Genomic DNA, 1,146,889 nt, shown 5'->3' on the forward strand with positions numbered 1-1,146,889 from the left:
GATTCTCAGCTAGGTGTTTATTCATTGCACTTGATTTGTAACCAGTCTCAAATGTGGGTTGAAATCTTTCTGTTCTAAGGTTGGTGCTGTATAGATTCTGTATCCATTTGAACTCCAACTAATGGCCGTTAGAATTATTCTTAGTGGTTTAGACATCATAGATACCCTAGAAAATTAAACAGTTTAAAGGCTTTTTCCTGATGACCAAGCTCTTTCCCCCAAAGGACATTCACACTGTAGATAACTTGCCAAGTCAGATAAATTCTGAACCAGAATATCTGAGCTTTTGTCTAACCTGCTGAGCCCAGCAGGCTGGCCCAGAGCTTGTCTATGGTATGGAGATCTAAGCAAAGGCAAAACCAATCTGCCTTACTCTCCAGCATTAATAATAAGATATCTTCTTCTTAATGTGACCCACTGAGTTTGAGGGCCTATTTAATTTCTTGACTGCTTACTAGATTCTAGCCAGACAGTTCATTTGAAGGCTTAGGGTAACCTTTTGCTGGGCTTCTTGTTTGCCCCTCCCTACTGATTTGCTGAAAACCCCAGCAGGAGTCTGCTTTGAGACAGACACAACACATAAAGGAAGCAGAGGAAGGTCATGTAGAAGACATTGCTCTGTGGAATTGTGAGCTGTGAGAGGCAGGGAGGTGTGAACTCAAATTTATAGGCTCTCTGCTGAGACATTTGCAGCATATAGCTCGTAATGCCACCATACCCCATCAGTCATCTTTCTATGGGCTTCTCCCAACTCACTTTTAAAAAAATGACCAGAAGAAGAAATATTTACAACTTTCCATTTGTATTCTTATCATGAATTGAAGTTTTGTAAGCACTGCTTACAGAGTTCATCTTTTTAAAAGTCTTTGGTTGATTGTTTTACAACTTGTTCTAGTCCAGCTGCTGTTCTAAATACCAACTCTCCTTGGGACATGGGGAGAGTATTGCTAGCAAAATCCTAAGAAAAAATTACCAACTCCAGTTTAAGAGAGTGACAGTTTCTTGAGTTAGTGCTATCTGTCCGTGTTTAATCAGTCTGTTATAAATTACAGTGTCTTACAAACAATCATCAGGTTATTTCTGTGGGACTCGGCCTCCTTTAAAGCAAGATGGACAGAGTTCACTCAATGCTCATTTTTGATCCATTTCTTGTCCCGAGCTATGACATGTGAGTATAATCACACTTAGATGGAATTACTTTTCTAAAGAATTGAAAAGCCTAAGTGCTTTAAGAATGTTAATTTATTTATTGTCAAAACAGTAAGAAGAAAAATAGATTTCCAATGTAATTAGGGAATTGTAAGTGGGGAATCAGGATACAAAAAGAAGACAGAAATATCCTCTCATCCAGGGTGCCCAAGATGAGAGAGTGAAAGCTGGTATTTTCAGCATATTAATGTTTCATTAAGTGGAACTTGACATTTTTATACCATACTGTAGTACAGTATCTGGCAGCAAGATTAATTTTTAAAGCTGTGTGCTAGGAATTAGAGAAGATGCCACACTTTCTGTGAGGAAAATGACCACCTATAGAACAAATGAAATAAAGGGATTGCCCAGCATTATACAGGAATTGTGCAACAAAGGCAGTTCTGGTTTCTATTCTACAGCAGCATTCAGCTGCCCTGACTATGAGACAATAATTCTTTCTTTTGTAAGCACAATGCATTTGCATTCCAGTTTTCACAAGAGCTGAAACAACAAAGACACCCACAATGCGTTTGTGTATCACTTGCTAATCAGTCACTAAATATGAGACAGCAAAATAATTTTTTTCAGGCAAAGTTTATTTTTAAGTGTTAGAATTTGACTTTTCGCAGCCCTGACACGTTCTTACATCTCTTCTCGGTTGGTGAAAGTTCCTCATTGGTTTGTCATCGTATTTTTCCACTTCTGGCATCAGTTCGGGAGCTTTTCAGTGCAGTGCTCTGACTTTGCTGCCCAGCCCAGCAGAGTACCCTGCAATGGTAACAGCCTACTACTGCCATATCAAGCAGCCCTGGACTGCAGGAAGCACTTCACTTAATTAGAGTGTTCCGATTCCAGTGGACCACTTGGTACAGGCCACTTCTCCCTAGCATTGCCTATTTATCTGTTAATTCTCTTTGCCTAATTAGGTTGTTTTTCCTAGATTGATTTTTTGCTTGGTCCCTCTATATCCAGAAACACACTTTCCTCACAGTGTCTTTGCTCAGTCCTTCCCAAGTGCCCCTCTCAGCCTGGGTGGTAAGCAACAGCAGTGGTATTTCCTGCCTTCCCAAACTGTCAGAGTACTTTCTTCTGCTTTTTTTTGTAGGCTGGCAGCATCCTGAATTCTAGACCAAAATGAATTTTTCTGCTGAATCCAGTGATGTGACTGTATTAAGCCCTCTTCATCTGCAGTTTTATTATTGCATAAGAGCAATCAGCCTGAGATGTATAAAATTTCCTTATGGCAGCCTAGATTTCCTTTAAAATGATCCAGAAAATGATGGCTGTACCTGCAGCTAATAAATAAGCAGATAAATAGGTGATGTAAAAAGCTTTACAATGCTGTTCGGTAGACAATTTCTCAAGTTAATTAAGACTCGTTTCAGCATGAGGAGCAGTGTGCAAGAGGTTGCAGTGGCTCTACCACCCTGATTATAATACTTATTTCCCCATTTCATTCACACATTGCAGTGACATAAAAAAATCACAAACAGACTTTTTTCTTCATTCAAACCTGGGTTTAATTTTTAGGAAGGCTATTTAAGAACTGCAGCAGCAGCCAGGTTGGGTAAGCAGTTGGTAGGCTGTGCTCGATGCCAGTGGTGGGAATGGCTAGCTAGCTGCCCACACCTGTGCCCCTGTGCCTGCCCAAGTGACCTCCTGCCTTGCTGATGTGACCCTGGCCCCAGCCCTGACACAGCTTCCTAGTGTCCTGGTGGGCATCTCTGAGTCTCCTGGGCTATGGGAGACCCTGGGACCACCCTCGGGTGTACTGGGGCTGCTGAACCTGCCCCACTGTCAGCCCATGGCTTGGATGGCAACACTCTATGCTGGGTTAGGAACTGGCTGGAGGGCCGGACCCAGAGAGTGGTGGTGAATGGTGCCACATCCAGCTGGCAGCTGTCACTAGTGGTGTCCCTCAAGGATCAGTGCTGGGCCCCATCCTCTTTAACATCTTCATAGATGATCTGGATGAGGGCATGGAGTCAGTCATCAGCAAGTTTGCACATGACACTAAGCTGGGGGCAGATGTGGCTGGGTTGGAGGGCAGAAGGGCTCTGCAGCGGGACCTTGACCGCCTGGACAGATGGGCAGAGGCCAATGGGATGGCTTCAATAGCTCCAAGTGCAGGGTGCTGCACTTTGGCCACAACAACCCCATGGAGAGATACAGGCTGGGGTCGGAGTGGCTGGAGAGCAGCCAGACAGAGAGGGATCTGGGGGTGCTGATTGATACCCGCCTGAACATGAGCCAGCAGTGTGCCCAGGTGGCCAAGAGAGCCAGTGGCATCCTGGGCTGCATCAGGAATGGTGTGGCCAGCAGGAGCAGGGAGGTCATTCTGCCCCTGTACTCTGCACTGGTTAGACCACACCTTGAGTACTGTGTTCAGTTCTGGGCCCCCCAGTTTAGGAGGGACATTGAGATGCTTGAGCGTGTCCAGAGAAGGGCGACGAGGCTGGGGAGAGGCCTTGAGCACAGCCCTACGAGGAGAGGCTGAGGGAGCTGGGATTGGTTAGCCTGGAGAAGAGGAGGCTCAGAGGTGATCTTATTGCTGTCTACAACTGCCTGAGGGGTGGTTGTGGCCAGGAGGAGGTTGCTCTCTTCTCTCAGGTGGCCAGCACCAGAACAAGAGGACACAGCCTCAGGCTGCGCCAGGGGAGATTTAGGCTGGAGGTGAGGAGAAAGTTCTTCCCTGAGAGAGTCATTGGGCACTGGAATGGGCTGCCCGGGGAGGTGGTGGAGTCGCCGTCCCTGGAGCTGTTCAAGGCAGGACTGGACGTGGCACTTGGTGCCATGGTCTAGCCTTGAGCTCTGTGGTAAAGGGTTGGACTTGATGATCTGTGAGGTCTCTTCCAACCCTGATAATACTGTGATACTGTGATACTCTGTGATCTGCCACATGAAATCCTGCTGCTCCCCTTGAGTGTTGCCTTTAAGGTAAGGTAAATGCTTCGTGTTTAATGAGTCTTCAGTTTAATGAGACTTCAGTCATTTTGAACAATCTCCCCATGACTTGGTTCTCACATGACACGATGAGCAGGCAGCTGAGGGTGCAGCAGGGAAGGGAGTCCTGGCACAGCCAAAGGCCCCCAAACTCTCAGTGTCCAGAAGATGGCTGAGATTTAAATGGGGTTGTGAAAAGCGAGGGAATGGCTGCAGTCACTGCTTATGCAGTGTAATGTGACGAGTGGAAAGGCTGTTGAGCCTTGGCTTCTGCTGAACACAGTGGCAACTGGAGAAAGCAGCATGGCAGTGAAACATATGACCACAAGAGATCCCCTAGGGATGCACGGTGGGCTGGGCATTAGGTTTGGGATTACTTTCAGAACTGAACAGTAACTTACTGTGTAATTCTTGGTAAACCACTTAAGGCTGGAATTGTAAATTTTCTTTTGAGACATGAAGTTGATGGTTTTCTGCTGTGCCCATTAGTATTTCTAAAGCATGCCATGTCTTCTCTTAAAATAAACCAGCTTCTCCTGGTGCTTGGAGTTGTGCTTCTTTCTGTGTTTTATAAAATTATATCATTTATTTTCTGGTCAAACTGTGCATGAAAATGCCCTCCTCTCTTCTAAGTGTAGAAAAGGACTAGCTCATGTGTGTGTATGTGCTTGTGTGTTCAAACCAGACACATAAATGTGTAACTTCAATCGAGTGTGTGGAAATGGGGCCTGCAGAAACAACACCTACAGATGAGTAACCCAGGGAAATGAAGCCAGAGAGGGAAGAAAGGGGCATACAGACCATTGGTCTTGATTTGCCAGTTGCTGACACCACTTCTGTCTGCTGAACAGAAGGTTACAAATGGTTTGGAGGTTTTGTTCGGGGTTTTGTTTGTTTGTTTGTTTGTTTTTGGGTTTGTTTGGGTTTTTTGGCTGCTTCTTAATGCTTTTTTACATTAGGTGTTGTGACCTTGCAGTAGTCCTCATCTTGTTCTAACTCAAGAGTGGGACATCTGTACAATGCTCGAGTTGTCTTGTCTTCATAGTTGTTGTAGTCTAGGGGGAGTACCTCTCCTGTTCCCACTCAGTCTAGGATTATGTGCTACTGGAAACCCATTCAGAAGCTTGTGCCTATTGTGGAGATCCCATTTGGTGTAGCTGTAGACCCTTTGGCTGGGTCTCCACAGGTGTGTAGCTTTCACTTCCTGTAAAATGAAGGACAGAGCAGAGGCTGCTGTCACACCTCATCTGTCTGTATCAACTCGCTGGGGAGTCCTCTTGGGTGCAGAGAATGAAATGGTTCCTTTTTTCACCTGAGTCAAGTGAATAATTCATTACTATTTTACATTGTAAGGCTACAAACATTGCAGTGGGTGAACTTAAACATGTTTGTGTTGTGCTACTTACTACTTAACTTGTATGTAACAAGTGTTAGTGTTCACTCTCTGCCTGGGTCTCACCTGTATAGTGCGGAAGGCTTTCATTTATTTCTTGAGCTGAGTGAATAATTCATCGGTAGTTTTGCATGTCTCCTTGCTGTCAGTCCACAAGCATCATGCTGGAGGAACTTAACATTTGTCTTGTGCTATTTACTACTACATTACCCTCCACACATCAGATGTCGCCACTCACCTCTCTGTTGAGTATCAGTTGTCTACCAGGAGATACTTTCAATCTGCTGTAGCAGTATTGCTGAGCAGCTGGAAAATTATTTTTCTAACATGTGGCAGAACAAATTACTGCACAGGAGGGGGTTAATGGAATTGTCTTCCAGAGGAATAAATAATTGAAGGGACATGGATCTACTTATTAGCTTGAATAGAGACTTGATGTCCTAAATTATACCTTGTTAGAGGTAGGGAGCCTGTACTTTGTTTCCACAGAAGCTAACTCAAGGAAACAGTGTCAATATACCTGATATTTTTGTCTGTCACATGCAGCCTGAGAAGCTGAAACCCGGGAGCTGTAATTCTTACACACAGTTAAGATGCTGCTAATTCTCTCTGTGAAAAGTTTTCTGTTACAGAGGCACAATCGAATGAGAAGAGCTGGTCGTAGGCTGCCATTGTTAAAAGCAGAGCTCAGCTGTTTTAGGTTGATCTCACTGCTATTAATGGCAGGACTCGGAAGTGTAAACATCTTGCTGGCTTCTTCTCATGGCTTTTTCCATACATTTTTTCTTTTAATGGAGCTGTTTAAGTGATACAGCACATCTGTCTGCTGTTTTCATATTAAAAGCTTAAAACAAACTACATCTTGCAGTGCAAAGCTGTGCTACTTTTTTTCTGGAGTATTTTGTCAAAATGACATTGTTACTTAAAATTTTACTTCCACTTAATCTTTTGTTACACAGAGAGCTTAAGTCTGACTGCTTAGAAGAGTCCTTCTATCTCAGTTTGGTTGTTGTATGCATTTCGTAGCACTGTTTGCAGAGATAGCCTTGTCTGGTTTTTGATAGGAAGAAAGAAGTATTTGAAGAGGGTTTTTTTAAATAGAAGATTGAAGGTATTGTTTTGCAATATAGCAAAGCAGATAGATGTCAAGGGCTAGAAACTGGTAAACGTATTTAGAGATTGATTAGGTTACTAAATTATTATAGGCTAATACATGGGCAGGAGGGCTGGACATTTAACAGTAAAACAGGTTTGTAGGTACCATTACACATCTTCAAGCACTCCAAGAACTTCAACAATCTGCCTGTAAAAAATTAAAATACAAGTTTCAGACCTCAAAAATCAGCCTGTAGAGAATCTCATTTCAGCCACTGATGATTATAGCAAAGCCTTGTGTTCTTCATTCAGTCACCTTGGAGTGCCAGGCTAAAGTTAATCCTGGGATTCTGATGCAGGGCTGCTCTACAGCAGAATTGCCCATAATTGCCTCAATTCCTGCTGACTGGTTATTTTTGCACCAGTGACTCAAATTAGGCACAGCTGGCCCTAGTGAGCTGGAGTTTAATAACAGCCAATTGTCAGAAACTAGCTGACGGTCAATGTTTTTTTCTCAACTGGGTGAAAGGAGCAGTGACAGTTCTCCCCCCTCTCCCTCCCTTGCCTACAAACAGGTAGGGACCTGAGGAAACAGGTTGAGTAAGCTTATTCCTGCAGGGAGATATTCTTCTCCTGCTTCTGAGCAGTTGCTGCACAGTGCAAACCACATGAATATTTGATGGGTGTTAACAACAAAGTGCAGAAGGATCTCATCCATTTTTGTGTACAGGCATTGCAACATTGGCATGGGCACGGTACGCAGGCATTGTGCACAGGCATGGTACCTGGGCCTGGTACATGGCATGGTACACAGGCGAGGTACACAGGCATAGTACACAGGCATCATATACAGGCATGGTACATGGGCATTATACACAGCGTGGTACATAGACGTGGTACATGGGTGTCATAGACAGGCACGGTACATGGACATTGAACATAGACATGGTATGTGGGCATTGAGCACAGACATGGTACATGGGCATTGTACACAGGCCAATGAAACTGAAAAATTAAAATCAAGTTTAATCTGAGAGATTTCTTAGTAGAGTGACTGGCCCCCAGACAGCAGTGAACTCTTTGCTGGAGAAGTGAGGCAGTGGTGCCCAGGTACTCCGCTAGCCCTTTCATGCAGCTGTTGGCTGGTTTTACCCAAAAATGTCAGTGGGATCCAGAACCTTGAAAGAGCAGTTCACAGCTCAGCCAGAGGCTTACTGCTGTGCAGGCAGCTGTCTGTGGATCTCGTCACTTCTAGCTGCTGCCTCTAGCAGCAAGTACGATTTTTATTTTGCATAAACTGGTATCTGGTGCTGGTAGAGATGGGAATGGCTTTGGAGGTTAACATGGCAGCACCACCCTTTGTAAGAACTTGCTCTGTTGATAGCAGACAGAAAATATCTTGTGAAATCAGCTGCTGGGCAAATCCTTGGCTTTGTGATGTGTAGTTGCAAGGCAGTGCTTCAGCTGTGCTTGGTTCTAACAAAGTGTACAAGCTTGTGCAAACCTCTATTGAAATTCTCGCTGGCTACGTTGTAAGAGAGTGTGCACACTTGGGCCTGCATATGAAAAGCTTAGATCCATTGCTGTGTTTGCTTCAGTGCTCACCTGTCCAATTAATGTGAAAGAATCCCTTGAAGTTAATTAATATTGCATCAAACAAGACCACTGATGACAAAAGGCAAACACCAAAGTTAGCCAAAGTGGAAAACCCATCTTTGAACAGGAACAGTCTGCGTTCAAAGCAACACGCAATGCAAACAGGCATGCATAAAATGGTCTTAAGTATTTGCTTCCAGAATGTTTAGTGAAGCCAAAGATATTTGCTCCTTATGTCTTTCTTCATTATTTCCTGAGACCTTTAAAATCCCAAATGCCAACACATAGACATTATATCAAGACATCCCCAAGGGTAAGTTGGATAAAAATTCCCTGGAGCCTATAAATCTATTTGAAGGTGATAACCTAATCACTAGTATGCCTGTCAAGTCTCAAGGGAGGTGATAAGTGAAACAGTAGTTCTATGAAATATGGACTTTTACTTATCTGGCTTGACCTTTCCTCACGCTCTTTAACCTTTCTGCCCTTTAAGACTCAAGAAATGGTTGCGTACAAAGAACAGCATAATACAGAGTTCTACTTGGTAAGCTGGGGATGTTGAGCACTTCAGTGCTGCCTTGCATCTTTCACCTACTGAAGGTCTGTTTGGAAGCCAGCGTAATGAAATGAGCATAATGTGGTTGTACTCTGTTGACAGTTTGTCCTTTTGTGAAAATAAACGTTCCAGGCCTTATATGAGACTTTGAAGCTAAGTTTTGGAAGTAATGTGGCAAAAAAAGATGGGTGTCCTGAGCTCTGTAGTGCCCTAGTTAGCTGCTTTCACCTTTGAAACTAGGTCATTCCTCTGTATTACTCAAATATTTCTGTGTTGCAATTCAGGCCTAGGGAGAAACCCAAAGAACAGAACAATAAACAGTTGAATCAAGGTCACAATAACAACTTTGCCTGTACCAACTATCCTCAATCAGTGTTGGTCCAGAACCTCTGGTGACCTGAGCAGATACCAGCTGTCAGTGTCAAAGCTTGGCCAGTTTCCCATAATGAGAACCCTTGTTTTTCACAGATACGCTTAGTAAACATTCCTATTAAATTCATGAGCCAATCAAGTATCCTAAATGAGGGAAAAGGTGATTAAATCTGAGCATTACCAAATGACTAAGAGATTAAACTATACTTGCAGCCTTTAGTAATATGACAGCTTCATATGGAAGTAACAATGAAAATCAAGAAATTGCACATTGTGTGCAACAGAAATGTAATGATTTGAAGTGAAAAATAATATTGGAGTTTGTTTGCTTTAATTTCTCCATAGTCAATAAAGTCACAAATATTAATGCTTGCATGAGCAGTATTTCACGTGTAGTAAATTATCATATTCACTTCATTGAAGCTCTCTAATCCAAGTAATCATTTGAGCATCGCAAAGTTCTGCAGATTCACTCCACTCTGTTCCTGCTGTTCCCATGAGTTCAGCAGGTATAGTCACATAAAAGTAAACATGAAGATAAGCTTTTGGAAACAGAGACTCTAAATGAAATCTAATAAATGGATTAACACCTTTAGCTGCTCCTCAGTCTTGATTACAATACATCCAATGTACCATAATTTATATCCATAGACGAGTACATAAACTATTTATTGAGCCACAACTCCTTTGAACTAAAGTAAAAAGAGAATTCAAGACCCAGAAGTTTTTGTGTGCTGCCACTTCACAGTGGAGCACACAGCTCTGAGGAAAGCACATTTCCTCCTTCTGTTACCTCTTTCTAGCTGGGCCACGGACTTGGTTTGATTCTTGCACTGCCTAGTTTGCAGTCAGCTGGATGTAAAACACATGTGAAGGAAGGAGGGTCCTCAAGGTACTGCTGTTTCCCCACGCTGAGGGACAGGCTCCTGAGGGTCAATCTTACGGTGCTTTGCCTGCCTTACTGCTGAGTCTGGCTAGTCCTGGCTGCTCTGCTAGGTCTTAGCTCTGGCTTTGAGCTCAGTGTGCTTTGTTTATGACTGCTTTACTTTATCTCATCTTCAGCTTTCCTTCGCCTCACTCCTTCTTGCCTGCCTAAGTGTGTATAGTGCCCATTTGCTGCAGCAATAGCCCTGTGTTTAACTTTTTGAGTGTTAAAATTCCATGTCGGATAGAGGACTCTGGTGTGAGGTACTCACTGGTGGGGTAAGGTGCTTCAGAGGTCTTTAATCTAGAGCTCTGTACTTATAAATTTGAAGTCTGGATTATACTACCTCTTAAAATGGCAACAAATAAAATAGAAGTAAAACCAGAATGCAGTAAAGTACTTGCATTTATTTGATGTTCCGGATTGTTTCCCATTGCCTACAGAGCCATTTGCATTCTGCAACTCTGTTAACAAGTTTTTGAGGACTTTAAAGAGCTGTAAGAGCACAACCTTTGATCTTTCTGGATTAAGGAACTGGGAGATCATCCTCTAGGATACTTTTGCAGGTTTTATTACCAGCAAGACGATCTAAAGGGTGCAAGATTTTGCTCAGTATTTTACAGCTGCCATTAACTCTTGACCATTAACACTGTGGATTTTGAAAGTATATTGAGGTCTCTTGTTGCCCTGGCCTCTTGTGGGATTTATCTGCCTGCTAGCATGGTGTGCGAGTTGTGCTGGAAGATTTTGTTCAATGAGTCAGGCTTGGGTTTTAGTCACATCTGAAAGTGAAGGTTTGAGTTGTTCATGGAATTGACTGCAAACTATTCAACTGCCATATTTTTTAGGGTAAGGGAGGATTTTAAAACTGTAGTGTCCTTAATAATAGGAAATTAATAAGTAGATAAATTGGAAAGAAAAAATGCTGTTCATTGTTTCACTGATTCAGTTTTAGTCATTCTCAGAAAAAGCATTAAGAAGGTGAAGCCATTTCCTGTAGTGCATGAGAGAATGGGAAGGTTCTTCATAAAAATATACATAGTTATCAAAGTTTAGTTTCTCAGCAGATTTTTAGGAAACTAAAGATTTTTACAAGTGCTAACACCAATATAGCCATTGATATGAGAAGGTGCAGGATCAAGTTTCTGTCCTTGAAAACAAAGGAAGTTTGTGACAATGAAGCCATGCCATGAGAAAATCTGAGCTCTCCGTTGGTTCCCACGGGTGAGCTGGTGTCCCTCCTGCACAGCGAGGTCCTCGGCTGCACTGCACAGTTACTGGCACTGAGATGTAGCACAAGAGCAGGAATGGCTGGAAAGAGAAGCCATCCATTTTTGGCAGATTCCTAAAGGCAGAATGGACAAAGCTTAAGGCAGAACTGCAATTTCAATAACTTCACATCTGATGAGCCTGTCGTGGTGCTCTGGGGACCACCTTATTGTCACAGGCCCCGGCCCTGTTAAAAGGTGCTCGTGTCCAGCTTCAGGTGCAGGAGAAATTTACTGTCCTGTACAATCTGCAGAGAAGACCCTGCACACTTAAATGTGACATGTCTGAGCATAGTTCTAAGGCTTAGGGGAAAGGCTGTTTGCATGACATCTTGTCGCGTTTAGAGGACAACCTCAAGGCACTGGTGTGGCAGGATTTACAGTGCTGGCAGGTTCTCCCACAGTTATAGGAAAATTTGCTAGCCCATCAAAAATCTCCAATTAACTAAATGAAAGAGCTGATTCCGGAGTGAGGGAGCAGGTAATGTGAAGCTCTCAACATATGCTCTTAAATGTCAATGATGACTGTCAGATGCCAGGAGTTTTAAGTTTGCTGAGGATCCTTTCGCCATCTTATTTTTAGCATTAGCCTTAATGGCTTGTGAGACAGATGGGTCAAAGCTCAGATTCTGTTCCTGACTGGGGAATATTGTGCTGCAATGAAGCAAGTATTCATTGGCACCTTCCTTGTGCATTCCCCAGTGACCCTGACTCCTGTCCTTGCACTAAGTGATGAAATGTGACCATGATTGCTGGAACCTGCCATCTGCAGAACTGCTTCTGGGATCCATCTTGTCTTTTTACCTCTCTTTGAAAGGATGACTACTGTTAACAAAAGCAGGCTTGCTGGCACTTGCTGCTTCCATGCTACTGGTATAGCTCAGAGCAGAGTTTAACTTGCTGTCTCTCTTCATAGTGTAGCTTTAGCAGGTTGTGAGGCACAGCCTGTGATTATTTATAGATTAAGTGTGCTTGTGCTTGGAATACAAAGAGAATTTTGTATTTCTTACTGTGTTCTCTCCATGAATGGTTTCACAAGGTATAAACTTGTCATGCTTGCGTGTGCCTATTTGTATCATCAGATGTTGGTACCTTCCTTGTTCAGTCTTTCAGCAGCCTGTCTCATCTGTGAATTCTGCTATGTGTTCTGTGTGAAGGACACATCGCCTCTTTTGCTTTTTGCAGCTTGCTGTTTCATTGTCAGTTTATGGATTTCATGAGGTCAAAACTGAAATTGCATAGAGAGAATGGAATATGTTTGTTCATCCACTGGAAAGACAGTTTTTGAACCCCAGAAGTCAGGTTTTTATTTGGATAGAAAGAGACAGGGCCCATATGACAAATCACTCTGTTTAGAGATCCATTATACTTTTGAGGATTAGTGAACATTCTGGGAAAACCAGAAATTGTAATAATGGAATTGTATGCATTAGATACTAATAGTTTGACTTGGGTGTTTCAGGTGACATGTAGTGACTTTGGTGATTTTATGTTCTTTTTTTTTTGACTTTTAATTAAACATGTTTTTATTGGAACACTTCCTTTGAGCCTTCTGTAGAGAAAGCAAACTCCAACATCAGGCCCCAGAAGTTCTTCCTGAGTCATTCAAATACTTTTCTTAGTAAAGTTCAGGGTTGCACATCCTTAGATAAGCATAAGGTTTATACAGTACAAAGAATGATAAAGCAAAAGGTGGAATAAATCCACCTACATAACATCCAAAATGTCATGGGAGCAAAAAAAAGTTCCAAACCTTCAGAAGATCTGCTACTAATTCAACCTCTTTGCTAAGGATGCCTTAACAGGAAGACTCTGGCAAACCAAGTGGCAGTGTGCAAAGCTGCTGGTTTTGTGCAGCACTTCATGAAGTGTCAGCACAGGTAGGTATCCTTTGAACTGTTGTTCATGGGAACAAATGAACACACTTTGTGATTGCCAAGTTCTGCTTGCAGTGCTGGCTGTTCTTGCTGCTGGATGAGGACAGAGGGCATCCACTTGAGGCAGGGAAATCTGAAGCCTTTTTCTTGACATAGTTAAGTGTGTCTCAGCTGAATATGGGCAGAATGGCTTCCTGTCTGTGTTATTTTAGTGTTGTGCAGAACAAACACAGATACAATAATGCCCAGGCAGAATATTTTAGGCTGTTTGTTGATGGTGATTGTTGTTCTGTCCTAGGAGCTCTTAACGATCTGCAGCTGTATCTGTAGGGGTTTTCACAGAAGGGCAACTTAGGTTTTGTTTCAAACAGAGATGCTTTTTCTCAAGGATATATTTTTGGATGTATTCTTACTGTCTATAGACAAAGTTAAAACAACAACAAACAAGACAGAACAGAGAAAACCAAACTGTATGCTGTTTCTAAACATTATTGTTTGGAGAGTAAGCTGCCTGACTTTAACTGGGGTGAAATATCTCTCAAACAGTTTTTAATAAAGGGATTTGGAACAAAGAGGATGTTGGTAGAATACCAATAAAAACAAGACAACTCAAACTGTTGATGATTGGTATCAGGTTCAGCAGCACTTAGCAGTTGCATGTACTCTGTCTTCAGTGACATATCCTGGCAAGTTTATGCAAAGCAAGGATTTATTTTAGTATGTTTTTGGGTGCTAACTCTTTGTAAAATAGTTTCTGGAAAAACTTGTATTGATGCTTCAGCCAATTCCATAAGGATAACTGGGGACTAAGAGAAGTGGATGCTGAATGTTTAGTCCTTTCCTGTGCATGGCCACCATCAGAAGATACCACACTAACAGAGCTAGCTGCCTCTTAACTTGCAACCAGAAGAAACCACAAACTTGTAATTGAGGCATGCTTAATGGCACAGGTGGGATCACCGATTGTAGTTCAGTGAGCCTCGATAAAATGCTTCAGGTGGCATGGAGATCCAAGTGCAAAACCAATCTCATTTAGTAGTTCTAAAGATAACTGTAGATCCCTGGAAAGAGAGTCATTCACAAGTGAATGGTCAACTGTGTGCATGCTAAAGTATGGCAGGAATTTTACAGCCACAAAACACAGAAGGGCTTTTTCTTGAGAACTGTCCATAGGTCACAGCTGAGAATAAACACCTCCCCATAGCTTGAGCGAGTTACTTGCCTTAAGGCTTTGTGCAGCAGGGCGTGATCAGAGCACATCTGCATAGAGGGGGAAAAGCGTTAGAGTGAACAAAGCTAACAGAGCTTCTCCTAGGAGCTGGCCACTGTCAGGAGAAAAGGGGGAAGAAGGCAGGTTTGGGGTTTTGTTAAAGGCTGGGGTAGGAGGAGCAAATTCCGTACTGTGCAAAAGAGCACTGGGTGAGTTTCATGGACATTTCAGGAGCGTTATAAGTGGGTTTCCTTCTCACTCGAACGAATGCAGGGATGTGAAAGCTTGGCTATTAGACTGTATTAGCTTTGATTTTCTAAGCTCCAGAAATGCTACAGTATTTGTCTCTGTGGTGGTGGCAGTGTCTATTAATGTTATCTTTTGTGATTTCATCTTCTCATAATGTCTGAGAGCTCTGCTTTAAACTAGCACTCTGTGATTGTGACTGGTGAGATAAAAATTTCAGTGAGATAGAGAATGCTCACGCTGCTGTGTGTGACAAATTGCAATGACAAGGCTGTGTTGATAGCAGCTTATGATGTGAAATGAAATCACAACCACAATACCATAAAGATGTGTGCTTAGGGCATCTTTAGAGAGCTCGAAGTGCAAGAAGATATGGTCAAAGTGTCTAGTAGACACTGTGCTCCTTCCCTGCTCTTTCTTTTTTATTGCTAGAGTGGCCAGCACTGTTCAATAAAAACATTTCATGGATTTCAGATTTTTGCCTCCTTTTGGCTTTGCTGTGTGTCTTGGTCTAGCCCGTGGGTAATGGGCAGAATCAGCACCTGAGAACTAGCTAAATCCACTATACAAATACACTGTTGGCTTGGAATTTGCAAAGCAGCCATTTGATTGGATTAATTGGACTGGCTGAACAGTCCCTCTGAAGAACAGACAACAGGAGAGGAGAAATAACTGAGCAGTTACAGGAAACTGTGGGGTTTGGCATCAGTTCCTTTGGTCATATCACTTACATGGCTGACAAAGTGCTAGTCTACAGCAGAAGCAACTGTGTTTGTGAATCTGCCAGACATTGAGTGAAAATTTTGGTTGCCTGATCATCAACATCTAAAGCCTTTTGTTTGATGTTACAGACATTCAAGAGCTTTGTGGGGCTAGCAGGTCTAAGGCAGGACAGACGGAACGTGAGCGTTCTGCTGGAGCAGCAGCTCGAGGCGACTTACAGGCATGCAAAATGGCACAAGAAACTTAAAATTAAGCCATTGAAATACTGGGTAGTGACCTTTATGGCAGCTGAAATTTGAGTTTCTATCAGGAAAAAAATGAAAATCTTTAAGAATGATAGGAAACAGCCATTACAAAACTGAGAAGTATTAGGATTCAGTAGTTAAATGGTTTCTTATAGTCTCAAATATTAGGCCTCTAGGGGGAAAAAAGAGTTTCTCCAAATGAGAACACAGGTTTGGGAGGGATGCTGATATCCTTTCAGAACAGACAGATGTGCATTCAGAGCACAGCTGCAGAGAACCTTGAAATCTCTTCAGTTCCCTGGTATGACCTGCTAAATGACTTACCAGTGGCGAGCTGAGTTTGCACCCTTCTGAATAAATAATCGGATCCATAATCAAGGCGGGGGGGGGGGGGGGGGGGGCAGGGGTAGGAGCTGGAAACATATTTCCAAGTGACTCACATTCAGGAATAGTTTTCATAATGACAGTTTCATTAATTTTAGTAATGTATATTACTTCCGTCTGTGTTTATTCTTCATAGCCAAAGTATTCTGGCTAATCAGCATCCAAAGCATAATTGTCAATTATCTCTTCTTTAGCGATGTGCTTGCTGTGCTCCCATTTACAGCCTCTTTTGTTGCTGTTGATTGCTGTCCCGTCACACTGATGGAGCATGCTCTGCACATGTTCTGAGTACAAGTATAAATCAGTCAAGAAGATTCTTAAGGCACTTCATTTGAGAAAATAAAGGAGAGAAGTGAACTGATATGAAGTGGAAAAGGTTTCCCCCTTGTTATCCTCAGTACCAAATTACTGTAGGAAAATTAAAACAATGGCAAATGCTTTCCTAATGACGTGGGAAAGGCGCAGACAATAATTAACCAGCATTTTAGTTCCCGATTCAAGAGCAAGCGGTGCTTGATCGTGAAGCATGCAAATGCTGTTTGCCACCGATAGGTGCCAGCATAAGCTAATCAAGCTGAAGGGTTTCAGGGCTGGCTGAAAGCAGGCGTTGGGAAAGCCTTCAACCGACCCAGCACAGTGCCTGCGCTGTTGTAGTGATTTTGTAGTGTCTGCCTGCTTGCTTTGTATCTTAGGAATAGAAAGATAATCTTTAAGCACATTATGTGGACAGGGTGGAGAGGAATCCTGTTCTGTTGGCTGATACAGCTGCAGGCTGTGTGGCCATCCAGCGAGACCTGGACAGACTGAGATCTGGGCACAGAGGAACCAGATGAAGTTCAACAAGGACAAGTGTAGAGTTCCTGCACCTGGGGAGGGAAAACCAACTGCACCAGTGCAGGCTGGGAGGTGATCTGCTGGAGAGCAGCCCTGTGGAGAGGGACCCGGGGGTCCTGGTGGCTAGCAAATTAACCATGGCACAGCAATGTGCCCTTGTGGACAAGAAGGCCAATGGGATCCTGGGGTGTATTAGGAAGAGTGTGTCCTGCAGGTCAAGGGAGGGTCTCCTGCCCCTCTACTCTACCCTGCTGAGACCTCATCTTGTATACTCTGTTCAGTTTTGGGCTCCCAAGTTCCAGAGGGACAGGGATCTGCTGGAGAGGGTCCAGCAGAGGGCTGTGAGGATGATGAGAGGACTGGAGGGCATGGCTGATGAGGAGAGGCTGAGGGACCTGGGGCTGCATAGTCTGAGGAAGAAAAGATTTAGAGGGGATTTGATAAATGTTTATCAGTATCTGAAGGCTGCCCAGGAGAGGGGAGACAGGCTCTGCTCACTGCTCCCTGGGCTAGGACAAGGAGCAGTGGGTGTAAGTTGCAGTAGAAGAGGTTCTGCCTTGACACAAGGGGAACGTCTTTCCTGTAAGGGTCCCAGAGCACTGGCACAGGCTGCCCAGAGAGGTTGTGAGGTCTCCTTCTCTGGAGACTTTCCAGGCCTGTCTGCATGTGTTCCTCTGTGATCTCTGTTAGATAGGATTGTCCTGCTCGGGCAGGGGGGTTGGACTCGATGATGTCCTTGGGTCCCTTCCAACCCCTAACATCCTGTGAGCCTGTGATTACCTCCCTCAGCAGCAGTGCTGGACTCCGGCAGGGTGCAACTGGAGCAGTGTACTGAATAGGCCTCTGCATGCAGTCTCTGCAGCTTCGAAGTCCTCCAGCATCTTTAGCCATCAGCTCAGCAAGGAGAGCTGCTTTGCATTGGACCTCTGCATGTTTGACTTTCCAGAGACAGCAAGAGTGAACCAAGTGATCCAGACACCAATCATACCTATTGAATGTATTCTTGCAGGTAGAGCATGACATTCCTTGTCAGGATTTTGGGTGCTGATGGAAATTTTTTTTCCTGTCCCTTGCCTGCATCTCCCTCACTTTGTCCAGTGTAGTTGAATGCACACATCTCTTGCTTCTGTGTCTAGCTTGTAGATGTTGTAATCTCAAGCATCTACAAGATGTTGTAAGTCTCCTTTTTTAAAAGAGAAATTCTTTAAAGCTCTTCAGCAGGCAGCATTTGCAGGGAAGAAAACCAGCAGAGGATCATCCACTACAGCTCAGTCTTGGCGTTGCAGGTTAGTTGGACAAAATTTAGATAGATTCATAGGATCAATCAGGTTGGAAGAGACCTCCAAGCTCATCTGGTCCAACCTATCACCCAGCCCTAGCCAATCAACCAGATCATGGCACTAAGTGCCTCATCCAGACTTTTCTTCAACACCTCCAGGGACAACAACTCCACCACCTCCCTGGGCAGCCCATTCCAATGCCAAGCACTCTCTCTGCCAACAGCTTCTTCCTAACATCCAGCCTAGACCTCCCCTGGCACAACTTGAGACTGTGTCCCCTTGTTCTGTTGGTGGTTGCCTGGGAGAAGAGCCCAACCCCACCTGGCTACAGCCTCCTTCAAGTAATTGTAGACAGCAATGAGCTCTGCCCTGAGCCTCCTCTGCTGCAGGCTGCACACCCCCAGCTCCCTCAGCCTCTCCTCACAGGGCTGTGCTCCAGGCCCGTCACAGCCTTGCTGTCCTGCTCTGGACACCTTCCAGCACCTCAACATCTCTCTTGAATTGAGAGGCCCAGAACTGGACACAGCACTCAAGGTATGGCCTGACCAGTGCTGAGTACAGGGGAAGAATAACCTCTCTTGTCCTACTGGCCACACTGCTCCTGATCCAGCCCAGGATGCCATTGGCTCTCTTGGCCACCTGGGCACACTGCTGGCTCATGTTCAGTTATTATCTACCACCACCCCCAGGTCCCTCTCTGCCTGGCTGCTCTCAGCCACTCTGTCCCCAGCCTGTAGTGCTTCTTGGGGTTGTTGTGGCCAAAGTGTAGAACCCTTCACTTGGACTTGTTCAGTCTCATCCCATTGGCCTCTACCCACCCATCCAGCCTGGCAAGGTCCCTCTGCAGGGCTCTCCTACCCTCCAACAGCTCCACACCTGCTCCTAGCTTGGTGTCATCTGCAAACTTACTGATGCTGGACTCAATCCCCTTGTCCAGATCATCAATAAAGACACTGAACAGGTCTGGGCCCAGCACTGATCCCTGGGGCACACCACTAGTGACAGCTGCCAACTGGATGTGGCACCATTCACCACCACTCTCTGGGCCCAGCCCTCCAGCCAGTTCTTGACCCATACCAGAGTGAATCTCAGCCACGAGCTGCCAGCTTTGCTAGGAGCTTGTTGTGGCAGATGGTGTCAAATGCCACAGACGGTTCCCTCTGCTTTTCTTCCCTGCACCCCGTTCAGGCTAAGCTAGTGCACCTTTGGTGAAGAGGAGAGCCCCCTACCCACAGCAGCAGCACTTTCCATCCCAGCTTCACTTTCTTCTCAATGGTACTGAGCACAGTTGTCTCACTGCTGAGTTACCTGGGTGTACCCTGCATTGCCATGGCAGCAAATTCAGAGAGCATCATCACTGCTTTTGCTGTTCCCCGACTGAACCCTTCGTCCATCCTACAGACTGCGTTTATTTTCTCAGGGGTGTCAGGGTGGGGATAATGGAATTATTTGCTGTGCAGTTTTTCAGTGTTGACTGTGAATTTGATCAGAAGCAGCCTTACACCCGAACGCAAGCATACAGAAAAGCCAGTTCTGAGAAGTATGAAGATCAGGTACCCTCAAGAGCTTCCTGTTGGTGGCAGCAATAACCTAGATTTGTTAGGAGCTGCGAGGATGAACAGCTGACTGCAGGCTGCAGGGACTGCATGGAAACATCAGCTGCTTGTGCATTTGAATGCTCTGCATTGATTCTGTCTCTTAATAGCTGTTTAATCCAGGCTGAGCATCACACACTGGCTGTAAAGTACACTTCATCTTTGCATAAGCTTGTGAATCTGGACTGGAGCACAGCGACAGGCTGGGGATGTTTGACTCTTCAGATGTAGGGGCTTGGGGGTGGCTATTGGTTGGTTTGTTTTTAGGCTTGGTTGATATGGTTGGTTTGGTGGTTTTTATTGTTTTTCTCTTTCTCCTAATTATTTTCTTGTAAGTGGAAGCAGATGTTTTGTGTTCTTGAGGGTGCAATAACAGAACTTTAATATGCTCAGGGTTAGAACATTTTTTATACTGGTTATTCAGCTATTCTTCCAGGAGCTATGTGGTTGGACTCATTCCTTGACATGTCCTTCATGGTGTGGGTGGTCCATAGTGGTGTGTGCTGTATGGTAGCACACAGGGAAATGCATGATTGCTGAAGCCACTTGGGGCTGAATGTGCACTAAACAGTTATTTGAAGCTGAAACAAGATGGTTCCTTTAATGTGACAACTTCCTTAGACTTCAGGATGTGAGTTAAGCTGTAAGCTTTGGTAAAGCAGAATCAGAATTTCTCCACACGAAATATTTAAATCAAAAATAAGCACAAGAAGGGTCAATTGTACCTCCTCAGACAGGCATACTGCTTCTGAGTGTGTGTAAAACTGGGTCTGTTCTGGTGGATCTTCTAAAACCTGCATTTCTGTTTCAGCTAAGAGAAATCAGAGCCTTATTTCACGAGCCAAGATGGCTTTTTCTGCATTTCTGACATGAATATTTTTGTTCACGGGTTGTACTCTGATAGCAAGCATTATGTCAGCACTGAGGGCTGTATCAGCAGAAACATAACTGCCAACTTTCACAGTAAATTTGTGTATGTGGAGCTGCTCTGCTCTCTTTGTTTTCCCCTCCCTCTCTTCCTGCTGCAGCCCTTTGCTACTGTTTTTCTTGGCTGGTGGGTCTGGTGGTTTTCAGATAACGCACTAAATTTGTCACATTAGCTCATGCTGGGAGAAGGGACCTAGAAGGCTTCTTCTTGCTACAGGTTGTGCAACTGTTACCTTGTAAGAGGAGTGCTGTCTTTTCTCAACCAAAACAAGCAGTGGTTGTCTTGTTCCACTGTTTCCCTGACGTATTTAAAGAAATCCTCAGAAATGCATGGTATTGTATTATATATTTGTCTATGGGAGTAGCTGAGGGACCTGGGGGTGTTTTAGTCTGGAGAAGGGGCTCAGGGGAGACCTCATTGCTCTCTGCAACTCTTTGAAAGGATATTGCAGTGAGGTGGGGGTTGGTCTCTTCTCCTTTGTATCGGGTGGTAGAACAAGAGGAAACGTCCTGAAATTGTGCCACAGGAGGGTTAGGTCGACTATTAGGAAAAAATTCTTTGCTGCAAGAGTGGTCAGGGATTGGAACAAGCTGCCCATGGAGGTAGTGGAATCCCCATCTCTGGAGGTGTTCAAGAAGTGTGTGGGCATGGCACTTCGGGATGTGGTTTAGTGGCCATGGTGTGTTGGGTCGATGGTTGGCCAGGGTGATCTTGGAGGGCTTTTCCAACCCACACAGTTCTCTAATTCTGTATCATGGTACTGTAGTGCAGCACTAGTTTCTGACAGTGCCTTGCTTAAGTCCTTTGACAGACATCTTTTGAAGACATGGTTATGTGTGTGTCATTTAACGTTCCTGTGCTCCTGGTCTGAATTAGGCAGTGCAGAGAGAGATGCACAACTTGGCAGCACATTGGTGCACCCAAAGCATGTTTGTCAGGGTTATTTGAGGTACAGATCAGTACTTGGCAAGGGGCAAAGTCAGTCCAGCCAGAAAGGACAGTCAGAAAGCAGCAGTCCCCAAAATGCTGACAAGCTGTCATAGCTATTTGCATTCAACCACCTGTGCCCAAAAGGAAGGCAGTCTGTCCAGAAGATCTCTGTCTGGTAGAGAAAAGCTAGATAAGCCTGGAACACCTGGGTTCTTCTTGAGTGTTGGCCGCCAGGGGCATTGGCACAGTGTTTACTTCACTGTCCTGTTGCTGAGAAAGCTGCAGCCATTCCTGTCAGACACAACTGTACATGCAGGTATAACTTTAGCTCAGTGCTTATGGTCTCCTCTCACTTCTGGAAGAAACCCTTCCACTTCTTGTCCTTCCAGCTCTGTGAACAAGCAGATCCACCTGCCTTTGCTGGTTTATTTCCAGCACTGTCACAGATTGCACCAGGTAATGACAGAGAGGATGCTCTACTTCACCAGATAATGTGGGGTTGTGGTTGCCTGGCTGCAGTATTTGTTCACTTAGTTGTTCCCCCTTTACTGCCCCCTATACCAGATTTAAAGTAATAGTACTTCATAAAGGAAAGTTGCTTTGTATCTAGGGCTCCAATACGATGGGAGCAAGAGCTTAAATGGATTTGGTTTACCTGAAGTCACTCTTTAACGTATGAATTTGTGTCTGGATGAGGAATGTTTCCTTACTGTGTTGTTAAACCATATCATGTTCTGGACTGGAGATAGGCTGCTTATGGAATTACCGTTCACTTGTCTGTTGCTTTTGTGTTACTGCACTTGGAAAATGTGAGATGAGTGATTAAATGATCTCCTCTCAGTCTTTAGTTACTGGTTTTAGCCCTTGATGCCTATTTTTAAGCATGAACATTTAGTGTATTTGGCTGTGGCGAGAAAGGCAAATATAAAGCCTGTGAGGCTGATTTTCTGCAGTGTCTCTATTCCCAGCCAGTGCTGTTAGCCAATAAATAAAACTGTTTTTATCATTTTGGATACCTTTTCAATGGGCACACTGAATTGTGACAAAATTACTTGCTTTGCTATGAACATCAATTCAGACAAGACAGAGCAGGGTAGGCAGGGATTTGTGAGGTTAAAAGTGTTTGTCAGTTGAGGAAGCAACTCAAACACAATTGCTCTTCTCAGAGCACTAAGGTGGGTGACACAGGCTAGGGGAGTTTTCTAGCAAGTGAATGGCACTAAGCAAAGAGGGAAGGAGATGCAAGAGGTTGTTTTGGGTTTTTAAGCTGATGTTTGGCCTAATTTAAATTCTTAGAGTACTGAATGTGCCATAATGTATTATGAAAGAATTCTTTAGAACTCACTCACACTTAATGTTACAGAATTTAAGCTGGTAGCTCTTCAGTGTCAGACCTTTGCACTGATTTGGTTTTGTTCTTCAGCTTACAAAGCACTTTGTTAATTAGATTAGCCTGCCATGGGCTGTCAGCGGTTTCAAATGTTAGTGACAATAAGAACAAATACAATTAATTAATCCATAGATGAAAAAGGAAGGGATAAATGGTCTGGTTATCCTGGCAGGGAAAAGTCTTCTGTAACCACACTGTCACTGCAACTTGTTGCAGTCCATTTCGCATCCATGGTTTACACAGACATGTCTGCTGGAGTGCCTGGGAAACTCCCTGTGGCATAGACTTTGAAATTCATTCTTCTATAGAAAATTGCAATCCAATTGCTCATTTTTCACTTACAAGGGCTACAAATTTTCCAATTCAGAAATGTGAAACTGACCTCAGGAGAACCTTATGTCCTTATTGCAAACATTTAAAGTTGGCATTAATATTTATTTCCATAATGTTGCTTCAAAGTGTGGTCTGATGTTTTAATTTTGCATGACATTTGAGAAGCAGCAGAGTCTGAGTGATTTTCTATAAATATGTTAACTTTATAATATTAAAGACTTTATTCTTTGGTGGAAGTTAATAGCACTGTTACCATGGAACACTTATTCCTTTAATTTCTTGTAAATTTAAATTTTATGATGTTTGCTTCTCCAAGATTATATAATCCCTTTTTATTGAGAAGAATCACAATTATGCAAATGATGCTATCCAAGGAGACAAGCAGCAATTAACTGCAAAAGGCAGGCTCAGGCTGTTGCTGTAAGAGTTTACTCTCAATGAACATAACAGGGCCTCCTTTAAAGTAAGCCTTTATTTAAAAAAATCAATTTGGCATAGTTTCTAAAAGAAAGCAATTAATTCAGACAGACATTTCCAGTCTTAGGAGTATCTTCAACCCTGTCTTTGGGTTTTGTTCTTTGACTTCAAATGCATCATTTCTGTGCATGGCAGGTGGAAAAAGGAGAACTCCAGCATCAGCATGGACCCTGCTGACTTTGCTTCTAGGAAGGCCTGTAAATCATTTTCCTTTGTGTTGTGCTATTACTGGAGCAAAATACTCACCTGTAAGCAGGGAGTTCATCTGTCTCATCTCTGGACAGGTAAAAGAATGCTCAAAGGTACATCGTGGACATTGTTCACTGCCCACAGAAGGCACTCGTTTGGATCCAGCCCTGGCCACGCGTTTCACTTACACTCCAGATGATGCTAGAGTCTGCCACATGCTTTGGAACACACTTGATGGCTTAAGAACATACTTAAGAACTAACTCTCCTTGGATATCTTCCCTGTGCTTGATAGGGGAGTATGCTGCCCCAGGTAGGGGCAGCCTTGCAGCTAGCTGTAGGCAGCATGTGTGCTCTGTGCATTGGAATGAATTGTGGTTTCCTGCTTCCTTGTGTCGTGAGCTAAGCAGTGTTGGAGGATGAGGAAATAGCAGCTAGTTTTCCAGGCAAAAAGGTTTGCTCCTCAGTAACTGTGATACCAGGAGTTGTTATGGAGCCTCAGGGGAGACCTTGGAAGGGAACACAGGAGTTGAAGGTGGGATTTGAGTCAGTCTGAGAGCAAGCAATGTGCGTCACAGATCAGCATAGCACAGCTACAAGAGGAGTTGTCATGCGTGAGCTACCCACATCCTCTGTGCCACTGTGTGCTAGAGAAAACTCACAATACCAAACATTTTCCTTGCCTCTTTACAGGTAATATAGGTAGGTGTGAATAAAATCTGGGACTAGGGCTACCTCCTCCATGGAGAAAAACAGATGTACTTTTCCTCCTTCGCTTTCTCTTCCAGTTAATCAGCTGAGGGAGCAACCTGGGCAGGGATCCATCTGACTCTTAAGGAGGGCTATTGCTTCCAACAGTTTTTACAGTTGTGCACAAGCTCAGCTGAGCAGAGGCTGATGGCTGCCAAAAGTCTAAAGAGTGTCAGTAGATTTTGTATGCTTTAAATCACAAGAGCTGTCAGGAAGCTTCATGGCTGCAGATAATTGTGACTAGCACATTTGGGAAATTGATTTTTTCCATTAGTGGCTTTCCCTCAATGAGGGTGAAAGATTAAATAAAAAGCTTCTCCCACCTAAAAAATCCCCAACAAAACCAAAAAAACAAACCCACAGAAAATAGGCCTCAGAATTTGTCTGGTAACTGAAATAGAGAGCTCCTTTTATGTGTTTTATCTGCACTCCTCCAGTCACCTCATAAGTGTGTTAAATAGTGGGTGTGGTAAACATTTTGCTATCGTGTTTGATAGGCATTGAACAGACAATATCGGCCTAAACCGACAGAGTTCCTTCTCTTCCGTTTCTGTCGTTTTCAGGGGGGTTTTGTGCTTTGGGTAACACTCATGTGCAAAAGGTTTCTTGGTCTTTCAGTGATGAGTGCCAGGCAAGTGCTGAGAATGCAGGTGATAAGTTTTCCTGATATGTGATGCTGTGGCAAAGGTGCCCCTGTGAGGAAGATAGAGCTAAATTTCAGAAAGGTTTTGATACTAGAACTGTGTAATGAACTGTACAAGAGCAGAGCAGCAGTGCATTGCAGTGCACTGAATGCACAGTGAAGTCATGCTAAGGTGGTGCCCTCTAAGCATCGGTTAAATTTGTATTCTTCCTCTGCACTCTCAAGCACTTTGCCCCGGGATTGCCAGCACCTCACAGCTGGCATGAGAAGCATTGCAGCTTAGATGGGCTCCTTAGGTGAGCTGGCTGCATGTCGTCCAATGGCTATGATGGACAAGAAGTGGCCTTGACCCTATCTCTTTAAAGGAACTCTGGACGTCATGTTCGATAGCATATAGAAAGGTGACACCACATGAGCTGCCCTCATCCACCTAAGAGGAGTTTGGTACTGGCTATCTCCAAACCAGATTTATCTTGCGTGAGTGTGTGAACTATGTAAACTATGAGGCAAACTGCTTGAAGATATGAGTTGCAACAGGCTGGAACTTAGTCTGCTTGTGCTTTATTAACAGCAAAAGAAAGCCCCGGGCAGAAAGTGAGTGTTGATGATGATCACTTTGTAATGCCTGTACAGCGAAAGGAGAAAGTCAGCTATTGAGATACAGTGTAGGCTGAGGGAACCAAAACGTCTCCTCCTCTTACTGCATTGGCTCCAAGTGTAATGTTTCAGCTTCGTATTTATTTGAGATGGAATACAGAGGACTGGAACCACTTGTAATTAAATCATAATCTTTGGAGAAACTGATATAATGTACAATGCAAGCTTTTGTTTACAACATCTATAGGAGATTTTTATACCAAAGTTCTTCTGAAGATCTTAGTTTAGAAACAGTGAACTTCCCTTGGGTAATGAAGTGAAACAGACTATGTTCATATGACACAGGCATTAATGAAGGGAACAGAAGTGAGATACCAAACACACAGACATCCCTTAGGAACAGTTGAAGCAGACAGTCTGCTGAACTAACACAGCAGTGTTTTGTGGTTGTGCAACATGAGAAGGGGAGGGTGTGAGCGGGAGAAACAGAGAGACTGTTCCGGGGTTACTGGTGAATTTGTTCCAGATCACCTGCAGACGACGTTTGTGAGCTAAGGCTGAATTCTCAACTAATCCTTCTTGAAGTACACATTTTGGGGTTGTTGTTCTTGTTTGTTTGGGTTTGGTTTGTTTGCTTGTTGTTTTCTTTTCAAACTATTAATGGCAAGTTCTAACCCCAGAGAAGTTAGCAGGAGTTAAGGTATATTCCTATATGAGAGCATTCTTGTATTTTCTGTAACAAACGTTTCAAGGAGCAAGTCTGTATAAACAAATAAAGAATACCACCCCCCCTTTCTCTCTCCCTGCCATGCTGAGTGCTCTTGGAGCTAAGGGCAGTGGACTGCTTTTATTCCGTGCAGCAGCTCATGCATCCAGTGTTCTATTTAGCACGTGTTCTTGTCCTAAAAAAGCGTGGTGAGGTACCAGACATTCACTATTCTCCCTCTCCAGCTTGCCGAACTCTCTTTTGGTACCACTGTGAGAGGAGGCTAGACTCACGTGGGGCCAGCCCCAGGTGCTCAAGATTTGAGAAATCCCTCCCTAAAATTGGCAGGCTGGGATTTCTTTCTCGGTTCCAGTGGTTTGAGGTGCTTACCTTGTTTATAAAACACCCCTGATAAGTTCAACCAGGCAAAACCAAGTCCATGCTGCAGGCAACTGTGCGGAAAAGTACTCTGGAGAGCTTGAGCGAGAAGCTTGAACTGAAGAATACGTGGTAGATACAAAGCTGTATCAAAAGTTAGGAGGTAGGGAAGTCAAAGAGGAGTGATGAAAATAAACCCTGAGTGTGAGCTGAATATATTTCAAAAGTAAAAATAAAAACTAAATGTAAAAAGTAAAAGTTATCTTGTATAAATAGAAAGTAAAATCTTAACTTAGGTGTGTGTATATATATGTGTGTGTATGACAATGTTAGTTTGAATTTCTTTAATTTATAAAGCCTTTCAGAGATATCTAGGGGCAAATTATATCATCTCTGATTTTTATATCAGTGTCTAGAAGAGGAAATAGAAACTTCTAAATTCAGAGCGTCTCAGTCCTTTTGGCCATGCTGCAGAAATGCAGTGTGTACTGTCTATGTAGGATCACTTGGAGATGACTGGCTGAGTTTCCAGCCCTTTTTCTCTTGGGAAGTCAAGCCTTTTCCAGCTTCCCAGTAATTAAGAGGAAAGAAATCAGACTCCTGCTGTGAAGACATGACATATCAGAAGGATTTGTGTAGTGCTGGAACAGAATGGTTTCATAAGCCTTGGAAGGAGAGAAAAAAAATCAAATGCGTGCTTTGTTCCTGCATCAGATCAGGTTCTCTAGCTACTGAAGGCACTCTGATGTGGCTGTCTTGTAGCTCTAAGCTGGAGCCTTTGGATGAGAATGAGCATGTTTGTATGCTCTTGGGCAACAGCTGCTTTATCTCAACTCTGTTTTGCTTGAAAAGGTAAATATGTTTCTATGTCTTTAAGTTTCTCAGTTTTGTTGTCTAGTTTTAGAGTCAGTTCTCTGTGAACTTCAGTCTTCCTTAAAACATATATAAACTAGTTTTTCTAAACCCCAGTAGTGCAATACTTGACCTGAGGTGTGTCCCTTCTGTCTTTAGTTAAAAAAGAAGGTAAAAGGGCTCTCTGAATAGTGGAGCAGCACTGGTAATTGTGATAACGCCAAAAGATATGTGCTATGGGATTACTCTGTGGTAGATCCAAAAGATGCAGGTGGTGGTGGGTTATAAACAGAGCCAGAAAGATGTGCAGGGAAGACTTTGTTGCAATGCAAATTTGTGCTGCTGTCTGTGGTAATTACAGATCACAGTTTGGACCAGAGGAAAAAAAAATGCATTTTGAAAGAAAGCAATAAGAAATCCCAGAAGTATGAATCAGGAGAATATAATGAGGTGAAGTATTCTATTTGTAGTTGTATTGAATTCCTGCTGTGAAAGGAGTTGCTGCACATTAACTGCATCATGTAGAACTTGGTGTTCAGGTGCTTGGGATGGGGTTTTCGATCTGATTAGTTGCTGTAGCATTAGTTAACTTTGGCTACAGATGGTGGCTATGGCTCGCCAAGGAGCATGACTCAGCTCTCAGAGCTGCAGGACTAACTGGGACCACAGACAATCACTTAGGAAGCATGAAAGCATCTCCAAACTGATTTGTAATGTTTTGACATTATCTGTATCCTCCTCTCTGGAATTATCTTTTCTCTGTGGCACAGCGCTCAGTGTAAGCTGCTTTTGAAAAGAAAGGACTTTTTCCCTGCCTCAGTTTTGACCCTCGAAGCTGTGTCTTGTGGGTATCAGGTACTTTATATACTATTTCTGAGACATGATCTGAAATCAGATCGTGTTGCTGTACAATGCTCTGTCTGAAGACTGGATGGGAAGCCCTGTGATCATCTAGCCCAGTCAGCTGGATGAGCAATTCTCTCTGAAGTGGCACACTAAAAGTAAATTAATTAAACTAAAACTAAGAGAAACCTTTCCTTTGTCTGGAATGAGCATAAAAGAACAGGCCAGAAAGTCACATCAGCTCCTTTACGTGAAGAACACCAACAAACAGATGAGACAAGCAGAGCAAAAATGAATGAGTTCTAGGAATTTATTACAGCTGCCTGGCAGCAGGGTTTGGAGCCTAATATTTAAAACAACACCTCTGCAGGAACTCATTTAGAAACAGCAATAAGAAATGAATAATCCTGACTGTTAAGGCAACAGATGAGATACCTTGGGTACCACAGACAGACAAGCATGTTCAAAGCCTGTGACTGACATACAATTTTGGTTTTCAGAGCTGTGCGTGCTGTGTGTGACTTACACAGAACTATCAAACAAAAGTTTAAAAATAGCCCTTCAGGCAGAAGAAATGCATCTGCTGGGAGATGCTACAAGTGAAGAGATTTCTGTTCTGATCTGCCGAAGGTCTGCCTGTCCCAGTTAAAGTACTGCCTTCGTTTCACCCTCCTCAGAAGTAGAGGCAGGTGCTCTCTTTATCCGCTCTAGATTTATGTGGAGACAAGACAGCAAAATGTAAGAAGTTCTGAATGGCTTCCATTCTCTCTAAGCCATTGCTAAGTTTTCCCCTGCTGGTAAGCCATTTGAGACTTGCAAAGGAAGCGGGGGGAAGTCAGATTCTCTTTTCTCTTTTGAGTATTAGCAATGAATTCCACAGTACCCAAACAAGGGGGATGCTTCTGTTGCTCTTGTTGGTTTTGGTTGATTTTCTTGTGCTTTGAGTTGTTTTTTTCAATCATCAGTATCAAACCCACTGCCTGTGTTGTTTGGGTTGTTTTTATAAGGATATTTTCTTCTTTTCTGCTCATAAAATATTCTCCAAACTTTGTGAAACCCAAAGCATTTTGGTTTTGTTTGATCAAGTCACTGTCACTTAGCCTTTGATAATTGGGCTTTTTCTTCATACTGCTCTCTCTCTCTTTTTTTTTTTTCATTTTAGTGGATTTAGTTTCCTGACCCTCCCTGTTCCAGAACAATATTTTACCACATTTTGCAGTGGTGTTAATTTGTTCCCTATTTGTACTTCAGACACCTCTTTGAGTTGTTTGTATCTTAGAACAGTATTTTACATTCCCTCAGCTGCATCTCTCTGTTATTGTTTGAGTTACAGAAGTGGAACCTTATCCTTTTCCATTCTTTACTGGTAGATGAGTTCTATTTGTCATCTCTTAAGAGAATATCTTGAAACATTTTCTTGCTCCCTCATGTTCATGTAGTGGTTTGTGGCAATTGTGTCTTGCATTTAGAGGTGCAGAATGTTAAGATACTTAAATCATGTCAAATGGAGATGAACTGTTTTCTTGTAGTATGAAGTTGTGTGGTGTATATGAAGGTGCTGTATGAAGGGCTGTACTAGCACTCATTTAGGATGCTCACCAGGGCCAACACACAGGCTTTGCTGTTTGTGAGTAATGCTTCAATCTCATACTGCTACTGTAGCTTTTGTGCTCTTCACATCATTGTGCCTGCTTTATGGCAGCAGTCTGAGCACAAGACTGTGTGCTGGACACCCCAGCCTCCTGATGTGTGCCATAGGTGTAGCTCTGGGTGGTTTGGGTACAACTGCAGGTGCTTGCCGAGCACGCCAAGGAGCAGGTTCCCTGGGTAACAGGCATTCCACAGCATCTGCTGGCTGTCCTAAGGTACAGCAGGAGTTTGGTACCCAAATCTGCAGCTCCAAAATCCGTGTGATAATCACGTTGCATACAGTGCCGTCTTGGTCAGTCAGCTGAGCCTGGAAAGATCCAGAGGTTGCTGGGGATCAAGTAAAAGGTGTGACCAAAATCGTGATCTGAAAAACAAGGTGTTGCTTGTGGAATACAACATCTGCTTTCTCTCTTGTGTCTGTGTGGCCCTAGAATGTTGCTGTCTAAAGATAGTCAGCACTTATAAAAATTATGAATGCTTTTGTCCTTTGAGGACTTGATATCTGAGTTTCTTTAGGGAGGGCTTTGAGAGCACTGAGATTTTTGAGCTGCTACTCAACAGCTGTGGTTAGGTTTACTTGTATCCATTTATTTGGACTTAGTTTTGTTTTAAACCCCAGCAAAGGAGCTGACAGTTCAGATAGGAGTTAGTAGCTGCCAACTTTGTATGCTCTCGAGTGCACTCCTGGAGCAAACAGCAGTTAAATAAGCATAGTTGCTTTGTCCACTGTTAAGTCAGACATGTTTAAAAGTTCTGGTAAGCCAGATCTCCTTAAGCTCTGCCAGCCGAATTGAGTGTGAGTGACTTATCACTGGTTTTGCTCAGTATCCTGTGATCATACAAGTCAGCCTCCAGCAAGCTCCTTTATACTCTCAGAAAGTGAAGGGGTTGTCTTTGACTGCCCAGTTTTACCAGAAAGTTTCAGGCTGACTGTTGCTCATGGCTCCAGCTTTTCAGTCGTTCTAGTGGAAGCAGGAGGAGCATGTGATTGTACTGACCAACATATATAGGGGGAAATTAATTCCTTAAACGTGGAGGAGAAAGTATCTTAAACAGGCTAATGACAGAGAAAAAGTAAAAGTTTCATGAATGATCTGGAAAGTCCTGGAAATAGAAGCATTTAGTTTGTTTTTTCATCTATTTCTGAACCTTCCTCTCCCTCTCTTCCTCTGTCTTTTCCCTTTCTCTCTCCCTCCTTTTCTGCTAAAGTCAAAAGCTTTGACTAAGCTTTTGGTTAAGTCATTAGATACTAGACACCCTGTGGATGTGAACTATCTGGACGTGTGCATGGCCTTTGACACTGTCCCCCACAGCATCCTGCTCACCAAACTGGAGAGACGTGGATTGCTGGGTGGACTGTTCAGTGCATAAGGAATTGCCTGGATGGTTGCATCCAGAGGGTGGTGCTCAATGGCTCCAAGTCCAGATGGAGAGCAGTGACAAGTAGTGTCCCTCAGGGGTCCGTGCTGGGAACTGTGCTGTTTCATAGGCTCACAAGATGTTAGGGGTTAGAAGGGACCTAAGGACATCATCGAGTCTAACCAACCTGCCAGAACAGGGCAATCCTATCAAACACAGATCACAGAGGAACACATGCAGACAGGCCTTGAAATTCTCCAGAGAAGGAGACCCCACAACCTCTCTGGGGAGCCTGTTCTAGTGCTCTGGGACCATTACAGTAAAGAATTTCCCCCTTGTGTTGCGGTGGAACCTTCTGTGCTGCAACTTAGACCCATTGCTCCTTGTCCTACCCCAGGGAGCAGTGAGCAGAACCTGTCCCCCCACTCCTGACCCCCAGCCCTAAGATATTTGTAAACACTGATTAAATCCCCTCTCAGTCTTCTTCAGACTAAACAGCCCCAAGTCTTTAAGCCTCTCCTCATAAGGCAGTCCTCCAGTCCCCTCACCATCCTTGTAGCCTTCCACTGGACCCTCTCCAGCAGATCCATGTCCCTCTTAAACTGGGGAGCCCAAAACTGAAGGCAGTATTCAAGATGAAGTCTCACCAGGGCAGAGTAGAGGGGAAGGAGAACTGTTTAATATTTGTATCAATGACATAGTGGGGTTGAGGACACCATTAGCATGTGGACAGGATGGAGAGGTGTGCCCAGGTGAGCCTCATGAAGTTCAACAAGAGCAAGTGCCGTGTCCTGCACCAAGATGGAACAATCCTCACTGTCAGTACAGGCCTGGGGGATGAGGTGTTAGAGAACAGCCCTGTGGAAAGGGACTTGGGGATGCTGGTGGTTGAGAAGCTGGACGTGAGCAGACAGTGTGCACTTGCAAGCCCAGCAGGCAGATCATCTCCTGGGCTGCATCAGAACCCAGCAAAGCCAGAGAGGGGATTCTGCCACTTTGCTCTGGAGACTTTGCCTGGAGTACTGGTCCGGTTCTGGAGCCCTCATTATAGGAAGGACATGGATCTGGTGGAGCAGATACAGAGGAGGGTCATGAAGACGCTCAGAGGGTTGAAGCAGCTCTGCTATGAGGACAGGCTGAGGGAGCTGGAGGTGTTCAGTGTGGAGAGGAGGAGGCTCTGGGGGGACCTATTAGCAGCCTGCCAGTACCTGAAGGGGGCCTACAGGAAGGATAGAGAGAAGCTGTTTACAAAGGCCTGCAGGGACAGGACGAGAGGCAATGGGTTCAAGCTTGAGAAGAGCAGGTTTAGATTGGATGTTAGGAACAAGTTCTTTACTATAAGTGTGGTGGAGCACATGGAACAGGTGCCTAGGGAGGTGGTTGAGGCCCCTTCCCTGGAGACATTCAAGGTGAGGCTTGGTGGGGCCCTGGGTGACCTGGTCTGGTGGGGATGTCCCTGCTGGCTGCAGGGGACTGGACTGGATGAGCTCTGGAGGTCCCTTCCAGCCCAGCCCATTCTGTGATTCTATGATCTAATCTATTTACTTTGCCGTTTGTCTTCTCCATGCCTCAGTTTTCCTCAGAGAATGCTTGGAAGTGGTGAGAATCTCTGGATTCCTTTTTGTGGACTGCCTGAAGAGTACCTGTGCTCCTCTTGAGGCTTCTGTGTCGGACACCACAACGAACAGCAGAAGTTTGTCTTTGACAGGAATACATGGACTGACCTTCAATTAAGCTGCAGGTTAAGACAATACTGGAAAATCAATAGCTCATTTTCTGTCTTTTGTGCTGAGATGTTGATGTTTGCTAAGATAAAGAATGACAGCGCTGCAGGCAGGAGTCTGTGCAGAGCATCCATTGGTGGTGCCACAGGCTCAAGGGCCATCTGTGGCCTAATCTTTTCAAAGCTCCCAAACACCAGCATGTCAATAGGTATCAACTGTAGCTTTGTACCACAGCTCCTCTGAAGTTTCATCAAGTGGCACCTCCCTTTCTCCTGTCTGCTGACCCAGAGGTTCCCAGGAGGGACCATGGGTAGTCAAACCTCAGTTAATGGGAGGTTACAGTTACTCTGAGAAAAAGCTGGAGCATGAAGGCTTGAACTCTTTGTGTCTCTTTTCTTAGGTTCAACCCTAATTTACAGGTTCTGGTGTCTGCAGATTTGGTTGCGTGGGAAAGGCAGTTTCTATTTACCTGGGCAATATTAGTGAGCCCTGGTGGTGGCTTTCTTCTCTCAGTTCTTTCCGCATCTGCATGCAGAAAGGAGAGGGGACATTGAACTCCACTTTATTGGCACATACCTGTCTGGCAAGGTAGCAACTACCTCTAACTAACATTTGCCTAGTTGTACACACAGCAGCGGTGTGCTGATTAACCTGTGAGCCCAAAGTCAATGGTTCAAGGCAGGAGCTTTCTTACAAAGGCAAAAGAGAAGCAGTCACCCTTCTGGCTGGTAAGTGATTTTGTATGCAGGAGGAGGAAATCTGTCCCGACTGACTTCTTTTCTCTTTCATTTAGACAAATTTTGAAATAACAAAACCTCACTTTTAATCCAAACACGATTTCTTTCCCAGAGCAAAAATATGGAAATATTGATGAGAAAACCAATTTAATTGCTATGATCATCTCTTAAAAATGCTTGTAGCAGTGAAAAGGCAAGGGCACGACCCCAGTGCAAACACATCCAGTTCTGGAGATTCTCCCCTGTGCCATGTCAGGAGAGCTCACCTGGTGAGTTCTCTCTGCCAGGGCAGAGAAGCAGCAGGGGAGTTCCAAGAAAGGAGAAGATGCAAATTGGAAGGACAGAACAGGAGAGGAGAAAGGCTAATTATCTGTCTCCATCTCGCTCCCTTTCCCCTGCAGTGATAAACTGTTTGACCTTAGCTGTGGGTGGAAGTCACAATGAGTAATACACTGAATTTGTCACAGACACATTCGTGTGGGCAAACAAATAGCCTAAGCAACTCAGATTTCAATCATAACAAATGAAGTATTTGCAAAGTGGCCAGCTGAAAACTGCTCCTGCTCCTAAATGTGAACTTTGAGCAGAAAGACGTTTTTGTCACTTTTTGTTGAAGCCTCACAAACTGATAACTCTTAACAAACTGTGTCCAAATACAAAGACCAGCTGTAAGACTGCAGCCTGGGAGAACAGTTTGTGTTCTGCCACGTTGTGTTGGAAACAGGCTCTGGCTTTGCTCCGATGTCTGTGTTAGGTCTGCAAATGAAGCACTGCTTAGTTTTCCATCTTGGCCTGGCTGGCTGGAGTGGTATAACTTGCTCTGACTGGCAGCCTCCAGTCTGTGACTAAAGATCTGGTAATTATGAGATGAAACCCCGAAGCACAGAAGTGTAAAGGGCAGAAAACTTATAATGTCCCTTACAAGCTCCTGGAGGGCAGTTTCCCAGGAGACTGCCTGCCTGTTAGGTAGCAGTACAGAGGGAAGTGGAAGGGTTGTGTGTGAAGGGAGTGCAATGTAGCTGTGTTTGTGCGCATGAATAAGAAATCTTCCCCTCATTCTCTGTTTTGTGCTGGCTCCCAGAGCACCTCTTATTTTCTTTCTCGTGTCTGCAGGTTGGCAACTCTCCTTTCTTCAGGTCTATTTTTTGTGAGCCCTGCACATCGCATTCTCCAAGTCTACAGCAGGGTACAGTTCTCCCCGGGCGAGGTTTCTGCCTACCCAATAATCCCCTGCTCATGCTGCTTTCTGCGGCACTCACACAGCACAGGAGTGCTGCAGGCATTCTTCTAACGAGCTGTCCGGGTTGCTTTCAGATTCTCTGTATACCTCCTTGCTTCAGCAGAGCGCAAATGCTGGGATCTCCCTACTGCTTCTCTCCATGCAGATTTTAAAGAGAGAAGAGCGCAGCTCTCCTCTGAATGTTCCTAGTAGCAAGAGTAATAGCAATGTGCTGTCGTACGTGAGCAGTCAGCACCCATCTCCTTGGTATCCACTATGATGTTTCCATTCCAAACAATGCACCCAAGGTAATTTCAAATGTGCCTATTTCATTATCTTTTAAAAACCTGAAAATAAGTGCAGGTTCTCCACTGCTCATAGAAGGGCAAGAAAGCAGTTTGTTGTTTTCTCCCTTTCTCAGAAATCCTGCGGTGGTAAGCAGAAGCATTTTGTGTAGGAATATGAAAGCTGACTCAGTTTGGGTTGGGAGCCCTCTAACTCAGTATTCTTAGTTTTACTTTGCATGATTCCTCACAACGTCAACAGCTGGTAGAACCCAAATGTATTTCTGAAGTGGAAATGCAAGCAAGGATCAGTTTCCAAGGTAGTTTAGCAACTGCAGCTCAGGAAATAATAGAAAAGTTCTGTAAGGACAACCACTGAGGCTCTATTTCTTCCTCAGCTCAATGTGATTTTATGAGAGGTTCTTCAAACTGTGATTACAGCATTATACAGGGAAGTTTTGTATGGAGCTATCATTGCTCCTCTCAGAAGATGATTGCATAGATTAATGCTTTAATTCATCTTTTATATTGAAACTAGATGAGCAACACAACTGGAATTGTACTTGAGAATGAAGAAAAGTGTATATGAATTTGATTTTTCTTACTGCAAAATTTAATGAACCAGAGAAGCAATGAGTCACTCAATAAATTGAATAAAGCTGTGCTTTCCATGCCTATCACCTGTTGTTTCCCTCTTCTGGAGGGGAAAAATTAACCTGGTCATAAGGGGGCTGATGTGGAAGGAAAAGAAGGATAAAGTGCATGCAAAGCTGGCATTGGAATCAGCATTGGATTTATACTATTCCCATGCAAATAGTAAAGAAGCCCTGTCCAGCAGACCTGTGCAAACACGATTCTGCACAACTGGCTACTGGAATAAAGCTGCGGCTCGGTGGAGCTGAGGCTAGTCCTTGCACTGGAAAGCCTCAAGTCTCTTTTTCTAGTTGTTGTTTATGAGCAGATTTAAAAAGAAAAAAAGTTAATAGATTTTTAAAATCAAGCTTTTTAAGTAATTTTGAGCTCCAGAGATCAGAAGCAGTTCAATAGGTATTGACTGCTGGAGGTTGGGATTTTGTGGTAAATCAGATAATCCCACAGCAGTGAGCCCTTCCAGCACAAACATGTGGATTTTGCTTTCCTTTTGCAAATACTGGTGCATAGGACTTTGAAATTAACTTTGCACAAGTGTGCGTGCCAATAAGTTAGTCACTCACATGTTCATGAAAAGCAAACACTCCAAAGGATTTGAGCATGGCCTGGGAGAACTGATTTAATAAACTCAGCTGAATATTCAGATACACTGTTTTCCTCAAGAAAATTGGTACACCACGGGCAGAACCTTAATACTCAGAATTTTGCTAAGTACCTCTGCGACTAGGAAGGGATGTCTCTGCCCAGGAGGCCTCCTCATACATTCAAGCATAGGCAGCTGGTGGGGAGATACATTAAAAAAAGTTGAGAATGGCTTCATTTTCATGAGGTAAAAATATCTTAGATCTGATGGCTTAGAGCTTGAGTAAATGCAGTTGTACTCATTCCTGTGTCATTCCAAAGCCTTTGGAGCCCTCCAAGTGCAGCTTTCTCTCTGGTTTCAGGAGCAGTTGTGCAGCTGCACGTCTGTTCTTCAGCCCAGGCTCTGCACTGGGATGATGCTGTAAGAGTTATGGCTTGGTTCTGATCATCTACACTCTGCTTTGGCATAGCAGCCCCATGCAAAGTTCTTTGGCTCTACATTTATCTCAAGTCCTGTTGCTTTACATGTATCATGAGGAAGCAAATGATTGCCTTAGTTTAGTTGTGCTGGTGTGTCCATGTGCTCATGCCTTTACTGCCACCATGTTCTGCAGCCTAGCTCTCTCATACCTCTTGCAGCTCCCCCAGAAAAGTCTCACAGAAGTCCTTTTCCATAATCTTCCCAGGCACAGAGGTGAGGCTGACAGGGTGGTAGTTCCCAGGGTCCTCCTTTCTTCCTTCTTTAACAATGGTGGAATGTTTCCCTTTTCCTATTCTTCACCAGGGACTTCACCTGACTGCCAGGTGTTCAAATGTCATGGGGAATGCCTTGTCACCTGTGTCTGTCAGTTCCCTCACAACTCTGGGGTGCACTCATCGAGTCCCAACAACCTGTGTCTGTTCAGGTTGCTCAGGTAGTCATGGACATGATTTTGCAGTGAGAGGGAATTTGTCCCCAGAGTCCCTGTGAGGAGAGTGATTGCCAGTGAAGACTGAGGTGAAAATAATGTTGAGCATCTCAGTCTGCTTGTCAGTTGCGAGCAGCTTGCCAGCACTGCTCACTGTGGGGACAAACTTTCTTGGCCCTTCCTTTCCTGGTTGGCATGCCCGTAGAACCCTTCTCATCATTCTTTATGTCCCTTGGCCCAGTTCAGCTTCAGCAATGCCTTGGCCTTCGTGACCCCATCCCTACACAATGGGACAGCATCCCTATACTCTTCACAGGACATCCTGGGTCACTTTCTATTTGTCCCAGGTAGCTGAGTGGGAATGTAAATATGGACAAAGGTATGGCCTCACCGTTAATCTTGCAGTTTGTTTTGAAGTCTTCTAGTTTTTAAGCAGAAAAAACTTACAGTGAAGGTGGTGAGACACTGGCACAGGTTGCCAGGGAGGTTGTGGCTGCTCCCTCCCAGCAAGTGTTGAAGGCCAGGCTGGATGAGGCCTCAAGTGACCTGTTCTGGTGGGAGGTGTCCCTGCCTATGGCAGGGGGTTGGAACTGAATGATCCTTGAGATCCCTTCCAACCTAAAGCAATCTATGATTCTATGAAACTGCCCTAGAGGATTGAGCACTTTAGAATTGTGTTCGAGTTTTTTCCCTCCTGTATAAATATCTGATGAAAATGTTGATCAAAAAGTGAGATAAACCAATTCAAAATAGATGTAATAATTTATGGTAGACTATTTCATTGAGTCATTAATGTAGAAGAATGTGTAAAGCTGCACATTTTCAGTTGTGTTCAGTTTAGTGGATTTGTCAGTTGTGTTTGTTTAAACAGCAGAAGCCTTCACAGTAGTTCATCAAAAGGTGTGATGGTTTTCTTATTCTGACTGCTTGACTGGATCAATAGAAATAATCAGGCACCCAAATTTCCAGTAGGTGATATTCACACAGAAGCAGAAGTGAAGGTTTTAGGGTGTGGAGTATAATTGATCTGCACCATCTTCTGAAATGTGGCTCAGAAGCTGAGATTCAATAATTTTCCAGTTTGCCTACCTGTACTCTGATTCTGCTTCTCTAAACAGGTTCTTCAGTTTCACCTTGCCACCATTTTTGTAACGGGATCGCAGCCTTCCGCAGAGGTATTAGGCACAGGATTTATGGAGGTGTTCCTCTCAACAATTGGCTGCTTTTCTATCAGGTACTAGACAAAAATTTCATCTGCTGGGTGCTCACTCAGCCACGTTCAGCAAAGAGCAAGAGTGATTTCATTGTTCTTGTGGGCTTAGGCTGTTGGCTTGGCCATGCTTTGTTCTTTGTCGCTGGTCAAGAAAGAGAAGGATGTGCGTTCACTGCATGGGAATTCTGTAGCACACCTGCTTTGCTCCTTCTGACCTGGCTTGCAGTGTTGTGCGTGCAGCTACACCTGGGTGTGAAGAATAAGGAGCTGACGAAGCTCATTATGCTTCTTTCCAGTTGAAAATGAAATTTTGCAGCTTGAGAAGTGTTGCTTCCTGTAATGGAACACAGCACGATGCCGTGGTGGTGTTAGGAAATAGATTTGTATCATGAATCTTTAACAAGCCATTCAATGTGTTGTGCCCTTGGGCTATTGATACACCAGGAACTGTACCTGTGTTCTGGAAGAATGTGCCATTTGGAAAGCTTTTCTTCGTTTCAAGACATGTAACTATTTGAATCTTAATAAGTCTGTAATAAGACCCAGCTATTTCAGCCTTTTCTTGGAATAAAGCTTCTCAGAGACAGAGCTTTCTGTCAGATCTGTTTCCCAGCATTAAAACCCGGCACATTGTTTCAGCAGCACTAAGAAGAGAGCATAATTCTGTTAAGTATTATACTTTGCAGTGTATATTGCATATAATTGTCAGTGTCCTATGGGGTCTTTAGTTGAGTTAGTTATTACTGAATCAGACTTTCAAGAAACTGGATGCTGGATAGTCTCCTGCCCAGGCATCTTCAAGCTACACATAAAGTATTCATTAGAAGACAGTTGAGAAGAGAGAACTGTGTTCTTGTTCCAGAGGTGTAATGCAGAAGGTGGTGTGTTACCTGTGCAGAGCCAAGCCATTGTGCAGAGTGATGCTGTGGACTCCTGCGGGCTCTTTAAAATGCCTTTTTCTTTGAAAGCCATCTGCATTTGGTGTGTGTTCATGTGCACTTACATGAAAGCGTGTTACTAACTGAAATGAACAGATTAAGGAAGTCTAAATGAAGTGCTAATTCTTTCCATGCCCGGTACAGAGAATGGGACCTCCTACTTTTCCAGAAGCTTTTAGAAGCTTAGAGTTGTAAAACAGATAATTTTTTTTTTAATTGCTTACCTGGAGTCAGAAGGAGAAGGTATGTGCTACTTAAATAGCCTCTGGCTAAGTTTTCATAATCCTAGGTTCTTCTCCTTCCATTTCAAGAACTTAACTCACCATCCTGTTTCTGATTTTTGTTTTTGTTTTATAAAAATAGAGGTAGGGCAATATTCTCCTCTTTTCTGAGACTGAATTTCTTCAGGCAGAAGCTACTCCTTAAACAGTTCCAGTATTTAGTTATTCAGTATATTATTTATTCTGTATTTATCCATTCCATGAGTTCCGTGATGACATTGGCTGGTGGGGCAGGGGTGGCCAGCGGTGTTTCCCAGCTCTGCAACTGCGTCCTGTGTTTTGTCTCCTCTGGTTATTTATTTGTGTTTTGTTTTTAAACTCAAGCTGGCAGTTTGGAATTCATCAAACAGTTGCTCATACTGAGTGTATGATTCTTGGGCCACTGCCTGAATTCTTCTGAGCTTGGAAGTAAGGAGCAGTGGTTATGGCTGTAGAAACAGGAACTTTACACTTTTAAATCACACTGAGCATAGTTACTTTTCCTAATAAATGCATTCAGAGTGCAATTTTTCATCATCAACGAATCCAGGAGCACTGTAAAAATACATTTTAGATTAAAAATAAAATCAAATCATTTCAGGTAAAGGATAATTTCCTTTGAAAGTAATCGGTTGGAGTGTCTTTGTGCATCTCCAAGCAGTTCGGTACAGTTACAACTGTTCCTTAGCTCAGAAACAAAAAGTCGTTAACCATAAAGTTTCTTCTCTAGAACTTACACATTTCAGCTTCAGCACTGTTTGACTTCAGTGTGTGCTCAATAATTTCCACTCTGGTGTGGTATCCTAGTACCAGTTAAAGCTTGCTTTTTTGGGGCCTAACATCTTTTTGGTAAAGCCCAGTGTAAGAGCAGCAGAAGACATAGCCAGAATGATCCGATTATTTTGATTAATACAGCCTGAAATCTGTGCTGTAGGAAAGACTCTTCACCTGCACAGTGAGTCAAAAGGGCTCAGACTAAGAGTATTTCTACTCACTGTTGTGTGACTGAGCAATAAATTTAGCTTTGAGTGGCAATAAATCAACGCAGTCAGTAGAATTAAGTATCATTGTGATAAAGATGATCCAAAATCATGTGAAAGAGGGAATTTTAGTACTAATTTTGTGCTACATAGAATAAACTATCTCAAGAAAGTTAGCTTTTCAAACTTTTTATTTGGACTCTTGCTTCTTCCCTTTCTATTTAGGGAAAATTAGATCTCTACAGTATGATGAAGTAATTTATGATTATTTGAATGTTTAGTTGAGTTAAAAATAATAAAAAATATCCTACTGGGAGAAAAATCTTCACTTTTCTTACCAGTACTGTATTAATTAATATAACAGGACTCTCTTATTGACTGTTACCTGTTATTCCTTAAGGTCTCCACTGTTGGACACCCTACGGTTGCACAGCTTTTCTATAGTCTAGGGCTTCATCACTGCTGTGAGAAAGGTTTCCCCTGGCCTCCCTCATCTAACCCTAATTTTTCTCACTGCAGTTTAAACCCAAAAATACTAAGAAACAAAATTATTTCCTGTCTCTTTACAAGGGCCTCTTAAATCCATGGAGAACTCAGTCTTTCAACTAAATAGCAATGCATTCATCAGCAACCTGGCTGAGGGCAGAGAGGGCACTGTCGGAAAGTTTGCTGATGACACCAAACTTGGAGACATTCAAAACCCACCTGGTTTTGAATGTCATGCTCTGGTGCTGGGCTTGGACTCAATGGTCTTTCAAGGTCCCTTCCAACCCCTAACATTCTGTGATTCTATGATCTGTCTTTTCTAGTACATATTTCTCTTGACCTCCATCTCACTGCTTTTGTCAATGTATTTCTTGGAGCATGATGTCTGAAACTCCTGTTTCAGCAGGGGTTTTATCTATGCTGTGTAAACAGAGACGACTTCATGTATCTTGCAAGCGTTAACTCCTGATTGTGGATCCCAGTATGATATTTGCCTTCTACAGTATCACGGTAGTGGATCATACTTCGGTCACTATCTAAAAGGATGCCCAGATTTTTTTTTCTGAAGAACTTCCATCTAATCTTTGATTCTTTTTTGTGTATTTGCAAAACTGATTATCCCTTCTCCAGCAGCTCCTTCATACACTGAAGTTTGCTTTTAGAAACGTGTGTGGGTCAAGTTAAGACTACAAAGGTGGGATTGATGCATGCAGCTCGGTAGTAACTCTTAAGACTAAGCACAATGCTAACAAAAATTTCAGGGATTTGTTGAGTTTCTTGTCCTTAGTCCCCCAAAATGTTTGAAATGCTTTGAGAAGTTAGACTCTGCAGCTGCGTTGTCAGGGTGAATCAAGTAATTAAGGACAGAAGCAAACCCAAGGCCCCTATGCAAAACACTAGGATGTTTCTGCTTTTAGGTTTCTTTGAACACTGCATGGGAAGAAGATCTTGGTTGAGTTTGTATTTAATTGTGCAGGTTAAGTCCATGTAAAAAAGGCACGTTCCACTTGTGCAAGCTAGATGCAATCTGACTATTGTGAGCAGGAGAGATGCGTAAGGTCTGGAAAGGGAACCCTTGTGTCAGGAAGATGGGCTTGAGTCACTGCAATGGCTGTGCCTGGGCAGTTCAGCTCCTGGCCTCCACACAGAAGTTCTATCTGTCCTGTGCTAACAAGCTGAAATCTTCCACTGGGAGTATATGGTCATGGTGAGTCACATTAAATGGTGCAGCTATTCACTATGTAAATTGGGGCAAGTTGCTATGGTAACCTGCTGCAGAAAATAGCTATCCTAGCAAGCTGAGCAGGCTTGTCTGATGTTGAACCCCATGGCGTTCAGGATCTGCTTTGATCCCAAGGAGTCATGTCAGGAATGTGGAGAAGAGGACAAGCCTGCGTAGCCATCCTGTTCTGTGTGCAGTCAGTGAGTATTTTTCCTTTGTGCTGGGACACTCACAACCTGCTCTTCCTCTGAGTGCAGAACACCAGCCACACAGCTATTTCTTTTAAAGAGTATTTGCTCTGGTGCTGAAATTAGGGTGAAGCATAACTTGTGACCATTAACTATCACCTGTGTGTTTGGTGATGAGAGAGCACTTCACGGGTTTTTTTCCTAGTGAAGAAATAACCTTTTTGTGGTTACATTACTTTCTTCATCGTTGTCCTTACATTTTCAGAAGTTGCCCTACCAGGCTACCTTTTATTCTAGATTTGCCTTAGTCTTGCAGCACAAGAGCAGAACTCACGTTTGTTGAATTTCACTAGACAATGCATTTCTGGTGTATCTGAGGCAAAACGAGTAGACTGTATTAGTACTGAGGGCTCTGAAGTGGTTGAACCACAGCAGTCTTATCAAAGCACAAATGCTGCATCATTCCCACCTTGCTCACCTGCAGCAGTGTTTGCAGAAAGACTTAAGGCTGAGAGCTAGAGTACTACAAATTATAACGTAAAGCAAGCAACCAAACCGGCTGATGAATTGGTACAGGGCTTACCTTCATGATGCCCATTTTTCTTTCCAATCCCTGTGTTTACAGCCTTTGCTGTGTAGACAGTTCTGTGTGTTTCACTGGATTTACAGCACAACCTGGGGGTTGTTTCATTTCATTCCATGAGCTGCCAAGCTTTCTTGTTAACTCTTATGTAGACAAACCTGACCTCATTTGCAGAATCCTCCTAACAATCATGTACCTTTGCTAAAAGTGTGCACATCCCTTTAAAGTCTCACTGGGCAACACCTCAGTAGGCTTCAAGTGATTGCAGCAATCCCTTAAGTCTGATTTAGAATACAGGCTCAGAAAGGCCTTTCTCTGCTGAAGATGGTTCTCCAGATTTACCAAGCCTATTTCAAAAGTAATAGCTTCTTTGCTTTGTTGTGTTTCCCTCCTCTCACTCTCCCCATGCCCCATGAGCAGTCTGCTTCAGGATCTCACCCTTCTGGGAGATATAAGCCAGTTTCTTGTCTGTAGCCTAGATTCCTTCTTTGCTTTAATGCTGATGTGACAACACTATCAGGAGCTTTAACAGCTTTTCCCCTTCCCCCGCACTGTTGTTGCTATTACTAATACTTTTGTAAATAACAGTTGCTCAGTCAATATATAAACTTTATTGTGTATTTAAACTGATGCTTAAAGTAGTTCTGTAGCTCAGAATGCACGCAGAAGCATAGCTAGAGCTTAGTTCACTTTAACAATTCTCTTGGGTGAAAAAAATCACATCCTCTGTAAGGGAGCGGTCAAGTGCTACATATTCCCTTAGCTTTTCCCTTCCTTTGGCTTTAAAGCTACCCAGCTGGTGGGATGGCAGCTCCATAGCCTCCACAGTCTGAGCAGTAAGTATGGTAACACTGGGGGTTATATGCGCTTTTGGGAAGGGAAAGTACTGGTGAGCATCTTGTCAAATTACAGGGATTTTTCTACCAGTGTGAGCATTTGAATGCATTGACCCATTTCTGCTCTTCTGGAAACACCTGATCTTGTGCAAGGAGACTTTTCTGTGTAGTTATGTGGGACTCAAAGGCTGGATGAGACTGTTCAGAACGGCTACTGAGCTGTAGCCAGTAATAACACTAGGAAAGGAGTCTGGAACAGTCTTACATATGTTTTGGCTGAAATTTAAAGCAAACTAAGCTGAAATCGTAACACTTAATATTTACCAAAACCGTAATTTGGTATGGTTTTCTAAGATATTAGTGGCATATTAGTGTACAATTACTAGTAATTGTTAGGAGTATAAATAACATCATCATAAATTCCAGCAGAGGTTGCTTTCTGAAGTACTACTGAACAGTTTGATGACACTGTAATCGTGCTGGCTCTTTCAAACTAAATTACAGTTTCTTAGCTGTAAGTCACACATTCCAGAAAAATACTTAGGGAAGAAAAAACATTACTAATTTATAACTTCACAGTGAACACCTCTGAAGTGTGTCTGGCACAGTGATTAAAGATAACGCTTTTGCACTTCATGAAACATCAGTACTAGACAATAAAAGATTCTAAAATGAGATCCAAGGCTTTCTAGGAATTCAGCCTAGCTAGGTGTAACTGCAGTGCTGGCTGTTTCTACTATGCATGTAGGGAAATGGTGAAGAACTTGCCACTCCCTGGCATGAAGTCTGCCTCACTGAAGGTGAGTGTTCAACCAGCCTGCACCTTGCTCTGAGACAGCTGATTTTGCCAGTGCTTGCTTTAGCTGGAAGTAAAAAACGTTGCATCAGTAAGCTGGAAACGTGAGTTAACGTCTCAGGATTATGAACCACCACGTTTTCTGACCTGGGAGTTTTTAATGGGTGGGGCTGCTGCAGCTCTGAAGCACAGCATAGAGCAAGGAATGTAGGCAGAAATTAGCTTTACGAAAACTGTCACTAGTTTGTTGTTTGCATCCATTCTGAACACCCTCATATTTTCTCTTTCTGAAGGTCCGCTAGCCATAAATGGAAGCTTGCCACTACTTCATCAACTCACCATTGTAATGAAGTTTTATTTTCTTGCTTTCAGAATGCAAAAAACTGTGCCATTATGAAACATTTACACTCTGGGCTTATGATTAGCTTTAAGTAACAAAAGATGAGGTTGCCATTTACATTATCGTGCCTTAAGAATTACTGAAGTATCCTGAATGAACACTGCTGGTTCTAGGGACATCTCTTTGATTCAGGACAGATTAAGAATTAAAGCCTATAATTTAATTCAGATTAGCGCTCTTAGATGAGAAAATAGTTCTCCCAGTTGTCTGAACAGGGTGACGTAATTTAAAATCAAAGCACTGTCAGTCACATTTCCTCTGCAGATCACAGGATGTTAGGGGTTGGAAAGGACCTCTGCAGATCTTCAAGTCCAATCCCCATGCCAGAGCAGGACCAGAGAATCCAGCACAGGTCACTCAGGAAGACATCACAGACAGAGAATCACAGCATCAGTCAGGTTGAAAAAGAGCTTTGAGATCATCGAGTCCAACCTCTCCCCCAGCACCATTAATTCATGGCACCAAGTGCCTCAGCCAGTCTCTTTTTGAACACTCCCAAGGGTGAGGACTCCACCACCTCCCTGGGCAGCCCACTCCAATGCCAGTCTCTCTTGCTGTGAAGAACTTCTTCCTAGCATCCATCCTGAACCTGCCCTGGCACAGCTTGAGACTGCTTCCCCTCATTCTGTCACTGGTTGTCTGGGAGAAAAGACCAACCCCACCTGGCTACAGCCTGCTTTCAGATAGCTGCAGACAGCAATAAGATCTCCCCATCCAGACAGGGCTTGAAAGTCTCCAGAGAAGGAGACTTCACAACCTCTCTGGGCAGCCTCTTCCAGTGCTCTGGGACCCGTAGGACCACAGGATGTTAGGGGAAATTGCATTTGCCATAACACCTTGTGCAGAACTTTTGATACAAACAGCTTTTATTGATTTCTCAAATTAGCATTTCAAATTAAAGTCTGTCTTGGTGTGAAAATTATGCATAAAGCCAGCAATGGCTGGAAGGATTAGCAGAGTCTAGTGGAGAGAAGGAGTCTTTTAATGTGCTACGTGGACAGGCTTGATAGTCTCCCGCAACCTTTCCATCTTGACCAAGTCTATAATCTTCTCCCAGAGTCTGACTGAAGTGAAAGCAAGGAGTTCCAAGTCTTGCTCTGCTGTCCTCGGTATTTTTTCTGTTTCATTGTTTCCCTCAAAAATGAAAAATGAAGTCAGGAATGAGGAAAAAAAAGAGGGCAAAAGTTCCCAAAGGTCAAACAAACAAACAAAAAAAAGAGAGTGAAGGATCCTCCTGTGAAGCTTTTTGAAGTTAATCAGGAAGTTGGTTTGACGTCTACAACTGTTTCTCTGCCATTTAAATAAGCTCTTCACTTACCATGAGTAAGTTCTGGTTTATTTTGTAGCAGTCCATATGTTTATAGACCGAAGGCATTTTGAACAGTGTCATTTGGTGACTGTTTTGCTCTTGGTCTTTCATCAGTTAGTCAAATGATGATGTTTTGAGGTGGTTTTTTGTTTGTTTTGTATGGGTTGGTTGGTTCGTTTTCAAAGGGCTAGAAGTGACTTCTAAAATACCAAAATATAGCATTTATGTAGCAGGCTGTGTTAGATAAAAGCCCCAGACAAAATGTGAGCCATCAACTTTTGTGCCAAATCAAGCAGCTAAATAATGTGGGTGAGATGTGCCACAGGTTGTTGCCTGTATGGGGTAGGACACAAGCTGCTTGCTGTAGTATCCTTTTGAAATGCAACCTCACTTTAAAGGCTTTTATTAATACAGATGAGCCTACTGACCCTTGTGAATGAAGACAGATATTCTGGTACTGTTTGTGTAGTTCCAGTGCAATGCACTTACAGGACTTCCAGTTTTAGAGTCTGGAGTTCTGATTTCTGCTGGATGGAGTGATCTTACTGCAAAGCGTGTCCTGCTAATGGAACCTTCTTCATATTAAACTCTAGCTGAAAAATGTGTATCGAGTCATCCACTGATTGTATCCTACTACATAAAACCAGAAGATGACATGGTCTGTGTCCTGGGTTCAAATTTCTCATGAGCAATCACGTCAGCTACAAAGTAAATTTTAATTTTAAAACACTTGCTGGTTATTTTGTTCAGTTTAGTATTTCCTCTATTTACGGTTAAAGACAGACAGGTATTGTCCAGACAGACTCAGCTCCAGTGGGTCAGCTTGGAGTAGATCATGGTGACACTGAGTGACAGAGATCCATGGGCTAAGGAGAGCATTTTCTGTATTTTAGTAAGTTCTTTTAGTTTGCATCTGGGTTTTGCTAGGAGAGCTTAAAACTGCTACCACACAGATGTAATTGTTACGTGGGTAAGGATTGTTATGCTGGTGCTCCCAGATAGGAAGCGCTGCAGTAAAGCAGCCCTATCTACCCTGTGCTTTCTGAGCTTGAGTATCTCACTGCCTCTCTAAGTTTCCAGAGATCTCAGATTCCTGGGAAGAGGCACATTTTCTACTTTTGGCTCAGCCTGGGTTGTTTTGCTTGGTTGGTTTTGTTTTGGTGGTGGGGTTTTTGTTTGGGGTTTTTCCCTTCTTTTTTTTTTTCTCCCCTTCTGTCTTTGTCTCCAAGTTTTGTTTTGGAAAGGGAAAAATGTTTTCTGAAACGTCTGGTGACAAGCCAGTGAAGGTAACACATTAATCTTACATAAATTGACCTTTAGGTATTTCTGAATGTGCTTGGTCTTTTGCAAAAACGTCATTTTATTAATACTGGTGATGTTTATTCGCTTAAATGGAATATAATTACTACATACGTTTTTCAGTTAACAGAGGAAACTGTTTTCATTTATCTGTATACAATGCTCTCTGTAGCAAATTAACATCCTGACTCTGCACTCTCTTGAAGCAAGGGCTGTCTGCAGGGTCATCCCCTCACATAACACCCAGGTCTTCTGCATAGATATCACATGAGCAAAAACACACAACAACATTGTTAAACAACAACTAATTATCAGAAGTGAACAATGGGTTGCCTACAGCACGCTATTGCTGAAGTAGTCATTTAACAACAGGCAATTATGCAGATTTCCAGTGATTAAGAAAATATCATTTTGCTGGCATTGCCTGCTGTCAGAAACCCCCAAATCTGATGTCCATGCAAATATCTGAGTGAAAAAATAGAATATTTGCTGAGAGTGGCTCTTGTAGATTCTCACTGTCTACATTTCAGTTGATAAATTCAATGCTGGGTTGAAGAATACCCTTACAAATCAGGGAAAAGCAAATGAATTTGAATTATGTTTCTTTTTTGTCCTTACTTTTTTTTTTTTTTTTTTTTTTTGGCATGGAGGTGCCAACATTCTATATTCTTTTTTTTGCTCCACTTTTAGGCTTCTTCTCAGCAGTATTTCCTAAGTGGAAGAAAAAACAACATTTAACTAAATCCTTCTAACTGCACATTTCTGCAGGTGCTATTGAGCGAAACTGTACAATGCCTCCCATTTTGGAGGTCATCCATCCCTCCTAGAAGTGTTTGCTGAAGCTTTGTTCCTTTTCCCATCTTACAGCACAAAACAATCACAAGCTTTCTCATAAGTCCTGTGTGACTAACTCATTAAAACTCCTTCTGTCAAAACTTGATGAGAATAGTTGCAGGCAACATCTGGATAGAAGAATGGAGATGGTATTCTTTTGTCATCCTCTGTCCCTTTCAAACATCTCACCAGAAGGGTTTTATTTTTTCAACGTAGCTTTACTTTCTTCCTCATGTATCCAGTTAGTGAAGGGATGATCTAGGCTTCCAGCCTGGAAAAAATGGAGTAACTGCTGCAGGTGGGAGTCCAGCAGCAAACCCTTCTGCCAAAGGCACACTCCTCTGTAAACCTCACAAGCTAATTTTTACAAAGTTAGGCTTCTCGGTACTGCAATTAAAACTGGCTTTATAAAAATGGCTTCAAGTGTGTTGGTGGGTTTAATCACTGGAACGCAGAAGGAAGCCTCCTGTAGTCACCTGGGGCAGAAGCAGAGAAATCTCTACTACAGAGCTCTTTGTAGCATTGGCTATCAGATTGTCTATCTAAATTGCAGTAAGGACCTCCAAGCGCAGGTTAGATGTATTTCCAGTTAATAACGTTTGAAGATAAGCCAACACTTTACCCTCAGTGCCTCACAAAAACAAAACTCAGGCTGAAATTGTTCTTTTTAAATGGGTGCAGTTAGATGGGATTTTGCAAAGGGTAAAGCAGCATATTTATGATAATACATGCAAAACAAATCACTTGCCTGTGATTTCGTTGGTACAGTCTCAATCCAGTTTCCTTTGAAGCATTTGCCACAGAGTTACTTTAGCCTTGTGTCCTAAGGAAACAGTGTTCACGTCATAGCCCTCTCTGTCTGGTCTCCTGTGCTCCCTTCAGTAAATGTTGAACCTCATGGCCAAGTTCAGCCTGATCTGACCAAGGGCCAGAAGCCTCAAAGAGAATGAATTTCCTACAAATTTCATGACAAATAATGCGTAGGGAATGGGGGACAACTGAGATTAAAACCCTGCTGAGAAACACCACAAGACAATTTCTGGTTTTATTGCGTTCAGTGTCTCTCAGCAGGCACACTAAAAATTATATGAGGTGCTGCAAATACAATGAGTGTCTGTACAGGGTATAGACAGAGCTAAATCACAGCAGAAGGACTACAGAAAACTGTAACATTGCAGAGATGGACAATAACAGTGTTACAGTGGGCAAAAGGAGCCATTTAGCTTGCCTGGGGTCAGGGGACAAACATAAGTCTACCGAATGGGCTCCTTGAATTCCCTCAATGACTTCAGATTTGTTAACAGTTTTGAGAAAGTTGGAGTTGGTAGGGAAAATAAAATAGACAGCTTTGTATTTGCAGAAGACAGGGCTTAGTAGCAGACTGACTGTAATTTCACAGCGATGATACTGGAGCTGCATGTTGGAGATGGAAAATACCAGGAGGCAAAAAGTCCTTCGATAGGTGTTGGAATTTAAAGGTTGTTTTCACCAGTGTGTATCCTTGTGCTCAATTGAGAAAAGGATCCCTTTTTTTTAACATCCCATAACCTAACATTAAAGTAAAGAGGAATTCCCTTCCCTGTCTGTATAAATTCAGGGTGTTTCTTGCAGCAGCATGCACCAGAATCTTCACAGCCTGAAGTGCACAACATTTTGAATGGAAGTGCTCTTTGTGACCATTTCCTGCAGGAGTGTGGCCATGGGGATGAAATCTCGTTCTGGAGACAAGTATTTTAACCCTTTAAAATTTGCAAATCGAATCTGACAGATCACAGAATCATAGAATCAACCAGGTTGAAAGAGACCTCCAAGCTCATGCAGTCCAATCTAGCACCCAGCCCTATCCAGTCAACTAGAGCATGGCGCTAAGTGCCTCATCCAGTCTTTTCTTGAACACCTCCAGGGACGGTGACTCCACCACCTCCCTGGGCAGCCCATTCCAATGGTAAATTTTTCTCTCTGTGAAGAACTTCCTCCTAACATCCAGCCTATGCTTCCCCTGGCACAACTTGAAACTGTGTCCCCTTGTTCTATTGCTGGTTGTCTGGCAGAAGAGACCAGCCCCCACCTGGCTACTTCTTTTTTTACTTGTAAGACACAACTGGATAAATACAATTTCCATCATTAATGTCCTACAGTAAAAATGTGGAATAAGACATTTCAGCTGTGTTGAAGCAAAAGAGAAATGCCTGTGCTCAAAGAAATGTTTTCAATGTCTAGAGTATTTGATATGCAATCCATCATGGGCTGTGAGTCACAGTCACCAATGAAATGGGAAGATGAAGATTGTTGCAGTAGATCTGTTGCACTGAGCTTCATTCTCCAGAATTCGTGAGCTTTGATGCATTTAATTTGCAGAATGATTAATAAGTCACCAATGTGGAAATTCAAATGAAATACATCAAAATTAATGTTCGAGTTAATAATCTTGGTTTGTATTTTACACTTACTGACAGCAATGAAATATGTGTTTCTCAGGTCTCTGGGTACAGAATGAGTGATTACATGTAGGGTGTAGTAAATAAAGATCTATTTTAACTCAATTAAAAAGTAAAATAATTTTTGATTCCTCTCAGCTAGAAAACTGTAAGGTAGAAAGTGTTACAACTTTTGTCTATTGTATAGTTTGGTGTTCAGTTCTGAAAAGCATGTTTCTGGGCTGTTTTATCTCCAAGGAAGATGTACTGGAATGATAACTATGCCTGCTTGCCCAGGGTAGACATTGCGTGGTCTAAACAGCTTCTGCAAAGTGTGCACCGGGGAGATCATTTTTTTTAAACACAGTTTGAACTTCTGTGAATCTTTGTGAGCAAAGTAACTGTTGAGCCCTACAAGTGGAAGTCCCCATTTCAACAAATACATAAGATTTTGGTTTTAAACTCACACTCTGGCACCTTGTCCTGGCAGAATACTAATCATGCAACAGATTACTGACCTGCAGTAGGTTTTGTAGATGTGTGCCTTGTGTGTCCCTGACACCTTCCTTTCAGTTTGTCAGTATTCAGTGCAGGAAGTACAACGGACAGTTGTATTTGAAGTTAAAAACAAACCAAAACATATACCCCCACCCTAGCTTCTGGCCAAACATAAAGAACAACCTGGGATCAAGATTAAAGGTAGAGGTGGCAAAAAAAAGCATAAAATTATTCTAAACCTGTAGGCATTGTGCAAGGTAGAACACGAGCTGCTTATATAGATAAGGAGGCCCTAAGGAAAGAACACAAATTCCATCACTACTGAATTCTGTCCTGACATTGTGTGGAATGAGAACAGAAGATCAAGAAACAGGACAGATAGGTCTGACAGAGCTGCCTCCTCTGTAGTCAGTAAACAATATGGAGGAAGGAGGCAGAGGAATCTAAACCAGGGATGGCAAATTGGATAAAGCTTGAGAGTGTTTTCAGGGTGATTCCACTAAGCAAAAAGGAGGCAAAGTCAGCATGTATGCATTAGCAGATAAAACCACAAAGAGACTTCAGCACTGACTTCTTGAACAAAACGACTGTTCCTTAAAGATGCCAAGGAGTTTGTAAAAGCAAAGTAGCAAACATTGAATGAAGATGGGGATCGTTAGAATAAAGCAGTGATAGCCACCACAATTCAGGGACCTAGTCCTTGGGAAGCCTGGGTTTCTGGCATCTGTGCTTGCACCATGTGTTTGGAATGGGAGTTGCTTCATCTTCTAGTCTTCCACTGACTCACTGGGAGCTAAAAACAATGGATTTTTGGTGACCAGTGTAAAATCCTGGAGGCTGCTGTTTGGGTTCTAGAACCTACCAGCAGTTCCCTATGATGCCACTCCAACACATTTCTACAATTTATAGGGCCAAGTCCTGCTGTTTAACAATTTTTAGGAAAACAGAGATTGCTGCAAGCCCTTTAATGTAGGAGGCATCATAGTAACTGAAGCTTCTGTAACTGAGTCAGTTAGACATCATAGTTGTTATATTTGTAGTTGAAGACATGCTGCTGCTCTGGAGTAGTGAGGAGATGCAGAAACATATGTGGAGATCTATGAGCCGCACATTAACAAGAAGAATGGTGCCTGGGTCAAGTAGTTGTCCAGAGAAAGAATGAAAGATGCATGGTTTCTTCAGTATGGAAAAATAATTCCCTGCCAACTGCTTTTTCTTAAATCCTGCCTTAAGCTGAAAGTCTCACAAATAAAGCTTTTCCGGTCCTGTATGTTACAACCTACCTGTATCAAGAAGAGAGATCTACTGTGCAGCTTATGGTTCTGGATTTTGGCAAGATAATGGTAGAAATACTTTAGAGGTTTAAGAGAAAACATTTAAATCCGTGGCAGAGTTTCAAATTAATTAATAGACTTGCACATATGCCCCCAATGTTCACTTTAAAAGTTTCTGTTACAGATCTTGCTGTAAGTATGCAATCATTGTTAATGCTCTCTAACTGAAAGGGCAGCAGTCCTCACAAGACTTCTGCTTTAGAATGCTACATTTGCTTTCCTTTGCATTTTGCACAGATTACTCAAGATTTTTTTTCCTTAATAAGGCAAATTGAGCTCCTTTAAGCTTTGAATTGCAAGGAAAAAAAAAACCACTGAAGTGTAATCTTAGTTGTATCCATGGAAACCACTTGCTTCACTGGAGTCTGTTCTGCATTCCATTCACTAGACTTGTGTACCATACAAGATAGACAGAAAACTGGTTTGGACTGAGTGATTACCCTCAGGAAAGCATCTTAGAATCATAGAATCAACCAGGTTGGAAGAGACAGCAATGAGGTGTCTCCTGGCCCACCTAGCATCAACAACTGTGTTAGGGAGCTGAACCAACTCCAGAGCTGTGGGACTCCAAATCACACTTGTGTAGTATTGAGGAAGATTTCTGAGACATCATCATCTGTTGGAGACTGCTGGATGAAAGCATTGATAATTGGCTGATATTAAGCATTCCTGTGGTGGTTGCTGTTGGGGTAGGTGTTGGTGTCTATTCTAGAGGGTACGATTCAGCGCGAGAATTCGCACATTCTGAGGAACCTCACTGCATGTCCCTCTTCTGGATGTGGAACTGCCAGGAAAGTGAGAAACTGAAATGCTTAAACCTCTCTAACATTGTTGTCCTCCTCTTTCTGCCTATGTAGGAAAGAAATTGAAAAGCATAATGTTAGCTTCCTGAAAGTGTGAAGTGTGTTGGTGTCAGGAGAACGGAAAAGAGCCTGTCTCTGAGGAGGCTAAAATGAAAAGTTCCAGAAGGTGTGAGATGCTGGGGAGGGCAGCAGTCTGTGCACCAGCAGTGTGGCAGGTGGAAAGCAGTGCCTGAACTGCTGGAAGGGTTGCCTTACTGTGCTCTGCTGCTCTGGCTTCCTGAAGCAGTCTCTGTGGCCATCTCTCAGAGGAGCCGATAACATTTTAGAGCACAGCTTTTTGTGCCTGGGTTCAGAAAGACCTGACTGTGCTGTGAAATGGGATTTTACCTCTCCTTGACCAAGTCTGTTAGTGAGTGTTAGTAAAACTCTTAGGATTCATTTTGAGAGGCTGAGCAGTGAATAAGCTTGCCTAGAGAAACCTTTTAGTTTTCAGAGCTTTGAACACCAGGGCTGTACAACCTGTCTCCTGCTGAGCATCTGACAATCAGCAGTCACCTCAGGAAACAGAGCTCTGGACTGTCTCTCGATTCCTGTGTATTTGCTTGTTGCCACCGTCTAGAATGAGGGCCCATTTTGTATGTTTTGAAAGCCATTGCAACACTCCTGGAGCAGAATTTTAGTGGTTAGAGAAACGAAATTTTTAAAATATATAGGTAATTTAAAGGATTTCCAAACATCATTTCAGAGAATGCTCCCATTTTATTAATTGATTGTCTGTTTCAAAAAAGGAGATGACTTAGGCACGATTTTCTTTTGCTCCCTGGTCTGTGTTCATTGCCTGCAGATCAAGGCCTCTATTTCAGACCACTGTTAATGTTCTCGCTCTGATGTACTTTCAGGTTCTGATGTGGCCACATGTGATGTCTATAAAGGATTCCTTTTGAACATTCTGGTGTCCATTCATTTCAAAGAGAACAGCAGTAGCATTTATTTCATCAATTAGAGATTAATATTGACTGAAATCAAGAAAGGTGTTTTTTTTAAAAAATACATCAAACATTTGACTTCCTTTCCAAGAGTCTCACAACTTTCAGAGTCCTTTCACCATGTAGTCGTTCCAGTGGGCTTTGTCTTCTCTTTTATTATTAACTAAATACTTTTGATTAGTACCTCTGTGATTTTTAAACTGAAGTAAAATAACTGTTTGATCAGTGTATGAATGAAATAACTAGGAAGGGCTGTTTCTGTTAGGAAATGTACAAGGCACTGAAATGTGCAGTTGCCTTTTCCTCAGCAATCTGGCAACTTAGGCAGGATGCAGAGCAATCAAATCAGTCAGCCTATCGGACGTGGTGGTCAGTGTATGTCAGCACCCGAGGGCAGTGGAACAGCTTTACATTACCTAGGGGCTTCTTGCCACTTAGAAAAGTTTTCCCCAAATAATTAATGTCCTTTGAAAAAAGACAAACCATAAATTCTTCCAAGTGTCTGTGGTGGGATTTGGCGTAAGGACTGGTTTCAGGAGGTTTTAATAGGGGAAACTAGGTGACAGTAGTTGCTTTGGAAATATTATTGGGTAGGTTTGCAAACCTAAAATAGGGAGCAAAAAACTTAACCTTTTAGATTTAATTTATCATGGCCCTGAAAGAATGCACTGCTGTGGTTTCTTCCCTTTCAGCTCAAGTCATTCATAGTGCTGGCACAAAATATAGATTGTCAGAGTTGCATCATAGAGTGTTATGATTACACAGAATTCACTCTGCAATTCCAGTCAGATAATGACCCCTGAGGATGCTAGGTTTGCATAAAGCAGCACTACAGGGTTTCTGTAACTACTAACATTCAGCTTAGGATGCTGTTATTTCAGCACTTTTGCCAATCAGGCATCAGTTTAATACTTCCAGACAGGTCTTTCTGAGAGTGTGTGATAGCAATGCTGCAATCCAGCAGCCCCAGCGATGGGATCCATGACAGCCTTGCTCCCTGAAGCTCTGCTGTTGTGGCACTGAGCTGGCACAGTGTTGGTGAGAGGGAGTATCACAACAACAGGAAACAAAGGCTGACTGTAAAGGGACTGATTCTGCCTACTGCCTTACTCAGGACTCCAGGAGCAAGTGGCTCTCTCTGCAGAAGGGCACAAAGAACACGTGCAGAAATCAAGAGAAGCTGCGATTACATTGAGAATAGCAGAAGTGGGAGCTGTCAGGTCAGATGGATACCTGCTCGTGATGGAAATTTCTTCTCTTGCTGTGTGTTCAATCTGTGTAGTTCACACGGGGAAACAAACCCAACACCAAACTGGCTGTGCCACTTAGACTGCTCCAGAGATTGCCCAGGGTTATGGTCAGCAGGGAAGGGCAAACAGCAGCAGCACTGCAGGTTATCTTTTCTATCAGGAACACCTCTGCATGGTTTGTGCTGTCATCGAATTTTCCCACGTTACTGCTGTAAGAAGGGATGTGACCTTAAGAGAAATTACCTTCAGCTTCAGATGCTTCATCAGCACATTACATGGGACAGTGACTTTTGGTAGTGGAGTGATGGAGTGACCTATGCAACTTCTTGCACTGATTGTTTTTCATTCCCACTGCTCCAGCACTTCACCTGAATGTGCCAATTGATCTGTGACTATAGAGTGCTGAAGAACATTTCAACGTTAATAAATTTGGCATTTAAAAGAAAAAAAAAAAAAAGGAAAGAAAAAACCCAAAGCTCCAAGCTTAAAACATTTCTGAAACGTATCAGTGATGGTAGGAGGAAAATTGTTACTGCTGCTTGGCTGACGTTATTTCACCTGTATTGATTTCAGTGTACTCTTCTTGTTGAGGTATCTCAGTTCTTCCTAAATTTTCCCTTTTAAATCATGACAGAGGCTTAATAAAAGCACTAAACTCTTTAAATCCTGGAGATCCACATTCTCGGGGCTGCAAGTACAAAACAAGCTACCTGCCACAGTAGTTCTGGGAAGCAGAAGTTTTTACTACCTCATTTAGTTGAGCACCATAAAAGAGTACAGCTCACTATAAAGCAGAAGATACCATCCTCAGACATCCAGGAAGAACTGAACTGTGCCACTCGCTGCCAGGCAGAGCCTGGGGAGTTCTCTCTTGCCCTGGGGGGTTTGACTGGGTGTTTCTTTGAGAAGAGCAGATTTTTCTCTCGTTACTGCTTGCCTTGTGCAAGGCAAGCTGAGATCTGACAATCAGACCTCCCTGTTACCTTCTTTGTAAGACTGATGTTAATTTGTTTCTTTTATCTGGGAAATGAGCTGAAAGAGCCTGCACAGGTTTAAACCAGTAAGTTATTTTTCTATGTATATATGGAGGCAAATGGACATTTATAACAGAGAAAGACTGACAAGGTTAATAATCTGTAAATTAAATTTGGTTCCTAAAAGCTAAAATATCCTTCATGTCACTTAAATTGCCTAACTCAAAGGCAGTTGGAGAAAGGGAAACATGCCTCTCCTTATGCTACCTTACTTCTGTATTCAGAAATAGTAATTTTTTGCTTCAAGTTTCCTTCATAACTTTATGTATGACTGAAAGTTACCATTAAAGTTCTGAATTCCCACTTCCAAGGAAGAATTACTGAAGGCAGTGAAGGATGTGTTCTTAAATTATACCCTGAAATATTGAAGGAGTCTGAGAGAGAAGTTAAATTTATTTTCTGATGCCATTTCAAAAAACACACTCTGTTTATCATGAGTCATTTTCTGGTAAGCCCTAAAGTATGGATATTATACTTTAATATCATTTTCCATAACATTAAATTTGCAATGGAGAAAGGCAGTGTTTCTGATTCATCATTTCATTACACTGCTCAGATTGCCTTGACTTCAGCAGAGTAAATTGGAGCAAGATAAAGGACAATCTGCCTTCTCTTCTCTTACAGTTTTTTTTTGCTTTGCCTTTCCCCTCCCCCCAGCTTCCAGAATTTCTTATATTCTAATTGGAGTGAAAACATGACAGTACCACATTAAACGGCTGAGTTCATGTAAAAAACACCCCAAATAATCTGGATTCAGTGGAAGAAAACTACCAGAGAAAAGCTTCTGATCTCACTGTGGAAAAGACTTTAGGGAAGTATGATTAATTGTGATTTGGGAAGTTGCTTAGCTGAGAGAAAAACCTCAGAGACATAAATGCAAAGAATGCAAGCATTTACCCATTGCTGCCCAATGATTTTCTCAGGCTGCTGGGCGAACTCTCCAACCAGACACACATCTGACTTTGTTAGATCTCTGAATTTGTGGTGTAAATGTGGCTCATTTTTAAGCACGTTTTGGTTGATGGTTTTAGGACCACTCTCCTTAAAGATGAGTTACCAAGGCTCAGTGACTAATGCCAGTATTAACAGCCTAAACAGACTCTTCCTGTCCTATTTCTAGGTCACATCTTCAGTAGTTGGTGGCTCACCCACACACAGAGACCACAGTTTCAAAGTAACTATTTTAAATCACATAAGAAAAGTTCTGATGTGATCTAAAGCAAATGAGGCACCCAACACCCCAGTAGCTCTTGCTAGCTACTGTCTTCCTTCTTGTCCTTCAACTCTGATAGGAAACCCTTAGAATATGTCCAGACTCTTATTCTTGAAACATGTTGAGATCAGCCAGAGTCCTGGGTCACTGCCTGACTTGTAGCTCCTCAGTTTTTACTGCTTGTTTTCCAGAGTGGCATTCAAAGAAGCTCAGCTTCTGCCAGTGCATGGGAAGATTAAGGCACTCAGAGCAGCAGCTTCTACAGAGAAAATAGGAAGCTGCCTTATCCCAAGGATGCACTCTTAAATCTTGTCCTTAGGAACTTAAGCAGGGTGGATTCAGTGTCCTCCCTACTCTGAAGCTCCTCCTGTCAACAAAATGTCCTGAAAGGGACAATAGATTCAGAATATCAAGCAGGAAAAAGCCCAAACTAAACAAATCCACACAGGAAGTCTTGATAAAGATGCTGTACTGCAGAAGTATTTCTGTTCCCTGGTAGGTGCAATTGTTCCGGCTCTGGCTGACTTCAATAAATGCTGAGACTGTTGTTGCCAGCCCATCTCATGGCCACAGTGTAAGCAGCATGCAGGGCCAGTGTGGGGAGGAGGTAAGGCTGTGGACAGTTATTAAACATGGAGTTCTTATTAAAGCTCATAAACTGTGCACCAGTTGCCCAGATTATCACAGCCCAAGCCTCAGAAACTACCGACCAGTGTCATGATATTATATGGAGCTACCTTCCTGCAGCTTGGAATCCAAATCACTCTGAGCAAAGCATAAGCAGCGATTACTGGAAGTACAGCCTCAGTTCTTGCGGTATCATTGCCTCACTAGGGCTGAAACCTGTTTCCCATACCGAGGGGTTTTATAACAATCCAGCCTTTTCTCAAACCAGACTCAGCAGATACCACAGCCCTGCAAGGTACAGTGAAAAGCTGCAACTTCTCACCTTAAATAAAAGCAAAGGCAAAGCAATTCCCTCTGGAAGCCCAGAGAGGAGAGGTGGAAGTCAGCCTGCTGCTCTGTTTGTACATACATTCTAAAGGCCAAGTTTAATCTGTTACTGAACTGAGCAGGCAATTACCCAGGATGTGAGTGCTGAGTAAAAATGCTCCATCTCTCATGGAGTGGATGCATGTTTCCTTGAACAGGATACTGGTTTTCAGGTGAAGAACTGATGGCCTTCTGTAGTTATCTTCTCCAAAATACTAGCTAGAGGAGTCCATCTTTTGCCCCCAGCAGCTTGACCTCCTTATAGCTATTTCCTTCTTTGTGAGAGAAGTCTCTACTTCCACCTTCCAGCTGACTCTTCCCAAGTCTGCAGCGCAGATAAAGGAACAAGCAGCTGAGACTTGGCTTCCCAACTCACTTTTAACTCTCCAATCATCAAAATCCCTTTTATTTGAAGAAAGTTTTGTAGGTTCATACTTTCTTTTACAGGAAGACAATTTGCTCAGAGGAAAAAAGGGAAAAAAAAAACAAACAAAGAAGAAATCCAAGACTAACAGGAGTGTGTATTACAGTGTAGCTGCAAAGGTGCTATCAATTCTAACAAGCTTATGGCAGGAGCTTTAGCAACAACGTGAGCTCTTGCATACGCTAGATCTTCCCAGCTCATTTAGGCTAGGTCTCAGCAAGGCTGAAGAAAATGGAGTTTAACATTTCCTAGCCACGCTCTGCATCGGGTTTCTTCAGAGGTTACCAGTGAGAAGCACAGCTGGAACTTTCTCTGATCACTGTAGTATTGTAGGAAGCACTCATTGGGAGAATCTTGTTTCTTGAAAGAAACAATCTTGTGTTTCTAATAGAGTAGAAATCTATTTAAGAAAAAAAAAGATGCATTTTTGACGTTGGTGAAAAGCAGACTGGGACAACTTACTTGTAGCACTGACTAGATTGCGTGAATAGATTCAGTGCCTGGGTTCAGTGCAGATACTAGCGGAGTAGAAGCTAACACAGTCTGGGGATACTCATCTAAGCATACATTTAACAATGAGACTGGTGGGAAGGCCTCAGAAAACTGCATAAAGAGGCATTCTAGTCACATTCGTTTTGGTTTCAAAACAACTTCATTTGAAGGTCCCAGTTCCAGAGGGCTTTTAGACAGTTAGCAGCCTACTTGTAAAAGAGCTCCTGTCTTTTCACTACATCACAGGAAATAATTTAATGATCTGATGATCTCATTTGGATGTTGCTAGTTTCCTTATTCAGCATAACCACTCAGAACAGCTGCGCTTTCAGCTCCGAGCAGTAGTATTTGGTTTTCTCAACCTATTAAAGTGGCTCGAACAAATCTATGCCTCTACCTTCATGTAACAACCCAAATGATTGTTAAATGTAATTATGAAGAGAACACAGTGAGAGCCACATGATTGTCTGAGGCAATGATTCTACAAAACCACTTTGATTGATCCCTTGCAAATAATTTTCTGTGGTTCATCCCAGAGGTTGTTATTCAGGCCTGTTTCAGAGGAACTCTCACACTCATAAATTATCTAACAGTAACTCCGCGTTGAATGTGCTTCACCCTATTTCGTACTACTGCTAGCACCGTGGCTTTGTCTGGAAATAACGACTCAGCCCTTCTTTCCCGGAGTGAGGTTTTTAAACAGCTGAGAGATGGGGAGCTAAAAAGAGAAGGACACCTAGGGCCACGAAAGCAGAGATGCCAGCAACAGCTCTGCTGGTCACGTTTCTCCGGGAGCTGCGCGCATCAGCTACGTCCTCCCGACAGCCAAGGGGGCAGCTTTGGGAAAGAGGGGCTCTGTGCCAGCCCAGGCAGCTGCGGCATTCCTCTGTTTACCAGATTTGTCTTCAGTCAGGCTACATTTAGAGCTTAGACGTGAGGGGAAAAGACTATTCCTAGGGGGCACAGGGAACCCAATAACTTTCTTCTTCATGCTTAATAATCTTGTATGTGAGGGACCAATCCAATTTGTGGAAATGAATTGTACCTTAGGGATATGTTATTTCGACCCAAACTGAATATATTATTCGTTCTAAAAAGTAGCAATAAAGATTATATACGATGTAATTCATTATTTTTCTAAATGCTCCATGATTCCACTGGGAGGTGAGATTTAAATAGCTTACAGGAAGCCTACCTTAATTAGGTTGCTTTTCAAATCAAATATAATATAATTTTAACATAAAAATGTCACTCAAGGGAAGCATTCCATTTACAAGGATGATTAATGAAATTTAAAGAGGAAAAAGCCTCCGCTAGATCCATGCAACGGAACAGGTGAAGGAATCTGCGAGGGGGTGGCGCCCAGGTAGGCGGAGGCGTGCAGGCAAGCTGCGTGCAGCTCCCTGTCTCATAGTCATGCATGCCTGCAGACTCTCACAGAGAAAGGCAATTTGTTACCAGAGCAACCACGGGCAGTTGGGGTTTTGTCCTCCATCAGAACTGGTTTGCATTTTTGTTACTCATTTTAGCTACTGGAAGCTCAGAAGAATGTATTGTATAAGCAGATTTATTTAAGCTCAGCACTTATGTTTGCATTTGCAGGAATGTCTGTTCCAGCATGAAGACAAGAAAGGAAGAAAATTAAAACATCTCTCAAAGGCTTACAAACAGTTCGGTGTGAGGCACTGAAGCTGTAATCGAGGTACTTTGCCTCAGTGGTGCTGTTAAAGCATTGAGGTGTGTGCCGTGGAAATGGTCACTGCCTCTTCTGAGCGTGGAGAAATGCTTCAGTCTCCGAGTGCAGCATGCAGCCATTTCCATAAGTGCTGACCTTTAATGAGGGTCCTGGTCAGTGATTTAATTTGTGGGCTGTAATTCCACTGTCATCTGAGAAGCAATAACAAAAGCTGGGATTCAGGAGCTTTAACTCGCAGTGTATTCTTTCCTAAAGACAGTGCTAAGTTTTATAAGCCTGCAAATAGCTTTTCAATGAAGTACTTGGATTCCACTACTACCACACACTTACGGCGCTGCTGGCACTGAGCCACCGCTGGATTTTCTGCGGTTAGGCACAAAATGTGGACGTCTGCTGCCTTACCTGCGTCCCAGTTAACACAGCACAGAACAAACTGGAGGAAAGCAGAGGCACTCAGGGATTTACACATCCTGAGTAACCCTGGTCCTCAGCTGGAAGATGCCGTATGTAATCCACTCTTTTCTCTGCCGGGCCCACCGAAATGCAGAGGTGTTCTGACCAAACACGGAGGGAGGGAAGCAAAAGCTGTCATTTGAGTAGAAGTATAAAGTCTTGTGAGTCAAACCAAACACTACAGTACAGTATTCTGTGATGGGACCTCTCTCATCTTCTAGCCAAGGAACAGGTCTGACCGCTGCTTAAACCAGATGATTGTGTTTCATTAATTACAACCTGTTCACCAGAGACACTCTTCCAGTAAATAAAAGCCACATTTCCTCCAGAGAAATGACACATACGAAGCAGTTAGAGCATTTTCCCCCAGGGAGTTTGTGATAGGATTTCACATTCAGCTCAGATGTTTTAATGTATAGTGTTCAGAGGTACTTCACTAGATCTGTGAAAAAAATGCTATTAGTTTTTGGCTTGGTGAGAGCCTGCACTTTTTAATCAATTCTAGGTCAATCTCTTTCTAGTTTGTTTAGAACAAACAACAGATGTTGTTTTGAGTCAAATGAAACTTTGTTTTTAGCTATATATTTTAACCTTAAAATCTGTTGTTTTGTTGTAGGCAGCTTTCTAGATGAAATCTGATTTGTAAAGTTTTTTTAAAAGCCCAAGCCTTCACATATGTTTATTCTCAGATTTGAAAATGGCTTTTGGGAATGGCAGTTGATTTTTTGGGTACAGACAATGAAATGTACTCACAGAACAGAAGCAAAACCTCACACCTCAATGCCAGCCCATAGGGGTCTGCAGACCCAAGTCGTCCTGGACAGTGCCCCCATCTGCAGGCACCTTTCTGTGACATCACCAGGGGAGGTGCACACTGCCTGTGGGTGAAGCACACCAAAGAGCAATCTCTCAGTGCTTTCAGCAAGATGAGGCTGTACCAATAAACAACTCTGAAACCTTGAGAGGCTCCAAAACAACCAGAGCCCTCTTGTTAGTGAAGAAAGAATAATTCATCTTTTCCACCTGGTGAGCTGCAAAACAGATAGGTAGAGTGGTGGACTGTCATGCACAAAGGTCCTGTAGCCAGGTGCTGAGTGTGTGCTGCATGTGGTCATGCTCTCTGTGTGCAGCAGTATGCAGATTTCAAGGAATAAATTACTTTCTTGGTGGTGATTGATATTTGATGTACTTAGGGATATCAGACAGATACCAGATGCCAATCTCTTTACTTTTTAGTACTTTCTCCTTGGATCACATGGGGAAGATTTCGATGCTATGCTATGCTATGCTATGCTGTCTTTCCCATCTCTGTTCTCAGCCTGCTCTACACGCTTAAACCAGCCTTTCCTCTGTGGAAATGTTCAGGACTGTGGAATTCTGGACACATCCCAGTCATCCCACAGTAACAGCCCCTGGCATCCTCCCCCAGCAGGGCTTTCAGGACTTACTTATGAAGGATCCTTTACTACAGAAGCCCTGGGAAGAAGCATAACCTCTGAGAACCCATCATGGACAGCGTACACAGATCCACAGATAGGCATGTTGGTCTGTCAGCTCTTCTCTTGACCAGAGATTGGTTTTGCTAACTGAGGAGGAAAAACAGTGCTTGCTATCACCACAGAAAGTCCTACAGCATCCACCCAACCGCTTGTGTTGATGACAGGAAACTAATCAGCTCCTGGCTGAAAGAAGTTAAAAGTGTTGCTCCTATACGTGCTGCTGCTGGTGTCCTCTGAGCCAAGGCCAACACATCTCCCATGCAGCCGTGGCTTTACTGCTAATTATGCCACACATGGCCTCTTCAGCTCCGTGTCTTCTGTAGAATCACTTCTTTGGCCCCTGTGCACAGTTCCCACCTGAAGCCCTGGAGCTGGCTCCTCCTCACCCTGCCACTTCCTCAGCTCAGTGCACTGCCTCCCAGCCTGTCGGGCCGCAGCACAAACATGATGCTCGTTGTGGGAAGGAGGTCATGACCCTTTGGGACTCAGCTATGGTCACTGCATTTTAGGTAAGGGGATCACCAAGGAATGGGGAGAGGGGAGGAAAAGAATTTCTGGAAGGAACATTGCTCAAAGAAAAGGAGAGATTTCAGTTGGGTTTGTATTTCCTGGGATTTTACAGCCTGCTCTTTGATTTTCTGTGCAAGAAGCAGTCTGTCTGTCTTATCTGTGAAGATAAGGGCACATCACATCATACCATTTTGAACCAACTCTTAGCCTTAGACTCTGCTCTAAGGTCTCATTACTCCCAGAGTATATAGATAGAAATGTCTGTCTCAGGGGTACATTTTTTTTTCCCTTCAAATTGTATGACAAGTCTTTAAGAGAAGTTATTTGTCCATTATGCTGCAGTATGTCTAGAAATGGTACCCATCACGACTGAGGGAAAATCATTCATTTTCAGACCTGTCAGTCAGAGTAGACAAAATAGGCAGGCATCTCAGCCTGGAAAAATAGAGGCAGCTCATCCTCCATTAAAGTTTAGCACTGCCAAGGGACCTCTGACACCCAGGAAGTTCATTCTTCCCTCCTAGTACTTACTTGGGCTGTTTTCAGAGGACATTCAAGCTCAGAGCTGGAGTACAGCTATTTTATGTCTGCTGGCAGGAGCAAGCTGAAGGCATGGGGATGCTGGAGCACACACTCGACAGGCACTTCTGCTGTGCGTGGAGACAAAGCAGGACAGTTCCACACCCACAGCTCAGCCCTTGTTTGTCACATCCCAGTGAGAAGGAAGCAGTAAATGGCCGGTGCAAAAACTCTGAGCAGAGGCTAATGAAGTGGTGTGAGGCAGCAAAACCATCAGGTTTTGGAACACATAGAGAACTGCTCCTGTGCTGTGGTGGCTAACCACTGCTGCTGGGGCAGTCTTGCATCATGCTCCAGCAGCTCCCAAGAGGCTCTGGTGGTAAAAGCTACATCAGTTCATTCTGTAATGTGTATTTTTACATGCATCCTTAGTGCAGGCTGCTTAATTAAACCTTAACAGTATGAGAAACATCTTCATTTTTGAACGAGTACTCTAGTTACAATCTAGTTAGAAATAGAAGTTGTGTTAACATCAGGCAGTGGGTAACCCTGCATCCTCTGCACTGCCAAACACACTGCAAAAGGAATGGATTCCTGGGGCTATTGTGCATCTTTTCTGCCTAAGACGTTGGTTTGTTCCATGAGATGACTTGGACAATCCTGAGCACAGGATCTGAGCATCAAGCTTCTACAACCCTCCCACTAACGCCTCTTGGAAATCTGTGCCAAATAGCTCCAGAGGAAAGCTGGAAGAGGATGGTGTGCCAAAGGAGCAAATGCTGCATATGCTGCAGAATTTAATCTTATCATGAACTCCCTCTCAGGATTATGGTGGTTTTAAATGCTCATTTGGAGCATTCAATATCTAGCAACAAGATAGGAAACAAACACTCAAGGCCTTAATCCTAACCCTTCAGGGTTTAGACAATGTCTTGCCCATCATTCCAAGAGCAGAGTTCTGGCAGGGGGCTTGCCAGTTACCAGTGGTCTCATTCCACAGTGTGAATGCATCAGAACTCCCCAAGGAAACAAAACTATCAGCTAAACCCGAGGGCTGGGCCTTCCAGCTCATAGCAGCAGACAGATAATGTTTTGTGCTTCACAAAAGAATTCTGCCAAAAGGTGGACTGTGATGCATGCCTGGCATTGTTTTATTAATTCAGCCTATCCTTAGAGTAATTGACATTTAAAAAAGGCCTGAATTAAAGCATCTTTATCATCACAGAAGAGCATGGACATCAAAACAAATCACACATGTAATTGTATTTTGATCATGTTCTTACTATTTATTGTAAATCTTGTGCCTAACTATAGATATTGTACAATTATATTCTACATTTGGCATCATTGTTTTGATCTTAAATGTTATTCATTCTGTGAGAAAAACACAGCAGATAACACTATATAACAAAGGAAGCACTTATGAGTAATGATGCTGCTCAACAAACCCATTTTCATGTTCCTACTTAATAACGACAGAGCCACTGGCATGGTTATGTTGTGCATGGGGGAAAAAATTACGTGGCAATTGCTAATGTACTGCACAGCCATTGGAACTCTGAAGTTCCTGGGAAGTGAATGGGATAGTCAGAGGGAAAGTGTTGTCTATCACCTGTCTGTGGCCAAAGGTTCAGTCAGTACTATTTCAGTTAGAACAAATACACCATTAGGCTTCTAGATATAAAGGCAGGTGGCATTCTGCTCACTTAATTTTAGCCACCAGAAAGTCTCATTCTAAAACACTAATTAATTGCATCATCAAAGACCAGAAGATAATTAGTTCCTTCTTAAGAGACATGGGTTGCACTGTCCTCTGGAGAACACATTCACTGACTACAGATCACTTCCAGAGGAGTATTGCAGACTAAGCCCTACCTGAAGCAAATGTCTCAGCCAAGTGTTCTCAGACAGCCTTTCAGACGTTTGAAGTCAACTACCTGCACAGCCTGTATGCTGCTGTGCCACTTGGCCTCCCTCTCCCCGACAGCTACTGCAGTTACTCGGCCAGTGCTCTGGCACGCACTGACAGTGGGAGGCGAAGGAAGCCTTGCAGGCCACGGATACCTTGTGCCTCCCAAGGGCAGGACGTTGGTTGGGTGAGACACACAGATGGTCCAGCTGGTGAGCTCTACCATACACTGAAGAAGAAGGGAGCCACCCCCAAACTGGAGAAACAAGCCTTGTTCTACAGCACTGGGAGCATCCTGTACCCATGAGAATGCTGAAGAAAGACTGCACCCTGAGCAGGAGGGACAAGTGCACCAGCTGCAATTCTGACACCCGCCTGCAGCACCCAGAGTTTGCCATGCTGTCTTTGCTTGGGAAAGACCCCAAGGTTTCAGAATGCAGAAAAGAATCATGCTCATGTTGAGGGAATATTCCCATAGAAGGGAAAGCAAATATCTGTTCCTGATAGTTTGGATGACTAAAGGAGGCTTTGACAGCCTGGTAAGAGACTGGCACAGGTTGCCCAGGGGGGGCTGTGGATGCTCCCTCCCTGGAGGTCTTCAAGGCTGGGTTGGATGAGGCCTTGAGTGACCTGTTCTAGCGGGAGGTGCCCCTGCCTATGGCAAGGGCTTGTAACTGGATGAGCTTTGAGGTCCCTTCCAACCTAAACCATTTTATGATTCTACGAAACCCTAGAGCAGCAAATGGCACGTTTTTGTAGAACTAAGTGTTGTGAGAGCCTTTGGAGAGTAAAACATGTCAGTAAATGCCCCAGGAAGATGCAGTGGAAACACCTCCAAGATTGAGGATGAGTCCTCAGCACACACATGCCCAAGATTCCTTCTGGAAAGCTAAGCTAAATCATGTGCATCCCAGATCAGTGTCCAACTCTCATCAGAGGTTCTGCCCCATCTGCCAGGCCACCAAACCATCACACTCCAATGAGACAAGGAGCTGGTTTTTGTTTTGAAAACTGGTTCATTTCTGGGGTGTGTTGTGGAGTGAACTCTGGACTGAATTTCAGTGATAGGCCTGCTCCCAGTGACCATGAAAACTCTTTTTACCTCGCTGTGTTTCCACAGGACAGCTCGAACTTGGGAAGCAGAGCATATGGGCTTCAGTTTAAAATGCATGGCATTATGCATATCAGTATGCAATTGTGACCACTTAATTAAATGCTCCAGGTCATTCTTAAGACCAGATGCACTGGAAAAAAGGGGGAAGAGATTAATGGAGTTGTAACTTCTGCCCTGAGGGAGGATGGGTTCATGCAGTGAATGTGCTCAGCTTGCACAGCCGCTGTTGTGCAGCCTTTTCAATCAGGTCATCGACTGACCCCACGCCTGCTCTGCATTTGTGTCCCACCCCCTCCTCATGTATGGCTCCAAATGTGCTCTACATGTCTCCAGCAAACATTAACTGCTCACTCACACAGATTCACAGAAACATTCAGGTTGGTAAAGCCCCTCAGGATCACCAAGTCCAATTGACATCCTTACTCTACAAGCTCCACCCTAAACCACATCCCCAAGCACCACATCCAAATGACTTTCAAACACACTCAGGGCTGGTGATTCAACACCTCCCTGGGCAGCCCATTCCAATGTCCAGTCCTTTCTTTTCTTCCCATGAACAAATTTTACTTCTGTGAAGGAGTAACCTCTACACTTCATCTGCAAAATATGTTGTCATGCCATGCAGTGAGAGTTTCAATCACTAAAAGCTGGACAAATCCAGGTATGATGATACTGTTTTGACCAGGTCTGTCAGAGCAGCCAAATCACAGAGCTTTAGAGGTCATAAGGGACCTCCAGAGATCATCAAGTCCAACCTCCCTGATAAAGCAAACACTGTCCTGTAGCATTAGCCCCGTGCAGACCTCTTCTGTAAGAGCAGGTTTGGTGTTGGGCGGCCACAATACAAGGGCCAGAAGCAGCATTTCTGAAGTCCCATGGGAAGGTTTCTTCTAGAGGTGGAAGAGAAGTCTGCACAGACCCTGCTGGGCCTCACCTGTGTTTTCCAGGCACATCACTTCAACTGACAGAAAGTTGCTGCCCCAAGCTGTAGGTTGCAGTTAATGTACTGATGAGGAAAATGTAGAAAGCAAAGTTTGAAACCACAAACCCCACAACCCCAGGCAAGGAAGACAGGAGCCACACTGCAACAATGAATTGGTGTGAAAGCCTCAACTGGTCCATTGTTTGATTTAGAATCAATATCAGCCCCATTGATGTATAATCCACAGGTCATGATTTTGGCCTTACCCAGGACCGGGGCAATTTTCTCTTTCGTGCAGCCTTCTTTTTTCCCTCATTAATGTTGGTATTAATTATGGTCCAGGACTACACAGGCTTTTTATGGCTCCAGGATTTATGTCACCTAGGCTAGAAGACTACATAAGGTACATGTTAAGTAAATCTTCCTTCCCATCCTCCCTGGTTACAGCTGGCAACCTTTCTATCCTGCAGGGCTGGAAACAGCCTCTTTATTTCAAGTCCTGGCATAGCTGTTATTCCTGGCACAGCTTTTACAATGCTATTTTTAATCCAAACGCTGCCTTTTTTGAGAGCCTTCCTTTTTACTTACTCTGCTCACTATTGATATCCCTGTTCTATTTCTTTTCCCCCTCAGCAATTGCATGAACCTTTTAAATAGTAACTTGTATTTACTACCTTTCCCCTGGGTTTATATCCCTTATTCTGCTTTATTGCTGTTCTACTGTCTCCTTCTGCCCCAGATGAGTGCCCTGCACACTGCAGCTTTATGCAGAGAACAATGCAGCCAATAAAACACTTATGCTAAATTTAATTATTTCCAATCTGTCTGGTTTGCCATGTAGTTAGCATTTTACATCCTTCTATCTGTTGGAGCAAACATTCCTACTGCTTTCAAAAATCAGGATTACTGATGCTGATTGGGATCATGCAGCCCTCAGTGGCCTGCCTGGTTTGGTGGCCAACCCAGGCTCTTCCCTGGGAGTGAAATTACATTGTACCACCTATGGCTTCATAGCTGCAGGACTTGCTCTGCACTATCTGTGGATCTGCTTAACCTTGCTGTAGCTACTTGCTTAGGTATGGGTCTGTGAAGACCATTTTACTTCAGTTTTGAATTTAATTCTTGTAAAATGCCTTACTTGATGAAGCAATGCAGTGGAAAGAGTGATTTTTAGGGAAAAATAAGTGAGCCTTATTTAAGTGACAAGTTCATGTGCTGCAGAGTAAATAAAAGTGGAGATAAAAAGTCTGGGCAAAAAGAGGGATATTCTGGCAGCCTCTTACAAGGAGAATCACCTGAAGAGGGTCTGTCCTTCCGGTCCCAGCTGGGCAAGATACAGCTCTCTATGGATGGCTGCACGAGCTTCTCACTGCTTGCAGTTCCTCAACTCCTCCCTCCCCTCTGTCTGAGCTCCAGTTTTGGGTTTGTGTTCTCCCATATGCTGCTCCTGGTCCATGTGCACCTATTTATAAGTGGTGCTAGAGAAAACAAATGGACAGCAGAACAGCAGCTGAGGGCAGGACTGGAGCGAGCAGGCTGTGAGATCCTTGAGGGAAGAGAAGCTCCACAACTGTTAAATTGTTTTGCTCTGTGCAACAGGAGAGATAAGACTTGGTTTTATCTGAATGCTCTCTGGACCAATTGTTTTTCTTCTTGCTGTCCTTACAGTACCTTTACATGGCTTTGAAGTCAGATACTTGAAGAGTCTTAGCAACTTTTTGCTGGTAAGGCATTTCTGGCTTTGAGGAAGCTACGTTATTCAAGGGCAGAATTTCACCTTCATTGCTTTGCCATGAGTGTTATGGTGCACTGACCTTTCAAGGACCCCAAAGTTCAGTTGCAGGTAACTTACTAGCCTGGTTTACATGTTCTGCTTGGCACTGACAAACTTCTCCATGAAACTGAAAAAAGCCAACCACCTAAAACAAAAGTATGCAAACAGGCTTGGGTTTCTTTAGTGTCAGCAGCACAGTTCTGATCCTATTTTGCTGCAGCAGATACAGCAAAACAGCACAATCCTGTTGTAACCTTCCTTGAAATGAAGGCATCAGCAAACAAAAAGAAGTCAACTGTTATTAAAGGAAACACTTGCCTAAGGTATTAGCTGTCACTGACAAAGTTAGGACTTGGTAAGAGGTGAGCATGGTTAAACCTACCCTTAGACAGACTCCATTCTTCATCTAAACAGAGTTACTATGTCTAATCTGATTCAGAACAAGATACTTCTTATGCTGCAAGTTTCTTGAAACACAGTTAGGAGAAAAGAGCAGCTTGAAACGTTATTAACAAGGCTAAGTCCAGGTGCATAGCATCGTGGTTGGAGCCCACTAGTTCTTAGGAACTCTCTGGAGTACCTGCTGCCCACATTTTCTGTCACTGTACTTTCAGTTGAGCTTTTTTCCTATGGCTAATGAATACCTGTTCAGAGTGGCCTCCAAGGACAGAGGGTCAGAGCCCTGCTCCCCAGGCTGCTCAGAGCACGCAGGCCTGGAAGCTGTCTCGGGTCCTGAGTTTTCATCAGAGCTGCTCTGACCCAAAAGAGCTGCTCTTTGCCCAAAGAACTGGACAGGCAGAAACCAGTTTGGGAGTCCTGGTAGCTAGAAGTTAAGAAATGAATCTCTGATGTTTCTTCTCTGCCTTCCCCAGCACAAATTGCAGCTGCTCAAAAGCTGGCTCGGGCTCCTGCAAACCCTCTGCCAGCTGGAATCCTGACCCCGCGTGCTCCCTAAGCTGTGTTCCCCATCGCAGTGCCTGTCCCAGGCTAGCAGACTAAACCTCCTTAAAGTGGCCACTGAAAGGGAGTCTTACCTGCATCACTACACCTGTGCATCTGAACGACTCTCTAATGCCCAGGGCCACTTGCAGAGCTCTTTAGAACGTTTGCTTAAACAGCTTTTTGTGAAGTGGCAGCTTCTGCACACCTGCAGCCTGCTCAGCTCACGGTTCCCAAAGGCCTGATGAGAACACACTAACTGCAAGAAGCACAGCCACCACTTCCCTTGAAACTGCACTTTTCTACACTCAACCTAGGCACAGAATTGCATTTACTTTGTGACTATTACTCATGTCCCCGAGCTGTTCCAAGACAGGCAAATTGTATTTCACAAACAATTCACTGTTTGGCAAGAAAACGTTTGTCCCATTACAAATTTTCTTTCATTCACCTAACTAAAATGCCCCAGTTAGAAAGCTGCTCAGACACTGTATGCCTACAATTAGGAGGAGGATGTTCTCAAGAGGAGCCAGACTTGAAGCACCCAAGTTAAATTCTTCCTCTGAATTGCCCTCTGGAGAAATCTCTCTCTCCCCTCATGAATTTCTTTGGAGGCTTAGGAGATTAGTTTCTGGTTCAGACAGTCAAAGCTCTTGAAGTGAGATGGTGCAACTATCTCTTTATGTACCAAACAGGCTGAACTAAACACATTGAACCACACTTTCTCTTTGTCTGCTAATGTGGACTTACTGAGCTGAAATAAATTTTCCAGCATTCAAATTAAATTAATATGCCATTATATATATATATATAAAAAAAATTTTTTTTGGTCATAAAAATCATAGTTTATGTTTGGGGTGAGGAGGGGAGAAGAAAAGGAGAAAAAAAAAAAGAATGAACAAATGGCACTTGCAGTCCTTCTGAACTGTTACCTTCATTGCTGAGCCTGACAAGAGCATGGAAAGAATTTTGCCTATTGAAACTCTTGCTGTATCCCCACGCAGACTGCCAGCAGCAGTTACAGCAGTAACCATATTTACTTGCTACACAGAATAAGGGCATTTACCCCTGGAAAGAATATGAAACTGAGCAAGCAAACACTTGGATAGATAAAGCAGACATAGAGGAAGCAGAGCACACTGCACTGCTTAGCTTGCTCTGGGTGACAGCAAGTATTAAGCTGACTGGTTCTCGTCCAGAGCAGTATCAACAGCATGCAGGTCTGGTTTTCTCACTCACTGCCTGTCACTCCCTCTGAAATTTGCTGTATTTCAGGTGCTGTCTCTGGTTTTCTTGACATAAGTCCGTGATTTGTGTCCCATTCAATTTAGTTCATGTGGAAATACTCATAGCTCCTTGCCATATGTCAGTGGATGATAATTGCATTGATCCACCTTGCAGCAGGCCCTATAAGGGCACTGTTCAGATAACTGAGTAACCGGAGGCTATTGCTTGTTGGAATTAGCAAGTTTGACTGCTTTGATTCCAATCAGGCTTGACAGAGTGATGCCTAAAATAGGGAGTGGTAAATGTGCCAATAAGTGAAATACTTCTCAGATTATATTGCTAGTAGAGACATTGATGAGTGCCTGCTTTTTGTAAGCTGAGTACAAGTGTGCTGCATTCTAGGGAGCAGGTTGATGTGTTCTGGTAAAAAAATAAAGCCCAAATGTAAGCTTTCATCTCCAGCTTATTTAAAAGACAAGTGTTTTAAAGAGCAAACCAATTTTCTTTCTAACAGTACTTACTCTTCCACTTCAAAGTTCTCATCAGGAAAGAACTCAGAGTGAGAAGACCTGTCCTCATGACAATGTGATTCCAGACCCAAATGTACAATAAAGAGTGAAGACAAAGCTGTTGGAGACACTAGCATGGGTTTGGGGTCTAAGATCCTTACTGGCTGATCCTGTGTCAGAGCCCTGTTGCATTAAAAAAAAAAAAAAAAAAAGGGTTTTGAGAACTCTTCATCACCAACTTCTCCAATGCCCTGGAAATCTTTATTAAACAGTCAACAACATCCCAACAGAAAGATGACAGCAGGTGATTATCTCTCGGTGGTAAGTCCACATGTGTCTCTCACAATCCTGCTCAAGGCTCCTGTCTTGAACAGTAACAACTTGTCCTCATTCTCATCTCTCTCTGAATGCTTCAGAAATGATTGTGAAGTTACTTTTCTAAAATTGCCCTTAAGCAGAGGAAGTTTCAGTCAAGAAGAAATAGGCATGGAAGGAGAAATTAAATTCAAAGCTGTCTCAACACCCACGGCTCCAAAGAACTTGGGTAAAAGGTGCAGATGTTCAGCACCTGTTAAAACATTCTGGCAGGAGGATCATCTTTGCTCTGTGCCTTCCAGAACACAGAACAGCCCTCAGCGTTTGTAGGACTCATGTAGGTTGGTGAGAGGAGTCTGTGGTGTTCACTTCCTTATGTTTGGGTGACAATCTGGTTATCTACGTATTACACATTGCAAGGATCAAATATTAGCATGAATTTCATTATTGTTTACACCAATATTTCCATCATTTCTTTTTGCTTTGCCAAGCAGAGGTACAAGGAGATAGCATCAATAGTTTTAAGGAGGTGGTTCCAAAAGACAAATGCTATTTAAAGCCAGTGGGAGCATGTGTTGAAGCAAGGCTTCCAGGATTGCCTAAGACTTGCAAACCACAGATGCAAGCCAAACACATGAAACTATTCCCCATTCACTTTTAGATGTGTTTAAAAAGAAGCCATGTCTAATACCTAATTTTTACTCCACCAGAAAACACACATAGTTACTTTGCAGATAAAAAAGGAAACAAAACCATGTTTAAAGTAATTTGTAGACATCTTAACTGCTTCAGAAAGTCATTGATATACTCATCCCACTTTCTAGAGCTCAGTTAATGTGACTAGAGGGGGAAAGGTGTCTGTTCTTGTATTCTGTTATTCAGTGGTGAACATTCAGAGACTGTTGTGTTGCCTGCACTTAGTTAGATTCCAGGACTGCAGGAGTGTCAGCAGTAGTAACCTGCTGGCTTTGTCACTGGACAGCCATTTTCAGCACAAATTGCACGTGTGAGATTAATAAGGAACAAGATGCAGTTCCTGAATGCTGAAAACCTGAGTCATTAATTAGTATATCGAGCCGTTGGCAGTTATCTCCCTCTTTGGGAAGCAGTGGGAGGATTAGCAGACATTCATTGGTAAGAAGTTAAATACCTAAGAGAAGAAAATGAGGAGGACCATAACTCCTATGGTTTGTGGATCAGCAGAGCAGGAAGAGCAGCTAGTGAGCACATGTTGAATCAGAGATGCTTGCATGCAGAGTTTCAGCATCTGCTGACCTCCAGATGGTTTATGGAAGTCTTGCCCAAAGGTTCGAGGTCAGTGACAATAAAAATGCTGGGTTTAAGTTCCTCCAATAGACAATCAGAAATTACAAACCTTACCTAGTTATTTCGGGTGAGTCAGATGCCCATTTTTGTCTGCTGTTGTAATTAGCAACAGGAAAAACTGAAAAATTAGCATGTGTCTAAGGAAGACAGGTGCCTGCCAGGCACGCCTACTGCACCCACAGAGTCTAGATAGAAGTGGAAAGCTTTACAAGAGACAGGCTCCATGTTCTAGAAGTCTGGAGTGCCTATTGCAATTCCTGCTCGTACTCTTCTCTCCCTCCCCGAAGCACACCGCCGGCCACGTTCGCTCTCTCCGCCAGTTTCTCTGAGCGGCGTGCTACAGAAAGGCCAGCGGAGGGAGGCAGCTTTACGTAGCGCAGGAACAAGGGAGGGAATTCGTGATCCAAAATGATACCAGCAGCAGCAGACCACAAAACATAGAGGGAGAAGGAAGCGAGTCAGAGAATGTGGCCATGGATGCCTGGTGCCTGGTGTCAAGAGGTCTGCTGGAGTGCTGCACTAACATGCAATCTCACACTCTGCCGACGCCTCGGGTGGGTTTGGCACAAAGCTTTTGCAGATAGGCAGTTCTGCTGGGGAAGCACAAGACAGTGCAGCGCTTGTGTCTTTGGCTCACTTTTCCAACAGCGGGCACCTGCGCTCTGTCGTGGGATTGGTGGTTGGGCTGCATCCAGTGATAATGAAACACAAAAGGACTGCAGGAAAATGAAGGTATTTGAGCTTCATTTAATTCAGTACTTTGCTCTGCACAAAGTCACAGTCATTCCTGAGTAATGAGGAGGCCTGAGGAACTTATTATAAGGCTGTACTTTGGATAACCTTTTGACTGTTGTCCAGGGTGGTTGATTTCAACAATGCCATTCATTCGTATCTTGAAGTACTGAGGATGCATATTTGGGGCCTCAGTCAACTCCTCAGCCCTCCCACTATCCAAGTGCACATGCATCCAAGGAGTGCTGACTTCATTTGCTGAGTGATGTTTGGAGGAGACTTTACCCTGTCCCAGTGGTACCCAGAGAACTGCACCCAGCAGCTAGCAGCTTTGCAGCGTGGTCCTCAGAGTAGACAGCATGGTCAGTCCTGCGCTGCAAAAGTCTTCTGCACCAGCAGCTGAGACAAACAGATCCTCAATCTATCAGGCAAAGAAGAGAAATAAGAGGTAGCACTCCTCATGTTCCATCTATTCTGATTTTTCTTTGTGTCTTTACCCATATAATTTGACCTTGGAGTATTAGTGTTCCCTCTCTAAGATGAGGGCTACAACCAACCTATTCACCAGTCAGAGTTTGTGATCTCAGGCACTCCCATAAAAAGTTTCAAGTGCTTAAACCTCTATTACGAGAGAAAAGGGGGGTGGGGGGGAGGAATGTGGGATGCCTAAGCTGACCAGTTGACAAAAATGCAGGCTGTGGCAGGCAACATTTTGCAGTTCCTGTCCTGCAATAACCATTCCTGCTTCAAAATAGCAAATCATCCCCAGGAGACAAGCGCACAGTCCAGGAGCAGCAGCAAGACTCCATTAGGTTGTCTTTCTAAATGAAAATAGTTTCTGCCTTGAGAGGGCTAAAAAGACCTGTGATGGTTTCTGTAAGCAGAAAGAGCTGTGACCCTTATACAGAAATGATGGCAGCTGTCATGGTGTAACGTTGTTTAGATACATCATTGGGAAGATTCCAGCTCTACAGACTACACAGCCATAGAAAAGAAGTCTCTCCAAGGAAGGAAAGGGCTGGCCATGGGTAGGCTCAAGTAGTAAGACCTTCTGCAACTAGTATCAAGGCTGCCTTGTAATCGGTGAACAGTCACTGACAGCACACCAGTGCCAGTCTAGAATCTTAAAGCTCTCCTATTTATGGCTTGTAACTAAGCATCTTCACTGACACACCATGAGAAAGATCTATGCAACAATGCACACAACAGCCTCAAGGCACTGCTCTGAGTGCACTCCCAGGCAGGCATTTATAAGGGACAGCAAAACCCATATCACAAAGTGAGTGCAGAGAAAGAAAGTGCCAGAAGCTCAGCAAACAGTAATTAGCCAAAATAGCAGCAATGTGCACGGAGTCATAAACTCAGAACAGACTCCAATGCTGCCAGCCAAATACACTGCCCAGCAAACTACAGGCAAACCCTGCAGACTGCAATACATTGAAGGCCTTGCACTTATGTTGCTTTGATCTGTGCATCTCACAGGCTCCGCTCCCATGCTGCATGAGTTTGTCCTACTCACTGCAGCTAGCCCAGGAGCCCTTTATAGTTCAGGGATGTCTCTGGCCTAAAAGCCTCATCCTACCCATTCAGTGCAGGTCGTTCATAACACAGAACAGCTGAAGCAGCACAGATAGCAGCCCAAAGCTGTTCCAGATCTATCATCTGGGTAAGGCTCCCTGGCTTTATCACCAGCCCAAATTCCGAGCTCAGCCAAGCCTTATGTTGTTGTTGCACACAGTGTTTTGCATGAAATGGAATTGCAGATTCACAGAATTAACCAGGTTGGAAAAGACTCCAGGGTCATCGAGTCCAGCCTGTCACCTAACCCTTCTAACTAACTGCCTCGTCCAGCTTCCTTTTAAACTCCTCCAGGGATGGTGACTCCACCACCTCCCTGGGCAGCATATTCCAATGTCAATCACTCTCTCTGTGAAGGACATCTTCCTAACATCCAGCCTGAACCTGCCCTGGCACAGCTTGAGGCTGTGTACCCTTGTCCAGTCACTGGTTGTCTGGGAGAAGAGCCCAACCCCACCTGGCTACAACCTCCCTTCAGGCAGCTGCAGACAGCAATGAGTTCTGCCCTGAGCCTCCTCTTCTGCAGGCTGCACACCCTCAGCTCCCTCAGCCTCTCCTCACAGGGCTGTGCTCCAGGCCCCTCACCAGCCTTGCTGCTCTTCTCTGGACACATTCAGCACCTCAACATCTTTCATAAAATGAGGGCCCCAGAACTGGACGCAGTACTCAAGGTGTGGCCTGACCAGCGCTGAGTACAGGGGCAGAAGGACTGTCCTAGTCCTGCTGGCCACACTCTTCCTGGATGTGTGAACCTCTTCAATAACAATGCCCCCTCCAGATAAGTAAATGCCAAAGGCTGTCTTTGATTGCAGTCAGCATGTTTGGCTGGGGGCATAGGTGGTTGTCTTCCCTTGCACATGATGTCCATGATTCCAGCAGCTTTATATTTTAATGGCTTTTCTTTTAGTCAATAAATCTACTGAACACACTGTACAGAGCAACAAGGGATGTACTGGTCCACAGGAGAGATCACCTCCAGGAATGACTCAGTTAAGTGGTAAAATATTTATCACTATGCCTGCTGCACTAGGAAGGATTGACTTAGTCTCCTTTCTTGGTGTGAAAACGTGTGTGCTATGGATGGAGTTACCTGCTTAGCAGTCTTTTTGCTTCTTTGACCATTTTCCATTTAAAAGTGAGGGCTAACGTGCAAGTCAGTTTGTAAAGCAAAAGCTTTATAGTAGGAATGGGTCTGTTTTGAAGACACTTTGCCTTTCCTTGTTATCAAGCAGCAGGGATATCTCAAAGCTAACAGGGAGCAAGCTCTGCTAACCCATACAGACTTGACTTTGTTATTACAAGGAAGGTCATTGGACCAACAGTGGTGTGATAATCTCCTCCTGCAGCAATAAACAGCCTCGTTTATCATTAGCTTAACAGTTTAAAAATGATGCTGACTAAATGAAAATATGCAAATTTATCTTATAGCTAAATAAAGAAAGTTTGGCCCAAATCAGTTAGTGGTGAACGTTCATGTGATCTCTACAACTGTCAGATGAATTATCGCTCCATGGCAATATAACCAGAGAAATGAGTTCACCCAGATTTATAGCAAAGCTAATCTGTGTTCCACTTGTGATTCATGAAGAGGAACAATCACATTCACTCTGTCTCTGAATGAGAAATCTGCATTTGCAAATTTCCACAGACTCTGCCTTTTAAAGTTTATTACTCTCTCTCTTGTAGTCTTTGTGCCTGTAATATTAAGCTGTAAGGGGGCAAAATTTAGCAAAAAGAATATCGAAAGCAGAGCTGCACTGCCTGTTTTGTTTGGAGGGTGTTTGCAAATGAGAGGAAATTGAGAAAGGACACCCAGGCTTGGAATTCACTGACTGAACTCAGCATGCTGGAAATCAGGATAGATTCCAGTGCCAAGTCCGTGTGATGCCTACACGGCCTGCCTATGGCACAAGGTCATAAAAGGCAGTGTGTATTTTTCCTTTATTTTAGAAGCCAGCTGTGCCATACAAGCTGCAAACAAGCTGCCTGGATGAGTGTTGCAGGCTCCCTTAAGCCTGTGAACAGTGTATGTCAGAAGCTACGCAAAGCACTGCTGGCACTTTGCTTAGGTAATATGCTAAGTGGTGCAAGGAAGTTTGCTCCCAGAGAGCGCTTGAATACCTGAAGCAGAGTCAGCGCCTAAAACCCATGCTGTGTTCTACAGGGTTGTTCCCAATGCAACCAGTTGTAGTACTCTCATACCTGAGATACAGCTGTGTCTGGACTTTGCTCGAGTTATACTTGATGTGTACTCAGATTCTATTCTGCTGATTTCTTTTTCACTGGGAAAAGGTCTTGGAAGACCCTGAATACTTTCTACCAGCCTGCAGAGAGACAATAATATCACTTTCTGTCCATTTCAGAGACCCACAAATGGCCAGTAAAGCTCTGGGTGGTTTCACAAGAGCTGAGCAGCAGCTGTAATTAGACTGTTTGCAAAAACTTTGCTCTTCTTGTGCTTTTAAAAAGTTTCCTTTGAAATCTGCAGCTACACAGAATCCTGTAGTGACACTGTTAGGGTTTGTTTGCTTGTTTGGATATTATTAGTGTAGGAAAGAAAACTGCTGCAATTTATGTCATGATTTGCTTGGAAGAACCTAAGATGGGGTGGCCTGCTCAGATATCATCCACCCCTCCTCTGTTTTTTGTTTATTGAACACCCCTTTCTACTTCTTTGAGGTAAATGTCCAAAAGCCATGCACTGAGTACAAGGGCTGTGGCTTTACCTTGGGTAAAGGTGCAGAGCGCAGCTGAGCTCCAGGTGCTGCAGTCCTGCACGCTGTGTCTGGCTGTGCATACAGCAGTGCAGAGTCTGTGACTCTGTCCACTCCCAGCTGTGTCAGTCATCCTCAGCACTTCATTTTTTTAATTCTCAGTTTCAGAATTATTTGGAGGTCTAAATTCAATTATCTACTGTATTTTATACTACTTGTGCTGTAGTTCAGCTTGCCTTCTGAAAAACTGAATGTCTTGGAAGAGGTGAGCTTCTGTTCTCGCACACACAGCTGGCTCATCATCACGGCACAGCCTGTGTAAAATCATGTTGTGTGTGTGTGCATGAATCTCTTTGGCTCCCACGTAAACAACTGTCACATCATGCCAGCCTACCGCAGACCTTGCTGGGCAGAGTACAGTGATGAGGGACCTGTGTACCCATGAGGAGCCATGGAAGCTTGAGGCAGCCATTTCCATCTGCAGGGCTGCTCTTTGGAGGGTGCTCATCAAGTAGCACTTCAATTGTCACAAACATAACTTCAGTGACTCAGATACAAACTTGTTCAGAGGTCACACAGAGAGAGGACAAAAGGTCCCCACTGGTAGTCCAGTGCTTTATACATTTATAATGACACAAATAAGCTCTGCCTCATCTTGCCTGGCATATCCTGTATTGAGGGAAGTGTTGGAAGTGATCTGTGACTGCCTGCCAGCAAGAGAAAATGAGTAGGGTCCTGGTGTACTCCTTCTTATGCTTATTAGCCAAGAAAGCTCTATGTTGACCCTCATTAGCCCTGTCTGTGAGGTACCAGAACAACTTTCAGTACCCAATAGCAGTACCCTGACAGGCTGCTGTGCCTTCTCACTTTGTTCAGGAAGATGCCATACTCAGGTATCTGGAAACACCAATCTCTCTCACCACTCAGGCTCCTCTTTCAACTCACCATGTTCCCAGGGTGAAATGGCTGTAGCTTGATGAACAAACACAGTCAGCAAATAGACATAAGAGGGGAGTGATCTATCACAAAAATCTCAGCATGGCAGTGGTTGGAAGCAATCTCCAGAGACCATCCAGTCCGACTGCCCCCTGCTAAAGCTGGATCACCTAGCACAGGTTGCACAGAAACACGAACAGGTGGGGTCTGAACTAGGCTACAGCCTGGTTGAACGTTTCAGCACTCTCACAGGGAAGAAGCTTTTCCTTATGTTTAACTGAAACCCCTGACATTCTAGTCTGCAGCTGATCCCCTTGTGCTATCACTGGACACTGCTAAAGAGAGCCCTGCCCCATCCTCTTGACCTTAACCCTTCCTGCTCTTCTCCAGGCTAAACAACCCCAGGTCTCTCAGCCCCTCCTCATCAGACAGATGCTCCAGTCTCCTCAGTATGTTTGTGGCGCTCTTCTAGACACTCTCCAGTAGTTCCCTGTCCCTCTTGAATCCAATCCAACCAACCAATCAAAAAAGCAAGACCAAAGAGCAAGAAAACCAAACCAACCAGCCAAATCTCCCCAAGGCACACCTGCACTATTGTGGTGGTAAATTATTCAGATACTTTATTATGTTCATCCATTACAGGCTAGAAGTGCTGCACTGGGTGCAGCAAAATCTAAACAACTGAAAATGAAAATCAAATGCTATTGCAAATCAGGGGAGTGTGAAGGGAAAAAAATGACTACAGAGGCAATAAACTCTGTTATTGTTTGTGCTGCCAGAGCTTTCTCTAATTTCTTGGGCTAACAAACAATCCCATCTAATTACAGCAACATTCTTCTTGATTAGGGTCGGCTAGTTCCTGCTTGTGTCTTACTGCATTTCACCAACAGATGAGGTAAGAGTTGTGGATTGTGTCACAGTCTTGGACAATTGTTATTACAAATGTGCATTTAAAGAACCCAAATATCTGAATGCAGGTCAGCAAGCTCCATTTGTACCCTTCCAGGGCATCAAATATCCTACTGCATCCCTCTGGGGAAAGGCTTGCATAGCAAAGGGGATTAAGAAGTACAACAGCATTTCCCGTGGAGCCTCTCCTTCCTCTCAGAACTCCACCAGCAGCCAGCCTTCAAAGCCCGAAGCACTGCTTTGCTGTGCCGAGTGATCCACACCTTGACAGCTGCCATCAATTCTCTGGAGAAGCTGAGTACCAACCAAGAGGAGCCCCAGGCCAGGCTGCAGAACTCCAGGCAGAAAAGCACCTTGCCAGCAGACTTCAGGGATGGTTCAGGTAGCATTGCCTTTGTGCTGCCTACAGAGCCTTGCAGACTAGGCAGTCACTCTCCACCCCCTGAGTGCAATGTGTTGCATGAGCTGTAAGTAGAACGCAGTGTGCCTGTAACCAGCGTGTGCTGAGCGGCAGGTGTGATGCCCAGCACAGTCACTGAGTAATTTCAGGTAAGGAATAGAATCTGATATCCTCAAACAGTGGCATTCCAGCTCTGTGTGGATTTCCCATATTTGAAACCAAGCAAACTAAAACAGGTATCACAGGGGGCTCACTTTGGCTTCACTGTTGTGGAGCTTTTTACTGCTCTAAACATATCCCCTTAAAAACCAAAGAAAATCTGATTGTCCTGAAAGCTAAGCATCACCCTTTGGGAAGATGCCAGCTTGGCAACTACTATGCCAGTTTAATAACTTATCTGGTTCTTCTGGTTTCCTCTGAAAGTATCATAAAAAGCATCTCCTCTTTAACCAAAAATCCCTCAGAGGGAGTCTCAGAACAAGCTTTAGATTCTGAGGCAAGGAAGGGAAGTTGTCTCTTGCTTCCCTTTGACCCCTTTCCCCCCTTCACACACAACGTAATCTAATTGTTTAAAATAATCTGGTTTTGTTGTAAAGACTCAGATTGTCTTTGTATGATCTGCACCAGTCTGGGCCTCATGCTTTATCATGGCAACAGCTGAAAACACTTCTAAACAAACCTTCTATCAGTGTTTTTCATTCAAAATCTAGTTAAGGGAAAACGATTTCTTTTTCTGAACTGTGATCCAGCACTGCAAGGTGCAGACCATGCAAAATTCCTGCAGCACAGAAAAAGGTATGCTGCACCTAGAAGAGCAGATTAATGCCCAAACTATGAGTTGCTTCCCAGCTATGAAGATAACCTGGATATCACCCTGGGATGAAGCCAGCACTAATCATGCTGCCTGCCATGGAGAAAACAGGCACCTAACAGAAAAGGCACAGCACCAACAGCTTATTTCGCTTCATTATTCACTGAAGCAAATGAGTTGTAGTCCAGGTTGAGGTAAGCAGCTGGGCATTAGTTTTCCCGGGATAAAAATAGGCCTGTCTCCTCTCCCTGGAAGACAGGACACTTGAGTTCCAACTCAAAATGACAGAGAACATTTTTTTTTCTTCAACTTAGAAATGCCACTGGTGACACAGATTAGGTAAAATTCTCCTATTTGCAGCATCCTGCTCTCCTGCTGGTGCAGATTTTCTACCTGCCCATCAGTTTTACTCAGTCTAGGTACACAGCCCTGCAGCTGGAGTTGTGTGCATACGTGCACATGCATGCAAGGTACTACGCTTTCACAAGCACAGCTTACAGAATCATACAAGGGGTTGGGTTGGAAGGGACCTCCTAAGGTCATCCAGTCCAACCCCTCTGCAGTCCGCAAGGACATCCTCCACCAGATCAGATTGCTCAGTCTTGCCCAGCCTCACCTTGATTATCTCCAGGGATGGGCCCTCAACCACCTCCCTGAGTAACCTGTTTCTGAGTTCCAGCACCCTCATGGCACAGAATGTGTTCCTCACATCCAATCTAAATCTGCTCTGCTCTCATTCCAAACCATTGCCCCTCATCCTATTGCTGCAGCCCTGCTGCAGCTCAAACCATGCATGATTCAGCAAGTCTCAGGATCAGGTTCCTTGTAATGTAGCTGGGCAGGGTTGCCCTCTGGAATCTTTCACCTTCCACTGAGCATTTCAGGAGCCTGCATTTCTAAGTTAGATACCACTAAGGTTAAGAGTATCTTTTCCATGTAGTGTAACATCTTCTTGATGATTCGATCATTTCTCTAGTTTCCTGTGCATAACAAGCACTACTATTTACTGCAAAGGAGAATTTTGGAGCTTACCTTGGCATATGGAAAACAAGGAAGTGCTGAAGCTAGTAGGAACCTCCATCTTGGAAGGAAAATTTTCCCCCTTCTTCTCTAGCTTGTCAACAATAGACTCCTGTGAGTACTGATGAGTGGGTGACACATATAAGCTGCAATGAGGTAATGATGATGAGAGGCAGTGGGATGAGCAAGACAGACCAAGTTGGTTAAAAGTAATGGGTTTGGTTATTTTAAGGTACTTGATTTTTTGCATAATGTGTAAGGGATGTGAGGTATTTTCCACACCTGTGAGTGGGGCAGGACAGAACTGATCTGCTCCTGTGACAGGATGCGTGTACCTCACATAATGTTCTAGCCATGGGGATGAGTGGCAGCTGCTTCCTGTGCAAGGGAAAAGGGGTGCTGGCATGCAGAAAGAATTAGCATGGTATAGCCTAAGTAAGTGGGATTAATGTCACGTTTGCTGCCTGTGTTGTAACTGAACATGCCAGGCAAGAAGATGAGGGTCTGTCTGGTGGGCAGAAATGAAGTTCTGGTGAAGGATTAAGAGCTCAATTTAAAACAGTCTGAGCTGCAGCTCAAATCTAGGTAAATGTGATTAGATTATCAAACAGGGAAATGGAATAAAATCAGTTTTGAGTAGAGAAAGCAGCTAATAAGGATAGCTACATTTGAAAATGAAAATGGTTGTAGACAAAGCAGAGAGAATTGGAACCAAGGACAGAGACGTCTGGAAGCCCATAGGGAAATATGGAGACACAGCAAACAATGAAAAGAGCACAAGGAAAGAATGGAAAGGGGAAAGAAAGATAACCACAGAAAGATAAAAAATCTTTAAAAAGAGACAGTGAAGGTGCTGAAGACGTCTTACAGGTTGTGACAAGCTGCTGAGTCAGTCTGTGTCCGAAAGAGAAGCTGCTGGCAAGTTTTAAATTAAAGGTTTTCAATCTCCTTACAATTGTACCTTAGAATATTAGTTACAAGAGACTAGAGAACTTTACACTGAGGAAGCAGATTGGCTAGGTGAGAAATAATGCAGTCTGAGTTAAGTCCCCTCTCCCCATTGCATTGTATTTCCTGCCAACAGAGTAAAGAGATGCTTCTTAATATGAACAGACTCAGTGCCCCACTAGATTAAATGAAGCCTGTCCTCTTGACTCCGCAGTGTGGGTACTGAGCAGAGGGGGTTTGCTGCCTTCGGCTCAGAATGCTATCATCTGAAAATACAAGCCCCTGGGTGAAATGATTGCCATGGGAGCTGCCTTCCCACCACCTCACTAACACCTCACTTTGCAGAAAAACTCCAGCCAAGCCCCTTTCAAGTAGTCCCTTGCTTTACCACTGTTGTGGAGTGGTCTTTTGAATGTGCGCACAGTTTCCTCCATGGACAAGCTACGGGAAGTTGAATTGGCTTGGTACAACTCCTCAAGAATAGCTGAGTTCATAAAATACGTGTCAAAGCCATCAGCAATTTGTCATTTTGTGTCTGTACCCTCCCCTGCTCCCTAGGGAATAAGGGCCCAAATTCTCCCTGACACAGCTTGGTGGCTTACATTTCATCGAGGCTTGGCGTGCTTGACCAGAGCACAGGTTCAGCCTGGCGAGCTCTTGGCCATACTCCTGCAAAACATTTGGTCACTTGGCCGAAGGCAGAGACACAACACAGAAAATGTGGTGCCTGGGAGAGAAAACCAAAAGCCGGCAAATGCATTTCAGTCTCACTGGAGAATGTGTTAGTGGATCCCTCCTCTTTCCAAGTGCCCATCTTCTGCTGGCACTGCAACACTCAGCAGCTGTTCATCGTACAGCTCATTGTGAATCGGCACCATGATGGCACTTTCCTCTGGAAGCATTTGTTCCAACCTCACCTGTCTGAGAGGAGTGCAAAATGACAGCACAAATACCACACAGAAGCTGAGCAGTGTGAGCAAGGGCAAGACTAAACAGGTCAGCGAACTTCATATACTGCTGGGAAGAGAACTGCTTGGATCATGGCAGGTATCAGGGGGCATGGTCCTACTGCCTGGCAACTTGAGCAATGAGGCTCTGGGTTCTGAGCAGGGCCGTGCCCGCTGTTAGTACAACAGGGATTTACAGCCTGCAGATGGGCTTCTCCAGGTGCCACACTGCGCTCTTGAGATCAGAAGGCACGGCAAGAGGCGTGCTATAACAAGAGGGAAGAGACTGGCTGTGTCTTAACACAGTGCTTTCATTTCTGAGCTTCAACAGGAAAGAAAATGGTGCTTGAGGCCATGGGGATTTGAGTCAGGTGAAATGTCTAGAGAAAGGAAAATATTTTGTTCCCTTAGTCGTTTGGGAAAAAACCCTCTAAAGGAAGTGCCTGCAGGCTAAACCATCATCCATTCTTCTGGGGAGTCCCAAGGAGGGGAGGAAGAGGGAACGGTAGGTAGCAAAGAGAAGGTTGGAACAGAAACAATCCACCAGGTTCTGTGGCAAACCCACACAGGACAGAGAGCCACAGATGGCACAGCTGTGCTATGGCCAGATCCTGAGCTGTCTACTACAGCTAAGGGTTTACAGATCATTAGTTGTACATTGCACTGATCCACCTCTGCCATAACCTGAGAGTTTCCAGGACACATCTCACATGCTGCCCAAGACCATGCCTTACTAATTTGAGAGTTTTAATGACAGGTTTAACCAGACCTTTTGCAGAGGAGGAAGAGTGAGTAGCAGGGCAGACCCCCATCTGGCTAAAAGCGCCTCAGCTGCTTCTTTGGGACTCCTGCTTATCACTTGCCCAATGTAACATCATCATGTAGTGTAACAGCCTTCCTTCTAACAGCACTTCCTCTGTGGCAGTGAGGCCAGTGACTTTAGGTGTTTGAATGAGCTTTCTGAGCAGGTGTGAAGTTTGGATCTAACGGTACAGTTTCACGATTGCAGAGTAGCTTAGCCCTCAGGACAAAAAGCAAAGCTAAGCTTCAGTAATAGCCAAAGCAAGAAATCATTTAAAATTTCCCCATTTCCCAATGAACTTGAATCACACAGCTAAAAACTATTCCTTTATCTCAGCTGTTTCCAAAGTTGAATTGTTTCGTTGCCTTTCGTCATTTTTTGAAGGCTTTTGATCTGACTCTGACTTTTATCTTTGGGCTTAGAATTCCAGCTCAACACAGCTTTACAGATGCCCTGAGCTTTTTTATTTGGGTTTTTTCACCACACAATAAAAATACCCAGAACGTTATTGTCTTTTGCCACTTCCATTTGTGTTGCTGGTGTTCTGTGAGTACACTAATTCAGTGACACTGGCGAACAAATCTGATAATATGCATTGATCTGGTGCTCTTCCTACATGTTAGTGCTCCTTCAGCTGTACAGCTGCCATTCTCTGGGGGTCATGTAACCCAGGATGAGACCTCCGAGCAGAGTCAGGCTGACTTTGGCATCTTTACAAAGACTGCAGACTCTGAGTATTTCAAAGCAAACAAGCATGGCAATGGCAGACTACTATAAAAACACACCACAGTGTCTTCGAGTCTGTTTTTACATTCATTTTTATGTTCAGAGGTGACTCCTGGGCTGTTGTATTTCATTCTCTTCTGAGATGGTGCCCACCCCCTAACTATTGCTTTTGCAGCCTTTCTGTTTGCCTGTTTTCGGTACAAGTCTGGCTTGAACAAACGATAGAAATGAAAACGTTCGTTTCATCCCAGGATAGAAATTTTTCTCCCCTGGATGACCTCATTTGACTTAGCACCCCCTGGAGTTTTCACACATTTTGACAATTGTTCTAATTCCAGTTTCTAAAAAGAAGAAACATTTTGCCCTGGTGATTGGCAGCGCAAGCTTCGCCGCTCGTTTCAGTGCTGTAGGTAATTAGCTGTTCCAGCGAGCCGCAGCCAGCCGGCAGAGCTGGGTGCTCCTCTCCGAGCTACGAGGGTTTGACAACAAAGTGTCATCTGTGAGGGCTGCAACACGAAAGTTCTCAGTGGAGCGCGGTGTGAGAAAGACCAGCCTCGGCAATAAGCTCGGTGCTTTAGGCTGGATCACCTCTGGAACTGCTGCCAAACTGTGCTTTGACCACAGCAGGGGAGCATTTGATTAACCCCCACCGAGAAAGAAGGCAGCCCACATGAGACATCAAAGCAGACAGCTTCTGACTGCATTTATTGAACGGTGATTAATGAGTGGCATAAATAAAGAATGCACAAGCCCTGGTATATTGAAGAGGGCTAATCAAGTATCATGAGGGGAAGTTCAGGAGAGTCATTAACCAGTAAAAATAAAGAGCAGCCACTTTAAAATGTGATGAAAATTTCACATGTGCTCTGGTTTTGCAGCTGTCAGCTGTATGCAGCGACAGAACTGGTGTTCATATGGCAACTTTCTGTTGCAGTGAGAAGATCTCTTCAGTTCAGTTTGTGTGGGGGGAAGATTTATGTTGATTTCGATAAGCATTACAACAGCTCCTGGCCGTGTTTTAATGAAAAGCAACTGCTCAGAGCTGGCTGCTTTGGATTTTCAGTACCAAACCTGAAGAGGAAGAGCTTGAAACATCAGGGGTGTGTAAAAAGGCGAGAAGTAGTTGAATCTTACTCACATGTCAGCAATAGTTTTGTGTCACCTGTAACTGTGGCCCAAATATGTGTGTGACATATGTCCTTGCCGTCAGATACAGTGTCCAGACTTGTGCTCATCCTCTGGTGTGTTCGTGCTTCTCTCATACACTGCACAACCTCATTCCTGCTGGCCACAGAGCAACGTTCTAGTCATGATGTGGCCAGCAGTTCAAAACTGAGAAAAGCAAAGCTTACCACTGTGTGTGCTGCTTTCCTCCTCCTCCTCCCTTTCTAGCATGTGTTCCTCACTACTCGGCAGCAGGCTCTGCAGCAAGCCGTGCAGCCAGTGGAGCTCACAGTTCTCCAGCAGGTATAGGGTTCCCTTTTCCAGGGAGGAAGAGCTGGCAGCATGCTCGGGTGGAAGGCAACCTGTTCAGCGGTAGGCTGTGACAGCAAGTGCCAGGCAGCCAGGACTGTCCTTGTTTTGACCAGTGTCTTGAAACTGAACGAGACACCCCCCTCAGTTTGAGTGGGGCATGAGGAGCACTGTTCTCACTAAAGGTGGCCACTGGAAGCCCTCTGCAACAGCACAAAAATGAGGGCAGTGGCTGGGATTAGAAGAGATCTGATTCGGTGCCCTCCTCTGCCTACAGGGACTGTTAAACCTCTCAGAAGAGTCCTAATTAGTGTGCTATGAAGTATTCTATGGAAGACTGCTCCTGGTCATTCCTGATGTTATTGCACTTGGCATTAAACAATATCTTTGCTGGAGAAAAGATGCAAGGGAAAGGAGGGAGACAGGAGGGAGGAGGAGAGAGGAAACACACCAACGTGATTTTTAAGTGCAATGGCTGAGAACTTCAGACTTGTATTCTCATCCCTATAAATATACCAACAGTTCACATTACATAGACATTGAAGGAGGATTTGTGCACTTCCCCATCACAAGTAGCTCCCCATCTACTAGACAAATCACATTTTCTTTAATTAAATGTTGAGAGATTTTTGGGAGGCTCACAGGAGGTCTGCTTGCAGATGCTCATAGCACTTCACTCCTGCAAGGAAGGTCAGATGACTTCATGGAGCAGAGATACATTCATGTCCCTGGGTGGTTGGACCGGGAAATAAATCCTTTCAGCTAGGCTGCTGAAGAGTGCAAAGCATCTAGGAGGGAGAGATTTATATATAGGTGATCCTGCAGCTTCTGAAGGGGAAGCTGAATGTCTTATAAGGCAGATGTACGGCTAAAGTGATCAGGAAGCTGCAAGGGAGACTGTTGTGGGAGTCCCTCTGAGGCTTTGCTGTGGGAGAACTCTGCTAGGTTTTTTGCTTGGGTTGTGCCAAAAGATGGAGAAGAGCTGCTCTGTGTCTGACTGAATGGTGGTGTGCTCTGCCCTGCATGAGACATTTGCCTGACTCGAATTCTGGGCAGTGATCTGTGTGTGTGTACCTGCACACAGAACATGCTAGAGAGGTGTCCTTGGGAAAGGAGCTCTTGGGCAACAAGTGTTTATCGTACCCACGGTCTCTGCAGGCTGCAGGCTAAGTGCATCTAGTGTTCAGAAGCTGCACATGGAGGCAGTGATGATCATGCTCAAGGAGTATTTCAGGGCTTTTTCTAATGCTTTAAGAGGACAAAGTGATACCTGAGGTCGATGCTCTCGCTGCAAGATGTCATGTGCAATCTAGTAGTAATAAGGAGCTGTCTCGTATCCTTCCAAGACTTTCAGCTTTTTGCAGGTTCCAAAAGTTTGGAGGACTTGAGAAAACAAAGACCTTTTTCTTGAGACTTCCAACATTGACCGAGCCAGACTCAAAACAGTGCTTCACTGCTTCTAAAGCCAGGACGAGGCAGTTACATTTAGTGATGTTAACTGAAGGCTTTCAAAGACTCAGTTACAGTCTGAGAAGGCTTCAAGAGTTAGGGAGGGCACGGTCACAGCTTCCAGTGTTATGATCCTATTAGTAGAGAGTACTTAAGCTAATCTGTGCTGTGTTAAGGCTCCCTTAATGCCAGTGCTCAGAAATGGCAGTACTTAAGAGTCGATGGGACCTTACGCAGTGCACTGGCTGCAGGTGCAGCACCACGTTTGCACAGAGAACTGCTCTATAGCAGCTCTGATGCTGCTGTTTGAGGCTAGGTAGTCAAGGTACATCATAGGTGTAAAATAGAAATAGAATATTTCATTTAAAGTGACAAATAGAAAGGCAAATTATCAAGCTCCTAATCATCTGGTGTCTCATGGTGACATTCTCCATCTGCAGCTGTGTTGTGGAAACCAGATGGCACTGCAAAGCTTTACCTTGCACACTCTTTAGCTGTGATGCTGCCCAAAATTCAGCTCAGTTACATCATAAAGACAGAATCTTTTGCACCCATCTGGGCTGGCAGAAAAGGAAGCTTCCAAATTTGAAGGAAAATGAATTTAAATGCTCTAGCTCCAGAGGGTGATGATGATCCCTTGCAGTTTCACCACTGCCACACATCTTTACCTTCAGAAGTTCCTGTTGTGGCAGAGGTCACCTTTAGCTGAAGTGAGCATTGCAGGACCTACTGCCTTTAGGTCCCACTACTTGGGACTCTTTCGTGTAGATGTGCATGCAGATACTAATGAGCAGCCTCCAGTGCTGTCTGCTCATCAGACCAACATCACCACCTTTCTGCCTGTCCTTAGGGTGGCTCTTTGACTTGGATGTTTCTCCAGGCCCTCACATGTGTTGTAGGTTTGCTCTGTGCAGGAACCTAAGGAAACACCTGTCAGAGCAAAGACCTGCATCAGCTCAAGCCTCGGGCAAGGCAACAGATTTTCAACACCCCTTGTGCTGATAGCTGCCACATACATGTCTGTGACAGCTCTGGGAACTTCCTCTGGAATTACCTCAGCCTTTGCACTCTTTCACTGCTGCCTTCTGGCAGTAAAATGAGCAAGAAACTGCATTCTGTGCTCCTCAGAATTGAGATTTCCTGCTTGCCTCTTCTGAGTCATTCTTAGCCCTTTTTCAATTGTACTGCAGGCTCTTTACACCAATGATGATTCCTATCCCTCGCATCATTCCTTGAGCAGTGATAGAAAAAAAAAGGCATGGAAAACCAGCTTAGGAGTGAATGTGGAAAACAAAGTGATGAACAAAAATATTTCTTGTGGCTGTTTACCTCATCTTAGAAAAAAACACAAACCAGGCTGAAGCGCTGAACTTGCCCTGCATATGCAGAGTTCAGCTGTGCTGAGGTTCGGCATGGCCAGGAGACAGTGAGAGTAGGGCAGGCTCTCAGTGCAGTCTCGGCGAGTCCCCGGGCAGGACACAGGTTGCCGAGCGCCGGCCGTGCCCTCTGCTCCCGCGGCTCACCGCTCCGGCGGGGCCGCAGCGCGGCGCTGGGCTCTCGGGCTGGGCTGCTGAGCAGGAGCAGGCTGCTAGGCGCAGATCTGCAACGTATGCGTGTCCCTGGCCTGGCCGCCAGGGCTTTTTGCCTCTGGGCTTTTTCTTTTGTGTTTTTTTTTTTTTTTTTTTTTTTTGTTGTTGTTGTTGTTTTTTCTCTTTAGTTTATTTTTTCCCCTTTTTTTTCTCTAAGTACCTTTTACTCTCCAGGAACTCTAAACTTATGGCACTGTCTTTTCTGCTGGGTTTTAAGAGTATTATTATTCCCTGACATTTTTCTTCTATTACTGCACTTATTCTACTGCTGCTTATTTCTGGAATCTCTTGAGAGGCATAGAGATTTCACCTCAGCTAACAGCTTCACTAAAGGTAGCAGAGGTCTGCAGGAACCTGTCTAGCTCTTTTCTTCCCCAGGCTGGGTGTAATTATCTCTGTCTATAAACATAAAGCCATTGCATGAGAGAGAAATTAAGCTCAACAGTAGATGAAAGCTATCAGTTTGCCTTCGTTTTACCTATTTGTGCTACATAAGTACCTCAATGACATCTTTCAAGAAGGGCCATTTTCCTCAGCAAAAGCTGTAGGCTTGCTAGGGAACTAAGGACACCTTTCCAGTCCTGCCACCACTTCTTCCTCACAGAAGGTTCAAGGCTCTGATTTTTTCTGCTTGTGTAGGTGTGAGGAACTACATCAGCAGAGGCTGCTGTATATTCAGAGAGCCTGTAGCAAACCGGTTTTGTTCTCACACTGACATACCCGAGCACAGCCAGCCAGCCCGGAGTTACTGGTGCCTGAGACAGGACAACAGACATCGACTACTGAATCCTGTCTGCCATCTCATTCATGGAATAATAGAATGGGTTGGGCTGGAAGGGACCTCCAAAGATCATCCAGTACAACCTCCCCTGCACTCAGCAGGGACATCCTCCACTACACCCCTGAGGAGGCTCAGGGGTGACCTTATTGCTGTCTACAACTACCTGAAGGGTGGTTGTGGTCAGGGGGAGGTTGCTCTCTTCTCTCAGGTGGCCAGCTCCAGAACAAGAGGACACAGCCTCAGGCTGCGCCAGGGGAGATTTAGGCTGGAGGTGAGGAGAAAGTTCTTCACTGAGAGAGTCATTGGACACTGGAATGGGCTGCCTGGGGAGGTGATGGAGTCGTCGTCCCTGGGGCAGCTCAAGGCAAGGTTGGATGTGGCACTTGGTGCCATGGTCTAGCCTTGGGCACTGTGGTAAAGGGTTGGACTTGATGATCTGTGAGGTCTCTTCCAACCTTGGTGATACTGTGATACTGTGATACTGTGATACATCAGGCTGCCCAGAGCCCTCTCAAGCCTCACCTTGAATATCTCCAGGGATGGTGCCTCAACCTCTTCCCTGGGCAGCCTGTTGCAGTGTTCCAGCACCCTCATGGTGCAGAACTTGTTCCTCACATCCAATCTCAATCTGCTCTGCTCTCATTTCAAGCCACTGGCCCTCGTCCTGTCCCTAGAGGCGTTTGGGAACAGTCCCTCTGCAGCCTTCTTGTAGCCCCTTCAGGTACCAGAAGGCTGCTCATAGGTCTCCCTGGAACCTTCTCCAGGTGTGATGGTTTGGTTGCTACCCAAGGAAGGCTTTCAGAGGGCATGTGGGCAGGCTTTCCAACACTGGCGCTCTGAGATGGCAGTGCTGGGCATAGTCCTCCAGGCTGCTTGACAGCACAGCACAGCACAGCAGTAAGCTGCCTTCAGAACCAGGTTAGAACTTACAGTGCAGCTCTGTCTGAGCTCATATGCTTGGTTGTATGGTACTAGCACAGTGGAACTCTGCATGTATTCTGCAAAGCTGGTTCTTCACAGCATCTCTATCTCATGCTATTTGCTGAAGAAGCCACTGCTGGAACCAGATCCTAATAATACTGCAGACTCTCCATTGCAGTAACTTAAAAAAAAAGAGATTTGTTTTCTTTGCAATGTCCCAGTGAAACAGGAGTTAAACACGTCCATTGGTTTGAGTTGAACAGGAGGCTCTTAAGCATCATAACCGTGGCCCTCTCTGGATTAAAAGCTTTGAATCTTGACCTTAAGCATCCTTGAACATGTGGCCCTTCCATGTCAGCGACTGTAGAACTATATATGTTGATTCTATGATTCTATTGGTAGGACTCCAGGTTGAAAGGGAATAGTCTGGCTAAAGCTGTGTGATAGGAGAGCACTGAAGGGTAGCATGAAGGAGGTGCTCTGTTCCACAGAAGCTTTCCATGTGTTTTTCAAGGCAGGCTGCCTGGACAATAAGCTGACAGAGTTCTCTGTTAACTGCTGTCCTGGGACAGATTCCCTTTGCTGGTGTCTGAACCTGGTTACAGCAGCAGGCATGGCAGTTGGGCAGATTTCCTCTTCTCTTGTGATAAGGAGCAGGTTTTTCTGCTATACTGGTGGTGGAACATGGTTCCTGAGTGCCTATGGGTCAGCCTCAGCTGGACAGAGGAGTCGAGTGCACACTCGGCAAGTGTGCAGATGGCACCAAACTCTGTGGCACAGTCAACTTGCTAGAGGGCAGGAATCCATCCAGAGGGACCTGGACAGGCTGCAGAGGTGTGCCCAGGCCAACCTCATGACATTCAACAAGGCGAAGTGTAAGGTCCTGCACCTGGGTTGGCACAATCCCAAGCACAGCTTCAGGCAGGGGGTTGGAGCTGGATGAGCTTTGAGGTCCCTTCCAACCTAATCCATTCTATGATTCTTTTTTGATTTTGACATTTCAACAAGAACAGTGCTTATGTGCAAAGTGTTGTTAGCAAAGGTTGCCTGCAAAGACCCAGCAGCTCTTTTCAGCCATGCTTGTTTTTGATGCCATGCTCTTAATGCCAGCTGAGAGCCTGTTGCTTTAAAAACCCAGTTTGCTTTACTGCCCTTGAATCTGTCTCTTTCCCAGACTTTTCCTGGTAGCAAAGAGTGCTACAAATGATAGCTGAATCTGGTAATTAGACAAGACTTCCCTTTCTGTCCTGCCTTGTCTTTGCTGTAATAGATTTTGTCTGCTTGCTGGCTTGAGGTCCCTTCCGCCTGTGAGCCTGATCTTTTTAATGGCAGTCATTTTTAACATGCACAGTTTTTCTGCAAGCATGACAGTCACTATCTCTGTAATAACAATCATTGGGCTTATGATTTAAACCATTACAGCAGTGTTCCATGCTGTGAGACTCAGCACTGGCTTCGCTTTTCCGTTGTTTACTTTCCTGTCAGCATGCTGACAGTTCATAACTCTTGGCTACTTCCACCCTGACTGCAGCTCCTGTAAAGCTCCAGTGGAAATACTCCAGCAGACAACGGGTTGGGTTTTCAGATGGCCTAAGCTGTAGATTTGGTATCTGCTAAGATACCAACCTAGTCAGCCATTCTAACCTGGTGTGAATTGGCTGGGAAGGGGTGGAAGGGGTGGCAGTGTTTCATAGAAGTTATCTTAAGTGGAACAGACAAGGCCCAGTGAAACCTTTCAGCAAGATACACCTGCAGTGGGATACATTAAACACTGAATGAATGCACTCACTAGCAGACAGATGATTTTCTTTTCCCTTCCTCCACTCCTGCCCTCTCCCTCCATGAAGACTACTGTGCCATTTGAGGGATGCTTCCTCACTTGAACGTTTAGTTATGACACACTTTGAGAGTGAAGAAAATAGATGGATCTGGTTTAGAGGAGATAGTTTGGAATAGCAGAATTCACTTTTGTGGTCTCATTTTATCTACCTGTCTTGTTCTTCAGTTTTCCAGCTAAGTCTTCTGCAGGCAATGCAGGCAGCAGGACCTCATAGTGCATCTCTAGGAAAACTCATCTAAGTGTGACTGGACACTGGGAACTTAGCACGAAGCACTCTGCCGTGGGAGCAAGCGACTGGGGTTTGGTTTGCAGCAAGTTTGTAATGTCGAGTGCAGTTTTGACAGCTGTTCCTCAAGTCAGATCTCTGCCCTAGGAATCTCAGCCACATATGGAGTCCTGGCCTATTTCAAAGGAGAGATCCAAAGAATTTTTTGATGGAAAAGACTTATTTTCCTGAGATCTCCAACCTGAAGGGTACACACATTTAGCTTGCATGATGTATTATGAGGCAGATGGTTTCTGCTCTGCGTATTTTAATCGTAATGAGCCTTCTCCATAAAAGGCATCCCAGTATTCTGGTCTTCTACACAGACAAGTGTAAATATTGATCTAGATGAAAAATATATATTAGAGCTGAAATTTGTTGTTGTAGTCATTTTGCTATGCACTTCTGTTTCTTCTAGCAGTTAGACAGTTTCTTTTGTATCAATGACCTGTTACTAAGATGGGAAATAGAATTAGGGAGAACTTTTTGTCCTGAAGATGGCTGAACTTGCCTGTCACAAGCAGGACAGAGTCAGAATTTGGTTCACGAGAAGATACATTTCTTTACTAAGATCTCATTCCCCAAGGTTTAACAGTAATGAGCTGAGGCATTTGGTAGTACCAATGACTCCTGACAAGCTACACACGCGTGGTGTTACCTGGTCGCACCACTTTACCACCTTTGCCTGGCTTATATTTAAGCTTCAAGTGAGACTTCACCTGGAGTACTTCTGGGATCCCCAGTTCAAAAGAGAGAGGGAGATACTAGAGAGAGTCTGATGGAGGCTATGAGGGTGATGAAGGGATTGGAAGGTCTGTCTGATGAGGAACGACTGAGAGCCCTGGGTCTGTTCAGTATGGGGAAGAGAAGGCTGGGAGTGGACCTTATCGGTGTCTATAAGTATCCGAGGGGTGGGTGTCAAGATGAAGGTGCCAGGCTCTTTCTGGTGGTGCCCAGTGATAGGAGGAAGGACAATGAGGACAAGCCGGGACCCAGGAGGTTTCAGCTCAACACAAGGAATCACTTCTTTCCTCTGAGGGTGCTGGAGGCCTGGAGCAGGCTGCCCAAACAGGTTGTGGAGTCTCCTTCTCTGGAGGCTTTCAAAACCCACCTGGATGTGTTCTTGTGTGACCTGCCCTGCATAACCCTGCTCTGGCAGCAGGGTTGGACTGGATGATCTCTGGAGGTCCTTTCCAACCCCTACCATGCTGTGATTCCACGAATTGTATGATTATGCTCTTTTAAGAAAGCATTTCCAGTGGTGTAGATAAAAAGCCTGAAACTGTGTTTGGCTTGTTTCCTTTAAAGGCTTAAGCCCTAGAGCAGTTAGGAAGATTTCAGCTTCTCTGCTAATGTATTTTGTGTTGGGAAACTGACTGAACATTTTCCAGTGGCCAGAGTCGTAGTGTGGGTGGATTTCATCTGAGTCTGCTTTTTTGTTAGCTGACCTTCTGTGTACCTTAAAGGCAGCTTGCCCATCCCTGGAGGTTTAGTCACTTGGTTGGATGGTTGGGATTTTTCCCCTGCTTCTTAAGTTCCTTGATAGCATTTGAGTGAAGCTGTACCATAGAAATTGATGACATCTTCTAAATGCTATTTTATATCATTTTAGGATTTGGATCATGCTAGTATAGGAACATTTCTAAATTCCACTTCCCATTTACCTTGTATTCTAGCATCTAAATTCGTACTGTGAGTGGATAGGAGGAGGGTGCAGGGGAGAAATTACTCTCAAAAGAATCTTCTTCCACTTGGATTTTGCCTTTGCTTTTCATCTTGAAATTAAAATTGATGGACAGAGAACAATTTGTGTTAATGCAGCTGTTATTCAGCTTGAAAGCTGTCTAACAGGAAGATAGTGCTCTTAGTTGGGGGACAAAGGGTGACAAATGTAATTTTCCACATCACGTTTCTCCAATGCTGCCTCTGAAGCAGACACTGCTCTAACTTAAAACAAAAAAGAAAGGAAGGAAGAAGAAAAGAGCATTTGAACAAGCACAGTGTCAATATGCTAGAACAGTTTCCTAAACCTCTTGTCATCTGTGATAAGGACATCAATAATAGTCATTGTCAACCTTCATTAAGTTCAGATCTTCCACTTTCACGTCCCGCCGGATGTTTTCCATTGCTATTTTCCCTGGGAAAAGAAAAAGGCCTATATCAAGCTAGTGTATAAAGCTTGATTCCTTTCCTCAGGGCCCTTAGTACAAGAGAACCAAATTATTTTAATTACTCTTTTTCTGTTTTGGGTTCTGTTTGTTTTCTGTTTGGTTGGGTGGGTTTTCTTGTGAGGTCCTCTTGGGTGTTTAACCTCTTTTCAGATGCTTGTTAATCCACTTGATGGAGTCTGAGCAAAGCTGAATGTTCCACTTGCAGACATGTAAAAAAAGGAAGATGTCAAGAAAATTAGATCCATGCTTGCTCTTCTCCCAGGATTTGTCTACCATCATTGCTGATATTCCTCAGTTTACACGTCTGGAATTGGTTTTTCAGCTGCTCTTGAGCTCTTGCAAGTTGAGCTGCCAGTGACCAGCACCACCTAAGTCCTTTAGTTTTCTCCAGAAAACCACAGATACGTTTCCTGACTGTGCTGAGCTTGAGTCTTTGCAAGCAGAGGAGGCAGGTGGTCTGGAGAGTGACACTGGTTTGTTCAAACCCAAGTGACTGGGCTCACTGTTCCACTGTTATCAAAGGGACAGGAGGAAACGATTTCCAGACTCATTTGGAGCTCTTTTCAGTGCTCTCAGCAGTCTGTTCCAGCGGCTCTGTGGGGCTTGGTTGCTACCTGGAGTTAAAGCACCACACTCACAAACTTTCATAAAGCCCAAGTGAGTTTCCAACAAATCTGGACTGGCTAGTTTCCAATGTGAACAGCTGTCTTCGTTAGGACTGGGAGGCATCAGAGACCCTGCGATCACAGTTTTGTGTGCCAGGGAAAGGATCTGGTAAGCAGAAAGATGCCTCTGCTCTGTGGGGAGCTAGGGCACACATGAAACAGTGCCGCTTTACAAACATGGATCAAGGCACTTCTTCATATTAGTTCATTTCTTTGCTTGTTTGTGAGATTTTCCCTTTCTCTTGTTCCTTTTCCTTTAATGAATTCTGGTCAACCAGTCCCACTTGAAGTTTCATCAGTGCAGTGTTTGCAGAGCTGAAGAAATTTCTTCCTCTGGCATCTCCCATAAGAGACTCTTCAGGTGGCGAATGTACTCATCAGCCCTCTTTTGTCAGTGCTACAGGACTTCATTACAGTCTGCAAGCACTTCAAAGGACAATGCCCGCTGTGTGAGAGACCTGTGCAGCTTGTGAGAGAAGACATCCCATCGTGGCATTATCATTTGTCAATGCAATTGTACCTCAGGCCATTCCCACAACATATCTAATTCTGTTCCACTCCGACCCCTTTCATGCCAGAAAATGGTAGAATTGTGCAGTTGTGTCTTTGAAAAGTGGCACAGAGCCTGGCACAATAGATTGCTGATAATGCCATACAACACTTTGAGCTAGAGCTACAGAGCTGCTGAAAGAGAGGAAATTATGCTGATCATCGTCAGGGAGAGTTCGGTCTCCTCTTTGTTCTTAGAAAGGAACCACGAGTGTCCTTTCTAAAATGTCATTGAAATGACTCATGGAATCATCCTGAAAGTCAGTGCTGGCCTGGAAGTGGAACACAGGCTTAAATAGTTCCAGTTCCAGGATTCTCAGTCACCCTTTCTGTTGCCAGAGTACCATCTGACCCAAATCCACCGAAGGAACTGTGCTCTGTGAAGCAACTTTAGTGCCTCTGGCCCCCACAGCGTGTGATGCTCTGAGTTTCTGGTGCATGTGAGGAGATTGGACCGGCAATGTCGGCCTCTGAGATGCCTTGGAATTAACGGACACAGATCTGAACTGGCTCTCCCAACCATGTGTTGGTGGAAGGTAGTCACTGGGCCATCTGGTCGCTGCTGTGGCACCGAAGGGATGGAGTCAGAGGTGTGTGAGAGGATGCATCAGCACTGAGGGTCCTGCTGGGTGTAGCTTAGGGATGACAGACACTCCTGTGAATCTGGAATTTACAGGCAGGTGAGCACTGCCCTCCCTCTCCTGCCTTTCCCACTTTTTCTAAAGGCAGGTTGAGGGCCTGATTTCTTGTTGTGTAGCAGTGAGGATCCCTAGTCCAGAAATCTGAACTGATTTACTCCTCCTTCCTCTACCTTCCCTGATGTAAAGCCATAGCTCCTGGGAAAACTGGACCCTGAAAGCAAAACTGTGTTCACCTCTTGACTTTCTGTTGTAAGCACAATACTCAGCCTGTTGTTGCCACATTAAAGTGTAGCTTATAATTGCTAACATCGCCAGGCATTTACTGATGAGCCTCTTAACTTTAAGCAATGCTGTGGCTCAATCCCTTTCCCTGTAGCATTAAGAACTAATTTGACAGTTGCTGCAGGCAAAGCTGCAAGATGACTCAGATTGTCAAATGTCCTTTGTCCTCACAATCGCAAAATCCTCCAGCAAGTTTCAAACGCAGTTCCGTTTTATTCTAATTTATTGTTCATTTCTCTTCTTGACATAGCTGCTCCCTAACAAGTCTGCAGACCGTTGCGTAAATGCCCGCGCACAAAGGGCTGCTGTCAGTCACCGGCGCAGGGCTGCGGGCAGAAAGCACGGCTGAGCACACACGGAGAAGCTGAATCCGGCGGGGGGAAGGGAAGGGCTAAACGAGGCTTGTTTGTATCGAGCAGAGGAAGGCTGGAAATCGAGCGGAATTCATTAATTTTTAGCTACTTCTTAGGGTGTGTGATTTTTTTAAGCGTTGGTGATGAAGCCAGTGGTGGATAAAATAGTGATACCAATGAGCAGAGCAGAAGTGAGCCATCAGCCCACCCAGACCTTCCTGGGGCTGCAAAGAACCTCGGAGGCAGCCTGAAAATCACTAAAAATAAACCGAGGAATGCCTGCTGCGAGGGCGAATCGCTCCTGGGCCATCTGTATTAACAGGACAGAAAAAAGAGAGCATTTTAAGCAAGCATACTTTTTTTCCAGGCATCTTCTTGAGTCATGATCTTGACCTCGTTTATTTTCCCGTGCCCACAGTGAAGGAACATGGGTGGTTGAGGTTTACAAACAGGATGCTTGCATTTTGTTTGCTCCAAGGTGCAATTGGTCTTTACAAACGGATCAAACTACAGCAAGGAGCTGATCCATTTAGAATTCCAGATTCCAAAATAGTGTTTCTTTGGTGCGCCTCAGTGAAAGTAATTACTTTTGTTTCTCATCATCTGAGAGGAGTTTAACAACAGCCAACAGCCTTGAATTTCCCCTGACCTCTGCACTCTAGCTGCATACAAATCAATAGCACTCTTTGCTTGCCAGAGCTTATGTCCTTGGCGGCTTAGCATCCTGGTGGCTCAGGGCTGTCACGCTGAAGGTGAGCTGTGCACACCTCTCTGCGTTGGCTACAGCTCCTGCTGAGGCAGGCAACGGTACTCGGAGGAAAACAGCAATGGTTGTACGATTCTCTGCCGACCCATGTTCTTCTCACCTCAGAGCTTCAAAAACAACAGAGTCCTCCTCACCAGTGGGAAGCTGTTGCAGTCCCTGAGGAATTCCTGGGATGGATGTTGCTCTGAGGACTTCCCAGCAGGCTGGGCAGCAAGAAGAGCTGGCTGTACTGAAGAGGGCTTGCACTCTGGGCATTGAGGTGTGAGACCAGGACTAGAGGCAGTATGTGATAACTTAGCAGGATGACTCACGTACCTAAAGTGACCGTGGCATACGGACAGCGCTCTGTGATCTCTAACTTCTACCTGCCTCCCTGAGGAACTGTCTTTTCAGCTTTAATGTAATTCCCTGTCTTGGGGTTTTAATAAGTAAGCCCCAACCCCCCAGCACCTCCACTGGGTGCAATGATTGCAGTATTCCCATGGTCCAGCATTTGGCTTCATACAGAGATGCTTTGGATGACCTGAAAAGATGAACTAAAATCATGACCTATGGCTAAACAAAATCAGAGGAAGTACCTGAGCATTTTTGAGGTGAGGTTAGAGGGCACCTGCTGGGAAAGACCTTTGGTCTCAGAAGAGCTGGGCAGTCTGAGACCAGCACGTTGTGAGTGTGTGTCCCAAACTGCAGATGAAGAGACTTCTGTTGAGAGGTCAAGGGAGGTTCTCCCTCTCTACTCTTCCATGGTGAGGCCTCATCTGGATTACTGCTCTGGGGTCCCCAGCTTAAGAAGTACAAGGAACTACTGGAGAGAATCCAAGATGATGAGGGGACTGGAACTTCTATATGATGCAGAAAGACTGAGGGAGTTGGGGTTGTTCAGCCTGGAGGAGACCGAGAGGTGATCTCGCCAGTGCTTGTCAGTACCTAACAGGTGAGTGTCCAGGAAGATGGAGCCAGACTCTCCTCAGTGGTGTTCAGTGACAGGAAAAGGGGCAGTGGGCACAAACTGGTACTCAGGAAGTTCCACATAAACATCAGGAAAAAATTCTCACTTTGAAGGTGGCAGAGCACTGGAAGAGGCTGCCCAGAGGGGTTGTGGGGTCTTTGTCTCTGGAGGCATTTCAGACCTACCTGGATGTTTTTCTGCAGGTGATCCTGCTCTAGGAGGGGAAGCTGGACTAGATCTCCGAAGGTCCCTTCCAACCCCTACCACTCAGTGATTCTGTGACTCTCTGAAAGTAAATTCCCAATGAGGATGAGAAAATAGAGACTTAAGTGCTGGACTCAGTGGTAGGGCCTGGAGCACACTGCTGTGGCTGCAGCCCAACCCAGAGCTGTGACAGGGCTGAGCATGGAGTAAATAACAACATAAAGATGCTGTAACTCTTTTGAAAGACTCTGCAACCTTTGGGATAGCTTCATCTTGAAACTGGCAGCATAGTTAGCAGCAAGAAGATTTGTAGCTTTAGTGGCACTGGAATTCATCCGCGGCAGAGTTTAGAATAATGAAAGTTAATCTGTGCATTGGGACAAGCAATGGAGTAATAAGCTACATCTGTGCAAGGGCTGAAATGAAGCAACTGAATCCACCCCATGGATGGGAGAAGCTTCCATAGCATCCTCTCTCTAGAATTTTATTAAGCAAATTATGTCTTGTCTTTTCACAGCATGAAAAAGTAATGTAACTATTCAAAGGTGATGCCATCAAAAAACCACGAGTGGTGTCCAGAAGAGATCTTCAGTGAGCTTGCAACACAACTGTATCCTTAGAACGTGAGTTAAATCTTTGAACGACCTGATTTAACTCTCTCCAAGCTGGAACATATTTCATTCATTTACCTATTTAAAAAGAATAGAAGAAAGATTCCAGAGGAAAGTATCAGTAAAATGACTGGAAGTGTAAAATCTTTTCAGGGATAGCAAATTGCATCCTAGGAAAATGAGTTGGAAGCTACCAGTAAGCTTGTTGATGGCTCTTGGTTAGCATAACAATTCCTTGGGGTGCTGTAGATCCAATGGTGGCAGCATTGACACCTAAGTAAGCTGCATGCCTTCACCTGTGCTCTCCCCACACAGCACGTTGGTTTAGCAGCTGGGGCTGGTTCCATTTTGAAGTGTAGAGTTGGAGGCTCTGAACCGAGTCCTGGCTTCAGTTCAGAGACCAGAGCTAGAGGAACACTAAAAAGCACCATTTGGATTGAACAGAAAATTGAATATAGACATGGGTAACACTGAGCAACACCAGCTGGAAAGGGAGCGAAGGAGAGTGCCAGAGCTAAGTGAGGTGTTGCTTGGACTTATATTGGATGACAAAATGGATGCTAGGTTTGTTTTATTGAAAAATTAAGTAACTATCAGTCGAGTTTTTTTAAAAGTACAGGCTGCTTTTGAGTTAACGAACCACAAAGCTGAGTCAGTGCTGCAGAAGTGGATAACCACTGCTGCGCTCTTTCCTCAGATGTCTTCCAGCAATTGCATGAATCACTGCTGCATCATAAACTAAGGGCTTTAAAGTGAGCCTGGGACAATGAACAGCAAAGGCCTTAAAACATTTTCCTTGGATTAAAAGATTGTTTGATTTACTTTTGGCTCACCTGAACTTGGTTGTATTGACAGGTTCAATACTGAAGTCGTTTTTTCATCCCGTTACAATAACTGGCTGGGGGAAAGGTAGCAATTCCTTTCACTACAGCTTGAGCAGAGGATGGATTGAGGGGTACCAGTGGCCATTTTTGTAAAGGCAGCATCTCTAAACAGCTGCAGTTAGCTTCCAGGCTGGGGAGATGCATACAAAAGAAAAAGGAATGGCTCATAACACCACCTGGCACATATTTATAGCCGGGGTATTTATCTTCTGCCCTGCCCATAAAAGTATTTACAAGAAAGTAAGCTTTGAATTGTGGTTAAAAGCGCTTCTGGACTAGATAAGGCTGTTGAATGGTCTTGCTAACTATGTACGCATAGCCTCTTAAGTCCTGAATACCTGGAAAGTGTCAAAAATACCTTATGTGCAGGGAAAAGCCTTCTGCAGTAGTCCTAGCACTTCTTTATAGCAGTAGCTTACTGAAATGAACACACATTTGTCCGGGAAACCTTGTGGAAGCTCATATATAGCAAAATTATTCAGTGTCATTGGTACTACCCAAGCTGCTGTTCCTCCCATTTATCACTCCTATCCACTCCGGTGTTCTTCCTCCTGTAATACAAAAGCTAAAATCTCTCTCACTCCTGAGCCTGAGGGCTGCTCTCTGTTTCCCAGAAACAGAGCCCCATCAAGAGATAAACTCCTCCAATAATTTCAGAATAAAAGGTCTGGCAAAGGGGTTAATTCTGTTAGGAACCGGGACTCTCAGCAAATGGTTGGGCTGAAATGCAGCTGCCAGCATCCAGCACTCTATGTACAGCGTGCAGAACAAAAGGCTTTACTTAGCACATATTCCTCACCTCTCAGAGACTACAAAGCAGCAATTCTGTTAAACCAAACTCTTCACCTGTCCTGATTCCAAGTACTCTATAAAAAAAAAAAACTACCACAAAACCAAAAAAGCATTTCCTGAACTGACTGACTTTCATCAAGGTCTCTTTCAATGTCACAGAAACAGATTTCATTGGTTTTGACAGCCTGGCTTGATGCTAAGCTTGTATCAAAATCCTACCAACAGGGAAAAGACTGCTGAGCTGAACATAATGGTCATATTTGGGGCCTCTGCTGTGCCTGTCTCTGTGGTGGATGTGATTTCCTCTATTTTGACCCCAAGAAGCTTGTACAGCAGCTTATTTAAAGTTCATGTCTCCAAAAGAAAAACAGTGGAAATAGGAGATGTGAAATGATCAACGGCACTTTGATTTGGAGCAGCCCTCCCAGCCCCTGCGAGCGCCACAGGGCAGCAGGAGATGGGAAATGAGTGCTGCCCTTCAGAGAGGAAATGTTGTTCTAACATAATGTACACGAAGCACTGCAGTGTCCCCACTCTGCGAAGGACTGAAAGGTGGAAATCAGCCACGCTCCACATCGCTGTCCTCTCCGAGCCTCCCAGGCTCCTCTGGTCTCTTCCATTACACTTAGCAGGATGTGGCCTCCTGAGGAGCTGTGAAGAACACATCCAGCAGCAATTTGACACCTTCTGAGAGTCTCCCATTTTCTAAAGGGCTTGGATCAAGGGTGCTGGTGGTGCAACAAACTGAGCTGGCATCTTCATACTGGCCACTCCCAGGCCCTCCTATCCCGCTACATATTCCTGTACTAGCTTCTTTTGCTACGGAGCCACTGGAATCCACACAAACCAGTCTAACACCTCGGCTGAAGCCACCAGCACTCCTCACACCCTCGTTTTCCCTTCTGCAGTCAGCCACATCCAGTAGTGCAAGTCTGGGGAAGGGGCTGTGCTGTCTCCTGGACAGAAAAGGGCTGTGGTCCTTCATCTGCTTTCCTCTTCCTCAAAGCCTGGTCCCAGCTACAGGCAGCAAATCTTGTACATGCCCATGGCCTCTCTGTCCATGCAGTCCATTTGGTGGTGACAGCCCCACGGTGTGCTATACTGAGAGGTATCTCCCTGGCAGGGATGCAGCCCTGGGATCACTGCAGGCAAAATCCACTCTTCCCTCCCTCAGTGAACAACCCTGCTTTAGAAAGCAAGCAACAAACCCTCTGTGAACCTGTAGCAGCACCTTAAACCTTCACAAGTTATTCACATCCACCTGCCCAAGTTCACACTAGAGCTCGCTGGAGAATTTGCCACAGCAGCAGAGTCAGTTGTACTTTTACCCCGAGCTGTGGCTGTTTCAGAGTGTGACTCAGGCAGCTCATGTTTAAGACCCCTCTTTGGTGATGATGTGTGCAAGCCTGTGCCCTTATCACCTTTCTACATGATTTTGGGCTACAAAATGTGTGGTCTTTTTTTATCGCCCTGTTCATATGGATGTAAAACTTCTCATGTGAGATGCGGTTCAATTAGCGTAGAGAAATACAGTTAATTGTTTAAAACCACTTTTAGAAGGCTGTTATTTGTTACAAATAACTTGAACTCTAAACAGCAAAATTAAGCTTGGTACTAATTTTTCTTGTGTTCCTCCCACTTGGCAAAAATAGAAAATGGCTAGTCAGCTTTCCCATTGTTTACACAGTTTGGAGGTTTTAATTAACATAATCTGCTTATTGCAATGTAGCTGCTAATTGCAGCCAGTTGAAGGAGAGGGGTACAAATTGCTGTGTTTATGTGGCAGAAGAAGGAGCCAAATAATTAGGGAAAATGTTTCCCATATAGAAAATGATAATATTTTCTTTCTTTACAGGGAAACCTAAATAAATCTGTGACCAACTGCTTAGACACCATTTAAAAAGCACTGTAGCAAAGCAAAGAACTTCAGCACGTTCAAATCCATTCATTTCTCCATTGGCCTGCCTGAACCATCTCTCTTTCGAATGAAAACAAAGCTCGTGTTACAGAGAGGAGGTGTTCAAGAAAAGCCTGGATGAAGCACTTAGTGCCATGGTCTGGTTGACTGGCTAGGGCTGGGTGCTAGGTTGGACTGGATGAGCTTGGAGGTCTCTTCCAACCTGGTTGATTCTGTGATTCTATGTGGAGGCCTCCCTGCTGCTTTCCCGAGGGCTCAGCAAGCTGTCCTCAGCAGCTTGCCAGGCATTCCCCAGGCCACTCTGCAGCAGGGCTCTACAGGGGCAGCAATGCAAACTCCAGATGTTAAACATCCCAGCCCATTGCTGGAGGTTCTGAGTTTTTACAAGGATCAATTGAGTGTTCATGGGCATTTCAGGACCCTTCTACCTGCAGTTAAAATAATGACTGTCGAGGTGCTGAGGATTTCTATTTCCTTATCTCCAAACCAGAAAGTTTTCAGTAAGTTAAAAAAAACCCAATCCCTGTTTTTTGGCAAGTACTCATCTGCTGGGCCTGGCTCTAACTCACTCTAACTGCAGGGGAATCTCAGGCAAAAGAGAACCAGGAACTGTCAGTTCTTCTGCAGAGCAGAGCTAATTACAAACCCGAGCCTGGGCCCAGCCAAAGGATGCACTATGCAAGTTTTCCTCACCCTTCCCAGCCACCAAAGGGAAGTTGATTAAGGATTCTGCTCTTGTGCAGGGCAGAGGAACAAACCTGACTGCTGTGAGATGGCTGGGGCTGCTCAGACACTGCAAGGCTTGCTTTCTGCTAGAACGAGCAACGATTCAGGAGGTTTGGCTGTGTTATTAGGAATCTTTAATTGCAAAGGGAGAGGCAGCTGTGCATTTGTCAAATGTAATCGAAATCGTTTGCAGTGGCAAATTAAATATATACATGAGCAAAAGTTCCAAAGACTTTCTGTGTTGGCCCTCAGCACACATTGCACCCTTTGAGCAGTGCTGCTGTTGTAGAAATCCATAAACAACAGTGCTGGGGCGCACGTGGGCCCCTCTCTGGTTTCCTTTCCATCTCATGGACTCTGGAAGCTACTTTTGACCGGCAGTGTTGGCAGTGACAGCTAATTGGAATGCCTTTGTGGGCAAGCAGGGAGATGTGAGGTCAAACTTGCTACTGCAGACTGACATTTCTGATCTTGCCATACCAAGGCCAAGGGATGACCACTTCCAGGAAACTTTTCTGCGGTTGTCATCTGCACAGCACTTGGGCTGGTGCTGTGGAAACTGCAGCCGGCACCTGTGGCACAGCACTGCTGTTCACAGGCAGCCTGAAGCTACAGGAGCATGTCCTGCCCTGGTGAACGGCGTGCAGTGGTTTAACAGAGGATAATAGAAAGCTGCAGAGACCACTAATGCTGTCTTGCAGGAGAGGCAGCTCTCCTGTTTACAGAGGATGAAGAGGGGTAATGGAGTGCTTTTAGACAGACAGGGAAACAACTCTGAAAACATCCTAATGACCTCAGAACACTACCTTGCCTCCCTCTCTCTAGTCTTTTGTGGTTCCAGTCTCTTTAATTGAGAATGCTGCAATGCATCTTATGAAAATGACAGAGGCAGAACACTTGTCAGGCAACTGAAGAGCTGCACCTGAACCTAATCTCTCCCGAAATCAAAAGAAGTAAAGAGAAAGTTCTTTCCCCCCCTCCTTTTCTTTGATAATGAATGTGAATGCTTAGTTTTGGACTCCTTTCACCATTCTACCTCAATAAATGAGCACATGCAGGGAATAATCTTCACAGTGCTTGCAGCTTAGTGCTGCTACTCCTTTATCCTCTGCTTCATTTCTCTAGTGCAGCACCAACTTTTTAAGTGGGTTTGCAACAGTGGTTATCAATTGGTTCAGTTTCAGAACCGTTCTTCTGTAACTATGCTGATGGGAAAGTAAACGTGAGGAGGGTAAAGAACTTGTGTTTTATGTGAGCTGAAATCCTTGACATACAACAGAACCCCTTACATTTTGTCTCTATCTTTTCCTGCCTGCATAAATGGGTCGTTTTCTGGGACCACAACTGCTGTTCTGCCCAGAGGAGTGATTGGCAGCCTAACTATCAGCTAGTTAGAGACAGGGTAATTGGAGAAGGTCAGAATTACTTGCAAATCAGCAGGGTTGAACACCTTGGTGAAGGTAAGGAACGCACAGGAACTTTGCTGCAGCCTGACCCAGGCAACAGCTTAATTGGTGCTAGATCTCCCTGGAAGGGAAAACAAAGACAGTGCAAAAGTAGAAGGGTGCAGCATCTTCTGCTGGTAGGTCTTGCTCCCGGAGAAGGGATTTGCTTCACGTGGCTTCCTGGAGGCTAAGCGATCACCAGCAGCAGCAGCAGCAGATGCAGACGGTGGTAACAAGGCGTTGCATCAAGGAGTTCATTCACATCATTTGGCACACTTCAGTAACCTGTGGAAATCAGCCCAAAGCACACTGCTGGCAGTTTAGAGGAGGTAAAGCAGCACTTGTATCAGACTAAGACAATCTGCCAGCAGTGTGCTGGTGGGAAGGAGGCTGCGTGGAGGGGATGTGAGCACCACACCCTGTGCTTGATCAGTTTAAATCACAAAAGAATCAGCTAATTCTGCCCCCACTGCAAGGGACTTGGAACTAGATGATCCTTGAGGATTCCATGAATTCTGTGTTAGAGTAATCATCAAGTTTCTACCCTACCTAACCGGGGGGCCACCAGGCCCCCCGGCCTTTTGATCCCCGTCACCATTCACCCAGTGCACACCATAAGGACTCACCGGTGATGATGGGAGGAGGATCCCTCTGCCCAGTTGGGCAAGCTTGGGACTTGCCTTTCCTGGGGCTGAATATAAAGGGCACTGAGCAGGGAGGTCAAAGTGGTCACACCTGGGGTGGGAGGAGACTCCAACAGAGCCCAGGTGCTGTGAGTTTAGGTGGGGAGGGAGGGGAAAGGGGCAAAATGGGGTGGGTGGGGTGGAAAGGGGCCAGATATGGTGTTCCAGTGTGATCTGGTATAGGTGATCCTGTTCTGGCAGGGGGGTTGGCCTTGATGATCTTTCAAGGTCCCTTCTAACCCCTAACATTCTATGATTCTGTGAAATGGAACTTCCCCCACACATACATCCCAAGTAAAGGCAATGGTCGAGATGCCATAAAACTTTTCTCAGAGGCTCAAGGGATAGAGGAAATTGTTGCTTGATACAGTCCCATCTTTGCAATCCAGATGGCCTCAAATGATACAGAGGAGCACCCAGAAACACTTTGCTTTGTTCTCACTTTGAGTATGTCTTTGTGTATAGGGTTAACGCTCCAGGGGGAGTAACCCTGACCCTGACCCTAGGTGGTCTTGACCCCTCCCCAGGGGTGGGTCTGAACAACACCAGGTGATGGTTTGCCCACTCCCCCTTCCTGCCCAGAGACCCATAAAAGCAGGGGGACTTCCTATTTTACTCTCTCTGCACTCCCTGCTCTCTGCATACCAGCATTGCCATCCTGTTCCTGCTTTCTGTTTGTTTCACCATGTGGCCATCACCAGCAAAATCAGGTTGTATTTATACTTTTTGTATTTGCTTTCCCTTCCCTGTACCTTTTGTAACTTCCCTACCTCAGATACCTTTTTAAGTTATTGTTGAACTTTTCTTTTTAACTTACCAAGCAAGTGAGGTTCATTTGTTTGGGTGTGCTTACTTCTCTCTCTCTCTGTCTAATCCCTTTCTTTTGGGAAAGGAGGGGGAAGAGGGAAGGGCACTCTATAAAAATTGTTGTTGATTCTATCAAATCTATTGCAGTCCCTGGAAATTTAAACTGGAACCGAGACACTTTGTAAGACAGAGGCACCGATGAAACAGTGAAAACTGCTGCAAGCTGCTGAGAATGTTCCTGCCCCTGCCCTGCAGCAGCTGGGAAATGACAATGAAGCCTCAGTGGCACAGTTTCCCTCCACGTAGCATTCCTGAGCAAGACATGTTAAAGGCAAGAATAAGATAAAAAAGTGTTACATTGATTTTCTGTTACCTAAAAGGAGTGGAGAGAGGTATCGCAGGTGACAAAGTGCTCAGCCAGCCCAGTCTATGCAAAGCTCACTACAAAGCCACCCTTAGCAGCTCTTCGCCCAACTGAAGGGGTCCCATAGAACCAACAGGCCTATAAAAGCTGCCAGGCTCCCAGACAAAACAAAGCTGGGGTGAGAGCTGTGAGTGCATACTTGATGAAAACATAACTGCCACTTCCAAAAATAATTGCTTTCAAGCATCAAGTCTGCTTGCCAGGTGATCTCATGGAGGCACATTTTATTACCTGCCCCTAATCCAGAGGTTCTGAAATAGAAGTGTTCGCACAAAGTGATCTGTGGAATGCTGGGGTGGAGAGACAGACTGTGGCAGGAGCTTCTTACAGACTAGCAGTGATACTGCGCCTTGGTGACACTGGGCTCTGCTGCTCATCCTACCATCTCCTAGCAGTCTGCTGCTTATGGACACAATCACAGAATAGTAGGGACTGGAAGTGTCCAGACATGTCCTGAATGACTCCAGAGATGGAGACTCCACCAACTCTCTGGGCAGCCTGGTCTGCTGCTCTACCAGCCTTGAATCACAGAATCACAGAATTAATCAGATTAGAAAAGAACTCCAGGATCATTAAGTCCAGCCTATCATTTAGCCCCTCTAATTAACTAAACCATGGCATTAAGTGCCTCATCCAGCCTCCTTTTAAAAACCTCCAGGGATGGTGACGACTCCACCTCTTCAGGCAGCCCATTCCAATGCCAATCACTCCTTCCGTGAAGAATTTCTTCCTAACATCCAGCCTGAACCTGCCCTGGCACAGCTTGAGGCTGTGTCCTCTTGTTTTGTTGCTGGTTGCCTGGCAGAAGAGCCCAACCCCACCTGGCTACAGCCTCCCTTCAGGTAGCTGTAGACAGCAATGAGGTCTGCCCTGAGCCTTCTCTTCTGCAGGCTGCACACCCCAACCCCCTCACCACCCTTGCTGCCCTTCTCTGGGCACAAGGTAAAGAAGTTCCTCTGCATAGTTAGATGGAGCTTCCTATGTTCAAATTTGTGCCTGAAGTCCTAATACTGGTTAGTACTTAGCATGATTTGCAGTGCAAACAGTTGTTTCTGTGTTTAATAATCATCATCATTGATTTTCCCTCATGCAGGATGTGTGGCTCGCTCTCTACCCCTTGTCCTCCTTCCTCTCTCAGTCCCCTATAACATGAAGAACTTTCCACCTTTCTGCAGATGGAAGCAGGTCAGCACAATGCTTACCTCTGGGTCATTCTTTGCTTGACTACCAGAGCATGCAGCATGTCCCTCTCAATCACTGCTCTTTCTGGTTTGGGTAGAGCTTTAACAGACTATCCAGACGCTTGTGCACCACACTTGTGCCACATCCAGCACTGGCAGTCACCCCTGGGTTCCAAGCAGACCGATCCAAGGGCATAGATGATTTGGAAGGAAAGTTACATTTCTTGCCTATTTCGATTTCTTTTCTTTTCCTCCCCATGAAAGATTCAGGAACTGGTTGTTCTCAGGACACAGCTTTTGTGCTCTCCCAGGCAGGACCTGTTTGCAGACTCCTCTTTCTGTCACCTAGCCAGATTACTTAGTCCTGTTCAGTTGGATGGCAATGAAAAAGCAGGAGCTGTTGGCTCAAGTTACTCTGCTCTGGAGCTGTGTTCACAGACTTGATGCTTGTTGAAGAATGCCATGAGGGTGCCCATGTGTCCTCTCTGTTGAAGGGATTTTGCTTTAGGAAGAAGTATTGCAGCATAATACCACAGAGCACAAAGAAAGTCCTGAAATGTGCAGAGCCTGTTTTGCTCACCCACACTACCCATCAGAGGCAAGATTCTACTCCTGCATCATCCTGACACCTTGGTGCAGCCCAGGGGTCCTGAGTGTGCACCTGGCAGGCTGCTGTGCCACGAGGGCACAGACGTGTGGCGACAAGCCCAAGTGCCTGGAGAGAGCATGCAGCTGCTGTTGGTTTATTTACCTCTGGGGCAGCTGACTTGAGGAAATTTGGGTCTCATTTTTAGGCCATTTTAGAGTCCTGAATTTTATTTCCACATAAACCCTTAGACACAGGAAAATGTCCTCTTTCATGGGAAAGTGAAACTGCTTTCTCATGCTTGTCCTCAGCTACGACACAGAGAAGGCACCAACCAAGCACTGTGCTGAAGTGGAACCCAGTGTGAGACCACCCCCAGCACTGGAAAGCATTCCAGCTGCTGCAGTGGAGCAGCAACATCTGTGCTGTGCTCAGCCTGGGGGAAGGGTGCATTTGGAGTTTTATACTAACTCCTGCAATCCCAGGCTTGCATTCCTGTCCTCTCTGTGCTTTTCAAATGCTACACTTGGTTTGGGGTGCATTTTTTTCCATACAAAACCAGACTTTCTGGTCGATGAGATTAAGCAAACTGGCACCAAAAATAAAAAGCTAATTAAACAACGTGATTATAAATTGTTTATCCTTAGAGAACAGATTAAAAAAAATCAAAATAAGTTATGTCAAGATGCAGTCTGAATAATAATAAATTGTGGTAGCTCTTGACTGCCAGTAGTCGGCTACCAGCTGAGTCAAGATGCACCCTCAGCTCCTGCTTGCTGCCTCTGAACAGCAGTTATGGATTAAGCCTGACAGTGTGAAAATAAATGGGAGAGTGCAGCTGAGGCCAAGCATTTATCAAGCCTGGTAGTACTCTATGCAAGGCAAGTCTGACACAATTTCATAAGAGAACAGAAAACTCAACGCTGTCTGCAGGACGTCAAAACACAGATTTCTGCCCTGTACCAAATGCTGCTATTGGTAGCTTGATGGGTTTGAAGCTATTTCAGGGTTTGGGTTTAGTGCCCACAGGTCAGTGGTGCAATAGGAATCACTTCCAGATACAGGGTGCTTGTGTGTGCACGCACAGCAGGAGCGATCACAGCTCTGTTACCACGGAATGGAAGCAGTAAAAGCTCTGGCACAACTGTCTTCTCCCTCTTACAGGGGGCACTGTGCTGTACAGGTGCCAAGTGCTTTGTTTCAAGAAGCTGAGGAGCTAAACTTGTGAAAGCAGGAAGGCAAACCAACAACACACCTAAACAACATTTCCTTATCTTTTTCTGTTGCTTTTTGGGAGCTGGAGGTGTCTGTCAGAGTCCCTCTCTCCTCTGCTAATTGCATTGAAACTGATCAAGCTTGGGATGCCTTTGTCAAGAGAAAGGGTCTAGTTTATCATTCCTTTCATGACCTCACCTGCTACCAAACCTGTGGGTTTGGTGACTTTTTGTAGAAGAACCCTTTAATTTTCACAGCAAGACACACATGGGCCACACTTGAAAGAAAAACTAAAGAAGCATGTGTGGCTTTTGCCCCTCCCTGTAATAAATACTGTGAAGACACTGACCATGAGTTAAAGTAACCTTCTGGACTAGACAGAGAGAAAGCTCACAGTATCTCAAAGGCTACTTATCATTCTGCTTAAGGGTGATTTTTGACCCAGATGGACAGCCTTCTTGTGCTGCTCTGTGCCTTAGTCCATCTGTAACACACACTACAGCAGGATCTGTTCTCCAGAGTGCAAGGACTCTGATAAGTGGACCCCAGACACCATTTTTCCATGGTGGCTGTCTATTGATTCTCATGATACCAGCGGCCATGCCTTGCTTCATCTGTTACAATCCCTCTGCTTAGTGTTAAAGGCCATCTATGCTGATACACCAACACTTCAGCTCTTTCTTGCTCGTTCCTTTCAGCATGCGCTGTGGCTCCCCTCACCTCTCCTACCCACGCCAGTGCAGGAAGGACACACACCCGTTGCTGTGGCTGCCCAGTGAAGTACTCTGGGCTGGGTCCCAGGCTCTGCCAAGGTCAGGCCTTCCTGCTTGGCAGAGTGAATGGCAGTAGGTGACATTGCTCAGCCAATTTCACGGGATCACAGGATGTTAGGGGTTGGAAGGGACCCAAGGAGATCATCGAGTCGAACCCCCCTGCCAGAGCAGAACAATACACAGATCACAGAGGAACACATCCAGATACGTTTCCTGAATAACTAGCTATGCTTAATCCAGAGCAGCCAGTAGGTGCTTTTGTCAGAGAGGAAAGGAATAGCTTTGCCTTCATTATTTCACAGGTGACCAAAGAACAGATTAAAAGGCCCAAATGCTCTCTTAAGCCATCACTCATCTGTGCGCTGGTTAACAATGTCAATGCGTTTCCTTCCTGCCTAGCTGTCACAGAAGCAGCTCAGCTCAGCCTGGCCCTTTTCCCCTTCTGGGCTTCTTCCTCCACCATTCCCATGTTCCATAATCCAGTGGCTCTACACTTGAGGGTATATGAAAGAGGTGTCCAGTTGTAGGTGCAGAGCTGAACAAGGTCTTTTTCCCTGAGCGGAGCTCCTCATGACCATCACGGTCAGAAGGAAGACAAGCAAAAAATGTCCTGTTAGCAGGTGTTTCCTTCCTCTTTGTAACCACACTAAACAAGGCAAACCCTTCTAGTCCACTTTGGGCTAATCACTTAGTTTAAAGGAGCCCCAAATTGGTTTTGCTGGAATCATGGGCTAAACACTAAGCTGAGGGTGGAGACAGGCCACAGTTCTAAAGAATAATGAGTTAATTGCAGGTCGTTCTGCTTGAGAGTCTTACTTTGGGAGCATATTTCTCTGTTGCGTGAAAGTACTTTCTGGCCTGCCAGAAAGCCTTTTTCCTTCCTACACAAGAGCAGAAAAGGTAAAAGTGGCTGCAGTCTTGCAGCCTAATATCTCACTTGACCTCTTAATGAAAAATGGATGTGGCAGGTGCGCTTGTAAGAGATATTATGGAGTGTGTTCCCTTGTTAATGGTGTCAAATAGAGCTGGTGCTGTATTTTGAGGACACAGAGCAGAAACCTGCAACCGCCTTAGACAATCAAGAAGGGGGTTAGAAGAAAAAATGGGTTCCATGAGGGATGCTGTAATGGCAGCTCAGTGTTGTGTGGAAGATCCAAGGGAGGGGGGGATGAAGCGGTCTGATGTGCAGTTCCAAGTGAGAGTCAGCATCACAGGGGTGAATGGTAAATTGGCGCTGCAGAGGACGGAGCAGGGACAGCAGCCAGCACTGAATGTTGTGTTGAGATGATTGCTGAACAGTGCTTGGGTGAATGCAGTGCACTGCTCCACTTATTGGGAAGTCAGAGGGTGTAAACACCTACTGGAAAAGCAGCAGTGACAACAGACCGGCAGTCAGACTCCTTAGGCTGAACTAGCACCTCATCATTTTACTGAGCAGCAGCCTATTGTCAGCTATGGATTACAACTCAGAGAAGAAAAGAAACACAACTAGTAGGAGTCATAGAAAGCAAATAGTCATTTGGTCTATTAAGGGAGTCAGACTCAGTGCAGTCTGAGGGTGAAATCAATATGCTATGAGGCAAAAATGGAAATGCAATATAAGCAAATGCGGGGAGGTGAGCTCACTGCAGTGGCCACAGCAGGCAGGCCAGTGGCCTCGGCAGCAAAGCTGAGCACTTGACAAAGAGTAAACAAACTCTCCAAAGCCAGAGCTTTCTGTTGGGTCATAACAAAACACTTCCAGGGGAAAAAAACGTCAGACACGTGTCAGATCCTTCCCTGTTGTGGAGTTCAGTACTCCTCTGCACCCTCAGCTCGTGTCTGCTTTCAGGAAGAACTGGACTATTAATGTATTCTTCCTGGTTTACTTAATCATAAAGGGAGTGACAGTCATTTTTATTGTCCACTTCAGAAGAATCCATATAAATGAAGCTATCTAACCTTCCTTCTCATGATTAACAGTTTCAAAGGGATAATTTGTCTACTTTTTTTCCTAACTCAGAAATGCAAACCCAACAACTACATTTTTCATTGCTGAGGGAGTTTTACTCCAGATTGATTTGGTCTCTGGGACTAAAATCCCATTAACAATTAACTGCTGCTTTACCACATGAATCAAACCACAGTAAGCGAGTGAAGTTCATATACACAGGCTTATTAACATCGAAGTACTTAAAATAATGAAGATATTGAGAAAAGATAAACTAAATGACAAAGATCTTAAGCTACTTAGAATCACTGACCTCCATGCTCATTCTTTAATGCGTTTATTTTCTGTTTATTCCTTTATGAAGAGAAGAGAGAAGAGAAGAGAAGAGAAGAGAAGAGAAGAGAAGAGAAGAGAAGAGAAGAGAAGAGAAGAGAAGAGAAGAGAAGAGAAGAGAAGAGAAGAGAAGAGAAGAGAAGAGAAGAGAAGAGAAGAGAAGAGAAGAGAAGAGAAGAGAAGAGAAGAGAAAAGAGAAGAGAAGAAGAGGAGGCTCCAGGCAGACCTAACAGCAGCCTTCTGGTACCTGAAGGGACTACAGGAAGGCTGCAGAGGGACTGTTCCCAAAGGTCTGCAGGGACAGGACAAGGGGCAGTGGCTTGAAATGAGAGCAGAGCAGATTGAGATTGGATGTGAGGAACAAATTCTGCACCACGAGGGTGCTGGAACATTGCAACAGGCTGCCCAGGAGGAAGGTTGAGGCCCCATCCTTGGAGAAATTCAAGGTCTGGCCTGACAAAGGCTCTGAGCAACCTGCTCTGGTGGAGGATGTCCCTGCTGAGTGCAGGGGGGTTGTACTGTATGACCTTTGGAGGTCCCTTCCAATCTGAATGATTCTGTGAAGCTGTTGGGTCTGAATAATCTGTTTGAAAAGGTAACATTCTAGATTACAACATCAACTGTATATTTGTTTTAAATTATTATGAGACAGACTTAAGCTGTAACTCCTCAGTCTTGCTTTTGAACGTCTTCCTTAGCCAGAACCACTTTGCTATTTGCTTGCATTGTAACAGAGAGGGGCCCTAGTTCAGTAACCAAAACAAAAGGGATGTCTCCAGCTGCATACCAGATATGAGTCACTTGCTGATGCGTGCTCTGCACACCCACACTCCCATCTTTGCTAGTAGCAGCAAAGTCTTCTAAAGAGAGACTGACAGGAAAATAACAAAGATACATCTGCTTGGCTTTTTGGAGGAGGTGACATCTCCTGAAAGTGTGCTTGCTCAGCCAGTGGGAGCCACAGAGAGAGCGAGCTGCATGGAGGCAACAGGTACTCACTGCTCCTGGGAAAGACTACAGGGAAAACCCTGAGATGGCCTTGTAGAAAGGACCTCTAGAGTGCGAAGAAGAGCACAAGGCAAAGAGCAAACGTTCCTAAGCCCAGGAAACAGCTGAACAAGCTGAGATCGGAAGCTAATCGGCAGTGGCGTTTGATGTCTCAGCAGCTGATGTGCAATGATGAGCTGGAGGAAAGGCCATAAGGGCACTGACAGGTTGTCTGTGGAGTGACACAAGAGGGTGAAAAAGAGCAAAGAAAGTATACAAAGAGCAGGAAAGAGAAATGCTCCTTGCAGAAACGTCTCAGGTGCCTGTCAACGAAGCAGCTTTGTACTTGTAAAATCTGCAGGAAGATGCTGAAGGTGGAAGCTGCACAAAACTGAAGTGTGGCCCACGTGATTACAGAGCTGATGTCCAGGCTCAGCTGCTGCCCAGGCAGGAGACCTCAGCTTGGAGCAGGAAAGAACAGCTCTCCTGAGTCTGTCTAGCTTGTGGTCCTGTCTCTGAGAAAGATAATTTGCAGAACCATCTGGAAGAGAACGAAATACAAATGGGAAAGGCAAAGATGGCAATGCTGACCACAGAATGATGTAGGGAGGTGCTAGGACAGCTGGGGACAGGGAGGGCTGACTAAGGATGCACAGATAAGCCAGGGTGCTGCTGGACACTTCTTGTCCCCAGTGGAAAGTCAATAGCTCTTTTCCTCCTGTCCCTTTCCAGACCATCTCAGAGGAAACCACCACTCTGCAGTTCCCTAAGGAATTGCCTGGCAAAATCTAGGAACAGTAAAGTTAGCAAAGGGACTGTTCCTGAAAGATAATGGAGGGAGAACAAAAATCCAACCCCAGTAGCAAGCCAAAGTTTCTCACATGCTCTGTCAAGAGAAGGAAAGACAGAGATAGCTGTTCCCTATCGTTGCAGGTCACTGCTCAGTGCTTCATCTTGATATGAATAGATCACTCAATACCTAACTCAGCCAAGGGAGGATTCAGATCAATCCTCCTCGCTCCAGCCACACCTTCTCCTAAATCAATAGCTGCTGCTGAATACCTCTGCTAAGCTAACAACACAGACACGATGGAAATCCTCCTCTTTTAGAAAGTGCCTTAGCAAGCCCTTTGGATAAGGGATGCTGTACTGCTGCTCTGCTAAATCCCAGTTCCTGGTGCTGCTGTCATTCTGCAGAACAGCACTGCACCACTAACCTGCACCTTGCTGCTCTGGGGATTTGGCAAGACCCTTTGGCATTCATTTGGAAGTGAATTCAAATGCAGGTTATGCATGGCTTTTGTCTTAATAACGTCTGGCTCTTGGAGTTAGACTCTGCTTTCACGACACAGCCAACTTTGTCTTTCAAAACAGCCCTCTGATAATTGGAGATTTTCTTCTTGTTTAACAACCCAACCCAAACCAACAGCTTACAATTCTGTGAGCAATGTGAGCCATCTGAGCTAGACTTGAGTTAGGAGATTCATCTTCTGTAAAAAATAAGACAAAGTACAAAATGGGGAAGATCAGCTGGATCTTGCTGCTCACGGCCATACACCAACCCTCCAGTCACACGGGAGCACTAAAAGGAGAGTCACGTTTGCTGATCTGAAAGATAGGCTGCACCTTTTGGGGGAATTCCATCTTGATGCAGGTATTCCCAGTAAGAAATAAGAGCGAGTACAATCTAGAGGAGCACTTGCCCATGGCTACAGATGTTTCACAGAACACGCTGTCAAAAGCCACCAATAATGAACAGCAAATCTTTCTTCTCAACAGCACACAAATCTAAAACAATCTGATAAAACCGAAGCTCCAATCACACCACTCCAAACTCTGCCAGCAGACTTGGCAGTTACCAGTACAGATTTATGACTGGAGGGACGCATTCTCCTTGAAGCTGTTTGTTCAACCTACTTATCAGAAGAGAGATTTCCTGGAGATTTCCTTTAATTAGCTGGAACAAGCCATTAGTAAAACCAACAGCTAAACCCAGAAGTGTCTAAACACATGAGCAGAAGGCTTCTTTTACTTCTCTAAAGATGAACAAAAAATTAAAAATCTATCCTAGACGTCCATACAGGGTGGCCAGGCTCAGTAACAACCCTTCCCACGGGCACCACAACGTTTGTAAGAGCCTAGGAAGGGAAAAGCTCGCACTGTGCCAGAGAGGTAAGGAGAGGCTGAGGGCTGGCAGCTCAGGCAGAGCCAGCACCCCGCAGCACAGCCGAACCAGGCGCAGAGGAAGCCTCAGCCAGGGCAGCGACCCGGCGCAGGGGTGAGGCACTGGAGCCGGCCGCCCAGGGAGGCGGCGGAGTCACCCCCCCGGGAGGTGCTCAAAAAGCTGTAGATGTGGCGCTGCGGGACATTGTTTAGTCGGGTTACTGCTGGACTCGATGGTCTTCAAGGTCTTTTCCAGCCTTAGTGATTCTCTAGCTCTGTGATCCAGTACTAACATAGTTTATGTCCCTCCCTTCTGAAAGGCTCTACTCGCACCCGTGGCAGTTAGGAGTGAGATGTGTCTGGACCGGGGCACCACTACAATGCAAGTGCTGTTTCCAAGCGTTTTGGACCAGGTAAAGGCTGTGTTTGAGACGTCACAGCCCCACTGCGCTGGTTTGCTGGAGCAGGCACTGCCCAACATGATCTGAAGGGGAGTGGTGAGGTGCACTGCCAGGAGCTTTTGTGCTTCTTCTGGTAACCAGAATGAGAGTTACATGACTCACTCCTCTCACAGCAGGCTGAAATGTACCCTGTGGCTCTGTGCTGTGCGTACCGACTGGAACGAAGCCTTGCATAGTAAGATTTAAATCGTAATGAGTCATTATGCCATCCTTTTCTGCTGGTATATTACACAGTAAGCCCCCTGCATAGTGTGCATTGTGCTGCAGCACCAGATCCCAGCCAAGTACCAAAAGCTGGAGGGGGGCAAGTATAGAAAAAGATGCTCACCAAAATTTAGCATGACCATAGATACAAAAGGATGATTTGTGTGTGTGCTCATGACTGCCATAATCTGCAGTCCAAGATGCACTCCTGCATCTATCACATTTAGATAGATGTCCTTGTTTGCCCTGAGTGGGATGAGGCAGTTTTGTTTGCATGAGCTTGAGGTGAATGATGTCACAGCTTTGTTTTTCAGGATTGATGAAACACGCAGACACACACAGAGCTGCTTTTAAATAATCTTTTTATGAGCTTGAAGCTGAAATCATGTTTTCTTTGGGATGATCTGTTGCTGGGAGTTTTTTACTAGTAACTAGATGCTAGCATTGATTTAATTTAAAAAAAAAAAAAAAGAAGGTCCTGTAGAGCTTTTAGTTTACTCTTTTAATTGCCTAATGAGTAAAGTGTAAACACAAAGTGCTTTGCCCAGAACTGTGTCTCTAAACTGCTTGAATTAAGAGGATTTCTGGATCAGCATTCCCTCTCCTGTTTCAGCACAGGTTGGTGGTGTTTTACCCAGGTACAGCTGAAACCACTCAAGCTGGCTGGGGCTGAAAGTCGTGTGGAAAAAAAACACTAACAAAAACTTTAGTTGTACAGTAGCAAAGTACTTTGTGAAAATCCAACTCAAAGCAACAACCACAAAACCCTGCAGAGAAATATCTTACATCCTATACTGATTACCTGTACAGGACCTACAGAATTACCTGTGTGTTGAGACACCATTTTGTGTCCAGTGACTTTGACAGACAAATCTTGTTAATCTACACCAAAATGCAAACGAATTCTAAGCCTGGACTGTGCCCCTTTGTGGTCAGTTTTTAAAAGACATAGTGCCTTAACATTTTTCTCCATGTGATTTTGCAGTACTCTATAAAGCACTGTTCATCAACCCGTTCCTAAATTCTGGAGATCCCTGTTTAAATATCCACAGCAGCTCTGGACATGCTTCTCTCCCTCTGCTCACTTCTTGCTTGAGAATTCAGTATCAACAATTATATGATGTAATAATAAAAGAGAGCAGACTGGGGAAGTGGGAGAGGGGACCAGAAGATTGATAAAGAAATAAGAAAGGTAACTGAAGTTTAAAGCTTGTTATAGTTTATCAGAGTAGTTCATATTGCTCTTAGGTTTGCACTCTTGCTTCAATTAAACACCTAAGTGTTTACAAGGTAGACACCAGAGGCTGTAACTGAAAGCTATAGAGCTGGCAAATATCATTATCTAATAGCTGCTGTCGTTCCCCCTGCTCACACCCCCCCCCCCCCCCCCACACACACACCCCCCCCCCCCCATTACACACAGCTTGTGACATGGTGTCAGTGAACAAAAGACCACAGCTGGGTTTTAATTTCCCCAGCTCACCCTCAGATGCACTTGTTCTCACCCTTCCAGCAAACTGTTCTGTAGCACGGGATTGGCTTGCTTGTTCTTTTTGCTGGCAGCTCTCCCTGCTCTCCTTAGTACATGAAAGTCTAATTGTGCTGGGCAGCTCTGTCTTGGCAAGCAGCTTACAAATTATAGATGAAATGGGACAGGAATCTTGGAAAAGCTGAGCCCCAGACATCTCTTCATAGAGAAGTTTTTGTCAGGTGAGTGATGTGCTCTGCATCTTATCGGAAGAGTACCTCTGTACTTTTTTCCTGAGCCCTCTGCCTTGTGATGTCCATTGAGGTGTATCAAAGTTATTGCTATGACTAATTAGAAATCAGTGAGAAAATCAGCATGAAATATAGAGACAGACTGATACAGTAGAGAACTAAACAATTTATGCTTGATCTGGTGGCTCAATATCCAGTTTGTTACCTCTGTATATGGTTTTATCAGTATCTTAATTCAGGAGCAGGCAGGCAATAGAACCATCTGTTTCACTGCTCTGATAGAATTAGCTTAAAGAAAAGAAAAAAAAAACCCAAACCACCAAAACATGAGACTGCAGACTCACTCTTTTTTTTCCTGAGAGGATAATAAATTGTTTAAAGTTTCTTTGTCTTCAGAATGCCCAGATCAATGCACCGAAATACTCAGAGGGTAGACCTGAAAGAGATGACACAGGTGATTCAATAACTATGGCCAACAACTGACATAAAAATAAAGCCCTTTTTCCTTACACTTTAAGCATGAGGTAACAATTTTTTCTCTCTTAATTTTCCCCTGTAACAACAAATCATGTAAGATACACCAACATCAAGTGAAAGGACACAAGCACTGCTGACATACAAAGGGCTGACTGCAGCCCAGTGTGTTATGTTGCTCAGAAATGCCCTTTTGCTCTCCTCACTCAGTGCCAGTCCCTGCCAAAGCTGTGTTGCTTCCCCTGCACACTGGTCATTAGCTCAGCCATTCATATTTTCCCTGTTGCTGCTTTTCTTGGTGCTTATTTAAGAACTTAGCAAAGTTGAACACACGACATTCTTTTCAACCTTTGCATTGATTTTCTTTTGCCTTTCAACAAACAGACAGCAACCTGTACACAACACTGGAAAAATAACAAGCAGCCAGTGCTCTTGACAACGAAAGTCACATTCCTCTTCTTCTAATGAGTACTGTGAGCAGGACAAGATCCAGCTGCACCCCAGCAGAGAAATAGCGTCCTTGCTTTCTCAAAATCACTCCTTTGGTTAAATCAAGTGGGTTCCCCCACCCTGCCTTGAACCTAAAAATGGTAAGTTCAAATGGAAGCTTTTCAGCCTTTTTTCTTCTCTTCTGAGGCTTTTCAGCATACCTGAGTTATGTGGCATTTTGTGCATTCACTTCTGAAAGGTCAGTCCTGTGTCACACCCTTAGGTGTGAAGCTGGGTGAAATGGGTCCAGAGGTGCCAATGCATGTAGTGAAGAGGAAGTGCAGGCAAGCATGTGCTGAGATGTGTTTAAAAGCCTTCCAAGCTGTGGAGACTCAACGTCTGGCTGAACCTGCAAAAGACGAATAAAATGCCTCATGGTCCAGAGCCACCAGCACACAGCAGCACCACCTACGAGCTGTATCGCTCACACCGCATCCAGAAGGTGGCAGCTGCTGTACTCAAAGACACTAACCTCATGCACAGCTCCTGGAGGCTCTTCCACATCTGCATAAAGGCTGCTGCCATCACCGTGGCTGGCCTCCTTCCGTGTTCCATCCACATAGCCATAACTCACCTCAGGAACGTGTCTGTGTGCCTGACTTCTCTGGGGAGTAAGGGGAGGTTGATCTCCTGCAGTAAAGAATGCACCCAGGATTCTATTAATAATACCAGCTTAATTAATAAAAGATTTTAGTAAAGGCTACTCTTTACTTTCTCCCAGCTCGATCCTCTACTAGGGAAAGGGGGATCTGTAACAGTGGAAGATTGTTTCTGCTTGGAAAAGACAAACAATGAGCTATTCCAGATGAGGTCCGTGACACGCTGCGGAGAAGTCCCCTTCCATTGCAGTCACTTCATTTCCAGTATCTTCTACCAGCAAGAAGCACCTCGCAGTTGCTTTTCAGTAATATCTGTCTGAGCCTACAGTTGATGTTAAGTGCAAAAGGGCTTTTTTTGCTCTTTTCTCAGCCGTGGCTGGGCCCAGAAGCCTGCATCACCAGCAGACAGAACACCTCACTGTTAGCTTCACCAAGCGCTTTCTCTTGCAGTTTTGCTAGTCCAGACGTTACAGCTCTTAGTTAACTGAATTTGTTGATGAATCTGTTGTGAAGTGCTCCCATATGTGACCTTTCTGCAAAAAGTTAATCTCTACAGGTTGAAATTCCCTTCGTGACTGGGACTAGCACAAGGCTCGTGCATTGTTCAATCAGGCGTTGAACTGGCTCCTGACAAGCAGCAGGGATGGCTGAGCCTGGCCTGCTCGTTGGTGACTTTCCCTTCCACATCTGCAAAACAGGGAGTCAGAAGAAACATCTGTTGGAATGCTACATTTTAGCAAACGTTTTAATTAGAATTCCCAACATTTTCTGTCACTGGAAATGGATTATTCTCACCCCGCTGATGAATCCAGCGAGCAGAGGCACTATTGCCCACATTGCCTTTTGCATTGGAAGTTGAGCTTCTACGCTGGTCCCCGAGGCCAGGCGAGCGCACGACCCCCGGTCCCGGTGTGCTGTGTTTCATTAGGCGGTGTCTCGGCATAGGCATTTGCTGGAGGCGTGAGCAGCCGTGCCCGCAGGTAAGAGGCTGTGCTGCGGTGCTGCCAGGCCAGCCTGCGCGGCAGCACGTCCGGGAAGGCGGTGCCGGGAGCGTGCCTCCTGGCCGGCAGCAAAGGCGCTGCGCGGTCTCCTCCGGCGGGATCGCGGCCAAGTGACGGAGCGCACACGCTCCTCCAGCCCGAGAACCTGCTCCCGCCACCACAGCAGCCAGGGCCTGCTTCTCCCTTGGCTCGGGCAGCGGTGATCTGCGCCCGCAGCAGCGCTGCGGCAGGCAGTGCCCTCCCCACGCACTCAGCGAAAGGAGCCACTGCCTCTGCGCTGCTGGGCTGAACATGGCTCATGGCTGCAGGCAGCTCCATGGGCTTCCACTTCTGAATGCTGACTGCAATGTGTATTTTGGTCGTTATGTTAAACGAGCAGGCTATTGGCTTCCCTTGGCACATTCCTTGGCAACTAGGATGCCTTGGTTATAGCACTGCTATGGTTCACATCTCCCTGACCATGGTACAAGATGTTCCATTTACTTTAAGCTTTCTTGATGTTATCGGACTGAGAAAATTCACACTGGTAGTCTTAACCCCCCTCCTGGAATAAGACTTGATCCAGCACTTAATTATCTGTCCATATTCCATGAAATATCTGTAAAGAGGTTAAAGAGAAAGTAAGGACACCTGGGCCTTAGATTTGCTAGCAAATGTTACCTAGGAATTCACCTTTTTCTTTCTCTTTCATACAACAAAAATTAATACCAGCAAGTCTCTTGTGTGTATCACAGCTCTGCTCCCCTTCACGATTCCCTAACTGTTTTACAAGCTCAATTATCAATCCTTTTAATTTCACTATATTTCACAAAAAATGCAGAGGAGGACTCACATCCCAGAAGAAGAGGCACTATCAGTGTGGTCATGCAGAACAACACTGTCCTTAAAAGATATTAAAGGCAGTCTGTGGGAGAGGGGAAATGAAATTAGGTCACCTTAATTCAAAGCCCTATTCTGTTGTCATTTGGCTGTTGGTAATCTCCAGCCATCCCCTCGCACTTCCTCAATCACATTTCCATTGTGTCTTTCACTGGCAATCAATTACATTTCCACAGACAAGTTCACCTGTGAACTGTGCAGTGCAGGCACTAGCACAGCCGTGACATGCCCAGCTAGCACTCAGTCATTTGCAGAGATGTATCGAGGGCTCCCACACCTCCTTCTGTTACTAGGTAAAGGACTAAACTTTATCACAAGAGATGAGACATTTGGCTGTGGGTTGGTGACCGTGGGCACTCCAGCATGCTGTGCTTTCAGGACAGTTTCCAAGGGAGTTTTAGCACAGCCTGAAACCCAAAAGGGAGCTTTTTCTCCTGCTGGTGCTGGTGCAGCTAGGTACGCCCACTTGCATTGCACGCATGCTGACGTGAATGACAGCACAAGAGCCAGGAGAAAGAGTCTGAAGTGTCCTCATTCAGTGGAAATAGAGCAAATAAACCGAAGGATGAGAGTGCACCAGATCCTCACAGCAAGTGACCCAGCCCCGTTGTCAGCTGTGTGACAAACGCTCTTTCAGGAAGCAGCTCTTCCTGTGAGGTAGCAAGGACAATGTGAAGGGGCCTTGCTGAGTTTTGTTCCATCCAGTTTTTCAATAGACTGACACAGAGAAAATCCAGGCTGCAGGGGCAATATAAACTCCAACACTCCAATACCTGTTTGGGGTACATATTAATAGGTAAAAGACTTGAAAAATAGGCACATGTGAGGCAAAAGAGTTCAGAAGTTGGTTTAGTGTAGCAGTGGAGAAAAAATATCAAAAAACAGAAGAGAGGAAGGATGCAAGCAACAGAACAAATTGTTAGCAAATACAAGGAAAAGCAACGAGAGAGGAAAATTACAAAGAGAAAGACAGAAGTGAATCAACTCTTGATGTTTCCTTCACTGCTAGAAGAAATTGTGAGGTTACTCGTTACCAAAGGAACAACTAAATAATGCCATTTCTCCCTAGCAGGAGGAATTTGTGGTATGCTTTACCCCATCAAACCTGCCACCCTTTCTGGGCATGAAGAGTAGAGATGTAACAGCTGTGCCCCAGGACACTTCCAAAAGGAGCGCATCTGAGTATCCCAGAAAATCAGTTCTGACTCTGGGACGCGAAGCAGATTCTCCTCTCAAACCTGGGCCCCCATAAGTGCAACATTACCTCTGCAGGAGAGATAACTTCTTTAAATTACATATCTCAGGAAATGTCTTTTATAATCATAATAAAACCTCACCCTTTTACCATCTTAACCTCTACACTGATGCTGAGCTTATTCTAATCTAACTCTTGCCTCGAGTGTTAAAAGGATCTGCCAAAAAATTGAAATGAGCTTCTGAGAAGCTTCACTCCTCCTCCCATAACCATGGATACTACTGACCATTAGATTTACTGGTTTCTGAGACAGAAAGCCTTTTCCTATAAATTAGCCTTTGGCTTAATCCAAGACAGACAGCTGGGTTTGTGGACTGTTCCTATATTCCTCACCCACCATTGGTGCTTTAAAGCTAAATCCTGCTCACACACTGGAGGTTTAACTTACACAAACACGAGACGAACCTTCACATTTCAGGTGCGGCATCTTGTTTCAGCCACCTTTTGGAACTTGCCAAACTTTTACAAAGGAAGACACTTATAGGTCAGGCACTGCATTTTTCTGGAAGAAGTTAATTATTTCGTACCCAATGTGCTGAAATCCAGGAGCACAAGGAAGACAGAGCAACCAGAACAGGATCATTCCACTGAGTACTTCTTTCTCTCACATAGATGGTTGCAGTTTCTCCATTTCTGAAACAGGAGATGCAATAATGGAACAAGCTCTTCAACTTTATTATCTAATGTTTCATGCCTGTCCACAGAATGTCACTGTACAGGCATTCTTGTTTCCTCCATTAATTTAATGATGTTTAATAATGTCCATGACACCTTCAGGGCACCAGGTAGCAGAAGCCTAATGAAAGCTCTTCTGAAGAGTTTTGCCCCTTATTGTCTCCTGGTGCCTCTAAACACCCTTGTGGCCCAAATGGAGCTCAAGCCGGTCTTTAAAGTTAATGAGTCCTTCGGCAGGTACACATCCACGTGTGTGCAGTATCTCCTGTGTGTTTCATAAACACACTGGCTCTCTTTCTAGCAACATTAACACGTGAAGTGCTGAGTGTCATTGTAGTACCAGGAGCATTAGATCTAATTAGGTGGAAAACCAGAAACTGGAATTGGATAATAGCTTCTAAAGCTGATCTTAATTGGCTTATTAGTTGAAAAAGAATTTTTTCAGACATCAGTTTAAGTGAATGCTGAATATGTTACTCGAGTCAACGCTGAGAATCAAATAATTAGGGGAATGAGACAAAGTCAATAGTGCCTGATCACCACCAAATGGCAAGCGTCTGAACAATGCAGCAGGGTTATTGTTTCAGTTCTCCTCAGCTGCAGAGGGTTCCTGTGCAGCCATCAGGTTAATTGCTTATTCCAGTCATTACATTCATTCAAAAGTATAAGGAAGCAAAGCATTGATTTACTGCTGTCAAGCAGTACTTAGTGCAGCAGTTTAAACAAAGCATGACTGTCTCCATATATAATTCATGTTTATTATAAATGTAAAGGAGGGGGAAACGCCACAAGAGTGTGTGTAGGCCCAGCTATGTAATTCCTGCTGGTTTCTGAATGCAATAAACACAATGTTTACCTGGAGAAATAATCAAACAGAAATTTCCTGCCCTGAATAGGTAATTTCCAGAAGGAGAGACAGTGTTAAGAGCATTCTCCAATCACTGCTTCATTCGAAACTAAAGCACATCACTCGGTATTTAAAAGCTGTCTGGATGTGCTGCTTTGTTCTTAGTATGCTTGACACATAAGGCTCACCAATCTTCAAACGGATCTAAACCGTGCCCTTGATGGTTATTTGCTGGGGTAGCACTGACTTAAGGAACGCACAACTTTGGAAGTAAATTATTTCAGCTGCCTGGAACACAGAAATCCATTGAAATCAGAGAACCACCACCCAGAAGTGCGCAGTGTCCTGGAGAACGGGAGCGACCGATTGTCATCCACCCAGCAGAGCAGACTGGCTGTGTGCCTTTCCAGAGGGCTGTCTTAATTCTTGTCTGTTTCTTTGCCTGCAAGGTCTTCAGAAAATAATAAATCTGATCTTGAAATAAATAAGGTTTGAACTTCTCTTATACTTTATTATAATTCTTAGCAGATTAGACTTGGTAAGACTCTTAGCATTTTAAATCTTAAAATGCAGCCTTTAAGTAAGCTTGTCTTTGCTGACCTGTCACCTTTAAGTTATTTGCTGAGAACTTTGATTAAGTAGCATTAACTAAGTCTTCTCCTTAAATTACTTGGAAAATGTAACTTTAAATAGGTCATTAAAAAAAAAAATCCCACAACTTTCTGAGCTACTTTCCTCAAGTCTCTCTCCTACAGATTGTCTGCATAGGTAAAGTGGTGCCTGGCTTGGCTTGGGGCTGCAGCCTGCACTGGCAGCAAAGACAGTTCAGGCAGATTCTCGTAGAGCTTCCTTTCGTGTGGAACCTGTGTCTCCTGGAGATGACACAGTGCTGGGGAGCACCTTCCTCACTTCCACTGCTGCAGTCACTGGAAAATGAGTTCTGCAGAGCACACTCAAAATCCTATTTAATCAGAGATGGAAGCATGGATCAGCTCTGGACTGTGCAAGCATATTTTACATTACTTTTACCATTCTTACTTGCCACTAATCCTTTCCTATTTTACCAAAGTACCTTTCTGATTCTCTCTCAGAAAATACTTATTTGAACAACCCAAAGCTCCACTTTGGTGTTTTCCACTTCTGGGGTGGGTGATAGATAGTTGCAGTCTAATAATTCTGACAATGGTTTTCAGTGGCTTATGTATCCAAAGCTCTTTCGTCTACAAACACAGAGCATCGTGTTCACCCACCATGTGAACCTGAAAAAGCCTGCAAAGCTGGCCTGCTCAGCTTGTGAAGCACATCTCTTCCAATGCTATTTCCCAGCGTGTTAGCAGGAGCTGAGGATAAGAGCAGCATCTCAGTCCTCTCACATTCTCATCTGTGACAGAAGCATTCATAAAGAAATGTTCATTTCCCGCCCCCCCCCCCCCCAATTGCAGAGACAGCCCAGGCTAAGGGCTTGAGCTGCTCTTGTTGAGTCCATTTCAATAGTCAGTCACCACTGACACACTGCAGTCACTACTGGGGGGGGGGAGGAAATATTTACGGATGTTTCTAAGGCAATATTTATAATCAGGCTGCTGCTCTGACAAACTGGTGACCTAGAACTGACAAGCTTTTGTCACATCGGAAGCTCTCTCAGTCCCTGTTAGCAGGGGAAGCCTGAGTGAGGCACAGTTTCATTAGCAAATACATTTGCCTTGCCTCTGGGAACTGCAAGTGCAGCTAAAACGTTCCTTTTTGGTGTCTGTGGCTGGTGCATCACACTGCACTCCACTGGGTCATGCAGTGAGAAGTTAGCACAGCAAAACCAGAGCAACTAGACATATTTACTTGCCAACAATAACAGCCTTCTTCTAGGAATGTGTTTGGCTGACTTTTTTGTCTCGTAAACCAAGAAGAGGGTGTTACTGAGATGGCTTTAAATGCACTCATTGCTTAAACAGCACTGGCTTAGAGGTGAGTTGCACTAAGGAACCTTTTCCCAACCAGTGAGCAGTGTCTTACATTTCTTGCCATGCTCCTCATCCTCAGCTGTTCCTAAACACATCTCATGCATGAGACTTCTGTAGAGGATGCTGCAGATTTTCAGCCTGTAGGAAGTTTGAGCTCTTAAGAAGGCTAGCACTAATAAAACCTAAACACTTATAGCCAAATCTTATTCCTGATGCTGCTAAACGGGGACTTACAGCTTAAGGTAATAGGCAATTTAGCATACAAATGTGTCCCATAAAAGCAGGATGTTGGCAGTGCAGAACTGTCAAGGTTAACCTTTGGGCAAGCTGTTAAAATGTGCTACAGGCTCTTGCAGTTTTAATGAACTTGTTTGCACGTAGGAGGTTTAGTTTGTGCTAAGCACTAGGACACACACCCGGGATGAGGAACACCCTCAGAAATTCAGACCTGAAGCAGCTCACCATCTAGGTATGGCAAACCAAACTTGGCAGATGGCATTTTATTATTCTTAAACCTTGACCTCCTGAAGCGGTATTCTAATCATCTGCTGCCAGAGGTCTGCACCAGCAGGCAAGGATTTTTACCCTCGAAGTGTGACTGAAAACCACTGCATTATTCTCCTAAGAGTATTAGAGGAGATAGGAAGTATTTTATAACCACAGGGTTTGTGGCCAAGGCTTCTGTCCTGGGCAAGTACAGAGGGCAATGAATGCGATTCTCCTGAGCTGCCATTTCATTATTTTTGTTAAGTTCCTGGGAAGGCAGAGGACCTGGGAAATGGGAGAAATCCATCGTCATGTAAAATCTGCATCAGGGCTAATGGCTGGCTTATGAGCCAGGAGGAACCTGCGGCCTTTCGCTGACAGTATTTGGATTTGACGAATCAATGGCTAAGCACCCTCAGATCAGATAATCCCACGAGCAACCAAACGCAGTTCCTTTGTTTCAGGGAACTGCTTGCAGAGCCACACGGTCTGAGCAGCTCTGCCCGTGGCCAGCTCAATACCCACGCTCCAGCCTGGATGGTGAGGATGTTTCCAGCCCAAGCCTGTCATGTTGTTCGGCTTTGGGAGGCCACTTCTTTCCAAAGCAGCATTGCTCAGAGCAATGTAAAAGATGATGTTTCACTCCATTCTGACTACACTGCCAAATTTTCCTCACCTTACACTCTGTGATTGACTCAGCAAAATGTCAACTTTTTGGTTTGCATTCCCCTGTTTAATAACATGACATTCTGCAGCCCCCAACACAAGCAGGACATGGAACTGTTGGAGCAAGTCCAGAGAAGGCCATGAAGATGCCCAGAGGACTGCAGCAGCTCTGCTATGAGGACAGGCTGCAGGAGTTGGGGCTCTGCAGCCTGGAGAAGAGAAGGCTTTGAGGAGACCTTGGAGTGGCCTTCCATTACTTGAAAGGGGCTACAGGAAGGCTGGGGAGGGACTATTGACAAGGTCTTGTAATAACAGGATGAGGAGGAATGAGTTTGAACTGGCAGAGGGGAGATTTAGACTGGCTGTTAGGAAAGGGTTCTTTGCAGTGAGGGTGGTGAGACACTGGCACAGGTTGCCCAGGGAGGCTGCCGATCACAGAATCACCTCACAGAATCTCTGATCACATTCGGTGGTTCTGTGCTCCACAACCTCCCTGGGGGTGTTCAAGACCAGGTTGGATGAGGCCTTGAGCAACTTGTTCTAGTGGGAGGTGTCCCTGCCTATGGAGGGGGGGTGGAACTGGGTGAGCTTTGAGGTCCCTTCCAACGTAATCCATTCTACGATTCTGAAACAGGCCTAACAAAGAACCTTTCTATTTGCTTATTCCCTTATTTAAAGAAAAGGACCTCAAAGAACTTCCCTCTTATTTGGCCACAAGGTTCTTTTCCCTTGGTCAACAACTTTAACGCCAACAAAGCATGGATTGAGGTTGTAAAGAGAATTCACACAGAGGTAAAAAAATTATTCACAAGGTATTTCTTCTCTGCTAACAGCTCCATTTGTTCCTCGTTGTGAATATAGGCAGCTGCACACACGTGGTAACAATCTGAAGTCTCATTAAAAAGTAAGGCAAGAAGAAAGTGAGCAGCTTCCTAATAACTTACATTGTTCTAAGGCATAACAGATTATATATATATATTAAATGGGAAGTCAGTAGAAGAGAGAGAAAATGTAGAGCTTGTGAAGTCACTGGGAGTTTGCAGCCCATGAGAAAACCTTCTCCAATGAGTACTCAATTCAGATAAAAAACCCAGCAAACATTGCCCTTCATGCTTCCTGCCACGGGAGCACGGAGCAGGAACGCCAGGCACAGGTCTCCCCGAGGACAGCACAATCTGTCTTGACAGCTCTTCTTCCCCGGGCTAATCTAATGGCAGTTTGCTGGTGTTCTCAGAGGTTTATATTCTGGGTTTTTTACATTTCACCACGAGAAAGATGTTTTCGGTCAGCCATGAGGTACAGGTGCTCCCCTGCCCAAGGGAGTGAACCTGGGAGGTGCACGCCACAGTGTGTGCCTGCAGGCTGTGTTAGCCCAATGACACTCACCTGAAAACACAAGCAAGCCTTTAGTTAGGATGCAGATCCTTCCAGTAGTAGAAACAAGCAAGCAATCTTTGGAATTCCAGGACGTCCCATACTGTAATCCTTGTGTTTTACTGCTGCTCCTAGTGTTCTCAGACAAAGGTTCTGAAGTATAACACAAGCAAATGGAAAGGGTAGCCATTCCACATTCCTCATCTAAAGGGAGCCATTCCATACTCCCTGTCTGGTCAGAAAAGAGCTAAAGAGTTATATTCCTTATCTGTTTATAAAAGAACTTGTTAGTTAGTTAAGAGTAACTTCCTTTACTAGCTTTCTTGGGAGCCACATCAAATAGTCCTGGTGGATCAGATAGGGTTGATTGGTATGCAGAGACTGCATTGTTGTAGTGAAAAGACATTTTCCCCCTGGGTAGGAGTGCAGCACAATCAGAAGATAAGCGTTCTCCTCACGTATTTATTCCAAAGATAGGCTTTGTCTAGCGCATTCATGTAGCAACAATTTTGTGATCTTGGCAGCAAAAAGTTCACTCTGAGTTGTGAAAGCCTGCAGAGATCCTAAGCACATGGTCTCTGTGTGTGTCTTTGGCAATGATTTACTGCTACATTGCCTGGCTCTGCCTTGGCTGTTTAATCCACAGAAGTAACTTCAGCTGAGGAAGTATCTCATGACTTAGAACTAGTCCACTTCATTAAATGAAACATTTTGTGTAAAAAAGACTGCAGAAGACACAGTATTTGTGTGATCTTACTTTCCCCTAAGTTATCTGAAATAAGTTTAATTAAACCCATGGCTGAAAATGGAAAATCAGAGATTTGCTCTTTTCAAAATTAGTCTTAATTCATTTAGAAATTATTTCACACCCATAAACTTGAGTGCAATGAATGAATTCATATTACCATACCTCACTACCTAGGAGTAGCACTTAACACACACAGGTCTAGAAATGGAACATCTTAGGTTTGAATTTGAGGAAGAGAGCTCTGCCTGCATGGTTGGTTGCTTTTGTTGCTCTGCATTATGCCACTTGCATACTGTTAAATTTATCCTTGACATTAATTTGCTGTAGAAAACAACCAGGCAAGTTATTTCCATAGCTGTAAAAAAAAAACACCCTTGAAGTCATTAGCACTGGAAAATATTCACGTTCATTTAAACTTAGCCTGGGAAATGTACAGTTCAGTGCTTTCCAGGAGGAACTGCTTAGCTTAACTTAATCAAATCTGGTAGTGCAAAGGGGATTATTTGTCTCCTTCTCCGTTCGAGAACGCAGTAAAGCTGGTTACACTAGAAAGGCAATTTGTTATCTGTACAGTGACAGAATAAGGTAAAGAAAAAGCAAGTTACGGTCAAGCCTCCCATGCTTACTTTATTTGGCTGCAGTGGCTTTTAAAACTTCCCTCTTCATGGGCTTAAAGTGAGAAATCCTGTCAATACATGGGATGCAACATGAAGGCTAAGGTAGAAATGACTCTTCTCCCTTTTCTGCCACTGTATTTGCATAGCAGATGCAGATTCCTCCTTCTGGTGATATCCCAGTAATATTATGGCTCATGGTATGATGTTACCTTGGTGGAGAAGGAAAATCCTTGGGGTTGTATCCACTTCTTCATCTCGTAGCCTATTACAATCCCCTGGGAAAAACTGCTCCATCCCATTGTGATTCCAGTTATAGGAAAAGACAGAATGAGGACAGGAAAGTGTTTGTTGTTGCTTCTCCTAGGCTCGCAGAAGATACTCTTGAAGGCAACACAGAGCATGCAGACCCCTGGATAGATTGTGGAAGCAGCATAACTTCTTCCTGCCCTATCACCTCTGCCTGTTCTCAGCTCACTCATTGTGGTGAGTGACACAGAACCCAGACAGGCTTTTCAGACCTGTATCTTCTGAAAACACTCTCATCATGCCTCCCAGCAGTGGGAAAAACGTTCCTTATTATTTTCAGGTAGAGGAAGCTCAGCATTTCCTTACCATGTCCCATCTGCAGCAACTGCACTGCACTTGGCTGAAATGTCAGGGAAGTGGCACCCTGGCAGAGAGCAGCCTGGCTTGGTTGGAGTCTTTGGCCCCCTAGGCTTTCTTATCCTTCTGATCCATGACAGAGCTGGACCAGTCTGTCACTCAGATTGTAGAACTTAAGTTCTTGATGATTAGCTGCAAAGATGTTTGCTCTTTCTCTCTTCCTCACTCCCCCTCCCCCCCCCAACCATAGCAGAATGAATTTGGCAAAGTTTTCAAACTCTAAACGGGTTGTCAACTGTGTGAGGTCTCCTCATGTACTCCAAACATCTCCCCTCCATGTCTTGCCAAACACAGCCATTTGTCACAGAACCAGAGAAGGTTAGGGGCTGGAAGGGACCTCAAAAGATCATCTAGTCCAAGCCCCCTGCCAAAGCAGGATCACCTATACCAGCTGATATTTTTCTTGCTGTTCAAGCAGCTTATGCATTTGTACACCCAAACATAGCAGCTCTTTCACAGTCTGCTTATTCTAATGGCACTTTTCTTTCTCTTTCTTCTCAAAACTGTGTTAATGACAAAGCTCAAACAGAAGATAAACTCTCATGCTGTCTGCAGTGGACTACACTCTAGATGACGTTTTACCCATGAAATTTGTGATTCACATCTTGAATCCCACAATCAACCAGTCAGCTACTTCCATTGCTGCATTTGATGTGCATTTGATGTAGTTTCCACAGCATCCAGCACCTTACTTCAGGCAAAGCACATCACCTTTCAAACCAGAACCATCAGCTGCTTGCATCACATACACCAAGAACTGAATCTAACACCTGGAGTATTAAATCACTTCATGAAATCAACTGGTGATTCTGGAATGAAGCATTGACATCTTTGGCTGCATTGCCTGCAGCTCCAGGGAAGTTTGCTCATGTGGAGTCAGATTTTACACTGAAGAAGGTCTGTGTCCTTCAGTGAGACTGCCACAACAGTATGACTTTGCTAAAGCATGTTCATCCAGATGTGTTCAGGAATGCTGCTTGGAAAAACTAAACTACTGTCCACTGTGCAACTATTTGATTGCCAAACATACCTCAGTGACTCCTTCCCTAATGTGTCTGGATTCTCCCTGCCTGGCACTGATAATCCCTTGCCAAGCTTTCCTATCTCCCTCTCCGTACCTTTCAATAAAGGACATTCATTTTACTTATGCAAAACCCTCTGTCAGATTGTGCTTATCAGGAAAAAGGCTTTCTGGATGTGTTTGGCTTCCCTTTTATGGTGCTGTTTCAAGACCAGCGTCTGTGGCTGATATCCCAGAGCAGTGATGAATAGAGCCAAGGGTTGTTTATTACAAACGTTTTCTATCTTGGTGATGCTGTCATCTCATTACAGCACAGTTCAGCTTCTGCATGATCAGGTCTCCTATTTACACTCCACTGCATTCATGCGGGGAACACTGATATTTAAGGTGCTAGGAAGCAGAGTGAAAGGAGACCATTTTTAATACTTCTAAATATTCTACTTTCATTACTTTTAACACCAGAAGCTTATGTGACTGCATTTAAAAAAAAAATGAAAGCTTCTGATTTTAGGGTTCTCAGATTTAGCTGATTGTAGTTAAAGCCTAGAACTGAGACCAAAAAATCTAGCTTCTGGGAGCTGTGAACCAGCTAACACACACAGGCGGTGAAAAGTTTGCATTGTTTTTGCCTTACACTGTCCCAGCAAGTTTGAGGGCACCATGGCACCCTAAGAACTGCCAGGAACACCGGGTGAGAAAGCACAGATCACCTTTTTTTGTCCTGCCCTGTTCTCTGTAAGGCCATTGTGCCACTTGTGCTGTAAACGAACACAACAACCATCCCAACTTTAGCTCTAGATGGCCTCAAAGGAACGCTCACAGGTAGCTGATCAGGACATGCTCTGTATGCAGCACTTCTTTTAGCCACTCTATCAACGAGCAAGCATTGGAATTATAGCTAATTTCTGGAATCCCTTAAATAGATGAAGAAATTACTCTAAAAATAAAGCAAGAGCAAATTTCAGACTTGAGGTGCTTCGGTGTTTGAAGCCTGCCTAGCAGCTGCTTAAAAATGGCACTACCCTCATGTTTCACATCACTGGCTCCCTGGATGACAGGCAAGCTTGCAGGTGACAATGCAAAGCAAAGGAAGCTTTTACTAGAGCTAGGCAAAAATTGCTTCATGCTGAAGGTGGTCAAACTTTGGAACAAGGCCCCAGAGGGGTTGTGAAATTTCCATTATCTGAGATACTGCAAACTTGAAAGGAGAAAGCACTGAGCTCTCCAAACCAAGCCTTGTTTTTAATGGGGTGGACCAGATGGTGTCATCAGCTCACAGAATGGTGGGGGTTAGGAGGCACTGCTGGAGATTATCGACTCCATCCCCTGTTGAGGCAGGTATGCCAAGTCCAAAAGCCCTTTCCAACCTCAAATATTCTTTACTTCTATAGTTAAGAAAGTTGCACTACAGATGACTTGTTCATAGCCAAAATGCTCTTACCAGTTTGTGCTGGTTTGAGGCTAATTGGAATATTTTACTGAAAGAAACTAGATTGCTGGATGTAGAAAGAAAATAATGATGAAGTCTGTGTCATTCACTGGTTTGCTGAGAGGAATAAAAAGCCAAAATGCCAACAGTTTGTCCCACTCGGGTCTGGGATGCTGGATCTATTTGCTTCCTCCTCGCTTGGCCCTAATATCTTTCCCTTAATCTCAGCTAACAGAAAACGACCTAATCTTTGCTGGTTGTTTTGTTTGTCTGTCTGGGAAAGCAGAGGGAGAAAGAGGGGGGTAGCTCTGAGCCCTTCTGACCAGCTTCATTTGTCTGGGAGTTAGTTTGTATTTCTGTATTATTTCTACTGTATATGATTGTAAATACTTGTAAATGTTGTGCAGATAGATGCTTGTACGTTTTGCCTTGCTGCAAATACAGCTTCATCTTACTTCCAAGCCCTTTGAGCTAGTCTGGTAAATTTCAGTTGTGGGGGGGGAAAAGACTCCTAACCCACGTCACAGTCACAGACTTGTGCAGCACTGGTTTGCTTTGGGCTGGCTTTGCAGGAGGCTGAGCTTTTGGTGTTGAAGCCACTCCTAGCATTTCTTGCTCCAAATAAGGACCTGATGCCAGAAACATTCTTCAAAAGACACTGACTGAAATGACTCAGTATCACAGATTTCCAAGGAGGGTAATTCACAGCAAATATAATGTTCTGTCCATATTTCCTCTAACCTATTTCTTTGAGATCCAAATAAATGCTGTCAGAACAAGGAATAAGTCCTTCCTTCAAAGTGAGCAGTGCAATCTTTCCACATTATCCTATCTCTCTCTCTGAGGAGTGAAAAAGCATTTGCTTCAGCAAAGAAAGCACTCTGTTATATGACTTTCTCTTTTGTAGTCTCATAGCTTACGTTTCAATGGGTAAACTTTGCAAGTCAGATTTATATTCCAGGCTAACACTGTGTTTTGTTGCAGTGAAATCAAAGGAAGCAGTGACAGATTGATCTATGCAAGAAGAGGTGGGAACTGAGCAGACCTTATTAATCTTTTTTAGCTACTTGGTGGCACTTGTGCAGGGACAGAACTTTATCTGTTCACCTTGAACACAACTTAGATTTCTGAGAGCCAAGGGCAACTGTTTTGCAGTCAACAACTTGCAGGTTTCTGACGACTGGGACATTTTGGTAGCATCCACTGCCCTCGGTGTTCTCTGTCCCGCTCAGCAAGATTTAATGGGAAGCCTCTTCTGACACCTCTCTTCCTGTTTTCCATCCGAGACAGTGGTATGAGCTCCCTCCCTTTGGGGAAGAGAGGCCTTGGGAACTAAACTTTCAGGCATCTCAGTCCACTTTCTCAGGCACTGCAACGGCTTTGCAGCACGTGACAAAGACCTTCATCTTCCCACCGAAGCGGCTTTCTTTCAGTTGAAAACATAAAATTTAATTGAGCTAAATACAGGCTGATTTAAGCATGACATTGAAGCCTAATGACTATAAAAGCAATGGGAGGAGCACCCACTGCTCTCTGCATCTTTCCGGAAGCTCTTCTGTGTAAAGGGCCCACCACAGACACAGACCCACACGGCTCTGCTGGCTTTGCAGCTGCCAATGCACCTGAGCATAAAGCTAACCTGTAAATAAGGTCAGAAGCTACACAGCTGACAAGTGTGGCACAAACAATAGTCAACTGTCATCATCCATGTTAAACAGTTCTGACACACTACTGCTTAAATATATCTAAGTTCAGAATATTAGCAAGCAGCATCTTCACTATGCCCCTTACTCCTCTGCTCAGCACACCGTGTTTGTTACCTAACTAGGCAGTGAGAAATGACAGTGAGGTTTGCTGTCTTGCACAAAAGCCACACAGCCATGTACATTACTGTGATGGTTGGAGAGCATTCATCCTGAGAGAAAAGGAATCCAGATGGAGGAGATGCTACAGGGACGTGCTGGCTAGGAGGAAAAATCATCCCCAAGCAGAGTGCTAGCTTGCTTTTTACACTACTGCTTATTCCTGCATGGACATGCTCAGGAGCAGGGCAGACACTGAACACCTCCCAAAGACACTGCCTGTTGCCATCTTTCAGACAGAGCTTTGATAAATGCCTCTGCTGGCATTAATGTCATTAAAAGAATTTAACAAGTTAAAGCGATGACATTTATTTACCTTAAGTGTGTCTCCACTTGTTGCATTTCCATGATGAAAGTTCTATAAAGCTCATTATCTTAAACTCCTCGTTTCCTACTCAGTTACTGAAAGTGTTGTTCTGAATCAGCAGCACCAAAATGAACACTTCATTCACTTCCACATGGTCACAGCCTTCGAGATGAAAAGCTATACTGCTCATGCCCTGTCTGAACAGAAGTCAACCTTTGATAGGAGTGCCAAAGCACCATTGCTAATAAGAGGCCACAGGTTTTGTTCCCAGGTTGCAAGGTGTCAGGACTGCGGCAGGTCAGGCTCTGCCCAGGCTTTACAGAAACCATCCAGAGGTTTGTTTTCTCTCGGCTTTGCTGTAGCAGCAACTTTTATAAAGAGCCAGTGGTCATGTCTAAGTTTTTTTTGTAATCCTTGTACGGAAGAGCCTTTGTTTTTATATAGATAATTGTAGCAAGCTGTTTTGTTGTTCCCTCTGCAGCATTGTTATGTGAAAGCTCCTACATTTCTACCCCTTTTTCTGGTATCATACTCACACTTCCACATCTGTCTGGGTGTCCTGATGTTGATGGCTTCAGTCTGGTTGGAAGGAATGGAGGAATTCGGCATTTCATCAGCATCCTAAATCCTTTGCCCTGAGGATGAGGATGCTGAAGTTGAGGGCCACTTTACCCTTCTCTCCTTATCCTTCTATTCACCTGCTGCCATTTCTAAGGTTCTCTAACATGCTTTCACCTCTTGCCCTTTTTTCACTGGTCTACAGCTGCAGACTACATCCAACTTCATTAAATACAGTGTGCCTAACATACTTCAGCTCAGTGTGTAAGAACTGTTTAACATAGTTCAGCTGCCTGGGAAAACAGTTCTGCCCAGCACACGTCTGCGTTGCACTAACTATTCATCTGAGTAGAAGTTTTGCTTCCTGACTGCAAAAAACAGGATGAGATTCTTGGCCTAGCTAACTGGAGAACAACTGTGTTCTCTTCAGCTCACACAAACAATGATCACTTGATTAGAGGTTTTGTTTTGCAGGCCACAGAGTGAAGAGATGGAATAGTAAAAGTGAAGTCTGATCCCACTGTGCGCACAAGTCCTTCAAAGCCCAAGCCTGACTCAGAAGCCAGATTTTCTGCTCTCAGACTGCGCTGCTTAAAGCTCCACATGGCGGGGGGGGGTGGGGGGTGGGGGTGTGCACCGTACCAGTTGCAGTCAATCACTCAGCAGCAGCACATCTGTCTGAGTACCTGGCAAAGCAAAATCCCCATTTCTCAGCAGCCCTAGCGGCTGGGCAGAGGCTCTGAGGCTTGCCTGGCTGCCGCGGGGCATCAGCCTCCTTCCCTAACGCCTGTCCAAGAGGAGGGGCACGGATTTGTTTTTCCCAGCTACCATCTCTCATGAATAATCCTTCCCGTGGGACTCGAGTGACGAGATATTAGTCAAGTGAGTGTCATTCAGTTTACTCTGTCAGAAGGTGGACACGTTCTTATCCTTGGTGACAGTGGCAAAGTTAAATTCAGTCCATGTTCCATCTGTCAGCTGCTGCAGGAGGACTGCCAGCCTAAATCAAACATGTCTGCTTTAAATGGGAATTGTCTCCTCGGCTTTGCTCTCTGAGCTGCTTCTTTGGATCCTCAATGATCTCCTTTTAAAATTAATGCCATTAAACAACTATTGCACAGATATGTCACACTAATGCCTCGGAACAGGAGGCAGGTTGCTAACAGAGAGAGAAAGCAAAAGGGAAAAAGAGTTGCCTGTGTCTGGCAGTCAATAAATGAAGAGACTCGATCAAACTGCTCAGTCTGCACCCCACAGGATCTTCCTCTCCACCCTTTTAGCAGCCGTACGTTGTCACACCTTTACACTCTCAAGGCCATCACGATCTAATTTACCACGTTAGAGAGCAGCCAAATATCCTCCTGCTGCTATCAACATCCTGATCACACTACCCGAGCAAACAAGAAAAATTCCTCGTTTATTCTCCCTGCATACATCAGCAGGATTAATGTCAAATGCTCTCCAGCTTCCTGAATAAAGGTTTCTTGTTTTGATGTGACAAATGAGGAATGAATCTCAGACTGAACTGTCTTACAAGCTGATTATTTCACATCATGATCTGTACTTTCTGACAGGCCGGTGATCCAGGTGGGTGAGGGTACAGCAGTCACCCATCCATACTAGCAGGAGGGCAGCAGCAGCCTACGGAACTACAAAATGCTAATTCTTGATACTCTGTTTCCATCCCTCCCAAATTCAGGCTTCCCTCTCTGCACTTGGTGAGCTCAACTTGCGACCTGATTCCACCGGTAGAAGGCTCGGATGCGCGCCCGCAGCGGCCTCGCTGGGACATGCGCTGGCGCAGAGGCTGCTAGAGCCAGGGCTACCAAGTGCACGTCGGCAGAACAGCAGACAGTGCTCCCACTGGGTCTGTAGAGGATAAAATCAGCTGCGCCTTGCCTGGTCTTCAAACCCAGACAAAGGCACTACTGACATGCTTTGCTTGCTTCCTTCAGGGGTTTATTACAGAGCTGCTCCTGAAATGGTGCCCAGAGTCTCCAAGTTTGCAGAACTGCCTAGACCTAGCCACAGCATGAGCCAAAAATGAAATCTGGAGGAAACAAAATGTGAAACAAATTCAGATAATCAGCCTGGGATCAAAATCACCCTTTAAAGCTGTGTAAGAGCTTCCTTCAGCCAGAACTACGCAGCACAGCTGGGAAGTCCAAAAGAAACCGTCAGGTATTGAAAAGAGGCCAAGCCTTCACTCCTGAAGCCTTACAAAGTGTGCTCCTCAAGAACATTCTTATGCAGAAAGAATCCACATCTAGAGTAAAGGAAATCAATTATTTATGCAGAGTTCTTTTCAGAGATCAGACTAGAATGGGAAAGGAATAATTTTAAGCTAAGGAGTCTTCAGGCCTCTCTGCTAGGAATTCCCAGCTTCATTCACTTCACTTGCAAGCAGTACAATTTTGCTTTGAAAAGAAGTCTCCTTGACTCATAAGGCAGTTCTCAGAGTCACATTCTGCATATTTAGAAGGAGAAAAAAAAAAAAAAATCTAACAGTGAATTTACTACTGCCTGAAGCAACACCTCTGAAATGTAGGAAAGCCAGAGACAAGGCTGCAACTTCCAATTCATCTAGCCCAGAGAAAAGGCTGTTGGTGAGCTGAGTGTAACTATCTGGAATAATCACAGCAGTTACAACAGAAGAAAGAGAGCTCAAAGAGAGCTGCAAATGTCTTCTTTTCTAACTCATCCAAGAGTAAATCTTGTCCTGACAGTCTGAGTTCCAAGTTGACTCACATTAGATGTTTGATGGCTCAATGCAGTCATTGTCTAGCCTCAAAACTTGACTTTAATATTAAAGGAATGCAGAAAGCTGCACCTGCTGATACTGAACTTATTGCCATGGGTTCAGCTGATCAGGTCCTTTAGTAAAAATTTCCAAGACCAATCTTTCTAAGGAATTCTATTTGGCATGTCCTACCCTAATGCCCTGCTTACGATCCCCCAGATCAGCAAAGCTACATTAAGCCCAGACCTTCTGAGTACTCTTAGCTGATTTTCAATCAGTCACCATCCCATGCTGCAGACTGTGCACTGTACAGCAGCTCTGTGTGATGTCACATTTAGCCTACCCATTATGCTGTGATTCTGGATGCTGATGTCTCCCCAGGGCAGCAGTACTGACAGATTTGTGCAGTCACATATGTTGTCTTCCCCAGCACAGGAATTAAATTTTAACCAGCATCACAGAAGGGAATGACAAGGGGGAGTTTTCACACCTTCCTGCTGGATTTTAATCGATCATTGGCTCAAACTGCTGTGAAGAGTCTGGATTTCCTTCTTACTGCTTGGGTCTTCTTCAGTTGTTTGGAGTGGTTCTCAAAGTCACTTAGTGTTTCCCAGAGATAGTAAATTCTGGTTTTTAAACCAGATGGAAGATCTGAATTCTTTTCCCCTTCATCTTTCTGGATGAGCCTTTCTGCACTCACTCTGGTACTAGTGCGGCCAAGCGTGCAAGGTCATTCAGGAGCTAGGTCTCCAACTCCTGAGCTTGCCACTTCCTGCAAAACCAGAAGGACTAACAAGAAGACGACTGCAATGGCATTCACGGTGCCCTCTCCCATATTAAGTTACTTGATTCATAGAAATCCCTTCAGGAGACTGTGCTTTGAAGGGTCAGTTTCACAGTACCGTTTCTATTGCCTGCTGTGCCATGTTCCATCCTCAGACAGACTTGCCTGCCAATTCAGTAACGCTCTACTTACACCAGCAGTCTGAAACACACCAGTTACATTTGTAAATGGGGACCTCTGATGACTGATTGGATTGTGTATGAAATGTACTGACTTGCTCTGGTCTGTGTGCAGCAAACTGCTGGCACAGTGCCTGCTGTCTGCCACCAATAGCAGCCACCACATCTGGGCTTGTGTGCATGGCAGCGCATGGCAGCAGGTCACGTGCTCAGACAGAGCTGTGAAGGTACAGACCTCTGTTAAAGGAATGCCCTGGCTATATGCTCCCACAGCAGGTCCTGCATAGCTCAAGAGCTAGCTGCGCTACTAGAAATGTTTATTTATGATTCTATTTATTCTGTGCTCGTAGTGTGTCCAGATGAAGGAACTACATCCTGCTAGCTGCTAATGAAATGAGAGTTCTCGTTAGACTGCATGAATTTAACATGAGCCTATTGTGCCTTTGACATGTGTCTTTACTCCTATTAGCATATCCAAGACAATCTGAGGATTGATGGTAACCTGGACAAGTTGGGAAGGTGCAAGCAGTGACTCAGTGTGGAATGCAGTGGACAACCAAGGTTATTTCCTTCACAACAGATTCTCAGGTTTCTTCTGTCACACTAAATGATGTCCATGAAATAAAGGCTTGTGCATGGGACTGCAGTAGGCTGCTGCTCCAAAGCTCCCAGACACTGCCAGCCTATCCCAGGGCCTACACCAAAGGCAATGACATCACAGCAAAGGGTTCAGAAGCTTGAGACCTAGCTCCAGGGAACCATGCAGAGGAGCTGTTGTGGGGCATTTTGAGCATCACATGGCATAATCCACTTCAAACCACACTTAAATGTGAGCTCATTCTCTAGGCTGTAGACATGACAGGTGTCAAGAGCGCAGGAAATGAGGCAGAGAAGCACACATTCTGCCAGGCACAAACTCAAAGAGATACTGAAATTAAACTCAACAAAGATGGAAGGGATCAGCCAGCTCATCCTGCTGACAATTCTGTAATGTTCCTGTGAGGATTAGCATATTGTTCAGTGTGCTGTTCAATATTCCCCGCTAGGAGCTGCCTTTTTTTTTCTTCAGAGACCATTTAAGCTAGAACAGGTCTTAGGATCAGGAAAGAGCCTTGTCTGTAGCCTAAAAATTCCTATTTCTTAATTTGATCCTATTATGTCTGCTTAGACCATGACACATACTGCTCTGTCAAATAAATCTATCTTGTTTAACTGCTCCAGATACTGAGTGCTGCTCTGGTGTCTGCCACCAATTGCTTAGTCAGAAATCACTTCTGCTGAGAGTTCTTTTCACACTCAACCTCTTGTTCCACAACTGCTCTTGCCATCTATCACCATCATATCAAACACTCACATATTCTAAATGAAATAGTACATCTGAAATCTTTCATTTACAATGCAACAGTGGGAGAACAAACTCCAGTGTGAGCTATTTTATGTCAACTGTCGTTTGCTTTAAAAGTTCTCATCGGTCTGCCACAATAAAGCAGGAACAGAAGACATAACGTTCCTCTGGAAACGTCCCCAAAGCTTCACACTCAGAGATTCCCACTGTGCCCAGCCCCAGGCAGCCTGCCAATGGGCTCACTTAGGATGGTTTGCTAAATTGAGAGGTTCACAATCAAAGCACACCAACGAAAAAAGCCCCCTCCCAAAGAGCTGTTTTCCTGCAGCACCTTTTCTCTGCTGCTCAAAACAAGTCTCAGGCTCTAGTGATGTTCTTCGAGTTGGGGAGCGCACAGATGTGCTAAGTGCTGCTCTGGGAATGCAGCCTGGTTAGTTGGACAAGCATACAGCATGCATAATTAATTGCACTCTTGCAGTGCCTCTGCTCTTTAACATGGTATTTGTTACCGTAGCAAAAGCAGCTTACTAGGCACCATCTTTAGCTGACAACATTGAAGGGAATTGTTAAAAGGAAGAAAAATCTGTTCCCGTTCCGCTCTCAGGTTTGCAGCCAGGCTCAGACCGTCTGTCTGCATTCAGGGCGCTACAGCAGGCAGGAGAAGAGTGGCAGGGTCCTGCAGAGAAACATGCCACCGGTGATAAACAGCCCCGAAGCCAGCAGAGCAGATAATGCATTGCAGGTCAGAAACTACACCCCTGACAATCCTGTGCAGGCAGGTAATACACCAAATGTCACATCTGAAGGGGGCAATGCTTTTTCTGCTGCTACACCCTCAGCAAATTGTAGTACATAGCTGAGTTACTTGCTGACATGCAAGCTTGAAGGAGTTTTAGGAGGCAGAAAATACAATGAGAGACTGAAAGAGATAAACCACCAAACCCAAAAAATCCAGCCAAATGAACAGTCCAACTGGCACCAGCAGTGTAAGCCCAGCAGTAAATCACCTTGGACTGTAATCACACCCATAAAAGAAGTAATTGTCTTTATAGCTCTGTATGAAAAGATTAACCCTCTGGACAGAAAAGCATCAGACCCTAACCAGGTTAAAACTGCTTGCTTGTTTGTTTTCAGTCTTGACACACTGTGTCCTTTACGGGCAGGATTATAACAGCACATTTCCCTTTAACAGATGAAGCTGAATTAGTCCACACCAATCATAATTCTCAGTTACAGAGCTCTTGACCCACATCTTTACAGCACTGACATGAACTCATTCATTCTTAGATCCATTCTTACCAACCATGGATGAGATGGAAAAGTGAGGAGATAGTACTGGAAAAAGTGCCTAATACCATGCTGGGCTTGCTCCTGGCATGCAGACTTCCTGCATTTCACTCACATGCTCACTCTTTGTGCTTCCTTGTCCTCCTCATCCTCCCAGAGCACTGAGGCAGAGCCAGGCTGTAGTCTTAATTCAAGGTCTGTAATGCAAAGCTGCAAAACTCACTGATGGGCAGAAGGACCTAATTAAGTTTCTCACCTGGGCCAAGCTTTTCTGTGTCTTGGGTGAACCTATCAGAGGTCAAGACCCAAATGCACAAGCCTGCACACGTGTGAAGCTAATGCAGCAGTCTCCAACCCAGAGCAAGGTGGGGTGGAAAGAAGCACTGCCAATTAAATAGACCCCCTAAGGGCCCAGGGCAGCCTGAGGAATGGATTCTGAAGGGCCTTGTTTTGTTGTACACAGCATGCCCTTCCAGAGCAGCTCAACACAGAACTGCTAGGTTCAGCAGAGGCTTTTCAAGCAGGAGTGTGTTAAAATGTAGAAATCCTTTCAGGAGCGGAGGCTGGCAGCTCTGCTTCCTATAATGAGTCATTTCTTGAGGAGCTGAGAGTTTTGCTCTCAGGCCTGCAACCAAGGCAAAGCCTGGACTTTGTTGACTCATGCCTTGTCTCAGCCAGTAGGTAATTCTGCTGGTAGCTTCCCGGCCCAATCTCCAGCTCAGAGTTTCAACGCTCAGAAAATCTGCTCAGCAGAGCAGTGTGGCAAAAGGTCTGCTGCAGCACAGCAGAACACGGCTGGCACTTCTCTTTCCTATCCCCCAACTCAACAAGTACATGATTTCTCAGCCAAGGCACCTAACAACCGAGGCAGATTTTGCTCAGAAGTCTCGCTTGCTGTCTTCAGACTAGGCTAAGCTTCTTGCAGCTTCTCACAGAAGCCACCCCCGTAGCGCCCCCTTCCTCCCCCACTACCAGCACAACATTGCCACGCAAACCTGATCTAAAGTGTGCATAAGCAACATGCATTTTCCTACGAACCACTATGGGTAGGCAAGTTTGATCTGACACATGACAGGTACAAGTCCTGTAGTCAGCAGGTCATTAAAGCAGAGCTATTGCTAGTGCATTACACTTTAATTATGTTAATACTTATTAAGAAATCTGCCATCTCTTACCATCCTGAGTTATCAATAAGAAGTTCTTCCACACAGGCAGGGCAACTCCCTGAAATGTGCTGTGTGTGCCAGCGCGTTTTCCACTACTGAAAAAGAAATCCTCATATGCCTGTGCATCTAATTCTGTTAAGTTACAGACAAGTTGAAAAGCCTGGCATGTCACATTCAAATAGAAAGCCTGGCATGTCACACTCAAATATAAGATGCATGATATGACAATACCAGAAGGATGTGGCAGGCTGTGTAGATGGCAGCTGTCTGTAATAACAGCCTTGTCAGGTGCTGCAATGATGGTTAGGTTTTGATGCAGGGACCAGGTGAGGAATCATGCTTGTGACAGACAATGACTTTAAATATCTCACCTTGTAAGCTCAATTCTGCCTTAAGTTACACAGATTCAGCTGCTGGCAACCTTCAAGAAAAGCTCTGAAATATTTTTCCCATACTTCAAAACAAAAATGACAAATATAAGCTATAGCAATGGTGTGAAATCTCTTGAAGGAGGCAGGAAAATCTCTATGCAAGGAGCATGCCCATGCTCCAGCCCTGAGTAGCCAGAACTGCTGTCATTATGCAGCTGTTCCCGACAGAGACCTCCAAAGCGGCACTTGGGCTCCTCCACACTACCTTGTGGCCAGTGTAGCAGACTGATATGCACTGATCCCAAACTCAAAGAATCCTGAGCTGTGATCTGTTTGTTTCCAACAGGATACTTTCAAGATGGGCAGTAGCACTTTTCTGCACATCTGCCTGAGCATATCAAAGCATGCTGTCAGCCAGTCCATCCTTGAGGTGAAACCTATCTCCATGCTAACCTTGCTCTCCCATTGCACTTTGATGGGCAGATGTCTGCTGCTGCCTCCCTGGTGACCTGCTTCTCTCTGAACATCTGAGAGTCTGCAGGATCCCATCAGGACAGGAAGACTTGGCAAAACTAAACCCACATCATCTTAGAGGAGGGTTTGTGTGCCTCTCAAAGCAAAACCGATCTCTTAGTCTAACACCACTGCAGTTCACAGGCCTCGGTAGCTGAGGACGATTTGTCACTGCCAGAGCTGTCTCATGTTGTGGTATGATGCTGTTAAAAAATACCATTAAAGTTATCCATTTACTGCCAAAAGCAAATCACTGCCCTGACTGATCACTCCCACGTCAGTTTCAGGTGAACTAAGATGATGCTGTTTTCTCCACAGCTCCCAGGGTGACCTCACACCTTATCCTGTCCAGCAGTCTCTTTCCAGGCATCAGGAAATTGTTTAGACAAAGGACCCAGCTGCCAGAACTGTTTGCAGCATGATGCAACCCCCGTGGAATGCCTTTCCTTGGTCACATACAGACCAGCTGATTGCTTTGATAGCAACAGTTCGCACTGCTACAAAGAAAAACTTAAGAGGATGAGAAAGATTGGAAACTTTCCTGAGTGAAATCTGAAGGGTTTTAGCAGGATAAGGATTCTTTCCCCCTCTGAGAGGAGGCTGCCAGAGAAATCTTGCAGGAAGAGATTTGTCTTATATCAGGAAAGGGAATGAAACAGGTTTTTTTTCCCTCTAGAGACACTTCAAATGTTTCCTGTCTATAACCCCTGTTACTTCCCACCGATATATTGATTTGCTTGCTTCTTCCCACACAGCTTGAGATGCAGGCTCTCTTCCCTGACACAGCCCAGAGCTCTGTGTTGGGCCCTGCTGGGACTGCCTCCATCAGGCTGTCCCTGTGCTGAGCAGCACTCTCATTTCTGACTGTTTGACATGCTCCTGGGGCACGACCTACGTGTCCAGGAGTAGGATAGCACCATGGCATCACCCTCAGCTGTGTGGATGACACTGAGCTTTGCCAGGCTCCTGCTGGCATTGCAGAGCCCCAGACTGTTGTGTGACTGTTTCTAGCCTGTCTCTGAACAAAACAGTGGGCTGATGAGCACTTCCCACAGGCTTCTCAGATACCTTCTTTCTTTGCCCTAAAACTGCAACCAAATCAAGATGAAAAACCTCTCACTTTATTTCTCCTCCTCTTATTTCTCTTCTGCTGGCTGTTTGGAAATGTCTCTTGCCTTGAAGTTGATAGGCTAGAGGTTAATAACTGAGGAGATAATGATCCTCCCTTTTTCCTTTTCGTATGTCCTGTTTCTGGTTTCCTCTTACAACAAGGAAGGCCGTGTCGTTATGAGAGTCTGGTAAGATTCATCAGGTGTCCAAAGCCCAGTGCCCAGAGCTGTGCAGTGCTGCATGGTTAGCCTATGAAATGCTGTTTCTGAAAGGGCAGCAGGGTGTTAAATGCAAAATGTTCTCCTAAGATTTCCTAAGCAGTTTGGCCTAATACAAAGGTGAGCCTAGGAAAAACACAAAGCTATTTTAAGCTGTGATCTGAAAATGTTTTTCCTTCACTTCTCATCAGTATCTGTAAGTGGAAAATTAACAGGAATTCTTAATTTTTGCTATTTTCTAATGAACTATAAGCAGTAAATCTAACAGGCAGTTGCCTGACACAAGTCATTGGTATGATTGTCATTGCCAGCAGCTCAGCTTCGGTCTGAATTTGGCTTTCTTCTGCAGCTGTAGCATGGTTTCACTGCCACTGCAGTTTACTTAGCACACAGACTGGAATAAGGCCAAAGCCAAGGAAAGGCACACTAATGAGACTGCAAAAGGATTTTATGTTCACAAAATATGAGATGCTAACATGAAACTATTTCCATCAGTTCAGCAAAGAGCACAGCTTTGAAGCTTGTTACATGGCACAGAGGTCATTACTCTTTCTCCTGTCCATAGCTACCTGTGACTCAGCTGCAGCTGAGCTGCTCTCTATGAGCAGAATGAAGCTGGATTGCAAGAGAATGTGGCCACTGCCTAGAGCATTGAACTGTCCTCCTCAGGATAAGGTGTTAGTGCTCTGTTAATGTCAGTGCCCCCTCCAAGCCACAGAGAAACAGGACAGCAGCTTAAAGGTAGGTAAAGGAGGGTAGGGGCAAACTGGACAACTCCAGCTAGATCACAAGTCTTGGAGAGAGGCTTTTGCTTGCTTGCACAAAACTCCCTCTGCCAGCCTCCCTTCTCTCAGGAGCAGAGGCAGCCCAGAGGATGTATGTGGATAGGTCACTGTTCAGTATGCAGTCTGGCTTGTCTCTGCTTGTTCTGCTTGGCCTTGCAGCACCATCCTGTGGTTCCTGCTGAGGAAATGAGATCCCCTATCTCCAAGGACCACCTGCCTGCCAGGCCTGCAGATGGAATTTGTAAGCAGTCTAGTGTCAGGTGGAGCAAAGCCTATGCAGAGGAGAGATGGGAGTAACAGGTACTCAGAAGGAGGGACACTGTGTGCTTCCTCAAGGTCATTTGATTTCTTCTTCCTCTTTACCAAGTTTAATAATTTACACTATTTCAGCTGTTTCTGCTTCCTTCATACAGCTCTCACTGAAAGAATGAGATCAAGGTCTGTGTTTAGGCTTTCTGAATATAAACCTGAGGCTGTTCATGACCGTTCACTCTCTGAACAGTATTTCAGTGAATGATGAAGAAACAGGTTTCCAACAGTCACTGTATGACTTAAAACACACAGACATGATGACTCATGGCCTTAGAGAACCCTTAGAAGTGCTAAATCTGACAGAAAACCAAAGCTAGAATATCGTGGTCCTTCTCCTATTAGATGTGTAGCATTTACTACACTAGAGCCTCAATTCTAGGAGCAGACAATAAACATGGATTTTTTGAACATGAAGTGGATTCTGGCCTTGAAGCTACAGTTGCTTCTGTGGGATTGCTTATTCCACCTGGCCTAAACAAGGGAGAAACTTCATTTCTAGCAATTTGCATCTAGCTGAGGGAAAGAGCAGTCAGCTACAGAAACCTTTGGGCTTATCACATGGCAGTTTTAATTCACAGGGCTCCTCTGCATTCAGCATCATTCTGTGAGGAAAATCTCCCAAGTTTGCAGGCAGGGTGAAGCAATTTTGTGTGATGAGGGAACTTTAACATTAACATTCTCAACCTGTCAAACAATCTGCTTTAACAGCCAGGCTGCTGGAGCCTCTGTAGCTCAACTACAAGTGCCTTAAGTGTTAAGGCTATGAATATTACTTAGTGGGAAGGAGCTAACAGGTCTGTACCCCTGTGAGTCTGAGTGCTTGCTCCTCATTTAAGAAGGCAGACTGAAAGATTGAGCGGAGCAAAAGTCAAAGCAGTCCAAGCGGTACCGAAGATGACTGCTTAGAGGAAGGTCACGCGTTCCACGCTCACCAGAGCAGTGCAGCACTTCATGCTGCAACCAGACAGCTTCCAGCCAGGCAGCACGAAAGCTCTGTAACAACTGAGACAGGTGAACTTTGACACAGGCTGCCTAGACACGCAGATGACAACAGCTCACAAGAAAGGGATGGTCCTGGGGAGCTTTCAGCTCTCAGACAAACTTCTCTATCTTTACGTCGCTACTTTTCCGTAGCCTGGGACTTAATGCCAAGATGCCCAAGTCAACAGGGTACTGGGAAAGAATTTCCAATTATTTCCAGTCTTCTGACATCCATTCCCTTCTCATCTCCAGACAAGCATTTTAAATAGATAAACTAGGGACCTGATTTTAGTTACACTTTCTGGCTTTGAATTCCATGGATAGTCCTTGGCACAGTCATTGGGATAACGCTGCTAAACACTTCAGTGATTTTGACAGCTTCTCCACTATCACTTGCATTCACAACTGAAAATCAAAGTTTTTACCCATAAAATATGAATGATAAACACAATTTGCAGCCTTCTACAGGTTCTCAGGCTTCCATAGCTGGCTTAGACAACACATGGCACAGCATATTAACGAGCTGAGCACATTGCTCCTTCTCTTCATTGCTGCTTTACCACTTAACCTTGAACTCCAGAAATAGGCTCCAATACAGTGCTGCTGTCCCAGGGTGAAGAACCAAGAGGCAGACTGAGAAGTCATTATAATCAACACACCTCCTCAGCTGATCTCATCCTCAGCCTCTTTGAGAGTACAAGTTGGACACACAACTGGCAAGACTTGGCCTGGCAACTGAGCAGAACTCATGCAAAGACCAACACCATGCTTCAGGACAGTCAGTGAAAGGTAACCTCGCAGGAATGTTGCTCTGATCTCTCAGCTGCCTTCCAATCTAAGCCATTCTGTGATTCTGTGAACTTCAAATGCTGATGTCCAAATTCATAGTGGAAGAAAAATAGGCACACTTACTTTGATAGGCACCACACAGACTGGATCATAAACCCCTCTGCAGCTTAACACCAGGTGTGCAGAGAACTGGGATGCGAGACACATCGAGGATGGTCCCTAAAGGTTTTAACAACTGCCCAGTGGTAGTTCAGCTTCCTATTCAGGTAACATTCTTCCCCTTTCTTAGCCATATTAATGAATATCAGTCCTGCAGACTAAGTAAAAGACATCAGTAGCTTTCCTGAGTAGGCAGCTCCTCCTAGTTTTTGGCTCCCATCCTATTCCAGACCCATCAGAGGAGTGTTACTGGCACTACCTCTGCACTGAGGAAGAAATCAGCAGCATCTTGCTTCCTGAGATGGGAACTCTGCAGGAGTTTCCCTCTAATCTGGAAACTAAAAATCAAATTTAGGATGAAATGAGGTTGCCAAAGCCTAGCTTGCAGGCCAGACCCTCCAGCTGTTTTGATCAGAGTTGTATGGGAAATGAACATATAGTCTGGGATGGGGAAATGAACTGGCAATGGCAGGATGCTGCAAATTGTGGGATAGCACATTTGATAAGCAGCTGACTGCAATTACTTACTTGGAAGAAAGAGGCTGGCACATATATATTTGTACACACACAAAGTACAAAGATAAAGTGACATTTGGAGAAGGTCAAGAATGCTGAATGTTTTCTATTGACTGGAAGCCAGCACTGACCCTCTGAGGCCAGGAAGAGCTGTCTGTTATGTATAAAGCCTGCCTGCCTTGCTGTGGAAGAGGCATGAGAATGGTGACTAAATGAAGAAGAAAGCATATCTCAGAGTGTTGAACAAATAAGCTATGAAGAGATCAAGAACCAACCCCACTAATGAATAAAACTTGCCAATATTTAATCATAACCTCCTTTGATCTGGAGTTCTACTACACCCAAATGATAAGCTAAACTTAAATGTAGGTGTTAATCATTAAGGGCAGCACACAAATCTTTGCCAGGCCTTCGATCTTAGTGACAAAACCGCTGCAACACAACCACTACTGGGTGGCACAAGCAGACCCCACCAATTCACTCTGCCTATCAGTTCTGATTTTCACACATGCTACCAAACTCTTGCCATTATTGTACAAACTGTTCCTCCATCAGGCAAGGTTTTGCCATCTCCAACGCTCATTCTGAAATTTAGGACCTCAGTACAGCCTTCTTTTTCCAAGCCTAAAGCTCACCAAGTGCTTACACCAAAACTAACCACCTGCACTCTCTGGAGTTTCAGCATTACTTAGTCCATCTCCACTTTTACTTAGGACCTTTCTTCCTAAACCCTAGCTTAATCCTTGGTCCAATTCCTTGATTATTCTCATTTTTAACTGAAAGCAGACACATGTCACTAACCACTTCCAGAATCAGTAACACACCATGAGTGTAGTTTCCATGCTCTCATAAGCACCAAGGTGCACTGGCCACCACTGGAACTAATTTGCTAGCAGCTCCTGCCTTGACAACAGCTCTAAGAGCTACCACAGCCAGGTACCTTGTCAGTCTTTTTCTCTCATTGCAGAGGTAAGCCAAGCCCCAGTGCCAGCCCAGATAACAGATATGAGATCAGACCTTCACTGCACCCCTTCAATCTATATACCCTGAGGAGGAGTAAGTTAACAGTAAGGCATTTCTGCAAAGGAGAGACAATTTGCACTCTTAAGGTGACAGCAAATTCCTTTTGTTCAGTTCCTGTAGAAGCACACCCCACAGATTTTACTAGGATGCTGCAAAACCAGGGGCATACACCTGTCTCCATCATCCTCCCTTAGGGGTCCCTCCTGTTGGCCAGAAGGCATTTCTGAATGATGTGGTGTAGCTAGCATGTCTCAAAACTGTAAGCAATGGACTATTGCTATGGCTAGCTCGGGAGGCTGGAGATGCAGAGCCTCCTGTTAACCAAGGCAATGTCCCACTGCACGCCTGAAGGGCTGCTTTGGGGGTGGTCTGATTGCAGATGCAGAATACATGACAGAAAGCCTTCATAAGTTATGGGAGTGAATAGCTACCAAGTAAGCACTTTATATTCCAAGTCCATGTAATCTTTGATGAAAGCCAACTGAATAAATAAAGGATTTTGTTTTCTTCTGTCTAGAAAGAACTCCTTTAGGAAGAAAATCCTGAATTGGCATATTTGCTTCAATTGAAACTTGCAATGGGAAAGCAAATCTTCCGTGGCTTTAATCAGAAACATTAGGGCTTGAAGCCTGAACAGCTGTTTACTATTCCACTATCTGATAAAACTTCAGAACTCCAGGGAAACTAATTTAAAAGAAAGAGCTGAGATCTAGACAAGCCACTGCAAATCTAAAACTAGTCATCCAAAGTGGAACCAACTGCAGCCTACCTGATAAATCTCTAGCTGAACAGCAGTGTTACAATAATGACCAACAATGAGGAGAAGAACAAGGTAACCACTGCAAATCCCTTGTTCATAACTCAAAATGGAGCGAAAACAAGTTTCAGGGCAGCTTCATGTTGCAGCATGTGCTACACTGGAAGGAAAAAGAAAGGGTGCGGGGCTACTTAAGCATCAGTTAAAGGAAAAAAAAGGAAAAGCCCACACCAAGGAAAGTTGCTAACTCGAGCTTTGATCTCTTTGACTAGCTTTAACTACAGCCTTTGAGGTGTGTGTGGGTAAAATTTGTCCTTCGGAGCTGACAGACGACATATCACCTAGACTGCTAGGAAGTTAGTTACCAAGCCCCAATTCAGCAGAGTATTTAAGCCTCTAATGAAACCCTTCCCTACTCAGCAAAGAAATGCAGGCACATTTCTGTGTCTGACATCACACAGACAGACATAAAAAAAAAACCTTTAAAGGGAATAATATTAACCAGCAAATGTTGCCTATCCAAACACATTCCCTTTTCCTTAAAGATCCTGCACTAGGTTATGGTCCTGCCCTGGCAGGGTGACTGGTCTTGATGATCTCTGGAGGTCCCTTCCAACCCCTAACATCCTGTGATCCTGTGACCTTAGGAATGTTTCTGCACTCTCCACAGCTCACCGGGCAGAACAAGGCATCCTGTGAAAGAGGACGTGATGATGGAGCTTTGGTGAAGCTGCACAGTAAGGCAGCCAAAGAAGAGTTCAAGAACCGGCAAGTGCAAGGTACCAGAGTTAACAATCTGCTTTTCATGCACATCAGAAACAGAGCTATGCAAAACGTCTGTAGGGTCAATACTTAGGATCCAAAAGGAGCATTCAGAGAAGCCAGCACCACTTCAGAGGTGCCAGGTTCTTTGCATAGGGATCCCGTGGCAGAAAGAGGAGGTGCGTACTTGGCAGTCCTTTCTGTGGAGGACTCAAAGGATCTGTGTGACACTAAAGTCACTACAGAAAAGATTCTGGAACATTTTCTCACCATGAACAATATGCTCTTAATCTGAGACTTCTAAGAGAAGCCAAACAGCCAAATAACTTACAGCAGTGAATAACCATTCCCTTAAAACTGCCTTGGCATCTGAGTATTGGAAAGTGAAAAATAGGGTGCCCAAATTTAGGAGGATACCAGAATAGCTGTGAGAAAGAACATGTCTGGAAATCTGACACCTATAGAAAACATAAGAAAAAAATGAATGGACATTCAACAAAAATAAGATACCGTGAGGGAGTCAAGCTGCCTTTTGTCAGAGGAAATTGCCCCTCCCAAATCTAACAGATTCTCCAGAGAGGTCACCTCCATGCAGGCAAAGCGAACCACCTGATAGAAGTCTACCTGCATTTCTGAAAGGCTTTCAACAAATGTCTCCATCAAGGCTCTGAAGGGTACTAAGAAGCTATAGCGTAAGAGGGCATGTCGTGGATAAACAATGGCTTAAGAGATGGAAACGAAATGTAAGAGTAAATGATCTGCCCTCCTGAAGGAGGGAGGTCACTAATGGTGTGCCGCAGGACCGAATGGATCCAGCAGTCAGGTAGTTAGGTGACACAAGTTGAGCAATACAAAGGCGTTCAAAGGAGTCGAGACAAAGAGCTGTAAAGAACTGCTAGGTACCAACAAGAGACACAGCTTAATGAAGCAAAACATGAAGTGATATATTTGGGGCAAGCAGGGCAACCCTAACTTCACATATAAAACAGGACCTGAGGTGATTGTTATCACTCAAGACCAGGATTGGGGTCATTATAAATAGCTCCATGAAAATGTCAGCTCAGTAGCAGACCGAAAGACAAAGCGGATGCTACTCACTGTGTAACAAACCAACATGCAAGCCCCAAGCACAACTGCAATTCACTGGCATCTTGCATACTGCATCCACGTCTGGTCCTCTCACTCAGAGCACATACTAGACTGTGAAAAGAGTCAGAGCTGGGCAGCAAGTATGAGAAATGGTCAGGTAAGCATAGGCTCCTCTGGGCCCTTCGGACACACCAGAAATCCTTGAGTGGCGTGGAGAAGGTGTGTCTGGATAGGTTCACTGGTCAGTCACCAGCCTTTCACGTACAAAACCCAGATGGTAGGATGTGAATTACCAGGACGCAGGAGTCTCTGATTCTATTCTATCATCAGTGAAACAAGCCATCAGGATGCAAAGCTGGGATGTGGTCTGATCGCAAACACTGATGGAGAGACACCTTACTGCAGCCACTGCTCTTTGCTTTCAGCAACAACCCTTTTGCAGCAAGGCTGGAAAGATAGCAGATACATAAAAGCACCTGCGTGGTGAGTGGGCAGCTGCTTCTGGCAGGCTGCCGACATCCCCTTGGGATCCTTCTCAGACACACACTGCAGGAAGCTCACCTTAGGGAAAGTGCAGCATCCCAGGAGGCTCACACTGACCCAAAGCTATGCTTTGTCTTCCCAAGGGCCCTCCATTCAGTTTTCCAGCAGATTTCTCTTGTGATTCTAAGATTGCATAGCACAGCTTAACTGAGGCCCACAGAAGGAAGATGTACAACTTCCAGTATCTCTCCTTCCAGATTAGGGAATGTCTGTTTACCATGGCAGCTGCTCCACTAAACCAGCACAGAACTGTGAAGCCCAGAAGACAGTGAGAAAGAGCACAAGAATGGTTTTACCTTTTTCCTGACAACTTCACTTTTAAAGAAGCTGTAAGAGCCTCGGCAACCCAAGGCAAGCACTGCAACCAGAATAGGAAGGAGACTCCTTTGTTCTTTCAAAGAGCACAGGAACGGGAGCGTGAGGGCAGCTCAGATCTAACTAACAAAACCCAGGAGAGAGAAGGGCACTTGTGGCTATTGAGAAAAGAAGTTTTCAGAAAGAAGCCTGAGAAAGAAGGCACAGGGGGGCATAGAGGACAAGATGTCAGCTCCTACTGCAGCTGTACCCACAGCACACTCTGGCCACATTTACTGGTATCCTCCTGCTTTACTGGTTGGTTTACCTTCCTGCTTTACTGGTTGGCTCACCTTTTCCTCTCTAGTCTAGGGATGTGAATAAAATGCTGCTTCTTTTTTTTTGTCAGCTAAAACCTGCAGATTTTAACAAGAGAAAATTCTTCATCATTTTGGGTCATGTTTTTAGTACTTTCACAAATTAATCTTTCACTTTCTCCTGACCCTAAAACCCAAAACAATCTCTCTCACAGATCTTCTCTGTTCCTAATGTGAACGTTGACCTCTGGACACTTAGAAACACACCAAAAAGTAAATCTAAAAAATGTCATTGCTAAGCTTAGGATTTCAAAAGAATTTGGATTAAGGGACACTTTTAACATTTTCCTGATAGGAATATTACTCCAGAATTCTCAGAAGAAAGTATTTCCAGTTTCCTCTTCAGCAAGAGGACTCATGATGAGGACAGGCATGTGGGAAGACGCGAGGAAACGCTAAGCAGGATATTCAAATCTCACACACTCTATTTCCATTAATGCTTCTATTCAAATCTCCTGCCTGTGTGGTAATGAAGGGATGTATTAAAAGCTTACCAACAGGATTCACGAACTCACAGAATAATTTAGGTTGTAAGGGACCTGGAGCTCACAGGGTTCAGACATCTAGCTCACAGCAGGGCTAAGCAGATCAGGTTGCTCAGAGCAGCCCAGCTGGGTTCTGAATATCTCTGAGGACAGAGAATCCACAACCCCTACTATCCCATGTTCTGGGGCATGACTACTTGCATGGGAGAAAAAATTCTTGCTTCTGGAATATCCCTTCCTTCAGCTTTTCCCCCGTGGATCCTTGTATTCCCTGACCAGCTCTGCCTCCTCTGGATCTCCCCATCAGGTAGCTGTAGACAGCACCAGGACCATCCCTTTGTCACCTCTTCCACATGCTGAGCAAACAGGTTTCTGTGACTCCTCTAAAGACAGAAAAAAGGCCATGATGGCCAAAGAAGAGTCCATAGCCACTGCTCTACTTCAGACTAACCCTCCTGTTCATATAGACTTGAAATGCTGATAAGGCTTTGGAACAGAAGCCCAGCTTAGCCCAGAAACAGAAAAAAGCCAGTACTAGAAAAAGGAAGTCCCCCCCAGTTTCATATCTACTATGCTACTCTAAGTGAACTTCATGCCTGGAAAGTGCACCTGTACTCACATCTTTGACCAGCTGAAGGAAACTCAGTTCCAGTGTCCCGAGGAAGAACCTGGTCCCTACCTGCCACTGCAAACAAGATGGCAGCTGCTGATCTCAGGCAGAACTGAGTCTATGGTGTGGCACCTTGCTGGAGTGTTTCCAGCCCTTAGCCAGGTATGCAGCCAGGTACCAGCTCAGGAGCTGCTGCAAACAGCAGCCCAGCCACTCAACAACTGATGCTGCAGGCCACTCTTATTCAAGAGGCCATCAAGCTCTAAGTAGTGACAGCATCTGGTGACCAGGAATGCCAGACATGAACAGTAACCACCAGATCCACCTCTTTTTGTGTCCTTTGAACTCCTGATAGTTTCATTCCAGTTGTCTGATGAACAATTAATTCCTCTTCAGCTGCTAGCCATAACTCCTCATTTTCTAATGCTTTTTAATCACTCCACTTTGGATTTCATTGCCACTTTACAGGTGTCATTACAGTGACAGCACCCAATAAAACCATGATGGCACAGTAGCTGTAGGCCTCGGAGAGATTCAGGCTTAGCTAGGTGACCTGTGCTGCAGCTAAGTCTGCTCAAGAGAGAAGGTTTAAGTGTTAGCTTTCCTGAGAGACCCCAGACAACTGCTCCTCACCTGTGCACACACTCCAGGCACCTGGGGACCTGGCTGGTGCTGTGCTTGCTCCTGGCGGATGAGCTGGATCCTTGGGTGTTGGTAGCTTTTGAGTCTGGAACATCTCATGTTAGCTGCTGCTACTCTGACAGCTGTTGAAGGAGACAGAGGACAACATCAGTGCATCTGGGACCTGGCATACGAGAGCTTTCAGTACCAAAAGCAGTTGCCTGTGTCTGAGCTGGCAGACAGCAGCAAGGAAACAACTGAAGACAGTGTCAGCCTCGTGGCTTACAGCCCCCCTGTGCAGCAGGGCCAGTTGGTGACTGACTGAGCAGGCAGCAGGCTGAGATGCTTCTCCCCAGCAGTGTCCATGCTTTGCATTCCCTATGTTAGACTTAAAGGACTAACTATTTTCTACAAATTATCTTGGTTAGGTTTTGAATCCCTCTCAACACTTGAAAATAATCAGGATGCTGCAAACTCACCCTGGAGAGTGCAGGCATTCCTGCATCCGGAGGAGCTCCTTCAGCACAGCTCCCCAGTTCAACCCATACCATAGGGTAGATCAGTATGTGCCAAATGAAAGCACACCGAGTCAGCATGCAGCTTCGAAACACCCTGGCACTGCCCCTCTGGGTGTGTTCTGTCACGCCCTCTGTCTCAGTGGGCAGCCTCAGGCCTGAATGCTTTGCCAGGGAAGAAGGGGTGTGCAGGGTATTGACAGCAGGGCACTCAACACACTCAAACTCCTGGAGGCAGGGAGAGTGAGGGCTAATTTCAAAGAAGTAGTGACAGAAAAAAGGCTTTTACTAACTAATAGTAACTGCATTTTCCTTTTGACACACAGGGAGAGCTATATCAAGTCCCTGTACAAAAATGATCACTTCAAAACCAGATCTATTTTTCACAGCCATAAAAGACTTACTCATTGAGTGCATCATCCAAGGACCTCTAAGAGCTGACGAAAATCTTTTGGTCAACTTCACTTGGTTTTGGTTCTAGAATCTCATCTCCCAGAAATTCCAGCCCCCAGCAAAGCACTATGGAAAAGGACTCAAGATTGAAATGGGATAATCTATATTTCACTCCAAGATACATTATTAAACTCAAACCTATCTGGACAAAGACTGTTCCTAACCTACCTGTAGGATTCTGCCAATGCAATCATTCTTCTTCCTGCCACATTGCAGACAAGGAAATGCTTTGTCAGATAACTTCTATAGTGCATCAGAACTTTTATCACAGCTTTGGATCAGGAAGCAAAGCTGCTGTTAAAATCTAGCTTTGCTAACATATAAACCCACTGACATTGCAGAGGCTGCCTGGCCAGTGCATCGTAACATGTTTGACTAGATTTATGGTGAATACACGTAGATGGGAAAGCAGAGGAGACAAAAGGATGTGACAAATGCATTCTCTCTGGCTCTGCTTTGGCCTGCTGACACTCTAAAGAAAAAGTAGCTGTCTCTGGATATAGACATCTAGTCTGGACACCTACAGAGACAGTCAACCAGTACAATTCACCAAGCTGTAACAAAATCAAGGCGTATATGTGTGTGTGTCTCTCTCTATTCAAAGCTGAGTATAAAGTTATCAGTACTCACATGCATTAAATCATAAGGGAAGAGCTCGGGATGCACCATTTCACGTTTCAAGACGAAGGTTAGATTCTGAAGGGAAGCTGCATGTTCTGCAGGCAGAAGTTGCTTTTCTTTAGGATTACTGCAGATTTTCAGTGTCTCTGAAACACAAGCAGGTATACATCTTTATCCCAGAGGTAAAGGCCTACATCCAGAGATATAGGCATTTGAAGACACTTTGCTCCTTGAGGACCAAAGAAAAGGGGTTCATAAATCCCATGGCTGCAGCTTGTGGCTTTCCTCCAGGGAGAACACCGAGATGAAAAATTCTCTGGCTCTTTCCTCTTTTTGTCACAGGATACAAAGCACATTTGGTTTGAAGGGATGGCTGCTGGACTCCGTGGAAGCAATCCATTGGATCAGGTTTGAGGTCTCAAACTTGCTGCTTGATCCAAGCAATCATTTGGTATCTCTGGGCCAGGCTATGTGTGCCAGACCCCAGGTTCCCAAATGGAATCCTCTTCAGGAGTGTAGTACTTTCAGGCTGTCGACGTAGTTTAGCAATAGCTGTGTGATTTGTGTTGCCACACACGAGTTAAATGCAAACTGGAATGCACAAAACATCTTCCTTCAGCACTGGCTTTCAGGCTTACACAAACAGAACTCCTGCCACAAAGGCTGTTCAAAAGCATCCCAGCAGCTCTTTCCCTCCTCAGCCCCAGCAAGCCAAGTCAGTCACCCTGTGTCTGAAGCCACAGGCTGTTGCTTTGCAGATGTTCAGACACAACATGTATCTTCTTAATGGGTTTCTCCTCCTCTCCCACCTTGCCTCCCTCCTGATAAAGTTTAGATGGTAGTGACCCACTTGGGAGCCGTGCAGGTGCTGAGTGGGCAACTGAAGCCAAGAAGGGAGAACTGATTATATCCAGAATTCCAAATGGGATCACGGAGCCAGCAAGGACTGGAACCATGCACTCCACTCTCCCATAGCAGCTTCTTGCTTTACTTCCTTCTGAGTTCTACCACTGCTTTTACACATCTGCCACTCCAGACAGCTTCTGGACAGCTCTGTTTGAACTCAGGAGAATCTCTTCAGTAAAGGCATCTGAACAAAGCATGGGTCCGAAGAGGACATACTGCTGCACAGGCCTCGGGGGGGAATTTGCTGACACATTCGGATGTGTGGTGCAGCTTCTTTTGGGATTTTCCCAGAGAGAACTCTGCTAGGGACTGCAAATATCTTTGGAGGATAAAGCATTAACACCACACTGTGAAAAACAAGAGGCTGTAGTGAAGAAGACCTGAAACAGTGCCAAAAATTCACTGACATAAATGGATTGGACTAGGGAGGCAACAACTCTGGCTGCAGGAGCTGGTTTTAACTAAATGCCTAAGATCTCCTCATTCCTGTTTGGCCTGGGTGCTGTCTCTCACTGGTTCTAGGTTCTGTGGACTCGGCAGTGCTCACTTTCGCACAACAAATGATGGAACTTTTCACGTGTTCTTTGCACAGCTGTTTGGCGACTGCCAACCTGCAGCTCACCAGCGACTGAGACACAGTTCTGTGGCACAGGAAGAGAGTTTTACTTGCATCATCTGAAGCCTGGGCCGCCTGTCCCAGCAGCTGCTCTTAGCAACAGGAAATTCATTTAGAAGGTTAAAGGTAACAGCTCAGAAACACACCCTGGAGTTCTTTGCTCTCGCAAGGTGGGTAAAATAGTTACACTGATAAAAAATGGGCAGGAAAATCCCATGTTCTGTGCTGCAAATGGAGGAGTTAATGCGTCGGGAGGCTCTTTGTGTTACACTGTGAATAGTCTATTCGCAATATTCAATTTGAGTACAAGTTGCACTATTTGAGGTGCTTTGAATAATTCAGATGCATTCATTTACTCTTGATTAGTGGATCAGGTTCTTCAAAAAGTGAGTATTTATTTTACTTTATGACATGGAGCATTAATAATGTATTACCTTTCTCACAAGCTGCTTTTTAAAGAAAGCAATAAAAATATGCAGGGAGACAAGACTTCTGAATAGATATTAAAGAACCATGGAGCCACTTAAGCTGTCATTTCGCAAATACTCTATTAAAGCTGCTGCTTCCCAGGGAGGAAAAACACAATCTTGATAATGCAGAAGGGTGATAACCTGGGCTGAATAGATGATGCAATGCCAGAGAATTACAGTCCTGCTTTCTGTGCAAGAAATGACAGAGAGGCAATTGGATTCCACACCTTCACTGTGATTAGTCTGTGCTTGGAGAACAGCTCTGTGCATTTTTATGTAGCAGCACATGGAATTCCTCTGGATTATCAAACACTTTGAAAATTGCAGTGGGAAAAGGCCAAATAAAATTACTAGGGCCTGTAGTAATGTTAGTTGTGGTAAACAAAAAGTGAATCACAGCTGCAAAGTCTGAGGGCTTTTAAAGCTTGCAGCCAAAGAGGAAGAGCTTTCAAAACCACTTGTTTAACAGAAACTCTTCCAAGCAAGGGCCATTTCTGCACCTCTGTACCTCTACCCATCCCTTTTAGTATCTGCTCCTAAACCTGTTGCACATGAATTCGCCTAAGTCCTTATTGACCATGCTGGTGCTGTCTCCTTGTACATTTTCCCATGACAGAGCTGAGGGAAAGTGAATTGCAGCTAATGAAAATGTTGCTGTTCCCTGTGAGTAAAATCTTCACATGTGCTTAACTTTTATTTGAAAGTAGTCTAAAGCTTGAAGCTGTGACAAGGACAAAGTTAAAGCTAGTAATAGTGGAACAACATTTCCATCTCTCTGAGGATATAGATTTTAGACCGAGCATCCAAAGGGGAGCACCCCAGAGTTTAAGGAGCTGACTGTTACAGTCACTCTGCTAACACATATTTTAGTGATAATTTCATTAGCAGAATTCCACTCCTAAAATGTAATGATAGCTTTGGAAACCAGGATGTGCTGTGACAATTTCTATACTGACTGTCTTCCTTGAACACTCAGTTAGCACAAAGGTTTTCACTTGGTGATAATTACATTAAGATGAGGAAGGCTCGATTGCTTGCTTCAGTTACAGCATCACACTTAAGTTGCCCCAGCATGCAGGCTTCCTTAAACAGAGAGGCACATTTGTTTTTCATTTCAGCAAAAATCTTTTCTTGGTGCTGGAAGGGTGGCTGTGTGGACAGACCAGGAAGGAAGAAGCTGCTGTAGTACGAAGGTGTTACTCAGACTTTTTCTTACTCCCCAGCTTTTCTTAACTGTGCTGGTAAAGGACAGAGGTACATGATGGAATGATGACTGTTAGCCATAGCTGTTTCAGTACTAAAGCACCACTTTTCAGAACTCAAACCTGATTTCACTGCACTATCTCCTATACAATATCTACAGTAAAAAATAGTGAGCTGTGGGTTGTGGTGGTTTTTGTTGTAGGTTTTGTTTTGTTGGGGGTTTTGTTTGGTTTTGGTGTGATTTTAATAAACAAGGTTACAATACCCTTGATTAATCCAGCCTTTTACTGAATAATATAGTTACAATCTACCTAAGTCAACCTTCTTAGACTTACACTGAACAGCTAAAGCTTCTCCAGAGGGTCAGCACTCAAACTGACCACTACACTGTAAACCTTTTATGCAAACTTATCAACTATGGAACCAATAGCCACAAACTCTTAAAATTACTGGTAAGAAACTGAACAAAGAAGGGGAGATTCCTCTGCAGGAAAATGTGTAAGCCCTTCAGTTTCTACAGCTGCCATAAACTCCATGTAAGAAAACAGCAAATCAAGCTTATAAAGTCTGTGTGAAACACAATACAAATATGGAGCCTTATCCTGTGCCTGCACTTCATGTCAAGAATCACATTGCAGCTGTAGAAGAGCAGGTTTCCTACACTGGATATGAGTTTCTGTGCTGAAATCACAAGCAGAACTTTTTGCATCGGTATCTGTTATTATTACATTTTTATGTAACATCTGGTCTGTAAAAGGTAACTATGAGGAGGTAACTAAGCAGTAAGGATTTGGGAAAAATTGGAGAAAAAGCGAGTGAAAGTGTTTTGGGGTAGCTAAAAAGATTTATAATGCTAAGACTAAAGCTGAGGGGAAGATGGAGGGGAAATGATAAAAAGCATTTCAGAGTAGATATTATGCTCCTGCGCAGGCTTATGCCAAGCTGAACTGAGAACTCTCATATTGTTAACCATTTCCTTTGCACCAAGAGCCACTCTCTTACTGCATGTGCACATTTCTCATGTGAAATGTCTACCTCAGGTCACTTCTCAGCTCAGAACTGACTTGGACAAGGGCACTGAAGATGCTTTTCAGTCAGACTGTATCACTATTGGATACGCCACAGACTCTCCGCCCCTGGTGTTACTGTAAGTTGTCTCCAACTACAGCCAACCTCATCCTTCTAGAGCAGCTGCCTCTGGACATCTCATAAGTCGAGTGCCTTTCTGGAAAGCAGGAAGTTGACCAATCTGTCAAACAGCTCCTAATTCTACTGTCACATGCTCTAGCACTGAGGCAGATGTGATGAGTAAGGCAGATGTGATGAGTAAGGCAGCTGCCACAGACTCACAGCCTCTTGGCAGGCTCCCTCTGGCCCGAGCAGGGAACACACAGGGTTGACACAGCCTAGCAAGTAACAAATTAATAATCAGTACAGAATTGCCAAAATTAATGGTGCAGGCTGGAGTCAGCTTCAGAAACTTAAGTGAGAAGGAGTTTGAAATGTGCCTAGAAGGAGCTGCTGAACACTGAAACAATTTAACTGAAAAACAGTTTCAGTGCTTTCCCCTGCTAGAAATGCCACTCAAATGTGTGTGACTAGACAACAATGGCATTCCAAGAGAGTTCTAGATAAAGGAGACCTGGGGATACCACCTGGGCCACTTCAATATGATCTCACTGAAGTGCTATGCTCCTGCACGTAGCCTTCCTTCAGGTAATTGACTGTTACAGGGAAGCTGAGGGGCAGCAACTCACCGACATGGTTGTTCCCTTGGTTGGTCACAGCCCCAGGTTGTTCAGAAGCAAGCCCTCAGCAAACAGGAAAATTCTCAGAAATGAGCCATTTCTTCCCAGCTCAGAAGTTCCCCTACCAGAGGACTATTTACTCATTTCTCTGCATCGTGGCAATGCTTCTTGCAGATTGTTTTTTGCTCTTGACGTTTCTCCTGCACAAGATGCACATTATTGAATGTTTTCACTCGGTTCCTCTCTGGTACAGGTGCACATGCCTAAGCGCAGTTGGCTCCTGTTAGCTTTCCAAAGGACTTGTCACAGAAAAGGAAGGGATGTGCCAGCACAGCATTTAGCAAGGCAGAGAAGAAAGGGAAGTGGAAACCAACAACTGCACTTACCTTCATAAATAGATTCTGTTTTACACCCCAGGAGCACGCTTCTCCGCACGGCTGCCTCTTGTGCTGGTTAAGCAAAACTTGTCACAGGAAACAAAAATATTTGCCAGTTTGGCTTTATTGCAAAACCTACTCTTTGTTCCTTTGCATACATCAAATGTCAGCCTCTCTGTACCTCTCTGGCAGACAGCTGGCACAAAACACAGAACACGACTAGGTGCGTCCTAGCAGGCAAAGCATTCTGAAGAGGTTAGCAGTCATGCTTGGTGGGAGGAGAGGGCTTGGGCTTGTTTTATTTGATATTCATTGACCACACTAATCTCATACTTAGAATACAGAATATAATCTGTTCTGTAAATGCTAAGGTTTTGGTTAGTTTGATTCTGGCTCTCTAAAAGGCAGACATGTAACCTTCCTTTTTCTCCAGCATCAGCTGGCTATGAGAAGATTCTGAAACGCTGGAACAGAAAGAATTACCCCTGCAGGGACCTTTCTCCCAATACCAAGCTTAAAGATGCTTCAGACAACTAACTTTGACAATACACCTTCCTAAAACTAAGGATGATGTCTCTGTCCTCAGCTATTGTGTCTAATTAAAGTACACAGACGCACTTTTTTCCCTGATGTGTAATAGGCAAATTTGTGTCTATATTTATATTGATGTCTTTGCTTCTATTCAGCCGACTGGCTGGATTTAATTTCATTGTAATTAGATTCAGGCACCCACTTTACATCAGATGTTCTGAACAGAGAAAGCATTCCTGAATTTTCATTGCATTTCATATGTCCTATGGAACATTTCTATGCAAATTCACTCAAATTTTACACCATAAATCTCAAATATTAGTGTTTGCTGGGTATTTCAGCAGAATATTCTGAAGGAATTTCAGACAAGCACTTTCAATGCATTCACTGCCTTTTGTAGACTGAAGTGACAGCTTTTGGGTTGGAAAATCTGATCTCTTCTTTAATATTCAGTAGCATTACACTGACAAAAATACATTTATGACTCAATAGGCTGGGATCTGATAAGAAGCACTTAAAAATCCAAGCAGATCACTGGTATGTAACCATTGCAAGAGAGCGGACTCAGCTGAGAAAAGGGCTTCCTTAGCAGGCCCTGCTGTGAAAGCGTTACCTGTTTATGGATGGAGCTGGGCAGCACTGTTTGCAGCACACAAGCTGTAAATATGACCCTTTAGATTACTCTTCTGCATTTAAAATACTTGTTTAGAATTTCAGAGTCTTGCTTTCTTTGCCAAGTTCCTCAGCATGGTTTTTATGAGCCAGTCAGTTCAGACAGCCTAATCTTCTGAGACACTGAGGTCTTGCATTATATTTCCTATGTTACCAGGCAGGCACAGTGCTGAATGTCTGCACTGCAATTAAAACAAGCAAACAGCAACTTGTATCTGCCAAGGCGAGCAGCTTTGACGGTGTGCACACCTCCATAACACAAGGAGTATTTTTAGACTCGCTGTAGCAATTGCTGTGATGCTCAGTGATCAAATCTGTTTCCTGAATGTAGATGAACTCTGAACACAAATAGCATTAAACTGAGAGTCTGTATATTATATATATGTAGATCCATTACACATCTTCATTTTCTCAATGAACTTCAGTTTTTAAACCATTGTGGCCTGCTCTGGTCTCTCCAGTTAGAATCACTTTGAAGCATTAGACCTTGCACAGCAACAGCACAAGCCCCTGTGTACCTACTAGCAATTAGTCCTATCTGGTACAAGGATCTTCTTCAAAAGGCATAAAAATACTCCATATTCATCCTCTTTGCCATTACAGATCTGGACTATGTTGGTTTTAAAACACCTTTTGATGCAAAACAAAATGTTAACAGACAAAACTAGCCCTGCACTGGAAGCCTGCAGACAACCACTGTATCCTAGTCTGCTTGTTAGCTGGAAAGGTTGCTCATTTTACCTGCTTTCCTCTGGCTCGAGAGTATTTTTGCTAAAGCATTCACCTTTCTGTCCACCCCACTTACAATCACTTCATTTTAAATGTGCCCTGTTCAACTAGTCTTCCAGGAATTACACACTGGAGCTTGCTCTAGACAGCAGAGAAGCAGCAGCGTGTCCTTAAAGCACAGCGGCCCTTGGGGAAGTTTAGACAAGCTTTTTTGGAGCACTGCCTCTTATCATTTGTGATAACTAAACAAGAACTCGAGCCAAGTACAGGTTAAAAGTAATTTCTCTTAGTTAAATCTCATTATGTTAATCAGCTCTTTTACTACAGACATAACAGCTGCATTTGCAATGAACGGCTTCGTTCCAGTGCCTTAAGAAAACGTTTTGGGTTTTTTTCCTTTGCACATCCTACTCATATGCTCTAGAACTAATCACAGATGGTGGCTTAAAGCTATGGGCTGAAGTCTAGCACAGAGCTTGCAGGCACTTCATTTATCTGTCTCTTCAATAGGTGTACAGCACACTAACTTTATATTTTTTTATAATACAGACTTCTTACTACTAATCAATTCCATATTTAAAAGCTATCCAGAAAGCAGTAGATGATGCCTAAGGTCCCTTCCAACACAGGCCACTATATGATGACTTACAGCTTTAAGTTCCTGCTTTCAGCTGCTTCAAATTCAATATGAAGACATAGCTTTCAGATCATTCATGCATTTACCATTAGACCTTTAGTTTTAAGCATGAAATTAGCATCATCACAAGACCTCTACATCCTTAAAACAATATAAATAAGCCCAGGAATATATGGTTAGTCTCATTGTAGTTATCAGACATGTACTTTCATACCGGATCAGGAATGCAAGGACCAGGGCAAGATTACATCTTGGACAGATACTTATTTGCAAGGGAAGTCCATATGTACCTTTTTAAAACACAACTTTTACCACCACAGAAGGGAGGACAGCTGTCTTCTATTCCCTGTAGAAAGCACCTTCTCATTCATCTCCTTCTGCTTGATATGTGGCACTTCTAAGGAGAAGCAGCCTAGCTGCTGTTCAGTCAAACTCCAGCTCAGTCCTAAGGCCAGGGCAGGAAGAGACCTGCAAAGGAAAGAATGCTAAATGATCACCTGGGCAGCCACACCTCCAGAATGGCCTGCCCTTGGGAAACACAAGTGCTCCTTTAAAGAACTCACACATCAGCTCACCACAGATTACCACCAGGAGGCCTTGCAGTCTGTCCCTCTGGTAAGGGATGTTTCTGAACGCTGCAGCAGCCGTCCCTCAGTGCTGCAGTGAAAACAATGCACGCTGCAGAGCTACACGGCAAACACCTGGCACCCAGCACTTCCAAGGTGGCCAGAGAAGTGCTCCAGGTATTCCTTCTGCCCACAGGGAGGGAAGCAAAACGATGGCTCCAGGCAGCATTATGGATGGATCCCTCTGTGACAGCAATGCTGCACACCTTCAGACGCTACACATCTCTACCTCCTGCAGACCTCGGTGCAATTCCAGTTTGATCACCTCCTGAGATTGCCTTTCAAAGTATCACTGAGCTCAGGCTGAGAACTTAACCATCCAAACCAGAGAAACCCTCCACTCCAGGAGTTCTTAGCTATTCCTTCTTTGCTTAATTTGTAGGCTGAGTATGTTCTTTAGAACAGCAACTGATGTTCCGACAGCTGCTGTCAGTGGAGGAATATACTTCTACTTGTTTCCTGTGCCAAAACGCGTATTTCCCTGTTTGGATGGGTCCTGTAGACAAGAAAGCAATGCTTGCAAAGCCATAGCTGCCTCAAGGAATAAGATCTACTGCCTTATTAGTGTCCAGGACAACTATCAAAAGAGTTGCTTTTAAAGTACCGAAAAATGCACCAAATGTTGCTTCATTTAGTCCCTGGTGTGATGGCTACTTCTTCATATCACATTCAGAGTGGGAGGACAAACCCTTCAGCTCTACAACAACTTTCTAACCATGTTCTCTCAGTTAGCAATAGCTTATTTTCTAACAAGCCAAACCCCTTCAACACTCCTGCCTCCAGCTCATATTGATTTTCTATAAGTGTATTGGGCACAGCAGAAAGAGGGAGCTTGGTGTGAGGAGCAGTGACACAGAACTGGAAGGGATTCCTGACAATCCAAAGCTAGACTGCTGTGCACACTGTGTGGATAGTTCCACTCTTTACCAAAAGCCTGCTACTCAGACACATGAAGCAACTGCAAATGAAGCTACATTTTCTTGGCTGACAGCTTGGGACTTCACAAAGAAATGAGTTTTGGAAAGCTGGAAATGGAAGAGAAGCACAGCTGGAGGAATGCTTTAAACCTCTTTCTATTTCAGAAACACAAAGAAAACAGTGCAAAGGAGAAAACTGCTTTTGTGGCTCTAGTTTATTAATAAGCATTGTAATTAACAAGACAACATGCTGTACAGAAACCTGAAATAGAACTACTGCAAATTGACTGGACTTCAACTGCTGCTGGACTGTAGTACATGATGGCCAGCTGCACGACTTGTGAAGTGTGGTTAGGGCTGTTTCAACACAGACACACACTGCTCGCTCTTGGATCCTGGAGTATGCCATAGAGCAGGAAGACTTCCCAGAAATACAAACTCGGATATTTACAAGAGATAGGCAACCTCTTTCTTCACTAGGGATAACATAAGTTATACACATTTTTCCTATGTATACCAAATAAAATCTTTGCCTTCAACTGTACTTTGTGTCTGCACAAACCAGTCCCTTCATGTATCTGGTTAAATCATGGCAGCGAACTGCAGTGCAATCATTCAATTGATAATAATTCATTAAGGATTGGTATCGAAGCTGCAAAAGCAAAACTTGAGCAAACAAAGCCAAGCACATTTTTTCAAGCTTTAAAAACAACCTTTGTAAGGTTGAATAAAATAACCTTGCGTTAATGATTACTGACTGGAAATGATTCAGGGCTGCTGTCTTTGGCTTCAACCACGCTGGAAGCAGGTAATAATGGTAGCTCAGGGCTGCTGAGGCTGCACACTGGGTTACAGCTAGCTCGTCCAGAACACAACAGAACGAACCTCCACCGCTCCTACAAAAATCCCAAACAGACCTATACGCACGTGTGCCATAAATATTTGAGGCCAAGTGGCTGCTCTCCTGCAGCCCCAGGCAAGCAGAAAGCCCTGGCTGGCCGCAGCGCCAGGTAACTGAGGCTATGCCAGGAGAGCTGCTGTGCCAGCGGCCCCAAGCCCCCCGGGGCCTGTTAGCATGGGCTCACTGCCACACTCGCTAGCTGAATGGCCTGCACCCGGCCAGCTCTCAGCCCGGGCAGAGCAGGTGCTCAGCAGCCCGGCGGGCCAAGCAGACATGCCTGATTATTCTTTCCTTACACCGAAGTTCCACTTCAGAATACAGCACAGGCTAGCTAGCCAAAGAAACCAGCATCTTTGGCTTCAAACGGCTTGAGTTCAGCTCTTTGCTTTTGGCGTTTCTTTTTCATCCCTGACTGCTGGCCCACTCTGGACAGCAGTGCAGGTCTCTGTCACCACCGCCCGTGACTTCCACGCAACACTTGGGTGTGCAGCAAGCAGGTGCCGAGTTTGGGGTGGGGTCGATGACCTAGGCTAGACTGTGTGACACATTGCTTTGAAGGCAAAGGTTTTCCCTTACTGTTACACTGTATGAACAATTCTAATCATGTAACTACCGTTTTACTGTATATTGTATATAGGATTGTTTTCTCCACCAATTCACACAAGTAAGATAAAATAAGTTAAATGACTGAAATAAAAGTTACACAAAAATATACAGTCTAGGTACTAGATAAATAATTTTTATATATGGCAAGATGTGTGAAGAGTCTCTAGTAATATTATCCCTCTGGATACTGACATGTCACTCGGAAGTGCTGCCTCAGACCTGTAGCTTTGTATAGTACACATGCAATATATAAACCCACGGGAGCCGTTTTGCGCCTGACCCAACGCGGGTTTGCAGTCAACTGCTCTGTGTCTTGCTGACAGAATTTTGGAGTATCACAATGGAATTCATGGATATAACATTTTGTACTTCCCATCATCAAATTTGTCTTTACAACGTTTTTGCTGTAAGCAGTTTCTGCAGTTGTAAGGTGTTTTGGTGTGGGTTTTTGTTTGCTTACTTTCAGGAGAAGGAGAGAGAGTTAATTGTTTCTGTGTCTCAGGAAAAAGGAAGCAAACCAAAGCCCTGAACACTCATTTGTAAAGTTTGTTAGTTGGTTTTTCTTCCCTACCTATGAAAAAAATTAACTCTGGTTCCTTCAGCTTTCCTATGAAAATCATAAACTGTAGCAATGAATCCATTGCTAGGAAATCTCAGTGGCAATTTTTAACCAGAAAGGAAATGTTGCATAAAAAATAAGTAAATCAAAAATGGATTTTTCCAATGCAGCTGCCAATTCTGTGAACATTTGGCACAGCAGCCTCCGAAGTGCTCTGCTTACAGCAGGGAGCCTTAGCTGCCAGCATTGTCCAAAATGCGCACAATTAACATGCTTGATGAATCCATGTAAACGACAGACAAGCTTTTCTCGCCTCGCCCTGGAAAGGACTGCTCAGTTTTCTCCTTGTGATCTCTCCAAAGCAAACGACAACGGGCTTTGTATACAGCAGGTACGAATTAATTTGTCAAACTTTCAGCTGCCCAGGAACGGGGAAGCAGCTTGCGCCAGCTATTGCGTGTCAGTACCCAAAGGATCATTACTGTTTTCAGGACTGACGTGCAACTGGAAGCCAGTGTGCCACATCTTCTCTAAACATTACTGAAAACTACAGTCAAAAAAAAAGAAAAGACAATAGGTACATCATTAGGTAACTGGATGCCCATTAATTAAACCCTAGCAGTAGGTTAAAAGTGAAGCTTCTTTTAATTTGCACATCTAATCTAAATGTGATTTGAATAGATTTACAGTGGGGACAGTGATATATAAAGCTACTTATACCTGCTGGGCACATAAGAGAAGCTCTTTTAGCATTCATTGGAAACCCTCAATGACTTGAACCTCTGTAAATTTTACAAGCAGCTATTATTACAGCATTTGTACACACAGCTTTGTTTATAAATTACAGGTTTAACTTACAATATGAAGCCTACACAGAATTCTATCCACAGGAAATATTCACACATCATCTTTTTTCATCTCCATATAACTTGGATTGTCTCGATGTAGCAAGGAAGCTAAACAAAGATACACAGGCTCGTAAAGAAAAAACTTCCTGGATGTACACACCGCAGATACTCAAACGGCTGAACAGCAACAGAGTGCTTGGAGGGAAGTGTGTTTGCCCTAAGAAAGAGGCCTCCTTCTCACCCGCCAGAGATTTACCAGCTTTTCTGCTGCCACTATTAAGCACACTAAAAAAATCCCCAATCTTTAATGAGAAGCATCTTCAGACTTTACCCAATGTCCTGAGGGGGAGTGTTTATGATTACACTTGTCCAGCTCTCATCACCTAGATTCTCCTGTCTTTGCTGAGCACTGCCAGTCACTCTCTGACAAGCTGAGCTACAGTGACCAGTACAGGTTTGTGGTGAGGTGACTAACATTCCAGTCAGCCTTTTCCTGAATGCTTACACTAGCTGAGTACAGCTGTAACCCCCCCGCTTTATATTTCATTTAAACACCCAGTAGCTTGCAGCCACAACATCCTATCAGCCAAAAAACCCTATCCCATTTTCCCACTGTTCTCAGCAGTGCCCACATAATTTTCAGCTGACAGGGACAGCGGCCAAAGGGAGCTCTGCAACGGCAAAAAAGAAAGCCTTAAAAAAGAGTAAGAAACAGACTCAGGGCTGGTCAAGCACAATGTGCACCGCAGCGTTGCTTTGCATTCCCGCAGAAAGGAAAACCCTGGAAATCAAAAGAAAAAAAAGTTATTTATAGGATTTTTTGTTCAGGTTTTGATTTGAATATCCTATCATTGCCATGCTGCTTCACGCAGAAGAGCCTGGCTGAGAGCTTTCTATGTCATCTACTGCACTCTTTCAAAGAATAAATACCTGTAGAAAATCAAACCGAAAGCAGCTGTCAGGTCTGTAAGTACACTTTCCTCCTGAGTTAGGTAACAGAACCATTTTGATGTAGAGATGTGCCATCCTTCTGGAGAATCAGACGGCAGCACCTTCTTCATCCCATTACCGAAGGGAGTCAGACGAGGAATCGCCCACTTGATCTCTATTGCTAAGCACATGGAAGATGAAGCCTATGGACATGCTATAAATTATAACAACAAAGAACTGAAGTAAACTGTATTTAGACTGCAATGTTCCCCTAGCTGTCCTAAGACACTGCTTTCAGCAGGGAGGAAGAAGTGCTGGCAGGCGTTTGCGCTGGATGGCCACGCCGCAACGTGAAGGTGTGGTGTTCATGGGTGGGAGCTTTCTTCCCGCCTGTGGGGTTTAGCAAGAGCTCTGGCGAGCTCCTGTACGTGAGCGCTGAGGGTTCTGTGTTCTGTACAGGGTTACTCACAAGCCCAGCAGTCTGCCCGCGCCCCGAGCGTGGTGCCAGCACCGCCGCCATGCTCCCGCCTGCCCCGGGGCCGTGCCGCAGGTGCTCAGAGCTGGTGCTCACGCACGAGCGTGCTGCTGCTGCCGGACCCCGGGGCCTGCTGGGCCGCGGCGAAGCTGGCCAGGGGGATGACTTTGACGGGATCCTTGCTGGCACAGTGTCTTTCGCAGGTGTTGTAGAACTGAGGCCTGGGCCCACCCTGGCCTTTGTCAGTGTCGTCCTTCGGCAGGGGCCTCCCGAGCGTGTGCCGTCCCTCAGGCCTGGCTCCGCGGCCCCAGGCTTGCTGGAAGCCGAAGGACGGCAGAGGCGTGTTGGCCTGCTGGTACTGCGTCAGCGACGGCGGCATCCAGCAGTTGTCGGAATGGCCTAGGATCAGGCACTCCTGCGTGCAGGTGTCAGAGGCCTCGGCGAGGGCTTTCTGCAGATTCACTTCGATAGCTGGGAGGATGGAAAGAGACAAGATGTTACCAGAGGTCCAAAGGCTGCCTTGCACAGGGAATCAGAGTCAACAAAGCAGCCCAGTCCCGCAATAATGGCCACGGTCTGGAAAGAAGATCCCCCCAGGTGTACCAGTCCAGTGAAGGCTCAGTTGCTTGCAAGTGTGCCAGCCCACAGCATTGCTACTGGCTTCCATCAGCAAAACATGAATGTTCAGTGCCCAGGTGATGCCAGCATTGCAGCTACAGAACCAAAGCCTTAGACAGTCTGCTTGCTGCCACCTCCTCGCTTGCTGGAATGATCTTTGGTGTGCTAAAGCTAAAAATTACAGTCACCTAATACCACATTTCTCCGGTTTTGCATACAACTACTAGGAAAAGATAAGTATTAAACGAGGAACTTTTCTGTAATGCTCTTTTGAAAGTGGAATTTTTATTGTTTTGACTCTGCTTAAGGCAAACAAAATTAATTTGGACACACAGCCAAAGAAGGTAGATTGGCTTCAAAGATGCACTCAAGAGCTTTAAGAATGAGAGACACTGTAACATCTGTTTTAAAGAGAATTGATTTTTCCATGCATTCGATACTAGAAACCTTGAAAAATCAAAGGGTAACAGCAAAAAGCAGCTGTAACCTCTGTAGTTTGCTAGTAATCAAACCAGAGTTCCTCAGCCGATGCAAGGTTTGTGCCCTTGGAAAAGGATTATAGAAATTATCATTTGTTCAAAGGCAAAGTAAACTACTAAATCTGAAAGGCATGAGCTGAAATACACAAACAATCTTAATCAGAGTCATTGAAACTGGCACTCTGTCGTGGTGTGTAAATTCAGGCTAAGAGAATGAAACTTCTACAGATGATTCCTTGAAATAGTTTCCATATTACAGGTGTTAATTCTACATTCTTTTGCCATGCACATGGTGAAAATACATCAGGAGAAAGAAGAGTGTCTGATTAGATGTTTTGCTGTGTTGACTTCACAAAGCATTCCAGTGAGAGATATCCACCTATTTCTTAGTACCTATCTTCATAAAAACAACTTAAAACTAGATTCTGGCTCATGGGCACTGGACAAGGTACACCACTAGGCATTGCTTCTAGCAAGATGAGTTTTGAGTTGGAGCCTCTGAGCTGCATGTTCAAACACATGCTGCATCCCTGTTTTAGTAAATACTCTGCCTGTTGAAATCTGTGGGAGCTACAAAGGACAAACACCTAATTCCATCTTACCTCCTCAATCCAAGTTAAATTTCTCCTTTGAGCACTAAAATATTGAATGCTGGGGCACTGACAGACACAATGCTGCTGTCCAAAGCACAGGATATGGAGGGTTAAATCGACCATATGCAAGCAGACACCTGGCTGCTGGTGGTCTCATGAATGCTGCATTCTTGATCGCTCCTCAGGAGCACTGCCTGGGCAGGTGCCAGTTAAAGCAATGTTTGTAAATGCCATTCTGCTGTATTGCTGGCATTTCAACACCTCTTCAGTCATTTTGTCTAGGTATTTCTCAGCGTAATCCTGACAAAGCTTTGGCACCTTCCTGTTGAAATAGTAATCCAGGTTTGATGGGCAGTAGGAGACATGAATATGGAAATGATTCGGCAGAGGCAATAGTTCCTGTAAAATAAAAAGTTACTACTGTTGGATTAGGCTAATCTTTCTGTGGTCTGCTACCTGCTATTAGAGACATAAATCTGAGCAAACAGGAGCCTTGTTAAGCTCTTTAATTAGCCAGGTTTCCTTCTCTTTTGATCAAGGCAATCCACTGAAAGCAGGTACCACCTTGCCAGGGTGTTGAGTTATTCCTGTTTCATACAGACACTGATCAGATTTGTATGTATTAGTACAACATTTTTGATGCCCTTTACCTCAGTGTTTCTTTTTATCTTGAGGGTATCTAATCACTCTTAAAATGCTATTAATTTAGTTAAACTGAAATCCAGAGAGTTATTTATTGGGAAATAATACCCCTTGTGGTGGTTTGGGTGTTATCCACCCCCCCACACTTTTAGAAGTACCTAGCTAGACTCAGCCGGACTCTAGGAATATACATGAAGCTATTTATTTACAGCAGCACAATATACAAGCAGATATTTACAGCATATACAGAAATATACAAATGAAAAGGTAATACAGAAGCACAACTCCCCTCTCAGAAACCTGAGTCCCCAGGAGGGGCTCTCAACCACCCCTGCACCTTCCCCCTGCCCCTCTCAACCTTACCCCAGTCCTAAGGAAGAATAGAGGTGCAGCCAAGAGGTTAAGAAGCAAAGGTGAGTGGCAGGAGAGGTTAGGGAGATGCAGCTCAGCCAGAGCCCAGCCCGAAAGTGAAGACAAAATGGCCAGAGTGTTATCTAGTGTTTACATTCTTCATCGAGACTCTGAGGGAAGGAGACATTGCCATTGTTCTCCTTTCACAGCCTATCATCTAGTTTTTCTCACCAAAACATTCTAATTTGCTTCAAACTAGCACACCCCTGCATTTCTAGCTCTTCACAGCCAAGTGGTTACAATACCTACCCTGTAATATCTCAAACTTTAACATGAGAATAAACAAAGCTAAACCATCCAAAGAAGTGTTTGGCAATAAAATCTTAACATTTGAGCTTCAGACAAGGCAACAGCAGAAATAAAAGGTCACTTACAAAACATTCTCTACACCATCTCGAAAGACCAGGAGGAGAGTAATTTTCTGCCATGTTTGCCAGACTACCCGCAGACTTGGGACGCATTACCTTGTCAATAAGAACAGTCAGCCAACTAGTCCTGGTCCTTGCTAACAAGAACAGTCACCATGACAGTCTTGGCTATTCTATTCTGAGATATTTTATCCCAAAATTACCAAAAAATCCAACCCAAAACAAACCCCTTTACGACAGTCCTGGGCACACCCAAAGTTACAAATACCAATTATGTTGGCTTTGAGCTGGGGTCAGTGTACCAGAGTGGGACTGCTTAGAGCACACACCTCTGCAGCAATCAGAACCTTCCTTTCGGTGCTGGGATTTGGTGCACCTCATCTCGGTTACCAGAGTATGTTTGCTATTGCTGCTTATGGCTTATAACACACAAAATATACAGCTCTTAACTTTGAAAAGACTTTTCTACTGAGCTCCTTTGCAGTGCTGCAGAACAGAAAAAGTATTCAACAGATACTCTGCTGTATGATGTCTTGTTTTGTTTTGTTTTGTTTCCCCAAAGTAACAGTCAAGTGCTGGTTTAGGATATACTGCACTCATTGAAAATACAAGAAATAAAACAATCTAAAGAGCAATGATAACCTTAAGCTCTGGACTCACTTTAAAAGAGGTACAACATTTTGAAAGAAAAAACCCAAAGAGTTTTGTGATTGTTTTTCACTCAGATGACCTGTGGACAGGCCACAGATGTAGTGAAACCCTGAGGCGGCCTTTAGGAGACTGAGTGTAGTGCAGGAAACCACAATGACCAAGGGTGCTGCAATGACTATAGCAAGGCAGCCAAGGGCCCCAGTACCTGCATTTAAAGGGAACAGAAACATCTCACCAACTGATCTACTGCAGTAAATACAGCTAGCATGGACAGCTGAGATGCTGAACAGTTTCTGCTTGGAATAAAGTGAATATGAAGAAAAGCAGCAGTGTGGAATACTATGGTTTTAGCACAATGAAGTGAAAATGACTGTTGGAGCATAATTCACCTGAGTGTGAATGAACCTACAACAAAGTGTAGGAAATGTTTTGCATTAATATTCACCAGGAATTGTCTTATTTTGCCTGCTCTTCCAGGTCATGAAACACACCTGCTTGTTGTCAGTCTAATTCATTCTCTAATTTCCTAAAAGATCATCATTCTCCTGCTCCTTCAGCACCTGTAGTCCTTCTCAATAGCTACTAGGCACTGGCATTGCACTATCATCTAAACTATGCTTAACTTACTAAAACCAGATATTTATCAATTCCCTATTTTATCAGAGATTTCCCCCCCCCCCCTTCCCTCAGCAATAAACCCTTAATTTTATATATATCTTTTCATACTAGATGGAGACTCTTCAACCATGACACACAAGTGATATGAAACAGAATTTTTAAGTCATAGAATAGATCATGTTCATGCACTTTGATTTGAGCTTCAGATTGTTTTAGGAAGGAAACTGCTTTTTCAACTGTCTGCCTCAGAACTAGGAAGGTATTAAAAGAAGGTGTCTGCCAGCTCCCATGAAATGTTTAGAGCAAAGCTGTCAGACGAAGCTGAAAGCACAACAGTTAAAAGACTTCCTTCGTTGTTCCCCAGCCTTTCTCATTTATAGGTCAAAGCAGTTTTCACAAGGATATTTACTTCTCTGAAGAGAGTGTGGAATTCCAGCCTTGCCAGGTAGCTGTCCTGCAGTCAAAACATCTCTGAAAAACAGCAGTTCGTATTTTTGTCCCAGATTGCTTTGTTTAGAGACTTTCTGTCTGTGAGGGGTTTGCAGGTATTAAATAAACCCACTGGTTGTTTTTGACTGTGAGGGGTGCAAGCTGAAGCACTCTGTGCTGCTGCTCTCCAGCTCAGTCTGTTTCTCACTGCAAATTGGCACAGGAGAGCGTGCTGTTAGCACAACTACCTTGTTGAGAAGTTAGCATCACAGAATCATTCAGATTGGAAAAGACTGCTAAGATCACTGCAGTATATGCTTGCTGTATGTGATACACTTTCTTTTCTGCCCTATGCCCTTCCCTCCACGCCCTAAGAGCAGATGTGCTCTCAGTCTGCCATAAAACTCCTCACCTGCATCACACAATCATAAAAACACTTAGACTGGAAAGGACTTCTGAAGACAGCTGACCTAAGTAGGCTATCTTGGTCACCACAGAGGAGAACAGTGTCTCCCAAAGTGCAGGCCAAACTTTGGGAATTGCAGGTGTGCCTTCACCAGAATCTGAACACCTGTCAGAAGGGAGACGAACATTTCTGAGAGTTGAACAGTCAACAGCACAAACTCTTGGAGAAGCCTTAAAACATCTCCACCTTTATCCACTTGCCTAATACTGACCAAAAGCCATTTGTAAATTGTGCTCTCTGTCAAAGTGTTTCAGATATGCTGGAAGTTCAAAACCTATCAGAATGCACCTTACTGAATTAGTGGCTTAGAAAAATCCCAAAACAACGGGGAGAAAAAAGAAGAAAGAGAAAAGGAAAACAAGCCACAGAACAGAGAGTGCTCACTTGAATTTCAAAGCCATGTAGCTGAAGTCTTAATGAAAAGCCACTGCTGAATTTGACACATTTTGGATGCAAACCATTCAGTGTTACATTTAGAGAAGTCTTGTTTCATAATAAAGCAAGCAACAATTAGCAAGCAATTAAGCAAATTGCCCATAATGATGCCATTGCTGAGCTATTTTTCGTATTTTCCCAACACAGCACATATATGAATACATGGTTTGCAGTGCCAATGCTACTCTGTCAGCAGCCAGAAGTGCCTCTCATTTACCGAAGCGCTTCGTATTAAACAGCTCCCATCGCACTTGCACGGCTCTCTGCTCAGCAGGAGCCCACCAGAGTGGTGAAGATGACAACCTTATACTACTTGTCTCAGCCAATAGCTCCTACAGAATAGGTCACGTCGTGTCCCCCCCCTAGTTTTTGCCCATGTGTATTTACTAAATGTGGTACTAAATCTAAGCAGACATTCAAGCATAATATAGAGAAATTATAGTCCAGAATTACCCTGCTGACCAAAAGTGGCCACTTGGGTAACATCTTTTAGCAGTCCCCACTATATGAGGAGAACAGGAACGACATTAACAATAAAAAAGGGAGGGGAGACCAGTTGTTAGTGTAAACTGGATCACTTTAATAAGGTCAGGAGGAAGAAGCTTGAATGCAGAAACCCTAACAAACCTGCTGCTACAATATGCTATGCTGGTTTGGCTTCAATAATGAAATGCCTTTGGGAGAAGTTTCCTATGAATATTTTATTGCCTGTATATGTCTCAATATATTAAAAAGCTAAAAGAGTTACTTAAGTCCAAACCTTGCAAGCTTTTTATCCAGAGAACAAGTAGGACACAGCATTCTTCCAGTTTTCAGCTGTGCACAGATCTGGCCTTACTTGTGAGAAATCTCTCTCGGAGGAAGACTGATCCTCCAGATGTTCTGAGGAATCAGCAAGCGTGCAGGAAGTCACACATCTTCATCTGCTACCTAGGCCTGCCAGGCTCTACTAGATGTCCTGCAAGAGTTAGATCTGCTTCCATTCCACTGCACACACTTTATACCCTAACAGCCACGGGTTTGATTTGAATTCAGTCCTAAATCCTGCCACGAGTCAGGTTTAGACAATGCCCATTGTGTGAGTTGTGAATACTTTGCACCTGGCTTCCATCAGCCAAGAAAACATTAGCAAAGATGACTGGGGACAGGTGGAGGAAAGAAGGCAGGGAGTGGAGGAAGTGCCAGGACAAAAAACAGCATTTTGTTAATTGCTGTATAATTAACTATGCTTGTGAAGTGACTCTTGCCTTTGCAAGTAAGAGACATACAAATAAAGGACATAAATGTTTCATTAAGTCATCTCTTGTTGCTGTTCTGACTACAGTTTCAATCTGATATTAAACGAGCCCAGGACATGGTCTGTAAGCAATGCTCCTGTAGAAAGCTCAGCTTCAATAATTGCTGTTTTTCTCTGGAAGAGATTTCGCCAGCAAAACCCCAAGCCCACAAACCCCCTGCAGCCTCTCTGCTTCATCTTAATGAACATAAGTGTGACAGCATCGTAGCACATGTGGCACTGACCCTCCCTGCTTCAACAGTCCAATTGCATCCACCTTCATTGTCTCCACTTTGTTGCTAACCACAGCAAAACCAACTGGTAGCTGCCAAAAGGCTCGTTCTTACCCAGCCACTGCATGTTGTTAGCAGGGAGAATGTTAGCCACTGACCACCTCAGATGAACGGCCCAAGCCACATTGATCACAACACTGGGGAATACAACGTGCTGTACTTAATATTTAATGAACTGCCTTGCACTTGTACCGAAGCTTCTTAATTATTAATAGCTGGTTCATTATTTAGCATAGAAAATACATTTAAATTCAGATCAATTAAACAAGGTGAAACTATACAGTGAGAAATGGTTTCTCCTCCAGCAACAACTTCAACCTGGAAAGAGAGTAAAGGATGACATTTGCATTTCCTGCCCCATCCCTGAGAGGGTCTTCTGCTAATGTAAAGTTTCTGCCATAAACTCACCATCCTACTAAAAGCTGCTGGATGAAAAAGGGCTTCAGCTATCACTCTCAGCTGGTGTCTGGAAGAGGAAACAGCTCCAGTAGGATTTCTCCTTAGGGTACTGGTAACAGAAAGCTTTATCTCGGTACACAAAACTTCATTTTAGTCCTCTCTCAAGACAGAACTCCTATTGCAGTAAGGGAAAGGAGTCTGTAGAAAGTTGTGGATAGGCAGCAGTTACCACTCTGGAATGATTGCTTCTTCAAGTAGCATCTTGACCTTACAGTCCTGGGCTGGCTGCCGGCTCCCTCCCACCCCTCAGCGGTCCTCAGCACTGCAGACTTCTCCCCTTCCTGCAGGATGAGCTGCACCTGCCGATGCTGGCTGCTGGAAACCAGGAAACCACGAGGGTGGCAGGAGCAGTCTGCAAGCACTGCAGCCACGAGTACCACACTGCTATCATTCAGCACTCTGATGGTGTTCCTCACACCTCTGTACAGACATAACCACTGCTTTTATGCCTTCCTACATGGCTTGAAATATGAGATCCATGCAGAACAGTGTATCTCATAGGAACTTCCAGAGACCACACTCCAAATGCTTGGTGCTCTCACCAGACAAGTGAAGCCATCCCATGATGTTAGACAAGCTCTGTTCTTGCCTCTTGCTTCTTAGGGAATTAGCACCCTTTGGCTGTGCCTGTCTGAAAAAGTTACTCTGACTATTTAACTGTCTGTGAGAAGTGGGATTAGAAAGGCTTAAGAACATCACTAAATATAACCAACAAGATACAAACTGCAATAGCAATCAGTTATTACCATATTTTTTAAAGTTCCGTAGTTATCCAGTCAAACATTAAAACAGAATTAGGGCTAATTGACAGGAAAATCACCCAAAGCAAGCCTGTGCACTCCGAAATATCATTTGTATCTCTTTTTAGTGAAGGGGTCTTTATTCAAATACCTCTAGGAACGTAGCTGAGGATCCATTGCCACCACTTAGACAGATGTGTATTGGCTTAAAGTCGTTTATTTGCTAGATCCAAAGTCAGTTCAACATCATTGTCTGGTCTGTCAGTTAATTCAGCAGCCAGGAGAATCTCTGGCCCAGGGCTTTACAGGGGAGTTTGGGAGCATATCATTATTACTTTAAGAGGCACTGGAAATGTTTGAAGAATAGAACAGCGAGAAAAACCATTATGTCTTGGCGATGTGTCCATTACTATACCTTCCCCATAAAAGGAGGCAAAAATACACTAAAACAACACAAAAATCTTGAGGTGTTCTTCTGTACAGAAAGGTTGCTTGTCTGAACCCACACTCCCAGCACTCTTCAAAATGCAGCTCTGTGTCGCTGATGCCAAAACCAGGAATTAGCAGACATTTCTGCTGGTATTTCTTAACATCTGTTCCCTTCTTTGGACTCAGCCATAGAGGTTGCTCAGCTAAATTCACAGCTGTATTCCAAAGCACAGATTAAGTTCTAAAAAGAAGAAGATTCTTGCTCACAGTATCTTCACTCTTAAGTATACAGAATGTATGAGACTCGGGCTTGAGGCGTTCAGTAAAGCTCTGTGCATGCGTGTGAAGGAGAGGCAGCCTACTGGTTTTAGTATAAATCACTGAACACCTTGGAAGGGTGAAAATTCATAAACGAAGCTAAGGAGGACTGAATCTGCATAACCACCTCTGATAGGGAAGCGGCAGGAAATGCGCTTCTGCAGCTTAAGCTATGGACATGATCAAGAAATCAATTACCTTTTATGAGGCTGTGGATGGAGAACAAAGATCAGGGCTCAGAGATAGGAAAGAGGATCAACTTCAGAAAGATAAGAAAGGAAGAGAAGTCCTAGTGGAACAAGGTCAGCAGCACTTGCTCTCGATAGCAGACCTGCATGAAAGTATTAGCATGGTCTCACAGTGCTCTAATAATGAACCCTAGCCCTTGTGATAGTAGCAGCTCAGGTGAGCTGTCCTCAGCAGAGAGCAGAAGCTCATCCTAGACATGTTAGAGATACCTCATACATGACAACTCCATCAGGAATAGATGTGGGATAAAAGACTTCAGTTTTGCTTCAAACATCTCTGTTTATACCCTTCACTCACTTCAGGAGGAGTTTCGGAAGGCATCCGCAGGCCAGGTTGGCTCTGCTGTCCTTCTATTGACTGTGCAGCAAAGACAAACCAAAGCTTGCTCTAAAGTAGAATACGAAGAAATTCTTTTAAATGAAGTAATTGAGCAACTGTGGGGCATTGTTCATGGTTCAGACACTTCATTGAGAGCTCAGGTTGCAAAGAAAATCCTAACCGGCTCAAATGCTAAGCAAGCTGTAAGCACATCGTTCTGGGCATAGCTTAAGAGCCAGACAATAACAGATGCTTTGGAATTGCATTTCCTTCAGATAAACACAAACAGAAACGTGGAGCCAAGGGCCTTGGAGGCAGCAAGCAAAATAAACCTACTACATTCTAAAAAAATTCGATGGCTTTTGTGCTGTGACTCCAAGGGAGGGTCAAGACAAAAAACAGAAAGCCTTTATTAGAATAGAAACTTTTCTTTCGACACTTCGACATTATTTAAGTTGTGCCTACTTCTGAACATGCAAATACTCACCTGTGCTGCTATGCAAGTACCACACTGTGCTTATCTGAGTGCCAGGAGGTACATTTGATTGAGCCATCACCAGTATTCAATCTTTACCCCATTTGCACAGATGAGTAAAGCTGGCTTAGGTGTTTTTACAAAACCATTTTACACCAACAATGTGGTTTCGGCGTTGCTTGGCGACAGCAGTGATTCACATGACATTTTGTGGTATGAAGTATGCAAAGGAGTAGAGTCCACTTCCTTTTTGGTTAGATTTTAAAAGAGGAGTACCCTTAGTACTTCACCCTCGCACAGAAATGACAACAGTGGAAGGAAATGTGCTCCTTTCTCCAAGGCCTTTCCTCTAACTTCCCATTTCACAGTGAGGTTCAAGTTCAGGTGATGACTCTGAAGGCCACCACTGCTTGCACCCCACAGCATCAGCGCCATGGCTAACAGCCCACAGCTCTCTCCCTTTCCCACATGCCCTGTGCCTCCCTTGCACCGCAGCAGCAGCAGCAGCAGCAGCAGCAGCAGCAGATGCTCCAGCTAAAGACAGAAATGCAGAATGCTGAGCAGTAAGGACAACCACTGCAGGGCTGAGAGGGCACCGACTGAAGTCCCCTGAGTGTCCAGCAGCATGTTGGCTCTGTTGTGCTTTTCAATCCCTTAATGACACTCTGTGGAAGGAGGGGCTGGAGGACAACTCTGACATTTCGTATCTCCACGTAGCAAGAGGAATCATCCCCTCCTGCAGCTTTTGTCCTCCCTAGGAGGACACTCTCCTCCATATGGTTGCAGCTCAGGTGGGTTTTTCTCCTGGAAAATCCTCTGGAGCACAGACTCCTTAACTAGACAACATTTGCTAGCCAATTTTTCACAGCAGTTTTCTGTCATCACCACTTTGTCAATCTGCCACAGACTGCCCTCAGTGGAACCACAGAGCTACTCATCCCTTTGACAAAGATCCCCCACAGTGTGAACACGTGGGAAGGGCCATCTTTGATTAACAACTTTGTGATTGCTGTAAAACTGAAATTTGAAAGGTAATAATTACATTTGTAATTACTTAGGTCTAAATCTCTTATGTTTCCTACTCTCTCTATTTCTGGGCAGCTGGAGCAGTGACTCATTAATAATAATAAAGTCATTTAACCCTACAGGCACATTACAAGGAGAAAGATGTCATTTGTCACCAACGCAAATAGAACAGTCGCTGAAGGGTACAGGAAGACCACTCTTTCACATTCACTGCAGATGATAAAAGGCACATTTACACTCCTCCTCACCATGACATCCCAATCTGCTTTTTAATTATCAGCAAACACAAGGGGACAGCATACAACATACAAGGGACACCTAATAATGCATTGTCCTGCAGTGACATTTCCATAATCACTTTAAACCTGTCCTATACATGTGTACCAGCTAAAGCTCTCAGCTCATAACATCATACCCCCTAGGAGGGAATGAATTATCCTGCGCAGAGTGAGCACTGGAGAGCAGCTCTTTCCCAGGGTTGAAGGACCCGCTAGCTGATGTAGGTGTTGCTGCTACTTTACCTGATAAGGTTTGGCACTCTGCTGCACTCATGGTTGCATGAGGCATGACTTAGAAATAAGGGTGGCTGTACATTGTATTTTTAGGCCAGGAACTTCAGTTCTCACTGGCAATACTTTAGCCATGGACTCTGCCCTTGCTGCTACTTTTCAGTACTGTTCTGCACTTTGCTACCACATGAGCTCTGTCAGGAACACAGATGAAATTAGATGAAACAAGCAGCCTTATTCATAGGCAACTCGAGTAAGGAACTCAGAGTCTACTAGATGTTAAATAGAATTACTGATCAAGCTGCCTGCCTGTGAAATAAGATTCTGAGGAAGACTCTTCTTTCCCAAAATGATTTCTCCAGGAGATGTGAAACCTTGAGGAAAAAAAATCTGAAGAGAAATTTCTACTGTGGCATTATTATGGAAATAAATGAAAGGGAATTTCATGTAAATAAAACTCTCCACAATCTGAGTTGTAACACTGTCGGACCAGGACTTCAAATTCCTTGCTTAGCTGCATCAGCAGCACTTAATGTAGCCATTAGGTATGCAGAAAGACCAGAGAACAAATGCAACAGTATGAAGCTCTAAAGTTCTCTAGTGTAGAAAGGGGCCGAAAGGAGGTAAGCAAACCTCCTTCATCTGTTTGTGTTTTCCCCAGGTGCCACAACAGACGGCACAAAGACATGCTGTTAAAAGGTGAAATCAGTGGTGTTAAGAAACAAGACACATCAGGAAAGAATAAACTGTGGAGTAAAATGCCTATTTTCACTCTTAAGATAGTGACAACACAGAAAAGCTTGTGTGTGGAGTGAAATGTTTTGTCAAATTGAAAAATGGAAATAATATGAACACTACAATTTTCACATCAATTTGAGGTAAAATGTTTTGAATTACAGTCATTTAAATCTTGTTTTATAAAGAAAATTACTTCAGATGGGTGATAATTTAAAGCTGCATAATCCAAACTTCATTGTGCTCCAGTCAGGCATGGGAGTGTGGCTGAGTGATGTGGAGCAGTCCGTGCACATTAGCTCAGAAAAGCCATTTGAAGGCAAACTGGGATGCCTGGCTAGTGCTCCCACCGACAGCCCTGAGCTACAAGTCCTCAGCGTGTGACGGCCCAGGCTTCCCAACTGTCTCCTGACGGGCGCTGCCAGCACCCCCAGAAGCTCTGGCACCCTTCTGGTGAGGCAGTCCTTTCACTCCTAGCACCTCCTGAAATGTTCACCTCTGACCAGCTTCTCCATTAAGTTTTGCTGTGTGATTGGAAGTTTCTGGTATCACTTCACATCGAGATCAGGATAGTTTGGGGACTGACCTGTTGGAAGGCAGTGAAGGGGAAAAGGATTTGGGGGTCCTAGTGGATGGGAGGCTGACCATGAGCCAGCTATGTGCACTCATGGCCAGGAGGGGCAATGCCATTCTGGGGTGGATCAGAAGGGCTGTGGTTAGTAGTGTGAGAAATATATAGAATCATATGTTTGATCCGATCAATTCGTGGCAAGAGGTCACAGTCAGAGAAGAAGGGGGATACTGAATAAAACTGCACTCCTGCTTGCACCACCATCCCAAAGGTATGCAATAGGCTTAAGACAAGAGTAATTAGATTGGCGAAGGAGGGAGGCATGTGGAAGAGATAGTCTTTTGCATATTGGAATGGAAATGCATTCCTCCTGGTGCCACCCTTCTGCATGAGCAAACAGAAGAACAACAAGGACTTTGAAGTTCATGAGGAAGACACTTAAGCAAGACCCCTTACTTCATCAAAGATTACCAGAGGGACCACCGGATAGAAGGAGACATGTGTGGAAGAGACATCTCACATTCCTAAAAACTGATAAAGAAAACCCAATCTTTTCTTAGAACTTAGTAATGAATATGTAATAGAATAGGGGATAAAAAGAGAAAACTGAAGGCAAAGGCTGTGCCTTAGGGTAGAGCAGAGTCTCCCCTCGTACCCAGGCCTGTACATTGCTTGATTCCTGCAACTCTATTAAAGCCTTAACTTGCATGAATGCCAGTTTATGCCTGTTATTTATGACAGTAGGCTGAAAGAGGTTCTTCTGCCCCTCTACTCTGCCCTGGTGAGGTCACATCTGGAGTACTGTGTTCAGTTCTGGGACCCCTCATTTCAAGAGGGGCACAGAACTGCTTGAGAGTCCAGCACAGAGCCACAAAGCTGCTGAAGGGAATGGAACATCTCTGCTAGGAGGAGAGCCTGAGGGAGCTGGGGTTGTGCTGCTTGGAGAAGAGGAGACTGAGAGGAGACCTCATCAATGGTTATCAATATGTGCAGGTGAGTGCCAGGAGGCTGGAGCCAGGCTCTGCAAGGTGATGCCTGATGACAGGACAAGGGGCAATGAGTGGTAGCTGAGGCATAGGAAGTTTCATTTAAACATGAGGAGGAATCTTTTCCCTGCGAGGGTGACAGAACCCTGGAACAAGCTGCCCAGGAGGGTTGTGGAGTCTCCCTCTCTGGAGATATTTAAGACGTGCCTGGACACATTCCTGTGTGACCTGGCACAGGAGATCCTGCTCTGCAGGGAGGGTGGATTGGATGAGCTTTTGAGGTCCCTCACAGCCCCTGACATTCTGTGGTTGTGTGATATGTTAAAGTCAACCAAAGAAGATGAGATCACAACAGCTCCTGCCAGGAACAGCCATGCAGACTCTGCTCTGATCTCTAGAGCACAGCCACAAGCACCTGTAATGCCTGTTTCTGTGAGCTCCACAGAAAGGGTATTTTGAGTCTGGGAGTTTGGCACAGGGATTTTTCTAAGGGGGTACGAAGAATTTCTGAAGCTGATATTCCTTAACCTTCAGCAGTGTCCACGTGACAACCCTTTTTTCTCGGGCTAACGTGGGTGGCAGAAGGGGTTCTTGCTTACTCTGTGTTCAAAAGGTTGCTTTAAGATCTTGTGCTTTTGTTTGGTGGTGGTTGGTTGGTTGGTTTGGGTTTTGTTATTATTAACATCCACAGGGTATAAAAGAACCTAAAGGCTACCAGTCAATTGCTGACCAAGAAAGTGTTCACCAGCCTGTTTCAGACCTATTTCTTCTATTTGTTCCTTAATTTATCCACAGTCTCCTAGAGATGTCATTAATATGTTCAAAGTCAATCTATTATCCTCTATTGCTTCTATCCAAGCTCATGTTAACAGAATAAAGTCATCAAAAATGACCAGACTTGAAAAGGCAGATTTGGATTCTGACAGAGAATAATTTATCGTGGCTGGGAAAAAGCCTCCCACCAACTGGGCTGCTGGGAGATGAAACTGTTGCGGCTGCAGAACCTCAATAGAAAGGACACTAAAGCCTCAAGGGGCAAACAAACAAACCAGCCAACCCCCCCAGAGTTTAACTCACACAGTACAAAAGTTCCTGACTGACTTTTTTAATTCTCACACTCAGGCCCTTTTTCTCTCACCCTCTGTGCTGCAGAAGCAATCACCAAGGCTCTGCTCACCATCATTTGCATGCTGTGGAGCCCAGAGACGTGTTGGGCCATGAGGGGTGGCAGTGACATTCGAAGCTTATAGAGATGGTCACAAACTGTTGCTCAGCAGAGCCAGCAAAGGGCTTTGCCACAAAGCTGCATGACACAATGCTCACTTGTTTACAACTTCTTCTACTTACCCCCTCTATAAGAGTAGCTCATAGGTTGTGTGGGATCTACTACTGTCAGCATTACACTGCATTTTCTGTCTGTACACAAATGATCTGCATTCCAGGACCAGCTGGATACAACAGCACTTCTAGCATGCTTCAGATGCTGTTGCAAGAGAAATAAAACAAACAAAACCCAGAACTTCCCCCCCCGCTATCTTTTAATTCCATTCTGCAGGTGAAGAGGAAAGTATTGTGATAGTGACAGTGTAAGAAGGGTTGTGAGGATGCATTTTAAAGTCTGGAAACACTTGGTTAATCACAGCATTGGTTTCCCTTCCTCAGTACTAGAAACTGCTGTGTGCTGGACATGGCCACTTCCGTAAGGGACTGATACTGCCTTTATCCATCATTCCATGCACACCTATTCTAACTCTGTACACAAAAGAGCCCCTTCTCTGCTCCTAAACTGCTTACGCAATAATTATGCAGCTTCCAGACTGAGTAACTAAAGTTTCCCCAGGGGAGGAGGCAAAGAAACCCAGCAGTGAGTCCTCTGGGCTTGTCCAGGAGAGACAAAACTCACCAGGCTCTGCCTGGATATGTTTAAAAGGATATTAAATGGCAGAATGGTCGTAAATATCAGTGCTCACATGTGTGTAAATAGGTTGGCTCATCTGGCTGACTCAATCAAAACATCAATCTTAACTCCCTTTCCCCCACTCCTTCTGTCACATTCCAGAAGCCAGCAGAGCTCTGCTCCCAAATGTGCTGCTATCAATAACTGTTACTTCTCATTCAAGAACTATATTAATGCCTTGGACCTAAGCAAATCAGTGAGGTGCACATGCCAAGTATCTGATCAATACATGATGCTACACTGAAGAACACCTACATTAGACAAGAGCTACCATTTCCCAGGGAAGCACTGAGAAGTTGGAAGTGCAGATCCTGCAATATTAATTCAGTGCCTTCGTGGAAATGTGTTTTGATGCAAACTTTAATTAAATTATCATATACTATTTTTCTCATAGGACCCTTGGGCCCAGTTCAGAGACTAAGTAGTTATTCAATATTTCTCTATCTAGCTAATCAGCATGTGGCCAGACACCACCTTAATTAATACTTTCAAAGCCTTGTGTGGAATGCAGATTTCTTCATTTCCTTGTGCCTTTTTGGGGATTTTCACATCACAATCACAGGCTGTGTGAAGAGGGATCCTGTCCCACTGGCACTGTTTGCTCTGTTGCAGCCACTTGCTTCTGGGAAACAGAGGCATAAGGAAATCAAGCAAAATCAGACAACATCCATTATTCAAACTACCTCCAACCTGAGATAGTTTAACCCCAGACTTTCCACACTTGGGCATTTGATATCTGCTAAGCTTTCGCAGCTTACCTGCTGGAGTGGTGAATGATGCCTCAGACACCCGAAGAAACCTGAGAGGCACAACATTTTACTAAAACGGCACTTTTCTCCCTCCCACGACCGGTGTTGTGCGTTCCATACAACAACTCCTCAGACACATTAGTGACTTATCTTCCGCTGTCATTAGCGAATCTCACCAAAGGCACCACCAGCAAAGCACTTGAAGCAGTCCTGCTGTGATGAAGAGAGCACTAAAGCTCCCAGGGTATGTGCTGCCATGACCCGACACGGCCCTAAGTCTTCCCAAAAGCTGTATCCTCCCATTTACCAGCACCTCAGACCCACTAACACGTCATGATTTCAGAACATTCCACATGGCAAACCACTGCAGAAAGGCCCTCTCGGAGTGAGAGCTTCATTCTTTGGTGAAGCAGACCGGGCTGCGGCTACGCCAGCCCCGCTGCAGAAGCTGCACCACTGCCTATGTAAGTGCAAGGGGCCCCATGTGACTGAAGCCAGGCACACACCCCGGCACTGCTCACAGCTGCTGTGCTCTTATCTCTAACTGATGAATATTTTATTTTGAAGGCTTTTCTTTCCTGCCTGCTTCCAAGGAGGGTTGTAACCTTCGCTTCCTGACCGCTAGACAGGCTACAGCTTCCATGCTGTGAAGTTAAAGACTGTTTCCTTAGGGAACAAGCCAAGTCCAAAGACAGCTAAGCAAGCAAAGGGAAGACGACATGCACAGAAGAAAGTCTAAACCAGCTTTGACGGCAGGAAGGCTGCTCTCCCTTCTAGTTCCAACACAGTCATCATCTGTGGAAAAGTAAATCTTACAAATGGTGATCACACTGCTGGCAGCTGGTGAAGAATGAGTGCAGAAGGGCTACGCACAGCTATGTACAGAGAGCAGCACAGAGGTCTCCTCTGCAGTCAGCACAATATGCTCAGCTCAATTAGTTATACCCAAGTCGGCTCAGGCAGAGCTACCATTGTGGCTACAGCAAGAGGAGCTCGGGGCAGCAGCTGTGCAGCTTTTCTGTCTCTGTGTAGAGCCATTTAAGCTGCATCCAGGTTACTGCAATGCAACACTTCTTCCTTGCATAAGCCTGCCCTCCTTTTCACCCCAAAGGCTGTGGTGCAGATACAAAGGAACTGAGAAGCATATAAAGGTGGGTTAGAGTTTGCCATTTCATCTTAGCATTGATTAAATCAATATAATTATATAACAGAGTATGTAAATAGGCTTGAAGACAGGTGCAAAGGAGGAGGTAGAGGAAGTGGTACCTAACTCTTATCACACAACAAAAGACCTTCACGTTCACCCCCTATTTATGTCAACTTGCAGAATCAAAGTCCTGAACTGAACAGTCATATTGCTGCAATCCAAAGAAAAACAGAAGCCCAGCAGATCTGAGTCCTTTCCGTTCAAAGAACAAAAGAGGGAAAGTAAGGAAGGGGAGGTAGTCTCTAAGAGATCTCTGAGGTTTACTGCCAGACTTTTCATTACAAGGTTTCATCTTCACAAGCAACAATTTCCCAGCCACCCCAGAGGTCTGTTCAGAAACCTGTTTTTTAATTGGAGCCTTAAATACCCATTAGAAAGGCCATTTGTGCAAAGATTAAGATACAGCTGAGCTTCAGAAATTCCACAGACTTACAGTACACATCCTCAATGTGAGCCTCTCTCTTGCTTTTGCAAAAGAGCCTCTTTGCAAAGTCTTCACAACTGAAACAGAGCCAAAGCTAGAGCTCAGAACCTCTGCTGATCCTGCCAGCCAGCCTGGAGTGATAGTACACACATGCAGGCGTGCTAAAAAAGAAAGTATTTTAAAAGTAATAAAAAAATAGCCTGGAGCACATAGTTTGAGGTCTGTAGCCAATCAAAGCTAACAAGGGCTGTATTATTCCAGTCAAGGAACATCAGAAGGCATTATTTTAGAAGAATCTAAAGATCTCAGGCTGCACAGGAGTACAGCCAGTGGAAAAGGATGCATGAAAGCTGCTCCTCCAACTGCCTTTCAGTCTGTCCACTGAGCCCATACCATACCAGCATCTGACAGGTCCATGCACTGCTCACCAGGGGGTTCACCACTGATGGAACAGACACCACTGGGTGTCACTCACTAGTCCTGCATTGTCCCTTTCAGAGACATTTTTTCCAACTCAGTTTATGTACAGCTCACCATGCTACCAAAAATAAATGAAGAGAAGCATCCAGCTTGCACAGAAAAGTAATGCTCAAACCCAGACTTTAAATGGCCTGAAACCTCGAGTGGGACTCTGGGAGCTCTTAAGAGATCCTTACTTTCTGTCAGTTATTGGCCTGGGGTACTTTGTGTCCTGAAGAATCATCTTTACTAGTTACTGTTTTAGCTTGTCCATCAAAAAGAAACCAAGAAAGGCACACATTAGCCGTGGTACCTAAACCGTGTCTGGGGGAAGGCCAGAAGTTGCATCAGCCTCCTTTAAGCACAGACTTGACATTTCTTTTGATTTCTCCCGCTTCATAACAAGGCAACAGGCAACACACTGACAAATCTTTGCTATGTTCTCAACAGACAAGAATTTATGACCTGGGTAATGCTAAGATACCACCTTGCTGGGTGGTACACCAGTACCACACCACCACACGGAATGCATCACATCACCAACTTATTTTCATGTTCAGAGATCAATACAAAGCTACTGATTGTGGCCAGCGAAGTGGAGCAACTCAGAGAGCAGACTTGACTTCCAGTCAGCCAAGGGTGGCCTCCTCGTATCTTACACAAAAAATAACAGAAGTCATCTTTACATCCAGCAACCCAAACCGTTCTTGTACTTTCCTGCAATCTCAAATCTTGTTTAAGAGTTTCTGTAGATGAGTCCCAGTGACACTTCATGCCAATCACTGCATGGATCTCCTCTCATAGAAGATGGTGAATGACTTACACTGGGAAAGAAGGAAAAGGTGAAACAAAAAATAGTAGTCCCTTGAAATCAGGGATTGGAATTTGCCTTTTTTTTAAAATCCAAGTACTGACAGCTGAGATGATTAGCAAAAAGCTGTTTCAGACACGTCCATCATGTTACCGTCATTCTGATCACAGTAAGGACCAGTGGAGATGCTGGTGTCAAGATGCAAGAGGAATGGATAAAGGAATAAAAATAAGCCTGTAGGAAGTGATTGGGATGTTTCCCTTAGCTACATTTTACTGGTAAGTAAGCATGCAGTATGTAAAAGGAAAAATTGTGAGCATTCAGCAGTCTATTTAAAGTGAAGACTTTTCACAAAGCCAGTGGGATTGACAAAGAACTATTTTAACTTGGTTTTTATTTCCAGGGAAGATGAAATGCTATTTTAAGAGGCAGCTGATGAGAGAAGGTACAGCAACGCGAAAAAAGCATTGCACATACTGAAAAGTTCTCACAGAAGACTCAATGTTTGTCTAATTTCTGGTTGCTTCTTTCCCTTCCTCTTGCCTGCCTTTGCCCTGCCTCCATCCCTCCCAAATACCCTAGTTGGAGCTGGGCCCTTCTGTTTAGTCAGGGACCAATTACAGCTTCTCAGACACAGGTTTGCATCCCAAGGCAATTTGGTAATCTTACTCTGAGTAATTAAACTAGAGTCTCTAAACACCTCCTCCACCCACAGCCCGCAGAGCTGCTTGAGAGAGCAGGATAAGAAGGTCACTGCCGGAGCCCAGAAAGGGAAATAGGAGCACTCTGTATTATTCTTCCTTGCAGAGTTCCAACAAAGAATAAGTTGTACTGCTAGGTAGAAAATCTAATCTGCATTTAAATAGAATTTCTCCAAATAATAAACAAAAGCCTGAAGCAACATTTTTACAGCAAATCTTGCTGCTAGTTCACAGCTTAATCCCTCTATCTCTGTCTGTAATCCCTTCTACCCTTCTATATTCATTTCCTTACCAGTTTATCGAGGTACCCTGGGAGCTGGAGCCCACAATGCCAACAGGAACTTTGCACTTCCTCAAGTTTCTTCAAAGCTGAGCCTAAACCTGTTCAAGGTTTGGATGGTCAGCAACTCAAGGCAAACTCAGACAGCATCACCTTTGTTAACAAGGGCAAGTTGTTAACGCAGAGCTGGCCAGATGGCTAGGAAGGGTGGAAAGGAGCCTTTGGGAATGTGAGCATGGCCCACATTCCCCTTCTTTTTTTCTGACTGTGACTTTGCTTCTCTTTCAGACTACAGGACAGCACCTGGGCCCACCTGCAGAAATCCAAACCAGTGGCAGCATAAAACTCCTCAAATGAGAGGTTCAGGTGTAGCACAGGAGGATGCTAAGTGCCAGACACGACTTTCTAAAGTCTGAAATAGAGAAGTTCACTTTTCAGATGCCACCTTGCTAGCCTAGCAGGTGCTTTGTTCTTCTGCTTGAAGGCCACTGATCTGATCCTGCTTGAAGTACCCACTTCTCCTACAGCTTTCTCTGAAAGTACTACTTGCTTATTTTTGTGCAGAAATTAAAGGATAACCTCAAGAAAAGAGGGCTCTGCCCTGAATTTAAAAACAATGAAGAAAGTCATTATTAAATGAAAGATGCCTCAGAGGAAAAGACTAAAGGATAGAATTAGCATTCTAGATGAGATCTTCCCAGTGCTCAGATAGGAAGATCGTACTAGATGAGCAATAACTAATTTAATTCAGAGAGCTCTGCTTTAAAAAAGGTCACTTCTAATTAGACAAATGCCAGCCAGATCTTGTCTACCTGATTCTCACTTCAGTCCTAATATTGACACACCATTAGCACATCATCCTTCAAAATATTTTCTCATTCTACAGCCCAACAAACCCGACCTGTGACTCCACTGCTTTATTAGATGTTCTAAGCTGGCTCTTTCCTTAAAGGGACAGGGAGGCTGCCTTTACACCAAGAGAGTTTGCAGGTGCAGTCACCGCTGCACTTGCAGGGCTCAGCAGCATGACTGAAAGCAGTGCTGGAACTCTGTGTGAAAGGCTTCTTATGGGTTTCAAGAGAGAGAGAGAGAACTCACAAATCAGTTCTGCTCCAGACTGTCTGCAGCATTTATTCAAATCCAGGGAAGAAAAACAATATTAAGGTTCTGTAAAAGGACGTGATAAGCTTCTTCGATAAGCAAGGAAAAACCCAACCAGAGACTTTGTCAAGGAAACTCTTACAAAATTAGGCTGGGTGCAAAGAACCATTTCTTACATTTTGAGTAGAAGACTCTTGCTCTTCAAGGTAGAGATGGCCACTGCACAAGCTGGGTGTTAAACTGAAGGAGAAAATGGTTCCAGGCAGGAAAGAAACTCAATAAAAAACCCTTTGCACTTCAACAACTAATGATGGCAAGTAAAAGAAAGATAAGGATATCCATAAATCATTCATTGTTGGAGGATTAATAATACATTTGTTGGAGATAAAGTAACAGGCTTTGCTTCACGAGAATGCCATGTGCCCAGAGGCTCCAAGCTGCTGTGCAAACCGTACAGGGAATACTTCAGCTGTGGCCAGAGGCTCAAGGCTTTCTACTGAGAAACGGTAGGCAGCCAGAGGGAAAACAAAATCCCAGGTAAGAGACACCCGAATCACGGCAGGAACCACTATTTTATCTTACTTGTACATCCAGCTGTGGAGATCATTGTTATAAGCAGTATGACAAGAGGTCAGGTTTCCTCTCCTGCCTGCCAGATGTGGGGATACTACAGAGGAATCACTCCAATTGTTTTGTACAATCACTTCAAGCAGTGGCACTGGACAAAGCTGGCTGCCCTGAAGGGCAACAAGGCACAATGAAGGGAAAGAGAAGATGAACTTCAGTTATTTCCTCATTTCTCATCTGGCCAGGGTTAGACCAGACAGAGAATCAGCAGTATCTGCCTCAAGGTCCTTAGTGAAGGCTATGTAGGGTTAGCAGAAGAGGCTGACACCAGTCCCTCTTTCTGTGCAGAAAGCCCATTTTTACACTAGCCTTGCTGTGTTTTGGCACCAAAGACATTTGATGACACACAAGATTGCCCTGCATCTTAAACCTAAGCAAGGAGAGGACTTTCAGAAAGTCCAAGACCAAGTAAAATGTCACATTTTGAGACCATTTCGTAGAGCTGCATTCCCCTGTACCTTTATAACTTTGTATGCATCTTCAGGATTCATGTTTTGAATCTTTTTATCTCACACCACAGAAATAGAAGCTTCCTTTTCAGAAGAGTCCTTCTGGATTCTCAGAAAGCTGATATCCTGATCCAGTAGCTCAAAAAGAGGACACAAGTCAGGAGAACTGAGAAACAAGAATTCATAGACATAGGAAATGGTGAGCACACAAACTTCAGGTGTACACATCACGATGTGTAAGTGTCCAAACCACAACCTGTCCAAACGCAGGGCTGCCCACACAGTGCTCTGTTTGAGCAGTGCTTCCTGCAGCTGGTTTGTTATTTTTATTGGGAAATCACAGTGTTACCAGTTCCTCCTTAAGTCATACAGCACAAGTAATGGCCTTCATGAAGTTAGTTAAAAGCCAAAAGTAACTAAGAGCTGAACTGCAACAATTAAACTATGCAACACAAGTGATCAATCCACTCGAGTTCATGGCACAGGGAAGATGCTGACCCTGCATTTGAGTGCTCTGAATGGAGAATGGATCTAAACTCTCTCTAATTAGCTGGAATTAAGTGGTCACCTCTCTTAATTGGAAGAATTCAAACTTCAAGAGAAAAAGCTCATGCTTAATACAGGAAAGCAGCTTTCCCTTCTTCCTGGCTCTGTCACCCCCCTGTGCAGTGCCACACACCCTGCTTTGACCTCTCCCCACTGCCACACGCCTGGCTCTGTCCAGCAAGAGCAGCCTCGGTCTCAGAGCATCACTGCAGCTCTCCTCCATCCAGAGGAAAGGGCTGCTGAGAACATCACTCTCAAGAGAGCTGAACACTCTGCTCTGTTACCAAGTTGCTGACAGTTCAGCTGGAGGGATGAGATGGAAATAAAAAGGTGTCACCTGGACCTGCTGGGCCAGTGGCCACTCCCATAAAGAATGATCACTTTTTTTTTCAGGACTTCAGTTTTTGGTACCATAAATCACACTTCCCCTACAATCTTCCTGGCCCACATGTGGATGCCATAGCAGCTATCACAAGGTACAAGTCCAGTGCTCATGAGACACAATGGAGCAATGAAAGGATCGCTATCTGTAAACCCACAGATCTCCAATCACCCCTCAGCCACAGCTTAATAGTGTAAGTAATTGGAGGATAGGTTTTCTGTAGAGAGAAACCCAGCAATAACACCACCAGAAAGTCAAAGAGAGCTTTTCCACTGGAGCCATCCAGCATCACAGCTCTCTTAAGAAACTGAGTAATTAATTACATTACCTTCAATGTTAGTGAATAGCTGTCAGGAAGCAGACTTAAAACTCAGATTCTGTTTTAATTTGCATTATTTATGGGCAAAAGTGAGGCTTTCAGTCACTGAATACAAAACAAACTGGAGTGTGAGCACTACAAGAGAAGTAGATTTAAAATAGAGGTAGATCTGAGTAGAAGAGTAAGAGAATTACTTGAAAAGCAGCCAGAGTGGCCGTCAGAGTGAGCGCGAGAATGCGGGAGGAAAGCATGGCCAAGTGCAGAGGAGAGCAGGACTGCTTCAATTGCCACTAGCCCCAAACCAGAGTCAGCTGGCAGAAACCAGGGTGCAAGGTGCTAACATGCCTCTGCACCAACTTCTCAGGGTCACCTCATGGCATTTTTAAGCAGCCTTCATCACAAAAGACTTTGGAGAGGATGCAAGCTGGATTTTAGAAGTGTATCCTTCTGGCTCAGGTCAGGCAAGAGAAAGCAGAGAGCAACAAGCTGGAGTCAGAGCGTTCTTATTTTGCCTGAGTTGTCTTTTCACCTCCGCCCAAGCTAATTGAAAAGTGCTCGCAAGAGTAAGATTTCCTCAGCACGGGCAGGGATTCATTTCTGGGCTAGAGGACTGTAGAGGTTTTACTCAGATAATAAACCAGGAGGACAGAGATTTGTAAACAATGGGAAAGCAGCTTCACCATTCGAGCTGTGCTTTCCTAATGGCCACTATTACAGAGCTCATTTTATATTCCCTTCTTCCAGCAATACCAGGGAAATGAATAATAGTTCAGCTTACCCTTGAAACCACTGTAGTTTGTTTTAACAAAACTTTAGGCTTTCGGAGTATTTATATGATTAGATCTGCATTCCCTAGGACTCAGCTGAAACCCTCCAGAAGAACCCCTCAGCCACATATTCCCTGTATAACATCCTAGATGAAGCAGTTTACAATGCTCCTCTGAACTCCTGGATTTCATTTACAAGGCCCAGAAGAGGACTCGGAGCCACTGCTGTACTATGATGCTCACCAAATAATACCAATTTGCTCATGGCCAGTCCTTTATTCTCCAGATCTGAACAGACAGGGCAGGAGTAGCTTTCTCCTTTTTGTTTTCAGTGCAAGCTGCTGTCATACAATATTTAGCTAGAAATTCATTTTAGAAAGAGATAACTTCATAGTAGGAGTCACACAACTGAAAGACGGAGAGTCAAAGGTGACCATAACTAATGGCCCAGGTGTAACCACAGCTAAACTGCCTAAGCAATACTGCAACAAACCTCAGTGAGCTGCACACATTCCCCTTTTCTGCTCAGTGAAATGGACTCCATCACTTCGATAGCCTCTCCTGTACTGCTTCTTTATGTATAAATGACTGTTTCATTACCATTGAAAGGAAGTGCATCTTAGGACCTTCTTTGAGGTTACTTGCACTGTAGTTGATTGCTCTGGCTGCTGAAGCTGGCTGCAGCATTACACAGTGAGAACACAGGTGAAAACAGGAGCTGCTTTCATTCAAGTCACAACACCTTATTATCTATTAAAATACATTCTGCTGTGTCAGAGTCTGCCAAACGTAATCATTAGGTGCCATGCCCCTGTAAAAACGTAAGCAATATGACAGCCACTAATGAAGATTAAGTAAAAAGCCTGAACCAGTGGAACAGCTGGAGATCAAACAGAGGAATCCCAGTTTCTACTCTAAATACACCTCTGATGGAATTTGTCTAAGGCCTCAGATCACTTGCAGCTGAGACTTTCCTTTTTCTGAATTGCAGGGTTTGGGCACTGTGAAAAGATGAGAGTTAGCTGTAGTTAAGACTGCACCACGGACAGCAAAGGCACGTTTGGGCTGAACTTAGAGACGCTCGGCACAAGCTCCTTGAAGACATGACATTATGAGAGCCCCTCACAAATTAGCTCGCACAACAGAAAATCAAACTGAGTTTACCCTTTAGAAAGACAGCATTCATGGTGTGCAGTTTCTGAAAGCAGAAATTGGAGCTGAGAAGAGGCCAAATTGCTTTAACATTTAGCCAGCTTGGATCAGAGGGGCAGATCGGAGGGGAAGCTTCATCCTCACATTTTGTTGTGCTGAAAAATGGGTGTCTGCTAAAGCAGAGCTAACACAGCAAGGGAATGACATCCCAGTCACAGCACAGCGGCTCACTGGCGAGCACTGCGGGTCGGAGTGGGACTGGTCTGACGGCCAGCCCGTGCCACACACCCTCGTGAGACAAACATTGCCACGACACTGACCCTTTGGTAAGGCCTGCACCAACACGCTAGGGTAACTGGACCAGGCACTGTTGTGTGGCTAAAGTTCAGTGGGGGGCCCTTGTGGCCTTTTATTCACCTTTGTTTTTTAATGAGGGATTTCCTCAGCAATAAAAAATGCCCCTTGTAGCAAAGAGCATGCCAAGAAATACCGAGAGGACAAGAATAATTTCTTGTTGAAACAATACTGACATTGGTGCCTCTGTGTGTGGTGGGCCTGAAAAACATTTCAGTGGCTGTTACTGCACTCTAAGTCTGTTCTGCTGAGTTAGATCCAGAACAAATCTGGAAGAAGTTCAAGTGCCAGCCCCATCAGTGAGAGTGGACAGCAGATCACACTCAAGTCAGAGGAATAAAAAGAATTAGTAAGTGAGTGCAGATGCTTTTCGTAAGGTGTAGGGCTGGAGGCTCTTTTATCTCAATTGAGTTCAAAGCTACCTTGTAAGAGCACATTAAAAATAAAATAGCACCCAGAAAATATATGAGAGGGCAGAATTTTTACCCTGCAAGCTTCTGCTTTTTGTGGTAAATTACAGATAACACTCAGCAGCAGCACTTCAGGCCACTTCTCTTCCAAGAGCATGACAGTGGCAGAGAGGAGTGTGGTGACAGCCCAGCCTCTCTAAGTGCTAAAGAGACAGCCTAGAAACAGCCCAGTGACAGGCAGATAGTCTTCAAGGTACAGTGATTGTAGGGACAAGTGTCTGCATGCAGAAGCCATCTACTCCAACACCGGCAGGCACCGAAGTTGTGCTTTCTGACGGAGGACACTGGCTTCACAGACTGGTACTCATACATTTACATACTCCAGCACTTACTGTTGCTGCATCTGACCCGGTACTACATGTGAGCACCGAGGGAAGAGAAGGTGCTCTGCCTTTGGCAAATACATTTGCTATGCAATCCTTCCGTTTTTAAAGCCTCCAATTTCATCTTGATGCCTACACAGCACAGCAAAGCCCCCAGAGATGGAGGCAGGTTTTGTACCTCTGATGGCAGGACTTGCTGAGGCTTTTTTCAGCCAATACACTGCCTTTAACAGACATTCAATGTTCACTTCATGCCAAGATATTTGCTACCTAAACTACCTGTCGGCTACTCAGACGTTCGGATCTCTTCCCTCTCATTCTTTCCGCTAACTTACTTTCTCATTACAGGGCTAGAATCATAGGATCAACCATTCTGGAAGAGACCTCCAAAATTATCCAGTCCAACCCAGCCTCTTCAGGGATGTAGCTGTAAGTAAAGCTGCCTCTGTCAGCCTCCCATCCACCTTGCCCATGGAGTTTCTCTGCTTTGTGCCCCACAAAGGGAAGAGAAAGGTGCTAGAGGTTGGGGAAAGGAAAGGGGACACGGTCACCCTCAGATCTTCTCTATTTGCACCACCAGGCAAGTTGGGACTTAGACCAGATTCTACTCTCTGATGTAAAGGAGACATGAAAGTACACTACTGCTATGCCTGTGCCTGCCACCTCCGTTATGGTTTGGTATCACATATCTAGGATGGAGTGGGGACTCGTTGTTATTTTACGTTCTCCTGATCTTAATTCCCTTTGTGAAAGACTGAAGCTTTTTGCACAAAGGTTCAGCACTCCTCGCATTGTTTTCCACCTTCCGGGCTCCCACACATAACAACCTCTGTGCAAAAGACTCCCATGCGTGGAAATGAAGCTTATGAACCCCTTCTGCATCTTTGGCCACATTCCTGTGGCACTTCAGTAAGACTGCACACAATAAAAGCCGAGGAGAACCGCCCCAGCTCAAAGCTCTTTCCTCTTGAGCAACAATAAGCCACCAAATCAGTCATTGCTATGCTTTCACATTGCTTGGCTATTATTGCTAATTGATCACTAACTATGGACTGGGGGAGGGGAGAGCACAGCAAAGGCTAGAAGGGGAGTACTTACAAAACACTTCCATTTGTCACTTTTTTTTAAGCTTCAGGAACTTGAAGGCAATTTCCAAAAGAATTTTCTCCCTTACAAGTTAAATCCTTTTTCTCCTCCTCCTGTTCCACTGCTGTTAACAAAAAGCAGCTCATAAATCAAACTTTAATCAAGCTGAAAATCCCAATTTTATTTCTTTGCTTCCCTAGGGGGTCAGAGCATTTTGCAGAATCTTTTCTTTTCTGAACTTTTCCACTTCAGAACTTCTGTTTGCTGCATACTTTCTCTCCTAATAAAATCACTTCCACTTAGGATTACCACCCTTCTCTCCTCCCCGACACTGCACTGGTTTCTTCAACCTCTTCTGACTGAAAGTATTTAAAGCCCTGCAACTTAATTGGAAGAAACAAGATTGTAAGGGATTAGCAGCCCCTCAATTCAATATACAGAATTACGTTCACACAGCTAAGGAGAGATCAGTCTGCTATTGCTCTAATTTTTCTGTTGTTTTCCTAGCTTTAGACTCCAAACTGTTATAAATTAACATTTAGGCCACGCTAAAGCAGACGAAATGGCAGAAGCAAAGGACACTGCCATTGACTGCTCACAACGTCAGCAGTGACTGTGCTGAATTCACTTCCTAACCATTCCAGTTCCATTCACAGTTGTTCTTTCTTGAAAATTCCATGCTATATATTTGAAAATAACAGCCTGAGACAAAGTGTGCCTGGCACAGCTGACTTCAGGACTCTTGAAGCAATTCCTGCACACTTTGTCTTGGAATGAACCGGACTTTTCCTTCTAATCTACAGTTAAGAGTGAAATATTGATTTGGGGCAGGTAGGCTCTGCTTTAAAATTGGGAGTAGATAATAAGATTTTTAAACCTCCTTTGGTGTTATTATTTTTGAATATAATTTACCATGTAAGATTTGAAGCACCACTAAGTCTCTTTAATAAAGTCTCATTTATAGATAGAACAGGGGCAAGAATGGCTCAAACCCAGCCGACTGGTTTAGGGTAGCAAGATCCAAGAAACACTACCAGAGTAAGCACCTGATAGGAACAGTTCCCGTGAGACTTCCTGATGAGATTCCCAGAATGAACAAGGTTGTCCTTAAGGTGATAAAACAAGTTCCATACTGCAGTTAAGGGAATCACTTCCCACCAATGAATAGGATTATGCCTACGGCATTTAGTCAAAATCAAGGTTGAAGAACAGGAAAGCCCCACAGCTAACACTTAACAAAACCCTGCTGCTTCTGCTTCCCTCTGTTACCCAGTTGTTGTCTTTCACTCCATGGTGGAGATAGCTCTGAGCTGCAAGAGGCGAACAAAAGAAGACATCTTCAAACAGTGCAAGTTCCCAGTTCAATCTGCAGTAAGACCAGGCACTCCAGCTATGGAATTTAATGTCTTTTACACGCACTTCACTCAGTGAGAAAAGATAAAAGCCCTGCAAGTGAGTTTTACACAGGAGGCACCTTCCTTATTTCTTTTAAACAAGGAGCTATTTCCTTCAAAAGAAAGGTTCTGAGTCAAGCAAACTGCTATAGCCGAAAAAAAAACAACTTCCCTCCATCCAAGTCCCATTCCAAGTACGTACTTTAATGGCACAGAATCCGTGACACAAAGCTCAGTATTTGATTTCCTGTCATAAAGAAGTGGAAATGCTTGGATCCTCGGGGCCACGTGAAATACTGAATACTTCTGGAATGGTTTGTTTTAAATGCACAGAATGCTCACAGGAATTTGAATAGCAGAGCACAGCATCCATACCAATACCACGCCAGCATCCAAGCAGTATCAAAGCAGTGCAGGTAGATCAGTGCTGAAACCTCCTTGAGGGCTGCTTGGACCATCTGCAGGTTTTTAGGAGTGATCTAGTGCAGTCTGCTTGCTATTCTGTTTCTAAAGGTCTAAAGTCTCTCCAGGTAGCTGCTGTGTTCTACTGATTATGATGAACAGCTTCATATTGCGGGGGGTTGCTGACCACCACTTTTCTGTGGACAATTCATGATGCTGCAGTGGGTCCGAGCGACAGACTAAGAGTAATAAACACCGACTGTCAAGAACTCTTCCAGTGTGCTGGCTCTCTTAAGCTGAACTTATCCTGATGCAAAGCAAAATCCCACAGCAAGGTCACGGTCTCCAGAAGCTAAGTATCACTAGACTGTGTCACCAGAAACATCTCCTCTGCTGTGCAGAAGTCATTGTAATCAATTTGGAGGAGAAGTCCTCCCAGCCCTGTAAGGAAGCTGAATTGTTTGGTCCAGTCAGCAATCCCAGCAGAAGCCCTGAACTCATTATTCATGCGTCTGCACATTCTCTTGTGTTTTTGTCTCCCTGGTCAAACAGACTCCCAACCCAGTAACTCCAACTGTGAAAAGAATGGATTTGTCCTCTGCAGAGCTCCTGTGAGCTCAGCGGGGAGTGTCAGGGCTTTACCCTCATCCAGAAGTTTCAACCACTTCCACAAAATTTTGTTACACTCTTAATGGGACTTTGGATAAAATTTATTCTCAGAGTAATTATGCCTATTAAGTAGCTGACTACCTCTGCTGCAGCTGAAAATGTGGAGTACATCTGAGAGTGTTGCAGCTCAGCCATTCCGGGCTTGTCCAGGCTTCCTGGAAATGCACAGCCCAAATAGGCTGCAATGAACTGTGTAGCTGGCACACTCCACCACCTCCCAAGTGCAGGTAGGGGAATAGGGATTTGCACGAATGTGCTGATGCTTTGGAGAAATGGGGGACCACTTTAATGTGTCCTTCACACAGCAGATGGTATGTGAAATCTGTGCCATGGCTGGCAAGCTCTGTTAAAGGCTTGTAAAGATTTGCTGCCTGCTTCTTGAGCCACAGGATGAAGATATATACCTACAGCAAAAGCATCACAAATAGCAGCTGTATGAGCATCACCTCACAGGACAGCCCAGGTTTTCCTTAAAACACCCAGAAATACTTGCTTCCAGTTAGACCATGGGCTTGGCTACCATACAAAGTTTTGCACCCGAAGAGAGGAACTCTGTTCACATCCCTCTGAAGCCACAGCTGCTAGTAGAGAAAGCAGAAAGGTGCTTAGAGTGTTCAGCAGGATTCAATCCCCACAGCACTCTGCAGGACGCTTGGCTGTACACAGCGACTGTCCCAGCTATCCCACTGGTCAATTCGAAGTTCCTCTGCCAAGAAGGCAGCTTTGAACATCCCTGAACCTCGGTGACCTTCATTAAACCACTTTCTCATGTGCCACCTATCAGCTTGCAACTTCTTTTGTTAAAGTCTTTTGTTACTGTTGCAGCAGAGCAGACTCTCAAGACAACCCTGCCCTAAACTGTTTACTCACTCCCACCCTATTTTAGAGCCTTATCCAGTTTCTAATCCAAAGCAATAATTTACCTGCCAATCCATGACAACTGCTTTTATATTAATCTGTCAGGGACTTTAATCTTTTAATATTCCAAGCAACGATGCCCAGGTTCCAGTGTATCTGCTGCTCAATCGGCACACAGGGAACGCTGCCAGGCGGCACCGGGACTGTGCTATTACAGAAGCTGTGCTGGTATCAGTCAGGTTTTTGCAGTTCTTCTCACACTGAGGGGAGGCTTTAGAGCTTTGGAAACAGTTTCTTAGCAAGTTCCCTCATTTTGAAACGATCCCAGGACCATTTCTAGCACTCTGTAATGCTAGATGCAGCAGCTGCTACCTACTTCCTTCCCTTACAAGTAATTTAGACGGAAACCACACACTTTTGTTGACAGCTTGCTTATGTTAGTACTTTCCTTCAGAATTCATAGATCGATACAGTTTATGCCTGATGATTTTTCACACTTCTTCAACATGCTCTGGCACCTCCATTTTTGGCCCAGTTTCTAATGGCACTGGAATAATACAAGTAAATAATCTGGTAAATCTGGTTTCTGTTTCTGAGGGCTCTGACAGACTGGCTGGTTGCTGTGCAGTTTTCACATGCACTGCCCAGGACCTGTTTTCCACACGTTGGTTGGTTGCACAAGCTTTTACTGACCTTGCTAGATAGGATTTCCATTTTCTGATGGAAAGAGACTTACTTCAGACCCTACAACCCAGACCTTTGAACTGAGATAAAAACGCACACTCTGATATATGATAATCCCTGTCTGCCAAGAAAGAAGATCCAAGTACAGCAGCAGATTGCACAGCCCCATCTCATGATGGGCTTACTACACACACTGCTTGATAGGATACACGGTTCTACTTCAGAGCTTGAACCTTCCACATGCAATGGCTTGCAAAGACTCAAAGGAAAGCTGAAGATACTTAGAAAGGTTTTCACATTCTCTTCTCTTGTACACATTTGGTTCACTGTCTGAGCTTCCCAAGCCAAAGAGTCTCACAAGTGAGCTTTTATACAACTACTGCAGCAGCTGACTGCAAAAGGTGTATGACTGGCTAATAGCCCTTAATGGCTTCTAAATTCACTTGCTTCTAACCTCACCCCCCTTTTATGGCATTTCTGTTTACTTCCATCCAGAGAAGCTGTCAGTCAAGAGCTTGTTGTTTACAGTAGTAGAAATCTTTCAGACAACTGTAATACCACACTAGATCCTTGGAGCCTTAGCCATGATTTAAGAGTGCAGAATGGTTTCAGGGGCTGACTACAACAATTGTGTTATGATTCAGCCAAGACTTCAGCAATGGCTCTCAGTTCCCTATCATTACACATACACACATGTAGATCCTGGTCAGGGAATGCTTTTGCTGGGCAAGGCCTGCTTCTGGGAATGTAGAAGGAGTATTTTGATCTACTGCTTGTACCATCACTACATACTATGAGCTGCTTTCCAAAAAGATCACAGATACTCTTTTTCCATAACCTGACCCCAAAAGCAATGGTGATCAGATCTAGCTATTAGAGAACCAAATATTCTGGTACTGTAATTCTGTTTACTGCAAGTGAAAATATTACAGACCAGAGAGATCTGTATCCACATTCCTCACCATTCTCTCTGACAAAGAGAGAAGCCTCATACATCTGAAACCACCTCTTCTCTTGCATTTAAAGGGAAATTATTTTTTTTCCTCTCATTAGTGACTTTTATCCACCTTGACTTGATTTACCCAGAGAAGAGATAAGATTTCTTTGTAAGCCATTTCAGCTTTTATCATGCAAGATTTCTAAAAGCTACATGTTGGAAACTGGGTTTGTGCATCACAGCAGGTCTGGTGTGTGAGGAAATCAGCTACACGTTGGATTCCCCCCCCCCCGGCTCCATTCCTGTCCAGAAATACACAGCACAATTTCCATCCCATCATTTCAGCTAAGAAGAAAATCTGACAATTTATTACAGTCCTCCTGTGCCAGATAATAGTCCAATTGATGGTATGTGACATAGCAGCTTAACTTCAAGAGCCAGCGCTTCTCCGTATAACTGCTGTCACTTTTGCTTCTCTCAGCTCCACCTCAGTAACTGATTTTTCTGCTGCTGTTTAATTTTGATATGTCTTGTTTCCTCAGGAGGTTGCCAAGAAAGTGAATAAAAAATAGGTTGATACGAAATACTTTGTCTAAGGTGCACCACTTCCTCTCTAACACAGTCAGAGAAGCAGCCCTGGTGTACCTAGAACGTGGAGCAGTGCCTGGCTGTCCCCACAGCTGCCCCGAGAAACCCTGCTCTTGAGCTGCAGTGCAGGGCTAGGTTGCTAAGGACAGCCTGCCACTGCTCCCACAGCTTCCCAGGCACAACTATTTGGCTGTTACTCTGCAGTCACAGCCAAGCATATGCAGTAGATGGAAACAAGGTGGAAACGCCAAGCAGAGGACTAAGAAGTCCAGGGAGGCTTGGAGCAGCTAACTACAAGATAAGCACTCCACTTCTCTACATTCTGCCCTACCAGTTCAAAATATTTCAAACCTTTTGCAAAGTATCCAATGAATGTATCATTTGTAACACAAACACGGCTCAATACCAAAGAATCCCCCCTCAGAGAACTGCCTCACCTCAGTATGGAGAAAGGTTTGCATGGGGTATGTGTCGGGGTCTGAACAGAGGACTCAGTGGTTCGTTAGTGTGATCTCAAAGTACCAAACACAGGTGACTCACGCCAAGGGCTTTACTTCAGTCAGCTGTGAAACTTTACTGAAGAAATAAAGAAGAGTGAGAAGAGAAAGCGGAAAAGTAAAATGAAGAGGGAAAAGGGGAAGAGGTCCCATAGCTACCAACAACTCGAGGATCCCAAAGATGGATCTCTGGTCCCAGAGTCCAGTCCTGCTGGTCCTCTTCTTCTTGTTATAGCCTTCTTTCTTGTTGCTGCTAGAAGAGATCTCTTCTGTTGTAGGGAAGTGTAGAGATGAAGTTGAGAGGTTAAGCAGAAGCTTTTGAGGCTCCTGAGCCTCTGAGGCTCTTGATGTTCTTGAGGCTTTCAGGCTCAAGAAATAGGAGGTCCCTATTCCTGATGACAATGACGAGACAGAGAAAGATCTTTGGACTGTTCCTTATAGTATGCCAAAGGACCATTTGCTGTAGCTCCAGCAGGGCTGAACAGATGGCTCCACTGTCTCAGTCTGCCCCAACTTGAAGCTCAGGGACTGTGTGAGCCAGTGGAAGAGTGTTGTTCTTGACACCTGGAAATGCACTGCAGAGAAGAGCTCACGCTCATGTACTGTCCTCACGTGACTCCGCACATGCAGCCACCCGCACAGTGTGCTTTCAGTGTGCTTTCAGTGTGCTTTCAGTGCATACTCACTGGTAACTACTGGTTCTGAATCTAGCGAGAGCTCTCCTTCAGGGATGCCTACCTTAACTGTGGAAGAAATCAGTGAGGACACTGCAACTGGTGTAATTATACTTTGTAAGTAACACAGCACTATGCATTTATCCATTTGTAAAATGACTAATGGTAATAATAGCAATTAATTGTGGAACACAAAGCAACTCCATCCTTGTTTATCAGGGCTGTACTTAGCTGGAGACTCTACAGACATGGGATGAAATCAAATCTGAGTTATGAGTTAACGCATAAACGGAGGCTTTTAATGTGCTTCACAAGAGCTGAAGAAGTAGCACAGAGTGATACTCAGCTTGTACCTTAGACATCAGAGTATCTTAGATGTGAATAAAACCAAGCTGATCAACTTCTGTCAAGGTCAGACAGCGAGTCCTCACCAGAAAGTGCAGTTCAGATCTTTAACTATTAGCTGCTTCTTTTAAAGGCTGCACAGATGTTTTTTTTTTACAGCTGCCTGTTTGGGGGTTTTCCTTTTTTGAAGAAACTGCCTTGAACAGAAGATGAGAGCTTCTTCTTGTACAGTATCAGAGCAGCCTGCATGTTCTCATCTCGTGCTGCTGATCACACTGAACTCTATTACCACGTTACAGCTGTAATGGCCAGCCACTATTGAAAAGAACATGCCACATGCCTGCATATTCGAAAGAAGTGACAAGAACACTTCTTCACAACACTTCACATTTCTCATTTCTTTTTCTGAGCAGCATAAAGCATTTTCCTTTGAGCATGATGGATTTTCTTATAACGCTCCCCGGCTGCAGGACTCCTTAAACACAGATGCATTTAAACAATCAAACTGTGATTTGCTAACAGTAACACAAAATGAAATGACAATCTGATTGTACTTCAGAGATAACGCTTGTGTCTTGTCTCCCCTTCCACTCCTATCTCTCCTCTGTCACTCACAAAGAATAGTTTGGGATTGTTGCTAGGCTAGACAAAACTAGTCAATACTTGGTACCTTTTCAGACACTGGGAAATAAAAGGTGACTGCTGTGCATTCTAATGCTGTGCTTATTAGATGCATCTTCAATCAAAGGGAGTTTTTTGTTTATACACCACTCGGTAACAGGGGAATAAAGCTTCCCTGTTAAACATACCTCAGTGCGGATCATCTTTGAGAGCTGCACGTATTGCACTACTCCATAATTTACTGCAGCATAGAGAACAACAGAACTCAAAAGCCTTGGTATTCTTATCGAATCTGAGCCCCTAAGTATTTGGGAAGCATTGCAAAATTAAAAGCTTTTCATCCTTAGCACCTCTAGTACTCACAATTATTTCACTGGGTTTGCCTGGGAATTCAATCCAGAATCTGCTGAAAGTCAGTGGAAGGGCTTTGGGGAGCTAAGCAAGCAGCAAAGCACCAAGCAGGCTGGGTTAAGTCATGTTGCAATTTGTATATGTCTGGACAAGAGGGGAGTAGCAAATTCTGGAGAATCACCCTTGGATGTTGCTCTGAGGTTCCTGCCACACTGTCCACACTCTGGCTCATTTCCAAAACCTCTTTTGGACTGCAAACAAGAGACCTTCCACTGAATGAAACCTGGGACTACTCCATGAGCTGGTACAGCAGAGGCTGCATCAGACATCACTTCTCCCAGCTCAGTCTTCCAAACGATCTTCCAGAGCCAGCCTCAAATGTTGTCTGCACGCTTCACAGGGCCCAGTGCCCTGCTGCAGACACACAAATGCAGTTCTATGTGAACCAAGCTGGACACATTGCTAAAAACTTCCTAAATGACAGGTATAAACCTGGAATGGTTCAGAAGGTCATGCACTGAGCCAGGTGCATGACCTTCTGACAGTGTGTCTCACAGCATCCCAGCCTCACCAGGACTACATGGCCCTGCTGTGAAAATCTTCTCAGCCACTTGCAGAAATGCAACAGCCTGGAAACCCCACAGCAAAACAAAACACTTCCCAAGCTTTCATTAAAGGTCTGTAACAAGAGCTGAAGGGGTCCTGTAGAATACAAGGCAGAAAGGATTAGGCAGAGGTTTTACAGTGTGAAGACATTGGCTTCTGCATTCCCTCCTGCCCCAGAGAAAAGCTTCACTTGTCACTGGTAACTGGGAGAGATACTTTAGGCGGGGACAGAGTTGCTTTACGCTCAGATTTTTTTAGCCTTAGTGGGAGTCACAAGCCCAAGAGTTTCTGGTTGAGCATCCATTGTGACAGGTGATAGGTCCAAATATTTGTAGATCCCTTCCTAGGCAATTGGTGCCAGGTCAGCTGTGCTTCTGTGCATGATGACTGTGACCCAAAGTTAACTCTTCTTGAACAGACCAAGTACTTCCACTGAACAACCATATACTCTTCTGTGACTTACTGCAGAATCATAGAATCAACCAGGTTGGAAGACACCTCCAAGATCATCCAGTCCAACCTAGCACCCAGCCCTATCCAGTCAACTAGACCATGGCACTAAGTGACTCATCCAGGCTTTTCTTGAACTAAATGTGTACAGCAGGAGCTGCTTAAACTTTAACTTGAAACCCCTGTGCCACCAAGGCCAGAGTTAGCAGCTATTAACTACCCTGTAGGGCTCACCACGTGTGCTGCAAACGTGGCCTGCAAGGAGGGACTCTGTAGTTGAGTGAAACAAACGAGTCTGCTCTTCCTTTTAGCAAGCACAGGAGAGTGACAGTGTGTGCATTACAAGCAGGAATTCTTCGTGTTCCCCCAACATTAAATGATGCTACTCCTGGACAGGAAAGCCCCATCCTATTGCTCCATGACTTAGCCATTATTTTGCACTCCTTCAAGCATGCACTAATGAGGCAGCATTTTCACCACAGCTAATAGCTCAGCACACATCAAAGGCACGCTGACCTCCCTCCACTGCAGCAGCACCTCCGAGTGCATGTCAAACAGCAGCGTTTGGGGAACCACTTCATCCATCTGCTTACCTCTCTCTCAAGCCTTCCTCAGCCTAAGTGAGGGCATCTTTTTGCTGCCACTATTAAAGATGTGAATCAAATAAAAGGTGAAATCTTAGTAGGTTGTAAAATAATCTTTTGTGGGTTTCCTGCTACCCTCTTAATTATGGTAGCACAGGTTACGCAAACGGAGTTAATGGCTCCTCAGCAGTTCCACTGCTCTCAACTTCTGAGCAGAGGATAATTTGTCAGTAAAAGCTCACTGCTGTCTAAAGCTCGACTGCAACTCTCAGCCCAGCACAACACCTTGTCAGATCACGGGGCAACCCACCACCTCCCGAGGCAGCCAGGTGATCAAAAATCGTCAGGGTGACAAGTTTTACACCTGGAACTCCTTGAGTGGAGTGTCAAGAGGAACGGCCAGCACAGATCAAAGCCATCATCCCATCTAATCCCAAATCCTGCCTTGAACAGTGGCGTTTTACAGGGAAGAACCCAAACCTCTTTGTTTAGCAGACAAATCTACCCTGTGAAAAGTGTTCTTTTTGGCACATGTGCCACAAGACCATTTATGCAAGAAAGCAGGAAGATTTGTAATCCTTTCAGTACTCTGACAGATTTTTAAATACCAATCGTTTCCAGCAGAGTGTTATTTTATTCTTATTAATGTTCAGTTCAGGAGACCATATGGCAGTGAGTGATGTAGATTAATCATCAGTCCCAAGAGGAAAGCAGTCCCCCTGTGCTGGCTTTGAACAGGCCGGCCCCTATTTCTGTGCCCTTTCTCCTTAGGACACGAAGGGTTTAGAAAATACAGACCTACCCATGATCTTATTCCACAGCTTCACCACATCTCCTCTCCAGAATTAATTCTCTCCTTTCTATTAGGAGAGTTCCATGAACAGAAATATAGTCTTGACTAGGCTGCTGAAAAACAAACAGGGCTGTTTTCTTTGCATGTGTGCTAGGTTCATTTAGGTAAGACACAGCACTTCCCCTGTAATAAATGGTGACCTCTAAATTGCTTTATGAGATTCAGAAGGATTCTAAGGTACTCAAATGAGGAGAAAGTTCTTCACTGAGAGAGTCATTAGGCACTGGAATGGGCTGCCTGGGGAGGTGGTGGAGTCGTCGTCCCTGGGGCAGTTCAAGGCAAGGTTGGATGTGGCACTTGGTGCCATGGTCTAGCCTTGGGCACTGTGGTAAAGGGTTGGACTTGATGATCTGTGAGGTCTCTTCCAACCTTGGTGATACTGTGATACTGTGATACTGTGATTAATGAGGAATCTGGACACCGGGAAGAAGTGTGGATGTTAGAAAGAAGTTCTTTTCTGTGAGGCTGGTGGAACATTGGAACAGGTTGCCCAGGGAGGTGGTGGAGGTCTCACCTCTGGAGGCATTCAGGGTCGGGTTTGATGGGACTCGGATCAGCCTGGTGTAGTTGGGGATGTCCTTGCTAAGCACAAGGGGACTGGACTAGATGACTTCTGGGGGTACCTTCCAACCCCAAGCATTCTACGTTCCTAGGTGTAAGGACAAATACGGTACAAATAGGTTAGACCTGGAGTGTTGTAGTGAGAGCTGTGCTATAAAACAAGTGGAACTTGGGAAAAACACAGAGAGAAGTACAGGCAGCATTGCTTAGGTTTTTTCAGTGAGGGAAAATGGTAGTGATGGAGGGAAAAAGCTACAGGTTTCCAGTCACATCTTTGCTGCTTCTCTGCCTGGTTCTTCGTGCAAGCCCTTTGGCATCACCACCAGTTACATTTTTGCACAGTGCCTGATCCATCTTCGAGGCTATTATTAATAATAAATAATCCAGCTAGACTTGCAAAGGATCCTTTTACATTTATTACAACTGTTCAGGCAAGTATGACAGACTGAAGCACTCACTTCAACAGCAGCCCACTTCAGCAGAATGCACTGCAGGCCAGTTTGCGCCATAGCTTAGCACTCCTGAAGTAGAAAAGGCATTTAATTAACACACCAAATCTCACTTCATCCATGGAAACACTCATTAGGAAGTTAGCACCTAAACTAACGGTAGGTGCTGGATTTCCTTCTTGGCCACTCTATGGCTCATTAAATTCTTGTTTTTCTTCTTGCTGCTGACAGATGATTTGGGCCATGTCATAATTAGGGACAGTGTCAGCAGCTGTACAGGAGACAGATTTCAGTGAAACCCAGTCATGCAACAAGACTGGAATTAAGGTGTTCTGTGAACTCAGCTAATACTGTTCTTTAATAGAGAAGACAAATCAAACACCAACAGACAGAAGTATCACTGTGGTGCAGGTACACCTAGATCTTGCTAGATGGTAGCCAGGCAGCCAGCTAGAGACTGGCCACTTTAGACTGAGTATTTCTGTGGGAGAATGAGGATTCCCAGCATATACAGACTGTGACCCTTGTCCTGCTAAATGGAGTTACAGATGATAAAGAATCAAATCGTTTGCAAATCAGAGAATCATAGAATGGTTTGGGTTGGAAGGCACCTCCGAAGGTCCCCCAGCTAAAGCCTCCTGCACTCAGCAGGGACATCCTCCACTGGAGCAGGTTGCTCAGAGCCTGACCTTGAATATCTCTGGGGATGGGACCTCAACTACCTCCCCGGGCAACCTGTTCCCTGGTGGTGCAGAAACTATTCCTCTCAGTACTGTGCAGCCTGACTGGAGCAATGGCCTGGACCCTAAGAGGGTTCTCACTAAGCAAGGGGTCACTGTTGCTCTTTTGTCTCAGTGTAAGAAAGAGCCCAAGAAATTGAGGTAAATGCTGTGGGGTGAATATTTACAGACTGGTTCTCATAACTGCTTGGCAAAGACCTTCTGGTCTAGGCAAGCACAAACACGCACTGGATTCAGCAGCTTCCAAGTGGTATTTGCAGCCACCATGTTCCACTCACAGTAAATCCTGCTGTATAGCACATAAGTATTCTATCTGCCTTATTTTAATTTAGACTATTACATGTTTATGTATTTTGTAAATTACCTGAGTAAAGCAAGCCTACATTACTACAGCTTTGCTCTGAAAAAGTCACTGCAGAGAAGTCTGAATACATGTCAGCTTTTGCTTTACAAAGGAAAATGAAAGGTGCATTGCTTATACAAGAATCATGACAACCATATCAAATAAACTTCATTTTCCATGGAGTAAACTGACAGTGACATTTAATATGGGGAGAAGGGGACAGATTTTCAAATCTATGGAAATCTTTGAAAGCTCAGACTCAAAAGCAGTCTAAGATACCATAGACATGTCAGGGAGGAATAAAACCTAATTTTTTCATAGATAATAGACAGGATTTTACAACTTAGATATTTATAGCTTCATTTGATTACAGCAAGGGGTATTAATCACTCTGTTTTGTCAAAGCAATCACTAATTCATATTCAGCACACTTAGCTACTCTGCTTTAAAAGGGGCATTGAACATCCTAGAGCTTCAGGTGCAAGATTCCTCAGTTTGCTTTAGACCATGGAAGTTACACATCCAAGGAATAAAGGACAAACTCTTTGCCTTGAATATGGCGTCAGATTCAATGTTGTGTGGCAAAGAGAGGAGAGTTTATTAAATCCCCAAAGGCAATTTCTGCAAGATTAAATCAGATTCTGTACCTCAATCCCTGGAAAGTAATTGGAGAAATGAAGATACTGAGACACTGAGCAAAGACAAATTTTAACTTTCAGCTGTGCTGTGTGGGAGCCAGATTACTCTGGAATCCTGAATGCAGGCAGATGCAAACAGTCCTGTTTCCCCATGGCACGACAGGGTTTTGCTGGCTTAAACCACAGAGAATGTTACCCTTCCATGGAAAGGGAGTTTGGAAATGACACAGAAAGGGAAGCTTAGGAATTCCAGAACTTCCTGCAGGATATGCTTTATGCAGTAGGATTTGCAAATGTGTAGCTCTTGTGTTTGCAGAGACAGGCTTTGTGCCACAGCAGAACTTCTGGCTGGCTGGTTTGTGCACAAACTGAACCAGCAAGGCCCTTCCCAAGGTGTGAGCAGCCTCTACCTGTCTGAGGGGGATTAGCATCCAGCTGCAGTTCCCACCGGTGAAGTGTTAATAGGTGTACAGATAGCCAGTTCAAACCCAGAAACCAGCTACCAGTACATCACATACTAACTGCTGACTCAGGCTACAGTGCCACTGAAAGCGGAGTTGTATCAAAGCCTGGCAAGGCAACCTGCAGGTCCAAAGCAGCCAGGGCAGGCGTGTATGGCAGCAGTGAGGATGTCACTTCTGTCACATGTGGCTGGTCTATGAAGACCTGACACAGGATGCAACCACACAGTGCAGAGTGCTTTAGCACAGCCAGCCCAGCCCAGCATTCTTGGAACTTACTTTGCTGGCAGCTCACAGGGCACCAGTACAGCTATTTGCAGGCCACTGCTAACACGAATGAAAAACACCAGCTGAGAAATCCTTAGGGTTTCTGGGGTTTGGGTTGTTTTGCTGTTCTTGGTTTGTTTGGGTTTTATCATGTCTATGTGTGGGTAGGGTTCATCCAGACCTTTGCCAGGGCTCACAAACAGAACATAGAACCATCAAGGCTGGAAAAGTCCTCCAAGATAATCTAGTCTAACTATCAACCCAACACCACCATGGCCATTAAACCGTGTCCTGAAGGTCCATGTTTGCACATTTCTTGAACACCTCCAGGGATGGTGACTCTACCACCTCCCTGGGCAGCCTGTCCCAATGCCTGATCAGTCTTGCAGCAAAGAGACCTTTCCAGATATCCAACCTAAACCTCTCTCCTGAGCCAACCTGAGGCCACCTCCTCTCATCCTGTTGCTAGTCAACTGGAAGAAGAGGCCACATAACAATGCACAGTGGGCATGGGAGGCAGGAGACTGAGGTGGCTGCAGACCTGATGAAGTGAGAAGGGCAAACAGAAGCAGAGGACCCTTCTGGCCTCTGATGTTCTGCTAAAGAGAACATGTTGAGTAACTCTTCTGAAGCAAATGTCTCTCAGGAGTTTGCAGCACACAGCTGTGTGAGCAATGATGATAAGCAATGATAATGATTATGAAGGCTGCAGTGTGAACAGACCAAACATGCTGAAAGCAGGAAAGATTGGGCACATCCCCCCCCCTTAGTGTTTACACACAAAACAACGCATGTAAGAACCCAGTATCTTTCTCACATTACATCAATATGTTAACAGTTTTAGCAGTTCTGTCAAGAAATATGATAAATGTTCCTAGCAAAAACAAAAGAGCAGGGATCTGGACACCGTTCTACATGTCATTCATGTAGGTCTACATACTCACACACCCGGAGCTCAAGGGAGGAGAACTATTTACCGTTACCATTTTTGATGAGTACTTTCAGCACATCATTTTTGTTTCTTGTGCATGTGCAATACCTGCATTCAATGTAGCTGCAGGAAACCAGAAGCGAGCAGCAGGTTTCACCTAAAGCACTGTGGGATAAACCAGCTCGGTAGTGCTGGAGTTTTCAGAGCAGCAGGATACTGCCAGGGAGTTGAGCATATGGACTCTCTGATTTTAGACTCCTATAACCTGCTGAACAGGGCCAACCAGGAAATGCAAAATTATTTCAGACTGTCTGTACAAGACCTGAATTCCTGCCTGAAATGGCTGTGGTGGTTACAAAATTACAGAGAGCAAAGTGGTTGTGATTTGCCTGCTCTGTGCAGGAAATTCCACTGTAGACATGAACTGCTCTCATGAACTGGGTAATTAAAATGTACCCATACCACACTCCTACCCTCTCTGCAATATTCTATTTTATTGTATTTGCATGTTCATGTCAAAGGTTTGGTTTGTTCCCAAGGAAAGAAATTTAGATATAGCTTAAATTATTCAGAGAAACAAGTCAGAAAGGGAGCACTCAGAACAGTGCATAAAAACATTGGCATTGTAATTCCACAAAAAGAAGGCGCTCGGATTCCTTGCTGTCTAAAAAAAGCCTTTGAATCTAGAGAAGTAAATTATATTTTATTATTCAGCTCTTCTGTGATAAACTTCTCTTCCACACAGAGGGAAGAACCCACAAAGATTTACTTTCCTTGCAAAGTATGTGACAAATGGGATGACAGACAGCATGGTTTACCCACAACTTGAGATGTCAGAATGACAACTGATTTAGGAGATAAAGGAGATATGGTAAAATAAACCTATCCAAACACACACAGGGAACTTTGTTAACTTGCAGAACGTGGCAGTAAAAGACTGTAAGGGCAGATAAGGGTAGGTAGCAAAGACACTGCAAATGAGAAAGGAATGATAGAATCATAGAATCAACCAGGGTGGAAGAGACCTCTAAGATCATCCAGTCCAACCTATCACCCAGCCCTGTCCAATCAACCAGACCATGGCATCCAGCCTGCCTAGGTCCCTCTGCAGGGCTCTCCTACCCTCCAACAGATCCACACTTGCTCGGAGCTTGGTGTCATCTGCAAACTTACTGATGCTGGACTCAATCCCCTGATCGAGATCATCAATAAAAATATTGAACAGGTCTGGGCCCAGCACTGATCCCTGAGGCACACCACTGGTGACAGCTGCCAACTGGATGTGGCACCATTCATCACCACTCTCTGGGCCCGGCCCTCCAGCCAGTTCTTGACCCATATCAGAGTGAATCTGTCCATGCCACGAGCTTTGCCAGGAGCTTGTTGTGGCAGACGGTGTCAAAGGCCTTGCTGAATGAGTGAGCTGGAGGCTGCCTACCTAATTCTGATGGCTTCCCTAAAGACCCCATGGTGGAGTTTTCTGGCAGCTGGAAGGTGGAAGCCATCAGCTCAAAGGGCAGTAGAATATCAAACGTGAAGAACCAGATGACCTCGAGTCTGATGGTAGAATGACATTTTACACTGTTAAACTTTAAGTACACTAATAACAGGAAATGGTACCCTGGGGGTAGCAGGTAGGGGAAATGACAAGATGAAAGTATCTTCTGAATATTAATTATCAGAATGACTGTATCCCAGAATTCTTCCATCCTAGCAACTCCCGTTTACTCCACAACACTTCTTTTTAATGCCTCCATTTTCCTATCTCCGTCCCAGTGTTTCCCTTTCTTCCTTGCATTACATACACCAAAAGCCATGGCAAAGGTTTTCCGGGCTGGGAGAGCCTAGACCTCTGCAGGGCTGTCCCTGCTGCGCCTCTCTCAGAGCATTCTTGGCTAAGATGACCATGAGCCAGAGAAATGCACTCTGATTTCTTTGTACAAGCATTTCTGGTGCTTTGCTACCGATATTGGCAGCCATCCCTGCTCTAGCTCAGTGCATCAGTGTCTTATCTAGAAGGTTTTACACAGGTTGCATGAACCGCAACAAAACAAATGAAGTAGAATTGACACGGGGGTAGGACAGAACTGCTGAGCCTGACTGGCGAACAGTGAGCTCTACAGTGAAGCAAACGAAAGGATTCTTGCTCCTTTGCCTACTAAAATGAGTTCCAAAACACAATTATAATTTTTTCTTTTAAATGGATCAGAAGAATAAAAATGATCAAATTAAAAGAGTAATGTTGGTACAAAACAAATTCTATGAATAAACTAGCATGGAAATTAGAAAACTTAACAACCATTAAAGGAATTTGATAGCTCCAAGCAGTCATAAGGATCATTTTAAAGACAGAGCCTGACATAAAAGACATTATGTGCTATGGTTGCCAGAAACAGAGGCTGAATCTGTTTACCCAGAAGTGTTCAGTGATCATAACTCTGAATTTGGCAAACTGCTTATGCCTAAAATACGTGACATACTTTAATCACAGGGATCTTTCTTGGTGTGTGTATATATATATATATATAAGAATGTCCACAGAAGATATGCACGTTAAAATATGTATATATTCAGGCAGGCTTTAGCCAGAAACAAACACATTAGATCCCTGAATCAATAGTTTTATGTTAGAAAATTGCCACTTGCTGTAGTTTTATGAGAAAGAAACGCCTCCATTGCAGTTCTCTGTACACACATGTGTCTGTATTTGAAACGTGTGTACTCAGAAAAGCGCCAAAGACATCCTGAGGTCTGAGTCTGGATCCACTGTGTGAGACAACAAAGCGTTTGATTTCCTAGGAACACAAACGGGAGCACGTCACTGAGCTACTGCTGATCTGTTAACTGCACCACCACTGCTTCCAGCAGCGCAACGATGTCAGTGTCCCTGCACTAGTTCTGGCAGTCTGAACGTTCCCTCTACAACAACTTACCCTCAACAACACGCTTAAAACACAAACATTTATTTAAAAATAATTAAGCCCTATTTTGTCAGATTAAGAACTAAACCCAGTGGTTTTGATGTCCCTTCTATAATATGCACTAGAAAAGGTTGCTGGGGAAGCTGTATTTTGGTCATTGCTTCTTTTGAGTGTTTCCTTGTTTCTCTCCAAAGGACAGCTACTGCATATTCCACAACACCCTCAGCCTCCGAGGAACTTGACACTTGCATAAGCAGAATGCAGTCCTGTATGTACAAAAGCTGCAGTACAGCATTAGAAGTCTTATCTCATTTTTATGGAAATAGGAGTGCTGTAACATAAATCTCTGTAGAACTCTTCATGATTTACATCTGTCTAAACCCTGCTGTGAAACAGATACACACAGCACACAAAAGGAAAAAAAGGGAGTTTCATTCTCCGAGTTAAAGCAATAGCTACTATAAGCCTCAAAAATAATTTTGGAAGCATATACTATCTTTCAGGACACATACCCTGAAATCACCACACATAATGTGTGTGTGACAGCTCACACATCAGTCTGACCTGATGCTTGGAAATCGCTCCGAGCATCGCAGACCAGAAAGGTTTTGTTAAGTCACCCATGGAAGTGTTTCCAAGGCCCCAAGCTGCCCCCGCACACCCACCCCCGAGGCCACTCTCCCAGTCTGGCTTTCGCGAGGTGGTCCGGGGCAGGCACAGACCCACTGACCCCAAGCCGCGCAGGCTGCCCCTGCCCACAGGCGCTGCCGGCGTGCGGGTAAGGGCAGCGCAGCAGGGCGAGGTGCGGCCGGGGAAGCCCAGAGCGCTCCGAGGGGAGGCAGCCCGGCCGCGCCGTGCAGCCCGAGGTGGCACTTGTGTTGGGGATGCTCCTGCAGTCTGTCCCCTCCCGGGGCTTCACAGCCAGGCCTGCCCGTGCTCCTGCAGCTCTGGTAGGCCCACGTCTTCACACAAAATCAAAGTAATACTTGTTTAAGTTTAAAACCCTTAAAAGCCTCTCGGGAACTCTACAAAGATATGGTATTTGATGCAGCTCAGACTTTGTCTCACAGTGCTACGAGATCAAACCAGCAAGAGGAAAAACGCAGTGCCACAAACACACGAGAGGCTAACTATGTATGGTTCCAGAAAGAAAATGTTCTAAACAAAGATCACTCCTTAAAAGATGGCTTCATGCCGCTCATCTACATTTCAAGCATGCCTTTGTTGTATGCAAATAGGAGATGTGCCTTGCTTCGGATGGCCTGTCAGTTATGCCACTTTGTGATGTTTATGATGAAATACCAACACCGACGCTCGGTCTCTCGGCCCCCTTGAGTTTTAACCCATTTAGTGCTTCCAGTTGTCGCTCGGCAGCCCTGCACATGCCAAAGCCCACGATATGTTTCCACTTGATAAGAGCACACTTAAGGGATCCCGGTGTACTGAAGCCCTGCAGTTTAGTTTTTTGCCTTTCTATTTCCAGATCCTCATTTATTTTGGTTTTTAACGGAATTTAAACCGGAGATATTTTGAAGCAGATAAAGCAGCCCAGCGCCCACTGAAGCCTTTAAGAAAATCCCTCTTTGGAATGCAAAAGCTGCGGCAGTTCAGGCTATGCAGGCAGATCACACAGGGACGCCTAACAAGCTTCTCTTGAAGCACTCAGCTTTTTTATTATTATTATTCCAGTCAGTCAACTGACAACAGCTCCAACCCAGTCAGAAATCCTTTAAACTGCACTTCAGAAATCACCATCACAATTGCTACTAATTGGCACTTTTCTGGCAGCCCGAGGAAAGGAAAGGAAAGCAAAGCAGGCGGCGCCTGAAGGTGCGCTGGGGAAGGAATCGGCCCCCGCGCCGCAAAGGCTCTCGCCAGCCCCGGGCCGAAGCCCGCTCCTCTCGCAGCCCGGCCCAGCCTCTGTGCAGCTGCGAAGCATCGCCCTCAGCACTGGCAGTCCAAAGCGTTTCAGGGATGCTAAGAATCATTTACAAATGCTTGCTAAAATACGCTTTTTAATGGGTATTCTTCAAGCACGCCCTTGCAACTTGTCCTTTGTTAGTTTTCCAGCTTACTACTTAGAAGGGAAAGAAAGTGTCTGAGACAGGATGAAAGAAACCCATGAGCTAGGCTGTGCCCTGTGCAATCAGAGCTGAGAGCAGGCTGGGAACCAGAGTGAATTAATTTACAATTTCCAAGCCGTTGTTCTCGTTTCCAGTGACACTGCTGCGTCCGTGCCCAGCCAGCCTCCCAGCCCACCACCCTGGCACAAACCTGCTGTACACACACCACGTACACAAGGCTCTTAACGCTGTTTTAATGAACTGGTATTTCCAGGACTTGCTGGACTTGTTTCTGTTTTGATACCTAGTTATAAATTAGGACCATAAAACCAAACCCTAAGTTTAAGGAAGAGCAGCCCTTAAATCATGTTAAGGCAAAAGCTGTTTCACACGTGTGGGGCTTGCAGCAATAATGCAAATTGCCTAAGTGATTATCCCATTGATTCTTTGATGAAATGGCTTTCCAAACGTGTGGCAATTAAAGGATTGTGGCACTCCTTGAAAGGCTCATTATTGCAAGTCAGCCAAATGCAAAGATTTAGGTTTGGAAATCCCATTGCACAGCTGGATGCACACCATATTCCCCTGAAACTATTGAATTGCTGACATTGGTAGGCTTGCTAAGCATATAACTAGCACAAATTAAATCAGCCTGTCCACCCAGTTCAAGAATACAGAAGAAATTACTACACTTACTTCACATATGAATGGGCAAACCCCATTTCCCCCTTTTGAGCATGTCTGGGTTTCTGCCGGGAGCTTTTCAATGCCAGATGTGCAATAGCTACAGGGTGTTGATGCAATAGGCCTGGGACTTGGCCTTACCATTTTGCCAGATGATGGTTTCATAAGGCTAAAGTCTACAGTGCAAAGTTCACCTCATGCTGCAGATCAAACACACCATCAGGTCCTTGCCCGTGTGCCATTCAGGAAGACATCTCTGGTCTCTCTAAAGCAGCTGGCTTTGTCAAACTACTCATCCTAGGTTGTGTCACTGCACAGAGGAGGAAGCAACCTGTGCTCACAGCTCGCTCTCAAGACAGGGATATGTCATCTGCTGCTCAGTATAGAACAGCTTGGATGGTTCCCTGGATCCATACTACTTAGATAAACTATTTCATTGACTTGTACAATGAAGGGTGGTGAAGGTGAAGTTCAGATATAAAATACAGTAATTCAGCTACTGAAAAACTATATCGAAACAGCCCAGGCTAAAAAGAACACAGACACCAGAACTGTTAAAAAAAGGACATAGCTAACAAAAAACCACAGGCAAGCCAAAATCTCTTAGCATTTCAGGTTAATTATGGAATAGTTGAACTCCTCTGGTTCTTAAAGGTTAAAATGTTCTTGCTAATTAATATACAATAGCCATTGTGTAAATATTATGAGAACTAATAGTTTTAAGCCAGTTCAGATATGGAGAAAACACATTTTAAGTAAAGTTTTTTTTCTCCTTACATTGGAATGACTTGCTAGGAGTATTAAATGTTCTTTCTACTTACTGATTTATTTATTGTTCAGTCAAACTAAGAATATTTGAGGTACTTCTGCACCGAATACATTTGACTTATCAAAAATCATGGAGACAATGAGAAGTGTCAGAATGATATTAGTTAGGAGGTTTTTCCTCCTGAGTCATAATAAACAGAGTTCTATTTTTGGTGCAATGTAATTTTAGCTTTAAAGTCAGATTGAACCTTTGAAATAAACTACAGAATTAAAAAGTGGAATCAGCTTTCTCTGAGAAGGCATTCAGAAAAAACTGGTTAATGCACAGGATTTTAATTACTGGAAATTACAGCACAACAGTAATTATGGGGCCCACATTTGACTGACACCTGATATTCAAGTGAAAAATGAGCAGTTATGTGTTTTTTGGAAAAGAAAGGGGCATAATTTTTTTGTTAAACATGTTAGCCAAGTGTAGCAAGGATGTGGAGTGTGAGAATTAACACTACAAGCCTTACTCCTAAAAAATCTCTCCTATTTCAGCAGTCAAATGAAGAGAAAGAAATTGCTTAACTACAAAATGTTAACAGAAGTTTTCACCAAATCGAGTTGCTGAGGGAAGGTGACTTTAACCAGACGGCCACGGACTTCATGCCATGACCTCTGGTCTGCTGCTTAAGACTTGTTGGAGTAAAATGCTAAAACTCTCTCAGAGTGACCAGTCAAGTGCGAAACTACACCTGATACAGGCAACACCGATTGTCACGAAACACCTTTTGAGAGTCTGATCTGCTACCTGTTATCTGGAGTAAAAAGTAGTGGTAACTGTGAATTCCATTTTAGTAGCACTTGCTGGTAGCTGGTGCTGGGGAGACTTCTAGATCCTCCTGCAGATTTCCCCAGAAGCTTGCTACAGACACGTGTCAAGTGAGTAAGGAACCAATACTGCTGGATTGCTGTGCTTCAAACTCTGGAGTAGACAGTAGGAGACTTTCATCGTATTGAATGCCTGAAATAAGATGCCACAGCACGTCATAGCTCCCATGCCAGCAGTAACAGTGTGTATAGCAACCTCAGCCGCCATGGAATAATCAAACACTGAAGTCTTACAGTCTGCATGGCTTGGTTATTTCGCGTGGACACCTCCCTGTGCCACCTGATCTAGGTGAGCCAGCTTTAGCAGGGAGGTTGGACTAGATGATCTCCAGATGTCCCTTCCAACCCAGACCATTCTGTGACTCTGTGATTGAGCCAGCAGCAAATGTTTGAGGAAGTTTGGGATTTGTTCTTTATCTGAGGAGTGTTTGATCTGTAGCTCAAACACTGCCTGCACAGGTATAAGAAAACTGGACTGACCTGCAGCAGCAGTGATCCATTCCAACTGTCAAGGAAGACACATACACTCCTCAGGTCAGTATTCCTTTGCTGAGTGATTTGTTTCAATTTAAGACCTAAACTCAGGATAATGTAGAAGTGGAGAACTGACTGTATAATAATACGTCTTTCAGCTGGTAGAGTAAATCCTTTATTGGAAATAAAGATGAACTTATGGATATTTAAAGATGCATTTTAAGCAGGAGCATGCTGTACTTGATTTGTATGCCTAGTCTGCAGTGCAAAGATAAGAAATCAACCACTTGTTCTTGAATCTCATTTTCAGTGTGCTTGCTATTTGCTGAGTGTTTGTGCAAGAAAAAATGCTTATAGGAAAGTGAAGTCAAAAAGAAGAAAGAAAATAATTTTTAGCTTAATTGTAATTTGTGCATGCTGGGCATAGAGCAAGCATTTTCCTGTACATATGATGCTGAAACTGGAGCCACTGATTTAGGGAGTGCTCAATCTCAGTTTTGCTTGTTTAACCAGTTCTTGATTTCTGTGCAAGTGAACCTAATGCAGTATGCTTGGGGATGTTTCTTACTGCATTGCATTACAGCTGTTGAGAATTTACAGCAATTAGCTTTTCATGTCTCTCTCTGGTTCTTTCTATGTAGTGTTCAGGGAATGCTCTTATTACCTTGTATGTTAAAGCTCATCAAATCTGTACCCTGGTTTATCAGGCAGAAACTAGCTATGAGCTATATGATATGAGCCGAGCTTGGGTTATGTCCTGCACATGGCTCCTGATCTTACAATATGCTGCTGTTCAAAGATCAGCTCATGGACTGCTGGTGTGCCTTAGGGCTGAACAGCTGCTCTCAGTTTTGGTTAGTTCATATGAATGTGGACACCAAAACATCCTAATGTCTATGTACTGTTTGCTGTCAAAGGTATTTGAAGAAGCTGCCACACTGCATAGTAGGATATGGATTCCAACTGGTGACTTCTCTTTCTGAAGGAAAAACTGTCCTATTTGATTTTGCACAACTGGAGTGTTTTGGAAGTCCAGATAAAGCTGTTCTAGATCCTGGCTCTCCCTGTGTTTTGTGACCTGGTTTGATAATCTTGCAGATCTGAATTTACTCAAAGGTGCATCCAACTCCCCAGAACCGAGATAGGCATTTGATTACTTTCACAAAATATGCTACAGAAGCTAGCAAAGTTTCCTCAGCACTCTAGTCCTGTTTCCCAAGCTGCAATTCGGAGCAGAGAAGGCTATTTAAAACGCTGAAAGCAGTAAGAAATTGCTGTTTCCTCTGTGCCAGGAGCGCTGCAGCCTGCTGCAATAACGTCTCACCAATGCAGTGAATGGCAGTGTTTTCAGCCTGAGATGGTGCAAGACTCCAGTGAGGCTTTGAGAGCCTAGAAGTCTGTAGATGCTCTGTTGATGCTGAGACCACGGACAAAAGGGCTGCTTAGAACACACCTGGAGCTATTAGCTTCAATAATTCAAAATCACCCAAAAGATGTCTAAGCAGATCCCCCCTGTCACTGTGTCCTTGCAGGCTAACGAAGGGGCCTTCCCTTCAGCCTGGCTCTCAGCCTAGCAGCTCTGACGTTGTTCCAGGCTGTATGTGCTCTGCTCTAAGTCCTGAAGACATTTCTGTCTGCTGCCTCACATCTGTCTGCACGTTGGCTCCCTGCAAGTTGCCTCTCATTCCCAATCCTTTTTGCCTTTCTTACCTTATGCCAAAGCAGCTTGAGAGTTGGATTAGTTGCCCTCTTAAATTAAGGGGAGAAATGGAAGAACTACTGCTCCCTACCCTTCTCACTGGGTCACCCAGCTTGAAGCCAGCAGATCAAGAGAAACAGCAGCTTAGACTTGGTTTTTAAAAAGAACACTGCAGAATAAAATCCAAACTCAAACATTTTGCAAAGTAAGTCAGGTGTATGCAGAACAGGAAAACCACCACAACATCCCTGGCAGAAAAACTGAAGGTGGGATCTCCCATAGACCACGTTGTTCACACTAGCAGCCTCCAAACAGAATAAAGGAGGAGAAACAAGGAAAACTCTGGACAAGTAGGACTGCAGGATTTGGTGAAAAACACAGAACTAGTTGAAACTTTATGCTGGGAAGTTAAATGTGGCTTAAAAAGGTCAAGCTGACCTTTCTCCACAATGGACTACAGCCCCACTAGAAACCTATGGCACTGCAAGGGACACAACCAGTATGGTCACCTCTGGGCAGCTGTCTAGGAAGGTGGCAGACTACACAACCACATACATTTCACATAGATCCAACTTCCCAGACACTTTGACAGCCCACAGCATTGTCACTGATGAGCATTATGCTTATAGTTGAAAGCTGCTCTGGTTTTCTACCACCTTCTGGATGCACAAAAATAGACAGACAACCAAACTGGGATTCAGTGAGTTCTCTGATTGGACGCACTTCCTATTAAGCCTGTGTTGAAGACAAGAGCAGCCTGAGAAATGCTTTCAAAATGGAAAACTCTCATTCTGCCCCATTCAATTTGTGCTCTCTCTGCAACAGTTAACGAAGCACAACTAACTGTGACGTTCTTTGTGTTACAACCTTTGTTTTCCTGCAGAAATGTTAGCTCCTTATCAGTCAGAATGTGAAGGAGGCAAAGAAGCCTACAAGTGCTGCTTCAAGCCTTCTGAATGCAAGAGAAACTCAGCCTTGCCGTCTGAGGAGAAACCAGTAACCAGTCCCGTGTGCGGGGATGGGCTGGATCCGGCTGCAGAGGCTGCTTTCCCAGAACCCCACCTTGCCTGATGGAGCAGTCGTGGCTGGCAGTTGTCTCAAGCTCTGAAATCAGCAAGACGGCGCAGCCACCTCTGCTCCTTCCCTAGTTTTGTCAGTAATTAGAAGAGCTCGTTCCTCACACTGTCATTTCTTGAAGAGTCAAGTGCCCACCAAAAAGCTGAAGGTAACTGCTCTGGCATTCTTCTGCATCCTTTACCTTTTGCTTCAGGTGCTCCATTTCTTTTAGTCAGGGGCAGGGTTTGGAGGCCTTTTCTTAAAAGTGCCATATGGTAAAAACAGAAAGCTTATTTTTGTGGTGTGGAATACAGTTAGTACTTGACATCTAAACCTCTATTCTGCATTTTGACAGTAAGCTTGAATCTGGTAATCTAAGAGAAGGAAAAAGCAGTCTCAGCAGACACGCTCCAACCTTGTGTTCCACCATATTAAGAATTAATACTTGGTCTTGCTGTACAACCCAGCTTTAATAAAGCTACCTAAATCCTCTTGGCTGCTGCTTTGACAGGGCAGCATCAATCAGAGTGCTCAACTTTTGTGTTTGCAAACTCAATAGGCAGCCTGACAAGGCTTTCAGCGCTGCGTTTCAGGGATAATGAGGCTTTTTACGCAGTCTCAGGTTTTGCCATGTTGACAGAAAAGAAGCATTTTGGAGAATGATGGATGTTAAAAATATTTTCAGAATAAATGCTGCTTGCAGATAGAATACTTCTGATGGAGCTACCCATCTGAGCTTGCTTTGAAAGGAAAAGGACAGGACCTCTTGCCCTGTCGCTTGGCAATAGTGAGAACGGACTGGCTGCATCCTCCTGATGCTCGCCCTTTAGGCATTTACAAGCATTGGTAAGGCTCACCCTCAGTCTTTTGCTCTCTAAGCTAAAAGGCCCCAAGTCCCTCAGCCTTTCTTTGTAACAGATGCTACAGTCCCCATCTTTGTAGTCCCCTGTGTGCTAGTTTGAGGTTAACTGGAATATTTTAGTAAGAGAAATTAGATGAGAGGCTGTGAAAAGGAAACAATGGTGATGACTACTGCACTCCTAGGCTTGCTGAGATAGATAAAATCAGGAACACAAACACAGATAAGACAGTCGATGAGGGTCTCTGGGCACCTGTGCTTTTCTCCCTGGCCTGTTTTTCTGTGTAACTAATCTTTCTGCTTTCTAACCCCCCTAGCCGATCCTCCAAACTCACCTTGCACATAAAAGGCAAAGTCTAGGATAAGGCAGAGTTGGTTCAAATTACTCATATTTTGACATTAACTAAGGTCCTTCATTGATTTATCTTAAGTGCATTCATATGTTGACAGCTCTTGATAGTTTATTCTTACCTGCCCAGTTATGGCTGTATAACCCAATCTCTCTCAGTCACCAATAAATTAACACAAATTAAAGCTCTGAGGTAACAAACCAGAAAACTCAGTGGGTAAATTTTGTAAACTGAGTCACCAGCTACCTTTTTAAATCAGGTTTCCCATGCTTCCTTCACAGTTTTGCAACCAGCAACCAACCTGAAGAGTGCCCTGGATGCATTTACTGCCTAACAAGATTTAGCAGCATCAGTGACTCCATTTAGGAGGTTACCTTGTGCAAAACCTTCCATACACAGCTGAACTTCACACCTTGCTGCTTAAGAGCCACCCCTGCCACTCGCTCAGATCATGAACGGTAGTGCTGGTACTGTCTGGGGGGCAGCCTCCTATAATACTCAGGTGAATGCAGATGCCTGTCACATTAAAAACCACTTCTCATGCAATATACAGTATTGCTCAAAATGTGAGCTCGTTCCCGGCTGCTGCTGAGCCATCCTTTCACTTCACACACTTCTTTTGCCCAGGGGCATGCTGGTTTCTATTCATAAAGGCTTCACATCAGTGTCCCACAGCTGCCTAATTGCAGCCAGGCACTCAAAAGAGCAGTACTGTGGCTTTTCCTAATGGGTTGTGGTTAGAAATTCCCATGCATAACATCCTTTGGCAGGATATCAGATTCCTGTCACACAGCAAAACTCTAGTCAGCCCTTCGAGTTGTAATTGTGTTAACAGCAAATTGGCTGTTGCTGAATTCTTTCTGCCCAGTAACGATTTGTAAAACTCTCAGAGAGTTTCCAAAGCAGAAGTCTAATCACTTTTTCTCTGAGCATGTCTCTATTTCCCCCTGCCCTGGAAGTACTCTGAGCACTGCCAGATCTGAGTGAGTTACTGCCTCTTGTACTCTCATTGCGGCTGTAGGTCAAAGATGGTGACAGTTTTGTAGTCCTGAAAACCCTCAGTGACCTCTGGAGCCCTGTAATGACAGTAGATGTAGACAATTATCAGCATTTTCAGCTCCAGTCACTATGGGGTTTGTGACTCAGTCACGAAAATAAGCACGCAATGCTGAAACCTGACATGAGAGCTATTAATAGTGGGTTATGCATTTTACAGGGAAGCCACATCATGAGTGCACGACAAGGAAGGTATCAGTGGGAAGTTATTATTGCTGCAGGCTTTTATTGCCAGATCTGTTTCCAAAGGAGGTCTCTGACAAGGCGAAACAGTACTGGTTACGTAGCGCAGCGTTGTTGGTTGGTTGTGTCCATGCACCTCCACGCACAGTGAAGCTCTGATGGTCCCTGCATTACATGGCAGCTTTCAACACACAAAAAAATGGACTACTTAGACCCAAACACTCTATGTGGAACTTTGCTTCTTAATCGTTGCACGTCTGACAAAAAAGGGCATCATACTGCTGTGTGTCTGACTAGTGGCTAAATAAACAGGGGACATTACTATTGCATACATTACCAACAGCATGTTACATTTCTGTGTTGCAATAGCAATGCAGAAATGTCCTGTTAGAACTGAATACACTGGTGCTAACAGAGGCCTACTCTATACCTGTGCACCACAGGCATATTTCACACCTGCTGCAAAGCTTCTGCTTTAAGATCTCATTTATCTTCTGTCTCCAGCAATTGTTTGCTTGTGGCCACAAGCATCAGACATACCATGTATATAGCAAGAGTATCTACTACATTTAGCATCTAGACATAGCTGACTGAGAATATTCCAGATACATCTGAAGCACTTGGAGGCTACCTAGCTGCAGCATCACACATCAGACATGCTGAACCTGAAAATAAGTTTTTTAGAGTTTATGTTGTGGTTTAACTGCATAATGTACTTGTCCTCAAATGCTGTTCCCTAATTTCAGTTGGGAAAAAAAGCTGCTGGCAATATTAAGATTTCCTGTCTCCTAGAGTGAATATGAGCTAGAGGACAGTGACTACTGATTCACTGGTTGGTAGGGACTTGGAACGTACAGGTTGTCACTGAGATCTGTAAATGAAAACATCTAGACTGCACTAAGCATACGATAAGGCTTTGTTAATCCCACAGGCAGATCTTGCCTTAGAGAGGAAGGCAGGACAAAAATAAATCAACTGGGGATGCTTCTTTAAATCTCCAAGTGCCAGATTCATGGAATCTACAGCATTACTCATTTTAATGCCTATTTGCACACTTCAGTGGTTGCACTTGAATGCAGTGTTCACATCCACTCCCAGTGTGAACAGTCTTCAGCTGGTACCCAAACAGCCCAGAATCTCTGCTGAATTCAGTCTATACCAGCACATGAATAGCAATTGCAAAGGAAGTACTTCTCAATCAAAACACAGGCTTGAGTGGAACCAATCAATATAAAATATACAGCAGGGATTAAAAAAAACAAGAATGAAAAAAGTACTAGTTTGAGTCAGGTACTTTAAGAGACATAAAATGTCACAGTTCATTTTCCATTCGTCTAGACTGGAGAGGGGCTACTGAATTATCCATGAAAGTGAACTGACTTTGACAATCTGACATCAGTGCTGCAGAGCTTCCAAAGGCTGCAGCCCCTCTATTATTTACCGTGTTACATGTAAAACCTCCTACCTAATATCCATCTGCACACACACGGGGAACTGGGGAGCCCCCAAAGGGTAATATTCATTGTAGGAAGGGAGAACAGCGCGGGTGAACCCGGGGGTGCGTGTACCTGTGTGCCATGCATCTAATGCTCCTGTGTGCCATGCATCTAATGCTCCTGTGTGCCATGCATCTAATGCTCCCAGAAGCCAAGCAAAACTCCTCCTGCCCTCAGGAAGGCTCTGTCCCATTACAAATCAAATAATTGCTTCCTACAATGTTAAACTTCATCACCTTATGGAAATGAACCTCTGCAAACAGCACTGCCTCTGAACTTTATCCTGCCTATTGAATTGCCAGCCTGTTTTTCTCATCCTCAACTGCTCCATCGCTGCTCTTTCAAAAACCACACACCAAACCAAAACCACATACCAAACCAAAACCACATACCAAACCAAAACCACATACCAAGCCAAAACCACACACCAAGCCAAAGTCACACAGCAAGCCCAAACCACACACCAACCCAAAACTACACACCAAAATAAAACCAACACCAAGCCAAAGCCACACACCAAGCCCAAACCACACATCAAACCAAAACCAACACCAAACCAAAACCAACAAGTCAAACCCACACATCAAGACAAAGCCACACACTAAACCAAAACCACACACCAAGCCAAAAAGCCTCTTGTTAACAGTCTTCTGCAAGATTTTCTCCTAGTTTTATTTGACTTTGGGCTTTTTTGAGCCAAACCAAAGTAGTCCCTAGCCATTTTCACACTGAAATGGCAAACCTGCAGAGTTCCTGTCCACCAACTTTAAATAAGACATGTCCACAGCAACCTCACAATGCAAAAATTCCACACACCCTCTACAATTCCTAATCCTTAGAGAACCTTCTGCCATCTTAGACCCTACACTGGTGATATTTTCTCCTTTGTTTTGACTGAGACATTTTTCTAACTTGTCTTGGTGGTAACTATGGTGACAGCAATGCTAATTAGGAACAGATCAAAATACATCAGGTAAGTCAGAGGAGATGAGACCTAGAGACATATGGAGATTGTATGATTCTTGGTATGGGAAGTTCCATGTAATAATTAGTAAAACTAGGATAGGATTTCAATTATATATATATATACAAAAATATAAATACTGGTACCTAACTGGCAACCATCAACTTTCTGCAGCTTTGAAAATGACTTTAGGATTGGATTACAGATACACAAAGCATCAGTCATACTAAGCACCCATCTGGAAATTAAATGTCAAAGCTAAACGCAGGAGAGGGTAAAACAAGTCTAGTGAGAACGTCAGTGTGCTTACAGGAAGACACAGTCTGTTCAGAACGAAATTACCCAAGAAATGAGCTATCTGCTGGATGCCAACTGCTTGCTTGGATTTCTTTTTATAGTATGACCACCTAAGTATCTTTTAAAAATACAATCTATTTGTAAACGTCCACACAAAGAAGCCAGTCCTGGGACACCCTTCAGAGGAACTGAGTTCAGCACAAGAGCAGACTTGCACTTCCTTGTTACAGCTTACAGACGGCAATCCAGCGGCACCTAAGTCAAGCTCCCAAGCAGGGCATCCGCACACAGCTACGTCTTTTCTCTCCTGTCTCTTGCCTGGATTTCTCTCACCCGCACATCTTGTAAGCGATTGCCACTAGAGGGCTGACCAAAAGGACAAACTTCGATGTGCTTCAATGGCACACAGCAAGTGACCAGATTTTGATGTGGGACACTAGCAAACACACAGATAGATGGATCTCCACGGACGGACAGCCAGAACTACAGCTCAGTTTCCTCTAAACCTCAAGGAAGAGTAAGGGTTCTTCCCTGCAAAATGTATTCTGCTGGCTTCCCTCAAACAGACGTCTTTCACCTGTGTCACAACTGCTGCCTAGGCTCATCGTTATGTATCTGGAGACAGTCAGACTACTGTTGGAAGGAGAGTCAGAGCCAGCACATGGCTGCACAAAACTTGAAGATCAAGGAAGCTGCTGAAAAAGAAGTCCTGGCAGGTCCTCCTATGATAATCTAAGGAGTTAGCAGCTGCTCCTGCAATGCTTCTGGAAGTTCTCACACACAAAGGGGTGGTGTGAGAACAGCTGGTGGCTCCCCAGATTCTCATGCCCACAGCAGTCGACCAAAGGAAATGTCTGCAGACACCTTCAGTGCTTCAGGGCAGCCTGAAAGCTGAACTGTATCTGGTAGTGAGATCCATCAGAGCTCACTTATCCATGCCCCCTGTCATCTGCCAGAGTTTCAGTTGCCTGAGATCACCTTTCTTTCTGAGCTGCTAAAAGGAAAGCAAGAGTTTGCCTGGGAAGCAGAGCTAAACCCAGCCTCTCATACATGCTTTTCTGCATGGCACACACAGACACATGTCCTTAATTTGGTGGAGTGTATCAGTCCTAAGGTCACTTCTCATTTGTCTCAAATGTGAAGCTGTGAAAACTTGAGAAATTCACATCAAATCCAGGTCTGAGAAATACACATTTCTGGAACCATGAATGTGCCCAATCCCATCTGATTCTTACTGTAGTCACTATTTCATTGCACACTACGTTTCGACAGGACGAATGGTGCTGCTGACAGGGCTGCGGTAACTGCCATGGTACCTTCCCAAGTCTGCAGCTACAAAAACAGGGTGAAAGTGTCACTGAGCTTCCTCACACAACGACTAACCTAAACACTCCCTCATTTGGATTGGGTGCTCATTAAAGACTGATTCAGTCATTAAGTGCCCGAGTTGAACTGGGAAATGAGACTCGAATGTGCAAAAGGTTCTGCTATTTGACCCAAATTCAGCCCTGTTGTATCTGATGGATTTGTGCCCCTGCCAGAGCTAAAGCACCTCCTTTTTGCCACGAGAATGTTTCTCACCTGACAGGAAAGAATGCAGCCATTTTTATTTCCTCATGGTAGCTGTGAGTCAGCTGCAAGCTATCCTTCATCTGGCCCTTCTCTTGCAGAGCAGGGAAGTCTTACTCATACAGGCTGTGAACTGGGTTTTGTCAATGCTCAAAACCAATGGAAATAGGGCTGGCCTGGTTTTGAAATAGTACAAAACAGAAGTAAGGGGACGCAACTTCTCTGGAACTTTTGGAACAACTCAGGAGGAGTAGTAGTACAAAAGTGAAGCATTTTGTTACTTCCAGTGACAAAACAGAGAAGAAATTTACTCCTCGATTAGCAGGAAACATCCTGAGATAGCCATTAGGGAGCAATCTCTATGAAAGCCCTGTCATAATCAATTAGCAGGGTGGCATCCTTAATTAAGTGGAAGCAATGGGAATGGTATCTGCCTCAGTGTTAGTATTGAGTTAACTACTGGTAAATAAGGCTGTGGGTAGAAGCTGCAGTGCACCATTCTGGTGAAGAATCCACTCTAAAAGCAATTACACATTATATTTACTTGAAAACTGGCATTTGATGGCCTTTAACCTAAACTAATTAAACTCAATAATCAGATAAGAAAACACAGAGTGTCTGCCCAGGACACATGCACTTACAAGTTACCTTTGCTTTAGAAGTGACACTCAAAACCATCCAGATGAAGAACAGGACCAATCACTGGAATGAAAGATTTCTTCAATTTCTGCTGCAGACATGAAAGCACTTCTTAAATTATCTTGACCACACGCAGGGAAGCAGTAAAATAGAAACACACTTATCCTGCATGGCATTCCAGCACTCATTGGCACCATACAGCTGCTCTGTGGTCACCAGGAGTGCCAGTTCCTAAGTAACATCACTGGCTGTGACATCTGCTTGAAGTTTCACTGCTCTCAAAATCTTTCTCCAAGGAAGAAATAATTCCTAACCTAAGCATTAGATTCTTTCTTACCAGTGCCCTACACCATTCCTAGAGGCACTGGCTCCAGTGCTGCGTGACATCAAGTGCCTTGGCTTCTCCACACAGCCCTGCACACAGGTCAGCCTTTCCAGGCTGTCCAGACAGCCCCTCCTGTGGCACACAAAAGCACTCAGCACTTTGCTTATCCTGCTGGGGAGAACGAAACCTGCCTTGGATTTCCTGCATAAAGACCAGGTACAAAACCTTTACTTCTGAGCAATGTTGTGCTGCTTCTCCAGTGACATTTCAGTTTGCACTGCAGGTGACCTGCACAAGTTCTTGTCAGCCTAGGCTCTTCTGTGGCTCTGGTGCAATATGTAAACGATTTCCTTCAGAGGTTTAGCAAGCTGCTCATAAACTACAGTGAGGTGAGAGTGGAGCTACTGAAAGGGGTGTTACCCTGTCGGTGTGTAAGCAGAAATGAAACCAGAAACTGGATTTTCTACAACTCCAGAGCCATGCCACCCTGCAGAAGAAGGAAAATGTAACTTTAACAGTAGATTTGTAGCTATGACACATCTGTAGGTGAGTTTTCATACACTGGCTGAGTGGAGTGCAAGGAAGCCATTGCTGCCACATCCTAACATTCAAAGGTGGCTCCCACCTCAAGGTTTGTTTATAGCATACAGAAATAACTCAATAATCACATCTTGCTGTCAAGGAAGTCATTATGTAGACAAATCAAGCTGTAATTAGAGAAAACATTTCCTTACTCTGCAATACCCATGCCTGCCAGGCTTCTGAAGCAATAAGAAAGTGCTAAAGCACACCTACAAGCCAGACTCAGGACTAACTACACTCACTTCTCCTGGGCTCATGCTTAGAGACTTCAGGTTTGTTAGGTGAGAACTTCCCAACATTGTTTTCTCTGACTGTGGGAAAAAGCTCTTAAAATATGTACTGGACTCTAGCTCTGTCAGCATGGCACTACTCTGACTTTTTCTGCATTACAGGTCTGCAGCTGTCATCACAGTTTGGACTGTGTCTGTGTCCCACTTAGATCCCTGGTGGGGTGTCTTAGATCCACTGTTTGGGTGTCTATGTCCCGCATAGATCCCTGGTGGTCGTGACAAGCACATGCTGTGCAAACAGTCAGGCTGATGTGTCTAACACCGGGGTCACTTTGCATGCACAACTTGTCTGAATGGAAAAGGTGCACCTGCTCTGAAAATCTGATTCTGGGCTGCTGGGTCTTGCCAGTTCCTTCACTCCAAGAGACTTCAGACCCTGAGCAGAGACCATGTGAACCCAGGACATAAATAGCTCACTTTTATTATTAATCTTGGATTCCTTCCTGTTACACATGAATTCAGAAGGGGAAGCAAGATTGCCCCGGGACTGTTTAGCTACTAATGTATACAATGGCGTGCACTTCCATGGAGAACAACTTAGTTATCAATCCACTTCTCTTTGGAAGTGGAAGAGCTTTCAAGCAGTGAACACCAGCCACGAGGCTACAACTTCACTCACTGCTAAGTGCCTTACAGGGCACACTAGGAAAGGTGTGTTCCAGGCTGGATGGCTTTGGCAAGATATTGCTTCTCCAGTTAGTTCTTCAGACAGCCTGGCAATCTGGCAGGGTTAGAGCCTGATTTAATTTTAACTATTAGTCTGCTGTTCATTCATTAGCATCTCTTGGGCTTATATCTGATCAGCTGAAGGACATGGCAAGTTACTGACAAATAACCAAAACACAGAGAATGACCATTCAGCCTTACCCCCCTTCTCTCTCACACAGCTTTTCAGTACATTCTATGCGGAGAAGGCCACTTAATCACGGCCCTCCGTGGTGAAGAAATGCATGCCTGCAAGGAAATTTGGAAGTGGCTTACACTCATTTTCATGAAATATCCTATCCACCACATTGGGTATAGCTTGAGATATGGCTTGCTAACTTTGGAAGGCATTAGCAGTGCTGGAGCAGCTCGGAGGGAGCCACTTTCCGAAGCGCCTGCGATTGCGCTGCGCCGCTACAGCAGCTATGCAGCAGTGCAGGCTGACTGCACTTTCAAAGTGACCCTGTCAAACTCATCCTGCCTGCATCTCTTCTCTCTCAGCCTCTGAGAAAATGCCCATGATTACGTGCTGATTTTGTCAGAAACTCCATCCAGGCATGAACAGTGTAGCTTCTGGCAGCAAGGTCACACTATAGCAAGTTTCCATCCCACGAAATGACCTACCATTAAGAACTCATTTTTACCAATTTATTGCCAAAGCTGCTCTGTAACATATCTATAGATGACTTCCTTTTATACACAGCCCAGCACCTGATCTGCCGAATTCTAACAACTCAGGGAAGTGCTTTGGGCATGCAGCCTGGGGGACAAAACCATCTAGACAGCACAGCCAGCTCTGCAGCAGGGCTGCAGGCCCCTTAGCTCCTCACACTGATGGCATTTCAACTGCCCACACCACCACTGACTGCATTCATCCTAGAAACACTGGAATGAGGACAAACCAGCTTCCATGTATTCATACCACCATCTTGTATTCATAGAATCATAGAATCAACCAGGTTGGAAGAGACCTCCAAGATCATCCAGTCCAACCTATCACCCAGACCTATTCAGTTCTGATATTCCCCGACTACAGCAGAAGCCAGCCTTTGCCTGTTGAGGCACCAAGGGATGCTGTTACTGCTTTGCTTCAGAACTGCCCAGTTGGGTTTGTGTTGGTTTGTTCTAACGTGCCCAAAGAGCCGGCGGTTTCGATGAGACTGCTCAATGCTGAGGCATAGCTTGCTCTTGAATCGCTCAGCTCTGAGCTCTGTGTCACGGAGCAGTTGAGCAGCAGTTTTCCCTGTTTCTCCATGTTAAGTCGTAAGAGCTCACATGAAAGAGGCTGTAGGGAGCAGTATAGGAAATGAGCAAAGACTGAAGGGAATTCCTTTAAACTGTCGTCATATTTTCTGCACCTTGCATCCTCCTTTACCCTTTGTCTTGCTTCTGTTTCAGTTTCATGGTACCAGTGTCCTGTTTTCTACAGCTACATCACCAGTTCCCCTTGACACTGGGCAGTTTGAAGTGGCAGGGCATTAAGAGGTAAAATGCTTTTAACGAGAATCCTCCCCCTATGCTGTGTGTCATTTGAACTTTATTCTCTCTCCCCAGGGAGGAAGGAGCTGTGTGCCCTGCGGGGAGGGTGTCTTTTGGTGTACTGTTGAGCCTCTTTTGCATGACACCAGGCAGCCAAATAAGACTAGCAAAGAAGTGCTTACAGCACTAACGAGATTTAATTCTCCATTTATGGAGTCTCCTGCTGCTATTTTAGGAAAAAGGTACAAAGGATTTGGCAAAAATAGAAACAGAACTCATTAGGTAGTAGAGGCAGTGGCACCAGCTTTGATCATGTCACAGAATGCCTGGCATGCTGGAGTGGTTGTTGACGAAGCAGGTCTGGTGCCACCGCTGAAAAGAGCCGCTCCAGCCGGGAAAGCAGCGGGTGCTGAGCTGCGCACTCACAGGTGTTGAGCTGTGCAAAGCGAGCAGACTTGGGACCGACGAGCCTCCTTCAGACAACTTTTATCAAACACTTAAAGCAGTTCTGAGTCACTGGGACCTGAGGAAATATGTAATAAATACTGAGCTTTTTAAAAGTCTTCCCCCTTGGCCCTGCTGTCCTCTCAGAAGAAAATAATTGCTTTAACTACTGAGTTCACAACTTCCGAGCGCTGCCACGCTGCAGCGTAGCCACACCAGCCCTGCCCTTGTACGCTAGCGCTGCTGGCAGAGCCCTGCCGCGGCCACATCTGTCCGGGCAGCCAGGTTTGAGGTCAGCAGGAGTCCTTGCACAGCTTCTGCCCCGAAGGCCTGTTAGGGAATTAGAAATGTACTTTCTATAACACGGTGCTGGATGTGGTGGGGTACGGCACGGGCGGCGGCGGCACCAGCGCGGCGACCAGAGCGCTACTCATCTCGGAAGCATGCCCTGACACAGGTCTGGCAGTGCTGCCAAGGAAGCTTTCTGCCATTTCTTAGCCACCTGAAGTACTGACTCGCAGTTAGGAAGCTGTAACCGTGATGCAGCTGCCAGCTCATATTTCTGCACTATCAGGGGTACAGAAGGTTTACAGTAAGCAGAGTATTGGACAGCGTCAACGAGAGCAGGGACTTCATTAACAGACAGGAGACATTCTCCTTTTCTTACGCAGGAACTGACAGGCTGATTTCCTCATGTCCTTGTCAGAAAACTAAGTCAAACACCCGAGACTAAAACTGGAGAAGCTCTATGAAAACAAGGCATGTTGGCAAAGTATGTGGAACTGATTTCCCTTAAGTTTACTTCTTCTTTTCTTTTTCAGTGACTATTATTAACCACTGCAAAACTGACACCAAGTACTGTGGAGTTTGTTTTGTTCAGTACTGAAATCAGAATAAATGCCAAAGCACAGGAGATTTTGGTAAATTTACATGGTTCAAGAACTAATTCCTTCTGGTCACATTCTCCAGTGCCTGTATTTTTTGTGGACTCCTAACCATAAAAAGCTTCAAATTAGAGAGGCATTTGTTGGACAGGTTGTCTGCAATAGTGTCTCTGAACGCAGTGATTTGCTCAGTTTTGACTTAAAATGCAATTTATTCAATGAAAAGACTCTAAGGAAAACTGGCCTGCTTTGGGAGTAGTATGAAGCATTGACCTAATCCACCCATGCTTAGGCAAACTGGCAGCAACAGAGTTGAAACAGCAGATCTGGAGGCAAGGAGAAAAAAAGTCTGGTGCCTCTACAATTTACATATTCTTCCAAGGAGCGGTATAAAATAAAGCCCGAGCTGCTTCTGCAATGCAAACCTTCTGGCTATGTGTACATCTCTGCATAAAAGTCTTGTAGCAGATTCTGAGCTGACACAAGACTTCAGACATGGTGATTTACATCCATCTCTGCTTGGGGTTTTTATGCGGCCGTGATAGAAAGATCCGGAACTGTGTTTCAAACAACCAGCTTATGAAATCCCACACAGCACAGTGACCCCAGGAGGATCACTGTATGACCTGAAATTACTGAGCCCCATGTTTTGGCCCACAGTGCAAATTCTCACAAGCACACAAAGCCACCAGGGTGGAAGGTGCCATTTCACGAGTGATTACCCAACCTGCAACAGCAATCCGTGCAAATCAAACACCACCACTGCAGGTCAGCAGATGTGGCAGCCTTAATAGCAGAGCTGGAGCCTTTCTTTCTGCTCTTCCTCCGTTCAAAAGCTTTGTAAGGGCTGCACATATTTTCATTTTTAGAACATCTTTTTTTATCTTCTTCTCACCGTATTTCAAACCTGTTTGACATGTATACATCTTCCCTGTTGTACCCCCAAACCAACTCCACTCAACTGTCACAGCTACATTTCTTCTGTGAACAGCAATTGGCCATTTACACACCTGGGTATCATCCCTATCCCTTTCCCCCTGTCCTCTGTTGCTTGCACTCTTACGGACCCTTGCTACGTGCTAAACCCCAATACTTCGCTACCAGACTGGCTCAGTACTCCTGGCTCTCTGTGCAGTGTTTCCATGTATGGAGCCAATCACTGTTTTTTGAAAGCTGATTCATCAGCAGTTGGGGTAAAGGAAATCAAAGCAGAATTGTATTGCAAAGCCTGTACTCTCCCTGCCCCATCTCACACAGACAACTTTGGTTCGATAATCTGCAGCTGCTCCTAATCTTTCCCAAAACTGGGGGACAGGTTGGACCAGAAGGCACTTTGCTGTGGAGTCACTTCAACCACTCCAGCTCACGGCTTGCTGCTCTGACCTCCCTTTCCAGCCCATGAACCCTGGGAGTATGTGACTCCCTACTGCACATTCCTACCACAGCAGAGGCTTTCTTGCAAGAAGGACAGTGAAATAACAGTCTTGAATAAAGTTCTTAAGGAACAAAATGTAAGTAAGTCTGCTTAGTCTGTGCTCGCAATAAACCAGCTTTGTCTTCCTTGTTCCTGTTACTCATTTTTTCTGGGGGAAGGGCTTTTCCTTCTGGCATTTCCGAAGCAGTATTAGTTGTGAAAGAAGATAATTGGTTAGTTTCTGTTTAAGGTTAAACAAAAAGAAAATAATTGACTGTTTTCTACCTGAGGTCGCAAGGAAAGCAATATTGGAGATTACAGATGCACGGATTTAATCTTAGGCTATGAGTAAGGCATTATTGAAGCATGTATGGACAAAAACAATCAAGATTGCAGAAATTATTATTTGATGTTTAAGGGCATTTTCCTTGAAAAGCTGAATTCCTTTAGTGCAATAATCCCACACTTTAGCTGGAGCTTTATGGATATAGCTTTATGAATATGTATTGCAGAGCTGTTTTCCTTTTCTAACTTTATACAAAGGTCTCATATGCTAATTCCCACTGCAGAGAATCTCTGATGAGCCCTGAATTTACTTCTAAATTATACTCTCATTTATTGTGGACTAACCTTAGAACACCTTTCCTCAATGTTCCTGAACAAAATTGACTGCACTAAAGGTCAGATCACGCAGAAAAGCCCAAATAAACCCCAGCACACTTGGCACATGCAATGCCATAATGAGCCAGTGCCTCTTTTTCCTTTAAACTACATCAGTTTTAATAATGTTCTAATGTCAATCCCAGATCCACAAAGAGCCTTTCCTGATGGGCATTTTGGGCCGTTTTGCTTACAAACCTTGCCTACAGCAGTGCCCCTGCGCTCATGGATTGGTGCCTTCAATCAAAACTTCTGAAGACTAGGTCGAATTTCCAGTTGCAGGTTCAGGAAATAGTACTTTCAAAATCCTGCTGGAAGAAGAATGTTGTGAAGACTGCAGTCACTAGAAGTTTCACATGCACACTGTAAGAATGTGAGAGATGCCCAATTCTCTCGGACAGCAGCGGCAGCAGAATTCAGGGTAGCCAGTACAGCTGGCTACAGGTTGCAACTGCCTGCCCCAACACCTGCCTGCTGCCCATGGCAGAGCCTGCCCCAACGCCAACCCACTGCCCATGGCAGAGCCTACCTCAATGCCAACCCGCTGCCCACAGCAGAACGGCTGCATGCTGCTCTTGGTGAGACAGCACAGCCTCTGCACAGCAGAAGCTGATGGCTTGCAAGCCGTCGCCCTCCTCACAGAGCAGGGATTTGCAGAAGCCCTGTGCTGACGCAGAGATGCTGTGGCACGCAAGGTGTGTGAAATTCCGCGGTGTGTTGTCAAAGATGTATAATGAACAAATCGCTAAGGTAGTGGTGAAAAACATCCAGGGATTGTGTAAATCTTGGATTTCTGCCTGTAGACTTTGACAGCAATTAATGTTTGAGTGTTTTGGAGGTTTGTTTGGTTTTAGTTGGTTTGGTTTGCTACAAAGTCACTGGAAAATGCAACACAATTACTTGGAATGACTTGCTACAAGACAGAGTGTAGACTGAAGTATTTTTGTTTGCTTTATCTTTCCTCTCCTTGTTGCTTATCACAGTATCATCAGGGTTGGAAGAGACCTCACAGATCATCAAGTCCAACCCTTCACCACAGAGCTCAAGGCTAGACCATGGCACCAAGTGCCACGTCCAACCTTGCCTTGAACAGCTCCAGGGACGGCGACTCCACCACCTCCCCGGGCAGCCCATTCCAGTGTCCAATGACTCTCTCAGGGAAGAACTTTCTCCTCACCTCCAGCCTAAATCTCCCCTGGCGCAGCCTGAGGCTGTGTCCTCTTGTTCTGGTGCTGGCCACCTGAGAGAAGAGAGCAACCTCCTCCTGGCCACAACCACCCTTCAGGTAGTTGTAGACAGCAAAAGGTCACCCCTGAGCCTCCTCTTCTGTGACAAAATGTCACTACTCTGCTCTGGTGAGACCCACCTAGAGTACTGCATCCAGTTCTGGAGCCTCCATTACAAGAAGGATGTGGACATGCAGGAGTGTGTCCAGAGAAGGGCCACTGGGATGCTCAGAGGGCTGCAGCACCTCCCCTATGAGCACAGACTGAGAGAGTTGGGGCTGTGCAGTCTGGAGAAGAGGAGGCTTTGAGGTGACCTTATTGTGGCTTTCAGTATCTGAAAGGGGACTACAAAAAAGCTGGGGAAGGACTTTTCAGGCTTTCAGGGAGTGACAGGACTGGGGGGAACGGAGCAAAGTTGGAGATGGGTAGGTTCAGGCTGGACATGAGTAGGAAGTTGTTGAGCATGAGAGTGGTGAGAGCCTGGAATGGGCTGCTCAGGGAGGTGGTTGAGGCCCTGTCCCTGCAGGTGTTTAAAGCCAGGCTGGATGGGGCTCTGGCCAGCCTGATCTAGGGTAGGGTGTCCCTGCCTATAGCAGGGCGGTTGGAACTAGCTGATCCTTGTGGTCCCTTCCAACCCTGACTGATTCTATGCTTCTATGCTTCTACTCTAAGCACCAGCACTGGAATTCCTGGAAAAAACACTTGCACTGCCTCCAGGTAGGTGTGATTAGCACCCTGTAGCTAGCGCTAATCTACAGTACTCTGTATGCTGCTTTATTGCCTGGAAATGTCACTTAGCTTTTCCTTGTAGATAATGCCCTAAAATCATTAGTTCTAGTGCCATGTTTCCTTGTAACCATTTTAGCTCTAGAAGCTGTTTCTGTACATGTCCTCAAATTTATTTGCTTCCTTCAGCTTTACTGGTTTCTTTGAACAAAACAATATGCTTTCCTTGAAGAAGTTATTATTTGCTTCCCTGCACAAATCAGAAGCCCTAATTATAGAGTAAAATGTGTGTGCAGTTAAAGAACAAAAGGTGGTAAAGCAAATGGAAGACAGATGCAGACAAATTCCATAATAGGGTGGAATAAGAAAACACAAGAAATGACAAGATACTGGGGGAAAAAAGAGTCTGGCTGGGTGGTAAAACCATCTGATGATAGCTCAGGTGAGGTGAGAATGATGTGCAGCTAAAAGTGCCTGATCAAAACGTTTGGTAACAATAGTTCCAGATGACTGCAGAAGCTGGAGCTGGACAAGACTGAGATGAACAGAGCTTCGAAGCACCTTGATCAGAATGCTGCATAAAACAACAGAAAAGGGAGAGAACAGAAGCGGTCATTCAGATGTTTGGGTTTTTAAAGGTTGAGAGGCTTAAGGCTAATCATGTGTTTATTGTCAAGGGAAATAAAAGGAGAGATGAAACCAGCAAGAAATAGAAGGCACTGTGATGGCACAAGCACAACAGAATAGGAAGCAGATGAAAATTTGTGCTCCTTTGTAATGAAGGATGTTTGAGATGGAGAAAAGAATGCCAGACCAATGGGAAGGCACAGATAAACACCTCACTTTGGCAGGTTTCATCCAGTAGAAAGTGACAAGATATTATGCAGTGATATCAAAACAAACTTTAAAGCAAGTCCCCAAAATGTAGGGTGCTACATGCAGGAAAAAACTGATGCAGCATTGAGTAAGACATGTGTGGAAAAGAAGAAAAGTGTAACATGCCTCAAAGAAAGGAAAGTGCTCGATAAAATAGTAAAGAAAAGCTATTTTGGGGCACACCAGAGTAGGGCCATAGATGAAATGAGAGCAAGAACAAGGAAATACACAGAAGAAATCGGTCATTAGCCTGTAAGCTGAAGCTTCCAGAATGAGCACAGGATATCACAGAGAGGGAAACAGAGCCCGGTGGAAATCTGCCGCTGCTAATGGGAAAAGCTGATTGCAGAGTAAATGGCAGTAAGTTAGAGCTAAAAAGGGACAGAGAAGCTGCTTGCAATATTGCTCTGGGGAAGAGAAACGACGTGAAGAAAGCAGACTTGTTGGAAGAGAGAGTAGAATGTATTTCAGGTGAGGCATGTGAACATAACCTGTCAAACACCACCAGACTACCCTTAAACTCTAAAAAGCAAAGATATCATTGGTTGTTGTCATCTGTTTAGAGACTTCCCTCACATTTCATATCTTTGGGCAGAGCATAGTACAGAAAGATCCTGAAGGCTTGAAGTTCAAGGTCTTGAAGAAAGTTGTGCATAGAGCTGCAAGGTATTGCTTTTTCATGGAGTGCTTCTAGGGAACAGGAGCTGAGGGTGAACTCCTTTCTTCAGGTGTACTTCTGCCTCACCAATGGTGACCTAACACTGAACAACTAAATATTAGGTGCATGGCAGCAAAAACTGTACTGTTAAATGCTGATTCGGTGTGAAAGGAACATAGGAGAAAATCCCTTCCCATTTCATTCAGATGTATCTCCTCTCCAGGCACTGGCTTTGTGGTCTCCATGCTCTGTTATTCTCTCTGCGTGAACACAAGAGTCTGCATACTGTGTGTGGCAGGGAACAGGTAACCTGCAGCCTGTACAGGCATGAAGGGTGAGATTCTGAACCTGGCAAGGTCAGACAACGTAGACAGAAAGCAGGGACTCAGTGAGTGCAGTTCTGATCCGAAGTCTGAGCTAGAAGCCAGAAATTCCAAATGGTTTCTCTATGAGTTGTGCAAACCATTTAATCAGCGAGCTTGTGCCAGCACTGCAGATTTACCTGGGGCTTAGCTTATAATTTCTCTATCTGAAAAGCCTCTTGGCAGCACTGCGGGTGACTGAAATGCTGATGGCTCTAGCAGCTCATAACGGCATGGGCCCTGCTCCCCTTTAAACTAGAACCCACTCCCTTGGCAGCCAGGATTCAAGGCGAGTCCCGAGGGCTGACAGCATACCAAAGCCAATGTTCCCACTCGGCTGACAGCTGAGTAGGGAAAGCTGAGACAACCTCCCACCATTAATAACACACACCTGTACACAAACAAGTCACCAACTGGGGCTACACATGGTACAGGAGTGTGACTCCAAGGATGATGCTGTGATGAGTACACATTAGTATGAGCACAGATACTCAGCAATCTAGGAAGAGTGAGATTCTTGCTGTCTGGAGTGCTGGTGTCTGCTGCACGTTCAGGTATGGAAACACAGCAGCACTGGGGGCATCTTCTTCTTCCTTAGGAAAGTAAATGTAAACAAGTCCTGTACAATTCCTCAAACAGTGAGTGCCATATCCCAGCAGAAAGAAGCCTCTTCAAGAAAGTTGTTCACTGCTCTTACTCTGGAGAGGGTTGCCAGAAGCACTCCTGTTCATCTGCCTCACCACATTAGGGCCAACCTGCTCGCAGGAGTTTACCAACATGATGATACACAGGAAGGTTAATTGGAATTAACTAAAATGTCTGAACTTTGAAGGAGATTAATTACATTACCCCAAGTCCTTGTGTAGATATTCTTATTTAAAATTAAAATTATCTTAATTTAGTTTATCTTATTTCACTCTTAAAGATAAAATGAATTAAGATAATTTCAGAGCTCATTTGCATTAATTTTCCTGTGCACACATGTGTAAACAAGCACTCAGATCCTAAACACTTAAACTCTCATTCAAGCATATCAATAACACATCAGAACGCTAAGGCTGGTTTGCAGACACATGTCCTTAGTGATGCCATCATTTAGGGTGATGGCAATACCCAGAGCAGCAGAGAGCACAAGTCTGCGAGCTTCGTGATGCTTCTAAATCCTTAAGAAACAGAAACTCCTTTAAGAGAAAACCCTTTCCATGCAGTGGTGCTGAGAAGAGGGTCAGGACAAACAGAAGTGCTTGTAAATGCCCTGACTGATCCTCACTTCATCTTTGAAAAAGAAGCTCGCAAAGTTGTCCACAAAACCCAATACCTGCTGTGATTGCTGCGCTTCTTTCACGGCCAATGCGCATAAAACGCCTGAGGCAGCGGGGAAGTCTCTAACCCGGCATTCAGAAAGGTGACTTTGGCAGCACTTTGGTGAATGAAGGCAGGCAGTTTACTGCAGGTTATTCAGCAAAGGGACTTTGAGAAAGGAAATCTAATGAAAACATAAGGATAACACTCAGGTGTTCTCCACGAAGTCCTAGAAACAAGCCCGAGTCCAGTGTCACAGACAGCTCACCTCCGTCACTGCCAAAAAGCACAGCTGCCCAACCACTGGATCACAAAGAGCTCTAAACCACTTTTAAGGGTACTTCTTCCCGTGAGGATTTCTTACATGTCTTTCTCGAAAGTGAAGAATACACAGCTTGGCAAAATCCACTCGCACAGGAGAGCTGCTAGGATGTTGGTATGTGACAGCATGCCCCAGTGAAAACAGCCAGGGGCTGGCACAACAGACAGGTAAACGAAAGCTGAGCAGCATCCCGAAGGAACAGTGCCGGCAGTGCCCAGAGCCCTTACCAGTAACTGGGAGGCTTTTCACCCACGAAAGAATTCCCAGTTGCACTGGATCTGCCTGGTGGCTGAATCCTCCTCCTCTGGATGCAGAAAGGGACGGAGGTGAGCTATCTACTTAGCAGCACCGTTAGACTGATACTGGTTTTAAGTTGACTGAAGGGAATGCTTTGAAAGCTGCTGTCCTTGCTGTAGCACTTAGGTGCTCTCAGGAAATGGGAGAATGCCTGCAAACTTCCACAGACCTTACTGAAACTGAACTCCTGGAAACCAGAGGAGGCAGATTACTGTGGATTAAGAGAGTTCTGAAAGGGATAAGAATGTGACACTTGCCTCTGCACCTCCATCAGACTGGATGTTCTTTCTGTTAGGTTTTGCATCTTACAACCACACACAGTTCTGCACTCCCACATTCTCCCTCACCTTAGGCATGCTGCTTTAGCAGAGCATTAGCTGCTTTCTCACCACAGAGCACTCAGAGAATAAAGAATAATATTAGTGAAGACCGCTGCTGCTCTACTGCAATTATAAAACAAAGCTATACCTGGTTTGTGTTCATTAAACCAGAAGGTCACAGGTGTCTCTGCACTGACAATCTTTGTGTGCAAGCAGAGTCCCTTTTATGTACTTACCTGCCTCTTTCTACCATCCAAGGTGGGGAGTTTTGACACTTCTTGAAATATTTTATAATGCAGTTATTTAAAAATTGGAAAAGTCAACTCATTAAGTAAGGTATTTGGAGTAAGAACCTTTTATCTCCCACTGAAGGCAGTAACAGCAGTCTCTGAAACTTGCAATAGACAACAAACAACCTCTTTGAGTTTAGCACTTGCTGAAGTGACTGATCCTGACTTTCTCCGAAGGTATTTTCCATATGAACTAGATATATAGAAACACAGCAAACCAGGAAAGCGCTTACTAGAAGTTACTCCCTGTGCATCTTCAGGTTGATAGGAACACAAGAGTACTCTGTGCAAGTCACGTGGCTGCCCTGTTATGTCCTTTATTTATCATGGCTTGATTAAAATCTAACTTTGCTTCTGGACAAAGTGTGCAGCGAGTGATTGTGAACCAGCAGGACCTCTGCAAAAGGCAACATGAAATCTGCATGTTCAGGTGATGCTGTCAGAGGTCTCTGTGACCAGGTACAGAAATTCCCAGCTGAGGTGATAGTTCTGCACAGAACCTACCTTGTTCAGTGCAAATGATAGCCCTGCAGTGATCCTGTAAATTCTATCACTCTACTGCTCCTCACACCTCAGCAGAGTCAAACTTCATGATACCATGATACAGAGCACCAGAGAAGCACTTTACACTCAGTCTTATTCAATAAAGGAAAGGAAGTAATGTTTGTTGTAAGTCTGTCTTTTCTGCATCTCACACTGAAAACCGTTCCTAAACAGAGCAGAGGTTTGTGCTCATTTAAGAATGAGTTATGTGATGATTACCTCATGGAATATTAGGAGAAACATGAGGATAATTCCATCAGGCTTTTAAATACCTTGTATGCAATTTGTCTTTCTGTTCTGAGGGTTAAGAATCCAACCTGCACTGGCAGAAACAAGCATTTATCTGCCATTGTTCATTCCCAGGAGTTACTCACAAGCACTGCATTAGTTGTCAGAGGGAGGTAACTACCTCAGCTTTTATTCAGAACATGTTCTGCCTGCGCTGTTCAGTGGTTGGGTCATACCCAATTTACTCTTTTATGCATTCTCATCTCATTTTTGCTCTCTTACTTAAATGCAGTATTATTTATTGCGGTGTAAAAAGAAAACAGCCTCAATCTGAGGTGATTGCTAAGACAAAATAAGCGATAAGTAGCTTTGGCTGTTACTGCCCCACATCGTGTCAATTTCTACAGGCTTGCAGCTCAAGCTGGCAGGTTGGTTTTTTCCCTCGTCTTTATTTCTCACGTGGTTCTCAAACATCACTTAATTACAGAGATGTCAGCAGCCCAAAGAAATCTAAGAGATGAAGAACTAGAGTCAGAAGCACACTGCAAGAGTGTATGACGTCGGCACAATGGGTTTGAATTGCTGTTGTCACTTCTTAATCATTTAGAAAGAGCTACTTAAAAACGATGGCTTACTGCATGTGCAGCTTCCCACGGGCTGCAGCAACCTGGACGCTTTCACCAGAGGCAGGACTCATACATGCATCCAGACACAAATTCCCTCACACTCTAGTCTCAGGCAGAACACTTAAAACTGACAAAGTGTTGCACCTGAGGAGACAACCTGCTTGAGCTAATCTGTGTCTGCAACGCCCCAGGCCTCTGGTGCGTGCAGTTTGGTGCAACTGCTGATTATATGCTCTTGACTGCAGAGTTGTTATTTAAGGCATAGTTCACGTGAAAAACGTCTTCATTAGGGGGTGACCTGGTTAATAGTCACCACACACCTCAAACTCAGCTCTTGGGACAGATCTGTTTACCTCCTGGTAAGAGAATTACTCATCTCCTTGTAACATTCAGCACTGGGGTATCTGACTCCTCACCAACAATGAATCTACTTTCATGGAGTCTTTGTGAGTTGAAATACTTGACAGCAAGGACCAAAGTAAGGTGGAGAGAAATCGAGATCAACATTACTCACAGATTTTTGATGAGTAGCCTGATGAAGTTAAGATCCAGTACTTGAGAATACTTAGAGCAATTTACAGCAAAGCTGGCCAGGAAAATTCTCCAGGGAAGTTTTAGCTTGGAATTCATTGACTTAACAAACCTGGAACAAATGCTGAGAAATGATTGTTTCTGTGATGCAAGCAGGCCTGCTCTGGGATTCACATGGAATTAAAGAAACAACACAAAATCAAATTGCAAGCTGCCATCCTGCCACCCTTGTAAAAGATACTGGACAAGTATTCAAGTCTACACCTTTGTTCTATCCATGCTCTGCTGTGTGCTAACACAACACTGCACCCCAAGTCTATGCCTTAGAAGAATTAGGTAGCCCTGGTCTCCATGTTGCATAAATATAAGCTCAGTAGCCACCAAATATGTAAATGAAAAAAACCCAACCAACCAAAACTATCAGAAGAGAGGGGAAAAGAGAGTTGTGATTAAGGTGCATTGATGTTATCTGCTTTGCTGACACGTCTCACTTAGAAGCAAAGGCAGAGAAGATGGTTGCAATCTCACAGGCTTCAAGAAGTTTTCCAGAGCAGACACTGGACATTCTCTCTGGTTCTGCTTTCATTCCATTCCTGCATTTCTGTATGCATGGCAGCCACTCTGCTCATTTCTTGCAAGCTTCTCTCCTGTCTTGTTCCCTTTAGGCAAGCTCTGCAGGGTATCTGTTAAGTAGGAGGATGCATCACTCCGGGGACACTGTGCTTACATGGGACTCCAGGGAGGTATTGTTACAGATACTGCACCCAGTTACCAGAAGGCATGGGGCAAGACTTCTCTGGATGTAAAACCATTCCCCACTAAGCTGCTCAGTGATCCCGGGATGCTGGTGGCTCCGAACCATTTCTTTATTACAGCTATTCTGACTCACCCCTCCAGCCTGACTTACTTGTCAATGCACCAGTGCAAAGGTAGGAAGCCTTTTTAGTAACATACCCAAATGTTATCAGAGCAATTTAACTTCTAATAGATTTTATTATTGCTTTTAATTCTTTTTTCTTTCAGGGATATTGATTTTGAGAGCATACGACTCTGACAATTAGATACAACTGGTTTTCCAGTAGGTAATCATTTTTGCTTTGTAACTCTTGCAGGAGACAGACTGCCTTAATGTAACCTCTGATCTCTCTAAGCCACCTGCAGATGTTCGAATAACAGCGACATAAATAGGACACACCAGTTGGGGAATACAAAACAAGACTGTACCTACAGAGCATTAAGGGAATTACTCTATCATCTGACTTGTCAGCACACTGGAACCTGAAACTGCTGTGGACTTGCAGACACACACAGCACCTCCAGAGCAGTTAGGTAGAGCAGCCCAGGGGAACAGCTGTTTAACACAAAACGCTGACGGCTTTTGAAAGCCATGCAGCAGGCAATGCCCAGCAGAGCCTCAGCCAGCAGAGACTCCGTCCTCTGCAGAACAATGCTGTAGAAAAGGTGTTCTGCGGTCCGCTTCTCAGTGCAGAGCTACCGCAGCCCAGCTTCCCTCGGTCAGAGGGAGGTGCTTTACAGGGCTCCCGCCCTGCTGGCTCTACCAGCTGCCTGGTCAGGCTCTGCGCTGCCAGCTGCTTCTCTTCTAGCAACAGTGCTGCTCTGTTCTGCATATGTTAAGCAGTAACAGGAAACACTGTTCTAATATCATCACCACCACTGTACTGCATTTAGTGTTGACAGGAGGATCAGCACTGATGCTCCGTTCTTTTGGAGAACCAAAGTGTTCAGAAGCACAGGGCATTTTGTCAGGCCTTTCCTCCACAATCAATGCTGACTGCTAAGTGTATAACCCAGGTTAAAGTTATGCTTTATTGTCACAAACTATGTCACCTAATCGTAGCTCTTGTAGATTTTATTCCAAATTATCTTTTATTTTTGCTGTACTCAGAGCAAGAAAGTGACATTTCCTTTAGGCAGCAGCAAGTGATAGCAGTCCTTCTGAAAAAGTTATCTGTGAGAAAACGTGGTGAGTGTTGTAACATGGAGCTTGGGTTTCGTACACACAGCTCCCTTCACAGTCTCCTTCAGACTCTGACTTGTAAGTATCAATGCCAGAGTAAACAGCAGCTTGCCAGAGAAGACAAGGAACTAAGCACTGCCACCGGTTAGTGCTCCAGGAAAGAAACAGTGATTTCTCACGATGCCATCAAAATTAACTAGGACTTAAATGGCATCAAGATGCCAGGCATAATTCAGGGACCAGCTCTTGTTTCAGACACCTTCGATGTGCACAGCAGCCCTGTAGTCAACACTGCCTCAAAACCTTTCTTCAACGCTAGTAGAAATTACCATAAAAATGTCATCTTTTGCCCTGGTCTATTTTCTGTGACTTAGATTAGCATCTTCCTTGAGAAAGCATCAGAAAACCTGGGTCACCAAGAGCCATTCGAACCAGCCCCGAGCACCTGTGGCACAACACAGAAACCCCTGTGCTCCTCGTTGCCGAGACCTGTCTGGAAACAACCCAAAGTGACCTGAAACCTAGGAAGAACAACGGCAGGAATCAGCCCTTTGGTTCCTCTTTTCAGTCACTGACATACAGCGACAGAAATTTTTCTGCATGCTTATCTTTTCATGCTTCTAAGAGGAATAATAGCTGTAGTGCAGACAGCCTTTTAGACATCAAATGCATGGAATCATAGAACGGTTTGGGTCGGAAGGGACCTCCAAAGGTCTCCTCAGCACCAAGGAGCTCTGCACCAGCATGGCTGTTGAACTATTCAAACGTGCAGAACTGCCCAGGAGCAGCACTGACTGGACTGCGTGAGGCAGCTGAACCACGAGGCAGCAGCCATCTGCAGTGGTCAACGTGCCAAGGTGCCCCTGTGTCTGCAGCAGACACCTAAGGCTGCTCTTAATGCTGCGGATTGCTCACTCTGCAAGTGTCCTTGCTGCCTGCTTCTACACACTCAGCTGCAATGACAATCGGAAGGGCAAGGCTACTGCTACGCATGAGGATCTAATGCCATGTCAAGCACACACCTGAGCAGTCATCTTTCTGGGGACTTACTGGTGTAACTGCAGTTTCAAATCTGTGCTACCTGTGAGCCTCTGCAGTTCTGGTACCCTTGTCAGGCACAGAAAAGCTGAGCAAGCTCAGCAGCACTGTGCACAGGAGAAGAGGCCCAGACCAACTTCGTGGACTCTGTCACCTGTTTTACACTTAAGGCTTCCAGATTCTAATTTAAAGAACAAAACAAAACCTGAAGCAAACAAACCAACCAACCCACAAAACGCTAGCAGTCAACACCTCCCCCCACTAAAAAGTGCAATGGCCTTGGTTTAAATCACAGGCTGTAGTGGGATTGGAAAATCATTATTAGCCTTCTTTTAGGTAAGCAGATTACCACTCTGCTAATTATTCTCAGCAGAATAGAAGAGATGAGAAAATCTAAAACTTTTCCTGATGGAACTAAACTCATGACTAGGCTTAATAGGCTCATTATAATTATCAACAGCTTCTGCTTGGCTAGTTCCAGAAAGAATTGTTACTGGGAGAAGGTTGGAGGCTGACTTGCGCAGGCAGAAAGCCTCTTGGCTGCCCGCACTGCCGCCCACGTGCAGGTGGAATGACATTTCTGCAGCACTTGGGAAAGGAAGCTCATGGCAAAGAAATTCTTAGGATTTAATGGTTGCATAGACACAATTTAGGGCAGCTTGGAAGTGCCTGACCTGGACAAAGGGATATCTGGGCAGATCTGGGTTGTGGAGCAAGACTACTCCATACACTCAGCAATGCTCCACTGAAAGCATTCTTTGCAGCGGGAAACTCACCAGCACCCATACCTGCCAGGCTGCCATCTCAAGGATGAGAAAAAGGGAAGAAGATCAAATTTTCCATGCTCTGTGAGAATTAAGAACTAATTGACCCTTGACTGTCCAAATTCTAGGTTTTAATTAGAACTGCACTTGAAAATGGAGGTATATTTGTAAGTGTCAACTCAGTGTGGTGGACTGGATCACCATCAGCAGTAAGGTAGTACTTGTCCTTCCAGAGCTCTGATTACGTGGGCATGCCAGGAGCCAGACATTATTTATGGGCTGCATGACAATGTACAGAGAGCTGTGTAAGCAAGAGCCTCAGGATGGCCTTCTCTCCTCGGCAAGGACTTGGGCGAAACTGGAACTTGGTAATATAAATTGGTTAAGTGCAAGCTCCCACTCACCAGGTGGGTTTTCCCAAGAAACCTGCAATGCTAATTGTAAGACTAATAATATTGTGGGGTCTGTGGTTTCTCACAGTTTCATACTTTGCTACATTTTAAAAGATTATTTCTAGTTTTTGCAGCTACATTTAAATCTGCATTTAACAAACATGCAGACAGATAAGAAAATAATAGTTTCAGGTCTCACTAAGATTTTAATCCCCTAAAGTGTCCAGTCCACTTTCAAATAAGCAAAGGCAAATATACACAGAGGTTACTCCTGCAGCCAAGGCAGTTAAATCACCACTTGACACTAGACGACAATAATCCCAGTTCCATCTTGACAGACACTGGGTTTGGCAGCATTGATTGCAAAGCTCAGAGGCTGGTTTATGGCTGGAAGGGCAGCAACAAAGAGGGGCTGTCCAAAGGAATGAACAGAAAGAAGTAGACATCAGTAGATAGAGGAGCTTTTGTTTACAGAAGTTCTATGAATGACAGCAAAAGACAAAATGTTAAGTGAAGTGAATCTGCCTACTATCAGACAAGATGGTTTAACTGTGGAGTCACCACGGCCATTACTGTTTCAGCTGGAGCCAGAGGGAACAGCAGGAACGGTCTGGTGACTGAACAGCTGGACTGCAGTAAGGACAAGTTCCTGTCTCTCACAGAGCTTCGGCATCAGAAAAAGCTCTTATTAGGTCTTTCTGCCTGTGCTTCCAGCTCTAAAACAGAATCTGATTACAACCCACACAGGAAGGTTGATGGAGACAAACTGAATACTGTTGATGAAGTATTCAGATAATGCAGGGCGGAAGGTCAAGAAGAAAACTGATCATGTCTTTTTCTGAGTGTTTGTTTGACCCACCTAATCCACTACATTGATTGCCCCAACAAAAAACACTACTATGACCTTAAGAAAAATTCTGCCTTCTTACAACTCACTAGCTTGATGACTCTCAAATCTACAGTCTGTCTTCCTGAAGACAGAAATTCAACATTCCATCAGAGGAAAATTGTGCTCAAAAAAGGAGCCTGTGTAGGCAGAGGGAGGAAATCTCCCAAGCACTGCTTCCAGCAGCAACGCCATGGAGCAGCCAGCTCAGGAAAGGAGGATCACATTTTACCTCCAACAGTAATCACACAAGTTCCTGACCCAGGTTTTGCATTTCCCCCCACGTACTGCAGAGCAAATAGTAACTGACTTGGAGTCAGATACCCAAACCTTGCTAGCCAGCATCAGGCTGTCAGTTCTGCCCAGCCAGATCCCTACAAACAAGAAGGCTCTGCAAGGTACATTGTATGGAGTCAAGCGCTGACAATGGTATCTACAGCAAAGCACACCAGAACCCAACCATTTCATTTGGCTTATGTTCTGCTGCAGAAATAAACTTTAAAGTAGGTAAAACAAAGAGGTGCATTCCCCTAGCACATTAATAGGAAAAGTCCTTGTGGAGAGGGTTGCATATGGAGGACAATAAAATGTGAAAAATCCAACTCGGTTTTGTAGCGCCAAAGCAGCCAGAGGTGACTTCAGTTCACATTTATAGATGCTACAGCCTGAATTAACCAGCTGCCTTCCTTACCAGTGGGCAGAACAGGTTAAAGCAACCACACACGTGGGCTGGTTTGTACTGGCCCAGCCTTTTTGGGGGCCACAAATAGACAGGATGGCCCAGCCTCCTGCCAGCCAAACCTTAGGGATACCCAGTGCTGGGGTACCCAGTGCTTCCCTGGGGGATTGCTCCAGGGGCTGAATGTTCTCACCAGCAAAAATTTTCCTCATGCCCGGTCAGATGGAATATTTGACATTTCACTAACAAGACATTTACTACAATAACTTCAAAATGTGTCTTAGGATTTTTAGATTGCAACATCTAATTTGAAAATGCACCAACAAAATCTGTGATTTCAACCCAAAGTAGCATTTTAATGTCATTTTACAAGGCAAGTGTTCCAGGCTTTCATTAAAACAACTGATCAGATTTTTTTATTGACCTAAGTATCAGCCATTGGAACACCTGAAGCCAATTTCTGGCAGGTATGAACTGGATTAGAGAAACATGAGTTAAGTGACAAATGAATAGTTGACAGCACATTAATAACGACCATTGCACGTTTCAGGTTGTATGACTAACTTGAAAATAGGACCCCCAGCTTTCAGGGCTGGGTTTGGTGAGGATAACTGGGAAGAAACGTTCGATATATCAAAAAGTTTCAGCCACTAAAAAATACAAATACATAACAATACTTGTCTGGCACCAGTTAAAAAGAATACAAAGCACTAAAATAATTTAGAATAAAAGCCCAATTGAAAAGACCTCCTTAGACAGTCAGGTGGTGAAAGACCCAGCCTGCCCTGCCTTTTGCAAGATCCAAGTGAAACCTTTGTGATTGGAAGCTGTGATTGCAAAGGCCAAATTTATCTTTCCAGACAATGCTGTGCATCCACATCTTGCATGAGCTTTGATTGATTAAGCACAAGTTCAGAGCTCTCTTTGCTGCAAGGCTGCAGCTTATTTCAGTGTGTCAGAAGCACACCAACCCTGCAGACCATGGTGGGAAAGCTGCAGTAAACCCTGAGGCAGTAGAGCCCAAGTCTTAAGAACGACCCAGTTTGTGGCCAGTGACTTTGTTCCAGTATTCTTTCACAAGAATATAAGATATGCAAGGCAGAAGTTGGATACATTTACCCTGAAACTGGGTCAAAAGACAGAGTTTTCTCTTTTAAGAAATGTTTAAAGGAGCTCTGCTCTACAGAAATGCAGTGTATTTTCCAGGGCATGGAGTGCCTTTTCTTGTCTTAAATAAGCTAAGCTGGCTAGAGCAGCAACACTGGAATTATTTATTAGGTGGAAATCATTGCCTGGTTGCAGAAAGAGTGAACTTTACATCCTGTGGAGTTTCTCAGGCAGAAAACAGACAAACTTGGAGCTATGATGCTTCTGTTTCTGTGACTTGGATCACACTGCTCTTAAAAATTCTAGTGCAGGATGGATCATGCATGAAGTAAATTTTGTGTCCTCCTATTAAGATCAGGCTGCATTCCCCTAACAACGTACTCAAAGTTGCCAGAAGGAGCTGAAAAAGGCTGATTTTGAAATTATTGGGGAATTCACAGCTATTGCTATTAAAAATGACTCCAAGGCATGAACAAATAAGGAACAGTAAGCACATCTCTACCGTGGCAGCTATAAGCAGATGGGGGAGAATTAATTACGACAAGAGCTAAGTGTAAGATAGGTTTTGCTCCTGCAAAGGAACATCCTGTAGGTTACCGGGGCAAGATATGAAGGTTTCTGGAGTAACAAGAAGTTGAAGTGCACCCTTTCAATAAAATTAGGCTGTCTCAGAACTTCAAAGGGTATGATGCTGAGGCTTATGAGTAATAAGCTGAGGAACACTGGTGAGTCTGCTTGCCTACAATTTCTTCTTAGCCTCTCTGGCTCACTGCACCTGAGAGTTTATTTCCCTTGGGAACTTATTATGCAGTAAATAAGGCTGTAAAGTTATAGGGGACTCTGCACTTACTCCACTTGCAGACACTGTTAATGTGCCAGAAGAACCCTCTGTAAGAGTCTCCTCGCCCTCTTCAAACACAAGTGGCACTGAGCACGGGGAATCAGGATTGGGTGGCTGAATTAGTTGCAAATGTTACAACTTCCAAGAGGTGTGGGCCTAAGGAAAGCAAGTGCTTAAGACACACATTTTAAAAAGTAAATTATTTAGAAAATGAATTAATTATCAAAACCCAATGGCTGGTTTTCTTGTGTTGCACTGAACAGCAAATTCCATTTTGCCTTCCAGCGAGGACTTCAGCTGGCATTTTACAGACCATACCATAGACTGGACAAGCCTTTGAAGCTTGCACTCCTTGCTCTTCTACAGTTCAGTTCTTTTATTAAGGCACCAGCTTGCAAATGCACTATAGAATTCCATTTTCCCTGGTGAAGGAAAACCAGCGCCGCCGAAAAGCACAGCGGCAGGAGCAGCTTCCAACCAAGAGTGCACCTATCAGCTATGGCTGCAGAGAGAAGGTCCTGGGAAAGCGGAACAGATTTCACGAGAACAAGTGGAAAATTACCCACGAAAAGCCATCCTCCACATCCAGTATTAGCACACAAAAGTCTCACGGCTTTCTGAAGCGCCCCTCACTACATTCAGATCTGTGGCAGTGACAGCACCAGGAGCTCTTTCTTCTGTCGTGTCTGTTGCAAGTGCCTGAGCTGTGGAATCAGAGCCAGGAGTCAGATTTGGGTGTGGGTTTTTTTCCATTAACATCTGGAAAAGTGGAACTTTCCATTCGTGTTAATGATTTAATCTTTTTGAGACAGCAAACACCAAAGCTGCAGAATGTTAGCACTCCCCAGCCTACATAACTTTATGACCTTAATGTTGATGCTTGACTTAAATTAAAGGATTTTTTCCAGGCATTTCAATATGCCCTCTCAGTCTGAAAGCAGAAAGTGATAACTCTGCCCAAGGAAATAGGTACACAGACATCTACATGAGTAGAATTATTTGAGGGTAATTCAACTCCCCACATTGTTTGTAGCATTTCTTAAAGCAGGATGTGAATATATTCAGCTGAAGGCTTTCCAATACAATTTGCAAGGAGTTATGAGAATTGGATGTGTTTTTCCTTTTATAATATACACTCCATCACTTCTCCAAAGCTATTGCCACTCTGTAATGAATATTTCTGATTATTTATAACAGAATGAGGGTCAGGGAGCACTAGAAATTGAACTCAGGCAGAGCAGAGCTGCATCCCCAGATACACTGCTAGCAGGCAAAGTCTGAGGTTTCTTTCATGATGTTGTTTGTGACCTCAGCCCTGACCCATCTGTAAATGTGAGAGGTAAATATATCTGCTCCCAGCACAGTCCAAGGGCTTAGGCAGCGAAATACCGGGGAGCTGAAGGTGACTCAGTACGTCTAGCCTGTACATGCCTTAAACCACAATCCACAAACCTGGTGTCTGCGATTTGAAGAGTATTTCTTTCTCTCCCCCACCACAGAAGTGATGGGATTTGCTTCACCATTATGCTGTTCCTCACACCTGTACTCACCCAGCACTTATCAGCCAAAGTTCCATATCAGTTAAAACATGCATAACAAACTCTGCGAGCAGAGGAGCCAGTGCTAGCAGGAGCTAACACCAACGCAGCCTGCAGCAACCTATCCCATAACAAATGACTGTATCCAGAGTGATGGGGGGAGGAAGGGAGCTCTGTATTCCTGCGTCCTCTGTGTTTGCATTTGCTGCAGGAGCACCTGCAAGAGGAAATGAAGCAGGAACTGGTTTGGATTAGACTGGGAAAAAGGCTAAGCCAAACACCAGCAGAAGAACTCTGTGGTGTTTGCTCACACCCATTTCTGTGCCTTCTGCTTTGCAACTGATCGTTTTTAACATCAGCAGGGACACACAGGCTGAGAAAGCAAGAGGAGACATCAAGAGGAGGAGAGTTTGCTATCAAACTACATGAACCCACAGCAGTGAAAAAGCAGATGGCTGCAGATGGATTTACAAGAGAGCGTTTCCAAGGGACTGTGTGTAAAAGGGAAGTGACCTACAGCTACCAAACCCTGACTGCCTTCACTCTGCTGCTTCAGGATAAGCATCTCGACAGCTTTTCCCCAAAAGTCTGAGAAGTTTTTGGACATAGTCTGGATCATGGAAAACATTCTAATGCCTAGGTGTTAACATACATTTCTCATTCCCTGTTTAGCTAACATCTTCCCCTCCTTTTCCAAAACGTTTTTGACAAGTTGTGAGCAGTACAGCTAATAAAAGGGATTGCTAAGGCAACTGTTAGGTACCCAGGCATCCACACTGGCACCCAGACTATTTTATCTGTCGTAGCACACGCACAACCTCTACCAAGTTCCATCTGAAGGAAATCCCTGCCCAAACTGGAGACAAGGACAGAAGCACTAGATGATGTGTTGCCCTTTCAAACTGTGCTTAAGGAGGGGAAGCCTAATTATGTCTTCAAATCCACAAAGTCAGCAAAGTTTTGGGATTTTTTTTTTTAGTATTAAATGGATTAATGCAAAGCTACCACTGCAATCAAAACTGTAAAACAAACAAAAAGGCTCCTTTCTCTTCTTGCCCACCTCTGTAAGCACCAACATACTAATTCTCCACTTTTTCTTCAGTGACAATAGTCAGAACATCACCTGCAGAGTTGGAGAAAGGGTACCTGGGGTGTCCCACTCAACTGAGATATAAAACCCTCCAGCCAAACTACTACAGACTTAAATAAATCATTTCTGCAGAGAACAGGAAAGCTACTTCCTCCTATTCTCAAACATCTTTAAGCAAAATCTCCATTGACAAAAAGGTTAAGTTTTATGTAAATCCTTACCAAAAGTAGTTTTTCTGTAGAGACACACAGCTGTCAGATACCAAACTGAGCTTTCCCCAGGCCAGACAATGTACTTTAAGACTCCGAGCTCTGAAACCAGTCAGAAGATTTTCCAAAAACACAGCAGCCCAAGCACAAGACTGGAATTAGCTCTACAAGAGAGAGCCAATAAAAGCCACACTGTAACGGCAGACTTGATAAACGCCTTTTGAGGAACCTATGAAACAAGCCCCAGGACGCTGCGGCGGGCTGCGAGCACACAACGCCGCATGCACCCCCCACGGCCACACTGCAGCTCACATTCCACTGCACAGTTACAACTTCTTTTTGCAGTCCCTCGCCACACCAGAACACTGCAGAGACTGGCACCTGCGGTGGTCCCAGCACCTGCCTGACTGGAGAACTTCTGCGTCTTTGCATCAGCAGCCCCTCAGCAAAGTCAGAACTGACGCAGACTGCTGTGTACCCAATGCATTTTGACGTTTCAGTAGCCTGTGCTTGGACGTCCAGGTGGTGAACAGCTCTGCAGGGGCATTCTGGTTTCAAATTATTTGGCTATGCCAAAATTAGTGGATGCATTCCCACACGTATGAAAAACATAATTAATGCTGTGAGCACAGCACACAAGGAAAAGATGAGGCTCAGCTCGTGGGAGTCTTTAGAGATTTATCACAGCTATCAGCTCTTGTGAGTTACAAAGTATTAGGAACTAAATCCCTAACACACGCGGGTTTTGCCATGAGCATTCTCGGTGGGTTAAAAGACACCTCGCAGACAAAGCAATTAGTGACTATGTGCAGAAATTGGTAACAGCATCTTGATACAGAGCTGAAGAAGCCAGGGGGTTCCATTTGAATATTTTTGATGTTCTGAATTTTAGTTACTAATAAATCTCTTTCTGCAGGAGCTCTGTGTCTGCGTCTCTGTGACGAGCATGTGTCGGGAGAGCTCAGAGAAATAGGTAAGAGATTAATGTTTATCTTTTTTTCAACAAAAGGTCTCACCCAAACTACTAAAACTGCACACTTCCATCTGTTAAAACCCAAATACAACAGACAAAAAGACAACCTCACACTTCAAATGTTGCACCCAAGTCAAAAAAAGCCCAACCAGCAGCTTCTTTGTAAAACCGTTCCTGCTTGCAGTGCTTACATCCTCTGACGCTGCTGTGGGAATCTGTGAACAGGAGATGGCTTTTGGCTGTCAGGCAAAGCAAGGCAACTGTGAATGAGCTATGAGCGGATGTTTCGGCATGGATGACACAGGTCCGTCTGCCCACGCCTCCTCGCAGTGCTGTCTTTAATGTCCAGATACACAAATACAACCCAACGAGCTATCAGGTTTTGGTAAACTGCACTTTGCAGACAGTGCGGAGCAATTTGATGTCTCTCAAGGTGGGTAATAGCATGAATAATTCATTAAGCTCGCTGGAGTTAATGTTGTTGTACTCAAGGTTAAGTATTCCCCCATCTCCACGTAAGGAATTACCTGATTGCTTACCTTAAAAATGAACTTTGGTTAGAAAGCCACTGTATAAATAACAGGATATGTCTGACCAGGGTAATTTGTAAACTAATCCATCAAGGTACCAGGGAACAACCAAATCCTGACCGAGATTACATAACAGCTGTGTTGCAACTCTCTGTAACAAAGACACCCACGTAGGAAAAACATCCCTGCTCCCAGATGCTTTGCTCCTCACCGTACCACTGCCAACGATAAAGGTGGTTTCATTTATTAAAGACTCTAATATAAACCAAAATCAGACCGAGGGGCTACGTCCAAGACAGTCATGAGCTTAGCAGAGACGAACAGAACTCCCAGGAGTTCAGTCAAACTCACAGGGCCTGTAGCACTCAGAACATCCTGGGACAAAGTCGGGGGACCACCGCTGTAACAGGGCTGTGGGAAGCAGCATTGGCTGCCTGGTGGGGATCGAATCGACGGCAGGCAGCCAGCTATGGCCAGCTGCAGCTAACTCTGCCCTCTATCAGCAAGTCCTCCTGCGTGGCAAGATCAAATCCCGCAGGAAAAAACAAGCTACTTTCTGACAAGTGCAGCCCTCTAGCTAACAATTCACTGACCAAACTCCAGCTGAACCTGGGAGGAACCACTCTGAAGGCACTTGGCATCCTCAAGACAGACATCCAGGCCTCTCCAAGTGATGGTACCATGCAGATTGTTTGGGACACAAAGTCTCTCCAGCGTTCAGCAGACACTACTTAGCCCCCACTCCCAGATTCTTCAGAAGCTCTCAGGCTGGATTACACATGGAACATGGAACCCATTTACCTGTTTCATCTCCTGCCTGTGACAGAGGCTTGTGGAGACACTGAGCGAAGGGGCTGATGAAGCTCCTGCCTCTCCTGAAGCTGCCAGGTGAGGCTGTGCAAGCATGGCTACGCCACAGCACGCTGCATTTCAGGGCACTGATCACACTGACAGAACAACATTAACTGATAGCACACTGAACGCTTATCTATTATGAATGCACCAGAGGTGGCAAACAATTCTGAGAAACTCTTTCAGCTTTACTGCAGTCCATCACTGTACCGTGAGGGGTGACCATAACTGATTCCTGCCTGGGCTCTACCACTGCAGTGCTCCTGCCAGTTCAGCTGGCTTGCAGCTCTCTTATTTCTTGCTTCAGCAAATGATAATACAATATTAATTTGTCTGCAAATGACATTTACTGCATAAAGCAGAAAGCTACACCACAGAAAATGGTAATACAATAGCCTGAACAAGCCTAAGTGCCAGCCACCAGGCACTGCTGGAGGTAAAACAAATTAGCCAGGTTTCAGTTGTGCTGATGAAATAATAGTCCACACTGTAGAACTGCACTCATGAAGTGATACTGAACTCCAAAGAAAGCTTGACTTTAGCCACCAATTATCCTGTAGCCACATTAACAAGGAGTAAATCCCTTGTGGGGTACTGCAGAAAGACAGGATGATTTCCTAACCTCAGCAAAGGCACAGGACACAAGTGTGACTGGGGATTTCACACCATCCACAGGGAAAAGCAAATCTACAGAATGATCTGCTGTTACAGGAGACAAAGGGCAACAGGTCCATGACTTCTGAAAACTGTTAGCCAGCAAAGCCAGGAACTCTTCCTTCTGAAGGGCTGTCTGCACAGGTTCTATTTTCCTCATCAAACTTGGATACAGCTGGAATGCTATACAGAGTCGGGAAGAATCTAAGCAGAAATTACAGAGGCTAGTTTCAGAAGTCCAGCAGGCAGACATGAAAACAACAGCTTGCAGGTGTTTTGATCTTGAACCATAAGGTAACAACCCCAGATGAATTGAAATGCTTCTGTGTGTAGATAACATGCCAGCCACTGCCTGGACACAGAACCCACCTGGAGAGACAACAGGTCTGTGCCTCTTGACTCCATTCAGAGAGCTCCCCCAGGCTTCCACAGAACTAAAAGCAGTTTCTCATAGGTACAACACCATGGATCTGCCGGAGACTTCTACAGTATTTTGGGACAGTTTAATTAAGACTTTAATTGCAAGTATAAGGAGAGAGAGTACAGCACCCTGTGCTTGCCTCTGGGAGCACCCTGGAGAAAATGGCACAGCCATGGCACAAGGCATGCCCCAACCAAACTACAGCAAAAGCAAACAGCCAGTTAAGATTTGCAGAACAAGAATGGCCAAGAGCAGCTATGGGTGCCTGGCAAGACAGACAGTTCCCAATTCCAGCTTCCACTGTCACCTTCACTGCTCATACTGCACAGTAGATGACTTCATCATGCTGGCAATGGTGCTGTGCCCAGCTCACATTTCCAGTTGGATACCAAGTTCAGTCACTCACTGCTGCCTCTTGCCAAAACCCAGAAAAACATTCTCCACGGCTGTCACTCCAGAAGTGCTCCAACACACTCTGAATGAGGATGGGTGGTGCTTTCTTTATGTTTGCTGGGGGGGTGTGGGCTGTTTTTTCGTTTGGTTTTGTCTGAATTTTCATAAAATACATCATTTCCACCTATAAGTCTTACACCTGTAACTAATTCACAGAATGATTTTGGTCTCAGACACCAGTGACAGCTATAGAGCAATCAGGATGTTGATGAAGGCAGAGATGCCACAGCTGGATTCATGTTTCAGAATAATGAGAGTGAGTGAAGTCAAACAACAGATTGGCAACATGAAAAATGTCAGCACAGCTCTGGAAGACACACATGAAGAATGATTTCTTTATTCCTTTCTATTGGTAGGACTGTTCTTAGCTTTTCCTTACGTTCTGCTCATGGAACTTACTTTGAATCTCCACCTCTCCCATATTTCACTTGAAAATGTAGTTATAGAGTGCAGACTGGCACAATGGTGAGGGCTTTGTTAACGACTTTCTTAATATTTTCTTCTAAAACAAAGCATCCCTTAAAAAAAAAACTCTTAACTGCTAGGAAAATTTCAGCTCTTAAATATGTCAACAACAGAAACGGAATAAAGCTCCTGAACATTTAATAACCTTTTCCTACATTACATTGATCTAAACATCATTTGAAGATTGTTATCTAGGAAATTGCAATGAACATTTAAAAACAGTAACATGAAGAAAATATTGAAGGGAAATAGCCATCTCGACCTCTCCAATTAATTCCTGGAGATCCCTGTCATTTTCCCTGCTTGACAAGCCTCCTATAAATAACTACCCAACAATTTTCCCATCACGTGACACCATTTTTGTTTTTTCAAAACTCATTTATCAGACTGCAACTTAGCATTATCATTTCTTAAATGATATTTTATTAATGGCTGCTAAACCCAAATGAAAACATCCTGAACTATTTTTAACTTCCTGAGCAGAGACAGTATTTTTTTTTCTTCTAATTTGAGACAGCATGGAAAAAAAAATCTGATACAGCACCAAGGACAAGCCAGCAGCACTATTTGTTCTCACCTGCCTCATCTGGAAAATGAGATCTTGTTTTAAGTTATCATTCATACTGATGAATACCTTGTGAGAGGCCACGTGTGTGCTTATGGAGCAGAAAGGCAGGCAAGCGCCTGCTGCATTTCCCAGCACCAGCCCTGACGTCTCTGTGCACTCCATCCAGAGACATGGCCAAAGGGGCACTTAGAGTGAGGCCAAACCACAGCCCTCAGCAACGTGGAATGGGGAAGGCTGTCATGCACCCTGCCTTAGCATCCCTCCTGGCACGTACAGAGCAGCCATGAAGGCCAGGCTCTCGGCGAAGCCCTCAGAGATGCCTCCCCAGCCCTGCACGCCCATTTATTTTCCAGAAGGATTAACGATTCAGAGCTCTCTTGCCTAACGCTGCTGCAAACCCTTTCACTGGCACATTAGGCAGGACTCATGAATATCTCTAACGTGACAGGACCACATATCCTTTCCTTACTGCTGTTATCTGGAAGGCCTGTCCCAGCCTTGCCAGGTGTGCAGATCCTGCTCTTCTCTCGGCACTTGCAGCTGTTTATCAGCTTGCTTAGCCACCCTGTTGCTATTTCCCTACCAGGTGTAAGAGCCATCAGACAATCTGCACACTTCTGCCACTTGACATGTGGCATGGAAGTATCCCACTTTTGTCAATACCCATCATTTCTACAAACAAGTTAATATGTTCCTCTAATAGATTTATTTCCTACATCTAATACCCACCCTGAAGGTCACGCAGACAGCTTTTAAATTCCCAGTTCTCACAAGACCAGTAGTCATTCAGCTGGCTTCATAATGAAAGTGCTTTATCTACCTCCCTTTAATACCCTCTCTCATTTGGCTTATTAGTGCCTCCTAACCTTTGCAGAACACCAAACCTCCTCAGACTCAAATTTCCTGAAAAGCATTTGGTATCCTCAGAGGAAAGAAACTGAACCTGCAGAGAAGCAGAGGGCATAGATGGCCTGGGCCTCCTCCAGCGGGACTCACCTAGGGTAGCCATGGCCTGACAGCACAGGGATGCCTCCAGCGCACCAGAGAAGCCTCTGCAGCGCCGATGTGTTACTCACAAGCACATCAGTTACAACACTCTGCTAAGGTACAGCCGAGGTTCCTCACAGTGAGGGTCGCTCCTCTCAGTCTCTCTTCCCTTCTCGCCCAGTTTCATGGATCTCACAGAAGCAGAAGCAGTGTCTTGGGACCAAGGTGACAAACTACTGGTACCAGAATAAAAGTTTTTTAAAAAGTACTTTCAAACCAACATTTCAATGTTAACCTTTCAATGTTAACCTGACATTTTCCTCCTCACTTTGTTCCTGGAATCATTAGAGAGTAGCCTCATTCTTAATGAATTGGCTGTTTAAAACAAACTTCCCTTTTGTGGCTTCACACTTGTTGCCTTGCAGCATTTCCGCCCAGAACAAGGACAAGTGCAGAGCCCTGCACCCGGGGAGGAATAATAAACTGCACCAGTACAGGCTGGGAGGTGATCTGCTGGAGAGCAGCCCTGTGGAGAGGGACCTGGGAGTGATGGTGAACATCCATGGCACAGCAATGTGCCCTGAGGGCCAAGAAGGCAAACGGAATCCTGGGGTGTATTAAGCAGAGTGTGTCCAGCAGATCAAGGGAGGTTCTCTTCCCCTTCTAGTCTGCCCTGCTGAGACCTCATTTTGAGCACTGCCTTCAGTTTTGGGCTCGCCAGTTGAAGAGTGACAGGAATCTGCTGGAGAGGCTCCAGCAGAGGGCTAGGAGGATGATGAGGGGACTGAAGCACTGCTTGATGAGGAGAGGCTGAGGGACCTGGGGCTGCTTAGACTGAGAGGAGATTTGGTAAATGTTTATAAACATCTGAGGGCTGGGGGCCAGGAGGGGGGGACAGGCTCTGCTCACTGCTCCCTGGGGTAGGACAAGCAGCAGTGGATGGAAGCTGCAGCACAGGAGGTTCCAGCTCAACACAAAGGGGAGCTTCTTTACTGTAAGGGTCCCCAGAGAGGTTGTGGAGCCTCTTTCCCTGGAGACTTTCAAGGCCTGTCTGGATGCATTCCTTGGTGATCTGTGCTAGATTGTGTGGTCCTGCTCTGGCAGGGGGGTGGACTCGATAATCTCCTTGGGCCTCTTCCAACCCATATATCCTGTGAGCCTGTGAGAAGTGCAGCTAAAGCCATAAATGCCTCCTGTGGAAGTCCCCTGGACACACCAAATGCAGAGGGCTCAAAAGATTCATCTTCGTCAGAAGCTTCCTAACTTTTCACCAGCTGCTGAACTCGTGTGTCGTGTGTTGAAGCACAGCACTGCATGAGCAGCTTGGCAGAGGAGAAAGAGAAGCAGGCACAATGTATAATGGATGTTTACAATCCACTTCTTCTCAGCTCTTCTGTCGTGCAAGCAGTGCAGTCTCTGGTGAAACAAGCAGATCTTACAAGTGAAGCACTGAGAGGACATCTATTATTCACCACCCTCTCCTGCAGGTTTCCAGTATTTTTATCACACTGTTGCAATGCTTGATTATTCTATGACTAGACTTGAAAATGGCACGGATCAGATTTTTGTCTTGTATTTTTAAATACACCAGAAAGAGGAATTCTTTGATATGAAGTTATTTACATAGTGGTGAAGCTGTGACTTGACAGCATGATCAAACCCCAGGGGCTGTGGATCATGCCCTGTCAACTGCACAGAGGAAAAGTGATCTTAATTCTGCTTAACTCCATGCAGAAATCTCTTATTAATTCTTACAGGGAGAGTACCCAAACAGGTGGCTCCTTCCCCTCTTTGAAAGGAGGACTGCAAAACTATCTGCTCCTGAGGTGCCTAAATTTTTCATCACCAGTGTGTGGACAGGGACGACAGCACTGCATCTGGGACAGAGCCCAGTCCTCCTGCATGAGCAGCCTCATTCACCAGGGAGACAAAAGGGATTCCAGCTCTTGGCATTTCCTGAAAACACGCCGGGCCACTCTGGGCCTGCCTTGCCAGAGCATCTGAACTAAAAATTGATGGAGGGTAAGGAGTGTTGTAAACACTGAGCTCTGCAACAGAGGCGTCTCGAACGTTTTGTCACAGAAGCTAAGAGCCTGCTGAAAATTCTCTGCTTGGCTTCTTCCCCCTCTCAATTAAAACGAATGGAAATTACAATGAGAATAGCTGAAAGAAAAGATTACCCAGCTCTGAGAAACGACCCCTCAGATGAATGATTTGATTTACAAAAGACTGCTGGAAGCCATCACGGACCTAGAACACTTGTCTCAGAGAGCTGCTAACATTTGGGCTCATTAACGCTAGCTGCTGTAAGAGAAGGAGGGAAAACATTTAGCAGGGTCCCAGGCTTTCTCCTCTGCTGGTTAGTAAGCCAGGAGGATACTCCACTGACTCTAACCAGATTTACTGCCACTCAGTGTGCCAGTCTAGGAATAGAAATGGAATGTGCTCAGCTACTGAGCTACAACGCCAGCTTGAAGTTCAGCAGATATTTTGTGGGTATTTTAACAGTTCTTACACAAAGGAACAAAAAATAAGTTCATAACTGATAGAATGGTTTGAGTTAGAGGGGACCCTTAGAGATCACCTAGCTCCAAACTCCCCAGGCAAGAGTGTGGACACCATCCACTAAGCCAAGTTACTCAAAGCCTATTCCAGCCTGGCATGAAACACTTCTAGGGATGGGGCACCCACAACTTAGCCTGTTTCAGTGTCTCAGGACCCTGATGATACAAGCAGGCATGGGGCAACTTGTTTTTAGAACAGGAACTTCTGCCTATCCTCTTCAGCAGGCTGTGAAACTATTGCAAAGTGCTGACATCTCTGGGGACTTGTTGCTGGAACTGAAGAACAAACAACATATCAGTTTAAGGAAATACCCAGTTAAAATCCCACTAATTAGGGGGACTTTGTTGGGCAGTTAATTCCAAGGATCACCAAAACGAGCAGATGTTGCAAGTTGATACCATCTGGGACATGTTGGCTGCAGCCCTTGCTGCCACCCAGCTCCCACAGCCACTCCAAACATGGCAGCTCCACGGCACTGCCTCACTCCTGCCTCTTGCTTCAGTGGCACATTGCCAAACCACAGTGCAACCTCCACGTAGGCTCTATACAGTGCCAGGTACCTTTCTGAACATTCACACTCTCTCTGTGACACAGAACACAGTAATTATACTTTTTAGCAGCTGGATAAGAGTTGCTGCAACACTGTTGTCCTATTTGTATACAGAAAATTGGTCACAATTCCACCATCAAAAATAGTTCAATTATAAATTCGTAGCAAACACATCAAAAATGCCATTAAAATTCAGCATAACAGAACTTACTGCATAAAGGTGTGGGGGAACTGGGATGCCAGCTCTGTAAACACACTGTGCACCTACAAGAAAACCACTGCCTTTTTTCAGCTTTGTCTCAATCTGAATCTCAACTCGATGATGATTTTCAGTGAAATTCAGTGACTAAAACTAATGTCTCTGCCCATTTGTATTTACCTCTTTTTATGGCTGTTTATAGTAGGAAAATTAAGTCTCGGGAAAGAAGCTTGAAAAGGTGCCTCTGGTGTTTGTTCTGTAAGATACTATCTCTGGGCAAAGCTTTGCTTATCTCCGGGTCGCCTCTGCTCCTCTGATTGCAATCTCATTTCACTTGTCCTTGGGATCTCATGCCTGCTATGACCTCCAGCTTGTTAAATATTCAGCAGAAAGTTTATGGACTTTCCCATAACCTTGATTAAAAGCCTATGGGGAACCTGAACACTGGGAAAAAAAAGCCTTTATTTGAGAAGAAGCTCAAGCACTCTGTGCTGATTTCTCTTGCGCTAATAGTACTGATAATCAGCAGTAACTGGCACAGACTTGAGGCCAGAGGGAAAAACGATGAGTCCAACTCACCTGTTTAATGATTATTGTACCATCATGGCAAAGTGGGACTCACTACTGGAGCTTCGTGTAACAGAGCGGGATCTGTGGAGGCAATGCTGAGGGGAGTGGAAGGACATACTCTGGCAAATGAGTCTTCCAAAGAAAACAGAGAAATAGTCTCAACAGCACTACACAACCTTTTGTCCTCCCTGGAAAAGAGCCCAATCACTGGAACAGGTGAGTTTCTGCAGCTTTGGGTATCTTCATGCCTATCCCAAAGGCCTGCTGCAGTCCCACTCTCTGGACCCCAGAATACTGTCCAGGCTGGTGCCTTACCAGTGCCTTGGATGTGTTTCTACACCCCAAACCCTGCAGGCATTCTGGGTCAACCACTTCAGTTCTGCAGGTGAACTTTAAAGGAAGACAGATAGACATCCAGACTGGGGCTTTTCAGTCCATACTTTCTGTCAGAACAAGTAAAATACACAGCCAGCTGCAAGGATGCTCAACCTACCCAAGGGAGTGCCTGAGCTTCCCCACTACTGTTGATCATCTCTAGGCACTGGCAAGAGGTTTCAGATGGCACAGAGACACCCACATTCTCTGGGCAATGCAGTTTGTCAGCTGTTTCTATTTCTACTCTCAGTCTTTTGTTCCTCCTTTAATAACGGACTGAGATCTTTTCTTTTGTAATTGTCGGGTGATTAAAGACCCATCAGGTAATTTTGTGCTTAACTATTACATCCTTCCTGCTTTAGGCTTCAAAATCATTTGTTCTGAGTGATAGCCCCATTTCTGATCAAGACTCACTCACTAAATGGAAGATGTCAAATTTTATTGTGCCTTTACAACTATATCAGTACAAGATGCACTAATTTCTTCATCCAAGCTTGGAAATTATCTCAATATGGGAGGAAAAGACAGCATAAGTGGTGTCATCAATTAAAACTGTGTTTGAGCTTCAGCAGGAGATCCTGTACCGTCAAACAACTCTCAAGCACACATCAGAAGATTTGCCATGTGATGCTAAGAGGGGTTCATGAAGACAGACTGCATTGCACAACATCTGCAGTGGAACAAAAGGTCAAAGCAGCCCTTAACACGGCTGAATAATAATTTATATAGAACACAAGTGCTAAACATTTTTGGTCATAAAAGTACTTCACAGCTATTAATCACTGCTTTATTTTTAATCCTCCTTTAATTATATAATGACAGAAGGGTGAGTGTGACACAAATTTTAACTGTGGCCCAAGGCTAAAGAGAAATAAGAGAACTATGACAAGCCTCAGGAAATGCTGCCTCTTCGCCCTGTTTGATTACTGCAAGAAACTCCCTAACAAAACCACCGACACATCTTATCTTTCAGGCTGTGCTGCCACCCAACCAGATCTGGACAGGCTGAGAGCTGAGTGAAGGCAAACCTTATGAAGTTCAATAAGGACAAGTGCAGGGTTCTCCATCTGGGGAGGAATAACAACAGGCACCAGTACAGGCTGGGGCTGCCCTGATGGAAAGCAGCTCTGCCGAGAAAGACCTTGGAGCATGGGTAGACAGCAAGTTCTGCACGGGCCAGCAATGTGTCCTTGTGGCCGAGAGAGCCAACGGCATCCTGGGGGGCATGAAGAAAAGTGTGGCCAGCAGGGCTAGGGACGTTCTTCTCTCTCTCTGCTTTGCCCTGGTGAGACCACACCTGGAATACCATGTCCAGTTTTGGGCTCTCCAGTTCAACAGAGACAGGGACCTGCTGGAGAGAGTCCATTGGAGGGCCATGAGGATGGCTGTGGGGACTTGAGCATCTCCCCTGCAAAGAGAAAACTGAGGGACCTGGGGGTGTTTATTCTGGAGAAGAGAAGGCTGAGAGGAGATCTGATCAATGTGTGCAAATATCTGAGGGGTGGGTGTCAAGTGACTGAGGCCAATCTCTTTTCACTGGTCAGCAGCAATAAGGCAAGGAGCAACAGCTACAAACTGGAACAAAGAAGGTTTCAACTCAACATGAGGAGAAACTTCTCTACAGTCAGAGTGACAGAGCCCTGGAGCAGGCTGCCCAGAGAGGTTGTGGAGTCTCCTTCTCTGGAGACTTTCAAAACCTGCCTGGATGCATTCCTGTGCCAACCACCCTGGGGGATGCTGCCTTGGCATGGGGGTTGGGCTCAATGATCTCTGGAGGTCCCTTGCAACCTCTAAAGTTCTGTGATTCTGTGGTTCATCAGTCCAGTCATTACCCTGGAACCCAACGGGCTCTGAAGCTGTGTCATTTTCAACTGCAGAGATGTACACAGATACTAAACCACAGCCACACCAACACAGCATCATTGCCACTAAACCACAGCCACACCAACACAGCATCACTGCCACTAAACCACAGCTGCACCAACACAGTGTCACTGCTGCTTAACCACAGGCACACCAACACAGTGTCACCATCACTAAACCACAGCCACACCAACACAGCATCACTGCCACTAAACCACAGCTGCACTAACACAGTGTCACTGCTGCTTAACCACAGGCACACCAACACAGTGTCACCATCACTAAACCACAGCCACACCAACACAGTGTCACCGCCGCTAAGCCACAGCAACACAGCGTCACCTTCTGAGGTTGCATACCACATGTTGCAGTGATTGGGACCCTTGAATAAGATGCAACCCACTAGAGAGGCTTAAGCAGATATATTCTTTCTAAAGTACTCTTTAATTAATGTTGTCTCGAGCACTAATTATGACAGCTTGTGCAGCCTAAAGCCTGACAACACTTATGCACACTTAACTCTGCTCATTTAGGGGAGCCCCACTGAACTGACTGGAAGTGCTCAGTGTGTAAGTGAACTAAGAATGCACATCGGCTGTGGCAGGGGAAAGCTGAGCCCCGAGCACAGCTTTGCACACTTACATCCATGCTGGACTTCAAGGCACTCTGCTTTTTGCTATTTCCAGTTCTGTGGCTGTCTTCCATGGGCATATTTGTCGAGCTGCTCCTGACAGGCTCTTTGATAAAGTGCTGAATTCAGCAAAACCAAGCCTCGACTCAGTCTGGTGGGAGATGTATGTGTCTGTGTAGCCACCTGTTTAGTTGCACACAGCATTCGTCCACATGAAGGCAGAAGAATATGCAGAGGTGGGCATATATTCAAGCAGATCTCCCACACAGTGAAAAAAGACTGAATTAAAAGCCAAATTATCTACTGCCAGTGGAATTACAATGCCATTGGGAAGTTCAGATACGAGCACGCTTTGAAGCTAGGACTAGGAGCTGTTAAAGAAACCTCACTGCAATTGCTGCTCTGTTTATTTAAAAGAAGAGACCCTGACTGAAAAACAAAGTGGAACACCACATGCCTCAATTATATGAGTTTCATGTTCCAGCCACATGTTCTCATCAATCCTTTCCAACGTTTGGCCTGGTGTAGCACCTCTGGTGCACATGTGCTGGCTGGTCAGCCAGTTGGCAAAGATCAAGCACGCTGACTTGTCTCAGCTGTTGGCAGGTCCGACAGTGCCTCTGGAGGCAGTGCTTGGCCAAGTGGGCACAAAGGTCCCCTCTGTAGACTTGTTAGAAATATGTAGCTAAATTCCATCGTTGCATGCCAGAGAGCCGTTCTGCTGGCCAGCAAAGCTAGATTGTCTGTGCATTATCCCAAAGATCACTCACTGACAACTCTGCTAGTGCCAGCTGCAGCCTTGAAATAGCTCCTCTGTGCTCCCCAGCTCTTTGCTAGAACCAAGGCAGTCCTGAGGAGCAAGTGGAACAGTGCTCTTCATTCAGACTGGTCTTTAATAAGATGCAGTAATTGCAGTATCTAGCAGAGATTTACAATAAAAAGTGAGAAACTTCTCTGGAGCATTCTGTCCACCCTATAACAAAACAAAACACTCTGCAGCAAAATCAGATTTGACCCAAAGGTCAACTGAACATCATGCTGCATTTGGAAAAGACACACAATTAAGCCTGTGTAAGAAGTCTGATTTCACTGCCCTCCTCTCTGCAGGTCTGGCTTTGAAAGCTCAGCAGACTCTGTGCAAGTTATGGGCGCACTGATACTAACCACATAACTTAGGTTTAGTACAGAACCCCTGTAAACTCCTCCATCTTTGTGAAAGGAATGAAAATCCAACCCAAACAATGCCAGGATGTCCCCAAGCAATGCTTTTTTCACACTTAAAAGCACATTAGAAGAAGGACATCTGACTGAGCAGAGGATTGAGCTGTAGTTAACTCACAGAACCATGCCATCACCTGCACACAGGCAGAGCTATGCAGACTGATACCTTCCTCTTATCCTGCACCACATTGCCTATGCCTCCGACAGGACTGCAAGGGACATTGTGAACTTGCTCACAGATGGAAGCAAGGCTAAAACAACCATGGTGCAGAAAGGTACACATGGATCTGAAAAGTCCCCATAATAAGGAACACTTCTGCTGCAACTCTGGTCTCAGTCACAGAGGGTTCTTGCTGCCAGGAGACCCTGAAACTCAGGTCACAGCAGGACAGAGACCAGTAAGTAACACAGCTCCATACACTTTATACTGTACACGCCGTGCAGTGTCTAGAGCATCTCAGCTTTGTCATACAGGTTTGGGGACTGCTAGGGAATGAAACCACTGTCAACAGCTGGTTTCAGTCACTGCCGTGCTGGGTGTGTCATAGAAGCCTACAGAGGCAGATCAACCCTCTTCCCTCTCTGTGGAGACATCAAAAAGCAGCTGCTGCAAGGTGAAAGAACAGACTTTCAACTTCCATGCCCAACTGCACTAAATACGTGCAGCTCTGGAACAGATTAAGCATTGTGAAGCACGTTGGTCCTCCTCCCAAAGACTGCCTTATCCACACCATCCAGCATTTGAGCCCCTAGGGCAAGCACACATTTCTTTACAGCTTTACCATGCACCCCTCACCAAGCCATGGTGTTTCTGAACGTATAGAGTACTCCAAGACAACTATAAGAGAGCAATATTCCATTGTATGAACAGAACATGCAGCTGTTCCCAGTGCTGCCCTGTCTGTACAGTATATTCATAAACTCATCCCACGCACTCTGGTTTTCTGTAACAAAGGAGTCACCAGGAAATATCTGATGACACAAGAACTTGGGCTGCTGCTACGACAGCATCAACACAAGTTCTTTCCACTTTTTTAATAGTAAGTCCTTGAAAAACTAACTGGTGTGAACCCAATAACAAGGACAATCCACAAAATCTTATCTTGATCTTGCAGTCCTATCTACAGCCTGGATTGCTTGCTCAGTGTTACTGACCAAAGGATGCTATTTCAGCACTAACATGCACTGGCAAAACACGGAGAAAATTCATTCATGAGGGCATCTGAAGTTGATAGGCAGTTAGAAGCTGCCTGTATGGAGTGGTATAATAAGTGGGATGATCTAGAAAGGTTAAACTTTACAGTAGCTTGTGTAGATGTGGCCAAACCACACTAGGGAGAGCCCAGAAGACTCTGTAGAGTAAATATCTTTGCTTGAGCAGCAAACATGATTTAGTATGCTGATATGGCTGGAGCTCACCAGACAAGCACAGCTCTGCAGACCCCATCAAACACAAATCTCCTTCCTCCTGATACAACACAATCAGCTACACTCAATTTCATGCATGGATTCAGTTGATGGCTGGAAATACAAATCTGAGGCCTGTGTTCAATCCAAGCTTTTCTATGTTTGTGCCACCTTTTGAGTTACTCCCCCAGTGGGGAGGGATGGAAGATTGTGACATTAACAAGAAATGAGGCTTTTGCTCCAACTGCAGATTCATGTGGAGAGCATCCACAGGGCCCTGAGAGCAGGAAATCGGGCACATCCTCTGTCCCTCAGCCCATGACCTCCAGGCTGAGAGGTATAGTTAACTTACCAGTCTGCCTTATGGACTTCCTATGAACAACATCTTTCCCTGCCTGGGTGGAAGTGGACACTTCTTTCCCAATCAGAGTTCACACGCACATCCCATACGTCCTATGGTCCTAAATCCCAGGCTAGAAAGAGAAAACTCCTTTTGGAGTTTTGCAGCAGACTGCTGCTACAACAAAGATGTCACCAGGTCCAGCCTGCCACAGAGGTGGATGCCGAGAGTCACAGGGCAGGTCCCACAGCCCTGCAGAGCCGGAGCTGCCTTCAGTCACACAGGCACCACGGGACAGTGCAGGCATGCTGCTGGACGGGACTGCAAACACGGCCCACACAACGTGTGCTCTGCTTGGAGCAGCAGCGGCTGACCCTCTGGCCGTGTGAAAGGCACTGCTGGTGCTATTTAAAGACCACTGAGCCTTGTCTCATCTCACACAAAAACGATGCATATTTGCAGTCCAGTTCTGTAGCTGCTTTACAATAGTGGCCAGAGAGAATACAGATGTGACATTAGCATCTGATCTACAGCGCCTCCTTAAACTTGCTCATCTTGCTGCAGGAGCTCTCACGCACACTGAGCACCATCCTCATGAGGTAACTACACATTATAAAGCAGCACAGGCTAAAGCCAGACACAGCATTCAGCTTTCTGAGCACATACAAGTTTCAATGTTAAAATGAAAATGCAATATACTTCAAAACAATTGTTACTGATCAACTGTGCTGGAGTTACATCTGGCAGTAGTTTGTTTTTCAGGTGAGTGGAAAGTATCTGTCTCTGTAGCACTCAGTGACTTGCAGAGACTCAGTGTAAAAGCTTATTTGAAACTTAGACTAGTAATTTTTTTGATTTTCTGAGTCCCAAAGCACAGATTTTTGGACACACACCTACAGGACCCTGCATGATACCATGCCTGTAAGCGATGTGCACTGCATCACCAGCACGGCTGATACATTTTCAGGTAAGACCTCGGGTTAAAGCCCAGGTCTCTCTGACAGGAAGCAGGAGGTTCAGTGTGTGTGGTGGAAAGTATGTTGCAGCCTGATCATTTTGGTGCTGACGTAACCAAACTGATGAAAGAGCAGAGAGGCTGCACTGTCTGAGCAAATTGCTCTGCCCATAGTTTTACAGCTCTTTTATCTTCTCAGTCATTCATCTGCCTGCTCTGTCTAACCAGGGCAGCAAATTGCCTGGTCCAGTCAGGACCACTTATCTTTTTCCCAGACAAATCCAGCACAATCAGTGCAGCCTTATTGTTACCTATTACAGAGCTTGCACATGACACCAGAATTATTTTCACACCAACTGCACCAGCTCTTCCAGATAAAGATTCTCAGAAGTAATGTACAAGTACGTTTTACAACAGAGACTTCTTCTGACATGAGCAGAAGTTAAACTCCTGACACAATGGGAACAAAAATACCATCTCCAAAAAGGACTCCAAACAAAGTTCTCTTATAAACCCTGAAAGAAAAGTGGCATCCCACTTCTCAGATGAAGCTTTCCTCTGGGAATAGGAATTTGTTGCAATAGAACTACAAATGTAGAAGTTATCCTAGTGTTTTACAGCGAGGTCTGCTGAACACGGTGCTGTGCTGCCTTACCATCAGCCTCACACACCTATCCTCTCACACTGTGTTTGCCAGTGTTTTTCTCTCTTCAATACCAGAAATGATTCCTTGTAGCTTACCAAGACAGTGAACAACCCAAAGGTAAACTCTGGGCATGTGGATGGCTTGCACAGCCCTCACTGCGAGTCAGAGAGAGACCTGAGGAGGTCAAGTTGTGCCAGGCTTTTCCAATCATACCACTAACGTAGGCAATGCTATTGCTTTTATTTGCCAAACGCGATCAAATCTCCTCCACAGAACATGCCGATGGATCAATTACTTTTTTTTTGCAGCCCATTTCATGTCATTAGTTACCAGTTTTTGACTTTCCAGGAAGAACTCAGGCAGATACTAAGTAGGAAAGAGGTGAGGATAGGAGAAAGGATTGTTCCAGCGTGGAATTGTAACAGAAGCTCAAAGTGTGCAACATTGGAAGTATGCTCCAGAATCACCACTGATAATTGAGTAAAAATCCTGCTTGTCTTCCAAGGGATTTCTGTTGAGAAAAATCAATAATCTTGTTTCCTTTCCTCTCGATGTTGCTATGGACATCTGAACAAAGCATATTTTTACTGCATCTGTCTTCTACTGTTGTGGGGAGAAAAGGCAGCTACTTGCACTAAAACATGAGCCCCTGCAAGGAGTGAGACCTGCAACAAAGACAACAACTGGGATCACGCGGCACAAAGACCTAGGAAAACCTTGCCTCCATGCAGGTATTTTAGCAACGGAAGACAAACAAGTGCCAGATCCAAACACAGCGACACCAGATGCTGAAAAGCCCTGTACACTGTATCTTCAAGATGTCACAGGGTTTTTTCCCTTTTTACTCTTAAAAAAAATCCCTTTCTTCCTTCACAGCAGCTCAGGTTGCAGGAGGAGTGCTGACTTTAACCTCAAGATCCCTGTTTTTGCTGGTTTGTGCCATAAGCTTATTCTTCAAAAGCAATTCTTTGTATTTAACATCTCACCTCAGCATGCAGTGGCTGTGGATTAGAATACATTTGCTAGAGGGCAAAGGATAGAGTGACTGAGAATTAGAAATGTTGGATGCCTGGCTGGGTCACCTTCAGTTTTTGGAGCAGAAAACTCTTCTTGTGACACCCCCCCCCCCCCCCCCCCCCCCCCCCCCCCCCCGTCTAATCTATGTGCTTATTTCAGCATTGTCAAAGACTGCTCAGCTCAGGACATTAGATCCAGTGTCTCTCTGCCACTGTAAATAGTAAGATATAGTTAAAGCATTTGCTTGGAGTATCATCAATTTTTAAAGCACAAATGCAAGGCAGTGCTTTATACATAGCAGTGTAGATTCAGTACTGTACTATTTATTCTGGAGCTTCAGCAGTGTTGCAAGTGGGAAACTATCTTCTTGCCTTCCAGTGCAGGCAGCTGCCTGGATCTGGTTTCTAAATGCATAGCTGGAACCATCTGTAACTCAGCTTACTAATCATTGCCCTAAAAATCCAACACTATTTCTGACACAGAGTCTATACTAACTAAATAACCCAGCAAACTACTTAGGGAGTGGCAGTTCCAGCTGAGTAATACGGTGAGTAACCTGTGTCCACCCATCAGGGGCAAACACAGGCCCTGCCTGCAGTGCTGCCCAGCATACATAGCACAGGGGTAGGGCACACAATCCCCCCGTGCCACCCTGCTGGTACATCCACTGGGAAATGGGGCAATGACAGCAAGGTCAGCCTGGGGTAAAAGCCTGAGAGTATCTGCTGGCAAGAGCTATTAAAGCAGCTCTACTATTTGGTGGCAGCAGTAGTCTGGGAGGTTCTCAGGGAAGGCTGGGTGAAGGCAGCGTGGCTGGCAGCAGTGCACAGACACTGCACCCACAGCACAGCGCTGCAGAGCACTCTGCCCTCGGAAGCATGGCAGCTCTATCACCGAGTTCAACACTGCAGTTTTCACGGTCACAAAACAAGATCCAACCACCCCCCTCCTTCACAGCCCTTCACAGACTTGTTGACCTTCTGCCTTGATGAAAATTAGCAGCTACAGCTTCTTTGAAGCAAATGCTGATATTTTTACTCCTCTCTTGCTGTCACAGAGTTGTGCAGCACAGCTGTTTTTAACAAATTCCTGGGTTTAGTCCCTGACTTTTGACTGTCATTATGTATATGAGTGTCTTCAGCCTGCAAAGCACGTTTTAACAAGAACTATTAATGTCCCTCCACATACAGCCTCTTTTCTCCTTATTCTGCAAGAAAAGGTGTTGTACAAACAAGAAAACATCTGCTTACTTGGAATTTAATTGCTCCTGAACTCATTAGCTTAGAAATACAAAGTTGATAGCAGAGGTTAACGATGGATGTACAAAGCAGGACTGCGTTTCTTTGTAAGTAAGTTTCTAAGGGAAAACAAATCCCCAAACTCAGTATTTATTAAAAACAAAGAAAGAATTGCCAGGGTTTTTTTACTGAGAGATCTTTAGTGGCTACCTTAATATCTTCAGGTCTGTAAACCTTGCAAGGATTTGCTCCTAACCCAGAGCCAAGAGTAAGGTCAGGACGTTTCCTTCTTTCCCTGCTCCCTGGTACCTTGCCTGTCTTGGGCTTTGTGGTAGCACTGTCTGAGAGCTTAGTTTTGATGCCCCTGCACCGGACTATGACAAAGTGGACAGTGGCCACAGTGGTGTCCCTGGCAGTTGCAACCATGCCCTGTGAATCTTTCTCTCCTCCCTTTGCCTTCAGCTGCTGGGGCGCTCTGGCTGCGAGCTGCCTGTCAAAGCATGGGCTCTGCTATAAACAAACACTCCTAGAAATGCTCCTTGGAGGCCTCTCTCTACACCCCTCCTCTAAGTTCACAGACATAAAATCTCCTACTGCATTAAGGCTCAGTGAGTCAGCTTCCTTTTACAGAGGCAGGCAGCTTCAGATAAACCAAGGGTACTCATTAGGCTTATCCACAGCTAAGAGCTCCCCTTAGAGCCTTGCTAACCGTTACAGGAGCTGGCACCAGCAGTAAAGGAAGCCCTGCTAACGTCACGGCTCCCTCCTCGGTGCTTTCTTCTGTTGTGCCAGCTACAGGATGACAGAGAGAACAGTATTTCTGAGGCTGTGACATGTATTTGGCACTCTGCTCTATTCCAACACAAATTAAGGACCCGGAGTCACACAATGATCCAGGCACAAAGTCCCTCTGAAGAAATAGCCCTGCTGTATCAAAAGGAGGAGATTTCAGAGGGAAGAAAGAAGAAGACTTCTCCTGTGCCAGCTCCAGAATAATTCACAGCACTGCTCTTCTGAAACCTTTTCATAGCTTAGATGTAAACTAAATTACAAAATAAAACTGGGGAGAAAGTACTTTATGTTCTTCCCAAAAGCTAAACCTATTGTAAACATGACTCTTCACATGGAAAATCAGATCCAACATCCAAGCCAATTATTCATCTGTCAACATCCTTTACGGCCTTTAATCTTCTAAACTCCTAATTCCTATACAGCCACCCAGCCTCCACACAGAGACAGGGCATGGCAAGGTAAAGGGTCTGCTTTATTTACAGCTCTCCTCTGTTTCTTCCAGCACGGGAGACGGACAAAGCAGTGCTGACGGATAAAGGATGGACATAAAAGATTCTTGTGATCTCCAGAAAAAGGAGAAATCAGGAGCTAATTTTAGAGACAGACGCAGAAGAGCTCCAGCCCAGCAATCTCTGTAAGCAGTAACATCTGACCCCCAGTGACAAAATAAGTGTGTATGAAGAAAAGCTTTAGCAGCCATTCTAATAAGATAAAACAACTTTTGCTCTCACACTTTCCAAAGTGCTTTTCCCAACCATTCCTGCTTTCTTTTGTTGCCACTGTTTTTCTTTACATGAAGCACTGCTGAGGAGGAAAGGCAGAAGCTGTCTTTCTTTTTCCAAACAGCTCTTTGGTGTGTGATTACTATGTGACATGAGTAGAGCTTTCCTGCTGGAGTCATGATTGCCTTCTTTTAAAGTAGCAGTGAGGGCTAGGCTAAGGTCTCATCCTACAGAGGACACACCTTCTGGGATGCTGGTTTTGGAACATCAGTCGAGATAGCCAAATGAAAGAGCAGCTAAAAGTGCCATTGTTCTTCCTGATGCTTCACAGAAACCTTTATTTTGGATGAGAGGAAATCACAATAGAGTAGACCCTACAGAATCAAGTAACCAACTCCTTATCCTGGAAAGAGCATTTTAGCTGGATCCATTGCTGCTTCCTAATGCTATTTAGAGTTTTAATCTGGTGCACCAAGACTTCGAGCAGAGCTTTAAGCACTGCAAGGACAAGCACAGCAACAGCAAAGCACGTCAGAAAGCAATGCTTTTTTTCAAAGCATGAAAAAGGGAGGATGCAGCTCACTCCTGGTCCACCTCACTATCCCATCTCATCTAAGCCAAGCTACTCAAGATGCAGCAGTGCTGCTCACCCTGACAAAAGTAGGACAAATCTGAGGAATACAAAAGGATTTCTAAATCACCACCAGCAAGTGAGTGTCAGTAACATGCAGAGATGCAGGTAAACATTTGCCAGACACCTCACACAGTTGGGTTGAACTAACTTCTTGCAGGAGCCTCCATGAAGCAGCTGATCTGTCAGATGGGTGACTGCCAATCAAGTCAGGACACTGTTGTCCCAAAATGGCCCTGCCCAGCAGCGTCAGCACATCTCCCTGCCCACACACAGCTCCTGCCTTTTCACCTCACAAGGCGCTTCCCCGCTCCCAGCAGCAGCAGCGTGATCAACTTAGCTGTCTTTACAGGCTAACAGGGACACGCAGCAGCGCATTGCTGGTGCCCCACGCATTATGTCTGACACACAAGTGCCAGGGATGCCTTCCACTGACCCTGTGCTGGCAGCACGGCAGCCAGGCGGTGCCTGCAGCCCCACACTCTTACGCAGCGGGGTTGCTGTCTGTAATCCAGGGAGCTTGTCACTGAGCTCCATTAAGCACAGGGAAATCAAACGAAATCAGAACCATGCCACTTTTCACATGGCTTAAATGATAGAAAAAGAAGGTTTTTCCTGCAGTCCTGAGTTTAAAATTGGAACTAGATTCTAACAAACATCTCAGTATTTCATACTGCTGAAAGCTCCTCCTGGTGCCACTGATCAGCTTGACTCGAAAAAAGGGAAAACAAATGGCGTCATCTGTGTTTTCCTGCTCTTAAACACAGGAAAGAAGCGGCAATTTGAGGCAGAACGAGACAGGCAGAAGGACGTCAGACGAAATGCTTGTGGCTCATCAGCAAGGGAAACACAAACGCCGCACGAACTTAGTCTGACTGTGCGGACGCCCGCCAAACCCGGGAGCACGGCAAGCTCGCCGCCCAGAGCCGGCCACTGCTCCCCGCTGCCACCAGTCCTGCTGCAGCGGGGTGACTTTGCCGCCCGGACTCGTGCTGCCACCTGGCACCTGTGCCCAGTCTCCACACTTGTCACCCACAAACCCTCTGGACAAGATACGGGATTGCTTTGCTTGCAGAAGTCTGCTTCCCTGTGATAAACTTTCATCTCACCCACAACTAGATTTAAGATACGGAGGATACACTCATCTTCAGAGCTGTCACCAGAAGGAACTCTGTCAATGACTTCGGCTTTCATAGGCTCCAGATAAACCTCCCACTGCAATCTGTGCCCTTTGTGACTTTCCAAGCTATCACAACCACCAAAGCCCTCACACACTCCCGGATACAGGGTGCTCCAAATTAGATTCCGTTTACCAGCCAAACTTCAGGGCCCCTGTTTGCTGCAGATATGACAGCCAGTCAGACCTAAAAGGAGTTTGGAAAAGCAGAGGGAAGAAATTCATTCTCCACATACCCCTGCCCCACCAGCTGCCTGCTTAGCAAGAGATTTTTAAACTTTTGCAAACCTCACACAGAAAAAGATAGGATTACCCATTACCATGTCAGCTTAAGTGATAACATAAACATACATCACAGAGCATCTGCCACTAAATCACTGTTTATAGATGTCAGATCTCATTTATTATTAAAAAAAACCCAAACCAAGCACTTTTGAAGCCTTCCTTATTATTTCTCAGGAAACAACTGATCTCTAAACTGCAAGGTGGAGCTACTCTGTCTAATTTTTTCACACGGGGTAGCTTCTATCAGCAGCCCCAGCCTAGAAGGGGTTCATAAACTCATTAGCATTGCATCAATCACTTCGGCCCAGCCTGTGACCTCAAAAATTCAACAGCTTCTCCCCATTGATTTTGCTCCTCCATCCCCATTGACTGTGCATGAAAGAAGACAGGCATCTTGGAAAACCGGCTCTGATCTTCCCTTCAGACAGCAAAGGTTGTACATCAAGGTGTTACAGTCCACCAGCAGCAATGAAAAAGAAACCTCAAATTCACATCTAGGGGAATTCTGTGGAGAGTGCTCCTTGCTTACAGGGAGTAGAAGACCTTAAAGCAGCCGGTGTCTGTACTGCTGTGTGTGACTGCCAGGGTCTGAGCGGCGCAATGCGCTGGGTTTTGCCTTCTTTCAGTGAATCTGCTTCGCCCGTTCCCTGCTCTGTGTCAGCTGCCTTACCTCTTAAGCCAGGCACTCAGGGATCGAATTAGAGACTCACTGAATTATTTCTGAATATGCAATCTGTGTTCTCTTAGGTAAAGCAAAGCTTGGTTTGCAAAAGTCACTCATCTGTATTGCTGTAAATTCACCTCTCCAGTCTGACTCCTCCTCTCCAGTCCTCAGCCACCAAGAAATCAAGGGGTTCATAATGCTTTGCTTTCTAGGAGTTGTGCTGGCTTGCCTCACTGATTGTTTATGACTGCACAGTTACTGCATTTGAGAAAGAGTTCAGTAAAACACGTGGAAAACCCACACAGTTGTCAGCCCTGTGACATTCAATGCCCTCAGACAAAAGCTGCTCTTCCAAAGGGGACATGCTCTAAAACGCCAATGCTGAGCACAGCCTGATCTTGATCTCTGCCAGGTTCCCAGCCCTTCAGCCCAGCAGCCAGGCAATGCTGGCTGCGGTGGCTCTGCGTGTGTGATTCATGGGCGTGCTCTCAGGAGGTCACCCCAGAGGTAGGCACTTCACAAAGTGGTACAGTTCCAGAGTCAGCCCGTACAGTCTCCCACCTACCTACCAGCTAATTTGATTAAAGGTAGAAGATCAATCAAATGCTATTGCTTCAGAAAGATTAATTACCTCAGCACTTTCTGCATTAATTATTAACGTTCAGCTGTGGGGATAGAAAAACCCAGTACTGCAGAAGTAAAAGCACCCAACGGGCAGATGCGGCAGCCTGGGATGTATTTAGCCCAAGATTTGTTATCTTTAACTAATGACAGTGTCTTCTCTTTTCCACTCAAATTAGACCAGAGTGCTACAGCGTGTTTAGGACTCAGCAACACCTGAATTAAAATATTACTGCCACACCTCAACTAAGAGCACACAAGAAAAGAAGACAAGCAGAGAAAGCATTGCTCTTCTGGAAAGAACCCCTGCCTGCTGGCAAGCACCCCTAGCCCCAGCTCTTGGACAGGGAACAAGAGAGTTAAAAAATTGTCATTTCATTTTCTCTTCTGCCCCAGCATGAGGTCTGCAGTCCAGCTGCCACAGCAGTCTTACTGATGATGTTTAAAGAGTATATTTCAGTGGCTGCAGAGTTTCTGATTATCAGACAAGTCAGCATGGCAAAAAACACAGCCCCTTTCCCTAGGGAGAGCGAGTTCCCTCTCTTCAGCTGTCTGCTGTTGGTCTGCAGCTCTGACCCTTTCTTCTTCACATCTACCAGATGGACAGGGCCCTGCAGGCCATCATTCAGGTCATCTTCCCACCATGTCTGTGCAAAGCCAGGCTGCCCACAGGGCTCCCTGGCAGCACAGAGGCCTGGCATGGGCTGGGCCAAGCTCCCCATGGGGCCAAGGGAGACAGTACCCACACCAGCCTCGTGTCCAGCCTGGCACTGGGATTCGAAGGCAAGGGCTGTGGCAGAGCTGAGACTCAGCAAATATTCCTTGGTGGCTCTGACATTACCAGCATGGAAAAGAACCTCTCGGATCATGGAACAGATTTGCTGCTGGAACAGGGCATCATTTCCTTTGTCCTCTCCAATTTCTCAGGCTTCTCTTTAAAGCCAATTACCATTCTCGTTCTCTCCTCCTCTGCTTCCTCATGGAGCTTGTCTGAAACCCTCAGCTAGTTGCATGCAGCAGCTGTGCATTCTCTTGTGAAGCTTCACTTTGGCCACCAGAATCTCTCAAGCCTGTCCTCTGCTGCTGCTCGAGAGCTGTCCTAATCCCCAGCCAGCCTTCACTTTGCAGTTTAAAGAAGCCAGAGAGAAATCTTTTTCTCTCTATATAGGCATCCCACTCCCTTGTTGTGAATAGCATTTCTTTACACCTGTTTCTCAAGTGAGTTTAAATGTGGGAAGCCAATATTATTCATAATATTCCCACTGTGGCACCATCAAGACCTTGTATGTTGGTTTTTTCCCTTCCTTTATTTTTCCCCTGCATTAGAGGCAAGTCAGGGTTTGCCCAGTCACACTAGGCACGGGTGATTTATAGTTTGTCTTTGTAAAGCTCACTTGGCTTTTTCTTTATGTCATTCTCAGCTGGTGATTTATGTACTAGTTACATACACCCATTCCTATGAGAAAGGCTCTCAACTATTAGATTTCATCCCACTGCTCTTACTACAAATCCTTAGCAAAATCTAATTCTTGTGTCATTCTCACCTCCTCCTCCTCCTTGTCTGCAGTGATGTTTGGCTTACAGACAGCAGAATATTTCATTGACATGTTCCTGCTTTGTAGTGCCAAGCTCAGTGAAGATAACGATGGCGATTTTCCCACTCCTGTGTCTTTTCTTTCTTAATTACTAATGCTCCACCTTCATGTCATAATAATAGTTATTAGTTCTTCAATCTATATAGATTCCCCAGTCTTAAAGTCTGCACTGAGATAACACAGCTAAGCTAGTACCCTTCTCGGGACACCTATGGCACCAATTCCTTGTTTCCTGTTTGCATACATCTTAGTTTCTGCTAGTGACCATTTTCCAGCAGTGAAGCTTGACTGAGCACTTGTTTTTTCTTGGCACTTTGTCCTTAGAATTACGGATAAATAAGGCAAATGCTATCAGTTTTGATGTTATGGGAGGAAGATTATGTCCTCTCCTCCACACGAATGCACTGAACCTGCTCTGACGTTTAGTTCCATTATCATTGTTCTTCATCAGCCTGTCCTTGCTCTCATCAACATCATCCTTAGCAAAAATCGAGGCAAGGTGAAAGTGTTCATTTAATTTTGGGGAAGAAATATGTACTATCTTTAATCATGAACAGATGTCATCCTTGCTGCAAACCTCCTTACGTGGCTAAATACCACAGATTATGGTCTTAAGTCTTCTTAAGACTAATTCTCTTGAAGTCTGATGATCACTTAAAGCCAGCGTAAGCTTTGCCCCAGCTATTCATTCCCTTGCTTGCTGTCCACAAGTAGCAGTGCCTCATCTGAGGAATGGCATAGTGAACTTCTTCCATTTTAAAAGAACTCTTCCCCTCTCCTAGGTCAGGTTGAACCCAGATGAATTCTTGTACCTTGTTCACCCAGGCAGCTCTACAAACGCTTGTGCTGCCACAAGAGAAGGTGCAACTGATACAGACAAGCTGCCATGGACACCTTTGGCAGCACCAGCTCAAGTAACCACGAAGTTACAGTCCCTTACGACCTACTCTTAGGCCACCCTTTCCTTTACAACACCTTCTGCTTTCCATGACAGTTCTCTTGCCTTACTAGTCACCAATTCATGCTCAGTATTGCTCTGGAGACCCCCTTCAGGCACCACTTTTCTCCTGTTCAAACCTCTGAAATCTCAGCATGTTTGCCTCATTAACCACTCCTTTAACTTGCGACTAGCTTTGTTCATATTGCTGCTTTGGTTTTACAAAACAACTGAAATTCATTTATCTGCCTCTTACTTTCAGGTTTCTTGGGTCCTTTTCCCCACAAAGATGCAATCATATTTCTCTGACTACTTCCTTTCTTATCTGAACTGGGCATATTCCACCTTCTCCAAGTACAAGAAAAATCAAAATCATGGAATCATTCTGCTTGGAAAAGACCTTTAAGATCATCAAGTCCAACCATTAGCTGACCACCAACTCTGGTGCTAAACCCTCAGCACCACATCTCTGTGCTCCGATGCCTGACAACTCTTTCAGTCAAATATTTCTTCTAGTGTCTGCCTCCTCTGGTGCAATTCAAGGCCATTTCTCCTCATCCTGTCAACTGTTCCTAGGGAGGAGAGGCTGACCTCCACTTGGCTACAACCTCCTTTCAGGGAGTTGTTGAGGGCAATAAGGTCTGCCCTCAGCCTCCTTTTCTCCACACTAAACAACCCCAGGTCCCTCAGCTGCTCCTCACCAGACCTGCTCTCCAGACCCTTCACCACCTCCAGGCCCTCAATGTCCTTCTTGCAGTGAGGGCTCCAAAACTGAACCCAGTATCAAAGTGGGCCTCACCAGTGCCCAGTACAGGAGGACAATCCCTGCCCTGGTCAGGCTTGTCACACTGTTGCTGATCCAGACCAGGATGCTGGTGGCCTCCTTGGGCACACGCTGGCCCGTGTTCAGACAGCTGTCAATTAACACCCCCAGGTCTCTGTGTTAACTAACCACGCATGGCCAGGGCGAGCGCGAACCTTTAGCCCCTGCAGTCACTGCGCACAGCCAGTAAGGCAGCCCCGCCGGGACGCAGGTTCCTAGAGGGGGTTCCCAGAGAGCGTTTCTTATTCTTTGTGTTTGCAATGTGCTTTTTGCATAAACCTAACATGGGAGCAGGTGATATGGTTAAAAGCCTTGGCACGGGGAGCTACTGGAGCGTCTTTACTGGTCTGAGCAGTTTATGAGCAGAAAACATGACTGCCATGTACATTAGTGCCGTTAGTTAAGGCTAATGTTCTCTGCAAACCTACGTGTGTTTTTACATTGCTGCTTACTCAGTGTGACACTTTATTGGCATCGCTTCCTTGTGATGCAGCTAGCACATGGCATTTGATGCTTTTTTTAAGGAGGCAACTGAAGGAAGAGAAGGCAAATCATTTTGAATAACCTATTCCTAATTTTAATTAGTACAGTCAATTAATTTTAAAGGTGCACATATAAAGTGCTCATAGGTTTCTAGCCACCATATTCCTGCGGTTATTCTCTCATCCTTGCTTTAGTCCTGCATTGGAAGTGAATTTTTAAGGCTCCTTCCCACCAATACTTCTCAGAGGTTTTTAACTGAAGCTGTGCTCATCTTTTGCAGTGTTTTGCAGTAAATGCACCGAGATTGCTCCTGAATGGAAAGGTTCCAAAGTGCAGTGATTTCCAGTATTAGACAGACAAAACCTAAGACCTGTACTGAGGAAAAACAAGAAGGAGAAACCACTTTGGAACATATCCCTGTGTGATGTGGCAGCTGTCACCAGCTTCCACAAGCCACTTAATGTCTCAGCAGGCTCTCGATTTTATCGAAGTTGTTTCATCCCAACTCTGTGTCTCCTTGGTAGGAAAAGCTGAACTAAATCACCATCAGATGATTAATCAGGCTTAATGTTTTAGACAATGTTTAAGATTAAGACAGGTCAGATATTAAAGATCTTAAGAGAATGAAGGCCATATGTATCCTGTTGTGTGAACTCCGCTCAGATACCCTGACCATATACTCTTTCCTCTCTTTAACAAAATGTTGGTCCCTGAAACAAGAATAGAGATTCCTTGAATGTATCCTGATGGGTGAAAAGAGGCACCAATCGAAGATCTGGCAGCATGGTTTTGGAGGAAACTGCAAATTCATGTGCTGGTTTGAGGCTAATTTTTACTGAGAGAAGCTGTAAGAAGAAAGAAAAGAAACCAAGAGTACCCTACATCACCATTCTTCTGCTGATAAACACAGCTAGTCAAAATATAGATAAGATACTCACTGCTCACACGCTGCTCTGCCCTCGCTGCTGGCTGTGCCTTCTTTCTGGCGGTCTGCTCTCTGTGGCTGACTCTGCCTCTAACTCTCTAATCCACCTAACCCCTTTTTCCTCTGACCTCCTTGTCCTCTTTTTTTTGACATCTCACCTCAGATCTCCATGTTTATCATTGAAGTATACGTGGGTTGATCTGGTTATTTCTGAAGAGAGGGAAAGAGGTAGGGGGAAGGAGGGATTGGGTCGGGAGCCCTCCTGGGGACTCTGATTGTTTCTCGAGGGGTGTTGTGTTTCTGTGTTAATTTAATTTGTATATAACTGTAGACATTTGTGTATATCTGCTTGTAGATTGTGCTAAATAAATATAGCCTCTTTCTTAATTTGCAGCTCAGCTGAGGCTAGTCTGAATGATTTCATAATGGTGGGGGGGCAGGTAACACCCAAACTGTCACGATTCAGAATGTTCTCATTATGTTAGTACTGACCAGATGCATCTCAGATGCAGAAATGAACTTCAGGCTGAGCATTTCCACAGATCAGCAGACAAGACAGGTTCTTACCTACAGTAAGTCACTTGGCAGCAGTATGCTGAATAAAAACATGCTTCTTACTCAGACGTATGAGAGCACACAGCAGACATCTATTCCTATCTGCTCACTTTCCTGCCACTAGATGTTGCCATTAATGTAAGCACAAAACACTGTCAGGGCTGCAGCTTGCGCTTTGCACACTAAGCATCAGGCTGCCTTCTGTCAATGGAACCAGTGCACTAGGATACAGGCTAGAGAGGCAAAAGTCTTCATGGAACAGAAATGCTAATTACATTGTGATTTCAAGTTTAAAACTGAACCGTCCGCTTATTAGACAGGTGATTAAGCTGTCCTCAACCTCACACTTGAAAAGACATCAGATGCCTGCTTGGGCTCCACGCAGTGATACATGTCAATGCTTCTCAGGTTTCAAAGCTGCATTACTTTCATAGCAATATTCCAGAAGAATCATGATTCATATTTCTTCTGAAACTGCAAAAACTAAGTTCAAAAAAGCACTGGTAAATCAAAAACCCAAGCCTCTTTGTAAATGGCAAGGCAGGATCCATGTGCCTGTTCCAACAGCCCCTCAGTACACTAGGTCTTGTCCCATGACCTCTGCATGAAAGGACCCAAGGCATATCATGCTCACCTCAGTGAAGTATGAATACCAGAGTTAGAAACAAGAAGAAATACTTAAAAGCAAGATCAGATCACGAGTATGCACAGCAGAAGCAGCAAACAATACACAAGGATGTTTTCTTTCTTTGGGGGAGGGGGGTATTTGTAGCACTTTAAGAGCCTCACTCTGTGAAGAAATCAGTTTGACTGCCTAGAATATTCTTAAAGGCATACTGCGGCCTGAAATATATAAACAGAAACAAAAGCAAACTGTTTCCAACACAAGACCCAAAGGCTCTGATGGTTCTTGTCAGCTGTCTGTCAGTTCAGAAGCAATAACCTTCTGGCATTACTTCAGGAACCTTAGCACTTCTCTGATCTTGAAAAGTCTGAAATGGAGGGTGCCAAGGAATAGTGTACAAATGACAAGGAAAGACAAGAACAGACCTCTTGCACACAGACAAGCCCCTCAGCCTCTCTCATGCAGCACAAGGAAAGGCAGTAGTGTGGTGCCAAGCCAGACAGGGTCTGTCAGAGCCATCCTGGTGCCGGAGGCAATGCTGTATTTGCCAGGGCAGAGACCTAACTACCTTTTCATAGAGCTATTTAAAGTGCACAGGACTTAACTAATTCATTCTTCATGATACACTCAAGTAGCTGAAATACCCCTTTTGGGCCAAGTTTTGCCCAGAACAGATGTATTTTCAAATCACTTATTAGGCTGCCAACAAGGCCTCAGAGGCTTGCACACATTCAGGTGCCTCTTTATCGATGGCACAGTTCAGTTTAATCCAGATAAAGAGCCCCACGACAATTCACAACTGACTGAAGCAGAGTGGAGTCTCTGACTGGCAACCACATCCCAGCAGAGAAGGCAGCCTCAGTGTCCACAGCTCCAGTGTGCTCCTCAGCTCTGTCTGGCTTTGTTGAACTGCTTTCAGTGCCATCAGACACCAGCGATAGCAGCAGAAGCAAAGGGACAAATGCTTAGGAGATTGCTACAACATACCACAGCTACTCTCACAAGGCAAGTCAAGAATTCCTTATTTCTGGAGACTGCAATGTATTCAGAGACCTGTTCATCAGCCAGAATTCTTCCTGATACAACCAACTGCACCAGGCACCACTGTTGGATCAGGAAATGCATCAAAGGGCATGAAGCGCCTCACGCAGCACTTATGGCTGGTAAGGCAGCAGCGTCAGCCTCACCAGAGGCTCCTCTGCGGACAGCACAGCAGGTCCATAAACACACCAGAGCATCCCTGAACTCCGCACAGCCCAAGAGGGTTTTGCTGGCAGCAGTCAGACCTTGCATTTCTAGAAAGAGAAGGCTCTGTGGCCACGTGAACCTCAGCTCCAGCTTCAATCACGCCTGGAAAAGAAGCCTGCTTTTGCCACTCAAATGCTTTCAGGGCTACGTCACTTACTGGACTCCGGGTCCGAGTTGCCGTCTCCCTCTGTCCGGCTGTTGGGTGAAGCTTGCTCATAGTACTCGTCCTGGGGGAAGCCGAGCGGCAGCGGGTGCGAGGCGCTAGCACCACTCGTGGGTTCATGGTCTCCGAGCCCACTGTCACTGCAGCTTTCCTGGGAGCCATCTGGCAGGTGAAATGTGACACGGCGCTGAGGCTACAAGGAAGGAAGAAAATGATATGGTTTCCACTACGGTACCAGTAATTGCTTAATGCAAGCAATTCAGGAAATGTATGATTTCAGCTCTGTGCTGCAGGGGCATTATCTCGAGCTGTGCACAACTCCTGGCTTCCAGGGGCAGGCAGCCTGCTCTCAGACCTGCTTCACCTGACAGCACTGCTTCCTTCTGCCTTCAAAACGTGAGCCCTGATGCAAAATGAAAGGCATCTCACACTAAAGAGATTCTGTCAGACTTCACAAGTCTTTGGATGCCTTTGGTATATTGACTTGGAGATTTCAATCACTTTTTGAGGCTCAATTTATTTCACTGCTCAGTTTTCTGCTTTTCAAAAAACATTTTCTTCCCCATTAAAAGCTGTTCCACACTTTGGGGCCTAAAAATGGGACACACTTCTAATGCTGTTGTGTTCTTCCAAGGCAGAGAAAGAACAAACAGCAACAAGCCTCATGCACTGAAAACAATTGCAGCAGGTTTTGCATATTGGTTACATTAATGAATGAGAAGCAGATTCCACCACTCTCCTTCAGACATTTCATCACAGCCCTTTGACTGCTGTTACACCACAGACTTGTCACTTAGCTGGCAAAGCTGGGAGACAGCGAGCTCGGAAGCAGAGTGCCACAGCACAGCTGCTGAAGGAAGGGCCAAGCTGGAGGAAGTACCTGGGGCAGCAGGCACAGGACAGTATTTCCATCACCTAAGTGACTCAGCATGACTTAGGGCCTGAATAACTGATGTGTAAATCTGTCTCTGGAAGAGAGCATGGGCAAAGAAACAGACAGCTCTCCTGCTTATTCCCAAGTTTGAAATCATCAAGATTCAAAGAAACCCCACAGCAACAATTTGGAATGTTCTTAGCTCAACGTTTCACAAAATGCTGTTTGGAAGGCAATGCAAAACTGTCCAGTTCCAGAGCTGCTGCCTTTTAATAAAGCTGCAGAACAGACTTGTGATGCAAAGGTGCAAGAGAAAAAAGAAGTATGTACTGTGTTTCTAATACAGCAGATGTCAGAGGTCCCTACAGAGGACAGTGGGAACTCCATCACCTACACCAAGTTCTTGCTAAAACGTCCCCTGGGTTTTATTACATAGACCCACAGAGCTGCTGTACAGTGTGGCACAGCCAAGAAAATGGCAAGATCAGCTTTATCTATGCAATTCCTCACAGATGGGAGTGAAAACTCTTCCCAAAAGTTACTAGTAACAAGTTCACAGCTTTCCCAGAAAGCCTGCTCTGGTGCTTCACCGTTGCTGCTAGAGAGGCTTCCTTCCAGTGTCTAACCTGCCTCTGTCTTGACACAAAACAAATCACTTCTCGGTCCCATCCAGCATGGCCTGGTTATTCCTGCTCTTCTCTCTGGCATTTGGCACTGTCATCTCCTTCAGAACAAACAGGCCTTATTGTCTGTCTGTCGTGTGCCTTCTGCTGTCCCACTGCTCCCCTTGCACATCTGCTCACTTCTCTCTGCACTGCTCAGAGCTCCGTATGGAGCTTCAGCAGAGACCTCCAAAGCATGGCCCAGAGCAGAAGGATCATTGCACACCCCCTGCAGGCTCCACCTCTGCTTTGCCTTTTCCACTGCAGCACAGCACATTTTCCTTGGCAGTGTCCAGCTCCTTTTCTACAGATCTTTTGCTAGTTGTCCCCTTTCTGGTTATTGTCATTGACTACTGGAGCCGAAGTGCTGTGGCACTTTGCATTCATCCTTCCTGCCATTCTGTTTTTCCAGATGATTTCATCTGCTTATCATCAAGTTCGCTTTGCCTTCTGGATCTGCTTTCCTGTTTACCAAATCTGCAGATCTTATCTTTAATAAAAATTGGAACAGAACAAGTCAAGACATTAGATGAGCCATCAGAACCTGAACACAGAATGACTCCCACCACACAGGGTGGAAAGGGGAGAAGATATCCCTCTTGTGACTGAGGGCCCCGTGGAAAAAGAATCACATGGTGAAAGGTTCAGAACTAAGCCCTCGCACACACACTTCCACTTCTGGAAGACTTTGCCAAGATTTAACCCCCCCGGTGCCCCGGTTTCACTGGGACTATCCCCAAGGCCAGCCATGGGCTCCAGATCTGTTGCAGTTCTGACTCAGGCAAGACAGCTGAGCTGAGCTGGCTACAGGAGCACCCCAGACCCTGAGCACAACACTCAGTGTACATGAGGGAGCTTGCTGGGGACAGGAGCTCTTCCTGGCCCTGCTCCTCCTGCTGTACCTTTGCTGGGCTGAATATAACTTTATATGGGCATTGGTATTAGTTTGGCTGCTTCATTAAATGCTTTCATTTCAACCCATGGGTCACTTTTTGTCTGGAAAGGGGTCACTGAGCGATGGAACCACTGCTAGAGCGCAGCTCCAGACAAAGGCTCAAGGGAGATGCTCAGCTGTTTCTCTACATGGCAGGTCTCTTAATTCAGGCAGCCGTCAGACAACGATCTGGAACAAGTCATTCTAATAAACTTTTGCCAAAAGCTGGGACTTATCTTGTCTCACAATTATTCTGGAAATTTCCTCCTTAAGGCATTTAAATTTCAATTTATAAGATTACAAAATATCCTCAGACTCCAGCTGCTTTTCTATTTATCTCCAAAGGGACTTAGCACTGATAGTAACTGAGTAACAAGGATTATGGTTTGTTTTATGCACTTGACTGACAGCTAAAGCACTTTTTCCCAGAAAGAGAGCAATGCAAGCAAGGCTCTTGTGCATTCTTAGTGAATTTAGAAAACGCTGATGCAGGAACTTGAATAGAGACAGTTAGAGAGGAAAACGGAGGGAAAACTGAAGGGAAGAGCAGAGCAGTACGGAGCTTTCTGATGCATTTAACAATATTAACTTAGTCCTTACTGGTACGAAGAAAAGAAAAAGCGTTTTGCTTCCAGAGTCCTCCCGATCCCCAACGCAAAGCCTGTCTGAGGTCTTGCATGGCACCCAGGGCACTGGCAAAAGCAGTGGCCAGAGGGATCAAATTATGGCAGAGAGCCCCAAACCTTTCACTCTCTCTACTGAAATGTATATGAAGCCTGATCAAAGCCCCAAACCATTCTGTGTTCTACCTTTCACTGCAATAATTAGACTGTGGCAGTGGGAATAATAAAAGATGAGTCAAAGTAAATAGCTTTGGATGCGTTGAAGGGATGATTTCTGGAATTATACACCAGGGGTTAGCCCATTTATAATCAAAAACTGAAAAAAGGTAATGGAAAAAGCAGCAGATACCAACTGCAGAACATGAAACCATTAACCTTATTATCTTCATTTGTTGAAGCAAATTAATATCCTTTTAAAAGGAGATAATAAAGAAAAAATACAACTATTTAATTTATGCTGAATGACATTATTTAGAGGACAGCTCTGTTGCAAGCCAGACGTTATTTAGGAGATGCTGTACGACAGGGCTCTTCAGCAGCGCTCACCACTGCTAGGAGCAGTGAATAAAGCAGCAGGGCACCATACCTTTAGAAACGTTTTAAATCTAGTTTTTGTTACTAATTTTGCAAGTTGTGTGAGCCTGCCACGTGCTCGGGAGGTATGAAATGCATGGCTCGAGTAACCAGCCAGCAGCTCTCCTCCCGCAGCAGCAGTACTCGGTAAAGAAACTCCCTAATCAAGCCGCAGCTTGCAGCTCAAGTCTCTTTATACCCAACTCTCACCTTCCCTTCCAAAGCAATAACGCTTTGTCCCGCACCCCTGCAGCACGCGGGGCCCAGCGGCCACCGGTGCAAAACTCTCAGAGCAGGACGCAAACAAACAGCTGGAAAGGATGCAGCCAGGAGCTCAGCGGGAAGCAAGCCTTTGTGCCGAGCCCGGAGGAGGACTGGCTGGTTCTCCTTCCCCTGAACTTGGTGGCGTGCGCAGCACAGCTGTTGTGGCCCAGACAGCTTTTATCAGCTGTTCTGTAAGGCTGAGTTTGATATACTTACTGAAGCTCAGAGCATTAAATGTAAGCCCTTAGCATCTTGTTTTGATTACTCCCTAATGGACAAAACACATAATGTACTCATTATCATTCTTCCCCCAGATCAGACTAGCTTCTAAATATTTACCAACAGCCATCAGATGTCCTCTCGGACTGCCTGTAAAGCAGCCGAGCACTCTTCTTCACCACTGCTGCGCACGACTGGAAGCACACCGCTAATCACTACTGTCACCATCCTCTGGGGATTAGCAGGCGGTTACTGCTCCTGCAGTGTGGCCTGCAGTGACCCTGCCTGGGACTGGGCTGCTTTTTAGAGAGCCAGACGAGCTTGCCCCTTGGCGTGGGGAGAGCGGAGAGGAAGCGCGCATCAAAGCGACAATACCCAGGTGACTACAGGAGCCCAAGCTTAGCGGGCCTTAAAGCCAGCCACTTCCCTTTCTCACTGGAGAAAGCAACGCCCTGGGCTCCCCTCAGTGCCTTAGCCCTCACTGCCACCCTGGCAGCGCAGCTCGGTTGGGAAGGTCTCCTTTTCACTGAACACGTTCAGCTGCATCAGCTACTGCTGTCCTGTCTTTATTGCTTGCATCCCTTTCAGCTTCTGACTTTCTGTGTGTTTGTCAAATCAAACAGGCCTGCTCTTGTACCACTTTTTACCATATTTATCTCTTTAAATATTGGCAAAAATTACATTCCCAGCTATTTAAAACTGCAGAGATCAGATATAATTGTTTAGACATTCCTGCTACACATTTGTCTATCCCTCCTGATTTAACATCATTAACAAATGGTGCCTTACATCCTCACTAATGACTGGTACAGCATCCGGCTTCCATCTAAAGAAGAGGAAGTTTTGATAAACACATTTATGTGTCTCACTGTGATTAGCAACCCAACTGTCCCACAGCAGTCAGAGCTCTCTAAACAGCTTTAGGCTTTCTCTTTTTCATTTAAATAACTCCTCCCACTTTATTAATTCCTCTATATGCAGGAAGTTTCATCTGTCAGTTTCGGAAGGGCAAGTGAAAGGTTGGTTGCCTGCCCAGACAAAGGCAGATTCCACGTGGATGATTATCCCAGACAGATCTGTAGCCTTTCAACGCAAGAACTCCTACCTGCGTGGCAAAGCAGCAGAACAGATGGTGCCCCTTTACCTGCTCGAATGCACGTTACTTAACACTGCCAGGTCTTGCCGCTGGATTCACTCACACAGAGCTGGCTCAAGTGGTGGCAAATAATCTTGCCAGACTACCTCCTAACTCTGCCGTGTTCACTCAGGGCACCTCCTGAAAACAATTCTTACATGCCCCCACAGGCGTTCCTTGCAGGCATGTCAAACTGCACTAACTGCTGAGTGGAAGTGCCAAACGTTGCAGACATTGCCTCTTGCTAAAGAAAGTTCTGAGAAACTCTTCATCTGGGTAAGCAAAAAAGAAATTTTTGAGCGCTGCCTGCTTCAAGAAGCAAATTTTCAGTGCAGTCCCAAACCAAGCCAATGCTCCCATCTACCCCTGGCAGCACAGAGGACACTAAGCTGCTGCATGAAAATGTTCTAACTTCTGGTTAAGAACCTGGATGGGTATCTCTTTTCGGACTCTAATCTTTGTTGTACCAGGATACATCTCATATGACATTTCCCAGCAACACTTCACAATTAAATTGTGTTTTCTGAGCTTCTTCAAACAACGACAAAGAACTGAAATAAAAACAGGCAAATAAACCTGCAAATAACATTTACAGCATGTCAAACGTTTTATTTAGCTTTTGAAAGGCAGTTATTGTGTGCTAACTAGATGCCAAAGTGATAGCTGAAAGCACGCTTTTTAAAATTTAATTCATGAAAGACTTCAGTCTGACGTGTGATTAAATAAAAATTACACATGAAAGCTGCACTATGGCTGTGCTGTTGCTAAGGCTGAGGGATAGGCAACCACAAGGCTTTTTTCTTTAATAGGGTCTTCACTCTCCAGGTTATCATCTTTGATGTTGTTATCTTGAATGCTTGATTCCTGATAGGCAAAGCCATTTTAGTTCAAAGAACATAATCATAAATAATAATACAGAGACATGTAGGTACTATTGGACATGGCTTCTGACAGCTGGCCCAACACCAGGGGTCTTTTTCAGCGGAAATATCGATTGGGCATTATCGCAGTTGTGAATATTTCTCTCCAAACAACATTAGTGCTTACCTAGAGTGTTTGCTCCCAAATGGAGCACAATTTATATTTTCCTAAATGCACACAGCACTCTACCTCTGGTTTCATTCTGCTAATTTATATGTTTCAGTTGTGGCTCAGATAAATAGATTTCATCTTCCTCCGTGAGTAAGGTATAGATTTATGGAATAATAAATATTGTTCCAGAGAATTACTTACTGACCTCCAGCTTCTACTTTCGCATCGTCGCAGTCAAGGCCATTAAGTTCAAGCATGATGAGGTTATTAGAGCTATAGAGATCTAGGAGAAATCTCAGGAACCTATTCAATTGCCATTTGGGATGATTTTCATTGAAAGGTCAAAGCTTTCTGAAGCGACAGCCACGCGGATAGCTGCGCAAACCTTCAAGGCATTCATCTGAAAGGGCTTGGAAACGTGTCCTCATCATTTTTAACCGGTAAGTGCAGCTATTCTTATCAGAGTTTGCCAGGAGAAGGGAATTTTATTATTTGCTTCCTTGGGTTGAAAGTGTTCCAAAGTCACAAGAAAAAGGCAGACACATACTCTCAGTAAGACATGCCCAGAGAGTATTCCTAAAGACTCCAACGCAAGTAGCTGTCTCTCACGTCAGTCATACTTCACCCTGTAAAGCACATCTTGGCTCCACAAAACTCTGCCCTGCAGGTGTGGCTAGGATATGAGTGGGATGGTTATCCAGCGTTATCCAGCAACTAACATCCTGAACTGGATGTCTGAAATCCCTGTTAGCAAATGGGAAACATCTGAGAGCTGCAGTGCGTCACTGATAGCAGCCTTTGCTCCTGCAGAGCCGTCTGTGCAACTGTCCTTTCAGATCACCAGAACTCACCACTTGTGCAAAGCACAATGTCATCAGCCTTGCCCTGTCCTTTTCCTCCTGCCAGCTCATGTTCATATTCCCTGCAGCCATGCTTGGGGACTACTCATTGGTGATTACTCACTCTTCTTTCTTCACAGAGCAAAATCTACACCAGAAATTCCTGAAGTAATGCAGCATCCCTTTGTTTCTATACAGAAACAGAGCAGTTCTGGACAAGGGGAATTGAGGGGCTGCAGCTGAAGTGTGAGGAAGAAGTTGCTTGCTCCCAAAACAAGCTGAGAGCTGCTGTATGCAGGTGAGAGCAGGCAAGCTGCTCTCATTCAGACCCCATGCTTGCAGCTGCCCCAGCGCCAACCCTGCCACAACCTACAGCCGTGGCATTTGTGCTGTGAAATCACAATGAGAGTGCAGCAGTGGAGAGCAGCTGTAAGTCAAGGTCCAGTTTTGTGAGGTTCAGGCATCTGCCACCAGGGACCCTGCTTTAAAAAGCACAGACTTGTGACCTTGGGTTGCTTCCTTGACAAACAGCTCGTGAGGCGAGCAGCAAAGCAGGTGAAGTCAAGCCATGCACACCAAATAGAAACCGAGACAGAAGTGGAGCTGTTGGCTTAGTACCTAAGGGAGTCAAGAGAAAGGCACTAGTGCGAAAACATACAAAGTCCTAATGGGAAAGAGCAGAGGAGTCAGCAGAGGTCAAGACTGGGCACTTGCAGTGAGGCCCTAGGCCCAGCTCTTCCTCACAGGACTGACAGCTCTGCAGCCACAGCCTCTGGCAGCAGCACTGAGCAGCCCAAAGGTTTGCTTAAGAGCAACTCAGTTTTGGTTTTACTGTATAAAACCAAAAATACCTTTACTGCATTCTCACAAGCAGCATTACCCTGATACCAAGTCCCTGCATCATTGGAATGCCCCAGAAAATGTGCCTCGAACGGCTGAGAAATAAAAAGGCTGGGGAGAGAAAGCTGAAGCACAGCAAACGTCACTTGTGCAACCCCCTCAGTGCCTGCCTCTGTTATCTCGGATTAACACAGCACCATTTCCACTTCAGGATTGCTCAAACTCATGTAAAGCTTGGTTAAATCAGAGGCAAATATTATTTTCCATACAAGCCACTCTGAACCTGCAACCTGTAAATGCACAACACTTTCTGCAGCTCTGACTCCAGGTCGATGGTCAGCAAAGGCAACAGCTTGCTCTCGCTGATCCAGAAAGTGTGACGGTGCAGCAAGCCCCTGCCACACGCGGTCAGCAAAGAACAAGACCCAAAGGTCTGCACCCACTCTGCCGCTCCTGCCTCAGTGACACCAGCAAAAGTGCCAGTGGTGGCTGCTCTGGCTGCTCACCCCCAAGCCATCCTATGCAGAAATGTCCCCCACTCAAGAACTCAATGCAATTCTACTCTTGGAGACATTTCTTAGTGCTTTCTTACCATCCTTGACATACAGCATCTGTACTTGCACAGAGCAAAACGCACCTCAGCCGCTTTCCAGGCACAACGTGCAAATAGCACCTTGCAGCATTAATTATGATCCTTCTCCTACTGTTTTTAATTAATTTGACCTTTGGTCCTACTTTTGTCAATTCTGGAAGCATATTGCAATCAGAAGAAAGCCAGGGTGTAAACAGCCTGTTCTGCAAAGTCACCAACTAAATGAGTAAGCAACAGAGGAAAATCTATAGCATGCAATTAGTATTATCCTTTTCAGGTTTGGTTTTTTTTTTTTACTTCACAGAACTCATTAATGACTTTTAGTTGGTAAAATTGAAGTTAGGAACCCTCCTACACCTTAGGCATATTATATTCTACCTTTGCACAAAAGAAATTCTTTTGATGTCCTGGAAATCTTATTAATGCATTCTCCAGAAAACAAGCATGTAAGCTGGCAGAGGCAATTGCAAGAGGTAAAATGAATGTAAATGACAGATGAAAGCAAGCTTCCAGATCAATATAATCAAAAGTACTGCAGCAACCACAGCACAGAGAGGAAGGGAATTCAGCAGACTTGTTTTGCAGATTATTTGTCCTGTTCCAAAGGCACCCTCTGTGTTCCTGAGCAGTGTTCTTCCTTTACCCAATTAATACTATATTAAGATGCACTCCTGCAGGGGCTCTTTCCTCGTGCTGCTGAAGTTTTTCAGTGCACTCAGATATTGGAGCAGGGAAGTGTAGAAAGCTTCTTGTAGCTTCTTGCTCCTGCCATTTGGAAAGCCTGTAATTGCAGCACTTTGTAATCTCCTAAATACTTAAGCCAGAGTTAATTATGCCTGCTATTATTGCAGGAGTATGGATCACATATTGGAAGATGAAGGGAAAGTGACAGAACACTTATTCTACTCTGTGCATGCAGTGGGTGTGCAAGGCACTTAACTATTAGAAGCAACAGGCTTCTCTACTTCAATTATATCTCAGTATGATCATCAGACATCCACAGAATCAGCTTTGCTCATTTTGTGCTGCTTTGCTGTTGCCTAATTAAACACTTTTGTGACCCTTCTTTACACCAGGGACTAATCATGGTTTTAAAACAAATCCTGCTTTACTTAAAATCATACTGGTTCTTAGTGAGGAACTGGAAGAAGGTAAATGCTTATCATTAAACAGCTGCCACTTCAACAGCCCTGGGGAGGTACTATCATTGGGAGCCAGAAACCAAGGCACATCATGAACTTCAGCAACTGCCTTCAGTGGATTGAGTCCTACACTTCTCCTGGCGGTTCTATATGGTGCTGAGGAACCAAAAATATCCGAGGCTGCTGCTACATCTAACTGCTCATGGGGTTTGAAAACATGTTATGTTGAATCTGGAGGAGTGCAGGAGGGGTGGTGGGAAGGGGAGGAACGGCTGCAGAACTGGTTGTAGTCGATGCAGCAGTAGAAGTACAGCCTGTAGCGTATGGGACGTTCTGAGAAAGGTAACAAAGAAAACACATAACAGTATTTGCAAGGGGGAAATCAAAGCCAGGAGGAGAGGAAACTTCACTTCCAGAAAACTGGATTCAGACCTTTGCACAGAACACAAACTAGAGTGACTTTGATCTCATTCTGGTGCATCAAAACCAAAAAGACAATCTCTCATGAAGAACAACCACATACCCTCCCTCCCCCCACAACCACTGCTTGTCTGAGATTCAGTGCAACAGCACTAAGCTGTTGAGGCAGGCTCACTGTTTGAAATACAGCTGGCAGCACTGCTTTGCTTTCAAAGTGTTTGCTGGGAAACTAGAAGTGAAGCAGCAGCCTGAAGCACCCCAGCTGACTCTTCCTACAAGTTCAAAAGACTTTGGCTGCGTCACCGTAGGAGCTGAGCACAAACAGGGAAGTATTTACTACAGAAATGTACTGTCACATCTCAAATGAACACCAGCAAGACTAGCACAGATTTCAGCAGTGCTCATGCAGCAAGGTAGCAAATGCCATCATGAGTAGTAAAAGAAAAGGGATGCAAAGCAACACTTGGTCCCTTTCACCTGTGTCTCCAGAATTGCCTCTGAGACTCAGGCCCATGATATGCTCATTGACTTCATAAGAGAAGTGATGACCAGTGCCAAGAGCCTCTGATGAAAGACATCAGGCAGCTGTGGAAGTCATTTCCCTAGCTGGGAGGAAATAATTTCATCTTGTGCTACATTGCCCTTGTGTTGGCTTGCTGTAACCCCAGCAAACAGATTCCCTTGCTGTAACTGTCTAACATTCCTACCTCAAGAGACATACCCCATTTCCCCCCACACTATAAATCCACTCAGCACAGCCTACAGTCCAATTCCCGCTGACTCCCCAGGGACTCACAGAAGAAAGGGAAGACAAACAACAGCTATAGGGAGATGACTCTCCAGCTCCAGTCTATCATCTGCCTGCCATTCCACAAGCACATAACCCTATTGGTGTAACTGCAGAGTCCCTAATCAGTGATGCACTCTGACACTTGCTAGGTAGACATCAACCATTTCTGCATCCCATGAGCCATTCATCCCAGTAAATCTCCATCTCCCAGCAGTACAAATGTACCATAATCACCACGGACTGACAGCAGATGTTAGCAATTGGAAAAGCAGCCTACAGTGACAGTAGTTTCACATATGTATCACTCTTTACTCAAGCTTCAGAAAGCTGAATTCAGTTTCAGAATAACAGAACAGACAAAACAGTTATTGAACTGCTGTGACAAGCCCACAAACCAAAGTACAAACAGCTATGCCTCCTTGATCCTTGTGACTGAAGGTCAGGCTAAGTCAGTGGCAGAATCCAAAAATGAAACCAGGAGTCCTGGACAGGAGAGAGACTGCTGGGCAAGTTAACATTCCCTTTCATGTTCTCCATCTAGCATGGCTCCTCAGAGAAAAAGCTCTGCTCTCAAAATACACAGAATCAAGGCACTCTCATTCCAGTAGCACACGGAAATAAAAGTGTATAGAGCATCACTTCACACCACAGACAGAAAATGCACTGCAAACCCAAAAGAAAGTGACTCCAAAACGGTCCTCCAACTAGTTTGGCCAATACTAGTGGGTACTCACTGGAGTGCAGTTTGTTTCAGTGGATTGAAAAATGCCATTAGCAACATCCTCTAACACTAAACCTCTGCCAGCAAGTGAGAGAACAATAATGATCTTACTTGCTCTAACAAGACTGAAAAATTGGTGACTGCAAAAGATGCCTTTTGCCAGACATTCCATCTGTGAGTTCATTAGTGGAAATCTTCAGGCCAGAGCTGAGAAACCCATGGTTAAGAAAGGACTGCCTTGACAAGAAAAGTCCCTGCTTAAATCTCTACAGGTTCATGGGTCTTAAGAATGAGTCATCACAGTTGTCTGCTACCAGTTGTAAATGTGTCTCTTCCTTCTTGTGAAGCTGCATTGACAGGGTTGCTCCTGCCAGCGTTTGCCACTCATTGCACAAGAGAGGGCTGAGCTTCGGGAGGAGCTCTGACCAGGGCGCCTGGAAGCTGTCCCGTCCAACAGCCTTCCAGCTCTGCAGTATAACGTGGAATTCAGAGAAGCAGAGGTGCTCCTTTCAGCATTTAAATCAATCTTACAACCTGCTTTTAAAATGCTGCAAGGTAGTACCAGCATGCTTCAGACGTGCATTACCTATATGTGGAAGACCTGATCCAAAGCCCTCTGAAGTACTTCTAACCCAGCCCTATCTCCCTCAAATAACAAGATAAAAGCCTGAATAAACATTGTAATAGCAGCCAGTTTGCAGATGCAGATAACAGAGCTGTATCTTGACAATCCCAAGGAGCTTCCACCAGCAAAGACAGGTGTCCTCAGAGGAAAAGACGTGATTTAAAATGTTACATTTCCCTTTGCAAAGCAAACGTCAGCAGAGAAGTATTCAGTCACTGCTCTGCGCCAGTCTTGCCAGTCCACATCGACACACTCAGCGTCAAACGTCCAGGAGTAACACTCTCCTAAAGTGACCCCAGCATTTTCCCCAGAAGATTCCATTTAACCAGAACTTTGCAATAGAGCAGTTTTGGGGAGCTTCTTCAGGAACACTAGCAGGGGAAGTTTCATGAAACTTCATCCTGATAAATGAATGCAAAAATCATAGAATGGCTTGAGTTGGAAGAGACCTTAAAGATCACCTAGGTCCAACCCCTCTGCAGGGACACTTCCCACTAGAGCAGGTTGGTCTGAAACACTTCCAGGGATGAGGTATCCAGTTTCCCTGTGCAACCCCTTTCCAATGTCTCACTACCCCCATAGTAAAGAACTTCTTCCTAATGTCCAGCCTAAACCTAGCTTGCTCTAGTTTAAACCATTGCCACTTGTCATCACACTGCCATTACAGGCAGTCTCAGAATCACAGAATTAACCAGGTCGGAAAAGACCTCTAGGGTCATCGAGTCCAACCTATCACCTCACCCACTCTCTGTCTGCCCTGTAAGATCCCTTCAGGTACTGGAAGGCCACTGTAAGGTCTCCCCTTATTACTGTGCAATTATTCATTCTAGAAACTCAAAGAGAACATCCGAGCTCCTTCCAGCACTATGTCTGCCCCAGTGTTGTTGCTGTTCCACTTGCCAGGCTGCAGAGGCAGGCAGGGGGCTGCATACAGCAGGGGCCGGAGAAGAAGCGAATGGCAGGTATCAATAGGACATGGAGGCAAAACGGGGATCAAACAGCACAGGCCACATTTCTAACACAGCCTAGAGGTAATCAAACTAAACCGCAGGCAAATCGACAGAAATCCAGCCCAGCCAAGCTGCATCACATCAAACTAGTGCACCCATCTGTAAAGGCTGCCTTTGGCCCCAGGAGCATCCTGCTGCAGCGCCGGCTGCAGCTCTTCTCAGACAGCAACGGAGCTGAGGAAGCACAGCCGCGCTGGAAGGCAGCAGCAAACCCACCTTAACACACCAAATATTTAAGCCGAATTATTTCATAGGCACCCGAACATGCTGCTTCATCTTAAACACCAGCCTGTGCAAAACTTTCTCCTGTCCCTTGCGCTTCACCTTCCCTCAGCAGCAGCGAGCCCTGGCTGCCTGCTGGAGTAGGGCGCAGGGCACAGAACCAGCTCCCTTCAGCCCCCGCAGGAAATCGCTGAGCAGCTGCGCTGCGGGGTGCGAGGCTCCCAGCAGGCTCCTGCAAGCCTCCTCCAAGCACTTTGTCCTTGGTGCTGTGCTCTCTTGCATGTCACCAGGAGCAGCACAAGGATTAACCAGGGGTTCTGTCATTTTAAAGCCTCAAAAATAAAAAACCCCAACAGAGACAATCCCCCCAAGAATGCAAACAGGAAGAAAACAAAAACTCTACCTTTGAACATTTATTTGCAATTTGCCTGTTCTTGGCTAGTTTCTGGAAGCATTTACTGGTACTGCGATTAAGTCTAAAATGGGAACCAGAAAGTATCCAGCTGATTGCTGAGCACAATGTTCTCAAATGCTTACAGGTTTGTCAATGCAAAACAGTTATTGTATGGAGTGTAACTTCTAAACTAGTTTGAGGATACTCTTGATAATTCCTCTGAGAAGAATTAATTAATTTGGTTTTCTGATAGTTTCAGTGACTGAGAAATACTGAGAAACGAATTGATTTTAGACATATTTTCAATCACAGCTGGCAGACACCTTGTACCCTAATGCAAATACACAAAGAGATTTTTCCCTTTCTCTTTTAAAAGGCTCTCTTGCCAGGCGAAAAGCCACTTGTGAGAGTTACTTCAAACTGCAAAAGGCTCATCTGATTTAAAATAATGCAATAAAACTAAAAAGGTCAAATTGTGCTGTCAATGATGGCTGATCATCTTCTCCAGACTTCTTCTCCCATGGTCAGAATTCCACATCACCCGGACAGGGACAAGATGCATTTGCCTCACTGCTTCGTCTTTCTTCCTTCAAAGGGGTGCCATTGAATCCTCCTACTAAGGCCCTTGCAAGACTCCCACTAAAATCCTTGTGATACTTGCTGCTGGACAAGAAAGCCCAAGGTTGGTTTTCCCCATCATGAATCTGGTTTGCAGCTCAGAAACCTCACAGAGAATCTCCAACGTGCTGCCCTAGCTGCTGCCCATGCTGGGAGCCTGCCTGTTTGCAGCAAACCTGATTGATTCACTGGGGCGAGGGAGGGCCAGACAATTGACTTCTGAAACGGGAGGCTGGAAACAGTCAATGTCTCCTCAGCACATGTTAATGTCTGACAAAAGTTCCCACTGAGATACCCCTAGCACAGGCAGAAGGTTCCATTATTGCAACTTATATTTTAAGTGTAATGATTTGTGTTACTCAAGCTAGCTTAAAACTTGAGCGAAACAATCAATGGCTGTTTTCCCACCCATGAACACAGAGCATTGGACGTGTGGGTTTTGGAAGCGGTTGGTTGTGTCTTTGCTTTGTTTGTTTGTTTGAAATTTAAGTTCACCAGATTGGAAATTCAGACGAAATACAATTGTCCATCCCTAGGAAGACACATCCAAAGCTACTGAACAACGACACTGAGCTTCTGCACAAAATCAGGACAGAAAACTCCTGAAAATCCAAAACACTTTGTGCTTCACTTTGACTTTGCATTTAAACCATTTAAAAAGCCCTTAGGAGCACAAAACCCCAGCACACTCTTCCCCTACCTTTAATCCACATCACCATGCTTGTACAGATTTATTCTGTCATCAGAAAACCCCCAAAGCTTGCTGGTCATCAGGTCAGGGCTCATGCCCAGCCCTCTGAAGTGGGGTTCCAGCCATCGACAGCTAAACACAGACTGCCTGCTTCCAGTTGGTACTTTGCCAGCAGTATTTTAGTGCAGTACAAACCCAGCAAATCCCTTCAGACAAATTCCAGCGCTGGAATTGTGGCTATAACCTAGCCTGCACAGCACTGTCCGTGGCACAAGCACGCTCCCTCTCCCCTGGGCATTTTGTAAGGAAGATTGATTCTGCCTTGCACAATGAAAATGCAACAACACAGAAGCAGTGCTGCCATAAAACAGAAGCCACGGGGCTGAAGCTCCAGCAGTACATCAGGAGACGACCAAGTCTCTCATGACTCACACAGGAGTCTCCAGATTCCTTTCTTTACAAGATTTGGGTTACAGCTGGAAATATTGTTAAGCTGCTCCATCAAACCCAAGCACATTGGCCTGCCTCTCCCAGCAGGAGAAGGGGTGTGAAAGAAGGTGACTGCATGCCAAGGACAACTGTAGCAGAGAAAAAAAAGATGTCACTCCTCGACAATGAGCACAGATGTATCTCTTGCCAATTAGATGATTTTTGTTAAGAAAACAAATGATATTAGAAGTGGGGGTGGGGCACAACACAGACTTAATTTTTACCTATGAATTGCTTAAGTTCAAAGAGACATTTATCCTCCCCGATTAGCTGACACCATGATCCATGCCTATGAATAAAACATGCGTTAGCCACCGGTATCTCTGCTGTGTTTGTACTCTGGTGATGCTTCTGACGCACCTCTGTGATTTGTCTGTCAAAGCCACAAGGCGTGCAGTGCTGCACATGCCTGTGAGGATGGGGTTACAGCAGGCTTTACAATAGCTACCGAAACTGTAGTGGTGAAACGTGGGAGGGCATGCTGCACCGTGGCACAAAATCCTGCTTGTAAAAACACCACAGAAGACAAGATCTTTTGTTTAAAGAAGAAAGGAGAGCTCTTAAAGAAGACTGAGAGACTGAATGAGCCACCTCCTAGCTACAGACAGCAGGCAGACTCTAAAAGTGACTACGAGGTTGCCCCAAGTAGTTTGCTGCTTCTCCTTTTCAGTCCTCAGTTACACAAAGGTTGCTCGTGCCCTGCTCCAACACTAAGATCAGTGTAATGACCAATATATTGGCTAGAAATACATCTTAGTAAATGAATCTTCATTAAGCAATCTCTTAAATCCTTCAAGAGCTGGGCTGCCACTTGTGAGTGCTAATGAGAAGTCAGCCGTAATTCCACAACCAACCACTGGTGACTGAACTGCAGCCTCTCCTTCCCATTCATCACTTACTACATGTTAGGGCTCAAACCAGGCCAGCTCATCTCAGGAAGGATAATTTCCGTTAGCACAGCATCAGACATCAGGTTCCAAAGTTAAGCAGAAAACTTCACACACTGACCTTTGGCAGGAGCAGCAGGAGCTACAGACAGGGGAAAATGCCAGCTGGCATGACATCTCTACTTGCACAGTAAGAGCATAAAAATAGCACCTGGTGATTCTCAAGAGCTACAGCTAACTCAATAAGACAGACAGAGGAATATTTCAGGGACAGGCTGACAGTTTAACTCGCTCAAAAAAGGCTTATTGCAGATTTGGGCCCCTCGCTGCAATCACAGGCATTACTGTCAGGGTACAGGCACAGCAATGCAATAACAGCCTGCTGCCGCCTGGCCTGTTCACAGCTACATCCTCATCATTCCCTCAAATCTTATTTATCAGAACCACTGACCCAGCCTAATCCATCATACAAAATCCTTCAGAGCTTGGACAAATGCATGAAAGCCTACAACATGCGGAGAAAGGGGGAACACTTCAGAGCTATAACAAGAATGATTTTCTTCTCCCTTCTCTCTCTGTTGGTTTTTCCCTCAGTGGAAACAAATGAGCGGAGTCGCAAAGCCCCACAGCAGCCTTCCCAAACAAAGTCACAGCACAGAAGTCTTAGCACACAGTTTATGAAATGGGATACTGTGGGCATTTAAATTGTTCTCCAACCTCTATCCAATCAGCATCCCATTTATTTCTTATACCTAAGGCTTTAGGTATAAGCCCACTTCATGGCCTCCTGGCACGTTTAGCATTTTGACACTAAGAGAGGCTCTTTCGAGCTTGTGAGAAGATGAAGCATATTATAGAGGCATACAGTGATCAAACTGCATGTTTTGTTAGTGAAGTACATAGGAGAGACTGCCCACAGGTGGAGTGGGATTCATCAGGAAAGCATTTCTATATACAAATTGGTTAGCAATCAAGGCAGAGGAGGGAAAAGATGGATGATGCAAATCACAGGGGGAGTGAGCACTGCTACACTGAACACTGGGGACTAGTTACAAACACCTATAAAATTGCTTGTGGTCCAGACTCTCTTTGTGAGCTGTGCTCAGCATCGGCACCAGACACAGACCTGTTGCCTCTGCCCAAAACTCAGCACTTAAGAATGCAGGGAAGGTACACAGACGTTGCAGCCCCAGTGTTCATTATTAGGGGGAGCTCAACTATCACTTTCCAGCACTCAAGTATCTCACTCTTTGGTACCTTTCAGCACTTGGCCACTGTAACTCAGACTGCTGTGTTGTGTGGCCTGGCAGCCCAACGAACACAGTGCTGCCGCTGCTGGCAGGGGCCACAGGCTTGGTGCTAAGCTGTGCACAAACCTCAGGTGTTCTCAGGCTTTGCCTGGACCTGGCGTGGCCAGGCTGAGGTGTGCTTTGCTTTGCTCATTTGTTTGTTTTGCTTGTAGCAGCAATTCTTAGGCTGTTTCCCTGCTCTGGTATGGGGCAGCAGCTATTGTTTTATACATGCACACAAAGTATATGAAAGGAATAAACACAGCTGTGCTGGGCAAAATGCACTATGACTGCAGATAAAATGCAGCAGAGAGGAATACAGGCATGAGATGGCAGCGGAGGCCTTAAAAGTACAGGCACGGGATGGCACTGGGGTCCCAAAAGCTAAAAAAAGCTATCTCATTAGTGGTGAATGCCCTCGGGGAGCAGGGTAGCAGCAGCTATCGTTCAGGTTTAACAGAGAACAAAGAACAAGTACCCAACAGCTGTAAAAGAGCCTGAATTCTTCTACATGTGGGCCTAAGCAGTCCTGTAATGAAAAAGGTGGAGGAGGACATTTAGCAAACACAGAGATGACCCCAGCTGGACTGAAAGGTGAGGGAGAAGAAACCATCAACATCAGCGTCGGATTTCTGGCAAAGGGCTCAAATGTGCACAGCTGAGGGATTCTCTCCTTCCTCCAGAGGGAAGCTATTGAGCAGTGAGAGAGTGGGAAAGGAACTCCTGAGAAAGGGGCAGATAACAAGAAGTTTACATACATTAAATGTAATTGTATAGACCCCAAATTGTAAGTGTATCATTGAATTGGGATTAATAATAGTTCTTTAAACTACTAGACTTCAATTAGACTTACAAAAATCCTTGCTTTTGCACAGAAACAGGGTTTGCTTTTGTCTGCAAGAGCATTCTGACTGCAAAATGACTGAGAGTGCAAGCAGCCTCCTCTACAATTTGGATGCAACAAACCGGCAACAGTGGCAGTGCTCAAAACACCGTGGAAGGAACTGGGAGAGATGCTTCCTCACTTGAGTGACTATGAAAAGTCACATTAAACCTCTAAGCATGCTCTGCATCTATTCTCTTTGCAGAAAAGGGAATGAAGAAATGGAATTCTCAACTGGAAAAAGAGAATATTGACCTCATTCCTTACAAAGATAGTAAGAGTTGTTCCTTCTTCCTAAACAGCCTGGGTTTAGCATGCTTCCCAGATTAACTCAAATACTCTGTAATTTGAGATGATAAAAGACAAGTCTAATGACCTGTTTCTCTCCAGAAAGAGGAGCATGCAGTAGCAGGAAAAATGGAACGCTATTAAACACCGCTAAAAAAAGAGAAAAGCCGAAGTCATAGCTTGTACAAAGCATCACCTGCTTAATTCTTCTTCCCCTCTCCTTTTCAAAGACGTGCCTTACCAGCTCTCAGCAATGCTGTGGCTGTCTGAGAGCCCATGCTGCTGCAGTTTGTTTGGTGGTTGACTGTTCAGAACACCTAACAGCAGTGTGAGCATGGGGAGATGAGAAGCAGCAAATCATCCTGCAAAGACAATCTCTGAATTCTTAACAGGTATCTCAAAAACCTGGAAATGTTTCCTTTTCAGGCTCTGTATGAAGAGCAATTTTGATAGCTGATAGGCAGAACTTGGGGTGAGCAGTTAGCTGGAGTTCTGAGTGTTCCTCCAGTGCTGGATGCTGCTCCAAAACTAAGCCTAGCACTTGGCCAAAAAAATATCATTAGCTATGATAAGAAGTGGCTTAAGCCATTAATCAATATCCTTTCAAGCTGTCCTGGCAGATTACAGCAAGACAGGTGGTGCAGCTGATGAGATGAAAGTCCAGCACTGAAGGAGTTCCATTACCAAAGCGTTGCACAGCAGTCAAGGGGGAATCACCGCAGCCTGCTGAGCTGTGGGTTAAGAGCAGATCAGAGCAACCTTCAGCTGACCGCTGCAGTAACAGGCACAGCTTCAGCGCTCTGCCTTCTATTCTGCTTAACCCCAACACCAAAACAGTTGAAAACGGACTTGAAAACTTCATTTGCTCGGTGAACAACACTAGAGTTTGCAGTAAAGCAGCAGGAGGGAGCAGAGAGAGGGCAGGAGCAGCAGATATGGAAAGGACACCAATTGGCTTCTTTCCCAGGCAATACCCTAATGCAGCACAGCATGCCCTCGCTGGGCCACTCGTTCCTTGCACTACTGCGACATGGGCTGGCATGAAAGCAGACTGACACAACTCTGAACCTTCAGCATGCGTTGGCACCTAACAGAGGACAGTTACCTTTCTTACAATGACCATTCAGAAACACCATGGGAAGTTAATGATTTTTCAGTAAACCACAAAGAAAATACATGTTAGTGGACCTGTCAGAAACTGTAAGGGAAGGGCTGATAGAAGCTGGAAATCAGAAATGTAGTTAGATTTCCATTCCTGACCTAGGATTCTTTTAATAGCAACACAATAATGGAACATCACCAGACACTGCTTTTTGGCATTGCACAAACCTTAGCAAGACCCAGAAGGACAACCCATTGCTTTGCTTTACTTTTAGTGAGTGACCTTCACAAGAGATGATGAACAGAAACTGGGTTCCATAACTTTTCCTGCTAAATAGCAGGACTGAAATAGAATTAAGAGAAGAGAGGATAATATCCTGTCTTGCTAGGACCAGCACCCCAGCGCCAGTTCAGTAAGACAGGAATGAAATGTCTGCTGCCACGTCTTCTGTAACACTAGATGAAGGAGTCTGCACCAAGTGTGCCTCCCCTCTCCGCTTTACACACTGGCAAACTTGAGTGGAAGCATGTTGAGTACAAACTTCTATTTCTCTGTGCAAGCAAAAGTAAAGATTTGGGGTAAAATTTCATTCTGGCAAGGGGTCTTTACCTCTTTGCACCTGCATTTAACTGAGTGAAAACTGAGTATCTAAGCTATGCACAAGCTGACATCTGTCAGAAGGAAGCACTGAGCAGGAAGTTCAGACTGATGAAAGCTCCAGAAAAGCAGAAAGGGAGGATAAATTTGCGACTGTTCACTGAGCCCAGTCCTGTGAGCTCTGCTCTGGAAGATTCTTTCCTCAATGCATGCTGAGGCATGACCAGCCGCCCTGGCAGGTGCTCGGTGCCATTTGCCTTTCAGCTGTTGGCTGTCCTGACTAGTGTCACATTATTTATTGTTTGTGTGAGAGTGGTGGCAGAGCACGAAACTGTCCTTAGGGGAATGGTCTGACACGTGCTGAAAGATGCCTGTGTGATCCAGCAGGCTCCGTCCGGCAGCAGTGCCCCTGCCGTGTGCATGGGCTGCGGTGCCCCCAGGGAAAAGAGACAGAAAATTGCTCCTGCAGCACTGGCGAAGCACACTGAGCTCAAAGGGGCCAGGAGAAAGTGTAATGAGGTTACTCAGGCAAAAGCTAAACCACAGATATGCTCTGCTTCCGTAGGACTTGATCCAAAGGGTCGATGACCTTTGGCCAGCTCTGACCATGGGATGGTGAGACCACACCAACAGTTCTAGGACTGTTCATCACAAGTCAGGGATCTTCCTTCCTTTGCAGCACAGCATTTGAAATCCTTCCCTCAAACCATGGCAGCAAATGCCTCATTACACCAAAGAGTTTGCTACCTGGTATGCAATGGAAGAAAGAAATAAAACCAACTGGGAACACTCCATTGAGCCTCAAAACTGCAGGATCTGTGGAACACTATTTTGAAAAAGGTGTATGGTGATAGTACACTTTTGCTACAAAATGAATACATCAGGTGTAGAAACCTATCACCAGGATTTTCTGCATTCATTGTTGCTGCAGGTAGTTAGCTTTGGTTTTGCATTGTTTGTTTTTTAATGTCTGAAATTCAGACTTTTTAAAAGGCAATTTGCTTTCAGGTAAATTTCCAAAAACTTCATAAGCTTTTAAGAATGAATCCTAATTAATAACTTCCCCTTTCAACCTGCTTCATAGCAAGAGCAGCTGACTGAAACAAGAGCCTGAACAAAGACAGAAAGCTCCTGGAGACTTCTCCACAAATCCTTACTGCAGCAACAAACAGATATTAAAATCTGTCTGAAGACTAGCACTGTTTACGGATTCTGATGTGCTAATGAAGAGGAAGATCTTTCCCCTTCTGATCAATACTGGGGTGGGTGTTTATCTAAGAAAGAAAATGATGTTCTTGTGATTGTTCTCATTAGAGGAAGGGCTCAGCATGGTGGTCACGTATGGCTAGGCAAAAGGTCCTGTGGTTCTTCCACAGCTGCTCATTCTCATACGTGGCACAGAGCACCAGAGCTGCAACGCAACTCCTAACATTCGGGAGCAGAGCTAAGCAGCCTACAGTTGCTTTTTGCTGCTGTTTTGGGGTTTTTTAGTTAAAATGCATGAACTGTGTGTTCCATCAGAAGATCTGCAATGTGGCCGGGTCGAGTAACTCTACAAAGGAAGCTCAGACATATGAGTCCAGCTGACAGAATGCAGCCTGTGCCAACTGTCATTCCTGAAAATGAAGCTGAGCTGTGACATCAAAGAAATATTATAAATGAGGGGGAGATCTTAGAGCCTGCCTTATGAGAAAGGTGATCGTGATACTGAGGACCACCAATGTCCCTTTCAGTTTGCAGATGAGCAGACTCCAGTTGCACTTATTCTTGTCACTGTAGCTTGTTAGTTTCCCTGTTAAACAGGAAATGAATGTGAACTATGACAACAGCACCTATAATGGCAATTTCAGTCAAAGGGAAGTGTTGGATCCTGAGCAGACAACGCTGAGATGAGGGGCAGCAGCTATATTCAGTGCATAACCTGACATGAGCAATCAGATAATCTTGCTTGAAGGAGAAATGAAGACTGAAAACCAATACCAGATCTACACAGTGATTGAATTTAAAAGCACAATCAAGGCACTAGAAACATTCCTTTCTTTGATGACTCGAGTCCCTTGCCATCATTGACAATCAAATTCTACATGGGCATTACAGACAGAGCTGCAGAACAAGTGCTCCACAAAGCACCACACAAAGAGGCCACTGAATACACCCCAGGAACCCAATAGCCAACTCCATTGTTGCTATTCAAAAAAGAAAAGCAAGCAGCCAAAAAACCCAACATAATGTCCAGGTCAGTCAAACTGTGGCATGGTGGAGGAAGGTAAGTGAAGAGATCATGGACATCAAGCCAAAAAGTGACCGCTGCCTCACCTTGGGCAGAGGTTACTTGGAGCTAACACTTAGAAGGCACAAGCTCTTGCTCTGGGAGTGACACTGGTCTAGCTACAGGTGGGAGCAGCTTGGCTTTCCAAGGTATTGCCCGCAAACTTTTGGTGAGTCAGACTGGTATCTGACCAGGAAAAGCTGATTGTACTAAATTTGTTACTACTTCTTCATTAATTAATGATTTATTAGACATTAAATCACATGGAAGAGTAAGACAATCATAGAATCATAGAATCATGTGAGAGACCAATTATTAGCTCAACAATTACAGCAATATCTGGCACACAAAAGCCCCAGGTGCACTCTGAAACCAAGGCAGGAGGACAGAGCCTCAGCCCTGGCTACAGAAAAGGAAACTTGTTCACAGTAAGACAGAGCACCAAGGGTGGGAGGCATAGAGCCCTGCTGTAAGTGGTACGACAGAAGAGTTACCAGCGTGGACACAGAACTGGTTTTCTTAGAAGGCTGCCTGCCCTGGTCAGTTGCACCCTGGTACGTTTTGACTTTCCTAATTACCTGGACCTTAGAAATTCAGAACAGACTATGTCCAACGCCATCCAAGTTCTTCCTGTGTCCAGTATCAGCTGAAGTTTGCACTAAAGGAGAACATTCCAGCACTGATTACAGCCTACAGAAAGCACAGAAAGCTGAATTAAGAGCAGTCATGGGAAAGGTGAAGAGTCAAAACTCCTTCAGAACATCTAGGAAACCCCAGTAAATGGCACACATTCAAGGTCAGTGATGCCTGAATTACCTGAAATCTGAAATTTCCACTATGGAAAACTACTGCAGGTTTGCTTTACTGCTTTGACTGTCAGCATTTCCTAGGCTGTCAGGATGAAGCTGCAGGAAGGCAGTGTCTGTGTCTGCAGTCACAGGGGAGTTCGGGTGCTAAGGGGAAAGGCAGGCTGCAGTAAAGGTCTCAGTCCCTTAAGCTGACTCATCGTGGTGAGTTCTCTTACAATGGGGAGGGGGGAAGCACCATGAAGCGAAAAAACAGTTGAGATGCAGTGTCTTGGGGTGCTTAACAAAGCCTACAGCACTTAGAACAGAAGGACGTCTCCAGGTTTAGAGAGGGCAGGACTGGTAGAAGAGGGAACGTTTTAAAGCTAATTAACATAAGAATTTCAGTCTAAGAGCTAAAATTTGCCTTTAAGATACATAATAAATGTGTATTAGCTAAAAGGTGACTGCGCTGTGTGTGTGGCTGCGTGCAGGTACACAGAGTCAGTGAAGCCCGCTGAACACACAGCTTCACAGTGCTGCTAAAACTCTTGGCTAAGTCTTTTCTGTAAATGATTGAAGGATGAGAACCAAACTAACCACAGGAGTTTTGAATGCAAACAGAAACCGAGATCTAACTTGCCTGAAATAGTCTTCCCTGCTGTCATCCCTTGGCAAAAATAAACCAAAGCAACTTTACAGCGTGGTGCAAGGGAAAATGACATAGATTAGGGGGGGTTCTTACTGTGGCTTGTCTGCAAATCCCCAAAGCAATCTGGTGGATAGAGGTAAGCTATTATAAAAGAGCAAATGAAACAAAGAGAAAAATAGCATTGCTTGCCCTGGGCCTGAAACAATGCCCTTGAATTGTGTGTTACAATCAATTCCTCAGCTCATGCTACAGATAACATCTTTTGCTGGTGTCTCATCAAACAAATGAGATCTGGCTGCTGAAATCTGTAGGTTAGCTGGAATTGACGAAAATATTAACGCACTTGCTTTGCTGAGCCCCCACTGCCTAAAGTAACAACTCCTTCTGAGACCAGAAGCTAAGCTCTGACCCATGGACAACAGACCTGAAACAGATCTATGTGGATTTACAGTCAGGGAAGAGCAGCATCCTGCATTAAGCAAATGCTCTAATTAAAATCCAGAGTGGCAGAGCGTGACTTCTGCTTATTAGGCACCAGTGTTAGACACTGGTATTCCGGGAACAGGGAAGGAGCCCAGCACAGACACAAGCCGGCACAGGGAAAACTCAATGGGCAGCTGCTGCTGGGCATCCTGAAACTCTCTCAGGTATCACAGAGCCTAAAACTCCTACCAAAGTTAACTTTAAAAAGTCTGGCAGTTTTTTAGGTGGAACTAAGCCCTGGCTGATGCTGAGCATCAATCTCTCACTACTTAGGTCACTGTGTCAGAATCATAACTCTGTTTTAATCAAAGGGCATTCAATAGATTGCAAACCAAGAGGGCAGAGATTCAAGCTTAATGCTGGGACTCAGACTGTGTATCTGGTTTCTTTGTCAGTTAATTTAAATCTGAATTCCCCATCTAGACTTTTAGACAACCAAAAGCTGTCCTGATGGGGCATATGAAAATAGCAGAGAAGTCACAGCAAGTGATTGACACTTAGAAAAACTAGGTCAAAACTTACTTAGGAACCTAAATCTTGCAATTTAATTTGCACATCTAATTTGATGTACTTCCCTGTGTATACCCCAGGGCTTTGATTTACATGGAAGGCAGCAGAGTTCCCACTGATAAACCACAGATACATCACTGCTACTCAAACAAGTTGTGATGCTTCAATGGTGCAAGATGAGCTTTTGGACTGCAGAATAGGATGAGCTGTATTTTTATTAGCAAAGAATAACTTGAAAAAGAAAAGATTTGCAAGGGATTGTTAGCTTTGGTGAAGCCAAACTAAATAAGTCATAGAAGCCCATGCTTCAAATGATGGACTGAAAAAGTAGAAAGGGCTGCCAGTCCACAGCCTGTGCTTTCATAGGCATGAAACACTTGAACACTGATAATGGGATTTCTTAAAAAGGCAATCTGCATTGCACCTTGCCTCCAGGTACAGCAAGGCACTTCTATGCATAAAGTAAATTAACTTCTAGTGCATCAAAGATCCACAGAAAGAGCAGTTTGAATTCTGCTTTGCCTTGCTGTTCAGATTATCTCCCAGGGACTGTTTCCTTCATGGATCAAAGGGAGCACTGACATGGGAAAATGTGTCAGGATATGCTTACATCATGGGCAGCCCTGTGCAGCCTCTGCTCTTGTGAGTGACTGACTGGGAGGCTCTGCTCACACCTAAAGCACGGTGTGCAGCCACAGTATCCACACCAGCAGCCACTCAACCTCTCAGTGCTCTGCCAGGGTACTTGGAAAGAAGGGCAACGAGACCAGCACTGCTTTGGCTTCTTGCAAGACAAGCTGCATGTGAGAGCCTGAGAGGCTCCTGTCCTGAGGACTGAGCCAAGAATAGCAACCAGGGGCTGGATTCAGACTTTGGGGAGCTGAAGTTACTGCACTGGAGAAGCTGGCCAGAAAGCCACAAGCACTTCTCAGGGCAAAGACTCCCATCACCATCATCATGCAGCCGCTGCTTGAATTTCTTCCTGCTCCTGCACTCCATGTGTACAGCACAGAGCAGAGCCACTAGCTGTGTCTGTTCCAAGCACTGTTGATTACAGGCATGCCACAACCTCTTCCTGCAAAACCCCTTCTGACAGAGGCTTTAATGCAGCACAAGGCAGTTCCTTTTGGCAGAACGTACTGGCACTGCCCCAGACCTAGTCAAGCATGGAGCAAACAAGCAGCCTGTAATTTGCTGATGCAGTAATTAAGTAAGAAAGATCCTTACAGATTAGCAGGCAATCAGGGAGAGTCTCACTGTATGCTAACTGCCTCTCTGCTGGCGAATGTGGGATTTGCTTTGCAGTGCTAATAAGGAAAAAACAACATGGTGCTCATGCCTCCTTCGTTAGAGCAAGCCTTTCAGTGCAACTGAAGAAACATGCTGCACACAATGTGAAACACAGGATGACATTTTAAAAAGCCTCCATCCCAAGTAGCAAATTCAGCACCGCATCTGCTAACAAGTGCATAGCAGAACTCAGTACCTAAATGCAGATACAGCTGCTGGAAAATAGGAACACAATGTGGGAGAGAGCGAAAAACAACGTGAATGATTTGTGGTGCCTGTGCTTTATTTATGAGGCTGGACTGGCTGTGGGACAGGCATGCTTTTCTGTCACTAAGCATGCAAAATTCACCACCCTTCCTGCATTTTAACATCCTAAGTTTCTTCACTTTATCTCCCTGGATACATATTTTTTTCAGGGATAGTCTTCCAGAAATGTTTAGCTATCTGCATTTGAAGAAAATGATTCAAGTGCTAAAGGAGAAGTTTTCCTGTTGCTGGTACCCAGTGAAAAAAGTAGGAGAAACTCTGACATTGTGCTTTTAGCTTTTACTAATCAGGTTTGTGGCACCAATGCCAGTCAGACTTTTCTTTCCACTGCTTTCCCTGAAAATGAACTAATGACAATATTCAGAGAAGCCAAACCTGCAGTGTTACTCCATCTGACCTCAAGAAGCCAAACGTTTTATCTCTGAGATCTGTCTGAGCACAACAAACAGATTTTGAAGGGCAGAATGATGGAAGGACTCAAACCGAGAGTGGCATTCCTGACCTGACCTGCAGAAGCATGTCAAGAAATGGCACTCTCTCTGTAGTTACCTTTTGCAAGCTGCAGGGAAAGGATTCGGAGATCAGAAGAGTTAGTGGCGAATCCTAAAGCTGCATTGCAAAACATTCTTCTTCTTTCCAAATCACACATTTCTGTTAACCAAGTTTTTAAAAGCATTTTACATCAGCAAAATGAGGTGGAAATGAAGGTAGATGCCAATTAATCTGAAAACTGTGTTCAGCTCTCTCAGTGCAAGAGAAGGGTAATTTACCCAGCAGACACTGAACCTGTCTCCATAACAAAAAGAGGAAATTTCTACCTCTTCCATGTCAAAGTTCTCCAAGTTTGAAAAGCCATTTTGGAAAACATTTATTCAATCTCTATACATTCCTCTGGGAGCACAGGATGCAAAAGTACCAAATTTATTCCCTGCAATTTCCACATCACAGGGTTTTGTCTCACACAGGAGATGCACTGTGGGTCCTGCCTTCCCAAACCACCAAACCTCCAAAGCTTGCAGGCACAGCCAGGAGACACTGGGCAATTTGGACACACTGCAGGCCAGCTGAAATGAGTGTGAAAGCAGAGATTAGTGCCCAGCACACACAGAGCTGCTCCCAGCACCTGCAGTGGCACTGCTAACTGCACTGGTTCTGCTGAGCATGTCAGAACTGCTATCAGGGGCTGCCATGTGTTGGGCAGCTCCACCAGATAAGCCTTATGAGGGAAATCAATCTGGCACACCCATGGAAAAGAGGAGCATATGGTAATTGCTGCTTGTAAAACATGATTACATGACAGGACCTGAACACAAAAAGCAGTTGTTAGCACTAGGTGATTATTATTTGTGTGGCCACCAACCTTTCTTCTTCTACAAAAGGGTCCATGCCTGGTGCTTACTTTCAGATATGCAAAAACGTACACAAAGAGAAGAGCAATCCTCCTTCTATGTCTTTGGCTAAATGGCTCATCAGGATTGTCTAGAAAGGGAAAATTACGTCATTGTCTTAAAATAAAAACTAAAGAGTACCTGACAGCATGAAGAATTCTCTCAGAAGTATTTGGGGGGTTTCCAGTAATGGCCAACCCTGATCTCTCTCCCTCTCCCCTTTGACCAATCGCCTCAAGGCAGGATACTAGATTTCCTCGTATGAAACATACTGGTCTGGATGCCAGGGAAGACAGTACTTGTCATTTCATGGGTGAAGCACCTGCAGAACTCAGCTCATGGCTGATGCTGAGGAGGCTCATAAGAATAGGCAGCTGCCAAACCTGGATATTCATTTTGTGATCCTTCCAGAGGGCAAAACTCCGTGCACCTGTGAAAACCAATTTCCCAGTTCAACAAAACTTAGGAAGCCAGTGCATAAAGAAGGGACCTTTCAGTATCTTGTTCTCCTTGGTGCGTACACAAGCACACTGTGTTTCTGTATACTTCTCAAAGACTCTTGTACTTCAGAGGAAGACTTCATTGTTAATTCTCCTACTAACTTCTGACACTCTCCATTAGTGCAGCTTCTGTGCAGTTCAGACACTAATCACATGTGCACCCCACATTCCCTGCCAGCCCTCTCTCCCACAGCAGATACTAGACTTATAGAGCCCTACAGCCATTATCCCCAGTGGTGCTGCATCTGGATCTTCAGATCTTGAGCCTGATTTATACTCATGCTTTCTAGGCAGGTAAAAAAATTGATTTTCATAATGAATGCAAAATTCAGTGCTGACAGTTTAATCAAAACCATATTTTCAGTACTTTCTAATGCTTCAGTGAAGGACTGTGTAATTTTCTTATTTCCCTTTCCCATGCAGTTTCCTAGCTTGCACACCTCCAAAAAAGTTACCACTTCAGGCCCTTTCTACTTGCCATGTAACACCTAAGCTCATTGACCTGATGGCATAACTGACAGTGGGAATAGGTTCCTGTCCCTGCCAGCAACCAGAGGCTGAAATGTCACACACATCACTTCTATTGCCTTACAGTTAGGAATGATGAGACTCGGCGTCCTCTTAGTAAGTCACAGATTCTACTTCTTCCCTAGGTTTCGTCCCTGTCCCTTCAAGCCAAGTGCTTCAGATCAAAAGACCATTTAAACACCCTGCAACACACAGGTACAGTTGCTTCAGGATCAGTTGTCTGTACTCAAAGCTGCTGAAGATGCTGCACAGCTAAGAGAGACAAAGACGCATTCCATCTCCCACATCCTATTCCACAACAAACACTGCTACGGGAGCCACCTTTTCTGGTAAATCCCCTTAAGTTGCTGAATTCAGGGAAACAAAGCAGATGGTTCAAGAACAATACTAGATTCTTGAGGAAAATGTACTTTTGTGTGAATATGGCTAATATCTAGCATGGGGCTCACATATATTGTCATTAACTTGAGCCAGACAGATAGGAAATAACATCTTCTGTGCTGAAGTAGGAAAAGGGCAAGTGTCTTTGTTAAAAATCTAAGGAGAACGGGAGAAAGAAAGTAGGTGGGGTAAAGGTCAACCCCAGTCTTGTGGAATTCAAGGTGATTTTAGGTTCTGGATCGCAGAAGGCTCTGATGAGGCATTATTGTTTCCTACAGTCGGGAGAACAAAAGAGCTGAGATCGCTGTAAATAAACATTTTGCTTTGCACCTGGGTTAAAAGCTGGAAGCCAACTGCCAGGCTTTGCTTTCCCCTCTGGACTGCAACCTGCTCAGCACGGTCTGAAAGCCGCTAACCACCAGAGGCAGAAGCGCAGAGATGCCCGCTTCCTGTGCCTGTTGCCACACAAGTGTGCTATGAGAAAGCAGACAACGATCGAGGCAGTTGCAGAGAAGAATGAAGCAGGCTTAATATCCTAGGGAAAGGATTGCCTCTGAAGCGTGTCAGGACATTCCCATGCCTACAGACAGCGGGAAGTCTCTCCAACATTATCTTCCTAGCAGTGCACTAAGCAAGAAGCGTTTGGTTCCTTCAGAGTGAGGCTGAAGTTGATGTGACCAACAGGCAGAGTCTCAGGGTGCTTAGATACTTGACCTGACTCAGCCTGGCTCCAGGTGATTACTGGTGCTAAAAAGAAGCAGTTTTATCAAAGTGCAGCACACGTTCCCCATTTCCAGTGGACGTGTCAACACTTCCCTCAAAGCGCCGAGGAGCTACAGCTCTCCCACCACCTACTGCTTTCCAGCACACAGCAAGGTCATGTCCCATTCTCAGTTCCTCCCACCAAGTCTTTAAGTAAAGAATGAGATAAATTGAAAAAAAAAAAAAAAAAAAAAAAAAAAAAGCACCTTTGGGCATTAACTTTGGTGGCAAAACTGAAGCATAACAGACTCTGAAGTAAAACAAAGCAGGGATTTTTCCATCGTGTCAGGAAAACCAAAACCAACTCAAATCTACATGGCTATCAAAGACTAACTCAGTGAACCAACAACAGAGAAAATTCTAAACTTCTCAGCTGCTAAACAATACTTTGTGCTAACAGCAGTGGAGTGCTCCTCATCGCAGGAGAGGGGCAGTAAGCCCTTGCACTAGATCTGTATTTGGAAAAGAACCCCAAAGCTCCCCACGTAGCTATTACCCAATCCATGCTTTCCCCTTTCTTTCTCTTCTTGATGAGTAATCTCGGCCACAACACAGATCTAAGGTTACCCAGAAATAGCTTTTACTGTCCATCCAACAGTAAGCTGTTAGGAAAGTTAAGTTATATTGAACTATAGTATTAGAACTAAATATTCTCACCAACTACATCTTTTGAATACTAAGAAATGAAAAATAGCAGAGCAGACCTGGTATTAGAAGAGCACGAAATTCCAAACCACAAATCTCTGGAAGGGAGAGGACAAGGATAGGGTCCAGTATTGCACAGCCTGAGAGGCTGTGGTGCAGAGCGATCTGGGAGCTGAAAAGCACTTGGTTAATTACGATGGGAGTGAAAAGTGCCTTTCGTTTTGCTTCCAAGTTGTCCAGGCTGCTAACAGCCACGCTGCCACAGATGCTATTGTTTCCCTTTCCCCTTGTTTCAGGTTTCTGAAAAAAATGTGCTGTAAGCAAACCTTTAATCAACTTGTTAATACAAATTAGACAGGTGGGTGAGCCAAGGATTTATTAGGAACTCCAACTGTTAAATTTCCTTTGAAGTGCTGGGATTCAGCGACCTGCACTATAAACCCAGAGGTGAAGGGATAAATCTGCTAAATTGAAAACACAGACACGCTAAGCTCCTGGCTATTTAAGTGATTACTTGAGGGATTTAGGGCAGAAATAGATGAGTTTAGATGACACAAGGAGAATGGGGAACCCAACCGAGCTCCAGCCATGGAGGCCTCATCTGCCACAGCTGAACACCTTGACTGGAACTGCTAGGGTGCAGCAGGGTGGTGCAGAACCAGCCTTCTTCTTACAACTCAACTGTTTCTTTCCAATATCAACTCTATCTGTTTACAATTGCTGTCACAGCCTTAACTCCACTTGTATTTTGATTCCTCCTTGAGCTTCAGAATCAGATGCTTTGTTGATTATAAATAGCAAACATGAAAGAATAATTATTAATGTAATTATCAAACTTATCATGAATGTAGAACCCAACAACTCTTCAATAAAACCTATTTTTCAAGATTAAAGCTTCCCAAGAGACCCAGCGACATTTACACATTTTGATCTGGAAAGGAATGCAAAATCACACACATGACATCAGGCACAGCACCTAGGAGTGACTCCTGGCCAGGAAAGCAAAGGTACTGAAAGAGAGCGAAGTTCCAGAACAACGGTGAGGGTGGCAGACAAAGCCCCATGCACCAAAGCAGCTCCTGAAATCTAGCACCAAGCACAGCAAGGGTGCCTGTTTGTACACAGCTGACGGTGCTCAGCAGGTGACTGCTCCACATTTTGACTCAGGAGGACCATAAGTAGATGCATGTCTTCTGTTACTACTAAAAAGGCTTCCAAGGGGTTTTGAGAATGTGTGAAAAAATCAGGAAGGAGTTTGAGGGTGAAAAACAAAACCCATGTGCAGAAGGCAGAGGGAAGGGACTAAGAGGAGGACTGACTTTGAAAAAGAAGCGAACAAAAAACATTACCATTGGCAAGAGGTGGTGTAAGAAGAGGCGCGAAGGCACTGGAGAGAAGCAGAAGAAATAGGATAAAACTGAAATGGGGGGATGCAATGTTGGAGAAGGAGATACAGGAGGGCAAACTGAAGAGGGCAGCACACAAGCTAATTATCTATGTTCATTTCTCCTAGAACTTTAGCTGCCCAAACCATTGATCTCACTTGCCTCACACCATGCTCCAGAAGACTTGTACTTACCTCTCGAGTGACTAAACTTGCTTATTTTTGAAAGGTTCCTGCTTTGCCAGCACCCCTGACAGTAACACAGACAGTGCCTGATGAAAGTGCATTGCCAGGTCTTTACTGCTGGCAGCACTGCAGTTTTAAAACTTGCACCTAGAGTTTGAGGAACTCTTTATAAGCAATTAATGTCACACTTCACATTAAACGTTGCATTAAATCAAACTGCATGAATATGCAATGCAATATAATTTGCCACCACTTCTGAAATGCCTTAATAGGTAATTTCTGTGAAAGAGTTCTTTCCATCATTACTTATTAAATAATATCCACTCATTATTGCCAGAAATAAGGTGGAAGTGTTAGCTATAAAAAGTGTATCTTCCTCTGAAGGGTATTCCTGGTGCAGAAGGGCACAGGGAGGAGCAGCCATGCAGCTAATTAAACCCCACCACATGTGCACACACCAAAAGCTGCACTCATCTGCTACCATGATTGTAGTACTTGGGAACATCAACACTTCCTCCCAGCACATGTGCTAATAAGTGGTCCAGTTGTACCCCGTTTGATGCCAGACCCCCACGTGTATGAACGCATTCAGGTGCCCATACACATTTTGCACCTCATGGCAGCCTGCACTTAAATCCTTTTTATTTGAAGACTGGGGAAAATAACAGTTCAGAAACATAACTCCAGAGAGTAAGGAAGTAAAAGCTGAGGCTGTTATTATAATTAAGCTATCATGACTGCCAACAATATTTTTTTCCATTTTTGTAAAGCCTGCAAAGGTTAAAAAGAAGAGGACTAGAATATTTTGCCAGTAAAGGAGGGCTTCAAAGCAAGGATTTATTGAAATAGATCATTCAGATAAATACATACACACTGAAAACAGACTGAAAAGACAGAGAGATGAAGTAAACCAAAATGTAGCAGAGAAGTGAAACTGCTCCTTCTACCGAGCTCCGAGGAATTACAGAGTCAAACTTTCTGCAGGGAATGTGCTGTTATTTGTCCCCCCCGCCTTCCTCTGTGCCTCTGTGCACCACCACTCCTCTGAATCACTTCAGGCACTGACTCGTTTGGCCTCTCTGGCTCTACTTTCAGCTGAAAAGGAAAAGAATCTGCAAAATCCACTCTGAGCAAAAAAGGTGAACTACTTTCATCTAGTAACATGAGTGTAGCTCGCTGAGTGCTTCCTGGCAGTAGATATTTGATACAAGGATCATTGCAGCAAGAATGGGGAGAGGAGATTTTGGAGAGGAGAAGGTGGACGGTGCCTGAGTGGAGAACCACAGTGTAATGGCAGAGGAACTTCATCTGAAAATGACTTAGGATTCTGTTATCACAAGGTTTAAGCAGCACAAACTTTGAGATGTAAGATAAAGTACAGATGTTTTGCTCCATCATGAATCTCCATCTGGGCTGTTCACTGACATTAAACAGACATTTCTATTTTACAAGAGACTATGACTGCCTGATAAGAGAGACATGACCTTTCCTTTTCCTCTCGCTTTTCCTCAACAAAAATGGTCTACTTCAAAATGTCGTGGAAGTGTAAGAACTTAATCTCAAATCTGTCACAGACCCAATAGATTCATTGCCAGCCCAGTATCTTTCCCCCCCATTCTTCATGTGTGGTAGATAGCAAGTCAGCCTCTGCTCTCCCAGTTACACCCACTCCTGAGCTTACCTTCCACAGCAGAACAGGATGCAAAGGACAATACTGTAGATGAGCTGTAGGTTCCCAGTTTAATTATCTAGATTATCAAAATGAGTTCATTTGTCCATGGCAATCCTTGTATGCATGCAATGAACTATTTTCCTTAAACAAGTATGTGAGATCATGTTTTGGATGATACTAAATCTCTAAGACCTTTTACTTCAGAACACAGCAGAAAGTAGCAAATCCTTCTGGACATCCTCCAGAATGTAGCAGTCCAGTACACAGCCCAGTACCAAACAGCTCAGAGATCACACAGCAGCCAGTTTTCCACAGACAGGTATTTGCTGCTGACCTGGAGCAGAGGGGTGCAGACTGCTTAGGCACCTGAGCATCGTTCCCAGACTGGAAGAGTGAGAGCACCACAACCAGTGTGTTCAAGCCCATTCTGCAGCCTTGCATCTCAGAGGTTGCTTCTTCCATACCCTACTTTGCAGTGAAATCCACTGCCTTCTTTTTAAGTCTTGTAAGTAGATGGGACTGGAAGATATTAAACTTAGTTGTCCACTTCCTATCTCTCCATGACAACCTGTATTTTGCTGAGTTCTTATCTATAGAGTAAAGTTTAATGAGTTATACTTGAATTCTACATGTGAATGCTCTGGCAAGATCCATCTACTACTTCTCATTATTTTGAAATACCTTCTTCAGGATAGAGGCAATTTAAATTCATTTTAGGGAGAAAGTGGACATATAAAGGATGTATAAAGAACAGATAATTCATTTGATCTTACCAGCCAGCTTTTCTTTTTGCAAATGGTACTATTAAGAAAAGCAGAATTCTTGGCTTCCATTTCCCAATAAGCCTTGATTAAAACAGAGCTTTAATACCTGCCTTTTAATTGATTGTGGCATTATTACAGACATTACCTGTTCCAGAGAGATCAGTGGAGTATCTAAAATGTTAAGAACATAAGTCAGAGGGACAATTCAGCCTTACAATGAGCTCCACGTCCTCTCCTCCTGCCCAGGTGGCCCTGGTTGCCATTGACTCTGACAGACGTCCAGAGGCTGCCTCTCAAACAAATGCAATCCAACACCGACTTGTGAGTTCAAGGACACAACTGCTTCAGCTGCCGTCATTACAGCACCTCTTTAACACCATTTTCCTCAGGAACCTGCAAAACCTTCTGCCTAATTACTAAATGCAAGTAATCCAATGAAAGTCAGGACAAGATACAAGGAATGTTAACTACCCCTTAATGGAATTTAATACTATTCTGTCGGGATTTCTTTTCAGGAAAAGTCTTCAAAGCCCAGGCTTGGGCTCAAACCTCTTAGGAACTGCTCTGACTTTTAGTGGGAGCAAACCGAAAAGATCATGAAAAAGCTTTCAAGGGAAGAGTTCTGCACCTCAGCCAGCACGGCCCAGACACTGCTGGCTGGGCGTGCTGCAGCAGGTTTCCAGTGAGCAGCTCCCTTCCAGCAGGCTGCCAGCACTCACCCCGCAGGTGTCCCTGAAGCTTCCCTGCTGCAACACTGCGAAAGCTGCAGCTCAGGGAACTTTGCAGGCATGCAGCACCACGATGGAATTGCACAGGCAGTGGGAAAACACATGGGCCAGCATTGCAAGACAGCAGAACATTATTATGCAGTGGAAAGCATCCAACTTTTAAAACAGCCCAGCCTTATTTATGTGCTAGCCTGCAAATTCAATTACAGGATTGGAAATTAGCTACAGGTTTTCTACTTAAAAGTGCTTGTACTCATTTTGGTACAGACTCCTTTCTGTCTCTACGCCTAAATTATTCTATTAAACACAGGAACACAGCCACAATCTTCTGCAGCTGCAAATCCTGCTCAGGGCTCTCCTAATGTGCACTGGTCAGATTAATATGTAACCCATCTCCTCTGAAACATCAGCATTTCATTTACCATTAACTTGATAAAGAAATGGCAAAGGAGGAGAGGGAGATATCCATGGATACGTGCCTGAGAGGCTCAGGCAGGCAGACTGCAGCTGGAACTGTGCCACCACGAGGGAAGGGAACCTGTGTTGTCTGCAAAGTGCCTGAAGAAAAACCTGTAGGCATTATCTCCGAGTACTGTTTTATTTACATATTTCCATTTGAAGGTTCAAAATCAATGTTTGCAGGAGGAATCATTTGTCTACTTCTTCCCTCTCCTTCCCAGCACGCTTTGAATATCTTTAGGATTATAGAACTGTTACAATTTCACTTAAACAGCAAAATAATATTAGCTAAAGAGGGATTTTTACAACTGGATTTCTTTGAAGCTCTAATGTGGAAAACAAAACAAAGGCCAGTGTCAAGCTGGACGAAATTGATATTTTCTGTGACTTCCAAGTGCCAATTCCCAGCTAGGAATGGCCATGTTTTGGGACACCCACAGTGTCACAGTTTAATGAGCTCAGATTACAAGATCTTCAACTCTGCAGTCAGTTTCCTCAACTAGATGGACGCACTCTGCCTGGTCTGACTGCCTTATGGCATCCTGGAATAGGCTCTGCTGCACAGACTTAGGAAACAAACAAACAAGAAAGGCCAAGCATGCTAACAAAGCTGCACTGTATGGATTACAGACTGAGCTTCTAATGGCATTATGCTTTGAAGAGGTTCTTAGAGAAATGAAGTTCCTGGTGCAGCAAGTTTGGGGAAAAACCTAAGGAATTCACAGACGTTCTCCTTACTGAACACCAGATTGGGAATTTCTTACTAAATTCAAAAGGAAAAGTTTGCATATGTTGGCAAAATTCGGTTTTGCTCTTTACAAGCATTGTGTTCATGTGAATAACTGTGGTGGAGAGGCCACAGCCCCAAAACTGAGGCTTCCCTATGCCTCTGCATGCCTGGACATGTTTTTCTGCCAGGACCCAGGAGGCAGCAAACAGGTTGTGTAACACACACACGCCCAGTCCGTGTGCCCCTGGGGTCTGCCCAGGTAATCCCCTATTGGGAGGGTCCAGGCAAACTGCTACTGCCTATTAAGGTAAGGTTTGGCTTACTGCCAGCCTGATTGGTCACTTTAGATGGCCAAATGAGCCACGAATCTCAGCCCAGAGTCTATCAAGAGGGGTGCAAAGGAGCACCACGTGTCCAGACTATTCAGAGCATTCAGAGCATCCAGACTCAGAGGACCAAGCTCAGCTCTCTGATCCACACAGCAGCACAGACCTGCTTGCATGGCCTAGACACAGGATCGGGCCTTACTCACTTGCATACTTACTGAGGCTCAGCCCTCTTGCATTGATCTCAGGGCGCAGTTAAGCTGCCTGTGAACCCTTTGAGAAGCAGAGCGCCTGCACGCCTGCACTTCATACATATATGGGGAGCTGAGAGCCCCTGCCTAAGCCATACATATTGGCTTGCTACCTTGCATTTATCTACAGAGCTCAAGTCTCCCTGCAGCACGGCATAGACCCTGCTTGCCAGCTGTCCTGTAAGTCTGGAAAGATCCAGGCCCAGCAGACCTTCAGCCTGCAAAGCTACAAACACAGCCTGCTAGCTGTGAGACCGTGTTAGCAGCTGCACAGACAGATCCTTCTCCTGCACCGGGAAATCCTGCCAGCTGATCCTCCCTGACACTGCATCCAGAAGCAACAGCTCCAAGGCAGAGACCATTTCACTCCAGGAGAGAAGGTCAGAGAAATCCTGTTTACCCCAGAGACCGGGAACCCTATCATTCACCTGCAAGCCGGGACAGACTCCAGCTTTACCAAGACCCCAAATACTGGGCACACGCTGTGACAGGATCCCAGGAGGGTGATTAATGATTAATACTTGAGAGCAACACATTTAAGCAAGCTTTAAATCCTTTGTAATATAAGTTACCTTTACCTTTAGAGCACACACAGTTTCAGCCCTTGCTGGGCAGACAGCATAGTTGTTAAGAGGCATTAAGCCTAAGGGAATCTTTCTCTCTGTCTATAGTTGTTGATCATTTGATATTTCCATTTAATAATCAATCCCTGTAAATATATCCCAAGCTGTTTTCATAAACTTGCACTATGAACCAGATTTCATAGTGGTTGGGGGTGGCACAAATTTGTAAATATTAATTTTAATAAATAATTTTATAAAAAATTAATACCACCTCAAATTAATTTCTCACCTCCCCCTAGCAGAGGAGGAATAGAGAAATCCCTTCCATGACAATAACCAATTCATAATTGCTGAAAGGCTTACTCCAAATTTATCACATTGGTACAAGTTATTATTTATTTTCTAGCTCAAAGCATCAATCTGGGGTACCTTAATGCACAGTACCTATCTCAGGTGGGAAAACTTCCTTTGTCACAGCTAAGCAACAGCAACCTCTGGGGCACAAGGATCCCTTTTCAGGAAGATTTTGTCACCTTCCCCTGTTTGTGCAGGAGGACTCTCATCTTCCTCTCAACATTTGTTCTGCATCAGTAACTGCTGCAAAGGCCATCCCATTCCCAAGGCTTTCAGAAACCTCAAGGCAGCGCCCCACAGAACTGGGTTGTATGCATCCTAGTGTACAGGATGAAGGCAAGCCACAGATCTGCTCCTGCAGACCACTCTGCATGTAACTCTCAAGCAACTGGAAATGCAGGGCTGCAACAAGACCACTACCAACAGCAAAGCATTTTATCATTTCACTGCTAGGCCCTAGACTGGAGCAGGGACTGTGGTCCAGTCCTGCATGCAGTGCTATATTAAACTAACAGCTACTAACATGGAGCTTAAGGAGCTGACTGAGGATGGCAGGAGGCACTGATCCTGCCTGCTGACACAGAGCAATGCCTCAGACAGGAGGCACTGTTGCGATTTCAGTGGGTTAACCACTCACATCAGCTCAGTGAGCATTCAGCCACACAGCACAGCAAGGCATGGTGAGAAAACATCTTGCTCTAAGTCATTATGTCTTTGTTGCTCTAAAAAATGACAGCCCTTATGTGACTTCTGCCCTGGCCTAGGAAGTGAAGTGAGGGTGCTGTCTACCACTGACCGAGTCAGGGAAGAACCCACATAACAACATCAGGGCTCTGGTTAGCATCAGCAGCAGGGCAGTGAAACAGTGGTGAGGGAGAGCAATGACAATCCAGGCTATCAAAAAGGCACACACACAGTTTTGGATTTCTAGACTAATGTGGCCCACCAGGAGTTAATCCACAACCTTTACGTTCAACAAACACATTGTCAACTCTTTCTGTAAACTCTATACCTGTGAAGCTTCATACACCAGAGAAAGCACAAACAAGAGTAAAGACAGGAGTTGGAAAAGGCTGCACAAAAGTAGCCCAAAGGTTGCCCCTTTCTTGCAGAAAAGTCAGCCCACAAAGCAGCCCAGAACACAGCCTAAATGCTGGTTTGTAACAGAACCAGATTGCAGAGAGTGCTTATACAAAAATGCAGATAGGAAGTCCCTTTAAGGACAGATAAGACTACTGCAGGCTATGCTGAAGGAAGAACTCAGATTTCTAATCAGCTTAAGCAAACGACAAAGCAAACTGCACATCCAAACCTGTGAAGAGTCATAAGAAACACCCCTTTGAAATATTCTTGCACTGCCTGCTCCTTTTGGCAGCTATATGGAATGCTCCTCATTTGCTCACAAGAGTTCAAGCCCTGACCCCTAGCACGGAGCAGAGTGCAGAGAAAGGGCTCTGCAGTCAGTGTGATGCTCGGAGTCTCCTTTGCTCATCAGCCTCTGCAACGCAGCAGAAGATGAGATTGCCTGAGGAGCAGCACCCGCACCACTTCAGCACACTTAACTCACTATCAGAGGCTTAAATCAAATTGGCAGAGAATTGAACTGGGACAGCTAGGGAGAGGACTCTCCTCTGCAGCCTGCCCCAGCCCTCTCCTGAAGAAGGCCACTCTGCTACTTCGTTGCAAGCCTGCCCCACAGCCTCTGCTAATGCAGTTCACAGGCCAGGGGATTAAAGGAGGCAGTTTCTGTTTTCTTCACCCAGTCAGGTTTGAAGAGAGATGTGTCAGGAGTGCCTGAAGTCCACCACAGCTGTCCCCCCACAGGGATGTCACCCTCTGCTATGCAGGTGAACAACTCTGTTGTCACAGTTTAGAGCAGAGCTCCTCACAAACCCCGTGGAGTTCAGTACTCCTGTTGGATGCAGGGTTTCTGAACAGCTTTCTTCTAGCACTACTGAAAGTGTTTCTTGGCAAAGAACCAGAAGGTGAAATAAATGTCACAGCCACACTTGCAAATACGTGGAACATACAAATACAATTCATCTGTGCTACACAGCAACTCCATAGCTCTCGGACGGAAACACAACCCGTCCCTGCAGGAATCTTAATACAACGTAAATAGTATTTTAGGATAAGTTACATCATCACCGTCACCTCAATAGCTCTCTCCAAAGTTGTGAAAGAGTGTTTTGGATTTATAGCACCGTATGTATTAGCAAGCTATAACATAAAGTGAATTTATGCCATCGTAAAAGCAGCCAAAGGACTCCATGCAAAATCAACGCCACCTTGCCAGCGCTTCAGTAGCAGAGCTCATTTCCCAGGGGAGTCAGAAAATAAGAATTCATTTCTAGACCTGTTCTCTTACACTGGAATCCTGATTTTTTCCAGTGGTAATTTAAGCCTCACAGAACTCCACCTTTCCTATAGATTAGCTGGGTTTTAACAGCAGTAATTTAACTCAGAGCTGTAAAGCCACATGCAGAATACTTCACAAAACTGTTCCTCACGTATCAATCCATTTAAAAGTATTCCAGATAAGGACAGAATTTAACAAGCCTTTCATGTCTAAAATAATAATTTCAAACCTGGTTAAAAAAAACCACAACTATCTTGTTCAGATACAGAATATTCTGAAAGCTAGACAAAAAGAAAAGGAAATCATGCACTTTGGGAGGCTGGTAAGAGAGCGTGGAGCAAGGCGGCACTTTCCACCTGGCCCCCAGAAAATCGGTTCAGCAAATTCAAATGCATATTAGTTCCTATTGGAAACTACTCAGATACTCCTCAAGATTGAGCACAAACACCTAAGGAAAGCCCTGCTCAACTGCCTGCACTCGGCCAAGGTTGGAACAGCTGCAATAGAAATGGAAATGTGGCAGCTCGCAAATTTGTTTAACACCTTTGCTAATTCTGTCTGTTTGCTGAAAGTCCTCAACGAAATTGAATATTAATGCTATGTTCTGAAAGAAAGCCCAACAAACCTAATCCTCAGGTGTGCAGCAACTAATTAAAAAGCTGCACGGATGAGAATTGGGTTACCCTGCCCTTTGTCTGCAGACTTGCACATCCAGCACAGATTTCCTGTGCTGAGATTGAAAGCCAGTTAATCACGAAGCAGAATGTAACCACAATGTAAATGTGATGTACTGGGGGAAAGGATGCAACTGGAGCTATGTGAAAGTGTAAACCTACAGACTACATAACCATAATCTGCAGCTGTGGAAGTATCTGGGGTTTGAAATATCATAAAACCAGCAGCAAAACACTGAAGACCTTCAGTAAAACTAAGAGAATAAAAGCTCAGTTTTGACAGAATTGGTCACATTTGCCACTTTCAGGCAACAATTTCTGTTCTCTTTCCTCATTTGAAAATGATTTGGACACCTAAGAATAAAAGGAATGAAGATGATGAGTACTGAAGGGTTGAGTCCAGACAATACACTCAAGCCAGCCTTTATCCTCTCCCTCGAGACCCTCTGAGATTATAGGAAGGAGTAGCTTTACTTTTTTTTCCTGGGAAATGGATGACTGAAGTCAGCAAATGATTTAGACAAAGCCTGGCTGTCAGACTCTAGTCAGAGAACACCTCTCTGATGTTTTATGGCTCCCATAGAACAGCTCTATCCATTTTATGCATTCGAATGTCCCAAACCGGCGCTGACACAAGGGGGCCTTCCCTTCTGCTCACAGGAATTTGGACAGAACAAAACTGCTGAATAAAAGCAAACCAAGCAACGTTTTCTGCTTTACATACTGGGTCCTTTCCTGAACCTGAAGAAGAGCTGACTTATGGCTACTCACACCAAGGCTGGTAGGAACCAGTACTTTGCCACCCTAAGATGCTAGAGAGACATGCAGAGACGCGACAGCCCTTGCTGTTTGCCCAGATCATCATTTGGGGTACACTTGGGAGTGCAGATGGGAAATGCCATGTGCATGCACACACTGCTCTTCTTGGAAAGCTATGGCTGCTATTCATATCCCTGGAAAGGAGCCTCCAGAAGCTTGCAAATGATCTACCTGAAAAGCAGAGTTCAGGGCAGAGCGGGGATGCAAGGCAAACTGCCTACTAATAACAACAACAAAACCCTACCAAAAAAGGAATTTCTTTTCCCCCATTTTTTAGGGTGAAAGATTGCCTCCCCAGCAACCCTAAACGATACACAGGTTTGAATCTGTAGAGAAATACGAACCAAGGAGTTACTAAGGAGCCCAGGCACTGAACAGCCTCGGAGTGAGGCAGCCTGACCTTGACATCGGGCAGCTGAAGCGCAGGCTCAGTCATGTGAGGCTGAATCGCCCCCGGAGCAGTGGCTCTGCACTGCCTGAGGAGCTATTGCCCTGAAATGAACCACTGCTCCAGCCAGACCTTGGCACAAGGACATCATTAAAGGTCCTACTAACTGGAAGGAAACTCAAAGTCTTCTTCCACAATTACGTATCTCCTGCCCCAGTTTTTAAGCCAAAGTGTGCAACTTGCCTGCAGGATTTTCTCTTGCACGCTTACAAGCACAGGATTGCAGTAGTTCTCTAAGTGTGCAGCTCAGGACTGCTCAGATGGCACACACTGCCGCATCTGAGTGGAGTGCAAAGTCCTCCTCCTAGGCATCCCTTCCTCTGCCAGTGCTTCTGCCAGTCCCATCGGGCTTCATGCTGCTATCATCACCCTAATGCCTGAGAGCAGGAAAGCACCCACAGGCCATGGGGTATTCTTACACATTAAAGGCCCAACTGAGACAGCTCCAGACATATTTAGGAGAGGTCCTCAGATGTCACCTCTCCTTTGTTCCCCCCTTGCTTTACGGGCTTTTAGAAGCAAGCAGACAATACAGGCAATTAGAGGACATAAAAACTATATTCAAAATCTGCTATAAATGTCCCTTTCCTGAACCAGACCCAGAGCAGTAAATCCTGTTTCCAGTGAGATGTCAACCCCCTTCCCCAGTCATTTTGTGACTCAACTTGCCATGCAAGCCAAAATTCAGTTATTTATGCCACTGGTAGTTTCTTTTTCCTCCGAAACGATGTGAGAGTGGCTTTGATTTCTCTGAATCAAAGGTACGGTTGCAAACTAAACCGGACGCTCCGCTGGCCTGTTAGAGTCACAGGCTGCGTGACCCGTGCACGACTGGCCTGCTGCCTGTCTGCCTCCATGCAGCCCACTCCCACCTTTCTGGCTCCCACAGCTACCAGCCCCAGGCACAGACCTATTCAGCAGAGAGAGGAGGCTCGCAGGCTGCGTGGAGCGTGTGCAGACACTGAAGCAGGGAGCCTAGGTGCTCTGAACAGCAGCCCAGTGTGCAGTCAGCAGGCTGCAGCACCACTGATGAGAAATGAGAAATTTTGAGGGCAATTGAGCACAATGAATTTTCACAGTGGATCAACACAGAGTCATTTAGAATGGGTATTTCTGAGGCACTGATACAATGAACACATTTACAGTGTTCAATGGCCCTAAAAATCCACCCTTTCACCTGTGGCGCAGCTACTGCTGCGAGTGGATTCTTGGCTGTTGTTTTTAATGCACGTTTATGTGCGGGGTGCACAGGCAGACCTGCAGATACACACTCAGGCACACCTTCAGTGCACCAATTAGCTTGCTGGCATGCTATGAAAGAAAATTCTTACCCAAATAGAAAAGTTTCACCCAGTTTTAAAAGCCCTGATGCTTTTTGACTCTTGCCAGCTGCAAAGTAAACTCCTTGGCGATGGCAAACCTCACTTCAAGGATACAGAAAACATAAAAGTGCCAAGCCCCAGGTACACTGAGTGGGATACCATCACCTTCTGCAGCTCTCCAGTAAGAGCCCACTGCCACTGCCCTGTGTCCTTAGCACAGGTACAGCAGAACTGGGAGACTCCAGGCACCAGTTACAGATTCTGCAGACTTCTGGCACATGTCTCCTATACAGTGAGGGTGACAGAGTGCTGCAGCAGGCTGCCCACAGGGGCTGTGAAGTCTCCTCTGGAATCTTTCAAAATCCACTTGGATGCATTCCTGCACCAACTACCCTCGGTGATCCTGCTTTGGCGGGGGGGTTGGACTTGATGACCTCTGGAGTTCCCTTCCAACCTCTAATGTTCTGTGATTCTGTGACTTCCCCAGCTTAGGGGGCTAGAAAAAGGATACTTGGCTTGATCACTCCCAGTGCCACTGCTCACTCTGACATACATCTGGAGGTTTACAACACGAGCTTTAAGACAGTAACAAAATATCCTGTCTGACACCTATTGAAAAAGTATTGCGGCCTCAGTGGCATCACCAGTGACAGCAAACAATACCTCAGTGACCACTAATTCTCTACAGCCTCGTTCAGGAGGGCTGGTGTCTGACTCTTTCCTATTTCAGAGGTTTTTTACCACTTAGGGGAAGCAGGAACAAAACTGTAAACAGCCCTCCTAAATCTTGTTTCAATTAGTAAGGCTGTTGCAGTAGCTGCCAAAGGTGGTTCACACAAAGGTATCTCCTGATCCGCACAAGCCAGTTTATGAAGTCCCTAAAGGCTTTAAAGACCCCAAGCGTCTTCAGGATATTGATAGGCAGTCACTTACTGCCTCCTTGGACGTGTAACAGCCTGATGCAAATCCTCAGTGCCAAGGTGGAAATTAATCTGAGCGAATCTCAGCAACAGGCAAACACAAGCTGCCAGAAGCAATCCAGCCAAGAATGGGAAAGCAGAACTTCATCTACAAAGCTGTTAGCTTTGTGACTTTGGAGTTGGACAGCTGAAACATGACAGGGAAGACAGCTGAGGAGATACAAAGTGCATAGATTAAGACGCCATCGTTTGCAGCATCTGCAGTTTCACTTCCACTGCCACTCCATGCCTGGGAGGATATTTTAAGACAGATTATTTCTTGAAGTTCTCTGGGAGAATTCTGAGATCTGAACAACCTTCACCAGGGTTTTCTGTTTCTTTTCTCTCATCCTAACCATTGCTTTTTTTCCATGCTGCCAAACACCTGTTGATTTGTTCTAGCTTCTGTGCTTCAACAGACTGGAAAGTGAATCCACAAATAAAAAGTTCTTGGTTTTGTTTGTTGCCTTTTTTCCTCAACAGCTTACGCCAGCGATGAATAGGTTTTAGACAAGGTTGAGAGGGTGAAAAACGCCAAAGAGAAAGAGAACAATTCTGGTTGAAAGCAAGCTCTGGAGCTCACCTAGTCCAACCTCCTGTTCAGAGTATCTCCATCTAGAAGATGTTGCCCTGAGACATGTCCAGTCAGGGTGTGAAGGTCTCTAAGAATGGAGATTCCAGAGAATTTCTGGGAAATTGCTCCTGGAGTTTGTTCGCACTGATAGTGCCTCCCTCTTTTCTCTGCTCTTTTCTAAGGCACACACAGACTGCAGTCTTCCCTTCACCTGATCTTCTCCAAGCTGAACCAACCCAACTGTCTCATCCTCTCCTCACTGCCCTCTATCTCAGCTGGCCTCCACTTGTTTCAGGAGGTGAATGACAACTGGAAAAGAGCTACTATAATTTCCTCTGGGTTTACAAAGGTTGCTCACGAGCAAGCACAAGCACCCATCCCAGGGCAGCTCCAGCACCACATATGTCTGCATGTTACCTATGCAGATCTGCTTTGCTGATAAACACCTTTATAAAATGCAGACTGTAAGTTAGTAAGGTTAAAGTTCCTGAAGAAGTTCAGCTGAAGCAGCAGGCTACCACTGCACTAACCTCCTCAGTCCAGTAAGATTCCCTTCCTCTGCAGCAAGTCTACTTGCACATCACGCTGGTCATCTAAACCAGCTGTGACTAATTGCAGCTGCTGGCTTGACTCAAAGCTTCACATTAAAGGCTATCTACAACATCTTCAGCTACAAAGAACTCGCAGCAGAACATCTTACAAAGGACCAAGGTCCATGGAAAGGAAGACAGGGAAATTGGGAGAGCTCAGTGAGAGAGCAACATGCAACAAATGAACGTTCTTTATATTGCTACAAGCCAGAAGACAACGCAGAGGCAGGGCAGTGCAGGCTAAACTGGTGGGGCTGGAGGGTATACGGATTTAGAATACTCTGGCAATAAAGTGGCTTGGGTAACAAAAGCAAACTGATACAACTTCCAGAACTATGCTACTACTGTCAGCATGCTTCAGCCACTTCAGAGCTCTGGCATTAGTTTGCAGCCGACAAGTGAGGAGGATCTGCCCTGGTAGGGATCCAAAGGAAATGATTAAGCACCCTTACAACAAAGGCAGCAAACATTAGTCCCTCTCTGGTACCAAAGCAGCTTTCACGGGAAGGGTTCTCTGCATGGGTGAATCACTGAAGAATCATCTACTGCCTCCAACTGTTCCTGTGGGATAAGCCCTGGCAGAGGCCCGGGCTGGGGCAGACACTTTCCTTCCCACAGCTCTCTGGTCCCATGCCGACACCTGGAGAAGATGCAGTTCTGGGCTGTCCACAGCATTTGCTGATGGAAGCCCTGATGGAGAATATCAGAACACCTTTCATTCTTGTCGTTTCTCAAACAGGCTGGCAGGGGACTGAATGGGGTTTGGAGGCTTGCAAGGGCAGGAACTAGGTGGTGCAGCGAGGGCTCGGGGCACGCTGTACTCCACGAGGCTGAGGTACTTCCTCACCTGGATTGTTAGAAAGAGTTAGAGGTCTGAGAAACGCCAGACAAAGACAGCAAAGCTTGGGCACCTTTCGTGGTAAAACAGAAGTAGGGAGTCTGGCTGCACCAGCTGCGTGCACAATTCTGTTTCCAAGGCAACAACTCACATCCCTTACAGCTATAAAAAATGGCCTGCACAGTGGGGGAGCTGCAAAATGAGGGAGACTCCAGCTACCGCGGACCACGGGAAAACGGACTGGAGCAGAGAAGCAGCAGGAGCGCTGGAACGATGGAACCCATGCTGCTTTTAACAGCTGCAGCCTGGGAGGATATGGGCAACGTTTTGGTGGAGTCCTGGCTCCAGGTCTGTCACACCAGTGTCCCTTTGCCTCCTGGGTTCCAGATTGCCTGCTCACTGATGCTACAGGAAGCGCTACCAGCCAGAAGCTGTTTACTTGCAATAGCGCAATCCTGCCCAGGGTATTTCCTGACTTATGCAAGTAGCTCTTCCCAGTACACTGGGATAAACTATGAGTTTATAAACATGGCAAGGAAAGAAATCCTATTGTTTTCCTTGCAGTATTATTGCTGTGCTTATGTGACAACAAAATGTTCAAGTTGGGATTTAAAAAGCAGTGTCTTGCTTGATCTCATACACAGACATATCAAACCATTCAAACCCACCTTGCAGGTTCACAAGCAGATCTTCCCAGCTGTTGAAAACTTGCAGCTGCCCTGTCACCAGCACCTGAGCAGCCAGCAGGAACCTGGGATGTGCAGCAAAAGCAACTGCCTGCACCATGCCTAGGGTGCAGAGAGACAAAGGCTCTCTAGGCTGTCTGGCATCAGACATCCCTTCAGTCACAGCAGAAGCTAGCTGCAGCACAGGCTCAGTGCTGAGCAGCACAAGATTCTTTTGGAAGCACTGGACTTTACGTCCTGCAGCTGGGTATGTTTGCATGCAAATCATAAACAGAGAGCAGTGAACGCAGGGAACTAAAAGCACATCACTGAACACCATGGAATCATAGAATCATTTGGCTGGAAGAGACTTGTGAGATCATCAGGTCCAACGTTCAACCCAACACTGCCAGGTCACCACTAAAGCATGGTGCTCAACACCACATCTACATGGCTTTTCAACACCTCCACAGATGGGGGCTCCAGCACAGGTATGGGCATTTGGTAAGAACTGCTCATTTTAAAAGACAGATGTCTTTCCTCCAAAGCACTTGAGTCTGCACTGCAAGCATTGGGAAGGGGTGAAGTCCAGTTAAGGACTTTATCAGATACACATAACCACTGGCACTTGGTACAAAGGGAAGTCACAGAGCCACAGAAAGATTTGGGTTGTGAAAGACCTTAAATGCCACCTAGTTCCAAACTCCTGCCATGGGTAGGGATGACTCCTACTAGCCCATGTTGCTCATGCCCCCATGCAACCTGGCTTTGAACATCTCTGGGGTTGAAGCCTCCAAAACTTCTCTGGGCAACCTGTTCCAGTGCCTCACTATCCTCATGGGTGGACAGGTAAATAGGCACTAAATGGCTTTGCATGCTGGTAAACAGGAGCCTCCTCTGTTGCAGTTGTGTGAAGGCAGGGCAGGAGGACTTGCATTTAAAGAGAAACAAAAGGACACCTTAGTTCAATGCTCCAGCAAAACCCTTGGCCATGTTTCTGTGGCACTGGATCTAAGTCTCTATTTGGTCCCTCCTGAAGGCACTACTCCCCTCGTGCCTTACTGATCAGTGCAGTGCTACAAGTGCTGGATTTAAACCAATTGCATTTTTTGTACATAATGAAGTTTCCAGTTAAATCCAAGTTCTCTCTCCCCTTCACACCATTGTTTCCTGCTGCTTGAAGGTGCTCAGGACACAGGAACAGTGCAGCCTGATGGTGGACCACATTTCTGCTGTCTTAGTAACGTTTCCTATATAGGTGCTGATCAAAGACAAAGTGACGAACTCTATAGCCTGATCCTGCTTCCCCCTCTCATCAAGTGAATATAAATAAGAGATGACTACAAACATCTCTGCAGACAAACCTGGGGAATTTTTAGATCAAGATCATTGTTTTTTTTCTTCGTTATTTCTGTGAGTAAAACCAGGTTTTGATTGCGAGGGAGCACTTTACAAAGACAGCTTTAGATTGACTAATGTGAGCTGTGATCTCTTCCATAGCTTTTTTCTGTTTATATCCATTTTCATTTTAACAATGAAATCTGAGACACCAGGAATGATTCATGGCTTCAACAACCATGACAGCAGCAGGACTCAGGCCAGTGTTTGCAGCCCATTCAAGCATTGTATTATGGAGATACTGAAGACCTGCCTGGATGTGTTTCTGTGGTATAGGTGGTCCTGCTCTGGCAGGGGTGTTGAACTGGATGAGCTTCTGAGGTCCCTTCCAGCTCCTGATACTCTGTGATTCTGTGATTTTGGTGGTGAAGAGCCTGTAGGCTTACGTTCCCTGCTGTATACGATACCTGCAGTTACTGCAGGATGAAGGCAGGCAGGACAGCGTGCATGTGCTCGTCTGCAGCAGCTGCTCAAGTGACTGGTGACTTCTGGTGCACTGTGAAGCACCCATCACTTGCTGTTAAAATACTGAAGGTGTTGCATGCTGTACCATGCAACCCCTGCACGTTCAGTGACACACAGGCCTATAAAAAGCAATATGAATACAGCCTTACAAGGCTGTGACCTTTTCACAGGCTGCACTGTACCATTTTCTCCTGTGTTTGTTACAATGGCACCGAGGTATGGTTTGTGCCTTGAGTTCAGTGTCTGTTCCTCCATATGCCTTGACTGCAGACACACTTGGGTCAGTACTTCTGTATTTCCACACAACCCACAGCTCGGCCTGGTCATACTGAAGCTAAGAAGATCCTACAGTGGCAGAGGGCTTGGACTCACTCTTCCCAGGGAATATTTGCACTCCAGAAAACACAAGCGGCCCGCGGAGCGCCGCCTTCCCACAGGGAGAATGGATTTGTTTTCTGCTGAAGTACTGTTAGCAGCTCAACAGAAGGGAAAACATCAACAGGGACTCTGAGAACCAAAGCAGCCCCTCTATAACAATGTCTTGGATGATGAAGCTTATTGTTCTCTGCTTTCTAAAATGCCTCTGTGTCTCCTATAGATTTTTCCATATATTAGTTTTCAGCCACCTCTACTGGACAACGTAAAGCTTTCTTAGGTGCAGTCAATAAATGAAAATACAAAAGTCTTTCTCTACACTAGCAGCCAGGGGCTCTACTGCAGTCCTTGTAGTGCAATACATCATGGCTCTATGGCTTTCCTCGGGCTTTATTCTCTCTCTTACACCACTACCAAAGTGTCTAAATCAAACCCAACACCTGGAGACTTTCCTAAACGAGTAGATGCCACTCTGCCTGTCACGCACCAACCTACACAACAGTGGGCAAGAGCTTCACAGTGCCGGACAGAGAAGGACAGAGCCCTGCTGGCACCGCCTGCTGTTGTGCACTGGAGTTACTTGTGCTGACATTTGTTCTTCTGCATGCACAAAAAGGAAAGATGATGTTTGTAATTGCCCACATCCCTCAAAGGGAAGGCACCCAACTTACACTAAATAAATAGATCCAGGCATCAGTAACTGCTGGCAGAAGTGTTAGAATTAAATAGCCCTAAGCCTTCCTAGCAGCATCTGCCCAGATTGAAATAGATTAGATGCTAAATCATCTTCACAATTCAGACACTTGATATTTTATCTGTGTAATAGGTTCCCCATTTCTTTTCTCTTTACAACTGCAACAGCAATTACCAGTACAATGAATATTGATATGACATAAAAACAAGCAATTGGTCCTCACACTGCTTTTAAATATGCAACAGACACTTAGACACTACCAATGCTGTGAATAACAGTATAAATGATAAGGCCATGGACAAGAGGTGGCTGAAATGTCAAGCATAACAAGTCCTCAGCAATAAGGAGAGAGACTCTTAGGATTAGAAAGCCAGATGTGCATGACAGAGAGATTACAGAGAGTGTAAGACAAACATTTGTTCTTTCAGCATCTAACAACAAACTACTTCACAGCTACCTGTGCACATGATTTCTTCAGGGAAGCATCCAGACACGCTTACAAGTGCAAACAAATGTGAGATTATTTGCAGACACGAGGCACTGTGACACTTGCAGACAAACACACCCCCCATGCTCCAACTGAACTCAGTGCCCTGCAGAAGCTGACGAGAACTCAAGCTGCAAGGGCTCTGAGCCTTCTGCCTCTGCTTCTTCACATGACACATTCATGCATACCTGCTCATCTGGGGCTTGTCTTAATTTCAGCTAATAATTAGTGTTCCAAGACTCATTAGGGATGAAGTCAGTTGGGATGCTTGATTTGTCTGTTATTTCAGGGTAATGAACTTAGTCTAGCAGGTATAGACTAACACTCACAGAAAAATTAACCAGGAAGAGACCTTCAAAATCATCGAGTCCAACCTATCACCTCACCCTTCCACTCAATCAGACCATGGCACTAAGTGCCTCATCCAGCCTCCTCTTAAACACCTCCAGGGATGGTGACCTCACCACCTCCCTGGGCAGGCCATTCCATTGACAATCACTCTTGCTGTGAAGGACTTCTTCCGAACATCCAGCCTGAATCTGCCCTGGCACAGCTTGAGGCTGTGTCCTCTTGTTCTGTTGCTGGGTGCCTGACAGCAGAGCCCATCCCCACCTGGCTACAGCCTCCCTTCAGGGAGCTGCAGAGCGCAATGAGGTCTGCCCTGAGCCTCCTCTTCTGCAGGCTGCACACCCCCAGCTCCTTCAGCCTCTCCTCACAGGGCTGTGCTCCAGGCCCCTCCCCAGCCTTGCTGCCCTGCTCCAAACACCTTCCAGCACCTCAACATCTTTCTTAAACTTAGGGACCCACAACTGGACACAGCACTCAAGGTGTGGCCTGATCAGTGCTGAATACAGGGCAGAAGGACTTCCTGGGTCCTGGTGGTCACACCATTCCTGATGCAGCCCAGGATGCTATTGTCCTTCTTGTCCACCTGGGCACACTGCTGGCTCATCTTCAGCTCCCCTCTCCCAGCACCCCCAGCTCCCTCTCTGCCTGGCTGCTCTCAGCCACTCTGTCCCCAGCCTCTAGCACTGCATGGGGTTGTTGTGGCCAAAGTGCAGAACCTGGCACTTGGACTTGTTAAAACTCATGTGTTGGACTGTGCTCACCTCTCCAGCCTGTCCAGGTCCCTCTGCAGAGCCCTCCTGCCCTCTAACAGATCCACACTTGCTCCCAACTTGGTGTTGTCTACAAACTCACCGATGCTGGACTCAATCCCCTCATCCAGATCATCAGTGAAGATATTAAACTGGGCTGGGCCCAGCACTGCTCCCTGGGGCACACAGCTAATGACAGCTGACAGCTGCATGTGGCACCATTCACCACTTTTTTTTTACAAGGAGAATATTCTAAAATAAGGTAAAGTTTAGGTGAATCTCATGAACATGTAGTTTGCATTTAAGAAAAACAGAGTGTCCTCTCTATTTCAGCTTACACCACCCAGTGACTTGACCTCTGCAGAATGTCATCTTGAAGCATGCTGTCAGAATGCTTCCAACTTCCACAAGTTCCCCAATCAATTTACAAGTGAAATGCAATTTAAAATATGATGCACCTTTGTTCAGTCTTCTCATTGCCTGCTCTAGGGTAGGGTGTCCCTGCCCATGGCAGGAGGGTTGGAACTAGCTGATCCTTGTGGTCCCTTCCAACCCTGACTGATTCTATGATTCTATGATTGCCACTGGTAAGCCATACACTCTTGTTTATTTACTCTGAGTGGAGATGGAACCAGAAAACAAGAGCCTGAACACTGAGTTACTTTACCACTGCTTTGTAAATGAAGTCTGTTTGCTTGCCTCTGGTTGTTCTCTACGCTGACAATGTACATAGCCATAACCTAACCACGTGCTGCTGATTTCAGACAGGTTACTGAAAGAGAGACATATCTCAACAAGAACAGGGGAAAGCTTCGCTCAGTGGACATGTGCACCTACCACTGCTCAGCAGTAGCAACGATGTGCTGTAACACAGACCAACGCCTGCACAAAAGCCAAGGCAGGCTCCTCACAGACACAGAAAGATGTGGGGTTTTCTCACATCATGGCGCTCTAAGGTTCTTTGCAAAGCCTTACTGTATGATACATCCATCACAAGTTGTCTTGAAATCAAACCCACAGTTTTAAAGGCAGACCAGCATGTGGGCAACGTCTGTGCAATTTAGCATCTGTTAACCTGCCAACTATAGAGTTTGTAAGCGTGGAGGAGGATCAGTTCCTCTTCCAGAAGCAGCATAACGATGTGATCGGATGTGTTAAAATAAATGTGATGAAAACAAACCAGCTGAACCCCAGTAATTCACTCAGAGCCTACATGCAACAGGACTGTTCTGAGTTGGCTCAAGAGACTGATAGCTTTCAGCACCAGATTCCAGCCTCCCAGCACATCTTGTATCCATGTGCCCATGGCTGCCCTCTGTTACCATGACCTCCCACCAGCACTGCTTCCATGCAGTGATACCTTGAGGGTTCCCATTCCTCCGATGGCTGCCACCATCAGCAAAGAAAACTGCTGTAACCCACCTTGGACAAGAGTCTCTGCACTTAATTATTCCAATGTAAGCTTTTGTCTGCTTCTCTGAAATTTTGCCAGATTTCATTTTTTTCCTGTCAGCAGCACCTCTTTCTCATGATTTGTACTCTGGTGACCAATCATGCTTTGTACAATGCCAGCCCCCAGCTGCTTTACTTGGGAATTTTCTTAACTCCCAACAACAGATACACTGAGGTGAGGAGCAGCACTAAACTAGTAAGCAGTAGAGGAGTTCAGGTGTTAATTTCGTGTCTCTACAGTTTGATGGCCCCTGTCTCACTCTGGTTAATGAAATCTGGATCTTTGACCTACTTACAACAACTCCTTACTCTCAGCATTATTTTGTTGCTTCCAAACCAGTGGCTGTGCACAGACAAGGTGTTATTGTCACAGCTAAAATCTGTTTGGGGACTTCAGTGAATGTTGAACCAGTTTCACTGCATCAGGTCATTTCCTTACACAACTTTACTTCCCCTGCCATGCAAAGGAAAGGCTGCAGAATGAAGACATTCTTGTCTCATACAGTCCCCCAGGCCATTCCCGTGCTGTGATGACAGGGATTACCTGTGCTGCCAAATACACACACACACATATGTACACCACACCCCTACCCCTGTACACTTTTAGACACACACCACCAATACTTCCAGACATGGATGAAAAAAATAAGGAATGTTTCCAAGCAGCCACTGAAGCACTGCCCTGTTGCTGGTGCTATGGCATTGTGCTAGTTTGAAGCAGGCTAGAATGTTTTGGTGAAAAGAACTAGATAATTGGCTGAAAAAGGAAAACAATGGTTGTGTCTCCTTCCCTCACAGTCTCGCTGAGATGTATGGGAACAAGAAGGGTAAACATTAGATAACTTTCGCCATTTTCTCACTCTGCTTCTGGCTTTAGACGAAGCTACATCTCCTTAACCTCACTGCCACTAACCTTGCTCCTTAACCTCTTGGCTGCACCTCTATTCTTTCTCAGGATTGGGGTAAGGTTGAGAGGGGCAGGGGGAAGGTGCAGGGGTGATTGAGAGCCCCTCCTGGGGACTCAGGTTTCTGGGAGGGGAGTTGTGCTTCTGTATTACTTTTTACTTGTATATTTCTGTATATAACTGTATATACTGTAAATAGCTGCTTGTATATTGTGCCAGCTGTAAATAAATAGCTTCATTTTTATCACCCCAGAGCCCGTCTGAGTTAGCTGGGGCAGTTCTAAAAAGTGGGGGGGGGGGGGCAGGATAGAAGCCAAACCACCACAGGCATCCAGCTCCCAATGACTCCATGGAGCCATATCCCAGTACAGAGAATCTTTATTTGCAACAGATAAAGACAATTTCCTCCGTTGCAGCTTCTAGCCTACAAACCTTGCCACCTTCTGCCACTTGTGATCACCTTGGTTTTGATACTTGGACAAAAAGCATACCTACTGTGTCCCTGCAGCACTCCCCTTGTTTGTGGCTGCTGGTGCTTGAACATTTCATGCAAATCCCACAATGTCCATGTCATGATCCCAGGAATGAAGCCAGCCAGAGCTATTTGCCACTTCATAAAGGTCTGAGAAGTTTCAAGACTAGAGCTCAGCTTAGGCTGCCAGACAGTTACAAATACAACTGTTGAAAACAATTCTTGTAGCTGGACTCAAGGCGGTCCTTGAGATTTACTTCAGGGCTTAGACATCTGAATTTGTATAAAAACCACATTCCCATCATCCAAACTGTTTGGTGGGAATAGCTGGTAAGTATACGTGTGGTAAGTCTGCATGAGACAAGTGTGCCTGTGATAAGCATACCTGAAGTGAGTCTAGATGTGTAAGCATACAAGAGACAAGAAACAAGGGCTTTGGCACGAAATCCCTGCAAATGCACCAGCAACTCCACTGGAACGGCCACTTGCCTTTGCATCTACAAGGATCCAAAAGCAAGGCCTCTGAACCTCCTCCAGCCCCCTTGTTCTTCATTTCCTTATATCCTCCCCACTGCTCTCTGCACCTCAAGTCTACACATCTGCATTAAGGTGGGTTGGTAGGTTTCAGCAGTCTCTTGGCTCTGGCACTGCTCTTTTGTCCTACCCAAGGACTGCCTTTAAGTGTAGTACTCTGGTTTTCAAAGGGCTAGGACTGTACCTCCTGTTTATGGCTCCTCACCTCCTTCTTGTGGCTCTCTGAATTCCCTGTAGCTCTTTTTCAAAGGAGGCTCTCTGTGCTTTCTCCTCAACAATCCCAAGCTAAGTCGCAGGCAGCAGCATAAGCTGCTTCCTAAGCGCTGTTCTGTGACCTGCATCTCTCCATGCAGTTAAAAGCATTCTCAATCCTGTTCTCTCAGAACTGATTTCTGATCCAGGTTCTATAGAGGCAAACCAATTTCACATTAGCTGCAATATTGCTTCCACTAATCTTGAGCAGCAACTATTTACCTTCCTCTAGCACTGACCCCCATTCTTCCCATAATCAGATTGCTTCTGTATTTTGGGATACAACTTTTCCATCACCGTTTCCTTCTTCCTCTCTTATTGCCAGTAACTTCACTCTACACATAAAGCCACGTCTTGTGCACCGAGGTCTCAAAACCACTGTTAATTGCTGCATTATTAATTGCTAAGTCAGTCAGTGGCAACAGGGAATCCAGCTGCAGGCTCTGGAGGGCCCAAAGGATTGTCAGAGAAGTAGCTTTTTTGCCAGTTAGTCTGCTTGCTTGCTTTCTGTGTGGGAGGGCAGTCGATGTTATTTTCCTGAAGACGTGAGCAGGGACAGGCTACCCAGAAACTGCACAGAAGGGACTCGGCACACACCGAGAGAAGCACACTGTAGTTAGATGTCACTCGGCTGGTGACTAATGGCTGCTGAAAGCACGCAGGAAGAATGCAACAACTACAATTACAGCACCAGACAGGCCAGCAAATGAAGTACCAGATACCTCCACAGTTACCCAGCTTTGCCTCTCCCGTCTTTCTGCTGATGCAATATTTAAATGCTCCACACAGACTCATGCATGTGCAGCATGACAACTGACTGGCAGGAGGTGATTTGTTTTCCTGAACGATGCCAGTATGATCCTCACTCACAGCCTGCTATTGATCCTTGAGACAAACATCACCCTGCATGGGTTTCGTTAGACAGGCTCGCTCCTGCTAATTACTGCTCACTCAAATCTTTTGGTGTTTCATTAAGGTGAACAAATTGGAAGAATTAAATAAACAATCCATGTCAGCTGCCACTGTGGCATTCTCATTCCTGGTCCTTAATTCCCCAGAATGCCAATGAGAACAGGGTTTCCATCCCCTGTTTTCTTCTCTTTTTTAGTATTTCTGACATCAAGTCACAACAAAGTGGTGCAATGCACCTTCAGAATTGACTAAATCAAGTTGGAAAATAGTCTGAAAGATTTGGCTGACTACATCCCAAATCCTTCTGGACTTCAGGGGGAGTTCTTCAACCTCGCTGCAGATACATGCAGTTTCATCACCCTCTCTGCAATGAAGCGAAGCCCGTTGCTTTTCTCTCTTCACAAGGAAGGTGGTGAGGGACTAAATGGCAAAATGCAGTTGTTATGGAAATTCCAAAATGAGAAATATAAAATTGCACTGATAACACATTTGAAATTTGGCTTTGTACCAAGCAAAGCGAGCAGTAAAAAGATGCCTTTCTGATTTCCTTTGCAAATAAAATCAGCTTTTTTCCTCCTTATAGGTAAAATCTGGAAATCAAAAACCAGAAAAGTAACAATTAACTTATTCCCTACTCTGAGTGTAACTAATTTTGGAAGGCTGTAGAGCACTGAAGACTGGAATTAGAGAACGTTCCCTACAGTCAGGAATATCTAATAGAAGCTCAAGATTCAAGATGATTAATAATAGCCAGGGCACTTTTTCCTAATGACTCTTTTGCTCTGCATGTTCTCAGGCTGATGTAAATGTCTACATCTCCCTAAGCATTTTTAGCAGCTTTCTCAGTATTAATGCCATGATCAGAGGATCACAGGATGTTAGGGGTTGGAAGGAACCTCTGGATATCGTTGAGCCTAACCTCCCTGCCAGAGCAGTACCACAGAATCCAGTGCAGGTCACAGGAACACATCTAGATAGGGCTGGAAAGTCTCCAGAGAAGGAGACTCCACAACCTCCCTGGGGAACCTGTGCCAGTGCTCTGTGACTCTTACAGTATAGAAGTTCTTCCTCATGTTGAGGTGGAACTTTCTGTGTTGTACTTTACATCCAGTGCTTCTTGTCCTATCCCAGGGCACAAGTGAGAGAGGCTGTTCCTGACCCCCAGCCCTCAGCTACTGACAGACATTGATCAGATCCTCTCTGAGTTTTCTCCTCTCCAGACTAAACATCCCCAGGTCTCTCAGCCTCTCCTCATCAGGCAGTGCTCCAGTCCCTTTAGCATCTTTGTAGCCCTTCGTTGGACTCTCTCAAGTAGGTCCCTGTCCCTCTGGAACTGGGCAGCCCAGAACTCGATGCAATATTCCAGGTTAGGTCTCACTAGAGCAGTTTAGAGGGGGAGGAGAACCCCAGGATACCACTTGGCCTTCTTGGTCCCAAGTGCACACTGCTGTGCCATGGACTGGTTGCTGTGCCACGCCTCCTCTCATTGCACTGCCATCTAGTCACTAACAGATTTCCTCAGGACCTGCAGTGAACCCTTAGGTGAACAGACAGCAGCAGAACTCAAAGCAAGCTGCTGTTTTTCACAACTTCCAGCTTTCTGGGTCTAGGAAAATAATTCAGTGGCTGCTTAAGTACCCTTACTTCCCATCCTCCCCCACAGCACAACCTTTGCCAGAAGAAACCTCAAGACCATCTAGAGCTAAGCTGCAATAACTAATGGACTCGGAATGGCTCTAGGCAGAAGTGACCTTCTCTTTTCAAGACCACCATGCTCTGTGTGTGATACTTACGCTAACCAGGGAAAGACAACAGCAGAGTGTAGGGGCTGGGGGCAGGGGTCACTCTAGTTTTCAACAAACATCTGCTCATTTTCAGCAGAACAAAGCCCAAACCCCAAGAATTACACTGATGAGCACCACTATCAGCTGAGAGCTGCAATAATGAACAGCGATATCGACACGCATATAGATGATCTGGAAACCAAAGAAGCACAATGGCAAAAGTGAGGATGAAATGACTGATTTTTCATCCTGCCTTCCTCCTCTAACCCCCTTTTGCTCCCCTTTCTCTTCAGTTTGCTATCTTCTTCTCATCTTTATCTGAAAGGGACCTATCAGCTATTATGTGGCTGACTGGTAGTGATGAGCCTGCCAAAATGTGACAGCCTTATCTACAGCACAGCCCTGCAAATTGCCAACCATTGATCCAGCAGTCTGTGCCAGCTGATCAGTGCAAAGCTGTTTTGATTTCTTTTCTTCTGGGAATGAAATTAACTTCTGTGATGGTTTGGGAGTTACCTGCCCCTCCACTCTTATGAAATCACCCAGACTAGATTCAGCCAGCTGGAAGTTAGGGAAGGAAGCGATATTTACAGCTTAGCACAGTATACAAGCCGGGATACATAAATATATACAGTTACACAAGTGTAAAGTAACACAGAAGCACAGTACCCCTCCCAGGACAATCAGATTGCCAGGAGGGCTCCCGACCCAAACCTCCTCTGGCCCCCCTGCCCTCTTTCATTCCCTTCAGAAATAACCAGATCAACCCATGTATATCTCATGTGATAAATCTGGAGACCTGAGGTGAGATGTCAAGAAGATGACAAGGAGGTTTGAGGGAAAAGGGTTGTGTCAGCTCAGAGTCAAGGCAGAGGCAGCCACAGAGACCAGACGGCCAGAGAGAAGGCACAGCCAGCAGTGAGAGCGGAGCAGCGTGTGGGCAGTGTTGTAGCTATATTCTGACTAGCTGTGTTTCTCAGCAGAAGAATGGTGCTGTAGGGCACTCTCAGTTTTGTTTTTTTCTTTTCTCACAGCTGAGGATCTAATTCCTCTCAGCAAAATATTCCAATTAGCCTCAAACCAGCACAACTTCTCCACTAGCCTGCCAGTGCTATTCCCTAGCCAAATAAGAAGCCTGAGAATTAGAATTCTGTTAGATGAGCCAACAGGACGTCCCCTTCTGTCACCAGAGTTACAGCTGTGCATCCGTTCTGAACTGGGAGGCAAAACACTGTGACTGATTACTACACTCTCTTCAGCTTTTATGGACATCAACGTCCTCCAGGGGCTCAGTTTTGCACTGCCAGGTCTCCATGACCTTACACCGCAGGAACTTTGTAGAGCAGCCTTGCTCTATTATTCCAATGACCTTTCACTCTGCCCACTCTGTTCCACTGCCAGGAGGAACAATGTTTTCCTTACTTTCTTCTCTCCAAATGCTGTCCTTACACCACCATTTGATGAACTGTATTTACTTGCCTTTTGAAAGCAGAAAAAGAAGAAGTCCTACAAAGGCAATCTTGTGGTTCTGCTTTCACATCTACATGCTGCAGTTTCTCTGCATTTGCCCCTCGTGTGTGCATGCCTCAGTGCCCAGTGCAGAGCACAGACAGGCAACCAAGACCAACAGTGCCACTGGGCCGAGCTATCCAAACAGGGCACTTCAGGACCTCTCTCTGTTCAGCTCTGAAACCATACTGTTCCTGCGTGGGCAGAGGTTCACAGGCTGACAGGGGGTTGGAAGGGACCCAAGTTGATCATCGAGTCCAACCCCCTGCCAGAGCAGGTTGATAGCTTTTATTTCTTTTTGATAAGCTAATCAGTGACTCTGAAGAATGAAAAGAATAGCCTAAAGGTTGAGAAAGGACTTGGTGACACTGCAATCAGAAGAGATTTGTAAGTGTCAGTCCAAAAGCTTTGACTCTTGCTTTAACTTACAGCAGGATTTAGTGGAAAAATCAAACTGTTTTGTCTCTCTTTACATCCAATTGACTGCCTAAACTGATACATTTGGCTTTCTTTGCCCCTTTTTTTGCTGCTGTTTGTTTGGGGTTTGTTATTGGTTGGTTGGGTTTTTCCCCCTCTGCAGCATTTCTGTTTCATCCTTTTGAAACATCATCTCCTTTTCTAAGTATTTCTCTAGTTGGTGCAACTTCCTGCAGAGGCATGCTGTTACTGGATTTCATTTTACCTCTGCAGACACTTTTGGATTGCTTTCTATTTTATTCTGAATTCCTGAAACCTCTTCTGGAACTTCTGATTGACATCACTGCAACGTTTTCTTAAGTCAGAGTATTTATCAGCCTACACGCTGTTGCAAAGTTATCACTCCTTGAGCCCTTCCTGCCTTCACAGATCATGGTTACGTGTATAAGGAAACCCACTCCACCTTTCCAGTTGCAAAAGATTTGTTGCCTCTTCACCCAAAATACTTTGTACTGATCGACATCTTCTGGCTCCAGGCAAGTCTAAATCTGTATAGCCAGCTCCAAAATGTAACATCAGGACAGAACTCACACCTCTCATCACATCAGAGAAAGATGCAAAATATGCATCATGGCAGCTGAACTCTTCAGTGGAAACTGGGTTTGTCACACTGCATAACACTTCCTTCTGCCTGCTGCATTACCTTCACTGAACTTCAGTGCATGGGATAAATCCAAGGGGACACAGGCAACCAGCAGTTCACAGGCAACCATTTTATCTTGGTTCCTCTATGCAGTTTGGAGGGAGATCTCATTCCTGTCCTTCTGAGAAGAACATATTTAGCATTGCTGCAGTGCTATTTCTATCTCCTCTTTTACATTTTATTCATGCTTCCCATCCCTCCCCTCCTTTGAGCTTGAAGTCTTCACTACACTTGGAAAAACACACAAAAATACAAAGATGCTGAAGCAACAAAAAACACTTCAGGACTGAAAAGCCATGCAGAAGAATAATGAATTAGTAGGGGATTAGTGTACAAAGTAGCAAGCACAGCTAATCCACATTGGTAACTCATGAAGGAAACAACCCCACTTGCCCCAGTTCCCTTCAGTGAGGAGCACAGGCTGTCAAATCTTCTGCAATTGTACATGTTCCATCACTTATGCTCGACCACTCTGTAATGCTAGATGGAGAAAACATCATCCACATCTACATAAAACACTTGTGAAGGACTTAACTGAGAGTAGAGAGTAGCTGAGAGTATCTAGTTAACCAAAATTAAATGAGCTTTTAAGCGCTACCTTAGTGCTACTCATTTCTCACATTGGCATTCTCTCCTGGCTACTGGAAATGCATTTGTTTATGTTTCCACAGGAGTATCACTGCAAAGCCTGTAATTTCTCATCAGGACTTTATTAGCTGACTGTGGATGTGATGTGGTTTAACTGCAGCCTGTGCTTGAGAGTTGCTGGGTCCAAGCAAACTGCAATTACAGGAGTTTTCTTCCACTTTCTTTCCACTGCTTTCTGCATTGGTCACAACCTTGCCAGAACATTTCAGCCAGCCAGAAAACTCTTACCAAAATAAAAAGTCACTGACTGACTACAAGCAACCTGCCAAAGGAAAGACTCAGTCCAAACCAGTGGCAGAAAGAGAAGAGCAGCAGAATTCAAGCCAACATGTCAGGCTCTGAAGGTCTAATGCCCTATTGACAGGAAGCTCAGAGAACAGCAAAGTGAGAGGACAGCTCTGAGCTCAGGTCCATGGTCTTCCACTGCCCACCTACAAAATTAAGATTCGTTGAAAGTCTGGGGCAGCAGCTCCCAAAGCTCCTGTGCCAAAGATGCCTTTCTGCCCAGCTAGTTTCTTTGGAAAGCCTTGCAAAGCCTTACCCTACCAACTGCTTAACAAAACAACGAGGCAGCGAGGAAAATAGATTAAAACAACAGCAAGTTTCAGACACGAGTGAGGGTATCAGCAATCCTTGCCTTCAACACAAAGACTCCAAAATGACTCAGTATAATTTTTTACTGATGTTATACTTTGGGGAAAAAACATCCCGAGACAGACTAGAAAGGTAAAGAGCTAGAAGAGCAACGCCATAAAATGGAGATGCAACTTGCCAGCTTCCTCACTGTTTGAGTATCGCGTCTGTGACCTCTCTGCGGCCAAACAACTCTCCCTTGGCAAAATGACTCATAGGAAGCTACTCCAGTTTTATGCCACTTCAGCATATTTGTAGCTTCCATACCCATCACAACTCTTAGGGATGAAGTCATTGGCAAACTATACAACAGGCCACTACACTGCGTCACCACACTGCTTGGTGCCTCAGAGTACTCGACAGAGGCAGGAACGAGATCCTGCTCCTGCTGTCATATCCAGAGTCCTGAGCTGGTGCAAACTCCTGACACCTGCCTCTGTTTAGAGTATTGATGCCAGCCAGTTCTCAGGCAAGACAGAAGCAGCAGATATTAACCTTCGTGAGTGATGATGTCTACTGAGCTTTCTCGGCATTACAGGATCAGAAAAGCAGCATCAGGGAAATAATATTTAGAGTCTCTTTCTTTGCATGCAGATAATAAAAAAACTATTTTGGTTCCCCAAAGGTTTCACACATTTTAATAAAATACTTGGTATACACTGCTTGTAACTCCACCAGTCCTTCTTTACACTGAAGGTGACCATAAAGAAAGAAGCTGATGCCTAGCTCATTTTTATTACCTTTACCCTCAGCATCACTCAGCCTACAGCCACGAGGAACTTTGTATGTGTTTGTTTCTGCAGTGTCTGTTTTGCTCTTCAAGATTAACACCCATACAGGGTGCCTTTGACTGCACACACATGCACCTCCACACAAACACACACATAGCAGCCCGCTGGTGATGTGAGCTCCACCACCAAAGTGAAATTAGCAAGATAAGACTTTTAATTAGCTTAACACTGGCATATCTTTCTCTTTGCTCCCACTGCACCCGTGAGCTCCTAATGAAGCTCTGGGAACACAGATAACTGCAGAGGCTCTCCAGTGGGCTCCCAGAGCAGCCTGCTGAAAGAACAGAGCTTCTCTCCATTACAAGCTTCTGTGAACAGGCTGGAGAAGATAAGTGTCTGGGGTCATGAGCCCAGGCTTCTCCTGGAAGTGCTGGGGAATCCTCCAGGCTGCGCAGCAGCAAGGAGAGGGATAGGCAGCTGTGTGGTCCCTGCCAAGAAAGGTCTATTTAGGATACAGATCTAATCACCCACTCTAGTCTGGAGTTGAATTAGATGTCTCAAGTGTTGCTTGTCTTTGATGGCCAGCCCCACCACAGCTCTCCAGGTGATGAGGGCTACGTCTGTCACCATTCTGCTCCTAACACCAAGAGCCAGCAATGCCCCTGCTGGCCCATTAATGCCACATGGCAGCCTTCATTGTGCTCATCCATGGTTTTCCCATGAACACACATTAAAATGGTACAATTCTCCAGCATTGCCTGCTAATTAGTTTACACCCTGAAGCAGAAGGATTAGCAAACAATATCTTACGTATTTATTACTTTTATTTACATGCTGCAAATATCTAACTCTTGCCAAATCTAAGGTATTTAGTTGGCGAGGCTATGTTCTGTAAAATGCCACATTTCTCATAGCCTTCATTCTTCCCTTCTAGTACTCAGTGTATGACCAGAGTGCACTGGTGAGATGTGAGGCAAAACACTTCTGTAAGAGAAAGACTGCACAGCATCATTTCTGTCCAGCTCCTGCAAACCACAAGTTCACCTGGGCAAGTCATGGCAGCAACATCAGGAGGGCCAGAGAGTGGATTTCAAGCTATTTGTGTTTGCATAGTCTCTGTCGTGACACTGTATCATCTTTATTGGCTGGAATGAGTTTGTCCACTTGGCAACAGCAGCCTGGTACAAAAATGTTGTGTGCACCAAACAGCCCCTGGCAAAACCATGTGACCAAGCTCTGATACAAGACCCTGCAACTAATGGTGCTGTGGAAGAACACTACACAAGACACCAATAAACACTGAATTTTGATTGCAACTGGTTAGAGCTGTGCAAAGCCTGCAACTATTTTCCATGTCACTGACTCCTATATGAAGCCCTGGGTCAATAAGTTGTCTAAATAACATTCAGCTCCAGCCCTCTATATATTAGTCATCTTTCAAATTTTGATGGAGGGAGAGAAAGGGTAAGAAATAAACAGGGTTTGACACAGCTCAGGGGAAATGTGACACATATCAATAATGGAGAGATAAATTAATCTCAAAATTACCAGCAGGTTTGACAGTACAATAAACACATGAGGTTTATTTCTATCTTTTCCTCTGGAATATATCAAGCCTGCAGGGTTTCTGCTTACACCTACCCCTGTAGTTGGATCTGTTCCTCTCCTGAGTAAACTACAATGATTCCCTTTTAGTCAGAAAATGCCTGCAAAGAAGCAGGTTTGCTGATTTCCATGAACAATACTGAAAGATTCATGCATGGCAGAAAATCCACCTATTTTGAACAGGCCAGCATCAAGCACTTATAGCAGTAATATCTTCTTGGCTGCAATTTAGAACATCATTTTGTGACAAATAACCAAATCTCTTTGATATGAAAAGATAATGTGCTACTGAGGTGAGCTATCATAGTTAGAGAAGCCTGAAGTCTGAAGCTGTCTAATTTCTGAGAAGGTAATGGCAGAGTTTCTTAGCTCTAGCAGACAGGAAAGAAAGAAGGGTGGAGTATAAATGAGAAATCCTTACACCAGAAGTACAGGGGCTGGGAGCGCAGACCGCACACAGGTATAGTCTGTGCCCAAAATCAAGCTGCCTGCGTGAACAGCAGCGAATGTTTCAGAGGCCTACAATTCAAAATATTTATGAAACCAGACAATTAAGAACAAATCATTTAGAGCTGGTATTAAATCTATTCCGCTGAGGAGCAGCATTTTGCATTTTAACCACTGCTTTCACCTTACAACTCGTAAGTTACCATTAAATAATGGTAATTATTTGCCATAGCAACTGTAACAATGTGTAATTTATATATATGTTTTGAGGTCCATTCCATTAAGCAGCAGAGGTAGCCTACAATGAAAATCACTGTCCTTTCAATCAAGCAGAGTGTGTCTGACAACAGAGAGAGATAGTTATTGGTCCTCATTTGGCAAAAATATTTCATCTGCTGTTCTCCATACCAGAGTGTTATTTCTGTTACTGATTACAGTAGAGTAGATCCAAGCACTTACTTCAGTTGGAAAACACAAGGTCAGTAATTTGGATGGTTGCCATTCATCTTAAAAACAAACAAATCTCAAGGTAGAGGTCTATTTATATAGCAATATTTAAAGGCAAAAGTTTAAAGCAAAGAACTGTCAGGGTTTTTCAGCCATGCCCATTAGCACGTAGGAACACTCACATTAATCCATTCATTTCACCACTAGTGCCAAAGCTACAAAAAACACATCTGAAAAATAAAAGCATCTTGACATTTCACTCAGACCTTTTCGTTTTAGCTTCAGACATGACCAGTGCTTCTCCCTGCTCCATCCAAGTCCTTACGAGGAAACCTATTTTGTCATAAATGGATCAGAAAGCCTGGCCCAGATGTTTTCAGCTCTTCTCCACAGCTACAGAAATCTGGGCCAGTCACTGCAGGTGTAAGGGCTGGGGGAGTACAGGAAGCTGCTGCTGTGGTGGCAGAGCACATCACATGCATTGAGCACTGCAAACCTGAGACAACCCTTCGGGCCCACCACAAGAATCCCCTAATTGAAACTGAACAAAAAGAGCAAAAGACACACAAAAGCCCTTAGAAATTAGGGAAAAGAAAATGAAGGAGTAAAGGAACATAAAAGACTGGGAGAAAGCAGGCAGAGTTGATGGCAATTAATGAACAGGTTGGAAAAAGGAAATCCAGCAGCTCAACCCTGGAGACAGAGGCAGGAAGAGGCTGAGGAGTGCCTCTGCTAAATGACTCGAGCTCTCCATACACTGCTGTGCGGTGCTGCTGCTGAGGAAGCCCTCACTGAGGCTCCGGAGGAGAAACAAAGTGCCCATCCTAGCATTTTCCAGTTAGTTCCTCCTGAGAGCCCACACATGGGCTGGTTTAGTGTGAGCAGCTTTGTTCACACAAACAAAGCGTGGAAGTGTGCTTTGCCATGAACCTGCACTTCAACCAGGTTAGAAGCTGCTCTGCCCTCACATTAGAGAAGGAGCATTTCATACGCAAACTTTGGCACAGACTTTGTCACCATGAACCAAACAAAACACAACGCCCTCTCCCCAAAAAAACCCAAAACAACACCAAACCCAATAGAAGACTGAGGAACAGCTCTAAAGCATTTGTACAAATGCAAAGTAAAATACCAGATGCATTCTGCAGATACAAAGTCGTGCTATCCTTTACACATCCAACATAAACCCATCAGGAAACAGACACCAACCCCCCACCTTGTGTCGCCCTGCACTTTTTCCCAGGTTCAAGTGAGCACGGTCCCGCTGCCATCCAAGTATTTAGCTGGGGCTCACGTGACTCTAGAACTAATGCACGTCAGTGGACCACTTCCCTCAGCCAGTCTGGTTTTTGACAAAAGCTGCAACAATCTGCAACACAGGTACCTGGCCAGGCTGTGTGGCACAGACGTTACCAAGCAGCTCCCCGCAGAGCCCTTGTGCGCAGCGAGCGTACTTAGGGCTGCCTGGCACTGCACCCGCACCACTTCCGCTTTGCGTATCAACCGCTAACAGGCGCTAATAACAGTGGCACTGCCTGCAGGCATTAGATCCATCTGCAGGGAAATGCCTTCCCAGAGAATCACGCATTGCCACCAGACGTTGGACTATAAGGGAGTTAAATGATTTAAGTGTACTTACAAATACAAGCAAGGCACTGAAGCCATGTACCAATAGTCTAAGCTGCCGTGGCAACAGTATAGAACGCGTTCCTGCCAGGCAAAGAGCTCTCCCTCCCGTACAGAGCAGCTTTGAAACTCTGGGCCCAGAAAACTTCCAGCTTCTCAATTTTCTTTCGTGATACTTCAACACATCTCTCTACAAACACAGGGTGGCTGTCAATGGCTCCATGTCCAAGTGGAGGCCAGTGATAAGCGGGGTCTCTCACGGATCAGTCCTGGGACCAGTCTTGTTCAACATCTTTGTGGGTGACATGGACAAAGGCATTGAGTGTACCCTCAGCAAGTCTGCTGATGACACCAAGCTGTGTGGTGCAGCAGACACACAGGAGGGAAGGGATCCATCCAGAGGGACCTGGACAGGCTGCAGAGGTGGGCAAGACAGTCTCAAGAGGTTCAACAAGACCAAGTGCAGTGTCCTGCATATGGATCGGGGCAATCCCAACCACAAATACAGGCTGGGCAGTGATTGTCTGGAGAGCAGCCCTGAGGACAGGGACTTGGGGGTGCTGCTGGATGAGAAGCTGAACATGAGCCAGCAGTGTGCACTTGCAGCCCAGAGGGACAGCCAGATCCTGGGCTGCATCAGGAGAAGTGTGGCCAGCAGGTCGAGAGGTGATTCTCCTCTTGTACTTCATCCACTCTGCTGAGAGCCCACCTGGAGTACTTCATCCAGTTCTGGTGCCCCCATTACAAGAAGGATGTGGACATGCTGGAGCATGTCCAGAGAAGGGCCACTGGGATGCTCAGAGGGCTGGAGCAGCTCTACTATGAGGACAGACTGAGAGAGCTGGGGCTGTGCAGTCTGGAGAAGAGGAGGCTTTGAGGTGACCTTACTGTAGCCTTTCAGTATCTGAAGGGGGCCTACAAAAAAGCTGGAGAGGAACTTTTCAGGATATCAGGGAGTGATAGAACCAGAGGGAATGGAGCAAAACTGGAGATGGGTAGGTTCAGGCTGGACATGAGGAGGAAGTTGTTCAGCATGAGAGTGGTGAGAGCCTGGAATGGGTTGCCCAGGGAGGTGGTTGAGGCCCTGTCCCTGCAGGTGTTTAAAGCCAGGCTGGACGGGGCTCTGGCCAGCCTGATCTAGAGTAGGATGTCCCTGCCTGTGGCAGGGAGGTTGGAACTAGCTGATCCTTGTGGTCCCTCCCGACCCTGACTGATTCCATGACTCTATGATTCTAGGTACAATGAGTTGACTGGGATTGATGTAAAGCAGAAAAAATCCCAAACAACAACAGAAACCCCAGAATGGACAAAACCAGCAGCAAAACCTACTGCAGAGGAAGATGAAAGATGTCTGACAGAGAGCTGCAGAAAGACTTTTGCAGTCCCTCACTCAGAAGCAACTAAATTTTATTTCCCATACAAAAAGCACCATGATGACTCGGTGCAATTGGCGGCTGAGGGAAACCATAATCATAATATAGCCATTGGACTTGGGCCTGTGCTATTGTATCCTATTGAACACAGATGCATTTCCCTTTCAGTACAGAGTTTAGTACAAGAAAAGCAGGTTGAGAAAAACATTTCAGTATGGCTAGGAGAAAAAAAGTAACCAAAAAAGCAAACAAAGACCCAGCAGGCTGACTTTTAGGGTTATCAGCTAGTAAGTCAAACCCTGGAGCTAGAGGGTAAGTGGTAGAAGGCAAGAAACAGGCTATAATAAAGATGAACATCAAATGGACAACACGGACTAAATAATAAGCACCTGGAGTCTCTTGCCTGTACTGTCATCAGCTGTTCCCTTTGTACTCGGCATGAGTGATCAAAGCAAAAGCCACACAAGACATTTGGGCACTATTTTACTGCAGCCAACCGTTTCCACATTTCTCTCTCAAACTCCCTGCTCAAGAGGTGCTTTAAGACCCATTGCAGCTACAGACCAGCCAGAAGATGGACTTCATTTTTGGTATTTTCATCTGGCTTTTGGGCCTCCAAAGAGATCTTTGACACAAACATGGCCTCCGTCTCCTCCATATGCTCGATGCGCTATGAAGGCTTCCAAATGCTAACAACGTCAATTTTTAATTCAAAATACCTCCTATTTAATATTTTCCTAGGAGCTCTGCTTCTAGAGGGATGTGATTACACGCCACTCAGATTTAAGAGATTGCAGAGGATTTAGTATATGAATCTTAATCACAGCTATAAAGCAAATGCAGAAAAATCTTCCTAAACTATTCAACGCAAACGTCACGCTTTTCGGTGCAGCCTTACGGTCCCCAAACAAATGGGGCTGCAAATGTTGGATAAAGGCCTTTAACCTTGGGAAAAAGGATGAGGACAAATCACAAGGGTTTTTTTAAACCAGATTTTCCACACTGCCAGATGAAGGTGCTACAATTTCACAGGGCACACGGCTCCTGAAGAGTTGCAGCAGAAACACCTGAAGAAGTATCCATCCTGCCATCCTCAGGAAGAAACAAGCCAAAGTTCTGTCAGTGTCTCCTTATCTGCTGGTTTCCCAGTTAACTGTGATTGCTCTTGGCCAGATCAAGAAGAAAGTGCAATGGAAGCACCTGCCAGGATGTTTTCTGAGAGCTACTGCAGAGAAGCAGCTCTAACCTCTGAGCTCAGACCACTTTCTTCTCTCTGGATCACACTCCTGCATGGGCTGAGTGTGGATCCAGCAGAAGCCAGCAGCCATTCTCTTTCCCGAGGCGGCATCTGGTGTTCCCGACAGCAGGACTCTGACCATGTACTTTTCTCACACTGCTTTACAGGTTCACAGCTTCGAGGAGCAGTCAAAACAAAGGACTGCTAAAAAGGAAAGTCCTTGCCTGGTGAGGATCCCCTGGTTTGATGTCTTCTCTTTCCAAAGCCAGCAGATGTCATTGTCTCCTAATCTTTTTCTTACCAGGAGTGATACATTTAACTCAGATGCTCTTATTCATAAGCAGACCTGTGTATCTTAGCTAGAAATTAGGGAAACTGGCTGATCTGCCACTTCAACTCTTTCCAGAGGATTCCATCATGCCTAAGAAGACTCAGTTCATGCAGACTCCTCAGCAGGGTCGCCTGATTATCATTCTCTGCCTTCTGGCGTCAGGTCTTCACTCAGGTGGGGAGCAGTCCACTCCCATGCAGCAGCAGCAAAGCATTTCAAACAATAAGCAAGCCCTTACACTCTGTAGCTGCTGTACTGCCTCGATGGCAAAAGGCAGCTACACAACAAATGGGCTGTGTGGCTCTTAGCAGAGTCTTCCTCTAGTGACAATCTTGAGATTAAAGGAATTAAATTTGTGAGAGGTTGGGGTGAAATATTTTCTGGAAAGGTGAGAACTCTCCATTCACTTTTACATTATAAATAAGAACATGTTGGGTATGAAGCCTCTTGTTAGAAGAAAAATGAAATAGGAATGAAAATGGTGGCCACAAACACAGGAAAGTCTTTTTACAAGGGGGCAAAACTGACATTTTTCACCCACTGAGCCTGACTTTGTCCTCCTATTCAGGGTATGGATTTTTACACATCAATTTTTTAAACTATTCATGCTTTCAATCCCATAGAATTCAGCTCACACAAGCAGTGCCTTTGATTTTCTTTTCATCATTAATGTGTTCCTATTTCATTTACTCTGAGAGCATCAATACTGGTTTTATTTCCTGATTTGCCATGTAGCCATATTCTCACTCAGCAACGATCACAAAACCACGCTGCCACCTTGCTGAGGGTGCTACAGCTGGAAAAGTCAGTCACAATCAGTTACCAGTAACAATACAGTTTTGATTGGAAGTCAAAAACCTTGAATGGTGATTCACATACCTGCTTTAGATGTAATTCTGTCCTGTTTAATACAAATGACCCTTCAGACTTCAATCTCTCCTACGGAAACCAGTTCCCTAATAAAAACATACTCTTCTGCAACTAATGAACACAGAAGAGGTTTGCTCATTATCACTCTAATCATTGCTATTGTTGTAAGCATTTCATTAATACTGCTATGCTCTACTACCTTTCAAGGAGCCACAGGCCAGCAGTTGATGTTGCTGCAGCAGGCAAAATTAATACTTGGAAAGAAATACCATTGTTAAAAAATAGTCCAGGAAGCATTGCACGGAACATGAACAGCAAAAGAGAATGCTGCTGGGCTGCGCAGCTGCCGCTAAGGGCTGGAGCCTGCCCTGTTCAATTCACATGGCTGTCATGGTAGGCCTGATTGGCTCAAATGGGCTTATCCACCTACTGGCTTGCCCAGACGTGTTTTTCTGCTCTCCCTCCTTCTGTTTTGGGGAGAAGCAACCATGGGAAAGAAGACAAAAAAAATAGAGCCACTAAGTCTGAGGACTCTGGTCTGCCCACACTTGTTTACATCCTGTGGTAAACAAGGTACACACATTTAGCTTGTGCCTGCCTTGTGCAAGGCCTATGCTCTTCCCAAATTTGGGTACAGCAAGCCTATGGCTTCACCTAACACAGTCAAGCCTGGATAACTGCCCTTCTGACTGGCTATTCTGTGTCCAAAGGCCCTCTAGTCTTGGGCTGTATTGATAAAGAGGAATATGCAGGTAAAGGCAGTGTACTCTACTGTTGTATTCGTGCCTGCTGATGCCTGCTGCTATTACTCTCTGTTTCTGGCAGTATACAGCCCTACTGCCTTATTATTTGCCTGGAAACTCCACTGCAGCAAGCTTACCAGGAACAGGCTCTAAATGGCTCCACACGGTGGGCCTGCAGAGCCAGCGCGGCATCGTGCGGAGACTGCATATCGCAAGACATCCTGCCTGCACCTGAAAGTCTCCTCCCAAGAAGAGAAATCTTGGATACACAGATCGTCCAGAGGACCAGGCCAGAGATTGTCTGCCTCCTTTCCCAGCACTGCGTGAAGCCTGGGAAGAACCAGAAGCCCCAGTGGCTGACAAACCAGAATGCCCTGAAAGCGTTTCGGGTACTGCCTGAAGTTGTAGCTAGCCTCACCAGTCGGGAGATAATAATTCTGTGAGTAAATATTTATAGCCTCTTCTAATTCACCACTGCCTTCTGCCATGAGCAAAAAGGAGCTCCTAAAGTCCATCCAGTGGCCAAGCAGTACGCTGACTGCAGGCAGTATTTGGCCACAAGAACATTCTCTTCCAGCTCAATTAATGTTTATATATTCTGCTGGTTATTTCCAGATCTAGTTATTGTCTGTGCAATGTTTCCACGACCGTGTGAAGAATCAATTATTGTTAGATTAGTGGTTGGGGGTGGTGAGATTTCTGAATATGAAACTTAATAAACATTATTAATTTGGGGGAAATATAATCTCACATTAATTAATTTCCCCTTCATTACAATCAGTAACATTTTACCATGAGTTAAAACAACCTCACAAAAGCCAAGGTTTGTGACTCAGACACAAAAGGAAGAAGGAGGATTCCCAACTTTCTCACTAAACAGATGTTTTTGGATTAAGTCAGACTTAAAATCAGAGGAGAGGGAGATTTCACGGGCATTTATATTTCATAACCACCTCAATATGAAATTCAGCTCTGCATGGGGAAGCCATGCATGTCATAAGCACCTCAGCTTGGACTTTTGCCCAGCACATTTCTTTAGACAGACTGCGAACAGGACCCAGGACTCGGGGTCCCAAGAAGGGACTGTCACTTGCCAAAGCTGGTGAGAGAACATTTTCCTCTCAGGCCGTTATTCAATCCCATAATCCTGCAAACACTTCTGAAGCAAGCAGCAAGGTCACAATTTGCTCTTTTCTCCCTGTTCCTTTCAACTCTCCAGAGGGATCCTTACCTGGGTAACTACGTAACTAATGTAAGCAGTACCCTGTAGGCTGTGGCCTTCAAGGCCACGGGCTACAATAAATTTCAGCCTGCTTGGGCCTAGCTGGGAGATAATGAGGGACTCTGGGGCTCTCGGTGGCCTTGGTTTGCTTGGGGGCAACTCTCACGTATGCCGTATTCGAATCAGGTGCTAAAGACTCATGTACGCTGGATCTTTTCCTGCACGTTTTTAAACACAGCCTTTCTGCGTTCCTCTCCACTTCGGTGACAGCATTACTGTGGCACTGCCCTTTTTCCTCAGAAAGAGAGAAAAGTAGTGTAATCTCAGTCTGTCATGCTCTTAAAAAGCCTCCATGCTTCCATACAGAACGCTCATGTCCTAGACCCTGCTGTGAGTTGAGATGAGCCTACCAAAAAGCTTGCTACAACGTAACAAGAAAAGTAAGGCTGCAGCTGATCACTCCAGCAGCTCTCTAAACACCAAATACGGAGGGGAGTTGCTGAGGTTAAATGACTACAGCATTTGGGACGGCACTTAGGGGCTCTTAACCTATTGCAATTACAGCTTGCACAAGTCATCTTTTTCCAATAAGTCATTCCCTTAATTTGTCTCCAGTACAGCAGCAGTGCTAATAGAAATGCTACATCTGAAGAGAAGATGATTTTTCTCCCAGCCATTTATCCATTTTGAAATTTCTATTGCAGCAGTTCTTTCAGCAAGTGTGGCTGCTCCTCTCTTCTACACACAGCAGCAACACCAAGGGAAGAACAGGCATAGGATTTGCTTTGCAAAACTTGTTGTACCACCAAATAGTGTTCTAATTTCTATTTTGAGTAAGTCCAGGTTTTGGGATGCTCTCTACCCAAATAAGGCTATGCAAATAGTCTTCAGTATTCAGTACATCTCACAGGGCTTTCAAGCGAGATGGGGAATACAGTGCCTGATGTAGAAGGCTCACATTTTATACCCAAACCCAATGAGCAACAGCTCTGTTGCTACACAGTGCTGGGGAGAAATTACAATGCATTAGGAATGTGCAGTCGAAAAAGAAAGCGTAAAATTGATAGCCTAGAAAATACCCTGTGTAAAGTACCAAACTATATGTATGAAGAGAGAAAAGCTCCCATATAAAACTACATCCTATAAACTTCCAGATGAAGGTGAACCTTCACCTGAGAAAACCTCTTCTGCCAATAACATGCCAATGTCTGCTGCAGTCAAACAGGCACTCAGAAAGCAGCCCTAGCTTACTGCCAGCACACCCCTGGGTATCTCATTTGATGGGGACAAAACCTCCCTTTGAACGTCAAAGCTTTTGGTCTGGAGACAGACTGTCAAAGACCCCAGGCACTAATATATGGGCAGAGTTATTTCAAGATTTGCTTATGCATGTCAGGGTGCTCATGTGCCTCCTGAGTCACAACCTGCAGAATACCTGTCCCTAAAATGTCCTGCTTGTGTCTGTTTCTTTCCTTTCCCCACAGTCTACATTCTCCATAACATTGCAGTGTCACTCAGGAACTCCATCAAGAAATGGGGATTATGATGCTCTGTTACCATTCTAATGGATGGAAAAGAAAATAGCTCCTGTTTTGTGATATGCTTGAAGGTCTCCATCTCAAAGGGCCTACAGACCATCACAGTGCCCTTATTTTTCTAAACTTTAAATAAGAAAAAAATAGGGAAAGGAAAATTCTTCTTTCACTGGAGAGCCAGAATCTTCACATCAGCAAAGCTGCCAGAAGTTAACTTGCACTCTCCCTGAAAACACAGAATCAGTTTGCAAGGCCTGACCATCACCCCCAATGATCTCTTGCCTTTGAAGGACTGAAAAAGATGCAGAAGCAGTGAAGTGCACATGGGCCTAAGAAAGAAGACATCAAGACCAGCAGGGTGTTCAGGCTTTGGAGCTTGGCTTTCCTCCACACTGCCAAGAGCTCCAGGATGGAGTAGCAGCTCACGGGTACTCTCCCCCAGCTAGCTGCCCACACAGTGCAGTTGGCCTCCCAGGAACAATTAACTCCAAAGAGCCTGATGTGCCTGTGTACTGATGTGGATTTACCTCGGCAGAAACCAATTTCCTCTACTGCTTCCTAGCTGAAGAGAGGACAAGTGGGCAGACTCTATTAGAAATATAGGATAAATCTTGCCTCTGTGGAGTATTTCTTCTGGCACCTCTACAGAATCATGCAGCACAGCAGGAGAGGTGCTAACCCCATTGTGTTAGAAAATAATTTGATTCAAGGCACTTGTTACGGAAACATTCTGAAGGGTCAAATCAAGCTTTGGGCAGTGCAGCAAAGGCAGTAAATGGTGAAAAACGTGTTTGGAAGCATGGATTCCATCTTGCTGGGCAGGGACAAGAAACAAATGCCATATTAAGGACATGGTATTTCAGGCAAGAGGGAAATGTTTTAACTGAGTGACTCTGCTCTTTTGACACCAGTCTTTCAACTCAGACACCTTGATTTCAGGAGAGGCAGCTAAAGATCATCTCAAAATGAGGACTGAAGAAAGCCATGGTTATGGGAAGTCACAGACAGCACCTGCATGCTGTCACTGAGATCTGCTGTTAGTACCCTCTCCTTCATCCTTTAGACAATTCCCTCCACTTGCCACCACTTATGTTTAAAGTGAAATATTAAGCTCAGCACCCTTTGCAATGGAGAAGTTTCCTACACTTCTTTCACTGTCTTAAATTCTCAATACCAAATCTCTATTTCAACTCGTTAGATGTTAATTTGTCCATAAAATACCTGATCTAACCTTACAGAATAAGTTACCATTGCTAAGGATTTCTGTGACTGAATGGTTCTTAAAGACAAAACTCAGGTTACTCCATGCCTCACTTTTGTAATGATGAGGGTGCACAGGAAGCCTTGTCTGCTATAGCAGATTCACGAGACAGGATGCAGGTGACAAATCCATTTGAACATCTAAGTTATGCACTTGGTTTAGACTCTAACAGATTCTTTCATATTCTGCTTTCTTTGATCCCAAGTATCCCCTAGCTACTAACCTTGAAGGTAGCACACAAGTTAATCTCAGAACAATAGACCTAAGTAAGTTGCTGTTAGCGATGTGCTATCCTGGGACACTTGAGTTCAGAAACTCTTTCAGCTGCCTCTGACAGCTCAGTGACAGACTCTCAGCCACAATATCCCCTTGAAGCATCTTATTTTCCCATTTACTTTTATGTTTAACACAATGTCACAGAAATGCAAACAAATCAGAATGTGCCACATCAAATGATACTGACAGCAGCATTCTTCCGACAGTGACATGGACGACAGATGCATTTGTTTCTCAGAAAGTCCAGGAAGAGCTCAATGAATTGTCTTGTTCATTTCCAAGTTCAGATCCCTGGAATGGACAGCACACAGATTCCTTCTCCCTCTTATTTACAACTCCATAGCCATGCATATTTTCATATTCTGAGAGTTTTCTAAACCCATTTAATCTATCTCTCCTTTTCAGCAGTTGTTTTCCTTCAGTAACACCCCTTTGATCAGTAAGGTTAAAGAATCAGGAGGCTTTTTTTGAAGCTGGTATGGAGGACCACACAGAAAGCATGCAAGAGCCCTACTAATTAAGGTAACTACTGCAAAAAAGTGTGTTCTGCTGCCTCAGCATCATCTTGCTGACCCAAAAAAAGTTGTTTGTTAAGCCAGCTAAGCTCCATGTAAATGATAACAATACCAGAGTAAGCAGAATCACATTTAAGACACAAGTTTAAGCATCTTTTTCTTTCCTCTGAAGGTGGAAGAAAAACAATTGTACAGAATCTTGGGAGCAGTATTCAGTAGCTCACAACAGACACACCTAACCAGCCTGGTCAGTACTGCCTGAAGCAGTGCAGTGAAGGTGCAGAACTCCTAGGTCTCTACTGTCAAGAATGCCAATCCCCCAAGGAGAAATAAAAGAAGGCAAAATGCAACAATACCATTTTCTGGCAGCAAACCCAAGAGATATCAATAATGAAGACCTGTTACACAATTCAGGCTACAATAAATATTTTCTTTGAACAAATCTGTCAAGCCCACATCAGAGGTTTTATGTAGCACAGAGCAAATACTATATGCACAGAAATGATTTCTTTCAACAGGCCATTTGTTAAAGTGGGTCAATAGTCCCATTTATTGCTTCCTGCTCCTCAGCCTCTCTAAAGAACGGCAGTGCCCGCCGTAGCGTGCAGCACACACACTTGTGCACGCTGGATACCTACAAGCACACCAGCACAAATAAATCTGCATTCCCTGGTAACTCAGCTGCCTTCACCATGAGTTTTCCTTCTTTGTGTGATGTTCATGTCTGCAACCGGGAAAGGCTATCTTAGGTAAGAACACAGAATAAAGAAGGCTGTACATGCCCCATTTCCAGATGAACCTTAAGGATACTTAAGGAAGTCTGCTATGCTTCATTTGCTATGCTGTCCTGCCTGTGAGATCAAAGTCATGTCACACCTTCTCAAAGGCTTTAAGAATATGAGCCTATTACAGCATGGAAAAATTGGGGTGTTATTGAGGAAAGCACAACAGCAAAACTCCTGACAAAATAAAGCAACTTATAAATGAATCATTCAGCAGCATTCACGCTCTGAAACCTTCTGCCAGAGACAGCCTTCCCTCTGGAGTACACACAACCGCCTGAAAGACAGAGCTTTATCGTCTCACACAGCTCCTATGAAAGGCACAGATAAAAATACTAAGCCTACATAATTTGTGATTCCAGTATTTCCAGAACATAGCTATATTTTGACCTCGCCATATTATTACTGCTAGGAGGTGGATAAGCTGTGTGAGGTCAGGAGGAGGAGAGATGTTTTCCAGCTAGTTCAGGTAAGCAGTTGGCTCTCTACTACCCCCTTCCTAGATGTGCTACTAAACCAAAACCCACCTCCAGCCCTTTGAAGCTCTTCCCTAACTCCTTCACAGGGGGTTCTTCCTTCACTTTGTAGATGCAAGTATGTGTATTTACATGAGGTGTGTAGGAACCATGCATCTATGTGGTGAGTAAACTTGAACAGTCTCACAAAGACTGCAAGAAGCTCTTCTTCATACACGTGTAACATGGGGACAGGGTCTCATATCCTCTGACAGGAGGAGATTCTAAAGCTTTAGCTGTTGAAGGATTTCTGCACTCAGTGGAAATTACAGGAAGGATGCTTGGGGCTGGCAGCAGAATGAAGCATATCAAGGCCTATATAAGCTATGCAGATACAAGTCACACAGAGGAGAGAAGCTGTAGTGCCTAGTCAAGATCTACAGTTCTCCAAATACAGCAGAAAGTGTTTAAATATTAACAGCCAGACATCTGAACCAAACTGTGTTGCATAAAACCTCCCTTGACTGTAAATATTTGAACTATTTCCAGGTGGGGAACATACTCATCTAATCAGCTCAGAAGTACAGACTCTAGCTGCTGCTGAATACTTGGGTCCCTCAGCAATCTGTGGTTTTTGTCTTCTGAGTCAGACGTTGCCTCGAGTTCAGCAGGACTCTTAGGAAGGAGAGAGGTGCGCAGCATGAGGAATAGTTCAGATAACACCATCATGTCAGTGCTCAAAGTGGCAAAGCTACTTGAACTGCACTGAAATCCATGGATGGCTGAACTATCAAACATATTTACCAAAAATTACAACATACACAGTTCTGCTCTTTATATGGTGTGATAAAATACAGCCAATGGTGTGGTCTTTTTCCAAAGCCAGCACAATATACCAAGTCAGCCTAAGTAATGTGCAAATCAAATGTTTTAATGATTAAATGATCTTGAACAAGCTTCTCCCTGTAACACTGATGTGTCCCAGGTGAAGCCTAAGGACACAACTGTCTCTGTATCCTCCTTCAGCAGGTAGATGGAGAAGTACAATACTTCACCTTTTTGACTTGCTGTTTTCCACAAAGATTAGCACCTAAATGAGTGGTGGGGCCCACGCTGCAGGTAGCTTGGTTTCAATGAAGCATTAAGGCTGCTACAGTCAGTGCAGCCACCATCATTTATAATGCATGATAGAATTACACCCCTAGTTTGAATAATCCCAGTGCTGGAGCACACTTTCACCCACTGAAATAGAAACTTGGTCTATTTGACGTTTCAGTAGAAACCGATGTACAAATATCTACTTCCATAGAAAAAAAAGGAAAGGATTTCAATTAGTTGCTGCTTAAAACTACCGGGAAGTGTCCAAGCTACAAAGAGTCATATTAGAGTGAGATTAATATATGACACCCAAATCCATAACATACACCTCTATGAGACAGGCTAGCAGCCCTTCATCAGACAAAGAATTTGCATGTTTGAAATTGCAAAGGCAGGCAGAATGTAATGCCTGATGAGAGCTGGCAGGCAAGGGATTAACAAGAATAGAGACAAGTAATTCCACCCTAGATTTTACCTGCAACTGACACAGGTAGAAGTGTGTAATGATTGCAAAGAGATGAGGAGAGTGACTGAGTCCTCCACACATCCCACATCAGCTCAGGCACTGCTTGATAGCTCTTGGCACCTGGTAGCAGCCTGGATAAATCCTGGATGAGATTGCTGTATCATGCCCACAGAGGCAGGAATTAGTTCTAAGCAGGTGAAATGCAAACTGACTTTCCAGTCCCTTGCAGTGGGATCTTGGTATGGAATAGGGATGTAAAGCCATTTGCTAACAGCACCTTGATGTACCTCAACACACTTCTTTCACAGGACAATGGAGAAACAATTCAGCAACCTGTTCAGGACTGTGTAACGATCCCCTGACAAGGAGGCCCAGCAGGCTGCCCTGCTAGTATTGTGTGACCCCTGGAGGATCACCCTCCAACTCCCTTGGCTACCCTTGTGCATTACTGAATACTCATTTTGTGATTCACAGGGCCACAACAAATTTTAGTTACCCTCTGGATCAGAGATACCATTTCTGAATAGAGCTTTGTAGCATGGAGTGTTTAGTTTTCCTGTAACACCATTACTGAGCTAGCTAAACACATCCTAGGGCATCAATTCCAGATACCCTGCCAAAGATCAGATGAGAACCAAAGGACTGCATTCATTATCTGCCAAAAAAACGCTGGGGGGAAGGGAGAGAAAATTGCCTACATCTGCGACAGTGGAAAGAAGAAATACAAAGTACTTAAATATGAAAATACAAGCAAATATTTACACAAGTTAAAAATGAGCATAGCAAACCACATTTTCTTTTCAAAACACAACGACGCCTGCTGAATAGTAGAGGGATCTTTGCAGAGTCTGCAAAGGCACTGAGTGAATATTGTCACTTGATATTTAGGTAACATTTCATTTGCTTGCCTTTGTACTGTGTGGTACTCTCCCAGGAAGGACATGAACTCCTTTTCTGGATGGTTGCAGTGCAGTGCCTGAGTATTCTATATGCTCCACAGATGGAGCTGTATATTAACAGAATTGAGTTTGCACAAACAGCTCAATCATCCTAACACGAGGATTAATCATCATATGCCTGATTTCCCATAAATGCTGGGGAGAGATGCAAAGGCTTACAAAAAGACCCCTTTCAGCCCCCACAGGGTTGTATGTTTTTCAACCTCTGGAGATACTTGGACCTTCAATGGAGTAGAAAACATTTTAGCTTTTTACTGGTTGGCATCCACCTAAGTGCCCTGAAAGCACTATGAAAGGAGCTGGGGCATTAACCTGCTTCCTGGCATTGATTTCACTCATGTTCACTGTGCATGTTCTAAACACCCACTCCCCTTCTCAAAGCACTCCTGTTGAGAAGATGCTTCATTTTACAGCTTCCCGCTCAAAGGAAGCATTTGGTAGCTATGTGCATGTCTGCCATGCTGCTCCCTCAGCAGCTGTCTGATCCGTGCTGCTATCTGAATAGCACCTTTGAGGGATTTGTGCTGGTGGTGCTGCCTGAGCTCTGTACATTACAGCAACACACATCAAGGTCCTTATCTGCCTGACGGGTGAATCATTACAAACGCACAAGCAGAATGTTTTCCCCTCTGCTCTGCATACCTTTGTAAGGTTAAGCTGGAATGATATAAATGTAAGTACATAAAGCATTTGACATTGTGCCCCATGACACCCTGGTCACCAAGTCAGAAAGGCACAGACCTGAGAGATGGTCACTGGCTGGGTAAGGAATTGGGTGGATGGCTGCACTTGGGAGAGTTGTAATCAACAGCTCCATGTCCAAAGGGAGATGAGTGACAAGTGGTGGCCCTCAGGGGTGGCTGCTGGGACCAGTGCTGTTTGACATCTTTGTTGGCCATGTGGACAGTGGACAGAGACATGAGTGCCATAAAGCATCATGAGCTTACTGCAAAGTTCATTCTGAGAGACTGGAAGACAATTTGAGGAAAGAAAACATGAGAAGAATCTGTCAGCTGCTGCATCCCCGATCTAAAACAAGACTCTTGAAACCGTGTAAGGTTGTCACCAGGCAATCAGTGCTGCCTAAACACAGGGTGACATAAGAGACGGTAGAGCAGAAGATCCATCCAACTGCCCTTCACAACAGCGGCATTTCCTCCCCCCGCCGCACACTCAGCTACTTCGCTGTGCTGTATGAACTCAACAAATGCCCTGCTCAGAAACAGGCTGTAGCAGGGAGCCTGGCTAACCACAAAAATCTACAGCATTAAGATCTAGCTTCCTATTGAACAAATCATCTTTGACAATCCTTAGGAGCTACTTAGCAGAACCATAAATAGTACTTTTATAATCGGGAATTATTTATTTGATACCTTTTCTTTATCGAGGCGTTTAATGTAACTATAGAGGAATAAAATTCCGTAGTTTGAAGCCACAGATGTGGCATTCTTGAAAAGTTTGCTTCACTTAGACTATGAAATGAAGAAGAAACATGAGGGATGTGTCCCGTGCAAGCGGTACGGCAGCCACCGGGCTCGGACGGACCCCACAGCTCCGCAGGGGAGCCCGGAGGCCAGCAGCAGCTGCACGGAGCACTGCCACGCAGGCACTGCCAGTGGGACCGAGACAGGGCCGGAGAGAGTCGCTGAAGGAGGTGACTTGGTAGCGCCGCATGAGGCCGGGACACGGCCGGCGGGCGGCTGGGGCAGGCGAGCGGCAGCGCCCCAGCAGGGAGGGGCAGCATCCACTGCACCGTGCGCCCGCTCACGGCCGCCGGCACGCAGCGAGCCCTACACCGCCGGCCCCGAGCGGCCGCCGCAGTCCCCTGCTCGCCGCGGCGACAGGCAGCTTTGTAGCTTTACCTCAGGCAAACACGGAGCGGTGCGAACCCTGCTCCGCCGAGGGCCCTCCTGCCTGCCGCTCCTGCCAGCTCTTGTTTAACTCTCGGCCGTTTGCTGCGGGCCCCAGGGCCGGCCAGGGTTAGACATCAGCGAGGGAAAGAGGCTGGGAGCTGAGCGGGAGCCTCTCCAGCTCGGGCGCTGCTGGGCACCGGAACGGAGGAACAGTGATTTATCCTCTGCAGGAACGGCACCTCCTCGGAACGGCTACACACAGAAAAAGAGTCTCAGAGGGACAAAACCTCAGCTCTGCCTACGAAAACACTCTGGAGACAGTCCTGAAATATCCCTGTACACACAGGTACAGCAGAGGAAGGATTTCACCGCCTGTGTTTTCCCCCCTGACAAATAGGTGCTTGTTTGTGTGACAGTCACTGCTCTCCTCTCTAACGCCCTTGCTGGCAGAAAATTGAAACCTCTATTAATTAAGGAAAGTTCGTCAGTTCAACAGACTCATTAACCTTTTTTGGGAAATGAGCACCAAATTAATCAGCATCTTGAAATCAAGTCACAATTTATCCCCCCCGTAATAGTTTTTGAAGTTATTTTCTGATAGAGATGTGAATGAAGCAGCATCTATCATTTTGGGAACACTCCTTTCCTACTAGGATTCCCTAATGGCCAGCTCACACAAAAATACTTCTGTTTTTTAGCCACATTTACACAAAAGACCAATGCAGGAAACCATCTGGGATTTCAAATCTGATCTCAGCCATGATTAAATTGCAAGCATTAGGCTGTGCCCTCCTCTGACTCCAGCCGTGCCTCCTGACGACGCTGCCTTTCCACCAAATTAGCCCAGTCCCGGAGGCTAAAACCCCTCCAGATCCCTTTCTTAATCACTTTCAGCCAAATGAACACATTTATTTTAAGCTCAACTTTTACCTATCAGGTCTTTACTGAACTACTTCATTGTACTTGCTAGGCCACACCTGAAGCCGTGATGATGTCAGGAGTATTTTGGTCGAGTTCTTTTTGCCTGTAGCGGGGCCCAGCAAAGCTACAGCACGGTGAGGAGGTCGGGGTTACTTACCAGCCCCCGAGGTATTCGATTTACATTTGTTTATAATAGCTCTACCAGACGTTGGTAGTTCTCACTGGTGTTTTTAGTGGCCATTTGAATTCTGAGCATTGCCGAGAAACCCATGACAAAGGGGCGACTGTGACCGCACGAAAACCTCGCGTTGAGATTTGATGTGAAAGTTTCTCTCAGCTCCATAGTTAAGGAGAGGGAGCTTGTGCTAGTGATTTGCTATTTGTCACACATGTGAAAAGCTGACTAGACTGTAAAACCTTTGTTCTCCACAAAAGAAAAAGGGCAACAGCCTGTGGACCTGGGCAAGACAAGCTTAATTTAGAATCGATCAAGTCCTTTCAGCAGCAGCATTGACACAGCCCTGCCAGGTGCCCTGGCGGCAAAGGCCAAACGCATCATCGTTTCACCGCCGCGCTTGTCTCAGAGCCCCTCTCCTTCCTTCGCTACAGCTAGTCACTAGTTTTTGGCGTGGTTAAACAGACAATTAGCATCAATGTAGCTCCTTTTATCAGTGTGTTATATTTCAACATAAGAATATTTCAAAGCGATGTTGCCAGCTGCATGCAGTTTCCGAACAGCAGGAAATACATTATTGGTGGGCAAATAAAGTCAGACTGAAAATGGCTTACAAGAGGAGTATCAAAGACTCAGGCTTCTAATTCTGCGTTTCAGGGAAATTGGCACATTTATGTCAAACAAAAAGATCCCTGGAAAAAACTCACATCTTCCATCACATAAAACTAGATTTAATCTTCTATTTAAATTAGTTTAACTCTGAAGAGCTTCCATAGTCTCTAGCAAGATCCCAATTTCAGATGCAACACCAACTCATTTTCAAAGAAAGAGGTAATGGTAACTGCCTGAGCACCACAAGAACTAAATGACAGTGGATTGTGTTAGTTGTCCACGTGCTGATAGAAGTACCCAACAGTGGTGCTTTGGGAGGCTTGCTTGGCTCCTTGTAAAAGCAGTTTAAAAAAATTATTACAGTTATCATCATCATCATGTCTTATTCACTCCGTTAGGACTAGACAGGAACACTCAGAGGTGACTGTCTGTGTGTGCCTTTTTATCCCAGAGGACACCAAGCCCCAGTGGTCTCCATGACACATCAAACCCCAGGAATGTTCCAAACACCAACCACCTGGAGTTTTTGACTGTTAGTCATTGCTAGCCATTTCCCAGTACAGACCTGGTTTAAAAAACCCTGCCTAAACCTCAAAGCTTACACACAACATGTGTGAAGTCCAAGGGATGGACATTCTTAAAATGCATGATTTGCTCCAGCATTTTACAAGGTAACTCATTATGAGCTGTTTAATCATTAAGATTTTCTCAGCCAGGGTCAGGTTTGAGGCCAGAACACAAATCAAACCGCTCAGTTACCACTCATATGTTAAACTGGCAACAGCTTTTGCCCAACCTGTTTTACACTTGTCTGCTCACAGCTGTGGTCACTTCATCAGCACACAGGACATGGCCCTGTTACATCTCTATAGCACAAGCCACATTTGCATTGCCTCCTCTATCTTTTCCCAGATATGATGAAGTGTTAAGCAGAAGACATCTCCCAGTGCCACTTGGGTTGCATTATTCACCATAGACCCAAACCAGGAAGTTGATAATGGCAGGGGTGGAGGGCAGGGGCATCTCTTAGAATCTGTAATCTTGCCTCTTAAATATTCCTCCAGTTGACTCTAACTAGCAGTTCAGAATTCAGTCCGGGAAATGTCCACTTTATATTCAGAAGCTACCACACCTGCAAGAAAGAGCATTCCCCTCTGAAATGAATCCCAGCTGTCATTTACCCACTCCTGTTTACTAACTTTTTTCAGCATATCACTAAATCCTCACAGCCTGGCAAAACACTGCTAGCTTCACTGGTTTAATTCCATAATCTCATCTATTGCATTAAGTACCAGAAGCTAATTAGCAATAGCAAAGCCAGAGAAGACAGCTATAAATAATTCTCCCTCTCCTTCTGTTAGTAAGGGAGGAGTTTGGTGTGTATATTTCATATAAATACATGTTGCTTATTCCCATCTAAGAGCTGGAGATTTAACTAATGAATAATGCAGCTATTAATTCTTACTTCACCGCATCTGGGGGAAGTGCTGACGAAGTATAAAGATACATCTTAGTTTAAAATTGGGGGTGGTGGTTTACTATTTTATATTGGTTACTTTCTTGTAATTGTATGACTCGTCTTTGTGTCTGACAAAATGTAACAGTTGAGTTGGTATGGAGCATAACTTGCTGGCAGGGATTCATTGAACAAACCTCTCAGGGCAAAAACCAGTGTCTTGACTACAGAGAGAGATTCAGGACTGGGCAGGAGAAACCAGATGCTGTGCAAGAGCACAAGGAAGAGAACGAAGCACAGTGTAGGAAATTCCCTGTCTCTGCAGGTTGGACACCCAAGGAGCTCCATGACTTCATGGTTGCAGACTGTGAAATCGTTCACTTATACGGATGATTTCCTGAGGGTAATGACCCTATGATGGTCACCAGCATGACCAAGTCTTGCTCCAAACTGCATATCAATCTCAGCCTGCCCCTTTTGCTTACGAACCTACAGAGAAATTTGCAAAGTTCATTCTGTTTTCCTTCAGGAAGTCAAACTCCACTGTCTGAGCTCTCTTTTAATAGAAGTATTGGATACCATGTCCCCAGGGAATCTTGTAAACTTGCAGTTAAATGGGAAGACTTGACCACAGATCTCAGGCTGATGGAGACACACTTCATGCAAGTAATATAAATCAAATATTCATTCTGCAGTAATGGGTGTTGTAGAGCACTCTGAAAGCCTTTCTTCTCTCCCCTCCCGCTCTGTCTCTGGGGGTTGGAATGGGGAGGAGCAGGCAGCGCAAAAACTGCTTTCCAGCTGCTTCAGGCTTGAAGGGGCAACAGCCAAAGGCCCTTTCCACACATGTACTGACCTGTGCGGAAGCCCGCGCTAGAAGGAGGCTGGGGCTTGGCTGGGGCCTTCGTGCCCAGTATAAAATGGCAAATGGACACTGTCTCGAAAAGCATAAATAGAGCAAGGAAGAAGGTGCAGTGTTCCCACCTTGACAGAGCCCCCAACAGGACCGGTTCGCACCTTGACACAGTTCCTGTTTTGGACCCTCCCTGCCTTAGGATGGTTCCTACCTTTTTACATGGCTCTTGGTTTTTGCACCCTCCCTGCTTTTGGGTGGTTCTCCCCACTGTGACACCATTCTGTGCAAACTTGCAAGCCTGGCAAGTCCTGGGGTCCGTTGGAAAGAGCTGCTGGCACCACCCAGAGCCAACTACTCTTGGACCATATCACAGCCCTGATTTCCTGGCTCCTGTTCTGACCCGGGGAGACCCAAACAGTTTGGCTGTCCCCTGCCGCTGCTGAGGCAGTGTCGCTTCCACGGATCTCTGTCTTGTGGCAGCCCTGTCCAGACACATTTGAGTTTGGCAGCTTTGCCACTCACCTTGGGCCTCTGCCATTTGGATTCACAGCTGCACATTGCTTGCAGCGTCAGAAGGTACCCAGCCACAAGGAAATCCAGCAAGACATCATCTCCAGTTTCCTATCTCACCTCTGTGAGTAAAGCCTGCTGCTCCCTTAATTCTCTACTCAGCCCAATTGCTAGTGAGATAAAGCTCTGTTTGTAGCGTAGCCTTTTCCATTTCCTGACTTCCTAAGTCTCTAAATTTGCCCATAACTTCCTTTGAAGAATTCCCAACTGAATTAGAGCCTGTAAATAAACCTAAACTAGTTTTGTATATAGTTTGGGGGCAGGGGTTTTCAGGGAAATAAATTAATTCTATTTTTATAATTCCTGACTGGGCCACATTAACTCCCTGCCCTCGTGACAATGGGGAAAGTGCCTCCCTAACTTTTCTTTCAGTTTTAAAAGAGCTGAGGCTCTTAGCTCATGGATTCAGAAGAGTCACAGCAGGGATAAGCTCAGGAGAAAAATTCCAGCAAGCTCTACATTTTCCTGTAATCAAAAGAAGCCTTTAAGTAGGGTGGGGGTAAAGTTCTCAGATCCTCATAGGTATTTAGAGATTCACCTCTGCTGAAGTCCTGCACAGTGAGGAGTCATGCAGTCCTGAAAATTCACCTGAAATACCAATGCTTAACAACTTCAGTGAGGAGTGCACATATGCCCTGACAGAACTAGACGAAGAGCTGAAAGTTTAGCTAGCACAAATACACCAAGCAGCTAAACCAGGTCCTGTGGACAGCAGGATACAGCCATCTCTATGCACATGTTAATTACCAGTCAACATTCCGCAGTGATTTGATGAGACACAGGATTTACATTAGTGCTGCTGTAGACCTAAAGCTGATTTCATTGAGGTCGTGCTCCAAGGCAGAGCTGCTCCACGTCACAGCAAGCCAGTCTAACCAGCGTGGTGTCTCAGGTGAGCTGATCAATTACAAGTGTGCCATCCGACCATCTGCTGGGAGGGAAGCCTGAGGAGTTGCAGTACCCATGCTGATTGACATTCTGCTTTGACAATTTAGTCTGAATTAGTTAACTTCCTTGCCTTCAATAACTGCTTCACTCATAATACACGTTTACAACATCGCTCATGGGGCTAATGGGAGAGAGGAAAGTTCATCCTCATCCTCCCATAAATCTTTGCACTCTGCCTAATAGAGTCTTCAGTGAATGGAAAAGGTAAGCACAGCTTCATTTGTGACTGATGACATTAAGCTAGTAATTGTATAAAATTGAGTTAATGGTCTGATATTCATCACAGTTCCTACAGTAAAGAACTGGACTCTCACATCAGTGTTAAGCCATTGTTAAACCACAGAAGCTCAGGTTTTAATATGCTTTGTAAGAGAACAGAACTGAACCCTGAGAGACAGGAGCTATATTCCAGAAGGGTTTTATGCTGTGAGAGTTAAAGCCACACACAGTCCCAAAGACTTCCAGGAGTCCTACTTATTCATCACAAAAAGTTCGTCAGCTACTTGCCTGTTTGGAGATGGTGGTCATGCAATCCTCTGTGACATACAGGACTATAGACTGCTTTGGGCTACACTCTGATCTTTTGCACCAAATATCATGCCATGGGGTCACAACTCTTTCAAGTCTCTTCCTGTCTTAGCCAGGACAGTGGTTTAAGAAACAAACTGCAGAGCAAGTTTCATTACATTTAGTCTGGTTCATCACAAATTAACAGCAAAGTTTGAGATTGTCCAACATAGACACTGAAGAGGTTTGCTCATTCAGCAGTTTGACCTCCGTTACAACAGGAAGGGTGATCAGCAGAAGAATGTGAAAGTTCCTGCCTCTCAGTCCAAAATGTCACATTCTTAGGCAAATCTATAATAGGAAATCGTTTGAAGCACCAGAACTACAAATATTAGGTCACAACACTAGTTCTAGAGCCTTGATATTTAATATACAATCTTGCTGTATGAAGTCTGAAATCTGTTCCCTGAGCTCATTTGACAAACAAGGACACAAAGTACTAATTCCTCATAAGCTCACAGGCAATGTGTGAACAATTCAGAGATGAAGTTCCTGCCATTATTCAGCAAAACAGATCCACACAATGCATATGGAACATCATCTGGAGCACTCTGAAAGCACACATCTGAAACCTTTGCTTTGAGAAGATTTACGATGTTGATCAACAGCCAGAAGATTGAAACACTTCACGGGCAGCAGGGAGGTGCTGCAGGTGACACTGCTACACTGATGCAAGGAGCCCAATGCATCAGGTTTGTCATTCGTACTCGCTGCCAGACAGCAAAAGATGAACTGGGGCAAAACCCAGAACCATCCTTCTGCTGCTTTCTGTATACAGCCACCTCGATGGAGAAGTTAGAAAATACATTCCTATCACCTGGTGAGGTCTGAGCAGACTTCAGGTGCCCAGAACTTTCCCCATGCTATGGAGGTCACCCAGTCATCATTTCACAGCCCAACACTGTGCTGTACCAATAAAGCATCACCATCTGGCCACATCTCTTCCATGGCCTCTGAAACTTAACAGAGGGTGCAAGAGCATCTAAGAAAATAACATACCAAAGGTACAAAGTATAGAAAGATAAACCCTTGAATCTCAAGTGCTTCAGGCGCGGCTCCCCTGCTGCAGCCTGGCACTGAGTGTGAGTTGCACTGCTGCAACGCAAACCTGCATACCAGTGCAGGAAATGGGAGTAAAGGGCCTGCCCTTGCTGAGTGCCTGCTAGACAGAAAGGCAAGTCCAGCCAAAGTCTACCCTCATGGGAACAGAGGCAGCCAAAACTCCTGTCTGTGTCTTAATTATCCCTCTTCACCCTCAGCTTCATAGGTCCAGGAATCATAGAATCATAGAATCAGCCAGGTTGGAAGAGACCTCCAAGATCATCCAGTCCAACCTAGCACCCAGCCCTATCCAATCAACTGGACCATGGCACTAAGTGCCTCATCCAGACCCCCAGGGACGGTGCCTCCACCACCTCCCTGGGCAGCCCATTCCAATGCCAATCACTTTCTCTGTGAAGAACTTCTTCCCAATATCCAGCCTATACCTACCCTGGCACAACTCGAGACTGTGTCCCCTTGTTCTATTGCTGGTTGCCTGGGAGAAGAGGCCACCCCCCACCTGGCTACAATGTCCCTTCATGTAGTTGTAGACAGCAATAAGATCACCTCTGAGCCTCCTCTTCTCCAGGCTAAACAGGCCCCGATCCCTCAACCTCTCCTCATAGGATTTGTGCTCCAAGCCCCTCACCAGCTTTGTTGCCCTTCTCTGGACATGTTCCAGCACCTCAACATCCTTCTTGAACTGAGGGGCCCAGAACTGGACACAGCACTCAAGGAAATAGGGGTCTGCTTTTGCCCACGGACACCTTTTGGTATGAGGCTCTCAGATTCAAAAATATCCCTGCTCACTGCAGGGGGGGGTTGGACAAGATGACTTTCAAGGGTCCCTTCCCTGCATATGATGATTCTGTGACTTCCATTTCACAAAAACAGCCAGAGTTTAATGCAAAGGACACCAGTCTCTTCCACAGAATGTGTCCCACTGGTGAGATCAGAGGCAGGCCACACAGCCCTCCAGTGCCCTGAGAGGTATCCACCAGACCTGAACTGGCAAAATAATCTCAACAGTAAAAGTATGGCCCAGTGTTACAGCTCCATCACCTGTACCTTAAGAGGACTTCTGCACTGGGGATGGGTTAAACAAAAGTTATGAAAACCTCAGTACTGAAAAGACTCTCACCCCTAGGACAGGGCTGGGGGTCCTGCCTGCTGCTGCATTTACGACCAAATCAATAATAAGACTCTAAATGAGAGCAATCTTCAGGTAAGCAACGACAGCAATTAGGCAAGGGAGCTCCCCTCTGATTCTTGAACTGCGGTACAGATTAGCAAAGCATGCTAATGAGATTATTAAGACAACACTTCTATTTACAAGGCAGGGAAGTGGCCAGGCCACCTTCCTTACACCCTAAAAAGCACAGCAGTGTGAACCAAGCAGAAGAAGTTAAGAGGAGAAGATACTGAGAATGTTTTCTCTTTAATACTGAATGATGTCCTCAACTGTGTACAGAGTAACAATGACAATGTTTTGCTCGGCAGAGAATGGCACAGAGCAGCAATCATGGTGGTGGAGGCTGGAAGCAAAGTAAAAATTTACAATCCATCTCATGCCCATGTCTTGACACAAGAATTACTTGTATTGAAAATGTTGTATATTCTCCAATACAGTTTGAAGCAAAGATGCTCCACAGATGGCATCTATAATGAAAGCAAACTCTGGCAAACATAAGACAACTTCCACATCGGAGCAAAGCAACAGCAGAAAAAAACAAAGCAGCAAAACATGCTTGCACGAGAGCACAACAGTGTGGGTGCTGCACAGCTGGTACCTCACACAAAGACATTACACCCCCTTGCAAGTACACCTGCTGCCAAAAATCAGAACGAAGCAACGGAAGGATTTCCTCCGTTGGCATTGCAGCTCTTGCTCAAGGTGAACTTGAAATCCTAAATTAGAGGAAGCACAAAGTGTCAGTTTTCTCTCTGTAAATTCTGTTAAATATGCTGAAGGAATGCTCTAGAAGCTGACGTTAACTCAAGTGCAAGGCAGCATTCAAAACTTGCTCTCCTGTTTGTCTAAAGAAAGTCTTTGTGCAGCTGTTAATAAAAGGTTTCAGAATCTGAAGGATGGATGTAAATGAAACAAAATTTTCCTCCCATAATTTATAAGAAAATCTAATTGTGTCACAGGACTTACAGGACTGCATTTACTACAATGAGCTAAACCATTCCAAACTCATTTTAGCACACAAGCTTCAAAGTAAAATATTCCCACAGAAAGAAGACAAAAAACACTAAAAAAAACCCATATACATCTCTTCACCAGAAATCTGCCATACCAATTGTATAACATAACTTTTCCTAAGCTGAGGTTCCTATTACTGGAAGATGCAGTCAAGGAATAATAATAAAGGACAAAGAGGGATCATATGCAATGGTTTATGAATATTAGCTGCTCCTATTGCTCTGCATGGTGTTTCTACACTCCCTCTCTTTACTGCATATTCATTTTTATTGCACAGTGATTTTATCAATGTCAACTGAAAACTATTTCCTTCAGCCGGTGGCAGAGTGACTTCCTTTTTCCCTCTCCTTCTTTTTAAAATCCATTTTATTCTTGCCTTTCTGTTAGTGCAAAGGTGCAGGCTGCAGCAGTTATCAGTTCTGTGGCAGATATTTGGTACTAATGAAGCAGAGCCTTTTACAGCCTGAGTGAAATGAGTCACTGTAACGACACCTTTTTGTCACACTGTATTTATTTGCCAGCAGGATGCCAAACGGCAATATCAGCCCAAACATGTCTGCTGCTATTCTCAGTCTTTGGAGAAAAGCACAAATAAGGAAACGCTATTATTTGTAGTGCTCATGGCATAAAGAACAGGAAGCTCTCTCATGACCCAAAGAGTCCTAGAAATTGGCGGCCCTGAGCACCCAGTAACAGCACACACTCACCGCAGCAGACAGCACTGCTCACAGAACAATTCGTTCCAGAGTCACTCTGGAGCACGCTGATCTGCACTACCCTCAGCTGCAGGTGCAGCCTCGCACTGCTTTGGCTTTCACACTGTACAGACAACAATCTCTGTGAGTACCCAAGCAAGTATGAAGAAAATGGTGTTAGGAGAGGGGAGCAAGTATTAAATAAACAGGGTTTAATTCCTTTCTTTCCATGCTCTGGTCTGCTCTGTGATCAGATCAGCAGAGCAAGACGACTGTTGGCAGATTTGTGTAAGTTTTCTGTAATGTTATAAATTCTTTACTTATACATTAAATGAATGTATTTACAAATACATTAAATGAAAATATAAATATTTTTAAAGATCATACTCATGAATATTGAGTAGCTGCTATGTAAAGCAGATGCACCACTACTACGTGTTATAAGCCCTTAGTAACAGAGAAGAGCGCATGCCTATTTGCTGCTAGCAAGCTGGAACCACATCAGAACATACAGGCAAATTTTGCTCTTACACCATCCTCAGGAATGCCCAATTTCAGGCAGAAGATGAAAAAGAAAATGTTTGCCCAAATGAAGTCCAAAGGTGGCAATTCAGCTGCAAGTATGAAGGCAGTGAACAGTTTCAATCTCCAGAGTAGCTGCTGGAGTTAGCTCCTTATGTGTCGACAAAATGCTGCAAACACTATCAAAAAGAACATTAAACCCCCCATATTTGCTAAAAAGCACCAGATGAGTCTTTGAAGTACTTCCAGCACTTGCCAAAACCCCAGCAGTAACATAAAGCAAACAGTTCTGATAGCCATTTGTTTTCAGGAAACATCTTCATGCTCTGTTACCATGCTGCTGCAGAAATGCAGCTTGCTGCAGAAATGGAGTCTTTGCTGAGACTTCTGTTGTTTAGGATACCATGGAAAATGAACCAACCATCCCTGTGATTTCTTTTCAGACGTGTAACTTTGAACTCCACTTACACTTCTCAGAACTCTGTATGCAATCATTTTGTGGTGAATTAACAAGAAAACAAAAGATGCTTTTCCATTCAATGACGCAAACTCCCCATAACTCAGCCAACGTTTCTTCAAAAACACAAACTTGTCTTGTATTCCTGACTCTGCAGCACAGAGTAAGGCAGTGGAAAGAGCTGAAGCTTCTCCACGTAAAGGAAGAAGAGAGAATGATGTAATAACGGCAACAGAGTTCTAGAGTTATGATCTTCCTTCTATTCCAGCGTATCAAAACATTCCTGCATCAAAGAAGATGGCAGTCACCTGTTCCATCTGTAGTAATGAAGCCACATAACAATGTGAAACCAAGCACATCTGGGAAGCTCAGTCCATTTGCTCTTAAAACACTCTGGTGCTATTTTCTCTCTAATCTCAGCAGTTTGTACAGAAGAATCAGTGTTTCTCAGCAATATGAAGGAGTTCAGTGACTGTGTCCCGTCCCCCCCCCCCCAGATCTAGTTTTCTTGAACAGAAAGGACCACTGCAGCTATCTTCACGGCAAGCAAGAACATGCTTGTGTGCACAAATTCCCACATGCAGCTGCCTCCAAATTCTCCCATCAACACAAGCATCATTTAGGGAAGAGGCACCTGCTTACATACAGGAGAAGGGCAACAGTCTCAAAACTGGCCAAGAGAACCAGGGTTTAGCAGAGCCTCACAAAGGATAGCTCCCTGTAGCTCTACTGAAGCCAGGTACTGAAGATACAGTTTCTGATTCTTTATCCTAAGCACCTAAAGCTCCAGAAGCTGTATCAAGCCATCCCTTCAGGATGCACGCTTCAGCGGGCAGCACAAACAGCAACACCAACTGAGCTGAGAGGCTCAGATTTGATTATGATGAAGCAAACGACCAAAGCAGACGGTTCAGTGCCTCACAGTTACACAAAAAACAGTAGGAATGGTAAATACCTGGAAGGAAACAAAAGCCACTTTGTAGCAGCCTCTGAATCGGAAACTAACTGAATTCGTTACCATTAAATGATTTGTAAAGCTCAATTTCAATAACAAAGTATTTGATTGCGCTGGCTTCACCTCAGATGCACCTCACTCAGATGCCATTCACCTAATCACGCAGTCAGGATCCAAATTCAGCTTTTCAGAGCCCTGCATTCGGTTCAGGGTCATCCTGCAAAGCAGTTTTCCCATTCACTTAGGAACTGCCTGACCCTGCGGGGCACAGGCCCTTGTTTGGGATGGCTACCTCAGAACAGCAAGGAAGCCACTCTTCCAAACAGGTGAGACACAAAAAGCACAGCTAGGGCCATTCCTCCAAATTAACGGTTCTGAAAGAATGATCCCAGTGGTACTTTATGCCTATAAAGCAACTACATTGCCCTACAATATTAGTTAACTAACCCATGTAGGCTTAGCCTGCTTCAAACACCAAATGGACACCTGAAGTTTGTCTGCTTTTGGTTGTCCCCTCAGTTTCAGCACAGTCAGGGCAATCACCTTGTTTGAGGTCAACCATCTCGTTTCAGAGCAGGCCTGAGCTGAGTTTTTCCACACATGGGGCAGGCTGCTTTGTGGCCTGGTGCTTACCCTTCTAAGCAATACCCCACGAATATTGCAAAGCAGAATCAGAAAATCACACACAGTTTGTGGCTTAGAAGATTTCACACAGAAACCTTTAAAAGTGTATTTGTTCTTAGGAGATCACTTATAATCTTCTACACAACCCCAAAAGCCTTTGTACAGCTCCACCATAAATATGAATGGCTGACAAACAAACACTGAGCAGTGATGACTTCAAGAGATTTTTCATGTTCCTGACAAGTTCCACTTCTGCTGAGAAGAGTTTAAATAGATCACTGGCAAATCACAGTATCATCAGGGTTGGAAGAGACCTCACAGATCATCAAGTCCAACCCTTTACCACAGAGCTCAAGGCCAGACCATGGCACCAAGTGCCACGTCCAACCTTGCCTTGAACAGCTCCAGGGACGGCGACTCCACCATCTCCCCGGGCAGCCCATTCCAGTGTCCAATGACTCTCTCAGGGAAGAACTTTCTCCTCACCTCCAGCCTAAATCTCCCCTGGCGCAGCCTGAGGCTGTGTCCTCTCGTTCTGGTGCTGGCCACCTGAGAGAAGAGAGCAACCTCCTCCTAGCCACAACCACCCTTCAGGTAGTTGTAGACAGCAATAAGGTCACCCCTGAGCCTCCTCTTCTCCAGGCTAACCAATCCCAGCTCCCTCAGCCTCTCCTCGTAGGCTGTGCTCAAGGCCTCTCCCCAGCCTCGTCGCCCTTCTCTGGACATGCTCAAGCATCTCAATGTCCCTCCTAAACTGGGGGGCCCAGAACTGAACACAGTACTCAAGGTGTGGTCTAACCAGTGCAGAGTACAGGGGCAGAATGACCTCCCTGCTCCTGCTGGCCACACCATTCCTGATGCAGCCCAGGATGCCACTGGTTCTCTTGGCCACCTGGGCACACTGCTGGCTCATGTTCAGGCAGGTATCAATCAGCACCCCCAGATCCCTCTCTGTCTGGCTGCTCTCCAGCCACTCTGACCCCAGCCTGTATCTCTGCATGGGGTTGTTGTAGCCAAAGTGCAGCACCCTGCACTTGGAGCTATTGAAGCCATCCCATTGGCCTCTGCCCATCTGTCCAGGCGGTCAAGGTCCTGCTGCAGAGCCCTTCTGCCCTCCAACCCAGCCACATCTGCTCTCAGCTTAGTGTCATGTGCAAACTTGCTGATGACTGACTCCATGCCCTCATCCAGATCATCTATGAAGATGTTAAAGAGGATGGGGCCCAGCACAGATCCCTGAGGGACACCGCTAGTGACAGCTGCCAGCTGGATGTGGCACCATTCACCACCACTCTCTGGGTCCGGCCCTCCAGCCAGTTCCTAACCCAGCACAGAGTGTTGCCATCCAAGCCATGGGCTGACAGCTTAGCCAGCAGTTTGCTGTGGGGGACAGTGTCAAAGGCCTTGCTGAAGTCCAGACAAACCATGTATACAACTCTCTGAAATCCCATTTATACCACCTCCCTTCTGATGCCAAATGATTACTGCAGTTGCCTTAGTTACATCATTGCAGTATCTCACACACGGATCCCTGTGGCTTAGCTCCACACAGAGATTCTACAACCTTCGTTATTTCTCTGTGCGTGGGGCCTTTGTTTGCACAGTGTTGCTGGCACGTTGGTGGCATCACTTATCTCTGTACTTAGGGTAGGTAAGAGGGAGCTGGTGAACTCAAAACCTCTCTGGAAGATTTATACCCCAAAATGCTGCTCCCAGCTGGGGGTGTGAAAGAGCGGCCGCTGCCCCCGGTGCCTGTTTCGGGCATGGCTGGAGCAGCGGCTGTCGGCGCTGTCACCAAGCTGCTCTTTGCTTAGACAAAGCCAGGCACAGCGCTCTGCTCTAATTTACCATTTAACTGCACATCTGCTCAAACCCTACCAGTAGGCTGAGGGAATTGTAACCAGATGTTTTGCCATGCACAAATTAATAAACATACTGTATGCTTAATTTCAATGCAGTTCTCTGGCCGGGGGTGCCCACCTCCTGGCAACCAGAAAGCCAAATGGCCCCTGAGTGATCCACTGAACCATCCAGCTCTGGATAGACTCTGCAAGTTGGGCAAAGTTTATTAAAAGCTTCAAACGTTCATAAGTCTCCAGGGAAGCCCGACTTGAATGCAGAGCATTTAGAAGTAAATCACTGGCGTAATAAGAGAGGCTCCTTCCTGCAGCCTTCCGGGACCAGCAGGCTGGCTCAGAGGCTGAACTCCCTTATCACACTCACACTAATTGTAGCACATCTTGAAATGATTAGATCTATTGTTAGAACAGGCCCTGTCAGCAGCTGCGACACGGTGATTAATAGAAATTTCCCTTTAATTCCTTAGGATGTAGAAGTCTAAAGCCACAGTTGAGCCCTAGACCCCAATTATTAGGTGATTAATGAAATTATAATTGCCACCCTTTCGCTCACATTCATCACTAGGTTTACTATTAATCATTGGAGAGAAAGCACGGGGAAAAAAGGAAATATTTTACAAGTTCTGTGCTGTGGATACATGGGAGAAGCATAAATGGGTCAGGAAAACATTCTCCAGTGCACCAGGCTGGAGCAAATGCGTATCATTACCCACAACTTAACAGCGCTGACGGGTCAAGTGAAGGTCAGACATGCTAGCAGGAATCATTTTCTGCCTGATGACAACAGCTACCACCTTGCCCAGCACCTGAGAGACAGATACACACCAGCTGGCCATCAGGGTAGGAGAAGCAGGTTTTAGCATCCCTGTCAGTTTGTCCTAATGAGAGGATTCCCTTCCAAGTTTCAGGAATGTTTGTTTTAAAGCCATCCAGTAGAGATATGCACAGAGGGTGTGTGCCTGTCTGTGTGCAGACAGCTGTGCAGGGCTAGGCCAGCCCTCTGGACATCCACAGCGTCCACCCACTGATGGAGCAGCCAGGGCACCGCTGGCACTTCCCTCTGCTCCTGCTCCCCAGCAGGGCTACTCACTGGAGTTACATGGGTCATGTTTCCCAAGCTGATTGATTTCTCAGAGACAACTCCAAGTGGCCGACACTGTTCCAACAATTAGGAATTAAGTGAGCAATTATATTGTCTATAAAATATACATTTCAAAGTAAGATAATAATTAAAAAAAACACCCCCACACAACTGTCTTAGTCCTGTAGCAATAATGTCAGGAGAGGTTAGATCCAAGATTTTTCTCCTTTCTGACTGATCAGATTTGACACAGAAAGAATAAGGAGTTTTTCCCAGAGCAAAACACTATGCATGGCAAGGAAAGGAAATGCAACTGAAGAGAAAGACTAAGGCCCCTTTATCTCCTTTGGCAGCAGTTGCTCTTTCAAGATTTAGGCGCCAACTTCAAGAGGAGGAAAGAAGATTTCCTCAGCTCTCACGGACCCATTCATGCCCTCAAGCAGAAAACGGCCAGAAAGGTGTAGAGCTTTATCCTTCTCCACCTCACAGCCACTGCTGTTCAGTGCTGCAATCCATCTGCATACACTTGTAGCTACACGGTGTAATGTAAATGAGTACTTACTTGGCACTGATCTGTATCAGGTGAAAAATCACTGTGATTTATATCTCATGTGTTTATAGAATAAATGATGTGTTTATACTGAACCCGATGCTTTACCTCAGCTACTCGGAATTTCACTAAATAACAAATCACTTGTAAGACCGTGCCTAGCTAAGTCAGAAAAAGCAGCTCTGCCACATGCCCTCTCTCTGCCAGCATCCCAACACACAGCCACTGCTCTGTGCCTACTGGCAGAAAGAGATGGTTTCTGCGAGTGGATCAGCAGCTCTCCTTGCAGGTGCCTCTCCTCAGCGCTGATTTAAGCAAACATGGCTCAACTCGCATCCTGTGAGGTTCAAAACAGGAGGTGGGTGCAGGCAGTGATGCTGCTTCATTCGCATAATGCTAAGTTCCAGTCTCCTGGGGAAAATAAAAGACCTCACTGATCTTTGATGCAATTTATCTGAGCATATGTCAAAGTGTACTAAACTGTGTAAGAGAGGATAATGAATAACTACAGTGCATGGCAGTAGGAATAAAGCATTGTGGAGTCGCAGTGCACTGTGCAATCAGTCACTTGGGTCACCTAATGCATGTGTTCAAGGCCAAACATCAGTCTTGGCAGCCGGCATGGCATCCAGCAACACGGGCACCAAGCGCCCCACAGCTCCTCGGTTGGGTGGGCATGAAAATGATCATGGCACAGAAATCTGCAGAAATAGGCAGTATTATCACTACGCTTCCTATAAACCAGTAAACGTTACAATGAAGTCTCATGATGGAATTGGATGCTAGTACCACTAGTTTGTCTGGAAGCTAACAGCTCTGTCTGCCAAGTGGCTTACCAGTTTGGCACAGGACCATGGCTAGTCCAGGTTTCTCCCACCACAAAGTAAAAAAAAAAATTGCCTTTCCATCCTTACTTCATTTGATAACGATGTACTGGATACTTGAAACCTTTTGGCTCTCTAACCTGAAGTACTGCTAAAAGCCAGGAAGGGTCTGGTTCTCTTCATTCTGATTTCCACAGCAGAATAAAAGATTCTGCTCTTTCCCCTCCCCAGTTCTGGTTCAACAATAACTTCACAATAAAGTAATACAGCATGATCTGAATGCTAGGAAGGATTCTGAAGTCACATTAAACAGCCTGTAATTCACTTTCAGTGGTGAGATGAACTTTAGTGTGCTAATGTCGAGTCTCTTGGAGACTGGGGTAAACACTCCAGACAGGCTTTTCCCAAACACACACAGCACCCCTTGTTTCTCCTATGGACACATGCATGTGGCAGGTCATGCATTGGCTATTGGGAGGCAAATCAGATCAGCTCCATCCACAGGAAGAGCAGACATGACCATCAAATACAACTCACTGCTCAAGAGCAGAAATGACTTTGCTCGGGTTAATCACATAAAAATATGATCCTCCATATACTCCTCTCTGGATGGCTTAACAAATTTCCAGTTGCCTGACTTTTGGGGGCTCTGCACAGAAAATGAGAAGTTGGTGGAGATCTGTGGCTGCTGGTTCCCAGTCCAAGTGTAACAGTGTGGTAGCAGGCGGTAGGTAGGTGCAGACAGGTAACTAGGTGGTTACAAATCAGCTACAGCTAGCTAACTAGGCATGGATTTGGATGTACCATAGGAAGATGTGCTTAAAAAGCAGTCCAAATCCATTAACTTCTTGAATAGATTGACTCCAGGGAAACAGTGGCTTTCTAAATAATACAGCACATAATATAAAGGGTCACATTTATACTGGCTTCAGCAGACTCAGGAGGGAAACTACAGTAGTTGTCTTTGATCTATTGGCCTATATTAAACAGTGATGTGCTGGAGCATTGGGAAATGTCCTAATTTATTCCTGGAAAATATGCATGCATACTGTCAGACAGAACATTCTTTATACTGCAGTGGTCTATTATGTGGGAAGGATTAAGGAAAGCAAGAAGAAACAGAAGTATGTCATCTGCCCCAGACTGAACAGAATGGTTGGCTCCATGGCTGAGAAGCACTTCTGATTGAGTTTCTTTGCACCAGGACACCTACTTCAGTTTGCTCTAAGGGCTCCTTTTCAAACTCAGGCAATGCTAAAAAAGGGCGCACAGTAAGTAGCTACCTTCAGAGCACAGCTATTGGAAAGGACAATAAGGCTTCCCAACAGATATGGAAGTCTACACAGGTACAGACAAAGAAGAGAACATGAGTTGTCACTCCTGACTCAACAGCCAGTCTTGCAGGGCTCCTCCCACAGACTCTTCAGTTTGGAGCCCAAAGGTGTAACAGCAGAAGCGTCACAGTGCAACCACAGTGCAACTAAGATCTGAGCACACCTGTGGAACCCTCACCACCTTCTGTCTGGTGGCAGTGTTCATAACCTTCCTGAACTTTAGAGAGTGCTACCAGAGCCACACTCAGCCTACACCAGGAACTCCATACTCATTCTAGCACACTTCAGCCTTTCGCTAACAGGCGCTAATTGAAAAGAACAAAACAAAAGTCCCTCTCCGAGACTGGCAAAGAGTTACAGCTCTGCTCGAATGCTGGATATGCTATCCTCATTCACCTTTTTTGCCCCACAGCACAAATAGCAAATAGATGAAGAAAAAAAAAACCCAATCCCTTTCCTTTGTACTTTCTAAACTGAAATTTCCCCTCTCTTCCTTGTATGCTGGCATTGCACTTCTCGCTCCAGCCTGACAATACTTTCTGCAATGGGCAATGTTGCACATCTGCTTCTAATCAGAATTCAGTAATATTCCATCAATGGAGGCAGCTTGCATTCATACCATCACATTCAGTTTGTTATAAGAAAGGAGCAGGAATATTTGCTGCTGGCCAGAGCAGCCATGGACATGAATAGCAGTATAACAGCCTCCCTCTGCATACAAAAGCACAGCTCTGGGTACCAGCTGAAATTCTAATCAGAGCTCCCTCTCAACACAGATATTGTAGGTGTGCTGTGGAAGTCATTTTTGTTATTATAAACGACCTTCCAGGAGTTGAAAAAAATTGTAGCTTGTCAGTGGAGACTTGTAATCGTTATCCATTCAGCTAAAGGATTTAACTGGCCTGCTGGCAAAGGGGGGAAACAGAGTCCCTTCTCGCTAATCTCAGTGAGACACAAGTGCTCTAAATTAACAATTGCCTTAGCCATGGGGGGAGATTTCTAATAATGCTGTAGTAGAATGACTTGGGATATTCTGATGGGAATTTAATCAGCACAGTCGGCCGCGGCCTGGCCAGGGCACGCGCAGCACTTCCAGCACCAAAGCAGCAGCTGTGATTGCTGCTTCTCTGCTGCAGCCCCTGTCTCACACGTGCCCAGTGAACCCCTCTCTTTGGCTGCCACCCACATTGGTGACGCATTTAGAGGAGGCCGTTTGACCATGCTGAGGGATTAAGGGCACATGAGATAGCACAGAGAGTTAGATACCCTAAAGCAAGCAGAGCTGCACGATGAATTTACCAGAGAAACAAAAGCTGTTTAATGTTCTGTGTAACCCAAGAGGAGTTCTGGCGCCTGGCGGTGTTATTGCAGCCTTAAATGGAAAGCTATTTTAATGTAATCCCTTATGATAACTTCAAATTGCTCCTTAAAATGTAATAAATGAGAAAGATGGCTTAAACTTTCAGATCTTCAACTAGGTATTTATACATGTAATCTGTGCAACATGCTTGTTACTGTCTGTGCACCGAGAAGGAATTTACTTGTATTCATAAAGTGCATGTTACATTATTAACACTTCAAAATATTTAATAGTCTTTCTAGATGATAGCCTGTATTAGAAATAAACAGTCAGGAGTAATTCATAGTAGAAGCAGATAACTGTGGGATAAGCAATAGGGAAGATAATAAGGAACAAGATTAATATTAAAGCTGTTTTCTTGATCTGTTGGGGAGGGGGAAAAGAAAAGCAAGTAACCAGCATTAACCATAGACTTGAAGCTGTAAATCGTTTGCAAGACAAACGAAGCTGTTCGCAAACACCTCTGTTCTGACAACGTGACTGAGTCATCAGCATCCTCTGGGCACTCAGCCCCTGCACCTCAGCAGAACTCCGCTTCCCCGTGCTCCTCACGCTGCTGCCACCCCTGCACTGCTGTCAGTGCAAGCTGAAACCAGGCTGTCTACTTACTCATGAAATCACAGCCACCTTGCCCTCACAGGCAGCACTTCATACTCTGGTAAGCATTACGGAAAGTACGAGGCACTGAGGAAGAATGGCTGTGTAATAAAAGTGTAATTGAAGCAGCTCTGCTGCTGCCTCATTTCATCACTCACACTGGCCTCTCCTTGTTAAATTTTAAGATCCCTTGGGAAACCAGTGCATAATATAACTACACTCCAGAGTGTCAAAACAACCACTACTATGATTTATCTCATGCATAGCATCAAGGATCTACTTTAAAGGTTAGTTTTTACTGGTAAAACAAGCCCTTAAATGTTCACATGTCCCTTTGTTTAAAGCGCACAGGCTAAAGATTTTGGAGGAACTAATAGAATTTTTTGACTTAGAGTTGTCTTTGCCTGACAGGAATGTTTGAGTCTCTTGACTCATTTGCATATCCAAACATCACGAGAGAAAAAGCTCATGTGGGTTTCTTCAACAAAGATTAGAAATGAGAAAACAAAATTTCATCAATGAGGCAACAGAAGACAAATAATGCAAATAAAACCCAACAGAAAGTTTCAAACAAGGAATTTCTCAATAGCCTTGTAAATTCTCTCGAGTCCCACTCAGTACCCAGGGACTGCCAATATTCCTGGGTTTAACACTCACTAGCATCTTCCTGAAAGGGTATCTGGATGCTAAACAGATATACTCATGGCATGAGCTGCTCTCTTTGGCCACCTCCCAGCCAGCTGCTCTTCCCACTCAGTACTGTAAAGCTGCCTTTGTAGTTACAGCTTTACTAACATGCTGAATATAATGAGATGTTAACAGTTTTGTTTGCTTCTCACATCAAAGTCAACTTGTCATTGTCCTGACTTGGTCATTCTTGGGAGGAATTTGTAACCCACCTTCAAAAGGGGTAGGGACTCCTATATTTGCTGTGGGAGTGTTTAAGACTCTCTTCAGAGAAGAGAAAAAAAAAAAGGCATTTTTGACCTACAGACAGTATTGCATTCTCATGTGTCTTCTGTAGGGCTAACATAATATAGAATGAGCTGGTACCACTCCTGCATGTCACAGGGGCGAAGACAGCTGCAGTTCTGCACTTGACATCTTCACCAGCACCTACAATTACACTGGAAAACCCTTAACAGCCACAGCTAGCAGTTGAAAAATTCTTCCTGCCTCATACCCCACTGCAACAGATAAGGACAGAAGATTTGTTGTTGCATGTTTCCAAGGAAAACTGCCAGATGCGCAGCAGCAGTGCTGTCTCCTCATTTGGCCTGAATTTCCAAGTGAAGTCTGCCACAGCCACATGCTGTTCCCTACAGCAGTCATGCCACAGGTTTTACTTTGGCTAGGCATAACCAAAAGTTATACAGGGAGTTCTTTCCACTGCACTGAGCAGCCATCCCTGCTCGGTGGTAATGCCTACAGGTGGGTAAGAGGCCATGCAGCAGTGCCTCTTGTTTTCTGTTCCAGCAGCTCACTGCAGCTGTGGAAGGTTGATCGTGTCCACCACACTTTCATTCAGAGGCAGTTTCTTCTTTGTGATAGGAAACTGTTGCAAACTCTAAGGCAAGCATCCTGACAGCAGAACATCCAGAGTAGTGCTAAATAAGGATATAAGAAAGTACCTTTCACACTCACCTGTCCTCACCCCACAAAAGCTGACTGAAAGATCACAACAGGCTTAGATGTGACCAAAGGCAGTTTCTCTTCTGGATCCCAGACCCACTACTTCCTTCAGGACAATGCAGCCCCAAGTGTGTGCACGTCAAAAGCTCAGGCACTGTGACTCACGATGGCCCACACCTGATCTCAGAGAAAAGCAGCAAGAGGACATGCATTACAAAGCAGATTAAATCACCTTTTTGAGCAATTCAGCAGCAGCAGGAGTGGACACGTTGGGATTTTGTTCTTTGTTTTACCGTTTCTTTCTCATAGATCTAGAAAGTGAAAGCTTTACGTTATGACTGCTGCTCATCACTCGGTGCCCCTCAGCTCACCCTAGCACCAACTGGCAGACACAGAAAGGCACTCCCTAGGCATCGGTAAGAGAAGGGAACAGCAAGCTGTCACAGCTAAATTTGGTTAGCAGCTCCCTCTCATTCATGCAGCGAGTGGTGATCATTAGTCCTCAGCCCTCACAAAGTGACAGATCTGTCACACCACAGCCAGATCAATGCCTGAGGAAGCAGGCAGCTGAAGCCCTGTCTCTCCACACTGGTAACTCACCCTGCCTCTTCTCCCTGCTTTCTGTATAAACCAAAACAATCCAAACAGTAGAGTCTGAAGCAGACTGGGCAAGTAGAAATCCAGGCAAGCTTTGTTATTTGAAGACAGCAATTCTAAAGAGCCTGAAACATTGTCTGTATATGACTTCAGTTTGCGTTTTTATGCAGTTGTGTGCGGAATTCTTCAGCTGCAGAAAAAAAAGCAGCAGCTGCGTGGACTTTCTGTGCCATGTCCTCTATGGCATGGAATGAATCACAGTTACCTGACTTCTGCTTTGTACAAACAGCATTGCTTGTTATTTAGCTACAAAGTCCCCAAATGGCAGCACCCAACAATCCCAAGCTGTTTTTATGGTTAGAAAAGCTAAACTCGCTCTGAACTCTGTGGCTCCAGCTGGTGGATAGACTGTAATGATCAAGATCTCAAGGTCAGAAACATAAAGAACCAAGTAAAGTAGTAATTTCACACTGTACAGCAGCCTGTGAGGATACTGGCCCTGACACGTAATGCCTTGAAAGTAAACAGGGAACTCTCCCTTTGATTTCAAGCCTGCAAGCTTCCTTAAAGGTGTTCTGCTATCCCCCAAAGTTTTACAGCAGCATAAGCAGCCTCTACTACTGTCAGCATTTAATAACCTCCACCCCGGGATTGATTTTATTCACTTGCCTTTTTTTTTCTCTCACGTATTTAGCTTTTAGCTGCAGCTGATGGACAGTGCATCTATCACAGCTAAACAATCTTTCTTAGAAGCATTTCTCCTCTGCAGCTGTTTTGCATGGTCTGCTATACACATTGCTTTGTATCTGCCCACAGTGACACAGCTTTACCTTGCCTGCTTATATCATCACCAAGGCCCTTCTGTGTCTCCTCCTCCTTCTCACTCTGTCTTTTCACCATCACACCTGACATCCTTGCTTTCTAAGGGAGCTCAGTGGAATTGGAGAATGAAGATCACAGAATAAGGACCAGTACTGGCATTATGATAGTGATTAGCAAACATCTGAAATGCTCCTATGCTCACCTGGATGGAAAATGTGCTCTCTCAAGACACTTAAGAGGAATGGGAATTTCCCTATCCAAAAGATGGTAGTTACGCTTTCCAGCGGTTTACATCATGCTCACCAATCATTCTGAAACCTGAGGGAGCAACTGACAAAACTATTCTCAACTGCAGGGGGTCAGTCAGCTTCTAAACAAAGCACTATCAACCAAAAAAGCTCACGACACCAACTGCTAAGTTCTTTCAGCGGAGCACAGCTACAGCTCCTATTCCTGCAGACCTAGAGTGTGTTGCTCTGAGGGGTGAAGTAATTCAGCAAAATATACAGCATGAGTTACCTGCAGTCCTTTAAAGTAATCTAGATGTCACAGGCTCCACTAGGGGATTGACTACAAAATAAAAAGGTAATAAATCTGGGGCCTGTCCTGAGCTTCATCGCTCTGAGTTTGGAGACAGAGAAGAGGGATTTAATGCCTGCATAGGAAGAGTGCAGAAGTGGGAGGGAGGAAATCTTTCTGCTCTGAGCAAACTGCACCAGGCAATGCTTTCAGCATGCTCCTTAAAACTGAAGGCCAACTTCCTCTTCAGGACAGTTAGAAACTGCTTGGTGAGGGTGGGAGCAATATGCCTGTGCAAAACCTAAAGTCGACCAGGGTCTAAGTGCTGCTTTGTAAAGTGTCATGAATGGATTTGTAGCCCATGCAATGAAGGACACTAGCAAGCAAGTGAACCGTTGAGGAATCTGTAAGAAGCAACTATTCCATACACAGGAAAAGACGTCCTCAACAAGTGCCCATCTTGCAGATCCCACAGGTACTTGGCAGCTTCTTCTCTCATCGCTCTTTAGGTAGCTGTAGCAGGGGGACTTGCTCCTTATAAGTATTGGTTTATGTTCTAACTGAGGGCCAAAAATCGTTTCTACTTATTGAGGGCAAGTGCTATCAAAGCCTTGATAGAGAAGCTGCCCAGGTGAGTGCAGTTGTCAGGCTGGGCTGGCTCACTTTGCAGTGGCTAGCTAGAGAGATTCACGCCTCCTAAGGGCAGAACAGCATTCTTCCATTAACTGAACTCTTGCATAATACAGCAGCATCTCTGCTCTTACAGTCCACGCCACACTTGCTATTCCAGCCGAGCTGTTTGCTCTCTCTCAAGGCCTCAGCTTGGCAGAGATTGTGAGCAGACTGCACTCTGCCAAGCACAGCTCTGCTATATGAAAGAAAGAAGCAATTCTTCAGGAAGCTCATCTGAAAGAAGAGAAAATAGTAGTGGCATGATTGTTTTTGTTTCACCAAGCTGCTGTAGAACTGCCAAGCCCAGAAGCCTCCCATTTCAGCTGTGTTCTGAAAAAGAAATGAAGCAAGCTAGTCCCTCCCACTATTGCTCTTGAAAGAAAAGTTCAGATGCTTCTGAGTCACAACACCTGGAAATACTGAAATAGAGAGAATGGAACAGATCATAAAGCATCATTGCTTAAGCAGACAAAGAGCTGGACACATACCAAAGCAGCTAAAGAACAAGTGATGGGAATTGAAAAGCACCAAGAGCCCTCTTCTCACCGAGACCTGCCTGCCTTGTCCCATCACCTGGCAGGGAGGCTGGTGAACAGGAATAATGACATCAGCAACTCTAAGAGCCCACTGTGGGTACAAAGGTTTTACAGATCTTGAGAATGAGCCTGAATGTTCAAACCCAAAATCTGGAAGGAAGAAACTGTAGCAGAGACATGACTGAGATCACTGTAAAGACAAGGTTTTCCTACAGGGAAAAGTGAAAGAAAAGAGCAAGGGAAAACTCAATGAAATAGATGAGAATAGACAAAAATAATTTATCCTTCATCACAGAGAGTGCAGAATATGAAAAAACAAACCACAAGCAAACAAAGCAAAGCAACCTGTACTGGGTTTGGCTGAGCTGCAAAACACAGCACTACAAAATCTGGTCTGGGGAGAATTAACTCCAGCTCAGCCAAACCCAACACACAACCCCAGCACCTTTTCTGGGGCTGTCTCAAACCAAAACAAGCCACCAGTTTTAGACCTCAGTTCTTTCCCCAAAGCAACCAGACACAAAATCATGAGAAATACTTTCATCCTTGGAACTGTCTGTACCAAAGTGCAACAGAAGCACAAGATGTACATCTCAGCTGCAGGGCAGACATCGTGGTCCTTACACTTTCCATTCTCTACCTGGCCCATGCTGCTGCAGGTTCAATCCATGTTTCTTTCTCATTAAAACCAGGGACTTGATGCTCAGGGCCTGCAGTCAGGTGGCACAGAAACACCTGCAAAGCTGCCCAAGATCCTCTAGCAAATATACATTCTGCACACAGAATAAAGAGGATGCTATTTTCTTTGTGGGGTCTGGGCCACAGGCCCAAGAACTACAGCAATCTGGAGAGTAAAACACTGAAGTAGAGAATATTAGCAGACAAATGTCCCTCTGTTGCAAAGATTAAGGAACCATTGTCATTTCAGATCAGGACGATACTGCCCTGATCACCTGGAACTGTAAGATAAAAGCACCTAGAACTGATGCTGGCCATGCCAGTAAGTGGCTGGGGGCACCTCGAGACAGGAAATTTCCATGAATGGTGGCAGCTTCTTTATTTAAATTGAATCTAAGCCCAGAAGCAAAGAGGAATTTAGAATCAAATCCTGAGAGAGAACAGGAGCACAAAGAGAGGGCATGACAAATAAAACATAAAAGCACTTTCTGCCTCTGCTCATAGTTTACACCATTCATATTGCAGGCACTCAGTGAAATTCATCGTTACAAAGTACTGTGTGACTACTGAAAATGTATGGCCTTAAAGCCACAGCAGCAGACAAGCACTTCTCTGGGGATGAAAAATTCTGCCCCAAACACCAGCCACTGCCACAGTTTGTTTCCTGTCTGGGACTCGGCTACTTCTAATACCTCTTAGAGCTAGAGAAACAGCATAACATGCAGCAAATATTTTTTACTACTCTTGTGTGGTATTTGAACAGTGTAGAAGCATCTCAAAATCAGGCTAATGCAAAGTTTGGGTCATCATTTCCAAACTCCAGACTCTGTCTGCAGCAGCAACACCTACTGCCTAGAACCTAGCATTCCTTTCTAAGGCCACTTTCCCTATTTTAACTTCAGTTAGAATCAGTTTGTAAAATCTATATTCATAGCAACATGGAAGGATGTTGTGGGAGCCTTGCAAAGGAAGAAATTCATACGTAGGAAGTGTGATATGTACCAAAACCTGCCTTCTATCAAAGCAAAGCTAAACTAAAATAATATTTTCATTTCTCAGAGAAGATAAATACTGTGCTATAAAAATGCACTTGAAGCATCCTCAGACTCAGCACCCACCCTGTGCTGTTCATCTGTGCCCTTAGCTCACAAGCAGGTAGGCTGCAGGCTGGATCCACCATTTCAATGTCTGTTGATTCCAGGTTATTATCTTGTTGAGGCCCCTCAGTAATTTGTCTCACTGTAGAGAAGTTTCTCTTCATGCTGAGTTGAAACCTTCTCTGTTCCAGTTTGTAGCTGTTGCTCCTTGCCTTACTGCTGCCGACCAGTGAAAAGAGATTGGCCTCATCCACTTGACACCCCTCAGATATTTGCACACACTGATCAGATCTCCTCTCAGGCTTCTCTTCTCCAGACCAAATAGCCCCAGATTTCTTAGTCTCTCTTTGTAAGGGAGATGCTCAAGTTCCCAAAGCATCCTCATGGCTCTCTGATGGACTCACTCCAGCAGATCCCTGTCTCTCTTGAACTAGGGAGTCCAAAACTGTATTGCAGGTGTGGTCTTACCAGGGCAGAGTGGAGGGGAAGAAGAACCTCCCTAGGATGTGACACAGATGGCAGAGAGCTGGAAGAAGGCCTTACTTGTTGAGATGTGGAATGACACACTGGATTCCCTGCACAGAGCACAGACAGTGAGATGGAGGGCAGGGGGCCTGTGGCCAGGCTAGACTCTGACACTCACAGCTCAGCATCTGATAGCTTTTCATTGCCAACAGGCAAGACCTCCACAGCATCTCCTTTTTTTCGATCCCATCCCTATGTTGCAGTCTCTTTTAGATGACAGTAACCAATAAAACCTGAACAAGGAGCACCACACAGCTCCGTGTGGCAGCGAGCCCTCAAAGCACAGCCCAAGGAGTGGCAAGTGGCCATCACCTAAGGGGCAACAAGCGGCCAACTTTGAGGCCAGAGCTGCTCTGGGTTAGAAGAGATGAACTCAGGCAGCTCCTGCCCACCCTGAGTGAGTGCCTGTCTCCTTCCAGTGGTTAATGCATACACCATAAATGAAAGATTGGACCAGCTGATGCTTGAAGTCCCTTCCAACCTGGTAACCCTGTGAGTCTAATGTGCTAATCTTGCCTTATATGCCTCGTTATTTATGAGTTCTTTCTCAAAGGCAGATGGAGAGTACAGTGGTGTCAACCTCATTTGGGCTTTGAATGGATGCATAATATCCATTACTGCATAGCCACTGGGGCACCGAGTTGCAGTGTGTCTGCTTTGTATGCAATAATTTGCAGCCAAAAAATTAATCAGGCTATAAAATGCCCTTCAAGAGAGACAACTGATTTTGTAGCTGAGAAGCTGACAGAGAGGGTAAGCGACCTGCCAACAGCAACCCACAGCCATTTTCTCCTCTGTGGACACACAAGAATAACCATATAATTTCATGGACTGGTGAAACAGCTCACGTCAGTGACTAAACTCAGTCAAAAACTACTCCTGATGTGGAAGATGGGGCAACTGTGGCTCGGTCAGTGTGCACTGGGGGTCCTAACAGTGACACTGAATAATTTGTCCCTTATACCTGAGAGCTAGCACTGGGTTTCAGTCTTCCATTGTGATCAGACTAAAACTTCCAGCATTGCAGAACCATGGTCAGTGTTGGACACCTCCAGGAGCACGGCAGCTAGTGCCTAATTCTGTTACTCCCTGTAAGGGACCTTCATTGCAGCGCCTGTGTTTGCCATCCAGGAAGACGCAGTGTTGCCAGCTCATCAGGAGGGAAGACATCATGTTCTTATTAAACAGTGTGGATGCTTACAGCAAAAATCCCAAGCAAAAAAGAAAAGAAGTAAACCACCATGCCACCATCAAACAAAACCACCATCACCAAGAAAAGTGGTTAAAAGGCTCCTGAAAGCATCAAGGAGAGATGAAACACCTCAGGACACGAGCAGAGGGTTGAAATCTAACAATTCCAAAAGCTTTGCTTCCAGCACAGGTCCATACTGAAGCCAATGCCATTGTAAGGTTTAAAGCATGCCACCAGAAGCTTTTATTACCTTCATGCTTGGTAAAAGCTTCTGAGACCACTCCTCTTGCTCTGAGATGCACAAATACAGCCACAGGCTGCAGAAGGACTGCTCCTGTGCACGTTACGGTGAGCTGTGAGTGACAGCCAAGTGGACACTGGAGGGATGGACACCTTAGCGAATCATGCCTCATTTGTGCTTTCTGCTTGAAGATTTATGCATGTTGAGCACAGCTCAGAGCAAGTAAGTTACAGTCCAATGCAACTTAATGATTTTGCTACTTGGTGCTTTCTCCTAAATAATGGGGACGTCTCCGCTTCCTTGTCAAGCAGAGCTGATGGCAGAAGAAAGATGGTGGGGAGGGAGGGTGTCCTGAGCATCCCCGTGGAAAACTGAGCACCTCAGAGATCTCATCTGCATTTTGTGAAAGCAGGCCCGTGGTGATTTACTTAGCCACTGACAGGGCTGCCTGCTCCAGACGCTGAAGGAGTAGCTGTCTACCTGCCCTTTTCAAACAACGCCTGGGATGTTTCACTGCTGAGCACCCAATCTCCTCCAGCTCAGACTACGGCAATGGAGAATAAATCAACTGCCTGTGCTGAGCAGCATAGCTCCCTCCCCTAGCTCCAGCACGATGCACACTGACACGAGGCTGTGTGGGGTTGCCTGTTTTCATGGACGCTGGGCTGAATGTCCAGGTGAAACTCTGTGGCTGAGCTCCCCACTCCTGTTACCAGCTGCTTCCTCAGATGCACGGCTGTTCAAGACATCTCCAACATGTCAGAAGCAAGAGGAGGGGAAAGATTTAACAGTCTGAGCAAAGAAATGAGGCAAACATCTGCCAGGGTGGACAAAAAGGGGAAAAGTGTTCTTCAAAGGCTCAGCAAGTTAATTGGGAAAGACTTCGGTATTTCAAGGTAGTACAGACTTTAAACCTGTGCTTTCTCCCAGTTTTCCACTCAGCTGCTTTGACATTTGGGTTCTGGTCATAGATGTAACTGTCTGACAGAGCTGAACATGGAAGTGCTTGTCCTCAGAGACACAGCCCTCCAAAGCAGCTGGATTTCTGCTTCTGAACAGCTAAATGCCACCAAACATACTGAGTATGGCACATGTATCGTATGGAAACTGTCTGTAGAGCTCTTGCCATTCAGCAATAGGCACACTTTATGAAGACACCAAATAAAATGGGAATATTTTGAGCACCCAGATCCTAAGTACCAAATATAACCAGGATACAGCTAGACTGTTTGGGTAACTGGTTTGCGTCTGAGCTGAAGACACCAAGTCAGAAGTAAAGCCCCACTCTCGTTCTGACTTTCACTGATATTGAATCCTAAAGGCTGGAGCTGTAAGCTGAATAAACAGAGCACACCATGACTTCATGAAAAACAATTCAGTTCCCATGAACTATGGAAACAAAATATGCAAAGAATTCTTATGAGATGCTTCTCTTCAAATATTTAACCATGGTTGTCAATATTTCTTCCAATGTAAACCACTGGCTTCATAATGCAAAAAGTGCCGGTGGTTCTCTAAAGCTAACCCCCCATGCCGGCTCTTACACAGGCTTTGTTGCAATATATCCCAGTGGTCAGTAAAACTGGGGTCCAAATTACGTAGCTTAAAGCATATCTATTAGAAGTGTAGTAGCCAACACAGATTATATTTATAAGTGGCTGTTCTTCACTTGTGTGCAAGAGGGGAAGAAGGTGAGCTGCCAGCTCCTCTAGCAAGACATCACCATCAAAGGCTGCCTGGAGACCTTTCGCCCCAGCAGTCTCTTTCTTGCATACTGAAGAGGAAAAGTGTGGCTGCAGATTAGGCTACCAACTGACGAAAAGAGCGAGAAGTACTGCACATCGTTGTGCCTGCAGTTGCTGGGCATTTAGAGGGAACAAGAATTACACGACTTGATTTACTTTACAAAAACTGATTAGTAAAACCCCCTGTGGATTTCTTAACTATACTGTGGAGGGATATAAGATTAGTGTAGCAATTCCCATCATCAAACGTATTTACTGTTGAAATATTGGATTAGTGATGTTGTTATCCACTGTTCCAAGATTATAAAGTGATTCTTTAAAATTGAGCAGAAAAATACTACACTCTATCATTTGTAATTAGATTTCAGTCTGAGTGGTTTTGCCTTTCCAGAAAAAAAGTAATTCTGCTCAAAAACAAAGGGGGAGGACTGTGCTCTGAACACAACCAAAACAAAACAAAACTACAGATGCAAGAGATAATTCAAATTATTCTCCTCTTCTACTTCTGAGAAGCGTGGGTCTGCATCTTATCGCTCCTGCTCACCACGCTCACGGCTGCGGCAATGCACCGCTGTTACACCAGGTGGTAACAGAGCCATGCTGGTGTGAGATACTGCTTACCTGTCAGACACAGGAGAATGTGCAGTACCTTAGCCCTTGGGTATTCAGCTGTCACTGAGAACTTTGAGAGCCCTAAACCTTGAGGGTCACTGTTGTCTGGGTTTCCAGTGACAGAGTGGACCATGGAGGAGGAAGAGTATGAGGAAAGGGAATATATTAATGTGTTTATTAAAATAGAGAAGCTACATTTGGGCCAAGAAAATTAATACAACTGTACCCTGGCTTCTTAGTCATTAAGTGAATGAAAGTACTTGGAATTCTTACAGTTACTGAATAAACAAAAAACTGGAGCACTAATAACACCACCTGCTCACATTTTGTCCTGTAGAACACCTCCAGGCATCACTTCCATGCAGTATTTCAGATGACACATAGAACATTGTGACAAAGAAAAACACATACACAAGTCTTAAACCAGAAATACTCTGCAGCTGAAGGGGGGAACTGTGCTGTATCTGCCATGCCAGCAGCCCTCACCATTTGCCACCATGGCAGTTTTAGGCCACAGAGCCTCAGTTGTTGTTCTTTTCCCTTATTTGGCAAATCTTTATTCCCCCTTCCTAGGCTTATCTTCATAGGAACTTGAAAGAATAAATCAATTTGCTTCTGAATCAGGACCATTGTGATCAGTAAATATTTCATGCTGTTGCCACATAAAATTCAGATTTTGAAGCCCTGCCAGTACCTTCAAAAGTGTAAACAATCACAGATTTTAAACTGTCATGTTTGTAACTGACCATAAAACCAGAGGCTATAAATACATAATCCTAGCTGCAGTAGTTCTCAGCAGCCTTGACAGGGTTTATCAGCTAAATGTTTAATCAGGCACAGCAACAAAACCCCTAGCCACAGGAATAGGTGGCATTTAGCATTTAAATCAAGCTTGTAAACCAATGACAAGTCTATTTGGGCAACGGCTACCACACATGTTCCTTATCTGCAAAGGTCTCATCCTGAATTTAATCAGAACCAGTCTCGCATACTTTCTTTTCTAGGCAGTAACTTCAGTTCCCATTCGGTGAGTATAGAAAACAGCAAGTTCAAAAGTATGGCCATGAAGAAGGAATCACATGTTGTCATTGCCACATTGGCCTAGGACCTTATCAAATTACAGCCCCAACAACCCCAGAAAGCAAAACTAAGCTCAAGAACAAAATCCTCACCAGGCTAAGAAAGGAGCCTGGCGAAGCACCGCAGCTCTTCAGCTCTCATCGACTGGCACAGCTCATCTCCAAAGCGCTCAGCTAGCTGGCTGCCTCGCAGAGTGAGAGCCATGCCAGCACAGGTGAGATGAAGGCTTCCCTCCCTTGGCACAGCAAGCACCTTCCTGGTGCGCCTCAGATCGCAGCCTCTGTGTGCAACTGCCCAGCTGCTAATAGGTTCCAGCTTCTCACCTCTGAGACCGAGGGCCAGATGTGCTGCTTTCTGCTTCACTGCCTGCTTGGTCCTGCACGCTGAAGCTGTGCTCACAGCTATTTCCTGCGCTCTCTGCTGATGAAATGCATCCCGCAGCAGCTCTCAGCACTGAACGGGCAGTGCAAAGCCCAGGAAAGCGTGCTGAGGGGGGTTAGTGTTTTTTTAAGCAGACAAAAGTAAAGAGTCTCTCCCTTTGTTGGGAGGGGGCAGGAACTCAAAGCTTGTGTGTAAATAACACCTTCTTGTGAACAGGAGCTGGTTTTAATCATGGTTCACTCTAGCAGCTTTTAAATATATTCCTCCTCCTTTTTAGAGCTGGGAACCATTTGCTTTATGAGTACCATTTGGATCATTTGCCTGTGGCTCATAAAATAGACAAAGCTTTTATCCATGCCATGAATTTTTACTCACTTTATACCAAATATCTAAGGAGGGATTTCAGGGGCCAGAATTACATCCATGAAAGAATTAACAACTAATTTAATTTTCTGCCACAATAATGGTTCCAGCAGTTTTTGATTTTGTTGATTACATTTCTTCTCTCCATGAACTCAAGAAGCATATTGGTGTTAACTTCTTCCTGTGGATGTTTTTAAAAGCAGGTTTCCCCCACCTAGTGAATAGAAGTGGCAAAACCCCCTTCACGCTTTTTAATCCTTGCAGCTCCTAAACAAAGCAGCGGCAGCTGCAGCTTCCAGAAGTGGCAATCTGTACACTCAGGAGGAACACTGTTTCTCACCTGCACTGGCACATCCCAACAGAGCCCTCCTTGGCACACTGCTGACAGCAGTCATGCAAACCACCTCTTGCATAAGCTCACCTCTGACATCCATGGTTGTGCACCAGGGCTCCATTAAACAATGGCTTTGGCATCAAGCTGTCTCGACTCCTCCTCTCAAAACTCAGAAGCCAAAATGTTCTCTTCTGTGCCAGCAAACCAAAGCCCAGCCCTAACTCCTAGCTCTCTACCTGCCTGCTCTGCAATCCATGCTGTAGGCAAGGTCTCAGGAGCCTGGCAGCCCTTTCTTCATCAGCTTTTTAGCAGTAACACTTTGCTCCACAGTTTTGTTCTTGCACATGAAGAGTTACTATGCACCATAGGGAGCTCCTGTGGTCCTGCACATAAACAGCATTGATGGCAGACACAGATCAATACACTCTCAGTTGTTGTGATTCGCAGATGTGGGGACAGAGGCATTAGAGGTCTGGCCTTGCACTAGCTGGAAGCAGGGCCCACATTGCACCTGGGAGCCTCCTCTTTAGGAATACTGGAGAGAAGATTTTGCAGAAGAGTTCCAGTTCAGGGATCTCCCTACAATAGCAGGCTTGCCTGTTTACAGATAACTATCCTCCCTGTGTATGTGAAGGTGCACAAACACAAGTACCATACATCTGCTACTAAAGTGAAGAATGTTCCAGTTTGAAGCTACTCTATTTCAATCAGCTGTGTAGACTGTACCATGAAAGCCTGCACAGTTGGCATTGCAGCTGATAAAAAGGAGTGCACTCAGCCATGAACAGCACTAGCAGCAACAGAGATGGGGAGCTCTTTTCTTTTCTACTTCAAAACTCCTGCGCTGCTTGCCAGGTGCTTCTGGAGGAATTGTGCCTCGAGAACAAGCTCAGGCTCTAGGATTTCATATGTGCTGCCTGTAAAGTTGGAGACTCAAGAGGAGATGACTTCTTGAGGCAGAGTGCTTTACAGCCTGGAAATACAAGGCAGAGCCTGCCTAGACAGTCGTGCTGTAATTACAGAGCAAGGGTTGCTACCTCTGCCAGGAACCTCTCACCTTGGGCAGAACAGATATAGATTCGCTGCTGGCTTCAGCTACAGGTGTACCCAGCAAAGCAGAGGTAGAGGCTTCTGTCAGCCAGAGGCACTGTGCCATATGGTTTACAGACATGGCAGCTGCTAAAGGAGATGTGCCCATATCCATAAAAAGCAGCAATCTTCCCCCAAGGATTTGCAGAAGCAGACTGATTCTCTAGGTTGGTCTTCCCAACACCCCACTTCATCTCTACTGCACGCCAGCACCTTCTCTTGTACAGCCCCAATCCTTGTATTTGGAATGGTTACACCCAGTTGCACCCATACTATGAAGTGGCTCTTCCCTTCTATCATCTCTGAAGCCACACATTTCAGTGTGCAAAGCAGCACACAGGGAACAGACAGCAAAAGTGGCCCTGAACTCTTGCATGCAAGACCTTCATAGTAACCCAACTGCTCAACATACACAACTGCAAGGTTAAAACATCAAAGCACACATTTTAGTAAGGAGGACTGCACACTCATATCCCCAGGTTTTATCCCTTTTTTGCATGGTTCAGTATTCCTTCTTTTTTTTTTTTTTTTTTTGTTAATTCTGTATTACAGAAAAGGTTGATCTTTGAAATCTTCCTCTCAAAATCACAAACTTCCACAAACGTCACTTCTACACCAGAACATGCTCCCAGTTCATTTACACATCATTCAGAAAGCAGTTTTGTTCAAGAAGTACAGAGCTCCCTGTTGCAGCACTCCTTAGATTCTCAGATGAAGTCTATCAGAACTTATGGAAACCACTGTTACCAAAACCACTTTAACAGAACAGTTGTTCCAGCCTACCTGTGGCTGAGTCCAAGGCTCCAAGGTTGCTTCTTTCAAAGGAGTTTGTGGCCTTCCCACCTCTTTTGTGTGCTTTTGGGAGAGAAAAGAATGAATCAATTGCATGATTCGTATGATCAAGCACTCTGTCAGCATTCTGCATTACAGCACAACTGTACACAGAGGAGACTCCAGCAGTGATATTTCTGCAGCTAAGTAACTTAGTTTTCAGAGTTGCCTTAACTTTCAGTGTGTGGAGGCATACACCATTGTTAGTGGGCAAAGAGGAAAGACCTTCAGACAAAACTGTGAAATGGTTTGCCAACAGAGTACAACTCAGCAGCACAACTCCAGAGGAGACTCAGTTTCTGTTTCTCTGCTGTTTCCTCCCCAAGCTGAGCTATGTCCACTGAACACCCTGAAAGAGGACAGAGACTGCAGCAGAGCTAACTTTGATTATTTAGAAGAAGTAATATGTTTGTTTGGTTTTAACTCTGCCTTTTTGGGCAGAGTATTTTGTACAGGAGAGCCACCTTTTCAGCTGAGAGCCCTTGCCTTCCTTTAGTGCCCTTTGGAGCTGGAGCCAGAAGAGACTGAGCAGGTAAGAGCTGCTTGTCTCCTGGGCTTTCCACTACCTTGGAATACTTCAAGACTGACCACCCCAAATCAAAACTCTGTACAATCAAACAGATTGAAGCTGTCTTCAAAGAAGATGAGTTGCTGATCCTTCACACTTCCAAAGCCTTCTGCAACTACTTTTAAAAGGAATTGTTCTGCTTCCACAATAAATATGCAAGATTTGTGGCCACTGGGACTGAGCACTGAACGGAAAGTTGGTTCCTTTGCATTTTCTCCATTTGAATGTCCCAGGGAAGGATCTTTGCATACTACAGCAAAAATACCAAGTCTTTCATATTTCCTTTCTCTCTAAATTCTTTCCATTATAAAATGGGAACAAAGACACTGACATCCACAAAAAAGGTCCTCTACTGAAATAGACTATTTGAGTAGTGCCAGGATTCTCCTTTTCCTGAAACACGACACCTCTAACACACTACCCTTCGGATACAGCCTCTGACAACACAATGTAAATACCATCGTATCCAGGTCTCACCTCAGAGTGACCTAAATGCCCGTGGAGACTGCAAGAGTTGACAGAGAGAGGGAGAGAGAGGTGACATTGGATTTTCTGTCACATATAGTAAAATATGGGCACATACATGGGGGAAAAAACCCAACTTCAGTTAGCACGGAGCATTCACGGGGCTCATTTCAAGAACCACCTTATTAAATGTCAGTTTTGCTTTGGCAGGTTGAATTGGCTGCAACAGCGAATTGCAGGCAATCATTTTTACCACTTCTGCTATGTCGTGTTTTGGGGTAGCGAGGGAAGGTGATTCACTCCTGAAATAGGACAATGAGAGCATTTCAAAAGAAGAAAGAAATAACCACAGATTTAGTGAATGCTAAACAGAGTCAAAATGAGTGCATCTGGAAGCGAAGGTTGTGGTTTGCAGGCGTTCAAAAGCAAATGTGTGCTACCTTATAGTCTTTCTCTAAATGTAATAATCAAGCACCAAAGGGACCCAAACGCACAATGAAAGTTACAGAACATAGCACTTGTGGTCCCCAGACACCGTAACAACTCCGTATGGGATAACCTGCCAGGAAGCAGCATTAAAAGCCTCTCTTGAGAAACACTTTTCTTGGACCTTTCGCAGCAGTTTGTTATGCATTTGCCCAGCCAGTCCCGACTCAGGGCAGAAAGGAAAAGGAAGATGGAGGTGAGTACAAAAAAAAGGGGTGGTTTAGGGTACTTCAGGTTGGAAGGGGCCTTTAGAAGTACTCTACCCAACCAGCCTGAAGTCAGCAGGGACATCTCCCACTGTAACAAGTTGCTCAGATTCCTGACCAACTGCACCTGGAATCTTTCCACATCCGTGGGCAACCTGGGCCAGCATTTCACTGCCCTCTCTTCACAGTTTCTTCCCTCTAGTCTATATCTCCCTCTTTTGGTTTCAAACTATCACCCCTTGGCCTGTCACAGCATGCCCTGCTCAGAGCATTGTCCCTACCTTTCTGACAGGCCTCTCTAAGCACTGGAAGGCCCCAGTGAGGCCTCCCCAGAGGCTTCTTCAGGCTGCACAAGCCCAGCCCTCAGCCTGTCCTCACAGCTAAGGTGCTCTGGCAGCCCTCGGGACAGCTTGCCATGCACCCACACCTGCCCTGCCGGCCAGGGCACAGCTGCTGCCGCTCCCACCTGCATGCTGCAGAACTCAGGTGTGCCGAGAGCTGCTCTGAAGGAGCTGCACTGCAGCAGTGCTGCTGCCGCTCTCACCTGCATGCTGCAGAACTCAGGTGTGCCGAGAGCTGCTCTGAAGGAGCTGCACTGCAGCAGTGCTGCTGCCGCTCTCACCTGCATGCTGCAGAACTCAGGTGTGCCGAGAGCTGCTCTGAAGGAGCTGCACTGCAGCAGTGCTGCTGCCGCTCTCACCTGCATGCTGCAGAACTCAGGTGTGCCGAGAGCTGCTCTGAAGGAGCTGCACTGCAGCAGTGCTGCTGCCGCTCCCACCTGCATGCTGCAGAACTCAGGTGTGCCGAGAGCTGCTCTGAAGGAGCTGCACTGCAGCAGTGCTGCTGCCGCTCTCACCTGCATGCTGCAGAACTCAGGTGTGCCGAGAGCTGCTCTGAAGGAGCTGCACTGCAGCAGTGCTGCTGCCGCTCTCACCTGCATGCTGCAGAACTCAGGTGTGCCGAGAGCTGCTCTGACGGAGCTGCGCTGCAGCAGTGCTGCTGCCGCTCTCACCTGCATGCTGCAGAACTCAGGTGTGCCGAGAGCTGATCCGGAGGAGCTGTGCTGCAGCAGTGCTGCTGCCGCTCTCACCTGCATGCTGCAGAACTCAGGTGTGCCGAGAGCTGCTCTGAAGGAGCTGCGCTGCAGCAGTGCTGCTGCCGCTCTCACCTGCATGCTGCAGAACTCAGGTGTGCCGAGAGCTGATCCGGAGGAGCTGTGCTGCAGCAGTGCTGCTGCCGCTCTCACCTGCATGCTGCAGAACTCAGGTGTGCCGAGAGCTGCTCTGAAGGAGCTGCACTGCAGCAGTGCTGCTGCCGCTCTCACCTGCATGCTGCAGAACTAAGGTGTGCCGAGAGCTGATCCGGAGGAGCTGTGCTGCAGCAGTGCTGCTGCCGCTCTCACCTGCATGCTGCAGAACTCAGGTGTGCCGAGAGCTGATCCGGAGGAGCTGTGCTGCAGCAGTGCTGCTGCTGCCACCAGGCTCCCACAGCTGCACACAGGCTCAGCAAGGCACAGCAGCAGTGCTGACTCACAGCTTCTTTACTGAACAAGAGGAGCGTGGTGATGACACACAATCCTCCCAGGGGCTTCCTTCTCCCAGTGTACATAAAGCAGCTCTTACTAAAAGTGGAACTCTTTTGGAAGCCTTTATCCTCCCATTTTGCTGGCAACATCTTCCCACAGCCTTCTGCAGCTTCTAGGATTGCTCCACAGGAACAAAGGAATGTGCCCACGGTCTTTCGTTTATGTTCCCTCCACTTCCTCAGTTTGACATTTAAGTTTGGCACATTGAAGAAAATTGTACTTATAATGAGATAAAGATGGAATAATTTCAACCTGGATATTACATTATGGTTTCAGCAGAGCCATTAAAGCTCCCTTAGCTCTTGTACATGCACCCATTACAATTTCTCTAGCAAGCAGGCTGACTTCTGGAATAAATTAGCTGCTTCTCAAGGCTGATGAACCACCTGTCACTTCTGGGACAGCCAGATACTGTTCCACGAGCATGGGACATAGCTGCACAGCTGATTCAGTTCCTACTGCTCATCCAACACCTTCTGGGGTCTCCTCCCACCTTAGCCAGAGTTGAAGGAAACTCACTTTGCTCTAAAGCATGACCTGGCACCTCATATTGCTGCCCTGCTATGGGCACCAGGGAAGCTGAAACAGGGCACCACATAAGGTTTTTCTGTCTGCAAAAGCTCCCTAAACCTCAGTAACATCTTTGCCCAGCAGGCAAGGCAGTACCGTCAGCTCTTCCCGGAGGCCAGGCGATTCTGCCTGCCCACAGGGAGCCCAACGTTCAGGTAGTTTCATGTGAAAGACTGTTTAGTTTGAGTTGTCATAAAGCCAAGCACAACAGTTTTCCACCTGGCCACCTAGAAAGTACCCTGATCAATGATGTTAGCAATCAAAGTTCATGATGGCCAGGTAGGGAGGAGATTGTACACAAAATACTTGGCTGATATTTGGGATTGACTACCTGTAACAGCAAAGGAAAGCTTTAATATTTAATCAAAGGAGCTATTCAATGGTTTTTAGGGGAAAAGTGAAATTCCTTATTAATATTTCCTGTTGTTTCTTAAGAACAATAAGTTAACAAACATATGATAGCTTGGCTGGTAATACTCTGGCTTCCAAAACCTACCAGAGAAAACACACTAAGCAGAGTTTAAAGGTTATGAAAGTGATTATTTCTCATTAGACTTTGTTTTGATCTTCAAGATTCCACACTAGTGGGCTCCCACTCTGAGAGGGAAATCTCTTGTACACCTGAGACAGTTCAAACTAATCTTATAACAGTGGCTCACACATAGATCTCTTCTGATAGCTCCTGGTGTCTGTAAAGGTGAGGCTGACCCATAACAAGACACAGCTAATTTGCTCAAACTGTTTTCTCTATCAGGCTCAACCCCATTCTCTCTCTTGCCCTAAGGTCCTAGCTCAGCTCTCTTTGCTTAGAATCCTTCCCTGCCAGTCCCCTGTGTAGGTCAGGAAGGTGGGATGCAGAGACACCTACTCCCTGTCCAGCAGGGCATTTTGCCTGTCTCTCTCCACAGTGCAACAGGTCAGCAGCAGCAACCAGAGGAAGGTCCAGAAGCACATGCAATCAGCACCCTGCTCCTCAGGAGCCAGCAGAAGCAGGTAGCTGCCCACCCTCTGCCTCTGCAGAACCCAGCTGGAGCAGCACTCCTGGCCCTAGGGCCTGCTGTATCTCTTCACTTCCTACAGCCAGGACTCCTGAGCTACTTCGGTGGCTGCCTCCAGCACAAAACACAAAGTCTGAAATGGTGGGAAAGTCCTTCTCTCTTCTGCTGGAGACATTAAATTATGTTCCATTGGCTGGCCTCAGCTTTGGGAGACTGGGCTTTAAAACAGCCATTACAATTTCTAGTTGCTTGACCCATGGATAGGGCTAATTTTTCAGTTACATCCACTTTTGCAGGCTGCAGAGGGAGTTTGTTCTGGCCCCCAAGTTTTTTAATCTAACACCAACTCCCGTATCTGTTCAGCTACGTGTTACCTCCTTTTCACCTCACTTCCCTGATGACAGTTTTCTGCTTTCCTTCAGAACAAATCTGGAGTTATTAGAGTTAAAAAGAAAAAAGTCACAACAGGGCAATTTTGGGTTATGTATTTTGCTTTCTGGAAAAGCCCTAAAATTATCCAGATAGATACCAATACCTGTAATGACTATTGATTGCCGGGAGAAGCAAAAGCAGACTGCAGTTCAAAGATAGGATGATGCATTTTTCTCTGGTGCCTTACAAAATTGCTATGGCAGCACTACGATTGTCTGACTCAAAGTGTTCCACTCCTGCTCTTTACAGGAGTGCTTTATGAAAGTGTCTTTCAGACTGAAATCCTGTATGGCTTGAAGCAAGAGTCAGGAACCAAACAGCAAAAGACATTTTGTTAGCAGTGTTGCATCATCAGGGACTGGCTGGGACTGCACATGTTTACTTGGGGCAACTTTTGTCTTCTCTAGTTACAAGCTTATGGCTAAAAGCTACACTGTGAAAGAGGAGCTGCAGAGCTCACAGCTTCATCAGGAAACCATGCATCCACTGAGACAGAGCAGTGCCGTAACCCTCGGAAGGAGATTATCCCAGTTAGCAATGCCTCCTTCTTGCCTATGAGTGGATTCCAGGTAACTGGATTCCTGCACTCCTAAGATGCTTCATGTGAAAGGTGAACAGAAGAGTTAATACACATGAAGGAAATATAATTTTATGTGACAGACTGATTGAACAAATAATTTTGATTCACATTTCCAAGCTTTGCATAAATATGAAAATAAATCTGGATGACACAAGTGAACAGGAAAGCCACAGGAGAGTTGAAATCAAGATGTCAGCAAGGATTCCTGCAGGAGAGGTTTTGCTTTCTATTTGAGAAACACAACTAAGTCTGTCTTTAAAGACAGACAGACAGGCAGGTAAGGAATGCACTACCTAGAGCCCTGGAATGTGATTTGGGAACGATCAGCTTTCCACACCAAACAGCAACCTGAAATCGCCACTAACAACTCCTACGCTGTTGTAGCTGTAACAACTGCATCTCCGTGTCTGAAAGTCCCCAGATGCTTTGTGCTGTTGATGTGTGTCCTCCCAGTGTCTGCTTGGCCTCAAAAGCCACAATCTAACCCAGCAAGTCTCTAAGGGTTCTGCCAAAAGGCAGCTTTTATCTTGCAGTTACCTCTCCAAAGATGCAATAGCTCATCTAGCGCACAGCCAGCCACCCAGCAATTACAAGGGCATGATTTCCAGAGGTGCAGCACACCCACAGCCTCCATTGCTTGTGTTCCTTCCTACACAAAAAGACAGCCCTTAGCTTGCTTGTTTCCTTCTTTTGTTCCAAGGGATTGCTGAGCAAAGCAGGTGCCTGGCCAGAGAGGAAGGCACGGAAGTGAAAGAGAGGGTGTGGGGTGGATGGCTAGAGCATGCTAGGGGAGCTCAGCGGTTTAACAAAGCCTGACGCGAGATTTGCCAGATGGTCCTGTACCGGATTGCAAAACTTTGAACTAATCTTCATGTAAGAGTTTTAAGGGCTGCATGCCTCTTGTAAAGCCTCTTGCTCTTTTGCCTGGTTGATTCTGGTAAATTATAGATCAGACTTTAGGAAACGGCTGCCACGAACAGCGGCTCCTTAAATCTCAGCTAAACTAAGCAAGAAGATTACATGTTATTATGATGTAGCACAGCAGGATTTGTGTAGAGCAAACATAATGATGTAGAGCAGGATAAAACTATCGTTCTGTGCAAGGAGGTCATCCGCAGAAGAACAATGCTCTTTATACAGCCAGCAAATCCATACATCCATGGTCAATCTGCACACACTAAACGCTCCTTCTTGATGGCTCTGGAGAGAAACCCAACCACAAGCAAAACCCAAACCTGTATTTCAGGACTGAAGCATCCTACAGGAAAGGAGATGTCATTTAGGACAAATTGCTCTCAACATGACCAGACCAGTAGCTATTTCAAAAGCAGTTTTTAGGGGAAATGCATCCTGTTGGTTTCATGCGAGGAGAAAGGCTTTTGGCTGACACCCCAATGAAATGTCAGACTGCGCAGCATTAAAAACTGAAGCGCTCACTAATCTCACAAGGGCACTACTTTTAATTGTAAATCAGATCCAGTTCAAATGGAAGAGCAGAGATCAGGATAGGAAGGTGCAGAAATTGTTTCCCCCAGCTGTCAGGATTTCAGTCTCACTGTTTTCACAGCTGCGACCACAGCAGAGGCAATGTATACATTGTAGACAGCAATCACAGAGTTGAAGCAGGAACAATGGAGAACAAACCCAAGTGCTTGGTAACCAGCAACAGCAAAACTTCAAGAATCAAGAGACTGAGACACCGAATTCTGACACTGGTACAGTAATCTGATACTCAATTGGTGGCCTGGCAGTGTTTGGAACAGGGGATACAAAGAATGACATCTGCTTTGAGCCGGCAGCCTACTGAATGTGCTCTAATTTCCTTTCTCTGTAGGCGAATTCAGATGCGAAGTGGTAACGTCAAATGACCTCCCTCTTCTCTTTTTAACTGAAACATTGTTTCAGCACATGAAAGCTTTTGACTTAAAAGCAATCAGGTGTGGTACTCACAGCTCTGCTCCTATCTAAATGTCATGCGCAGGAATTGCAAAGATTTATCCTAAAGAGCATCAGCATTTTGGGAGGCCGAGGCAAAGGCCTGCCTGTGAGGATATGCTGTTGAAGACTCGCTCAGCCGACTCTGTGAGGTGCATCTAAGAGCTCCTGTGCCGCTCTGGTGTCTCGCACAGCACTGCTAACGCCCCACGCGAGCCTCCCAAATCCCAGAAGTTATGACACTGTCCATCAATGGACAGCTGCACTCTGCAAGAGGATAGAAGCATTGCCACAAGTCATGTCCTGGGCTGCCTCAAGAGGGTGTGGGCAGCAGGGGAAGAGAGGGGATTCTGCCCCTTGGCTCTGCTGAGACCTCACCTCCAATCCTGCCTCCAGTTCTAGCATCTCCAGCAGAAGCAGCACACAGAGCTGCTGGAGTGAGACTAGAGGAGGCCACAAAGACGATCCAAGGGCTGGAGCAGCCCTGCTCTGAGGACAGACTGAGGGAGCTGGGTGTGTGCAGCCTGGAGAGGAGAAGACTCCAGGGGGACCTTAGAGCTGCCTGACAGTGCCTGAAGGGATCCTGCAGGAAGGCTGCAGAGGCACTTCTCATGAGGCTGTCTGGAGACAGGACAAGGGGGAATGGTTGTACACTGAGGCACAGCAGGGTTAGACTGGAGCTGAGGAAGTTCTTCAGTATGAGGGTGGGGAGGCTGGAATAAGCTGTCCAGAGAGGCTGTGGCTGCCTCCTCCCTGGGGGTGTTGAAGGCCAGGCTGGATGAGGCCTTGAGTAGCCAAGTCTCGTTGAGAGGTGTCCCTGCCCATGGTTGGGAGGTTGGAGTAGATAAGCTCTGAGGTCACTGCCAACCTAAGCCATTCTAGGATTCTACAAAATTCAGATAATCCCAAGGGAATAAAATTACTTGGAATTTTGATCCACAGAACTTTTTTTTGCAGTTTGTGTATGTAAAAATCTTAGTGGTAACAGCTGACAAAATTCGCTGCGTGTTCTGGCGTGCAAGTATTTACACCCATAACACTAATGTGACGTTAGATGCTAAGGATTCCTCTGTCAGGGGAAAGGGGGAAAGAACACAGTGTCAAACAGCTTGTCTTCGGTGCCTGAGCTCTGCTTAGCTGTTAAGGAAGGAACACAGAAGCACACAACTGTGTTTTGTGACTGGGACATAAAGCACTGTGTTGGAAATGCAGGTACGTGGGAAGAAAACTACCCATTTTTATACTCCTGCATACTTTCTCTGGAGGGGTTACAATCCACATGCGTGGTTATAACCCTTCACAGAGACAGCTCATCCTCCTGCAGGTTACTCAGGAAAAGGAGCACAGCCCCTGCCAGTACCCACCTTGTCCAAATGGCTTTGTTTGCTTGTCATCGTCTTTCTCTCTGATGTGACTAAGTTACACTTGACAGAAATCCAGCTTCTTCTAATGAACATTTGCAATGTAAATTGCTCTTTCTCTCTGAACATTAATTCTGAATTGGATAGAGTTGTTAAAAGCTAAGGGCTCTGACTTCTTTTACTGTACTAATCAGGAATAGTCCAGACCTGGCTGGTGGAGGGAGACCTGAGCAGGAATCTCAGATGGCAATTACAGCCAGGAAACAATGGCAGACAAACCCCTACACTGTAGGCTTTGAAGTGTGGGAGAACTCAGGGAAATGTGCCACCTTAAATGAGATTTTCCCAGAAAGTTGATAAATAGGCTTACTTATAAAGAGCAGCAAGACTAATCTGCAATTCTCCTGACACCAGAGACAACATGATCTATAGAAGCCTTGTTGGATCATCAGCTCTTTTCATCTGATGTCATCCTATTTTTATTCCTTATCTCCAGCTGTGACTATTTGTCTTATAAAGTGTTTGATTTTTCTAGTGCATATTGTAGTTTTTGGTATATGAACTAAAACAAAAAATCAGATTGTTCTTAGGGTGACAAAGTATGTCCAGAGCAGGCACCTGTACCATAAATAATTCCCCAAGAGATAAAGAAGTCTGTCTGCAAACAACTTTGGTTGTTTTTCTCCCTCCCCCCTTATCAAGTGTCTGAGTAAATTATTTAGGATGTATCCTAACCTACAGCACAGAAATCAGACAGCACAAACAGCAAGAGCCATAAGCCAGGGAGAAGAGGGGAACACAGGAGACTCAGGGAAGTTGTCATAACAAAGATGTGCTCCCACGGTCTAGACATCATTACAAGACTCCTTAGTCCAGAGATTGGGATGGCTTTAAGCATTAAGTACTCAAGACATGTGCTACCTCTGGTGCATCTCTCCTCTTGCCTGCTCTGGCCAACAGTATGCTCCGAGCACAGACGCGCAGCGGAGGGAGGGTTCTTCCGCTCCCGTTGTAGCCAGCGCTGTGTGCGGCAGCAGGCATCAGCACAGATTAGTGACCCGTGGGGACGACAGCCTGGCTGCAGCCCTTGTCACTGCCAAATTCCACTGCTACTGGAACTGCAAGTTAGAAGGTAAAACGATGAACACGAGAAGACAAACTCCATGCTTCAGAGAATTAAGAATGCAAAGGGATCAGGGGACACCCAAGCCTTAAATAATGGGCAAGGCAGCAGGAGTGTGCCCGAGGTGCTGAGAGAGCTGACAAGCAGGTCTTGCAGGGGGGTTAACATGTCTGAACGTAATCCTGCCAGGTGTCTCCACTGAAGATAAATCAGTTCCTGACTGTCTTCTACCAGCTGTACCGTACCTAAGCCCAAGTGCACCCTCACCTTCTCTTTTAAAGCTGCTTCTAATCCTGACACACTGCTTCTCCAAGACAGCTCCTGAAACTTCCCCTGCTTTCTATCTTCCTGTCTATTACATGTGAATTACTGAAGGAGAGATTGTTTTTCTCTCTTGGAGCAGGGTGGGGGAAAGACAAAAAGAAAACCCAGAAGATAGCAAGTGAAATCTAATCTCCATAAATATGATCAGCTTCTGGCAGTCCAGTGCTGCTAATAATGCCTGTGGTGGAAAGCTTTTCAAGCACAGCCATTCTGTTGTATAAAAACAGTGATGAAATTAGATTAATATCACTGCCCTGGAAGCATTATTTCCCTTATTTTAAAAATGGCAAACTAAGGAGCAGAGTCACACAGACTATTCTTTTTTTTTAAAGAACAGACTATTTTTATTCCTAATGCCAAGACCAGAGACAAAATGCCCTTTGTTTGATCAGACTGTGAAGGCTACAATCATAAACTACTATGCTGCAACACTGGAAGCAAACTCCATCATACAGAAGATGAGAATTTGGAAGACACCTTTCAAAACAGATGTACATGCACACACTTCCCTGTTCAAGCATTTCAGATGTGCTCCACGAGAATTTATTTGGGGTTTTGTTCTGCACTTCTCCCCTGCAGAGTGCTATGCTGTGGAGGACATACATAGCAAGCAATGCACTGTGGAGCTCAAGCTTTCCTCTGAATCACTGCAAATCATTCTTCTTCTGCACCTGGCTTCATAGAATCATAGAATGTCAGGGGCTGAAAGGGACCTCAAAAGATCATCTGGTCCAGCCTGCCTGCCAGAGCAGGATCACCCAAGGCAGATCACACTGGAATGCATCCAGATGGTTCTTGAGTATCTCCAGAGAGGGAAACTCCACAACCTCCCCGGGCAGCCTGTTCCAGTGCTCTGTCACCCTCACAGTCAAAAAATTCCTCCTCAGGTTCACATGGAACCTCCTATGCCTCAGCTTCCACCCACTGCCCCTTGCCCTGCCCTGCAGTATGATAGAGTACCTGATACCAGATCGTTTGGGTCAAGCTCCAAGCTCTGGCCCTGACAAATACGAAACTCTTGGAATGTCAGTAAAAATGAAACCAAAGCATTTTGTCTGTTGAATTCAAAACATGGTAACGTGAACACATTCCTGGTCTGGTTTACCACAGAATGGATTAGGGACCTCAGAGCAGGGGCAGGCAGTTCTAAGGTCCCCCTGGAGTCTTCTTTGGGCTGAAAAATGTCAGCTCCTTCAGCCTGTCCTCATAGTAGATGAGCCCCAACCCTTAGATTATCTTTGTGGCCTCCTGTGGAAAATGTCACTGGTGAGAAGAGACACTGCAGAGTAAGATATTAAATGAGAAGCCCCAAAAGACAACTCATTTAAAACTGGGAACAAAAAGATATTGTTCTGCTCTGTGAAGACATTCTGATTGTCCTAAGAAAGTGTAACCACTGCCAAGACACAAACCACAGCCAAGATCATTAATAAAACTGGTTAATGACTTTCCTGCTTTCAGCTAGGACCAAGCACATTTGCTTCCTAACGCTGTGGTTTGGGTTTGGTGTGAGAATGTGTAAGAGGAAGGAGTTGGTACGCGTTTGATCAGAAGTAGACAAGAGGCCAAGAGTCGCCAGGTTACCGGAATACTTGGGAACTGCAGGGTCTTTGAGCTCTCGAGTGATAACCAGAGTCTGAAAGTACCATCCCTGTAATCTGAGGCCAGGATGTGGTGTTGGAGCCAGCGCTGACCTTGCAAGGCTCTGCAGAGGACAGCCAGCTGCAGAGGGAGCTGAAGAATGACGAAGGCTCCCCTCGCTAGGGGGTTTCGTGACCACCGAAGGCAACAACGCGCATGGGGAGTAGGGAAAGTCGCTATGTAACGGATTGTGAAAGAAGAGAGCAGCTTGGTTCTGCTTGGCTCAGCCTCTGGGATGTCCTGGCCACATGTCACACAGTTCTGAGCCCATCTGTACCGAGAGCCTAGGGGACTGGGTTGGAGCGGCACCGCTCTGACCACCATGACACTGTGCTTCCCAGTGGGGACGCCCACCTTAAGAAGGTAAGTGCCTGCCAGCCCTGCCATCTATGCTTCTCGGGAGTTCTGCTGCTCACTTGGACAGGCTGAGTATAAGCTGCTCTTTGATCAATAGCGTTACTTGGCATCCCGCCTCATATATCTTTCTCTTAGTGGTTTTAGCATTCGAGCTACAATAAAGCATTGAAACTGTACCCAGAGGGGGATACCCATGTGTGAAAGCATTCCCTGGCCCTAAAGAACTCACTGGAACAGAATCCAGTTGATCACACATTTGTATTTCATTGTTGCTATGTAGTGCTTACCCTCGGGGAAGGGCTTGTCAGTTTCCCATGCTCTGCCAGCAAGCAGCTGCACAAGAAGCTGGGAGGAAGTATGGTTAGGACCAAGCCAGCCAAAGGGATGCCCCATATCATACTGTGTTACAGCCAGTAAATAAGCTGGGGGAGCTGGCTATGAGGAGCAGATAAGTGTTTGGGCATCGTTCAGGGGGTGGTGAGCAAATGCACTGTGCATCACTTGTCTCTCTTGGGCTTTATTTCTCCCTCTTTTTGTTATCTTCCTTTTCATTACGACTGCTATTATAATTGTCATCATCATTATTACTACAGACATCATTCTATTTTATTTCAATTATTAAACTGCTCTTATCTCAACACACAAGTTGCACTTTTCCCCCCCGGTTCTCCTTCCCATCTCATCAGGGAGCAGCAGGACTGAGCCGGCAGTTGCATGTTGCTCAGTTGCCAGCTGGGGTTATAGCAGAACAGTGACACAGGAACAAAATGCCTTAAGCAAATGCCTTGAAACCAGTTGCTTTTGGTACACAGTAAAGTAAGTGTGAGCCACTGACTGAGGTTAGACAAAAAGTAGGGATGGAGAAAGGCTTCTGGAGAGCTGAAGGTGAACTCCCAAAAACGTAATAAATATACACAATAAATATAAACTGTAAGACAACAGACCTAATCCTGCATTGTCCTGGATCCCTTGAGTGAGGAGTTTCACACAACCTCTCAGCTTTTCCACGGCAGTTTTTGAAGAACTGTGTTAAATCAGACATTTTTAGACTCTTTTTAAAAACAACCTTAGAAGGGCCAGTAAATGGGAGACAGAAAAATGAAATACTCTACTCCTTAACACACCAGTGAATCCCACTGAAGATGTAAATGACATCGCTCACTTGTTACCCACCTCATCACACACAGGATCTAGATATTCACCCTGCACTGAAATATCAGTAACAGAATTCATGTGAACCTCCCTTTGGATTATACTCCTATAGAGGAGCTTTTGCAAGATTTACAGGAACAAAATCCACTGTGGAAATAGTTCCTCTCCTTCTCTAGCTACAATTTTTCCCACATTTACCTCTCACTTCAGTGCAATCCTCCCTAGTTCCATGGATTCGCTTTAGGGAAACTAATTTGCTTCAGCCAAAATTAGCATGGAAGAATCTTATCACAAAAGGCTAAAATGGCTATAAAGGAAATTACACAGCTCAAAGTTTAAATAGTTATCTTCTTACAAAAGTTAAACGTTCTATCTCAACCAGAAATCAGATTCTCTTACACAAATTGTAACATTTCTCTCCCAGAAACACTGGGATTTGATTCTTCTTTTCTCTCTCAGCCCTTATGAAGCCAGCTCTGGTTTATACATTTTCTTCAAGTAATTTTCTGCCAACAATTGACCACTTTAATTTACCTCTATGGTAAATTCCCAAGCAGAAGAGTTAAGGTTTTTGCTGCCTTAAGTTCTGTACTTAATTCTACATTCCTTCCTCTGGAAAACATCCACCTTTAGCTACACATTTTACTTTGGGGCATCATTTCACTTCGTCCTCCCTAGCCACAAGTCCTAGCAGACCCTCCCACAGACTTCTCCCTTCAGGAAATTGATTTCCTCTCTCCTCTACCTATCCTTCATGACAAATCAATCCTCTGCCTCCTCCAACTTCTCTGAAGGGTTACCTCTTGCCTGTAAGAGGAAACTTGCAATCATCTTTCAAGATCTGGTTTCTATTTAGCTTTTGCCATCTCAACTGGACTCAGACAGAACCAGGGTCTCCCAGTCTCTCACTGCCATCAGTATCCACTGGAACACTGTGGTCATGCTGCCCTATACAAAAGACACCTCAACCAATACAGGTTCTCCACCTGCTCCACACACCAACATGCATCACAGTCACAACTTTTTTTAGGATATGCCTGTGCTCCTTACAGTCCTGGAGTATTTCCTTCACTTCTTTCCATTCACCTCACAGTTACAAAGGAAAAGGAAGGGGAAAAAAACTCAGAAGAAAAAGAAAAAAGATCAGGACTTAGGAGTTGATCTCAACTGACTAACGACTAGAATAAGCTCTTCTGAGAGGACAACCCTGAGCTTCATTAAAGACTGAGCTGTTAGGTAATCTGGAGCAAGTCAATAATTTCACATGAGAGAGTTTTGTATCTTGGAAAGACCTCCAAATCATTAGATGGGTCAGAAAAGCAGAAGAAAATTGATACAGAGAAGGTAAACACAACTCTCCTACAGAGCTATGAAAATGAATGGCATTGCTCATCCTGCAGAAGAAGGACAGCCTAAGAGGCAGCAGTATTTACCAGCACAGAGATATCTGTAGGTCAACAAATCGTATGGCTGCTGCCCCCAGAGTTCCAGTTCAGAAGGTGGGGATGGACTGAAACTAGTATGTTAGTTTTTAAGGGAACAAACCCAGTATCCTGTGTGCTGTATGGTTGGAGTGCTGAGCACATCACAGCTTTCACACCATGGCATTACAGAGTAACAATATTCAGAGCTGTAATAATTAACCAAAATAGACACACTTCCCAGAAAGCAGTGCAGAACATTACTTCCTAGTACCTCTAAACTATTCTAAGTTGTGGGAGTGAGATCCTTCTACATGATGATTCCACCCTATGGCACTCCTAACACATTTCTCAACTCACATTCGCCTGTGTTAGCTCTGTTGTACTTCAGTTTCAGCAATACAGATTTGCATTTGGCCACACACATTTGATGCCAGCTGGCAAACCACAGCTTGTCTCCAGAGTGAAACAGCCACCTGAACAACAGCAGGTCTTCTGCTGACAAACAGGCTATGCCAAGATGTCACCATGGGTGTGCACCCATGACTTCATTTCAGCAAGTGGAAGTCAGAGCTCTGGAGGACAGGACTTCTCCAGTGCAGGCAGAGCACCACGTAGCATGCCACGGTTCTCATCACAGTCCACCTCCAACCACTACAGATTGCACGACTACAGCACCATAAAACCTGCAGAATCACTGAATCATTCAACAGTTACCATCTCAATGTGGTAAACTGTGCTTCAGCACTGATGGAAAGAGTTGATGGAAGGAATCACGAGACCAGAGCAGGAGACCTCCTGTACTGCCAGAGCATGCTGTGATAACCTGCTTTCAGTCCTGCCTGTTAACAGAGGAAAATTAGTTCCTGGCTCTCAGAGAAATCAATGAGCTACAAGTTTTATGAGAGAGCTGGAGGCTGTAATAGTTTTAACATGGAGAAGTACAAAATAATAAAATACATTTTTCAGAAATCAGAGAATGTAAAAGACAACAACTAATGAGATGTGCTGGGGCACCAAGGTCAGCTCCCTAGTGCACGCTGCGCGGCCACCGGCACGAAGTGCTTTGATGGCTTCCAGGCGCAGCCTGCTCTCTTCTACCTGGAGACGCAAACGGGCTCATCCTAAGCATGCCCTTCGCACTCATAAATCATCCACTTCATCAGCAGGCAGCGCTGGCCAGCTCTGCGAGCAAACCCAGAGCAGCTCACTGCCAATGTGGCATCCCTGGCACAGCTGTCCTGCATCTGAAGCATCTTGGAGCCTGCTCTCTGTGCCAGGCAGGTGGAGGAGATCACCTTGCCAAGATGTACAGCAAACACAGGCGGTTGTGAATGCAGCACTGACCAAAAAAAGCTTAAAACACACAAACACCTTGTCCTTGCCCAGCCAGGGTTAAAAGCTGTAGAAGTTCTTCAGCACCATTCCTGCTACATAGCACAGTGGAAACAAAGGCTACACAGTGAAAAGCAGGCACGGAGTGTTACCTGCTCGCTGCCCTGCACAGACACCACCACCAGAGCCAGGGCAAAGTGACAATTCCCTTATTCACACCCTGCTACTGCCCCCTCCCCTCCAATCCCTGCTATGGGGTATAACACCAAACTGAATACATCTCCAAGACTCTTGCAGAGCTGAAAGCTTTTATTTTTCCTGCTGTATATGGCTCTGAGAGAGAAGAGCTTCAACTACAGTTTGTGATCATTGTCACTTCCAGAAGAGGTTTCTCCAGCATAAGTCTATGGTTGCATCCACTCCTCCTTTGATTCTTTGATCTTTGTTTCTCAGCCTGAAGGTGTGTTGGAGTCTGTAGCTTTGACACACACAGAGATGTGTGAAAGCTTCTTTCAAGTGAAGATGAGTAGTCAAGTCACCAGCAATGCTAAAAAGCCATATGTGAGGAAAAGACTCTTCTGGAACCTGACATTTAAGTTCTTTTTATTAAAGGGGTTTTTGTGTGAAGATTCCCACCACTATAAACCAAACCTGTGAAATCCTATACCCATAAATATCCTGGACTTACAGAAAACCAGAAACCCACAACCCTTTTGCATGGGACTCCCAAACTTCGTCCAGGCTTCCTCCAACCTTGGTAACAACTGTGGTCGGAAAGGGAGAACACTTCCAGCACCACTGAAATGCTTTGAAACTCCCTTGGCTACTCCTCTGCTTATGTTGGAATAAACTCAGGAATTCTTTAAGCTCACCATTTGTGCCCAGTGTCTTTATGAAGAACAACGCAAGCAGAGATGTCTGTGCTGCTGCTTGTGTGACGTTAGCTCTTATGGGGGCTTTGGCAATCCATCAAACATTAATAACAATTAAAAGAGCAACCTTATTTTCCTACAGGGCATAACACAAAGTGCATATCAGTTTACAGGTATTTTAGCAATTTTTATAGTTGGCTTTAGTACCTGAATAAAAATGCTACTTATAATTCACATGTAGCCCTCCTTTTTGGAGATACACAAGCCAACACAGGTAATAAAGAGTGCAGTATCTTTTAAAGGTAAATAAGCTAGTTAAAAGAATTTACTCAAGTATTTAAAGGACACAATCATAATTTCATTTGCTTCAGCTGTGAGTTATTGTGAATTCTCACATCTCGAAGGGTCTGGCTTTGAGAGCTTTTCTTCCCTTTTTCCTTCAAGTAGCCTTCTGCAGTGTCTCAAATGTATTTTTAAATGTCATAGGTACAATATAATTGCAGAACTACAAAGAGCCATCGCGGCTGACATGGCACTAATAGTCTTTGTGGGTGTTCTTTTATTCCAAGAAAGGATGAAAACTTCTTGTTTTCTGGCATTTTTGCAGGAATTGTGCTGTTGAGGGCTTCTTTATTAAAAAGATCTTTGAGTAATTTCCTCAGTTTTTCTTTCTCTTTTCCAAGCTGAAGAACTTCATCATTTTGGCTACAATAGAGCATGAAGGCCTTCCACAAACTGCCAGCGTTTAAATTACTGCACTAACCCTTATGGAGTAAGAGCTGGACTTCAAAGGTTTATTTAATTTCACTTACTTTTAGTTATCTATTACCAGCCATCTGGATTACCACCATCAATAACAGCTGTTTTGTGCTGTTAGACAGGGGTCAGCATCTTGAGAAACCTCTCCACCTAATTACACAGATTTACAATTACAAGAGCGGAAAGCACTTCGCACGCCCAGGCTAAAGCTGTAACTCACAGCCTGTACTCAAACACTTACAGCAGGGGATGCTCCTGTGCGCTCCCTTCCCTTGCCATAAGCACTGCAGCATCCGCACAGTTACTGCCAGGACACCTGAGGAGCACATCCCAAACCCCAGACTAAACCAGTGGAGCAAATGTGTGGCAGCTAAAGAAGTCGCAGGCACAGCTGGTCACCCTCCGCACAAGGGTTCCCGCTTGGGCAGGCCTCCAGGTGCCCCTCGGAGCACCTCAGCGCTGCTCTCACCATCAGGGCTTCTCCACAGTCACTTCCCGGCTGTGTGGCAGAAGACTGAACACCAGATTTCCTCCCGCGGGCATGGGGCTGCACTCCAGCCATCCACAAACCAGACAGGGAAGAGGAGAATGCACAACAGAAGGGAATGATAAAGCAACCATCTCCCAGGTTTTCAGGTGAAGTAACCAGTCAGAAACTTCCGAAGGCCTGCTGGTACGGAGCACACAACACAGTTTCTAAGCTAATACAACATTTCTGCCCTTAGGTCTTTCAAGGCAACTGGAAACCTACCGAAAGCACTGTTAGCGACTGCCAGGATGAATGACTCCTGCAAACACTGTTTGGAAGCTGCAAGATAAAGATCCGAATTTCTCTTTTGTCTGAAAAGCTTTGTCTTACACCCTCTTCCCCCTCTCCCTGCTGATGCCTCCAAAATACAAAGACTGCAGAGGCTCAAAAGCACAGAACTGTGAAGTCACAGGCTTAGCCTGGGCTCCTTACAGGTCTGCTTTTATGCCAAATCTCTTCTTTCATCTTCGCTTTCTCTTTGTACACTTCAGCCGCGGAGCTAATTCACCTTTACAGGCAAATAATGTCTGCTGCCCTTTCAAACACAAGATGCTTTGTTTGGAAAGTGTGCAAAGAGACCGGATTAGGACAATGTATATACCCTTTTAATTTAAAGAGGATGTTGAGTAAGACAACAATCTCTTCAGTTCTCCTGACAGACGCTAACAGGAGAAATACCTGGGTATTTGAAAGCAGAGGCCCACAGGTACTGCAGAAGTGAAGCAGAGATCTCAATTTTTGTAGCTGCAGCAGTATGGGCAAAGGTGAGCGCTCCCTTCCAGGCGATGTCACACAGACAGCTCCATTCTGAGTCGTCTTGAAACAGAAGAGTCATCTCTAACCTCTCCTGAAGTGCTGCAAACAGTACTCCCAGATAGACTGTCCTGAACTGTGTGCTTGGTTAGAGTGAAAAGATGGCATGGGCAGCACTGCCTGGTCAGTCCTAAAGCAGATCACCTCTGTCTACTGAGCTGATCTTATTCGTGCTTTGTCCTTCCTGGGTTTGACTATTTATCTTGTTAAGGTTAAGTGTGCTTGGCAATATTCTATAGCTCTTTCAAAAGCAACTAAGGCATTCTCCAAAACACCAAAACTACAGAAATAGCAATGACTCCAATAATTCTCACCCTACATAAGCATCATGATTTTGAGGGGTTTTTTGTTTGTCTGCTTTTTTTTTCCAACAGCAGAAAGATAAATTGAGAGATAGACAGAATTGCCCAAGGTGCTATGTTGAGAACTTAGACAAACAGACTTAGTGGAAGCAGCATCTCCTAACACCACGACATTTAGTCTAGGGGACTAGAAAGGCTCCAGGTGAGGTATGATGGCCCCCCTGCACAACGTTCAGTGTACTTGCAATTTCAGGCACCAGGTAATGCTGCAACAAGTGCTAACGACCCCTCCTCTGTGGGCACAATGCAACCATGCTGTTCATTCCTGCAAATACTTTGGTCCAGACAGCAATATGCATTTCTAGAGCAGATGCTTCAGCATTGGGGTCTTAAAGCCTTGAGAAGTTACATCTGGAAATGTCTACAGCAATAAGGCAAATTCAGACTGTGCAGAAATGAATCACAACTTGTGCATTTGCTCTGCCGGCTCTAGATAGAGCACAGACTGCAGCGCGAGTTGAACACGGATGCCTTGTATCAGTGTCTGCATCTCTGACTCGTGTCGCAGATCCTGCAAATTGGCTCCTTCAATAGCAAACACAAAGTTTGGACTGCAACAATACCTTGACTCATTTGACACAGAATTATTCAGCCTGTACAAGACTACCCAGTTGCACCAGAGGTAAAGTCAGACACAAACTCTCCTTCACTCCAAGTACAAATCCCAGACCAACCTAGAAATAGAGGAGAAACAACGAAGGCAGGGCCTAGGAAACCCAATCACCTTGGAAGTGTCAGTGCAATCAGAAAAAAGGTTACAACAAAATTCATTCTAAATTAGAAGCTCAGAAAGTCTCTGACATACTTAGGAAGAGATATTCAGAATCAAAAGAACATTTCTGACTCTGGTGAAGATCTCCAGCAGAGCACACACAGCTTCACAGTGGTCACTTTCTATTGTGAAGACTGGTTTTAACAGCAAGTTACCAAAGTTTCCAAGACTTCCACAGTTTTTGTGGGCTTGTGTTTTGTTGGCTTTCTGGTTCGTTCTTTTTGCTTTTCATTGTTCTAGACAAGATGACTTAAATTACCAAGTCTCATCATCATTGTGACCATATTGCTGTCTAGCTCATTGGACAGGGCTGGGTGCTAGGTTGGACTGCATGAACTTGGAGGTCTCTTCCAACCTGGCTGATTCTATGATTCTAAGATTTGTCACGACAGCAAAAAAAGCCACAAACCACTCTGCAGGTGTCTACAGTAGGACACCTGCTTATTTTGTTCAGAATGAAGGAAAGTATTAAATTAGTACTTCATGAACACCTCCTTTCATCCTTCTGGAGCTGTGTTTAAAAGCCTGCTTCCTCTCACGGCATCGATGACTTCTGTCCCTGTGACTTTGCAAACCGCACACGCTCTGTACGAAACATCACTCCCAGGCTGGCAGCTGAGCCTGAAAGTTAATGTTCCTGTAAATCACCAGCTGCCAAAATGAGTTTTACCATTCACCTTGTGACTGCTTTTTGAAAGTTCTCAAAGTCTTCAGCTAACCACACTTCAGGCCCTGTCTGTCTCCTGAGCAGACGTTCACCAGCCCAAGCCCACACAGCAATGCTGCACGCTCGCCAGGTAAGTGACGCAGCAAAAAGCCATTCATGTGCTACACTACTGATGGATTTCAGAACTGAAACTGCCATGAATCATGTCACTAGCTTAAGATTCGCCCTCCATACTAATGGGTCTTGCTGCAGAAGAGCCAGAGCAACAGCAGTGTTTGAGAGAAGCGACTGCCACGGACCTCAAGAGGTGAAATGAAGGGGTTTGTTTCTTTAAATGCACAGTTCAGACCAACTGGCTTATGACCAGCACCCATCATTTCTTTTCATTTACAGCATTTCCCTAGATTCGTTGGCTTATTTTCACACTCTTCCCTAAACCTACTTAAAAAATCCTCTGCAATAGCACAGCCTTAACCTTGTACAGAGGGATGTCAGTAAGCATCAAAGGAAGGAACAAACCCCTTCTGCTCTGACTTGGTGGTCAAATACTGTGCAACACCCATACGAAAGACCAACCAGCTCAGTCTTGTCACTTTGCACTGCTCAGTTTCCACTGAGCATAGGATTTCAAGTTAATGATTGGAAGATACAATTGCAATACCAACATGGAGAGGAGTGCTCAAATCCCAGAAGAGGCTGGAGTCTGTGGAACAAGCCATGACTGGAGTGAAGTGAAATAGTTCGTGAGCAACACAGGGAGTTTGCCCTCTGGGTGTTCCAGGAGTTTCAGTCTAGCTTCAGTTTGGAGCCATCGTTAACAACCAGTCTGCACTGAAGCACAGTAGGTGGCCTCCTGAAAGACATCTTCAAGAAAGCACAAATCCAGTTTGCATACTCCCAAACCTAAGTGTGGCACACAGTGCAGAAGTACTTTATCTGGACTGAAAAACAGATGCACCTGCTGCATCCAACTGGCAAATTCTGGATCATTTCCCAAGTGTTCAATAGGGCTACACAAAATTTCAAGCGACAGCTTATTTTGTTCTAACAGCTCTATCTAACTGCTGGTTTGCCATTACTGCTTTTAGTTAAGCAATCCCTGAGAGAGGAGAGAAGGAGCAGAGCAGTCTCCCAAACACGTTAGTAGACAATTTTTACTGAAATTATGTTTTACTTTTTTCTTTAAATCAGTGGAGAACCTCAACATCATTACAAAGCTACCAAAAGCACTTCAGCAATGATTAGGTGCTAGCATTGTCATCTCTGCCTCTTGCTTATTACAGGTCATATTTCTACCTAGATTGCAAGATTATTGTAATGTTTCAGGCTGACAAGCTTTAGCAGAAAAAGTACATAAATACCACAGCCTGCAACCGAAATCAGGGGATTTGAGGAAAGGAAGAGGTAGGTGCAGATTTAAGTGACAGGAACTGATTAGTTCAATGTTCACAGTAATAAGCCCTGCCAACAGCATAAGGAAGAGAGTCATCAGTTTACTACCAGTGGTGACATTTCTTGTTGCCATTTGCAAACTAATTGCCTCTTTTGTCAGGTAGGAATTCCTTTTAAAGGAGGTGATAGAGGCAAAGGGGCCTGGCCGGGAAGATGTTCTGATTCCTAAAAGGCTTCTCCCGCGTCCTGAAGTTCCTTCCCAAGTTCCTTAATCATTGATGCTGATGTCAGAGGAGCGACCGAGGTTTCGCTTTTTAGAGCAAGGGGCAGAACCAAGACAGAAAGCATTATGAAACAATTTGCCAGCCTGTGTATAATAACCTAAAGCATGAATCTTTTTCTTCTGCAGAGAACAGGAAGCATTTCATCAAGTCTGAAAGACCTACTTATCAAACTGAATTACTTTAAGCATGGTCCTATAAATCAGAAAGAAAAAGTATTTCATGTTTCCAGAAATGAAGCTGCTGTTGCACTGAGCAGAAATGCTAGCAAAAACACAATGCACCTTGCAACATCTACTTCAGGAACTTTTCTAAGCAACATTACTCGATCCAATCAAGAAGTGACAATTAACTCTTCATCTTCTGAACTCTAGAAGCACAGCTTAAGAAAACATATACACTTGAGAAGCCTGTTTCTGTGCTCCTGAGCTTCTGCTCTCCTTTTGGCACACACTGAAACAATGTCTGGTGTCTAACTTGAATGCTCAAGGTGAGGAAAACTACTCACACAGATCAGGATCGACTTCTGCATTGCTATGCATCAAATCACCTGCCTGTAAACCAGAATCACGTCAAACCAAGGAGTCGTCACTTAAAACAGCCAATGCCTTCATACCAGGCAGAGCTAGCACAGATTTGTGACTGCCATTTGCCAAAATCCCTTTTCTGAAGAAGCTACCATCTACTCCAATAAAGCTCTTACAGTCTGCATTGCTCCCAGACAGACGTTTCCCTTTCATCTGCTTTCCAGTCAATCATACGCCAGCCTTAGAGCAGCAGCAGAGGCTCACACAGGGCCTCAGACAGCTGCAGCAGAGAAGCTCCCTGCAGAGCCGTGCCCTATGAAACAGCCTTCTATGCCGTTAGAACACTGCAGCAGCACCCATGGGCATGACCACACAGAGCATGCACTGCCAGCCAGGCTGCCACAACAGCACAAGTGCTGCTAAACGTCTGCCTGCACTGCCACTGCAAGGCTGGACACCAAAACCGAGTTACCAACGTGGAGTGGGGATAACAGTAGCGTTGCAGGTTATCTTGTTACCCATAATTGGCTTAAACTTAATTGCATTTAAAAATCACTCTCATTTCCTTTGAAATCACTCTGGCGCCAGTCTGCCCCCACGTTCCCACTCAGTACTGACAGCCTAGGGGAGAAGGGAGATGTCTGAGAGAACAGCTCTAAGCTGGCAAGCAGCTGGGGAGGTTAGCACTCAAGCCAGCCTTGGAGAGGGATACATTCCGGGCAGTGATTTTCACAAATCTACACACAGACTAGAGAGGAGGCAAACATTCACTGAGCTGTGCACACCAGATTGTAAACTTTTCAGATTCTAGTTGCTACTAAGCACACATTTAGCCTTACTATAGGTACAGGCCTTTCCTTCTAAAACAAGAGCCAACCCAACAAGGTCACCTGCATTTTTGAAGAGCTACAAAAGTTATCGAAGGAAACCAAGTGAAGAAAGTATCTTTCGTGCTTATATTTCCCCAGGAAAGACTCCTGTCTTTTATAAAACTACAAGTTGAGAGTCTCCTCCACCTTAGCACACAGCTGTGGGTGTTGAGGGCAATGAAACTCGAGTTGTCTGAGACATACACATTGAATTTCTCTGCCATTAAATATTCCCTACAGAATTTTACTAGGAGAGCCTTGGTGCTGACCAGGTGCATCCCAAACAAGGCCAAGATGATACTTCTCGTGGACTCCCTTTGGGTTATTGCTGCCTTCCTGGTTAGCACACCCTCAATTTCCAATAACTCACCCAGACTTCCTCAGAATGATTACACAGGTGACCAAGATGTCCCCAGCAATCATTCACACTAAACTGCCAGGAGCAGCCACAAGGTCAAAGCTGTTTGGTTTAGCTGAGTTTCCACACCACGCAAAAGACAACAGCACGCAAACGGTTCAAAGTGTCCTAAGCCAAGAGCTGAGCCAGCTAACCAGCAACAATAACTTCTGCTTTCCAAAGAGAGACATCAGGGTTGGTTTGCTTTACACTTCGTTGCACTTCTTCACCTAATTCACTTTGCATTTTAAGAAATTCCAAACATCTTTTGAGCAGATGGATTCAAATTGAGAAGGAAGAATTTGTCAGTGGACACGACATGCCCTAATTCAGCTCTCCAGTTAAGATGGAAGGGGCTTACTGCACTTCCCAGTTCTGAGTTTGGACAGCACGAAGGCTCTGATACATCTGTGACTTTTTTTCCAGAGGCAAGTACCTCAGAATAATTTGTCTCTGTGCACTGAGGAGAGATGATTCCTTTTCCTTTTTACACACATGTTGTCATTACATCACTTAACAGTGGTGTTACGGAAACTAGCAAATCTGTTCCTGGTTTTGGTATTGTTGCCCAAGATCTCCCCAGTGCCTGCCAGAGGACCCAGCCCTGGTCAGAGTGCCCATTTGGACGCAGATTTTTGCCTTCCAGTGCCTTCCAGCACTGCACCACCACCCCTGTGAGTCCAGATGGATTCCTGGGATACTGCATGTCAGACACATCCTGATTCAAAGCCACTGAAGGCAGTGTGCCTGGGCTGTTCTACTGCTGTCTGGTTATGCTGCATGTGCACAAGGCTCTGCATCGTTGTGCACCCTTGAAACCAAGGAACAGGCTGCAAGAGAGGCAAACAGCTGACACTTCACTGTGTTCTTCTCAGCACATTGTATTTCAGCAGGGACTACTTGAACATTCTGATAATACCTATAAAATATGTATAAATGTCTCTATGACATTCCAGTCCAAGTGCAAAAAGCCTTTTCCTTCCTTCACCATAATTAATCATCATTATCAGTATCCCACCAGGACACAGACATTTTTAGCATTAAAAATTTGGTATTTTAAGCCGAGGGGGAAAAAAAAAAGAAATATAATTTAGTTGTGATGAAAATACAGGAACTGGTACGACTTTATAAGAGGAGCACTGATTAAACTCCTGAATAGGTACTGATTATGATCAAGCCAAGTGCTAAAAACAGTTTCTCACCAGATATGCTAGGTGCTACTAAGACCCTGCTTAACCAGTGGAGCTACCTTGAAATGCTTTAAATCTTTACAGGAGCCCAGCCTCTTCCAGGACCCTGCTCAGTAAGGCATTTGTTACTGGTATGAAAGCTCCCAGAAAGAAGAGGTAAGAGCACACACAAACAGAAGCCAGAAAGGAGTCTGAAAGCTCAAGAAGGTGGTGTTGTGTCTGGTACAAGACAGAAAATCTGTATAAACACCATACATAAGCACAGTGCTGAATGTGAGCCTACAAATGACTGCAACGGTAGCAGAACAAAGGCAATTTACTCTGTGTCACACTGCCACATAACTGAAGAAACTCTGCCTGCTTTAGAATTAACATGTTAGCCTTTGGCCCACATCTTCCAAAACAAAATCAAAAGTGGCAATATTCTGACATAGGTCTTACTGCCACACAAGGATGATTTAATTGCAAATACTACATCAGTAGGATAAAATACTAAAAACATAGTGAAAGAGCTTCGAAATGGACACTCTTTATGAACAGCTGACAAGTGGGCAGCTCGGAGGTGTCTCCTCCAGGAAACTCTGGGCGTCTGTCAGTGGCTTTGTTCAGGCACTCAGCTGGTTTGCAATGACAACAGTCTTAGGGGTAGTGTTGTTCAACAGCTTACTTCACTTACTAACCCTAGGGGACATCACACAGAAACTTTTCTGTTTCTACAGTACAAGTGCAGAGCAGTGAATATAATTTACCTAAGTTTCAGTTCTGCATGGGTTTAAAAGGAAGTACTAATCAAAGAATATGTTTTTATCTATATCTAAATCAGGAATTAATTAGTAACCTTTTTGAGCAAGCACTTGAGTTTGGCTACTGTTCTTCATGGTGTGAGGAACTCCACAGGTTTAACAGATGCCATCCTGTGCCTCCCCAAAGATAACTACGTTTGCATTGTGCAGCCAGGAGAAGAGAAGAATCTGAGTTATTTACATAACATGGAAGCTCTAATAAATATCACATAGATCAAAGACTCTGAAGAAACAGACAAACCCACTGAAGGCATACTTCATGGGCTCTGAAAACCACCCACCTCTGCTGGGGAAGACTTAGGCTGGTCGTTAGGAGGAAGTGCTTTACCTTCAGGGTGCTGGAGCACTGCAACAGTTGAGGCCCTGTCCCCAGAGATATACAAAGTCGGCTTGACAAGGCTCTGAGCTGCCTAGTCTCGTGGAGGATGTCCCTGCTCTCTGCATGGCAGTTGGATGGATGGCCTTTGGAGGGCCCTTCCAACCCAAACCATTCTATAATTTAAGGCATAAGCAAGTTGGATGTATCAAAGCCTTCTGTGCTTGAACTGCAAGTGTGGTGAGGCTGGATATGAGGGCTGCGTCTCTGAGCATACCCAAGGCACTCAGCTCATGGCTCCCCTGGGTGGCCTAAGCTCCAAGGCCTGTTCTCCAGACAGGTAACTCGCACTAACAACCCTGACACAGCGCTCTGCAGTGTGATGCAAGGCACAGCCAGCCCTCAGCACAGCTATTTCCCATGCGCCCAGGCAAACGAAAATTGCTGCTGAAAGAAATCACAAAGACAGTTGCTGCTGAACAGACAACCACGACTTGCAAAGCTGCTTCCCAGGCTTGAATCACAACACACTTTAACACCACCAAAATAATCTCCAAAGCATGGTCTACAGCATTTTCCTCCTCTGCTACGGCAGTGCATGTTCAGAATGATAAGTCACTGTAGGATGGCTACTTCAGGTAAGCCATCCAAAACAAAACCTCACAGAGAAAGCAACCCAAACAAAGCCAAACAACCCCAAACACTAGAAATCGAAGTTTCAGCTTTCTCTAAGCTGACTGAGACATTTTCAGCATTTAAAGCATTCCTGAAGTGTCCATGAAGTGTAACAGAAGCTACATGAGCAAGCATAAATCTTATATATCATTTAGCAACCTGGGAGGGGGGAGCTGGAAATCAGTTGTTCTGCTTGAAACTCTTCAGGTACAGTATCTGCAAGAGCCAACGAGCAGTTCACACACAGCAAATACTGTCAGTTCCTATCCTACATTCACTTCCTACTGGAGCATGAAAGGGAAAGTTGCTCTCTATTCAGTTTGTTAAAAGAAGAGCTTTGGGGACATGTACTACCTAGATGTAGCTGTGGGGCCTCTTCATCTCACTTTTCTCATCCCAGGGCTCATGGTCACTAACTACCCTCCCCAATGTCCTGCACAGCTGCTTCTAATCTTGGAGATCCCTCACTTTTGGTTGCAAACAACCCATGAGGACCTCCTCTAAACTACTGTATCTTGGAAGGGACTTGCCTTCCTAGGCTTTTCAGAAGGCTTAGCAGTCAAGTTTGAAGCAAAAAAAAATCCCAAATCTGAGATTGCCCTAAGCACATCAGTGACTTCACAAGTGGAACATCTGGGAGCAAATCAAGAAGGCTCCATACTGGTCAGAATTGTCGCAGCAGTAAAGCACTTAAGCCTCTCTCTCCCACCTTCCACACAGCTTCTGCCCTTGAAAGCTGTTTCTGATTCTGTTCTGTTTCCACCTAGGTTTACAAACTTGGTGCACCCTTTCTAGCTTCAACAGCTTTCCTCCTACTCACAAACTCACAAGAAGCACTTCCTGCACTGGCAGAAAATGGGATGTAATCTCAGCATCACTGAGAACACTCGCTCCACATCAACAGCAGATGCAACTTATGGTACTCGCCTTTCCCTTCCCCTGGTTGCTCACCTTCTAGCAGTCTGCCAAATGGGGTGAAACAGGACATCCTGTCTGGTAACTGATAAAGGAGCACTGAGAAAAACTTCCGAGATGATTGAGTTGGCAAATTCATAGAGGTCTTTAACACTCTAGCTCTGTGCCAGCAAAGTTCTGCAGATGAGAGGAAGCAGAAGACGCAGTCTCTTGAAGAGGCAGAACTGAGGGGGCATTTGCTGCCTGCTTTGGAAAATTTGTGTTTCTGGCAGAAATGAAATTTTCAAAATACCACATCTGATGACCGAGCAGCATTTGGTGCTTGGAGCCTGAGGTCAGACAAACGACGGCGTTCACGCAGCAGCATGCAGAACCATAGCGGGTGCAGTCAATCTAAGGCTTTGCACAGAAGCACACAAATCACAGATAATGCCCAGCACAAAACATGCAAGGAATAATGCTTTGACATCCTCTGGCCAAAGCTGGGCAGAGAAACATCTCAGAGCTCTCAAACGCCCCAGGTGCTGCTTCCACCCCACGAAGGGGACAGCTGCCACAGTACACTTCCCAGATGTGGAGCACACAGGCACCCACCGTGCTTGCAAGGAGGAGACTGGATGGAGAGGCCTGGGAGACAGCAGCATCGCTGTGAACATGTCTGGCATGCAGATGTAGGCAGCCAGTAGCTGCTTTTACTTGAGCCAGTGTCATCCTTCAGGGGCTGCCCCACTGCGGACTGGGCTGGAGTCCTACACCCAAGAGCTGAGCACAAGCCAGAAGGCCACGAAGCCCAGGCACAGTGCAGCTCTGCCTCTGCTGGAGCTGCAGGTGTCATTTTGTATCACATGGGCACGACTGCAGCAGGGGCACAGAAAAATACATTTGCTCAAGAAAGTAGGACTTGTCATAACAAAGAGCCCTTCAATTCATTAAAAGCAGAGACTTTCTGACCTTCCAGACAACTACAGACAGGGGACATTCTGTTCTGAACTATGCAAATGGAAACACAGAAACCCAGAATTTTTATTATCCTTTTCCATATGCATAAACCACACACTCCCGTTCTGAAACTGCGTTACACCCTGGCTGCCTCGCTCTGAGCGACTGTTGCTAGCTAAGTTTCATCATTTAATATGGAGCACCTGCATTTGGCAGAAGAGAATTAAGCATTCCTTTGGAAATCAGATAGCTAGAATGTTTCTGTTGCCTTTTCAGACAAGGAGAAGAAGACCTGCCTCCAAATTACAATCTTTGATGTTGACTTTTCATCAGTAATAGAGAACCTGGTTTAAAAATTAAAAACCCCTACATCAAAATACATGAAAATACTGTTAGAACTACGCAGTGAGGTAACAGTACAAAGCCACTGCATTCCAAGACTGCTTCTGCTCTTTAGGATCTGATAAAAACTCTCACACTTATTTGGGAATGAAGGCAGAATCAGCACTGTGAACCTTCCACCATTAGAGCTGAGACCAGCTACTCTCAAAGCAAACGGCTGGGTTCAGATGCAGGCTTAGCTCCTTCGGCTCCAATTAAGGCTTTCCTTCAGAAAACTTCTCTGTGCTGGCTGCAAAGTAAATGGGAAAACTCCCTGGTTTGACAGTTTCCCCAATACTTCCAGGTGCCTGCCCAGTCCTGCACTGGACTGCTGTGGAATGCCTGATGATGCAGTAAGCTGTGCCTGCTGCTGACAAGAGCAGCATAGCTCCATGAAGCCTATTCTGAAATGGAGTATTACCAGGAACTAATCTTAAACCCATGTGCCTGTCTGGAAGAAGAACTTACATGAAGCAGGTTGGGTGTTGCTCACAAGTCCTCTTGCAGCTCACCTTAAACCAGCACCTCTGGTCAATCCTTCTGAATGCTGCAAAGCAGAGTGTGCCTGTCTGAGAAACAAAGCCTTTATGCACCTGCTTTGACAAACCAACAACGCCAGCTGAGATCAAAAGCCCATTGGGATATTCAAAACCTATACTCTTCAGAGGGATCAAAGCTGCATCAATGAAAAGGCAACAGGAGAAAGAGGCTAGAGAGAGCTGAGCCACCACTTGAGCAGGCTTAGCACCAAGGTAAGTCTTTAGACATGCACAGAAATTGGCTGTGTGCTACAGTCGTTGGGTTTGCACAAGCTTCTTTCCTGCTGCCTACTACTGGTACTTGACTGATCAAAGCAAGCAGCTAAAAAACCCAGACAAAGACACAGTGGTTAGGAAAATGAAACAGTGAAGCAGACACAAATCCAGTGGGGGAAATGCAGAGTGACACGTGAGAGAGGCGAGAGGCACAGAAAATGCTCAGGAAGAACGGGGCAAAACCCCCCAAAGGCTTTGCTAACCCAGTGAGCATTTCACAAGAGGCTGCAGAGTGCCCTGCTCAGGGTACCGAGAGCATTTAACAAGCCAGTGCCGAGCTCCCTGGAGGGCAGAAGCAGATGAGAGCAAAGCACAGCAGCCAGAGCAGGACAAACCAATAGGCACGGCAGAGTGCACTAACTTTGTCCTTCTGCAAGGTATCACAGAACCTTCAGACACTGAGGACACCACACACCCACAGCACAGAGACAACTCTTCCTCTTCCTTTTGATCGCTACTATCTCCAAACAGCATCGCTGGTGTCCTCTGAAGTCACCAGGGAAGCTCCTCTCACTGCCACACTGGGTGGGGCACAGAGGCAAGGAGAGAGAACCACCTGCAGTTCTATACCAACCAAGTGATTTTATGATCCCACCATAAAAATGAACCACTCCACACCCTTCTGGGGTGAAACACAAACTAGTTAACATTGCACAGCAAGCTACATAATTGTTCACCAAATGAAATCAAGGAGGATGTATCTAATTAAAAGTACATGGGGAATCTACTGTAAGCAGAAGGCATTGTAATTACCTTGTTCCAATGCAAATGTACCCAGTAATGAGAACAACATAAGCAAACTATCTAGCCTTTACCTTCAGGGATACACAGGTGAAGCTGGAAACATATCTGATGATACTACACGTGTAAACACAAAACCCATCTGCCAAGTAAAATTGTTATTATACAACTCAGAGACGTTCAACTCAGTCCAAACTCCAGCAAGCTATGGCATTAAATGGATATGTGAAGAGCTGTTCCAGGGATTGCAGACTAAGAAGTAGTGAAGTGAGAAACGAAGAAATGATTACTGAACCTACCACCTAACAAGAATTTTGCTGATATCAAATTGTCATTCATGCTCTGGAGAAAGAGTGCATGTGATTAAGCAGGTAGGAACTCAGCATCAAAATTCTGCAGTACAGAACTGGAAGGTATGTTTTGTGTTTTCACATTGAATATAATTATATGCAGTTCAGGTGAAGAACTGCTCTTATGTAACAGTTTATCAGCTCCACAAAGGGAATAGGATGTTCAACAAGACCCCAGCTTTCCTATCTCTGTGTGTGCTCAGTGCTCTAGATGCTGGCATCTCCTTTGTTTGAGATGGGAGTCACGGCAGGACTCTTGCTAGATCTGCTGAGAGCAATTCTGCTCTGGCAGGGTAAAGCTCACTCATGGAGTCCTGCTTCTGATGTCCAGCTCCTTGCTCAAACAACATGGGAACTCAGACAAAGACAGTTAAGAGCTAAAAACCCAGACCAACAACAAAACAAATACAGCTGTAGATAAATCACGCTCAAGAGCATCTGCGAAGTGATTCTAGCAGCTTAGATGAGCACAGAAAATCCTCCAAGTTTAAACACATTTTTCCAAGAGATCCTCCCTTGTGTGAGGCTGTGTTCCTTCACCCACCATCTGAGGTAGCAGGTCGTTAGTAAGCTCTGGCATAACCTGATCAGTGTCTGATTTCTCTTTGATTTGAGGGGGATTTACATACATGCCAGCTCCTGCAGCACGACTGAGCCACACAGTAACATCTCAGAGGAAGTGGAGGAAAAAGGCTACCAGGGGAGGAAGAGGTAAAACCCAAGGAAGTGAACAAACACATTTCCATGGAAAGAAACCCAACGCACTGCCTATAAGCGATTTAACGCCAACGCGAATTTCCGCTCGCACTCCCCCCAGTACAAACACTGTTCTGCTCTAAGGAAATAAATCAGTGAGGCATAAGTGACAGTGATACCTCCAACGTGACAAAAGAGGTGCTCTTCAGACTCCTCTAGCTGTCTGTATAAATAAAGCTGTAGCTAAGGGGTGATTTGGTTGGCTTGCATCTTCAGTGAAGCTTCTTCCCTGCTATGTATCAGATGTGAATCCTACATGGGAATGTGGCTAGGCTGGGTTGTGCTCTTGAAGATGGGAAAAGAGACCTTAAATGCACTAAGCTATTCAGGAAAGTGGCTTACCAGCAGAATACAGAATATTAACTTTGAAGAAAGCTAAAACACTTCCCTATGAAAGGGGAACAAAATGCCCCCACAACACACAAATAACAGAAGAACCAAACCCAAAACACAGGGTAAGCCACCAAGGGTACAGAACCAGTGAAAAGTGTTTGTTCATTCTCGCTTCTGTACTAACACCTCAAATGGTAAGTGCCTACGAGCCCCTGTCTGCACCTATGTCAGATCTGTCTCACAGTCACTGGAGAAGCTTCATTGCAAGATATGGGCTTTTACAGTCACAGCAGCTCTGAGAACACTCATCAAATGGTGGCTTGCAGTACCTGATCACAAGAGCTGACTAGCCAGGAAGTAGGAAATCAGGCTGCTAAGCAGGAGACTGTGCACATTAGAAGCAAGGAGATGTTGCTTCTACACCCAGAAACCAGAATTTCCAAGATGTGAAAGGATAAAAGCAGATACAAGGTTTAGAAGACAAAGAGGGTAGAACAGAAGTACAAGAGCTGACTCAAACATTGACCCTTTCCCATCCTCTGGAGTTTGTTCTCAATGCTGCTGACAGCTGGCCACAGCAGCTGTATGAACTGTTCTAGAGCAGCTGACTGCAAACTCTGACTTCCCTTCTGAAGCTATACCACATCAATAATAACAATAAATCCAGACAATTTCATTAGTTCACACTCAGGTAAAGATTTGTCTTGGCATATGGCCGGCAGACTCACTGTTACTCAGCTAAAACCCTGCCCATCAGCTCAGATGAGCTCGTAACAGTATGGCACCTTTCAAGGCGCAGGAAGAAAGGCTCTGGGAGGAAACTCTCAAGTCCCTTCTCTAGTTTTTGTGTGCACATGGTGATCCACAGTGATCCAGCTTCCTGTCAAGCCACAGCACATAGAGCAAATTAAACAAAGGCATTCTCTGGTTTGTTCAATGTCACTGCTCTTAAACACAACACATTACAACAAACTGATTTGTAAAGGTTGGTCTTCCAGCCAACACTGGCATGAATAACAGCAGAGAACGTGCCAGTGCTTCCCCCCATGTGCTCCTCAACAACTGCAAGGGTGGGCATGCAGGCAGGGCCCACTGCTTTCCCCACCAGCAGATAAGGGCTGACAGCAATTTCAATCTGGCTGGTTGCTTCACGCTTCTCTAACCACCCATTTGGCCTTAGGCCAATGGCCTCAATTCAGCCAGCCACTCCCTTCAAATTAATAGTGGTGTGTTGGCCATTTGAATCCAACAGTGGCTTTTGTTGGGGGGCTCTTCATTTACTGGGTATAAAATTAACGCTAAGATGAAAGTTTAGGTAAAGCACAAAATTGGGAGTGCACCACAGCGCATTTGCCAGCTCCATGTCAGTGAGCTCCACTGACAGAGCAGTGGGAAAAAAACCAACAACAAAATACAGAGGTAGATGCACACACAATTTTATCTGGGCAATGTACAGGTTAACAAAGGAAATGAACTGCCACAGCAAATCCAGGGGAGTGTCCTGCTCATTGACCTTCCCTAAGCCAGCGTAGAACAATGGTTACACACGAATTGACGTCTGGGCTGCACAGACCGAAATGCTGCTGGTTTCAGCCACACGAAGCAGATTCCCTTGCACTGAGCACAGCCCAACAACTCTTGGTGCTGTATCCCGACTGGCCAGCCTGCATCATCTGTTGTGAAAGACAACAGGAATGACAGCGCCTCCACAACTACTGTATTCCAGTAGCTTGCTTGAATAATGAAGAGGATTTTCTAGCAAAATAAAATCCTGTGTTGTTGGAGTCCTTGTGCTGACTGATAATGTGCTCTCTGATGATGAAGGTCAGATGCATGCCTACTGCAGTAGATAGCCTGGAAAACACAAGTGCCTAGCAATCTCCAGCTTGCTCAGCTCACACTGGTGACCTGCCAGGGGAAGGAGAATGAACGATGAGCTGTTTGTCCTCCTCTTCCTTATCCAAGAGCAGACATCCTTGGAAAGGGTTAGCCTTTGCAGCTTTAAGCTCTGCTTCTGGCACACAGGAGAAGAAAACCCTTTTCTTCAGGATGAAAAAAAAAGTAAAAGAACAAAAGCTTTGGAAGCACTCTTGGGCAGAAGCTGGGAATTTAGGCTACTCCAGACATAAACCATGTGAAGAGAGCAGATACTCTGTGGTGATACACTTCATTTACTTAGCATCCAAGATGAAACAGTTGGGTGACACTTCTCTGACAGCCTTCTTTGGGATCAAGAATCCTAGTGATGGGTTCTTAAAGCGTGCTGCAAGGACTGTTTTATCACTGCTCCATTGTTTCTGCAGGATGAGTCCAACCCTTGGACTCATTTTGGCTATTTGTTTAAAGGTCAGGTTTGAGTTTAGAAGCTGAGTCTGCATGCAAACACACAACCAAAGCACGAGACAGTGCCACAACGAGCGATGCAATAACAGTGAAAGCAGATCTGACTTGTCTGTGATCATCTACTTGGCAAAACACCAGCCAAAGCCAAAGAAAAGAAAGAAAGGAGATACACATTTCTAGTGTGGTTATATCAAACACAGCAGAGACAACCACATCACACCGAGGTTAATTGGGAAAATGGAAATCATTCTCAAAATTTCAGATCAGTGGACAAATAACTTCTATTTAAATAGATAAAAGCACTCAATGAAAGGCACGTTGTTTGATACAGTCACTTATTTGCCTGCCAGGTCATCAGCATTCATTAACGAGAAAGAGAAAGCAAGAGAAAGAAAAGGGGGAATTAAAAATTGTGTTACCCACCAGCACAGAAACACAGGTGCAGCTTTCACCAGCTTTTATTGGAACCTTTCCCTTGCATTTCCCTCTGCGACAACCCAAGCAATCTTGTAACAAACTCTAATGAACCTTCTGACAACCAAACTAAATCTTTGACAGCTTCTCTGTCAGACCCTGGCCTGCTGCAGGTCAAGGACATTGTCTCCACATGATCTGTTGGTAATCAACAGCTACCTTCCCAAAGCCCTCTGGTGCCAGGAATTGCTGTGCCTCTGACTCTGAAGTGCTCCGGCATAAAATTGGAACCTTACAATGCTTTACAGGAACCAGCACTACTGCCACTTTACCTCCCTTCACCACCTCTTGTAGGCAGCAAAATTCATCCTCTTGCTGCAGCTTGGCCCAACCCTTACTGGGTAACCTGTAACTGGCCAGACTTCAGAAAACCCCAGCTCGCCAGATCTCCTCCTCACACAAACTTCCCAGACTTGCTAGAGAAGGTTAAATGTCCACTTTGCCAGAACTGGCACTGACACTTCAGCAGGGAACCGGGGAAGAACCAGGGCAGTACAATACACAAATACCATGTTTGCAGGATGCAGAAGAAAGGGAGAAGAACTCTCGTTTGCAACTGCCCAAGTCTATTTTGGTTCACCTCCTGCAGCAAGTCCCACAAGTATATTTTCAGTTTTTGAACGTGGCTATTGTTGTTGTTGTTGGCTTTTACAGCTTTTGCAGAACTCCATTGCGTTTCCCCACTTGCTACTCTGTTACATGGTTGCTAGTAAGGCTGTTGCTTCTTTATTTTTGATGGCAATGCTCCTGCAAAGAATTTTTTTATGTGTGCCATCTCAGTTATATATATATTAATAAAATGCATCTTTGGTTGCCTATCACTTTGAGTAAACACTTGTGCCACAGTGTTTTCTTTAAGATATGCTTCCCTCACAGCTTTCTGTTTACATTTACACTTGGACATTGCTAGGACGTGAGGAGGGGAAGAGCAGAGGCAGCTCTTTAGATAGTGATTATATCTCCCACAAAAATGGAAGTGTGCCTCCAGACATAACTACTAGATTAGTACCAAGATACATCACAGCCTAAAGAATCATTGCCAAAGTTCAGTCACTGAACTAGGATTATAGTAATCAGATCTCATTAAGCAGATGTTTGCATATTCTGGAATATCAACTAACCTCTGACTGCAGCAAATGAGATCAGTCTGCCAGCGTACCAAATGCCAGCATGTGCTGGGGAGAACAGCACACCCTGAGACACAAGACAGCAGCATTCCTCCACACACAGGACAGACTGACACAGCCTGACTTCTGAAACCACCAGCGGAAAATGGAATTCTCCTAGCTGGAAGTTCTCCTAGCACACAGCTTCACTCGAGGTAGTGACAGCACTGAGTGAGGCAGCTGGCCAGGCCAGTCAAGCCCTAGACCTGACCTTTGTGAGAAAACAAGGTGCTGCGAGCTGCTTGTTGTCGCATACACACCCATTCTATTTAAGGCTCAGACTGAAGCAAAAGGGTACTGCTTCACCAGTAAGCACAGCCCAGGTGGGGATCCTCACGGTTCCTGCAAGCATACGGCAGCTCCAGCTGCTTATCCGTCCCAGCAGCTCACTGCCAGGGCCAGCAGCGCAGAAGACTCGCCCGGAGCCTGCACATTTGGAAGTTAACATCAGAACCCAAGTGTCTGTATACGGATCAGTGTGCATAAGCATTATCTGCACCATGTCCTGGGGTCTATTTCAATTACAGTAACAATAAAGAGATTCCTTCTGTGATGTCACCTGTCCAGACACATAATGATTTCCCCAAGACTCTTGTGAGCAGGCTCCTCATCTGATTAATTGTTCATCAATAGAAACTAAGAGTTTACAAGATTAAAAGTTAAGAAACTGGTTGGGATAAGAGTTTATTCAATACATCTTCACCTTGTAAACAAGTCAAGTCCTTGCAGATTCTTTGTTGCAATGCCATTGAGGGTAAAGCTGCAGGCAGAGCAGGAACAGCTCTTTCTGGAGACACATTCCCATGGATTCCTATAGGTACAGCTGACACTTCAATGTGCAACCCCAGGTAATAATTAGCACGCATCATCCAACAGGCTCCCACGACCTTTAGTGCTTTTTACACTGTGGTTGTCAGTGTTTAGCTACTTACTTAGCTACTTACAAGACCTAATCAACATTCCAGCACAGTATCCTCCTCTTCCCATGCCCCAGCTGTACCATACAGGTGTTTGCAGCTTGTGCTTGCAATGAAGGAGTGAAAGGGACCCACTGGCTAGGTGCCACCGACCCGTCTTGGATGGCAAGCTCCGGCATGGCTTCCCCAGAGGAGTGCCCACACTGCCCATGGAGCTAGCAACGAGCTATTTCCCCACCCCTGGTCTCTTCTCCAAGGCATTGGGACACTTTGGATCAATTCAGGGTAACGCTCATTAGTCAATGCCCTCTTTCACATGCTCCTGCTCTTTCTGTCTCCAAGTTGATGTTAAGCAGTTGCCTGTCCAGAGAACCTTGCTGTGGGCAGATGTAACACCAGGCAGGGCAACACTGACTTTTGAATGATACATAAAGTCAACAAAAAAGACACGGAAATAGCTGCCTAGAATTTAAATGATGATTGTCTGCAACATGGAGGTTCAAACCCACCAAAGCTGTACGTGAAGGACAGAAGACCTGCCTTCACCCAGCTCCAGCAAGGAGGAGCAGAAGAGGCAGACTAGAGATGAAGGAAATGGTCAGCAGTTTAGGAAATACTCTATTGTAAGGGATGGGGCAAATGAGAAGCCCAGCTATCCTTTAGCAAAAGCTAAAACAGAGCACTAGGAATAACAAAATCTTTGTCTTTAGGAAACAGCCATGTCCCAGGGCTGTGTCTGCTGCACCAAAGGCCAATGACCTCTTTGGTCTTCCGCCTCTCATGACGAACTCTATCAGTTCAGCATTACCTGCAACAGCCTTGGCAGCAGAGTTTATTTTTATTGAACTGCACAAGATCCTACAGGACCACTCCCGTCAGGGTGAAGCAAGCATTTAAAATTATCTGTGAGTACAGCAGAATAATGCTTTATTGCTCCCTGCCAAGCCCTGGCGAAGAAAATGTGACCAGAGAGATTAGCAAAGGTTTTGCCTGCTACACTGCTCAGTATGTGGCAGTGATGCAGTGCAAGCCACACTCAAACGAAACTGGCATGCTGAACGCTGCGAAAGAAACTTGTCAGTGCCTTCTCCTAGGGGAGGAGTCTGCTTCACAGAGCAAAAGTAGCAACAGGTACCTCGGTGGCTCAGCAGCTGCCTCAGTCATGCCACACTGCAATTCCTCTCAGCCCATTCAAGACCACCCTTCAGTCAGAAGGTAATATCCTGGACAAGCTTTCTCAGGTGCATAGCCCTCTCCTTACTGTATGGGGACTTCAACTGGAGGTCTAAAATTCCACTACAAGGTGAGAGGCGAGACCCTCCCAAGTGGAGTTCTGCAGTGCTTAAGGCACTACTGGGATCCAGTCCCTCAGAACTGTTATGTCCCCAGCTCCTTTTCTCCTTTCATGGGAAATACACACAGAAAGCAATTGAGGGATCAAATCACTTCTAATAAGAAGAAATTCTTGTTTTCCCACAGCCTCAGAAAGATCAGTAATCTATTGCATGTCAACACAGAAGAGCCTTTACTGCACAAAAGATTAGCATCGCTCTCCTGAGATGGACAGCCTCATCACAACCAATTTGTCACAGCCATAGCCTAATTACACGCATTATTCTTCAGCGGCAAAGAAGCGAACGCTTGACATGTCTGAGTTAGACACAGAAGACCTCCTCTCTTCTTCAGTCTATACCTTGCTTTGTACTGGCAGGCCCACAGGGCAGGCTGTGGGCCTTCACTTACAGTGGAGTCAGTGGGGTTTTAAGAGCATTTTCTGCAGTGGTTGGGTGAGTAAATCCTGTGTGCTCAGAGGGGTCATGCCGCAGGGTGAGCACCCAAGTCAGGTCTGGCTGGTCCTTTTAATCAAAGCATTTCTGTTATTCCAAGCCATGCGAAATGAAAGCACTGCTGCCTCGGGGAGAACGCGCACTAAAGCCCCGAGATGGTGAGTTGGCCTGAAATGCACAAGTAGCTGGCTGCCTGTTGTCTCCAGGAAACAACACTCAGACATCCAGTTTTGCCTCGAAGTTAGCAAAAGCAGAGTCCCTCTCCCCAGCAGCACTGCAATCATAAAGCAGGCAGCAAGTCAGATAAAACCTAAGCCACTTTGCAGCAGTCCAGCAGAACCCAATGGATGGCTTGTCAGAGTTGCAAGGGATGCTCTGCAAACTAGAAGAAAGGCAGGATACCATCTTGTGGTGGACATGGCCTCTAACTGCTTCAGTTGGATTCTACTTTTTTGGGGGTACTGAGGTTAGTTGTACTACACAGGGTTCTTGATAGCATGACAAGTCCCTTGCTACTTCCAACAGTAGTTAAACATAAAACTTTGGATCCATTTATTCCACTCTGGAATTAGCATTGAGACAATCCTGAAGAACTCATTAAGTTCTTCTCACTGAGAACTCCACACTTTTGCCTCCACTAAGTTTCACAAATGTTGGCTTCTCCTTGTTCAAAACAGCCCCCATGTGTTGTGTTTGCCACAGATGTCACAGTCACCAGTTCCAGGTACTCAGCTCAGTGTTTAGAGCACTTGAGTTCTGCCATCTGACTGGTGATGCTTTGTGATGGCCTTGTCACAGTCACCTCCGAGGCACTGGAACTAACCTTTTCTCCATTCTCTCAAAGGGGCCTTCTGAGAAGACCCACAGGGAATCGGAAATTTAAGAGAAGATGAAGAGTTGCCCTGTCTGTATAGGTCACTAGATTTTAAAAGTACCAATACACATTTGGATACTGCTCCCAGAACCATCACCTGAACAGTTCTGCAGGGGAAGGAGCAACCTGACAGAACGGAACATCTACTTTCACCAAGGTTTTCAATTCTTATGTCTATTTGGCCAAAGCTGTGCAATTACGTAATTAAGGATTCCAAGAGCACCATGCATCCCATAGACCAAGAGGAATGTAAACAAAAGAATAAAAAAGGTTGATGAGAAATGGATTAACCTGTCATGGAAGTATTGCAAACATCACTTCAATCAGATGTGATCTCTCAGCACCAAACAGCAGTGACTTCTGCAGGCAGAACCCCAAAACTATGTCAAGAGTGAACAATAACCAAATGTGTTCTTTGTAAGAGCTTTTCCCTAGAAGGTGCTACATCTTTTCCCCCTCACACTCGAAGAAATCAAGCATGCAGTGAAATGGAAACCTCTCTGCAGCCAGTCCCATCCTAACTGTAGGTGTGCACCAAGGTGCTCTGGACTGAGTGCTCAGCACCCTGCTGCGTTGAGCTCTGTGGTCCTGACACTGCAGAGCAGCAGAGGACCTTCAGCATTACAGCACTATCAGTTAGAGAGGAAGCAGAAAATGCAAAGACAAATAAAGAAAGAAGAAAGAGGGGTGAGAAGGAATGATTTTTCTCCTTTGTGCCTAGCTTCCAGCCTGTTTGTGCCCAAAGCTGCTCCAGCTCTACGCTCACTTCCTGACACAGACCAAACGCACATTCAGGTGTCTCACTAAGAACAAAGGAGAATCCCACCAGCCAACCACGACTTCTCTTGACAGAATTGCCTGTAGCTAGTGTTCAAGGCTGTGAGAGAATTACTCTTCAGCAGACTATGTGTACCATCCGCCTGCCAAGTCAGTGCACTATCAGCATTTAACTCATTACTTGGTCAGTTCCAGAAGACATAAAGAGTCTTTCTTAGCCTAAACCAGAGCCCATTCTCCAGCAATTTAAAGACAAGACTTTTCACTCCACATGTGAGTATGGCCTTTTACTACAGATATAACAGAAAAAAGCACCGGGCAGCTCTGTCTCTCCTGCTGGCACATCCCCCTTGTGCATACTCTAAAAAGCATGTCTTGACTTCCACAGAGAAACTCTTCACACACTGCTCTGTGATTACTACAAGGTAGTTGGTGATAAAACTGGGTGCACTGCAGTAATGACTGCCAAGTCTGAAAAAATCAATAAGCCTTGTGTGTGAGGAGCTTAACCTACATTAATGGCTACAGAAAAAACAAATCAGCGTGAATTCCTGTTCAGACTCAGAGCTGGAATGCATAATCGTGCCCAGAGCAGAAGGAGGGTGGAGAACAGCAGGCATCTTCATAAACCAATCACCACAACTTAGAAAACATCTCAGTTGGACAGGATGGGATTACACACTTGTCATGACATTGCTCACTGGATTATGAATGGAGGATTCTGAGTGGCTTTACAAGGGGAAAAAAAGATAGCCTGATAATTATCTTTTTCTTTTCTTTTTCTCCTGAGCACCACTTCAGCCAAGCCAGACACCATTGGCATTTGCCTGTATTAGCTCGGCACAGAGATTTGCACTTGTGCACAAATTCAGATGGCAGCAGGAACTGTCCGTGGTCATCTCCAAGACACAAGTCACAAATGATTTTTGCACCTCTACAAATATTCTTATAGTCAGCACATACTGATACTCCACAGAGTACTTCAAGAATGGTTCAGTACTGCCGATGATCACTGGTAAGACTGCCACACCTTCATAGTTCACAGAACGGCTCAGGCTGGAAGGGACTTCAGAGCTCATCTACTCCAACCTCCCTGCCATAGGCAGAGACACCTTTCAGCTAGACTCAGCTGGTCAAGGAATCATCCATCCTGGCCTTGAACACCCCAGGGAGGAGGCATCCACAGCCTCCCTGGGCAGCCTGTTCCAGAGTCTCATCAGCCTTGGACTGAAGAACTTCTTCCTCAGTTCCAGTCCAACCCTGCTGCCTCAGCTTCAAACCATTCCCCTTACACTGTCTCTAGACCCTCATGAAAAGTCCCTCTTCAGCCTTCCTGTAGGTTTTCTTCAGGCACTAGAAGGCAGCTTTTTCATCACAGATTATTTCTTTACATTACAATGAAATAGGCAATTTTTAGGTACATTTTTCTCTGTCACTCTAGATTTGACTTAATTTATCACTGTAGCACTTCATGAACAGAAATATCAAAGAATCTGAGTTTGGTGCTTCAACTATTTTAATTTATTACCTTGGATATTTATTTAAAACATTATTTAAGCTTTTATTGCCTTTCTTGAGCCTGCAGGGAAGTCTACTGGGGAAGAAAAAGCAAAGCAAAAAGCCAACAGAACACCACAGCTTTCATGAACAGAAAGAGGAAAATTGATCCTCCTTGTAAATTCTGATGAATGCCTCACCACATCATGTGACTTCACTGTAGGTTTACAAATTCCATGCAGGCTTGTCTCAGTCATTCATTCTCTCTGCTTTCAAGCAACTCAAGATGAAGGAAAAAGGGAACCAGTTAAGGTCAAAGTGTCAGAGGGTGAAGGGCTACAAAATTTTCCACTAGAGAATGGGGCTGAGTGCTCACTATTCTTCCAAGTCAATTGTGGGTCTTCAAATGCCCCCAGAGCAGCACAACCTGAGTCCTACAACTCTTCCAACAACACTGGTTATGAGTGGCAAGCATGAGTTCTTGGCTAACAATACTAAACCCACTCCAGAGCACACCAAGGGACCTGAAGGGATTTGTTTGCTCTACCCCTACTAGAAAAAGTATCATTCTTTGCTGTGCACAGCATTATTTCCTCAGTTAAAAACATGCTTGTCTGCAACAGACATGCCACATTAAGAAAGGTTCAAGTCAAAAGGACCCCATTTTGTTCAATTACAGCAGAATTAATTGACATGTTTGTAATCAAAGAGATGCTACTTGGCAATGGCATAAAGCTTCCCTTCTCCGGGGATGGAACCAACCTCACTTGCAGACTGGCAGCTTTTAAGGAAGTACAACACAGTTACAGTAAGTGCATGCTTCTGGCACAGCCATGGCTTGTAAGACTCCATTCGAGAGGCAAACTTCATACAGTACCTCTCTTTTTTCCCCCTTGCATATATCATTAATCATCTCTTAGCATGAGAGAGAAGCAGCCATTGTAAAATCCAAACCATGTTAAAAGGACAGAGATAGGCGAGAAACAGGCAAAGTACATTCATGCAGCTAGACAAAGAGTTTACAGTGTAGAACTCATCCGGTGCCTGCCCTACAGAGGGGAGAAAAAGTAGAATAAGAAGAGATGCATATGAAGAGAAGCTTTGGCCCCACCTCATCCTTTCCTTTCATTGCTTTTTACAGAAAGCTTACGTCTGGAATTATTTCTGCCAAGTGCTTCTCCAGAAACTGCAGCTTGTGTACTTGTGATTTCTGTTTCTAAGTGGATCCATCTTTCACCAGCAAATAGAAAGTAAAGGCAACAAAACAGATCCTCTCTGCAATATGTGCATGCATCACCATTTGAAAAGCAGTGTCCTCTGATCAAACTCTCTGGACATAAAGATGGGCACTAAGCACAAGAACAAGAACGAAAAACCCACGCCAGAAACACCGTGCACCACACGGCAGCTGTTCAACCCCAGGAGGCTCCCTTTGTGTCAGGAACCCACCGCTGCTGTTCCTGTTGGCCAAGCTCTCTGCTCTTGCAGATTCCCCCAAGTGAAGGAAACACACACCCCCATCCCCCTTTTCCAGCATGCTTTCGCTAGTGAGCAGGCTCCTGCTTGCAAACTGCACTGATGCCAAGACCCATCAGGGCAATACTCCCACACACTCCCCTTCATCTTCTGTAAGGACAGATGGACCAGCAGGTATCCTATCCTCGTCTGGACAGGCAGGCGATAGAAATGAAGTTGTTTCTTAGAAATACATTGGTTTTCATTCAAGATCAAACTCCTAAAGCTGCCTTCAGACAGCAAATAAATAGAGATAAATTTAGATCCTTCAATACAGAGGGATCTAAAATTGGAAGACCCCAATACAGAACAGTAGAGATGCAGCCACTGAGAAGCAGCGCTCTTTAGAAAGGTCTCTTCTGTTAGGCTACTTTCAGCCAAAGAGATGAACTGGAAAGTTGGCATAAGCGGCTCTGAGCTTCTGCCCACTGCAGCCAGGTGTCTCTTCCGGGGATTCTTTAAGGGAAACCACACAGTGTTGTTTCCCACAATGCAAAATCTAAGCGGCACAAACAGGTGAGCTGCTGACCATCAGCAGCACTGCCTAGCGCAGCACACAGCCTGTATCTGCCATACAGAGCAGCTCTGTTCCGCCTGAGGGGAGACGAAGGCTCCTCGCCCCGTACGCCCTCCTGCTCTCCACAGGTAACGTCAGACAGGGGCCACCTTGGTAGCGTTTCTGATGCCGAACTCACACCTAAGAACCTTCCTCACGCTTCCCTCTCGGCACACAGGGCAGGGCAGTGAGCGGAACGGTGCAGACCAGTCTCTGCCAGCGTTTTGGGTACAACTTCCCAGGCAGCTTCGGCATAACTGACTTAAGGCTGACAATTGCAGCTTCTGCGACAAGCCACAGACGTGAGGGCAGAACGGGAGGGTGCACTGCTTTTAGCGGGTAGAGCAAGGCAGGACTGCACTCCGGGGCCGTTAGCCTGCTGGGCAGCTTGCCTAGCTGAGAGCACGGCGCCAGCCCTTCCAAAAGCACTGACCTCCAGAGAGGCGTTACGCGGCTCGGGGAAGAGCTCGTCAGACACAGCGATGCCCCAGGTAGCACAGCTTTGCTAGGTACCAAAATCAGCACACCAGTTCTGCTGCAGCTTGGCTTCTTCCCCTTCCATACGGATCGAGAACAGGTGAGCAGGGTAGGGTTGCCACTGCTGCTGGTTCCACGTGGCCCAGCTGGCCCAGGCTGGCTCTGAAGTTGGCTGTTTCATGGCAATCACTTGCCAGAGTTTCCCTTTTCAGAAGCATAATGTGCAGCAGAGCTGGCACCCAGCTGCCAGCGTGGTTTCCAACTGAAACCCTACCAAATCCCTCCTGCTAATGGGGACTCATTCTTTCTAGCTAATTATCCGTTGGTTTCCACTCTTGCTCTTCTCTGCAGCTAATTATAAAACTTCTACGGTTTGCATGAAATACAAAATTACCTCCAGAACTTCAGTGGCTTGTAACAGAGCCAATGTACTTGAAGAAGGAGGGGGAAACACAGCAAGCAACCACGACAGTTTCAGCTCTGAAGAACTTGACAGAACCGTGGGAGAGAGCCCTTGGATTCAGTATAAAATTCCTCCTACATCATCCAGGTGAGTCCAAGACTACCATACCCTGTGCTACTGTCTACTCGATTCCTCCCTCACCAGCTTTTTGGACCTGCTCTGGATATGTTCCAGCACTTCAACATCCTTTTTGGAGTGAGAGGCTCAAAAGCAAGGGCAGGATTCAAGGTGTGGCCCCACCAGTGCTGAGTACAGGGGCATTATCACTTCCTTGCTCCTCCTGGCCTCACTGTTTCTGATCCAGAAAGGATGCTGTTGGCCTTCGTAGCCGTATCAACACACTGCTAGCTCACAATCCACCTGCTGTCCACCAGCACCTCCAGGTCTTTCTCTGCTGGGCAGCTTCCAGCCACTCTGCCCCAAGCCTGGAGTACTGATAGAGTTGTTGTGACCCGAATTCAGACCTGGCACCTGGCTTCATTAAACTCCATGCAACTGATCTCAGCCTGTGGATCCAGCCTTGCTGCCTCAAGCAGATGAGTGCTCACACACACACACTACTGGGGAAAGGAATGATTTCCTGAGCAGGCCAAACGGGCTATTTAACCTGCTAGCTCCTCGTGGCTGGGCAACAGCTTCAAACCTTCACATCTGCACCACCCTCCTACCTACGGTGAGGTATTCAGCTGAGACAAATCACTTAAAAGATGTCACTGACTAAACCTGGAGCCCATGACAGTTAACAAGAGTGACTCCTTCACCTGTTCAGATGAGGAGACTTCAGGACTTCACTCAGTCTGACAGGAGCCCACCAGCAGACATACACTCGAATAAAGTGACACAGGGACTGCAAGGCCTGCAAGACAACACTTGCTAACACTTTTTTCCAGCTTCTTTGACATGCACATTTCTTTTTAAAGCAGCTTAATCTTGACTTGAGAACAAGAACAAAACATTCCTTGTGCTACCTGAGTCTCTCCTCAGCACAGCTGCTGCAGTACTCATCCCACCTAAACTGACTGGGGTTGTGTGACAAGCAAGCCACTGCTCACACAGAAGCTACCTCTGGAAGAACAGCTGATCTTACCACAGAAGTGCCCGACAAATACAAGGATGTGCTTCTCCCTTAAGTGACTAAGTTACCCACTGAGCTGCAAAGTTCTAATGAAGTTAAGTATCTCTACTTCAGAATGAGAGCAACGAGGCAGGGTTAGGCTTCAGGTCAGCAAGAACTACCAATTTAGCTTTCCAATATATGTCTTGCTCTTTGTTTCTCTTAGGGTTTAAAGCAAGATGAAAATCATGGGTCAGTGATCTCACTGTATTTGTGCCAAGGCTTATGAGAGACAAATAGAGCATAGGAGCAGAGGAACAAGGAGCAGGCCGACGAATGCAGGCAATTTGGCTGCACCAGTTACCTGACTTTTACACTTCAAACAGCACACAAACACATCTTCTCTGCAAGTGTTTAAGCCTCTGGGCTGAAGCAGCCAGAACCTCTGCTATTTTGTGGAACAGACACTGATGAAGAGACCTGTTCTGTTCTTGCAGTATTGGTTAATCTATGCTCACTTCCCCTTCCCCTTATTCATCATCCCTCTTCTGATTGCCTCTTTCATAAGGAGCAACCTTTCAGGCAGGACAAGTTGCTTGAAAGTATCACAACATTTTGGTGTGCACTTTGCTATCAGTTCCAGTAGGGCAAGCCTGCAATCACTGGCATTTGTGTCACCAGTGGAAGAGTTCCTCACCTTACCTTTACTGCAGGCTTTGTCTTGTCAGGCACCAAACACCACAATCCTCAGCTGTAGTTAGTTTCCTGGAAACTGAACGGGGTAAATGTACAAAAGCCACAGAGCTCTGATTAAGGCATAGAGAGCTTGGCAGGTCGTTTGCTTGTCATGTAGTCACTTGGGTACACCCCAGACTGGGCTGTGCTGCCACCCTATAAGGCCTGGACAGGCTGCAGAACTGGGCATGAAGTTCAGTAAGGACGAGTGCAGAGTCCTGCAGCTAGGGAGCAACAACAGTGGGCACCAGGACAGAAAGAGCTTGGAGTGCTGGTGGACAGTGAGTTCACTCCTGAGGAAGAGTCTCTTTTTAAAAGGTACAGTGATAAAATAGGCATGTCCAGGAAAGAAACTGCACTTTCTGAAGAAGGGACATGGGAAACAAAGACAGGAGACCCTTTAATGGCAACTGAGACATGGAAAATACAGCACTCTGCAGGTCTGAGAATGTAAAAAATACTGAAACCTTTTGCTGGTGGTAGGTGAGAGCTACAAATAAATACAGTCCAAATACCAAAGAGGAAGAACAGACACATGAATTTGATCTGCATGGCTTGGATGAGAAATTTATCAGCAGAGCAGGTAATAATTCTATCCCACTCTAAAGGAATTTGAAGGCTGCCAGACAAAGGTGGACTCCAGATCTGAATATGGCTTTGACAGCTTAATTTTTATTGGTAATTCTCTCTGAAGAATCTCAGGGGAAACGCTGCTGACTTCAGCAGTTCAAGCAAAAAGATGATTAACAGAAAATTAATCCACTCTGTTTCAAACTCTGATTGTTTGCATGTTTGTAGCATGACATATGGCATCATCTGAATCCATGGAGACTCACCTGTAACAAAATACTGCAGACACAAGTAAAACAAGTAAACCCCTGAGAACACTCCTTTGAGTTGCAGAAAGCTGAAAGCCATAATACTCGAGATTGGTAGACTCCGAATGTCACATCAAAGAACTAATAAGACTATAAAGGATTTGTCTCGCTGTGCTTCAGGTACAAAAAATAGTTTAACCAGATGCCTAGATGAGCAGGGCAAATATATAAATGGGAAAGGCAGCTCCATCTCAAATGGCCTGAAATTTCTAAGAGTTACTAACAACCCCTGGCCTGGATGGATACCAAAGAGCTAAGGGCAACCCTTCTTCCAACATTCAGATGTAAGAAACGACAAATTACCAGCAATTCTCAAGTGACCTCTGCAGGGTTACTGACACCTGGTGCTATGTAATGGGCAAAGATCTTGGACACCAGCAGCAACAGCTTCTTGGGGCAGGTGGCATCTCAGAGACTTGTCCCTCTCCTTCAGCTAACAACCACGGAGGTAACCTGGATTATGTGGTATGCTGTGAAAGCTGCCATGAAAGTCAGACTTGATAAGCCTTTACGTGTTGTCCATCTGTCTGTCCACCTAGCACAACAAATAAACTTCTGCTTTCAGAAGAATTAAGCTAACTGTCCTTTGGGCAAGAGCCACTAAGAGCAATCCCCATGACAAAGGCTAAGGCAGCAGGCGCTTCTCTAGCACTGTATGCCCCTCTACAGTGTGAGCTCTGCCTTAACATTTACCTTCCAATCCATTTTCTGCTCACGTTACTGCTAATTAGGTCTGAAACTTCCATCTTCCCCTGCGAGTGTCATTAGTGTTCCTACCAGTGCTGATTGTACACCTTAGACACACAGCTGACGTACAGAGGTGCAGGCAGAGGCACATCCATATGGCCAGGGTGAGAGCTCTGTGATTGGATTCCCTTTTGAAATGCGTGGGTTTGATGTACTTTGGTTATTTAGAATCTTCAATCAATTAGCTTTTGGAAGACTGCACTGCCAGGGTGACCGCCGCAATCTAGGTCTTCTTTCCATCTCGTTTTAGAAAGTGGCAGGCCTCACAGCCCAGCTCTGCTGCACCTGGGGTGGTGGTCCGGCAGCACGCTTCCCTTGGAGCACTGGCAGGAGTTATGGTGTCAGGCAGGCAATTTGCTTCTCAAACTCTGCATGCCAAACGGCAGGCAGCTGCCTTGCTTGATGCAGTTGTGTGCTGTGGGTACTTGGATTACACTATCCCTCAGCACAGGTTAATGACCAGCAAGCATAAATGGGAAGTCACTGGTTTAGATTTTAGTCCAGTGAAATCTATGTCAAGACATTTGCAGGGTTTGAATTCTTTCCACATGCAATTGGTAAGAACAATCCCATCCTGAGATCCTACGACAGACAATTCATATAATTCACTTTTCCAAAGTATATGTGCAAAAACATTCATAAGAGATTGGCTTTTTTTAAAGACAAGGATGTACAGAACAGGCTGAGACTTGAGTAAGCAAATAACAAAAATAGGATTCCTCAGTGTGATCCTTCCAGCCTCCTAATCAATCAGCCTTTGGCAGCATTTCTCAGCTCTCCCTATGAGAGGCCATATACAGATTGCAACATTGTCAGTTGCTCTGATAAATATTACTGTGCTGATGAGGCTTATTATTGCCTCTGTACAGATGAGGAGAATATTGGCAGGCAGGCAGTAATCTGCCCATATTATTAGCACATTCCCAATAGCTGTTTATCTTCTGTCCTATCGGGAAGAACTCATCTATAAATCTCTTAGGATTTACACAGTCATAATAAAATCAGGAACTTCCTAAGTGCCTGCCACTCAAGTGAGTTAACACTAAGGCTGTTGAAATTAACCTGTTGGGAAGATGCTGTTTACTCCACAGAGTCAAAATACCCCAGGATTTCCTCTCTCATTCTATCTGCATTCCCAGACAGAAAACAAGAGCCCTGCCGTTCATCTTCGACAGGAAAGACAAGGCCTTCCTGCTGCGGCCATCGAACCGCATCCTCTCAACAAGAGGTTCTAGGAACAGACACAGAGGCAGCTAGTGAGAAAGCTCGGTTCTGCACAGAGGGCACTTTCAGTTTGGCAAAAACAACCCATCTGTATGGACTAGGACTTGTCAGTGCATTTACCTAGATCACCTGCACATGCTATCAACATGTTTAGCCACATCCAGTTCAGAAACGTGTCAAGAAAGCAGCAGAGAAACATAAGCAACCAATAAGTTCAGCTAAGTGACATCTGCTACTACTACCTTGCTCTGACTTTATTCTTTACAAACTGAGTAACAAAAATACCTAACAGAGCTAAAATGTTCAGCAGATCTGAAAACAATAGCAGCAGTAATTAAACCTTTCACTCCCAGTCAGTGACTGAAGCATGGAAATGGAGCCTGTTGCTCTCTGTCACAACCACCTCAGCATCTTTGAGATCCCACCTCCAACGCTGTGGCCAGTACTGGGTTCACAGAGCTACTGGAGCGAGTCCAGAGGAGGGTCACAAAGATGATCCAAGGCTGCAGCCTCCTCCCTGGGGGTGTTCAAGGCCAGGCTAGAAGAGGCCTTGAGCAGCTGAGTCCTGTTGAGAGGTGTCCCTGCCCACAGCAGGCAGTTGGAGATGATCTCTGAGGTCCCTTCCAACCTGAGCCATTCTAGGATTCTGTGATATTCAGACCAATAAATATTAGGCTGAAGTTTGAACTACCTGATACATGATGCTGGATAGCAAAAAATAGAGGCGCTAGGCTGAAGCAAAACAAATGGAACTGGATGACAGAATATTTCGTTGCAGACAGATAAGATACTGCATCCCAGAGGAAAAAGATATCCTAGACAATAACTGCTATTTTATCACTTGGAAAGGAAAACAAAAAGTTCATTGTGTGAGGAGGGGAAACTTAACTCCTGCAGCTCTTGTCCAACAGTGATCATTATCTGTGTGAACAGCAATCCCAGAAGTGTGCACCCAGCTGGTCAGGAGCTCGCAGAGTTCCCCCACAGTATGGTCTCAGCGTACAGCAACTGCGTTGTTAACAGCATCACCGTGCCACGTGTCCAAGTATACTGCTAACTGCAATCACTCCCCACAGCACACAGCCCTTTGCTTACAGCTGCACCTGGGGACCTCTCTCCTGAGATAACCTTCAGCCCAGCTGAGGTCTACAAGCTCCTGACCAAGTACATCAAGTTTGTGTCCAAAGTGTCAGCTGTACCTATTGCAGGTCAACTGCCCATAACAACTTCCCAGGTGGTTATAGACTCCTCTGAGTGACTTAGAAATAATAGAACATTGAGACCATGTTTTGAAGGAGAGGAGGAACATCCACAAGAAGCTCAGGGAACTTAAAGGAATCTCTTCTCTAACAAGGAGATAGAGAGCCAAGCTGAAGCTGCTGAAGCTCTAAGCTAAGCAGAGTGCAACCCAATGGCTTCTTTGGACAAATATTAACTCCCAGAGGGGCATCATTTGCTCCTCTTTCACTCTGAGTGCAGTTTCCAGCAGAAGTAGTTTCCAGTTATACAACTTCTCAGTGTTGTGTGCTTTACTATTGCCCAAGATGACAGCTTGAATCCACACATCCTCTAAAGGAACATTAGCTGCAGCAAGCCCAAAAACCAGTCACAGATCCCAGGTCATCTCACAGAACCATGAGGGAGGTTTTGTACACCCAGAAATTACTGTGTCACTGCTGGAGTGTTGACTCGTGTTCAGGACAACGAAAAAGTTAACAACCAAAAGATACTGAGGGACTGACTAAGAAAAGCACCAGAATAAGGAAACGAGGACCCAGGCACCAAGGCCCCTGCTCCGGTGCCACGTAACACCTTCTGTTGAGTGTGCACTCACTCAGTGTCTTGAGCATTCTGGTCATGGTTTTCAGGTAAAGGTTTCAGTTTGCTTATGCAGAACCTATACTACATTTCCCCTTAGCAGCAAGATACTCACATTGCTAATTTTATCAAAGAGTAGCCTCAACATCCTCAGCGTGCAGGAAACAGAGCAGCCACAAACACTGGGCTGTTGCCCCCTGGCACAGCCCTACAATCCTGTATCTGGGGGTGCTGATTGATACCCGCCTGAACATGAGCCAGCAGTGTGCCCAGGTGGCCAAGTGAGCCAATGGCATCCTGGCCTGAATCAGGAATGGTGTGGCCAGCAGGAGCAGGGAGGTCATTCTGCCCCTGTACTCTGCACTGGTTAGACCACACCTTGAGGACTGTGTTCAGTTCTGGGCCCCCCAGTTTAGGAGGGACATTGAGATGCTTGAGCATGTCCAGAGAAGGGCGACGAGGCTGGGGAGAGGCCTTGAGCACAGCCCTATGAGGAGAGGCTGAGGGAGCTGGGATTGGTTAGCCTGGAGAAGAGGAGGCTCAGGGGTGACCTTATTGCTGTCTACAACTACCTGAGGGGTGGTTGTGGCCAGGAGGAGGTTGCTCTCTTCTCTCAGGTGGCCAGCACCAGAACAAGAGGACACAGCCTCAGGCTGTGCCAGGGGAGATTTAGGCTGGAGGTGAGGAGAAAGTTCTTCCCTGAGAGAGTCATTGGACACTGGAATGGGCTGCCCGGGGAGGTGGTGGAGTCGCTGTCCCTGGAGTTGTTCAAGGCAGGACTGGACGTGGCACTTGGTGCCATGGTCTGGCCATGAGCTCTGTGGTAAAGGGTTGGACTTGATGATCTGTGAGGTCTCTTCCAACCCTGATAATACTGTGATACTGTGATCTTATGCTCCTGCAATTTCAGATAGCCATGCAGCAGCTCAAGCAGCTGGGGCTGTCTAGGGCCAGGAGGGATTCAAGACTGTCAAAGACTCTGGACAATCCCAAGCACAGATACAGGCTAGGAGGGGAATGGCTGAGAGCAGCCCTGGGGAAAAGGCTCTGAGGGTCTGAGGTGATAAAAAGCTTAACATGAGGCTGCACTGTGAGTGCAGCCCAGACAGCAACCCTGTGCTGGGCTGCAGCAAGAGCAGTGTGGGCAGCAGGGCAAGGGAGGGGATTCTGCCTCTTTACTCTGCTCTCCTAAGACCCCACCTGGAGTCCCCAGCACAAGGACATAGAACTGTTGAAGCCAGTGGGGAGGAGGGCCACAAAGATAACAGAAGTGCAGCAGCCCTCTGAGCATTACAAGAGGCTACAAGAGCTGGGGATCTGCAGCCTTAAGAGAAGGCTTCCAGGAGACCTTGGAGTGGCCTTTCAGTATCTGAAGGGGGCTACAGGAGGGCTGGGGAGAGACTACTGACAAAGTCTTGTAATGACAGGATAAGTTTTAAACTGTCAGAGAGGAGATTCAAAGTAGACGCTACGAAAGAGTTCTTTACAGTGAGGGTGGTGAGACACTGGCACAGATTGCCCAGGGAGGTTGTGGATGCTCCCTCCCTGGAGATGTTCAAGACCAGGTTGGATGAGGCCTTGAGCGACCTGTTCTAGTGGGAGGTGTCCCTGCCTGTGGTGGGGGTTGGAACTGGATGAGCTTTGAGGTCCCTTCCAACCTAAACCATTCTATGATTCTGTGATTTACAGCTTGAGTTAGTCTTGGAAAGGGTTCTTTGTGACATGCTCTGCCTCTAGAGGGAAACTATCTGTGATAATCTGGACAACTGGCTCCTGATAAAATCAAAGTTAGTTCCCACCACACCCACCTTCAGACAGAAACGCCTCCCTCAGAGTTGAAAAGTTCCCCGATTCAACACACTATTGCATTCTGACCTTTGTCTGAGAGCTAAAAATAGATGCTGACAATTACAATTATGTACAAATGAAGATAGAAGTAGAATCACCCAATCTACTTTACACTGGAAACACTGCACTTCGTGCTGGCCCAGCTTGCTTTCTGCACCTGAAAAGGTGAAAGGAAGGAGATGAAAAGTCACCATGGCAAAGGGGAAATACCTTCAGTGAGCAACTGTTAGCTGTTCAGAATGTCCCCTCTGTGTGCACATTTATTCAAAGGAAAGGACACCATGCTTCTGAAGTCTGCTCCCACTCTGCTCTCTGAGGCATGTAGGCATAGTTAACATTCTGCTTTGCCAGGTCCTGAAAGAGAGAAATTGTAACTTTGCCACTGAGAGGGGATTCTGCTCCTTGACTCTGCTCTGCTGAGACCCCACCTCAAATACTGCTTCCAGTTCTGGTATCTCAAGCATAAGAATGACAAAGAACTGCCAGAAAAAGTCCAGGGGAGACCACAAAGACAATCCAAGGGCTGGAACACCTCTGCTATGGGGACAGGCTCAGGGAGGAACTTAAAGCTGCCTTTAAATGCCTAATGGGATCCTACAGGAAGGCTGGAGAGGGGCTTTTCATAAGGGTGTCTAGAGACAAGACAAAAGGAATGCTTTGAAGCTGAGGCAGAGCAGGGTTAGACTGGAGCTGAGGAAGAAGTTCTGCAGTAGTAGCCTGGAGAGACTGGAATAGGCTGCCCAGGGATGTTACGGCTGCCTCCTCCCTGGGAGTGTTCAAGGCCAGGCTAGATGAGACCTTGAGTAGCAGAGTCCACTTGAGAGGTGTCCCTGCCCATGGTGGGGAGCTTAGAGTAGATGATCTCTGGGGTTCCTTCCAACCTGAACCACTGTAGAATTCTTTGATTGAAACACAGCCTAATGATGTCAGTTTCTGTTGCATGCAGTTCTGTATAATGTCTCTGCACAATATGGAGGGAGAAGAAAATGGACTGACAGACCTGACAGCACAAGACAAGGAGCCTGAGAACTGTGCTGGAACCTGCAAAGCAGAGTTACAATGGATGCATCTGCAGTCAGAAGGATGCTGCCTCCAAACACTGCTCTGCCTTCGTTAAAGAGCCTCCTAGCTATGCGGGGGCTTTCAAATTGACTTCCATTTCCAAGAAGCAGAAATCCCTAAGCCTCTTGAAATACCACAGAAGGGTGAAGAGGATCACTAAAATCTTGCTGTTTATGCTAATAAGATAGTAACTCAATTTACTTGAGTACTGATCAATGCTGAACAATCAGAGGAGTTCATGTATTATGTATTTCAGAAGAACCTCTGCTTCTTAGTGCAATGTCACAAGGTTAAACTACTGGTAGACACTGCTTCCCTCGAGCCCAATTTCTGCTACAGTGCTTCCTATCCACATAATGAAGAAACAATAGCAAAGTAAAGCATTGTTTGGAACACATAATGAACTGCCCTCATAAACTTCAACCTTCAGAAGTCATTACAGCATACGGTTTGACGCAGCAGACAATTACTGGGCCTCCCTTTGGCTGGGGAGAGGCAGCAGAGTCCCCTGCTCTCCACCATGGCTCAGCGACCATTGACAGAGCAATTGCCAGGGCGTGCAACGCTCAGCCCAGTGCATTAGCAGCGGGAGCAGCCTGAGCCACGCTTCCCGGCAGGAGCGCTGCAGGCCTCCAAAACCTGCCTCTGCTGAACATACTTCACAGTCACTTAGGAAAGACTACAAATATGAAGCCTTCAGGTTACCTCTTCCTCCTGCCACTGACTCCACCTGTGGTTTATTTAATCCTTTCACACTAAATGGTACTACAAAAAAGTAAACTTTTTTTTCCCAGAGTGATTCCCAAGGAAGTTTAATTTTTAAATCAAAGATCACTTCATACTCATAACTAAGAGACAAACACTTCTGCACTCTCATGCAGCATTTTAATGATGGGTACCTGAGAGCTGTTACTCTTGAATGATAAATATGGTAACAAAGTACTCATAATTGACACTAAGATTCCACTGGCAAAAAGAGACAAGGTCCATGTCACACCTCTGTGTTTCACGCAGGATCTCATGCTAGTTTTCTATGATTCTCTGACGCTGCTGCTGATTTGATCCTATGACAAACTAACTTATAGATGTTACCAGCTCCTCTTGAACTTACAGGGCAACTATGATGTGTTAATCCTAATACTTCAGACCCATTTGCATTTGGTTTTGACTCTGGGCAATGTCAGAGAAATTTATGAAATCGCCATTCTCAAATACTCCAGAATGGCTGAGAAAGGCCCTGAGTAACCTAACACAACCTCAAAGTTTGCTCAGCTCTGACTGGAGTCTAGACAAGACATCCAGAGATCCTGCATGGAGTAGATAATCCCATGACAGTAGGTTCCTAGCCCCACCACACACAAACCTACATCTCAGGTGTGTGAAACAAACAGGAGAAAGAGGAGATGATGGAGCAGTCCTGTATGGGCTCGGGCTCTGAATTCAGGAAGAAACCTGTATATGCTAACAAGGGCTTTTAGAAGTGAGGGAGATGGAGAGTGCATGAGATCACAAAACACTTATTGAAATGTTTAGAGGCATTAATGCCACTATTTATCTATCAACATCTATTGCAGAGGTTACTTAACATCTCCTTAGATTAGTATGTTGTTCAGAACCGAATTAAAATTCATGACTGGAATTTGAATAATTTATAGGTATCACATGCTAGGGTACTTCCGAGTTTCAACTCAGTGGAATGAATATGTACATCTAGATCAAATACATAATACAGAGATATAACATTAATTGCATGCACAAAGAAAGGCAAGGAAGGGAGCCAGACGAAAAGGGAAAGTGGGTGCATGTCCTGCCACAGAGAGGCGCCTGCGTGAGGCGAGCAGAACGCACTGCAGGAAACGGGTCACAACGGGGCAATAACCAAGTGATCACAAAATGCACTGTGGAAAACTTGATGACAGGTCCAAAGGGCAGCAGAATGGCCCTGTCCTGGCAGGGGGCATCCTGAGTGCTGCGACTCAGTTAAGATCTCGGTCTTCAATCAACACCTTAATACAGTCAGACTCCTGCCAGTCTCTGCCTGGCTTAGTCCCTTAAGCTGTAGTTCGAAGTTCATTTTCAAATTAATCTGGTAGAATGAAAGCTGACTCATTATCTTTATTAGAGATCATTAATTAAAAGCAATATTAGAATGCATCATGACCTCGGCATCCCAAAGTAATTTTTCAAGGTAAGTCAGATCTGGCTTAATAAAAAAAGAGAGTCCTTTTAACGGGCAATCTGAGAGCCCTTAGCCAAACCAGCATCATCTGCTGTGCAACTCATCATCACAGAGAGCACAGCTCACCACAGCCTTTAGGACTTCTGGCTATATAATTACAGATCTTTACTAATAAGCATTACCATGTATTTACTGTAAGTCTATTCCTGACCTTGTTTATCAGCAGTGATCTGTGTTGGGAGCTCACAAACCCAGCAGAATGTAACACAGTTTCTGTGCTCATGTACACAAGGCTTAGAAAAATCACTGAGTGGCAGAAAATAATCAGCATAACTAAAGCCTTGTACTAGTGGACACTCAGATAAGCTGGATCTGCCTTCGGGACTTGCTTTCATAGCCCTTGAAATTGTTACTGAAGGATTCAGAATCCCCAATCTTTCTATTTCAACAATTTATCCTCTCAAATGCCAGCCTTAAAACTTCAAGGTTCAGGATTGCTTTTGAAAATGAAAGCTTCAGCATGCAGACACTAGTTTAGCTCTTTAAGTGAGTCTTTTGGAAAAACAATGAAACACTCCTTTACTCCCACTAGATCAGGTTAACACACTCCTAGGGAGATACTACTTGTGCAGATAGCCTGAGTTAGAGAGCTGCTGTCATTACCATTATGCAGCTATTAAAAAAAAAATGTCTAAAGGTTGGCGAAAGGGAGAGAAACATCTCCTATACATCATCCAGACTCAATATAGGCAAGAAAATGAGAACATGTGAGAAGAAAAAAAATACCCCACCACACAAAACCCCAAACAAACCCAAAAACAATCATCCAGAAGTAAGCTTGGCAATGTGAAAATGCTGGGTGTGTCTGGCATGAAGGCATGGAATGGGCATATGCAAGGCGGAGAGGAGAAAGATAGCAGTGGGATTCTTTACACAGAAAAAGCGATTCTGAGGCCTGAATGGCACAAAGGAAAAAAGTAATGTAAAATGGAAGATGCACAGCTGAAAAAGTGTTGGGGGTTTTGATCTTCTTCGCCTTTCTTTCCCTGCAGCTGTTTTGCACTGTGCTGAAGATGGACCCCCACACGTACAGTCAGATACAACAATACCAAAGTGAGAGGGTCCCACTTCCAAGTGTTTACGGAGGAATCTGCAAGTCAGCACACTAGAACAACTGCCACTGAAACAGCTAATGACTACAACAACCCAGGTCATCTCCTGCCAAAGTCATGTCTCACCACAGAGTTCATGAAATGACTTCTGTGCTCAGGGGGCTTTGACTCTAATCCTTCTTCCGCAGTTAAATAGCAGTGCAAAGGTGTTTGAAAGTCTTCATCTAGCCCATATAAATAATTGACAACATCACAAGCAATCTATAATCAGAACTGGGAAGAAAGGTGTCAGTCAGGTCAGATATCAGATTAATTTACAATTTAAAGAGAGACTTGCCAAGTCTTCTGAAGGTCTTTAATCTCCAGATTTTATCAGTGCCATTTACTTTAATGCATTATCTTTTTTCTTTAGGCTGAAGGCAAGCTGAAAAACAACATAAAAAGTAATTTCAGTTTAAAATCACAGAACCACAGAGAACGGCCAAATCCAACGGGGGCAGTTAGACCAGACCTCATCTCTTTTAAAGAACTCACAGCAATGTGCAAATGAGCCCAACGAAAGAGTGTGATTTTAATGGAACAATGTCTTGTCTGCAGAATGCCACAACTCAGGACAGACCTGAAACTCATCGGAAAATTTCATTTACTGATTCTTCCATAAAGAGTAGCTGCAACAACTAGCAAGTTAATGCATTTCCATTCACAAGCAATGAGGAAAGGTTTTGCTGTATTTGATAGGAGCGCAAAGTAGAACCGAGGCAGCATAATTACCCAGCTTCACTTCTTGTTAAAGCTCAGCCATAGCTGATTTGTGTCTTGCCACCTGAAGGAAGAGTTTATGTTTTCACCACATTGCTGTGTTTGGCAGGAAAAGAGAAAACCAAATACAGAATCAAAGGCACCCTGCTCTCAAGCTTCCTACTACTGACTCCCCTCTCTATACGCGAGTACCTGCCACACCTGCTGAAATCTGACACACACCAGACCTGTGTGGCTAACAGGATTGTCTAGAATTCCTTTAGGGACAGTTCATTGTAAAGAATGGCTTAAAAATCAAAACATTAGTGCACCTTCCTACTTTATCAAGCACTTTTATTCTACAGAAAAATAATCACAGATAGCTTAATTACCATCTCAGACTCTGCCACCCATTTATTAGGCAGCTACGGCAAGCCAATGGCTCCAAACGCAGCTCTGAAGGCAGCCAAAGGAAAGCAAAGCCTGCCGAAGGCAAAGCACACTGACTGATGCCTCCTCCCACAGAGGATGTGCACAGTACTGTCCTGTTTACATTTCTTCCATTTTGAAAGCCACAATACAATACTCCTCCTATGAGTTCTAAAATTAGTGTCCCCACAGATGTAAGGGTGGGAAGACAAAAAGCAATTTGCCTCAACCTTTCTCAACGATTTGCTGGGGGGTTTCTTTTGAAAGTCTTCAAGACATCAGAATGCAAACCAAACAGGAATGATACTGAAAATCTTAAGAACTGACAGCTTGGTCCCTGCATCATTTTTGCTAACAGATGTTTCTAAAACCCAAAAAATTGCTCTTCCCCCCCCCCCCCCCTTTTTTTTTTTTCCATTTTGAAGCTGAGCTATACAATATTTGATACTTCAGTTGCTTTGTTTGTTATACAATACTGATTTCAGGCTCCAAACTTCAATGCAAACAAATTTGGACCCCAATTAGCTTTCATTAATCAGTTTGTTTCCTGGGGCTATGCACTAGCGCTCAGCAGACAGAGGCTAAACTACTAACAAAGCACCAAAACGCAATTGCAATCAATTAACTGAGAGCAGGAGGAAAACCACCCAAACCAAACCCCCCAGCAATGTTATACCCTTAGCTTTCCACCGATTTCTCTGCTGTGCCAGACAGAATCTACTTGAGATGCCTAAGCTGATGATCTTCGTGTTACACAGATCAATACAGAGCAACTAAAATGCAGTGACATACAGAGAGACTCCCTTTTCCTGTGGAGTCTATTGCACCGGAGTGGAACACAACACAACACATTTTTCAGCGGATGAAAATACCTATTCTTGATCACTTTGATCACAAGTTACAAGTAGAAAGGGTAGATCTGCCTGGCATTCTAACTGTGAGAAGGCACAGTAAAGACCACACAGCACTCAGCAGCAGTTAGGTGGCCAAGGCTGCCTTATACAGCTCTGAAAGTAGGACAAGGCAGGGCCAGCTGCGCTTAAACCTCAGGTAATTATCTTAAGACCTCCTTCTTCCTCCCCTTGCCTTCTTTTCCCTTGAGCTACAACAATAAAAACTTCTAAATGCATATGCAAATAAATAATTTAACTAAATCACTTTGATCACTAGAAACTGTTAGTTAACATTAGAATGTTACAGCGGAGAGAGATTCAGAGAGATTAATTTGTCTTCCACTGTGCACAACAGCTATTCAAAATCCTCTAAAGACCAGGCTGTGTTGTAATGAAGCATATTTACAGCTTCCTTTATATTTTATTTAGCAAGTAAATACTCTGGCATTTTCAAACTGAAGGAATCTTATTTGTTTTCATGGAGCACATCTTCCCAAACACCAGCATGTGCAGGAACACTACTCCACTTAAAATGTACTCTGCTCACAAGCCACAAACCACTCGAGAAACTCTTGCCGCGGCTCTCCAGAATTTTGTGTCAGATCTCAGTGTTCACAGATATTAAATCTCCTACCCAACCTACCCTTGGATTTGGAAGAACATCACGACGCCTTGCTGACTGCAGCTATTAGTACCTTCTTGCTTTCCAGAGACCCACACCAGTTCAAGTGCTCTCTAGATGACATTTCTTCCACACCTCAGCAGCAGCACATCACCAAATGGCCTATGAAATTTCTCGGGGACTACACACCATTACCCTTTAAATACCGCAGAGTCAAGCACTAATGAGCGCTGAATACTTCTGCAGATTGCAGAGCCTGATTTACTGAGAACACCTTTTGGTGGACAGTTTGATAAAGATCAGGGAAACCTTATACCAAGTTTGAACACAAACTTACTTTTGAACAAGTTGAACACAAAACCACTTCTTGCACCACCCGAAACAGACACTGCTGTTTCATACAGCTGCAAGGAAAAAATGACAGAGAAGCCACACTTAACCTCTGCCACTGAGATTACCTCTTGAAGGTTTCTCTCTCCCTGTATGCAGCTGACTTTCTTCAGATGCTTTCCTGACAAAGCCTCCTGAGGGACTCTATCTTCCTCAGGTTTCTTCGGCCAGAGAAGCCTATTAGAAAACGGAGCCTGGGCAGATTTAACACATTCATTCCCCCCTCCATCTGCTTTCACACCCCAAACGTGTTTATTGTTAATTGCCCTAAGAAATAGTCATTACAAGTACCCAAATAAACCAAATATTGATTACTTCACTCCTCCTTTGAGGTGCAATGCTGTTTTCCCCATCAGGCACCTTCTCTATCTGACTGAGCAGCCAGTTAGTGATCTGATGGCCCTGTGAGAAGCTATGCTTTTGAGCTCTTCCCTGTTACTCATCTGGCAATCAAAGACCTGCAGGTAGACACATTCTGCAATGAACCGACAGTGGAAAGTGTTTGCAGCCACTCAACTTTCAGTTTCCATCAACCTGTGCATATTGTCCTTTAGATAACTGCCAAGCAAAATCAAGTGCACATTATGCCATGAGTCTTTTCACCGGGACTAGAGAGAGATAAGTGGCTTTGGAATTTAAAGCTCTTCAAGGAATACTGTAATAGCATCAAAAAGTCTTCTATGGAGATGCACACTGTCATGTCTTTAAAGACATCAAATATCATTAACTCCAAGATGCACCTCCCTGCATCCCTTCCAGAATCTAAACCAGCACAAAAGGGACTCGGTGGGTTTAGGCTAACTTCAGACACTCACCTGACCCCAGTCTTCCATGGGAGCTTGCAGAGAGGATTCTCCCCATTACACAGTGGGGTTAGTTATTTGTCAGTGCAGAATTACAGACTTTGTTTAGCAGAATCAGGTTTTCAGAATTCCTTGTGAAGCAGCCTGGATGCAGCAACTAATGCATGGGAGATGAAGTGCTCTAGCACAGTTCCTAGGCAGCATTTTAGGCACACAAGCTTAAAAGTCATGACTTGGTTCCTGACCATGACTAGCAGCCTCACAGACCAGACAGAAGGTGGTGCACCGCTGCTAACAGTAAAATACTAATTGAGAAAGAATGGAGTTCCTCACAAACTCTTTGCTTTCTATTTCAGGTTTTAAAGAAACTAGCAAGTTTTTATTCCCCCAGGCTGCAATTACTAGTAAATGGAAGAAGCTCATGAACTGAAGATATAACAATTGTGATTTCCATAAGTAAGGATAAAATTTTAAACATGGCTCACAATTAAAGAAGAAAATTAAGGTTAGACTAAAAAGATTGCAAAGCTAAGATTTTCATAATCCCTACTCCAGTGCTGTACTGGAGTGCTTTGCCATTCACTTTTAAGGATAAAATCCCCACAGTTTAAGAGCTACAATACTTAAAAATTACAAAGGTAAGAGAAGCCAGGGTGAAAAGATTTACAGATTTGCACACATACATTAGTCAGTAGACCCAGCAGGGCTGCTTTTGTATACAGGCTGCCATCAGAAGAGGAACAGTGCCTTGGAAGATTGTTTAAGAAGCCTGCTATTTCAAACTGAGGGATATAAATCGTGCTCATGATATCACTTGAAGGGAAGAAAATCCCCAATATGTCCATCTTTGTTCTCAGGAGCTCAATCCCATCGGAACTCTGCTTCTCCCCAGCTCGTAACAGAAGAGCAAGACAAAGCGTGTCTGTAAACACCAGTGACAGCAGCAGACACCAGCAATGCTGCGGCAAGGCTTTAAAGTATGAACATTTCAAACTGAGAGTGCCAGATTCTCACCTGCTTCAAACCAGAAACAGCACCACCAACGCTTCATGTAACCTGCACGTTTGGCCGAAAGAGTGCAGGCAATTGTCTTGCTGCAAGGACAGCTCTGTCAGTGTGTGCAGTGTGCGAAGCTGCTAACAGCACAAGCTGGTGGCTGACTTCAGGCCCCTGTCCCTAGCAGCAGCAAGGTCCCCAGAGGACAGCAGGGAACTACTGCCAAAGGAGTGATCTTGCACCTTTGCCTTGCATCCAACTACAAAGGAAGTTGTATTTCAGAGTGGGCTTGCTTTGTGTTCCCTTTGTGATCAGAGGCAGGATTACTCTGATCACCAAGAGATCACTGCATCCAGCTCCAGTGTGCAGGTAGGCTCAGAGAGAGGACTCCCCACTGCCATCAGCAGTGTCATCAACCAGGTGAAATTTAATGGTGAGATTCTGAGCCTAAGACAACACACCAGGTACATACTGTGATTGTAAACCTACACAACATCTTCCTGGGTTTCACACCCACAGGTGTAGAGAGAAGCTTAACACATCTCCTAGTTCTTGACTTGTACCGAGTGGAACTTCACTTGAAACCTACTAGAGTTTGTGTGGGGTGAACATGTTTCTAAACAGTACTTCAACTCATACCTTAAGAGTCAATTCTGATAATTAAACATGTAAGGAGAGCCCTTTTATTCCCATTCCATGCCTGATTAATCTTTCCCTTATTATTTCCCTACACGGTTATTACCACTTTTTCCTTACAGCAGGACAAGCCATAACATACTGATTTAAAATGCCATTCAGCTCTGCACCAGGATTATATCCCAATGTTGCCATAGCTGTCAAATACTAACACAAGGTAAAAACAGGGAAACATTTCCAGAGGCTTTTGACACTTGCAGACAAGATAAAGAAGTCACTGGACACCATTATCTGATGGGATAACTTCACAGATGACAAAGTTAAGCAAGAAAGTAGAGTTTGAAAGGTCCTCCAAAGGCATATTGCCACCATGTTACAATGCTTCACTGGCCAACTATCGCATTTGTCTTTCATTACAGATTTACCACTGAAGCATAACATCTGAGTGGAGCTTAGGAAGCTACAATTAATTGCAAAACAACAGGCTAGTACTGAAGATGTACTAGGAGCTTTTCAGTTTTGAACAAGGAACTACACAAAGAGTGAGCACTAAATGTGCTTCCTTCACGGACTATCCAATTAGTACCAGGAAAATTATTTAAGACCTGTTGTTATCACTTATTACACAACAAGTTGATTAAAACAGAATTCATGCTGTGGCCACAATCCCTTTATGGAGCACTGGAAGTGAAACAGGAAGCAAACAGAAATGGACAATGTGTGTTTGCTCAATAGCACTGTAATGGGATTGCCATTTTTGGCCACGCTGCATACTTAAAGGTCAAACAGCCTCAGGTTTCTATAAGTAAAAAATGCTGAAGGATGTTTTTGAGTGCGTGTTCTGAGCTGAGATACCAGCAGCTTCTCCAGCCTGTAGGCTGCAAACAGCGCTGCAGTGGACAGCTTAGCACAGCACTTGGAGAAACTGCACACAGTGGACCAGTACCTCAGGTATCATTTGTAAAGCATAACACTCTTTGTAAAGTGACTTCGACTTCACAAACTACATAAAGGAAATACTTCCACTGACTTGGTATGGGTACTAGAGGGATTCCTACAAGGACACACATCAACCTTGAGCACCCACATTTGCTTGCAAGCTTTGCAGATGCAGCCTTTGTCCTCTCCAGGAGAGCGCAGCCCTGTGCTGCTGTGCTGCACCATGGGGAAGGACCAGAGCCAGCCCAAGGGCTCCAAACCCGAAGTCAGACACAGCAAAACTCCTGTGAGCTTTCAATACAAGCTGAAGAGTTTCAGCATACAGTGGTCAAAGTGTGCCTGCCTCTACCAAAAAAAAAAAAAAAAAATGCAGCTAGTAAAATAGATTAAGATTAATCTGTTGGAAAAGTGTAAGTAGAGGAAATTGGATGAATCCCCTCCCTCAAAAGACCCAACTTTGATGCTTAAAATCTTCCAGTAAGTTTAAATTAGCTACAAGTAATCACTATTCACCACTGCAGCCTTTTCTTTACTCTCACTTAAGGCTTTGATCTCATTCTTACACAGCTAATTTCATCTGCTTAAATATTACAGATGGCTTTGATAAAGTCTTCCTGTGCCTCTCTATTTTCCAGGTTTGACTTCAATAGCACCGCTCAATACTGCTGCTAACTTAAAGCCACACTTGCAAAGCAGAATCTATAGATCACTTTACCTGTGAAGGTAACACGCTGCTAAAAAACACAACGGGTCCCTGATCAGTGTATTACACCTGTAATTATCCAAAGCCAAAACAATTACATTAGAAAGGACAAACTGCATCGACTGCCATTAAACAGCTCCATTTACACACTGACCAGAGTGCAAAAACCCTACCTTTAAACATTTAGGAATAAATACACAGATGGGCATCTGAGCTGTGCCTGCATCTCACTCTTTCCGGGGTGTAACGTCTGCCGTAAGCTAGCAACACCATTTTATTATCTCCCAACCTCATGCAGAAATAGCCCAGGAAAATGTCATTCCCCTACAGAGAACCAAAGCAGTCTGAATGTAATTGAAGAGTGCCTTGCTTATGCTGCAGATTGCTGCTGTCCCTAGAAATTCTGCTCTGCTGAACACAGTTTGTGAGCTTATACTACAGAAAACGTTGATAACAGAATGTTCCTACAGCTCCTAACTCCTCACCTTGAATTTAATCAGGCATTTTTCCAGAAAAATGCCTTGAAGCATCATAGATGAGAAGGATAGTGCTTGTAGCACCTCTTTGAGGAGCCATTTATAGATGGAACACGTCTCAAAAGCAGTATCCAAAGGCGTTCTTGGAAATACCATGTCTTTACATTTTCTCCCACTTAATTTCTTGTGTGGCATCAGATACTGAGACTATGAAAATAATTGATTCTGGAGCACCGAGAAGTGTTTTCTGTCTGTGTGTAATGCATTCAGTTGATGTGCTTATGTCGAGGAGATAGATGCCAGCATGAGCAAGGAATAAAGCACTCAATAAATCTGGTGGCCTAAGTTTTTCAGCAGAAAGAGTCACAGCAAAAATCTCAATACTACTGCCATTAAAGCCCATTATAAAGATATTATTTCCTGTCTGAAACTTCAGCCAAATGTAAAGAAAAATTAAAAAAAAAAGAAAAATGCTCCTTTTAATAGCACAAACATCTATATCAGATGTCTCCTACTTGTATCCAGCTTCTTTAATTGCAGTGCCCCAGACTATAAATCAAAGTCCTAGGTGGGACTGCAAGGGAGTTCATTTCTCTGTAGTATATACAAAGTAAATATTGCCCCTGTGAAAGAATTAGATTTTTTTGTGTTCAGCCAGCTTGTGAAGTATCATCAACTACACCCATTTGACAATCTTCCTGTGAAGGGAAAAAGGCAAAATAGTAATCAGAGATATGCTATTATCATTTCATACTGGATGTTTGATTACTACAAGAAGAAACATTTCCCAGCTACTTGTGGAAGCTGTAATGCTGCAAATCAGAAAGATCATGCAAAGCATTCAGAGTGGAGAAAAGCAACCCTTCTGCACTGCATCAACGGCATTGTGCTGCTGCTCGATGAGAGCAAACAGCAGTGCTCAGCCTCTTTGTGCGTTTCAGCTCAGTTCAATAGCAAAGGCAAATCTGGGTGTTGCACTGAAAGATATTCTTCAGTATCTGCAAAACAGTCGAGGTAAGAAGGTCTTACAACCATCACAGGGCATTTGGATTAAGTGCTTCCTGTCCAGCAAGCAGATTTTGCAATGCTGCAAATTGTTACAGCCCTTGCACAGTTTAATTCGTTGAAGGAGATATACAAGATAGAATACAATGAGGTACAAGTTCCACACTCTTGGAAACGCACCTTCAGACTGCAGCCAGCCACTCACTTCCTACAGCATATAGGTAATAGGGAGATCTGCAGCTAATCAGGCTTATTAGGAAAGCAGCAGCTTGATGCATGAATAAATCATCTGCACTCTGCATATGCAAAGGACATTCAATGGCAGCTGTAGGACTCCCTTACCACACCAGTGCATCTCCATTCTGCTTCTAGACTGAATTGGATTAATAGACCTGGAATCCTCTTTATTTCAAGGTCACCACTGGTCAACCCATCACATTACAAGGGAAGGGATGAGCAGCAGAGAGTAACCAGATGGCATTTTGAAATCAGACGTGTGAACAACATTCAGGGATGTTGGGAGAGGAGAAGGCTATAGGTAAGGTTGTATCCATGACCTGGATACAGGTTACATATCACAAGGTGGGAAAAGTCTTCAGGACTTTCAACTAGGAGAGACACACACATCCATACACTAGCTCAGAACAAGACTTGGTATTTCTTCACCTTTCATGTCCTCCAATTAACATCTCACACCTGTATTTAGGTATCTGAATGAAGGATCTCAGCCTCCCCAGATTTACTGCTTAACAAGCAGCTAGTGAATGTACTGCTCTTGGTATGGAAGAACAGCGAGGAAATCTCATGGCAGTGACATCTACAGAAGACATCTCTCTGAAACCAAAATGCTGCAAGGCAAATGGAGTTTTTTCAGTACTCTGAAGTGGCTTCTTTGCTTTCTCACCCCACATACATTTACCCACCCGCTGCTCTCAAGTATCTTGCTGGCATCTGCTTCACTTTCAATATTGAGTTCCTTTAAAATAAGCTAAATAGGGAACTATTTGATGTCTTCCAAATGAGCTGTTTCTAGCAGGAACATCATCCTGAGAGGAGCCCAGCCACCCGGGAAACTCTGTCAAAGGCAGCAGACATCAAAGAGAAAATGCTGCCTGCCATCCTCTGCTCAACTCAGGAAGAGGCACACACCCACCCAGGCTTTGCTCCTCTGCAGCTCTGGCTAGCTGCAATCGGCAGTCGAGAAGGAAAGCTCCTTCAGAAGGCTTTCCTGCACATCTCTTTGGACAGCCAGCAGCCCCTGGGCAGCCAGCAAGCTCTGCTGAGCCAGGCCTTGTGCCTGCCATGCAGCAGCTGGCCCAGCAATGGCTGCGGATGCATCACAGATTGCTTAGGCAGTGTTCTCTTGCATGTCACTTTGGCACACGTGTGAGTGCCACCCACAGCTTAGCCAGCACACAGACCCAGGCATTGCTGTGGGCATCAAGGCCTTCAGCTTGCCTTCATACTGCAAATGCCTGCTGCAGTGAATACTTGCAGCCACAGCAATGACTGCAGGCATCACAGTGACTCCCACCATGCAACCAGCACACCGATCTTATGTTCATGTGTGCTCTTGGACTGCTCCTGTGCTCTGCCTTCAGACCACAGACAGGCTGTCTTGCCATGCCTCTGATGAATGCCCATGCCTCTGTGCTGCCTGCACCTGCACCATTCTAGCCTGTCTTCATTGTCCAAAACAGCAATGGCCATTGCTAATCCTGTCAGGAAGTCTGCGCAGACCCATGGCCATCTTAAAGCAGCTACCTTGCAGCAGTAAGCTAAAGTCCTGACTGCAAAGAAAAACACTGAACAAGGCCAAGTGTTACTGAGGAGCTGCAGGAAGAGCAGGAGATAAGGTAGCTGGACATCAGTGTACAGGAAAGACAAAGTGATTAAAGGAAGAGTACTCAGGAGCAATAAAACATATTTCTTCTCTTCATTCAGTAATAATTCCAGGTGGTCTCTGAGATTTGTTGGCATGACAAACCTCACACTGCTACCACTGCTACTTGCTAATCCCATTTGGTTATTTATCAGTTGCACTGTCAAAAGGCACACAAAAACGTCTTCAGCAAAAGCAGATGGTCTCAGCCCCAATGCAGGCAGTAACAGGCCTTTCTTACCCTGTATTATCCAAACTAGCACAGCCTGTAAAGTTGCAATGGCTGCAAAAGAGATTTGAATTACTGAAAGGTAGAACTTCTCAACTACTCCTTCTGCTGTGGTACTTACAATGTGTGAAAAAAAAAGCAATACTGTTGAGTAACCCGAAAACTGCTTTACTATTTAGTTGTAAGAATGTGTGCAGATGGAAGGGAAACACTTGTAAAGTTTGCTTTCTGGAACCAACATTCCACCTGTCAAGCATAGCACTTGATGTCAGGATTCTGAAGCTGTGGACAAAATGACAGATCAGCAGAGTGAATCTGATAGCAGATTAACGAGAGTGCTCCACACACTCATTAGAGTACTTCAAATCAGAAACAAGGGAAAAAGGAACAGCAGAGTGAGGGAGGCCAAAATATTGTAGCATTTCAAGTTCAAGCACAGAAGAAAAATACACCTACAGAGTGAGACTCCTGGTAGATTCGTGTTGCCAGCATTGTGCTTCACAGAAAAACGGCCTTGGCTGTAAACTGCAGCTTGCATGTGAAAAAAGGGGGGAAATTTAAAAAACAGCCCATTTGCTGCTGCCTTGCATTCCACACTGCTTTATTTATGGGTTTTTTAAACCTCACAAGTTTAATGGAATTTCTACTGTGACTTTATAGCTGTGTGATTTATAATACATCAAACAAGTCAAATCAATCAGCAAAGGCTTAAAAATCAGCACAGGTTGATATGGCTCCTTTAAAACAAATCATTACAGCTGTTAGAACTCAAACAGACAGCAAAAGGGTTGACCACTAATGGGAGTTATTTTAAAGTCTCATTTTCTTGCTAAGAAATGCTGCCCTTTGTATCTGACTTTTTAATGACCTAATAAAACCATCAGCAGAAACACAGCACAGAGCAACAGTTCTGCCTTTCAGAGCTCTCTACTCTATCCCATTCTTCAAAAGGAAACCTGGGCAGGTTCTCAGTGGTGTGTTAAGGTAAATCAGCTTTCATTGACACCACTCTGTCACTAAGCTGAGTTGTTATACCTGTAATGCCAGATAAATATCATCATGTACATTTTAAACATTGCTTTTAAGGCAGAAAATCTCTTTTCCATTACTTACCTAAACCACAGCCAGTGCAAGGCAGTGTAACTGTGACCAAAACACTGCTTGAGCTCAGACTTCAGATGGCTTCTAGAGAAGTCACGGAAAGACTTCCCGAAGGGAGACTGTTAAACTCCAGCTGAGGTGTGCAAGATGAACAAGCCTGTTGCTCCTCCTCCCCACGTTCTGCAGCCCCTTTCTGCCCCTGGTTTTCATGCCACATGAAACCAGGCACTAGGGACATTACAGACCACCAGATACTGTCCCGGTTAGGAATAAGCAGCTGCACAAGGGTTGGGGCATGTGCACTCACTCTGCCTGAGTAGCTGATATTTTTTGACCAGCTTTAAGTCAACCTGGGGAGTGTGACCTCTGGAAGCAGCCAGTGCAGTTTGTCAGACAGAGCTGGCCAAGCCAGTAGAAATATTTAGGAAACAGGGCAAGCCAGGTGACTTGAGGAGACTCTTACAAGCAAGTCAACCTCAGCAGAGAGCTAGACACAGGCCACACAAAGGAGAACATCAGTCAGTTCTAACAGGAAGAAAACCCAGCAGATAACTCTGCACCTGAGTGTATGCACACAGCAGCTCGAGCAGCACTGAAATATAGTGCACTTGTTTGTTAGCAAAATGGACAGACCTACTAAAGTTCATTTTCATTTGTTATGCAAAAAAGTTCCACAAACTGGAGCTATATTTTGCTTGTTATCAATTTCATACAATCTCCCCATACAGACAGCCAACTGGAATAAGCTACATGATCAGCAGTATTTTGGGTGTGCCCTCCAAAGAGTCCCAGCCACCAGCTAGCATCACTTTGAGACCCAATAGTACCGTACACTCACCAGGCAAAAAGGCCCATTCTTTTTCTGTTCCCTGCTGTGAGCAAGCTGATCTAGTTGGTGATGCCCCTGCTTGCTGCAGGCTGGTTAGACTAGATGAGCTCCAGAGGCCCCTTCCCAGCCAGTGCATTCTACGGCTCTATGACCTCTCCTCCCAAAGATTCCACCTTCCATTCTAAGCAACACAGATGTGCATCATCCCCAACTCCCTTAAGCATGATACAAACCCACCATATATCCTTGCATTTTGGTTCTTCCCCAGGTGTCAGAACAGCCTGAGAATGACATCACCACAAACAGTTCATGGTAACTTGGGCTAAATCTAGAACACATGTTCTGCACTGGAGTCTGATCAGTGCTCAGTGGTGCTGCAACAGCTAGGGCAGGCACACTGACAGGGACTGCATCCGTGGCTAGAGCAGATTCCTTTCAGCATTGTTTTACACAGACACTTTGGGTTTCTTCTGCTTTCTGATGAACGTCCTGGAGTTGCTGGGGGTTTTCTTCATTATTTTTCCCCTCAAACAATGCTTTGGCAGCATTCCTGTTGATTCTTTAGTTCCTGTCAAATTCTTGCTCTCTCCTTCCAGAGATGAGCATCTGCCCTGCAGGTTCTGCCTGTGTCTGGAAACAAAGTGCTGAGATACAGAACTGATGTAGAAGGAGAACAGTATACTTCTGAAATCACTTCCAGCTGGTGTGGTGGTGTCATTAGGTAACTGAGGAGAGCAGCACTTGAATTTTCCCGCAGTTCAGACCCCACCTTGTTCCTGGACTAGCAGACACAAGCAGAGCATTGCTGCCTAACCTCTACCCTCCAGCTCCTGCTTGCAGCACCATTTTCTCTCAAGCAAATGTCAGCAGCCAGCTGTACAGAGAAAGCTCCCCCTGTTCTCACAGTGTCAGGAGAAGTTACAGAGGACTGTAGTGGCCAGCTCCAACTACAGCCATGAGATGAAACACGAGGCAACGCGAAACAGCAAGCACCTCACCCCCACTGCTAGTCACTTCCTCCTGGCCCCAGGCTCAGGACTCTGATCAGCAGTTTTACCAAGGTGCTACTCACTCTTGCTAGCAACATGAGTGTAGAAACTTTAATAGGGAATGCAAGGAGACTTTTTTGTCTATGCTGGATCTCAGGAAGAAGCTCTTCAGTAGGAGGGTGGTGAGACCTTGACAGGCTGGATAGGTGGGTAGAGGCCAATGGGATAAGATTGAACAAGGCCAAGGGCAGGGTTTTACACATTGGCCACAATGACCCCGAGCAGCACTACAGACTAGGGACAGAGTGGATGAGAGCAGGCAGGCAGAGAGGGAGCTGGGGGTGCTGGGAAAGAGGAGCTGAAGATGAGGCAGCAGTGTGCCCAGGTGGGCAGCAGAGCCAATGGCATCCTGGGCTGGCTCAGGAGCAGTGTGGGCAGCAGGACAAGGGAGGTTATTCTGTCCCTGGACTCATCACTGGTCAGGCCACACCTGGAGTGCTGTGTCCAGTTCTGAGATCCTCAATTCAAGAGAGATGTTGAGGTGCTGGAAGGTGTCCAGAGAAAGGTGCCAAGGCTAGGGAGGGGCCTGGAGCACAGCCCTGTGAGGAGAGGCTGAGGGAGATGGGGGTGTGCAGCCTGCAGCAGAGGAGGCTCAGGGCAGACCTCATTGATGTCTGCAACTACCTTAAGAGAGGCTGTAGCCAGCTGGGGTTGGGCTCTTCTCCCAGACAACCAGCAACAAAACAAGGGGACACAGTCTCAAGTTGTGCCAGGGGAGATCTAGGCTGGATGTTAGGAGGATGTTCTGCACAGAGAGTGATTGGCATTGGAATGGGCTGCCCAGGGAGGTGGTGGAGTCGCCGTCCCTGGAGTTGTTCAAGCAAAGCCTGGTTGAGGCACTTAGTGCCATGGTCTGGTTGACTGGCTAGGGCTGGGTGCTAGGTTGGACTGGATGAGCTTGGAGGTCTCTTCCAACCTGGTTGATTCTATGACTCTGGAAAAGGCTGCCCAGGGAAGTTGTCATTACCTCCTCCTTGGGGATGTTCAAGACCAGGCTGAATGAGGCCTTGAGCACCTGAGTCTAGTTGAGAGATGTCCCTGCCCATGGGAGGGAAGTTGGAGCAGATGAGATGAGGTTTTTATTCCTTTTCAGGAAGTTTTCACTCTAATTACACTGTGCAGTGAAGGACCTAAACCGATGGAAGTGAAGTGAATGAAGTGAAGGATAAGCAGCTATATAAAACCTGCAGCCAGAAGAGCTTCTGTGCCCGGAGCGCTCGGTGCGGTGAGCTCTCTGCTGCTGCTACCCTTGAGAGTCACACCTCTGTGTGTTCTGTGTCCCGGGCTGAGAGCTACAGGGCTAAATATCTTCTGGGGACTAGAAGATTGTTACTCCCTCTCATAACTCTGCTCCCTCTTTATAAACTCACGGCAAGGGCAGCTCGCTCTCCTCTCCTCCTCCATGGGGAGAAGCGGGTAAGCAGCAGGCCTGCTTTGGTGCCTCCAGAGGCTTCTGTGTCGGCCTCCCGGATGGTGGAGGCATGGCGGGGAGGACTGGAGCACTGGGGAGTACAGATTCAGTTTGGGGCTAGAGGAAAATTCAAGGGGGGTTGCCAGGGCTGTTGTACCTGTGCTGTAATTCCTTTTCTGTACCTCTCTCCAACATAAAATCCTGTGGTTTTTCTGCAGTTCCACCCGAGAGCTTCGCTTCTGTTGGCTCCCTTTAAAAGCCTCAAGAGCAGCTGCCCCTGGGATGGAGACAGCTGGCCGGGGAGGGCAGAGCACGCAGGATGGACGCACCTGCCGGAGCCAGAGAGGCTGCTGGCGAGGAAACTGCCCGTCAGATACGGGCAGACGCTGCCCAGTCACATCCTCCCAGCCGCATCTGCACCCTGCCCGTGCCTGAGATCCCCTCAAACAGAGCACAGGTAGGAAAAAATCACCTTAGAGCTGCATACACCTGTAAATGCCACAGAATATTTGTCTACGCACCAGTCAACTCTACATCACCTCTCTGGGGACACAGGGAAACACAATTCTTTTTTCAGCAGTTATATCTTGGTTTATACTAAGGCTGTAAACTCTTGGGTCCATCTTGCTGTTTTCTCCCAGAGGACAGAAGGCTCTGGTGCCTTGATCTGAAGATGATTTACAGTGAGGATAATGTTATAGCAACACAGCCCTCAGAATCTCACAGGTCCTAATGCATTCTAAAGCAAGCTTTACGGCTCTGCTCAAGAGCTCAGGACGTTCCAGGGTAATTCCCAGTGACTGCAGGTGAGCCTGACATTTCCAGCATATGCCATGCTCCATTTGTGGATCTGTGTGGAGATGAAAGCAGCAGCAGTGAGCACCCACCCGGAAACACCCCCGTCAGGAAAGCTGGGCCCGAGCAGCACTTCCCATCCATTTATGGTGGGGATGCTTTAAACGCAAGCAGTTAAATTATTCATGGCCGTTAGAAACCTATCCCAACCCAAGACGGGCAGCCTCTGGTTTCTAACTCAGTTCACTGGTGAGAGAGACAGAAATCACCCCTTTCTGTGAGATACTCATCTGCTTCAGATGCCTAATAAAAATGCAGGTGTATTATCTCTGTGCTGCATATCTTGAAAGGAAGATGATGTTGAGACAATAAACTGTTTAAAAATAAATCCCTCTCTGACAATCCACAAAACAATGGGAAATGTATTCACCTCCCTTTGCATTACTTACTGGCAGTGGAAACCGACAGACAACAGAGTCATCACAATTACTTTGTCACAATTCCACAGAGGTTCAGCTAATTCTTTTCAAGTCCATTTTAATAGTCAGGGAGGGAAAAAAAAAATTAAGTCAAATCCTGATTTAGTAAGTGGTGGATTTGAATAAATTAGTCTAGTTCTGTGTTCATTGAACTTTAAATGAATTGTTCCCCAGCCCATTGCCAAGCAACGCGGATATATCCTTAGGAGGTTCAACGACGCACTTTGTTAAATTGGTAGGGCGAACAAACAGTTTGCTGGGAACTTAGGGCTTGCAAAACAGAGATTTGCAAAAGAAGAGTTTTCCTCATTAATTCTATCAGTCACCTATAAATAGCAGCTTATGCTTAATTGCTAGAACCACATTAGGTTTGAAAACATTTGTGTTTCTGATAATATGTTTGCCCAGGACGCTGACATTTGAAGACTGTCAAAATGTTACAACTCCATCTATCGCCTGAGTCAACCACGAGAACTCCAGCCAACCTTTCTCCCAAAGCCATGCATCCTGAAAATCTGCTACTGTAACTAAAACTAAAGCATTTGGGGACAGAAAAATCACAACAGTTCAGAAATTAATTCACATATCTTGGGTTCATCATCTTAGACCTCTGACTCGCTGTAGCGAGTAACAATCCTTGCACCCTCCGACTGTCTGCACCAGTCTGGATGACATTTCCAGGTTTAAGGACTGGCAAAAGGGACTCCGACAGAATGAAAGGTTCAGATTAGAATTTAACAGTTAGTTTAGGCAAGTTTTCATTTCATTATATCTTTCTAACTCTCCAGAGGAAAACAAGATTGAAGAGCCTTCCCATCTTACGTCTATTAAGTGACTAAAGGCTGCTTTACCAGAAAATTCCCTATTTCAGCTCAGGATATGAACTTTACAATCCCCATTTTCTACTTCCTTGCATCATGAAAACAGTTTGTGGTTTAAGCTGCCAAGCTTGTGAGGCAGTGTGTCAGGAAATAACAATCCTTCAGCTCTTTACAGGAACAAATTCCTGCATATAGGTATAACGTGAAAATTCAAGTTGAATCAGTTCTCCTGACTCTGGATTTCAAAAAGCTAAACAGCTGAAGTCATTCCACATTACTTGTGGTAACCACAGGATTACAGAGGGGTAAAAAGTTCAAGCTCAATCCACTGGACCCACTCCACTCTGTGAAAATAGGCAATTTAGAGCTATTATGAGAAAATAACTTTCATTAAGCTTTCATCATTTGTAGTCTACTACATACCATCTCAGCTTTCTGAAATGTCAACATCTAAAAGTATCATTATTCTTCATTATGCTGGAGGGGAAAAAAATAGATCAAATGGAAACAAAGAACTATCACTTTCCTTTCAGATAAGCAGAGAATGCCAAGTATAATTCCACAGCAAAAATGAGGATCTAATGCCTTAGCATTTACACTTACTCCACCTATTTGTAATAGAAGCAAGAACATACTCATACAAAATTGTATCTATTTGATTGCATCTCTCTCCTATCATCATTTATGTGAGCCCCATTACTCCATCATTTTCTTCTGGTCAAGGACTGCACCATCATTAATGACCCAGGGCTAGCCAGAAAGCATTTATGAAAGAGTCTTATGCATCACTATGTGACAAACACGGCCAGCTGGTGGCATTCTTTGGGCCCTGATTTACAAAGGGAGGTGGCTACAGCACTGCCTTCTACACAAGCTCCACACTGACTCTAACACTCCTAGCAGTCCCAAAATCACTGAAAACCACAGTGAAAAAGTGCCAAAAATCAATATATGTTGAACGTGGCAGAGGATAAATCATCATGGTTAAGATGATGATTCACAAAGAAGGGAATACTAAAGGAAACAGGAGAGCAAACTGCTTCGAGCAGAAACCACAGGTTCAGCTACTCCTGAAGTGCGAGTCCATCCTTGCTGGTGGCCTCCTGCATAGTCACTGAGCCCAGTGGCCTCAGTCCTGGAAGCAGGGATTCACCCAAACAGACTGAGATCTAGCAAGTTTTAATCTTCTAGCAAGTTTTAAAACGAACTCTGGCAACACTGCAAAAGGCACAGGAATTGAGAGAGAAGTCACTATTTCACCCAATTCTTTACATCTCACCTCCAAATGTTCACTAGGTAAGACAGGAGGGGAGTTTTTCACTGCAAACTCTCCAAAGACCTAAGAGGGCCTAACACCTGAACTTAGAGGAAATGATTAAGATTCTCATCCATTGAGAATCACCCAAGTGCAGGATGTTTGCTTGTTACAGTCTGTGATAAAACTAAGCTGTAGAAGAATTCTATAGTACTGGAATGCAGCTCCCTGAAACATCCAGCCTCTTGAAAAAATCTTCAACAAGAAATCCTCTAAGCTTTAATGCTGTTTGATGCAAGAAGACTTATTTAGGGTATTAAAGATCTGTCTGTGGCAAAGCTAATTTTGAATTTCTAAGTATTCCTCCAACTCTATAACTAATACCTCCACTTAGGAAAACCAAGATTAGGCCAACTCTATCTCTATATTGTAAAGCCAAAAGAAATGTTTAAATAGTCACTTAAGTGCCAATCACAAATCCAGGCTGATCTGCCCAGGAAATGTATTTCCTAAACCTGTTGCACTTCAGTTATCCTGGAGATGTAGCCCTCAACCCAGGGGTTCAGCTGCCTGTGATCCAAGGCTTAGTTCTGATGCGGCACAGCCGAGTGACCTTGGCTCAGGTTACTGAGAAAATTGATCACTTGTTAGAAAGCAAGTGTGAGAAAATAAGCTAGAGCCAAGAAAAGAGGAATGAAAGCAGAGTGAGATGGAAACAGCTACTGGCTCAAGGACAGAAGAAAAACACCAAGGCATAAAATCTGAAGAGCCCAGAGGTGAGGGAAGGCATTTAAAGGGTAGTAAATGTGAAAGATGGTAGCTCAGCACCACTGCACTTTCAGAGCAAAGGTGGGGCCACCTACCCCCCACCCAGCTGTAAAGCCTCGTGTGGTGTGGATCTGGGATCAGTAAGCATATAAACACTTAACCTGGTGCCTTGTTACCATGAACTCTGTTGTTTGTGTATTAACCAGTAACTAAGTGCCCGTATGTTGAGGACATTCTGCTTGTAGAGGCCCTTCATGAAAGCTGCTTACAAAAACTCCCCCAAAACAGGAGGGCTGCAGACAACTCAGGTGTGTTTTGTCAGTCCTTTCTTTTAAAACATTTCTTGCAGATGCCCTTTGGCTCTGTATTAGAACATTCTCTCAACAGGGGGAATGGAATCAGGGCCACACACACAAGACCAACAGCACAGTGAGACTCATAGTAACTCAGCTCCCTCGGAGTGAGCCACGTGTGACAGACCAAAAGAACGTGTCCTGTAGTGCAAGCTCAGCAGCCCAGCCCTTTCTGCAAGCAGCTCAACATAGTCTGTCTCCTGAAGGTGTTCCATAGAATCATATAATCAACCAGGTACACCATCAGCTCACAGACTTACTATTTCTCAGTAACCTACAGCCTCAATAGGAAACAGTTTGGGAGTATTTAGACTTCCAAGTGCCTGGATATCTACAAGATTGTCCAAGGTAATTCACTAATTGTGTATCAGATTTTCCTTTTGGTGTTTTAAGATGTGAGAAAAACTTTGCATGTGTTAATTGCAGGCAAACTGGATTCCTGCAAAGGTGAGAAGATGCAAACTACATGTGTGCACCTAGAAACTTCTCAGCCTGTGCCAGAAGCAGATGTTCAGAGGAGCAGGAACTAGAGAGAGCGCTGCAGCACAAGGGGAAAAATGTTCTCAGGCAGATAGAGACCACAGCTGTTGGTCCTGCCTACAACACCCATTCAAGCTGACCATCAAGGACTCTCCACAAAGCTGCAAACTGCTATGTCAGGAGTGGTTCAAGTAACTTTGCACTTCATGATCTGGTAAGGTCATTATTTTACTGCAGGCCTTCACATTACTTCCACATAGCCAAATCTCCTCATTGGTGCGACCATAAAGAATGAGATCAGACTGGGGAATCTGGAAGCACAGCACACCGAGCAGAGCGCCGACAGACAGTGCTTCCAGTCTCTTCTCCAAGCAAAACACTACTGCCCTCCTTCAGCATGCAGCCAAGTCCCGCAGCTGAGTGGCCAACTTTAGAGCCTGCATGCCTGGCTAAATTCCCTCTTTGTCTCCCAAAATCAGCCATGAAGCCCTGATTTATCCTTTTTATTTTGTTCTTGATAGTTTTCTCCCTTCTTGCTGTAGAACAGTTGCATTTAAATGGTCCTTCAAAGAACATAACTCTAGGTTAAGGATTTACAGGTGTAACGTACAGAACAAGAAAGCAATAAGCACTGTGGTTTGGAACGTTGCCACCTGCATACATCAGATGTTTTGCAGCAGGGCCTGTAAGGAACACAGCAGTTCACAGGAGGAGAGATTAACCTTGGTCCTGTTCTTCACACAATCACAGAAACACACAGGTTGGCAAAGCGCCTCAGGATCACCAAGTCCAACCTATAACCCTACTCTACAAGATCCACCTTAACCCATATTCCTAAGCACCACATCCAAACGATCCTTAAACACACCCCCAGTGCCTGAAATGCAACTCCATCTTCTTCTACACAGTTAATGACAAAGAAGACTCATGTCAGGTTGGAACACATAATTCTAGTGATGAGTTAATGGACAGATAGCTAAAAATAGATATTGAAAATACCAAAATGCATAGCCTAGAGATAACACATTTCTATCTAAACATTGTCTCTAGTAGCTCAGGTGCTGAATCTTACCTCTTCAGGTTTCAAACTAATTTATCAGTCCCTGTGCATCAGTATAATTCCTCTGCTCCCTGCTCAGAGGTTCATAGGAGTGAGACATGTTTTAATCACTAGTTACAGAAATAGCTACCAAGTACACAGAGCCACCAACCCTGTGCTTTGATCTGATCTCCTGGATCACAATTACTCCTGTTCCCAGTCCCATGAGCATCGCCTGCACAGCATTAGGGACCATTGTTACAAACTTTGAAGGTACTTTAAAGTGGAGCGAACTCATAAAGGATGTGGCTGAAGCTAAAGCAAAGGTTCTAGGTGCAGCACTAATACTTAGAGTAAGAATATTTGAGACCAACAAATACCTTTCAGAAAACTGCTACTTACAGTAAGAAATGTGGAAAACCAAGATAGCTCTTAGCAATTTCTCCTACAGAATTGAGAATAAGAAGTGGCTTTCTGAAAGTGCTTCACAGTTCAGATTCAAGAGGCTGAAGAAGAGGAAGTGACAGAAGGGAATCCATAATTGAATCCAAAGAACTCCTCTGCTTCTGGTAAACAGGAGAACTCATTTTCTTTTAAACAAGAAGAAACACAGGATGAGAAAGAACTGGAGATTTGCACTGGACTTGCTGTTCCACTAATCTTTTATGGTAATTTAAAGGACAGTAAACAATGAAAACAAAGTTAAAGAACTGCAGTCTAGAAGCAGGGTAATCAACTCATCTCTTTGATACTGATATGGATTAAACTTATGTTCTTTTGAGAGCTCTGAAAGGAGCCCAGCCTTAAACTGCTATTAGCTACATGTGTCAGGGCAAAAAAGCGTATGGGAAGGAAAAACTCCTGCACTGCTTACTCCTGTTCACAGCAAACCATCATTTCTTTTGCAAAGCTGCACACCCCTCACAGTCTGTGCAGATGACTTTCCAAGACAGAAGATAAGAATTGTACCTTTTCAGCATTTTATAAGCTAAAGAACACACAAATTAAAACCTCCTCTTTGCTTGCTTTTGTTACCTTTTCCAACTTTGGGGGGTGAATAAAGTAAAAATTAGGCAAGAAGGAGAAAAAGAACCAGCACTGCAAGTAGAACTACAAATAGAAGAGCAAGGACAGAATGGCAGCCAACTTGGGAGCAGTTACAGCTTTGATCAATTCCAGAAGCAGTCCTGCAGGCTGGCGCAGCGATAGCTACACCAAGTGCCCTGTGGCACCCTGCGGCCAAGGGTGCCTATTTGTCATGAGAACCAGCCGCGCTTCATCGTGTCTATTGGAGACCTCTCCCTGCTCATTTGGTGCAAACTTAAACTGCGGTAATATACTGCAGTCCCTGTGCTACCCTTTCTCCTTGGTGACCCCCAAAAGATCTTCATCTGTTAAAAAAAAACCATAGTCCCCCTAAAGAAGAGCAACCTGCTGACACAATCTGTCTGCATAAAAGTGAAGGTCATAGAAAGTCTTCCACTGATGGTCCTAAGGGGCTTTTTTTTTGGCATAGGGTAGGAAAGCTGAAAGCAGGGAAAAGAGTAAACATCTCCTGCCACATACTGCAACGTGACTTGTGTCCAGCTTACTTCAGTATTGCAGATAATGTTGGATGTCCTTCAAAAAATCTTTATGGGACATTTGCAAGGTACTTCACAGGAAGAAAATACAAACAAAAGCAAGCATGTACTTATGTAACATTTTCTTTGCTGCCTGGTCTATTTCGGGAAGTTCTGGCCTTAGGATTCTGCTGCAAGCTCCTGAGTTTTACCAACACCCAGCTGAGTCCCATCCCCAACAGCTGCTGTGGTTCAGTGATCCTGTGGCCACCTGCTAGACTTGTGAAAAGCACTTATTCAATTATCAATCACTAAATCCTGCAATCCATAACTCAGTCTTCTCCACCATTTCAAATTATACTCAGTCTGATTTTTTTAAGAGCTTCACACAGCAGAGTAAAGATTGCTCACACTCCCTGCTGTGTCCCTAACAGCGACCAGCAGGAGATGGACCACAGAAACTTTCTTTCAGGGATACAGAACTAGACCTTCAGGAATGTTCTGCTGGTCCTGTTTCTGCTACAGCAAGGAGAGAACTTCAAGGTCTGCCTGTTCCACAGTTGTCCTCTGAGCTACATGTGAGCTGAGTGTGATGCTCGTGCTCTGGGCTCCTCCTGCAGCCAACTCAGCTCAGTTGTCTTGGCTGACTTAGAACTGTGAATGGCCTGCAGCCCATGGCTGGCCCAGGATGCTGAGCCAGCAAAACCAGGGCACATCCATACATCCAGGGTGCTACAGGTACGCAGGACTTTTCAACTGGCAATTAACCAACTTCATCTAGGTAGTGCAGTGTTAAAAGTCAAAGCCTGAAGAGTCCAAATACCAGCTATGCTGCACCAGAACAAGCTTTTCCTGCAGTCCACAGACTATCTGTATTCTGCAGCTATCAGAAATCCAGGAAAACAGAAGTATTCCTGGAACTTGAAATCTAGCACAGACTGTGCAGCACCCCCTACGTGAATACTGCATCATATAGGCTGTGAGGCTTTTGTTGCCGCCCTTGATAAACACAGGTGGCTAAGTAAAATAAACCTAAAACTGGGCACTGGAGGTTCTGAGTAAAACTTAAGGACATGAAAGTGCTAAAAAGTCATCTTGCTGTGCATTGCATTTATGGAATCATAGAATGGGTTGGGTTAGAAGGAACCTCCAAGGGTCACCTACTCCAACCTCCCTGCAGTCAGCAGAGACAGCCTTCACTAGAACAGGCTGCTCATTCACAATGATGCTGAATCTCTTGTCCACTAGCATCATCATTCAGGAAATGTTTTATCTTGAAGCACTAAACAGAAAGCAGACTGCAAGACAGTGATTTTTTACTTCAGCTCTGCTGGCTAGATGAGCAATCAGCAGTGCTGCAAACACATTCCTCTTTTAATATTCTGGGGGGAAAAAGTCCTACAAGACAGTACCAAAAGGAAACTCTAACAAATGTTTGAGAATTTCTATTTTCAGGAAGGAAGAGGTAACAGAAAGGCTGGGAAAATTCATCTCCAAGCTCGCAGACTGAAGCTGGTTACTGGGTGTGATGCATACACCTCCGTGTGTGTGACCACTGCAGCGCAGGCCTTTGTATTTTAGCAAAGAACATTAATTACTATAACCTCTGGGCAATTCACTTAATCAAATGCAATCTGATCTCTGATCACTCGAACATATAATCAGCCTCACACTTCTGTCTACTCGAGAAATATTGATTTTGTCTATCAACTCAAGCAGGGGTCCAGGTGATGCATACAATAATTACCACGGCTAATGCGATTACTGCGTGTGAACTGATTACTATAATTAGAAAGGGTTTGTTTGTATTAAAAGGAAAAGTAAAATAAATTGCCTTGCAGGTTTTAAGGGAAAAAAACACCAACAACAACAAAGGCAAAAAAGAATCTGCAGTCCTGTATTATTCAAATCTGTTCTCTGCACGAAGTTAAAATACTGCTTTCCAGGGAAACAATACTCAGTAAGGTTTTGCTGGGAGTAAAATAGCAGAGGAATAGCAGACAATGCTCTCCCGAGCATTGCTAGAAATTATGGTGATAGATTCATAAAATGGGTTGGAAAGGACCTTAAAGATCATCCTTCTAAAACACTGACACAGCTTCCCTCTTCTTTCCATATAGATTCCATGCTTTCAGTCACTCCTCCTGTATGCTCTGTTTTACTGCCTTGGATAACTCCCAAGCATCTTCAGTTTTGTTATGCTTTAATAGAGAACTGTTAGATTTTTTCTGGTGTTGTCACCGAAAAGTCAGCACCAAAAATCTGACCATATGTCACGAAGAGTCGACCTGAACAAACCCCAGGCTTCCCTGGGACATGCCTCCACACAGGGCCAGAAGATAAAGCAGTGTCCCAGAAGCATTTCATGTATAGCTTTTGATAATTCCTTACAATCCATCAAACAACAACCTTAGCAGAGAACTCTGAAAAATGGGAAGAGCAACAGAGATTTTATTACACTCTGCAGTGCTCATTCTACAGGCAGGAGCACACTCACAATCAGGGTGTTGAGAACTGCCCTCAATCACCAACTACTTGCCTTGGCAAAATGATGGATGGCTCCATTGGGTTGAAAAATTTGCTCATTACTGGCATGGATTCTGTAGCATGTCTTAGCTTTGTAGTAACCCAATCAATTTGGGCACCCAGGAAGAAACGCTACTGTTGTATGAAGCTGGTTGTGTTCTAAATGTTCAAGATACTTTAAACAAAAGAGACAGTGAACGAGGACAGAAAGAGAAAAGGCTCTGTCTGTGTAAAGTGATGACAGAGCAGTTTCCTGTCTCCTCCCATATCTTTATCTTATCAGACTGTGAGTGAGCTGGAGAACAGCCTTTCTTTTGCTTGCTTTGCATGTCTATAGTGCCAGATATAAGTGAACACTTATTCAATTCTCAGTGCTTCTGTAATACTGATAATATGCAATCATAAATAAATTACCATGAATACCAAAATTACCTTCAAACAGGAATTGAAGACTCACTCCTGGCTTTTTTTTCCAACTGTACCACTAAGAGTGCTTGCACGCACAGGCAACAAGAGCTTAACCAGACGACTGAACACTACCAAAACAACTGGTGCAGACCCAGTCTCTGAGTTTTTAATGGTCATTTCTGTAAGTCACTAGCAGGAACCCTTGAGATGAACCAGTGAAATGTTAGCATCGTTCTAACATTATCAGAGAACCTCTAAATGTTTCCAAATAACTCAAGATAGCGACTGAGTAATATAGCAAGGAGATAAATTTCCTTGGAGCACCTTGGAGAGTTTGTTTGGCTTTGCAGCCCAAGAAGTTCTACAAAGGACCTCGGCCAAAGATTTGCCTTTTTTTCCCCAGAAAACTTGCATTTAGTATCTGGATATTTTTCTACTTTCTTTCCTCTTACTGCATATTTATCAGAACCAGAACACAGACAAAAAGGTATTTAAGAGAAAAGCATCCTGAGAGGTGTGAAGGCTTTCATTCAAGTTTAGGTGCTGCTTTTCTCCCTCAGCACAGCTTTCTTTCCGGTAAAGAACAGAGAGGTAACTCTTGAAGAGAAATGATTGTTAGTCCGCTCACTCAAAGCACTGAAGCTTCACTGCTGCTTTGGATAATGTTATATTATCATTCCCATTATAGTCTTCCACCTCTAAATCAATATACAATAAAGGAAAAGCATTTCTTCCTCCTCTTCCTTTTTCAGCTATGGCTCTGCACAAAAGGCAAGATGTGGTCGTACAGCAAAACCTAGTGTACTTAAACGTAAAGGTGATTAACCTCAAGGAGAAAGGGAACTATGTAGAGAATAAAGCAAGCAGTAAAACATCCAGATACTAAATACAGATTCTATAGGGGGGAAAAGCCTCTTTTCCCAAGAAACTCTCTGCAGTTAATGCAGGCAGCAGAGAAAGGAGAGGCTAAAGCAGCAAACTCATTGTTATTTCATCATCTAAATGCTGGAAAATGAAGTGTACATATTAAAACCTAACACTGCACTCCAAGGGGAATTGCAAACGCATGCCATAGCCCTCTTGTCAAAGCAATATAAACAAAACTAATTAGCTGAACTATGTTTTCAGTGTAAATTTTGTCAGGAAGTCATTAAAGCTGTTTTCACAATAATACATCCAGATCCATGGAAAACTCTGCTCTCCCGATTCATTACCATTACAACTGACAGGGCTGCATGTTTGGGATACTCATTACCTTTAACGAATGCACAGATCTGAAACACTGAATTACACATCCCACACTGTGAGGTGTCCCTTCCTTTTCCACTGCAATGTTCATCATCAGCTTGACAACTGAAAAGCTACAGCCTCTGCAACTTAAAATACCTGTCCAGAAAACTCAACACTCTTTCCAAGCTTGGCTCCCTTTGCAGAGGCACATAAAGCCTGTGCCTAGCTGTAGCCCAGCTCAAAACTGTATCCAATAAACTGCAGACAGGGTCAGTCTCATCAGAGACACAGTAATATTTACAACAATTCCAGCTGTACTTGCAGAGGAATAAGCAGCAGCTCCTGACCTAGGCTACAGCTCATCTGCTGTACCTATCAGTGCTCTGACTTAACAGCTCTCTGTTCCTCTGCCTCGGTAAAGTGCCTGCATCTGTCTCCAGGGGTTCAGTAGGTTGTTACAAGGCACCGTGGCTTACCTTTGCTTTCTAGACCTTGCACTGAAGGCCTGAGCAAAGAGTACTGGTTTGGTCATACCTTCTACTAACCCTGTGCACCTGTGTCTCCATTTCCCTAACAGCCTTCATAATAGTTTAACTGCTTTACTGTGGTCAGCACTATCAAGTTCTTCTCTTGACATCTCCATCAACAACCTGACGAATGGAAGCTGTGCACCTCCAGCAGGTTTGCAGATGACACAGCAGAGGCAGCAGCTAAGCTGCTGGAGAGCAGAGTGGCACCCTCCTTCGGGGCTTGATGCCTTCCACTGGTCCTTACGCTTGCCAGCACAGGGCTCAACGCTCTTTGTTACAGCCCTTCAGCCGGTGCAAATCTCACAGAGACATCTTTCACTCCATTTGCCTTTCATCCACCTGTTTGAGATGTTTCAAATGCCCTTTTTACAGTCTTACTCCTATTGAAATTAACATACGAAAAATATGAAAACATGAAAATACAAGTTTGTGATTTGAAGAAAAATGTTCAAAAGTAGAAAGGATCAAAAATCTTCCTCACCATTACTGCATGATCACGTTGGAAACAATTTCTTACAGATGCACACAGTCTCCTCTAGCACAGAATGTGACATCAGGTTGGAAATTGGTAGAAACTTCTTCCCTGAAAGGGTCCTCAAAGTCTGGAACAGACATTTTCCTTGAGGAGTTTCAGAATCAAGTGGTACTTGGTATCTTGTAACTGAAAACATCTGACAAGTTTCTCATCTCTAAGTGTTAGGCCAAAGGTGATGACCTACAGCAACCAGGTGGGGACTGGAGAGGGAGGCGATTCTGTCCCTCTACATGGCTTTGGTGAGACCTCACCTGGAGCACCATGTCCAGTTCTACTGCCCCCAGCACAGGAGGAACATAGAGCTGCTGGAATGAGTCCAGTGAAGGCCACAAAGATGATCAGAAAGGGCTGGAGAACCTCCCCTAAGGGGGCAGGCTGAGAGGGCTGGGGCTGTTCAGCCTGGAGAAGAGAAGCATCCAGGGAGACCTTAGAGCAGCCTGTCAGTACCTGAAGGAGGCTACAGAAAAACTAGAAAGGAACTTTTTGCAAGGGCTGGGAGTGACCAGATGAGGAGCAATGGCTTTGAGCTGGGAGAGGGAAGACTGAGACTGGGGTGTCAGGAAGAAATTCCTGACAGCGAAGGTGGTGAGACACTGGAACAGGTTGCTCAGGAAGGTCGCAGATGCCTCTCCCTGGAGATGTCAAAAGCCAGGCTGGATGAGGCCTTGAGCAACATGGTCCAGTTGAAGGCGTCCCTGCCCAAGGCAGGTATTGGAACTGGATGACCTTTGAGGTCCCTTCAACCCAAGCCATTCTATGAGTCATTACAGGAAGTTCTTCAATTTATGCTTGTAACTGTTCAGAAAAAAAAACATACAATGCAATCAGGCAGTACTGTAGCACACAGATCTGCCTTGGGCTACCTTGTGAGTTTTGTGGATCACTTCAAGGTTCCTTTCTTCATCTGTTTTTTTTTTCCTCATCCTACTTTTAAATCCTCTTTGGTTTATTTCCAGATTAAATATCTTCATAAAAATCTCACCATCTGCAACTCTCATCTCCACACAGGAAGCTAAATATGTTTGTAAAAGCAGGATTACTTGTGAGGATTTGAAAAGGAATGGAACACACAGAAAATTAGGGAGAGATGGACTCACCTGTCCCATAAAAATGCTTTTATTGCATCTTCTTGTTTATTGAACTCGAATCTATTTTTAACTAGGGATTTTAACTGATTTCAGCACCATGGGAACTGCTGTATGTGCTTTGAAAAGGATGAGTTGTATCTCCAAGGTGACTGAGTATGAAAGACCAAATGAAATATTATGGAAACAAGAGGGAAATATTTTTCCCACTGACATTTATTTTTCTGTAAAAGTTAAGAGATGATTTGTTACAAGCCTGCTTGAATTGTTAGCTTGCAAAATAAGGCAGCCCAGAAGACAAGTCAAAGATCAGCTGATAATCCTCCTTCTCTGGAGCCAAGGTAGCAAAGCACAGCATTTGAGGAGAGCTCAAAACTTCACCTTTAAAAGAATAAGTAAGCTTGGTGTAATGACACTTGCAAATAGGGTAGCAGTGGAGATCTTCAGTGAGATCTGCCCAAAGAAGGTAGAAGGAACTGTCCACTTGCACAAGCATGCCAAGGAGCACACTAGACACACATGCATCCTAATTTAGGGGGGGGTCATTAAAATCTACCAGATTTCTATATCCTAAAAACCAGGATCTCCCAGAATAACTTACAAGCTCGTGCATGACATTGCGTAGGCCAAAAAGCTTGAGTCACTAAGTTAAGCAATGTGATGGGACTTACATCACCACCTGCGACAACACAAGGCCTTAAGTAGCTCCTCTACAGCAAACCAAAATATCCCAGAAATAATAACAGATTATCTGGCATCTGCTGGTTTCAAAAATTGGCAAATGACATCTCAGAACAGCAGGAAAAAAAAAGTCATTTAAAGGATGATGCATCAGTCCTGAAGACAAAGTACTAAGGTAAGCTCAGGTAACTTGACTGAGAGAAGCAGCAGCTGTGTTGTCACTAGGGTGGAGGTGCCATGACCATATGGTCAACTGCACAAAGTATTCAGCTACCTCAACTTTAATGAGTATTTTTATCTTCTTGACTACATTTACTGCCCTTAGAACCAACAAGTCTTCTTGCCCTGACCTCTCACTCTTCCACATTAAAACCTTGTTCACCTGTGAAAGAGGAGCAATTTGAGCAACCAAGTCCAAGCGGCCCCTCTCAATATCTCCAAAGATGGGCCCTTCACCACCTTTCTGGGCAAGCTGTCCCAGTGTTCCATCAGCCTCCCAGTAAAGAACCTCTTCCGTCTAGCCTGCTCCAGTTTCAAACCACAGCCCCTTGTCCTACTGTTACGTGTCCCTTGTGAACAGTCCCTTCCCCCTTCAGGTACTGGCAGGCTGACTATATAAGGTCTCGCCAGAGCTGGCTCTAGGCTGAACAACCCCAACCCTCTCAGCCTGTCTTCAGCAGGTGCTCCAGCCTCTGATCATTTCGATGCCCCCCCCAGACCCTCTCCTTCAGGTCCATGTCCTTCCCTTTCTAAATGTCTTTGTAGTTAACTGACTACCTCCTCTAAAAAGAGAAGCTCCGTGTCCTTCGCAGCTTCCTCAGTGCCCAAGACCAGCCAAGTGAGATGGTCTAATTGAATTACTTTGTTTTTTCTCAACTATGTTAAGTTGCAAGCCTTTGTTTTGCTACCATAACCTCAGGCTACAGTAAATGAATTCTCTGCTATCTTTGAAGGGAGAGATGAAGTAAAATTCCCCAAGTGCAAAATCAAACAGAAAAGAAAGCCTCTTCTGGTTTGCTTGAAATATACATCTTGTCCTGCTGTTCCTTTAATGTTTTCTTTTCTGATAAGAATCAGTGAAGGGCAGGAAGAGGGTTTTTTCTCCCCCTTCTACAAGCACCAGTGTATTCCAAAAGCATATTGATGACTGCAAACCATTGTAGCTCACATTAATCCACCTGTTTACGTCAGATCAATCCACTTATTTATGTGTCAGATCAGACAAGAGTAGATTTTCTTTTTCAGCTTCCCACACCCTCCTAACGTTTGTAACACCGTTTTCAGCAAGGCTATGAAGCAAGAGCCTCCTGCGGCTAGCCTGTTGGCACTGCATTCTGTTTCCATTTCTCCAGCTATGCAGCCTGACTGGCATTCAGCTGAAACTAATGAAGAATGATTTTTGAAATCACCAATATGTCATGATCTAAGGCCAACACTAAAAACCAAACCAGTTCTCTGCACTTCGTCTCTGATCTCACAGCTCAGAACCGTTCCACCACTTAAACTGCATTGACACGCGGCAACAATTGCAAGTGCTCACAGCCTCCCAAGGAGTTCTCCCCACAGCAAACCAAACCTCAGGCAATGAAGTAGCTCTTTTCAATATTAGCCACTTTCTAATCAGCTCTAAACACACTCAGCCTCCACGGCCTCCCCCCTACCCAGTCCATCTGGAAGAACATATATTCCTTTAGGTCAAAACAAGAAACCTAGGAGCTGAAGTTCTCCAGTTAGGAAACACAGACTGGGAAAGGCAGGATTAGAATTACTTTATTCTTATTTCGGTTTATTTTTTAGTCGGAAGAATTCTTCTGTGCTTCTGTTCAGAAAATAAACAGACTTTACCTCTGGAAGTCTCTGAGCAAGAGCCCGGCAGCAGGCAGCGCCAGCCAGGCAACGCAAGCAGGCAGCACCAGCTGCTGTCCCTTAGGTTCTGGTCCTGGTTTAGACTCAGGCAGCAGCCGAGCCCCCTGCAGCGGCCCATACAAGTGCCCCACGCACACCCCCTTGCTGGGATGGGATAGAAAATGGTGAGAAAAAGGCAAAAGCGCTCCTGTTGAGAGCTAAAGAGAGCAACACCAGGAGAGAAAACCCAAGGACTCCTACTGAATAAAATCTGGTCACAATGCTGCCCCGACTACAGTGGCCCCCGCCCTGGTTGTCCTGCCCATGTCCCACCAGAGCCACACCTCTGTCAGATCCTCCTGCACCAAATGCATAGACCAGGGAACACCTACAGAACGCAGCCAGGACGCAGAGGCTCTTGTGTACCCTGTAACACAGGCACGGGTTAAGGCCCCCGGCCCAGAGATTTAAACAGCCACTTTAAATATACAGGGTGTGTACCAAGAGTGTTGAAAGGAGCAAGCAACTACTCAGTGAAGTGTTTAAATAAAACTCCACGAGACTGCTCTTCCTCCTCTATTTTTCCATTCTGTTCAGCAGATAAACTCTAAACTTCCCAGTAGGCAAAACTCTGCTACACTGGTTTCAATGTGAGAGCTTTGAGCTGCTGTACCTAGAAGTAGATTCAAGGCAACGCTCTTGTTTGCATATTTAAAATGAAGCTCAGAATATTCCTATTCTCAATATCTGACATCATATCCAAAACCCTGCAGGACACAATCAAGTTGGCTGTAAGAGGCTATTTAATGAGCCATAAAATATAGCAGTATTTAGCAATACTAAACCTCAACTTGAGTATTTTTCTGTATTCTGCTTTTTATCTCCACATGGTTTGACACCTGCAGAACAAGAAAGGAGGATTTCTGTACACTTAGCTAGTGTTGGTGCAACCATTTAAAGCTTTCTAGTGCAAAAGTAAATCATGACGGTTAATACAGCTTGATATACTCCAATATAATTTGCAATACAAATTTTGCTTGACTGAAGCTCTTAGTAAGATCTTGATATTTCTATAAATAAATAGGCTGGTGCAGGAATTTTATGGGTCTATGTCAATCCACAAACAGGAGATTCAGTCTGTCAGCTACTTCCTGTGATCACAGTTGGTCAACAAAATGTGTTTGGACAATGAAGAATTGTGACAAAGAATGGAAATGGTTGCTTAGGCAGAATGTCAGCTCTGTACAGTGACAAACAGCATCAATAACCAATAAATATTTACTCAAATTGTTACTGTAGAGCAATCTGTTATGAACATTGTCAGATTTCAGAGCTTATACTGTAACAAATACATTGACATTTAAATCAGTAGTAAAATTACTATTCAGAGTTTGCTGGTTTTTGTTTTGTTTTTGACAACATCTCACTTCTACCAGCAGCTGAGATGAAGGAAAACTCACGTTACAACACACGCTTCATATGTGAAAGAGTCAACCTTCAGGCTTCCAGCCCCTGGAGTATTTCCCTTAGAGACAACTTTCAGTACCCCAAGACAATTTCCCTATCATCTTCAAACACCATCTGAAACAATAGGAAGCATGTTTGTATCTTTCTACTATGTTTGCTTATAAATATATTAAATAGCATAAAATTCTCTGTTAGCCCCTCAAGTGCTAAACAAACACCAAATCTAACAATAACTTTTAACTTGCATCCGACACAGTGGGTTTGGCAGAGACACACAGCACTTTGGAGAGCAGATACAACAGTTTAAAGGAGCTCTGCAGCCTCACACACAGCAATTCCTTCACGTTTCTCCCCAAACATCATTTCTCTTTTCCTCAGTTTAAGCTGCTTGTCCAACACCAGTGCTTGTTTCACCCTTAATGTCAGCAGCAACTCAAGAAGAGGTAAGTTGCACTGGAGACTACAGTGGCCTACCCCATCCTTTGGAGAGCTAAATAAGACAATTACTTATTCTGAGAAAAACTGGGGTTTTTTTGTGTAAGACCCATCACTCCAGTGCTGCCGGGAGCTGAAACACGCAGAGAAGAGCAACTAACAGTGCACAACCTAGGTGCAGAAAGTCCATCTTGGGTTGCCTACCCCTGAATTTCCTGCTCTTGCACAGAAGCATGCAGTCCAGCCGCGGGTGGGCGGGCGGGCAGGCAGGCAGCCATTAGGCTGGGACAGAGCTTTTCTCCCCCCGCTCTGCATACCCAGATTTGTTTGGGGAGAAGTCTAATGCTGACACAAAGCAACATTCTTGCATGTTTCATAAACTCCACAATAAAAAGCAATTAGAAATTCTTCTTCAGCCTTTTTCTCAGTAGTCAGTATCGAGCATGCCCACACACACAGAGCCACAGAGTACCAAGGCTTGTGTGCTGTCAGCTCCCATCTCATCTCGTGAGTGCAGGCTGTGATTTGATTCTATGTATGTTGATTATGAGAAAATAATTTATTTGCGTTTTATGTTCATTCAATTTTTCTGTCAGGACTGTGACAGAACATCCCCAAAGCACAGTTCTGCAAAAGACAAATGCAACTTGTACTTATCTTTAAGAGGATGTAAAACCACTTCAAGGTGGCCCAGTGTTAAAATGCCTCCTGGCAAAACCAACTACCTTCAAACTGAAGATTGTGCCTGTGTGTTTGAACAGTTTGTAAGAACGAGGTCTGACTGAAAACAAAGATGAAGGATTCCACCACCACTCCACCCCATCTACTGCTGAGGCTTCTGCAGACGAGCAGCACGACGAGCTTTCAAATGACCACTGCCTGTAAATTCAGATCTCAGCGTGGTAAGTCTGTAGCACGTGTGAAAATGTGATCACAGGTATCTGAGATGTTCCCTTCTGGCACAAATAATGAAAGACAAATTTGCATGGGAGCAGCATTAATAAGAGATTCAAAACAGGACAGGCAAAATACATCACACAAACTGAACCCAAACTTTCCCTTATTAGATGCTGACTAGTGAAATGTCTGAGACCTGCCCCACAGCCTTAGTCACTGTCGGCTAAGCAACTGTAGGAACAGCAACGGCCGATTACAGATTGCAAACCTCGAGTCTCACTGTTCTGAGGTGTTCAACCTCTCCTAAACAACTTTAATCTATTTCTTGTTTAGCCTTGCTGAGCTCCTAACAAAGCTGTGTGTAGCCCACGGCTCTGACTCTCTGCCTTTTTGCTGAAATGCACGAGTTGTTTAAAGTTATGGCTTCTCACTACTTGTCACCTTCTGGTGCTAAAAGATCGAGGAGCTGCAAAAAAATGAGAAAATCCATTTGACTACTCATCCATGAAGGCAGAGGTTAATATTGCTCTGCTCAGGGTAAATAAGTTATGGGCTTCTAACCATGGGGTGGGAAAAAAAGAAAGGTCTTGGTAAATTTGAATTCATTTCCTTGAAACAATTACTGGGTTTCATTACCCTCCACTGATGAAGTTCAACTATATTTAGTCATGCAATTAGGACCACTGTCCAGAAACCTTGCAAAGTCTGAGCTGTGTCAATCCCATGAGGGAAGATCTCAGGTTAGTGGTCACAGTATCAATAGAAAACGTATATAAAGAAACATAAACCCAAATAGCTGATTGCCAATACTCTTCTGTTTTTGCTTTAATGTTAACCTTTTTTTCTCTTGGAGATAGGTATATACTAAAGATGAAACTGCACAAGGACTTCCTCTCCCTGCCTTGGGAAAAATCATAGCACTAGATACTGCTGCTATCAATACAATTGCTGCCCTGCTGTTTTAATGTCTGCAACAGGATTGTTGCACAGTAGTCCATGGCAAATAGCTGCTGCAGTTTGCTGACTTGGAAACACTTTTTGTTCTGGGTGGGTTTGCTGTGAGTTTTCTGTGCCTCTGCTCTGAAGCTGGGAGATCAGTTCCAGCAAATTCAGCAGACACACAGAAAGAACATCAACCATAGATGCAGAGTCCCTGCTCTGCACAGACATTAAGATGTACTCTGACCACAGAAACAGGCCACTCTGAAACCAACATTAACCAAAGTTACAGCCACAGTCCCAGGGAGTGTCTTCAGTGGCTTTTCGGCCCTTGTGCCATACAAGTCTCTACGGCTGCCAAAGAGAAGCACGTATATCATTTGCTCTCTCTTAAGTCAACATTAAGTCCTCTCCTTATGCTATGGAGCTCTCTAGAACACTCACCAGCAAGTCACACTGAAGGCACTCATGTAGTGTATCCTAAGAGATTATTATGGTCTTTAATTGTGACACTGAAATTCTGATCTCAAATGCGAGATGTAAGTGCTCTACAGCAAGAACCCACAGCTACTTCAAGCCAGGTGTTTAAAACACATGTCAAAGCACAAGGAAACATTCACCTCCAATTTATCAACGTGTCAGGTAGCACCCATCTAAATGTCAGAGACACCTTTACTCCCAACTATGACTTCCTGGTAGTTCAGCATGAAACAGCAGCTTGGCACTGGACAAAGAGGGTTTATGTGAGTCCAGAGCAGACCATAAAGATGATCCAAGGGCTGGAGCACCTCTGCTCTGAGGATAGGCTGAGGGAGTTGGGGGTGCTCAGCCTGGAGAAGACTTCAGGGGGACCTTAGAGCTGTCTTCCAGTACCTGAAGGGATGCTGCAGGAAGGCTGCAGAGGGACTTTTCATGAAGGAGTCTAGAGACAGGCCAAGGGGGAATGGTTTGAAGCTGAGGCAGAGCAGGGTTAGACAGGAGCTGAGGAAGAAGTTCTGCAGTAGGAGGCTGGTGAAACTCTGGAATAGGCTGCCCAAGGAGGCTGTGGCTGCCCCCTCCCTAGGGGTGTTTAAGGCCAGGTTAGATGAGGCCTTGAGCAGCCCAAGGCTGGTTGAGAGGTGTCCCTGCCCATGGTTAGGAGGTTGGAGCAGATGATCTCTGAGATCCCTTCCAGCCCAAGCCATGCTGTAGTTCTACAGATAAAAGCATACAACAGGCCTGAACTCTAACACACAACAAAATGCATTTTAAGTTGTCCTCACTACCCACCAGTCTTCCTGGCAGCTTTTCATATGCCAGAGCTCTCTCAAGCTACAAACATAGCAAGGTTGAAATTGAAGTGGAATTTAGAGCTGATCCCCCAACAACTTGCCTGCTTTCTCCAGCATGTCTTTAATGCTCAACTGCTAATGTGTTAGATACCTTGTGGTAAAAAAAATGAAATGACTTCTTTTCTTTCCCCAAGTAACAACAAACCCTTGGAAGTCAATTAATGAAGAACCAAATGGCAAAGCAGATTGGATTATTACTACCAAATGGTGTTTCAAACACAATCTAATTAGGCGATAAAATGGACCAACATAGACTGAGACTAAGCAAGCAATTAAGTGCTGTGTCTCATGGAGTGGGAGAGGTATCATCTACGCAGGACATTTGGTATTTAGCTCACTAGCAACTTATGTTCCTCAAGGGAAGGATGAAGTGAATGGGAGTAGAGGATGGCTTCTCCAGGCTGAAGTATCTTCGATTTCATTCCGATTTTATGAGGAGTCAGAACAAACCTCTAATGGGTTGGTGCTAACTGAGAATAATACTGAAGCTCTGTACAGTAGTAGATGATCCTGCATGTCACCAGCACTTGGCACAACAGTTAGTTTTGAGACTTGGGAATTTCCTACATAAAATAACCCCAAATCTTGCATACTGAGGAGATTATTTGTACAGCTTGAATTTAACTTCAGATTTCAGGGCAGAAACAGCTTAAGCTGTTTGGTTCAGCTTGAAGCAACTCAAGGCATACATTTGTCAGTCATTCACCCTTCTTCAGCCTCTTCAAAATTCAAAACAAGTCACAGTGGAGATGGACTCCTCAGGAGGGTGTCTAGGGACAGGCCAAGGGGGAACGGTTTGAAGCCGAGGCAGAGTAGGTTTAGACTGGGGCTGGGGAAGAAGTTCTTCAGTAGGAGGCTGGTGAGACTCTGGAACAGGCTGCCCAGGGAGGTTGTGGCTGCCTCCTCCCTGGAAGTGTTGAAGGCTGGATGAGGCCTTGAGAGCAGCTGAGTCCAGTTAAGAGGTGTCATTGCCCATGGTGGTGAGAGTGGAGGAGATGATATCTGAGGTCCCTTCCAAGATAAGCCATTCCAGGATTCTATGATTTTCAGTATGAGAAAGAGGTTTTACTACTGGGTTTCTCTGTTTCAATCTTGAATGCTGCATATACCGACACCAGCTTTCACTTAACACCAACAAAGAAGAGCATGCGCATACAGGTAGGCAGCACAGCACAGTGCTAACAAGTGAGATGCTTCTTCAATCTGCGTGGTTCAGCTTGTCAAAGCAGCAGTGCTGAGCACCCTGCACTGCTGCACTTCGGATGAGCTGGATGTGTACCCACACGCTGCTATTCCACTGAGATTTTAAAGCTGTTTGCAGATCATATCAATATTCTATCCGAGCCTGTCAATAAACACCATTCTAAAGCTCTGCTAGCTTTGCCAGCTACTTAACTGCTGTTAAAGCCTGCTAAATGCCTAGCCCCAGTGAATAAGACTGATAATTACTGAAGAGATTTGTGTCATGAACAAGGTAAAGAGAACTTTGAAGACATTTCCTAATATGACCAAGTACCCTCATGACAGCTTTTTCACTATTACTCATTTCATTTAAAGAGTTTCTACTTAATGTAGCTTATCAGGAGTCTACACAATATGTCATCTAGGAAAAATCATAGAATCAGCAAGGTTGGAAGAGACCTCCAAACTCATCTAGTCCAACCTAGCACCCAGGTCCAGCCAATCAACCAGATCATGGCACTAAGTGCCCCAATCAGGTTTTTCTTGAACAACTCAAGGGATGGCGACTCCATCACCTCCCTGGGCAGCCCATTCCAATGCCAATCACTCTCTCCAGCAAGAACTTCCTCCTAACATCCAGCCTAGACCTCCCCTGGCACAACCTGAGGCTCTGTCTCCTTGTTCTGTTGCTGGTTGCCTGGGAGAAGAGACCAACCCCACCTGGCTACAGCCTCCCTTTAGGTAGCTGTAGACAGCAATGAGGTCACCCCTGAGCCTCCTCTTCTGCAGGCTAAACAACTCCAGCTCCTTCAGCCTCTCCTCACAGGGCTGTGCTCCAGGCCCTTCACCAGCTTTGTCACCCTTCTCTGGACACTTTCCAGCACCTCAACAACTCTCTTGAGTTGAGATGCAGGATTTCTAACACTGCAGACATCCAGCAGGCAGCGATGCATAGAATATATGTGAAAGCATTTTCAAATGGCTTTGTAATTGGCAATCCTGCCCTGACATTTATCCAACACCCAGAAACACTGATAAGTTCCTGTTTGATGTATGAGCATACTCTTTGTCTGAGGAGACCTCTGATTCTCATCTCTTCTTGTACTGCACAACTATAAAACAATCTCCAATATTTCTGTTACTACATTAGGGCAGAAAAAAACCCAAGCTATACAGAGACTCTTAGCAAGGAAACATTTTTGAATCCTACAGGAAAAATCACATGCTTGAAAAAAGAGTTTAATTCCCCAGGCTCAAGCGGCAGGCAGCGCCGCCGACGTAGAACCTTTGTCAAACAGTGCAGCATTACGCAGGTGAAGACTCATTTTTTTTCCCACAGTACTGCAACATAGATGCAAGGAAAGGAGATACTTTTGCTTTTAAAAAGCCTGTAAGAGCACAGAGAAGATCTGTGACCAGCTCTCTGAGAGCTGCTCTCCTGCCTGCAGGCAGCTAGCACTGTGGCTGCCACAAACACAAGGCATTTACTGACCTTTTACAGAAATCAGCAGTTTCTCTTTATGCAACTTTTTAACTTCATTGTCTGATTTACTATTTCCTCAGCTTTTCACTGAGTAGAATAATCATAAAATACTTTAAGCCTTTTCAGTAAACCACTGAGTATTTCTTATTTTGTACCAGTAGAGAAAAAAAAATCATGTAAGGATGTCCAAACCTTCCTCGAACCCATTTCAGATCTCCAAGCTTCCAGTTTCATCCCCTGACCTATCTCCACAGCCCGCAGGCACTTCTGTCGCCACCCACGGCCGAAGGTGCCATGCAAGTTCCACTCTGCAGTCACTGCCTAGTTTCCCTAAGCAAATACAGCACCAAGCCTACAGCCACATTGAAACATGTCAGCCTCACATGGCTGAGCTCTCTCAGTGGTGCTGTGTTTTGGTGTGTGAGGTTTTTGGTTGGGTGGGTTTTGTTCAGTTGGGTTTGTTTCATGGCTGGGGTTTCCTTAAGATGTAACTGTCCTCAGGCTGATGTCTCTGCCTCATGTGGTAAACTGGGGTGCAACAGGCTTTGCTCGAAACCTACTTCTCAGTCAGACAAAACAGAGAGAAAACAGCCCCCTGCCTCCCTGCCCCAGACAAACCCTGGTTAAGACATGGGTCCTTAAGGGCTTACATGAGATTCAAAAGGTTCTGGAGCCCTTTAGTTGATCCCCATCAGAGAAGTCCAACCTCCTGGATATAGACGACAGCTGTGGCCAGGGCAAGAATTGCTGGTTTCTCACTCCCAGGAATTAACTACAGCAACATCAAGTACCTCAGAACAACCCAGTGACATAAACCTTGCAAAGAAACTACTCCTTTGTCCATGATAAATCAGTGCTGACGTCTGATTTACAGGATACTTAGTGTCAGTGGGTGCTGTGCTTCACTGGGAATGAACACTCACTCGCCACCAGCTGCTAGAGGGTGACAACGTTCCTTAAGTGACTGAGGAGAGACAGAGGCTAACAGTGGAAAGACTGATACAATATAGTCACAGTTACTTTGGGGTTGACTTTCTCCCCAGGACTGGTCACTTGGATCACAATACAGCATTCAATACAACCAATATCCATCCACTCATTCTCTTTCTCTGTCTCTTTCCAACCCTGGCATCCTTTCATGTCCCTTCCTGTGTTTCTGTGTAACATAATTGTGCTGGTTTTGACTGGGATGGAGTAAATCATCTTCACAGTAGCTGGTACGGGGCTGATTTGGAACCAGGCCGGTGGTGCACTACAAGTCAAGGGGAGATGCAGCTGGGACAGCTGACCCCAAGTGACCAAAGGGCTATTGCAGACCATATGACATCATGCTCAGCATATAGAGCTGGGAGGAGGAGCCATCTGGAGTGACTTCCCCAGTTGCTGCTCTGCGTGATGGAGCCTGCCTCTCCTGGAGATGGCTGAATGCCTGCCTGCCAGTGGGAAGTGAGGGATGGACTCCTTGCCTTGCTTTGCTGGTGCTCATGGCTTTAGCTTTACCTCTGGTACTGCCTCTACTCCACCCACGAGTTTTCTCACTTCTACCCTTCTGATTCTCTCCATCCCAGCAGGGGGAAGTGAATGATAGCTCTGTGGGACTTAGCTGCCAGCTGGGATTAAGCTATGACAACTAGAAAGAAAAAATGCAGTAGAGTTAGCAGTAGATGACTAAGAGTGACAGAGCACTGGTGTTTGCATCCCAACTGGAAACAGAAGACTACAACTATTGTTGAAAGCACAGGGGACAGAAAGAGGACTTGAATAGGTGCACCTGCAAGAGGAGCAGCAGCACCGGAAAGGAACACCTTAAAATTTTGTACAGTCCCTAAAGCAGCAACACCTGTAACAAGTGTCCCTCACTTTTTTAAACAGACAACCAAAGCTCTGCTACTTCCCACTTCGCAGGACACCAAGTGTCATTTCTGAAGCATATGCAGACTTGGCCTTAAAACTACGTGACAGAGACTTTGTACGTCTGCTTAAAGCCCGATGGCCCAGCCCAGACAGAACTGGCAGCTCTCCAGTTTGTGCTGTCCTCTGCTTTCCCACTGTGATGAATTTTAGTAGTTGTAGAAGATCAAAGAGCTGGGAGGAAGAACCTGGGAGGTAGGTGACGTTTGCTGGAGTCAGCATCTGCAGGAGAAATGGAACCGATTTTGTAACACTATTAACTAACGCTGTCTTTCAGCTGCCTCCTCAACATCTAACCCCAGATTGAGCATTTGAGAACAGTGGTCTAAATTTCACTAAATAATAAAGCTCTTCTGTCATACTATTTTACATCCTCTACACTAATTATGGACTGCCAAATTCAATGTAATGGCATGTGCATGCAGAGTAAGTCAGCTGATGCTGTGCTTCAGAATCTGAAGAGTCACCACACTTATTCAAAGCAGGCTTTGGACTTCAAAAGCCTCACCCCTCTAGGTTTATACCATGAAATTGAAATTAATCACAATGTGTAAAATAAACCTTCATACATTACTCTCCTTTACCATCTGCCCAGGCTTTTTTTTGTTGTTGTTGTTATTTCTTCAACTATCCTGCCACCCACGAACTTTCTTCAGGGCAGTGCAACTTTGAAACGATTACAGATTGTGCTTGCGGTGCAAAGAGAAAAGCACTTCTCTAACAAATGGCACTGCAAAAGCTTGGCAAAAGACAGGTGTCCATAAAACACTGACATTGTAGGCTGTCCACAGCTGCTGCACTGATTTTTTAACTGAAGTTTTCACAGTTTCTAAATACTGATCCTCAAATGAGTGGGACACTTTCCCCACATCCCCCCTTCTGCAGCCATTTTTAAGAGCTCTCCATGTGAAAAAAACACAACCAGAGGAATGCTTGTGCAATAAAGACAAACTCCTGACATGTAGAGTGGATAAGAAAACTGAGCCCAGGTTGTAACCGGGTTTTGTTCAAACAAGTCTAGTTAGCTGTTCCCACTGCCCTGGAAGGGACTGCAGCAATCACCCACCGCAAGAGGCAGAGCTCTCCCCGAGCCCTGTGGTTTTCTAACCATGGCTCTGTTTGAGCAAGGGCTTGAGAAGAGCTTTTAGCAATATTTTGTACAGTAAAATCTTGAGGCTTTAGAAAGTAAGATGAACTTGCACCCCCTCTTCACCCCTATCAGGACAACATGAACAGCTTTAAGAAACTTAGCAAAGAATCAGTTTTTAATGGAGCCCAGGTGTTAAGCATTGCAAGTCAGGCACACTCCATTCATTCAGTGCTGCTTATTGTTTTGACTAGCAGCCTCACTGTCAATAAGATGAATCTAAACTCAACAAGGAAAGCAACAAAACTTAACATTCTCTTTCTCCTCTCAGCTCTAAGAGCTGTAATAACTGCTGCGGACATCATACAGAGTACCAGCTTGGATGCTGTATGAGGCACAACAACAGGGAAACACCTCTGGCAGACTGCAGAGAACAGAGCTGTCTGACTAGGCTCAGGTGAAGAAAACAGCCTGGGCAGAAACACTACTGCTGCCATATTCAGAATACCTCAGAGAATGAAACGTAAGCTCTTGTGAACACATACCCCCTCCCAAATAACGTAGCACGTTATCTCAGAGATACAGCCTCTGAAGGCATTTCCACAGAAATACATGCCTGAGAGATAATCCAAGGTCCTTTTTAGCCAAGAGGATAGTGACAGGTCTACAAACACTACATCTACAACTGAAACCAAACCAACGCTACCTGCTGATCTGCACAGGAGTCGCCGTGAGCACTTGCTGCGCAGTTAGCACAGAACTGGACGACACAGTCACTGCAAGAAGCAGAGAGACCACTGCCAAAATCCGAACTGCATAGCTCTAAGGATGCTGGCAGTGACACACAAACTCTCACAGAACTTTGTGGATTATGTGCATGCTTACTTCAACTGTATACTTCTAAAAAGAAGGGAAACAAAAGCATAAAGGAACAGCCACACTAGAAAACATCAACCAAAGCTCTGTGCCTCCACATATTAAATCAGATTAGTAGAACATCAATAGTAAATGAAGATAAACGAGGAAACAGCAGCAGATTATTAGAGGTACCTTTTAAATCTTCCTATGTGCATATCAAGATGAACAGCTACTCACTAAAGCGAATCAAGCATGGCAAATAGTGCCTAGTGCAAGAAGAGCTCCCTTTCTCTCTGCCGCAGCTCATTAGGGGCACTGATAAGCGTCCTTGTAAAGCACGACGCAGCCGGAGTGCCAGCTACCTGTGATAAATATTGGACATCAGCGAGCTGCAAACCAGGACACACCTTCAGGGATAAAAGCAGGAACTTGTCCGAGAGGGGGTGGAGGGGGTTTGCTGCACACTGAAGTCTCCGAGATCAGACTTGAGTAAGAGCACTGAACACAGGCCAAAGCAAGCTTTCCCTCTGCTCTCAAATCCTCTACAATCTATTAAAGAATTCAATATTCAAACTCTGAAATTCTTACTTTTTAGAAATTACAAAGTCTATTCTCAGTTTTCAATCCAATCATGAATAGACTTGTATTAAGTTGTTTTGAGTGACTTGAACTTGTGTGATTTAGCTGGCTTCGGGGAAAAAAAAAGTTGATGGATAAAGGCAACAGCTTTGATCTTTATTTTACAAGTAAGAAGCTTAAAAATAATCATAATAATATAATCCAAAATGATGGCACCAAATAAATCAGCAATCATATCTTGTCTGCTGCTTCATATCAAGCACCCCCACATCAACAGAAATAGAACTTTGCATCAGAAGAAGAAAGAGAAAGAAAAAAACCTATAGGCAATGGAAGTATGAGGACCTGTTCAACAGCCCTCCCTCTAATAGCAGCACTTGTTGGCAGAAATATCATCATTAAGAACCTCTTCTGTTTGTCTCCTATGGTAACTGAAGAGTAAAATACAACGAGAAATATCATTTATCATGTAAACCACAGTCAACTGCATGCTCCCTTTCTGTTGTTTCTGCTCCTGTCTGCTTCCATTGCATGCTGTGTCTGGAAGCTCTTCTGTACTGCAATGTATCAGACATGCTACCAGCAGTGCCATGCTGCATGACAAAATGTGCTGCTAACATGCTGAAGTCAGTCTTTTCTGATAAAAAAGTAGATTGCATGAAATGAGGAACAAGTGAGAGAGTGTGCAAGGAGTAACAGCAGCATAGCAGCCACTCTTTCATTTGCAGCACATCACTCCCAGGGCGTTAGTCTCTCTCAACAACATACTGCATTAGAACAAAACAAATCCGAGAAGCCACACCAGGCTTCAAGTCTGCTCAGGAACACAAGACCCCACGAGTTTCCTGCAAGCCTTAGAACGGCCAAGGGTACCTTTGCAATCTGCTCTTGGTCATTAGAGCTGTAGCAGCTGCAAAATGAAGAGATGAGAAATTAATAAGATATTTTACAATATTGTTTTCTTCCAAAAAGTCAAGCAACAAGCAGGGGACGAGTCCAGAGGTCCACTTTTCCTTGGATAACCTTTTCGCCTTGCCTGAACTATTTGCAAAGCCAGACAAAGCCATAATTTAATTTAATTCACTGAAACGAGAGAAAGGTCATATTTACATGAGAAAATAGTTAGGTGAGAGAGCCAACTGAAGAAATCAACTACTACATCTGCACCCAAAACCTGAGGGCAGGACAGCAAATGGGAGTTTGCCCTTTTCAGGAAGGACAGCAGCTGAAGACACTTCAAACGCGACCTGAAGCACACCCTGGGGCAGAGGAACTGTGTCAAATATTGTCTTCCAAAACCCCCATCAGAAAGGGGATTCTGTTTTCCTACACCTATCATTACTGGTTTCAGCGACATTCCATTGATTTTCCCATTCCCCTGTCTGAAGCCCCTGGAACCCAGAGGCAAACCAAAATTAGTACAAAGGCAGCCTGCTCGCCCATCCCCCTAAGCGAACTACAGGAATCCAAAGTAAGCAGTGTGACGTCTAGCTAACAATAGATTCACTTCGCACATATAACGAGTCCCTTCGTGGCCACATTAACAGCAGCTCTTAAGCCCTGATCCACTGGACAAATCACTTTACCCCGGGCAGACCCATGCCCCAAACTGCACAGGAACATTAGGCTGCAAGTGATCGAGTCCTGCCAATTACTTGTTTAATTTACTTGTTAACCATGAGAAAACCTTCTCATACTAATGAGAAAAATTCTAACCCAGAACTGCACCTCTCCTCCTTCAAAGAAGGAAGGAAAAGAATTACAAACCAGTAAAGCCCTTCGAGTTTGATAGATATTAGAGTTATTTCTGTGATCCTCTTATCTCTTAGCCTGCAGATGGATGGACCATTTAATGAAAAACAACAGTCCCCTTCTTATCAAAGCCAGGAAGAATGACCAACTTCTTCAGGAGAGAACAGCCCAGGTACCTCACAAGTGCTTTAATCACCTCGCGTTGTTTCCAACTGCAGCCTTACAGAACGCCTCCACTTCATCAAACTGGGCTCTCTGCTTCCTAAATCCATTCATTTGCTGAGAATTAGTTCCTAGACGAATTACAGAAGGATGAATAGCAGGGTGTCTGTCAGTCCCCCAGCTATGAATTAACAGAGGCAGCTGCTCAGTACTGCCCAAGATCACAAAAGTACCACGTGCTTGCTTCCCCTTTCCTCCACTCGAAGAAGCTTCTAACTACACTTGACAGAAATCAGAGATCACCTCTGAGGCTCCATGGTGGTACTTCTGAGGATGTCTTTGGCCACTTCTTGGATTTTAGCTACTTTTTTCCTCATTTTTTTTCCAATGGAGACAGTTGATAGGGAATGAAATGCTCCTCAGCTTAAATAATTCACAAGGAACAGTGTTCACATAATTCCCTGTAAGTAATTCTTGTTCTGCCTGCAGCTGCACCTTCTAACCTACCCAATTGCTTCTGCATCTTTAACCTACCTTCTAACTCACCCATGACTCTGACTTTTCACATCTCCTCCTCTGTAGGCTCTCATGTTGATTCAGCTCATATTCTGCACAATGTTTCTGTCTTTTGCTCTTGCATTTGCCTCTCTTACCAAGACTCAGACCTGCCTTATGTTAAACATTTCTGCCCTCCATGCACCACACTATCCATTTCCACGCACACTTCAACGCCATCAGCTCTGAGTGCTTCCTTTGTGAGGAATCACAAATACAGTTTGGATGACACACAGAATTTCTTATTTGCTTTTGACTCTTGGAAGCTTCTCACCTATGTCCCAGAGGTGAAATGAAAATAGCTAAGATCTAAGAAATTACAATTATTGCAGTTGTCTGTTTCCCTCACATTTGGAGTTTGGGACTTAACATGAAATTTTCATTACACATCACTCAAGAACACTTCCTCCTGCAGCTGACACACTCCAAAATACTACATCACTCTCTTCTGAGTCTTCTGCATTCCACTGATTCACCACTTGCTTTAGAAGGCTTCAAGTACTTTTCAAAATCACTGACAAATACAGGAAACTGTATTATTTCAGTTGGGGCAACTCAACACACTTCAGCCACATCTGTTCAAACCTCTGGGTCTGAAACTTTTTTACTAAGAAATAGTTAGGCAATACTTTATAAATCTAGAGAGCAAAAGGAGACCCTGGCAGCCATAGTGAGCACTCAGAAAAGACTGGTCTTGTCACTGTTGACTCAAAAGAACTCAAAAAACGGGAATGAAGAACTTAAACAATGGGAGAAGTGCAAGCAAAAGTCATCAAAACATTGGAAATTCTTTAAGCTGGAAGCCCTCTGCTTGCCACATCCAAAGGCATCTCAAGTTTCCTATTAATTTGGAGTCTTACTGCCCATTTGGATTCAAGATACCCAATGGGCTCCTGTGACACGGAGTCAGAGGACACAAAAATGTAAAGGTTACCTGTGAAGTCAATTGGAGGTCCCCCTTCACTAAAGGAGCCGTGCTGGGCCATGCTGGGTCAGACGAAGTGGCAGGGCTGACTCGCAGCTAACACAGTCAGCCACACACTGCAAACTACTGCTTGTAAAGGCTCCAGTCCTACACACAGTGAGCAGGTGCAGTTGGTCTTTAGCAAGCAGAGACACCCAGCCCACATGCCTTAGACATTCCCAGGTATGTTGCTGAAGGCTTTACCAATTCAGAGGGGAAAACAACATGTACTCCAGAACATTCCTGAGGATGTCAGCAATCTTTGTTTCCAGCCATGGCTGCTATAGCAAAGATCATCTATAACACCTATGGTTATGACATGCAGCCTGGTGGGAATCAGCTTGGCACAGGGAAGCATAAAGAAAAGGAAAATGTAAAGAGAAAAATAATCTAAAGAATTTGATATCTCCTGTACTGTGTGGGCAGGACTCAGCTGCACAAGAAAGGTAAGAAAAAGCAGCCCTTGTTCTAAGGGCACCTGTAGGTGTCCACTCCTTTCTCCTTTGTGGGTGTAGGGAGACACTGGAACAGGTTGCAGATGCCCCCTGCTTAGAGGTGTTCAAGGCCAGGCTGGATGAGGCCTTAAGCAACTCGGGCTGGTGAGAGATGTCCCTGCCCATGGCAGGGGGGATTAGAACTAGGTAACATTTAAGTTCCCTTCCAATCCAACCCATTCTATGATGCTGTTATTCATATCTTGAAGCACTTAGGTGTTAATCCGAAGCACAAGAGGAACAAAGCCAAACTTAAAAGTATCCTGAGGGCTCTGGAAGCGAGAACTGACAACATCAGAGCAGTGACAGCTCTTCCCACTACCAGCAGTTGCAGAAGTAGCACAAAAAGGGCTTCTTATCAACTAAATACAAGTTGCCTGTACATATTACTCCACTTTCAAGTTCAAACCCTTGTTTGCTCTGAGTGTTGCAATGAGGTCTCCTCTGTCAGGCTAGTAATTAGAGTTTATCCATCAAGCACCCCCAGCCTCTGTCTGTCTCTGCTTTCTGATTACTGTCTGGTTAGTTAATTTCTGCAGCTTTTCAGCTGGCACTAATCAGGAACTGAAATCTCCTATCAGCTTTGCTTGATACAGATTCCCACCCTCAGTCAGGAAAGGTTTTCAAAACAGCAACTCTTGTTTTTTTCTGATTATCCACAGCCAAGCTCCTAATCCAGTCACCAGTATTTAGGAAGTCAAGCAGTGAAATGAACAATGTTGATTACAATCTACTGGGGAATTTAAAAATCAAGAAATAAAGCAATAAAACCCCCCAAACTTTCAATCCTGAGACAGCTGGTTTGAGGTTGGGTTTTTTATTTTAATTGCAGAGAAGAATGGATTTGAGTGAAGATGAAAAGGGTGGGCAAGAATCCAACAAAAATAGCTGGCTTAGACAGTGTAATGGCCAGTACATTTGCTATCCAACAGTTTACTTTCTGGCAAGTAAACAAAGACATTTCAGGCAAGTTTACTGGGATTAAGACAGTCATTAAAGAGATTTTGCAGCTTTACAAGGGCAGATTTCAGGGAGAAGGAGTAGGAGAGTTGACTGGATGGGGAAAATCTCCTTTTTACTTGTTTTTCCAGGTGAGTAAGCTCAGAATAAGCTTTGTCTAGCCTATAACCATCAAAAGAAAGATCACAGAGTAATAGAAACTGTTATGACACCAGTAATAGAGTAGCTTTATATCTGGATACATCGTCATCATCTTACACTTCACCTACATGTTCTTATTAAAACCTTCAACAACATTGCTGCTTCTCCAGTTTCACTCAGACAACTTCTGCAATTGTCCTACTCAACGATTTTGGCTGAAAAAATGAACCAAGTGGGTTTGCATAACTCTCCTCAGTATTGCATCAACCAGCAGAGCTACTGAAAATCCAGACTCTTCTTACTGAATTGTCTCCGAATCCACCTGAATACTTTGCCTGTGTTGTCAGAAGCATTGCCCTGTCAGAGCACCCAGGGATGATTTCCTTGAGTCAAGCTCTGCTGTGCAGACTCACTGCCTAAAAATGGGACAATACAAAAATCAAGCCAGAGACCTCTGTGGAGTAGTAGCCTAGTAAACAAATCTTTCGCTGTTCGACACTGAAATGAAAATGTTAGCACTGCTTCTGGACTTTGATTGCCAACTGCACACTGTAAAGGAAAACCTGGCTGAAAGTAAGAGAATAGAAAGTGTTTCCCATATTTATATCTAGGTCATTTACTAATGAGTTTTTACACTCAGCTTGTGCCTGCCTAGTGCAAGGCCTGTGCTGTTCCCAAATTAGGGAAAAGCGAGCCTGTGGCTTTGGCTAATATGGTAAGGTTTGGCTCACTGCCATCCTGTTTGGCTATTCTGTGTCCAAAGGGCAGTTAATCTCGGCCTGCATGGATAAAAGCAGATGTGCAGGTGAACAACCTGCTTTTGCTTCCCTGCTCTTTGCCTGCGCTCTCTGCTGTGCCCAGCCCTGCTGCTATTGCACACTGCCTTATTGCTTGCCTGCTAAACTCCACTGCTGCGAGTTACCAGGGGCAGACCCTGGATGTCTGCATGCAATCGGCCTGTGTGGCCAGCTGGCATCGTGCTGAGACTGCACCACATCTGCCTCTGCACCTGACAGTCCTGCCTAGAGTCCCTGGACATGCATACAGATCGTCCAGAGGAAGCCAGGAGACAAGGTCAGAGATTGTCTGCATCCTTTACCCAGAAGCTGGGAAGATTCAAGCCTCAACATCCAACAAGAGTCTCCTGAAAGCATTTGGGCACTGTCTGGACTGTGGCCAGCCCCCTTGAGTGGGTGATAATAATAACCTGTGAGTAAATGCTTAAATGCCTCTGTAATTCTCTACTGCCTTCTGCCACAGAGCAGAAAGAGCTTGGGCCCAGCCACTGGGCAAGCGGCGTATCTGACCGCAGGCGGCACTGACCGCAGGAACAGTCTCTTCCACTTCAATTAATGTTTCTGTATTTTGCTGGTTATATTAGATGCAGATATTATCCATGGCATGTTTCCATAACCGTGTGAGAACCAAAATATCATTCAAATTAGTGGTCAGGGGTGGCAGAGCTCTGAACAGCAAAATTAACAATGGTAATTTTGGAGAATACCATCTCACATCAATCAATGTTCCCCCTCTCTGCAACACCAACCCCACACCCGCTGGCCAGCCAGTTCACCTGTGGGCACCAAAGCATGCTGGTAAGAGTCAAACACAAAATGCTTCTGAACAGAGTATCGGGGGACATGGTTTGCTTACAGGTGCTGCAACCTTAAGAGAATCAAATAAATGTAAATCAAACACACTTGAAGTAGTATCATACTGCCATAATTAGCTATCAGCTATACAGCTGCTGCCAAAGTACTATGTCCACACAAATATCTCCCTTTTTAGGAAGCTGAACTGTCAATGGCTCTTTCATATTACTGCACATGGAGTGAGTCCCAGGCTGAGAGATGCAGCCACAGGGTGAAACTAGAGCCACAGAAAAGTCATCTATATGTTTATATTTCTAAGTCATCTGCACATAATGCAACCTGAAAAGAAACCTGCTTCAAGGTATAGCAAAAGCAATGCCACAAACAAGGCTGCATGCATGGCTTAACTGTGTTAATGAAGCCATTAGTTACGCTATCAGAACGCTGCACCCTGAGCACTGTTGGTAAAACCAGAAATCTTTCATCAGAGAAATTTCTCATCCTGAAGGATAGCAAAAGAAAAAGGACCCTCTTGTGAAACACTGACTAGCTGTTGTGCTCCTTCTGTAACAACCAAAGGGCATAGGAGCCTTGCCTTACATTTTGTATGCCAGTCTGAAACAACACATTCTCTAGTTATGCTACTGCTGTCTTTCACATTTAGACACGAAGACCAAATCCCTACAGCAGCCTTTCCTGCTGCTTCTGCAAGGTTTTGTTTACTTGGAGAGCATCAGCTTGTGTTGCGGTCCACACCTCACTGTCTGTGCTTTGCCTGGTATCCACCCTCAGAGCTTGCTAATCTGGACATGACACAGCAAAAGTTAGCACTCAAGACTAGGAAAAGAGAGGCGTAATTCTGTTACATTGCAGTTTAGTGGCTACATGAGATAACTGATGCAGAGTAAGGATGTGGAACTGGGAATCACCAGCACTGTGATGGCCTTTGAACTCCTCATTTTGGGATGTATTATCTCAAGGGGGACAGCAAAGGAAATAAGGACAGGCCAGCAATGGAAGTGGACTGAAAAAGCAGCAGAAGAGGAGATGATTCTCTGCTGGATATCACCAGAAAGAAGTGATCAGAGAACCAGGAGGAGGAGCAGATGACCTAGTGAAGAGTCATTACACTACTGCAAAGGTTTTGAAGCTGTATTTTCAAGTCTGCAAAACAGTAGCTGCAACTGCGGATACTTCACTGAATCGCTCAGTAGCAGCAGAATGTTAGTCAGTTTTGCCTTTTATTTTAGCAACTCAATTCTACTAACAGTTTGAACTCTGAATGCACTTTGCAGGCCAGTTACTCACTGCTTGAACAGAACCTGCATTATTGCTAGCTCACGTCTGCACAATGTGAGTGCTGCGAACTGCACCCAACAGAACAAGCATCACAACTGGTAGTTCTGAATGACTGCTCCGTGCATTCACTTCCTTAGGCACAACACTTAAAAACTAATTTCTATTGACAATAGCACACATCTACGAACTCCTGTCAGTGCTGGCAAGCTGCCTACAAATAGTGAGCAGCTACACAACATCAAGGTTGTGCCTTAAAATGAGAATGAGTGCAATGTAATCCAGAACATCCTTTCAAAGCCTCACACATACAGCACAGGCATGCAACTTAACTGCTGATGGAAAGAGAAAATGCTTCTAGTAGCCTGCAAGTGAGTAAGATTGGCTTATATTAAAGTGAGAGCCTGAAAAGTTGTACTGACAACCACAAATGCTTCAAAGGAGTACAAACTGTTGCCAGAACTACAAGTGGTTTTTAAACGACGATCACTGATAACTGACAGAAAGGAATAGAAAGCAGTAAAGGAAAAAAAAGGATAACAAGAAATATTTAGCATCACTGCTGTATTTCCTTTGGTTCCCAAGTGCTCTCAGGCCACAAAAGGTGAACGTGACACTGAACCCAAATGTATTGCTTTCTGTTTGGCCTCTGCTGTGCACTCATTATTGCAGAAAGCTTAGTTTCACAGTGGAATACCAATGCTTTTCTACTGGCCCCCTAGCCTCTCAGTGATTCATGAGGGCATGATTCTCTTCTTCCTCTACCTAACTTTACACCAGTAAAATCCTCTTGATTTCAGCACAGCTGCTTCTGCTTTTCAGTAGCAAGAATCAAACCACCTTTTCAAGGTCTGCATACAGAAAACCCAATCCTTTTTTAAGCTTAAGTCCTTCTGGTACCAATACAGCAGCTTGGTAAATGGGAAAATAAGTCTGATTTATTTAGTGCCCCGGACTTGGCTGGAGTTCTAGAGAAAGTGCCTCAAGTACAATGCGGTGCATCCCTATTTCATACACCATTGAACAGAACGTCTACAAATTGCACTGGAACTCACACACTGCCACGGGGCTCACTGACATTATTCCTGGGCTGTGGTTACTTCTAATGCTCTGCTAATCATCCTGTGCTTTAACATGCTCTGGAGGAAAATCTGTGTGCTCCCACGAAGTCATAGAAGTCCCACTAATGAAATTAAGTGAAAGGAATATAATGCAGTTTTGTCCATGTGAATCCCTCAAGCTAAACTTTAGAGGGTGAAGCACATGTATTATTCAATAGAGAAGCTTTAATTAGTGTTTCTTCAAAATTACTCAGAGAAAGGACTGAAAGAATCAAAATCCTGCACCAAGACTGTTGGAAATGTGGCTAAGCAAACCTGCCATAAGCTGCCATCACTGTACTGATGCTCTTAAAGCCTACCTGAAAGCTAAGTAAAGACAAGTGACAATAAATCAAGTTCATTTCACAAAGTGTTCAAGTTCTTTCCTGTAGTGTACACGACAGTAATTTTAATGAAGGTCTGGCACTCAGTTCTCCCCAGACTATTTTAACCAGCATTTCCTGGCTCTGGGGATGCTGTATGCAGAACAGAAAGTGGCATCTCCCAGCCTGGGGAGGGAAAATGATTAGTTTATTTGAAATAGTTTATTTTAAACAGCAAACATCTCCCATTAGCGGCTATTGATTTCCACCCCCCTGATGTGTGATAGCAATTGCATTAACAGACCACTGTCTACAGCTTGTAAACGTGGATCAAGGTGCATCTCTCTTTCACTGGGAGAGCCCCGCGTGTATTGATTCACACATCAGCTGTCAGTCTGACAGCATCTTTTTGAGCGTTCGAATTCAATTTGTGGCTTGCCTCTAAGTGACACAGGCTCAACACTGCCATGAGACGATCAAGCTGTCCTTGACCGTTCTAGCACTTTAAATGCTTGGGTTTGCACCGACAGATTTGCTGGCAGTGGACTCATTATCTGCAGTGCTCCGTGGAACTCGGACAGCTTGATTCTGACCTAGGGAGTTTTCATCTGCCTCCGAGCAGTGGATTGCTGTGCACCCCTACTGAGTTTCAAAGTAATTTTCGGTTTTGTATTTCCTAATTGTATGCTTTTTATTTCCTATCAGTCTCCTTGTGGGGCTCCTTTGTATGGCAGCCAGCAGGTGACACACTCTACACGATTCCCTGGAGAGAATCATTGTCACTCCTAACTACTTATCCTACGGCTGCCCAGTGCTGAGCTTCACTCCCAACTGCCATTTCATGTCCTGCATCCCAGGCTGCACAGAGAACGCCAATCATCATGCAAACAAAGGAATCCGCAACTTCGAAGCGTCTGCCTCAGGCGTGCAAAGGCACTCCGGTGCAGACTGCAGGGCCAGGGCTGCACCCGACACTGCCTTTCCTTCTTCCTTTGACCAACTTAACTCTTGACAGCAGCCACAAGACCCGAGCTGGCTCACTTGGTGCTGGTTAATTAGCAGGGTGGCAGTAGTGCTCTTTCATCATCTGTGCAAACACTGTGGTTCAGCAAGCCATCATTCTGCGCTTCCTCAGGTGTTTGAGCTCTGCAGATGGCACACAGAGCAAATTCCTGAATTATTCACTCTGCGTGTGTGATGGCCCCACATGACCTTTTCCTTGTTTGTAATGTTGCTAGCTTTTTCATCTTTTATCCACTGTATTTCCTGGGAATTCTCAGAAGACTTCATGCTACATCACACTGACAAAAAGGCTTCTCCTTGCAGAAGTTCTCATTTAGTTTCTAACAATACATTTTACACTTTCTGGAGCATGACAGAAGTAGAGGAGGAAGTGCCTCCATGAAAACTCCAGAAGAACATAGAATCAACGAGGTTGGAAGAGACCTCCAAGACCATCCAGTCCAATCCAACATAGCTCTCATTATCCATTTTGCTCTTTTGGAAGACCCCAAATCTCACTGGCCTTTCTTAAATACCAAATAACACAGCAATCCTAAAGCTGTGCAGTTCATCATTCCTAAAGCTTTCTCAAACATGCATCTAGTCACAACGGATTCTGTTCACAAGCACTCTTGACTCAGGGCCTCCAGCAAAGCCATGATCAGCGCAACCCATCACTGGGGAAATAGCAGGTAGCTACCTGCTGGCTCTTTCAATCTTCACATTTCAATAAAGTTTTAAATGTAGGCTGTGCTGAGGCACTCTGTTCTTTAGAAAATTCTCCTACGAGCTAGAAATAAACCATCTGAAAACAGTCACAGGATCACAGAATTATTGAGGCTGGAATAGACCTCCGAGATCATCAAGTCCAGCCTATGGCTTACTATCACCACACTGACTACATCAAACCGCTAAGTCTGAGCAAGAGGATTGGTGGGGTTGAGGCAGGGAGACTCAGCGGCTGAAACAATGGAGTAGTTTTTCTCTAGAAGCAACAGAGCATGCTCCATGCTGGACTGAAAAGGCACTTCATTTCTGTGAGCACAAGCCTCACCTGTAACTCACCCGGCACACCATCATGTCACTTCCCATCTTTTAATGCATCTCATCTGAATTAGTTACTGCTGCTGAAAAAATATCACTGCTGAGCAGTTGATGTACGTAAGAAGCCAGCTCCAAGGGATCAAACTGGCCACAGCAGGTTACAAGCACACATAAGAGGAGCTGACAATGCTCTGCTGTGACTGCCAAACAAGCCAGGCCTGTCAGTAACGTGCCCCACTGCACGGCTGACCTCACCCGGCGTCCACCGCAGTGAAAGTAACGTGCCCTTTCCCTGTGCTTTTACCTCAGGACAGCTTCGGTAGAGAAATTAACTCAAGCAAGAAACATTTAGAGACAAAGAGAAGGCTTTGATCGAGCTCCTAGATGGTTGTCAGAGGGCCTGCACTCACTGCTTCACATTCTCAAGCTTATCCTTATCCGGATTCACTTAATGCTAAAGGAAAGTGCCAATTTGAACAGGCTCTTTCTCGTCCAAGCCAGCTTAGTCCAATCATTACTCAAACCAAGTTTTAAAGGCCAGAGCTGCAGGACTCACAGGACTCCTGCTCTGCAGGCATTCAGACGCTGCAATATGAAAACGAGGGGTTACAAACCTGTCAGAAGGAGAATGTAAGCGAAGCAGGCTCCATTGTAACAGACGCCTCCAGCCTTCGTACCCCTCATCTGTTTAGCTGGCTGTGAGCAACAACAGGCAAGGGCAAAAAGGTTGCTAGAAGGCTAAGTCCTGGCCCAAATCTACTGGCAGAGATTTCAGCACACTTTACTCTTTCAAGCAGTGGAAGAAATGCACGTGTACACGCACATCTCTGATCGTCCAGAACCAGATCAATTCTGCCTCAAGCCTGAGAATGAAGCGACAGTTTAATGCAATGCTAAGTTTAGCTTAATGTAATACTTCTTTATCCAGGCAGAATCACTGGATTTGACAGAATGTCATCAATTCTCAGTGTTCTCCATGCCAGCCTGGCACGGGGCTAAAAAGATGGATCTCTGTATTGTACAGAACAGTGAGAAATTAAGCACTTTTATCTAGTCTCATATTGATATATTCTAAGGAGTGATGGTAATAGAGTAATCCCTAAATCCAGCCACTTGGGTGACACTTGCATTCACAGCTAACCTCCCTGTTTCATGTTGGCCTCCTTCTGCAATGGAAACCAGAGGAGTTTTGTGAAGCAAAGTAAGATCAAAGCAAGAAGCTTTAACAGAAGTCAGTGGTTGTGCTTCTGTGCTGAACACAGTGGTTTGAAACTCACGTCTTAAGCATGTAAGAATTTCTGAGGAACAAGGATGACCTCATGCTCTGCCAGTGATGCTCAGCAGCTGCCACTCTGAGCAATAGCAGCCTCCTCTGAATTCACTGTAGAATGATTACTCATTGACTGGGACACTGAAGTTGCTGTGCTTTGAGTCACTGAAAGCAGACAATAAAGTGAACTCCGAGTACATAATGACCCTTGATTCAGACCTTCAATTTACTACAATACTTTCATCACTGTATCTTCACTTTTTGTTATCCACTCCTTGAGATCACCAAAGATACATTCACAGAAATCTCCAAACAACTCAGGTGTTATAAAGCAACAGCAAACCTAGCCACTGAACAAAGAAAACAGAAGAGGCCAAAGCACAGTGAAGGACAGACGATTCTCCAATTTTAACCTTTAACATTTTGTAGCTAAATTATTACAGTAAGACAGGACAGAAGGAATCAGTAGCAAAGACTACACACTGAGGGCCACAAAGATAATCCAAGGTGTGGAACACCTCTGCTGTGATGGCAGGCGTGAGAGAGCTGGGGGTGTTCAGCCTGGAGAGAAGACTCCAGGGGAACCTTAGAGCTGCCTGCCAATAGCTGAAGAGATCCTACAGGGAGGCTGCAGAGGGACTTTTCATGATGGTGTCTAGAGACAGGCCAAGGGGAAATGGTTTGAAGCTGAGGCAGAGCAGGGTTAGACTGGAGCTGAGGAAGAAGTTCTTCAGTAGGAGGGTGGCATGACTGGAATAGGTTGCCCAGGGAAGCTGCAGATGCCTGTTACAGGCCAGGCTGGATGAGGCCTTTAGCAGCCAAGTCTAGTTGAGAGTCGTCTCTGCCCATGGCAGGGAGGTTGCAAGAGATGATCTTCGAGGTCACTTCCAACCTAAGCTGTTCTGTGATGACTCTGATTTCAAGGCATGTCAAGAAACACACACAAATTATCTGGAGAAGGGCACTGGGGAAAAGCAATCCCTGTAACTATCCAATAACATAAGAAGGCAGCACGTGATGAAAAGCAACTTCTGTCAACAAGGCTTTCCCAACAACCTTTTTCTAATTATCATGAAATTTCCACTCGTACAAAGTGAGAACTCAACAACTGGTGTGCTGCCGAAGCCCTGCACTGCATCTTCAGAGGTTAGCAAGCCACCCAATGCTCTGGCACTGCTGCTTATTTCCTAGAGCTGTTTCTCTTGAGGTTTCATGCCCTTGCAGTTCCCTACAGTGCAAAGCTACAAACAAATATCATGCAATACAGATTTCTTTAGAGAGCATCATTCTACTTCATTATTGTACTTTTTGTTCTTGGCCTTTTATTCATACAATTAAAGCTACTCAGTTCTCCAAGCTACCAGAAGGCAAATGAGAGGAAGCATCAAATACTAACTGTGCCTTTGATTTTCCACTATGATACATCCAAAATGTGGCCTTGAAGAAATAAAAACTATCCAAACAATAAAGAGTAATAACAGAAGTTCTTTTTTAAGGTTTACCAAAATGAAGCTATCACAAGGTTGGGTGCTTTTTTTTTTTTTTTTTTGGGGGGGGGGCTGTCAAATTATCTTAATAGAAACAAGATTAAATATTGTTTCAGGTTTGGGTTTTTTTCTGTTTTTCTTTCTCCTCACACATGTGAGCAACAGGACTGCTCAGGAAGGTTCAGGTATGAAACCTCTCAACTCTGAAAACCATGCAAGAGCAGCTTTGCCATACCACTCTAACAGAGAACCACAGAACATTAGGGTTTGAAAGGGATTTCCAGAGATCATCCAGTCCAACTCCTCTGCCAGAGCAGGGTCACCCAGGAACCTATCCAGGAGGGTTCTGAAAGTCTCCAGAGAAAGAGGCTCCACAACCTCTCTGGGCAGCCTGCTCCAGGGCTCCAGCACCCTCACCATAAAGTGTCTCCTCATGTCAAGGTGGAGCCTCCTGGGTTCTAACCTGTACTCATTGTTCCTTGTCCTTTACACTTCTAAGCTCTGACCTGATGGAAGCTGCCCTTACCTTGAAAGCATAGTTCAGGTGTCAGCTGCTAACTAGACTTTGAAATCCTCCTGGACTTCACAATAAATGTGTTACTTCATAACACAAGGGAGGGTGGTTTGTGATTCTGGGTGCCCATCTCTCAGACTCTGGGTATCTCTCTCTGCAGCAGGCTGCTTTGTTCCATGGCTACTGTTTATCACAGTGGAGCTGAGTTTCAGGTTTCCCACAGGATAAGGTTCTTTTCACCCCACACAATACTCCTTCCAAGAAAGGATAAACTAAAATCTGCCCAGCACAGGGCAGCATTCTCGAGTGCCACACTTCTGCTCATGTTGAAAACTCTGCATGACCTATCATGGAAGTGCCTCAGCCCTTGCTGAGAGCACCCGTGCCTGCATTACTGAAGCCCATAGATTCTAAGTGCTCTCAGCTTCCTGAGTGCCAGCTTTTAAAATTATTTTGGCATTAGATTTCAGTAATCACCTTACTCAGCTTCAGCTACCTAAACCCAAACTGTTCATATAGTTTTCTCCAACAGTACACAAAGAACTGAATTCAAGGCTCACATTTCAGCACACAGAGTACTGAACTAAATACCTCCATTAAATATAGATCTATGTTCTTGACTTGCAGTCTTTAAACTTGCCTGATGGAAAATAAAATCCTGATGAAAAATGCCACTTATTCTTTATCTTGATAAAAAGTCCTTTTTGTAGATGTATTTGATATTCATTATAGTCTTGTAACAGCCTCTGCATCTCAAATGTTATCAAACCCTGGCAGAATCTTTTCATCTGAATAATACAAAAGTAGGCTCTGTGTTCTGAAACCTATTTTGTTCAGGTTATCAGTAGGAAAGGCTTGACTGACAAGGAAAGGAAAACCAGTTCTGGTTAAAATCTGACAGTGGCTATTTTGGGATGGCTTCACAAGGAGAAAAGGTTATCTAACTGTCATGATGTATGGCAGGCTTTCTCTAGCCATTATTTTTTGTATAGACCACTGGACTATTACTTTCAGGATTAACTGTAGGCAGCCTTCAAGTGAATTCTGCATTTGTGGCTTTGATGAATACTTTCAGTTGACCAAGCAGTAAATTATGTCACCTGTTACTTCATTCCTTTACCTATGACTATGATATTTAGTAAAGCCTACGAAGGCAGCAGTGGTAGCAAATGGGCACTCTCCAGTGGGCAGCACATCTGCACAGGCCTCACAATGAAGAGTTTTTGTTTCATTTATGAGAAAGGATCTCCAGGCACTGTGCAGTGCTGCGAACGTTTCTCCACCCATGCTACCACCCTTTCATCTGCTACAGAAGGTAATTTATGGGGACCATGACTGGACAGCAATGCCAAGGAAATATGACAGGAATATAAAAATCAACTTTGGATTTATTGCTTGCCTTCCCTGACCAGATCAACAGCCTGCTGAGTCATTTGCCCTCTATTTCTAGCATGTCCTTTCCTCCATTTTAAATACAGCTTTTGCAAATGCAGGTGCTTGAATTAGATTCAATTTGAACCATAAGTAAGTGGAAAACTTAATAAAAATATATCTTATAAATATTGGCAGGAAATACATTTCAGAGGGTTGAGGAAAACAATTTACTCTTCCACAGGAAATTCTGAACTGCAACTTTAAAGTTTTAACACAGAACACAAGACTGTCTTGGAAGTGTTCTCTGCTCGGCACCTGGGAAACAACAAAGCCTCAAAACCTGTGGCAATCAGAAAGGGGCTGTGCACATTGGTTCTGCCTGTGGTGCAGGGACAGCTTTCACTCAAGCAGTGAACGTCTTCTGAAAATATAGCTCTGCCTTTGTTTTTTACCATGACAAATCCGTTGATTCTCCCATCTATCCCAAGAAGAAGGATGTTTTTCATGAGTAAGCTTCCTGCAGTTCATTCTGTGAAATTCCACAGTTATCACATCCTCATGTGAATTTAATAAAGCTTAGCCTTAGCTGCTCTTGAACACTGGCCAAGTATTTGATTTGTTCTGTTTCATTTTGTTCATTTATATGCATCTTGCTGCCATCTGGAACCATAAAACCAAGTAGTTCAAGCAGTGAATGTGTTAAAAACGGGCAATGAAATATTCTCTTCCAGTCCCTCCCACACCCCACCCCCCCATTTACTCTGTTCCTTTCATATCCATTTCTGAATTCATGTTGACATTTGCTAATTCCAAAGAGCCTTTCTGTAAGAGGATTGTCAGGGCAGATGTTGGAGCCCTTAAAAAAAGCTGAGCAGCGTCTGTCTTAGCCCTGTGCAGTGCTAGGAGGGCACAGCGCTGTAACCAATAACCGCACTGCAGCACTGTGCACCTTGTAGGGATGAAACAGTAGAGGAGCATTTGTCCCTCCAACTGGATTTGCCTTTTTTAACTGCTAACAGAAGAACTCCTCTGTCATTGCTAACTGCTTGCAGAACTCGATAGACCCCAAATGAGAACTCACAACCTGAGGCAGAGACAACCAGGAGAGCTGAAGAGCCACTGCAGTGAGCCAAGCACAGTGCTCTTTTGGGCTCTACACTGGAAATACACATTTAAAACGCTAACATCTCTAAGCAAACTCAATTCATTCGGATATTTATGCAAACAAGTAGTGGATCCCTAAAGCCAATTCAGATTTTTATTTCAGCTGAGACACCTACATACACTTGAGGATCCATTTTGCTAGATTAAAATTAACATCTACTTTGGGGCACTCAAAAATCCATTCAGCCACTCTACTAAACAGCAATCAATATCTTGAAGTAATATCTTATGCAGAACACAAGAGTTTGAAGTGTGTTACAAAGAAACCTTGGTTCTGTGCCTGTATTTTGGCATCAGCTTCTACAGCACTGTAAGGTATAAAATAAGTTAAATGCTTAGTGTGAAAAGTAAAGATCCACATAATATCCATTCTCTCACTTCAACATATCTTGTGAGACATCCTTCTGAGAAGTACTAGAGATCTGACTTTAGAAGAGCAGATTTCTACTATCTGAGGAAGGTGAAAAAGGACTTTCTTGGAGGATTTTTGGTAAACCCATTGTTCTCAGATCTAAACAATATGCCAGCTCAGGCTGACTGGGGATGGACTGCAAAGCCACAAATCAAGCCATGCTGACCACTGCTGCTAACACCAGGCAGCTCTAAGGTAGAGCTCTCACTATCTTCTCAGCTTAACAGGAGTCAGAAGAAACATTTCTTACAGAAACTGTAGTGCTTTGGCTGGGAAGCTTGAAATCAATAGCAATCAAAACCTCAGCAGACTGAGGAGGCTGCTACCTCCTTTCTGCTAAGCTTGAGAACATAATTCAATGTTTTCCTCCCCTCTTGAAGTTTTGTTTACAAACACACTTATTCAAAACAGAAAAGCACTTATCCAGCTTCTGTCTGATTCCTTGGCATGTTTCCTACAGAAAGTTTCTTAGCCCTGCACACACACCAGATGCTTTCAAAAACAGGAGGTAGGAAAGGCTTTTGCTTTCAGTGTGGAATTCTAGATACCTGTATCCACATGGCTTTGGAATTACAGCTGGCTACTTGCAAACTAAAGGACTTGCTTGTCCTTGTTTCAAATATATTTAAAGACATAAAATGCAACAAAGCTGGAAGACAGTTTATTGCTACGTGAAAACTGTCATTCCAACTCATGCGAGTTCAGAACTGGGCAAAAGGCAAACCATGCCCTTAACTGTTCCACACTTCCCTGAAAAAAATTCAATTGTTCCATCCAGCTCAAGTACCAAATGAAAACTGCACCCAGTGCTCCCAAGCCAAACTGCCTTCCTCTGTCACCTGCAGTTCCATACGCTTGAGTTTTCCAACGGAGAGAAACAAAGCATGTAACAATTAATACAAGTCAGGCAGCAGTAGAAGGAAGACCTCTTACCTTACAGACACGACAGGCAGGCAGGAGTCAGCCGCTGCAAGGCTTGGGCGAGCACAGACCCACGTGGGCACAGACATGCAAAGCTAACGGCTGCCTTCAGCATCTGCAGAGCCACTTTTCAGCAGGCTGTCCAGAGATAGGACTAGGGGGGATAGTTTGAAACTGAGAGAGAGCAGGGTTAGACAGGAACTGAGGAAGAAGTTCTTCAGTAAGAGGGTGGTGAGACTCTGGTACAGGCTGCCCAGGGAGGCTGTGGGTGGCTCCTCCCTAGGCGTGTTCAATGCCAGGTGTGATGAGGTCGTGAGCAGCTGAGTCTAATTGAGAGCTCTCCCATGGAGGGGAGGTTGGAGGAGAAGAGTTCTGAGGTCTGTTCGGACCTGAACCATTCTGTGATTCTATGATTCTGCCACTTTTATCTGTAACAGTAAATGCATATGAATCCAATTAAGAAAGTGTGACAGAATGCATCAGAATGTGACTCAAAATGACATATGCAAAGACTTCTGAGATTCTGATAGAACTGTCTCTCCACAGCAAAACTTCTGCAGCAACAAGATCTCTAACCCTGCCCAGGTCCTGCAGGTGAGCATGATTTTGTGCAGACCTTGGCAACCTGGGCTGATAATCACCAAACATACACAGGACTGTTTTCCAACCAGGTGTTTTCCATTTAGCCGAGGAGGCAAACAGGAGTGTTGATGCTGAACTCCATTTGTTTCTTTCAAATACTTTAAGATGCTTTTTTGTACCTAAGTAGCAAAGTTTGTACAAATCACCTTATCAACAAATCCCCAGATAAAACCACCATACCACATCTACATAAGCCCACTTCAGCTCTGTTCTTCTAGCACAACTCTGTCAATGGCACATTCCCAAACAGAGAGAAATTGTGGTATATCTTACAATGACATCATTCTTCACAATTAACAACATATCCAGATCTGTTATTTTATTAAGAAGCTGGAAGTCCAACTTCTGCCATAAAGTACTGAGCAGTTATTTTGTACTCAGTTGTAATTAATTTAGATTTTAAAATTCAAACTATTGAAGCCTCTCTTCAATACCAAATAACAGCAAAAGAGCTTGTGATAATGTTTGGATAGAACACCAGGACTTTTCTCTCCCTGCATTGCCTCTCCTCATGAAGTGTGTCTAAGTCATCAAATGCAAGTGTTTCCAACCACTCAAAGACTGCATCAGCGAGAGGAAAGGAGGTTCAAACTCTCTCCACCTGTTTGCAGTACTGCTGTCTGTGGGCTGATTGCCTATCTGAAGCACACCTGCACTAGTGTCTGTACAAGACCAGAATTCGTCCCTTGCTGGTTTGGGTTTTTTTAATAGAAGAGGAAGGGCGAGAGGGAGGCTGGAGCAGCTCACTGCTGGTTTAGATATGGATCTAGAAAAAGTCTTTTGCACGGCGGGGAGCGAGGGAGATCTGTAATTGGAGCCTTCTGGATACAAATTAGTGCCATTGTGTCTATCTGTTTGCAACTTGTTTGCTATCCATGCGCGCAGATGAAAGAGAGATTCTGTACTGCCCAGACAGAAGTAGAAAATTCTCTTGAGGAAAGGCCTTAGATTTCAGATCAGACTGGAGATCATATCAAAGTCCAAAAATGTCACAGCCCAGGAGGAAACGGAACACAATCAGAGGTTCCCCCATCTGACAGCTACGGACACCTTCTCGTAGCAGAAAAAGGATGGGAAAGGTTCTGTGGTAATAGACTCAACAGACTCATTTTTGGCTGCAATTCAGCAATGGGCAATCAAACCTCCTAGCTTTGACATTATCATTCATTTTTTATTGGAAATAACTTATCTGAGCTTCAGTGAACACTTTCCATAAAAACAAAAGCCATCAAAAATACAAATGAATAAAACCTATTTAAGAGAACAGATAGGCAGTAGTAAAAAATTCCTGATAACACACCTACTTAATATCCATCTGCATGAATATAAGTAACTGAATTTGATGTACAAATTTCTGCTTATGGATTAAGCAGAGGCTTAGGGGTTGGAGGAAATACAGAAACAGCTTTCCCACGACATTTTCAGTGGCAAGATTCAAGAAAACAAATCCAAACAACAGGAGAAAACAGCATCTTGGAATAATGGGAGACAGTGTTGGAACGAGTGAAAGTTAAACAGTGAGAGAACAAACTGGAATTCAAACCTCTACAGATCATAACTCCAGGTTATCAAAAGCCAGTGAGACAGCAACACATCCTTAGAGGGGATGCTCAGCCTCTCAGCATTTCAGAATAACTTGGTCCAGCGAAAACCTCAGTGCTTGGCTACCTGTCTCTGCAAGATACCTTGGGCACTGGGACAAGCACACGTCTGCAGCTCCAGTCTGTGCCACATGCTCTGCCTGCCCGCTTTGCTAACTGAATAGGTGAGAAACGCACCATACATCCTCATGCTCTTGCTTTGTACACACATGCACACAGAAGACATACACACACAGCCAGGCGGACAGAAAAGTACTAGCTCTCACTCTCTCCCTAGCTCTAAACACAGCAGAAGCTCTCACACCTACGTAAACGTTGCTGGAAGATCGGCAGCTCCTGGAATTCCTGCTCAGAGGACACTTCTTTGAAGAAAATGCAGTCAAAAGAAATGTATTGCTAAGGAGTGTGAAGTTTTGAAAGAAGGAGACTTCTTCAGACAGATTCCTCAAGCAAGCTTGGTGATACTTTGCGTGGTACAGATATTTTAATAATCATAGCTCCCAAGCACTGTGAAAACGATCAGTGTATGTACAGCTTTGATGGCATGCATGCAACTAAGCAAACAGACCAGAGGTGGTACAAAAAGAGTGCTTCTCCAGAAGGTACAGAAACAGAATCTCCAAATAAAATTTATTGTAGAAATAGACAAACAAGCCATAAAAGGAACAGTGCCCGATAAGTCAATAGGAAAGTAAAGATATATATTAAAAAATATTTGTTAAAAAGATTGTACAAATAATATCTAAGGCCAGGCTATACCATAAAGATATCTGATGGTCAAATGGGACATCACTGAAGAAGTCTAACAGAAAAACCCTGCAGCATTCCAGTTTATGTTAAAAAAATAACATTCTAGTCACATCACAAACCAGCTTTGTTCCTGACAGCTCCCTACTGGCCCTCAGCAGCCCTGTGCTCAGCTCAGTTCAGAAGGCTTTAACCCCTCCAGTCCAGTACATTCTCTGACCTGATAGGCAGCTTTCATATACAAACTAGATTGAGTGCCATAGCTTTTACATGGAGTGACTCACTACCAGGTTGAAGATGGAGTGGCACTGAGCTGTAGTAGAACACACCCATATGAAACCCAGGCATTGACACTACGACAGAACAGCAAAGCTGAGCCATCTCTGCCCGCTGGCCCTGCAGGGTTAAGAGAAGCCATAGGATTCCTCTGCAAAACTGGCAGCAAATAACGACCTGTTGAGTTTGCTGAGCCACAAAGCACTGCAACTAACCACATCCAGACTCTAGGATCTAACCCACCGATACAAACATGTCTGAACTGGTTATGAACTGGTGACACAGGTGACAATCTGTGCCACATAAAAAAGGGAGTCTCTTGAGAAGTTTACCGAGGTGAGGGTGTGTGATAGTATCAGAGGCCAAAGTACAACAAAGTAACCTGGAAGGTACGGTTACCATTCCAAAGAAAGCAGCAGGATGCTTTTGCACCTGAAGAGCAAGACTTTTGCTCTTCATTTTCTCTGACTTGTCTGCAGTCAGGAAATAAGCCTTTCTGTATGTGAAAACATTTGAGAAAGAGAGTTCCTTGGGACACATTTACACCTAGTTTTGACTCAAGATGCTAATGCCCATTTTAAGAAGCCCTCAAAACTAAATATAGAATTGTATGACAGGCCTCTGTTTAGCCTTCACATCACTGGAGGTCTAGAAATTTCTATTTGGCACACAAAGATATTTGGTCAGTACACATCAGGCTCTCATAAATCCATTTCACTGCCAGAAGGAAATGAGCTCTTTGAACAAGTCTGATGTCAGTCCATGAAAGAATTACTTTTTTAAAAGAAATATTTAGATGTAAGAACATAAAAATCAAACCCAAGGAAACACAGAAGCCTGAACCACTTAAAAGGCTGCTGACTTTTCCCTTAGTGTATTTGGCAGGTGCTGACTCATGAGAGAACCAGAAGGGAGAGATTGCTGACTTGGACCCATAATCCAAACACCCAATGTACCTTTCATTTTAGACATGTAATTTTTTTATATAAAGTTTGAAATGATTTACTGATAGACAGGAAATACACGGGCAGGGAAACACTAGGAAGAAACCAAACTTAGGTTAAAAGAAAAGAATTAGGAATGCCACAAAAAATATTTTTCCCTGCAAGCACAGAACTAGCACATTTGAATTGGAAAGGTACTTATCAAAGGTGTCTCCACACTCAGTGTAACAAAGTAGGCACTTCTAGAGGTGTACAGTCCTAAAGACAAAACAACCTGGCTTCATAGCATGGATACATTTTTATAGTATATTCATGCCTCTTCACTGCCGGAGAAAATTCTGAGGACAATTAGCTTGTGCACTTGAGACGACAAAAATTCATGCTTGAGGTCAGATTAATTATCCTAGTCCAGTATCTCAACTCAGCATCTCTCCATTCAAAAAACAAACAAACCAACTCCAAAACCACAAAACCAAACCACAATTTAAAAGGAAAACAAAGGTTGATGTAGGCATTGAAATAATTTGGGAGAGAAATCTGAAGATGTAAAAATCAAAACCCCAAAACTGAACCCTGCTGTCTTCCTGACAAGCAGCTCTATTAGGGCAAAGGGTTATCACTCTTTGAACGCTTCCCATCACCTACATACAAAGCACCTAAGCAAACAATTGCAGCAGGACCCAGCTCTGCCACACTAAACTGTACCTTTTCAGATGAATGCCTTACTCTCTAAGAAGGAACCTGCAGCCTGAACGAACCTGCAGCCCAAAGGAACTGGCTAAAGTGTGTTACTGAGTCAAAAAGCACCATCAATGTACGTCTAACTACTGAAAATGCTGGGGCTTAGTTTGAAGCACAAATGCTGCAAGGGTGTGATAAATAGGAACAGCAAAAACCGTCTTAAAAATTTCTTTCCAAGACAATGCTTTCATTATCAGAAAGGCAAAGTTCTCTGTAACAGTCACAGCTATCATTCTGCAATACAATATGCTGAATTACAATACGGACTTTGTTATTAACAGGATTTATTTTACAGATCAAATAGCCAAATACACATTTTGAAAAGAGCCAGATAGCAAATGTGGAGGAAACCATAGGCAACAGTCATGGCAGTTACTCTGCAGTCCAAGAACTGAGGCAACGTCATTATTAAGTACAAGCCTATAAATGCTTTTACATCAAACATACAGTCACGTGTAGGAACTCCATGTTGTAGCCTAACTCATGAACCATTCACAACCTTTCCTTTAGTAGAAAGTTAAATATACTCTATACAGCCCAGTCAAAAGCAGTGGCTGCATTTCATCTTATTCTAGCAAACTAAAATTACATGTCTTCGTATAAGTGCAGAAAAAAGGGTTCTTTATACTCCTTTGCTTCCTAGTAGATTCTGCATTGCATATGAAATTCTAACGCTACGGGTGATACACGCTACCTATTGCTGCCTCAAATGGGAGGCAAGAGATGGGAACTTGCAACCAACCTGCAAACAAAGCTAGGAGAGGCAATTAGATTTTTTTAAAATGAGACATGCTAAATGAAAAAACATAATGGGAAAAAAAGATAAGTAAAGAAAGGGGAAGATAAAAAAAGTTAACTACATAGAGAAATCACTTGGGAAAAAAAGCAGCAGTAGGCCTTTTATTTTTCCCCATCTGCTGGCTAACAGCGAAAAAAAACCACGCCACAGGCTTGGTGACCTTTGTTTTTCAAATAAAAGTATTTCAGAAGGTTAAGTGCATGGCATCTGTTACACAGACATTAGCAAGCAAGCAAAATGCAAATGAAATTTTCTTTTTAGAAGTTAATTCTTTCCAGTTCTTTAAAAGGTGATCATTTCTTACAAACTGTGGTGGCTAAGACAGCAGGAAGTATTCCTTTTCCTCTACTACTACTGTGCCTATAAATGAGAAAGCAGTGATTTGATCAATTCTATTTATGATCCATAGCAGCAATATCATCATTTAAAATATCATGGAATAGATATAAATAACACTCAATTCTTAACATGTATAATGGTGCTATAAGTGACAACAATCTATTTCTTTTTCTCTTAAATGCAGGGAGTATAAAGAACTTCACATTCTCATTTTTAACCTGTGAATAAAACTTATTGCTCCCTTTTAATATATTTATAGAAACAAAAGTTCCTAATCGCTCCAACTAAAATAAATAAGGACAGAACTCTGGGACAAGAAGATGATCACAAGCAAACTCGATGTACCATAATCAGCAGCTGTGCAGAAGGATGGGTCACATTACTTTTTTCTTAGCAAAACTACTGTATAGAACACTAGAGCACAAGGTACCAAAACGTCTTTGTCTTTTCCTTTTAAAAAATTCTTGCCCTTGATACCTTTCAGTAGGGCAGCTTGAACAGTTCATGGTCACTTCCAAACCCCTCTGGAGATCGGACGATAAAGTTCTTCGGCAATCAGAGACAGGACAAAGGGCTTTCTCGTGCTATTTCCTTGTTTTCATGTTTGCTGGCTTAACATCATTGTGTACACGTACGACTTCAGTACATAACATCAGCTGCGATGGCCTTCAGAGCTGGCAAACAGAGAAACAGCATGAGAACAGCCCTTGCCTGCAGCATCCTCCCCATACACTGACAATTTTGCTTCCACATTGCTACTACCTCCATCACTGCCTGGTTCGAGCAGTGCTGAACTCGTGCGGTTCTAGGTCACCAGGCACTTTGGCTGCGTGTATGCTCCCGGCTTTCTACAGACAAGCAAAGACCTGTATACATCCATGCACACACACCAAACACGATGAAACACAAGGAGCCACAGCAAGGGCTTCTGTGTATCTTCTTCCAGGTTTCTTACCTTTTAGGCTTTTTCCTTTATCAGCTCAAAACCCCAAATGTGATTGCCAGATTAGAGCTATCAGAAAACTAACACAGCACCAAGAACAGGTTCTGCAGAGTTTTAGCAAACTTCATTCAAAAGGATCATTCCTAAGTTTCATTCCTGAAGGCTTATTTTGCATTTTTAATCTATATTTATCATCAGGCTAAGACTCCTAAAACTTCACAGCAATGAAGCCCTTTTGATCCATTCTTTCAGAGGAAAGCAAGCACTATCAATACCAGCGTCACTCAGACACTAGGCACTCACCGGCCAGAAACTGCTAGGCACTGTCGATCATTCAGTGCAACACCTCTGGGAAAAGGAGAAGACATGTGCAAACTTAACTGAAGCCAAAGCAGAGTGTGCTGCTGGTAATAGCTTATCACTACAGGCCGTTTAAAAACCAAAGCTGAGGTACGAAGAGAAAACAGTAAACCTTCCAGCTGTCTCCCTGACAAAATGAAGGTGAGCTGCACTGAATGCTTGGCCATTGTTACGTCTTTACCACCCCAAGGCAAGCTGCTGTTGAGAGAGTTGCATCATTCTGGCTTGCATAAAGCCCATCAGTTGCTAGTGCTGGAACTTCATATGCCAACTTCAGTATAAACCCAGGCCACAAGTTGTTACTGGGCAAGGAAAGACAAAGCCTTTGCCTCTCAAATCAGTTTTTACTTTAGCATCATATTCAAAATATTTTGTTCTTGATACACATTTATTTTTTGTTCTTCCCATTTGTACTCTGTTTTTTGTCCTCTACTGCAAGGCAAGGGGAGTGCTTTCCAGGTACCATTCCCCATGCTGTTCCAGTGAAAGATATATACTAAAAAAACAATTCTGAGTAATCCTTTCTTCACTGTATTCCACAGATGAAAAGCATTTTATTGACTGGCTTTACTCTATAATAGTGTACATTTAAGTAGCTGCTCCCTAACTTCTGGTCCACCAGACTTTCAGTTACTCTTCAGCCATAAATCCTTCCTTCAGATGGCAGTTTCAGGGGCTTTCTGAAATATGTTTACAAGACAGCACATCAGAGCTACCAGCATCAGAAAATTAAGAGAAATTAAGAGATGGTGAGAAAAATATTTAAAATCACAGTGAGCAATTTTGAAATGGCTTCTAGGATGGGCTTATACCAACAGCCATTTCACTGAGATTTAGAACAAAATGTTGAGTAATTTGCTCTGTATCAATGCAAAGTGACAATGTTATTTTACATCCTTTGACACAGCAGAAGCATCAGCACTGCCTGCTGTGCACTGCAGCACCCTGCACTCACTGGTCTCACTGCCATCAAATAAAACAGTAAGTCTTGAAGCTAAAGATTTACACAAGAGGTGAATTTTCAGAGCTATTAAATTCAGGTGCATTTCACATCCTAAGCACAATGTTCTCATAGTGAGTGGGACATTTCAGATCAGAAACTCAAATATACCACAACTGTAAGCAGGTCTAAGTGTCTGCTAGTCAGTCAGAATCATAGACCTGAGACAGCAGTGCTCCAAAATGCAACGTGTTTTAAATGACCTATAGTCCCCATTCATGTTTCTGGAAGGGATATAATGGCTATCTCCAGCCAGTTTTGTTAGAAACAAGTTTAGCAGAGACCAGATGTTCACAGATGACAGAGCCCTGGCAAGCAAAACTCAACTAAAGCATTAGTAAGTATGAGAAAAATCAATCTGCATGGCTGTTCACTCCCTCAGCAACCTCCCCACGATTGCAGAGTGCTTGCAGTGGAGCTAAATGAGCATGCAGAGCCAGGTGCACTGGGAAGCAGGGAGAACCCCCAAAAGCATGTAATCATGGAGTCGAGCATGACAGCACCTTGCAGCTCCGGCAGCGGCGGAGGGGCTGCTCTCATCAACACTCACACGGCTTCCACATCACACAGCCAGCAAAAACTTGTTCTTAACCTTAACAAAAGGCCACAGGAGCCTTCCTGAGTGACCCAGTGCTTACTGCCCAAGATTTCTGCTGTCACTGTCACTTGCATTATGTTACCTTCAAATGAAAGGCATATCTGAGGTAGCATTAAATAACAGAAAGGGATGATCAGAAGGGAAGATGCATGAGAGGTTCTAAGGAACCTTTGTGGCAGCAGCTCCTCTGAACCCCACTGCCACAGATCACATCGTACCCTGTTTTGAACAGAGAGCATTTGAATCGTCCAAATGTTGTTTAAGGTGCCAGAGCAAAAGTTCCAGATGTCTGAATTGTGTTACATGAAAACTTGACTCCTTGCTTTTCAGCATTCCAATGTAAACACAAAAGCAACCATCAACTTGTGTCAGTATGGAATATTTCACACTGTCTGCTCTCACTAAGGTAAATGCCGGTAAAAATTAGGCTCTTACAAATCTTGCAGGCAAACTTAAAGATGATCTGTGTTTTTCTATCACAAAAATGCCTCTCTCTGTGAGGCCTATGACTACCAAACCAACAATCTCATCACACCGAAAGTCATTTTGATTTGACAACCCTCCAAGTTTGTAAAGTCCTCTTGTGAATAGAAAGCCTCTTCACAATTTATCACGGGGTAAAACTTTCAACAAATAATTCTCTCTCCTCTGAACAAAGAGAAAGCTCCTCTATTGCAGGTCAGTCACTGGAGTTCAGCAATTCCTCCTGTGTAGACTGAGACTGGAGATTAGGAAGAAATTCTTTACAGTGAGGGGGGGGAGACACTGGAACAGGTTGCCCAGAGAGGTTGTGAACGTCTCCTCCGTGGAGGTTCAAGGCCAGGCTGGACAAGGCCTTGAGCAATCTGGGCTGGTGGGAGATGTCCTTGTCTATGGCAGGGGAACTGCAACTGGATGAACCTTAAGGCCCCTTCCAACCCAAACTATTCTATGAATCCATGAATCTCTTTCCCTTGTCCCTTCTCACACACACACACAACAGAGGCTTGATCTCTGTCTTTGGGGACATCACATTAGGACCATACTTGTCTCTCACTAACTTTCCATAGCTCCTGGTTCAAGCTGCACTCAGCTGCAGTCCCTCCCTGATTCCTTATCCATAGAAGTGTCAGCTGCAGCAGTGGTGTTTTATTTCACACATGACCCCTAAAGAGATTTTTTGGGTTTTATTAGAAAGACTTTTGCATCTTCTCTTGCATGCTTTTTGAGTACAACTGTTATCATTACTTTCTGTCATTTTATAGATCTCTGAGGCAAATTTAGCAGCAAAGCAAAGGCATAACTTCCTTTCTTTAAAGATCTGAATCAATACCATTCAGACATACTCCAAATTCAGAGTTTCCAAAGAAAACTTCTATTTTTAGCTCTAACTCCATGGTGGTTCAAATGTCTGAGTAGAAAGCCTTGCATGGATGAAAGTAAGAACAATTGCAGTGCATGGCCTATGAATATGAGCACCTAGCAGAAAGAAGGGAGGGATCTTCCCAGACAACATTACCATCGCTGGCCTCCTTGAGAGAGCTTTTGGCTTGCATGAGGAGTGCGTCCCAGTGACAAAGGACGGTGCTTTTTCCCACATTAGACATTTTTGTGTTTCAAATGAGCACATCTCCCTTTCTAACTGAACTTCACTTCTCCAGGCTGCCCTACAGTTCACTGCAAATTCAGAGAACATGACACAAATGCATCACTAAGCACAAACTTATGTTAGCCTCAGAGGCTGCAGCACACTGGGACATCATCTGAGGCACCCTGGCAGAAGCGTATTTCTGTTTGCTTTATTTCTTTGCTGGCTAACAGTGACAACCCCAAGTCAGTCTCTTCTAAGCCACCTTCTACAGTCCCACAGGAGATACATCTACCCAGACTACTATATAGAGAAGGATGCTGGGAATTGAGACTGACTTTTATAAGATCTGCAGAAGTTTAAGGAAGGCTTTGCTTGCTTTTCTTCATCAGGAAACAATTCTGCCTTGCTGACCACAGTTCAAGACCAATTATTTAACACAGCAGCCTTTCTTGCCCAGCTTATGTAACTGAATGCATTAATGACATTACTTTTATTTAAGAAAGTAAATGTGAATTCTCATATTTCAAGGTAAATGTTGTTTTCAAATAAATGTAAAGGAGCATTGGTAGGGAGTAGTTACACTTCCTCTAACGGTGCCATCACTTTCATACAGCAACACTCAAAAGAAGGATAGCTGTAGATTCAACAGAAATCAATACAAACAGGAACTGTAATCTCTTTTGGCTCTATTTTTCACATCATACTACTATAATTTCAGTCACAGCACATGAAGATAGGCTAATGGCAGGTAATGAATATCAAAAAACTCCAAAAACTTCTATTTTGCTCTTTCGTACAGGAAAACCCTGTCATTGACCTTTAAGGTAAAGAGAAAAGCAAATGTTCTTCTCTCCCAGCAATGCTGCAGAAGAAAACTGCTCTCCCTTCTACTCTAAAAGCCCCTTCTGATGGAAGAACGGTGAAAATCTAGAGTCCTGAGCTTGCTTTCTTTGTTAGCAGCATTACTGCATGACAAAGTGCATTTAAACAGACAATGGAAGAACTTTTTTGGCTCAGAGGAACCTTAGCAGAACTTAACTGCAAAATCACTCAGATCAGGCCTACAGAAATGCTGAAAACAGCAGCACGCTCCTCAGAGTTATGAGAGGTCAAACAGAGAACAAAGCAGGAAGAAGCTTTTCCAATGTGTGATTTAAATTAACACATTCAAGTACTTTTAACAGAAAATATTAATATCTTAGCAAGCTATACATTTTGCAGTGCTGTCATGCCTTTGAGGTGAAAACAATTCTCTTTTTCCTTCAATTTTCCTGTTAATGCACCTCAGGAAAAGATGACATTTTTATAGAGCAGAGTGATACAGACTGCCACACATCTTTGTGTTAGGAGGGGGAATAAGACAGATTAAAAGAAACCCATCCCAGTTTTCAAAACTATGGTGACTACTTTGAATGAGCCGTTTTGTCCAGGCACATTTTGTGATCACAATTCTGGTAATAAAACAAAAGCCCACAGGAAAAAATGTCCAAATCTGACTTGCTGGAAAAAGTCTAACAGATTTAGTCATGCTGAGGATTTGTTCTCGAGCAGTAGCACTCCAATGTCTCACCAATAATATAAACAACTCTCCTGAAAAATTTGTTTCTTTCATGATTGATTGCTTGGTCAATGAAAACTTAACTGGAAAACTACTTCACTGAAAATTGTGCTATTCCTGAAGAAAGAATAGTAAGCAAACAAACAGCAAAGCTTTATTATCAGCAAAATGATCCAGAAGACTGATAGATATGAGTATCAGTTTGTAGTGTCCTAATGCCTTTCTGTAGTGTCTTGAAAACTACAAAAGTACTTTGCTCTCTACTTGGTTTTAATTTTAAGCTGAGGATTCTTTAGACATTTCCCTTCCCATACTGAATTTCTGAGTAGTTAGTATCTGGTTTATCAGGCAGAGCAACAAGTAACTAAGAGCAGCTACACGGATGCTTCTCAAGTGCCCCGGACTTTGCCTGCCAGCTGTGTCACTCCCCAGGTTTAAGCAGTCCAGCCTGCTTCTAGTCTGAAAATGGCACTGACATGCCCAGAGGAAAATCCCTGCCTGCTTTCGAGACTCTGGAGTAAAGCTATGCCCGAATGCAGGCTGCAGTTCCAGACTCCGTTAACGTTAAGAATCACTTATCAGCTCCTGCAAAGCTTCGCTGCCTTCCAGCCGGTGGCTACAGCTCTGGAGCACACAGCACGGGGCACAGCACGGCCAGCCCTGCCTGCCCGCCAGAGCTGCTGCGGGTGCTGCGGGGGCGCAGGAAGTGCCACAGCGCCACCTGCAGGCTGCAGTGCCCATGGATGCGGCAGCTCCCCGCTCGGCGTCCCTGCAGCAACAGGCTGCTCCCCGTTCTCCCTCAACACTGACCAACCTCATCAGCGTCTGCATCAGTCGGGACCTTTCCAACCCTGGCAGAAGTTATTTAGCAGTAGCTAGAGTTACAAGACTGGCCAAGTGAGAAAGGAAGGAGGAAAAAGGCACTTTAAAATTTCTATTACCTGTCTGGTGTGTATGGGGCCTGGGGTCTTGAAGCCTCCTTGACAGCTGCATTCAGAAACACTGTAAGGGTCCGAGCTGCTTGACGAGCACTTGGAAATTGAGTCACAGCCCACCACAAAGGTGTTATCTAGAGGCAGTTCCTGAATGACATGGTGCTTCTTGGGGGGTACAGGAGTCTCAGGTTTAATTTGAAAGGTAGGCTGCGGTGAAGCAGACTTGTAGTGCTTTGCTAAATCCGGGCTGTCGGGCTTAAATGTGGTCGGTGTGGTGGCCCAGTTATATTTTCCCATAGTCTGCTCTTCTAGCTCTACAGGAATGTCTAAAGTGCCATTTATGTGCTCGTGGCCAGGATCATCAGGCTTAGATTCTTCAATAGTCACAAAGTTGAGGAGGAGACTTTTTGGTGACCGCTTCTTCTTCTTCTTCTTCTTCTTGATCTGCCTGTTCTCTTGGTTTGGAGAAACCCATTCGCCGCTCTGCTTGTTTTTTTGGACAACCTTGTGCCTAGGTGTCTGGCGGCAGCGTACTAAAGCAGTAACAAAAATTACCAGAATCACTGTCATCGTGCCTGCAATAATGGCAATGATGATCTTGACATAATCATTGGTCTGCGGGGTTATCTCTCCATCCCCAAGATTTTGGCCAACCGGAGTTTCCATATTCCTGCGCACTAGCTCCTGCACATAGGAACCGTTGGTGACTGTCTCGTTCACAAACAAATGCACCAGAGCAATAGTATAAAGAGACTCTGGCTGTCCTAGGTCATTGACTTTTATCACTAGCCTGTGCAAGCCATGATCTGATGTAATTACCTTTTCTTTCAAAGTAATATTGCCTGTTAATTGGTCAATTGTAAACAAGCCCCTCGAGTTCCCACCTATGATGCTATAGCGGAGTTCTGCATTCATTCCTGTGTCATTATCAACTGCAAAGACTTTAGTGACTACAGACCCCGGACTGGTAGACGTTGGAACCAACTCATAGGAATAGTTAGATGAAGGAATGACAAAAACAGGCCTATTGTCATTTACATCAACAACATTGATGGTCACTTTGGCAGTTGAGGAACGCTGCAGTCTTCCTCCGTCCACAGCTTTCACCTGGAATGTGTATGATCCCTGCTGTTCCCTATCAAAGGTAATATTAGGTCTTATAACACCAGTAAGTGGATCTATAATGAAATTATCTCTACCATTTAATATAGACAGTGTGACTGCAGCATTCTCTCCCGAGTCAGCATCTGTAACTGTGATAAGCCCCACTGTGCCATACATGGGTAAGTTTTCTGGCACATAGAAATTATATTCATTATGTGTGAAAGCAGGGCTGTTATCGTTCTGGTCCAGGACTGACACTGTCACAGTAGCATTGGTCTGCAAGGGTGGCATCCCATTATCCTTAGCCAGCACAGTAAAGGAGTACCTGTCTTGCTTTTCTCTGTCCAGCTTTCTCACTGCTGTCAAGATGCCTGTACGGCGGTCAAGGTTAAAGATCGGGGGTGCATCAGAACCCAGGATATAGCTGATCTCAGCATTGCGCCCACTGTCAGCGTCCGTAGCACTTATCTTGGTCAGCTGCGTACCAGGAGCATTGTTTTCAGGGATGGAAAGGCCAATGATGGGCTGTGTGAAGACTGGGGCATTGTCATTCTCGTCCTTAATTCTGATCAGAAGCATTGCAGACTGGTTCAAGGGAGGTTTCCCTGAATCCGAAGCCACTATTTTAATGGCATATTCCCGCATGGCTTCATAGTCTAGAAAGGTGGCTGTCTCCAGCAGGAACTGGTTATCGAACACCGGCTTTAGCCTGAAAGGGACATCGTGGTCCGTAAAACAAGTCACCTTTCCGTTCAGATCCGCATCCTTGTCCATCACCGTGATCAGCGCGATTTTGGTGTTGAGGGGAGCCTTCTCAGACAAGAGCACCGTGCCGTTCACCGGGTTGATGATGTACCTCGTGTCTATCGATGGCACATTGTCATTGATGTCCGTGACATTAACGGTCACTGTCGCTCTTGACGGCGTTGAGCTGCCATCACTGGCCAAAACGGTTAATTTGTGGACAGAAGATTCCTCCCTGTCCAGTGGTTCTCGTATAGTGATGAGGCCAGTGGTGTTATCGATGGCAAAGAGCCTCTTGGCCAAACTGGAGATCTGGTTACTGAAATAGAAGTGAATTTGTGCATTTGAGCCCAGGTCTGCATCAGTGGCATGGAGCTGAGAAACGGAGGTGCCCACCGGAGCATTTTCTGGAACACTAACTTCAATGTCATTCTCCTTGAAAACAGGGCGGTTGTCATTCACATCAGTCACTGTCACTTGCAAGATGGCGGTGCTAGACCTTGGAGGGCTTCCACCATCTTCAACTTTAATTTTCATCACATAGGTATCCTTCTGTTCCCTATCCAGGATCTGCTGGACAATCAGCTGAGGCCACTTATCTCCCTCAGGCGTCTCAATTATATCAAGACCAAACACGTTTTGACCCTACAAGACAGAACGAACACACTTTAGTGTGAAGGAACATCTAAGCAGAAAAAACAGCTCAGTAATGTTCTGAAAGTGTCCTGGCATATTCATTTATATATGCGCATTGTACACAAGAATCTGCTCTTATATATATTTACCTTTAGTATGCAATATCAAAATTGGCTCTAAGTCCCATGGCCTTAAGACAGCTTCAGGGCAAACATGGGAAGAAATGGCTACTTTGAGAAAAGCAAGTGAGAGGGACAGCAGCAATGGTTTCAGGGGTGGCCTTGTGAAGTTTTTTGTTGGGTTTGGGGTTTTTTGATTGTTCATTTGGACTTCCTTAAACCAGTTTCTCTATTTCTACAGAGAAGCTATTAAATTCATGGACAGATGTAATTTGGCTTCTCTTTCACACGAATGACTGTGGAGAAGAGGAATGAAGCCAAAGTTCAGCCACATGCAAAGGCAAGACAGTATGCATGCATTGGAGGGTCTACAGCAACATTCAGGTTTGATGAAAAGAAGATGAAGGCACTGGTTGTGAGGCAACCTTGGACATGATCTGAAACCATGAAAAGGTGCTTACCACATAATTCAGGCCCTAGATGGTAAGACTGCACATCATAACAGTCTATTGGAAATATAATTTTAAACTCTAATTGAAACTATTTCTTCCTCCTTTTTATATATTTTACACTTGTAGTGAAAATTACAGCCCTGGTGCGAAAAGATCCCCTTTCATTTCAACAAATAGCTCGGTTGGAAAATAATCAAATCTTTTCACGGGGTTTGTGGACCATCTCAGACCCCTGGAACTGCAAATAAAGCTATCTACTGCACAGACATGCCTGCTTTTAAACCATTGCTGTTGCTAGAACAGGCTGCAAAAATAAAGATTGGAATCTAGAACTAAATTCCCTCTTCTGCTGGCTCTTCAGAAAAGGAGGGACTACGAGCAACACAATTATCCCCTTTCCTCATTTCTCACCCTTCAGAGGAAGAAAGGCTGTAAAGGCAGTTTCCCAGCTGCATCTTCCACAAGGGCACAGCTAGAATGCAGATCACGAAAGCTGAATGTATAGAGTGCCCAGAAAAATAAGGTATCAATAATGCTGACTAACAAGGATATTCTTTTCAGTTGTCATATTTGTTACAATGGGCAACTACATCCAGCCTCGCTCCTGCTCCACTTCTTGTGCTCAGCTTTCCTCTTTGCTCATGTAATTGCATTTGTGTTTGAGACCAGATGTTCAGACCAAAGGGAAAGAGCATGTTCCCAGGGCGTGAGGTTCCTTTTCTTTGTCATTAACTACAAAAGATCTGTGCTCACCGCACCTTGCTACCAACCAGCATTTCTAGGTCTCCTTCTGCTGGAAGCCACACTCTCACTGCTTTGTTTTCTGAAAATCAGAATCTGGCCATACATACATAATCATTTATTTCACGGCAAAGAGCTATTCATCTCTATTTTAAAATCTACAGTGCCACTTGCTCAGTGTTTGTGACAACATTAAGTTGCAACTAGGGATAGTCTGAAGTGCCCTGGAGCACATTTTGAAATGATAAAAACCAAGATGAGTTCAGCTTCTTTAGCAGAAGGCATATGAAGATCTAAGCTTTGCAAATCGTTTCTAAATAAAGATCTAGATTTGGAACCAGTTTTGGCATGGCAATTCTATGCTGACCTATTCATGAAGGTGGAGTGTGAGTTTTCTCTTCATGTTCGATCTGGCTAGCAGCTATTTCCCATACATTTAATAATTACTGAGAAATGCTGATTACCATAGGGTCCCAGAAAAAAAAAACAACCCAACAGACAAACAAACAAACAAACAAACAAAAGCTAGAGGAAAAAAAAACCCTGTCAGCTATCCTTTACTTCTTTATTTGTACACAAGTTGACAGATGGGCACTGATTATTTTGTCATTAGATCCCACAGCTACAACAAACCCTGTATATAGACTCTGAATACATGCAGCTACACATATTCATACCCACTTCTGCTTTCCTTCAGCTACCAAGCCTAAGATATTTTTCATTATAGCAGAGGATTTTGGTATAAAATACAGGGCTTTGGTTCCCTATTGCTAGCAGTGAACCACTAAAGAAACAGAAGAATGCAAAGATCTCTTCCAAATTAATTTCTAAAGCTTTATTTCTATGAAAAAATATTATCCAAGTATGGATAGGTTGGACTGGAGGTCTCTTCCAACCTGGTTGATTCTACGATTCTATGATTTCTCACTATTCAGTGCAGATTTATACATCTTCTAAACCATTTTAAAAAACCCCAACAAACAAAAAGTAAAACACCAACCAAAACAGTAACAACAAAAAAAAAAACCAAACCCAACCAAAACCAACCAACCAAAGAAACCCCAAACAAACAAAAAATCCACCAGTTACAGCAAATTACCCTTTCTCCCAGTTCACGCAAGGCTGTTGTCATGTTGTCTAAGGGAACAGGTTAAATGTGGTATTACGAACAGTTCTCCCATTCTAAACACTTCCAAAAATGCCAAAACATTCAAGTACCACAGTTTAAAGATCATAAAGAGATAACTCTCTCTACCTTACGAGTGAAGAAATTGAGAGGTAAAAATTGTGAGAGAAACATGAAATCCTTGCTGGTGAAGTGAACGGCTCTATCATCATTAAGAGCTCAGACAAGTGGCAATTTCCATCAGGGCCAGATTGTTACTTGGACTGAACTGTACCTCAGCTGCCACACGACTCCAGTGACCTGCAGCTCTGGTCCACACTGGGAAGGGCGCACGAGTCCATCGGAAAAGCACGCCAGACAGTTAACATTTAATTACTACCTTTTGCCATTTAAATCACAGACTGGCAAAAAGAATCTGCTAAGTGATTATCACCAGCACCGCATAAGGCTGTGAGTTACAAACGAAACAGGTTGATTTCTTTCATCTAAAAAGACGGTTCAAGTATTTTAACTTAACTATCTGAAGCAAAACAAGGTCATGCCCATCTCAGAGCCAGAATTAGTTTTAAGAGGCTCTGGCCTTCATCACAAGATTCTTTACTGAGGCAATAAGCAACTCTGTTACCTCATTTAGTTTTCATGACATCCTTTCCAGTGGAGCCCTGCACACAGCGGTCTCTGACATAAATGAACTGCTATTCTTGTGGAAGACTTCCTGTGAATATTTACCTGATCGTTTGTAATGGATCCAAAGGTCCTTTTCGGAGCTGTTTTGGGCTGTCATGTAAATAAAAAATTAGAGAGGTTTTTTAAGATGGCAACATTTAGGCAGATGAATCAATACAAAAGTAATGACACACAGACATTTAATGTGGTAAGACAGAAGAGCTTCTAGTGCTATGTAAAAACATGAGTGTGAGAAGAAGTGCATCTAATAGCCCCACAGAACTGGCCTCTAGACATCATATTTACATATTTACATCACAGTATCACAGTGTTGATGTACTGCATCTTGGTTCAATCCATTGGCTACTGACCTCTGGGACATTGTCAGGAGGAATGGGAAAAAACCCACAACTTTTGGTTAACACTCATCACAGTGGCACAGTCTTTTGTGCTCAAAACACCTCACAGACTTATACCTGCAGAGCAGTAAACTGATAGAATATAGTCATTTCTCACAGAAACGGGGAAGAATGTTGTGCTAAATAACTATATAAAATGACTCTGAAATCAGTCTGTTACCGATCCCTTCTTAAAACATTAAAATGGTCTAATTGTCTGTAGTAACTATACCTTGGGAACTGAGAAAGAGTAGTTCAACACCATCCTCAACCTTCCTTCGAGAAGAGTATTCTGAACCATAAGAGAAAGACTCCTCATTGTTTTGTGCCCACAGCTTTCCCTTGTTCTTATTATCAACCCTTCTCTCCACAGACTGTAAGTGACAAACATTACAGGACATGTGTTTTCAGTCCAACGGGATCCCAAGCACAAGTCAAGGGGTAGACAAGGTGAGAATATCTTTTCCTGACCTCCTAGTGTACCTCACGTCAACGCAGAGTGCAAGCCTAGCAGAGCAACAAGCCAGACGTGTGCACTTATTTATTACATGCCACCAATCCGCTCAGAAGCAGACAGGTTTGTTACTTCTAAAAGTCTTACTCTGCCTGGCATCTCGACCGCAGATTTCACTGACTCAATTCAAGTAGGCCAAACACAGCAATACTGGGAAATACAATGAACAAAATGTTAAAAAAGAGGGGAAAAATTAAAAAGGAAGCAGCCAATAAAGTTTTAAAGACCAGCTTCCCATTGGAAAGCAATTCGGCCATTCGCTGAGGTAACTGCCTTTGCCTAAAACACAGCCTTTTGTCCAAAGGACACTGAAATCTTTCCAGAAAGTCCAGACAATAGTTCGCCTTTGCTACCTGCTGGTTATTTCAGGTGTAGCAACACAGACAACCTTAGGAGCTCTCCTGCAAAATTACAAGCTAGATCCCAGCCACCGTTTCCTCGGCAGCTTTTGCCAGGACACAGAGAGCTGCTGCCTAGCTGCAGTGCAAAGGGAGGAGCACAGCAGCACAACTCCTAACGCAGACAACTGGACAACAGCTACACAGTGCACAGCATTTTAACAAAAGCTAACAGTTAAACTTACATCTTCCTTTCAAAAGTGATAGTTTGCACGTGGAAACGTGGATATCCAAAGCCAAGCCACAGCCTCCAACTGTGGGCATGGAGTTACACACATCAGCAAAACACCCAGCTGCACCACAGACCCTGAAGGACCTTCTCACTGCCTCTGCGTTGAGCAGACAGAAGCTGGTTTACCCCTTCCCAAAGCAGTAAAGTAAAAATGCTCATGCACACAGGATTGGAAGCTTAAATGCAAATACTACTCACAAATATACACAACACACAAATCTGTACCCAGCCTCGGCCACTTCTCCAAACCTGGGCCTGCCACCACCTCAACAGCCCAGAACCTTCCCAAGCCTCCACCCGACTAGGCCTCAATGCCAGGCCCCAGAGCCCCCCAGACCTCCCTACCCAAGCCCAGAAATAGCGCAGAGACACCAGCTCAGCTCGGGGGGGAGAGAGAGGAAAAGGGCAGAAGAGGGAGAAGTGTGCATCTGCAAAGGGGAGCTGCAGGAAGGCCGGGATGGAGGAACAAAGGCTCACACTTCCCTGCGCCCACCTCCCGGCACCAGCTGGCCCGCGGCGGACTGTCCTCGGCGGCTCAGACGGCCCAGCCCCTGCGGCCGTACGCTCCCCGCGGCACTCCTGCTGGAGACTCAGGGGCGCCACAGGCCGCAGGCGGGAAAGGGAAGTGCAGAGAGGTTTCGGCCGTTCTCCACAGCGACAGTCAGGCTTGAAACTCAACCTCAGACCTTCATACTTTAGAAACTAAACTAGATTTAGGGATACTCTCCCAAAACAAGCGAGGCGGACAGCCGTGGGCAAGGCAGCTAGGCAAGTAATCTCCCCTCTTCACCTCGTCTCTTAGGGTCTCTCAGAAACGCTCCCAGAGCTCTCACTCCACAGGAAACTACACTGTCAGCACACCTGGAAAGGCTCAAACTCAGGTACTGAACGTGGCTGAGCTTCGTTCTGGGTTCCTGTGTTTCTGCAGCTAGGTAAGAGCCCCACAGACCTGACCTGTCCTTCACTAACTGTCTTTGGACCACACGATGGATATACGATGAAGCAACTCAGGATCTGTGTTAGGCAATTGAGTATTCAGCGAGTGAATCGCTGTATTTGCATTGTGCGGTGACAGTTACACATTGGCTCAGTTGTGACAATGAGGGATTGCTCAGTTCCCCAGCTGAGGACAGCAGCAGGAGCAGAACCAAGTGCCTGCAAAGCGCACATCTTCGAGCCCTCAGATGAACGCTGACTGGGTGTCACAGCAGTGTGAACCTGCAGTGCCCTCCCCTTCACCACCTGCTCTACAACCAGATCAGCACTTTCAGGCAGACGGAGATTAAAACTGACAGCCTCTTGTACACAGGTAAAGAGAAACAACTGAGATGCTTCTGAAAATCGCTTTAGGGCAGGACGAGCAGGGAGTGCCCAGCATTCTCCGTTTCCAGTAGGGAGCCTTACCCAAGACCTCCACTCTTTGCAGTAAACTCTTCATAAAACTCAAAAGAAGAGAAAGTTTGTGGGACTTTTAACACCCTCAGGATCATTTTTGCTCTTGAAAGAAATGAACCTGTGCCTTTCCCTTTCCAAATAATGACAACTTACCCCTTTTTTATTACTCTGAGAAAATAGCAGCAGAACTACCATGTGATGCCTCTTCACTACACACTGGAAGATAATAAATAACACTGCAATTTGGTAGTAATAAATCAGAATTGCCATGAAGATGTAGTGAGTGGCAGTAAGTACTAAAAATAGTTCCAGAGAGACTGAACTCTAAAACTCATTAAACAAAAGTCTTTTCTCCACGTTGATCGGGGAATACAGGGGATAAAACAAAGATGTATTTTCTGATGCTGGATTTATCTGGAAGACAACTTGTCTCTTCCTCCTCCAGTGCTACTGACTCCTATTTATCTGCATCGGTAGAACAAAGGCGAGATACAAAGGAAGAAACGTTTCCTTAGTGTAAGGCAGTAACCTGTTTCTCAAAGTTGATTTTGAAAAGAAACCTCATGCTGCCTGTGTGTATTGGAGGCTCCAACGTACAAACTCCCATGACTTACTAGTCAACAAGTTCTGTTCCAAGTAAGAACCTCCCTGTGAGTTGACTGGGATCAAAAATCTATCTGATTCCCACTTCTGGAAGTAGTTACACTCAGCAATATGTTCCTTCCTAAAAACACCAATAAAATCCCAACTGTATTCTAACTGCATGCACTTGTGCTAACGTCTTAGGCTTACAATCAGTGATACAACTGACACAAGTGATTTGCAGGAAGGAAAATGAGACTACTGGCAGGGCACAAACACTGAGCACTCAGCATTCCTCTCCAGCCCTTCTGCTCAGTTTTTGTTCACTGTTCATAGCTTATACTAGCAGTCCAGTTTTGAATATACACCACACATTGTAGCTAACAGACACTGGTTCTCCAGCAGGAAAGCATGGGGGAAAAGCACAGAACCATAGAACACAATAAACTGGCATTTAATCTGGAAGAACACCAGCTCCAGTAGGTAAACATAATATGCAGCTCCTGTTGCAAAGACCTAGATTAATCCCACCAGGTAACATTTATCCTGCAGTAAGCTGTGAACTCTCTGTTCTCTGAGGCTGAGATGAGCTCTTCCTTAATTCATGGGAAGAACTGCAGAGAGTGGTTGATCTTAGCAATAAAGCGACTGCTGCGGAGTATCTCCACAGGAAAGCCCACAGCAGAATAAACACAATAGCTGAAGTGCTATTTAGCAGTGTGACTGACCTCAGACAAACCCTACTGCTGCAGAAAAAGCAGGCTAAGCAAAGACAGTTGAAGCCATTTCTGCCTGGTAAAGACAGGTGTAAGCCAAGTCTAAGAAAAAGCAGGCCCAGGCCTGGATGCACTCAAAATTCCTTGTGAGATTACTTCCTCCTGAAGCAGCCGTTTCTCAGTGACAGCACGCCTGCTGTGTGCATGGAGGCCGAAATGTGCGCACAGAAACTGCGCCTGCAGCCTCCTCCTTGCCCAAACACACCGAGAGCTCTTGGCAGCCAACACCATTGCAACCACCAAGGTGTGTGGCAAACCAGAACTGAAAACTCTTCCTGAATTCTTCATAACTACCATGCTGTGATAACAGCCTCTGGTTAAAGAGCCACAACAATGCCCACAGAATTAACCTTGCTTCCAGACACTTGCCACCAAAGACGGCACCTCTCAGCTACATACAGGTTAGAATTAGGAAGAGTGCTGCAAGAAAGCCCCCTCTGGGGATCATAACTTCCTCTGAATAATTCATTGTGAAGGTTAGCCTTTGTATTCTAAAAACATTATGCCAACAACTGAATCTACCGAATCAAAACTATTAAATCAATCTAACATCCAGTAAAAACATGTTAACTTATGCCTGCCACCTGGGGAACTGATCATCAGTATGGAAAACAAAGCACGTCTCAACTCCACTTGAACACCCCTTAGGCAGTTTTCAACACAGGGCCTGAGCCCAGAGCTTGCCTTTTATGCTTACTTATTTTCTGGTTATTTCTTTTAAAGGCTATAAGGTACTTTCAGGATTCTTGAATGTCAGGGTAATGTGCTACCAACAGGAACTCAGTTTCTCTTTTTCATGAAGCAGTGAGTTAAATGAACAGTTCATTTCATCAGGCACATCACTCTTTTACAAACATGCCTAGGACGTTACTGCATCTGTCAACAGACATCAAATTCACAGCTTCTGAAACAAGACAAAACAAGTGCTGTCCAAGAAAGGATTGAGCCAATTTGTACATCTGCAGCAGTTCGTAGCTGCTCCGCAGATTTACACTTTAGAGCACTAACTCAAAATCCTCAGGTGGTAGGAGTAGTTGATACATTTGTTGTGCATTCTGCTGACAGAGTCAAAACTCCCACCCTCAATTAACGTTTCTGCCAGTGTAAGAGGTCACCTAGCGTGAAGGGATGTGTGGAAGAACCCATTGCAAAACGTGAAATGAAACAAGCTCTGTTTTGGAATTCAGCAGGATGGCTCCTAAGAAGACAGCAAAGCTGGAGTGAGTTAGTGAAAGCAAGGCAGCTGAAACAGCAGAGCTTCCGAGAGGGCCGAGCATGATGGAGGGCTTTCTTCATTAGGCTCTTAGGCACTATCTGATCAGTTCCAGCAGCTGCCCAGCAGGCAAAGCCAGCCAATCATTCCACAGCAGTGCACACATTAGCCGCCTCTTCAGCCTGCAGGCGTGTCAGTGCCAGGCAGCACACACCACTGGGGCATCAGCTTGCATTTTATGATCTATGGAATTCATGGCATGAATGCACAGAATGGGTTGGGTTGCAAGGGACCTTCAAGATCACCTAGTTCCAAGACCTGGCATAGGCAGGGACACCTCCCACCATAGACCAGGTTGATAAAGGCTTCACCCAACCTGGCCTTGAACACCTCCAGGCAGGAGACATCCATGACCACCCTGGGCAAACTATCCCAGTCTCACCACCCTCACTGTAAGGAATTTCCTCCTAATATCCAGTCTGAATCTCCCCTCACCTTGTTCAACTAAAGAAGTACTGGAGTCTGTATGTATGCAGTCAGTGGAGCAGTGACACTGAGCACTGTGGGTGGAAATCCTGTCAGAAATTACTGATCACCATGACGTAAGTTACTACCTGAAAGCCTTTCGTGCTGCATAAACTCATTCTGCCCACTTGTATAAAGAGAAAAATAGAGCAAACAGTTGGGGTAGTGGTGTGCAGAATCCACTGTGCAGAGCTGTGAAATTAGTCAGGGCTTTGCTACAGCAAGGAGTAACAAAACACCATTTCTTTCTTACCTAGCTCAGGAAACTCAGCAGCCTGTAGCATATGCAGCGCTGTGACTCCAAATCAATATTCAAAAGAGTTTCTGAAAGACTTCACTTCTATTTGCAACAGCAGTTCTTACATTATCTGAATGTTACACTCACACATGCTTGTAACTCTGGGAGTGAGATTTCCAAGCAAATGGCACACTGAATCATAGCCTCACACATCAAATAATTTTAGAGTTATTATGGCAGCTAATCATTGACATGGAAGCCTCTGAGCACCACAGGTTTTAATTCTACACAGGTACATTTCCCTCTTGAACAGCTTTGACTGTTAGTCCAGTTCCTCAACATCAGAAAACTCAGGAGGAAGACCCTACTCCTTGAGTATTACGAAGTGTCCTGCCACGAGGTAGCAGAATAAATTCTGCTTCTATTTCTGGACTTCACTTCTTACCTGGGCTCAAGCACAGATGCACTTTGAATATGAACCAAACGAATTGTTTTGCTACTTGATCTAGTACAATGGGCACGCTTACTTGTGAAAAACGTTCTGGCAGCTTCTGATCTCCTCTACCAGACTACCAAAAATATTTACTATTTTAGTTAAAAATGCACAGTTTAATTCCTTCATCATCAACTGCAAAACAGATGTAAAGACAAGGCTATTTTTGTAGTATAAAAATGGCATCAGCCTACTGCTGCAAGCAGAAGCTACAGTAAGTGCTCGTTGCACGATGTAGTTTCTGTATCTTTGCCCATAATCCAAATGCTCAAATGGTACAATTTACAAGTTTTACAAAACAGGTTCAAAACCCATCTGGAGCAACTGCACATATGAAAAAAACCCAACAAACCAAACCAGGTCACTATGTCATAACCACTGCTTCTGAGCAAGAAATTGGTGAGCTTCAAATTGGTGGAAGCTCAGGAATAGCATGGAAAACAGAATGATTTGGTTTGGAAGGGACCTTCAAAGGTCATTCAGTTCAACCCCCCTGCACTCAGCAGGGACATCCTCCACTACATCAGGTTAGCCAGAGCCCTGTCAAGCCTCACCTTGAATATATCCAGGCATGGGGCCACACCACCTCCCAGGGCAGCCTGTTGCAGTGTTCCAGCACCCTCATGGTGCAGAACTTGTTCCTCACATCCAATTTCAATCTGCTCTGCTCTCATTCCAAACCACTGCCCCTCATCCTGCCCCTGCAGGCCTTTGGGAACAGTCCCTCTGCAGCCTTCTTGTAGTCCCTTCAGGTACTGGAAGGCTGCTGTTAGGTTTCCCTGAAGCCTTCTCTTCTCCAGGCTGAACATGCTTGTGTTTTTCTTACAGTCTCCCCTAAGTATCTGATATAAGTGTTGGAAACAGGATACCAGACCCAGCGAAACTCATTTTCATTCAGCAAGGCCATTCTCAGGTAAAGCCAGCATCATTCACATCGATCAGCCATAAAGAAACTGAGGCACAAAAAGCACAAGTGAGTCATTCACAACTGCTTTGCAGGCCAGTAACAAAACCACAGTGACCCAAATCTGGCAGTTCAGTGACCCTCAAAAATCACATTACTGGAGTACAGAATACATGTGTTACAGGGAAGTGCACCAAAGCACAGACACTATGGGTTAAGACAGCTCACAAAATGAGGACAGGATTTCAAGCCAGCAGTACCCTTCGCAAAGCCCAGGCAACCTGAAGGAGACATGGCTGTTCCTCACACAGCACTGCTCTATGGAGCAGAAGCTTTGCATTCAGATGGCAACTTCACTGCCTCCAAAGGTTAGCAGAACGATGATAAAACTGCTCTTGTAAAGGAATCATAAACACTGTAAATACTCATCCTGCCATCCATGCATCACAGCACCAGAAGAAAGCATGGGAATGGTTTCTGACCTTTCCATCCTTTTATTCGAATGCTTGAAACAATATATGCTTATTTTTGCCTTCAATATGATAGCAATGCCTACACTCGCCTTTCAGGGCCTATCCTCACAAGCCACTCTGAAAGCAAAAAACAGGATAGAAACAAAATAGATTTTACTGCTGTCCATGCTGACTGTTGTTGTCATCGTCCAGCACGCAGCAGAAACGTTTGGGCTGGCAGAGATCACTATTTGAGACTTCCAGAACAGAGAGAAGGCAATTCTGAAGACAGAAAGTCCAGCTAAGGTGCATAACTGAAGGTGTACAGCAAAGGTCATAAAGTCTTAATCCAATGTACTTCAAGATCTGCATATTAAAACCAGACCATCAGAAGCAGCCATTAAAAACACACATGAACAGGTCCAGGTGGGCACTCAACTCAATTGCCAAGAAGTTTGGACGATACTGGCAGCTGAAGTTGGAATTATACAAAAGGCATTTCTTTGAGTCACAGACAACCAGTGGACTACTTAGGAAGCTACCCCCCCATAAAGCCATGCAAAATCTTACAGAGAGCTCAGGTAATCTGTAAACTTGAAGGAACTGATTCACGTTCTGCTATCATACAAGCACAGCAAGTAAGTACCTTGGGCGAACATTTCACTGATGTGAAACAGTGAAAGGTGTGTAACACTGAGGGAAAGCAGGGAGGCTCCACCAGCCCTTTGCTGTCTGGCTGTCAGAGCAGCTCTCAGACCACGGCATTCACACCTGGGGCTGGCTTCTCACACACAGGTCAACTCACCAATGGGAAATAGTGATGGGTAACTGCCGGAATCCTACCTTTGAACTCATGTGGAAAATAAAAGGAAGAACAAAAAATACTATCATATTTATACCTTTAAATATGCCACAACAAAAATTAAGAGTCCCTAAAAGAAAGAAGAAAGATTATTATATAGCTGGAGTGAAAAGGAAGAGGGAAAAGTAATGTCCAAGTGAAAAAGCCGTATAATATCTCATCTAAAAAGCACAGAGAACATCCTCACTTGGTAGAAAAAGCAGGGTGGGGGGAAAATAACAGAAAAGCCACTGAAAATGTCCATTTGCTTGACAAAGCAAAGGGGGAAAACTGCAATTATTTGACTCTGGAACATCAGCAATAGCCAAGGCAATCGTATACATCACACTAATAGAGTCAGCAATTAGAGCACAATGTGATAAAAATGCATTTCAGCACTGACAGTTGATGACTCAGAATTCATTCCTTTCACCAATGTTTCTTTCTGTTTCCTTAAAATTGTCTGAAATGCTCTTTGGTACATGTCCCAGCTTCAAAAGCTCTACAGGACTTCAGTGTTCAGAACAATCATGTTTCTGGGCTAAAGAATATAAAGTACTTAGGAATAAACCTTTCAGGAATAAAAATAACCATACTAATGCAGTCAAGTGCCACGATCCATGGCCAACACCTAGTTTTAATGCAGTCTTTAATAACTAAAAGAATATAATTCTCAAGCTACCTTTTTCTCATCTCTGTACTTCCTCTGGCAAGAAAGAAAAATATTACATAGAGTTAATTTGGGGGGAAACAGAATAGTTTTATTCTCTATCACTAAGATACAATATTAGAGAGCTAAATAAAACATCAAAATCAAGAAGGTATTACTATTGTAAACATATTTTAATGATGTCCTTTATAATAACTAAACCCAGAAAAAACTCCTCTTTGCAAACCATGTCTGAAATATTGGGAATCACCTCTCCCAAAGCCAGAGGCAGCAGGAAGGAGAGCAGGACAAAAGGCAAACTGAATGTTTTGTGACTATAACAATACATCTTTGTTTATTCTTTTCCTTTTCTTCTACAATTTGCTATCATTATTTTTAACTTGGGCAAAAAAAGAATGCTCGTCAAATGTTTTGAGCTTTATGCTTGGATACACATAGCTGTTGCTGTCCCTAGTAATAAGGTTCTTAATGATAAGTGAGGTCAGTGGCAAACATTTCAGCTAAGAAAATGACCTATCAATATATTGATGATGACTACTGCTGCAAGCAGAAAGTGGAAGCTACTTTCACTGATGTAATTAATAATTAAATGATGGTTCAAGAGCTGGAGCACCTCTGCTATGAGGATAGGCTGAGGGAGCTGGGCTTGTTCAGCCCGAAGAAGACTCTTAGAGCTGCCTACAGGAAGATGGCAGAGGGACTTCTCATGAGGGTGTCTAGAGACAGGCCAAGGGGAAATGGTTTGAAGCTGAGGCAGAGAAGGGTTAGACTGGAGCTGAGGAAGAAGTTCTGCAGTAGGAGGGTGGTGAGACTCTGGAACAGATTGCCCAAGGGGGTGTTGAAGGCCAGGCTGGATGAAGCCTTGAGTAGCTGAGTCCAGTTGAGAGGTGTCCCTACCCATGGTGGGGAGGTTGGAGTAGATGATCTTGGCAGTCATTTCCAACCTGAGCCACTCTAGGATTACATGATGATTCTATGAAATTTAGAAGTCTGTGTCAGGTCATTCTTTAAAGACAAAGCAGAGGCCAAAGAGAAGTATCTTTATTCTGACATGGAATACATAGAAACAACACCCCAGCACCACTGGGCTAAACTCTTGGGGCATTTTGGGAAGGCTCATTCCTTTGTGGCAGCAACATGCAAAGTTTAAAATATTGTCAGTTCTGAGACAGCACTGAAGATTATGAGTGCAGTATAACTTGCCTTAAGTGCACTGTTAGCGACCTACCAGAGCAAAAGATGTCCCCTATATAAAACTGCTCAAGATACTGAGTCTAAGCCACCATTTCCCCCACTCCACCTCAGAAATTCCCAGAAGGGGCAATTTGTTAGCACTGCTCTCACCTACCAGATCTGGGGAAAGATAATGGCCAGAAACCTCAGGGTTTGATCCCTGAACATGCTGGAGAGCCCAGAGCAAAGCAGGTTGGGCAGACAAATCTTCAAAAGCAAGGAAAGAGATGAGAAGGAATCAGGTGACATCAAAACCAGGCTTATGCACCACTCACCACTCACTGGATGGCTGCAAGATCCCTCTCTGTTCTACTACCTGTATTCAGTAGCAAACAACTGCTGCCTCTGTGGGATAACATGCAGGAGAGGCAGCCGCAAGGACAGTGGGAAATGGGAACAAGGGATGAAAACTGAGGGCTTGAAAATCTTGCAAGTTGTCTGACTATCACCATGAAGTCACGAAGACTTAGGAGATATCTGCTGAACTCCTTGCTCTCCTCCACCCTTGTACTCCTCATTACACTGTAAAGCATCGAGAGCATCTTAACGCATCAGGAAAGCAGGCAGTGATGTCATCCTCTTCACCCAGGTACTTTGGTGGCAAATCTGTGCTTCATTTGTATTTGTTCTCCTTCTACGTTAGGGTTAAGTGGTGACCAGGAGCTGCTTTTACAATAGAGAGAAGCATCGCCCCTCTAAAGCACCGCCAGGTTCCTTTCACTTCAGCCTCCGAAGGCACTGACTCTGCAAAGACTGGACGGGGCGAGCTGCCCAACAACCTCCTGCTCGACTGCCACGAGGAAAGCTAACGGTGGCTGGACAAATTAAAGTTCCCTTGAGCATTTTTTGGTTACACCTATTTTCCAACACAGCCCCCAGGAAGGGTGTGAAGTACGTGAGAAACGGTGCACATTCCTGCTGTGCTACCTCCAGTGAACGTGCTCAAACACAAGAAATACCTGTGCAGCTCTACTCAGCACACTGCAGCAACACCCACTTAAAATGGTTGTCTTTCCTGTTGGCATATTGTAGAAAGGAGGAAATAGAGAAAGTTGAATCAAATAAAAATAGCAGCTTATTACCCTCTGAAACTGAGGAGGATTTTAAGGCAAGCATAACCAGATGGAAGGTTCAGGACTCAAGACAGCTTCTACTGAAATCAAGTGAAGTTTTGATCAAGTGGCCAGTAAAAATCAACTATGGATTCAGTTTCACCTTTCACAGAGATCTTCCTCTACAATTTGTTTGTCTGAACTGCCTGTTTCGTCAGCACCTCTCTGCCTCTGAGGCGGATCTGCACTGCCGTGCCTACCCCAAACTCACCCTCTCGTGAGGGTGCTTTGGTGTAACATCACACGCTGCAGATTTGCAGGTCCAGTCTCAGGCATATATGCAAACCAAGCAGGATTTTATTGAGATGCACAGGGGAGTGTTACCATTTTTGCTGTGGTTCACTCTTACAGATCATGTAACTGGAGATGCCGTTCCACAGGAACAAAACAGAAGTTTCCACCCAATGTATTTGGTGAAAGTACTAATTTCTGAGTGTTGTCTGGAGAGTTGGTTCCAGGAGGAGTATGTAAACAAGCCCTCAGTCTGCTAGGCTCAGCAAGCATCACCACGGCTGTGCTAACTGGCATCCTGATCCGTCTGGACATCAGCAAAAGATAACATTCATAGAAGGGAGACAGATTTGTGCCTTGCAGCTTGAGTCTATCATCCTTCCCACGTGGAGTCATGCTAAGTTATGTATTATTGTTCCATGACAGCTAGTGTGAAAACCAGAGCCTCGAACACAGAAAGATACACCAGCTTGTCCCTCACCCTAACTCACTGAACTTACTGTGCCTGCGAGCAAGACTTTCTCCTCCAGTCTTCAGTCAATCCCCCAAAGTGATGTCAGGGTAATGGAACCTGACAGTTTTACAGCAATAATGCCATAAACCACCCTAAAGGAGCCTTGTATCAACCAACAAGAAGCGATTACCTTGACTCTTGACTTGCTACCACCAGCCAGGAGTGGAATTTTATCTACTCAGAGACACTAACTCTCAGCTGTAAGAATGCAAATCAGGCATTTTCCCCTTAAAAAAATCAGCTCCAGTGATTTTTTGCAAAGCATGTTCATGAGTGACCATTTATCTGCCCAGATCTCTTGGGACAAATTCCTACTGAACAATTGCAGACAAACCTCTTCATACAGATCACAGACTTTGCTATTTCAGATGGCAAGAAAAGGGTAACTGGGGGGTGGGGCTGGCTTTGTAAGACGGTGTCATAAAGTAATGAAAATGGCATTATGATGCAAAGATGGCCTGGAGAGATCTGGACATAAAGGGAAGAGGCTTTTTTAATACTTTTTTAAACCCTTCTGTTCCCTACAGTAATTCTGAAACAGCAGAAAGCAAACACATCTCCCCTGACAAATGTAAGGGCTAAGAACTCTACCTGCAGATGTTTGTCACTTCTCCCGCAGTCCACCTCCCAAGTTCTCCTGTAACTGCTAACAGAAAACAAACCAACGTGAAAGCTGACTGTCTCTGTCACATATTTGCAGAGAAGCCTTCCAGGGCTTTGGGGTGTCAGGTAGCACATTTCATGTTACTTCAGCACATGCCATGCTATTCACAACTCCAAAACTACTTGATCTAGAGGGAGAAATGGGTAGGGAGCCACCTGAACTGATAGATGGATAAATTCTCTGTTCCCTTTTAGCTGAGCTATTTTTCATGACCTCAGCTTATCTTTGGCATCATAAAGAAACTTGTAACAAGAAAATTCTGCATGTCATGGAATCACAGAATGGTCTGGGTTGATAGGGATCTCCAAAGGTCATCTAGCCCCATGCCCATGGCAGTAAGCAGGGGCATTCTCAACTACATATCTTTACATCAGGATTTATTTAACATTAAGAACTTCTATCACTTGAACTACTAACACATTTTTCCACCTCTTCTCTCAAGAACAACATATCCTGTCCAAAGTCATTTAATGTGTTCTTTAAAGCATTTAACAGATACTTGCTATGCACACCTAAATCTTGATGGGGCAGGCTCAATGCAGGCTTCGCTCATGGAAGCTCTCTCTCAGCTTGGCATCCTGGCCTATATCAGGAGCAGTGTGGCCAGCAAGATGAGGGAGGTTCTTCCTCCCCTGTACTCAGCACTGGTCACACCACACCTTGAGTGCTGTGTCCAGTTCTGGGCTCCTCAATTCAAGAGAGATGTTGAGGTCCTGGAACATGTCCAGAGAAGGGCAGCAAGGCTGGGGAGGGACCTGGAGCACAGCCCTGTGAGGAGAGGCTGAGGGAGCTGGGGGTGTGCAGCCTGCAGAAGAAGAGGCTCAGGGCAGACCTCATTGCTGTCTACAACTACCTGAAGGGAGGCTGTAGCCAGGTGGGGTTGGGCTCTTCTCCCAGGCAAGCAGCAACAGAACAAGGGGACACAGTCTCAAGTTGTGCCGGGGCAGGTCTAGGCTGGATGTTAGGAGGAAGTTGTTGCCACAGAGAGTGATTGGCATTGGAATGGGCTGCCCAGGGAGGTGGTGGAGTGGCCGTGCCTGGATGTGTTCAAGCAAAGCCTGGCTGGGGCACTTCATCCGTGGTCTGGTTGACTGGCCAGGATTGGGTGCTAGGTTGGACTAGATGATCTTGGAGGTCTCTTCCAACCTGGTTGATTCTATGAAAGATGCTGGGATGAAAGTTGTGCCGGGTAAGTAAGGATGGTGTGCATGTAATAAACATAGGCAGAAATGCAGAGGGAGGGGATTCCTGCATAAAACAAGTTCAGAAACAGAGGTACTGTTAGGCCTGATAAAAGTTACCAGACAAAAGCCAGAGTGACAGAAAAGGCACTATTTTCTGAAATTCCTGGAATAAAGGACACTTATTTATGAAGTTGACTCCAAAACTTTTGTGTAATTACTTCACCTGAAGCCAATGATCTGAGATTTCTGGAACAAAAATGCTCTTTTCCTAACCAGACTTCTGCAGTCAGCATCTGAATCTCCACACAGCAGTGCTAAGGCCAACGTTGACTACATCACAGAACAGGTGGGAAGGGTTTCAGTTTTAGACTCAGTGAAGCTCAGTTGTTCAATGAATTGAGCCTTTTTACTATCACCTGAACTGCTCTGTAGCTGAAGACATAACTTTTAAATCCAGCCCTGTTGTGCAGCTCATCACTACTTCTTGAGTGGTGCAAAACAAAGAACAGAAAGTCCTAAATGACTTGGAAGGTACATGAAGGTTTCACAGGAGTCTGCAAGGGCCCTTGAAGCTCTAGAGGAGTATAGTAAAGTTTTCAAACATCAGTGTGTGAAGTTGGCCATCTCAGCGCATCTTCAAAGGACTGAGGAAACGCTTGTCACTGCCGATGGCAACCATCCACACTGAAGTGGGGACGGGGAACCCCCCCATGAAAGAACCAAAGCTACAACATCAAACAAGTGCTCTGAGCCTCTAGCAGGAACAGAGAAAGGGAAAGCTGCTTCAGGTCTGCCCTATTCCCAAGGCCACTGTGGACTCAGGAACAAAACCACTCAGCATCACTCAGACGACATCCTGTCTGCCCTAGAAAAGCTCTCTCTTATAAAGGGCAGCTAAAAGTTACCTCAGAAACATAATTTGTCCAGCTCTCCATATTTATTAAATTACAGGCTCTAGAGGGTGACCTTAGAGCTTGACAAGTGCAACTCCAGGACAAAAAAAAATCCCTAAACCTACTTTTGAGCTCCCTAAATCTATTACCTTCCCCATCTATGCTGGCACATGAAATGGGAAAGCAGACACAGTTCTGTTCAGCAGATTTATGAAGGATAATCCATGGAGCCATGGCAAAGAAGGTGGAAGTGAAGCTGTCCTGCAAAGTTACACTGAATGAAATCCTTCTGCCAACTCAATCAGGAGTCTGTGAAGCTACCAGAACAAGCCAGTCCCCAGTCCAAAAAGAAACTCAAAACATGAGCTGAAGCTACCCACCAGTAGGAGGGGAAACAAACAAACAGACAAAATCCCCAACAAATAAAACCCCACAAGCAAACAAACCAACCAGGACAAGAAATGGTTGTTCTCACCTCGTATGCCAAGGCTTGCAAACTGGGCTTTGTGACACTAAAACCGTTGCTCCTCAGACTCAGGTTGCAGCTCCTCACTACTGCTGTTACCTGTTTCCGTTTAGTGTCTGTGAATCCTCAAAGTATCACTGCCCAGTAAGCCCTTCTCCAGGGACAAGAAACATGGCCAAGTGTTGCCTTATCAGGAAGTCAAGAACTTTCCTAGCCAAACCCTCTGTTTTCCTGTGTGTAAAATGGGATTTTGAAGAGCCACCTCCTACAACTCAGCCACATGACCCTTAGACTACAAGCAAAGGCCATTAGTAGAAAAAGAGATTAGGAAATGTGAAACCACTTTGCTGCTAGTGAGTTACCCTACATTTACCACAGATTTTTGATAGGAGGAGAGCAGTGACACTGGGATTTCCCTAATCTCATTAGCCACTGGCTGCAACATTCAGTAAGACCTGACAATATTAGTAACATCTCTTTCCACTTACAGAAAGCTTCATCTTGGCAGTTTTTTTCACAGAAGGCAGATGTTGATAACAACCACCCCAGGCTGTCAGTGACCTATATAAAGGGCCAGTACACCACTTCATGGTCCTCTCTTGCTGCTGGAGCCTACACAGGAGTCTACACTTTTGTTTGTCTCAGTGTGGTTAGCTGTAGGATGCTCGCCCCATTCAAACACAGTTTTAGAGTTAAAGTGAGGGGTGCTGCTTCTGCTTTCACTTAAGGGATGGAGGGGGGAAAAAGAGTGAAACGAGAGGAGATGCTTGGGATGGTGAAGATGATCGACATCTGTGTTAAGAAAAGGCAGGTCTCTGTCTCTGTGCAGGGCCATTAGCCTTGCTTTCTTCCCTTTTCTCTCTGCACTGAACTGCTCAGAAGACAGTGTTGGTGCAACATGAAAACAGGATCAGGCCGCAGAGCTTAGTTTGCCCTCCTCCACTCTCTGTGGGTTTTTGGCTATCAAATGTGTATGAGTGTTAACAACAGGATTATCCAAAATGATTTCATTAAGCTTGCTCGGTCTGCTTTAACTACAAGTCTAGTCTCCCTCTATAATTTTGATTGAACTACCTTCTAGCTTTCATTTCAGATAACAAACATCTCCTTTCAGTCGTGGTTTCTGCAGTGACATCAGCCACTTCATCCAGAACCACTGTGAGGCTCGGAAATGACCCAGCTGTAGAGAGCAGGCTTGAAATACAATTAAGGTTTGTGAGCTCTATCCTCCATGGGTCATGGAATGGATAAAATGGATCAGAAAGAAGGGGAAAGCTTCTATTGAAAGACATCACAAGAAATGATCTACCATGGCAAGAGGTAACTCTCCTCCTCAGAGGCAAGGCTGACCTGTTGTGAGCCTGAGTAGGAATCCATTTTGTCAGATTATAGAGGTATCAACTGACAGCTAAAAAACAGTTCTAGGAGGAACGCACCAACTGCTTCTGGTGGTAAGTGGATAAAGGAAAATTATTGTAGTAGGTAAGAAAAGTGGAACTGCAAGAGTAGTACCAATCAAACTCTTCCCCCTGCCCCTAAACAGGTTAAAGCAACAAACTATCAGCACAGGGGGCAGGCTCACGGGAGAGAGCTATGTGCTTGCAGGGGCAGTTGTATTTTCACTCTGGCGCACTGCTAGTTGGGTATTGCTGCCCCTCTGCCCCATCTAGTGTGCACAGCAGAGCTAGCTGGCCACAAATGCTGAGCAAACCAACAAAGCACTGAATTTTAAACGTGCTGTCACATGAATCTCTCTGGAAGGATGCATGTTCCTCTCTATTACAGTGCTCCCAGCTTGAATTCTATTCAAACCCTGCTCTGAAGCTGCTCTCTTTTTAACACCGAGGAGAACAATGAAATGCTTCACACTCAAATCTTCACAGCCAAGGCAGAGGCCTGTGACACCTGTAGATCTCAGTCAGGTTGCACTAAACACAAGCTCACCTTCAACTCAGATACAAGCGCACTGCAGCATGCAATCAACAGCAGCACACAAGGATTTTTAACACTGTGGTAGTGTTGCCAAACAGTGTCCACTGTCATCAGTGCGTAAGCAATGTGAATGCCCTCAGGAGGTGGACAAAGACCTTGTGTTGGTTTTGGCTGCTGGTATGAGGCTGTTTGTGATTTGTGCTGAGAACAGTGTTGATAATATAGGGATGCTTCAGTCACTACTGAGCAGTGCTTACACCGTGCCAAGGCCTTTTCTGCTGCTCACACCATCCCACTAGCAACCAGGCTGGTGCTGCACTACAAGTCAAGGGGAGATGCAGCTGGGACAGCTGACCCCAAGTGACCAAAGGGCTATTGCAGACCATATGGCATCATGCTCAGCATACAGAGCTGGGAGGAGGAGACATCTGGAGTGACTTCCCCAGTTGCTGCTCTGCGTGATGGAGCCTGTCTCTCCTGGAGATGGCTGAATGCCTGCCTGCCAGTGGGAAGTGAGGGATGGACTCCTTGCCTTGCTTTGCTGGTGTCCATGGCTTTAGCTTTACCTCTGGTACTGACTTTATCTCCACCCACGAGTTTTCTCTCTTCTACCCTTCTGATTCTCTCCTTCATCCCAGCAGGAAGGAGTGACTGGCTGTGTGCGGCTTAGCTGCCAGCTGGGGTTGAACCACAACAGACCTTTAGGCTTAGCTGACTGCCAGGGTTGAACCAGAACGTTGGTGTTTGTAGGTTGGTCCCTAATCAGAAATCACACCTTGTTAACATTTCCATTTGAAATTTGCTCCTTCATCCTGCTGTTTTAACATGCTACTTCTGTGCTTAATGCTTCTCTCTTTTCCTCTGTCATTCCCTGGTCACACTTCAGGTAGTTAACTGAGATAAAAGGCATGGAGTTTCCATCTGGGCATTTCTTTCTCTGGTCTGCTTCACTGTTTGTCCTCACTGCCCCTTCTACCACTTCCTACCATCCCTGCACACCATGTTACTGGCCCGTCTAGCCTCGGTGCTGTTTGTCACACTAAATTCTCTTTTCTTTCTGAATCATATCCAAGTCAGTTCTCCCTCCCCAGCCTCATTCAAACACTGCTTGCTGTTTGCATTTGAACCCTTCATGCTATTCTACCCACAAGTAGCCTGTGAGCACTTTGGGCAGCAGAGAGAATCGCTATTTTACAAGGCTGGGCACCACAGCTCCTTTGGTTGACAGCAAGATGCCCTGCATGACTGTTCCCTGGAAACCTCTGCTATGAAAAAGAAAAATGAACTGGAAAAGAAGCTGGTATGGCAGTACCCTGGAACACCTACATATAGAGAAGTTGTTGTCTTTGAGGTTCCCTTTAGAAAATGCAGGTGGGCAAAAGGTAGCTGAAGGCTCATCCGTGTGGCAGCTGAAGGCACTCCTCTGCACTGAGCAACACAGACCTTGTGCTCCAAACCTTCCCAGTGATGCTGAAGCCCAAAGACAAGCAGAGCTGTTTTACAGGGCTTTGTTTTCCTCTGTTTTAACAGAATTTTGTGAAAGAGGCAGGAGATGAAAATAACCTGAAAGCCTCTCTTATGGCTAAGAGACTTCATCACTAATTACCAACCCTGCACAGTAACTGGAAAGCCACAATGCCAGGCAACCTTTCTCCCATGGTTTGAGACGGGCAGTCTGGGAAGTGCAACAAAGTCAGGAACTGCTGTAACAGGTCGATGTTAGCTTCCCAGTCGGCCAGAGCTGCTGAAAAGGCCTCCAACGCTGCAAACCGAGGGCACGCTTGCGAGTCCACCCTGGGACAGAAATCATGGCAAGCACCCTCCTGTCTTCTGCCAACAAGGCCTGGCTTCACACAGGCAAAAAAAGCACATTTTAGCTAAACTTTTTTAAAGTGAGTTATAATGACAGAACTTTCTTTTCACTGCACAGCTTGTCAGTTTGCTGTTGCTGTGAAATATAGAGCAACACATTTCACTCTGTTGCTGCATGCATACTAAAGCATCAGCCTTTGTGCTCCTGCACAGTGACTCGCGTATCTTGTCATCTCCCACTCCTCTGCCAGCCCCCGAGTATTCCACCCTTCCCATCACCTTCATAGCTGGTGCTTCCCAAAATTCCCCACAACGCTGTCATGTCAGCCCTGCTAGACTCCTCCTGCGCAGAAGGCATTGACAGTTCATGTGCGCAGCCTTCCCACCTCTCTGTATGCTGCTTATAAAAGGAAGGAAAAGGTCAGCACACAGCAGAAGCCGTTAAGACATTTGTATCTGCAGAGCATCCCCCAGAACAGCACAGGAGAGCACAGAAGAGCCTCTGAGGATACAAGGCAAGCACCATCACCCTTGTGCTCCAGTCACTCTCCCTGCTAGTACTCCACTGTTATCCAGACAAGAGTCCTCAGGTACCATCACTCTTCCCTTTCTTTCTCATCTTCCTACTCCTCCCCAGTCCCTGGGTCTCTGTACAGGCTAACACTCCCTTTCTGCTCACCACCATCCTTCATTTCTACTACATTGTTCTCTCTTCTTATATGATCACTTTTGGTATTGCACTGTAAAAAGTACCAATGGAGTAGCACCTGGACATTACTATTCCAAACACTGGCTGTCTGTCAACGACTGCTCCTTGGTTTTACAGATGTGTGCCAAGCTGTGTGAAATTGCTGCCTTATTCAAAGGCAGTGGACTCATAACTCAAAAAGGACACAGACAACAGGCAAGCAGGAGCAAAATGCTACTAATTCATTTGGGAGATGTGTCCACAGGGCTGCGATCTTACAAATTACGTCGCTAGTGGCACACCTAGCACAAGAGCTCAGGAATCTCAGCAGTCTGTGCTCATCCTCACCCCCTCTCTTTCCCTGACATGGAAGAAGCAGTTTTTCAGTGACACATGAATATCTGTGGTGCTCTTTCTCTTATGTTTTCTTCTCCCCTCTCCTAATTCAGACCCCACATAGTTTTGTTGAAGTTATCTGCAGCTCTCCTGGTGAAGCCTGGCACTCTGGCAGCCCATCTCGTCTCATATGAGATCTCCAGACAAGGCCCTATGTCCTACACTACTTTGAGCACAGAGCTGTAGCTGCTATTTCAGATGAGCTCCCACTTGTGCACTACAAATTTGCTATCATTCTGCTGAGCTGTTGCATTCTTTTTTCTGAACACACAGCCCAAAAATAAACTCTCGACACCAGCCTGCTATTGTGATCTGAGCTGTTGCTCACTCAATCCCAGGCACTCCTGATTTTGCTGCTTTCTATTTTCCCCCTCTTCCTAGAATAACAGCACGTTTCTCTCAGACTCATTACCTAACAGTTCTCTATTCAGACCATGGATTATTTTGTCACAGTTTGTTTGCAGCCCTGACTTTTTATTCTTTTGTATCACTACTGCTATTTGTCTAATATGCTGTTATCCATTCCCAGCTTTTTCATTTTAAATGCCAAATCAAGAAGACTGCATCTGGTTAGCTATTTGAAGACAGCAAACAAACCCCACACATGTAGACCTGTCTGCTCTCAGCACAGCCCAGCAATTTCAAAGTTTTTAAGAGCCTACTACAAAGTGCTCAAACTTTGTAGTAAGCTCTTGAGAAGTTTTAAATTCTTAGGCTACCCTCAGGGCAGACAGACACATGTGGGTTGGTTTTGTTTGTGGACAGCTAACCAAAAGTGTCCAGTGAGTTGCAACATTCTGAGAGGTTTTTATGTCTGAGCCACTAGTTGGTAGCCACAGTGCCACAGTTAGTGCGGGTTGTGAGCAGTAGAAAAGAGCTAAAAGAAGGCAGCACTTCACTTGTTAAAAGAAGCTGTTAAATTGCCAGTGACTCCTGGTACCAGGGAAAACCAGTGCTCCAGGCACTCAAGCTATATATTGGCCAACACAGTTTTTGCTCCTCCAGCCAGTCATGAAGGTGCCAGAGTGGTTGCTGAGCAAAGTACCCAGCAGTTACCCACTTCAAATCAAGAGAAGTGAAGGCATTTTCAGCCTCCCACATAATAACCCAACAGTTTTAGGATAAGTTCCTTCCTTGTCCAAAACTCTCTACCTAAGTCAGCTCAAAGAGAAGCAACCCTTTACTCAGCCATCACACACCTTGACACACCACATCATGTCATTCTTTTGCTGCCTATCTGCACTTCTCCTGCTATTTGCTGGAAAGAGTAGAAGGAAGAATATAAAAAGTCTGCTCCTACAAGGCCACTGGCACTGCTCCCCTTCACTCATGCACATCTTGGACTTCCTCCTGCTGAGACACAGCAAATCTGCTCTGACAAATGGATTCCTCTGTTCTGGAGCAGCTCATCAGCACACTGCTAAGCACCACATCACATAAGCTTCTGTGCTGCTGCTCAGATCTAACAGCCACACAAGAGGGCCACATAAAGCCAGTGCAAAACTCAGTCACACTTGGTGCTGGTGTGCTGGTGGCCATAATAACACATCTCTAATGGGCTAAGAAGACTGTTAGGCTAAGCACACAAACACTGAATACTGGTGGAGAGTTCACAACGACATTTCTGCTTCATCACACTGTTGCACAGGCAGACATACCCACACACACAAACAGTTCTCCACACAGTGAGGGTATCACACGCTGGAATGCACTCAGGGTATAGATCGACATTCCAAGGCAGCTCTCTGCAGCACATTGCACCGGTGGCACACACCTTCACAGTTCTGATGGGCTTATGAGGACTGGAGACAGTACTGGGAAGACAGTAGCACAGGCAGCAGCAGAGAACAGAAGAAACCCACCTTAAGGAGCTCATAATGTTGGATCCCATTCACCCCGATGTCCGGGTCGATGGCAGACGGCACAGAATAGCGGGAGTTAATCGCTGTGTTTTCAGGGATAGAGATGTTAATAACTGTTGAGGGGAAGAGGGGGGCATTGTCATTTATATCCTCTATTAGGAATCTGATCTTGACCAATCTGAAAACCTCGTCAGGCAAAACGGCAACCTCCACCTCGTAGAAGCAGCGATTCTCAGTGAGGATGCCGGAGCACAGCTTCTCCCGGTCTATGCGGTTAGCAGTGGTGAATATCTCACCCGTGTTCTCCTCCACCCGTACTAATGGGACATCCCCAGTCTTGTACACCAGCTTGAACTGCAGTGGTGAGGAAAGGGGCACATCTGGGTCCAGCGTTAGGTTAAGATCCTTGAGCAAGTTGCCAATGAGGACATTTTCAGGCAGTTCTTCCCGCACGGTGTAATTCTTCTCCTGGGCGCCAGATTGAAATACAATACAGGCCACTAAGACTGCCAAGAGGTAGGTTCCAGACAGCAAGTCCATCTCCAGAATGACTAATGAGTATTTGTGCAGAACACCAAGAGCAGCTGCAAAGAGGAAAAGAAAGAAAATGATGAAAAACGACCAGAATGTTCTGTCCTTGCAGTGAGTGAGACATGAAATGAGCACCTCTCCTGCGGCAAACAGGCTGAACCCTTTGACAGCCCTGTTAGTGCAGTGACCTTTGATGCAACAATCTTCCACACAGTGTGTACCACTTCATGCACAACTTCCACTTAAAACTGTTTTCTAAACATTGAGGCAAGAATCTTAGATCAGAGAGAACAAATAAATAAATACAAAAATCTCTATTTCCAGCCTGAGATTTTTCCTTTGCTCCTTGACAAAACCTCTTCCTTTGAAGCCTCTGCCACACTGTCCTCAGGTTTTTTATTTCCAAAGAAAAAAGTAGGTAAGAAGCTTGCAAGCAGCCATCTGCTGAGAACCAAACCTTTTCATGCCTCTTGCTCAGAGATGTGAAGCCAAGAAGAGTTGTCTATATCTTCCCCCACTGCCAAAATTATGTAAGATTTGTTAACAACAACCAATCCTGGTTGTGTTTAACACAGGAACTTCAACTAGCAAGCAAATACTGAGGTGCAGTCTGGTGAACAGCAGCAGTGGGTAGAAATTTGCATGGGGACATTCATACAGGAGTCCCTTCTTTTAGTTGAGCCTTGGAGGAGAACATAAATACAAATACTCAATTCACTGCAATTTGGATTGCCTAGCTAAAGAGCAGTCACAAATTCCAACACAGGAGAACACTGAAAGCTTTTGGTGCAGAGCTAAAGCGAAGAGATTGCTCCCTGCAGGCAGGGTACACTTGGAACCCTCTCAGCTGCCCAAACACCCATCATATTGCCAGAACATCTCCATGTGGATGCTGGTCATTAATTTCCAAGACTGATGAGAATTCACTTGCTTTCTTCAACTTCAGGGTGAAAAATGAAAGAATAGAAGCAAAAAGACAGACTATGCAGGAAAAAACTCCCTTCTGCCATGAGCCAACATTTAATCCATCTCCTGGAGAATGAAGTGTAAGAAATGTCATACAATTTTAACCCTGGTGGTGTCAGCTCATAGATGAGCTCAGTATTGTCAGTTACCAATACCTTTGAAGTGAGATACAGATTTGTTCCCAGCTGAAAGCAAGCAAGCCCTGCACTTCTCAGCCTAGTTTCTGAATAGTAATTCATTCACCTCCAAGGATTATTCACAACTTCAAGAAAGATGGAAGTAGACAGAGATGACTTTTAGGTACATACAGGTATCTGCCCACCTACAACCTTCAGCTGCAGACTTCTAGAGAACAAACACACTCTTCCACTCCAGGTCCAGGTTTCAAGGAGACCTTATAGTAGCCTTCCAGTATCTGAAGGGGGCCTACAGGAAGGCTGGGGTGGGACTATCGACAAGGTCTGATAATGACAGGAGGAGGAGGAATGGGTTTGAACTGGCAGAGGGGAGATTTAGACTGGATGTTAGGAAAGGGTTCTTTACAGTGAGGGTGGTGAGACACTGGCACAGGTTACCCAGGGAGGTTGTGGCTGCTCCCTCCCTGGAGGTGTTCAAGGCCAGGTTGGATGAGGCCTTGAGTGACCTGTTCTAGTGGGAGGTGTCCCTGCCTATGGCAGGGGTTTGGAACTGGCTGAGCTTTGAGGTCCCTTCCAACCTAACCCATTCTATGATTCTGTGATTCCATGTCATAGCACAGATTGATTTACTCCTGCAGACCAAGTTGCAGCAGTTGAAGAAATTACTGAAGCCAGTAATTGTCTTCACCCTTTAGTTACAGCCTTTCAGCAGTGCCATTTCCAGGGTGATTTAAATTAAAAGATTTGACATTGCAGAGAAAGAGATTAGGACCAATTAATATTGCCACTGCATTTCAACTCTGTACCCTGCTTTTGACAGGGAGTAAGTCACAGTTAAAGAGCACTGCAACTCGATCTGCAAGGTGTATCTTCCTGTGTCAGCATGATTTAACTGCAAAGCATTTCCTGGCTTTATGATTATACAAAAGGAGCAACACGAAATAAGAATCCAATCCTTAAAGTCTTCCCTTATGAACAAAGGCATTGCTCACTGGAGTAACTCAATTAACCTGCCCCAGACTGCTGACAGGGGCAAGAACCGGGTGCGCCGCTTCTGTGGCACAGCTACTGCATCGGCTGCAGCGCTTCGGTCGCCCGCTCATTCGCAGTACCTCAGTAATGCAGCACCAGGAACAAGGCAACACTCAACAGGCATTCTGCATGCTATTAGCAGCCAGTTTATAAATGCATTCTCATAGTTAGCTGGAAATATGCAAATAAGGGAGTCATCAGCTGATCCTGATTCTCATTACTGCTTACACTGGGGTGGCAGCTTGAGTTTAATGGAAGAGCTGCAGTGATGTTGTACCAACGGCTACTGTTTGGCTATTGTGAGCTTATTTACTAACTGGCCAATATGCCTGTAAATACACCTCCAGTAACTGTCACCCTACTGAAGCAACTGCTCATGTACATGGAACCTGCAGAAAGCTCTCACCCCAGGAAAGTACATTTTGGCATGCGAATCTCCCATGAGCCAGCAGTGCCTCCATGCAGCCCAGAAGGCAGCCATGTGCTGAGCTGCATCTAGAGCAGTGTGGGCAGCAGGGAGAGAGTAGGGATTCTGCCTCTTAACTCTGCTCTGCTGAGACCTCACTTCCAATCCTGCCTCCAGCTCTGGTGTCCCCAGCATAAGAAGGACACGGAGCTGGTGGAGTGAGTCCAGAGCAGACCAAAAAGATGATCCAAGGGCCGGAGCACCTCCGCTATCATGGGTAGGCTGAAGGAGCTGGGGGTGTTTAGGCTGGAGAAGTGAAGACTCTGGGGCCACCTCAGAGTCCATGGTGAGGAGGTTGGAGTAGATAATCACTAAGGTCCTTTCCAGCCTAAGCCATTCTATGATTATTAAGACAGATATATATACACTGCTTCAATGCAGCAAAACCCCAGTACAAACACAGGGGTACCTCAAAAGCAGACGTTTCAGTGTTCCCCTCAAATCAGAATGTCAGGCTGGTAGCATGTTCCTGGAATACTGGAGAGCACCTTTGTGTCACAGACTGAGAAACAGCCAAACAGCAGGGAAAAAACTTCATATCCTGATGTTTACAGATATATCCAGATGTTCACAGTTCACTGCTTCTCCCTGTGTCAAACTCTAAGTGACAGTGACGTAAGGGTTGCCTATAAATTATAACAACATAAACATCTTGTACAGTTGTGTATACACATCTTGTAAATAAAGAATATTACAGCTCTAAAAGCAGTTTGATTATTAACAAGCTTATTAGTGCTACCCTGCTGCTCCCTCTCTAGTTTTGAAGACACAGGGAATTTTAGTCACATTTGAACCAACACTCTGTGTTTCACCTATAAAGTTTTACAAGGCAATTTGAGGAAGAGTTTACAAATGAAACAATCTGAAGAGTTCATTCCAGAATCAATTCTGGAGTTTATGAGAGTACCAGTAGGTAATTTATATTAAAAATAACTGATAAACATTCCTATGATCCCAGCTACAAGTGCAGTAGAGTTTCTAGGGTTCAGAAAATAGCAACAGCAGGAATGAAATACATTTGTGAGGAAAACTGCAGGGTGGAAATTCTCAGCATTACAATGCTGTGCATACTTTTATTCACTTTCTTTTAAGGAAACAAAGTTTGAACCACTCTATTAAAACTATTCTTGTGCCATGTTAAGGAAAATATACTAAAACATGTCAATAGCAGAACATTACTGCTGTAAACCACGTCAGGTAAAGGCTAATGACTTGTAGTGCCTTTCGCTGCTGTTTTCCTGCACTACTAAAGGCCCCAGACATAAAATGGGTAGTGGTGAGTTTTAGTAGAAAACTGCTGGGTCTCAAAGTAGAAAAAACAACCAACAATGGCTCATACTTCTTGAACTTCTATAGAATACCCTATTTTAAGCAGCTCTCTACCTGCCCTTCTAATTAATTCTTGGAACAATTTTAACCTAGAGCTATACAGCTTTAATGACAAAAAAACCTGACCATGACTCAAGGTTTCTGCTTAGATAGACAGTGGAACATCTTATGCCATGTTCTTAAGTAACCTATGATCACAGAATCATGGAGTATATCTGGTTGGAAGAGATCATCCAGTCCAATCCTCAACCCAGCACTGGAGAGTCACCACTAAACCATGTCCCTTAGCGCCAGCTCCACAGGCTGCTTGAACACCCCCAGGGATGGTGCCTCCAGCACTGCCTTGGGCAGACCATTCCAATGTATGGGAACCCTTCTGGTGAAGAAATTATTTCCTAACATCCAGCCTGAACCTCCCCTGGGGCAGCCTGGAACCATTTCCTCTGGTCCTGTCACTTGTCAGCAAGAAGGAGAGGCTGTTCTTAGCAGCACCCTATTTATCCAGGCAGAGCTGTGTGCTGTCTGACATTTGTAACACAGCACTGAGAGCACTTCTACGGCAACCACAAGGCAAGGAAGGAGAGCATGAGGTACTGCCCCGCCACCCAGCATCACCCTGGAAGACAGTTATGAAATCAAGGTCCTTCTAATGACGTACAGTATTGAATCTGTCTCTCCGGTTCATCTGTGCACCACGAATGCACACACCACAGCAAGGGAAAGCAACGTAAATGCAAACCCCAAAGTGAAAGGAAAGGCTAAAGAAACTGCAGATGGAAACGGCAGAGTCAGGCAAAACAGAACACTAAGAGTGTCAAAAAAGAGCATGTCAGTGGCCAGTGGTAACAGATGGTGGGAAAAGTCAAGACAGAGAAACAAAACAGATACACCAAGACAGAAAGGAAAGGAACTGAACAGAAGAGCAGCCACAGTGCAGTGTGTGTCAACAGCCTTTGTTGGTCACTGCAGCATAGCAAACCCAAAAAAAAGGAGTCCAGAGGCTAAAGGGGGCAGCACAGCTGTGAAGCAGCCTTCACAGGCTCCAGTGCTCACTAACACTGTAATAAGAATAATGAAGTAATAATTCATTTTTAAAATCAATCAGTCAATCATTCAATCAACTCCCAAACAACCCCCAGCTGCCACTGTTCCCCAGAAGGTAACATTCAGCTTGCCAAGCCCCTTTTTCCAGCTTTGGGCAGCAGTCTGTACTGCTGACTCCTGTAACTCAGACACATGAGGGCAAATGGCCCAGGCAGACAAGAGGGAGGATAGGAGGGAAAGGAAGAAAGTTAGATTTGCACTCCTTCACCTGAGAACCTGTGCACTTCAGTGCTTTCTTTTTGTCAAATACTCTAAGTATTAATGGCACTATTTAAATGTTATCATTGCTCATTATTAGCTTCATTTAGCAGCTGTCAAATTACACTTGAAAAGCAGACAGAATATAAAAACTTTACCTAATGGAGTATGATAGGAAGGTAGAATCTAAATCTGCTCTTCATACACAAGGCTCTCTCTGGACCCACCTGAGTCAGAATCCGTGTCGCTCATTACAGGACTTGACTGCTATTGCTTACTTCAGAGGCTCACAGAAATGCAGTAAATGCAGTTCAGGTGCCCACTTCAGGTGCAAAAGCCACACTAGTTCTTGATCCCTGGGCTCAGATTTGATTCAGAGTAGGAGTAAATAAACTGAGATAATAATCCATAACTGCTGTATCAAGACAAAAGTATCACAGAATAGAATCATAGAATCAGCCAGGTTGGAAGAGACCTCCAAGCTCAGCCAGCCCAACCTAGCACCCAGCCCTGGCCAATCAATCAGATCATGGCACTAAGTGCCCCAGCCAGGCTTGGCTTCAACACCTCCAGGCACGGCCACTCCACCACCTCCCTGGGCAGCCCATTCCAATGCCAATCACTCTCTCTGCCAACAACTTCCTCCTAACATCCAGCCTGAACCTGCCCTGGCACAGCTTGAGCCTGTGTCCCCTTCTTCTGTTGCTGGTTCAGAGCCTCAGGAATGAAGTCCGAAGATAGTTCCATTATCCAAACACCCAAATCAGAATAGAGAAGAAATCCTGAAACACAGAACTCATTCTTATCTCCATATTCCCAAACCCAGGAATATGGACAGATCCGGGACAAATTCAGCTCGGATGCCCTATTTCTCCAATGTAACATCCTCGCATCTGCTGCTAAGTCACCTTAAAGAGGAGCATTTAAATCCCTGCATTGCCCAGAGCCACAGATGCCCGTGAGAGGGGCTGCATCTGCCAGTCAGTGGCGCGATTAGGATGTGGCTGAGCAGGAGCGAGCTGGGGGAAACTGCTCCTTCCACAAGGGCTCCCTCCGCAGCACCCTCTGCCCATCAAGCAGTTGTGTGCTTCGTGAACTTCGAGTGCTGCCGATAGCGACCCCAAAGGTACGCCGCGGGCCTGGGCTGCTGTGCTGATGCTGCACGTTGCTAGGGATCGGGAGTTGGCTTCTTCCAACAAGAAACGCGACGAAGCTGCTGCCCGCCAGGAATCCCCTCAGTTTTTAAGGCCAGGCACAAATGGTAACAAACAGTCTGAACTCATTTTCACACTACAGGATGTTTCAAACAAATTATCCAGTTTCACTCCCTCCGTGGTATATTTCATGATCCTGTTCAAAGAAGAAGACCTATCTCCAAGAGAAACAGACAATTTGCTGTAGTATCAAGGCTTTCAAATGCATTCCCTCATACGATTTTATTCTAAATCCACCAAGGGACTGATCTGTTCTTTGATCTATTTTTTATTAGCATGATGGCACAGACTTCAATGAGCTTTCTTTAATTTTTGTACTCTTTTTTTTCCCCAGCGATGAACAAAATGAAACTGGAAATTCTCATCGCCACATGAAAACATCACCCTACATTCATTTAAGTCAACAGCATAATTAAGGGTGTGAGCCCAAACTTGCTTACAGCTGCATGCTCTCCTCAGTCAGTCTCCACAGCTTTAGAATCAGAGCACTCCTAGGTGGGTTCTTTTTTGTCACTCTCCCATCACAGAGGGTAAGAATTACTCTTGAGGAAATGAAAACTTCATGACGAAGGCAAATTTCTACAGCCACACGAAGCAGCAGCCAAGGTGAGGAAAACTAACAACTGATAAACACCTTCTGAAACAAAACTCTGTGTTGCTGACACTGAACTGCAACTAACAGAAGAATGCTCATTAAAACTTGCATCGAGATGCTGCAAACAGCGACCAGGACTACAAACACACAACAGTCAGTCAGCAGGCTGAAGGAGCACACTGAACTCAGCCACATCATGCATGGCACAAAGAGCAGTTGCTTTTAATTGCTGCAAATGAATGCCTCTGCACTAAGACAGGAAGCGCAGTCCACGGCTGGGAAAATGCAGCTAGCAACTACTCTGCAAGTGCTTCAGGAGTACCCCGTGACTTACTTCAGAAAGCTGTGAGAAGAGGCAGCATCCAATTCATTTCCATCCCACAGCACCCAGCCACGGAGAGCCCTCTGCTCGCGGCACAACAGTTTTGCACCAGGGCTGGGCAGAAACCCTTGGTAACAGAAATCTTGTGGGTGAGGAGAAGCTCCCCCGAGTAATGAAGGCAATCTCTATTGTTTTTAAGAAAGAAGTACCGGGGTACCTGAGCAAACGGAAAGCAAAATCAAACCCAAACAAAATACACCAAACCCCAACAACCCCCACACACAAATCCTCTTTAAGCTTGCAGAATGTTACAGCTCAGAAGGTCACACAACAATAGACCAACCGTCAAAAATAACACCAGAAAAACGAGTTACTAACAGCATCCTAGAATGGCTCAGCTTGGAAAGGACCTCAGAGCTCATCTACTCCAAACTCCCCACCGTGGGCAGGATGCCTCCCAACTGGACTCGGCTGCTCGAGGCCTCATAATACCTCCTTAGTGTCTTATTTGTGTTTGTACACATGAATCCATTCCACAAATCAAACGAAAACTGTTCTAATTCTGGCTTCTGGAAGTCTGTTCATGCCTCCTATCTGAAAATTAAATCTCTGCTAAAGCAAAGACGAGCTCCAAGTTAAGGCAGTACGGCAGTAGGAACCCCGTGGGGGGTTCCAGTGCTCCAACACCCTCATGATAAAGAGCCTTACTCTCTCTATAGACGTCTTTTCCAATCTCTTACACTTGTATATTCCCATAACTTCCGTATGGTGAGGGTGCAGGCCGCCCACAGAGGTTGTGGAGTCTGCTCTGCACTTTCAGAACCCACCTGGACGTGTTCCTGTGTGACCTACCCTGGTGGCCCTGCTGTGGCAGGGGCATTGGACTCGATACTCTCTGGAGGTCCCTTCCAACCCCACCCTTCTGTGATTCTGTGACTGTCTCAGCACAACACACCCAGCAGCCAAGTGTCCTGTACAATCAGTCCCACGGATCTTTGTAACAAGCTCTTAGACCATTCCAAGGCAGACAGGTAAAGACTAGCTGAATTCTCACCCTCATTCCTGCTCAGCAAATTATCAGCATGTTTCTGTAAAGCAGCACCAAGAGACTGCAGCAACAAAGCAAGGACACAAGTAAATCTTTCAGGATTTACTCCCATCTCCCATCGGGCTGTCTGGCAATGGACACCGAGCCCCATTTCTGATGCTGGAAGGCTTTTAAAACACACAAAATCCAGACACTTATGCAGTCCTTAACTAAGGTATTTCATTACTTACTGCAGGAACGAAGCAGTGGCTAAGCATCCACTGAACCTTGGGTGGTATGAGAGGCGCCTCTCTTTGGAGCCTACAAAGCGCTCCGGGGATGGCTGCAAGCAAAAGATGCTGTCACAGAAAAGGTGCCAGCAGCAGCAGTGCGGCACAGTGACTTCAGAAGAGTTCTCTCTGCGGAAGAAGTGAATCACCCTTTTTCCTCTACTAACCACAGGAGAGAAATGTCTATAAAAGAAAATGAGAAGTGCTCTGATAAAAGACTTCTTGAGATTTATTAAGTGTGAGACCAAAAGCATCTGGGTTTGATCCCAGCTGGTTATAGTTAAAAGAATTAAGATCAAGCCTTACTAATTCATACCTTACATTATTAAAGGCACAAATTCATCTCTGGATGATATTACAACCTAGAATAAATATATACTTTACACTCGATCAAATTCACTAATATCATTGGGTATTTTGACACACTCTGCCTTTAAAGACCTGTTTGTCTTCCAGTGCTCCTAAAGGAGGAATTCTCTCCTTTGCACATTTCTAGCTTGGGATGACTTTTGCTCCAAAATGCCAATACAGCGCAAGCACTTCAAGACAGGAATAACAATAATTATTATTTTACTCTGTGCTTTCTGTAAATCTTAACACACAGGGTTTTGATATAGCTTTCAAGCAAAAGATGTGCAGCAAATTATGGTTTATTTGCAATAAAATTTAACTTACTCTTCTGTAGACTAACGAAGTAGGAGTGAACTGTTACTAACTGTATTAGCATACGCACAACTATTACAGATATGCCAACTTTTGAAAGGTGAAATCATGTCAATTTCTAAGAAAAAGGATCATGCCATGTTAATATATAAGAAAAAAGTCTTCTTTAATTCTGTAGTTTATATAGACAAAACTGGAAAGTGTTTTTCTCTGTTATTTAAAACCCAAACCAACACTGGAGTCATCTAACCATCCTGGGAAAAGACTTGCTAGTGCATAGCACCTCTCCTCCTGACAGGTCCCCTAAGTGCTGTACAGATTGCAAACACATGGATTGCTTCTCAAAGCACTGAAATGCTGTGCCAGGAGCACTACACTAAAGTGATTCTGGAAAGGGGATTGAAAACTAAATTATCCAGTGGAAATGATGGAGCACAGTTATAGAGACTTGGGAGAAAGCAGCTACCAAAAGCCATTTGGACCACTTGTACAAAAAATACTCTGCAAAGAATCACAGAACTGGGTGGAAGTGAGTCATAAGGATCCTTTAAACTGGTTTTGTGCAGGCCTGCTTCTGTACTTCAAATTTTGTTTTATCTGTATAGTAGATTCAGTTTTAAAAGTGGAGGATCTGGTCAGCAGTTCTCCCTTAAAAGGATTCAGAGCCCACTGAAATTGGTGGCAGCTTCCATAAGGTGTGCAAGATGTGTCAGGACTCCATAAGGATCCTTTAAACTGGTTTTGTGCAGGCCTGCTTCTGTACTTCAAATTTTGTTTTATCTGTATAGTAGATTCAGTTTTAAAAGTGGAGGATCTGGTCAGCAGTTCTCCCTTAAAAGGATTCAGAGCCCACTGAAATTGGTGGCAGCTTCCATAAGGTGTGCAAGATGTGCCAGGACTCCAGCTCTGGAGCACAAAGGCCTCCCCACCCCCTCTCAACCACCCAGTTTATTACAGACTTGCACAGACTGCCAGGTATCACCACTGACTTCATGAGACAAGTAAGGCCAGACTAAAACAACCTGAGCTCACCATGGTCAAGCTGGTACCCCAGAGAATCACAGAAAATGGGATTATTCAAGTTTTGCATAACTCCATCAACTTCATAAAGAGACTGGAGCTCCATCATGGACCTTACCCAACTGATGCAAGATGTGTTGTTTATGTGTCTTCACTGCCTCCTCACTGAAAGCTGACAACAGACAGGATGAAATAAGAGAGGTCTGTAATCACAGCTGGGTTTTCTAGCTAGAAATCTGCATGTCCACTGACTGCCTGTGGCCAGACTCCTGTCAGTGGTGTCCAGACACAAGTGATGTGCTATACACTCAGGCTTGTATTGAAAAGTGTGGGGCATCTCCCATCTATTCTCCTTCTTCTGATGCAGTGCAAGAGGATGAACAGCTTCAGAAGATGGTGTACAGTGGGGGAAGTCATAGTTACACTCATAATGGGGACAGAGTCCTGCAGGACACTGATGCTTGCTGAAGACGCTTTTCAAGCCCCTGTGGCAGTGCCATTTGCTCACACAACATCAGGGGCCCAGCACCTGTTCTGGCATTACTGGTACTGGGCACAGAACATATCTGAAGATAACAGAAGATTATTTCTTGACAGCAGCAAAAAAATGAAAGCAAACTGCAAAGGAATGATGTGACCAATGATTAGATGAAGGTTTCAAACAGATGCATATTCCTCTTCCTCTGTTTTGTATGAAAGTCATGTCCCCACTCCACAATCCCAACTGGAAAGAAGCTAATTCTGCAAACAAATGGAGTGACTTCACCATTTGATAACAGCTTATTATTTAAATGTAAGAAAGACTGAAAGGAGCACAAGGACTAGCACAAACTGCAGAGCAGCCTATTAGTTGAGGCAGTCACAACACAGGGAGCCTGACTGGGTCTGGGACTGGATTAAACGCTGGGGCATTTGCAAGTTTTACCGTGCTCCACAATTTGCTGACTTTGTTTCAGTCAACTAGGAACAAGCAAAGGCTTTGGTGACATCTTGTAGGCATTTATATTAGCACTCAGAGATCTGTCATTTATTGATTTCCAAACCTGCCAGTATATAAGGGATGTGAAATGGTGGCTGAAGTCTGTAGGTCTATTTGCCTAACGAACCTCCACTCTATTTTACATGATACGGTACGTTGCACCCGATTTCTGAATGCCAGAGGGACTGACCTGCTGGAGAGCAGCTCTGAGGAAAGGGACCTGAGTGTCCTGATGGACAACAGGATGGCCATCGGCCAGCAATGTGCCCTTGTGGCCAAGAAGGCCAAGGGCATCCTGGGGTGGGTTAGAAAGGCTGTGGTTAGTAGGTCCAGAGGGGTTCTCCTGCCCCTCTACTCTGCCCTGGCGAAGCAACATCTGGAATATTATATCCAGTTCTGGGCCCCTCAGTTCAAAAAGGACCACGGGGAATTGATGGAGAGAGTCCAGAGCAGAGCCACAAAGCTGCTGCAGGCAGCGGAACATCTCCTGTGAGGCCAGGCTGAGGGAGCTGGGGTTTGGAGCTTGGAGTGGAGGAGCCTGAGGGCTGCCTGCATTGCTGTGTTAAGACAGGGCAGTGTTGGGAGGGTGCAGCCAGGCTCTGCTCAGGGATGGCCAAGGACAGCACAAGGGGCAACAGGGACAAGCTGGAGCAGAGGAGGTGCCACAAGGAGAAACATGGATGATTTTTCCCTTCCAATCCTTATCTTTCTGTGATCCTGTGAAATCCTAGAGGCAGTCTAATGTCTCAGAGTCAGGTTTCTCTGCATAGCATCAGGAGTCCATTCCCTACTGCTACTCTCAGCAGCAGTGATGGGATTATTTTTTTTTCTGCTGTGAGCCATGTATCAGAGTTTTTGCCCTTTTTTGACAGAGTCTGAGGAGGCAGATTATTGCTCAGTGCGCTGTGTGGATGGCTGCTGCACTGTTTGAAATGGAGAAGCATTCTCTGTAACCTGAGGGGTACTGCCAAGAATGATCTTTTAAAAATCAATTCAAGAGATTCATACTCAGACTGGGCTGAAATATGGAGGCAGTAACTTTTTTATCAAATACAAAAGAGAAAAAAAAGCTCCTCTTCTACTGAGACACAAAAGTTTCTTGTAGGAGAAAAATAAATAATGAGATGTGTTTATGGACCACACTCTACACTGCCATGCATTTGCCTGTGCATCCTACTCTTGCCCAGATTAAAGCACACAGCTACCAGGTCGTTTCTCTCCTAGAAACAGATGATCAGGCAGCTCAACCCAGTTTAAATCCATATGAACTCAGGGAAAATGAAACAAGTCATTACAGCAGCCTCCCAGTGTCCTTCCTTGGACAATTAGAGCTTGTTCTATCACAGAGACATTAGGGGAAATCAGCTGAAAAATATCTGCAAGATGAGTTTCCAAGCTGATGACCAAAGTGGTGCTGCCAGGAATGCAGGTTGCGTTCCACTCCTAGGTTCAGGTATAAGCTCACATGGTCCCTGCAAGGAAAAGCAAGGAAAAGCTTTGCGCTCCCTCCCCTTGGCTGCTGCTATTGTACAGCTCTGTCAGTGACTGACAAAATAACCACCAGAATTTCAGCCATCTCATTAGTCTTGCATTTGACCTCAAATTAAGAAGGCAAATAATCATATTGAAAGAAATAAGTGGACAATTATTTAGCCATTCAATTGTACAGCAAAACCATTTTTCATGCAGGATTGTTACTGAAATTATTTCATTACATTTTATACAAATAGAATTGATACTTCTCTTTTTAAATCAGTGTCCAGAAGCTCAAACTGAGCACGACCTCATGGCACCACAGATCTCCTACTGGCACTAGCAAGAGTAACAATAAATGAGAACATCAACGTTGCAGAAAACTACAGCCTGGAAAGGTTTGCTCTAGCACAGGACTCAAGCTGCATTACTCAAAGACCACAGGTCTCATCTAACCGTCAGATACCTAAACCCAAGCCAAAAACCCCAGCGAAGGGATGCTTTGCTTATTGCTTGTAATGATGGTTTTCTGTGGATTGCCACCTGGGATGAGTGTCTGTGTACCACCAACTCCTATCACAGGTGCTCCCTGGAAACAATGAACACCGACACTTTTCATCTTTCTGAGCATAATGCAATAACCCAGCAGGTTTCAAAACCAACCCAAAGCCTGACTTCCCTGTTTGTACTTCCCTCAAGAGGGTAAAATAGAGAGAACATAAATTCAGAATGCCAGCTTTCAGTCTGAACTGTGATTCCTTATGGGAGTGGGAAACAAAAAAAGATGCACATGTAGATGGGTTTTGATACCAGCACTGTGACAACATTGCTGGGCAAGAGAGGAGTCACAGAGACACAGAACGCTATCGGCTGGAAGGGACCTCTAGAGGTGGAGTCCAACCTCCCTGCCAGAGCAGGATCACCTAGGGCAGGTCACACAAGAACACATCCAGGTGGGTTTTGAATGTCTCCAAAGAAGCAGACTCCACAACCTCTCTGGGCAGCCTGCTCCAGGGCTCTGCCACCCTTACCATACAGGAGTGTCTCCTCATGTTGAGGTAGAACCTCCTGAGCTCCAGCTTGTACCTGTTGTTCCTTGTCCTATCACTGGGCACTGCCAAACAGAGCCTGGCACCTTCATCCTGACACCCACCCCTCTGATTATAATTATAGACACTGGCCAGATCCCCTCTCACCCTTCTTCTTTACAGACTAAATAGCCCCAGAGCTCTCAGTCTTCACAGCAGAGATGTTCCTCCCAGTCCTACAATCACTCTCATAGCCCCTGCTGGGCTCTCTCCAGCATATCCCTGTCTCTCTTGAACTGGGGAGCCCCGAACTGGACACAGCATTGCAGAGCAGAGCAGAGGGGCAGGAGAACGTTCTCACTCTGAGCCTGAATGAGTTCCTGGTCTTCCTTAGCAAACATAGAGCGGAGCTAAACACGGTGCGCAGGAACCAGCACAGCGCCAGCTGCGCACTGGTGAGAAGCAGGCTGCACCCCTGCAGACTCCCGAGCGCCTGGCAGCTCGCACTGGACAGTCGAAGCACAGCAGCCTCTCGCAGAAACTGAAGGCGCAGTTTCAGCTCCTTCTTTCTCACTGAGCCGTTGTAAAGCGCCTTTGCGCAAGTCCCCATCAGGATGCTTTACAAGCAGGCCACCTAGTGCCTACCGGTAACAAGTACTGCAGTGGCCTCGGTGCTGCCGGGGAGCGGCAGCCTCGGCTGCCTGCCTGCCGCACCTGGGCTACCGCCCCGCCAAAACAGCACAACATCCAGTCGCCCACCCCCCACCTTCAGGTAGGCTTGTGACAGTTTCCCGGAAAAAAAAATCCCTGTGGAATAGACAGGCAGTGTTCTGGGCAGGAGGAAGGGGATTCTTCTGGGTTAGAGCTAATTTGTAAGCAGTTGAGCTGGTTGCAAGACTTCACTTACTTCAGTCTGTTGCTGAAAACAAAGCCCAGTGAGAGTTCCACTCTTCCGGGACATGGAATTCCTACATCAGGCTGCTCAGGGCCACTCTGAGTCTGACCTTGAACGTCTCCAGGGATGCAGCCTCAGCCACATCCCTGGGTAACCTGTTCCAGTATCTCACCACTCTCTCCGTAAAGAACTTCCACCTTATGTCCTACCTAACTCTACCCTGCTCCACTTTCAAACCATGGCTCTCCCATCACTACAAGCCCTTCTAAACAGTCCTTCCCCAGCCTTCCTGTGCTGGTGCCCTTCAGATATTGCAGTGTGCCCTAAGGCCCAGCATGGCATTTAACTAGTGTGAATGGCACATCTGATGGTACCACTCCAAGGGCATCTCCTCCTGATTTCAGTTTTGCCAGTGATTCAGAGTCCAGTTCAGCCTCTGTTAGGATTGTTGGCCAAGTTTCCACAAACATCAAGAGGTACAGTGCCTATTATGCTTTCTGTTTCATCTTGGCCATGTACTGCTTCCCTCTGCACTGCAATGAAAATTCAATCATCTCAAGGAGCAGCCAACAGCCTTCGAAGCACGGAAGAGCACTGCGCTCAGTTTTAAATTACCCTTAGTGCTGCCCTTGGAGTAGCCAGGCTGGAAGCCTGTGGACAGGCTGTTCAAAGGCATCAGAAGATAACAAAAGCATTTTCCCATTCAGACTCTACAGACTCATTTTCAAATATCCTAATTTAGCATGGCTCCATAAAAGTCAGATCACAAACGGTGTAGTCAGGACCAGCGCTTTCATCCTCCAGAGTTTCAGTGGAACTTGGGTTCCCACAGCACTGGCAAAAGTATATTCAGAGCTGGGCATCTCAACCACTGCCCCAAGGTCATTTTTTTCCCTGGAAACCTATTTACTCTGGGAAGCAAAATCCCCTGAATCTTCTGGTTCAGTTTCTACAGTTGCTTAGGACCCGTGGGTGTGTATCTCTGTGCACACAGACACTGCATATAGGAAGAAACAGCAGCATGCAGTGACATAAACTTCTTTTGGGCATAAAAGCAGAACTGGAGAAAACATGTTCACCACTCATGAATCTGCCTCTAGGGAACAGGCATTTTTCTTTCCCTGAGACACAGAACACTCTGTAGGTGGCTGTGCCCATAGAACTGCCCAGTACTATCACACACTCTTTAAATTACACTGCGTTTACTGCTGATGAGACTCACTTTGATGGGCATTTATACTAAAAAAAAGCCAAACTAATAAAACCCAAACCACCCCAAGGTATAGGACCTGACTAGAAGAGGAAATAAATCCTGCAAGAACCCTTCCTTCTGTGGTAAATCAAATCTGCCGTTTGCCAAATTTCAAATCTAAAATTCAGATCCACAACAATAAAATTCCCCTGTAGCATTTTGTGAGCTTCTTGGAGTTTCAGAGAGAAAGAATTATCCTTTCTGAAATGTTGCATTGTTATTAGCCAACCCATCATACACACTACTCGGGCACGAGAAGGGTCAAGGAGAGCCTGCTCGACTCTGCTTTTGTGACTTGAAGGGCACCACCCCTACTCAAACATCAGTAAGAACAAGAAGCCCCAAGCTGGACCTTTTTTGCCCCTGCTCCAAATAAACTGAGGAGTCTGTGGGAGAGCCAGCTACATACCTGACTGACTAAAAAGAGTTCATGGCACGACCTTGAATCTCTCCTACGATGGATTTTTAGTTACCTGTGAATGTTACAATACCTGAAATGAAAATCTGTCGAAGGAACAGAATGTGACACCACCATGCTGGGGGGGATAGCACTGCCAGAACTAAGAACTATGGGCTCAGCTGGTGTCTCAGGAAGACAGATCAAATGAAAATACTAATTTTCAGGTTTGCTGGGACTCCTGAGGGTGAGGGCGTTCTCACTTTTGTACAGTCTTGAGGAATCCATTATGAAGCAGGGTCCAAAAAGCGAAAGCATCAATCCTGGGCGCACTACCAGTGCTGCTTGTCCTTTGCTGCCCAGCAGCTTTCCCTCTTGCAGAGTGACAACTGTAAAAACTTCATTTAAGTGCATGTTAGAGTAGAGGGCCTGCGCCTGGCTGTTGTCATCAGCATGTAACATCCCCTGGGTGACAGGTCCTCTCATTCATCCCAGCACTCATGCATATGGACAAGGATGCTGCCTGCCAAAAATGAGCGCCGGGCAGTATTACTTCAGCTGCATCTCCCCTTCTATGCCACAGGATAGGCTGCTAACCCAGACAGTCTTTCACAGGCAGATCCTGCACCATCTGCAGCCCTTCAGGTCCTTAAGAACCAGTCTCCTTCCCTGATACTGGGGACTTCAAGGCAGTGCAAGCCGTGCATAACAAGCCTTGTCCTATTAGAAGGCTAATCTAGAAGGCTCTGGCTTTATTCTTTCTATCCTCTGCATACGTCTAAGACCAGATTAGAGGAACAACAAAAGGGTTTGGTTTCCTTATGGACCACGGGAAGCTGGAGGGACAATGGAATTGGCTGTGGCAGTTTCAGTGCTGGTGCCTACTCTAAGCTCTAGTCCCGCACCCTGCTGCAAGCCGAGTGCAGCCATGACAGCACATCCCTGCACCAGAACTAGTCCTGCAGCAGACAAACTGGCATGGCTTGCAAAGTGGTTAATCACTCCCAATTCCTCCATTTGAGGAAGTGGCCAATAGTATTAGCCATGCAGGCCTCTGCGGGCTAATGTAATTAGTCTTACGCATGCTAAGAGCAGATAGAATGGAATTAGAGAGAACGGAGGACTATTTTAATTGGATGATGGCAAAATCCCTCTAAGCACTACGGCTGTCTCCTGTGCTCAAAATCCCTCAAAAAGTTCAGAGATTCCAATTGTTTTCTGCAGTAACAGAATTTCTATCTAAATTATATTAAATGTGTCAGCTCATTTCCAGAGTAAAAGTGATAAAAGCACATTCGACTTCTGCAAAGCTGATCACTTTAAAGAAAAATATAAGATAATTAAAAGCTGTTACAACTGACAGTACAACACTGCAGCTTCAAAATTCTCCCCTAATTACAGCTGCTAACTTCTAATAGCAACTGCAAGAGTGAGTCAGACTTGACATTACAATAGCATCCCAACCTCTCTGGGAGAGGCCCTTGGGAAAGTACAAGGAGATCATATCCAGCCAAGGCCAGTGCAGGTTTGAAAAGCCATTTTCCTTCTTGTTGAGAGATCTAGATCTGCTCCCCCTCGTCTGAACGCAGGCTTCTTCACAAGGTCCAATGTCACCAGGTGGAGCTGATTCCCTGAGAACCTTAAGGGCCTTAGAGGGCCTGGGCACTGCTCCTTGCAAAGACCTTCTTCTGGAGATAGTTCCTGAGCCATGCACAGGGCTGACAAACAGCTTTACAGCCATTCCTCTTCTTGGAAAGAGTCTGCATGGCAGGAGAGAGGGAAAACATTCTGGAGCACACTGCACTTCTTGCTTCAGTAGCAATTAACCTTTCCTTAGGCTGCTGTCCATGTGTGACGGAAGGCAGAGACCTTCTGAAACCACCATTGGTTAGAGTGGGTGTCTTTGTCCTCCAGGAATAGTGTCTCCATTGTCTTGAACAAGGACTAAAGGAGGGAGGAAAACGAGAACTGGAGCCAGTTAGGTTGTCTCTCAGCAGTACAAGAGAGCTGCTGACTGCTGGTCTCCAGTCAGCCTGGCATTTCTTTCTAGAGGGGGGGATACAAGAAGCTCTGGGCTCCTTAGCAGCAGTAACTGAGGAAGCTGCCACCATGGACATTTTGTCTACAGGCCGGGAAGATTTCAAAGGTCCTGTGCTCTAAGCCTGCAGGTTTAAGGTCTCCAGGCTACACACCTGTGTCCTCTGAGGACACTCTCGGGTGAGCCGAGGAGTATGTGCCTCTGCCACCGAGAATCTGATACATGAAGCAGTAGCTCCAGGAGGCTGTGTCGGTGAGTCAGTGCACAGGGAAACCGCAACAGAGCTCAATCACTGGTCAGTCTGCCGTACAGGAATGAGTGCTAAGACCATCCTGGGATCAATACAAGTGCTGAAAAAACCTGAACCAAATTCTTCTCAGCAGTTTAGGTTTGTCAAATTAATGGGCAATTCTTCGCACACTCCAGGGCTTATCTTGTCTGCTCCTTTGCATTGAACGGAGTTACTATTAAATAACTCCTCCTGAGGAAAGCTTCTGCCTTAAAGCTAGTGCCAACACTCAAGCATGGAGGGTTTATTTTTGTGGAGTCTGACCTGTTACACATCCAAGCAGAAGGAAGAGTAGGAGGAACATAATGCTGAGGTTTTCTCTGAAGTATCTTCTGATTCATGGCACCGCAGAATTCCCAGAGTGAGACCCAGGCTGTTTTGAGGAGGGTTGGCACTGCACAGTGAGGCAAAACCACAGAACCAAGGCCTCATCCAACCTGGCCTTCAACACCCCCAGGGAGGAGGCAGCCACAGCCTCCCGGGGCAGCCTATTCCACAGTCTCACCATGAAGTCCTCTTACCATGCCTGAACAAAGGTCCAGCTACCTCTGTACCTCTGTCACCGAGCAGCTACTAAGAGCTGCCCCCAGGAGAGGGGGAACATCAAGACACCAGATCAACATCCTGCATCACAAGGGTCTGATCCAAGGGCCCACCACAAGGCAGTTTCTATGCAGCCACCCTGCATTTCTGTCTAATCATTCTAATTGCTTTAAAACCTGTGGCCAGCATGGAGTGAACTCCATAGAGCCATCAACACAGACCTGGGCAGTGTTGCCATCTGCTGTGCCATTTTCAGATGTCAACCATGTGAAAACCTTTCAAGGCTGGTCTTGGTCTGCCTGTACTCTATCTGAACCTCACTTTTCTCCCTGCCTCGTGGGGCAGCCATCAGTCATCCCAAACCTAGGACATTCACTGCACAGTGATCATGGGGAGGAAAAACACTGGGCTGTTTCAGGTCTCATCTGGTTTTAAAAGTAATTGAAGTGGAACATTTCATTCCATTTAAAGTATCCCAAGAGTAGAAGTTAGTGGAAAAGAACTTCTAAGAGCAAATGAGGAAGGTTCTAAAAGGAAAATACCCAAGGGATCCCATCTCAGATACAAATATTTCTTTAAATTACAGGTGCCTATAATTACTTGTAAGGGAGAAAACTAATTACAGCAGTCTTTGGGGAGCCTCAGCGTGGTAAATACAGAGAGCAGGCAGCCTGGGTTTAGTGAGTTATTTGTGTACACCACTTACGCTGCCAGCCCTCGCTTGTACGGAACCATCTCTGGCTGTCTTTGTGTGGGGACACAGAAACATTTTTATTTGTGTTACATAAGGAGAAGCAACACTTCAGTTCTTCCTGAAATTCCTGCTTTTAACAAGACTCCTCTTCTGAACAGAGTATTCCTGTGAGCACTTCCAATCCTGCGTTCATTACCAACACACGCTGCCTGGCTGCATTCTCTAGAGCCAGTTGGTGTTTCAGCCACGGTGGAAAATTTCCCCCAAAAAAGTGAAGACAGACAGCAGAAACTTTGCCTCTCTGCCTCTGTCTTCATGGAAAATTGCTCTGTGCAGAAAGACAAAGTTCAAGGAGAAAAGGAACTACCAGCAGAGAAGAAACGTCCCAGAAGGACAACAGCATGCCTCCTACTCAAGTGTGCAGAGAGAAGAAGGCTGTGTCAAGCTGAAATATGAAAGGTTTTGACTGCATATTGGGACAACAAATAAAAACAATTCAAAAACACTTAAAAATCACTTGGGATAACTCATCAGTGGAACAGGTTGTTGAACCTCTCTCTGCAGGTTAAGGCTTGACTGCCTAAAGAATCCAGATCTGAATTCAGCACTGACACTGCTCTGAGCAGGAGGAGATTGGACTTGGAACTCCCAAGGTTCCTTCCTATGTGAATTATTCTGTGATTCCATAAAAATTGAATCACAAGGATAAGATACAGGTACAAGCATGAGCTTGATTTGTGGAATGCAGTACTTTGGATTCGTTAATCTTGTGCTGAGGTAGAAACATAAAAAAAACCTTCACAGCTATTACATCTGTGTCAGGTCAGGAAGCCTCTGTCAGCTTTTTAGTGTCAACTAAAGATTACTAAAGACAAAAACTTGATGAGCATTTGCATAATTGGAAAGGCAAAAATTGGTCCTCAGAACTATTTTAAATAATTCTTCACAGTCCCAGGCTTATTGGGCATGTTTTTCCTTTCTGCTAATGAAAATTATTTGAACCATGAAAAGAGGTTCCACTTTAATCCAAAATACTGCTTCAATGGAAAAAAAAAGCCAGCTTTTCTTCTGTATTAGAGAGTCACTCAACCAGTCAGCACCCCCTGAAAGCTGGAAAAATTCCTTCCACAGGGGGGAAAAATACATTTCTCACCTGATGCAAATGGCACTTAATAGCATGGTGCCATGTTCAGGAAGAACGCTTTGGTGCTTGTGGAGAGCAGACGTGTTGGTGGTGAGAGAAGGCATTCGCCCTCAGCAGCCAGGAAGTTCAAGCCATGCCTGCACAACACCAATACTTGCTGCCTATTCGGAACTCTAAAATGCCTGACTCAAGGCCAGGAGCTACAGAACTGCTTCTATGGATTCCTGCTTTCTATGGTGCAAATCTCTATCGATCCCTTAGCCTTGCTGCCAGAGCTTTGAGGAGTATCTGTATGAACCCTCCAACAGGCTGAAAGCGCCCAGCTGCTACAGCTGTGCAGCACACATGCTGCAGGGCTTGGACATCTACAGCTAGAGCACTCTGCCACATCCTCCTCTCTGCTGCCTCTGAGCACCTATGGGACTGCACTTATGTTCCAGGTACCTGAAAAACCTCAAACCAGCAAGGATGACAAAACCATTGTAACAAGACACTGCAGCAAAAAGGTAAGTGGAAGACGGAATTTAACATGGTTTGGGCACATGGCTTCCAAAGAACCCCTTCAAATCACGAGTTCTAAGCAGTGACAAATACAGATGGACTTGGTATTCCTGCAGAGTCATGAACACAGTAGATTACCATCCCCCCATTTCTCATAAACAAGTATGTTAGTAGATTAAATGTGGCAGGTAACTGAAATTTATACAGGTTTTGTCTAAATACCATTCCAAAGAAAACAACCACCTCTGCATTTCAGCTTACACCTATGAACTTCAAATGGATAGAATAGATAAAGGATGCCTTATCTCTAGCAGAAGGTAGAAGCGACTCAGAAAACCTCCCTATGCTACAGAATGAAAAAGAGGCAGCAAATACATTTCCCCCAACCTTATCAGAAATTCTAGCCAGTAGGCGGTCATGCTTTAACTTCAGAAAACAGGCCTGAACTTGGTGACTTTCTGCCTTTACCTTCCAGCAAGGTTTATTTTTGGTTCCCTTCCAACTGAAAAATGGACCATGAGATTCTCTTCAGGTTTAAAATAATTAGTAAACCCTTAGAATACTCATTATAAATAGATCAAAGCTTCAACCCAACTTCAATACAAAGGCAAGCCTTTCTGATCAAACTTGAACTACCACCCATTCCACACGTGTCCTGCTGCTGTCTTACTTTGGGTTCCGTTAAATTATTAACACCAAAATACTGAATAATTCATTATTTAAAGAAAAATAAGAAACTTCATCTATGCAGCTTTTATGCCAATTATGTTTCTCTTTTCTTCTTTCCTTTTTACTGGAGTGCCTTTTAGCTGTAAATTTAATGGCCCAATCCTTCATTTCTAGGTGAAACAAAACTAGAGGTAATTAGGAAGTCAAGAAAATGCAAGCAGGAGGCATTGGGCATTAATTGAAAAGGTGAAGTAAAGATGCTTGTGATGCTCAAGCCATGCCAACAAGCACCTAGAATGGCTGCCAGCACTCCTGTGTCCAGTTGCCAGGGCCACTCAGAGTGGATGCACTCTGGTGCACCAAGGAGTCTCATCAGTCACAGATAAAAGCGCCCCTGGACATTGCTGCCACCTATGGCAGCTGGATATTGATCTGAACAGTGACAGAAAGGAGGCGGTGCTGGGAAGCTGAATTCTACAAAGAGCTACATTGCAGAAAGTTCTCTTCCATGCCATCTGTAGTTGGTCTGAATGGAAAGCTGTCAATAACAACTGTGAGAAAAATATTTGCCCAGGCAATTTCAAGAATAAATCATGGCTGAATAAAGCACAGAGAACACAGAAGCGGCAAAGTATTTGAGTCATGGATATGTTGGAGAGGACCTCAGAAATCATCTACTTCGACCTTCCCACCACAGGCAAGGACACCTCTCAACTGGACTCAGCTGCTCAAGGCCTCATCCAGCCTGGCCTTCAATACTCCCAGAAAGGAGGCAGCCACAACCTCCCTGGGCAGCCTATTCCAGAGTCTCACCACCCTTCCACTGAAGAACTTCTTCTTCAGCTCCAGTCTAACCCTGCTCTCAGCTTCAAACCATTGCTCCTTGTCCTGTCTCTAGACACCCTCCTGGAAAGTCCCTCTGCACCTCTCCTGTAGGCTCTCTTCAGGTACAGGAAGGCAGCTATGTGCGATACCAGAAGTGTGATATTTAATGAAAGCCAGCTTCAATTTACACAACTAATAGCAAAGACAGAGTCTATTGGGTAGCTGGCAACTGGAACTGCTGGCACATTCCTTCGTGAGCTCCTCACCATAAACATTTCAGTATTCACACAGGAACACTCATCCCTGTGCCCTGTGATAATCAGAGCAGCCCCTTCAGTGTCACAGTGACAAGTGCGTAGAAGAAGCCCAGAGAAGAAAATGCCCTTTCACAAGGCGTTAGTTCAATTGCCAGTGCATATCAAAAGGGGGACCACTGCAGAGCAGTGAACTTGCTGCAAGTGCCTCCTCCATCTGTGACCGAAATGCTGTGCTGCTAGGACAATTCACACATTTTCTAGGAACCTCTGTGGGTTTACTGGGTAGGTTTCAGGCTGTGTGCAACTTCTGCATTGCCAATGTGAAAGGAGCCAAGGAAAGCAACAGCCTGTCCTGTTAGTACTTTCTGTGGACTCAGAGATACCCATAGATAGGATTTTGCACCTAAATAAAACATCATCTTCTAAAATAGTAATTTTCTCTTGTTTTTGGTTTTTCCCCCCTTCCTTTCCAGATTGCTGAGGCTGCAATAATACACAGTTATGAAATCCAAAGCAATTAATTTCATGCCAGGACCTGAAACAGTAACAACAGAAGGCACATGCTTCCTTTCACTTCATGCCTGTACCCAGAAGTAAAATTATTCATTGCACTCACTTCATATTCCTAGATTCTTCAGGCCAGAATGAGAACTTCCCAATTCTCTGCAGTACAGGTTCTAACCATCAGATAACTTGTGTTAGAGAGAATACTTGTTCTGCTGAGTCATTACCATCAGAAATAACTATGAACAATTTACATATTTTAGAAGTAAGATACAGGTTATAAATTTTTTCTACATTAAAAAGGGAAAATTTCCTGTTTTCTGTATTCATTTATTGGGTTTTGTCCTTCCTAAAGAAATGGAACTCCACAGGACTGCTGATTTCTAAATGATATAAAGAGGAGACCATGCAATGAACAACAAAGATTCTTCTAATTTCCCCAGATGAAAAATGCAGCCATTCATGCTGCAGCACTGACATCTCCAGAACTGCTGCTCATTCCCCCTGCCCTTGCTGAATTCACCATACAGATGTGCACAGCTGCACAGTCCACAGTGATCACCAGATCACTGCAGTGCAGCTCAGACCACAGAAGCAGCTCTTTCCATTACCACCAGCCTAAGCTGCTCCTATTCATTTAAGTCCTATTTCGCCACAAGTTAGAGAGCAGTTACAGAACCTGAATTAAATTATCCTGTGTTGCTGGCCTAGAAAGAGCAAAGGCAGTGAGGTTTTGGGCTGTGTTGCAGTTGGGTGGGCTGGAGTCACAATGTATGCTCATTCCAACAGGAAAGGGAATTTCTGCTGTGCAGCACTCCTGCAAATGAGACCACACTCAGACAAACAGAGTTCTAACAGGAGGTATTGCTCCTGACAGTGAAGAGTCGCCTTAGAACAGGCTGCTGGTTTTATCTAAGACACATGACAGCCATTTGAGTTGATACTCATGCAATTAATCTACTTTGCACACATTCACGGCCACTGACACTCTTACCAAATGGGGGGGGGCTGCTGAAAAATAAAGCCTAAAACCTGTTCAGCGAGCTGAAGCACAAGTCAAACCAGGTATTTCCTCTGAGACACGAGTAGCTCACAGGTCCTTGTCCAGCTCTAGCCTTCAAACCAGCTTGATACAAGCCTTTTGGTCAGTCTAAAGATGCAAGAGTGTGGCTGCACATGCCTCTCGTTAGCATTAATTAACCAGTGAAAAGCAAGATGCAGTCCAGCTTCTCGTAAAACTGGGAATTTAATCACTCTTCCAGGATGGAAGCTGTGTGGGTAAATCTTACAGTGACGTTAATGAGAACTCCATGCACAGAAGTGTGCATGAATACCGAATTCTAAGAATACAGCTCTTCCATGTAGAAGTGTCTCATTTCCTGTGCTATGTGCATGCAAATCAGCATGGTTAAGCATAAATTCAGAAGGACTTGGAAAGATTACTTTGTTAGTGGCACCTAAAAGGATATTCACCTAACACAGAGGCAGGCAGCACTACAAGGTCTGTCAAACCAACCAATGTGATTTCTCTTTCTCCTCGTCCTCTTTGTAAAGAACAGAAGTCCATACCTTAGTTTATTGGCTTCCAGGCTCACTGGAGCTGGCTGGCACATGGGCTGCCAATTCTGCTGCTTAGCAATGGTCTGCCACGTACTCCACTTGTAGTATTCTGAGGTCCTCCTTACAAGATTTCCATCACAAAGTATTACAATTCACTCCAGTCCTACATTTAAGGAACAGTTCATCCTAAACTTCAGGTAATGGGCTTCTGGAAGTTAATGTCTCACTACTTAACACTAAAGAGAGTTTAATTTCATATTTCATCAAGATATAATTTCATTTAAATTAGTACCAGCACACTGGTGGCAAATGAGCACAAATGGAAGGAACACGCATTCCAGGGGTGTTCAGAGCAGACTGGATTCCCAGAGCACCAAAATGTATGTGAAATGCTGTTAAGTGTCCAGAAGTGCTCTCTTTGGGGTGCCAGGCAAGGTTTCATCAACCTTTGCTTACTGCCCTAGGTCTGTTCAGCATTAGCAGTGCGGAACCCCTTGGGTGATGCTGGCTTTGGTAGCTCAGTTACCGATGCCTGTGACTGGCAAGCAGCTCCTAGGCAGCAGCAAATGCAGTCCTTCATACAAGCTCTTGTAGATAATTCGGGATAATTTCCTTCCTCCTTTCTAATTTTGGAAGCATATTTAGGTGATAGAAACAAGCACTGAGAAAAACAGATATACAGCAAACGAAGGGTGTTTTTATGCCAAAAAAATCTATACCATCTTCTCCATCAATCCAAAGTAATAATAGTAATGAAGACTTCATGGCAGGTATTCCTGGCAGTTAAAAGCCAGAGGAGTTCTCTTGATTACTGCAAGCTGGCAGTTTCTTTCAGGCTGTCATTAATCCCTGAAATACTTGATGCTCAATCACTGTTGCTCAAACAGTATTCATTGTGACTGAATGCCATATTGTGCTGTGGTGCTGAGGGCCCACAGGTACTGATGAGTGACTTCAGGAAAAGTGAAAAGGCAAAACTTTGTCTCCTGTTAGTTTTATCAGTCGCTGCTGGGCTTTGGCAGGGGAGGGGAGTTTGGGAGGGTTTGGTTTGGTTTGCTTTGGGTTTGGTTGGGGTTTTGGTTGGTTGTTGGCCTTTTTTTTACACAAACTTCTTTTTCAAAGTGCCTGAAGTAGAAAATTTCACTCTCACAATTGACAATAAAATTGTTTTCCTAAGACATCTCTCATGTGTCTCATGTACCTACAGATCAGACAAAGAGCACTGGAATCCATCACTACAGATATCCACAACAGTGCAGACTCAGCTTGAACTAGCATGGCAACAATCAGATACAAAAAAGAGTGAATATAACACAGGCACACCTGCACATAGCATCACAAACACCACCAAAAGTGAGTAATTCACTCGTTCGCCATCTGCGAGGATCTGTCCACCGCACAAGAAGTGCATGAAGTGTAGCTCACCTCCAGTAGCTCGGCACTAAACATTGGCATCTCTGAAAGAGCACAGTGATGCATCATGCAGGGAATCTGCTGGAGTTTTGAAGTCTTGCAGTGGCTCAGTGGTTCTTTGCTGGCAAGATGAATTTTGTAATTTACCTACTTTGAAAGGGGAAATCAAGCACTGGGAGCCGTGAGGTATGCAAGAAAAAGTATTTGCAACAAAATCTTCAAGAGTTTGGGCGAGGGATAAGTTGTAAATACCCTGCAAGCATGCAGAAGAAAAGGATGAGTGGGGTGCTGGCAGAAGCAAGGGTCAAGACAGTGAAGACTCACAAAGTCTCTTCCAGCTTTCACATACTCACTTCAGGAGTAGGAGCAGATGTGATCATCCCATCAGTAGGAATTTGAGAAGTCTAAGAATTCCAGCAGTCACATGTTTAGTGCACAACCTTTTTATGCAGCAGGCAGAGACGACTGTGACCAGGCATGGAAGAGAATTTTGGACCAAATCAGCTGGATTTTAGCAAGAGGTGTGTTCGTCCAGCTTCCTACATTTTTACATTTGTCAGCTTTTCCATCACACTGTAAAGCTCTTTCGAACTCAAGCTAAGGTCTTGGCAGTCTGTGAAAGCTGTAGTCCACTAGTGCCAAAACAGTGACTATTGATGGCACACAGGTAAGAATCATGCTCAACAATTTGGCAGCCTTTCTGTCCTCAGATATGTTTAACTTTGGTGGCCAGTTCTTGGTTAAGGTTCTCAAAGCTTTAACCATCTCAGATAAGCAAGATGGGTCAGATACAGAGCAAACAGTGCACTGCTGGTATGAGTTGCATCCTGTGGTGCATGACACCTACAGAACAGTGAGACTGCACAAAAGGGAAGCTGAGCCTCCTGAGTCATTCGTACAACAAAACACAACGCACTGCAGCAAGGTGGTAAAAATACCAATGGTAAAGCTACCCCAGTGCAAAATAAGTACTGCACAGCTGCTTTCTCTGGATTGGTTTCCTTTTTAATCATAGCCAAACACTGTGTTCTACAACAAAACTACCTTCTGAACAGCAGATAACTAAGAGCATTCTGCTTAGCTCCCTACGCTGACTTCATAAGTCATTGATTTTGTCACTGGAAGGGTCCTAGAAAGGGCTGCAGTCCAGCCAGTGTTGAATTCAGGTCAGACTGCTTCAGGCTTTGGCCAGTTGGATCTACAAAATCTCCAAGGACAGAGATTTTACATTGTTCCTGGGCAATCTTCATGCTCTATGTGATACTGTGACAGTGCTGAATACACATTCCAGAAGTGACTGACTCATAAATGACTCCCATTGAAATTTAAGCATTGTTTTTAGTGATGGGTTGGGGTCTTCCCATCCTCACTTCTTAGTGGGTCAAAGACTCCTTTACTCTGTTCCACATCCATGTTTCAGAGTCATGCAGCAGTGCACAATGATCACCAAGAGAGAGCCGTCAGCGATTGCAGCTGGGTGACACCAACGCAATCATAGCACCAGTCGCCAGGATGAACAACAATCTGTATGCACACTTAATATGCAGACACCTTATAAATAGCTAATAAATGATTAAATGAAATTGCTGTTTTCATAATGAATTAGTGCAAGATCTGTTGTAAATGATGTTTGGAATATTTAAATGGTTTAGCACACTCCAGTTGCGAGTGCTCTGCGTCTGACTGCTAAAACACTGGCTCATCACTTCAGTGTTTCTACACAGTGTCATTACTGTATGTCAGGACTTATATGCATATACATATCTATATCTATCTTTTTTTTAAGTCAGTTGTAATTAGTAGAGCCAAGCAACAGACCAGTGCTTAGGGAAGAAAAAAGCAAATAACCCCAACCACCAATGGCTGCCCTTTTTGGGCAGAGTAGCACAGCAGAAATGAAGGCCTGATTTGCATCGCACTTGAATATAAACTGCAACAGCTGTTACATTTGATCAAGATGAAATTTCTTTACCCAGCTCTCATTCTGGGAAGCAAAATGTCATTTTTTGTAAGTCAGCTGTGAAGCTGAGCCTGGTTACATAACGTGTGCTCTTCCCAAGTATCCAGCATGCTCTATCTGCCCAAGAGAGCACTTGGATCATGTGCAAATTCATTTCTGAACCTCCACCAACTCTCCCACAATTTCCGGTGCCCACAGATTTCCAATGTGTTCAGTGCTACAGACCAGTGCTGCAAAACATTACAAGGGTAAAGCGAAAAATTTGGCTACTCCACGATCATTCCTTATCAGGCTGAGCATCCTTCCATACATGTTTGTGTGATTTAGCCTCCGAGCATTTTAAAACTTGCACTAGGCATTGCTTTTCTTATTCTATGCAAAGAGTGTTCCAGCAGAGGGTAATGAAAATGTGTTTTCCATATTCCATATTGAGTCTGTCAGGCCCTGCACAGAAGAGAAGATACAGCGTGCTCTGGAAGCATATGGCATTTGCTATCCAAACAAATAAATGGGGAGAAGGGAAACAACACCGGTCTCAGCAGCTGAGGTAGTACTTATGGCATCCTGACAAGTGACACTTTGCAGAACTGTACAAAAACTTCAAGTGCAGAAAAAGAGCAGAATAACTCTTGACATCATGCTAAGAATACTGTGCTCACGGAAAACCTGTGCCGCCATCAAAAGCTCTCGCTGGCAGCCCGAGCCAGCCCCTACACAAGGCAAGAGTTTATCCAAACACCAAGAGTAATTTCTGAGGAGGATTAATGCCCAGAGAGCAATGGTATCTCACCAGCTCCATGGCCCACCACATGCCTGCAGACACTGAGCTCTCTGCAGGGTGCCCTGACCCAGGGCAAATGTGCACTGTGGTACAGACACTATTTCACACACACGTTGTCATTGCTCTGGTTCCTCAACCCTTACTAGAGTAAAACAAGTTTGCTTAGAGTTGAGTTGAGGCTATGTATTTTATACCTGTTCTCCCCTTTCTAGTGTTGCCACGTTTTGCCTGAAAATAAGCTAGAAGTGTCCTGTTCTGCTACAACTTGCAGCATCTTGCTTCCCTCCAGCAAAGTTCCACACCAGTCAGAGCACACCATTTATCTTACAGTCCCCTTGCTCGAGGCGAGCTGACAAAAGTGAGAGACTGTTCAGTGAGCTGAGTATGGAAGGAACTGTGCAGTGTTACTCCTGCATTAGAAACAAGTCCCCTGTATCCGATGGCCCTGCACTCCCTTGGCACAAGCGGAGCTGAACGGGTGTCAGTTAGGGAACCTCTCCTGAAGCTCTCTAACAAGAGTTGGCATCCTATTAAACATCCCAGATGCCACAGAGACTAAAACTTTGATCCTAAGGCATGTTGTCACTGGGTAGGAGTTTTTGTAAACTTAAGCCTTTCAAGGGGAATTTTTACCAAAACAATTTTATTTATTTACAGCAAACCCACTGCAGCTGTGGTTCTTGTCAGCTCCACTGGACATGCACCCTACTTGGGGCAGGGTCTGGATAGTGCTCCTCACAAACACAAAGTGCTCTTCTCCCTCCCTCCTCCCCACCCACAATAAAATGAGCAAAAATTACTTAATGAGTGATCACCATCTCTGGACACAAAAGTTGAAGCAGTGAGGTTTGCCTGCTCTGTTCTCTTTTTCTTACTCTGACACATCAGAAACTCCTGGGAAGAGGATGTCAGGAGAATTTTTGGGTTCAAGTGGTACTATCACCAGTACTCCTGCTGTAGCACTGTTGTTGCCACTATTACATCTTCTTGGAACATTTCCACTTTTCATGTCAATCCATACCATGATTTTCTGCACCTCCAGTGAGAAAGCAGCAGCAGAACGACGTCGAGCTTCAGTTTGTAGCCAGTACACCCGAGTCTAATGCTTTAGTGTTGGTGCTTTCCTTTGGAAAGGAATGATCTCATTTCAATAACTAACTCTTCCTGGATCAGTGTCAAGTCAATTCTGATTGTTTCATGACAAAAATACTAATAAGGATTCATTTCCCATTCTTTTCCCAAAGTTGGCCACTTCACTGAGCAGAATACATCAGACAAAAATGGCAACAAAGCAACCTGGTCTAGGGGGAGGTGCCCCTGCCCATAGCAGGGGGCTGGAAATAGATGATCTTCAAGGTCCCTTCCAACCTAAACCATGTGATGAATCCAGGGTTTCTCCTAAGTCAGCACAGCTCAACAGACATCAGTCATGACGTACACATTTTTATTGCTGTAAAATGCTTCTACATGATGGATGTTTACCCTAGATACTGTAAATGTATTCTGCTATCTTAACACTGAATATTTTTTACTAGGAAAACAACAATCCATCCAAAATTACATGTTCCTTCCCATAAATGGTTCTGTAAGAAACAACAGTGGCAGGTTTCTTTGCCCCCCCCCCCCATCTCAGGGATCTATTTGTTAGACTTCTATCAGTAACATGCTGGTCAGTAAGATAAAAGAAAGGCATCAAGATCCCATCACATGCCATCCAGCTTTTAAATTTCACTCTTCACTAAGAGCTGTGCAAGAGAAGGAAAAAACCAAACAAGCAATGAAGAACATTCATATTAGAGTCCTCATCATGTCCTGAGAGCAGCGGGGTTTGGAGATAATGGCAACATGCAGCTATTTACAACTTGTTAACCTTAACACTGAGCTCTGAGAGCCAAACTGGCTGTGCACAAGCTGGCATCCTTCCTAAAGCCTTGCAAGCCTCCAAACAGAGACAGTCACAGGACTTGAAACCATCTCTTGTAACCTGTCTGTGTTTAGCAGCTGCTCTACCACCCAATGGCCCCTCCCCGGGAGCACAAGGGGAGACCTGTGGGCTGACATGAAAATCAGGTCAGCGAAGCAGCCCACCCAACACCGGCATCAGTACACAGCACCACGAGTTGCACTCGGCCCAGGGAGGGCTCAGCAGCCCCGGAGCAGAACGGTGACCGAGCCACTTCAGGGAGGGGAGAAACATGAGGAGAAGCAGGGTCAGAAGGAGCCCCAAATGTGAAGAGCTCTTCTCCTTTATAGTGTGTGATGCTCATGGTCTGGGCACACCTGCAGCCAGCTCAGCTCAGCTGTCCTGGCTGACTCCAAACTGCCAATGCCTGCAGCCCATGGCTGGCCTAGGACCCAGGCCCAGTAACACCAGAGCAGAACCCACTGCTTTCATAACAAGAAATGCTCCTTTTAGGGCCCATGTCTGTGGAAAAGAGTCAGCTGGGGACATGTGCAGAAAGGCAGCAGTGGGTAGCAGACCAAGGAAAAGCAGTAGAAGGCTTCCTCGGCGCCTCGGAGCGCGGCAGTCCACACGCAAACGGAGCTGGGAAGGTGGCACCACTGACACGTCAGACAGGCCCAACACAGGGAGCACCAGAAAACATGTCGGGAGGCCCTACCGACGCCACAGCAACTGCCCACTGCCACTGGGTCTCGCCCTCTACGGCTGGTGATACTCCGCTGCTAAGCCAGAGCAGCCTTGAAGGCCTCGTTCTTGTCCTGCCTTCCACACTGTCAGTCAGGCTGCCACAAATGCTGTGACAAAGCCTGCTCAGGACCGTTCTCAGAACACCAATTTATACATTTAAAGCAACCATTTTTAATTTAGAATCCCTGGCTCACAGATGTCAGGGGCTGGAAGGGACCCAAAGGGACCATCCAGTCCAACCCCCTGCCACAGCAGGGCCATACAATCCAGCTCAGGGCACACAGGAACACATCCAGACAGGCCTGGAAAGGCTCCAGAGAAGGAGACTCCACAGCCTCTCTGGGCAGCCTGTGCCAGGGCTCTGGGACCCTTCCAGGAAAGAAGTCCCCCTTGTGCTGAGCTGGAACCTCCTGTGCTGCAGCTTCCATCCACTGCTGCTTGTCCTATCCCAGGGAGCAGTGAGCAGAGCCTGTCCCCCGCTCCTGACCCCCAGCCCTCAGGTATTGATAAGCATTGATTAAATCCCCTCTCAGTCTTCTCTTCTCAAGACTAAGCAGCCCCAGGTCCCTCAGCCTCTCCTCACCAGGCAGTGCTCCAGTCCCCTCAGCATCCTCATAGCCCTCCACTGGCCCCTGTCCCTCTTCAACTGGGGAGCCCAAAACTGAACCCAGTAATCATTCACCTGCAGCTTTTGTCTCTTAGCAGTATATTCAGAATGATTCCTTTCACTGCATCTGTAATACTCCAGCTGACGAAACCCCAGGACCAAGCAAATTGTTTGATCACAGCTGAGGAGTTCCTGACTCGCTCGCTGCTGGGGGGCCAAGCCTGGGTGAGCAGGGGAGGGACTGAGGTGGCTGTGGAAAGGCAAACCTTTCAGCAGGCCACTGCGGTCCCTCCGTGATTTACCAAAAAAGCAGCTTGCCAGAGGACTGAGCTGGGGTGGGGTTGCACTTATTTATTTCACCTACAGATCCTTTGTTAATTATTTCCAATGCAGTTTAGAAACTCAGATTTTCAACATAAGGCCCCCCAAGATGATTTACTACGCAGTAAGTGTTTTTTCCTTCCACTCTACTGCTTTTTCCAATCTAGAAAGGAAAGAAATACTAGGCTCAAGCTTCTCCCCTTCAAATTCAGATCAATGCTGTCTTACCCACAAAATTCTCCAAACAAAACAGCAAAACTACTGTTCATCCTGCAAGCAGACCTGCTTTTAATCTTACTTTGGGTTTCATTACCTAATGCAGCAGTACAGAGCATTTAGAGAGAAATAGCTTTTTGGTTTGCAAACCATCTTCAGGGTCTCTGTTTCACAAGAAATGCAGAGATAACTCACATTCATCTTCTCTTTAATGACTACTCCCAGCAGAATGTTTACAGCTTTTTTAACCTAGAAATCTGACGAATCTCTCAAGAGATTCATTAAAAGTTTGAAGAGCATTTTCTCCTCGTACAACAAACAATACCCTGGCAATACCTGCTAATAACGAACACATTCCGGGGGCAACTGAAAATCTGCCATTCCCCTGCGCTAGCACAGCCCAGACGTGGCTGCGCTGGCAACTCTGCGCTGAAATTACACTGTCTCGCCAGGGTGTGGTCGCAGGGAGACAGCTCTGGAGCTTTCCCGGCGATTCCAGTAAGGCAAGGAGCAGCAGAACTATCTCTGTCCTGAGTTTGTGCTATCACCTTGCATTTGTGCGCCGTATGTTGTTGCAGTCGCACCCGCACACAGACTGGAAATCACCTCTGCAGAGACCTGTGCTTTACTCACCACGTTCCACACGAAGTTCCTAACACGGACACTTGCCGCTCCTTGTTACCTACAACCTGGATTAACACTGGAATAGCATCAGCAGCTCACTTCCTAGCCAAAGCTGACCAGGTATGGCTCCGTGTCCTATCCCTGAGCATCAGCCACGGAGTAGCTCTGGCTGATTTATCCCTAGTTCACACTGGCTCATCATGGCATTTCCTTCATTAAGATTAGTCTCACCAAACAGCCCAGCCATGAATTCAAGATGGAAAAGAAAAAATGCTCCCAGTCACTGGCAAAAATAGAAATCTAAATGATTAAGAGGAACTTTAAAGCAGTTCATGCCCTCCTCCACACAGTGAAAAGAAAGGGAATAACTTATTTTCTGCTGAGATGACTAACTATATTGGCATTTTTATGCTCAGCTCCATCAGGGTTGATCATCTCAAAGCAAGCCTAAGCCCCGAGTCTACAAGATGTGCTACCAAGCATACAGGGCTTATTACCCTTTTACTAAGGACTACTCCACATACAGAACTCTACTACATACATCAGCAGTTTAATATCAAGTTTCCGAGTGACAGAAAGACAGTCCCTAAGCAGAGTATCTCCTGGAACTCAGGGAGACTTTGGTTAGCTTCTTGGCCTACCAAAGATTTCCCTGTACACCATCTGCTCTTTTCATTTAGTTAAAATCCACATCTGCAGGCTTCTGAAAATATCAGACTGAGAGCGTCTAATGGTACAAATGCAATACAGCCTTTTGTACACATTCATTAAGATAAATAATTAGAGTAAGAAGCTTTCTTCGATGTGATGTGAAAGAAACAGTCCATAGATGTGGAACAGCAGATCAGTGCAACCCCGCACTGGTGCCGCGGGCAGCCGCAGCTCTTCGTATGGCGACAGACACCTAACGACGACTGGGGCTGTCCCTCGCAGGCTCCTTCACAGAGCCCCCAGATCTGAGAAAGAAACCAGCTGCCGCCCACCCAGAAAGCATTTCACAGGTCACCGTCCCGAGCAGCTAGAGCCGATCCCAGAACCACATCCCTCACAGCTCTGTTTCAAAAGCAGAGGACGAGATCTGCCCTGCCTGTGGCTCACAGCATGATGGATGGCATCCTTAATCTGTTCTTATGGATCACAAATAGGCTGTTAAAGACAAGAATTCCCCTGCTGATCAGACTAAGAAATACCTGGCCATATCTAACTTCTGTGAGGCTCACCAACAGGTATGCTCCTACCACAGGAATTTACTGCTGCAGTTTCCAAGAGTATTTGGAAATGTCACAGAGGTACCCTACATTTTATCTGCTTCCCTCACCAGGCCTATCTGTCAGTGTCACATATTTATTATATCTACATAACCGCACACACAGCAGTTAGAGGGATGTCCTGACCAAGTTATCACCTGAATTACTGAAGCATCCCAAGTCTTTCAGAAAGTAGTTTCTGTCAGTGATTAATATCTGCACCAAGCACTGTATCACAGTTCAGCAGATCAGCAAAGCAATGGCTTTTGCTTCGGCAATGACTAAAGCAAGACAGAGACCCAATGCTTGCAAGCAATTCAGTTTTCAGAATTCAGTTAATCCTGCAATAGCCACCCCACACCACCTGCCAGCCTCAGCCAAATTACTTACCCTAAACCTTTTTCTAATGATTTCTTGCAAGCTTTTTTAGTGTTTATAATGCAATAAAACCTACAAGTACTGTGCCTGCCAGAAGAGATTGGGTGTAAGGGATGGAGAGCGTACACTGTTTTGCAGACTGATGCTGCACTGTTTCTGATTCAGACGTTATTTTCTAAACACTCATTTTTGTAAAGTGCAGGACAACAGAAACACAAACATTGACATTAAGAAGGCTCATAAGAAATTACACTTGGAGGAAGCCACATTAAGTTTTCAGCAAACCTAACAGGAAAATATTCTGAGTTTTTATACTCTCCCATTGACATTCAACAATAATCAAACCCTGACACCTACTTGAATCAAGCGAGGTGAAAAACTAGCCAAAGGAAGCAGCTACTGCACAAACTCTATCACCCAGGGCACGAAGCTGCACAGCCCCAAATGGCAATCATATTTTGTTATTTAAGGGGTTTTGGTAATTTAAAATGTGCTACAGAGTTAGAAACTCCTTCCTGAGCATGAGTGCATAACACAAGCCAGTCAAGAAGACACTTGTCCTGTCACAACAAATTCACTGCCATAGTTAACATTTTCTCCAACTCAACGGACAACACAATGGACTTAGCTTTGGTCCCCATTCTGAAAGGAATAAAACACCATAAATTCAGGCCAATTTCAGTCAGTTCTTTTCCTTTACATTAAACACTTCCTTCAGTGCTTTAACTTCTCTGTTTTTGTCTCAGTTTGACTGGATTCTAAAGCTCAGATAAACAGAAAGTCAACAGGACCTCCTTTTCTGCCTGGAATTCATGCTCAGTGTGACTCTTAAAACACAGCCAGGTCTTTTTGCAGTGTTAACTCAGTAACAGTTAGCTGTACAGGCTGGTTGATGCTTAACTGCATCTGTCTGGTGAGCCAAAAACTACAGGACATCACCTAAGAAGTAACAGACCTCAAACTCAACCCACACCATGACACCTGCACAGCCTTGCTGTTACTGACCTCTGTTGCAGCTTTTCTAACTCAGCTCCTCCTCTCTACTTAAGTATTTTAAATCTGTTTGAATAAAATAAAGCTGATAAAAATGACATCCTCACTCCTTTCAAAGGTTTGATTTATGCAGCTGTGGTGAAGATGGTGAGTTTTGAGCTACATTTCATAGCTTGCTTTAGGTTTCTGATGGAATGAATATCCTTGAGTCTCACCATATTTTGAACACTGGCTGTGAACCAATGCCCTTAATACTCAAAAAGAGGTCAGAAAACCTGGACAAGGTGCAAGCAGTTACACCCAGAATACAGCAGTCCTTTTGAAAATATTTGTCCTGCCTCAGTTCCATGGCACAAATTATTAGTTTAGTGCTTTTCAACTTCTATTAACAAAATTGATTCAAAGCCACATTGTTTACAAAGAACTGAAAGGAGTGCAAGCTCTCTCTCACTGAAGAGGAAGGTGATTTCTTTGTTACTTTATATTTCTTCCCTTTCTGTGGCAAAAAGAAGGCAGGGGTTGTTAACAAGTTTTCCTCGCCACGTTACAATGGCACTTCTATTTCCATTAGAAATTCTCCTTCCACTCTATAGTATTATGCTCTAATAAACAGACAAATTTGGAAAGTGAGAAGCTGTGGGCACCACGTAAATCCAATTTGCTTTGGGAGAAGAAAGCAGGACATTTTAAGTGGTTCATTCAAAACATTCTAAAGCAACAGAGGTATCACCCAAACTCTTCAGAGAGTCTCTGGCTTAGCATCCAGAGTAGCTCTTCTTTTCACACAGAATAAAAAAGCTTCAGATGGTTCACCAGTGCTCATGGCTCACAACTGTCGTACAACCACAGCCAGATGCTCCTGGTGCCTGTCCACCAGAAGGCGACCAACACTTGACACAACCTCACCTCCTCCCCAGTGGAGGAAGCAGCTTCTGCCCTCACACACTAGTGCCACGTTTCCTTAACGCAGGCTGTTGGTCTCAGCCACTTTTTTGGAAGTGGTTAATTTTTCTGATATGCCAAAAGTCTTCCCCCCTCCCTTTGCAGCTTCAAACACCTTAAGCTAATATTCTGTGAATTCATCTCAAACACACTTTATCTTACATGTTAGCATCACCTGAGAGAAGCTCTTGAAAAGTTTTCTTTGTGGAAAAAGCTAAGCTGTGAAAGATATAATGTACCTGATATTTGACTGCACATATTGCCAATAAATATAACTGATGGCCCACAACTCTGTAGCCTTTTGAAGAGGTATTTTAAAGAGGTTTTTGGTTAAGAAAGCATGGATTATGGTGTTCTCCTAGATGTATTGCCTTTTTAAAGAACTCAGGTATGAAAAAGAGGGAGCAGGGGAGAAATATGGGAACACAAAAGAGGCTATGATGGTTCCATTTTCTGGCCACCTTCATTGCAGACTGATGATATACAATTACAGTAGGGTCCTTTGCCAGTATCTAAAGGACCCTTCCATAACTTCCATCCTCAGATTAAGTAATGCCACAAATAATTACACATGCACACATATCTTATTTCCTTCCTCAGCTTTATGGTGGAAACAAGGGAGACAGAGCAGTAATGTGTGGCAGGGTGAGGGTGATGGTTTTACACTAGAAGGGGAGATTTAGAATGCTAGAAGGAAGAAATCTGTAAAGAGGGTGGTGAGACACAGGTCCAGGTTGCCCAGAATGGTGACAGATGTCCCATCCCTGGAACCATCCCAGGTTAGGCCATTTGGGACTGAGCAACTTGATCTAATGGAAGATATCTCTGTTCATTGCAGTGAGGTTGGACTAGATGACCCTTAAAAAGGTCCCTTCCAACTCAGACCATTGTGAGATTAATGCCTGCTACTTCAGCTGCTGTTTGGTCAGAGGAAGAGGACATCCTCAGTTATCTTAGCAAACTCTAACAAACAAACTAGGACCATGAAATCCTTTGTTTATGTCTGGTTTTCTTGAATAAATTGTAAGACTACAGCTCTTGACCATGAAATGGAAAAAGAATTCTCTGGTAATTAGACATGAACACAGCCTTGTCTGACAAGCACTTCACTGATCTCCTGGAGCAGAGTCCTGATGACGGGAAGCTCTCATGAAACCCCTAGCTGGGATCCCTTCACTCTGGTAAAGTCTCACATATGAGTAAGGCAGGGAAATTAAAATAAAGTTAACTTTCTGCATTTCCTTCCCAGTTTTCATCTCTGAAATTATTACTGTGTCCTCTTGTTTTCTAGACCTTAACTTCCAATGCATTGCCACACACACTGTCCAAGGGTCAATGAAATGACTGACAAAGTAAAGCCAAGACTCCATTTAATAATAGCTGTAGTTTCATGCCTTGTATCTTGCATGTATTTATGCATTTCTGGCAGCAGCTGTAATCTGAACAAGCTACCACAGTGAGGTCCAAAGTTATCTGAGTTCAGCTACAGATATCCACATTGCAGCTCCTATGAAGTCACCATTTAATGATGGTTCAAGACACAGCAGAGTTCCTCTGCACTTTTCTTCAGTGCACACTCTGCAGCTATCTAACACACACGAGTCAAGCCCATGCTTTCCATCACAAACATCACACAGCTCCAAAGGAAATGTCTTTCCAATTAGTGACTCCAACCTGCGGCATGCCACAATGCTTCCTACCGAAGCTGTGCTCCATTCCAGGCAGAAAACGACCACCAAAATCCATGACCCAGGTGACCCCGGGCCTGTTAGGACAGTTTCATACATGTGTGTCGAAAGACAGGAACAGACATATTTTTTTTATCACAAAACCTGCATAAATGACTAAACATAGGCCTAAACTGTGGCTTCCATTAGCAGAGATAAAATTCTGCTCCTCCCCAGAGTCAGGAAATTTCCTTTCTCAAGAGGAGCATCAAATAATACAACCTGCAACTCAGTTACAGCCTAAAGACAGGTGTTTGGAGTTTTGATAGACTCACACACAGAATCACAGAGCAATGTGGGTTGGAAGGGACCTCCAAAGCTCATCCAGTCAGCAGGGACATCCTCCACTAGAGCAGGTTGCCCAGAACCTTGCCAAGCCTCACCCTGAATACCTCCAAGGATGGGACCTCAACCACCTCCCTGGCCAGCCTATTCCAGTGCTCCACCACCCTCAAGGTAAAGAACTTCTGCCTTATGTCCAACCTAAATCTTCTCTCATTTCAAGCCATTGCCTTCGTCCTGCCCCTGCAGGCCTTCGCAAACGGTCCCTCTGCAGCCCTCCTGTAGCCCCCTTCAGATACCAGCAGGATGCTGTAAGGTCTCCCTGGAGCCTTCTCTTCTCCAGACTGAACATCCCCAGCTCCCTCAGCCTGTCCTCACAGCAGAGCTGCTCCAGCCCCTAATCACCTTCATGGCCCCCTTCCTCTGGGCCCACTCCATCAGCTCTTGTGTTGTAACTGTTCCCTATGCTACATTTCCATGGAACCTGCAGTTCTGCTCCCCTCCCCAGACCTGTCACTTTCCCTTTGGTGGGCACACCTGTGTCATGTGTGCCAGGGACTAAATCTGGAAACAGGACTGTGCGGCTTTCATGTGGCCACATGTATGGTCACAGGTCCAGGAGATGAGATTTCCACACATACACATTTATTTATTTAAGGAAATAGAGGAGCAGCAGCAGAGATGGTCTAAGTAGTTGGCTGCATGAAATATGCTGTGCCTAAAGCATTCCAAACTTCTACTTGGGTTTTCTTGCCTTTAGCACGTATTTACTGCTACTTCAGTAGGCAGCATAAAGCGCACATAAGTACTAATTAAATTCTTACAAAAGTAATAAAACTGTGTCCTTAAGGATCTCAAGATAAACACTAACATACAAACAGACTACATCACCAGTGACATCTTATTTCTAGACTTCTTTTTTTTGAGGAAGAAAATCATCCCCAGAACGACCGTCTCAGATCCAAGTACTACACCACACGAGATGCTCCCCTGGCAGGAAAGCGAAGCAGGAAAAGTCTCTTAGCACAGGAAACTGCCATACTAAACCCCAGAGTGGATGGGTTTCAAATACAGTGTGCCACCTCTCTCTGTAATTTCACTGCTGAATTTGAAAGTCTCCAACTATTCAAATATCCATTTGTCTCCCCAAGCACATATTTGGCTCTCTGCTGATCAGGTGATGCAGGGTCCCTTGAAATGACACAATCCTGGCAGAGTCTACCACATCATAAATGAAGGAAACAACAGCCACTGAAGAAGAACTTGCCTGCAGTCAGTAAAGCACTTGCTGTCTAACAGCCTAGGCTCTGCCATGCTTGCAAGCACCACTCCTCCACAGCTCTGCCTTCTGTACCACAGCAGCATGCCGAAGTCCTAAAGGAGAGGCAGAAGTATGCCTGTTGTGCCATGCAAGCAGCAGTCATCTGAAGGCCCTGTGCCAGTAGGAATTCTTTTGCACACTAACGAAGCTCTGGCTTGGGCCATGTTGAATCACAAAGACTAAGTCTTACCGAATCTATGGAAAACATTTATCCTCTAAATGTATCTGAATAAAGTCATTTTCAACAGGGTATGTACTAAAGGCAGTAACAAAAGCCTTCGAAAGAAAAGAACATTTAATTATGACACAGTTACAGAAGCCCTTTTACTTACGCTCAAGCTCCTATGATTTGATTGTATCTCCTGCCTGAATTCCAGAGGCCTTCTCAGTTGCATTTTAATGCTTACATTCGCTCTCTGTGCACCTCTGTGACCGCTCCGGAGCCAGCGAGGCTGGTCTGGCAGAGCTCTTTTTCACTCGGACGGGAACTCTTACTGTTTCTTGCTTGGAAAGACAGGTTTCTCCTAAATACTTTTTTGAAAATTACAAAGTATCTCTGCCTTTCTATTCACCTGCTAGAGGTGGCAAATACCGTTATTATCACTCAGGATGTAATTTCCACTAATCTCACTCTTAATCACAATGCAACACCTCAAAGACAAACAGAAGCACAGATTAAGCTCCTCTTTGGATGATGCCTGCAATGTGTAAAAGCTGTACAAGTTTCCATGCTTCCTGACAAGTCACTCGACTAATTCTGAGACCATAACTGAAAAAAACTGTTTGAAAACCATTTCCTTCCTTTACCACTGGATAATGAGAATGGGAGACTCCTCACACATCTTAAGGGATAATCAAATTCTCATTTCCACCTGACATTTCCTGCTTCCCATTATTTGCCTACATATTCAGAGGGAGCATGAATGTTTGGAAGACCCAGGAAAGCCATGGTCGCCACTGCTCCTCTGCCCTGCAGACAGACAGCTGTCTCTCAGCGATCTCATGGCAGAAAGAGGCACTTGGCACCAAAGACGATTAATCTCCCCTAGGAAATCTTATGTCAGTTGCAACGCTTCACACAGCACTCGTTTATTTCATTCAATCCAAAACAGTTGGAACACAGCAAACTTGTGTCTGGGATGAGCTGCGTGAACATAGCTGCTGTATGGTATATGCAGCCACGGCTAGAAACAGGTGTATTTCTAATTCTAGTGCTTTCACTTCTAACATGAAATCTGCACAGAGCGGCTCTATGCAATCCCACACCTTGTCTGCGCTGTTGGAAGATGGCTGAGACAGGCAGGTGGCAAAGACCTTGGGATGCTTTAGAAGAAAGGGTTCTGTTCAAGTGCCTGCTGACCACCAGTCCCACTGCCTGTCCCTTATGGCAACCATGGTTGCCACGTTGGCTGTTCTTGGGCGAGCTATCCGGCAAGCATGCTTTAGCAGCAGCACCCCCTAAATGCTTTGAACACCTGTGTCAGACCCTCAAGAGTGCTCAAAATGTCAAAGGTTGGGATTCTTAAAGGATAACTTCACTGGAGAAGATATAAGGGGTAGGGTTTTGTTGTTCTCAGAAGAATTAAGTGAGGTAATGCCAAAGGCATCAGTTCCAGTGTAATCTGAAATGGAACCACTGAACTGGCCAAGTCCTGCTCTTTAAGAAAAGCCTTCCTTTCTCTTTGACACTCACAGGCCCCCTCAAAATCCAGGCAGAATCCCTCACCTGGATCCACAAGGGGCTTTCCAAAGCAGAAAGGATTTTTTTTTCAGGCAGGTGTTGCACTCTGCTAAGCTTTCCATAAATCCAAGTCAACACTGCTCTGTTAGCAAATACCAATTGTTATCACCCTTCATCTCTGCCTTTACTATATGCATGTGTTTAACTTCAGCTGGGAGCCCATCTTTAAAACTGGCTGCTAAATTGCTAAGCAAATGGGTGTTTTAATGCAAAGACTGACATGTTCTTAACTGTGGGAGCGTGAATGGCTCCACTGTAGGATTACTCAAGCCCATGTAGAATACAAATGCAACACAGGACCACAGGTTCAGATCTCTGATCTCCTTTTTTGCAGAGGCTGTGATGTATAAAGCCAATTCCAATGAGCAGACAGGACTACACTGAATATCAATTATCCTTTAACTATAGTAAGGCGCACAGTTGAAGAAATGCTGCAAGGATGAACAATGCAGCCATGAAGCAGAGTTCTCCTGTAGCAGAAATACAGACCAAGATCTGCATGGATAACCATGGTTTCAAAAGACAGTTTTTCCCTCAGCTGTTATTTGATAGAGAACAGAGCAAATCTGGAAGGTCTGTACATAGAGGAGCACGATTAAAGCACACTGCTTGCTCTCTCTGTAAAAAAGTGAGCTAGGAATACTTGTTTTGTTTTCCAGATGAAGCATCATTCCCCTAAGAAGCATAACAAATGATTTTAAAATGTGGAAACCAACAGACTCAACTGATTATGGCTCGAAATTTAAAGACATCTTTTCCAGATATCTCTTTAGAGGATGAAGCTTCTGCCTACTGGGCTAACACTAAGCTCCCTAGAGTCTAGCCATGAATATTCCAAACCCATCTCTTACAATTCACTAAAAGTCATCTTCTGCCAAAATAAAATGCATAAGAGGAATTCAGTATGCTTAGGCTGCCTTTCTTCATTTTATCTCAAGTAAGTGTTTCTGTCTCAACTTTTTGCCGAGAGAGGGTGAACTGTGGAGCTATTACCTCAGGTTTGCACAAGAGCCAAGTGGGAAAACAACTTCTGAGAACATCAGTCGTTCGGGTTGGGTTTCCTCTATAGAATGCTGTATTTGAGCACTCCTTTTGCTGTGGCAGATGAACACTGCTGAGCACTCGGACAGGAGTGTCTCTGCGCTTCCATCCCTTGCAGCGTTGGTGGGTGCGCGAAGCCACGCGCTCCCACTCGGAGAGCTTTATTTGTGTGCCAAGTTTGTTTGTGTCTGTGGGACTGTGAGCACATAAATAATTAAATAAATCACGTTTTTCCTCTCTTACCTCTTTTGACCTGTGTAACCTGGCAGATCAATGCTACCTCCACTGCTGACAAGCAAAAAGTTGAAATATGTCTTTGCCCTAATCTTTTTGTTCTCTTTCGGTTCTCTTTCAGTAAGTGCTCTTTGTAGCTCAGTCCTCTACACCAGAGTAAAATATAGCACAAAAATAATTCGAGGTGAATTGATAACATCTCCTGTCCTCAGCTCTGCTTTGGTTCAATAAACCTGAACATCTTCTCCCCTCCTTTGCCAATTGAGATAAGCAGCCACAATTACTCAGAAGGTATTTATCAACTCAAGCTCAGAAAGACAGGACCAGATGAGTCGACCATCTCTCTCAAGCTCACAGGTCCCTTCATTGTCTGAGAGGGGCAAATAAGTCCCTGTTTGCTTCTTAACATAAGCCTTGCAGCTACTTCATACAGGCAACTACACCAAGGCTGCAAAAGGAGAATAAGGCGAATAAGGAAGAAAGGAGATAAATCCCTTGCTTTCCAGATCGCCTACAAGGTGTTTGCTTGTAACCAGCAGGCTGTAGGCTTTGTGCCATTATGGCAAAAGTCACAAACGAGCCCTCCTTCCCTTCCCCAGACGATCCCATTCTCTCCTTGCCTTCCTGTATTCTCCTCTCTCCTTGCCTCTCTGTGGTCTCCATAGCTGAAACCAAGAATTCATTGGACATCACTGCAATGCCTCTAACCAATTCTAACTGTCTCCAGAGCTCGAGGAAATTAAAATATATTTCAGCTTGATCTGTTTTCATCCTACTTCAGTACTTCACATATACAGCAACTTCAAGCTTACAGACATCCCTTCATGGCTGAAGAAAATCCTTCAAACACAGAACTTCATTTACAATCCAGCATAGTTTTGCTTTCTCGTCTCTCCACAGCAGCAAGGCATTTTGATGCAATCCTCATTTAATGCAATCTCCATTACAGGATTATGATCACATCAGTAAGATGTTCCATATGCTTTTTTCCCCCCCATCTCTCTCCCTCTTTCATTAATACTAGACACTATATCCGCAAAAAAACCCACAAATCAAAAGGCTGATGGGATGCTCTAGGCAGGAAGAGGGGGGTATACATTCAACAAAATGCAGCAGCCAATGCAAACTGCCCGTCAGAGGCTGAGACCGTAGATCTCCTCATTCCTGAGCTGTGGGAGTTAGCTCAGTGTCCGTGCCGTGAGCACAGACCATAAACGTGCTCTTATCAGACTAAAAATAAATACGTCTCTTGCAGTCACCAGGGAGCTCCATGCACTTTTCACAGGAGCAGACTTTCATTTCACTCGATCAGTTTGAGCCCGTCAATACTGTTCCGGGTGAACTGCTGATGCTCTGCTGAAAAGGGGGATGCTGGACAAAAGACACCGTGCAAAAGGATAGAAAAAAAAAATTCCCCTTTTCCCTCTTACCTTCAGTGTCTTCTGTGCACACGATGTCAATCTACATGGGCTCCTCCGCGCATCGTCAAGGCGTTAAGAGTAGTGAAGGCTGCCCCACTGCATGGAAGTTCGCCCGCTCTGCAACAGCAAATCCTTCATCCGAAAAACAAGCTGCTTCTTCCCATGCAGTGCGCCGAGCACGGTTCTTAGGCGACTTCCACATAGGCAACGAAAATCGTGAAAGAAAGGGGGATTTTAAAAAAAAAAAGGTATCCTAACTTTTAGGTAAGCCCGAGTTTGCTTTATTTCTGTTGGGTTACCGAATTACTGCCTTTTGCAGCTGAAAAATGATGCAAAGGCGATCGCGCCCTGAAGACCCGCAGCAGCCCACTCAGGTCCTGCCGCGTAAGCGAAGTTGCGCGGAGAGAGACGGCTCTCGGCGCCGCTCGGCCGCGCAGCCCCGCGGACCTCCCCGCGCCGGGCGGCTGAGGGGAGCCGAGCGCAGCGCGGATCCCCGCGCGGAGAAGCCGTCGCCTCTTCTGCTCGGTCGCCTCCCGGCGGGGCCGGCTGCTGGCCCGGACGAGTGCTGCCTGGGAAGCTCGGGATGCGCTGTCGGCGGCGCCCCGGAGCCCGCGCTTGTCCCGGCGGCGGCGGCAGCGGCGGCAGCAGCGGCTCCGGCTGGGCTCTGCCGCGGCCGCCCGCGCCCCGCTCTGGCGCTGCCAGCCGGCCCTCCCCGCGGCTGACATCACCGCCAGGAGGAGGGGCGACACCGGGGATGCGAATAGCCGAGCCGAAGGGGGGTTCCCCCTCCCGGAGCCGCCCTGCCTGTGCCTCGCGGAGAATCCCCCGACAGCGGCGGCGTGGCTGCTCTGCCGCCTCGCGTGGGAGGGCGGCCCCAGTCCCCGCTGGCGCCCCCCGTGGCCCCGCAGTCACGGGCCCGGCGGTGCTGCCCGGCGGACGTCTCCGCGTGCCCCGCCCGGGGCCGGAGAGGACCGGCCTCTCGTGCCCCGGACGCGGGTCCGCAGCGGGTCGCAGCGCTCACAGCTCGGGGTGGCCGAACAGCCCTGTGCTGGAGGCTCGCCCCTGCCTCCCTCCGCCCGGGTTCCCTGCGCCGCGTCGCCTGCATAGGCGGAGAGAAGCGGGGGATGAGCGAGCCCACCTCCCGGCGCCTTCGCACGGCCCCGGCTGCAGGAGCGCCCGTGCCCTCGGAGTCTCTTCGAGGCACTCGCCGCTCCCGGCTCTGCCACCCGGCGCCCCGCTGCGGGGCCGCGACCTCGGCAGTGAGGCAGATGCCTCCGCGGCGGAGCCCGAGGAGGGGAGGCAGAAGCTGCAAGCTGCCAGTGGCCCCGGCTCCCGCTCCGGAGCAGTCGCGGCACCACGGCTCCGCGGGGGCGGCGGGCAACGGCGCTGCGAAGGAATACGCTTCTCGGGCTCGGCGCCAGGGACGAGGAGCCGGGGGCCGAGCCAAGCCTGCCTCGGCGTGAGGTGCTGGGCGCTAGCGGAGGCAGTGCCGAGCCGCGGAGGACAGGGGCGTCCCGCGCGCTTCGACGGTTGCTGCTCGCGGCCGGGTGTCGGTGAGGCCGCGAGACCCGAGCCCCGCGCGAGCGCCGGGCCAAGTCGCGGGGCCGCGCCGCAACCTGAGGCGGGTACCGGCTGAGACTGGGGCACGCAGGTGGCAGAGCAGCGGGTGGCCGAGGGACGGAGCCCGCTCGGCCGTCGGGCTGGAGCGTCCCTCCCGCGCCTGGCCGGGCGGTGGGAGCCCGCGCGGGGGGCGTGTGGGGGGCCCCGCGGAGCCAGGCCTGTGCCCCCTCAGCTGTGTGTGCAGATCAGGGAGCGCAGAGTGCGGCCGTGGCGGCGACCTCCGCCGCTTGTGGCCTGCGTGGAAGTACCGCTTCAGGAGCAGTTGGTTTGCGGTGTTGATTGTAGTAATTTGAGATCTGGCGTTATTGGCAGTACTTTGCCAGTGCCTGCAGTAGGCCCTTGTCAGTGCACACAAGCATTATTCGTAAATAACTCAGCGTTTCCCTGTATTTTGCTGCTGGGTGAGGAGACAGTGTGAAACTCTGCTGATGAAGAGGAATTGCACGTACCCGGGCGGTACACATTGCTGCAGTCTTCAAAAGCCGTGTGGCAGCGTGTGTGGAAGCCTTGGTTTGCCTTCTTCACTGCAGCCAGATGTAGGTGATCTCTCACTTTTATTGCTAAATATAGTTCAGAGGCTAGAGTTTCTCAGAAATAAAGGTGTGCAAGAGAGAGGATGAGAGAGGCCTAAAAAAACCTGCTAAAAATCTCCGGTCCTTCAGGGAACTGCGTCCCTCTTATCTGCTAACTGCTGTATTCAGTGCGAAGCTCTGAACGGATGAACAATTGCCTGGCCATTAACCATGCTAAAATACTCCAGAAAAGATGTGGTTCCTTTCCTTCTAGGTTTTGTCTCCCTGCCCAGTGTCAGCCGCCTGACTGACCACACGCCCCTTGTATTTTACTACCTTGGGTGCTAAATTCTGTGACTTTACGACAGTTGACTTCACTATTTTCGTCCCATATGCGCACGGAGGGCAGAGGCACCTCGTTGCCTACAAACACAACACGGCCTGCCGGTCAGAGTTGTGTCCCAGCTGCCGCACAGCAGGACGCTGAGAGTATTGCCCACCAGTCTGTTAAACGTACTTACCTGTTTCTGAAAAGCTTGGAGTATCGCGTCAGGTGAAACCCATAGAGGCGACAAAAGGACAGCAAATGAAAGCAGTGTTGCGTGTGGGTGCTTGGCTTGCAGCACGCTGAAGGCACACTGATCGGGACCTGATGTCAGCCCCGTAATACCTGCTCCACTCAGCTGCCATTATGAGGGATTTCTCAAAGAGCCAAGCCCATGAAGGGCATCTCCTAGTGGAACTGCATTTTACCTCGCAGGAGAGGCAAGTAATGGAGGTGTGTCTGTGTATTGTTTGAGCACTGCCAGGTTCCTGTCCTACTTGCTTCACATTAAATTACCACTTGAAAGACTGAGGTTTGGCTATTACTGGGCCCATGAATGCCCCCACGGTGGCTTGCCTTGTGCAAGAGCAATCAACTGCTACAGCATCACCTAGTCCAGAAAGCAGTGTTCTGGTGGATGAGCCATCCTGCTTTTCAGAGTGATGTCTAAGGATGTGCTGAAAGAGATCTGGCACTTCAGCCTCAGCTGTGTTTGACAAACCCAGACAGAAGGTCAAGCTGAGTGAAATTGTTCTATTTTGTGTAAAAAGTTACAAGGTGGAAGGAGTAGATAGCCTGTTGACTCCATACTGGAGGTAGGCTGGTACCCCTACTACTACACTCTGCAAGGGGAAAGCCTGTTAAAGACCAAATCAATCTTGAGAATGAAGAACCAAAGGCAGAGCAAGAGTCAGTGTGCCCACGCAGCACACACGTAGCTTTGCTGTCAGCACCAGTGTTGTGTGCCCAGCGCTGGGCTGCTGCCCTTGCTGCAGATCAAGGGCCACATCCTGAAAGCGTTTGTTACTCTAAGCACATGGAGAGGCCCCACAGGAACTATTCACATGTGAAAAGAGCTAGGACCAGAGCCAAAGTTGTGCACAGTCTGAAGGTCAAGCTTGCTTCCTCTCTAAACCCTGCACTCCACTGCAAACCACTCAGAAATTTGTTTCCATCTAGAACCTTCTGTCAGTTCCTGGGGGTGCCATAGGGACTGCACCGACTGAGAGCAGTTTGTGCACCTAATTTTGGTGCTGCCTTGTGGAACAGGGGCTGTCCTTGCCTTTCCCGATGCATATAGTGTGCTTCCCCTTCCCACAGACCCTGACTTTTGTATAAATGTCTCCAAATGAAAGAAGAAAAGCCACGTGGAGTAATACAGCTGCTGGCTGTACAGTCGGAGCAGGATAACCTGCTCATAAAATGGTGCTGCCTGCAGGACACATTCACAGCATTTTTACAAAGGTCACATCAAATATACTGCTGGAGTAGCTTTACTTCGGTCACCCAGAGAAGTCATGGAGAGGCCACTGCAGATGACATTCTCAAAGAAAGATTGCTCTTCACTTTCATGTCTCTATGCAAGGAAATAAGAGACACGAGCCTGCCTTCCATACTGCAAATGGGGATATGTGGGGGCTGGTGCAGGGAACAAAAAGGACCTGCTTTCACCAGACTGACGGAGGAGGTTGGAGGTCTTTCTTAGCTGAAGGCCTCACATAGTTCTGCTTTGTTGCTTTTGGGTTTTTTCCCTGTCAGAGCAACAGAAAAACTGAGACAACAAATTGCAGCTACTCTGAACCGCATCTTTTACTAGGCCTGCGCCTTGGATGCAGTAAGATGTTTATTCTCCTTATGTGCACAGTTATTCTCCATGTAGTGTGGACTGCGCCTCAGACCCATAAGACCTTTATTCTCCATGTACTTGTGTTTCTCTTCCTTTCCCCACACCTCCATTTACAGGAAATGCAATGTAAATCCCAGTTGAGATGTCTGAGCGGCAGCACTGGTTTAACTCTTGATTCTTGGTAATGGCAATTCCCAAGTTTTACCTTTTCTTGCAACACTTACCTGCTTTGCACCATGCCTCACCAGTGGCAGCTGCTGCTCTGTCTGGGTTTCCTAACAGACACAAACTCTGGGTGCCTCCTTTGGCAGTGGTCTCTAATTCACAATGGCGAATCAGTGTTTCTAAATTATTTGTGAACACAAGGATTATTTTTTCTTAAGAAACTAACAGAGCTTCAGGGCAAATCACCTGAGGTGATACACAGCAGCGACTGGAAATGGCAAGGCATTACCCAGCCCCTACAGCCACAACTGCTACATGATTCTCTGGTACCTATCCCGCTCACTCCACGTTCATTGAGAACATGTGGGAGGCCTGGACTGCCTCATTTTTGAAGGGTCCCTGTGTTTTTGAAGGAGAGCCAGGCACCAGTGGTGTTTGTCATCTTGCAGAGCTATTGCCTGAGCAGTTACAGAACAGGGCTTTGGGAGCTGGTACCTGACAGTGGGAGGCAGAACAGACTCACTCTCTTATCTCGGCTGTCAGGTGACCATGTTTGTTAAATGAAATGAATTGCACATGAAACACATTCATTTTCACCCTGCACATTTTGAGAGTTGACACTCATGAACCTAGAGGTCACAGCTTTGGCATGGGGGTGTGAAGCAAGCCCTTAGGAATGCTCAAAGTGGAGCTTAGTGCACAAGCAGAAGTTTGTGGACCCAGTTCCCTGCCTGATGTGAATCAGGAGCTGCGCAGCTGATGCCTAACAATGACTTAAGATAAAAACGAGACCAAGTCCTTAATCTGGGAATTAATGAAATTACTTTTGTGTAGTAAATATTTGTCATCTGTCCTTGAGAACAGGAAATTATTTGAGTAATAAAGATCTGCAGCAACTATTCATTTGAATTAATTTTGTAGACCTAACAAGTGTTACGCTGTGCTGTTCTCTGCATCTTTAAGAGTGTTTGGGGATTTATGTCTTGCAAAACAGAAACAAACTAAGAAAGCTGAAATATATTGTGTCTTTTGCTGTACTTTACAGCACAGCTTGTGTTTAAGAAGCAGTCTAGACATGCAAAAATGTTAGAATAAACAATATTTTTTAAATTATTTTAAATTAGCTTGTACTGGAAAGCTATAAATTCAGTATGACACAGAGTAACAGGATTGCAGATCTATGCAAATATCAAAAAACAAAAGATAATAAAAGGCTATTCTGTTACCTGCTGTTATAAATACATCTCTCCTTCCAAATTAATGCAGTTACAAGTGATTTCCTACAAAGAACAAGAAAACACTTCCATAAACCTTCAGGACATTTTACTTTGTATGAGAAGTCATATACTCTTTTTTTTTCCCCACCTTCTCATTTTAGTGGCTTGCTTAACCCATTTTAACATATACACATTATGAAATACTATTTAATGTTCATTATAGAGTTTCAAATATTGCTTGGTCTTAAATAAATATTTTTTCTTTATTCTCCTTTCCGCTGAATCCTGTGTGCAATTAAAGAATAATCTGCTGGAGTCATGGCTGAGCTGCTGAATTTATGGCCACAACTATAGGAATGAGCTGTTTATTCTGGAGAGCAGTGATGGAAATGGTCATGCCAAGGTAAGCAATTTTTCTCCCTGTGGCTGTGTAGGGTAATAATAAAGCAGGTAGATCCCTACCCTGACAACTGCTCCTCTGGCCTATGGACAGAGAAACAATTCATGAAAAAACAACTACACATCAAGAGACAGTTCTAGGGGTGCTACCGAGACAAACGTTGCAGATAAAGTGAAGGTTTCAGCTGGACTTTGAGAAGGTGTCCTTGATTCAGCTTTTATCATATCAGCTATAAAACAGTTACTCATCCATAGGTGGTAACAAAGGTATTGAATGAAAGCCCCACCATCATCATGGGAGTTCTGTAAGATTGTAAATTAATGGTTCTCCAAGCAGAAAAGTGGCCACTCCTGTCTGACGGGTAGCAGGATTAGTGCAGTTCCTTCCTCTGCTCCCCCAGTTTGAATGCCTTTTTGCAGCATCTGTAGCTGGAGAACATCAGGGATGCAGTAAATCAGGCACTAACCTGCATCTTGCAGGACCCATCTTTCTTTTACACCAGGGTTCTCGCTTCAGCCTGACATTTGGCAAGTTTCTTATTAACTACGAGAGGAAGTACTTCAGTAATAGAAAAATCTTAAATACTGCTCAAATTATGTTTAAGTTGTTTCAGATGTTTCATATTCAAAAGGTAAGGCCTAGATTGCTTGGTATTGTCTTGCTGAGAGAGCAAAGACCTGATAAAGTACTTCATCAGATCTGGATTCCTTAAGCTATTAAGTATGTTGTATTTTGCAAAAGGGAAAAGCATTGCTCTTCTTTAGGCCTCCTTTCTGGCCTCATTTCCACAATGATGGTCTTGGTGGCCATACCATGCTGAGGAGAGCTTCTTTCAGAAAATCAGATTTCTAGAGTTTCCTCGAGGTGTGCACCTTCAGGAGACTGGGCCTCATCTCAGTCAAACTGAAATTCATGTTAAGCTGAGACTGCATCAGCCTGTGTCACTGTTGCTTTGGGGTTTTATTTTGCTGTCTGAAAAGAGCGTGGGATACCAGCACTGCCAGAGAAAACTCAGCAGGGAACGGCTCACAGAACATGTCTATGATGATGTGGTGCACCTGCAAACTGCGTGGTAGCACTTGTTAACAAGTAAAGCTTTTGCAGGAGAGTTTCCGCTACCCATCAGCTTGTGAGGGTGCAGAAAACTTCCAAAGACCCAAAACAGGCCAGCACTTTTTCAAGTGGTGCTTTGGAGAGTGCTACATTTCCATAGCCTGGACTCACTAGCTCTGCTTAACAGTAAGGTGCACAGCCCCTTTTGGAATTGGAAAGCATAGCAGCTGTATTGCTCCTCAAAAGATGTATTCCATGTTAGGTGGCAAGTGCCCAGTAGGTTCAGCAAGGCATGTCCAGACCATGACTAAGCAAAGTGTGACAATCATGATCACAAAAGAAGTTCAGTAACAGCAGCAGTATGAGATCAGCGTAGCAGAGTGGCCCTACTTTCAATTCAATATCCAGAGGCATTTAAAAGAGGAGACTCCTCCAATAAACAGATGTGCTTAGGACATTGGAGTCATTAGGAAAAATCTGTTAGTGAGACAGTGATTTGACAAATTCATTGAAAAAAAGGTTCCTGAAACTCCGGTTTCTCCAAGCAGAAGAAAGGTGCAAATCATGCTCCTTCGCTTTCTGAGGCTCCTCATGCTCTCTAGTCTTGGTATCTGAACTGCTCATCAGTATCAGTTGCCATAATAGGGCCTGAATAAGAAACAGATCAACTTGTGTTTATAGTCTCAAAGTCCTTTAACCTGACTTTGAAGCATTTACTCCCTTGTGTGCTGGAGATGGAGGAATTGCTTTGCAAAGCAGAGTTTCCAAGACAGAGCACTAACCTGCACCTGACAAAAAATGTAACTATGAGACATCTGCTGCAGGCTCAAAGTAATATTGGAGAATGGGTATGGACCCTTCTAGCTGTGTAATGCTGCCAGGTGCTTTGTAATTCCCATTCCAAAGATTGCTGCACCCCAGTGCTGAGGGAGGCTATTCAATTAAAAAATGCTTGGGATTGTTTTGGAAGAAAGAGTTATACAGCAATGCATGCCCCTGAGATATGGATTCCTTTTCTTCCATTTATATAACCCAGTGTTTGCTGTGAAGGTTTTCACAGGGTTATGCAACACACCAGACTGTCACAACAAGAACATGAAGGGGTTTGTTGACAAGAAAGCTAAGGCTACCATGTCAGCCTTACCTGAGCCTTGGTGCCCAACAGAGGGTATCGCGTTTGCTCATTTCAGTTTTGGCTGAAGTGTAACTCTAAATCTACATGCTGGAAAGGGATTTTTGTCTGGAACTGCATTTAGGTGTTTTTCTTTCATCAAAACTGCATCTATTGTTAATGCCTCACTGAACTGCCCATAATCATTACACCATTGTCAGATACCTGCATGCAGAGAATACCAGCCTGAGCCCCAAATCATTACTGGACTATAGCAAAGCACTTTTTTTCAATAGTAACTTCCTCTCACTCTGAGGATGCTTTGGTGATAAATGAACAAATTTTAAATACAGAAAACCAGGGTACCATTTTCTATGGATAGATATTCTGAGCTTGGTTTGCCTTTGGCAAACCTTGTTTGTAAAGAATTGGCTGAGGACAACTCCAAACCTCACCACAAGCATGACGTACGATTGTGGCAAAGAAAAACACTATAAAATGTTTCTTGTTGGCAAAGGTTATCTGTATGTGGAACAAACAGAATCCTTGCAGATAATAAAACTCAGGCTTTCAGGGTGCTTGTGAAAACTGAACACATGCTTGTAAAAGTTTATTGAGATAGGGTAAGATAGGTTGAGATATTGGCAACTGAATACTGTGTTCAGTTTTGGGCTCCCCAGATTAAGAGGCACAGGGATCTGCTGGAGAGGGTCCAGCAGAGGGCTACGAGGATGATTGGGGGACTGGAGGGCATGGCTTATGAGGAGAGGCTGAGGGACCTGGGGCTGCTTAGTCTGGAGAAGAGAAGACTGAGAGGGGATTTGATAAATGTTTATCAGTATCTGGAGGCCGCCAGGAAGGGGGGGGACAGGCTCTGCTCACTGCTCGCTGAGATAGGACAAGGAGCAGTGGGTGTACGTTGCAGCAAAAGAGGTTCTGCCTCAACACAAGGGGGGACTTCTTGACTGTAAGGGTCCCAGAGCACTGGAACAGGCTGCTCAGAGAGGTTGTGGAGTCTCCTTCTCTGGAGCCTTTCAGGGCCTGTCTGGATGTGTTCCTCTGTGATCTGTGTTAGATAGGATTGTCCTGCTCTGCAGGGGGGTTGGACTCGATGATCTCCTTGGGTCTCTTCCAACCCCTAATATCCTGTGTGATGGAAATGGTTAGTGAGCACTTGAAGCATTCACAGTAGTGAGAATGCAGTTTGCAGTTACACACTGTGAAGTGGTTGTACACTGATCATCTTGTGCCATTGTCTGACTGCATCACAGGCTGATGCAAAAAGCAGTGGATTGAGTGATGCAGTAAGTGCATTCGAGTGTTACTCGTGTTGCACTTTCCTTAGTAGTTCAAGAAGAGAGCTCATCGTTTTCTGACAGGTAAGCTCCTCCACCAAACCCAAGCTAGGAGCCCACTGGTGCTAGTTGTTTTGACCCTAAAGCTTTTTGTCTCTTGGTTTATCAGGGTTCTCCAGTAAACAGCTGGAAGAAAGGCTTCTCGCAATGGAAAAGATTTATTTGCTGCAGAAGCACAGAGACACAGAGTGTCAGTGGTTGGAAGGGCCCTCCAGAGATCATCCAGTCCAATCCCCTGCTAAAGAAGGGTCACCTAGGGAGGGTCACACAGGAATGTATCCAGGGGGGTTTTGAAAGTCTCCAGAGGAGGCTCCACAACTTCTCTGGGCAGCCTCCTCCAGGGCTCCATCACTACAAAGAAGTGTCTCCTCACATTGAGGTGGAACCTCCTGTGTCTAGCCCGTGCCCATTGCTCTTTGTCCTATCACTGGGCACCATCAGAATGGACTTGGCACCTTCATCTCGATACCCACCCTTCAGATATTTGTAGACATGGATCAAATCCCCTCTCAGCTTCTCCTGTCTAGACCATATAGCCCCAGGGCTCTCGATCTCTCAGAAGCGTCTGTTCTGCAGTGCTCTATCGCACTGCCTATACATTCTGTTTAATTTACTGAGAATCCAATTGCCATTATGAAAAAATAGGAAGAAACCAAGGCCCACTTTGTTTTAGAGGGGAAGAATTGATTCGTGTGGTGATGAGCTCAGGGTGGTTCCATGCAGCGGGCAGCTGCAGCTGGCTGCATTCCCCATAGCAGCAGCACTAGAGGGAGTCCTAGGCAATGTTACTCTGCCACCATCTCTGGCAGCTTTGCAACTTAAAGCCTTGGTACAAGGTTTCCTGATAATATTTAGCAGGGAAAAGACAGGCTAATTTTCATCACCATAATTTAATTTCACTGCCTGGTTGCTGATTGTTTCTGAAAGTGTTTTAACCTCACAAGTCACCTATTGGGAATCATCCTCTTGCTTAACAACCACTACAAACCAGCAAGATAAACGTCCCACCTAGGGCTTTCAGTGAACATCTTTCTCAGTTGGCATTAAAGAGCACAGAGGCAATGCTGGTAATGTATTCACAGGGATTGTAGAGCAAACAGCAAAAGAAAACTCAAAAGTAAAAATCTGTACAAATGTATCCAGCAGTTAATTTTAGCAACCCTTGCACACCTCCGTCTAGTTCAGCTTACCCTTGGCCTTCGTTGCTTTGGGGTTTCAAATGTAGATTTCAGTGCAGCAGAAGGAAATGTGTGCAGCACTGCTGTTGTTACTGAAGGAGGAGAGTGCTTAGTAGGGGGGCAAAAAAGAGTATTTTTTTGTTCTGAATCATTCTTGTGTTGATATCAGGTTGTTAGCTCAGATAATTTCTCTCAACTGAAAAATCTGAGGGGAAAACCAAGACAGAATAAAAACTGTTCTTCTCCTTACTGAGTAATCTTGAGATAGAGTGAAATAGTATGGAGACCTACACAGCAATGGCCTGCAGATAGTGCATTTGATTTATAGCAGCACAGCTGACAGCAAACTGTTGTTTGTTTTTCTTAACACATGGTTATTCTTTTTCATAACTGGTAGCCACCACTTCAGCCTAAAGGTCTTACATTTCCATTTCTCCAGTGAAATTAGTATGTACTCCATTCCAGAGTGCTGGAATAAATACAATTTAAAGAAGCAAATGACTTGGTACTTAGAGTACTTAACAGTGAAGCACAGCTTGCTTTCAGAGGATGGCTCCTCATGCCTATTATTTGGAAAGAACCTGAGACAAAAAATACACAGGTGACATTTTCTGAAGTGCCTTAGCTGTACTGCTTCAAAGTGGCAGTTATGGCTGGGATTTCTTCTGTGCAGACATAAACAGGGCAATAAAAGCACTAGCAGCTGATCTGATGCAAAGGGGATTTGTGTGGCGCAGATTTCACCCTCCTGCACTCTTATAGCTGTTTCTAAACTGATCTTAATAATTTTTAGGGTTTTGTCCCTTTATACATCATCATAAGTTACAAACCTTGAGCACGGAGGCGCCCTGAACTTCATCATCTCTCTCTGAAAATTACCTAAGGTGTGAAAACAGGCCTAAGGGGTGCCAGGATAAATCACCACTGACATGCAAAATTCTGTGACAACGAAACTACAAATCAAGTGAGTGGCAGAAAAGAAGAGAAACAGATTTTCCCTGTGTGGGATACAAATCCAATCAGTTTTTCTGCACTTAAAGTACACGTTCCTGGAGAACATCCCTCTGCAAACATTGCATGTATAATTTGCATTATATGCTGCTATTTTTTTTGCTAATGATCTCAGCTGTGTTCTTTCTAATACCTTTGAAACCTTTCACCATTCTTGATGACATGGATTTAGGGATGAATGAGTTCCCAGGACCTCATCTTCCAGGTTATTATCACAAATGATGTCATTAATGTTTCTGAGGAGATCCTGATTTTTCTTTTACAGAGTAACTCATGCACCATAATAATCCTTAGTGTTATACTGGGAGGTTTTATATTCATGCTTTTATTTATGTTTATGCATTATGTTGGTTATACATTAATCATGGAACAAAATTTGATCCATTTTGGTCTAATAGTATCTAATAATATATGTCCAAGAATATGTATCCAATCCTAAGTTGAGAGGAAGAATAATGTAGTTGGCTGGAAAGGCATAAACAGGGCTCTGTTTCCAGCCCAACAATGGATCTTGGATGCAACTTTGAAAAATTGCCTCTGATTCATTTTGTTACTTCCCCCCCCCCCTTAAGAAATCACCCAGACTAGACTCAGCCAGCTCTGGAAATGGAATGAAGCTTTGTGTTTACAGCTAGCACAATATACAAGCAGCTATTTACAGTACATACAGCTATACATAGAGATAGACAAGGTAAAAGGTAATACAGAAACACAACTCTTCTCCAAGAAACCTGAGTCCCCAGGAGGGGCTCCCAACCACTCTTCCACCTTCTTCCACCCCTCAGCCTTACCCCAGATGTTGCCTTGTGCCCCAAGGAAGAATGGAGGATCGACCAGGGGGGTTAGGAAGCAGGTGGATTAATCAGAGAGATGGAGGGTGAGATTAGAGAGAAATGCAGCTCATAGCCCAGGCAGTGCCCAAACTGTTTACACTCCTGTTCTTGTACAGCTCAGCAAGCCTATGAGTAAAGTAGACATCATCATTGTTTCTCTTTCACAGCCTGTAATCTAGTTCTTCTCACTGAAATGTTCTATCTGGCTTCAAACTAGCACAGAAATCTTAGTTTTCTGAGTAACATTGTAAAGTAATGCAAAAATATTTAGCAGCATCTTCGTTGTTGTCATCATCACCCTTATCTATGACTTCAAATAGAGAACTCAACAGGACAACCTCTGTCTGTGTTAGGTAGCTCCATTACTGTAACTATTCAGAGCACTTGTGTCCAAGTGAATGAACTTTCACTATAGAATCATAGAATCAACCAGGTTGGAAGAGGCCTCCAAGATCCTCAGTCCAACCTATCACCCAGCCCTATCCTGTCAATTAGGCCATGGAACTAAGTGCCATCCACATATATACAGGATTTTTTGGCAGGAATAAATGTTCATATTTGTATTCTTCACACTGATTTTGCAGAAAAGACGGACACTGGGAACAAAAATCAGCATCATGGTTTTGCTAGTTGTATGCCTCCAAGAAATGCAAAGACAGGGTAACGCAAAGCAGAACAAAGCTGCTTCTTCTTTGTGGCATTGCCACGGGGGGACTTCAATTGCTGTGACTACACAAAGAAGGAACTCAGACCTGCTCACAAGTTATTGAAGCTTAACAAGGTAATCCACCATCTGACCTAAGAAGACGACCAAGTGAGTGCTCTCTGCCCATGGCAGGGGCCTGGCACACTACATTAGCTTAAACTCTGCAACGCTGCCACCCTGCACTCAGGATGGCCTAGACCACCCAGGCAGCAGTTGCCATAGCTAAGCTGATACCATGCTTTAATGCATTACTGGAATAGTCACTTGTGTGCCTCAACCCTTGCTTAGAGCAATATATTTCTGCTCATCAAATTCCCTGCACAGACAAGGGCAGGTTTTGCTTTTATCATTATTTCAATCACTTTAGTGCAGATCCAATTACACAGGTATAAAACGTTTCTTCTGGCATACCCTGGCATCACTACAACAGCAGTTAAACAGATAACTCTAGAATCAGGAGAGATGTGTGAATAACAACAGCTGATCAACAGCTATGCTGATAAAATTTAAATGAGATCAAGCCTAAATCTTATCACACACTGATAACAGCAATGTCTGTTGTGTGCCAGACTTGCTGGACATGAGAGGAGAGTAAGACTGGAAGCTGATCTCAGTAAATCCTCTCTCAGATTCTTGTGGGTTGTCCTTTAACAAAAATCAGAGGTAGGTTTCTAGGTACATCATGGGCAGTTGTGTCCTAATCCCAAAGCACAAAGGCTTAGCTGTAGTAAATGCCAGACTGATTGTTACCCCTTCAGCACAGACGTGATGGCATTATCTACCCATACTTCAACTGCATGTCACCCTTAGCATTCCCATTGAGCTCTGCACTGCTTCAGTGTGTGAAACAGAGAAATGGATTTACCGCTCCTTCTGGTTTAGTGCAAGGTGCCCCTGCCAGCAGAGGGGCTGGAACTAGGTGATGTTCAAGGTCCCTCCAACCCAATTCAATGAATCGATGGATCTATGAATACTGCTTTCTTCTGACGACAGCCGTGGGTCAGTGTATGAAAAGGCAAAGGTGAGGCACTGTGATCTTTCTCCACTTCTGCTTCTTCTAATTTGGTTGCAGCATGTTGCAAATGAAGAGCATAGAGGCTGTGACCTGTGTTAGACCTGAACTAAACTGGCTGGCATTGCTGTAGGAAGCGGAGAAAGATGGATCTGTAAGCTGTACTGCTGTGTGATTCAGGGCATCTCCTAGCCACAGTCAAACAAAATGCTTTATCTTAAGTGCAAATAAAGTATCCGTTGCTGTTGATATGTCTGCCAAGTTTAAAACATGATATAAAGCGAAGTTGACAGCATAAGCCACTCAAACAAGGCCTCAGGGACTCCCAAATGTGCCTTAATATTTATTTTTCATATTTGATTGCAGGTTATGCACAGGTAAGTGTAGTGCTACCCTGAGGGTTTTAAATGTAACGTAGTCAACCATGATAATACCTTCAGTACCTGGGAAGACAGTTCTCACAGTGACTAATAGGAAATGAAAGCAGAGCTCGGTGCTTCTCAGGCTAGGGCTGTGCTTTCTCTTGAGTTATTTAGTAGAATTCTGATTCCTTTTCAGTGTTTGCTACTAATAAGACCAAATCAAGCATTACCCTGTTTGTCACGTTGTATGTTCCAGCACTCACATCTCCCTAACATTAACTTGGTGTAATACATGAGAAATTGCTCTCCTCCTGTCTAGCCTCTCCGTCTGCAATAATTTGGACTGGTATTTACCAGCCATTTTCTCAAAACTGAATCTGTAACCACTGACACATGCACACAGAGCAGGGACAGAAACAATTCAGCCAGAATTAGTCTTCAGGTGCTTCCATCCATTTCAACCTGGCTCGTAGTGGTAAAACATGCAAGAGCTGGTGGTACAAATACTGGGTGCTTTTAGGTTTTTCTTAGCCTTCATGCTTTCAAAAGGAAAATGCAGTCTCAGAATAAATGTGAGAGTGTTTGTACATCACAAACCCAGAGCTGCGCCTCAGAAGGAAACAGTCTTCAAGTTAGAGTTACCAGCTCCAGTGGCTTCATGTTGTTCAGCTGACAGAAACACATAGAATAGAATCATAGAATCAGTCAGGGTTGGAAGGGACCGCAAGGATCAGCCATGGGCAGGAACACCTACCCCGGATCAGGCTGGCCACAGCCTCAGCCAGTTTGGCCCAACAGTGAGCAAATTCCAAGTGGTTTATGTTGTTAGATCAGGGCATCAAACAGTACTACTGAGCTTAATTTTTTTCTCTGTTTGAAAGACAGAACAGGAAAAAAAAACAAAACACAAACCAAACCAAAACTAAAAACCAACAGGTAAAGGGTAAACTAAAGGCAAGCTTCTCACACAGTCTTTTGCTAGAAGTTACACCTGGGGGATGTGATCAAGAAAAATCAGCATGCTGAGTGAGGAAAGAGAGGACACAGTGCTGTACCGAATTCCTGCCCTTCTTTGGGAGCTTGTTTTCACCCTGGGTTTTCCCTTTGCTTTGCATCCTCACACCCCCACACTAGATGAACCAGGCTAACTCAGCCAGCTGCAAGTTAAGGAATGAAGCTATATTTACAGCTCACACAAATACATATATACAGCATGCATATATATACAATTGATACAGATATTTACAATTATATACAAGTTAAAAGTAATAAAGAAATTCAGAATCCCTCCCAAACAGCAGAACTGAGATGCTTGAGCGTGTCCAGAGAAGGGCGACGAGGCTGGTGAGAGGCCTCGAGCACAAGCCCTACGAGGAGAGGCTTAGGGAGCTGGGGTTGTTTAGCCTGGAGAAGAGGAGGCTCAGGGGTGACCTTATTGCTGTCTACAACTACCTGAAGGGTGGTTGTGGCCAGGAGGAGGTTGCTCTCTTCTCTCAGGTGGCCAGCTCCAGAACAAGAGGACACAGCCTCAGGCTGCGCCAGGGGAAATTTCGGCTCGAGGTGAGGAGAAAGTTCTTCACTGAGAGAGTCATTAGGCACTGGAATGGGCTGCCTGGGGAGGTGGTGGAGTCGTCGTCCCTGGGGCAGTTCAAGGCAAGGTTGGATGTGGCACTTGGTGCCATGGTCTAGCCTTGGGCACTGTGGTAAAGGGTTGGACTTGATGATCTGTGAGGTCTCTTCCAACCTTGGTGATACTGTGATACTGTGATACTGTAACTGCCCAGAAGGGCTCCCAGCCAACCCCCCTCTTCCCTCCCCCCTCAGAAATAACCAGATCAATCTCTGCAGCTCCTATGATAAAGCTGCAGAGATCGAAGGTGAGATGTCACATCTGACAAGGAGGTTAGAGGAAATGGTTAGATCAGGTCACATAGGTTTCATGCAAAGGAGTTAAGGCAAGAGACAACCAGACACACATACCAAGGCAGAAGAAGTGAGGAGTGAGGATTGCCTTATCTTATACTTTGACTGCTTATGTTCTTCAGCAGAAGTGAGTGATATAGACGGTTACTTTCGTCTCGCAACCAATGATCTAATTTCTCTCATTGAAATATTCCAATTAGCCTCAAACCAGAACAGACATAGAATCATAGAATCGCCAGGTTGGAAGAGACCTCCAAGATCATCCAGTCCAACCTAGCACCCAGCCCTGTCCAGTCAACCAAACCATGGCACTAAGTGCCCCATCCAGGCTTTTCTTGGAACACCTCCAGGGATGGGGACTCCACCACCTCCCTGGGCAGCCCATTCCAATGCCAATCACTCTCTCTGTGAAGAACTTCCTCCTAACATCCAGCCTGTACCTCCTCCTGCACAACTTGAGACTGTGTCCTCTTGTTCCACTGCTGGTTGTCTGGAGAAGAGCCCAACCCCACCTGGCTACAACCTCCTTTCAGGTAGTTGTAGACATCTATGGTACATCTGTGTACCATCTATGATACAGAAACCTCTCTGGAAGGGCACAGCTGGAGAAGTGAGAAGCTTGTCCAGGAAAGTAGGAACAATATCCGCTTGCACTTTTGCTGTAAGCAGCAATGTTGTTAGAGTGTGTTCACAGGAGACCAGGTTCTGTTCTTCCCTGCCTGCTGCTGGGCAGAGTGGTCTCTTTGGAGTGGCATCTTCTTCCACTCACTATCACTTCAACTTAAAATCTGGCAGCTACCAAAGAAGTCCCTTCTGTGTGTGGGTTTAGCACCTCTGTTACAAAGCTTGACTGCAAAACATGGGCTAACTGTAATCCTAGCAACTGCACTTTGTGACCCCCGCACCGTGCATGTCTTCTTGCCTGCCACAGTTCAGTGTTGCATTTCGGAGGCCCTGGCATGTCTCCATGGGGAGCAGTTCCTTTCCCCCGATTGTCATCATAGCCATGTCAACAGACTAATTATTAAAGCATATAAATACAAGTCCTAATCTAGTGTAGTGCTCCAAGACTGCTGTTGGATTCATTAGTGACAAAACACCCCAAATGTTGCTGGTTTATTTCTTACTTTCTTAAAGCAGGAATGCTTACCCATGGATACCCAGAGCTGGGGCTTTCTGTGGATTGTAGTTATTCCCTCATGGGACTTCGGTGACATTGTGCCAAACTGAAAAAAAGCAGAGCTAAAGCGGCTTGTTCTGTCACCAGGGCCCCTGAAACGCACTTACAACCCTTCTGCTAGTGTGATCCTCACATGTTGAATTTACATTGCAAAAGAAGAGAGTTAAAAGCCTACTTCCTTTGCTTTTTGCCTCCATGCCTTGCTTTTTTGTCATCTTGGAGACCAACTCCCCCTGGTATGCCTTTCTGTTTTCCTAAAACTATTTGCAAGAAGCTTTTATTGTGTTTTATCTTCATTGTCAGCCTACGCCACAAGCTCACAGTGACAGCACGCTCTGCTACAGTACAAGTCCACTCCTGCTGCCTCCTCCCTGCCATCATGGCTGGATCCAGCCTCACACTCTTTTCCTGTTAGGTTTTATTAAAGCTATTCATGGTGTTCTTTCTGCACCATGAGAATGACAATGAAATCTAGCCTGCCACAGAGCTGTGCACCTGAATAAAGAGGATAATTGCTAGTGAGTTGCAAGTAATAAATAAAGATTCCTATTGCACGTCCTAAGCAGTCAATCCCCATTCTATGCTGACTGCATGCACCAGTGACAAATTTCTGCAAGTAAATCTCAGAACAGGGCAGCCTCCTACTCTACCAACCCCAAAATGCATTACTGCACTGGCTATTTGGACACTGCAAAGTAAAAGGCCTTTCACAGAATTAATTTCCTCCTGTTCAGAAGAGCCATACAGTGCATTAACTGATTTGAAAACAGAGTCAGGGTTTTTCTAACGTGGCCACTCACCGGGCAGCCTTTCCACAGAGCACAGGAGCTGAAGAAAACAATCACTTAAACAGAAGGAAGCTCTCTAATGCCATGCCATGCTGATGCTTCTAGAGAAAGAAAAACAGAAAACAAACATCCCAAACCTCTAACATTTGCTTGCATGCTGAAAAGGAAGTGTAAGCACTCTGCTTAGAAAGCTTTAAAGCATAATTGAAATTCAACATGCAGATTTCTGTGTTATTACAATGCTGTGTGCACTAGATCATTTGCTGAGCAGCCAGCATTTTAAACAACACATTGCGAGAACTTTGCGCTGGTACAACAGCAATGTAGAAAAATTAGGATGACAGCACAAGTATGCTGAGCCCCATAAACGTTCTTCAGCTGCAATGGGAGCTACAGTGCAGTGCTTGCCTATGTATTAGGAGAAGGGAACGCTGCTGCTTCCACATGCAGATGGAGCACAGATCATAGTATGCTGACAAGCTGAACTCAGAACAAAGAGCTAAGCTACACATGTTCTGGCAGGTAAGCTCACTGATCTTTTTAACCCAATGAACATCTGATGCGATGTGAGATCCACTAAACTGTATATTGCAAATCAAGGTCAGGATGAAGGGTGTCAGAGTGGTTTGTAGCATTTTCCCTGCTTCACTGCCTCAAAGCAGCCATGAATGCCAGAGTACTTTTTCCTGTCTTAATCTGATAGCAATTTGAAAATGTACTTGGCTATAGAATTCGATGTTTCCAAACTCAGGTCTGCAAGAAGTAGTAGGAAAAAATAATTTAGAAGAGTTACTTTTGAGTTGTTTTTATGCTGCCAATGGTGCTGTCTGTGTGGAATTAAGGTACCACCTTCACCGCTAAGAGGGCCGGGAGGTTAAACTGGCGCTGGGATATTCTAGGCTAACCTTTTGTTCTGCACACTGCAGTCACAGAGAATGTGTGTGCTGGAGCCTCCTCTCTGCTTTGGGAGATGGATGAGGCTGGCAGAGCAGTACAAAGCCACAGTGCCCAGGAGAATCTGGTTCATTAGCTGTGCCAAATCGTGACATTAGTGAAAGACCAGAGCGCTGCCCTAACTGAGTTCCTGACTCTGACGTGGATGTCTTCCATGCACAATAGCAACAGTTACTGAGATTGTAAAGCGGTTTGGGGTTTGTCCTCAGAGTAAGTTCCATTAAAGAGAAGTATGAACAAAGGAATAGTGTGTGGCAGAGAGGATTTACACACACGGATGTGCTTTTACACCCTCTGAGGGTTTCCCATTCATGGCACACTGTCACGAGCGGCACTCAATGAAACGCCTGTTCTCGGAACCAGCCTCCCATTTATCTGCTGCATCCATTTCGTCCCATCTAGAGAACTGTTTGCAAGTGGGAAATAAAATCTATACATCGAGAGGAGGAGCACGCAGCTCTTTAGTGTGACGTGAAAGAAAATGTGCTCTTGCATGGTAGCCGCGCTTGCCTATAGCTGTGGCGGATTGGCGAGGCAGAGCGAGCGAGGAGGAGAGCTTCCCCGGCGCGGCTGCCGCAGCCGAGCCCAGCCGCCCTGCATGCATATTCCCATGAGCCGCTGCGGGGCAGTAACAACAAAAACATTCCTGGGCTAAACAAGGGGCTCTCAGCAGCCACTTGGGCTTCTCCGAGCCAAGCACACAAAGAAACACTTCTTCTAAGGAAATCTCTACATGAGGGCTTCCGCTCCTCTGGTATAAAATGTTATTAGGCTTTCTGGGAAACATTTATGGATGCGTTTAGCTGCAGCTCCTGCCACGGAGATCCTGCACGGAGCGATGCTGAAGCTGTTGCTCGTTTTTGGAGCAGTGAGTGGAGGCTGCGTATGAGATACACAAGGCTCTCTTTAAGACACTATCTGGATTTTCTGTGTGCAGAAACTCTCCTACCTGAGGGCTAAGTAAATAAGTTCTTTTCAAGTGATTATCCTCTGTGCAGGAATTCTTCCTTGTAAAGCACAGAAGCCTCTGAAGATTAGATATTTTTGTGCTGCCTTTGTTCATCTCAGGGCAAAATCTGGAGTGAACAGAAGTTATTACCAAAAAATTATTCTGTGACTTAAGGGTAGAAGAATACATTTTGTGTGGTTTGGAACTGGAATTGCTGAGCTGCTTTGGGTCCAGCCATGCACACCTGGAGATGCAGCATGAGACTGATAGTTGTGGCTTCCTTGCTCCCATCTCAGCCATTCCGCAGCTTTAATCACACCAGCGGAAGATGAAGAAATGAACAGTTGTTTCTTTTTACACAGTATCAAAAGTGGGGAAACATCTATCTGAAGAGCTTTGATTGCAATCTGAGTTCTGTCTAAATGCAAAACTTCCTGCAATATTCATTCCAAACAGTTAGTGCCCTTCAGTGCTGCAGAAGTGGTTAGCAGATGAGTAGTGCATGCTGAAATATGGAATCTCTAAAAAGTTGAAGTATTACTCTTCAACTGAGGTGTTAGAAAAAAGAGGATCAAGACATACAGAGAGCTGAATTACAGCCATGGCTCTTCAGCTACGCTTTGAAGATCATTTTCAATTCCATTCTGATCTTAAATCTTACTCATAAGTAATTAACATTTGGGGATGCCTGGCAGATGGTATATACCACCTTGTCTTTTTGGGCAGTCTTTCTTGCCTTGGCTTTTCCAAACATACTCCAGAGCTAAATTTCTTATTTTTTTTCCCTGAGGGAGTTTAAAAAAAAAAAAAAGGACCAATGAAGTTACTTTGGCTTCAGACAGCAGCGTGGAAAGGCTGAGAGGTTCTTCTAGCACTTAAACATCTCTCCAACATTACTTTTACGTAAGTATTTACTTATATTTCAATGTATTTAAAACATTGAGCAGATCTCGACGTTTTCAGACCTAGAAGATAACTCAGTTTTTATGAGGAGGAGGCTACAAATGCAGTGCAAGGGGCACTGGGAGCATTGCTCCATATCCTTCTCCTCAGATATCCCAGCTAATGAGTCTTACAGCCAATCCTATCGACACCCCAGGATGCAGCTTGGAGATCCCTCACTGGCGTTCGCTACATTTACAGCACTCGGCATTCTCATGTTTTACTTTATCTCCATGGATTGCTTTGCTTTACTTCTTCATCATTAAAAAGTATGATAAAAAGTATTTGGAAGTTTCATTAATTTAAATCTATCTCGAGGACCAAGCAGCCAAAGGAATTTTCAATCAAAAGATCTGTAAGCGCTCATTACTGAGCCTGCAAAGCAGCATTAAGCACCATCTTCACACTGTAGAGTTCTTTATAAGAACTGCCACAAGGTTCCTCTGTTCTTCAAGTGGTGTCCTGGCTGGAGTGAGAACAGAACCAGCCCTGGTCAGTGACTGTGGCATTCAGCTCAGTCTCTTCTGAGGTTAATAGCATGGTTTTGCAGTCAGTGTTTAGTGCGGGTAACACTTGGTGTTTACAGTCAGTAACCAAGGGCTGGTCTGCAGACCAAGGTCACTGCTGAATCCTGAGCTCCACCTTGGGAGGTGCAGAGCAAAAGGCTGCACCTGTGAGGAGAAGCAGACAGGAGAGATGGCCCTAAACTGACCAACAAGGGGTTCCGTCCCATGGACATTGTATTCAGTGTAAAGGGGAGGGATCAGTGGTTGGTGTCTGAGGGTGACTGTCTCTCCTGCCTCTGATCCAGATCCATGTGTTCCTGAGTTGGTTCCAGAATCCAGCTCCAAAATTCAGTTCTCCTCTGCCACTGAGTCCAGTCTGGAACTTCTCCAGTGCCTGCCACAGCATCAGTGGCATTAAATCCCAATCTCAGTTGAGTTCCTACACCTTGCACTGCTGGTTCCTGAGCTGCAAGTCTCACTCTGATGCCAAACCCATGGGATTGGCTATAAATTGTGAGTGGCACTGGAGAAGGTGGGGAGCAAGGGGCGGGCGTTAGACTTGTACTGTACATCTCTGTAACCATTTGAGTCCATTTGATTATCTTCCACTAATTGACCTGCACGATACGACTCAAGGTATGCAGAAGGCTGTCAAACTGCAGAATCCTAGTTCCTGGTTGTGGCTCTTCCTTCAACCATGATCTGTTTTCTCCTGAGCTTTGTGTTCAGAAGCAGGGACAGGAAGTGTAAATGCACATTTTGCTGGGAAAAGTAAAGAGCCTCTGCAAAAATTACAGGGAATGCTGGAGAACAGAATACTTTCTGAACTGCCTGACACACATTCTAGAAACAAATCTGTGCTGGAGGCACTGATTATATATACCAGGTCTAAAAGCATAACTGGCAGTTAAAAGCATGTTGAACAAAGCAGTGATACTGTATTTCTAACCTGGGAAGGTTGTTCAGCCAGCCTGCTCAGCCACAATGCTCATCCGGCCCGTTTACCATTTACGAGACACTGTGTTAGCATTGAATTAGCTTATAGATTGTTTTAATACGACTCGAAGCAGTAGGGTGTATAATTGTGTGAATGTTTCTTTCCACTGGCTGCACAGCATCACTCCTTGCTGCACCTGAGAAGGCTTCTTCCTCCACCTGAACGTTTAGCAAGCAAATTTCCAGATGCTCACAGCCGAATGCAAGCAATTTGGAACAAATCTATTACTATTTTCCCCAGCAATGCACTGCAGCATGAGACACCCTTCCCTGGCCTAATTCCTGTGCTCTGGGCAGAAAAGGACTTTGAGCTGTCCCTGCGGTCAGCTCAGCACATGCAAAGGAGGAGGAGGTGCAGCCTCGGTGGGACGAGTCGCTTTTGGCGCTGTTTAACGTGTCAGACTGCTCTTTACTTTCTAAGCACTGTGCATTACCGCTGCTGTTAGGAGTTAAATTTCCCACTAACAGCTGAGTGGACTTTACCAAGGGAACTCAGGCCTGGGAATCCCTATGAGACTGCACTTTGAATTGCCTACACATACAGAGACTACAAAGTAGTTGCATCAATCATAGCAGTGTGTGATAAATACCATTATGTGACTTAATTAATGTCTGCATAGCATTTTCAAACCCATAAGCAGTCAGAAACATTACCATGATGGGTTTTAGATCTGCCTTTTTTTTTTTAGCAAGCCAGGAATGAAACACTGAGTGAAGGTGGTCAGATGAATTGGCAATTAATTGGAAAATCACCAAAGACTACATGGTGAGGAAAAGCAATTACTGCAAAGTGGAGAAAGAAGAAAATGCAGTCATTAGGGACATCTGGTATTAAACAGCCACAGGAAGGTAAATATTTAATTTTCAAGCATCCTCTTTGTACAGTGCTTTGGCTTGCAGTGAATGTGGCCCATAACGCATATGAAAGCACTCCCTGGCCAGCATGGGAAGCTGCAACGTTAAAGCTTAGGGGTGCAAAGTGGGTTTAGAGTCAGTTGACTGGTGAGAAGACAGCACATTCATGTATTGCAAATGAACTTCTATTTACACACTCTTCTGCAGAAAATCTTGGGTTTGTGTCAGTTGCCAGAGACATTTCACTGCTGGACTGCATGCGTGGCATCACAAGTCAAGTAGTTAGCTGCACAGTGAGACACATATGCTGTGTTTTATCCACTTTGGAATACTGTAGTACACAGTTCCCAAACAATAGTGATGCCTCACTTTGGTAGGATGTGTTTTGTCCTCTGAAGAACTTCCAAGCAAAGCAGATGAGGAACAGGTCCACAGTGACATGCTTGGGTCACACATGAGACAGGAAGGGCAACAGCTGAGAACACAATTCTGCTCCCAAATACTCTGTCATGTTACTTAGGCAAGACAGCATGAGGAATTTGTTGCTGTAAGTGCACACTGCAGTTACAAGTGCTTGTAAGTGCAGGGCAGCATTTGAGATCTATCCTGTCTGGTATTTACCACAGAAAAACAGCCTAGAAGAATTTTTTGCCTTTTCAGAATCCTATCATTGACACAAGGGAATAGATATCAAAAGAGGCTTGAAAATGATTTATTGCAGCTCTTGCCAGCTGAACGAGACAGCTGAATGTAGAAGCAGCTACACTTTTATTAAGCTAACATGAAATACGAGGTGTATGTAGCTCCAGAGTCCCACAAAGGTCCCTTCATCAGTTATCATCCTCCATTCTTGCTAAAGGAGCACTGAGATCTCCAAATCATGTGTATCAGCGAAATGTTCTCTTCCCCCAAGTCTAATAAAGGTCTTTTTGTAGCAAAAATGCTACTCTCTCTTTCTGTGTGTGTGAAAAAAATCTGCTTTGACTCCATTATGGAGAAGGCTCTTAAAAGACAAATAGCAATGAGGAGAGATGTTTGGGTTTACCAGTTGCCTTTGTGAAGGAGAGGTTTACTGGTGTGTATCTTTGCAGGTGCCAAATCAAACCAACACTGAGTGACTTATAAGTTCAGCAACAGTTCTATTTCTATTTGATCACACAGAATCACAGAATATCAGGAGCTGGAAGGGACCTTGAAAGTTCATCCAGCCCAACCCCCCTGCCAGAGTAGGATCACCTAGACCAGATCATACAGGGACACATCCAGGAAGGTTTTGAATACCTCCGGAGAGGAAGACTCCACAAGCCCCCTGTGCAGCCTGTTCCAGGGTTCTGTCACCCTCGCAGGGAAAAGATTCCTCCTCATGTTTAAATGAAACTTCCTATGCCTCAGCTACCACTCACTGCCCCTTGTCCTGTCATCAGGCATCACCCAGCAGAGCCTGGCTCCAGCCTCCTGGCACTCACCTGCACATATTAATAACCATTAATGAGGTCACCTCTCAGTCTCCTCCCAGCAGCACAGCCCCAGCTCCTTCAGGATCTCCTTGAAACAGATGTTTCATTCCCTTTGTCATATTTGTGGCTCTGTGCTGGACCCTCTCAAGCAGTTCTATGCCCCTCTTGAACTGGGGGTCCCAGAACTGGACACAGTATTCCTGATGCAGCCTCACCAGGGCAGAGCATAGGAGTAGGAAAACCTCTCTCGACCTACTAACCGCAGCCCTTCTAATCTACCCCTGAATGGCATTGCCTCTCCTGGCCACGAGTGCACATAGCTGGCTCATTGTCAACCTCCCTAGGACCCCCAGATGCTTTTCCCCTTCACTGCCTTCCAACAGGTCAGTCCCCAATCTATCCTGATCCCTGGGGTTGTTCTTCCCCAGGTGCCAGACTCTACCCTTGCCCCTATTGAATGTCATTAAATTTCATCCTGCCCACCCCTCCAGCCTGTCCCAGTCTGGCTGAATGGCAGCGCAGCCTTCTGGTGTGGCAGCCACTCCACCCAGTTTGGTGTCATCAGCAGACTTGCTGACAGTGCCCTCTGTGCCCTCAGCCAGGTCACTGATGAATATATTCCCTATAATGTGATTTTTATTAAACATAATGGTGGATAAAATGAGGAGGACCTCTCTGAATAAATGTGCCTCACTTCAGTGGAGAAAGAGTGAGGCTCAACAGTGGTCTAGATACGCTAGGGCCTAATTCTTGTGCTAAGAGGAGGAGGTTGTGCTAGAGCATAGGCAACTGAAGAGAATAAAAACACAGAGTAAGGGCAAATGGCATCGAGTAACAACAGACAGGTGTGGGATTTTAGAAGAACACTGACACAGCAAGGCACAATAGGTGCAGCCAAGAGAACGAGTGCTCGTGAGCCGATCAAAGTGTTTGCCAGAGGAGAGGAACCTTGAGTTACACTGCCAAAGTACACACTTACAGTTGCTCTGACACAGCTGCTCCGCTGCTCCCCTTTGCCTGTGTTCAAGCACCTGTGACAGTCTGGAACAGGACAATGTAGCTGGGTGTCTGCACCTCAGCTGTGCTAACTCGAGGCAGTTTCTTCAGAGCTGAGCTTGCACAAAGCAGAAGCATCAGTCACCCAGATTATTGGGGTGCCCACTGCTGTATGACCACCCCATTGCCCAAGGGCCCCGTGACATTACTTGAGTCCCACCCACAGGCAGGGAATGAGGGGCACTGAGGAACAGAAGGCAGCACCACAAACTCTTGGTGTGCACCCACCACCCAGAAGGCACCAACCACGTGGTGCACCTCTGGAACCTGGCGTGCTGCTGCCTTCCTTTTCTTACCTCTGACAGCTTGTTTTTCTCTTTACTCATCTCTCTTACCTGCTCACATTCTCACCCTCTGGCACATACTAGGTAATCACCTCACCTGCCTTGACAACCATTCTATGGTCCAAGTGATCTGCTCTGACTTGTAACCAACCAACTGCCAATCACTGAGCCATTTTGGTGTCAGTTTGCCTCACTCACTCCTTAGGTATCCCTGAAGAGGCTGCTGTGAACCCTTCCTCTCAGGTGGGGTCTCCACATTAAAATCTCATGGCAAAGTGCTAGTTGCCTCTTTGGCTTTCTGCATCAAAGCGAGTCTGAAACACGATGACTTATATGAAATTGGAACAGGAATGTTTCACCTTTTGCTACTGCTTGAGACCTTAGTCTCAGGTTGTGTAGGAGAGGGGCAGGGTGCAGGGGGCTGCGCAGCAGGACAGGTTGTGTCTGCAAAACAAAGAGTTGTGGCGCATCATACCAATGTGAAGAAGCACTGGGACTGTGTGGAAGGTGTGCAGGGAGCGGCAGCAGAAAGCAAACACAGAGAAAAAGCAGCTCTGAGCAGCACTCGTGGAGCTCCTTTCTGTGCTAGAAAATGTGAAAGATTATCAGTGGCATTGAAAAGCATTTACAAATTATTCCTAACGTGACCTCAGCTAGGTTTTCTGTGCCTGTGCCCACGTGTGCAGGTGGGAGTGGTGGGAATGCCTGCCGAGGGTGCCTGAGAATGCAGGCTTTCTTGGAAGTATGTTTTTGTACTAAGCAAATGTCAGTACAAACACCTGCAATCTGGATTGCTTCTAACAGTAAGACACAAATGCAAGGTGGCTCACTGCCACTCTTCTCAGACAAGATTATTGGTGCTTTGTGGATGTTGCTGTCTGTATCTTTTTACTTCAAAATATAAATAAAAGCATGCTGATTATTAAAAACATTGCTTTTTGTTTACAAAAAGGATGAAACAGATACTAATGTGCAGTCTTCACTGAAGAGCAGACCGCGCTACAACGCATCTCAGAGGGAATGCTGGAGAAAAATTCACTGCCACTTTGCAAGTAATTTGGTTAACAGTTGCAAGGTAAGTGGAGAAACCAAGTGAAATGGGGCCTTGTGAGAGCGACACTGAAATGAATGTGAAATTACTGCAGGTACCACCAGGAAAGAAAACAAAGCTGTAAGACTTTCTACTTCTAATTTTACACAGCTGAGTACCCTAAGAGCAGTGCAGAGAACGAGATTCTGTGTTGAACTTTGACCAGAAGCACATTAAATTTGTATTCATTTCCTTCTCCGTTGGCTGACACACTTGGGTAGGAGACAAAATCTTCACATCTCTTTTACTCCGTGCCTGAGCAATGTGTGAAAGACAGCAGTTATCCAACCTTTGCTCCATCCTTTGTGCCTGCAGTGAACAATTGGAACGACTGCACAGAGATGTGTTTTTGTCTCCTGCTATTTTCATGTCACCATTTGTCCCTGTAAATGAAAAACCAAATGGTATTGTGGAGCCTTCGGGCTTTCTGGACCTGAAGGAAAAACTACTCATGCCAGTGAAAAGCTGCAAAGTGGTTTCTGTGGGAAAGTGTTCGAGAAGAGAGCCCGTGGGGCACTGGCAGATGCTGTGCTCGACATTTGCATACAAGGTAGAATGAAAGGAGTGGTTAGTTAAGAACTGAAAATGGCAGCATTTGGTGTGGGGTTGTGACAGTGCCACTGATTTCAACTACTTTCTTTGGCTTTCTATTTAATTTTTAAGTAAAAGGAAACACTTGAGAGGTGATTTGTCCCATAATAATGATGATGGCTATAGTTTCAATATTCATGTCTACATCAGGGAAGAGCACTGCTTGGGTCAGAGCTGTGGCCCATGCCCTTGTGTCCATAGCAGAGATCTAGCTATTAACTGAGATGTACCTTCTTTAATGTAAAACAGCATGGTATCATGCTCACCTTAGAGAAAGTCAAATCATTTTGGTCCAAATTATCTACTCACTTGAAAAGAAGAAGGTTTTACCTTATTTCTTCTTTACATAAATCTTGGGAACGTCTTTTGCTAGCTTGTGTAGACAGGTTTCTGTTAAAGCAGTAAAGCAATAGCAGATGTAAGCTTCTGTACAGTGCAGTACTCATTTCTTTAACTACAGCTCAGCAGAAGACAGTAATACTCAACTGTGTGTTAGGAACCACAAGCTACTCGTAATGAGTAATGAGTTCCTGATCAATTGGCAACTAGATATAAAAAAGAAAATACAAGGAATACAGTAACTGATTTTTTTTACCTGTGAGTGTTGTGGCATTGACTGACACATCAGAATGCTTTTAGTACATTCTTAGAGGCAACTTATTCTTCTAGTAGTTCATGAGTGGGAGTTAAGATTTTTTAATTAGGAGAAAACTACTCTAGTAAGGAATCCTGATGTTCTAGGTGGTGATGCATTAGGAAATTAAGGCCACGTATGTAAGGCATTAATAACTGAGAAGTCAAAGGGAGGTTGTCATCCAGCTGAAGTCTGATAGGATCCTAATGTAATTGGTTCTTTGTCCTTCACTGCTTGACATTTTATCAATGAGCTAGAAGAAAACATCAAATCATGTAAGATAATTACTGTGTATTACACAAAAATAGATAATGAAGAGGCCATATCACTGATCCAGGTCACTGGCAGGAAGTCAAACATATAGAGGGCTGTGTTCTGCCTTGTGTCTAATGCCTGGAGAGTCCTCATCCCCCTGGGTCTGCACTTTTCCCTTCCAAGGAGCATGCTCCCTGCACTGCTCACTGCTCCACCCGCTTAGCTGGGGAGCCTTCACCATTCACTCCAGTCAGCTTCCACTGCGCTTTTGTATCCCATTTATTTCTGGCTATGCTTCCTGTTGCATAAAAGATGTGATGGTTTGGGTGTTCCCTGCCCCCCCACTTTGGAAATCACCCAGACTAGACTCAGCCAGCTCTGGAAATTGAATGAAGCTTATATTTACAGCTTGGCAGAATATACAAGCAGATGTTTACAGTAGACACATTTATATATAGAAATATACAATGTGAAAGGTAATACAGGAACACAACAGCCCTTCCAGACACCTGTGTCCCCAGGAGGGGCTCCCAACTGCCCTTCCACCTTCTCCCCCCTGCTCTCAACCTTACCCCAGTCCCAAGGAAGAATGGAGGTTCAGCTAGGGCGTTAGGAAGCAAAGTGGATTAATCAGAGAAACGGCAGAGAGGCTAGAGAGAGGAAAAACAATGCAGCTTCAAGCTCCCCAGCAGAAGTGTGTTATCTGTGTTTGGATTCTTATATCTCTCAGGAAGCCTATGAGTGAGGTAGACATCAGCCTTGTTTTCCTTTCCCAGCCTGTAATCTAGTTCTTCTCACCAAAACATTCTAGCTAGCTTCAAACTAGCACATCTCAGAAGAAAGAGTCTTGAGGATGAGGTGGTGTAATTGGCTCATGTCTTCATTTCAGAAGACACTAGGGTGGCTCTCACCTGCTTGGGTAAGCCAGTGTAGGAGATGGCAGTACACCTATCTCCTTTGGTGGGAGCACATCTGAGCCACTGTTAAGTTGTCTATTTGTTCAAACAGGAGATAATTTGGAGAGGGGAAAGGGTTTTCTCAGTTTAATTCATCATCCCCACTGAGGCTTTGTACGAAGAAAAACAAAGTGATCAGCAGCATGTCAAGGAATTACTTCTTCTTGCTTTGAGTTTTAATTGAAAGCAGAGATAGTCACAGTTTGTATCTTCCTTACAAGACCACCAGGGCAATTACAGCTTTCTCCAGCTGAGGAGTTGCTTGTGGCTGATAGCAGTGTTTGCAAAGCTGACACGTAAAGATACCAGGTGAGCTTCAAGAGGGGTCAGTACTTTTGATTTGACTGTTCTTCATTCCTGTAACATGGCTTACGTAACGATTCAAAGAGTAGCCAGCATGGACTGACTAAGGGGGAGTCTTGCTTGACTGATCTGATAGCCTTCTATGAAGGCATGACCAGATGGGTAGATGAAGGGGGAGCAGTGGCTGTCATCTGTCTTGACTTCAGCAAGGCTTTTGATGCAGTTGCCCATAACATCCTCACAGGCAAACTCAAGACAAGTGGCTTAGACTGTGAGGTGAGTTGGAACCCGGCACCACGACAAAATTCAGAGGGTGGTGATCAGTGGTGCAGTGTCCAGGTGGAAGCCTGTGGCCAGTGGTGTTCCCCAGGGATCAGTACTGGGTCCAGCTTTGATCAATATCTTCATCAGTGACCTCGATGAAGGGATTGAGTGAACCCTCAGCAAGTTCTTGGTACCAAACTGGGTGGGGTGGCTGATGCCCTGGGACTGTTTAGTATGGAGAACGCTGAAAGGGGATCTTATCAACATCTGTGAATATCTGAGGGGTGGATGTCAGGATGAAGGTGCCAGGTTCTTTCTGGTGGTGCCTCAATGATAGGACAAGGAACAATGGGCACAGTCTAGAACACAGGAGGTTCCACCCCACCTCAACATGAGGAGACACTTCTGTATGGTGAGGATGACAGAGCCCTGGAGCAGGCTGCCCAGAGAGGCTGTGGAGTCTCCTTCTCTGGCGGCATTCAAAACCCACCTGCATGCATTTCTGTGTGACCTGCCTGCCCTAGGTGACCCTGCTCTGGTAGTATTGTCCATATGTTCTGTTTCCTCAGGATGATTCCTATGCAAACCACATTCTCATTGAGAATACTCATTCTTGCTACTTTTCATTAGGGATCTCTGGCACCATCCTACAGGATTCATCTACTTCCTGCTATTCTTCTATGATGCTCTGCTGACTTCTCTATCTATTTATTTTAAACAGAGAGACAGGCTATACACATTCAGCTCCACACATTTGCCACAACATGTCCTTTCCCTTTGGTAATAATTGTACCAAATGTCCATGTTGGAAGAAGAAGAATACAATTATTTCTGCAAACAGCTCTTTCTACTGCACATCTCTGCAGGATATAGCTCATGAATGTGTTCAGTTTGGTTTTTTGTCACTGTCCTCCTCGCAGAAGCAGGAACCTTCGATGCATGTGAGTTCCATAATCTTCTAGCTTAATGCTGGCTGCCTCTGGTTTGTGCTTTAAGTGGATACTATTGCTACAGTCCGTGTGGCATTGTCTAAATCCTACAGTAGGATTCATCTGATTCTTGTGGCACTCCTGTGCTTGCTGCAGTCCTTCAAGACTGTTCTTGCTCACAAGTCTCCTTTGATTTGAAACCTGCTTTTATTAATCAGTTCTAGTAACTCAGATATTTGAAGGTATCTTTGTAGATGTGTTCTTTACATTGGGCTTCCTCCAAGGCTTTGCAAAGTGTAGGTAAAAGCTATTACTTGTCTTGTGTTTTTCTTACAACATATCTCTCTTTCAAGTCTCCCAATAATATCCTTTACTAATGACTAAAGCAACTGAATACCTTGTGAGCAAAGGCTCTGTACTCTTGTCCTTAACACATGCTGTAAAGGTTGGGAAACCAAAAGGAGGTGTGGGGAAGAGCTTTGGTCAGGCAGCTTGGAAGCTTCTCTTGCTTCAACAAGCTCAGAGATTGATTGGTTTGTTTGGAGGCAGGGGTTACCATGTCACCTGAACAAGTGTTTGCAACAAGGGGGCCTGGTTGAGAGCTCCTGAATTGAAACACTTTTCCATTTCTTGTTTTGACACTTGTGCTGTGACTCTGAGCTATGCTAGTCATTTCCTTCTCCACTCAGGAGACATGAAAGTCAGCTGTGGCTGTTAATGAGTATTGTGAGCTTTCCTTGGAGATACTAACTAGCCCCATTATACAGGTTGTCTGTACCCAGGCATCTTCCTGCCAGCTTTTCTTCCACAACCACCCTCTTCTTGTCTTTGCACAATAACTTCTGGAATTATCATGAGAGATAGGGTAAAGACCTTTTACTTTTTCCCCTGAGAGAGAAATCTATTGGTTTGCATATTTAATGAGCATGTACCTGCGTTACTTCATCATCTCCTCACTCCTTGTTGCAGCTAGTTATTATACACAGAAACTACTGCAGAGAAGGCAGTGTTGGTTATGTGGCCAAGCAACATGACTGCTAGTCAATTGCAGCTGATACTTTATCTCTTTAAAATAGCATCACTGCTTAGGATTCCAGCCTGACTGCATCCTCAGCACTTCTTTGGCTTCAGATAGCTTCAGTGCAGACTGCAGCATGCTTTCCTCTGCCCTTGGCAAGTGGTGATTGTGTCAAAGGTCATTTTCAGGTTAAATTATAGCACTTGTTTTTTTTCTTGTCCAGTTCTGTAATTTATCTTAATTTTCCAATTGATCAAGTATCTGTTCTTAAAAGTCTTCTGAGAGTTTCCTCTTGCTCGTTTTGAGCCCTACCAATGAGCTCCAAATTAAAATCCTCCTCGTGGATGCAGACTTAAATTGACACAGGTGCTAAGTGTGGGAGCCAGTGAAACAAGCAACATTTGCTGCTTCTCAGACACTTCAGTATTGCCCCAGAGGCTACAGCAAGGATTGGTTTGTGTCAGAACTGTGGAGGTACAAATGAGCCTTGATTGCCCTGAGCAGCCTTACCTGGGCCTTCCTCTCATTCAAGCTCCCCTGGTCCCAGGCTCTTGCCTGTGCTGTTTCACAGGTTCATCTGTAGTCGGCTGTGTCTCCTGCTGTCTTGGATTCCTGGATGGACCTTGGATCTGTGCCTTCAGGTAGGCCCTTCCTGGTGTCATTTCTGGCCCCATCTCCAAGAGGCATTTGTGCCACAGCCTGCTCTATTATTCCTGTTTCTAGCCCTGCTTTCTGCTGCTTCTGGCCACCCTCTCTGGATGTGCCCTGGCCCTAGCTCAGTCTGGACCCTGTGGAAGCTGTCCCCCTGCTAGTCTGGCCTTGTTTGACCCCATGAGACTGCATCCCCTGTTCGGTGGGGCTGCCCTTGCCTGCTTATTTCTGCTTTTGAGCAGCCCATCTTCTTGCTCAGCCCTGGCGGTTTATGATGTGTTTGCAGTGGCTCACAAAGCTGTGCAGATGCTTGCGAGGGTTTGCAAACAGCTCCCACTGCACAGCTTGCACAAAGCATCTTCTCTAAAAAGAAATTCACTTCATATTTAAAGGAGAAAGTTTTTCTGCCAGGGAGGTTTGCAGGTGACAGCCAGATCAGCAATACAGCAGAGACTTAGTAGGCAAAGCCAATGGAATATGATGAAGGAATGTTTCCCTGAGGGGCAATCCTACAAGCATAAGTGAAAAGGACAGCTGGGATCTGTAGTCTGGAACTTCTCTACATGGCGTTCAGCTTCTCAGGACCTGTGACTTTGGCATAAAGGCAAAATCTCTGTGGTTCACAGACCTTAATATTTGGAGATGTGAAATGCCTGGATGATAGAGCAAGGCAGTAGAAGGTGGAAAAAAATCAATGATAATGGTATTTATGCATGCACAACTACTAAGACCTACTAGAAAAGTCTAGCATAGGGGCAGAATCTCTGTCTACCCCTCTTGGACTGTATTTAGCATCCAGAATTTGCTTTTGAAGAAATTATGGTGAAGAGTGAGAGGAGTTTTCAAGTCAATAAAAACAAAGATGCATTAAACTAACATTTTAATCTGTTTTTAGTGATGGGACTATGGTTATTTTAGAGTGGGTTTGACTCCTTAATATGGAACGAGATCAGTCTTAAGCTGTCTGAGAAATAAGAGTACTTTTGTTGAGTAAGACCCAGAGACTGTTTAGTATGTTAAGTGCTGTGCAGCACTTTCGTGTATCGATGCGGTCTTTGTCCGCAGCGCTTCTGTTGCTGCCTCCTGCTCCCTGCACTAGTGTGGAGAGCAGTTCAGGGCACTGATACCTGGGGGAATCAGAGGTGTGACCCTGCTAGTGCCAGTGTGTCAGAAGAGGAAGAAAGGATATTTATGTGCTGTCTGTGAGGAGACACAAAACAACTCTGAATGGTATGAAAGGAGAAAGGAAGAAGCTTTTGAGAGCCCTGGAGTGATGGACTGGCTTATAGCACTATGATAAAGCTTCTCTACAGAAGTGGGTGCTTTCCTTCTGCTTCTATGGCAGAACGCTGCTGTGCTAGTAGTTGGAACTCTGCATAGGAAGCAACAGTGTCCAGCATAAGAAAAGTAGTGGAATTGCAACCTGGAGAACTGTGTGATATAATGCAGCTGGGAAATTAAGTATGTGAGGAGTGAGACAGTGAGCTGCAGGTGTGTGTTCCTTTCTTGCCATCACTGAAATGCTGTTCAGTGCTTCAGAAGTGGGGACATGGCTTTGTGCACTCAACATGTAATAAACCAACAACTGAACGCTGTTTTGGAGCTTACTTGCATTGAAGGTGAGCTCCAGGAGGCGTGCAATGGTAGATGGGCAGAGGTGGTGAGCTCCGGGAGGCGTGCAATGGTAGATGGGCAGAGGTGGTGAGCTCCGGGAGGCGTGCAATGGTAGATGGGCAGAGGTGGTGAGCTCCGGGAGGCGTGCAATGGTAGATGGGCAGAGGTGGTGAGCTCCGGGAGGCGTGCAATGGTAGATGGGCAGAGGTGGTGAGCTCCGGGAGGCGTGCAATGGTAGATGGGCAGAGGTGGTGAGCTCAGGGAGGCGTGCAGGGGTAGACAGGTAGTCTCTCAGCCCTTATGAGTTTTTTGTCATGTGTGCACAGCCTCTGTACCACCCCCCACATCTCACCTTTCATGTTCCCGTATGACAAAGATAGCTGTGGGGGCTCTCTGCAGGTGTTCAGCAGTTAGGGAAAAGTTGGGAAAGATTAGGACTGTACAAAGAGTGTTTAGGTGATTAGGCTACAGTAGAATATTTTAGACAGCACACACCATGGGGTGCTACTACAAAGACTTACCGTATCAAACCAAGAACCGTTAAAAGGAACAAGATGATCTATCAGGGATTATTTATTTTTTTAGCTCTCTGTTTGGGTTTTTCATTATGTGCATCTATGTGGTACCTCACAGCACCAACTAAAGCTGCACAGCAGAATTTCTAGTGAATCTTGCAATGTTTGAGTCTGCTTTATTTTCAGACTTGGTTTGAATTACACAGCAGCAGTACCTCCTTATGTGCTTCCAGCCTATTTGGAGTAGTAATGCTTAATTTTTTTCTCTCTTCAGAAGAAAGCAAGGATGGTTATGAACTGGTGCTCATGAAGGTCATATACTCTTGACAATTTGATGATAGGTATGGTCCTCTTAAAAGTTCGTTTTTCTTTCTTGTGAGAGGAGAGGACCAAACAAATGCTAAATACTTTGTGTTCTGGAGCCTGAAATCAGTTTCATTTCATTTTTTACTATTGAGCTTGCTCCAGGAAAGGTGGCCAGAATGCATTAGGTGAATTGACATAAATGAGGAGCTGGTACAGTTTTGGTGCTCTCTTTGTGGTGGATCCTTTCTGTTGGATCACTTAAGGCCCCACTTAAGTAATACAGTTATGGACTTGGTCTGTTTATAGGACTTTGAATTGGATGTATTCCATTTTTATGAGAGTTTTACTCTGCTTCAAGAACTGTCAATGTATTTCAACATCAAGCCACCTTCTTTGAGGAAACTATCAGACACAGGGACCAAATCTGCCTCAGTGAGCTGCTGTCTGCTGCTTGTCTGTTGAAAGGTCCTGTAAAGCTGTGTGAAGCAGAAGGCTGAAGCACCTCAAAACACAAAGGGGAATTTCTTTACTGTAAGGGTCACAGAGCACTGGAACAGGCCCCCTGAAGAGGCTGTGGAGTCTCCTTCTCTGGAGACTTTAAAGGCCCGTCTGGATGTGTTCCTGTGTGACCTGAGCTAAATTGTATGGTCCTGCTCTGTCAGAGGAGTTGGACTTGATGATCTCTTTGGGTCCCTTCCAACACCTGACAGCCTGTGAGCCTTTGACACTGATGTTGTCCTTTTGTCCTTGGCTGTAGGTAGAGCTGCAGTGTCTGACCGAAAGAGTATAATTTGGTTTTCCTGCTTCTGAGAACTTGCAGGTTGCTGTGGCTGCAGCCCTTGCTGTCACTGTGCTCTTTCACTTGTCTGCAGGGAGCTCTGATGCCAGACACAGGTGACTTCACATGCTCTTTACCTGTTGTACTAATTTTTTGTAGTCTTCTGCATGCCACAGGACTTGCTGATCCTCCTCCTCTGCAGAGGCTGTGTCTGTGCCTGTTCCTTGTATGAAAGTATGGAAAAGCTTAAAGGACGCTTCCTGCACCACCTTCAGAGTCATGCTGACGATGTTGGCAGTCATTGCACATCCGATCCCACTTGGAACCGTGGGCTTTGTTGTAGCAGTGGTGGCATTTTTAGCAGTGATCCCGCTGACCTATGTTTTCTGACAAAGCCCAATTGCTCATTAACAAGCCCTGTGCTTTGTCTGACTCTCTGATGTCAATGCCTAGATCCTGTACAGCATTTTCTCGTACGTTTTTGCCTGACTTTTGAGTGGAATTTTCTACCCAGAGTTTGCAGCTAGTTCAGGAAGTCAAGCTGAAAAGCACGTTTCCTTCAATACTGTCTGATGACTTAAGCTAGCCGATGAAAACATTTCTGTGAATGCAGCTCGGGTGCCTCTTGGGGTGATCTCCTTAAACTGGCTCACTGCAAATTGCCTGCATGACTTTGCCACTTCTAGACTGAAAAGCTCATGGTGTTTTCACCCTTCAGCTTCAAAAACATCTCTTCGGTGATTAGGGCCTGAGTATAATTCTGGTTCTTAGTGAGTTGGATACATAAAATTGTGACTTGGTACATGGTAAAATACGTCCTGTGACACATGGCAGAAAGCAGAAGGAGGTCAAACTTGGGTAGATGAGTTCCTGCTGGGTCAAATGGCTATGCCATGTCATTCAATAAAACATTTGGGCTTTGTAGCATTTGAATTTCTAATGAGCATGGTGCCTCTCTGGGCTATCATCCACTTAGTAGGAGATTGATATGAAACAGAGACAAGTGATATGAACTTCTCTCCCACTATAGATAAAACTATTATAGCCATCTGTTCTTGTAATATAATGAAGTGATGGCATAAACATACTCAGCTTTTACTTACTTTGTGTATCAGTGTCTTTGGTTTGTAAGAAAGCAGCCCACACTTGTGAAGAACAGGGAGAACTCGCATGAAGTGCATGGTTTTATCCAGAGGTCTGTGAACACAGAGTAGAGAATGGCAGCTTTGACTAGTCAGGAAGTGCAAAGAAAAAATCAAACCCTACAGAATGTTAGGAATACCACAAATGGCAGCAAATTAGCAAGCCATAGTTAGCTGTATGAGTTTATTAATCACAGTGTCTTAAAACTGGTGCCTGACGAAGTTGCTTGAAACCAGTGCATCCAAGTGAGGCTCCTTGTGAACGTGACATGTGCAGGCTAATTACTTAAAGTAAACACAGCTAACACAATCTGCTTAAACCTTAAGGCAAACTTGGGATCTGTGAAGTTCCCTCATCACAGGATGTCAGCAATGAGCTCATCCTTCAGTGTACCCCACCAGAAGGATACTCCTGACTCTAGTTACGAACTCTCCTTGACTCGAGAGGCAAGAGGGAGCCAGGTGCCTCAGAGAGATTTACTGCAGAAGGCAGCTAGCAGTTCTATGTGAAAAGCTGCAGGCAGGCAGCACGACTCATTTCGGTATCCTGCCTGTCAAAGCTGGGACCCTTCTGGATGCTACTGTTAAGATTTGTGAAGTGCTTGGAGATTTCCATCTGGAAGTTCGTGGCCATGAAAGAAGCAGCAATTCTGTCAAACCTGGGAGCTCCCCCAGCTGCGTCCGTGTACCCAGCAAGGGCACACAGTGCCTGGCCTGCTGCTGCCATTCTACTTGTGGTAACCTGTAGAAGTCTCAAGCTGCTGGCAGGGATGTGGCCTATGCTGTAGCTACCTCGTTTCCTTAAGCACTCTGCTTTTTCACTGAAACTCTTTGGTTGTTGCCCAAAAAGGAGGCATCTTCTTTTTGAAGAACATCATCCTGTGACACCAGGATGACCTCAGGTGTCAGGTTTTTAGGGTGTTTGGGCTGCTGCGATTCCGCGTGGATTCAAACTCAAGAAATGCAGAGAAAGCACTGTGGAGGTGATGCACCTCCACGGTACCACCATTGGTGGGGGTTCTGCAGTCATCCCAGGAGCCACTCCGCTCGGTTTGCTGGCCTGCTTTGTCATGGCTTCTGCTAGTGTTGGCGTGTGCCAAATTCAACAGACAGTACTTGGGTCTCTTTGGAGGAGACTTTTCCACGCGCCCCCTGCTTCCTGGGTCACTTGTGGCTCCTGGCACTGCACGGACCGGAGAAACAGCACCTGGGTGTGGGGGAAAGCAACAGCGAGCAGGGATCAGTGCTGAAACTGGCCCCGCTCTGGGGGCTGTGCTCTCTGTGCCCCTGTGGGGCCGCGCGGGGCTGGGTCTGCAGGTGCGAGAGTGCCCCTGTGGGGCCGCGCGGGGCTCGGTCTGCTGCTACGAGAGTGCCCCTGTGGGGCTGCGCGGGCTCGGTTTGCTGCTGCGAGAGTGCCCCTGTGGGGCTGCGCGGGGCTCGGTCTGCTGCTACGAGAGTGCCCCTGTGGGGCTGCGCGGGGCTCGGTTTGCTGCTACGAGAGTGCAGGGCCGCGCGGGGCTCGGTCTGCAGGTGCGAGAGTGCCCCTGTGGGGCCGCACGGGGCTCGGTCTGCTGCTGCGAGAGTGCCCCTGTGGGGCCGCGCGGGGCTCTGTTTGCTGCTACGAGAGTGCCCCTGTGGGGCCGCGCGGGGCTCGGTTTGCAGGTGCGAGAGTGCCCCTGTGGGGCCGCGCGGGGCTGGGTCTGCTGCTGCGAGAGTGCCCCTGTGGGGCCGCGCGGGGCTCGGTTTGCTGCTGCGAGAGTGCCCCTGTGGGGCCGCGCGGGGCTCGGTTTGCTGCTACGAGAGTGCAGGGCCGCGCGGGGCTCGGTCTGCAGGTGCGAGAGTGCCCCTGTGGGGCCGCACGGGGCCCGGTCTGCAGGTGCGAGAGTGCCCCTGTGGGGCCGCACGGGGCCCGGTCTGCAGGTGCGAGAGTGCTGCCGTTGCGCCGCGCGGGGCTCGGGCCGCGGGCACGAGAGTGCCCCTGTGGGGCCGCGCGGGGCTTGGTTTGCTGCTGCGAGAGTGCCCCTGTGGGGCTGAGCAGTGCTGGGCCTGTTGCTGCGAGAGTGCCCCTGTGGGGCTGAGCAGTGCTCGGCCTGCTGCTGCGAGAGTGCCCCGTGGGGCTGAGCAGTGCTCGGCCTGCTGCTGCGAGAGTGCCCCGTGGGGCTGAGCAGTGCTCGGCCTGCTGCTGCGAGAGTGCCCCGTGGGGCTGCACGGGGCTCGGCCTGCTGCTGCGAGAGTGCCGCCGTTGGGCTGAGCAGTGCTCGGCCTGCTGCTGCGAGTGTGCCGCCGTTGGGCTGAGCAGAGCTCGGCCTGCTCCCACAGCCACGCAAGGAAGAGAGAAAACCCTACAGGTATGTCTGGGGGAAAAGGTTGTCTGGAATCTCCTGAGTGCTGTGTTTGGGCGCTTGTCCACTGTGTCTCTGTGCCATTGCTGTGCTTTGTTCGATGGGAAGATGAATTGAAGCACAGCACCATCTGCCCCCTTTTCTCTCTTGAGCTGAGGCATTTTTCACTGTTTCCAAGTGAAACTTCTGTGTTTTCTGACTGCTGTATTTTAACTGTGTTTTCCTTCGTGTCCTCCATAAGCAGAGTGTGTCACTTATTACCTCCTCTCTTGTATGGTGGCTACACTTAATGCTTTACAAGTGCTGTGCTTCCGTTTCTACTGATATTCCTGCCGGGACTTCTGTGAGCTCGGCTGGACACTGACTAACCCTTGGAGGGTTTTTCAGAGGCATTAAGGAAATCATACACCTGTGTGTTGAGTCTGTTGAATGTGTAATACTAAAATGGGATAACACAATGTATGTTTCTTTCTCTGGATGCTTTTTGATTCTTCTGTTATGTCAGGCTGCCTCCTGCACTGAGTTGGGTTTGTGAGCAGTGTTCCTGTACCCTGCAGTAGCCAAAGGGTCAAAATGTAGTCTTTATCCACAGGATAGATTTGATTAATTTAAAGATCTTACCTGGGGAGCAGCTGAATGTGAAAGCCACCAGTTAGATTTTGTTAATAAGTAACAAGTAAAAATGCAAGAAGAAAACAAAAAACACTCCCCAAAACAACAAGCAAAACCCCAAACCCTAACAGCACAGCACTACTAAATTTCAGATTATTAAAATCAAGAAAGGCAACCCTTAGCTGTGGAGACCAATTTCCAGTACCATGTTCCTCACCTTTCTTCATTTCACAAGAAGTGAAACCAGGTTCAGAGTGTCTGTGTGGTTGGAGACGTAGAACAAATTGTAGAACAGACTATGTTGAAGCTCTAGAAGTGCCACAGATGAGATCAGGGCCGCTTAGTGTGTTTTCAGAGGAGCTGCAAATGCAGTCATGGTGCCCAAAGCATGCCAAGAGTGTGCTTTATCTGTCAGGGGAAGAGCAAGTGCCAAGCCTTTTGGCAGAAGTGTGCAGTTAGGGGCAAGGCTGCTACCAGTGACCCAAGGGACAGAGCCAACATCACCAACCCGTCTGACAGTGCGGAGCTTTGGATCGCTACTTCAGATTTACTGGTCATGGCCTTGGCTTCCCCCATCACTGAGGATGACAGAAAGCAAAGTTACACCTAGCTTCCCTTCAGTAGCAATGACTTGAAACCCAGCTAGCTATGCCGAGCTTCATGAAAGCTGGCTCCCCTAAAGTTTCTTCCTTTCTCTTTTCACTTCCATTCCAAGCTTTTTCATTTATGCACAGCCTGTCTCAGTTGTTTGCTTTACCCTTTTGTTTCAGTTCTTAGTTTATATTAGTTGGATGCATTTGGACTTTCAATCAAAGGGCTTGAGTGTTTCAGCTTATTTCTCTCCCATTTTTTCATGCCCCTCTCAAGAAAACCCATTTGTTCCATTTAAAATGGAACAAGAAGCATCTTTATTCTTTAGTGGTAAAGGGAAAAGTCCTTTCTGTTTTAGCAGGACGAGGAACCTTTATCATATCTTTTTAAATGGTTTAAAGTGGAGTATTTTTTGTCATCTGTCAGCTTGAAAGGTCATGGTATAGGCAGTCATTCCTAAGCCCCTTGGATAATGTTTACAGTGCTCTCAAATGACTTAAAATGGACTAAATTGTTTTCATCTGACAGTAGTAAAGGTCATAAAGGAAATCTGTTTAGTCAGCTTTGTCTGCTTCCTAAGTACACATAGTAAAAATGTGCCATAAATGCAGCAAGAAGGAAGTTTTAACTGGAAAAGACACTGGAATGTACCTCTTGTGGATGTCAGTTGCAGAGCAGAGAATTCACTAATCAGGGGTTGTAATGGCAAACTTCTGTCCAGGTGCTGGTATCTTCTTTCTTTTCCTTTTGTTGCCCCCTTTCATGTTACAGTTCATAACTTAGATTTTGTGGATGGCCTCAGTGTGAGTGTTCGTAACCCTTAGACATGTGATGACAGGCAGGCATGCTCTTAAGTGGGTAGCGATAAGCTGCTGGAGCAGACAAAAACCCTACACCTTGGTGTTGAACCACCTGAAACACCTTCTCATCCCTCACTTGCAAGCAGAATCTGATGCTGTGGGGAGGTACTGCACAGAGGCCGACACAGACCCACGAGTATCATGGTGTTGGTCGCAGTGACAGTTCTTGCTAAGGTATTGCCAAAGTGAAGGACCAGAAAGCCTTACCATTAGAGAAAAGCACAATGAAGGACTGGCTCCAGCTTGCCATCATACCATGCAGCGAGGAATAAGCCTAGAAACTCTGGCTGCAGTCTAATGCCACTGAGCACCTCCAAGCAGCTTCTGCTGCTTTTGCCAAGTCTGAAAATGGGACTGTTAGATAGTGCTTAGGGTCTGTTAGCATCTAGTGGTGGTGGCCTGAATTTTATTTAAGGAGACTCACATTAACACAGTGGAAACTTATCTCCACTATATACACTTAAACTGAATGTGCTTCTGTCAGTTAAATGGATTTTCATCATACTCTTGTTTTGATTTAGATAACCACAGGGACAGATTCCTGAGACTAAAGTTGATTCAGTGTAGGGCCAGTGAAAGAATAGGGCAAGTGGCAGGCTGCCACATTCATGAGTCATCTGATCCTGAGGCTGGTTATGAGCTCCTAGACCTGCAATTCCAGGGATTGTCACCTAGGGTTTGCTAGGTGGTGAGAAATTAGCTGTTTGGTTGTACATAAATTTCACCTATTTTGTGCCATGTAAACCCCACAAATGGTAGGAATAAAAAATAAAACCAAAGACTGAGCCCCAGCATTATCTGCAAGTTTGACCCTTGGTAAGTCAAAATCATTCTGAGACGATGTCTAACTCTCTGCTCTTAATGCCATGTGAAGAGTTTAATTGGCTGCAGTGCTGCTATCCCTACAAGGCTCTTTCCAGACTTTGGGCTGGATATTGCCGCATCACTCCTGGCTCAAATTCCAATCAAAGGTGTCATGTCTGCCTGTCATCCCTGCCCCAGAACATGTACCTTGAAAAACTGCATTCTATTGTTGAATAATGCCAAGTCACATAGGGAAACGCAGGCTTAGGATAAAGACCAAGAAAGAGTTTGCATGTACTGAAAGATTAATTGGTCTGTTTACTGCAGGAAAATATTGGTGGATTTGTTCTTGGTCTAAGTCTTCTGCAATCCAGTTGATTTATTATGGCAAAACCAATGTGCTTGGCTGTAATTGACATTGACTTCACTTCTGAAAAGGGTAACGTTTTAACCCAGACATGGATCCTAACATGTTGCAGGCAGCCTTACTGGGGCTCTGGAGACAGTGATGAGTAGGAGGAACTCCTCCCTCTCTCCCACCGGCTCTGCAGGTACTGAGTGTGCCAGTGCCTGGTTGAAGGGAGCCCCAGGAACAGCATGAAAAGGCAATGGTCTGTACAGGACATCCCACAGAAATCCCTGACCTTGGGCGTGCAGGCAAAAGTGATGGCATCCAGCTGGGACTGAGCGATTGAAATACAAACAGAGTTTTTCCCATCGTGGGGCCTGGTAGATCGCTGTGTTGTTTTGGCTGATGGATGGTTCTTGCCCTGTAAAAACAAAGCATGTCTGGGGATGGGAGAGGAACCTTTGTTCTCTTCAGTCCAAAGCAGCCTTCCTTGGCACAGTAATTCAAGGCTCAGCAAGGGTGCTGGGAGCATCGGGTAGGTGATCAGGATTCTAAGAAACTGAGGTTTTCACTTCATGTGATTTCTTCTGATGCTGAGTCAAGAAATTATTTACTTCATGTGTGTGCATGTCCTCCTGCACAAGAATTATGATTCTCTGCCCTCTGCCAGAACTCTGGCTGCTGTGGGTCCTAATGGCTCTGATCAGCCATATGGGAATGTTTCGGGCAACTTTTCCAGCCTTGAGATGCTGCTGACAGTTGTGCAGTGTGTATGGACAGGCTGCTGGAAAAGCTGCTGTGACAGATGGAAAAACCTTGGCGCTCCTCTTTGTTATTTTTTTCTCGTGTTTAAACGTCAATGGACTTCAGGTGTGGTGTTCATTATTCTTTAGTCTTGAGATGGGGTCTAATTCTACTACTTTGTGTCAAGTTTCTAATGCATTTGTCTGTGAATTGCGCTTGTTATTATCAGTCCAACCATCCCAGAAATATGTTCTTTAGGTTGCAACAGATGTGTAGCAGTAGTTTGTCTTTTACCCAAATACTCCTGCTGTCATTCCTGCAAACACTGTACTGGTAGGACTTCTGCACTGAAAGCCTCTGAGGAGCCTCTTTTTGCATTGTCAAAAATCAAGGCCATTCAAAAAAATTGAGATGAGTGATGTGCAAGGGAACATTAGCTAGGTCTTCATTGGCATTGTGAACATAAACTGTATTTTGAAGCTCCTCTCTAGGCTTGTTGACATCCAGCTCCCTGCAGCACCATTTCCTGTCTCTCACTGCTTTGATGTAATGCCAGCTAAGAAGATAATCTTAGCTGCATTGGAATATTGAGGATCATTCAGTTGAAATGAAACGTCCAAGCACAGTCTCTGTTGCAGAGAAAGTAGACAGTTCTAAATTAAGAGGGCCTTGTTACAGCAAGGCACAGGTGACCACTTTGTGTCACCATTCATACTGGCAGAAGGTAAAATGGTTTGGGGTGGGTGCATGGGGAAGTTTGCCCCACATACAAGGCCAGTTATGCCGCACTCTGTTCTGTATGCCGTGTGCTCAGAAGCCACAACAGGGTTTTAGCAATGACACACCAAAGAAATGCTTCTGTTGCTACACCTCCAAAGCTGGAAACAGGACACTTTCTTTAGCAGATTTTGTTGAGGTAGTGCTTTGCTGCAGACGGGGTGAAGTCCACACTACCCAAGCAGAACCCCAGAGTTGCCTGATCTCCTGTGGCTTGTAATGCACAAGGATAGCCCTAATGAAGCTGTTTGATGGATGCCAGCTGGGTTACCTGCAAAGCAAACCTCAAGTGTCTTCTAGAATTCATTTGTGTTTTCTTTAAACAGGATACCAACAGCATCTGAGTTATTCCTGTGATCTTGCTGGCAACAGTCTGGATTTTTCAACAACTGTTGAATGACCTGGGTACCCTAGGCTGTCATAAGGTTTTTCCCAGGAATGCTGGAGGAAGCCAAGTGGAAGCCTTGCTTTCCTTTATCAGGTGGCACTGGGAGTTGTGCTGCATTCTTTGAAGCCATCAATAGCGAGCAGCAAAATTTGTAGCTGCTGACTGGTTTATCGGTTTTTAAGGTAGCGGAATGGAGCAGCTGGAGTGCATGTTTGGAACGTGCCAAGTGCCTGTCCAACGCGCAATTGCAGAAATCACTATGGGCCATTGTTGGAGCTTTATGATTTCCCCGCAAGGTGATTAATTCAGGGAGCACAGGTGGTATACACAGAATGAAGGAGACATTGTCTGTGTTTCTTCTTGTGCTTTTGAACTCTGTGGAGACTTTCCATAGAATGCAATGGCCAGAGAGAGGTTCTGCTGGAAAGACCCCGCAGGAAGAGCAGGTATTTAATTGACCGTGTTTTCAGTGTGGAATCAATGCTTACTTTAATTTGTAAACTGAGTGGATTTGTAGTGATGTGATGTTTATTGCATCCTCTTGTGGACAAATTTGTGTACATTAGGGGTTAGAGGAAATGGAAAAATCCTGCTTTGAATACTCATAGGCCACATGTAAAAAGTTGTGGTGAAGTAAAGTAGGAACTTTGTTATTTATCTTCATACACACAGCAAATGGAGAGTGGAAAGAAATGAGCCATAAAGGTTAAATAAGCCCTAAAATTGGTGAAGTCCAAAAGATGATGATTTTTTTAATTATTATTTAATACCGTTGAAAATACTCTGTTAACAAAGATTGAATTTCTCCTAATTGCTCTAATCTGGAGGAGAAGGAAGAAAGTTTGAATGCATTGAGCTTCAGCCAAGTGTAGGCAGAACAGAGATCATGAGTAATAGATACCCTATATTGGTAACAACTGTTAAGAACTTCTGTTGCTTCCAGCAAAGTAAAAGAAAAATACTTTAATACCTGTTCTCTTCTGATCTCTTCTTGTTATTAGTATTGTGCTGAGAGCTCAAAGATTTAGTGATTGTTAGTCCCTTAGCACATAGCCTTCATGCTTGTTTTGCCTTCCTTTATGGCTCTAAGTGTGCTAGTTTTCACAAGATGTAATCCCTGAGCCATCACTTGCACTTCCATGAGAAACTAAGCAGGGCTATATGGACACTGGAGGAGAAGTTTGGAAGAAAACATCCTTTTGATGCTGTTTTTTTTTTTTTTCCCCAGTGATTCTCATAGGGAGCAGCACACCTTCCCCTGTGCTCAGCACTGGTCAGGCCACACCTTGAGTGTTGTGTCCAGTTCTGGGCCCCTCAATTCAAGAGAGATGTTGAGGTGCTGGAACATGCCCAGAGAAGGGCAGCGAAGCTGATGAGGGACCTGGAGCACAGCCCTGTGAGGAGAGGCTGAGGGAGCTGGGGGTGCGCAGCCTGCAGGAGAGGAGGCTCAGGGCAGACCTCCTTGCTGTCTACAGCTGCCTGAAGGGAGGTTGTAGCCAGGTGGGGTTGGACTCTTCTGCCAGGCACCTAGCAACAGGACAGGGGGACACAGTGTCAAGTTGTGCTAGGGGAGGTCTAGGCTGGATGTTAGGAGGAAGTTTTTGACAGAGTGATTGGCAATGAAATGGGCTGCCCAGGGAGGTGGTGGAGTCACCATCCCTGAAGATGTTCAAGAAAAGCCTGGCTGGGGCACTTCATCCATGGTCTGGTTGACTGGCTAGGTCTGGGTGCTAGGTTGGACTGGTTGATCTTGGAGGTCTCTTCCAACCTGCTTGATTCTATGATTTGCTAGAGGCTTAAAATCCTAACACTCCAAAATGAGAAAACTGATATAGAGCAAATCTACTCACCTCTCCTCACCACCCCACCTGCATCCTGGTTTCCCCCAGGTGATAAAAGAATGTGGTAGAGCCACTGTCTGATGGTAGGATAGGGGCTCAGGCAAAATTAAACATGAAATCACTTTATGGCTTAAATTATATGACTGATTAGCAGGAATTTGCTCTAGCTGGTTCCCAAATGTTAAGTGTTTGTCTAGGTGTAGATCTATTGCTCAGACTGAGTCAGACTTGGCTTAGTTTCTCATAAACCTCAAGGGAAAAGTAATTGCATTTTGAGTTTGTCAATTCCAGGCTCTGGGAGTGGGTGCAACCCTATTTATTTTTGTATGAAAACTTCTATGAACATCTCTCAATGAGAAATTAAAGCAAAATTGTTGACTGATTGTTGGTAGGAGGCCTAGGGTCGAGACAAAACACCCCCAACAGAAACTCCATCTTGGAAATCATGCAATTTCCCAAAAGCCAGTAGGCAGAACTAGGTCAAGGCAAAGATATGTCAGAGAAGTGTAAGGTGGATTTACAAGCTTCTCAAATCCAAATCTGAAGCTGCTCTTTAGTAGCTGATAAATTAGTATGGTAGTGCCAGACCCTGAGTTCAGTATCTTCAAATGACAGTCGGTGGCAGTGGTGGTATTCTCATTCTGGAGGAGCAAAGAAGAGTTGAACCTGGTAAATGCATGGAAGAGACAGGGAAGCAAGGATGGAGGGGAGAAGAGTCTGAAAATAGTAGCATAGATAGCTCTGGTGCCAGCATGACACAGGCTGAGTAAATCTGCAGTCATTTGTGGTGTAAGGAGGACAAGCAGCAAACGGTTCAGCTGTGTTGATAGAGATTGTTTACTTAAGCTATACTGTCTCCTTGTGATCCCAGGAGAGCCACAGGAGGCTATTTCTACAAATGAATCAGTGTTTGGAGGTTCTTACTGCTTTTTTGCCTCTTACAAGAATCCATAAAGAAATTCTAAGCTGTTCCTGGTGGAATTAGGGTCATAAAGAAAATGTAGACTTCCTTTTCTGGAGCCCCAGCTGTTAATTTCAAAGTTAAACTGCTTTTGTCCTACTCTTAAGCCAATTCGCATTTATTTATTTAATCTAAAGTTATGAGAGCAAAGACATCTTAGAATAAGAATTTGAAAGCAGCAGAGGAATTAATATTTCATGATTAACTATTATTTCTGTATGTTTTGGATCTGGTAATCTGTGATGCACTTTTCAAGGAGCGGCTCTGTGAGGTCCTGGGGGTCACTTTGGAGCTGTCTTTAACAACCGGGCATATGAAGTTATACTAATTAGACCACCCAGATGACAGTTTTGGGTAAACAGGTTTACCCTGACTGTGTTTCAGGCACTAATTTTCAGAATTAATTAGCTTTCTGTTGCTTTGCCCCAGTGGCTGGAAACCTCAGCCTTCTGTTTTCACATGCAAGCCTCTTGCATGACTGTCTGCACAGGGTGTTGTGCCCTTGCTCTGATTGTTTTCTCACACTTTGCTATCCTTGAACATTAATTGTTTGGTTACTCATTAGCAGAAATAAATTTGCAATTTGTTGATCAAACTGGGAGTGAAAGGCACTGGACTTGCATTTTAACAAGCAGTCCTAAACAATCATTGGTGGTTCTTTCCTAGAATGTTCATGGATTTCATATGGTGCAGCAGAGTTGTTCTGAGGAGAGGACATGGTTTAGTGGTTGTGGTAGCCAGATTACAGGTGAACTTGATGATCTGAAAGGCCTTGTCCAGCCTTAGTGAATCTATGATTCTGCCTTGCTTAGCCTTTTGTGTGCAATGAGGCAACAATAGAATCATAGAATCCACCAGGTTGTAAAAGACCTCCGAGATCCTCCAGTCCAGAGTGATGAAGTATGCAGCTTTGTAAGTGTGTATTGTGACTTTCTACTGACTTACAACATTCATTGTAATTCTGTAAAAATGTATTGATTGGATTAAGTGGTTCCTGTGTGAAACTTGGTAGCATAAGGCTTATTATAAACCACTTCTAAGGTAAATGTTAATTATTTTAATGTTAAGTGATTTATTTTTTTCATAATCTTTTTATTTTCTTGCCTTGTTCTTTCAGTTTTTATTGCACAGGAATACAAAAGCAAGTGGTGTGAGTTGGTTGCTTTTTTTTTTTTTAACCTAAAACTGCGTCTACTCTCAACACAAAAAAAGGCAAAGGAACAGAATAAAGAGCAGCAGCAGAGTTTTTAGCCATGGTACTACTTTGTCAGCTTCCCTGAACATGCATGTGTGTCAGGGAAAGAAATTCTCCCATGCTGTGTTCATTTGGACTACCTCCTTCAGTTTAATGAATTCAACTTTAGAAAGGCAAAAAATCTAAAACGTTTTTGTGAGGTTTTGTTTTGATTTTTTTGTTTGCTTTTTGTTGTTTTTTAGCAAGGAAAGTTGTTTGAGCTTATCTTTGTAAAAGGCAGTAGAAGTTAGGGAATAGAGAGGTTATTTCCATCAATTCTAGTGGGAAATAAAATGAATTCACATTCCAAGCTCGATTGGGTGCTTCAGAAGATCTCACTGGGTGGGCTGTTACTTCCCGCTGGTTTTTAATCTCTATCTCTTCCTCCAGAAGTTTACCTTCCCCTGAGTGGTCTGCCTGACCTTTCTGTTCTGCCTGTCATAACTAATTGTAATATCATCCATCTACAGAGTGCAAAAAACATGACATTCCTAAAGCTAATAAGCTGGAAGATCTGGCAGGAAAACCTATTGTTAGCTTTGCCAGGTAGAGCTGAGTGGGTCCTCTCACAGCTGTGCAGAAGTAACCGAGTTTTCTTTGCTGCATGAGCTGTACCTTGCCTTTCCAGAGCCAGCTGACCACCAAAACAGTATGGAGCAGTCTTTCTGCTCTGTGGTGTGCTCTGATTGTTCCAGGGTCTTGGGCACTTTACTGCATTTTGGAGAGTCTTATGGTAGATTCTAGAAGATTAAATGAGAACATTTCATTTAATAATGGATTAATGCTTCCCTTTGACAAGAAATGTCCTTCAAGCCTGTTTTTTCTCTTGTTCAGCAGCAATTTTACAGTGGCTGCTGTTTGGTGGGGAGAGGCTTTCACAAAACACTCTGAGGTATGCCAGAATGAGAATACCAACAGAATCACAGCACGGCTCAGGTTGGAAGAGACCTCAGAGATCATCTCCTCCAACCTCCTCACCATGGGTAGGGACATCTCTCACCTAGACTCATCTGCTCAAGGCCTCATCCAACCTGGCCTTCAACAACCCAGGCAGGAGGCAGTGACAGCCTCCCTGGGCAGCCTATTCCAGAGTCTCACCACCCTCCTACTGCAGAACTTCTTCCTCAGCTCCAGTGTAACGCTGCTCTGCCTCAGCTCCAAACCATTCCCCCTTGTCCTGTCTCTAGACACCCTCATGAGAAGTCCCTCTGCAGCCTTCTTGAAGGATCCCTTCAGGTTTTCAAGTGCAACCATTGCTGTAATTATTGCACACCTAGAGTTGTTTTTTCAGACTTAGAAAGCAGCTGTTAAGTTTGCTAAGAGGTAAGAGCGCTTGGGAAATGGCAACTGTGACATCTATTGAATGAATCCTTGTTAATTATCAAAGCCTTAAACTGGGTCATAGCTGAAGTAGTCATGGAAGCCAGCTGTAAGTTATGTTAGATAATTCGAGGCTGGCTCCTGTTGTAACTGCCAGTGAAAAGACTTGCTACACCTTAAACAGTCTTTGCTTCTGCCTTTCTAGGGACAATTACTCCTCTGACTAGTTATCAATAGCTCTTTTGATTAGAGGTTCTGGTGCCAGGCTGCTTTCCTTACATTGCCTCCTGCAGCAAGCGTAACTCCTACTATCAGGATTCCGGTGCAGGTGGAAAGTAGAAGTGTTCTCTCTAGGAGCATTTGCTGGTAATGGAAGATTTCATGGAGGGTTCCTGCCAATAAGCTAAGTGTTAGAGTGTTAGCCAAGTGTATGTAATGCTGTGAACACACTCCAAGTACTGAAGAACCCAGTTGCATGATCCACTATGCATGATTAACGTAACTTGAAGGCAGGAATTCAGTCTGTCAACCCTCCTTGCCAGCTGCAGCGCTGACAGCTTGGTGCCTTTTTGCGGAACTGCTTGCCTTATGCAACACTGCAGGCATTTGCCCTCTGAAGCAGAAAAACTTGGTGACAGAACACCTTGAAACTAACCAAGCCCTGAAGGTTTGCTTTGCTAGTAGTCTGGCTAATGGCATTTAATTACTTTATTTATACTAAAGTAAATCCGTTAGATGTGCTATTCGAGCTGGAAACCTCTGAAGAACTTCTGATGTGTTTTACCTGGGAAATGTCAGCTGCAGTCTGCTCCATCCCTCCATCCTAGCACTGGCTGTTGTTCGGAGCTGAAGATGAGGCTGAAAGATCTGTCTGGCGCAGCAGGGCACAGGCTGGACCTCAGAGTGGTGATTGTTACTCTTGTGCCACTCAAGGACAAACTCTTTAAACATTTTTCACTAGAGTGTATGTTCTCAAGTATTTCTGTATCACTGACTTGGGACTCCCTAGCAAGTATTACTTCTAGCAGAGTTGCTGCTGATGGAATCAGCTCAAAATTCTGGGGAGTGTCTCAGCAGGAGATTTCTACTTTCAGGGATGTGTTATGGATCATTCTTTTGAGAAGCACGTATTTAAATTGCACTTGAAGGGTCTTTTTGTGTCAGAAAGAAAGGACTCCTTCTGAGTTCAGAGAAACACTCCCCCTGCAGCAAATAAAAGACAAAGATTCATTGAAAGTGTGGAATCCAGTAACTTAATGCATGTGTTTTGACAGTGAAAAGCTTCCCTGTCCTAGAGTGCTATCTGTAGAAACACAAGCAAGGATTCTTAGTGTGATTTTAAATTCAGAATAGGTCATGGAAAGTTACAAACATTGTCACTATGCATGAAAAGGAGAAAGTAATTATCACAGGCTGTGAATAAGGTTCTTAAGCAGAGTGGCTAGATAAAGCAACAAATTAAGGGCATAACCCTGTCCTATGATGAATGAGTTTGTATACAGTGGATTGAACTTTTAATTTCTAATAACTGCAGTAAGTAGAAGGAAATGCAAGACAGGCAGGCCCTCAGGGAATAATTGTGTGTTGTAGCTTGCACAAGACTCTGTTGAAAAGTGACTGATAGAATCTCAGAATCGTGGGATGGGTAGGGTTGGGAGGGACCTCCAAGGGCCATCCAATCCAACTCCCCTGAAGTCATCAGGGACAACTTCTACTAGATCAGGCTGCCCAGAATAATTTTGAGCCTGACCTTGAATACCTCCAGGAATGGGGCCTCATCCACTTCCCTAGGCAACCTGTTGCAGTGTTCCACCACATAAATGGTGCAGAACTTGTTCTTTACATCCAGACTAAGTCTCTTCTTGCCTAACTTCAGACCATTGCCCCTCATCCTGTCACTCCAGGACTTTGCAAACAGTCCCTCTGCAGCCTTTTTGTAGCCCATTCAGTTATCAGAAGGCCACTATTGGGTCTCCCTGGAGTCTTTTCTTCTCCAGGCTGAACGACCCCAGCTCCCGAAGCCTGTGCTCATAGCAGAGGTGCTTCAGCCCCTGATCACCTTTGTGGCCCTTCTCTGGACCTACTCCATCAGATCCATGTCCTTCCTGTGCTGAGGGCTCCAGATCTGGATGAAGATATCCCAAGGTGTAATATGTCCTTTAGGCTAAGAACACATTTTCCCTGGATTTAGTAATCACTTCTGTGTTGTTCTTCTCTTCTCAGGAGTCCAGCATTGCTAGCTATTATGTTCTGTTCATTTGTATTTGGCTTTGTATCCCATAGTGATCAAGTATAGTGAAGGAAATCCCAAAACACCACTAGAAGTTGGTCTCTAATGTTAATTGCTCCATACTGCTCAAGTAATTTTGGGAGGCAACCCTGTGCAGTAGGAGTGAAAATGCATTTTGCATACCTAGAGTTTCAGCAAGCTAATGGTGGCACCGGTAAAAATAGCAACAGCAGTCCAGTGCAGGCTGCTGGAAATACCACATGGCTATTAAAGCTTAATTGTGGAGCACAAGGGGACTGAAATAACAAAGCAGAGGGCTGCCCCTGCCCTTCTCTGTGTGAATTGTACCAGCTTTTACAAAAGCCATCATTGCTGTAGCAGCGCATCTGACATCAGCCACTATCGCTCCTCCTGTGCTCATGGTGCTAATTCTGCAACACTTGCCATGTTGTTCTGAAACTCAAGTGCCTGCACATCTTTTGTTGTCATGAGAGTTCAGTGGATCCATGTTCACTGCAAGCTCCAAGTTACATGTTTTAACACATCTCCCAGCATCTGTGTGCTGAAGGTCTTATTGTTGGGCAGCAGCACAGCTTTATGCAGGTGCAATTGATAGGATGAGGTTAAAATGGCAAGCAGAGCTGTAATGTCTTGCTGGAGCATGACTGGTGTGCAAGCTTCTAGTGCTCTGGACCACAAGATTGGTTATGACTTGGGCAAACATTTCGCTGTGTTTACCATGTTGGTAGTTTTCATCTACTCAGACATATTCAAGTGACCCTGGGATGTCAGTGGTGTTTCCAGAGGCAATCAAATGGCAAAAGCAATAAATTCAACTGCTCAGGCTGTTATTTTCAGACATAACTACTAATAGCTGGCTCTGTCTGTTTAAATCTAGTTAGGCCCGCAGCTCTGGATGATTTGTGTTCAGGGATAGCAGTTGAAATACTTTCTCTCAGTGGAACTTGCTATCCCTTGAAGAGATGACAAAGAATACCTTTGTTGGTGTTCTTGCCCCTCTACATAAGTCATCTGGAACAAGTCATGTAACTCAGACTGGAAAAGCAATACAGATACTTAATTGTGTGCAAGTTTTAGGCCTCATGCAAAATCCCTTGGAGATAATAAAATTTACACAATCCTTTCAGTTACCTGCTGGAGACCACTGCCAGAAGTGCAGAGGAGATAAGGCATCAGTGAGCAAACCTGTCAGTGGTTGTGTCTCAGCAGGGCCTGCTCAGGCAGTGGAGAACCCTGCCTGTCTGAATGGGTGACAACTGTGTTATGTTTTAAATTAGTGATTGTATTTTTGTGTGTTAACCAAAATTATCTCAAAACGTTGTGCATTCAAAATGAAATGCACACAAGCTGTAATATCTGCTTCTGAATTCCAAGTGCACAAACTCATTTGTCTGAAACTTCCAGAAAAAAGTCTGCCACTGGAAAGCAAAAGCACACAATTAAGTATCTGTATTGCTTTTCTAGTCTGGGTTTCATGACTTGTTCAGATACCAAGGACGACTTCACTGATGTAGAGGGGCAAGAATACCAACAAAGGTATTCCTTGTCATCTCTTCAAAAGATGATTTTAGTGCAAACTGGGGAGTCTACTTAAGGTGATGGTAAATTCAAAGCAATTAAAGTAGACTGTAAATATACCTGAAGCCTTAAATGTGGGAAGAACTGCTTGTTGAAATGAGTGTAAGCAACAAAATGCTTCTCCTTTCCCCACATTTGGCAGAGTTGTTTTGCCACTTGGTTCTTTAGCGTTATTGTTGTGGTCTCTGTTGTGATCTTACACAAAAAACTGTGACAGTTATGAAGGCCATCAGATCTCCAGGCTGCCACAATTCATGTTAATTCCTCTTTTTTTGTCTCAAGTCAATTAAAACAAAACGTAAAAACTTCATTCCTAGCCTTTGCCTAGCAATAGCTCAGATTTCAGATCCAAAGTCTGCACTGCCTTTCAGCCACACATGCCAAATGCCATCATCCTCTTCCTCAGTTGGAGGTGAATTGTGGACCAAGTTGAGGACAACTTTTATTGACTACCTGACCAAACACGCAGAGATATGAGCTTTTGCATCTTTAAAGGACAATGCAGATCTTTCCCTCCTGACTAATCACTCAGGTGACCACAGTAAATACAAGTACTTCCATTTTAGTTGTCAAAGAGTTGGCTGTCTCTAAGTCTTTGTCTTGAGTGAAAGAATCTGCCTCAAACAAAAGCAGTGGAGTGGTGTTGTGGTGGCATTCAGGCCTCCTGGCAGCCGGATCAGCAGTGAGTTCAGAATCCCAGTCCCATGCTTTGAAGAGCAGTAGCAGAACTGTTTTCAACAATCAGCCCCCCCAAAGTACAAAACAAACCCCAAACCAAAGCAAAATCCCTCACTGCCCCTAAATTCATCAGCACCTGATTTAAAACAAACAAACAAAAAAAAAAAGGCAAGCATATTTCACTGTGGAAAAGCTCAGTTCCAATGCACAGGGTTAAGACTACTGCTAAACTTGTGCTGATGCAGGCACCAATTCTCTCATATGATTAAATGGCAAAAGGACTTATCTTGCCAACTTCCACGCTCCTGGGTTTGACCACAGGAAGTGGACCATCATTTTGGTAGTCAGCTCTGGTTTGAGTCCTCCAGCATACTGTGTCCGAAGGGTCTGAAGTGCTCCTGAAAACCCACAGACATTGCTTTAGCTGGGCACTGGGAGCTGGTGTCCTGCTGCTGCCAGCCCAGGTGAAGCAGATGGTATTGCTTAGGTGTGCTGCTGACCTTGGGGCAGACAAGAAGTAGCAGCCCTTGGTAGAGAACACCAAGCAGGTGGTAATTCCAAATTATTTAATAAACCTATGCAGCAGGAATGTAAATAAAGTAGATGAGAATAGCTGCAGGAGAAATAGACGTGCAGACTTTGTCAGAAGAGCCTAAAAGAATGAGGTAGTTCTATGGAGGATTTGTTGTAGCCTGACTTACTACCACCACGTCTGAGATGCATTTTGCAGTAGTTGTTCCTAGATGAAGAACCTTAGTGGGCTGTTACTGTCTTGATCTTTATGCCCAGGGCTGTAACACTTCATTCTCATCCCCCATTAGATTTTCCATCCATTTGCTTTTATTGCAGTTTTGTATTTTAAAAACCATGTTTCCTAATTCTTTTTATTGTCACACTTGTTCCTGAGGTTACATTCTCTCAAGCTGAGATTTAGGGGCACGGGTTTTGGTCATGATCAGAATATAGAAATGAATTGTTCTAAGCAAAAATGTCCCTTCACAGGAAACAGATGTGGACTCACTGTTTCTAAATATAATGTAATTACAGATAGTATGCTTAATGATTTTAAGGACAGCTGTCCCTCTGAGGAGAAAAAACCTTACACTTCCTTTTCCTGTCCTGTCCCAGAAGGTCAGGCTTCCAGAGGGGACTGGGAGACAAGTGTTGCAACTGCACTCCTGCTAAGCCTGGAAGTGCCAAATGTCCCAGTGAACATCACTTGTTCAGAGTTTGTGACACTCAGAGACAGCCTCAACCATCTTCCCCATCATTGCATGTTGCTCAGGCAGATCTGCCTTAGGCACTCTAGCTGCAGCTGCTGGCACAGGATAAATAGAGAAGAGGCAGGCTCGAGAGAGAGTCACCATCCCTGGAGGTGTTTAAGAGAAGACTGGACGAGACACTTAGTGCCACGGTTTAGTTAATTAGAAGGGTTAGGTGATGGGTTGGACTGGATGAGCCTAGAGGTCTTTTCCAGTCTGGGTAATTCTGTGATTCTTTGTTCCCTTCTGTTGATAGGTCTCACAAAGCAGCTGTTACTGCAGAGTATGGCAGAGAGGTAAATGTGATGGGATACTTCAGGACCTTTTTTGATGTGTTACTGTCTTCATCCAAGCTGAGGTAGTGTCACAGCAATCCTGAGTGTTACCTGCGTGTGCTGAGGTGGTCAGAGGTGCTGTAATGCTGGGTGCTGTTGTGATAACTGCTGTGTACCTCGCCTGTCCTGATCTGACACGTAGCCTCTAGATGAATGCTCCTCTTACTGGTCCATATTCATATTGCTTTACAGCAGGCTTTCCTTTGGGACTTCCAAACCGAGGCCCGCAGTAAGGGACGCTTAGACTTCACAATGGTTTTGGGCGAGGTCACTGCAAAGATAGTTGCTGAGACAGTATTGCTGCCTACAATGTGGAGTCAGCAATTAGATGTTAATTGCAACACTGGTAGCAGGTGTTTTATAAATATCTTTTTATGCTAATGACTTGCCAAAATGATAGGATTTTCAGGATCAATGAGGCTGTTAAGGGTTATGAGAGTGGCAAATGGCCACGGAGCTGAGACCTTATTCATTGCTACCAAAGACTAGAACAACTCTTGTAACTGTTTATTGGATCTTGGGATGCTGAAAAGACAGTTTCTTTGGCTGAGTTAAGGAAAAGAAGCCAATAAAGTACAGAGAGGAGGAAAAGCAGCCTGGCTGTGTGGTGTGTTGGCTTGGTTGTCCTGTTTTGTTTTAGGTCTTCTTTTGGTTTGATTGTTTTGGTTTGGGTTTGTATGTGTGCTTTTTTTATTTGTTTGGTTTTGGAGGCGTTTGCCTACTACCAAGGAGGAAGGGCAAGCATTAGGTGTACAGGTTACAAATGCTGAAGTGAGGGACAGGCTGATGTGGTTGCTGCTGTATTGGTCTAAAAAAGGTCCTTTAGACAGATTGAGGCATTACTGCAAAGGCAGAGTTACAGTACAGTTTGCAAGCTCAGCTGATACATTTTATTCTCAAATACTTCCCAGGAACCTTTCATTATAAAGTAACTTCTGTAAGTAATTTCCTCTGCAAGGCTACCCTATAAATGTGTATGTTGAGCACTGAAAACCAAGAGAACGCTTACCTCAGATACCTTTTAAAAACCAGAATGAGGTAGTGTTGTGTAACTGTTTTCAATTTTCAAACTCTTTTTAAAGTATCTGGAGAAAATGGGAAGTGCTGGAGGATAGATTTGCGTCATGTCGGTGAGAGTGCCTCTGTGTTTTGTGGAGTTGATTGTAATTTGATGCTAACAGTTCGTCCTGATCTGAGCACTGGTGTAATGTGAACTGTCACCAGTGGCATTTTTATGCCCTGACAGATTTGTTTCTGGTGTGTGTGTAATTGTAAATTAGGCTAATAGACTTTTAAGCTAGAAGAAAGAGCCCTCTTGTTCACCTTGGTCTTGAACAGTGTTAAATGGATCTGTAGAGCAATTACTCATTTGCTTTAAATATGCAGTATTTTACCCTTAATGTTGCACTTGTCACTGTCAATAAGTAATGATGTAACTTTATCATTTGCTGAGTGTCATATTGCCTAACTGCCTTTTTTCCCTTCGTTGGTAATCTCTGAAGTGAAAGCTTTCTTGTATGGGAGAGTAGCATGTACCCATATTTGCAACCCTAGTCAGTGGTGCCTTAGACACCCTTTCTGAGAGCATGTTTCATCTATAATTAATCAGGCAACATAATTCAGTCTTCTAGATCTTTAAATACTCTGTAACAGCAAGTAATCTTCAGTTGCACTGCTGGAGTGGATGTAGCTAAGCTAATAATGGTTTAACGGTAATTCTATAACAGATTTTCCCATTTTACCCTTTATGATCTTTGTCATGTTTGACATGACAGTTCCATTCATAACTTCCCCTCTTAAACCTTCATAATAGACTTTGAATTAAGGTTTTATCTTAAGGATATAAATGAAAAGTGAATTGGAAATGACCCAGCAAATTAGTAGATGCCTCTTTGGAATTTGTGCTTACATAAAACACATTGCTGTGCTTTGAGGAAGGAAAGTGTTGCTCCAACTAACAAGTTTTAGGAATTGAATTGCTGGGTGGTTTCCTGAGGCAGTGGGAAAACTTAAGTGTGATTTCCCACTCCTTCTATTTAGTTTATCAAAGAGGAAAAATGTGTTTCTTTCTGTCAACAGCACCCAGGAATAGGTTTCCTGGCAATGTACCCAGATAAGTTAAGAAAAAATTGACAAAGAAAATAATGAACCTTCAGAAATTGGGCCAGCTGGGGTTTACCCCACACTGGTTTGCAAACAGAAGGCTTCTGCCTTACTATGAAAAGCATCTAGAGTCTGGTTGTATAATGCAGTCTTAAGCATCTCATAGCTCTTGTGTTTCTGTCATGTTTGAGAATGACTTTTAATCTTCTCTCAGAAGTTTAGGATATCTGAGGAGTGAAATACAGCATTACCCAATAAAGAATAATTACCATTTGAAGATTTTAATTGTCCTGTGGAATAAAAAGGAAATACGTCCTTAGACTGTGTAGTAAAAATAGACCTGAAATACGTTTAGGAAGAGTTAGTCCTAAAAGATGATTCAGATTTTGACTATCCTCATTATAATAGTTTAATTATGGGAATTCAGCTTTCACAGATAAGAGCCCACAGAATAATTTCGTGGTAAGAACAGATCAGTTATGCAAACTAACCAACTGTGTTCTCTGTGCGTGTGACTGGGAAAGCTTTAGTTTTACCAATCTGAAGGGGGGTTTGTGGAAATGATATGTACCTGTTAATAGTCTCTTAAAAACCTTTCTTTATACTCCTTTTGGAACATGAAATTAGCATGGCAATTAAAGGAGATGAAGGTAATAAAGCAAGTGAAGGTTAGGACTGCTTGCTAGACTTGCCTGTTGCACGCATGTTCAGACAGGGGAGCAGTGTACCACTGTTGTGGGGTTCAGCTTTAGAGGCTCTGCTTTCAAAATGGGGGAGAGGGATGGAAGAGTAAAACATTTTTCTCGGCTCACAATATAAGGCTCCTGCCACCAAGGGCCCTGCCTTTCCCTGCTGTTGTTCAAGCAGTGTACATAGGGTGTTTCCATTTGCTCTTTCGCTGTTTGCCGAGGATAACATAGTACAAATTCTCAGTATTCCAAAACCTGCCTACCTGTGTCTAAATCGCACAACTGTTTCCACCAGCCCTTTAAAATTCAAGTTATTCCTTGATGGAGCAGAAGTCTTCACTGACAAAATGCTGATGCATTTGTTAAGGATAATGGCAGAGTCACAAAACCAGAACAACATCATCATGGCAGAGTCACAAAACCAGAACAACATCATCATGGCACAGTCTAAGTCACTTGTATTCGCCTTGGTAGAACTGGAGGTCAGATTCTGAAGAGGAGTTGAAGGGCTATGTTTGCTTGAACAGTAAAAGACAAACATACTCTGACATTAAAAATTAAATGATACTGAAAGAGGGAAAAATAGTAGCTGCTGAATGGAATCTTTTACCTTTATGATGGTCCTGGCTTGTTGGCTCAAACTAGGAACAGTGGAAAACTTGTGTTGTAATAATGTGAATGTGATGGATGACGAGCAGAGCCAGCAGTTTGGGCTGAGCTCTACCATCAGCCAAAGCAGGATCTGATCCCTGTGGGTTTGGAGCTCTGTGCACTTCTGGAAGCTGTCTGTGCTGCTGGGCAGGTGTAGTGTTCAGTGTACCCTGCAACTGTGTTACCTGAGTCTCAAAGGTGTGGGGAAGCTCCTGGAATGCCTAGCAGGTCCCTTCCATTAGTTTGTCATCCCTGTAAAGAGAGGTTGGTTTGTGGTTTTGTTGGTTTGTTTATGAGCTTGGGTTTTTTTGGTGGTTTTGTTGAAGGAGCTTGAAGACATAAATCCAGGACCTTAGAATGGACCTTTCATGCAGGAGAAACCAAACAAGAACTGAAAACATTAATAGCTCACAAAATCCAGCCTTAGTGTGAAAGACCATTACTGCCTCTTCAAATAGAAGTGACTGTGGACAAAAGGAGTTTGGGTTTCTTTACTGAGTAGCTGAATGTGTTGCTATTTTCCCAGTCTTAGCATGAATTTACTTCTAGCAGACTTGAATTCAAAGATTATTCTATGATAGCTCAGTGTTTTAATGAGCTGAACCACCTGTTCAGGGATGTGTTCTTTCTTTGCCATGAAAGAGAGCACAGTCTTGCATTTGTCTTCATTCACTTGCCCTCTAAAAGGGGACAAGTGATTACTGTGAGTTGCCTTGGTTTCGTTGAACAGAGCAGTGGATATCTGTCTCAGCTGCTGAAATCCTGCCTGTGCGCTGGCTACCATATTGGAACTGTCACATTTGGTTTCCAGCAACACCTTTTTCTCTGCTCTCAGTATACCACAGGAGAATCTGCCATGTAGATCCTGCAGTCTGCACTGAGACATTACAGTCTTAAGTTGGGTTTTTTTTTCATTGCTAGCTTGCTGACTTTGGGAAAACAAAAGGTAAATAATGGAGAAATTGATCATTTATGTATGGATGTGTGTAGCCAGCACCTGGAGTCCAATCTAGTGATGGGATAAACTGAGAACCTGACAAACCAAATAGTTTAAAGTGGTTTCAGATTTGACATGTGTGATGTGCTGGTTGGGATGTTCTGTCACTGCTCCTGTCGGACACTTTTCATCCTAGTCTGTTGAGAGAGGCAGGATATCAGTGGTCTCAGTTTCTGCTGTACACTCAGTATTTCTCAGTGACTCAATAAATTGTCTGTCTTCTCTAGCTTACTGCAGTTTCCTTTCCTTGTTTCTGTTGTCCATGACTTGGTGGTACAGAGCTGATCTCAGATCACAGGCAGGAGGTTAATACCTCGTAGTGATTTGGCAGGATATATGGTTGGTAATTGTCATTGATGGATTGATTAGCTCCATCACATTTGCTTTCTTGGTGTGCCAGAGCTGTTCCCAAAGCTTGCTTCCTCTCTGCACTACCTGACCTGAGGAAAAATGGACAACTTAATTACTAATGACAAACTGTCATGCACCTTTCAGAAGCAATGGTGGACTATAACGTGGTCTTTGTTGATCTGAATGAGCTGCACTCTCCAAACACACCATACTAACTCAGTAGAAGATCCTTTATATTGTTTCTGTCTACCTATGGAATTCTATCTTTCACAGTTGCAGATCTAGCAAGTCAAATGAAATGTAGCAGTAACCAGCTGTAGTTTCAGCTGTGTCATTGCCAGTTGTTTTGGAAAGTGGATGGAAGACAGAGAAATGTCCAGATCCTGCCAGAAGTGGTCACAAGAAGCTGATAGTCCAGAAGATTTGTATTTCCATACATCCCTCACTACAAAGACTTCAACTGAAACCATTTCTTCTGGCCTTGAGCCACTGCTTTGTCCTTTAATGCTAGATGAGATGCACTGATGGTGAATATCTTTCTGGATTTTATGTTTAGATTTGATGGTTTGTAAAGGTGAAATATCTTCCAAATGTCTGTCATACATTGTTATAATAGAATTGTGGAAACAAGACAAAACCTGTGCCAAGTAGCCTTGAACAGCATACTACTAATAGTCTTAGAACATCTCTCCTAGGAAATTGAAGCTCTGTAATAAAAAGCATGCTTTCAGATTCATCTCCATGACACTGGCATTACAGTGCCATGGGCTGCTCTCAGCCAATCGGGATACTTTTTTCCCTTCAGTTGGTCCACGAGGTTAAAAGCAGACACATTATCTGTTTCCTGTTGATGGGAACCAAGAGGAGAATAGTCAGCCAGGAGTTATCCAGTAAGAGATGGCTGACAGACAGATAAGGATGGGAAACAATGCAGTGTTTTCCCTCATTTATACTCATTGCAGTCTGAGTTGTGGAGCCGGCTCCTGGTGAACAGCAGTGCTGTGTGACACACAGACTGTTCTGGGAATGGCATAGCAGTGCAACCATTAAGGCCCACTGAGAACATGTTTTGGTACATTACTGCTCCTGTCTGCACTCAATCAGAATTAATTAAGCAGATAAGAGGTTTGTCCATGGGACATGCATTAGATAATGGCATTGAGTAGAGAAAGATCTAAAGTGCTTCTTTAAGAAAAGGTCACTTAGAGGCTTGGTTCTGATTTGTCATTTGTGTCCTTTCTTACCTACCACTGCATCTTGGAAACCAGGAGGTATTTCAGGAGGAAAAGTAAAGACACTCTCCTTAACTAGGTCTGCAAGGAGAGGTCATTTGGCCAGCTGGGAGCTCCACAGTTCTGTGCAGAGACACATGTGACTGTTGGGAGCCATCATGGGTTTAGAGTGAAGAAAAGCAACCTTTTGCTGTTACTGTCCTGCCAGTGCACAAAGGGAAAGTGGCATTTGGTGCAGGAGATGTCACAGTGCTGAGAGCTCCTGGACAAAGGGTCGTTGCATGTCACTTGTTTCTGCAGAGTCTTCTTGTCTGATTTCAGACAAGGTATCTGTGCCTCGCTTAGCTTTGCAGTGGACTTGATGCAGTCAAAGGAGGAAGTCTTGTGTAACGGACATGCCATGCAAGATGAAGACTTGTGGCCAAAAGCTGTTGTTCATGGAACACAGCAGGTGTTTACCTTCTGCATAACTCATTAACATGTACCTGCCCTTCTGCTGCACTTAGGGACTGTGCAGCCATGAAGACAAAAATAGTCCTTTGGGCAGGGAGGAAGAGCAGTCTAGAGAGGGAGTGGAATATTTGGATAGTGAAAAAAGGCTGAAACATGCTGCAGGCTTTAATTAAGCCTTCAGAAACATTGTGTCAGAGGGAAGTAGATACTAACTTGAAGTGAGTCCTGATCTAGTATTCAGAGATCATAACCTTGGTCTAATTACATTATTAGTATATAAATTATTCCATGAATTATTTATTTAAAATTAATATTACAGATATTAGTTGTCATTAATAACTTGGAGGTGCCTTTTTGTCAAAGAAGAACAAATTAACATTGTAATTACTGCATGAAAAATAGATGCTGGTGACAAATTGCTGTTTGAGACATAGAATTGTCATTACATTAGGTATTTTTTCCCTCTTCATTCTGCATTTCTAATTATTGTCTTTGAGGAGAGCTTTTAACTCTGATTTATTAGTACATATATGTCTAGGGGACATTGTAGCCCTGAAGGAATACAGATGCATGGTTCCATGTGGAAGGTAAAGCAGACAGGAGGAACTCTGCAGCAGCTCATTGTAACCTGTGAACACTGCAGCTGCAGTTCTGTGAATCTGTGCTGGCTGCAGCCCTGCTCTCAAAGAAATCACTTGTCATTTGTTTCCACCCATTGAATTTTTTATTTCCTTCATCTTCTCCAAGAAGGCAAGAAGAAACAAGAGGATAGTTGAAACTATGATGTATAGTGCAAAAAAAATAGAGGTGTTGATGTTTTATTTGAATTGTTTAGTGCCGACTGTTGGGGAATGCTATCTGGACGAGGTTTACACAGAAAAGGCTTCTCAGTCTGAGATCTCCAAAACAAGCACTGTGCCTAGGTAGTGATCCTTGTGCAGAAATATTAGCCCCCCCTATTTGCTAGTGACCTGCCGGAACTGCTCAGCTGTGAGCAATAGCTGCAGTTCCAGGTGCACTGGGGCAACCCCCTGTAGCCTGTGGCGTGGAAAGGTCTTTTGCTCTTGAAGCAAAGAAACGTCGTTTGTCTTTGACTACAGGAATGTTTGGGGTCTAGTAGCAAATTTCTAATAACCTACTTCTGAAATAATATTGTAGTGGTAGAAACTGAGGCATCTTTGCATGTGTCACCCCCAAATTCTACGTTCTTCTTGTGTACACCTACCACTTCACTGTATTCCATATGTGGATGTCCCCTCTCCAGGAGAACATCAGAGTTGGGCCGTGCAGCTGTGTACTTCTTGTACCCTTCTTGCATTCTATACATCACTTTCAGGATTTTGAGGGGATTTTTTAGTTACTTTTTTCCCCAATTCTATGAAGCAGTCATGTTTCTCTCAATTCAGAGTCCTATGTAAATGGCCCAAAATAATTATTTTCCAGCTTTATCAGCAGAGGAACAAGAAGGCGAGAGGAGAGCTGTTCTGCCTTTTGTGGTGGGAAGCTGCTGCCCCTAGCACAGCCACTTTATGAAGCCAATAAACTGCTGCTTATGGTTACACAGCTGCATCACTCATTGAAGATGCTGTTGTGTCTGATTCCTAAGGAAACAAGGATTGTGCTTGTCCTAGGGTTAAGATGAAGAGAGTCGAGAGGTTTAACAATTCTCAGCAGGTCTCATTCTGTCCCTGCAAGGCTAATGCCTGATGTTGGTGATCGGCTTTCTAAGTGTGTAACAAGCAGCTACTAGATTCAAGCTGCTATTTTCAGCAGATCCCATTTTTAATGTATTTAATGCTGCAGAAGGCACATTGGCTTTCCTGGTGCAATGATTCATTGTCTTATGGAGGACCAGGGAAAGTTACTTTCCTGGTTGGCAGATTTTCCATGAAATTTGTGCTTCATACAAAAAAAAATGAGTGTCACTGAAATTATCACAGTATTTAGCTTTCAGAAAATGATGAGAAAGTCCTGTTCTTTCTCTTCTTCCACTGGTAGTTAAAGCAGAACTGTGGTGTAAGAACCTTGCTGCTGCCTATGCTATGGCAAGCAGATGATATCTATAGCAGCAGAGGAATCCTTGTTGAGTTCCAGGGTCTTTCTGCTCTGTGCCGTGCACACTTTTGTTGAAGACTGCAAGAGACTGTTTTTTGCTAGAGAGATGCAAGCATTATATGTGCAGTTTTATTTATTCAGTGTAGACAAAGCAGGATCAGTGTTGTGGCTGCCATCAGCAGCTGTGTGCTGCTCAGTCCCATGGTCAGCTTTTGGTCACAGCTCTGTTGCATTTATGACTTAATAGAGGTGGATAAAAAGTATGATTATGAGCTGTCTTCATCTGAAGGTTTCATCCGAGTCTTTGATTTTTTGGGCTAAGTTTGGAAAGGGATAACTCCTCTGTTTTTGTAAAAGCAACCAGTGCTCTACTCTCTGCTCTGCCTGTTGTGTGAGGTGTTTCCCACAGCTCAAGGAGGATTACCCTGTGTATTGATCCCAGCAGGGGGTACATGTTAATAGTGCTATAAACACTGACAACCAGTTGCTTCTGAGTGTGCGCAGAGGCGTGAACACAGCCGCTTCAGACAGGTACTGATCAAAATCATCTTCAGCTGCCATACCTGTTGGCTTTACATGAGCTGAAGTGTCTGGCTTATAATACAGCTGGCAGCTGAGTTCTAGCAGCCCAATTAGAGCAGAGGGGTTTTCTTCCTCCACTGCTCCCTCCCCCTGTGGTGGGCAAGAAGAAAAGGATCTGGGAAAGCTGAAATGTCAGTTGAGATAAGGACAATTTACTACTCTGTGGCAGGGATATCAGATCACACAAAGGGAAAATGAACAAACAAAAAACCAGGAGAAAAGGTGGAAAGCAGGTGAAGCAGCAAAAAACCTGACACTGCAAACCAAAACCTGAACAAAAAAGGGATGAACCCCAGCACAGAGACAGGAAGAAACACAAAACCCCAACAGAACAGGAAACTTTGCAAACTGTAGAGTATATTACAAGTCCCATAAACCCCAGGCAACCCCTTTCCTGCCGTACAGTCAGCATGATGTCCACATGCCTTCTCTTGTTGACAGGTGTCCCTGCCCATGGCAGGGAAGTTGGAGTAGATGAGCTCTGAGGTCTCTTCCCACCTAACCCATTCTAGGACTCTACAGTGGAGGGAGTACCCCTGTTCTGCCCTGTCCTTCCTGAGCCACTCAGCTCAGACCAACACAGTGGTTTACCCTGTTAATGTTTGCAAGACTCCCTAGAAACTTTCTGATGATTGCATCTTGTTCTCCTGTGCTGCTGTGGCTCTAACTTTTAGCATTTCTGAGTGCTTCTGGTCTTTGCCTATAAAATAAGACTTGAGGCTTCTTCGAGTGGCAGTAATGATGCCAGCTCCTGGAACACTGCTGCATCCTTTTGGGGAAGTGCTCTTCTGGTGTGCGCAGAGGAGCTGTACAGACTGGGCTCTTCTTGTGCCTCTGCTGCTCATTTGTTAGGTGACCCTAAATGATTTGTGTCACTTGGCTGTGCCTTGCTCTGCGTGTGTGTAGCACAAACAGGCATGCACTCCAAATGGAAAGGAGAAAGGGATTTATTCCTGGTAAACGACCTGCAGATCTCAGGATGGAAAATGCAGAACAGGGGGCAGGAGTATGGTGGTGTCCAGCAATAGGGAAGAAAATAGAACAATAGAAGAATGCTTCTGCTTTCCCCAAGTACATTGTTGGGATAGTTCACCCACAAGGGAGCTGTCCATGCTCTGGCTGCCCTGTGGACTGACCTGGTTTCTGGGTAAGTGTAACCCTGCCTCAGTGCAGATGTGTTTATGTACATTAGTACAAGTAGTTCAGAAGCAATCTTTCACTGGGCAGACATTTCTTTATTGAGCGCAGCAGTAGAATATCTCTGAATGCAGTTGAATTGATCAAGCACTCCAGAATTTGTTTTGAGAAAAAATCAGTGAGGTGTAAATAGTTGCAGGAGGAAGGGGAAGCAGTCATTATTTACTGGGAATCCATTTCTGTCTAGCATTTGACTAGACCTGCTGATTTGGGGATTTCACTTAGACTGTAACAGTTCAGTGGCAAGCCACAAAATGTATCTACAAACCAAAATACTTGGGAAGAAATCCTTACAAATTAATAACAGCAGGAGGTAATTATCTGTATAGCTCTTTTGGGGAAGTGGAGATTCAGTTAACTGAGGAGCAATTTGATACTGAGGTGCAGCAAAAGGGATTTAATTTTTTTTTCCCCTCTGAAGAACAGATTTCTACTCAAACTAAACTGAATTGTGCACTACAGTGTGCCCTGTGCATGCACTTCCTCAATGGCACTTTATTCTTCCTTGGATTTTGAGAGCTGGATTGTACTGAAATGGAACAACTGACTAAACACAAGCAAAAAAACAGAAGTCAATACAGATAATTCTGGGACAGAGAGTGTGTCGAATAACTCTGGTTCATTGCCGGAGATCAAACTCCAGAACAGTCTTGGGAACTGTGAGCTAAATCTGGCTTTTCTTGCTTTGCCTGCTTAATTGTAAAGCCTTCAATCACCGTTTCTTTCACAGGCAGGCAGGTTCTGAAATATGCTGAACTGACCTCATAATGTCAGGCTCTGGGGTGTGCTGATGGGAGACTCCTGTCTCTATCAGAACACCACCCTTCCACTTAGTATTAAAATGAATGCGTGTTTATGCAACAGAAGAACAGGTATCCTTTTACTGGTGGTATGGACACTCGGCCAGGAAGCGGTGGGTTGTGGCTGGCAGTGTTTGTTTATGTCAAGCAGAGGAGAATTCAGAGGCAAGAGTGGAGGAACACCACCTAGCATGGAGGTCACAGAAGTGTCATGAACAGAAGAGATTAACAGCTCAAAGCTGCTTGGGCAGAAAAAGAAACGAAGCAGAGATCTCATGTTTTAAAAGAGTGCCCTAACCCGTGAGCGATAGAAGAAGTAAGCCCCACATCCCAATAGCAGTGATTTCAATCATTTCCCTAGAGAACAGCTGGATTCATGTAGTGTTTGCAGGGAAAAATAGTTGGGAGGAAGGGACAGAGTCCTATATGCTGTGATGCAGAGCACCTCCATTAGGGTATTCCTGTGAGGTTTTTTTTGTCTACCAACAACTAAATAATTCAGAGGCACTTCTGAGAAAGGTGTGGAGCCACTCAATTTTTCTGTCAGTCATTCCAAGGTTAGTAGAAGCTGCTGTTCCTGAAGTAATCACTTCTATTGTTTTAACTTCCAGGTGAGGGTCACACCTTGGAAGGCATCATTCCTCAGCACAGAAACCAGGGACTGAAAACCTTCTCAGAAGGTATTGATCAGAACATGATAAGTAATGCACAGGGTACAGAGCAGGGCAGTGCTCTCACTTCTGTTCTCAGTGTCTGCAAGACTTTCTCAGCAAAGACTGCCACACAAATGTCCACCTCAGTCCAGTGACTCCAGAGTGCATTTTGTGGCATGCAACTGACAAGAATTAGCATTTTGTGTTTACAGAGTTTGTCTATCTGTTGATAGTTTCTCCACTTCTTTTACTGACAGACATTAATTGGAATCCTAGAATGGCTTAGGTTGGAAGAGACCTCAGAGCTCATGTCCTCCAACCTCCCAACCATGGGCAGAGATACCTCTCAACCACACTCAGCTGCTCAAGATCTCATCCAACCTGGCCTTCAATACCCCAGGGAGGAGGCAGCCATGGCCTCCCTGGGCAGCCTATTCCAGTCTCACCACCCTTGTGCTGAAGGACTTCCTCATCTCCAGTCTAACTCTGCTTAGCCTCAGCTTCAATCTGAAAGTCCCTCTGCAGCCTCCCCGTAGGATCCCTTCAGGTACTGGCAGGCAGCTTTAAGGACTCTGAGAATGTTCTCTTCTTGAGGCTGAACAACCTGAGCTCTTTCACCCCATCCTTGTAGCAGGGGTGTTGTGGCCCTCTGTATTCCAACAACTGTGTCCTTCTCATGCTGGGGACACCAGAACTCTTAAGGAGGAGACTCCCCAACCCAACCTGCTGTGTTCCTGTGGAGTACTGAATGTCACACTTCAGTTTGCCCTTCATTGGTTGTGTACAAGCAGCACCTGAAGAGGTGCCTTTGGTTTTGCTTGTGCTGTGCTTAATCCTTAGTGTAGCAAGAGCATGGCTTCATGAGTTATCTCTGTGTGGAGGGACTGAGGTCAGCAGGAGCCAGTCCCTTACAAAGATGGCTAGGAGCAGCTTGGTGACTCATCTGTGGGGATTTCTGAAGTGTGAGCTAAACATTTGCAAGGACTAAAGTTTTGTCAAGGGCATTGCTAGCATTAGATGCTCCAGAGAATGGGCACTGACATTTTATTTCATTTTACATTCCAGCCTGCTTCCTTGTAAATATCTTTCTCATTTCCAATACGGGGAAAAATAATTTTTGTGGATTTCAGTTGGTTTTTGTTGGGTTTGGTTTTTCTCTCCTCTCTCTCCCCTGAAGAAGTCACTGAAGTGACACGTAAACATGCTTGTGATAACTGAAATATTTTAGGAGGTGGAAGACCTTCAAGATTATATGCCATAATTACTGAGAAAATCTAGTTCTTTTTGTCATGTTTTCTGCCAGTTTTGCTGGAGGTTAATTTCTACCGTAGGCAATCAAGAGTATTTAATTGTGCGAGTACTACTGCATCTGTAAAATGCACACTGTGCTTCAAGAGAAAATGGTCTCATTTGCTTCACTCTTATCACAAATTCTTGTAAGTGCACAAGTGTGGAACACTTGATAGATGAGCAGCTGTGTGTTCCTAGAGCCACCCAGATCAGTCACTGATGCTCTTCAGTCTGTTCATCCAGGAGTATTACTGGATTCACTCTAGATGCTCCTGCAGAGATTGACATCATTCCATATTTCATTCTTCACTTGGCACAGCTTATCACAGAATCATGAGTGCTAGCAGTTGGAAGTGACCTCTAGAGCTCATCCAGTCCAACTCTCCTGCCAGAGCAGGAGCACCCAGGACAGGTCATACAGGAACACGTCCAAATGGGTTTTGAATGTCTCCAGAGAAGGAGACTCCACAGCCTCTCTGGGCAGCCTGCTCCAGGGCTCTGCCACCCTCACCTTGCAGAAGTGTCTCCTCATGTTGAGGTGGAACCTTCTGGGTTCCAGCTTGTACCTTGTTTCTTGTCCTATCACTGGGCTCCACCAGAAGGAGCCTGGCACCTTCATCCTGGCACCTCCCTTGAGATAGACATTGGTAAGGCCTTCTCTCCAGACTAAACAGTGCCAGGTCTCTCAGTCTTTCTTCACAGCAGAGATGTTCAAGACCCCCACTCACCCTTGTAGGGTGTTGGACTCTCCAACTGACTCCTGTCCCTCTTGAATTGAGGAGACTGACACTGAACACGGTATTGCCGGTGTGGTCTTGCCAGGGCAGAGCAGAGGGGCGGGAGAAACTCCTTAGCCCTGCTGGCCACACTTTTCTCAGTGCATTCCAGAATGTGGTTGGCCCTCTTGGCCCTCAAGGGCACATTACTGGCCCTTGGAGAACTTGCTGTGCGCTAGGATTCCTCACACGCTGCAGCTTTACTGTACCCTGCTGTAATCAGTTTCAGATCTGTAACTACTTTCTGCACTGGAGCCAGCACCAGCTTTCTGCACTTGCTGGGATTACAGCACCCCCCCCCCCCCCGCCTCCAGCTAAAAGGAGCTCAGGGTGAGCAGGCATCATGGACAACCACTCAGTACCTCCACAGAGTAACACCTGACTGTCAAGGTAATGCTGTACTTCTCATGTTTGACCACTAAGAACTATTTTGTGGTGGCTTAAGGGGTTTTAAGGATGTATTTAGGCTTTGATTCTGTCCAAGTGACAGCTTTGTTGAGAAGGAGGACACACAAAGCCACTGAAGAGGCAGTAGCTTACTCTAGCATCCTGCTGGCTTGACTGCTCACTCTGCTGGCTTCTCCCTGGGTTCTTCAATTTCTATTCCCTGCTGAGTTACATAACTAATGTTCCCTGAACTCCCACACTTTCCACATGTCTTCCCACACAGCCTCTTTCTTTGGCTAAAAATGGATGGTGGAGTTCTCACTCGCCCGTTGGAAAGCCTCAGGTGCTGCCACTGAATTGCATCTCAAAGCAGGAACACATCTTTTGGAAACAGCACGCACCAAAAGCCCAATGACACAAAGCACCATCAAACCAGGCACACCCAACCAGCCTTCTAACACCACTGACAAGATGATGTGAGTGTGCAAAGCAGCTGTGAATCAACTCTGATCCTTGTAGTGTCCATCAAAAAAGCCTGACTAGAGCATGAGAGCATCTAGTGTGGGCAGAGCAGCACAGGCACTAGTCAGAAGCACAGAGAACCTTGCTCTACAATAAATGCTGTAGTGGGAACAGTTCTGCCCTCTTTTGCATGTGGCTGTGTGCTTTACAGCTAGACCTCAATGGAAGGAGGTAGAGCACATTAGCAAGGCCTTTTTCTGCCCAAATTCTTGTAGCTGTTAGTTTGCCTTGATGGTTTTGGGCCACCAGAATATTTACACTGGCAGAACTCTCACAAAAAAATTACTCCCTAGCCAGTTCTCAATATGCTGAGAAAACCAGGGCAAATGCACGTTTTCAACTGGCTTTTCAAGTATGAAAGCTTGTTAGAGCATATTTGAAGTGTAGCAGGACCTTGCCAGACTAAAGTTGGAACCTCGAACCTTTATTTGATAGATATTAATTTGTCAGATGATATCAAAGTCCTCCAGTGTCTTAAGCATAATTTCTTTCATGATTTTCCCAATAATAGAAACTGCCTAAGTAGCAAGAACTTAGATCTATTTCAGGCGTGCACTATGGGAAAACTTGGATGTGAGAAATGGAGGTTTGAAAGCCCTCAGCCTGGGGTTTTTGAAGATTCTAGCAGCCCTACCTTCTGGTCTTGATGTTGTTGGGTTTTTTTAAAGTCCAGGAGTTTGCAATGGTTTCTTCTAATGAAATAATCTGCAGATAGTCTCTTGGGTTCATTTCTTCATTTTCTCATGTAGGCTCCTAGTTCACTCCTTGTTTCCTTCAGGGTTCCTCTCCTTGGGACTCAGTTTGCAGCTACACCACAACTTTCATGCATGGTAGATCTTTCTGTATCTTGTATTTTGCTGTCAAGAGAGTTTTGTATTTGTGTGTCCTTGATTTTACTCGTGGTAAAACTCTTACATTACTCTGATTCCTAGCTACAATACCATAGGTAAATGAGAGTTGCAATAACTTAATCCTCACTTGCTGCATAGGCAGAGAGGGGATTTAATTGATATTTATAAACATACAAGGCTGGGGACCAGGAGCAGCGGGGCACAGGCTCTGCTCACTGCTCCCTGGCATACAACAAGGAGCAATGGATGGAAGCTGCAGCACAGGAGGTTCCAGCTCAATACAAGGGGGAACTTCTTGACTGGAAGGGTCCCAGAGCCCTGGCACAGGCTCCCCAGAGAGGTTGTGGAATCTCCTTCTCTAGAGACTTTCAAGGCCTGTCTGGATGTGTTCCTGCGTGCCCTGGGCTAGATTGTGTGGTCCTGCTCTGTCAGGGGAGTTGGACTGGATGATCTTTTTGGGTCCCTTGCAACCTCTGACACCCTGTGAGCCTGTGATGCTGCTTGAGTTCTTTTCTTGGTCATGCTTAAATTGTGGCTGGTGGTTACTAGTTTCTTTTCAGTACTTGAAGGGTTTTCCTTGTTTTTCTATGACCTATTCTTTTTATGGGCGATTGAGCTTCACATGATGCAAGCCAGTGAAAGGCGTTAAAAGCACTGTAGCTGACTCACCTGCTGGCTACATCTTAATGAGTATACACAAAGTTTAAGGCTCCAGTTATGCACTGTGTTTACTATTAACTGCAATGAAGAGATGATAAGGAAGGAATGGCCCAGAGGCTAGGGACTGCATGACTGCTGGTGAAAACACTGAGAACATCTGAGTTTTGGGGTTCGGTTGAAAAGGAAGCTCAGACTTCTGGGGTTTGTGGTCTTTTTTTCTGCTCAGATGAAAGTCCCTGTTGTTGTGTAAGACACTACCAGACAGGCTGAGGAATTGCAGCAATCCCTGTGTAAGGGCTACCTTTTGTCACTTATTAGCTGTGCTAACTGCCTGCTCACTCTGTGGGTCACAGCAAAGTGCTGACCTGTGAATTCCAAACTCTTGTAACGTGTGTTCTGCTTTTCTGGAGCAGTATGTGCACACATGCCTTGCTTTCACAAAAATCAGTTGAAAATGTACTGGAGGATTTGTCATTTTAACTTCTGTGTTAGCTTTGGAACTCAGGAATACCTTCTGTACCATTTGACATTGTTTGATACTTCCCTTTGATGGGGATCAAAAGTGATTATATCATTGAATCATGTTTCCTTCTAACTCAGTGACTCTGTAAGTCCTCTCAATATTGGTGCAATTAGCTGCTTAATGCAGGATTCAAAGGAAGATCTTTTGCTTAAGCCTTCATCTACCAAGCAAAGCTACTGCAAGAAATACACACCTGTTTGCTTCTCATCTCTGAGACTTATTACTTGCCTACCATGTACTGGACACAGGTATCCAAAGTTAAGTGTTAGTTCATACTGAGATTGCTCTCTGTTCTCTCTATTCACTGCAAGCTCTATTGCATACCTGCCTCAAGTGACTTCCTTTTCATGTTTTGCAGTAGCAGTGGCAGGAGATTTTGTTCTGATGCATTCAGACAAACTGAGAAGTGTTCAAATGTCTTCTGGGGATTTTCCCTTTTGTTTCCTCTTTGACCTTCACTCTTTTCTCTCTGGACAATGTCATTTGAGGAAATGATTCTAGCACAGTCAAGGCCTTTTAAAACTGGGTAGACGACTGTACTAAACAGCTAGATAGCTTTTTTATGTCTAGTGACTCTTGATATAACATCCTTATACAGGACAGTGGCCTGGGAGAAACAGTGCTGAATGCTGCTATAGTAATAGATCTGTAGCTACAAGGATGAAAGGTCCCAATTTTTAATGCAGTTCCTTTCTTGGCAATGCCATTAGACCTTCATTTCATGTGGGTGGCCATGCAGGCTAAGCGGAACCAATCTGGAACTTCTTCACTACTTTAGAATGCTTAGCTCAAGGTTTGGACAGAGGTCTGGAAGCTGTAAATTAAGATGCTTTTATTAATTGCTGTACTTAAGAATGAAAGCATTGTTTTTTGCCTGCCAAGTGTTTCAATGTAATCCACTTCCTGCGCTGAAATTTCATGTCCTCTGCTCTCAGTAGCCAAACAGCATGCCACAGCTGAAGGCCAGGTGAGAAACTAGGCAAGCCTGGTATCTTCCATTTTGCACTTCTGAAAGAGATCAGGGGGCTGGCATGTCTCCTTAAAGTAGTGATGACTGAAAACATAGTAATATTTGGTCTTCTACACTAAAAAGATACCCAGTTCTCCTCTCACCGTAAGCAGCCTGACTGTGACAGGATGACAAGCCTGGCACAAATACAGACTCTTCTCAATTGTCAGTTTCCACATTCAGGTAGTTTTGCATCAAATCATGTGTCTACCTATGCATGGTTCAGTGCTGCTGTGTCTGAAACCCCCACACATGCTATTAGGTGACGTGCTAATAGCGCTGGGCAAAGTCGTCCTAAGTGTCACAGCCTGGACTGCAGTGGTGGTGAGAAGGATGTTGGAACTGGGAACCACCCAGGGTGAGCATCAGTGGTTGCTTTCAAGGAAAGCAGACCTGCGCCGTGCTCTCCATTGCAGAGAATGTGTTTCCCTGTGTCTTGGTAAGTGTTACACTGTCCTCCATTTTACTTTTCCAAACAAAAAATAGAGCAGAAAACATACTGCTGGTAGCTGTGGGAATGGGCAGTGTGTGTGTGTGTGTGTGCAAAACCCAGAGTGGGAGAAGCAAAGCAGCCTGTGTGATGGTGACAGAAATGGGCATGGTGCTGACTACCTTTCCCTCGCAGGGCAGAGCCACCTGCAAGCTGTACTTTTTGATCTACAGTAGGTGCAAGAGGGCATATGCGTTCCATTGTGACAACGTTTAAGGGCAAGCATAATCTGTGGCAAAGCAGTGTCATTCCAAGTGTTCCTGCCTTGCAGATGGGCTAAACCAATGAACAGGACTGATGTGAGAATAGTAACTCCTGCAAGTGTGCTGTCACTGTAACTACTGACTGAACTGTGCTGTCTACCGACCTAGTTTGGTTCTTAATGCATTCCCTGATGCTCGGCTGGTTTTGTTCCATGGAAATGTCTACAGACATGTCTAGAGATTGGAAAGCACCTTGAAAGATCATCCAGTCCAACCTCCTTGCCAGAGCTGGAGCACTCTGGGCAGGTCATGCAGGAACACATCCAGCTGGATTCTGAATCCAGGGGGATTTTGAATCCAGAGAAGGAGACTTCACAGCCTTGCAGGGCTCCAGCTCCCTCACAGTGAAAATGTTTGTTGGAGCTATGTCAGCAGTACACAAGTGCCTTATAGCAGTTAGCTTGGGTTTGAGTACCAGAATTCCATCAACTAGAAGATTTTGGATGAATGCTTCAGGAGAGATGGTGATGTTTGTTAGTCATCTTTAGGATGTCTAAGACAATAGTTTTAGAATTACCAGACTGCTCCAGTCAGAGGCTTTAAGACTACTCTGTAATTTTGGCAGTTTCTGTAAGATCTTCCTGCTCACTGACACTAATCTCATGATAGAATTAATTCTGTTTTTCTCCCCCAACATGTCTTAGAGCAGGTTTTATGAAACATCTCAATTACCAAGACATTTCTACTGAATTTTACAAAACCTTGTAAGAACATCTATAATTTACCCTGGCTGCAGAGCCAATGGTATTTGCTGCTGTCGGTACCTCGGCACAAGGCTCTTGCAAGCAGTGCAGTTAGCTGAGGTAACCTTTTTCTTAATGGATTTATGCCTGGGGTTCTGCTGTACTTGGTGTGCTAGTTTGAAGCAAGCTAGAATGTTTTGGTAACAGAACTAGATAACGGGCAGTGAAATGAAAAACAATTGTGTCTACTTCTCTCACAGTTACGCTGAGAACTCTGGGAAGAAGAAAGACTTTTTCTCCATTTTGTTTCTCTCTCTTGCTTTTGCCTTAGACCTGGTCACATCTCATTAACCCTGCTCCTACTAACCCTGCTCCCTAACCTCTTGGCTGCACCTCTTTTCTTCCTGAGAACTGGGGTAAGGTTGAGAGGGGCCGGGGGGAGGTGTTGGGGTGGTTTGAGAGCCCCTCCTGGGGACTTAGGTTTCTGGGAGGGGAGTTGTGCTTTTGTATTGTTTATCCTTTGTATATTTCTGTATATAATTGTATATAACTGTATATATTGTAAATAGCTGCTTGTAAATTCTGCTAGCTGTAAATAAATTGCTTCATCTATATTCCCAGAGGCCGTCTGAGTTAGCTGGGGCAAATACAAAAGTGTGGGAGGGGCGGGGTAACCCCCAAACCATCACATTTTTAATTTGGCTTTCCCAACGTGGGGCTAGATATTTCAGTGAGTGGAAATTAGCTCTGGGAATTAAGATGAAGCTAATCAAGCAGCTATTGTACTTGGTGGGGATTGCTGTGTGGCCTGTTTTCTGGTTTTTTGTGTACAATTGGATCAAAGATCAAATTGGTTATTTCTTGCTTCATGTAGTTTTTAAGAAGGCTAAAGTTAAGCTTTCAAACATGTTCTGGAGCTGGGGTGATTTTATTCTTGGTTATGCTGGTTTTAGTGTCACTGAGAATATTACTAGTGATATTACAAGAGTTTTTGTCAATAATGTTACAATCAATCGAGAGTCTGCTTTATCTACTGCTCTCATGAGGGTCATCCAGCCCCAAACTGAAATGCCAAATCCCTGCAAGGATTGCTACTCGAAACAGAGCATGGCATGGTTGCTGGGCATTATACTGGCTCTTGTAGTTTTAAATTTCATATTAATTTTGGCATTATTTGTGAAAAATTCAAAACCAGTTTCTGTAAGAGCTAGGAAAAATTCTGTGTCTCAGAAGCAGTCTCTTTCACAGCAAAACAAGGGAACACAGTCATCGGCTTCCCCCTTGCCAGCCTCTGCCCCTCCTTCTCCAAGTGCTGGGAACACGGCCAGTGTTCCTGCCACTAACGTAAACAATGATAGCAAAAACAAAAATAATGGTCAGAGTTTAGCAGGAGCCTCAGGAGCACAGACAGGTACCCAAAATCAGAATGTTCCTAGCAAAAATGAAAACAAGTCAGGGTTGGCAGGCATCCCAGCAGGACAGGCAAATAATCCCACTAATGCTAATGCTAATGCTGGTAACGCTAGCCCAGTCAGTCCAAATCCTAATGACACCAGCTCAGCCAATTTGAACTCCCAGCCAGCAGACCAGAACCAAAATCCACCTGTTAAAAGCAAGGCAGATCTGAACTCAAATGCTCCAAGTCAGACCTCCAATAATTCAAATGCTCCAGGTCAGACTCCTAAGGATTCAAACCCTCCAAGTCAGACTCCTAAAGATTCAAATCCTCCAGCAGACACATCCAAGTCTGTTGCTGCTCAGGCCCTTCTGGCACCTGCTAAGGCAAAAGCTAAGACAAAGAGTGGTTCGCAGGAGGATGTAAGAGATGGGACCTCTGGTGATCAGCAGCAAGAGGAGGAAGAGGAGGCAGTTAGTCTGCGAGACCTTGTAGATGTGCTGAGACAACAATACTCAAGTGAGAGGAGTGCTGTGAGGTTAGCTGCCAGGAGAGAGGATGGTTCCAATGAGTTTAGGAATGCTATGAGGAAGATTGTGTTAGGCCAGGCACCACCAGAACAACAGGAAGAGGAGGAGGAAGATGACATCCAAGGCTCAAAGGATCCACTCAGAGAGGTCAGGGAAGTTAGGAAGGAATACACAAGAGAATCAGGTGAGCCAATCCTAAGCTGGCTAGTGAGATGCCGTGGCATTGGTGCTAATGCCCTGCAGGTAGGAGACAAGTCTGCCAAGCAGCTGGGACCACTCACTAAGGAGAGTGGAGTGGACAAACACCTAGCAAGTCCTCTTGGTAGGGTTAGCTTGTGGACACGCCTTCTATTGGCTGTGGCTATGAGATATCCTTCCCGAGATGATTTGCCATGGGCTGCCAAGAAGTGGAACACCGTTGAGCAGGGAATTAAGCTTCTGAAGGAGTTTGCTGTGAAGGAAGTGCTTTATGGAGATCATGGTACTCATGAGCCTGATGATATTCCTTTGGGAACAGGTCTCATGAAGAAGCTGATTAAGCTTGCTCCTTCATCCTATGCTAACATCTTGGCCAGCAAATTCCTAGCAAGGAGTGATAATGGAAGATCTTTCACTGTTGGTGAATTCACTGACCAGCTCAGGCAGATTGAGGACAGCTTGTCACATTCTGGTATAATCTGTGCCATAAAGACTATGACTACAGAGATGAAAGATAGTATTGAGAATGGCATTAGAAATGGCATGAAAGAACTGAAGGAGGATCTCAAAAATCTGGTAAAGGATACCGTTCCTGCATCATCTGAATGGGTGCATGTTTCTGCAGTCAGGAACAGACGCCCACCTCCTGCAAGGCAATTCCAGCCTAGGAGGAGACAAATTCCACCTAGACAGCAGCAATCACGTGCGTCACTGTGGATACTTCTGCGTGACAAATATGGTGAGAACATGAACAAATGGGATGGTAAACCTACTTCAGCTCTTTCAAAGAGGGTCAGGGAACTGCAGAGTGGCAGAAACAGAGGCAGTAATGCCCGAAAAGTAGCTGTCACTTCTTCAGCTCCCGAGAGCAATTGCAATTGTTCCAACAGTTGCAGTTCCTCTCGCAACAACACCAATCACTGTGTACACCCCACATGCCATGTTCAGCATTAGGGGTGCCCTGCCTCCAGCCAGGAGGAGGAAAGGGATAGTGGAGAGAACCGAATCTATTGGAATGTGTTCATTAGGTGGCCTGGCAGTTCAAGAGTTCGGAAATACAGGGCTTTAGTTGACACAGGTGCTCAGTGTACTTTATTGCCATCTAATTGTAAAGGGACAGAGTCCATTTCTATCTTTGGAATCACTGGTGGATCTCAAGAGTTAACTAAGATACAGGCTGAGATCAGTTTAACTGGTAAAGAGTGGAAGACACATACTATTGTAACTGGTCCTGATGCGCCTTGCATTCTGGGAATTGACTTTTTGAGACAAGGTTGTTTCAAAGATCCTAAGGGTCACAAATGGGCTTTTGGAATAGCATCTGTAGAGATTGAGGATGATAAATTGAAATTGTCTGTTAGACCTGAACTTTCTGATGAATCTGCAGTTGTGGGACATCATGACATAGAGGACCTGGAAGTGCCAATTGCAACTCAAACTGTTCATCATAGGCAGTACAGAACTAACCGTGACTCTTTGTTGCCCATTCATCAGCTGATTCGTCAATTGGAGAGTCAGGCTGTCATCGAGAAAGCTCATTCACCTTTCAACAGTCCCATCTGGCCTGTGCGTAAACCTACGGGCGACTGGAGACTCACAGTTGACTTCCGTGCCCTCAACGAGGTGACGCCACCCATGAGTGCAGCTGTGCCGGACATGCTGGAACTCCAGTACGAGCTGGAATCGAAGGAGGCTAAATGGTATGCAACCATAGACATTGCTAATGCTTTCTTCTCTATTCCCATAGCAAAGGAGTGCAGGCCTCAGTTTGCATTCACCTGGAGAGGAATCCAGTATCAGTTCAACCGTTTGCCTCAGGGGTGGAAACACAGCTCAACCATCTGTCATTCAGTCATCCACAATGCACTGGAGAAAGGTAAAGCTCCAGAGCACATCCAGTACATCGACGACATCATTGTGTGGGGCCAAACTGCTGAGGAAGTCTTCGAGAAAGGTAACAAAATCATTGACATTCTGTTGCAAGCAGGTTTTGCCATTAAGAGAGACAAGGTCAAAGGACCTGCCAAAGAAATTCAGTTTCTGGGAGTGCGGTGGCAGGATGGTCGCCGTTACATTCCTCAGGATGTGATTAACAAAGTCTCTACCATGGCAGTTCCCACCAGTAAGAAGGACACACTTGCTTTTCTTGGTGTGGTGGGATTTTGGAGACTACACATTCCTGGTTTCAGTCAGATTGTCAAACCTCTGCATGATGTGACTCGTAAGAGAAACAATTTTGAGTGGGGACCTGAACAACAAGCAGCCTTTGATCAGATCAAACGAGAAGTAGTCCATGCAGTGGGCTTGGGTCCTGTGAGATCTGGTCCGGACATTAAAAACATTCTGTACACGGCTGCCAGTGACAATGGTCCAACTTGGAGTCTTTGGCAGAGAGCTCCAAATGAGACACGTGGTCGCCCACTTGGTTTCTGGGGACGTTGTTACAGAGGTTCAGAGACAAATTACACTGCAACTGAGAAAGAGATTCTAGCAGCCTATGAGGGAGTGAAAGCAGCTTCTGAAGTGATTGGAACTGAGTCACAATTGCTTTTAGCTCCTAGACTGCCAGTTCTGAACTGGATGTTCAAGGGCAAAGGTTCATCACCACATCATGCCACAGATGCAACCTGGTCTAAATGGATGGCTTTGATAACCCAACGAGCACGAATGGGTAATCTTGATCGACCTGGTCTGGTGGAGGTGATCACCAACTGGCCGGAAGGCACAGACTGTTCCAAACCTCCGGAGGAGAAAATAACTCGTGCTGAGGAAGCTCCTCCCTATGGTGATCTCTCTGATCAGGAAAAGAACTATGCTTTGTTCACAGATGGTTCCTGTCGTCTTGTTGGGAACAAGCGAATATGGAAGTCAGCAGTTTGGAGTCCAACCAGGAGAGTTACCGAAACGAAAGATGGAGAAGGAGAATCCAGTCAGTTCGCTGAGGTAAAAGCTGTTCAACTTGCTCTTGATGTGGCTGAACGTGAAAGTTGGCCTATCCTTTACCTCTACACCGACTCGTGGATGGTAGCCAATGCTCTATGGGGTTGGCTGAAGGACTGGAAGAAGAATGGTTGGCAGAGGAAAGGAAAGCCTATTTGGTGTGCTGATCTATGGCAGGACATTGATGCACGGCTGGAGAAAATTCCAGTGAAGGTGCGGCACGTAGACGCACACATGCCTAAGAGCAGAGCAACTGAGGAACATCAACATAACCAGAAGGCAGATCAAGCTGCTAAGATTGATCAAGTTGATACCAACTCTGAACTTGACATTGACCTTGATTGGAAACACCGAGGTGAGCTGTTCTTAGCTCGGTGGGCCCATGACTCATCTGGACATCAAGGCAGAGATGGAACATACCGATGGGCTCGTGATAGGTCAATTGACTTGTCTATGGACGCTATCACCCAAGTCATCTATGACTGCGACATTTGTGCTGCTATTAAGCAGGCTAAGCGAATCAAGCCCTTATGGTATGGTGAGAGATGGTCAAAGTACAAGTATGGTGAAGCCTGGCAGATTGACTACATCACTTTACCTCGATCACGTTCTGGCAAGCAGTATGTGCTAACGATGGTAGAAGCCAGCACTGGATGGTTGGAAACCTATCCAGTTCCACATGCTACTGCACGTAACACCATTGTTGGTTTGGAGAGACAGATCTTGTGGAGACATGGAACTCCAGAGAGAATCGAGTCAGACAATGGTACTCACTTCAAGAATAATCTTGTGAAAAGCTGGGCCAAAGAGCACGGTATTGAATGGATCTATCACATACCCTACTATGCACCAGCTTCAGGGAAGATTGAACGCTACAATGGTTTGCTGAAAACCACCCTAAAAGCCATGGGGGGTGGAACTCTGAAAAACTGGGACAAACATTTAGCACAAGCTACTTGGTTGGTAAATAGTAGAGGTTCAGTAAACAGAGCAGGACCTGCACAATCAGATTTGGTCCAAACAGTAGACGGTGATAAAGTTCCTGTTGTACGTGAGAAGAATCTGTTAGGGAAAACTGTTTGGGTATTTTCTCCTTCGGGCGAAGGGAAACCTGTCCGAGGGGTGGTTTCTGCTGAAGGTCCTGGTCATACATACTGGGTAATGCAGGAGAATGGTGAAATCCAGTGTATTCCACAGAGAAATTTAACCTTAGCTGAGAGAGTTTAAATTCAAACTGTTAGGAGTTTTCTGTTCCAGGTAACATCGGCGCCCAACACTGAGAGAATCTACAATAGAATCTACAATACGTGAGCACGAACCCAACATCATCTGGGAGTCCCTGTTCTGAGCTTTTGAATCACCTACATCTGATTGAAGTGTGAACTGAACTTGTATATATTGGTTTATTGTAAATATTGGTTTAGATTAGATTGGATAATTCTCAGCGATACTCTGAGCGAAGTAGACAAGGGGTGGATTGTGCTAGTTTGAAGCAAGCTAGAATGTTTTGGTAACAGAACTAGATAACGGGCAGTGAAATGAAAAACAATTGTGTCTACTTCTCTCACAGTTACGCTGAGAACTCTGGGAAGAAGAAAGACTTTTTCTCCATTTTGTTTCTCTCTCTTGCTTTTGCCTTAGACCTGGTCACATCTCATTAACCCTGCTCCTACTAACCCTGCTCCCTAACCTCTTGGCTGCACCTCTTTTCTTCCTGAGAACTGGGGTAAGGTTGAGAGGGGCCGGGGGGAGGTGTTGGGGTGGTTTGAGAGCCCCTCCTGGGGACTTAGGTTTCTGGGAGGGGAGTTGTGCTTTTGTATTGTTTATCCTTTGTATATTTCTGTATATAATTGTATATAACTGTATATATTGTAAATAGCTGCTTGTAAATTCTGCTAGCTGTAAATAAATTGCTTCATCTATATTCCCAGAGGCCGTCTGAGTTAGCTGGGGCAAATACAAAAGTGTGGGAGGGGCGGGGTAACCCCCAAACCATCACATTTTTAATTTGGCTTTCCCAACGTGGGGCTAGATATTTCAGTGAGTGGAAATTAGCTCTGGGAATTAAGATGAAGCTAATCAAGCAGCTATTGTACTTGGTGGGGATTGCTGTGTGGCCTGTTTTCTGGTTTTTTGTGTACAATTGGATCAAAGATCAAATTGGTTATTTCTTGCTTCATGTAGTTTTTAAGAAGGCTAAAGTTAAGCTTTCAAACATGTTCTGGAGCTGGGGTGATTTTATTCTTGGTTATGCTGGTTTTAGTGTCACTGAGAATATTACTAGTGATATTACAAGAGTTTTTGTCAATAATGTTACAATCAATCGAGAGTCTGCTTTATCTACTGCTCTCATGAGGGTCATCCAGCCCCAAACTGAAATGCCAAATCCCTGCAAGGATTGCTACTCGAAACAGAGCATGGCATGGTTGCTGGGCATTATACTGGCTCTTGTAGTTTTAAATTTCATATTAATTTTGGCATTATTTGTGAAAAATTCAAAACCAGTTTCTGTAAGAGCTAGGAAAAATTCTGTGTCTCAGAAGCAGTCTCTTTCACAGCAAAACAAGGGAACACAGTCATCGGCTTCCCCCTTGCCAGCCTCTGCCCCTCCTTCTCCAAGTGCTGGGAACACGGCCAGTGTTCCTGCCACTAACGTAAACAATGATAGCAAAAACAAAAATAATGGTCAGAGTTTAGCAGGAGCCTCAGGAGCACAGACAGGTACCCAAAATCAGAATGTTCCTAGCAAAAATGAAAACAAGTCAGGGTTGGCAGGCATCCCAGCAGGACAGGCAAATAATCCCACTAATGCTAATGCTAATGCTGGTAACGCTAGCCCAGTCAGTCCAAATCCTAATGACACCAGCTCAGCCAATTTGAACTCCCAGCCAGCAGACCAGAACCAAAATCCACCTGTTAAAAGCAAGGCAGATCTGAACTCAAATGCTCCAAGTCAGACCTCCAATAATTCAAATGCTCCAGGTCAGACTCCTAAGGATTCAAACCCTCCAAGTCAGACTCCTAAAGATTCAAATCCTCCAGCAGACACATCCAAGTCTGTTGCTGCTCAGGCCCTTCTGGCACCTGCTAAGGCAAAAGCTAAGACAAAGAGTGGTTCGCAGGAGGATGTAAGAGATGGGACCTCTGGTGATCAGCAGCAAGAGGAGGAAGAGGAGGCAGTTAGTCTGCGAGACCTTGTAGATGTGCTGAGACAACAATACTCAAGTGAGAGGAGTGCTGTGAGGTTAGCTGCCAGGAGAGAGGATGGTTCCAATGAGTTTAGGAATGCTATGAGGAAGATTGTGTTAGGCCAGGCACCACCAGAACAACAGGAAGAGGAGGAGGAAGATGACATCCAAGGCTCAAAGGATCCACTCAGAGAGGTCAGGGAAGTTAGGAAGGAATACACAAGAGAATCAGGTGAGCCAATCCTAAGCTGGCTAGTGAGATGCCGTGGCATTGGTGCTAATGCCCTGCAGGTAGGAGACAAGTCTGCCAAGCAGCTGGGACCACTCACTAAGGAGAGTGGAGTGGACAAACACCTAGCAAGTCCTCTTGGTAGGGTTAGCTTGTGGACACGCCTTCTATTGGCTGTGGCTATGAGATATCCTTCCCGAGATGATTTGCCATGGGCTGCCAAGAAGTGGAACACCGTTGAGCAGGGAATTAAGCTTCTGAAGGAGTTTGCTGTGAAGGAAGTGCTTTATGGAGATCATGGTACTCATGAGCCTGATGATATTCCTTTGGGAACAGGTCTCATGAAGAAGCTGATTAAGCTTGCTCCTTCATCCTATGCTAACATCTTGGCCAGCAAATTCCTAGCAAGGAGTGATAATGGAAGATCTTTCACTGTTGGTGAATTCACTGACCAGCTCAGGCAGATTGAGGACAGCTTGTCACATTCTGGTATAATCTGTGCCATAAAGACTATGACTACAGAGATGAAAGATAGTATTGAGAATGGCATTAGAAATGGCATGAAAGAACTGAAGGAGGATCTCAAAAATCTGGTAAAGGATACCGTTCCTGCATCATCTGAATGGGTGCATGTTTCTGCAGTCAGGAACAGACGCCCACCTCCTGCAAGGCAATTCCAGCCTAGGAGGAGACAAATTCCACCTAGACAGCAGCAATCACGTGCGTCACTGTGGATACTTCTGCGTGACAAATATGGTGAGAACATGAACAAATGGGATGGTAAACCTACTTCAGCTCTTTCAAAGAGGGTCAGGGAACTGCAGAGTGGCAGAAACAGAGGCAGTAATGCCCGAAAAGTAGCTGTCACTTCTTCAGCTCCCGAGAGCAATTGCAATTGTTCCAACAGTTGCAGTTCCTCTCGCAACAACACCAATCACTGTGTACACCCCACATGCCATGTTCAGCATTAGGGGTGCCCTGCCTCCAGCCAGGAGGAGGAAAGGGATAGTGGAGAGAACCGAATCTATTGGAATGTGTTCATTAGGTGGCCTGGCAGTTCAAGAGTTCGGAAATACAGGGCTTTAGTTGACACAGGTGCTCAGTGTACTTTATTGCCATCTAATTGTAAAGGGACAGAGTCCATTTCTATCTTTGGAATCACTGGTGGATCTCAAGAGTTAACTAAGATACAGGCTGAGATCAGTTTAACTGGTAAAGAGTGGAAGACACATACTATTGTAACTGGTCCTGATGCGCCTTGCATTCTGGGAATTGACTTTTTGAGACAAGGTTGTTTCAAAGATCCTAAGGGTCACAAATGGGCTTTTGGAATAGCATCTGTAGAGATTGAGGATGATAAATTGAAATTGTCTGTTAGACCTGAACTTTCTGATGAATCTGCAGTTGTGGGACATCATGACATAGAGGACCTGGAAGTGCCAATTGCAACTCAAACTGTTCATCATAGGCAGTACAGAACTAACCGTGACTCTTTGTTGCCCATTCATCAGCTGATTCGTCAATTGGAGAGTCAGGCTGTCATCGAGAAAGCTCATTCACCTTTCAACAGTCCCATCTGGCCTGTGCGTAAACCTACGGGCGACTGGAGACTCACAGTTGACTTCCGTGCCCTCAACGAGGTGACGCCACCCATGAGTGCAGCTGTGCCGGACATGCTGGAACTCCAGTACGAGCTGGAATCGAAGGAGGCTAAATGGTATGCAACCATAGACATTGCTAATGCTTTCTTCTCTATTCCCATAGCAAAGGAGTGCAGGCCTCAGTTTGCATTCACCTGGAGAGGAATCCAGTATCAGTTCAACCGTTTGCCTCAGGGGTGGAAACACAGCTCAACCATCTGTCATTCAGTCATCCACAATGCACTGGAGAAAGGTAAAGCTCCAGAGCACATCCAGTACATCGACGACATCATTGTGTGGGGCCAAACTGCTGAGGAAGTCTTCGAGAAAGGTAACAAAATCATTGACATTCTGTTGCAAGCAGGTTTTGCCATTAAGAGAGACAAGGTCAAAGGACCTGCCAAAGAAATTCAGTTTCTGGGAGTGCGGTGGCAGGATGGTCGCCGTTACATTCCTCAGGATGTGATTAACAAAGTCTCTACCATGGCAGTTCCCACCAGTAAGAAGGACACACTTGCTTTTCTTGGTGTGGTGGGATTTTGGAGACTACACATTCCTGGTTTCAGTCAGATTGTCAAACCTCTGCATGATGTGACTCGTAAGAGAAACAATTTTGAGTGGGGACCTGAACAACAAGCAGCCTTTGATCAGATCAAACGAGAAGTAGTCCATGCAGTGGGCTTGGGTCCTGTGAGATCTGGTCCGGACATTAAAAACATTCTGTACACGGCTGCCAGTGACAATGGTCCAACTTGGAGTCTTTGGCAGAGAGCTCCAAATGAGACACGTGGTCGCCCACTTGGTTTCTGGGGACGTTGTTACAGAGGTTCAGAGACAAATTACACTGCAACTGAGAAAGAGATTCTAGCAGCCTATGAGGGAGTGAAAGCAGCTTCTGAAGTGATTGGAACTGAGTCACAATTGCTTTTAGCTCCTAGACTGCCAGTTCTGAACTGGATGTTCAAGGGCAAAGGTTCATCACCACATCATGCCACAGATGCAACCTGGTCTAAATGGATGGCTTTGATAACCCAACGAGCACGAATGGGTAATCTTGATCGACCTGGTCTGGTGGAGGTGATCACCAACTGGCCGGAAGGCACAGACTGTTCCAAACCTCCGGAGGAGAAAATAACTCGTGCTGAGGAAGCTCCTCCCTATGGTGATCTCTCTGATCAGGTTACTCACCTGAAGGAATGCCTTTCCAGTGCACCAGGTCCACTGATGAATGCCTTACATTCAATTCAGATGGGAAGGGTAGTAGCAGATAGAGGAGCTTCCCACGAAGACGCGTGCCAACTGCCAATGCCATTCTCCTGCACATGGAAGTTTTAACCCTCAGTCTGGATCTCAGAACTGCTCTAAGAGAGGAACAGTAGGGACCATTCTTTCTTTCACTGCTGTCTCCTGCCACTTTCTAACTTTCAGCCCTAATAGAATCCTGCTCTATGCAGATATTCAAGTGTCAGTTTGTAGCCAGGCCTGTCATGGCATTTACGTTTGGAACTGGAAGTGGAGCTCTGAAAGCTTGCTAGGCTTTATGCAGTGGCTGTGCAGGCCTGTGAAGTTTTTCTTGGCTAGTATGTATTCTCCATGCGAGAGATCAGGACACTTCTCAAGTCTGTCCTTTGCCCCCTCTATGTTATGTGTGACTGAAGAGATGAGTAAATTGCACATTCCAAAGTGATTTTTAAACAGCTTATTTCTCTAGATTTATCAATTTTTTGACATCATGTGGAATAGTTCTTTCAACCTTCTCCTGCTTTTGCTAGTGCATGGCATGACGGGAATTTTCTGTGACCAGGCTGAAGAAGCCTCAGTGGATTAATTAGGCAAAAGAGCCCATTTTAGAGAGACCATTGTAGATAAGACAGGATGTTTTTTCCCACAAACATTTTCAACTTGAGCTAATACTTTAATGAAGAAGTATTGGGGAAAAAAGTTGACAACAATTGGAGGCAAAGTTGAGTACCTAGGTATTTAATAAAATAGCAGAAATTGATGAAGATCTAAAGCCCTGCTTAGGGAGGACCTCATCAAAACCATTTTATTACAGTTAGGTCTCCTAATTGCTTCCTCCCTCGTTGCTTTCCAGAAATGCCTTGCCTTGTTTGAAAGCATTGGTGGAACTTCTTGCTAGGAAGTTCCTTGGGAATGCAAATGTATGTTAAGCAAAGCTTATGTGAAAAAAGCTTCTTCCCCTGTTTCTGCTGTCTTTAACAGAAACCACACATCTTCTTCATCTCTACTGTGTGGTGTTTCTTACAAATATTAGAAAAACATGAGAAGTGCAAAATAAACTGTGCAGCAGTGCATGGAGAGTGTATCCTCGTTGAATTACTTCATTAGAAGCTTTACTGCTTCCTGGCTATGTTATGTGGACTTTGGCAAATAAGCCGCAGCCTGTGAAGTTCTAATGCCAGCCCGCTGCCCATTTCAGTGATGATTGGAGTTTGTGCTTTTAAAATCCTTGTTCCGCTTGTCTGCTCTAAAACTCCTGTATCTGTGTGGCTAAAGTGCAATGTGTTTCCTTATAGGATATTTTAGCTTGAAATCTCATTTAACAATTAGCATTTTCTAATGTTATTTTCTGACTGCAGGAGCCAGGCAGTCAGCCTGTCTGACTTGCAGCAACAATTTTCAAGACTAATGAAGCCAATTATAATGTCAGTGTAAAACAAATCTCAAGTAAAAAGTCTCTAGATCCTCTATGAAAGTTGGTAAGCATTGATTACATTTTACCTTCTGTGTTTCAGCTATCCATGTGCATTTCATGTCTCTGAACTCTGATTTCTCTGAGGGTTTTGCTGCTGCAAGCAGACTAAAGATTGTTTAGGCATTCAGTTGAACAGGAACATCGCCCCAAATGAGCAAAGCATGGGGTGCAGAGACACACCATAGAAAGGAACATTAGGATTTTACAGGAGAGCTTTGAAGTAATGAAAAACCCAGCAATGAGAGTGGGAACTAGTTTGTGGAACACAGTGAATCACGGGGCAGAAGTAGCAGCAAGATGAAGAAACGTGAAATAAGTTAAGGAATATACAGTATGGAATTCTAAAAGGTTTTTCAACAGAGAGCATTTTAGAAACTAACAAATAACATTGATTCATGTCAGCTCAGGGAAATAGGAGAACAAATCCCTGCAGTATTTCAAAGTGAGAGTTTTCAAGCAAGAATAGATGAAGTGTGATGTTAGAAATCAGAGTGCAAATGCATATGTGTTGCCACTAAGGCGCTGTGAGTTTTATTCAGTCATCAGCAGCCCTTTGCTTTCGTCGACTGTGGGAATACTGAAATGCCAGATGCAATGGAAAAGGAATGGAAAAGTCAGTACTCAAGTTCACAACAATTCTGCCTTGATTTTATTTTGTTTGGTCACTGTGGGACTTCAAGGCAGAACTGGTAGATTGAGGAAGCTGTGGTGTAAATGCTTCTTTCAAATACTTGGGCTATTCATTCTTGCAGGAGGTTTGTGTAATTCCTTTTCTCCTGCTCTGCCTAATGCAAATTAACCTGTGCCGAAGTCAGTGTTTCAGAAAAGCTGATAAGGTTCACATCATGACTGTCCACACTGTAACATTCACTAAGGCACTGCTGGGCCCTGGATGTGACTGTAACATTATTTGTGTAAAACAGCAAAAGCCACAGTGCCATGAAGTTTGCTGTGTAGTAACTGTGGAAAGTTCTGCCTGTGGTTATGACAAGTGATGTCTGTACAGAAGTTAAATGCCCCAAATCCTCACTTTAATTCCATTTCAGTGCTGAATACATCAATACCAATGCATTTTTTTTTTTGCCTCATAACATTCCTGTCTAGAAGAATTTCTCATTTTCCAACATTTGCTGTAAGTTAATGTTGATGGATTTTGACATGTTTATCCAAGACTCATGAGGAGTGTCTACTGAAGGACTGGAGTTATTCTGGAACAGGGCCATGGACTGGAATTGCTGACCACTTCTCAACGATTAATTCCTGTTTTCCTGTCATTCCTTCCCAAGCCAACTATTTCTGCTTTGGTCACTATCTCAGCTCACTCTTTTGCACAGCTTTGCATAGTAAATCTGTCCTCAGGTTTAAATCTAAACCTCCTGTTGTAGCTTAGAGAGTATTTGTAAGGCCATAGAGAAGAAAACTCCTCCGAGGGCATAGAAGGTAGCAGGGGGAAGCTAAAGGAGCAGGATAACAAATTACAATATCCTGATCTTGTATTTCTCTATGTCGAAACCAACCTCCTGGGCACTGCTCTTTCTCTTCTGCGCTCTTACGGCGGTTGGCCGGGTGGCAGGTAGAGACCTCTGTCTCTGCTGGGGCAGAGAATGTCCAGTGCACAACGCTGCCTGTCTTGGGTTTGGCATGGGGACACTGGGCCTTTGCCCAGCACTGTGTCCTCTTCCTCTTCTTAGCTTTTGTATTTTAATCTGTTTTGGTAAACACTGCTTCTACTTAATTTCCATATCTGTGCGAGTGTTTTTGTTTTACCCCTTCTGGAGAGAGAAGTCTGTGCTCAGTCTGGAACAGGCTGCTCAAACCAGCACACCTCTCCTGCCTCTGGCGCTTGGCAGTCTGCGCTGGGAGCCCAGAGTGGTGAGGTAATGTGGCAAACGCAGCTTATGAAGTCATCACCCACGCAGATGGGGAAATTACTAAGTGCTCAAAATAATTCCCTTGGCATTTACAGTTGAAGATGGAGACTAATGGGGAGGGATTTTATGAGGAGTAGTGGATCTTTAATTGTCTTGCATGAAGCAGAGACCATTCTGAAGGTAATAATGGCATCCAAACCGTGCCTCTTACAGTACTGTGTGCTAATTAACAGCATCATTTATTAGCGGATGAACTTGCTGTGTACAATAGTGCTGTTGTGGTCCAGCACTAAAACCCTGCAGCCTAAGCTCGTGAAAGTTGATTTTTCTCTTCCCCATGTGTGTTATATTTCCTGTAAATATGACTTTGATTGTTGCCTTACTCTCTAGTAACCAGCAACATAACTCGCACATCTTTTCTGAGTGCTCCACATCTTGTTTATGATTTATACCAATGGTCTCAAACAGAGTTGATTGTTCTGCATTATGTGGGAAGTAATTCTCCTTCTGGAGGTCATAATCAAATAACTTGGAAAAAAAAAGGAAAAAATGTTCTTCCTATTTCTGTTTTATAACAAATTCATATTAGACATCAAGTCTTGCTCTGCAGATGAAAACAATGCACTCCTAATTCAGGTAAGAAAAACAAGGAGGTTGGATTTCACTTCCAATCTCCAGAGTAACTTCAACTTACCATTTGCGTAAAGCAGAGGGGTTTGTAATGGCTTTTGTTGTGCTGTGATGCTTTTGAGATTGCTTCATAGGACAAGGCAAAATACAGTTCTGGTGGTAATTAAAGTGGGTTTTGCCTGCTTTGTATTTAAAACATCTTAAAAAGTGCTTTTAGAACCTGCAGAGGTGTCCCTTCTCTGCAGTGACACAATCTAACTTGACAGAATGGAAACCAAAGCTCAGATCTCTTACAATAGCTGCCAAGTCCTTGTACCTTATTAGTTTGAAATATGGCACAGTGGCTGGTCTGGAGAACGTGGCTGTCACTTTGCTGGGAGCATGGCACTGGCTATAACCTGGAATTCATTTCCACACTAAACACGTGGGCTATAAATAGTATCCCAACCTCCTACACAAGCACCAAAAGTCGAGGAAAATCGTCAGAGTTATTCTGCAAAGCATCCAGAGCTCCTTGAAAATGTTCAATATTGTTTCCATTGCAACTAAGCTGAACTTCAAAGAATTCTCAAATAATTTGGCTATGAGTCATTTAGCTACCAGTGTCACCGTGTTCCTGCTCTCTCGTTTACCTTAATTAGAGTGCACTTTGGTGATGATAGTAGCACTGTGGAACAAGCTGCATTAGATAACCACTGCCAAATGCTGGTTTAAGATGGTTTTCTTTCGCTAGCTGAATAATAATCTGTACCAAGTTATTCTTAGAATGAGATCATTGCTGCGGGATTTCATTTGATAGGGAGATGCACTGCAGAACTACTTGCATAGGACGGCAGTGAATGGGTTGGGGTGCCTGAAAGGTACAGATTGAGGGCGATAGAGATGGTGGTAATGTAGTGGATGTTTGCATAATTTCCTTGAGGAGAAAGTCTGCATTCTGAGGAAAATTTTTGTCAGAAGGAATCTGTTCTGAGTAGAAGCCACTAAAAAGTGCAGTGAGTTTGTTCTCTCCTCTTTCTGGTGATCAGTGTGCGTATGAGGTTAGCAACTCCAGGCAAGGCACATCTTTTGGTCTTCCTGTCTTTGCAGAAGGCTGTGATGATGAAAACCATTCTGAATGATCACAGTTATTTCTTTTTATTCATTTCTGGATGTGTTTGTTAAAGATAGAGCACAGTTCTCTGCTGTAGCTGATACAGCTTTCATAGGAATGTTGCTTCCTTTCCTAAACCCACACTTTGGTCTGGGGAACTTTTCCAGCCAGCTGATGTTCAAAATGAGGATAGATCTTCCTGAAGGCTTATCTGAATGAGAGAAACGTGAATTGTCAGCTCTTTGATTTCCTGTTTTGAATGCCTGCACTGATGCCCCAGTGCTCGAGTTACTTTTGATCTGTCTCTGCAAACATGGTTTAGATCAGTTATCCCCACTCTGCAGTTGCTGTTAAAAAAGTTATTTTGCTCAAAGAACTTGAGTTCTTTCTTCCTCTAATTCAGATAAAATCCAGAAGATGGAGCATACAGTTGGGTTCAGAGCTGATTTCAGTTTAGCTTCCACATTTTCAGAACTCTTGGTGTTAAAAAAAAAAAAAAAGTTAAAAAAGGCAGAGGAAGAGTAGCTCTGTTTGGACACTTGGTCTGGTACCATCCCTCAGCTGAGTGTACTGTGGGTGAGCTCATCGCTTCTGGTGGCATCTCAGGGGGAATGAGGTGTCAGTGCCAATCCCTGTTTTCTTTCTGCTGTTGGTAGTGTTCTTAGGAATGTTAAATCTCTCTTGCACTTGATGCAGCACTGTTCCTGTGGAAGAAAAGAGTTTGCTGAAAGTGACGCTTGGATCTGAGGTCAAACCAGAACGTTAGAATCTTGTAGTGTTGGAATCCACAGAAGTAAGTTCAAAATCACAGTGGAAGGGGTGGAATATTTTTCCAACTCATGAACCTCTTTTTTTTTGACTTCTACCCCTGGCCACCCTTGATTAGAGGGAGGACCTATAATCTCACTTTTCACAGCTTTGGCTACTCCATGTCTGCAAGTTGTGTTTTCATTTCTAAGTGTCAAACTGAAGCTGCCTTCATCCAGTTGAGCACTTGAGTCCAGTGGATCTTGTGTAATATGTACACTGCTCTTGCTTGGCTTTCAAATGGATCAGCTCCTTCACAGACAATGGCTGTAGAACAGGAGGCAATGTTCATTTAATCTGGAGAGAAGTGAGGTTTGTGTGCTGTGTGCAGTACCTTCTGCAAAGTGAATGGATGCTGCTAAGTGGAGAGCATTGCTGTGGAGTGTTCTACCATATATGTGTCTCTACATGGATGGGTTTCTCTTGAACATGGAATCATAGAATTGTTGAGGTTGGAAGAGACCTTTTCAGATGATTCTACCTTACACAGGGTTTTTGTATTGTAGTAATTCCTAATGATTTACGTTTAAGATGAATCCTCATGTGTCTTTCATGGACGAATCATGAGCAGATAGACCATGGAAGCAAGACCCTTTGAACTCTGTCTGCTGTTGAACGGGCAGCTTTAGATGGAACGTGTTGACAGATTTCATCTCTCCTCTGCAGCTACGGAGCGCCATGCTAATTGTACGTTTACTGGCATAGGGCACAGGAGATAAAATTACACACCATGCCATTTTTAGATAAATAAGATTAGATGTCTGCAAATCACCCTCTAGAGTAAATCAAATCACAAGCACTGTCTGGCCAAAAACCCAAGAGGGAAGATGGCTGAAATCAAACATGTAAGTGGTAAATGACAGTGCACAGGTAGGCAGGCTCTCAGGTTCCACACATTACCTGTAGTATCCAGAGAGGACTTGCTCAGAACATACATGTCTTCAGTCAGATGAGTCATTAAGGAAACTGTGATTACCTTTCTGGTGATTGTTTTCCAATGATGAATGTGTAACCTGGTTGAGAGAATGTGCAGCTACCAGTGAGATGCATTAGTTGTAGCACTGGCAGTTTTCTCTTCACAGGTTAGTAGCAAATCTACCCCTGGCCTGCCGACTTGTCCTTTGCCTTTGGGATTGAATTCCAACCTACACCGTGCAATGAAAACATTGATAGACTGATGAAAATAGCATTCCCCACTCGTGGAAGATCCTGTGATTCGGGAATTGCACTGTTGCTTTCCAGTGGTGACCAGTGGCAGCACCAGCATTCATCTTGCAAGTTTGTTTTTGTTGCAGTTCAGGTACTCCAGCAGCCCTTCAGTGAAAGCAGGAACAGGGCAGCACTGTCCTTTTCAACAGTGCCCTGGAAATTCCATTATTTCATTTTATCTTTCCTTCTGGTAAGGGTTGGAAGTAGATGGGGAGGTTGCAGAAGCCTATATCAAAATGCAAAGCAAATGAGGGTGTATTGGTGTTTGTGCTGACATGGACTTGCACTACTATGCCCACGACCTTAACCTTTAGCATCCCCTTTAATTTCTCCATAGGGAGCATTTTACTGATTCCTGAATGCTTTTAATTGTAGTCTAATTTATCCTTTGCTACAGTCCTTGCAATCATTTCATCACACTCTGGCAAGAAAAGGTTGCTACTGTAGATGAGCTCTATGGTCAGCTGAACTGCTGACTAAACGAGTGATGCCAGGCAGCTGCAGGGCTTTTAAAGTCCATGGCTGCAGGAGCTCCTAGGTACTGGCTGTTACCAGCTTGTCACTGTGTGTCCCTCAGTCTGCTTCTGCAGAGAGGCCATGGTCCCTCTTTCCCCCTTCTGAAACAGACCTTGCCTGTGTGAGCAGTGCTGGAGAAATGAGTGAGAAAATCTCTACTGGTGTTGAATTTCTTTTTTTCTTTTTTTTTTTTTTTGTTTTTATAAAACGCTGCTTTTGTGAGTGAGAGAGAGTGACTGCAGCCAGATGGAACTATGTCACCTTCTCCCTAACACAGGCAGTGCCACAGCTGCATTGCGAGTGGTGGGAGTCCCTGTGCTCCAGGGAATACCAGCTGTTTAAGCAGTGGCAAGCTGTGGGATGGTTGTGTAGTTCACCAGGGCAAGGGTCTTCTATTGGATTTGAGCAGCAAACCTCAGACTGGAGCAGCTTATGAAGAGGACATTCCGGAAGCCAAAGCTTGTACTGCAAGGACCATTCAGCCTGCAAAGTTTCTTTTGAAGTCCCTCTAGGAAGATCTTTCTTCTCTAAACCAGTATTGAGGCATTTTGTCATCATTTTGCACAGAGCAGGCTTTGCCTGGACACTGGTGTTAATGCTTTACTCGGAGAGAAAGAGGCTGAGGTCACAATGTTTTCTGGCTTTGAGTAGGTGGTTTACAAACTAAGAAGCATTGCTCAATCAGTAAACTGGATCTATATACAAAGGATAAAATTCCAGCTAGATTGCCTGTTTCTGTAAGCTACAGAAGAGGCAGAGGGAAAGGTTACCAGATTCAGCTGTTTCCCCATGCACAAGTCTGAGCTGTTCATGGAAATTCAGCAAGTCTGATGACAAACCAATAATTCATAATAAACATACTTTGAAATGGGAGCGGGATGTGTTCTGTTGGAAGGGCTGTGGGAACTGGAACTATCAATCATTTCTTTTGCCATTCTCATTCTAAGCTGTCTGCTTAACAAGAAACATTACAGTGCAGCTGCATGTCGGTGGCTGCTGGGGCAGGGGAAGAGAGAGGAGTGCAGTTGGGAAGTCCACTGAAGCTGCTCAGGAGGAGTTTTGTTGCTTGCTCTTTGAGTGGCTTGTGAGAGTCAGTTCCAGGTCCTGCTATTCCATGCCTCACAAAACAAGGAACAGTAGTAAGTCCAAACAACAGCACTGATGTTTTTCTCCTTCACTTAGAGTGGGGATCAGGCTTTTGTTATGTCACAGCAGATTTGTTTTGACTTTTGAAATAAGGACTGTTTGGTTTGGTTGCTTTTTTTTGAAGGTTCTTCAGTTGCTGCTGTTTTTTGTTGTGTTGTTTTTTTTTTTTTTCTGGTTGTTGCCTTTTTGTTGCTTTTTTTTTTTTGTAGGGGGATTGTTGTGGATTTTTGTTGTTGTTTTATTGTGGTTTTATTCTTGTTGCTAGTAGTCTAAATATTTCAGGTAAGACTGTTTTGTTCTTGAGGAGGAACAACATTCATCAAAGCTCCCTTTATCTTATCCTCCTATCTCTGCCTTTTTAACAAAGAGATTCTTTCCTGCATGGATTTTGGAGGGATTAAATTAGCCTCTGAATAATATGATGAAGTTTTCTCTGTACCTTCCTGCTCGCATATTTTTCTCTCAAGTAGAGTTATGATCTTTTGAAGCAAGCCCTTCACTTGGCTTTTTTTCTCTTCAAACATGAGGAGTCTTGTGCTGTGACAGCATAGCAGCACAGAAGGGAAGACAGCTGGGGAGAATATGTGCTTCACAAAGGAAATGTGCGTTTTCTCCCTCCTTTTCCTTTTTTTCTTCCAGTAGGAATGCAAAATCTGTGGTAACAAAGATGGGTAGCAGTCATGCCTCCTCTGGCTTCAGTCTGCCTCCACGTTAGGTCTGGATAGCTGGGTAGGCCTAATTCATTAGCTTGTGGCTATTTAGTCTGTGATGATGTTGGCACTCTGACTTCTGCACAGTGATGTGGTCTTACCAGATCAGCTTTGATCCTAGGGCATGGACTCTGCCCATGATGTTTGTAGTGAGGTAGACATCACCCTTGTTTCCCTTTCACAGCCTGTAGTCTGGTTCTTCTCACCAAAACATTCTAGCTAGCTTCAAACTAGCACAGCATTCCTGAATCCTTGCCCATGAGTGGCACTCTCCTAGCACCGGGCCCATGAGTGGCCAGACCTTGTAAGCACTCCTAAGCAGTGCTTAGGTGTCTGTAGAGCACTCTGCACAAGAGGAGTCAGTTTACTGACCGTACTCATGCTGCGAGCAGCAAGCTTTGAATGCCTTCTCCAAAGCTCAGTTTTGTGTTCTGCTCTTTAACTTCTTGGAGTGCAAACCTGCTCACATCTGCTTAGGTACACTACAGAGCAAGGTACTGATGAGTTCTTTTTGGACTGTTAAAATGCAAACCTGGAGCCAAGAGGGATAATGGAAGGCGACTGTAATGCCTTGCACGTGACTCTTCTGAGTGCTGCGCTTCACAGGCTGGATGCTGGACTTGCTGTCAGCTTAAGGGTGATTTTCCTTGCCTGTGTTACCAGATCCTGAAAATTGTATTTAGAACAGCAGTTTTACAACTACAGCATTTGTGTGTGGTGAGAGTCCAGAATAGGCTGCTCAGGGTGGTGCTGGAGTCCCATCCCTGGAGGGCTTTCAAAGACATGTAGATGTGGTGCTGAGGGATTTGGTTCAGTTCAGACTTGACAGTGCTGGATTAACACTTGGACTCTATCATCTTAAAGGTCCCTTCCAGTCTAAAGGATTCTGTGATTTTGCAACTGCTAGGTTGCAGTGGTGCCCAGGAAGACCTGAAGAAGTTACGTTCTAGCATAAACACTAGAACAAAACTAGATGGTGCCTGGTAACTAGGCTTTTCTTTTTGAGGCTGTGCTTGTAGTGCTGTGAAGGATCATGGAGATTGTTGTGTCCTTTGCAAACAGCTCCAAGGGCACTGCTCCTTTCCACAGCACTTATGATCTAGATGTAAGGAAGGATTTTGCCATTAAACAGGATGTAAAATTGGAAGCTGAGGTTGTAAAAAGCTCTGATGTAGGCAAATACCTAAGCCTGGCAGATAAGTCAGTGTTAATAATTTGAGTTGGCTGTGACAAAGTGGGCTCCTTCCCTCCTCTTCCCAGCTGTGTATCAGAGCTGGTGGGAAACATAGCTTCAGGTGATTGTTTCTAGCATGAGATCTTTATACCGTTGGCTGAGGTGTCATCTCATGAGCGGGAGCTGAGGGATGGCTCTAATGGCTGACTTCTGGGTTGTCTGCAGTTATCCTGGCCATAATTCCCTACTAGTTGCCTAAGCTATAGTTGGAAATGTTCTGGTGAGTGCACACTGAAGTCTTTGCAGCAGACAATGTGGTGTTTTGTTGTTGTGCTTATTTGTTTTTTCCCCATCAGTATAGGGTCTCAGAGCTTGGACTGCAGTAAGGTGAGATTTAAATAAATACCCTCTATTTCCAGAACTTCTGCTTAAAAAATAACAGGCTTTATATAGAATTTTCCAAAAGGCACTTGGAGATAGAATTCATATTGCAGCGTCCACCCACACTGCAATTTAGCCCTGAGCAAAATGCAATTCAATGATTTAGAGCATTAGATTCTGGGGAAAGAAGTTTGATTTCAGCCTTCTGAAATGAAATTTTCCCAGGAGAATAATTATTCTTGCCCACCCTGTGTGATTAACAAACATTCTTTCTGGAAGTGTTGGGTGGTTCTTGTTGGTTTTATACTTTCCAATCTATTTTATAATGTTTGGCTGTGTGTGGGTTTGGGGGACATACATAGAAAAAACCCACTTTGTCAGAACATCTTCCATCTGGTAAAGAACAACCACTACAAGTTGGGGCCTGATCTGGGGGAGAGCAGCTCTGGGGAGAAGGACCTGGGGGTCCTGGTGGACAGTAGCCAGCAATGTGCCCTTGTGGGCACCCTGGGGTGGATTAGAAGGGCTATGGTTAGTAGGTCCAAAGAGGTTCTCTTGTCCTCTGCTCCGCCCTGGTGAGGCCATGTCTGGAATATTGTGTCCAATTTTAGACCCCTTCAAGAAAGACCTTAGGGAACTGCTTGAGAGGGTCCAGCCCAGAGCCCCCAAGCTGCCACAGGCAGTCAGCATCTCCTGTGAGGCCAGGCTGAGGGAGCTGGGGATTGGAGCTTGGAGCAGAGGAGCCTGAGGGCTGCCCACATTGCTGTGTTAAGACAGGGGAGTGTCAGGAGAACGCAGCCAGGCTCTGCTCAGGGATGGCCAAGGACAGCACAGGGGGCACTGGGTACCAGCTGGAGCAAAGAAGGTGCCATGGGAACAGAAGGGAAAACTTGGTCAACTGTGAGGGTGCTGGAGCCATGGAGCAAGTTGCCTGAAGAGGTTGTGGAGTCTCTTTCTCTGGAGACACTCAAAATCTGCCTGGATGTGTTCCTGCATGACCTGCCCTGTGTGATCCTGCTTGGGGGTGGGGGGGTGTGGAGTGGATATATATATATATATATATATATTTTTTTTTTTTTTTTTTTTAAGATTCCCTTCCAATCCCTACCTTCTGTAACTGTGATTCTGCCTCTGCTGCTATCTGTTGGGGTGGGTGGGTTAGGGGCATTTCTGGCTGTAGCTGTTGGCAAGGAGATCTCAGAGGCAGTGGCTAGGTTTCTGTCTCTGTCCTTAGCTTGTTCTGCCAGCGTTACAAAGGGCAGTGAATGTGATGTATGCAGCCCTGGACATTTGTAATTGCTTACTGGACCAAATGGCTATCTACCAGGAAGTACAGAAATATCAATCCAATTTCACTTAATGTAGTTATAGGAGGCTATTAGTTTGATCTGTAATATTAGATTTTGCTTTTGTGTAGAGCAGTCTAGGAGAAGGATCAGATAACAGAAATGGTGGAGATACTAAATTAAACTTTGATTCTTAGGGTAGGTAGTTATAGTCCTGTAGGGTTTCCTGTATCTCGCCTCTTGCTTCCACAAGTTTGTGTTCCCTAGCTTCAGGTGTTATTTTTGTGTTGGCTTTTTTATTAACTTCATGTATTTGAGTGCAGCTCTAAAATGCCATTCTAATAAATGATGTTAAATGCTCTCCGCCTGTTGTATCTGGAAAGTTCAACTACTTCAAAGAACTGCAGAGAAAGTTGTCATGTTTTGTATAGTTGGATCAGCTGGTTCCAGACACTGTGTTGCTTACCAGCTGTTGCTATGTCTCTCTTATGACCTTTTCTGTTTTCTCCATTTTGTACTTAGAGTTGCATTTATCCTGAGGCCTGTTTTCTTGCTTTCCTTTTTGATCAAGTGTGCAGCTGTTAAGTCCACAAGTGCCTGCTGCAGAGATGGATGCTGTTGGCATCCAGAGCAGAGGAATGAGGAGGAGAACAAGCTCTTTTACCTGCTATGTTAAAAATCCCAGTGGTCGTCTTGCACACTACGTATTCCTCACCCTGGCAGCTTAAAGAAACACAAAAAAAGACAAGTCAGTAATGCAATGCGACTTGGAATTTCCCGGGGGTGTCTAGGCAGAATCTCACTGGATCCTTATCTAAGTGCTGAGGAAGTTCTTGATAAGTTGGTAGTGACCAGCAGTGGATGTTTCCTCTGGCTTTTTGAGACGCAGGAAGCAATATATGTTTCCACATGCGTACGGGCGTGCACTTTGGCAACCGGGGCAGTACTGACTGGAGCACCACTATTCTGTGATGTTTAATGGATCATGGTCACTTACAAATTATAGCTGAACCTTTTTTATCACTGGCTAGATTTTATTCTGAGCCCCTGCCATGTGTATATGCTAAATTCCTAACAAACCATCACTACCTAAGAGAAGAGCTTCAATTAAAATTGTGCTTTGCCCAGTACTGAAAGGCCAGAGCTCCATAATAAAGTGGCTATGGACAATGTCTTTTCATTGCCATTTTAAACCATTAACTATTAGCAATACTAAATCACACAGTTGCTAATAGTCTGTATTCCAAAGGATTACAGCTAGCAGCTTTCTGGGGCTGCCAGTCATTTCATGTGATCAGTGTGATTGCTGCTAATGGTTTGTGATTTAAGTGATTACTGGCCATGAAGAACAGTTTTGTCATTTGTTCTCCCCGCTGAATTATCACAGTATCACAGTATCACGGTATCACCAAGGTTGGAAGAGACCTCACAGATCATCAAGTCCATTATCTTTTGGTTTCCTGGATACATTTTTTTTCCTTCCTGTTTATCAGTTGCTTAGCTTTGGGTAAAAGAGAGAGAGAGAGGAGTGCATAAAACTGCATCAAAGCACAGCTCAGTCTGTACAGTCTGTATTAGGCAGTCTTGGTTTCCCCTCAGCACAGGGAAGTACCTTCTCTTTTGGAGCTTTGCTGTAGAGCAGGGCTGCTTTGAAATGCTGCATTTGACACAAATGGTGGGAAACTGCAGAACTTATTGAGGAAACCCAGCACACCGAGGAGCTGAAATAGTGAGGTTTGTAGGCTATTTATGGCATAGTTCCTGTGGAATTCGGCCCGCTGTGATTGTTATCTTCACAGACATAGGATGGGAAAAAGGCATTGTTGCCTTCACCAATCTGTAGTTATTATCTACTAACTGGACTTATGAAAGAGGTGATCTACACAAAATGGCACGGCAGTGCTTATGATGTAAAGGGTTTAACAGGCTGTTGGATCAGGTATCTGCTTCCTACTGACAAGGCTGTGATGAGCTATTCAGGTCATCTGAAATAAGCACTGACGAAAGCTTTGCAGTGTACTTGGCTCTGCATTCTATTTAAAAACCTCCCTTATTTTAAAAAGAAACAGAAACTGTTTCAATTGAGAGTTTTTCTACCAATCCTTTTGCTAAGTATGCAGCAGGTCCTGCTGTTCTCTTGCCATGTAAGACTGAAGGGGAAAAAAGAATGCTTTCATGTTTTAAAACCCTTCAGAGAAACAGATTATTGAATATAATACCACGTTGTACATAGAATGGCTTAGGTTGGACGGGACCTTAGAGATCATCTACTGCGGCCTTCAACTTCTTCCTCAGATCCACTCTAAACCTGCTTCTCCTCAGCTTAAAACTGTTCCCCCGTGTCCTGTTGCTAAGCCATTTTCAGAGCTGTGTGAGAAGTGGGGGGTTTATCTCTTGTTGAAATAAAGATTTGTTTCTCATGGTTTTAAGCCTTAGAAGATAGATTAATTGCTGTTTCAAATCCCATATTCCATCATGGTAAACATCTCTCACACAAGAGGTGCCAGGTCAGAGCTAGCTGCTTCTCCCCTCCATGCAAGAAAGCCATCAGTTAACACTAGTAAGTGATGGGATTTTGAAGGTCCTGAAGCTGCAGCAATCTGAGTGCTGCAGTTATTTCTCATATGCACACCTGTGCATTTTTTAGTGGTTGTATCAGCTCTGTTAAAGGATAGGCTGGGGCTTAGGAGGAAGTTTTTCTTTCCAAGTTGGTGAAATTACCTGAAACTGTAGGTTGGTAGATCCATTTCTGCTGTATGGTTATCTGGGGGCATGGGTGCTGCATGCGGCTTGACATTTAATAAGGTACTATTTGGGCTGGCCATTATGAAGCACAGGCTGATAGCAGAGGCCCCAAGGCTGTAAATGGCTCACGTTCGTAGTCAATGACTGGTTGTTAAATCAAATCACCCTGGAGAGCAAGCTGCAACCAACTTTACAGGAAAAGTACCCAGCAGAGAAAAATCAGATGTTAGGTGGAACTGCAGACCAATGGAGAGAGGATGAACAACTCCTTCCCCAGGGTCCCTGCCCAGCCTGTGCTGCTTTGTGGGGCTGTCCATCCCCAGTGCAAAGCTTTGCTGTCACCTCTGCTGAACTTGATGAGCTTCCCACCAGCCTGTTTCTCCTGCCTCTCTTAGTCAATCTGAATAAGCTATGCCCCCAGTTAGGTACCACTTGTGGCATTGCCTTACACTTGGGTAAGTCTGTTCTGTAGGCTGCTCCCAAGGAAAAATGGAAATATCTTGATCTTTTTCTGCTAGTTTTGCTGTAATGGTTTAGGTTCACATCTTCAGCCACTCCAATTCGATATTCTTACCTAAACAAGCCCTAGGGCTTCTTTCTTTCCAGGAGGCTCTTGCTCTTCCTTGCATAATTTCTGTAATGCACCAGTTCTGTATAGCTAAAGAAAGGGGTGTAAAAATTACCTGTAACAGCAGCAGACTCAGACTTGTAGGGATGCCTTTCAAGAAGCAGCTGGGAAGAAGGGCGTCAGACAGCTGGTTGCAGTCTGAACATGTGTATGGCCATGGGGGAAGAAACTTGAAGGCAAATGTTCTCTGTGGAGTTCTAGACAAGTGACTCCTGAAAAAAACTTAGACAGCTTTTATTTTGGCTATAAGTAGAGAAGAAAAGTGCTTGTCTCACTGCCCCACAGAGTGGCTGGAAGGACTTTTAGAAAGTCTAGCATGTCTGTCTTCAAGTTCCTCTCAGAATCCAAGGCTGATGCCTTCTCTTGCAGTGTAGTCCAGTGTGAGCTACTGCACGCCCTTTGATCCCTTCTGACACCAGGAAGCAGCAATCTCTGTGTGGCTATTGTTGTAATACATCAACTACAGAGATTTTAGTTGCAATATGAATATAATAAAGATTCCTCTTCTGGGATTTATCTCCAGGTTGCTGCTATCAAAAAGCAGGATCTGCTTTGGGCCTTCAAATTGCAGACAGATTACAGGTGCTACATTTTTCTCAGCTCGCGTTGCACATACTGACAGTGGAGTTTATGATTTCAAGGGCTACTACATCAGATTATGATTCTCCCAAGGCTGCCACCTGCTAAAACACATTAAAAAGATGTTCTCCTTTCATCTGTCCTTTGCAATACTGTATGACAACTAAATCCAGAAAGAGACAGGACTTTGCTTGACTGCTCATCCTATGTTCTAGAGAGAACCAGAGCAATAGGAATCTGCAAAACAACAAGCGCTCCTGTGGAATGGCAGAAGAGAGCCCACGTGCAGAGTAATCTATACTCAAGATTCTTGGCTCCAGTGTTTGGAATTCAGAGTGTGAATTCATGAGTTCCTGGCTTTTCTTCCTGCAGCATAGCTGTGCCTTTTACATCATTATCCCCTCTCCGACTCAAGCAGCCAACTTTCTTGCATGCCTTGGAACCTCATGTCATCCATTCCACGTTGCTTCAGAACAGTAACATGAACAACTGTCCACAAAGTGGGTTACTTAAGCCTTGAGAAAGTGTTTGTGGATAACTTTAACCACAACTAAGGTTTTGGAAAGCAACAAGTGAAAGGGTTGTTTGAGGAAAGGGCAGTGTGGTGCTCTGTGTTTGAGTATCCCTGGTCTCTGCATGGTTACACCACTATCTGTCAGGGTGTCGCTTGGAGGCTCTGCTGTCCCACCCTTCTGCCTCTCTCTAAGCCGCTGCTGGCGTTCACTCTGACGTAGTTTAACAGGCAGTGCCATCAGCTGGCCTGCTTTTTGGCTGATCGGTGCTGATGGTAGCAAGTGTATAGTACAAGGTACCTCCGGAAACCTGGGCTAGATGCTGGCTGCTGCAAGTAAGAGTGAAGCTGTCGGAAATGCTGCCCAAAATGGTCTGCCATGTGTGCAGCTTTGTTGGTCTTCACCTTGTTCACTACTATGTTTAGTGAGGGGTCACAATTGCTTAGGCAGAGCTGTGGCAGAGTGTCACTGTCTGAATTGTGAATGCATTTGGTCCGTGCTTACCTCTCTAATTTCTGGTGTTGTGCTTCCTTCTTGACTTTTGGCATGAGCTCAAAGCTGGCTCCCATCAGGTGCCAGTGATTTCCTCACTGGGCAGAAGTTTTGTGTTCTGAATATTTGTCATCCAAGCAGATGGAGATCCTTGAAGTGACATAAGTTTGTGATATCACAGCTCAGATTTATAGTGATCTAGCTCAAATTCTTCCTTGATATTTATTGAAGTTGCAGCCAACAGGGCAGCAGATCTCCAGTCCCACACTATACTTTGTAGAAGAACTTTATTTACCTGTGCAGTTACCTTCTTGTGCATTCATTTAATCAAGCTAAAGAGGGTCAATAGAAAACTTTTTACCTTTTTATGGTGTTAAAACCCATTTCTTTGGCTACATCCTGCTGCTTGGTTATGCAACTTCAGCCCCAAATCAGAAGTTTAATTCACCTTGATGTTTTTGAATTCCTTATGCCAGTGCTATTTTTAGTGAAAACTCATTGCTGTCTACAACTACCTGAAGGGACATTGTAGCCAGGTGGGGGATGGTCTCTTCTCCCAGGCAACCAGCAATAGAACAAGGGGACACAGTCTCAAGTTGTGCTGGGGTAGGTATAGATTGGATGTTAGGAGGAAGTTCTTCACAGAGAGAGTGATTGGCATTGGAATGGGTTGCCCAGGGAGGTGGTGGAGTAGCTATCCCTGGAGGTGTTCAAGAAAAGCCAGGCTGGGGCACTTAGTGCTATTGTCTGGTTGACTGGCTGGACCTGGGTGCTAGGTTGGACTGGATGATCTTGGAGGTCTCTTCCAACCTGGTTGATTCTATGATTCATGGAAAAAATAGAGCAGTGTCTATCTGCTCACATTTTAAAACCATCTTCTAAGAAAACTGTAAATAATATTACATCAGAAATCATAAATCCAACTTGATTTTGTATATGAAAGGTTTTTCTTTTATTGCACTTTTATATTTCTTTTAATAAGGATTAAGGCATGAGATAATTAAAAGCAAAGCTTCCATGTATTTTGGAAATAGAAACAGTTTGATAATTCCATCTGTCCTACTGATAACACTTGGAAAAGCATTCTGCTTAAGTTCATCCACCTGCCAAACAGCTCTGTGGCTCCTCCTTAGTGCACTTCATGAGTGTATTGTAGGAGTAATTTTTATTTCTATTTCAGTACAGCTGGATAGAAGCCTTTACAATCATAAGTAATAGTTGGGGGTTTTTGTTCCTAAACAAGCACATTTAAAACTCTATTTTCAGGGAATGAAGGCAAGGAGGTCACCAAGGTTGAGGAAGGTGACCTGTGATAGATTGTGTGGTCCTGCTCTGGCAGGGGGGTTGGACTCGATGGTCTCCTTGGGTCCCTTCCAACCCCTAACTTGCTGTGAGTCTGTGAAAATGGAGTGTGTCTGTATTTACGTGTACACACACATGCCTTCTGCACTGAGACTGAGCAGCTTTCCCCCACCGTTTTTCAGCCTGTGATAGTGGTGAGAGGCCCCAGCTGAGCTCAGAGCCCTATTGTGCCAGACACTGCAGTTTCTGAGTGAAAAACAAGCCACTGAGAGGAGCATCAGCAGAGATGCTTTGTAATCAGTAGGACAGTAAACATGTTTATTTATTAGCTAAATATCCCACTGGTTCTAAAGTAATTTCCTTAATGCCTCTTTCAGGGGTGTATTTCTATGCATATTCATTTGAATCCCCAGTTCTTTGAAATGCTTGTTTGTTCTTACTGCACTTGAGTGAAGTTCTAGCTCTGATGCCTCTGGCAGAAAGGCTCCTTGCAAACTCCATGTGAAAGACACAAAATGAGGTGTAATAGAGTCTATGGGTCAGTGCTGTGATGGTCTTCCCTGCCCCCATGGTGGGAAATTCTTATTCCTTGAACTAAGGTCACTGTGTCTATCTGGTGTGGCATAGAGCAGGATAATCCTCTTTTTCCCAGAAAAATGAGAGCTGTTAACAACTGCTAGTAGAAAATAAAAGAAGTATTTATCTGAAATGATATTTCTTAGATTCATAGAATGGCTGTGCTGGTTTGAGGCAATTGGAATATTTTAATGAGAAAAGTTAGGTTATAGGGCTGTGAAAAGGAAACAATGGTGATGGCTACTTCACTCATAGGCTTGCTGAGGTGTATAGAAACAAGAACACAAACATGGATAAGAGAGTGTCTGTTTGTCAGAGTTGGGTGCCTGTATTTTCTCCCTGGGCTTCTGCTGCTCTGCCTGGATCTGTGTAACCCAACTAATCCTTTTGCTTCTAACCCCCTTGCTGATCCTTCCAGCTCACCTTGCACATAAGGCAGACTCTGAGATAAGGCAGAGGGGTAAAAAGAAGGTGGAAGGGTGGTTGGGAGCCCCTCCTGGGGACTCTGGTTTCTGGGAGGGCTGCTGTGTTTCTTCTAACTTACATATATCTGTATATAGCTGTATATATTTGTAATATATTGTGATTATCTGCTTGTATATTGTGCTAAGCTGTGAATATAGCTTCATTCCTTAACTTCCAGCTGGCTGACTCTAGTCTGGGTGATTGCACTGGGGGAGGAGGGGGTGGGGCAGATAACTCCCAAACCATCACAATGGCTTGGGTTGGAAGGGACCTTGAAATTCATCTAGTTCCAACTCCCTTGCCATGGTCAGGGACACCTTCCACTAGACCAGGTTGTTCAAGGCCTTATCTGACCTGGCCTCAAGAGGGGAGATGTAATCCTGGTTCTTCTCAAGAGGCTTCCCAAGATGCTAGTCCAGTCCACTAATTGGCTGCCCAGGACTTTTCTTCATGAGGAACAATATGTGATGAATAAAATCACCTGGATACTTTGCTTAGACACTCTGTTCTGTATTTTTATCTCTAGCTGGTTGCTGACATTACTGGAAATAAAGTAGTAAAAGAAGTAGTGGCCATAATAAATGCTTCCTGCGCAAGTACAGTTATCTGATGGGCAGGGAGAGTTGTTGTCCTCGAATGTTTCCATTGCAAGGCTGAAAACTGTAGTTCTTGAGCAATACACAGCTGCAGCCTGCGATGAAAAAACACTGAAGGTGCTCAAAAGGCAATTATTTGTGCAACAGAGTTTCTTTACCTACTGCTGTCAGTGCTTCTGGCTGCTTCAGATGGCTTCCTGCTTTAAGGAAATAGAAAACATTTTCTTGCTCTTTTAATGGGAAGATTACAGAGAAATAGTAAATGCCATGTTTTAGATATGTAAACAAAGTGCCAGCCAGTGAACTAAATTTGCTGCTTAGTACAGCTTCCCTTTGGAAATAAATAATTCTGACAGTGTTAGAGGTGCCAACATTCACATTTCAGTACAGATAAACACCCTCTGACAAGCAGATTCTTGTTTGGTGGACACTTGTTGCCTTCATGCTTAAAAACTGGACTGATACCTTCATCTCAAAGCTTGTCTGATGTTTACCAGGTTTCTGCTGTAGAAAATGTGGTTCAGCACATGTGTGTATTACCTTGTTGCTTAAATTAATCTTGGTCATTAGCATCTGGAGTAATAAATGGTGTAAAGCGATCCAGCTGCAGTACATCTGTTACAGCCATGACAAAGATTTGATAGTGATTATTGCACAGCAGACATTTCTGGGGCATGTATGCTTTCTAGGCCTGCGTGGCAGGGCAAACTGTGTAATTAAGCACTGCATTCCAATGGAGTGTGTCTGTGCTGAGCTGGACCTGAGAGCTCATGGATTCGCTAACACTCGCTGGGTTTGTAGCACCTTGAGGAGTTGTGACTAACTCTCCATCTCTGCTTGTTTAGTGGAGTGTTGGAATTTGAATGAATTGCTTCTAATAAAAGCCCTGGAGAAAAGACAGTTGGAGCCTTTTAATATTTCCCTGGAATCCTGAAAGAGACTCTGGAGACTTGAGTGGCTGTTTCATAACAATACCCTAAGCTGGGAGGTATGTTCCCTGTTTCCCACAGGTGGAAGCCTGTCAACAGCTATTTCCATTCCAGCACTTCTCTTATGTCATAGTCAAATGATTCACACTTGAAGTCAAGTGGCTACATAATCAGAGCAGCTTGGAACAAGCTGATTGTCAGTCTGCCTTTTGGAGCTAGAATAACTAGATCCTATAAATAAGAGAGGAAAGGATTTGTGAGACTAAGACTTGTTTCCTCCCCAGAAAAATAGCCATTTGTGTGGTATTAGACATATAATGGAGATCTACAAAGTACTGCTGCAGTCAGAAATCTTTCCTGATTCTATGAGCAGCTACCTTGGCTGTAAGCTTTCGGGCTGCGTCTCTTCCAGTGGGTGACTCTTCTCCACCTCCCCAGTGCTTTAACTCTGATCTGTGCAGGAAGAGCAAAGTCAATAGGTAGCAGCTTACAGTACATTTTACTGCTAGTTCCTTAAGACTGGAAATGCTGACAGCTATCTCACCAGCTTTCTGCAGACCACCTAGACACAGGGATTCCCTGTTGTACAAAGCTCAGGGCCACATCATTTTGTCTGTTTGGTTGCATACATCCTACATACTGACACAATCCAGATCCTGAACCTTTTTCCAGTTACATGTAGTATTTTTTACATAGGGATGTAAGCAAGTGTGCTAGTTTGAAGCTAGCTGGAATATTTTGCTGAGAAAAATTAGATTAAAGGCTGTGAAAATGAAACAATGGTGATGTCTACTGCACTCATAGGCTTGCTGAGATGTATAAAATCAAGAACACAAACATAGATAACAAAGTTGCTGTGTGTCTCTGGCTGCCTGCACTTTTCTCCCCAACCTGCTGTCTGTGTAACTAATCCTGCTTTCTCACCCCTCTGGCGGATCCTCCGAACTCACCTTGAGCATAAGGCAAAGTCTGGGATAAGGTAGAGGGGTGGAAAGCCCCTCCTGGGAACTCTGGCTGAGAGGGCTGTTGTGTTTCTGTATTACTTTTAAAACTTGTGTATTACTGTCTCTAGCTGTATATATTGTAAATACCTGCTTATATATTGTGCTAAGCTGTAAATATAAAGCTTCATTCTTAATTTCCAGTTTGGCTGAGTCTAGTCTGGATGATTTCATAAGAGAGGGGGTGGGTAACGCCCAAACAGTCACAGCAAGCTTCTGTGTGTTCCAAATCAAATATGCTGAGTTGAGATAGAGGCTTTTTACTTCTTTGCAGAAACTGATTTCTCCTTTTATTTTGTTTGTTTGGCTATTGCTACAATTTTAATGCTTGATTTAAAAGAAAAAAATCTTTTCTCCTCCCTTTAATGCTGATGAGGGATAAATGGCTGCTGTGAATGGGAGCTTAAAGATCAGAAGAACTGGATTCTGTTATGGTCTTTGTTACTGACTGAAATTTTCTGGCTCATATCATGTCCTCTGTGTCAGCATCCTTTGTTGCAAAATGAAGTTAATCCTGCTTTGAAAAATACTGAAAGGGAAGTTGTGTCCTGTGTGTGGAGTTCTGCTGGCATTCTGAGTCATCAGTGAAAAAATACCTATCTTCCTAAGAGCAGTACTCACTACTTATGCTGTCAGATCTTCAGACAGTAACTGCTACTGCTTGGAGGTCTTGTGTGATTATCCTTTGAGCAAATTATTCTGTGAATTTAACTGCCTTCTGCATATTAAATACAGATAGAGAGCTGATGCTATTTTGAGCAAACGTGTTTGTGTCCAAGGGTTGAGAGCAATAGTTATGGTGAAAATCGCACCTGAATCAGGAGAGAAACAGGAAGAAGTAACATAAAATAAGATGCAGCGGAGGTTGTTGTACTTTAGACTGAAGTCAAGAGTAATAGAGAAACTATTTTTTTTTCTCTCAGTTATATTTAATGCATTTTAAAGGTACCTCTATTACTACAAAGAGCAGAAGACTTGGAGATGTAAAAAGGCCTAGGTATGTGTACAGCCTGCTTGTGAAAGTGCAGTCACCTAGGCTGTGACTGACAGAGTCCCGTTCCTCCTCAGTCTTTCAGAATGAAAGCAGCACCTCAAGGGTTGCTCTTCTTTTTGCTTTCCTTTTTCTAGTTTGTTTTGTGAATTGAGGCTTTAACCCTGTCTTGAAATTTGTATTTTCAGAAAACAGCCAAAACCTTTGGTATGTTTTGGAAGACCAACATGTGTACATCTGAAATCTTTAAGGCTAGATGAAAATGAGCTGACTGCAGCTCTTGGCTTGTAGGTCGAAGAGTCTGGAGGTCTACTTCTGCAGTGCTTGAAAGTGTTCAGGATCTTGCCATTAGCAGCTTTGGCAGTTTGCATGCTGGTCAAATCGTTTGCAGTGCTGTGACCGACTCATGGAACAACAGTGACCTTGAGCATGTTCCTGCTGCTCTGGTGTTGCATTTCATCTTCACACGAGCAGATTTTTCTCATTGAAGTGCTAAAATGGGTTCTCAGAAAAGTAACTGAATAAATGTTCTTAGGATGGGGACAATTTCAGTTTCAGATATGCTCATCTCTTCTTTGTAAGTGAGTAAATTTAATTGGAAGAAAAGCTAAACCTAATAGCTTAACTACAAGCACTCATAATATTATTACTTTTTAAAAGGCACTGCTGTAATGAAGTGGCTTTAAATTACTGAGTGGATAGATTGGGAAGCTTGTTCATTTTAATGGCTGCATAGCAGTGTGTGCAGCTTCATCTGATTTCCAGCAGGTTCTGCAGGGTTTGACTGGATGGCACAGAGGAAAACCTTTCATACTCAGTGAGACCTGGTCTCATAAGCAGCCAGCCTAAACGCTGGTGCTTGTAACGTGTAAATGCCTAAAGGTTTGAGTCAGGCAAGAAATATATGTTTAACCAGTAATTGAAGGAAAAAAGATGTGACCAACTGTTTTTCATATCTTCTTTCTTTCTCTTCTCCCCTCTTTCCTATGAGATGTTTGAGAAAGAGAGGAATTTAGTTGGATCAGGAGCCCTGATGTGCACCCAGGTAAAGGGTGGATTTTTACTACTGTCAGTGTATTCTGTGCCTTTCTTACACTGGCCCTGCTCTTGCTTGCATTTTCAGTTGTAATCTGTGCCACTGTTGGTTTAAGTTCAAAAACAGTCCTAACTTTTTGAGGTTGAAATCATAGAATGACAGAATGATAAGGGTTGGAAGAGAAAATTGGAGATCATCTTGTCCAAACCAGTAATGAGTACAGGGTGAAATGTTCCCACAATCCTTCCTTTAAGTGCAACCAGGAACTTTGGTTGTCCTCAACCCACCCCGCTGTGTTTCTTGCTATGGTGGAAAATGGAGTAAAAGAGAAGGCTTTGAGGAGACCTTGTAGTAGCCTTTCCGTATATGAAGGGGGCCTACAGGAAGGCTGGGGAAGGACTATTTACAAGGTCTTGTAATTATAGGACAAGGAGTAATGGGTTTAAACTGTTGGAGGGGATATTTAAACTAGATGTTAGGAAGAAGTTCTTTAGAGTGAGGGTGGTGAGGCACTGACACAGGCTGTGCAGGGAGGTGTTCAAGCCAGGATGAATGATGCCTTGAGTGACCTGTTCTAGTGGGAGGTGTCCCTGCCTATGGGGAGGGCTTGGAACTGGCTGAGCTTTGAGGTCCCTTCCAACCGAAACCATTCTTTGATTCTATGATAAAAAGGAAGAACTGGTCGGGCATTGGGGCAGGGAAGGTGGTGGAGTCACCCTCCCTGAGGTGGTCAGGTGATGTGTGGGTAGCACTTTGGGACATGGTTTAGTGACCATGGTGGTGTTGATTGGCAGCTGGACTCACTGTTTTTGCAGGTCTTTTCCAACTGATTCTATGGTTCTAATTTTTCTGTTAGAAATTACAGCTAGTGTAAGGTGTTGTAAAGAGGCTTTTCTCACCTCTGCACAGCCCGATGGTCGGACTGGGCGTTCAGCAGGAGGGGGTTATCTGGATTGCGGTAGGGCTGCCTGACTCAGGTGAGCAATGTGAATCAGGGGCTGAGTGCATCTTTTGTAAGTGAAGATTGCTTAATGCCCCTTCTTTCAGAGCTGATTGCTATTGTATGGCTCAATCTGCATGACCCCTGTGAAGACCGAAGAGTGCTGCCAGAATTCATCACTAGTTTTGAAGTGGGTTTGTGTGTTCAGAAGAAGTGGACAAACAGCCCTTTTTAGCCAAACACAGGCTTACCTAGTAAAGACCATGGCCACAGGTTTGTGTGCAGTGTATTTTGTGGTTTTACAATGCAGGTAGTCTAAAGCTGTCTGCAATGTGTGTGCCTGTAAGTCCTTAAAAACAGTCTTAATAACCTGCTCGTTCTAGGCACAGCAGGCTGTCTTCTCACAGGCCATCATTCAGCTTCAGAATGGTTGAACTTTACTCTCTCTCTCTCCTCCAGCTTCAAACCGTTGCCCCTTGTCCTGCTTCTAGACACTCTTGTGAAAAGTCTGTCTCCAGCCTTCCTATAGGACTCCTTCAGCTGCCAAAAGGCAGCTCTAAGGTCCCCCTGGAGCCTTGTCTTCTCCAGGATGAGCAACCCCAGGCTGTCCTCACCGCAGAGGTGCTCCAGCCGTTCATTTGGTCACTCTTTAAACCTTCATCATTAGGTTGGATAAATGAACACAAACCTCAGTCAGACAGCTGCACTGAAGAAATCTCTAAAGGCAGAAAATCTGATTTCTATCAGGAGGTAGTACTCAGCCTTGTCCTTCTTGAGGGGTGAGCTGAACATTCATGGGTGAGCTGCCTGCCACTTTTCAGCATAAATTGCTCTTCTCTTCATCCATTTACCTTTACAAGCAAGGTAAAACTTTTAACCTTTGCCATTGCTTCTGGGCTGAAGCCTTTTGGCATCCAGTAGGGTGCCTGTCACAGCAGTCAGGCACCTCTGAAGGAATGGGGATGTTGGAGTTTGCTCGCTTGCCTGTGAAATTCGGCTCTTTGGTTGTTTTCCCAAAAGATTAATGCCTTAAACTCACAGCAGCATAGCTGGACTGCAGCCTGTGGGGCCTGACCTATGTTTTTGACTCTGCAGAGCATGAAATACTTTGCTGTATGTGATACAAAGTCACTCTATGATTAGAAATTAGATTAAATTGTATGGTTCTGGTATTCTGGATTAAAAAGTGCCTTGGCGTTGGATCCAGCTAATCATTATAGTAAGTAAAGATTTGAGACACTGTAAAATGATCTTAATGTTTCTTTTTAGTTTCTTTCTGCCTCATTATTTTTCCCTCTTTTTGTTTAAATATATTAATAGGTGATTTTCTTTAATAAACAGACTTGGTACCTCAGTATTTAAACCACAGTAAATTTGTGGCAAACCCTAACTCTTCCTGCACTTGCTGTGATCCAGTGCTGATAATTATGGTTGTTTCAAACCCATACTTGAGCAAGACTAAATGATGCCTGAAGTTTCAGTGTCTTTGAAAATCAAACCTCTTGTCTGTTTTTCCCACCACTGTAATTAAATGGTTCTATTCCCACAACTCAGTGAATGGAAGTCAATTTGGCTGTATGGTAAATGAAAACTCTTCAAATATCTCTTCTATTTTATTTCCTCTCCCCCTCCTCACCAGTTTCTTTGCTTATAAATGGGTTCAGCCTCTTACCACTGAAATAATCTATTGTATAGCAGGTTAACATGGGTTTTTCATGAAGTCTGAAATTGTAAACCCAATGATACTTCTTTGAGCTACATGTAGGGGTTTAAAGCTCTGCCATAACCTTTGAAGCTGTTTTTGTTGGTGTGAGAAGTTCTCTACAGAAATAGAGAGGTTACCTTCTGTTGCCCTTCTCCACATCTCAGAGTTGAGGAAAAAAATAAGCTTCAAACACTAAATTCAAGACATATGAGAAATCTTAACTGGCACTTTGTGAATCTTTCCATAGAATCAAAAAATTATTTCAGTTGGAAAAGACCTCTAAAGGTTATCCAACCATCAGTTTAGCACCACCCTGGTCATTAAACCATCTCCCTAAGTGCTATGTCCACACATTTCATCTCCAGGGATGGTGACTTCACCACCTCCCTGGGCAGCCTGTTCCAATCCCTGAACACTCTTACAGCATTCTTAATCTTCAGCCAAAACCTCCCCTGGCAACAATTTGAGGCCATTTCCTCTCCTCTTATTGCCTGATAATAGAGAGAAGAGGCCAACCCTCACCTCACTCCACCTTTCTTTCGGGGAATTGTAGAGAGCAATGAGGGCTCCCCTTGTCATCCTCTTCTCCAGGCTGAACAACCTCAGGTCTGTCAGCTGCTCCTCCTCAGCCCTGTTGTCCAGATTATTCACCAATTTTATTTCCCTGCTCTGGACATGCTGCAGCCCCTCAATGTCCATCTTGGAGTGAGGGCTCCAAAACTGAATGCAATGTTTGTGGTGCAGCCTCATCAGTGTGTAGTACAGGGGCACAATCACTTCCCCACTCCTGCTGGCCACACTGCTGTTAGTGGAGGCCAGGATGCTGATGGTCTTCTTGGCCATCTGGGCACACTGCTGGCTCACGTTGAGCAGCTGCCAATCAGCAGCCCCAGGTGCTTTTGTGCCAGACAGCTAACCAGCCACTCTGCCCTTAGTCTGAAGTTTACTATGGGGTAGTTGTGAAACAAGTACAGGACCCAGCACTTGGCTTTGTTGAACCTCATACAGGTGCCCGCTCCAGATCTCATTGCAGAGCTTTCCTGCCCTCCAGCAGATCAGCACTGCCACCCAATTTAGTGCCATCTGCAGACCTGCTGGTGGTGCCTCACCTGCCTCACCTAGATCATTGGTGAAGACGTTAAACAGAACTGACCCCAGTACTGAGCCCTGGGAACACCACTTTGGACTGGCTGCCAGCTGGAGTTAACTCCAGTCGCCACCACTCCGAGCCCAGCCAGCAGCCAGTTCTTAACTCTGCAAGCTGTCCACCCATCCAAGCCGTCAGCAGCCAGTTCCTCTAGGAGGATGCTGTGGCATTTCTGATCCCTAATCTTTAAACTGAAGCCATTTGAAGGCAGGGTGTAAATTCTCAAGAATGTAGTCCTTGGTCTGTGAACAAAGTGTCACAGTTACAAATGGGGCTGTTGGGCAGGGAGTGACTTGCAGCACAGCTGTGGCACTAAATTTACTGAATATTGGAAGTTGCCTAACATCTGATGAGACATTATTAATGCAGGTAATGATGATAGTGAAAATACACAGAGAAAAGACAAACCAAAGAACTCTGAGCCTAATGAAAATATTAAATATTTTCAATGTGCTCTTGGAGGAGCTGTGATGAATTGCCTGACCAGGCGAGAACTGCAGCAGTTACTTTAGACCAAATATTTGTGGGCTGGTTACATTTTACAGCTGTGAGAGATTCCTAAGGAATCTGGTAATAAAAAAGATGTGAAGGTGTAAGAATCATCACAGAGTTCTGGGGTTTGTTACCCTGCACCTGTGAAGTTACAGACAATGTTAGAGCGATCATTGAGCGTGTCAGAAGGCAGCCAGAAACAGAGGACGATTTAAGTTGTGTAAGACTTTATCTTTGGCTGCAATCCCACCTTAGAGAATTCCTGACAGATTTCCCATGTATTATTGTGTTCTCTTCCTAAGTCCTGGTGAGGATAAAGAGGACAGCACAGCTGTCTTCTGTGGAGCATCTATTTTCCACTCTTCACCTTGCAAGCAGGGCATAAAAGGGAGTGGGCTCTCTGTGCAGGGCTGGGTGCATCCCTCTCGTAAACCTTCACATCTTCTAATGGGGATATCTGGAGCTGTAGTGGGGAGCTGGGGCTTTGAGCAACCCCTCAGGGAAACTTCTGACCTGTGGGGATTATCATTATTTTGTGAAACCAGGAAAGAGGCTGTCCTTCAGAATTCTGCCTGAGGTGTCAAACCAGCAGCATCTCAGTATCCCATCAGCAACAGAGTTGTCCTTTTATCCCTCTGTGAAAACAACTTTTGTGCTATGCTGAGATATAGTTACATTAATTGAATGGATCATCTTAAAATGATATGATTCTGATATGTAAGGAAAAAATTACACTCCTTTTGGACTGATTTCTCTCAATATCTTTGGACAGGTCTTTAGTTTCTGAGTTGGCTTCGCTCCACTGAATTCAGCAGAACCACTCTGATTTGTTTGGCACTGTTATCTCTACAGTTCTTGGTTGTTTGTTTTTCTTTTCCTCTAGAGTTGCTTGCAGGTTTGTGTTTTTTTTTTTTTTTCAATTGAAGGATTTCTTGTGCTGGCAGAAACTGGACTTCTGGGAATGTGACATTCCTGTTGTAGGTTTGCGTTCTGTGGGTTCACAGTGTTGGAAGTTGAGCCCTTGCTGGCATCCCTTGCACTCGCGTTGCTAATGATTTAGGAACTGTAACAAGAGAAGAGGTTCTCCAAGGCAGAACAGCCAATCAGTTACAAGGCGGCACAAGCCCAGCTGCTGTGTCTATCAGGAACATGATGCATGGAGTCCATGTTGTGAGCAATTATGGAGACTGCAGTGCCCTGGATTAAAATCTCCTTCATTCATGGTATGTGACATTGAAATGAGAGGGTTATTTGCCAATCTGGGCTCTGTGCTGGTAAGTTGTGGTGCACTCTGCTGTGTAGGTACACACAGGTGTTTGTGACTTCATTGCATCACATAGAGAGGGGCCTTTTGCTCTTCCAGAAGAAAAATAATGCCTGACAATGGGAATTGACTGCACATCTTTAAGGGTTTAATTGCTGTTGGAGGGTAATGTAGTGTCCTTTCAGAGCCAGGATGGAGCTGTAGCTGCTAGACTTAAAGCTAAAGAAGGGAGAGTAGAAAGAATAGCAGGCATTCAGCTGTAACTCTTGAGAAGCAAACAATAATTCTAGAAACCATGCAGGGTGCATACACATCCCATATAATTATGGTTGTGCCAAAAAAAGAGGCCATGGACGTAAATAAAGGTAAAAAGCATCTCATAGCCCTTGCAAATGTTGCTTGTAGAGATGTTCAATGCACTGTGCAATCAATTTTCATTTCTAGAGTTCCTTCAAACTTATCCCCTTTACCATAACACCAAACAAATAAATAATTGACAAAAGTCAGAGAATGAGCATCTAGGACAGGCAATCAGCCTTAGTGAAACTGCAGGAACATTGATCTTGGCTATCATTTTCTGTCTTAAATATGAACTTCGGATGTAAAAATAAATGCCAAAGTGGAGGAAAGTACCAAACAGTTTATGTAAAATATGTTGCAGTTAAATTTCTCTGGCTTGATTCCATTGTAATGAAGTGCCAAAGAATTGTGGCTTTGCCCAAAGCTGCTTCCCTTGAATAGCAATTTGCAAAAGAAGGTAAAGACTGCTTGGGACATTTTATACAAATGTGGGGTTCTTACCAAAATCAGGAAACTTATTTTACCTCATTCATGAATCTGGATTTTTATCTTAGTCATAGAATTCTTGACTGGCTCAGGTTGGAAGGGACCTCAGAGATCTCCTCCAACCTTCCCATCATGGACAGGGGCACCTCTCAACTAGACTCAGCTGTTCAAGGCCTCATCTAACCTGGCCTTGAACACCCCCAGGGAGGAAGCAGCCACATCCTCCCTGGGCAGCCTATTCCAGAGTCTCACCACCATCCTGCTGAAAAACTTCTTCCTCAGCTCCAGCCTAGCCCTGCTCTGCCTCAGCTTCAAACTATTCCCCCTTGGCCTGTCTCTAGACACCCTCAAGAGAAGTCCCTCTGCCATCTTCCTGTAGGCTCCCTTCAAGTACTGGAAAGCAGCTCTAAGGTCCCCCCAATAACAGCACCAATAAATAACCGGGGTCCATTTGTCCAACAAAACCTTTCCTAGGATATATGGTAACAAAAGTTAGCAATGCTGGAGGCAGAGCAAAAGGCAGTGCAGGACAGAGGGAGTTGTAGGGCTGTGATGGTTTAGAGTATGAATCACACTTCCCTCACCTCTGTGCCCTCAGAAGGAGCTGAAGGTGTTAGGAGAGACGCTGAAGACATGCAGAGGTTTCCCCGTGCTATACATTTTCAAGGCAAGATATTCTTTTGCAAATTGCCAGGGCTGTTGTGTTGCCAGGGTGGTCTGAATCACTGCACACAAGGGTTTTTTTTGTTTGTCTTGGTTTGGTGGTTGCTTTTTTGTTGTTGTTTTTTGTCAACAGAATCAAATGAGAGCTTCAGCCAAATTAATTTTGTTTTGTATGTAAGTCCTGCCTGACAGGATATCTTCAAAGAGCGAGGAAAGCACTCTGCATATGAAAATGTGTCAATTAGAAGACAGCAGGATGAAGTCTCCATAACAAATTGTTCACTAAGGGGTGAGAAGTGAGTTGCCAATGTAGGAAGCTTCATTAAAGATACTTTTTGGTTTGATTTTTTTTTTTTCAATTGAGGGATCCTGACAGCTTTGTCAACAATGAAACATCTGTTTCTGTGTTCTTCCTAGTCCTGAGGATTTTCAGTTTCCTGATACTTACAAAGAGTGCAATATTCTGGGGAGGATGCTGAGTGAAAGATTCCATGTTTGGATCATTTCTTTCCAGTTGCAAGCAAAACCTTTTCTTTGAGCTTCTTGTCACTTTGGGACCAAAATCATTAAAAAGCCCACAGAAACCTGTGAATAGGTTCTATTTTGTAGACACACCCCCAGTGTTTTGTTAAAATGTGTTTTATCCAACCACATAAGAGTAAAAAGAGGTCTAGGCTGGATGTTAGGAGAAAGTTCTTTCCAGAGAGAGTGGTTGGCATTGGAATGGGCTGCCCAGGGAGGTGGTGGAGTCACCATCCCTGGAGGTGTTCAAGAAAAGAGTGGATGGGGCACTTAGTCTGGTTTATGGATAGGGCTGATTGATAGGTTGGACTGGATGAGCTTGGAGGCCTCTTCCAACCTGTTTGATCCTGTGATTCTATGATCTCTGGAGGTCCCTTCCAACTCCTAACACTGTGATTCTGTGATATACTATGGTAGTAAATCAAGAGCAAAAGTGTATTGTCATAGGTTTTTGTGCCCAAGTGCAACAGGCTGAGATTATTCTGCCTTACTCTTTTTCCAAGGAGAAGGGCAGCACAATAACAAGGCTCTCGCTGGGTGGGAGAGGAAAATACAGAAAAGTTGTATTCAAAGATGTGCAAGAAAAGATCTGGCATGCACGAATCCTTAACACCCAGGGCAGATACAGGATGCATGAGAACTCCCCACAGAACCTTTCCCCCCCAGCCAAACTAAAAACCACCACCAAAGCCCCAGTGCTCATTTTCTTCCCTCTTCTCTGCCTCCCATTTAGGCCCCAAACAGGGTACCTCCTCCATGGTTACCCAGTTACCCAGATAGGATCCCTCTGGACAAGATGGAGAGGCAGGGAGAAAAGAGAGTGAATAGACCTTGCTGCCCAAAGTGTTTGCAGGATTATGGGATTGAATAACATAATTGCAATATCTAGGGTGACCAGTCCATGCCCTGGAATCCCTCAAACCATGACATGGATTCAGGTTGTCTGCAGTTTAAAGCATCCTTCCCTGGAAGGGGCTGCCCAGGGAGTTGATGGAAGCCTCATCCCTGGAGGTGTTTAAGGCCAGGCTGGGTGAGGTTCTGGACAGTCTGATCTAGTGTGGGCTGTCCCTGCCCATGGAAGGGGGATTGGAACTGGATGATCGTTCTGGTCCCTTCCAGCCCTGACTCATTCTATAATCTCTCAGCCAAAAGGAACCCAGTCTACTCCTTCAAAAATTAGAGATTTTGGATCATATGCTCAAGGAATTGCATTTTTCACATGGATACACTTTCTGACCCTGCAGAAGTTCATAACTCCAAGTTGTTTAATGCAGTGTCTGGTTTATGGGATACAGCATTCTGCTGCTATTTTGGCTCTTTGCTTAAAGAGGAGCGAGCAGGAGACGCTTGTGCAATCAGCTGATCGCTGCTTCACAGAAGCTTGCTTCAGGTTACAGAGTTTGTCAGAGAGAGGTAGCAGGAGGGGAAAGACACAGAAAGTAGAGCTTCCATCAAGGAAAGAAATCAGAACTGCTTCCCGCAGCTGCAAAACTGAATGGGTGATAAACACTGCTATGAAATCTCCTGTTCTGGCTTTCATGTGCAAACAGGCTGCGGCGATTGTGTACCCAGCCAGGCTGGTGCAGGCTGGAGGCAGCGCTCGTTCCCAGGGGTGGGTGCGCTGCGGCTTCCTGCCCGAGTGCCAGGCAGGCGCTGGTATAGCCTTCACAGGCACTCATTTAGTTTCACAGACACTGACTTGGGCAGCTTTTTTCCTTAAAACCAACAACCAAAAACCCCACGGAAGGAATGCTGCTTTTGAATAACATTTCCCTCTAAATGTGGAACTATTAATTTTGTGACAGAAGAAGCTGTTTCCCAAGACCTTGTGCTTGAGCAAGTTCTGTTGGTGCCTTTGTCCATGTTTCTCCATACATTATAGTCTGACAATGAACAGCAGGTGTATTGCACAGCCACAGTAACTGCACCAAACTATCAAAGTGCTGGTAAGGAGTCCCAGTGCCTGGCTTCTTGAGCATGGCTGAGGGCTCTTGTAAGAAGTCTGCTGAGATCTTGTGCTGTCCTCGTTACCATTCTCCTCGTTACCCTTTCCCCCTTTTGCCTGTGTATTAGGGGAGGTGCAGGTGAGATTGCCCAAGGTTTTAATTCTTTGTTCACATCCTCTAACTTAATATTCTGTTTCCTATGTCTGTTTCTAACTTAAAGAATGGCTCAGCTTGGAAGGGACCTCAGATCTCACCTGCTCCAACCTCCCCACCATGACACCTCTCAGCCAGACTTGGCTGCTCAAGGCCTAATCCAACCTGGCCTTGAACACCCCCAGGAAGGAGGCAGCCACATCCTCCCTGGGCAGCCTATTCCAGAGTCTCACCACCCTCCTACTGAAAAACTGCTTCCTCAGCTCCAGTCTAACCCTGCTCTGCCTCAGCTTCAAACCAGTCCCCCTTGTCCAGTTGCTGGACACCCTTAGGAGAGGCCCCTCACGTTTTCTAACAAATACTCTTTTCTGCTTCTGACTGAATCCTGTTTCTGACTTCTCTTGATGACTGAATATACTATTTTCCCCCAATTATTATTTTTTCTTTTCTGTATTTTCTGGAATCTTTCACTGTGTATAATTACTTCTAAAGTATTTAACCTTCCTTGTAATAAAGTATAAACCTTAATCCCTTGACATTATATTAAATCCCTTTAATCTCCTGACATTAGGCCATACTCGTGAGTGGTGAAGCAACAAAATCATCTCTGCAGCATTTCTGGCCTCTGGTTTGTCTGGTCTGCTGAACTATTGACTATACTCATTTTAACATGTTATGTGCATTAGAAAATCAATGTGGCAGAGCAGATGGAAGCTTTTAAACCGATATGTCCTCTGTGACCAAAATACTGAGTTCTGAGATCTCTGTCCTGAACCAGCAGGAAGTGTAGGCAGAGTGTTCAGCCTTATCTTATGCAAAGATTTATCTCTATTTCCTTTTAATACATTTTACCTTTATTTTTTCTTTCAATCAGAAATACACATTTGTGTTTTATTAGCTCCTAGAAAAGTCTTCATTTTGTTTGCTTCATTAAGGTCCCCAGGAGGAAGGTGACCTGTCTGTTACTGCCAGAAGTAGCTTGTTTTCTACTAGGTTACATTCCATTTTGGCACTGCAGATCCTTCTTGCTAGCATTCAGGGGGCTGAAGCATATCAATAGATGGTGCTTCAAATTTTTGTCAGTATTGACTTTTCTAATGCATGTACAATGATAAATAGATCAATATTTAGCAGATCAGATGAGGTCAAGTACAGAGAACATGATGAAGCTTCTCCATGCAGAATTAGCTCCCAGAGGGATTAGCTATGCAAGTGAGAAATGACAGGTGGAGTGATGGTGGGCTATGACAGTATCAATAGCAGAAGAAAAGGAGGAATTGGACATGCTGATTAGCACTGCCAAGGCACAGAGGTGTGCCCAGGCTTCATTTTGTTCAGGTTGCAGGGTCCACAGCTTTCTGTGTGGTTCTTCCTGTGATCTCGGTGTCAGGCTTCCACTCCAGCATTCAGGCAAGGTTGGAAGCCCCTCTGCTAGGTAAAGCAATGGCAGTGGTTGTGGTGATGTTCGATTCCTTCTCATCACTGAGAATGCTGTGTCCACATGGGTCACTGTTCTGAATGCTCTTTGAACCTGCTGGTGGTACACACAGGATAGGTTGGGGAGCTCCAGGGTTTCATGCGGCAGCCCTGATACCCCAGGGTTTGCAGACTGCATAACTTTACATAACCATTTCATGCACGCCAGCCCAGTCCAGACTTGTTTGGTTACCAGACTTGTGCTGTGTTCCGAGTATCATGTCATGGAAGAAAGTCACAAAGTACTTTGATCTCTTATGAAGGAAGTTGCTTGTCTCTCCAGTTTGGAGGAACATTAATCATAGCAATCATAGCTTTGTGGTTTTTTTCACCACTAATCTTTTTAAAGCAGAGTGGAAATGTCCATATTGTCTGTTTGCTAAGAGAAAAAGCCCAAACCGACAACTAGTGACCAACTGAATTGTGGGCTTTTTCCCTATTCTTGAGTGACAGCAGACATTAACACTCACAAATGACACAACTGCAGACCCAGGGACTGATCTGAGTAGAGAAAGTCTGCAGAGTTTGGAATGCTGTCTGTGGAACTGATGAAAACCATAGCTGCAATGCCACATCTGACGTGGCAGTAGAGCGGTGGCCGAAGGAAGCGATAGGTCATTGGCCCTTTTCAGATGGACTGGGGAATGTTATTTAATAAAGTAAATGAAGTTAATTGCTTCTCTGCTTAGTAGTCTAATAAAAATAAACATGATAAGACATTTCCAAATGGGACTAGTTAATAATATCATCTGATTAGAACTTGTGTTGTAACCAAATGAAATTAGTTTAATGGGGAAATGCAATAGGTCATCTCTAGATCTTTCCTGTTAAGTTTGTATACTTGAAAGAATACCTTCATTAGGCAACTGTATTGATGCAGATGTCTCAGCAATAACATTTGCTTCTATACTCTCCCTTAAAGTAAAAGGAACCCTGTGATGCCTACAGGGCAATGTGCTTGTCAAGTTCCAGGGCCCAGAGCGTGGTGGTGAATGGTGCCGCATCCAGCTGGCAGCCGTCACTAGTGGTGTGCCGCAGGGATCAGTGCTAGGCCTGCTCAGTGTCTTTATTGAGGGTCTGGATGAGGGGATTGAGTCCAGCATCAGTAAGTTTGCAGATGACACCAAGCTAGGAGCAGCTGTGGAGCTGTTGGAAGGTATGAGACCCCTGCAGAGGGACCTGGACACACTGAATGGGTGGGCAGAGGCCAATGGGATGAGATTGAACAAGGCCAAGTGCAGGGTTCTATGCTTTGACCACAACAACCCCAAGCAGTGCTACAGGCTGGGGCCAGAGTGGCTGAGAGCAGCTAGGAAGAAAGGGACCTGGGGGTACTGGTAGATAGTAGCTGAAGATGAGGCAGCAGTGTGCCCAGGTGGGCAGGAGAGCCAATGGCATCCTGGCCTGGATCAGGAGCAGTGTGGCCAGCAGAATAAGGGAGGTTCTTCTGCCCATGAGCTCAGCACTGCTCAGGCCACTCCTTGAGTGCTGTGTCCAGTTCTGAGCTCCTCAATTCAAGAGAGATGCTGAGATACTGGAATGTATCCAGAGAAGAGCAGCAAGGCTGGTGAGGGGCCTGGAGCACAGCCCTATGAGAAGAGGCTGAGGGAGCTGGGGGTGTTTAGCCTGCAGTAGAGGAGGCTCAGGGCAGAGCTCATTGCTGTCTACAACTACCTGAAGGGAGGCTGTAGCTAGGTGGGGTTGGGCTCTGCTGCCAGGCAGCCAGCAACAGAACAAGGGGACAGAGTCTCAAGCTTTGCCAGGGGAGGTCTAGGCTGGATGTTAGGAGGAAGTTCTTCACAGAGAGAGTGATTGGTATTGGAATGGGTTGCCCAGGGAGGTGGTGGAGTTGTTGTCCCTGGAGGTGTTCAAGAAAAGCCTGGCTGGGCACTTAGTGCCATGGTCTGGTTGATTGGCTGGACCTGGGTGCTAGGTTGGACTGGATGAGCTTGGAGGTCTCTTCCAACATGCTTGATTCTATAATTCTATGATTCATCTGTAGGGAGGGAGCTTCTGATTTCCCTGGGCATGTGGCTGGGCTCTTTATTTGTTATTAATGAGTGTAACTGGAAGGTCTTTAAGCATACTGGCAATGGCCACTCTACATGTACAGTGTCTGCATGCTCTTAAATGAATCTGGAAGTCCTTTGGAGCTGGCTGCTCTAATCAGCAGTTGTGGTGTGTTAGCTGTAGAGTGTGAGGCTATCAGACAATGGCAGTCTCTGTGCTGTAGAGGGAGAGCTGATTGACTGGAGGGGCCTGAGCACATTCTGTCAGAAAAGCAGCCGTATGCCAACCAGCGCAGTGATTTGTGTCATGGGGCTTGTGGGGTTTGTGGACTTGTGGGCTTATGCTTTGGCAGCAGTATATGTGAGTTGGTTTCTTTAAATAGCCCTTAATACCAGGAGAGCTCTGCAGTCAGCAGCCTGAAGCAGCTTACTGCCATCACATCTTGCCTCCGTTAAAAGCCAGTAATGAGGTGTGTGTATACGTGCATGTGTAGCTAAGGACATGTATGTCTTCCCTGGTCAAACTGTTAGGAGATTCCTAAGGCCCATTAAAACGAGCCCAAGAGCAGTACATGGGCCAGGGGAAGGGAGGGAGGAGAAGCACCATACATCTTGTTGTCGTGGCTGAATCTTAATCTAGCAAGGACATTCCTACATGTAGGGAAGGGAAACTGCTCCTCTTTTCATTAGGAGAATGCCCAATAATGTGTGGAAGGAGAGACCTGAATAGTTTTTGAAGGAGTTGGGGATGTTAAAACTGTCTGGGCAGGTCCAGAAACTTCAAAGAGGAGTCTAGCCAGAAAAGCCAATCCTTTCGAAGCTGGAAAGGGAAAAGGGGTAAATGCAAATCCAGGTCTACAGGAGAATGCAGATCATGGAGCAGTTCTAACGGTATTCTCTGAGGAGAACTTTCCAGGGGGGGCTCCTTGCTGTGAGTGGCTTTCTTGATGGAGATTTTTGAATAAATATGATCTTGAGACATAAGGAGCACACAGAGACTGAAGAATGTCTCTGTCGTTTCTTCCATAGTCTTCTTAAGAGATCACGGTTCTCAGGCTCTAAACCTCAGCATTAGCTGTCTTCTGTCCTGCTGTGAGGATGATTTTTCTTTGGAAGATAAGCACTTTCAGAAGGAGATGTTATTCTTTGCAGGCATTTTGTTCATTTTGAAAACTTTTTGCATTTGCACAAAGTCAACACTCAAATTACTTTGTGTGTCTTGTGGAGATTTTTTTATTCTTCAAACCCGAAGCAGCTGTGCAGAATCACCTGTTGCCCACATGTGGTTCCTGGTTCTCAAACTGTCACTTAAAAGAGGCCTCCGAAGTAGCACCCTTATGTACCTGCAGTGAATGATGTTCCCTTTCTCTGTCGTACCTGTGATTTACCCATTCCAGCTGTGGTTTAGACAAGCTAAGTGAAGAGAGCTGTGTTGTAGGCTTGATAAAAGGAAGAAAGAAATACCTCCAACAAAGCTTTGGGAGCTGCAGCAGTGCTTTGCAACAAGAGCCTGAAATGCCACAGTGCTGTTATGTCTAAAGTGTTCTTACAGAAGACTGAGCCATTGCTGTGAAAGTTCTTCCTTTGTAGTGTCAAATTGCAGCACAAAGCTGCAAAAATATTTCAGTTGCTTTAATTATCTGCAGTCATGTGAAATTCTTAAATATGAGATACTATAATCCTTTTCTGTAGTTTTTAATTTACAGTATTGCTTCTTGACATTAAGCTGTTAAAGCCATGTATTATAAGTTCAGAATAACTTATCCTGGAGTTCTTGCCTTGTCTCCTAATGTTGAATAATGGAAAATAATTAACTTTAAATTAAAAGTGCTGCTTTTTCTTATATGATGGTATTAGTTATAATATGGATTTCAAAAGACGTTTTTAAGTGTGGGCACAAATCAATTATACACAAAGAATAAATTATCCCTGCTGCAGAAAGTAGCACTTGTTTGATGAAAAGCTTGCTCAGAAAGTGGAATGCCCTTCCTGTCACAGCCTTGCCTGTTGTCTGGGTGCCTTGGAAATGAGGGCACGCCAGACAGTCGTGGTGCTGCTCAAAGTGGTCTTGCCAGGCTGTAGAAAGGAGCAAACAGCCATACCAAGTTCACCAACAGGGAATATGAAGGAATGATCCCATGCAGCAACTTGTTCGGGGGCTGACCAGCTTTGCAGGGAAATTCCTGGGGGACAAGTGGTCTGTGGGCCAGCCAACCTGGCCTTGCAGTCCTAAGACAGCAGCCTTGACTGTCTTAGGAAAAGCACTGCCAGCGGCTCAGAGGGAAGTGATTCTTCCTCTCTGCTCCTCACTGGTGGCGTGCACTAGCGCGCTGTGCCTGCTGCTGCCGTGGGAGCGGAGGCTGAGACAGCTGTGACTGCTGAGCCTCCAAAGGGGGGGCTATGGGGGGCTGCTACCAGTTTGTTTGAAGAATAATTGGATAAATAAGGGCATGGCAAGGGGCAGTGGGACTAGGCCAAAGCAGCAGAAATCCCTTACGAACCTAAGGCTGAGCTAGACTGGATGATCTTGGAGGTCTCTTCCAACCTGGTTGATTCTATGATTCCTTGCAGTGTCTATGGGCAAGCACTGGAACAAGTTGCCCAGAGATTGTGGCCTCTCCATCTCTGGGGACAGTCATGACCTGACAGTACAGGTTGTACTTGGGGCTTGTAGCTTGAGGTCAGCAACATCTAGGAGACCGTAGACAAGGAATGGAGGGCATTCACCTGCTCCCAGGTGAGGGTGGTGAAACGGGAAGGATGCCTGCCCTCATGCACTTTTACAATGGCACATTTGTGCCCTGTGAGGCCTTAAAGAAGAGCTAGTAGTTGGCATCTGAATTCCTGTGCTTCTGGCAAGGACTGAGAGTGAAACACACCATCAAAAAAGATCCTCGATATTTGATGTCTTTCTTTGACTGTAGCTTTTTCTTTGTAATCAGGAATTCTGTAGCTGTTTTTTAATGCACAGGATGTACAATTTCTTTTTAGGCACTATTTTTGTCAGGAATTCCTAGTGATGGTGGCTATAAAGTTGATGTTTTTAACTGCCTTTAATGAGTGCCATTGGTAAACTGGGAGTGAATGTAAATCACAATTATGGAGGGGTTTGAATTGGGGGGATCTCCTAGAAGATGATTTATGAGCAACTAAAGGAGTATAATTTCTTTGATCATCTTTATTTTCCAGGACAGAGAACAAAGAGGTCAAATAACTTGTCTTTGGCTCTTTTCTAATTTTTTTTTCTGCCTTTTTTTCTCCACTCCCATTTATGAGTTTGTGTGATGAGAAGGAAAACGATTTTTTGCAGCATTTGCATATACTTTTGTGCTACTTGTAGGGAAAAAAAAACCAAAGGAGGATCCTGCATGAAAATCAGTGCCTTTTCTTTGTGTGAGAGTTACCATAGTGAGCATGGCACACGCGTCCAGATTGCTTTAGATCAGCAGAGAACATTAATAACCATGGATTTGGAGAGCATTTTGTCAGGAGAATAGGGTGTCCATCAAATGTAATGCTATTCCACATTACATAAGAGGCTCTCTGTAAGGCTAATGCAGAGCACAGCCGAAACGTTTTTTTTCCTGCAGCAATCAATACTGTGTCTGTAGCACTGCTTCTCTCTGCACATCTGTTGACAATAAATTCTTCTGTGCTGCTTTCCATTGTTATTACCAGAGAAACAGCTCACCTGGTGACATTAGAGAATAGGAAGGGCAGTGATTTAACAGCAACAATTTGACTCCCTGTGAATATTGTTAGATGAACCAATGATTAGGCTGTCAGGAGCCATGTCCCACTGTGGTATCTATGCTGTTGTAGTCGGGATGCTGTTACTCTAGGGGGAAAAAAGGTAAATTCAGCTCTAGCCAAAGATAATGTAATCTCTGAGTTATGTAATAACACAAACATACCAAACAGCATTCTAGCACCGTGGGATCTTTTCTTCTGTTCAGAAACAAAAGTTAATTTTCATGCTTAGTGTTTAAGTGGGATTGTTACTCTGTTGTCTCTCTCAAAGTCTGTGTCCTGTTTGTAGGAAATGGAGAAATGAAAAGAGCTCAAAATACGTGAGGAGCATCAGTTAAATTTGTCCCTTGAGCTATAAGGAACTGTAAATGTTTCAATCCACACAAGAATCCAGCATAGCAGGTACCTTTCTCAGGACACGCTTTCCGTGAGGGTGCCTTGTCCCATGAGGATAGATGTCACAGAGGGAGTGCTGAACGTGACTCCTCCAGAAAAGTCAAGGACTGGGTTGCAGTCTCAGAAAGCTCCTCCAGGCTCCTTTTGGCCGTAGCAGCACACAGGATTGTCAGAAAGGGCTGGTGCTCAAGCTGCCCCATCTCTCAGGGTAATGCTCCTTGTCCAGCATACGCTAAATACGAGCTCTTCTTGGCTTGCTTGGCTGCAGCCAAGGATACTCCCAGGAGGGGGTAGTTAAGTTACTTTTGGCAGTAGTGGCAATCATACATCAACTGCTGTAAGCATAAAAACTTGTGACTCTTCATGCACTCATGCAAAAAGTCTTCACACTGTGGCTCAAAAGTAATTTCTTCTGTGAAACAAGGGATTTCCCCCTTCTCCCAAAATAATAACATTCAAATAAGGAAAAAAATCCCTGGCCCCTGATTTTTCTGCTACAGTGTACTCCAAAGTCATTTCAACTTACACACTCCAAGGTCAAACTTGTTATTAAATGCTGTCAGAGCAAAAGCATTTGCTTGGGTGGAAAAACCTTAAAAATAAAACTCCAAGCAATGAAAAATTGGACCCCACAGTATTCTCTGGTAGAAGAAAGTGTTTTGTTCTGCTGTAATGTGAAATAGCAGATTGGACATTTGGAGCAAAGCAGCACTGCAGTGCGAATGGAGATTGAAACCCAAAGGGAAGGTTCTGTGGGCTTGCTCTCCAGCCCGGCAGCTGAATCAGAGCTTTCAGCTCTTGCTAGGACTGTGTCCTTACAGGCAGTATAGGACATTGGGTGGCATTTGCACCACATTGGACAAATACAAATGCTCTCAGAGGAAAGTGTGGTAGGACAAGGGGCAATGGATGCAAACTGGAACACAGGAGGGTCCACCTCAACATGAGGAAGAACTTCTTTATGATAGGGATGGTAGAACCCTGGAGCAGGCTGCCCAGAGAGGCTGTGGACTCCTCTGGAGACTTTCAAAACCCACCTGGATGTGTTCTGTGTGACCTGGTCTGGGTGATCCTGCTTTGGCTGAGAGGTTGGACTGGATGATCGTCAGAGTTCCTTTCCAGTGCCTATCACCCTATGAGTCTATGATGTATCTTGGTGTATTGTTTATTCTTGTGGCTTAAAGGTGCCAGGGCTTCCAGATGGCAGCTGTCTACTTCACAGAGATGAGAGATACAGACTCGCCCTAACTGCAGGCACCAGTGATGCCAGTAAGGTTGGAATCCTCTGCAGGGCCGTCTGTAGTCAGTAGCTGTATGGTGACTCAGCTTTTTTCTGGGTACATTAGTGACCTCTCAGGTGTTAGCTGAGGTGAAACTTGTCTTCAGGACAATGGGACTTTCCTTCTGTCTTCTGAAATGGCCCTCAGCCCGCCTTAAAGTTTCTGAGGGGTTTACTGGTTTGTGTGTGTCTCTGCCAGAGGTGCAGCAAGGTTACCATGACTGGAATTTTGACGTTTAGATTTGAGACTGAATCACTTCCTCCTGGTAGCAGCTACGAGGCAGTTCTCTTGTACTGTGTAGCTGCCCGGTCCAGGAGATGTAGAGTCAAGAAAACTAGCAGAGAATGTGGTTTATGGGAGTTGTGAAGGACAGTGATTTAAAGAGGAGCTGTGCATAGCAAAGTGTGAGGACAGCCAGAAAACTCTCTAGGAAGAACTGTGGGGAAAAAAGGACAAAAAGGGAAAAGCTGCATGGCAGTGGGTGGGGGAAGGTGTGGGCTGATGATGAAGAACTATTTACTATTTAGAAGAAACAGATTTATCCCAAAGAGGCTTATCACCTCCTTTTTCTGCTTTGTGATGGCAGGTGCAGTGTGGACAGTCCATGGAATACTTGCTAGGCTTCACTGGGGCTGCTTTTTATTTACCTTGGCAGCTGCACTGCTGAGCCAAGCAGGACACCGGCCGTGGCAGCTTCATGCACTGCTCCTGAGAACAGAAGGGCAGGTGTTCTGCCGGGCCTCAGCTGCTTGTCACGCCTGACAGCAGGCTCTTTGAGTGGTTGGTAGCTCTTTCTCAGCTAATCTATGCCCCCATCACTTCTCTGCCTCAGTCCTGTTTATGCTTATTCATAATTCCTGGGCATTGTAATTCTCTCCCAGAACCCTTCTGCAATGGACACTGATTGCAGAGGTTGGCACGAGGGTGAGGTGTTGCTTTTTATTCTTGGGCATTAGATCAATTACAGCTTCTCACTTCTGAGGGGAGAAAAGGCTTTCAAGTTATTCAAAACAGTGAACAAGAGTACTGGTGCATCATCCTTGAGAGTCAGCTGGCTGAAAGATCAAGTCAAAAATGGAAATGTAGCTTCCCTTTCTGCCTAAAACAGACAGAAGTAGTTGAGGTTTGAAATGTTTTTGCTGAATTTGTACTAACTCCAGAAGTGAGTTTACCTGATCTGTAAATTGTTGTAAGGTACCTGGAGAGTCACAGACTAGAAGCAGAGTGTTGAATAGCCTTTAGCTGCAGTGATGAGCAGAGCTGCAATCTCTAACCTTCACTAAGGTTAAGAATTGATCCTGAACAATTGTTCTTAAAAGGCCATAGAAATACAAGAGCTAATTTCTGAAAACCTTTTCTCTATCAGCTGATCAATATTTAAAGCATGTACAACTTAAGTAATATATGCAAATTACTCCCTTCCAACTTCCTTTTTAGAAGGTGTGAAACATCTTGAGGCATCATGTAAGACTAACAAATTATAGTGGAGTCAACAAAATGAGTACCTGTTAAAGCAATGCACCCTGTATGGGCTGTGTTTGCTTGTGGAAGATGTCAAAGAGCCGAGTGTGAGATGAAGTGAGTAGCTCTGTGCAGAAGTATTAAGCTCCTTATTATAGCAGGAAGAGATTTTAACTACACAAAAGTGGAAAAGACTCAGTCTGCTTTAGAGGAGATTCCTCACCCTTGGATGACAAAGTATCACCTAAGCTTCAAAGTATTTCAGTCCTTGAGCAGCTGTCATTTGAAATACGCTTGTCAAGTCTTTTGTTTCACATAAAGATGCTTTACCTCAGGGCTGAAGAGCTTCTCACTTCTCTAGGTGCCAGGGCAGTTGGGATATGTAGAGACCTGGTGCTGCAAGGTGGCACAGCAGCACTGCAGATGCAGGCCCTGCTCTCTCAGTGCTAGCACTTCAGTGGGCGCAGGCACCACAAAACAGTAAGAATGCAGGGAATGAAACAGGAACACCTGCCTTTGAGCATGTCTGTTCTGACCGAGCTGCTGTGAGTTAGAGCCCAAGACAAGAGCTTGTCCCTGCTCAGTGCACAGGTGTTGGACTAGATGACCTTTAAAGGTCTCTTCCAACCCAGACCATTCTGTCAGTCTGTGAAATGAGTCCAAACTTGCTTGAAATTCCAAAACCAGACCTTCAAGCTTTCAGGTGCAGCTTTCTTTACACAAGGAATTTTCCTCTCCTGAAAACATTGCAAGAGTAGCTGTGAAAAATAGAGAAAATTGGCTCTTATTAATGGAAATTGGAATTCTCTGGTTGCATTTCTTGTCAGTTCTTGTGAAGGCTCAGGGGCACATTTGTGTGTGTTTATGGAATTACACTTTTTAAATCTGCATTTGGAAACTGATCAGCCTACCACATTATTAATGTCTGGTCTTAGGTGCCTTGTCTTCATAGTGTCACAGAATCACAGCATGGCTCAGCTTGGAAAGGACCTCAGAGCTCATCTGTTCTGACATCCCCTCCATGTGCAGGGACACCTCTAAATTAGACTTGGCTGCTCAAGGCCTCATCCAGCCTGGCCTTGAACACCCCCAGGGAGGAGGCAGCCACAGCCTCCCTGGGCAGCCTATTCCAGAGTCTCACCACCCTCCTACTGCAGAACTTCTTCCTCAGCTCCAGTGTAACCCTGCTCTGCCTCAGCTCCAAACCATTCCCCCTTGTCCTGTCTCTAGACACCCTGATGAATAGTCCCTCTGCAGCCTCCCTGTAGGCTCCCTTCAGGTACTGGAATGCAGTTTTAAGGTCCCCCTGGGCCTTATTTTGAGTAGCTGGGGCACTACTCCATAGCATTCATCATCTTATGAAGTCACACAAGTTCAAAACATGCTAGCTGACAAATCTCAGCTCATAAATCATGATGCAGAGCATTTTTTTAGACTGTGTGGCTGGTATGAGCAGTTAATGTGTTTTTAATTAGGATTATCCTAACCCCAGAATTAAAACTGTGTTCTACTTTGTTAGCTAGAACACATAAATTAAAAGACTTGGTGACATGATTAAATTGTCATAAAGTAATGGCAAGAGATTTTCCTGGGTCTGAGAAAAGCACACTGAAATAAGAGTGGGTAGTGGTAGTTCCTCTCAGAGTGCTCAGCAGTCAGTATAAAGCAGCCTTCATTTTCAAAAGGAGTCACTGCACACTACTAAGTGGTTGTCTCTTGTGAGGGAACTGCTACTCATCCCCCTCCATGTCTCCTAGTACTCTTACAGGGCTGTTCGGCTCTGCCCCGACCATTTCTGGAAGAGAGGTCAGATTTTAATTGAATTCAAAGATGCAGCTTGCAATGCTCTTAATAAACGTCGTCAGTAATATTGGCAGCATGTTTCTGGGCTGGTACTTTTCCTAATGGCAAGTGATGATACTGTGCCCATCCCTAAGCTGCCTTATCCCAGGCAGTTCAATTAACTTGACATGTTTTCTGTGTTCTCACAGGGCCTGATCTTATAGGCAGCAAAGAAGGTGTGGGATGAAAATGCACCATGCTTGTGGCTGTCTTTGTTGCAGGACGCCGTCCTTTTCCCTGGGAAGCATTTGTAGGCTCAGAGTAGTTAGCCAAGGAAAGGTTCCCAGCGACAGAGTAGCTAGCAAGGGAAAGGTTCTGGGCACTCTGTGTCCCCTGCGTATGCTCTTCTCCCCGGGTTAGAAGCACTCCTGCCGTGCAGCAGTGGCTATAGCTGTGTCAGCACAGCCGTGTCTCCACGGACACTTCTGCTGAAATCTGCCTTCCCCAGGCATTAGTTTCCCACCAGTGTGCCTTAGCACTGGCTACCAGAGTTCATTTGCTGTTAATTTCCACTGTCGCTATGAAGTTCAGCCCCCCCCAAGAGCACTTGCAAATGTTTCACCCGAAGCATGTTTTACCCGTGGGTGAGCACAGGTGTGCATTCCTTGTCGCCTCAAAGGCTTCTTCCTCTATGGCAAAGCTTTCTCTTCCAGTGGTGCACACCTGCCTGTTAGGAAAAGGGCCTAGGGAATACATCTGATGAGGAGCAAGTGAGGGAGCTGGGGCTGCTTAGTTTGAGGAAGAGGAGGCTGAGGGAAGACTTCATTGCTGTCTGCAACTACCTGAAGGGACGTTGTGGAGAGGCTGCTGCTGGGCTGTTCTCACAGGTAGTTGGAGACAGAACAAGGGGGAATGGCCTCAAGCTGATACTGGGGAGGTTCAGATTGGACGTTAGGAAAAACTTTTTCACAGAGAGAATGGTCAGGGACTGGAAAGAGCTGCCCAGGGAGGTGCTGGAGTCACCCAGCCTGGATGTGTTTAAGGGTGGTTTGGATGTGATGCTTAGGGATACGTTTTCAGGTGAATCTTGTAGAGTAGGGTTCTAGGTTGGACTTGGTGATCCTGAGGATCTTTTCCAACCGGGATGTTCCTGTGAAATGGAGCCCATCAGCTCATTTCACAAAGGCCAGCAATGATGCAGTGATGCAAACTTTAAAACAGCAATCAAAATTCCTGTGGAGCTGCCCAGAAATACTTCTGAGGGAGAGAAAAAGCAAACAAACAAAACCAAAAACAACTCAGCATAAAACAGGTCACACAAATGGCAGTGCTGGATAAGAAATAGCTGTGCCAGCAGAAAGAAGAGCGCATTGGGTATGATTGGTTTGAGCAGTAAGACAACACAGAGAGAAGAGGCTTTTAGATAGCCCTGACATCAGCCTGTCCTTGCACCTCCAGTGCAGACAGCAGCTTCTCTCTTGGTTATGAGAACCCCTTGTTAAAGCAGTGAGAAGTCTTAATATTGTGCTGTACAGATGTGCTGCTCTAACCATGTTTTCTTGCCATCCTCCTGTCACTTAATGCAGGAATTTCTTCCTGTGTCTCTGAATAGACAGAAACCTTCAAAGGAACAATACAGAGGAAAAAGCTGGAATTAACCCGACAATAGCAGACAGACACTGTCTTTATGACTTTAGTATTAGGATGTGGTTCTCAGCAGCAAATTAACTCCTGATGAGTTATTAAGCCAAAAGAGCATTCCTGATATTTGAAAAGCAAAGAGGCTGCGCTCTGTAGAGGCATACTCTGTTCTCTTTCACAGGTCTACACCATGCATTGTAATGCTGCCATCAGAAGAAGCCTTTTTCCTATTGTACGCTCCTGACAATTGCAAATGTGGTATTGTGTAGTTCCAGCCATGGAGAAGGAGAGGTGCAGCTGGGAAGTGGTTCTGCATTCTAACTGTACCGAGGGTGCCCTCTGCAGAGTGCTACACTCTCCTCCTCACAAGGAAGCCCCTTGACTTCTTTGTCTAGTCATTTGTCAGAAAGGCCAGAAAAGAACATTATTATATTCCTTAAATGCCAATAGATGTGTTCGTATGGGCAAGGAGAAAGAGGAGACCACGAAACTAATACTAAGCCTACACTGAAGACAAACCCTTCTGACTTTGATGTGATACTTTGCTGATGACTGCATGATAGATAATTATGATCATGGACACAGTGTCTTATCTTCTCTTAACCTATTAACAGAAGGGTTTGCACCAAGACCATTTCCCTTTCCTCTTTTCAGGAGATGAAATAGAGGATGGGATTTCTTTGATGAATGTTCAGGCAAATATTCAATCCATGTGTTCAGAAGTTATGTGTCCTGTCTCTGAAAGTGCCCATGAGTAAGCCTAGGGAAAAGGGAGGGCAGAGCAAGCACACATGGTGCTTCCACCTGGTAGCGTCTGTCTTGCACCTGGTTTCGCCTCCTGAGCTTTGACCTTCAGTTTAGTTCTGTGTGTTCAGTTATTTCCTGGAAAGAGAAGCTGAACTTTCTGCACATGTGTACAGCTGCAGCAGCAGCCTTCTGCAGAAGTACCAGGTCAGCTCTCTTACTTTGGTGAAGAAGCTCTTCAGTGGTTTGCTTGGTTTTCATTTCTTTGTGGTGGGTTTGGTTTGGGTTTTTTTAATTGTTTTTTGGACCGAGAAATGCTGCTGCCTTCTGAAGCCTTCTCAACTCTCTACTGAAAGGGAGAGAGCCACCAGTTCTTACTCACCTCTTCTGTGCCTCAAATGATTTCTAGGCCCTAGCATAGCAACCACCAACTCCACATTATTCTCTCTTTATGCTGAAAACTCCCAGTCTGTGTTTCCTGCCTCCACCAGTTGCTTTCCGTGCAGGGACCTGTCTTCTCATATTCGCATAATTGCCTTGACAGCCTTTGGTGAAGGACTTCATCTAAGGGATGTGGCTTAAAGGTAGGCAATGTCAGTGCAAACCCCTGCAGACAGCATCAGTACCCCTGGGGAGCAGAACCTGGGACGACTCTTCCCCTTGGCAAGCAAAATGCACTGTTAGATTCCTCTAGCCTGTGTCTGGAATGTCTATCTGTTCAGATTTTATTTGGTTAGTTTCTTAAACTGATTCCACTGGAAGCTGTAATATCTGGCAGCCCAACAACTGTCACACTCTAGTTTACTCTACAGTGGTACCTGCAGAGGAGCCAAGAGGAAAAGGTGTGCATGGAAAACTCCCTCTAGCCTAAAAATGACCCTCTAATTTCATCATAGACAGTGGGACAGAGAGATCTTTCAGCAGTGTGTTTTGTCTCTCTGGAGGTCTAAATCAGGTTCAGTCATGACTTGGTTGTTTCTTGTAGAAGTAGCTTTTCCAGTGTGCTGGAGTACTAACATCTCTTTGCTGTTCTTGCAATGCACTGTTTCACATACTCTGCCACTGCTTGTGGGACTGCTTCCAGTTTTCTTCCCCATTTTGCATACCTGTCTTCATCAGCACTTGAGCTCTCATTGCTGCTTGGTTTTTATCTCAGCTCATTAAAAACCAACACTTGAATTTTGTGTTTTATTAAATAGAAATGCTGCAAAGTGCCCTGTGATGTTTAGTGGTGGGCACTGTCCACTGCAGAAGCACACAGAAATCTCTCTCTAAGAGAGGTGCAAAGAGACACGAATCAGAGTTCTCTGGAAGAAAGATTTTTGTGTGCTTCTGTGGTGGAAGTTGTCCCCATGAAGCACATGAGGCCGTTAGAGCTGGTTGTGGGTAGGTGCAGAGGGTTAAACACACCTTGCAAAAATACTTTGAAAGCACTTCCATTAAAACTCTACTCTGAAGGTGTCATCAATAAACCTTTCCTTTATTCAGCAGAATTGCCCTTTCTGAAAACACTGCATTATGATAAAGTAATTTAAAAGAACAAAGGCTTATCAAAGATTCCCTTGAAGGCTTATCCAAGCTTCCCTTCAACAAATTCTTCAGAAGTATAAGCCTAGGTTATCAGCTCTACCTCAGGGGCATCTCTGATGGACTTCTGTAATTAAAAAGAGGAACCAAAGACAAGACAATAACAAGAAAATAATATATAACAGCAACAAATCATTTCAGCTCCTCATTATAAAGGATGGGTATGATAAACTTGTAGGGATGGTATGCTGGATTTTAGGAGTACCTTGTGCCTAGAAGGGCAGAATGACCTCTGCTCATGACAGCTGAGATTTCCATCTGGTCCTGGCAGGTTTCCTGTGTTGGAAACTTAGAACTTAGCTGCTTCATTTCACATTGTGGAGTAAATACCAGCCAGTGCCTTGTGCTTACAGCACGAACTTGGTGCAGCTGACCACAAACACAAGTCTTTCCCCTGTCTTTCCAGTGCTGTCCAAAGGACCCCTGAGGGGGTGGTGGCTCCCACTGCTGCAGCAGAGAGCTGCGGAGATGGTCAGAGATGCCTGCTCACCTGGTGCTGCTGCCTTACTCTGGTGCAAAGCGCTGGGACCAACAGGCAGCCTTCCAGTTTGGGAGAGCAGATGATGAAAGTTTTGTGCTCACTCAGGGGTTCTCCTGGTGAGGCATAATTCTCAAGGCAAAGGAGCAATGGAATAGAAATTAGTTCTTCTGTTAATCACTAAAATGCCATTGTTTGAACTGCAGTATTTACACTAGTTGCTGACTAGTGAGACCATCTGAAATATTCTCATCTATTCTTTTCTTCAATTAGCTCTCAGTGCTTTCCAGGCTGTCTCAGTTCTCTGGCTGGCAATTTTTCAATTAAGATGTGAAACATTCTTTTTTTTTTTTTTTTTTTTTTTTTTGTTATATAGATTTAATTAAAATTCTTTGAAATATAATGCTTGGGTGTCGGGTGTGTGCCTGGCACAGCTCAGGGAAATTAAACTGCTGCAGCTTGTTCTGTCAGTTGGAGAAAATTCAGGTAATTATTTTCAAAATGTGGGAAGTATCTTTGGAATCTTATACAAAGGGCTCTAGTTATTCATCATTCCTCCTGGTCTCCTGGCTCTTGAACGATGAAAATTATTATCTATGTGTTTTTATTTCCTTTCTTGGCTTGCTGCTGAGTCTATCCTCTAATTCTAAAAATGCCAGCAGTTTCCTTATAACTCAGTACTTTAAACTAAACTTGTGTGACTGGTGAGTGAATGAGATTCAGGGCACTGTTTTCACCTTAAAGTTTCTCTGGGCTTCTGGTTCTGTTCCTCTAAAAGCTGCAAGATTCAAAATACCTCTAAAAGTAATACCCATTATTAGCTTACTGCTGCTGCTTCTCCCCCTTACCAATACCAATCTGAAGTTTCTCAGAAGGCTTAGGAAATGCAAGAAGGAGGAAATACTGAATTTATTCACGTAGCCCATGTGAGTTCACAGCAAAATGTGAAGATTAAGAATTGTTCCTAAAATTCTTTGAGATGGAATGCCATGCTAAGCCTTGGCTTTATTTTATTATAACAGAATATTGAGCCTTCACCTCAGCCTGACCTGGTTTTATCCACTGCTATATAAGCAGAGGAGTTTGCTGTATGTCAGATGTTGTTGTGCAGTGAATGATTCAGCCCCTCGGTTCCTGAGGAGGTTTTCTTCTATGAAATGGAAAGAATAATAAAGGATAAATTTTCAGAAGTGCTCAAGTGAGTTAAGCCAGTGGAATAACCACTGCTGGTATCTCTTGAACTAGTCTTGAACCTGCCTGTGCCGGTACTGAGCATGCGTGTTAGACACCTGTGATAATAATGTTTACACTTCAGTGGCTGTTTGTGGATTATAACTCAGTGACTCTCAATTTCCTTTTGATTATGTCCTTATGTGCTAGTGGAGGAGTGGATTAGTTGTTCAACCCACACCTTAGCGGTCAAGAAATTCGGTGTTTGGGATGGTAACAGCAAAGAAAGTGAGAGACATGTTTTACTTATGCTAAGCTGAAGGCAATTCCTCTTTCTTCTGACTTCTTCCTTACAGCATCATCACAGTGTGATGCAAACTGTTACCCCTCCCCCCTCTTTCAGTGCACTGCAGTGCAGGAGGTCTCATTTCTGGATGTTCAGTAACACCTTTTCCATGTCTGCTCTTCAGTGCTCTCCATGGAGTAGTGCATCTGTAGCATTTTAATTACAGCTGTGAAGCAGGAATGGCACCTTCACATCTTGGACAGTAACCTCGGATTCAGAGCAATGTATTTCAGTAAGGCACAACTGTGCTCTGAAGTTTCATGTACTGTCTTCTCTTAAACCCAACCCGCTGACGGGAGGGGTGCAAGCTCTGCAGCTGCTGCTGACATTGTCGCTTCAATCAAGAATCTGTTGAAAGATGAAATTCGTAGTTTAAGAGCTCTGTGGCAGTGACAAGTGTGAGAGAGCTACTGAGAGAATGAAATTGAGCTGAGAGGCCTCTGGCCTTGTATTGGCCTCTTAATATTTGGCACAGACAGTGATGCTGACTTGTGCAAAGGGAAGAACCAGGCTATGGTGGGTTCCCTACTCTGCCTTCACATCATGCATTGGTCTTCCAACTTCTGTTCCTTTTTCTCCACTGGATAACCTACCAGTACTGTTAGACAGTGAAATAACATCTCAGCTGATATCTCTATACCCTCCATCCTCCAGAGAAGCATTTGCAGAGCTGGCACTACAATGGCCACAGTTTCTTTCATTCACATGAAGGCCTTTGAGGAAGTGGGCTGGCTAAGGAGAGCCTCAGACTTCTGTGACTTCTACTTCATTTTATAATGACAGTGCATTCTGTCTTGTCAGGACATTCTGCAAGTAAGATTCTTTCACCAGCATCCTACTACTTACTTCATCTCCTGCTTTTTTGGAGTAGGCTGGGGTGAAATACTGAAGCTGTTCACGTTGTTGCCAGCAGTCTTCATCTAGTTGCTCAATAAATGCTCTGAAACTAAATAACCACCTGTGATGGACCTGCAGAAACCTGCTAGAACTATTTTAAGACTAAATAAAAAAAAGGCAAAGAAGTGATAATTTGATTCACTTAGTTGACAAGATGAATAAATGACGAAACATAAAATGTGATAATTAAATGAAATTATTTCCAGACTTCATTAACTACATTTATCTCCCTTTATTTTCAGATTGCTTCAAGCTTTTATTTATGTTCCCTTTGGGAGATCAACATTTTCAATAAGAAGATCAGAAGCTGCAAATTCCTGATTCACGTCTTGGATGGATCTGCTTTTGCTGACCTGAGCATACTTCTACAGCAAAAATCAGGTAGATCAAAACCTGTTATTTACAGTCTATAAATACTGACATTAGTCACTCATCTTCTTTAGAGGCAACATTCTAGACAAAGAATGCTACGAAAGCTTGACCTATTTTTAGTGGACATTGAGCCTACTTGTGTGCACAAAGTGGAAGTCTGCTGTCTCCCACTTGTCTGGGGAATAAAGGAAAACTCCAAGGCACCATCTGCATTACAAACCATTCTTGCTAAGGTGCAGAGAAGCTTTTTGTTAGCATTCAGCCTTTGCTTGAGATGATTTTTTCAGCTGCTCTCAGAACAGCTTTGAGACTGCCCAGCATAGCCTACAATGGCATGTGATCTTAAGAATTCCGAATACAGGCAGGGAAAGGGAGGAAGGAGATAATTGCTGCATAAACACATTGCATGAGAATCTTGGGAGTGAAAGTAAATGTCACTTACAGCAGGTTGCTTTGGGTTAAAGGCCTAATTAGTCTGTCTTTTTGCTTGATTGACATACCTGGTGTCCCGCTTTTCAAATCCTGCTGCGGTTCAAGGTGAAAGGGACGTGAGATACATCTCAACTGTCTCTTCCAAACACCATAGCAAAGCAAAGGAATTGGAGCAAACTTGCCATTGGGAGTGTGTGTCCTCAGAATCAGTTTAGTTTGTGCTGTGTCCAGCAGGCCAGGGGAAAGAAACTGTCCCCTAGTAAGCAGAAGCATGCAGGATGAGCAGCTGACTTGGTTTAGGAGACACAGTGTGAGTGCTCAGAAACATTTCCAGCGCTGAAAGGTTTGAGAGTGTACCCTCTGACAGCAGCACAGCCGGCTGGGACCCAAGAGCGTGGCCGTGGAACTGCCTGCCCCTCAGATCGGCAGGGCTAAGCTCCTTCCTGATCTGTTTGGTGTGTGCTTTCTGAGGTAGGTATATCCCACCTTTCCCATAGCTAACAGCCCAACCTGTCAGCATCTAGCACCTTCACGAGTGCATCCTGGGATGAATTCATTATGAGTATGAATAATAGAATGAATGTGTGAGAGAGTGATTGAAAAACGAAATTGATCTGAGCTTTGAAGCAGGCTGCTCTGCTTTGTGTTTCTAACACATCAGGGTTTTTTTCATTTCCTGCTGACACCCCAGGTTAATTTTTTTCCTGGTAATTAACTTGAAAGCTAAATGTCCAACCTAAATATGTATGTGTAATTACTTGGTTAGTTACCTGTTCTAAGCAGATAATTTCTTAATGTCTAAATATAACAGTTACTATATATTAACTCTTCTGTGTACCACATGCATGTTATGCTTCCATTCCTTCCACGCAGTAAAGCATCTTTATTTCTTTTTTCTCATACATTCAAGTGATAAAGTATCTCCTGAAATAATATATTGCTGAAATGTAACAGTAATTGGAGACTATTTATTGTATGTCCATTATTAATATGAAGCCACATAGATTGTGCTGAGTTTTACTGCACCCTGAGGAGTGCTGGATGCATTCAACGCTTACACAAGAGACGCAGCTCAAAAATGTGAGCCTGATTTTTGTCTGAGAGGTGAAACATTTCCCTGCCTACATGCAGTGCTCTCTAAAATATTGGAGTAGTTGCCCTGGCAATACCAGAAAGAGTATTTTTTCCCCAGCTAGTAGCAGTACTGCTAAATTACAGACGAATTTCTAGATGCTCTGTTCCCCCTTGTTAGTGGACTGCTTGGAAGAAGGAAGGAAGAGATAAAGTCAGAGATAGAGAAGAACTGTGGGGTTGCCTTTATTTGCAGGACCTTGCTTCCACTGGTAAATCACTGTAGCTAGCAGAGAGAGAGTTCCAGCTCTCTGTGCTGATTGTGACCACTTCTAATCGTAACAGGCCATTGGCAAACTTTCACTTCTCAACTGGAGCAACTTGGAACAGATGCAGAAAATTAATCTCAGGAAGATTCCCTCTCCTCTCCCCCCCTTCTGTTTTTTTATTTGACTGCTGTTGGTTAGAAATATAAAAGGCTCTTAATGTAGTATAAAGTGACCATAATGGATGTGAAGTACTCTATGTTGGTGAGGGATCTGGACCTCACAGTGGGAACAGAACGTGCAAGTCTTTCAGGCCTGGGTTCTGTTGAAAAGATTTGATATTCTAGGGCTGGGCTTTTGAGTGGTTTGGTTTTTTTAGGTTAAATAACATTCTTGTTCTGTGTAATAATAGAATTTTAGTCTCCCACACAGAATTTTATTGCCCATCAGCATAACTGTTTAATTTCCTCTCTGCCCTTTAGTATGCTATTCTGTCCTGTAGGCTATTCAGAATGAAAAAATAAGCATCTATCAAAACCAATGCAACCGCAATGGTAAGAATTTCCTGTGCATTATTTTGTTCATGTTGTTTCCGATTCATCTTTTTCTATTTTTTTTTCTGTGTGTGTTTGTGAGCATGTTCTCATAAACTAAATTATTCAGGACACAATTAAATTCCCCAAATTCTTTGAGTAGTGTTCTGGTAATAGCAGCATTAATGAAGACACTCCCCTACTGCTTTCTTGGTGCCTTTACTGCTTGTTTTCCATTAAACAAATGTGAATTCCTGTTTTGCTGGCAGTCCTAAAAAGCAGGAGTACAGAGCCACACTCTCTTGACAGACCAGCCTTAATTTCTAGTAAGCTGCTGAACATCTCCATGTGGCACCTGCTGAAGTTTCTGCTTTAAGAACGAAGCCATTAATAGCTGGTCAGTACTGCATGTGTGGTGCAGTCAGTTCCACGACAGGACATGGCTAATCATTCCAGTGCTGTGCAAGCTCTACATCTGTAACCATGCCTAGCTCCAGTGGGTATCTTCCATGGATTTCTCTGCTGCAGTTTTGCCTGCAGTGCTGCAGAATAGTGTGCAGTTTGCACAGCAGGCAGTTCATTGTGCTGGTGGCTTTCCAAGGGTTTGGCTCCTTGACTCTGTACTTATTTAAACCTGTGCTTCTTCATTGAGCTGGGTGCTGTCACACCTGTGCTCGTTTGCTGTTAATCTACTGAAGAGATCTTTCCCTTTCCTTTCCTGTAACAGGAAAGTATCAGAAGTGTATTGGTCTCATGAGTATCACAGAAGAGCACTGAGCACAACTGCCAGCTTGAGAAATGTTGCTTGGTTGTGTGTTTAGTGGGGGATCAGGTGAGCATTCAGCTGCTCAGTCTTCAAGTCTTTGGATTGGAAGCTTTGGGACTGGCAGACAGCTGTTGTTGAAACAGCATTTGCCAGTATGTGGCCAGTAAATTGGTGTCATTCATTGCATCAAAAGTCATCTGTTCCTGAGGAAGGCAGCAAGGCTTGGCACTTTGCACAGGTGAACTATAAGTATTTGCTTAAATATTTTCATTGCTAAGTGTTAGCATTGGAGTAGATGATCCCTAGAGGCCTCTTTCCAGCCCCACCATGCTGTGATTCTCCCTGTGCTCCCAAGTATCTCTCTACGCATAGATGGATATGGATCTTAGTGATCTTAATCTTATGGATTTTAAAATTCATCAAGTTACTGAATTTTACATGTTCACATCTTTCCTTAAATGGCCAAAGTAGAAGATCCCATGAGCTACACTGACTCGCAAAGCAAAGGTGCCAGAGTTCAGAGCTGCAGAGTTCAGCACTGTGTCTTTTTCCCTGAGGCAGGTAGATGGGCAGAAGTGCAAGACTGGTTTAGCACCTTCACTTTGCTGCTTCTCTCTGTCTTTTTTGTTTGGCTTTATTTGATTGGGTTTTGTCTGCTTGGGTTTTCTTTGTGTGTGTTTTCTATTTGGTTCTTTTCCCCAGTCCATGCGAAGAGATTATAACTGCTGATGAAATTTATTGACTCAGTGCAGCCTGCAAGTAGGCTAAGTTCTTTCCAGAAATAAATGGAAAGGAAGAGGTGTTCCTTTAAATGAATTAATGGCAATGTTTTGCTACAGCTTAAAACTAACTGCAGGACTTTGAGCTACCACTGTCTAGAGCATAAAGGCTATCGTGACCTTGACAGAACCAAGAAAAGAATGTTGTGTTCCCTGCTGCTTCTAAACACAGATGTGCATTAAATAGCCATGCCATAGAGCAATCAGGTAAATCTTGTTTATTGGCCACCACTCCTCTTTTCCCCACTTAAATCTTCCAGAGGCGTTAGACATGGAGCTGTTCTCTGCATTCATATTTTTCTGAGTTACAGTTGATTAGAAGAGTATAAAGAACTCTAACTCCATGAAGTGGAACGTTATTTTTATTCATTATTTGCATTGATTTATGGTGGCACAGAAAGGCACTCATTAGTTACTCTGAACCTCCCTACAGCATTTAAACCAGCCAGGCACTGCAAGCTGGATTGACAGCACACCTCTGAAAAGCAGCTCCAGTAAGGCTGCGTGCCTCGTGTCACCCACTGAAGTCTCCTGAAGTAGAAAGATGCTCCGAGAGAACACGGAGCTCCTTCCAAATGACCTTGTACACATTGTCCTGGAGGTCAGCAGCCTGCTAGTAGTGTGTGCACTGCTAACGAGCCTGGCTTTGATTAATGGGGACCGAGAGGCTTACTGCAGAATGGGGAGAGGCTTGCAGGCAGACTGGGAGAGATAGAGACATGGGTTTGGAAAGCAGCAAGTAGCAACCTCACACAGTAATTACTCTGTGGCCTGTCCCTTTTGGACATGATGTATTTCTAGAGCCAGCGACAGAAGAGCAGGGAATATAAGAAGCCTTCTATATTTCCAGTCTAACAGCTGCCAGCATTTGAATCAACCATTGAAACAGGAGAGGAGTCTTTTATTTCCCAGCTATTCCATTACTTATTGAGCATGTAAGGATTTGCTGAGACCAGCTTATAGGGGTGAATATTACAGGTATGTTGGGATGGCTGCATGGGAAACCCTGTGTTAAAAGTCCATAACCCAGAGATCACTGCCAAGGTTGTAGCCTCAGACCATTTCTTTAGCTCCAGGTTATAGTACCTGAGTGATGTCTCAAGGCTTCTTAATTGTGTTCATGATTCAAGGGGTTGTTTCAAGCATAAGAAGTAACTGCTACTTGACCTTTCTACCTGGCAAGAAGTAATGGAGTTTTACTACTTCTCCTGTCCTTGCTCAGCTCTGTTCTTCTTTCTGTCTCCTTCTTTGATGGAATATTGCACCATTTGTGAGAGGAGAGAAAAGAAGCCAGAGCAAGGTCAAGGCTTGGTTCTTTTGTCCCAAAGAAAGAGAGAGGAAGGCCATCAGGCCTATGAGCTAGTGGAGAGGTAGAAAGCACAAGCTCTATGCCTGCTTTGTGTGTGGTTGTCCCAGACATCTCCCAGTGGCAGTGCTGGCAACAGCAGAGAGCTGTTGGGATTAGAAGTGAGGAAGGCTGTTGAACCTATATGCTCATCCATGATAAGTATGAGATGCTACCCAGCACCTTGCTGGACTTGACAGCAGGCCAAGTGCCCATGTCTCTGCCAGCCCTGCTGCTCAAGAGCAGGAGGTTAAGCTCAATAACAGAAGCAGTTTCTGGGACCAAAGGCTGCAGTGCCACGTTGCTGGAGTAGAGTGTAATGACTTGGTGAAGACATTTAAATCTTCCACCTGCAGTGCATTCCACTGACTGACAAGTGTGCTAAGACAGCCTCATCAACACCTTTGAGGAGAGGAAAAAAAAGGAAGAAATAAGCAATTCTGTTTTGCTGCCATCTGTAAAATCTTGAGAGATGCTAGCTGCGACCTACTGCTACTGCAGGCAGAGATAATGCCTTGAAGAGATAATTGCATGAAGCAGGAGAAGGCAAGTGCTCTGGCTTCTGATTCCTGACCCTGCATGCTGTGCGCTCTTAGTCTTGCAGTCCTTTCCATCACACTACCTTTATCACATTTGAGCTATGGTTTTAAAAACCTCTCTGGAGAAAATGTAATTTGTTCTCTGTTGCCTGCACAATCCACTAAATGCTCATTATTTATACAATTCTATAGGGCCTTTCTTCAAAAACTCTATTGATCTGCGCTAGAGAGTGCCAGTGTGTGGATTCATGAGCTGAGGTGGAAATGTCTCACACTACTGTACGATCCCACCCAGTACAACTTGCCATTTCTACAAGATGGCAGACTGGAATATCATCAACAAATGATCAGTTAGGCTTGCAAAGACTACTTCTTGGAAATATTTTAACCAGAAATGCATCACTCTGCTCTCTTGGTTTTGTAGCAATACAAATTTCTTGTCTTTTAGTGTTAGTTTGGTAAGTAGCAGCACAGGTTATTTTTAAAGAGATTTAAAGGAAGCATAGAATCACAGCATGGCTCAGCTTGGAAGGCACCTCAGCTCACCTACTCCAGTCTGCCCAGCGTGGGCAAGGACACCTCTCAACTACACTCAGCTCCAGGACTCATCCAACCTGGCCTTCAACACTCCCAGGGAGAAGGCAGCCACAGCCTCCCTGGGCACCCTATTCCATAGTTTCACCACCCTCCTACTGAAGAACTTCTTCCTCAGCTCCAGCCTAACCCTGCTTTGCCTCAGCTTCAAACCATTCCCCCTTGGCCTGTCTCTAGACATCCTCAAGAGAAGTCTCTCTGCAGCCTTCCTGCAGGATCCCTCCAGCTACTGGCAGGCAGCTCTAAGGTCCCCCTGGAGTCTTCTCTTCTCCAACCCCAGCTCCCTCAGCCTGTCCCCATAGCAGAGGTGCTCCAGCCCTTGAACTTCAGCCTTCATTGAGTATGTTCCACTCATGTTCTGAGTTATAACTTGCTTACAATTTGTTGATGGAGGAAATTGGACACTTAGAAAAATTACTTCTTTTCTAATGGAAACTCTCTGATCCTCCTGCAAATTCCATTTTTTTCTGGACAAAAGAGAAGCCAGCATTCTATGATTTTGGGTTGGGGGTAGTAGAACAATAGATCCATCTAACCTGACATCTTTTCACTCTGCTGAGGAAAAGAAAAACCTCAAAACCAGTGTGAGGTTGTGGAATGGGAGTGTGAGAGGAGAACTTTACAATTGCTTTGGTCATTTACATTGTGATATCTTTTAGTGATGGTGAGATCTAGATAGTTTATTTGCATAGTGTGGGCCCTCTCCTACAGAGGCATCCACAGCCCCTGTGGTGATGCCCAGCTGTTGCTTAACACTTTCTCATTTTATTTGCAAAATGAGCGTTTGGAATTAGCATTCCCTGAGGGGAGTCTGATCTGTTTGGTGGTAGGTGCTGCTTTAGTTTGGGCTTGGGTTTTTTGCTGTGTTGTACTGGAGGGCTACGTGCCTCTACTGGGTTTTCTGTGCCCTTCTGCATCACCACAATTTTTCTATTCCTGTTCAAAATTTAATCAGAGGAGGGAAAAAAAGCAGGAATGTGCAGAACTTCTGAAAGGTCAGCGATCCCTCTGTGTAAGGAGTGCTATTTCCGTTGTAAATTAGCCTCTCCGTGGAGCAGTGGGGTAAGAATAATTTAATCCTCCTTAATATTCCCCATTTTAGCAGGCTTCTTGCTGTTAGAGAGTGGCTCTTGGCCTGTTAATGAAGAGAGGTTTGTATTTAGGGCCACGAAGAAAAGTCAGTAAGGCCTTGTGAACGGTGAGGGAATGGAGTCATAGAAAGCAGGGGTTTGAGCTGTGTGGCTGTCCTGCAGGACAGTGTGAACCAAGGGATTAAGAGGAGCAGAGACAGAAACCATAGTGTCTGCCAAAGGTTAAGGTTTTGCAGAAGCTTTGGGGAGCAATGAAAGCTCAGCTTTAGAAAAGCTGGAGTTGTTCTTTTGCCTGCACATCCACAAATCTCCATCAGAGCTGGAGATTTTCTTAAGAAGGTACACCAGTAATGCAGGTAAGGAAATGTGATGCAGGGGCAATGGGATTTCAGCTGGTGTCTGACACAGGAGTGAGATTTGGGGGCTAGGGTCATCATATAAAGCAGAGAATTCATTTGAGAGGTTACCCTGAGGCAGGGTACAGGGGAAAAGTGGGGATGAAATCTGGAGTTGTACTCGATTCGTTGCCCTCAGGACGCTGGTGTGGGAATGCTTGAAGAACATCTGTGGAGGGCTGAAATACAGAAGTTAATAATGAAGAGACATCATGAAAAAGCAAGTGACTGATGGGTGTCAGAAGTGGCTGACAGGTCAGTTAGGATGAAACAAGTATTGATTCTGAAGTGCAACCAGTGAGATGTAATTAGAGGCTGGGTTGAAAGCTGTGTCAGCGCAGTGCAAAGAGCAGCCACAGAGCTGGGGACTGTCTGCAAGGCAGACGTGGAGAGTTTGTATCCCAGAGGACAACTGTAAATGGTTCATTCACTGAGAACTGGGAATAAAGAGAGAAGAAAAATGAGGTAGTAGTTGGAAAGACGAATGGGGAAGGCAGATCGCCCAAGAGTAGGTTTCATGTCAGGTGAGGGCAGCTAAAACCTGACTTTTAAATAATAAAGCCAGAGAGTCCTTGAGCCAGTGCAGGAACAGATTTCACAGAGTGCAGGCCTCTGCTAGAAGATTTTGTGCCGAAACCGGGAGAGGTTTTGGACTGCAACATCAGCTGAGAGGACTCTCCTAGGCACCAGGTGTCTTAGCTTGTGTTTTTCTATTGTTAGGGCTGTCTTTTGTCCCTTCATTAAGGCTTCTACCATAATTGCAGCTAATGGTCATTAGAACCAGTAAGAATTAATAGAGCTCCCTGTCACCTACTGCAGTCAATTTTATACAGCTTTGCTGCAAACCTCACAGAGCTGATTTTCAATACAGGAGATTTATCTGTTCCGTAAAGGATTTTTACCACCAAGTTGACTCCAAGCTCTCTTCAGCATTGGAATGATGTAAGATGCTGGTGATCTTTCGGTCATTTAATGCCATGTTTGTAGGTCTTGGGTGTACATTTTGCATTGGCTTATGCTATAGGTTTAGAATGCATTCTGTATCGTCAGAGATTCGCTGTGCACCATAAACAACAAACAGCAGGCGTGCCGTCAGTGTAACAGTTCCTTTCTGAACCCCTTCCTGTGTCTTTTGGGGTTACTAGTAGAGAGAAATAAATACAGCCACTTTTGGCTGACACAGAGCTGTTGGAGCAAGTCCAGAGGAGGGCCCAAAGATGATCCAAGGGCTGGAGCACCTTTGCTATGAAGACAAGATGAGGCAGCTGTGGTTGTGCAGCCTGGAGAAGAGAAGACTCCAGGGGGATCTTAGAGCTTCCTTCTGGTACCTGAAGGGATCCTACAGGAAGGCTGCAGAGGGACTTTTCATGAGAATGTCTAGAGACAGGACAAGGGGGAATGGTTGGCAGCTGAGGCAGAGCAGGGTTAGGCTGGAGCTGAGGAAGAAGTTCTTCAGTAGGAGGGTGGTGAAAGTATGGAATAGGGAGGCTGTAGCTGCCTTCTCCCTGGGAGTGTTGAAGGCCAGGTTGGATGAGTCCTGGAGCAGCTGAGTGTAGTTGAAAGGTGTCCTTGCCCACGCTGGGCAGACTGGAGTAGGTGAGCTGAGGTGCCTTCCAAACTGAGCCATGCTGTGATTCTATGATTCTCTTGAAGTTTTGTAGCTTGTGATGCTGCTGGTTGTTTGTTTTCCCACCACTTTAGACTGCCAAGGTCATGGAAGGTCCTTGCTGAGATACATAGTTGAAGGCAAATCATATTTCTTTCTTGTCTTGCTTCTCTGCCATTCGTTATGGTCACTTAGCACACAGCTCTGTGTGGAATCACCCACAGCCCAGCCACAGGACTCGTGTGTGTGCTGCTGTAAAGGAGCTGTAGCTTCGTTTGCTGTCAGGACCTCCTAACACCTTTGCTGTAGGTTTCCATCTTTGGTGCTGGCTTTAAAATTCACACTGGCTGGTGCTGGTGGCAAGAGGTCTGCTCTAGAAGGTGAATTTCAGCTTCTTGCAAGAATTTTACTGTGTTTTGATCTTTGAAAAAGCCTTGCATGGAATATGGGGAGGGTGGGGTGGGATTTAATTGCTTTAATTCTGCTCAAGTTAGGAGTCACAACTCCTGAAAGCTTTCGTCTGACATTCTGGAGGCATTCTTGAGGATGATAGTATAGATACTTGATTCCAAGAGCTTGGAAACCGCACCATTTCCAGGTGTATTGTGGTGCTACATTGCTGTGAAGCTGAGAGCATGGAGAGGAAATGTCATGGCTTGCAGTATGACCTTGGGTCTTGATCATACATCTGTTTTAGTGCAGGGACATGCCCCTTGCTGGTCCTGTAAGGAGTCCTGTACAGTTTTGCTAGCACATCTTTGCACATTTAGTCCCAGACTTGTTATCTAAGGGTGAGGGAAAAGTAGAGTTTTTTGAAGTGAATGTGTGTTAAGCACCTTCTCTTCCTGCCAAACTCCACCTCACTAGCCTGTCTGCTGCCTTCTGAAACCATTAAACATGAAAGACTATTTCAGTCTCAAGTGTAAGAACTGAAAGGAAGGAATTTGCACTCTTTCTGCTGCAGGGAGTGGCTTGCCTTAAACACAGAAGTGTAAAGAAGTGGCACAGGCATAGAGACTTGGGGAGGGATAGGAGGTGCAAAGCAGAGAAGATCTGGAGCAGCACTGCTCTCCAGGGCTGCGTAGAAGAGGTGTTTTGCGTGTCTGAGCAGCAGCCCCTTCCCACCAGTGGTAGCCTCCGCTCTTCAGAGGTGTCTTTAAAGGCAATGCCACCTGCTGCCCTGGGCTGCTCCTCTAGTTTGCACCGTGGGCTGCTCTGCAGCAGGAGGCAGTGGGGACTGGGCTGTGGGCGGCTGTGTAGCAGTGCCAGGCAGCTAGGTTCCAGGAGTGCAGCACAGAAAATGAGGAAGATTAGTAACTGTAGGACCTTGGGCTTCAGTCCAGTTCCAGAATGGGCTGTGAGAGTGCTGGGAGGGTGGATTCACTGGTTGTTCGTAACCCGCTCAGACACTACACTGATGTGGATCACACGTAACCTGAGGAGGGAAACTGTTCCCTTTCCTGAAATGAATTTGGTTTTTTGGATTGTAAGCAGTTAGTAGGAAATGAGGACGTGTATTGCGTGGTGAGCTGCAAGGAGATACTACATGACTCTGCAGTCAGTGAGGCAGGGATCCTGAGGGCAAAGCCCACCTGTGGTTGTGGAAGTGGCCTTCATCAGGATTTGGGCTATGCCAGTTTGCGGAACACTGTGATTCTGCCTCAGACTGGGTGCAGTCTGCATGGTTTGGAAGGTGCACATGAGACGTGCAGGCATACACAGGACTGTGTGTGGAAGGTGCCCTTTTAGGAATCATGGCAGTAGAACTGAGCCTGTTGGAATAGCTGCGGAGTGTGCAAAGAAGTGGCAATGAACTAGCAGCTACTACTCGCTTAAGATATCCATTATGGATTGCTTTGCATGTCTTAAATAAAATATTAACTTCTTAAATTAGAAAAACTCATGGAGGGTTTGTCAGTGACCACTGCATGAGAAATGGTTCCTCTTCACATCAATATTTTCATAACCCCAGAACCTTTCAAGTCCATATATGTTGCAAACACCTGGATGCCTTTTGAATGCTTCAATTAGACTCCCTCTCCTCTTTATCTACTTTACTTTGGATTTTTCAGGCAGAATGAAGACCAAAATGATTGGGTGCAAAATGTAAATGCCCAAAGTCCATTAAGTGTACTTTACACAACATTCTATTTACATACGGAGATTTTATTATTGTATCATCTGTATGGTGAAACTCATGTGACCCAACTTTATTTTTTTCTGCTGGCATTTATGGAGTCCCACATTCCTTTGATTAAATACTTGCATTAATCTATGGACCTCTTGGTTTTGAATAAAATGTTCTCTTGTGGTCACTGAAACTTTTTTTTCCCACTTAAATTCCTGGTAACTGTAGGGTAAGGGCAAGTTAAATCAAAACAGTTGTTGTATAAAGTCAGTAGAGATTGATCTGAACTCAGCATGTGCCTCTTGAATTAAGAGTGCATCTACCCTGTGTACTGAAAACAGAGAACTTAATGGTATGGATTTCCAATAAGTCAGGGTTTCTCTTCATATTTTCTGTGCAGAGGTATTATAATAATGTACTGGTTAATTAAATTGTGAAATTAAACCAAGGACTCATTTTTCACCCTGGTTGATTGCATAAATGAGACATATCTTGTTTTGCAAAGTTGTAGTCCTTGTATCTGAATCACAGTCCTTGGATTTCTGGTTTTAAGGAAGCATATTCTTATTGTGAGGACAATCAAACCTTGGAATTGGTTGCCCAAGAGAGGTGCTGTCATTTCCTTTCATGCAGGTTTCAGACCCAGACTAGATAAAGCTCTGAGCAACTTGATCTCGACTATAAGTTGGCCTCCTTTGAGCAGGAGGTGGGATGAGATGGTTTCCTGAGGTCTTTTCCAGCTGAATTGTCCTGCAGTCCAGGCCTTGTTCCAGCTCTTTAAAAGTTCTTCCCTTTAAATAATTGTTCATTGAAATCTCCTTTGAGCCTCTGGGAATACAGTTGGTTTTGATTTGTCTCTAACTTCTGGAGATCCCACTGAGGTGGCTGCAGATCTCACGAAGCTGAGTAGGACAGCTCTGCAGCCTGCTATCACCCATTCACCTCAGCTGAAAAGGGAAAGCTTTGTTTTGCATGCCCTCTCTGATGGATTATGTCTCTGATTTTAGCTACCTAGCCTGCTTTTAAAAAATGCTTTGTTCAAATGCAGTTAATAGCTACAAAATGTTGAGTATCAATTGGATTACCCATGGCTTCCTGTCTTCATCCTTGCTTTTGCAGTGCAGTAGTGCATAAGCTGAAATTAGCAATGGTTGTTATTAATTCTCTCCTTAAATCCCTCAGCATCCTCTCTGGCCCCATTTAATAAAAGCTGCAGTAGTTGAACAGTAAATATTGTGTAGAAGTTTCATATCCAAAATGAGTTTCCTTCAGGCAAATACCAGAAGTAAGATGATATTTTTCAGTGTTGTATATTAAAACAAATATACAGCTAGTTAGAATAGGAGCACTGTCTTGGAAGTGGAGCCAAAGAATGTGAAACAGCTTTAACTTGATGAAACTCTGTGTGTTTTGAAATACATAACATTTACCAATGTTTACCTAGCCCATTTCACATTCAGAGAAGGAGGTGAGTTGCATCTGCCTCTGAGTTTTATTTATAATTTAATATTTAACTTCCAGAATGAATCCCACCAATTCTTGCCTGTTTGTGGATTAAATCTCAAAAGCCTATTTTATCCTAGACAATAAAACCACGGAGGTATGGGGGGGAAGCAAATATCTGATTGCCAGAGAGCTGTAGTCTGTCTGCATTTTGTTTCACTGTCCTTTATAAACTGTGTTTAATTTCTTTAATGCCCTGGAGGAGTAAGGCAGCAAAAATAATCACCTGTGTGAGAACAAAAGATGAACTCAAGTCAAGTTAATGCCTTGGTGAGTTTACCTCTCCTTTGTTATCCTCTTCCTGTTCTCCTCATGCCTATGAAAACTTTCTTCATTTAGGCACTCTATTCAGAAGAAGGTCCCCTCTGGGGAGTCAAAAGGTGATATTCAGAGGAGCAATCTAACCTTTGTTAGAGGAAGGAGCTACCTTAACCAGTTTTTGATTGTACTTCAGAAGGAGTTTTATAATCTTTTCAATTACTAGAGGTTGGTCAAGAATTCTTGAGAGATCCTTTGGAAACACCTCTAGAGCAGAAATATTTTATCTTCATTATACCATGCTATTAAAATCCTCCGCAAGCCTGGGCACGATTCTGCACAAATAGCTACCAAATACTTTCCAGCTCCTTTGCAGTTACAAATTCCCTTGGGAATCAAAGGTTATTCTCCAGAATTTTGTATTTTTTTGCAGTTTGTCAGACTGTGTGAATCTTTCAACTGCATTGCCTGGCAGGGATTCTAGCAGCATTTCAAAATATTTTGAAACGATTCAAAGGCCCAAACACAACTGCTAACATATTGCACGACTCCGTGTGAGCCCAACCTGCGCCAGCATTTGTTTGTTACGGGGCCTGCCTCTTTTCCACATCTCTCTGTCTACATGCTCCATGAAGTGCTGCACCAGGAAGGAGTTGCAGCAGAACCAGAGATTCTCAGCAGTTAATAAGCAGCAGCCCCTTTTAGATCATAAGCATTGAAATTGCTTATTGTGAAAGGGAGCCGTAGGTACTCCATAATCATTTCATTACAGCATTGGATTTGCTTCATATTTCCCATTATGACTCCCCCTTTTCAGCTATTTGTGAAGGTGAGATCATTCAAACGTGGGAAATGATGCTGCTTTAAGAATGTTCTCACAAGCACATTCCAGATACTAGAATCTCAGCTGCATCTCTGAAAGCCACTAAAGAGAAAAAAACACAGGATTTTTTCTGATGGAAAGTGCCAGGCTAGTTGGCAACACAGAAAGCCAATATGCAAATCCTCTTTAACTCAGAACTTCATCCCAGCCTTGTTATCTGAGCTTGCAATTACATGAGCATTCTCCGTGATATTCCTGATCTTTCTCTGGTTTGGGTACTAGTTTTCTGGCTAAGCCACTTTTGTAACAGATAGCCTGCAATCCCACAGGAGTATTCCACTGCCTCCAGAGCAGGAGGCCAGACTGCCTGGAGCAGGGGCAGCTGCATTCCTCACTTCTGATAACCGCTTTGAAAAATTATGCCACATAGAGGCTTCTGAAGAAGATATTGGAGCAAAAGGAATATATCAGACCCTCTCAGTTCTTGGCTGACTGCACAAGGTCCTGTTATTAAAGATAAATGTCTCCACAGAATCTCCCTCACCTTTTATTTGCTCATTCAGTTGTGTTTGTAGCGCTCTGGGAAAGGCAGTGGCTGGCATCTTTGGACTCTGCTCTGCAAGGGCAAGCATTTTGAGACTCCTGGCATCTCTGTCTGTGTGCACACAGTTCCTGGGAGATCTGGAGATGTGTTTTTAATGGCATTAATGTATTTTCTCATTTGAACCACCAGAATTGCAAGGAGGTGGAGAGGGGAGGAGTTTGGCTTGTAACCTGGTTGTGTTATCAGGCCAGTGTATGCAAGTTGTTCCTTCAACCTGAAGAAAGACAGCACTGAGAACAGGAACTGTTCTGCTGTGGTACCTCCTGTGATGATATTAGGTTATGCTTTTGCCACAGGAGTCATTTCTACTATAGAGTTAGGAGTAGTCTAGGAAGAAAAGCTGCGAGGGTCCAGCTCCCAGTGGTTGCAGAGGTTTGCATTACCATAACTGAAATGATAAACATAATGCAAAAGGAGCAGAAGTTCCACTGAGGAAAAAAGCATTGCTGATGCATTGTTCTTTATTGATGCAGAATGGGACTTTCAGCAACCATTGCTTCAAAATTCAGTAGCAGACAGCAAGTAGCCTTCCCCTCCTTTTCCATGTGTATGAAAGAATGAAGGAGAGAAAAGTTATGCTTGACCCCTGCTACTCCTTCCTGATTTAGTTACCAGAGAGCATTATGAAAATGCTGTGGACGAATGTGTGCATGTTTACGTGTCCTGATGGCACTGAAGAGGTGAACAGCTTCCACTTGGAAATAGCCATCCCAACAGATGTGCTGGGAAGAAGTGCCAGCTAGAAGGTGCCATTCTCCCTGTCAGCAGGAAAGCTTTTACAAGCTGGACATTCACTTTTGCTGTTTTTTTTCTGTTTATCTCACTTGAAGAGAACCATTGGCAAATTGGCACTGGCAAAGTGGACTGTTTCCAGTGTCCATGCTGTTTGCTTCCTTGTAAGGCAAAACTTTTGCTAAGGACTTGAAAATGGTGGCTAGCAGTGAAGAGAAGGGGTTACAAGAGCTGCGGCATTGGGCTGGATAAGTAGCTAATGAGCCCAAACCAGCAACAGCCTCTTTCTATCTTTCAGCCTCATTGTGTCACCCTGGTGGATATTGTTCCCTATGCAGCCCATGCCCTCTGTTGCCCTTGGCTGCCTTGGAAGGTATTTGTTTGGGCAGGTTTGCAGAGGCATTGCCAAGGCTGTGTAGGTAGCTCCCTTTTCTGCTCAGACGCTAGGTGCGGAGGAGTGCGGAAGTGTGGGTTTCAACGCTGGATTTTGAAGCAGGGAGACAGTGTGTGCAGGAGCCCAGGGTGTTAATCAAGTTTCAGAGGTCTCTTTGAGCATTAACCACTCTTGTTACTTTCATGTTAATAACAGAAATGTCTTTACAAAGCTTTCCCCCAACTAACGGGAGTTGGTGTGGACATCCGGAGCTGTCTCATGCCAGCTCTGGCCACACTTGGGTGTGCTCAGGCAACTCACAAGGAAAAAACTCTGAAATACTACTTGAAGCAATTTTTAAGTGAACCAAATCAGGGCTTTCTTCTTTTTATTTTTTTTCCCAATATGATTTATTGTCAAAATATTATTCCTAGTGCTGATGAGTATAGCTGATTTATGAACAAGTGCTGAAATTTGCTTTCTAAATTTCTGATTTATGGAACGTGACTTGCAGGACGAGCAACTGATTTATGACAGTGGAGCTGCATCGCAGTTGTCTGGGTGTTGCTTTTGTAAACTCCTGGTTTCAGAGATCTATAACTTGCTATCAAAATTGCTCTAATTGAAACAGTTTTTTCTCAGTTGTCGGGCTGTGTTTAAAGGCCTGAGAAAGGTGGAAGAAGAGTGACTTCATGGTGGGCCTGATAAATGTGGAAGGTCCTCAACAAATGGCGTTCCAGAAGACTCCATGCTTCTACCGCTGCTGTACCCTAGACTGAGGTTCATCAAGTGATTTTTATTCATGAGTGTCCCTATGAATTCGCCAGAAATGTAGCATTAATCAGCTTTGAGAAGTGCTTAATTTGCAGGAAAAGCTGCAGAGACATTGTCTTGCACTGCCAAACGTTTGTTTCTGCATTAAGCTCACTTCAGCCTGTTCCACGTGTGCTTTCATGTCTCTGCAGAATTCCATCTGTGTTCCAAAAGCTTCCCAAGGCAGCTCCAAGGCGGTGGCAGAGGCAGCCACTGCAGTGGGTAGTCCTTCCCAGCCCTTTGCACAATTCTGGGCAGCAGACAGCAGCTAATGTGATCCCGTGTGTCATTTTTCAGGGAGCATCTGGCTTTTCCTTATATATCAGTGTGGTTGCAACTCTGGCAATTAACTGTTCTAGTTGAAATATAATCCTAGGTACTGGCAGATCGAGCCTAGACTGCCTGGCTATCCTGATGAAAAGGGTTGGCACTGGTGTTTGCCGAGACAAAAACTCCCCAACCCTTCCTTCTGCTCCTGTCTTATCCCCAAGAGTAATTGTGAGAAGGTGATAAAAGTCTTATGCAGAGAATACATTAAACTGCCTCCCAGAAACTGTATCCCTCCCTGTTTAATTTGTCTCAGTGGCTTGCCAAGGGGTGCAGGTGAGGCTGAGCCAGTTGAGGAATGTAGAAAAGTTAAATGGCTCATACATAAAGGAGGCTTCATAAGGTTTGTGATTTGCTTGCATATTGTTGAAGGCAGAGAACACCTTGCTGAAAAGGTTGGAAAAGAACAGTAGGAACTCTAATTTTTCCAGCTGTTGTTTATTTTTTGCTGTTCAGCCTGTGATCAGCTACTCAGCCAGCTAATTTCTCAGATTCTGAGGGGGCATTTGCTGGACTGAAGATCCAAACAAGACAAGAACATAAACCAAGCATTTCTCTTGTGATTTTGGCATGACTTGCTAAAGACAGCGAGGCCAACACATTGCTTCAGGTAACATTAATAAACCCAAAGCCACATTTGTTCTTGGCAGTGTAGGCAGAGAACAGGTGCCATGTTGCCATAGGAGGTTCAGAAGGATGACATTTTTGTTGTAAAATGAATTAGCTGATCGAAGAACGCTGGGGAAAATTTATCTCAGTTCTCAAAAAATGCCCTCAAAGAATCTCAGCTGACAGCATTTATCAGAAAAGAGGTAATAATGAAGTAGCAGAGAATACCATTAAACTCTTGTGTAGATCTGTAGTGCATTTGCATTTTGAGTACTTCCTTCCTTACACTTGAAAAAGAGCAAAGCATAGTGTGAGTTAGAGAGGAAGCCAAAGCTGATGTCCAGCCATATGGGAAAGCTTCTATACAGGTACTAATGGTGCTTCAGCCAGGAGAAAGGATGGCTAAGACACACAACTCTAGTCTCACAAGTCATGCATTGCATTGAGAAGACCTCTTGGGGATGACCTTTTTCAGATGTGGCAAGAGAACCCAGCAGGCGCCAGGCTCAGGATAAAGAAAAGACTGCAGACAGGGGAACTCTGCCACAAGAAAAAGGCAGAAGTTTACTGGGGTGGTAAGCAGTGTACACAAACCACGTTAAAACTCTATTCAGAGCTGATTGGTGTTTTCTGCTTCAAAGCTCTGTTCCCTGCAGGTCTCTGGTTGTGTGGATTCCTGTTGCAGCAGTGGTCCATGGTGTGCTCTCCTTGTTCTCCAGCCCCCGTGCCAAAGAGCAGCGTGAGAGCCTCAGGAACTCTCACTGAAAGATTGCTCTTGGTGTTTGACTTGGCTCCTTTCTTGGGAGGTTGCTTTTGCATCTAAACAAGGAAACACCAAGCTCGTTTAGGATTGGCATCCAAAGCATTAACGCCAAAACTTCTCAAATTGTTCTCTCTTCAATCCTTTCAGTTTCTGGAGTATCAAACCTCAGGCCACCCTTCTCTGATGCTGCCGTCGTGTGAGAAAGCGTGCTGAGGTTTCTTCACCTGTTCCTCCCATCTGTGGAGCACATATGGTTACAGTTAGCTAAGTCACAGTCCCTGTTTTGGTAGTTAATTACTTGGTAAATAATGAACTGTTTAGGGACCATATGCCTTAAATAGAAACTAATGCTGTCTCTTAATAAGGTCATAAAAATATTGTCAGGAGTGAGCACCAGGGCCTTGTGCACATCTGACGGAGACACTGACTCAGGAGCTACACTGATGTCAAGCAGGAGATTCTGCTTTTAATCTGTAGAAAACAAAGTCACTTCCTCAGAATTCTTCATTCTGGGGGAGGCTTTCTTTGGTGCTATTCTCTACCATCCAGACAGAACCTGAACACTTCTTACCTAGTCCTGGGTTTTTTGTGTGCAGAGGTTTAGTGTTCCTATCTGAAAGAACACTTACTGACAGGTGCTTTGGGCCAGAAGGCTTTTGATGGTCACCCTGAGGCATGTGTGCTCTAACTCTAAGGGTCACTCAAAGGGGCTGGGGTGATACTTGCAAGATGCACTGAAATCAATGCAGGGAAACATTTTCTTTTCCAGACCTCATTTAGACTGCTCCTGGAGTACTTCACTGCATCCTACTCTTTGCCATGGAATTGTCTTTCACTGGAACTTGCCAGCTAGACAGACAAATCACTTAGGAATGTAAAGATTTGAGAATCTTTTTTTCATGTAATGCTTTGCTCAGAACCCATTTGGAATGGCTCTTCTGAGCTGCTGCTGTGCAACATGGGCAGGGTTTTCAGCAGCCTTCCCCAGCGTACCTGAGCCAGAGCAGAATGGAAGCATCATTTTCTGAAGATGCCTTCTCAGAGACTGACTGCTGTGCTCAGAGCAATACCAGTCACGAAATGAGCCTCTGGATCAAGCTCGCTGGTTCCAGAGCTTCCTCATTCTAGTCATGAGAAATACTACTCTTTAATGTTCCTAGTGGAGGTCAGAAGACTGGCAGACGTAATCAAGTCTGTTAATGAAGAATGGAGTCTCTTAGACTCTTTGACATCTCTTTCATTTTTGATTTGATGTGCATATCATCATAATGTGCCAGCCTAGGCTACGTCAACCAATTAAAACCAAGATTCTGACCGACTTTGAACCCATTTGGTAGTGACATTAGAATTATTCTTTTTCTCTTAATCAAAAGGAAGGCAGGTCTGCAGAAAGGTGAGCTGGAAGAATATTCTATAACCATTTCAAAGGTAGTTGTTATTTGAAATCCTTGGCTTTCCACTTCACTTCATACGGGTTAGAACCCTCCCTTTCTCTCATTCCTTGTGTAGCTCTTACAGTCCCTGAGCATGCATATAGCACTGCTACTGGAAAAGGGTAGTGCTACTTAGAGAATCATAGGAGTGGTTAGGGTGGCAGGGACCTCAAGGATCATCCAGTTCCAACCCCCACCATAGGCAGGGACACCTCCCACTAGAACAGGTTGCTCAAGGCCTCATCTAACCTGGTCTTGAACACCTCCAGAGAGGGAGCAGCCACAACCTCCCTGGGCAACCTGTGCCAGTGTCTCACCACCCTCACTGCAAAGAACCCTTTCCTAACATCTAGTTTGAGTCTCCCCTCTGCCAGTTTAAACTCATTACCCCTTGTCCTCTCATTACAAGACCTCTCCAGCCCTCCTTTAGCCCCCTTCAGACCCTGGAAGGCCACTATAAGGTCTCCTTGAAGCCTTCTCTTCTCCAGGCTGCAGAGCCCCAGCTCTTGTAGCCTGTCCTCATAGCAGAGCTGCTGCAGCATTCTGAGTGTCTTTGTGGTCTCCTCTGGACTCACTCTAACAGTTGTATGTCCTTCTTGTGTTGAGGGCTGCAGAACTGTACACAGTGCTCTAAGTGGGGAGTAGAAGTTCCAGTTAATTGTCAAAGAATGCTTAATTTACACACTGCCATCATTAATTTAAAGTTTGTCACTAACAGGGTAGGTGGAATAGTACTGAAAATCTTTTTTTTTTCCTCTGTCCAACTGTTGATAAAAAATCCCTCTTCAAGTACACAGTAATCCATTGTAACTGGATTGTAAATTGTAATTGGTTATTTGCAAATCCTCTATAAATGAAATTTAGGGTTTGGCTTCTAATGCTCCAATGGTGTTTATTCCACTAATCACACGATGCCACTAATCTGAGTGACTTTTAGGTTTGATAGCAAATCATTAATCCCATAGCAGAAGGGTTGATAAGGCTTCTCTGCCAGTGTATTAAGGGGATTATTTTTCTTAACCACCAATTATTGGCATCACAAGATGAGCTGTCTTTAGAGAAAGCAAGGAAGTTGAGTGCTCAGCTGTTGATGGTGGTTTGAACAGCTGGGGGAAAAGCGCAGGGAAAACTATGGAATAATAACTGATTCTTAATTGTGTAGGTGTCCATCCAGGACAAATTGCACCTCTGTGTGCTGGGAGTAAGGAACAGTTTCAAACTCTCGTGTTTAGACGTTTTGTAGCTACTTAGTAGTCAACAACTGATTGCTAAATCTCTACCTTGTTGAAACAGAAGCAAGAATACGTTGTGCTCCCACTGGGTATGAGAAGTTCTTGCAAGCCGTGGCAATGCAGCAAGCTGAAGGAGCAGCAAGCCAGGGTGGGCTCGCATCACACAGTACTTTTGTGTGCTCTGGCATGTTACACCAACGGATTTTCTTGTAGGAACTCTTCTTTGCAAGTAAATTGGGTGTAGTTTTGTAACATATGAGACTAGTTGTCATGGCAACACAAAGCTCAGTGATGTTTTTCAATAGTGCTGATTGGCTAGAAAAAAATATTTTGACACCATGTTATTTTCATCCTGAAAATTTGGTTAAAAAACATCTTAACATTGTTGTGTAAAGTCAAAAGCATAACACAGGAGAGGCAGTCACTTAACACAACTGTCATGATAATATATTACCTGCTTACTACCATTTTTAAATGGCTTATTGTTGCTATGGCATCAGATAACAGGAAAACTCCACCACGCCTGCCAGAGTGCTTTCAGCCAGACAGCACTGCTTGCTTGTTTAGGTGGGAGAAATGCTTTACACATGCCTCACTTGGCATCCAACAGCTCACGTTGTGCTCACCTGGATCAGAGACAATGGGAAGGGACTCTTCCACATAACTGTTAGCCCATGATTTCTAATCATAGAATCACAGAATGGTTTAGGTTGGAGGGGGCCTCAAAGCTCATCCAGTTCCAACTCCCTGCCATAGGCAGGGACACCTCCCACTAGAACAGATTGCTCAAGGCCTAATGACATGCTCCATGTTCCTTCACTCCAGCTGCTCAGTGGACAACTCTGATGAGAAAAAGGTTAGCTTCAGTCATTTGAACATACTTCAAAGTGCGGTGAGGCCTCGTAGCCTGTGTGGCTTGCTGTGTCTCTGTTCTTATGGAAGGTCCTCGCAGTTCTTGCCCAGTTTTGTCCTTCAGCATTGTGTAGAAGATGCAAATGACTGGAAATCCACTGACCTGAGAAAATCATTTTGGATTAAAGAAGGCCAAAATTGTGCTGAGATTCATAGAGTGGAAGTTTGACCCTGGTCCATTGAAACCCAGGCACTTATGCATGCATTTTATTTTTTACATTATTTTTTAGTAGAAAGGTCTGCAAACTAGTTAGAGTTCACTGTTGCCTCTAGAGAACTGAGCTAGAACGATTCCCATTCTAACCCTGCAGACTGTGGGCAGCAGGCTAAAAGCAGTAATGCAGGAGTTAGCTTTGAGATTAGTTCTGTTTGCTTGTGATCATTTGGTAGTGTGGCATTTCACACAGTAAATTCGCCTGGTTCCCATTCCTTGGGAGCACTTCAGCTGATGGTTGTATGGCAGGGCTAGACAGCAGGTGAGGTGTCTGCTCTCCATGCTGGTGGAGCCCATCCCCACGGTGTGTGAAATCAATTCCTGCATCTGGACCCTGCCCCTTTGTTGCCTGCTTCACAGTAACCACCTTGCAGAATGCTCTCGGACCTTCTCTGTATTTCATGAAGGGTGTAGCACAGGACAGGTTCTGTCATCCCTGATCAGTTGTAGTCCAAGGAAGGATGTCTTTAGCTGCAAAGACCTTTCCTCAGGAGTTAATATCTTGGCTGTGAGTAAAGAGAAGGTGAACTATGTGATAGGGTTGCCATGAGAAATGCTTTGTCCTTTCATTCCTGACGTTCCCACGTAGAGGGAGAAAGCAGAGCTTGGGGTATGTTTCATTATGTGTGAAATCTAAAGTCCTTGACTTGTGGCTGCACAAGCACAGCTGAAGTTGGATGAGGTTGCCTGATAGGATGTGGGAATGATGTTACTAACCCCCTGCACTTCACCTGTGACATATTATTAATGTACTGTCTTGTAATGTGAAACACTGCCAAGTTTGGGAACCGTGTTCCTTCAGATGAGCCCTTTTGAGGCTTCCTTCTGATCTCTGTGTGATTTCTGTCATACTCTGATGTATAATTATATGGCTAACATCTCTGAAACCTTAAGCATTTGGCTTACTCTTAAATTTGCACAATGGAGAAGGAAAAGAAATGCAGAAGATAAAAGCTCAAAGTACATCCAAATTCAGCTGCTTATTAACACATTTCTTTACTATTATAGACTATTTCTGTGAGCCAAAAGTGAAAAACCCCCAAAACTGTGACCAGGTCGGGTTAGAAACTGTATCAGCAAAGTTATGCAGGAAAGAATAAAAAGATATCATTTGGCAGAGCAAACTTTCTTTAGCTGCATTTTAGTAGACCTGGATTTCAATTCATCCCTCTCATAAGCAGCTGAAAATAGATTTCATTTGAGGCTTGTGTACCAGCTTATATCCAGACTGCAGTTTGTCTCAGGAGCAAACTTTAAGCATTAGGAAAGATTGCATATAATAGATTGCAGTGTCTGCTGGAGACAGAAGATTTCAGCATCAGTGGCTCTTGCACGGTGCAGTTGTGATGAATATATGTATGGGAAGCATTGCAAGGAAGGCTGAAATATTCAAGATAGAAAGGATAGAGATTCAAAACTCAGGCTTCACCAGCAAGCACTCTTGTCTCAGCTCTGACCTCCCAGGCTGTCCCTTCTACCTGTATATATTTGTCATGTCTACAGTGTTTGACAGGACAAGACCATAAACATTTCTTCCATTAACATACTGTACGATGATCTCTGAGGTCTCTTCCAACCTAAGCCCTTCTGTGATAAAAAAAAACTGCTGGAAAATGCAGTATCTGGTAATAATTGAAATGGGTCAAACTACTAACAGAAGCAACATAGTTTTTTGTTACTTCAGTAGGACAGAATATCTGGCTGCATAAGTCATTTTCTTGCAGTTATATTCAGCTATTTTTCAGTGGTGTATATAATCTTTACAGGATGAATTTAGAAAACAAAATAGCCGGGCCTTTGGTGAAACAGCTAAACAAAAACAGCCCTGAAGGCATTCTTCTCCTGAGTGTTGTGGCTTTGGTAGTAACATTTGTTTGCAAAGCTGGAGAAGAGAAGGCTCCAGGGGGACCTTACAGCTGCCTTCCTACAGGAAGGGATCCTGCAGGAGGGCTGCAGAGGGACTTTCATGAGGCTGCCTAGAAATAGGACAAAGGGGGAATGGTTGGCAGCTGAGGCAGAGCAGGGCTGGAGCTGAGAAAGAAGTTCTTCAATAGGAGGGTGGTGAGACTCTGGAACAGGCTGCCCAGGGAGGCTGTGGCTGCCTCTTTTCTGGGAGTGTAGGATGAGGCCTTGAGCAGCTGAGTTTTGTTGAGAGGTGTCCCTGTCTGTGGTGAGGAGTTTGGAGGAGATGAGCTCTGAGGTCCCTTCCAAGCTGAGCCATTCCATGGTTCTCTGAGACGTCGTAGCAGCTACTGACCTCTTCCCTACAGGAGGTGTTAGGGAGACGACGCAGGAGTGTCTGCGCCTCCAAATTTAGGTCGGTAAAGGGAAGTTGGAAAAACCCAGTCCATGCAAGAAAGATTGAATGAGTACTAAGGAATTAGTTTACTTCTAGCAAGACTTATGAGACTTGACAACTTGTGTGATGAGTCAGTAAATGGTTAGAAGTTAGGAAGGTAATGTGCTGTGTGGCAGAAGAATGCAGGCAAGCGTGAGAGAGGGAGGGCAAAGTGTGTTTGTCTCCAATGTTGAGAGTGATACTCTTGGGAAGCAGGCAGCCCAGAAATGGAATGAAGCACAGGGTTTATTTTCTTAAAGAACAAAATATGTCTGAACAGTAGAGCACTGCCTTCGGTGCTGAGCCATCTGGAGAACGCATCTCTCGCAGGAGCTCTAGCTGTTGCTGTAATGCTTGACTTTATACCTCTTGGGACCTGGTTTTATTGTTTCCTCCTCGTCTTTACTGTAGGGCTGGTGCTTGGTTGGATTGGTTGGTTGGCTGTTTTTCCCTTAAAGTTTGTAATCTGCTGTGAGTTGCAGAGAGTTCTCTGGCAATGGGAAGTTGTGCGCCGTGTTGCACCTGCAAAAGCGAACAGTACAGCTCGCAGGAAGTGGAGCTGGAATTAGATTCTCTAGCATTTTTAGAAAATGTGGAAAATGAAATCACATTGTTCTTGTCAGCTGTTAAGGTTCTGCAATGTTGTTAAAAAATGTGCAGAGTCCTCAAATTAATTTTAGTATAGTTCAGTACATAACAGGGAAAAAATCAGAAGTGGCACACTGCGTAGAAAGAGCGAGTGCAGACATTTCTGCAACTGCAATTCAATTCAGGGCTTGCTGTTCACTGAAAGCAGCTCCCACAGCAAAAGCACAGCAGTGAAATGCTTTACAGAATGTGATCAAATTAATGCAAACTCTGGCAAAGGGAACCTGTAAGGAGTTAAGTTTGTCTGCTTCATATTTGCCTTGACGTTGTTTGTCCCGAGGTGTTTCACACCATTGCCCCAGGAAGACAGAACCATAGGGATAAGCTTCTTTACTTTGAGGGCAGCAGAGCACTGGAGCAGGCTGCCCAGAGAAGCTGTGGAGGGCCCTTCTCTGGAGACTCAAACCCTGCCTGTGATCCCGAGGTTTCTGCTCTGCTTTAGCAGTGGGCTTGACTACCCAATTCCCAGAGGCCCCTTCCAACCCCTACCAGTCTGTGCTTTTGTGTGCAGAAGTGTTTCCTTCAGAGAATACCACAGCGTCTCAGCTTCTTCCCTTCTTGGCTCTCAAGCTGGGGCCAGCACGCTCTGCTAATGGCTAAGCCCACGTTTCAGAGCAGAGACTCACTCTTTGCTTTGTTTCACCACCGAAGTGAGTGGAGCAGGACTTTCAGCAGCTGAATTTCTGACCTAGTTTGGAGGGATTCACCTGCTGCAAACACTTTGGTGTTGAGAATTAAAGAGCAGGAAGTGTGTTAAGCTTAGCTGGAGTCTGGAATTTTTCAAAGTATTTAGTATTTCTCAAAGTTTCACCCTCTAGAGTCTCAGCTGCCAGTTTTGACAGTCCCAGATGTCGCCATGGCAAACTGCAAGATAGGAGGCATTTTTTTCTGCTGCACTGTATTGGCTAATTCCCTTTCTCACTATTTTGTGTGATTAAGGCTCAGCAATTAAAATACACAACCACAGTTCTCTGTGTGTTTTCCTATTCCCTTGAACTAAAAAAAAAAAAAGAGTAAAAAGATCTAATACAAAGGGGAAATTCTCCTAGTAAAAAATAACAGTAAGAGTGTAATGAAGAGCTCAGTGCTGTAACAGCCAGACACAGTGGAACTGCATTTGATGGCATTGCTTTATTACTTGTACATACATTGAAATCAGAAGTCCAAGCCAAGAAGCTTGGCTAATGGCTCTGCTGAAGCTTCTGAAGCTTTGACCTGTGCTACCAGAATTTCACACTGGCTTAAGAAATAGCGATTAGGTCTTCTTAGGCTTGGACTCAGCAGACTTGAGTACAGTTTGTACCCTTTGGAGAGTTGCTTTGAGTATTTTTAGCATGAAATGCTGATGTCCCTGAGCTTTCATAGAGCCCTTGAAGCCTTGGTAATGCACTCTTTTCTGTACTGATTTTGTGGAGCTGAAGTGTTTTCATCCCTCAAGAGGAGCACACACATTCTGTAGGCTTGTCACTGTACTTATGAGTTGGGCAATATTAGAATATTTGGAGCCTTGGAAGTGCCATCATTTAATCTGGATACCACACCAAACACGTAGATGGTCTCAGGCTGAGCATTGCTTAATCCAGGGTGGGTAGCTGGTATCATTGAGGGAGAGACAGGTGTCAATAACAGCTCCTTCTAGAAGACATGGCAGTTGCCTTAGTGATGATATTTTCTACCCCCGTCTCTCCCTTTCCCCAAGTGAAGAGACAAGGAGGCTCTCCAGACCTTCCTTCTGTGCCTTTTGGAATTCACTGTATCTTTCACCATGTATGAAGAACTCAGATTTTTTTGGAAGGCAGTCGTTCTCTTTTGCATTTTATCCTGTTGAGAGCCCTAAAAAAGCAACTAGAAACAGACAGCATGATTCCCACCTCTGCCTGCCTCTTCAGTGTCTTCTTAAACTGTCGGTGATCTGAGTCTTCTTCACTCTACAAACACTATGAAATACCATCAAGACTCCCAGGATACTTATACCTCAAACACACAGACGATATGGAGTTCTCTAGGAATAACTTGGAGCAAAAGATGATGATTCTTTAGGCAAGCTGCTCCTCCGTGGAGCTATTGGAGTGCCAAGTCCCCTGGCATTGTTAGGATCCACATCTAGGGACCCTATCTGCCAAGATGCCTCTTCTACAGATCTCAATTTACTGAGCAGCCCTCCTTGCTGACACCTCTCACACCAGAGAATGGAAGCAGCTCTGGAACACCTCATGAATAAAGCATCTCCTCTCTCTCACCTGTAAGCCAGAGCCAGTTCTGGAACTGTGCAGATGGCTGCCGGATCCTGCACTGCTAAAACAGGAGATTCTCTGTTGCTTCCTGGAGAGTAAAATAAGGCAGAAGTACAGTGGCAGCCACTCCTGAAGTCCTGTGAAATTCATTATGCTCTGATGCAATATCTTTACTCCATCTCTGCATTAGCAAGAGAACATACATGGCAGAATTTCTGCCCTCCTTCAGCCATTTAGTTCTGGCAGTTCAGACGAGAGAGCCTTAACTACAGTGTCTTGATTCAGGTCCTAGCAAACTTCAACCACAAATTCTGTTCTGGTTCCTGAGCACAGAGGTTCATCTTGTCTGGAGAGATTGGTTATGGTGGTGGGACTGATACCAGCAGCTGATGGCAGCTTACAGATTGCACAGAAAGCCTCCAAGTGCTGCGCCCTGCATGCAGTTTTATGGCATGGAAAATCCAATTTGATTTTTGCCTCCTTTTCTTGTCACAACAGTCCCTCAGAACACAGTAGATGCCGTGGAATAATAGAAAGCCCGCTTGTGCTTTTCTGTGCCATCTCTTTCAGAGAGTGTCTGTGAAATACCTGAGGAGCACTCTTGTTTGGTTGGCTTTATGCAAGCAATTTGCAGAGCTCTTTTCAGATATCCACCTGCTAGGCAGAATCTTCCTAGAAGCAAAGCTAAAAGGAAGAATGTAAAAGGTACTTCTTCATCTAAGAGTTCAGAATATTCTGCTTCTGAAACCTGTAGTAAAAGGTAGTTTTTAAAAATTCTTTTCCTCCCTCCTTTCTCTCCCCTGAGAGGTTTTCAGCTCTCAAGGAACAGTGACATCCAGAGACAGGTTGACTGATCACATCATAAATGTCTACAGACGTTATGTAATGCTGGTTTTTCTGATCTTAATACTTAAACGAGTGTGGTGTGTCCTGTTGTGTGAGGTTGCAGCAGTCATTCACCTACCCCTGTTTAGAAGGGCCAAAGAGACCACCCATGCAAAACTGAGAGCGGCTGCAGCCCGATGCCTCCCCTGGGGCGGCTGAGTTCTTTTGTGGGTCAGATCACGGGTGTGGAGCAAACAGCTGGAGCTTGCTGCTCAGCCGTGGTTGGCTCACCTGAGCTGATGGAACGTTACCAGTTTAGTGGAGGCATCTGAAGGAAGAGAGCACCAGTGCTAGCAAGCAGGTTAGCATGCGCTGAGGTTTTGGGCGGGTTGCTGGCATCTTCAGGGCATCTTGTGGATCAGTTCTGTTAGACCTTCAGAACTGTTGGTGACTCTGTACAGCTTCATATGCTACTTCTCATCTGGAGGGCTCTGGATCTGATCTGTAGGACACTGACCACTCTGCTCTGTGCTTGGCCAGTATCACCTGAAGGCAGGATAAGTGGCTAACAATACTTGTTGGCACTTCTTTGTTCTTCGGCCTTCATCTCACAGCACTTTCTGCTTCCAGTCTTCTGTCCTCCCTGTTTATGTCTTTTTTCCATCTCACTGCTCTCTTCCTTTTTCTACTTCACCACTTTCATTTGCCTTTAACCTGCACATGCCTCTGTAATGAATCCAAAGCAAACACACAGAAATGTGAGCCAGAGCACAGGAATGTGTCCTGCATCTTTTCCCTCTCATTCTTTTATCACATCTAGTTTTCAAGGAAGGTGTCCCAAAGCAGGGGTTCCTAACCATTCTCTTGCACTCTGCCTGACTGAATCATTATTAATGGTGTTTTTCTACCTTGTGAACTTGTACACAAGTGTGTTACAGAAGTGGATAAATCATCACAGAGAAGGTAACTTCTTTAAACTAAAGACCAACTTGTAAATTAGATTTAATTTGACTACAGAGGAATTTGTTTTGGTGCTTAGACATCAGCACCTCAGATGTGGATCCCAGGCACTCTGGGCACCCATAAATGCAAAGAAATGAACAAACAGAAGGGTGTTTTATAGTCAGATTGCTAGAATCTGAAGGAATCAGTGACTTGCCATACAGAGTGCATACCAACCTGTTTAATGGTATTGTGGTCAGTGGGTAATCACTGTCTGCCAGTGATGGTACCGGCTGAAGAAGGAAGAACTGAGAGGCAATTGGCTTCAGGAGGTGACTCATACACTTGTGAATCAACAGAACTGAACTTTGCCTTGTTCCCCCCAGCACTGGGAAGAAGGTCTTTGCTGAACATTGAGTGCTGTTTCTTGCTGGCTTTGGACTGATAGGAGCATGAGCAGAGACAAGTCTTGCTGATGCCATGATCAGTGACTGAATTATTCTCTGACCACAGCACAGTTTGTAATCCAAACCAAGCCCCATCTCCTCTCTCTCTCCCATGTGATCCTACCTCTATCTCCATGCTGTTAGTATCCCAGAGTACAGAGAGCTTATGGGTGGAAATAAGTGGAGTGCTGTATTCTGAGTACAGTACTGCTGCACCTTCCCTTTATACTGACATACCTAGAGTCATCTGAAATTCCCCCAGCTGTGCTGACTTAACATCAGGGAAGATGTGTTGAGTATTGACTGATACTCCCAGGAGACCAGCTCTTCATTCTTGATGGGATGGGGTTTTTGAGGATGGATTTAGACCAAGTCCATCTGTTTATGACAGGCTGTCCATCATGTTACAGCATCTGCTGCCCAAAATTATGTAGTTTATTGGCTTAAAACAAATGAAAGTAGAAAACTCTCAACACACAAAAACTTAGTTGATGGGCGAGTGTCAGAAGTAATTATACTGAGTTAAAAAACTACAAGCAAACAAAGAAACTTGTAGAGCTAATGTAGCTATTAGAATGAATGTGTTTATGCCCAGATGAACAGCTGTCCAGAAAATTCAGTTAGGTTTACGAGCAGCGCATGAATTTTGTGACAGCTGGTAATTCTATTAAGCAGAGCAAAGCTACAGGCAAAGGATATCACAACAATGCTGGTTTTAAGGAAACATTAAACATACTCCACTTTCATCCAAAGGAAAAAAACGGTGCATGGCCCTGTGTGTTTCTCTGAGGTGAGGGAGGGAGTCAGGGAAAGCACATTTGGCAGAGGTGCTCCCAAAATAACTTAAGTGTTTTCAGAGCAGGAGGAGGACTGAGGCAGGTAAGAAGTGACACTGGAAAACTTCTGCTAATGAATGAACAAAAAGTAGAAGAGCGGTAGGATGGTCTGCAGTAGTTGTTTGCCTCCAGCAAGCCCCAGGCGTGCTTAAGACACTTAAGGCCACATCAGCTTAGGAAATAACATCACTTTGTTCTACCATCTTATGAACTAACTTGGCTTCTTGCAAAACTTCCATAGCTTTTGATCTCCTTTTTTTTTTCCTTCTCATGTTCTTCTACCAAAGTTGAGAAAGAGGCAGAATGGAAATGCATAAATGCATGGCTGCTATGTGGATTGCATCTCTAACCACTTTCCTTTGTACTTGTGGAAATCTAATCTGTTCTGACCAAGTTGTTCTTATTAAATCTGTCCCTCTGGTCAATGCCTGAAGTGAGTTCAAGAGGACTAACTTTACAAACGTGAATGCAGTGTGGGTTTAAGACTCACAGTGGAACAATGCAGAGTCCATGAAGCTGCAATCACAGAGTCTCTGCCACTGGCAACTTTTAAAAACCAGAAGGGTTTGTCTGATGCTGTGCTCAACTACCTAACAGGTGCTGGTTACAGAATCTGTGGAGAGGTTTGGGTCTCACTATATTTGGATAACCCCAAATCAGCAGAATTATGAACTCCCAGATTATTTGAGTGGTAATTTTGAAGCATATGAAGCTGCTGCATCTCTTCAGTGCAGATTTCTAGCTGATGCCTTTGTTTTGCCAATAGACATATCTAACACTGGTAACTAGTTGGGTCTGTGTGCATCCTTCCCCATTTCTGTGGGGCCCCTGTGTTTTTGTTAATAGATTTCAAATGACTGGTGGAAATGAAGTATTCATGGTGTTAAAAGATTGACTGCATTGCAACTAACAGAGAGATGACTTCCATTTGGGTGCCATTTAAGACTATGAAGAACTTTCTCTGCCCCTGTCTTCTGCTGAATACCTAGTACATAATTTATACCAAACCTTGTATGGGGAGGGAAAGCACAAATGTAAGGTTTTGGGTGAATGATTTGTCATTTGAGTCTAATCCTTCTTAGGCTTATTACATTCTGAATGACAAGATTACATATGTGTCAGGGCTGACTGAAATCTTCTGGCCATCAGGTTCAACCTGATGGATTTCAGAGCTGATATTCACTGCTTCTTTGGGTTGTGCATCTCCAATCTCTAGTATATGCCTATGCCTGTGACATGATATCAGTTGCTCTTCTGAAAATTGCTTGCAGGTTCATTTATTTGTATGAGCTTACTCTTGTCAGTCAGGCAGCAGCAATGGTTTACATGACAGGAATATTGGCATTCAGGTGTTGGTATTCATGAGGGGTACAAGTAATAGAGGTGCACTGCAAGGTAATTGCAGCCTTACCTCTGTAATGCATGTTAGTTACAACCAAAATAGCTGAGTTACCAAGATAGCTGACTTGAGCCCCCCAAATGTAGATACTTTTTTCTCTACCTATTATCATCATCCACTCAGCAGCTGCTTCTCCATCTGAAGTAGAGGACTTTGATAACCCATCACTCTTCCATCACAGTTTGAAAGTGAAACTCCTTTGAAACACAGAGAAGCAGTAACTGTCTTTGGAGTGCTAATCAGCTGCAGCTAATAGATCTTGTTTTCTTATGAGTAGAGAAGGTGACAGTCAGCTTAGTTCTTGCAAAATTAGGAGAAAAGCCGGGAAGAAATGATGAGTTTATCTTGTCCTCCTCCACCTCACAGTAGTGTTAGTTGCTGTTTCCTCCCACTTAGATTGAGGCTTGGATTGGGAGGTACAGAACCCTCCAAATTCATAATGGTGCCATGCTTGCTTATATATGCAAGAGTGTAAGAATATGTAGTAAGAGAAATTAGTAGTAAACAGCTAGTTTTTAGCTTTGTGGGTCTTTTAAAGGACAATTTTTTTCACTTGAGGTTTTCTTTTCTTCGCCCCTCCTGAATTTTTGTACCTCATTTCACTTCCAAGTACTGGGTAGTTGTTTTGTAACTCTCTTTGGAAGAAGGGTATAGGAGAATGCGAGCTCCAAAGGAAACCAGTGTCTAAACCCCATTGATTGTACTTTCACACAGTCTGGGGAGCATGTGCAAGTAGCCGGTGACATTAACAGGATGTATGTTTGAGCATACTGCAGTTCTGTGCAGTATCCTCATCTGCTTTGAGCGCTGTGAAGGCAAAGAGAAAGCCCAAGGCTGCCCGTGGTGCACAGTTGTATCCAGGGGAGGCTGCTATTACTCTCCTATCCTTGGTGTACTGTGGGCCAAGAGCACCTTGCAGTCCCTGTGGTATGCAGCCCTTTACTCGTCCATATCTGCAGTGTAAGATGCTACTAACTGCTCAGGTGTCCTTCAGCAGTTCTCACCATCAACTCTTCACTGTGTAAGTATTTGCTTCTTAAGGATCATGAGGGCGCTGATGAACTGGTTTTATGGGATGTCAGCATATGCCTTTCTCCTAGGCATGGGCCCGGAGCTGGGCACGCATGGTGCAGGAAGGGCTGATCTGAAGAGCTTCGATATGCGAACTAACGCGATGACCTCTTACAGGTCTCTCTTTCAATAGCAGTAGTTAATCCTCTGTCAGTAGTCCCGCTTCCATACTGGGATGTTAATTGTCTCCTTCCAGGCATAACTCAGAGGCACTTTCTGGATTCTTAAGGAAACAGAATCTGTATTTCATTGGTGGAATTTGTAATCTACTTGATTAAAGCCAGATACCTGCTTTCTTCTGTCACTGGCACAGAATCATTAGCAACTGCTGCAAGATTTATATTCTTGCAAATGGCTACAGTGGATCATAGTCTTTAGCTGCTGAGGACGATGCAGGGAAAAGAGAATGTGTGTTGAGACAAGAAGAATTATGTTTGTCTTTCCACTTAGTTTTGAAATATTTATGTGTATTCTTGTAACATTACATTAGAGAATTTGCATGTTATCCACATGCCACATCACATTAGAGATGATGTGACCTTAAATGAGATTAAAGCAGAACCGTGAACAGCAGTAGGAATATGTTACACATAATACCTTCTACTCACAAACACAATTACCTGTTAGGATTTTCTTTTTCTTCTTCTTTTGGTTAGGTTTTTTTTTTCTGTTCTAATTTCCTAATTGCATTCCTGTGATCACCTTTGTTCTTTCCCACATTTCATTGCAAAACTAGATGTAAAGTATCAAAGGATTTCTGTGCCAGATCAGATGAGGACTCTGCCAGAGATCTGAAATAATCTCTACCAGAGGTTTTAAAGAAAATGAAAGAAATTCGAAGTGACTCATAATGGTACCCATTACCCAGAAGATAAACTTCTTCCTCAGACTGACTGCTGATACAAAGCAATCAATTCAGAAGCACACATTGCATTTACAAACATTTTGTTAAGGGGAAGAAAAAAACCCCAATATTAACAACAACAGCAACAATCTTCAAAAACCCTTTGCTGTTGCAGTTGCAGGAATTTTTGAGTTTGTTCTGTGCTGTTGGGTTCTAGCAGTGCTTACTTTGCACAGTCTGGAACAACGATGCCATTCCTTCCACATTTAGAACACATTCCTTTTTAGCAACTGACTCAGCAGTTTGCCCATAGTGCAGATGCAGGGAGCAATGCAACTAGGGTAGGTAGGGTGTGTGGGGAATAAAAGCACAGAAGTGACTCATGTAGAGGATCCAGGCTCTCGAATACTTTGAGCAAAGTTGTGTCTATCTATGGCTTATTTAATTTGCATGTTCCTCAGGTGTATGCTGAAGGAGCACAGCCTGTAGGCCTGTGGCATAAAGACCACCACAAGCAGTGAATGGCAACTGCTTTTGATTCCCAGTTCTTCCAGAACTCCAATTACTTCTCACGCTGCCCACAAGAGTGAGGGTGAGTCCCAGAAGAGTTAGGAGACGGCCAGATAAGGCAGCACTGCTCAGGCCAAACCTTGAGTACTGGGTCCAGTTCTGGGCCACTCAGTTCAAAAGAGACGTTGAGGTGCTGGAAGGTGTCTAGAGAAGGGCAGCAAGGCTGGGGAGGGGCCTGGAGCACAGCCCTGTGAGGAGAGGCTGAGGGAGCTGGGGGTGTGCAGCCTGCAGAAGAGGAGGCTCAGGGCAGAGCTCATTGCTGTCTGCAGCTCCCTGAAGGGAGGCTGTGGCCAGGTGGGGTTGGGCTCTTCTCCTGGGCAGCCAGCAACAGAAGAAGGGGACACAGTCTCAAGCTGTGCCAGGGGAGGCCTAGGCTGGATGTTAGGAGGAAGCTGTTGTCAGAGAGAGTGATTGGCATTGGAATGGGCTGCCCAGGGAGGTGGTGGAGTCTCTGTGCCTGGAGGTGTTGAAGCCAAGCCTGGCTGGGGCACTTAGTGCCATGGTCTGGTTGGTTGGCCAGGGCTGGGTGCTAGGTTGGACTGGATGATCTTGGAGGTCTCTTCCAACCTGGTTGATTCTGTGATCCTGAGAAGAAATGTGGCCAGTGTCCCAGACTAAAATAATCATGATGGAATGCAATAGAGAAAAATAACAGCAGTAAAAATTCTCTTATTCACCTTCATTATGGCTTTGCTGCTGCACTGAGCACCAGAGGAGCTGAGCCCAGAGTTCAGTCGTTCCTGATAATGGAAAAAAGGCTAAAATGTCACTGCTTGTCCCCTTTGCTTTCTGTAGACTGAGACATTTTAAAGGAAAAGCTCAACTATTTCTCATTTGTCCCACCTGTAGTTATTTATTAACAGAGCTGCTGCTGATTGTGCTACCAACTCAGCCACTTGTTCCCAGGCTGCTGTTTGCCTCACACAGCTCTCAAGTAGCAACACTCATTTATCTCAAAGTGGCTTAACTGATATTTAAAGGTCAATATTGGCTCAAATCATCTGTGGGTTTGAGTGCTTAAAAACAACAGCAGCAATGTACACACACACACACAAAGAAAATCTCTGGTCAGCTACTTTAAGTCTACATGATTGCAGTTATCAAAAGTGAAGGCACCTCTTTTGGGAGCTGATATTTCCCTTTTTTTATATAGGCAGAGAGCTTTACCACATGAGAAACGATTCTGATTTGGTATTTCTTTGTGAAAAGTTTGGGGTTTTTATGCTGAGAAACTTTCTGGCATTCAGTCACAAAGGATGTGTCCAAAAGTTCTGTAGTTTTGCTAGAGAGGAGTTATTAATGTGAAGCTCCTGAAGTTTCTGAGAGAGAAAAAGCATAGAATGAAAGAAAATCCCACTTGAATCTTGGCAGAGAATATTTATCTGATTTAAAATATTTTCAGTGTAATAGAGATTGCCAAAGGGCAGCATAATTTGGGTAGGTTAACATCATGGCTGAACAGTGTGCCCAGGTGGCCACAAAGGCCAATGGCAGCCTGGCCTGGATCAAACCCAGTGTGTCCAGCAGGAGTAGGGCAGTGATCATGCCCTTGTACTTGGCCCTGGTGAGACCACAGCTTGAGTACTGGGTTCAGTTCTGGGCTCCAGATAATAAGAAAGACATTGAGGTGTTGAAGTATGTCCAGAGAAGAGCAGCGAGACTGGTGAGGGGTTTGGAGGGCACCATATGAGGAGCAGCTGAGGGAGCTGGGGTTGTTTAGTCTGGGGAAGAGGAGGCTAAGGGGAGATCTTGTTGCTGTCTACAGCTCCCTGAAAGGAGGTTGGAGTGGGGCTGCTGTTGGCCTCTTCTCCCAAGTAACCAGTGATAGGATGAGAGAAAATGGGTTTGAGTTGTGCTTGGGGAGGTTTAAATTGGACATTCTTTACTGAGACAGTGGTGAGTCATTAGAACAGGCTGCCCAGAGAGGTGGTGGAGTCACTGTTGAAGAAGCTCTAGATGTAGTCTTCAGGTCATGGTTTAGTGATCATGGTAGTTGAGTTAGGGCTGGTCTGTCCCAGCCTCAATGATTTTGTGATGGTCAGCGTAGGTCATACATGGATTTCCCTGTCCTGGCCATCATGATTCTTCATCTGGAGACTCTCTGCTGTGGAGTATGAGCTCTGCACTTACATTTCACATCCTCTTCTGCAAGCTCAGTTGCAGAAAGACAAGATTTAACTGATACCTTCATGGCTTCTTCTGACCATTGTAAAGTGATTGGTCTGCAGCTAGGAAGATAAGGTTTATGATGTAACTCTAACTTCCTAAGTCAATTCTCTCTACCAAGAGAGGAGAAAGGACAATAGCTACATGTGTTTGTGTGGTCTTCCCTTCAGTGTGTAGCTGTGCATGAAGCCTGGTGAGCTTCTGCTGTGTGAAGCCTGGACGTTGTGATCAATAGGTAGCTAACGAAGTGCTGGGCGTATCAGCTGTCATCTACAAAGGCTTTCAAGCAGCCACATGCAAGTGCTTGAAACCCACCACTCTCGACTACACCACAGCAGCAGGTCTGGCTTTTGTGGACCGGTACAGATGAAGCCATGTGCCTGAGGTCAGACAGCTTTAATGTGTCAGAAAGGAGATGGCTCCTGAACTGTCTCCTTACTGGCATAAGTATTCAGCTGCTACCAAGAGAAGGAATATTATCTGAGCTCCTCTCTTTCTTCTGGGGTGATGTGAGATGATTTTTCACAAACCCCTTTTGTTATGCAATGTGTAAACCAGAATTCATCAGTTTTCTTTGTGGCATCTGAGTGTCCTCATCATCCCTTATGCATTCCACAGCTGAAGTCAATTAGAACCTTCCACTGCCTTCACCCCATAACACCACACAGCTTAGGAGAAGAATTTCTCCACATTCAGCCTGGAAAGGAAGCATTAAAGGTCTTTCAGTGCCCTGACTTCCAGTAATGCTTCAAATCTTTGTCATGTAAATTCATTTGAAAAATCGGGTTGCTTTGGGGGGGATTTTTTTGCACCTTATTTATCATCTCTGATAGAGCCTTCAGCATGTGAGCAGGCCAGTTGTTCCAGCTGGCTTCCAAGGGATCCGCCGTGCTGCTGCCGCTGCTGCCCTGCGCTGGCTTCTCTCTGTGTGTATCTCTCACCTGGCCAGCTACTCTAGATGACCATGAGGCTTCCTTTTGGACACAGGCCCTGAGGCTCTTTGGGGCCCAGATCTCCTGACACTGCTTGAGCTGTCGAATGGATTAGCTGGGAAGTGCCTGCTGAATGCATTGCTGTGATACTGAAACAAGTGCTGCTTTTCTTCATGTCCTCAGACTGTCATAAAATCATAGAATCATAGAATCAACCAGGTTGGAAGAGAGCTCCAAGCTCATCCAGTCCAACCTAACACCCAGCCCTGCCCAACCAACCAGACCATGGCACTAAGTGCCCCATCCAGGCTTTTCTTGAACACCTCCATGGACAGTGACTCCAGTCACAGGCACTTCAGCAGCTGCTGGCTGTGTGGACTGGGCTACTGCAGTCTGGTGATAGCACAGAGAAAAAAGAAGCTTCAGTCCCTGGTCTTGGCTTGATCTTTCCCTCTCCTTGCAGATGCACGGCTGACTCCACATGGCTTTAGGTGAAGGACTCCTTTATCAGATTAAGGGATAAAACATTATTCAAATAGGACAGCTGCTCAGCTGCTATGAATTAGCATAGCTCTGTGGGAGCCCACAGACAGATGAAGGATTACCAACAGCTCAGGGCCTGGCCTAGCATCATTCTGAACATGATTTCTTAACATAAGCCTTAAAAACCTTTCTTTGACATAATGCCAGAGAAAATACTAGGTAACAGCACGTGTCTAGCAAAACCTACTGTCCAACAAGAAAATATCCTACCCTCAGGAATGAGCTTTATAAGCTTCTCCAAGCAGGATGCTAAATAACACTGGGGCAGCTGACTCATTGTACCAGGGGCAAGCACTGTGGATATTTGCATTCCATGCATTTGGCATTTGTCTGGTGAAAGGAAAGGGCTTTTTTTCCAGATGAGTTTTATATTCTTAGTCTGTTTGAACTCTCTAAAAGGCTTTGCTCTGTCCACCGTTTCCTCTTGATGCACCTCGAAGCTTTAGCTCAGGACAGAAGATTAGCTTTCTGGGCCTGTGGGACTGAACATTCAGGTCTTAGGTCCTGGTTTGTTGCATTCTTCCAGATTTGAGACCCCTCCGCTAAGGTAGGCAGTGATGGGAGCATTTCCTGTACACATCATGCTTTGTGTGCAAGAAACTCAGTCAGGCAGACAGAGAGTGCCGCTCCACATTCCATATGCAGTGAGTCAGGCTGCTTGCAAGTAGCACAGCTCCTCTTAAATGAATCCATGTTGTAGTGAAGTGAGGGCTTATCACTTGTTTTTCTTGTTTTCCTAAGAGCTCATTATTTCAAACTAGCTGGTGTATATTTGTGCATTTTTGAAATGCCATCATGGAGATTTGTCAGCATTTACTGATGTACAGGGATGCAGAAAGGAGAAGCACAGTGTGACACCCAAGTGACACTTGCCATTTGAACAGGTTTAGTGCATGATAATATAGAAGGTCTGTGCTTCTGCCAAGAGCTAAAGATTAATTAATTAAAGATGTAGCATAAACAGTGCTCTGTACAGCAAAAGCCTAGGATGATTTGGGCTGGGGAAAAGACAAGTTAGTGTTTCAGACTTCAGTGATACTGGAATTCTAAGCTATGTTATGGTGCACCTGGAGTCCAGCGTCCTGATATGTTTGGCACAAAGTCCATAGAAATCTGCACTGCTTTTAGTGCTTCCACTGTCATTCTGAGAGCTGTGTTCTAAGCATGAAAGCAGGTAAACATGGGCTAATGAGGACACTGGAGATCATTTATTCAATCTCAGCAATACCTTCTTTTTTTCTTTTATTAATGAAATGGAGATGCCTATGGAATGAATAAATGTGCAGTGTACAGGCAACAGAGTATTTACCTCTGCAAATATATATATACATTTCTGGTCATTCCCATGTTTAAAGAAATCTATTCATACTTGATTTAAATCTTCTTGCCCAAACCCTCTCTTGAAAACCTTTTAAATACAACCACTGTATAAGAGGTGACTTTTGTTTTATGTGGGCATAAAATCCTTTACATAATCCGAGTCAAAGAAGAATGTTCCCAGAACATCATCCTTTTTCCATTCTTCCTGCTTAAAACTGTGGAAGATCAATTCCTGTTTTATCTCTGCAGCAGGGGAAGCAAGTGAAGGGAGCAGTTCCCTTTTTAGTGTCAGTTTTCCTCAGTTTATTTGGGTTTGGCTGCTAATATGTAATTTGCTCTCTCTGACAACGTAATTGATGATTACAGTGTCTCCCTCCCTTGCTTTGCTGGGGGATCAGAGCTCTCTACTTCAAAAAGACACACCTGGGAATCAGGTGTGATATATTAACTATTTAGTAAAAACAGGTGCTTTAAATAAAGGAATAACTTTGCTCTTCTGACTTCAGAAGTTTGGAAAACAACTTGCATTTGGTGTGACCAGAGGGCAGCACTTGCAGTTCCAGTAATATTATTGATTTGAAATGCATCGTGGAAATCTGACAGTAATTATGCACCAGGATAGCTCTGCAAATCATTTTGTGACATGAAATTGCTCTTCAGTAATTTGAGCATTAGACACTATTGTGTGCTGGTTTATTTTGTGTTTTCATTTGCCTGTATGAAGGGAGAGGTGCAGGTAGAAGTGGCTGAGGATCTCTTTGATCAGTGGCCTTTTTTCTTTCAGTTTATCTGACAAACCAGTTTGATTTTTAGGTTATCTGCTGGACATAACTGCAGTGATGAAAGAGGGATTGGTGGTGTTTTCTCTAACACAAACAGGAGTGCTTTAAGTCAGATGCTCATTTGGTGTAGACTGCTTTAGCTTGATATGCATCAGGTGTAGGTCTGGCTCATTTTCTCTTAATAACTGGCAGCTGCATAGGCGATGCCGAGATCACCTGAAATTAATTGCAAGACTAATTTAAATAATTGGGGCAGAACTGGGAGCTCTGATAGCAGGCAGTTCCATCAGCACAGCACCAGTGTAGTCTTTGTTCTTCTGCAGAGAAGAAAGGGCCAAGAATGCTCCACTCTATTGAAAAAGCCCAGCACCTAACACAGCTTCCAACACTGCTGTTATTTAATCAGTGGAAGCTGGAACCAGATCATGAGTCAGATAAACAAGTGAATTTTTATCCAGTACTAACTAGTGAGGAGGCTTTCAGAAGAGAAAGGATATCTTCTGCTCTCTCTTTCTACGATGGGAAAGAAGCCTTAGTGCGTCTGGGATATCTTCTTACTTCAGTTCCTACGTGAGAGGAAGCTTTTGCATCACGTACACGTAAGTCCCAAGCATCTAAAGCTCTTCTCAGCTTTTCCTTTCAGGTATTTTGGAGACCAAAGCTAGAGCAGATGATAATGTGATAACTCTTGGAACTGAAGCAAATGATACCAGGATAATCCTCAGTGGTGTCAACTTCTGGGATATGGAGATTTGCTTCTGGTTTGCTTTGGCTGCACAGCTGAAGCTGTAATAACAGAATACCTTCAAAAAGTTTGCTTTAGGGAAAGCTAAGTGTGTTCAGAAATAGCCTGGTGATTAATGTGGAGGAGTAGTGTGGGGGAGAAGATGGGCTGCAAGTTCTGCTCTGTCTGGTTCTAGTTACCTAATTAAAGTCTCCTGGACCCGAAGCTGAAGTCTCAAAGATAAACAAGTGGAAAAAATGAGAGGCTCTTTTCTTTCTCCAGGAGATCCTTTTATGAACTGTTTTGAGTGTAAGGAAAATTATTTGGATTTGACCGTAAGGAAATTCTGTGTTGGCATAAATTAGCCAGGACTAATGACTGGCTCTTGTTTCCTCCAAAACTACAGATCACTTTGTGCTCTTGCTCACCCCAGGCTTCCCCTGTAGTTTTAGTGATTGTGTGATTGCCTTTGAAATAAAGAAGTAGATAATTTGATACTCTGTGTAGTTTAATGGTTTAGAGGATTCAAGCCTTTGCTCCTGAAAGTGGAGATCCATAGGATCCCACTACCTTTGAATTCTCCATGGTCCCAGCTGTGCATGCAAGCTGAGATCGTGTTCTGTCTTGTCTTAAACCTGTCCCAGAAGCCAGCCTTTGCACGGGCTGCAGAGCATATTTGGGTGGGTCGTGTCTGCAGGTGGATGTGTGCACTATAAGGACATGTTTGCAGGTATTGTCTGGCACTTTAAAGCACAGCGTTAGGCTTGCAAAGAGCTTGGGACTCAGCTTTTGCTTCTCATAGGCAGTTCCCATCAGTAGCATTTTTCAAGGCTGTGACTCATCAGACCAGAAGCTAGTTTGTGGTTTCTTAAGACCACCTGGAGCATAACTTGACACTGGAAATGCTGCAGTGACATTAAGGGTGTGAACAGGTGGTGTAATCCTTCCAACATCTTGTCTCACAAACGGAGCAGGGGCTATGGTCCTCTCGTAAGAAGCTCTATGCACGTGATACAGAAATGGACCTGAGGCTTGGTGGACAGGATCTAGGAGACAGCTTCTTCCTAGCCACCATTTCTGATGTTTTTTTTCATCCATAACTGGTGGTGTCATTTGAAAAGTCACCTAATCTGTTACTACTAGCAGGTATATCATTTAACAGACCAGAGAGCATATTGAAGAAGACAGTTTTATTAGCTGTTATTCTGTCTTAACATCTCAGTATTGCTTCTGCCTTATACACTTCATTAATTGAATCCTCTGATACTCGTGTCATTAGCAATTGAAGGTGACAGATAAATGCCCACCCAGGAACTTGATTCTGGTGATGTCAGGTGAGTTCCCCATGTTTGGTGATTAAGACATGAGGTGTTCCCTGAAGAAGGATTACATATGGGCTAGCTGGTTATGCCAAAAGAATCCCTTATCTGACTGGTAGTGTCTAGCAGAAAATCACTGCAGACAGTGGTGGCAAAGTCACCAGCTCAGTTTTGCAACATCTATTGATGAAGTGACTTCTTCCTGGAAAATTCCCTGTGTGAGAGATCAGGCATGAACATTGCATTCAACAGAGAAAAGAGTTAAAGGCTGAGGACAGAACAAAGCTGCAGTTAGCAGGTGTAAAGGCAACCTTCTTGTGTTTCCACCACACCACAAAAAGGCAGTGATTAATCTACTCCTACAACTTCTCCCAATGTCCAGTGCATGCTGCAGGGCTTTGTATTCAGGAGTATGATGAGATGCTAATGTGTTTATGGCTTTTGGGAAACCAAGTAAGAATGTTTCTTGATGCCAGGAACATCTATCATTTCCAGTCTAGCAGAAGACAGAGGAATTGCCCCATCTCATTTGCAGTGCTAATTTACTGTAGCTTTCCTAGAGAGAGGAGCTATCATTAGATGACATACAATTTCTGCAATTAGCTGGTTAAGCAGCATTTCTTTTTTAAAGCAGCATAAAAATGACATGTTCAGGAACAGCACATTAGATTTTCTTCTAAGTGGCTACTCCAGGGAATAGTATTTGTCCTAGAACGGAAAGGTCAATGATAATTGAAGAATGTCAATAATGGCCAGAGCCACTGCAAAACTCATATAAATCTGCTAGACCATTTTATATGTTCTTTCTTCACTAATATCACAGGAGGTGCTAGGCCCATAAGTCAAATCCTGCAAGTAGGAAAGTGCTCGACCTACCCTTCAAATCCTTGGCTTGTAGAAAGAGCCATGCTGCAGAACTGCACTCAGCCTGCAGCATATTTCATTTTAGTTAGTGTCTCCAATGGAGGGAGGGAGGTGACAACCAGGAGCCTGTCAGGATATCTTTATTTGTGATGTAGGAAGCACTGTCAATGGACAGCACATTGAAGAGTGTAATTTGGATGATCTTTGTCTGCTAATTTCTGATAACTGTAGCTGCTTGCTGTGTGGAGGCAAGGTCTGCCCAGGGCAGCGCTGGAGTCACTGTCCCTGGAGGTGTTTCAGCAGTGTGTGGACCTGGGGCACAGGGGCCTGGTTTAGTGTTGCCCTTGCAGTGCTGGGTCAAAGGTTGAACTGAGTGACCTCTGAGGTCTCTGCCAGATGGATGTGTTCTGTAATTCTGTCAATCTGTGAACCTGTGAAGGATAGGAAAGAATGGGAGTTTCTTCCTTGTATGTGATTGTGATGGTTTGGGGGTTACCCCGCCCCCCCACACTTTGTATTTGCCCCAGCTAACTCAGACGGACCCTGGGAATATAGATGAAGCAATTTATTTACAGCTAGCAGAATTTACAAGCAGCTATTTACACTATATACAGTTATATACAATTATATACAGAAATATACAAAGATAAAAAATACAGAAGCACAACTCCCCTCCCAGAAACCTGAGTCCCCAGGAGGGGCTCTCAAACCACCCCAACACCTCCCCCCGGCCCTCTCAACCTTACCCCAGTTCTCAGGAAGAAGAGAGGTGCAGCCAAGAGGTTAGGGAGCAAGGTTAGTAGGAGCAGGGTTAATGAGATGTGACCAGGTCTAAGGCAAAAGCAAGAGTGAGAGACAAAATGGAGAAGAAGTCTTTCTTCTTCCCAGAGTTCTCAGCGTAACTGTGAGAGAAGTAGACACAATTGTTTTTCATTTCACTGCCTGTTATCTAGTTCTGTTACCAAAACATTCTAGCTTGCTTCAAACTAGCACAATCCACCCCTGTCTACTTCGCTCAGAGTATCGCTGAGAATTATCCAATCTAATCTAAACCAATATTTACACTAAAACAATATATACAAGTTCAGTTCACACTTCAATCAGATGTAGGTGATTCAAAAGCTCAGAACAGGGACTCCCAGGTGACATTGGGTTCGTGCTCACATACTGTAGATTTTTCTCAGTGTTGGGCGCCGATGTTACCTAGAACAGAAAACTCCTAACAACTTATGCTACACACTCTGAATTTAAGCTCTCTCAGCTAAAGTTAAATTTCTCTGTGGAATACACTGGATTTCACCATTCTCCTGCATTACCCAGTAGGTGTGACCAGGACCTTCAGCCGATACCACCCCTCGGACAGGTTTCCCTTCGCCCGAAGGAGAAAATACCCAAACAGTTTTCCCTAACAGATTCTTTTCACGTACAACAGGAACTTTATCACCGTCTACTGTTTGGACCAAATCTGATTGTGCAGGTCCTGCTCTGTTTACTGAACCTCTACTATTTACCAACCAGGTAGCTTGTGCTAAATGTTTGTCCCAGTTTTTCAGAGTTCCACCCCCCATGGCCTTTAGGGTGGTTTTCAGCAAACCGTTGTAGCGTTCAATCTTCCCTGAAGCTGGTGCATAGTAGGGTATGTGATAGATCCATTCAATACCATGCTCTTTGACCCAGTTTTTCACAAGATTGTTCTTGAAATGAGTACCATTGTCTGACTCAATTCTCTCTGGAGTTCCATGTCTCCACAAGATCTGTCTCTCCAAACCAACAATGGTGTTACGTGCAGTAGCATGTGGAACTGGATAGGATTCCAACCATCCAGTGCTGGCTTCTACCATCGTTAGCACATACTGCTTGCCAGAACGAGATCGAGGTAAAGTGATGTAGTCAATCTGCCAGGCTTCTCCATACTTGTACTTTGACCATCTCTCACCATACCATAAGGGTTTGATTCGCTTAGCCTGCTTAATAGCAGCACAAATGTCACAGTCATAGATGACTTGGGTGATAGCGTCCATGGACAAGTCAATTGACCTATCGCGAGCCCATCGGTATGTTCCATCTCTGCCTTGATGTCCAGATGAGTCATGGGCCCACCGAGCTAAGAACAGCTCACCTCGGTGTTTCCAATCAAGGTCAATGTCAAGTTCAGAGTTGGTATCAACTTGAGCAATCTTAGCAGCTTGGTCTGCCTTCTGGTTATGTTGATGTTCCTCAGTTGCTCTGCTCTTAGGCATGTGTGCATCTACGTGCCGCACCTTCACTGGAGTTCTCTCCAGCCGTGCATCAATGTCCTGCCATAGATCAGCACACCAAATAGGCTTTCCTTTCCTCTGCCAACCATTCTTCTTCCAGTCCTTTAGCCAACCCCATAGAGCATTGGCTACCATCCACGAGTCGGTGTAGAGGTAAAGGATAGGCCAATTCTCACGTTCAGCCACATCAAGAGCAAGTTGAACAGCTTTTACCTCAGCGAACTGACTGGATTCTCCTTCTCCATCTTTCGTTTCGGTAACTCTTCTGGTTGGACTCCAAACCGCTGACTTCCATATTCGCTTGTTCCCAACAAGACGACAGGAACCGTCTGTGAACAAAGCATAGTTCTTTTCCTGATCAGAGAGATCACCATAGGGAGGAGCTTCCTCAGCACGAGTTATTTTCTCCTCTGGAGGTTTGGAACAGTCTGTGCCTTCTGGCCAGTTGGTGATCACCTCCACCAGACCAGGTCGGTCAAGATTACCCATTCGTGCTCGTTGGGTTATCAAAGCCATCCATTTAGACCAGGTTGCATCTGTGGCATGATGTGGTGCTGAACCTTTGCCTTTGAACATCCAGTTAAGAACTGGCAGTCTAGGAGCTAAAAGCAATTGTGACTCAGTTCCAATCACTTCAGAAGCTGCTTTCACTCCCTCATAGGCTGCTAGAATTTCTTTCTCAGTTGCAGTATAATTTGTCTCTGAACCTCTGTAACAACGTCCCCAGAAACCAAGTGGACGACCACGTGTCTCATGTGGAGCTCTCTGCCAAAGGCTCCAAGTTGGACCATTGTCACTGGCAGCCGTGTACAGAATGTTTTTAATGTCCGGACCAGATCTCACAGGTCCCAGGCCCACTGCATGGACTATTTCTCGCTTGATCTGATCAAAGGCTGCTTGTTGTTCAGGTCCCCACTCGAAATTGTTTCTCTTACGAGTCACATCATGCAGAGGTTTGACAATCTGACTGAAACCAGGAATGTGTAGTCTCCAAAATCCCACCACACCAAGGAAAGAAAGTGTGTCCTTCTTACTGGTGGGAACAGCCATGGTAGAGACTTTGTTAATCACATCCTGAGGAATGTAACGGCGACCATCCTGCCACCGCACTCCCAGAAACTGAATTTCTTTGGCAGGTCCTTTGACCTTGTCTCTCTTAATGGCAAAACCTGCTTGCAACAGAATGTCAATGATTTTGTTACCTTTCTCGAAGACTTCCTCAGCAGTTTGGCCCCACACAATGATGTCGTCGATGTACTGGATGTGCTCTGGAGCTTTACCTTTCTCCAGTGCATTGTGGATGACTGAGTGACAGATGGTTGAGCTGTGTTTCCACCCCTGAGGCAAACGATTGAACTGGTACTGGATTCCTCTCCAGGTGAATGCAAACTGAGGCCTGCACTCCTTTGCTATGGGAATAGAGAAGAAAGCATTAGCAATGTCAATGGTTGCATACCATTTAGCCTCCTTCGATTCCAGCTCGTACTGGAGTTCCAGCATGTCCGGCACAGCTGCACTCATGGGTGGCGTCACCTCGTTGAGGGCACGAAAGTCAACTGTCAGTCTCCAGTCGCCCGTAGGTTTGCGCACAGGCCAGATGGGACTGTTGAAAGGTGAATGAGCTTTCTCGATGACAGCCTGACTCTCCAGTTGACGAATCAGCTGATGAATGGGCAACAAAGAGTCACGGTTAGTTCTGTACTGCCTATGATGAACAGTTTGAGTTGCAATTGGCACTTCCAGGTCCTCTATGTCATGATGTCCCACAACTGCAGATTCATCAGAAAGTTCAGGTCTAATGGACAATTTCAATTTATCATCCTCAATCTCTACAGATGCTATTCCAAAAGCCCATTTATGACCCTTAGGATCTTTGAAACAACCTTGTCTCAAAAAGTCAATTCCCAAAATGCAAGGCGCATCAGGACCAGTTACAATAGTATGTGTCTTCCACTCTTTACCAGTTAAACTGATCTCAGCCTGTATCTTAGTTAACTCTTGAGATCCACCAGTGATTCCAAAGATAGAAATGGACTCTGTCCCTTTGCAATTTGATGGCAATAAAGTACATTGAGCACCTGTGTCAACTAAAGCCCTGTATTTCCGAACTCTTGAACTGCCAGGCCACCTAATGAATACATTCCAATAGATTCGGTTCTCTCCACTATCCCTTTCCTCCTCCTGGCTGGAGGCAGGGCACCCCTAATGCTGAACATGGCATGTAGGGTGTACACAGTGATTGGTGTTGTTGTGAGAGGAACTGCAACTGTTGGAACAATTGCAGTTGCTCTCGGGAGCTGAAGAAGTGACAGCTACTTTTCTGGCATTATTGCCTCTGTTTCTGCCACTCTGCAGATCCCTGACCCTCTTTGAAAGAGCTGAAGTAGGTTTACCATCCCATTTGTTCATGTTCTCCCCGTATGTGTCACGCAGAAGTATCCACAGTGACGCACGTGATTGCTGCTGTCTGGGTGGAATTTGTCTCCTCCTAGGCTGGAATTGCCTTGCAGGAGGTGGGCGTCTGTTCCTGACTGCAGAAACATGCACCCATTCAGATGATGCAGGAACGGTATCCTTTACCAGATTGGTAATGTTTTTAAGATCCTCCTTCAGTTCTTTCATGCTCTCTTTAATGCCATCTCTAATACCATCTTTAAGCTCTGTAGTCATAGTCTTTATGGCACAGATTATACCAGAATGTGACAAGCTATCCTCTATCTGCCTGAGCTGATCAGTGAATTCACCAACAGTGAAAGATCTTCCATTATCACTCCTTGCTAGAAATTTACTGGCCAAGATGTTAGCATAGGATGAAGGAGCAAGCTTAATCAGCTTCTTCATGAGACCTGTCCCCAAAGGAATATCATCAGGCTCATGAGTGCCATGATTTCCATAAAGCACTTCCTTCACAGCAAACTCCTTCAGAAGCTTAATTCCCTGCTCAATGGTGTTCCACTTCTTGGCAGCCCATGGCAAATCATCTCGGGAAGGATATCTCATAGCCACAGCCAACAAAAGGCGTGTCCACAAGCTAACCCTACCAAGAGGACTTGCCAGGTGTTTGTCCACTCCACTCTCCTTAGTGAGTGGTCCCAGCTGCTTGGCAGACTTGTCTCCTACCTGCAGGGCATTAGCACCAATGCCACGGCATCTCACTAGCCAGCTTAGGATTGGCTCACCTGATTCTCTTGTATATTCCTTCCTAACTTCCCTGACCTCTCTGAGTGGATCCTTGGAGCCTTGGATGTCATCTTCCTCCTCTTCCTCCTGTTGTTCTGGTGGTGCCGGGCCTAACACAATCTTCCTCATAGCATTCCTAAACTCATTGGAACCATCCTCTCTCCTGGCAGCTAACCTCACAGCACTCCTCTCACTTGAGTATTGTTGTCTCAACATATCTACAAGGTCTCGCAGACTAACTGCCTCCTCTTCCTCTTCTTGCTGCTGATCACCAGAGGTCCCCTGTCTTACATCCTCCTGCGAACCACTCTTTGTCTTAGCTTTTGCCTTAGCAGGTGCCAGAAGGGCCTGAGCAGCAACAGACTTGGATGTGTCTGCTGGAGGATTTGAATCATTAGAGGTCTGACTTGGAGGGTTTGAATTATTGGAGGTCTGATTTGGAGCCTGTGAGTTCAGATCTGCCTTGCTTTTAACAGGAGGATTTTGATTCTGGTCTGCTGGCTGGGGGTTTGAATTGGCTGAGCTGGTGTCATTAGGATTTGGACTGACTGGGCTAGCGTTACCAGCACTAGTAGTATTATTAACATTAGTGGGATTATTTGCCTGTCCTCCTGGGATGCCTGCCAACCCTGACTTGTTTTCATTTTTGCTAGGAACATTCTGATTTTGGGTATTTGCCTGTGCTCCTGAGGCTCCTGCTGAACTCTGCGGCTTGTTTTGGTTATCCTTATCATTGTTTACGTTAGTGGCGGGAACGCTGGCTGTGTTCCCAGAACCTACAGAGGAGGGTGGAGAGGCTGGCATGGGGGAAGCCGATAACTGTGTTCCCTTGTTTTGCTGTGAAAGAGACTGCTTCTGAGACACAGAAATTTTCCTAGCTCTTATAGAAGCTGGTTTTGAATTTTTCACCAATAATGCCAAAATTAATATGAATATTAAAATCATGAGGCAAATATTAAAAACTGTGAGAAGAAAAACAGTTTTACACGAGCATGTACCTATGCAGACAGTTGGAATTCCTGTCTTAGGCTGAATAACTCTCATTAGAGCCATATTTAAAGCAGAATTTCCATTGATTGTCACATTATTGACCAGAGCTCCTGTAATGTCCTTGGTAATATTCTCAGAGATATTAAAACCAGCATAACCAAGAATAAAATCACCCCAGCTCCAGAACATATCTGAAACCTTAGCTTTAGCCTTATTATAAGCCAGATCAATGAAATAAGCAACAATTTGAGCTTTTATCCAATTAAATGCCAAGTAAACAAAACCAGACCAGAGCAATGCACCAACCAAATACAATAGCTGCTTGATTAGCTTCATCTTAATTCCCAGAGCTGATTTCCACTCACTGAAATATCTAGCCCCACGTTGGGAAAGCCAATAAAAAATGTGATGGTTTGGGGGTTACCCCGCCCCCCCACACTTTGTATTTGCCCCAGCTAACTCAGACGGACCCTGGGAATATAGATGAAGCAATTTATTTACAGCTAGCAGAATTTACAAGCAGCTATTTACACTATATACAGTTATATACAATTATATACAGAAATATACAAAGATAAAAAATACAGAAGCACAACTCCCCTCCCAGAAACCTGAGTCCCCAGGAGGGGCTCTCAAACCACCCCAACACCTCCCCCCGGCCCTCTCAACCTTACCCCAGTTCTCAGGAAGAAGAGAGGTGCAGCCAAGAGGTTAGGGAGCAAGGTTAGTAGGAGCAGGGTTAATGAGATGTGACCAGGTCTAAGGCAAAAGCAAGAGTGAGAGACAAAATGGAGAAGAAGTCTTTCTTCTTCCCAGAGTTCTCAGCGTAACTGTGAGAGAAGTAGACACAATTGTTTTTCATTTCACTGCCTGTTATCTAGTTCTGTTACCAAAACATTCTAGCTTGCTTCAAACTAGCACAGTGATTGAAACCTTTCCAAAAGAAGCACAAGGATCTGGGCTGTGGGAGCCCAGGAGGCAGGATCCGTTGGCATTCTGAACAGTGACTTCCTTGTGTGAAAAAGCAATTTTAGAGAAGTGGGTTTTGTCCTTCCTCCAGCCACTGCTCAAGTGTGGTGTCTGTGGAATGTGGCAGTAACTGCCATGTTACATTGCACCTGTGGATGTAGGACTATCAGAATGCACATTTTCAGTACTAAAGTTTGAGTGAACCTTGTAAAAATGAATGAAAACATTCCAGGAGTCTCCTGGGTGAAAACTTAAGTGAGAATGCAATATCCTGGTTCTAATTTTGAAGTGCAGCAATTAATTGCCCATTTTACCTGTTGTGTATCAGAAGGTGTTAGGATTGTGAGCACAGTGTGTAGAAATGGCCTGTGGGGTGTGTATGTGGTGGGTCTGTGCACACCAAGTCATTCTGGCATGTGTGCATGTGTTGTGCTTTCTGAAGAAGTGAAAGCCAGTTGAATGGCTTCTGAGAAGTGTTAGACTCCTTCCACGTGCACAAATAAGCCATGCGAAGTATGTGTGGTGGATGTGTTCAACACTCCCTCTTTGGGTCAGTGCTACCATGTTGGGCTCATGCCAGTTCAGACATCTACACCAGGCAGGAACATCTTGTTAGAGATTTCTGTGCCTGTCACTTAGATGCAATGACAAAAGAAATTGCATTAAAGGAATCGTGGAATGATCTGTATACAGGCACTAAATACATCAAATTGTGGAATGGTTTGGGTTGGGAGGGACTTTAAAGATCACCTAGTTCTATCTCCCCTGCCATGGGCAGGGACATCTCCTCTTAGACCAGGTTGCCAAAGGCCCCCTTCAGCTTGTCTTTGAACACTTCAAGGCTTGGACCCTCCACAACTTCTCTGGGAACCTGTTCCTGTGTCTCACCACTCTCATGGGGAAAAATTTCCTTCTAAAGTCTAATCTAAATCTGGCTTCTTCCAGTTTGGTCCTTCTTTTCTCCAGCTCTCTGTTTGGGTCTTCTCTGGGTCTGCTCCCACAGTAAGATGTCTTTCTTGTTTTGGGGGCTCTAGAGCTGGATATGGTATTCCAGGTGTGGTCTCACAAGAGCGGAGTAGTGGGAGAGAAACACCTTCTACCTGCTGGCTGCGCATCTTTTGCTACTGCCAGATTTCATGTAGATATAATGGTTTGGGTATGTGCAGAGTCAACATGGCAGACATTCAGAAACCCCCAACAATGGCAGAAACGTGGAAATATTCAGACTGCACAGCTGGACACAGAAGAAAGCCAAGAAGCGACAAACAAGCGAACAGGAAAGCAATGTCCCAAAAGCAGTAGATACAGGAGAATCCCAGCGGAGAAGAGCTGCAAGAATTCAGTCTCCCTGTTTTCCTGTTCACACAAGTACTGTTATATGAAGGTCTCCATCAGTTGATACTTGTCAGAAGTCAGCATAATGAAGCCTTTTTTTCTCCTCCACTTAGTCTTGAGTGCAGTCCACTGAGATGAACAAAGATATCGGAGATGACAAAAGATTCATGGCTGAAGTTCTTGCGTTCCTCTTACAGCTAGAGTATAGTGAAACTATCGTGGAACATAATCCAGAGAAAGAAGTGCTGGACCAGTTCATTCTGGCAGCTGCTTCTGGAGTGATTCCAGAGCAGCTCATCTTTTATTCAAAGAAAATTTGCAAGGGGATTTGACTTGGCATAGTGTCTCATCCATAGAACAATGAAAGCAAAAGGAGTAAATAGAAATAAATGCAACAATAAAGGCACGTCAAAACACTAAGCCACACTAAAAAAAACCCTGCAGAAAATTGACAAACGGGAAAGAAGATGAAATAATAGAAAAAATAACGGGGAAAAAATAGTAGAATAAGTGAAATAAAAGCAACTAGGAAATTAAATGTCAGAAAAAGGAGTGCACTAGAAAGAGGAAGCAGGAGAAACCATGTGAAGAGAGCAAATAAAGCAGAACAACATTGAAAATCAATTTAAAGGTGAAAAATATATGATTTGTTGGGGTTTGTTTCCCTTGAAAGAATTTAAAGCATTACAGTATCTGTTGTTTGAGGTCTAAACTGAAATTACTCTGTTCTGTTCAGTGCAATACAGATCATTTTTGCCTAGACAGTATGGAGAATATTAAGGTAATTCTACCACTTAACAACAATTAAAACAGAGATAGTAAAAATATCCTGTGATGTTTTGGCTGCCATAAACAAAGCTTATGCCTTCAAATCATGGAAATGAAACATTAATAGCAGAGATGTGTGGTAATTTTGATACTCTTAGCATAATGCAAACTGTTAGTTTATTTACAGTTGATTGTTCAAATATTGTGAGGTTAAAATTAATGAACTAAGAAATGAGCAAAATGTGAAGACCCATTTGAGCATCATAAATGTGGAATCTTGTCAACCAAATTGCTCTGTCTTTTGCTACTGAATTTCTCTCTGTGGTCTTTCTCTTTCCCTGCAAGTTGGGCTTTGCTAGCTGGAGCAGCAAACACAGCTTAGCATGGAATGGCTGCCAGAACGAATCTTGGCCATGAGTGCAAAACCAGGTAATTGAGTCTGCATCTAGGTGGGTTTTGCAGCTTACTCTAAGCTCCCACTGTCCTGAGCAGGCTCTGGGCCGGTAGAACACGGTACAGGGCCACTGAGCTGGCACTGCTTGCTCGAGTGCCGAGCTTGGAGCAAAATTTGGGAAGCGATGGCTGTTGTGAAGCAGAGAGGTAGGTAAGGCAGTCTGTCGTCATGGGGCTCCAGGGCTTTGCTCTTCTAGCCTAAGAACTCTAAAGTAGTGAATTCCAACTGAGTAAATGAGTGTGTTCTGCTGCCAGCTCATTTGGAAAAGGCTGTTCTTTGTCTGTGCAAACACCTGCTCTTGGCTGGGTCCAGTGGGATAAACTCTTTATCAGGAGCCTAAGCTTGTCTAGACTTGCAGAGAAAGTCTCAGAGAAGAAGATTGCTCAAACCACAGAAACTCGTCCTGGAATAGCACAACTGCAAGATCAGGAAACACTTGCTTAGGGCTTGAAACTAAAGCATGTTGTCACACAACTGACCAGCACCAGAGGTTATAAAAGCTTTGAAACGCAGTCTAAGGAATCTGTCTGCACTGAGGAACTAATTTGAGAGAACAGAAATAAGTTTTTTAAGGGAGGCTGAGGTGAGTGGATTTAAGCTGGACCAGGAATGCAGCTTTTTGGTATTCTTGCTTACAGGCTGCAGTGCAGCTATTCCCACAGTTGCAGTGTGTTACACCCGGTGCTGCTGGGAGCTTTTTCTAAGCACTTCTTTAAATGGTGCTGATATTTGCAGTTAGGGCTTTGAGCACCCTTGGTACCTCACGTGGTTCTGTAACTGCAGCAGATGATCCTGTACCTCAGCTGAGAACCTAAGTACAGCTGACCCTGCCTCTTCACGGGTGTTGGAAGCACTTGTGCAGCTCTGCACTTGCTATTGTCTCTGGAATTTGGCCACTTCTCTTCCCACCAAACACTGTAAGAGTTGTACCTCTGCATCCAAGAGTGGCACACTTCTGAGACAGGTTTGCTGCTGATGAGTCGTGGCCAGGAGTTCAACTGATAATGCCCTGAGCTTTGCTTTGAAGACCATCAAGGAGTAAACCTGCCCCCACCCTCTGGAGTGCTGCACACAGTTGCGGTGACAGCAAAAGGCAAGGAGCTCTTTGTGCTCCACGTGGCACACAGTCATTTGCACCCCTGCTATCGGAGTAAGACATTTCTGGCTTGATAACAGCTTAAAGCTTTATTGCCCAAAGCCAGTTTGATTTACTTCTGCTGGAGGTATGCTAGGAAGAGAAGCCCTCATTTGATCTCAGGACTTCAGCACCAGCTCTCATGGCACATAGAGCAGCTCTTTTCTGTGCCATGCTGCAGCATGGTGCTCCCTCAGTTATACTGTCACACCTGTTCATGGAGTTCTGTTATGAACTGCATCAGCAAGCCCTACTGGGTTAAAACAGAACATAAAACTCCTGCAAAACAGGTGGAAGGGGAGTGCTTAGAACTGCTGCTGCTTCTGAAATCCCTCTAGTTTCAGCCTTGCTTTGAACTAGTGTCTTTCATGTTTATCTTTAGCTCACCAGATCTTTGGCCTCTGGGATGGCATCCATCATTGTTCTTTCTGACAGCAGTTGTCGAATGCTTAGGACCCTTACAACATTCCTAATTTCCTCCTGTGTCTTCACCTGGTTGGCCCAGGCATAGACTCCTGTGCTTTTCTTAGCAGCTCCATAGTGCAGCTTCTCACCCCTACATAAATATCCCACTCTAGCTTTTTATATCCTGCTACAGCTGAAGTGATGCTTCTACTCTTAAGAGTGTTAATTTAGTCGTATGATCAATAGCTACTTTTGCAGATAATATATTGTGGAGAGCAGTTAACAATTACATTTCTAACCACTAAACACTGTGTGGAAAAGTAACAGGTACCTACAGGAAGAGGAAAAACCCAGCCAGATTGGAGTCATGGTTCAGTTTGTTAGCACTGCAGAGCACCTTTTGAAAAATGGGTTCTTCTGTAGCTCGCCTCAGTGCCTGATCTCTTGAGTCTGATAGCTTTCTTCTTCAGCACAGCATGCCTTGGACTGTAAGGCCTCAAACATCACACCTATAACCGTGCTGCATTCCATAAGACTCGTTCACAGTTCAGCTGTCTTTCCAGAGAGTTTCTTTTTTCATGCTAAACCCATTTTTCAAATACTGACAGCCATAAATAACTCTCATCCCAAGTCTGTCACTAAGGTATAAGTCTTAAACTTTTGGGGAGAAACATATGAAGGATTTATGAAGTAGGCTAGAGACACATAAGAGACTTGCAGTCTGTCAAATCACCTGAGATCTGTAGGTTGGACTTTCCTGAATTAAAGTCAAATTCAAAAAGCTGCTGAAACTATATCCAGGCCTCTTTGATCCCTTCCCACTATTCAAATTAGGCTAATGGTTTGTCTAAGTTCTGCTGAATGTTCAATATAGGCATTTCTGTATGCACAGACAATGAGAACCATAAACAGCTTCATTAATAATTACATACAAATTATTCCCCTGTAAGCAGATTCTTCCCCATCCACACTCGTTCTGGTAACTGGGAACAATGCAGCCTTCAATTTGCCAAACAGAAATAGCTATTTATTATGGTGGGAACAAGATGCAGATTGCATTAGGATGGCATTTCATCTTATCTGTTAGAACTTCTGGGATTATTCTTTCCTTCTCCCCTTTCAAAAGGAATTCATTGTGCTGTGATGTACAGCAGGAGTAGAGTCCCTTTATAAAATTATTAAGCTGCTTCACAATTAAAGCTGCCATCTTTTGTCCTGTTGCTGCTGCTTGTAATTGAGAAGAGGACCTGGAGCCTAAGTAGGCTTGCTGTAAAGCACATGCTTGTTCTCCAGGAGTGTATTTCCCATTTCCTTATGAAGCACTGATGTATAGGCTGTATTATTAATCACATATTTTATTTATCTCGTAGCAGGAGAAGCCCCTCGTTGGGACTGAGAGTCCTGCTGTGTGATTGCTGCACACACATGTAATAATAAAGGAATAAAGGGATTCTGTTTCAGTCTGTGCAGAAGGTTACTACCAGCACACCTGAAGGCCTCACAGGGCAGCAGCTTCCTTCATGTTTTGTTAACGACTTTCTTCTGCTGTCTCAAAATCCCCATGGAGAAATTGCCACATGCAGTTAAAGCACAAGTAGTAAATTTGATGTTGCAGCCTGTTTTGTAGGTGTCTGGTAAGGATCCCAGATGGCATCATCACCTAATGTCCAAAGCAGAGCGTCGTTCCTTGGGTCCTAGCAGAGCAGATCCCGGTTCAGTAACTGCTTTCTGCCTCACCAGGCTTTCAGAAGTGGGAGTCCACTGGGTTTCTCTGTGCTGTACATGTGCAGCAGTTGAAGGCTCTAGGAGAGACTTTCATGAACCTATAGTGTGTTGGTAGTAGGATGCTCCCAACTTTTCCTCCATCTAACCCAAAAAGAGCAGCCTGCAATGTAACAAAGCTTTCTGAGGCTCAGTTTGGGTGAATCTGAGCTGACGTGGGTAGTTGTAAAACAGCAGCAGGGTTACCTTGTTACTTGTTTCTTTTTCAGGATAGAGCACTAGCAGTGAAAAGATCAGGTAACTGCTGTAGAACTCTGAATAAATAATGGGAAAAAGTGGAAATTGGTAATTATCTAAGGAACCCCCAGGCAGAAAAGCTCTGGATTAATTGACAGATTACCAAGATTTAAAAAATGGAGTGTAAAGGAAAAGGAATATAGGTCATATGTCCAAAATATGGAGATCTAGTCAAGCAACTTGTGATATTTTAAAACAGGCTTCAGAGAATCATTGTCAATACTAATTAAGTGTGATGTGATAGATGTGTTCCTTTCCTAAGACATACCAAGCCAGAGCAAAGTATGCCAAGTGAAAAGCTGAAGGCTGGCCCCGGTTCAGTTAGTCATTCCTGTCTTCAATGTTTCATTTTGGCTGTTGGCAAGAAAGAGAATAACAATAACTAGGATACACTGCAGGAAAAAATAGCACACACTACATTCCTCATCTTGTATGATGAACACTTGCCACACACTGGTGATAGGCAACAGATGCTACAGTTCAATTCAGCATTCATTAAGCGATGACATGGAGGTGATTAAAACTACATTACATTCTGATGGCCCTTTGCTAGAAACCCCAAGCAAACAACCCAGAGGTCTGAGAGGAGGCATCTTCAAAGGCTGGTGACATAAGGAGTTAACCATTTTCCGTCAAATGTTATTCTGGGGGTTTCTAACAGGAGCTTGTAGGGTAGCAGTAAGTACGTTCCTCTGCATGTGACACGTTGCTTTGTTAGCAGCGTGGCACACTCATGGAAAGAGTAAATATATCATCAGGTTAGGAAGTGTGCTTCATTAATCTTAAGCTTTGAAGTGATGAAGGATAAAATCTGTCACACCTCTTCAAGATTAATTTTAACTGCATGTGAATGTTATTGATTGCTACACTTGAGCACAGAAGTCCTCTCTGCAGGAAACAGAAACATCAAGGACAATACCTGTATAATTTTTACACACTCTCTTGTCTGTGTGGCTGACCTGTAATCAAACAAAGACCATTTCTAGGAACAAAAGCACACTTAGTTTCTGACTTCATTAATCCTCATCCTATCTAATGAGGTGTCCAATGTGGGTTTGAACTGATTGTTTCTGATACAGGTTTGTGTTCTCTGAGCTGGACTGAACTCACTTTCTGGGTGATTTACTGCTGGACAGTCATGGTTTTAAGTCAGTGTTGTAACGAGAAATATTTGTAGTGGGAAGTCCAGAGGAAGAACTCCTTGTGTTTTGTGGGTTGGGTTTTTTTATTTCCCTATCCTATCTTTTCCACAGTGTTTTTAAGAAGAGAGGACATGCAGAGGTGCTGGGTTGTGAGGAGGTTGATGGAGCCTGTGGCAGATGTAGTGTCAGTGAACACGAGGATCTGAATCGGTGCAAAAGCTGTCTCTGGAGGAAGTGCTTTGGGAGCCTGAAGTCTGTGTTCTCTGTAACCATGTGAGCTGCATCACCTTTGTGTGTGTTCCTGGATGCACCTTTCCTACCACTTGTGTATTGCTAAGCAGAACAGGAGTTTGCTAGAATGTCTTCTCAGGCATGTTTGTTTCCCTGCATTCATATATCCCACTGTGAACTCTGCATGCTCACCTGCTTTTGCTGAGCAAGGGCTTTAAGCTTATATCAGTTCTGAAGGTGTTTCAGGGCCATGGGGTGAGGAGGACATGGCAAGGGTTCAGCAAACCCTTGAGGGCAAAGTCTTGTGGTGAGCTGCAAAAGGAGGAAATGTGACTTGTGTGGGCTTTTAGTGTTTTTAGTACATAGCTGGCAGAGCAGAGACTTCAGAGATTATTATGGACTATCTTCTCGGCAATATTTGGTGATGGAGCTTAAGCGGTCTGCTTTTCTGCGAAGTCTGATCTAATCAGAGTTTCTTTTCCTCTCCCCGTAGATCCTGAGCCTTGCACATACATAGCTTCTTAATGCCCCTGGACATAACACAACTGAGGCAAACAGGCACAGTTACAAAAAGAGGCCAGCATGGTGCTTCTGGTTTCTAGCTCTACCTGCATGTGGAGGCAAGAGGCAGCCGTAGGCTTGGTGTGCCTGTCAAGACAGACCTCTGTAAGACCCTCGTGTCTATGGTGGTACCCCTCTGGCAGATGGAGGCAGGGCAGCCACAGTTTCTCTGAAGCAGAATACAGTGCACTTGCCAGCAACCAAGATGAGGGCAAAGTAGAATCAGAATAATTAAGTAGTGCTTAGGACTGTTCGTAGCTTGGCACACTGATGGCTCTTGTGTGTGGCAAATGCAGCTTTCACCTTTGGTGCTGCTCGACTGGGGTGGTTCTCAGAGATAAAACATTAGCAGTGACAGTGCTCTTTCTCTTGCAGAGAATGTTTCACACCACTGCAGGGGCTGGTGGCACAGACATGTGTAAATCCACAAGGAGATGCTTGCATTCGCACTTTGGGCTTTCACAAGCTATCTGGAGAGAGGGTTCTCTGGGATGTGAGCCATGTGCTGTAGCACCACAGCTGCTCCATGAGCCCCCTTTCATTTCACCCTTGTATGGGGTCTAACCTCCCAAATTCATAAAGTTTCCTGAACGAAAAAGAAATTGCTGCTTAGACACATTGTTTGCTGGTCTGAGAAGCAGAGAGCAGCAGTAGCTTAGTAATGCCTTTTCTTGAGAGAGAAAATAAATCCCTGTTTGCAAAACAGTTATACCTCTGCTCAGGAATGCTTGCTAAGATTTGGTTTTATGATGAAGCCACACAGTTAAGTGCAGAGGTGCAGCAGGAGGACTAGAGCAGGTTAGTGTCCAAGCTGTGAATCATTGAAGTGCCTGGAAACTCTTTGTCCTGATGTGCATACAAGACAAACACAAGTAAACACCTTTATGGATAAGTTGTCAACTGTATGGAGCTTCAAAAAGCCTCAGAGATCAGAGCCTTCCAGCACTTCTTGAGTGTGTGTAACTGGTAACTGTGCTGGGCTTGTGCCCAGGCATCTCTGCAGGATTCCTATGGCTCTTCTAAGAGATGTTCAGGAGGGGCCACCATCTGGAAAGGAAAAGTCCAGACCTGCAGCATGGAAAAAGGAGAGCCTGGGTTTTTTGGCACAGAGACGTGACCCTTGAGAGCCATGTGCCTTCCTCAGAGCAGCTGCCTAATGCTCAGATGATAGTTTAGGAAATGGAAAGAAAATGTGAATTAAGTCTAAGCACATGAACACTGTAGCTATTAATTCTCTCCACAGAAGAATAAGACACAGACTTCAGCTCTCTTGAGGATGCATTTGATATTCCCCCTCTGCCACAGCATGGTGTTGCTTGCTTTCTGGGCAAGAGTCAGACTGCTTCTGCTGTTAGCAATGCAACTTCCAGTGATGCTGACTGAGAGACACTGTGGCTTTAAAATTAGTGTTGTCTTATTTGTCTTTTCAAGTTCATTTATGTCAGTTGCCACCAGAGCCAGAGTGCAATCTCTCTTTAATCATTTCTTCATTCTCCCTTGAACGGTCATAGTCTAGCTGGCTAGAAGCTGAGATGAAAAACTCCACTTAATTCGGTTGCCTTTCATCGGGAGCTTCACTTGCTACAGAGCCACTCTATTAGACCGCAGATGTCAAGGCAGCTCAAGACATTAGCTGTCAAAGTAACTCTCCATAACCACCTGCTATTTACATGCAAAACATGCCTCCCCGTTGAGACTGGGGAAGTGTAAACACATTTCTAGGGGAAAGCTACTGGCTTAAGCTACGACAGGAACTTCTTCTTTCTTGCTTTCATGCGATCTGGAAAAAAATTCCCTTGCTGTCAAGATGAATGCAAGAAGGCCCCATTTGGAAAGAGCTCTCCCTGCTTTAAATGCTTTCACAAAGCTACTTTGATTTTGCTTCTGCAAAAAGGTTATAATTTATTTGTCTCTCTTCACTGCTGTCTAACCCATAGCAAATGCGATCCTGTGCAAATAATAAGATCTGGTTGTCTTGTCTTGCAGCAGGACAGAATGGCTGCTTCTGCTGCAATACTAATAGCTGGGTATTCATTCCTCTGTGCTAGCTTGGCTCTGTTGAACGATGCCTTAGAAGGTCAGCTTCCATCCATCCAGATCTGCTGAATTGCTATTGAATGAAAGATAAGCCTTTTAGTTCCTTCACCTTTCCTTCTCTCCTTCATCCCCAAGACACATAGGTAAATAAGAGCTGTTCTGTGACCTAGAACTCTTGACAGCATCAATTCCTTCTGATGATCCATAGTCTAAGAGATGTTTGCTAACACCAGATGGATGTGGGTAGATATTTTTTCATAACTTCTGCTAGTGAAACTGATTGAGTAGTGTGACTTGATTAAACAGATGTCCAGTTCAGAGGCCACATAATGTTTTAAGTTCCTCTTTATGACAGCAGCACAAATAAGGCAGTGGTGTAACTGGAAAGTTGCAGAACTAAGCAGAGGGCATGTCTGAAAAGCTAGTAAGTCTCTACATATCAGTATTTTTTCTCAGAGAGGGACTGCTAAAGTCTGTCTTAGGTATTGGTAGTCATCTAAGCATGCAAGGAAGTCCATTGTTCAGGATCCTGTGTGAGGATTAAAGAGGTGTATTAGGAAGGCAAGAGTCACTGTACTGGCATCAAATGGGATTTCATCAGGATGCAGCTCATTCCAGTACATTCAGAAAGTGATGATTGCCATAGAAAGGTTATGCCACTCTCATTTTTTGATGAAATACAGAACTCCAAACTGGGTGATATCAGCCTAACTTGGTGGGTTTAATGTAACAGCTCTCTGAGTTTCTCATCCTTTATTCCTTACACATTCTGAATTTTGCTCCTACTTGAGATTGAAAGGGGACATGGGGAAGAGCACATGACTGTATTGCTGCCAGGAAATCTGCTTGTGGAATCCCAAGCAGGCAGCTCCGTAACAAAACTGAGGATATTTCGACTACGCAGAACTCGGTTAGTACAGAAAGATAGATTAGGTCACCTATTAGGAGTTTTTCCCTTTCTGATGTTATGCTTCTGAGAATACAAGGCTTGCCACCAGTGCCTGAAAGTCATTATTCCAATGTTCCTTTTCTGCTGATGAGAGAAACACCCCTCAGAGATTTCTACACATTCTTGGCATCTAAGAGGTGGCAAATTAGGCAGGGAAAATGGGAGTAAGTTAAAGGGTATTGTAATGCCTAAATGGAAAAATAATGGACTCCCACATTAGAATATCCCATCTACCTACAAAAAACCTGAGAGGTTATTTTCATATGACTTTTTTGACTCATTTTCCTCCTGTGTGTATTATGAGCAGAAAATGAAAGCCATAAAACAAATGCAGAGGTAGGTAAATAAAATAGCAACCAGTAAATTAAAGCGATCAGTTCTGGAAGTGCTGCTGTCGCATCTCTGGCTGCTGCTGGCCCAGGTCACAGATAAAGGTTGCCCTTGCTCGGGGAGAGGAGTCAGCCTGTCCAGGGCAAGTGCAGCACAGCTGCTATCTTCTTTGGTGCAAGCCAGGCAGCACTTGCCAATGTCTGCAACAGCAGAAACTGCCCCCAGCAAACTATATGAAGGACTTGGTGCCTGAGGAAGTGACACAGAGCACGAACTCAGTCAGGGCTGAATGAGAGTGACAGGACTGTGCACTCCGATTAGTAGCCTGAATGGAAGAAGGTGGATATTGCAAATGGAACTGTTTGTTCTCAGTTAAATCTAAGCAAAAGGCAAGAGGTGTTTTTTGTATTATTTTTTTCCCCCTGGTTTTATGAACAGAAGACAAAAAAGCAAATGTATCTTGTAGCTCTGGAGGTTGCATATATTGCATTTTCTGTCATCTCTTGGCAAGGAGAAAGCTAAATACAGGGGGAAAAAAACCCTAAAGTTAGAGATGCTTAAGACTCCTTAGAATAACATATGAAAAGAAGGAAAAAAAGCTTTCAGAGGGGCTTCTGACCAAGTCTTGGACTGTTAATGGCACTAACTATGGAGAGACCGTGCAGATGCAACATGGAAATACTGATTGCTTTTATGGCTGTACTTGAGACATCTGGCTCATGTTCTGGCCAAATAATGGCTTAGAAGCAGCTTGCAGTAGCACAGTAAAGGCTCAGGTGTGTTACTTGTAGCCTATGTATTTATTAATAAGAATTTAAAGTGATATCCTCAGATGCTCTAAAAGGATGGAATGGCAGTGCTCTGCACTGCCTGATTCATACCCTACATCTTCTCAGCCTCATACTGACTGGAGGTTCAAAGTTGTAGGCAGTGACTGTCAGAGTTTAACCTGCATGTCCTAGAAGAGAAGGCAGGCCACACAGTGCAGCTGAGACAGTGTCTCAGGCAAAGGCTGGGGCTTCAGGAAGCTCTATACAGCCAGACTGGGGTTTTCAGACTGTTAATTAGGTATTTCTATAAACGAGCAGGCACTTGAATATCTACCTGACATTCACCTCTGTGTTCTCCAGAATAATTGCTGACCTGAGGTGAGGACTCTTTCATGTTCTCTTTGCCAGAAGACATTCCACAGAGAATTAGTTCAATGCTTTGGGCTTCCTTCAATCTCCTTTTCCAATAATTAGTTCCATTAGAACAGGAATTTATCTTTTAATTCTAGTTTCTTGTTGTAGAGAACTTGTATGCCACAGCTTCACTAATGTTCATAATGTTATAACAGTTAGCTTCAGAGCTAGGTATTGTACAACATAAAAGAACAAAGGCTTTTGATTGCAAGCCTTTGATAGAGACTGGGTAAGTTAGCAAGCAGATGGCCTAGGAGATGATGAAAGAGATCAACCTTAACCATGGCTTGCTAGAGTGGGAAAACAGAGTCCTGGTGAAATGTATATTTTCTGAATCATGGAATCACAGAATGTCAGGAGCTGGAAGGGACTTCCAAAGCTCATCCAGTCCTAAGATTTCCTTAGGTAAGATGTTTATTTGCCTTCCTAGTCCAGAAGGCAGAGTCTCTGTTACAGTGGCTGGGATTGATTCTTCTGTGTTGCGTTTGTATCAGCACCATGTAGCGATCTTCCTGCACAGTGTTAGTTCTTGGACTTGTGGAGAACACCCAGAAGGATCTGGGTAGTTTTTGCTGTGTCACAGGCTGCTGCTGCGGAAGGAGCTTTGGCAATGCAGGCATCTAGAATACTCCCAGCAGAAGGTTGCCTCCAGGATAACTCAACACATAGAAACACAGCGCAGAAGCAAATACTAGGGTCAGTGCTGAAAAAAATTCATCCCACGTAACAGCAGAGTGTTGGCACAAGATGGAGAAACTGGAAATAGGCTCGTGACAATCTCTTGGCTCACACCGCTCTGGACTAAAGTCCTTGATAATGTTTTCCATCCCATTACCTATAAATACCCAGATTAATCAGCATCAACACCACCTAGGTGATACTTTCAGCATGGTCAGCAAAAGAGTATTTATTCAGAAGGTACTTTGCTAGTACTGATGCAGATACCCTGACCTGTGTCCTCACTCTGCAACTGTTTCTTCTACATGCTGTAAATATACACTACCAAAGAGCAAACAGGAGTCTTCCAAAGGTTTTCTTCCCCTGCTGCTTACACCCATTGCAAACCTGGGATAGTGCATTGAAGTGATTTGAACTACAGCAGGAGAATGGGGCCAAACATCAAGATATTCATGACCCCCCTTGCTTCCAGTATGCTTATAGCAATTCCAGGACAGCAGCATTTGATGGGAATTATTAATTTATCCACATTTCAGAGAGTTGTTCACTGGGGAGAACAGTAGCTGAAGAATCTCTCCTTGGAGTTCTGGGTATGTAATGAACACTGTTGTGCCCTTCCTAAGCAGCACTGCTCAGGAATAATGATGATGAGAAAGGTAAAACACAGACACTTAATGAGAAGTGGTAACAGCGAACTGTAAAATTGCTGCTTCTTATCTGGACATTATTTTCCTCCTGTGCAGTTTGCATCCTGAAGGAGTGAGCTGCTCAGCAAAGAGGTGCTTTAACAGGCACCATGGTTTCTAGGGGCCATTAAAGCAAAAGATAGATGTGCATTTAGCTCTGAAGATGAAACCCAGAGGTTTAGTGTCCATTCATATTCTATGCATTTGGACTGTCACGAAAGTTGGATTCTCCCCTTGCCTGAACACTAAATTCAACAGAAAGAAGCAAACTCAATTAGGAAATTTGTAGCTGAAGTGAACTGTTCAGTTCCAATCCTAACTTTAAGTGGCTATTATGCTGCTCAGCACCTGAAAATGTGGCTTCTATGCATTAGATACATATTAAAGGATAACTCTTCAAAATCACCCAGACAACATTTTAGAATAGATTAAAATATTGTGTGCATGCTTCTATTAATACTTTTGGTATTTGACTAGGATCTCTCAATAAAGCTGCTTTTAATGATCCTTTTGAACATCCTGTCTCACACTAATGCTGTCCTCTGTAATGCTGTATAATGAATATGTTTCAAAGCATCTGTGAGTTCTTGCTACACGTACTTGACATGATTCTGGCCTTTTAACTTTTAAAACATTGTCCAATTTAGCTGTCCAAGGCCTTAAGGCTGTCCACAGCTGCTGCAAATTGCTTCCTCCCATGACGGTATTTAGAATTCCTTGCTGAAGCATCGGAAGGCAGAAACCCAGCATTTCCTCATTGCTCTTTTTAAAGCCATTTTTACTTCCTGCTTCTTTTTAAAGGTAATCTGAAAGCTGCCTTTTTCCTTCCTTGTTTCTTCATCAGCTCACTCCATACCAACCTTCCTGAAAATGTTTATTTCTGAAGGCTGTCTCATGCAGGGCAATTCTTGAAAATGTCTCACGTAGCAGCTGGGGTTAGAAGAAACCTGAAGTATAAATGAGGAGGCCTGAAAAATCGCTGCCAGACTTGCAGGTATAGGCAGGCAGGAGTGGAACATGATGGAGTGGTTCTGGAGTTTCCCACCACTAGACTGGCCAGACTAACTCAGCTGGCTGGAAGTTAAGGAACGAAGCTGTATGTATTTATAGCTTAGCACAACTGCCAAGCAGATGTGTACAATACAGATACTTACAACTACATACAGCATATACAAGTGTAAAGGTAATGCACAAAATGAAACTCCTCCCAGCAGCCAGACTGCCCAAGAGGCGCTTCCAGCCACTGCTCCACCTTCTTAGAATCATGGAACGGTCTGCGTGGGAAGGGATCTCTGCAGGTTGTCTAGTCCAACCCCCTCTGCAGTAAGCAGGGGCATCCTCAACTAGATCAGGCTTCCCAGAGCTCTGTCAAGCCTGACCTTTAATGGGGCCTAAACTACTTCCCTTGGCAGCACATTACAGTGTTCCACCATGCTCATAGTAAAGAACTTGCAAAGAACCTGTTCCTAACAACCATCTAAATATTGGACCATGGCACTAAGTGCCTCATTGTGCCAGTTTGAAGCCAGAGTGTTTTGGTGAGAAGAACTGGATTATAGGCTGTGAAAGGGAAACAAGGGTGATGTCTACTTCACTCATAGGCTTGCTGAGATGTATAAGAACAAGACTATAAACATAGATAGGAGAGTCACTCTCTGGGCTTTGAGCTGCACTGCTCTCTCTCTAACCTAACCCGATTCATCCACCTGCTTCCTAACGCCCCTGGCCAACCCTCCATTCTTCCTTGGGCACAAGGCAACATCTGGGGTAAGCTAGCGAGGGGTGGGAGAAGGTGGAAGGGCGCTGGGAGCCCCTCCTGGGGACTCAGGTTTCTGGGAGGGGAGTTGTGTTTCTGTATTACCTTTTACCTTGTATATTTCTGTCTATAGCTGTATCTACTGCAAATAGCTGCTTGCACATTGTGCTAAGCTGTAAATAGAAGCTTCATCAATTTCCAGAGCTGTCTGAGTCTCGTCTGGGTGATTTCTAAAAGGGGGGGGCAGGGGCAGGGAACACCCAAACCATCACGCTCATCCAGTCTTTTTTTGAGTGCCTCTAGGGACGGCGACTCCTGTTGTGCCACATAGCAAACATGGGCAGATCTCTGCAGCACTTAATATATTTGCGTGCTTTTCTATCTCAAGCTCTTCAAGTGTTCCTTCTACCTTCTGTAACAGCCTGCTAGTAACTGTGGGTGTAGGAGGCTGGTTTTTCCTCAGACCACTGTGTAATTGTTTTGTGTCTAAGTATTGTATGATGCTTTTTTGGCTGCTGGGATTTCAAGTTAGTATCTGGACGTTGGCAAATGAGGCTTTCCTGTTGCTGGAAGTTCAGATTTGGCCAATGAGCCTGTTACCTAGGACAGAGCCTGGGAAAGCAGTGACTCTGAACTGGCATGCCTCAGAAATAAATATTTAAAGTTATTATTTAGTTTGACATTTAGTTGCAATCCATTCATTAACCACTGAAATCTCCTACTCCAATAAATTCAAGGAAACCTCCTCCCCTCTAAGCACTTGATTTGATAAAGGCTATAATATAATTCCTTCAGCAGAGTTTCCAGTCTCATTAGTTTGACATTAAAGCAGTTTGCTTACCTGATTTTTATTTGCAGGCTGTTATTGATGGATGCTTAAAATACTACATTTCAACCTGCAGTGCCAGGCAGGCAGCCGATTAGGTAACGTGGTGATTAAGTCTCTCTTATCAGGAGCACCTTAAAGAGCGTGTGTGGTTTAATTTCATCTCATCTAATTGTTATCAGGGAGCCGCCATTGGTTCATTAAAACCCTTGCCTGTCACAACAGCAGCACTCTAGTGACTTCATACAAAGGTCTGCTTCCAAGGGACTTGGTTGTTGATGGTAGACACAAACCAAGATGAATTCTTCTGGGAGTGCTTTATTTCTTTTTAGTGACTACCTTTTATCATCATTTACGAAAGCTGGGAGTTGGAAGCTAATTTGCTTTCTAACTTACTTTTAACATTTCAACGAGGAAGAAAGAAAACAAATTTTAGTAGTAACAGCCTGACTCTTTAGTGTTGTGCTTCTGTTTCTTTGTAGGTTAATTGCTGCTTCTCCAAGTAAACATTACCCTGGCTGAGCTCATTGTCATATTTATCTGTATGCTCAATGCTCCGCACACGCTTTCTGACAGCTTTAGCAGTAACTGAGAGAATCTGGCCTTTGTCTCTGAGTTTGTGCGCTTGTGGGGATAAGACAGAAAAACTAAGGTCATTTTCACATGCAGCTTTGCAAAATAATAAAACAATCCTTCACGTGTTTTAAGTAACAGTGGTTGAGCAGATTGTGGCCTCTTAATTCACTTTCTAGCACCCAGTATCAGAAGTTCCTTCAGCTGCTGTGTCTTTGCTGCTCTGCTGAATTTCCCTGCGTGGTTCAAAGCCGACTTAAAGGTGAACTCCAACAGTGTATTGTGTGTCCTTTAGTATCATGAGCTGCAAGAGTTGACACTCGACAGCAGAGCAGAAGAGGCTGTCTCTCCAGACTGCTACCTTAAAATGCAGCCCCTAGCCACAGAACAGTAATGGAATGTATTAAAAATATTTACATGAAGTCTCTTGGCACAAATAGCAGCAATGCGTAATTATCTCCTTGTTGTGCTCTGCTCGCTGATTAGCATTGAAGGGGAGGGACTAGGCTAGAAGAGGCATAGCAGGAAGGCAGCCAGCACATTAGCTGCCACTTGTGTATACAGAGCTCCTAATAAATCAAATTGGCAAAGTATCAGCTGGCACTGAGTTACTGTGCGTGTTGTGCAGTAGTCTTATACAAAATGTAGAGGGTTTGACATAATCAATAATTATTACTGGAGACGTTGCAATTAAACAGGAGCAAGTTATTAAACTCTGTTACTAAAGTTCTGTGAGAGGTAATGAACTGCATACCAGGATTAATGTTACTGGTTTCCACCGAACTTGACTGCAAAGCCACTTGAAGCAAGACATCAGCTGACAGCAAGGTTAGGAGCTTTCATCGTGGTGACAAACCCTAACCTGCAGGCACAATGTTTTTTTCTCTCTAGCTTTTGAGTGAGCCTTAGTGAATATTCAGACATGCCACACAGTAGCTGCTTTGCCTTAGTAAGCAGTTGGTTTGAAAGTCTTGAGAAACTTACTGCGTGTCAACAAAGAGCAGAAAGCATATCTTACTGAGTCCTCACAGCTTTGAACTTTTCCCTATTCTAATGAGGAACTGTTTAGTCCCAGTTGTTCAGATTTTCATCTTTTCAGCACCAGAATTTCTCTTTTGAAGCTTGACATTGATAACCAGAGCTCATTGGTATTGCTCCTTGTTTACTCTGTCTGTCTCGATGCTGCACAAGTTATACTTGCAAATACTACAAATCCATGCAGGAGCAAAGGCCATTACTGCTTCCAGTAGTCCTCCGGAATAAGAGCATCGTGCCTGGGAGGGTGCAACAGAGACTGTGGTTAACGATTCAAGGTCATTCTCTGGACTGGCAGCAACTTGCCTGTCTTGAACCTGCAATTATTTCCAAGTTGAGGTGAAGTATGTGCTCTGGTCAGAAAGCAGCTCTGTCTGCTCAGAAGTATGTATATATGTATGCTGGAGAGTCGGAGAGGGCGAGGAAAGGCCTCTGGAGGCAACCTGCTCTAATGCCCTGCACTAAGCAAGGCTGACTTCGAAGTTAGTTCATGCTGATAAACTTCATTTGCAAGTTTTTACTCCTGGAGAAGTTTAGTTTAGAAGGTGTGAATGAAATGGATTAACAAAAAAATCACAATCAGAAAGTAGGTGGGGGGAAATAAAAGAGGGAAGTTGCCTTTTCAAGAAGTGGAAGGAAAAATGGAAAGTAGAAAGAAAAGAGCACACTGAACAAAATAGACGTATCGGACTCAAGGTGTCCCTGCTGCCTGCATAGGGGTTGGACAAGATGACCTTTGTGGGCCCTCCCAACCCAAGGCAATCTGTGAATTTAGCCACTGCCAAGCCCCTCCTCAGCAGGACAGGAGAAGATGAAAAAGCTTGAAGGCAGGGACAGCTCTCATCAGGGACTGTTGTGGGCAAAACAGGCTCAGCTTGCAGAAAATTGTTGCAATCTATTGCCAGTGAGAGTGGATGGTGAGAAAAGCTTTCCCCCAGCCTCTGGCCATGCATGCCCTGTGGTGGGGCCACTGCAGAACCAGCCAGAACTGTCTGTGCCCAGCTCAGGGCAGCCCCTCAGCTCTCCCCACAGAGTGGCCCTGGCAGCCCTTGCTGCCACCAAAACCTGGGCACCTAGAGCCAGAGAGGTAGCAGCTGGGCAGCTAATTGATGCTGTTTGTTTCACAACAAATAATAATTGGGCCTGTCAAAACCAGTCACAGGGCCATGATATTCCAAGTGGGCGATAACATTTTTCTTGTAGCACAGGATGTGCCTCACAGCAGCAGGTGGCCTTCAGGTGAGGCTGTGTGCAGCTGCAGGGACAGCCAAAGCTGTGCGTGTGACAAAGCCAGCTCAGCATTCACAGAGATAGGAGAGAGAGAAGTTGGAGTTTTTATTATGTGAGACTCGACATTTTGGGGAACAACACAAAATGAATGCTTGGCTTTAATGCAAGCAGTGGAGGAGAAACAGGGACTGCGTTGCCTCTCCAGAGCGTGGAGGTGAATCTGTGAATTTGGTCACTACTCTCTGGCAGCTCTTGAAAGCTTAGGAAATTTATCTGAGTGGAAGATGCTCAGGAGCAACCAAACTTGTGCCTCCAGAAGAAAAGTGAGTGAGACAGTTCTGATAATAGAGTTTTTTTACTTTTTAGCTGCTCCCTCCTAGGACAAAAGGGGGAAAAAAACATCTCTGAAGTTGTGTATCCTCTTTGCCCCCAAGCTCCTGCCAAACCCAGTCAGTGCATTGCCTCTGACGAGCTATCGCAGCTCACTGGCCAGGGGTGTGCTTGGCTTGGAAGCCATCAGAAACCTTTGAGTTGGATGTAGTGCTTCTAAACATAGTTAAATTATATTCATGGAGGAGAAACCCCTTCCAGTCTGGAGAATTCATCACGAGTAGATGAGTAGAATTCATCATGAGTAGAACAAATTTGTGTACTAATCGCTTTCAAGCCTTGCTGCTAGCAGTGTTTCAGGCTGGAGAGGGAACTTGGTGTTCCTCTCTGGAGTACTTGGTCTGTACACCCAATTAGGGCTTCCAGAGGCAATTAAGGCTGTAAGTACAGTGATGGAGAAACGGTGGAGCTGTTCCAGCATGGCACTCCACTTGAATTAACGTTTTCCACTTGTTAGCAAGGTTAATTAGTGGCAGTTGTGATGGGGATAGCAGGTAGGTAGCTGTGCTCGCGTCTGGAGCCGAGCAGAGCGATGATGCAGGCGTGGCTTTGTGGATGCTCTCGCTGGCTGCAACGTCCGAGCCCAAAGGCAGGTAGATGTTTGCTGCTCTTCTCATTCGTTCTTCTCTCCGCATTCTTCTATTCGTGTTATTCTCACGTGACTTAACACCAGACAAAGCTGTTCATGGATGTGTAGCCAGCACTATGTTGGCTTAGAAATCAGAGGTTTTACTTGTGCCCTACTCTCGCTGTAATGATCTAAGTGGCTTGGGACATAAAATAATGAAGAACTTGAGCTTTCCTGCTTGTGTTCTGAAGAGCTACTGTCAGTATTACAGCTCTCCTAAACATCTGTCCTGCTGCTGCTCCCTGTCAGAATGCATAGAGGATTTGTGATGTGTTTTTCCTGCTATTGCTAATGGACTTAGACCTCTTGTGACAAGCTGCTTGATCAACAATATTTAAACTTTAAAAGTTCTCCAATAAATCAGGTATGTGGAAGATTAAGTTTAGTTTGGACAGGGCATGAACCATCAGTGTGCGCTTGCAGCCCAGAAAGCCAACCAGAGCCTGGGCTGCAGCAGGAGCAGTGTGGGCAGCAGGATGAAGTGATCCTCCTCCTCTACTCGGCACTGCTGAGACCACACCTGGAGTACTGTGTCCAGTTCTGGAGCCCCTGAGACAAGAGGGATATGGATGTGCTGGAAGGTGTCCAGAGAAGGAGCACGAGAGTGAGCAGAGGGCTGGAGCTGCTCTGCTATGAAGAGTGACTGAAGGAGTTGAGGGTGTCCAGTCTGGAGAGGAGAAGGCTCTGAGGTGACCTTGTTGTGGCCTATCAGTATCTTGAGGGGACTACAAGAAAGCTGGGGAGGGACTTTGTAGGCTGTCAGGTAGTGACAGGCCTGGGGGGAATGGAACAAAGCTGGAAATAGGTAGATTGAGACTGGATGCTAGGAAGAAGTTCTTCAGCATAAGGGTGAAGAACTGGAAGTGGTTGCCCGGGGAGGTGGTGGAAGCTTCATCTCTGGAGGTGTTTAAGGCCAGGCTGGATGAGACTCTGGCCAGCCTGATCCAGTGTGAGGTGTCCCTGTCCATGGCGGGGGGGATGAGACTGGAAGATCCTTGTGGTCCCTTCCAACTCTGATTGTGTGATTCTACGTTGGCTTTGCCTGACAGACACCTGAGCTCTAAACATGCTGGAGTTCTGCAGTTCCTCTTCCCTTCAGCTGCCTTTCAGTGACCTGTACTCAACAGAGGGCCATTCATCTTTCTCCTTTTGGAATTTACAGGATGATCTACTCCAGGAATAGTTGTTTTGCACAAGATTTTATAGCACTCAAGTGTGCATTTTGTGGAGTAAATGCTTTGATTTCTACTGGACATTAGAAGAAGGAACAGGATGCAGCCAGCTGTCACACTGCAAAAATCAGGCAGGACAGATGTTTGTTAAATCACTGGGATTAGAGTAGACGCAGTGCAACCTTCTTATTTTCTCAGTAGAATTAGGTTGCAGAAAAAGAACTCCTGTGATTAAATAGTTTTCTAGTAGATGCTTGCACAGTAGCAGCAATAATTATGGTCAGCAAAATCATCTGATAATCTTCAGTGTCTTACCCGTGCTGCTCCAGCCAAAAAAAGGGGGAGAGAAGTTGGACTAATGGTGCCATATGCTTACATGACCCTGCACAGATTTTCTGGCAATCACATTGTGTTTGTTTTAATGTCTCTGCTCTGTGTGGAAAGTGTAGCTGTGTGTTTATCCCCCAGATATCACCTTATTTAAAAACATGATTGTCAGTAACACAACTGCAAGGCAAGAGCCCACTAAATTACTGTCTGAAAAATGTCATCATCAATGTTTTGTTCACTTAAAAGTGTGCTTTTGTGTTGCAAATGTGCTACAGTAATTTTCCTTCATTTCAGCCATTACAACATCATCAGTCATCTCGGTTGTAAGCGTACTTGCACTGTCTATGATTTTAGTAACAAACTCTTCCATTTTAACTGCAATTCAGCTGCTTGTGTACTTTTACAGCCAGCAGTCACCCTGGCTGACCTTGATCATGGCTGCAGCTGAAAATAAGTAACCACAGAAGCACAGAATTGACTAACCTCCAGTCCTTCTTCCAGTGCTGTTGTCTCCACCAGGAGAGGGACACAGAGCTGTTGGAGTGAGTCCAGAGGGCACAGAGACAACCTAAGGGCTGGATCACCTCTGCTCTGAGGACAGGATGAGGGAGCAGGGGGTGTACAGCCTGGAGAGGAGATGTCTCCAGGGGGCCTTAAAGCTGCCTGCCAGGACCTGAAGGGATCCTGCAGGAAGACTGCAGTGAGACTTGTCCTGAGGGTATCCAGAGACAGGTCAAGGGGGGGTGGTTTGAAGCTGAGGCAGAGCAGGGTTAGGCTGGAGCTGAGGAAGTTCTCCAGTATGAGAGTGGTGAGGCTCCAGAACAGGCTGCCCAGGGCGGCTGTGGTTGCTTCCTCCTTGTGGGAGTTCAGGGCCAGGTTGGATGAGGCCTGGAGCAGCTGAGTCTAGCTAAGAGGTGTCCCTGCCCATGATGGGGAGGTTGGAGGAGATGAGCTTTGAGCCATTCTGTGTTTCTCTGAAATAAGCAAATCTGTGCTACCAAGTGTTTGCCTTAGACTTTTGTAAAGAGATCAGTTTATGCTGGAAGGGACTAGCACATGTTCAAAAGATATCCCAGAGAAAGTCTTCAAAGAATCAAAGCATGCTGAAATTTAATTTCTGCAATCTCACTTTTTATGTAAACCCCCTTTAACATTTTTGTGGCAGCCTTTGGAGTTTGAGTAGGAATCTATAAAACCTTAGAAACCCATGCAGCTTAATAGGAAATTCTATATCTGTTGTAAAGTACTTCAGACTGGCTTCAAGTGTGCAGATATAAGTTATAGTTTGGAAATTAAATTTTATAGGCACTTCCAATAAGAATAGATTTCAGATTAAAATGAAATAAAAGGGCACTACTCTTGCATTTTACCACAGCATGTTGTGGGGTGATTGTTTTAAAGGTAAATACAGGAGCCCAGCCAGCCTTGGTCTTGGTGCAGAGTTTGATGTGGCCAAACTCAGTTGCCCTGTGTCCAATGGGCTCTGCTGCCCTGCAGACTTTTCGGGTGCAGCATGAAGTAGATGCAAGGGCATCATGTGAAGTGTTCTGCCACTTGGAAGACTTTTTTGCTTGGCATAGAGGGGGAGATGGTGTTGTCTGGTCACAGGCAGAACTGGACTCCTTCACATTGGGGACATGTGCCATCTCGAGCCGGACGATGTCTTGGTGTTTGCCCTAAGGAAAGTCTCTTCTCGTGCATATAATTTCAGGGTGGTTTGCTATTTATCAATGGACAGTTAGAATAAGGTATGCTGGGTTAGTTGTACCTGATTCATGTACACTGCATAGTATAAAATAGAGTAGTTGGATGAAGTAAAACCTGTTTAAGTTGTAAGAGGTAGAGAAACTTGAACTATGATCTTCTTGTTAAATATCGCTGTGGAGCACAGAATAACAATGCTAAGAGCCAAGAGCAGTGCTACACAGGCTGTGAAGAGTTTGCCAGCTGTGGCTTGTCACCACTGTGGCTTGCTTTCTTCTTCTGGCCCTCTTTACCCTGCTGCAGGACAAAGAGCGTGAGATGAGCACTGCTTAACAAAAGACACTGCTTGCACATAGGCTGTTGCCTTAGCATCTCTCAGCCTGCACCACGAAGCTGAGTTGAACAGCACCCTTCTGGCCTTTGAGAAGTCCCAGTCTGTGGTGCAGTGAAATGCACCATGAGAGTTTTGAGTCAGTAACAATAAATTGCATTAAAACTCATTTTGTGTCTCCAAAAATTGCAAGTTAGCTTTCACCACAGATGCTATTTAATGATCAAATAACACTAGTTTGTCAGAGTGAGAAAGCCAAACTCTTCAAGGGAAGGTGTCCCTGTCCCCTCCCCCATTTTCACCTGGGTGTCTGTACTGTCTTGTTTGGCAGAAGCTTGCATCCTCTGCTTAATCTTGGCAAAAGGCGGAATCCAACCAAGATGCGAACAAGTCTGCTTACAGCCCCAGCTCCCCGTGTTTAAAGGTTGCTTTGATTTCCAGTGGAAGTGTTTTCTGAGCAGCATAATGGTTGACTTAAAAGATAAAGGATAGGGGGGTTGTATTTACTGTAATCCCTGGATTTCATCATTAAAGGCCAAGAAATTTTCCTTTACAGTAGATGTGAGTAGATACAAAGCACCATCTTCACCATGGCTGCCTCGAAGAACCACCTTGCTTTTGCCCACGTCTGTGCTAGGGGTTGTGCACAAGTGCTGGCTGGCATAGCCAGGGCTGCTGTGGACCTGCTGCCTGCCTGTTTTGCACATTGCTAGGCAAGGATTCCACACCGGTAATGTCCCTTGGAGCTGCAGGGAGCAGCTCTGATGACCAGCTGGTGAAGGGCACCTAAGAATGTGGGTGCTGGAGTCTGGGGGAGAACCCAGCATGGATCTGTAATAAGAAGAAGCTGAGATGTACATGTTGGAGGTAGCTTTTAAAAGAGTGTGCCTGCTGAAACACTAGAGAGCATGTCAGAGCTTAATTAAATACACATTGATTATTAGATGACTTTTCAAGGGTTAATAATTATGCCTGAAAAAACAAATCAATGTGTAGTGTAATTAATTTGACAGTGCTTAACAGATGCTTTGGAGTGATACAGCACAAACAAAAGCTCTATAGTTTTCTTTTGGGCAGTAAATATGCAAAATGAACTGGGTGTGTTAGGACAGGCTACTGAATGATAGTGGGGTCTGGGGGGTGCTTTGTTTGCTCTGTCTTTAACACAGCATAGTAATGGGAGGCTTAAAGTTAGGAGAATGGAGAGGCCATTAAGCAAATTCTCTGATGCTGTCAGTCTCTGGGGACAGTCACAGGCCCTTCTTCCAGGGAGCTACAGGTCTTGCTATGCCTCTACTGTGTATTTGCAGCCTGGGATAAAACCTAGGTGCTCTGAACAGGCTTTGGCTGGAAAACCTCCTTTTAATAGTAGTGGGTTTTGGAAGAATCAATATGTTGTGAGGGCAGGTTTGACTTCGTTGAGACAGCATTTTCCAGGAAAACAATTTGTCAGAAGAGCACTGACCAGCCCTAGCTTAGAATCCTGTGTTCTGGCTGACTGAGACCAAGCATTCAGATGCAGTGCAGGCCTGTTGATGTCTGCTTTATTGTCTACTACTGTCTAACTTTATTGCAAGATAAATTTCAATATGTTAAAACCATTTCTAGTTGGAGGGAATCTGAGAGGAGAAGGATACTGAAAGAGTGCTTGTGGCTGCTCCCTCTCTCGAGGTGGTCAGGACCATATTGGATGAGTCCTTGAGTGACCTGTTCTAGTGGGAGATGTCCCTGCAGGGGGTTGGAACTGGCTGAGCTTTGAAGTCCCTTCCAACTTAAACCATTCTATGACTGAAAAGCCTTTTCAGCAAAACCCTTACTGTGTGCATGTGTGTGGTTTGGGGGGCAATTGACTGCAAAACTCTTCTTGTATCTCAAACATTATGGACAGAATCATCCAGAGGAAACAGCTGTTTAAAACCAATAAAAGAAACCAAAAACAGCAAAAAAAGAGAAAAGATGTTTTAAAAAGAGCAGTCCTTTGCAAGCATTGATCCTAACTGTAAAGGAGCCCTCATTTGGGCTCTTCTCTGCAGAGCTGAATCAGTTCATGTGTGGCTTTTAGTGAGAATCCAGTCACGAGCTGGTTTTTGTGTGACAAATTTGTCAGCTGCTCTAAACTCAGGGAAATCTCTTTCCACTGTTTCCCCTCTTCCAGTTTCTGCATACAGCAGTTCTCAAAGCTGACAGCAGATGACCCAGTTCCTGGCTCTGAGTGGCTTTCTCTGTACATGCCCCTCTACGTGTTGCTAATCTTCTCTTTGATTCCAGAAGGCAGTGACAAAGTGCAGCCTAAGAGAGAGGAAGCAAAGCACAGATCCCATGCGCTTTGCACAGCTGCTCTCCACTCTGCTGCACTTAGAGCAAGTCTTTTGCAGGTAACTGTGTCCATATGGATGGACATTCTCCACCCGGAGGCTGGGAACACTAACACACCTCAGGGCTGAGGAAGCCGATTTCTCCCATGCTGTTTGTGAATAATACAGTGTCCAGCTTACTTTTTATTAGTGTTGTTTGTGGGTGATAGTACACTTAGTGCTTTGGTGCCATGTTTCTCCTTTTGCTTCAACCTGCTGCTTTGTCCTGGCCCTTGAGAGGCTTCCCAGACATGATTGTGTAATAATCTTCTTTCAGTGGAGGAAATCACTGCTTGGTCATTGTTTTATCCTGCCCAATATAACCTGAAAATACTCAAAACTAGAAGGATTCATCTTCACACTTTGGTAAAGTTCAGTGTTGACAATTTTACTGTCTGCTTCACAGGGATTTAGTAGTAAGGTGAGAGAAAGCTTCTTGAAAGTTATGGTGCCAAAAAAAAATTAACAATATTCTGTCCCCCTCCCCCCCAAAAAAGGTACCCCTCAGCCTTCAGATCACTTCATTGTTTGGAAATTGTTTCCATTTCTTTTTTTTCTGAAGATAGATTTCCTGATGCTTGTCTTCCCCAGTTGTGGTGCAGCAGATGAGGTGTGATTTGACAGCACTGCAGCAGTGTTTGTTTGGTTTGGTCTGCAAGGCTTAATGGAGAATTTGCTGTGCAGTATTGTGTTGCCACTTGGGGTGTTCAGTTCGCTTCAGTCTCCACCCAGGCAATATGGTTTGGGGCTCGGTTATTATGAACTGTGAAGCACCTAACAGTGGTCAAGAAGTGCTTCTGCTGCTATTGCTTTCAGAGGTAGGGTTCTTTACAGTAGGTGTGCTGGCTGCTTGCTTGAGACTGCACTCAAGTTATATTCACAGACCTTAAGAAAATAAAAAAGGCTCATTCCTGCACTCTCTCTCATCAGCTTGTGGCATAGCTCATCTCCCATTGTCCCAGTGAGTTCAGAGGAGGCCACAAAGGTGATCCAAGGGCTGGAGTTCCTGTCTTGTGAAGATAGGCTAAAGGAGCTGGGGGTGTTCAGCCTGGAGAAGAGAAGCATCCAGGGGGATATAAGAGCTGTGTGCCAGTACCTGAAGGAATCCTAGAGGAAGGCTGCAGAGGGACTTCTCATCAGGGTGTCTAGAGACAGGATGAGGGGCAATGGTTTGAAGCTGAGACAGAGCAGAGTTAGTCTGGAGCTGAGGAAGAAGTTCTTCAGTAGGAGGGTGGTGAGACTAGAACAGCTTTCCATGGGAAGGTGTGGCTGCTTCCTCCTTGGGGCTGTTCAAGGCCAGGTTGGATGAAGCCTTGAGCAGCTGAGTCTAGTTGAGAGTTGTCCCTGTCCACAGTAGGCAGGTTGGCATAGGTGATCTCTGAGGTCCTTTCTAACCTGAGCCTTTCTGAGATTTAAAGAAGTGCTAGTTTCTAGCAATAGTTCAGTTGCAAACATGAGGAAAGACACCAAGTCCCCAGTGGGTTTCTTCCTCTTCTCCTTAAAACCAAACCAACAAAACCCATTGGGTCAGGGCCCATGTCTTTCAGTGAGCGATGGTGGATGGCACATGGCACTGCATAGAGGGAGACAAATGGAAGATTTCTTTCCTCATTTGTGCTCTGAGGTTTTTAAATCTCATTGAATTCCAAAGCAAGCACTCACTACTAAGCTTTGGCTTGGAAAGAGAGGAAAAGGTCCCATTTGGCTGAGAGAGAACCCCAAGAATAGCACTTCTGCTCTCTTGTCAGAGTAAGAGTTTAATTTCCTCAGTCCTGCTTTTTTCTGTTGTAACAAACTCACCATGTATTTGGACTAGGCCAGTATTTGCTCCCAACAGCAGTGCACCGAGTTGTCTGTGTTCCAGTGCAAAGCTAGACAAGCCCAGACTTGTTTTGGTGTTCTTTAAGACAATGCTAATTAGTTTTAAAATAATTGCAATTTGTTACAGGGAAATAACAGATCAGAATTCCAAGAAATTATCTGGGAAAGGTTTTGTTTCCAAAAGAACTGAAAGGTTTCCCATCTGTAAACTTGAGATAGAACATTTTTCACTTCTCTTCTGAAATCATTAGCTTGAAACTGTATCGCAGGTCTCTAGAAAGTGGTGGGGGGAAATGACTCAAAATGTAGAATAGGAATCTGAATTTGAGGTAGAAAGACACTTAAATGTCAACAGCATCAACAGCTACCACGTGCTTTAGTTTGCACAGCCCAGCTACAGCAGTGGAAATACTTTTTCCTCTCTAGAGTATCTATAGGCAAGTGAGGGATGACAATGGCCATGTTTAGTCACCAAAGACAGAAGGTACCAAACTGGTGCATATTGGCTCTTTGGAAGATTTACAAAGTAAATTAGAATTAATGGGATACATAATTTGCAAAGCAAATTAGAAGTAATTGAGCAGGTTCTCCAGAGTACTGATCTGGGTTGACTGTTGCTTTTAGCAGGGGGATTGGACTTGATGCTCTTCAGGGGTCTCTTCCGGCCCCTCCCATTGTATGATTCTGTGACCTCCTCTTCATACAGAAGATGCTTTACTTGTGTATGTGATGTGTCCAGCATACTAAATGAACTTGCAGGCTAAGCAAAGTCTTGGAGGAGCTTAAAGAAATAGAGCCTGCCATGTTTTCAAGTGCCCACGAGAGGTCTGGAGGAGGATCTTTGTCAGCTTTCTGTGGGAATGGGTGGTGGATCTGTGAGGACAAAGTGACCCTCTTCATACCTGCTGGTGGCCCTCCTAAACTTGTGAGAGTGTGCAGGACAGCAGCAAGGCAGCATCCCTGTGCCACAGCAGTCACACTCTTGGTGGGGGCTGAAGGGATAGCAGAAGTAAGGCAAAGCCAAGTGTGGTGCTCTGGTACTTCTGCGTGTAGGAGATCTGAGCTTTCCAAGCACCACAGCAAGATGACTTCAGTCACAGACTCCATTCTCAATCCATACAGGGCACAGGGAATTCTGGCCTTTCTCCTGATTGTTGGGGTTTGAAGAGACTTTTTCCCAGGCAGATCAGGGTTTAGACAGGCGAGTCTCACGTAAGGGCACTTCAGAGAACAGTTGCCCTTAAGTGGGAGCACCGCCTCTTAGAATTCTAGTCACACTGCTAGGAAAATGCACGGCCCTCCTTCTCTGTCCTGAAGACTGGTTATGGCATTGCTTTAAATCAAAGCTGCCCTGTTACAGCAGTGTGTGTTGGTTCAAGTTAAATAACTATCAATATGCAGTATCTTTAAAACAAATATTTACATTGCAGCCCTTCAAGCACTAAATAAATGCAAAGAGATTTTAACTCCATTTTCCAGCTGTCAGCCAAAGAAGAAAGAGAACTTTGTTTGAAATTTTAACTTTAGGAAAGCTGCTCCTGAATAATAATGACTGGCACTTAATAACATAATGGGTTTGATTTTTGGCACCTCTACCTGTGGCATGCTTTGCTTGTGTGGCTGCCTGAATGTTCTTAAGAAATAGGTGTCCAAAGTTTTACAGTTCTCTTGGGCTTTTACACTGAATGGGAATCGACTTTCTTTTGTGACATGGGTGAGATGCATTGCACCAACTGGTGCCTATCTCTGCTTGCTTTCTCTTCCACTAAGCAGGAGCAGCTAATAGAGCAGTGTTAGTTTGGGAAAGATGCATGGCCTTTCCTCTGCTCCCAGAAAATGTGTAGAGCTGCAAGGATGATTGCAGTTCCCTTTTAGCTCATCCCTCTTGGGCAGCCCAGTGCTTGTGGTGACACTGACACAGCTGTGGAAGAGGGAAGTGAAAGTCCTCCTCTGTCTCTGCCAGTGTCAGCCAGGCAGAGTCCCTCCCCAGTTGTGTAGTGCTGCAGTCTGCAAGCTCCTTTCGCTGCAGCACTGTGGTAGTTCTATAGGTGTAAGCACATTTCCTGGCTTGTATAGATTATGGTTTAAAGCAGTAAATGCTGGTCTCTATCAGCTAAATTACTGTCATTTACAATGCCATAGCTGTAATTTCGTGTAGGTCTCTGTAATTATGGGATATACTGTCTTAGTTACTTCCAAAGCTTATCTTTTTCCTTTACATTTTTTGTATGGCTAGTTTTGAGCCAAGCCTTTATCTGGCAAAAATTATTGTCTTAAGCTGATATCTGTACTGATATGGTATGAGATAGCTTCTTGTTAAGAGTGGCTTAGACTGTCTGATTTTTAAATATTAAAAATAAGCTGACAAATGAAGGAGTTTAGCATGTTTTCTTGCCACAGGGAAAGGAATTTTGTTCCACAGAAGCTTCAGGTAACTGGCAGTTCCCTGCGGGCTTTCATCATCTCTGTTTCTGCTCAATTCCTGCCTTGTACTGGTCTGTAATGCAAGGTGTTAGCTCATTACAAATTCCATTTACCCTGCTACAGTTATAAAAATCTCACTGATATCCACGATCTCGGTCCATTTTCTTCCCAATTAATGCTGTTTACACATTAACAAATGCATTAAACATAAAAGATGTTACTGAACTGACAAAAAAATCTCATAAGCAGAAAGAAATCATCTAGGTTAGATATTCAATGGTGCCTAACTTCATAGACAAAAAGCAGCAGAATGGAGGAGGAAATTCAGGCAGTCCAGGAAATTCAACCCAGGTTGGATGAGACCTTGAGCAGCTGAGTCTGGCTTGGAGGTGTTCCTGCCTGTGGTGGGCAGGGTGGAGGAGATGAGCTCTGAGGTCCCTTCTGATCCATTCTAGGATTCTATGACCTACCCAGCGTGCAGGTGATAGACACCCCTGTATTTTAGCCACTTTAAGACTCAACCTGAAAGGGTTAACTTGGTGATATGTGGAATTTGAGATGTTAACTCGCCAGAGGTTTGATTTTTAATAAAGATAAAATCTAAACTACGTATTAAAAGTTTTGCTTAATGAATGCCAACAATAACTCTTTGTAACTAAAGCAGAACTTTTCTGAGTAGTCAGTGGAGATGAAATAATGGGATAATGAAAGCATAGCGCTGGGCTGTAAATGATGGATGAATTAAGGGAAAAAATAAGAAAACACACATTTGAAAGGTGTTTTTCTAAAGTGAATTCTGAGGTTGAGTGGAACAGTGTTTGACAGAAGGGTGTGGATGAGTTTTGGCATTCCTTTTTTGAAAGGAGGGGAACCATGAGCCTAAATTCTTCCATGTAATGACTCTGGTTTCTGTTTAACGGTGCTGCTACAAATAAAACCACCCTGGTGCAAAGTGGAAGTCAGGCAGCTGTGAGTCATAGCTATTGATTCTTTGGGCTATACTGGAGAAGAGCTGGTGTTGAGTGGGTGGACACACTGGTACATCAAGTGTTTTATCTGAAGGCTGTTGCTTCAGGCAGCCTCTAGAGTTGTGGTAGACTTAGTAGCTCAGGTTAGTGAGATGTAGTTTAGCCCAAAGTAGGTCTTGTTTCATTTCTCTCCACTAAAGCATTCACACAGACCATTTTTAACCTGATCCTTGCAGTTTCTCTGGCTTTGCTCTGCCCGTGAAGTTCCTGCAGCTCACGTTCTCCACCTCTCTAAGAACTGTGTGGTGCAGCATTTTGGTCAGGACTTCAATTCCCGTGAGCAGGGAACCGTTATTGAGTAATTATTGATTTCCACCTCTAAGTGACAAGCCCTTGTACTTCTCAGTGTCCTGCACTTTTGCAGCTCCAACTCTTAAATAATCTCTTTTCAGTTCTAATATTTGAATATCTGGAATATGCCCCCCTGGCATGCCTGCCAATGTTGATTACACAGCTCAGGTAGCCACAAGTGAAGGAAGAAGAATCGCTTTATCCGGCGATTAGAAATGCCCCTCGCATCGAGCGTCCCAGATTGAGGGCAGTCTTTAAATCCATTCTGCACTTTTTCATGTGCACTATTGATTGTTTCCCTGTTCTGATGAACAAAACCATCATGTTTCAGTCTAAATCTGTGCTGCTGTGTGATTTCCCCCCCCCCCCCCCCCCATTTCTTAAATTAACACAATTGAACTACCTCAGAATAACAGAATCTGCACCACTCCTGCCCTGAAACTGGCTTGTTCCTATCCTGGGCTTCAGGCAATTCCAGAAGCAAATATGAGATGCACTTTTTTCAGTACTCTGCAAACACAATTTTCTATTTTGACTTAAATACTTCCACAGGAAGTTTGAAAACATGTGAAAGATGGAATTTTCACTTCATGGTGTGATGGGAAATAATTTTATCAGATTTTGTTATAAATGGAAATGTGAAGTGATCTGAATCTAGTTTGCAGGGTCCAGTCCTCCCATCTGCTGCCAAGCCTGTGTGTGCTTTCAGCCTTTTGCTGCGCTGACACTTGTGTCCTGGTGTGACAGAGGGCTCAGGAAACTGATTATCTTGAAACCAGTGCTGTGGCAAATGTACCATTTGGGGGCTAAGTTAACTTCCTGAAATGGTCTATTTGCACCTGCACAAACAAGGGCTCTAAAATGCCTACGTTAGGGCAAAAGGAATGTCAGTAGGGCAGAAGAGGTGGTGTGGGGACCAAAGACAGCTCAGGTCACTACAGCACTGTGGGTTCAGATGCACAGCACTTAGAAGGCTTCTAGACCTCAGTTGTAACTCGGTGAGTAACTCACTATCTGGCTGTTAATCTGAATCAAATGGAGACTGGGATTTTGCCAGTTACAGCCCCTGTAAGTTGCATGGCAAACCCATCACATCTCCTGGAAATCAGTGGAACTTAGAAAATAATCAGCCATCATCCCTGAGGTTAGTGCAATGGTTCACTTGAAAAACAGCTGGGTTTGGGAAAGGGGAATTGTTGTGTCCAGAAAACCATCACCTGCTTGTGCATTTGATTGTCAAAGTCTTTTAGTTACAAAGCATGATGGTTTGGGTGCTACCTGCCCCACCACACAGTGACATCACCCAGACTAGAGTCAGCCAGCTGGAAGTTAAGGAATGAAGCTGTGTTCACAGCTTAGCACAATATACAAGCAGATAGTCACAATGTATTACAAATATATACAGCTACATACAGAAAAATACAAGTTAGAAGTAGTAATACAGAAACACAGCAGCCCTCCCATAAATCAGTCCCCAGGAGGGGCTCCCAACCACCCTTCCATCTTCTTGCCACCCATCTACCTTATCCCAGAGTCTGCCTGACATGCAAGGTGAGCTGGAAGGATCAGCAAGGGGGGTTAGAAGCAGAAGGATTAGTTGGGTTACACAGATCCAGGCAGAGCAGCAGAAGCCCAAGGAGAAAACAGAACCCCAACTCCAGCAGATGTACACTCTCTTACCTATGTTTGTGTCCTTGTTTTCATACACCTCAGCAAGCCTATGGGTGAAGGAGACATCACCATTATTTCCTTTTCACAGCCTGAAATCTATTTTTCCTCATTAGAATATTCCAGCTAGCCCCAAACCAGCACCCAAAGTCGCAGCTTATCGTGTTTGTCTGTTTTATCACAGATTTGGGGGAAAAGGTTGTAAGAGCCTGAAGAGAACATTTGTGAAAGCTGTACCTGTGATGCAACCTGTGCACAGCTCTCTGTGCCAGCCTGGCAGCATTCTGCAGCCAGTGGTGCCTGTGCTGAGGAACGCTGAGCAAGACAAAGGATCTGATGTGACACATTCATGCTTTGCTTGTCAGGCAAAGCAGTTTTCACTATTATTCACTGCCCTCTGCATACGGCAGAACACATCTAAATGAAGCTGAACGCTCTTGTGTTTTGTGATAGTGTGTAACTGGCAAAATGAAACAGCCACAATTATCTGCTCAACAAATACAACTTGGCAGCTGGCAGGCACGCAGAACTAATGCAGATGGCCAGCTCAGAAAAGCTGTCAAACACACAGACTGAAATAGAAGATGTTTTCTTCATGTTCTGCAGGCTTTCTAAAATAATATTATTAAATAAATAAAGTCACTTCAGAAGGCTTTAGTGCCCAGGCTCAGCTAAGGTGGAGTAGCAAATGCAACCACAGTGAGAAAGGCTGAGCTTAGGAAGGCCCTCAGGGGACTGCTTGAGAGTCCAGCGCAGAGCCACCAAGCTGCTGAAGGCAGTGGGCCATGTCCCTGCTGAGGAAAGGCTGAGCAGGAATGGGATTTATGCTACTATGTGTAGAGGCTTTGGAAACATAAAGCTGGAGAACCTGGAGCACAGCTCTACGAGGAGAGGCTGAGGCAACTGGGGGTGTGCAGCCTGCAGAAGAGGAGACTCAGGGCAGAGCTCATTGCTGTCTGTAACTACCTGAAGGGACGCTGTAGCCAGGTGGGGTTGGGCTCTGCTGCCAGCCAAACAGCAACAGAACAAGAGGACACAGTCTCAAGTTGTGCCAGGGGAGGTTCAGGCTGGATGTTAGGAGGAAGTTGTTGGCAGAGAGAGTGATTGGCATTGGAATGGGCTGCCCAGGGAGGTGGTGGAGTCACCATCCCTGGAGGTGTTGAAGCCAAGCCTGGCTGGGCACTTAGTGCCATGGTCTGGTTGATTGGACAGGGCTGGGTGCTAGGTTGGACTGGATGAGCTTGGAGGTCTCTTCCAACCGGGTTGATTCTGTGATAGAGGTTCTGTGTAACCCAGGGCAGGGAACTCTTTCACTTTTCTGGATGAATATCCTGTTTGCCTCAGCTTGGAGTTGTGTCTTGGTAGCACCTCAGAGGGACACTCCTGTGGAACAGCACTGTTACCATCCTGCCAGCTAGTTTAATCCTTGGAGGAAGTGAAAGAGGCTCCTGTGGACCTACTAGTCCTCACTAGATGTTACACTCTGTGCAGCACAGATGTGTAACTGGTGCTACAAAACATCAGGCTGAAGTAAAAGGTACATGGAGCAGCTACTGCTAGCAGGAGGATTGTTGGACAGGTGGGAGGCATTGTCCCTTTTGTATTTATTAATAGATGGCTTCACCTACTCTGCAGGGTAATGCTTGGAAGAGAGTGTGTTGTGTAAAGTCATTCAGTCCCTCTGGAGTGTGTCTGTTAAGACTTTCATAGACAACTGGAAAGCTCTTTCAGGTTTTGTAGTTACTCTCTGCTTTGCTTTTTGTGTTTGGTTTTGGAGCTGTCATTGTTTGGCTTTCAAACAATCAGTAATATTCAGAGTGTGTTTTTTGTTTGTTCTGTTCTCCTGGTTTTGGTGTTTGTTTTTTTGTTTGTTTGTTTGGGGTTTTTGTTTGTTTTGTTTGTTTTTTAGTAGTTGCCGTGCTGGGAGAGAGTTTTTGTCCTGTAGTTTGCAGACAAAGAGACCTGCCAGGAAATAAATTGAGACTAAATGGAAGTAGGCTCAGAAGTGCTACACTGTGTATGAAGCTTGGGACCTATAGTTAGAAGCGTTCAGGCTATCAGAAGGGACTGTTCAAAGGGCTTCTGTGTGGAAGCAGACAATTGGTTAGATGTATATTGTATGGCACCGCCAGCCTCCCGGGGAGGATCACAGGCGCGCTGATGGTGTGAGCCGGGAAGGCACATCCTTTGATCCGAGTGATGAGAAGCCACCCATGTGCCGCTATAAACTCAGCTGATTGCACTGCTCTGCTCGTTCCCTTTGCTCTGTGCCATGCCCTACTACAAAGCTGAACTGAGAATTAATATTCTCTTCTGTGTCTGCATCCTTTGTTGTTGCCTCTTAAGCAGAAAACGTTGTGAGCCCCTATTTATTTTTAATAGAAAGCCGAACGCAAGCTGTAGAGCTCAGGCTGCTCTGCTGCCCGGGCTGCTGCCTGGCAGCCTGCTCTGCTTGACTGCTTACAGTAAGAGTAGCTTGAGGCTGTGCCAAAGTTTAACCTGCTCATGGGATTCACGAGATACAGAGCTGGATAGAGTGGAAAGCAGTCAGGGTTTTGGTGACTTGTTCTGATGGTTTGGGTTTTTTACCTTAAATGTCTTCAACACTGTTTATAGTAAAACCTTCTAGCACCTGCTGCTCTCTTAAGGATCTTTTGATCCTGTGTTCTAGGATCCTGGGGGCTTTAAGAACATAGGCAGCCCAAGTGCCGCTTGCAGGACCTCGAGGGGAACTGACAAACACACAGGATTGGCACAGGAGTTAATGCTCTGCTATGGCATTTTTATTTCTTCCATATTTTAATGAGCTTCAGAATATTCCTATCAAAACTTATAAACAGTCTTTAAAATCTTCTCCTCGTTCAGAGGCCCCATCCTGTATGCAAGAATAGTCTGGAGCAGGCTTTCACTGACTGCATCATTCATCAGGACTTCTTGCTTAACCAAGTAGATGTGGAGAGAATGCTGGGGCCAAGGAGCAGGACCATTGGTGGGTGTGCATTTGCCCACCCGTCCCTGCTCCATCAGACAGAACTCCTGCTGCTTTAGGGGACTCTGCACGTGTGTGTGTGTGTGTGTGCACAAACACCTGTTCCATATAGACTAAAAGCTTGCTATGTGGTTTCCTCTTCCCTTCCCCCGTCCCCTCCCCTCCTCTTGGGGACAGCCTTCCTGTGTATGGTGGCTGCTGTACGTTTGAGCTGAGTATAGCTCTGCACACCTTGGATTGGCATTGGTGTCACTTTGGCTGTCTCACTGAATCCCCACTTGCATTTCAACCTCTGGGTCTTATTTCCCAATTCCTCCTCTCTGCTGGGGAGGAGTCACTGGGTGATGGAGGAACTGCTGGAGTTGAGCCCCAGATAGGGACCACTTGTAGACAGCTGTCCCTGATGCTGCTTTGCTGCTTAATCCTTTGCTAATTGTTTGGCTTAGAAAGGACTTTGTGTAAGAGTCCTGAGGTCACTCTGTAAAGTCCTCTTTGTTTCTGGCCACAGCTCATTACATGAAGACATTCAAGAGGTTCCCAGACCTTGTCTCTGACACCTGGGGAGAAAGCAGGCATATAGTGTCAACAGAGTTCTTTCTGACTTGGTGCTCAAACAGCCTCTCATTGTTATGCTTGAGAAGAAAACTCAAAACACTTCAGTGGCTCAGACATATTATTTTGTCAAGTCCTTACTCTGTCTTGTTGACAGAATACATTTTCTCAAAAGCTGAAATCATTCTGTCAGGGAAAGTTATTTTGTTCAATACTCCTGCTTGTTGACAAATGGTCAAGAGGGGAGAAAATCTTCAATTATCCCAGGAACGTTCTGCCTGGTGTCTCCAGGCTTACTGGTTTTGGTTGTTAGTTGGTGGGTGGACTCTCCAGGTCTTGCCTGCCTTCTTACACTTAGGTGAGTGTGCTTTGGGGGAGGCCTTTTCCAGAGCAGGTGTTCAGTTTGAGGCCCCACTTGAAATGTGTGAGCAGCAGTGGAGGCCAGGAAGCATCTGTGTCAGGTGAGTGGAGGAAGCCTGAGCAGCAGACATCTGCCCTTTGTCAAGCAGCCGTGGCAACAGAATGAAGACATATTTTCAGGTGGGCTCTTCTTAATAGTTGGATGTACAAACTGAAGTGATAACAAATGCTCCCACTGGACTGTCCCTACTTCCCCCCACACTCCCCAAATTAATTTGGTTCCAGCTTAGGAGGATGATTTTTTCCTTATTCTGATGTAGTTTGTTTCTAGCTGATGGAGAGCTGCAAGTATAGCAGAGTGGTGAGTGATAAGAGCAGTGTGGACACCTCGATGCCCAAACCCTAACTGACCTGATCTCAGTGCTGGACACTGCATAATGTGCCAGAGAAAACACAGCTGCCAACTTCAGCCTTTATTTTTCTTTCTAGGTGGCATCAGTGATAAACTTGCACTGATTTTAGCGGGTTAGGAGTAGACTTTTCAGGCGAAGTGACATTTCTCTGGTGACTCTTAGTGGAATTTCAGCTTCTGAATCACTTCAGGTGCTTTGGAAAAGCTCTCCTGGACGTGAAGGATGTGAGGAAAGGCTTTAGACTGGTCTGTATAGTGTTCTAGGAGCTCCAATTTAAGCTTTGTTTAAAATGTGGGTCCTGTGCTTTAGTTCCTATGTTTTCATAGGTTTGACCTGTGACTGCTTGTGAGGATGTGCCTTTTCCGCTGCGTGTGTGCCAGTGCTTTCTGTATTTCTGCTCCATGCTTCATTCAGTTCCATCAATAGACCTTCAGCCAGCCCCAGAATCTAGTTCTACAAGAACTTACTCTGCTGAGCTTTGGATAGATTCAGATTTCTTTTGTTCTCTAGACACCTACAGGTGAAATAAATCTTGTGATTTGGTTTTGGGTAATGATCCTAGTCCATTAATTAATGCCTGCACGTTCATTCTTTAACAGTGCAGTCAGTTTTTCAGTGTGCTTTGACTTACTCTATTCTTCTCCACTGTATTATCTGCCACATTTGTTTAAGTAGAATGGTGGGGATTTTTTTTTTCTTCATGCATTTCATTCTATTGATTTACCAGTCCTTTGTAGTCCTACTGTCAATTGTCTTGATCTCTTTAATTCCTAATACACAGCACTTTTGTCACACATTAAAAAAAGATGTCACTGTATCTGATTCCCCAGTCAAAGGAAATTCTGAGTTTTGAAATAATAAGCAGTGTGTTCTAACAGATGCTTCTTTGACACCGTTAGATCAAAGAGAAAAGCAACAGGGCTTTAATAGATACTCTTAGATGTAAATCAGGCGGGAAGGCTGAGCAGAAGTTAAGCAGCCCTGGCTTTTCCTTGCAGCCAGGCACCTTTTCAGTTTATTAGTCTCATCTCACAGCAGGTTTAATGCCTAAATGTGTTCAGCAAAGCAACTGAACAACATGGCCGAGTTTCTACACCTCTGCTGTTCCCCCTTCCAGACACAAAGGTTGAAGACTCTATTTTCATAGACCTCATCAAATGTGATACTACTTTGATTATTCTGTAGCAGACCCTGCTCTTCATGCTGGGACATACCTGGGGATGGCTGCTCGGCCCCCAGTGCTGTGACATGTGAAGTGTTTATGCAGGGAGAGGTGCCCTGTGCTCCCAGTGGAAGAGCCCAGTGTGGAACACACAAGCTCAACTGCCAGGCTGGGAGTCATCAGGGGGAATGATTTAGGTAGGAGCTACTGAACTGAAGCAAAACACAATTTGTAGTCCTGGCAGGGAAGGATGGTGATGTGGTTTAAATGGCTTTGTTTTGCTCATGTCACTCTTCTGCTGTCTGCTAGCTATCTTATTAGGGACACTGGCTTTGCTGTGGGCTGGCTTGACCACCTCTTCTCCCAGCAGCGTGTTTAAAGCCCTCCTCACTAGATTGGAAGGCTTCTGTCCAAAGATGATGTTCTCCTTCCCTGCAAGATGGATCCCATCAGTTTGCAGCAGAGCAGATTTCTGGAAGTAAGTTTCATGGCTCTGGCCTCCACAGATAAGTCTCAGAGAAGGTTCATTGCAATCAGACAGCAGGTGCAATCCATTGCCTTGGTGGAACGTTGAATATCTTACAGTCTCTGGTGAGGTTAATCTCATCTGGAGTTCTCTGGCACAAACAACGTTTTGATTCATTTGTGCTTTGGCATCTCTCTTCCAATTGTGGCATTCTCAGAGCTGATAAGATCTGTTGTGGCCTTCCAGTCGTCACTGTCTGCCTTTTAACCCAGTGCTTTCAGTTCAGTTTCTTCATCTGGAGAGATGGGCTGCTGATTCTTTGTCTTCTTGAGCTGGCCATGGTAGAGAAGAAGGCTTTACTGCCACTGGCATTAATTCATGTTGTGTATCATTTAGAGGATTGGCACAAGGTGAAGCCTTCTATTTCTGGTTTATTCTCCAAAGCAATGAAAGATTCAACCCCAATAAATAACTTAAAATGGTTGCTGTTAAGTTCATTTAGCTGATTGAGTGTCTACAGAGAAACACAGGCAGCTGCTCAGTACCTGAATTCAAGGTACACATGAAGCCACCCAGGTAACTGTAGAATACTGAATAATGAATTTTAAAGTATGATTGTAAGCTGTCACAAGGATTGCTGAATGCTCCTATGATGTTATATGCCTTTAGAATTGCTCCTCCTCTTCCCCAGCTGTGCTAAAGTACAGGGTCACAGCTCTGCTGTAGTGCCTTGGAACCTGGAAGCAACAACTCAGCTGAGTGGCTCTGAAGTTGCTGTAGTCCTGGTGCACTGTGCTGTGTTCCTTTCGTTCTCCAGGAGCTGGCCTTTAGTGTTCACAGTGGTGCATGTAGCTGCACTGAGCAAACAGCACTACAGTGAACACTGGAAGGGGCTGACTGACCACATAGAGAAGAGAAGACTGAAGGGGTCCTGCAGGAAGGCTGCAGAGGCACTTTCCATGAGGATGTCTAGAGACAGGACAAGGGGGAATGGTTTGAAGCTGAGGCAGAGCAGGGTTAGACTGGAGCTGAGGAAGAAGTTCTGCAGTAGGAGGGTGGTGAGACTCTGGAATAGGCTGCCTAGGGAGGTGCTGAAGGCCAGGCTGAATGAGGCCTTGAGGAGCTGAGTGTATTTGAGAGGTGTCCCTGTCCACAGTGGGGAGGTTGGAGGAGATGAGCTCTGAGGTCCCTTCCAACATGAGCCATCCTCTGATTCTAGGCGATAGCTGCAAGTGCCTGTGCTCGAGGCTGTCTGAAAGAATGCTCAGTTGTGACTGGGGGTTCAATGTGTGGATGTGGATTTATGGAAAAATATAATGTGGAATATTGTGGAATTCATCTGAAGATTTAGTTTATAACAGTAAATCTATTTCCATTTCCATCCCCTGTTGCCTCATCTCACATCCTGTATAACCAAATGGTTTTTGTTGAATTAAGGACAAAGGAAAAACCCTAAGGTTATCAGGAGGCCAAGAGTTGTAGCAAACTAACTTTCTTTTCAGTGTTTTCTGAGTGAGTATCCATGTAAAAACTCCAACTGTGTGTTCTACACAGGAGGATTTTGTTCTGGTGTAGTTTTTGCTATGCTGTTTAGAATATGCTGTCAGAAAAAGCCACAGAATATTAAAAACCTATTTAGTGGTTTTTTTCTCAGGAATTTGCTCTGTAAAATCTGCATTTTGTTCTTTTCCTTACTGCTGCTGCTTTGCCTTTTCCACCCCTTGCATTTTGGACAAAAGGATCTCTGAAACACTTACTGTTTTCTTGTGTGGCTTTTGCCTTGATTCAGTGGTTTTTATTTCAGAGATAACTTCCGCACCTTGAAAGCAGAGGTGGCAAGTTCTGTTGCTTTGGGTTTCTGTACACAGAAAAATCTCTCCTCCAGTGACTTGTACTGTTTAAAAACAATTCATATACAAGTCGTGTGTCATCTGAGGTTTTCTGAGCAGTGGTTTTGGTGCACAGGCCCCCAAAGCACAGCTAGTCTGTAGTGTTATTAAAGTAATTCAGCAAGTGGAATTCACTACAGCATCATTAGCAAAGACACAAAGCAGTCTCTCCAAATCCTCCTGTAACATAAAGGCCTTTTCTCTTCCCTGTGATCTATTAGAAGCAAGATAAACCTTATCAAGTAAGGTACTGGCTCAATTTGTTAAACCATTCTGTTCTCTGCAGACGTAAGACACTTCTTTTTCTCACATCTCAAAAATACATTAAAACTGTGTTAAAGGTTTTATTTAAGGCTGGTAGAACAAGAACTTTATCTCCTAGGAATTGCATTCTTCTCCCCAGCCAGGGCAGACCGGAGTGGCATATTCCTAAGTTGCCACTTGTTCTTGAGCCTGCAGTGAGATCTCAGCAGCTGTGGGTGGACAGCTGTGAATTGCTGTGTTTTGTGTACCTGATGTCTTTATCCAGTTGCTGCAATTAAGTGTAAATACCTCTGTTGATATCTTGCTCTCTAGTTGGTGTTGGTCTGTGTTGTATTGAGTTCAGAAAGATGATAGGAAATGATCTAAACGAATCAAAGGCCCTAAAGCTTTGATAATGTAGCATCAAGGTCAGTGAGGGGGGCAAGTCTTACACTTCTTGACACAATCTGAGCTAGATTCCAACCATGAAGTGGGAAGTGCAGCACTCCCACGTTGTTTGGAGGGAATACAGAGCGTACCAAGGATGCTGCTCTGTGGCTCTTCACTCTGGTCTCTGATAGGTGCCTGGTACTCATGAAATCTCTGTTATGTGCTACAGCTGTGACAATGATATGTTGTATCTGACTTCTGAAACCAGCAAGCTGTCGTTGTCCCTTTCATCTGAATAGGATCCCTAAAGTGGCAAGTTAGCTCTGGGGAGGACATCCAAAGATGGATGCTGTTGCCGTAAAAACAGCAAGGACATAGACAGCTCAGTGCTTGACTTCTGCACACAATGGCTGTCTGTTAACAGCTGTGAATTCCTTCAGACTAGTGTCTTTTTAAGGATCATCTTTGATTCATCAAGAAATGGTGAAGGAAAGGTTAACTGTTTATCAGCTCCTCAGTTGAGTTTGCAGCACTGCAGTGAAGGTTCACAACAAGAAGTTGTTGCCTGAGCCATCATAACGGGGAGCCTGCACCTATACTTTGCAAGAGGAGCTATAACACTTCAGGGCCTCTTATTACTTTAGCAGCTATTATTCAATTCTTTTACTCTGGTCCTTATTCTCTGTATCTGAGCTCTGCCATCAGGCTGTTAAAGAGCTTACAGAAAACAAGCAGTTCATGTGTGCAAGGGAGCTTGAGTTCCACAGAGAAGTCAACCAAGGGACTTGGCGTTTCCTTCCTTTCAGCCAGACTCAGTTCAGTGGTGCAAAACACACAGCTGCCTTTCCTTTCCTTTTCCACCGCTAATTCATGTTCATGACAGTAGGTCTGAGGTAAATCATGTGTTCAAAATATTGTACCACAGTCATCAATGTCAGCTTCGGACAAAACATCTCCAAATTCAGGCCAAGAGCAAGGTATGTGCCCCCCAAAACCAGCACAGATAAACTGCCACATCCTCTCAACCAGGGTACAGCGTCAGGACCTACTCTGCCACTTGACAAAGCTGTAAATCTCAGCTGAACAGCTTCCAGGTTAAGCTGAAGGTGTATTTCCCCATTTGCATCATTTTCTGTGCCTTGATTCACCTCAGCTGCTTTGTAGTTTATCTTCCAGTGCAAGGAAATGCAGGCCATGCACCAACAAGGGCTGAGCTGGTGCAGAAAGGAAACTGGAAACAGGTGAAAGAAGCTTAGATAAGGGGAAGCTGATCTGGGTCTTGCAATCACGGGGTGGTTTATGTTGGAAGGGAACTCAGACCTCATCTCCTCCAACCTCCCCTCCATGTGAGGGACACATCTCAACTAGACTCAGCTGCTCAAGGCCTCGTCCAACCTGGCTTTCAACACCCCTAGGGAGGAGGCATCCACAGCCTCCCTGAGCAGCCTGTTCCAGACTCTCACCACCCTCTTACTGAAGAACTTCTTCCTCAGCTACAGTCTAACCCTGCCCTGCCTCAGCTCCAAACTGTTCCTCCTCCTTCTGTCTCTGGACACCCTCATGAAAAGTCCTGGGTCACTTTCTTTTTTGTTCTGTTGTCTCATTCCTTGGCCCATAAGCTCTTAGCAGCTGTGGTCATGTTTATTATTGTCTGCAGTGGTCATGGTTTTAGTTGCAAGATGTGGATGTGATAAAAATAATGGATAAAAATCATACTGCATTCATAAAAAGATGCTGTAGAGGTAGAGTTGCTCTGCTTTCTGTGGGTAGTAGGTTCATACATCCACAGAAAGGGTTGGGTTGGCAGGGACACCTTCCACTGGACCAGCATGCTCAAGGTCTCATCCAGCCTGTCCTGAACACCTGCAGGGAGGGTGCATCCACAGCCAGCTGACCAGAGACATGTTTTTAACTAATCTTTACTCAATCTGCTGTTTTCTCATCCCTTTCTCTTCCTTCTCCTCAAGCCTTAACATGGAAGAGTGCAAAATGCAAAAACATCCCTGGAGAAGTTCACCTGAAGAAAGGTGAGCTTTGGTGGAGAAAGCAGCACTCACAGGCAGCTTTAACTGAGAATTAGATGTAGATTCCTGTTCACTGTGTCTGTATGATGGTAACAAGAGGATTTCATCAGGAGAACTCTGAAGATGCCATTCCATGTATGTTTGAGAGGACTCTCAGTGATACAGACCTTTAATTATTGAAGCAGACAGTCCAGTTCTGTGGCTCTACCTAGGGTTTCCCTTCCTTTTAAACTCCTAGAAATTAAAATTCATGTAAAACAATATCTGAATTTCTTACACAGAGAGGAAGCTTCATCAGCATTTCCCCCCCTCTGCCTTAACCATAGATGCTGTAAAAAAAGTAAATAAATTAGGCATATTGACTCCATGTGCTTGGATTCCCAGAGAAAGTTGAGGAGAGCAAGGGGTGTTCAAGGTGATGCAATGGTGTCTGGACTTCCCTGATGCTCAGCTGCTGCAGCTGCCACTCCAGTGCGTGTGGAAAGCAGGCTTCTTGGCAGGTGTGCTTTGTGCTCCCACACAGCACGAAAATGCACATTAGCAAAGCAGACAATGCTCGTCTGAAACATCAGAAACAGTCTGAGGGGTTCTGAGCGTGCTAAATTTCCTTTTGGTCTCACATCTGGATCTTGTTATTTGAAGAGCTTTTCCTCAGTGTAGAAGCATTGTCTAATGTGCACCTTCTGTCTTCCTGATGGCTCTAAATGTTTATGGTGGAGAAGGAAGGAAAACCTTTCCAGACTCTTTCTGCAGCATGGATGTATTACAGCATTGCACAGGTAGGAAGCAGTATCTGAAGGGGACCTACAGGAAGGCTGGGGAGGGACTACTGACAAGGTCTTGTGATGACAGGATGAAGAGGAATGGGTTTGAACTGTTGGAGGGGAGATTGAAAGTGGATGTTAGGAAAGGGTTCTTTGCAGTGAGGGTGGTGAGACACTGGCACAGGTTGCCCAGGCACACATTTGGTGATTCTGTGATCCACAACCTCCCTGGAGGTGTTGAGGGCCAGGTGGATGATGCCTTGAGTGACCTGTTCTAGTGGGAGGTGTCCCTGTCAATGGTGGGGGCTTGGAACTGGCTGAGCTTTGAGGTCCCTTCCAACCTAAACCATTCCATGATTCTATAAGTAGTTAGCAAATACATGGTGCTGTCTTGGGGCTACTTTGCCGTTAGTTTTGCTGACAAGATTTTCCTTTGTCCTTTGAGCTAGGTTTCAATTTGATCTTTTGAATCCAAAGGGCTTCTGTCACAGCTGGAGTGTATTTCCTCTGTTGTGTCATTCCATTTTCTTTTTGCTTCCCCCAAGAATTTTGTCTCCCATATTACCATAGGGTTGGTTAAAGAGGAGATTTTATACGATCAGTCATTGCTTGCGTGTTGGGTATTGCCACGAGGAAAGTGGCTCCAGTTTTGATTGCCAGTGCTGCAGTCGCTGTAAGTTGTGCTTGGAATGTTGAGAAGAGCAGCTAGATGGATCATCATCTGCCTAGCTGGGCTTCAGAGAGGCCATCAGGTCTGAATGCCAAGTAACAACATCTCCACGAGTCACTAAAAAGCCACTTTGGAGAAGGTGGTACCTTCAGATACAGACTTGCTGAAGGAAATAAAGCAGTGAGTGACATCTTGCTAGAAACAGATGATAGTCCTGCTGGGTTTATTGATTGATTTAACACTTTTGGAAGCTTCCAACATACTTAACAGAATTATGAGCTCTATCTCTGGCTTCCATTTAACTTCTGTCACCATTGCAGCACTGGCACTGTAGGACTTGTGTACAGAGCCATACCGTCAGAGTGGAGCTACAAACGTTTATAACCGGAGAGTGAAACAAATGCTTTCACTTGAAGCAGAAGGGATGTTTAGGGCGAGGTTCATCTGTGTTTGTATAATATGAATTGGAAAGACAGCAAACTGTGAAGCAGGCTGACAGCAGCATCTCCCTCACCTCGCACACAAGCTGTACAGCCTCTGCAAAAGCAGAGGAGCGTTACTGCATTTGGCTTGGCAGGATAAACTGCAGTGTGACTTGAGTCATGCAGAAGCTTCTAGCATTTGAAGTACATGGAGTAGCTATGATGTAACACTTAGAGAGCTGAAAATGATGCTACATCCTCCTAACGTTAGGTACTGCAGGTATGTCAGCTCATTTTAAGCTTCCAGAGCAGCTAATCCTGTGCTGACTCCAAAGCTCTCTTAAAGACACTACTATTTTTTTTTTAATCTAAAAATAAGATTTTCAGAAGTAGCCAAAATCTTGAGATCTGTAAGATGACAGCAGGCTTTAGATTTCAACATAGTATTCGAGCACAAGCTACACTTGTTATAAAGTAGTCCTATGAATTCCACACTTTAAATATCACAAGGCAGTGAATTGAGGAGCTTGGGAGTGTATCTAAACCTAAGTGTTAATAAATGTTATACCTACCAAAGATGTTTGTAGGTTTGCTATTTAGATAAGAGGCCCTTCCAGTGTGGAATGCAAGGTAGGCTGTAGTAGCTACATGAATGGCTATTTTCCAGACATCTAATCTTTAAACAGCTTCCAGCAAAAGACATTTGATAGTTAAATATTAATAGTAGCATATAAAAAATGGAGAGGATAAGGCAGTATAATATGTGGAAGTGGCATGGAAGAACAGCATGTAATTAAGAATGTTATGAGGAGACCAATGCTGCCTGAAATTTCCTTACTGTATCAGTTTTCTTTAATTTTTAATAACTTATTTTTCATTTAGATGAACTAAAACCTGGATCACAGTGAGATGCTGTGTGTGAGCGCTTGTGCTGCCCGTGGCTTGTGTGTGGTCTCAAAAATGCTAGGTGATGTTTTGATGAAAAGTGCAAGCATGAAAAGATGACTTTAACAGTGAAAATAAATGTAGAAGATATTACATTTGTACTGGTAGCTTACACTTTATAAGCTCAGGGAGGAAAAAAACATAGAAGAAACAAATTTCCAGTAAGTTACAATACAGACACCCCCCTCTTTTTTAAAGAAAAAGAATTACTCCAAGTTACTTTTCCAAAGCTAAATCTTGGTCTTAAAAACAGCATTAAATGAAATATTTATGTCAGATGCCAGGACTGATGGCCTTGACTGCCTTGGCGATAGATTCTGCAAGCCAAGGGGGAGCACTGTCCTCTAGTCTGCCTTCGAGTTAAGCTTTGCTTGTGGTTGTGCACGTGCCGTAGAGAAATGATTCAACTTAGCTTTAAGATGATTAGTTCTGGAAGGAAACACTTCCACTTACTCCCATGCTGGACATGGTAGAAAACCATAGAATCAACCAGCTTGGAAGAGAGCTCCAAGCTCACCCAGTCCCACCTAGCACCCAGCCCTGGCCAATCAACCAGACCGTGGCACTAAGTGCCTCAGCCAGGCTTGGCTTCAACACCTCCAGGGACAACGACTCCACCACCTCCCTGGGCAGCCCATTCCAATGCCAATCACTCTCTCTGCCAACAGCTTCCTCTTAACATCCAGCCTAGACCTGCCCTGGCACAACTTGAGACTGTGTCCCCTTCTTCTGTTGCTGGTTGTCTGGAAGAAGAGCCCAACCCCACCTGGCTACAGCCTCCCTTCAGGTAGTTGTAGCCAGCAATGAGCTCTGCCCTGAGCCTCCTCTTCTGCAGGCTGCACACCCCCAGCTGCCTCAGCCTCTCCTCACAGGTCTGTGCTCCAGGCTCCCCACCAGCTTTGCTGCCCTTCTCTGGATGTGTTCCAGTACCTCAGCATCTCTTGAAAATGGAACCTTGTTCCTGACTGTTGCCAGTTTCTCTTGCAGCCATTTCATCTCCTATTTCTGTCTGGTAGCCTGAGCTAATTGCCACACCTTCCATCTACAAAGCAACTCTGATCTCACAGGCTTGGCCTTACACTTTCTGATAAACAAGGCTGCTCCATTCTCCTGCATGTTGTGCCAGCGTGTAACCATTCGCAGGGGATGTGCCTGACCCTCTTGTGTTGTAAGGTGTTGTGTTTGCTGCTGTGGTCAAAGTTTGGGTACCACATTCTGACTATCTTAGCTTTTCTCCTGTTTGTTGGTATTGGCCCTTTTGTGAGGCTGTAACCTCACATGCTGGCTGTTGATCTACTGGAGTTTCCATAGCTTTCTCAAGAGCTGCTGCTTTGCAGGGCAGTGTCTGTTGTGGTATTGTCACCCCTCTTCTGACACTGAAAGCAGTGACAATATTGACCTCTCAGATGATTTGTACACTGATAACCATTTGTTTTTTTCTGAGTCTCAAGAAGCAAATAGTTGGAAATTTTTGACTAGACTGCTACTAGACTTTTTGTGCTTCCCTTCCTGTACATCACTGAGGAGTTTGCTTTGATCAGAATCACTCAGCAGGTTGAGTTTTAATAGTCTGAATGTATCTTTCACTGTTCTGCTGTATTTGTTGTGCCCAGGTCTCATGGGAGTGGATGCCTGTTCTAATGAGTCCTTAATTCTTGGATTTAGACATACTCTTTCCTCATCCTTTGATTTCTTCTCTGCACTGAACTTTATTCTGAGCTGAATTCCCATGATGTGCTGCTGACTTGGTTGCCGTTGCTGCTGAACCAAATGATACCCTGAGAGAGTCAAAGGTTTGCCACGGTTCATTATCGAAGGCCAAAGAACCCATTTCAGACGGGAGGATGCAAATAAATTACAGCTCTTGCAAGGCACTGTGGCTGCTTGTCAGGAGAGGTTAATGCTAAATTGAATTGTAATAAAGTATTTTGATTTGGGAATGGTTAAACTTTTCATTTTGGTTTAAAAAGTCAGAGCAGTGCTACGGAAGTTATGAACAGTCTTTTCCTGATCTCTTCAGAGCAGTTTGCTGTTAAGTAGCAGTATTGGAAATACCTCATTATAGCAGCTTGGTCATCCTGTTTCACTTCCTGCTGGAGAAAAGAGTTACGCTGAGAGACTGATTGGCTCCTTAGCTTACCTGTGCAGTATGACCTGTGGAAGAATGAATGGGTGTGTGTTAGCAAAATGTTCCTGAAGAAGTAGTGTTGTCCCTCTGATGGCACAGGGCCTCTTTGCTTTGCCAGTGACCCACTTCATGGTGGTGTGATCAGTTCAGATTATGTACTGCAGCTGCATTTCAGAGCCAAGCTGCGCTGCTTAGCTTTGCATTGGCGCTCGGAGTGGACCAAAGCTCTAATACCTTGTGTAAAAGACATTAGTTGTTCAGAACAGTGTTCCTGCAACCTTGAAAGTGACTGGAAAACAGCAACCATAATCATCCCTGTGGCCAGTTGCTGGTTGGTTTCAGATGTCAATGTTGAGAATAAATCTATCATTGCTATCACTAATCTTGTTATTACAGTGCCTCTACTACCTGTTGGTAGTGATTTTGCTTTAGAGAGCTCTGAAGTTACACCATGGTGCATCCAGAATTCTCTAGGCTCGTTTATGTACTGTTAGCAGTCAGTAAACAAACTGAAGCACCATCCAACTAAATCTTTATGGCCCTGACACCTCACCTCCTGTTCATGTCTGGTACCAGGCGTTTGCTTTACCAGAGAGGCACCAGGATAGCATTGATGGAGTTTACTTGATTTCTTCAACTGACCCGGGCAGCAAAGTAATGGTTTAATATTAATAGTAGGAGAGCTGCACAACTGGGGAGAAAATAAAGTATGTATTTAACGATGGAAACTGCTCCAAAGCTTCCTGCAAAGTGCATTTGTAGTTGGTTGCTGTAATAGAATTTCCAGTCTGCTAGGAATTAAGACCACTGCTCTGGACAGCAGACGATCTCCAATGGGAAACTAAACCCTTTGCACAGCTCTCTCATTCACTGCAGCTGGTCTGCAGTTGGATGCTACTGAGTTTACTTTTCACTGAAATGGAAATCTATTGCCTTCTGCAGTTAGCGTTCCACAAACATGCAAAGTATGGGGATGAGAGTCAGAGTGAGGATGAAAGGCTGGAGTATCCCACAGTGACAAATGGCTCCCTAGAGGCATTGGTGTTTGTTTGAAGTTAGCAATCAGAGGAGCGCTCACTAAGTTACCACTGCTAGGATCCAGAGCAAATGTGCACAGCAATGGCAGGAAGCAGATTTGTCCTCCTGGACACCTCTTGTTCACAGGTGAGCTGCAGCCTCAGGGAGATAAAGCTCTCCCAGCCAAGAGGGACAGCAGCATGACCACACTCTGTGCTGTAAAGCTAGAGCTTTTCCCCTCTAATATACAAACGTCTTACTGGAATTAAGGTGGAGCTGATAATTATACTGCTAATAGATGAGACAGTGAATAATTCCTTTGCTGTCTGAAAGCTCCTTGCTGACAAATGGTAGCAGAATGTTCTTTGTATAAGCAGAGCTGAAACACAGGGGGAAACAGCTGCAGTTTTCATCTGAAAGTCACCACAGCACCGCTGCAGTGCAGCTCCTTTGAAAGACTTTGTCCCTAGGACCTGGCATTGCACTGTAGCCAAAGTTCTTCTGTATACTGCAGCAGCAAGGGTGGCTCTGTCCGAAAGCGTGGTGCTGAGGGGAACCAGTGGTCTGTGAGCATACTCAAGGGATTTCCCCTCACTATTTCCTAAAGCCTCTGTGTTTTGCTTTTGGGGCTTGTGTGTGGCTGGGGGGAGGTGGTTGTTGTGTTGTTTTGTTTGTTTGTTTTAAGACTCTCTTCCATGACTTCACCCAAGTGGAATGTGAATATGATGGAGAAGTACCTGCTAAAGTGTTAGTGACAACCAGAATGTGATGTCTAACAGCCTACAGCGAGTAAGGTCTCTGTGTTGAAACAAGGAACAGGTCGTTTATGCTGGAACACTGCAACAGGTTGCTCAGGGAGGCAGTTGAGGTCCCGACCCTGGACATATTCAAGGTCTGACCTGACAAGGCTTTGTGCAGCCTGCTCTAGTGGAGCATGTCCCTGCTGACTGCAGGAGGGTTGGACTGGATGACCTTTGGAGGTCGCTTCCAGGCCAAACTGGTCTCTGATTCTATGGTCTGGCCATCAGCCAGAGAGCCTTCCTGGTCATTCCCAGCCACAGAAAGACTCATCTACTGACAAATGCAAATCCTCTACCTATGTCTCTTTCATCAGGACATGCTCTAGAGACTGGCCTGGACAGGCAGACACTCCCTAGTGCCTGTGCTTTTAACGTTGACAGTGACAAACAGTGTCTCCAGAGGCAATGTTCCTCCAACCTGGCTTCAGGTGATCACAGAGCACAGCTCCAGGCTCCTAAAATGGCAGGAGGTGACTGAGAGTCAGTTCTGTTTTCTTTCCTACTGATTGCATCACACAGGTTTCAAAGCACTGAAATGATGTCCATAAGGCAGAGCTGTGTTCCTGTTACTGAGCAGGGAAGCACTGATTTGGGCCACTTCCCCTTCTAGTGTGTGGGAAAAGATCACCAAAGAGAAATAACCATTTCAGGCTGGCACAACTGCTTGCACATATCAAGGCAGCTCCAGTGACTCTGGCATTTAACAGCAGCCTTTTCCAACTGCAGTTCCCTTGGAAATATTTCCCCATTAGAAGCATCTGATGATTCTCCAGGAAAAACACCAGTCTCTGAGGTTTTGCTCATTTGCATTCAGAATCAGATGGCATCAGGCAGAAAATAACTCATCCCCTGTCCTCCTCTTATTCTGACATTTCAGAAAGGGAACTTCCTTCTAGGGTGCAGCCCTGTATGAACTGAAATAAGCAGCACAGCCTAAGGTAGCATTCACTTTTCACATTACATAAAGCAGAAACTTGTTTGTGGAAGAGGATATTGCTGTTGAAGGCTTCTATTTAAAATGCTAGAGTATTAAAGGTTTCATAACCTTAAAAGATGGCTGTAAACAAGCTTTTTGGTCCCCATCCCTAGAAAACTCTAGGACTGGATTTAATCAGCTTTGGTTGTGACTTGATCTGTAGCTTATATGAAATGAAAGCATCTGAAAGTCACAATTTTACAATTAAGACTAAGATATTTTTACTGACTTTTGTAATGCTAATTAGTTAACTGACTACAAAATGGCAAAGGGGTCCCCAGAGAGATGCCTAGATGCACTAGGATGCCCTCTGGGTGCCCAGAGAGATGCCTAGATGCACTAGGATGCCCTCTGGGTGCCCAGAGAGATGCCTAGATGGACTAGGATGCCCTCTGGGTGCCCAGAGAGATGCCTAGATGCACTAGGATGCCCTCTGGGTGCCCAGAGAGATGCCTAGATGGACTAGGATGCCCTCTGGGTGCCCAGAGAGATGCCTAGATGCACTAGGATGCCCTCTGGGTGCCCAGAGAGATACCTAGATGCACTAGGATGCCCTCTGGGTGCCCAGAGAGATGCCTAGATGCACTAGGATGCCCTCTGGGTGCCCAGAGAGATGCCTAGATGCACTAGGATGCCCTAGGTAGTAGAGGGAGAAAGGTGCAGGAAAGGTCCCTGGTAGGTGTTGTCCATCTTCTGAATGGCCATGCAGATGTGCTGCTAATTGGTATAGTTTCCTCCGTATTATAGAATCCTGGAATGGTTTGGGTGGGAAGAGACCTCCAAAGGTCATCCAGTCCAAGCCCCCTGCAGCCAGCAGAGACATTCACTTCTCTCTTTGCAGTACCAGCAGCGTGGCTGGGCACAGATCAGTAACTGTCACAGGTAGTGGTAGAATGGAAGGTTGGAGGAAGAAGGCTCAAAAATCCGTGGAGGAGAGTTAGGAGAATGAAAAATTGACTAAGTGCCTTTTTCAGTAAGGAAACCAAGGGGAAAGCTGTGTTACACCCCATGAGAAAGAAAAGCAGTCCCTGCTTTGTTTGTCACCCTGCACACTGCCATTGCACTTCTACCGGGACACCTACTGCCGTCAGAGGTATCCTGCAAGTGATGGGAACGTGGCTGTGGCACTGGGGCTGTCTGGTCCCTGAGGGACCTCAGGCAGGAATTCTTTTCTCGTAGAGCTCTAGCAAGCAGCCTGCTGTCAGACTGCAGGTGCTTCTCTGCATGTACAGAGTGGATTCCCAATTTAAAACCCAGTCCAAGCCCTTCTCACGCTGAACACTCCCAATGTGTTTGTAAAATACTATAGACACAAAACCAACAATTCAGCAACTGAAAATGGCACCCAGCAGAGATTTACAATGCTTAGTAACAACTTAAAACACTCTCACAGGCTCACAGGATGTCAGGGGTCAGAAGGGATCCAGACAGGTCATTGAGTCCAGCCCCTCTGCCAGAGCAGGGCCATACAATCTAGCTCAGGTCACACAGGAACACATCCAGACAGGCCTTGAGAGGCTCCAGAGAAGGAGACTCCACAACCTCTCTAGGCAGCCTGTGCCAGGGCTCTGGGACCCTTCCAGTCAAGAAGCTCTCCCTTGTGTTGAGCTGTGTGATGGTTTGGGCTCTTACCCGCCCCCCACACTTTTGAATTTGCCCCAGCTAACTCAGACGGGCTCCGGGAATATAGATGAAGCTATTTATTTTACAGCAGCAGATATCCAAGCAGCCATTTACAATATATACAGCTATATACAGAAATATACAAAGGATAAACAATACAGAAGCACAACTCCCCTCCCAGAAACCTGAGTCACCAGGAGGGGCTCTCAAACCACCCCAACACCTTCCCCGGCCCCTCTCAACCTTACTCCAGTTCCCAGGAAGAATAGAGGTGCAGCCAAGAGGTTAAGAAGGAAGGTTAGTGGCAGTGGGGTTAAGGAGATGTGGTTAGGTCTGAAGACAAAGGCAGAATGAGAAACAAAATGGAGAATATTATCAAATGTTTTCCTTCTTCTTCCCAGAACTCTCAGCGAGACTGATGAGGGAAGGAGACACAACCATGTTTATCTTTTCACTGCCCATTATCTAGTTCTTTTCACCAAAACATTCTAGCTTGCTTCAAACTAGCACAAGCTACAACCTCCTGTGCTGCAGTTTCCATCCATTGCTTCTTGTCCTATCCCAGTGAGCAGTGCCTGTCCCCCCTCTCCTGACCCCCAGCCCTCAGATAGTTACAAGCATTTAATAGATCCCCTTTCAGTCTTCTCTTCTCCAGACTAAACAGCCCCAGGTCCCTCAGCCTCTCCTCATCAGGTAGTGCTCCAGTGCCCTCATCATCCTCGTAGCCCCCCGCTGGACCCTCTCCAGCAGATCCCTGTCCCTCTTGAACTGGGGAGCCCAAAACTGAAGGCAGTGCTCAAGATGAGGTCTCAGCATGGCAGAGTAGAGGTGGAGGAGAACCTCCCTTGATCTGCTGGGTAGGCCTTCTTGATACACTCCAGAATTTCATTGGCCCTCTTGGCCACCAGGGCACATTGTTCTCCACCAGCACTGCCAGGTCCCTCTCCACAGGGCTGCTCTCCAGTGGATCCCCCCCAGCCTGTACTGGTCCAGTACACTTTCAGCATGCTTAGTATTACAATAGCAAGCAGTGGCATCAGGTGGGTTACAAGCCCTACCTGAGAGTGTGGGTATGAAAAGTGGCAGATGTTGGAGGGTGGAAAACCACAGCAATGAAGAACCTGTTCTCAGCTGCAGAAGCTGCTGTGTGACCTCATACACCAGTCTGCAGGGTGCAGACTGAGCATCCTGTTACAAATCCCACTCCAGCATTGTTCCCAGGCACTAATGCTTCATGCCAGCCATTCTCCTGATAACCACAGGGGACCTTAGGGCAACTTTTCTCTGGGAAAAAAGCCCTGTGAGTAGATCCAAATGAAGCTGTGTGCCTCCTGTTCTGCTGCCATATTTAAAGGCTAGGGAGCTGCAGATGTTGAGCTCTGAGGCATACATGTGAGGTTTTGCTTAGTCCAATACAGGCCCTGGCAGAGCTCTCATGCTGACATGAGTAGTTCTCTTTTCCCCATCTCATTATGATAATTCAGAATTCTAATCACTGAGTCACGTCTGAACTGGCTCAATTTCAGCAGTTTCTAGCCAACCAACCCCAGGCACCAATCCGGGCTGGGTGCAGCAGGGATTGGGAGTAGCCCTGAAGAAAAAGACTTGGGGGAGTGTTGGTTGCTGAGAAGTTCCCTGGGAACCAGCAGTGCCCTCATGCAGCCCAGCAGGCAGCTGTGTGCTGGTCTGCAGCAGGGCAAGAGAGAGGATTCTGTCACTTGACTCTGCTGAGACCTCCCTTCCAATCCTGACTGCGGTGCTGCTATCCCCAGCAGAAGGACACAGAGCTGCTGGAGTGAGTCTAGAGGAGGCCACAAAGATAATCCAAGGGCTGGAGCAGCTCTGCTGTGAGAATAGACCAAAGGAGCTGGGGCTGTGCAGCCTGCAGAGGAGACTCCAGGGGGACCTTAGAGCTGCCTGCCAGTGCCTGAAAAGATCCTAGAGAAAGGCTGCAGGACTTTTCAAGAGGGTGTCTAGAGACAGGCCACAGGGGAATGGTTTGGAGCTGAGGAAGAAGCTCCTCAGTAGGAGGGTGGCAAGACTCTGGAACAGGCTGCTCAGGGAGGCTGTGGCTGCCTTCTCCCTGGGGGTGTTGAAGGCCAGGCTGGATGAGGTCTTGAGCAGCTGAGTCTAGTTGAGAGGTGTCCCTGCACATAGAGGGGAGGTTGGAGACTATCTTTGAGGTGCCTTCCAACCTGAGCTATTCTAGGGTGCTGTCAGAAATACCACAGTTTAGTTTCCATACTGTACTGCTAAGCTTTAGTGCTACCTAACTAGCACTGCTCTCCAAACCAGTGAGTATGATTTCCTTATGCACCTGAGGCATTGCTTGCTAAGTACTGTGGGTGTTTAATTCTTTTCTGAGGTCACACTTTTGGGGGTTTTCTCTTGTCTGCTGAGAGCTGCTGAGCACTGTTACAAATCAGTTGTGTGATGTCTCTTTAAATGAATGTAAGTCATGCACTGAACCCATATGAAGTGCAGGAGAAACATGTACTGGGTGTTATTCCTGAAGATGCTGCATTCTGTTTATATGTATTATGCAGAGAACTTTGACACCAGGCTTTGATCTACATTAAGTAGAGCATCTGTGTAGAATGCTGAACGGTTGCAAATGTTGCTCTGAGACATTCTCATGCAAAATATATCCCATGTCTACCTTGGCTGTAAGACAAACTGCATGTACAGGCTGAACTGCTTACTTCAGCTCTGCTCTTGTCTGCTCTTCATCCAGAGGTGCTTGTTTGCCTTCCACGTTTTGTTTAGTGGCTGAGTGCAGCAACAACAGACAAATGCTGTTCCAAGGAAGCATGCTCTGCAAGGCCACAGGTGTGGCCTTTGTTACCTTGTCTTAGCTCAGCTTGCATTTATGTTAGAGCCCAGTCTTTGAAGCACACAGTCAAGGTCTAGAGCATCACCCAGACAGAATAGATGCTTCTACAGCCCAGGCTGCACAATGTGTAATCTTTAGCTGTTGAGTACACTCTACAGCTGCCTTTGGTTTCACTGTTAAGTCCTTGTCTGTGAGAGTGCCACAAGAGTTGGAGTATCAACACGTTCAAAAAGCTTGGGGCTGTGGACAGGGGAGGTTATTCTTCTCCTGTACTCAGCACTGGTCAGGCCACATCTTGAGTACTGTGTCCAGTTCTGGGCCTCTCAATTCAAGAGACATGTTGAGGTGCTGGAGCATGTCCAGAGAAGGGCAACAAAGCTGGTGAGTGGCCTGGAACATAAACCCTATGAGGAGAGGCTGAGGGAGCTGGGCTTGTTTAGCCTGGAGAAGAGGAGGCTCAGGGGTGATCTTATTACTGTCTACAACTACCTGAAGGGACATTGTAGGCAGGTGGGGTTGGGCTCTTCTCCCAGGCAACCAGCAGTAGAACAAGAGGACACAGTCTCAAGTTGTGCCAGGGGAGGTCTAGGCTGGATGTTAGGCGGAAGTTCTTCACAGGGAGAGTGATTGGCATTGGAATGGGCTGCCCAGGGAGGTCTCTTCCAACCTGGTTGGTTCTGTGATTCTATGATGCGCTTCAGTCATTTGTGCTTACTCTGTACCTGTTCTGGGAGCAAATAAAGCAGAATAGGTGTCAGATAAAAGATGCCTCTCAGCCTCATTAGGAAATAGCTGAGAGATTAAAATGATGTGGAGACTGCATTGGTTCAGTCTGTGTTTTTGCTTCTTTCCTTGCACCTCTTTTGTGCCTGCTCCAGCCACATACCTGAGGTCCATCTGAGTGTGCTGCTTTCTGCAAGTCCTACTGCAATGATCTGCTCAGGTGAGACAATTGTGTAGTCAGAGGGACAGAGCTAAATAGTGAGACTGGTCATGCTGAGGTTAGAGGAGAACAGGCAAAGGATATGCTGAGCTCTCAGCTCTGAAATCTGGTATTCTGTGTTCACAGAGGGCAACGTTTCTTTGTGCCCTTATCTCAGTCTGATAAATGGGCAAGCAGCTGCTCACTTGTCAGGCAGGAAAGTTTCTGTGCTTTGGCAGTCTCAAATTTCAGGCCTTTCTCAGACTTGGAAGTGCAGCTCATTATGTTGGTGGAAGGAGGATGCCTCAGGAAGCAGAGACAACCTGCAAATAGTTACCAGGTACTCCTCCATATACGGAGCAGGTATTCCGTGTCGATGTCTTTTGATTTCACCGTCCCCCTTCCATCTTTCATATTCAACAATTCTTCAGAGGTTGAAGTTTTTCCCTTAACTTCTAAAATACTTTTTCCTGTAACTAAAGCAGAAGCTCAGCTTTCAATTCAGGAAGCTTAATTGCAAATCAAACCCCCTTTTCCAAGATTTTGTTGCAAGAAAGAGATAATTTTGACAGCTTAATCTCACACTCCCTGTCACAGTGTCTAGAAGACAAAAATGAATTCAAGGTATTATGGAAGTGAGTCTGGAAGTTAACAAACTCCAAAATTAGATGGTCAGATGGTAACAGTGTTTTCCAGCTGTTTTTTGTCTCTGAAAGTTCTGGATAGCTGGAAATATAAAGTATTTGAGCATAGTCACCCAGTAGGCGTCTCTCTGTCCTAGCATCTGCAGCACCCAGGATTCCAGACGCTACCATAGCTCTCACGTTTCCTTTTTGCATCTTAGTGCTCAGGTTGGCAGAGTAAGGAAACCTAACCATCTCTTATGGCTTGTGCTTGCAGGAGTCATGTGCAAACACCCAAAAAGATGACTGCACTGTCCAGGGAGCTAAACTTACTGTGGCTGTTCCCAAATAATTCCCTGTGTCTGAGATGCTCTCTCTTTCCGTCATGTCCTGAAGGGAAAACTTGTTATCTCCAACTGACCAAACATGACCTTTGCTGCAGGAACACTGAACTCTGCTGCAGGAGGAAGCATATGCTTTGGTTAGCTGTGACCTTTTACCTTCATGCATCTGATAGAATGCATTCATTAACTCCAGGCTTCTGCTAAGGAAGTCCTTAAAGCCTGCAATTTATGCTTTAAGAGATGTAATTACTCCTTATACCTGCTTACTGTCAGAACCACAGAACGCATCAGACCCCCTCCTTGCTCTTCACACAAAGTGAATTGCTCCTTTCAGTTCTCCTTCATTACTGTTCAACTGTTAATTCAGAAGTTTACAGGCTCACCTTACAACCATGATCACTGTTTTGGTTGGTGTCCAAAGGGTCACTCTGCAAGAGGCTCATTTCAGAGGGGTTGCCGAGTATGTAGATTTGCAGAAGCGTTTAATGTGTTTTGCTTCCAGTCTTCCTCTGGCTGGGCAGGAAGCCAGGAGCTGTCTGAGGCTTGCTTTCTAAGTACTGACTTAGTAATGCACAAGCAGTGCAAGTACACAGCTATCATACCCATCTGTCCAGTATCACCACACACACAACTGACCCTGTTGAACATACTGAATTAATTCCACTGCAGCATTGCCCATCAAATTACTTGACTCTTTACATCACCCTTTTTTTGCTCCCTAATGCAGCACATCCATTTTATTTGACAGGCCCTTCTTTAGCTTTGGCCTAAACAGAGAACGGGGATGGTCTTGGCTCACTGTGCTCTAAATAATTGTTCTTTAATTACACTAGAGGTGGTATCATCTGCAGTAATTACCGCAAAGATGTCAGCTCTCGGGTAACAGAGTCAAACGTTAATGGAACTGAGCTGGCCCAGACGCTTGCTCACAGAAAGCAGCCCCTTGTTAGGCATCACTCTTAGCACCGTGTCAGGCCTAGTTAAGGTTTCAGCTGAGTACCTGCCTTAGCATCTTTCACAAGTTCCATATATCATCCTGCTTATGTGTATGGCTCTGTCTGCAAACGAATCCTGATGTGGTTGGGGTTTTTCAGTTAGATAGATAGAAAATCTACTACTACTCCAATTAAAAATAAGCCAGATGAGATCCTCAAGAATCACTTCTTATGCATCTCCTCACATATGTTACTTTTCAAATGGAAAAAGCCCTGCCATATGTGGAGAGCACTTTGATCCATATGGTGTGCTCCCCTTGATATTTTCTCTATTAAACCCCTCTATAGTGAGAAGTCAGTCTTTTGATTTATATAGCTGCTTTTTTCCTCACTATAGAATATTGAAACCTGTTTTTCTTCCTTTCCTGCCTCCTCTTCCCAGATTTATTACTATTTTCAGTGTCAGGAAGAAGTTTCAAACTATACATTTCAGGTACAGAGCAAACGTGATGAATGCCAGTTTGCCCTTTCTTGCCCGGGAGTTGCAGCGGGGCCCTGGGCTGTGGTTGATGCCACCTGAGGCTGGATGTGTTTTCTTCCCCATTACATTCAGCCCATGCTGTAAGGCACAGAACCCAGCAGATTTAAGTGGTACAATCTGCATTCAGTGGGTGCCAGGTCTTTTATTTGCTAAGATTCTCTTTTCATTTCACCTTTCTTCTGGAAATTAACCTGCTGTCTGGCCTCTTCTGAAACACAAAGTCTCTGAGGTGTTTGCTCTTCAAACCCTACTTTAATTCCCCTCTTTCATTTTTATTTTTTAATATAGATAAACAAAAGCAATTTTCCAGGCTGAAAAATTTTCTCTTGATTGATTGAATTAAGAACTAATACATAATGTAAATGTTGGCTGAAGGCAGCATTTGTTTATTGATGAGTGCTGGGCTGAGGTACTTGATCTTTCAGAATGTAAGGTCTCAGGTGTGTTTTCCTGGGTGGTGTTTTCCTGGTGCAAGCACCATGAGTTGGCCTCCATTTTGTCTGCAGCAGAGTTTTACACTCCAGTTGATTGTAGCTCCATCTCTGGGTTGGTTTTGATCAACCTGCTTGTTTGTCACGTGTGTGTAGAGCACAGCACCACCCGGGTGTATATTTTCTCTGCAAAGGCTGATGTTTCCCTGTGCTCACTGCAGCCCTGCTGTTCTGAGCTTTGAGCTGGCAGCCAAAAGCAAGGGGAGTGTATGGTGTGACTGCAAGTTTCCCCAGCCCTTGGGCTAGAAGAGTAACTCACCCATGTGCAGCTTTGTGTGAAATTGATAAGGAACAGACTTAAAGCACTCAGGAAAAGTCTGTTTCGCTGGGGGTACCAGAAATGTGTGAGGACAAGGTTTAAAGAACTCCACCTTGTCCTTTCTTGTCCTGGGTTCATTTTCTACGTCTGGGTAAGAAAGTTTATTGTTTGTACAGAATTCAGAAGCTCTTCCTTCCATTCTCAGAGATGCTGCATGTATGAACAAAGCTGGTGTCTGCTGCTCCTGGGGAGTTGCACTTGCAAATCAACATCAGGGTGCAGCTTGGGAGTTTAAACAATGTTTGGGAGACAGCCCTAAGAGAGCAAATCAGGAGACTCATTAGTGAGTGAAGGTAAATGAACTCGTAAAGCTACGCTCGGTCACCGTGTAGGCATATCCACAGAGCAGAGGAGGACCCAACAGGTCTTTACCAAGGAGGTATGTGGTCTTCAGCCTTCCTTTCCTGAGCAGCACTTGTACGAGTGTCATGTCTCCCAGGAGTCCTCAAGAGGAGGAAACTGTTAGCCACCATTCTACATGGGACCAGGGAGTGTGAATCTCATGGGCTTTAAAGTGCTTAACCTGGATTCTGACTGGCGGGGATGGAACCTGACAATTTGCTAATGGAGTTCTTCATCTCCAGAGCCAACAGCTTGGGGGTGCAGCACTGCCAGGCTCCAGTGGAACTTGGCAGTCTTTCTTCCTTAACTTTTGCCCCTATGTGGCTCCGTAGGGAAGCCTCTCTGGGGCAGAGGTGCTGTGAAACAATAGTTTAAATACTTAGCTTGTCATGCAATTTGTCTGAGTAGAGCACCTTTGCATTTCACTTTTCTCAGTAAGTGCTACAATGGCACTCCCATCTCGAGTCAGAATGTCATGAGTGTAGTGTGCTCCCAGCTCGGGGGGGCTGCTTTATAGACACAGTGCTTAGCTTGTTTCCTAAATAAAGACATTTGAGTGATACTGTGCAGGAATCGTCTGAAAAAATGCCCTTGTGTGCCATGAGTGCTAACTCAGTAATGTCCAAATCAGGTTTTCCCACCCAAAATGTGGGGGTGGGGAAAAAATGTTTCTAACTGTCAGTCCTGCAAACCCAAAGTCAAATCAATTTTCTCTGCATTTTGCTTTTAGACTGTAACTAACAGTTCTGTAAGTTGAATCCATCTCTTTTCTTGTTCTCATTGGTTTGTTGGCTTTACACAGGTGGTAGGAATGAAATGCAATGAAATCTATGAGGTACTCATATGTAAGAGGGTAGTGTCACATGTAAAGTGCCATTCATATTCCCCTGCTTTTAACCTGACAGAATTCATGGGGGAGTGGGGGGAAATACTTTTTCTGGAGCTGTGAGAAACATTTAAACAAAACCTGGCTATTTGCAGAAATGAAATAGCTTTTCATTGTTAGAAGTCCAGTGATTATTATGCACAGTTTTGAGGAGGATGTGTTTGTCAGGTATCAGACTGTTTACAGCACAGGCACTGGGAAGAGGATGAAAGATTGATTCTGGAGTTCAGCATCAAGGGTTTTTGGTGCTTTATGAAGGGAGCAGCTTGTAACAGAAGTAACAAATATTGTTCTTCCCTGTGTAGAAGGCAGTGATGTATGCTGTCACTCATATCTCTCTTCATCTAAACTCATTATGCAGCCCAGTTTCACTCTGGCTATGGTGCAGAACTAAAGTCAAGGTGTGTCCAACCTAGCAATGCAAAGCAAGCTGTCACAGAATCCTAGAATGGCTTAGATTGGAGGGACATTGAAGCCCCAGTTAGGATGGAGCACTCCTTCCAAAGCCTTGTGCACAGGCATTTGCAGTTATCTCATAGAGTCACTGAATGCTTCCAGCTGGAAGAGACCTCAGAGATCATCTCCTCCAGCCTCCCCACCGTGGGCAGGGACACCTCTTAACTAGACTCAGCTGATCAAGGCCTCATCCAACCTGGCCTTCAACACTCTCAGGGAGCAGGTATCCACAGTCTCCTTGGACAGCTTATTCCAGAGTCTCAGCACCCACCTACTGAAGAACTTCTTTCTCAGCTCCAGTGTAATCTTGCTCTCTCTTTGCTTCAAACCCTTCTCCCTTGTCCTGTCTCTAGACACCCTCAGGAAGAGTCCTTGTGCCGCCTTCCTCTAAGATCCCTTCAGTTATTAGAAGGCAGCTCTAAGGTTGCCTTGGAGTCTTCTCTTTCCAGGCTGAACAAATGCAGCTCCTTCAGCCTATTCTCATAGCCAAGTTGCTCCAGCCCTTGGACCATCTTTGAAATGAAGCTATACATATAATTAGTGATTGCAGTTTCTGAGGGTTTTCCATTCTTTGGGATAGGAGGAGCTGGATTGCATCTTTATTGCAGGTCTGAAATGACTGCCTAGGATTTCTGTGATGAATGGAGATGACCTGTTGGCGTGAATCTCACAGCAAAGGCAGGCGCTGCTGAGCTGTTAGATGGCAGACACTGAAGCTGGTTGCTGGATTTCAGCATGTGTAATATGCACAGATGCTCTGTGGTAACCCATGGGTCTATTCTGCCGCCAAGACCTGAGAGTAAGAGCAGTAGTTCTAGTTTTACATCTTGCAGAGGCACGAGGCCAAAGCATCTTCAAACGTGTGCTGGTTATTTTGACGTGTTGCTGAGCCGCTGCAACACAATATATTTTATCTGATCACTTAAAAAGTGACCTGGAACCAGATTCACAGGTGGAGGTGCTCTTTAGGTTGATATTAAATCATTAAAAAAAACACACACAAAAAAGAGAGAAGAAAACAGACTTTGAGCTAGGGAAGCTGCTAAAAGAGTTTTAGTCTTATTAGTGTGGTAAGAAGGGGTTCGATGAGTGTCTTAGACCAATAGCAACAGCTAGAAATGCCCCTAGAACTAACCCTAAGTTGTTTCACCAAAAAAGGGGGATGCACATGCCCAGCATCCATGACCTGTGTTTGCCAAAGACAAAGCAGGCTGCAGAACAAGGCCAAACATGCCTGTGATAGACTGAGAGGTGCCATGGCTTTTGTCTGCTTTCCCAGCCTCTTCCACCCGGGAAGAAAGGGTGGGGGGGTGGCAAGGTGGGTATTCGGGTAGGTGTTTAGAACATGTCACAGATATGTATTCTAGGTATAATTTGGACCTTCCACCACAGTGTTTAAGGGGAGAAGAAAAAGAGAGGTGCTCGATAGCAGAGCTTTAAAGCAAAAGTGTGAGCACAGGTAGTTTTTGAGTCATCAGAGGGAGAGACCAGAAGTTTGTTTTTACATCATATGCATAACAATGAAAACCAGAGTGACGTTGCTGTGAAATAACAGCCCCGGGATGCATGGGAATACACCAGCTTAGAACTCAAACAGAGCCTGAGGGAATTAAAAAGCGCAGAGGGAAGATAATAAAAATGGAATTATTTATGGTCACTAATTGAGAGCATTGACAGGGGGACTAGAAAAAGCCTAACACAGACTCCATGGAGATCATGTGTTGTGGAAATAATTCCAAGAGACTGGGCACTGAAAAAGCAAAATCTGCTTGCTGAGAGGACACAGGAAGCAGCACCGAGGTCAGCACATGGACACACCAGCCACAACGGCCCTGGCAGCCTTTGGAGCCACATAGCCGGAGCTGGCAGGAGGTACGGGGAGCTGAGGCAAACGCTGGTACCGCTTTTGGGTTTGAATGGTGTATCTACGTGCTGTGTAGAGCAAGAGAGCTTTTTCAGGCCATAGCTGCACAAACTGTGCCCCAACAAAGTTCCTGTAATCCTCTACTGCTAGCTGAGCAACCCTTCAGCCAAGCAACCCTTCTCAGTGCTTTGCCCGCTCATCGCTGTACACCGTGCAAGGTCTTGTCTGCAAACCACAAGAGACTCCTCAGGATTTTGTCTGTTGTAAAAATGAGGCTGTCTTCTCATTTGTGATGCAGCAGTTGGGCCATTTCCTTCCCTTTGTGCCTATGATGCTTCTTATTCAGTTTGAAACAACTCATGAAAAAGAGTTAAGTCAGCTTGTGTAACAGGCTTGATCCTAAAGATGGCTGATCCCTTGTCCCCTGATTCCATGAATATGCAATGACTAAGTTATAAGACAGATCAATTTATCCTCCAGCCATGTTGTTCACGGCTGATCACTTCTTCCCCATCCTGACATGGCCTTGATACACTCAACAAGCTCAATGCTTTAGGCTCTGGGTTGGTTCTTCTGAATTATGCCATCATTCCAACAGGGAGTCTCTGGCCATAAGGGATTTGCAGCTGTGAGGCTCAGTAGCTAAGCTAATTTAGATCCATGTATGTGCTAAGCTGCAGTGGTGCTGCTCCAAGGAGCTGCCATATAAGGTAATTGCAATAGGCTATAAAAAGGTAGGCCCTTGGCAGCAGTTTTTGACTAGAGAAGAGACGAGAGCACCACAGCAGTGGTGCTGAGAAGGGCAGGTGCAGAAAACAAGGGCTCACAAAGAGGAAGTCTCATTTTGGAAAAGATACCAGGGGTGTGCCTGGAAAAGAAAAGAGAATGATAGAAGCAGCCCAAGAAGCTCCACTTGCTTTCCCTGAAGGAGGATTTCTTTTGAACCCCGATCCATCTCATTCAACTCGTGTCAGCTGTTACTTGCCTGACTCAGACACTGAAAACATTCATTAGAACTCTGTGGAAATTCAAACACACAGCCAAGGACCTTCTCCAAGACTTGCTTTGCCAGGCTTAATAACCCAGTTCCTCCCATCCTCTTAGCACGTGTGGTTTAGAACCAGATAATAATGACAGAAATGAAATGAAAATAGCTGAGAGCTGAGGTGTGAGACCGCTCTTGAACTGAGCTTTATTGAAGGGGCTGAGGGCAGGGAATAAATTGGCAGTGTGGGATTTAAAGGTATTTCCAAACACTTGTATGTGGCTTTGTCTTTGACCCTGGGATTGTTTAGTGGGAGCAGACCCCCGCGTTTCAGCAGGAGTAAACAGAGCTTTTGATCCATGGGAGAGCAGAGCTAAACTGGCAGCATGTCCTGAGGGTGCATGGGATGTTCTAGCCAGGAGTCCTGCGTATTCGTGCTGGGGGATAAAGCAGTGAGTGTGGCAGGAGACAAGGCAAGAGGAGCTCTCTTGCTCAGAACAGCATGCAAGACTGTGAAAACAATACAAAACCAAAGAGATGAATCTGAATCAGAAGATCCATTCTTTCGAGGGCTCTGTGGCAGTAGTTCTGCAGCTCCTTCCAACTCGGCGTCACAGAAAGGGGTTAAAATGTGGGTTTTACACAGGCATTTTGTCATAGCTCTAGCATGTTCCCAAAGTAGGTATCAGTGGTGCTGGGTGAGCGACTCCTCTGCTCTGAATTTGACGAAAAACATCACTGAGCAGAGGAATGTGAAGAAATTGGTTCTGAAAACCAAGCAGCACAGTGGACAGGTGAATTTGCTGTTAGTGTGTACTTCCTCTTTCAGATTTGTCCTAAAGAGGAGAATAGAAGGAAGTGAAGGTAAGGTCTGCTGTGATGTATGAGGACTCTGAGTATGAACAGTGCAGCAAAAGCCTTTAATGAATGAATAAATAATGATAACAAATGAATACTAATAATAAATGAGTAGCTGTAGGAAGGCTGTTGAAGATAAGCAGATTCAAGAAGCCGTTAGGTGGATTTTTTGGTGGAGTTTGCAAAGGGACAGTAGAATGCAGAGGCAGAGCAGTGCTGGCTGGGGGTTGTTTTGAGATGGTTTGCCAGTCTTTGTGCTTTCAGTAGGTTGTAGTGGCCAGTCTCGAGCATGCAAGAGAGGGGAAAGTCGTGGCAATCAGCCTTGTTCTGTGTGAGTGTTTTATAATCTCATAGCAGTCTCTCTCTCTCGTGCTGCTGAGGAGATCAATAGATGTTGCCTGCTGAGGATGTTGTCTTTGGTATCAGCTTTTTAATTAACTCTGTCCTGAGCTCAAAGAGCAATGTTTCACAGTGAAACTCTTCATGTAGAAAGCAGAGCTGACATTTATCAATTACGCTTCATGGTATCTGGTGGAGTGATCAAACAACTGGGAGCTGCAGCACCATCACTTTTCCAGGGATGGAAGACAACACAGAGCCCTCCATCGAAGGCATTTGCATCGCCCTGGCCCCGTTCTGAGTGCATTTACTGAGGGTTTGTGAAGAGTACAGGAGACATTGCCAGTCCCGGGGTCACGGTGTGCATCTCAGACGTGATGGAGAAAGTCATACAGTTAGTACTGTTTTTAGGGTATTGTCTTGACCAGAAGCCACTGAAAAAAACAAAGCACTTCCATGGCCTCACTGCTGTGGCTATCCACTGATTTGTCCTCTCCTCCTTGGCATGTCAGGGAGGCATTTTTCCAGAAGATGAAGCTTTCTTTGGGTGTCCGTGTGGCAGCCCACAGGTCTGTGCCTTTTGGCTTCCTCCCTTGCCTCCCAGACTAAGATCTAATTTATCAGAAGTGAATCAGGTGCAGTACATGAATCTAGATGACATTTTGTTCCTTAGGGAAAGCACTCATCCAGACTGGCAGTCTGGTGAAAGTGTTTCCTTTTTACTGCCATCTCTGAACAGCAGAGCAGATCTGTGCAGCCACAGGGAGACCCAGAGCTATCACTAACTCCTCCACTGCTCACACCAGAGTCCTTCAGTGTCTGTCTGAACACCTCATGCTCTGCCTGAGAGCAGCTCTAGACACTGGAACAGGTTCCCCAGAGAGGTATTCACAGCCAAGTTGGGTGGGGTCTTGAGCAGCCTGGTCTAGTGGAAGGTGTCCCTGCCCTTGGCAGGGAGGTTGGGACTGGATGACCTTTTAAGGTCCCTTCCAACCTAAGCCATTCTACAAATATTAGTTTTGATTTTGTGGTCATTAGTAATTCTTAGGACACTTTCCAGAGACAGTTCTGTAAAACCAAAGTAAAGTCATAGACACTTCAAATCCACAGCTTGCAGAAGTTTGCAATCAAAATGCAGTACTTGGTATTCCTCCTGTGCCTGCACTCTTCTCTTCTCTGATTGCAGTAGTGGTTACTGACTTATTGCCTATTGCACCTGAGCACTGCTGGCATGTCATGGCAACAGTCAAACTAAGGTTGTTTAAAGCAACAAGAACAGCTGCTTTTGAACACTGACTGTAAGTGCTCTGCAGGTAACTGACTTGTGCAGGGTATCTAGAGAGAATTTCTCCCCCTGCTTTTTTCCCTGTTGAAAAACTGTGGAGGTCTCAAGAGCCACTCTGTTTTAGGAAGACCTCCTAAAGACATCTTAATTCCCAAGTCCCCTTGAGAGCCTGTGCACTTTTCAGCTACAAAGCTTGTGCCTTTGTTATTACTGTTTATTTTTGTTGAAGGAGACACTAACATCAGGAAACAAATGGTGCTCTCTCCCAGCAGTCTTATTCTATTAAGGACAGCTGTTATTGTGTCTGCAGCAGAGCACAAAGGATAGGATATAATTTTTTGCTGTGGTCCACTGATTGCTTTGTTCGTCTCTGCTGGTGACAGATTAGCTTTGCAGCACATCCATAGGTCACCAGCCACCCTTTCTCTATTTGTAGTGGCCAGTACTGTGAGGAAAGATTCTGAAATTGAAAATAACACTTTCTTTTGTTGTCTTCTATTTTGGAGACCCAGAACTCTGCAGCAGAGGTGGCACAGGTCATATGAAAGCTATGTTAGCAATGGTACATGCGAGAGCTTCTCTGGTGGCACCCATCTCTCATTATACCTCCTGGCAGCTGGTCCTGCCTGGCCATGACATTTATAAAACTCCTTTCATAAAAGATTTAAGGTTAAAAAAAGTTAAGAAAAAGCCCACTGCCATGGTTTACTAATGAAAGGAGGAAAGGTTATTTTACTACCAAATGTACAAAGGAAAGCAGTTTTTCTTCAGCTTAGCTGGATGCTTGCTTCAGGAGATGCAAAGCACTTTTTTATGTTTCCTCTGGATCAGGTTTTCCTGAGATAGTTTTAATTAAATACTCTTTTAAATTTACTACTGAAGCATCAAAGATGCATTTTAGAACAAGATAAGAAATTGAAATTCTTCACAGGCTCAGTTAGATGCTCTTTAGAAAAACACCTTAATACCAAACCTGTGTTTGCAAGGGAGGAGATAGCATCTCAGGAGGGATGGAGGAAATGAAATGACAGTGCTGACTCTGGATCCAACATGTGGATGGATCCATCCAGTCACTCTTTACAAGGACAGTGGAGCAGAAGTGGTAAAGCACAATGGGATCTTTTGATTCCTGGAACGTGTGCTGCTCCAGTAGCCAGTCCAGTGATCCAGTAGCCAGACCAGTGTTCCAGCAGCGACGTCAGTGAGGTGGCATTGCTGCACTTCTGCCCCAAGAGAGAAATTTGTCTTCTCCTCCCTTCACATCTGTTCCAGATGGGTTTATTTTCATGTCAGTAGTCAGGAGAGACATCCCCACCATCCCCTGCATTGTTGGGAGCAAATTTAAAAACAGAAGAGAAACTGCAGACGCTTAAAAATCAGAGAGGCTGCCAATTATAGGCATTGTAGGTGAGATATGTTGTCAGAGAAGCAAGTTTTTCTAGGCAAGCGGCCTGATTGCAAGAAGAAGGAGCCCTGTAGCTAAATGCATCACAGTGCAGAGAGCACTTAGAATCCAGGAGGTGGATTCTGCTTGTTTTCCAAGTCTCTTAATTTGTTTCTGTCCTCTTTGTGTTTCCCTCTTCTGCTTAGCCAGCAGCACTGCCTCTCGGAGGTAGGACCCATCTTTTCTTCTGTATTCGAAGGGCAGCTCCAGTGTCAGCTGGGTTTCAAGACACATAAACCCAAGGAGGAGAAATCAGTGACTAGATCTGAGATTACAAATATGTTATTCTGTGGCTTAGATAAATGGACAAAAAACTTAGCAGCACACATACTGCAGCAAAGCATTTTCAAACGAGTGGAAAGCAGAAGGCAAGACTAAAATGTTGTCCTTAGATACAGGCAGGCACTTGTAATGAGGGCAGTGGACATTGCTTCTGCACAAGATGCGCTCCAAGGATGGCCATGCTTGCACTGTCACCAGCTGTCAGAGCTCTGCAAGGGATTTTTCATTCATTAGGCCTCTCTTCCTGGGATTTGTTATTGTTTAGTTTAATTTTTCAGTCTCCATCTCCCGAGCTATGTCACAGAAGTCTTTTGGGTGGAGTTCATTTTCCTTTTGGTGTCCTGAATGGGGCAAACAAGCAATTCCTGTCTCTGTTCTTTGTTCTGCCTGTCTTGGTGATGGAGCCAGCACCTTAAAAAGAATTACAGCTGGCGAGTAGGCCTTTGTGAATGAGGTGCTTAAAAGGGAGATCAAAGTGTTGTGACCTTATTCCTAGTCTCAGATATCTTCTAGCCCTTCTTACCTTTAAACTGGGAACTTTTGCCAAGTCTGTTTCAATGGTGATAAAAAAAAAAAAGACTACTTTGGGAGATGGATGCTGCTCATCTCCAGATATGTTCAGAGTGATTGAGCATTCAAGTTGCTTTTGCATCCTTGCCAAGACCCCGTTCCAATGCAGCTAGCCAAAAATGTCCCAGAGAACAGCTCTTTATCTTCTTGGGAGCCAAAAAGTGCGTCTGTGCTGCGGGAGAGGCTTCCTTGTCAGCAGCACGACTTGGGCTTTCTTGGCCTGTGCTTCATTCAAGATAGAACCCATTTAATGGATACACCTGCCAAAAATTGTTGACAGCTTTCTTGGGGTGCTGATAGCTGCCTGTGCACCTCATCAATTCTATCCTGCCATCTGAGAGGAGAACCATCACACAGGAGTACGAGGATGCTTTGCCAAGGCTGATATGGAAAAGGATTTTGAAAGCACTGTGGACTTTTTCTCCTTAAAACAAAAAAAGAGAGAGGAGAGTATGGATTATCAACGTACCCAAGTCATCACACCCTGCAAGTCAGATTAGCAGCACTGCAAAAATGGCTCTGTGCAACCTGCAGGCTTTGATGTACAGGGGAGAGGCAGCTCAGGGGCTTGCACTGGCTAACTGCCCTTTGAAAACCACTCGGTTTTCCTGGTAGTCCTTCCAGGTCTGGGAGGACCACAGTGAAATGCTGTTCATTTTCACGTGAGCAATGTAGCCATAGTATTTGTGAGTGCTAAACCCCAGACACCTCTCTGTCTGTCTCTGAAAATTTCACAGCTGCTTAAAAACCTACCTGGGGTGTGAACCTGCTTTGCCATGCTCATATTTATTTTGTTATCCAGAAGCAAACTCCTCAGTGGAAAGTACCTCCCAGCTACACCACTGCTGTCTGCTGAGCACATTGCATGATCTTCTTTTTGCTTCTGAAATGAAAACTTTGCATCCTCTTCTGCCCATGGATTTCTTACCGTTGTTTAAGTGATACATACAGTGGAGCAGACCTTCCCAAAGAAAAAGCTATTGCTGTTCATACTGCTGACAGTGTGCTGTAGCTTCTCTACTGAAGCAAGCAGTTCAGATCCTGAAGGGCATTTGTGTCCTGATGTCAAATGAATCACAGATGTAGAATTGTGAGACATATGGAAGTAATATTATGTGTCCCTTCCAATTTCTTTAATGGCTCTTTAGCCATCTCTAATGAGTGCTTCTAATTTTAATCTCTTCCAAAAGTTAGTTTATCCAAAAGCTCTGGCACAACTCAAAGCATTATATGATGTTTTGATCACTCTCTACAAGCTTTGTAGTATCATGGAGAAATCATTATGGGATAACACTGAGGATGAGCTATGTAAATCTGCTTTCTGCACTGGATTTTCAAATTGCCTTCTTAGTACTGTTGGACTCTGAGTGCCTGGGTAGAGAACAACTCAAATTTAACAGCAACTGCAAACTATCTGCAAGCAGTTTTAATGTACTAGCTTCAGAGCAGGCTCCAGTGAGTCCCAGAGAAGAGTTCTGCAGTGCAGGTCAGGTGACCTGACAGAAAACCTTGAGCCAGTTGAGCAAGGGTACAGCAGAACACTTTTGGTGGCAAGCCTTCCAGCCCTTCTGAGAGGGCACCCAGGGCTGTCTCTGCACGGCTAGGGCCTGTATGGTGTTACAGCCTAGAGCTATTTTACCTGACACCCATGTTTGACATTGGCCAGGGTGTTTTCAACCCTTCTTTTCAAGAGTTTGCATTACCTCTCATTACATCTCTTTCTAACCTCCTTTAGCAGCTGTCAGATCTGTTATTTACAGTTTCATCAGGAGCTTCAGTGATACTCAGCAATTTCTTCTAGATAGTTCCCAAAGTATCCTGTTCAGAAAGAGGAAAGGCATGCCAAAGATTCTTGATCAGTGGCAAGCACGTTTTTAGCAACATGCTTCTACTTTGTGCCTTGTCAGAAAGAAAATGCCTTGTCAGCAGGCTTGCTTTCTAGAGGGGTTGGTTTGTGACCTGCGGAACAAATTCTCTGTCATACAAATGTAATATTCTAATGTCCCTTCTGGCATAGTTGAGTGGTTCTGTTTCCTTAAGGACTTTGGTTTAGAGAAATAACCACCTGGACTTTGAGAATAAAAGGCAGATGGTCTGATTGGTGCTTAGAAACATTCCCCACCCATATCATCACTTCAGGTAACAGAAATGTCACCCTTCCTGCAGAATTCAGAATGTCCTTGCTCAGGCACTGGCTGTGTTGCTGTACAGCTGTAAATATCACAGCTGTCTGCTTGTATACTGTGCGGAGCTGTGAATATAAAGCTTCGTTCCTTAACTCCCAGCTGGCTTAGTCTAGTCTGGGTGACTTCATAGGAGTCAGGTGGGGGCAGGTAACTCCCAAACCATCACAGTCTCCTTCTCCAGTTGGATAGGAACCCCAGCTTAGTTTTCGTCTTTTACTATCAGTTCAGTCAGTGGCGAAGTATTCATTAGCTTGGAGATGATGACCATTCCCTGAGTAGAAGCAGACCTGCCTTACCTCCGCTTGCAACCAAGCACTGTGATTTGCATTCTGAATGAGGAGGGTTGCAACTGATTGGTTGTCAAAAGGAATGCAAGTGAGAATACATGCACAGGATAACCACTGAATGTGAAAAGAGAGAGACCTCTGCCGAGGATGAATTCTTGAGGCTTGGTTTGCAGTCGTGTGAGTGGCTGCTGCAGGGCACCCATGCAGCACAAGGATGTAGGCAGGACGGGAAGAAGAAGAAAACTTTTTCCAATTGCAGCTGCAGGACCAATTTTGGTTGTAATTATCCGAGGTTGGGTCAGCTCCCTGGATGTTATTATCTCCTGCCAAACTCAAAATGAAATTTGTGACAAATGAAACCCATAATGATCCTAAGCAGTGAGAGCCCAGTAGTGGGAGGCACCCTGGAACACACGTCTTCCTGCGGCAGAGCTGCCCTTTGACTCACAGGACCGTGGAATGCCAGGGGCTGAGAGGGACCTCCACAGATCATCTGGTCCAGCCCCCCTGCCAGAGCAGATCAGACTGGAACACATCCAGATGGTTCTTGAATATCTCCAGAGAGGGAGACTCCACAACCCCCCCCGCAGCCTGTTCAGTGCTCTGTCACCCTCACAGGGAAAAGCTCCTCCTCATGTTCACATGGAACCTCCTATGCCTCACCTTCCACCCACTGCCCCCTGTCCTGTCATTGGGCATCACTGAGATAGAGGCTGGCTCCAGCCTCCTGGCACTCACCTTGCACATGTTTATAAACATTAATGAGGTCATCCCTTAGTCTTCTCCTTCCCAAGCCCCAGCTCCCTCAGGCTCTCCTCATAAGGAAGATGTACAACTTCCTTAATCGTTTTTGTGGCTCTGTGCTGGGCCCTCTCAAGCAGCTCCTGTCCTTCTTGAGCTGGGCAGCCCAGAACTGGTGGCATTCCTTCTGAGCTGCTGCGAAGGAGAATTCACTTACCTTTCTTTATGGTTGTCTATATCAGCACTGCCAGATCTCTGAGAAAGTGAACATTGTCCATATCTTTGAATCTAGTGTTGGGTACTACTCTAATACCAGCACTGAAAAGAGAAAGAAGGCTGACCCAGACATGACCATCTCCTCTACTCTCTTGTTTGTTTCCTTCTTATTTTTACAAGTCTGAAAAAAAACACTTTTTTTAGAAGCTCAATAGAGTCTCAGAATTATTGAGCTTCTAAAACTAAATGAGCTGTTTGGCATATCCCAGCCTAAGGATCCACAAAGCTCTGCTACCATTTTGAAAATAAAAGAAAGTACTTCACTATGTGTGATGGAAACTCACTCACCCTTTGAATAGTCCTGGGCATCAAGATGGGCCATCTCTTCATGGTGTGCAGGGTATAGAGGCACCAAACCCAAAAGAGTACATCACTAATATGAAAAGTATCGCATGGAACTCTCTTTTCTATAAAATAAACAAACAGATTCTATGATTCCAGGTAAAGATTTATTAATCCCATGCAAATACAGTTTTCCTGCACTCAGCCTGTTAGGAATTTGGAGCAGATTCCACAGCCACGCAGGCTGCAGGTGGCAGATGGTGTAGGGGAAGGGAGCAGCAGGGTGAGCTATCAGTCACTGAGCGCTGCAGTTGCAGGCACAAGTCCCTTAGTCGTGTGCATGCTCGTGTGTGGTTGTGACAGTGGCCCTACAACTGAGTGCATTGCTTGTATTAAGTATCCTTTTAAATTACTTACAGGCTTAATGGATTAGGCTTCAAAATGCTTTCCACTGTCATGCCTACTGAAAAATCGTTTTCACAGTCCTCATTCTTGCATTATTCTCCTCAGGACTCCCATCTTTTTCTTGATGTGTGGTGCTCTGCCTGACATTTATCAACTAGTAGACAAGGAGGAGGATTGCTTCACATTATGTGTAGACATATTCTTGTTTATTCCCAGCCTGACTTGCTGGCTTTTTTGAAGGGGTTGTATGCAAGGTGAAAACCAGTTTTGGCCCTGGAGAACTGAGTTTGCTCCTGTAAGCTCTGTGTTTTTAAACTAGGTTTTCCTGCACACACCTAAAGCTCTGTGTTTGTCTCAGATATTTTAGACACCTAGACTCTAGGTAAGTCTCTTTTGAATTTTCCTTGTTGAGATAGACAGTCTGAGCTTTTAGATCTTTCATTCAGGCCTATTTCCTAGTTCTGTCATTGTTGTTTGTCTCTCTCTATTAATCCTTGCCAGTCCCAGTGTTCCTCAGGTGATTTCCTGCATCTCTCAGCTCAGGAACTTGTGACCAGTGAAAGGAGCTTCTACTTTAATATTTCTCCCATCTCAGTCTCATGCAATAACCCCAAGGCAGGAACAGAGGCTGTAAGTGGAGAAGCTTTTGACCACTTCTCCTGGTGGTGGACATTGACCCATCTCCCAGTGAATGTGGGTCCAGTCTTTTGCCCAACTTCTGACTTCTTTGCCAAGAATCATTCAATGAAACCCTCCATTATCCTCAAATTACTCTAAACAAAGCTCTCATAAATTTTACCCAGCAGAGCCTTGGGGTTTGGCTCAGTGGAATGTGGAAGCTGAGTGCTATGCAATGTGTTTCAACACCAGGTGGAAGTGGCTCACTAGCACTGCTGGGTAGGAATAGGAGGAAGGTTTTGTTCAAGGTATTGTCCAGGGTCTTGGTACACCTTGCCTTATATTGAGCTGTCCTCATGTACTTGATTTAGAAAATGCAGTAGATCAGAACTGGAGAAAGTACACCCAGCTGTCACCCCTGGCTGGTCAGTGACAATAACATGTCCCAGCACATTTGCTAGGGATTCTTCACCTGGGAAATCTGTAATCCTTTCAAAAACAGGAACTAAGGTTTTAAAGGAGCTCTGCAGGGCTCAGGGGAATTAAATGCAGAAAATATGGAACAAGTGGAAAATAGAGTAGCTTCTGTATTGCTTAGTGATTTGCTTTAATTGCAGGAGAATGTTTTAGCTGAAAACTAAACTCTTTTCTGTTCTTATTAAATAGAAGGATTCATGACTTTGCTTTGTTGTCAGTCATTTCAAGCAATTGTGTGCAAAGCTGTGATGCAAGTGTGTTTATTTGAATGAGTATCTCCATATATACTTGGAGAATATTCCCAGTAGTGCTAAGTGGAGTAGCTGTAATTCTGGTTAGCATAGTGATTTACATTAAGACAAGTTAAAAGAGATTCCTGCGTTGGATACTACAGTTCAGCAGCAGAAACAACACAATGCACTTGATGTCACTGTTGGTTTCTGCTGTCAGCAGTGTGAAAGATCATGAGATGTCTTGGTAGATGTACCCGTGGAATTGCAGCCATGTCATTTTCTGTCTGCAGAGAGATGAGGATGTTTCCCAGGCCATCTTGCTAAAAGCAGTGAATTTGGCATACCCCTGTCACAGCACCAACACATTTATCTGAATACTCTTGTTTCATTTGGCACAAACAACTTCAGCGTGGGGGAAATGGTGACTGGAGATGAATCCTCCCTGTCACAGTTAAGAGTCCTCGGATCTTGTTTGTCAGCGCAGCCCTAGGAAGCTGCTCCTGAAGATCCCTCCTTGATCTGGAGCTGCAATAAGAAATGCAGCGACTCTTTCAAGTGGCCACTTGAAGGGGCAGAGTTAAGGCTGCTTGGGTTGTTATCCTGACAATACATCTCCTAGCGTTTCAGAGGCATCCATCTGAAGTGCTCCAATTCTTCACTCCTCATTTTTCCCAGCCTTGAGTGACAGTGAACTTTGCTTTCTAGAAGCACAGGATGCTGTCAGCAACCTTAACTATGTTGGTGATAGATTTCTGTCATCAAGTGAAAAGAAAAGTTTTTTCCTGTACTGTTCAACCGTTTGAACAAACTTATTTCCAGTGACTGCCTTTGCGATGCTGCTCTTGGCACTGCTGCCCATGGCCACGGGAGCCTGGCCAACACACACCCAGGTATGGCAGCAGATCAAGGGAGAGCCTTCCAAGAGCAGCAGTGAGCTGCTGAGGTAATTCATCACCTGCCACCAACCAGCCCTTCCTGTAGCATTTGAGAGCATTCAGATTAGTTCCTTAGCCTACTTCTGAAAGACTTTCAAGACCGATTTATTTATTTAAAATGCACATGTGCAGGTTTCTTACAGCATGTGATGGGCTGGAGCTGCTCCAGCACAGCCTTATCAGCATTCAGGATTGCTGGCTGGGGGGAAAAAATAAGCAAAGGCATGATAACAAGATGAGATAAAAATTCAATCAGAAGAATAAGATATTTTGGTGATTGTTTTATTCATTTTCTTTCTCACACAATTCCCTTTCCTAAAACATCCTGTCTTAAGCTGCCACTTTCTGGCATGTGTTCCAAAATCTATAAAACCTGGCACATGAGTGGAGGAATTGTGAATTACTAGTGAGGGCTGGATACACTTTCACTTCAATCTGAATTGGAAATAGCTCAAGTAAGGAATAACAATGTTGTCTGCAGAGATGCTGATGTAAATAGATAGTTCAGAGCCTAGTCTTTTATTTTTGCTTTTTATTCATGACTGGTAAGGAACTGTAAATAACTTCACAAGGGATGTTGCTGATTAGAATTAAAATGGAAAAAACCCACAGCCCAACCCTGGAAGTTACAGAAAATTGGAAAAGTTCTGTAGAAGTTCCCCATTTATCCATTTCTTCTCTCTTTCCTCTTTGTCAAGAAAAGCAGCAGAATTAGTGTCAGAAAGATGTTGGTTTTCCTTCCTAGGCTGGCACTTCTTTCTGTGCTTTTATTCTCTTCTCTTTCTCGAGCAGCATCCAGTGAGCTTTGCTTCAGGTGTGTAGTTCAGCTCCTCCAGGCAGTCATTCTCTGTGTCCCTTTCTTCTCTAGTCACACGTGTTGCAGCATGCTTTCACTCCAGATTTGCTGGGAGGAGAGCTAACAACAGGGAGAATGAGCCTGGTGTGCTTGACACACAGCCACAGAGAGCAGTTTGCTCTCTGCTCCAGGTAACCACGGCTCTGGAATTCTGCAGCTTTTGGCTGCAGGGATCCCAGGAAACTTAATAAACGTGTGGAGGAGCTTTTCAGGGAAGAGCATCTTAATTGTATTGTCTCTGCCATTCACTTGGTGTTAACTGGAAACCACTGCGAAGGGCAGGCTAATGTTTGCTGGTTATCGCTGTCAGTGTGCTCTGAAGCCCAGCTTTACCAAACACTGCCGTCTGATTTCAGTCGCAGTTAAGATCCCTGCTTAGGTAATGAGGGTGCAGCAGGGTTCCAGAAATCAGGTGCTAAAGCTCCTGTCAAGACTGAACATGCTCATGTCACTTAGCTGGTCAGTGGTTTTGTGTGTGTACACAGCTGTATGTACCTGTGCACAGCCTCCTTTTGGTGTTACTCATGCTGCTTGCTTGGGCTCACTGGGCTTCTAGCAAAGGTACACTATGGAGCACCTCATTTCTGATTTTAAGCTTACATGGTTTTTTGCAGCAAACAGAGAGTAATAGGTGCAGAGGGCATGGTTTAAGCTGTAATTACAGTCCTTGAGTTGCTTGCTGTGCTCTTGAAGCCTTGTTCCAGCAGCTGAGATTGAGCATTTGGCCATGCCATGGTTTCCTTCCAGCTCGTGTACAGGACCTTTCCCAGTAAAAGGGCAGGTAAATACAAAGCACCGCGGCCACCTCCGGTTGGCATTCCAATGTAAAGGGATGTGCATCCGGAAACAAGTCTCACATTCTACAGTTCAGACACAGTCTCCACAATAGAACATGGTCACAATCCCAAGCACAGCTCCAGGCTGGGTGGGTAATGGCTGAGAGCGGCCCTGAGGAACAGCACCTGGGGGTCTGGGTTGGTGAAAAGCTCCACAGGAGCCTGCAGTGTGAGTGCAGCCCAGACATAACCCTGTGCTGGGCTGCAGCAAGAGCAGTGTGGGCAGCAGGGCAAGGGAGGGGATTCTGCTCTTGGCTCTGCTCTCCTCACACCCCACCTGCAGTCCTATGTGCAGTGCTGGAGCCTCCAAGACAAGAAGGACATGAAACTGTTTGAGCCAGTGCAGAGCAGGCCACCAAGATGCTGAGGGGGCTGCAGCAGCTCTGCTGTGAGGACAAGCTGAGAGAGTTTGGGCTCTGCAGCCTGGAGAAGGCTTTGAGGAGACCTTGGAGTGGTCTTGCAGGATCTGAAGGGGGAGACAGTAGGGCTGGGGAGGGACTATTGACAGGACGAGGAGGAATGGGTTTAAACTGGCAGAGGGGAGATGCAAACTAGATGTTAGGAAAGGGTTCTTTGCAGTGAGGGTGGTGAGACACTGGCACAGGTTGCCCAGGGAGGTTGTGGATGCTCTCTCCCTGGAGATGTTCAAGCCCAGGTTGGATAAGGCCTTTGAATGACCTGTTCTAGTGGGAGGTGTCCCATGCTTATGGCAGGGAGGTGGAACTGGCTGAGCTTTTAGGTCCCTTCCAACCTAAACCATTCTATGATTCTACTTGGTGCTATGATGGATCTTCCTTATGACCTAGAATCTGTCACAGTTGCTTTGTCCAGAGAAGTTTTTCCTTCTGTAGTAGAAACTTCAGCTGTAAAAAGTTTGCTCTCTTTGTCAGTTCTATCCACACAAACCATTCTCCTTTCTTTGGTACCAAGTAATATTCTTTTGCATCTGGAGCTGTAGCCATATGTGTGTTTCTGCATGTTATGTACTCCATTGCACTCCTTAGAGCGGTGTAACTTCAGGGTATGGACAAACTAGAGCAGCCTCTCCTTGGACAGAAGTGTCTGTGAAGTGCTTTTATAGCTGTGATCTTGGGCTCATCAGCTTTAATTGCTTCAGCCAGGAGCCCATTATCCTCACGGGGTACTCCTGGCTGTGTAAATAACCAGCCACATTCAGCATCATATAGCTGCAATAGCTGATTGCAGGCAAAAGTAAAGCATCAAAGCAAATTAATATCAAATAGTTTTCTTTCCTATTGGTAGATGGTCTCTGTTGAATTCCTGCCTGAAAAACATCCACTTCATGCGTGGTGCTTTCTTGCCCTTTTCCAGCTCTGTGGTGTAGAGACTGCTCACGAATTCCAAGCAGTTGTTAGAATAATCTCTTAATATCAATTGTAAATGCTATTAGATTGAGCTGTCTTAACAGTAACATCCTCCCCCAAGTGCTCTAAGTTGTAAAGAGGAGATTAATCTCTCTTTAGCTTTACACAAATATTTTAGCATACCCAATGCAGCTGCAGATAGAATTCCAGAGATAACCCAAGGCATTAGTGGGAAGTAAGGTCTCTGTACCTGGTCTCTCACCATCTTCTGTGTCAGGAATCTTGGCAATGCCTTAATCTGCAGAAGTGAGAATGGGAACTAAGGTGTTTTTGAAGACGTTCTGGCTGCTTGTGGGCTCCTCAGTGACTGTGGTGATTTACAGAGCTGCCCATACTCTTCTGAAGCTTTCAGACCATCTCAGTAACATGCCTTGTGTTGCTGACAAGGACACTGGGGACATCACTGATGGTTTGCCATTGTTTACCAGGAAAAAAGGGCCGAGCTGATCAGAGTCACCACAGTTGCAGCGGGGATGTGGTTGGGCTGGGGCATCTCACAGCTGAGCTGTCAATCGTTACCTGCCTGCTGTGGGGACAAATTAACAGTTATGGCTGGAACCAGCTTCAGAGCCTCACTTTCTTCTGTGCCTGCAGCTTTGTCTAACAAGATGCCTTGTCTAATAGGGTGTCTCAGCTCAGCTTGCCATAGAGCTGCTTGAGCTGGAAGGGACCTTTAGAGTTCAGCTAGCCCAACAGTCCCTGCAGTAAGCAGAGACATCCCTGGCTAGGTCAGGGTGCTCAGAGCCCCATCAAACCTGACTTTGAGTGTGTCCAGGCATGGGGCTTCCACCACCTCACTGGACAACCTATTCCAATATTCCACTACCCTCACAGTAGGAAACTTCTGAATGTCCACCCTAATTCCAGTCTCCCTGGTTTCAGACCACTGCCCCTTGTCCTGTTGCTACAGGCCCTGTAAGCAATCCCTCCTCAGCTTTCTTGGAGCCCCCCTTCAGCTACTGGAAGGCTGCAGCTAGGTCTCCCTGGAGCCCTCTCTTCTCCAGCCCCAACTCTCTCAGCCTGTCTTTGTAGGGGAGGTGTGGAGTTTCTATGTATCTTTTGAAGACCCATTTCAGATGCAGCCCAGTCCTACCTGTTCAGCATGATTTCTGAGAGGCACAAAGCCTGCCTGGGCTCCACACCTGTGATTTGTCAGTCAGTTCATCTGGCTGGAAGTAGTTTCATCTTCTCCAAGTTCATGCATTATGAATCTATGAAAAACTAAAAGCCTGGGTTATTAAAACCCAGTAAATGGTGAGCAAGTTCCATGTTTCTGTGATAAACACTCCTCTTCTAGTATTGCTAACATGTGACAAAGAGGTGAGAAAACACACGACGGAGATTTTCTGGCTCATTAGTCCATCTTGGGCATGATTTGGGAGATTTGAAGTCCAATTTGAGCAGCCTCTGGTGTAAAAAAATGAGACCTTGGGAAAGACATAGAAGTGCATTAGTTTTAATTTGTCTCTAATGGTAATTGAGTTGATCTGTTCACAGTTCTCTGTCCATTTATCAACGAGAACCTTCACAAACCAGCATCTCCTTTCATTTTTCTTCTGCAGAGGTGTTAGAGCTCCATCCTGGGCAAAGCAGAAATGACTGCATGTGGGCAAGACTTCTTGTAAGATTAGTTACACTTTTAATGAGGATGTCATGGGGGCACAAATGGAACATGTGCAAACTTCTTTGTGTTGGAGTGGCTCATGGCTCCAGAGCAGCTGCAAATGCACAGCCTGGACCTGTTCTTTCTCACTCTGTGCTTACTGAAATATTTGTAAGTGTAAAGGAGTCAGATTAGGAAACCTGAAAAAATAGTTTGGTACCTACCCCAGAGTGGAAGCCAAATACCCTGACTGTTAGGGCCTAAGGTATCTGTGTAATAATTAGGGAGGGCTAGGTTATGTAAGTTAAGTTAAATACTTCTGATTCTGGCCAGTTCTGGGCTCCTCAGTCCAAGAAGGGCCTCAGGGAACTGCTTGAGAGAGTCCAGAGCAGAGCCCCCAAGCTGCTGCAGGCAGTGGAACATCTCCTGTGAGGCCAGGCTGAGGGAGCTGGGAGCCTGAGGGCTGCCCTAAGTGCTGTGCTAAAGATGTGCAGGGCAGTGTTGGGGGTTGCAGCCAGGCTCTGCTCAGGGATGGCCAAGGGCAGCACAAGGAGCACTGGGGGCAAGCTGGAGCAGAGGAGGTACCACAGGGGCATAAGGAAAGACTTTTGCACTGTGAGGGTGCTGCAGCCCTGGAGCAGGCTGCCCAGAGAGGTCGTGAAGCCTCCTTCTCTGGAGACGTTCAAAAGCTGCCTGGGTGTGTTCCTGTGTGGCCTACTCTGGGTGATCCTACTCTGCCAGAGGGGTTGGACTGGATGATCTCTGGAAGTCCTTTCCAACCCCTACCATTCTGTGATCCTACTCACTGGACACTTAATTCCTGAAAGCAGAAATTAGAATTCAAGAGGTTTTAAAGCTCTTTCTCTGTGTAGGAATCGCTGGAGTTTGAGACAAGAATGCACCCCGAGCTTTTTGCACGTGGAGAGAACGTGGTGGAAACATGGATGATGTTCCACCTGAAGTGTGGGGAGACCCTGTGCAAGAGTAATTCTTCTGCCTGCTCTGTGAGGGGGAGCATGTGCGTTCTAGAGCTGGCACTGCTGGGGTGCTGGAAGTGCATGTTAGTCTGACACTAGAACAATACAGTGACAAGATGCTTTCCTCTCTCCCCCCCTTTGGAAAGAAAGGAATTAGATGTAGAGAGGAAAGGGGGCAAAACACCCAAAGAACAGTCTTGCTTCAGTTTGGAAGTGAAAAGAAAGACTTTAACAATAAATAAAAGGCTTCTAGGGTAAGGGGGAGTTACAAAGAGGTATAGGGAAGGGAAACAAGGTACAATATATATATATATACAAGCAGATTGATGGTAGTGGATGGAAGGGGATTCAGGAAAGGGTTGCTGTCCCACCATGTGGTAGGATGGCCACGTGGCAAAACAGGAGCACCAGGAACAAGGAAGGTGCCAGAAGGGAGAGTGAAAAGAGAAAAAAAGAAAAAGGAAGTTCCTCTGCTTTTATAGAGTCCAGACTGGAAGTGAGCTAACCGCTGCACCTGGGGTCAGATTCAGACCACCCCTAGGGGGGTTAACCCTTTGCAAAGTGCTACTCAATGCTGGACAGAACTTGTTATGGAATTCCCTGTGCCAGTGCCTCTGCTCCCAAACATGTTAGAGGAGCATAGCCTGTTGGCTGGCTCACAGCCACATGGATGCAAGACTCACGACCACAGTCGAGACGTGAGCCAGTACTTGGTTGTGTCTTTCAAGGTCTCAGCTGTGGAGGCTCTCACACTCGCATGTGAATTTAGCTTTGTCTCAGAGTGGGCATTCCAGGATCTCCTCTGTGCTGGGAAGTGCACTGTTCTTCTGCTGAGGAGTTAATTATTCACTTGGGCCTTCTCCAGCTGAGTCCCCTGATAGGATGAATATAAACAAAGCAGTTTGTGCCAGGTGTCAGCCCCTCTGAATAATGAATGGGAAAATAAATTAAGGTGTTGCTGCTGGTGTTGTTTCTCTAAAAGAAGGCAGAGAAACATCCCTAGCAAATACATTGATAAAATAAGATTTGAACAGGCTGGGTGTGTGGAGGGCTCTGCAATTTAGAGTGATTGTATAAAAATAATGAAGGTTGCTTTTATTCGGTCTCCAGTGGAAGGGAATAATCGGCACCCTCCTGAACAACCCTATTATTTTCCCCTGGATCCTCATTACTTCATTTGAAGTTGTGATTCATATATTATGGTGATTCATAGCTCAGCCTTCTGAAGCAGAGGTTTATTTTTAGAGTATTACCTTAAATTAGCATGACTAATAAGTGGGTTGGAGGTGCAGTGATTTCAGCAGTTCTGCATCTACTTGTTAGAATTTCATGTGTTTCGGTGTGACTTACTCTGACGGTTCGCAGCAGGCTTCACAGGGGGTAGGGGACTGCTGGGGGTTAACTGTGATGTATTAGCATCTTTAATCTCAGGAATTACTGGGCCTAAAGTGAAATGCACTTTACTGCTCAGCTGAGAGACATCTTTGCATCTGGCATCTGTTGTGCAGCAACAGGAGTTGTATTCGTACCTTCACCGAGTACTAGATCATCTCGGAGGCCTTGGGCAATGGCTTGGCATGTGGTAGAGCTCCTCACTTGCTGTTGGGACATCAGATGGCACCAGAACAGTTAGTCACATAATTTCCACAAGAGAATAGGTTCTCTGGAGCTATCTGCAACATGAATGCAAATAGGATTCGCCTTCGAAAGGCTGGGGAAATTATTTGAACAGGAATTCTCCAGGGTAGGTGATGTGAAAGTGCATTTTTTTCCTTTGCTTTCCTACAGGCCTCTTCAGGACTTGAAATTCAATGTCTGTGGCCAAAGGAAAGTTTAAATGATCCTGGGTACTTTTCTCCTCCTGTACCTTTGGGACCAGCCCGTGGAGCCAGGGCATGCCTGTGCTCTCTAGCGTTTCTCCAGAGAGATGCTTCCAGAGCAGGCTGATAGGTCACCTAAACCCCATGCAAATTAGGATCTCTGATTGCTATTAGAAAGCCTTTTCCACGTAAATAACATTGGCATTCTGGGTCAAATCGAGTTCACAAAAAGCTGAAGAAAGCCTGGGAGGATCTCTGAAAATCACTTCAGGTCTTGAGATCTTGTTTGAAGATTCCTTGACTTGTGAATATTTGTGTTAAAGAGCAGTTGATGAGAATTTGTCAGCATCATTAAGATGATTTCTTTTTTTAACTACTGTAAGATTTCTTATGGGGGTTGTTGTCTGTTGTGGAATATTGAAGAGCCAGTGAAACTGAGATTTCATTTATAAGTCCCTTTAAAATTTCAGGCTTAAAATTAGCTAAGTTCTACCCTGCATTAATTTCAGCCATTGTTCCTTGTAGAGCTTTTATTGCTCTTTGTGAGCAGATAATTGCTACTCTTGCCCCTCTGCTCACAGTGAAGTGGATATTGTGAACTTTAGTACAATCAATAGCTAGAAGTAGAGAAAAATTGCAAGGTTAGGGGAATTTTCTTCTTCATAGAGTGATTCTTCCCACTGTTAAAGCATGTGTATGGTTGACATTTTGCTTCAGACTTAGTATCTGTATCTTAAAAATCCAGCAGGCACAAAAAGCTCCCAGAACACGGGGTCAGGGGCTGTCATTTCCTTGAAAGGGCAGCAAGGTGTTTGTTTCATGAGGACAGCTTCCATCAGGGGAATTACAGCCTTTCTCACTCCTCCTTCAAGGTCATGCTCTCCCTACAGAGCGTTTGTCAGGGCCTGCAGGTGTTAGGTAGTGCCAAAGGAAGAAGTTTCACTGCGATTTTGATGCCCATCTGCTGTATTACATAAAAGTTTCCAGAAGCATCCTTGCAGCTTTGCTGTGTTTGGTTTGGTGCTGAAGGATCCTGGATCCATGGCCATTAGTGTGATGCTGGGATAGCAGGAGAGGTTTGTACCTCATCTGCCTGGCACAGCTGCAGTATAGGTGCATGCAGTGGAGGGCAGGTTGGAAGCCTGAGCTTCACAGAGCAGTGCAGCAGGTTTTGTGACTGCTTTTAGAGCCACAAAGATGATGAAGGGAATGGAGCATCTCTCTTACAAGGAGAGTCTGAGGGAGCTGGGGCTCTTTATCTTGGAGAAGAGGAGACTGAGAGGTGACCTCAGCAATGCAAAGGTGAGTGCCAGGAGGCTGGAGCCAGGCTCTGCTGGGTGATGCCTGGTGACAGGACATGGGGCAGTGGGTGGAAGCTGTGGCATAGGAAGTTTCATTTAAATATGAGGAGGAATCTTTTCCCTGTGAGGGTGCCATTGCCCTTGGACAGGCTGCCATGGGGGGTTGTGGAGTTTCCCTCTCTGGAGATATTCAAAACCTGCCTGGCTGTGTTCCTGTGTGATCTGATCTAGGATTGGACTGGATGAGCTTTTGAGGTCCCTTCCAGCCCCTGACAGTCTGATTCTATGACTGTATCAAAGCTTCCTTGTGAGTTGAAGTTCTGAATCCTTTTCTCCTACTCAAAAGCCATGGTGGTATTTCAGTAATGGATCTTGCCTATGGTTTGATATCTCATATGTCTGCACCCCCAGGGCACACATCTCTCTGCACTGGGCCAGCAACACCCCAGGGCCTTCTTTGTCAGGCATCCTTCTGCTCTGAAAGCCTGGCTGATTCCGCCTGTGTGGGGTAGCTGTAGCTGCCAGGGAGGCTGTAGGCATTGCTAGAGTCCAGGTTCTGTGCTGCTGGGGAGAATGGTGGAGCGCAGAGGAAGGAACCTGATGGCCTGGAGCTATCCAGGTACCAGGTATGGAGTTTGTGCCAGCTGGAGGGGGGTGCTTTTTGCCACTGCCATGCTCACCTCCTCTCACTGGACACACGTGAAGCCTGTAAATGCGAGGGCGGGCAAGCTGAAACAGTTCCAAGATGCAGCTGCGTGAGCCATATCTGAAAGACATGTAAAGCTGTTAATTTGACACTGGTTCCAGAGAGCAGGGCTCTGTTAGTGATGCTGATCTTTATTAGGCTGAGCACAGCAGTGGCCTAATGAAGCAGTGTGGTGTTCCATTGGCTGGGAATTCGTTGGAGCACCAGCAGAGCGAGCCAAAGCTGGTTTATATGCTGATGGAACAAGTGTAGTGTGAATGCACACTTTGTGTATGTACCTCCTCTGCTGTCAGCAAGGAAATCCTTCCCCACGCTTTGTTTAGATGTGACCAGCTCCCATAGCACAGGCTGAAGAGCAGAGCCCTTTGTATGGTTCATCCGTGGGCTGTGGGTTGTGTGCAGCTCGTGCCACTTGAACTGAGATCTGGGGGGGCTGTGAAGCCCTCGATGAAGTCAAGCCATGTACCCAGAGCACACAGTTAAGCTGAGCACTGCTGCTGCTTGCAGACCCACTGCTTACCCAGGAGTAAGGTAAACAGTGTTCCCTTCTAACAGTGGAATTGCTTCAAGAATGCTTTTCCAAGCTTTTATTTATTGTATTCACCTCGGGATCATGAATAAAACAAACCGTAAAAGATGCAACACTGTTCTTGCAATAAGGTCAAATAATATAGAGTGAAATCCAGCACTCTGCAGGAGGCCAACACAAGTCATACACCCCAATTAAGCCATCAAAGTGGATTTTAGTGGAATTTATTTGGTGCATAGGATTTGAACTATGAGTTTCACCTTTAGAAAGGCAGTCTACAAAGAACAAATGCTGGGCTTGAACTTGTCCCCAAATAAATCAATGTTATCCTGCTGATACCACAGGAAAAAATGACTTCTCAAGTCAAGTCACTTGACTCTTGTTTGTAAATACCTATTTCTAAGCCTCTGGAAAAGGATTTCGGCAGAGGAAATAAGGAGAACACATTCCTACCTTGGCCCTATGGCTTTTGTGAATTATTTATTCTGGGTTCTGGGTGGATTGTTTTTTGCCCTTGCCATCTGTAGATTCAGTGATTTATGTTTCCACTGCAGAATGTTACCCAGGATTTAATACCCAGCACGAGGCGTAAGGAGATGAGTAGGCACAGGAAACCATCTTCAAAGGGTGAATAAAGAGAGGGCAGAGTTTTTGCACTGTCATTTGCTTGTCTTTCTCTTGTAGTCCATGTTTAGACATTCCTAGTATACAGTAGAGGCTGCAGTACCACTAAATTTGTATCTTCTGGTATAGACAGCTCTTTGGTGGGCTCTGTGTAACCAAATACACTCAATACACTGTCTGTAGTAAAAGGCTCGGTGCCAGTGCTTGGAGACCTGCTGGGGGGCATTGCTGTACCTGCTGACTTCATTTGGCATTGAGACTCTGCCTTTGAGATCACCTGCCTTTGGCTGTTTTACTGAGGCTGTTACAAATAAGCCTTAGTTTAGCCTAATGCCTTAGGTGAAGCTTTCTGTCCTCCTTCCGCTGCACCCTTCTGTCCAGTTCAAAGCATTTGGTGTATCAGAACACCTGAACACAGTGCAAACTGTGAAAGCTGCCTCTGAAAACTGGGGCTGGCTGCTGCGTGGGCCAGGCAGATAGCAGTAACCCAGAGGATGAGCTATAAATGAGTGTCTGCAAATCAGTTTTGAGGAGTGGTGAAATAGAGGAAAAACTGGAATCTCCCTAGGGCATCCCAGCCGAATTCTCCCAAAACCTGGGAGCATGAAGCAAGCTGGACCAAAAGGCTGAGCAGGCAGGGAAGGTCAGCGTCAGTCACCGTCCCTGGGGCAGTTCAAGGCAAGGTTGGATGTGGCACTTGGTGCCATGGTCTAGCCTTGAGCTCTGTGGTAAAGGGTTGGACTTGATGATCTGTGAGGTCTCTTCCAACCTTGGTGATACTGTGATAAGTAGAGCTCAGACTCTTCTCAGTGGTCCCCAGTGACAGGACAGGAGGTGATGGGCATGGAGTTGAGCACAGGAAGTTCCATCGAAGCATGAGAAGGAACTTCTGTATGGTGAGAGGACAGAGCTCTGGGACAGGCTGCTCAGAGAGGTGGTGGAGTCTCCATCTCTGGAGACTTTCAAGGCCTGCCTGGGCTTGTTCCTGTGTGATCTACTTTAGGTGATCCTGCTACAACAGGGTGGTTGGACTCAGTGATCTTCAGAGTCCCTTCCAGCCACGAGTGAGCTCAGCTTCTTGGCCGGGCTTGTTACTTTCTGTTTAGTGGGGTGTATCTAAAAGGAATTGACTAGAAAGTTCACCTGATTTGAAAGTTGTGAGTTTTCTGTGTCCTGGATGCAGGCTTTGGACAGTGAGAGAAAATCCTGACCTACGTCTGTGATTGCAGGAGGAGCCTTGTGCTTGGTGGAGCTGGGAACGAAGCCTGTTTCTCTTCGCCCACAGCAAAACAAAAGCTGGAGGTTTACTTCTGATGAAATTTACTTGCCTGAAATAAGTGTGTGTGGTTCAGTGCAACGCTTACACATCTGATTGTGTCCCTTTGTATTTATAGATATTTTCTCCACTTGTGGGTTTGTTTTTTTTTTCAGTAGTGCAGTAAATTTGGCCCTTCAGATGTGTAGATTTGCTCAAATGGAGTTTCAAAACATGAGCCTTTTGTGGACAGAGCTCATCATGAAAGAAACTGTCAGAGATGAACATATAGTCTGTTACTGCAGGGAACCAATAAATAAGAATTCAGGCTTGTCAACGTTTAGCTGTAGGAAATCTGAAGACATTCAAGCTTTAATGTCACAAACGTTCATAGAGTGCCGAGAGAGCTGTCGAAGTGTCTTTAATGACACTGCTTAATGGGAGCAGATAAATGTAGAATGGGACCCAAGGCCTATACCTGACGAGTGCCATAAACAACTCTGTCAATAGAGGGAAAAATATAGATCTCTGAAATCATATTGTGAGGGGAATGAACATGCTAGCAGAATTAAAATGCTGCGAGTGCAGCCTGGGAAGCTGCCAGGAGTTTCATTAGCTGTAGGGAGTTCCACCAGCTCAGATTTGTTTTATGTATCAAGTACACAGGTTAAAAAAGAATGTAAGATCATTATTGATGAGTCTCATCTGGGACTGGGATGAAATCTTTGGAAATGACCTTTTCATAGCAACTATTTGGGCAATGAAGCTGGCAATGGGCCTGGAGCACAGCCCTGTGAGGAGAGGCTTAGGGAGCTGGGGGTGTGCAGCCTGCAGAAGAGGAGGCTCAGGGCAGAGCTCATTGCTGTCTACAACTACTAGAAGGAAGGTTGCAGCCAGATGGGATTGCTCTCTTCTGCCAGGCAAGCAGCAATAGAAAAAGGGGACACAGTCTCAAGTTGTGCCTGGGGGGGTCTGGGCTGGATGTTAGGAGGAAGTTGTTGTCAGAGAGAGTGATTGGCATTGGAATGGGCTGCCCAGGGAGGTGGCGGAGTGGCCATGCCTGGAGGTGTTGCAGCCAAGCCTGGCTGGGGCACTTAGTGCCATGGTCTGGTTGATTGGACAGGGCTGGGTGCTAGGTTGGACTGGATGAGCTTGGAGCTCTCTTCCAACCTGGCTGATTCTATGATTGCACGATTTTATTCCTAGGTTTCATACTCTGTGCAAGGCAGCATGAGGTGGCTGTCTGGGCAAAGTCATACTCTTCCTTCTGCACTGAAATACAAACCAGTCTTCCTGGCTGTTTGCTTTCTCTCTCCAAGGACACAGAGCACCTCTCGGGGACGTCCCATAGCAGTACATGGCTTTATGAGACCAACGCACTCATCTTCCAGCACTGAGACTTGGCCTTTCAATTAGCCTGATAGTGCTCAACTCCAGCAGCTCCTGTATTGCATTGCTGTTGTTCAGCTGGGGTGTTTTTGCCACGAGGTGATGGGAAGGATTAGGGAAATAAAGGCTCTCTTAAGTTGCATTACAAATAATTTGGAATTGTTCGGTTCAGCTCTGTGATTATTATGTGCAAACACTTAACGTAGGTTAAGTTTTGGGAATTAACTCCTCTTCTCAAGGAGCTGCTTCTAATTATCCATTTTTAATAATGCTCAGGAGAACAGGTACCATTTGGAAAATGCACATGAATCATAACTAACCTATAAGCAGCAGCAGCAAGTATGCTTGCACTAATGAGCCAGTGACATTTCAGGGCATTTCTGCTAACACGGAACACGGCATTATGAAACAGTGTGTCACAGAGGTGAAACGCAGCAAACCTCCTGAAATGCTTTTCTGTAATGAAAAAGATTGTACTTGACACCCTGAGTTTTCTGCCAGTCTTGTTTGTTGCAAGACAAATGGTCGCATGCAATCTAGGTTACAGTAAGAGCAACTCTGCGTTCCTGGCTGTGAAATGAAATGAAATGTTGGGTGAACACGAGGCTCTGTCCTTGATCCAGAGTGAAGAGCAGGCTGATCAACTATCTGTTAGAGCTGTAGTTACTGTTAAGCTTCTGCTTAAGTTGCTGCTACAGGTGAACCTTTAGCTAGGAGTTTAAAAACTGTCCTGATTAGCAGTGCTTTGCTGAGTGCAACTCCAAATGCTAACCTCTGGAGTGTTTCCATAGCTGCAGCTGGTTTCAGAGGGCTTCCACCAGTGTGTGAATTGACAATAACTCTGCAGAGAATTAGGCTTGGAAAACATTTAATTTCATTTAATAAGTACACTGCTGACTAGGAAGGTGTTGCAGTACCCATGAAAGGCAACAAATGCCTGTCAAATAGCACAGAGAAGTGGCACAGGTATCTCCAGTGAGAAGCTATCTATTGCTTTCTCTTGTGTAAATATCAAGCTAACATTGTCAAATTGAGCTTGAGATCGATAGATGTGCCATAAAGGAAACAGACAATTTTCAAAGTGCCTTCTGTTAACTGAGATTGGACTTACCATTAAAATAGTGAGAAGGGAACCAACAAATAGCTGTGACTGAGGGTGAAAATACAACATCTGAGTAAACACTGGAGGCCTGCAGTCAGGAATTGTACTTACTGCCAGTAGGCTCTGGATGCCTTTTGCCTTGTTAGCCTAGCAAAAGCCTGCAGGGAAAGGTCCAGAGAAGAGGGGAGAAGTTTTAGATCATGTAGCTACAGGAGTTTCAGTCCTGGTAACTGCTTCAGGTTTGTGTTTCAGAATCCTGAAGGATGTGGTACTTTTCTGAGTGCCTTGCACGGATATGTAAGTTTGCCAGCATTGCTTTCCTGGTGTTTATTTCATGTTCCATGAATGGATGTACCTGGCAGAGAAGGAGTATGTGGGTAATCCAGCCTTTGCTAGGCATCCCATCCTAACACTACAGGGGGTGTAGAATCACAGAATGGCTTAGGTTGGAAGGAACCTCAGAGCTCTTCTACTCCAACCTCCCCACCGTGCCCAGGGACACATCTCAACTAGATTCAGCTGCTCAAGGCCTCATCCAACCTGGCCCTGAACACCCCAGGGAGGAGGTAGCCACAGCCTCCCTGGGCAGCCTATTCCAGAGTCTCACCACCCTCCTACTGCAGAACTTCTTCCTCAGCTCCAGTCTAACCCTGCTCTGCCTCAGCTTCAAACCATTCCTCCTTGGCCTGTCTCTAGACACCCTCATGAGAAGTCCCTCTGCAGCCTTCCTGCAGGATCCCTTTGGGTACTGGAAGGCAGCTCTAAGGTTCCCCTGGAGTCTTCTCCAGGTTGAACAACGCCAGCTCCCTCAGCCTTTCCTCATAGCAGAGATGTCCTTTTCCTTCTCCGTGTTGCACACATTTTTTGCTGTATTGATGTCACTGGGACTGATGCATGTGCTTGAGAGGGAGAGAGAGCTGGGGAAAGAGCACCTGACACTGGTATTCACCACTACTGTCTGTAAGGCAGGATTCCCAGATTCACATGTTTTGAAGGGCAGAACTGTCACTCTATAGAAAACAATAACAACACAGAGCTTTCTCATGTGGTGCCTGGCACTGAAGAGTGCTCAGCGTGATTAGTGAACCACAGCGTTTTGTGGTAAGCTCATTCCTCTGCCTTTTTGGTAGTGCAGCTCTTACAGGGCTGCCCGAGTTCATTCTCCTGTAGAAGGCCTGTGTGAAAAGGGAAGCATTTCATTAAAAAGACATTAAAAGGAAACTAAAGTGATGAAAATATACCAGTAATGAATCTCCACAATTAATGGCCCAAATTAATGAAGGTTTCTCAATTCAGGAATGAAGTAAGAGCTTCTAGAATACTTGCTCACTGATATCTAGCTGTCAGCCCCAGAAAGGAGAGGGATGATTTATGTCCTTTTGGATGGACTAATGTTATTTGGCACCATTTGTAAAGTTCTCCTCTCTCATTCTTGCCCCCAGTACCAAACCTGTGTGCTAGGAGAGGAAGCAGTGAGCAGAAGGAATGTAGCATAGGTTAGCCCTGCTTCTGCTGGAGCACCCTGCGCATCTGCAGGCTCAGTGAGCTCTGGGCAGAGGAGGAGGTGCTTGGGTGGCAGGATTTGTTCAGAGGTTTTTTACAGGGAAGTTTAAGATGCGTGGCCTGTCTTCTCTACACCTGTATGCAGTAAACTGAAATGGATCTTTTATGGATGTGCATTTATTTTGCATTATCCCTGGGTAAGCTTTACGATGTGGATGTATTTTAGGGTCTTTTAAAGCAGGAAAGCAATTACAGGACAGTTACATCTAAAGGAATTGCACATCTGACTCACAGATAACAAATAACCATGAAATAATGACAAATCATCATCATGCTGATAGGATAATGTTTTTGCTGGGCTGTTTCACTGGTGTGTTGTTTTGGGTTTTTTTTAATCACAAAGCTCAAGCTTCAACATGCTTTTGTGAACTCTCAGACAGAAATTTTAAATCCCTGCATGTATTCCTCCCAGGTTAGGCACAGCCAGCAAAGGTGCAGTGTTTGGCCATGCAAGTTCCTCTGTCTCTTCCCAGCTAACTTACCTGCAGGTCTAAGGTTGGGCATTTATGTTTATTGGAAGTGATCCGGGGGTGGGGATGCTGAATGCTGCAGGCATGTGCTGAGAATGGTAACCCTCCAACTCTTATCAAGGTGCTCAATACTGCTATAACATGAATCATCCATGATTAGAGACAGTCAAAAACTGAGGCTTCTGCAGGAAAGAGATGCTGACATCAAATGTAAATGCAAAATACTGTGAGGAAGGAAGAATATTCCAGAGCTTCCTATTTGCTTGCATTTATCTGCAGTGCCAAATGGCAACCCCCCATTCTGGAGCTGACACTTGAGTGTGCAGAGGCCAGTAAAGGTTCAGGGATGTATCCAGCTGTGCCAGGCCATTGATAGGATTCAGAGCTCCCTGAGTGCAGTACCGAAATAGCATCAGGCCTGTGCTCAGGATGCTGCCAGAGCAGCTCTTTCTCATTCATTCCTGCTGATAGCACAACATTAAACAACGTTTTGGGCTGATCCCCTGCTACCCAGTGCTATTGTAAAAGCAATGTTTCAGGCTTGATGTTCCTTCCAAATTCCAAAGACAGTTGTTCTCTCCTTGCAGTGTCAGTTGGTGAGCAGGGATTCTCATTCTGCACTTTGCCTGGTGCTGTTGCTGGTTCTGGGGCCTGGCTATTGGGGACCTGCCTCTGGGCTGGTTTTTAGAGATCAAAATTGGTACTGTGTGATTAAAGCTGCTCGTTGCAGTTGAGCCTGCTGAAAGGAAATCCATCTCCTCCCAGCCCTTCCTTCATGCTGGCTCTGTGGCTTGTTGGGCCATTTTTTAGCCAATTCTGTTTACTATATCCAGCAGAAGGGTATTAATGTTTTATTTGCTAGGTTATTTCTACTGGTATAGAAGGCTCTAAGATGTGTAGGAGCTGGACCAGCAGAGCAGACCATATTAGCAAAATGCTTTTCAGGGGAGCTCTGGGTAAAAACTGCTGGGATATTGGCTCTGCTAGAACTAGTACCTTCTGTCTCTATATTTTCTGTTTCCCTGCAGAGGTTTTGTTTGTTTGCTTGTTTTTAAATCAAATCAAGTCCTTCCTGCTCTATTCTTTCTGTGCCAGGGTCACATCTCCTAGATGTTGCTGTCTTTTTTAAGGAAGCTCAGGCCAATATTACGTCTGTGGTTCCCTTTCTGTGTCTCTTAGGTAGGTATATACACTACCTTTCCTCTGGGCCCACTTCTAGCTCCCGGGCACATAACTAACTTCTCAGTACTTCTGTCACTGCAGCGTGTGCGCTTCAGGCATAGCCTGGCTCCTGGAAGGGATTCATCTGGCAAGGTTTCTGAGCAGACAGTGTGACTGTTGTAGCAGAATGGGGACACAAGTCTTCCATCCTCGGTTTCTGAAGCCCTGTAGCCTTTCTCACAGGAGGATGGTAGCAAAAAGCATTGAGGTGTGGTACTTTTCTCAGTCTGATATACCCCCTTCCTCAGGAGGAATAATTAGAGCAAGGCCAGCTGGAGCATCGTGCCCTGTGCTGCACCCAGGGAGATCTGTGCTGCAGGCTGTTGCTGGAGCAGGGCACGCTGCGCTCAGGGCAGGCCTGTGTGGCCGTGGCAGCAGGCAGTGGGGCTGCCCTGCAGCAGGGTATCAGCACCACTGAGCTGTTTCGCCTTTGTCTCCACTTAGAAGTACCTGATTTGTGCCTGTAGAACACACACTGAAACAGGATGGAGATCTGCATCTGAGGCTGCAGTGCAGAGATGTAGATGTGTTAAATCTTTGAAGCACAAATGTTTAACAACATGTTTTGTAATTAGAAGCCTAGCTGGTTTCTCTCCTTTGCCAGTTGTCAGAACGAGCTGATCCTGTGCCATTTTCTTCTGCGTTCAGTACAGTCTCTGCTCTGGCAGTGTACTTTGAGAGGGTTTCATTATTTGAGTTGCAGAAGGAAAGACTAATCAGCTAATGTTAGAAGACTACCAACATTCAAATGCAACAACAGATGGCATTAGGAATCTTGCTTGAACAGGGAGTTTGAGATGAGGCTCAGAACTCCGCGTGCAGTTGTGCCGCGGCTGCAGCACGCGCCTCAGCGTACAGCTCTCTTCCTCTGCAGGCCCTGCTTACCTGTAGGCACTTTCAAAACTAAAAGCAGTGAACTGAAACCAGAGATGATATTGATTGAAACAGCAAAACGTGACTTTGCTTATCACCTCTGAGAGCTTGAGATGCTTCTGCTGAACCATGTTAGCTGTGTTACTCTAAGGACAACCGACAAGGGCCAGTTCCTTATTCATTTCGCCTTATGTGTATCCTAACTCTACAAAAGCCAAACAATTGGTTTGAGGAGACTTTCATGAAGCTACAGGAGGTGCTAAGGATGCAGCCTAAATGGCTTCAAATACAATATACAATCAAAATGACTAAGAGTAATATTGCTGTCAGGTGCTTTGAGCATTAAACCCCTTGTCATGACTTGTGTCAGTAATGAAGCTACACACTTTTGCTCTTGAAACGCCGGCTGAGATCAGCTTAAGTGTTAAATGAGTCTCTTGCTGAAAGTCCAGGTTGTCTTCTACAGTGGTGCTGGAACACTGGATGTCATTGATCTGATTCTTCTCTTCTGTCAATGTCATCCAAAGACTGGAGCACCTCTGCTATGAGGATAGGCTGAGGGAGCTGGATTTGTCCCCTGGAGAAGACTCCAGGTGAACCTTAGAGCTGCCTTCCAGTACCCAAAGGGATCCTACAGGGAGGCTGCAGAGGGACTTTTCATGAGGGTGTCTAGAGACAGGCCAAGGGGGAATGGTTTGAAGCTGAGGCAGAGCAGGGTTAGACTGGAGCTGAGGGAGAAGTTCTTCAGTAGGAGGGTGGTGAGACTCTGGAATAGGCTGCCCAGGGAGCTTGTGACTGCCTCTTCCCTGGGGGTGTTGAAGGCCAGGTTGGATGAGCAGCCTGAGTCTAGTTGAGATGTGTCCCTGGGCACGGTGGGGAGGTTGGAGTAGAAGAGCTCTGAGGTCCCTTCCAACCTGAGCCATTCTGTGGTTCTGAGTGTATATAATTCCTGTGTGTAGCACATATACACCAAATTTACATTGGGGCTTTCTATTGTATCACTATGTCCATGATTTACAATATTCCTCTGCCTGCAGTTGTTCACCCAAATAAAGTTTAACAGGCAAATAGTGGAATTTAACAACTAACATCAGTCTGCCATTGTCCTCTAACCACTAAATAACACAGGTTCTGCTTTTCTAAGTAAGAAATTTCTGTAGATCTGCATACCAACACCAACCTTCACTGGTGTCAGGCCAGCTCCAGAAATTGCCTGCTGCTTCTCTAAGCCTAGCAAAACCTGAGCGAGTTCAACAAAGGGCAGCTGCAATACAGAATGGCTTAAAAGATGTTTGGAAGATACTGGCTTCTCACTGCTCTGAATGGGTGGCTGTAATGAAGCAGCCTGACCTTTAATTCAGAGTGTTCCTCGCTGTGATGCTATCAAATGACTTGATACTCAGAAAAAAGGAAAAAAAGCTGAAATTAAAGCATGAAATTTAAAATCAAAACTTTTCTGCAGCCGTTTGATGTAACTGAAGTATGGCTGAGTATCTTAAACATACCTTTCCTAGCATCACAGAGTGCTCTGGTTTGGAAGGGACCTCCAAAGGTCATCCAGTCAAGCCCTCTCTGCAGTCAGCAGGGACATCTTCCACAAGAGCAGATTGCCCAGAGCCCTGCTGAGTTTCATTTTGAATATCTCCAGGGATGGTGTTCCAGCACCCTCATGGTGCAGAACTTGTTCCTCCCATCCAATCTCAGTCTGCTCTGCTCTATTTCCAAACCACTGCCCCTTGTCTTGTCCCTGCAGGCCTTTGTAAACAGGCCCTCTGCACCCTTCTTTTAGCCCCTTCAGGTAGTGGAGTATTGCTGAATTCCCTGGAATGGGCAGCCCAGGTTGGTGCTGGAGTCACCCAGCCTGGATGTGTTTAAGGGTGGTTTGGATGTGGTGCTTAGGGATATGTTTTCAGGTGAATCTTGTAGAGTAGGGTTCGAGGTTGGACTTGGTGATCCTGAGGGACTTTGCCAACCTGCATGGTTCTGTGATTGTGTGATTTTTCTTTCCAGAGAAAGAATTGTGCAATCCTCTTCCTTCCCTGTTCTTTTGCCATAGGAGTTCTGCTTTAGTGTAGTGGCTCACTGTGGGATTGCTCAGGTGCCAGCAGCTGTGGGATGCAGAGGCAGGGTTTACCTGTTAATAGGTGTTCAGCAGAGCTTGCACCTTAGCTCAAACCCTGCCATGGCCTTCTCTGAACCCTGTTCCCTGCTGTAAGTGTGCACTGTGGCTGCCTGCACGCAGGTAGTCCACAGCAGCTGCATTTTAGCGGTTGCTGCCTTCTCAGTTGGCTGCACAATAAAATCCGTGCTGCACAAGCACAGCTGTACTGACCAAAGATGGCATTCTTGAAAGTGCTGTTCCCTTCAATAGAGAGCTTCTGCTCAACAGCAAAAATCCTGGGGCAGCAGAAACAAGAAGGAAGAAATCTTTACTTTTAATTATGTTGCAAACAAGCAGCTCAAAGCTTCAGTTTCCCCTACACTGCTCGCTAAGCAGCTGGCCAGCACAGCACAGAGAGAGAAGTGGTTTTCTGACTGAAGCAATCACTAGCCAGAGCAGAAGAAAGAACTGATGCAAACACAGGTAGCGTGTCCCAGCGGCATTTCCTCGAATCTACACCAAAGGCATGCTCAGCTGCAGCAGTAATATATAGATTTTTGAGAAGGAAGTGATGTTTTGATGGAGGTGGCTGTATTGTCTGGCATTCCTGCTCCTTTATCAGCATAGCAATCGAGCTGTCTTCTGTCAAGAAAAGTGGGAAAATGCCGAGGGAAATGAAATCACCCAGGCAAACTTTTTACTTTTGGGTTGATGAGCTGCATGCCCTTGTTTGGGAGATTCAAGGCACTACAAGCTCAGAAGCCTCTTTGCCAGGGCAGTTTTAAATGATAGTGCAAAGGCTTTGGTGAGGCTGCTCACAATTTGCTCTGATCAAGCCAGCTGGGCTGCGCGTTTAACAAGTACTGGTGCTCCGAGGTGTGCAGCAGTGCCACAGACACAGCTTAGGTTCTGATGCCAGGCATCTCGCAGCTAGGGCTCTGTGGTTTTGCTTTGCTCTTTGGAGGTTTTGAAGCGGGGTTTGACAGACAATGTGAGTGAAGGGATACTCCAAAAGTTGGTCCTGGGGGAACCCCTGGTTGCAGGCACTGTAGGAAAAGAGATTTGGGAAAAGTTCAGATGAAGATTCATATCTCATCTTTCCAACTTGTCCATCTCATTAACTGAAATTTGGATTTAATTAAATCTCAGTATCTGAACATCAGATGCTTTCCCTGGACACTTCAGAACTGCACTACAAATATGAATTTTATGCAGGCGTTTTCTCAGTTTGCTGCTGGGGACACAAGGACTTGAGTTGGAATAAACAGAACTAGGTTGAACTTGCCCTATCCCTGGTCCCAGCCATCTGGATTGTTTCCTCTCATCTGATAATGAGTCCTCATAATCATTTATTCCTCTAGTAGATTTTTGGACCTGTTCTCAACCCTGCAATCTCTAACATTGCCTGAAGAGTTTGCAAAGATAGCCTGGAAGGTAGCTGCAAAGGCGTTCTCATTACTTTAATGAGTTTCTGACCAGTGGTGCAGGCTATCAGCCCTATATTTAATTAAAATAGCACGAGCTGTGTAGCCACCAAATGTCTAGGCAAAGGTCAACAATCTGTTCCAGGCTCCAGCAATCTTGTGATTGTTGCCAGGACTGGAGGAAGGCTCTCAAAAAGACAGAAACCCAGCTCAACTCTGGGCTTTTCAGGGATGCTGTGGTCCTGCTCCTTTTCCTCTGTTAACCCTAAACTAGCTCAGAGAGTTAATTACTTCCTCCCATCACTTGTTTTTCCCAGGGGAAATACTCAGCTAGTGGCCTGTTCATATGTGGTCTTGGTGTCAGGCTGGAGCTTCATGGATAAAGGTGAGGACAAAAAGAAGAGCCTATCTGTGACTGAGGTGATTTTAATCCCCTAGAGAGCAGTGCCTTTCACCCCCCCATGTGCAGATGTAAGCTAGCGATTTCCATAAGCTGTGATGCAGAAGGTTTGCTGTCTCCTATGGCTCCAGCTTTTCCCTCTTGGCTTACCTCTCAACTTACCTCTTGAGGCAGATTCAGTAGAGGAAATGGATACCCCCACCCATCCTGCTGCCAGGTAAAAAGAGTGCTCTGAGTACTAGGTAGGTTTCTTCCTCCATACTCAGTTTTTCTTCCTTGTAAACAAACAAGAGCTGCTCAGGCAATATGAAGATGGCAAAGCAATGTTTAACTGGAGCATGGAAGCTCTCTAGGGAACTGGATTCCCTTTAAAGCATTGTTTTCAATATTTACAATTGATTGGGCAAGTGTTGAGTGATGAAGCTCATCCTGCAAAAGGCTGCAGCTATGTTCTGGTATCTGAGGTTGTAGCAGAGGGATAATTAACATCTGCCAGCACAAAAGCGGGCATGGATTTTATCACAAGCATTACTTCCTGAGGACTTGAATGACTTTGACCTCAAAACGTTAATCTTGCTGAACTCCAGAGCAAATACCCAATGTCAGGAAAATCCAAATAGATGTGTGGACTTTGAGTACTTAAATTAGTCTACCTTTAAACAGAAAGGGGTTTACACCTCATTAACAGAGCTGTCCCTCAACTCTGATACAAACAGAAGTAGTTTGTTGAGGTCCTCTGGTTGGCTGATAGAGAAATGAGAGCAGGGAAGGGTGATGACCTTCCGTATTAATATGGGAACCACTGTTCAGAGTCGAGCTGCCTAGGGCAGAATTTAATCCAATCCATTTAATTGATGCATCTTTCCAGAGCCAGGAGAAGACACTTAGCTGAAGTCTATGCCACCTGCCCCCCTACTTGTATCCCTTTCCCCCATCAAAGAGATGTAATGCTGCTTTTCCTGTGCCCACAGCTGCCACGGGCATGAGGCAGAGCTGAGCCCGTGCCTCTGCCTTCATACCTGACTGACTAGCAACAGATTGGCCTATACCATAGCCAACTGCACTGTAAACCAGTCAGCCATGGCACCAGCCTGAGGAAAGCAGAGCAGAAAGATGTAAGGTTTAACGGGAGGCAGCTAGCCCTGTTTTGAGACAAATGGGGGGCTGGTAAAAATCAAGTTGCTTGGCGTGACTCCAAGTGCAAATCAGTCTGCAGCCTTTTCTGGGAGCTGCTTTTCACTGGCTTTGTGTGCTTTTAAAATGCCTGCTGGGGCTCACCTGGCTAGTAAGTTTGCTTTTTCTTAGAGGAAATACCTTCTATGTGTCATGTTTAGTTTAACATTCTTGGGAAAAAACATGTAAAACTACTTAGTGATAAAAGCATTTGGTTTGGAATTACATCTTCCAAAACGATACAGATTTCCTCTTTCTTACATTGTTTGGTGGATGCAAATAGGAAAACATCTTCCCTAAAGAGTGAAGCCTGCTTCACAAAAGTAGAAAGGCAGGAGTGGAATTTTACCTGTTGATGGTAATTGATACTAACAGCTTGGGGATGCACTTTAAGAAGGCGACGTAACTACCTGCTTCCCTAATGCTCACACACTGGTGCACGAACCTGCTTCTAATGTGTTTGGGATTTTTTCATGCTGCTCGCTCTAACGCTCCTCCTGTTTCTTTGCTGCTGCTTGCCCCCTGCTGTTTTTGCTATTGTTCTCAGACAGAAAACTTGAGTAACCACATTGCTTTGATTTTAGACAGGGAGCTATAGATACACAGATGTGTATACACGAATGTATTCGTGTGCCAGTGTCTACACACCTGAAATCCAAGCACATACGTAAATAATTTCATGTGAAAGCTTCTTCTTTGTCCAACAAAGGATACTGTGAAAAAATAATGGGAAATCATTGCTGCTTAGTTAGAAATTAAATAAGATTTTCCTGTGCTTAATATAACAAGGAGCCATAAAGCAGCTAGATGAAGCTGAATGCATTCATGCAGCAGTGCTATGTGGTAGTCTCTTAAAGGTCCCCATTTAAAAAGGAGGAAATCTGTTACAGCAAAATGGGATTCTATGATTGCATGAAATGCTTCTCCCTGTGGGAAAGTTTGGTGTTGGTAAAGAAAAAGCTATTTTTGCTGTTGTTTTTCATTGATTTGTCAGCTAAGTAAGCTCTTGTAGTAAACCTGTTAGCAATGCCAGAGTGATCTTCTGCTTTCTGCTACTTGCAAAATTTGCAGTCAGTTTTGCAGTTCCATTTTGTGACCCCAGCCCACAAATGTTTGTTCTAATATTATGGGCTCTGTCCTCCTTAGGTCACAAAAAAATTCATGCCTAGGGCAACATAAGTTTGTTCCCTAGACATTTTAAGCTTTGGAGATGAAAGGCAATCAGACAGGATCATGCAGGATTTCCTCCCCCTTTCCGTTACCGTGGGGAGCTTCTGTGCCCTACTGTGAGAACATCACCTCCTGAATAGTAGCAGTCAGTTCACCGATAGCTCATCACGCATTGTCCCTCCAAAGAAACCAGCACAATGCTTGTCTGGCTCAAAGCAGCTGCCGGAGAGCACAGAATCACAGAACTAACCAGGTTGGAAGAGACCTCTAGGATCATTGAGTCCAACCTATCACCTAACCTTTCTAATTAACTAAACCATGGCACTAAGTGCCTCGTCCAGCCTCCTTTTTAAACACCGCCAGGGATGGTGACTCCACCACCTCCCTGGACAGCCCATTCCAATGCCAGTCATTCTTTCCATGAAGAATTTGTTCCTAACATCCAGCCTGAACCTGCCCTGGCACAACTTGAGGCTGTGTCCTTTTGTTCTGTCCTTGGGTGCCTGGCAGAAGAGACCAACTCCACCTGGCTGCAACCTTCTTTCAGGTAGCTGTAGGCAGCAACGAGGTCTGCCCTGAGCCTCCTCTGCTGCAGGCTGCACACCCCCAGCTCCCTCAGCCTCTCCTCACAGGGCTGTGCTCCAGGCCCCTCGCCAGCCTTGCTGCCCTTCTCTGGACACCTTCCAGCACCTCAACATCTTTCTTAAATTGAAGGGCCCAGAACTGGAGACAGCACTCAAGGTGTGGCCTGAGCTGCCTTGCTCTAGTAGTCACATTGAGCCTCAGTTAAAGATTCCACATGCTCCTCTTCAGTGTCAGTGCTTGAATTCCTGTGGAGTGCCCAGAGATCTTGACAGAAAGAGTCAACTGCTGTTCCCATGCATGCACCAGCAAAGGTCTGTGAAGTTCTTTGCAAATAACTTCATGACTTAGTGAAATTCTGTTACTCTGCACCCAGAGCAGGAATTGAGAAGTAATTCTTTACCAGATACCACTGATTATGAACTCAGGTCTTGTGGACATCAGAGCTTTCTGCTGATTTGTTCTCCAGACTATGTGAGAGAAAGGTGGAACTTCCTCTTAGGAACACACGTGCTAGATTCCACTAGAGAAGTGGCCAAAGCTCTTAGTGTGCTGACAGGGTGCCAAGGTGCTTTGTCACCTAGGTGTAGTTACCGAGAGCAGCATGAGAGTGTGTGGAGTGGAACAAGCGAGAAAGGAACCCTTGCCTCTTAGTGGCAGGAGATCTAGAATTTGCTAAGTGGGATGGGTTGAGAGTTAGCAATTTCTGCTCTTTCTGTTGCGTTACACTCAGACTTCACAAGCCCCTTGTGGCCCCGGTGCAGGTTAGAGAGGCTCTGCAGGCACAAAGGACGGGGATGCTTCCTCTGGCCATTCAGCATATCTGTGCGCTGGCTGGCGCGAGGTGTCTGCATGGAGCTGGCTCTTCCCGTCTTCTCTGGGAATGTTGGGGAAATGTTTAGTTGGAAAATTTGGAGCTGGTGTAGCTTGGGATGAACATTGACTCGGGATCCTGGAGCTAGTTTTAAACACAGCAATGTTCCTTTAGTTAGCTCAGGCCATAGAGATGTTCCTTACTCGTTTTTAAGCGGTAGGGTAAGTGGGAAGAGCTGGCCAAGCGCTGTGTTCTGGGTTCAGGAGTTCGGTTGCTTCTCTAGCCTGGCACATGAGCATTCTAAACTGAGTCTTTCTATCACATCCCTTGAGAAGTTCTATTTTTTTCACTCTTAGCCTGATTTTGTCTTTCATGGCAGATAAAATTCCTGTGAACAAGCACATGTGTTAAAGGAGTGAGAAGTAGAGGACAGTTACTGGTATGATACACAAGAAATGCATTAAGGTTTGGACTTCAACCTGCAGGAAGGAGGTGACTCATCCTTTAGTCACCTCGTTTTGAACCTGAGGCAGGGTTGGCTATTGCAAAGCATAGCACAGGAGATCAGCTCCTGTCTGGAGACAGTCAGTGGGAGCAGCAGTTTTGAATTCTGGGTTTCCTGTCTTCGGTGGGTTGTAGTGCGACCGCTGAGGTTATCTTAATGGAGACATTTCTGTCTAATTTCCTTTGGGTTTTTTTCAAACCATTAAAAACCCCCAACCCCAACCCAAAACAAACAAAAACCCCCACGACCCAGATTGGGTCACATTAATAATGTATGATGCCTGAGACTTCTTGGAACGGGATCATTGAGACTCCCCTCGAGAGATCAGAATTACTCCTTAGAGCTGGTACAGATCATTGTTTTCCTGAATGCTAAGTATGAAGCACACTGCACTGTGGCTCTTGTGCTCTCAGTGTCCAGGATGCTTTAACAGACAGATCTGGCGCTGGAGACTCAAAAGCTTCTTTTTCCTCTTAGAGAAAAAGGAAAAAAAAAAAAAAAAGCTCCTTTTTTTGTTTTATTCTTTCTTTGAAAACCCAAAGCAAGTATCAGCTTACATGGTACACACCTGTGAAATACTTAACTGGCTTCGAAAGCTGGAAAATGGAAAGCTCCAAATCCTCCTCCTTGCAGATTTGGCAGCATTCTGCAGTGTTAATTAACATATCTTCAGACAGTGTCAGAAAACAGCCTCTCAGCTCTACAAAGGCTGATGTGCCACAACTTATTCAGGACGTAGATTTGTCTCTCCTGAGTGGCTGCAACACTGTTAGACGTTGTGAATTCACACGGGAAGACAGCAGGAAGGACAAAACCTGTTGTGGAGGGTTAGGGTAAATCTGAGGATGAGCACAGCTGCTTTCCCATGGTTTCAGTGCAATACCTGCCTGCCTCTTTCTTGGCATTGTTAAAGAGGTTTGCAGACTCCTTGTCTTCATTTTTCAAACGAAGTACAACATGAGTAACTGCACGTGTAATAATCAGCTTTGAATTAAGAATGAAGTAAAATATCATTTAATCATCCAAGGTATCTCTCCTAGAAATAGCCATCAATTATACTTACATAGAGCATCCATCACTTGGCCAGTGAAATTTGCCCTGCTTTATAGGGGATTACCTTTAAGTATGCCTGAGTCTAGCCTGAAATAGCAGGGCATTTGTAATGGTGTCCAAAAACCAGCTGGTGTAGAATGTCAGAGGAAGACGCTCAGAATCACAGAATGTTAGAGGCTGGAAGGGACCTGCAGAGGTCATTCAGTCCAACCCCCTGCCAGAGCAAGGAGCACCCAGGGCAGGTCACACAGGAACGCATCCAGGCAGGCTGTGAAAGTCTCCAGAGAAGGAGACTCCACAACCTCTCTGGGCAGCCTGCTCTAGGGCTCTGTCACCCTCGCCATACAGAAATGTCTCCCATTGTTGAGGTGCAACCTCCTGGGTTCCAGCTTGTACCTTTTGTTCCTTGTCCTACCACTGGGCACTGCCAAACAGAGCCTGGCACCTTCATCCTGACACCCACCCCTCAGATATTTATAGACACTGACCAGATCCTCTCTCAGCCCTCTTTTCTCCAGGCTAAACCGCCCCAGATATCTCAGCTTTTCTTCACAATAGAGAGGTGCCAGTCTCTTCATCATCCTCACAGACATTGACTCTCTCCAGCTGACCCCTGTCCCTCTTGAATTGAGAAACCCATATGGACACAGTATTGCAGGTGTGGTCTCACCAGGGCAGAGCAGAGGGGCAGGAGAACCTCCCTAGCCCTGCGGACCACACTTTTCTTAGTGCATTCCAGAGTGCCGTTGGCCCTCTTGGCCTCAAGGGCACGTTGCTGGTCCTTGCAGAACTTGCTGTGCTCAAGAAGGTGGAAGTGCCCACATCACAAAGGGAAAGAGCCTGGAAATGCTTTCTGCCAGTCTGCAGAGCAGGCCATGGCACTGCCATTTGTTGCACTTTGAGAAGCATTTCCTGCTGATGACAGAAATCTGTCAAAAGCCCTCAGAGAGGTTGCCTGCAGCTCTCAGCATGCCCCAGAGCAGGTGTCTGGGGCAGGCACGTGTACAGCTGCACTGCAAAGGGTGGCGAAGGCAGTGGTACAGGCCACCAGATGGGTGCTGTCCCCCTCTGCACCAGCCACACTGCATAGAAAATAGTTTTATGGCCAAATGTCTTCATGATATAACAAACTCCAAAAAGTTTGCATTCATCTTTCAGTTTTGCAGTGGTTCAGGAGGTTTTGAAGCCGAGTCTTGCTTTGTGCCTGTCTCGGTTACTGAGGGCTTTGCAGGGCTGGGCTAGCTTGGAAGCTGAGACAGCTGAGCAGCACTAAGCAGTTTCCATCTGAAATGAGGCTGTTGACAAAAGTTTAAGGATGAAGTCTGAAACATCCTTCCTGCTTCACCAGGATGTCTGGAAGCCCTTGGGTGCTACAGACTGTGGAAGATTAGTAATTAGAGGCTCACCTTCTGTATACTAATGAAAGGCTCAAAACTAAAGCTTTTAGCATTGAAGGGATTGCTACATCCTGCGTTTTTTACTGGGAGGGTTCTTCAGAAAGCTGGCTGTGTCAGAGGGCATACCTAGCAAGCTATGCTGAGAAAGTGACAGCCTGGTTTGAGCACTTCGGGTTTCAGTGTGAGCTCTGCCATTCACTTCCCTTGCACTTCATACCCAGTGCGCAGCAGCACAGCTGTGCCAGCGCTGGGCAGCTTTCAGCGACGCTGCCAGCTCCGCAGGGGTGATGGGGTCAGGGTTCCCATGGATGGTCACTGCTGTCTCTTCTGGCCATAAGTACCTTGCCCCATCCATCAGGAGACAGCATAAGGAGAGGACAGACCAGCACGAAGCGGTGCAGCCCCTCTGTGAGCCCCTGAAATGACTGGAGAGTTTCTTACTGTTGGATTTTGGGCTTTTCCTGCAAGGTTTGATAACTGCCAAAGAAAACCTTTACAGCATCTGTCTGCCGTAGATATCAGTGTTTTGAATTTGAAAGGGGAAAAAAAGAGGCAACCTAAACAAGTCTCTCCTGGTTTGATTTGACTGTATTCATACAGAGGAAAAAGAGATGATGCAGTTAAAAAGAATTCGACCAGGTGTCAGTTAACTCATCTATTTATAAACTTACCGAGTTTTCTGGGCTGTTGTGCACTTTCTAGCTCTGTTTCATCTTGACTCCTAGGCAAATGTGAAATTTCACCTCTAAAAAATAAGGCTAGGTGTGTTCAGTATCTGATCTCTCCCCAGCGTCAGGAGGGTTTTCCCTCCTCAGACGCCGATGTTATCAGAGCACACAGCGAGAGCTCAGCACGACAGCCTAGATGCTGTTTGCAAACTTCTGTACAAGCACTGTCATTTCAGGAGACAGTTTCTGAAATGCAGGTGAAAATACAATGGCTGTGGAGGTATTTTGAGTGGAAGGCAGATTTCTCCTTCCCGAGGGGGATGCCGTGGTCTCAGATGCTGTGGTGGTGTTTTCTCTGCATTTCCCCCCAACACACAAACCAAGAAGCTGTGACAGTGGCAGTGAGTTTGCTGCCCTGTTGACAGACATTTCTTGTGGACAGCTGCATTGTGGTACGTCCTTGCACAGCTCTGTGTGGAGGCTGTATCCAGCTAAATAGAGCTGGAAAAGAGGGTTTACATGTTTTTCCTGAAGAGTCTGTAAATTGGTGACTGTTATGACCTCACCTTTGGTTTTTTACTGGTCAAAATAAATGGATTGGCATATGAATAGAAGTAACTTTGTCCAACCGAAGAGGTGAAATAATTTGCATTTTCCATCTTATAAGCAAAACTGAAAATGCTTCATTGTTCTGTCCTCCTCCTGGGTGCAGGAGAGGGGAATGCCACCCTGGCTCAGGATGGATTACATGACTTTACTGTATCCCAGATTTAACAGCTGCTTGAAAGATACATCAAACAATTCACACTATGCATGGGAGGAGCAGCAATTCATCTAGAGGTGGCAAATCTGAGATGTGACAGGTATTAAAAAAAGAAAGGCTAAGGACAGAGCCACATTTTCATTCTGCTGCCTTTCTACACAGGTCATGAGAGGCAGCCTGCTCGTTCCCTCGGTGCATCACCAAGTTAAATATATGCACAACCACTTTCAAGGCCGTGTTTTCTCTCTTAATTTTATGCCAATCAGTAGTCCTAATTCTTTCCAGACCCAAGCATCCATCTAAATTAAAATGCATTGTATGTTGTCTGGTGTGAGAGCATCTCAAACTCCTGTCGTCAAAAGCAAGACACATCTCTAGAGTAGCTGGCTTCCCCAGCTCCTTCTCTGCAGCACTGACTTCAGCAAATCTTTGTTCATTTGTATTAATGGGAAAAAAATAAAAGAAAATAAAGGGAGAGTGGTGAAACATGACCGTGAAAGTTAATGGAGATCATTACATTCATATCAGCTAGAGGCAGAGGAATGGAAAGAAGAATTTGTGTAAGCAAAGAATTATCTCTGGTATTTTCTGATTAACATCAGCAGTTTGAAGATAAAGGGCCAAGGAGTCTGTGCTGCTGAACTGCCTCTCTGTAAGCAGCACACAAGATGGGGCAGGCTGGGCAGTACTGCAAAGATCCAGGAAGGGACTCGAGTCGAAGTGAGCTGTAGGGCCTGTGGCAAGGGAGGAACAGCCTTTAGTCTTATTATTAACGTGATCTTCTTATCAAGGACTCTAAGTATCTCCTTCAGAGTCAAGCATGAAACATTTTTTTTTCTTCCCGTTCCTACAATCACAGCCTAAACTGTAGGCTTTAGTAACTGGAGGCTTGAGAGAACAGTCAAATTGTGAAGCTGCTTCTCCTGAAGCAAAGCCAGGCAGTTCTGGGACGTGTCCTGTAAATGCCTTTATTCCCTGCAAGACTTCAAGGTTGCTTCAGAATGGTTAAAGGAGCATTTCCCTAGCACCCAGGATGGTCAGAACCATCTGAGCCCTGGCTTTAGCCTTTTAGCCTTCATTTGAAATGAGACCTGTAGATCAAAATTTAAGAAGGGAATAATTACCATCTCTGAAGGCAATCATATGAGAGTTGTAATGGAATTTCCCTAACACGATAAATTACATCAGATATTATTACCTCTGAACACAGTCCACGAAGAACTTTTCAGGAAGAATCAAAATTAATTTATAAACTCTGTAATTAAAAAGTTGAGGATTAAATCAGTGCTTGAGGTCCTCTGTGATTGCATTCTCCTTCTCTCACGTTTTTGTCTAACATCCGAATTAGTCTTCTCTTTCCTTCAATATGGCTGTTGAAAAGAGAGGGGGGAAGAAAAAACCCCTGGTAGATTAGTCTTCCTCAGTATTTCCCTCTTCATATTCCTGTCAAATTAGGGGCCTTGGCATCTGTGTTCTGAAAAGTTTAAAAAGATTATAAAGTGGAGAGATAATCAGCTGCACATAAGCAAAATAACGAGGCTTTGTCTCAACTATTCAGTGTTTCAGAAGCCCTTTTGCCTGGAGAATCTGCTAGTTGAAAACCTGACTGGAAGAACTAGGGGGGCAAGAGGTAGGAATTGGACTTTGGACTCAGACTTTCTGGATGATTGCTAGCTTTGAGCACGTTGTTTGGTCTGTCTTGTCCTTCAGTTTGCCTGCTGTGATGAATCAATTTTTGATGAAAGCATTCCTCAGCAGACTTCCATAACTGCGGGCTCCAGAGTTAGTTTATGATCTGAGCATTAGTAGCAGTATGTCTCGTGTCAAAATGAATGGACTGCACGTTACGCTGAAGGGACTACTAATAACTTGCTACAGATTGCCCCAAACTGCATGTGCTGCTGTCCTCTTTAAGTGGCATAAACCCACCTCAGCCCCTGAGCTTGAGTTAAATTCCATGTAAGCTGGTTTTGAGCCGAACACCTTTCTGAATTGTCAGTCCCCAGATCATTAATCAGAAGAAGGAACAGGGAGATTTCATGGCTAGAGAACGTTATTAATCTTCTAGGTTCAGCTCCATGCTTTAGTCCATGCTATCTGATGCCCAGACACCAGAAGGCACTTGAAAATTCATTTTTAACTGGGTGTTTCACACCTTTCAAGCATGCCAGTGCCTTTGATTCCCAGGGCTCTGTGATCAGCACCTTTGAGAAGGGAGCACAATGCCTTCTATTTCTGATGTAAAAAGTGTTCGAATGGGAGTAAATTGCTCGTGCTGTTTTTGCATATGGTTCGTTATTTCTGTGCTTCCCTCCCTTTAATTTCTCGCCGCAGCCCAGACCTTTCCAAAGGGATGAAAGGAATGGTGAGTGGCATCTTGTGGCTCTCCGCTTTACCACATGAATGACTCGAGCATGAGGAATGTTAGTGCCCTAACAGTTGGCAGCCTCCCACCTCAAAGACTGAGCAGTTAGCAGAATAGGCTGAGCAGCTCAGCTACCGTTGTGTCTGGGATTTTGCCTGAAGTCTTAAATCCAGGACTTTTCAGCTGGCGTACTGCCGCTGCTGCCCCCGGGCCAGTCCCAAGCAGGACCACACTACCGGCTCGAAATGAGTCTGTCTGGATGCCGTTGTCAGCCGGTGTTAGGAATCTCCAGCACAAGGAGAAATTGTGCTAAACGGAAGGATGTTGTGGCCCACGTTAGCGTAACATAAAATGGAATACAACAGAGTTGTCTTAGGGAATTTATGAATGGGTTGTCAGGGGTAGATTTCCGTAGCTGGACAAAGCCCTTTCCTAAGCATGGACTGTTTGGACAGAGCTGCAGCCCTTGTGTCTCGCCTCTGATCGTGAGTATTCATTGCTGCAGGCTTCACAGAGTCGGAATGTCAGTGCTGGTCTCTGCAAAGCGTCAGCATCAGTCCCATAGCTACTCTAGCATGGTGTCGGCACCAAGGAGTGGAGAGGGAGAACACATCCTGGGCTACACAAACATGAGATCTCAGTTGACAGGCTCAGGAAGTCAGATTGCTGTCACGAGTCTGTGCTCTTTTCCTCAGCTTTTACTTGTATGTTCTCTCTCTTCTTGGCATACAGTGAGTTTTAGCCAAACTTTTGGTGAAGAGCACAGACATTTGCTTATCTTTAAAAGAATGCTCACATTCAGAACTGAAACTGGTCGAAAATGCTGCAGTAACAGCACAAACGTTTTACTCTGTATTAGTGTTGTGTTTTGGCTTGGTTGGGGTTTCCTTGTGTGAAATGTTTTCCATAGAACTGTCTTTTGTAGATGAAGCAGGCAACCCAAATGTTGTTTTCAATATAACTAAGGCATCATCTAGCCTTGCTGCAAGCTAGAGCCTTGCAAAGGCAACGTTCTCCATCCAGGGCATCTAAGGGAGTGCTTACATTGAAATGTTGCTTCATCCTCTTACTATGAATTCGTTGTCGTTACCAAATGGTAAACAAAAACAGATGTCAGGCTTACTTCAGAAAAAGTGGTGAGCTTGCAGTTGGGTAGTGAAGAAAACTCCTTCTGAGAGCAGGAGCTTGATACACCCCTGTGCATTTCTTCCAAATGAATATTTTTATGTGGGGGGTGCCTTTAGTGTCCTTAACTGTTCAGAGAAGAAAATCAAAGCAAACAAACCTCACAAATAAAGGAATAAATAGTGGAAATATCAAAGGCACCAGGATGAAGAGCTGTGAGGATGTGTGGCTAGTTAAGGGTGTTTGTTTATTAGGAAGGGAAGAGAAAAGAACATCTGGCCATTACAATAAAGAAGGCAATGGAATACATTTGTATAAATAAGCCCAGCTCAAAAAGCAGAACAGTTGTGTGCGTTGCTGCTAAACAGATTTCGTGGCACTGCTGCAACCTTGCCGAGATATTAAGTAAATGAAAGCCAACAATCAAGTCTTTAAGTACATACCTTAATGTCTTAAGAGTATTATGGGCTTACAGAGTAAGAAAGCTTATAAACGTGCTGACCTTCATCTGCAGACTGAGAGGTTTTCAGGTCAGTTAAAATGAGAGTTTTCATGGTATCAAAAGGCAGAACCTTGCGTGTGAATACAAACACTGTAGCAAATGTTTGCAATGCAGGCTTTCCTTAGTCAGGAAATCATAATAGGTGGCATTTTGGAGTCTTCTACCAGGAGATACAAGACACTCCCAGATACCTAAAGCATCCTGTAAGAGCAGAGGTCATTCTGGCAATGGAAGCAGCATTTTTCCAATTAGCATAGAGGCAGAGTTTACCACTCTTATGGTATTTAGTGAAAAAAACCCAAACAAAGAAAGTCTCATTTTGCTGAATAGCTCAGGTGCTAACTAAACAGAACTAGCAATACTATGTTCATGCCTGCCTTTAGGTCAGGCATTGGAACAGGCTGCTCAGAGCGGTGGTGGTGTCACTGTCCCTGGAGGTAATCAAGAAACGTGTGGACGTGGCTCTTTGAGGCATGGTTTAATGGCCAGGGTGGTGTTAGGCTGAAGGCTGGACTCAAAGATCTTGGAGATCTCTTGCAACTGAAACAGTTCTAAGATTCTAGGATGCTTAAGGCTCGTAGGAGAGTACCCTTGTGTATGCTCAGATGCTCTGCATCTGCTTCCCAGGTCTCCCTCTGTAAAGCAAATATAGATGGCCTGGAGCATGGAAATGTAGTGGTATCTTTGTGGCCTTAACAGAGCTTTGGTGGCTGCTGAGGAAAAAGTCCTAAAGGCTGGTTGTCCTTGTTTTTGATGGGCTCTGAGGAGACAGAGGCAATATGCTAACAGTGGCAAACTGGTATCTCTTTATAGTGAGTGGAGTAACTAGTGCTTCCAGTGGTGGCTCTGCAGACATTAGGACATCTGATGTACTTTGCAGTCTTAATGTCTCAGCCTCTCAATGGCACTGCACATCCTGCACATGTGCTTTTCCTTTGGACTAAAGAAATCATATTATATCAAAAGCTGTGAGGTATTTGTAACAATCACAGCTTGAGGAAAACATTAGTTAAAGAATTATTTGCCTTAAGGCAATTGACTCAGTGGTGAAAAGCTCAAACTCTGAATATTCCATGCTTACCACCTGAAACCACGGTTGATTTTATGGGCTGGGTGAATGACTAGGAACTAAAGAGAAACATCTGGAATAATCCAAAACTATCAAATACTGAATTGTATGTCTGTTTGATGCCCTGGAAGAGTGCACATCAAAACGTGTGCTGCAGTTTTCCTATTGGTTGAGAGCAATGGAGGGTGCTTCCTGTTACACCCAACTGTTTAAATAGTCAAATTAATAAACATACCTTTTATTGTAAGGCCTGAGTCCTGTTCATCACTGGCTCTGCTTTCATGAGTAGGTGAGTAAGCAGCAAGGGCTCTGTTTTCTGAGACACTGAGTGGTTGGGTGGCATTAGAAGTGAAGTATGTTAAAGCACAGCAAGCTAATAACATCCAGGATTCCTGTTCTACTGTCTCCCATAATGCAAATTTATCTATCAAAGGGAGGAATGCAATGCAATTAAAAAGCGATTAAGCAAACAAAAACTTCTGCTGTCCAATGACATCATCATCCCACCAAACACTGAAATTAGTCTTCAAAGGCACCTCTGGGCTGAAGCCATTCTCAAGTTGTAGGAGCGGAGAACAGAGACCCGAGCACCAGCGGGCTGTTTCCAGCTAAGGAGTATTGTCTCCAGACACCGGTCAGTCTTTGTGAATTAAATATCTCCTCTGTCTTGAATTCTGTACTTGATGTCTTTGCTCTCAAAGCAGCACTGAACTCTCCTTAAAACGGTTGGTGCAGTCCAGAGGGCAGTGTCGTTGGGAGGCAGGGAGGTGCTGTCATTGTTGCCCAGACCCATGGCAAGGAGCGAAAAGCAAACCTTGGTTCTCTGACAGGCGTCAGCCCAGGCTTCTGCCTACACAACTCATAGTCCATGGAAAATGTATCTCTTTACCTCTGAAAGCTGTCTTCTTGGAGGTCAATTTGGCTTTAATCCTCATTTAGTTTGGAGCATGAAGTCAATTCAGGAAAAGTGTTTTTTTGGGGGTGGTTTGGCATCCAGCAAAGTTTTAGGAATTAAAGCTGTAGGATAAGAGCAAACCTGAGCATTGGCTTGCCAGACTCTTTCAGCAGTGCAAGGGAGGCCTCACCAGCTTTCACCCGATTTTTTAATGTGATTTACCTCATGTTCTTTTGAACCCCAAGGAGGTAGTACAGTTTTGGGCATACATGTTCCAAAACATACCACAGATTAGTAGAGAATGGTTAGTTTGACTTCCTGGCTTTGGCTCAAACGAGAGATAGCCAAGTCAGGAACAGTGCTTTCTTTTTTCCGAGTGGTTTTCACTTAAGCTTCTAGGAAAGGGCAGTCTGCAGAAAACAGCAGTGTGTGGTGCTCTGAAAAGGTTCCCACATTTACTGGAAGCAGGAAAGCTTTCAGAGAAGAAGTTAAGCTGAAGAGGTGAGCTGCGTCGCATCGGCCACGCAGTGTTGTGGTTACTGTGGTTATGTAAGCATAAGACAAGGACCTTTTTCCAGGCAGTGTGGCACTCACGGCAGGCTCTGGGACACTGAAATCATTTGCACAGAAGATCTGCAGCCTCCATCCTTCCCACGTGCTCAGAACCTGCCCAGACGTGGCCCTGGGTGGTCTGCTCTAGCTGCCCTGAGCAGTGAGCACGCTTTCCTCCCTAGAGAAGCCAGGCTGCAAGCACTACTTTTCATTTGCTCTGTGTGCTGTGAAGGATGATTTCGTACAGAAAGAGCCCCCCCTACACTTGTGCCAGTGTCCCACAGATGCCAGGAAGAGATGGAGGCGTAAGGTCCATGTGCTGCCCATTGCATGTGTGCGGTAACACAGATCCCTATAGGATCCAGGCAGCTCCAAGCATCTGGGCAGTAGCTTTATGGAAATTGTCTTTAGGGAATCATAGAATGGGTTAGGTTGGAATGGACCTCAAAGCTTATCCAGTTCTGACCCCCTGCCATAGGCAGAGGCACCTCCCACTGGAACAGGTCACTCAAGGCCTCATCCAGCCTGGCCTTGAACACCTCCCTGGGCAGCCTTGTGCCGGTGTCCACCACCCTCACTGCAAAGAACCCTTTCCTAACATCTGGTTTCAATCTCCCCTCTGCCAGTTCAAACGCACTCATCCTCATCCTGTCATTACAAAAACTTGTCAGTGGTCCCTTCCCAGCCTTCCTGTAGCCCCCTTCAGATCCTGGATGGCCACTCCAAGCTCTCCTGGAAGCCTTCTCTTCTCCAGGCTGCAGACCCCCCTAGCAGAGCTGCTGCAGCCCTCTGAGCATCTTCATGGCCCTCTTCTGGACACGCTGTAGCAGTTCCACATCCCGCTTGTCTTGGGGGCTCCAGAGCTGCATTTTTCGTTATCTGGCAGCCAATCTTTGTGGAATTCAGGGAATGTTTGGGCTGGCACCGCTCTCAGCGTGGCATGTCACCAAGAATTCACTCCATAGCTCTTCCCTGTTGCCAGGCTAAAGTGTTTTCATCTTCCCTACCTGTCTCTTACACTGCACATGCTCTTTTCTGGCATTTCACCCTTTTAAGTTTGTCTGTTCTGACATTGCCCTGCCGCAGCCCAAGCAACTGCGCTCTGTGCAGTGCTCCCCGTTCGGGCTGCGGCAGAGGAGAGCAGGCTGCTGTCTAGCAGTTAGGTCCTTCTGCTATTCCTGCCACAAGTGCTTACAAAAAGGCCTCTTTTTAGCCTGTCTAGTGACTGTGTTTTCTCTGCTAAGCTGAACAAATCCTGTTCTGTTTCTTATTCTTTATTGTCTTACGTTTCCATTAAGTATCTTATGAAGACATCTCTCTGTTACCCTAAATTCAATTAAGTCTATAACATTAAATGTTAATTGTTTATTCTTCAAGCTGTGCTTGTTCTCTTGAATAAAAGACGGTGGTGCTGCGGTGAGGATCCTATCCTGTCGCTGTGTATCCCTAGCAATTTTCACATCGGTGATTAAGGGATTAGCTTCAAACCACAAACACATGCCTCCAGCCAAAACATCAGGGAGGGTTCTCTGATCCTTGCAAGTAACACTGGGCCATCCCTTTGTTTGGCTGCGGCATGATTATGGAGCAGGCACTAAGGCAGAATGGAGTCTTCTGCTGCTCTTGCCAGAATCACAGACACCTTTTCAGGCCTACTCCAAATCTGTTCTCTGTATGCTGGATTTTGGGGATTCAAAGTACCTGGTGTTGAATGATGAAAAGCTCGACATGAACTGGCAGTGTGCAAGTGCAGCCCAGACAGCAACTGTGTGCTGGGCTGCAGCAAGAGCAGTGTGGCCAGCATGGCAAGGGAGGAGATTCTGCCCCTTGGCACTGCTCTCCTGAGACCCAACCTGGAGCCTGTGTGCAGTTCTGGAACTCCCAACACAAAAAGGACATGGAACTGTTTGAGCCAGTCCAGAGAAGGCCATGAAGATGCTAAGAGGGCTGCAGCAGCTCTGCTATGAGAACAGGCTGAGAGAGTTGGGGCTCTGCAGGATGGAGAAGAGAAGGCTTTGAGGAGACCTTATTATCAGCCTTCCAGTATCCAAAGGAGGCTACAGGAAGGCTGGTAAGGAACTATTGACAGGGTCTTGTAATGACAGGATGAGGATGAAAGGGTTTAAACTGGGAGAGGAGATGCAAACGGGATGTTAGGAAAGGGTTCTTTGCAGTGAGGGTGGTGAGACACTGGCACAGGTTGCCCAGGGGGGCTGTGGATGCTCCCTCCCTGTATGTGTTCAAGGCCAGGCTGGATGAGGCCTTGAGTGACCTGTTCTAGCACGAGTTTACTGTTAATTCTGAGTCCATCTCTGTCATTAGACAGAGCAAGAGTATTTTAGTTAGTGCTGGTCTGGAAACCAGCCTGTTAAGCTTCCTCAAGTGATTTAATGGTATTTAGGTTCTGACACAACCTTGTACTCCACAGGGTTCCTCCTTTGCTGCCAGCTGCAGCTTACTTGGCTACAGCAGTGACAATTGTGTGTCTCCTCATGAGTTCTGCTCCCTGTGAAGCCAAGAGTGCTGCCTTGGCTCTTGAAGGGAAAGCCCACCAGCCACAGACAGGAGCCACCAGCTCCTCATTTGGCAGACTTCCTGGAGGCAGTTTTGTTATGGGATCGTTCTCTCTTCTTGTGATACCTGCACATCCTCAGTACACAGCTCTGGGAACTCAGCATTCCTGTTCCTTCACTGAGCGAGCTGGGATCTGCTTCTCAGCACAATGACTAGAGCATGCTACAAAAACCTGTTTTAATGAAACTAAGGGAGTAAAGAGAGAGGAGAAAAGTGAGTGCAGACAGAATCTGTGCCTTCTGACAGGTCACAGATTCATGCTTTACAGGATATCAGGGAGTGAACTCCCAAGTTTAACATGTCCAGGTGCACCTCAAGGTGTAGGTGATCACTAAGGTAGCACTTGGAGCAAGAGTTTTGAAAAACCTGACCTAAGGATCATTGCCTCTGTTTGTATTTAATGTTACATTCAGATTATTACACTTTGAAGAAAATTCTGACCTAGAAAATAAATCTCAGCAGAGTGGGCAAAGAATGGCAGGCTCTCGGCGCTGGCACGCAGCCTCCTTCCAGCTTCAGCCGGTGGGAGAACAGAACGGCCAAGGCTTTATTTCCTTGGCATTCCAAGTGCCTTCCGAAATCCCCGTGCCACCAATAACGAGAAGGATGGAATGTAGCCACGCAGAGGGAGAGGAATAGAACTTGGAACGTAGGTGCTTTAGCAAAGGCAAGGAGGCATCACTACACCCTGGAGGACTGCAGAGCAGCAGCGATTTGGGTAACCTAAAGCTGCCAAAATAGGCCTCTCTCAGCCCTCACAGTCCAACTTTAAAGTCGTTTTGTTTCGGTGGCTGGATCAGCTCGGTGCCAGAGGGAAGCACTGGAGCTGGCCACGCTGCTCGGCTGCAGCTGGACAAAGCCTGCTGCGCTGGAGCCGAGCTGCAGCCTGTCGCACAGGGCGCTCCGCACGGCCGCTTAGAGAAGCGCTGCGAGTGCTGGAGCGCAGGAGCGGTGAGGGAGTTCTGGGGAGCAGCTGTGTTTGTCTACTTGCGCTAAGTGCTCCCCAGCGAGGAGCGGAGGTTCTCAGCCTAATATGCACGAAATTGATGAACCCCTGCTTGAGCAGTGGTTGCAAAACAAACCCTCGGCTGTGATTAACGATCGCCTCGCTTCTGAACCTCAGGCCAGCCCCAGAGCGCCGCGGGCGGAGGCAGCTCTTCAGCAGATGAGTTCTTATTGCCTGGCAGGGAGAGGATAACCTTTCCAGAGACTAAATGGGAGGGCACTTTTGGTGGGTGCAGGCAAAAGATCCCACTTGGTGGGCTCCCTGAAAGCATGGCAGTCCTCTCATGGGGTTAGGGTTAGGCTTTGGGGCTAGGGTTCGTTTAGAGTTAGGTTTAAGGTTTGCAGTAGAGGTAGGATTAGAGCTGGGTTAGGTTGGGTGTTAGCACTAGTGTTAAGGTTAGGGTTTGCATTAGGATTCAGGTTTAGGTTTAGGGAGTCATAGAATCAACCAGGTTGGAAGAGACCTCCAGGATCATCCAGTCCAACCTAGCACCCAGCCCTGTCCAATCAACCAGACCACGGCACTGAGTGCCCCATCCACTCTTTTCTTGAACACCTCCAGGGATGGTGACTCCACCACCTCCCTGGGCAGCCCATTCCAATGCCAATCACTCTCTCTGGCAACAACTTCCTTAGCGTTATGTGTTGGGGTTATATTAATAAGTTAGGGTTTGGGGGTTAGGCTTTGCAGATAAATACTGTACAAAACAAGCATTGTTATTGACACTCCTTGATAAACATTCTTCTTCCTGCATGTTCCTTAGAACTGGTTGTGGGGGATTGTGGCTAAGAGTTCAGCTGGAATTAAGGTGCCAAGTGTAATCTTCACTTTTTAGATTGTAGTTGTCTGTGCTGTCAGCACTGGCCAGGAAGTTCCCTGCTTCTGGAAGTGAGAAATAAGTCTCTGAGTGATGCAACAAGCACCTGTAATACTAAACCCTTTTTTTTTTTAAATTGAAGTAGCAAAATAAAATCCTTTTGGACCTCAGTTTCAAGCACTTCTGCCTGTCCAGCTGCTAAGAATTATTTATATACTTTTAAGTTGCTACCCTACACTTTGTGCTATCAGCCCCTTCTGCTCCCGCACTTGAAATTTGCTCTCTGTTATTGTGTTTGTTTGCTTGAGACGAAGTTTCAAGGGTAGGCTCATCTATTGGATGTCCTCTCTGCCCTGTTGAATCCCCAGAGAAGGTTCTAGTTTTCTGTAGCCTCTTGTCAAGTGTTGTGGTTAGAGTTTTCTCATCTAATTCTGAAGATGATTTCTTGAGTAAGTGGCCAAATGCATCACCTGAGTAGCAGGTCACCTGCTCAGGGTGACCCTCCTGTAGCAGGAGGAGTGGACTAGATGATCCCCAGAGGTCCCTTCCAGCCTCACCGTTCTGTGAAGCAGCTGATGGCATCTGGTGTTGCTGCATTTTCTCTCTGTGTGCTGCACACTCCTGTGTTGCAGTTTATCCTCTTAGCATAAGTAAGAATCCTCTGTTCTTGGTTTTGTGCTTTTCAGGCTTTGGGGGGAAATGAAATGCTGATGGATTCCCCAAAGACGGTGGTGGGCATTTATCTAATGATTATGGTGCCTCTGAGTTTTCTCTAAGGACAGTCTAAATCTGTCTCTGTGTGTGTGTGTATCTCTTCCATGCAATATTAAGTAATGGTAAAGTGCATATTTAATGTTTCTGGTAGAAATTGTCTCTTGCCTTGCGCCTGGAATGTGTCCAGACTCTGTTGTTAAGACTCTTACTGCTGGACTAAATTATGAACAGTTATAACAATGAGAGAACAGTGATGCTCAAAAGTCGATATGAGATTGATCAGGTTATAATTATGTAACAATTGGGTTAGTAAAGAATGCTTTTCCTCTTGTTTTGAAGGCTGGTACGTCTTCCAGAAGCAGCCACTTACAGCCCCTAGAATCACTTTATGTAATTGCTCAGTGGTCAGACAGGCAGGCCCGCAGCACACAAGCTACAGTGAGTAATTATTTGCATAGCAGTAGCCCTTGGAGACAACAGGCTCTGTGTTTCCTTTTGCTTGGTTCTTCTGCACTCTAGGATAACTTCAGAAACAGCAGTGGAGTTACAGAATCATGGAATCATAGAGTGGTTGGAAGGGACCTCAAAGCTTATCCAGTTCCAACCCCCTGACATAGACAGGAACAGCTCCCACTACAAAAGGTCACTTGAGGTCTCATCCAGCCTGGTCCTGAAGACCTCCAGGGAGGTTGTGGAGCACAGAATCACCCAATGTGATCAAAGATCACACTGGGTGGTTCTGTGCTCCACAGTCTCCCTGGGCAACCTGTGCCAGTGTCTTACCACCCTCACTGCCAAGAACCCTTTCCTCACATCCACTTTCAACCTCCCTTCTGCCAATTTAACCCCTTCCTCCTCATCCTGTCATTACAAGACCTTGTCTATAATCCCTCCCCAGCCTTCCTGTAGCCCACTTCAGATACTGGAAGGCTGCTATAAGGTCTCCTCGAAGTCTTCTCTTCTCCAGGCTGCAGAGCCCCAGAATTCCACTTCCATGAGGTGGGAGTTGTTCCTACAGATTTGTTCCTAGAAATCCCTTCTTGGGATGCTCTTACATATTGTAAAAACAGTACAGGAAACCTCCATTCCCCCTATGAACAGTAATTACAAATGTGAGAGGAAAAGCCTCAGATCCATTTGGGAGCAGCATTTTGGAAGGGGAATTCTAGTTGTAGTGTGGCACAGTGTTCTGTTTGGCATCCAGGTTCAGGAATTGTTTCTACAGAGTCCTTTTAATTAAATAAAATTCTTTAAAAAGTTCTAAAATCCACCGGCTGGCAGCAAAAATCTGGATACAAACTAACAGAAGGTTGGTTTCACTCTTGATTATTTCTGGGTCTTGTGGAAAAAAATAGAAAGGTGTAATAAAAAATATTTGTTTATATGGAATACTTTGAGTCTTGAAAATGCAATATCTGTGCTATGGGAGGAGCTAGGATGATTTTTTACCACACTGAGAAGCATCTTCTTCATCAGGAGACTGTTTCTTAAAGTAGATAGCTCCTTCTGTTGGGACAGCAAAGTTAGGCTCTCAGCAGTGAGTTCTGCTAAGCATACGGACACTGTTAGCCTGAAGGTGCAAAGCAGGCAGGAATCGGGAAGCTGTGTCTCGCCTGCTGCTGCAGATTTAGCTGTGGCCCTGGGAAGGTGAACAGTCTCCCTTGTGACATGGGGTTCCTGTCACAGCAAGCAGCACTGCCAGGAGAGCCTTCCTCTTACATGTCCAGCTGTAATTGTCCTCGTTGTTCTGATCATTTGGTGGCAAACAACCATATACAGATGATGTTCTCTTGAGAAGGAGGACTGAAATGGGGAGAAAACACAAGAGACCTGAGTGAGAAGCAGGGAGGCAAGAGACTAAGAGTGGGGAAACCCTGGGAAAGCCTAGCAGGTGGCTGGAGGTAAGGAAATAGCACAGTGCTGACAGAAGAGGAAGGCAGGAAGAGAATGTCCTTCTATTATTATCATTTTTTTAAACTCTCTGGTTTTCTTCACTTCCCCTCTCCCCCTCCACCTCCCTCTTTGTGCTCCTAAACTGTTCCTGTCTAGTGAGAAGGATAGAAAATGAAAATGCAGATAAGGGTATGAGGAGTATTTCAGAGTTTCTTCCTCCAAGGGACATACTCATGAGGAGAAAATTTCTTTCTGCTTTAAATCCAGTTAGCTTATCTTTCTGTTGTTGCTTGGGGTTCTTTTGGTTCAGTTTGGGGATTTTCTTCCTGTCTGAAGGAAGCTCCTTAGTTTTCTTTGTCCTCTCTATGCCATGTATAATGCAATAGTTGCAGCAGTGCTTTGGAAGTCTAAATTCATTGTTCCTTTATGATGATCTTCCATTAATATAGGATCTGGAATTATTTACATAAGATAAAAAAGGGGTTTTGTAAAACAATCTCTGGAGAAAGGCAGGGTGTGTTTGGAATGCACAGGCTTGTGTGCCTGCATGACTATACATTCCATATGAACAAGACCTTTCATACTAGGAAGATTTTCTGCTTGCCTGGCAAAGCTCGGAGCAAAGCTGAAATCAAAGCAGCCTTACTTAGTCAAGCAATTTCATTTTACCTGAAACATTGAGGCTTAAATTATAAGCTTCAGGATGACTCAGTAGAAATAATGCATGCATATAAACTACATCATTTTCCTCATGTATCCTCACAATCAATATAGCCATGTGTTTAAAGTAGGGACCCTGGGTCAATCTTCTAAGCAGTGAACGAATAACATATTTTTTTATCAGAGAGAAGCTGCTCTATGCAAATAATATCTGACATGAATATTTAATAGTTTGTACAGTAGGAAGTAATTGCCAACTAGTGGGGCATGCTCAAGTGAGAAAAGAGAAATACTGACCTAACAAATCTGATCACATCTCACTTACAGCACTTTTTTCACACCAGGAGGCCTGATGGGTCTTGATGGAATATGTGAAACAAATGGAATAACCCCAGTCCAGATTCCACACCCCAAATATTCCCACCTGAGGGGGAAGTTAGCTGATGCATATATGTTGATCTGTCACAGAGTTAGTGTTTACTGGGCGCAACGTGAGCTGGGTTTTTTCCGTCTCAAGATGTTCCCCATAGTGTCCCATCACCACTGGCTGTGGTAACTGAGTCCCCTCAGCATGGGGTGTTTCCATCAGCAAAGCCTGCATGTGCAGGGACAGGCTTTATTCTTCCTATTTAGATTCCTTACAGCTGAAGAGAAACAATGATGCTTTTCTGTCCCCCACCCTGAATACTCTTTCTGTTGGTGCGTTACTCTTTTCTTGACTGAACCCTAGGGCAAATAGAGAGACACGAAGCTGAGGCAGGTTGCACAGTGTGTTCTAATGGGCAAAACCCACTTGGTGCTTTTGCTCCTCCTGGCTGCATATGAATATGTTAACGGAGGGAGGAGGTGTCCAAGAGCTATTATTCAGTGACTAAACAGTTGGATGTCTTCTGTAGCGACTGAGCAGTTGGGTGACGTGAGAATGTTCCTTAATGTTGCCATAAAGCTTTCTGGCCTTTATGGTAACTTGGCCATGAAAGCAGCACATAAACCAGCCTTGACATTCAAGGTGTGCAGCATCTGGACCATCAGCTACATGTAGCACTGAAAAACAGGGAAGCAGCTGACGCAGACTTGCATACCTAACCATGAAGTTCTGGCCACGGGTTTGTAAAGTGAGTGGAAACCAAATAATTTGTTTCACTTTGCAGCCTCTTCCACTGAAATAAGGTCACATTCACTTAGAGGTCAGTGGATGTAAAAATTTATGCCATCCTTGTTACACCCTTAGTGCCCATGGGAGCCCCAAATTATGGATGTCATAATGAAGATAATTACAGCAAGCTCTATTTTAGCTGAAGGCAAAAGGCTCTAAATCAAAAGGAGAGTATGTTCTAGTAACCTTGAAATTGGGGTGAGGATTACAGACTGCCTTTTGGCATAACAAATACCTGAAGCCATTGTTTGAAAAGAGAAGATCACCATGGGAGCTGGTGTTCTGCCAGGCCTAGGCTTGTTTTCATGGGCAAGATGTGTGTTCATTGAGTGCCGGTTCTGCCAGCAGCTTTTCTGGTGGCTGTGGTGTGGGCTGGGCTTCATACTGCTGCATGATTCCTTGATATTGTGTCTCAGTCTCTTCCTTGATACCTGGTGGAAGAAGGACAGATGTCAGTGTGACTTTGTGCACCTGAACAGATTTCCAGCAAAAATTCATCTTTCCCTGTGTTCTTGCACACCAAGGCTTTGCATTCCAGAGGCTGCTGTCATGTAGAACCCTTTCTGAACGTCTCTTTCTCTTCCAAGAGCTCAAAAGTAAAACTGCTGGAGCAAATGAGCTCTGAACACACCTGACCATATGTTAGGGAGTGGGTCTTGTTTAATGCTTGAAGACTATTAGCAGTGTCTGAATGTATGTGCATCTGCTGCCTCTCAGCCTTTGAGGAGATTTTTTCACATGAAATGTCAGGTCCTTGCTTTCCATTCTTTCCTCTTCCATATTATATCTTGCAGCTATGCCTAAAATGTGCTCACCTTCACTTGTGCCCTGTGAGATGAAGCCCATGTGGTCACTGAGTTGGCTTACACGATGTGGCTATTTCCTTCCCAGCAGCAAACCTTCAGAGCTCCTTTCTCTGCAGTCCCGAAGCAAAGGCTTTTGATTACTCCTGAGCTGAGCTGGATGCTGATGGGTGAAATCAGTTGTGGCATGTTATCAACCACTTCAATTCACTTCTGCTAAATAATGAAATCCAGTAATAAATTGAACAGACAAGCAAAATCTCTTAAACATGCTCTGGGGGGCTCTACCTATTTTCCTTCTACTCTCATGATATTTCTTCTCTCTATGTGTGAGCTGCTGCCAAGACCAAGCATTTGAAATCAACCAACCAAAGAAACTCAGGAATACTGCAGGGCCTCTGATAAAGAGCATGTCTGAAGCTGATCACACTCTTCTTGCCTCCACTTTTTTTCTGGCTTATTGCCTTAGAGCTGGGACCAGAATTCCCATGGGATTGATGAGTAGTTAATTTTGAGCATTTTCTGGCACAATATAAGTAATTTCCCAAATCTGATAAATTGTTGGCCTTTTTCTGCCTGTTTTTTCCCCTTCCTTTTTACCTTTCATTTTTATATCAAAATCAGCATCTTCAGCTTGTTGGGGCTCCTGTTTTATTTTGGGTGCTTTACGACCTGGAAGGAGGCAAGGTTTATCGCTCACAGCTGAAGGAGAAAATCAGTGTCACATGGGAAAGTATAATCTGTAATGCACCCTGTCACGGCATGAGCTCTTTGGCACAACATATGGCAACAGAATTACCTTTGTACTACCCAACTGTGGGGTATAATTTATCCAGTCCAAGGGACTGTGGTGACAGGCAATAGATTTGATAGTGCACATGCTCAGCATGCTGAAATGCAAGACTATGGTCCCCCTTCCTCTGGAATGCAGAGCTCTGTGGCACTGCAGAGGCCTTCTGGCTGCTCCTGGCTTCCTCTCCCCTTATGATGTCACTTACACAGTGACACCCTGCGATAGCAATAAAAAAAGGCTGTGGTAATGCAGCTGCTGGAGAGGAATGGAAGAAAAGTGATAAACTGCAACTTTTACAATGTGCACTGTCAGCTAAAGAATGAAACAATTTTAGGCCTGAGCATTAAGGACACAAAAGTGCTTGGAGATTTATGTGACAACAATCCTTCAGATCGTTTTATGTTATCATTGCTGCAAACACTCGGAATTAAAACAGTGCAGGACAATGCTACTTCAATAATGCTGCTCGTCGGAGAGCGGCGCGGGGCTTTGGAAAGTAAAATAGCATCACTGCAGAAGATAAACAAGAGGGTTTTATGGCCAGGCTCTGGCATTTTGAAGATGATTTACTCCCCTTTTCACTTTCTGCCCACTCCAGAGGTCTAAATATGCAGACCCATATTGACCTTCACTGTGTCTACTGAAAGCAAACAGAGCACTGAAATCTTATTTCTTGTCATAGAAACAAAATTCTGAGGAGCAATTTCTGTGGAAAGTCATATACTAGCCATAAATGTGTCTCAGAAACATTGGGAAAGATGTTTAAAATTTCTCCAGGGGGAGGCCTGGTGTTAGAGACCCAGTGAAATGTGTCTAATAACAATCACTCATTTCTCAGCTGAAAAACAAATCTGCTTTTAGCTTGGCGATGCTCTTTGTGCGAGCTTGGGAGTTGTGGTGTGAAAGAGTTGCATTTGATGTTCTTCACTGGTAGGACTCTGGAGTAGGCTGCCCAGGGAGTTTGTAGCTGCCTCCTCTCTGGGGGTGCTGAAGACCAGGCTTGATGAGGCCTTGAGCAGCCAAGTCTGGTTGTGAGGTGTCCTTGCCCGGGTTGTAGTAGATGATCTCTGAGGTGCCTTCCAACTTAAGCCATGCTGTGATTGTAAGAACACCGTAATGCCACAATAACCATGGCTGGCTTGCTTAGCACACAGTCAGCCTGAGAGCTCTGCTGCCGTTGACAGCACTTCTCCTTGGGAGGAGAGTGGTCAGTCTTTTGGTGAGAGGGGTGGGAGGGAATTTGGCTGCCATTAGGTCAGAGATTAAAGTCCTCTTGCTGGCCAGTTGGCCCCTCTCTGATGGATAAAGATTTTAATTAGTGTTAATGTGACTCACAAATGCAGTTAAATTGAGAGTGGAAATAATGTCTGGTAACCAGCAAGGTGTGTTGGGGTGGAAAGGAAGAGTGGTGACAGGAGCTGAGAAAGCATTCACAGAATCACAGCACCATGCAGGTTGGCAAAGCGCCTCAGGATCACCAAGTCCAACCTAGGACTATACAAGATCCACCTTAAACCATACCCCTAAGCACCGCACCCAAACCACCCTTAAACGTACCCAGGGTGGGTGACTCCACCACCTCTCCGGGCAGCTCATTCCAATGCCTCTCTGCAAGACATCTGTGCTTGGGCAGAAGATCCTGGCTACTGTGTGTGCTGGCTGGCTCAGTCCTGCTCTGGGCTGGAAGCAGAGCTGGGTGTTGCTGGGGCTGCTCTCAGGCAGTAGCTCGGAGACAGCAGGTTCAGGCAGTGGAGCAGGGCTCTTTCGCTTGCACCCTGGGCTGCTGGCAAAGCACCCAGCTCCAGACTGATCTGCACTCTTAGGCCAGTGTGCTTTGGTTTTAAGACAAGAGCAAGAACAAATAAAAGGTTGGGGCTTTTTTCATTTCTTTTTGAAGATGTGCCTGCAGGGAGGAGTGGGATTAGTGCAGAGGAAGAGCCCTTGGGCACGCTTTAATGGAAGACAAGAAACCCGGAGTCAATGTCTGTCTTGTTTGAAATAGTAAATGCACAAAAAGAGTTGGGTTAGGAAATAGATTGCTTTTATTATTGTTGTCAATTTATTTTAAGAAGGGAGGCTTGCACTTCCTGTTGGAGACTCGTGCTCTGTACACATAGTTCTGATTTACCACCCAGTCATTTTCTTTTTATAGTAGACATCCTGTGGAATGTTTTAGGACTTTCTTTCCTTTCAGCAGCACGTTCTGTGAATGTTCTTAATTCTTCATTTTGAGATAGCATAACTATTGTTATAGAGATATTGTTGACTTCTCAACCTATACCAGACTTGGCTGTCCAATTCTTTCAGTTATCTGAACCTTAGAAGCTTAGCTTCAGGGTAAATGTTATCTGGGGGGACAGAAACAAGCTGCTAACAGCTGCAGGTAGGTACTTCCCTTTCTTAAATCACTTAGTGTTGTCAGTGCCAAACAGAGGTTGGCAAACAGATGTTCAGAGGGGTTTGAAGCTCCTTTTTCTGCACTGGTGTGAGTGGTTGTGCTTCAGTCACGATCCCGTAACTTGAGTTTGAAGCAAAAGAAATGTCCAAGTGATCCTCTGTACCTGCTCTGAGGTTTCTGTTGTCTGATTTCTGTTAGTATTAGATCCATGCCTCACAGAGTGGCCACCGTTAATAGTGAGTGATGGTGAAGCAATTATTCTGGAGAACAAGTCCTTATGGTTGATAGGTTATAAGTGGGAATAATGAAGGATGAAGGAGAGCAATTCTGCCAGTGCTCATGGGTGTCAACCTGTTAGCAGAGCATAATGGTTTGAGGACACTTGGGAACCATTTAGGATGCCATATGGCTGCTTCAAATGGGAAAATAAGACAAAAAGTCTCTGCTTCCAGTTGCTCATCCTGAGTCAGCCTGCATTCAGCCTAACCCACTGGATGGCTGGAGTCTGTGCTAATAAATAATTTTTCTAAATTAATGCATCTTGGTGTTAAAAGCTTGGCTTCAGGACAGCCTTAGCACTGTCTGTGCTCCGACAGCGCTAAGTTGCTTAGCATAGCTCACACTTCAGTGTTAATGGGATTCATGCAGTAAATGTTCATTATTTCCTCTGAACTAGATTTGCTCAGTGTAGGTAAAATGTGGCCCCTGGTGTTTACTGTTACCCTTGCACTTCAGCTGCAGCACCTCTGTAGTTTGAAAGTTTCACCAGGGTATGAATCCTGCTAGGCAAAAGATAGAGGGGTTGCAAATTTACTTGCCCTGTAGGGTACCTGCTCCCTCCCAGGACAAGGGCTGTCACACTGATCCCTTTCTCTTGTGTAGGTGGTTGGCCACTTGGGCTATAGATCCCATTTCCCCAGACACCATCCTTGGTGACCAGAGGAGGTAGGCCATCTCTCAGCAGCAGGTGCTTTGCATAGCTGGTAGCCATGTATCAGAGGGATTACCAGGTACAGAAACTGTGCTTAAGTAGTGCTGTGATCCTGCTCTCTAGTCCTGGATCTCTGTGGTGGCACTTTTTATCCAGGTCCTGCTGTGCTAACCACACAGCCTGGCAGCTCCCTTCCCACACAAAACTCTGTATTAGTGTCCCCTGTCTGGTCTTCCTGCTTCTCTCTCTCCTTTCAGTAAAAACTCACACTTTCAATGCAGGGGATAGAGAAAGAAGTGGTAAAAGCTTTCCCTTGCACTGTTTTTTCCTCCTGGAGTGTGTGTGTATTCCTCCTATCAGTGTGCCAGCTGTGAGTGTGATCAGAACACCACCAGCAGTTTCAGAAGCTTGCCAGGTATGTTAACTGTGTTCAGAGGTTTTTAACTTTCACAGTGTTTGGCTCACAAGATCAAAATTTCTGTCTAATTATGCTCCAGACAGCCTTAACCTGAGTATGTGCATGCACGTGTGTGTGGAGCAGAGCACCTTGTGTCTTGCTAAAAAGAGGGCAACAGAAAATACTTCCTTGGACATTAAATGCCCATCAGTTTGCATTGCCTTGCACTGAAGGGTAACGATTTCCTGTGGCAGGTTCCTGCATGTTTTCATCTGGAGCCATTATTTCAATTAAAAGTTACAATCTCTCTTTAATCAGTGAGGCAAATGAACAAGACACAGGAGCATCTAGGGCACCGTTCTGAACTTTATGACTTATCTGGCTTGGAAGAGACACTTCAGTGCTCCGTCCAGTTAGGACAGCACTGAACCCTGTCGCAGGTCTGGGGCGTAGCAGCCATCATTCAGCTGGGATCCTGCCTGCACTTGGCTCTCAGCCTGGAGAAGAGGAGGCTCAGGGAAGACCTTATTGCTCTCTACAACTACCTGAAAGGAGGCTGTGGCCAGGTGGGGTTGGTCTCTTCTCCCAGGCACCCAGTGACAGAATAAGAGGACACAGCCTCAAACTGCACCAGGGCAGGTTTAGGCTGGACATTAGGAAGAAATTCTTCATGGAACAAGTGGTTGCCCATTGGAATGGGCTGCCTGGGGAAGTGGAGTCACCATCTCTGAAGTGTTGAAAAGGAAGGTGGATGAGGCACTTAGTGCCATGGTTTAGTGAATTAGAAGGCTTAGGTGATAGGTTGGACTCGATGATCCTAGAGGCCCTTTCCAACCTGGTTAATTCTGTGATTCACATGGGGCCAGCTGGGTGATTGCCTCTGATAAACCTGCCTGAGCTTGCAATGTGCCATGCAGAGAGGCCTTGAAAGCCAGCATGATAATAAGAAATAAGAGAGACCATGAGGATTGAGAGTGTTTGGTGTATTTGCAAACCAGCCCACTCTTGTTTCAATTTCTGCCTTTAGATTGAATTTAGATATTTGTATATGAAAATTGGGCAGCATTTTCATCTTCTGAGCCTGCACTGTGAGATGAAAGGTTCTTTAAAGAACTGCTTTTGCCTGCCCTGCTGCCATTAAATAAAAGCAGTGCTGTGTATTGTTACTCTTCTCCCTCTGGTCCCCTCTAACAGAAGATGCCCCTTTAGAGTAGCTACCTTTATAGTGCCTGTTTGTGGTGAAGGGCAGCAGGCTCAAGGGCTCACAACAGTTCTGTGGGGCAGAGGTGGATCCCATTATGACACACAGCTGTCAGAACATGCTCTGTGAGCCCTCTGAGCTGAGGGCAGCTGCAGTGTGCTGCATGTCCACACATTACTCCAGAATTAATACCTAATCATGCTGCAACCTCCCACATCACTACACCTCACTGCTTTGTGTTGAGGTCTCCATTCTGTGTTAAGTCAAACTGAAATAACAAATAAGTTTAAAATTGATCATCACTGCTCTGGAAACAGTTGTTCAACTCCTTCAAAGCCTGTTTACATTTGACATTTCTTGAGCAGAGTCCTTTGGAGATAGACATCTTTTTGTAGATCTGCAAACCGAAACTCAAGGCAAATTCAAAAGGCTGCAGCTCTTATCAGGGAACTTTGAAAACAGGATTACTCTGCTTTGGTCTGAAGTTGGAGTCCTGCATTTTGAATACTTGTAGGTGACTTTATGGTTTTACAGCAGTGAGGGCCGATGGCTGAACCCATGATTTTTTTTTTAATTGTACAGGCTTTAATCTATTGCTTCTCCATCACTGTGGTGAACCACAGAGAGCAGGGCACTGAAATCTTTCATACTCTCAACGTTTTGAAGCAATCCAAGTGCTGCTAGATCATAGTGCCTGCAGTTAGTGTCTGTGTTTGCAGTGATTAATTTATTCTGGAGGTGTACTCGGTGGCTGAACCTAGAAGTTGTGCCACTGGGTTCCTCTGATTTTAATTTGGGCGCTCTGGAAGTCAGCCACTTCTTGTTGCATTAGGATGGAAAATAGGCATCTATCCTCTCGCTGCTTTCTCTGAAACTGCTGCTGCTTGGGAGCTAGAGAAAATGCTGGGTAAATAGAGACTTAGTGGCACTTCCAGGAGCCTTCTAAAGAGTGTGTTACTCTACTAATTGCCGACTTTTCAGGTGCATCTCTGCCACAAATAACTGGGGAACTACAGTAAAGCTCCTCCTTTGTCCTTTATTCTGCTGCTGACAACAGAATTACTGGCCGTTTGCTCGGAATGCATTGCGCTTGCTGCGTTGCTAACCTTCCGCTAAGATGCCACCCGTCCAGCTGCGTTCACTTGCTTGGACCATCTTTACTTTAATGTGCTCCTTCTGTGCTGCTGAGGGTCACTGGGAACTGCTTGTCTTGGACCAAAAGGTTATTCCCTTGCTCTAGAAGACTATCTGGCCCCAGTGCAGGAATGTGACCTCAGAAACACTGTGCACAGGCATCGGGATGGAGAAAGGCTGGATCTGGAGCAGAGTCCAAGCTGCTTAGTTCCACTGCCCTGTGTAACCAACATTCCCCCTCAGGGATTCTGAAATACTGATTGTCAATAAAGAGGATGTAAACAGATGTGGCAAACAGCATAAACTTTTAGAGGGAGACTAATAAGAGCACGTCCAGGCCATGTAAATCACTGCGTTTGTCACAGGTTTGCTCTGCTACATTCTGCACTTCAGCACTGAATAGTTCTGTCGGCTCCATTGCTCCCTGACCTGCAGCTCTGGGGCAGCCAGACCGTGACTTTCGGTGGCGGTGTCCCCGGTACTGTGGTGTTGTTTTCCTAAGGACAGGAGTGTCAGCAAAGCAGGGTTTGCTGAAGTATTGCGGGTTTATTGTGTCTAAGAAGACAAACAACTCTTGGGGATGCTGTGGGTTGTCCCTTGTGTCGTGGAGGGGTTTTCTCTGTTCCTCCCCTGTTAGGGGGAGGTGAGAAATTAATTGGAGGCAGTTTTGATTTTTTATAAAATTATTTATTAAAATTAATATTTACAAATTTGTACCACCCCCAACCACTATGAAATCAAGGTTCTTATGCAAAGTTATGAAAATAGCTTGGGATATATTTACAGGGATTGATTATTAAGTGGAAATATCAAATTATGAACAATTATAGACAGAGAGAAATATTTTCTTAGGCTTAATGCCTCCTAACAACTCTAGTGTTTGCCCAGAAGGGGCTGAAACTGTGTGTGCTCTTCAGATAGAGATAACTTATATTACAAAGGAATTAAAGCTTGCTTAGGTGTTGCTCTTAGGTATTAATTATTAATCACCCTCCCGGGATTCTATCTCAGTGTGTGCCCAGTGTTTGGGGTCTGCAGCTGGAGTCTGTCCCGGCTTGTAGGGATGATAAGGGCTTCCCAGTCTCTGGGTTAACAGTATTTCTCTAACCTTCTCTCCTGGGGTGATCTCTGCCTCGGAGCTGCTACTTCTTCTGGAAGCTGTGTGTCCAGGGATGGTCAGCCAGCAGGAATTCCAGGTGCAGGAGAAGGATTTGTCTGTGTAGCTTCTGACAGGGTCTCACAGCTAGCAGGCTGCATTTGCAGGTTTGCAGACAGCCTGAGGGTCTGCTGGCTCTGGGCCTTTCCAGAGTTACAGAATGGCTGGCAAGCAGTATTTATGCTGGACAAGCAGGGTCTATGCTGTGCTGCATGGAGACGAGCTCCGTAGGTGAATCAAGGTAGCTCTAGGCTTATGTATGGTGTGCAGGCATGAACGTGCTCTGCTTCTCAAAGGATTCGCAGGTAGCTTGACTGTGCCTTGAGATCAGTGCACGAGGTCTGAGTCTCTGTAATGCTTGCAAGTGAGTAAGGCCTGATCCTGTGTCTAGGCCATGCAAGCAGGTCAGGGCAGCAGGATGCTGCTGTGGATCAGAGCTGAGTCTGCATGCTCTAAGCTTCTGAACGGTTTGAACCTCTGGACTGTCTGACCATGTGGTGCTGCTGTGCACCCCTCTTTCTGGACTCTGGGCCGAGATTCGTGGCTCTTCTGGACATATAAAATGACCAATCAGGCTGGCAGTAAGCCAAACCTTGCCCCAATAGGCAGTAGAGACATGCCTTGACCTACCAATAGGAGATTACTTGGGCGGATCCCAGGGGCACACGGACTGGGGGGGTGTGTGTTGCACAATTTGTTTGCTGCCTTATGGGTCCTGGCAGAAAAACATGTCCAGGCATGCAGAGGCATGGTGAAGCCTCAGTTCTGGGGCTGCTGCCCCTCCACCACACCTTGGCAGGGTTCTGTGTGTTCCAGCTTGCTTTGCTAAGCTGCTCTTTTAGCCTTCTTTGGGTTGCTAATCCTTTGAGGTTTCAGAGCACAGAAACTCTTTCTTATGCTGAAAACAGAGGTGGGTGATTTGACTGTGAGGCTCTGCCATTTGGGGGGTTATGTTGGGCAAAGTGGAGCTTAGAGTCATTTTTGTCAGTGTTCAGAAAAGCAATGTTGCAAATCCGTGCGATATTGGATTTCCCGGGAGGGAAAGAGGCCGTCAGAAGGAAGAACCCTGCACAGGCTACTCAAGAACTGCTAATTAGGGGAAAAATATTAATGAGGTATTAAGGTAGCAGTCCGTAAGTTGGAATCATTACATGTTTCTGTACAGGGAATTTTGTGCATTGAAGACTTTTGTAACAGTCAAAATCTCAATAGATTCTTCTTTTTTAAATGTTTTATTATTATTAAAAACCATTTCTTAGAACTTGCAGTCCACGAGGGAGTCTCTGGCATAGCTTAATTTTCATAGAATAACAACTGGACTGCATTTTCTGTGTCATTGTCTGGATTGTAAAAGATGATATTGGAAGCTCATTTTCAATGTGTTTCTAAAAAAGGAAATAATAAAAAAAGAAGAAAGAAAGAAAATCATTGCTTTTAAGCAGAAGAAAATGAATGTTTTGCCTGCAGCAAGAAACATCATGAGAGTGCTTGTTAAATGACTTGCAGCATCTACAGGCAATCAAAACACACCACAGCTTTCCGTGCAGTGTCTGTTCTGGTGCTGTGTTAGAGAAAAGTGACGCCAAGCATCAGCTAAACAACAGGGCAGGTTTGTCAGTGCTGTTGTGCAGAGCTGCTTAGTACAGGAAAAATGTCCCCTGACCCTTTTGTGTTGTCTGCTGGGATGTGTGCTGCTGGTGCCAGCACTGCCGGCCCTTGAGCCTTGGCGTATCTCAGTAGCTCTTGTGTTTTCCATGGATAAATGTTTGGGATGGTGTTTGCTGCCTACTGCAGGAAAAGCTGCTGCAAGTATTTCTGTACACACATCTTGCACTGAAATAGCCCCAAGGCCAGGTCTTACACAGGGCAGTGGTTTGTTACAGCTGGACTTCATGGAAGTGTGCTAAGTTGGAGTGGGACAGCCATGGAGCAGAGACCAGCTGGAGCACTCTGTTTCTGCTCATTATTTGCCCTCATTTCCTCCCACCTTCTCTCTCTCCCTTTTTTTCCTTTCCCCTTTGATTTTCTCCTTTGGCTAGAGAGGTGGGTTGAGCCCTGCTGCAGGCAGGGAATGGCCTCACTGTGTGGGCAGCACAGAAAACCTGCCTGTCCTTCCCCACCACATGGCACTGTGGCTTCTCCCCAGCCTCAGGGGCAAGCTGTGCTCACCTGGAGCTGTGCATTCTGCCAGAGCTGACACAGGAGTGTGGAATAGCCTCATTGCCCAAGACAAGGATGACATGAGAGGGGAGAGACCTCGTTGCTGTCTGTAACTGTCTGAAGGGACATTTAGGGGAGGTTGATGCTGGGCTCTTCTCACAGGTAAGTGGAAACAGAACAAGGGCAATGGCCTCAATCTGAGACTGGGGAGGTTTAGACTGGACATTAGGAAAAGGTTTTTCACAGAGAGAGTGGTCAAGGACTGGAATGAGCTGCCCAGGGAGGTGGTGGAGTCACTCACCCTGGATGTGTGTGATGGTTTGGGAGTCACCTGCGCCCCACACACAGTGAAATCACCCAGACTAGACTCAGCTGGCCAGAAGCTAAGGAATGAAGCTGTATTCACAGCTTAGCACAACATACAAGCATATGTTCACAGCTGTATACAGAAATGTACAGGTTAAAAGTGATACAGAAACACAGCAGCCCTCCCAGAAACCAGTCCTTGGGAGGGGCTCCCAACCACACTTCCACCTTCTTACCACACCTCTGCCTTATCCCAGAGCCTGCCTTATGTGCAAGGTGAGCTGGAAGGATTAGCAAGGGGGGTTAGAAGCAGAAGGATTAGTTGGGTTACACAGATCCAGGCAGAGCAGCAGAAGCCCAGGGAGAAAACACAGACACCCAACTCTGACAAACAGACACTCTCTTATCTATGTTTGTGTCCTTGCTTTTATACGTCTCAGTGAGCCTATGAGTGAAGCAGACATCACCATTGTTGTCTTTTCACAGCCTATAATCTAATTTCTCTCATTAAAATATTCCAATTGGCCTCAAACCAGCACAATGTGTTTAAGGATCGTTTGGATGTGATGCTTAGGGATCTGGTTTAAGGTGAATCTTGTAGAGTAGGGTTCTAGGTTGGGCTTGGTGATCCTGAGGGGCTTTGCCAACATGGATGCTTCTGTGATCTGTGAAATAGCAGCTTTCACAGCCTGCCTGGCTTGAGCCTGACATTCTGCTTAATTCCTTTGTGCTTTTGATTCCAGTATAGGTAGCAGCATTGTTTAATGCTCTTGAGTCACTTCCTTTGGCAGCAGCACTAGCAAAGTAAACTGCTTGCCTTTGAATCTCATCCTGGGCAAATTCTCCCGTGGCCTGCAGGAGCTGGCAAGGAGGGAGTGCAGGGTGGTAGTCTGCCTTTGCTTGTGAAGATGCCTTGGAGAAAAGACGCCAGGAGGAGAGCTGCACAGAGGGTTAGGAGGAAGGGAGGTGCTTTATTGCCTGGCAGGGAGCGGTGGGGAGGCAGGCGCTGCTGTTAAATCACTTGCCTCCTTCCTCTGTGCTAGAGAGGGCTTCAGGTGAAACCAAGGGCATCATCTGGGACCCCTAGGAAGCAGAAAGGCTCTGAGTAGAAAAGGATTTTGTCTGCAATGAAGGTTTTCTAAACTCTTTGTGGTTAGCATTCCTGCTAGAGCCTTCCAGTCTGGATTTTGCTCATTACTGGGTTTTTTGCCTTGGTTTTCTTTCCCCTCTCTTCTGTTTTGGTTTGTTTTTCTTTCTGAAACCTTGCTCTTTTCATCTGCCCAGGACAAGAGGTCGAATTTTTAAGCTGAACTGTAGCATTTCTGGTTTTCACAGCATAAAACTGCCTGGAAGAATTGATATAAATCTGCAAGCCTGCCTGCCCCATTTGAAAAATGTATCTGCTGAGCTCTCTGTCGAAGCCTTTCTACAAGATTTTCTCCTGCAGAAAATCGTTATTTCTTCAAATGATGTTGAGGGAATGTTGGGTTTGACAGAGCCAAGCAGGCTGCCCAGCCTCGTTGTTAAAAAGCACCTTGAGAAAAGAAATTGATCAAGGGCTAAGAGAAAAAGTGTAAAAAATAGCTCTTTTGTGCTTCTTGGGAGCCTGCCTTCATCTGCCCTTCCTCTGTGCGCTCCTCCTTCGCTCACAGAATCAGCCAGCTTGGAAGAGACCTCTGAGCTCATCCAGCCCAACTTATCACCCAGCCCTGTCCAATCAACCAGACCACAGCACTTGGTGCCACATCCAGGCTTTTCTTGAACACCTTCAGGGAGAGCGACTCCACCACCTCCCTCACTTCAGGATGGCTCCAGTTTTCCCTGCACAGTCTGTTGCTCGTGGGAATGATAAATGCACCTCTCACGTGGAGAGTGGGGGCTGCAAAACTGTAATGCACAGCATAAGATATGAAATACAAATGCACAAGAAATAAGCAAGACTGAGTTGCACAAAATAAGGCAACAAGCAGCTGAAGTAACCATTCTGGGGTATGGAGTGCCCATGCCATTGAGAAAGTGAATTAGTTTACTCTCTTGTTTTTTTTCTTTGAAGAATTACTTGCTGGAAAAAGTAAAGTGGAGTATATTAGGTTAAAATCAGCCTAGCTCTGATCTGGTGTGCTTGTGGTGGTCTTGAGTTCAGGCAGCAAAGGTACATCTCAGAGTGAGGGTTTGGGTGCAGCTTGTGCTACAGTGAGCGTGGCAGTGTTGGTAAGAGTTTGCTCCTCAGGTTAGCCTTTATTTTGGTATTCCCCAGGTGAATTCTGTCGAGAGGCAAAACTAATGATGATGCTGTCAACTGAAAGAGATGACCAGGGATAAATGTGGAAATAGGTGGCCTTTCCTCCAGAGCTGCTGCTCCACCTTCAGCCCTATGGGGTCTAATTTGCAGGCAGGAAATTCACTCCTGCTGGGGTCAAACTATTAATTTCCTCCAACTGTCCCAAGCCTGTTACATCTTCTCAGTATTATCTTTTCTGTGCTCTTAAGTATCTGTCCCTGCCCACAGCAAGGGGTTGGAACTAGATGATCCTTGTGGTCCCTTCCAACCCTGACTGATTCTATGATTCTAAGCAAGCAGCTGGTGAGGGGCTTGATGCACAGCTTTCACAGTGGTGAAATTCTCTGGAGTTCAGTAGAGGCTCAGGGCAGACCTCATTCCTGTCTGCAACTGCCTGAAGGGAGGCTGTAGCCAGGTGGGGTTGGGCTCTTTTCCAAGGCAACCAGAGCAACAGAACAAGGGGACATGGTCTCAAGTTATGCCAGGGGAGGTCTAGGCTGGATGTTAGGAGGAAGTTGTTGGCAGAGAGAGTGATTGGCGTTGGAATGGGCTGCCCAGGGAGGTGTTCACGAAAAGCCTGGCTGGGGCACTTAGTGCCATGGTCTGGTTGATTGGACAGGACTAGGTACTAGGTTGGACTGGGTAAGCTTAGAGGTCTTTTCCAACCTGGTTGATTCTATGATTGTATTCTCTGAAATTACAGCTGAGTGAAACAAATACTGGAGTAATATGCTTAGGTATATTGATCAAAAATGCTGTGAGTCAGAGAAGCACAGGAGTTTGGGAGACTAATTATAAATCTTACAAAGCAGGAGCCTTGGATGCTGGGGTTTCTCAGTGAACTTCAATACTAACCTCGTTCCTTTGACGTGTTTCATCTTTTTTGGGCTCAGGCTGCTGCAGCTGAATAATGAAATAGTGACTCTGACACTGAAGCGCTGATTTACTTTCCTCAACATTTCACATGTTTTCCTCAATTTTGCATCTGTTTTCTTGCTGGCAGCAACCTCTTCCATCAAAACTGTCAGTGGTTTTTTAGAGCCATGAATTTAAGGAAAAAACAGGGGAAAAAAAAGCAAACCAAAACCCAAAAGAAACCTCCAAAACCTCTGAAGTGAATTTCTTTACTTCAGCAGCACTTCATATGGTAGTTTTGTATCAAAAAGATATATAGCAGAGAGAGCCAAGGAAGAAAAATGGCAATTGGGAAGATCAGTGGATAATGACACTTGCTGCATGCTCTCAGCAAGGTGTCAGTATTGCCAGCTACAAAGCTTCTGGGGAGGAAGCATTATGCTGTTTATGTTACAAGAGGACAAAAAGTGGGGAAGGCTTAGGGCTGAAAAGGCAGCTACGTTGAATTCCACTTCTAAAGCCTGTCTGTCAGCAGACTGATGCAGGAGGGAGAGCATGGACTCAGTCCTCTGAAAGACGTGTCTAGATCTCTGAAGGAGCAAATGACCCTCTGTGCTCTGCCAGAAGATAGGTGTTCAAGAAAAGCCTGGCTGAGGCACTTAGTGCCATGGTCTGGTTGACTGGCTAGGGCTGGTTGCTAGGTTGGACTAGCTGAGCTTGGAGGTCTCTTCCAACCTGGCTGATTGTATGATTCTAAGATTGTTGTTCTTATGGCTGCTGTAAAGATGGTTTAAATGGGGTGTTCTGGACAGAGTGTAGCCAGGACAGGTGTTCACTCCTGAGTTCACTCCTTATGCAACCACAGAGAACAGCACAGAAGCCATGCTGATTAACCTCTTACTGCTGAGCTCTGTAGGTGCTCTCTGCTTCCTTAGCTCTGTACAGCTTTTTAAAGGTTCTCTTATCCCAGATGGAAGTAAGAATCAGGAAGGATATCTGGGAAAGTCATAATAGCTGTGAAGATCAGAGAGAATTTATGAAACATATAGAAGTTGAGTTTTAGAATCTATAAATCCTGCATGATAATATTGTTCTATGCTTCCCAATTTAATAATGCACTATAAATTGTGCAGTTCATTACAACAGGAGCTAATTGTTCCATTCCCACATTTGTCTTCATGCAGGAGATGTGGGAAAATGAAAGCAGGCAGACACTTTAGTGGATCTATTTGGATTTTAACAAGAGGCTTTCAGGGTGTTGCAGAAGACTTTAGTGGCTGCTCTTCTCCACCTCAGTACACTTCTTACTGTTTTCAAGTGCTGACAACTCAAAAAAGCATGCAGTAGAATTTCAAAACCAATTTCCAGATATCTCAATTCAGGAAGTAATGACAGGCATCATTTTCATGCCTGCTTGCTAATGAGAGGAAAAGGAGGTACCAAGGAATTCTTTGGGAAGAGAGAAAAAGGTGATTGGAGCTAGTGGGGAGAAATGGGCATGGGATCTGGAAATACATTTCTCCAGAGAATCAGGCTGATAGATCAGAATGCCAGGCAGATATTAGCAAACTGTATCAAAGGGTTTGGACTTGTGATGAGCCATCAGGATGTCCAGCCCCGTGGTGTTTTCAGATCACAGATGATGGCAGCTGTTGGATCTGAAAATGAGATAATAAATTGCCTGGAAATGTCACTGTAGCATCCAGCATGAAACAGCAGAAGAGGTGAGTGGCGTTGTTTGCAATGTCCATTTTCACCACTACATCTAAATGAGCTGTTGCTGAGGCTGGTTCCAATCAGTGTTTCCCAGTCACCATTTCCAAGTTAGTCAGAAAAGGTTCAGCATTTGCACACTTTCAGGCATGTATTGGTCTGGATATGTAATGTACTATTTTCTGTTTCTGTATTCTTAGGTTGTGTTCAATTCACTTCCAGCTTGCAGCTTAGAGCTGGAAATTTGTTTTTTATGACCTCTGAGGTTCTGAAGCAGTCATTTTCTCAGTGTAAGGTGGCTTGCCAAGTACATCTTGAATATATAGTAATACATTTGATAGAGCTCCCTTTCTACAGTCATAACCAAGAAGCCCTTGCCATGGTGAGCTAGGGTTTGGTGATCACCTTGAAACTGCATTCTTTCTAAATAGATGAAAGGTGCTTGGAGTTAAAAAAACCCCATACTTTCCAAAGGTGGAACTTTGGAACTCAAATAAATTATTGTTTAGGTGCACATTCCAAAAGAAAAGCAGACTCATGTTAAAAAGAGCTTCCAAAGTAGTATTGAAAACTGGGATCCAAAAGACCTGTTGCAAACCATGCAGACAACATCTCCTGCTGTTGCTGTTTCAGGATGCAGAAAATGGAGAGCAAACCAGGCAGGAGAGAGGGATCCTATCTGCTAATCACTTGTTCCTTCAGAGAACAACATGCAGTTTTGTGCAATAAAAAGGAATGAGATTCTTTATTCTTTTGCACTCAGCTCTTTCAAGGCAGAGCTATTTGCCACTCCCAGTTGGTGTTTCTGTAGGTGCAGCATATTCGCTTGCACCATTTTGCTGTTTCACTTCTGCCTGGAATGGCCAGGAGGGCACAAATCAGGTTAGCAGTAAGACCATGCCCTCAGGCAACGTCCCAGAATTTGTCACCTTAACCTGCAGTGGTGTAGAGATGAGCATCTGTGCCTCGCTGCAAAGCCTGGCTGTTAGTCAGAGGTGGGGGTGCAGTGGGGTTCTGTTGCAGCTGTTTGTGTTTGAAGCTGTGTGCCACACACAGCATCCCAGGCGTTGTATGTAGAAGCAAAGCACAGTCTCCTAATGCTGCTTCCACGTCCTCTGCACAGAGCAGGGGGAGCTGGGAGCTGGCTGGGCTGGAGAAAAGTCCTGACGTGTCAGGAAGATATTTCCACAGGGAGATAAATTTTCCAGAGCAGGTTTTGGAGCTTCCTTTGCTTTCAAGTAGCACCAAGCCATGGGATCTTGGTAGCCCATCCAGTTGGAAGGCTTTAGTCTATGTTTTGTCCTCTGTACTAACTGTCAGAAGGTGTTGAGTGGCCACTGAAGTTATTTCTAGTATGTAAACAAGTCTACAGGATGCATCTGTTAAAATGTTGGAGAAGTGAAGTCTTTTGGACTGTTTAGCCATTTTCAGCTTTAGTGCTACCAAATTTGTTCTTAGATTCATAGAATGCTTTAGGCTGGAAGAGGTCTTAAAGGCCATCCAGCTCCAACCTCCCTGCCATGGGCAGGGATACCTCCCACCAGCCCAGGCTGCTCAAGACCTCACCCAGCCTGGCCTTGAACTCTTCCCGGGAGAGGGCATCCACAACCTCCCTAGGCAACCTGTCCAGTGTCTCCCCATCCTCACTGTCAAGAATTCTTCCTAATCCCAGTCTAAATCTTCTCTCATCAACCTTAATGCTGTTCAGTCCTGTCCTATCACTACAAGGCTGCTCTAGGGTCTCCCTGGGGCCCTCTCTTCTCCAAGTTGAACACCCTCAACTGTCCCAACCTGTCCCCACTGAGGAGCTGCTCCAGCCCTCTGATCATCTTTGTGGCCCTCTTCTGTTCCTCTTGTTTTTCTTTTAATATTGATATCTTTAAGGTTCCTGACACTATGGTCAGTAAACTTCTATCACCTGTCAGATCTGTTACATCCTCGTGAACATTCCCAGCTCCTTAGTCATCTCCTTTGAGGAGAGACTGAGGGAGTTGTGGCTGTTCAGTCTGGAGAGGAGAAGGCTCTGAGGTGACCTTGTTGTGAGTTTTCAGTATCTTAAGGGGCCTACAAGAAAGCTGGGGAGGGACTGCTTAGGCTGTTCAGGTAGTGATGGGGCTGGAGGGAATGGAACAAAGCTGGAAATGGGTAGATTCAGAGTGGCTGTTAGGAAGAAGTTCCTCAGCATGAGGGTGATGAGAGCCTGGAATGGACTGCCCAGGGAGGTGGTGGAAGCTTTATCCCTGCAAGTGTTTAAGGCCAGGCTGGGTGAGGCTCTGGCCAGTCTGATCTAGGATAAGGTGTCCCTGCCCATGGCAGGGGGCTTGGAACTGGCTGATCCTTGTGGTCTCTTCCAACCCTGACTGATTCTGTGCTTTTCTCCAGCTCACTGATAGGCTGTAGCATTTTTCCAGTGAATTTCATAGCTGCCTTATCCCTCTTGATCATTTTATAGTAAACTGTAAGGTTTCTTTCCAGAAAGCACATTGTTAACTGTGGGAAAACTGTAAATTATTTTATCTCCTGGAAACTATTTTAATGCTTATTTAGTTGTCAGATATATTTTTATAAGATGGTTTTAATTAAGTTGTTCCAAAGGCTTCCAAGCACCTACCCCTACCTCACATTTTGAACTCAAAATGTGCTGCTTGCTGTGTTTCCTGATGCTTTTCTATGCAGTGTAAGAGGCGCTGTGGGTATAGCAGTGATGCATCTTGTGGACTTCTCATTCTATTTGTGGTCATGGGGGGGCTTCTTCCTCACCCATTTATGCTTGACCCTGGCAAACAATGGTGAAGGTGGGAGGAAAAAGCACACTAAGCCAAAATGTGTGAGCTAATTATTTCTTTGTATGTGGGGTTGACAAAAGATGAGTGAAAGGCTGCTTAGGAGAATGTGCTGTAGAATGTTGAAGTGTGAGTCTCTTTGTAAAGAGACTACTTGGCTCAGCAAGAGTGACCTTTGTGTTCTTAAACCTCTAGTCAGGAAATTACCACTTTATTCCACAGTTGGAAGGTTATTCCCCCCCCTTAAAAAACAGAAAGTAATGGAGGATGGCATCTGACTACATGTTGTTAATAGTTTGCTTTACCAGACCTGTCCCTGCTGACCATGTCAGTGCATCTGAGCCTGGATGCAGTTGTCTCTGCTCTCTTCTTGTTGCAAGACAGTGCTTCTCTCTGCCTCACATTTCCTCATCCCATTAGATTGGCTTTGCTGATTCTTTGTACAACTGTTGTACAGCTCCTCAAACTGGGATAACTGGTGGCTGGAACATGCTAAAGCTAGCTTTGGATATGGCATGTCCTATTCAGCAGGCCTGTGCATTGTAAAGTAAGCCACACAGCTGTGCATCTAGCATTCGGGAGCTTAGCGTCATAGCATGGGTTAGCTTGGAAAGGACCTCAAAGCTCAGCCAGTTACAACCCCCTGCCACAGGCAGGGGCACCTCCCACTAGAACAGGTCATTCAAGGCCTCTTTCAACCTGGCCTTGAACACCTCCAGGGAGGTTGTGGATCTTTGATCACATTCTGTGCTTCTGTGCTCCACAGCCTGCCCTGGGCAATCTCTGCCAGTGTCTCACCACCCTCACTGGAAAGAACCCTTCCCTAACAGCCAGTCTGAATCTCCTCTCTGCCAGTTTAAACCCTTTCCTCCTCATCCTGTCATTACAAGACCTTGTAAATAATCCCTCTGTATTCCACTTCAGGTCTTCTTGAAGCCTTCTCTTCTCCAGGTTGCAGACCCCTGTCTCTTGTAGCCTGCCCTCATAGCAGAGCTGCTGCAGCCCTCTGAGCCTCTTCGTGGCCCTAAGGAGTCCTTTCTGACTTGATGCCTTGCCTTGCACTCTTCAGTTCTTCCTCCCAGTGAAGTCCACTGGGCAAGGCTGTACTGGCAAAAAGAATGAAAAAAGGATGCTGGGCAAAGGGAACTTTTTCTTTGTCTGTATATTGGAAAATGCTTTAAAAACAGGAAAAGCAACAGCAACAAAACCCAAACCCACAAACAACCCAACCCAGATCAGGTGAAAAATGGGACTCTACTGTTTTCACTCCAAACTAGACAAGGAATACTCAGCCCCGCTCCTGGCAGCAGCGAAGATGTTGCCATTCCCCTTACAGGGTGTCAGGAGAGCTTTGAAGCAGCTTGCTGTGGCGATCTGCAGCACTTCAGACTTGGCTGACATTTTCTCTGTTAATGTGATAGAGTGGAACAACTGCCTGTGGGTGTACACAGAGATCTATGTCCTGCAGTCCTCTTCTGCTTTCATCTTCTAATAAGCCTGGAACAGACAGTACTTCTCTTTTTCTCTCTGCCCTCAGCTGTCCTGTCCGTGTCTTACATGCAGTGCCTTCCCTGCTGAGTCTGCTCTCTGTGGTGGTTTTCACCCAGCACTGCTGATGAAGGCCTCTTGGCTGTTTATAACTGGAACTAAGTGGTTTTGCTCTCAATTTGTAACAGCCTCAGCTGTGATAGTTCAGACAATATAGAACATTTATTCTTCTCTTCTTCCACTCTGTCCACAGAAAGGTTCTGGGGGGAATAACCTTCATTAATAATAGAATCATAGAATTACCCAGGTTGGAAGAGACCTCCAAGCACATCCAGTCCAACCTATCCCCCAGCCCTATCCAGTCAACCAGACCATGGCACTAAGTGCCTCATCCAGGCTTTTCTTGAACACCCCCAGGGATGGTGACTCCACCACCTCTCTGGGCAGCCCATTCCAATCACTCTCTCTAATGTTTGGTAATGCAAGCTGAGTCCCAAACACCCTTGCATGGGACCCTTTCTAAGCATGAGTAAATGTGAAATGTGTTATCATGGAACAGGAGCTGTCCCTGGCTGCCTCAGCCTCCTCTACTGAGCCAGGCCTGAATACAGGTTGTTTGCCTGCCCTTCTGCTTTACAAACAACCATGCACATTTTTTCTTCCTACATCTCCTCTTGCACTTCATGGTGCTGTTTCTGCAAAGTCCCCTTCTAACACACTGTGATCGTGTGTTAACTCCAGGTACTGTAACACACTTCCAGCTTGGCACTACTCTGTTACTGGGCATGGACTGAAGTAAAAGCCTTGGATGGCTCCTGACATGTCATGCTCTAATCCTTGGCTTTGGCATTTAGTCCTCTGGTGACTCCTTGTAGAGGTCATCTGAACTTTTATGGAGATTACAATAAACTCTGTAAGAGGAGGCAGACTTCACTGCCACCAACAGTGAACTTAGTAAGCTTTGTCTGCTTGTCTTCTTCCAGCTAATAGCATGACAGCACTCAGCCCTCGCTGCTGCTGTTGAGCACTGGGTAGTCAAGAAAAAGGTAGAGTAGTGGAGACCAGAAACCTGCATTAATTAGGCTGGAGGATGTAGCAGACTAATACCAGTATCAGGATCACTAAGACTTTGGATCCAGCAGTTTCAAAGGCTGAGATTTTGTTGCAAGAGCAGTAAGGGACGTGTGCAGGCCTATTTTGTAATACCTTGGCATTAAGATTTTAACCATGCTTGTTATTTGTGAATATGCTGAGAAGATGATTAATTGCCAGATTAAAAAGGATGCTTTGATCTTGGAATATCTAATGCCTGCTGCCCGTGGAGACTGATATTAAACCAACTAACTTCTGGAGAAGTTCACAACACACCAGACTTGTCTTATCTTTACATAGACCCCATTCATTAGCAGGAGCAGAGAGGAACTGTACTGTTGCAGCTCAGAGCCCAAAGGCCCTCAGAGGTCATAATGAGTAGCAAAGCAGTGTTGTGCTACAGGAAGCCTTCAGCTGTCTGAAAACATGAAACTTGTGAGTTCTGGTTTGAAGATAGTTGGCAGAGAGCTCTCTCACAGCTAGGACATGACTGCGTGGTTACCTGTGCGTGGCTGTAAGTGCAGCAGGACGCAGGGATCTGATGGGAGCCTCAGCAAGCCTGTGTGTGGCTTGTGCAGTGCTGCATGGCTGAGCGCTGGCGTGAGTCAGCGTGGGAGCCTGTGTTCTGGGCTTCACTCGTGCTTCACCCAAGGTGCCAGTCAGAGCTCGCTGCTGGAACACCAGGGTGCACTGAAAGAGAGAAGGAGATGCCACAACCTGAGCACTCTGCTGCGGGGAGGGCAGCATCTGGCCAAGGGATAATGAACAGCTGGGAGAAGTACAGCTCTGCACTGCCACAGCTGTTTACTAAGTGAGCATAAGGCAGAGCCTCCAGTCTCCTGCCACGCTGGAACCTCCTGGCTTTACTGGGAATACACCTGAGATTTCTGCTTGCCTTTTTCCAAGGCTCCCCTGTGGCCAACAGTGACTTCTCCTCTTGCTCCTATTATTAGAATGTTGTAACCAAAATAAAGAGTTTGTAGTACTCAGTTGCACACCTGAGATATTATGTTAAGTTTTAATGGACTCTGTGTGTGTCTGTTACAACATAAATGCACTCTAAGCAGACCACTGGTGTGTCTGCATACAAATCTCATTTGGGTCTGAGACACACAAAAATCAAATCAAGGTGATGCCCATGAAGCATTTAATATCAGATGTAAACTATAGGCCAGGCCAGGCCTGTTCAGTGCCTGTGAGTTCATCTGCAGGCACTGCTCTGGGTCAGGCTTCTCCCAGCGCAGGAGCTTCTGGCATATCTGGCAGCTCAGTCGCTGACATTTTCTTGAGTGCTGTGTTGCTCCCTTCGTAGACAGATCTGCCTGAGATGTGGGAGCTAAGGGCTGCTGATAGACAGGAAGCTAGATCAGATGAGATAATAGTCTTTGCTGACCTTAAAACCTTGCAATAAAAACAACAACAATAAATCCAAGTGCCTCAATGTCCTGAGCCGAAATATTATGACAGAATAACATTTCCTTTGCCTTCAGTTGCTGCCCAGCTGCTAACTTTTAAAAGCTGGCTTCAGTAATTCCTCATCTAGATAGGATTGCAGCCCAGTCTTACAGGTTAATAGATAGCAGAGAACTTTCCTGAATCCTAGGCTTTAACTGCATAGCTTCTACCACTGCAAAGCTGAAGTTCTGGGTATTAATTTGATCGCTGTTTTATATGAAATCTATAAAGCAGCACTTAGAGGTAGCTTTAGCTTAGAATACAAAATTAACTCCCATGTCTGACTGTTCATGGACACTGCTGTTGTTCCTTCCTGGAAGTGATGTTTGGGGTGACCTCCTACACGCTCAGGGCAGGAGCTCTCAGTCAGAATGTTGAAATCAGATGAGAAGCACTGGAAGGGTTTGCACATGTCGGCACTGAGGTGTGCAATGAAGCCATACTTTCTCTGCATTACCTCACCTCCTGCATTGCTGCTTTTCCTTGAGCACGAGTGCAGGCCCTTCTGCTTCCCTCAGGGCTTGCTACCAACTATTTAGTTAGCTGTTTATTTTTCTTTTTCATTCTCATGGCTTCCCTTGGTGCTCTGTATTGCACATTCAGCAGAGGTGGGCGACTGAGAGTGCTGAAGCAGAGCTTTCAGGAAGCAATGGCTTTGCTTTGTTAGCGTGGACCCTTGCTGTCTCACTGACCCATGGCTCATTGATTGACTGGAGCAGATCACAGGCCTCCCGCACCAGGATGCTAAGCTGCTGCTAGTGTACCTTGGGCACCACTGGCACCCGCTCAGGAAAGCTTTTCTTAGGATAAGCTGGGATGAGTTCTCACATGTCTTTGTCGAATGTTCCAGGATGAAGGATATAATTTTCTGCCCCAGTGCAGTCAGTAGGAGTTTCAAAGCTAAGTGTTGTGTGTTCGCCAGGCTTTTCATGTCCAGCATCCCAGGCATTCACAGTCCTCATCCTTCTAAGAGAAAGATGAGATGTCCTGGGTCATATGAGATAGGAAATGCAGGGGTTGTCCCCTAAAAGATAATTTTTAGTTGTCAGAATCTGCTCAACATCCATCTGAGACTAAGTCTTCTGGTTTAGGACATTTAGTTTGTCATGTCTTCCACATAGGAGCATCTTCCTACTGGGAGCACAAATCCAGGGCAGATAAAATGTTTCCAAACTGAGGTTATGGAGATGTTATTTTTCATGGGCTCCCAGGCATTCCAAGCATCTCATTAAAAACATCTTAATAATTCATTTGAATTGACAGAACTGGATTTCATGAAAGAAGAAGGACAAAAGCTGTCTTACCTCTACTGACACAGGGGGCTGTTTTGATTTTAGTGGGTTGACTAGGCAGATACCATCAATATCCACAAGACTGGGAACAGGGCTTGGAAAAAGGCAAAGTATCAACTCTGCAGCTGTAGCAGTTCTGTTCCATGTGTAGAAAGCTGCGTTAAGGCAGCTGTGCACACCCCTGCATGTACAGCCCACGTCCCTGCTTCCTGTGTTTAGAGATGGAAAAGTGCAGGAGCACTGTGTCCTCCACCCAGGTCTCACCTGCTAGGCACTATCTGAGAAGGGGGCAGCAACTCCTTGCTAGTAGCAATGTAATAAACTTGCATGGGGGAAGCACTGCAGACAGGTTCTGTATCCTCACTGCTGATCACAGCACCTATCCAGAGAACAGCCTCTGGGCAACTTGAAGCAATGTGTTCTGGGACCTGTGGTTCCCCTGGGTGGCTTTAGCAGGATTCCTTTCAAATATTCTATTTTATGCTGCTCCTTTCCTACTCAGGAGAAATTGTTTTATCTGGGTAAAATCAGCCCATGTGCCCCTGAAGGGTTAAGGAGAGGGCAACTGTGTTAGCTTCAAAGAGGCACCAGTACCAGCATGGAAAGCAAATCAATTGCAAAGTGTAAAACTCAGTGCAGGAGAACAGTAGTGCAGCATTCGTTTAAAAGACACTAGAAACAGAGATTAGTTCTTTCTAAAACCTTGGCTAAAATCTGCTGCAGATGAAAATGACAGTGGTCCTGCCGTGTCTCCACTCTCAAGTCTCTCATATTTAGTGTCTCCAAGGTCCAGTCTGGTGTCTGTGCCAGGCAGGGCCAAGCAAAACCACCAACAGTGCCTCTGCTGTTTCAGGAAATTGCTGTGGCCTCTGCAATTTGTGTTTGCTCTTTCCCTTCCACTCACCCTCAGCTCCTTCTGCAGTGCTGTGTCCCATGGAGGGGGAAATACGATAACTAGGAGACAGATGGGATCCCCCTCATGAACTCTAATCTCTTTCCCTTTCATTGGTGACAGGGGCTGGAATGAATTCTGTGCTAATGGGAACTCCTGAGCTACTGGGGTAAAATTTAAATACCTGGCAGAGGGAAATTATCATAGAGCTAAAGGCCCAGAGTCTGCTTCAGGAGCTCTCCTGAAGACTGTTGTTTGATTTGTGGCATGACACTTAATCTTCTGTACTTCATCCCTAAAGTGTGGATAGTGCTGCCTTCTTTCCTGACTCCAAGAGAAGCTGATGATTCACACAGGCTAGAAAGGAGAAGGCACACAAAATGATTGCTTGGATCTTAACAGGCTCACATTAATGCATTGTACAGAGGTTCTGGAGCACCTGGTAAATGAGTTATTACTGGTTTCACTTCCTATGAGCCCTCCTTTCTTTTCAGCCCTTGACTGTCCCAAGTTTCTGATACAAGCTTTGCTCTGAGCAAGTGCTTTTCCTCTTGAAATTCCTTTTATTTTAGACTGAAGGAGAGGAAGGGGAATAAATGAATAAGGAACTAATAGAAAATCAACATGAGAGAGAAGGGCAGGAATGATTCTCTTTGTCTCAGCCATTTGGACTCTATTTTTAGTCCTGTGTTGAAAGGGAGAGCATGGGACAGCATTACTTAAAGGGATGCAAATGCAACAGAGCCGTGCAGCCCACTTACGCCTCCATAACCCAGAGCACCCAGCATTTGAGCACCCATCTCCAGCTGCCTCTGCTGCAGTCTTGCATTGCTCTTTTTCGTAACCTAAGAATGAGCTGCTGGCTATGTAGCAGCTCCTGCCTTTTTTCCATCAGCCAACTGAGACAGGGGTCTGGAAAAAGAGGACATGTCTTTAGGGGTGCAAGGGGGTGTCAGAACAGGGTGAAGATCCAGACCTTCTCACTAGTAAGGGATGTGAGTGCAAAAGGAGCAGGTGGCCATTTCCATTGGTCTTGCAAGAGGACACCTTCCCAGACACCACTGGGAATTCCCCTCACAGAAATTAGCTTCTCTCTTAGTGTTAAAGGAGTATGCTGCCTTCCTCCTTTCCCCCCAGGTTTCCCCAGGAATGCCTCATTTCTCAGGATTTCTTCATCCATGTCACCTGCATATTCTAGTCCAACTTCCTTTGAGCGGACACTTGATATGTCTCAGTATCTTAGGATATGGCAGCTGAATTGTTTGCATACCCTTGGATGCTGAAGTCATTTTTCTTCCTTTCTTTATCTTTCAGGATAATCCTTCTGTGTTTTTTTCCTTCACCTCAGTGCTGAGACGACTTGCTAAATGCCATAAAATTCTTTGTGAATTTCTAGCAAACCTTCTTGAGCATGAAAGGGCAATAAGGGTCAGAGGAATGCTGATAGTACATGGCTCGGCTGTGTAAGGCTCTTATAACAGAAAACTTGGAATCAGTGAAAAATAGCTTGCAGATAATACACTCATTACATGAGCAGAGACTTAGAAAGGGGTTACTGCTCCTGTAATCCAGCTTACCTGTGAAATTCAGGGGTATTGTAAACCCTGAACCGTTTGTGACATTCAGGTGGCCTTGGCACATTTAAAGCAAACTTTTCTGAAAACAACTATAGAAGCTTTTGGTTTGTGTCCCTCTCTCTCTGGTCTTGGATGGACCTACACAGATGTTGTTTTCTCTTTTAATGCCTCATCTCTGATCAGCATTCAGGGACATTTGAAACCTTGCCTATAACAGAATGACTCCAATGAACATGACTGTAAACAGGAGAATGTTGCTTACCATGAAAATGAGTCTTTGTTCAGTGCTGTGATTAACTTTCTCAGCCTGCGCTTCCACGCGGCTATGCCTTGCGCAAACCACAGGCACTGGGTGACCTCAGCACAAGGTGCTCAGACAGCAAGCTGGGTTTGCTCATTTGTTACAGCCTTCCTCCGTGTGAGGTAAGGCTCTTGTGGCATTTGGGTGGGATACATTAATGAAAGGAGATGATCTGCTGCTGCTGTATCACTGGCTTTGCCCCAGGACTCTGCGGTTCAAGTCTCAGGGCAGCTCTGTAGTAGCACAGATGGGTAAAGTTGGGTGCAAAATGGCTTTTGCACGCTCATATGGACAGGAGGGAGCAGATGACTCTTGTTTCTCTTACCATGCATTCGTTTAGCTAAGAACCCTGTGTGGTAGCTGTCCCCTTCCCACCTTAGCGTCTCAAGGGTCCCTGCTTCCTCTGTGGTGACATTTCTTTGATAGCACAAGGAGCTCTTGTGGTCTCCGCAGAGTTTGGCTGCAACATAAGCTTATGGACACCAAAAAAAGAGATAACTTACCAAAAAACCTCTCATAGTGTGATTCTTGTCCTTGCTACTGTAAGTCTGTGCAGCGCCACATAATATTTCCTCTAATGACTCTTCATCAACCTTGTACGCACCAATTCCTTTTTGACTGCAAGCAAACCTCGCATCTACAATGAAGAGCTTCACTCCTGCATATCCTTCAACTCAGTGGGAGACTACAAGAGAATAAAAACAGCCTGGGTGTAGAAATGGTTTTGATCTTTTGGCAACAGGTTCCCTAGAAAGTGGCAGCATTCTCCAGCTGGTGAGAAATCCCTGCCCAGAGGCACGTCCTGCAAGTGATGCTGCGGCAAAGCAGCCTTACCGGGAAAGGTCTCTGCCTTTCGAGCAGAGCCTTTCTGCTTCATCAGGAGCTGTGCCACTCAGTGCTGAGGGCGCCACTGCACATTCTGACTCAAACAGATGCACTGCTAGGAAGCTTCTGTGCTGCATTGCATGTTTCTTGCCCCGAATTTAATGAAAAGTTCACACTAGATTTTCTTTTCTCTCTTTCTTTTTTGTCAGCTTCGGGGCATTTGTTTGTTATATGAAAGGGAAAACATGAAGGGTTTCAAATATCCTCTGCTCTTGGAACAGCCTGTAAATCACCCTTGTAAGCTTGCTCATCTTTGTTGTGTTCTATTGGCGATAGCTTCAGCTCTGTAGGTAGATTGGGTTTGGTTTCCCCCAGTTTTCCTTCTGTGGGTCTTGGCACTTTGTTGCTTGGTGAAGAGCAGGTAAAGAGCAGGCAGGAGCTGCAGCAAAGCTAGCTGTGTTACCAGCTGAAGTAGGCAGAGTACTCAGATCACACATCCTTGCCATAGTTTTGCTCCACTGTGCAGCTTTGAAATAATGTAGGAGTTACACCTGTCAGCTCCACGCTCCTCTCTGACCACTTTGTCTCAGAGGGTAGTACCAGGAGTCCTCTTTTGCAGTTTTCACTATACAGAGGAATTTAATCTGAGTGATTAGTATTAATTTCTTTAAATGAAGTTGGTTAAGGTATTTGCTTCCAACTCACACAGAGGAGGACCATTAGCACCCCATTCCTAACAATGTATCTACAAAACTGTGCGTATCAAGCAGGATATGGCAATTGCCTCTGCTTGCAAGTGAGCCAATAGGCTGTTGTTGCTGTTCCTAAACTCCAGCAGCCTAACAGGGGAGCAGACTTGCACGGACAGGGTAGCCAGGTGGGGGGTGGCCTCTTCTCCCAGGCAACCACCAATAAAACAAGGGGACACAGTCTCAAGTTGTGCCGGGGTAAGTATAGGCTGGATGTTAGGAGGAAGTTCTGCACAGAGAGAGTGATTGGCACTGGAATGGTGCCCAGGGAGGTGGTGGAGTCACCATCTCTGGAAGTCTTCAAGAAAAGACTGGGTGAGGCACTCAGTGCCATGGTCTGGTTGACTGGATAGGGCTGGGTGCTAGGTTGGACTGGATGATCTTGGAGGTCTCTTCCAACCTGGCTGATTCTATGATGCTATGACCTTATCAAATGTGTGGCATGCATAATACTTGATCAAATCAGCTAGAGCACCTGACTGGAGCAGCTGTATTTTGTACCTTAAAGCAGGGCTGACTCTGGAGACTTGGCTGAAATGGGCTGCAGTTCTGCTTTTTGCACCAGGAAAGGGTTAATGGCTACAGTAGGAGGTTTGAAAGCAGGAGTGACAGTGGCCTGCTAAGGAGCGAGCTTGGCAGCCAAGGAAACCAGAAATAGAGGCAGGTGAAGCTGTAACAAGCAATAATCACAGGTCAGTTGCCTTTTAATGCAGTTCTTCACATAGGAAGGTGAAGTGCCAGAAAAATCCTTTCCCAAATGTAGAGGCTGTTGAGAAACTTTTAAGGCAGAAAGTCTGGGGAGCAACTCCTTGTAGTGGTAGTGTGCCCAATGTTTATTGCGTTTGCTGGTATGCTTGGAACTTTCCTTAATAGGATGGTCAGGAGTCAGTCAAACAGAGAAACTACAGCCTGGGAAAAAAAACCAACCCAAAATCTTTGCTTTTGTTCTCATTTATTGGTTTGAATTTTCTCCAAGTGAGTAAGTCAAGCTGAACAAGGAGCCTTGAAAGCATTTGCTCTCTTGCGTGTCTAAACTTGGCTGCTCTGCAGTGCTAAAATCCAAATCAGCAGCTGAAGAGGTGAGATTTAAAAACTCTGGACAGAGTTGGAATGAAATCCGTGTTTCAGAAAATGAAGCTTGGTGTTTCCATGTCAGAAAGGAGAGAGGCTACATGTACCTATGTTAAAGTGGACCTCCTAGGCTTGATGGTGTTCCCTCCCTGCTCAGCTTCGGATGCAGATTGCGTTCTCATTCTTTAAGGCTAGGGTGCTTTCCAGACCCCCGCTGTTCTCCAGGATGTTTGGAGTTTTCAAAAGCTGTTGTTTCATTTCTAAGAATCTTCAACTGCCTGGGATAAAAATAATTTGTTGGATCCTTGTAAGGAGAGAAGGAGAAAGGGAAGTGTTTGTGGCTTTGTGTTTCTCGATGCACAGCATGTGTAGACCAAGAGATGTGTGTTGCTGGGGTTTGTTTTATCCCTCCCTCTAGGTTGCATGAGGAAGCAGAGATGTGCTGGGAGAGCAGTTCAGATCTCTCATAATGTGCCATATAGCAAAGGAGAAAGGAAGATCTAAATACTTGCAAATATATGCAACTGAGTTGAGTGAGGTACACACCTAAGTGTGCTCTGTACCATGTCAGTTGTGCATGCTGTGACTTGGCTTGAGAGGTGGCCGGCACCCACTGCATGAGGTGCAGCAAGTCACAGTGCAAGGTCCTTCATTTGGGTCAGGCTAGTCCTAGGCACAAATCCAGTTTGGGTGCAGAGGGGGTTGAGAGCATCTTTGAAGAGACCTGAGGGTGTTGGTTGCTGAGAAACTGGTTTCCCCAGGAGCCAGCAGTGCAAAAGTGCAGCCCAGAAGAGAAGGGATTCTGCCCCTTGACTCTGCTCTGCTGAGACCTCACCTCCAATCCTGCCTTCAGCTCTGATGTGCCCAGCATAAGGACACAGAGCTGCTGGAGTGAGTGCAGCAGAAGCTACAAAGGTGATCCAAGGGCTGAAGCATCTGTGCCGTGAGATTAGACTGAGGGAGCTGGGGGAGTGCAATCTGAAGAGAAGACTCTTGGGGGACCTTTGAGCTGCCTTCCAGTACCTGAAGGGATCCCACAGGAAGGCTGCAGAGAGACTCTTCCTAAGGGTATCTATAGAGACAGGACATGGGGGAATGGTTTGAAGCTGAAGGAAAGCAGGGTTAGACTGGAGCTGAGGAAGAAGTTCTGCAGTAGGAGGGTGGTGAGACTCTGGAATAGGCTGCCCAGGGAGGCTGTCACTGCCTCCTGCCTGGGCAGGCTCAAGGTTGGATGAGGCCTTGAGCAGCTGAGTCTAGCTGAGAGGTGTCCCTGCCCATGGCAGGGAGTTTGGAGTAGATGGGCTCTGAGGTCTCTTCCAGCCTGAGCCATTCTGTGATGCAGTCACCCATGCAGTGATGCTCACACCAGGGCTTTCCAGCCCAAAGTGTGTGATTCCTGTGATGTGCAGCTCCAAGCTAAAACCGCCCTGCTGCTCCCTGTGGCTTTGTTTTAAAGGCTGTAAGGTGACACTTCAGAATCCTGTTGTTCTCATCGGAATTATGGAGATCAGCCTAACTTGTGCGAGGGAGCAGAGTGAGGCTGGCAGCTCGTTTGCCTCTCCTGAAATGGAGTATTGATAAAAACCTAGAATGGGTTGTCTTTGATTAGCTGGATTAAATATCTGCTGTGAACAATGTTTAATGCAATGATCAGTCATTGTGTGCTCGGCTGAGTCATTTCAGACGTGCAGTGAGAGCTGCCTTTATGAGACACAGCCTTCCAGGAGAGAGCCCAACGCGGGCCGTTTAATTGTGGCTGCTGCTCTCTCTTTATGGGGTTTCAGAACACTTTGTGGGTCTTACAACAATTTGGTGGTGTGCTGGGACCAAGGCTTTATGTAGAAGAATCACTGGGTAAGAGTCAGCAAGAAAAACAAATGCACATTGTTAAATGTATAGCCCATGTGAAATGCATCATTCTCTACTCTGCTTATTAACCTCTTCTGCAATCTACTTTACATTCAGCAAATGCAATCTCTCACCACTCAAAGGGCAGTGTCCTGGGGTGCAGCAGGAGGAAAGCACAAGATGTGAATGTCCTTCGAACCTGAAGGAATACCTGACTGGTAACAAACGTAGCAAGTGCAGAGCAGTGTGCAGTTCCTTTCTAGCAGCTGGCAGGCAGTCCCCTCCTCTCAGCCATTGTCGGGCCCTCCGTCCTCACTTGGAGAACCTGTGGCCAGCTCTGAAACTGTGTCTCAGCAAAGAGATGCAGCAGTACTCTTAGCAACGAGCCACAGCCCAGAACAGTGAGTGGCACTAGCTGCCTTTGGTATGGGTTTGATGGGTTTGGTTTGTGTGGGTTTTTTTATTTGATGGTGGGGTCTTTTGGTGTTTCTTGTTTGTTTGTTTCTTAGGGTTTTAAATGTGTTTTAATTATTATTATCATTATTAAAATAATAAGAATTTAACTTTCATTTTGTAACTAATTGCTCTTGAACTATGTGCATTTTCAAAGGTGATCATCAAGAGTGATAAAATAGTGAAGGAAGTTTTTCTGTTGCCAAAATAGTTGTGATGGTTTGGGTGTTCCCTGCCCCCCACACTTATGAAAATCACCCAGACTAGACTCAGCCAAGCTGCAAATTAGAATGGAGCTTTCTATTTACAGCTTAGCATAATATCCAAGCAGGTATTTACAATACATGTACAGCTATAGACAGAATTAGACAAGTTAAAGGTAACACAGAAACACAACTCCCTGAAACCAGAGTCCCCAGGAGGGGCTCCCAACCACCCTTCTGCCTCCTTTCCACCCCTCTACCTTATCCCAGACTTTGCCTTACGTTCTAGGTGAGTTTGGAGAATCAGCCAGTGAGGTTGGGAAGCAGAGGGATTAGTTACACAGACAGCAGGTTAGGGAGAGAAGGGAGGCAGCCAAAGCCAGAGAGCAACTCTGGTATCTAAGTTTGTGTTCTTGTTCTTACACATCTCAGCAAGCCTATGAGTGCAGCAGACATCACCATTGGTTCCTTTTCACAGCCTAGCATCTAATTCCTCCAACTGAAATATCCCAGCTAGGCTCAAACTAGCACAATAGTGAGGGAACCTTTTCTGTGTCAGCACTAAAGCTGTTTGCCCTTCATATAAAGACTGCCTGGCGTCTTGCAGGTGACTCAAAAATTGGATCGAGGCTTCCCAAAACCAAACAAAATGCTTGATCATCTTGTTCTGAGGGTGTGATTTTCTCAGCCTGTCCAGAAGCAGACAGAATTGTGGAAGGCACATTTCCAGGCAGAAGGTGAAGTAGTAATTTATACCCCAAGGAAAAATGCTGGGAAACTCACAATGAAGTATTTCATAGCTTCTCCAAGAGGAGGAATTCGTTACGTTTTCCTCAATGCTGATTCAGATTATTCCCCTGAAGTAATTATTTGCTCAGAGATGCTTTTGCTTCTTCAAGGGAAGCATAAGAAATATCTCCCTGGGTGCTCATATTACTGTTTATTTAGGGTAGATTCCTGTTTGTCTTTGAGACATCTTCATCTTGGCTGTTCAAGGTGAAGAAATTCAGAGTTGTCTCAGCAACTTTGCCTTTGTCTCATCAGCAAATGCTGGGTTTATTTAGCAGGACAGTGAAGGTAACACAATGGTCAGGTGCTCACGTTTCTGGAATAGAGGTGTTAGTGTCCATGCAGCACTGAGACAGAACAGGGAGCATTTACAATGTGAACAGAGCAGTCTCAAGTGTTTCTGTTTCTCTGAATGTGTTTGAATTATCACAGAGTCACAGAATGTTAGGGGCTGGAAGGGGTCTCAAAAGATCATCCGGTCCAACCGCTCTGCCAGAGCAGAATCACCCAGGACAGTCAGACAGGAACTTAGAAAGATATTTTCAGGTGTTAGGATTTGCTGCTGTTGTTTGGAGACAACATTGGAAAGAGGAAGTGCACAAACAAATCGTCCAATGTCAGGGCTGGTGACAGCAGAGCTCCTGTACCAAGCACAGCTCCTTGCAGAGCACACAGAGGGTGGCCCTCAAGGCACTGGCTGTGCTGCTTCCAGCTGCTGCTCTGCAGCTGCAACCCCCCTCAAGAGTCACAGAATCACAGAGCTAACCAGGTTGGAAGAGACCTCTAGGGTCATCCAGTCCAACCTGTCACCTAACACCTCTAATTAACTAAGCCATGGCACTAAGTGCCTCATCCAGTCTCCTCTTGAACACCTCCAGGGACAGCGACTCCACCACCTCCCTGGGCAGCCCATTCCAATGCCAATCACTCTTGCTGTGAAGAACTTCTTCCTAACATCCAGCCTAAACCTCCCCTGTTGCAGTTTGAGGCTGTGTTCTCTTGTTCTGTCCCTGTTTGCCTGGCAGAAGAGCCCAACCCCACCTGGCTACAGCCTCCCTGCAGGCAGCTGCAGACAGCAATGAGCTCTGCCCTGAGCCTCCTCTGCTGCAGGCTGCACACCCCCAGCTCCCTCAGCCTCTCCTCACAGGGCTGTGCTCCAGGCCCCTCCCCAGCCTTGCTGCCCTTCTTTGGACACCTTCCAGCACCTCAACATCTTTCTTAAATTGAAGGGCCCAGAACTGGAGACAGCACTCAAGGTGTGGCCTGAGCAGTGCTGAGTACAGGGCAGAAGAACTTCCCTGGACCTGTCTGATCCAGGCCAGGATGTCATTTGCCTTCTTGGCCAACATGGAGACATTCTCTGACTGCCCCTTGTACCCTCTTGAGAAAAGATGTCCAAGACAAGTGGGGTTGGGCTCTTCTCCCATGCACCCAGCAACAGAACAAGAGGACACAGTCTCCAGCTGTGCCAGGGGAGGTCTAGGCTGGATGTTAGGAGGAAGTTGTTGGCAGAGAGAGTGATTGGCATTGGAATGGGCTGCCCAGGGAGGTGGTGGAGTTGCCATCCCTGGAGGTGTTGAAGCCAAGCCTGGCTGGGGCACTTAGTGCCATGGTCTGGTTGATTGGACAGGGCTGGGTGCTGGGTTGGACTGGATGAGCTTGGAGCTCTCTTCCAACCTGGTGGTTTCAATGATTCTATGATTCTAAGGAAGGTAGGAGCAAGCACTGCTGAAGCACAGTGCCATGGCTTAGAGTGAGCTGTCGGAAGGATCTTGTTTGTTTTTCCTTCTGTGGTGGTGTGTAATTGGAGAGAGGCTGGCAGCACTGAGCACAGCAGAGAGAGCAGTGCTGGGAAAATTACGAAAGAGGGCTTGACAGACATGCAGAGTGGTTTAATTCCAGACACCCTGCAGCATGATGCATTTGAAATTTTTTAATTGAGAGCTTGAAGTTTGATAGATTTAATTGCAAAAGATCCTAGAAGTCCTGAGCCCAAGGAGTGCAAAGAGGCTGCAGAGCTCTGAGGCTTTCTGTTGATGTTAGAGAGCCACCATGTGCATGATGTGTGCCTTGTTCGTGGCGCTCCTGCCGTGACCTCTCCAGCCGCCAGTGACCTGCCTGATCCCGCACTGTCAGAGCCTGCGGTTTTGTCCCTTGGAAGCTCTCGAGTGCATGTGTCACCAGGGTGGGAGGCAGTTCCTGAGCCTGGGGCCAGCTGCATGGCTGCAGCAAGCGGGCAGGCTTGCTTGGCCTGCCGCTCTGAAGGCTGGCAGCACTGCACACGGGTACCAGGTGTTGTCAGCTGCCAAGCTCGGGTCCTCTGCTCTGCCCTGACCGAGGGTCGATACCCATTTCTCCAGAGAAAAACAATTGATCTGTTGCTTTCTAGGTTTTGGGGGTGCTTGTGGTGGCTTTTTTGTCCTCTGCTAGGCTTGCTTTATAAATACCATTTGTTCTCATTGCTCAGCAGGCAAATGGCACCTACAGGTCTTTTTCTCCTTTAAATGCAGGGTTTGGGCTTGCTTGGTTGTTTTCGTCATGCTGGCACAGTATGTCCAAGCACCATTCAGCTCTGCCCCTGTTTACTCAAACAGATGGGTCTGCAGATCATCAGGTCCATCTGTGGGTCAGCAGACTTCAGTATTCCTCTGGTGAATGGTTTATGCTTCACTTTGCAGGGTTATTATTAGCACTGATGGGCACTCTTGGTGCCTGTGCTGGCTGGAGCCTGGAGAGCTCAGTGCTGGTGATGATTCTGTTTGGAGCTTGGAGGTTGATTTGGTTTTGTTCAAGATCTGGAGCACCTCTGCTATGAGGATAGGCTGAGGGAGCTGGGGCTGTGCAGTCTGGAGAGGAGACTCCAGAGGCACCTTAGAGCTGCCTGCCAGTGCCTGAATAGATCCTACAGGAAGGATGCAGAGGGACTTGTCATCAGGTTTTCAAGAGACAGGACAAGGGGGAATGGTTTGAAGCAGAGGGAGAGCAGGGTTAGACTGGAGTTGAGGAAGAAGTTGTTCAGTAGGAGGTGATGAGACTCTGAAATAGGCTGCCCAGGGAGGTTGTGGATGGCTCCTCCCTGAGAATGTTGAAGACCAGGTTGGATGAAGCCTGGAGCAGCTGGGTCTAATTGAGAGGTGTCCCTGCCCATGGCAGGGGCTTGAAGCAGATGATCTCTGAGCTCTCTTCCAACCTAAGCCACTCTTTAAGTCTTCCAAGTTTTACTATCAATGGTCTATTCTGTTCATAACATTGTGGTGAGGAAGATAGCTGGACAAATAGTTGCATAAGAGAGAAAGTTGGTAGATCATGCTGAGTGCAACCCTTCCCCACTTTTCCAAATAAAAGCAGCTTCTACAGCAAAACTTTGGAGCATTCCTCAGCTTTACTCCTGAGAACCCTGGGAGTGAAGCCTCCGTGCTCATGGTCTGCTGTTTCCTCCATCACAACAGGATGCTGAACTCTGCGATTCTGTATATGCATCGCTTTTCTAAGAGCTATGCACTCTGGGTGGGTAGAAAGTTTTCTCAAATGGGTTGAAAATCACAGTCATATAATATTAGTATCTTATTCATTTATCTGTTGTGCTCTTCAGAAGATCAAAGCTTTCTAATTTGTTGGAAATATCTAAGAATTACACGGTTACCTTAATGAAGTGGTTTTGCTCCTCCATTGAGTACAAACATCATTAGTATTGGAAGATTATTACTGAAATGCAGGCTTCACTGAATAACAAGGCTTAGCAGAGCTATTTTGTGCAATATTCCTTTCAAAATGCAATTAGTGAAAGTACTTTGCTCGCGAGGAGCTTGTATAGGGCTGGTCCAAACCACAGAGTTTGGGGAAGAAATTGTTTCAGTCTCCACATTAGCTTATGTGAAGTGCTTTTTGGTTTTGTGTTTCTGTTGAAATCCAAGACATTGGTGCCATAAAAACAGCTAAAGAAAGTAATGAACTCCTTTTTTGTTGTGGTGAATCTACTCAACTAGTGTAGAAAAAGCAGTATTGCTGTGACATTTTCTGATCTTACTTCCAGCACTTTGCTATTCCTGTTGAAGGAAAGGGTGCATGTGGTTCGTGGATCAGCTGATTTCCTGCTGTCATACTGCCTTTCTTTTCCTCTAGGTTAGAACCATAGAATCACCCGGGTTGGAAGAGACCTCCCTTGGCACCCAGCCCTACCTGGCACCCAGCCCAGGCCAGTCAACTGGACCATGGCACTAAGTGCCTCATCCAGGCTTGCCTTGAACTCCTAGTCAGTTTTCTTTCAGGGCAATGGCCAAGGAATGCAAAGGATCTATGAAAGAGGAAGGGGAATTTATCTGCCAGTCCACTGTTTAAGGATTAGGTCAGGTTACATGCATGTACCTATGTGATGTGTTTTGTGCTCGTGAGGAAAAGAGAACTCAGGTTTCAGCAGCACTGCCCTAAGATACTAAGGACTTTGGAAGCTCCCACGCTGTGTGGCTGGCCTCTTTTGGGGTTGCTGGGTTCTGGCACTGGCGACTTTAGATCTAAAGACAGGATATCAACGATGGCTTGGGGGATTGTGCCTTTTGCCTTGATAAACCTCTTTTAGTCGTGGCAGCTCTCCCTCTCTTCTCACCTTACTGCCCTCTGCATGCAGATGCAGAAAATGACATCAGCTTAATGACGATTTAGGGCCACTTTTTAAGGTGTTCATTTGAAAGTGAGTGTAATAAAGAGTTCTGTTTGAGCACCTTGCCACAACCACCGAGGCCTGGCTGTCAGGCAGGTATCACCTGCTGGTGGCATTTGCTTAGGGCAGCTGACTGTTTCCATTGCCATACCTGGTCACCGCCTGTTAGCTCCTGATTCTGACAGCTGTGTTGCAGCAGGAACGATATTTTCTTACTCTCCACTGCACCTCAAAGAAGAGTGGCAGTTAGTCAGGCAGAAAGCTGATGTTTCTGATTTCCTAGCTTCTCATCTTTGCTAAACTGACACTGGTGGTATTTGGGGATCTTGAACACGGGTGCGCTTCTGCCGCCTGCTGCAGCTCACTCTTGGATGAGTGACACAAGGTAAAGGCTGAGCTTCCTGAGGTATGTCTGAACATCTCACAAGAGCTTATCTTGGTGTTTTTGTTGTGTTTGTCATTACTGGGATTAATCACATCCACTCACACTATTTATATCTTTATGTTCCTTCAAGTAGTCAAGATCAAAGCCCTTCCTAATCACTAACGAGCCAACGTCCGCATGTCTCCAGCGTGTGCAGAGAGGAATGCAAATCCTCACAGAGCAGTGCTGCAAAGCTCTGCTTCCCACACGCTCCTGTTTGGCTGATTGTCACTTAATGTTTTATTAAGTAGCAAAGCCTAATCCCCCTTGTGAGACCTCTTAGTCCCTTCTTCCCCTGCCCCTCCTTCGGAATCTATAGCATTAAAATCCATCTCTCTCTGGTGAACAAATCTATTTTTAACCTGCTTTCAGCAGTAATCTCACTTAACCTGGTTTTAGTATGCACTGGGCAGAAACAATGTAATTCAAGAATTAGGAGATTTTGCAGTGGGGATGGGGAGGCAGTAATTGATTCCTACACTTCAATCAACTGTGGTGAAAATATACATCACCTATAAAAGAAAGATCCAGTTGGCAAAGTAGAGAGTTTGATCTTGTCAAATGTGGCACAAAACAGAGGCCTTTCAGTATCTTAAAGGGGCTAACAAAAAGCTGGGGAGGGACTTTTAGGCTGTTAGATAGTGAGGGACTGAGGGGAACAGAACAAAGCTGGAAATGGGTAGATTCAGAATGGATGTTAGGAAGTTCTTCACTATGCAGGTGGTGAGACCCTGAAACAGGTTGCCCAGGGAGGTGGTGGTAGCCTCATCCCTGGAGGTGCTTAGAGGCCAGGTCGGATGAGGCTGTGGCCAGCCTGATCTAGTGTGAGGTGTCCCTGCCCATGGCAGGGGGGGTTGGAAGTGGATGATCCTTGTGGTGCCATTCAACCCTGACTGATTCTAGGATTCTATAAAACACCAAGTTCAAGAACCCAGGCAGCTCACTGGGCATTTACTGCCTGCTTCACCTTTGGGCACAGGGTAGCAAGGGGCTGTTATTCCCATGGTGACTTTCTGTTATAAATGGCTTTTTTTCTGTTTTAATGCTCTTGGCTGAATGACAGGAAGGACAAAGAGCTGGGCCATCTGGGCTCTCTCTGTGATTCTGAGTATCTTCAACTTCTTAATCCTGGGCATAGTTTTACTCGGTTGAATGCTGTAAACTTAATGTTGAATCTCAAGCTGTGAATACTTTGGCCAGGATAATTGGCCTAGATGGGACAGCATTATGAGCTATTCAACAAGAGAAAGAAATCCTCCTTAAGACAAAATATTCCACCAGGACAACTCCACCACCTCCCTGGGCAGCCCATTCCAATGCCAATCACTCTCTCTGCCAACAGCTTCCTCCTAACATCCAGCCTGTACCTCCCCTGGCACAGCTTGAGACTCTGTCCCCTTGTTCTGTAGCTGGGTGCATGGGAGAAGAGACCAACCCCACCTGGCTACAGCCTCTCTTCAGGTAGCTGTAGACAGCAATGAGCTCTGCCCTGAGCCTCCTCTTCTGCAGGCTAATTTAAAAACCTGCCAGATAATGCCATAGAAATGAACTGCAGTCGACTGCATTTGAGTCCAGTCAGTTGGAGTTTACTGTGTTGGAAGAATGGGATGGCTTGGACTGTACCAGTTCTACCTGTAGACAAACCCTGAGCTTTGGATTTTGTTCACTGCATTTCCAAAGGAGCATTTCCTATCAGGCAACAGGCACTCTTCGTGATGCCAACCCTGTTTTCATTTTCTGCTATTTCCTCTCCTTCAGAGAAAGTCAACTCTATCCAAACCTAAGCCCTCTCTTCAGTTGCTGTTTCCATTTGCTCTTTAGAAATGAACAATGAATCTGAAGATTTGCTTTCTTCTAAGTGTTTGAACCATGAGACAATTACATTTTCCATGGTAGGAGCAGATAGCAGATTGCATGTGTAATGGTGTTCTGTTTCCTCAAAAGCTGGCTGAAACAGAAGTGCTTTGGACACACTGAGGAATGAAAGCCTCTCTAAGAAACCACTACAGCAAAAAACACCCTTTTGCTTTGGCTGTAGTAACCTTCACATTTGATGTAATTGAGATAAAATTAAATGGCCAAGAATATCTTAATTCATAGGGGAGATGTATATATTGACTGAGCCAGAGAAAAAATACATACAGATCCTTCCCCTTCAGGTCTGTTTGCTAGCCTCTGAAGCTGTGTGCCTGTAGAGCTTTAGCTCTGTAGTAGCTTTTCTTTTCCCTCCTGTGAAGCGATGTGTTCTGATTCCCTATGTCTGCCACTGCAGAATAATTAACTGAAACATGAATCCTGCACCCCCACTGAAGGCTGAACTTAGAGTTCTGCAAGGCAGAGGACAGCAGAGCCTTCATTTCTCCACATAAGTGAAGCAATCTGAACGCAAAGCTGCAGCTTTTCATCCAAAGGCTCCTTAGCGTACAGGTCACAAAGTTTAACAAGTCCCTGCCGTTGCTGACAAGGCAACTTCTGGAAGTGCCAGAGCACATTTTGACTCCACTCTTCTTTTCCAAGGCGTTCCTCTGAGAAAGTTTCAGGTTTCTTCTACACTTCTCCCTAAACTCAATCCCTTCTGTTCCCATGGCACCTCTGCTCCAGCTTGCCCCCAGCACCCCTTGTTGTGTCAGTGGGCATCCCTGAGCAGAGCCTGGCTGCATCCTCCTGACATTGCCCTGCACATCTTTCTCAGCAGCAATGAGGGCAGCCCTCAGGCTCCTCTGCTCCAAGCCCCAAGCCCCAGCTCCTTAAGCCTGTCTTCAAAAGAGATGTTCCACTGCCTGCAGCAGCTTCGTGACTCTAAGTGTTGAAAGTGCTTTGTCATTGTTTTTCTTGGGGGTTTTCATCTGCCTTGTGTTTGGGTTTTGTTGTTGTTGCTTGTTTGGGTTTGTTCATTTTGGTTTTGGTTGGTTTTTGTTTATTTGCTTTAGGGTTTCTTTTGGTTCTGTTTGCTTTGCTTTTGGTTGGTTTTTTGTTTGTTTGCTTTGGGTTGGTTTTTTTTGTGTTTTGTAGTGTTTTTTTTTTTTTTTTTTGCGGTTGGGTTGGCTTATTTTGTGTGTTTGGGTGTTCTTTCCAGGCTCTAAACCTAACTGTTTGCTAAACCATTTTGGCTTACATTTTCCATGAACATTTGCATGTTAATTTCTGACCTGCTCAAAAATTGCCTTTGCTGATGGAGCAGAACATTGTCTGCATTTCCATACTACTGTGTTCTGTGGTACCTATTTGGTTACCATCCCAGGTTCTAAACCTGCCACAGTGAATGCCAGTCATTGGCCCAATATTCCTACCCATCCTTCTGTGTTTCAGAGACAAGCAGCTGCTTCTAGATGCTCAGAGGGCTGCAGCAGCTCTGCTATGAGGACAGGCTATGAGAGTTGGGGATCTTCAGCTTGCAGAAGAGAAGGCTTTCAGGAGACCTTATAGTAGCCTTCCAGTATCTGAAGAGGACCTCCAGGAGGGCTGGGGAGGGACTATTGACAAGGTCTTGTAACGACAGGACAAGGAGGAATGGGTTTGAACTGGCAGAGGGGAGATTCAAACTAGATGTTAGGGAAGGGTTCTTTGCAGTGAGGGTGGTGAGACACTGGCATAGGTTGCCCAGGGAGGTTGTGGAGCACAGAAGCACAGAATGTGATCTTTGATCACATTCTGTGCTTCTGTGCTCCACAACCTCCCTGAATGTGTTCAAGGCCAGGTTGGATGAGGCCTTGAGTGACCTGTTCTAGTGGGAGGTGTCTCTGCCTATGGCAGGGGGTTGGAACTAGCTGAGCTTTGAGGTCCCTTCCAACCTAACCCATTCTATGATTCTAAACCACATTTAACTTCCCAAAGCATGCTCTGTCTTTTGCCTTTTTTTCTTTTTCTTTCTAGATTGCAATATTAGTTTGTTTAATTTGACATGTTCTGATGACCCAAATGTGTTGCTGAAAGGCTCGAATAATAACTCAGCTAATTTTGTCTTTTTGGAAGAGAAATGTGCCAGAGACAAGCTGTCCTCTCTGGCTTTTTTTTTATTAGGAAGATTGAAAAATGAATGGAGCTATTAGAAAACCCAGTTAGGATGTACATCTGCAGAGCTCTGGCTCTGCCCAGGGGGGGTGAGAAGCAACGACTCTCATTTAGATTTCCTGAATTATTGTGCTGGAAATGTCGCAGAGCAGTAAGGAAGATTCCATCTTCATTGCTCAGCACATAATTGGCTGAACTACTGTCAAGGTTCACAAGGCTCCTAATGTTGTCATCATTAGTCTCAAAGTTCCAAGAGAAAGATAAGATTTCTTGCTATGACATATAATCAAAAAGATATTACTTTCTAAAGATAAATAGTTCATTCTATTCTCTGATCTGGATCTAATAAACTGAGATCAAAAGCAAGCCTCTTTTCCTGTGTTACAAAACACTGCTTTGGGAAGAGAAGCCAAAGCTTACTCTCCTCCTTTGGTGATGCACTGCTGCAACACTGGACCTTACCAAAGACCCTCTTAAAATTACACCAATTCTTTATTTTTATACTTTATTTAAAAGACCTTTTTAAGCTTCTGTTTAAATGTGACATAGAATCATAGAATCAACCTGTTTGATTCTGATTCCACTTTAAAATTGCTGTTTAAATATGACCTCTTTGATTCTGATTCCATTCTAGAATCATAGAATCAACCTGGTTGATTCTAATTCCACTTTAAAATTGCTGTTTAAAGATGACATCTTTGATTCTGATTCAGTTCTTTCTCCCTCTGGTGCTTGTGTCCAGTGCCACATACCAGGCAGGCTATTGCAAACTGACATCATAAGGAATGGGTATATGATAAGGCTTAATTTTATTCTGAGCCAACAGAGCCTAAACTAGACAACTGCTGAAGGCTGCTAACATCCTTCCTATTTCAAATATGATTTTGTTGGTTACTGAAAGAAAACATAGCTGAAGCCAGCAATAGAAATGTTTATAGATCCTGGTATAGTTTGTATTAATCTTTGTGCTTTAGTCTCTCTGTATCACCAGATGTTGAAGTGCGTTGAGTTTTCCGTGCTCTCTGCTCATTACTTCCTTGTTTATGACTAGCTTAAGTTGTTGCTAACCTAACTAGAGTTTCTTTTGTGTGAGGTAGGGATGTTTATCAGAAAAAAAAGGAATTTATTTTGATGTGTGTTATTTAATACATTCAGTTTCAATTCTGTTTTGTGTTTAGTTTTGGATTTCATCGAGGAATAATTGTCCCAAGACAAACGTCCTCACGGAGAAAGGAAAGCATTTTGAATGGTGCATTGCTGCAATCAAGAAGTGAAGGACAGCTTCAGACAACTCTGATGTGTAAGTACACTTCAACTTGTTTTGAGGTTTTGAATAGGTTTGAGTAACAAGATTTACAGAATTCACACAACTGCTGTTGAATATATTGGTTTCGAAGGGCAGAACAGCAATTAAACTTAGGTGATTGTTGATTATAATAGAGAGTAAAGTTGTTATAGCAACTGCAGCTCTCATCTTACCATGGTGCACAGGAAAGCACATGCTAAAGAAAGAGAAGGGAGAAAATACTGATCTTTTCCTTCCTCCCAATAGTCTGTAATCATCATTACCATAATTGATATTCAGAGTTTTTCCTTTTGCAGTTTCTAGTACTTAGACATTACTATGCAAATGCAATTAATTCTGCAATCACCAGCCTCACTTCACTGAAATAATTCTGTTTGTTTAGTTAATACTGGAATTCAGTTCTCTTTGTCATTTTAACCATTTAAATAATAAAAAAGTAATTCTTTCAGTCCTTCTGCAATGCAGAGAGAGATTAGGTCTTGTTATTTTTCCTTTCTTTTCAAGTGCAAAGGAGATATGATGCTGTGCTCTGTCGTACTGTTGTTAGAGCTTGCTATGCTCTGTTGGTTATCAACTCTAACAGTGCAATTAGTCAGCAGCAGTTAATGGAAATAGAGACAGGGATATTTTTTGTGTGCTCAATGTATTGGATTAGGTTAAAAGGTATTAAAAACATAAGTCCAAAACTCCTATTCTAATTTATGCCAGCTGACTCTTTGGGCTGGTAGGATGGTTTCCATCAACTTGGAACATCCTGGGGAGTCTTTTAGAGCAACAGCTGGCAACACTTTGAATCCTGTCTGTGTGGAACACAATTGAAAGTCAGGAAATCCTGAACTGATGCCCTGTTCTGCCCCTGACCTGAGACAACAGCTGTGTTAGAGGTGGGCAGCAGCCATGACTCACTCCCCAGGGAAACCCTGCATCCTGCAACATGTGTGTGTCCCTTTTCCTTCTGGCCCTACACTATAGCAGAACACTGCTTCTGGGGTCCCTCTGATTTCCCAGACATTCTTTCAACCTTCCCAAGGCTGGAAGAGTGCAGTTCTGTGTGCAGTGAGCAACAAGTCTCTAACTTTTTCATGCAGTGATTTCTCAATTACTCCTTTCCTTGAATTAATGACACTGAAGAATAACAGCACCTTCCTTCTGAGGTGGTTGCCAGAGGGTATGCATACTGGAGTCACAGGCTCACAGGATGCCAGGGGTTGGAAGGAACCCAAAGAGATCATCGAGTCCAACCCCTCTGTCAGAGCAGGACCATACAATCTGTTCCAGTGCTCTGTGACCTTCACAGTCAATAAGCTCTCCCTTGTGCTGAGCTGGAACCTCCTGTGCTGCAGCTTCCATCCATTGATGCTTGTCCTATCCCAGGGAGCAGTGAGCAGAGCCTGTCCCCCGCTCCTGACCCTCAGCTTTCAGTTAAAAACATTTCTTAGATCCCCTCTCAGTCTTCTCTCCCCCAGACTAAACAGCCCCAGGTCCCTCAGCCTCTCCTCACCAGGCAGTGCTCCAGTCCCCTCATCATCCTTGTAGCCCTCTGCTGGACCTTCTCCAGCTGATCCCTGTCCCTCTTAAACTGGGGAGGCCAAACCTGAACACAGTACTCCTAGACATGGGGAATTGCATTGGGGCTGATATCTTCATTTGGTCAAAAGCAACAGGCATTTTTGTACTTTGCTTTGTAACTGCAGGCAAAGTGTTGTTTTAAACTTGAGGTCAAGAGAAGTTAGTCTTGTGTGAGTGAAGTGAAGAGTGCTCATCATTGCAATTTCCCTCCTGACTCACAAGATTTTCTTTTGACTGTGTTTACCATTTCTAAAAGGAACCATTTTAGGCTAGTTAGAGCTATTGAGAACTGAAATGTCAATTAATACTTTTAATTACTTGCTCATGAGCCTTTCAAAGGTAGCCTGAAAGAAAATGAGCACATGCTCTCCATTAAAGCAGATGAGATTTAGACATACCCCAGTAATGCCTCATTTCAAGTTGTAGCAATCCAGGGTTGATGTAAAGGAGATGGATGGACTGTGCTGTGCAGCCAGGTCTAGCAAAGCCAGGCGTGCCCTTACAACACCTAGCATCACAAGCTTAGGCAAGTCTGACCATTAGAAACCCTTATCACTACGATTTGGTACACAGCTACACAAATTTACTCCAGGCTAAAAAATTAGATTTCAGCAATTGCCAACATAGGAGGCTTTAAATTACTTTTTAAGATGTAAACAAACTCCAAATCTGCTACAAACTAAGTGCCCTAAAAGTAGATTGGCAGTGCCTGTGGTCAAGGTTTGTTTCAGGTCTTTTATGGAGTCTTTGAATTGCATCTGTGCAAAGTTAAAGTCTTTTATTTCCCCTCATTTAACTCATGCTTCCTTTTGACATAATCTTCCTGTTCTTGAAGTGTGGTATCTTCATTCAAGGCCATTTGCTTGGTTTTAAGAGAACTTCTCTGCTTTGGGCAGCTTGCCTTTGGCTGGCCACAGGGTGAAACTGTCCTAGTTTGAGGAAATCCCTAAGCAAAATGGCTTTGCAGTGCAGGTTTGCCTCTTCAGCAGGGGCAGCTTTGTTCAGGGCTGTGGAATTGGGTTACAAGGCAGGGACTGTAATCTTGGCACAGTAGGAAGTAAAAGCCTGATTGATTACAGAATCACAGCACAGCTCAGGTTGGAAGGGAGCTCACTGCTCATCTCCTTCAACCACTCTTCCATGGGCAAGGACACCTCTCAACTAGACTCAGCTGCTCAAGGTCTCATCTAACCTGGTCTTCAATATCCCCAGGGAGGAGGCAGTGACAGCCTCCCTGGGCAGCCTATTCCAGAGTCTCACTACCCTCCTACTGAACAACTTCTTCCTCAGCTCCAGTCTAACCCTGCTCTGCCTCAGCTTTGAACCATTCCCCCTTCTTCTGTCTCTAGACACCCTCATGGAAAGTCTCCCTGCAGCCTTCCTGTGAGATCCCTTCAGGTACTGGAAGGCAGCTCAGAAGTCGCCCCCAGAGTCTTCTCTTCTCCAACAGCCCCCTCAGCCTGCCCTCACAGCAGAGCTGCTCCAGCCCTTGGATCATGGTTATGGCCCTTCTCTGGGCTCACCCCAACCGCTCTGTGTCCTTTTTATGCTGGGGATACCAGCACTGGACATAGCATTGGAGACGTGAGGCAGTAATGTTCTGTGCTTTTTAAGCATTCCTAGGGTAACTTATGCCCAAAGCAAGTGTTCCTAGCACACAGGGGAAAGCACAACTTTTCCCATTAAATGCTTCATCATATTAAGAAAAAAAGACTTTGACTGTAAATAAAATGTAGAGATTCTCTCTGACAGGGTATAATTTATGCTGCTTTCAATTGTAATTTCTGGAAGCACCACAAATTGTGAACTAATCACTGAGCAGGCAGATTTATGGCATGCTTTTTCTTTAGTACCAATAATTTTGAACATGATTTCTCAAGTATTTGTCACATTAAAGGCCTGATTCTGCAGAGGCTTAAGTGCACAAATGGCAGCTCAGGCAATTAGTTCTGGAGTCAAAGGCTTGATACAAACAGAAAAGTCCTTGGCTCCTTTACCAGGCTTCTTCAGTCAGCCTAGCTGAAATAGGCTGCAGCTTCTCCACTTTCGAGTGTAACTGAAACCATGACAGCCTCGATTTTGTTTTGATAATAGAGTCTTCAAAAGCCAGGCTGTAAGTGTGTCTAACTTTCATGTGCAACTGTGCATCTGCAACAAGGGCCTTAGGTAGAGCGACTGGAAAGCCTGCTGGTGAGATGCGGGCACCACTAGGGAGGCTCTTCTCTGAGGGACCTGTGACCACTGAAAGCAGTGGTCAAGACTGGGTGGCAGAGGTGCACCACGACCAAAGGGGGTGAGGTAGTTTAACCTCTTAAAAGATCACAGCTCACAGAACATCAGGGGTTGGAAGGGACTCAAAGAGATCATCGAGTCCAACCCCCTGCCAGAGCAGGACCACAGGTCACACAGGAACACATCCAGACAGGTCCTGGAAGTGTCCAGAGAAGGAGACTCCACAACCTCTCTGGGGAGCCTGTTCCAGTGGTCTGAGATCCTTATAATCAAGAAGTTCTCCCTTGTGTTGAGCTGGAACCTCCTGTGCTGCAGCTTCCATCCATTGATGCTTGTCCTATCCCAGGGAGCAGTGAGCAGAGCCTGTCCCCTGCTCCTGACCCCCAGCCCTCAGGTGTTTGTAAACATTTCTTAGATCCCCTCTCAGTCTTCTCTTCCCCAGACTAAGCAGCCCCAGGTCCCTCAGCCTCTCCTCACCAGGCAGTGCTCCAGTCCCCTCATTATCCTTGTAGCCCTCCACTGGACCTTCTCCAGCTGATCCCTGTCCCTCTTAAACTGGAGAGTCCAAAACTAAATGCAGCACTCAAGATGAGGTCTCACAAGGGCAGAGTAGAGGGGGAAGAGAACCTTCTGGTTTAGTATTCATTATCTTATCATATGCTAAAGATTACACCCGATTGTGGCTTCAGACATAACCTTCTCCTGACCCATGGTTAGTCTAACAGCATCTTATACCTGAGAGTACTACTCAGCAGTTAAGGAAATAGTCATTGGCAAAGTCTGGCACAGAAGCCATAGATCCTGAATTCATAATTGCATCTTGACTACTTCATTGTGTGCCTCTCAGTAAGGCAGGAATGCTGTGGGCATCTAGTTAAAGGATGAGTTCCTTTGGGAAGCACTTGAGTGCTTGCTGAGCAGGGAGGGAGGTGGGTGGGTATATCCAGGGCTCTCTGTCACACAACCACGGTGAGAAAACATGCAGCTCAAGTGCCACAGGTCAAGGAATGCCAGTAAAAAAGCCTTATCTAACGCCTTATCTTGCTCTGTTGGTCCTGTTTGCCAGTCTTGCTGCTCTGTGCATAAGCAGCAAATGGGCCACCAAAAGTCAGTCCAGAATAGCATTTTCAGCTATGGCTTAGAAATAAAGCAGGAGGTGGACATTTAAAACTGCAGCCTTAAAATGTTAGAGTCAGTTGTGCCTGGCTTATTTTGCACACCAGTGAGACACCAAGGGCAGTGCCTTCACCCCGCTTAGCTATGGCTGCCTTCGTATTCGGCGCCGCGTTTGCAGGAGGAGAATATTTTCTGAGGCAGTAAAAAGTAATTTTGTGTAATCTCAGTGGTTTGTCTCTTATCAATCAACACAATATAATCCTCCTCATTATTGGGCTATTCTGCCCCTTGTGGTATCACTGGCAGTCCTTAGTCTGAGATACCTAATATCTGCATTGACCAGAGCAGAAATTACCACACGCACCCTGCAATTTGTAATCCACTCTCCCCAGCTCCTCATCAATTATTTTTGCTGCAGCAGGTAGTGCCACTGATAGGTATTTTATCTTAGTGCTGCATTCCTGCTGCCTGCGGACTGGTGCTTTGAAGCCTCTTAAAAGCATTGCTGTTGAACAGTAGCAGCCAGGGCATCTGCTCCGGAATGGGTTCCAAGTTACTCCCATTCTGTTTTCAACAATGTGCCTTCCCACACAGAGAGCAAACACATTTTATTTAGTAGCAACTTCTTCTGAAGAGAACCTTTCCTAAATTCAGAGTGTGACTGGGTCCAACCGGGGGATTCAGTAGAAAAATCATTCCCAGTATGAAAAAAAAAAAGTGTTTTTTTGTTTTTTATTTTCCCCTTTAACTGCAGTGGAGGTCTGTGATTAAAATGCAGCTAAAGGCTGTCTGCTTTAAAGAGAACACCGTGACCATTTTTCACATCAGTGCCTTTCTCTCAGAAAGGGGTTTTTCTGACACCCTTAGTCAGTGAGAGGTTCCCACTGAGTGAGAGGAAATACACCAGTGGGCAATTGCTACCATATAATAAACTTCTCCTCATCCCATTTTCACAGGGAAGACTTCCCCACCAGGTAGCAATAAATGACTCACGTGTGTGGTGGCCGAGCAATGTGCTAAAGCCAAGGCAAATATAGGCTTTGGGGCAAAAGCTTTATGATGGGGAGCTGAATTATGTTACAAATATTAGTGAGGCATTACTTCAGTTTCTGTGGGGTTTTAATGAAGTGTTTTGAGAGCTGCCTGTCTGGTTTTGCCTTTCTGTGCCCTCAGTTGTCTGTCACTGTCTATAGTCATGAATCCACTGGGTGATACTGAACAGGAAGAGTTCTTGGAGGCTGTGTTGAGCTGCAAATCAAGATTCAACAAAAAAAAAACTTTGATAGACTTTTAAACATCAATACCATTCGAAAAAGTTAGGTCAGAATGATGTATAATGGGAGAGGGATAGGCTTAGGAACCGTGCAGACGAGCAGGATGGAGGAGGCTGCTCAGCAATGTGCAGTTTGGAAGCCAAAGATGAAGCAGTGCAGGAAGGATGAATGTATATGTATTTTTTGAAGCAGAAATTAATACCATGAGGTGGTGTTAGAGCAAAGAAATAGGCTTTATGAAAAAGCTGATATGAAAATAAGCCAATAGAATCCGCTTGCAGCAGATCACAGATACCTTTGTTGGTCTGCTCAGCCCTGAGGCTCGGCTGCTTCCTGCAAGCTGTGGCCTTTGTGACTTTGCTAGCTACCGAACAGGTACAGCAAATGCCTGAGTGAACATGCCCCAGGTAGTTGGTACTTAGGAAGTTCCCTTTTGGCTTGAAACTCAGCTTACTGTTTGTCTGAGGAGGTACCTGTGCAACCCTCTCTACACTTTGCTTCTCTGTTTCAGCCAGCAGCAGAAGCTGTTCTAGCACTGGCAGGGCAAAAGGGACAAGAACATTCCAGCTCTGGAATTCCTTTTGGTTTATGCTGTCTTTGGGTGCTGCGTTGCTTTCTGTGACTCCTGTGAGTTAGTTCTGTGTGTGCATTTTGGCAGCATACATGTGTGTGAATCATTTCAAGCAAGCACGAGAAATTTTTCACCAGGGCAAAGTTGAGCCACAGCAGTGATTGTTATGGACCACCACTGCATCCCCTGCAAATTCATACAGCAGTGTAATTACTTTGTCCTGCTCCATTCTTGGTGAGCAACTGGTAGGTGGCAAGTAAGCTCTTTTTAAGCTATTTTCCCCTCAATATGTCAGAGGAATTATTTGAAATAATTATGAAGGAGATGTAGAATATAAATGTCAGAAGAGATGTAGATGGGAAAATATTACTACAGAGGGGTTTTGTAATGTGTTGGAAATGTCATTTATGGTTCTGTTTTAATGAATGGGTAATTAGTTGGCTGAGCATCGGTTCACTTCCTAATGGAATCATAGTGGATTAACTGCATGCCTCATTCATATCATCCAGCAGAGTTTTCCTGCCTTCTTATAATGATTAATCTTTCTGCAGGATGCCAGTGTGAAAAAGGAGGGGCTCTGCAAATGCAGAGGATCTGTGCTCTCCCTCACTCTTGCATGAGTGTGGGTTGGGTTTGGAAGTGTTTGAAACACACATGTTAGTGCTGCCCTGTGCTGCTTTCTGCGGGACTTTTAGAGGCTCACACAGCTGTGTCTCAGCAGCCCCAAGCAGGGCTCCATTACTGGAAGCAGCCCAGTGTAGTTGCAGGCCTGTAGCCAGCGGTGTGTTCATGTTTGAGTGTTGGGTGCTGTCTTGCCAGGACGTTGGTGAGAGGTAAGAGAGAGGCAGACATGAGGAGGACGAGCTGCTGCAGCTCTGTCTTTGCAGCGATCCAGGCATTCACCTGCTCCATTGGACCAGATGGCCTCTGGAGGCCCCGTCTGGCTCAGACTGCTCAGTAACTTGTTGAAGTCCATCTTGCCAGATCAGAATCTAGATGTCGAAAGAGAGAGAAGGAGCTATACCTCTGGTTTGGTCAGCTGATGGCTAAGTTTTGCTGTTGCAACTTGAGAGAGTCCTGGTACAGCTGGGAGGAAGAGCGAGTGCCGATATTGTGTGGTCTGCGAGCAAAAACACAGCAGCTGCAGGGCTTTAATTTTCTATATCAGCACCAGTGTTATCTGCCACATAATACCTTTCAGTAGCACTCCCTGATAACGAAACTGACCCCAGCAAACAACAGGTTTCAGCTAAAATAATTTGGATTTGTCCTTTGTTGGATTTTATTTGCCATCTAGCAAAGTGTTATTTGGTATCTCAGCTGAGCCATTATATTCAGCTGTAATTAGAACAAAGTGTCGGCATGAATTACCCTGCACTGGTTGCAGAGATCTGTTTGGAGACAACCATTTCTTACCAAAGCAGAGACAGCAATTTGCTGTCTAATTTAGTACACTTGCAAAATACACTCGGTGTAAAATTAATTAAGTCATTAGAAACCTATTATCTGGCCTCAGAGGAGCTGATTTCAGAAGCAAATGTGTTTGCTGTAGAAGGTGGCATTTTTGCATTTAAACCTGGCTGTGACTTGTTCTTAAGGTTTGATTCCTGCCTTTCCTCATCACAACAGAGGCATGGTTATGAGTAATTCTGAGTGTTCTGGTACACAGTGAGGAAGGCAAAGCAGTTCTTTAAAGCCCAACTTGATTGTTCAGTGTCTTTAACTGGAGAGCATCCAGTCCATTCTGGAAAAAACAGCTTTGTTTCTTCATTGTAAGACTTGTCCACAGGCAGAGTAGAATTGTTGCTAGTTCCTCCCTGCTCAGCACACAGTAATTAGTTGTCTGCAGGCAAGTTTCATCCTATCAAATGCCAGTTCATAGAATCATAGACTCAGTCAGGGTTGGAAGGGACCACAGGGATCATCTAGTTCCAACCCCCCTGCCATGGGCAGGGACACCCTACCCCCTAGGGTGCTGTGACTATCTCTTCTGTGGCGCTTGCATTCTCTTTAGGTTTGAGACCTTCCCAGTGTTCCCAGTATTACACACTGATGGTGTGTAATTAGTTTTCTTACTTATTAGGGATTTGGGGCTCTTTATTTTCATTTCCTTTGATTCCACAAAGAAAAACTTTTCTCTTTGGCTAGGTACAGAACTATGACTCCTGGGAGTCTCCTAAGAAATGAAACAGAAAAGCCAAAGCCATAGTTGCTTGTTATTTAACAGGCTTTGTGACCTCTTTCTCTCTTGTCAGCTGCAAACAGTACTGTTTGGATGTAAGAGTAGGATCTTTCCCCGTTTTGTTTCTTGCTGCAGGCATTGCTAAGGAATACAAGTCCCATATTCTTAATGTGTAGCACCCAAGCTTGATTTTGCATGTTGACAGGCATTTCACAAGTATTTACTGGTGATGATATAACTTATTACAGGGTAAAAATAAGAGTGCAGCAAAAAGTAAGGCTAATGAGGAAAGGTATGTCTGTGAACCATGCAAGTTGGGGTTCTGAGTCTTTTTAATATGAGACTGGATGCACCTGGTTACACCTAAACTGCAAGTCTAGCCTAAAGCTTTTCTTGTCTCTACAGCAGTGCCTCTGTTCTGAGGAGAGTGATCATTTGTGAGTGTCATAAATTAAGTTAGAATCTGATCTTCAATATATTTATCTTTACTACATGATCTGTAATGAAATTTGGCAGAAGAATAAGCAAATCTGAGAAATTCAGTGGTCTGCTCTTAAACATATTTTGTTCTATGTTGTGTGGTCCAGGCATTTATTACCTTCTCTCTGCTGCTGGATTGCCTAGAGACAAATAGGTCATTTTGTGCCTTACCCCGAGACTGGCATTTATAAGGTGCCCAGAAGAGAAGGGTGTTTAAATTCTAGCAGTTGAAAAATGGTTTTGATATCTGAGGGGAGCAAAGCAGAGTTCTGTGGAACTGCCTGCTCAGAGAGACTGAGACCTCCCAAACTACTGAAGCAATTGAGGCTCCTTGGTTCTATCTACTCTGCTAGGAACAAATGCTCTCAGATGGGGACGTGCTAAAGCCTGGGCTAGCAATGTGAGATGAGTGTCTGGGTAAGGGCTGAGTTTAACTGACAACCAGCTGTGTTTCAGAGTGCATTTCCTTTGGCTTTTCTGGTTTATCACAGTAATTGTTAAGGACAGCTGTTAGTTTTTCTTCTCAAGCTATTTTTGATCTCTGCTTGCTCCTTCCACTCCCAGATTATGAACTGCCTTGAAAAAAAATCATAATTAATCCAATGTTGAAGACTTTTTGAAGCTCCTGTTGACTAGTAATGATGAAGCAGGAATGACTCCTGACTTTGGAATGAGCTCTAATGGAGGCATCTCACAGCTGTGTCACTCCTGTGACAGCCTGTGACTGTTCTGTGTTCATGCTTTTGAGACAAGACAATGCTGTATCTATTGTGCCCATGCACTTTATTCCTCTTGTGTTTGGCTCTCAGCTGAATCTCTTGCTGCCTGGTTCCTTTGCTCTGGCTTTAGTCTGTCCCTCATTCTGTCTATTGCCAAAACAGAGGACCTAGGAAGCAACTGCGAAGAACAAGTTTTCCATACATAGAATCACAGAATCAACCAGGTTGGAAGAGACTCCAAGATCATCCAGTCCAACCTAGCACCCAGCCCTATCCAGTCAACCAGACCATGGCACCAAGTGCTTCATCCAGTCTCTTCTTGAACACCCCCAGGGATGGTGCCTCCACCACCTCCCTGGGCAGCCCATTCCAATGCCAATCACTCTCTCTGCCAACAACTTCCTCCTAACATCCAGCCTAGACCTCCCCTGGCACAGCTTGAGACTGTGTCCCCTTGTTCTGTTGCTGGTTGCCTGGGAGAAGAGCCCAACCCCACCTGGCTACAGCCTCCCTTCAGGTAGTTGCAGACAGCAATGAGGTCTGCCCTGAGCCTCCAGAAGGCTTTGGGTTGGAAGGGATTTTGAAGATCACCCAGTTCCAACCCCTCCCTACCATGGGCAGGGACATCTTGCACTAGACCACATGGCTCAACACCTCCTGCAGCCTAGCCTTCAACACCTCCAAGGAGCAGGGGGCTGCAATGCTCTCCTCTCCACTCCTCAAAGCAAGGCAGTCTGAGGGACCCTTTTCCTTGTAGGCAGTTTAACCAATTTAACCTCTCAGACAGAATATTTTAGCATGTTTCTCTGTTCTCTTTGTAAGCCTCCTGCCTGCTTTCCCCTCTCTTTTGGAGAATTCCCTGCCGGGAGTCTGAATGCTGCTGATCATACAGGCAGGATTCAATTCAGAAAAGACACAGCAAGCATGAGTTACCTTTCAGCTGCCAGCCCTGTGTTCTGCCAGGGTTTTGTTTTTGCTTGCCACAAAGACTGCTTTGGCTGTCTTTAAAACGTGGACATTTTTCTTTCTCACCGTTTATATTGCAAACTTTTAGCTCAGAATCTTAACAAGCAAATCCAGTGGCGCTCTCAACGTGACAGTATTGCTTTACAATCAGACTATGATATGTCAAGGGTCTAGACCAGATAAAGGAGGAAAATTGCCATACTAATAATACTGACCTCTCTTCTTAGTCAATAAACTTAGAAGAATCAGCAAAATACATCAGACTTCATGAAGAGCCATCCGAAAGGGTTTGTTTCAAGCACTGGTCCAAGGAAATCTGCTTTTTGGCTTGCAAATGACATGGAATCATAAGTAGAAGGCATCTTCATTTTTGAGTAAACAGACTAGAATACCTTAAGAGAAACCTGGAGATATATTCATTAAAAGTATTTTCCAAGGCGACTTCAGTTTCATATTCTTGGCCTGAGACTACACTGGGTGTTCAGATACTGGAATGCTTATAAACGCTACATCTGCAGATGTTTCATGCTTGAAGTCTGCACAGTATTGATATAATCAACATCTGGAAGGTGTCCAGAGAAGGGCAGCAAGGCTGGGGAGGGGCCTGGAGCACAGCCCTGTGAGGAGAGGCTGAGGGAGCTGGGGGTGTGCAGCCTGCAGAAGAGGAGACTGAGGGCAGAGCTCATTGCTGTCTACAACTACCTGAAGGGAGGCTGTAGCCAGATGGGGTTGGGCTCTTCTGCCAGGCAAACAGCAACAGAACAAGGGGACACAGTCTCAAGTTGTGCTGGGAGAGGTCTAGGCTGGATGTTAGGAGGAACTTGTTGGTGGAGAGAGTGATTGGCATTGGAATGGGCTGCCCAGGGCGGTGGTGGAGTTGCCGTTCCTGGAGGTGTTCAAGAAGAGACTGGCTGAGGCACTTAGTGCCATGGTCTGGTTGAATGGCCAGGGCTGGGTGCTAGGTTGGACTGGATGAGCTTGGAGGTCTCTTCCAAGCTGGCTGATTCTATGATTCTGAGCAGTTTTAGGGTGAGGCACAGCAGACAGACAATTCTACAATGCTGCAGTGCAGGTTTATCTGTCTGTAATATTCATCTGATAGTTCACAAGCTAAAATATCATTTCTGCAGAATAGTCTGAATGCAGTTAATTAGCAAAGCGCTGACCAGGCACAAACCCAGATCTCTCTAAATGTTGGGATGACAGTAAGCTGATCCTGCAAGTTTGCTCTGGGTTTAATTGTCTGCTTGTGGCAAGCTTGCCCAGTATCGATGCGTACGCGTGACACAGGCAACCAGTAAGCATGCTAAGTACCCTCCTCACCAGGACCTGCTCTCAGTGTAACTTTGCTTTTTGCAGGCAAGCTGCTGGAAATCCAATATGAGCCACTGCTGTTGTTTGGCTGGGTTTTTTTAAGGTAACCTTGGTGAAAGGTCTTAGATAGCTGAATTGATTGAGCTAATCTCAGGAAGGCAGAAGACCATTGCATTTTTGCTTTGTCCTTTCAAAAAAGCCCATAGATTTTGCTGACTGCTCTCTGCTCCCAGCTTGCAGTAATTGGTGGCAATCACAAAGCTAATTCCTTATTACACAGTATTTTTGGGGGGTTAATGGGGAAGCTGTTGAATACAAATTAGTAAGCCAATAAGGTGGCACCTGGGAGAACAAAGATCTGTACTCCATGTTCTCCATCTCTGCAGCTTTGCTTTACATCTATCACTGTTCTCTTTTTATATAGGCTCACTCTAAGTGAATGCATAACCAAAAGCTGCCCATAGTAGGCTGGCTTACAACACAGTGAAAGTTTAGTCACCCATATCCAAACAGAAAGTTCTGCATATCCATCTGTATCTGTTAGGAGCTTACAGGTTAAGGAGTTCATAGAAGAGGGAGACCTGAGAGCAATGAGGTATTTACAAGACTGGGATGAGTATCTTAGGGAAGAATGTGATGAAGTCTAACACTTCTGTGAAAGTCTGCTAGCTGCAGTAAATGAAGTTCTTACCCTTCTTACCACTGAGGAGAGCAGATGAAAATACAAATGCAGCACACATTTGATTTTTATCCCATTTGGTTTTTCTTTTTATTGACAGCTTCATTTTCAAATTAGGATAATGGCATCCTAGTCCTTCTCTGATTGTGTATGTTTAAGTCTCTTTGTCTCTGGGGCTTTGTGCTAGCATAAAGGAATCTGGCTGAAATGGAGTTTTCTTTCATATCATGGGCAAGCTTTGTAATCTGTCATGTGCTCTTATCACAATGGTTCCCTCACCCCTACTTACATCCTCATTTCTTCCTGAAAACAATAGCAAGAGTCATAAACACACAAATAAGTAGAGAGAAGATGGGAAGGCTCTGAAGACCTAAGATCAGGAGTGGATGTTGTGGTTTCTGTCCATTCGTTCAGAAGGGTGAGTTTGCTGATGTACAGAGGTGAGGTGAGCTCAGAGAGACCTCTGAGAGTGCTGTCTGCCCCTTGTTTCCAAGCCTTGTTCTAAGGCACTGACTTCCCTGTGGCTGTTTTCCATACACAGAAGTTACCAATTCCAGTATATGTTCCATGCCAGCTTTGCACAGCTCTAAATTTCTGGAGTGAATGGTCTTGTTTTGCATTCTGGGCTGTAATGGGAGCTGACTAACACATGGTTATTATTCTGCTCCTGTAATGCTGTCTGCATTACATGGAAAGGGAGAAGACAGATGGTATTTTGCTGAATCTTACTGGGATTGGTTGATTTTGCATGGATATGGGAATTGACATAGAGGCGAAGGTAAGATATATCCCTGTTATCTTAAAGGATGAAGCCAAAGACAAAAGCAATTGGTTTGCTTTGCTTTTACTGCCAGGTAGAAACTGCATTCCCCAGATGCTCTCCCTATGTTTGGGGGCCTTTATTTTCTCTTACAGGGATGGTAGCATGGAATTAAAAAGGGATGAGATAAATCTTGCAGCTTGTCACTGGAGTGTTCCTTCCTGCGTTTTAGGAGGGTAAACAACCAAAAGCAAGGGAACTTTCTTCCCCTGTGGTGGAGGAGCAGCTGTGCAGTTCTTTGGTGTTCTAGACCAGAGGACATTGCAGACCTGGTGGTTGGTTAGATTGGGAATAACTCCTCCTAATTTTCTGGGTCGGCTGAGGTCAGGAATGTAGAATGGAGAAAGCTGCATGTAGGAGAGCTGACCCAAAATGTTTGGAGTCTGTTTGCCGCTGCATCTGTGGTGGTTTATACAGCTGTGTGGGATTGGATTGGCACGGGGAAGAAATGAATAACTTAACAAGCATGCTGCAAAGGTGCTGACCTTCAGAAGGAGGAGCTGTAGCACAAAGAGGGCTGACTCTATTAGAACCTATTAGATGCTTTTCAAGAGATCCCGGGGGTGGAATCTCAGACAAGCCAGAGCCATGGAGCACCTGGTGAGTCATGAGGAAGGTAAAGCCACAACTCATCAGAAGACCTGGATGCCTGCTAGTGAGATCACCTGCATGAATGGCAGCCTCACTGTTGCCACTGCTTTCTGTTGGTTTGAGTAAAATCCTCTCTGTTTTCTGGTGTGCACTAACCCTTTCCAACTAGCTAGATGGCTGGAGTCAGGGTGAGTTGTCATTCTAAAATGAGTGTCTTTTCCCAGAGTGATTCTGGAGAGATTCCCAGCTGGCTCCACGGCAGGCTGCTATTGTCAGCTGCCAGACCTCAGGCTGCTTTTGACACTTTTATCCTTAGGACTCTTTTTTTTTTTTTTTTTTTGATCAGTAGGATGTGCAGATTTAAAGCTTTCCTTACGAGCAGTTTCCCTTAGTGTGTTTGTTGAGCGAAAAAGGTGCCTAAGAACTCTTGAGGCTATTTAATGAGAACCCTTAAACATGTGGTTTTGAAGTTTGTGATGGTTTGGACTTAGATCTGTCAACCTGACTTAAAATTACTGCTCATAGTGTTTTCTGTTGGAAAATAACATATTCTAGGTCGATGGGAAGTTGGCTGTGATGTTCATTTCTCTGACATCCTGCAGAATCATTCGTCGCGTATCTTCTTTCGGGTGTGTGATTAGTGCTTCTAAGAGCAGTTTTCTCTGTCACATTTCAATAGTCCTTTCTTTCCAGATCCTGTTTCTAATGAAGTCTGTGAAAAATTATTATATAGCAAAGGAATACAGGCTGGGATTCTGAGCTTCACTAACATCAATGTCTTGAATTTCCATATGGAAATGGCTCTGCAGGACTCCAGCTGAGCCATTGCCTTGTCACTTTCAGTTCTGTGTGCATTTTTAAGTGAGGTGAAAGCCTGGGATTTTAACTGTTTATTTTGGATAGCTGAAATGGAGAAGGCATCATGCTGATGTAACAAGCTTGAACAAACCTGACAATGGAGGAAGTAGAAGAATGCTGTTGGTGGCTCATTGCTGATGGTATTGGCTTTGTGGGTCTGGGTGAGATACAGGCCACTGTGAGGCAGGAAGCATCCACCTCCAAAAATACAGCTGCACCCTGAAAAATGTCATGTCTGTTCAGCAAATGAATACCTTTTGCCATTGAATCAGTGCAAGGACATAATTTATCACCTAGATGCTATTCTGTAGGTGATAATGGATAAGAAAATGTACAGCTTTGCACAAAAAAAAAACCAACCCAAACCCAACCCAAACCCCATTATTTAGTTTGCCTTAGTGAAATGCTGGATGCTTTCAGATTGTAAGGTTTGCACTTAATGCACTTAGGAATATTAACATACCTGAAATGTCCTAGAAGTATTTGAGGGAGAGGGGGGGGACTTCCCCAAGGGTCAGTTTCTTCATTATTTCCTGACTTCATAATAGAACTATGTTGACTGACTCTTTACTAAGCAAAAGTCAACATTCTTACATTTCGAGAGGTTAAGCTCACTGAAAAGGTTATCTGCTTATATCTGTAAGTCCTTATTTTTTTTGGCCAGGTTAAGACAATTTCAGAGGGTTTCCTTGTTGAGCCCTAGCTGAACAGAAAACACTGGTACAAAGATGCAACAGAAGATTATCCTTAGCAAATGTATTTACTGCTCATTTAAGTTTTGAGAGTATTGAAAATGCTTTCTCTTAAAATCCTAACACATCAGAGTCTTAGCAGCTTTGGTGGAATGGTTTGCACTCTGTTTAAGCAATCTTTACAGGAGGCTGTACAGAATCCAGAGAAGGGCAACAAAGCTGGGGAGGGGCCTGGAGCACAGCCCTGTGAGGAGAGGCTGAGGGAGCTGGGGGTGTGCAGCCTGCAGAAGAGGAGGCTCAGGGCAGAGCTCATTGCTGTCTACAACTACCTGAAGGGAGGCTGGAGCCAGGTGGGGTTGGGCTCTTCTGCCAGGCAAGCAGCAACAGAACAAGGGGACACAGCCTCAAGTTGTGCCAGGGGAGATCTAGGCTGGATGTTAGGAGGAAGTTGTTGGTGGAGAGAGTGATTGGCATTGGAATGGGCTGCCCAGGGAGGTGGTGGAGTTGCCCTCACTGGAGGTGTTCAAGAAGAGACTGGATGAGGCACTTAGTGCCATGGTCTGGTTGATTGGATAGGGCTGGGTGCTAGGTTGGACTGGATGAGCTTGGAGGTCTCTTCAACCTGGCTGATTCTGTGATACTATGATTCTATCATTCACTAACACTCCTTACACATGTGGTGACCACGACTTGAAAGATAAATGTCAAAGAAAGCATTAAAATCACTTGAGCTTATTTTTCCTGAGGAAAGAATCCCTCAAACCAACCCGAGGGTAAATGAGGCAGAGCTATTTCACTGTTTGGTTCTGTGGCAGACAAGAAGCTTGTAGTAAAGGAATATTTACATTCAAGTTTATGGAGGTCATTTGTGGATTCAAAGGGAAATAACCATAACAAAAGTTTCTGGTGAAATGTAAGAAAAGAAAATATTAGGGCCAGACTATGAAAGGTGAAAGAGTGAAATGAGCCCAGAAGAGCATTTTTCTGTGTTTAGCCTGGTGTTCTCCAAAAGAATTAAAGGAGTGGCTCTGAAGTGACAGCAAATGTGACTGCTCTGATGTTGGCTCCATCAGCTGCACAATGGTGCCTACAGACACAGGTCTGAGGGTTCAGGATAACCACACAGAGCTCCACACACAGCCCCACTCTGTTCTCAGCTGAGTGGTAAATATTGTTTTAAGTGAAATCACATTTTAGCCAAAAATGAAAGTAGGGGAATTTCCTATGAAGAACACTGCTGTTTTTGTGTAGTTCTGTCCAGGAAAGCAGGATTTGAAGGCAGCTTGATCCTCAGTCAGGTTAACTTCTTTGTCTATTGTGTTCGTTAGTCTTGGATATTACCTGCAAAACCAGCACTTGGAAGTGTTTATGAATAGCTTTAATGGCATGAAAATGACATTTCTGAGAGCATCAGCTGGGATGCGAGATGTGGCAGTGCCCAGCGAACAAACTGGGAGCAGAACATTTCTCACTTCCCTTTCGCTGTGGGTCGAAGTCTAACTTTGGATGTAGGTTAATTTATGTAGACTTAATAGCTGGTTGGTTTGGGGCTGATTTTGTTGATATGAGGTAATGCCATTCAGAAGCTAACTCCCATGTCAGCTTCCTCTTTGTTTGCACAACAGGTTAAACTCAGGAGGGTCAGAGATTGTAGATCAAGCAGGATCATAATAAATGTAATTTGTAGTGTGGCAGAAAGGATAGGGAAGATGTTCTGGAAAGTGGCTTCTTGTGGACACATAGTAGATTGCCTTTTTTTTGTGTTAAAATTTATAATGGGTGCTTAAATGACAATCAAAAGACATCACTGTAGTAATATTGCAGCTGTAATGAAGATATCAAGTGCTGTGCACTCAGGGAAAGCAAAACATTTGCTGCAGCCAGTCTAGTTTGCATCTTTTATAGAGCAGCAATATCTTCAATGATGATTTATTTCCTCTGGTCTAGGTGGGCTGTTATTATCTGAGTCCCAGCTCAGAGACAAAGCCTTACTTGGTGTAGACAAAACTTTGTGCTGCTGACATCACTGTGGTTGAATTTTACTTCTGTCTGTATTGCCCTGAGGAAAGCATGGGTAGTTGATAATTGGCTCATGCAACTCCAGGGCAGAACCTGTATGGTTCCAAAAGTGGATGCTTTGCTGTTAATCACTTTGAAAGGGCATGCAGCACAGTCACTGCTGCCTGGGTTTTGGTTACAGTGATTTCTGACAGTTATTCCTTTGTTTGTTTCCTTGTTCTGATTGATTTTATTTAAAGCAGCATGAACATGGAAGGAGGCTCTTTGTAACCGCTTAGTCTCCAGTAGATGCGGACCTGTCTCTGGCTCTACCTGGGATTGTCCATTTTTCTGGTTGTTGCTTCAGTGTTTTTACTGCCACATTAACAGAAGTTAATACATTTGAAATGCCCAGTTTAAGCCCTGAAACCATTTTAAATGGTCATTCTGATACAGACTAAACTGGGTAAAGAGCAAGGTACAGTCCAGCTTCATGCTTTTTGATTACTGTCATTGAAAAGCAGGCAACAATAACCAAGCACAGTATTTAATGCCTCTTCAACTTCCTAGCTTGAAATCTAAACCACTTGGACTAACAGACTCTACCTAGATGGAACAGGCTTGAAATTTTGCTTAGAATGACTGAATACTGCTCACTTCTCAGCAAATTGATTTATAATTGACTTGGGGGGCTGGGTTGATCAAAAGCTCAACAGGAGCCAGCAGTGTGCAAGTGCAGCTCAGACAGCAACCCTGTGCTGGGCTGCAGCAAGAGCAGTGTGGGCAGCAGGGCAAGGCAGGGGATTCTGCCCCTTGGCTCTGCTCTCCTCACACCCCACCTGCAGTCCTCTGTGCAACGCTGGAGCCTCCAGCAAAGGAAGGACATGGAACTGCTGGAGCCAGTGCAGAGGAGGCCACGAAGATGCTGAAAGGGCTGCAGCAGCTCTGCTATGAGGACAGGCTGAGAGAGTTGGGGCTCTGCAGCCTGGAGAAGAGAAGGCTTTGAGGAGGCCTTGGAGTGGCCTTGCAGGATCTGAAGGGGGCTACAGGAGGGCTGGGGAGGGACTATCAACAAGGTCTTGTAATGACAGTGTGAGGAGGAATGGGTTTGAACTGGCAGAGGGGAGATTTAGACTGGATGTTAGGAAAGGGTTCTTTATAGTGAGGGTGGTGAGACACTGGCACAGGTTGCCCAGGGGGGTTGTGGCTGCTCCCTCCCTGCATGTGTTCAAGGCCAGGTTGGATGAGGCCTTGAGTGACCTGTTCTAGTGGGAGGTGTCCCTGCTTATGATGGGGAGTTGGAACTGGCTGAGCTTTGAGGTCCCTTCCAACCTAACCCATTCTATGATTCTATGCTAATATGTAGTGAAGTTAATGGTGACTATTGTGTGCATTAAACTAAGGCTCACTGGAGCTACATAGGACTGAAGTCAAGAAAAACCCAAGATGCTGGCACTATCTCTGAGTATTAGTGGGATTTTGATTGCACCACAAACTACATCTAGAACTGCTGATATCACTTAAGATCTGTCAGCTTACTGACACTCACTGCCAGCCCTCGCATTTGATGTTTAAGTGTCTATTTTGTGCGGAGGTTCAGCACGCAGGAGACCACAGCAGCTAGCAGTCCAGTGGGTTTGAAGCCAGACTCAGTGCATGTAATTCTCCCTGGTCAAGCTGTTTCCATTGAGTACAGTGGTTACAAAAATACTAAATGCAGAGCAAAATGTTTCCTAATACTGCTGTTAGGACTTCTTTCATTTAAGTTATAATGTGGGAAAGAAAGAGGGCAATGTCCATGCCGCAGTTTTAACTGTATTGTGTCTGTCTCAGCTGTTCTCCACTTAGGTGCTGTGCACACAGCCCTTGACCTGAGAGACTAATTTGTACCTTTTTTTCCTTCTCCTTTTCATAAAGATGACTGGAAAAGACCCTAGAAGTCTGTTCACTGAAGTTTTGGAATCAAATACAATTCCTCCTGTATCCTCTGCTTACATGTATGCTGGAGGAGGAGGATTTTTCTGGCAGTTGAAAGAAAAAAGACCTGCATTTAGAGCAGACTCTCAGTACCTGATCCCAGGAGGTGCCCATCAGGTGCTGAGCTACTTGCAAAGTCTTGTTGCTGGGAGTGAAGCTGCAGGTACTCAACATCTCCACACCTGGAGTCTAATTTTGTGCTTTTGCTGGATCCCAGTAGTACCTGGAGAAGTGGCATTGCTATTGTAAGACAACAATATCGAGTGCCATTCAGTGCAGGACTGGGCTCGGCATTTTGTGTGATCAGACTTAAAGCTGCAAAAGCTTGGAGAAAAGCTGCCTGCCAAACACTTTCACACCAAGGCTTTTTTTTCCAAAGCTTTTGTATCTACAGAGAGTTAAATTCGAGTCGATGGAGAAGTTAAAGTGAAGAATTAATTAGGGTAGGGCTAAGTAGTGAAATGCTTGGTGGAGGAAACCGTCGAGGACATCAGGGAAGGGCTGAGAAGTCAAACATTAAAAAAATAGCAGTAATCTGTTATAGAAAATATAATGAGATATCATGCTGTGAGAGTCCCACCTACTCATTCTTAGCTGGAAAATAATATGTTATAATTATGCCTGTCAAATATATATGGTTATGGCCATGAAAATACTGGCAGGGATATCTGCGCGGCGCGGTCTGATAACATACACTTAGTCCTAATAACTTAATTAGAGGGAAGTTATTTTGCTGCTAAGTCAAAAAGCATTCCATAGAAATGAAAAGGGGATAGAAAGTCTTTCACAGTTGTTCCTGACACAGAATAGCACAGCTAGGACTGTACCTTGCGAGCAGTTAGTAACCCTGAATGTAAACAGCTGGTGGAATTCTGATACTGCTGAGAGAAGTGGTAAAAGTTGTGCTGTGGTTGGGAGGGTAAACGTGTTGGGAAGCTAATTTTGTGCTTTTAATCAATTTTCAGCAGATACAGCATGCCTTTAGCAGTGCCTTTGCATGTGCTGTTGTTTTTTTTGCCTCCAGAATTAATGTGTGGCTAGAACATGCTGTCGATGTCAAAGGGTGCTGGTATCAGCACATGCAGTGATACAATAGGAATTAGCATTTCCTCATGAAAGATGATCATGCACTGCTAGGGTATCAGCCCCAGCACAGAGAGGTGGCAGCAGCTCACACTGCACTAGATAGGCAGATGTTGTGAACAATAGTTTGCTTAGTGAGGGTAGACATGCCTCTGTCTCAGCTGGGCCTGCAGGTCTCAGAAGCAGGTCTCAAATGCTTGCTTTCCTTTCTGTTGCATCTTGCTTAGTTTGGTGCAAACTGAAGATGTCTGAGAGAGATGGTGCAGAGTGTGCTAAAGAAGCTGAAGGCGATCAGCAGAAGTAGTCTTTCAGCAGTGCCTCTCCCAGAGTATTGCTGGACTTAGGGAACCAATATGGCTATGGGTGGATTTGTGTAAAGGATTGCAGCCCACCTGCACTCACACCTGAGCTGCGTGGCCTTCTTTAACCTCCTACAGAGTCTAAGCAGATCCATGGCCTTTAAGAGATTAGTCATAAGGACAGGGGAACTGAGTGCACCCTCAGCGGGTCTGCAGATGGCACCAAGCGGTGTGGTACAGTCCTCTTCCCAGAGGGAAGGGATCCATCCAGAGGGACCTGGACAGGCCAACCTCATGACACTCAACAAGGCCAAGTGTAAGGTCCTGCACCCAGGTCAGTGTAATCCCAAGCACAGCTCCAGGCTGGGTGGGGAATGGCTGAGAGCAGCCCTGAGGAACAGGCCCTGGGGGTCTGGGCTGGGGAAAAGCTCCACAGGAGCCTGCAGTGTGAGTGCAGCCCAGACACAACCCTGTGCTGGGCTGCAGCAAGAGCAGTGTGGGCACAGGGCAAGGGAGGGGATTCTGCCCCTTGCCTCTGCTCTCCTCAGGCCCCACCTGCAGCCCTGGGTGCAGTGCTGGAGCCCCCAACACAGGAAGGACATGGAACTGTTTGAGCAGGTTGCCCAGGGAGGTTGTGGAGCACAGAAGCACAGAATGTGATCAAAGATCACATTTGATGATTCTGTGATCCACAACCTCCCTGGAGGTGTTCAGGACCAGGTTGGATGAGGCCTTGAGTGACCTGTTCTAATGGGAGGTGTCCCTGCCTATAGCAGGGGATGAGAACTGGCTGAGCTTTAAGGTCCCTTCCAACCTAACCCATTCTATGACTATGATACTCACACAAAGAGCTTGTGCTGTGGATTCCAGTGACCATCAAATGTGTTGTGACCTCAGAGAGCATTTCCCCTTCTTATATGAAGAGAATTGTTGAAATTCTCATTGCTGTCTGCAGCTCCCTGAAGGGAGGCTGTAGCCAGGTGGGGTTGGACTTTTCTCCTGGGCACCCAGCAACAGAACAAAGGGACACAGGCTCAAGCTGTGCCAGGGCAGGTCTAGGCTGGATGTGAGGAGGAAGTTGTTGGCAGAGAGAGTGATTGGCATTGGAATGGACTGCCCAGGAAGAGGTGCTGGAGTCATTGTCCCTGGAGGTGTTGAAACAAAGCCTGGCTGGGGCACTTAGTGCCATGGTCTGGTTGATTGGATAGGGCTGGGTGCTAGGTTGGCCTGGATGAGCTTGGAGCTCACTTGCAACCTGACTGATTCTATGCTTTGATGATTCTATGGTAAGTATGAAACAGACGTTGAGTAGCAAAGTGTCTCATTTGCATACAAGGCAGATCTTAGGTTACTTCTGATCTGGGGCTTCCAATCAATTTCCACTTGAGACTGAAATCTTAAATGGCTTCAGTTATTTGGGTGAAGGTAGATGAATAAGGAACAAACAACAGTGGTGACAGGAATATTCAGGGAATACCTTCTCAGTGCTCTGTGATTCTATTTGGCTCCAGGTTTAGCAGAAGAGCACTGTTAAAATGTGCTGTTGATCTCTGCTTCCAGACAATCAGTAGGTGAGGCTGAGCATGGTTGCAAGGGAAGATACACTGTTTGTGTGATAGGGGATGGCATCACTAAGTGCAGCTGTCTCTGGAGGTACAACCTGAGCTCTGCCTTTGAATCACATTGTCAGAGAACCAAAGCCAGAAAAGAGAAAGCCATCCAGCCTTTCCAGGTGTATTACTTAAACATTTCTCCAGAAGAAAAACAGAAATAGTGGAAAACTGAAAATGCAAATTTTGCAGAAATAGAACATCTGGTGCCAATTACTTGTAATTATTTTGCAAATGATGTTTTTCCCAGTGGCATTATACTGTTTTAATTGATTTCCCAATATTTGACAATGCTGTAAACACACAGTGCACGCCAATCATTGCAAAATCACTCTGGTAATAATAAAAACACTTCAGTAGGCACTCTGCTAAGTGGTGAGGCTATTTGGAAGTTTAGGTACCAAAGAAATCATACAAGCAGAGAATGGTTTGGGTTGGAGGGGACCTCCAAAGGCCATCCAGCCCAATCCCTCTGCAGTCAGCAGGGACATCCTCCACTAGATCAAGTTGCCCAAAGCCCTGCCAAGCCTCACCTTGAGTATCTCCAGGCATGGGGCCTCACATGAATCACAGAATTAATCATGTTAGAAAAGACCTTAAAGGTTATCACATAACACCTTCTAATTAACTAAACCAGGGCACTAAGTGCCCCAGCCAGTCTCCTCTTGAACACCTCCAGGGATGGTGACTCCACCACCTCCCTGGGCAGCCCATTCTGGCAACAACTTCCTCCTAACATCCAGCCTAGACCTCCCCTGGCACAGCTTGAGACTGTGTCCCCTTGTTCTGTTGCTGCTTGCCTGGGAGAAGAGACCAATCCCACCTGGCTACAACCTCCTTTCAGGCAGCTGCAGACAGCAATGAGCTCTGCCCTGAGCCTCCTCTTCTGCTGGCTGCACACCCCCAGCTCCCTCAGCCTCTCCTCACAGGGCTGTGCTCCAGGCCCTTCCCCAGCCCAGTACCTCGATATCTTTCTTAAATTAGGGGCCCAGAACTGAGAATTGAGGGGCCACCTCCCTGGGCAACCTGTTGCAGTGTCCCAGCACCCTCATAGCACAGAACTTATTCCTCATATCCAATCTCAGTCTGTTCTGCTCTCTTTTCAAACCACTGCCCCTTGTCCTGTCCCTGCAGGCCTTTGCAATCAGTCCCTCTGTAGCCTCCTTGTAGTCCCCTTCAGATAATGGAAGATTGCTGTTAGGTCTCCCTGGAGCCTCAAATGTGTTACTGAACCTTACGTAGACCTTCCTAGGCCGTTCCTGTTGGAACAGACATGCAAAGGAGTAGCCTCATATGTATTTGTTGTGCCAGTGACACAGGAAAATGCAGCAGAGATGCTGAAGTTCAAATGTGAGCATCCAGTTAGCAATGTTCTCAGGACTAGGCAGGAGTGCAGCATTTGAAGGTGTAGCTGAGGAAATTGATGTGCTCTGTGGAGGATGCATCAGCTTCATTAGGAAACGGGGAGCTTTTGGAAATAAAGGAGGAGGCACAGGAGGAATAATCAAAATAAAATTGAATTGCTGGCATTAAAATTAAATAGAGCTAAAAAAGTGAGGAAAAGCTCCTGTGCAGGTAAAAGCACACTCCTAAGGTTGCTGCTGCAGCCTTTGAATCAAGTAAATAGAATATATACATTTAAACAAATGAGTCTAAGAATAGCTGTTGGGAAGCTTAAATTTGAGTAAGGCAGAAGTTTAAACATGGAGAAATGCTTATGTTAGAAGGAAGATAATGAAACATTGCCACACTGAGAGGCTGAGTGTAAGGGAAACACTGAGGGGACTGCTGGGGGAGTTGAATGCAAATCATAACTCAGAAGAATCAGATCTGTAAGCGTGGAAGTAGGAGCAGACTTTGGCGTTTGAGGCGAGCAGCATCTGTCTGTAACACAGCTGAGAAGCAGGGCAGCCACAGCCAGCACAGAGTGGGAAGGGAGCTCACACCGAGAGACAGGCAGGCTCAGTAAGAGCAATAAGATTCAGCCAGGCAAGAGGAGAAGTGTTCTGCCTGATGTGGTGCACAGATTCAGTGTTCAGACTCTGACACAGGCTGCCCAGGGAGGCTGTGGCTGCTTCCTCCCTGGGTGTTGAGGCCTTGAGCAGCTGAGTCTGGTTGAAAGGTGTCCCTGGGCATGGTGGGAAGGTTGGAGGAGAGGAGCTTTGAGGTCTCTTCCAACCTGAGCCATGCTGTGACTCTATGATTTAATAAGTAACTGCTTCGTGCTAGGATGTTGGGATGAAGTTGTTCACAGAGAGAGTGATTGGCATTGGAATGGACTGCCCAGGGAGGTGGTGGAGTCATTGTCCCTGGAGGTGTTGAAACAAAGCCTGGCTGGGGCACTTAGTGCCATGGTCTGGTTGATTGGCCAGGGCTGGGTGCTAGGTTGGCCTGGATGAGCTTGGAGGTCTCTTCCAACCTGATTAATTCTATGATGCTATGATTCATATAGCATAGTTTGGTAACCCCTAGGAGGTACAAATCTGGGGCTAGTTGATTGTTTTGTAAGAAACACTGCAAAATGAGCCACTTCTTACACTGGCAGTAGCACATTCAAATTTAATCTCCCTGCAGAAACAATTATGTATTTTTCAAGTCAACATATATATAAAGCTTTAGAAAAGTGAACTACACACAATTGAGTCTAATACAAAGAGAGTTAAAGGGCAGCCAGTAGGCAGAAAATTTGCAAGTAGTGGGTAAAATGTTGTAAACACTATCTTGGTGAAATGAAAGTAATTGCATTGCAGTGTACCAAACCCAAATAATTTAGGAAGTATTAAAAAAAAACCAACAAAAAAGTGGCCAGACTTTGTGGGATAAGGAAGTCTACAGAAGGAAGGAAGCTTCCCTCAGGGAATTGGAGTATTATTCAAAGATTTGTACAGAGGGATAGAACCAAGACCTTGGAGAGCAAAGGAGCCAAAAGTGAGAAACAGCTTTCAAAGAACTTTAGTAATTAAGATCAGTGCTTTCCCCAAATGTCAGTAAGGAGGAAATGCCACTGTCAGTGGTCACTCATAGAGCTGCTCAAGGGACACAATGACTTACAGTCTTGCTAGACAGTTGCATTGATGTGTATGCATTTTTCTAATGAAGAGCTCAAGGTTGTTTTATTGCTGGAACCTTTCTTCGTAGGGGGAATGAGAATACCTCAAATTCAGGTGTTAATAGAAAAAATTAATTGGCAGGCCCAGGTGGCATTAACTTCAGTTGGAAAAAGCTGTTATCTGCAGTCTCTCTTTTAGACCTTCTTCAGCATGAGTAAAACACAAACTAGCAAATGTCTCCAGCTTTTCAAAAGGAAGTTTGGAAGTACACATATATCTGCTCTTTGTGATTGCAGGCACGGGTAGCAAAGGTAAAACTGATTGCATTGAGAAGATCAGCATGATTTAGTGAAGGGAAGCACCCTGCAGATCACTGAAGGAGTGAAAAAATAGATGGCCTGCAGTCCATACTTGTCTCACATTCAGGTCCTGGAGGGTGTCCAGAGAAAAGCAGTGAGGCTGGTGAGGGGTTTGGACAGCATCATGCAGAGAGCAGCTGGGGGAGCTGGGGGAGTTCAATCTGGAGAAGAGTAGGCTGAAAAGAGATCTTATTGCTCCCTACAACTCCCTGCAAAGAGGTTGGAATGAGGATCTCTTGGCCTCTTCTCCCAGGTCTGTAGGAAGAACACTTTGTGTTTCCTGAGTTGGCAAATGCTTTTGGTCCTTCTGATTTTTCAATTTAAAGCCCACCCTGACACAAAAGATTCTTGTACAAGGCTGAAGCTTCTTAGGCCTTGGGCTCAGGCTCAGCGAGGAAAAGAACAGAAACATAACAAACCTCTGGGGTCTGATCTTCGTGCAGGGACTATTTCTGTTCCTATTTGTGAACTGCCTCTGCAGTGGGGATATATCCTCTGGGCAAGACAGCAGTGCATACAACAAATAATGGTGTTGGAAGCAGTAAGTTCATTCAAGTTTTACTGTAAACATGAAAATAAAAGTACATCTACTAGATGCTAGCCATCTTCAAAAGGTTTTGTGTGTCTGTTTAGGTAGAGCAGCCAAGGACAGGCAGAACCAGGAACAACTGGACTTTGAGTTCAGGATTGGCTCATGCTTTTCTTCCATCAATTTTCCCTAATCCTGTGATGACAAAGTGCCACCTTTGCATGTTCAACAATAGCAGAGGCAAAAAAGCTCGATGGGGTTTGTGCTGGTTTGCAACCCTTTCACTGCCGTGCCATGTTTGCAGTGTTTGCTGCCAACGCTCTGCGAGCCCAGGGAAGCTTGGTGCAGTGCAAACAATGCTCTTTGACTTTTCTACAACCCTTTGGTGCATGTTTGAGATGTGGGGTGCTAATGTCTTGCTGAGTCTTAGATTTCCATCCTGGTGAGTAGCTTGTTGAAAATTGGAATGTACCTATTATATGAAAGCAATGTTGCCCTGCCTGCTAGAAAAGCCTGTAACCTGTTCAAGTGGGTGGCAGGGTTTGCAGAGACCACAGCTTTATATCGCCATGGTGTGGGAGCTGGCAGCAGCACGTTTTAGCTGCAATACACTCCCTGACCTTTCTGGAGCTCTCATTAGTGCTACAGCTCTAACCTCTAGACTCACAGGGAAACATTAGCTGGGAAAGGGCAAAACTTGTTGATAAAAAATGCAAAGAGTGCATGTGAGAAGGTCTCTTGCCAAAACAGAAAGAAAAATAATCGTAGTCTGCAGTTTCTGGGGGTTTTGGTGGTGGTACTAGGTTTGGGGGGAGGGGAGGCTGGTTGGTTGGTTGGTTTGACTTCTCTGGTTTTGTTTGGTTGGTTTTGGCTTCCTGTAGGTTTGTTTTTTTGAGTTTGTTTCCTCTTTTGTTTGTGTTTGTTTGTGTTTTGTTTGTTTTGTTTTGTTTTGCTGCTTTTTCAATATAAGCATTTGAGTATTGAGAGACTTTTCCTGAGGGTGTCCAGAGACAGGACAAGGGGGAATGGTTTGAAGCTGAGGCAGAGCAGGGTTACACTGGAGCTGAAGAAGTTCTTCAGTGGGAGGGTGGTGAGACTCTGGAACAGGCTGCTCAGGGAGGCTGTGGCTGCTTCCTCCATGGGGATGTTGAAAGCCAAATTGGATGAGGTCTTGAGCAGTCAAGTCTGGTTGAGAGGTGTCCCTGCCCATGGTGGGGAGGTTGGAGTAGGTATCTCTGAGCTGCCTTCCAACCTGATCCATTCTTTGATTCTGTCAATATTGACAAATAGGTTTGAGACTGTTTTTTCCTCACCCTCCCACGTGGGTGATTTCAGAGGTGCAGCCAGCACAGGCTACCCATCAGCTGCTGCATGTTCCAGTAATGCCAATTTTGACAGCTTGGGACCTAACCAAGACTCCTCTTGTCTTCACTGTATGTGTCAGCTCTTCCTTCATTGCTGGCAATGCCATCTTTCTTTCTAATAAATTCAGTGAGACTTTCCCACTTAAATTCAGTTCAGTTTTGCAGTGTTGGGAATCTGACTCTGCAGTTACAGATTCAAACACGGTATCCAGGAACTGAAATTCGCAGGCAGTGGCCAGATTAGCACCGTCTTTTAAGTTAAAAAGCTAAAATACATTGAAGATTTCAGCTGTAGGACTGAGCAGGCTGTGCCCAGTGCTTGCCACGGATTTTGTTGTGCTGGTGTTTCCTTAAAGCTTTCCAGTGGTTCCCCTGATGTCAGTGCATTTAATGAGTTGTAAATCAGCGCCAAATTTAGCTTCTACCTGAAGCGCTAAACCAACAAAAGCAAAGCAATTCTGAATTCACTAAATCTTAATGTTGTTTTAAAATAGTTTTTAATGGGGTTAATTTCTTCAGGATTTTCTTTCTCTCAGGGTACTATAACTTGATTGATACAGCTTCCTTTCATTTTGACATTGTAACACGGTCTCATTAGGCCTGCAATGAAATTGAATTGCCGTCATAATATCACATCATAAAAGCATATTAACAAAATCTCCATAGACTTCTATTGCAGTCATTTTTCCATCACAACCTTAATGTCATTGAAGAAAGCTCCTCCTGAGTGTAGGAAGAAACAAACCGGCTCTGGCACTCTCATTTTTAAGACCTAGACTTGTCTTTCGTTGCTTAGCAGTTACAGCAAAGCAACTGGTTTGGGTCTTACAAATAACTACTGTCTAGTAGCTCAGTTATTACTTGTAGTGGTTCTGGGAGTCACCTGCCCCCGCCCCCCCAATGAAATCACTCAGACTAGACTCAGCTGGCTGGAAGTTAGGGAACGAAGCTTTATATTCACAGCTTAGCACAACATACAAGCAGATATTTACAGTATATTACAGGAATATACAGCTGTCTACTACAGTAGTATGCAAGTTAAAGGTAATACAGAAAGACAATACCCCTCCCAAAAATCAGAGTGCCCAGGAGGGGCTCCCAACTGCCCTTCCACCTTCTTTTCGCCCCCCTCCCATATCCCAGAGTCTGCCTTACAGGCAAGGTGAGTTGGAAGAACTGGCAAGGAGGGTTAGAAGCAAAATGATTAGTTGGGTTATATGCAGGGTCAGGCAGAAGCAGTTAATATGGCAGAAGCCAGGGAGAGACACAGACTTAGCTGTGTTTGTGTTCTTGTTTTTATATGTCTAAGCAAACCTCTGAGTGGAATAGACATCCTATTGTTTTCTTTTCACAGCCAACAACCTGATTTCTCTGATTAAAATGTTCCAATTTGCCTCAAACCAGCACATTACTCCAGTCAGTTTCACTGCTTATTGTTTGGGGCATTTATGTGTTCATCCCTCAAAAGTGTTGTTTGGGCTTCATTCTTTTGTAGAGTGCTCATCACACCTTCTGCCCTTCTTGCACAAAACAGGACCAGTTCTGTCCATTTATAAAATGGCAAGACGTGGCTGACATCTTTTGGTGGCATGCTGGAGCTGTCAAACTTCCAGCTATCATTTGATCCTCCTTGGTCTTATCCATAAGACAGATTTTAGTCTGCTTCACTAATTCACTGTCTTTAAGTCAGTTTGGCTGGCTGCATTTCATAAAGCTGAGGGTTTTGTACAGTTAAAGTAAAGCTGGATTTGCCAGTTGGTTACAGGGCAGAATTTAACACTTAAGCAACTTCTGTGAAGTTGTTTTTTGGGTTTTATTTATTTGGTTGGTTGGGTTTTTTTTTAATACTGGTAAAGTTTATTTCCTGGACAGAGCTACTTTGTCTTCATTACCCTTACCTGTATTCACAGTGCCTACATGAACCAAGGAATAGAACTGAGACAGCAGGCAGTGCATAAAGTTGGACATATATAGAGAGATATAGAATCTTATTAATAGTCACAGCATATTTTAATGCAGATGAGAATATCTGCCTCAGTTGAGAACAGATGATTTATAAAACCATCAAGATCTGTCAGGTAAATACAATTTTTTCCAATCATCCCAGAGGTTTGGAAGAGGACATGGCAGGAAAAAGTTTAGATTCTGCTCAAAACAAAGTTGTTTCTTCACTGCAAAACAGAATCCAGGATTCCCTTCTTTCATCCTGAAATGTTCCTTTACATAGGAAAGGAGGTAAGAAGGAAGGGTTACTGAGGAGTGAGTGGGTCCCACATTTGGAAGAGGTTGCTTTTCTCCAGAGAACGAGCAAGGAGCATTTGGGAGCACCATCGCTGTCTTGCGTGCCGCGGGCACGGAGCAGCCTGGCTGCACAGGCTACGTGCGGTAGTCTTGGACGTCTGCCCAGGCAGCGAAGCTGTGGGATACGTGTCTGGTGTTAGACCTATTTCCCTGCCTCCCAGCGGGAGCCAGTGCACCCACACCTCCTGCAGTGCTGCAGAGTCTCTGACAAATGTTACATTCTTCTGATTTAAACTTTCCTAATATCTTTCTTCACTTGGCTTCATGTCTTGCTGCTTGGGAGCTTTCTCTACGGCCCAGGCACTGAGCAGTTGTGCTTCACACCGCACGATCCAGATGCTTTGGAGGAGTGCATGCAACAAAACACAGCTTTGCAAATTGAAATATCTGAAGGCATTTGCATGATTAACTCCACAGCTATCCTGGGATGATTAGATCTTCTGGAGTCACATGTTTAAAGCATTCAGCCAATTTAGCCTGTCTGAAAAGGCTTAATTTATTTCCAAGTGTTTAGTGTGGTTGTTGGTTTAAATCCCAAACAAAAGCTAACACACACACAACAAGAGGTGGGTGGTGCATCACTTATTGCTCACGTGAGGAGGCATTCTGACGTTTTGTGGTACACTCTAGCACAGAACGAGAGGTACATGCAGAATGATTTTACTTATTGGTGACTGTCTGTTGACAGTCTGTCTGTCCTTAAGCCCTGCTCCCCTTCCGGCCTCTACCACCACACCCTGCGTTTTCACAGCTCTTAAGTCCCCCAAGTGCGTTTTCACAGAATCATCATGGACTCAGAGACTCAAGCAGGTTGGAAGATACCTCCAAGCTCATCCAGTCCAACCTAGCACCCAGCCCTGTCCAATCAACCAGACCATGGCACTAGGTGCCCAGCCAGGCTTTGCTTGAACACCTCCAAGGATGGTGACTCCACCACCCCCCTGGGCAGCTCATTCCAATGCCAATCACTCTCTGTGAAGACCAGCACAGAGCAACAGAGTAGTGAGAAATTACCTGACAAGCTGCTCTCTTTCTTTTGTGCTTTCTGAGTATTCTTCCCAATTCTTTTGAATGAGGAAGAAAGTGAATACAGATGGTACTAAAAACTATTTATAAGGAGCATTGGAAACTAGGAAAATGTCTGATTCCAATGGGTTGTGTTGCAGCATGAAAGCAGTCTGCCCTTTTCCAGAGGGCATCCTTTATGAAGAGGTTGTTAGCCTAAGAAACAACAGCATCATGCACCGACACTGCCATCGCACTAAGCATTTGTCTTTGCAAAGTACCACTAAAACATTGTCTGGTGCATGCAGGTAAATATTGTTAAAGCTGTTGAAACGTTCATCCACAAATAATTATTTGATGAGAAATTACCCACTGTTGTTGAGAATATTACTCAGATGACTGGGAAGATGCTTCTTGGGGTTACATTGAAAAACCAGGAGTGCTGAAGGTGAGGAGTTTGCCAGGTAGCACGGAGAAAGCCAGTGTGAGAAATCAGCTACAAAGCATGGTCTTAGTGCAGTGCATCTTTAAAAGCCCTGCACTGTCTTCTACCAGGGCACCTAGGAAGATCACAGCAGACCTTTTGTACAGCTGGCTATGGTGCCTGGGTTTTACCTGTTGTGGTGCTTCTGCCTTCTTACCGAATACATCCCATGTGCTGCTTTTTGCTGAAAACCAGTTGGCTGCTTGGCTGCATCAGGAATGGTGTGGTCAGCAGGAGCAGGGAGGTCATTCTGCCCCTGTACTCTGCACTGGTCAGACCACACCTCGAGTACTGCATTCAGTTCTGGGCCCCCCAGTTTAGGAAGGACACTGAGATGCTTGAGCGTGTCCAGAGAAGGGCGACGAGGCTGGTGAGAGGCCTCGAGCACAAGCCCTACGAGGAGAGGCTGAGGGAGCTGGGATTGGTTAGCCTGGAGAAGAGGAGGCTCAGGGGTGACCTTATTGCTGTCTACAACTACCTGAAGGGTGGTTGTGGCCAGGAGGAGGTTGCTCTCTTCTCTCAGGTGGCCAGCTCCAGAACAAGAGGACACAGCCTCAGGCTGCGCCAGGGGAAATTTCGGCTGGAGGTGAGGAGAAAGTTCTTCACTGAGAGAGTCATTGGGCACTGGAATGGGCTGCCTGGGGAGGTGGTGGAGTCGCCGTCCCTGGGGCAGTTCAAGGCAAGGTTGGATGTGGCACTTGGTGCCATGGTCTAGCCTTGGGCACTGTGGTAAAGGGTTGGACTTGATGATCTGTGAGGTCTCTTCCAACCTTGGTGATACTGTGATACTGTGTGGTTTCAGCACACCAGAAAGACTTTCCTCAGTCTACATTCCCAAATCAAGCACTTCTGTGTCATATGTGCTCACAAAGGTGTCAGCACTGGTTTGCATAGAGCAGTGCTCCCCTCAGCTGCTTGATGTTGGCTGAGAGTTCTGCTGTGTGCGGCAAAAGCTTGGTCCCACTTTGCTCTGCAACAACTAGAGTGACAGGGGGCACCCAGTTTATGAGACTGTCACAAGTGCCTCCTTCCAGGAGCACCTTCTGGTCCCTACCACCATTATTGCCCTCTCAAAACTCCTCAAGCAGATGATATGGTGCTGAGGGACATGGTTTAGTATTAGCCTTGGTGGAGTGAGGTAATGGTTGGATTTGATGATCTTAAATGTCTTTTCCAAGCAAAGCGATTCTATGGTTTTAATTACGAGCCAGTGCAAGCCTGGCCAGGTGTGGTGGAGGACACAGGGCTTGGTTTGGGTGGCAATGTGAACATCCACCACCAGTGTTGTTGTGTTGCAAAAGGGCAGCCTGCTGCCCTGTGTGACCAGGACCTTGCTTGCAAGATGCACAGAAGAGACTTCCCTTGGATTTGGTTGTGTTTCGCTGGGCTTTTAGGATGTTGTGTAGCAACTGGAGAAAATTAGGAGGTAAGGGCAAGAACATTGGAGGCTTGGGAAACCTTCCTGGCTGAAAGACTTTTAATTGTTCAGTTTGAGTGAGGAGGAGAGGGAGCACAAGGAGTCTCCAAGTATCTCCAAATTGCTTCAAAGAGGAAGGGAGTAATTTGTTTTCCATTGCTTCTGGGGATAGGATAAAGAACAGTGGAACTGAAGTGCAGCAAGGGAGATTGAGGCTAGACATTAGGAAGAAAATTCCAGTTGTAAAATTAGCTGCATCCCAGAATATATTGCTTGGGGGAGCAGTGGAGTCTCTGTCACTGCAGTACTTAAAAGCAGACTAAACAAGCATTTTGCAGGGACAACTGAAACAGAAGTGGTCTTGCTTTGGCTTGTGAGGATGAATTGGTCAGGTTCTGCAGCTCCACCTTTCCTGCTGTGATGCGAGTTGATTCAGATCACAAAATAAATGCGGTTTCTACCGGGAATGGGTTGCTTTAGGACAGCAGCCAGGCGATGCCTCTCTCCTGTCCTCTCCAAGGATGAAGACAGAAGGGAGAGGCAAGTTAATCTTGTTTTATTTGCAGCACTTGTCCTGTGTCTCAGATAGGCTGTTCCTCCCAGAGAAAGATGTTCCCTTTGCTATCTGCTTCCTTGCTGCGAACCACAAATTACAGCACTTTGTTTTCTTTGTGTGCTCCTCTCTCTTTTTTTTTAATCACAACTGAAATGCATTTCCTGAAGATGCTGAGCTACAGGGTTCATGCTGTGTGCCTGTGTGAGTGCAGAAGCACCCTGATAAGCCGCAGGGAACGAGTTACCACAGTGAACTTGTTGAGTCACAATAAATGGCTAATGCGTTAAAGGGAAGCTTTATGATCCTTACTGGACTGACTTAATTGTGTAATGGTGTGAGATGGAGGGGGGGGTGATTTGGATGCTAGCTCAAGGTAGCAATTGTGCCATCTTACTCTAGCATATGTCAGTACAGCCTGGAAAAAGAATGCCCCTTTAAAAATAGCAGCCCAGACAGCCTTGGAAATGTCACTGCTTCCTGCCACTCTTGCTTGCTTGTGGCAGTCGTTTGACAACTTCATTGGAACACAGAGTTCTTCAGACTGGATTTCAAGATAGGAAGCAAATGTGGAGTTTTGTTAATTAAGGAGGAGTTACTCTAAGGAAACATCTTGACAGACTGAGTAACTTTTACTCAGTAACTTTTACTTATGGTGATTCCATTTTCGTGCTTGGGTGTGGAACTGGGTTTTATAGGGGATGAATACACGATCTTGGGTGTCTTTCCCTCTCCTCTGTCACAATGTGATGGTTTGGGAGCTACCCACCCCCCACCACGAGTTCACCAGACTAGACTCAGTTGGCTGGAAGTTAAGGAAGCTGTATTTACAGCTTAGCACAATTTACAAGCATATCTATACACAGCATAGACAGATATTTACAGCTATATACAGAGATACACAAGTTAAAGGTAATACAGAAACACAACAGCCCTCCCAGAAATCAGAGTGGCAGGAGGGGCTCCCAACCACCCTTCCACCTTCTTTCCACCCCCCTCCCTTGTCCCAGAGTCTGCCTTACATGCAAGGTGAGTTGGAGGAATCAGCAAGGGGGATTAGAAGGAAATGATTAGTAGGGTTACACAGATTCCATCTTGAAGCAGCTAATAGGGCAGAAGCAAGGGAGAAAACACAGACTCCAACTGCCTTATCTATGTTCATGTCCTTGTTTTAATATGTCTCAGCAAACCTATGAGTGCAGTAGACATCACCACTGTTTACTTTTCAGTCTGTAATCTATTTTTCCTCATTAAAATATTTCAATTAGCCTCAAACCAGCACACACAAGAATGCTGGTGCACCACTGTCTCTGTGTCAGAGGTGTTACTGTTTGCATCAACCTCTGTGCCTTCATCTTGATTTTTACCTTGGTTACTCAGTCCCCACACTTCTCATGTTTCAACCCAGAGAGCATTTAAGTCTGGACATATACCATAATTCTTCCCAATGTGTTCAGAGTCCCTCGAATTGAGGCTGTGTTTCGAGAATGGAATTTAACAGCTGGAAGGGATAATTTCCGCCACTTATAGTCATTCTTGCTGTTCTTTGGAGCTTGTGCATGGGTTCTGGGCTTTACTGGTGACATAAATAGGTAAAACTAAGAATGACAGAGGCAGTTTATGAAATCCTCTGAAAAATATTAGACTGTTCTCTCTAAGAGACTTGCTGTATCTACAGATGCTTTGTTTAAAGAACACCTGGTGTTTAAAAAGGTCACAGTCATGGACTGGCTCAGGTTGGAAGGGCCCTCAGAGGTCATCTACTCCAACCTTCCTGCCATAGGCAAAGACATCTCTCAACCAGACTCAGCTGCTCAAGGCCTCATCCAGCCTAGCCTTCAATGTCCCCAGGGAATAGGCAGCCACAACCTTCCTGGGCAGCCTGTTCCAGAGTCTCTCCCCACCCTCCTACTGCAGAGCGTCTTTCTCAGCTCCAGTCTAACCCTGCTCTGCCTCAGCTTCAAACCATTGCTCCTTGTCCTGTCTCTAGACACCCTCATGGCAAGCCCCTCTGCAGCCTTCCCATGGGATCCCTTCAGCCACTGGCAGGCAGCTATTTTCAGTTCTGTGCTTCAAAACAATGTTCATCCACTCTGGATTTCTGCTCCTCTAGCTATGTATGCACACAAATCAAAAAAGCAGGCTTCTGGCTGCACAAGTCTGCCAGTTTCAAACCAGATAAAACATCCTCATTGCCATCTCTGCATCATTATATTACGCACAGGGCTGTGTATACAACGCATGCTGAAAATCATTCTGTTCTTACTTCCACGCTCTCTGTGCCAAATTGGGTCTGACTTTATTAAGTGCAGCCTGGTTTGACGGCAGCCTGTGGAGCAGGGAAGTGTTTTGGGTGGAATTTTGCCAGTCACCTCACATGATGTAGCAAGTGTATGGTGTCGTGTGCTAGTTCTTCAGTCTCTAGGTGTGTGACCTGATGTAATGTGATCTGAAATACAGTAGGTGATGGAGAATGATGCTTCCTGCAGCGTGTCAGAAATGTGTTTAATGTTCCTGCACCTCCTTTCTCTTCGTGTCCATGGCCCTGCTCTGAAGTGGTTATCCCCAGCCATGTTGGCTCCCAGATTCCTGGCCTCTGGCAGAGACTTTCAGTTCTTCCCAGGGCACTTGTTTGCTGACAGCTGCTCTATTCTTGCTTGTTTGTTTTCCAAGGAGGACACTACCTATTTGAAAATCTTCCCTTTGTAGATGACAACCAAGAAGTTGTCATTCCATCTTCTCATGTTAGAATGCAAAACCTTGGGAGAGTAACCAGGGGAACAAGGAATTTTCTGCACTCATAAGCTGCACAAATGCACACTGGAGGCATTGCAGGCTTCCTGTTGCCTGTAGATCACTGGAGCGCTGCGCAAGTGGAGCATGTAAAAAGGTGAAGAAAGGAAGAGTATGCATTGTGCAAATCTACTTAATGGCCCTCAGCATTATTTATATGAAGTCACCTGGAAACTGAGAGTAGAACAGGTATGGAGACCTTTTCCTGGCCTTCTGTTGATGGTTTGTGCTCAGTGTACCACTGAGTCAAGTCAAGTAGCCATGGAACTTCCTGCTGTGTGCAGAGGTCTCATCTGTCCCCGCAGAAGTAAACATGAAAGGTCAGCCTGTTAGTCTGCCCTCCAGCAGTAGGTTGGCTTTTTGGTTTGTGGGCTCTTCCAAACTGATTTCTCTCTGCATCAGTGAGGTAGAAGGATTTTCTTATTGTACTAAATATAACAAACAGGGAGGCAGTGATTGGTCTGGAGAGAGCTTTCCATATATCTACTTAAGTGCCAGAGTGCATGACAGTTAAATCTGTTGGGAGAGTTTGAGCATGGTTCTTTAGGGCCTGAATATCTTCTCTGTTGTTTTTTCTTTCAAGTAAACTTGACACAAATTACTTTTATGGAGTTCACCAGAACTGATGCTCTCTATTCTCCCTTTGAACTCTGCTAACACTTAACCAAACTCGTGTTGACAGTTCACCAGATCTCTCTGGATTTACTGAAATCAACATGACTCTCAGTCACTTGACAGGAATCGGTTTAATTTGCAAGTGTGAAATGGTTGTTGCCAGCTCTAAGTACATAATGCAGCCAGGAAAACGTGTTCCATTATCAGGCCGACCACAGAGGTACTTTGCACTGCACACAGAAATAAACCAGAAGGTTGTCAGTCTCTAAACTGGGATAAGTCCTTTAAGAATCACTCTCTGTGCTATATTACTTCTGTAATTAAAGAAAGGAATTAACAATCTGACTGTGATAGTTTGGGTGTTACGCCCCTCCCCAGTGAAATCACCCAGACTAGACTCAGCCAGCCAGAAGTTAAGGAGCAAAGCAGTATTTCCAGCTTAGCACAACATACAGGCAGATAGATACACAAATAGACACAGTTATGTACAAGGTAAAGGTAATACAGAATCACAATACCCCTCCTAGACATCAGTCCCCAGGAGGGCTCCCGACCCAAACCCCCTTCCCCCTCTCTCTTTGCCTCCCTTCAGAGATAACCAGATCAGCCCACGTACATGTCACCTGATAGAGCTGGAGAGATCTGAGGTGAGGTGTCAAGAAGACAACAAGGAGGTTAGAGCTAAAGAGAAAGGGTTAGGTTGGATTAGAGTTAAGGCAGAAGCAAGCGGAGAGCAGACTGCCAGAAAGAGGGAGCAGAAAGCAGAGCTACCTGCGCAGTGCGAGAGCAGTGAGTGTCCTATCCATATGCTGACTCTTGTTTCCCAGCAGAGGAAAGGCTGATGCAGGGCACTCTTGGTTTTTTCTTTTACTCTCACAGCTAATGATTTGATTTCTCTCAGCAAAATATTCCAGTTAGCCTCAGAGCAGCACACTGTCCAGAATTACTGTACAGACTGTGATGTTTAAGCAACTCAAGCTTCAGGCTGTGAAGAGCTTTGAAGGAGCTGTTGTTTTGTTGACTCCTAGTAAGAATTAATTCTGCTCTCTTGAAATTGTCCCCATCTGTTATGACAGATCCAGCATGCATTTCTGAAAGACCTTAGCAGTCAGCTGGGGTCTGTGGTGGGGTGTAGCACAGGGCAGTTTGGAGGTGGCTGCGTGTCAGAAGTGTGTGAGGATGCAATGCAGAGCTGTATGCCGTACTTCACCCAGAGACACTCCTGACACCTTGGCGAGGCACAGCTCAGGCTTACTGGGCTTGTAGGGACTCCAGAGGTCGTGCAGACTTCAGAGGAGTTTGATGTAACTTCTGATGTTTTTCAAACCACTTTTCCACTTAAATGAGCAATTGAGATTCTCCATCAGCAGCCCCTATATGACCAGAAAATGATTGTTACACTTTAACACTTAGGTATGATACAATATGGCTGAGAGAGGTTAAACTACAGGCAAATGCTCCACATCCTTATCCACCAGATCCTTATCCACCAGTTTCTGAGGACATGGAATGTTTCCACCTGGTTTATTTTTGCCAATAGCATCAGGTGGTTGAGGCGAGTCACTGTTCTAAAATGACTGGAGCTATGTCCCTTGCAGGAGATTGAGAACATCAGAGTCATCACGGCAAGTCTAGAGCAGAGGCTGCACATACCACAGCATTTTGTTAGAGAATGTAGGTGAAGAAGTAAGAGGCACAAGTGCATAACAATGTAAATAGCATGCTGGTGCCTAAAGCTTGCCATCAGCTCCCTTTCACTTTGCAGAAATCCTTCTCAGCATCTACATCATCAACTGTGGTGTTTGAATGAAAGGACAAATTTCCCAAAACGTCATTGGTACATCCATTGGCAGTCCATGGACTGCTCCAAAGACAGTTTAACAGCAGCTGTCTGCTGGGCTAATGCCTGACTGACAGAACATCCCAAAGAATACACTGTCAAAACACACTCAAAGAAAGAATTAGTAATAAAAACAGCGAGAAAGCTTGGCCCTGCTACTGGCAGTGACAGAAATTCAGTTGACTTCGGTGGGGTCAGGGTTTGCCCCTCATGACTACAGACAATGCAGGCAGAAAAGGCAGCTGAAAGCTACTTTTGCATTTTACAGTCCGAGGGATACTTTACATCCCTTTCTAATGCAGAGCTGCTTGAAAGAGGATCATGTAAAGTGCCAAGAACTGCCCTGGTGTCTGGTTGGAAACAGTTTCGGATCTCTGAATAAATGATTAGTTGCAAGAAGTGCACTGCTATCTGTACTCTTTATCACCTTTGTTTCCATCGTGTGAAGGATTCTCTGTTTCCTTTCTGCAGAGGAGAAGCTAAACTGGCAGCTTTCAGTACGATTTGTGCTAGATAAAAGTGTATTAGAATTCACAATGTGGTTATTAACATTTGGCACATTATGTGGCTGCATAAGACATTGTCAAACGGATTAGAAGCCTAAAAAGTGTTAATAATAAAGCACCCAGATCTAATAACTTCAGAGATTAGAAATAATTGAATTAGTCTTTGATCTTGGGTATTAGGTTTTAAAAGCAAGGTTCAGTGGGCATTCATCACTCTGTTTGCAGTGAAGCAGCCATTACTGTGTGGGACAGCAGTGTGTCTGTGCAATTGTCACCACCATCAGCAAACAGTTTGGTTGGAAGGGACCTCAGAGATCATCTGCTCCAACCCCCCTGCCATGGGCAGGGACACCTCTCAACCTGCCCTTCAACCCCTGTGGTGAGGAGCCAGCCACAACCTCCCTGGGCAGCCTGTTTCAGTGTCTCACCACCCTCATACCAAAGAACTTCTTCCTCAGCACCAATCTAACCCTGCCCTCCCTCAGCTTTAAACCATGCCCCTTGTCCTGTCCCTCATGAAAAGTCCCTCTGCAGCCTTCCTGCAGGATCCCTACAGCTATTGGAAGGCAGCTCTAACATCTCCTTAGGTCTTCTCTAGGCTGAGCAACCCCAGCTCCCTCAGCCTGTCCTCACCTGCCTGGCAAAACATGGGCAGCAAAAACAAAACCGAATAGAACTTTTGCCATCCAGTTTTGTGCCAAGTCAATCATTACTGAGTTGATTGCTGTGCAGCATTTAGAGCTATTTTAGCTTTTAATGTGAGAGGTGTTTGTTGGAATCTCTTTACTAGCTGATGAGGCAGTAGTAGTAGTGACACTGTTGTGCATGACTTTCTGAGCATTATTATTGCACAGTTTAAAGTAACACCTAAATTATTCGCTATCCCCCTCTGAACCAATTAATATTAGCTGAGCTACACTTAGTCAAATCGCTCTGTTGCCCTAAGCTTCAGGCAGATTGTAAGATCAGGATCGTTTATTCAAGGCTGTTATTCTTATTTTGATGTCAAATCTGTAAAACTGCTTTACTTTGTATTATTCCATCATCATAATTGTGTCTAATGCAAGCACCCTCATTTTTCTTGTTTAGTTAACAGTTGTGTTATGCTACTGTAAAACCCCTGGCATGAGAGCCAGGCCAGGATTTATGTCCCCTTCCTTCCCTTGCTGTATCACAAGTGGTGAGCATCCATCTTCTCAGCTGCCTGCCTTGCTGCAAGTTGTGGCTTTGCAGATAACTTTGTCTTTCTGTATGTGTTGCTTTTTATTATCCAGAAAAACTGTAGAAGCTCCTTCATTGCTGAGTCAATACAGAGAACATTTCTTCCTGCCAGGTGGTGATGTTTTATCTGAAAAGTTTACAATTACAGGGAAACATAAAAGAAAAGAGAAAGGGAAAGACAAAGGAAGGGGAAGACAAAAATGAAGCAAAGCTTCAGGAAATTAATATTTAGGAAATAGTCTTGGATATTTGTGGCTGCCTAAGATGTGCTCAGCTACCTGCCGGTATCTTAGCAACTTTGAAAGCCTATTAAAGCATCTTTAATTATATCTCTTACCACTCAGCTCTGCCTGCGGTGCGTTTCCAAGCATCTCTCTGCATTTCTGTGTGCCTGCCCGTGACAGTGGAATTTACTAAACTCCTGCGTTGTGTTTGCTGTGCTAATTAGCAAGGCGCAGTGAATATTTCAGAATGAATAATTTAGCCCATTAATTTATCTGCTTAAGTAATACACAAACAGGACTCAGCAATTTATTTGTGTTTTCTGTTCTAAGCTGCGGAGCGGTCGCCGGCGTCTCTGTGCGCCGTGGGCTCTCCAGCCTCCTGAGATGTGAGGTTTGCTTTGTGTCTGTAGGTGAATTGTGTGAGAGCATCGTTTGCTTCGCTGTGTTAAATGCCTAGCTGCCTATTAAGTCAAATATTTTGCTACATACAGGCAGATTTGTGGCATGCTTCTATATGTAGCTGAAATTAAGCTTCCCAGTGGCAGAGAATTGTGTCCTTGCATCAAGAAAGAGCTTATATTTGTTATATTCAGATCAATAAGGGAGGCTTTCCCCTCCCCCCCCCTCCATTTCCCAGTTTTCTCTGCTCTCTGCATCAAGGTGCTCTCACCTTTTGTGGTGCTCTACAGCAGCCAGCTCCCTGAATGGGAAATGCAGATTCTGGGAGGACAGGGGTGGGAGAGGAGCACGCCCTAGAGTTACAGACTAGCCAGACAATGCTTGTTTAGGCTGGCTTGCAGTTCTTTGGCTGTAACCTGTTCAGACTGAAGCTCTGCTCTATTATTGCTTTGCACCATGCCGCAGGTAACAACCATCCATGCCCCTTGCTAGAACTGTGTGTGGTGGGCAGTGCCCTGCACTGTTCCTCTATTGTGAAGGTGCACAGGGTAGGCTGCTCCTGGCCTCCCCGTTCAGGGCAGGGTCCAGCACTCCAGAAGAGCTTCCCACCTAGCCTCTGTAGGTGAAGTGACCATTAAGGTCATTAACATGAGCAGCCCTTTGCACTTCACATGTCAGTGTGGTTTCTAAATGGAGTGATTTCACCTTCAGCAGCTCTATTTCTCTGAAACTGAGCTAGATACAGTCACACAAGCAGTTAATTAGCAGCCTCAGCAAAAGCTGGGCAAGTAAAAGTCATGAAGGACCAGATTTACCCTGATGTTAGCAGGTATCATTCTCTTTGGCTTCCATGAGATTTGCATCTGCCTGCTGACACAGAGCTTAGGCACCATGGCTCATTGTGCCATTCAGCAGTTATGACATTAGAGAAAGTTCAAATACTCAGGAGACTTCTGTATCTTTTATGGTGCATGAGTATCCTAGAAGGGACTGCTGCTGCTGCTCTTTCCCCTTTTTCACCAAGATGTTCTTTGGGCTGCAGACTGGTGTATGAATTTGTCCTGTGACTATCAGTCTCTAAACCACAGTCTTTTGATGTTTTTCTGGGAGAAGGAGAAGAAGAAAAAGATCCTCTAAAATTGGAGGTCCTGACCCCCTTTGATCATAGCTGATAGAGGTAAAGTACTTTGGTCTGACAAAAGTCCTTTAAGTGGTAGGCAAATATAATAGGAGTGCATTTAGTAGAATAGTCTGCAAAAATTGGGGTCAACCATTGATGTTATCCCTTCAGGATTTAATAGGAAAACATCCATTTTGTCCCTGAAAGGAAAAGGTGGTTACTGTCAATCTAATCCATGTTAAAATCATGGCAGGGCTGGGGGGGAGAAATAAAGTAAAAGGTGCTCTAGTGAAGCTGTTCAGTGTGGCTGCTGAAACTTGTACGTGCAAGAACAAGAAACCCTTCCCCGGGAGAAATCTAATGCTCCTGCAGCTCCCTCACACTTCAGTCATTCAGGAGGAAGAAACCTCCATAGCACTGTGGCAATTATAGGCTGTAATGTCTTCAAGAGAAGTGAGTGTATGTGGTGCTCTCTATGTGAGCATACCTATATATGAGTGCACACCATAACAGCAAGCAGACAGCAAGCATAGTTTGTACCTCGAAGCACCTGAAACAGTAAAAGATCTACAGGAACACAGTGAAAGTAAAATGCAGTCTGTAAACTGGTGAGACAAGAGGGCCTGTCACTTAGCGCAGCTACAGCCCCTCGGGCTAGGAAGCAGTTCACCAGAAGCAGAGACTCTCAATTTTCCACATGACAGGCTACCACCTCATTTATAATGATGTTTTAATCATGAGACATCCTTTCTTTTAAAGGAAAAAAAATCATTCCATGTCCTAACGAGCAAGGCTCACATTGAACAGCTCTGTCACTTCTGCCCTAGCTGGCAGGTGTTGCTGGCGGATGGCAAAGTCTCATTCCAGGGAAAGTTTGCAGACAAATGTTTCAAAAGTGGAGTAGTGAAGAGTAGTCAGCTGCGATTATCCTCCAGCACATTACAGCCGTGCTTCTAACTCGCAGTGCTGCCACCCTGCTGCTGAAATGGATTTGAGCTCCATTGAGCTGTTCCTTCTTTGATCAGAAGGGCAACATCAGCTGCATCCCCGAGAAGAGATCCTCCCAAAATAGGTCACCTAAGGTTTTATGAACTTCTTTATGCAACACTCTGTGATTCTGTAATTAGAAATTAAGAAAGCACTGAGAATGTTTTGTGCCATCCTTATTGTTTGAAGAAAGTTAGACTTTGAGTTGGATTGCCCTATAAATTCTTTCTTTTCCAAGTTGGGCTATTGAAAATACCAATTGGAAACTACTTCATGGGGTTTAGATAGGTTAAGTACTTTAACCAGCCATGAGAAAGGAAGTAGCACTGAAATCCTGCTGAATAATCTTGGAGTACTGCAGTAAGCAAAATGAGGTCTCTGATGGTGATACAGTGAGGTTATCAAAGGCATAGGGATGGTTTGAAAACTCTTATCCCAAAGCTTTACTGATGGTTACACACATATATATGGCTCTAGTTATAGCGACAGGAATATGCTCTACCATTGCTAGAGCTAATGCGTGAGGATTTTAAACCCAAGTGCTTGGAAGTTTAACCTGCAACCCTCTACTGTTTGGGATAAGCTCTTTGAAATTGGTGTTTGTATGTTTCTGTAAGAGACAACAGGGCAGTGTTGTCTGCTTTTCTTCTTCTTGGATATGGCACTGATTTTACACACAGAGATTGTGTACCAAACTTCCATACTTTAACCTGAACTGAAAGCTCAAGTGCTTGGACAGCAGAGGCCATCCCTCAGCAGCACAGCATCTGCAAGGGCTTTGCCTAGCCCTAAGCAAAGCCTCCATCGTGATTTACAAGTATTAAGATCATCTTTTGCTCAACATTTACCTTGGTTCAAAATAAGGATAGCTGTCACAGGAGAGGCATGAGCAAATATGTCAAAACTGATTTTATTTCATACTTCCAGTTCTGAATGATCAGCTAAGCCACCAGTATTGTCTCTGTGCACGGAGGGGTGAATGCAGACAATGCTGCATGGAAACAGGATAGGTTTGGTGAAGTACAAATCGTTCACATAGTTGTCATGATAAAGATGTCAAAGGGCAGATCAACTGCTGCAGAACAGCTCGTTAGGACTCCACTGGATTTGTTTGTTTTGAGTTGATCCCTTATCACTTTGGGACACAGAATCAGGCAGTCTCTAGTATCAGTGGAAATATTCTTGCCCTGACTGTAAAAGTTCCCTTACAGAGCCCTCAGCTGATAGACAGCCCAGGTCCTGTCCTCTGAGTTTCCTTCCTTTTCACTCGGGCAGCAGAGGGGATGCTCTTCAGAAGACGGATGGCTGTGCTATTCTGCATGGCACTTACCTCAGGAGCTGAAACTGCTGCTTTGGTCATGAGTTGCTGGGTGCAGTTAAGATTTGCTCTAACGGCATTAAAACTTAAGGCACTGTCTGTAGCTGTTTGAGCAGTGTCAAGGCTGGAGGAACGGGATTGTGGTGCTGGCTGCCTCTTTCATTCATCCTTACTGAGTAAGTGCAGGTATTGACCCAAGAGAGTGGGAAACCAAACACATAAATACACCAAGGTTTACACTCTGTGAGACACAGTAATTCCAGTGAAAGTCTCTGTAAGTTATCATAGAGAAGCATTTAGATAGTGAAGATCTTGGGAGGGGGGGAGTAAAATAACTTGAATGAGCAGTAAGCAACTGTTTAGCCTGACTGTTTGAAACACTGAGCCCACCACTGACACACAGGCTGGGTGCTGGGAACATCACAAAAGATGCCCTTTGTTGCACAGGACTGGGCTAATCAGAATCCCAAAGCCCATGGGCTTCTCCTCTCTAGGAGCTCTTCAGCCTACACAAGAGAAGATTCCAGGAGGACCCCATGGACATTGCAGCTGCCTTCCAGTACCTGAAGGGATCCTGCAGGAAGGCTGCAGAGGGACTTTCATGAGGGTATCTAGAGACAGGACAAGGGGGAATGGTTTGAAGCTGAGGCAGAGTAGGGTTAGACTGGAGATGAGAAAGTTCTTCAGTAGGAGGGTGGTGAGACTCTGGAACAGGCTGCCCAGGGAGGCTGTGGCTGCCTCCTCCCTGGAGGTGTTGAAGGCCAGATTGGATGAGGCCTTGAGCAGCTGAGTCTAGCTGAGAGGTGTCCTTGCACATGGAGGGGAGGTTGGAGTAGATAATCTCTGAGCTCCTTTCCAACCTAAGCCATTCTAGGATTCTAGATTTTATAGTTTGAAAACAAAGCAATATTTGAGGCAGACTGGTAGTTATTTTAAGTTACCTCTTCAGTGACTATCCCTTCATATTTAAGCTGGTTTATTTTTTTTAGCATCCTTATCCTTTTTTTTTTTTTCTTAATTGTAGGCCAGATTGGCTGTATGGAGAAAATTCTATTCTCTCTGTTTCTATTACAGGCATTTGGGAACTCCTCTAATTGTTAATTAGAAAAAAAAAAAATCCAATCCTTGCTTACCCATCTTTATTCCTTGGGATTTGAAATGTGTTTTCAAACTGAAATCCTGGGGAAAATGCATTTTAGCTAATGAGTGAGAAGGAATTACCAGAATTATGAGATAGAGGATAGCATAACAATAAAAACTGGTGGTGCTGTAGAAGAGAGCTTGTCCACATCAACTGCATTTGTAAAAGTGAGCTTTCACTCTGGAAGGCTGCAAAAGTAGTCCAAATTCAGTTCATCTTCACTAAAATAAAAAGTGAAAGTGTTTCCATTAAGTTTAATTAGTAAATGACACAGCCTGAGGCTGTTTTTGTGAGTCTAGACTGAGTTCTAAATGCTGTAGGTGTTAACCAAAGTCAGTTTAATACATCCTCATAGAGCAGTGTGATCATAGACTCCACCCCAACTAGCTCTGTGTGCAAGGTCGTGCAGGTGGACTTCCACTACTCCACAGCTCAAGACTCAGCTGAATTTGGTGTCAGATGTTCCACCTGGAACACGTGAGACAAGCAGTGACCCAGCAGTGCATGTTGATCCCAGGCAGAAATCCTGCTGCTCAGTAGCAGGCTCTCTGTGTTTTTTGGTACCTTGTGATTCCCAGAGCGCTTCATTGATGGTGTTCTGAGGAAGCTGCTGTGGTTTGGGGTTGGGGTTTAGCTGGAGAAATGAAGCTGCAGAAAGCCATTACCCATTGTCATAAGGGGCTGAAGAGAGAATCTAAAGCAGGCACTGAAAGAGAGGTTGTTCTGTGCCTGAGGGGGCTGTCCCTGGGCTGAATTGTACCAGTGATGCTTACTAACTTCATCTGCATATTGCAGCCTCGCTGACTTCTCTTTAGATGCCACAGAGAGAATTTCTGAGCTGCTGCTAAGAGTGTAAATAAAAAAGTGTTTACAAACACTAGTTGGGATGTACTGCTTTGTGCCCTTGTGCTGCTCTTTGGCCAGGGTTTTGAGTGGCATGGGCAGCACTTGTGAGTGGAACGTATACACCTCCCAAGGCTGAATAAAAGAGAGCTGAAATCCGGCGCTAAGGAGCTCAGACGCAATCAGAACAGGAGGATCAGGTTCAAAAGTCTTTGCTGCCAGTCAGTAGTTTGGGTTCAGTCTCCCACTCTTCACAGATGTGCAGCCTTAGGAAAGGCTGGGATTGACCCAGGTTCACGTCAGCACTTTTGTGAGACAGCTTAGACTCTGACTAATTCAAGAGACTGAGCAGCATCTCCAGAAGGTATGTCAGATCTCAGGTGCACTGGCATGCCCTGTGTGCCCCTCTCTCCTCTTCAGTCAGGGAGAAGCACTGAGCTTCATTTTCTCTGCACTTCGGAGCCTTGGTCAGGACATAGAGGGCATCCTACTTCCATGAGTTTAGTTGGCTAAGAGTTTAGTGTTTGAGCCTTTGCTGGTAAGAGCTGTGTTTAAGGAAGCAGCAGTGTAGCAGGTATGTCTGTACCTGGTCTTCTTCTAACCCTGACCTGAACCTGCTGTTTCAGTTTCCTGGATTGACCTCACCCTGCCCTGTTACCATGGGCTTTCTGGGCTAGGCTGTCTCTGGCCCTGACCTGAACTTGCAGTTCTGCATCCCAGCTACTTGTTGGCAAGATCATTGTCTTGTTATGGCCTCATGCTCCGGGCTCACCTCTCCTTGCAGAGGAGCCTGCCCTCACTGCTCCCCGACATGCCTGAAGTTAGGCAAAATCAAGGTGGGCCTTCATTTCATAGAATCAGAGAGTTAGAGAAGGGACCTTTAAAGGTCCTCCAGTCCAACTCCTAGTTCAGAAAGAAGGAGCATCTTCATCTAGGTCAGGGTGTTTAGAGCCTCATCCAACCAGATCTTGTGTGTTCCCAGGAGTAGAGCCCCTGGCACCAGAGGCACTACCTGTCTGGGCAACCCATTTCAGTATTCACCACCCTCATTCTGAAAAACTTCTTCCCTGTATCTAGTCTAAATCTCATCTCTCCCCTCCCCTCCCCTCCCCTCCCCTGAACAACTGCAGCTCCCTCAGCCTTTCTTCACAGCAGACATTGTTCCAGCCCTCTGATCATTTTCTGTGGCGTACTCTGGACCCACTCCAACAGGTTCATGTCCTTGTGGTGAAGCCTCCAGAGCTGGACACAGCACTGCAGGTGGTGTCTCTCTGTTCTATTGTTACTTGTCCAGACAGAGGACATTGGGCAAGGGTAGGTAAGTTTGAGACACTCGGGTTCCATGCCGGTGCCCTGTTGGTACCCAGCGCTGTGCCAGTACCGCAGAACGAAAGCTCACTGTTACACAGCCCTGCGAAAGGGCTCACACAGTGTGAGCAGTGGAGGTAGGTGTGAAACTCAAGTGTCTTACCTGCTGGCAGCTTTCTTGCCAAGCACCACAGAGCTTTACCACAACTTGGGTTAACTGCATTGGAAAGGCTCTGAGATTTACAAAGTCTTTGTATCCATGCCCAGAATAAACTTCGGTGCTTTAACCTGTTTTTCAGCTCAGTGATTTGTTCAAGGTCACATACTAATTGCTGGAGAGCTAAATAAAGACTCCAGGAGTGTCTGCTCTGCCCAATGCATCACGCTCATTACTGGTTATTTTTCTGCTGGGTGGCTGATGGCTCTGGGACGCTGGGTCTGGCTGACTGAGTTATGACTTCTGGGGTTGCAGAAATTCATAAGCGCTGAATGCTTCAACAAATAACTCCCAATCTAGAGAAATGGATGGCAAAGTATCCTTAACCTGCCCTTTCTTTATATAGAGGCTCAGATTTATTGCTAGTTTCATGATGATCTTGGCCAAGCTTAAATTTTTCAGTAGATAAAACTATGACTTCATGATAGATTCCAAGAGTTTGGAAGTTAGGCTGCTGCAATAGAGGGCTCCTAATGCAGAGCATTTTTTTAACCTCTCACCAAGTTCAGAGAAATGTGATTTATTGGCAAAAATCAAGCCCACAACATTTAGCTGTTTCTTTACAGAGGGCATGTTGTGTAGGGTGTGAGAATTGTATGTAGCTGACGTGACCTGAACATCATCATTCTATTTGTTAATAAAAGTCTCCTTCTCTGGAGACTTTCAAGGCCTGTCTGGATGAGTTCCTCTGTGATCTGTGCTAGATTGTGTGGTCCTGCTCTGGCAGAGGAGGTGGGCTTCTTCCTCTGTATTCAGCACTGGTCAGGCCACAGCTTGAGTGCTGTGTCCAGTTCTGGGATCCTCAATTCCAGAGAGATGTTGAGGTGCTGGAAGCTGTCCAGAGAAGGGCAGCAAGGCTGGGGAGGGGCCTGGAGCACAGCCCTGTGAGGAGAGGCTGAGGGAGCTGGGGGTGTGCAGCCTGCAGCAGAGGAGGCTCAGGGCAGAGCTCATTGCTGTCTACAACTACCTGAAGGGAGGTTGTAGCCAGGTGGGGTTGGGCTCTGCTGCCAGGCAAGCAGCAACAGAACAAGGGGACACAGTCTCAAGTTGTGCCAGGGGAGGTCTAGGCTGGATGTTAGGAGGAAGTTGTTGTCAGAGAGAGTGATTGGCATTGGAATGGGCTGCCCAGGGAGGTGGTGGAGTTGCCCTCACTGGAGGTGTTCAGGAAAAGCCTGGCTGAGGCACTTAGTGCCATGGTCTGGTTGATTGGATAGGGCTGGGTGCTAGGTTGGACTAGATGATCTTGGAGGTCTCTTCCAAGCTGGTTGATTCTATGATTCTATGACTTGATGATCTCCTTGGGTCCCTTCCAAGCCCTAACACCCTGTGTGATCCTGTGATAAAAGAAAAAGGAAAAAAAAAGTACTACCTTCTTTAGCTGATCAGAATCTAGAATGTAGTGACTCAAGTTGTTTCTGATCTTAATGCAGTTAGGCAGCTGAAGCTCCTGGGACTGAGCAAAGCCTTGAAACAGACTTGGTGCAGATTATTTCTATGCTAATGTCTCTGTTAAATGAGAAGCAGCACCTACAGAAACGGGGAGCAGCTCAGAGGCAATGAAGAGAAGGAGTCTGTCTTCCCTGTGTTTCTAATTACTAAATTCAGCTTCAGGAGTAGTTGTGATTTACATTCAAGTGCTTATAGGAACTGGCAGCTAAATGAGCTGACATTAATGCTGTTCAGTTCCAGGTGTTGGTGTCACAGGGTTGTCTCTTTGTCTGTTTTCCCCTGTTGCATTCCTCAGTCTGGGATGTTCTCTTATTTATTGATTTTGTTGTAGTTCAGTGGTATTTTGAGATATGCAGCATACTGGAAAGTTAAGATACTATTTCCCCTCAAATAAGAGATTAATGAAAGCTGTAGAATATACTTTTAGTGGCACAGAAGGTACAAATCTACCTTTATCCTGAGAAGATGCTTTATGAGCTGAAAATAAGCTTTCCTATTGGCTATCCAGCCATTAATGGAATTGAAAAGCAATGTTCTTCCCTTCACCACTGGGAAATTCAGTAAGGGCTGAAATGGGCAGAGCAGGATAATGAAAAGAGATTTGCTTCTCTTCCTCTCTGCTGGGTATGGCTGTCACAATGTGATTGTCTTGTGTTTCTTTGTGACCGCAAGTAAGACAAAGCACTTCCCAGCTGCTAATGGGAGACTGACATTGCCATAGATCTTTCACAGTCAATCAGTCTGCAGCAAAAGCAAAGGGAATGGAAATAAGAAATGGCTGAAAAGTCGGGAAGAAAACCTGAAATTTCTGTCCATCACCAGAGGCGTCCTGACTGCATGTTTGCAAGCACTAGAACACTTCAGGAGATTGATTTTGCACAGCACTGATAGGATTAGATGCAGTCTGTCTTTGTTCTGATGTGTTACTTGTCTTGGGCCTTTGTAACAGGAGAGAGGTGTCCCAGCAGTTGAGAGAAGCACACAAAGCACCTCAGGAGCTTAGAGAAGCTTTTGCTATGGGTATTCCTCAGGCACAAGCAGATAGCTTACCTGGGTTGTGCTTTGGCTCTGGACAAGGTGTGTAGGCAAGGGCTTCACTCTCGAGTACGAGCAGCAGTTCTTTGAGGACCTGTAGGAACCCTCATGGGCTGGGCAATCATTTGCCACTGAGCATTTAGTTGTTGAGGCTATTTGGAATGTTGCATTCCAGGCCCCTTAGCTCAGGAAGGGTAGTGACAAACTGGAGAGGCCATAAATATGGAGCCTAATGCATAAGACCTGAGAGGAGAGGATGAGGAAGCTGGGCTTGATTAGCTGCCAAAAATGAGACCTAGAGGGGACCAGGCAGTTTACACCTATATGAAGAAGAGTTGCTAAGTCAGTTAAGGGGCCAGGAAGTAAAGCAAGGAGCTGCAAGATCATTTTGGAGAGGTTAGTAATGGCACAGAAGAGAATGGTAGAGAAGAATTTCTTGGGTTTCATGTAGAGTCTTAAGGCTTTAAAGACTTGGCCATACAAGGCTGATTGAGTAGTGTTTCACCCAGAGGTTCCCTCCAACCAGTGCTTCTGTGATTCCATAATTTTAACTCATGTTGTTAAAATGTTAAAATGAGATGAAGAAGAAAAACTGAGAAGACTTTTTTGATGTTCATTGCATTCTGTTGATCTTTGCAAACAAGAGTTTGTAGCAGAGAGAGTCCTCTTCATAGTTGTGTAACAAAGAAAAAAGTTTGAAAGTAGAAATGCTGCCAGTGGATGACACAATAGGTGCAGATTTACTTTATTCCCTTCCAATTTCTGTTTTCCTCATATGTGGCAAATCAATGATGCCTCGTGCCTACCTTTAGGCATATAAAAAGCAGTCATAGAATGCACTTATGTCTGTATATTTACTGTGGCAAGGGCAGGATTTGTTTATACAGACTGTCTTAGGGTATGAAATTTGAAGTGGTATGTAGAACCAGAGAGGCAAAACTCCACCATTCTGTTCTTAGAATCATAGAATCAACCAGGTTGGGAGAGACCTCCAAGCTTATCCACTCCAACCTAGCACCCAGCCCTATCCAATCAACTTAGCCACGTCACTAAGTGCCTCACCCAGGCTTTGCTTGAACACCTCCAGGCACGGTGACTCCACCACCTCCCTGGGCAGCCCATTCCAATGCCAGTCACTCTCTCTGCCAACAACTTCCTCCTAACATCCAGCCTAGACCTCCCCTGGCACAACTTGAGACTGTCCCCTTGTTCTTGACTGGGTATACTGAAAATATCTGTAGTCCTGCAAGTTAAGAAGTTGACCAGGCATTGTTACCAGTGCACATTCTTTTTTGTCCAGATCCAAGTCCTACCTTAAGCAGATGAGAAGATAGAGTCTTCTTTTAACCTCTGGATCCAGTCTTCCAATGCTAGGCTGTAGCTCCTTAATCACCTTTTGATTCTGTGTCCTAGTTCCTGGCACCCCATCTGTGCCACTGAGATGGTGCTGGCTAAGCCAGAGTTAAAGGGTCTCCTGTATTTTTAGCCAGTTGTCTGCACTCACCAGTTCAGGGCTGTCCTAAAGCTGCCTGCATACACCCCCAATGAGAGTCCTTTCAATGCACAGAGAATTAGTTTCTAGTCTTTAGAAGATAATGCAATAAAAATAATCATGTAAGTTTGATCTCTTTACTGTATTTGACTGAACTTCTTCTTTCTTGCAAGTGAAGCAGACCTACAATACGATAGCAAACCCTTTCTTGAGGACAAAGACAATGTCAAACTCCTTCAACCCACACCTCTGCCTCTGCTGTCCGTTCAGGTAGCACGCTCAGCGCCTGCATCTGAATTACAGAGGCGCTGGTTAAATGATCCAAGCTAACAGAAAATCCAGTGTCTCCCATGTGTGAAGAGAAAATGGAAGCATGTCAGCTGCCTCAGCCTCATCATAAATTTGATTTTTCAATTGGGTTGCTGTGGGTTTGACAGACGGCCTTGTTTCCTCACCCATTTTAACCGCACCACGACGGTTGAAAGTGCTGCCAATATATCTGCCCTCTCCTAATGAAATAGTCCCGGTTTTGATGCTCAATCTGACATCCTTCAGAGCTGCATTTAGCAGCACTTAACAATGCAAAAAGAAAAAGAAAGGGGAAAAAAAAGGAATAAAATAATAAAAATGATAGAACTAATATGAGCTTTGGGTTGTAAGAAGTCATAGCTCTAACTGGAACATTATTTACTGGGTCAGAAGCGTAAAAGTTAATGTAGCAGAGCTTCTATCTTTCTCTTTCTCTGGATGGATTTTAACTGTAATGAACCTTAACTGATTTCTGTTCATCTGGCTTTTAACTGCTGAGATTTGCAAAGAGAATTAAAAATAAGACCCTTTATGTTGTCATCTTTTCTCCTTTAGTTTTAGGTAATAAATGGAATCCCACATTTGCCTTTAACCAGATATTCAGGGCAAGAGGAACAATGTCGGTAGCCTCCAAAGGGGCATCACTTTGATATGCAATGCAAAGGGAAAGAAAAATTGAGCTGCCACATGGAACCGTGTGTTAAGAGTAGCAGGACCCCAAACTATTACTGCTTTTAGGAGTTCAGTGTACGTTAATTGAGTGGTTCAGTTCACTTTGTGTTTCAGGATCTCCTATCTGCTGTACTCTCATGTTATCCCTGTACCTTCACACACTGGCATCTTGTTCTTTTCTGTTTTACAGTGAGCACACAACAAACATTAAACTGGCAATGCAGATTGTCTGATTAGTCCATCTTGTTCCTTCCTTATTCAATATTGTACTTATTGCTTTATAAGTCTGAGAAATACACCTTCTAACTCATTAGTTTTTGCCACTGGATCATGATTCAGGGTTGAGCAAACCCCTGCACATGCTGGGGAGATGCAGGCACTGCAATTAGCAGGTTTTGTCAGCAGCAGTGGCAATGCTCCTGCTAAATGATTTGCTATGTTTTTTAATTACTGAATTATATCTGAAATCAAGTATTCGACTTTGCATATTTCTAATTTGTTCAAATTATAGTCACATCATTATGTTCAAATCAGAGTACCCAAGATGTGGGTTTGCTACAGGATAATTAACCAATGACTTTGAAATATGCGGGCAGGGAGTCTCATTTAGGTAGACAGCAGAAGAAATAAGAGGAGCTAGTGATGCATTCCATTGCATTCTTATCTTCTGAAAACAAAGCTTCAATTTGCTTTGTTCTTGATTGCATTCTTCCATGGCAGATTTTGTGATCTATAGTTATCTTACATTGCTGCAACATTGAAACTCTTCACCCTTTAACGTGTGCTCCCAAACTAATTGCTTTGAAGTTCCCAAAAGAATTACTCCAGTGAAAAATGAACAGGACTGGTAAGACAGGTTCAGCCATATGAACAGTGAGAATAATGAGTTGTGCGTGTTGTGATTCTTGCAACATCCCAGCCAACTTATTAAAGACTGGAGGGTTGCTGTACAGAGGGGGCCATATGGTATCTTCACTTCTCCTTATCAACTGAGGTCTTGCACCAAGATAGAGCAGACTCTGGTTTTCAATGACCTGAGAAGCGATGTTGTCGCACTGGTGCAGCTGCTGAAGTTAAAAGGCTGCTCTTCCTACTTCTGTGTTCTGATCCACCCGTGCTGGGAGTGTCCATCTTTTCCACACCAGCAGCAATTTTGTGCCTTGTAAAACAGATATAAGTACATAACGTGGGACAGCCTGAACTGGGTACTCTTTAATGGATGATGCTGTCGTGGAAAACAGTTATTTGTACTTTGAACAAAGACCTGTCTGAATGCAAACTTTAGACACAGAATCAACCTAAACTACAGCATCTCAGCAAGTCTAAGAATTCATAGGAACAAAGCTGTGTTCAAACTCCATGGCACCGTTAGCTGCTACCTTAATCTCTCATCCTTCAGAATTTCTATGCATTTGATAAAACTGAGATCATTTCCCCATGCCTTTAGACATAAGTGGGATCTGTCCTGGCCTTCGGGTGCTGTGTGTGCTCACCACAAAGCCTTTCAGCTGCCCTAATGACAGAATCACATTTGTGAAAACGAAGCTGACCAGACAGTTAGTTTACTTTTAAATCACTTCAGCGTTTTCTTGCCTTTCTCAGAGCATGCAGATAGATTTGGATTTGCTCTTGTAATGTGGAAACACAATTGAGGAAATTACCTGGTTCCACCCACAACACTCACTGTTTCTCTTACTTTAGGCTCCATTTCCCTCCACACGCCCCCCCCCCCCCCCCCTTTTTCCTACCTCCCCACTCCTCACCCCCTCTGCCTGGCTTGCTTTTCCTGCATCGCTGCTGTGCAATGTACTCTTATTGCAATATCACCAGACATAGTGATATTGAACACAAGCCCTATGAGGGCAGGCTGAGGGAGCTGGGGGTGTTTGGCTTGGAGGGAAGGAGGCTCAGGGGTGATCTTATTGCTCTGTATAACTACCTGAAGGGAGGCTGTAGCCAGGTGGGGTTGGTCTCTTCTCCCAGGCAACCAGCAACAGAACAAGGGGACACAGCATCAAGTTTTGCCAGGGGAGGTCTAGGCTGGATGTTAGGAGGAAATTGCTGGCAGAGAGAGTGATTGGCATTGGAATGGGCTGCCCAGGGAGGTGGTGGAGTCACCGTGCCTGGAGGTGTTCAAGACAAGACTGGCTGAGGCAATTAGTGCCATAGTCATTGGCCAGGGCTGGGTGCTAGGTTGGAGTGGATGAGCTTGGAGGTCTCTTCCAATCTGATTGATTCTATGGACTTGTAGAAGACTGGCACTGCCTGAAACAGCCATGCAGCAAGAGGTAGGTGTGCCTGCTCAGGTGAACCTCAGAGACAAGTAAGCTGTTCCTATGGCAGGAAGCTGGTTTGCAGTGCACCCTTGCAGGGTACTGAGACTTAACGCCTGTGCAAGGTTTCACAAGATGACTGCTAGCACAGCACAACTCTCACAACATTGCATGTCAGCACTGGATGGGTAGAGATAAGCGTCAGCTATGAGTTGACCTCCCAGCTGAATTTTATGTGCACTATATCCTTCTCAGATAAGGCTGTGCCTGAGCATGCTTGGAGGGTGCACAGAAGATAGTGCTCTTGTAATCTAGAATGAATTTTATGTTGGTGTAAATGTAGCTGCACAAGGGATAAGGGAAGCGCTCCATTAAACCCAACAGAGAGCTCAGCCAGGCTTCATTAAAGTGGTACAAAGACCACACCATCTGCTACGACTAGTCCCAGCTCTCACTGGGTTTGTTTGCTCAGTAGTTCCTGCTGGCTGAAGCCACCTGTTCACTTAATTAGAAACACATTCTTAAAACACTGCCTACTGCAAGCTCTGTGTCTCAAAAGGTAGGGTTCTCAGACACAGGATCAAGTAGGGTGAAACTTTGTACCCTAAGTTTGGGAAACTGAGTACATGAAAGGAGGAGATGAGTCAAGTGCTTAAGGAAATGTATTACCAACTCCTCTGTTAATCCAGTTAGGAAATGTTTACTTCTTCCTCTTGGTTTTTTTTTTTAAGTAGTTGTTTTATTCAGGTCTACTGAGCTTAATTAAAGCAATTCTGCCATTTACTAGCATGAGGAAGAGAAAGCTGTGACCTTGCAAAGGCAACATAAAAAGTAAGAATAAATACAGCTCTTAGTTTTTTACTGTCATAAATCCAAACATGAAGTGAAAGTAAAGTTGTGTTTGAAACTTGCATGTGGCAAAATGGAAGTGAAGTTCTCAAACCTGAGCTAAAGCTTTCTTTGATGCCAATCAGAGTAGGAGAGGTGTGTCCAGGCATGCTTAGGTAGAAAAGGGAAGCCTGATTAAAGTCATTGTGATCTCCTGCTACGAAAAGCAAGTCTATGTGGGCTCTCAACTTCACATACATTTCAGTCTTCTCAGGGAAGATGAAAGTTCTGTTTGGTTTTCTTGCCCACAAGTCACTTGTGTGAAAGCAAACAACATCTCACCTGTTTGAGTGGAGAAATGGTGACCCATCTGGACCCCCCTAAAAGGAAATGGGGATTTAGGAACACAAAAGAGAATGCTGAATTCAGTACTGCATTGAACATGAAATGCTATGCAGTGGGAACTGGTTTCTGTTCCATTTAAGGGGTGTGTGCTTGGCAGCTGGTTTTGTTAGCTGCCTTCTTACCCCAGGACTCTTAGATGCAGTTGCCCTGGCTTTGTAACTGCAGGGTTTAGTCTACTGACTTGAAAAAGTTGATCAGTATTGCTGAAGCTGTGCCTGATGAATAGATCAGTGTCCATCTCTGCTTGCTTTCTGGAATTTATGGTTTTGCCATTGTCTGCTAGGATTTACAGAGTTTGATCTCAAACAGGCTCTCTTATCTCTGTGCAGGCTTTCCCAGATGAAATTGTACAGCCCAGCAGCAGTGACCTCTAGAAAGAGACCTTCAAGAAAAGTGCATTCTTCAGAGTTGTTTTGTGTAACTGTAGGGCTAGATCATGATTATAGTAAGAAATAGACTGCTCTTGAAGCAGTCTGGAGGAGAACAACTTGGGAGTGTTGAGGGAGTGATGGCAAACTCCCCACGAGCCAGCAATGGTCTTTAGCAGCCCAGCAGGCAGCTGTGCATTTGGCTGCATCCGAAGCAGTGTGAGCAGCAGGACAGGGAGGGAATTCTCGCCCTCAACACAAGAAGGACTTAAAACTGTTGGAGTGGATCCGGAGGAGGGTCACAATGATGATCAGAGGGCTGGAGAGCCTCCCCTCTGGGAACAGACTGGGAGACTTGGGACTGTTCAGCCTGGAGGCTCCAGGGAGACCTTTGAGCAGCTTGCCAATACCTGAAGGGGGCTACAAGAAGGATGGGGAGAGACTTTTTTATAAGGGCTTGTAGTGACAGGGCAAGGGCAATGGCTTTAGATTTAGACTGGGGGTTGGGAAGAATCTTTAGAGGGAGGGTGGTTGCCCATGGAGGTTGTGGATGCCCCCTCCAAGGAAGTCTTCAAGGCCAGGTTAGATGAGGCCTTGAGTGATTTGGTCTCGCGGAAGGTGTCCTGCCCATGGCAGGGAGGTTGGAACTAGATGAGCTTTAAGGTCCTTTCCAACCCAAACCATTCTGTGATTCTGTGAAAGGTCCATTTTTTGTTGTTCCTGTTGAAATGGATTTGGAAGTGTTGGACCTGCAGGGTGTTCTGTCTAACTGCATTGCTTGCTTTCATGCTAGCAATCTTAATGAATTGCCTAATTACTTAATGAGCCTTGAAGATAATAAACCTTCACTAAGAGTTTAATATTAATTATTACTATTATCTTTATTAACTATTACTCATTTACTGCAAGAGGGACTGCTCCATGGCTGCTGGTACAGAAGATATTGCAGAATTTACAGTATCTCTTAATTTTGTCCTGTTTAACTCAGGGCAGTTTCTGGCTGTGAGGAGGGAGAAAGAGCCGAATCACAGAAGTGAATTATTCCCTGCTGAAAACCCAACAGTGTACACAATACCTCATGACCAGTCTTATTTCTTCCTCCCTCTAATCTCTCCTGGTGCTATACTCTCCTGATGTTGCAGCCTTGAATTATTTCTTGCCTTGTGTAATTACCTATCCTATTATATCCAGTTTCCTTTCCAGCCATGCTGTACTTATTATTCTTGCTGTAGTTATTATTCTCTTTAACCCTGCAAACTCCCTTTGGGGTCTGCTTAATTTTGGCACTTCTAGGGCTGTATGTTCTTCACGTTCTGATTTCACAAGTAAATGGTGTGTCAGTGGCATTCAGAGTAACAGGTCAAGCAGAGACAGGCAACCGATTAGCCTTTGGCTCTGAAGGGTGGGGGCTGGTGCTGTGAACTCTGTGTCGGTGCTGCTGCTCCTTCCTTTGGCCACGGTCTGTGTGTCCAAACACAGCATGAGACTGAAGTCTGGCCATTTCCACGGCTGTGGAGGAGGAAGGATGTGGGCCCTGTCCCTTTAGTGAGCCAAGGGCTCAGTCCAGTTACTGTGTATTTACAACAGGTGAACCAGTCTGCTGCAACCCCTTTGGCAGCACTGGCTCCTAGGGTGAGGACCAGGAGAGGTGGTTTTAGTGTTAAGCTGCGAGCAGCTTGGAACTCAGCAGTAGATTGCTCTCACAGAAATGCATCTAGCATTTCTAGCTTCTTCCAGCGGTCTGGAACTGGACAGGATTGATTTTGAAGGGCAGTGAGAACATAGGAGCTCTTGACTATGGAGTATGACATGTAAGAAAAGAAGGAGACAATTAGAGGAAGTGTGTTTTTACTAGGATACACAGGTCTTCAGCCTTTAAATCCCTAGTCAGGGCATACATTTAAAAAGCAAAGAAAGTAGCTTGAGCTACTGAGTAGCAGTCAAAGGCTGCAATCACGTTTTCCCCTCAACAGTTGTTTGCCCAGTTCTGTGGGTGGTGAATACCTCTAGTCACATACCTTTAAAGCAGAAAACGGACAAGTGCCTTTTGCACCTAAGATAGACTGGAGTATATGTTGGGGTTTTTCATTTCTATTTACCTAGCATAAAATATGGATGAAGTCTAACAAAGAGGTAAATGTGTCTGCATACAATTACTCTGTCTATGTCAAGTTGATACAGCAGTTGCCATGGTAAACAAACCTTGTACATAAATACTTAAATAGCTGTATGTTTAGAAAGGTAGCAAGCTGTTAACTAAGACTTAGGCACTGATAAACAAGTTCCTGTAGAGAACCCTGGTGCTTTCAACTGTCTTTGTGTCTATTCAATTAGCAAGCTTAGAGTGCAGTGGAACCTAATAGTCCCAGCCCTTAATTGGAGGCTGGAGAAGCAGGAGAAACAATAACAAAAAGCATCCTGGAAAGTTTTAGGAGGAAAAAGGAGGTGTTCTGACTCTCCATAGCCTGACATCACAGTATAAATCTGCATCTCAGACTAAGAGCATTGAAATGGAAAACAAAACTCAGTGTGAGTCTCAGCTCCCTGTCTTTTAGTGAGGGGTAACTATTTCAATACCAATCATCACAGGCTTTTTAAAGTGGGAGCTATTGAATGTTTCCAGCAGCCCCAAAAGGGGATGCAGGGCATTTTTGTTTAGCTGATGGGCGAGTAGCGCTACAGCCCAAGACAGAAGGTGGTGGCAGACTGCCTGAAACCAGGATTTGGGACTGAAAAGGAGCAGGAATATTTTCTGTGTAACATGTTGCATCTCAGCATATTAAAATACTCGATTTGGGGGTTGTTCACAGCTATCAGTGTTCTTGTGTCCTCTGTTTTACTGTGCTACTGGCTTGTGTTCCAAGGCCACTCAGGGGCTATAGCACTTTGTATATCTTTCGATTTTAACCACGCTCAGCTGCTCAAAGATTCTTTTCCCTTTAACTTGTATCTCTCAAGTGCTTCAGGATAAGCCTGGAGTTCTGTACCTCATTACTTCTCTCATTTAGCTGTAGTATAATAAGGCATGGTTCATCTTAACAGCTTGTTAAAATAACTTATCCCCACTTTGCCTATCAGCAGTCCTGCTGCCAGACCTCTAGCCCCAGCTAAGCGCTTAGACGCTTTTGCTGCCAAGACCTAAGCAGCAGTTTTCTGTATGGGTGATTCTGTGGCCTGCATCTTCTCATGCTCTATTTGGGATTTCAGTGCACAGTAGGGCTGTACCCCCTGTGCTCCTGCTGAATTCATCTAACAAGTAGTGATCACCCATGCTCTATTGCCATCATCAGGGCAGCTCTTTTCTTTTTGGTGGTTGTGTGTGGTCACTCGTAGAAGCCATCACTGACCCTTGTGTTTCCCATAAAAGCAAGCCTCTGTAGGAAGAAGAAATAATTGCTTTCCAGGCAATAGGTAATCTGCTCAAGAGAAATGTCTCTTTGATGATATACTCTGTTTGGGACAAGGCTTTCAACACTTCGGAAGGCAATGTACCTGTGACTGCACTAAGCCTGCTCCAAAAACCCTCCAAATGTTTACATTTTTGCTCACAGTGTGTTTTGTTTGCTCTTCAGATGTCAGAGTTTGTTCAGAGCAGAAATGTAGCTGCATTGCCTAAAAACCTTGTATTCTTCATCAGCTTTACTGTCAAGTAAAGACAGTCCCTCAGTATCATAGACTGCTGCTCCCTGGGAAGATGGCACTCCCAAAGGCTGTACCCATCCCAGTGCTTCCCACCAAGACAACAGGGCAAGCTGGCAGGGCCAAACAAGGGGCAGCCCTCAGCCACCAGACACCCACCTGAGGAAGAGGCAGAGCTGAGGTTAGGCCAGGAAAGAGAACGATCATGACCAGAGTGAAACAGCCCCAGCACTGCCCACGTCTGTAGCAGTGGGACAAGGCAGAGCTCAGGACATCAGTCTGGCTGGGACATAGATAACAGAGTCTGTGGCCAAGGGCAAGAGCCTGAGCCTCAGCCAAAAGCACATCCTGGCCCCTGCAGCACTGTCTGGGAGCCACACTTGTTAAGTTGGCCCTGAGCTGGTCCTGAATGCCAGCAAGTGCAGGCATGCTCTTGAGATCTGAGAGTGTTCTCACCAGCTAAGGACATTCTCACAGTCTTTCCTAGCTTTAAGTCTAGTGGTTATTTATCTCATGCATAAAATACTCCAAACTTGGTTAAACCTGTTCTCCGAGGTCAGAAGGGAAGTGGGCAGGATCTGCAGGCTGGTGGGCTGTAATTCTCGCTGCTGCTGGATTTGCTCCAAGAGTTATTGCAATGCAGATGAATACAACTTCTTGTTGTCTCTTCCCAATGGTTGTAAACGCAGCACTCACTTCTCCTACGTTCAACATTCTTTATGGCTCATTTCTAGGAGAAGCAAATTAAAAATAGAGATGGTGCCATGCATTCATCAGTCTCACAGTCCTGGGAAATGATTGCAATATTTCTGTAGTGCCACACGAAACTGACGTACCGATGATTGATTCAATTCTTACACTCTCTGTAATGTTAATGCATTTTGAATGCTCTAATATCTGGTTGTCCTTAGAAGAGATATTTGCAGTAAATTGATCACCCTTTGTCTACCCCTTGCCTGTTTCCTACAGCAGAGAGGTTTCTGAGGAGGGAGTAATTGGTGGGTGTGAGCTGATAGAGTCACACAGATCCAATTCGTTATTCAGACGCTTAGCCCAGATAAGAGTTCCTCAGTGTAGCAGTGGCATTACTTGCTGTTGTAGATTAAACTTATCTTAGGTCTGGGCATCCTACCAGCTTCCATGCTCAGTATTCCCTTACAGAAAATTAATAGCTCTGGAACACTGGCGTGTTTCACACCTTTAGGAATGTCTGAGAGCTCCCAAGGCTTCCAGAGCCCAGCTGCTGGACAGCTGGAGAGGGAAAAGCGGGGAGGGAAGAGCTGCCTCCTGCGACGCAGTGCATACCTCCGAGTTTGGGTAAGCCAGCCACCTTGTGTCCAGAATTACTCTTCCCAGGGGTTCCTCAGATGGAACTCTCCCTGTGGCCTGTGTCACTTCTCAGTCTCCTTATCCCAAACATTCTGATTTGTAGGTGCCATCCACTCCAGGTTTCCTCAGTCCTTGTGCTTACAGTCCAGAGGATCTGCTGAAGTTAAGTGGCTCCTTATTTTGTCTCTGCCTATAAGGATCATCACTTGGTTTCTCCTGCCATCACTACAGAAAGGCCTTTGAGCTTCCCAGGGAGTGGCTTGCATGTATTGCCTGGCACGGCAAACCCCTGCTGTTAGGCAGATTAGCAGCTCTGCTTTGGGATTTCCCAGCAGAGAGTAGATAGCCACCAACGTGAACCCATTCAGCTCTAGAATCACTTCATTTTACTCAGGCCACCCCTTTTTCTGCCTTTTCAATTGTTCCCAGTCCAGGTCAGAATTAGATCTCTCATTCCAAGGAACCTCAGCTGTCTTTAAGATAGTTTGGAAGGAATTTTGCCAGAAACTCCATAATCATAAAGACCACCAGGCACTACCTGCACTTTTGAATGGCTTGGGGAAATACATTGTGGCTGAATAACAATAAACTAATTAATTACTGTTTGTGTTTCCCTGCTAGGACATAAGAAACTAATTCAGAGCTGCCATTACTTGTTGGGCAAATAGAGTCTGAGAATAATAAGTGTATAAGATTATTCACTGTTCAGAGTAAATACATGATTAGTAGTTGTCAAAATGCATATTCTTGACAACAATAGGGCCTAGCAGCTGCTTTGCTGCACTGTGCCAAGGCTTGCTGAGGAACTCCTCCGTTCATGGACCATTGGAGCAGCAGACAATAACAATTCCCTTGCTGCCATGAAGTTTTGCAGAGTCACTGTGGGTGCCAGGTGTCACTGACACGTGAATGCTAACAGCTCTTTGGCAGACGTTTGAAGAAGAGCTGAAAATCCAACAACCACAGACCCTGCATGCTGAGAGGGACCTTCCAGGGCAAATCCCACCTGCCTGCCCTGCAGTGAAACCGTTTGCAAAACGTGTCTCAGAGAGAGGTATGCAGTGCCCTGCCTTGATCAGGCTCTGATAGCTGCCTTTGTGCTTCTCAGCACTCCCTCTGGCTCACTGGGTATCAACAATCCAGAGAGATGTTGAGGTGCTGGAAGGTGCCCAGAGCAGGGCAGCAAGGCTGGGGAGGGGCCTGGAGCACAGCCCTGTGAGGAGAGGCTGAGGGAGCTGGGGGTGTGCAGCCTGCAGAAGAGGAGGCTCAGGGCAGAGCTCATTGCTGTCTGCAGCTGCCTGCAGGGAGGCTGTAGCCAGATGGGGTTGGGCTCTGCTGCCAGAACCTAGCAGCAGAAGAAGGGGACACAGCCTGAAGCTGTGCCAGGGCAGGTCTAGGCTGGCTATTAGGAGAAACTTGTTGGCAGAGAGAGTGATTGGCATTGGAATGGGCTGCCCAGGGAGGTGGTGGAGAATGGTGTAAGTGTTTTGCTAAATTGTGGTGCATTTGAACACACTGGAAAGCAGAGTTTTGTTTTTTCACTGAGTCCAAAATAATTTGGTCTGGGTTATGATTTTTTTTTCCCTAAATCAAAGCAGGCCTAAAAGATTTTAGCACTACTCAAAACAGAAGATTGCTTTATGCAGACTCCTCTGTTCCAAGCTGCATCTCAGCTTGAAGAAGTCTTTTTGCATTTGCTACATATTAAAACTTCTGGAAATAGATATCAATGTTGGTAACTATGCCCAAGCCATCATCTGGAAGTGGCTTTTTAATATCCTTTCAGTTTGCAAATGATCTTGCCAAGAACTGTTAGCAAATCTGAGTTGCAAAGGCATTTAGCAGTCAGCTGGTGTCAATAACTTTGTTTCTCTGCTGTAATTCTAATTGCTCAAACTTCTTTTGCATAATGCATGAGAGTTATGTCAGAGTATTAATGCAGTTCTTTTCTAATTGAGTTCTAATATCTTAACACATCATGATTTATCATTTCTCTTCCTTTTTTTGGTTGATTTTTCCTACATCTGATGTGAATGTCAGGATTCTTAAAACACTGAGCTGCCTAAAAATTGCCCCGAGCACAAACCATGCAGCTGTGGCTCCTGGTAACTCTGCTGCCTTAACCCATAAAAGTTAACATCAGCTGGCAGAATGAGTTCCTGGTACCTCTTGGGCAATCAACAGAATTTTTTTATAGTCAAAATATGCTCCAGTGTTAATTAGAGTTCCATCCCAAAGGAGATCAAGGTGACTCATGGCACTGATGTGTATAGAATATATATATTAATTTAATGTACTTGTTTCAGTTGTTCAGCTACTGAAGGAATAGATGGTGCCAGGACTACTGCAGCTAGGAAGTGCTTTCAGTTGTCCGAATACCTGGATCAGAAGCCAGGAGTAATGTCTTGTATCTCTTCAGAAAACACAGTCATTTCTCCCTAAAACACCTCCCTTTGTCCAAGCTTCAGGGGCTTAGAAGAGAGTTGGTGCTCTGCAGTTTCTGAGAAGGACAATTCATTGCAAAGCAAACCAACCAACCTACAAAAACCAGTGACAAACCCCTCCCAAAGCACACAGCCACACCAGCAGACACAGCCCTTTGCCCTGGAAGTGTTGTGCACCCAGTTTCCATCTTGGCCACCTCCTGAGGAGTATCAAACTCTGAGGCAATGGGCAGTGGATATGTAAACCCAAGACACGTTAGTTTCATCTCATCAGGAGTGCCTAAAGAAGGGAAAGTGAAGAGGGCTGGTCAAGCAGGGGAGTTTGAGGCAAGCAAACAATTGCTAGGGCATAAGGCAGCTGTAATACATCCCTTGCTGTTACCCAGGTGGCTGTTCCTTCCAAAAGTGCCTCTGGCCCTTGCACCAAGTGCTGACAGAACTGCTACTGCTGCAGCAACAAAGAGCAACAGGGGGAAGAGGCACTGTAATGGGGTCAGTGAGTCTAGAAGAGGCAGAGAGAAGGGAATTGTTTTCAGGGCTGGCTGGCAGGAAAACATTTGAGGAGGCTATTTCCCAACACAAGCAGGACATGGAACTGCTGGAGCAAGTCCAGAGGAGGCCACCAAGATGCTCAGAGGGCTGCAGCAGCTCTGCTCTAAGGACAGGCTGAGAGAGTTGGGGCTCTGCAGCCTGGAGAAGAGAAGGCTTTGAGGAGACCTTGGAGTGGCCTTTCAGTATCTGAAGGGGTTTACAGGAGGGCTGGGGAGGGACTATGGACAAGGTCTTGTAATGACAGGATGAGAGGTAGTGGGTTTAAACTGGAAGAGGGGAGATACAAATTGGAGCTTAGGAAGAAGTTCTTTGCAGTGAGGGTGGTGAGACACTGACACAGGCTGCCCAGGGGGGATGAACACCTCCCTGGAGGTGTTCAAGGCTAGGTTGGATGAGGCCTTGAGTGACCTGTTCTGGTGGGAGGTGTCCCTGCCTATGGCAGGGGGGTGGAACTGGATGAGCTTCGAGGTCCTTTCCAACCTAAACCATTCTATGATTCTAAATTGAGAAGCTTGGAAAACAAATCTGAAGAACAGAGCAAACAGCAGTCCAAGTGTGACTGCACAAAACACAAGAATAGAAGATAAAAGTGACATGTGGATGTGATGTTGACTTCTCTAAGTCTCCAAGTGATTCTCCCCCTCTACTCTGCTCTGGGTAGACCCCACCTGGAGTACTGCATCCAGTTCTGGAGCCCCCATTACAAGAAGGATGTGGACATGCTGGAGCATGTGTGGAGAAGGGCCACTGGGATGCTCAGAGGGCTGGAGGTGCTCTGATATGAGGAGAGACTGAGAGAGTTTGGGCTGTGCAAGCTGGAGAAGAGGAGGCTCTGAGGTGACCTTCTTTTGGCCTTCCAGTATCTGAAGGGGGCCTACAAAAAAGCTGGGGAAGGACTTTTCAGGCTTTCAGGGAGTGCCAGGACTGGGGGCAATGGAGCACGGCTGGAGATGGGTAGGTTCAGGCTGGACATGAGTAGGAAGTTGTTGAGCAGGAGAGTGGTGAGAGGCTGGAATGGGTTGCCCAGGGAGGTGGTTGAGGCCCCATGGCTGGAGGTGTTTGAGGCCAGGCTGGCTGAGGCTGTGTGCAGCCTGCTCTAGGGTAGGGTGTGCCTGGGCATGGCAGGGGGGTTGGAACTGGCTGCTCCTTGTGGTCCCTTCCAACTCTGACTGATTCTGTGATTCTAAGTCATGTTGTAATGCCTAGGTCTGCATTTTGTCTCTGCTTGAATGTCTATACTGCAGCTAAGCTGATGGGGCACAGGAATATTAGAGGGCAAGATATGTATTTTGAAGTACCACAGCAGACACAAGGAGCAGGTCAGAGGTAAATTAGAGACCAGACCTTTGGTTTCCTTATGACCAGTGTTCTGCAGTGCAATGCAGAGATGCTCAAGCAGCTGCAGGCATCCAAATTAATATGTAGGCTAATTAGATTGCTGAAAATCTGAGTGCTTTGCCTAGAACAGAAAATACTTAATCTGTGCTTGCTTCTGTTGTTTCAGAAAGGAAAAGTATCTCTTACTGCTAGGGCGTTCAAAAATTGCCTTTTCTTCCCCCAAAGTAATCCTGCAAATAGCAGGAGGAAAAAATAGTCTCTGAAAATTTTGTTTACTGTAGTGATCTGGGACAAATATTGTGTGCATATTGCATTACCATCTAAGAGTAATGACATTTACTACACTGATACTAAAAGCAAACATTTTAATATTTGTAGTGATAGTTTCATTTTTTTTTGCCTTGCTCTTTCCTGAGGCATTGTAGAGGGGGAAAAGAAAAAGGAATTAAAATTAAGAAAGATTGCTGTGTGAAAAATTGCAAGTGCTGTAAATTGCAAGTGTTGCTGGAGTCCCCTTGAATTATTCAGTGTTTTTAAGGTTTGATGCTCTGCGTGCAGCAGTGCCTCTGTTTATTTGATCTATTATTTTTATATAGTTGTCTGACACTTCTTTATGAAAAAGAATAAAAGATGTGAGGCTGATCCATGATGTCAGATTTTTATCATGTCCAAACATTCCATGGTTCTGCATGTTTCAGATCAAAGAATGCTGGGTTTTTTTTGCCACTTGTTTGATTTAATCTAGCCAAGAATATCAGTACTTTAGAGCACATTTTACATCTCCAGATGCTTGGCAAATGAAGTGAGATGTTTAACTGTTAATTTTTATCACAATAATTCATTTGCTCAAAGTACTTTAGGTTGGGGTCTCAGAATTTGGGCTTCCGTTGAATGAAGGATTAGTAGTGAAGCGCACTATCATAGAATCAACCAGGTTGGAAGAGACCTCTAAGCTCCTCCAGTCCAACCTATCACCCAGCCCTGTCCAGTCACCTAGACCATGGCACTAAGTGCCTCATCAGCCAATGGCTCTCTCTGTGCAGAACTTCCTCCTAACATTCAGACTATACTTCCCCCAGCACAACTTATGACTGTGTCCCCTTGTTCTGTTGCTGGTTGCCTGGGAGAATCCCTTTGCTAATACATTCACAAGGCAACTGGTGGTTTGTTCTGGAGGAAGGCAGTAGTAAAGAATGATGATTTGAGGTTTTAATGTCATGGACTGAAATTCAGTAGGTGCAGTTAGTTACAGCAGTTGTAATACTGCTTTTGGCTATAGTGGCTGACATCTTTCTCTCATTTGCTCATCGTAGCTTGATGTGTTCTGAGTGTACAGTGCAGTTTGCAGCAGCTGAGGGTCTGCTGCTCTAATTTTGTCACTGCACTGGTAAAGGTGATGGCAGATCAGCACTGGACTTGAACAGTTTCTCCTGTGTTGAGCCTCACCACGTTTTGAAATACACCTGCATACACAGAAAATCTTGGTGTTATCTTGGGAGCTGGAGTCAGTAGAGAACCCTACAATGGCACAGGTCGGAAGGGACCTCAGAGCTCATCTACCCCAACCTCCCCACCATGGGCAGACACCTCTCAACTAGTCTCAGCCACTCTAGGCCTCATCCAGCCTGGACTTCAAAAATCCCCAGGGAAGAGGCAGCCACAACCTCCTTGAGCAGCCTATTCCAGAGTCTCACCACCCTCCTGCTGAAGAGCTCCAGTCTACCCCTGCTGTGCCTCAGCTCCAAACCATTCCCCCTTGTCCTGTCTCTAGACACCCTTGGGAAAATCTCTCTGCAGCCTTCCTGTAGCATTCCTTCAGGTCCCCCTGGAGTCTTCTCCAAGCCCAGCTCCTTCAGCCTGTCCTCACAGCAGAGGTACCTGTTGCACTGGGTGTGTTCTGGGCAGCACATTCAGGGAACAGAACATCTACTGCATTTGATCACAGAAGCTGAGATTGGGCATGGAATTTGCTGGAAATGTGTTGTTTTCCAACAGCAGGAAGACATTTTTGTGTTCAGTGTTGACTCTTTTGGCTTATTTCTGGAAAGATCTTTCCCCTCCTGTAGCCTTTCCATGCCTGGGTGCTCCTGGCCGCTGCTGTGTAACAGCCAACATTCAGCTTTTCATTTGATATGAAAATGTGGAGGTCTCAGACGCGTCCTGAAGGCACACTGCTGGAGACTCCAGCTTAGCTTGGCACAGATGAGATAGCCTTTCCACGTTTATCACACACACAAACCTTTCTCAAATCACTTATTTATAAAGCAAGTGTCTGAGGCTGCTCAGTTAGGGGGAAATATGTCACTTGCTTTTAGATGCAATAAAGGTGCACTCTTTTGGGGATGCAATAGAAGAAATGGCAAATAGATTGACTATATGCACCTGCAAGAAAAACTGTCAGGGATAAAAGTGCTGCAGAGTGCTCTGCTGTCCCTCGTGAGAGACAAAGAAAAAGAACTGTGCTGCAGAAATAGTGAGCCCACATTGTTACTAGCAAGCTTGATATGTGACAGTTCTCCAGCTTCTCTTACAGCCCTGGAAAATGTTTTGTTGTCTGATGTTACTGCACAAAGTGAATTGTGTTTCACATTTTCATTGTCTAGGAAGGCAATATTTACATTGCATGTTTCCAGGGACCATCTGCATACATTTTGGCTGCTTGTATTTTTAGAGATTCAAGCTTGGTAGGGAGTTTATGTATACAGAGCATCTCTCCATAGTACAGCCCATGACTGCTGCAGTGGCATTGTTTCTGTTCCCTCACTTTGACACCTGTACTTACCTGTCTCATCTGTGCTTACCTTCTTTCTGCATCCTGTCTGCAAGATTATCTTAATACATATCCATCTTTCTAATGGCTTATGCATTTAAGCTGGATATTTAGAAAGCAATAGATGCTGACCTACTTCTACTTCTTTGACAGCAACAACGAGTGCAGTTTTGCTCTCTTGCTTGTTTGGGGTTAGAACACTGTAGCTATTAGTCTCCTGGCATGTCTTAGAACACAGGAAGTAGATAAAATTTTGACCAATTAAAAGAATGTTCATCTTATAAAATCCCCAAAGCTGTGTTTAGTTCATTCTGGATATGAGTTCACGTAATCTGTGTTGATTCTTGGAAATAAACCACAAGTGCTTCTGAAAAATTCCAACTTGGGCACCATTTGTCTAAGTCTTCCTTTGCCTACCCTTCTACAGCTCTGTAGAATGGAAAAGCTAGCAGGGTTTAAATGAGTACTGATCCATGATCTCTCTTTCTTTAGGCAGTACATGAGAGAAACCTTAAATTAAAATGTAGTGGTTTGGGAGTTCTCCCTCCCCTCCACGAGGTCCACCAGGCTAGCTCAGACAACTGGCAGTTAAGGATGCAGTTATTTTACAGCATAGCACAAATGTACAAGCACAGGCACACAGTGCAGCCAGACATTTACAACTGTATACAAGTAAAAAATAACACAGAAATTCAAACCCCCTCCTGAACAGCAGAACTGCCTGGGAGGGCTCTAAACAAACTCCCTTCCTTCTTCCTCCCTTATCTCAGAAGGCTTACGTGCAGGGGTGAGATGCTGGATAAGGGGTTGGAAGGAGAATCAGTAGATTGTTCTACAGGTCCAGTCAAAGGAGTTGTCGCAGCAAGTGTCAGCCAGACAAAGACTGACAATGTTTGTTTACATTTTAGCTTTTATATCTCTAAGCAAAACCACTGGGTGGCATAGACATCACTGTTGTGGTCTTTTCATAGCCAATGATCTAATTTCTCTCATTAAAATATTCCAATTAGCCTCAAACCAGCACACAAAATTAAACTAAGGCCCAGTTTATCTGCTGTTTCCAGTTGCTGGATAGGCAGTGTTGGTATAATCTGCCCTCCTGTCTGCAGGGTGACATGTGCAAGGGGGGCGTTAAGCAGGTGCAAATGTAGTTCAGATACTTATTTTTAAGAGAAGTCACCAAATGGCCATTGGTAACTGCCCACTTAGAAGAAAAACATGTCAGAACATTGCCTCTTTGGAAAAGCAGTGCTAGCAAAAGCCCTCATGTGCTTCTCTGGCTTTGCAGTGAAAAGTAGTTTGATTTTCTTATGATGTAGGTGAGTGTAGGGAATCCACTGCTTTGTATCAACTGCTTTAACAAAGAGAAAAAGATGTGCCAATCTTTCTGGCTCTCATTTTATAGCAGGACAGTCTGGGATATCTCAGACCAAGTGGAAATGGAGCTGCTACCAGAACTAGTGTTCCATTTTTTAATGAGTTAGATAACTGCAGGCAAGGATCTAACTACCAAATGCTGTATCTCTACTATCATTCAAGTGGTACTTCCTTTTTCGTTTGATCTGGTGTTTGTTGGGAGGTCTCATTCAAGTGTGAGCTGTCAGAGTTTCTGTCTTGTCTTTTCTTTCTGCTCAAACTTTGCTGAGAGATGCTGCTGTCACCTCTGGGAGTTGGCCCAGCCTAACTGACTGAGGCACATCAAACACAGCAGCTGTTCTTGGTCTCTGGCTGCTCTATCTTTGCCTGCTTTCAGAGGGATAGTGGATAGAGATTGTCCCTGTCTCAAGCACACAAGGATAGAGTACTGCCTGTCAGAATCTGGCCTTCCTGAGCACTGTGAAATGAAAATAGGAAGAGTCTGCTGTGCATTTATTTCTGACAGAGACTGAAGCCTCTTTCTTACCTTGCAGCATCGAGCAATGGCATTGAGCACCCTTTTCAGTTCTATATAGTGCTGTGTTTGGACTGGAGCCATCCAGAAATGAACTGTGTTCCTTGCACAGAGAGGAAGGATAACTGCAAGCAGAAATGGTTTGTCCAGCCAGTGTATAGCCAGTTTGTTCAGGGCAGTGCCTGGCTGTATTCTCCTTACTCCATGCTTACATGTGTGGTCTTACAAAGTGTTTCCAAAAACCTCCATCACAGCCTTCTTTTTTTCTAGCTTATATTGTTGAGTTCCTGCCGTGATTTCCTCTGGATCCAAATCCACACCATTATCTGCTTCCTCAAATAGCAGAAGTGTAGTGGAGGAAATCTCTGTTAGGTAATGGAGTAAGCTTACTGTAAGCGTAAATGGAATGTGTAATCACTACAAAGAGGTGCAGAGAAGGATCACTTCTTGTCTTTTCCTTTTATTTCCCCCACAAAGCATCCTCTTGTCCAAAGAGATTCATCTGCAAGTGGAAGTGTCACTGCCTGATCTGTGGGACAAAACGTAGCACAGCATCCAGACTTTTCAGAAGGTTCAAATGCAGATATGGGTGTCAGGCATTTGCAAAAACATCGTGTTTGGGCAGGTCAGAGAAGGAAAATGATTCAATAAAACAATACTCACTGAATGCATGTAGAAAAATGCTCCTCTGGGGGCTTGGTGTTACAATATCATCACTCGGTACTAGCTATCTGAGCAGTTCCTGTGCACATTGAAAGTATATTGCTGTTTAATTAGACACAATTACTGTTAATTAGAAAGATAAAAAGATCTGCATGGGCAGATGCTACTGATTTTCAGATTCTAACCTTGTTTTCTATAGAGGAGACTAATTGCAGCTTGAAACCTCTGCAGTGGAAGTCTCAAAGGGCAGGTGCATAGCTGTATCTCAGATAAGATGATCTGGGAAGTGCTTATGAGCAAGAAAAGCTCCCCACAACCTGACATGCTCTGGGTCTGGAGAACTAAACCTTGCACTGCTGGAGTGATTTTGCCAGAACAATCCCAGTGCTGTCTCCTGACTGAGAGCTCGGAGCTGCTGAGACTGAACTCCTTTCTGAGCTGCAAGGCAGAGAGGAAGATGATTCTCACTGTTGTCCCTCTGCCTCTGTAGGATGCAGAACTATCCAGTTCTGGTTTTGTTGGGTGAAAGCAGGAGCAGAAGCCAGCAACTTCTCAGTCTTCAGGAGACTGTGGAATAATTGCCTGTGGCTGCCCGGGGCTGTTCCAAAGATGATGCAGGCTGATAGGGGTTGCAGAGGCTGCTCATGTGAGAGCCGCACCTCGCATGCGTTTCCTGTCAGGGTTAACTGCTCTGAGTGCATCGCTGCTGACAATCAAACTAATGCAGGGCTGCCAGTAAGGACACAGTGCCATGCTTCCTGGAATGGCATCTGCTCTCTGAAATGCTTATGGTATGCTGAAACAATCTGCCTGAAGAACACGTTGCAGTGGGACTCTTACACTGGTTTTGAGACATTGAATTCCTGTTATGGGCTTTCAACAGGTGTCTCAAATATGCCATTATTAAAGAGATTGTAAAGCAGATTAAATTGATTCCTTTTTCAGCTTTAAAATATATATAAACAAAATTAATTACTTGATTTGGCAAGTATTGGATTCAGTGTACCTGTCCCTCAGCCAAAGTACAGATGTTCAAGTAAGATAGACTGGAAGCAGAGATTTACAGGAAGGCACAGGAATCAAAGCTGCCTTAACTTAGTAGGTATCTAACTTGCTCACATAGCTCCTCAAGTCCAGATTTAAATGTCCTGAGCTATTATAACCTGGCTATAACAATTCAGTGCAATCCCAGATTTAGCTTGCAGTGCAGTTCCTGTGTTTTGGAGTCACAATTATTCAGTCATATCTGGAGGTTTTCCCATTACACTGGAACATGCCTCTTTGAAAATCCTCTGCCCAGAACTTCTGCATCTTCCATCTCAGATTTCCTCACGACTCATTTCCCTAGTCAATGGCAAAGTAACAGCTCGGGAAGGAAACTCCAAGGGAGCTTTTGAATCTTAGCACAACGAGCCCCCACTGCCCAGGGATGGCTCAGGATACGCTGTTGTGAGGTGCAGTGAGGGTCAGTGCAAGCAAATCAGCCCTGTTTGCAGCAGAGGGCAGACACAGAAGAAGCTTCCCAAGTTCAATTTTCAGGGGAAACATTCACAGGCTGTGGAATTCTGTCTTCTGACAGACATTGTCATCTTGAGGTTTACAGGAAGATGAACATGCAAATAATATATAGTTGCACAGACAATTCCTTTTGAACTCCAGCACTAAGAATGAATGCATTGAGTTAAGCATAGAAGGAATTTAATTGCTTTTGTACTCTGACAAAATATATAACAGTTGATACTGGCAGGATGGGAGCCAAACATGAGTGTTAAAAGCTGCACACAATACAAAATGCATTACAGGACCATTCAACATCTTCCCTGTAGAATATCTGAATATGTATCAGTACAGAACTCCTCCTTGCTGATCCCTTCACGTCTCTGCTATATGTCTTGCCACCGTGGGCCCATCAAACTAGGCATAAAGCCCTTGAAAGCAATGTGAAGTCTTTGTGAATAACCTACACAATAGAATTCACACTGTTGGAGACATCTCCACACCCTCTGAATGCAGCTGGCTGAACTGAGTAGTACACTTCAGTGTTGAGCTGTAGCACTTGTTCTCAGTGTCTCTTTAATAAATTAGGGACTTGCTTTATCTCCAAAGTGTCATGCCTGCAATTTGTCTAACCAGAGGCATGTTCATAATCCATCAAGGTCTGATGGCAGCTTTTAAAATTAGAACCATTAGAATATCCTACAAGTTTCCCTTCCTGCATACCTTTTCCTGTTGCCTGGGCCATTCATTTTTATGTCTCTGAAAATGAATGTTCAGCTGATTTGTCATAGTCTTAGCATTCAATAGAGAAAAGAAAGACTTTTTTTGCCAGCACCTGTAGTGGCAGGACAAAGGGCAGCACAGAATCATAGAATCACCCAGGTTGGAAGAGACCTCCAAGATCAACCAGTCCAACCTAGCACCCAGCCCTATCCAGTCAACCAGGCCATGGCACTAAGTGCCTCATCCAGTCTTTTCCTGAACACCTCCAGTGAGGGCAACTCCACTACTTCCCTGGGTACCCCATTCCAATGCCAATCACTTCAGGTAGTTGTAGCCAGCAATGAGCTCTGCCCTGAGCCTCCTCTGCTGCAGGCTGCACACCCCCAGCTCCCTCAGCCACTCCTCACAGGGCTGTGCTCCAGGCCCCTCCCCAGCCTTGCTGCCCTTCTCTGGACAGCTTCCAGCACCTCAACATCTCTCTTGAATGGAGGAGCCCAGAACTGGACACAGCACTCAAGGGGTGGCCTGAGCAGTGCTGAGCACAGGAGCAGAAGTTTTGAACTGGAGGAAATGAACCTTTTGCAATTCTGGTGGTGAGGCAGTGGAGCAGAGTGAAGCTGCAGCTGCCCCATCATTGGAGGTGTTCACAGTGGAGATGTCCCTGCCCGTGGCAACCTCAAGTTTTGCACAGTATTTTAGATGTGGATTCTGTTAGGACAAGCTCAGAAGAACCTTTCTTTTGGTTCTTGTGTTCACAAACTGTAGCCTGATACACAGTTGAAGTATTTGCTCTCTCGTTCTTTCATATCTACCTGCCCAAGATCTGCGCCTTTGCTGTGAGCCGTTCGCTGTTGGAAGCTGTGCCTAAGCGCATGGCTGTGGCCTCAGGAGCTCACATTCATCGGCACAAGAAGAGGAAATCAGCTTGTTCAAATTTTTCTCAGTGGCTTCCATCCCAGATGCAATTCAGTGCTTGAATGAATCCGAAACTTAGATTTACTTGATGAAAATTACTGCTTTGGATCAGAAGACAGGGAGGCATAATTTCAGCCTATTCCTAAGAAGCCAAATTCTGTTTGAGTGCGTGAAAATAATTGCTCTGATTAGTGTCACTGTGAAAATAAGTCCTGATTAATTTCATTGTGACAACAAATGGAAACTCGTGATTTTGATAACTCCAGGACTCTCCTGATCCTGAATCTAATTTAGAGTAGTGCAATTTCACCTGGATAAGGGGTGAAGAATGTTTTCTTACAACTGTTGCTGGTTGAAAATGTTGGATTTCTTTTTGCTGTGACCTTGTTCACAGAAGCTTTAGAGAAACAGAACTATTACCTGTAATCCCTGCACAACAGGTATCTGAAGGGCATGGCAAGAAGCATTTTCTTAGGGAATTCATATCTGTGTAGCTGGTTTCTTTGTGCTTGTGTTCATATAAGCAATACTGCTTCATTTTTTTTTCCCTTTAAGTTGAAGTTGCAAAGAAGCAGCCTTTCTAGCACTGCTTTGCATGCTGATATGTCAGAATTAGAAGAGTCAGGGAAAAAAGCCTAGCTTTTGAAAATAAAGGCAATAATCAGTTCTCTGAAGTTGAAACTAGATAAAACTGAAGATTTAGTTACTTCCATAGTAGCTTATCCGTGCTGTTTGTTCTGGAGTACACCAAATGCCTTTCTCCTTGGCTACATTTGTTGGCTGTGCAGCTCCTTTACTAAGCAGCAAATGGAAACCTTTGTGAATGGTTTCATATAGGAACTAACAATGCAGCCAGAGGTATATAAATGTTATGGATTTGGAACAAGCTTATGAAGGGAAACAAATGTGTCTGATAAGAAAACTCTGCTAGAATGGGTTGGTGTACCTCTTGTCCCTCCTTGATTGCTAATAGAACACTTTTATGTTCTGAGTTCACATGGCCAGGCTTTTACTTTGGCAGACCCCTGATGAAATACACTCCAGATATTTTTCCTTTAAGGAAGTTACTTACACAAGACATATTTATTCTTTGCCTTGCTCATAAGTTTGAGCCCCATCAAAGCTCCCCTTTTATCTGACTTCTGATTGTGTTGGTTGTCAGTCTCTTTACAGTGGTTTAGGGAGCATTCTTGCTTGGCAGCTTATTTAAAGGCATTTCAAACATTTCAAGAACTACACAATGGTAAGGTATTGTCCTGGGGTACCCAGATATGTCTGCTGTGGAACTCGAGCCTGAAATTTAATAACTTATAATAGTATGCAGAAAAGGTCATTCTATAACCCAAGACTCTGTAACAGCTTCAAAATTAGTTTTGAATGTCTCTTGTTGCACCCTGGGTATCTGCAGGCAGATCATGTGTGTAAGGTGAACTCTTGCTGAGTGTGTAAGCCTGGGAAATGGGTTTCCAGTAGGCCACATCTGTCAAAAGGCTGTACTTAGAACTGCAGAATCAACCAGCTTGGAAGAGACCTCCAGGCTCATCCAGCCCAACCTAGCACCCAGCCCTTTCCAATCAACCAGGCCATGGCACTAACTGCCCCAGCCAGGCTTGGCTTCAACACCTCCAGGCACAGCCACTCCACCACCTCCCTGGGCAGCCCATTCCAATGCCAATCACTCTCTCTGCCAACAGCTTCCTCCTAACATCCAGCCTAGACCTCCCCTGGCACAGCTTGAGACTCTGTCCCCTTGTTCTGTTGCTGCTTCCTTGGCAAAAGAGCCCAACCCCAGCTGGCTACAGCCTCTCTTAAGGTAGTTGCAGACAGCAATGAGGTCTGCCCTGAGCCTCCTCTTCTCCAGGCTGCACACCCCCAGCTCCCTCAGCCTGTCCTCACAGGGCTTGTGCTTGATTTAGGAGACTGGATGGCTTTATGGTCTGCTTTAAATACAACATCCTGCAGAGCTGAAGAGTATGCAAGGAATGTCTCCATTCGTTGGATTTGAGTTATTGAACTATTGAGAATAGTTTGCATCTTGGTAACTAAGACAACAGAACGACTTCTGATAATAGAAACATTTCTTTCTGAAGCATATTTGTACATAGATTACACATTTGATAGATGTGAGAGAATGTAAGGCAGCTGCTGCTGTTCTGGACAGTGCCTTGATAGTGGGTACTGATACCAGTGGGAGGAAAGGAACATATCCTGGAGAAATCACTGCACACTGTTCCCCTTCTGCCTCTCTTGTCAGCTCTAAGGGTCATGTGGAATGCACTGGTGCTTTGAAGTAGTAAATGCGTCTCCACTGAACACAGCAGAGAGAGCTTTCCAAGTCTCCCCAGATGGAAGCACTTTTCCCCTTTGGAAACTTCTCCTGTAAGCTGTATCTATGTGTGGTGGATCTCCAGCCTTCTCCCGTGGTGTTTCACAGCAGCTCGCATACACTGCGTGAGGATGGTCTGGGCAAATAAAAGGATGAAGATATTCCAAAGGAGCACTGTGCTGCCCCTCTGTGCTGGGAGGTGACAGAATGCAGATGTTGTTCCTAAGATGTGTGCTGCAGGAGAGGACTGAAATGGTGTCAGTGGAACAGGTGCTCCCAGGCTAGAGGCTTGCACTTGCCCGATGGTAGATGCTGCTGCAGGAGAGGACTGAAATGGTGTCAGTGGAACAGGTGCTCCCAGGCTAGAGGCTTGCACTTGCCCGATGGTAGATGCTGCTTTCCTTGCTGTTCTTGTCCACCTCTGGCATCGTGGACCTAATTTTTCTGTCTGCTGGTGAATACTTCACATGCCATTCTTATGTTCTCCTTCCTCTGCTAAAAGGAGGAAATGTTATATGATATAACAACAACAACCACCAAACCAGAAGAAACCTCACTTAACACAAGTGATGGGGGAAAATAGAAAGGTAATTTTGCCATCATTCCCTCTGGAGTTTGACTGTCTTTGAAAGCTTGGTTTAATGACTCTGAGATTATGTCCTCCTTGGAGCCTTTTCGAAGTGGTAACTCATTGCTCTTTATCAGCTCCAGAGGTAAAGAGGTGCTTTGACATTGATGTTAGAGAAATGTGGGTAGATGGGTTAAGGGACTTCTCCAGTGAAGATGGCATAAAGGTTGACACCAGAATCCATCAACAAAGTTGTTGATCTACTGGAGGCAACAGCTTTAAATCAAACGTTCAAGCTGCTAGACCACTCTACCTTCATATGTGGGCATGTTGCTGTATCTGGATACTTAAGACAGGAAGATGAACAACTGGCAGACAGAACTAATTAAATGTTATGTGCTTATATGTATCTGTGCTGGTGTATCCCACTGGAATTATTCTTGACCTGAGCTAGTCGGAGCCTCAGGTGTGTTGAGAGGGGATCCTGGCCCAGCCTTGCACTGTGGTGTTTGGAAGCAGACTAATGGAGTGTAGGCTCAGTTTTGGAGCTGAGAGCTAGGCAAAGGCCATGGTGACAGCTTGTCCTGATTTTCAGAGGCTAGAAAGAAACAGACGAAACCAGAGAGCCTCTGGAACCTTCCTTTCAGTGCTCTTTTTCAAAGGAGCTCCTTCCCTGCAGCAAAAAATGACGGCTGTGTGGAACACTATTCCTTAACAAATGCTTGCAGCATTCAGCTGTGCTCTTTGTGCCATGGGCACTTGGTACAGTCCCATACATCGATGGTTCCATCTGGAAAGAAGCTGCAGTAATGAACTCGGGTTGTTGTTTTGCCAATTTAACACTTCATGAAATGCTGAAGTGCCTCTTGCATGTGCAGAAAGGATTTCTGCTACAGATTTTGTGAGAAGCAATTCAAGTTGAATACAGTAATTTGGAGCTGTTTGTTTAATAATATGAAGAGCAATAATAACAATCATAAAATCATCTGTGCTTGTATATTAACATGCAAAGAATCAGAACTGGTGCAAGAATCGGAGCTCCTTTGTCCCTCGGGGGTGACCACTGGTTCCAGCAGAGCCACCCAGCTGACTCACACCTCTGCCTCTTTAGGTGTCCCCAAGTCCAGGCCATTCACATCAGCTGTTCATTTTGTGTGTACTGCTTTCCAGAGCTGAATAAATATCATAAGGAACATGAGCTGGTGAATATTAATTTGAAATCTAAATTGAATTCACATCAGCCAGGCCAGTGGCCTTTCATTTGACTTTCAGTGGCTCTGAAAAGTAAGTTTTACTTCCATGAACGTGGATTGGAAAGGGAATGCTAAACTGACTTGAGTGCTTGCCAACAGCAGACTTGATTTTACTCTTAAGTGGAGCTGATGCAGATCAGGTAGCGGCTCCAGAATCAGCACAATCACAAAGTCAGAAGAAAACCAAACTAAATGGGTTTTAATATATCTCAAAGACACAGCATGGTTTAAGAGGCTGTGCTCTGTGGCACTCTAGGGACAGTCTCCCCAAACTGCTAAATAGTATTTCAAAGAATCACAGAATCAACCAGGTTGGAAGAGATCTCCAAGCTCAGCCAGTCCAACCTAGCACCCAGCCCTATCCAGTCAACCAGACCATGGCACTAAGTGCCTCAGCCAGGCTTTTCTTCAACACCTCCAGGCACAGCCACTCCACCACCTCCCTGGGCAGCCCATTCCAATGCCAATCACTCTCTCTGCCAACAACTTCCTCCTAACATCCAGCCTAGACCTCCCCTGGCACAACTTGAGACTCTGTCCCCTTGTTCTGTTGCTGCTTGCCTGGCAGAAGAGACCAACCCCACCTGGCTACAGCCTCACAACTACCCTTCAGGTAGTTGCAGACAGCAATGAGGTCACCCCTGAGCCTCCTCTTCTGCAGGCTGCACACCCCCAGCTCCCTCAGGTGCCCTTCTCTGGACACCTTCCAGCACCTCAACATCTCTCTTGAATTGCAGGGCCCAGAACTGGACACAGCACTCAAGGTGTGGCCTGACCAATGTTGAGTACAGAAGCAGAATAACCTCCCTTGTCCTACTGGCCACACTGTTGCTGGTGCAGGCCAGGATGCCATTGGCTCTCTTGGCCACCTGGGCACACTGCTGGCTCATGTTCAGCCTACTATCCACCAGTACCCCCAGGTCCCTTTCTGCCTGGCTGCTCTCCAGCTCTGTGCCTAGGACCTAAATGCATCCTTCACAATCTGCCTGCACAAAACCAGAAGCAGGCATTTCCATTTGTGTCTGCCAGTGCTTTATGGAACTGCAGAAGAGTCAGCTGAGGACTGATTCCTCTCTTTTTGAAAGAGACACATTGCTTGGCACTTCCCAAGGATCAAATCATCAAATCACAGCAGTAAGCATATGACCATAATCACTTCAGATGGCTTGGAGCTCTCGTTCTGAGGAACACTGTTGTGTAGTATTAGAAGTTCCCAAGTTGTTTGCTTTTAATAGCCACCCTGAGTAGTTTTTAGGGCAGAGTATCCTTACATGCTTATGCTTTCTGTCCTTCATGTGTGCTCTGGCTCACGACAGAAGCTCTCCCCTACTTCCATAAGGGGATAATTAAAGTATTGATTTCACTTACAACCTGTTTGAACATGTGAATATTCTGGAGCAGTGCTCACTTTCCTTTCTGGCACTATATACACACTGGATTCATCTGGGATGCTCAGGCCAGCAGCCTGGGGTTGAAGTCCAAGGGACCATTTCAGTTAAAGGATGAGGGAGTAGAAATATGCTCCTTTATTTGCTGCAACTTCTTCACTTGTAAATGGTCAGGATCTCTTTGATTACCCAGACGTATTTCTTACAGAGAAGCCAGGAGTGAATGGATGTAAGAATTGCTTCACTTACCTTTTTCCATGTGTTTTTTTCTGGAGATTTCTTTAGGGACTGTAAAGATCAGGTTTAACATCAGCCATCCTTCAGTGAATCTCTCCTCAAGTGTGTGCATATTCACCGTGTAATAGGTGTGCAGGATGCACAGAGGTGTGTGGGTAAGTTTTAGGATAGCAGCTATTTAGTTTGTGTGGTGATAGACACAGGGGGAAAACCTACAAGCTGTGTGGATGCTTAGTTTGAATATTCCATTCAGCCTCGAGTGAGGACATGCTGTGTGCTCTTGCAGCTGTGACTCCAGGTTCCGTGGCAGCGCGGTGTTGCTCACTGCAGGCAATGTGAAGGGCTTCTGAACTCATAGTGAATTGTGCTAGTGAAAATTACGAGGAGAATAGTAAGAGCAGAATGATTGATAGCAAACTCTAAGGTTTTTTCAAGCATTAGAGTGTTGTCAGGTTGTCTTGGGATGATTGTTGGACCATGCTTTCCATGGGAGCTGGTGACTGCGTGGTTTGCTACATTGCCCAACCGGCTCAAGAGGAAATGTCTATGGTAAAGAAGTAGGAACAGAGGTGTAAATGCATCAGGTGAGCCTGGCATGCCTCTGACAGCACTGGAACTGTGTTTGCAGTCCCAGATTGGCACCATCTGGATTGCACCATTGGTAATGGGATCATATGTGTACATGCAATTAGTTTATGTCAGTAGCTGTGGGATTAGATGAAATTATGGAGCAGTAAATGCTGCTCTGAAGCCAGCCTGAGTTTGTAAACTTGACTCGAAAGCCACTGCCGTTCTGGCAATAGCCCTGGGACTGCTGGGCTTAGAGGCAAAACAGCACACTTGCAGCACAACACACTCTCTTCTCCTGGAGCTTCTTAGAAGCCAGGTGGCTTGGGGCAGGGGGGGTTGTGAAAGTGGAGGAGTGTGGAGAATCAGGAGCTGGGGTTAGATTACTATAACGGAGTGTTGGTGAGAACGGGGACCGGTGAGACTCAGTGGGACAAAAGACAGGAGGCAAAGGCTAGAAAGATGAGAGAAAAAAGGGTCTTTAGAAGCGATTTCTTTATTAGTGAGAGAATTCCTGCCAGAGATGTGCAGTCACAGGAATCTTTAATTAACGTCTGCTTGCTTCTCGTCAATGAATGAGCCTAAACCCCGCCGCGTGGATTAACGCTATTGACAATTAATCAGTGACTGGGTAAGTGTGGAGGCTGAGTCATTCTTCCCAAGGGATAACAGGTGGAATTCTGAGATGATGTCAGTAGTGAATCAACTCATGTTGACATGAAATCTCTTGCAGTGTAGAAATGACTCACAATGCACACCCAAATTGAAACCTGCTGTGAATTTGTTCTACTTAGCTCTGGGGCTGAGAAGACTCTTCTCTGTTCTTTCCAATCTGTCAGAAAGTCTACATCCTTCTTACCCATGTTCAGCTGATTGAAATGGAAAGTGTGAGAAAAGCAGCACAGCTCTCCCACGCAGGTGAGTGAGCCCCCGGTCCTCCCACTTGTGGGCTCTCAGAGAAACAATCTATCAGCAGGCAACAATGCTCTACAGACGCTTGCTTGGGGCCCAGAGAATGAGCACACACCTCCATGCATATTCATGGGGAGGCAGAGTAGTTAGCAAAGAATTATTGATCACAAAGGTAAGGGAAATCTTGGATCAGCTGCAAGCTTGGGAGATATAGGTAATTCCAAAAGCCCCAGGAGGTCACACAGCGCTGGGCTGCTGTGTCACGGGGACAGCATCTCTGTACTGATGGCTCTCACAGCCAAAAGCAGGGGAAACAGCTTCATCAGGATGGAGTGCTCCTGAGTAACTACCTAGTGCAGAAACACTGAGGTACTTGATGAAAAGTGCATCTCCACCTAAGTGTTAAATATTCCTCTTGGTTAAGTGTACCTTGCACCAGGTAGTAGTCCTGCTCTGGCATGGGGGTTGGACTCGATGATCTCTGGAGGTCCCTTCCAACCCCTGACATCCTGTGAGCCTTAAAGCTTTCAAAATAAATTCCTCATAGCTTTTTCACAGACTAGGAGAGGAAAAAGGAAGTTCAAATGTAAAAAAAAAAAATATTAAAAAATCAAATGAAGAAATGAAGAAAATGAAAAAAAATAAGGGAAATAAAAAATAAAGAAAAGAAAAATAAAGAAAAAATTAAAGAAAAGATAAAGGAGAAAAGTACAAAATAAAATTTTAAAAATAAAGAAAAGAAAAAAGAAAAGGAAAAAAAAAAGAAAAAGACAAGAGAGAAGATTCAGTACAAACCCAAGAGCAAGAGAGGGTAGGAAAATGACCAAATAATATGGATGGCATAACCTCCCCCCACATAATCTGTTAGTGAGAGGTTACAGATCAGACATGTATGACCCAGGAAAGTTCACTCTAATGCTACATACCAGTAGTGATGAATACTTCAGAGCTGTTGCTGGAAGCTTTGGAGGGAGATCTCTTATCTATGAAGATGATTGCTCCATGATAATTTATTTATTTTAATGGTGCTCCTGGCTTCCCAATTAGGTTACTTTGGGGTGAGGAATTAAAATTGGAGAGGAAAGAGAGAGAGCTGCTGTGCAGTTCTCTGTGAGGTAGCTGAAGGCACAGGATCATCCAACTGCTGCACTAAACACAACCTTACAGATGTACTGCCTGACCTCTGGTTTGGCTGTAAGGCTTAGTGGCTTTAGCCATCACTGGATGCATTGTTTCCTTTTTTTCCCAATGTAGGAGCTTGCTTTCCTAGGGTGGCAGAACAATGAACAGGCTGCCCAGGGGGGCTGTGGAGTCTCCCTCTCTGGAGATATTCAAAACCTGCCTGGATGTGTCCCTGTGTGTGCTAGTTTGAGCCTAGCTAGAATGTTTTGGTGAAAAGAACTAGATTACAGGCTGTAAAAGGAAAACAAGGCTAATGTCTGCCTCACTCATAGGCTTGCTGAGATGTATAAGAAGAATGAAAACATAGATAAGGCACTTCTGCTGTGGAGCTCTGAGCTGCATCTCTCTCCCTAGCCTCTCTGCCGTTTCTCTGACTAATCCACTTTGCTTCCTAACCCCCTGGCTGAACCTCCATTCTTCCTTGGGACTGGGATAAGGTTGAGAGAGGTAGGGGGAAGGTGAAGGGGTGGTTGGGAGCCCCTCCTGGGGACTCAGGTTTCTGGGAGGGCTGTTGTGTTTCTGTATTACCTTTTACCGTGTGTATTTCTGTATATAGCTGTATGTACTGCAAATATCTGCTTGTATATTCTGCTAAGCTGTAAATTGAAGCTTCATTCAGTCCCCAGAGCTGGCTGAGTCTAGTCTGGGTGATTTCCAAAGTGTGGGGGTCAGGGAACACCCAAACCATCACACTGTGTGATCTGGTATAGGTGACCCTGCTCTGGCAGGGGGGTTGGAGAGGTTGAGCTTTCAAGGTCCCTTCCAGCCCCTGACATTCTGTGATTCTGATATGTTAAACTGATAAATGATATCAGACTGTGCAGATAAAAGTACATACAGTACAAGATGATGCTTATTTCCCTGCCCTGGCACATCTTGCTGTACCCAGCCATAGCAGATTATCTTCCCAAGAGCCCACAGACACTGACTCCTGCAGCAGTATCCCCTCTACATCCCTTGTCGAGGCAAGGGGCCGGGGATGACGCAGTGGTGTGCCACATGGATTGATTCCAGCTCGGCTGACAATGCTGGCTCAGAGCAGAGCCACAAAAGCTTGCTACACAAGTGTGCTTGCACAGCTGTAAGCCAGGCAGGTATCTTCATTAGCACCATGCCAGGTGAGCCAGCTGCCAGCTTGTGTCATGGCTCATGGCCAGGTCCCTTTGTTGCTCCCAGTCTCTTGCTCATCATACATCCCTGTGGAAAACTTCAGGATGAAGCAAATGAAAGACCTCACAGGGAACAGGAGCAGCTAGTAAGAATGAAAGCAAGGAGAGCTGTGGTTCCTATTCAGTGCACTCAGCCTTCATTCTGCACAAAACCTGCCTGTGGGCATAGAGGGGAAGAAGATGTGTCTTGGTCTTGGCCCAGTATGGGTCTGGAGATAGAAACAGAAGGCTTCAGAGAATGCTGTTCCTTCAGCTGGGCTTGTTGCAATCATCCCTTCTGCTCACTGTCATTGAACAGCTCTCTTTACCATGATCCCCCCCTCCAAGTCTTCTCACCCTCCTATGACTAATTTTAATTCTCTTCCCAGTAGCCTAATTTCCTCCAAACTCCATTCCCCAGTTCCAATGAATTATGTCACTTGTCCAAAGCCTGGGTTCACCCTGCCAGGCTGCACTTTCCTGTCCCTGCACACAGCCATGCTTGCTCTTTGGGTTGCAGGCATGTTAGCGACTCTCATCGCAGAGACTTTTTGAAGGCACAAGGTACTGTATTCAATTTAAAGTCAACTACATTCACTTCAGACTAACAATATTGAGTATTAAATGTCACAAAAGGAGATAAATTATCTGCACGATCACAGAGGCTGCTGTTACAACACCACCATAATGAACATGTTGAATAATAATCCAGATAAACAATTGAATCATGCCCCAGAGTCACAAGCAAATGCATTTTGCTTGTAAGTAACATTAAGAAGAGCAAGCAAAGAGGTATAAATAGTTCTGTGTGTGCTTGTGATCATGCGTGCACTCACATCTCAGTGTTGCAATCATAGAATCACAGAATTGCTCAGGTGGGAAGGGACCCTGGAGGTAATCTACTCCCCACCATGGGCAGGGACACCTCTCAACTAGACTCAAGGCCTCATCCAGCCTGGCCTTCAACACCCCCAGGGAGAAGCCATCCACAACCTCCCTGGGCAGCCTATTCCAGAATCTCACCATCCTCCTACTGAAGAACTTCCTAAGATCAGTCTGAACCTACTCTCCCTCAACTTCAAACCTTGTCCTATGCAGTGAATATCTATAGAGATAACAACTTAAAAATGCAAAGATTAAAAAAATATATTATTCTTTTCAGCAGTTCTAGGAACCAGAATCCTTTCTTCCTGGAACAGGAAAATGGTCTAAGTCCCCCTCCCATGCCACTTCTGACACCGATATCCTGCTGTACCGGACAGCTTTGTGTTTGGTCCTTGCTTGTTAGGAGCAATGCATTGTAGGCATACAGGCTGAGAAAGAAGAGCCATCCAGAGCTGGCACTCTGCAGAGAGGAATCTCTGCCTTTTACTGGGCTTTGACTCCTCTTGTGACTTTACTCCATGTAGTTCTGTTGAAACTACAGCAGTTACAATCATGTAGGGCACTTTGGCCCTTCCTTCGTGCAATGTTTGGTCCAAAAGGAACTGCAAAAGAGAAGCCTCCCTAAAATGCTGCTGTTTCCCTAATTCTGCTGCTGTGGTTTTGCTGGAATGATCTCAGTGATCTGAGCACAGAGCACATTAACCACTGTATTTTCACTGCTGTCATGATGAAAAATTATATTTCCTGGGAGCAGTGACATTTTTTGCCTTTCAACAAATTCATGGAAATCTCCTTTTTACTTGCAAATATTTGCCAAGCAAGAACTGATACCTTTGCAGAGATCTGCCTCGTGAGGTGCTAGGATACTTTGAAGTTCTTTTGATCATTTTATTTAGTTGGTCACACTCCAGGCTGCTTAAATATTCTTGGGAGTGTTGGTAGACTCCTAAACTGGCTAGCAGGGCTGTCTGTGGAGTAGAATTCATTATTCCAGGGCTGGATAGAAGAGTTAAACCCAAAGATTGGAAGCTAATAAGAGGCATTTGCAAGTTTTATAATGAAACCCGCCCAGGGGGTGCTCCAGCCAAGCCTGACTGCACACCTGTTCTTAATGTGCTGCAATAAATTGCAGTGCAAGTGAACTGTAACCCAGAGTTGGATGATGTCTCCTGCTTGGTGCTACACAACTCATTCCATAATACACATAAAATTCTCCGTGCTGATGGAAAGATTTCTGCAGTGCTTTCTGTGGAGCTCCCTCTGCTAGTTTGAGCCTAGCTGGGATATTTCAGTTGGAGGAATTAGATGCTAGGCTGTGAAAAGGAACCAATGGTGATGTCTGCTGCACTCATAGGCTTGCTGAGATGTGTAAGAACAAGAACACAAACTTAGATACCCGAGTTGCTCTCTGGCTTTGGCTGCCTCCCTTCTCTCCCTAACCTGCTGTCTGTGTAACTAATCCCTCTGCTTCCCAACCTCACTGGCCGATTCTCCAAACTCACCTAGAACGTAAGGCAAAGTCTGGGATAAGGTAGAGGGGTGGAAAAGAGGTGGAAGAGTGGTTGGGAGCCCCTCCTGGGGACTCTAGTTCCTGGGAGGGCTGCTGTGTTTCTGTATTACCTTTTTAACTTGTCTGTTACTGTCTATAGCTGTACATGTAGTAAATACCTGCTCGTGCCTTGTGCTAAGCTGTAAGCATAAAGCTGCAGTCTTTAACTTCCAGATGCTGAGTCTAGTCTGGGGGATTTTTCTTAAGTGTGTGTGTGGGAGCAGCTAACACCCAAACCTTCACACTCCCAAAGTCAACCATGGAATAAAGCAAGGCTTTAACAGTGACCCCATCAGCATCATCAGTTGCTCAAGTAAAGCTGTGGTCTTTTGTAGGAGACTTCTGTGTGGGAGGTGAGACCTGAAGGAGCTCTGGCAAAAGGGACTCTGCTTGAATCTTCCCTGGAATATGAATAGAACACCTCCATGTTCCTGGCAAGTGTAGCTGGTTTGTGTGGCAGATACTGGAGGTTAACCAGGGAAACTGCGTTCACTTTCACCACCCCAGGTGTGTGGTGGTGTAAATTAATTGTTTCCAGGTTGTGGACATTATGCTGCCTTCAGAGAGGTGCTCTAATTAGTGCAATAGGATGTTCTGTAGGGATCTGCAACTTCTGTCAGGTTGGGCACAGAAATATGTAAATATGGAAAGTATTTGCTTAAAGAGGTGCCAGCAGTGCTTGCTTAAACCAGTGTGGAAGAGAGGAGTAATTAACCAGGCAGATTACTTAGCTGTAGTTGCACACTTCAGTGAAGAGGCTCCAGGTCTTCAGCTCCAAACTGTGAAATTAACTGCTAGCCAGTCAAACACATGTACCTAGCCCAGGCTTTCATATTTAATGGCAACTCATCAGGAATCCACTAGTCAGGACAGACGTGGGCAGAAGGAGAAGCATTGTCCTGTCACTTCCCAGTTCGTTCTCGGGCACAGTGGTACCAACTGCACAGCCAAAGAGCTGCTCTGGCTCCTGCCTCTCATGTAGCTAAACTGTATTGTGCCCACGGGAGTCTGGGCCATAGTCATTAGTGGGATTTGTTTTGCTTTGTTTCACCTCTGGGCATACTGTGATATATGGAACTTGAACAATTAGCCCAGGAGAAGCGTTAGCCTGTGTGCAAGGTCTCTTCAGTTGAAGGAAAGACTGTCTCTGTTGTTGCCACCACCCGTTTGATTCACGTTCCCTTTTCCTCTGGCATGTACAAAAGGCACCTTTCTCTTGCCCGCAACAGAAATTGCCTTCTATTGTAGTAGCTGCCTGGCTCCTGATGCTTCCTGCAAAGCTGGAGGGGTTCTTTCTGCGGGGGAAACGTCTGCTCGGAACATGATTGCTAGCTCTAATTTCTAAAAACCTGTCAACATGACTAATTGTGAGATAAGTGCTGAAGCTGATTGCGTGTGGCAAAGTGCTGCTGCCTATCTGCGCCGAGTGCAGCAGCCGATCTCCGCCGTGGCGGTAGCATCTCAAACCCTTGCGCACAGCAGGTCAGCAAAATAAATGTGGTGCTGCTTCAGAATAAATGGCATAAATGGCTCTACAAGAGGTGACAACTGACAAATTGATGTTTATTCTGGTTCAGAATAGAGTCGGGTTTTAAATGTGGCTTTCACACTGGTCATAGTTTTTGTTAGAAACGGTTTCCATTTGCTTGCTGCTTCGCTAGCACCATCCCATAATGCTTCCTCCTTGGCTTTCTGTGTATTTTCTTAGCGTCTCGGGACAAAAGACAACACAATTCTTAAGGGAGGACTCAACTGCAGCTCTTTGTACTCTGCTGGCATCGCAGTTAAACTAATGAATACACATTCCCCAAGAGATGCATTTCCCAGGGAAATTTCCCTAACTCAGCAGGAGTTAAAAAGAAGAGAGAGGAAAGTAAGGGAGGAAAAAACCCAAAAAAACCAAACCCATGCACCTCTAACAGCTTCTTGTTACTTTAGAAATAAACCTAAACAGCAATAACTACGCAGTATAGCGGTGGGACAACTGTCACCAGGTATCAGAGCGCCAGCACAGCTGACTCCAGTCTTGCTCCACTCTTTGCCTTCAACGCTCTCAGCTTTCTGAGGGCACTCAGTACCTCCAGCACTCATTGACTTCAGTAGAATTGGGAGTTTTCTCACGAGGTCCGAGTATGGCACTGTTCTTCTGGCTTTGTGTATAGTTTTTCCAGTGTGGCATGTTGTAAAGGTGATGACAAAAAAGACAAGTCAGGTTTTCAAAGCCTTTCATTCTGAAGTTCCTACTTTTTCTTTCTTGTAATCATATCTAAAATACTTTAAATGGAGTTAACATTCAGATGATTTCCCCTATGCACACCTTTCCCTGGCTGCTCCCTTTTCTTTATGGCCATTCAAATGAGACCTGTCACTTGTTTCACCCTTGCTGCTGTATGAACAAAATCATCTGGCAATACAGACATTGATGCCTTTTCTCATAGTCGATTTCATAGCACACTTAGGAGTCTCTAAACCTGTGTGCCCTTCCTGGCGGCTCTGAGAGTAAAGCTGCATTATAACATTGCAGAGAAAAGGAAAGTCCAAGCAACTGTTTCTGTGGTCCATGCGTGCAGGCAGATTATTGTCTGCCCCATACAAAGGCGTGAGAGCACAGATGCAGATGAGAGAATGTGTGGCAGATGAAGGATAGTTGTTGTCCACTGACAGATGATTTTACATCAGAGTTCAGGGAGATTCTTTGCAACAGCACCATTCTGACCAATCTCATTCTCTCCACAGATGACAATCTTTACCACCCAAAACACTTCACAGAAATACCTTTTTTTTTTGTCTGATAAAATGGTCTCCAACACCTTTATTTTCTCTCTACCATCTAAGAGTCTCTGAAGCTTACCAAACTATAGTATCCTAAACTATTTTCACTTCTGGAACGCAGCTAGCATGATATTTACATATCCAAGGCTATTCAAATAGAGCTCTCATTAACTCTCTTCTTTACAGTGAGGGTGGTAGAGCACTGGAGCAGGTAGCCCAGATAGGTGGTTGCGACTCCATCCCAGGCCATGTTCAAGGTGAGGCTCAACAGGACTTTGATCTAGTTGAGGATGTCCTTGCTCACTGCAGAGGAGCCAGACTAGGTGACCTTTGGTGGTCCCTTCCAAGCACAGTGATTCTATGTCAGAAGCAAGACTTCTTTCTATGGAGGCTTCAAAAGCTCTCATGAAAGGTACTGTAAAAGAAATTCAACTCCTCTGAAAGTTTCTGTACTTTATTTCTCCTAACAAGCTATGGATAAAGAACAGTCTGCAAATTAATTGCCTGATGGAATATTTCGTCTGTAGAGACAATCAGGGAGCATAAAGTCTCGAGAATTTCTCAGTATTAAGCTCTAACACTTCACTTTGCCACCTGGATAGCTTGATAAAGTCCCAGGTTGGCATTTCTTTGCCTCATCAGCTTTCCATCTGCTTTCTTCTCCCATCTGAAAAGCATCTCTTCATTCCATACTCATGTTTTCTTCTTGTAGTACTGGCTGCTTTTTGTTTTAACCTTTTAAATTCTATTATATCAGTAAAAGTAGCCAACTGTTTGACCAAAAGGACAACATTTTTAGTGCTCTGTTTTTTTTCACTACAGATCACAGAAAGCTGCTTCATGCAGTGGTGGCTTTCTGCAAGTCCTTCCAGGCAGAATAGTTTATTGCCGAGTAGAAGTCATGTGTGAGGTCAGTATTTGCCAGTGGATAGGCTTTCAGAAGTGGCTGCTTAGCTGAACATCGTTGGGTTGGAATCTCGGCTGTTAACCTCACAGGGACAGAGTTTCTCCTGAATTTTTTCAGTATTTATTGGCTGGCTTGGAGAAGACTGAGACACTAGAAAACCAAAATATGTGTTGAACTCCAGCTTGTAAAGCCAACAATGGATCCTGACATGCCTTCATGTGAAAAGAGCTTTGGTAGCATTAAACTGCAGTCTCAGCTGTGTAAGTGCCTGAACTTCTAAGGAGCTTTTCCCGGGTCAGAAGGCACTTTTGTGCAGGCTCCACATGCACAGAACGCAGACTTCAGTTTGATAGGTCTTCAGCTCTAGCCTGTGTTGCCTGAAGTGTCTCTGCGAGGAGACAGGGCTCAGGTCTCGCTCAGATGTAGCTTTGTGTCACAGGGTCAGTGCTGCACCTAAAAAACCTCCTGCAAAGCCAGCCCGCATTCTGGGGAGGTACTAACCTGAGGTACTAACTTGACTCTGCCTTTTACAAGTCGTCTGTGAATCTTGAGATAAAATATGTGCTCCAAATAGGGTTAATGTTTTGCTTTCTTAAAACTCTGAATTGTAAATACAGAACCACTTATCCAGAAACCTGCCTGAATTATGGCTTGGCTACAAAAGCCTTCACCTCTGCGATAGGGAACTCTGCGTTAGGAGAGCATAATCACACACAGGAAAACATTCCTCTGTGTCACTTCACAAACAATTATAGCAATATTCATGCTGGGCATCATCTTATAACCACAGCAAGACTAAAAGGCTTAAATTAGTCCTGTCATCCCTGGTCCTGTAGGACACAAAGCCTGTGGTGTAATATTAGAAGGAAGATGTTCTTTAGCAGGTGCCTGATTTTCCTCAGTCACTGGACCATTGACTCTCTCTCCATAAGTTCCATTTTTCTTCAGAGATCTCTAAGGTCCACAGCACAATAAAGGTCTCAGTAGAGAATACCCCAAAGTCTATTAAACTGAACAATAACAAGTCCCCAGATAAAAGCAATTAAGCTACAAGGATTTGCAGACAGCTCCTGTGGATGCCTTTTCCTTGTTTCTGAGGGAAAGCACTCAGGCAGCAAAGTGAAAATGAAAGGAAAATGAAAAGCAGGAGGATTGCTCTAAACAGCCATGCCATGCACAGCCCACTGACTGTGGAGCAGCTACTGAGGCTGGAGCAGCAGTCCCAGCAATCTGCGTGGTGCAGCCTCATGCCCTTAACTCCTACCTGGGAAGATATTTGCCAGCAGACACAGGTGATGCATTTCCTGCTTTCTCAGCTCTCTTGGAAGTTGTCCTTGTGTGTGTTGAGATGCGTGTGGCACCAAGTGTGAACTTAGGGCTCACCTGCACCTCGTGTTTGCATGAATCTGTAGGTGCAGAAGAAAGCAAAGGCACTGCCCACAGTTTCTGCCTGAGTTCAGGAATCGATAGACTCTGGGAGGTTTCTGGTGCCCCCAGCTCGCTCTGCAGAGCATTTTCCCTGCTTGCTTGCTTGCTCCCTTTTAAAAACAAAAATCCACTTCATGTTAAAAGAGGTCATTCAGGAAAAGCAGACCTTTACTTCGAGTGTAGGTCTAGAGGATGGCCAGTTTCTATGAGTACCTGTAAGGAACTCATTTCATCATGTCCACAGTGCAGAATCAGGCTTAAACAAAATCATCCCAATCTAGCTCCAGCACAACATATCAGAGGAGACAAAAGGTTATGGAGTACATGGCAAGTTGACTATGTGGGTCCTTTAAAGCCCTCACACGGGAAGAAATACATACTGGTGGGGGTGGAAGTGGTTTCAGGATTAGTCATGGCTACAGCAACTAATGCTGCAACAGGAGCTCAAACTATTGAGGTCTTGAAGCAGTGGTTTAGTGTCTTGCCAATGCCGGAGTACATCCAAAGTGATAATGGATCTCACTTTACAGCATCTTCTGTACAAGACTGGGCTAAGAGTGAAGGGATTACATGGGTATTTCATACTCCCTATTATCCTCAAGCTAATGGTATTGTAGAGAGAACAAACGCTCTGGTTAAGAAACATGCCATGGTATCCAAAGGTAACTGGGATAAACGCTTACCATACGCAGTTTTCATTGTGAACAACAGATGGGGTAATTATGGTAGTCCTAAAATAAGGGCATTTTGTCCTGACAATCCAGTGGAGAATGTTAGCCATCCACCAGATAAATCTCAGCACTCTCAACAGTCATTACACAAATTACAGGTGGGACAACCAGTAATGGTAAATTTACCTTCAATTGGAGTTGTGCCTATGACCCTGACAAAACCAAATGGGTTGTATGCTTGGGAAGCAACTGATGTAAGTGGGAAGACTCATCGTATCAGTGCACGATGGATTCTCCCAGACTTCTGAACTGCTTATGCATATACCAGGTTTTCTGCTTTGTAAATATTCAATAAAGCTTTGTTTATTCAGGGGGGTGGGCATAAGTATTAAGTTAGTTTGAATTAGAGTTATGCTTATGTATTAGTTATGTTAATAGTTAAGTATAAGTTGTATCTCATTTTTGTTTTCCGATTCTTGGCTTAATGTGAGCCAGGGGGTGGAGTATGTCATGGAGAGTAGCAAAAAGCTTCTCTAGGCTTTTGCTATATTGTGTAATTTCTAGTGCCTCACATTCAAGCCAGAAGCATCGAAAAACCAAAACAATCTTTCAGTCCCATGGGAAGATTTCTCCCCAGGGTAAGTGAAAAGGTAAACACTGGCCATGTTTTCCTTTCCACTTGACCTTGCTTTCCAGACAACAGGGTATTGTTTTGGTTAAGTAGGAACGACTATCTCAGGTTTGCCCAGCACCTGCAGGTGGGCTGGCCTGAGGAGTGGTCTTTACTTTGTTTAGGTAATGTTATCCAATTATATAGATTGCTTATTGTCTTTTACCAATATATGTGAACAACGTAAAAATGGTCCGAGTTGTGGGCTAGTCCTGTCTTGGAACATTATAAAATGGTGGACAGGCCAGGATCGGCGCGCTCTCTCTCTCCTTCTTCTTGCTCTCTTGCTCTTGCCCTGGTCTGCGTCTTGCACTTCTGGGTTTTTCCAGCCTTTCTGGTTTTTTCCCTGGACTTAACAACAACAAACTGCTCACCGATCTAGTCTCGCCTCGGGTGGACCCCGAGTCGCGGAGACTACATTCTGCATGCCTGGACCCTCATCGGGAGAAAGAGACTCCTTACCAAGCTATAGACTGTGAGTAGCTGACTGACGAACTATTAACTCAAACCAGAGACTCAAGGAACTCTCTTTAAATATCATAGACTCTATAATTTGCCATTTTCGGAAATGTTACTTTGATCTCAATCGAAAAGAATTCACAGTGGTGGTGTAGTTTCGGGAAGAGGGAATCTGCATTCTTTGCAATAAATCACTGATAAAATAGTCAACGCCTCGCGTATTTTCCCCATAACTCTGCCGCGAAACTGCATTCCACGACAACCTCGTGTTTGCATGAATCTGTAGGTGCAGAAGAAAGCAAAGGCACTGCCCACAGTTTCTGCCTGAGTTCAGGAATCGATAGACTCTGGGAGGTTTCTGGTGCCCCCAGCTCGCTCTGCAGAGCATTTTCCCTGCTTGCTTGCTTGCTCCCTTTTAAAAACAAAAATCCACTTCATGAAAAAATAATGTTGATAATTATTATTTTATATGAGCTAACATAGTTTTATCGTTATGCATATGTAATGGGAAGTGGTTATTCTTGACTCTTGTTAGAGAGCTAGAATTAATTTCCCCCTCTCAGAGTTACTATGGCAACTGCTCTGGAAAGTGCCTATTTGGATATTTTTACCCTGAAATAACTCGAGTTTTCACTGTGGCTTCAGCTCTGCCAGAGTGAGGCATGTTAGAGGAAGGAGCAGCATCCCACCCGAGCTGTGGATTGATATACCTGCAGTACTTTACATCTTCTGCCTTTGGCATCAGCTGCCGAGGGAGTCAAAGTTCTGAAGGTGCAGCCTCCAGCACAGCTGCTGGGGGGACAGATGAGGATGAGTCACTTCTCCGTTTTGCTCACTTTGGAAAGGAATTTCTCAGACGTGTGTTTGAACAAGCCAGCTGAGTTGGGCTGACTTGAGGTGGCACTCTGAGAAAGGCAGCAGGGTGCCGAGGAAGCTTCTCTTTGTCTCCTCTTCCTGACTGCGTGGAGTGATGCGTGGTAGGGAATGCTTAGGACCTCAAGGCAGAGGAAATTGAGATGAAGACAGTCTGACCCATACTGCTTTAGCCAGAGAAAATAGATGAAACTGGAAATGATTTGGATTTTTTTAGCATATCACCATACAAACTGGATGGGATTTGTCCCCCCAGGCCTGTTCAGCAGTCATCTAGTCTTGCTTTGCTAAGAAAGGAGAAAATGTTTTCAGCTCAATGGCTCATATGAAGACAGAAGTTTGAGGGACTATGGATTCTGGAAACCTTGGAAACCAGCTTAGCTGTCTGAGATTAAAGTGCTCTTAGTAGACATGAAAACAATCAGTTTTGCTTCTGAAACTAGTCATGGGCGTGGAGAAGATTTGAGGGGAGAGGCATCCCTTCCAACTCCTCATCCTGGTGCCTTGCCTGCCTTTCACTTGAGAAGCTGCAGAGTGCCTGTTCCAGTGCTACCTGCAGCAATGACCATTTCCTGTAGAGTCTCCATGCTAGGGAGACAGCTTCTGCTTCTGAATCCTTGGCAGGCATCAATTTTTGCTGGCTGCCATGTGAAATAATTGTGCTTTCTAGATTTTGACTGAGTTACCTGCTCTAGCTGAGAGGCATCTCTGCCCGTGGCAGGGAAGTGGGCTTAGGTGATCTCTAAGCTCTCTTCTAGCCTAAGTCATTCTATGATTCTAAACACTTTTAGAGTTAGACAAAGAATTCTTTTTTCACTCTATGCCCTTCCTTTATCAAGGTGATTATGCCCTCCAGTTTCAGATTTACAGGTATAGGCAATTTTTCCTTCCCATAATACCAAGTAACTTCACAAAGTCGTGTTTTGTTAAGGCAGTGTTTGAAAATCTGGCCTGCCTTTTCCTCAGATCTCAGTGGATGAATCTGTTCTGACTCAGTTCATTAGTCTGTCTGTCTAGTTGAAATGCTGTTTAAGCATCAAAACCTCACAGATAAACTGCTGATGTTTTTAGTAATAAGGAGAATGGAAAGGAATTTGAGAAAGCAGCTGTTCTCAGGCATTACAAAGAACCAATGCTTAAATCAAGGCAGATGATACGAGTTCATTCTATTCTCAACCACACATTAGCAGGAGTTATTTTGGGGATCACTGCTGCAAAGTGAAAATGTTTTTTGAGGAAAAAAAAAAAAAGAGGCAAAAACCAAACAAAAATTAGAACAAACAAAAACTCCAAAACCCCAAACCCACCTAAACAAGACCCTGTGATGGTTTGGGGGTTACCCCGCCCCCCCACACTTTTGTATTTGCCCCAGCTAACTCAGACGGACCCTGGGAATGTAGATGAAGCAATTTATTTACAGCTAGCAGAATTTACAAGCAGCTATTTACAATATATACAGTTATATACAATTATATACAGAAATATACAAAGGATAAACAATACAAAAGCACAACTCCCCTCCCAGAAACCTGAGTCCCCAGGAGGGGCTCTCAAACCACCCCAACACCTCCCCCCGGCCCTCTCAACCTTACCCCAGTTCTCAGGAAGAAAAGAGGTGCAGCCAAGAGGTTAGGGAGCAAGGTTAATGAGATGTGACCAGGTCTAAGGCAAAAGCAAGAGTGAGAAACAAAATGGAGAAAAAGTCTTTCTTCTTCCCAGAGCTCTCAGCGTGACTGTGAGAGAAGTAGACACAATTGTTTTTCATTTCACTGCCCGTTATCTAGTTCTTCTACCAAAACATTCCAGCTTGCTTCAAACTAGCACAATCCACCCCTTGTCTACTTCGCTCAGAGTATCGCTGAGAATTATCCAATCTAATCTAAACCAATATTTACACTAAAACTATATATACATGTTCAGTTCACACTTCAATCAGATGTAGGTGATTCAAAAGCTCAGAACAGGGACTCCCAGGTGATGTTGGGTTTCGTGCTCACATACTGTAGATTCTATCGTAGATTCTCTCAGTGTTGGGCGCCGATGTTACCTAGAACAGAAAACTCCTAACAACTTGAATTTAAACTCTCTCAGCTAAGGTTAAATTTCTCTGTGGAATACACTGGATTTCACCATTCTCCTGCATTACCCAGTAGGTGTGACCAGGACCTTCAGCAGATACCACCCCTCGGACAGGTTTCCCTTCGCCCGAAGGAGAAAATACCCAAACAGTTTTCCCTAACAGATTCTTCTCACGTACAACAGGAACTTTATCACCGTCTACTGTTTGGACCAAATCTGATTGTGCAGGTCCTGCTCTGTTTACTGAACCTCTACTATTTACCAACCAGGTAGCTTGTGCTAAATGTTTGTCCCAGTTTTTCAGAGTTCCACCCCCCATGGCTTTTAGGGTGGTTTTCAGCAAACCATTGTAGCGCTCAATCTTCCCTGAAGCTGGTGCATAGTAGGGTATGTGATAGATCCATTCAATACCATGCTCTTTGGCCCAGTTTTTCACAAGATTGTTCTTGAAGTGAGTACCATTGTCTGACTCGATTCTTTCTGGAGTTCCATGTCTCCACAAGATCTGTCTCTCCAAACCAACAATGGTATTACGTGCAGTAGCATGTGGAACTGGATAGGTTTCCAACCATCCGGTGCTGGCTTCTACCATCGTTAGCACATACTGCTTGCCAGATCGAGATCGAGGTAAAGTGATGTAGTCAATCTGCCAGGCTTCACCATACTTGTACTTTGACCATCTATCACCATACCATAAGGGCTTGATTCGCTTAGCCTGCTTAATAGCAGCACAAATGTCACAGTCATAGATGACTTGGGTGATAGCATCCATGGACAAGTCAATTGACCTATCACGAGCCCATCGGTATGTTCCATCTCTGCCTTGATGTCCAGATGAATCATGGGCCCACCGAGCTAAGAACAGCTCACCTCGGTGTTTCCAATCAAGGTCAATGTCAAGATCAGAGTTGGTATCAACTTCAGCAATCTTAGCAGCTTGGTCTGCCTTCTGATTATGTTGATGTTCCTCAGTTGCTCTGCTCTTAGGCATGTGTGCATCTACGTGCCGCACCTTCACTGGAGTTCTCTCCAGCCGTGCATCAATGTCCTGCCATAGATCAGCACACCAAATAGGCTTTCCTTTCCTCTGCCAACCATTCTTCTTCCAGTCCTTTAGCCAACCCCATAGAGCATTGGCTACCATCCACGAGTCGGTGTAGAGGTAAAGGATAGGCCAATTCTCACGTTCAGCCACATCAAGAGCAAGTTGAACAGCTTTTACCTCAGCGAACTGACTGGATTCTCCTTCGCCATCTTTCGTTTCGGTAACTCTCCTGGTTGGACTCCAAACCGCTGACTTCCATATTCGCTTGTTCCCAACAAGACGACAGGAACCATCTGTGAACAAAGCATAGTTCTTTTCCTGATCAGAGAGATCACCATAGGGAGGAGCTTCCTCAGCACGAGTTATTTTCTCCTCTGGAGGTTTGGAACAGTCTGTGCCTTCCGGCCAGTTGGTGATTACCTCTACTAGACCAGGTCGGTCAAGATTACCCATTCGTGCTCGTTGGGTTATCAAAGCCATCCATTTAGACCAGGTTGCATCTGTGGCATGATGTGGTGATGAACCTTTGCCTTTGAACATCCAGTTAAGAACTGGCAGTCTAGGAGCTAAAAGCAATTGTGACTCAGTTCCAATCACTTCAGAAGCTGCTTTCACTCCCTCATAGGCTGCTAGAATCTCTTTCTCAGTTGCAGTGTAATTTGTCTCTGAACCTCTGTAACAACGTCCCCAGAAACCAAGTGGACGACCACGTGTCTCATTTGGAGCTCTCTGCCAGAGACTCCAAGTTGGACCATTGTCACTGGCAGCCGTGTACAGAATGTTTTTAATGTCCGGACCAGATCTCACAGGTCCTAAGCCCACTGCATGGACTACTTCTCGCTTGATCTGATCAAAGGCTGCTTGTTGTTCAGGTCCCCACTCGAAATTGTTTCTCTTACGAGTCACATCATGCAGAGGTTTGACAATCTGACTGAAACCAGGAATGTGTAGCCTCCAAAATCCCACCACACCAAGAAAAGAAAGTGTGTCCTTCTTACTGGTGGGAACTGCCATGGTAGAGACTTTGTTAATCACATCCTGAGGAATGTAACGGCGACCATCCTGCCACCGCACTCCCAGAAACTGAATTTCTTTGGCAGGTCCTTTGACCTTGTCTCTCTTAATGGCAAAACCTGCTTGCAACAGAATGTCAATGATTTTGTTACCTTTCTCGAAGACTTCCTCAGCAGTTTGGCCCCACACAATGATGTCGTCGATGTACTGGATGTGCTCTGGAGCTTTACCTTTCTCCAGTGCATTGTGGATGACTGAGTGACAGATGGTTGAGCTGTGTTTCCACCCCTGAGGCAAACGATTGAACTGGTACTGGATTCCTCTCCAGGTGAATGCAAACTGAGGCCTACACTCCTTTGCTATGGGAATAGAGAAGAAAGCATTAGCAATGTCTATGGTTGCATACCATTTAGCCTCCTTCGATTCCAGCTCGTACTGGAGTTCCAGCATGTCTGGCACAGCTGCACTCATGGGTGGTGTCACCTCGTTGAGGGCACGAAAGTCAACTGTCAGTCTCCAGTCGCCTGTAGGTTTACGCACAGGCCAGATGGGACTGTTGAAAGGTGAATGAGCTTTCTCGATGACAGCCTGACTCTCCAATTGACGAATCAGCTGATGAATGGGCAACAAAGAGTCACGGTTAGTTCTGTACTGCCTATGATGAACAGTTTGAGTTGCAATTGGCACTTCCAGGTCCTCTATGTCATGATGTCCCACAACTGCAGATTCATCAGAAAGTTCAGGTCTAACAGACAATTTCAATTTATCATCCTCAATCTCTACAGATGCTATTCCAAAAGCCCATTTATGACCCTTAGGATCTTTGAAACAACCTTGTCTCAAAAAGTCAATTCCCAAAATGCAAGGCGCATCAGGACCAGTTACAATAGTATGTTTCTTCCACTCTTTACCAGTTAAACTGATCTCAGCCTGTACCTTAGTTAACTCTTGAGATCCACCAGTGATTCCAAAGATAGAAATGGACTCTGTCCCTTTGCAATTAGATGGCAATAAAGTACACTGAGCACCTGTGTCAACTAAAGCCCTGTATTTCCGAACTCTTGAACTGCCAGGCCACCTAATGAACACATTCCAATAGATTCGGTTCTCTCCACTATCCCTTTCCTCCTCCTGGCTGGAGGCAGGGCACCCCTAATGCTGAACATGGCATGTAGGGTGTACACAGTGATTGGTGTTGTTGTGAGAGGAACTGCAACTGTTGGAACAATTGCAGTTGCTCTCGGGAGCTGAAGAAGTGACAGCTACTTTTCGGGCATTATTGCCTCTGTTTCTGCCACTCTGCAGATCCCTGACTCTCTTTGAAAGAGCTGAAGTAGGTTTACCATCCCATTTGTTCATGTTCTCACCGTATGTGTCACGCAGAAGTATCCACAGTGACGCACGTGATTGCTGCTGTCTGGGTGGAATTTGTCTCCTCCTAGGCTGGAATTGCCTTGCAGGAGGTGGGCGTCTGTTCCTGACGGCAGAAACATGCACCCATTCAGATGATGCAGGAATGGTATCTTTTACCAGATTTTTGAGATCCTCCTTCAGTTCTTTCATGGTATTCTCAAAACCATCTTTCATGCCCTTTATTTCAGAAGTCATAGTTTTTATGGCACAGATTATACCAGAATGTGACAAGCTGTCCTCTATCTGCCTGAGCTGATCAGTGAATTCACCAACAGTGAAAGATCTTCCATTATCACTCCTTGCTAGGAATTTGCTGGCCAAGATGTTAGCATAGGATGAAGGAGCAAGCTTAATCAGCTTCTTCATGAGACCTGTTCCCAAAGGAATATCGTCAGGTTCATGAGTACCATGATCTCCATAAAGCACTTCCTTCACAGCAAACTCCTTCAGAAGCTTAATTCCCTGCTCAATGGTGTTCCACTTCTTGGCAGCCCATGGCAAATCATCTCGGGAAGGATATCTCATAGCCACAGCCAACAGAAGGCGTGTCCACAAGCTAACCCTACCAAGAGGACTTGCCAGGTGTTTATCCACTCCACTCTCCTTGGTGAGTGGTCCCAGCTGCTTGGCAGACTTGTCTCCTACCTGCAGAGCATTAGCACCAATGCCACGGCATCTCACTAGCCAGCTTAGGATTGGCTCACCTGATTCCCTTGTGTATTCCTTCCTAACTTCCCTGACCTCTCTGAGTGGATCCTTGGAACCTTGGATGTCATCTTCCTCCTCTTCCTCCTGTTGTTCTGGTGGTGCCGGGCCTAACACAATCTTCCTCATAGCATTCCTAAACTCATGGGAACCATCCTCTCTCTTGGCAGCTAACCTCACAGCACTCCTCTCACTTGAGTATTGTTGTCTCAGCACATCTACAAGGTCTCGCAGACTAACTGCCTCCTCTTCCTCCTCTTGCTGCTGATCACCAGAGGTCCCATCTCTTACATCCTCCTGCAAACCACTCTTTGTCTTAGCTTTTGCCTTAGCAGGTGCCAGAAAGGCCTGAGCAGCAACAGACTTGGATGTGTCTGCTGGAGGGTTTGAATCCTTAGGGGTCTGACCTGGAGCATTTGAATTATTGGAGGTCTGACTTGGAGCATTTGTATCCTTAGGGGTCTGAACTGGAGCTTGTGAGTTCAAATCTGCCTTGCTTTTAATAGGAGGATTTTGGTTCTGGTCTGCTGGCTGGGGGTTCAAATTGGCTGAGCTGGTGTCATTAGGATTTGGACTGACTGGGCTAGCGTTACCAGCATTAGCGTTATTATCATTAGTGGGATTATTTGCCTGTCCTCCTGGGATGCCTGCCAACCCTGACTTGTTTTCATTTTTGCTAGGAACATTCTGATTTTGGGTACCTGCCTGTGCTCCTGGGGCTCCTGCTAAACTCTGCGGCTTGTTTTGGTTATCCTTATCATTGTTTACGTTAGTGGCGGGAACATTGGCTGTCTTCCCAGCACTCGGAGAAGGAGGGGCAGAGGCTGGCAAGGGGGAAGCCGATGACTGTGTTCCCTTGTTTTGCTGTGAAAGAGACTGCTTCTGAGACACAGAATTTTTCCTAGCTCTTACAGAAGCTGGTTTTGAATTTTTTACCAATAATGCCAAAATTAATATGAATATTAAAATCATGAGGCAAATATTAAAAATTGTGAGAAGAAAAACAGTTTTACAAGAGCATGTACCTAAACAAACAGTTGGAATTCCTGTCTTAGGCTGAATAACTCTCATTAGAGCCATATTCAAAGCAGAATTTCCATTGATTGTCACATTATTGACCAGAGCTCCTGTAATATCCTTTGTAATATTCTCAGAGATATTAAAACCAGCATAACCAAGAATAAAATCACCCCAGCTCCAGAACATATCTGAAACCTTAGCTTTAGCCTTATTATAAGCCAGATCAATGAAATAAGCAACAATTTGACCTTTTAACCAACTAAATGCCAAGAAAACAAAACCAGACCAGAGCAATGCACCAACCAAATACAATAGCTGCTTGATTAGCTTCATCTTAATTCCCAGAGCTAATTTCCACTCACTCCAAAATATCTAGCCCCACGTTGGGAAAGCCAATTATAAAATGTGATGGTTTGGGGGTTACCCCGCCCCCCCACACTTTTGTATTTGCCCCAGCTAACTCAGACGGACCCTGGGAATGTAGATGAAGCAATTTATTTACAGCTAGCAGAATTTACAAGCAGCTATTTACAATATATACAGTTATATACAATTATATACAGAAATATACAAAGGATAAACAATACAAAAGCACAACTCCCCTCCCAGAAACCTGAGTCCCCAGGAGGGGCTCTCAAACCACCCCAACACCTCCCCCGGCCCTCTCAACCTTACCCCAGTTCTCAGGAAGAAAAGAGGTGCAGCCAAGAGGTTAGGGAGCAAGGTTAATGAGATGTGACCAGGTCTAAGGCAAAAGCAAGAGTGAGAAACAAAATGGAGAAAAAGTCTTTCTTCTTCCCAGAGTTCTCAGCGTGACTGTGAGAGAAGTAGACACAATTGTTTTTCATTTCACTGCCCGTTATCTAGTTCTTCTACCAAAACATTCCAGCTTGCTTCAAACTAGCACAGACCCCCAAAAAAAAAACCAAAGGTGTGCTTGATTGTAATCTGGTTGTGTTGCTCTAGAAAGTGAAGTTCTTGTTAGAGAGCCACTTCCTCAAAAGCTTAACCTCAGCCTTACACTATTGTGAAAGGCAGTTTAGTTCTTCTGTCTCGTTCTTGCCACTGGAGCACAAGACAGCCAAACTGGTAATTAATTCTTGGCCAGCCAGGCTGTTGACACCAGCAAATGAAATGTGCTCAGGAAGTTTCCCAGACACTGACACCGACTGGCACAAATCAGCCCTGTGCAGACAGCCTCCTACCTGCCAAAACAGGGTGGCTACACCTGAATGGCTTTTCAGGAGCCATCACTGGAAGCTGCAGCTCTCAGTTTAGGCTTGGGAGTTATCTGGGAGAGTGCAAACTGACCTAGGCCAGAAACATTCCATGGATTGTTTCAACGATAAACAAGGCCATATTCTGTTGCCTGAGAACGACACAGTAAAGTAGCACAGATGCAGCCACAAGTACTGCATGGAAGAAGTTTTGTTGCCAAAGCACTGCATGAAGGCAACAGGCACTAAGGAATGACCAGTCAGACTGGTGGGCTTGGTGGCTGATGAGAGTAGGTGTTGTGAGGTACTTGGAAAGGTACTGATAACAAGCTGTGCCATGTTAATTGTGTAAGGGAAAAGCCCCTTTGAGCTCTGCAGTGCTGTGCCATCTTTGCAAATGGCACAAGTCCTTCTTTAGATGGTTTCTTTTGTTAACTGCTTTTGCTGGGATCCCTCAGGATACTTTATCATTCAGCTTACAAATATTGTTCCCAAAGTTTGGTGTTTTTTCCCTAGCAAGTGGAGTATCTCGGAAATGAAAGCTTTGAAGTGACAGCTGAATTTTCACATCACTGATAACCTCGTTACTAGCTTGCAGTAGCTTGTATGAAACTGCATCTTGATTGCACCAGTCCAGTGTGCACATTGCAAAGCCTGTAAATATGAACACATTTTCAGTATTGGCCTTGGAATTTAGAAGAGCCATGGGACAAACAAGGCTGCAGTCACAAGTTGTTCAGCTGGTGGGACTTCACACGTGGTGACAATGAAATAAAAGGGAAAAGATTCAGCTGGAATAAAGGGAAGGGTTTATCAATGCTATTGAAGTTATTCTTCCTCAGCAGCTGTATTATGTAGGGAATGCAGATAAACAACTACCTGAAGGGAGGTTGGAGCGTGGAGGGAGCAGCCTCTTCTCCTTGGTGCAAGCCACAGGAGTGGAGGAAATGGTTACAAACTGCACCAGGGGAGGTTTAGTTTCGATATTGGGAAATCTTTCTTCACTGCAAGGGTCCTCAGCCACTGGAACACTCTGCCTAGGGCAGTAGTTGAGTCACTGTCCCTGAAGGTGTGCTGGACATGGTTTAGTGGTGATCTTGTAGTGCTGGGTCAAAGGTTGGGCTGTGTGATCTTGGACATCTCTTCCAACCGGAGATATTCTGTGAAAGAAAGGGAAAAAATAATCACTAGCTACATTTTGCTGCTGCTTCCTTTAGCCCCATAGCTTTAATTAGAGGAGAATTGCTCTTCCATCAGCCTGGTGTACATCCACCAAGCTCACTGGTATGGCATTACAGTGCAAGATCTCTGGGCACTGCTGATCAAGGAAACAGTGTCTGTGAGCAAATACCCAGCCCTCCAGACTCCCACTTTGGCATTCATGCCTAATTGCCTGGTACATAATACATCATCCCTGGCCATCCCCATCCAGGCGCCTTTGATCAGCGCAGGGATAACTCACTTGTTTGTTCAGTATGCAAATGGTCAGTCTCGAAGCTGCTAATTAAACAGTTCCTGTTTGAACCCGGTCTAGCCTTTGATGTGTGTTTTACCAATTGAACCCAAGTGTCCTATTGGACTCTGTGCTCCTTTCCCTTTGTTTCCCTTTGCTGTCTTGTGAGTCAGCTTTGAACCAATAGCAGCAAGCCAGCTGGCTGCTCATCTCTGCTTGTTCAGTGTTAGGTGTTCTCTGTCACTGATGGAACAAGATCACCTCCTTCTAAAGGGAATGACCCCTGGAAAATTAAAAACAGTGGAGTGTTATTTTTGTAGCATCTTCAAAGGTGTGTTGCAGTCATTCACACAGCTCTGGTTGGAAATACAGCAGTTCATCATGCTGAGCCATCTTTGGCACAGGGGAGAGGGTGCACTTTAATATCTGTTCTGCTTTTGTGCACCCTTTCCACTCATATGTGGTCTGCATGCATACTTTGGTGTGCATAAATCCATAGGAATAAGAGAGATGATTTATTTGTCTGAATAAAATGCAGCCCAAATTATTAAAGTTAATTTGGTCCCAGTTCAGATGATAAACAGAAGTCATTTGTTTCCTCCTCTTCAAAACGCCAAGCACTGCGGTTCACGTAAATAGGCTTTTGGGGTTTTAGTCTTGCTCTGAGTGAAAGATTCAGATCAAACAGTAAAGGGCAAAAAGTAGTGGCAGTGAAGATAATTGATAGGGATGCTAGATGTGTAAGGCCCTGCTCCTTTTGGAACCGCTGCTAAAGGCTGAGGCCCATCATATTCATTCTGTGGTCATTTCAAGAGACTCCATTTAAGTGATAAGAAGCTTTCTGATGAGCCTTTGGAAAACTAAAAATAACAGTTCTAACAGGTTAAACTTTATTAGTGCTTTTCAATTACCTTTCAATTTCCTTTCATTAATCATGCATTTCCATGAACAAGATGATAAATTATAAGTGAACACTCAAATATCCTAATTGAAGAAGTGAATTTCAGTGTGAACTCGTGGCTGTCACGAAATACCCTTCAGGACAACGTAAGAAGCAGTTCTGACAATCGTTCAGGTCTGTTCTCTCTGAAGCCATTGCAGCCTGGAATCAGTAATGCAGGAGTCCGATTTCAGTGTCTGATTGTGCTCTTGCTGTTTTCCAGAGTAATGTCTGTCCCATTTGCTTGAGGAATTACAGGTGGTACACTGATGGAGCATGTAGCTTCTGCATGGCTCTTTGTTTAGGTTTGGCGAGTGGATCAATATTTGAGATAAGAGAAACTTCCTCCACATGTTCCCCTCTACTTCAAGCAGGGAATTAATTGCTCTTGTATATTGCTGGGTTTGATAGATAAGGAATGGTTTAACCAATAGACTGCCCCTACCCATTCTGCAGCCACGGCAATAGCATGTGTTAAATTAAGGGTATGGCAAGAAAAGACAGATCCACCTTGACCAAAAAAGAAGGACACTGATCACATTTTTGGTAGTGCTTTAGAACCAACATGAGTTGCCATCACTGTCTGGTTTTCCCTTTCATGAAATTCATTGCATGAGATGGAACTAGGTGATCATTGAGGTCCCTTCCAACCTAAATGATTCCATGACTTGGAATCACTTAGTGCAGATCAGTTACTTCTGTTCTGTAATGGGTTTTTAAGGATTTTGTTTCTTGTTCTTGTGTGCCATAGGACTACAAAGAAAATATGTTCTGTAAGGCAGCACCTGGCTGAAATAGCAGAGAAGTTGAAGCAAAGGTTTATCAAGACAGATTAGTTAGCAGCACTGTGTTATTCCACACTCTGAGATCTCCTGGCTTCTATAGGCAGAGTGCAAAACTTTGTACATTCAACTTTTGCATGTGTGCTGAGCTCCATAGCCAAAGTAAGTCATGTTTCTTGAGTCCAGTACTACCCAGATACTTTACAATGGGAAGCTGTGGCCGGGCTGGTGTTTCAGACTGCTTGGTGTAACATCTCTAGGCTGTTTGGACACATCTCAGCAGAATCTGCAGGGAAACAGTTTAGCTGAGAGGTTATGATGTCCTCTTGCTGCAAACTGCCAGATGCTTTCCAAGTGAATACAAAGTGTAATCAGTGAGAGTTTTCACAGCATCAGGGGGAATGTGGAGGAAGATCCTAGGGAATTAGGAACAATGCAGCAAATGTATAAGCTTTGCATGCAGTTGCCAGCAGTCATGGGAATAAGGCCTGTGGTTCAGGTGCCTTTCTGAAAGATGTAGCGGTTCCAAGTAACTGACAAGCTCTGCTTTGGGGAAACTCGAGAGAGGAGCAGGGGAAGCGATGTCCAGGAGCATTTAAACACAGTGTATATCTTCATTAAGCACACTACATAAATCTAGCTGCCAGCTACCACAATGCCTGTTGCAGTTTGTATTAATCTCAGTGACAGTTAACACAATGCCCTCAGTATGAATCTAAATGCCACTTGCATTTCTCCTGCTTAACTCTTGAGTAGAGCTGTGCAAAGGATACCAATCTTGTCTGGGACAGGACTGAGTTAGCAGCATTTGTCTTCATGTCAGGAAAACCTCACCAACTGAGGAGTTCTGTAACTAAAAAAGTAGGGGAAAGAAGCTTCAAGTTAGTAAATGGAAGTCTTTGACTAAAAGATGTCAGCAAAAGTGATTTAGATGACACTTTGGTCTTACCCTTTTTGTACTATATAATCCAAATAAATCAATTGTAGCAAGCTTATAATAAAATAGGACTTTTTCATTCCAAAACAGTCTAAAGGAGCTTCTTGACCTTTTCTACTATCACTATTTTTCCTTTAGTATTCCTTGTAATTAAAATTGATAACAATATCCTTAAATATTTCAACCTTAGTGGTTATTAAACCCTTCAAAGGAAGCTCCAGACTTTATCAAGGCCTTAAGGTTCAGAGGTGTGTAGGTTTTGTTTCTTTAAGGGAAATGGGAATCACAAAGTTAGTCCTTATCAGACATAAGGAGTTACAACTTCCCTGCTGCAGGAGATCACTCTTTGCTTTTTAGCCCATGCCCTTTGCCTTGTGTGATGGGCACTGTGTCAGTAACCAGGTGTCAGCCTGGTGCTACTTGTTCTATCACTAGAAGAAATTGGAACAAACTGAGTGCCACAATCTCTCCTCCATCTGGCTAAGCAGTACTCAGTGTCAAAAGACATAACTTACATCTTCAGAACTGGCCAATTCTGCAGAGGCCAAGCAAAGCAGGTATGGACTGTGCTCCATGAAATTAGTTCTAATCAGTGTTTGCTAAAGCCGTTTCAATATGCGTGAGGAGAAGGAATGGTTATGTCACTTGGTGGTTCTGCTCTTATAATAGTAATTGAAGGGGAAAAAAGCATCATTCCTCTGAATAGTTCTTGAGCATGTCTTGGAGAAGAAGGCATTTGTGCATGGCTCATAGAGGAGGCACATGGCTGTGTGTTCTCTGTGCTGGTGTCAGAAAGGTTTATGCTTGCTACTCAATGCCTTTATTTACTTAGTCATTTGGAAAGATAAACGTAGTGACAAGAATTGTTTTAATTACTGTCTAAGAAGCCTTACAAGATAAGACTTCCAACTGCTCTTGAACCAAATAGGAAGCCCTTTAATCCAAAGTGCACAAACCAGTTTGATGTCTGTTTTTCAGTCTGCATTGTCCTATTAATTTCCATAAACAACTAAGCAAACGCAATTAAGCAGCCCATGCAGCTGAAGTAAACAGGCGAGTTCTTGGCTTCTTTTGATCAAGCTTTCTGCTGAGGGGAGATGCACTTTCCTTTAGATAAGATCCAGGGTGTAGATGCAGAATGCTCTGTTCTGAAGGTCAGCTTTGAATCACATGAACTTCAGCTAAACAGCACAGCCCCACTTCTAACATTGTAATTAGTATTAAATTCTCCATTTTAAAATGGATGAATCCCACGAGTTAGAAGCAGAGATCAAACAGGCAATGGTGTTGCTTTCACTGGCTGCATCTTTCAGGTTTTTAATGGTGTCTAGACCAATAGTTTACTCCCCTTGAAATCAAGTGCAGGAGGGAAGGCTCAAAATGTCATTCCACAGAGGGTTTACTTGCTTCTCTCTTTTCATTTCAGTTTTATAGCATGGGATGTTCCTCCTGTCTGTACCTATCTCTTTCTCTAAGCTTGGGTGGGGTGAGACTCTGGAATAGGCTGCCCAAGGAGGCTGTGGATGCCTCTTGCCTGGGAGTGTTGAAGGTCAGGTTGGGTGAGGCCTTGAGCAGCTGAGTCTAGTTGAGAGGTGTCTCTGCCCATGGCAGATGAGCTGTGAGGTCCCTTCCGACCTGAGCTGTTCTCTGTGCAAATACAAAGCTACTTTCTCTACATGTCTCTATAGATTTGTATGTGTTTGTGAAGGCATCGCAGTGTGTAGTGCTTTGGACAATGAGTTGGACTTTTGTGTCTGGTTATTCTTGCTGCCTTTTGAATATTCCTGCCCTCATTGTGTTCTTGTCATACCACGGGGCGGGGGGGGGAATGCTGTCAAGAGTCAATGTGCTTCTCTTTTCTTTCTTGCCTGCAGTTTTCATTATAACTCTCTCAACATGAAAGCATTTAATTTGTGCAATGGCTGCATTGTAAAGGTATGCTTATAAAGTAGGAGTGCTGTTTGCTCACTGATTGATGTTATGTTTGAAGAATAGAAGAATGGTGGGAGGCCTGTTGACTCTTTGATTCACATCCTCAGAAGCACCCTGGACTATAGTGGAGCTGCTATGAACTGTAAACCATGAAAGCATTTCCACAAATACCTACTGTCTGCCATTTCTCCTCTTTAACTCTCAGATGCTCCATGCCTGCATTGTCTGAGCCTCTTCCAGCATTCAATGCAGGACCTTCATTCTGGTTTGGTGTTTTTCCTTTCCAAAAATTAGCCCTGTGAAGTGTTTTTTGAAGATGGAAAGAACATTTTCCTTTAGAAATCTGTTCCTTGCAGTTACTTTCCTCATATAAATATCTGTAACTCCTGGCATAAGCCTCTTTTGTGACATGCTAAGCATTGGTGAGTCTTGTTTCATGTTAGGTGAAAGCAGTAAGCTTTGTCAGCTCAAGGCTGCGGCAGTACTCCAGTTGGTAATTACTGGCCAGATGTCAAGGCTGGGAGCAGGCAGGCAGCTCTCTTCTCCCCAGGGAGCAGAGCAGTCCAGGGCAAATAAGACACTTGGAACCAACCACAGCTTTGAAGCTGATGCAAAAAGCCTCAGATGTATTATTCTGAACTGAAGAAATCTGAGGGTAGTTAAGTCCTAAACAATGCAGGAGCTGTAAGTTGCAGACAGTGAAGCTGCCAGCAGTTGGGAAGGTCTGCACTGTGTCTCTAGATGGACATTTGTGTACCCCCAGGAGGTGTCTGGGTGTTCACCTGTGTGTGTGGCTGGGTAGCAGTCCAAGCTTCGTGGCAACTCTCAGCACCAACAAGAAATCCTGCATTTTCTCGTGGTACCTTGGTGGTTTGCAAACAGATGTTCTCCACTGAAGGAAGCATGCAGTGCTGTCAAGTGTTTGTTTCTGACTACTAACATTACCCATGTCTTGCTTAGATTTACCAGCAAGATACTGGACTAGCTGGTGGTACTTCACATGGTGCAAAAGATAAATGAAACTGACTGCTGCCTCCATATGGCTGGGATTTGACTTCAAGAAATCTCTCTCAAGTGCAAACAGAATTTCTGTAGGACAGAGAAGCAGCCTAAACTTGACTGGAGATGCAGGTTTATAAAATGGAATACTCTGAAATATTTTCCATGCATAAGTGACAGACTTCTTCAGGCAGGTGGTAGCATTCAGATGACTTTTGCTGAAGCCTGATGCTGTATGCAAGTTGCATGACCTCTAGCTGAAGTTATCTGTTCATATCCAGACCTAATCTATGGCTGGAAGAGACGTAGAAGGTTGGCAGATGAGTACAGTCTTCCATGGCGTTCTTAACTGTGGTGGAGGGAAGGAGGTTTAACTCTGTTTAATAGCTGGCAAGCCCAGCTGCACCAGAAGAGTGTTTCCTGGAAGCTGTGTGGTGTTGCAGAACTGCTTTTACTCGTTGTGTGTGACTGATGTATTTCCCATCGTATTTGCCATTCCGCAGTGGTTTGTGTCCTACCAGCGCTGCATCAAACAGCACTGCTGCAGCACAACTGGAGTTAAAGCAGCTGCAAAGGGGAACTGTGACAGAAATCCCGTGCAGGTTCAGGATGGATGTTAGGGAGAAGTTCTTGCCAGAGAGAGTGATTGGCATTGGAATGGGCTGCCCAGGGAGGTGGTGGAGTCCTGTCCTGGAGTCCTGTACCCCTAAATTCCTCTCCTGCCCGGACTTCGGGGGGAAAGGGGAAAAGCCGCCTGGTTTCCCCCCCCCTCGCCTGCCCTGCAGCCGTGAAGGGGGCGGGGACTGCCCCGTGAAGGGGGCGGGGACTGCCCCGTGAAGGGGGGGAGGACTGCCCCGTGAGTTCCCGCGCTGGAGCCAGGCTGGGACTGGCCGCGCGCTTTCGCGCCTAAGGTGTGGTAACTCTGCCCTTTGCCTAGCGAGGGTTATAACTATTGGGGGTCTTCCTGCCTTTGGGGTTCCCGCTTTGGAGTTTGCCTGTGCCTGGATGTATGTGTCTGCCTGAGCTCACACACTCCCTGTGCCTGGACTGCAGAGAGACCAAGGATTTGCTTTCCTACTGACACCTTTGTGTGCCTAACGACCCTTAACGACTCCTGCAGCCGCTGGAAAGAGGGAGACAGAGCGCAGGAGCCAGCCTGAGTGAGTTATTTGGCTTGGCTTAATTTAGTAAGAAACCACTATTAATTAATAGCTGAGGCCTTTTTCCAACTTCTGACTTCCAATATGGTCAGATTATTGATGGTATCCTGGTAGGTTAATTCTCATGCAACTGAATCTGCTTATCAAATTAAATTAACCTTTGTATATCTAGTTGTGGGGGCAGGTTTTTGGGAAAATATAACTATTTTTGAGAAATTCCCGACTCGGCCACGTATTAATTCCTGCCCTCCGCAACAAGTCCCCATCCCTGCAGGTGTTCAAGCCAAGCCTGGCTGGGGCACTTAGTGCCATGGTCTGGTTGATTGGCCAGGGCTGGGTGCTAGGTTGGGCTGGATGAGCCTGGAGCTCTCTTCCAGTATGGTTCATTCTATGATTTTTTTTTTTAAACTTATTATCACCAAGGTTGGAAGAGACCTCACAGATCATCAAGTCCAACCCTTAACCACAGAGCTCAAGGCCAGACCGTGGCACCAAGTGCCACATCCAATTATAATGCAGCTTTGAAAATGTTTGTCAGCTGTGGGACTGGAACATTTTGCATCAGACATTTTCATCATCTTTCATATATGTTAATTTTCATCTCTGATCTTCTGCTGTGTAAAATGTTTTTTTCTCACCCTTATTCTTCTTATTTTCTCCTAGAGAGGAGCGGTTGTAGATTATTAATGAAGCTAAAGGGAAACAAACCCTTTAAACCTTTGCTTAGCATTTGATCTTCTCACTTCTATGGCAACACTTTTCAATCACCCACTGATTGTGATTCTTCTGGAAGTTTCAGTGCAACCCAAAGATCAATATTAACAGATGTTGTTTGCTTAAGTCTGAAAGCGTTCCAGAAAAACGCACGTCAGATGCATCCCATCCATGGTTTCATAAAGTTTCAGGCTCCCAGAATCAATATCAGCAGATGTTCTCTACTTTTATTTTATTTTTTCCCAAGGCATTTCAGAAGTGCTTCTTCCAGCAGAATTTTGAAAGCCAGTTGCAAGCACCGCCTGCGCGATGGCTTTCGCTGCCGCCAAAGAGTAGCTGCTTGTCAACCCTTCAGAAACACATTGTCTCCAGCTAGCACCAGTAAACACCAATAATTAAACACAACAAGATGGCTTTGATTAGCACATGATTGCAATCCCAAGCACCAATATAGGCTGGGCAGTGACTAGCTCCAAAGCCGCCCTGAGAGGAGGGACTTAAAAGTGCTTGTGGATGAGAAGCTCCATCTGAGCTGTCAGTGTGCGCTTGCAGCCTGGAAAGCCAACCAGAGCCTGGGCTGCAGCAAGAGCAGTGTGGGCAGCAGGATGAGGGAAGTGATCATTACCCTCTGCTCTGCACTGCTGAGACCACACCTGGAGTACTGTGTCCAGTTCTGGAGCCCCTGGGACAAGAGGGATATGAAGGTACTGGAGGGTGTCCAGAGCAGAGCCATGAGGATGAGCAGAGGGCTGGAGCTGCTCTGCTATGAAAAGAGACTGAGAGAGATGGGGCTGTGCAATCTGGAGGAGAGAAGGTTCCAAGGAGACCTTATTGTGACCTTTCAGTATCTTAAGGGGGCTGCAAGAAAGCAGGAGAGCGACTTTTTAGGCTGTCAGGTAGTGACAGAACTGGGGGGGATGGAACAAAGCTGGAAATGGGTAGATTGAGACTGGGTGCTAGGAAGAAGTTCTTCAGCATGAGAGTGGTGAGAGCCTGGAAGGGGTTGCCCAGGGAGGTGCTGGAAGCCTCATCCCTGGAGGTGTTTAAGGCCAGGCTGGATGAGGCTCTGGCCAGCCTGATCAAGTGTGAGGTGTCCCTGCCTGATCCTTGTGGTCCCTTCCAACCCTGACTGATTGTATTCTAATTGTCTAAATCAATTCATAGTGTAGTCCATACCTGTTAAGTTCATTTAAGGGCTATGAGAGAGGGTTTTTTTACCTAGTGAAAGTGTTAGAGCAGAAAGGAGATAGTGCAGAGGTAGCTGAGGGGAAGAGAGGAGGGGAAGAGAGGAGAAACCCTCTCAGCGTGCATCGGTTTGTGCCAGTGGGCTTCAGGCATTTCACAGTTTGGCACTGGGTTTAAAGGGCTGACATGGAATCTGTAGTTAAACAGAGAATATTGTGAGGCCTTTCTTTTAAAGAGTGCATTGGGAGAGTCCTGCCTGCAGGAACCAAAATAATAAGAATTAAACACAAAAACATGCTAACAAAAAAACCCAACCCCAAACAAACAAACCCAAAGAACAAAGCTGCGAGGAAACAAAGTCCCAAACGTTTTTGTTAGGCAGTTCAAAGAAGAGAGTCCTTAGCTGCTTTATCTCTCTTTCACTACATTCACAAAATGTGGTGGCTGAAAGTTGGAGCTGGTCTCTGTAGCAAAGAACGTGGAGAGGGTCCTCTCATACAGGGCTCTAGCAGTAGGACAAGGGGGAATGGTTTGAAGCTGAGGCAGAGCAGGGTTAGACTGGAGCTGAGGAAGAAGTTCTGCAGTAGGAGGGTGGTGAGACTCTGGAATAGGCTGCTCAGGGAGCTTGTGGCTGCCTCCTCTCTGCGGGTGTTGAAGACCAGGTTGGATGAGGCCTTGAGCAGCTGAGTCTGGCTGAGAGGTGTCCCTGCCCATGGTGGGGAGGTTGGAGGAGGTGAGGTCTGAGGTCCCTTCCAGCCTGGACCATTCTAGGATTCCATGCTGTGTTCCTCAAGCAAGTTTCACATACATGCTTCTCTTTTGGGTATGTGTGATGATTTCTGACTGCAGTGAGGCACCTTCCAAGAAACAACAAAACAGATCAGCTGTGAGTTCTGGGAAAGAGATCATCACTATTTTAAATTAAATTTTGCATTAATAAGTAATTTTGTTGCCTATCATAGTCTTTGGAAGTACCTCACTCACAGTACTACATCAAAATGATGATTTTTTTTTATAATAAGTAGGAATATAATAATAGAGTGATAAATTGCAGCAAGATAAAGCCTGCAGGCTGATCTGCTTTAATATGATTATGTATCTCATGGCAGTAAGTTTTCAGCAAATGGCATAATTTCTGTAGGAATTATGTTCTCTGTTCTATTATTGCTGGAGTTACACATGCAGCATCCCCAAGCCGATTACAGGTTCCGTTAGATCGTGGCTATAAAACCCTGCAGATTATTTTCCTGGTGAACTTAAACTCTTGGTGTGTTTATACCATACATCTGGGATTATTGTCTGAGTTCTGAGCTGAGAGAAAACTCTGCAACTGAGTTAGCACAGCGGCAAGCCTGCACAAATAAAGCTGCCTCTCAGCAGGGTTTATTAATGTAGGCATTGCGTCGTGCCTCTGCAGTTATGGAGCTTTTCTTTCCCCGGCTCAGGGGTAGGCAGAGTGTGCTTACATCTGTCTGCACCACACAGCATCAACATACTCCCCAGCCCGGGCCCTGACTTGTGGTTGTTTTAACAGCATCGTGCCAGTTGTGATGTCTGTTTATTCTATTCAGTCCTAGCATGCATTGAGGAGCCAGCACGCTGTTCCAGGGAGTTCTTTGGGGACCAGGGCATGCTCTCACACATGGGCACCCCCCTCTCGGTACAGTTTAGGCACTTTATTATAGCTCAAATACTAAAACCATGGTGAGAAAGGTATACTGGAAACTACAATGCTTATAGCTCAAATATATAAACCATAGAGAGAAAGGTTAAGTGAGGAGGAATGCTGAGTAACATTACTGATCAAAGAGCAGCTTATACTCACCCTGTCCAACTGACCAGCCAAACTCCTGAGACGTGTAGATGGCAGGGCTGGCAGGCACTTTTCTTCTTAATGGAGGCATCCCCACTGGGAACTGCACCCTCATGGTGGTCAGACTGGTACCACTCCAACCTAGCTCCCTAGGCTGTCACTATAGATGGCTTCAGAATTCTGTGATGTATGGCCAGGACATCCCAGAAGGCCAAACGAAGGAGAACAGAGCTCCTCCTTTATGTTGGAATCTGTTGCACCCCATCTTTCCCTACTGCTCATGTGTATACTTGCAAGCCCTGTTTCCCCCACATAGAATCAGAGAATCAGGCAGGTTGGAAGAGACCTCCAAGATCATCCAGCCCAACCTGTCACTTAGTCCTGTCCAGTCAACTAGACCATGGCACTAAGTGCCTCATCCAGTCTTGTCTTGAACACCTCTAGGTGACTCCACCACCTCCCTGGGCAGCCCATTCCAATGCCAATCACTCTCTCTGCCAACAACTTCCTCCTAACATCCAGCCTAGACCTCCCCTGGCACAACTTGAGACTGTGTCCCCTTGTTCTGTTGCTGCTTGCATGGCAAAAGAGCCCAACTCCACCTGGCTACAACCTCCCTTCAGGTAGCTGCAGACAGCATTATCAGCCTGTTGTAACTTCTGATCTAACACTTGCCAACTCCTCCCTCTTATACACACAGAAATTAAGTGAGGGTTTTTTTCTGGCTTGAGTGTAATATACTGCACAGTTTTACAACAGCCACTTTTTCTTTGGACCCTTTTATGTATTTATATCTGTGGCAGCTCCAGTTTGAGTGCAGCTTCTAGCATGTGACTCTCCTTGGGTTTGGTGTTTCTTGTAGGATGGAATAAACAAAGAAAGGAAATACAGAAAGCCTGTTGCATTTCTTCATAGAGCTCAACTTGAAAGGTGCTTTATTCATTATAGACTGTCAGTGTTTCTAGGCCATTAATGAGTGCTTTGTTTGTTGTTGTTTTCCTGTTAGACACAATCTTTAGTTTCCATAATGACCAGTACTGTTTTGGTAGGTACATACTGGGAGGTAGTAGAATGTGGAGGAACAGGAGAGCATTGCTCCTCTTTTGGGCACTTTTTAGATTTACACTTAAAAAGTATTTAAAGAAAATTTCCCCTCACTTCATTTCTTCCCAAAAGAGATGGAAGTGAGGAATTTTCTGGGGAAAAAAGAGGAAAAAGAGAGCAATATAAATACCTGTTTGAGGCTGTGGCCACAAATCAAAGTCCTTCGTCAGATGGCTTGCATCTCCATACTGCGACTTTCCTGCCTGTGCTGAGCCCTGTGCCAGTAGAAACATATGGGCAATTCCTTCCAGCAAAACAGGCTTTTCTGAGGCAAAAGGGAGCCACAAAACCTTGTGCTGTTGTTCTTAGTCTGATTGCCACTGGTGTGGAGAATAAAATGTGTAACACAACTTCTCTTCTCCCTTTCATCTAAGGTAAGGAAAGCTTCCTACACTTTTTCCATCGTGACTGTCCAGCAGGTTAGTAAGAGCCATGCATTGGAAATCTGCAGTGGACTTTAGCAGGTGTCTCTGTGGCCGAGGGGAGGGATTTTCATTATGTCCTTAGTCAAATATTCAATCAGGATTTTTTTGTAAAGCACTGAAATTTGTAACAGCAAATGATTTCACACGCTGGCACCTTGCAGCAGTCAGGCCCTATTAAACATTCAGGAAACAAGAAATGTTCTGTATCTATTATTAAAAGAAGTGTCAGCACCCAAGAGAAACGTTAGCAGCCTGGGAATCTGAGGTGGAGACAATGCCAGCCTGGGTGCAGCCATGAACCTGTAAACTCCTGCTCCTCGGTTTTAGCTGATGGGCACCCGCACGGCATGCGCTGATAGGGAGGAGGGTAGCAGGCTGTTGAGAAGAGTATATAAAGGCTACACTTAGCTGTTAAAAAGCAGGAACATTAGCTGTGAGTGTGTAGAAGGTCTGAACTGCATTTCATTTTTCTGAGCCCAGAAAAATAGGCCTATTAAGATTCTACTGGCTGAAGGTAACATAAATTGATGTATTGTCTGGAAATTCAAGCACTTATTACAGTTCTTCTCACAGTCACCTCTGCCATCCCTGCCTGTTTTTCAACCAGCCTTAAATGTTACAGTGCTGGCCCATTTCTAGGATAAATAGGTATCATTCATATTGCCAGCTGCAGGGGACTGCTCTGTGTGCCAGTAACTGAGAGTCAGGAATAGCTGAATGAAGAGATGTTCAAGTTGAGTGGAGAAAGTTTAAAATTAGCAAACAAGATGAATGCTGTCAGATCTAAACTAATTTCTGTCCAGATTCATCAAGGACACAGCTGCTGGAGTGTGTGTCACGAGACAGAAAGGCAAGGAATGTTTATTTGATAGAATGAAATATAGCAGGGATCTGCAGATTGCATTAACTGAAATAATGTTGCATGAATAAGTTTTGGGGTTTTTTTTAGGCATTGTGAAATAATCAGGAAGAAATGGAATAAATATTTCACTGGTAACCCTTCTCTGTGACAAGCAAAGGCAACATAATCTTCTGTGCTTTAAGAAGGTGCTGCAGAGGAGGCAGCGAGTTAAGGCCAGCTTTGTCTGTAGAACAGACATCTTAGGACTTTAAATCCAGAGATGCTCTATCACAAGTCCAGTTTTGTTCTTTACAATCATTGCACAAAGGTTATTTCCCCTGTTCTCTCATTCAGCTGCAATAATCAACCAGTGCTGCAGCAGCAGCAAAGTTCTAAGTCTGTGGCGCTTTAGATTTGCTTTCAAACTATGGAACCTCTCTGTCAGATCTTGAACTTCAGTGATTTCGTAGTCTAGAAGGAACTATTCAAACATCTGTGAAGAGGGGGAGGGAGGAGAAAGGGAAAACTGTTTTCTGATGACAAGTCTTTGTTTAGTTCAAATAAATAGTACACTTTAGAGGACAAAGAAAGGAGTCCGTGAGACCAGAGCTATGGAGCCTCTCAAATCAATGCGCATCTGCCTGGTTGTCTTGTTGGCAACCTGTCCTCTGTCTCAGGTGAATCCTTTGCAGTCACAGAAGAGAGATCATACAGAATTTTGTGACTGACAGGCCTGGCCTCCACTCAGTGGTGAGCTACTGACTCAGACTCTAATAGAAGAATTTTGCTTTTCATCTGGATCTGACAATGCATTGAAATTAATTAACATTGAAACGGAGTCTGAGTGATGAGTTTGATCTTGCTGAGCAGCCTGCCCTTGAAGCAGAAGAGAGGGAAAGAAGAATATGTTTAGGATTAAGCAGTTTGAAAGGATTGTAGAAAAAGCATGCTGACTCCTGATGTGAAATGACTCGTTCTGGGACTTGGACAGCAAAGAAATGAAGCAGCCAATGGTAGTGTGGGAGCCTAGGGCTGCACTGCCTCTAGAACTTGTATAACTCTTGCAGAATCCTCTGTTATGTCCAGCTCCTATTGAATTTCATTTGAAAGATTTCAAACCAAATCATTTTCATGTAATGGACCTTTTGGTGATGAGCTATCAGGAAGTTGTGTAGAGTTGCTATTAAGCAGCATTTAACCATAGGAGCAGGCAGGGGAAAGTGATGTAGGCTGCCAGGTCATTTGGTGTAGCCTGCTATGTCCCCTAAGAGAAGGATCCTGCATTGTGAAGCAGGACAGTTGTGTCAGGATGGGCTGTTGGGCCTCACACTGAAAGAGCCGAGGAAGGAAAAAACATGTCCTGGAAACGAAAATGTCCTCTTGGGTTTTGAAGTGAAAATAGGCAGAGTCCTAAAGGGCAGGAGGAAATAATGAGATTGCTAAAAGTTGAGGGATTTGAGCTGCTGGTTTTATTATTTATCAACTAACTACAGGACACACTTAGGGAAAGGCTGTTTGACAGTTATGAACGGAGTGCAAATAAGCTGCTCGCTCATTTGGGTTTGTTGGTGCTGAACAGCTCAAGCCAGAGGCCAGCTGCTGCCCAACACATGAGAACTTGTTTTGCAGAGAGCTTCTCCAATAGGCAAATGCTGTAAAACTATTGATGTTCTCTTGCTCTTCTAGGTTCTGATCTGAAACCATGAGACTCTTCCTCGTGTGCTTTTTCACGTGTTGTTGTTTGATTTATGCAGGCAGAACTGTGGTGTTTATTCAAATGGTGCCCACAGAAAGGGGAAGGAGTTCAAACCAGCTTTGTGAAATCAGCTCCTCTGTGTTCCACTCTCTTCATTATATTTCTGCTCTTTTGGAGGTGAATTCTTGATCTTCTCTACTGGAGAGATTTTCATCAGATACCCTTTTATGTACCTAAAAGAATTCAGTGTTCTTTTCCTGGCTTTTCCCCTCCAGGACACGGTACACGACTCCTTTAGGTTTCTCCATATGCTCAGACAGGGTGATATTTTCAGCCTGCTGCCACAGCTGTGTTGCTCACAGTTGCTGTGAAGCACAGTTTGCTGAGGTTGTTGGCTTCAGATGGTTCATTTAAGCTCTCTCTTCGTCTCTGCCACAGGTCTCAAAGTGGGGTGGAGAAGAATTTTTTACCTTTTTATGGGTGTCTAATAGGAATGATAAAAATAAGCACACGGTGGAGAGCGGCCACACATTTTTAAGAGTGATTCATGACACACTCTTGTCCCAAAAGACTTCTCACTTGAACTAGCATCTTCTCTGCTCTCAGCTGCTGCAGCTGAAACTGTATGGATGGGGTATGGAAATTCAAGGCGAGCTTCTTACTTAGCGTTTCTGCCGTGCCAAGTGAATCATTGATAGGAAATCACTCAGCTTGCCAAAATTTATCATACTGTGTTTCCAAAAGCAAAAGCAGGTCTTTCACAGAGCAAAGCAGATGCTGTGTTTTGCCAGAGATAATGTTTGGGAAGTTGGTCCAAGGTATCTTTGTAGCACAGAGAGAGATTTTTTTCCCAAACTGATTGCATACTTCAAAGTACCAAGCTTTTTGAGATCCGCTTACAACTAATTAATCAACTTTGCCGACTGCATATCTTTCTTTCAAGTGGAACCCACAATCCCTCTACCTTGGGGAATAATTTTCTTGTTTTCCTAGTGTTTTCCCAATCTAATTATTGCACCTCTACATAGGAAATGTGTTATTACACACCATGATTAATTAGCTGTGTTATTTCTAGATCAGGTGAGAAACCACCAAAGGATTCATGATAAGCTTATGAAATCAACAAAGACTGTAGAAGGCAAAATGCAATTACTGCCCAATTAAAAACCCATTTGACATATTTGAGAGATTAATAAACAAATCTGATCTGTTTCTTGTCAAAATGATTGGGATTTTTCAAGAAGATGAATCATGTTTGATACGCCTCACTGGGATCTGGAGCAAAGAACCAAAGCAGAAGCGTGGACTTAGTCAACTAGAGGCAGCAGAGCCTTCATTTTTCACACATGAACTCTGAAATGCCTGCATCCTAAGTCAATGTGGACTCTGCTTCGTGCATTTAGTTGTTGTTTCACCACATGTAAACTCTTTGTTTGAATTAGGGCACTGCATTCTTTGTCTTTTAACTTCCTGAAAGGCCTGAAATGCAAGGGGTCTTGGCTGCTTTTTCCACTTCTGGGACATCCCCATGGAGTGGGTAGAGGTCTGCAAAGTAGAATAGAATCAACCAAGTTGGAAGAGACCTCCAAGCTCATCCAGTCCAACCTAGCACCCAAAACTATCCATTCAACCAGACTATGGCACTAAGTGCCCCAGTCAGGCTTTGCTTGAACACCTCCAGGGACGGCAACTCCACCACCTCCCTGGACAGCCCATTCCAATGGCAAATCACTCTCTGGGAAGAACTTCCTCCTACCATCCAAGTAAAACTACTGTCATGTGAAAAATATATGCATGAAATTGTTACCTATGCATGAAATTGTTACCCAGTAGGTTATTTATTGTGTTCGCTCTGGAAATTGGGAGGACAGAGGAAACAGAATCATAGATCCATAGAATGGTTTAGGTTGGAAGGGACCTTAATGCTCATACAGTTCCACCCCCCCCTGCCATAGGCAGGGACACCTCCTACTAGAACAGCTTGCTCAAGACCTCATGCAGCCTGGTGCTGAACACCTCCAGGGAGGTTGTGGATCACAGAATCACCCAATATGATCTTCAATCACATGGAAGATGTGGCAACCTGTGCCAGTGTCTCACCACCCTCACTGGAAAGAACTTCTTCCTAACATCCAGTGTAAGTCTCCCCTCTGCCAGTTTAAACCTGGTGTCCTGGGTTTGCCCTCTAAGCAGCTGAAAACCAGTCTCAGCTGTGCCCAGCTACAAAAAAGTGCTCTGGTAGCTGACAACATGAGCACTTTGTTATCTCTTTGAGAACATACACGGCAACAAATCTGATCTTGCTACTGGGAAACATCAAAAGAACAGGATTGTCCTCTCAGCTTCCTCAAACCTCCTCCTCCTCTTCCTTTCAGCCTGAGTTTATAGCCAGAGCCTGGTCACCAGTGATCAACTGCAGCTTCCACTCACTCCTCTCATGCTGTTGTGTCACTGAAGTGTTAATGCAGGACCAAACCACTGCTACTTTTCCCTGTTTTCACTTAGAGAATCGAATAGTCTGGCAAAGCTGCCATTTCAGACTCTGGAGGAGCTTTTCAAGCAGTTGGATATTTGTGTGTTTCGGAAAGAAGACCTGCAGGAAACTGAGCCTCCTTCCTGTCCAGCTGCTGCTTAATGTAATGGAAGGCATTTCCAGCATCTTTTTAGCAGAGCTGAACCTTTCTTGATTCCATGCTGAGGCTTTTCCAGGGCGAGCTGATTCTCCCAGCAAGGCTAATTTCTCAATTTGTGAGGAGCCTGGAAAGCAGGGACAAGTGTTATGATAATAATTGACCATCCTCTGGCCAAAGGAGGATGTGTTCTGCACAGAAGACTCGTGCAGAATGGAGTTTATTAGCGCAAGTTTCAGGGAGCGAGGAAGCCTCTGAAACTGCAGGCTCCTCAATCAAAGAAAACTTTCATCACACTCAGACATTATCTGGAGAGCCTTATGTATGGCTCTCTGGCAATCTGCCAGTTAGCAAGCATCTGATCTATCAGTTTCTCTGGTGTCTTTTGACAGCCTTACAGTAAAGGCTCACTGATTTTTCTCTTCAATCCTCAGTGATCAAGTAGGCTTTAAAACAAGAAAAGACATGATTTCATTAGTTTGGATTCATAAACCCAGCCAGTGAATAGCTTCTTCCAGACTTCAGCTTTAAAGCATGGCAAAAGGCTTCAATCATGATATAGAAGCCATAGCATGTGGGGAGCAAATAAATGGTCTGGTAGGGTTTCCTCTGAAATTTCAGTCCCAATTAATCTTACTAATCCTGCCCAACCAAAGTCAGTGCTGTTTGTTTACAGGGTTTGCCTATGCTGTGTGTCACCTGCAGTTACTCACATTCTTCTGGTAAATACCTTGTGAGAGTCAAATCGTAGATGAGAGCAGATCAAAACTCTTTAAGAGTTCCTGTCAGCTTTTTAAAAGCTGTTCTAGGTGAAAGGGACTTGAGCTGTTGGGGCAATCCAAATGTCCTGGTGCCTGTAAGCAAAGGTAACTTTTAAAGGGTTAAAAGGATAAACGAGATGAAAATCCTCTGTCTTGAGGCAGCATTAACTACTCTATTACATAATTCCTAGTAACAGTAAGTAAAACTTCAGTGATCTGACTTGCATACAGAGTGAGTGATGTGGGTATCTGTAACTTTCATGTGCTAGTTAACAGGCTGTAATGCTAATAATCTCCCTTTTAATTTCTGTCTTTGTGCTGTGTGAAAAAATGTATCTAATGAGTTTCAAATACAGATGAGCAGTGGAAGCATTCCCAATTAAAGGCTAAAGTGAGGTGCTTTTCAAAGTTTTAACTAGCTGGAGCTCCAGAAATATTCAAGAAGAGTGAATTATTTCTAAACTGTGAAAATCTTAGCTAAAAGATGAATAAATAACTTCAGGAGCAGGCTGTCTCATCAAAATATTAAAGTCCCAGTAGATAGACTTCAGCTTTCCAGAGATAAAACAGATTGCACAGCACTCACATTTAAACTATTGATAGAATGAGTAGGGGAGACAGCCACGCAGTTAGCAGCACAAGTAACCTTGGGGAAAACACCTCCATGAAATTTCCAGCCCTCTCATACCTGTCACACTTTCTGAAGGCAGATATCCAGCCAGAAATGCCCACATGTTCTCTGCATGTCATCTCTCCAGTACGCAATAGCAAGAACCCAAAGCAGTCCAGGACAATAGTCTGGGACAGCCAAATTGGCCTTAATAGAAGCAAAAAATGTCAGTGCAGGACATTTTTTTCCTATGCTGTTTCTAAAGAGACTTCTGGGACTTGGCAAAAGAGGCTTTGTGGCCTTCAGGCTAAGCAGAGATCATTCAGTGTCAGACTCATTCAGTATCATGATGGTAGAAGCCAGGCATCAGTTTTTGAGCTAAGAAGGAAATGGCTGGTGGCTTCTAAAGCAGTATGGCAGTCCTGAGTGGCATGTGCTCTCCATTCCCAGCTCTTAAATTGTTGTTCAGTTGGAGAGTATTTCTTACTTCAGGAGTTCAGGTTTTCTAGTGAGACCTGATTGTGTTTTCTCTGTGTTCTCACATCCCTTACACTTCTCCCACCAGAGCTGGACACGTAGCCCTTACAAATAAAGTGATTATCTGTGTGCTCAGCATGGCAGAAGAGTATCACCAAATGGAATCAGGAGGTCTTGGGTTTGGTTTGGTTTTGGCAAAAGGAAATTTCCCCTAAAGGTCTTTAAAAGGTATTGGTCAATGCTGAGATTAAAAAGTCGGAGCTGAGTCTTACAGCTGCCAGCCTCGGACGTCCAAGAAGTGTTGTGTCCATTCAGGGGTGTGGTGGTTTGATTCAGCAGAGTAACTCAGCCATCTGGAGGCTAGGGAGGAAGCTGTATTGTGCAGCCTAGCACAGCTTTACAAGCACACATGCACAGTAGTCACAATCTATATACAAGTTAGAAGTAATACAGAAATTCAACCCCCCTCCTGGACGGGCAGGCTGCTGAGGAGGACTCCTGACCAACCCCCTCCTCTCCACCTCTCTCCTTATCTCAGAAATAACCAGACCAAGCTGCAGATAGCTCAGTGGTTGGTTTGTAGGGATCTGAGGTGAGATGCCAACAGCTGACAAGGAATTGAAAGGAGAAGGTTAGATCAGGGTACATAGGTTTGGTGTGGAGGAGTTAAGGCGAGGTGCAGCCAGGCACGCAGACCTAAGAAGTGCCCCTTGTCTTGCATGTTGACTATTTCTGTCCCTCAGCAGAACCAATGAGTAATACAGATGTCACTGTTATTTTCTTTTAACAGCCAATGATCTAATTTCTCTCAGTAAAATATTCCAGTTAGCCTCAAACCAGCACAGAGGGTTTTGCACGGGGTGAGGGCTGCCTGTTTTTTGCTGTATGCCCACAGTGAAGACTCCTGCTGCTCACAGTGCCCCTAGTGCTGTGGCACCTTCCTTTCCTCTGTTGTGCAGGGAGTGCTCAAGTTTGATCCCATACTGCACATGGGCTGAGTTTCACTGGAGATTGTAGAATGGTTGAGGATGACCTCAAAGAGCCAGTTCCAACCCCCTGCCATAGGCAGGACACCTCCCACTAGAACAGGTCGCTCAAGGTCTCATCCAGCCTGGCCTTGAACACATCCAGGGTCCACTGCCCAGGAAGGAGCAGCCACAACCTCCCTGGGCAGCCTGTGCCAGTGTCTCACCACCCTCACTGCAAAGAACCTTTTCCTAACATCTAGTTTCAATCTTCAAACCCATTCCTCCTCATCCTGTCATTACAAGACTTTGTCAATAGTCCCTCCCCAGCTTTCCTGTAGCCCCCTTCAGATCCTGCAAGGCCACTCCAAGGTCTCCTGAAAGCCTTCTCTTCTTCAGGCTGAAGAGCCCCAACTCTCTCAGCCTGTCCTCAGAGCAGAGCTGCTGCAGCCCTCTGAGCATCTTTGTGGCCTCTTCTGGACTCACTCTAACTGATCCATGTCCTTCTGTGTTGGGGGTTCCAGAACTGTACACTGTACTCCAGGTGGGGGCTGAGGAGAGCAGAGGCAAGGGGCAGAATCCCCTCCCTTGCCCTGCTGGCTTGATGTAGTGCAGCACACGGTTGCTGTCTGGGCTGCACTTGCACACTGCCGGCTCATGTTGAGCTCTGGAGATGAGAGGAGGCTGTGCCTGAATGCTGCTGTGGTTGCAGCTGGCTCTTTGAGAAGTGGCAGCATGTCCTGGGGTTCAGTTTCATTTCAGTTTGCAAAACCTGTGGAGGCAATGGAAAAGGCTTCGATTGGGCCCTGCAGAATTGGCAATATCTCTTGAAGAACTGTGCTGCACCTCCCAGATGAAAAGATCAGTCACTGTTTCTGACTGCAGTGACACCTGGGCTAAAACAAGAGAACTTAGCATTTCCTCTTATTAAAAAAAGAGATTTTCCCTTTGAAACTTCATAAGGAAATAGAGACTAAACTTTCTGCACATAAGCCAATTGCATTTTCTTCTGTAGTCGTAATGGTTCAAAGCTCTGCAGCACCAAATGAATACCTGCAGGGATAGGAACTTCATATACTTTTTTCCCCCAGGGTTATCTATTGTGCTGACTGTGTGGCTGTCTCTCTAAACTATCCTTTCAATTGCTCAAGTGTGGATGCCATGTAATATGTTTTGTATCTGGGAGGTTGAAGCTTTCTTCTTCTGCTGGGAGTTTCATATTTTCATTAGGCAGCCTTAGTCTCTTCCTTTTCTTACCTCCTAGGAGCTCCTAAAAGTGCTTTTGTTGTACAAATAGTTTGACAACTACAACTTTATGTAGAATTCACTTTCCTTGGTAAAACAGTCACAGAATCATAGAACTAATCCTCTAGGATCACCCAGTCTAACTTAGCACCTAACCTTTCTAATTAACTAAACTGTGGCACTAAGTGCCCCATCCAGCTTCCTCTTAAACACCTCCAGGGATGGTGACTCCACCACCTCCCTGGGCAGCCCATTCCAATGCCAATCACTCTCTCTGACAACAACTTCTTCCTAACATCCAGCCTAGACCTCCCCTGGCACAGCCTGAGACTGTGTCCCCTTCTTCTGATGCTGGCTTCCTGGCAGCAGAGCCCAACCCCACCTGGCTACAGCCTCCCTTCAGGTAGTTGTAGCCAGCAATGAGGTCTGCCCTGAGCCTCCTCTTCTCCAGGCTAAATAACCCCAGCTCCCTCAGCCTCTCCTCACAGGGCTGTGCTCCAGACCCCTCCCCAGCCTTGCTGCCCTTCTCTGAACATGTTCCAGCACCTCAACAGCTCTCTTGAATTGAGGAGCTCAGAACTGGACACAGGACTCAAGGTGTGACCTGACCAGTGCTGAGTACAGGGCAGAATAATCTCCCTTGTTCTGCTGGCCACACTGTTCCTGATGCAGGCCAGGATGCCTTTGGTCTTCTTGGCCACCTGGGCCCACTGCTGGCTCCTCTTCAGCTGCCAGCCAGCACCCCCAGGTCCCTCTCTGCCTGGCTACTCTCAGCCACTCTGTCCCCAGCCTGTAGCACTGCATGGGGTTGTTGTGGCCAAAGTGCAGAACCCGACACTTGGACATGTTAAAACTCCTGCAGTTGGACTGTGCCCACCTGTCCAGCCCATCCAGGTCCCTCTGGAGAGCCCTCCTGCCTGCTAACAGATCCACACATGCTTGGTGTGGTCTGAAACTTACTGATGGAGGACTCAATCCCCTGGTCCAAATCATCAGTGAAGACACTAAAGAGGACTGTGCCCAGCACTGCTCCCTGGGGCACACCACTCGTGACTGGCTGTCAACTGGACGTGGCACCATTCACCACTGATCTCTGAGCCCAGCCATCCAGCCAGTTCCTAACCCAGCACAGAGTGCCCTTGTCCAAGCCATGGGCTGCCAGCTTGGCCAGGAGTTTGCTATGGCAGACAGTGTCAAAGGCTCTGCTGAAGTCCAGGTAGTCTGCCTCCACAGCCTGCCCTACATCCACCGGGCTGTCACCTGGTCATCAAAAGAACTGCTTGCCACTTTGAATGGCCTTCCACACCAGTAATGGCAGGCTACAAGCTCTTCACTGTTGCTGTAATGTGCTGGGTTGAGACTAATTGGAATATTTCACTGAGGGAAATGAAACCCTTGGCCGTGGGGAGAAAACAGTGACCTACATCACTCATTCTTCTGCTGAGAAACGCAACCAGCCAAAATAGAGACAAGAAGCTCACTTCTCACACACTGCTCACTTTGCTCTCACTTGTTCCTTTTCTCTCTGGTGCTCTGTGTGGCTGTATCTGCCTTAACTCTTTAATCTGACCTAACCCTTTTTCCTCTAACCTCCTTGTCATCTTTTTGACATCTTACTTCAGATCTCTCTGGATTTATCACATGAGATATATGGGGATTGATCTGGTTAGTTCTGGAGGGAGGGAAAGAGGGAGAAGTGGGGAGGAGGTTTGGGTCAGGAGCCTCCTGGCAGTTTGATTGCTTTGGGAGGGATTTTGTGTTTCTGTGTTATTTTCAACTTGCATATCACTGCACATATTTGTGTATGCTGTGTATAGATATGCTTGTAAATTGTGCTAAACTGTAACTTCCAGCTGACTGAGTCTGGTGAATTTGAGGATGGGGGGCAGGTAACTCCCAAACCATCACAAGTAAATATTATATATGCATTTTAAAATATCATCTTCTTTAAAGGTTTTGGTCTTATAAATATGTTAGCTTTTTTTGATTGGCATTACATATGCACTATTTAAACCTCCCTTTGGTGAGCAGCAAGCTAAGGCTGACAAAAATGATCTGTAATTGAGAGGTCCTGCATAGAAACTGCACTAAAGCAGACCTGGGGAATCTGGTTGTTCTGATTTATATGTACCAGAGCAGAGGACTCTTGATCTGCATGAGGACTTAGTTATTTAGATGCAATGCAGAGGGTAATGAGCATGTGAATAAATGTAGCATCTGACCAGCAGGAATCATAGAGGTGGTTTGGGCTTGGGCAATTTTTTTTCCTTTGCAGTGGTTTAAATGGTATTTTGTTTGGGTTGTTTCTGTGTTCAGAATGGCATACACTATAAAGAATATCTCGTGGGAAACATCTGGCTGCTTAGGCTGGGTCAAAATGTATTTGAACATAAAGTGAGCAGTACATTAGGTCCTAGCTGTGATTTACATTTGCAGACAAGGAGAGCTATTCATCTCAGAAATACTATTCCCAAACATGCCTTAGTCACTCAAGATTATCTGACCTCATCAGCTCTTGGTACTACTCCTTCTAAATGCCAGTGAATCCAGCAAAGGTCTTATCTGGGCTCCAGCTGCCACAGTGGTGCAGCTCTCTAGTCGCAGATTACCACGAGAGCTTTTGCTGATGTGCCTACACAAATGAGGTGTGTATTTTGAATGGTATCAGAAGTGTGCAGGCATTTGAAAGCAGAATGCTTGGCCATGAAATAAGTGAGATGGAGATGCTTAGCTAAAGCTTTTGCGGAAGCCATCAGGTTAGATTTAGGAATTTCCTTCAGGAGAGATGGAGAACTTCATAGTTGATGCAAGCCTGTACTTTTCTGTGGCACACGATGAGGGACTACTGGCACTCAGCAGGAAGACGTTGGCATGAAGATGCCTGTTTGCCTGATGCACAGAGGACATGGACTTTTCTGATGAGGGGTTGGTGTTTAGGCACAGAAAGCAAAGAAATGCACCAGAAAGCCCTGAAATGAACAGAAAGCTGTTGTTGTGTCGGCAGCGTCTGCCAGAGGGGTGATGCTCTTTGCTTTGTTTTCCTTTTTCCCCCAGGGCCGTGCTGTTTTGCCGTGCTGCTGAGGACTGACAGTAATAAACCATCTGCAAGCCTCTTCCAGGTCAACACCTCGTGAAGCCCAGGTAGTACAGTAGGAAAATGATCTTGTTGCTCTAGAGATCTTGGAAGTCTCCATCCCTCAGCTTCCTTAGGGCAAAGCTTCTTAATGGAATCACAATATTTGGATGGCTCAGTCCCCAGGATATGCAAACATGCTGCCTAAACAGCTGTTAAATAATTGTCAGTGTCTATTCAGCCTCTCAATCAGGGAGAGGTAGATTTTAACACACTTTATGGTGGGATCTCTGTAGAGAACAAAGTTAATCCTTCCTGCTACTGAGCCGTTCCAGAGGCGTTGTGCTCCTTTCTGATGCCACTGATTGACTGTGTGCCACGGCAGTGCCGTCTATCAATTTGCACCCTCCTCTGTTCGCATCTTCCATTCTAATGCTGGGCTGAGATGCTGAATAGGTACGTTCAGAGAGCCCCATGAAGCTGTGTACTTCTAACAGACGGCGCAATCAAACCTGAAGTCTCAGCACAGTGATCTCTAAACAAGGCATGTTCAAACCAGTTTGTGTCCAAAATTGCATGCAAGAGTTTGCACTTGTTCAAATGCCATGCCACAGCGTGTAATACGGATATTTGCTGTAATACAGCTGTACACTTCTGTGCTGTGAGATGCCTAAGGTTAGGCTTGATGCTCCACACAGAGCATAATTTATTTTCAGACAGAAAGATGTTCCAAGTGATAGAGCATGAAGTTAGGAACAATGTCTGAATCCACTAGGAGGAAAACAGTTTGTAGACCTGAATTGTGTGTTATGTCTTTGCATTTTGGCACTTCACATTCAGGTTTTGCAAAGTATAAATAAGGAGGGAAAATACCCCAGCCCGTTTAGGGGGAGTTCCTTCATAGGTTTCCATACTGCCACGCATTTGAGTGTTGCTTATGCACTGGTGTGGAAATGAAAGGTTTAGTTTGTGCCTTGATGCGTTTCTGAGTGCTCCTGAAGAGGTAAGTGGTTACAGCACGATAAGACATGCCTGCATGTCTATGGAAGTCATGCTCCACAAGGGTAAATGTAGTGTGAACACTGTTACTGGGTGTATGATCCCAAAATAGATTCAGTCTGATTGCTCTTTTATAAATATTAGCTATCTGACTTAGTGCTTTGCACTGCGGCGGCGTGACAGCACGGGGCCTGATGTGATATAAATGATGCCAATCTATGCACTGTTGGCATGAGCATCTGTCTCCTTGGCAGACTCCAAAGGCAGCTCCTGGCAGCTTTGGAGTTGCCTCTAGGTCTATCATATGGTTAAGCTTCTGACTCTTTCCCTTTAGCTAAAGTCCACTCCATCTGGAACCTATTTAATTCCCTTTCACCTTCAGTTCTGGAGAAGCATGTATGGGAACACTGTACATTGTGAACTCTGGAGTTACTTAAGTGCTTATTAGTGCTCAACTTCTGCTGAGATCCAAAGCAAACTTGGGATGGTGCACCCTAGAACTGAAAAAGGATGAAGCCAAAAGCACTGCTTCATACAAAACTAAGGAGGAATTGACAGTACAGTTTCTTTTTGTCTGGTCTGGGGTTCTGTTGGGTTGTTTACAGTCAGTTCAGCACTGCTGTGGTGCTGCTTTCCCTCTCAGTTCTTGCTGGACTGCCAGCATTTGAAACGCACGGTCAGCATCAAGGAGAGGGAGCAGGGTGAAATCAGCCACAGAAGCTCTCATGGTGTTCTGGCTTGGCCTAGAATGTTGCTGCAGACCAAGGCATACTAGAGCTCTGGGACTTAGCCCACTCATGCAGAGCTTTGATTCAACTACAGGCATTCAATTGTAAAAGTTCTAGCACAGGTCAGGGTCCTATTGTACTGGGGACTGGTCTGTTGGAAGGCAGTGAAGGGGAAAGGGATTAGGGGGTCCTAGTTAATGGGAGGTTGGCCATGAGCCAGCTATGTGCACTCTTGGCCAGGAAGGGCAATGCCATTCTGAAGTGGATTAGAAGGGCTGTGGTTAGTATGTCAGGAGAGGTACTCCTGCCCCGCTACTTTGCCCTGGTGAGAGCACATCTGGAGTACTGTGTCCAGGGCTGGGCCCCCCAGTTCAAGAAGGACATAGAACTGCTTGAGAGCATCCAGCACAGAGCCATGAAGATGATGGAGGGAATGGAACATCTCTGTAATAAGGAGAGCCTGAGGGAGCTGGGGCTGGGCTCCTTGGAGAAGAGGAGACTGAGAGGCAACCTCGTCAATGTTTAGAAGGATGTAAAGAGTGAGTGCCAGGAGGCTGAAGCCAGGCTCTGCTGGGTGATGCCCAGTGCCAGGACAAGGGGCAGTGAGTGGAAGCTGAGGCATAGGAAGTTCCACAGAAACATGAGGTGGATTTTTTCCCTGTGAGAGTGACAGAACCCTGGCACAGGCTGCCCAGGGGGGCTGTGGATTCTCCCTCTCTGGAGATATTCAAAACCCACCTGGATGTGTTCCTGTGCGATCTGGTATAGGTGATCTTGCTCTGGCAGGGGGTTGGTCTGGATGAGCTTTTGAGGTCCCTTCCAGCCCCTGACATTCTGTGATTCTGTGATATGCCACAAAATTATTTTCCTCCTCCTTGCTTCTGCTGTACTGGGATGTAGCCTACTCAGAGAGAGAGACAAAGCAAAGTTTTCCAAAGAGAGCAAGAAATGGTCAAAATGAAGTGGTGGTTCATTTTTTATGAAGTTCTTTTCTTTCTCTCATGCTCCTACATTGCCATAAAAGTCTTATTCCCTGACAGCCTCCTGGTAACATTAGTGTCTAGCAGAGGAAAAGCAGATGACTCATCCAAAGTAGAATGTTTCATACTCAGAAGCACACCACTTTTGGTCAGAAGTGCAAACCCAGCAGCCACAAAGTCCTGTGTGCTTGGGAAAACAAAGGCGGCAGAGGATGGGAGTAGCAAAGGCAGCCAGCTTGTTCCCTGGGCCCAGCACAGGGTCTCTGTGACATCTGGCTCACTTGCTTGGGTTGCTCTTCGCTCTTTCTCTCACACCAGGAGGGGCTGTGCGTGCTGCTCCATCCTGCCATGCCAATTACAGCGAGGGGATAATGACACTGACTCCATTCCAGGGCTCTCTGGGCTTATGGCCGTTAGACAGATGGGCAAAAACATCAGAAGGACTCGACTGGAACTTCAAGGAGGCTAATCTGAAAAGCCAGAAACTTACTTTTTCCTTCTTGCTTACTTATAGCATAAGCTTTCATATGCTTTTCTGTGGCAGAGTTCTTCACCAAAGTCCCAAGGACTGACTCTCTTTCTGGCTCTTTTAATGCCCTGTGTCTGTGGAAACGTCTTCTGTAGGCAAAGGGAAAGTGCTCTGGGGAGCTATGGTGTTGATAAGCCTTGCCTGAAGCTCTTCATTATGTCCTCCCAGGCACAAACGGTGCATCTGAATGCTGGGACACTTAATTTTCTCCGTGCAACTTGAACCTCATTTTGTCCTGCTAGCCACTGAGGATCATTCAAACCAACCCAAGCAATCTGTGAACCCTGACATCAATTTGTCTGCCCAAATCACCAGTTTAATAAATAATGGTATTAACCAGGTAAAGGTTATGTCCCTTTAATATTCATATAATACTTCACTATGCATTTTTATATCTTAATCAAGCAGTCACTTGGAAAGACAGCAAGCCTGAAAAGCTGCTTTTGAAGAGAGCAGTGCTAGATGCCAGGTTGTCACACAATATGTTGTTTCCCCTCCTCTGCTGCAGATCTAGGAGGTGAGCTTCTATGATGGAGATGACTGAAGAAAGACACTAATTTGAGGTTTGGCATTTGACAGACAAAAAAAAGATGCAAAATGAAGAATGTTGTTACAGATACAAAAATAAGCAAGAAATCAAAATGATCTGCAACAGAGAGAAGCAGGTGACTCACTGTGAAATAAAAGAAGCCATTAGGGATAGCTTACTTTTGAGTCTTCTCTTGAGTTATTTGGGGCTTAAAACCCACTGCTGGTTCCTCCTCTAAATCAGTTCTGTTGATTCCAATACTTGGCAGTGAAAACCTTCTTTTATTTTTTCCTTATTCCACACAGTGTTTTGCATCTTATAATCTGGCTTCTACATTTACAAGTAATATAACTGCCAGATCATGCAACTCCCACACAAATCCCCAACAGAAACACAGTTAACTGAGAAGGTAAACACTGCACCAGCCACTGTGTCTTTGCAGACCACACTTGGCAGAGCTACAGCAGATCACTTGGTCTTTGGTCTCGCTATTGCCATCTTATAGCTGCGTTGTAAGAAAGAGCTAGAAAATGAGGATGGCTGTGAAGTTATCACATAAATTAGCTGCCACCTGTGGGTAAGATCAGAAGATGTATGCTTACACAGCAGCATTGCTCTGCCCTTCAAAATACAACATGGGACTGGTTTATAAAAAAAAAAAAGATATTTAAGAAGAGAAACTTAGTTCAGGAGACCAGGCAAATGTTGATACTCTCTTGTACATCCAACCTGGGAATCCTTTGGTGTAGGTCTGTCACTTGTCTCTTGACTGATCTCTTTTGTTTAAGGCACACTCTGCTAATAGATGCTGTGAGTGCAGCCTGCTGCACACCACCAAGGGCCAGCTCAGGATAAGAGAAAGCTCAGACCTTCAATCCATCTGTCACAAAGGAAAATGACCCAAGATGTGTGGATCAAATATATGTCTCTATATGGCTCAACACCAGATAGCAACTTCATTTCTTTTGTGCTTGAAAGATTAGGATAACTTTCACTCTGGCTTCACTGAAATAGCTCTAGCCTTTAAACTTCGTATCACTAAAGTCTGGAATGCATGAGAAGGGGACAGCTTTTGCACTTAATGGGTTTATTAATGATTGTTTTGAGATGGGATTCTCCTCATAACAGAAACAAACAAACCAACAAACAGCCCAAACAAACCCACCAAACAATCAGCAGCATGAAATATGCAAGCAGGCTTCTTGCTTCTGTGAACAATAGTTCTCCTGTGTACCAAGGGGATTAGTCAGGGAAGAGCAGAAAGGTGCCTCTAGCTGCAGAGTGTGCCCCGTGCCATTGCTGTCAGAAGCCCAGGAGGTGTTAGTGGGGCATGCTCTGCAGTTCATGTTTATTTGTCAGTATTTCTCTTCTCCCACCTTGCTGGGGTTCTCAGCTGGCTAATTTAGAATCTCTAGACCCCTGCAATTGTTCCTGGCCTGTTCAGGTACATTGTGGTGTGGTCTAACATCTAACTCCATGAAACAACTATCCCTGAGAAGGAATGGCACATTCCAGCTCTGAATTATCACTCTGCTCTCAAAAGAAGTGAAGAGAGTGCTGCATTTCTTCTGCATGGAGATGCCTTCAGTTCCTAAAGTGGCCTGGTAGAAGTAGGATGTGTTTCAAAACACTTAGAGTTTATTGACTGTCACTGGCTGTATGGCAGCACACATTTAATTAGCACACAAAGAGATTTCCATAGAGGTGGCAACAGAAAACCTTCTGCAAAATCCATTTCGGCTACATGAACCATAGAATCATAGAATCAAGCAGGTTGGAAGAGACCTCCAAACTCATCCAGTCCAACCTGGCACCCAGCCCTAGCCAGTCAACCAGGCCATGGCACTAAGTGCCTCATCCAGTCTTTTCTTGAACACCTCCAGGGATGGTGTTCGACTACCTTTCAGGTAGTTGTAGCCAGCAATGAGGTCACCCCTGAGCCTCCTCTTCTCCAGCCTGCACACCCCCAGCTCCCTCAGCCTCTCCTCACAGGGTTTGTGTCCCAGGCCTTTCAACAGCTTTGTTGCCCTCCTCTGGACACCTTCCAGCACCTCAACATCTCTCTTGAGTTGAGGAGCCCAGAACTGGACACAGCACTCAAGGTGTGGCCTGACCAGTGTTGAGTACAGGGGAAGAATAACCTCCCTTGTCCTGCTGGCCACTGTTCCTGATGCAGGCCAGGATGTCACTGACCCTCTTGGCCACCTGGGCACACTGCTGGCTCATCTTCAGCTACCCTCTACCAGCACCCCCAGGTCCCTTTCTTTCTGGCTGCTCTCCAGCCGTGGACCTGTTCAGTACAAGAAGGTTTAACAGTCTCTATCTTTTTTCATTCATTGTTTTCTGTCCTGCTCCTTAGAATAAAAACCTCATCATGAGTGACTTTGAAGCTCTATGAATTGCCAATTTCAAATGCAAATAGTATTAAAATTTAATATTTCTGTTTTAGAAGTCTGCCAGCAGCCAAACCCCCACCTAGCTCGTGTCACCCAGGCCTCATATTAGAGATGAAAGCCAAGTGAAACAAGCAAAAAGGGTTCAGTCAGAGCAGGGATACATGGACAACTTCTTGGATGCCTCTGTTCTCACTTCTGCATTTTCTCGGGGTTTGAAAAGTGGAGAAGCCTCAAATAATTGTATGTTGGAGTAAAATCTGTTTTCTTGGGCAATGCAATCTTGAAGCTCAGCACAGGTTTTCCTTTGGCAAACTTCCTAATGGTCTATTTTGAACACATTTAGAAAAAGCAGCTTGGCAGTAGGAGACATTTAGAGTGGAAGGCAGAGTTGTGATGCTGGGAAGTGTTTGATGAGGGAGAACAGGGTGTATGAGGAAAGAATACATTCTGAATGTTTCCTCTCTCCCTTCAGTGCGTAGATAAACAGCAGAGATCCTGCCAGCCAACGCTTCTTTTCAGGTGTAGAGAATATACACTCTGGCTTTTATGTTTCAAAGAGGTTTTGCTGCTTCTACAGGACCATGCAGGCAGTTGATACTGGAGCCAGAATTCCTAATTTCCTATCTAGTCACTGTACAACAGAGTATTACCACAGGGCCAATAATGAGCTCTGCGCTCAAAATACAATAAATCAGTTGGGGTACAGCTTACTTTTGAAATTATTTTGATTTCCCTTGAATTAGCAACTCTTTTTCACAGTAATTTCTCTAATCATTGCCCTCAGGTTTTCTGAGAAGCTGTATCAAAGATGGAAGAACCACGGGGCTAAAATTCATATCTGTCTTTGTCACTTTTCTTTCTTTATATTTAAAGATGCCCATGTACATAGCCAGGCCTGTGCTCCAAAGGAAAAACAGAGCAGAAATTAGAGTGATAAAGAAAGTGTGGAATTTGGAGGAAGATGAAGAGTCTGTAATAGCATATGGGATGAACTGTATGCAGAATCTGTGGCAATCAATCTTCAGATAAAAATAAGAGGGGAAACTGGCAGGTACTGCATGGGGGGGCAAATGGAGAGCAGCTCAGGCTTTTGATCCTTCCCCACAGCCCTTCCCCTTGCTGCTCCCTGGGATCTTTGCCTCGTCACTCCAAAACGGCAGCTGGATGGGCACAAGCTGGCTCCTCTCTGCAGAGCAGAGAAGCCTGCCCAGGTCAGCAGCTATCCTCTGTGCCTTAGCTGCAATACTAACCTCAGCATAATGGGCTACGACAGCAGTGTCAAATTCAATTACCCCTGTAAGTTGGACTTGGTTTCCTTGGTGGCTGCAGGATCATTAGGGAACACAAACTTGATATGATAGTGGAAATAGGTCTTGATATATGGAATGAACTGATAAAGCACCTAAAGGCTATTTCCTGGCTAACTCCCAGGATCACAGGATATCAGGGGTTGGAAAGGACCCAAGGAGATCGAGTCCAACCCCCCTGCCAGAGCAGGACAATACTATCTAACACAGAGGAACACATCCAGACAAGCCTTGAAAGGCTCCAGAGAAGGAGACTCCACAACCTCCCTGGGCAGCCTGTGCCAGTGCTCTGGGACCCTTACAGGAAAGAAGTTCCCCTTTGTGTTGAGGCAGAACCTCTTTTGCTGCAGCTTTCATCCATTGCTCCTTGTCCTGTCTCAGCGAGCAGTGAGCAGAGCCTGTCCCCCCCCTTCCTGGCAGCCCTCAGATACTGATAAACATTTATCAAATCCCCTCTAAGTCTTCTCCAAACTAAGCAGCCCCAGGTCCCTCAGCCTCTCCTCATCAGCCATGCCCTCCAGTCCCCCAGTCATCCCCGTAGCCCTCTGCTGGACCCTCTCCAGCAGATCCCTGTCCCCCTGAAACAGTTAGATTATAGGGCTGTGAAAAGGAAACAGTGGTGATGGCTATTGCTGGCTCACACTAGCTGAAATATCTGGGCTGGAACTAACAATCAAGCTATAAATAGTGAGACTTCTTTCTTATCAACTCTGGGAAGGCAAATTGTCTTTGTGGCTGTTTGTGAAGTAGAACCAAGTCTGGAAATCAAGGTAGGCTGCTCGGCCTTACTTTGGCTGTTTGCAGGAGCTCTGGAGTCCTGAGGCTTTTTGGGCCCATCCCTGACATTACTTACATATTCTGTCTTTTCTCTGTCATTGAAAAGCAACCTTCTAACAGTCTTACATAGTGCTGGTGCCAAACCCATCAGCCCTTGATGGTAAAGAGAGCTCACAAATATTGTTGTTCCACCAAAGGCCCTCTTTTGATTCGTAGGTTCAAATCAAGTTAACATTTGTATATCCTGGCACTTCATAGCGTAGAGAGAGGTGGGGAGGTGACCCAAGGAAGGATAGGGAGAAGACAGTAGCTGGCAAGATAATGTATAAAGTCAAGGTCAAGGAGACGTTGCTGTGAATCAGAGATGCTGTGAAACATGACAAGAATACATGAAGGAAGAGTGGAAGGAGCAGGAGGTGAAATAGCTGGCAGATGATGTAAGTTTGCCTTTCAGGAATTAGTGGGCTCTTGAGATGAGTAGGTGAAGAGAAGGTGGCTGCAGAGACATAGCTGAAAGCTGTTACACTTTCCTAGCAAAGGGTTAATGGCTCTGTGCAAAATGCAGCCTGCAAGTGTATTATGTTTTACAGCTTGGGGCACATGTTTTGCTCAAGTAGTCATTGCAAGCAAAAGCAAGTTTCAGGGGAACCAAAAGATTCTGTGAGTTCAAACTGAACTCAGTCAAAAACTGAAGGAAGAAGGGAATTGGCTCTGCAGCCTGGAGAAGAGAAGGCTTCAAGGAGACCTTATAGTGGCCTTCCACTATCTGAAGGGGACCTACAGGAGGGTTGGGAGAGACTATTGACAAGGTCTTACAATGGCAGAACAAGGGGTAATGGGTTTAAACTGGCAGAGGGGAGATGCAAACTAGATGTTAGGAAAGGGTTCTTTGCAGTGAGGGTGGTGAGACTCTGGCACAGGTTGCCCAGGGAGGTTGTGGCTGCTCCCTCCCTGGAGGTGTTCAAGCCCAGGTTGGATGAAGCATTGAGCAACCTGTTCTAGTGGGAGGTGTCCCTGCCTATGGTGGGGGTTGGAACTAGATGATCCTTGAGGTCCCTTCCAACCTAAACCATTCCATGATTCTAATTAGAAGCATACAGTGAAACAATTGTGGCTTTATTTTGGTACAGCAAACTGGTTTGCTTCAAAGTGGTTTACAATTAACTTTCTAACCTGCAAAATAGTTTGGGTGTTGGGTTTTTTTTTTTTGGTGTTGTTTAAAGCTTAACAAAAAGAACAAAATCAAATACTATGGTTTTTTTTGTTTAGATTGAGATAAACATTTGGATTGGGCCTAAAATTCCATTTCATGAGATTTTGGTCTGTTTCTCCTAATGCAGTGCAGAGAAAATACCTGACTGTCATGCCTGATCGTTTTCCTTGGGCAGAACTCTCCTATTAAATTCAGTGTGTTGTGAGTTACTTGAACCATAAGTACCTGTGGCTGTCACAGAAGGAAAACCAGGGAAAAATACCTTTTTTCTTCTTCTCCTGGAGAAACACTTTGAAAAGTAAATGAGCATCAGGTTGTTGAATGGCACAAAGACTGCCACATGCTTGTGTATCGTATTCTGAGTACAGTAACAGTTATCTGGCATTGTTCTCAATCCTCCACGGTCTGATAACATAAATGTGTGACAGGAGCAGGAAGAGAGGTCACATTTCTGAGAGCTAGGAAGTGCTAGGAAATGCTTTAATCCTGTCTTTGTACCCAAGCTTCAAACTTCACAGAAAGGGGAATCTTCTTTAAGGGAGTGCAGCATGTTCAGACACCACTGCAAATTCTTGCTGGTTTCTGTGTTCTCAGCTCTTCGAGCCTGAGCTGCCAGCTTGCATGTGGGGAAAAAAGACAGCATTTGCCACTGTGCTTTGCAGGTTGTTCTCCCTAAGCTCACACAAGGGTTCCAGTCGTGCACGATGCAGTGCTGGCTTTGAATTGGGGGAACAGTAATTTCTGGTCAAAGCACACCTGGCTGTGAGGGAAGCACAGGCTGTGGTGACTGTTCCAGTGTAATGCATTTCACAAGTATTTACACTGAGTTTCTTCCCAGGCTCTGACCAGCTCACAGGATGTCAGGGGTTGGAAGGGACCCAAAGACATCATCGAGTCCAACCCCCTGCCAGAGCAGGACCATATAATCTAGCTCAGAGCACACAGGAACTCATCCAGACAGGTCTTGAAAGGCTACAGAGAAGGAGACTCCACAACCTCTCTGAGGAGCCTGTTCTGCTGCTGTGGGACCCTTGCAGGAAAGAAGTTCCCCCTTGTGTTGAGCTGGAACCTTCCATCCATTGCTCCTTGTCTTTTCCCAGGGAGCAGTGAGCAGAGCCTGATCCCCTCCTCCTCACCCCCAGCCCTCAGATGTTTATAGACATTTATCAAATCCTCTCTCAGTCTTCTCCAGACTAAGCAGCCCCAGGTCCCTCAGCCTCACCTCATCAGGCAGTGCTCCAGCCCCCTCCTCATCTTCATAGCCTTCCCTTGGAATCTCTCCAGTAGATCCCTCTTCCTTTTAAATTGGGGAGCCCAAAACTGAAGGCAGTACTCAAGATGAGGTCTCACCAGGGCAGAGTAGAGGGGGAGAAGAACCTTCTTTGATCTGCTGGGCACACTCTTAATGCACCTCAGTATCCCTCTTGGCCACAAGGGCACATTGCTGTGCCATGGATGTTGTCCACCATCACTCCCAGGTCCCTCTCCACAGGGCTGCTCTCCAGCAGTCACCTCCCAGCCTGTACTGGTGCAGTTTATATTCCTCCCCAGGTGCAGGACTCTGCACTTGTCCTTGTTGAACCTTGTTTGGTTCCTCTGTGCCCAGCTTTGTCTTTCCAGGTCTTGATGGATGGCTGCACAGCCTGCAGCTGTATCAGTCAAATCCCAGTTTGGTGTCATCAGCAAAATTGCTGAGCAGACTCTGTCTGTCTGTCCTCTCATCAATGTCATTGGTGAAGATGCCAAACAGGACTGAACCCAGCACTGATCCCCAGGGGACTCCACTAGTAGCTGACGCAGAGCTAAGAGCAGAGAAGGCAGCATTTGCTGTGGTGCTTAGTGCAAAAGTCTTTGATTCTATCTTCCACTGGTGACCTTTCTCTTTCACCTGGTCAGATTTGATCAGCTGCCATGGCAGTTGTCTTCTCACAATCACTGCTTTTGGGGGCTTCCTCCTGGAAGCCCCAGGCAGCATTTTCCTGGAAACGTCTGTGTCAGTAGCAAAAAGCTTGATCCACCTCCTCTGTTTAGCTCAGGACATCTCTGTCCAGGATGGTTTCAATTCATTAATGTCTGGGTAAGTTAATTTTCCTGGGGGCTTCTGAATGAGTAGCAAGGTGTGGTGAGGAGAAGATCAAAGGCTATGTTTCTTTCAGCTGTTTAGTTTGGATCTGCCACAGCTTCAGATTTTTGTTAAAAGCAGAAGAGATGATAAGAAATAATCAGGTAACTATAGCATGGGAGTTGTTTGTGCTCTCTTGTAAACTGAGCATGTGCACTCCACAGGCAGAATTCAGTGAGAAGTCTGACAGTTCTAGCTGGGAAAAAATGAACTGGAGAGTCTCTTCTCTTAAGCAGTTGTTTCTACTACTTTAGTTTCATGGTAGAAGTAGTAATTAAAATGTTTTAATATCTCATGAAAGATACATAAACCAAGTCTGATAAAGCATCAGGACTCTTGTATTCAGATTTGCACTTCCATGGCATCTCTCCTCACTCAACTAAGGCAATCTAAGTACAAGCCACAGCTTGAGGCTCTTCGGTTGTCCAGTTTTGGCAGTAGTGGTGGAGGTAGAATTTGCTCTTCTAATAGAAAAATAACAGAAAGCCTGGAGCTCCTTTGCTTAATTTGGAGCCTTTGACTGCTGAGCTCAATGTACACAAAGCAAGAGGGAGAAGAGCAAAGCAGCTGAAAGTGGTTTTGGTTGTGTTGAGCCCACTCCCTACACCCTGGGCAGCGGTTAGCTAGGTGGAACTTGCTGTCTCTTCAGGCTGCCAGAGGTGTGGGAAATTTGTTGCAGAACAAAGTTTTCTAAAGCAGTCAGATATATTGCCTTGCTGGTAAGGAATTCACACAGGGCTTGTGAGAGCTGGCTTGCTAAGCCAGCAATGGTAGTCTGAGGAGAGGGAGAAGTGGAAAAGGGAAAATCATGCCAGAAAAATGTGGTGTTAAGAGAGTTGAGGAACGAAGTGCGAGAAGAAGCATAAGACTTATTTCTTCTGTTGTTCAGAAAGACCAAGGCAGAGTAATAAGCAATGCTGCTTGAAAAAAAAACGTCTTTCTCGCTGCTGTGGAAGTGCATCAGTAAATTCCAGCATCACAAAATCATGAGGTGCTTTGCTCTGCTGGCCCTCTCCTTTGTTTTCTCCTAAATGCAAACAGCAATGATGAGGGACAGAAGCATATCCTTATGGAACATGTATTTGTGGTTGGAATGTGCATGTGGGTCACTGAAATCCAGCTTCTCTTTCCTTCTACCAGTTGCAATTCTAAGTCACACAGCAGATGGCTTTGGGTATGACATCATGGGTTTAATGTCTCTGTCAGTGACGTGGACAGGGGAATCAAGTGCCCTCTCAGCAAGTTTGCAGATGGCACCAAGCTGTGGGGCACAGTCAACTCACCAGAGGGCAGGGATCCATCCAGATGGACCTGGACAGGCTGGTGAGGTGTGCCCAGGCCAACCTAATGACACTCAACAAGGCCAAGTGTAAGGTCCTGCACCTGGGATGGTGTAATCCCAAGCACAGCTCCAGGCTGGGTGGGGAGTGGCTGAGAGCAGCCCTGAGGAAAAGGCCCTGGGGGTCTGGGGTGATGAAAAGCTCAACGAAGTACCTAGGACAACAGACTTACCCTAAAAACACCCAGGCTGTTTAACTGGGACAAATTCCTTAGCCCTTTCCCCAGAATCTCCCTTAAAATGATCTCAGTGTATCAAGAAATCTTCTCTCTAGAAATGCCTGGACTTCTACAGGAGGTTGTGGAGTCTCCCTCTCTGGAGATGTTCAAGGACCATTCAGATGCGTTCCACTGTGATCTGCTCTGGGTGATCCTGCTCTGGCAGGGGGGCTGGACCAGAAGAGCTTTCGAGGTCCCTTCCAGCTCCTGACATGCTATGATTCTGTGATTCTCATCAGATTTCTGCATTCCATATCTGACACAATTGTCTGCATTTGTTACATTAAACCTCTGGCATTAAAAATACACAAAGTCAAGGTAAAGAGAATGTCACCTGTCGTAGTGAATGGATAGGCTTTGTAGCAGAGCTGCAGAGCCTTAGTTTCACGCAGCCAATGCCTCTACTGGCCAGCTGAAACGGCTGCTTTTACAAGATCCATTATACAAGCCTGATAGAAAAACTCCAAAGCAGACAGCAAACAAAATCCAAACGTCCAAATGTTAAATGCTGTCATGAAACAGAGTTGTAAGAGCCATTGGGGAGGGCGGCATTAATCTCCCCATCAGCTTTCTGTAAACAGAGCAGGCTTTTTCAGTGGGAAATTCATGGCTAAGTAAAGGAAGGATGACTCCCAAAGTGTGAATTTGAACTCCTGTTGTTATCTGTGGAGAACGTAAAAACTTCAGCTTGCTCACGTGGTGGAGCACGCAGCTCTGCTGCCTGCAAAACCCTTTGGATGAGGTCCTGCAGAGCCTCTGCACTGTGTTCTGGCAAGGGGTGGAGCAGGGGTCAGAATGTAGGAGATAGAAGTGGCTTTAAGACTCTGTGATCAGGAAGGAGGAATGGATTTTGGCCTGGAAAAGCAAGCAGCCCAATAATTGTGTATCATCTTTGCAATATGTATGGTGCAGCTTCTAACGTTTCTAATGTGTCACAGATGGTCTGGTTGGGCAGAAGGACTGCCAAAAGTGAATGTATGAAATTAATCTCTTTTTCACCATAGCTCACCATCTGCTGCCAGTTCACTGCATCTGTTACTAATAACAAATAATTAATAATAATTGCAATAATTTAATTAATAATTTCCTGCTTCACTTGAAACCCTCTGTGTCGAGGTTTGCTGCTTGGGTCTCGTTTTTACGTATGTGTAGAGTAAGTGAAAAAGGTTTAACGTTTTTCTGGGGGCCCAGACTTGGAAGTTAATTGTGTCTTTGCTCTTAACTCTTAATTGAGAGTGCTGCATATAGCATTAAGGTGATGAAGTACATTTGCCTCGAAGGTCCCTGTTGCCACTGAGGCTGAAGAACAGATTTTAGGGGGTTGCTGGGTTTTTAGTATAATGAGCATACTCCTCCTGCTAGTATTAGGTAAAGCTGAGCCGCATGAAGGTGATGATCGCTAACTAGCAACGGCCTTGCTCTAATGTTCTCTGTGAGACAGACTCGCATTCAGCTTGCAAAAGCTGCATTTCCCTCCCCTTCATTCTTCCTGCAGTGTATTTCTGTAATATTCCCCTCTGTTTCCTCGTGGGTTTGTTTCTTCCCACCAATACACATCTCTCATTCACTTTGATTGCATGCATTATGCCTTTTCCAGCGTTTCCTCATCATTACCACATAACTCTGTGCCTTCTGTTTGCAAATCATTGCTCAAGAGTTTCTGATACCATTATTTTGTATTGGTGCTGCTGCTTCCTGGGCATGTAAACCATGATTTGTTGTAGGAAATAACTACAGCTTTTACATCTTTTTTTTCCCTTGTAAGCATGTTTTCAGACTCAGCAAGGCGTAGCTGTGTTTATGCAGGATGAAAGGTTCCGACTGTAAGCACAAGCACCGTTCCTCATGATTTAACTTCTTCACGTATACATGTTTATTCAATAATTTTCCCCGGGCATGTTTAGTTACTTATTTCCTTTTTCATTAGATGTTTAGTTATCCTGTATGGTACTTTATGTCTTGTTTGCTCCTTCTAATAGCTAAGCATTCACAGCTATGTCAGGCTAACCCAGTGGCTGGGACAGAGAGAGAAGAGAGCACAGTGTATTGATTACCTCTGCTGATCTATTCCTTTACCAGGGCAGGTAGGAAAGGCCAGGACTGAACCTTTCCCTCATACTTTATCAGCCTGTACACCTTCACTGTGCAGTGCTGTGGTGCCACATTCCATAGAATGGGTTGGAAGGGAACTCCAAAGCTCCTCTAGTCATCAAGTTTAAACGGGGCAAGCACTGTTTACTTCTGGCATACATTAAAAAGTGATCTGATTGATGCCCTGTGAAACTAGCAAATGATTCTATTTTGATAGCAGCATCTGCTACTTGCTTTGATAAATACTTAGATCCAGGAACCACAATCTCATAAAACTCTTCTTTAGGAAAGTATTTTTAGGCTGTTTTAGACAGTCCTGTAGTGTATTCAGTGCAAGTAACTTTACCGTAGTCAAGCTCATCTCTTTAAGCTGAAGAGGAAGGGGATGCTGAAGTTGTGTATCAGGGATCTTGTCTGAAGAGGAAATTCTGTAGTGACAATGAGCATTCTCAAACCACACTAAACTGTGAAGGCTCGATATGCTTGAAGTCATTGTGACAAATTAAATTACTAATCTTGCCCTTTGAAAGTAGCTGTCCTTGAGAAGGAGATTTGTGAGTCTCTGTTACACAAGTCTCAGTTTAATTAACTGGGTCCTGCAGGTGAGTCACAACAACCCCCTGCAATGCTACAGTTGAAGCAGAGTGGCTGGAAACTTGCCCAGCAGAAAAGGACCTGGGGGTACCGGTCAACAGATAGCTGAACATGAGCCAGCAGTTGTGCCCAGGTGGTCAAGAAGGTCCCCAGCTTCCTGGCTCGGATCAACAATTGTGTGGTTGGCAGGAGTAGGAAGGCAGTTGCCCACCCTGTATTCAGCATCTCTGATACTGACTGCAGTTTTGGGTCCTTTGCTACGGGGACATTGAGGTCCTGGAGCACATCCAAAGAAGGACAATGACAGTGGTGAAGGTTTTGGAGACAGATCTTATGAGGAGAGGATAGGGGGAGCTGGGCTTGTGTAGCCTGCAGAGAAGGAAGCTGAGGGGAAACCTCCTTGCTCCCTACAGCTCCCTGAAAGGAGGCTGTAGCAAAGTGCATCTTAGTCTCTTCTTCTGCGCAACAAGTGCTAGGAGAGAGGAAATGGCCTTGGGTTGTGCCAGGATAGGCTTAGGCTGGATATTAGGAAAAAACTTCTTCACCAAAATGGTTGTGAGGCACTGTCCCAGGCTACCCAGGGCAGTGGTGGCGTCCCCATCCCTGGAGGGGTTTGAAAGCCACGTAGGTGTGGTGTTGAGGGACATGTTTTCATAGCGACCTGGCAGTGCTGGGTTAGCGGTTGGAGTTGGTAATCTGAAAGATCCGTTCTAGGCACCATGTTCTGTGTTTGTGCATGCCTGTGTTTGTGCATGCCTGTGTTCATGCACAGAGCACCCTCTGAAGCCTGTGCTTCTCTGCTTCGTAGCACACGTCTCGGCAGCAGGTGATTTGCTGGTGTCACAGTACGGGAGCTAAATGCATGGCTTGAAGATGCCCCTCAGATAATTGCTAGAAAATAAAACCTTGTAAAAGCGTCGTGAAACTTGCGCTGACTAAATGAAATCTCACTCTTACATGACACTGCATGGGACTTTTTAAAAATCAATTCTTCATCCTTCTCTCCTCCAGTGTCAAGCTCCATCATGTATTGTTTCTGAGAAATGAAGTGTGAATTGTATTTTGCCAACAAAACAACAACAAATTACGTGGCAGGGCTTTGTGGTAGCGGCAGTGCTACATGGAGGTTCTCAAGATGCAGTAGTATGACTGCTTTGGAATGATTTGCATGCATCAACAGGGATCCTCCTGCTTATTTCAACCAGCTCTGGGTTGTCCCCACCTGCGTGCCATGCTGAGGACTCCAGGACATTCAGGGTGTCTCACTGCAAGGCAGTACAAAGAAGAAACGACTACTGACTTTGTAAGCGCTTCTGCATCCCAAAAAGCAGAGCATGCAGCGAAGGAAAGAGAAAGAAAGGGGGGAAAGGTGGCTTTCCTGGCTTTTCTGCTCCTGGGAAGCGTCAGTGTAGCTCGAGTGCAGTGCTGTGCTTCAGAAGAGTGCCGGTGCTGTTTCAGGGATGAGATGCCGTTTTAAAGAACCGCGCCGGAGCCTTGCCAGAGAGGTTTCTTGTCTCGCCCTTTGCTTGAGTTTTCCTAATACTGCTCACACAGAATCCTCGGTTTTGTCTTCCGAGCCAGGCGAATTCTCGTCTCTGCCCGTTCAAAAGAGCAGTGTGGAGGGGCACAGCAGGGCCGAGGAGCAGCGTGCATTGGCTGTCGTTTTGGGGCGCCCTGCGTGCTCGGTAGCCGCAGAGCCGCCTAACAGCCTCCCGCCTGCCGGGCGGCTCGCTGGGCTGCTAGCGGGGGCTGTTCTGCTGCAGAAGCAGGGAGAAGGTGCCTTGCGTTTAAGGATCTGCTGACTTATAATCGCTTGTGCTAGTGCAGAGGAGCTAAGTGGAAGTCCTCAACATGTGTCTTCGTTGTGGAGTTTACCAATACATGAAGTCAGTGTGAGAATCTTGCTCTCTGCTCACACCAAGGACATGGAGAGCAGGTGGAATCATGTCTGGCTCTTGCAGTTCTGGCTTCTTTCTCACAGGCTGCAAGGCCACTGCTCCACAGCCTGGGTGCTGCCTGCCTTTTCTGAGCTATTGTGGCTCTGCTGGCATGGGAGCCTGCGCAGGGAGGTGGTGGAGTCACCATCTCTGGAGGTGACTGGATGAGGCACTCAGTGCCATGGTCTACTTGATTGGATAGGGCTGGGGGCTAGGTTGGACTGGATGAGCCTGGAGGTCTTTTCCAACCTGGCTGATTCTATGATTCTCTGATTCTCTGTCATACTGGTCTAGTGTTGCAATATTTGCTTTATTTTCTCCCGTAATAGAGCATAGTTGGGATTTGATTCCAAAGCTTGGCAGCAAGGCCAGGCAGGCCACTCATGGGCAGAAGTCCTGTTGCCTTGCACAGCACTGGATGCATGTCTGGTAGAGTGCTCAAGCAAAGCAAATGGATGGGAGTGTTGTTAAATGAGACCTCTTGAAGCTTTGGCTGGAACAGAGCATAATTCCTGCGTGGTCTGCTCTAGGTGATCCTGCTCTGGCAGGGGCACTGGACCAGATGATCTTTTGAGGTCCCTTCCAGCCCCTGACATTCTATGGTTCTATGATTTACTTGGCACAACATTATCAAACCAGGTCAAAATATCAAGGGATAAAATGTAAGTAGAGCTTATGGAGACACCAAAGGACTTGCAGCATGGCAGCCTTCTGGCAGTTTGAGAGTTGTGAAGCCATATGAAACCCTGATTATCTTCTCTGTATCTTCATGTGCTTTGTTGCACTTGTCAGGCTAGAGGGGTCTCTGAAACTTGTCATCCATCTTTGTTCCTCTGACAGGGGTGAATATTTTGCCACATCCTGAGGACTGTGCTGCTTCTGTCAAAGTGCTGCCCAGTCCTCTGCTCTGCCTCCTTACTTTTCTGTGGACCAAATCTCCAACAGCTCTGTGCCTGGCTGACTGAACTCTCCCATATGCCACATCCTTAGGGCTCAGGTGCTGAGTAGGTCAGGATGATGACTGCACCATGCATCACCACTTCACCTGCACTAGAGCTTTAATTTATTTTTAGCTGTTTTCTTCCTATTTGTTTGTTCTCCCCAGAAAAAAAATGAGTAGCTGATTATCACTGTGCCTCTCATCTTTACCTGCGCTGTGGTTTCATCTGTTTCACACTTGCTGCAAATAGGAATACAACCTTTAGCTTCATATAGCATGATTTTTAATTTGTCATTCCCAGCCCCTACTGAGACTTTGCCCTGCATAGGATTACTCTGCTAATGTTGCAGCTAGCAGGATGGCAGCAGAGTTTTACCAAGTACTAATAGCAGCTGTGCTGCAATTTGTTACTCCATGTAAAGAAGGCTTGGCAGCAAACACTAAAATAACTGAGTTATCAGCGCACAGTGGTAAAGTTGCTGAGTATCAAACTGACGTGCAGTAAACTGGAGTGTCCTTGAAAGACAGGTGTGAGTCTTGCAATGCTGTTTGGGCTGGCATCTTTGTCTTTTGTTTCAGCTGAATCTCCTTAACCCCATTAAATGTTAGGTGTCTACCTGAGGTAATCATTTGCCTTCCTCACAATACAGCAGGAGATGAGCCTACCTCCTGTAGAGCATTCGTTTTGGCTTCAACAGCTCTTGCCAGGTGTTTTCTCTCACCATGGACATCAACACCATGCTAACTCAGAACAGATACCTAACTTCTAGATAGCTACAGTCAGGTGGCAGGGTTCCTAGCCATGGTTCCCAGTGTTAATTTGAATTTCTATGGGCATTTTATACTCAGCTACGTATGTATCCACACAGCTTTGTAAAAGGTAGGCTCTGTCAGCTTGCCCACTGGGGCACTGAAGTTATGCAGGTGATGTTCAAACAGTCTACTACTGTTTGAAGGAATCTTGCTGGAGGCACAGCTGCTTAGCTGCAAAGTATGGCAGCAGCATAAACGTCTGCTCAGCTGTCAGGGGAAAAGAGTTCCATTTTTGGTGTATTATATAAAAGTAGAAAAACTCAACCACCAACAAACAAAAATAAATAATCAATGCTTCAGAAGCTTTTAATAGGAAATAGATCTGCTGATGAATTTCAGTTGCTGCTGCTGGCCAGTTTTCCCTTGGAGTTTTAGCATTACTTGTGGATAGGCTCTTTTGGTGTGTTCAGTCCTCTCTGCAGTTCATCACCACTGAAATGTTTGAAGACAGGGAATATTGACTAAATGAATGAGAAGTTTAGTGATTTTCCAGCTTTCTCTACTTAGTTATGTGGAACTAATCATTCAGTTATTAATTTATAAACTGGTTCTTTACACACCCCACCAATATATTAGATAAATGCATCATAAATCAAAGAGCTGTCATGTGGAGGTGTTGTCCCAAGTTGCAGTGTTCTCATTTTACAGGTTGTAGCCTTTGTATCATTTTATCTTATTGAAATTTGCTCTCCTAAAACACATTTCCCAAAGATTTTGGCAGTGAAACAAATACTAGGCTTGCTCCTATGAAATCTATGGTGAGGATGTGTATTGCTCTTATGTTAATGCAGGATTTAATTTGGCATGCTTTGCTTTGTGCCAAGTCAGAGCAAATCACTGCCTTGTTCCACGGCAATCTCTCCTGGGCCATTTATTGCTAATGTACCAAAGCCTCTCATTCTAAGGGAAAAAGAGGGGTTGAGGGGAGCATCATCAGGAAAAGAGATGTTTGTTCAAAGCAACATGAACAGTTTCCATAATAAAACCTCAAACAAAGAAAGCAAAATTCAAGAGAGGGAAAAACACCAGTAAATAAGTAACACTTGCTGGACTTTGCATCCAGAAAACTGAGTGGGAGATTGCAAGGGCAAATACAGCCCAGGTCTTGCACTTCCATGCTTTCTCATCACAGGAAAATGAATAAATTACTATTTGATGCCCAACCAGCCTCTGAGCATAGAATCGTAGAATCATAGAATCAACCAGGTTAGAAAAGACCTCCAAGATCACCCAGTTCAACCTAGCACCCAGCCCTAGCCAGTCAGCTAGACCACTGCACCAAGTGCCTCATCCAGGCTTTTCTTAAACATCTCCAGGGACAGTGACTCCACCACCTCCCTGAGCAGCCTATTCCAATGCAAATCACGCTCTCTGGCAACAACTTCCTCCTAACATCCAGCCTAGACTTCCCCCAGCACAGTTTGAGACTGTGTCCCCTCATTCTGTGGCTGGTTTCCTGGGAGAAGAGACCAACCCCACCTGGCTACAGCCTCCCTTCAGGTAGTTATAGACAGTGGCTCCTTTGGGAAGACTAACCCAGTTTTACTGCTGATCACGATGCTACATGGCATGAACTATCCCTTTAGTCAGCTTGGGTCAGCAGGCCTGGCTATGCCCCCTCTTGCCCATCTTAGCCTATTTGCTGTAGGGACAGAGTAGGCAACACAGCCCCCTCCTTCCTCTTGCCCATCCTAGGGACAGAGTAGGCAACACAGCCCCCTCCTTCCTCTTGCCCATCCTAGTGACAGAGTGGGCAGCACAGCCTCCTCCTGCCTCTTGCCCATCCTAGTGACAGAGTGGGCAACACAGCCCCCTCCTTCCTCTTGCCCATCCTAGTGACAGAGTGGGCAGCACAGCCTCCTCCTGCCTCTTGCCCATCCTAGTGACAGAGTGGGCAGCACAGCCTCCTCCTGCCTCTTGCCCACCCTAGTGACAGAGTGAGCAGCATAGCCTCCTCCTGCCTCTTGCCCATCCTAGTGACAGAGTCAGCAGCACAGCCTCCTCCTGCCTCTTGCCCACCCTAGTGACAGAGTGGGCAGCACAGCCTCCTCCTGCCTCTTGCCCATCCTAATGACAGAGTGGGCAACACAGCCTCCTCCTTCCTCTTGCCCATCCTAGTGACAGAGTGGGCAGCACAGCCTCCTCCTGCCTCTTGCCCATCCTAGTGACAGAGTGGGCAGCACAGCCTCCTCCTGCCTCTTGCCCACCCTAGTGACAGAGTGAGCAGCATAGCCTCCTCCTGCCTCTTGCCCATCCTAGTGACAGAGTCAGCAGCACAGCCTCCTCCTGCCTCTTGCCCACCCTAGTGACAGAGTGGGCAGCACAGCCTCCTCCTGCCTCTTGCCCATCCTAATGACAGAGTGGGCAACACAGCCTCCTCCTGCCTCTTGCCCATCCTAGTGACAGAGTCAGCAGCACAGCCTCCTCCTGCCTCTTGCCCATCCTAATGACAGAGTGGGCAACACAGCCTCCTCCTGCCTCTTGCCCATCCTAGTGACAGAGTCAGCAGCACAGCCTCCTCCTGCCTCTTGCCCATCCTGGTGACAGAGTGGGCAGCACAGCCTCCTCCTGCCTCTTGCCCATCCTGGTGACAGAGTGGGCAGCACAGCCTCCTCCTGCCTCTTGCCCACCCTAGCCTCTTTGCTGTGGTGACAGAGTGGGCAGCACAGGTGGTCTCCATCATTGCTCACAAACAGCCACAGTAGTGGCATATTATTAACACTGTTTTAAACACAAGTCCAAAATAGAGCACCATAGGGGTGGCTCTGAAGATGATCTCATTCTCAGCTAGACCCAGGACAGATACCAGAACTGATAAGAGTTTGTTTTGAAGTCTTCACCTGTGTTTGCAGTGTACAGAGCTGATAAGTTTAGTTGGTTGCATCTTCAGCATTAGGGAAAAGCCAGCAAAGAAAGAAATAGAATCAGGGCGAGTGTGCAAGGTAAGTTTGTTTTGACATGTAATATTGCAAGTCTTTCTTATTGCTCTGAATGAGAATGCTAATTTGATCCTTCAGTGAGGAAATCAGAGCTTTTAGGGTTTGCAGCAAATATCTCACATATTGTACTAAACCCATAGTCGTGGTTTTTTGAGCATTTGTTGTGTCTTCTGGAAATTGCACTGTTGAAATGAGTTATTGTCTTGTTTTGCTGGCGGTGGAACATTTGGTTTCCTTGTTCTGGAGGGGTTCTTTGAATGCCCTGCCAGTTTTGCACAGTTACATTGAAATATTGTTCAGCTGTCTAATGTTTGTTTCTGACTTCTCAAAATCCACCATATTTTCCCAGTGTGAGAGGCTTTGCACACTCAGTATTTGCACCACCACTAAACTAAAATGTTGATGAGTTTTTACAGGTCATCTTGTTCCTTCCTCCTTCTACACGAGGAAGCATCAGCTCCTAGGATGTCTCTACTTCCTGGAGACATCTGGGTGGGCAGTTTAATCAGTTTGAAGTTGTAGATGTAATATATATGCTTTAGAACATGTTTTTGCAAGGAGAAACACTTAGTTTGGTACTTCTTGCTATAAGACAGCTTCTACTGCCAGGTAAAATACCTCAGTCTGCATGGAAAAAGGCCATGGCTGGCTGCTGTGCATGGTCCTAGGAGTGTAACTTTCTCTCTTCACTTCAGGTTTTGTGGGTCTGAGTGATCTGTGTGGCTGAGGCAAATGTTTCCAATGATGAAAAACATCAGCAACTATCACTTCTGTCACACAAAACTGAAGCAGGAGTAAATCATAGCTTAAAATTTGACCCTGAATATAGATTGGACATAGCCATGAAGAAGTGAAAGCTTTTATTTCTCTGCTACTTGCAATAGAGCAGCCTTTCCTGGGTTTTGCTTGACGACTCGTTTGCTGGCATGCCCAGTGTGTGGTGGCTGGGAGGCACGGGAGTGTATGGCCTCCTTCCCTGCAGCTGTGAACCATAGTGTGATTTTCACCTATTTCAGAGCTAAACAGAGCTTCCAGCTGCATGGCCATGCTGAATTGCTAACAGTAATGATGATGCCAGTTTTGTGCTCTTCTCCTCTTAACTTCTGCTTGTCTCTAACTTCTTCCTTTTCCATATCTCCATATGCTGTACGCATAAGAACCGTTCCTGCAATGACAGCAACTGTGAGTAATCCTCAGCCTTGCACTCATGGGTTTGCTACCTCTTCTTCCTCTGGCATTTCAGTAACCTCTGTAGGTATTTATTTTAATTCTCTTGAATTTCACAAAGCTTTTGCCCTGTAAAGGCAGCAAGAGCAAGAACATCGAGGTGGAGGTAGAGATTGTCATAGCTTTATTATAGCAAACAGGTGGTCTGCAATCCACACAAATGTGAATTTTAACTTCCTTTTGGAGAAAGAATCAGGAATTGACTAAGAGCTGTGTTTTATTGGATATTTTCAGCCTTTATCTACTTCCTGTGTGACCCTTGTTGTATCTGGATTTAACTATAATATTTATTAGAAATACAAATAGGCTGAAGATTTTCAACCTAAACAGAAGGAAGATTTTCAACCTAAACAGAGTGAAAATTTTCAACTTAAATAGGCCACCACTTGAAAAGTAGCAGCAACTGGCTTAAAAGCTCCCAAGAGTGCTGCTTTCTTGGCACACCTCCTCATCAACATGGAAATTTGTGGCTATATTTACTAACAAATCTAAGAGAAACAAGCTGAATGCTATTCCATATCTTGTGCTTGCATAGAAAGGTTTCATTGGAAACTGCATTTTTCACACCTAGCAGCAGTCCTGCCCAGAATCAGCCATATAAAGTGGTAATTCCGAAAGGTATGTTAGTAAGTTGAACCAAATTCAGGGATGATTGGAAGGGCAAATTGGTGGAATTTGATCAGAAAATGTAGATCTCTGAATGCATGTAAATAAAAGTCATCTCCCCCATGCTGGCGTGCAACAGCACAATTGCACAATTTACATGATGAAGGCAGAATTGAGGCTGCTGCTGAGAGGTGCTATTGAGATGCTGTAATAAAGGTATAGAAATGGAAAAACACTGGAAAAGTTTCACTAGTAATAAAACTCCTTATTGTGCTCCACAAGGGAAGAAATGCCATCAAAAGGGGGGTGATTATCTTGTAGTTGTACATCATCACGAAGAAAGCATGAGAGAAGCCTTATTAGAGAGGAGGTGGTTCTGTGTTTTGTGGATGTACTGGGATTTCTTAGATAATCATCTACTTAGGTGCCTGCAAAACCAGAGCTGCCCCACGTGTCGGGAGTGTGCTGGCTGCCCAGCAGCACTGCAGCCTGCCTGCAAAACCAGAGCTGCCCCACTGAGTGTGCTGGCTGCTCAGCTGCACTGCAGCCTGCCTGCAAAACCAGAGCTGCCCCACTGAGTGTGCTGGCTGCTCAGCTGCACTGCAGCCTGCCTGCAAAACCAGAGCTGCCCCACTGAGTGTGCTGGCTGCCCGGCAGCACTGCAACCGGCTCTTAACTGCCAAGCAGAGGAGGTGCATACAAGACTGGCCTTTTGCTCAGGTAAAGCTGTGAGCTAGCACAAAAGCTCGGCAGGGACAGCAGCTTCCTATCCCTCCCTTTGCTGTCCCAAGGCTTGCTTTCCTTTGGCTTTGTTCTTGTTTTGGTTTGTACAGACCCTAGCTCTAATTTGCCTCTGCCACGAAAGACTTAAATCCTGTTACTCCACATTGCTTTGTCCCAAACCTAACATGGATCTGAGTTTATTTTTTGCATACAACTACTCCTTAGGAATGTCTTGACTGACATTGTCAACAAGAGTGAAAATAAGCAAAGGTAAGCCTGCATTGGCAGTTCAGAGCAAAAATATCCCATGGTAGCCTTTGTATTTGTTGAATAGCAGCTGCTATGAAGTGCAGTTAAAAAACTGACCTTCCTGCATCATCTTCTGTTATGAGCATTCAGTTGAGGTGCTCTAGTGCTATTATTTGAATCATACTTGTTTAAATGCAGCCTGGGACTATCACATTGTTTCTTGTGTGGTGACCGGTAGCTCATGTGGCACGTCCAGGAGTTGTTCCTGCTTCACCAGTTATTGTAGGAGTCCAACACCAGCTGTTTGCTTTTCCCTCAGCTTCCCTTAGACAAGGAGAGGCTCTTCCACTTTGTGACTTTATCTTATGGCCTCACTTGGCCAGTCTTTGCAGCCAACATCTCCACTGTGACAAACCGTGAGGACCATCTGGCATCTTGCTGTTCTTGCAAAGTGAATGGATGTTGGATGCTGTCATTCATCACCCTGGGCTTTATGGCTTCTTTACAATCAGCTTTTGGGGAGTTGAAGTGTGAATCACTGTAGTTGTTGATTTTAGGGGTGACTTAGCAGCTTAAAGCACTTGAGAATATTGTGTCCAAAGTCCTTACTTAAATTATAGGCCTGTTCTTAACGTTTAAGCATTTCAGCATGTGAGTGCTGAGACTTGTGGCAGTCATTCACTCAGTGAACCTTTTAGATGTTCCAAGACTGTTCCTGCCTAAGCACACAGGAGTAGGAGTGAGCCCCTGGTCGATCCACTGCTGTAAGCTCCACACTGGCTCTTACTTTTCTTAGCAGTTTGTGGTGATGTAACTCCCTGCTTTTAGTTCTGTGTCACTTTACTTGGAGATCCTGTAAATATTCTCTACTGAAATGTAATAATCCATTTTAGTCCTGAAGAGGCTTACAGTGGGAATATTTCTGCCAGTTGATGCTAATACTGAGCCAGCTAAGGAGTACTGACAAAGGACAAAAGTAGTGATTCTAGGCAGAGAGGAATTACTAATATTGGGATTAGGGGAATCTGATGCAAGCAAATACATCTAAGAAAGCCTGATCTTTTGTTAATTTCAACAGAGCAATCTCTTGGTGAATAGAGTATGAAGATTTAGAGCTGAGGAGCTCAGTCTTAACTTGAGGCACTTATAAATATGCAGCGTGCTCCAGACTGGAGCTGTAGGGCAGGAGGTGTTTTGTACTGTTTTCTCCTCCTGTGACTGCACCTTGCCCAGCAGATTATTTATTATGGTGGTCCTTAATAAATAATTGATGGAGAACTGATAATACTAAATTTACTGAACCTGTGGAGTGTTTTATTACAACATTAATATGCTACAGGTGTGCTTTCTTGGTCAATTAACATATGCCTGAAGGTGTGGTGTGATGTATGAGGCTGCTGGCTGTGTGGGGTTTGGATTAGCAGCTTGGTAAAGCACGTCCCAGAGGAGCTTAATGGTCATGTATGGTGAGGAAAGGTGCCCTATATAGAAATTGCACTGTGGTTTGGATATGCAAACTAGCTTTAAATGAGGAAGCATGGCTTGGGGAAGGAGGCTAACAATAGCAGTGGGCAGCTTTTACAGACGTTAATTTACTCTGCTGTTTGGGAGAAGCTATCTTAGGGCTAAGGTGGTTTCCATTAGCTTCCCAGCTTTCCTGGAAAAGCTGTAAAAGTTGGTTTATCTCCCTCATACCTTATTTACCACAGAAGCCTTCTTGTTATCTCCAAGCGCTGCTCTTCGTCAAGTCATGATGGGAATACAAGCCAGAAAATTACAGTTGTGTTTAAGCTTCTTTTGGAATTCTTCATCCAGTGCTAGTTTTCATTACACAAAGCAGATGAGTGTTTTAGGGGTGGGATGAGTTGTTTTGGGGGACTTTTGGAGGGGAGGGCTTAGGTCTTTATTGCTTTAGTTTTGTGCTTGCATGTTGCTTGTTGCTTATTTTATGCCTTTTGAAAGGCTGGCTTACACAGTATCCCTTGACTATCATTAGTGGCTTCTTTCCTTCTCTTTTGTCTTATTTTCACTCCCTGCACAACAGAGGATGAGTAGCTTTAGGCTCACTTTTTTGAGTAGAATGGTTGCAAGGGAAAATGGAAAACTGCAGCATTCAATGTCTGTGTATTCCTAGGTGAAACTCTCTTAACTGCATGCAAAGGGCAAAGAGCTCCAAGAGCAAAAGGATGCCTGCAATAGATCAGATCAAGAGTCCAGCTGACCCTGGAGAAATCAACAAAGAAAACAGGCAGTAGCAAATGCTTAGCAAAAAAAAGTGTAAAAGCAGAGCAAGTCTATTGATGTTTCTGTGGGGATGGTTCTTCCTCTTTTTGTCTGCACTAGAGCAACTTTTTAACCTGAATATTATACTTGGACCATTTCGCTTAATAGCTCTTGAGGGAGTTCTGCTCCAAGCGGCTTTCAGTCTCTGCACACAGTCACATCCAGCCTGTCCTTTTGGAATCCGTCATTTTAACTCAGAACTGTGTGAGAAAAGTTTGATTTCCCTCTGTGCTCTTTGGTTTAAAACTGCTGCCATGTGCTTTCTTTACACACCCTCTGGGTCTTGTGCTACAAGCTGTGGTCAACCATCAATCCGTAGTCCATCATCCTATGCTCCCTCAACTGTGTTCCTACCCATGCTGAAGAACCCTCAGCTGTCTTCTTCTTTGAGCAAATTTTGCCACCTTATTCTCCTTTCAAGCAGCTTATGAATATATGAAATAGCAGAGGCTCCAGCTTGAGCTTCTATGCTATTGAGTTTTTTTCTCTCAGTTTTTAATCCTAATTTATTCCTAGCTTCTTAGTCCTGTCCCAGACTTCAGTACATTTCTATTTGGTTCATTCTCCCACTGCCCAGGCTTGCTGAAGTCAGTGGAATTGATTAGGAAAAAGAGGTTCTGAGTAGAAACTAGAGGACCTAGTCCTGGATTTTGGATTGGAATGCTACCTACCAATTCCAGTGCATGTAAGGCTTAGTTCTTCTTGAAATTGTGGTAGCTGGGAGAAGAAACAAATGCCTCAAGATCTGAGTGAGGTGGGTTATGGGCTGCAAGCTCGTGGTCCCCTACTGAACGTTGTGGGCTTCTCCAATCTGCTCCTACCAGCCTCAGTTCTGACTCCATGAATGAAAACAGTTTCTCTCTCATTTATTTATTCATTCATGGATTTATTTGTCTTCCCCTCTGTTACCTGACCTTCACAGGAGATAGTGTTGTTTGCACCACTTCTGATAATGATCTGGGCTGTAGATATGGGATGACAGTGGGAGGACCTCTCACAAGTGTTTGTAATTTGCCCTCACTGTCAGAAGTTCTGTTATTGTGTGGCCGAAATTAGCTGGCTACCTAGAATGCAAAAATCTCTTGTGAGTCACCTGAGTCACTTGATTCTTGAAGATCAAAGCTTTGCTGGAATAAAAGAAGTTGTGTTCAGCTGATTCTTTGAAGGGGGTGAAGATGTCTGTGTGCCAAAACAAAGTGCTCTGTAACAAAGCTCTTCTAGCACAGAAAGAGCTGGCTGCTGGGTGTTCATACAAATCATGCTGTGACTGACTAAGTTTTAAATGCAAAGTATTGCTGATAATTTATTGGGCAAGGCAGAGTCTGTTCTAGCTGAAGACTGTCTGAAAGGTGAAATGACATGGTGGGAAGGTGGCTTAGCAAGGGAACGGGAAAGCTGGGCAAGACACAGCAGTACTGCTCTCGACTGCGGATGAGCTGAGGGTGTTCACTGCAGACACCTCTGAGCAAAGTTTTTTGAGCAAGGCTGTTATTTTGCCTGTCAGATCTGCCTCAGGTCTAGTGATTATCAACATCTTAGCTGCTTCAATTCCCCACTGACCTGCCTTGCAAACATGAGATTTATAAATCACCTCGAGACAGTGCACTGTGAAGCCCTGGTGGTGCTGGCCCCCCGTGCATGGGAAGAAAAGAGCGTTTGTGGGAACAGGGTGAGGAGGTATCAAGTCCACACATCTTGACTGCAGGCTCTGCAGGTAGCCAAGCTTTCTGTGGCTTACTCCTTGACCTTCACCTTTGCTTTCACAGATGGCAAACTTCTCAGACACATCTGTAGTGTGAACTGCATCTTAATAGCCAGAGTGCTAGATGGATAGAGTTCCTTCCATTCTTAATTGGTGATACCTGTAGCTCTGGTATCCAGGATCTTACACTGCTTTCTGTTTGCAGTTGCATACTCCTTCAGCAGAGAGGATGACAAATTAGAGCAGAAGTGGCTTTAGGGTGACTATTTATACAACGGCAGTCTATAAACTGCCATTTGTGGCAAAGGTTAAGGTGCACTTCTTTTGCTTTGCTTTCTATTTTATCTCATAACCGTGGAGTCTCTTAAACCTGCAGTAATTTTTGCTGCCTATTAACAAATAACAGATAGTAAGTTCAGTCCAGGGTGTTCTCGTGGTGTGCTTTGCTAAGCAGAGGGCATGGATCGGGCAACCTGCTTAGTACCGAGACGGCAAATTTCCAGTTGAAAATGCTGCTGGAATTCCTGTCCAAATTGGAAAGAAGTATTTCATGTTTACAGCCTTGCACCATGTGTTACTGAGCTGCAGTGGGATCACGTATGCCAGGTTTGCGCACGCTGCTGGAAGTGCCTGCTGTCCAGACACTGGACATCAAGGGCTATTATGTGCGTCCAAAGGATGTGCATGACAGCAGCTGTCAGCTCAGCAAACCCAAAGAGCAGCAAAGAGGGAGGGCAAGGAGCGAGCCTTGTGCACTGCTCTGCCTCCATTTTCATTTTTACGTTTTGATGCCTATTAACACTGGTCCTGATTCTCCATTGGCACTCTTGCTACTGGATTGATTCTACTTTGAAAGCACTAATCAAATGCTGTAGGTCAATAGAAGAAGATTTGTCAAATCCCCACTATTGGCAGGCAGCTCTACTTAGAAGGATCCTATCATCTTGTAAGCTATCATCTTACAGGTGATTTGTCACATTTCCTTACTGTGATTTTCTGTGCAAGAGATATTGGGAAACAAATGTAGCTTATCAATCTGCAATTACTGGACAAGTTCTATGGCATCAGCAACGAGCTTCAAATCATCTCCTCCCATTTCATTGTCCTAGGCCAAGACTTTATAATTCTTTGAATGAGGACAGAATGGCTTCCTTATTATTCCCAATTCCAGCTGTCCTAATGTGTATCTGAGCAGCTTTTCTTCAAGACTTGAGGAGGTTTTCTTAATGAAAATTGTTCCTGCGAAATTCTTTCAGCAAGAGTTGAGGATGCAGCCATGTGCCCCACCAAAGAGCAGCTTTTGTCTGGGCACACACTGCAGCATCATTCTGATGCATCTGAGTCTGCCTGTAAGCATCTGTCTTACAGCAGCTGCCTGTAACTGCAAAGTTGGATGTAATATGGTCCCCTTGAGTTGCTCTGCTGTTGCTCCCACACCCCCTTTATGGCTAGAAAGAGAAAAGGCCTAATTGGACTAAGGAGAACGCTCTGCAAATGAGCCAGATAAAGTGAAAAGAGATAAATGAGGCCATGCTATCTCAATCTAAAAATAGGAACCTGGAAAAGGAAGGCAGACAGGAAAAAGACAAGTTGAAGGTGTGGGAACTGCTCACCTGGTAGAGGCACTGAGCAGATGTCAGCTGATTTATGCTACTTGTTCATCCTAAAACATGGGAAACAGCAAAGTGCAGGTCAATTGTTTAGTCAACAGGTGCCAAGAACCCTTGTGTCTCTGGACAGCTGGATATCGTGGTTTTTCCAGATTGAAGCTTTAAGACAGAGCTGAACAGCATCCTGACACTCAAGTAGAAAGAGACATTTTTTTCTTTTTACATTTTTTTCTTTTTAAGGTAGGAAAGAAAGGCAAAACTAAGGGCATCTGTAAAGAAAGCAGCCATCAGCATTAGAAATGAGTGGCAGAGGCACTAACAACATGGGAAGTGGCTGCACTCATGCTGTACCTGCAGTGTAAGGCTGGTGCATAGTTTACTAGAAGGAACTTTACTCATTGTGGTTCTGCACAGCTGCTTTTTCTCCTGAAAGCTAAGAGAACGAGCTAGAGGAGCCAGGCCTCCTGCACTGCAGCACTGCAGTGAACATGCTGTCCCAGCCTTTATTTTCAAAAGAAGCTGGCATGTCTCACCTCTTCCAGAGCCTTTTATCGTTACTGGAACCTGTAGCATTCTGAATAGGGCAGGGCAGGGGTTTTTGAATGGTTTATTTGTACACAAGGAGCAGTCGATCAAATCTTTCTGCTTAATGCTTCCAGCCTCTTTTAGGGCTCAATCCTACCTCTGAGGTATGGTTCTGTATGTTAATTAGGCAGCAAGTTAATGGACTTGGGCAGTCTGCAAATTACATCGCTAAATCTACTTTAAACCTAAGCAAAATAGATGATATCTGCTTTCTTTTTAGAGAGCTCTGTTACAAGCCGAGAAACACAGCAACATTCCGAGGGTGTGATTCAAATGTTCATTATGTTTGGGCTATTATTGCATTGTTTTCTGTGCATGTGAGCACTGGGCAGCCCACTCACACCAGCACGAGAGTCACTCATCACTAGGTGTCAGAACAGCGATTTCTCATCTTCCCAGGGAACTTGTTCCCAAAAGCTACACTCAAAACTAAAGCTCTTGAGCTAATCTTAAGTAATAGAATCTTCAGAACTTAATGCTGCTTTTTCTTCTTTTTTTTTCTTCTTTTTTTCAGATTGAAAAACACTTTTCACTTTTGTGGGTTTCATATCTTGGAAGTAATAAGGAATATTCATGCTTTATTGGAATGGTTTAGAGGATGCCTTTAGGAACCTGTTCTAGTGGGAGGTGTCCCTGCCTATGGCAGGGGCTTGGAACTGGATGAGCTTTGAGGTCACTTCCAACCTAAACCATTCTGTGTTTTGCAAGCTGTTTCAAAAGTGAAATGAGCATAGAATTATAGAATCCACCAGGTTGGAAAAGACCTCCAAGTTCATCCAACCCAACCTAGCACCCAGCCCTATCCAGTCAACTAGATCATGCATGGCACTAAGTGCCCCAGCCAGGCTTGGCTTTTCTTCAACACCTCCAGGGGCAGCCCATTCCAATGCCAATCACTCTCTCTGCCAACAACTTCCTCCTAACATCCAGCCTAGACCTCTCTCAGCACAATTTGAGACTGTGTCCCCTCATTCTGTGGCTGGGTTCCTGGGAGAAGAGACCAACCCCACCTGGCTACAGACTCCCTTCAGGTAATTGTAGAGATCAGTGAGGTCACCTCTGAGCATCCTCTTTTCCAGACCTGCCATGCAACAAATCTCCTCACCTAAGAGAGGGTTTTTCAAGTTTCCTCTGTTTTCCTGGCTGATGTTTCCATCTTGACAAGTAATCCCATGTTTGCCTCTGATCTGAGGAACACTGGCAGCTCTGAGGGGAGTTTCTGCGCTCAGTTGCTGTTTCCTCCATGGTACATGGAGATGTGTAAGCCAGCAGTATGTTTTCAGGCCAGGTAGCTGTGCTTGGTGCCTCTGCACTTTGTTGGTTGGAAATTCCTGGTACATGATTCTGTACTGTGCCCTATCTGTGTGAACATGGTGTAGGACAAAAAGAGCCACCGGCAGCAGATAAAGACATGGTAAAGGATTTAAGCTCTGAGGAACCTTCTGCGAAGGTATTTGTAGCTTGATCAAAACCTCTTGCAGGTTTTGGCAGTGACCTTTGAATCTCCGAAGCGTGCTGCTCAGATCAGAGGGCGCTGTGAGGAGCAGTGCCCTGACATCGAGCAGAGCCCTTCCCATCGCACTCAGTCCTTCCTCGGCTGTTATCAAAGTGCATCATCTCCAGCCACACTTTGGCTGTGTAAATGTCGTGTACCTCTACTGGCACCTGCTGTGATCAGACAAAACAATGGGATTACATGCAATCCTAACTCCTGTGCTACCATGAGTTTACACATCTCCTGGAGCTCTACTTGCTCGCACTACTACAGATTAGAAATGAGCCCAGGGGCTAATCAGTTATTAAACTCCTGTGAAAACTGGGGAGGGAGGAAAAAAGCAAATCACAGAAAGGTTTGTGCTGCTGTCTTAGTGATAAGCATTAGTAGCATAGCAGCTAAATTCTTCCTCTAATAAATTAGACAGAGGCTAGAACAGTTCTCACTGAGATTATTTTCTGCTAACAGCAGTTGCAGAATTCCCATTAAAGGAATAACCCAGAGTATTGTCAGAGGAAAATTTCCAGGGCCCTTCTTTTCCTGAGGAGATTTTGTTTCCTCAGGTTGCTTATTCCTGGTGTTTAACCTGGAGGGCTGGAAAATATCTATCAACCTGTGAATCAGATAATCAGCTGCTTAGTTCAATTATAGGAGTGATTTGCATATGCTTGCATGCTGTGCAGCAGCACAGTGAAAGCACACAGCTCCGCAGCCAGCTAGAGGCGTTTCCTAGGGGGAGTGCAGGAACTCGATGCTGAAGACTTGCGGTAACCATGGGGCTGATGAGCAGCCTGGCCCTTTGAGATGCTGAGCTCCCTCACAATGTGTTTAATGGAAGCTGAATATACAGAATTGGGCACTGAATGATTTATTCACTGGGTTGTTTTCTAATGAGAGAGAAGAAAAGATTACAGATGAGAAAAGTAAAATATTCAATAGTTTTGTGATTGCTCTCCAGAAGATAATCCTCACAGTTAATAAAACATGGTGATTGCTCCCAATTTAGGTTGGGTTTTTTTTTCCTAGGCTCTTTCAGCCATTTAGTATTAAAAAAAAAAGGGGGGGGGAGGGGGCAAAAATTAAATGTTAAATTGCATCTTTTTTTACAAAAAAGAGCAATATGAAGATTCAGGTTCATTAGGCTTTCTCATAGAGCAGGGAGGCTGCAAAACTTCTTTCTTATCTTCACTTTCTTATCTCTCTTCCAATAAACTGAGGTGTTGAGAAGAATTAAAATTTCTTTTATGACAAAAAAAAAATAATAATCTTACTTTTATTTTTCCTGTCTAATAATGTGGTGATTGACAGTCAGAAGGGAGTTGACAACGTAGCTTGCTGGGTCCCTCTGTAAAGTTCTCATTAAATGCAGTTTACAGTTTAAACTGTTGCTTAATTCCAAGGTACCCCCATGGCCCCGCTGGCAGCCATCACCCCCCTGGCCTAGCCACTCACCAAAGCAGGACCTGTCTTCTTCTGGCTTTTTTCCAAGAGCTATCAACTTTAAAGACCCTTCCTGTAGCAAATCTGGCTCTAGAAAAGCACAATATGGAAGCACAATACAGAGGGGATTGTGCTGGATAGTTTTCCCCTGTGCATTTATTGGAAGCTGAGTGCAGATAGGGAAGTTTTTGCCTGCCAAGCCCCTTTTTTGTAAGGCCAGTATAGTGCTCTTAGAGCCATGCTGCATTATATCAGCACAGCAGGCTTCTGATGCTTGCAGCAGGCCACAGAGATCTTAGCACAACCCTGCTCAACCAGATGATGAAAATGTAGTCGCCTTTTTCTGAAGGGTCTTTGTTTACCTAAGTTGTGAGGGGTCTGCAGCTGTTAGTGGTGATGAAATGCATGTGCAGATGAAGGACTGAGGAGGAGCAGCTGCACTCTTGCCCCAGATGCTTCATTTACTTGCTTCCAGAGAAGCTTTCCGTGACAGAAGGGTGCTTCCTGAGGCATCAGCACCAGAAATTCCAATGACTTAGCTGCCTCCATGGAAAGCCAAGTTCTGTGGTGATAAATTAGGTGCCCTCATGAGCGGTGTTCTGTTTACCTTGCTCTGGAAGTCGTTGGGGTCTGCTGGAGGAGTGCAATAGGAAACACACGTGTGACACCTGGAGAAAGAGAAATCAGGCAAAGGTTGGGCCAAGCTCCCTGTCCAGCAGGCTCACATTTCGTTCCTCAGGCTGCTGTGTCATTTGGAACACCGATTTTCTGTGAAGGAGGAGAAAGATGAAAATTAGCAGTGTGTTTGTGAGGATTTACCAGCCTCCCCCAGCCCCCTCTGGTTTTTGAAATGCCTGCCTGGTATTTGCGCTCGGCACAGCTCATCATCCCTCTGCGTTCCGTCACACAGGCCCCTTTCCAGCAGAGGTGTGTGATTGCTGGGGGAGGAAAAGAAGAGAGGCAAATGTCTTTTCTGTCAGCCTTGTAGCTGCAACTATGATAACTTGTTCGGTCTTGCTCGGTTCTCTCAGGTCATGCTCACCAGTCTTAGCTGGAAGCTCTGACAAAACCAGACACCAATCCACCAGGATGCATTTCCTGAAGGTTTTTAATGTCTCATTTTCTTCTGGATTCTTCCCTTCAGATGAGCATTCAATAAACACTTCAGCAGTGCAAGGCGATTATGTGCCGTGTTAGATGCTCTTGTGACCAAGCTAGAGACAGCAGGCTGGTCCAGAATCTGGTGATGCATGGTGTGTAACTAGGGCTGAAATCTTTCAGTCTGCTGGCCTTGATTTAAACAGCTCCTTTACAGCCAAAGGTTGCAAAGCAGACAAAAAACCCCGAAGGTACACGAACAAGGGAATGCTTGGGCTGCACATCCATCATTTCCATTGCTGCTATTTTCCCACAGCTCTGTTTCTGCTTTCCACAAAATATACTTAAAATAAGAACTCATGAGTGGGATGATGATGATCTGGCTGACCATCAGCACATCCAGTACCTGACATGTCACATCAGTCACTCCTGCGCTGCTCCTCTCTTCCCCGGCTCGTCCTGGCAACCGTCACCATCAGAGCTGCTTTAGAGAATGTGTGCATGAGGAATGTGTGCCCTTAGATAATGTTCCTGTTTCCATGGCCAGGCTGTGCTGCATAGCAATGGTTCCTTTCCAAAGGAAATAAAGCACGTGTGACTGATGAGCCAGCTGAACAGGAGGCAGAGCATAAAGGACCACCTTTGAGGGTGCTATGGCAGGTGGAGTTGTCTCAAAGACAGTTTATCTTAAAGCTGGAATAACCTCTAGTGCCTTATCAAGTTGCTCTCAACTTCTGTGAAATTATTAACTGCCCACTTTTGTGTGGCTTCAGGGAAGCCTTTCTACTTCAGGGGAGTCTGTTTGCAAAGAAGCAAAGAAGTTGCACTGGTTTGGAAGACGAATTGGACAATACACTGTTTCTTTTGGGTGAGACTGGAATGTTTTGGAGTTGTCAGTAAGGAGCAACCAAAAAGTGTCTGGGTATAGATGGCTGAAACTCAGATGCAGATTCCCAGAGAAAGAAGGGCTAGTAAGAAAGACAGACTGGCAGGTGAATGGTCCCATGTTCTTTTAGGGAACATATATGCTCACAGGTTTTCTTTGCCTGTCCTTCTAGTCATTTGCTGCACACCTGGCTTGGTTTTGTTACTAGTTCTCTGAGAGCTTTCTGAGCTAACAGGTTAAGTTAAAGTGTGTTAATGCAATGCAGTTCTGTATCTGGTTAGCTTTGTTAGGTATGGCAGGCTTCTTGCTGCGTCCAGCTGCTCGTATCCTCCCTTGTTAGGAGAAGGACAATTTCCCTTAGAAACATGCATTTACTGCATGCAGTACAGTGATTGGTGCCCATGCAAACAGCACATCCACAAGCAGCTCAGTTTATAAACAAAAAAAGTGCTAAAAGGACACATCTAAAATGAATTTTGTTGCCTCAGCAAAGACATCCTGAGCACGGTGTGCCTTTAAAACAGCTCTGCCTGAGACCAGTCTTTTCTTTGGGTATGTGCTGATTGCATGGCACTGTTTCCCTAAAGTAAGCTTAAAGGTATTTAAAGTGGCCATCAAAAGCCTTTGGTGCACTTTGGTGAGGCTTTAGCAATCTGATGGCAAACCAGGAGTTTCTTAATAAAGAGCTGCCCTTGGAATAAGGCTGCTGGAAGATCACACAGGTTCTATGGTCCCTCAGCCCTTTTGCACAGCTTACACTTCCACTTTGGATTTTTGTTGTTTCCAGGCTTGCATTTTGCATGTACATCCAAAAGTCTGTTTGTGTAACCCCTTGGTCATACAGCAAATTATTTTGAAACCTAGTGGGTTTAATTGTTATCCTTTTTTAAGCTAATGGCCTATTTTAGGGTAACTTCTTATTATTCCCATCACCAAATGGAAGTATTTCACTCCCTTCATCTCTGCTCCTTCACTTAGCTAGATTTGCACTAGATGCGTTTAGCTACTAGGGAAAGAAATTGCAAGTGTATGAATAATTGTTTTAAATGCTATTTAAAGTGCTATATATAGCACAGGCTTCCAGGAAATCTTTCCATATACTGTTTGGTAGGAAATAGTTTCCAAGCAAGTTACAATGTTAATTTGATAGCTAAACGCCTCCCAGTAGTTGTGTACTTGATTTGCTTAGAGAAGAAATCCCATTTTAGGCTGAGTGATTATAATCAGTTTGCTGCTACCAAGTTAGGGGAGAAAGGAGCCAATTATAGGGGGGAAAAAAGAGCCAAACAGTTAAGGCTAGCAAAAGCAGTCCTAAAGTTCCAGTTTGAAGGGCACGGTGTAGGTTGGCTGTCACCACATCTACTCAGCAAAACTCCAAAGGGAAGTTAATCTGATAAAATGTGGGGCTTCTTCAGCTGTTACTTTTCTAGCCAAGATTAGAGGAATACAATGGGCTGGGCTGCTAAGAAGCCATCACCATCAGTGTTTAATGAGGAACGAAGCTGTCGCAGGCAAACGCGCACGGCGCGTCATGTACGTATCTGCTTCGGGGAGGTTCTGCAATTAGGAGTCATTGTCTTAAAGACTTAAAGGAAGTCTGGTTTCCACAACTTAGAGCTTTGCTGGCTTTTAATAGTCTATTCACAGGCTGATTTTGTAAGCATCTGGAGTGTTGTGTGGTCTGGTTTTCGGGCCAGAATTATCGAATCAATGAGCTAATTCTTCAGGCTTTCCAGGCTTGCAAATATTGGTATCGACCAGCCCAAACTTCTGATGTGAGCCTTCTGCCAGGCTCCTGAGAAAAACACACAAACAACAGGGCACAACTCTCCTTTTGAGTCAAAATGCTGACTCTCAGTGCTGAAACTTCCAGCCTGGAACATTCTGAAGGTTGGATGAGGCCTCAAGCGACCTGTTCCAGTGGGAGGTGTACCTGCCTATGGCAGGGGGTTGGAACTAGGTGGCCTTTGAGGTCCCTTCCAATCTAAACCATTCTCTGATTCTGTGATTTGTCAGGAGGCAGCACATTCACATGTAGTCAAAAATGTAGGTTTTTCTTCAACTAAAGCCACAAACATTACCACCACACCCTATGCAGAGAGGATCCACATCCTCTATTTAATAAGAAAGCTTGCAGTGGTTTCTACAATATGTTTTTATCACTCCCTGGAACCCCCTGTTTTCATTTCTATTTGGATCTATTTCATATAAGGCATCATTGATTTTCCAGCCAGCATGCATCTTTGGGCAAAAGAAAAAATCATGATGAAGTCTTGAACTATTGGATTCTTCTCATCTCTTTTAAAGGCCTGTAGAATGCTTTTAGAATGCTGACTTACTAAGCTGTTTTTTTTTTCCCCAGAGAAGTTACAGCCTTGTGTAGTGAGGGAAAAAAAAAAACAAACACATTATGCTGAGTGGAAAAAAAACCCAAACTTGTGCTAAGCCCAGGTGAAAGTGATTATATATGCACGTTCTTCAACACATTGCACCTCTTGGAAACCACAGTTGTATTAGCAGCTCTTTCATCTTACTACAGAAGTTTTAATCAGAAGAGTTAATGTTGAATGCAAGGACTTAATTTAACCAGAAACCTTGTGACAAGCAAACTCCCATTCCTTTGGATAAAAAGATAACATGCCATGAAAGCCTGAGAAGTTGATGTTCAGCAGTACAGAAATAAATGTCCAGAACCTGGCAACCAGCATGTTTTACAAGAAAATAAATTAGGCTGGCATAACTATAGTGGCTGCTGAATTTGTACTAATCACCTGTAAATGAAATCCTCTTTTCATTAGCATTTCCACGCTGACATGCATAATTCACCACAAAGGTTTGCAGGCACTCACGCACTTCTCATGAATTAGTGCTAATTCTGTGGGTGCCGAAACCTAAGAAAGTTTTTAATGCATTTGAATGCATTTTTTCCATATGGAGCAAAGCATAACCTAAGCCAGGTCTAGTGTTTAAGATGTCTGCAGTGGGCCTGATTTCCATTCTGTATTCCCTTTTCTAGCTGTCTCTTTGAATGCAAGATAAGTGTAAAAGATTGACCAGAGCTACCAGGTTTAGCCCTATTCTCTCTACGCTGCTGGAATAATTTGCTAGCTGGGCACAGGCTGAGAGTTTTGTTTATCTCATAGCTGCTACAAAATCAGTCAGAAGCCTTTTGTGACAGGTGTCTAGCTAGCGAGCACCAGGTAGTGCTGTCACTCACCTATTCCTCTCTTTATTTTCCCCTATCCCTCACTCCCATCCCATTCCCCCCTCAGGAATGTTTCTTTTCCGTTTGATAGGGGCAAAGTGATGCAGTGATGTGGGGAGACTTGTAAAGCTCCTGCAAGCTGATCATCTGAAGGCTGTAATCTGACAATGTGTCATCTGCCTGCAACACCAGAAATTAAACAAAAATCAGCTCTGTGAGAGAAGAAACCAGGGCTGCAGCCTTCAGGAGGCAGAAGAGAAATAGGGAGGAAAGGAAAAGAAGTAATCCATTTATTCTTGGAATAGTCACAGAGCTGATGTAAAGAGTTTGGAGCGGACCAAGCAGCTTCGGGAATTTGAAGCAGCTTTACCCAATAGGAAGAGGAAATAGCACAAGCTCCTGAGATTGTTTTTAGAGGTTCAGAGCTGCTGAGATGAATGCTTTATAAATTATCCTCTGGTGTTGGGAGTGCCGATCGCTTTGTATTCTTCCTGTAGCACTTGTAAAGAGAGAAGTTCTTCCAGGGCATGTGGCCAGCTTCGTATTTGGGAGGAATTGCATTGTGGTTCCAGCCCAGCGGCGCTGGGCTCTGCTTCGAGAAAGCGATGGAAAGCCAGAACCACGCATGTCTGCTCCACCACTTCTTGCCGAGGCACTGCAGGTCTTGTTTCCATTGTTCGTGGTCCTATTGCGTCTGCAACTGGAACTCTGCCCTGCTGAGACCCCAGCTTGAGTGCTGCATTCAGTTTCAGGCTCCCCAGTTGAAGAGTGACAGGGATCTCCTGGAGAGAGTCCAAGGAAGGGCTGCAAGGGTGATTAAGGGACTGGAGCACTGCCTGATGAGGAGAGGCTGGGGGACCTGGGGCTGTTTAGTCTGGAGAAGAAAAGACTTAGAGGCGATTTGATAAATTTTTTGTAAGTATATGAAGGCTGCCAGGAGGGGGGGACAGGCTCTGCTCACTGCTCCCTGGGATAGCACAAGGAGCAATGGGTGTAAGTTGCAGCAAAAGAGGTTGCAGCTCAACACAAGGGAGGACTTCTTTCCTGTAAGGGTCCCAGAGCACTGGCACAGGCTGCCCAGAGAGGCTGTGGCATCTTCTTCTTGGGAGCCTTTCAAGGGTCTGTCTGGATGTGTTCCTGTGTGACCTGAGCTAGATTGTATGGTCCTTCTGTGGCTGGGGAGGTTGGACTGGATGATCTCTTTGGGTCCCATCCTGTGAGCCTGGGGTTTGCTTTCATTTGTACAAATGTCCCTGAAAGAATGGGGAAGCTTCCCGGAGCTGAGGCTCTGCACTGTCAGTAGGGCTGAACTGGGGCGGGCTGGCTGGCTGGCTTCCTCAACACCACTTTTCTTGCTCAGCTCTCTCTTTCTACTCCCAGTATTTGTATGAGGGAGGGGAAACAGAAAATCTCCTTCTGAGTTCAGTCTTCCAGCAAATCCTGCAGCAGACCAAAAATGCCTGGGACCAAATGGTTAAACTCAGTCAGAATATGGCGAGACAGAATCGCTTCACGTTAGAGAGCATGTCCAAAGCTTTTGTAGTGTTGGGAAGAAGTGGGTGCTTGTGTGCATTGTGTGATTAGAGCACTGCTCTCTGAACTGCCTGGGAAAGAGTTCATTATGCATTATTTTCATGATGCAAAGTCCATTTAGAATTTATAGGACGCCTGCACCCTTGATTTCAATGGATTCTTGCTAAGTGGGAAAACAAACCAATCCAGTATTGCAACAGCACTGTGGCTGCTTCTGCATCACAGGAGATAAGAGCAGTATTCAGGCCCTTATGAAGTTATGTGACCATTAAAACACAAAGGAAATTAAAGGCTGGAGAGCCTTTAAAATAGCATTGAGATTTGGTTTGTGGAAGTGAAGATGCTTTGTGCTATGGAAACAGCAACTTTCTGACAGAAAGTGCTCAGCCTTCAGCACGAAGGATTGTGTAGATCAGGAACGTTCATGGCATGAGATATTATACCCTGCACAATGGGACATTTGACACCAGATTGAGATCCTGCTTGTCTGCTTCTTTTGACTCTATTACTTGTCTGGTTTTGTTGCTGTAGGTAGGACAGGAATATGCCTCAACAGCAACAGGAAAAAAGGCAGATGTTTTTACTCCAAGAACATTAGAATGTTAATTTCATAAGGAAAGCTGAAATAAATCCCTCTCTACAGCTCTGTTTGGAGTAGGATGAGGGATAATTTTAGTGCCCACTGCATCAGTCTCAGGATGAAGCACCTCTGCTGTGGGGACAGGCTGAGGGAGCTGGGCATCTTCAGCCTGGAGAAGGGAAGGCTCTGGGGAGACCTTAGAGCTGCTTGCCAATGCCTGAAAGGATCCTACAGGAAGGCTGCAGAGGGACTTCTCATGAGGGTGTCTAGAGACAGGACAAGGGGGAATGGTTTGAAGCTGAGGCAGAGCAGGGTTACACTGGAGCTGAGGGAGAAGTTCTTCAGCAGGAGGGCGGTGAGACTCTGGAATAGGCTGCCCAGGGAGGCTGTGGCTGCTTGCTCTCTGGGGGTGTTGAAGGCCAGGTTGGATGAGTCCTGGAGCAGCTGAGTCTGTTTGAGAGTT

At 44.9% G+C, this 1,146,889-nt stretch overlaps 1 protein-coding gene and 5 long non-coding RNA genes across 22 annotated transcripts; 3 read left to right on the forward strand and 3 right to left on the reverse strand.

The window, feature by feature from the left end:
• Positions 1–107,265: 107,265 nt before the first annotated feature.
• Positions 107,266–109,819, reverse strand: LOC135183643 (uncharacterized). Its single transcript, XR_010305627.1, has 2 exons — positions 109,786–109,819; positions 107,266–109,468 (listed from the first exon to the last, which is right to left on the reverse strand). It is a non-coding gene; the product is annotated as an uncharacterized LOC135183643 (long non-coding RNA).
• A 528-nt stretch (positions 109,820–110,347) lies between these two features.
• On the forward strand, positions 110,348–113,863 carry LOC135183644 (uncharacterized). Its single transcript, XR_010305628.1, has 3 exons — positions 110,348–110,552; positions 110,797–110,980; positions 113,152–113,863. It is a non-coding gene; the product is annotated as an uncharacterized LOC135183644 (long non-coding RNA).
• A 10,209-nt stretch (positions 113,864–124,072) lies between these two features.
• LOC135183645 (uncharacterized) lies at positions 124,073–162,819 on the reverse strand. The gene is made up of 3 exons (XR_010305629.1): positions 161,948–162,819; positions 160,362–160,492; positions 124,073–124,874 (listed from the first exon to the last, which is right to left on the reverse strand). It is a non-coding gene; the product is annotated as an uncharacterized LOC135183645 (long non-coding RNA).
• Positions 162,820–169,852: 7,033 nt separating this feature from the next.
• Positions 169,853–620,178, reverse strand: PCDH11X (protocadherin 11 X-linked). Of its 17 annotated transcripts, none has more exons than XR_010305700.1 (8): positions 619,572–620,178; positions 573,722–574,305; positions 551,167–551,214; positions 545,522–548,008; positions 411,700–411,771; positions 294,137–294,335; positions 175,215–176,160; positions 171,568–175,065 (listed from the first exon to the last, which is right to left on the reverse strand). XR_010305700.1 is itself a non-coding variant. In XM_064158942.1 (7 exons), the coding sequence occupies exons 2-7, from the start codon at positions 574,259–574,261 to the stop codon at positions 170,273–170,275; spliced, it is 3,369 nt and encodes a 1,122-aa protein (XP_064015012.1). In that variant the 5' UTR covers positions 574,262–574,305; positions 619,572–620,178; the 3' UTR covers positions 169,853–170,272. The 17 variants fall into 17 exon arrangements, 11 of the variants coding, with proteins under 11 accessions (XP_064015012.1, XP_064015009.1, XP_064015016.1 ...); XR_010305701.1 differs by lacking the exon at positions 171,568–175,065 and adding an exon at positions 251,878–252,006 and having other exon boundaries at positions 176,122–176,160; XM_064158942.1 differs by lacking the exons at positions 171,568–175,065; positions 175,215–176,160 and adding an exon at positions 169,853–170,295.
• Positions 620,179–640,880: 20,702 nt separating this feature from the next.
• On the forward strand, positions 640,881–647,188 carry LOC135183646 (uncharacterized). The gene is made up of 3 exons (XR_010305630.1): positions 640,881–640,965; positions 643,196–643,355; positions 647,111–647,188. It is a non-coding gene; the product is annotated as an uncharacterized LOC135183646 (long non-coding RNA).
• A 152,452-nt stretch (positions 647,189–799,640) lies between these two features.
• On the forward strand, positions 799,641–801,123 carry LOC135183760 (uncharacterized). The gene is made up of 2 exons (XR_010305713.1): positions 799,641–800,439; positions 800,548–801,123. It is a non-coding gene; the product is annotated as an uncharacterized LOC135183760 (long non-coding RNA).
• The last annotated feature ends 345,766 nt before the right edge of the window (positions 801,124–1,146,889 follow it).

Source organism: Pogoniulus pusillus, chromosome 19 (assembly GCF_015220805.1).
Source record: "Pogoniulus pusillus isolate bPogPus1 chromosome 19, bPogPus1.pri, whole genome shotgun sequence".
NCBI classification, from domain to species: Eukaryota; Metazoa; Chordata; class Aves; order Piciformes; family Lybiidae; genus Pogoniulus; species Pogoniulus pusillus.

Coding starts and splice junctions, on each gene's coding strand:
- PCDH11X (XM_064158939.1), bottom strand. CDS start 574,261: ATGGACTTGCTGTCTGGAACCTACCTCTTGGCAGTCTTAGTGGCCTGT. Junction 294,336..411,699: donor AGCCTTGGACTCAGCCACAG/GTAGGCTGGAAC, acceptor CCTTCCTTGTAG/CCTCAGCGCCGTGTCACATT. Junction 176,161..294,136: donor CAACTCGGACCCGGAGTCCA/GTAAGTGACGTA, acceptor CCATCCTCCCAG/CTATCGAAGTGAATCTGCAG.